At 40.6% G+C, this 1,148,080-nt stretch overlaps 2 protein-coding genes across 3 annotated transcripts in view; one reads left to right on the top strand and one right to left on the bottom strand.

Moving 5' to 3' along the window:
* Positions 1-388,980: 388,980 nt before the first annotated feature.
* On the top strand, positions 388,981-865,417 carry LOC136872267 (uncharacterized). 2 transcript variants are annotated; one of them, XM_068230005.1, is made up of 5 exons: positions 388,981-389,564; positions 675,798-675,927; positions 816,694-817,000; positions 832,189-833,403; positions 864,486-865,417. In XM_068230005.1, exons 2-5 carry the CDS (start codon positions 675,798-675,800, stop codon positions 864,814-864,816), a joined length of 1,983 nt encoding a protein of 660 aa, XP_068086106.1. In that variant the 5' UTR covers positions 388,981-389,564; the 3' UTR covers positions 864,817-865,417. The 2 variants fall into 2 exon arrangements, with proteins under 2 accessions (XP_068086106.1, XP_068086105.1); XM_068230004.1 differs by lacking the exon at positions 388,981-389,564 and adding an exon at positions 621,712-621,835.
* Positions 865,418-965,952: 100,535 nt separating this feature from the next.
* LOC136884740 (mucin-19) overlaps positions 965,953-1,148,080 on the bottom strand; it is a 415,881-nt gene continuing 233,753 nt past the window's right edge. The window contains exons 12-15 of the mRNA XM_067157030.2: positions 1,140,145-1,140,207; positions 1,119,841-1,120,121; positions 970,171-970,334; positions 965,953-967,667 (exon numbers count right to left, since the gene is read on the bottom strand). Coding sequence (XP_067013131.2) covers positions 967,386-967,667; positions 970,171-970,334; positions 1,119,841-1,120,121; positions 1,140,145-1,140,207 — 790 coding nt within the window. The 3' untranslated portion in view covers positions 965,953-967,385. The remainder of the gene's footprint in view (positions 967,668-970,170; positions 970,335-1,119,840; positions 1,120,122-1,140,144; positions 1,140,208-1,148,080) is intronic.

Here is a 1,148,080-nt window from a genome sequence, read left to right as displayed (position 1 = left end):
AATAACGTAAATTAAAACGGATATTGACGTCTACGTACGGAGATGACAGGGATTATGGAGAATAAGAGTAAATAGGTGTATCAAGAGACAAATAAGGTCAGAGAAGAGTTGACGGAAAGCAGAAATGTCATAGAAAATCTAAAGGTCGAAGAAATAAGAAGTCTGACGGATAATTTAGAGACCCTGATGATAAATTCTACGAAAAGATGGGGACAGAATCAAGAAAGGATAAACAAATTAAATGATGCTATCGAAACGACGAATAGGTCGACGGAAATAAATTTCATTCTGGCACGAGGTCAAGTAGCCGATAAAATGAGCATAATGCAAGTGGAAGCTAAGCGAAGCAAAAACGAAACCGATAACCGGATTGACAAAGCGGAAAGGGAACTACGAACCATTCGTAGAGAAATTCAAGAGTTAAGAGTAGACAACCAAACTACAAAAACAAACGTATTAAGAACTATAGAGATGCAGGTTAATGATAGAGAAACGACACCAGCATTGACCACTGATTCGAGCCAAGCTATTAATGGAGGTTCAATAGGTAATGGAAATAGTAGTAATGGGAGCCCGGCCGTCATAAATATAATTAAGATTATCGATGATAGGCCGAAGCATGTCAATAATACCGCATGTTTATTTCCAAAACAGTTTTTAAAAGAACTGGAGGATTATTTTAGGGAAAATAACGTTCGAAATGAAAAAAGGCTTAGAGTTATTGAAAAACATTTAGACTCCAACCCAAGTATATGATATCAGGCATTTAAATATAGTTTTCATGACTATGAGGAGTTTAAAACAGCATTTCTGAGGAGGTATTGGAATTCAGAGGTTCAGCAGCAGCTTCGGATGGAGCTGTATTCGCGTAGATATGCATCCACTGGGCAAACAAGATAGTGATTACTTTGCATTCCAGTTTCATCGTTTCCAAGATTTGGATGCTGCACCAAGTGAGATGGAAGGCTTAAAGACCATTCAGAGGCTGTTACCACTTGATGTACAAATGGCAAATGTACAAACGGCAATTGAGATTGAAGATAAGTTGAGACAGATTGATATGACAACTGTTCATCCTACGAGTAGATTAATGCGGAGTACAGGAAATGAAGAGTCGATAAATGTAATAGCACAAGAGAACTCGGAAACTGGTAGACGGAAAGAGCAGAGAGACATGGCTAAGAATCAAGGAATGGATAGAAGAGAAGAGATAAGAGGATGGCAATGTCAGAGAGGTCGAGAATGCCGGCGAACATATCAGGTGAATGACAGATATGTACCGTATGGCAGGCCAAATAACAGATATATGGGGAACGAAAATCGAAATATTTTCCGGAGAAAACGGTTTTTCGAAGGAAGAAGAGGACAGAATTGCAAAGAAAGAGAGTTCGCAAATAGAAAATACGTCCAGGAACTAAAAGGAAACTCAAGGAATAAGAGAAATGGGAACAGGCAATCAATGACAAGGAGGTTGTCGGAGATATGGAAGGAGCAGAAAGTTTGGAGCTCCAGCAATACAAGAGAATGGAGACATGAAAACGCCGTCTTAATCCAAATGCGCAGAATTATAATGCAGGATTAGATGTTCCTGAGAAAAAACGCCAATTATGAACTAGGTCTTGATGGAAATCGTAGTAGAGAAAAGCAGTTGGATGACAAAATTACGAATTGGTTGATCGCACAAATTGAATCATGGGAGCTTGAACCGGAGGATTTATTACAAGATATTACATCAAATATAAGGCCACAGGGATTGAATTTACCTATAATTGTTGTGAGAGTTAATGAAATGAGAACACATTTTCTCATAGATTCAGGAGCGAGCATAAGTGTAATCTTAAACATGTTATTTCTGGAAATAGAAAGAAAGATGAAATTACAAACCATACCCGTATCAGGAATGAAAATTAGAGGGATTATACCGGACAAAGCAGTAGAGTGTAAAATGCACACGTTCTTGTGTATTGGAACTGGGAATCAGATGTTTGAACATCCTTTTGTAATAATGAATAAAATCAAGTACATTATATTAGGTGTGGTCTTTATGGTAGCCACAAAGATGACAATTGACATGGAAAGGCAGGAAAATATATTTCCTATTATCGAAAGTTATGGAAAGGGAACAACTGAAAGGATTAGTCTGAGCGTTAATAATGAACACACGGAACATATGAGGATTGAAGGTCGGGAAATTAATGATAGTTATCAACAGAACATCCATATAAATGAGAGCCAAAGCAAATTGGTACAGCAGAAGCAGGAATAGTTTATTCAATTGAGAGAATACTAATTTTGGAGGAAGAGAAGAAAGAACCTGGGATATGGAAAAGCCTCGTGGAAACTAGAATTTCGTCAGAGGAGAAGGTCAAACTATGAAATCTTGAAGAAATATTCAGTTGTATTTAAGAATAGACCAGGAAGAATTCCGAATTTACAATACAAGTTAGAAGTTAATTACTGGACGCCATACAAAGGGAAACTATATGAAGTACCCAAGAAATATTTGCAAGAAGTTAAAGGAATTTAACAGGAAATATTGGATGACGAGATAATCATTAAAACATCCACTCCTTATCTAAACCCTTTAGTTATAGTAAGGAAAAGCAATGGTAGCTTGAGGGTTTGCTTTGACGCGCGAAAATTAAACGAGAAGCTGATCCCGGAATACGATCAAATGCCAAGAATAAAGGACATTATCAAGAGGTTCAAGAACATGAGATACTTTACTAGTTTAGACTTCACCTCCTCGTTCCATCACATCGTCCTGGAAGAAAAATCACGGTTGTTGACAGGATTCATGTTCGATAATCAGACTTACGCCTATTGGAGACTTCCATTTGGCTTAAAGAATAGTTGTGCCGTTCTCATAACAGCTCTTGACAGGAATCTAACTGCAGAGGTAAAGAGTTATGTAACCTCTTACGTGGACGACTTGGTTCTAGCGACGGAGACGTATGAAGAACATTGTGAAAGGCTTAAAAACTGTTGGAGAATTTGAAGAATACTGGTTTCATGGTCAGCTTCGCCAAATCAAAGTTTTGGCAAGCGCAAATACCTTTTGTAGGGCATATCATTGATGGAGAAGGGATACGATCTAATCCTGCAAAAATAAAAGCCATATGCGATTTTCCACGACCGACCAGGATAAAACAACTCAGACAGTTTCTTGGAATGACGCAATTTTTCGCGGACCATTGTAAAGGATGTACTGAAGTAGCAGCACCTTTGCAAGAGTTATTCAAGATGAACAACAGATGGAAATGGGGTGAAGAAATGCAGAAGGCTTTCATGGGAGTGAAGGAATTAATGGCGAACAACATCAAGCTTGGTTATCCCGAATATGAAAAGGAATTTATCATACAATCTGATGCGTCAAATATAGGAGTTCGATCTTGCTTATACCAAGAAGAAACAGATGGTAAAAAGAAGCGATCATACTTGGCTTTCGCAAGTCGCAAGTTAAAGAAACATGAACAGCATTATACGACGACGGAGCAGGAATTATTAGCAATAGTATTCGCGTTACAACAGCGGTCGAAGATAGTCAGTGGATATCCAGTAGTAGTGCGTACCGACCATAAAGCACTTACTTTCGGTCTATAGGCTGCCATGGCAAGTGAGCGCGTTACTCGATGGATTTTATTCACGCAACAGTTCCAATTAAAAATAGAATACTGTAGAAGCAAAGATAATATTTTAGCAGACGCGTTAAGTAGGAATCCAGAACAGAGCGAGGAAGTAATATATCAAATAGAACTGGATGACCAGGATAGGGACATGATAGAAAGGTTGCAAACGATCGATAGTTTACAAAGAGCGGACACAGAGTAAGCTAAAATCATAAATAAGTTGGAAAGCCAGACCGAGGAGTCGCAAATAACACAACCATACAGATTAATAGATGGGAGGCTGAATAAAAATCTTGATGAAGACCAAAGCAAAGCACGAATAATGGTGCCAGTACAATTGCAAAGAGGACTAATATGGTTGACCCATCGAATTACCGGACACGGTGGAATAGATAAAGTATTGCATACCATCTTAGGAAGGTTTACATGGAAAGGACTGAGAGCGATGATAAGAAAGCTAATTAGAACATGTGATATATGCCAAGGAGCAAATCATAATACAAGACTAGCTAGCCACCAACCGATAGCGATAATGCCAGCTAAAGCCAAAGAAATCTACGCAATCGACATCTTCGGACCTCTTCCTGTAGCCAAGAAAGGGAGGAAATGTATAGTAGTGACAATGGATATATTTCCAAAATATGTAGTTCTGCAACCTATTCAGAGAGCCAATTCAAAGCAAGGTATCGTTGCAATTATGAAAGTCGTAATACCAAAGATGGGAAGGCCAGAAAGATTATTGAGTGACCGTGGTACTCAGTTTACATCTGAAAATATCGTGAGGCCGTGGAAAGATTATAAATAAAGCACGCGTTTTGTTCAGTCAGACATCCGTCATTGAACCCAGTAGAGCATTGCAGGAAATAAATCTCAAAATTCTGCCGCATCTACTGTGGGAAGAGTAATTGGAAGTGGATTGATGTTATCCCTATTATTGAACATAGCATAAACAACACTGTGCATGAATCCACTGGGCAGATCCCAAATATTTTACATTGAAATGAGTTCCCAGACAGACCATGAGATACTGTGATAGGAAAAATGGAAGAAAATAGGCCCAGCGCGGAAGATTTGAATAGTATGGTACAGAGAAAATTGCAGGAACAAACCCAGAAAAGACTCAGAAGGTTGCGAAATAAAACGTTTCACCCTCAGTTAAAGATAAATGACCCAGTACTCATCAAGAAATCACCAAGCTCCAGTTTAACAGGAAAGATCTTTGCGAAATTTTTGCATTTGCATGATGGTCCATACATTATTAGAAAAGTATTTGGAAATAACACTTACAAGTCGAGAACATATCTGGAACGTATAAAGGAGTCCACAATGCAGTGAATATTAAGTATTATAGAGAAGATGAATAACAGCTCCCGAATAATGTGCTGGAGATGTATCCAAAGGAAGAATGCTCAGATATAGAATACCAGGCGAATAGTGAAAAATGAGACTGCTTAAAAGTTTAACAAAAAAGGAAAACTTAAAGTAATATAAAGTAGTTTAGAAAGTTCAACATACAAGAAACAGAGTACGAAGGAAGAAGTTATGTAACGTAACGGTCCATTAGACGTGAAAAGGAGAACATAGTGTAAATATTTTGTGACCAACATATTTAAAAAATAACTGGGAGGTGAAATGTACTATTACGTTGCAGTCGAGATGATCGTTGACATGCAGATGTAGCGGATAAAATGGCGCGGAGTAGATTTAAACAGCGCTAACATCTATGAGATGAATCCAAGATGCGAATTGACCGTAATTAGAAGGCGTAGACTTATGAAGACCGGCGAGAAAAGAGTTCTTTGATGAAACAACTATGGTCCAGAAAGTAGTTGAATTCATGCTATTCTTAACTACTTTGTAAGTGAAGATCGAGTTTGAAAAAGATAGCAAAATTGTACTGCAAATCAAGAAGAGTTGAGTCAACGTACGGAAAGAAAACCGAGAAATAATATTAATCTTAGCCCATTATCAGCCAATGTCCCATTTATGGGACGCAAGTATTTTACTTTTTTTAAACACTGTTTACAAAGTTAGGGGTACTTTTTTCTGTCATATTGATCAAACTGTTTGCTGTTGCACTAGAAAACAGAAGAGCATTATGTTTAGTTTCATACTCTTCCACCACGAGTGTTCTATCTACGTGTGTTCTTGTTCGGTTCTGCAACTGATCTTTGATGCTGAGCAGATTTTCTTAGAGTGAATTTCTAAAGCTCATTCTGGTATCAACGACATAGTTCTAAGTTTCCAGAGTGCAAATTGTGCATCAGCTGTCCGTTGTTATTATATAGGTAAGAATCACATGTGTTTCTTCACGCCGTCCCATTTTTGGGACATTAGTATAAAGCAGTAGCACTTACATTGATTCATTGTTGAATGCTTCATCACCTACAATGCTGCATTTCTCTTATTGTAGTACATTATATTAGCATAGTTAGTGAATATTTATTCAATAAATGTATTCTTTCTTTTATAGTACAACACTTCGCGTTACTTCTTATGTTCTAGGCAAATACAATGTCATATATTACACGCCTGACGGTTCCAGAAATAAGAAGCTATCTCGAAGAGCTGGAAAATGATTCTAAACAGAACATACTCAACGTGTAACCACACCCAGGTGGGAAATATGTCAACCAGAATACTCCATAGAAAGCTGCTCACCAATAGAAGTTGGTCATATCGTTGACAATTTGCAAGGAAAGCCTGTTGTTGATGTATTTGAAGAATTTTTCTCTGATGAAGTATTGGATGTAATCGTGAACCGAAGTATACTCTATGCTAAACATAAAAACTGTCCTCACTTTTCTCTGACCAAGGAAGAGCTAAAGGTATTTATAGGCGTTTTACTGATTTCAGGTTATCACAAGCTACCACAGGAGGATATGTACTGGGAACAAGCTGCTGATGTTGGTGTTCCATTGGTCTACAAAGCAATGCCCAAAAACCGCTTCAAGGAAATAAAGAAGTATCTTCACCAAAAATGACAATTCCAAAATTGATAAATCTGATAAAATGTATAAACTGAGACTCTACTTCGACACATTGGAGAAACAGTTTCTAAAGTTCGGGTTCTTTCACTCAGAATTATCCTTAGATGAAATGATGGTGCGTTATTATGGTAAGCACTCCGCAAAGATGTTTATGCGGGGAAAGCCGATCAAGTTTGGGTACAAAATATGGTGTCTATGTGGTTCAAACCGCTACTTGTATAAATTCTCGCCATACTGCGGGAAAACTGAAAAAGAGGGGTCTCTAGGATTTAGAGTGGTTTCTGAACTGACTAGTGCTATCCCAATTTTAGAGGCATGTAAATTCAAGGTGTTCTTTGATAACTTCTTTACAAGCATGGAAGTACTTACAATGCTGAAGAACAGAAACCTCAAAGCTACTGGCACTATGAGAGAAAATCGTACGAAATAGTGCCCACTCATGGATACAAAAGAAATCGAAAAAAGCAAGAAAGAGGATTTTGTGACCACCGCTTTCACAAATCAAATGAGATTCTTATCGCAAAATGGAAAGACAATAAAGTGGTAACTGTCGGCACCAATTTCAGCACTATTGAACCTATGTCAAACATTCGACGGTATTCGCAAAAGGATAAGAAGCACATTCAGATAAGGATTCCAAGACTTGTCCAGGAGTATAATTTACACATGGGTGGAGTTGACCTCCTTGATAAACAAGTTTCATTGTATGAAACAAGAAGCTCCAAGAAGTGGTGGTGGCCACTTTTTACCCAGATGTTGGATGTTACAGTAGTAAATACTTGGAGAGCATACCAATCTGCCAATGAAGAAGATAATGTATCTCTGCTAGATGTACGAAGGAAGATAGCGCTAGCGTATCTTTCTAAAACGTCAGGTTCAACTCCCAAACGCAGAGGCCCTCAAAGCAGCAAACTCCTAGGAGGCAGAGTAAGCACTGAAGTCAGGTTCGATTCAGGAAATCATTTCATTACACCGATTGCAACTCAGAGAAGATGCGGTCATTTCAAGAAGAAGACGACAAGGGTTTGCGATGTGCCACTGCACGATAAATGCTTTGTTCCATTCCACACCCGTTGAACGTCAGCTGCCGTAAATCTGACTGCCTAACTCACGTTGCACATTTCTTTGGAGCCGAAGGTTTATTTCTTGTGGCATAATTCCGCTTTGTGACTAATTTTTTTGCGATGCTGTGAAAATCCTATCTCAAATTTTTGTACTTCCTATGGTTATAAAATTCGTCAGTGAATGGATGTAGTCATAAAATTTGTAAATATATTGAAAAGCAATAAATGAGTGCATATGAATGCACAGTAACTGTTGTTTTGCATAAATAAAATAGTGTAACATTCTGCTATCAAAAGTTGCCAATGTCCCGGCACGCACCTTAATTTTAAAATCCTGCACCGAAAAATAATAAAATCCTATTTTGTTGTTTATTCTTGCCCCAAACATTTAAATAAAGTCAATTATAGGGTAAAATTCAGTTCGAATTAATTTTGGTAGGTAATGGCTTAGCGCTGGAATTAGCCATATGCGCGTGCAAGATAAACCGAGAATAAGGAAATACGCATATCGCATTTTAAAAATATCGGAGACAGAAGAAGATACGATCCAGTATAAAGCTGAGAAAATAAGCGGCATAATACCATCAAGAACAACAGAAATATTAGTCAACACTCAGCTGACGATATATTTTATGAGAAAAAGCCTTATTGTATATAAATTTAGAGAACATTTCTGAAGCATTAAGGAACAACAATAACCATTCATATATGTTAGAAGACTTATAATGGAAGATCTAACTGTTCATTTCGCCCAACTAATATTATCTTCTTATTGCATGGAAACCGGCGATATGATGATGTACCGTACGCTTAAACTGGTGGAGGAAGGCCGCCCGGGATGCCGCAGCTCAAGCTGAGATGCCCAGACCGTTGCCAAGCTGTGAAGTAGACGGAGACGGGAGCTGATTGCGCAGAGATGGCGTGAAACCAGCAGAAGCAAGCAGATGACACAATTGGGTCGAGATAAGTAATAAGATTCCCAGATTTTCATTTTAAATTTAGTCGTAGTTGATGAGATAAAATGGTAGGAGTGTGAAATTGCCTACAGATACAGTGTATGTGCCGGTATGTTATTCACAATGCTAGATTTTGAGAAGTTAACCGCGAAGCGTGTGCCAATTTGAATGATAGTTATATCCCTAATGTGAATTTAGGTTATTGTAAGCTTGAACGGAATGTGTGTATTGATGGTTATGTATCAATCTACCTGGAAAGGTCATTAGCGTTGAACTAGGTGAGATTAGCATCGGAATAATTGTATTGCAGAGTAAAACCTACATATTGAAGAGACCAGATCGGCAGACGAGGCAATTATGACTCTACTGTAAGAAGAAATGAATTGTATATAGGGAATTCGCAATTAAATAAGAAGAATATGACGTCGACGGATTTGAATACCGTAACAGAGATGTTATTTTAGAAGGAACGAGTTGAGAATTATGAATGCGAATGAACTTATAAGAAGAGAAATAAGAGAAATGTGGAATAATGATGGTATGGGAAGATATTATATTTTATTGTGTGAGTAATGGCAGGAAGTAGTTGTTACGGATTCATATGTCAATTATGGATGTTGTATGGTAAATAAGGCGCTAGCTGCAAGGTTAAGTTATGTTTATATGAGTATGTATGTACAGTCCAAATGAATTAATGTCGAATGGTAGTATGTTATGAAAGTTTACGAAAGCTTAAATGAGTATCACTATTTAACGGAGTAGATGTAGGGATAGTAAGAGACATCGCCGTGCTGAATGATTGTTTTCCAATGAGAAGGTATATTGGTAAATTGAATGACAATATAGTAATGGCACAGCGGTAAATAATATGAGTGTTATTCAAAGATAGTAGCACATGAATATGTGAATATACAACACGAATTGCATAATTTATACTGATTGATAATTCTATGAATGGCACTTAATGATAAGATATTAGATTTTTACTGGCGTAAATGTATAAATATGACTATATTTACTTGGTATTACTATGAATATAGTAATTTAATGTGGAAGGTCAGTTGATACCACATAAAAGGGAACTTATTAACTATCTCGTATTCCGAAATGCTAACGCAAAAATCCAACAAAAATAAACATGAAGAATACCCTATCCTCCTATAATAAATAATCAAACCTCATTTACCCCCTTGAACTACTTTTGTGTAATAATGATGGATTGTAATGAGTTAACAAGTTATTGTCGGAAGTTATGGATGAAAGATGAAAGAAATCCCAACTTCAATTATGTTAATTGAGAAAATACTGTATTTGAAACGAAATATGTAACATAATATGTTTTTCTTTTCTCTACGATTTCCAAGTCAAGATAATTTTGTTTCATACCGCATTAGCATGCTAATAAACTAGTTTTAGGGCAATTCCTGCGTTTTCTTTCTGAAAGTAGGTAATGATATGTAGTATTAAGGTAGGATATATGATTATAGTAATAATTTATGAGATGGTATAAGAGATATTGGATTATCTGCTATCATATGGGAGTTAGATTGGCTTACAAGCGATTATGTTCACTCTTCAGCGGAACCTACGGATATTTTAAACCGTATTCATGAAAGAAATTGTCATATTCACCCTGAGAACCTAAATTTAACCACCCAACCGACGTGTGTAGATCAAAGGCCAGCAATTTTTAAGTCAGCATTGAGCGTCTTTCCAGCGTTGTTTTTGCCCGCCATAAGAACATTGACCATCAACTTTGAGTTGGTTGAGGAGACCTGATTATAGTTTTCTGTCAAACGCGGCCTACTTGTCCAAACAATTGGAATCTTCTCAATAAGAGACACAATGCCCGTCTCCCATCCTATTGTTTCATTAGGTACACACTCCCAGTGTACAACAAACTATGCGTATCTCTACCAGACGAAGAAGGTGCTTGGCGAATTTGGTGGTTGGTCAACTTTTACTTCCAGTTCCATATGACACGACTAGGCAAAACATTGTCTGATAGATTTTGAATTTCAGTGGAATCTGATTTTTTAAAATCATAGCCAGGTCGCGTAAACTCTTGCAGTCACTTTGTAGGTGGGACCCCACGCTGTAGTTTATTCTGATAGAACTTACAGTGGAAATGAATTCCACGTTCTCTGTTTTTGCAATGTTTAGCCAGGAAACAAATTATTCAAGGGACCGGTTTCGACACATTTCTGAAGCGTCATATTCAGCCGAAATTACAAACTAGCGAAATGCATAATAGGTTATGATAACAATATATAAACTTAGTGACACATAAACATTTTTTACAACAGTTTCACATTTAAAAATTGAGGGTTTTATAAAACATTTGGTGTGTTTTTGCAACACGTATGCACACATTAAAAGTCTTGTGTGAATGTTTTACATTCAAGTGTGGCGAAAGGGTTCTTCACATCCTAACGCACATAAGTATTCTACTTATAACAGCATGGTAGTCCATTCAAGAGGACAAATTGAGGCAAATTTTCATTTATAGGAAGGGGAGTTAGGGATTGGAATTACTTTCCAAGGGAGATGTTCAGTAAATGTCCAATCTCATTGAAATAGTTTAAGAAAATGTTACGAAAACAACAGATAGGTAATCTGCCACCTGGGCGACTGCCCCAAATGTAGATCAGTATTGATTGACTGATACTGTTATCTAAAGAAAACCTATACAAAGAATTGAACACTATCCACTACATTGCCATTCAATGGATACGATAATTCGTTCATAGAACGAATCATCAATAACTTCAAACACCCACCAAAGTCAGGATTCGCAAAAGAAAGATATAACCCTGTTACTTATTCAACCTTCATCTTCAACAAAGACATATATAGTATTGTCACTATTTTTAGGATTAATAACACTAAAATCTCATAACGTACCAACAACAGAATCATGGACATTGTACATAAAGCCAGGTCAATAAATAACTAACATTTTTTAAAGTCAGATGTCTACCAATTCAAATGTAACAAAAGTGATTCCCCGTACATCAGACATAACGGAAGGAAATTTGATAAATGGAGCATGTCGATGTTATCAAATAAAAGTTTTCGGCAGTTGATCAACATTTCAACATTACAGATCAGGACCTCAAAATTCTCAGGAACATAGGCAAAGGCCTCACTCTTGACGTTCCGGAGAACTGCTTTATTCATTAGGATCAGTTTTTTAATCCCAACTTTAACCTCAATGAAATTTCAGAAGAAACTAACATCTTCTTCGACTTAATTAGTATAAATCAGTGATTCTGCAACCTCCACCGGCCCTCCGCAGAGGCCCCCTCACCACGCTGGCTAAGAGCACGACTCTAACCCCACATCCGCCATCTTGGAGGGGCATAACGTAACTTGTTATGCGTAAGAGAGCTAGCCTAACCTCATCGAGGGACTTAACCTCAGTTTTACGGCTGGATGGCCTTCCTGACGCTTAAGAGCGCGAGCGTAACCTCACATCCGCTCTTAGAGGGGCTTAACCTAAATTTTGGCGCGTAAGAGAGATAGCCTAACCTTATGGAAGGGCCTAACCTCAGTTTTACGGCTGGATACCTTTCCTGACGCGAGCCCAACATTACATCCGCTATCCTGGAGGGACTTAACCTAACTTTTAACGCACAAGACAGCAAGCCTAACCTCATGGAAGGCCTAACCTCAGTTTTACGGCCGGATGCCCTTCCCGACGCCAATTACCCAAGAAGGCGGCTATACAATGCTCCATATGAGACGCCTGAAGGTTAATTGAGCAAGATGGCGTCGCAAGATGGCTGCTATACATAGGCACTTATGAGACGCCCTAGGGATGCTTGCGCATGATGGCGGCTATACATGGCTCCTTATGAGACGCTTTAAGGGTACTTTGCAAGATGGCGGCTGCTCTTATGAGACGGCTTAAGGGAGCTTGCACATGATGGCTGCTGCACTTAAGAGACGTCCTAGGGATGCTTGGGCAATGTGGCGGCTACATGATGGCGGTTATACATAGCTTCTGATGAGACGGCCTAAGGGTGCTTGCACAAGATGGCTGCTGCTCTTATGAGACACCCTAGGGATGCTTGCGCAAGATGGCGGCTACAAGACGGCGGCTATACACAGCTCCTTATATGACGCCTGCAGGGCGCTTGTGCAAGATGGCTGCTATACATAGGCTCTTATGAAATGCCCTAGGGATGCTTGCACAAGATGGCGGTTATACGTAGCTTCTTATCAGACGGCTTAAGGGTGCTTGCACAAGATGGCTGCTATACATATTCTCTTATGAGACACCGTAGGGATGCTTGCGCAAGATGGCGGCTGTACACAGCTCCTTATGAGACAGCTTATGGTTGCACAAGATGGTTGCTGCTGTTATGAGACACCCTAATGATTCTTGCGCAAGATGGTGGTTATCTAATTCTAGAAGATTGGGCTATATATAGCTTCTTATGAGACTGCTTATGGGCGTTTACAGAAGATGACTGCTATACATAGGCTCTTATGAGACGCCCTAGGGATGCTTGTGCAAGATGTCAGCTATCTAATTGCACAAGATGGTGGCTATATACAGCTCCTTATGAGACGGCCTAAGGGTGCTCGCACAAGATGGCGGTTATACATAGGCTCTTATGAAGAATGCTAGCTTAGAGACTACTGCGCAAGATGATGGCTGCTGTCATGCATGCAATTTGGAATTCTACGTGCTCTTCTTTGTAAACAAAGCTTCATTCTTTCTGACAGCGGGCATCTTTAATCAACAAAGCATCGTGCTGCCATCCTTTGCTACTACGTTTGATATGTGGGGACGGAATCAACAGAGCACCGTGCTGCCATCTTTAGCTACTACCTTTGAAATGTGCTGGCAGGCAATTAGAAAAAAATATCTACGTGGTTTTGTCTGCTGTCAGCCACCTTCTTTAAACAACAACGCATCGTGCTGCTATCTTTACGACACTAAACCTTATCCTTATACGTGTAGTGGAGGGTAATTAGAGAAATTTCACGTGCTTTTTTGACAGCTGTCAGGCGCCATCTTTAAAAAATAGCGGCTATACGTAGACCTCCGTTTCCTCCTCCTATGTCAACATGCATCGCGAAGGCAAGAGTGTGCAGCGATAACGTCATTATGCATGTTTAGACTTGCAGATGACAAAAGAAGTGATTGAAACATAACAAGACTTGTATCAAACCCAGTACTCGATGTCGTTAACTTCAACATGCGTTCAGAACATTGTTTGATGTGTTCAGATCACTAAATAAGTGATCAAGAATAGAATCGAACACTGTACTCGATGCAACATGTGTTCAGAACATGTCAAGGGATACCTATGTTCTAAGAAGATAAGCTCACAAAAGAAGTGATTGAAACTTAACAAGACTAGAATCGAACACCGTACTCGATGTCGTTAACTTCAACATGTAATCAGAACATTAAATGATGTGTTCTGAACGCTAAATAAGCGATTAAAACATAACAAGACTAGAATAGAACACGATACACGATACAACATGTGTTCGGAAAATGTAAGGGGATACCTTTATTCTAAGAGGATTAGATTACAAAAGAAGTGATTGAAACATAACAAGACTAGAACCGAACACTGTACTCGATGTCGTTAACTTCAATATGTGATTAGAACATTGACTGATGTGTCAAAACACTAAATAAGAGATTAAAATATAACAAGACTAGAATAGAATATGATGCACGATGACGTTACTTACAACATGTGTTCAGAACATGTCAGGGAATACCTTTGTTCTAAGAAGATGGATTTGAACAGAGAAAAAAATAAGACTAGAATTCTGAACGGCTTGTGCAAGATATCGGCTGTTATAACGTCCTCCTCCTCTTCCCGCTCGGTTAAGGCATATCTCTATCGAACATACAACGCGATCTTATGCATAAGGCAGAATACATACTGCGTAGCCAACTCGCTCGTTAAACGATAATATGAATGCAACAAAAGTACAAAAGTCGAACAAGTTATCGCATAAACATGTAACATGAAATATCGGTTCGGAATCATATTGTTTCAATCTGTTGGCATGAGTTACAAGCTTGTAGCTCATGGGGAAAGTAAAATTAAACAGAACGCTGAGTGCTATAAGAAATACACTGCTTATATTTAAGTCCCTAGCAGTTGAATAAGTTATCGCATAAACATGTAACATAAAATATCGGCTCGGAAACATATTATTGCAATCTGTTGGCATGGGTTACAAACATGTAGCTTGTGCAGGAGGGGGCTACTATGTAAGATGATTGTAAAATGCTGAGCCGAAAAAATAATCGTGCTGCACACATGATAGGGAATGGAACCCAGTGGTTACGTCTTATCAGAAGGGCAAAATGATGAAAGGACACTTCCTCTACCACCTCCTCCTCCTGACAGCTCCCTCCTCCTCCTCCTTGGGCTAATGTGCTAAAGGGCTAAATGGCAAAAGGGCTCCTCCACCGCCTAACTACGCCCTCCTCCTAGAAGGAGTTAGCTGAAGTGGATACATTTTTAAGAGCAGCAACACCCTCATCGATTGTTATCAGCAATAACGCTTCTACTTTGTTAAGTGTAGCAAATTAATATCTATTAGTAAATGGTTTTGCGTTCAGCACCGAAGAAATTCATGCTAAACATAACAGGGAATGAAACCCAGTGGACACGTCTTATCAGAATTACCTAAGAAAATCCCCGAAGTATTAGTGGTGCAATGAGTTGCGGTTTTCTAACAGAAATCAGTATCTGCTTGATAGTTCTTAGTGTTTGGAACACTGAACTTTTCAAGAAGGCAGCAGTGAGGTTAGCGATGTTCTGTTGTTGGATTTTAAATTCAGCGCTACGACATGCATAAGGTGGCAGCCTCGAGGTTTAGCGCCGTGAAGATGGCAACAGTGACGTTATCGATGCTCTATTGTCCTTAAAAGTGAGGTTAGGGTCCGTCAAGATGACAGCTGTCAAAAACGCACGCGGCTTTGTTTACAAAGCTGACGTAGCATACCACGTGACCGCGACGTCACGAACACGTGCTCTTGTTTGAAAACAAAGCCAAGTCCTTTATTAACAGCTGTCATTTTGATGGACCCTAACCTCACTTTTAAGGACAATAGAGCATCGCTAACCTCACTGTTGCCATCTTCACAGCGCTAAACCTCAAGGCTGCCACTTTACGCATGCCGTAGCACGGAATTTAAAATCCAACAACAGAACATCGCTAACCTCACTGCTGCCTTCTTGAAAAGTTCAGTGTTCCAAGCACAAAAAACTGTCAAGCAGATACCGATTTCTGTTAGAAAAACGCAACTCATTGCACCACTAATTAGTCGGGAATTTTATTAGGTAATTCTGATAAGACGTGACCACTGGGTTCATTCCCTGTTATGTGTAGCATGAATTTCTTCGGTTCTGAACGCAAAACCATTTACTAGTAGAGATTAATTTGCTACACTTAACATAGTAGAAGCGTTCTTGCTTATAACAATCGATGAGGGTGTTGCTGCTGTTAAAAATGTACCCACTTCAGCTAACTCCTTCTAGGAGGAGGGCGTAGTGAGGCGGTAGAGGAGCCCTTTTGCCGTTTAGCCCTTTAGTCCATTAGCCCAAGGAGGTGGAGGAGGAGGAGTTGGTAGAGGAAGAGTCCTTTCATCATTTTGCCCTTCTGATAAGACGTAACCCCTGGGTTCCATTCCCTATCATGTGTGTAGCACCATTATTTTCTCGGTTCAGCATTTTACAATCATCTTGAATAGTAGCCCTAGCCTGCACAAGCTACATGCTATGTAACCCAAGCCAACAGACTGAAACAATACGTTTCCGAACCGATATTTTATGTTACATGTTTATGCGATAACTTGTTCAACTGCTAGGAACTTAAATGTAAGCAGTGTATTTCTTATAGCACACAGCGTTCTGTTTAATTTTACATTCCATATGAGCTACATGCTTGTAACCCATGCCAACAGATTGAAACAATTTCTTTCCGAACCGATATTTCAAGTTACATGTTTATGCGATAAAGTGTTCGACTGCGATTCGCACAAGACAAATGATAGAAGGAAAATCATTTGAAGAATTCTAGTCTTATTAGTTTCTCTCTGTTCGAATCCATCTTCTTAGAACAAAGGTATCCCCTGACATGTTCTGAACACATGTTGTAAGTAATGTCATCGTGTATCGTGTTCTATTCTAGTCTTGTTATGTTTTAATCACTTCTTTTGTTATCTAACCTTCTTAGAATAAAAGTTTCCCCTGACATGTTCTGAACATGTGTTGTATCGTGTATCGTGTTCTATTCTAGTCTTGTTATGTTTTATTCACTTATTTAGCGTTCAGAACACATCAATTAATATTCTGATTACATGTTGAAGTTAACGACATCGGGTACAGTGTTCGATTCTAGTCTTGTTATGTTTCAATCACTTCTTTTGTGAGCTGATCTTCTTAGAACAAAGATATCCCTTGACATGCTCTGAACACATGTTGTATCGAGTACAGTGTTCGATTCTATTCTTGATTACTTATTTAGCGATCTGAACACATCAAACAATGTTCTGAACGCATGTTGAAGTTAACGACATCGATTACAGCGTTTGATACTAGTCTTGTTATGTTTCAATCACTTCTTTTGTCATCTGCAAGTCTAAACATGCATAATGACGTTATCGCTGCACACTCTTGCCTTCGCGATGTATGTTGACATAGGAGGAGGAAACGGCGGTCTACGTATTGTACCATTACGTTTAATTGACGCCCATTTACATGGAGACGTACCGGCTAAAAAAATTGCGCAGAGCAGCTTCAGGCGGCGAAAGTGTATGGAACATATTTATATGGCAAGTCGATCGCAGTTAGAAAGCGTTGACCGGCGAGAAAGAAAAGAGTTTCTTTGATAAAACAACTATCGTCCGTAAAAATAATTGAAAACTTTCGATTCTTAACTACCTTGAGAAGAAAACTGCACTGAGAAAGAGTTAGCATTTTCCACTGCGAAATAAGAAGAATAGTTAATGTGTTTAAGAAAGCAGCGTTAAAATACACGCCCAAGAAAGGAATTCAGCTATATACAACCGCAAAGTAATTTAAAAACGAGAGGAATACGTATATACTTCTTTCCAAATACTCAGCTAAAGGGAGGTTTCGAACAAGTAAAACGTCGCTCAGAAAAGGGCCAGCAGTAATATAATAAGTGGCCACTATCAAAAACTACGTAAAGTCCGTTCAGAAGCTCTAAACAGTATTAATTAGGCGATATATTTCACGAGAAAAGAGCCTATTTGAAAAGATATATAGAATCCTAAAGCACTATCGTTCAAGTAATAAGGAATACAAATACAATTATAATACGTATTGGAAAGCGTTAAATGCAAGGGATTGATATGTATTCTGTAGAATTTATGCTGTCTTTTCATTGCATGGACACTGGAGTCATGATGGAGCTTGCGTAAACTGATGGCGGAAGACTACTCAAGACACTTTTAGCTCAAGCCAGACTGCCTAAATGATGCCCGGCTAAACCAACAGCTGACCAAATGGTTTGAGATAAGTAATGATTTCCAAAGATTTCATTTTAAAGTTATTTTCAAATGATGAGGTACATTAATAAGAGTGCAGAAGTGCCTAGAGATAATTTAAATGTGCCAATATGAGAATACTGAGTCATGAGTTTAAGAAGTTAACCGCAGATATGTGCTATTTGAGTGTAGTAGTAATACCGTGCTCATAAGTTGATTTTAGGTTATTCTAAACAGAAACAGAATGTGAATATCGATGTTTGAGAGCCAATCTACTTGAAAAGATCAATTTATATCAAACCAGCTGAGGTTGAGAAGAGAATCTGAGAAGCATGTTGAGAAACCTAGGTTATACAACGACCAGATTGGCTGACATGGCTAATATGAGTATGATATTAGAAGAGATGGATTAAATATTAGGAGCTTGCCGTTTATAGGTAGATATTGAAGTCAATGGACTGTTTTACCGTAACGTAGTAGTTGTTAAGAAGGAGTTAAATGAGAATATTTATTGTATGCGGAAGAATCGCAGAGAAGAGATATGAGAATTATGAAATGATAATGGTGTTAGGAAATGTTAATTGTCTATTGTATAAGCGATGTTTGAATGAAGTGGTTACGGAATTCTGTATTAGTTACGGTTATAGTATGATAGATAATGATGCAAGCAATGGAGTTAGGTCATGTCCAAATTATATTAAGTACAGTCCAGGTGTTAAATGGTCGATTGGTTAAATTTATATCAAAGATTACACTAGGTTATTTGAAAATTACATACGTTTGGGAGTAAATATAGGAATGAAGGAAAGTCGCCTAACAAGATAAACGCCTCACAATGTGAAGGTAGATTGGTAAAGCACATTATAGCCTAATATTGGCACAGCGATTAACGACATGAGAGTTCATTTTAATTGAAGTAGCACGTAAATGTTTTATTATTCTGCACGACTTTCGCAGTTCAAACTGATCGGTAAACGTGGTTATGGCACTTATAATCGTAAATAGTTGATTTCTTCTGGCACATATTTAAGAATTTGATAATAATATGCTTTCATTAGTATAGATAGAGTTATTTTAAATATGATGGTATTTTGAAACCATTCTTGGGAAAGGTATTACTTATCTCATGTCACAAACAAGTCATTACGAAATTCCAACGAAAATCCAAAGGAAATCCAAACAAACCAAAGATGAAGAAAGACCACTCCCTCCTTAAATAAAGAAGCAATGCTCTTTGTCCCCATGATGTACATAAAATGATGAACTGTGGACATGCAACGGAATGTTTATGATAAATATTGAATTGAAAGAATGTAACTCACCCAATGTCAATTATTTTTTTATTGTGATAAATTATGAAACAAAGAATAATGATGTAATAACTACAATTTCTTTCCTCTATTACCAAGGACATCAATATTATTTTATTTATATGTTATTGGCATGCTAATAAATTAGATTTTCGTCGCCATAAGACCTATCTGTGTCGGTGCGACGTAAAGCCCTTAGCAAAAAAAAATAAATTAGATTTAGGACTATTTATGCGTTTACTTTTTGAGAATGAGATAGGATACATAGTTATAAGGTAGTATATGAACTAGTATTATATATTTATGATTAGTTGAGAGCGTTATATCGAATTATCACCTGAATTTCGGGGGAATTGGATAATTAATCGCATACCCTTCAACGGAACCTACGATTACAAATAGTATGATTTGAACCATACTGATATTTTACCCTGAGTAGCTAGCTTGGACATATACATCCAACCATCGTACTTGATTTACACGATTAACCCCCGAATTTGAGAAGATGTTTGAAATTCTGAGAGGTGGTTGGGTGTAGTATAGCCGCTATTTTTTTAAATATGGCGGCTGACAGCTGTCAAAAAAGCACGTGAAATTTTTCAAATTGCCCTCCACTACACGTATAAGGATAAGGTTTAATGTCGTAAAGATAGCAGCACGATGCGTTGTTATTTAAAGATGGTAGTTGACAGCAGACAAAACCACGTAGATATTTTTTTCAAATTGCCTGCCAGCACATTTCAAAGGTAGTAGCTAAAGATGGCAGCACGATGCTTTGTTGTTTAAAGATGACCGCTGTCAAAAAAGCATGTGGAATTTTTCAAATTACCGGCTACCACGTACCTAAGGTAGTAGCAAAAGATGGCAGCACGGTGCTCTGTTGATTCCACCAACACATATCAAACGTAGTAGCAAAAGATGGCAGATGCTTTGTTGATTAAAGAAGCCCGCTGTCAAAAGGAACGTAGCTTTGTTTACAACAAGAGCACGTAGTATTCCAAACTGCATGCATAACATCAGCCGCCATATTGCGCAGTAGCCTCTAAGCTAGCCTTCGTCATAAGAGCCTATGTATAGCCGCCATCTTGTGCGAGCACTCTAAGGCCGTCTCATAAGGAGCTGCGTATAGCCACCATCTTGTGCAATTAGATAGCTGCCATCTTGCGCATTATCCCTGTGGAGTCACATACGAGCCTATGTATAGCAGTCATCCTGTGTAAGCGCCCTTAAACAGTCTCATAATAAGCTATGTATAGCCCCCATCTTGTAGAATTAGATAGCCGCCATCCTGCGCAAGCATCCCTAGAGCGTCTCATAAGAGCAGCAACCATCTTGTGCAACCATAAGCCGTCTTATAAGGAGCTGTGTCTAGCCGCCATCTTGCGCAAGCATCCCTAGGGGTCTCATAAGAGCCTATGTACAGCCGCCATATTGTGGCTACCATAATGCGCAAGCGTCCCTAGGGAGTCTCATAAGAGCCTATGTATAGCCGCCGTCTTGTGGCTACCATCTCGCGCAAGCATCCCTAGGGTGCCTCATAAGAGCCTATGTAAAGCTGCCATCTTGCGCAAGCGCCCTTAAGGCGTTCCATAATCAGGTGTGTACAGCCGCCATCTTGCGCAAGCATCCCTAGGGCCTCTCATAAGAGCCTATGTATAGCAGCCATCTTGTGCAAGCACCCTTAAACCGTCTCATAAAAAGCTATGTATAGCCGCCATCTTGTAGCCACCATCTTGCGCAAGCATCCCTATGGATTCTCATAAGAGCAGAACCATCTTGTGCAAGCACCATTAAGCCTTCTCATAAGAAGCTATGTATAGCCGCCATCTTGTAGCCGCCATCTTGCGCAAGCATCCCTTGGATGTCTCATAAGGGAAGCAGCCATCTTGTGCAAGCTCCCTTAAGCCGTCTCATAAGAGCAGCCGCCATCTTGCGCACTCACCCTTAAGGCGTCTCATTTGGAGCCATGTATAGCCGCCCCCTTGTAACCGCTATCTTGCGCAAGAATCCCTAAGGAGTCTCATTAGACCCTATGTATAGGAGCCATCTTGCGACCGCCATCTTGCCCAAGCACTGTTAAGGCGTCTCATAAGGTGCCGTGTATAGCCGCCTTCTTGTGTAATTGGCATCGGGAAGGACATCTGGCCGTATAACTGAGGTTACGCCCTTCCATGAGGTTAGGCTTGCTGTCTTATGCGTTGAAAGTTAGGTTAAGCCCCTCCATGATAGCGGATATAAGGTTAGGCTCGCGTCAGGAAGAGCATCCAGCAGTAAAACTGTGGTTAGGCCCTTCCATGAGGTTAGGCTAGCTCTCTTACTCGTCAAAAGTTAGGTAAAGCCCCTCTAACACAGCGGATGTTAGGTTAGACTCGCCCTCTTAAGCGTCAGGAAGGGCATCCGGCTGTAAAGCTGAGGTTAAGCCCCTCCATGAGGTAGGCTAGCTCTGTTACGCATAAAAGTTTAGGTGAAGCCCCTCCAAGATGGCGGATGTGAGGTTAGAGTTGCGCTCTTAGCCAGCGTGCGGAGGAGGCCTCTCCCGAGAGCGTGTGGAGGAGGAGGTGGAGGAGGCCTCTGCGGATGCAAGCTGAGCCTCTACATTTAACCACACAGGTCATCATTTTCCTCGGCCCATTATCCCCTTACATGTAAACTAGGTTTATTCTTCAGGCTTCACAATTCCATGGTGGAATGAGAAACCTTAGTCAACAGGTGGAGGCTGCAGAATCCCTGACTTATACTACTGACCTTTGAATTAAATTATCTAGAAACATCGACGATCCAAACAGACGTTCGATATTTCACGCTATGTGCAATAGCCTATCACGCTACTAGCTCCCACCATATTGCCCCCTGATCTGCCTTAAGCGCCTCCCTCTCCCGTTATCCCTCCCCTTGCCTCCCCAGTCCCAATTACTTGCTCTGGCCAGGCATACACGCTTTAGTTCGCACCTCCTCTCCACATGGTAAACTACACAGCAAACCGAGCAAGGTGAGCCTCTACATTTAAGCACACAGGTTATCATTTTCTTCGGCCCATTATGCCCTTACATGTAAGCTAGGTTTATTCTTCAGGCTGCACAATTCCATGGTGGACTGAGAAACCTTAGTCAACAGTTAAACAACATACCACCTAATTACGCACCTGTAACAAAAGTACTGGGAGACTGTAACGGTTCAAATCTCGTAACAAAATGATATCTGTATTTATTATTATCTCATCTGTATTATTATTATTATTATTATTATTATTATTATTATTATTATTTTATCTGTGAGATTACTATTATTGTATTATTGTTCAATTCAATTCTGCAATGATGTCGCTTGCGTGATTGTATAATTTTTTTATGTATATGTGTGTGTGAATATTATCGTGTAACACTAAAGACATGTACAGTAAGAGTTGCTGTATATAATAATAATAATAATAATATGTTTTATTTACCCTGACAAAGTTAGGAAATATACTCCCTTTCTTACACTTAATCTGTCTTAACCTAGAACACTTAATAATAACTACTGATGACAATAATATGATAATATTAACAATAACAACAGTAATAGTACAATAATAACAGAAATATCAGATATGGATATGCTGTGTAACAACTTGTTGCATTGTAACATTGCGAAATACTGCTGGAGATACTGCCGAGTCATCGCTCTGTCATCGTGCGTATTTAGCGGTGAGCTCACTTTGTTTGAGAAACCCAGGGTGCCGCAGGTGATTTCGCCATAGTGTGTAACATTTGTCGCGAGGTGGGAGTAGGTCATACATAGTTATTTCTGGAGATTTCGTAGGTGTGTCAACCAATGGTCATAAGTACTAGGACCAGCGTCTTATAACTTCAGTCAACGGGATGGAGAGGCGTCAGTCGGTCATTAGTCATTAGTCAAAGGGAAGGTGAACAGGGAAGAAGTCATAGAAGGAAAGGCTTGCCATGAAGTCATAGAAGGATAGGCTTGCCATGAAGTCATAGAAGGATAGGCTTGTCATGAAGTCATATAGGACAGACTTACCAAGAAGTCATTTGGATGGAGGGCAGTCACATGGATACATCACCAAATTAGGCTTGGCACATCTACAGTAAACACCAGATCAAAGGAATACGTCGTAATTACACTCAAAGTGTTGAATGTACAGTCAAGTGAACCAGTGAGGGATAAATTTCGTGTATAACTGTTAAATGTCCGGTCAAGAAGAATTCAAATTTAATGCCGAGTTTCTTTCAGTAGGATGTCATAATTGTGGCAGCAGTTCTTACTTTTTTATTGAAATCATTTCAATAATATATTTTGTTCTATCAAATTAATTTATCGTTTCATTTCAAGAGTAGGATCATATAAACTCAAATTTAATGGGGAAACCCAACGTCAATCTCCTTTTCCCAGAACTTACATGTTATGTTGTCAAAAGTAAGCTTATAACCCCACACCCTAGAGATATTCAAGGATCTCATTCTCTTATTGCTGCACTGACTTGTAGCTGGCGCCCATCAAATAACGAATGTGTAAGTAATCGGGTAAGAACCAAGTGTGAGTACAAGGTCCAACGATTGAGTAATTTAATGAATATTATTTTTCATATTTTTCAATATAAATGGAGTTTTATATGTTTATATAGTCAGTAAGGGAGTCAGGAACACTCTTACAAGACGTTGCTGAGTACAACAACAGCACTGCTATTCTGTCCTTATGTGACACCACACAAAGGAGTAGTTTTATGTATCCAACAAGATTTTAATGTGTACACCAAGTTTTTATCACATCCTTAACCTAGCACTTGAAGACTATTACACGACTAACGTGTTGTAAAAATACATCGCCACACTTGAATGTATGACATTCACACAAGACTTTTACGTGTGCACACGCGTTGCAAAAACACACCAAATATTTTATAAATCCCTCAAGTTTGTAAATGTGAAACTGTTGTCAAAAATGTTATTCGTCACTATGTTTACACATTGTTATCATAACCTATTATGTACTTTGCTACTTTTGTAATTTAGGCTGATGATGACGCTTCAGAAATAAGTCGAAACCGGTCCCTTGAATAAAAACATGTTGTAAACACTATCCTGTACAACATACACTTTGTATTGAAAAGCTGGAACCCTCGCTGAAATTTCAACTTGTAATCTCAGTTCAATACGGAACCATAATGAAGTTTATAACTTTAAAAATATCTAGGATGTCAAACTACTGTTGAAGGTTCCATATCACCACCTATCTATTATCACCTGTGTCAGGATGTGTTGTAACCAAAATAGGTTGCTTTTCCATGTTTTGTGGTGTTTAACACTTACCTGGCGACATGTGATACATTTATCACATTAAATGGCCAATTAAATATGAATGTCCACCTTGTCAACACTGATATGAAATTTACTACAATTTCAATACACAAAGCATGTTTCAAGAACCAAAGTTCTCTTCTTCAGCGGCTTAAACTACCATTACAAATCTCAGTGTTTATAGAATTATAATACTTTAAGCTACTATATCATGATGCTCAACAACACCCCTGCAAGTTTTGAATCGAAGGTCATGGTTGCAAACACTTCTTGTGGTTTTCATTTCTACATCCTAGGTACGTAAACTGTGACAGCCTTTCATTGACGTTCTGTCCAGGCTCATAAGTTGTGTTGATGATTCTCTGTCTGCTGATTACCATGAATTTAGTCTTCTGGATGTATATTTGAAGGCCAAACTCCTTCCTTATGTTGTTGATGCTGTTCATAATGAACTGAATGTCTTCCAGACTGTCAGCACATATGACGCCGTCATCTGCGTAGTGGATGGTGTTCAATTCATTCCCGTTGATCGTGATTCCTTTACCAGCTTTATCAAGAATAACTCAAAAAATATCTTCAGAATTCTGTTTTGAAGGATTGGAGAGAGACTCTCTATTCAGGAACGTGGTCCTCTTAATCAGGTTATTGAAAGAAAATCTGAAGGGTATAAAGGATTGTGATACCACCTCACAGCCAGTAGGGTTTTGACGATCAGACAGATAGGATTATCATGAGCTCACAAAGTCTCGTTCTACCCCTCGATCATTAGACGTGTTCTTCACATCCTTGTGTAGATTAGTTTCATTATTCAGTTTCATTTATTCCTCTTCTTCTTCTGCTGCTGTTTTCCCCACATCTGTGGGGTTATGCTTGCGGACTGTGTCCTACATGTGGATTTGCCCTGTTTTATGCCCAGATGCCCTTCCTGACACCAAACCTATGTGCAGGGATGTAATCACTATTGCATATTTCTGTGGCAGTTGGTAGTGTGTTTATGAAGAGGAAAGTGCAAGCGCTGGGTCTCCGAGCCAGAACAATTACTCATGTGCAATTAAAATCCCCGACCCATCTTGGAATTGAACCCAGGACCTTCTGAACCAAAGATTTCAACGCTGATCATTCAGCCAAGGAATCAGAGAGCTTCATTTATTGGCCCTGTTCTGACAATTTCTGGTTCTTTTTACAAACGAATACGGTGCTCAGAAGTGTGAACCAGTAGGTAAGAACACACAAAGGACCACGACAAGTTCCTCATCTTCACACAGAGGGACTCTCTCCTCAACAAACCCAGTTCTTTTCGGCCCCCAAGGTGCTTGATTCTGTTTCCCACCTTCGTCAGGTCTCCGTGAAGATCTTCAGTTCTTATGTGGGAAGTGTAGAATGAATAGAGGAAATGGGAACAGAAGAAGAAGAAGATCCCAATACAAGTAATGGAGTCGTACCCGGTAGCATTATGCGGAACATGTCCGACGACTTTAAGCAGTCTTCCTGGTGTGAAGCCTCCATATATCAATCCTTCGTAACCCAAAACCTGCAACAACAAGGGGAGGGCTACATCAGATAAATAAGATCAAATTTCTCTATTAATATGATAACATCAGTCAAGAGAAATTCTTTTTTATGGAAACTCTGATATGTTTTTGGCAAGGAAAGCAGTTGTGGATTTGCCTGGTGTGTGTAAATGGGAAATCAGGGCTACCACCATTCCAGGAACAAGCCAGACGGCTCTGATATTAAAGCGTGACATAGTTAGCTGGCTCTCACGTCTCAGAGCTAGTCCAGCAAGGCTGAAGAACTCCATGACAAGATGGACCTCTGGCGGTGAGGGAAGTGTAAGTAGGCCAACTTCCTCTATTAACCCCAATCAAGCAAAACCAAATCCCATCGCGCAACCAGCTCCGAAGGCTGTGGCCTACTAAGCTCAGCCCAAAGGCCTGCAGATTACGAGGTGTCGTGTGATCAGCACAACGAATCCTCACTGCCGATATTCTTGGTTCTCTAGACCGGAGTCGCCATCTCACCGTCAGATAGCTCTTAAATTGTGATCATGTAGAATGAGTGGACCTCGAACCAACCCTCAGATCCAGGTAAAAATCCCGGTTCTGACCAGGAATCGAACTCGGAACCTCCGGGCAAGAGGCAGACACGCTACACTTACACCACGAGGCCGGCATTAACGCTAACCAGAGGGAAAAAGTGGAGTGGATCCTACACTTTAAAAATTAAGATGAAGGCCAAGAAAAGACAAGGGCCACGAAGAACGTCAAAATGAAATACTCCCTAGGCCTCGAATGTTTAATACCGTCGTGGTTGCCAAACAACAAGAGTTGACCAAGGGAGGTCAGACAGACAGATGAAAGTGGGTAACCTGATACAAGTAAGAGCAAGCAATGTCAGGACTCAGCTAAGAGCCCCTAGGGCTCCTTTTAGTCGCCTCTTTCAATAGACAGGGGATACCGTGGCTGTATTCTACTGCCCCCATCCACCTATCAGTTGAGTTCCTCAAGAATGTTCATCTGGTTCTGTCAGCACCACGTCTAGAATATTCCATCACTTTCTGATCCACTATATAACACCTGCCGTTGCATCATAATAATGTGAAGTGAATGCCACAAGAATGATGAACATATCAGAATCCGTACTTTCATGAATACAAGCAAGAACAGCAGAACATGCATCAACCTATGAAGAGCTCTCAAATAACAGCGGGCATCTGTTAAATATCACAGTACCGGTAGGTGTAATGTCCTATGTACTAAGTACTTACATAATCATCAGCAGCCGTTAGACGCCTTGTACTGTTTTCATACGTTGCAAACATCCGCGTCCTGAAAGTGAAAAAAATACATAAAATATTAAAGCGGGCTGCGAATTTTCGAGTTCAGTATGGAAAGAATGGCTTAAGAGTATTATTCTTGGAATTACCAGACTTTTTGATTCGCAAGGGCTCTCCTATCTTGTGTGAAGCGGAAAACAAAACAGCTTGTCCCTTGACTCAAGGCAGTGTTGAAACCTAAATGTGTTTGATTAACCCTTTGCGGACATATGAATCCGAGAAATTTCTGCAGCCATGACGTAGCCTACACGTTTTCAGGGGAACTATAAAATAAATTCATAAAAATTTTATGGTTTAACGTATTTTAATTTATATTTATTTATTCGTATCAGAAGCAATACATCATATACATTGTTAGTTAAATGAGAAATAATTAAATAGACTAACTGGTAAAAAAACATACTAGAGGTACGTTCAAAATAACAATTATACCATATCGGACCAGAATTTGGCAAGATCTCGACCACTTGATGTGGCCTTCACTAAATCTTGTATGGTGCAAACGAGAGGGCAGGAGTTGCATCTAAGGAGATGCGCCATGGTTTGTTCTCCGCAGGCACAGAGGGTTGACTCTTCAGATAGACCCCACTTCTTCATATTGTTCTTAGATCGACCGACCCCAGACCGTAGCCTGTTCAGACTCTTCCATGTAGACCATAACTCTTCATAACCGACTGGAAGAGTTTCAGAAGGATCCATCCATCCATTGAGATGAAGGTTTCTGGATCTCCAGGAAGTTAGTCTTGATGATTGAGGTGATTCCGAAAGGCACTCAGTAGAATGAAGAAAACTTCTCCTCGATTTCAATCGTTGTCGAGCAGGTTGATAATCATGTAATGGATGTGTTTGCAAAACGTACTTTAGATTTTTCACGTTTGGCAGCTACTTCACGTCTAATATCTGGGGGAGCAATGCCAACCATGCAATATACCTTCTCACAAGGTGTAGATCTTAGGCAAACCAGTTATAAGCCGGCAAGTTTCATTTAAAGCAATATCCACCTGTTTGGCATGACATGATCTATACCAAACAGGGCATGCATATTCTGATGCAGAGTAGCTCAGTGCTAAAGCAGTAGTTCTCATTGTTTGAGCTTGCATTCCCCAGCTGGTACCGCATAACTGGCAAAGAATGGAATTTCGCGTAGATACTTTGCGTTTCGTGTTAAGACAATGTTGTTCATATGTGAGTGCACGATCCAGAGTCAACCCTACCTTGGGGTAGGCCATTCCTGAGGTTCTTCCAACGACTATGTCGCCCTTGGAAATCTACAAATAATCTTCGATTTTCAAGAAGACATCGAATAAATTCAGTCAGCTTCTGGTCTTTTGTCATCTTATAAAGTTTACTCAACAGAATTTGGTGACTAACTGTGCCATAGGCCGCAGTTAGGTCGATGAAGACTGCTCCAGTTATTTTCCGATTTTCAAAACCATCTTCAATATATTGGGTCAAGTGGAGGATTTGTGATCTGCAGTTCTTCCCTCTTCTAAAAAAACCAGCTTATTCTGGGATCAAAAGTGGTTCAACTATTTTCGTGAGCCTTACCAGAATCATTCGTTCTAAGATCTTGAATAAATGACAGAGCAAGGAAATTGGTCTGTAATTTATAGGATCATGTGGATCTTTTCCTGGTTTGAGGAATGCTAGAACTCTAGATTTCCTCCAAATTTTGGGTATTCTGCATGTTCGAATGCAATTGTTAAATATATTTAGTACCCGTTCTCTAGTAAAAGGTCCAAAATTCTTGATTTGTTGAATACAGATTTCATCTACACCAATAGCCTTTCCGTTTTAACTGATATTTATGGCCTCATTCACTTCTGCCATGGTAAAGGGGTTAGAAAGCATACTGGTCTCTGGTATGAATTTTGTCTTAGGAGCATCCACTTTTGTTTTAGAACTGGAACTTACATACTTGCCATTTTGGACGAGCTGGTGAGCAATTTGGTTTGCAGATACGTTACAAACAGATGATGCTTTATTAGGATCATTACTGAGACGCCTGAGTAGCCTCCAGGCCTTCCGACTACTTCTATCCATGTTAACCTCTTCCATCAATTTTAACCACTGTTCTCGTTTAGTCTCTGAAATAGCAGAGAGAAGTTGTTGTCCGCTTGCAATATTTTCAGCACTAAAAGGATCTGTTTCATACAAAATGAAGTAGTTTTTCAGTAGGGCAGATGTTTCCTGGCAAAAACCTTGTATGTAATTAGTTCTGCATCCTCTTGGAATGGCTTCTTTAGAACACAATCTAATGGGATCAATAAATTGGTTATATGTCTCTGTTACGGGACTGATCATACTCATCTTTTTATCTAAAGAGGAAGTGAAGCATTCCCAGTTTGCCTTTTTGAAATGATATCTTCTCTTAAAGTAAGCACTCTGTGGTCTGACTGCGGCTAATATCTGGCACATTATGGGACGATGTTGTGTGTTAGGAATAGGAAGGCAGACAGATTTAACACACTGATGGGCAATCCGCTCACTCACAAAAATAAGGTCTGGATTATATCCACGTTTCCACCTTCCACTGTTGAAGGATGAAGGAAGTTTGTTATCATGAATGAGGGACAGTTGGTGTGATTCTGCCCAATACATAACAGCTTCTCCATTCTCATCATCATGTGGATAACCCCATATAATGTTGTGGCTGTTAAAATTACCCACGAAGATGGACACTTTCTGCAAATTCAGATTATCAGGTTGTCAGAATGAAAAGCTTACCTTTGGGGTTTTATAAATGGAAAAATATGATAGAGTTACTCAATTCTATTGCAATAATTTCTGTGTCATTTTCATCTGTGATGGAGGTTGCAATAATTCTGATATCTGGTTTAGTGAAGATGGCACTTCCATATTGGCCATGAGGACGTTCAACTGCCAATCTCATTCCACGGATTATAGGACGTCGTAGATTAACATCCCTATGAGTTTCTTGTGTACATAAAACATCACAGTTATGTTTTACGCATATTTCATGTAAAAGTTCTTCTTTACAAGAAGACAGTCCTTCAATGTTAAGAGAAATAATTGTTAAATTGGGCTCTGATTAGAGCCTTTCCCTACTAGAATGCTAGTTGCTTTACGTCGGACCGACACAGATAGGTCTTATGGCGACGATGGGACAGGAAGGGGCTAGGAGTGGGAAGGAAGTGGCCGTGGCCTTAATTAAGGTACAAGCCCAGCATTTGCCTGATGTGAAAATGGGGAAAACCATCTTCAGGGCTGCCGACAGTGGGGTTCGAACCTACCATCTCCCGAATACCGGATACTGGCCGCACTTAAGCGACTGCAGCTATCGAGCTCGGTCCTACTAGAATGAATCATTTCAGATAGTACTTTAATGATGCTGATTCCTGCTCGTGGTGCCCCTGCATAGGTAGTCGGAATTGAATTTCCGTTACTGAATAAACGTCAGCATTCCAGAAGCATCATTAAAGTACTATAATTTCCATGAAACACAAAATTGATATGCATTAAAAATAGGTACCTATTTTTGTATGTGAAAGCTACATACCTTCCATACTGCACACCTTTCTAACTGTGTCAAGCTACTCATTGTCAACAAAGAGCAAAAGAATAGTCAATAGGCTCTGCATGAAGTGGCAAATTCGTGTTAGGCTTCCGATCATGGAACTCTACTTCTTTCTACAAGCTTCTACCCATCAACACATGGTAAACTTCCCATGCTGTCATCACTAATGACACTTTGATCACTCGATTGTTAATTTGTCCGCTGTATGCCATTTTTTTACACTTCATTTATCTAAAACTAGCTTCACCCGCATTTATTAATTCAACCGTGTTGGATGTCTCTAAGCCGTTGACTTAAATGCAAAAGAAAAATGATATTAATTAACATATATCGTTTTAGTATTGGTCGTTTTCTATTTAATATTTTACCCCCTTTCCACCCCCGCCCATAGGGGTGTCTTACCCTACAGTTTTCTTTCCCAAACAATAAGTCGTATGAGGATCATGTTTGGTTGAGAGTTATGCTGGAACATGCATATGTACTGGTACAACCATGATCTCGGTCATTTTGGATTTTCCTTTCACCCCTTCTAACCCCCATCCCGACTGGGAATGAACTTTGGCTCAAACGGCATCCAGAGTGTCACAATTCATTTCAGCTACCCCAAAGATTATGAACTCACCACTAACATCAGTCTTTTTTTGATTTTTACATTTCACCCCTTCCTTTAGGGGTGCTGGGGGTTTCTTGCCCCTACAGTAAGTTTTCCAGATTGTAAGTTATATGTGTATCTAGTTTGGTTGAGAGCTCTGCTGAAACATACACACACACATTCACCCGTCATCTCTGTCATTTTCGAAATTTCCTTTCTTCACTCCTCCTCATCCCCTGTGCCATGGGGACTGAACTTGGACTTCTCATTTTAGTATACAGTTTATAGAAGCAGAAGAAGAAGATAAGTTTTAAGGAACATATCACAACCTTCACATACTGTTGGTTAGGCAACCGACTGATCAGACTTGCCATGCGGTTTACTTACCTACCTCTATTTTCTTTCTCTCACCCTTCTCACCCCCTGTACCGAACTACCCATCGGATTTCGTTCAAAATACTTGATAAACTCTCCCAGGAGTAATATGAACAAATTGTGAGATTCTCAGCCACATCGCTCCAGTAGTTTTTGAATCCATTCCAGACATACATACAAACATTCATTTTTATATAGCTATTAAACCGCATCCAATTCAACCCAGAAGGGCCAGCTGCAACCTTGTCTGACACATTGTGGTCCGAAGCGGTCAGGCACTGAAAATACTTGCTATAATAGATTATTTCCTGTGCAGTTACCCTAATAGTTGCAAATATTCTAGGGAGAGGGCAGTAGAAGCTAATCCACGCCTCCTTGAATGCATCTGATTTATAATCCAGGGACCACAGAGAAGGGAAGAAGTGAGGTGTCGGCTATTAATTGACAGTAGACTGTGCAAGATCAACTACATAGCATGCTTGTCGATGACATATTATCACAAGACCGTAGAAGGTAAATTACAATGAAACGGAAGAACAACGAACATGAGGAAGGAATAGAACCAGCTCTTGGGTGGTTAGGCCACATGCGTTTGCAGAGTTTCACCCAGGAGGGCCATTTGGGCTCATGAGTTGGATTGGCATGCTCCTCCAAGACTCTGCTTAGCAGTAGCAGACCAACTGCGAGGTCCCGCCATGGTAGCAAATAGAGATTGCTAACCTATAAAAGGAGAAGTGAATTGTCCGTTCTCAAAAACATGCACTCCCCATCGAGATACAATTTCAAAAATGGCTTTCATGACCACAGATCTTACGATCACAGGAATAGAACCAGCTCTTGGGTGGTTAGGCCGCATACGTTTGCAGAGTTTCATCCAGACGTGCCATTCGGGCTCATCAGTTGGATTGGCACGCCCCTCCAAGATTCTGCTTGGCAGTAGCAGACCAACTGCGAGGTCCCGCCATGTTAGCAAATAGAGATAGCTACCCTGTAAAAGGAGAAGTGAATTCACCGTTCTCAAAGGTATGTACTCTCCACTAAAAAAAATTTAGTGTGGCTATTTCTAGCCGAGTGCAGCCCTTGTAAGGCAGACCCTCCGATGAGGGTGGGCGGCATCTGCCATATGTAGGTAACTGCGTGTTATTGTGGTGGAGGATAGTGTTATGTGTGGTGTGTGAGTTGCAGGGATGTTGGGGACAACACAAACACCCAGCCCCCGGGCCATTTGAAGTAACCAATGAAGGTTAAAATCCCCGACCCGGCCGGGAATCGAACCCGGGACCCTCTGAACCGAAGGCCAGTACGCTGACCGTTCAGCCAACGAGTCGGACTACTCTCCACTGCTAAGCAGAGTCTTGGAGGGACGTGCCAGTCCAACTGATGAGCCCTAATGACACGTCTGGGCGAGACTCTGCAAACGCACACGGCCTAACAACACAAAGATGGTTATATTCCTGCGATCGTAAGATATGCGGCCTTGAAATCCATTTCTGAAAATGAGGAAGGAATTCAAAAGTAAGACTATTAGGCAGTACCGTATGGCTGATAAAGCAGGCATGAGGCAGTTTCTAAGACGTAACTATAATCGTTGGAAAACGGTAAATGAAAATGTAAACAGACTCCGGGATGGGTTTAAAGCAATTGTTGAGGAATGTGAAAACAGGTTTGTACATTTAAATGTGGTAAGGAATGGTAAAGGTCCACCTTATTATAGTAGAGAAATAAATAAACTAAGAAGGAGGTGCAGACCGGAGAGAAGTAGGGTTAGAAATGGCTGTGGAAGTAAGTAGAAATTGAAGGAACTTACTAGAAAATTGAATCTAGCAAAAAAGGCAGCTAGTGATAACATGATGGCAAGCATAATAGGCAGCCATACAAATTTTAGGGAAATATGGAATGTTATGTATGGCTATTGTACGGCAGAAACGGGTTCCAAGCATTCCAGGAATAATTGATGAACAAGGGGAGTGTGTATGTGAGCATCGTCAAAAGGCAGAAGTATTCAGTCAGCAGTATGTACAGATTGTTGGTTACAGGGACAATGTCCAGATGGAGGAGGAGATTAATGCTAAAGAATTATTAAAATCTCCATATGATAACAATGATATTTACAATAAGATATAAAATTTGAAAACTAGAAAAGCGGCTAGAATTGATAAGATTTCTGGGGATATACTAAAGAAAATGGGTTGGGATATAGTACCATATCTGAAGTACTTATTTGATTATTGTTTGGTCGAAGGAGCTATGCCACATGAATGGCGAGTTGCTATAGTAGCCCCTGTGTATAAACGAAAGGGTGATAGACATATAGGTGAAAATTACAGGCCAGTAAGTTTGACATGCATTGCATGTAAGCTTTGGGAAGGCATTATTTCTGATTATATTAGACATGTTTGCGAAATTAATAACTGGTTCGATAGAAGTCAGTTCGGTTTTAGGAAAGGTTATTCCACTGAAGCTCAACTTGTAGGATTCCAGCAAGATATAGCTAATATCTTGGATTCAGGAGGTCAAATGGACTGTATCGCGATTGACCTGTATAAAACATTTGATAGGGTGGATCATGGGAGACCACTGGCAAAAATGGGTGCAATTGGACTAGACAAAATAGTGACTGAATGGGTTGCTATATTTCTAGAAAACAGATCTCAGAGAATTAGAGTAGGCGAAGCTTTATCTGACCCTGTAATAATTAAGAGGGTAATTCCACAAGGCAGTATTATTGGAACTTTATATTTTCTTATATAATAAAATGATATGAGTAAAGGAGTGGAATCAGAGGTAAGGCTTTTTTGCGGATGATGTTATTCTGTATAGAGTAATAAATAAGTTACAAGATTCACTGCAATGTGAACTCGATAATATTGTGAGATGGACAGCAGGCAATGGTATGTTGATAAACGTGGTTAAAAGTCAGGTTGTGAGTTTCACAAATAGGGAAAGTCCTCTCAGTTTTAATTATTGCGTTGATGGGGTGAAAGTTTCTTTTGGGGATCATTGTAAGTATCTAGGTGTTAATATAAGGAAAGATCTTCATTGGGGTAATCACATAAATGGGATTGTAAATAAAGGTACAGATCTCTGCATACGGTTATGAGGGTGTTTAGGGGTTGTAGTAAGGATGTAAAGGAGAGAGCATATAAATCTCTGGTAAGACCCCAACTAGAGTGTGGTTCCAGTGTACGGGACTCTCACCAGGATTACCTAATTAAAGAACTGGAAAAAATCCAAAGAAAAGCAGCTCGATTTGTTCTGAGTGATTTCCGACAAAAGAGTAGCGTTACAAGAATGTTGCAAAGTTTGGGCTGGGAAGACATGGGAGAAGGAGACGAGCTGCTCGACTAAGTGGTATGATCCGAACTGTCAGCGGAGTGATGGCGTGGAATGACATTAGTAGACGAATAAGTTTGAGTGGCGTTTATAAATGTAGGAAAGATAACAAGATGAAGATAAAGTTGGAATTCAAGAGGACAAACTGGGGCAAATATACATTTATAGGAAGGTGAACCATGCCTAGTGGTATGTTCATAAATGTGACGTTTATCAAATATGTAAATGGCTTCCTATGGCCTCAATTCGAATGAATTATGCGTTTCTGATAAAGTAGTATAAGAGGCAGCACTGTCTGATATAAACACGGAAGAACGTTCCTTTTGCGAGACGAGGAGTATTATCTCTTTGAAGGGAATCTTTGCTTTGTTTATTGGAGAGGAATTAACAATGGAGCCCGCACAGAGCAGAGCTGAATTCCTGTCTTATAAATGGATGTTTACTATATTCAAACCAAGATCATACTATCATGCATCTTAATATTTTGATTATACATGTTGGAAGTACGGTAATTCTTATTTAACTTTGGTTTTATGTCTCTTTAGTATTACTATTCGCCCTATTGAATATAGCTGATTGACAGGCGTCTTCCGCCCCAAACAGCATTAATGGGACGTGTGTCTGTTAGTGTGTTTGTGACTATGCCATGTTGGTATCTGGGTCTCAAAATTGATTCTATGTGTGTGCACTGCATCGTATGGTATTTCGCCATCAAAATATATGTATGCTCTCCGTGTCGACTGGAAGCTTCATTCTCGTCGTACGAGGTGCGTGACATGATGGATTTGAGTACGGGATTCCTCCGATCCCTTTGTTATATTGTTTGCGTCGTGCACACTGCTGTCTGGTGTATGCGAGGCCTGTGGTTCGTGACTAGGTGAGTCATGGGCGCCCGCAAGGAGGGGCAAGGGGGTGCTCTTGCCCCCCCCCCCCTGGAATTCTAAAATGTTGATGTTCAATTGTTTAATATCATACCAGATTATTTCATAAACTGCAATTACTGACAGTCACCTAGTATCTGTTATAACCGGAAATTTCTGTAAACAATGTAATGTTGCTGACGTTATATTGGTTTTTATATTCAAGAAAATTGTTAATGTGCCCCCCCCCCGGAAAAGATCCTGTGGGCGCCCATGAGGTGAGTCATCCTATGTGAATTGGTGTTCTGATTTATTAATTGGAGCGACCGCTCCTGTTGCCTGCCGTGCTGGCCTATGTGTGTGAACCTGGGTGCGTGTGTGTGAGTGAGGGAAGTGGAAAGACAATGTATCGGTCGGTTGTATTTTCGTTTGTGATTTAGTTTCTGTACCTTTGGTTTGTTCTTGTTACAGTATGGCTTTTTCTGCCTTGCTCTCTGTCTCGGGTGCTTGCTTGGCCGCGAGGCAGCCATGATTGTTTACTTTTATGAGCTCGGGCTACTCGCATGCCTGTGTTATCTCGTTTGGATTTAATTCGCATCTTTGGTCCGTAGATGTTTCTCTCTCTGACGTGTTATTACCAAACGTTTTTGTTTTACCTCCCCCCCCCCTCCATTATATATCGAGCTTTTTTGATGAACCATGGCTAGTGTTGTTGTGTTGATAATGAGTTCAAAGAGGAATATGCTGTGAATGAAGTAAATCTCGTAAAAAGAACGACCTAGTTGGGCCGTTTGAGCTGTATGATTACCTGCACATGATGTAACGAGGTTCTATTTGAGGCGGCAAGTTTGTGGTAAGATTTATTTCTATCTTGGAGTGTAAAAACGCTTCACTCGCGCTATAATGTTCAGACATCCATCGAACGAGGTATGCTTGTGTTACAATCTTTTACCCTTTTTTTAAGTTATTGACATCACTATTTTACCTTACTGTTATAATCTTATTTTATCAATAAACCTCCATTTAAATTTCATTCGGATTTTATTGCTGTAGTTTAGACTGATATACTTATTCATCAATAATGAGGATCGTTTCCAGCTCAAGGCTGTTTTCTTTTGGCCTTTCCTAGTCGCGTTCCACGCCTCGTTTTTCCCTACGTGCGCATGATTTTACGTCTTAGAATATCGCTAGGGAACGGGGGGGGGGGGATTGTACACGGGAGTTGGGGATTGGAATAACTTACCAAGTGAGATGTTCAATAAGTTTCCAATTCCTTTGAAATCATTTAAGAAAAGGTTAGGAAAACAACAGATAAGAAATCTGCAACCTGGGCGACTGCCCTAAATGCAGATCAGTATTGATTGATTGTCTGCGGCGCGTTGCGAAATTTACGATGATGAATGAAGGCCAACACGCGGTATGGATGGGGTGGTTATTATTGTTTCAAGAAGACGCCTCGGTGACGGGACTAATGTGATACGATCAGCTGATCTTTGTTTTATGTCGAAGAAGGTGAATGCAGGTACCGGTATCTGCCAAAGAGAAATGGAACTCTCCCCATCTCAATACTCGCAAACTTTCTACAATTAGCGCGAGGAAAGAGGAAGGACGGAGTTCGGCCGAGTAACATGAACGAGACGGACCTGCGAGGGCAGGATGCTTACAAATTTATACCGGGCAAAACATCCGCCCCAATCAGCCAGCATTTTGTAATGTGAAGAAATCGGACAGATAGCGGCCCCGGTCTAGAGGACCACAGGACACTTCGTAATCTGTAGGTCTTTGGGCTGAAGAGCGGTCGCTTGGCATGTCAATGTCTGTGGAGAATGTTAAAACAGTTATCTTAGAACTTACCCCTACCCTCAGGGTTTCAAATGTCAGAAACAACCAGGAGTAAAACCTGATTCCTTTTTAGATTTGCCATCTAAAATTATTTTGTACTGCTCAGGATTAGTTAGTCGTTAGAACTTATTTAAAGATAAATTAAAAGCTGACAGCAAGGGCTTCCATGGCCGGGGGCAAGGGGGGGACGCGGCCCCTCTCTAGCTCTGAGGGAAAGGCAAAAATCTACCTTAGTCAGGTGTTTTTCTTTCAAGAATATGATTTAAAGGTCGGTATTACGTACTAGTTTTGGTACTGCTCCCCACCAGGAGGCAGAACGTACCATGGGGGTTATTCTACTGCGGAATACAAGTCGCCATTCATCTTCCCCTACAAAATTGTCCTATGGGCGCCCATGGCTGACAGAGAGGATTAAACTCATTATTGTGTACTCATAAATTCTTATTTTTTAAAATCTGCTTACCCTCCAGGGTTAGTTTTTCCCCCCGGACTCAGCGAGGGATCCCACCTCTACCGCCTCAAGGACAGTGTCCTGGAGCGTTAGACATTGGATCGGGGGATACAACTGGGGAGGATGACCAGTACCTCGCCCAGGCGGCCTCACCTGCTATGCTGAACAGGGGCCTTGGTGGGGGATGGGACGATTGGAAGGGATAGACAAGGAAGAGGGAAGGAAGAGCCGTGGCCTTAAGTTAGGTACCATCCCAACATTTGCCTGGAGGAGAAGTGGGAAACCACGGAAAACCACTTCTAGGAAGCCTGAGGTGGGAATCGAACCACCTCTACTCAGTTGACCTCCCGTGGCTGAGTGGACCCCGTTCCAGCCCTTCGTACCACTTTTCAAATTTCGTGGCAGAGCCGGGAATCGAACCCGGGCTTCCGGGGGTGGCAGTTAATCACACTAACCACTACACCACAGAGGCGACTGTGTATCATAAATTACTGGTGTAAATAATCTCTGTTATATATTACCAACACCAGTTATTTACTGATTATAATTATATGTGCTGTTGTTATAACTGTGAAATAAAATAAAGTTTACTACTCTACTACTATCTCTCCTGAAAAAAAGGGAAAATGAAAACCTACAACCTGTTTTCCTGTCAATGAACTGGTCGGGGATGGACATCTTGCGGCGAGGATAGGAATAATTGTGCCGGCTGCCAAAGCCTGTCGCACACCTCGGGGGCAACGTTTAATGACTGACAGATGAAATGAAATGATAGTGGAGAGTTTTGCTGGAATGAAAGATGACAGGGTAAACCGGAGTACCCAGAGAAAAACCTGTGTCGCCTCCGCTTTGTCCAGCACAAATCTCACCTGGATTTGAACCACGGAACACAGCGGTGAGAGGCCGACGCGCTGCTATCTGAGTCACGGAGGGTTAGTTAGACTTACGAAACTATACTTAAGATTTTAGGTGTGCTACAAGAAGACTTATGTGATCTAAAACTTGAACATGAAAGCTTAAAGGACAGAATAAAGAAACTGGAAGATAAAGAAGACATTGGAGATCGCCGTGCACAGAAGTGACGCGTAGCCATTTTAGGCCTAATGTTAAACATATTGGAGAAATTACGTACCGGTACAACTTGAAAACGGGAAAATTCTCTTTGCAGTACCAAAATAGATTTCAGTCATTGCAACAAGTTCCAGAAGAAGACACATCAAGTTTTCCGAATAATTTTAAATCCAGTGGAGGTAACCTACAGAAGAAGAAAACCAACCGAAAGTAAAGATCGCCAAAAATTTATCTCTACGCAGACAGTCATCAAGGATGAGTTGCAGAATCCAGAAACTGAGGTTTTAGGACTATTAAAACGAGATGCCAAAACTGAAGACGTCCTTTCAAGTTGTGATCCTGTGTTAGAGAAGGACAATTGTGTCGTGATTGTGAGTGGTACAAATGACATTGCTGCAAATGAAGGTGAGGAACTGATTACGACCCTCAGAGGTAAGATTTCCAAACTACTTGACTCAAAATTAATTGTAGTTAATGTGCCACCCAGGTACAACCATTTATTGGACTTGTGTGTGAACAAAGCTTTACATGATGTAAACATAAAAATCAAGAGATTATGTAAGATTTTTAGAAATATCTATATACTGGTAGTAGATTCTTTAGGTCTTGGCAGGCAAATGCTCAATAGGCATGGGTTACATCTGAATGGTAATGGAAAAGCAACTCTCTGTAGAAAAATTGCTACAATTATCAACAGAGATTTGCAAACTAATCTGCACTTAAGAAAACCTATACCACTAAACTGGCACATACAAGGAAAATTGCCAGAAAATCCAGATCCTTAAATCAAGATCTATGTATTATCCGCACACTTTATCTTGGTGCATTTGTGTACCGGGTGAGGAGTAAGGAGGGAGCTGTCCCGGTATCGATAGTGCTGCATGGTGCTGCCAACTGAATGAAAATTAAATCTGAATTAAATCGAGAATATGATCGATCGATATGAAATTTCTAAACCGTTATCATCTTAAGCCAACAACTATGTCACATACACTTTATATAACATTATAAAACATTTCTCGATGCGAATCTTGTTCCTAGCACGAATTCTATACTTTGGCTTTGTTGTGTAAACAACAACAGTACTAGTACGTAAAGTGTACGCCAGATGTCGCACAACGATGCTTAAGCGATTCATAGTTTGTGTTTCAAAGGTTGCCACTACGAATCTCGAAGATCGCCGAGGTCGACCGATTCAGCACTAGGGTGTAAATGCACCAAGATAAAATGTGCGGATAATACAAGGATTTGGGTTCCAGGGAAGTTCTCAACTCATGAGTCAAGTGTTACCCAGTTGCAACAGTCAAGTTTTAGTGAGGAAGGGGGTCTGAGATTTCTCTTGGTAAACTGCCAGAGTGTAGTAAATAAACAATTAAAATTCGGCACATTGATGGAATCTTTTGAGACTGATGTGGTGATAGGAGTGGAATCGTGGTTGAGAGAAGGGGTGGGTAATAGAGAAGTATTTCCAGAAGTGTATACAGTCTATCGTAGTGACCGAGGAGATAAAATGGGAGGGGGCATGTTTATTCTGAAGGAAACTTATTGTTCACATGAATGGTTTGTACTTAATAATAACCTATTGTAATTAGGATACGTCTGAACGTAGTTTTAAAACTGTTGTAGTGTATTGTAGTGATTTATTAGGATTTAGAGTGCTTATTCTATTATTTTGAGTAGTCTTGCGAATTTCAAACTTTAATTGTGATTTCCATTTCAGTTTGTGCTTAGTAATAACCTGTTGTATTATAATTAACATACGTCTGAACGTAGTTTACAATCATTGTAGTGTATTATAGTAGGTATCTATATATATAAAATAAGAGTTTTGTCTGTACATTGCTCAGAATTTGAAAAGAATGGTATTTCTGTATCGGTCATGTCCATAGTAACAAGAAAATGTACTTTTTACTTTTCCGTAATTTCTGTCTGTCTGTCTGTCTGTCTGTCTGTCTGTCTGTCTGTCTGTCTGTCTGTCTGTCTGTCTGTCTGTCTGTCTGTCTGTCTGTACACGCATCACGAGAAAACGGCTGACGAGAATTTAATGAAAATCGGTATGTAAAGTCGGGGGATGAGCCGCTACAATCTAGGCTATAAAGTATTTTATTCACGCTGAGTGAAATGGTAGTTTAGGGGAAGGCCTTAAATTTAATTATCCAATATTTATATTATTAGCGGTCCTATCGATAAATACTATATAACTAAAGTTATATAGAATTCAATTTCAAGTCATTTATGTCTTATACATTTTTACCGTACCGGCTCTGATAACACAGATATTAATGAATTTGTATTTTTGTTGCTAAGTCCATATCAACGCCGAGCCACGAGAAAATGGGTTAAGAGAATTAAATGAAAACCGCTATATAGAGTCGGGAATAAGAAACTAGAGTCTAGGCTGTAAATAATTTTATTTTCCCCGAGGTGAAATGATAGTTTAAGGGAAGGCGCCTAAAATTTAATTTTAAATACCGGTACCTGTGTTATTGGAGCTATCAAAAAGTACGGTACTACATAACAAAAGTTATAGACAATACAATTTCCGATCATTTATGTTTCATTCAGTTTTACTGTACCGACCATGATAAGAGTGGTATTTCAGAAGGCCTACAATATCCAAAGCGCTTAACACTGATCAACAATTACTTCACATTGACCATTGTTTGTTGTGATTTTCTTCGTTTCTTATGGTGCCGCTCAACTCAGATAGATGGGATTACTACTGCGTACCGAGTATAACAGCCTGACTGAACATTGGCGGGAAATAGCTGGGGAGTTGGGAAACTTTCTTCTTTAGCATGCCATTCCTCTGGTTCATACATTTTCTGATACTGCAGGAACGTAACACACTGGTTCATCATAGCAATCACCTGTATCCAGTAATCGGGAGATAGTGGGTTCGAGCCCCACTGTCGGCAGCCCTGAAAATGGTTTTCCGTGGTTTCCCATTTTCACACCAGGCAAATGCCGGGACTGTACCTTAATTAAGGCCACGGCTGCTTCCTTCCACTTCCTAGGCCATTCCTAACCCATAAGACATATCTGTGTCGGTGCGACGTAAAGCAAATAGCAAAAAAAAAAAAAAAAAAAAAAAAAGCATCATAGCATTCGAGCTATTCAATCCCTACTCTGAGGCACTGATTGGAATGAGTAATGCGCATATTTAATTGAATAATGACAGAGGAGTGTTCATGGCAGTCTGCGACCTGGTTGTTCCAGCTCTGGAACTTTGGACTGTTAGATCGGCACCGTAGTACTGTTCGTTGAAAGTGAGAAAGTGTGCGGTTTTTCATTTGATCGAGTATTTTATATGATAACATTGCTTTCAATCGCTACATTCCTACTGACGTTTTTGTAATGACCTATGTTGAATTCAGTTAGGAAAACCACCAGGTCAGTCTCTCTGAGAATCCCGTAGCGAAGCACGGGTACATCAGCTAGTCTTATTATAAATTAGTGTGTTTATTCTATTACTGTGAAATATTTGTGTAGTATAGTACCTGTATTATATATAGTATCTGTGGTATCTGTATTAACTCTCTTACTAGTATTCTGTTGCAGTAATTAGGGCAGACTTAACTGCAGTTTAGAATTGTGTAGACCTAATTCTTGTGTATTACTTTCGGTTTTCAGTAATTAACAGCAATTTTCATTCTGTTAGGGTGTTGTAGAAGAAAAAATTCGTACAACTAAGTAGTATTGTAGTGTAGTAGTAGCTTATATTAATTACCTTGTTGTTGTGTGATTTTTGTGAACTATACAATATTTTTTTGTTTTATTTTTATAGGCAATATTCCCTTCCTTTCATTTTTATTTGCACAAAGAAAGTTATTTTATTTTTCCTTTTCTTCCCATTATTCTGTAAATAATGGCTATGCAGTGCAACTGTAGGAAATGTGGCTGTGGCCAGGCATTAAGGAGTGAGGGAGGAGTTGGAGAGTTTGAGGGAGATAATTAGGATTCTCTCAGAGGACAGGAAGGAAAGTAGGCCTCCCTCAAATAATGTACAGGATACAGTAGGTGTAAAGGAGGGATGGGCAGGAAATGGGGGAATTGTAGAAGACAGGGGGTCTAATGTTTTAAGGGGAAGGAGATTGCAGGCTAAGGGCCCTGTTCAGGATCAGATTTCAGGACAGGTGTCTGTTAGAAATCGGTACGAGTCACTGCAGTTAGAACAACCGAGGGAAGATGAGGAACAGGGAACTGTTGCTGAGATGTGTGGAAGTAGGGGAAGGGAAAAGGTAGGAAAGGGAAATGTAGTGTAGTGGAAAGGAAAAGACAGGTGGAACAGGGTCATGGGAGGGAGAAAAGGGAGGAGGAAGTAGCTTCTGCGGCAGTGAGAGAAGATAGGGCTAACCAGGAGGGGAGGGGATCAAATGAGGTGGGTAGGGTTGAGGTTCTGGTCATGGGGGATTCCATCGTTAGACATGTGGGGAAAGTGTGTGGAGGAAAGGGAACCAGGGTAGAATGTTATCCAGGAATAAGGTTGAGGCAGATGTAGAGGAAAATAGAACAGAGGGGGTGGGGGTGGAAGGAAAAGGTGGTAGTGTTTCACGTTGGTACCAACAACGTAAGGCAAGCAGGTATACGTACCAACATGGTTGGGGATGTGTGGGATCTGGTAAATGCAGCACGGATGAAGTTTAAGGAAGTGGAAATTATCAGTGGAATACTGTGTAGGAGGGATACTGACTGGAAGGTGATTGGGGATTTAAATGAGACTATGGAGTGGGTATGTGGGAAACTGGGAGTGAGATTTCTAGATCCTAATGGGTGGGTAGGAGACAGGGATCTGCGCCCAGATGGCCTTCACTTAAACCGCAGTGTACATATAAGTTAGGAAACTTGTTTAGAAGGGTTATAGGCAGGTACATTCAGGGAAACGGGGTGGCCTAGGGAGCAATGTTAAGCAAACAGGGAACTGGAAATCAAGTAGGGATGACATAAAAATGTTAGTGCTCAACTGTAGAAGCATTGTAAAGAAAGGAATCGAATTAAGTAATTTAATAGATATGTACTTACCAGATATTGTAATAGGAGTTGAATCATGGCTGAGAAATGATATAATGGATGCAGAAATTTTCTCACAGAACTGGAGGGTGTATCGTAGAGATAGGATAGGAATGGTAGGAGGGGGCGTATTCATTCTCATGAAAGAATAATTTGTAAGCTACGAAAAAGTTAAAGATGACAAGCATGAAATTCTAGGGGTAGGCTCATCTCTAAAGATTATAGGCAACTTGATGTCTTTGGAGCGTACAAGCTGGGAAAGGGTAGCGCTGACACTGATTCAGAATTATTTGATAAGGTGCAGGTTGGAATGAAATAGAGTTAGAAATGGTTATGGAAGTAAAGAGAAATTGAAGGAACTTACTAGGAAATTGAATCTAGCGAAGAAGTCAGCTAAGGATAACATGATGGCAAGCATAAATGGTGGTCATACAATTTTTTGTGAAAAGTGGAAGGGTATGTACTGGTACGTTAAAGCAGGAACAGGTTCCAAGAAAGACATTCCAGGAATCATTAAGTGAACAATGGGAGTGTGTATGTGAGGATCTTCAAAAGTCAGAACTATTCAGTTAGCAGGGTGTAATAATTGTTGGTTACAATGATAATGTCCAGATAGGGGATGTGAGTAATACTAACGAAGTATTGAAATTTACCTATGACAACAATGGGATTTACAGTAAGATACAAAGTTTGAAAACTACAAAAGCAGCTGAAATTGATAAGATTTCTGGGGATATGCTAAAGGCAATTGGGATATAGCGCCATATCTGAAATATTTGATTATTGTTTGAAAAGGAGCTATGCCAAATGAATGGAGAGTTGCTATAGTAGCCCCTGTGTATAAAGGAGAGGGTGATAGACATAAAGCTGAAAATTACAAGCCAGTCAGTTAGACATGCATTGTATGTAAGCTTTGGGAAAGCATTCTTTCTGTATATATTAGACATGTTTGCAAAATTAATAACTGGTTTGACAGAAGGCAGTTTGGGTTTAAGAAAGGTTATTCGACTGAAGCTCAGCTTGTAGGATTTCAGCAAGATATAGCAGATATCCTGGATTCAGGAGGCCAAATGGACTGCATTGCAATTGACTTATCTAAGGCATTTGATAGGGTAGATCATGGAAGACTACAGGCCAAAATGAGTGCAATTGGACTAGAAAAAAGGGTGACTGAATGGGTGGCTATATTTCTAGAAAATAGAACTCAGAGAATTAGAGTAGACGAAGCTTTATCTGACCCTGTAATAATTAAGAGGGGAATTCCTCAAGGCAGTATTAATTGGATCTTTATGTTTACTTATATATATAAGTGATACCGGTATGTGTAAAGAAGTGGAATCAGAGATAAGGCTGTTTGCAGATGATGTTATTCTGTACAGAGTAATAAATAAGTTCCAATGTTGTGAGTGGTTGCAGGGTGACCTCGATAGTGTTGTGAGATGGACGGTGGACAATGGTATGATGATAAACGGGGTTAAAAGTCAGGTTGTGAGTTTCACAGATAAGAAAAGTCCTGTCAGTTTTAATTACAGCATTGATGGGGTGAAAGTTCCTATTGGGCATCAGTGTAAGTACCTAGGTGTTCATATCAGGAAAGATCTTCATTGGGGTAATCACATATCTAGGATTGTAAATAAAGGTACAGATCTCTGCGTACGGTTATGAGGGTGTTTGGGGGTTGTAGTAAGGATGTAAAGGAAAGGGCATATAAGTCTCTGGTAAGACCCAACTAGAGTATGGTTCCAGTGAATGGGGCCCTCACCAGGATTACTTGATTCAAGAACTGGAAAAAATCCAAAGAAAAGCAGCTTGATTTGTTCTGGGTGATTTCTGACAAAAGAGTAGCATTACAAAAATGTTGCAAAATTTGGGCTGGGAAGATTTGGGAGAAAGTAGACGAGCTGCTCGATTAAGTGGTATGTTCTGAGCTGTCAGTGGAGAGATGGCATGGGAGGACATTAGTAGACGAATCAGTCTGAGTGGTGTATTTAAAAGTAGAAAAGAGCAGAATATGAAGATAAAGTTGGAATTCAAGCAGTGGCGGCCGGTCAGTACGTGCTACCGGGCTCCAGCACGTAGCTTGAAGCTGTGAGGAATATTATTTATGTACAGTAAAATTATCCTGGTGCCTTTTCGTTATTTTGAGTACGATATGAATTTGTGTTTTGTGAAAATCAGGACGAGATCCGTCGAACACCTAGCGCCGTTCTCCCGGGGAACAAGGCTCGTGCTCATGTGAAGTGAGCCCTTGCCTGTAGCCTGGAGGAAGCAATACGCAGGCGCAGCCAAGCTTGCAACACTCCCCCTAGCCGGCGGAGTATACCATAAACCGGGATCAACTTTCACTGATCCCGTTTATAGTTACTTCCTCTCCCGCAAGGGGGTAGAAGTACTCGATGTCTCCTGCTACCTTGATGTTCACGGCCGACTGGATCCCTCGCTGCGCTCCTTAGCTAGCTAGAGCGACGCATCAAGTCGGCTGTGTGATGTTGAACGTGGTAAGCGAGTCTGCCACTAGAGAGTAGCATCGTCTGGGCTCGAAAGTAAAGCGTAAGCGGAGGCAATCTATCTCACACATGCTTATTAAAATACACATCTTCCTTTTGTGTCAAAAATAAGGAATTCGTAGGTGAGTCAAAGAATCTTTGAGTGACCCTAAATGTGATCCCGCATTACAATGTAATTTACTCTGGTGAAATGAAATAGCGTATGGCTTTTAGTGCCGGAAGTATCCGAGGACATGTTCGACTCGCCAGATGCAGGTCTTTTGATTTGACTCCCGTAGGCGACCTGCGAGTCGTGATGAGGATGAAATGATGATGAAGACAACACATACACCCAATGATGGTTAAAATTCCAGACCCAGCCGGGAATTGAACCCGGGATCCCTGTGACCAAAGGCCAGCGCGCTAACCATTTAGCCATGGAGCCGGACATTTACTCTAGTAATAGGGGAGGTCTCAATGAATCAGTCGGCAGCTCTTTCAGTTGCTTTGTGCGGTTTTTAATCTCGCGGTTATATTACTGGTGCGTGTTTTTTCTGTCATTGTGTTAGTGCTCAAGTTTATACGGAGATTTATCAAATTATTTATCCACTGCAGTGTATATAAAGTGAAATTAAATTAGTGTTCTTAGTGGGGATTTATATTCCCACGATTCTATTTGCACTGATGTAAGTTGCGCCATTAGGTTAGTAAAAACAATATTTCTCGAATGAATTATTTATCTCGTAGACAGTTGTCGAAGAATTCATCTGCTTCCAAATTAATGTTGTTTTTGTTTGTTCTGAGTTATAAATTGTGAGAAAAGTTGTATTATTATTATTATTATTATTATTATTATTATTATTATTATTATTATTATTATTATTATTATTATTACCAAGTTTGAAGTATGCGTTGTTCATCATGGCAATATGCAGATTTAAAACAGCGTATTTAGCTTGTTTTTTGTAGCACGTAGGACGATTTTTTCACGGGCCGCCACTGAATTCAAGAGGACAAATTGGGACAAATATTCGTTTATAGGAAGAGGAATTAGGGATTGGACGAACTTACCAAGGGTGGTGTTCAATAATTTTCCAATTTCTTTGCGATCAATTAAGAAAGGGCTAGGAAAACAACAGATAGGGTATATGCCACCTGGACGACTGCCCTAAATGCAGATCAGAGTAGTGATTGATTATTATATTGATTGATTGATGAAGGGGATGAATTATTGGCGATAAAATTAGTTTGTGATAATATGAAGAAGTTGGGAATTATAGGAACATATAGGCCTGGAAGAGAGGAAAGCAACATGGAAATATTTGAGAAAAATTAGATTATATTCATAAAAACAATGATAATGATATGGTAATAATTGGGGGAGATCTAAACTTGTGTGAAGTTGAATGGAATGGAGCTGCAAGTGAAGCCCATAGACAAATAAGTTAATTTGGGAGGGAGGATTTACACAAGTAGTACAAGAACTGACTTGTCTCAATAACATACTAGATGCATTCTTGGTTAAACTATGGGAAATTGTTGATAAAAGTGAGGTAATTGAAGGTGACCATAAGGCTGTAATAATGGATATAGGACTGGTACCAAAAATGCTTAATAAGAGGGTCCTACAAGACAAGAAATTATACAGAAAAACTAAAGTTGATGAATTTGGGACTTACCTTAAATCACAATTCAGTTGTTGGATAAGTGAAAGGAGCAAAGTGGATACACTTTGGGCAAGAGAAATTATGCAAGGGAAATAAGAAATTTAAAAAGGAAATGTAGAATAGTAAGCAGGAAAATCAAATGGGGTGGGGAGAATAGAGAAAGTAGAAAACAGCTGATGAGGGAACTGAATAGAGTGAAAAAGGAAGCAAAAGAGAATTATATGAATAGCATACTTCAAGAGGGCATTGACCGCAAGGGGAAATGGAAAAAGCTGTATTCATATATTAGGAATCAAGAAAGAAAAAGGAATCCAAACTCCTACAATGGTGGGAGAAGTGGGTGAACACTATTTAACAGATACTGAGAAAGCAAATCTATTTAGTAGGGAATTCAGAGATTCAGTAGAAGATTGTCAGGAGTTGGAAATCATAACAGAAGATAGAGAGGGAGAGACACAGAGGGAAACAAGAAGCTTCTCATTCACAAATGAAGATTTTTTCACAGAAATCCAACTGCTTCAGCAAGGAAAAGCAGCAGGAAGTTATCAAATTACTGGGGAGGTATTAAAGACAATGGGGTGGTACATAGTGCCTTATTAAAAATTTCTCTTTGATTATGTCATAAATAATAGTGTAATACCAAAGGAATGGAAGAAATCTATAATAATTCCAATTTATAAAGGAAAGGGTGATAAAAGGAAACTAGAGAACTACAGACCAATCAGCCTGACCAATATAGTTTTTAAAATACTGGAGAGTTTAATATCAAAGTACATCAGAGGTATATGTGATGATAAAATTTGGTTCATGAGGAGCCAGTATGGATTTAGAAAGAAATTTTCTTGTGAGGCACAACTGGTGGGATTTCAGCAGGACATATCAGATCAGATGGATTCAGGAGACCAGTTAGATTGCATAGCCATAGATCTTTACAAAGCCTTTGATAGAGGGGAACACAGAATATTATTAAAGAAATTGAAGGGAATAGGATAGGACGTAAGGGTTATACATTGGATAAGAACATTTCTAAATTCAAGGGTTCAGAAAGTCAAAGTAGGTAATAATATATCACAGGAAGCAAAAGTTTGGAAGGGAATTGCATAGGGTAATACATTTGATCCATTACTTTTCTTCATATATGTAAATGATTTAGGGAACAATATAACATCAAAAATAAGATTGTATGCAGATGCCATAATTGTTTATAGGGAAATAAATAACATTGAGGATTGTTCACAATTACAAAGGGACCTTGAAAGTATCCAACAATGGGTTGAAGACAATAATATGAAGGTTAATGGAGGCAAATCAACTGTTACAACATATACAAACAGGAGCTTTAAAAATGAATTTGAATATACTTTGGATGAGGTAGTTATCCCAAAAGATGGCAAGTGCAAATATTTAGGTGTGAGATTTGAAAGTCATTTGCACTGGAAGGGTCATGTGGCTGACATTGTTGGGAAAGCATACAGATCGTTACATGTCATAATGAGGTTACTTAAAGGATGCAACAAAGAACTAAAAGAAAAAAGTTAGTTAAGTATGGTTTGTCCATTTTGGAATATGCAAACAGTGTTTGGGATCCTCACCAAGAATACCTAATAAAAGAAATAGATGGTGTGCAGAGGAAAGCAGCAAGGTTTGTAACAGGGGATTTCAGGAGAAAGAGTAGTGTATCAGAAATGTTAGATGAACTTGGTTGGGAAACTTTAAGTAAGAGAAGGGAGAAAACTAAACTTATAAGATTAAATAGAGCCTATACAGGAGAAGAAGCATGGGGAGAAATCCGTGAGAGGCTTCGGTTGGAGAACAATTATATCAGCAGAACTGACGACAAGTATAAAATTAGAAGGAATTTTAGCAGAAGCGATTGGGGTAAATTTTCATTCATTGGGAAGGGCGTGAAGGAGTTGAACAGTTTACCAGGGGTAGTGTTTGATCCTTTTCCAAAATCTGTACAGATATTTAAGAAGAGAATAAACAGCAACAGAAAATAAATCAAATGTTAGAGGGCAGTCGACCAGTGCAGGTTATTTTAAATAAAAAATGTATGTGAATAAATCAATTCCATCCCCTGGTCTAAGGGGTTTGGACAGCCGAAGTATGCGACTGCCTGTAGGGGTGAAGTACAGTGGGGAATTCAAGGGCCTTGGGACCGCTACAGTAGATGTGAAGGCCCTTCAGGAACTCTGAAAAGTGGTGGCAAAAGGGGCTCTGGTTAAGATGCAGCAGGTCGTTATGCTACTTAGGTTCCAAAATGGGTAAAAAAATGAATAATAAATAAATCCAGTGTAAATTTTTAATCTTATACCAGTTGTATAGTATTATTAGAAGTAATTCCACATACTGAATATGAGTTGACTATGTTTGTAAGTACAGGAGATGTTATAAGTAGAATTTTGTAAACAATTTAAATTTATTAAGGATGAGCTGTGGGTTTAATAGAAAAAATTGTTAGCGTAAATTGTATAATATTTCATTCTAGGAAATTTTCTTCTTCTTTCGTTAATTTAAAATTTAGTGCTTGGCAGTATTTTAGTGTACCATTTGCCACCGGGGTAGACACCTCATTTGCAAATAAAGAGATTTTGATTTGATTTGATCTCTTCTGTCGTCCGATAATAAGTTCTTGTGCAGTACATGCCTTGACATACATGTATTCACTGCTGACCACCGCCTTCTCGATCTCTATATACTGCCTGCTTTGTGTCATGAGAATTGCGTGTACAGCGACATTGCAGATAGCAGCACTTACCACACCCATGTTAGTTAAATGAGAGTTCATCCGTAACACCAAATGAAAATGAAAGTAATCCTTAACATGTTACTATTTGCACATGTAGAAACTAACATTTCAAATTTAAGCTTGCCTTGATATAAAAAAATGTAAAGTTTATGAAATATTACCAGTTGCAGCCGATATATTAGTATCATCCCACCGCTGAATGGTACAAAGAATGTCAGAATTTTCTCAAAACGAGTAATGGAACACCTTTGCAGTCCTGTTCTGACTCTTATTTACCAGCAGTCGACACTCAGAATTATCTATCACTATTTCGCTGACCCTTTGTTCATGACCAGATTTCAGGATGCATTTTATAGCACACTAGCTGTAGTACCTGGCGTTGCTCGGGTATTGTTTGGAATGTTTACCTTAGATTAGTTAGTTATGTGTGAAGTGGTTTTTAATGTAATTCCTTTGAAAATGTTGATTGACATTTTACGATCTATTACATAGTTTTAGAGTTTTATTTCAAGTTTTAGATTATTTAACTTTTGAGTAAAACTGTTTCCCCTTGGAAGCTCAAATTGACTGGAAGTATTTGATCCTTTCAAAAAGAAATTAGCGATAACTATATGCATTTACCCGTCGCGCTACAGATATCACGTATATTGCGACTGTCACCAATCAGCCTTGCGACCTCAAAGGCAATGGATTCAACACTAATCTCTGTCATTTTAGACTATTTACTTTCCAGCCCATCTCAATCCCCCGTCTCAATGGAGGCTGAACGTGGTCCTAAACGGTATCCAGAGCGTCAAAATACGTATCAGCGTCACATAAACAATGGATTGCCCTAAATATCGGTTATTTTCCATTATTTTTACACGACATCCCCTCCCATTTCCCACTCCCAGCGGGGTTTGTGATGTTTCATCCCCATAGTATTATTTTTTCAAATGGTAAGTCATTATGTGTTGGCCAACCCAGTATTCTGGAACATACACACATTCATCCATAATCAGGGTTAGTTTTACATTCATTTTCGCCCCTTCTCAACCTCCATACCGATTGATGCTTAAGTATGACTTAACCATGCAGAATGTGACAGTTCAACTCAGCGACCTCGTAATCAATGTATTCGCCATTAATATCAGTCATTTTCGTTTATTTTTATATTTCACCACCTCCCCACTTGTACTAGGGTTGTTTTACCCCAACAGTATTTTTTATAAATTATAAGGTTTATGTGTACCAAGTTTGTAAGATGGCTGTGCTAGAATAAACATGCATGCATCCGTAATTTAGGTCATTTTGAACATTTCCTTCTCCAACCCTTCTCATCTCCATTCCTATGGGGGATGAATAATGATATCCGGAGTGTCATTATTCACCTCAGCGACCCCAAAACTATGGATTAGACCGAAAAATCTGTCTTTTTTGGGGCTAGGGGTCTCTTACACCTAAAGTAATTTTTCTGGACATTAAGTCCAATTTTTGTTGAGACCTATGCTGGATCATACACACATAAGTCCGTTATCTCGGTCATTTTGTATATTTTTCTTTTCACTTTTTCTCACGCCTGTGCTAAAGGAGGCTGAACTTGGACTTCAAAAATTCCAGACCATCACTATTCATCTCAGGGACCCCCAAAAGAATGGATTCGCCACTTTCACTTATATCTACATCTCATCCCCTGTATGGGTACTACGGTCATCATACCTCCGCGGAATTTGTCGCCTGATAGCAAGTTATAAGTGTACCAAGTTTGGTTGAAATCACTCCTGTAGTCCTGAAAAGTATGGATTCAACACTAACATAGGTCGCTTTTAGTTATAATTATATTTCGCCCCCTTCTCTAGGGCTTTTAGAGGAGTCTTGCCCCGGCAGAATTTTAACCCTATAGTAGGCCTAGGTAATATTAGTACTGCGCCGTACCCCGGCGGATCATGTGAGATATAAAGTCATATATTTGGCACATCAAACAGTATAAAATCGTGAACTGCAGTCAGGCATTAGAAAAGTAGCAGATTACAGTACAGTTGAGACCGGAAATCCTGAAGACATAATGTGGCTGGATACTTCGCGAAGCTTGCCTGTGACCGTGGGAAACGTTCAGTTTTACCCAGCGTCAGTCCAGCACAACACGTGTAGAAATCGTTAGGCCACGAGGTGTGGTTAACCCAACTGGAAAGCGAGGGCGTGGCTACTATGAATTCTGGACCGCGCAGAGTTAAAATACCAGAATGACCAACATTGTTATATGTGTGATGTGTTCAGCGAGAAAGAGAGGTCAGTTCTGTTATTTGAGGGTTTTCCACATGTTTGAGAGCTAGAAATATTAAGAAATAAATTATAACAATTGTCTGAGCTCTAATCTGGTTATCATGAGTGTATGTGATATTAATTTTAGTAAATTACAAAGACATTGTGTGTAATAACAGCTCTGATTGGCTGAGCATTTGAATATCCAGGGAATCCCGTAGCCATAACGGCGTCGGCTCAGTTACTTAAGCGCACCACCTGTTGGGAAAGCTCTCCTTTCTTTGTGTGTTGGTAAGAGCATCGCTCCGTACTTCTCTTTTATCTGTGTGTTGTCAAGTTGTGAGCATTAGTGTCATAATTCAGTGAACGCGGGACGCGTAATTATTGCCACGTGGGCAGGAATGTAACTTTGTACGGTCAAACTGACCCAAGACAGTGAATTTCTTTTTTGTGAACACTGTTATTATGTAAACTCTGTGCAGTCATAATTAGCCAAGTGCGCTATGTCACAAGTTCGTGTATTCAAGGAACAGACGGTAATTTCAGCCGCAAAATGGTAATCGAGCGGGAGACGCTTATCCGTGTTGTACTTTTGGGCCAGTCGCGTTTCGCGAGAGACTATTCGAATCGATCCGCGAGCCGCTCTTAGTGACAGAGTTTATACCCTTAATATTTACTGTATATGGTGAATGTGTGATTGGTGTGATTTTATTCACGTTGGCTTGTAGTTACAGCTGGCAGAGGGTTTGTTCGGTGCAACGTGCACAGAGAGCCGTGAAGAAATAGTGACTAGAAACTTGTGTGTTGCTGTTATACAGGAACTGACTTCAGGAAGATGGCATCGCTTATAGAAGAAAGAAGATTGGATCCACGTTTTGAAACCCTGATGATCATGGAGTAGATCCTCATAGTAGCGGGGATGTGAGCCGCTACAGTTGTCCTGGGAGTTACCAAGATAAGACGCATGTATTATGTGTAAATGGCATGTTTTATGAATTACGATTAATACTAGTGAGGCTTAGATTAGGGTTTTTCTTTAGTATAATTTCAGCCTGACGGTATGTGTTAATTTTATACTTGTGATATTGTAAATATGGACAGGTCGGTTTTGCATGCTTCCCTTTTCTTTCTTTTACTTTATAATTAGCTAGTTGGGATATTGAGGGAAGTGTTAGGTTTTATTTTGATTTTACTTGTGTGATTTATGCATGTTATTTAGCTTCAGGTTATTCCTATGTTTTTGTTTGATAGAGATAGAAGGATTAGATAGCTGAAATCATTAACATCCCGAGTTACACACTCGCATCGTTGAGACTTAATTTTATTAACTTACACTCAGAGATTAGTGAAAGATAGGACGCTTGCTGCATGCATTACAGGTGCTGTGAGACGTGTGAAGCTGTATGTGCACCGTTGATTACCATAGGTTGTTTTAATATGGATTGGAAACTGTTTTAAACAATGATTAGACAGGGAATCGAACCCTGAGTTGTAATGATAAAGGCTGATGAAACTACAGGATATACATGAGAATTTAGTGCATGAAGAAATAAATATAAAGTTAATGATGCAGGCAGTGCGCATGCCTGAAAATTTTATGAGATATAATTATGTGAAGCAAGAATAGGCCTGTGAATGTATAATGGAATATTATTGAGAATCACAGTTGCCGTGAAGTAAATGTCAGGCCCAGTGAATATTACATGTGTGTTGAGAAATATAGTAGCATGCTGGCAATACGCACGTTTTGTATGTGAATCTCCGAGCAGTTGTTGAAATATTGGCTCGCTAGGTAGGTCCGTTTATCAGCCAAGGTTATACTGTAGTTGTGAAGTGAAGGGCAATTTCCGCGATATAATCTTATGAAAACGGTGACAAATTTCCAAGAGTAGTCTTGAGTTTTAACATTCTTTTCAGCCAACTGCCAAGCAGGAAGTTTGTAATTGACGAAGGGTGCTACCCTGCGCGCCGATGCAGCAATATGAACGGGATAGGTTGCGCGTTGTTTCCTGGTGTTCGCTGAATTATATTATTGGCTTTCTCTTACAGGATTGTGTATTTATGTGATTTTGTTGTGATTTTGGTTTGTTTTCTTGTTGATTAATGGGGAACCGCCCGAGTGCTGAGTTGATGGTTAAGGTTAATCTAGTTCTTACTAGATCTTTCGTTAAACCGCGTTTCACGTCGAGTTAGTGTAGTATGTAAGTTTTCCTCCCACCTGATCCAATGTAAATACGTTGGTTATTTTAGTTTGTTTTGATTATTGTAAATATAGCGTAGGGAAATGCCACTAGTATTTTTCGTATTTCATATCGCCATGTCCCACTTCGTCCAAATTTAAATCACGTGTAAATGCGATTATCGGAGCAACTTTCCCAAAAATAAATACGTATAATTGTGATTCTTACGATGGTGCTACTCCATGTGAACAGGAACATTGGACTATAATGTTGATTCATTGAAACTTATCAATAATTAACTTTTATATGGAATTTTAATTTCTCATTTGAATTGTTTTGCGTTATTAATGTTTGTTTTCCACATTTCCTTGGTTGAATTTCATTTGTTTCAACGCCAGTTTCAAGCCATTTTGTTAATTTGATTTTTATTTCTTTGAGTTGCCCCATATTAGTGTTTCTCATTCGTGATAGACCTCCATTATTTCTGTCACGATACTTAGAGATAAGTTTTAAATTTCGACTTTTAGACTTACCCGCGACAACTTAACCCACTTCTCTACCCCACCTGAGTTAGTCGGGTGATTAATCAGGAAATGGAGGCATCTTCCTAGAGGGTTCATACCCCTGGGTACGGTACAGTACCAAGTTCAGTTGACAGCTATAGTGGAACGTACACACAAACATCCATAAGCTTGGTCACTGGATATATTCTTTTCATCACTCCTTTTCACCCGCCTGCCAATCGGGGCTCTACTTGCACTTAAACGATATCCGGAGTGTCATTGTTCATTTCAGAGACCACGAAAACTATAGATGTGATTCTGTTTTTTATCATTTTCACATCTCACCCCCTCCAACACCTACCCCTAGAGGTGCTAAGGTTATCATATCCCCACGCGGTGTATCTCCTGATAGTAACTCATAAGTGTTCCAGGTTTGGTTGGAATCGCCCCAGTAGTTCCGAAAACTAATGACTCGACATTATTATTGTTCGTTTCTAGTTATTTATATATGTTTCACCCCCTCCCCTAGTCGTTCTAGGGGTGTACTCTCCTAAACAGTACTTCCTCCAGATAGTAAGTCATACTTGTATCAATTTTGGTTGATAGCTACGCTGGAACATACATAGGTTACGTCCATTATCTGGATCATTTTGGACAATTTCTTTTTCACACTTTCTCATCCCCTTGTGGCAAAGGGGACTAAATTGAACTTTAACAAATACGAATGTCACTGTTCATCTCAGCGACCCCAAAAAGTATGCATTCGACAACATTTTCGACTACTTGTATATCTCACTTCCATCTTCGCCCCCCTCCCCCCGAGAAAGAGTGCTGAACTTGGATTTATAAAATATCCGGAGTGTTACTATTCACCTCAGCAATCCCGAAAATTATGGATTTGACTTTATTTTCGAATATTTGATATATAAATCCCTCTCGCCCCGACACCTAAGTGGGCTGAATTGGGACGTATACAAAATCCGAAGTGAAACTAATTATCTCAGCATTTCCGAAAACTACCGTTTCGAAACTATTTTCGATTATTTTAATGTATCACTCTTCACGCTTCTCTCGCTCTTGTGGTTGCTGGACATCGATTTTGAAAAGTCCGCTGTGTTACTATTCATCTCAGCGACCCCGAAAACAATTATTCGCCACTATCTTCGATTACTCTTATATTACAACCATCTCATCCCCACCCCTACCCCTAAAGATGCTAGTTGTATCCTGCCACCATGCGGGTAGTCTCCTGCTAGTAAGTCATAAGTGTACCAAGTTTGGTTCAAATCACTCCGTTAGTCCTAAAACTATGGATTCGATGCCAATATTGATCATTTTTATCTATATTTCACCCAATTCTCATAGGATTTCTAGGGGTGTCTTGCCCCCACACATTTTTCCACAGATAGTAAGTAATATTTGCACCAAATTTAGTTGTTAATTTTGCTGGAAAATACACAGACACAGCCATGATCTCGGTCACTTTGGTCACTTTATTTTTTTCACCCTTTCTCACACCTATACAAAAGGGGGCTGCACGTGAAGTTGTAAAAAATCCGGAGTGAAATTAATTATTCACCGTTCCCGAGAACGACCGATTCGACACTATTTTCGACTATTTTTATATATCACTCTCCCCTCGCCTCCTCCCCAAAGGGGGCTGAACATTGACTTAAAAAAATCCTAGTGTTACTAATCATCACAGCGACCCCGAGAACTACAGATTCGACACTATTTTTGATTAAATTTTTATCACACTCTCTCCTCACTCTCACCTCAAAAGGGCTGAACTTGGACTTATAAAAACCCGGAGTGTCGCTATTCACCTCAGTGATCCCGAAAATTATGTATTTTCGGTTATATTGATATATCACTCCCCCCTTGCCTCCATCCCATAGGAGACTGAACACGGAATTTAAAAATACAGGAGTGTCACTATTAATCTGAGCGGCACCGAAAAGTATGGATTCGACACTATTTTCGATTACTTTTATATCACTACCCCCTCGCCCCCCCCCCAAAGGGGACTGAACTTGTACTTAATGAAAATCCGGAATGTCACTATTCATCTCAGCGACCCCATAAAGTATGGATTCGACACTATTTTAGACTATTTTTACAAATCACTCTCCCCTCGCCTGCCACTCCAAAGGGGACTGAACATGGACTTTAAAAAATCCGGAGTGTCACTTTTAATCTCAGCGACCTCGAAAAGTACGGATTCGACACTATTTTCGACTATTTTTATATATCACGATTCCCTCGCCTCCTCCCCAAAGGGGGCTGAACTTGGACTTTAAGAATCCAGAGTGTTACTACTAATCATCTCAGCGACCCCGAGAACTACAGATTCGAAACTATTTTTGATTAAATAGTTATCACATTCTCCCCTGGCCCCAACCTCAAACGGGGCTGAACGTGGGCTTATAAATAACCCGGAGTGTCGCTATTCACCTCAGCGATCCCGAAAATTATGTATTCGACACTATTTTCGATTATACTGCCATATCACTCCCCCCCTCACTCTACCCTTGACCCTGTCCCATAGGAGACAGAATATGGTATTTAAAAAGTTTGGAGTGTCACTATTCATCTCAGCGATCTCGAAAATTATGTATTCGAGACTATTTTCGATTATATTGCTATATCACTCACCCCCCCCCCCTTGCCCCTATCCCATAGGAGAGAGAACATGGAATTTAAAAAGTTCGGAGTGTCACTATTCATATCAGCGACACCAGAAAGTATGGATTCGACACTATTTTAGAATTTTTTACATGCCACACCCCTCGCCCCCCGTCCCTAAGGGTACTTCGGGTGATTACCCCCACGCGGTTTGTCTCCTGACACTAAGTTGTAGGTGCACCGAGTTTGGTTGAAATCGCTGCAGTCGGTTAGGAGGAGATGTAATACATACATACATACATACATACATACATACATACATACATACATACATACATACATACATACATACATACATACATACATACATACATACATACATATATACATACATACATACATATCCCACGCCGTTCCATCTTAAGCGATGGGTCGGCGAACGAGGCTTCTCCACCAGTTGTGATCTCTGAAATTCTCTACTTCTTCAGTGCTTTCTAAAGTATGTCCTCGCTTCCCAATGGCAGTCTTCACCACGTCCTTGTGCCTGAGTCTTGGTCTTTTGTATCCGAATTTTAGGTCATACATTTGTTTCGGTAATCTGTTATCTTCCATGCGTCGCATATATCCATATCATCTCAGTCGCTGCGATGTTATTCCGACCTGCAGTCTTACAACTCGAGCCTGTTTGCGGATTTCCTCATTACGGACTCTGCCCCTCCGTGTCTTACCGATCACGCTACAGAAAAATCTAATTTCTGCTGCCTGGATTCTACTGGCATCTTTACTTCTCTTGGTCCATGTTTCGCAACCATAGGTCACGAATGGTACGTAATAGGTTTCATATACGACTCTCTTACATTTTGCTGGTGTTTTCTTGTTCAAAATTATGTCTTTAAATATTTTGTAGAAGTTGCTACCTCCCTGCATTCTGTGGGTAATATCCTTGTCTATAGAACTAGTATAAGAGATAACAATTCCAAGATATTTCAATTGGTGGTTCATCTTTAGCTGTTTCTCCTCCATTTCAATGTGTCCCACTGGTTGTCCGTATCTTTTGATGGCCATAACGTAACTTTCCTCTTGGCTGAAGATGAGTCCATATTCTTTAGCAGGTTCTGTCCAGGAGTTTATTTGTTCTTGAAGGTCTTCTTTAGAGTCTCCCCACAAGCATATGTCGTCAGCGAACAAGATAACTTTCATATTCTTACCTCCAATGGTTTGGTGTACTTTTCATCGCAGTGATGGAAAGAAGGGGAAACAAAACACCACCCTGTCTTAACCCAGATTTTATATCAAAGGTTTCAGTCATTCCTACAGGTGTGTTGACTCTACTGCGGGTATCTTCATACACATTCTTGATCCTGTGTATCATGTCATCATGTATTCCAATTTTCTTCAGTGTTTCCCATACATTCTCTCTGTTTACAGTATCAAATGCTTTCTTGATATCCGAAAGGCTAACCGCAAATCTCGGTTGTGTTCGTAGCACTTTTCCATGCCCCCATCGGCATACGAGTCAGAAGGAATGAGTAAGAAAACGTGCAAGATGACGAGATCAGTGCTGAATCCACAGTTTTCGGAAGGCTAATATGTGAGAGTCGCAGCGGCAGTAGGACTCGTGTACATCGTATCCATAGCGCGATGCTTAAATACATACGGTACAATGACTTATTGTTGTTATTCGAAAATATTAAATACTTCCCACACACATATCCCACAAGGAAAATTTTAGATAGGAAACAAAATATGATTTTTCTATAAATTAAATACACAAAAAGAATGCATGGTAAATAGGGAACAATTACACATGGATATCTAAATGGTTTATCCACTGAACTAGGGATTCTGAGACATCAGCAAAGTCTTTCCGGTCTCCACCATAAGCACGCAGAGGGCATTCGTCCATTATATGATGCATGGTCTGGACTAAAGCACCACAATCACACGCTGGAGAGTCCCCGAAGCCCCACTGGTGAAGGGAGAATGCAGATCTTCCACAATTAGTGCGAAACCTGTTTATTGATGCTTACGTTCTTCTTGGCAAACTGAAACCAGCTGGGGCGTGGTTTGGCCACTCCGGAGCTGTACGAAACCATTGCTCTTTCCATTCCTCTTTTAAACTGAAACCAGCATCCATTAGATTCTTAGCTGTTTTCATTGGTGGCTTACGGGATTTCAGCCTTTGTCTCCAGAGATCTGCAACATCTCTGTGGATAGGTAGAGTTGGATTGGACATGATCTTATCATATTCTTGAACAAGGGCTCTTGAACGTCGCAGGCTTGGTGGAGCAATGTGGGACAGGACTGGCAGCCAGTGTGTTGCAGTAGGCTTCAGAGTACCGCAGATGATACGCATGGTGGTGTTAAGTTGTACATCGACTTTCTTCACGTGGCAACTGTTAAGCCATACTGAAGAGCAGTATTCAGCTGCAGGATACACGAGGCCAAGCCCAGTGCGTCTTAATGTGTCCGCTGAAGCACCCCATGAAGTTCCACACAATTTAAACAGAATATTATTACGTGATCTCAACTTGGATCCGAGGTTTTCGATATGCTTTCTATAAGATAGGGTTCGGTCAAGCGTTACCCCGAGGTACTTTGGATTAGGATTGTGCTTTAGCACTGAGCCATTGAAGCATACTTGGAGTTTTGTATTTGCCAACTTGTTGTGGAGATGGAAGCAAGCAGATTCTGTCTTATTCATGCTGGGTTGTAGTCTCCAGTTTCGGAAGTAAGAGCTAAGTGTATTCAGGTCAGACGTCAGGATGGCCTCGGCATGGCTGAGATCTGGATGTTGAATGGCAATGGCTAGGTCGTCTGCATAAGAAAATTTTAATGATTTTGTTTCAGGAATATCCGATATGTAGAGATTGAATAGAAGAGATGCCAATACTGATCCCTGGGGAAGGCCATTTTTTAGTTTCCTAAGACGACTAATGTCATCATACATGACGGCACGGAAGAGCCTTTCGGTTAGCATATTGTTGATCAGTGTGGTTACAGTTTTGCAAGGGATAACTCGTTGCATCTTCAACATCAACCCTTGCCTCCATACAGTATCACATGCAGCCTTTAGATCTACAAAGACTACAGATGTTTTAGTACCCCTTTGAAAACCAGCCTCAATGTGAGTTGTTAGTGCTAGCACCTGGTCAACACAGCTTCGGTTCTGCCTGAATCCAGCTTGCTCTACTGGGATCATTTCATTAATGGCCAAACTATCAAAAATAAATAAATCTATGAAATTCACTTTACACATAGATCACAGGTCATGCAAATCCTAAAAGTAAACGTTCAAAAATTTACCCAGGCAGCTCACGGAGCAATTTTATATCAAGATACGTTAACTGATCTATTTATAACGAATGCTGCGTGGCTGCACGGGTCTTCTAGTACATTTTAAGAATATCCTCTCGTCCATCGCCACTTTCTCTTCTCACAATTGTACCCAGACGAGGTAAAGCTAAAAATGGGCTTTGGAGAAATCTTTAAAAGACTAAAGTCCAGAAATTATCCTAGAGTGCAAATTCTAGTCAGTGTATCCGTTTGTTAATAGTAGTATAGGCAATGTATGTTCGAGAACAATGAGACTGAATCAGTATCTGTCCATGCTTTTGGTAAGAAATTTGATTTTTTGCTGAGTGTTTTTATTGTTGCAGGCAGGTTCAATTCATGCGGTTTTTATCCCTGGAGAGATTATGCCATCACAATAACGTCATAACCTCATCTGCGAGGACAAATCTAACCCCACAGACACCGCTTGAAGGAGCCCCATCTGTTAGGTGGCTCTTGGGTAAGGTTAGGACATCATCATAACGTGTTAACCTAACCTTGCCACCACGAATGCTAACCTAACCTCACACATGCTCCTTATGGAGAAGCCGTATCGGTTAGGTTAGTGACGGAGTGCACCATCTCCCGACCCGTGCAAAAAGTGGGGAACGGGAGAGGGTTCCCCCTCCCTTGGGTCATCTCCCAACCCATCTAGAAAATTGCTGGCTTTCTTGGTGCTGGAAGCAATCTAGTCGCCGCTCTTCCGCGCAGGGCAGAACTGCAGCAAAATCGGTTTGATTCCGTTCTTTGCAGAGCACGCGTAGGCGAAGGGAAGTGGAAGAGAGTTGGGAGGGACAGTTGGTATGTGTGCTCAGACCTACCACTAGCACTTGATGTTCTGCAAAAAACGTTGTTGTTCGATCATGTAAGAATATTTTTTAGAGTGTGTTTCAAGCAAACACAAGCTGCTGCTAGACTCGGCCAGTGCACGTTTGCTTATCAAAAGGAATTTCGCGCATCAGCAACTTTTACCTCAGGGAGAGGACGAAGTATATTCGCTCGCAACTGTATCATAAGAAATTACACAACGGTAGCTCACTCAGTTGTAATAAGTTCAGTCGCTAAAGCCCTAGAGACTTATATTAGCTCAGGGCCCCAAAGTCACTAGGCAGTAAATACCGTAAGTGTTGTTATAAATCGTCGCCCCAGCTCAAGGCCTCGAGAGGTCGCTCCCAAGTTAACAGGCAGGGGATACCTTCGACCGCGCCCAGCTCAGGGCCCGAGGATCGCTCCCCCAACTACAGCTCGGCACAAGCAATGCTTAGACTCAGCTCATTGTCCAGAGGGGTTGCTCTCAAGTTAACAGTCAGGGAATATCGTAGGTGTTGTTATAAATCGTCACCTCAGCTCAAGGCGCGAGGGGTCACTCCCAAGTTAACAGGCAGGGGATACCGTCAGCCGCGCCCAGCTCAGGGCCCGAGGATCGCTCCCCAACTACAGCTCGACACAATCAATGCTTAGACTCAGCTCGCGGCCCCGTCGGAAATCGCTCTCCAACTACAGCTCGACACAACCAATGCTTAGACTCAGCTTACGGCCCCGTTGTTGTTAACTAAGCACGTTTGTTTCGCTTAGACTCAGCTCAGGGTCCCGAGTTGCTCCCAAGTTAACAGTCAGGTGTAGGCGTTGTTAAAACCCCTTCTTGGGATATCGACATGGGAAGAGTTAGGAGAAGAGCCTTAGTCTACTGCTCACCCTGAAGGCCTGTGCTTTAATAGTTTTTAACTAGACATTGTACCGACCGCTTCACTTAGCTGAAGGAAGTCAGTGCGTAAACTTTTGTTACAACTGTACTGCACTTCCTGCTTTGTTCTCTAGCAGCAAGTCCGCAGTCCACCGGATGTAGTCTGTGTGTAAGACGCATAACAGATGCAGTGCCCGTGTGTGTGTGTGTGTGTGTGAAGTGCTGATGATATAAAATCGTATGTGCATATAAAACAAATAGTTTACTGTGTTCCCTCATTTTCAACGAAGCTGATCATCGTGACTGATATCTGCTAAAAAGGTAAGTTTAATTCATTGAATATTATTATTATTATTATTATTATTATTATTATTATTATTATTATTATTATTATTATTATTATTATTATTATTATTTTCGATTTTTACGACTTCTTTTTCTTTGTTTTTTAGAAAATCGTCGTCTGCTGTTAACATTATTCCAGTGAGCATTCTTCAGTTTGCACTCTTCATCTGCACATCTTAAGGTAAGCCTTGTGTAAAACTGTTGGTTAGTGCTTGCGTTTTTCAAAAGCAACTTTACTTCTACGCTAGCTGTTGATGATATGCGAGTTGCATGTATTTTAGCACAGCTACCTTATTTTTAGACTAGCTGTTGACAAACCGACTAACTTTCGTAGCCCTTTCCTATCATCACTATGTGCGATGCAAGTGCTTCTACAAAAAAAGCAACTTTACTTTAGGCTGCTTCACCTTTCTTTGTACACCTAGGCTACCTTTCAAGCTTTTCTTTCTAGGTACATCAAGAATTATCGTCATCGTCATTCATCCTAGTCGCGTATTCGAGAATTTCGACAATTTGCACAATTACATTGTGATTGCGCAAAATCATGAACGCTTTATTTCATTCAGTTATCGTATAGGCGATATTAGCATTCGCTTTCTAGATTCCTTTAACTTTATGAACTTTTCACTTGATACACTTGTAAATGGGCTTTCCAGCGATGACTTGAAATACATTCGAGAGTATTTTTCAGATGCTGAACAATTTAAACTTTGTATAAGGAAAGGTGTTCTGCCCTGTGATTATATTCAGAGCTTTCAAACATTGGAAGAAACAAAATTACCTCCTCAGTCTGCGTTTACAAGTGTGTTAAGTGAATGTAGCACGCCGTCACTCAGCACATCATCATACGATAAGCATACAGTATCCATTTCCGATGAAGACTATTTGCATGCCTGCCAGGTGTGGTCAACGTTTCATCTACAGACCTAAGGTGAATATGCCGACTTGTATTTGAAGGTAGATATACATTTACTCTGTGATATTTGAGAACTTTCGTAAAATGTGTTTATCTATTTACGGATTAGACCCTTGCTATTACTACACAACACCTGGTCTGTCATGGGATGCGATGCTCAAGTGTACCGGTGTTCAACTTGACCTTCTAAGGGATGTCGACATGCTTTTGTTTTTGAACGTGACATTCGCGGCGGACTAGCTTCGCTTGTCAACAGGCATGCCACCGCGAATAATCCCTACCTCGACAGCTATAATTCAGAGAAAGAAGATTATCTGAAGCATTTCGATGTGAATAATAATAATAATTACCTTGTAAAGATTTTGTATGGCTAACAGAAACTGAAATTCAATATTTTGATGTTTTTGAGGCCGCTAAAGATCCTCATCGCGGCTACGAGCTGGAAGCTTCTCTTGCATACCCTTCGAATCTGCACGATTCACATTCTGACCTTCCTTTTTTGTGTTGAAAAAATGATTCCACCTAACGATACATCGAAACATACTAAACTGATGGCCACACTTTTTCCGAAAAAGCGCTATGTCTTGTTCGATGTCTCGAATATGGCTAACATTTAGATTGTATTCATAGTATCGTTGCGTTTAGGCAGGAAGCATGTCTTGAATCCTACATGGATTTCAATACCGAACATCGTCAACGTGCTACAACAACATTTGAGAGTACGTTTTTCAAACTGATGAATAACTCGATCTATGGCAAAAGCATTGAAAATGTACGCAAACATCGTGACATTCTTTTAATTACTCAGTGAGATGGTCAGTTTGGCGCGTGAAAATACATCATAAAACCAAATTTCAAAAGCCTATCATGTTATTGACTGTGACCTTATTTCTGTTGAAATAAAAGAAAAAAAACGGAGATCGTCTATGCCAAGCCAATTTATTTAGGAATTGCTATACTTGATTTTTCAAAATTAAAAATGTATGATTTTCATTACGGATCTGCAAAGCAAAAGTTTTATGATCTTACACTTTTGTATATGGATAGTTTCGTTTTTCATATTCGGAAGACGGATGCCTACTATGTGATGCGAAACGATTCACATTACCTTGACACTTCTTCCTTTTCACGTAGTAATCCATTCAACATTCGGCCACAGAACAAGAAAGTCATAGGGCTTATGAATGATTAATGCGGCATGAATGTCATTGTAGCGGGCAATTGCTCCGCCACTGGACTTTTATTGAACGTCATTGTCTATGAGCTCGTTAGTTGGTAGCTCTGCTGCTTGATAGTCAACTGTTCTGCAAGGCGCCCTCTAGCGGCCGTTATTCCAAACGAGCACTCCTGCTACAGCGCTAGGCTTGTGCGGACGTCATGTCGCTTGGCTTGCTGGTATTCGCTATGGCGGGCAAAAACGATTGGAAACCACCATAATGTGATTGTGAAAGGAAGGCTTAGGCCTGTGTATATTCTTTTACATTTTTGTTCAGATTTTTGGTGGTGCAATTTAAACTTGTTAGTTAATTTGGAACGCAACCTCTGTGCATGTTTCCGAGTGCCTGCAGCTGACTATTATATCATCCTTGGGAATATTTTAAAAGAAATAAGTGAGTACCTCAGGATTATTATCAACAGTCTGGTAAGTGATCGTCTGGTTTAATATTAACTACGAAGGACCTTCCATGTGAACTACCGTACTGGGGATTATTCTGCAGTAAGAAAGACGACAACATGGCTCCCTTGTCCATGTTTTGAATTAATATTATTTCTGGGGAGACGTCTTGTGAACCACAACTTCAACATACTACTTGCCGGAAAGCAACGTTTATGTGCCAAATTATGTCCTGAAAGGATTTCCGTGTGTATCCCTTCGCAAAACTAGTATTTTAAAATACGCTAATAATAATAATAATAATAATAATAATAATAATAATAATAATAATAATAATAAAAACTTTTCTGTCAAGAACTCATAAAATTTAGTTGAGAATATTGTGCTGGTTCGGTAAATATTCTTATGGGTTTCTACTTCCAAAACTGCTACGGTTAATATTTATATCGTGCTACATCTTGGTGATGTGATAAAGATGGTTTTCAAGGCATTAATAAAATATAATATTTTTGAAGATACTTCATAAATATATTAGCCGTTGGACACTCCTATATTTATATTTGTTAAGGTGATATTTTAGGTAGATTCATTATATTTTCTTTCTTGTGAAGTATACGGAAGTTGCTAATGTTCTAACTATTATTGGTCTGGTATACATTGTTATATTAATCTTGTGACCATTAGGTTGTATTATTGATCTTATCTGTGTTTTCAGTCGCATCTTCCATTATTGAATTCCGCCAATCTAAATATGGCCTACCAGTTATGTTATACTTAAACAAGTGAATTATTTCTATTGATGCACATACTTATGCGTCACGGGAACAGTGTGGTTTAAAATGATCTGCTCTTTTAACTGGAGCTGTGACAAGAGAAGGTGTGTGTAGTCTATTGTGTCATTAGTCTCGTAGAGGCGACTAAAATTGTAAAATTATTTTAAAACCTAGTGAATACTGAAGTGTGTTTCGGATCGAACTGTATCTAATTCCATTTTCCCGTTTAAATTAATTTTCTTCCATTATTATTATTATTATTATTATTATTATTATTATTATTATTATTATTATTATTATTATTTTATTAAATTTTTCTTTCATAAAATTTGATTTAATGTTTCGGTTTGAACCTTCGCTCCATTTCTATTCCATTGTTGTCGGGGTATGTTCCGTCTTTTGTTTTCTGATAACGGCGTGATTCAGTTGCATTGTCGCGAAGTGAGTCTGTCAACAATACTCGTGGTGTGCAGACGTTCGTTGTTGCATGGCGTGTCTATGTTGTTGATGTGATGAACAGGGTCACAAGATGAGTGTTAATTGTTTCTGCATTATTGCGCTACATCATTATTATTATTATTAATCTCCTTCTATCATTTTGTTTTTCTTTTGAAGTGGGCTCTTATTATTTTTACCTTAATGTTTCTTGTGGACATTGCCCGTCCGTTGGATGTAATTCGAAACGCTTTCGGTGTTCACTGGGAAATATCAAACGTTTTTTTAAATTTTGGGTAATTTGTAAGGTCGCGCGCGACGTTTTCAGGTGCACCTAAAATATGAATAACTGAAAATAATTATTAATGGTTTTCCTTAAAGAAAAATGGTTTCGAGCTCGAAAAGACAAAATGTAATAAACAGTAAACTGTAATGAATTTTCAAAAAATCTACTGAAGTTAATGGTGTTTGGGAAATATTGTGAAATTTCTTCTAAAAGAAAAAAAAATGTTGTAACTATTGGTATGGTGACTACGATTGGTGATTTTGGTGTAAATGAGCCTTGTCATCAGTTTTCCCTTTTCTTAAAAGACGATGTTTTGTTTTCCTTTTCCTCTTTTATTGCACCACCCAACTTTATTATTCTTTTGAGTATATTATATTTTGGTCTTTTTAAGTGTGACGGAGTGTGTCATTATTGTAAATTGCTCTACCCAATTCTCCTTCCACCCTCTGTTATGGTTGTTAACCTATTGGCTTCGCCCAGATTTCCATCGCTTCCCATTCCCTGTGTTTGTGTTCTATTGAGGCCCTTCTCTATGTTGCTGGCGTGATTCACGCTGGGAAGAGCCTCCTATCTCTTTGTGGCTGCGCTGACATCCGTGGACTTGGGCTGTGGTGTTGTGCCACCTGTTGTTCGATTGCCCTCTTCTGCGGCTGTTGGTGTGCCACATCATGACCGACTTATTGGTTTAGCACCAAAAATGTATGCCTATGATACTCAAAATTCACAGTCCGTTAAAAAAAGCAAAAGGCGTACGTTCAAGCGCAGTTAGCCGTTTACACCTTCAACATTATCGCGATGTACTTACGTTTAGAAATGCCGCTTCCTGTATGCAAAGAAGGATTCAATCACGGAAACATTATGTGTATACGAACGAACAAAATAAATGTTCATTGCTTCCTTTCGATGACAAACGTGTATGGGATAGCGATTCCCTTACCAGTGTTCCATTAGGGTACAGCAACAACTTGAGTATTTAGGTACACCAAACAAGATGAATCTTGTACATACAAAAATTAGCACTATTAAATTGAGAAGGGGAAAGGTTCACGAACATGTACATATATCACTACAGCAAATTATTCAAGATAAAATTTGTGCATACAAGATGTAATAAATAATGTAGAATTGGCATATTGTTTTATTTTAGATTAGTTATTCCTTTGATGTGTATAACCTCCTCCTCCTCCCGCTCCTTCTTCTTCTTTGCAAGATAAAGTTTTGTTCAATACTACATCACTCGAGGAAGAAGAGTAAGTATGTCAAGAAAGAAGGTGTTTGAGTGTTCAGCTTCGTAAGTATGTCATCGTCTCAGCTTGCAAAGAGAAGAGAAGCTCAGTAAGTATGTTGAGAAGGGATTTTTTACAAAGGTATCTCTCTGAACAGTGTTCTGTTGTTCGATTCTAGTCTTGTTTTCCTACAAAAGTATCTCTTGCAATGGTGTAAAGAGTGTTCTGAACAGTTGTTGAAGGTAACGACATGCGATTTACTTATTTAGTGTTCTGAACACTCACGATATCAACTATAGTATGCGATTCTATTCATAATATGTTCTTAACAGCAGCTTCGTAAGTACGTGATCAAGTCTAAACATGCACAACTATGATGATATCATCGCTGCCGGTCAAAAACACGTGCACACCCTTGCCTTCGCGTCGTTACACTAATGCATGTTTAAAATTGTTCGATAGAGATATAAAGCTATGCCACGACAGAGGCGGAGGTGGAGGAGGAGAACGAGGAAGTCATAACAGCCTATGGACACTCACCATCTTATGTAGTAGCCTCTAAGCAAGCTTTATTCATAACAGCTTATGTATAGCCGCCATCTTGTGCAGTATCTTCTAAGCTAGCAGCTGCCGTCTTGTGTAATTAGCGTCGGGAAGGGCATCTTGTCGTAAAACTAAGGATAGCCTCTTCTAGATAACGGTTGTGAGGTTAGGCTTGATCTCTTAGCCGTCGGGAATGCACTGAAATTTTGATGTTTAAAGATGGCCGCTCTTAAGAAGCGCGTGAAATTTTTAAAATTGCCAGCCACCTCGTGCCTAAGGTGGCATCCATTAGGATTTAGCACCGTCATGATGGCAGCATCATGCTGTCTGGTTAAAAGATTTTCGCTGTCAAAAAAGGACGTGGCTTTGTTGACTACAGCTGACAGCTCTCAAAAAGAACCTGGAATTTCAATTTGGCTACCACTACATGCCTAAGGTGGTAGCTATGAAGTTTCGTGCCGTAAAGATATCAGCACTGAACTTAGCGATGCAAGATAGCAGCTTGACAGCTGTTAATAAGCATATGGAATTTCAAATTGCCCGCTGCTACGTAGCTAAGGTAGCAACTATGAGGTTTAATGCCGTCAAGATGCAGCACGATGCGTTCTTGCTTAAAGATGGCAGTTGTCAAAAAACACGTGGCTGTCAGCTTGACAACTGTCAAAAAAGCACGTGGAATTTCAAATTACGCGCCACTAATGCCTAAGGTAGCAACTATGAGGTTTAGTGCCGTAAAGGTGGCAGCACTGAGGTTAGCGAAACAATATGGGCGCTGGCAGCTGTCAAAAAGCACGTGGCTTTGTCTACAAACAAGAGCACGGGGCTTGGTGTAAAGATGACAGCTGTCCAAAAAGCACGTGGAATTTTTCAAATTGCCCGCTACCACGTAGCTAAGGTGGCAACAGTGAGACTTAGTGCCGTTAAGATGGCAGCACTGAGGTTAGCAAAACAAGATGACCGCTTGGCAGCTGTCAAAGAGCACGTGGATTTGTTTATAAACAAGAGCACGTGATGACGTCACGGATCAACGAACTTGGCCGGGGTCAATGACCTCGGGTGCTGACGCAGCAAAAAAGTGCTAACTCAGCGTATTCAGTACGCACCCCTACTACTGGCTTCGCATTTGCATATCATCAAAAAGGGCCAATGAATGCACTGCCACATCGAGCTCTAACACACGAACAAGTTTTCACGTTTGCTAAGCAAATAGGTATTCATTATTTTTGCATTGTGTTTATGAGCGATCAACTACGAACATGCCCACGTGAACGTGAGAGTGCTGTATTTAAGACAGACAACAGCCGCAGACATGGAAATCATTACGTTGCCTACGTAAAACGTAAACCTAAAGTATGATATTTCGATAGGTATGGTGATGAGCTCATACGTTATTTCGGAAGCAGTGCGGACATTGTTTACAATAAAAACCGTGTGCAAACATACAATACACGCATGTGCGGGCGATTATATCTTATGTTCTTATTTCAAATCCAGACAGTAGACAAAGAGGATCAGTGTGCATGTGATGACCAACTGTGTAAGAACGTTACCTGTACGCGGAAAAGGACCTGAAACAACTGCCTACTTTAATCCAACGATTGAACTCGGTTATCAGCCACATAGTCTTGATCTTGTGTCATTTGAAAGCTACAATAACATCTATAATGTGCGTGATGGTGTAAACAAGTTCTATTATGATGAGTATGTGCTAACGCTACCGTCAGGCAGGCATTTATTAAGTAGAAGATATTCATGACTACATTGAAAGTACGTTAATTGAACAGTTTAGTGATGAGAGTTTTAGTAATAATAATTACAAGTTCTCAATTACTGTGAGCAACATTACACATAAATGTGTTATTGAGCGTTCATTCAAGATTGACTTCAAATCACAACCTGATTCAATTGGACCATTGGTTGGATTTTCACCAAGAGAGCTCATACCGAACGTACGTTCTGAGTCTGTTCAACCTATAGCACTCTTCGATGATCATCATGTAAACATCACTTGTAATATTATTACACACTTGTATAGTAATCAACAAACTTCACACGTCCTGCACGACTTTATATTTACAGAGAAATTTGGTTATACTATTCTTGAGAAACCGTCAGTAGTTCTTTATCATCCTGTGTCTGTAAAACACATTAGTAACATCATTCTTAGGCTTGTGAACAAACAGAATCAACTCATTAATTTAGATCTCCATACGTACGTAGCTTACCAACTTTATCTTAAACCAGTATGAAAAATCTATAAAACACGGTGTACATTCCGTAGACCTACTACATGTGTGCAAAGACTCAACGAGTTAACATATGGCCATAAGTAGATTCTCCCAGATTTAGGTTATACGCTACAACAGATAAATGGAAGAAATGCTAGACGTTGTGATCACAGTAGAAACTCATGGAGGTGTAGTACGAAGTGAGCTTCATTCTTATCAACCTTTACGTTTGAAATCCATAACAATGATGACATTCGCTTTATCATTAATCAGCAAGATGTATACAACTTACCGCACGAACGCTTCCTCTATATTGAAGGACGTCCAGATAAGGCAGATGGAAGTGGACCAGGCACATCTCAACTAAACTAGGATGGCCCTACTTTACTCTTTTCTGAAGCACGTTATGAAGTAAATAATGTGGAAATTGATTGATCGAAGAATGTTGATATTACAAGTGCAATGAAACTCTACTCTTCTTACAGTGATGAAGAAAGTAGTATTTTACGGATGGCAGGATGGTGTACGAAAGCTAATAACAAGGGATGATTAATCAGGACGGTACTTTTTCTGGTATGTTACCATTAAAACATATTTTCGGCTTTGCTGATGATTTGAGACGTATTATAATCAACGCAAAACAAGAGCTAATTCTGATCAGCGATCGAAGTGATTATAATTCTCTTAAAACAGCAGAATCGCCAGTAGACTCGAAAATTACTCTTCATCGTATATTTTGGAGGATTCCACAGCAACAGTATCCGATCGAGAAAAACTTCGATTGGTCAAGATTGTAGAAGATGTTACAAAATTACCTATACGTTTTCGAAGTTGGGAGCTGCATGAATATCCTGTGTTACCACCTACAAACAAGCATAGCTGGGCTGTTACAACGACACGTTTTGTTGAAAAGCCATTGTATATTATTTGTGGATTTAAAACCTATCGTAAATTCAACAATGAAAAGGTACCTCACAGATTGATCACTGTAAAATAGGAAATATTAGATTATATCTCAACGGAATTACGTATCCCTACTAAAACATGGACTTTAATTTTGAGGAAAGTAAATTTGGGTTGCTCTATGATACGTTTTGTAAATTCCAATCATCGTATTATCAGAAAGAAAATCGCCCGCTATTTCCGCCTGAGGAATTTAGAAGTAAAGCACCGATTGTAGTTATAGACTTCTCTTATCATTAAGAATCTATTTAAAGAATCTCCTGTCGATATTCGTTTAGAATTTGAAACATCTGAAAATATTCCTGCCAAACCAACAGCCTATTGTCTTATTATTCATATGAGTGATGTCACTTACCTTCCACTAACGAATATTGTTACAAGATTATAAATAAGGATAGCCCGTCATCATGATCATTAGCGTGTGCTTCTACATCGTACACTATGAAACGGACAGAGGAAAAAGACTACACGGTTACAGACAATCGTCTTGATAACAAACAAAACTGTGGATGTACATTGTTCGCCTACCATTGAAACTAATACGCTAAATCGCATTTACCTCACTCAAGTAAGTGAGGCTATTAAGATGTTGTATAAAAATAGAACATTATATCAGATGCCTAAACAACCGATTTAGTGCTTACCACCAGCATTTTTATCGACGTACGCTGCTCCTTTCGTTAGCTGCGTTTTGGAACATCCTAACACTCCACAGAAAGTTGTCAATCGATGTAGCTTCATGCAGACGCTCTCGCCGACATTACAAGCATCGAAGTGTAAATCACATCTATTGGGATGGACCTAATCCGAAGATTGAAAACTGTAGACAGTGTATGGATGAACATTTCCCCTTCTTTACAGTACCTGATTATGATTCTGAAAGGAACTAAACATCAAGGTAAGAACTGCATCACTCCTTTGTGAAGCATAACACGCATAGCATAATATATTTTAAAATGATAATTTCATAAACAATAAATATTTTGTTCAATTTGAATGTTGCAGGGTGCATTGCAATTTTGGAAGCACACTACCTCTTCACAGTAAGATGTAAACGAGTACATTAACCTTGTGGGGGGCATAATAAGGACTGTAGTATAACCAGTAGTAGTTTCTTTAATTTTGTAAATAATTACACAATCAGTATTTCATTAACATTAAAATGTTCTTCGTATTGCATTCCCTTTGCCTCCTCATTCCTATCAAATATTTTGCTCAAATAATTAGAGATGCGTTCTAGTAGGAGGAAGAGGAGTAAGAGAAGTGTTGATAGTTATTTGTTCGTCGGATGGGGAGATAAAGCCTTGAGCAGACCTTTCGATGCTATTCGACAGGAGAAGTCTATGAGCCAATATCTGGTTTTACCCTCTCCCTTCCTACTATCATATTTCATGTACCGGTAATTCATTCATTTTAATATCTTCCCTGGTGAGGTTAACGACAGAAAGGGCATGCGGTTATAAAAAACATCTTAACAGATCCATCTCACCACAAATCCAACACCGTAGAAAACAGGACAAGGAATGGACACGTTAGATTATTACGTCATGCACCCTTAGCCAACAGTCCTCATTCCAAATCCCCCACGTTGTGACATCACAGCTGTCAGGAGAAGGCCTGAGCGTTCGGTTATGTAAAGAAAAGCTTGCATTTTTAATTCGCTCGCGCTTATTACGTCACAGCTACGTCAATATTCCAATGGGGGGCCAAAAAAGAACGTGCGTTGGTTTAAGTTACCGTTCGTGGCCAAGGTTAGGTTAACACACGTGTTAACTACACCTACAATTCACCTCACTAGTTCGGCTCCTCCAAGGGGGACTGGTATGAAGTTAGGCTGGCTTTCCCGTAGCGAGGTTAGTTTAACACGTCATAACCTCTACTATCGATTGGACTCCTCTAGATGAATCTGTGTGTGAGGTTAGGTTAGCGTTCATGTGCAAATTTAGGATAATACGTCATAATGAAATCTTAACCTCATCTGCAGGTCACCTAACCGATGTGTGGCTCCTCCATGGGCGCGCGATCGATTCGATTCTTCCAAAGGGGTCCGTGACCTTTCCCGACTTGGCTTCTCGCTATCCCATTCGACTCCTCCAAAGTGGCCCGTGAGATTAGCTTGCCATCGTGCGTAAATATATACCGTCATAACCTGACCTAGCGGTCAAAACCACTCCAGGTTGGCCATTCGGGTTAGCATTGTCCTCGTACAATAGCACCCCGGATCAATCCCTGAATAATTAGGCCCCTCCAATGGAGTCTGTGAGGTTAGGCTTGCTCTCGTACGCAAGAATATGTCGTTATTCCTCGTTCAATGGTAGAGAACCTACATTGCCTTACTCCTCAACTAGGGTTCAATGACCTCATGGAAAAATGTTGACTGAGGACCCATTGTTTTAGAACGTATCTTGGTCCCGTACTATCAACCAGAAGTAAGTCGTAATTCACTGTAAGAATATAAAGCAGTGAGAGGTCAAAATCCCCACCTCACCCTCCTCTACCAGGTCAAACCCCACCACCTATCACGCTACTCCAGCAACCCCCCAATCCCCGCCGAATATCCTGGCCTGAGAGAAGACGTCACCTTCTAAGTGGCCCTGCCCCTCCGAGGGAAATGAAAACCTCTCAATCAATCAATCAATCAATCAATCAATCAATCAATCAATCAATCAATCAATCAATCAATCAATCAATCAATCAATCAATCAATCAATCAATCAATCAATCAATCAATCAATCAATCAATCAATCAATCAATCAATCAATCAATCAATCAATCAATCAATCAATCAATCAATCAATCAGATTTTGCCCCAGATCTTCCCTGCGGGGAACAGCGGCCACTCCAAGGAAGCCAGCATGTTTATAGTCCGGTCGGGAATTGACCCTGGAGAAAGAGAACCCCTCTCCCTTCCCATTTTTCTGACGGGTTGGAAGATGACCCTAAAGGGGAAAGTCCACTCTCTCCGGAAAACCTCGGTCGCTAACTTGATCGGTAAGGCTCCTGCATAAGGAGCCTGTGTGAGGTTAGTTCATTATTCGTGGGAAAAAGTTTAGGTTAAGTCGTTAAGATTTCGTCTTAACCTTACCTACGAGCTACCAGCAGGTAGCGCTCCTCCAGTAGGAGCCTGTTAGGTTATGATTGTTCTCGTGGTAAGCATTTCAAAATATTATAACCTCCTAACCTGTGTTAGAGATCAAAAGCCCTGCATGCACCAAAAATCGCCGAATCACAAAAAATTCAAGTTTCCCATCAAAAGCATTGGAAAGTGCTGATTCAGTACCAAATGTTGTAGAACATACTCTGCCTACACCACTGCTAATAATCATTTCTAATATACTAGTGGAAATTGCACTAAAATAGAAATTTAGCTGTAAATATGCTCACCTCTTGCGTGCTCCATGCTCTTGCAATGCTGGAACAAAAGAGAAAAGATCATACATTATGGAATAATTGTGAATAATATAGTTGTATGACGTTATATACAGTACAGTATGTAGGTTATTTATTATTATTATTATTAATATGGGGAATAAGAAAGAACTCTCCCCGCGGGATGTGTTACGAATATTGACTAAAGTTATCCGGGCGCTCCCTGGGCAACGGACTGGGACATTTCCTAGACGCCTGATTCTCTCACACCATTCAGGTGACAACCTAGCCTTTCACGTGACAGCAAGAAATATCAAAGTAAGTCCTTTTCAGGACCCAATTTTACAATCATGTCTTTTAACACTGAAGGAATGTCATCTTGTAAAGATGAGTTGCTGAGACGAGTTTGGGGATGTTTTGCCGGAGATAGAGTTGGTAACATTGTGAAAATAGAAGGATGAATCGATCGGAAGCAGTACCACCGCATAATTCAGTATCATGCAATACCAAGTAGATTGCGCTTAATAGGGAAAGGCTTCGCCTTACAGCAGGATAATGACCCAAAACATCGGTCGGCATACTGTACGAACTACATTGCATCAAAGGAAAAGCAGAAAGTACTGAAAAGTATGGTATGACCGTCCCAAAGCCGCGATTGTAATTTCATTGAAATGTTCTGGGATGAAGTGGACAGACGTATCAGGGAAGTTAATATATCCAGCAGGGAACATCTCTGGAATATTGTTAAGGATGTGTGGAATCATAGATTCACGATACCTACAAAAACTGATTGACCGCATGACTCGAGTTTGTGAGGCGGTCATTAAATCCAAAGGAGGATACTTTGATGAAAGTAAAATATAATGATTGTGATTGTATTATATATGTGTAAGTTAATATAATTATCTTTTGTGAGAAATAACGTTTGATTTGTGTTGTAAATCTGAAATATCAGGGTGTATTGAAATTAATGAGCGGTAGTGTACAGTAGTAACATGTTCATCCCAATTCAAAATTTCCATTTACAGTGTCTCCAAGGCTTTTTACTGATTTACGGAATGGGATAGCAATGCCATTTAGTTGAATGACTGGATGTTGTAAACTGTGAAAATGGGCAAGCAGTTTTCTCTACCCTAGTATGATAGCTTGTGTTTTCGTTTGGTTGGTGTTCAGAAAATTCTCAGCTGCATAACAGCTGATCTGCTCTAAGTTTCGGTTCATATTTTCAATAGCTGTATTTATGTCATTCTCTTTTGGGTGGCAGTAAGTTTGAAGGTCGTCGGCATAGAGATGGTAGTTGCAGTTTTCCAACTTAGAAGAGATGTCATTAAGATATAAAATAAAAAACAGGGGGCACAGTATAGAACCTTGTGGCACACCATTAACTTTGTACTTCTACTCCATTCTCTTTTCATTAACGACAACGCGCTGTTGTTCGTTATCGAGGTACTAAGCCAAAAAAAATTGAGAGCAGCGTGGCTAAGATGGAAGGAATGCAATTTTGCTATTAATCTTGCACATCTCCAGGGCTCCAGTGCATAATGATTTATTATAATTCTCAAATGCGATGGCTGGATGGATTATTTCAGATGAGAAGTTCGGAAACATTCCCGGCTTCGAAGTCCCATCACACCTACTTGAGCAATATGCACGGCTGGGCTCGAGAGCATACTGGTCAATGGTCTGCCCGGACAGTGGGCATTAAACTAATTATCTCTAAAGTAGGGGTGTTTTAATTATAAGAGGATTACGACTATACTACAAAATGAGAAGAATGGTTCAATAATTTTCAAAAACACAAGCTTTATTAACTAAGAAAGCACATGTCAAAAATCTATACGAAGGTATGCCATGAAAATTTACACACACAAGGAAATTTATATTTGAATTATGAGGAGCGAATTAATGTCCTTCAGTTCTTACTGACCTGCACTTTTGACTTCCTAAACTTATACCGTCGAAACGGCGTCCCCTTTCGGACTAAATATCACTCGAAAAAATTCACTATATAACACACTGTAACATCTTGAAACAAATATAATTAAATAAAAGCATATCTCGCAACGGTTCATTATTCTCGCATCATGATTTATATCTTACAAATTACGAGTTATGATGCCCTAGGATCGTGTAGATTGAGGTGTATAATAAAGCTTTCTTGAGCGCACTTCGTAGACATGTGAAAGTTCTATCACAGCACTAATTTATCAAACTCTATCTGACTACATTATTAAGTATCAAATCATAAACAACGCTTGTTTCGCCGGGATATTACTAAGCACTATTTGACAAGATACATTTTAACAACGTTGCTTTCTGTAGAACAACACATATAGCGAAACATTATGAATCACAAAACACGACGTAAATATATACCGTACACTCTCTGAAAGAAAGGACAAGGACAATACATTCTATAATCACAAGAAGGCCGATAGGTGGCCTAATCCCTCCATGATCACATGCAGTGAGCATAGCCCTCACTGTCGCTGGGAGTGAACTCAAGCTCCTTTGAGAGACGGGGTGTATTACCTGCAAATACCTACGGCGATTTAATTAAATACAAGCAGTGAATTGGGAGGAATTGTCTCATCTAGTGAACTCTTGAGCCTACAGGACGGTGGTAATGTCTTAGTCTTTGCATGCAATTGTTATATCGTAGAGAGACAGAGCGAATACCTACAATTCTGTCCCGAGAAGCGGTAAAGCCCAAATTCATTCTGGCCGTTCCTTCCTCAGATGAGCCATAAATCTGTCATCGCGCTCACTGGAGACCACTCTTTCCACTTTCATTTCCCCAACACAACGGAGCGGTTTCCTTTCCTATTATTATTATTACTATTAATATTATTATTATTATCATCGCGGAAACATATTCCTCTTATTTAATACTGGCGCTTATCTGGCCTCAATACCATCATTTTGGTGCGGCATTCCAAATCGCACATGACACACAATCATTAGGGGAGATTCACATTTCCACCTACAATCTCGGCATTGAGGACAATGACCTAAAAGGCCCACCCCGCTCTCCTCGATATCTCAGACACATGCTTGTTTACTGAAAGGACTCTAACCTTCGGCACAAAATTCACTATAACACTCGCGATCTAAGTGACCCGTTGTCATCTCACCATCATCTTGGTAAACACACTTAAAATTAAGGGTCGGAGGAAATTCATACATTATGTGTGAAGTACAATGACGACCCATACAGACTTATAAATTGATGATGGCTGGAAACATTCTAATGATCCTTAGCCCCTTTATCTTACGGTACTTCACACGAAATTATAGGGTCTTATGAATTCGTCATGCATTACATTTCCCTACTTATAAATGAAATAAATGGTTATCCAAACCATTAGGGAAATTCCCCTATGAAATATAACAAAGATGAAACTACCATCCCTTCGAAACAGCGCAACAAGTATCTGTATGACAAGTTATTAATTTGTACCGGGAGGTACACCTCAACGCCGCGCACTCAAAATAAGCGCCTGAGTGAACTCCTCTATCGAACAAAAGTGGAAACTACCCCAACAAGAACTTAGAACTTTAATCAGAAGATGTCACCACCGAAATATTATGTAATTTTGTTATTGTGCGGTTTCCTAAACTGACTTAATTTCTCCTTGCTTTGTTTTGATATACATCACGAAGCTTGGACATTTTTCCACAGATGACACTACTAAAAATTATGATCATGCACTCTGGTGCAAAGTGAAATAATTTATAACTTAAAGAAGTTTGGTATTCCTAGATTTTCCACAACTGATCTATGTTCATTTATTTTTGGGTTGGCAACCCTACATTTTTATTTCCGCCAGTTTTGAATCTGGCCAATCAAAAATTTCTGTAATTAATTTCCAACCTATCGCAGGCTTCTTGTTCGATTCTGAGTGTAACTTAGAGATTAACCAATTAAATTGAGATAATGTGACTGGTTTAGACTTGAATGATCTCGAACCTTCCCTTAGGTTTTATAAACTGCGGCTTTTCACGTTTCTTGGCCAATTGATCGTCGTCTTTCTGAGAGTGTGTGTGTTCAGCAGGAGGTGGGCGGCCTCCTTCGTCGGCAGCTAGAAAATCTAGAAGGTAATGGCCACATAACTTAATTCTTTCTTGCTACCTTCGCAAATTATTCCGAAGGGGAAGGACCGAATTTTTACTATGTAACCTACGTTTCTAAAATGTAACTTCTCTTTTGCCTTCATGAAACCTTTAATTATAAATCGGGGATAGAGGGTGAATTACCCTCTCGAGCTCCCCTTCATCTTGGTTTGAGGTGACTACGTTTTTTAACTGTCTTTCCTTCTGGAAAGTGTTAAAGTAATTTCTATTCGAGTCACCTCAGTAGTTTGGGAATAGCCCCTGTTTCATCGGCCGAGAGCCCTATAGGTTTTAATATTTCATTATCTGGAGCGCAGTGTACGCCTCCTTTCAGTTGGTGTTTCGGGCCGTTTGCTTAACCGGTTACTCTTATTTAACAAAGGCCCCATAGGTTGAGTACTAGATACCCCTGTTTCAGTTGGTAAGTTGGGCCATGGAAGGCCAGAGAGTGTTAGAATTGTGTATAATGTTGCCTTAAGCGGGCGGTTAATATTGGATGAACGTTGGAGAGCCTGTTAACTCTTTTTCCAAGTTTTGATTATTGTAAAGAATGCCTCTGAAATGCCAGGTATTATATTTAGGGAGCAAGTGCTCTTGATTTGGGGGATTTCTGCCTCTGACTTAATGGTTCCTAATTTTTAACTTAATTGGTGTAAACTGGATCTGGTATATCTGACATTAAAAATAGGGGCTTGAAGCCAAAAATTGTTAAAGTTCTGAATCTTGGAGTTTCCTAATTTTATACCTGATATTCTGTTGTTTAGTGACTTGTTGTTTTTTGAAGAAATATAACCTTCAGTTCAAATTTAAATTAAGTTTTATATTGTAGTTAGACCCATTTAAACCTCTTTCTGCTCCACGGGTGACCCGGAACAAATTATTTAGAGTTATCTTCTGATATCGACTTTTTCATGCCTGTAGTTGGAAATGTACTCATCACTTCGGCATTGCGATCTGCTTGTCATCAGGAGGGTACAACCATGGGTTTAGGTCGTCACGGCGATGGCTTCGACGGTGCTGAGTCCTGGGATTTGCCTACTGATGAATTACGTTCATGTTGGCTGGATCTTCAATCCGCGTCGGAAAATCTAGAATTTCACTGCTTCGTTGAGATGGAACACAGGCAAACGGCTTGAAGATTCCTGTGGGTCCAACGACCTCGTTTGTTCAAATATGCAAATAATGAGGAAATTGATTAGTTATAAATACGTTAAATGTATGTCACACATTATAACTCGTTACGACGAAAACTTCTCGTAGACTGGAGTACTCTAGTCCAGTAACGGCAATTGTCCTGTTGCCCGTTACTGATTCCCTCTCATTTGCTTCTTATCTCGATTATTAACAGCTGTCTAGGCCCTGAAGCTACACACGTTCATCTGCTCATAGTCACTGGATTCAAAATGTTTACTTATATCAACATGCTACATGTTATTGATATTATATTTGCCTAACTCACAGCACTGGTTAATCGTAGCACAGGTTACTCACTACGATCGTAAAGTATCTAGTAGAATCTGCCCGTTCTATATTATCGTAAGTAAGCCGCTCATTCTTTCACCCAGTTCACTTCCAAAATATTCTATTACGAAGTTATAGATTCTCCTATAGCACTTTCCTCTTTTCATTTGACCTATGCGCCCATTTACATTCTGTGTGTTGTATAATCAAAACCACACGCACTTCACTCACACTTAGTGGGTTTCGCACATAGCATTAAACTTTACAGGGTAAATAAATTCACAGCTCCGTGACGTCTCGGCATGTAATCTACACTGATCACTATTACTATCGTGCTTACGAGTTCACTGGCGGCAAATTATATGCACACCGCACATTATAATGAAATCACTGAAAGTGTGATTGAGTTCACAACGAATCTCGAATTAGTCAAACTGCACACGGAATAAAGAACGAAGACTGGAAGACGGGATAACCGGCCTCAACGCTCTGTCTTCTTATAGATGAACATGCCTGGCGCTAGGAGAGGGGGCGAAACACGCCTACTGGCCAAACATCGGTCCGCTAATAAGAAGTCCTCGACATTGGTTGAGGCATAAAATTAAAGCTTGAATATTCCTCTTTTTTTTCTGATCGATTTTCATCCTGATCGCATCGTAGGTGTGTCTAGAATCTTCAAAGCATCATCAGATATTTTCCAGTGGGTGAAGCTAAGCCGTGGGGAATCCTAGATTTCCCTCGCGCTGTCAGAACTCAATATCTGTTTCCAATTTAGCTGCCCCCTAATACACTGCGTAGTTAGTGTTATACACATTATGTAGGATACTTTTTGGCATTATAATATAGCATAAAATTCCCTGATTCATATGAATCTCGACTCGTACATATCCATCACGTACTTGAGAACTTTGTTTATTATGATTATTATTATTATTATTATTATTAAATCTACTGAAGACTGTGTGTTGGTACCAGTGGATATGCTGGGAAACTTACGGAGACATACAGTTTCATGTGTTGAGACGACTTCTTAAGTCCCGCCTAGTGACCTAAATCTCGGATCACGTGCCGCGTGTCTAGCCTGTTCTCTCTCACACAGAAAGAGAGCATTTTTCAATTAACAGCGAGCGCAAGTCCTCCTTTCTCTAATTACGCGCACTGAGACCTCAGTCTCGCGAGCCGGCAGAGAGCCACTCGTGTCCCGGAACAGGTAAAATGTGCTGGTTTGGACACTATTTGTGCTAGAATCGCTCTGAAGACGGTATATTCTCTTTACAGTGTACCATGACATATGTCCGCACTGACAGTGTTAAAAGTCTAGGAGAATCAGCACGGTCACTTTACGTCATCCGTAACTTTTAGAAGAGCGGTACATGTCCTATGTCCAGATTGCAAGTGATCAACTAACGAATACTGGAGCAGTTGTTCATGCATGAGTTTTTCTAAGACTTTCAAAAGTGAAGAAAGTATACAGACAGGCCGATAGTCAGATGGTGAATTTGATAGAGATTTTTGGTACTGGGAAAATTAAAGCATCCTTCCAAATAGAGGGTAAGTAGCCTTCCGAAAGACACGAGTTACGTATGTGAGTTCGGATGGGCAATACTACATCTCTCAAGGTAACGACGAAAAATGTCGGTATGTCACCCACTCCGATTGCTTGTGATTTGATTGACGTTAGTTTTCTCCTTACATCACTTTCATTTACTTTACCAAATTTGAACAAACGCCGTTGTGGTAATGGAGTAAATTGAAAGGAATTTATTTTTGTTTGTATAATTTGAAGATGGGTATTAACGATTTCTCTAGAAAAGTGGGCATTTAATTCATCTGGATTTATGTTATTCACATTGGAGTTTGTAGTTTGCCTCCCAATACCTACGGATCTGACTTGTTGCCGGGTACTTTTTGCCTACAAGATACTGGCTAACTGTTCAAGTACGCTTATGTTTTATACCTGATTACTTGTTTAACTCTATTTGTAAGCACATGGTATTTTTCAAAATCGTCAGTTGATAAAGTCTGTTTGTAACATCTGTGTAGTGCATCTCGTTTAGCCATTGCGAACTTAATGTTATTTGATAACCATGGAGCAGCTTTGTAGTACGTTTAGATACGTGTTTGCTATACAATCCCAACAAGAATGTGTTAAACCACTTTACTGTCAGCCAAGTGTAGTACTTCGTCCCATGGGCGTATAATAGCTTCGTGTATTAATTGTTGAGGATTTAACTTTTTCATGTCTCTATAGATTAACCACTTCGGATTTGTTTTGGGAACTTTCAAAGAATGAGCTATATATATGAGATCGTGGTAGGATATACCAGGTACCGCAGTTTGTCCGTGTTTTAGTATTTTCTGAGGATTTGTTTATCATGTGTAAATCTAATAGGGTATGTGAGAATCCGTTAGCCGTATGCACGTGGTGAGTAGGGTTAAGTGGCAATACTGACGTGTTACAACAGGTGAACATGTTCTGTAAACGATTCGCTTCGATGGAGTCTGTTAACAGATTTATGCAAGTTTGTGAAAAATATAATATTCGCGAATACAATATGTCCATTATTATCCCTCAAAGTGAACAGGAAATATCGTGGATTATGCGAAGGAGTAACAAAAATTACAAAATTCATTCCGTTGCTATTCAATACTTCCACACTTGCGTTTGATGTTGGCGGTTCTGGGGAGGCGTAATCTCGGGTGAGACAGTGCCATGCCTACACGGAAACAGCCAAGTGATATGACGTGTTAACTGTACCCAGCATGCTTTTTAAATTGCAGCAACATGCATCATTTAGATTTTGCGTTCTGCGCCATGGGAGAAACTCAGGTCTGTGCGTGGTACAAGCGATTTGGAGAGGGTAAAACTGACCTCGAGGATACTCAACGTCCCAGACTGCTCTCAACTTCGAAAACCGACGTCAATGTCAGTTGATGTAATTGTGCGAGAAGACCGTCATGTATCAACTGCACAGTTGGCAGTACTTATGACCATTGAGGGGTATGAGGGAGGAGTTGGAAAGTTTGAGGGAGATAATTAGGATTCTCACAGAAGACAGCAAGGAAGATAGGACTCCCTCAAACAATGTACAGGTTACAGTAGGTGTAAAAGAGGGAGGGGAAGGAAAGGGAGGAGTTGTAGAAGACAGGTGGTCTAATGTTCTAAGGGGAAGGAGATTGCAGGCCAAGGGCTCTATTCAGGATCATAATTTAGGACAGGTGTCCGTGCGAAATCGGTACGAGTCACTCCAGGTAGAACAACAGAGGGAAGATGAGGGACAGGGAACTGTTGCTGAGATGCGTGGAATTAAGAGGAAGGGAAAAGGTAGGAAAGGGAAATGTAGAGTAGAGGATAGGAAAAGACAGGTGGAACAGGGTCATGGGAAGGAGAAAAGGGAGGAGGAAGTAGCTTCTGCAGCTATCAGGAAAGATAGGGCTGACCAGGAAGGGAGGGGATCAAATGAGGTGGGTAGGGTTGAGGCTCTGGTCATAGGGGATTCCATCGTTAGACACGTGGGAAAAGTGTGTGGAGGAAAGGGAACCAGGGTAGAATGTTATCCAGGAATTAGGTTGAGGCAGATGTTGAGGAAAGGAGAAGAGAGGGAGGAGGGGAAGGAGAAGGTGGTAGTGTTTCACGTTGGTACCAACAACGTAAGGCAAGCTGATATAAGTACCAACATAGTTGGAGATGTGTGGGATCTGGTAAATGCAGCACGGGTGAAGTTTAAGAAAGCGGAGATTGTTATTAGTGGAATACTGTGTAGGAGGGATACTGACTGGAGGGTGATTTGGGATTTAAATGAGACTATGGAGTGGGTATGTGGGAAACTGGGAGTGAAATTTCTAGATCCTAATGGGTGGGTAGGAGATAGGGATCTGCGCTCGGATGACCTTCATTTAAACCGCAGTGGTACGTATAAGTTAGGAAATTTGTTTGGAAGGGTAATAGGGAGGTACATTCAGGGAAACGGGATGGCCTAGGGACCAGTGATAAGGGAACAGGGAACTGGAAATCAAGTAGGGATGACATAAAATTGTTAGTGTTGAACTGTAGAAGTATTGTAAAGAAAGGAATAGAATTAAGTAATTTAATAGATATATATTTACCAGGTATTGTAATAGGAGTTGAATCATGGCTGAGAAATGATATAATGGATGCAGAAATTTTCTCACGGCAGTGGAGTGTGTATCGTAGAGATAGGATAGGAAAGGTGGGAGGGGGAGTTTTCATTCTGGTGAAAGAAGAATTTGTAAGCTACGAAAAAGTTAAAGATGAAAAACATGAAATTCTAGTGTAAGGCTCATTTCTAAAGATAATAGGCAACTTGATATATTTGGAGTGTACAGATCGGGAAAGGGTAGCACTGATGCGGATTCGGAATTATTTGATAGGATAGTCAGCTATGTGGGAAACGACATGGAAAGAAATGTGATTGTAGCGGGAGATCTGAATTTGCCAGATGTCAATTGGGAAGGAAATGCAAACGACAGGAAGCATGACCAACAAATGGCAAATAAGTAAATATGGGAAGGACAGCTGATTCAGAAAGTGATGGAACCAACCAGAGGGAAAAATATTTTGAATGTGGTGCTGATAAAACCAGATGAGCTCTATAGGGAAACTGAAGTAATAGATGGTATTAGTGATCATGAAGCTGTTTTTGTGGTAGTTAAAAATAAATGTGATAGAAAGGAAGGTCTTAAAAGTAGGACTGTTAGGCAGTACCATATGGCTGATAAAGCAGGTATGAGGCAGTTTCTAAAAAGTAACTATGATCGGTGGAAAACGGTAAATAAAAATGTAAACAGACTCTGGGATGGGTTTAAAGAAATTGTTGAGGAAAGCGAAAACAGGTTTGTACCTTTAAGGGTGGTAAGGAATGGTAAAGACCCACCTTATTATAATAGAGAAATAAAGAGACTAAGAAGGAGGTGCAGACTGGAAAGAAATAGAGCTAGAAATGGCTGTGGAAGTAAGGAGAAATTGAAGGAACTTACTAGAAAATTGAATCTAGCAAAGAAGGCAGCTAAGGATAACATGATGGCAAGCATAACTGGCAGTCATACAAATTTTAGTGAAAAATGGAAGGGTATGTATAGGTATTTTAAGGCAGAAACTGGTTCCAAGAAGGACATTCCAGGAATAATTAATGAACAAGGGGAGTGTGTATGTGAGGATCTTCAAAAGGCAGAAGTATTCAGTCAGCAGTATGTAAAGATTGTTGGTTACAAGGATAATGTTGAGATAGAGAAAGAGACTAAGGCCAAAGAAGTAATAAAATTTACATATGATAACAATGACGTTTACAATAAGATACAAAAGTTGAAAACTAGAAAAGCAGCTGGAATTGATCAGATTTCTGGGGATATACTAAAGACAATGGGTTGGGATATAGTACCATATCTGAAGTACTTATTTGATTATTGTTTGACCGAAGGAGCTATACCAGATGAATGGAGAGTTGCTATAGTAGCCCCTGTGTATAAAGGAAAGGGTGATAGACATAAAGCTGAAAATTACAGGCCAGTAAGTTTGACATGCATTGTGTGTAAGCTTTGGGAAGGCATTCTTTCTGATTATATTAGACATGTTTGTGAAATTAATAACTGGTTCGATAGAAGGCAATTCGGTTTTAGGAAAGGTTATTCCACTGAAGCTCAACTTGTAGGATTCCAGCAAGATATAGCAGATATCTTGGATTCTGGAGGTCAAATGGACTGTATCGCGATTGACATGTCTAAAGCATTTGATAGGGTGGATCATGGGAGACTACTGGCAAAAATGAGTGCAATTGGACTAGACAAAAGAGTGACTGAATGGGTTGCTATATTTCTAGAAAATAGATCTCAGAGAGTTAGAGTAGGTGAAGCTTTGTCTGACCCTGTAATAGTTGAGAGGGGAGTTCCTCAGGACAGTGTTATCGGACCTTTATGTTTTCTTATATATATAAATGATATGAGTAAAGGAGTGGAATCGGAGGTAAGGCTTTTTGCGGATGATGTTATTCTCTATAGAGTGATAAATAAGTTACAAGATTGTGAGCAACTGCAACGTGACCTCGAAAATATTGAGAGATGGACAGCAGGCAATTGTATGTTGATAAACGGGGCTAAAAGTCAGGTTGTGAGTTTCACAAATAGGAAAAGTCCTCTCAGTTTTAATTACTGCGTTGATGGGGTGAAAGTTCCTTTTGGGGATCATTGTAAGTATCTAGGTGTTAATATAAGGAAAGATCTTCACTGGGGTAATCACATAAATGGGATTGTAAATAAAGGGTACCGATCTCTGCACATGGTTATGAGGGTGTTTAGGGGTTGTAGTAAGGATGTAAAGGAGAGTGCATATAAGTTTCTGGTAAGACCCCAACTAGAGTATGGTTCCAGTGTATGGGACCCTCACCAGGATTACCTGATTCAAGAACTGGAAAAAAAATCCAAAGAAAAGCAGCTCGATTTGTTCTGGGTGATTTCCGACAAAAGAGTAGCGTTACAAAAATGTTGCAATGTTTGGGTTGGGAAGAATTGAGAGAAAGAAGAAGAGCTGCTCGACTAAGTGGTATGTTCCAAGCTATCAGTGGAGAGATTCCCTGGAATAACATTAGTAGACGAATAGGTTTGAATGGCGTCTATAAAAGTAGGAAAGATCACAATATGAAGATAAAGTTGGAATTCAAGAGGACAAACTGGGGCAAATATTCATTTATAGGAAGGGGAGTTAGGGATTGAAATAACTTACCAAGGGAGATGTTCAATAAATTTCCAATTTCTTTGAAATCATTTCGGAAAAGGCTAGGAAAGCAACAGATAGGGAATCTGCCACCTGGGCGACTGCCCTAAATGCAAATCAGTATTGATTGATTGATTGATTGATTGATTGATTGATTGATTGATTGATTGACCTATGGGTCAACTGAAAATATCACACGCAAAGTTCTCAACTATCGCAAAATTGCTGCGAAGTGGGTGCCTCGTGCGAAAGCTCGCCGTGTGATGCCATATCAACAATGTAAGAGCACGTTTTATTGAGAACCAGATTTTAGGCCAAAGTCACCACATGCGATAAAAAGTGCAGGTATCATCACGACCCAAAAACAAAAGTGTCCAGTGGGAACATGCTACTAGTCAAAGACCAAAGAAGGCCAAGACTGGAGCAAGTGCACGAAATGTCATGTCCCTCCTTTCTTTCCATCAGCATTTCATAGTACCGTATACTATTATGTGATTGCGAAGAATCAAGGCACTGCTATTGCTGTTCGGCTCCACGGCTAACTAGTTAGCGTGTTGGCCTTTGGTCACAGGGGTCCCGGGTTCGATTCCCGGTAGGGTCGGGAAATATAACGATAATTGGTTATTTTCGCTGGCACGGGGGTTTGGTTTATGTGTCGCCTTCATCATCATTTCATCCTCATCATGACGCGCAGATCGCCTACGGACGTCAAATCAAAAGACCTGCCCCTGGCGAGCCGAACTTTTCCTCGGACATACGTCATTTTTACTGCTATTGATGATTATTATTGTGAAATACTGAAGGGGTCACTCAATAGTAAAATTTCTGCTAAACGACGAACCTTTGCACAAACGGGATGGATCCTTCATCATGACCATGAGCGCGCTCATCTCATCATCAAGACTCAAGAATCAATCACCACCACACTCATGTTATTCGTTTACACAGTGGGTCGAGCATATGGGAGTAGTGTACAAAAAGCTAAAGGTATGGAATTCAACGCCTGGTGGCCGCGGTGCTGCTAGGATTCAAATTCAGCTGTATCTCTTTCCACCTCCTCGCTAGTGCCGTTGCTCGGCGGGTTTCAGGCGTTCAGTATTGGCGTTCAAAATTGAATCTGGCCCGTGCGGTTTTCACTGCGTCATTGTACAACATTGTAGGAATATTGTGTACTAAATTTCAACCAGTATAGAATTTTACACCGAAAGCCGTTCCCAATTTAGTACACGCACGATCGAGTAACTTTTCATTTTTAACTAGAATAACGGGCCGAACTGTGTGCGACATCCGCCATTTTTCCTCAAGGTTACGTGTTGTACTCATCTTCCGTGCGGTCTTCAAGTTTATATAAACTACAGCTATCCTTCGAAAAATCCGCCTTCTTCCGTGTAGCATCGGTGGTTGAAATCCGTTCTTAAAAATGTTTTTGTTCCTCATGGCACATTATCCAGAAAAGTAAAGGCAAGCTTGCGGACAAATGCGCACAAAGTCTTGATAATCCTAAAGGAAAATGATAAAGGAAGAAAATCCTGAAAGGACCTCGAGACATACCACAGAAAGTATTTTCTTCAAACTTTCGCCTTGAAAGAAAGTACTTACCTTTACTAAAACTGTCTACTAGTACTTGGTCTCAAACTCCTATTCAAACGTTTAATGATTTGACGCGCAAGTGTGGTGATAATGACTAGGGTCCTTCGTTTTAAGCGTTCACTCCGTTGACTGAGAGAGTTTAATTCGTTTGCGCTTAGGGGTTACTTTCTCGGCAATCATTTGTAATTCATTTCGCTCGGTGCGCAAGATTAAAAGTGTGTACTTCTTATTGGCAAAATTATGTCAAAAAGTAACTTACCAGAAGAAAAAGGCAGGCATTTATACAAGTGGAGGCACACGCTTCCCTCAGTGCACCGTCACTATATCGTCCTACGTAAGAGGCTTGCACTCGTGTCTCTACGGTCCACCAGCCACCATCGTCTTGAAAAGGGATAGAAATCCAACTGATAATTCCACTGCTACACTGGGACGAAACGCTAGTAATTTCACGATTTTTGTATAAATATGCCTTGTAGCTAGGGTAATTCGAAAATTTGCGTAACGAAACAGTGTTATGTAACATAATGTGTGACGCGATGTTACATATGTCCCAGTGGGGACGTGCTTTTAGCCTCTACCCCACCACATTTTAGGCCCGGGTAACTCGTCAGTGAAAACTGTATCGCTTAGGAATTTATTTTCTTCTTGCCTCTAATTTTATTTCCTGTGCGACTTACGTCGCTAAAGTTAATTGCATCTTCTTCGTCCGCGGAGTAATATTCGGTTGCTTATATACGGTATCTTTTCCCTACTATCTCCTGTTATCTTCTGGTCTGCTGTCGGACCAGCCGCAGAGCGAGTCTCATGATAGGCCCGCTTGCTTTTAAACTGTATTCTGCTGTACATCACCTTGCTGGCGTGCAGTTAGTCCATTGTCGCTCGCTATGAGTGTTGGAAGCTTGATGAGGTGGCTCTTCGCAAGAGCGTCTATCTCAACATGCCTGGATGGCATGTAACGGATCAGGGCTAACGCCCTGAACTTTTACCTTTTACCTGGAGTGGATGTCCGCAACTTATTTGCCAGATTTTATTTTTATGTGATTTGTAATTGAGGTCTCTCCTGACGCCAAGCATGTCTCCTTCCAACGACTCAAGTAAGTAACTCTCTACTAGATTATTTTCTCCCTTCAGAAGCTGAACTGCCTCGTGTTTGAGAACTCTAAGCCGTCGTGTGGATACCAACTTTCATAGTTCTTGAGTTCTAATGAAGTTTAAAATTTCGTAACAAGAATTGCATTCGGCCTACTGACTGCACCGGTTAATACTCCGTACAGGAGGAAGAAAACCTTTTCGGCGAGATGTTTTTGGCATAAAATATATTTCTGTTTCGGATCAAAATGGGGTTAAATATTGTGAAAATTATGTTAATGAACTGATATGTTATTAGGAGTGAAATCATTTGATTATGTGAAGTCATCCATTAAAAGGACTGAGATCGCGAGGTTTTCTCCGAGGATCGGAATCTATTCGTTCTTTAATGTTTTCTTTGCTGTCTTTCTTTTCTTTATGTAATTTTTCTCTTATGCTTCGGTGACGCTTACACTTGTTGTCGTCTCCATGGCAACCGTTGCCCATGGGAACTATTGTTTAGGGATTATTGAAAATAAATGATGGTTGTGGTTTTAATTAAATTGTGGTGGGCGTGCCATTAAGTTGGGAGATGGTTAGCTCATACTTCCTCACCTTAATTCATTTTTTGATTTCAAGTGGGAGTGTTCCTGTGCAAATTCACTGCCAATAATTCATTTGCAAGTTAATAATATCCACGTCCACTAGAACCACAAAAAATGTAATGAATAGTACAAGTCAGGGGTTCAGCAGCCTCCACCTCCACAGGCCCTCCGCAGAGGCCTCCTTCACACTGAATGCGCTGGCAAAGACTGCATGCCTAACCTCACATCCCCCATCTTGGAGGGGCGTAACCTAACCTTTTACGCGCAAGACAGCAAGCCTAACCTCATGGAAGGGCCTAACCTCAGTTGTACGGCCGGATGCCCTTCCCGACGCCAACTGCACAAGATGGCGGCTATACACAGCTCCTTATGAGACGGCTTAAGGGCGCTTGCGCAAGATGGTGGCTATCTAATTAAACACATATGGCTGCCATACATAGGCTTTTATGAGACACCCTAGGGACGCTTGCGCAACATGGCCGCTATCTAATTCTACAAGATGGCGGCTGTACACAGCTACTTATGAGATGGCCTAGGGGTGCTCGCACAAGATGGCTGTTATGCATAGGCTCTTATGAGATCCCTAAGGACGCTTGCGCAAGATGGCGGCTATCTAATTCTACAAGAGGGGCGGCTATACCTAGCTTTTTATATGACGGTTTAAGGGCGCTTGCACAAGATGGCTGCTATACATATGCTGTTATGAGACACCCTAGGGACGCTTGCGTAAGATGGCGGCTATCTAATTCTACAAGATGGCGTCTATACACAGCTCCTTATGAGACGGCCTAGGGGTGCTCGCACAAGATGGCTGCTATACATAGGCTCTCATGAGGCACCCTAGGGACGCTTGCGCAAGTTGGCGGCTATACACTGGCTCTTATGAAGAATGCTAGCTTAGAGGGTACAGCGCAAAATGGCGGCTGCTGTTATGAAGATCCTTATGCATGCGGTGGAGGGCAATTTGAAAATCTAAGTGCTTTCTTGACAGTGGCCATCTTTAATCAACAGAGCATCGTGCTGCCATCTTTAGCTACTACCTCTGAAATGTGGTGGCGGGCAATTTAAAAAATTCCACGTGTTTATTTTGACAGCTGGCATCCGCCAATTTGCATCGCAAATCTCCATGCTGCATCTTAACGGCACTAAACCTCATGGATGCTACCTTTGGCATGTAGTGGTGATCAATTTGAAAAATTATACGTGCTCTTCAAAGCCACGTGCTTTCTTGACAGCGGCCATCTTTAATCAACAGAACATCGTGCTGCCATCTTTAGCTACTACCTTTGAAATGTGGTGGCGGGCTCGTGCTCTTGTTTGTAAGCAAAGCCACGTGCTTTTCGACAGCTGTCAGTGACCATCTTTAAAAAACAGGGCATCGTGCTGCTATCTTTAGCTACTAACTTAGGTACGTGGTAGCGGGCAATTTGAAAATATTCCACATGCTTTTTGACAGTTGTCACTCGCCATCTTTAACTACATGCACGTGGCTTACTGCTATCTTGACGGAAGTAACACTTTATAGCGCGGGACTTACTCACGCTGTAAGCAAGCATTCTAACCTTCTCAACTTGCTACGATCATAGTTACAAAGCAAGCTGCCCTTCTCAACATACTATTAAATTAGTTTTTAAACTAAGGTGCTGTTAGAGATGCCGGCCATGGGGCTATTGCACAGGATTGCTGCTATACACAGGCTCTTATGGAGAAAGCTAGCTTAGAGGCTACTGCACAATATGGCGGCTGCTGTTTTGAAGAAAGCTAGCTTAAAGGCTACCGCACAAGATGGCGGCTATACATAGGCAGTTATGACTTCCTCCTCCTCTTCCTCCTTGGTCAAGACAATGCTTTATGTCTCTATCGAACAAGTTTAAACATGCAATCTACTGCGCAAGATAGCGAGCCACCCTCCTTCTCCTCCTCATCCGTATAGCAAAAGGGCAAAAGGCTACCTCTTCCTAGCAAAAGGGCAAATAGGCGAAAAGAACACCCCCTCCTCATCTGTAGGGCAAAATGGTAAAAGGCCACCTCTTCCTGGCAAAAGGGAAAAAAAGCACCTCCTTTTAGCAAAAGGGCAAATGGGCAAAACGGACACTTTCTCCTTATCTGTAGGGCGAAAGGGCAAAAAGGCTAATCTTCCTGGCAAAAGAGCGAAAGGGCAAAAGCGCTCTTCCTTATCTGTATGGCCAAAGAGCTCTTCCTCCTAGCAAAAGGGCTCCTCTTCCTCGCAAAAGGGCTCCTCCTCCTGGCAAAAGTACGCCTTCTTACAGTTACTGAGGTTAGCTCCATCCCTTCTCTTACAGAGAGATGCTTTCTTAAATTGAACGTTACATTACAAACAAATATACTTACGTTATGTAGCGTTATCCTCGTCGTATAATTTTTTCGATTGAAGAGAAAGAGGTAGGAGGAGGAGGCGGTAAGGAGAAGGTAATACTATTTTCTGCATGCAAAAAATATTGTAGGATAAGCAACTTCTGTATCCGACTGAAAAAACAGGTTCATACTAGGTACAGAATGCAATTGTAAAAATATAGAATTGACATGCCGTATGTCTTTATCCGAGAAGACAAGACATGTTGACTGTTAAACAGAAATCTTTTATCGCTACTGTGCTTCGTCCAGACAAGTTACAATTAGCGCACACTAGAACTGATTGTAGAACAGGACGAAACATGTTGGCTATCAGTGTTCAGAACATAAAAACTTATAACGCAAAACATTATAAGATTAATCTCTCTGTTGATACAGTCGCACTCTTATGCAATCAGTGCACACACATAGCATTGCAAAATGTTGTATATCTCCATGCGACATACTTCTTCTTAAGCAGATAAAATGATTTTACTACTTTGCAGGGGGATACATTTGTCTTAAAGTGATAAATTTTGCCAAAATCTGTATAGATTTCGAGCTCAGATTTTGTTACAATAGAAAAGATATAGATTCAAACCCTGTTCTCTTATCGCAAACAAGGAAAGTGAAGTTAAACATAACGTTAGTGCTATAAGAAATACACTGCCTACATTTAAGCCCCTACAGTAGTAAAGTACTGCCGATTACGCCCCAAATTCCAAAACCCTATGTTTTAATAGCCATAGATTATTGTATTTTATTTTTTCTAAATTTTCCCCCAGGTAGGCGGAATGCACACGACATATAATTATTTTTCTAGTAGAAAATTAAAACAAATATTTGAAAAATATATGTTTAATAAATGGCAAGTTTGCTCAGGTTGAAAACTAGTGAGTTGAGAGAAATAGCTAAAGAGCGGCAATTAAAAGGATATACCAAGCTGAATCGGAATGAATTAATAAATCTCATCTATTCTTCTTCTTCTTCTTCTTCTTCTTCTTCTTACGTTACGGCCTTCTAATGACCACGTTACAATTTCAATTGTTCCTCATTAGTTGTTCTTTCCTTTTCTTCCAGTATTCTTTCATTGTTTCACTGTGTTTCTTTTTCCTGTCTTCAGTCCACTTTGTACCTGTTTTCCTTTCCTTCCTCCCTTGGAATCCTTCCATTTGTAAGACTAGTTTTTTTTCATTTCGCTAACGAAATATTTGGTGAACCGGAAGAAGAATATGAATTTTGCAAGACATGTACCAGTTGGAGCAAACTTGGCTACCGTTGTTATTTTTGTTATACAGATGTGAAAAATCCACACGAAAACTTTGCATACCGAAATAAGAGAATGTACAATATTTTAGCTGACTTATTTCACGCAAAGAAACTTCCAAGCCTCGACAGTATAAATAAAATTGAAGAGGTGTTTGAGGTTTTTAACAGCTAGTACAAGGACAAGGCTCTACCCTATAATTTTTTGTAGCAAAAATAGCCGAGCTTTTGAACATGAAACACATAACAAAAATTAGTGACAAGTTGAAGAGGAATGACATACTGTGTGCAGATTTTTTAGCCATGAATCCCTTTGAACAACTACAAAAGAAAAAAACTTGAAGAGTACATGGAAAAGCAATAGATATTATTGCAAATGCAGCAACTGGTGGGACGAAGAAATTAAATTGACGAATATTTGTTAAAAACCTCTCAAAATTGTTTCCTTTCTTGCGTCTTCTAAAGAATTCAACGAAATATATAGTAATCAACTCAAGAATGCTTTGTAGCTTTTTATTCATTTATCTTGCTCAAAATTACTCTGTAACTAGCCTATGTTGAGCGTCATAAATTAGATTTTTCTTTCCATACATGATCGCATACATCAGTGTTTCAGCGGGTACAGGAGCATTAAATGTAGGGCACAACTTCATATTTGTCTTTGCAGCCGTTAGAACATTCCTACGCTTACTCAAGTTGATGACGTAAATAGGATACGACTGGATAAACTGTCGAGGACTGATGCTTACATCTAAGTTTAGTTGAGTCATTCTCTTGAAATCTCTAAACGCATCGTAAGCTTTTAAGAATTTTCTCGGATGGTCAAGATTCCAAGATTCCTCTGGAAATATTTCATCTCGACCGTTTTTTACATGTATGTTTTGAAGCTGAACACGATCAAACGGAGATTAATCGAACAGTTGATTTCCATTTCTGTTGATTTGGAAAGCTACAAACATAAATACAGGCTGATCAAATTCCATACTGATACTAATTGGTGACGTTTATTTCAAAGTTTCTTTTACCATCAATATCAGAAAATTCGAAAAATGAGATGAGAATTTTCGGATTTTTATATATTTGTTCTCTGCGTTCAACTTCATAATTCGGCTCGTACTTGACAACAGGGGCTCGAATTTCCATATGGGTAATGGTTACTTTTCCTTCTTCAGGGCGAGTTCCAGCGACATCACCTCTTGAATCATTTTCAGTGAACCATCTATATAGCGCATCTTTTGCGTATGTGCTCCAAGTGAAATTTACGGTGTAATTTCCTTCCCACTCAGTCTCTTAGAAATCTTTAAAGAATCCACCCAGGTTTTCCAAAGAATGCAACACTTCGTTTGATGTTGATTGCAGCTTTTTGTTGTTAACGTTTGATTCTAGTCGAACTTCGTTACTTAAAGATGAAGTGAGTTGATGCAGTACCGATGCGACGATACCTGGATGTTCTGGTTATCCTTTTTGATAGTTACTGCAGACCACAGAAAAGCAGGGAAATTATCTATGAGCTTTACGTTTGATTTCTTTCGTAATTTGTATAGTTGGTACCATTGACGTGAGTAACGTCAAAATACATCACTAGTTGGAATTTATTCTTTTCCCAATCATCGCCAACTTTGATTTCTATTTACGTGTCTTTGTTTGGCACTATAAGGTTATTTTTAGTTCTTTCATTCGGTGGGAATGAATGCCACTGATAGCTTTCAATTTTATCTGTACAGGGAGGTACACCTCAACGCAGCGCATTCAAATTAAGCGCCTTAATGAACACCTCTATCGAAAAAAGTGGAAACTACTATAACAGGGACTTAGACCTTTAATCAGAAGATGTCTCCACTGAAAAAATAAGTAATTGCTTTGTTGTGAAGCTTACTGAACTGACTGAATTTCTCCTTGTTTTGTTTGTCATTCATCAAGAACTTTGGACATTCTTCCACAGATGACACTACCCAAAAACTCCGATCATGCACCCTGGTGCAAGGTGTAAGAACTTATAACTTAAAGAAGTTTTGTATTCTTTGATTTTTCCACGTATGTTCATTTATTTTTTGGTTGGTAATACTTCCTTTTCTTTCCGACAGTTTCGAATCTAGCCAATCAGGAATTTTTGTAATTAATTTTCAACCAATCCCGTATTTCGTGTTCACTTTGTGTTAGCCAAAAAAATTGAAGAGGGTGTGTCCTGAGTAATCTTGAATGCTCTCGAACCGTCCCTGAGTGTTTATAAACTGCGGTTTTTCACGTTTCCTGGCCAATTGATCACCGTCTTACTGAGTGTGTGTGTTTAAGCAGGAGGCGGTGGCCTCTTTCTTCGGTCAGCAGAACATCTATAAGGTAATTGCCACATAACTTCATTCTTTCTTGCTACCTCCACAAATTATCCCCAGCAGAAGGTCCGAATCTTTACTATGTAACCTACATTTCTGAAATGTAACTTTTCTTTTGGCTAATGTAAAAACTTCATAAAATCTTTAATTGTAAATTGGGGATAGAGAGTGAGTTACCCTCTCGAGCTCCCCTTCATCTTGGTTTGAGGTGTCTGCGATTTTGCAACCTTTGTTATGGATTACAGTAATTTATATGCGAGTCACCTCAGTAGTTTGGGAATAGCCCCTGTTTCATCGGCCTAGAGCCCAGTAGGTGTTTAAGTTTTCATTACATTAGAGCGCAGTGTACGCCTCCATTCCTTTTTGTTTGGGCCAGTTATTTAATCTGTTCTTTTTCAATGAAGGCCCCGTAGGTTGGGTATTAAAACCCCTGTATAAAATTATTTTCAGTTTGTAAGTTGTGCCTTGAGAGGCCAGTGACTGTAAGTTGATGTTGCCTTGAATAGGCTTGGAAAACTGAGAGCCTGTTAGATTCTTTTCAAAGTTTTGTAACTGTAAAGTGTGCCTCTGGGAGGCTAGATATTGTGATTTACGGAGCGAGTGCTCTTGAATTAGGGGATTTCTGCTCCTAACTAAACTATACCACTTCCATTCGTATAATTGCAAAACTACGGGCTTGAAGCCCAGAACCTGTAAAAATCACTAATCTTGTACTTTCCTAGTCTTGTTTCAAGATTGCTTTTGTACCTGATATGTTGTTATGTTCACTAAGTGAAAATCGTTAAGTTGTTTTCTGAAAAAATATAACCTTCAGTTCAAGTTTTAAATTAATTTTGATATTTTAGATAGACTCATTCACCCCAGCACCTTCTTTCACCTCGTTCTACTCCACGGGTATCCCCGTAAAATTGTCAATTTTTTGAAAAGAAAATGTGACGTCATCTACATGACTCCTTCGTCAGGATCTACAGTTTTAGATTTTAAAGATCGGCGCACCAATCATACTCATGCACAATCTCAGCCCACCTAATTTTTTGCAATGAGACAAGACTACAGGTAAACTTCCTCCACAAACATGTGATAGAGGCAACTATGATGACTGGATGCGGTGAAGGACAGTCAGTTCTTATCCCGCGGATACCACTAATCCCAACCAACTACCCGTTTGAGTTCAAGCGTCTGCAGTTTCCAGTCAGCCTCTGCTTTGCGACGACTATTAATAAATCCCAAGGCCAGACGTTGAGTATTGCTGGACTTGACCTCAGATCACCCTGCTTTTCCCACGCGCAGCTGTACGTCGCATGTTCCCGAGTCAGCAGCAGCAAGTCCCTGTTTATATATGCACCAGAAAATAAAACACGAAATATTGTTTATCAAGAGGTTCTTCAATGACTCTGTTCTTCCTTCGCTTCAGTACGTGTACTGGTGACATATTAAATGAAATTTATCCCATAAACGAATAGACTCCGAATTATGGGAAGATCATCAGCGTTACTTAATTTTTCCAAGCACACTATTGATTATCTGGAAGAAGAAATGGGGGTATGCCATCATAATGAAAACTGGCCAAATCGACAATGATTGGGAATAGGGAAGAAGACCTAATATTAAAATGAGAATTCTCCAAATTGACTGCGATTGGCCCTAGGCAAGGCGGTCTGCCCTTAAAATGAAAACTCCCGAACTCGATTGACACTGGCGGTAGGCAAGGGGGACTGCTATTATAATTAAAACTCCTCAACTCGATTGTGAATTGAAGTAGGTAAGGGGCCTGCTATTATAAAAAAACCTTCCCAATTCGACTATGACTGGACCCCCTGTGGGCGCGGGCGCTAGAATAACACCCACGGTATCCCCTGCCTGTCGTAAGAGGCGACTAAATGGGGCCCCAGGGGCTCCGAACTTTGGAGCGTGGGTTGGCGACCACGGGGCCCTTAGCTGAGTCCTGGCATTGCTTCCACTTACTTGTACCAGGCTCCTCACATTCAACTATCCTATCCGACCTCTCTTGGTCAACTCTTGTTCTTTTCCGACCCCGACGCTATTAGGTTTGCGAGGGCTAGGGAATCTTTCATTTTCACGCCCTTCGTGGCCCTTGCCTTTCTTTGACCGATAACTTCACTTTCCGAAGTGTCGGATCCCTTCCATTTTTCCCTCTGATTAGTGTTATATAGAGGATGGTTGCCTAGTCGTACTTCCTCTTAAAACAATAATCACCACCACGACTATGACTGGAAATAGGAAAGGAGATCCACCGTTATAATAGCAACTTCAAACTCGACTGTGACTAGCACGGGTAAACTCTACCAGCATTGATGATGAAAACTCCCCATTTTGATTGTGACTGGTAGTAGGCAAGAGGAACTGCCACTATAATTAAAACTCCTCAACTCGATTGTGACTCGCAGTAGGCAAGCGGGACTACCATTATAACCAAACCTCGCCAATTACACTATGAATGAATATAGGAAAGAGGGCTGTGGCAACCGATAGGCAAGTGGGCTGGCCATTATAATGAAACCTGCGCAAGTGCATTGTGACAGGCAATAAGAGAAAGTATGCCTGTCATCATAACTAAAGGGTGTATTCTGCCCGAAGGCAGGTCCGAACCTCCGCAGAGGTGTGCCTGAGCCGGAGTTTACGTACGGTAGGGTGGCCAGTTCCTATCTGCTCCTCCATTCCCTTACCCCCACGAACAGCGCGTGGCAACCCATCCAAATCTTGACCACGCCCAATGTTGCTTAACTTCGGAGATCTCACGGGATCCGGTGTTTCAACACGGCTACGGCCGTTGGCTGTCATCATAACCAAAGCTGCTCAAATCTACTGTCTGTGGCGGTAGGAAAGATGACATGTCATAATAACGGGAACCTTCCACCTCGACTGTGCCTGGCAATAGGCAAGAGGATCTGCCACTGTAATGAAAATACCCCACGTCAGTTGTGACTGGCAGTAGGTAAGGGGGCCTGCCAATATAATTTTAACTCCTCAACTCCAATGTTTATGGCAGTAGACAAACTGGAATAATATTACAATGAAAATTGTCAAACTTCGTTGTGACTGCCAATACGCAAGGGGGCCTGGCAATATAAGCAAAACACCGGAAGTCGACGATAACCGGAAATAGGAAAGAAGATCTGCCGTTATCATGGGAACCCCCAAATTGACTGGGTTTGGCAGTAGCAAGGGGACCTACTTTTATAACCCACACACGCCAACACATTTTTGATTGGTACTTGATACTAACTGGTCATAGGCAAGCGGAAATGTCATTTCAATGAAAACTTCGCAAATCAACAGTGAATGGGGATAGCAAAGACGACCTATAATGATAATGGGAACCTTGAAATTCGATTGTGACCGCCTGTCCACGAGTGGGACTGCCATTATATTGAAGAACCCTAAATACATTTCGCTAACAATAGACAAAGGGGCCTTCTTTTCTAACCAAAACTTTCCAACTCAGTTCTGACTGGGAATAGCAAAACTGATCTACCGTAATAACGGAAACCCTCCACCTCGACTAAGTAAGCAACCGAGCTCGATAGCTGCAGTCGCTTAGGTGCGGCCAGTATCCAGTAATCGGGAGATAGTGGGTTCGAGCCACACTGTCGGCAGCCCTGAAGATGGTTTTCCGTGGTTTCCCATTTTCACACTCCCCCTGTGGGTGAGGTCGGTAGAATAACACCCACGGTATCCCCTGCCTGTCGTAAGAGGATGGTTGGCTAGTTGTACTTCCTCTTAAAACAATAATCACCACCACCACCACTCCCATTTTCACACCAGGCAACTGCCGGGGCTGCACCTTAATTAAGGCCACGGCCGCTTCCTTCCACTTCCTGGGCCTTTCCTATCCCATCGTCGCCATAAGACATATCTGTGTCGGTGCGACGTAAAGCAAATAGCAAAAAAACTAAGTAAACAGAACTGTCATTATAATTAAAACTCCCAACTCCACTCTGACTTGTACTCGAACTCCCCAGTTGGACTAATACTGTCGGTAGACAAGTGCGCCTCTCATTATAGTTAAAACTCCCCAACTGATTATCATTGAAAAAACAAGATATCCCATTGGAATGGGAACTCTACAGCGCCTGGAAGTACACACGGTGGCCTGGCATTAAAACGGAAAAACTCCATCACGTTTTTGATTGCTAACAGCCAAGGCCACCTGCGATTTCATGAAACTTCCCCAACTACACTATGACTGGAAATAGGGAAGGTATTTTCATTATAATGGCACGTTCCCTTTACTACTGTCAGTCCCAGTCGAGTTCGAGTGCAATCATGATGGCACCCATGGCATCTCCTCCATGTCATAGCCACCTCAGGAGCTGTTAAGTAGGGAGTGTGGGTTGGCGATCGCGGGGCCTTAGCTGAGTCCTGACATTGCTTCCGTTTCCTTGTGCTAGGCTTCTCACTTTCATCTATCCTTTTCGACCTCCCTGGGTCAACTTTCGTTCTATTTCAACGGTATTACGTGTGGAGGCCTGGGGTGTCTTTCATTTTCACGCCCTTTGTGGCGAGGGGGGGGGGGAGTGATATATACAAATAATCGAAAATAGTGTCGAATCCATAGATTTCGGGGTCACTGAGATGAATACTGACACTTCGGATTTTTTAAAGTTCAACTTCAGCCCCCTTTGGGGTGGGGGCGTACAAATATTACCTACTATGTGGAGCAAGACCACCCTAGAACCCCTCGGTAGGGGGGGGTGAAATATAATCTATATTAATAAATGGAAGTCGCTTTGGAGCGATCTATACACACTGTAATACATATATAAATTAAGGTATAAAAACGAAAATAGACGTGAATTATTGAGGCACTTCCACGTATCTTAGAAACTTAAAACTTGATGCCAGAGAAGCTGATGACTTCAGGATCCCAAGAAAAATAGAAAATTCTCAAATACCCTGAGGGGGCCACGCTGGGAGTCGGATATATTTATCCAAAACGATAACCTATAGCTTTCATGGCCTTATAAGTTTCCTGAAAGTCCTAATTTTTAACCCCTCTCCCAAATCAAGACACCGGTACAATGTGCCAGACTAGCTAGAAAATTGAAATTTTTCAAAAGTATAGTTTTAGCCTGTAAATGATGGAAAAATTAACCGATGTTTAAATATTTCATTTTTACCCCCGAAAAATATCGAAATATGGAGGCAATTTTAATGACGGTTCAGACCTTCATTTCGAGGTATTTGGTGGCTAAACGGTAAGTGGTATCATATAACGGATGGCACAACATCGGTTCAATTTGGAGTGATCTACAACTTTGGTCTTATGACATTTTGTCGTATCTCTATCCCTTATACCTTAGATTTGGCTCTATTTCTGGATGTACGTAAATTTTGCACATTTTACACGTATATTTGATGGTTTGAATCACTTATAGGAAACAAAAATTCCTCAGCTGTTATCTGTCTGGTAGTAGGAAATGGGGCTTGCCACTGCATCGAAAACTCCCCAAATTGATTGTGGCCGCGCAGTAGGCAATGGGGCCTGCCATTACAGTGAAAATTCCCATCTCAATTGTGAATGGCAGTAGGCAAGTGGACATGCCGTTATCATCACAACTCCACAACTCTCACTTTATGTTGGAAACAACGTATCAGGACCTCCCTATGCTGCTTCTCGAAAAACGCTAAGATACAAAGAATTTAAAAAAAGTTATTCGCTGCATGTACAGTAGTTTACTTCGATACCCGAATACAATATAGTTTACCGTAGCGAAGGACAGGTACATTTGCTAGTAATAAATAAGTTACAAGATTGTAAGCAACTGCAAAATGACCTCGATAATATTGTGAGATGGACAGTAGGCAATGGTATGATGATAAACGGGGGTAAAAGTCAGGTTGTGAGTTTCACAAATAAGAAAAGTCCTCTCAGTTTTAATTACTGCGTTGATGGGGTGAAAGTTCCCTTTGGAGATCATTGTAAATACCTAGGTATTATTATAAGGAAAGATCTTCTTGGGGGTAATCACATAAATGGAGTTATAAATAAACGGTACACATCTCTGCACATGGTTATGAGAGTATTTAGGGGTTGTAGTAAGTATGTAAAGGAGAGACCATATTATTTTGTCTCTGATGAGACACCAACTAGAGTATGGTTCCAGTGTATGGGACCCTTACCAGGATTACTTGATTCAGGAACTGAAAAAAAATCCAATGAAAAGCAACTCGATTTGTTTTGGGTGATGTCCGAAAAAAGAGTAGCGTTGATGTCCGACAAAAGAGTAGCGTTACAAAAATGTTGCAATGTTTGGGCTGGGAAGACTTGGGGGAAAGGAGTCGAGCTGCTCGACTAAGTGGTATGTTCCGAGCTGTCAGTGGAGAGATGGCGTGAGAGGACATCAGTAGACGAATAAGTTGGGATGGTGTCTTTGAAAGTAGGAAAGATCACAAAATGAAGATAAAGTTGGAATTCAAGAGGACATATTGGGGCAAATATTCGTTTATAGGAAGGCGAGTTAGGGATTGGAATAACTTTCCAAGGCAAATGTTCACTAAATTTCCAATTTCTTTGCAATCATTTAAGAAAAGGCCAGGAAAACAACAGATACGGAATCCGCCACCTGGGCGACTGCGCTAAATGCAGATCAATAGTGATTGATTGATAGAACAGGCAGTAAAGGAAATCAAAGAGGAATTTGGAAAGAGAATCACAATGCAAAGAGCGGAAATCAAAACCTTCAGATTTGCCGAAGATATTGTTATTTTATCTGAGACTGCAGAAGACCTCGAGAAGCTGCTGAATGGTATGGATGAAGTCTTGAGTAAGGAGTACAAGATGAAAATAAATAAGTTCAAAACAAAAGTAATGGAGTGCAGTCGAACGAAAGCGGCTGATGCAGGAAATATTAAATTAGGAAATGAAGTCTTAAAGGAAGTAGGTGAATATTGTTACTTGGGTAGTAAAATAACTAACGATGACAGAATTAAGGAGGACATAAAGTGCAGATTAGCACAAGTAAGGAAGAGATTTCTTAAGAAAAGAAATTTGCTCACTTCTATCATTGATATGTGAATTAGAAACATATTTTTGGAGACTCTCGTGTGGAGTGTGGCATTGTATGGTAACATGGACGATAACTAGCTCAGAAAGAAAGAGAATAGTAGCTTTTGAAATGTGATTGTACAGAAGAATGCTGAAGGTGAGATGGATAGATCGAATCACAAATGAAGAGATACTGAATCGAATTGGCGAGAGGGGATTAATTTGGCTAAATTTGAAGAGAATAAGAGATAGAATGATAGGACACATGTCAAGACACCCAGGATTTTTTCAGTTGGTTTTTGAAGGAAGTGTAGGTGGTAAGAACTGTAGGGGTAGACCAAGGTATGAATATGACAAGCAGATTAGATTAGAGCAGATGTAGGATGTGGTAGTTACGTAGAAATGAAAAGTTTAGCACAGGATAGGGTGGAATGCAGAGCTGCATCAAACCAGTCTATGGACTGATGACTCAAACAACAACAAGCCTGAGTACAAAAATGTCATGTTGCTTGTGCATTCGTTGCCCACAGTTAGCTCTATCTACTTTGTATGGGAATGTTATCCAAATTAGTTCTAAATATTACTGATTTTCTTTCAAAAAGGCGCTGTTCTACTTACGATCACTTGAGTTGGAGACGACCAGAGCAAGCAATACGGCAGCGACGACGAACTTCATTTTGGCTGTACTGAATAAACTGAACGTGGATGACAGCCTTATATTATATCAGTAACATCGCAATACGATACGCCTATTAACTGTTTTCCAATTATTAATGCAATCATGAATATTAATGAATGTAATTACAATTCATAGAGCTAATAATACGGCAGCACCTTTTATTACATCAGTAACATCGAAATACGCTACGCGTATTAACAGTTTTCCAATTATTAATGCAATAATAAATATTAATGAATGTAATTACTACTCGTATCAGAATGCTCAGTGTACGCGATTTATGGATTTGATATTGGGTGGTGTGATTAAAATTGAGCATGCACTCTTTACTCGGGAATTTAGAGCGGGCACTCGCAATGAGGTGAATAAAAATCGCCTGTCGGAAGCAGTCACTCACAGCAGACCTGTGACCTTTAGCACATACTCCAGTCGCTCGAGTAGCAGAGTGGGCGCTCCAGATTTCTGGTGAATAAAGATAAAGCGGGCACTCTTTCCGGTACGCGCCTACTCATGTTTTCTTGAGCTAACTCAGTAGGTGACTTCAAATGATGGTGTCAAGTTCAATAGCATGGCAGAGGAAATGGTGGTGGTTAATCGGAAAAGAAAATTATATAAACTTCGCAGAGAATCATCTCAACTTGATTACAGAGTGTTATAAAGATCCAGTAAGGAGCATGCTGAAGAGCCTCCGTGGCTCAGACGGCAGCGCGCCGGCCTTTCACCTTTGAGTTCCTTGGTTCAAATCTCGGCCACGCCATGTGGGATTTGTGCTGGTCAAAGCGAAGGCGGGACAGGTTTTCTCCGGGTACTCCAGTATTTCTTGTCATCTTTCATTCCAGCAGCACTCTTCAATATCATTATATTTCATCTGTCAGTCGTTAATCATTGCCCCAGAGAAGTGCGACAGGGTTTGGCAGCCGGCACGATTCCTATCATCACCGCTTCATTCATTCCATACCTGACCCGGTCAGATGACTGGACATAGGCTGTGGATTTTCAAAGAGCACGCTGAATGGTTATTGGAGCATTTCCTTGGGCACTCCAAAGAAACAAGATATGGTGCACTAACAAATGAAGAAAAAATGTAAATCTTCTTGCGTTATGTTGGTGACCCTGGGTTTCAGAGTGGAGTTGGTGAAGACATCTCGGAGAACTGTGTCAAAAAAAAAACATTTTCGCAGATTTTTACATGAACAGAAATGAAAGCAGATTATTAGATAAAAGTTCCAGCAAGTGTTGCTTAGATGCAGGAAGCACGGGCTAAGTGGCAAGAACGTTTGAGCTTCACTTATGCTGTCGGAACTGTAGACTGTACTCATGTGTAACTTCAGAAGTCACATGTTCATGGGAATGACTACATTTACAGAAAAGGCGTCCCTAGCATTAATGTACAGGCCACTTGCAATGGAAAGGAAGAATTCAACCAGTCTACATGTATCACGGCCTGACTGTCTATGACTTCCGAATTCGAAGAAACTCCGATGCTTGCAGAGTTATGACGCCTCTGTAGGAAGTCGAAGGGATGACAACTTCTGCAGATCAGTAGTATAACTGGACAGTTCTGCCTCCTCCTCCTCCTCCGGCTCTCGGGAGAGGCCTCCTCCTCCCGCGGGAAATTTGAATTTGGCGGGAGGTTTGAATTTTGGCGCGAGATTTGAATTTGTAAACAAAGCCACGTGATTTTGGCAGCTGTTATCGGCCACAACGCAACGCTAACCTCACTGCTGCCATCTTGACGGGCCTAAACCTCAGTGGTACCAACTTAACCTAACTAGCGCGAGATTTGAATTTGTAAAACTATCCACGTGCTTTTTGACAGCCATGTGCTTTTTGACAGACAACAACGCATCGCTAACCTCACTGCTGCCATCTTGACGGGCCTAAACCTCTGTAGTACCAACTTAACCTAACTAGCGCGAGATTTGAATCGGTAAACAAATCCACGTGCTTTTTTGACAGCTGTCATCCGCCATCTTTAAACCATAGATCACCGTGCTGCCCTCTTTATCGCAGAAGCTGCAAATTCGTCACCTGTCATCCGCAGTGCTGCCTTCTTAACGGGCTTAAACCTTAGTGCTACCAAGTTAACCTCACTAGCGCGAGATTTGAATCGGTAAACCAATCCACGTGCTTTTTTGACAGCTGTCATCCGCCATATTTAATCTATAGAGCACAGTGCTGCCCTCTTTAGCTACTTAGCTTTGAAATCTGGTGGCAGATAATTTGAAAAATGCTTTTTTTGACAGCAGTCATCTTTAATCCAGAGAGCACCGTGATGCCCTCTTCAGCTAGATACCTTTGAAATGTGGTGGCAGGCAATTCCACGTGACAACAGCCATTCTTAATCAAGAGAGCGCAGTGCTGCACACTATGTTTACCGGGCGAGTTGGCCGTGCGCGTAGAGGCGCGCGGCTGTGAGCTTGCATCCGGGAGATAGTAGGTTCGAATCCCACTATCGGCAGCTCTGAAGATGGTTTTCCGTGGTTTCCCATTTTCACACCAGGCAAATGCTGGGGCTGTACCTTAATTAAGGCCACGGCCGCTTCCTTCCAACTCCTAGGCCTTTCCTATCCCATCGTCGCCATAAGACCTATCTGTGTCGGTGCGACGTAAAGCCCCTAGCAAAAAAAAACACACTATGTGGTGGTGGCAAATTAAAAAATTCTACATGCTCTTGTTTGGAAACAAACTCACGGGCTTTTTTGACAGGCGTCATCCGCCATCTTTAATCAACAGAGCACAGTGCTGCCCTCTCTAGTTGAAATGTGGTGGTGGCAAATTCCACGTGCTCTTGTTTGGAAACAAACCCACATGCTTTTTTGACAGCTGTCATCCGCCATCTTTAATCAAGAGAGCACCATGCTGCACTCTTCAGCTACTTACCTTTGAAATGTGGTGGCGGCAAATTCCACTTGCTCTTGTTTGGAAACAAATCCACGCGCTTTTTTGACAGCTGTCATCCGCCATCTTTAATCAAGAGAGCACAGTGCTGCACTCTATGTGGTGGCGGAAAATTCGAAGTGCTTTACAAACTCACGTGCTTTTTTGACAGCTGCCATCCGCCATCTTTAATCCAGAGAGGACCGTGCTGCCATCTTTAGCTACAATGTGGTGGCGGCAAATTCGAAGTGCTTTACAAACTCACGTGCTTTTTTGACAGCTACCATCCGCCATCTTTAATCAACAGAGCACCGTGCTGCTATCATGCGAGCAATTTCGTCACGTGTCATCCGCCATCTTTAATCTACAGAGCACCGTGCTGCTCTCTTTCGTCAGCTGTCATCCACCATCTTTAAACTACAGAACACCGTGCTGCCCCCATGCAGGGAATTTCGTTAGCTGTCATCCGCCATCTTTACACTAGAGAACACCGTGCTGCCCTCATGCGGGCAATTTCGTTAGCTGTCATCCGCCATCTTTAATCAACAGAGCACCGTGCTGCTATCATGCGGGTAATTTCGTTAGGTATCATCCGCCATCTTTAATCTACAGAGCACCGTGCCGCACTCTTTAGCTAGATACCTAGCTGTCATCCGCCATGTTTAATCAAGAGGGCGCAGTCCCGCACTCTCTGTGGTGGCGGCAAATTCCACATCCGCCATCTTTAATCTATTGTCAATATATTATTTTCATCATAATTCATGTTTGTTATTTACCGAGCTCGATAGCTGCAGTCGCTTAAGTGCGGCCAGTATCCAGTATTCGGGAGATAGTAGGTTCGAACCCCACTGTCGGCAGCCCTGAAAATGGTTTTCCGTGGTTTCCCATTTTCACACCAGGCAAATGCTGGGGCTGTACCTTAATTAAGGCCACGGCCGCTTCCTTCCCACTCCTAGCCCTTTCCTTTCCCATCGTCGCCATAAGACCAATCTGTGTCGGTGCGACGTAAAGCAGCTAGCAAAAAATGTTTGTTATTTACGTTATAGGTCTACCATTTTCCTCAATGTATTAATGTCGTAATATTGAGGCTATGATTTCGTTCCTTTGGTACGTACCGGTGGTAGGGTCATTCTCCCCCTGCATCAGATTCATCGGCCGCTTCTCCCATTATTTTAACGATATGCATTTGTTTCCCGTACGCATTAATTCTACTTTATATATTAGTCTTGTTTTCATGTTTTGTAATTTTTACCAACAGTTGTTGGGCGGAAACTCTTCATCTCCTCAAACCGTTTTTACCACCTCTGTGGGGTCCTGGGTGCGAGTTTTGTCGCGCATGTGGATTTGGCTCTGTTTTACGGCCGGATACTCTTCCTGACGCCAACCCTAGACGGGAGATTTAATCACTATTGCGTGTTTGTGTGATGGTCGGTAGCGTAGTGTGTTGAAGAGGAAATTGTTGGGACAAACAAAAACACCCAGTCTCCGGGCCAGAAGAATTAATCAGAGGCGATTAAAATCCCCGACCCAGCCGGGACCATCTGAACCGAAGGCCTCAATGCCGACCATTCAGCCAATCGGACAGTTGTTGGACGGAAATGTTTAAGTTAAATTTAGCGAGTAGTTCACATTGAACTACATTTATTGCCTTGTGCTTCTTATCCGGTAACTGTGACTTTGAAAACATAATTACCGGGCGAGTTGACCGTGCGGTTAGGAGCGCGCAGCTATGAGCTCGCATCCGGGAGATAGTGAGTTCGAATCCCACTGTCGGCAGCCCTGAAGATGGTTTTCCGTGTTTTCCCATTTTCTCACCAGACAAATGCTGGGGCTGTACCCTAATTAAGGACACGGTAGCTTCCTTCTCATTCCTAGGCCTTTCCTGTCCCATCGTCGCCATAAGACCTATCTGTGTCGGTGCGACGTAAAGCGAATAGCAATAGAAAACATAATTGTACGTTCCTTTAAAATGGAGATAAAAGCGGACTGGAATTCCACACTGTCGTCTGCCATATTAAGCATTGAACTACCCGGAAGTCATCGAAGTGTTATCACAGTCTAAGGTGTTATATACATGGCACGTGCACGAGTGTCCTCTGTGCTTCCGCTCTATTCCCCCTGTGGTTGGGGGCGGTAGAATAACACCCACGGTATTCCCTGCCTGTCTTAAGAGGCGACTAAAATGGTCCCCGGGGCTCTGAATTTTGGAGGGTGGGTTGGCGACCACGGGGCCCTCAGCTGAGTCCTGGCATTGCTTCCACTTACTTGTGCCAGGCTCCTCACTTTCATATATCCTATCCGACCTCTCTTGGTCAACTCTTGTTCTTTTCCGACCCCGACGTTATTAGGTTTGCGACGGCTAGGGAGTCTTTTTCCCGCCTTTCGTGGCCCTTGTCTTCCTTTGGCCGATATCTTCATTTTCGAAGTTTCGGATCCCTTCTATTTTTTCTCTCTGATTAGTGTTATATAGAGGATGGTTGCCTAGTTGTACTTCCCCTTAAAACAATAATCACCACCACCACCACTTCCGCTCTGTATTTTTATTGACCGCAAATGCGGAGTGGAAGCTCATCGGCAGGAAGACACTCAGTCACTCAGCGAGTACACGCTCACACGCTTAGACTCATTTTTATTCACACCACCCAGTATTCTGGAATAATCTCGTATTGGTGAGCTACAATAAGAAAAAACACATTTGGGTCTTTCGTGTGAGGGAGTATGAAAACGGGATAGAGATGGTTCAGTCTTCCTTAAGAAAAACATTTGACCTCTCATAGTTGATGACACAGGTGATATTCAAGCATGTGTCCCGGAATTCTTCACTTTGTCACGTTATTAAAACTCATTGAAAAAATGGTCAGCGTCGAGCCCCTGGGTGAAAATGGTACGTTGTTCGACTCTCGGCCGGGTGGAGTATTTTAACTACGTTCGATTTATTCTCTGTATTCGTGTTTGTCTCAAAGTGTGGTCAGCACCGTGTTAAACTAGGTACATACATTTGGATGATTCTGTTACCACCAACCACCCCTGGACGAGGCCTGGTCCGTTGGGTGACGTCACAGCGGGCGGCTAGCTCTTACTTTCATAGGACCGTACGCTTGTTCTTTGTCCAGGCTTAACCTTACAGACCTCGTGTTCTGCCGCACGTGTAAGGGCGTTAACCGTAGAGATCCCAGTTTACAATTTTACACGCTAAATTGCGCGACTTACGCTAACCTTGCACTGCATGGCGAAGTCAACGTTTCAAAGCTTGATCCTTCATCACATCTCCGAGTCGTAGTCAGTGCGCTTTTCTTTTTCTTGTAGGGAGCGAGTTAGCTACATAAATTTAAAAATCCTCTTAAGTAGATATAATGGAGAGTTCGGCGGCCACCACCGCCACCGGCTCTCCGCAGAATCCTCCACCACCCGCAGGAGATTTGAATTTTGGCGGGAGATTTGAATTTTGGCGCCAGATTTGAATTTGTAAACAAAACCACGTGCTTTTTGACAGCTGTCATCGACAAGAACGCATCGCTAACCACACTGCTGCCATCTTGACCGGCCTAAACCTCATTGCTGCCAACCAAACCTCGCTGGCGCGAGATTTGAATTGGTAAACAAAGCCAAGTGCTCTTTTTGGCAACCACGTGCTTTTTGACAGCTGTCATCGACAACAACGCATCGCTAACCTCACTGCTGCCACCTTGACGGGCCTAAACCTCATTGCTGCCAACTAAAACTCACTAGCGCGATATTTGAATTTGTAAACAAAGCCACGTGCTTTTTTGACAGATGTCATCCGCCATCTTGCATTGCAAACCTCAGTGCCGCACTCTTTAGCTACTTACCTTTGAAATATAGTGGCGTCAATTTGATAAATTCCACGTGCTCTTGTTTGGAAACTAACCCACTTGATTCTTTGACAGCAGCCATCTTTAATCAACAGAGCATAGTGCCGCTATCTTTAGCTACTTACCTTTGAAATGTGGTGGCGGACAATTTGAAAAATTCTACATGCTTTTTTGACAAGCTGCCATCTTTAATCACCAGGGCACCTTGCCGCTATCTTTAGCTACATACCTTTGAAATGTGGCAGCGGTAATTGTTATCCGCTATCTTGCATTGCTTACCTTAATGCTGCTATCTTTACGGTACTGCTGGTAATTTAACATCCACGTGCTTCTTTGACAGCTGTCATCCTCCATCTTGCATCGCAAACCTCAGTGCTGCACACTTTAGCTACTTACGTCTGAAATGTGGTGGCGGCAATTTGAAAAATTCCGTCAGCTGTCATCCGCCATCTTGCATCGCTATCCTCAGTGCTGCTATTTTTATAGTACTAAACTATATCGTGGTGGTGGTGGTGGTGGTGGAATTTTTTTAAAATCGACATGCTTTTTTTGACAACTATCATCTTTAATCAAGAGAGCACTGTGCTGCTATCTTTACGGTACTGCGGGTAATTTAAAAAAATACCATCGGCTATCATCCGCCATCACCCTGTGTGTTATATAGAGGATGGTTGCCTAGTTGTACTTCCTCTTAAAACAATAATCACCAACACCTGTCATCCGACATCTTTAATCAACAAAGCATGGTGCTGCTATCTTTGCCTACATACATTTAACATGTGGTGGCGGCAATTTGAAATTTTATGCAGCTGCCATCTTTAATCAACTGAGTACCGTGCTGCTGTCCGCCTCCGTAGCGTAACGGTTAGTGTTATTGGCAGCCGTTCACGGGGGCCCGGGTTCGATTCCTCGTACTGCCATCGGGGGTGTGCTCCCCTGTGGGTGGGGTCGGTAGAATAACACACACGCTATCCCCTGCCTGTCGTAAGAGGCGACTAAAAGGGGCCTCAGGGGCTCTCAACTTTGGAGCGTGGGTTGGCGACCACGGGACCCTGAGCTGAGTCCCGGCGTTGCTTCCACTTACTTGTGCCAGGCTCCTCACATTGATCTATCCTATCCGACCTCTCTTGGTCAACTCTTGTTCTTTTCTGACCCCGACGCTATTATGTTTGCGACGCCTAGGGAGTCTTTCATTTTCACGCCCTCGTGGCCCTTGGTTTCCTTTGGCCGATATCTTCATTCTTCGAAGTATCGGATCCCTTCCATTATTTCCCTCTGATTAGTGTTAAATAGAGGATGGTTGCCTAGTTGTACTTCTTCTTAAAAATAATCACCACCACCACCACCAAGGGGGTGTGCCTGAAAAGAGCTGCACCACCTCGAAATGAGGACACGAGTTTGTCCGACTCGTTGGCTGAATGGTCAGCGTACTGACCTTCGGTTCAGGGGGTCTCGGGTTCGATTCCCGGCCGGGTCGGGGAGTTTAACCTTCATTGGCTAATTCCAATGGCCCGGGGACTGGGTGTTTGTGCTGTCCTCAACATCCCTGCAACTCACACACGACACATAACACTATCCTCCACCACATTAACACGAAGTTACCTACACATGGCAGATGCCGTCCACCCTCACCGGAGGGTCTGCCTTACAAGGGCTGACCCAGCTAGAAATGGCCACACGAAATTATTATTACCGTGCTGCTATCTTCAGCTACTACTTTTGAATTGTGGTGGCGAATAGTTTGAAAAAAATCCGTTAACTATCATCAACGTTAATGCATCCGCGCACCTAACCTCTCATCTACTAAATTGAAGGAGACTATCCTTAGTTTACAATCAGATGCTCTTTTCGACGCTAATTACTACTTAGAGGTTACTACACAAGATGGCGGTGGCTGTTATGAATGAATGAATGAATGAATTTATTGAACTGAACATAACAGGCTTTCGCCCAGTTACAATGTTCCAATAAAATAAACACTCACAGACTATAGCTAGACACTAACTACTTACTACTTAACTACTTCTAAATCTACTTTGTAGCATCTTGCACATGGGCGGATCGCCAGCTCCACATGCAACACACCACCTAACTAAACTAACTACTTTACTACATGAATATATACTAAATCTATCCTAAATCTGTCTGGCCGCGACATCACCCCTGGTGAGGAACTGCTACCACCCTTCCCTGGGATGTCACGACCAGACATGTCTCATGAGGCTCGGAAACCGATACCTCATAGACCCTTTAAGCTGTCAATGTTATTTCCTCACCACTCCTTCCTGTAACAACCCACATGTGTGCGGATTGCCTAGCTCTACATGTAGGCTGTCACACCTATATTTCACTGCCGAGACGGATTCCATAACTCGGCTCATCTTTCACTGTCTCATTGACAACTTACTTCCTCTAACCTAACACTATTCACTACTTTACTCTACTTTACATGTGCAGACGTACCGAATCAACACTTTAGCTTGAGATAGGTCAGACCTATCCCCGCCTCTTCCAACTGTACTGTACGTCAGCAGCCAAAAACAAACAAACTAACAAAACCAAACTAAAATAAAACCAAAATAAAATAAAATAAAACGGGCAGACAAAAAACCAACAATCTCATTAGAAGGTAGCCAAAACGAACTAACTAACAAAACCAAAGTAAAATAAAACAGGCAGACAAACAACAAACAACCTCATTAGAAGTAATACGGTACGGCTTACATATCAATGAACTGAATCTACTAATTAGAAATATACAATACCTAAGGAACAAGGGAACAAAACTGAACAGATATAAGAAACGAAAATAATACTAAACTTATAATTATTGTCGCCCTTAGTTATTAGTGAGTTAAACTCTATAATGTTCCATATCTTTGAATCAAAGTTGTTTTATGTACATACATGATTACAAAACTTCGTTATTATTAACCCATACAGAGATGATACTTCAGAGATAACTATTTTCCGTATGTTTTCTTCTACTGACTATAATGATTTTAAACTTCTTATTCAGTGTACGGGTAACTGGTCGATTTGGAGTCTCCCTCTTCCAACTTCGGTCGTCCGAAGTAGGAGAGCCGAGACTTGGTTCATCCTGAAATACTAGCATGCATTCCTGTATGTGTAGCTTAAGTGTCCCATAATATCCTTTCAACCATGTGTACTCGTGCTAATTTCGCTATTTCATTTTTTTTCAGCAGCATGTGCCCCTTCCCTCATGCACTAATTTCATTTTTTTCTCCCACAAGCTTTTTATAATTGTGAATAGTTTTGATAGTTTCCCTGGCCTTCTCCATTCCCTTCTCTTTCCATTTTACTTATCTCTTCCACTTCCAAGTATTTAACCCGTAATGCTCTTGTACTTTCACACTGTCTCAAGAAATGTGCATTTCCTAACTCCTTTTCACACAATAAACATGTATTTGCAACTTCTGTAAATGCCTTATTTTTATAAACTCCCATCAACCACCATATCATTCCCCTGTATTCTCTTTTGGTTAATTTATCATGTATTATTTTCATACCTGGGTATATATTCATGAATTCCTCCAGAGTTCTCCTGTTATTACCCTCAGCTCTTAGCCTTTGTATTTCTATATCTGCTACCCTCTGTGCCACTCTCCCACAGACTTTTCTTTCTTCTAAATCGTTGTCCCAATAGTTCCCCATCCCAATTCCTTCCAGTATTTTCTTTAAGTTGCCCGCCCAGTACCCATCCTGATACCTCATTTGGTGTCGGTAAGCTATATCTAGAATTTCTCCCCCTCCTCCCCTTTTTAACCTAAACCAATATTTTATTAATCTCTTAATTATATCCACTTTTATATTAATGTCAGTACACATTAATCTTGCTCCACTATTCGCTGTACATATTGGTAAGCCTGTAATTATTTTAATAAATCTACTAGTGACTGAATCGAGCATTACTATTTCCTTTTCTGTGCCCCATACTTCTGAACCGTATATCATTTTAGATTTAATCACAGCGTTGTATACATTTCTTTGTACCCTAAAATCAATATTAGGCATCCTGTTATCTAATATTCTTATACTAGCTAGGGCTGCTGTACCAATCAGTTTTGCTCTCTTGACGTGTTCAGACCAATTTCCATTTCCTGATATGATAATTCCTAAATATTCTAACTTATTAACTACTTCCAGATTTACTCCTTCAAGATACCATTTTTCCTTTTTTGATAATTTGTTCCCGTTTTTGCACACCATTACTCTAGTTTTCTGTGCGTTAATTTTCATATTCCACTCTTTACAGTACTTCTCGATACCATCAATACTTTTTTGCATTGCAACTGGCGTTAGTGTGAACAGGAGTATGTCGTCAGCAAAGACAAGACCAGGAATATCCTGATTTTCTAAACACGGCAGTGCTAATCTTTCCTCAACTTCAAATTCTAGTATATCGTTAATGAACAATAAAAATAAAATCGGTGACAATTTAATCCCTGTTTCAAACCCATTTTAGAAATAATATCTCCTACTACTACTCCTTCTTTGACTCTCACAGTACACTTTACTTCAGCATATATCTTTTCTATAGCCCTTATCATTTTACATGACACTCCTACTTGTCTCAATCTAGTAACGACTGCCCCCCTGTTCACAGTATCGAATGCTTTTTCTAAATCTATTGATGTAATATAGAGCTTTCCACGTTTTTTCTTTACATATTTGTCAATAAGAGTTCTCACAATAAAAACATTATCTGGTGTTGTTCTCCCTCTTCTGAAGCCACTTTGAAATTTCGAGAGGATTGAATGTCTCTCTGCCCAGTTCCTTAGTCTATTTGCTAGTATACCCGTATATACTTTCCCCAATGTATCTAATAAGGTTATTCCCCTATAGTTTCCTGGATTTAATCTATCCCATTTATTTTTGTATGTAGGGCATATAATCCCCTCTTTCCAAGCGTTTGGAAATATCCCTTTCTCGAATATCTTATTGAATATCTTTGTCAAAATTTCCAACATGCCGCTTCGTTCTCCCACCTCTTTCCAAAATTCATATGTGATACCTGAAATAGCTCCTGATTTTCCCTTTTTGGCTCCTTGTAACAGGTTCCTTATTTCATGAGTCGAAATAGCCTCATCTAATTCAGGCAGAGTGACACTCAAGCCCATCGAAACAGTAATCCCCTCATGCTGAGCTCTCCATTTGTCTTCTTTATTTAATAATTTCTCGAAATACTGGACCCATGTACTATAACTTATATTGGTCCCCCCAGAGCCCGACTTCTTCTTGGTTATTTGATTTGTTTTATCCCATACTTTCCTACTGTCATTGTCCTTACACTTTTTATTTATGTCTGCAGCCATCTTTTGTTGTCATTCCAACTTCGTCTTTCTTAACAATTCTCTGTATTCTTTCCTTTTTTACAAAATTCGTTTCTAGCTACTTGACCACCATCCACCCTGTATCTCCTAAGTGCCTTCATAACTTGTGACTTTTTCCTTACACATTCTGTATTATACCATCCACCTCTTATCTGCGTTTTACTTAGATTTTGCCTCATACCTTTTCCTGCCATTCCTATTAAATTTTCTATCCTGGTTAGGGCTTCCTCCACTCTATCCTCTTCTATCAATTTTACAATACCAATTTTCCAAATCTCAAAATTTTCTCCATTGAAGTACTCTCTGAATTCATTTCCTAATTCTTCTCTCCAACGATACCTAGCTATTTTCCTCTCCTGTACCCTATCGTAAACGATCTCTTGCGCTCCTATCTCTTGAATAATTAATTTTATAGATACTGGCATATGATTTGCCTCTGCCCAATCCTTAATGCTTATCTCTTTGATAATTTGCAAACTATCCCTACAGCATACAACTAGGTCAATTGTACTGCCCCCATTTTCTACTATATAGGTTAGTTTTCCACTCTAATCTCCAAACCACCACCCATTCAATATATAAAGCTCCTCTACCGCGCATAACTCTAGTAGTTTTTCTCCATTTCTGTTACATTCTTTATCCTGGCTATTTCTATTAACTAGTAATACCCCGTCCTCAAGTTGACTATAAACTGGTTTCTTGTCCCCTATCCTCGCGTTAAGATCGCCCATAATAATAATGCTTGCCTGATCATACGTACTTCTCATTCGTCTAATTTCTGTCGCTAAATTCTCAAAAAAATCATTCTGCGCAAATGGGGAGCTCAAAGGTGGATTATATATAAAAGCTATACATATTTCATTCCTCCAATTGACCCTATCTAATATTCTTATCCAGATTAATTCCTTAAACTCAGATTCTAACAGCTGTATTCTATCTTTTAAGTTGTTTTTGATAACCACTGAAATTCCGCCCGATATCCTTCCTCTATTGGATCTCCTTGATCCATATTGACTCCATACGATACACGCTTCTATCTTTAAGTTTTTCTTGTAATCAGCCCAAGTTTCTACAAGCCCAAGGATGTCCATTTCTTCCAGTAGCTCTTTAAAGTCTTCGCTACCTATTTTGCTCCATACTCCTTCAATGTTAACACATGATACCTTTAACTCTAGTTATGTTTTACTTCTATGTTCTAAACTTCCTGACTTACTTCTAGTTATTCTAGATCTTTCCACTTCCACTATACTTCCCTCCGGAGAGCAAATAACGTCCTTCTCAGATAGTTCTTCTGTGAGTTTTAATCTACTACCTGAACCCATCCCCTTCTTCTGGAAAAAGTCTTTTAGACTCACTGACCTACGCCTGGAAGTATCCTCAGCTCCTCCACGCGGCGCCGCTGTTGACATCCGGCTCGCCTCGTCGTTCCTCCCACTGTTATTTAACTCCGCTGGAAGATCTGACGTAGGCTGTTGAATCACCTGCCCGGGGTTATCAACCCGAGCATCGCACGTATACTCTGGAATCTCTTGTGTCATCACTCCTTCACCATGCACTTCCGCTGATGACCCAAACTGCTTACTTCGTTCCTTAAACATATCACCCAGATCACTGACCGACCACGTTCTCGCCCAGGTATCTCTCATCACATGCAAGTGGTTTCCTCTTATAAATGCCCGTAGATTCGATTTTCTTGCTTGTCGTAAATGGAATTGTAGAACTCTTTGCTCTTGGAGGCTGTTTCTGTCCATATCCCTTTTTATCCAAATTCTGCTGCCCTTCAAGTTCCTCGCACTATTCAAAATTCGGCTTGCCATTAATGAGAAAACAAACTTAATTCTAACGGGTCTTCTTCCTCTATTCTTTCCCATCCTATACACATCATCTATCTCCCTTTCGGTACACTCAATGCCTAATTTCTCTCTCATTAGTTTAAGGACTGAGCTCATCAATTCCATCTTAGATTCTCCTTCCGTTTCATCCAGTCCGTAAATAATAATATTTCTTCTCTTCTCCTCCTCCGTTCTTCTGCTATCTCGCCATTGAAGTACCTGTACTTGTTCTTCTAGCTCCTGTATCCTCTGATTTATTATAGCTCTTTCTTGCTTGTCTTCTCTTATCTTCGCCTTTATTTCTGTTAGATCTTTGGTTATGCTTTCCTTCATATCGTTGATTTGTTGGAACTGTGCTTCGAACAATTCTTTGGTCTGGTCAGCCTGAGAAGCATCGCGGACAACTTCCTTGATTTTCTCAATGTCCTCCCATGTCAATGGGCCTGGGTTCATCTCGACGCCTCCGATGACTAATAGAGTAGCCACTATAGCTGCCGCCATCAACAGTTCTGTCAGTCCTATTTCTTTATTAAATCCTGATTTACAGTCCGTCTTGATCCACTTGACCCGGTTGTGCCATCGCCCTATCACACTCCTATACTGCTGCACTGTTACGCCCATATTGCTTTTCCTGCACTTCCGCACCGTTACCACGCACGTCTGCTCACTAGCTCAGCTCAGCAAAGACTGGTGGCTGTTATGGCTACCTCCTCCACCTCCACCACCTCCTCCTCCTCTACCTCCTCCGCCTCCTCTACCCCCTCCTCATCCCCTATCTAAGAAACATTAGAACTGAACACTGCACTCCGAACACGATAAAACATGTGTTTAGAACATGTCATGGGAAACGTTTCTTCTAAGAAGATTAGATTGAAACATAACAAGACTAGAATCGAACACTGCACTCGTTGTTGGTAACTTCAACATGTGATTAGAACATTGATTAATGTGTTCAGATCATTAAATAAGTGATCAGGACTAGAATCGAACACGGTACTCGATACGACACGTGTTTAGAACATGTTAGGGGGTACCTTTGTTTTAAGAAAATCAGACTGAAATATAACAAGACTAGAATCGAACACTGTACTCGATGTTGTTTACTTCAACATGTGATTTGAACATTGATTGATGTGTTCAAAACACTAAATATGTGATCAAGACTAGAATCGAACACTGTACTCGATACAACATATGTTTAAAACATATTAGGGGGTACCTTTGTTTTAAGAAAGTCAGGTTGAAACATAACAAGACTAGAATCGAACACTGAACTCTATGTTGTTAACTTGAACATGTGATAAGAACACTGATGTGTTTACAACACTAAATAAGTGATCAAGACTAGAATAGAACACGGTACTCGATACAACATATGTTTAGAACATGTCAGGCTTTGTCCTAAGAAAATCAGATTAAAACATAAACAAGACTAGAATCGAACACTGTACTCGATGTTGTTAACTTCAACATGTGATTAGAACATTGTTTGATGTGTTCAGGACACTAACTAGAACATGTGTTCATAACATGTCAGGGGATACCTTTGTTCTAAGAAGATTAGATTGAAACATAACAAGACAAGAATCGGACACTGCACTCTATGTTGTTAACCTCAACATGTGATCAGAACATTGATTGATGCGTTCAGATCACTAAATAAGTGATCAAGACTAGAATCGAAAACTGTACACGATACAACATGTGTTTAGAACATGTTAGGGGATACCTTTGTTTTAAGAAGATCAGATTAAAACATAACAAAACTAGAATCGAACACTGCACTCGATGTCGTTAACCTTAACTTTTGAACATAACATTGATTGATGTGTTCAGAGCAAAAGTACAAATTCAATGATTTGCCTAGTACGAAAATCAAAAACACTCTATGCACATGTCGCGTAGCTAACTCGCTCAGTAAACGATATAGCAATACTCAATGATTTGCCTAGTGTAAAAATCAAAAAAACACACTATGCACATATCGCATAGTTATCTCGCTCAGTAAACGGTATAACTTGAATGATTTGCCTAGTACGAAAATGAAAAACACACTGTGCACATATCGCGTAGCTATCTCGCTCAGTAAAAGGTATAACTTCAATGATTTGCCTAGTACGAAAATCAAAAACACACCGTACACATATCGCGTAACTATCTCGCCCAGTAAACGGTATGACTTCAATGATTTGCCAAGTACGAAAATCAAAAACCATACTGCGTAGCTAACTCGCTCAGTACACGATATAGCAACACTACAATTATTTGCCTAGTGTGAAAATAAGAAACCATACTGCGTAACTAACTCGCTCAGTAAACGATTTACCAAACATACAACTTCTAATGATTTGCCTTGTATTGTGCGAAAATAAAAAAAGCCATACTGCGTAGCTAACTCGCTCACCGCACTGCTAAGGCGCTTATTGATTGCAAATACACGGGTTATCGACTAAAACACTGATATACGTCATGCGAAAATCGAAAAAGCACACTGCGTAGCCAACTCGCTCGGTCACTCGCTTAGTAATTGCAAATACATCACAACACGTCTAGAACACTGATATTCGCATACACGTTACTCTTTTTTTCGAAACACACACGGACAAGAATGTTGCGAGATACTACATACTTACATGTTAAAAAATGGAGGATGAAAAATCATAAATTATTTGTATACATGTTGTCTCCTCCAAGTTGTAAGAGCAAATAGAAGCAGTACTGTGTGTTTCTGCTACGGCTGGCTTAAACACGAACGGAAGTGGCATTTTATCTCAACAAAAGTACGCATGACCTTGTCCCTGCATACACGCAAGTCGGACACTTTCAGAAATAAAATGATGGATATCGAGATTCAAACCCTGGCAACTTATGCCGTCAGGAAGGGCATCCGGCCAGATCTTTATGTTTCATGTAATTACACGTTGTCAGGAAGACTGTACCTCACCCTTACAGGCTATCCCCTACTTCGTACGACGTGAGCGAGTATGTTTTCTGATTTTCGCACAAGACAAGGCAAATCATTTGAAGTTGTATGTTTGATATATCGTTTACTGAGCGAGTTAGTTACGCAGTATGATTTTTATTTTCACACTAGGCAAATCATTGAATTGTTTCTATATCGTGTACTGAGCGAGTTAGCTACGCAGTATTGTTTTTGATTTTCGTACTAAGCAAATCATTGAAGTTATATCGTTTACTGAGCGAGTTAGCTGTGCGACATGTGCATAGTGTGTTTTTGATTTTCGTACTAGGTAAATCATTGAATTTGTACGTTTGCTCTGAACACATTAATCAATGTTATGTTCACAAGTTAAGGTTAACGACATGGAGTGCAGTGTTCGATTCTAATCTTGTTATGTTTTAATCTGATCTTCTTAAAACAAAGGTATCACCTAACATGTTCTAAACACATGTTGTATCGAGTACAGTTTTCGATTCTAGTCTTGATCACTTATTTAGTGATCTGAACGCATCAATAAATGTTCTGATCACGTGTTGAGGTTAACGACATCGAGTGCAGTGTTCGATTCTAGTCTTGTTATGTTTCAATCTAATCTTCTTAGAACAAAGGTATCCCCTGACATGTTCTGAACACGTTGTATCGAGTACAGTGTTCGATTCTAGTTAGAGTCCTGAACATATCAAACAATGTTCTAATCACATGTTGAAGTTAACAACATCGAGTGCAGTGTTCGATTCTAGTCTTGTTTATGTTTTAATCTGATTTTCTTAGAAGAAACGTATCCCCTGGCTTGTTCTAAACACATGTTGTATCGAGTACTGTGTTATATTCTAGTCTTGATCACTTTGAACACATAAATCAATGTTCTAATCACATGTTCAAGTTAACAATATCGAGTGCAGTGTTCGATTCTAGTCTTGTTATGTTTTAATCTGATTTTCTTAAAACAAAGGTACCCCCTAACATGTCCTAAACACATGTTGTATCGAGCACAGAGTTCGATTCTTGTCTTGATCACTTATTTAGTGATCTGAACGCATCAATCAATGTTCTAATCACGTGTTGAAGTTACCAACATCGAGTGCAGTGTTCGATTCTAGTCTTGTTATGTTTCAATCTAATGTTCTTACAAGAAACGTATCCCGTGACATGTTCTAAACATATGTTGAATCGTGTTCGGGGTGTAGTGTTCAATTCTAATGTTTCATTGATAGAGGATGAGGAGGCGGTAGAGGAGGCAGAGGAGGTAGAGGAGGACGATGTGGGGGAGGTGGAGGAGGTAGCCATAACAGCCACCGCCACCTTGTGTGGTAACCTCTATGTAGTAATTAGTGTCGGAAAGGGCATCTTGTTGTAAACTAAGGATAGCCTCCTTCAAGATAGTGGATGAGAGTTTAGGTTCGCGAATGCATTAAAGGTGATGATAGATAACGGACTTTTTTCAAATTATCCGGCACCACAATTCAAAACTAATAGCTAAAGATAGCAGCACGGTATTCAGTTGATTAAAGATGGCAGCTAGATAAAATTTCAAATTGCCGCAAACACATGTTTAATGTATGCAGCTAAAGATAGCAGCACGCTGCTTTGTTGGTTAAACATGGCGGATGACAGCGGATGGAGATTTTTATATTACCCGCAGTACCGTAAAGATAGCAGCACAGTGCTCTCTTGATTTAAGATGACAGCTGTCAAAAAAGCATGTAGATTTAAAAAATTTCCTACCACCACCACCACCGCGATATGGTTTAGTACTATAAAGATAGCAGCACTGAGGTTAGCGATGCAAGATGGCGGATGGCAGCTGACGGAATTTTTCAAATTGCCGCCACCACATTTCATAGGTAAGTAGCTAAAGAGTGCAGCACTGAGGTTTGCAATGCCAGATGGAGGATGACAGCTGACAAAAATGTGGATTTTAAATTACTAGCAGTACCGTAACGATAGCAGCACTAAGGTAAGCGATGCAAGATGGCGGATGACAATTACCACTGCCACATTTCAAAGGTATGTAGCTAAAGATAGCAGCACTGTGCTCTTTTGATAAAAGATGGCAGCTTGTCAAAAAAGCACGCAGAATTTTTCAAATTGTCCGCCACCACATTTCAAAGGTAAGTAGCTAAATAGGGCAGCACGATGCTCTCTTGATTAAAGGTGGCTGCTGTCAAAAAGCACGTGGGTTTGTTTCCAAACAAGAGCACGTGGAATTTTTCAAATTGCCGCCACCACATTTCAAAGGTAAGTAGCTAAAGATTGCAGCACTGAGGTTTGCGATGCAAGATGGCGGATGACAGCTGTCAAGAAAGCACGTGGCTTTGTTTACCAATTCAAATCTCGCGCTAGTGAGGTTTAGTTGGCAGCAATGACGTTTAGGCCCGTCATGATAGCAGCTCTGAGGTTAGCGATGCGTTGTTGTTCAAAGATAGCTGTCAATAAGGACGTTTCTTTGTTTACCAATTCAAATCTCGCGCTAGTAAGGTTTAGTTGTAGCAATGAGGTTTAGGCACGTCAAGATGGCAGCACTGAGGTTAGCGATGCAAGATGGCAGATGGCAGCTGTCAAAAATGCACGTGGCATTATTTACCAATTCAAATCTCGAGCTAGTGAGGTTTAGTTGGCAGCAATGAGGTCAAGGCCAGTCAAGATATCAGCAGTGAGGTTAGCGATGCGTTGTTGTCGATGACAGCTGTCAAAAAGCACGGGACTTTGTTTACAGATTCAAATCTCGCGCCAAAATTCAAATCTCCCGCCAAAATTCAAATTTTCTGCGGGTGGTGGTGGCGGTAGTGGCCGCCGATCTCTCCATTATATCTACTGTCTTAGCCTTGAACTTTTACACAAGAGACAGGAAGTGCGAACCCCGACCCTGAGGATAGTTTTACGTGATTTTTCATTTTCACATCGAGTCGACATGTCTATGTCACTCTAGCGTGAAAACTGCATACTGTTCAAAATGCTGAATTCGATTTCCAGTCGGGATGCGGATCTTTTAATTCCTCGCAACTCAAACTTTAGGTGCTAAGTGTTGTAAATATTACAAGTCTCCAGGGTTCATATCTACAGCTCAGAGCTGAATACAGAAACAATGAACTTAGTATTCCCTGTCACAGCAAATAAGTTTCTTCGAAGTATTGTCAACTTGCTTGTATCACCAATTCCTTTTTGCTGAGATGTACGTACTAGGGTAAATGCAAAAACTATAAACTTGGTATTTCATGCCTCAGCAAATACTTCGAAGCCTAATCAACTTGCTCGTGCAGGCAATTTTTTTTCTGAGATGCACAGACTGTTACGACCTTACCTTTGCGTCTTTCTCACTCCGTATTAAGTTAACGCACAGTTTTCACTTAGTCTTCAGTGAAAGTAAAGCTCGCCATCGGTTTCAGGTCGGGTTGGGGATTTTTCTGCTTATACACTTAAGCTCTTTTGTTCTGAGTCCAATTGAGCTCTACGTTCGAAACCCCAAGCCGGCGATTTTTGCCTTGCTTAGAGTTAGATGTTTGAATTTTCGGAGTTAGGTATTTGAATAGCACTTCAGTTCTGAGTCCAAGTGACCTCCAGTTTCGAATCTTAGGCGGGGTGGAGATTTTTAAAATCCTTGTAGCTCGAACGTTCGGTGTTTTGAATTTAACGCACGCTGTCAAAGCGCAGTCAATTACTTAGCACGATACTCAGCAGTCCGAGGGTAAGATCCCAAGGTTCCATTCCTTTTCATGTGTAGCGTAAACTCTTATCGTTTGTGAACACTAGTTTTAGTCTCTAAATGATGTCAGCATTGCAGTAGGGAACTGAAAGTCTCTAGAAATCAAATCTATAAGCTCGGAATGTTAAATGAAAAATTAAGAACCTGAAGAGCTAGGAAATGCCTCTATGGTCCTAGTTACAATGGTGGAGAAATGCAGGCATTCACCTCATTTCCCAGTCCACCTTACAATTATTAGATTCCATGGGTACATTTGTATCCTCTGTATATAATGACAATGCTATTACATACAGGCGGCTAACAAATGATGGGACCGAGTGTTTCCCGGTATAAGGAGATCCCTCTGCCAAGTGTCAACACTCTCTTTCGAGGGTGGATGATTGGGTGGAGTTTCCGGTCAAACTATTGCTCATGGGTGAGAAATTGCCACTAAAGGCGGATGAACCGACTTGTTTTGGTCAAAGGCATTGAGATGGAGAAGGCAAAAGGAAACCACTGCATTATTACCCCTCGTAATGCAACTATGTAATCGTCTCTACTTGAGCAAATGCTTACTGATCATGAGCATCAGAACTCAAGATCTGGCAGGGAAAGACAGACTTTCAAGGCTTCCCAAGTCATCTGTCAGCGAAATCCTTGCAAAGGACAGGAAAAACCAATGAGAATAGCGACTTGGATTGTCAGAACACTATAGACACCCAGGAAGTTAGAAGAGGTAAAAAGAATGATGGAAGATAATAATATTGATGTTTTACGACTTTGTGAAACACGATGGCAAGGAAATGGTGATTTCATTACGGATGCATTTAGAATCATCCATAGCGAAGGAACAATACCTGGTCAATACGGTGAGGGACTAATTCTTGAGAAGAACTGTGCAAAGAATACTGAGAACACCTACCATGTAAATGACAGAATGCTGATGGTGAAGATCATAGCCAAACCTCTGGATATGACCATTATACAAGTGTACTTTCCAAAATCGAACAGTAATAAGATGAGGTTGAAAGAGCTGTATGAGTGTCTTTATGAGCAACTAAAACTAACTGATGACAAGGAGAATCTGGTGATTATGGGAGATTTCATTGCTGTGGTTGGCTCAAAACCAGAAAGATTGGGAATAGGGAAATTTGGACTGGGAAAGAGGAACAGCCGAGGTAAATGCTACTAGACTGTTGTGAACAGTATGATGTAGTAATAACTAACACCATGTTTGAAGTGCCTCTGATAAAACTATATCCTTGGAAATGTCCCGGAGACATGCAAAGATATCATATTGATGTCATATTAGTTAAGGCTAGCTATAGAAATCAAATCAATTCAAGCCACAGCTATCCTGGCGCTGAAGTGGACAGTGATCTCACACTTGTGATGGCAAAGTGCAATTTCAGATTTAAAAAGATAATCATAAGGAGGAAATTCAGATGGGATATAAGCAGATGGCAAAAAGAACAAATTAAACAGAAATATGCAGAGGATACAAATGTACCCATGGAATCTAATAATTTTGAGATGGACTGGGAAATGATGAAACAAGGAATCTCTGAGATAGCACAGAAAACTTTAGGGAATAGACGACTAGAGCCAAGAAACCATGGATTACTGAAGAGATATTAGCCCTCATTCAGAACCGAAGCCAGTATAAGAAGATAAACACGGCATTAAGCCAAGATCAGCACAGTAAAACAAAGATTCTCATTGCGACAAAATGTAGGGAGGCAAAAGAAGTATGGATGAAGGAAATTAAGCAGACAATAGATAATGATATAACAGGGGAAAGAACAGATAGCGCACATGGCATGATCAAATCACTCAAATATATACCCAAAACAAGTAGTTCAGTTATAAAGGATAAGAATGGGCAATTACTCATTGTTAGTGAAGATATCGCAGAACGCTGCATGGAATATCTTGAAAACCTGTATTGGGACAAAAAAGTAATGGCAATTCCAGACTATCCTGAACCTGAACAGGTGGTGGAAGAAGACAATATAGGTCAAATAATCGCATGAGAGGAATTTGACCAAGCACTTAAACAAATGAAGGACAAGAAAGCAACCGGACCTGGCGACATACCAGCAGAACTTCTCAAGGGAATAGAAGAAAGAATTAAACAACAACTGTATAATATAATTGCAAGATGTTATTAGAAAGGCGAAAATCCTGGGGACTTTACTAAAAGTAGGGCAGTTACTTTACCAAAGAAAGGTAATGCTGCTGACTGTTCCAACGATAGAACACTAACACTGCTGTCGCTAGCATCTGCTTAATGTAAATTATAACAGGACTAAAAATAAAATTGAACAATATATATCGCAGGATCAGTTTGGTTTGACAACAGGGAAGGGGACAAGATAGATCTTCTAGCATTAAGAACTATTCTAGAAATAAGACTGAGTGTTAACAGGAAAAGGTACATTGCATTTGTGGATATAGAGAGAGTCTTTGACAAAGTAAACTGGAAACAACTCTTTAGGAAGCTGAATAATACAAGACTGGACTGGAGGGACAGAAGACTCATTTTACTCTTGTACAAAATCCAAAGCACAACAATAGAAATCAGTGGTAATGTTACGACAGCATCCATTAAGAAGGGAGTGAGACAAGTTTGTGCGCTATCTCCATTTTTGTTCAACATGTTCATTGAGGAGGCCACATCAAAATTTAAGCAAACACCAAAGAAATTAAAATTAAAGCACAAGAAATCCACTGTATAAGGTTTGTGAATGACATCGCATTAATTGCAGATTCAGAAAGGGAAATAAGTGAAATGCTACGAGTTTTCACATCAACACTACAATAACCAAAATTGAAACTGAACGCCTGGAAAACAAAGTATTAGTTTTTAAGAAATCAACTAAGGAGATACTAATAAACATTGATAGGTGATGAAACTGCACAACAAGTAAGTCAATTTTGCTACTTGGGAAGCATTATTACTGAGGACAACAGGTGCACCACAGAAATCAGGAGGAGGATTGCTCTAGCTAAACAAGCTTTCAGTTAAAAGAAACAGCTTCTGACAAGCAGGAACTTTAAATTAGGAAAGAATTTGCTGAAATGTTTGTGTGGAGTGTTTTGTTGTATGGTTGCGAAACATGAGTCTTAGCAAAACAGGATATAAAACGCCTGGAAGCATTGGATATGTGGATATGGAGGAGGATGCTGGAAATTAGTTGGACAGAGAAAATCAAACGATGGTGTCCTTAAGGAAATAGATGGAACAAGGGAATTGATCAACACTGTAGGAAAGAGGCAAACAAAATTCCTTGGCCACACACTTCGACATAACACACTCCTCACGACTATGCTGGAAGGAAAAGGAGTAGGTAGGATGTGATGACTCTGGACCACCTCAGCCTCTGCTCCAGCTCCAGCGCTCGCTCCCCTGCGGGGGCCTCTCACTGGCCAGGGCGCGTGTGGAATGTTAACTACACACTCAGAGGTCTTTATGTAAGAGGCAATTATTTCTTGAAGGCTACTGTTTTGGGCGAGGTACAGTGACTATGTGGCAACTGGATTTGCTTTAAAAGGTCACTTGCTGGTGAAAGATGAACAGGATGTTAGTTTATGTAAAAGAAGCCCTACCTCCTCCTCCCCTACTGTGGGTGAGGGGGAAAATGAGGAGTGGTGCAGTGCAGCTGTTACTAGACAAGATCTGCTCTGCTTTGCAGCTTGTTGAAGGTTATCTCCATCACGAAATGTGAACAGGGTGTTTATGGCAGGTTGTAATTTTGAGTGAGGGTGAACCAGCGACGACTCCACCCAACTGGTGAGGAGTGAAGGTGTTGACAGGGAGTATTTATGGGGCAGGGCACGACACGCTAACTATCATCTAGTTGGAAGAAAACTTCTCTACTACTACTACTACTACTACTACTACTACGTTTCTTTCCTCTTCAGTAAGTGAGTTTAAGTTTATATAGTTTGTTAATTGTAAAAGAAGTAGCATATTATTTACACTGTAGTGTAGTTCACTTTGCAGAGTATAAGGTTAAAGAGACAGTGTCTTTTATTGTGTATGCTGACACGGAATGCATACTGAAACCTGTGTCTACTTGTTTTCTAAATGATAACACGTCGCATTCAACTCCAACGCACGAACATGTGCCAGACAGTGAAGCATACTAAAGAATACTAAAGAAGAATACTGTAGTTTTGACAGACATTTGTGCTCCTTCAAACTGTCGAGGTAGTGATTGAGTTAAATGGTTCGTGGATGAGGTGTATAACTTAGAAGACACGCTTGCGCCGTATTATTTTGAAACGAAACTGATGTTACCATTGACAGTTGAGCAAGAAAAAAATTCCTCTCGTCTACATTATGTCACATATGTGAGAAGGAAATCGCAGATAATGAAATTAAAGTTCTCGGTCATTGTCATTTAACGGGTGTCTAGAGGCGATCAGCACGTCAATCGTGTAACTTCCAGTATCGTAAAATTTCTACCTTGCCGGTAGCGTTCCATAATTTGACTGCCTACGATGGAGATTTTATAGTTAGATAACTGCATAGGAAGGGAGGGGATGTTGCTACAAATCATAGAGCGAACATTAAACTATTAGCTGTGAACGTGGAGCGATACAAGGTATTTTCAAACTTTATACGTTATAATCAAAGACAATGTGTTTAACTAAGATTTATAGACACAGAAAACTTCATTCCTTTATCGCTGGACAAAATGGCACTATTACTTAGTGAGGAGTCAAAGCTTGTAACGAGACGGTATTTCACCGATGATTTACTGTTTAAACTTGCTTCTCGGAAAGGGATATTTCCATACGAATATATCACTAGTATGGAGGTGTTAGACGACACTAGTTTACCGCCAAGGAGTTCATTCTTTAGCTCTTTGAAGGGTGAATTTGTGTCGGAAGAAAACTACGCGTTTGCTCACCTTATATGGAATAAGTTTAACTGTAAATCGTTGGGTGAATATTCCGATCTTTACTTGAAAATCGATACTTTACTCTTGGCTGATGTATTTGAAAAGTTTAGATTGAGTGGAAAAGAGACATATGGAATTGATACCGCTCATTTCTACACGGCACCGTCTATGGCCTGGAGTGCTATGAAAAAAGTAACAGCTGTTCAGCTGGCGTGGAATGACATTAGTAGACGAATAAGTTTGAATGGCGTTTATAAAAGTAGGAAAGATCACGATATGAAGATAAAGTTGGAATTCAAGAGGACAAACTGGGGCAAATATTCATTTATAGGAAGGGGAGTTAGGGATTGGAATAACTTACCAAGGGAGATGTTCAATAAATTTCCAATTTCTTTGAAATCATTTAGGAAAAAGCTAGGAAAGCAACAGATAGGGAATCTGCCACCTGGGCGACTGCCCTAAATGCAGATCAGTATTGATTGATTGATTGATTGATTGATTGATTGATTGATTGATTACTTCAAGATGTTGACATGCTGCAGTGAACCGAACGCTCTATACGCGGTGGCAATGTGCAATGCGTTACGCGGCATGCAGTAGCAAATAACAAGTACATGTTAACATACGATGAGTCCAAACCGGAACCATACACAATGTACTTTGACGTGAACAATTTGTATGGATTCGCTATGCAACAGTTTCTTCCAACGGGCGGCTTTCAATGGGTAAGGAACGTCGAGAATTTAGACATTATAAATGTAGGAGATGAAGCAGTTGTAGGGTTTATGGTAGAGGCTGATTTAATCTATCCCCCAGAACTTCATGATAAATATGCCGATAATCCTTTGTGCCCTGAAAAATCTACGAAACTAATGAGCACTCTTTACAACAAGGAACGGTATGTTCTTCAGTATAGGCTATTAAAACTGTGTGTAGAATTAGGTATGAAAGTAGCTCGCATTTACAGAGCGATTCGATTTAATCAGAGCGCAGGGTTAAAATGCTACATTGATATGAACACAGAGAAACGAAAGTAAAAAAACTGTTGTCCATTTCCTAACAATTGATCAGTATAGACGTTGTCTGTATGAAGGTGAGCGAGTGACCACACTACAAGTGTGCATCACTTCCACTTCTCATTCTGTGTTCACGGTTCGTCAAAATAAACTAGCTCCCACAGGAAATGATGACAAAAGGTACATCACAGACCACAAAATTAATACAATACCATTTGGACATTACAGTCGTGCAGAGAAAATCTTAAATTAACAAATTATAACCTATGTATAGCAACTATTTTTGGGGAGCTATCTTGCATAGTAGGCTCCCTTTTGTGAGCACCTCCTGCACTTCCTCATCGGTTTACCCTTCCGTATGTAAAAATAATGTAATTTGCTCTGTAGGTGATTATTAAGTAATAGCAGGAGAAGATCTTGTTTCTTCTTTATTTAATTTATCAATCATTTTATTTTAGAGATTTTTGTTTCTTCTGTATTTAATTTATCAATCATTTCTATTTTAGAGAGAATTGTATTCTTATAAAATTTCAAACTAGATAAACATTAAACTTGTTTTTGTTTCTTTTATTCAATGTATTGTACTGTATTTATACTTTCTCCTTTAAAGTTCACTGTAAACACTTATTTTTTGCTTATTTTAGACTATTGTACTGTATGTCTAGTTTCTTTATATATTAAAGTGCATTGTAAACCTTTTTATAACCTTTTTCTTTCTTTTTTCGAAAAATAAAAGCCAAACTAGATGATCAAAAGTTTTCTTTTATTCCTTGTACTCTGACAAAAGTAGGAGTAGGAGAAGGAAAAAACGTATATATTTCTTATTACATTACATTCTAATTTATTGAAAGTGAAACTACAGAGTTTTTAAATAAAATGTTGACTGAATCTTCATAACTGCCACCACGAGGAGAGACCTGCAGAGGAGGAAAAAAAGATAATTAGTTGATAGCAGACTAAAATAGAAAAAGCGAGCAAGAAAAAAGGAGACCACAATCTATTCTTCTTCACCTTAATAATTGTTGAATTAGTAGCTGATATCAAGCTCGGACGTTGTTGTCGTTGTTGGCTCCTGAATCCTGACAAACATGGTGTAAGTTCACCTTCAGATGATCTAGTAGATACTGCCAGAGCACACTTAACTGATATTGTTCATAAATAGTTAATATGTTTTCAGGGATGAAAGCCCACTCGAATTTATTGAATCTGCTCACACCTTCTTTCTTGAATTTGTTTATAACTGAACACACTATTCTCATCACATTATCTGATGATTTTAACCAACTACGAACTGCGTGAACGTTGAACATAGCACAGCTGCCTGAATGTCTTGTAACATGTGGTAAATGACGCGGACAGTCAACAGGGAAACAGCCGTTACGCATTGTCCTTAAGTCGGGCGATCCTTCTATAGTGTTCAAGTCAATTATGCATGAACGAGGATACTCTCGCAGTGCCATTAGACGTAATTCATTAACACAGTTGCACACAACCAGATACTGGTGTTGTTGATCACTGAGAAGATTGAAGAACTACATAAGCGTGAATTCTAAATTAGGTACACTCATACCTAATATAGCTGTAGATAACACATTTATAGACGAATCTATATTACAACAGGCTATCTCGTAACCTCCAGTAGGTAACTTCTGAATGTCAACTATTACTCCTCTGGGTTTTGCACTCAGGGTGTGTCCGCTATCGAAGAACTGAAGAAGAGAATCCTCTCTCTCTCTCGTTTATATATACACAGTTAGAATAAAAGAAAGAAAAACTCGCGCAAGATTATTGGAAGAAAAATACTTCATTCGTTAGAGGTTTATAATTTATTATGCGGTCATGAATAATGATGCAATGCAGAGTAGTGTTGGCTGGAATAGGTTCGTTTGTTTCAATTACAATGCGAACATCTACAGAGGAAGATTTTATCGATTCTAGCTGTTCCATGCAATTAACAATAACAATAGGACAATGCGATTGAAATTCACTGTAATAGGGGATTATAAATTATGAGAGGAACACTATTTCATTACTAATGAGAAGAGAAACAATATATCGTATAAGAACTTAACTATACTAGGGAAACACATATTATTCACATGGATATGCCATGCAAACACTTTACATATGGTATTGAATGTGATCTTGACGTTTAAATGTTCGGTAGTCTTTCTCTACACTTCATTATACGTTCAATTATTCAAACTTTAGAGGCGTTCCCTCTCAAACTCTTTACACTATCTCAGACATAGAAAGGGGTTTCCTCTCGAATTATTTCACTCTACACTTACACTTATCACTTAACGCACATATTTAATCAGTATGGGCATACCCTGATGTAATTTTGTTTACCTGCCGCGAATTAATATATTCAAATTATATCAAGTTATGATATAGGCCTACTAACATCGAATGAACTGAAATATAAGTATGTTACTTATGTGTACACTTCCAGGCGTTTAAAAGTCGTATCACATCATTTCCCTAAGTTAATCATTGCTGAAATAGGCAATGTAATAAACACGATCGTTTCATTAGGATTTCTATTTACACAACGTTGCTACCTGTGGACTAGCATAGAGCGACTCGAATACCAGACATCATAGACAGAGTATCATAGCACTTCCTGTAAGAGATGGGCAGGAACAAATGCACTTCAAACATACACAATGAGTCACAGATGGCCCAAGTCATCTGCTGCTGGTGACAGTAAATATAAGTTTTCATTGTCTCTTGGCATGAACCCAGGATCTTCTGAGACGGGGTATATTTAACTTGGATTTCCCTGCACACGGTAAATAATTAAGGAAAGAAATAGGAGGGACACTTCGTTTAATGCACACTGGAATCAATGCAACGTTGGTAATATTTAAATTGATGTACGTAATCGTTGTGCCGAGAGGAATAAACCAGCTATTTGAATTCTGTTCCCTTTCAATGTAGCAAACATTTTCCTTCGTCCTTTGATGGGCTCGTAAATCTCCCAGCTGTAAGCCACCCATGACCCACTTCCAATAGCGGTCACTAGGTCCTCTCATACAATTGCTTCACGGCAAATAATCTCACTTCTTTCTTTTCTAGCCACAATGGCAGCACATTAAATATTGGCACTAAATCCGGCCGTATTCGTCATCTTCGGAGAGCGGTATCCACTTCGCGCTTATTAATAACGGACTCCAGGGAAAACTTTATATTTCTACTTCACAATATACATTAGGGCCACAGCCTACCTAATTGCCTCGTCTCTCCTCTCGATACCTCGAATACAATGCTATTTTATGATGAGCACCTGCCACACGGGTCCAAATTACATCACGCACTATCGAGCTAAATAATTCGACGATATATACCACAATCTCATGTCTCCATCCGTTGTTTCAGCAGCCTTAATTACTAGTTAGGAGGACTCCCTAAAAGCTTGTGAAGTGCATAAAAAAGAAAATCAATTACTGAGAGATCTTTGATGACTCATATTTGCTATAGTGTAGCACTTAGAGCAATTAAAGCCATAATCACCCCAAGTGACAGCACAAATGCTCTGACCATGCAGCCAAGGCACAGATCAGAGCCATGGAAACGTGCAAGACCAACACTTGTGAAAGAAAAAGAGAAGAGACACTCACAATAAAATAAACCGGTGACACCAGAGGGGTGGATTAAATGTAGATCTGGTCATCCCAAAATTACACCCTTTAAAAAACTACTCTTACTTGGAAACAAAGAGAGATTTAATCACAAACTTTAATTAACTTACACATTAAGAAAGGTATATTCTCGCTGGAAAATTAAATTTTAAAAACTTACTGCTCAAAAATCAAAAAAATTTACGGTGGACCGCTCATAAAAGAAAAAATAATTAACTAATTAATTAAGGAATAAGAAAATTAACAAGACTACGTACAATTCTGAAACGCCTCTTCAACTTGGAGGTATCTTTTAAATACCAATAAATTACCTTGACAAGTACTTAGTTCTATCACACATCTTATTCAAGCTAGAAATCAATTTGACTTAAAAGTTATTTTGTTGATACTGAAACTTTCTTTACGGTATTATCAAAGGACCTCCTAGAAGGCTGGGTGGGAAATTACGAACAAATTTCCAAGAGAAGAAAACCAAAAATAATAGTAATAATAATAATAATAAGATCCGCGACACCGGGTAGAAAAATATGCAGGTGGGGAGAGAAAAATGCCAAACTCAACTAAAAGGAAATAGGTTAAACCGCACACAATGCTAAATTCGTAACAGGGACATCAATTCATATCCATCAACATTCATCAACAATATCAACATCATTTGCATTTCAATAGTAACAAAACACAATAGGTCCGTCAAGGGAAAGGGCCAATCACAGGCCGTCAAACAACAATAGGCGAATATATCTTAAGTAACAAGAGAAAAACGTGACTCTGAAAAACCACCCAAATACCAAGGAAATAGGAAATAAAATGAAATAAGGGAGTCGGAAATGAAGTTAGAACGGAAACAGAATACACACGTAAACCCCACACCCTTGTAGCAACTCGCTTGGTGGGTAACCTAGACAAAACATGGCGTTTATCACCTACTTTTTAGGCCTAGAAAGCCATAATCAAATATTAAGTTTTAAATTAACAAACTCGAAGAATTTAAAAAAGGTTTCTTTACAGTACTCGCAAGTTCCTAGTTAACAAAGGTTATTTACACTGACTGACAGAGCAAATGCAACACCAAGAAAGAGTGGTTCGAAAGGGATGAAAGTTGGGGAAAAAACAGAGACGGCACGGACGAATAATTGATGTTTATTTCAAACCGATATGCAGGTTACACAATGCGCACGGCATCGACTCAGTAGGATGTAGGAACACCGCGAGCGGCGATGCACGCAGAAACACGTCGAGGTACAGAGTCAATAAGAGTGCGGATGGTGTCCTGAGGGATGGTTCTCCATTCTCTGTCAACCATTTGCCACAGTTGGTCGTCCGTACGAGGCTGGGGCAGAGTTTGCAAACGGCGTCCAATGAGATCCCACACGTGTTCGATTGGTGAGAGATCCGGAGAGTACGCTGGCCACGGAAGCATCTGTACACCTCGTAGAGCCTGTTGGGAGATGCGAGCAGTGTGTGGACGGGCATTATCCTGCTGAAACAGAGCATTGGGCAGCCCCTGAAGGTACGGGAGTGCCACCGGCCGCAGCACATGCTGCACGTAGCGGTGGGCATTTAACGTGCCTTGAATACGCACTAGAGGTGACGTGGAATTATACGCAATAGCGCCCCAAACCATGATGCCGCGTTGTCTAGCGGTAGGGCGCTCCACAGTTACTGCCGGATTTGACCTTTCTCCACGCCGACGCCACACGCGTCTGCGGTGACTATCACTGACAGAACAGAAGCGTGACGACGTTCCGCCATTCCCTCATCCAAGTCGCTCTAGCCCGGCACCATGCCAGGCGTGCACGTCTATGCTGTGGAGTCAATGGTAGTCTTCTGAGCGGACGCCGGGAGTGCAGGCCTCCTTCAACCAATCGACGGGAAATTGTTCTGGTCGATATTGGAACAGCCAGGGTGTCTTGCACATGCTGAAGAATGGCGGTTGACGTGGCGTGTGGGGCTGCCACCGCTTGGCGGTTTATGCGCCGATCCTCGCGTGCTGACGTCACTCGGGCTGCGCCTGGACCCCTCGCACGTGCCACGTGTCCCTGCGCCAACCATCTTCGCCACAGGCGCTGCACCGTGGACACATCCCTATGGGTATCGGCTGCGATTTGACGAAGCGACCAACCTGCCCTTCTCAGCCCGATCACCATACCCCTCGTAACCCTCGTAAAGTCGTCTGTCTGCTGGAAATGCCTCCGTTGACGGCGGCCTGGCATTCTTAGCTATACACGTGTCCTGTGGCACACGACAACACGTTCTACAATGACTGTCGGCTGAGAAATCACGGTACGAAGTGGGTCATTCGCCAACGCCGTGTCCCATTTATCGTTCGCTACGTGCGCAGCACAGCGGCGCATTTCACATCATGAGCATACCTCAGTGACGTCAGTCTACCCTGCAATTGGCATAAAGTTCTGACCACTCCTTCTTGGTGTTGCATTTGCTCTGTCAGTCAGTGTACATATACAGTAGGTTTCTTTTAATAACCCGAAAAATGTTCAAATACCACAAGGCAAAAACGTAGGTTTTTGACGACGCAAAACTACATCGTGTCCCGGCACACACTTCACATTTTGGAATTTTCAGTTCGCCACATAAAATCGGTAAAGGATGAGTTGGAAAAACACTTACAGTTCATACTGCCGTAGTTGAGAGGTCGCTCCAGCATCAAATCCTTACTTACATATAGTAGAGGAAATCCCTAGAATGCACTACACTTTCTGAGCGGGGAATATGAAATTAAAGAACTTAGAGTTTCAGTAGGGCATAAACCCTACCAAAGTAACTTCAGCCTGGGTCCACCATAATTTCACCATTCATCTCGCTAGGGAGAGAGGCACGTAGCACTTCCATGTCGTTTCACTTCCAGAACCGTAATGGTGATTACCCAAGATCCATCAGTCCACGGCTACCACGATAACGTGCGCACACGCGCCCAGTGGGAGAAAGAGCGGGTGGTGAGGTAGTTCATACCTACGCCACTAGAATGCAGGATAATACCGTAAAGGCACAGTCTGGACTTACACAACAGAAGGGGATCTTAATAACCTTTCCAGCCGGAGAAGTTTCCAGTTTATAAGTTTTCAAAACAAGGGTATCCTTGACCAATAATTACTTAATAAATAACGACGCGGCGGACCACTTTAAGAACACGAATTTCCACAACCATGCAGTTAGTTCAAAAATATTTACGAAGAGGGTGTAAATTATTACTCTGGTAATAGTCTCCCTCCCCGAAGCTTCACATGTACAGCACATGATTACCTTCATAAGGGGGTGATCTTGAAGCAAGCTAAGTTTTTGGCGTAATAGTCCGAATGTGAAAACAACCACCAATCACCAATCTCAGTTTATGCACCACCAGCAGGATAAATCCAACAGTCATTAAGAACCAAAACATATATGATTTGAATAAAATAAACAATAGAGTTCACTTAGACGACACCGAATGTCTAGTCACTTTCAATCATAATGAAGTCCTATGCACCAAACTCTGCTACACACAAGTTACAGGTAAATTTATTAATGGTCCAGATCAAAGGTGATACTTATCCTCCAGATTGCTTGTTAAGCTTTAATTCGAATAATCAAATTCCGCAAGTTCATATGCATCATCTGATCTTGTGGTACACACACAACTAGGAGAAGTTCTTAAATGTTTGCCTTTAGAACATTAGACCTTCTTGGTCTTAATTGCATCCGATCACACACCTAAACTTAAACTACTACATGTTGGGCAAATTAGTATTATTTATAGGACTTGCGTTAGATAAGAAACGCCTTCATTTGGTTTCCACCCGTTGTGTGGATGGTAACGACAACCCAATAAAATAAAAAATCAACGCCCAGATAGGGAAGGAAGAAAAGGAGTAAATCAACATTGGTGAGCGTAAAAATGTTTACAAGGTCCAACCGGAGAATACTTAACCTAAACTTAAACTAGATTAACATGACTTAAGACCTCGGTATGGCACAGGATAAAACTACTAGAGAGGGAAAGGACGAACAGGATTAGAACACAATAATTACTTAAACAACCCTAAATCAGGTACAAGAAAGTACATTGCCATAAACATATCATGTCTAAATTACATATATGGGCAGGGATACAATGTACAACATATAAGGAAAACGATAAACTTGAAAACCAAAGATAGTTATCTCCTCGAAATATCTTTCTATACATATAACCATCCCAATCAGGAAGCCACACAATAAAGTCACCATCAACAAACTGAAACTAGGAGGCTACCGTCACACAGACATAAAAGTTCAGACAAACACCAACCCATGAACGCAGAATGGTCCCCAGAATAGAAAAGCTAAGGGAAACTCCCATCCACACATAATATTACCAAACAAAGACGCTGACCAAGGAAGAACATGTTACGAAGCGATAACACGTTACACAGAACTGCAAGTTAATTAAGCGTACAACCTCCTCCTTTTTATTTAGCGGAGTAGAACCACTAATCAGTGAGCCAGTTAATAAGTTTCTAAACCCTTAAACACATGACCCAGGTTTAGAAATAAATTTTGCAATAAATCAATTTTAACGCCACGTATACACTCCATGCAAAACCCAAATTAACAAGAAACAGGATAGGAAATATATTTTTTTCACAATTAAGGGAAACTCCTGGAAACTGGATACAAGGTAAAGATCAAAATTCATGGGTTACAGTAAATAATTACTCAAGACAAGATGAATATTGTAGCTGCAGTTGGAGATTTCAAGATCTTTCAGATGGAGGGTACGCGTATAGTTGGTCATCAGCAACGAGCCATTAGCAACACCAAGCCAAGAGTAATGTGAGGATGGCAGAGGTCATGGAGGACAATCTTTAACACCATGATGGAACAGGACAGAAATTGGCAGAAAGGAAACAGGAGTGTTACCCAATCTTAAATCTTATTCCTCTCAACTTCAACGAACTTTCAAACGTATACATCAACAGTGGGCTACTCAATCAAATAAAAGGTTCCGTAAATCACCCCAATAAAGCAGTTACTTTTGAAATGTGGGAGCAGAGACCTGACAAGGTTCCCTATCCGCTATCCACAAGAGATCTCGGACAAATCCGGACTAGAAATAAGTGATATCCGTAGACTCACACTGTAGCCACAAAGTCACAGGTACCTCACCGAATATAGAACAAGGTAAATAAGATATAAATGGTAGTTCACGAACCAGGTCGCTGGAAAACACTCCAAATAACAGAGAAATAGAAAACACCACTAATCAACCACATCACCAGATAGTGGGGAGGTTTCAATGCCGCCTATGAAGCACTAGTTGATCCCATACTCAACTGGCGCACCGTAGGACGACAAGATAACAAACCGATAGCCAAGGATCCAAACACTTCCAGAAGGAAAAGGGCCAATAGGCTGGCAGGTTGATTCGAAATGAACATTATAGTACCGGATAAATGCATGATGACGTCTGATTACTAGGGTATGCAGAGAATTAAAACCAAAGGAACAGACCAGGTCATACAGGAACCACACATAATATGCAATCAGATAAGACATATCAAAGAGAGTTGTAAATCCATGCCAGGGTTTATTGCCCAATCTACGGGGAAACTGGGTAAATTAAAGGCAACACCGCCCATACCGAAGCGCCATAACAAATAACTAATACCACACGACAACAATACAACCATAATGGACCACAACGGACATGCGTTAGCTAAAAAGGGAAGGAAGCACCAACTACCCTCAACAACATGTCGTGAAGCCATCATTCCACCTCACAATGTAAGCCTAAAACCAAACCACGGCACTGTTTACAACATTACTAACTCAGGACCGAAACCAATACCTACTAGGCACGAGAGGAGACCGCGCTCCTCAGGTTGAGGATCCATTAGTGCAATACATGCAAAACACCACAATAACAAATAGACCGAGCAGGACAACATGGAGCTACAACTCGATTAGATAACATACTACAAGAATAATACACCACATTAGAGACTAAAACCAGGCAAGTAAGGTCTTTAGAAGAGTGTAGAATTAATACCACCTGCAATCAGAAATACGATAAGAAACCACCTTGTTAACCACTACTACCAGGAAGGAAAACCCAATGCAAATTTACAAAAGAAGGTTAGCCGGGGCAGGATTTTGCTCACCAGAAAATCATCGGTACAAGAATGATTAGGAATGGATAACTCAGCAAACGAGGAATTCACAACAGATAACAGAAATGCCCCAGAGGTGGACATCATAGCAACCGCAAATTAGGGAATCGTGCCAACAGAAGTTGGAGACAGAAGGCAGTGCAGACTGTGAAGTCCATGCCGTAAAGACAAACAGCCAACCTCCACCAATTCCGATCGACAGAGTTCCGCCCTAGCCAATATCCTCAGGCAAAACCAAAACATGACCAACAGGACATAACACCGGGTATATCTAGTTCCTAGTCAACCTACACCAACAAGGTAACCTAAAAGATAATTCATTTCGATAAATGCACACCTAACAATACCACAATTGGAATAGATAGGCGATATATCACACCAAAGGAATCGGATAACAAAACTAGGATCAAAACTAGAACAGTTCAAGATAAATGGGGGTTAGGCGACCTTAAGAGTTTTCATACCAGTTAACGACAATGCACAAAGCAGAAATTGCCTACAATTTTCCAAAATGACTACAAAACCAAGGCAACTACAGCACAAGAGCCAATAAATAAATTTATGATCAAAATTTTGCGATCGTTAATGATCAGGATATAATCTATTTATGATGGACGGAGCTGGCCTGCACCCAGATCAAAGGAGCAGTGAGATATTAACAATTAAGAAATTAGGTACCAATAGTGCAGGTGAAAGTATACAAGCTTTCCGTGAACCACAGTTACCTTTTTTAATACAGTGGTAAAAACAAGTACACACTAGTAAGTACTACACGGTGATATCAAGATTCACCAGAGGCATGAACGCAGAAGATTTGATACGGAAAGCTTAAACACGTGGTAAAAATTCGCACCCTACTAAGCAAACTTTTTTGACAGGAAAAGCGTGGTAAGTACAATAAGCAATCCCCAAAACTCCGCAAAATAAATACAGTACCCCCAAAAAACTTACTAGATTAAATTCACACCTGACCAGAATAGTTGCATAATAACCCAAGGTGACCCATCAAATTTGCTCACTGAAATGTAGTTCTCTTCCGGAGATCCAAACACGTATTAACCTGATTTTAACTGGGATCAATGGACCCGTCTAAACTTCTTGGCGATGGGGTCACTCACCAGTACCGACACTGGAGATAAAAACTGTAAAATAGTACAAGGACCTTGATACCAGGGAGCAAGTTTAGCAGAAAATTTGTTAATAGCCTTGCTAATGGGATATGATCTGACAAAAAACTTGATCGCCAACCTTCAACCTAGGTGACTTTCTACCCTTGTTATACTTATCTCTGCCTTTCTCATAGGATACTGACAATTTCTTCTTGGCTTCATCCCAGATTTTCTGAACGTCATTGGGTTTAGACAAGTCTGGAAGAAGATCATCAATGCCCAGGACGTTGGACATAGGAGAATACGGGGTGTAGCAGAACATAAGTGACATGGGGGTTTTAGCATGAGATTCGTGTGTGGCAGAATTGAAGGCATGAGCCAACCAGTGCAGGCAGGAATCCCACTTGGATTGGTTATTGTGATGATATGCAGTTAGGGCAGATTTTAGGTTCCTGTTCATTCTTTCGGCGTAAGAAGCGTTAGGATAGTATGGGGTAGTGGTGACATGGGAAATGCTCAACTCGAAAAGGTACTTCTTAAAAAGTGACTGGTGAATGCACTGGCTATATCAGAAACCAGAAACTTGGGGGGCCGAAGGATGCAAAGATAGAATTTAGGCAACTTACAGAAGTACGAGAAGTCGTAGATCTAGTGGGGAAAATCCAAGAAAATCGAGAGAACGCATCAATAAAAACAAAGATATGAGTATTTCCCAAGGCAGAGCGAGGGAGCGGACCTATAAAATCGATGAATAACCGTTCCATTGGGCTTGTGAGGAAGATAATAAACCCACACGATTGTTCAGACTAGTTTTACTGATAGCACAAATTTTACAGGACTTAACCATGTTTCGGATATCACCATCCATCCTTTTCCAAATGAAGAATTGTCTAATTTTCTGCCTAGTTTTAAAGGTGCCTAAATGACCACAAATGGGACAAGAGTGATATTACTTGAAGATGATTGGCACTAAAACCTTGGGAACAACAATTTTGAAATTAGAATCGCTTCGACCTTGACAGCATAAGACACCCTTCACTAGAGAATAAGGCTTGACCACGATTCCACCACTAATTTTGTCGATGCTTTCTTTCAAATCAGAGCAATTAAAGCTACAATCACCCCAAGTGACAGCACAAATGCTCTGACCATGCAGCCAAGGCACAGATCAGAGTCATGGAAACGTGCAAGACCAACACTTATAAAATAAAAAGAGAACAGACACTCACCATAAGATAAACCGGTGACACCAGAGGGGAGGATTAAATGTAGATCTGGTCATCCCAAAATTACACCCTTTAAAAAACAACTCTTACTTGGAAACAAAGAGAGATTTAATCACAAACTTTAATTAACTTACAAATTAAAAAAGGTATATCCTCGCTGGAAAATTAAATTTTAAAAACTTACTGCTCAAAAATCAGAAAAATCTACGGTTGACCGCTCATAAAAGAAAAAAATAATTAACTAATTAATTAAGGAATAAGAAAATTAACAAGACTACGTACAATTCTGAAACACCTCTTCAACTTGGAGGTATCTTTTAAATACCAATAAATTACCTTGGCAAGTACTTAGTTCTATCACACATCTTATTCAAGCTAGAAATCAATTTGACTTAAACAGTTATTTTGTTGATACTGAAACTTTCTTTAGGGTATTTCCAAAAGAGCTCCTAGAAGGCTGGGTGGGAAATTACGAACACGTTTCCAAGAGAAGAAAACCAAAAATAATAGTAATAATAATAATAATAAGATCCGCGACACCGGGTAGAAAAATATGCAGGTGGGGAGAGAAAAATGCCAAAATCAACTAAAAGGAAACAGGTTAAACCGCACACAATGCTAAATTCGTAACAGGGACATCAATTCATATCCATCAACATTCATCAACAATATCAACATCATTTACATTTCCATAGCAACAACACACGATAGGTCCGTCAAGGGAAGGGCCAATCACAGGCCGTCAATCAACAATAGGCGAATACATCTTAAGAAACAAGAGAAAAACGGGACGCTGAAAAACCACCCAAATACCAAGGAAATAGGAAATAAAATGAAATAAGGGAGTCGGAAATGCAGTTAGAACGGAAACAGAATACACACGTAAACCGCACACCTGTGTAGCAACTCCCTTGGTAGGTAACCTAGGCAAAACATGGCGTTTACCACCTACTTTTTAGGTCTAGAAAGCCATAATCAAACATTAAGTTTTAAATTTACAAACTCGAAGAATGTAAAAAAGATTTTTTTACAGTACACGCAAGTTCCTAGTTAACAAAGGTTATTTGCATACACAGTAAGTTCCTATTAATAACCCGAAAAATGTTCAAATACCACAAGGCAAAAACGTAGGTTTTAGACGACGCAAAACTACATCGTGTCCCGGCACACACTTCACATTTTGGAATTTTCAGTTCGCCACATAAAATCGGTAAAGGATGAGTTGGAAAAACACTTAACAGTTCATGCTGCCGTAGTTGGGAGGTCGCTCCAGCTTCAAATCCTTACTTACATATAGTAGAGGAAATCCTTAGAATACACTACATTTTCCAGGCGAGGAATATAAAATTAAAGAAAATCTTCGAGGTTCAGTAGGGCATAAACCCTACCAAAGTAACTTCAGCCTGGGTCCACCATAATTTCACAATTCATCTCGCTAGGGAGAGAGGCACGTAGCACTTCCATGTCGTTTCACTTCCAGAACCGTAATGGCGATTACCCAAGATCCATCAGTCCACGGCTACCACGATAACGTGCGCACAAGCGCCCAGTGGGAGAAGGAGCGAGTGGTGAGATAGTTCATACCTACGCCACTAGAATGCAGGAGAATACCGTAAAGGCAGCGTCTGGACTTACACAACAGAAGGGGATCTTAATAACCTTTCCAGCCGGAGATGTTTCCAGTTTGTAAGTTTTGAAAAGAAGGGTATATTGACCAATAATTACTTAATAAATAACGACGCGGCGGACCACTTTAAGGACATGAATTTCCACAACCATGCAGTTAGTCCAAAAATATTTACGAAGAGGGTATAAATTATTACTCTGGTAATATATAGAGAAGATGATAACTGGAGCCATTTTTACAGAATATTTAAGCCCTCTTTATTCAACAGCTCTTCACACTTTATTAATCTAAGGTGCTTAGAATTACGTCATGCATTACCAAAACCCTTATAAAAACGGAAGTAAAATATGAATATTCCAAACCAAGATGAATGTATTCCATTTAAAAAATCCTAATTAAAAATGATATATTATTATCCCTCTGAAATGGCGTATTGGCGATCTACGTTACGTCTACATGGAAATTTATTCTATATTTACAATATGATATGACTTTCAAAGCTACTAATATTTGGAAATGTACTCAGCCTTTAGGATACCACGAACACAGCATTACAGGAGGGCACACCCATGAATTTATTCGGACTGCATGATGTCTTCAGCGATGTGAAGTTCTTTGGTGAACAACTGGCAAGTCACGAACATGATGGCTTGATCTCGTGCGACGTCCAAGATGGTCTCTGCTACACCAGGCAAAATTCCGGCAGACAGCTAGATGTCTCGTTCTCTCTGCTACACAGGCGAAATTCCAGCAGACAGCTAGATCTCTCGTTCACTCCGACGTTCTCGTAGACTCCTTATGTAAATGAGGGGAAGTTATCTCATGTGAATGCGTTAGTTTATGTTACACATCATAAATTAAATATATATGGTTGGATCTGCTCAACAGCATAAGCGTCCCAACCCAATGTCGGTAATGTCCCTGAAGCCCGACATTATTCCCTTCTCATCTACCTATCCTTTCTATAGACAGCAGACAGCTACTCTGGGCCCTGAAATTCCACCGGTTCACTTAGAAACGTCACTGGTTAGGCCACTACTGGGTTAGCACTCTCGTATTTCACGACAATAATTCAGGCGTACTCTATTGCATTTAGTCATACGTAAGTCGAGCTCTATACTGCGTTAGGGATTGATCTAACGTGGCACCACCCTTAATCATGCCGACAATGAGCCGTTCATTCACTTTCCTTATATTTCTCACTTATATCGAGTACGCCCGCTCGACGCACTTAGTTAAATACGTGCCTACTTATGTTAATTGAGCCGTCTTGGTTTAGGCATATATATGAGGCTCGATGCACGACCTCTTCGACACACGGACAGCGGTCATTACGGTTTCGTACCGTTCCCACTATATTAATTAGCGCCACACTTTACGCGCAGACAGCTTACTCGGATTGTGGTTATTTCCACATATATTCACAAATTACAATAAATCACTGCATTACACAGCTCAAATTACAGGATGATTTCTTCATAAACGACTCACACACAAATCACGACGAACTAGTAACGAACTGACGTTGAACTGGAAATGAACTGGTGGTGTCTGCTCTTCAGCTCCTTACTATATAGGCGAGATGCCCTGGTACTAGCAGTTGGGGTAAAAACACAACCCCTTCTCAAAATGTGCTCTGGTAATACGCAACGTAGAGTGACGAACAGGATATCAAACTGTAGCTCCTGTATTTCCATTTTCACTGAGTGGATATTATTAAAATAGCTTCGTAGATTCTCCAGCAATCTTAACAGCGTCATTTTGTCTCTGTTGGTGAATGATGACGAACACTAGGGGAATCCTTCAGTTCGCTGCCACGGTTGGGATTCAGCATCTGTTAACCATTAAGAAGCGCCCCTTTTAGAGCGTAGCTACCGTTCTTTCAATTAAGTAGATCACTTCTCGGTCTCATAATTATTTGTAAAATTCCCTGATTCGAATGAATGTTTGCACGTGACTGTCCGTTTAGTATCTTGCGATTTATAAAAATCATCAAAGGAAAAACAATTGAACTCGATGAGTTGGCAGTGGTGAATGAACGAGGGAAATAGTGTATAATGTTAGTTCTCACGTTGGATGTACTCCCTGAGCACTTCTAGTGACCTAGATTCTCTGTCACGTGATAACGCGTCTCTTTCTGTCTTGCTCGTGGTTGGAGTGAGAAAACTTCGAGTACCAGCGCTCTTGCACCGCCTCGCTGCTAATTACCAGCAACTACAGTTAGGTCGCGCGATTCAGCATACTAACAATCGTATCCCGCAGCGGGTGGATAAATTTTAACTTGGGCAGTTTTTATCGTAGAATGACCCGGAAAACGGCATATTTCATCCCCTGGGTATCATGACATACTATAGGTGACGTTGTGAACGGTCACAGTACCCATGTCAGGGGCTGAAACAATGAAAAGGCACGCACAATCCACAAAGGCAAACAAATAATACCTCCAACACCAAGTTGCGCTTTGTTAAATGGAACATGTATTGCTATTCTAGCAAAATGACAACTAGAGCTACAACTAGTGATTACACACTTGGTTCCGCTTTTCTAAACTTAATTACTAATGCCTACAGCCCTCAGAAACTTCATTGTTGTGCAGTACATCTGGATGGAAAATGCACCCACAAATCACCACTAGCGTCTTGTCCGATGAAACCGTGTCACATTTTCAAAGTGCCCTCCGTTTGCATCAATTCACTTTTGGAATCTGGTAACAAGTGTGTGTTGCACGGATTGCAGTGTTTCTACAGATATTGACGCATACGCCGCAGTAATACGATGTTGCATATCCTCTACTGTCATTGGCGGTTCTTGATACACTCTATATTTCACTGTGCCCCAGAGAAAGAAGTCTAATGGCATCAAGTCTGGGGACCGAGGTGGCTATCGCACGGGACCTCCCCGTCCTATCTACCTATTTGAAAACCTCACATCCACAACGTCTCTGGTAAAACGTGCAGAATGTGCGGGACATCCATCATGCTGGAACCACATTTATATACGCGTTTCCAATCCCACATCCTCCATGAGGAGGGGTAGAGTGTGTTGCAGAAATGATGAATATCGCTGTCCGTTTAATGTTCCCTGATAAAAATAGGGACCTAAAATACGGTTACCAATGATACCGCTGCAAACATTGACACTCCACTGTCGTTGATGCGCAACTTGGCGAATCCAGTGGGGATTTTCCTCGGACCAGTAATGCATGTTCCGAAGATTCACATGACCATGATTTGTAAATGAAGCATCGTCCGTAAACAACGTATTACGTAGGAATGCTGGATTACCTTGCAACTGCTGAAGTGCAAAACGACAGAATACAATGCGGGATTCAAAGTCCGTCCTGTACATTTATTGTTGCAGTGAGATATGGAACGGATGAAACCGATGCCTTTGCAAAATTCTGCTCACTCTACTGCGGCTTATTCCAGAACCTCGTGCAATCTGTCCGACACTCACCTGAGGATTCTGCGCTACTGCAGCCAGAACAACAATTTCGTTTCCAGTACCAGTCGCTATCTTTGTACGTTGTCGCTTTGGGGGAGCCCAGCTTCCTGTTTCCTTGAGTTTCGTGCAGATTTTGGCAATGGTACGAGGCGAAGGCCACCGTCGATCTGGGTAGCGTTCAGCGTACAATGCCACAGCTGCGGTTGCATTTCTGCGACGTTCGCCGTCAATTAAAATAATATCCAGGTATTCTTCGTTACTGAAGGCAGGCATATCGACTATATGACGGCAATTGTTACACGCCACACGAAAACAGGGTTTAATGTGTCAATATGGAAAGATATATCCGAAACGTACGTTAATTACGGTACAGCATGACAGCAGACCAGATCAGGAGACACTAGCACACTGAAGCTGGAACGTGCCGAGCTGATATCGGTTTGTTTACAGCAGCTTACCGGCCAGTGCAAGCTACCCCTGCTCTGAACACAGAAGTACATGCGTTGCGTTATGTCAGAGAAGTTGGCGCCTTTGCCATCCTCTAAGAACCACGTATTTCAGAACGTATGATGTTTAGAAACGTGAAACCAAGTGTGTTATCACCAATTGCATCTCTAGTTTTCATTTAACTAGAACACGCGTACATGTCCAATTTAAAAATGCAACTTGGCGTTGGAATTGCTACTTGTTCATCCTTATGGATTGTGCACACCTTCTCATTTTGTGAGCCCCTAACATAGATACGTTCCTGGCCAATTGGAATTTTCATATATTGTTTCATTTCGGAGATATTTGGGGTCGCAAAGTTGGGTGGGACATCCTGCATAACACGCTGACTGGTAAAACATCCTACGCACACAATATATACATCTCGATTTATGAGCAAACTCATGAGCACAACAAACAATGTGGATCGGAACCATACAAAAACCGAAATCAAATATATGCCAAAATATACATTCAAAGAAACAAAAAACATGATATCATATTTTTCAGGGCTCACCAAGGCTCACGCAACTCGCATCCACTCAAAGCCTCAGTGGAAATAAAGGAAACAAAATTACACGTTTAACAACACTTCCAATTCAACGCAGGTTCCTGAAAAATAATTACATGACACAAAATCAACAAACTGGTGGACTTAACAATATCACGCACAAATCAACGTAGTTCCCAGAAATAGAATTAGGTGACACAAATTCATAAAAAATATGACAGAGTAGCCTTTACCTTTCAATAACTAATTCAACGTTGTAGCCTGGAAAAGATCAAATGACAAAATATTCCTCAGCGCGGTTATATCATAAAAGAAAATCCGAAACAAACGTCGCGATATAAAACTCTCGTCAACTGCAACAACCGCAGAGACATGGACAGAAACAATAAAATCATGAAGTATAGGCCGCTCAAATAAAACTCTCCTCGGTAGACAACATATCACTCTCTCCAACACACGGCGGAATGACACAAAGTGGAGATCCACGTCTCTCAAAATAAAAGCACCAGATACCAAAACAACAGGGTCCAACCCTTCACACACGCTGCTCAACAGTCTACCCGAGGTAAGTCACATAATCAAGAAAATGCAGGCCTTTCAAATGAGGAACGCGTACTCTTACACAAAATCACTCAAACAATATCTCATGTCCTAAAGTTGCGTAAAACTGAAGAAATATGAAGGAAGTCGTCTAACACTCGCTCGCGTGAAAGAAACACGACCACGCTGGTCACAAATAAAAGCACTCGCGATCAAAGTAAACATAAATAATAAAGTGGCCAACTCTATGATAAATATGATAAACTGAAACTAAGAAATTGCCACATTGACAGTCCATCATGTCTGAACATCGGAAAGTTACTAAAATATCACAATCCTACATCGCGAGAAACTCGTATAGATAATAATAATATATTTAATAATAATAAATTTTACAGAAATTTTATACAAATATTCGGAACTCGAAATACGAAACAGCGTTCGAGGAACTCGTGGATCAACATCATGGCGGCTGGTGCAGTGTGAGTGTTAAATGCTCTCTGTTATATCCTGAGAAAACAGCAAGAACAACCGCATCTAGTTACGAACCCTGTCACTGAAAACATTTGTACAGTGTTCTAGTTGAAATATATCACTAAAACATGACACTTAAAGAAGTTAATCAAAGAATAACTGTCTTTGAAAGTCAACTGAGTGACTTCCAAGCTCGCCTAGCAGCAGCGACCACCAGTGCTGGCGACACTACTTCCAATCCACGACAAGAAGTACAGAGCCTGGCTGCCGACTTTGAAACCTTCAAGGATCAAGTGACCACTGAAATTGCCGAACTAAGGACTAAGATACCGACGATGGACGAGACTCTAATCCGTCATGAAGTAATGATTGACGATTTGGCTCATTATAGCCGTCGTAACTGCCTCCTACTGCACGGTGTTGCTGAGGAACCTGATGAAGACTTGTATAAAAAGTTTCGGACTTCATCAGAGATAAGCTACAACTGAACGTCTCACTAGGAGACATTGACCGCTGCCACAGGCTTGGTGAGCGCAAACTCACAACAGCTGAAGCCGTAGTGACGGGAAGACGACCGATTATCGTGAAATTCCTTAGGTTTCAAGATAGTAATCGGGTTTGGAGAGTTAAAAAACCTCTCAAAGGATCTAAATTTCTAAGAACTGAATCGCTTACGAGTATCCGGAAACAGATTCTAAACAGAGCTGGGGATATCGTAGGGCATAAGTGGGTATGGACAGTCGAAGGTCGCATAGTAGTGTTACTAAATAATGGAAGGAAAGAATATATTAGTACTATAGGTGACTTGAATAGAACACTAAACCCAGCAGGTGTAACAGTGAATTAAGGTTTAAGTCTTAAAATGTTCAGTAGTTTTCATGTGTATATATTTGTGTGTGTGTCTGAGTGTGTGTGAATTGAGTCAGCGAATGTACCTGGAAAATTCTCGATGAGTGTTTCTTTACTTATGCATGATAAAGGCTAAGACTAATGAGCCTGTGCTTGTAGCAGATGAGGAATTCCTGCATGCCATTGACCCGGACGTATTCCAAGACAATGACAACCCTCTTTCACAATCACCAGTAGCTCCCCTACCCCAACCCGAGCCCACAGGAATCCTATTGAAACGTGCCTTGTCGAAGTTTCCTAGAACACTGCAATGTTTCCACATTAACTGTTTATCACACTGAAGTCACTTTGACGAAGTCCGTTCTATAATTACTGATACAAATATCCATTTAATCGGTCTGAGTGAAAGTTGGTTGACTAACAGTACCAGTTCCGCGCTTGTAAAAATTGATGGGTATACTTTATTCAGGAATGACCGCGCAGGTAAACGAGGCGGTGGTGTTTCAGTGTACTGTAGAGACGACATTAAGAGCAAAATAATCTGTAAATCTTCCCCCAATGACACTCCGCATACTGAATATGTTCCTTGAGGCGATTGTCAACCACAAGAAAGTGTTAATAGGAGTAGTATATAAGCCACCCAAGGTAAGTAATATAGACGCACTTGAAGCGGATCTGCTGAAACTTATACCAGGTTACGAACACATCATAATCCTTGGTGATTTTAACATAAATCTCCTGACCCAGACTAGTGACTCGGACCGAATTCGCAGGCTGTTCATATGAATGGACATGACTATCTTACCATTAGACGCAACTAATCACGTACACACACGTAACGGCTCAACCCACACTCTAATTGACTACTTAGTGACAAATAATCCCCATAAGGTTGTCAAGCACGGACAAATCTCTGTCCTTGGTATCTCTACACACGATCTTATCTATCTGTGCTACTCACTGCGGGTGCCGAAGTGCAAAGCTAAGTATGTAAACTACAGAGACATGAAAAATATAGACTTAACTCTACTACAATATGACGCATATAATTTGCCTTGGGACGACATACGACAGTTGCACGACGTGAATTTGAAAGTACATCGATTTAATTCCTTATTGGTGGGACTCTATGAAAAGCATGCTCCCGTTCTGCAAGCAAGGGTTACTAGCACTCCTGCTTCGTGGTTAAACACTGAGATAAAAGCAACAATGGCCGCCGTGATGCTTTGTTTCGGCGGTACAGAGCAACAAAAGAGCAAACGGATTTCGAACAATACTGTCGTCTACGGAACAAAACGAAACAATTAATTAGAAAGAGTAAATTTAAATATATCAGAAATCAAACCAAAATCTCAATACAGTTACGTTCAATAGGAATAGGAAAAATTAAAGAAACTCATATTCCAACAATATCGTTGGACACACTTGACTCTCATTTCACTGGTAAACAAATCAAAGAAACTCGATCCTTCCGGAATCTCGTTACAAGAAGATGCCAATTACTTGAATAATTGAACCAACATTCTCATTGCGAACTGTCAATATAAACGAAGTAAAACGAGTCTTAAATTCCATTAAATCTCAAGCGAAAGGAGCAGATCATATTCCAATAGGCTTCATAAAAAGTGTCATCGGCGCAGTATTACCGATCATTACTCATTATCTTCAATTACTGTATAAATTCAGGAACTTTTCCAGACATTTGGAAGGATACTCTAGTGATTACAGTATTAAAGAACACCACATCAAATTATCCATCAGACTACCACCCTATATCAATACTCCCTCCGCTTGCGAAAGCCCTTGAACGACTAATTCACGAGCAACTAACTGAATATCTCACAAATCATTCACTACTAGACCCGTTGCAATCTGGCTTCAGGAAGGGCCACAGTACAACGACAGCACTCCTTCGGGTAACAGATGATATCAGGATTGCTATGGATAAGCGACAGGTGACGGTACTCACGCTCCTTGATTTTAGCAGTGCATTTGATACAGTCAACATACTCCTTTCAAAATTGCGCTCCCTTGGCGTCGACCGAAATGCGCTCAATTTCTTTATATCCTACCTCACAAATCGTCGTCAGTGTGTCTCAGTAAACCATGTTACGTCCAAATGGGCTATCTGATTATCTGGCGTGCCTCAAGGATCTGTGCTTGGATCTTTATTATTCAGCCTGCATATCAATGATATTTCATCCCCACTTGTCCACTGTAAATACCATCTGTATGCTGATGACCTACAGGTATATTACCATACCAATGTAGATAGTATATGCGAAGCGATCCAACATATGAATAGAGACCTACAACGACTCACGACGTATGCCAGGAACAATGCCTTACTCATCAACCCACGAAAGACCGAAAGCATAATAATTGGACACAAAAAAATACTATGTGCTCTAAATAGTTATCACAATCCTCCTCCAATTAGCATTGATGATACTGAAGTGCCATACTCCAAGATTGTTACAAACCTTGGGGTCACCTTAAATGAGACTCTGACCTGGAATGAGCATATAACTAATGTGTGCAGAAAAGTACATGCATCTATTTATCCTTTGAAGCGTCAAAAAATGTTCTCCCACTGGACCTTAAATTAAAACTCATACAAACACTTCTATTTCCAATCTTTGACTACTGTGACAGCTTATTGACTGACCTAACCTGTGAAAAAGCAACAAAGCTACAACGTGTACAGAACTCTTGCATTCGATATGCCTTCGAGCTCCGACATGATGCTCATATAACACCATACTACAAAAAGTTGGGATGGCTAGGTTTAAATGACCGTAGAAAAACGCACCAAATGACCCTCGTCTATCAGTTGCTTTCTTCAAACAGCCCCACCTATCTATCGTCCAATTTTAGGCTTCTTTCTTCGTTCCACGAAATTAATACTCGTTCTGGATCACTACTTGAATTAGCACCACATCGAACAAATACCTACAGCCATTCATTCCTGGTCTCTGCTCCGAGGTTATGGAATACGACCCCGGATGATATTAAAAAGTCTTGCTCGTCTAGGACATTTAAAACAGCCGCCCGAAAATTCCTCCAGAGTAAATACAGTTGATTCGAATGAATGTAAGAGTAAATGACGTGTGAATGAAACAAAAAATTAGTGCTATATTTAAGTTCTTACGCTATCCTATTTACGTTCTTACTACTCTCATTTCGTAGAAATTGACTACATAGTAACATCGATTTTAATACACTCAGATTGTAACATACTGATATTCAGTTAATTTATTTTAGCCTTATATTTGAATAAGTTTTCCACTAAGCTAGTTGTAAATATATTATTTAGGTTATAAGTTGATATTTTTTTTGTTATTATCCACTCTCTATTTATCCTATAATTTTTCATCAGTAGTAACCTTAATTAATTGTATTGTTGTAATTCCTAATCTGACTTACATATCTGAATAACAGTAATTGATTACAATGATATTATAGACAAAAATTCTGTAAAAATATAGAAATGTATGTGGTTAAGTGTAAGAGAGGGCCAAGAGCCCTAACTTCGACACTTAATAAAGACACAAATAAATAACTAAATAATTTACAACCTATATATACAAAATAGTCTTGAAGATGACGCTAACAACTTAGTGGATCCACATTCCATCGTCTTACACACTCTCATTCACACATCATGCAATAAATCCCAGAAAACGTGACGGCATGTTTCCGTACACTTTGAGCTCCCATTAATGATACATTAATCTTGTCCTTCCTGACTTTAATTTGAATCCTTATTTACATTTACAATTAAGTCCCGAGACTTACACTGCGTCTCAAACAACGAAACAAAACAAATAAAAAATATTAGGCTAAAATAGAAGATTGACTCGTAAAAGAAATGACGCTAAACACTCGGCTAAATAAATCAGAATAAAATGTAAGAAAGCAAGCTGCGACCTCATTCGAACGGTCCAATGTTATGTTACAATTATATTTACATTAACAAGCTTCCTCTCATTTACTGTAATAGGACGTCGTCCTTCCAAACAAACCTACATCTACAGAAATTAAATATCAAACTAACCTATCCCCTTTTGCAACATTAAACACGTTCACACTCACATAATTACATTAAAAATCACTGTACTCATCTGTTTCGTTGACTTATGGCCATCCGTCTTCAGGAGAGAGCCGACCCCATCTTGTTTTTAGCCAGCCATATCGATGATAATGCTGCCTTCAGAAAATACTTGGATCAGTCCTTTTGTCTCCATCGACGAGTAGAAAGGTGATGTCGTACTTTCCGTTGCTGCTTCTGCTTCCAGATGTCTAAAACATCCACTCGTTCACAATGTAGAAACTAGGTGAAGATCAACCTGCCGTTTACTAGAATACTACAGCCGGGGTAAATTCCACTGACCGTGAAACCAGATCCCATTCGGTAGCGGAACCGCTTCTCTTATCTACTTCCGTAAGTAGGTCAAATATTTCCCATTATATGAACGGCTGGACTGGAAACTGTAAAGTTTTTGCCCTCGGGAAACGATTTACACAGGCAGGCTACTATGCATTTTGAAATGATTAATTGGAACTGTTCTCTCCCTCTGGTAATCGTAAGTTAATTACCATTCTCCCAGTATTAGAAAACGTGAATAGATTAAATGCAGACTGAGCGTATTCCAACAAAAGTTTTTCATTCCCCACACGATCACTTGCGTAAACAAAAACTTCTTCTTACGATGTTACCAGCACAGAATCTCGCCGAATAACCGGGTAACAAACTGACGCGGTCATCGTTTTTATTAACTCGTCCTCGAAGACGCCGTCGTATGCTCGATTGGGGCCATCTCTTCCCTAGACCAATGCCTAGCCATATCGACGGTGGCTCTATCGTTTCATTGGCTCAAAGCATCGCGTACCTGACGCTTACTTCAAACATCTCTCATAGGCGACCCCTAGCCTCTCGCTGGACATCCGCAATGTTGTCCGTTGGAGTTCTATTGTTGCCTTGTTCGGCTTTGTGTGCGTCGTGTAGAAATTCCACCTTCCAAACGTAGCTAGTGAGCAAACAAACCCGAGCTCCAAGCTCCCTGCAGAAATTGCGACATGTGCTGCTGAATGTAGATGCTTCCTGCCAGTTACTAGTACTTTATAAAATGAAGCGTTCTCTGTACATTCGGATAAACGACTGATTAATTAAGAGCACTTCAATAAAGGCTCATATCCTCCTTACTTCGGCAAAAAAGTCGTGAAATTATTTTTTCCATTTCCGTGTTATCTCATTTTCAACTGGGCCTGATTCCTGTCGCCTCCTGTGCGGTCTTCTGCTTCCGCTTGAATTCCTCAGCTAATATTAGAACCTGGCGTTCTTCCTTGAGACGTGCATTTTCTTCCAGTGCCTGCTTGCACCATAGTCGTTGTTGCCGTCGTAACTTCTCGTCGTTTCTCACATGCCTCACACTCAGGATTTGTCTCATGTACTTCCTGGTCGAGAAGTGCGCGTTTACTTGGCTCTGGTCCACAAGCGCTGACCTCCTCTCTGATTTATTCGTCCGCTTCTTCTTCGTCTTCTTCGTCTCCTTCTTTCACTACGCTGTCAGGTTTATAATACCGTTTCCATTTAACAGCGTTGTGATCTGTTACATTGGCGCCGTCCTTTTCTCTGCTTTTCATGTTGAAGTGCCTCACTCTCGGCTCCCTCATATCCTTCTTGTGCCGCTGTCTCCTAAATTGACTCCTTCCATTGTTCCTTTTTGTCGTTCCTTCCGGGCCAATTTATCTAAGTATTTCTCGGATTCTCTTCGTCTCTCCTCGATTTTGTCTCTAAAATTGCGACGTAGTTGGTTCCATTCTCGACCTCCAGTCCCTGTCTGGTCTGTGAATATTCTGCCGTTTCTGTAGAGGTCGCTAGAATTTTCCTCCCTTCTCACCGGTCTCCTATCCTGCCAGCGCCGATTTCCTTTGTTCCATCGCTCGAATCCACCGGGTTGCCTACTGTAGCGGTTCCCTTCGTTGTAGAGGTACTCCGGCCTTGGCTGCCACGTCCCTTCCTGCCTAACGAACGTGTTGGTCCCCTGGTCTCTTCCGCGTGGTTTCTCCTCTTCCACGGTGGCGTTAATTAAGTTCACCTGATGGTCGTGGTGTCTAACGTTCCTTTGGTGGTATGCGTGAGTCGTCTGGTCTAATCGTCTCAGAACGGCCTCAGCGTCCGCTAGCGTCTTGATATTCGAAGCGATCCTGATCCTTTGAATTTCGACTGGCATCTGTTTCTCTATCGCGCTAATCAATTCCTCCTCCGTGTGTGCATTATCTAATTCTTTGAGTTGTTGCAGCTGTGCCGCAAAGAACTCAGAGTACTTAGATGGAGAATTTGCCGGGTACTTTGTAGAATATAGCTCCAATCTTATAGCCTGCTGCGTTTGTGGGTTCCAATACTTCCGCAGAAACGCTTGCTTAAATTCCTCGTGCCCCAATCACCGTAAACAAGTTATGCTGTGTCCGTCCAGTAGCTTCACCACAGTCCTGAGCTGTTTTTCCCATGGTACTCTGTGGTCGTGCATGTAGTCTTCCAGCTGACGCAAGAAACCCTTGGGCGTCACTGCTCCTAATCCGTCAAATTTCCTGGGCATGTCGTCCCCTGTCCGAATAATATTATCTATTGGCGTTGAAATCTGTGCATTTCTGCTCATGTGAGCTCCCTCTGTGTTACTGTGTATACTCTGACTATCGTGCGCTGTGTCATCTGGCGGTTGTCGTAACTTACTGGCATCATTTAATAGTTCCGGTCCCAGGTAATATTGCTGGTAGGATATAGAATTTATGTTATTCATGGACCTATAATCCTGCAATCTTAACTGTGTCATCTCCCTCTGGAGGTCTAGTATTATACTAGCGTGCGTCCCTAAACCACGCTTAAGGTCCGTTATCTGGCCGGCGTTGCTATTTATTTTGATCTCGGCCTTCTGCTCTCGTTCACCCCATGACGTGTTCCTTTCTCCTAGCTCTATGCCGTTCTGGCTACTCTCTTCCTCGCTCTGAGCGATCCTGCCGTTAACTTCCTTCCAGAGACTAGACATTTCGCCCCTGATTTCAGTCTTCACACGGCTGACTTCCTCCGCAAACTGTCCCACTCCCTGGCCTTCCTTCTTTTTCTCAGCTCTCATCTCCTTTGACCCTGTTTATCTGACCTTCTGGATTTTCTTGTATTGCCTCTACGACCGTCAACATCTCCGTCCTCGAACTTGATACTCCATATTTAAAATTGTTTGGGACTTCGGCGATCAAAACGTTGACCTCCTCCTTGGATTGCGTCATACCGCTTTGAGTGTGCCTACGTCGTTTCGTACCCCATTTAAGCTTTTTACGGTGACCATTAAGTCAGCCCTTGTATCCGTTATCTCTCCCTTCACTTGGGCCACCTGCGTTTGACCTTGCACAAGCTGTTGGGATAGGTCGTCCCTACTGGCGTTGCACATTAGTTTCAATGTTCTTATCTATTCTAACGGTTTCTCTTGTGCCTGCCTATTCTCCTCTTTAATTCTTTCCTATTCTTCCTATTGTTCTCCTCCAACAACTTCCTAATCTCCTCTAACGTAGCCATTATTAAACACTTGTTAAAGAGACATATGGGAATGGCTGTCCTTCAGACATAGCGACCAAGTCATTCAGTCGAAAGAGTCAACAAATAGCCAGTGCCCTCACGCAAAAAAGAAAAAGTATCCGCTCACTTAAATATTACTGCTAGTGCCAACGATTATCTCACGAGAGAATCGCATACAATTTGCAAAATGAAAATAACCTGTCCGCATAGGTTTTATCAGAGCTGAATAAAAGAAAACTCTATCTCACTGTTATAAACAAAATTTTCCGTAAACCTCGACGTCACATAATAATAATAATAATAATAATAATAATAATAATAATAATAATAATAATAATCTGGTCACTTTTATCTCGGGCGCCACCTCCATTCTGCGTCATGCCCTTAATTCTATAGCCTAACTTGAACAAAGTTGAAAGAAATACCTTTCAACAGGTTTCATTACATTGCAATTTACCTGGAGCAAACTAAAACATACCCCGGTGGGTAAAAATATAAAATCTCTCCTCTGCTATACGGTTAGCTCGCGTACTTTATATGCTTCAACATGCCTTGCGACTTATAACCTGTCTGACTTTACCGTGTCATGTTGCCCATCCTATCGCCAAATTTTTGACATCGTAGCCTCGCTGTAATAATACTTGAAAACACTCATACTAGGCATAGCCTTCCGTATGGTAAAAGGTGAAATAGTATATAACTGCGATTAATACGAATTTACATCTTGCTTTCACCCCTTGCTTGCCCATCTTATAGGTAACGTGGATACTACTTTCATATCTAACTTTGTTTTACTTAATTTTCACGATCCTCATGTCGTTCGCATCCGGCAAAAGTGAATACTTAGACTTCACCAAAATACAAAACAGAAAAAAATATAACATCACACATTAGGCAAGCATTTTGTATAACCAACGTGTACAAAATACCAAAATAAGGTGTGAGAAGCAGAAACGAAATCCCTACGTTGGCTGCGCCACTTATATGTCCCCGTTTTTACCATCACGGCAACTTGCCCCAGACTATTCAGCCGATCCCAGGCATGCTCAGTCCGAACAATGATAAAAATAATGCCCTAAAAGTACATAGATCCTGGATCTTGATGGGGAACATATAACTAAATACGGACACGCTGAGGTCAATTAAAACTACAAATAAAGTAAGGCGAAGCATGACGCCAGTTTTGGAGGAAAATCTGTTTATTAAAATAAAAAAGATAAATATTTTAAAAAATAACAAAGTATCAAATAATCCAGATTTACATGACTCAGATTGTTTTTTTCAGCTGGATAAAGTCCATCTTGAGAATCAGAAAATATATTACAAATTTATAATGTATGCCGACACACATACTTAACAAATCAAATCTTAAAGTTTCATTAATTTTAACACATGGGCTTGCGGGCTCGCACCACGCTCTTGGCCTTACTTTGGTTAACACTTTTAACTGTAGATGAGTACGTTCCCCATTTCCGCACACTTGACATTGCTGTGGGATCCCTAACCTTAAGAAAAGACGTGCTCCAATGCGCAAAAAGACGGGGACAAAACTAACCTAACTGTACAAATATATAAAACACGCTGAGTGGTAAAACATCCTAAGCACACAATATATACATCTCGAGCCATGAGCAAACACATGAGCACAACAAACAATGTGGATCGGAACCATACAAAAATCAAAATCATATAAATTGCAAAATATACATTCAAAGAAACAAAAACATAGTGTCATATTTTCCAGGGCTCACCAAGGAAGGCATGCGGCATTTACGCAACTCCCATCCACTCAAAGCCTCAATGGAAAGAAAAGGAAAATAATTACACGTTAAGCAACACTTCCTATTCAACGCAGGTTCCTGAAAAATAATTACACGACATAAAATCAATAAACTGGTGGATTTACAATATTACGCACAAATCAACGTGGATTCCAGAAATAGAATTAGGTGACACAAATTCATAAAAATATGACAGAGTAGCCTATACCTTTCAATGCCTAATTCAACGTTGTATCCTGGAAAAGATCAAATGACAAAATATTCCTCAGCGCGGTTATATCATAAAAGAAAGTCCGAAACAAACGTCGCGATATAAAACTCTCGTCAACTGCAACAACCGCAGAGACATGGACAGAAACAATAAAATCACGAAGTATAGGCAGCTCAAATAAAACTCTCCTCGGCAGACAAACATATCACCCTCGCCAACACACGGCGGAATGACACAAAGTGGAGATCCACGTCTCTCAAAATAAAAGCACCAGATACCAAAACAACAGGGTCCAACCCTTCACACACGCTGCTCAACAGTCTACCCGAGGCAAGTCACATAATCAAGAAAATGCAGGCCTTTCAAATGAGGAACGCGTCCTCTTATACAAAATCACTCAAATAATATCTCATGTCCTAAAGTTACGTAAAACTGAAGAAATACGAAGGACGTCGTCTAAGTATCGTTCGCATGAAAGAAACATGACCGCGCTGGTCACAAATCAAAGCACTCGCGCTCAAAGTAAACATGAATAATTAAATAGCCAACTCTGTAATAAATATGATAAACTGAAACTAAGAAATAGCCACATTGACAATCGATCATGTCTGAATATCGGGAAGTTACTGAAACATCTCAGTCCTACATCACGAGAAACTCGTATAGATAATAATAATAAATTTAATTCTAATAATAAATTTTACAGAAATTTTATTCTAATATTCGGAACTCGAAATACGAAACAGCGTTCGATGAACTCGTGAATCAATTACTAATTTACAACCTATATATACAAAATAGTCGTGAAGGTGACGCTAACAAATTCGTGGATCCACACTCCACCGTCTCACACACTCTCATTCACACATCATGCAATAAATCCCAGAAAATGTGACGGCATGTTTCCGTACACTTTGAGCTCGCATTAATAATATTTTAATCTTGTCCTTCCTGACTTTAATTTGAATCCTTATTTACATTTACAATTAAGCCCCGAGACGTACACTGCGTCTCAAACATCAAAACAAAACAAATAAAAATATGAGGCTTTAATAGAAAACTGACTCGTAAAAGAAATGACGCTAACCACTCGGCTAAATAAATCAGAATAAAATGTAAGAAAGCAAGCTGCGACCTCATTCAAACGGTCCACAGTTATATTACAATTATATTTACATTAACAAGCGTCCTATCATTTAGTGTAAATAGGACGTAGTCCTTCCAAACAAAGCTACATCTGCAGAAATTAAATATCAAACTAACCTATCCCCTTTTGCAACATTAAATACATTCACACTCACATAATTATATTTAAAAAAACTGCACTCATCTGTTTCGTTGACTTATGGCCACCCGTCATCAGGAGACAGCCGACCCCAACTTGTTTTTAGCCAGCTATATTGATGATAATGCGGCCTTCAGAAAAGACTTGGATCAGTCTTTTATGTCTCCATCGACGGGTAGAAAGGTGATGTCGTATTTTCCGTTGCTGCTTCTGCTTCCGGATATCGCCTAAATCACCCACTCGTTCACGATGTAGAGACTAGGTGAAGATCAAACTTCCGTTTACTAGAATACTACAGCCGGGGTAAATTCCGCTGACCTTGAAACCAGTTCCCATTCGGTAGCGAAACCGCTTCTCTTATCTACTCCCGTAACTAGGTCAAATATTTTCCATTACATAAACTGCTGGACTGGAAATTGTAAAGTTTTGCCCTCGGGAAATGATTTACTCAGGCGAGCTACTATGCATTTTGAAATGATTAAATGGAACTGTTCTCTCTCTCTGGTAATCGTAAGTTGATTACCATTCTCCCAGTATTAGAAAACTTGAATAGATTAAATGGAGACTGAACGTGTTCAATTCCCCACACGATCACTTGCGTAAACAAGAACTTCTTCTTACGATGTTACCAGCACAGAATCTCGCCGAATAACATGGTAACTAACTGACGCGGTCATCTTTTTTATTAATTCGTCCGCGAAGACGCCGTCGTATCCTCGATTGGGGCCATCTCTTCCCTAGACCAATGCCTAGGTATATCGACGGTGGCTTTATCGTTTCATCGGCTCAACACATCGCGTACCTGACGCTTACTTCAAACATCTCTCATGGGCGACCCCTAGCCTCTCGCTGGGCATCCGCAATGTTGTCCGTTGGAGTTCTATTGTTCCCTTGTTCGGCTTTGTGTGCGTCATGTCGAAGTTCCACCGTCCAAACGTAGCTGGTGAGCAAACAAACCCGAGCTCCAAGCTCCCTGCAGAAATTGCGGCATGTGCTGCTGAACGTAGATGCTTCCTGCCAGTTACTAGTACTTAATAAAATGAAATATTCTCTGTACATTCGAATAAACGACTGATTAATTAAATGAGCACTTCAATTAGGGCTCAGTAGATTATACAAATCAATCAAAGGCATTTATGTCGACAATTGTACTGCACTGAGGATTTGTAGTAGAACGAGTTCTTGGTTCAAGGTACTTACGAGGGTTAGACAAGGCTGTAATCTTTCATATTCTTCATTCATAGTTCACATGGATCATCCGCTGAAAGGTTAAGTGGCAGGGAGGGATTCAGTTAGGTGAAAATTTAGTAAACACTCTGACCTGTTCTGACGACTTGGTCTTAAAGGCAGGTTACCAGAACACACATCCCAAATACATGAAATGATCTACCGGTTCCAGCTTTGTATTCCCAAACCCAAATTCACTTCTCTTAGGTTTCTTCCCTTCTGACATCACTCTGGTCTTGTAAAGGCTCATTGTCATGTCATACCAACTGCAATTTCCTAGATATTAGATTGCAGGCTTGCCATTAAGACCAAGTCACCGACATAGTCCAAGCTTCTTAGGTGCTCCGTTTCAACCTAACTAAATCCCTCCCTGCCACTTAATAATGTTAACTATTATTACAACTATTATTGTAGTTTATGTATTTCCTTCTTAATCTGTTTACCCTCCAGGGTTGGCAATTCCCTCCGAGTCAGCGGGGGATCCCACCTCTACCACCGCAAAGGCCGTGTCCTGGAACATGAGACTTTTGATCAGGGGATATAACTGACGAGGAGGACCAGTATCTCACCCAGGTGGCCTCACCTGCTATGCCGAACAGGGCGATGGGAAGATTGGAAGGGATAAACAAAGAAGATGAAAGGAAGTGGCCGTGGCCTTAAGTTAGGTACAATCGCGGCATTTGCCTGGAGGGGAAGTGGGAAGCCACGGAAAACCATTTCGAGGATGGTTGAGGAGGAAATCGAAACCCCCTCTACTCATTTGACCTCTTGGTGCTGAGTGAACCCTATTTCACCCTTGTATCACTTTTCAAATTTCGTGGCAGTGCCGGGAATCGAATCCGGGCCTGCGGTTGTGGCAGCTAATCAGGCTAACCACTGCACCACAGAGGCGGACATTATTGTAATTTAATCAAATAAAATAAAGAGAGAAATCTTGGATCAAAATAAACAGAGTAGTACTGTATTTCTCCCGTATCTATATTTTGCGATAACTACCCCTCATAATATCACTCGGCTTCAGGCTGACTCTACAGCTATGGAAACGGAAGCTTTGTGTATTACCTATGTAGCAGTCATAGCCTTTGTCATTTTATGTGCTGGCACGTTGATCTGGTGGCATTTGGGCTATCAACGTGTCAATTTCGACGTTCCACCTCACTCCACTAGATGGCAGAAGAACGGAACACTGTTGGAAGATCAATGCCTCAGTTTCGGTTTTATCGGGTAAACACCAGAGCGTCACCAGAAATCTTACATGCCGACATCGTACGACTCGACTACCTCTCCTCTGGAGTTCGGCGTTGCCCCTCAGATGGACATGAAACAGTAGGCTGCTAATAGGAAGAGTGAGGATAACATGAGCGAAGTAGACAACGTGAAAAGCGAACACAAATGAGGAGTACGAGGGCTAAATTACACCAAAAGTGGAAGGTAGGTAAATTAGACACAGGATGGAAAGGAAAAGGGGAGGATCTTGGGACATGGCTTAGAGTCGATATTAACATTTTGAAATAAGATATATTTAGACAATCCTTCAGAGGAGCAAGTTGACTAAAATCTCAGAAGTACAATTACTTCTCTCATTACAGACGGATTGGAAAGATGACCTCATCAAACATCCTTCTCCTACTGTGAGGTTAGCGTTCGTCATTGAATTCGAAATGAGATGAACGGAGGAGAATGTAAAAGTGTACGGATACGAGGGTGGGGTGTTAAGATTGAGTACTTTGTGAGCTTTCAGCTGGTGGTAGTTATTGTTTTAGGAGGAAGTACAAATGCCCAACTGAGAGAGGTCTGACACTTCGAATAATGAAAGTATCGGACAAAAGGGAAGGGAAAATGGGTAGCTCGCCAGGGCTGTCTGGGTCGTAGGGGAAAGATTACCGGGCAGGGTAGTTGAAAGTAAGTGGAATCAATGGCAGACTTAACTATCGGAACCTTGATCGCTAACACACACTCCCAAGTTCAAAACCCTTGGCCCCGCATTTAGTCTCCTCATACGACCGGCAGGAGATACCATGTGTGTATTCTTCCACCTCCACCCATAGGGGCCCGTGAGCTCTCAGATGAATACAGAGTACATCTATTGGTCTTAGAGCCAGCTACAATGTTGTGATATTATTATTAATTATGAGTTGACTTGATGAATCGAACGTAAATATCTAAGGCGAACATAAACACCTGGACCCCAGCCAGAGAAATTAATCTGACGAAGTTAAAATCCCCAACCCGGCCGGAAATCGAAGCCGTAAACCTCGAACCGAAGGCCACAACGCTCACCATTCAACCAAGGAACGGACAGTGCAGCGTTGTCCTATCAACGTTCCATATTAACAATAATAATAACACAAAAGTTATCGGATTTACGTCAAACTAACTACTTTTTACGGTTTTCAGAGACACCGAGGTGCCGCAATTTAGCCCAACAGGAGTTGTTTCCGTGCCAGTAAATCGACCGCCACGGAGCTGACGTATTTGACCACCAAAATACTACCGAACTGAGCTAGGACTGAACGTGCCAATTTGCGGTCAGAAGACCTGCGTCTCAACCATCTGAGCCACTCACTCCGGTCCAATATGTTCTATTTTATTGAATTTACGACATATTTTAGTAGTATGGTCAACACCTGTTGCAGTGTACCGGGAGTAGTGATATTTGTTTGAATTTTATAACACGTAGTACTGTAGAATACATTTTCTAGGTTGAGTAGGCTAGCCAGGAGTACCCTGTTTCGAATTTAGATTTAGGTAATAGTATTAACTTTTAAAACAATATTTGTAAATATCGGTAGGTTCGTTGGTATAATACTTACAAAGGCAGATTATCATCAGGAGTTGTAACTCATTGTAACTTCTGCCGCAACTGTTCCGATATTTCGTACAGATATCCGTTCAAACTATCACGAAGTAACAATTTATTAAATTAAGTAACACGATACGCCTGTAAACATCGATTTAAAAAGAATTTAATGGAATACACGGTAATTTCACTGGATAATTACGGTACTTGACGCCTGTTGCTACATGCACACGGTAAAAATACAAAATCAGCTGATCACTTTAAACCGATAATTTGCAGTCTTAGTTCCCTGCATACTTTGTACTTTTCACCTTTGTTTATTTATCGAGTAAAAGTTAATAATCAAATTCCTATATCCCAATAATATTGCACTTCAAGCCCCCGGCGTAGTTTTGACAGAAATTATTGTAGAAAACCTATTATTTTTCAGTATTTAAAGACACTTTTTTCTACGTCCCGCGTAGAGGGGAAAATAATAGTAGTCCACCAGCGGTAAAAATTTATATAACCACATTTTAGCGGAGAATTGTAGTGTAGATACAGTATATTTAGATAGTATCGAATCGTGCCTGCTATATTCGTGTATATCATTCGTGTGTATCTATTAAAGCATAGTACTAATAATAATCTGTCTAAGCATTTAGCATTGTTGGTAATCTTTGAGTACAGTAGTTCCTGCAAATTTCAAACTTGCGATTATCATTTCTGTTTGTGCTTAGTAGTGACGTACGGTACCGGTATTGTAATGAGGATACGTCTGAACGTAGTTTAAAATTATTGTAGTGTACTGTAGTATACGAGTAACATCTTAGAATTTAGCGTGCTTACTCTATTATTGTAAAATTTTGTGTAGTACCGGTATAATAGAGGTATCTGTAGAAACTCTCTTACTAAAATTCTGTTGTTGTAATTAGGATAGGCTTAATTGCAGGTTAGAATTGTGTAATTCTTGTGTATTCCTTTCGGTATTCAGTACTTAACAGCAGTTTTTATCCTGGTAGAGTTTGTGGGATAAAAGTAGAGTTCGACGAAGTAGTATTGTAGTGTAGTCGTACATTAATTACCTTATTGTCGTGTGATCTTCGAGTACTATCCCAGACAATATATCCCTCCGTTCAAGTTTTTTGCACATAAGTTATTTTATTTTCCCTTTCCTTTTCATTTTTTCCGTAAAGAATGGATAAGGAGTGCAAGTGTAGGAACTGTGGGTGAGACGAGGCATTCAGGGGTATGAGGGAGGAGTTGGAGAGATTGAAGGAGATCACTAGGATTCTCACAGAAGACAGGAAGGAAGATAGGCCTCCCTCAAACAATTTACAGGTTACAGTAGGTGTACAAGGGGGAGAGGAAGGAAAGGGGGGAGTTGTAGACGACAGGTGGTCTAATGTTCTAAGGGAAAGAAGATTGCAGGCTAGGGGCTCCATTCAGGATCAGATTTCAGGACAGGTGTCTCTGAAATTGGTACGAATCACTCAAGGCAAAACAACAGAGGGAAGGTGAGGTACAGGGAAATGTTGCCGAGATGTGTGTAAGTAGGAAGAAGGGAAAAGGTAGGAAAGGGAAATGTAGAGTAGAGGATAGGAAAAGGCAGGTGGAACAGGGTCATGGGAAGGAAAAAAGGGAGGAGGAAGTAGCTTCTGCAGCTATCAGGAAAGGTAGGGCTGACCAGGAGGGGAGGGGATCAAATGAGGTGGGTAAAGTTGAGGCTCTGGTCATGGGGGATTCCATCGTTAGACATGTGGGAAACGTGTGCGGAAGAAATGGAACCAGGGTAGAATGCTATCCAGGAATTAGGTTGAGGCAGATGTTGAGGAAAGTAGAAGAGAGGGAGAAGGGGAAGGAGAAGGTGGTAGTGTTTCATGTTGGTACCAACAACGTAAGGCAAGCTGATATAAGTACCAACATTGTTGGGGATGTGTGAAATCTGGCAAATGCAGCACGGGTGAGTTTAAGGAAGCGGAGATTGTTATCAGTGGAACACTGTGTAGGAAGGATACTGACTGGATGGTGATAGGGGATTTAAATGAGACTATGGAGTGGGGTATGGGAAACTGGGAGTGACACTTCTAGATCCTAATGGGTGGGTAGGAGGTAGGGATCTGCGCTCAGATGGCCTTCACTTAAACCGCAGTGGTACCTATAAGTTAGGGAAGTTGTTTGGAAGGGTGGTAAGAAGGTACATTCAGGGAAACGGAATGGTATAGAGAGCGGTGATAAGGGAACAGGGAACTGGAAATCAAGTAGGGATGACATAAAATTGTTAGTGTTGAACTGTAGAAGTATTGTAAGGAAAGGAATAGAATTAAGTAATTTAATAGATATATATTTACCAGATATTGTAATAGGAGTTCAATCCTGGCTGAAAAATGATATAATGGATGCTACGAAAAAATAAAAAAACATGAAATTCTAGGTATAAGGCTCATTTCTAAAGATAATAGGCAACTTGATGTCTTTGAGGTGTACAGACCGGGAAAGGGAAGCGAGGACATGGATTCACAATTATTTGATAACATAATCATCTATGTGAGAAACGACATGGAAAAATGTGATTGTAGCGGGAGATCTGAATTTACCAAATGTCAGTTGGGAACGAAATGCGAACGACAGGAAGCATGACCAAAAAATGGCAATAAGCTAATATGGGAAGGACAGCTGATTCAGAAAGTGATGGAACCAACTAGAGGGAAAAATATCCTGGATGTGGTGCTGGTAAAACCAGATGAGCTCTATGAGAAACCGATGTAATAGGTGGCCTTAGTGATCATGAAGCGTTTTTGTCGTAGTTAAAAATAAATGTGGTAGAAAGAAAGGTCTTAAAAGTAGGACTATTAGGCAGTACCATGTGGCTGATAAAGCCGGCATGAGGCAGTTTCTAAAAAGTATATACGATCGTTGGAAAACGGTGAATATAAATGTAAACGGACTCTGGGATGGATTCAAGCAATTGGTGAGGAATGTGAAAACAGGTTTGTACCTTTAAAGGTGGTAAGGAATGGTAAAGATCCAACTTACTAAAAAGAGATATAAAGAGACTAAAAAGGAGGAGCAGATTGGAAAGAAATAGAGTTAGAAATGGCTGGGGAAGTAAGGAGAAATTGAAGGAACTTACTAGGAAATTGAATATAGCAAAGAGGACAGCTAAGGATAACATGATGGCAAGCATAACTGGCAGTCATACAAATTTTAGTGAAAAATGGAAGGGTATGTATAGGTACTTTAAGGCAGAAACAGGTTCCAAGAAGGACATTCCAGGAATAATTAACGAACAAGGGGAGTGTGCATGTGAGGATCTTCAAAAGGCAGAAGTATTCAGTCAGCAGTATGTAAAGATTGTTGGTTACAAGGATAATGTCCAGATGGAGGAGGAGATTAAAGCTAAAGAAGTATTAAAATTTACATACGATAACAATGATATTTACAAAAAGGTACAAAAGTTGAAAACTAGAACGGCTGGAATTGATAAGATTTCTGGGGATATACTAAATAAAATGGGTTGGAATATAGTACCTTATCTGAGGTACTTTTTGATTATTGTTTGGTCGAAGAAGCTGCGCCAGATGAATGACGAGTTGCTACAGTAGCCCCTCTATATAAAGGAAAGGGTGATAGACATAAAGCTTAAAATTACAGGCAAGTAAGTTTGACATTGTTTGCATGTAAGTTTAGGGAAGGCATTCTTTCTCATTACATTAGACATGTTTGCGATATTAATAACTGGTTCGATAGAAAATGTTATTTTCCACTGAAGCTCAACTTGTAGAATTCCAGCAAGATATAGCAGGATGTCAAATGGACTGTATCGCGATTGACCTGCCTAAAGCATTTGACAGGGTGGATCATCGGAGGCTACTGGCAAAATTGAGTGCAATTGGACTAGACGAAAGAGTGACTGAATGGTTTGCTATATTTCTAGAAAATAGATCTCAGAGTATTATTAGAGCAGTCGAAGCTTTATCAGACCCTGTAATCGTTAAGAGGGGAATTCCTCAAGGCAGTGTTATTGGACCTTTATATTTTCTTATATATATAAATGATAAGAGTAGAGGAGTGGAATCTGAGGTAAGGCTTTTGCGGATGATGTTATTCTGTATAGAGTAATAAATGAGTTACAAGATTGTGAGCTATTCAATCGTGACCTCGATAATGTTGTGAGATGGACAGCAGGCAATGGTATGTTGATAAACGGATTAAAATTCAGGTTGTGAGTTTCACAAATAGTAAAAGTCCTCTCAGTTTTAATTACTGCGTTGATGGGGTGAAAGTTCCCTTCGGGGATCATTGTACGTATCTAGGTATTAATATAAGGAAAGATCTTCATTGGGGTAATCACATAAATGGGATTGTAAACGAAGGGTACAGATCTCTGCACATGGTTATGAGGGTGATTAGGGGTTGTAGTAAGTATGTAAAGGAGAGGGCATATAAGTCTCTGGTAAGACCCCAACTAGAGTATGGTTCCAGTGTATGCGACCCTCACCAGGTTTACTTGGTTTAAGAACTGGAAAAATCCAAAGAAAGCAGCTCGATTTGTTATGGGTGATTTCCGACAAAAGAGTAGCGTTGCAAAAATGTTGCAAAGTTTGGGCTGGGAAGAATTTTGAGAAAGTAGACGAGCTGCTCGACTAAGTGGTATGTCCCGAGCTGTCAGCGGAGAGATGGCGTGGAATGACATCAGTAGACGAATAAGTTTGGATGGTGTCTTTAAAAGTAGGAAAGATCACAATATGAAGATACAGTTGGAATTCAAGAGGACAAATTGGGGCAAATATTAATTTATAGGAAGGGGAGTTAGGGATTGGATTATCTTACCAAGGGAGATGTTCAATAAATTTCCAATTTCTTTGAAATCATTTAAGAAAAGGCTAGGAAAACAACAGATAGGGAATCTGCCACCTGGGCGACTGTCCTAAATGCAGATCAGTATTGACTGATTTGATTTGATTGAAAACAATGTATGTCGAGTCTGCATTTTCCCCACGAGGTGATTGACCCCTACTAGTGTACTAGGGATTTTGCGTTCGAGAGCAGGCCTAACCTTACAGACGCCATTTTGGTGGGGCCTAACCTCACACGAACCAGTTTTACGGTCAGATGACCTTCCCATATCATGTGGCCGAGTTTTACAGCAATTTGTCCTTCCCACCTCATAATTTTTCGTACGAGAATAAGCCTAACCTCACAGTTGCCATGTTAGAGGGATAGGGCATACTTTTACGGTCAGATGCCCTTCCTTCATATAGTCGCCATCATGGAGGGGCCAAAACTCATAGGGCCCAATTTTACGGGCAGATACCCTTTCCTACTCACAGTCGCTATCTTGGAGGTGCCTAACCTTACAGGACCCAGTTTTAAGACCAGATGTCATTCCCTCCTCACAGTCACCATCTTGGAGGGGCATAACCTCACACTCGCCATCTTGGAACTATTTGTACGGTCAGATGCCTTTCCCTCCCCACAAACGAAATTTTTTGAGGGTCCTAACATTACAGGGACCAGTTTTACGGTCAGATGCTCTTCCTTCCTCCTCATCTGGCCTATTTTATGGGTAGATGCTCTTGCTCCCCACAGACACAATTTTGGAGGAGGCCTATACTCACAGGGTACAGTTTTAGGGTCAGATGCCCTTCCCTTCTCACGGTCGCCTTTTTGGAGGAGCGTAACATTACAGGGCCCAGTTTTACGGCCAGTTGTCCTTATCTGCTCCTCATCTGGCATAGTTTTACGTTTAGGTGCCTTTCCCTCATAGACACCATTTTGTTCACAAGGCCCAGTTTTACTGACAGATGCCCTTCCCTCCTCTTCATCAGGCCTTGTTTTACGTTAAGATGTCCCTCCCTCTCGCAGATGCCATTTTGTTTACATGGCCCGGTTTTACGGTCAGATGTCCTTCCCACCTCCTCATCTGGCGTAGTTTTACGGCTAGATGCCCTTCCAGGGGAACATTACACAGGCTCTTTGTCGTCTCCTTCCTTGAAGTAGTGATAGACCTGTGCCGTAATAAGCGATTACGACGACATTATTATGCATGTTTAAACTTGTTCATAATCAAGGTCACTGTCTAGTAAACTCAAGTCTTTATAGATTGTATAATTGTGAATATTTTCGATAGGTGTAAGGAGACAAAGGGAATACAATAAGTAGAATATTTTGAATTTAATGAAATATTTATTGTGTAATTATTCACAGAATTAAACAAACTACTATCGGTTATACAAGAGTCTAGGTTACGCTGTCGACAAGTTTGCTGTACTCCTATCTTGCTGTGAAGGGGTAGCATGCTTCCAAAATTGTAATGACCCTTGTAACATTCAAATTAAACAAAACCTTTATCATCATAAATCGTGTTCATAGTAGGAAAGCATTGGAAAAGCCTAAAGACCTTAAATGTGTTAAAACCATTCTTGTTTATGAAATTAAGTTTTCAAAATATATTTCAAAATGCATGTTTTGCATCACAAAGAAGATGATGCAGTTCTTACCGTAAGGTCATTCATCGGTTTAGTTCCTTGCTGAATCATTATCGGGTAGTGAAAACAAGGGAAATAGTTCGTCCATACACTGTGTACAGTTTACAGCTTCGCAATCGCATTCGATGCGGTTTTCACTTCGATGCTTGTAATGTCGCCGACAGCGTATGCATGAAGCTACATCGATTGACATTTTACTGTGGAGAGGTAGGATGTCCCCAAAAGCATCTACGAAAGGAGCAGCGGGCGTAGATTAAAATCCTGGCCGTAAACACTGAATCAGATGTTTTGGCATCTGATATAAGGTTCCATGTTTATAGCACATCACATACTTGTGTGAGGTAAATCAGATGTAGCGTATTAGTTTGCGAACAGCATGCACATTCACAGTTTTTTTTTTAAATTAAGACGATTGTCTGTAACCTGAAGAGACTCCTTCTTCTTTCTGTTCGTTAGTGTACGGTGTCGAAGCACACACTAAAGGGCTATCCTTATTTACAGTGTGGTAACAATATTCGTTAGCGGATGGTAAGTGACATCACTCATATGATATTAAGACAATAGGCCGTTTTAGCAGGAATATTTTCAGATGTTTCACATTCTAAACGAATATCGACAGGAGATTCTTTTATAGATTCTTCATGATAAGAGCAGTGTATAACTACTTTTGGTACTTTATTTTTAAATTCTTCAGGCGAAAATAGCGGACGATCTTCTTTCTGATAATACGATGATTGGAATTTACAAAACATGTAATAGAGCAGGCCAAATTTATTTTTCTCAAAATTAATGTCCATGTTTTCGTAGGTATACGTACCTCCGTTGAGATATAATCTAATATTTCTTAATTTACAATGATCAAACAATGAGCTATCTTCTTCATGGTTGAATTTACGATGGGTTTGACATCTACATACATTGGCTTTTCAGTTAAACGCGACGTCTTAACAGCCCAGCTATACTTGTTTGTGGGTGGTAAGACAGGATATTCATGCAGCTCCCAAATTCGAAATCGTATGGGTAATGGTGCATAATTTTCTACAATCTTGAGCAATCTAAGTTTTCTCGATCAGATAATGTTACATGTGGAATTCTCCAGAATATACGATGAAGTGCAATTTTCGAGTCTACTGGTGTTTCTGCTGCTTTAAGGGAATTGTAATCACTTCGATCACGGATCAGAATTAGGTCTTATAATAAGTTTAATAAGTTTAAAATATCTGCAAACCAGAGAATATGTTTTAATAGTAACATACCAGAAAAAGTACAGCCCTGATTAATCATCCTGTTGTTATTAACTTTCCCACACCATCCTGCCATCCGTAAAAAAAAATTCTTGAGCACTATAAGAAGGGTAGAGTTTCATTGCACTTGTAATACCAACATTCTTCGATCAACCTATTTTCACATTATTTACTTCATAACACGCTTCAGAAAAGAGAAACAAAACCATGGTTGTTTAGTTAAGATGTGCTTGGTCCCCTTCCACCTGCCTTATCTTGGCCTCCTTCACTATAGAGGTAGCTTTCGTACGGTAGGTTGTATACATCTTGATGATTAATGATAAAGCTAATTTCATCATTGTTATTGAGTCCAAACATAAAAGGTTGATAATAATGGAGCTCACTTCGTACTACACCTTCATGCGTTTCTACTGTGTTCATAATGTCTAGCATTTCTTCCATTTTGTTGTAGTAGCGTATAACCCAAAACTTGGAGAACGGAATCTGATTATGGGTATTTGTTAACTCGTTCAGTCTTCACAAACATGTAGTATGTCTCCGGAATGCACACCGGAGAAAGAAATTCTCCTCATTTTGGTACAGGAATAATTCCTGCACGTGTATATTTTGTCAAACTGGTTTAAGATGAAGTTTGTAAACTACGTACACGTCTCGATCTAAATAAATAAGCTGATATATTCTATTCACAAGCCTAAGAGTGATGTTACTGGTGTGTTTTACAGACAAAGGATGATAAAGAACTACTGACGGTTTCTCACGAATAGTATATCCACTTTCCTCGGTAATAATAAAGTCGTTCAGGACGTGTGATCGTTGTTGTTTACTACTCAAGTGTCCGACTCGTTGGCTGAATGGTCAGCGTACTGGCCTTCGGTTCAGAGGGTACCGGGTTCGATTCCCGGCCGGGTCGGGGATTTTAACCTTCATTGGTTAATTCCAGTGCCCCGGGGGCTGGGTGTTTGTGCTGTCCCCAACATCCCTGCAACTCACACACCACACATAACACTATCCTCCACCACAATAACACGCAGTTACCTACACATGGCAGATGCCGACCACCCTCATCGGAGGATCTGCCTCACAAGGGCTGCACTCGGCTAGAAATAGCCACACGAAATTATTATTACTACTCAAGTCCGTAATAATATTACAAGTGATTTTACATGATGATCATAGAAGAGCTATGTTCTGAAGTAGTATAATTGGATGGTTCGGCCGCCACCGCCACCTCCGGCTCCCAGTGGCCACCTCCACCTCCACCTCAGCCAGAGGCCTCCCAGTGGCCACCTCCACCTCAGCCAGAGGCCTCTTCCAGTGCTGCCAACTTAACCTAACTAGCGCGAAATTTGAATTTGTAAACAAAGCCACGTGCTTTTTGACAGCTGACATCCACAACAACGCATCGCTAACCTCAGTACTGCCATCTTGACGGGCCTAAACCTCAGTAGTGCCAACTTAACCTAACTAGCTCGAGATAAACAAAGCCACGTGTTTTTTGACAGCCACGTGCTTTTTGACAGATTTGTAAACAAAGCCACGTGCTTTTTTTGACAGACAACAACGCATCGCTAACTTCAGTACTGCCATCTTGACGGACCTAAACCTTAGTGGTACCAACTTAACCTCACTAGCGAGAGGTAAACAAAGCCACGTGCTTTTTGACAGCCACGTGCTTTTTGACAGCTGCCATCCGCCATCTTTAAACTACAGAGCACCGTGCTGCCCTCTTTCGTCACCTGTCATCCGCAGTGCTGCCATCTTGGCGGGCCTAAACCTTAGTGCTACCAACTTAACCTCACTAGCTCGAGATAAACAAATCCACGTGCTTTTTGACAGCCACGTGCTTTTTTGACAGCTGTCATCCGCCATCTTTGAGCACAGTGCTGCCCTCTTTAGCTACTTACCTTTGAAATGTGGTGGCGGATAATTTGAAAAATGCTTTTTGACAGCAGCCATCTTGCATCGCAAACCTCAGTGCTGCCCTCTTTAGCTAGATACCTGTGGTGGCAGACAATTCCACGTGACAGCAGTCATCTTTAATCAAGAGAGCACAGTGCTGCCCTCTATGTGGTGGCGGCAAATTCCACGTGCTCTTGTTTGGAAACAAACTCACATGCTTTTTTTTGACAGCTGTCATCTGCCATCTTTAATCAACAGAGCACAGTGCTGCACTCTTTAGCTAGATACCTTTGAAATGTGGTGGCGGCAATTTGAAAAATTCTATGTGCTCTTGTTGGGAAACAAAGCCACGTGCAGCTGTCATCGGCCATCTTTAATCAATAGAGCACCGTGCTGCCCTCATGCGGGGCAATTTCGTCAGCTGTCATCCGCCATCTTTAATCCAGAGAGAACAGTGCTGCACTCTATGTGGTGGCGGCAAATTCCACGTGCTTTACAAAACCATGTGCTTTTCTGATAGCTGTCATCCGCCATCTTTAATCCAGAGAGAACAGTGCTGCACTCTATGTGGCGGCGGCAAATTCTACGTGCTTTACAAACCTATGCGCTTTTCTGTCATCCACCATCTTTAATCTAGAGAGAACAGTGCTGCACTCTATGTGGTGGCGGTAAATTCCACGTGCTCTTATTTGGAAACAAATTCTACTCGCTCTTCAGCTGTCATCCACCATCTTTAATCAAGAGAGCACCGTGCTGCCCTCTTTGTGGTGGTGGATAATTTGAAAAAATCTTTTTGACAAGCAGCCATCTTTAATCAACAGAGCACCGTGCTGCCATCTTTAGCTACCGCTATCTTACCTCGCTTACCTCGCTGCTGCACTCTATGTGGTGGCGGTAAATTCGAACAAGTTTAATCATGCACTGGGGAAGCTAGAGTAAGGACGCGCTGCAGTGATGACGTCATCATGCATGTTTAAACCCGTTCGTTGACTAAAAGCTTTAGTCTTCGGGAAACAGTGATAGAGTGTGGAGTGCAAACATGACGAAAACATTAATAGTTGATGTGCAAGGCTTTAAAGTAAACGGAAACAAATTTGTGTTTAAAGAGGTGGCTGTGTTAGATTGCTGTGTGTTGTGGGCACCAAAACTTGTTAGTTTAGTATTTAGCCCACCGTTCCCTTACTGTTTGCAAACAGATGAAGATAAAAAGCAGACTCAGTGGATTGAAAACAATTTAGGTTTGAAGTGGGAAGAAAAAGGAATACCTTATCGTTTTCTACCTTTAATGATGAATGCACATTTGTCAAGAGCAGATCTTGTTCTTTTAAAGGGTTGTGAAAAGAAAGAATGGTTGCGTGATTTTCTACCATCATCGTGTGAAGTTATCGACATGCATGAATTGGGGTGCCCATCATTTAAAACTCTTCCGAAAGAGCATAGTAGAGAAACAAGTAAACAGTCTTTACAACATGTATGCATGCTCTTTGATTGGTTGTGTCGCAGTGCATGCCGGGAAGTGAACAACATATGTAAACTGCAGTGTCGAAACAACCTTAGCGTAAAAGAAACATTTGTAGAGTAAAGACATCATGTCATTTCTAACAGATACTAAGTGTAACGCAGTTGAAAAGGCGATCGTAAAGTTTTATGCATGCAAAAAGAAACTAAACACTTTTACTGAAGAAGAGTTAAATGCATTACCAAAGGCATTTTTGGTCAATGTAGCTGCGAATGCTGTAAAGAAGATTTGGGATAAGGTGCCTCGTGAATGGACTCAAGATCCTGTTTTGTCAGAGCTTCAAACGTGTAGTTTACATCATGAACACGTGAGTTTAGCTAGAAGACCTTCTGTGAGACAGTGCCGTACATGTCAACTAATTAAACTGTATCACGGACCTAAAACTAACGAGTTGTCTTCGCTTATAAACACTTATCATGGCTGTGGAGAGAGTAAACAAGGAAAAGGTGAAGAAACGTGCTGGGAGAAAGATGAGGAAGCATGTTGGGCGTGGACTCATCAATAGAGTGATTGATCTTCTTTTCTTCGCGCTTCATCTCCCCTGCGACCCTAGAACACGTTCGCCTGACATGTAGTTACATGCTGCCTGCATAGAGTATGTCGTGTAGCTGTTAAAATCTGCTTCGTAAAGTTATGCTGTGTGTGTGTGTGTGTATGTGTTATTACCTAGTGCTTTAGCTGCTCAGAAGAATATAGCAGCACTTGTCGTTGTTGGTGTAATAAGACGAAAACTGAGTGTCAAAGGCCGTAACATAAACAAAGGATAAAAATGTATGTATATAGTCTAAAATAAATATGAATTGTCAAAACATATTACAGGTGTTGTTTAATCCTACAGCATGTCCTAGTGAATTAGAAGAAAGGAAACGTAGAGGATTAAAAGAAAACACACATAAGATTTAAAGTACATCCTCTTTATTAATCCATGAATTAAAGCTGTTATTAAAACCAAGCCATTTAACATACAGTTTATTGCCACGACGTCGAATAACACGTTCGACTAAATAGTGATCAGGATATTTTGTTTTCTGCAGTTCTTCGATGTAGAATCGTCCTTCAATAGGCTGTCCTCTGAGATCGCGAAGTAAATACGTAACTGGATTAGTAAGCTTAACACTTCTGATTTGAAAAATTTCAGTGCTCCAGTTAGGTGTGTATCCTTTTGCAAAGATAGACTTGTGTTTGCTGATGCGAACGAAATCACCTTCTTTAAAGCGATGGCGACGTGGATCAGCTGTTTTAATTACAAGATGAATAGCATCTAGACGAGGTGTATTCTTTGTAACAAGACGTGGCTTTGTTCCGATAGTGCGATGAGGTGTATCGTTGTAGGTAGATAAAAGTCTAGGTAGCAGATCAATCCAACGATATGAACCTTGCGCTGTAAATTCTCGCCACATCATTGTTTTGAGTGTACGATTAAAGCGTTCTACAACACTCGCCTTGAGATTGCTGAACGTAGAGTAGTGTTGAATGCCAAGTAACTTGAGGTAAGAAGAAAAATCCTTGTTGTAAAACTCTTTACCTTGATCAGTTTGAAGAAGCCTTGGGCAGCGTTTCGATTCTTCAACAATATGTTTAAATGCTTCTTTAACTTGAGCTGCTGTTTTAGAACGCACGGGTTGTGCAAAAGCAAACTTTGAGTACACATCGATAACAGTAAGTAGATACTTATAGCCCTTATTACTAGAAGCATATGGAATCATTTCTACTAAGTCTGCTTGCCAGAGATCATCTTTTCCTCGTGTAATAACGCGTCTGCGACAGTAGGTGCGACGTGCTGGTTTATGTAACTCATGCGCGATGTTTACCTTTACAGGTGAGATCTTCTCTTGACGAGCCATTACAAAATAATACCGGCATAACGTAGTTCTCTTTCTATTTCTAGAATTTCTGATCCGTGACCAGTGTGACCAGCCTCTTGCGATGCTCTTAAAAGTTGTAATCGTTCAACGAGTAAGTTTGGGTCATTCCAGTATCTTACAACCACATACGGCAACAAAGGCTTGTAGATAACGTCTAGACTACGTGCAGTCGGAAACAGCTTAGAAATAAACTCACGATACTTGTAACTCTTATTCGCATTTACAGCTTCTGTTCTCCTGTAATTACGTCGTGTTGCATCAGTAGCAAAAAGTATTGCTTTATACTTTTTAAGATCATCTTGTAAAATTATATCCTTGTCAGGTATTTGTGAGAAAAGAAGTTCTAAGAGTCCTTTCGTAGGTTTATAGGTAACACCTTTTACAATGAGTTTGTTACTATTAATCTTAACATTTGAATTTCCTATCCGGAAACAGTCATCTTCGTAGCGAATACCGTAGGTAGTGTCAGTTTGTCCTGTAAAAAGTTTTTCTATATAAGGTGCAAAGAGAGATCCATAGGTATCTTGAATAAAAGTTCTAAACTGATTGCGATACTCTGGTGTAATCATAACCTCAGACAAAGATGGTAGATTTTGCGTCGATGTAGTAGGTGTTTCAGCAATAACATCTGTAGTTAAAAACTCAACACGCTTAGATGGTGATGTATCATTAAGTTCTTCTTCTTCTTCCTCCTTATCTTCCTCTTCTTGATCTACATCCTGCTTCTTCTCTTCAGTATCTTCTTCATGCTTCTCTTTATGATATGATGTTTGCATAGAAGCAAAACTTGAAGTAGACTGCGGTAATGAAGTAGAATTAAAAATTTCTTTGAGTGGTGTACTTAGTTGTGTTTTTAAAAATAAATCCGTGTCTGCTTGAATACGTTTAAGCTCCTTAAATTTCCGTCGAATATTGTTTCGAGCTTGGATGATATGTTTTGTGATCTCCTTGCTAGATGTTAACATGATGGTGGTTTTTAATCAAGTAGTTACTGCAATTCTGTGTTAATGCATATAAAATGATCGAAACCCATGCGATATCGTCCATGCTGTACATCACTTTCTTTATCAATAACTAAAAAGCTGTAACGGTGTAATGACCAACATTTAGCACACATACGTTTAAAGTCATCGAATGTCATATCAGTGTTTACATGATCGTTATACACATGTCGCATGTTGCGCTCATCTTGCCGAAAAAGCACAATAACATTTGCGTTGTCGCGTATCAACTGCTTAGGCACACGAGAATAGGTTTGGCACAAATAGATGCAATCAACATATTTATGCCGACCCATACTAAAGAATGCACGAATAACGTTTTGCTGTTCTGTTGCAACATCATCAAAGATCATAAGAGAATTAGGAAGCACATCGTCTGGTGATGGTACTTGCTCATGTGAATTAAATTTAAAATATCTTATTCCATCTTTAACTAGATCGTGCATTACAGTTTGTAGAATAGTACATAGCGGCTGATAGAGTGACTTTGCGAAAACATAAATATTCTCGAAGCGTACACCATTTACAGAAGTAATAAGTGTGAGTAAAAGATTTGTTTTACCGCATCCCGACGGACCTGATATAATACATCGAACAGTAAAAGGAAACAACGTTCCATGACGTTTTCTTGTAGTTGTACTAGAACTAGGTAAGAGATGTGGTACAATGTCGGTAACAGGTAGCGTGTCTTGCTGCTTTATAATCTTCATGATAACTGAATCATAAAGTATGTAATAGTAATATATATATATTAAACGAAACAAGAGGCAACGGTTAGTTTATGATTTGCTCTTGACTAGTAAAGTCGTGTCCAGCATGGTGAAACAACGATATCCAAACGACATGAATAAGAAGAAGAAAGTAAAAACTGTTGGATGGAAAGATGTTATAAAGGCTGCGCAAAAAGCTATTCGAGGGGAATACAATCCTCGTGTAGCTATTACTAAGGCGTTACGCGCAGCAAGAGCGAGAATTTCTCCAAAGTGCAGAGCAATATTTAGTAAACGTGCGCGAATTATTCCTGTACCAAAACGAGGTGGATTTCTTCCTGCGCTGTTTGCTGGCTTAGCAGCTTTAGGGTCATTGCTAGGTGGTGCTAGTGCTGTAGCGAGAACTGTCAAAGCTGTAGAAGAAGCGAAACAACAGTTGAAAGAGAGTGAACGTCATAACAAGACGATGGAGGCAATTGCGTTACGAGGCAAAGGTGTGAACATGAAGCTAGCGCCATACAAGAAAGGGCTTGGTATCTACATTTCTCCAAAAAACGTCTACTGAATGCACTGCCATATCGAGCTCTAACGCATGATGAAGTTTTTACGTTTGCTAAACAACTAGGAATTCATTATTTTCGAGGAGTGTATATGCGCGATCAACTACCAGTGCGCCCACGTGAACGTGAAAGTGCCGTAATTAACTTGGACGACAGTCGTGGACCTGGAACTCATTACGTTGCTTATGTAAAACGTAAATCTAAAGTATGGTATTTTGATAGCTATGGAGATTTACCTCCTCCTTTTGAGCTCATACGTTATTTCGGAAGCAGTGCAGACATTGTTTACAATAAAAACCGTGTGCAAAACTTTAATACACGCATGTGCGGACGATTATGTCTTATGTTCTTATATCAAACCCAGACAGTAGAGAAAGTGCATTAGTGTCTGCGTGATGACGAACAGTGAAAGAACGTTTGCTGTACGTGGAGAAGGACCTGAAACAACCGTCTATTTTAATCCACCAATCGAACTTGGTTATCAGCCGCTTAGTCTTGGACTAGTATCGTTTGAAAGCTACAATAAAATCTATAATGTGCGTGATGGTTTAAACAAGTTCTATTACGATGAGTATGTGCTAACACTACCCTCAGGTAGTTATACAGTAGATGATATTCACGACTATATTTAAAGTACGTTAATTGATCAGTTTGGGGAAGATAGTTTTAGTAATCATAATTACAAGTTCTCAATCACTATAAGCAACATTACACATAAATGTGTTATTGAATCATCATTTAAGATTGACTTCAAATCACAACCTGATTCGATTGGACCACTGCTTGGATTTTCATCGAGGGACCTCCTACCGAACGTACGTTACGAGTCTGATCAACCTATAAAACTCTTCGATGATTATAATGTGAACATTACTTGTAATATTATTACAGACTTGAATAGTAATCTACAAACTTCGCACGTCCTGCACGACTTTATTGTTACAGAGGAACGTGGATATACTATTTGTGAGAAACCAACAGTAGTTCTTTATCATCCTGTGTCTGTAAAACACATTAGCAACATTACTCTTAGACTTGAAAATAAACATAATCAGCTTATTCATTTAGATCAGCACGCGTACGTAGCTTACAAACTACATCTTAAACCAGTATGAAAACCATCTATAAAACACGGTGTACATTCCGAAGACATACTACATGTGTGCAGAGACTCATCGAGTTAACAGATACCCATAAGCAGATACTCCAAGATTTAGGATATACACTACTACAACAGAATGGAAGAAATGCTAGACATTACGAATACAGTAGAAAGTCGTGAAGGTGTAGTACGAAGTGAGCTTCATTCCTATCAACCTTTTACGTTTGGATTAAATAACAATGATGAAATTCATTTTATTATTAATCAACAAGATGTTTACACCTTACCACACGAAAGCTACCTCTATATTGAAGGACGATTAGAAAAGTCTGATGGAAGTGGACCAAGCACTTCACAACTAAACAACCATGCTCTAGCTTTTCTCTTTTCTGAAGCGCGATATGAAGTAAATAATGTTGAAATAGATCGAACGAAGAATGTTGGTATTACAAGTGCAATGAAACTCTACCCTTCTTTCTGTGATGAAGAAAGTAATCTTTTGCGGATGGCTGGATGGTGTCCAAAAGCTACTAACAACTGGATGATTAATGAGGATGGAACTTTTACGGGTATGTTATCACTGAAACATATTTTTGGATTCGCAGAAGACTTTACACGTATTATAATCAACGCAAAACAAGAGCTTATTCTAATCCGTGATCGAAGTGATTACAATTCTCTTAAAGCAGTAGAAACACCTGTAGAATCGAAAATAACACTGCATCGTATACTGTGGTGGATCCCACATGTAACCTTATCTGATCGTGAAAAACTTCGATTGCTCAAGATTGTAGAAAATGATACACCATTACCTATACGTTTTAGAAGTTGGGAGCTGCATGAATATCCTGTGTTACCACCTACAAACAAGCATAGCTGGGCTGTTAAAACATCACGTTTTACTGAGAAGCCCTTGTACATTATTTTTGGATTTCAAACTAATCGTAAATTCAATCACGAAAAAGATAGCTCACTGTTTGATCACTGCAAATTAAGACACGTTAGACTATATCTCAATGGAATTACGTATCCCTACGCAAACATCGACATTAACTTTGAGAAAAATAAGTTTGGGATGCTCTATGACATGTTTTGTAAATTTCAATCATCGTATTATCAGAAAGAAGATCGTCCGCTATTTACACCTCAAGAATTTAAAAATAAAGCACCGATTGTAGTTATAGACTGCTCTTATCACGAAGAATCTATAAAAGAATCTCCAGTTGATATTCGTTTAGAATTTGAAACATCTGAAAACATTCCTGCTAACACAGCAGCCTATTGTCTTATTATTCATATGAGTGATGTTACTTACCATCCGCTAACGAATATTGTTACGAGACTATAAATAAGAATAGATCTTTTTCATTTTCATTAGTGTGTGCTTCGACATCGTACGCTATGGAACAAAACTGTAAATGTGCATGCTCTTTGCATGCTCATATGCAACATCTTATTTATGTTTCACGAGTGAGTGAGGCTATTAAGATGTTCTATAAACGTAGATCGTCGATGCCGAAACATCTTATTCAATACTTACCACCAGGATTTTTATATACGTACGCTGCCTCTTACGTACATAATTTTTGGGACATCCTTCCTCTACACAGTAAGATGTCAATCGAAGTAGCTTTATGCAGAACTTGTGAACGACATTACAAGCATCGAGGAGAAAATGGTGATGATGATTGGGATGGACCAAATCCGAGGATTGAACACTGTACACAGTGTATGAATGAACTTTCTCTAGTACTTCATGATGATGATGATGATGATTCCGAAAAGGAATAACAGCAAGGTAAGAAGTATATGATCTTCTCTGTAAAGCATAACATACTTAGTATAATATATTTCTAAATGCTTTGTTTAATTTGAATGTTGCAGGAGGCATTTCAGAAGCATACGTTGTTAAGAAGCACACCAACCTTGTCAGCAGCAAAAAACGAACACTGTTGTAGTACATTTGTAAATAAATATTTGATCGCATTCAAAAATGTTGTACTTATTGCATTGCTTTACTCCGACTTACTCTTAAGAAAAACGATCAGCTCTAAACATGCACAATGACGTAATCACAACAGCACGTGCTTACTCTAGCTTTCCCAATGCATGTTTAAACTTGTTCGAATTTACCGCTACCACATCCCTTTACATCGACTTACTCTTAAGAAAACGAACGGGTTTAAACATGCATGATGACGTCATCACTGCAGCGCGTCCTTACTCTAGCTTCCCCAGTGCATGATTAAACTTGTTCGAATTTACCGCCACCACATAGAGTGCAGCAGCGAGGTAAGCGAGGTAAGATAGCGGTAGCTAAAGATGGCAGCACGGTGCTCTGTTGATTAAAGATGGCTGCTTGTCAAAAAGATTTTTTCAAATTATCCGCCACCACATAGAGTGCAGCACTGAGGTTTGCGATGCAAGATGGCGGGTGACAGCTCGTCAAAGGTAAGTAGCTAAAGAGGGCAGCACTAAGGTTAGCAATGCAAGATGGTAGATGACAGCTGTGACGTAAAATATTACTCGCAAGATAGCACCACGATGCTCTTTTCATTAAAGATGGCAGCTAGAATTTTTCAAATTAACCGCCTCAAAGGTAAGTAGCTAAAGAGGGCAGCACTGTTCTCTCTGGAATAAAGATGGCAGCTTGTCGAAAAGAATTTTTCAAATTAACCGCCTCAAAGGTAAGTAGCTAAAGAGGGCAGCACTGTTCTCTCTGGAATAAAGATGGCTGCTTGTCGAAAAGAATTTTTTCAAATTATCCGCCACCACAAAGAGGGCAGCACGGTGCTCTCTTGATTAAAGATGGTGGATGACAGCTGAAGAGCGAGTAGAATTTGTTTCCAAATAAGAGCACGTGGAATTTACCGCCACCACATAGAGTGCAGCACTGTTCTCTCTAGATTAAAGATGGTGGATGACAGAAAAGCGCATAGGTTTGTAAAGCACGTAGAATTTGCCGCCGCCACATAGAGTGCAGCACTGTTCTCTCTAGATTAAAGATGGCGGATGACAGCTGTCAGAAAAGCACATGGGTTTGTAAAGCACGTGGAATTTGCCGCCGCCACATAGAGTGCAGCACTGTTCTCTCTGGATTAAAGATGGCGGATGACAGCTATCAGAAAAGCACATGGGTTTGTAAAGCACGTGGAATTTGCCGCCACCACATAGAGTGCAGCACTGTTCTCTCTGGATTAAAGATGGCGGATGACAGCTGACGAAATTGCCCCGCATGAGGGCAGCACGGTGCTCTATTGATTAAAGATGGCCGACGACAGCTGCACGTGGCTTTGTTTCCCAACAAGAGCACATAGAATTTTTCAAATTGCCGCCACCACATTTCAAAGGTATCTAGCTAAAGAGTGCAGCACTGTGCTCTGTTGATTAAAGATGGCAGATGACAGCTGTCAAAAAAAAGCATGTGAGTTTGTTTCCAAACAAGAGCACGTGGAATTTGCCGCCACCACATAGAGGGCAGAACTGTGCTCTCTTGATTAAAGATGACTGCTGTCACGTGGAATTGTCTGCCACCACAGGTATCTAGCTAAAGAGGGCAGCACTGAGGTTTGCGATGCAAGATGGCTGCTGTCAAAAAGCATTTTTCAAATTATCCGCCACCACATTTCAAAGGTAAGTAGCTAAAGAGGGCAGCACTGTGCTCAAAGATGGCGGATGACAGCTGTCAAAAAAGCACGTGGCTGTCAAAAAGCACGTGGATTTGTTTATCTCGAGCTAGTGAGGTTAAGTTGGTAGCACTAAGGTTTAGGCCCGCCAAGATGGCAGCACTGCGGATGACAGGTGACGAAAGAGGGCAGCACGGTGCTCTGTAGTTTAAAGATGGCGGATGGCAGCTGTCAAAACAGCACGTGGCTGTCAAAAAGCACGTGGCTTTGTTTACCTCTCGCTAGTTAGGTTAAGTTGGTACCACTAAGGTTTAGGTCCGTCAAGATGGCAGTACTGAGGTTAGCGATGCGTTGTTGTCTGTCAAAAAAGCACGTGGCTTTGTTTACAAATCTGTCAAAAAGCACGTGGCTGTCAAAAAACACGTGGCTTTGTTTACCTCGCGCTAGTGAGGTTAAGTTGGCACTAGTGAGGTTTAGGCCCGTCAAGATGGCAGTACTGAGGTTTGCGATGCGTTGTTGTCGATGACAGCTGTCAAAAAGCACGTGGCTTTGTTTACAAATCTGTCAAAAAGCACGTGGCTGTCAAAAAACACGTGGCTTTGTTTATCTTGAGCTAGTTAGGTTAAGTTGGCACTACTGAGGTTTAGCCCGTCAAGATGGCAGTACTGAGGTTAGCGATGCGTTGTTGTCGATGTCAGCTGTCAAAAAGCACGTGGCTTTGTTTACAAATTCAAATTTCGCGCTAGTTAGGTTAAGTTGGCAGCACTGGAAGAGGCCTCTGGCTGAGGTGGAGGTGGCCACTGGGAGGCCTCTGGCTGAGGTGGAGGTGGAGGTGGCCACTGGGAGCCGGAGGTGGCGGTGGCGGCCGAACCATCCAATTATACTACTTTCTGAGATTTATTACCAATGTTCGCTCCACTAAGGATGCTCGTGTCATTGGTCCACTCACCCCTGAAGAATTGAGGATTAGTGAAATGAAAATAATAAGTCTGATGCAAGCTCACCCCTGAAGAATTGAGGATTAGTGAAATGAAAATAATAAGTCTGATGCAAGCTAGTGAGTATGGAAAGGAACTTCATGACTTGAGGTCTAATAATGTAGTTGCCTCTTCGAGCTCATTGAAAACTCTGAATCCATTCCTCGACGATTACGGGTTGTTGAGAGTCGGTGGTCGACTCATGAATTCTCAGTTGGAATACAATGAAAAACACCCCATCATTCTTCCTCCGAAACACTTTGTTACTAAATTGATTGTTAAACATGAACATGAGATGCTATTGCATTCCGGCCCTCAGGCTGTATTGTTTTCCTTGCGTAACAGATTTTGGATTCCACGTGGGAAGACAGTTGTTCGTGGTGGGGTCCATTCATGTTACAAGTGCTTCAGGAGCACACCTCCACTCACCACTCACATAATGGGTCAGTTACCCTCGTATAGAGTTGTTTGTCTTGTTACTACGGCAATACATCTTGAAACGGTGAAGAGTCTAACAACGCAAGACTTCCTCACCGCATTTAGGAGATTCACGGCGCGTAGAGGATTTCCAAATCTCATCTTGAGTGATAACGGCACAAATTTTGTTGGAGAAAACAATGAGTTATTAAGATTTATTAAGGACAGCTCTACTGAAATAGAAGAATATTCATCTAATTTGAATGTGAATTGGAAGTTTATTCCACCCTCCAGTCCTCATTTCGGTGGGCTTTGGGCGGCTGGAATAAAGTCCACAAAATCACTTTTAAAGCGGACCCTAGGACATTGCACTCTTAATTTTGAAGAGCTGAGTACACTTTTGTATCAAAATGAGTCTGTGTTGAACTCGAGACCTCACTGGTCAATGACTGACGACCCAATGATCAATGCTATCAATCAATCAATCAATCAATCAATCACTACTGATCTGCATTTAGGGCAGTCGCCCAGGTGGCAGATTCCCTATCTGTTGTTTTCCTAGACTTTTCTTAAATGATCGCAAAGAAATTGGAAAATTATTGAACATTTCCCTTGATAAGTTATTCCAATCCCTAACTCCCCTTCCTATAAACGAATATTTGCCCCAATTTGTCCTATTGAATCCCAACTTTATCTTCATATTGCGATATTTCCTACTTTTAAAGACACCATCCAAAATTATTCGTCCACTGATGTCCTCCCAAGCCATCTCTCCACCGACAGCTCAGAACGTACCACTTAATCGAGCAGCTCGTCCCCTTTCTCCCAAATCTTCCCAGCCCAACATTGCAACATTTTTGTAACGCTACTCTTTTGTCGGAAATCACCCAGAACAAATCGAGCTGCTATTCTTTGGATTTTTTCCAGTTCTTGAATCAAGTAATCCTGGTGAGGGTCCCATACACTGGAACCATACTCCAGTTGGGGTCTTACCAGAGGCTTATATGCCCTCTCCTTTGCATCCTTACTACAACCCCTAAATACCCTCATAACCATGTGCAGAGATCTGTACCCTTTATTAACAATCATATTTATGTGATTACCCCAATGAAGATCTTCCCTTATATTAATACCTAGGTACGTACAATGATCCCAAAAGGAACTTTCACCCCATCAACGCAGTAATTAAAATTGAGAGGACTTTTCCAATTTGTAAAAATCACAACCTGACTTTTAACCCCGTATATCATCATACCATTGCCCACCGTCCATCTCACAACACTATCCAGGTCACCCTGCAGCCGCTCACAATCTTGTATCTTATTTATTACTCTGTACAGAATAACATCATCTGCAAACAGCCTTATCTCTGATTCCACTTCTTTACACATATTATTGATATATATAAGAAAATATTAAGGTCCAATAATACTGCCTTGAGGAATTCCCCTCTTAATTATTACAGGGTCACATAACGCTTCGCTTACTCTAATTCTCTGAGTTCTATTTTCTAGAAATATAGCCACCCATTCAGTCACTCTTTTTTATAGTCCAATTGCACTCATTTTTGCCAGCAGACTTCCATGATCCACCCTATCAAATGCCTTAGATAGGTCAATCGAAATACAGTCCATTTGGCCTCCTGAATCCAGGATATCTGCTATATCTTGCTGGAATCCCACAAGCTGAGCTTCAGTCGAATAACCTTTCCTAAACCCAAACTGCCTTCTGTCAAACCAGTTACTAATTTTGCAAACATGTCTAATGTAATCGGAACGAATGCCTTCCCCAAGCTTACATACAATGCATGTCAAACTGACTGGCCTGTAATTTTCAGCTTCATGTCTCTCACCGTTTCCTTTATACACAGGTTTACTATAGCAACTCTCCATTCATTTGGTATAGCTCCTTCAATCAAACAATAATCAAATAAGTATTTCAGATATGGTACTATATCCCAACCCATTGCCTTTAGTATATCCCCAGAAATCTTATCAATTCCAGCTGATTTTCTAGTTTTCAACTTTTGTATCTTACTGAAAATGTCATTGTTATCATAGGTAAATTTTAATACTTCTTTAGTATTACTCACGTCCCCTATCTGGACATTATCCTTGTAACCAACAATCTTTACATACTGCTGACTGAATACTTCTGCCTTTTGAAGATCCTCGCATACACACTCCCCTTGTTCATTAATGATTCCTGGAATGTCCTTCTTTGAACCTGTTTCTGCCTTAAAGTACCTATACATACCCTTCCATTTTTCGCTAAAATTTGTATGACCACCAATTATGCTTGCCATCATGTTATCCTGAGCTGACTTCTTTTCTAGATTCAATTTCCAGTAAGTTCCTTCAATTTCTCCTTACTTCCATAACCATTTCTAACTATATTTCGTTCCAACCTGCACCTCCTTCTTAGTCTGTTTACTTCTCTGTTTTAATATAGTAGATCATTACCATTCCTTACCATCTTTAAAGGTACAAACCTATTTTTACTTTCCTCAACAATTGCTTTAAACCCATCCCAGGGTCTGTTTACATTTTTATTTACCATTTTCGAGCGATCATAGTTACGTTTTAAAAACTCCCCCATGCCTGTTTTATCAGCCATATGGTACTGCCTAATGGTCCTAATTTTAATATCTTCCATTACTTGGGTTTCTCTATAGAGCTCATCTTGTTTTATCAGCACCAGATCCAAAAATTCTTCCGTCTAGTTGGTTCCATCACTTTCTGAATCAGGTGCCCTTCCCATATTAACTTATTTGCCATTTGTTGTTCATGCTTCCTGTCGTTCGCATTACCTTCCCAACTGACATTTGGTAAATTGAGATCACCCGCTATAATCACATTACTTTCGTTATAGTTTCCCACATAGCTGATTATCTTATCAAATACTTCTGAATCAACATCTGCGCTACCCTTTCGCGGTCTGTACACTCCAAAAATTTCAAGCTGCCTATTATCTTTAGAAATGGGCCTTACACCCAGAATCTCATGTTTTTCATCCTTAATTTTTTCGTAGCTTACAGATTCCTCTTTCACCAGAATGAATACTCCCTCTCACACCATTCCTATCCTATCTCTACGATACACACTCCAGTTCCATGAGAATATTTCTGCATCCATTATATTATCATTTCTCAGCCATGATTCAACTCCGATTACAATATCTGGTAAGTATGTATCTACTAAATTACTTAATTCGATTCCTTTGTTTACAATGCTTCTACAGTTGAGCACTAACCTTTTGTATGTCATCCCTACTTGATTTCCAGTTCTCTGTTCCCTTTACACCGCTTCCTAGCCCACCCCGTTACCCTGAATGTACCTGCATATAACCCTTCTAAACTTTTATATCACTGCAAGTACCTAGATGAGGTTTACAGATCTCTTCATATCGTTATGGGAGTATTTAGGGGTCGCAGTAAGGATGTAAAACAGAGACGCATAGGTCACTGGTAAGACTCATTCAGCGTATGAGAGACTCGCCAGTATTACTTGACTCAACAATAACACGAAAGGATCCACAGGAGAGCGCGATTTGCTCTGGATCGAGTCCGACAATGAGTAATGTTGCGAAAATTTTGGAAACTGCGGGCTGGGAAGACTTGGGAGTGAAGAGACAAACAGCTGAGCGGTCAGTAGAGAGATGAACATCTTTATTAGCAATACGTCACCACACGGACACATAATAACTCTATACGTGGAAATTGTCAGGATATACTTATAAGTGCTATACCTGCATGACCTAAGCGCCATCACAGTCCTGGTTCTGTTGCCTCATAGCACACTTTATACCCATATTCTTTGAGGAAGTATGCTGCAGAAATAGACTGACGACATGCAACAGCTCTTGTGGAAACTGGTGGAGACTTGTGAAAACCTTCGTCTAAACGTGAACTTAAAGAAGACGAAATGCATTATTGTGGTCAACGGAGCTCCGATACAGAGGGTCGACGAGCGCTTGGGAGCAAGTGCAGGATAGCGGGGTGCTGTGTGTTGTCCGTTGTGGTGTTTGGAGCAGAGTTCTGGACTGTGAGGAAAGATTAGGAGCATTTGAAATGTGGGTCTCCCGTGGTTTGCTGGGTAGAGGAGTTAGAACTGTGCAGGGCTCCTAAGATCAACAAGCTCTCCTACTGTGGACACATCCTGGCGCACCCTCCTTCTATTAGTTATACAACGGCAGGTCGAGGGAGAAGGGGTCCTGGAAGACCCCACACGTCTTGGCTGGGGAACCTGCGACTGCGGTTCAGCCAACAACAAACCTAAGATGCCCAACGTCCCATGACGGGTACGGCACTAGGACGGTGTCCAGTGTGATGCTAATTATTGCGGTAGACTGAGCGTCCAAAGAGACGGGAGGAGAACCATTACTACATGCTCAGAATAATGTACTATTAATAACGTGTGGAGGGACGGCAATTACCAGGAATGTAACTGTGTAGGTTGGTGTCTGCTGCAAATGAGCTCCCGAAAGCCACTCGTTGCTCTCATCCGATGTATCTCCACCACTGACAGCACACTCTTGTGTTCCCTTGTTTGAATATTCATCAATTAAAAAATATTCGACTCTAATTCCGGGAAAATTCCATTACTCTATAGAGATACACTAGCGGAAATGGAAAGTATTACACCGATACCCCAGTATTTCCATGCCCGTGAGACATGTAGATTAAAATTTCATCCTCATACGACGTAATCGTTAGTACAGGAAACGCAATTTCTAAAGATGGCGTGTCTAACGTTACTGTTTCTTTTCAAGTAGAGATCGCAACCCAGCATGCCTAGAGGACGTGAACTGGCAGCTTATGGGCGTGAGGGATACCTCTGTAGGGTAGTAACTGTGGCACGGGTCCTTCCAGGAGGACTACACGACGAGAAGACGGTAGTATTCGTCCGCTGGCCCTGGCAGAGTGCCACTACGATCCGTCGGGAACAGATTACTTAATTTGTTAATCGGGGACTGCGTGTTTGTGATGTCTTTTGAAGTAGGGGCTGGATTCCCAGAGACATGCACCAGGCCTGCTCCGAGGACATTTGCCATTATTATTATTATTATTATTATTATTATTATTATTATTATTATTATTATTATTATTGTACCGGGAGGTACACCTCAATGTCGCGCATTTAAAACTAGCGCCTAAATTAACTCCTCTATTGGTGAAACAGTGAAACTGAAACTACTCCAAGTTAGAAATTTACTCAGAAAATATCGCCAAATAAATAAGATGTAATTTTGTTATTGTGAAGTTTCCTGAACTGACTGAATTTCTTTTTTTTTCTTTTTTTTTTTTTTTTGCTTTACGTCGCACCGACACAGATAGGTCTTACGGCGACGATGGGACAGGGAAGGGCTAGGAGTGGGAAGGAAGCGGTCGTGGCCTTAATGAAGGTACAGCCCCAGCATTTGTCTGGTGTGAAAATGGGAAACCGCGGAAAATCATTTTCAGGGCTGCCGACAGTGGGGTTCGAACCCACTATCTCCCGAATACTGGATACTGGCCGCACTTAAGCGACTGCAGCTATCGAGCTCGGTGACTGAATTTCTACTAGTTTTGTTTGCTATCCATAAAGAAGTTTGGACATTCTTCCAAAGATGACACTACTAAAAAAATATGATCATGCACTCTGGTGAGAGGTATAATAAATTATATTTCAAAGAATTTTTGTATTCATAAGTTTTTTTACTGATTGATGTTCATTTATTTTTGGGTTGGCAATATTTCCTTTTTATTTCGGCCAGTTTTGAATCTAGCCAATCCCTAATTTCTGTACGGTAATTTATTTTCAGCCAATCACCGGCTTCTTCTTCGATTTGGTGTGTAACTGTGTAACTGTACCGAAATTGTAAAGGAATTTAGTTATCTAAAAATGACTGTCATTAAGAAAAGGCCCCCGTCATTAAAATGATCACAGCACAACTCAGTTTTGACTGGCAGTAGGAAAGGTGCCTGCTATTATAGTAAAAAGTTCTCAACTTTAATCTGTCTGGAAGTAAGAAAGGGTGCTTGCCACTAGGAAGGTAATGGGGTCTCTCTTTATAATGAAAACTTACCTACTCGATTGTGAATGGCAGTAGGGAAGTGAGCCTGCCGTTTTCACCACAACTCCGCAATTCGCACTTTACACTGGAAACAACGTATGACAACCTCCTCCTGCCGTTTCTGGGTAACGCTAAGAAATATGCAATTTTAAAAAGTATTACTTACTGCATGTACAGTACTTTACTTCGATATCCGTATACAATGTAGAATACCGGACCGAAGCACGGGTATATTTGCTAGTAAGGTAAGTACATGGCTGAGAATTATCGCAACATTTCGTGATATTAAGGTTGCACTGAATTACGTTTGGGTGGAAAAAATCGATTTTCACATTTTTAAAAAATCTTTTGGTCAGAGCTACTTATTCAATTTATACTCATAGATAACTGAGTTCACTGTACTAGATTTAAGAGTTCAAGGCCTAAAATTGAACGTGTTTCATTCTTACCAACATTATATATATTTGGTGTCATAGATCGTAATAATTATAGAAAGGTACATTTTATGAGCTAACTATAGAACGAGAATGTTTAAATTTGGCACACACAGAGAGAGAGAAGGGTCTATAAGGTATATTCAACGAAGAATTTTTTTTCTAGTGTTTCAAAATTTTGTTGTAGAATTTTCTAAATGTCGAAATCCCCGAAATCAGATAAAAGCCATGTTATTTTTATGAAGTTCTATAAATAGTGTACAACAATTATTTTTGTCAAATGAATGGAAATAAACCTATAAACATATCCTGAAAATTTCAAGTGCATTGATGCAGTAGTTTCTGAAATAAATGTACCTTATCTATAAAAATGATATTTGTGGGAAATTTCAATTAAACTAATATCTACATAATTTAATACCAGTTCATTGTAAGCAATCGAAACAGTCCTGTTCGGTTTTTTTATTTTCTCGTTATCGATCTTCTTCTCATTTTGCTGTCTCACTTGTTATCTTTTCCTTTTGGCTGTCACAATATTTCAGATCAAGGCTCTCTGGAATGGCAAAGCACCACGAACCTGCTCCATCATTGAAGGCTGCAACTCTATCCAGGACAGCTGTAGTCAGAGTTTCATTTCCCACAAATTTTGTTTTGAGGCATCTTTCCCGGATCCCAGCATTCAGGGCCTCGATCCAAGTCTCTATATATGGGCTTGATCACCTCTGCTACAGGGTATTCATGTATGTGTTTTACGGTGGTATCTACAAGACTGTTGCTCTAATTACACCAACCGAACAGGAACTGATGAGATGGATGTCAAGCCCTACTTCTAACCTTAACTTAGATGGCCATATCTCGAGTTAACATTTTTCACCAAATTACATTCAGTGATATGAAAATCGATTTTTTTTTAACCCAAACCTAAGTTATTGTCACTTTAAGCTTCGTCAATTGTTTATTTCTTCTGAACATTATTTTCAAATTATATTTCATCTTGCATGTTATTGTTCTCAATAATGGTAGTGTAGTTAAATCTGCAAATTAAATTCTAGATTGCTAATAATAATAATAATTATATGTCCGAATCGTTTAAAAAATTTAGTGGATATCTTATGATGCGTGTAATTGATACATTTGTTGGAATATCATTTATTCATGGTTATGACTTGGAATAGAATCTCCGAGAATTTATGAATCCCGTTTTGCCATACGTTCATGCTATATTACATTGCACAACCAAAATATTTGAATATTTCTTTCACTTCGTGAGCCAATTCTTACTAATTTAGGGTTGATAAAAATGAATATGACAAAGAAAATTTTTATTAACATTAGTTTCTGTGATATTCAATACCTGGAATTATTTTCTTTAATCGGATCGAAAGAAAACGATTCATTCTAGTTACATATGCCAACAACAATGAAACTTTTAAAATGACAGTTTAAAGAAATTGTTGAGGAATGCGAAAACAGGTTTGTACCTTTAAGGGTGGTAAGGAATGGTAAAGACCCACCTTATTATAATAGAGAAATTACGAGACTAAGAAGTAGGTGCAGACTGGAAAGAAATAGAGTTAGAAATGGCTGTGGAAGTAAGGAGAAATTGAAGGAACTTACTAGAAAATTGAATCTAGCAAAGAAGGCAGCTAAGGATAACACGATGGCAAGCATAATTGGCAGTCATCCATATTTTAGTGAAAAATGGAAGGGTATGTATAGGTATTTTAAGGCAGAAACAGGTTTCAAGAAGGTCATTCCAGGAATAATTAATGAACAAGGGAAGTGTGTATGCGAGGATCTTCAAAAGGCAGAAGTATTCAGTCAGCAGTATGTAAAGATTGTTGGTTACAAGGATAATGTAGAGATAGAGGATGAGACTAAGGCCAAAGAATAATAAAATTTACATATGATAACAATGACATTTACAATAAGATACAAAAGTTGAAAAATTGGAAAGCGCCTGGAATTGATCAGATTTCTGGGGATATACTAAAGGCAATGGGTTGGGATAGAGTGCCATATCTGAAATACTTATTTGATTATTGTTTGGTCGGAGGAGCTATACCAGATGAATGGAGAGTTGCTATAGTAGCCCCTGTGTATAAAGGAAAGGGTGATAGACATAAAGCTGAAAATTACAGGCCAGTAAGTTTGACATAAATTGTATGTAATCTTTGGGAAGGCATTCTTTCTGATTTTTTTTTTTTTTTTTTTTTGCTAGTTGCTTTACGTCGCACCGACACATATAGGTCTTATGGCGACGATGTGACAGGAAAGGGTTAGGAGTGGGAAGGAAGCGGCCATGGCCTTAATTAAGGTTCAGCCCCAGCATTCGCCTGGTGTGAAAATGGGAAACCACGGAAAACCATCTTCAGGGCTGCCGATAGTGGGGTTCGAACCTGCTATCTCCCGAATACTGGATACTGGCCGCACTTAAGCGACTGCAGCTATCGAGCTTGGTCTGATTATATTAGACATGTTTGTGAAATTAATAACTGGTTCGATAGAAGGCAATTCGGTTTTAGGAAAGGTTATTCCACTGATGCTCAACTTGTAGGATTCCAGCAAGATATAGCAGATATCTTGGATTCTGGAGGTCAAATGGACTGTATCGCGATTGACCTGTCTAAAGCATTTGATAGGGTAGATCATGGGAGACTACTGGCAAAAATGGGTGCAATTGGACTAGACAAAAGAGTGACTGAATGGGTTGCTATATTCCTAAAAAATAGATCTCAGAGAATTAGAGTAGGTGAAGCTTTATCCGACCCTGTAATAATTAAGAGGGGAATTCCTCAAGCAGTATTATTGCACCTTTATATATTCTTATATATATATACATCAATGATATGTGTAAAGAAGTGGAATCAGAGATAAGGCTGTTTGCAGATGATGTTATTCTGTACAGAGTAATAAATAAGTTACAAGATTGTGAGCGGCTGCAGGGTGACCTCGATAGTGTTGTGAGATGGACGGTGAGGAATGGTATGATGATAAACGGGGTTAAAAGTCAGGTTGTGAGTTTCACAAATAGGAAAAGTCCTCTCAGTTTTAATTACTGCGTTGATGGGGTGAAAGTTCCTTTTGGGGATCATTGTAAGTATCTAGGTGTTAGTATAAGGAAAGATCTTCATTGGGGTAATCACATAACTGGGATTGTAAATAAAGGGTACAGATCTCTGCACATGGTTATGAGGATGTTTAGGGATTGTAGTAAGGATGTAAAGGAGAGGGCATATAAGTCTCTGGTAAGACCCCAACTAGAGTATGGTTCCAGTGTATGGGACCCTCACCAGGATTACCTGATTCAAGAACTGGAAAAAATCCAAAGAAAACCAGCTCGATTTGTTCTGGGTGATTTCCGACAAAAGAGTAGCGTTACAAAAATGTTGCAATGTTTGGGTTGGGAAGGATTGAGAGAAAGGAGAAGAGCTGCTCGATTAAGTGGTATGTTCCGAGCTGTCAGCGGAGAGATAGCGTGGAATGACATTAGTAGACGAATAAGTTTGAATGGCGTTTATAAAAGTAGGAAAGATCGCAATATGAAGATAAAGTTGGAATTCAAGAGGACAAACCGGGGAAAATATTAATTTATAGGAAGGGGAGTCAGGGATTGGAATAACTTACCAAGGGAGACGTTCAATAAATTTCCAATTTCTTTGAAATCATTTAGGAAAAGGCTAGGATATCAACAGATAAGGAATCTTCCACCTGGGCGACTGCCCTAAATGCAGATCAGTATTGCTTCATTCCAGCGGCCTTGATATTTTTGTTCCGTTACAGAAATATTCTGATGGAACCTTTCTCCGTGTTCATCACTGACAGATCCAAAACTAGGAGGGAAAATGTCTAGGTGCGAGTGGAGAAAATTGATTTTAGGGGACATGTTGCATCCGAGTTGATGGTATTTTTGCAGAAGCACTGTCACCAACTGAGTGTAGTTATCATCTCTTGTGCTGCCTAAAAATCTATGAAAGCTTCCCAAGCTTTCTTTCCTTTCCCCTCCAAAACTCGTTCAAACGCAGGATCCTTTATAACTTTTGCATCACTTAGTGTAGGTATTTTGTCTCTTAAGTACTTAAAGACCTGCCCTTCTTGGTTCATTCCTTTGACAACAACTTGCAGCAAACCGAGCTGTATATATAGGGGTGGACGAACATCTTTCAGGTCCACAAGAGGCTCAGCAACAACAATTTTCTCGCTTCAGTTAAGATTTCTTTAGGCCAGACTGCTCTAATATAATGTGATTTTCTATCCCTACTGGCCCACATACATAAAAAGCAGCAGTATTCTGTGTACCGTAGTTGCATTTCTAAGAGTACAGATATGAGTTTTAGATCGCCACAGATTTTCCACCTGTGTTCAGTGTATTTTATTGCACCGAGGAGGCCTGTCATGTTTGCATAAGTCTCCTTCATGTGTGTTACGAGGATATCTGTGGAGCAGAAAGAGGTTAAAGTAGGTGCCAGGGGTGAATGGGTCTATCTACAGTATCAAGGATTGAATTAAATTGTTAAAGGTTATATTTTTCTCTTAGAACTTCAGACTTAACAATCTTTCACTGAGTGAACACAATAATATATCAGATACAATGACAAACTAGAAGAAAGATCCAAATTTTAATATTTTTACAAATCCTGGGCTTCAAGCCCCTCGCTTCACAATTTCCGAGCTCCCAGCTCAAATTTACAAGGAGCACCAATTTATTCAAGGGCAAAAATCCCCTAATTCATGGAACACTTGCTCCCGAAATACAATTTCTAGCCTTCTAGAGGCACTCTTTGCAATTACGAAATTTGTAAAAGAGCTAACAGGCTCTCGGTTCCGAAGTGCCTACTCAAGGCAACATTACATTAATCTCGGGTCTCTCAAACCACCATTTACGAATGGAACTTGTTTTTACAGGAATATTAAATACCCAACCTACTGGGCCTTCGTGAAATAAGCATAACAGGTTAAATTAATGGCCGGAACACAAAATGAATGGAGGCGTATACTCGCACTCCTAGATATGAACACTAAAAAACCTAACGGGCTCTAGGCCGATGAAACAGGGGCTATTCCCAAACTACTGAGGTGACTCGTATAGAAACTACTATAACACATTACAGGCAGAAAACCGTTACAAAACAGTCACCTCAAACCAAGATGAAGGGGAGCTCGAGAGGGTACATCACTCTCTATCCCCGATTTACAGTTAAAGTTATGAAATTTTTACATTAGCCGGTAGATGATTTACATTTTTGAAAAGTAGGTTACATAGTTAAAGATTCGGACCGTTCCCTCGGATTAAACTGCTGAGGTAGCTACAAAAAGAAAGATGTAATTTCTGTGGCCATTACCTTGAAGATATTCCAGCTGCCGACGAAAGAGGCCACCCGCCTCCTGCTTAACACATACACACACACACACAGATTGACGTCGATCAATTGGCCAAGAAATGTGAAAATACAAAGTTTATAAACCCTCAGGGAAGGTTCGAGATCATTCAAGACTAAACTAGCAACGCCCTGTCAATTTTATTGGATGAATGCAAAGTAACACTCAGAATCGAACAACAGCCTGTAAGAGGTTGAAAATTAATTACAGAAATTTGTGATTGGCTAGATCAAAACTGGCGGAAATAAAAAGGAAATATTGCTAACCCAAGAATGAATGAACATCAGTCAGATACAAAAACCTAGAAATACAAAACTTCTTTAAATTATAAGTTCTTTCACTTTGCACCAGGGTGCATAATCATAGTTTTTTAGTGGTGTCACCTGTGGAAAAATGTCCAAACTTCTTAATGAAATGGCAAACAAAACAAAGAGAAATTCACTCAGGTTAGGAAACTGCACAATAACAAAATTACATAATATTTCCGTGGTGACAACGATTAAAGTTCTAAGTTGGTGTAGTTTCGGTTTCACTATTTTACCAATAGAGGATTTCATTAAGGCGCTTATTTGAATGCGCGGCGTTTAGGTGTACCTCCCGGTACAATGTGAATTGCATGACCAACAGGAATAGTGAAGTAATACAGCTTTCAAATTAAGCTTGCAGGCATGTATGAATAGCCTCTATTCGGTTGGAACATGGTTCAAATTCAAATTTTCATCAAACCTTTGAGGTCGCAGCAAGAACATGATAGTTTTTCTTCTGACAAAGGAAGCAGTTCCCTCTCACGTTGACTATACTGTGGTACCCTTTGCTGTAGTCTCAACCCTAGATGTCCTGATTTGTCCTATGTTAAGTGAAGGTCTCGAATGACATCACTCAATTCCGCTTGACTCAGTCTGTGCGGTTTATCAACTTTTTCCTCAAAATCAGGACCATGGGATGAGCAACACTTGTTGGGTTCTTCTACTTCTGCACTATCTTCATTTTCTACTTTCATTCCATCATTCTGAGGTGGAGTAGAAACTGGTGAACTATCTGAACGTGGAATATTCCGAATAGCAGATCGATGATTTGGATATTCAACGGAAGGAACAATCTGCCAGACGAGCTAGAAAATTGAAATTTCGCAAAAGTATACGTACTAGCCTGCAACCGACGCAAGACTTCCAAGATCTTTAATTTTTTCACTTTTTATCTATGAAGAATATAAAAATATGGAGGCAAGTTTAATGACGGTGTAGACCTTCGCTTCGAGGTATTTCGTGGCTAATCGGTAAGTCCTATCACAAAGCGGATGGCACAATCTCAGTTCAAATTGGAGTGATCTACAACTTCGGTCCTATGACTTTTGTCGTATCTCTATTCCTTATAAGTTAGATATGTCTCTATTTCTCAACATTGTAAGTAAATTTTGCACGTTACACGCATAATTGACACTTTGAATCACTTGTAGTGCGGCGATTGGATACGTTGGATATGATAAGTTTTTATGTCTGACAATAATACGAATGACCTAAGGGATAGATAATCACAACACGAGCGAAAATAAGTAAAGGTTGTCCGCGACACTCTGGTTATGAAACAGTACTGTCTGAGCAACCGAGTACAATGGCAAAACGCAGAAAGACACATGCCGGGTACTAAAATCCACAGTCTCATTAGATACCAACAGTTACGGGGATACCCGTGGAGCAGACAGAGGTTAAGGAAGGTGCCGGAGTGAATGGGTCTATCTACAATATCAAAATTAATTTAATTATATTTCTTTTAGAACTTCAAACTTAACAATTCTTCATAACAATTAAACATCAGGTACAATAACAATTTCATTAATTGGAAAATTTAGGATTCAGACTTTGACAATTCTGGGCTTCAAGCCCCTAGGTTACAAATTTACAAATGGAAGTGGCATTATTTAGTTAAGGGCAGAAATACTCTAATTCAAGTGCACTTGCTCCCACAATACAATATCTAGCCTTCCAGAGGCACACGTTACTTTTACAAACTTTGAAAAAGTGCTAACAGGCTCTCAGTTCCTCAGGCTCAAGGCAACATTACATCAAAATTTACAATCTTTGGCCTCTCAAGCCACAATTTACAAACTGAACTGCTTAATACAGGGGTATCTAGTACCCAACCTACAGGGTATTTGCGAAGAAGAACAGGTTAAATAAACGACCCGAACACAAACTGAATAGAGGCGAAACTGCGTTCCGACAAAATGACAAAAAATTAAAATTCTTCAGGGCTCTCGGCCGATGAAACAGGAGCTATTCTCAAACTACTGATGTGGCTAGCATGCAAATTACCTTAACACATTACAGGAGAACACAGTTACGAAAACGTAGTAACCTCAAACCAAGATGAAGCGGAGCTCGAGAGGATAACTCACTCTCTATCCCCAATTTACAGTTAAAGACTTAATTAAGTTTTTACATTAGCGAAAAGAAAAGTAACATTTTAGAAAAGTACTGTTACATAATTAAAAATTCGGAACTTCCCCTCGAATAAAGCTGCGGAGGTAGAAAGAAAGAATGAAGTTATGTGGCCTTTACCTTATAGATGTTCTGCTGACCGAAAAAAGAGGCGGCCCCGCCTCCTGCCTTAACACACACACTTATACAGACGATGATCAATTGACAAGGAAACATTAAAGGCCGCAGGTTATATACCCTCAGGGAAGGTTCGAGATCATTCAAGACTAATCAGGACACTCCCTCTTAATTTCATTGGCAGATTCAAAGTGAACAAGAAATACGGGATTGGTTGAAAAATAATTACCTAAATTTATGATTGGTCCGATTCAAAACTGGCGGAAAGAAAAGGAAGTGTTGACAATCCAATAATAAATGAACATAGATTCAGTTATGGACAACCTAGAGATACAAAATCTTCTTTAAATTATAAGTTATTTCACCTTGCACCAGAGTGCATGATCATAGTTTTCTTACTAGTGTCATCTGTGGAAAAATGTCCAAATTTCTTGATGTATAGCAAAACAAAACAAGGAGAAATTCAGTCAGTTTAGGAAATTTAACAACAACACTATTCCTTAATTTTTCAGTGGTGACATCTTCCGATTAAGTTTAGAAGTTCGGGTATTATCAGTTTTACCTTTTGACCGATAGAGGAGTTCATTAAGGCGCTTATTTTGAATGCGTGGGGTTGAGGTGTACCTCCCGGTACAGACCTCACCCACCCAAATATTCTTCCTTGGAGTGAGGAAATATTGAGGAAAAATTTCCAATTGAGAAACAAAGTTTCTAAGTTTTTTTGGAAGTTGATTTGTAGACAAATTTGTAGATTCAAATTTAGAGTGTCCTTGTGTTCGTTGAAGTTACATACATGTAGAAAGATTTGACGGTAAGACCTGCCGCCGCTGCCGACACCCCGGTGAGGTCGCCCGGACCCCCCACAGTACCCTCAGATACATTTCTCCCATTAGTATGAGAGGGGTAGTCGTGGTGATGGACGCCGCAGTTGAGATATACATGTGCAGTCCCCAGATATGTTGGCGGTAGGGTCACCGCACTTCAGCCTTTGCCGGGAAGATGGACTCCGGCGCGCCGTTCAGAAGGAAGCCTTACTAGAGCGAAGTGGACCCTATCTCCTCTCTCGTGTCCCTAACAAGATGTTACAGTACGGCGGCAGACAGCCAGAGGGCACTGAATCAGTAAGATCTAGGCGACAGAGAAGTGTTGTTCCTTGAGATAGGAGAGTACGATCTTTATTTGAGAGGCAGAGGAGTGGGCGGCGTTGGTGCAGATGTGTGTGTGTGAACAATGCGTGGATGCAGTAGACGGGGCTTTGTAATGGCCACCAAGAAATTGACAGCAGGAAAACCAGAGGGGAAGATCGTACATAACAGGTCATTTCCTTTATTAAATGAAACCATTGGGGCAGAAGGCCTCGAATTAGAGAAATAAAGAATTAATAAGATATAACCTTCTCCTTCTGACAAATTGGGCGGCTAACTAAAATAGCAGTGCAATTATACAGGTTTCACCTGGGAGAGGTAAACACTAAAGATGCTTTCTGTGGCTGGATTACTTACCACTAATACAACTGGCGTCAAAAAATCGAATATAATGCACGGCCTATGAAATCTGGGGGCAAGCTTCCCCGCAGGAACAAAATTCCCAACCATGACTTGATCTCCAACTTTTAAATTGGTGGGCCTCCGTCCACGATCATATCTTTCCCTAACCCTTTCATGATAAACCTTCAAATTGTGCTTAGCCTTCTTCTATAGATCTCTAATATTATCGGGATCTATTGTCTCTGGTGATACATCATTAAGTGACCAAAGGTTAGAGGGCGGCGTGTTAGGAACAAATTTAAACGTAAGAGAAGCTGGAGTAAACTTGTGGGACTCATGAACCACTGAATTTAAAGCAAAGGCTAACCAATGCAGGGACGTATCCCACCTGGAATGATCTTCATGATGAAATGCGATTAAAGCAGGTCTAAGATTACGATTGACCCGCTCAGCCAGAATGTCTTAGCATTGTCGGAAAAATGTATTGACAGGGGCCAAATATGGTATTTAAACAAGTAATGGTGGACTGAGCGGTTGCCAGCTTAGTCGAAAAAAAACCCACAAAATATAGTGAAACCATCTACACATATCAGAATGAATTTAATGGTATTCCCCTTTGATTGGGGGAAGGGTCCGACGTAGTCGATATATAGGCACTCCATGGGGCGTGACGGTCGATGAGAAGATAATAGAATTAGATTAGTGGACATGGTGGTCTTACTAAGCAAGCAAGATTTACAAGCTTTTACTAATTCCCGAATTTCGCCGTCCATACATTTCCAAATGAACATCTCTCCGATCTTTTGCCGAGTTTTGCAGAAGCCTAAATGACCCACTAATGGGGTCTCATGATAATACGTGAAGATCATAGGCACAGGAACAGCTAGAACCACTACTTTAATCTTTTGGTCATGCCTCGACGGGCAACAAAAAATCCCGTTTCGCAATACATAAGGGACTATATGTACCCCCAGAAGAATGGATTTTCCAAATAGGAGCCAGCACAGGATTTTCACGTTTATATTTTTCAATATCCCTAAACAAATGCGGGCTACATTTAGAATGGCATTATTGCCCGAAGGTATGGGCGTGAGAACAGAAGAACTATCTACCTGTTCGGTGGTTTCCACATCATGAGAAAACAGCTTAGTCCATCCGCAACAACATTTTCATATCCTCGGATATGCCTCACATCAAAATGGAAGGCAGAAATCCTGATGGCTCACCGGGCCATACGACCAGTACGACGCGGCCTAGCTAATACCCAACTTAAGGCTTGGTTATCAGTTTCTAAGTCGAACTTGACATGCTCCAGATAGAGTCAGAAATTCTCTAGTGCAAACAAAACTGCCAAACCCTCCAGTTCATAGATGGAATATTCGGTCTCTCGGGCCGACAATGTCCTAGAAGCATAGGCGAAGGGTCGCCTTCCGAGTTCCGTTTCCTGAAGAAGGACAGCAGCCACCGCCGTTGATGAGGCGTCGGTTTGGAAAATGAATTTCTTTGAGAAATCTGGCATTGCGAGAACAGGGGCGACGTAAAGAGCTAATTTCAGATCGTCGAAAGGGGCTTGTTGAGACGGTCCCCACTCAAATTTGATGCCTTTCCGGAACAAGTTCAAGGGCACCGCTCTGTTAGTGAAGTTAGGAATACATTTTCTGAAGAAATTCACCATGCAGATGAACCTGGCAATACCTTTGATATCCTTAGGGGGTTTGAAATCACGGATGGACTCTGTTCTGGAATGATCAATAGAAACACCATCAGGCGACACAATATGCCCTAGGAATGACATAGAAATATTAGCAAAAGCTATCTTAGATAACTTGACCCTCAACCCGGCCTTACGAAGGCGATTGAGTACCTCCTTTAGATGATCCAGGTGATCTTCAAATGTCTCAGAAAATACGACGACATCATCAAGATAGTAATACAAGTGTTCAAATTTGATGTCGGAGAAAACGCTATCTTGGGGAGCACGAAAGTCACACGGTTGTACTCATACAAGTTCCAATCCGTGGCAAAAGCAATGAGATATTTCGATTCTTCAGCTAAAGGGATCTGATTTTACGCCTGATTAAATTCTAAGATGGTAAAGAACTCAGCTTTCCAAAACCATGAAAAACAAGAGTGAAGATCAGGAAGGGGCACAGATTGCAACAGCACCTTACGATTTAAAGCCCTATAGTAATTCACAGGCCTGAAGCCGTCTTGGGGTTTCGGCACTATAAAATTGGGCGATGAATACGCCGACTTAGAAGGTCGAATAATACCATATTTTAGCATTTCATTGATGATTTCCTCAAGAGCATTCATTTTAGGTGGAGACAGCATATAAGGTGGAAATCTATCTGGAATCGAATCCGTGACCTCTATTTTGTATTCGATAAGGTCAGTAACACCAAGATTATCAGAAAATACATCTGGAAACGACTGACACACTGTACGAATACCTTCAGCCTGCTCCTCAGGTAGATGTCTAAGGTCTATTAACATCTCATCCAGGGTAGGCGAAACAGATGAACATGATACAGAATTACACTTGAGCCAAGGAATTTTACAATTATTAGCAAATTTGAAGGTGCACGACTTGCTCTGAATGTCGAGCACCAGACCGGTATAAGAAATGAAATCAGCTCGAAAAATCACACGGCAAGACAAGTGTTTAGCCACAAACAATTTTATTTTCCAGGTGAATTTAGAAATACGAATTTTGGCAAAGATGAAACCTAAAATTTCCAATGGAGAGTAATTAGCCGAAACGCATTGGACTGAAGATGAACAATATTTAGGAAATTTACAAACAGTCTTTAAACTGGAATACCATTCAGCCGAAATAATAGAACAAACACTCCCAGAGTCTAATAGAGCAGTGACTGGTTCACTATTCAATTCACTTTTAGGAAAAGGGGCTCCACCGCAATTCTGAGGCCTTCTTTAGGGCATTCAAATGATGGATCAGAATAAATTTCACCCTTACCCGAGTTTTCGGTGGGTTTAACAGGGACTAAGCCTTGGGAAGATGAACATGCCGACTCAGCCGATGACACTAGTCACTTTTTATTATTGGGGTTCGTGGAGGTTGCACTAGAAGTTGAGTGGGAGGGGGTGCTATTAGCATTAGGGAAATTCTTGGCTAGATGAGTAAAAGAGCCGCATTTGAAACATCCGTGTGATGACCCTGCTCTATTATTTGTCCCACTCGATTTAATCAATGGCCACTTGTTACGTAGATGTTCCGTCAACCCACAAGAGTAGCATTTACGGGTGGCGAAAGGTCGCCGAGGTGAAGGCCGAAAATTATTAGAAGATGGAGGTGTTCCTTCGCAACTCTTAAGGTGTCGGCATAACGCACTCCTTCGGCTGAGACGGCCATAGACTCTATTTCTGCCAAGGTTTGGGGACGAGACTCAAATCATATACAAGATGTATAAGGTTGTGTGAGATGCTTTAAAAAATAGTTTGCAGTATTTGGTCTTCCGAAAAATGCAGGGCGAACACTCGGGTATAAAATTTGATATCTTGGATGTAATACGCAAGATTTTTGCCCAGACGGTGTACCCTAAAATAGAACTTCTGAATTAAAGATGACATTGCCCTAGCCGGAATGAAATTTCCCAAAAGGTGAGCATGGAAGTCTTCTAGGGTTGATCTATCCGCTATAGCCTTAACTATCTTGTCCGATAGGACGCCTATAGAATATGGGTACATAATTTGAAGAATTTGAGAGTGAGAGAGGGAAAACACTAGAGCGTGATCTTGAAATTCCACAAGGAACCTGAGAAATGAAATAACATCTTTGGTGGAGTTAACTGAAAATTTAGAAATTCCCCTAAGCAACATAGCCAGTGGATGGGGCAGACTGCTAAAACAGGGTGACATAATTGGTGACGGCCTAGAGGGTTGAGAGGCTTCAGACACAGCATTATTCAAAAACAAGGGTGGGATTTGCTTCGGATGACCCGACTCAGTTTCCAACGGGGTTGATGTTTGTTGAGTTGCTACAGATTTTCTACTTTCTACCATTTTTGAAGAATCCTCCTCAGTCGCTACGTTTATCACAGAGGCTTGGTCGGTTTTGGGAGCAGCTGCCCCAGTCAACAATTGATTAAATCTGTTTTGACATTTCTGATAGATGGTCAACTAAATTACTACCCTCTTAGCATGATCTTCTTGTAATTTCAGAGACAATAGGTCCTTAACCCTATGATAAAAATGGAACAATCTCGCCTGTACTCTTTTAAGCTGATTAGGAGATATATCGCTTATTTCAAAAAAAACTAACTACCGACGCGAGCTCGGTGGTGTTGTCCGTGGTAGTGGAGAGAGCCTCATCAATTTCCTTCTCCCCCGAAATTGGGATACAGATTGGCAATTCTAAGGAATCTTTAAGTTTGTGAGTAACAGCCGCAACCGTGCCTCAAGACTGAACAATTCAAATGAGTAATTCATAAATCAATTCCTCCTTGCGCAAATACCCGGGACAGAGGACTTCACGAGGGCCAGACATGATAATAGAAAACTTACAAATTTAGAGAAAAAAATCCAGCGACCGAGAAAAATTCTTAGAGTTTCGGATCGGTTTCGATTCTAGCCGACGAAAGGGCTTATTCTAGACCCATTCAACCACACACTGTTATGGGAATACCCGTGGAGCAGAATGAGGTTAAAGGAGGTGACGGGGTGAATGGGTCTACCTACACACGTTACTTTTACAAACTTTGAAAAAGTGCTAACAGGCTCTCAGTTCCTCAGGCTCAAGGCAACATTACATCAAAATTTACAATCTTTGGCCTCTCAAGCCACAATTTACAAACTGAACTGCTTAATACAGGGGTATCTAGTACCCAACCTACAGGGTCTTTGCGAAGAAGAACAGCTTAAATAAACGGCCCGAACACAAACTGAATGGAGGCGAAACTGCGTTCCGACATAATGACAAAAAATTAAAATCCTACAGGGCTCTCGGCCGATGAAACAGGGGCTATTTTCAAACTACTCAGGTGGCTAGCATGTAAATTACCTTAACACATTACAGGAGAACACAGTTATGAAAACGTAGTAACCTCAAACCAAGAAAGAGTGAGAGCAGCAATCAGGGAAAGAAATCTCTTACGGAAAGGAAGGTATCGGGAGAAAAATAAACCGGATCTTACTAGAGACGAGGCAAAGATCTGAAACCTCAAACAATTATGCTGAAACAAGAAACCGGACGTTAAAAGAACAGTTACAGAAGAAAACACCAAAGCATGGAATATATCCACTCAGAAACTGGAGGAAGACAGCAAAGACAATATGAAACTACTGCATAGTGTTATCAGAGGTAAAAGTAAGCCAATGAATACCACAAATGCACTTGATGATGAAAATGGAAATCTGGTTTGGACAGATGTGGGAAGCCTGAAGAACCATTTCGACCACCTACTGAATAGACCAGTTCAAGAACAAAATACAGAACCGGCAATCCAAGCCTAGAGTGAGGAACCTCCCATCATCTGGACAGAAACTGAGGCACCCTTAAAATCTATGCCTAAAGAAATGTTCAGGTGCAGATGAAGTGAATGTGGACGTGATAAATGCAGCAGGCATCCAGGGTTTACAATGGCTGCACAGAGTACTAAATGCTGTATGGACAGACAACAAAATACCTGCAGATTGGAGCAAGGGCGTTATATTTCCCTGTTTAAGAAAGGCAGCAGATGGAAACCCACCAACTATAGAGGAATAACACTGCTGTCACATGGGCTAAACATTCTAGAGAAGGTCACAGTAAGGAGATTGAGAACCATCAATGAACCACAGGTAGAGAAGGAGCAATATGGATTCAAAATTAACAGATCAACAATAGATCTAATTTTTAGCACCCGTATGCTAATGGAAAAGTATTTGTAGAAAGGCAAGAACCTGGACATTGTATTCCTGAATATAGAAAATGCCTATGATGGTGTTATAAGAGATAAGATCTGGGAGTGCCTGAAGGACTGGTAAGGAAAATTCAGATGTTGTACAAAGACTGTACTAGCTGTGTACAAATTGGGGAAGTTCGATCACCATGGTTTGAGACCAAGAGTGGAGTTCAGCAAGGAAGTACACTGTCCCCACTACTGTTCATCACTATTCTAGACAATATCATGAAGAACGTCAAGGAAAAGTTAGGTGAACTGAGTGCAGTGGCCTTTGCTGATGATGTCATGATTTGGGGTGAAACAGAAGTGGAAGTAGAGACCAGACTCAACGTATGGAAATCCCAGTTCCAGGAATATAACCTCAAGCATCAGTGAGGCCAAGACAGTGGTGATGGCAGTCAACAAAGAAGGGCGTCCAGCAAGTGTAAAACTAGGAGACCACCAGCTAGAGTGTGTGGATAGTTTTCCTTACCTTGGAAGTGTAATCTCTAGTGATAATGTGGTCAGAAAGGGAATTACAAACAGAGTGCAAAAGGGATCAGAATTCTACCAAGAAGTAAGAACGCTTTTATGGGATGACATGATTCCAAAACCGGCCAAACTGATGATGTTTAACAGCTATTTCATACCAATATTGACCTATGGTATTGAAGTGTGTACCCTCACAAAAAGAGATTCAATAAGACTACAAGCATCAGAGATGAAATTTCTTAGATCCACCATCCAGGAGACCAAGATGGACAAGCTAAAAAATTAGGAAGTGAGGAAAGAAGCCGGAATAAAGAAATTCCTATTAGAATCGGCACAGCCAGAATAAATTTGGAAAGAGAGGTGGAGGGGAAAAGATCTGCAAGATGACCTAAAACTCGATGGATGGACATGATCAAGGTTGATCTAGTTGCCAGAGGATGGACAGTGGATGATGTTCTCCATGACAAGTTGTATATGGGCAGGAAGAATAAGAAGAAGAAGAAGAAGAAGAAGAAGAAGAAGAAGTGGAAGAGGCTCATAAACAATACCAGGGAAACTGGAACTGTACAATGATGATGAGTGGCTTGCAATGGAAGAAGACATTGTTGGTGTAGGTGGTGCCCAAGTATTGCTTGATGGGCTGCTCAAGATCTCTCTTATAAGCCCAGGCAGAGCGCACAGTGTTTCCGCCGCGTGAGTTATGACTGTTCACACGACCATTAAGATGAAGCTAGGTCTCACAAGCTGTGGGTCGAATAAGCGATCATTAAGTGGCTGGTTTAAAACAATGTGCCCATGTAAACCTGTACGGTTTGATGTAGCTCTGTGCACAGAAGAAACTGAAACCCCCTACTTGTGCTAATTTTGAGACTCATTTATTCGGTGTCCGTTCAGGATTTGCATCAATGTCATCTAGCTTTTCCTCTGTTAAAACTGTTCGTGTTTGCCCATTTTTTGTTATCGAGCACTGAGTCAGTTGTTTCAAATTCATTTACAATTACATGAATCCGTGCTCATGAAGATTGCACTTCACCAGGGAATTCCTGAACACATGCATTGCATGCCCGTCGAGCTGACTCGTACTTAAAATAATTTTTACATACGGTACGATAATGCGGTGTTGAAACAGCTGGGGCTCAAAAACAATGCGCGTGCTTCCCGTACAGGTCAGAGACCCTGTACTGTTCCGAATGTGCAAAAGAAGGATGGTATGGTTCCCCTTGTGCCGGCCATGCATCCGATAAAGTCAGTCCTTTTGCTTTTATGTCTTTCAAAGCAATGAGGGACAGTCGGATTTTGCACTCCTTTTTCCTCTTAGTGCAGTTCCATAGCTTGGTTGGCGTCAGATTCAAATATGATTGTTGGATTGATAATGAATGGAGATCCTTCAACATTTTGTATGCATGATGTCTGTACACTGTATACTTCTTTCATGAAATATACCATGGAGTTCCTCATGAACAATATACCCCACTTCATGAAGCCCTGTTGCAGTCGGTGAACAGATTTGGTAATGTCTACTATATTTACAAAAAATACAAGTTTTAATCCCACCTAATCAATACATTAATTAGCATTAACTCATTCAAAGGTTTTTTTACTAGTTTCAATCAATGTAATGATCATCTTCAGTAAATCGAAACAAGATCAAAAATACACAACCAAGAATGAAACACATAACGGTGGAATGTATATTTAAAGAAGTCAAATGGGACTCTGGAATTCCTGTAAGGAAGAATACAATGAGCAAGAGATATATGTTGGCTTAAAATCTTGTTGTCTAAATAAAACAAAGTGACAACCTGACTTTAACTTAAAATAGTCCGCTGAACATCTACACTGTTCTTGAACATATAAAATGTTACAAGAAACTATTCTCATTTTGGTTCCGTATTGAAGATGCCCATGGTCGCTGTCAAGCAAATGCTGAGATCCGACCAAGTTCATTATAGTGGACAATACACTCATCAAGCGGTAAGTGCCCTTTGGCACATAACTTACCTGTCCCTTAATATCCTCTTCTTCAGCTCGGCGTAATACAGTCGTCAACAGGGAAATGGATCAACGTAATGAAGAAATGAAGAGGAATATACGCACAGGATATAAAAGCCAAAATAAGAAAAAGATAGGAGAGCTGCGACTTCGCTTAATAACATGAGTCAAATTGATAATGCTTTCGTAGTCTTCATTTGACATAGTGGCATGGTGTAGGAGACCGCTAGCATGAGGCTGCAGCAACCGGATAGAGGTTACCTCAAAAGGATAAAAAATCAAATCATGACATTCTGAATAACTCAATCATATCTACAAACAATATAAGAAACCTTCCCTTATTAAATCTATGCCACAGGACTTTGCGTTAACACACGCTCTTGAAACTAAACATGCAAAATAAATCTACCGCATAGGAATCGAACTCCGCACTGTCTGGCCATGCTTGCCATGCTACGGTAACCGAGTAGACCGTACAGCCAGGGACTCGACGCCGAGTGTTGGGCGGCGGAAAATAACCTGACTCCCCACAAGAGCCAACGGCTTCGGGCGGATGAGCTCTTGTGGGAGGGTAATGGGCCCTCAGCAGAGGAAATGCTGCTGAAATACCATTGAGCTGCAGCGTCTGTACCCCAGAGGGGCGGCTGTAAAAGGCGTCTGTTCCCCAGGTTAGGGGCGGCCTAATTATATGCTGGCAGTAGCTATAAAATGCCCTCAACGACAGACGAAGCGACCCGTCGGTTGAGGAATCATTTGTCGCATCTATGGCTACGTCTCTTCTAAATTCGGAACATACTAGGGCGTCCCCTCAAAGCGACGCGCGCCACTTACACCCGAGTGACGTGATAAATGAGCAAGGGTTACCTACTCATGGACGGGGTAGGCTAAAGAAGCTAGTTCAACCCAAACAACTACTGAGATTTGCTACTCTCAATATTGGTACGTTGACAGGCCGACATCGTGAACTAGCAGAAATGCTTAAAAACAGACGTGTCAACATTGCCTGCATCCAGGAAACCAAGTGGAAAGGTTCAAAGGCAAAAGAAATTGGAGATGGCTACAAACTCATCTATCATGGTACCAGTACACGAAATGGTGTAGCAATAGTCGTCGACCAGAACTACTGCAACAATGTCACCAGTGTCAACAGGGTGTCAGATAGGCTTATGTCTATCAAGATTGACTCAACTTCCATCACTGCCCACATTGTATCTTGCTATGCACCTCAAACTGGATGCACTGAGGATGAGAAGGATGAATTTTGGAACAGTCTGGATGCCCTCCTTCGAGCAATTCCCCAGGATGAGTCCATTATTCTTGGAGGATATTTAAATGGACATGTCGGGTCTCACAAAGAAGGATATATGCGATGCCATGGAGGACATGGGTTTGGTGTGCGAAACGATGACGGATGTCGGATACTCGATTGCGCAGAGGCTCATGATCTGATTGTTACCAACACGTATTTTAAAAAGAGGCCAACACATCTGGCTACTTATACAAGCGGTGGTCATGCTACTCAGATTGATTATTGGCTAATCCGTCAACAAGATTTTAAGCTGGTAACGGACACTAAAGTAATTCCGTATGACAGCATTGCCCCTCAACACCGATTGCTTGTCCTCGATATTCGTAGCAATGTTACACAACCCAAACCTAAACCTAAGACTGGGCCTGACCGAATTAAGTGGTGGCGGATGAATGCCCAACGAAACGAGTTGATGACAGCCTTGGCAAACTTCTCCGTGAAGTCCGATCAATCGGTTCAAGACATGTGGAAAGATGCTGTGGAACAAATACATCAGGCGGCGACCAAAACGTTGGGAAAAACCATACCCGGACGAAAATATATTGATAAACAAACCCGGTGGTGGACAGACGAAGTCAAGCAAGCAATCAAGGAGAAAAAGATAGCCTACAAGACTTGGTGGAACTCACGTCTTGATACTGATCTTCAGCAATATCGCGACCTGAAATCTGCAGCAAAAAGAGCTCTAGCTGCAGCAAAAGACCATTATTACCAGTCACTATACGACCAGCTTGACACACCATCAGGAGAAAACAATATATATCGCCTTGCTAAGTCCCGTCACCGTTCAACTCAGGACATTGGACACGTAATGCACATCAAGGGAGCCGACGCCAAACTGCTACGAGATCAACAATCCATTCTCCAGCGTTGGGCAGATTACTTTAATAACATCAGCAACAAAGAATTTACGCATCCACCAATTTCTAGTCCTGATCCTATCGTATTCCCTGTTCCCTCAATTACATCCGAGGAAGTAATGCTTGCCATTAGCAAAATGAAAAATGGAAAAGCAACTGGTCCAGATGACTTACCAGCGGAAATCTGGAAAATGCTCGGAAAGCCTGCTTCGGAGTTCCTTGTCTCACTCTTCAACCAAATCATCGCCGAGAAACAGCTTCCACACACATGGACAACTAGCACAACAGTTCCAATCTGGAAGGGAAAAGGAGATGTGAGTGATTGCTCGACCTATCGCCCTATACGACTCCTCTGTCATACTTTCAAGATCTTTGAACGTGTACTTGACAGCAGACTCAGATGTATTGTCTCTGTAACACCAAACCAGTGTGGATTTGTTAAGGGATGCAGTACCATCGATGCAATCCATGCCACACGCCTCTTGATGGAAAAGCACAGAGAGAGACAGAAGAGTGTACACATGGCATTTCTAGACCTAGAAAAGGCTTTTGACCGTATCCCACACGAACTTATTTGGCGAGCTCTTCGCTGTCATGGCGTCCCTGAAGAGTATGTAAGCTGGGTGCAACTTCTGTATCGCAATTCCACTAGTGTTGTCCGGAGTCCTGCTGGAATCTCTCCGCCTTTCGATATCACTGTGGGTGTTCATCAAGGTTCTGCCCTTTCACCATTGCTATTCATCCTCTGCATGGATACGGCAACAGCTGACATACAGACTTCACATCCCTGGACCCTTCTTTATGCCGATGATGTGGTACTTGCACAAGAAACCCGTCCTGAACTCCAGCATTAGGTTCAAACGTGGAAGGACAGACTGGCTGAAAATGGACTGCACCTCAATATCCAGAAGACAGAATACCTGGAATGTGGCCCCCAAACCAAAGGTACCATAAGTATCAGTGAAGAAGACCTACAGAAGACCATGCAATTTAAGTACTTGGGATCCGTCGTCACCTCAAACTGTGACACCACTCCTGATACTCGGATGAGGGTAAATACAGCTTGGCTCAAGTGGAGACAGGTCACTGGAGTCCTCTGTGATAAAAAGATGCCTCAATATCTAAAGGCAAAAGTTTATAAGAGTGTGGTACGGCCAGCAGCGATCTATGGGACTGAATGTCGCCCCATGACGAAACAACAGGAGCAAATGTTGACAACCATGGAGATGAAGATGCTTCGATGGTCCATGGGGCTGACCCGATGTGACCACATAAGGAACACGGACGTCCGGCAAAGGTTTGGTGTCGCGCCCATCATAGACAAAGTGAGGGAAGCCCGTCTCCGCTGGTACGGCCACGTCATGAGAAAACAGGACGACTCAGTTGCCAAAACAGCGCTCCGCATCAACCCAGAGGGAACAAGACCACGAGGAAGACCGGCAAAGAGATGGACTGACAACATCAGGGCAGACATGCACAGTGTTGGCTTAACACCAGAAGATGTCAACGACAGACAGAAATGGAGGAGATGTAGCAAAGCAGCAGACCCTGCAAGTCGGGATTAATGCTAAGAAAGAGAGAGATAGGAATCGAACTCCGGACTGCAGATAGTCCTACAAAACCCTACTTATAATACTATATGAAATACATTATTTACACTGTGCAGATACATCATAATCAGGACATACACATACTAATGAAACACGCAGAATTAGGTCAAAGCTCCCTTCCTTCCTTTGACAAAGACAGTATTGTTTCCACAAACCTGTAGACTACCCTTGCGGTGACGTCAGAACGTTATATTTCTCCTTTTTTAACACAACTCGGGACCTTGTACGGACTGAGCGGCCATGATGAGACATCCATAAATTACAATCAGCTGACAGCTACTAAACAAACCCTTGACGAACACTCCTACCTCCAATTTCTAGCCCATTAATACTACAAATCGCCGTGTCCTCTTATTCATATACTTCACATGTAATTACCACATGCCTGTTCACATAATACAGTGCGAAACTCTGCACTCTAATCTGCTCAAAACTCAAATTCAACTGGAGCATTTACTCAAATCCTCACTTTAACGTTCTACGATGCGATTTTATTTGACGTAAATAAATATCACACGAGAACACGTTCACTTCCTTGTATAAATTACTTTATTTACACTGTACGTCAAAACACACAATTATACACAGTAGCAAATGACACTGTATACAACACTCAATAGCTGAGTACCCTGAAGTCGATTCTGACAAGTACAGATATCAACAAGACTGACGCGCGAACTATAACATACTCTCTCTTGAATTCACCGCCTCACTCACTTGAGTCCAACACTCAGACTCCACCTCGGAGTCCAACAGTCACTCCCAGTCCATCACTTGCCTCAGTCCCAAGAACCAAGATCTAAGAACTGGGAACTAAGAACTTAGAACTAACTCCACAGACTGACAGCTCGATATATATACCATCCGATCAGCCATCTAGAATGATCGACTTCTGGAAGAGTTCTTACAACACTCTAATGGAACACACTCGAAACATCAATCGACCAGCTAGTCGAATGGGTACTCGAACTTTCCTTTCCTATTTAAAAATATACATGGAAATATCTACAACATTCGTAATATCTCTACATGTATCTGGATAATAAAACCTTACAGTAAGTTTCCAGAACCTTTCATATATACCAAATATAGTACAATAAGTCTAACATACGAACATTACGGATTTTTCTACCGCTTTCGACTATATGGATTTTGAGGTTAAATTTATACACAATACGTATTAGAGGTTATACAAATCTATACTCCATATTTACAGGGAAATCATATATTAATCATATTCAACATTTAATAGAAGATAATTTAGCCTTATATAAACTATAATTAAAATATAAATCATATATTAATCATATTTAAAATTTAATAAAAGATAATTTAGCCTTATAGAAACTATAATTAAAATATATTAAACATAATTGTACCGGGCGGTACACCTCCACGCCGCAAATTCAAATTTTGCGCCAGTTGAAACCTCTCTACAGGAGAAACTCTGAACTTTAAAAGCTGTATTAAATCAAAGGTTTCTTGGAAGATGTCACTACTGTAAATTTTGAAGTGTTCTGAACTATGTCTATTTCGATTTGTGTTTGTTTGCTCTGTAGCAAAAAGTATGGACATTCTCTTCTAGATGTCACTACTTAAAAACTATAACCGTGCACCCTGGTGCGAAGTGGACGAACTGTTTTTGAAGAAATTTTCTATCTATAAGTTTGTTCTTTGTTAAATTTCTTTCTTTCATTTTTTGGATTGGCAATATTGATCTCTGTTTCCGCCAGTTTTAAATTTAGCCAATCCTAAATTTTCTAAATTAATTTTCCACCAATCCTAGATTTCTTCTTCAGTTTTGACTTGTAATCTTTAGCCGACCAATAAAAGTTTGTGGGCGGGCTGTTATCATTCATGCAAGGTCTCGAATGTTCCACGAGGGTATATAAAGTGCTGATTTTCTGGTCTCGGGGCCACTACAGTAACATCTTTCTCAGTGTGTGAATATATATAGCAGGGGGCGGGAAGCGCCTCTTTCTTCAAGCGGCAGTTCATCTACAAGGTAATGGCCTGTTAACATATTCATTTCGTGCTAGCTCAGCAGTTTAACTCTCGGGGAGGGTTCGAAACCTTTAGTGTGTAACCTATCCTTTTAAAATGTAAATTCTTTTCTGTCTATCTACAAATTACAAATCTGTAAAGCGGGGATAGAGAATGCTTCACCCTCTCGAACTCCCCTTCATCTTGAATTTGAGGTGACTATGTTTTTGTAACCGTTTTTCTCTTCCTTCTTAAAGTCTTAAAACTTATTTGCCAACTAGTCACCTCCATAGATTGGGATTAGCCCCTGTATCATCGGCCTAGCGCCACATAGATTTTAGACAAAAACTTTGTGTAGGAGTGCAAGTTATCGCTTCCATTCAATCTTGTATTATGGGCCAGTAATTTAACCTGATGTTTTGTTTTCCTCATGTAAAGGCCCTGTAGGTTGGGTATCAAATACCCCTGTTTCTTAGTGTGCCTTGAGGGCAGTCTGAAATGAAGGTTGTAGCCTTTGATAGGCTGGTAATATTGAGAGCGGTTCTGCTCTTTTCTTTAACATTGTAATTAGGAGCAAGTGCTCCTTGTACTTAGGGGTTTTCTGCCCTGTTTGTGAGCTGAGAGCTCAAGAGTTAATGAATTCGGGCCGTAGCCCAGTATATATAAAAATCACTTAACTGGTTTTTGGTACAGCGGCTGTATACCTGATTGCCTTTGTTATTTCCCCTAGTGGGAACCGGTTAAATAGTCTCTAAATTGTGTACCTGATTTAACTTGTTGTTATTTGTTGTATACTCAAAATTCTATGCTACCATTGTTAAGTTTTGAAAATATAACCTTGTTAAAATTTTAATTCATCTTTCGTGCTTCTGTAGTTGAGACCTATTCCAACCAGCACCTTCTTTCACCTCTAACTACCACGGATAACTCCGTAACAATAATAATTGAAGGTTTTACACCAGTTACAGCGTCGTACGTACGACAATTATCCCCCCTAAAACCTTCAATATCTATCCTGTACATCCTTACTCTAGGTCTTAAATTATGTCTAGGGGTCGTTATATCTATTTGTACGTCTTTCTTAGTCCTCACAATTCAGCTACACTTAGGCTACCTCAATCACACGGTCTTCTCTTTGGCGTTGTTGAAGTCCACGTATCGCAGCTAGATAGTTCACTCGATGGCCACCATCTTCCCATGGGGGATCCGCTGGGTCTGTCTGACGATGTCCCTGTTCTCCGTAGCAATGATCCGCAGGTCCTCGCGTGGCAGTCGACACTCCACTGACTTTCCCCTTGGTCGTGCCTTTGTGTTCTGCCAGGACGTACGCGTCTTCGTAGTCCACTGGTGTGATACAAGGGAGAGGTTCGCACGTCGTGGTCTTGGCCCTGTTGAGTCTCCTCTTTTTCCGGGGTGCTGGATTCAATGTTCCTACCGGCATATGGTTTCGTGCCGGGACTAGTGTCCTGGTCAGGCGGCATCCTCGTCTGTTGGTTGTCGTCGCCACAATGATCCCGTCGTCCCGTGGAGTTGCCATCTTCACGACGCCGGAGCCGCCATCACTGCTAGCAGTGTAGCCAGGGCTGTCGTGTTTTCACACAGCTAGTATTAAACATCTTATCCTGCTTATAAGAAAATTCTAAGACTGTGTAAGTCTTCGGTAGATAAAATTATACAACCCTATTTTCCAGAGATTGAAGAAATTATGTATAACAAGTTACGACCTCACCGAAAATAAAATTTGAAACCATAGCATGCAAACATTAACTATCTTACACGCGTGAGTCCTGGGGCATAAATTTATATACACGTGCCCTTGGACATCTGTCTTATTTACATGTTGGCAGAAGGCCTACTTTACATTATTAAGATCCTGCCATTAGCCTCTCTGCAGCATGCCGAGAAAACAATTCTCTGACCTGCATCTGTGATATTATCTGAGCAGTTCCCCTGCGGACCTGGTTATTTTAGCACATCATGCTAACGATGTGGACGGACGACAGCATCCAGGGGTTCGAGACTGGTGACATGTTGATCCTCTTCGACGTTCAGCTGGATCTCGTTCTGATGAGTAGGTCGCCGCCTCCTCGTAGTGGACGGTGCATTGACAGGATGGAAACCACGCTGCTGGTGGTCCTCGTTCGTCCCTCGCTGCCGTGAAGGATGTTCCGTTGTTCCACTCGAAAATACTGCTACAGCGTGATGACTTGGCGGTCCCAGGTACACACGTGATGTTAGAGAAAATGTCACTAGGACCATGCAGTCTGTAACTGCGCTGCGTGGAGACAAAGTTATCATTTCCTCTTAGAGTTGCCGTGAGACAGACGTTACCCCGTCAGCGATACACACAGTGAATGATCCTAGCGTTCTCCCGGGCTGTATATATGAATACGCAAGACCCACGCCCGCGTGATCCCCGTTGAGAGCTAGCGTGCGGAGATGAAAATTCTCTCACGGTACTTATGATAATTACTCATTTATTCGTGGAGATTACAACTACTGTCATGTGGCATATCAAACTTTGCAGAAAAATATGCCCATTCCATCTATTGTATTCAAATTTCTATATTCACCTTGTGGGCGGAGATACCGAATAAATTTGTTTCCTTCCATGTTAAGCGTCACCAAGCTTTCTCACGCATTTGCTCGCGTCCCACGCCATGAGCTATTAGGTTCGCTTGGGTAAAAATAATTTAATGTTCATGATGGGAACGTCATCTGGCATCTGACGCTAAACTCTCTTGAAAAGCGCGCAATGTTAGGTACTATTGCATGATAAAATACAATCTGATGTCCTTTCTTTGTGGTCTCATCCGCATGCCATAATTATCAGCATATCATCATTCTTTGACCATGAACAGAATGGTTCAGTATATCACAAATATTATTATAATTGTTATGGAGTTACCCAAGGACCAGCAGAGGTGAAAAGAAGGTGCCGGGGTGAATGGGTCTAACTACAAAATCAAAGTTAATTTAAAAATTTCAAACAGGTTATTTTTTACTTTAAAAAATCAACAAATAACAATGTAACAGGTACCAGTAGCAATAAACAAGTCTAGGAAAGACAAGATTGGTGGTATAAACAGAACTTGGGCTTCAAGCCCTCACTTAACAATTCCAGAGCTACACACTTAACTTTACAAAGATCACATCTTTACTTAAGGGCAGAAATTCCCTAATATCTGGAGCACTGGCTCCCCACTCACAACATTAAGCCTTCAAAAGGCATTCAGTAACTTTACATCGAAAAAGAGCTAACCGGCTCTCAGTTTTCAAACCCATTCAATGCAACACCAAAAATATCTTACACCTATTGGCCTTCCATGGCCCACTTTACAACATTGAAACAGAGGTATCTCGTACCCAACCTATAGGGGCTTCGTGTAAAAGAAATAACGTTAAATAAATGTCCCGAACACAAAATGAAAGGAGGCGAATACTTGCACTCCTCAATGTGACTTCTTAAATCCTAAAGGGCACTAGGTCGATGAAACAAAGGCTATTCCCAAACTATGGAGGTGAATCGTATAAGTATAGATTAAGACATTACTGAAAAGAAGAAAACCAGTTTTAAAAAACGTATAGTCACCTCATACCAATATGAAGGAAGCTCGAGAGGTTAAATCACTCTCTATCCCCGATTTACAATTAAAGATATTATGTTTTTACATAAGCTGGCAGCAAATTACATTTGAAGAAAAGTAGGTTACATGGTTCAGGTTTCGGACCTTTCCCTCCGGTTAAGCTACGGAGCTAGCAAGAAATAAAGATGTTAACTGGCCATTACCTTGTTGAAGACCTGCTGCCTGATGAAAGAGGCACCTCCCGCCTCCTGCTTGACACACACACTAAGTTAGATGTTGATCAAATGGCCAAGAGACGTGAAAATCCGCAGTTTATAAACCCTCGAGGAAAGTTCGAGACCTTTCACGAATAAACCAGCCACACCCTCTATCTTTACTGGTCCATACAAATGTTACACTCAAAATCGGAGAAGAAATACGGGATTGGCTGAATTTTAATTACAGAATTCTTGATTGGCTAAATTCAAAACTGGCGGAAAGGAAAGATAAATATTGTCAACCCAAAAAAATGAATAAATGAAATTTAGTAAAGAAAACGTATGAATACAAAACTTCTTCAAAAAAGATCTTTCAACTCGCACCAGAGTGCATGATCATAGTGTTTTTGCGAGTGACATCTATGAATGTCCACACTTCTTGATCAATGGAAAACAAAACAAGTAGAAATTCACACAGTACTGGAAACTTCACACTAACAAAATTCCATCAGATTTCAATAGAGACATCTTCTGAGTAAAAGTTTAAGTAGGTCCAGTTTCAACTTCACGGTTTCTCCAGTAGGGGAGTTCTTTTAGGCGCAAGATTTAAATGTGCGGCATAGTGGTCTACCTCCCGGTACAGGCCTCCCCCCCCCCCAGAAATGTTCTTCCAAGGGGTGACACAGAAGAATTTCGAAAATATTATTTCATTTTGACGAAAAAATTCAAAGTTTTTTGTTAATGAGTAGAAACTTGTTAAACTCCAGCTATAGAGTGTCTTTGTAGTCATAGAAGGTAAGGTACAAGTGAATATATTTTTGACGGCAAGATCTTCCGCCGCTGCCGATATCCAGTTGAGGTCGCCCGGACCCCTCAAGTACCCTCAGATACACCTCTCCCGCTACTATGAGAGGGGTAGTGGTGGTGATGTACTCCGCAGATAAGAAGTATATGTATAGTCCCCAGATGAGTTGGCGGTCGAGGCGCCGCACTCCAGCCTTTGCCGGGAGATGTACTCCGGCGCGCCGTACACAGGTAGACATCACGGGAGTGGAGTGGGCCCATACCTCACCTCAGTGGTGGTACGGAGACGAACGGCTGCGGGGGAACTGAAACAGAAAGATCTCGGCGACAAAAAAGTGTTGTTGGTGACTTGAGAATAGAGGGTGCGATCTTTATTGGTGATGCTGAGGGGCCGGCGGCGTGGAAGGCTTTAGCCACTGGTGTGGATACGCAGGAGGCGGGGGCTTGGTAATGGCCACAAGGAACTGACAGCAGGAAAACCAGGAGGAAAGATCGTACATGCAGTATACATATGGATAGCAAAATACAACCAAGGTGCAGAACGCCTCAGATTTAAAGAAAAATATAACCTTCTAACTGCTACTAAACGTTGCTGGCAAGGGTAACAATGACATTACACAGGTTTTATTTGCGAGATGTGGACTCTAAAGATCCTGTCGGTGGCTGGTTTGCTAACCAATCATGTAACAGGCGTCAGGAAATCTAAAATGATGCACGGCCCATGAAATATGGGGGCAAGCTTGCCCGCGGGAACAAAGATTTTTACCATGATTTGATCTCCTACTTTTAAATTGGTGGGCCTCCGTCCACGAACATATCTTTCCCTAACCTTTTCATGAGAAACTTTAAGATTGGCCTCAGCCTTCTTCCATAGATCTCTAATATTATCCGGATCTATTGTCTCTGGTAGGATATCATTAAGTGACAAAAGGTTAGAGAGCGGCGTGTTAGGCACAAATTTAAACATCAAATAAACTAGGGTGAACTTATGAGATTTATGAACCGCCGAATTCAAAGCAAAGAACAACCAATGCAGGGACGTATCCCACATGGAATGATCTTCATGATGAAAAACAATGAGTGCAGATCTAAGATTGCGATTGACCCGCTTAGCCGGAGATGGTTGGGGATAATACGCCGATGTAATTACATGTGATATAGACAGGTCAAAACAGAATTTACGAAAGAGATTGGATGTGAGTGCCTTAGCATTATAAGAAACTATATATTGACACGGACCGAACAAGCAAAGATGGTATTTAAACAAGCAATAGTGGACTGAGCGGTAGCTAGCTTAGTCGGAAATAACGAGGAAAATCTTGTGAAACCATCTACACACACACGAATGAATTTATTGGCATTCCCCTTTGATTGGGGGAATGGTCCTACATAGTCGATATAGAGGCGTTCCATGGGGCGCGACGCTTTATGAGAAAATAGTAGACCTAGCTTAGTGGACAAGGTGGGCTTACTAAGCCGACAAGATTTACAAGCTTTTACTAATTCTCGAATTTCACCATCCATACCTTTCCAGATAAACATCTCTCGGATCTTTTCTCGAGTTTTGAAGATGCCTAAATGCCCCCCTAATGGGGTCTCATGTTAGTACTTGAAGATAACAGGTACAAGAACAGCTGGAACCACCACTTTCAGTTTTTGATCATGCCTCCAAGGCCAACATAAAACCCCATTCCTCAACATATAAGGGACGACATGTTCCCCAGAAGAAAGGGTTTCCATAATAGGAGCCAGCATTGGATCTTCACGTTGATATTTTTCAATATCTCTAAACAACATGAGGGCATCAGTTAGAATGGCATTTACGCCAGGAGGTATGGTCTTCGGAAGAGAGGAACTATCTTCCAATTCAGAGGTCTCCACATAATCAGCAAACATACGGCTTAATCCGTCCGCCACAACATTTTCAGATCCTCTTATATGCCTAACATCAAACTGGAAGGCCGAAATCCTGTTGGCCCATCGGGCTATGCGACCAATGTGACGCGGCCTGGCTAAGACCCAACTTAAGGCTTGGTTATCCGTTTCCAAGTCGAACTTGGCATGTTCCAGATAGAGGCGGAACATCTGTAGTGCAAATAAGACTGCCAAACCCTCAAGTTCATAGATGGAGTACTTGGCTTCTTGAGCCAATAGTGTCCTTGATGCATAGGCGATGGGTCGCCTCCCGAGTTCAGTTTCTTCAAGAAGCACAGCAGCCACCGTCGACTTCGACGCGTCGGTTTGAACGATGAATTTCTTCGAGAAATCAGGCATAGCAGGAAAAGGGACATTACAAAGAGCTAACTTCAGGTATTTGAAAGCGGCTTGTTGAGAAGGCCCCCACTCAAATTTGACGCCTTTCCTACGGACTAAGTTCAAGGGCGCCGCTCTGTTAGCGACGTTAGGAATAAATTTCCTGAAGAAATTCACCATGCCTATGAATCTGGCAATTCCTTTGATGTCCTTAGGAGGTTCGAAATCACGAATGGCCTGTGTTCTAGAATGATCAATGGACACACCGTCGGGCGACACGATATGGCCTAGAAACGACGTTGACGGCTTAGCGAAGGCTACCTTAGATACCTTTACAGTTAATCCTGCCTTACGAAGGCGATTAAGGACCTATTTTAGATGATCAATATGTTCTTCACAGGTCTCAGAAAATACGAAGACATCATCAAGATAATTATACAAATATTCGAACTTGATGTCGAAGAAGACCCTATCTAGCAGTCTAGTTAACACAGCTGCTCCCGTGGGGAGCACGAAAGGCACGCGGTTGTACTCATACAAGTTCCAATCCGTGGCAAAAGCTGTGAGATGTTTTTATTCCTCGGCTAGAGGGATCTGATTATACGCCTGATTGAGGTCTAAGATGGTGAAGAACTTAGCTTTCCGAACCCATGAAAAACAGGAGTGAAGGTCGGGAAGAGGCACAGATTGTAACACCACCTTCCGACGTAAAGCCGTATAGTCACTCACAGGCCTGAAACCACCTTGGGGTTTCGGAACCAGGAAAATAGGCGATGAATACGCCGACTTCGAGGGTCTGATTATACCATCTTTCAGCATCTGATCGATGATCTCCTCGAGAGCTTTCATTTTAGGAGGGGATAACCTATAAGGTGGAAACCTGACGGAGATCGAATCCGTAACCTCAATCGTGTATTCGATAAAGTCAGTAACACCAAGAGTATCTGAAAATACATCCGGAAACGACTGACACAACTTACGAATACTATCAGCCTGCTCCTCAGGTAGATGTCTAAGGTCTAACAACATCTCATCCTGGGTGGGCGAAGCAGATGAACATGACACAGAATTACATTTTAGCAAGGGAATTTTACAATTATTAGCAAATTTGAAGGTGCGCGATTGTTCTGAATATCGAGCACTAGACCGGTGTGAGACATGAAATCCGCTCCCAATATAATGGGGCAAGACAAGTGCTTAGCCATTAACAGTTTTAATTTCCAAGCGAATTTAGAAATACGAATTTTGACAAAGATGAAACCTAAAATTTCTAATTGAGAAGAATTTGCTGAAACACATTGAACCGAAGACGAACAATAATCAGAAAATTTACAAACGGACTTTAATTTGGAATACCACTCAACCGAAATAATGGAATAAACACTCCCTGAGTCTAATAGAGCGGTAACAGGTTAGTTATTCAATTCCACTTTCAGAAAAGATACAAGTGCGGGGGTCTCCACCGCAATCCTGAAACATTCTTTGGGGCATTCAAGTGCGGAGTTAGAAGAACTTCTACCTTATTCCGAGCCTAAACTTTCGGACGGTTTAATAGGAGCTGAGCCTTGAAAGGATGAACACACTGACTCGGCCGGAGATACTAGTCATTTCCTATTATTTGAGTTGGTGGATGTTGCCCCAGAAGTTGAACAGGAGGGGGTGCTGTTGGCATTAGGACAGTTCTTGGCAAGGTGATTAAATGAGCCACACTTGAAACATCCTTGGATTTAATCAAAGGGCACTTGTTACGGAGATGTTCCGTAGACTCACACGCATAACATTTACGGGTGGTGAATGTTCGGCGAGGTGAAGGCCGAAAACAATTAGAAGACGGAGAGGGTTCCTAAGCGACCCGTAGTGTCGGCATACCGAACTCCTTAGGCTGAGACAGCCATAGCCTGTAACTCACCGAAAGTCTGAGGGCGCGACGCAAAACACAAGTACGACCGGTAGGGTGGTGAAATCCCTTCCACAATAGCCTGCACTTTGATCTTCTGGGAAATGAAGAGCAAATACCCTAGTGTAGAACTTAATGTCCTGGATGAAGTCGGCAAGATTTCCATCCAGTCGCTGTACTCGGTAATAATACTTTTGTATTATTGATGACCTAGCTCGAGCCGGAATGAAATTAGCTAGCAGATGGCCGTGGAAGTCTTTTATAGATGATTTTTCAACTATTGCTCTGACTATTTTGTCTGAGAGGACACCAGTGGAGTAAAGGTAAATAATCTGAAGAATTTGAGAAGGGGAAAGAGAAAACACTAGAGCGTGATCTTGAAACTCAACTAAAAATCTTAAAAATGAAGAAATGGTAGAATTGATCGAAAATTTAGAAATTCCCCTAAGCAACATAGCCAAAGGATGAGGCAAACTACCAAAGCCAGGTAACATAACAGGTAACGGCCTAGCACTAGAACCGCCGGAACATATTGTATACCTAGAACCGCCTATGCGGTCATTTTGACCGCTGTATTGGAATTATTATTTTGATTCTAAATACGTATAGTAACTCATTGTCATACTTTCAAATATGTGTTACTAAGTTTATAAAACATTAATTATGGGATCTAAAGCAGAAAAGAAACAAATTATTTCATTGTATTGCAAATGTAATATTTTCTTAATTTATTACAAACACAGATATGTTTCTCTAAAACACACTTATCTAATAAACAAACATTGCTTTTACTTCAAATTCTTTTAGTCTAAACTGTAAAATAGTTATTACATATTAACAGAAAAGAAAATTACTGTAACATTTTATTTAGTGTAATTTATGACCTGAAATATGTTCGCCAAATTCACGTACCACACCATATTTTTGAAACACTGTCTTTCTTTTCCTTTAGTGTATTTGCACACGCTGATGCAATTCTGCGTCTTTAGAAGCAGGAACTACATACCACGACAGTAGTATAATACACGGATTCGGCGGCCGCCACCGCCACCGGGCTCCCAGAGGCCACCTCCACCACCACCACAGCCAGAGGCCTCCCAGATGCCTCCTCCACCACCACCACAGCCAGAGGCCTCCCAGATGCCTCCTCCACCACCACCACCACAGCCAGAGGCCTCCCAGATGCCTCCTCCACCACCACCACCACAGCCAGAGGCCTCCCAGATGCCTCCTCCACCACCACCACAGCCAGAGGCCTCCCAGAGGCCTCCTCCACCACCACCACAGCCAAAGGCCTCCCAGAAGTCTCCTCCACCACCCGCGGGAAATTCGAATTTGTAAACAAAGCCACGTGCTTTTTGACAGCTGTCATCGACAACAACGCATCGCTAACCTCAGTACTGCCATCTTGACGGGCCTAAACCTCAGTAGTGCCAACTTAACCTAACTAGCGCGAGATAAACAAAGCCACGTGTTTTTTGACAGCCACTTGCTTTTTGACAGACAACAACGCATCGCTAACCTCAGTACTGCCATCTTGACGGGCCTAAACCTAAGTAGTACCAACTTAACCTAACTAGCGCGTGGTAAACAAAGCCACGTGCTTTTTGACAGCCACGTGCTTTTTTGACAGCTGTCATCCGCCATCTTTAAACCACAGAGCACAGTGCTGCCCTCATTATCGCAGTAGCTGCAAATTCGTCACCTGTCTTCCGCAGTGCTGCCATCTTAACGGGCCTAAACCTTAGTGCTACAAACTTAACCTCACTAGCGTGAGATAAACAAATCCACGTGCTTTTTTGACAGCTGTCATCCGCCATCTTTAATCTATAGAACACAGTGCTGCCCTCTTTAGCTACTTACCTTTGAAATGTGGTGGCGGATAATTTGAAAAATGCTTTTTGACAGCAGCCATCTTTGAGCACCGTGCTGCACTCTATGTGGTAGCGGCAATTTGAAAACTTCTAAGTGCCCCTGTTTGGAAACAAACTCACGTGCTTTTTTGACAGCTACATCCGCCATCTTTAATCAAGGGAGCACCGTGCCGCTCTCTTTAGTTGAACTGTAGTGGCGGCAATTTGAAAAATTCCACGTGCTCTTGTTTGGAAACAAAGCCATGTGCTTTTTGACAGCTGTCATCCGCCATCTTTAATCAATAGAGCACTGTGCTGCTATCATGCGGGTAATTTCGTCAGTTGTCATCCGCCATCTTTAATCCACAGAGCACCGTGCTGCCCTCTGTATGACATGTAGTAGCGGGCAATTTGAAAAGTTCTGTTAGCTGTCATCCGCCATCTTTAATCAAGAGAGTACCGTGCTGCCATATTTAGCTAGATACCTTTGAAATGTGGTGCTGGCAATTTGAAAAATTCTATGTGCTCTTGTTTGGAAACAAAGCCACGTGCTTTTTGACAGCTGTCATCCACCATCTTTAATCAATAGATCACTGTGATGCTATCATGCGGGCAATTTCATCAGTTGTCATCCGCCATCTTTAATCCACAGAGCACGGTGCTGCCCTCTGTAGTAGCGGGCAATTTGAAAAGTTCTTTTAGCTGTCATCCGCCATCTTTAATCAAGAGAGTACCGTGCTGCCATCTTTAGCTAGATACCTTTGAAATGTGGTGGCGGCAAATTGAAAAATTCCACGTGCTCTTGTTTAGTAAACAAACTCACGCGCTCTTTGTCAGCTGTCATCCGCCATCTTACATCGCAAACCTCAGTGCTACACTCTTTAGTTGAAATATGGTGGCGGATAATTTAAAAAGAAAAATTCTACAGCAGCCATCTCTCGACGCTAATTGCACAAGATGGTAGCTATACATGACTCCTTAAAGGTGCTTATGCAAGATGGCTACTATACATAGGTGCTTATGGGACTCCCTTGGGATGCTTGCGCAAGATAGCGGTTATACAAGGCTCCTTATGAGACGCCCTAGAGATGCTTGCGCAAGATGGCGGTTGCTCTTATGAGGCGGCTTAAGGGTCCTTGCACAAGATGGCTAGAGACGCCCTAAGGATGCTTGCGCAAGATGGCGGACTCAAGATGGCATCTATACACGACTCCTTATGAGACGCCTTAAGGGTGCTTGCGCAAGATGGCTGCTGCTCTTATGAAGAAAGCTACCTTAGAGGCTAACGTGTCGTGCTAGTTCGATTCATTAAATTTGGGTCTTAAATGCAAAATGTTAAATATCTCGAAAACGGTGCATCGTAGAGCAAAACGGACAAAATTTTTCTACCCAATACCTCGGTTCGCAGTATGGGGAACAAGTAAAACATAGTCTATTGATGAGATCAACGGTTCGGTTCCTACTTAGACCCTTTGGCATTCGCTCTGTTTTAGCTTGTATTGAAGCAAGTCTTCGCAACATGATCAAATCTAGCTATGGTAGAGAGTATAACGTGCCGTGCAGGTTCGATTCATTAAATTTGGGGCTTAAATGCAAAATGTTAAATATCTCGAAAACGGACAAAATTTTTCTACCTAATACCTAGGTTTGCAGTATCAGGAACAAAAAAACATTGTCTAATGATGAGATCGACGGTTCGATTCCTACTTAGGCCCTTTGGCATTGGCAGCTATCTATTTCTACAAGATGGCGGCTATACATAGCTTCTTATGAGACAGCTTAAGAGCGCTTGCACAAGATGGCTGCTGCTCTTATGAGACGCCCTAGGGGTGCTTGCGCAAGGTAGCAGCGACAAGGCGGTGACTATACACAGCTCCTTATGATACGGCCTAGAGGTGCTCACACAAGATGGTGGCTGCTCTGATGAAGAAAGCTAGCTTTGCATCGCGCAGGTATTTTTACAGCACTAAACCTCATACCTTTGAAATTTGGTGGCGGGCAATTTGAAAAATTCGACGTGCTTTTTCTTCACAGCAGCTATCTTTAGACAATAGTGGCTATACATAAGCTGTTAAGGCCTCCTCTTATGTCAAGGCATAGCTCTATCGAACAAGTTTAAACCTGCATCGGAATAGCTAGAGTAAGCACGTGCTGCAGTGATGACGTCATCATGCATGTTTAGACTTGCAAATCACTAAAGAAACATAACAAGACTAGAATCGAACACTGCACTCTATACCGTGATCATGTGATCGGAACATTGATTGAAGTGTTTAGAACATTCAATAAGTGATCAAGACTATAATAGAACACTGTACTCGATACAACATGTGTTTAGAACATGTCAGGGGATACCTTTGTTCTAAGAAGATTAGATTACCGCACATTCCTTGTAGGGATAATGGGCTAAAGGGCTAATGGGCTTAAGGGCTAATGGGCTAAAGGGCTAATGGGCTAAAGGGCTAAAGGGCTAAAGGTGCAACAACCTCATCAATCGCTATCAGCAAGAACGCTTGTACTTTCTTAAGTGTAGAAAATTAATCTTTATTTGTAAATGGTTTCATGTTCAGAACAAGGATTGGAACCTAGGGGTTACGTCTTACCTAATAAAATCCCCGAGGTGCGATGAGTTACGTTTTTCGAACTAGTGTTTGGAACACTGAACTTTTCAAGATGATAGCAGAGAGTTTAGCAATGTTCTGTTGTTTTATTATAAATTCCGCGCTACAACATGCATAAGGTAGCAGCCTTGAGGTTTACCGCCGTAAAGATGACAAGAGTGAGGTTAGCAATGTCCCGTTGTTGGATTTTAAATTCCGCGCTATAACATGCATAAGTTGGCAGCCTTGAGGTTTACCGCCGTAAAGATGGCAGCAGTGAGGTTAGCGACGCTCTATTGTCCTTATAAGTGAGGTTAGGGTTCGTCAAGAAGACAGCTGTCAAAAACGCACGTGGCTATGTTTACCAAACAAGAGCACGTGGCTGGACGTCACGGTCACGTAATCAATCCTTAGCTCGACGTCGTTAAGAGCAGCATTAGGATTAGCTATGCTTAAAAGTCTTGGGAACAGAGCAGCAGTATGAATTGCCATGTTTCAAAGCGTGTACACATCACCTATCGATTTTACATGCATCGACTATCGTACTAAACTTCTTCCGCTAGATCGTGCTGCTATCTTAGCATAACCTATACACATAAAATTAAAGTACAATGAATAGCCATGTTTCAAAGCGTGTACGCATCACCTATCGATTTTGCATGCATCGACTCTCGTACTAAACTTCTTCCGCTAGATTGTGCTGCTATTTTAGCATGACCTTAAAGTACAAAGAATAGCCATGTTTCAAAGCGTGTACACATTACCTATCGACTTTGCATGCAACAAATATCGTACTAAACTTCTTCCGCTAGGTTATGCTGCTATCTTAGCATAACTTATACACATGAACTTAAAGTACAAAGAATAGCCATGTTTCAACGCGTGTACACATTACTTATTGATTTTGCATTCATCGAATCTCGTACCGAACTTCTTCCGCTAGATTGTGCTGGTATCTTAGCATAACTTATACACATGCACTTAAAGTACAAAGAATAGCCATGTTTCAAAGCGTGTACACATTACCTATCGATTTTGCATGCATCGACTCTCGTACTAAACTCCTTCCACTAGATTGTGTTGCTATCTTAGCATAACCTATACGCATGACCTTAAAGTAAAAAGAATAGCCATGTTTCAAAGCCTGTACACATCACCTATCGATTTTGCATGCAACAAATATCGTACTAAACTTCTTCCGCTAGATTGTGCTGCTATCTTAGCATAACTTATACACATGAACTTAAAGTACGAAGAATAGCCATGTTTCAAAGCGTATATATACACATTACTTATTGATTTTGCATGCATCAAATATCGTACTAAATTTCTTCCGCTAGATTGTGCTGCTATCTTAGCATAACCTATACCCATGAACTTAAAGTACAATGAATAGTCATGTTTCAAAGCGTGTACACATCAACTATCGATTTTGCATGCATCGACTCTCGTACTAAAATTCTTCCGCTAGATCGTGCTGCTATCTTAGCATAAGCTATACGTATTAACTTACAGTACAAAGAATAGCCATGTTTCAAAGCGTGTACACATTACCTATCGATTTTGCAAGCATCGACTCTCGTACTAAACTTCTTCCACTAGATTGTGCTGCTACCTTATCATAACCTATACGCATGACCTTAAAGTACAAAGAATAGCCATGTTTTAAAGCGTGTGCATATTACTTATTGATATGACATGCATCGACCCCCGTACTAAACTTCTTCCGCTAGATTGTGCTGCTATCTTAGCATAACTTATACACATGAACTTAAAGTATAAAGAATAGCCATGTTTCAAAGCGTGTACATATTACTTATCGATTTTGCAAGCATCGACTCTCGTACTAAACTTCTTCCTCTAGATTGTGCTGCTACCTTAGCATAACCTATACGCATGACCTAAAGTACAAAGAATAGCCGTGTTTCAAAGCGTTTGCATATTCCTTATTGATTTTGCATGCATCGAATCTCTTACTAAACTTCTTCCGCTAGATTATGCTGCTATCTTAGCATAACCTATACCCATAAACTTAAAGTACAAAGAATAGCCATGTTTCAAAGCGTGTACACATTACCTATCGATTTTGCAAGCAAAAAATATCGTACTAAACTTCTTGCGCTAGATTGTGCTGCTACCTTAGCATAACCTGTACGCATGAACTTAAAGTACAAAGAATAGCCTTGTTTCAAAGCGTGTACTCATTACCTAATGATTTTGTATGAAACGACTATCATACTAAACTTTTCCTATTAGATTGTGCTAAAATCGTGTAAGTGTGCTGTTATCTTAGCATAACCTATCGATTTTACATGCATCGAGTATCGTACTAGGCTTCTTCCGCTAGAGCGTGTAGCAATCGCTTTTGTGTATCCCTAACCTATGTACATGAACTTAAAGCACAAAGAAGAGCTATGTTCTAAAGCGTGTACACATCACTTATCGATAATGTATGTATCGACTATCGTACTAAACTTCTTCTGCTAGAGCGTACGACTTTCGCTTGTGTGTGCACGAACTTAAATCATAAAGAATAACAATGTATAAAAATCTTGTAAACATGACAGCAGCATTAAGTATAGCCATGTTTAAATGCGCGTACACATCATGTATCTATGATGCACGCAGTACTAAACTTATTCCACTAGAATGTACAAAGTTCGCATGTGTTTGTGCTGCTATCTTAGCATAGCCTATGTGCATGAACTTCAGATATGGTACTATATCTTTAGTATATCCCGCGAAACCTTATCAATTCCAGCTGCTTTTCTAGTTTTCATATTTTGTATCTTACTGTAAATGTCATTGCTGTCAGAGGTAAATTTTAATACTTCTTTAGTATCAGCCATCTCCTCTATCTGGACATTATCCTTGTAACCAACAATCTTTACATACTGCTGACTGAATACTTCTGCCTTTTGAAGATCCTCGCATACACACTCCCCTTGTTCATTAATTATTCCTGGAATGTCCTTCTTGGAACCTGTTTCAGCCTTAAAGTACCTATACATACTCTTCCATATTTCACTAACATTAGAATGGCCACCAATTATGCTTGCATCATGTTATCCTTAGCCGACTTCTTTGCTAGATTCAATTTCCTAGTAAGTTCCTTCAATTTCTCCTTACTTCCACAGCCATTTATAACTCTATTTCTTTCCAACCTGCACCTCCTTCATAGTCTCTTTACTTCCCTGTTATAATATAGTGGATCTTTACCATTCCTTACCATCCTTAAATGTGCAAACCTATTTTCACATTTCCCAACAACTGCTTTAAACCAATCCCAGAGTCTGTTTACATTTTTATTTACCGTTTTCCACCGATCATAGTTACTTATTGAAAACTCCCTCATGCCTGTTTTATCAGCCATATGGTACTGCCTAACAGTCCTAATTTTAATCTCTTCCTTTCTTTCACATTTATTTTTAATTACCACAAAAACACCTTCGTGATCACTAATACCATGTATTACTTCGGTTTCTCTATAGAGCTCATCTGGTTTTACCAGCACCACATCCAGAATATTCTTCCCTCTAGTTGGTTCCATCACTTTCTGAATCAGGTGCCCTTCCCATATTAACTTATTTGCTATTTGTTTGTCATGCTTCCTGTCATTCGCATTACCTTCCCAATTGACACTTGGTAAATTGAGATCACCCACTACAATAACGTTCGTTTTCTTATCGATTCCCACATAGTTGATTATCTTATCAAATAATCCTGAATCAGCATCTGCGCTACCCTTTCCTGGTCTGTACACTCCAAAGACATCAAGTAGCCTATTATCTTTAGAGATGAGCCTTACCCCTAGAATTTCGTGTTTGTCATCTTTAACTTTTTCGTAGCTTACGAATTCTTCTTTTACGAGAATGAATACTCCCCATCCTACCATTCCTATCCTATGTCTATGATACACCTTCCAGTTCAGTGAGAAAATTTCTGCATCCATTATACCATTTCTCAGCCATGATTCAACTCCTATTACAATATCTGGTAAGTCAGTGTTCTCCCTAGGACCTTTTTAATGGGCTCACCGCCCTGCCGTTTTTACAGAACGCCCGGCTAACATAACCTAGATATGTGCTAGTTACATAAAATTACTAAATATTTGAGTCATGGATGCTCCAAATTAAAATGTAAATACTGTAAAACTGTTAATTCAAAGGATACATCTTAATTGTGCGCAGCATAATTGCATCAGTTACACAGGATTTTAAATACTTAGCTTGACTATCACGTAGTATTGTGCGTGGTGTCTGGAGTAGTGTGGAATCGCTCGCGACCACTCGATTCCGCGGGACTTCACAAACCCGTTGGCACTGCACAGAAATCGAGTGGTAAGCCCCGGTGTTACGTGATTATGAACGAGCAGTAGAACACTAGAAGTTCAGAATACACTTATGACTTGTTCATGATAATACCACTAAAATAGTTCACTTTTCAGTTAATGTTTACCTATTTGACATTACTGTTAATGCCCTGAGGGGAATAAATTCATAGTCATTTTTACATAGTATTCCCCGCCGGGCTACTCATTCCTGCCACCCGGCTGACGAAAATTTCTGGGGAGAACACTGTAAGTATATATCTATTCAATTACTTAATTCTATTCCTTTCTTTACAATACTTCTACAGTTGAGCACTAACAGTTTTATGTCATCCCTACTTCATTTTCAGTTCCCTGTTCCCTTAACACCGCTCCCTAGGCCAACCTGTTTCCCTGAATGTACCACCATATAACCCTTCTAAACAAATTTCCTAACTTATATGTACCGCTGCGGTTTAAGTGAAGGCCATCTGAGCGCAGATCCCTATCTCCCACCCACCCATTAGGATCTAGAAATTTCACTCCCAGTTTCCCACATACCCATTCCATAGTCTTATTTAAATCCCTAATCATCTTCCGGTCAGTATCCCTCCTACACAGTATTCCACTGGAACCGAGATCAAACAGAAGAAAGCAAAAGGAAGTATCTCGACAACAAACTGAAATTTAAGAAGGTGGAAGGAGAAAGGGAGTAGGGAAGAATTTACACAAAAATTGGAAGTGGATGTAAGTGGCAGTAAAAGGACGCTGTATGGACTTATAAGAGGACAGAAAGCGTTATCACATAGCTAGTGAAAAGGAAGAATAGATAAAGAGAAGATGGAAGGAGAATTTTAACCCATTCGCCTCACATTTAAATACCATAGTTCACTAAGAAATCACATTTAAATACCGCTCTATGGCCGTCATCATCACACTATTATTTAGAAAATCATACAAAACCAACCAATAAATATTCCTTTCTGAAAATTTGCATGCAAGATAATTAAGTAATAAACTTACCAATAATGCCGCTATTTTAGTACTGTACCATTCTGTACGTTCATTAATAAGTGATATTTAAAGCAGAAATAATATTGCGTAACATGACGCCAGCTGTAAGGGCGTGATGCCATATAGATCGCGGGAACTTAGGAGGTGATTCCCTAGGCTGGGTGTGGTTATGCACAAGTGAGACAGAATATGTGGAAGGGAGAATGAGAGGTAAGAATTTGTTTTGGGAAGCACCATACAACCCTAACAATAATTTTGAGCGGGAGCAGTCAGGTTCACCACATCACGGGAATTGAGTGATATCTCCTCTATCGGAAGGTTTTCTAGGATGAGAAAAACATGGAAATTATCTCCAGAATTTTATGAAGCCAATGATACGCTTAGTGCTGTTAACAAGTAACGAGATTAGTAACTACGTAATAATCCGACACCGTGGGAAACTGTTTAGTGGCTGCATACCAAACTCAAGTTGTTTCCAGGGAGCTCCCCTGGCGTCGTTTGGCTTTTTGCTCCTATAAGAGCTGAAAGATGTGGAAGTAGGGGATTCATTCGACGATAAGACCGCTGCTAGTGCGTGTCGCGCGCCTGCCTGTATTTGCGCCAGAAACCTTTGTTTAGGACAAAGACTGTGAATAATGAGTGCAGTTGCGCTAACTTTGATTCAGTGGATCGGTGATCTATAAACTTCCCCGTGGTAATTCAAGTGTATGATAATATTTAGACGCTTTGCACTGAGGTCGCGAGTGCCTAATTAATTGATGGTAAAGAATGCTGTATCTATAGACTTCATTATGAAGCGGTAAGGGTGAAGTTTGCGAAGTCAGAAGAAGTTCTAATAATAAACTAAAGCAATCGGTATTATTCCTGCTAGACTTAGGAGACTGGATCAGTTGAGCATGAAATAATAACAATTGCCTCGAATGGCTCAGTGTTGGTTTCAATTTTGAGGTCGCAGATAGCCAGTACTGATCTCCATTTCAAAGTGAATAAAATATATCGGGAGATGGTATGCTGTGAATAAATTAGGCATCTCATTCTAGTGAAGACCTGTGACGTGTTCAAGAGTCGTGTGATACGAGACCCTCCGGCCACAACCACAAAAAGACGACCAACGAGCCATCCTTCCAGAAGACAACATCAGGAGCGAACTACCCATGTAGACTGGACCTAGAGGTTCAACCCAGGACCACCTCGCTACCATGATGTGCTAAGCAGGCGTAGCTCAACCCGGAAGGAGGGATGAGGAGGTCTCCAAAATGATAGCTAAGTGAACCATACTTGTAAGCATGTGTTAGGTTCGAGGGGTTGTTACGCAGAAATATAGTAATTAGATTTGTAAATATTAGTAGGGGACGTTGTTGTATACAAGGAACTTGGTATACAGTGATACGACATAAATTTTATTGTTTCAATGATTTGATACAATATATATAAGAAATAAAACTGAATTCTTCTTGAAACTTGTTAGAATGCACGCAGTTAATGTTTAAATTAAATCTTAAATTGAATGTCTGTTGCATATGTACAATTATACAATACGAGAGTTCTATATACACTTGGTTCTATCTTAAGGAGATAGTCTGTTTCACTAATAAATTGTCCTGATAGTCGAAAACTATCTTCTGTGAAATTACAAGCGTAACTTGTAGAGAGAGGCAGAATGCTGGTACTAGGTTTATACCTGCAAGGAACTTGCATTCATTTATTCAAATAGCAGAATGCTAAGGTGGACGTCGGAGCACTGGTGAGGACTAAAGGGAGTAGCAGAATGCTATAATCGGGGCTCGATGTGGCTACGGGGATCAGGATAATGAGGCAATGTTCAGAGGTGAGACCTCACGGCCAGCGATTTGTCCACCTGTTCAAAACAACACGTTTTTTAAGAGGAATGCCTCCGTGTCTGACTTGCGGTGTTGTCTGGTCGTCGAACATTGGGGTAGTCCTGGAGAGGCTCGGAACGAAGCCCCTTATATATCGCTGGCTGACGTCATCGGTGAGCGGGCCAGGCGCAGTGAAGACACCTCGTAGCTGCTAGAAATTTCGATGCTCCGGCGGGTTGCGGAGCTTGTAGGCGGAGGACACACACAACAGACGTGATTACAGCCTATCAGGCTATTTATTAAGATGGTTTTATATATTCAAGTGTAAGTTATATATATATATATATATATATTGATGTAGCAAACAACGATTAAATTAGGTTATGTGATAGGAAGTAGAGTGCCTAGTATTACGGGAGCTTGTTTGTGTGCCTTAGATTAGTATTCCTTAGTGTCTGGCGTCGGATAACATTTACCTGTAACTAAGGGTTACTCAGAATACTGTTTCATTTCTCTTTATTGGGAAGGATAGTCAGATCTGCGTAACGTAGAGTTTGCATGCTGCCTGAATGGAATTTTTTACTGCTTGTATTTATTTAATCGACTGTGGGTGAAATGAAACCTCACTGTAGCTGTGTCATTAAAATTCGCGACTCCGTTTTACTCTACCAAGCAAAGGCTTGAACCCTAGACCTGAAGGTTACCAGGAAAACGTCATATGGATTGACGGTGATGTTTTATGGGAGTAATAGGGCAAAGTACTTTATATGGTATAAATGAGGCCCATGGCGGTCTGTTAGTTGAGTTGGATATGTAGAATGAGATGTGATTCCTCACTCGTTATGTGGCTATTGGTTTCTCACGAGTAGACGAGAATAAAAGCACTTTTGTGAAGTTAGTTCTGAGCACACGGAAATTAGACCACGGGGCCACTGGCTGCCGTGTTAACATTTTTTTTTGTAGCGAGGGGAGGGTTTACTGGCGAGACAAGAAGGTCATCGCCCAGCCCTGTACGACGGGGAGCCGCAGCCATTTTTAAAAGGCAAGGTTATAAGGGATTCTTTCTTTTTCAGGCAAAGACGTATTTGTGACAGCGATTCATTCTTTTGTTATTTTACTTGTCAACAGATGTGTATTCTACATATGATATCTTGGCACTAAGGAATTAGTAGTGTTAGTCTATCTTGTAAATACAATGTTTGCTTAATGGACATGATTTCGCATCCATACATATACTTCTAATAAGCCTCATGAGCCACACACTTAAAGTATTCCTTCGTGTAATACATAACAGAATCAAGACTAAGTGTGAACAAGACCTCGACGAAACACAGTTTGGGTTCAGAAATTCGTTTGGTACAAGGGAAGCATTGTTTGCGCTAAATATCCTAATTCAGAACAGTCTAGATCAACAACAAGAAGTGTTTGCTTGTTTCATTGATTTTGAAAAGGCATTTGACAGAGTTCAACATCCAAAACTTGTAGAACTCCTGAAAGATATAGGAGTTGACAGCAAAGATATCCGCATTATTGAAAACCTTTACTGGAGACAAAAGGCTGTTGTCCGAATCGGAAATCAAACTACAAACGAGATAGCCATCCAAAGAGGAGTTAGACAAGGTTGTGTTTTGTCTCCATTGTTATTCAACCTTTACTCAGATAAAATTTTCAAAACAGCTTTAGAAAATCAACAATATGGAATAAAAGTAAATGGCGGCATAATTAACAACATAAGATATGCGGATGATACAGTCATCCTGTGTGACACTTTTGAAGGTCTCCAACTCCTGCTCAATAATATCAGTGCAGTAAGTGAGGACATGGGACTAAAAATAAATGTAAACAAGACCAAGTTCATGATCTTCAGCAGACGTGCCAATGTTGAGGCAATCTTACAACTAAACAACCGACAGATTGAGAGAGTAACCACTTTTAAATATCTGGGTGCCATTGTCACTGAACAACTTGATCCCGAGAAAGAAGTGAAACAGAGGATAGCAATAGCACGAAAAATATTTACAAAAATGAAATCTTTCTTTTGCAATGACTACTTAAATTTAAAACTTAGATAGAGGATGGTCAAATGCTATATATGGTCAGCCTTGCTATATGGTGTGGAAACATGGACTCTCAAGAACATATCGGTGAAACGCTTGGAAGCCTTTGAAATGTGGATCCACCGTAGGATGCTCAGGATTTCGTGGGTTGCACGACTAACGAACCAAGAAGTACTCAGAAGGGCAAGAGCAAGTCGGGAACTCGTTCAAACAATAAAACTCCGGAAGATCTCTTACCTTGGCCACATCCTTAGAAATGACCGTTACCTCATCTTACAGCGGATTGTACAAGGCAAAATACCGGGTCGAAGAGGTGTCGGGAGGAGGAGAACATCATGGCTTGGAAACATCAAAGAATGGACTGGAATTCACAGTGTTGAAAGACTTTTCCACCTAGTAAGAGATCGTTCTGCATTCGCCACAGTGATCGCCAACGTCAGGGGGACCTGATACGGTACTATGAAGAAGACATATACTTCTAGGCGTGGTGGGGAGAGATCTGGCTGTAGTGGTAGGTTTATTTTAGTATTCGTTTGTAATAGATGAAGTTGCTACCTGTGCGTATATACTTCCCAGTATGTGAGGGAACCCACTGCAATAGCTTTTATTTCCGCGTGACAGTTCTGATACTAGCATCACGAATTTATTCTCCGGCACTGAGTCATCACTGGATGTGACTTTGTAAATTATTAATATGCGCCTTTATGGCAGTTGTCTTCGAACTACGAATGCGATCCATTTTAATGGAGAGATTGTAATAAGAAAAATTCTTGGTTATCTGATTAATCGAATATGCTTTGTCTAGTAAAATGATGAACTGAGTTCCCCATACTCTCGTGGCAAGAAATCTGAAATTGACCGGCTGCCCATTGCAGCTAGGCTGGTGCAGTTATTTAGTAATAGGTAAGCAGGTAAGTTCGTAGGGTCTGCTGGGTGTGGTACACCTCAAAACATTCTTCTAAGTGAAGAGCTACGCGACACGTTTTGCACTGCCAGCAACTTTCACTTCTATTACCCCGGCTGTAGCACACAACACACCTTCTTGTGACTTTTGATTTCTTCCCTGTAGGGGGAATACGTATGGGAAAGTGGGCCCATGATTTAGTTTGTAATCTGGTGGGAGTGGTGCTCCCTTACAGTGACTCTATATTTACAGTGTGGCCAAGGCCAGTCCAGCCGCCATGTTTTAGTCAAGTACTCAATTAGCTGAAAGATGAAGGAGACTGATATTATTATTATTTCAATAAAGAATAGACTAGGTCAATGTTTTAAGACGTTATTTATTTTGCTTAGGCTGTATGTATATAGGCCTATCAGCATTTGTTATATTCAGAGTCTGACTACCTGACGTAATACTTCAAAATTTAGAGTATTACGTGGTATAGGCCCACAAGTCACAATTAATGAAGTTGGAAATTCTGTGCTGGTAGCTAGGCCTTTATCTACTAGGCCTTCGGTGGTGAGGTCATGCGAGGCGAATCGAGGAGGGTAGGTTACCTAAGATGATAATAGAGTCAGTCATGGAGAGTAGGAAAAGTAGAGGAAGACTATGATGGTTAGACAGGACACAGAACTAGTTACAAATAGAGGAGTGTGGCGGTCTTCAGTAAATTCACAGAGGCTTGCAGATTGAACGCTGAAAGTCATACGGGTCTCTAACCCTAGAATGGTAACAATACGCCTCATAGACGTACCTTGACAGGGCATCCCTACCCTCCAGCTATGCTTCAAACAGCCCCCCCCCCCCCCACTGTTCCCGTCCACGTTCGGTGAGTAATAATCCCTCTTACTGAGAGGCGTGATTGGGGTGATTCTTTCTAGTTTATTTCATACGAGTTTTTATCAAATTTGTTGTAGGTCATTTTTCTTTTACTTGAGTTACTTCTCGAACAAGAATTTACTTTCAACAAGCTAGTAAGACTGTCTTGAGAGTCTAGTCTTTTTACCGGTGTTTATTTTTATGTACCACTTGTACATCTTGTGTTGGAAATAGTCGTAGAATAATTAATTCAAGTTTCAGAAAGAAAATATAAATGAATTCACCTGTATACTTAGTGATGTAGTTAACATGAATAACGTTGGAGAAAAAAAGATAGGAGACAGTACAGACGTTGTTTTGCGCCGTGTACGCCTTGGAAGCGTAGAGTTACCAATAAGCGTTAAATTTCCTTGTTACCATTCTAGGGATAATGGATATGTGTAGAATGGTATAGAAATAGATTGACAAACAGTAATTTAAATACTTTTGGGAAGAAAAGTCAACAGCAAACTGGATTCAAGAGGGCAAGAAAGATCTAGAGAGAAATAAGAGAAGAGAAAACTAGGCAAGTAGATATTTTTTAAATATTAAATTTTAAGAATGGAAAGGATTCCAAGGAAGAAAGAAAACTCCAGAGTTGCCTGAGGAAAGAAGAATAAACCAAAGTGCAATGATGAAGGAAGGATGAATTGAAATTGGCATGTGGTCCCTAGCAGGCCTGATTGTAAAGAAGAAGAAACGCGTGTAGATGTATTGCTTCAAACCAGAGCACACTTGAAGTGGCCAGGAGAGAAGCTCTGTGCAATCTGTATTGACACTTATTCCACACTGTTCAACTATCAAAAGTACATCCCACTCTATATACTGCCTGCTCTTGTGCCGCGAGAATTCCGTTTACAGCACCACTGCAGATGGCAGCACTTACCGCACCCATAGCAAATGTAGGTTAAATGAGAGTTCGCCCGAAACGCCAATATAAAATGAAAAATAATCCTTAACATGTTACTAATTGAGAAGATAATGCGCATACAAAAACTAACATTTCACATTTGAGCTTGACTTTAGATGTAGAAACGTAAAATATATAAAATCTTACCAGTTACAGTAGATATATTAGGATCATCCCACTGGTGCATGGTACGGTACATAAAAATTTCAGAAGTTTCTCGACACGAGTAATTGTACACCTTTTCAGTCCTTTCCTTGCTGTTATTTACCAGCAGTGGACACACACAAAAATATTCTATCACTATTTCGCTGACCTTTTGTTCATGACCAGATTTCAGGATACGTTTTATAGCACATAATGCAGTGCGTGCGTCCGTCCGTCACGTCATTACATCCACCACCCAATCTCACTGCACTGAATAGAGCTTCTATGGCGTCTCCAGAAAATCATTTAGTGAGAACATAAAGTAACCGATTTTGTAACAGATAAGACACACATTCCACTATAGATTTCACCGTTAGCGAGACAGCACCTGCCGTCTCATTAGTAGAGCTGGGATTTCTATGTAATTACATATTTTGTTCCTTGCTATTTAGGTGCTGGGAAAAGTCATATGTTCACAAAACACTATGTTAGGGTTATTATTAAAGAATTTTATTTTACATATTTTTTTTATATTTTTTTTTTACATATTTTTGCGTTTTCCTGTTTTCATATGAAATAAATTGCTGAATTGAAGTTTCACACATAATGTGGGGCTATTGTCTGTCTTCCCAACAGGGGGATTAAGGTAATTATGAGTGACAGGTATTTGAGAGGATGACAAGTGCAGGTAGAGACCCTTGCAAAATAGGTTTTTCTGAAGGTTCCATTTAGTCGCTTAAGTGCAGCCAGTATCCAGTAATCGGGAGATAGTGGGTTCGAGCCCCACTGTCGGCAGCCCTGAAGATGGTTTTCCGTGGTTTCCCATTTTCATACCAGGCAAATGCCGGGGCTGTACCTTAATTAACGCCACGGGCTCTTCCTTCCAATTCCTAGGCCTTTCCCGTCCCATCGTCGCCATAAGACATATCTGTCGGTGCGACGTAAAGCAAATAGCAAAAAAAAAAAAAAAGTTCCAATTAGTTGCAGGAAAACTTTTACTTTACATGTGCCAGTAAATCTTTCATCCCTTTTAGAGTTAATTGCTTTAAAACTGGCCACTTTCATGTTGGAGTTTCCAGGAATATTTTTCTAAACGAATTTCTGTGACCTCTTTGTTATGTACCTAGGAATTTCCAAATCTATTCTTAGAGGTGTCTTCCTTTTAAATGTCTCAAATCAGGATTTAGTTTCTTTTGAACAGCTGAAGAACATAGTTCATGAACATCAGTTTCCTCTAGAGTAAATATGGCACCAGTAGCGTCATCGCTGGCTTCAAAGTTAAAATCATGGATTGCAGTTGACGAGTCCTTTGTAACTGATGGCAAAGTAGTGATTTGCCAAGCATGCAACAAACATATCGCATGTTCCATGAAATCCCAGTTTGAGCAACATGCACGAAGTGCTCTGCATAGAAAAAACCAACAGTTAGTTCTACAAAAGAAACAAATCCTTTTAACACAGATGCAGCCTTCACCTTATGCAGTGTAATGATCATAAGTAGCATTCCAGGGTATAAACTTGAAGTGCCTCAATTCACATCTTTTCTGGAAAAATACTGCAAGCAACATGTTCCTAATCAATCAACACTACGCAAGAATTATCTTCAAGTCTGCTACGACGAGGTAATGCACAACATAAGACAGCATATAGGAAATTCTTTTATATGGGTTGCTGTTGATGAAACAACAGATGCTAAGGGTAGATTTATTGCAAATCTTGTGGTAGGGAAGCTACAACCTAAAAGCACCTCAAATCCATGTTTGGTCTACTGTAAAGAGCTAGACTATTCAAATCACTCAACTATTGCGAGATTTGTGAATGATGGATTAAGAGGTCTGTGGCTGACTGAGATGAAAGAGGAAAAGGTATTAGGTTGTTTAAGACCTACTCCCATAGATAAACTCCACTGTCTCGCTGGTATAGCACCACCTGAAATCCGACGTGAGATTGCTGCTAGGCATGAGAAAAGCAAGGCTATGACTATGGAAGCCCATCCTTTGTATGCCTGTCAACCAGCACATCCTAAGTTGAAATCAAGAAAGAGCTTCTTGACAACCACTGAAGCTCTTAAAGGAACTCCACAACAAGCAAGAATCTCAATGTGGCGGGAAAAATGTCAACATCTGAGAGAATGGATGATTCCAAAGGAAGAACTTCCTCCTGGACATTCTGAAATGTGGACAACATGGAAGGCTCTCAATCGATTACGCTCCAGTACCACAAGATGCAAGACCAACCTACAGAAATGGGGCCTTCCTGTGGAGACAGTTTACTGCAAGTGTGGTACTAAGCACACTAACGAGCATCTTCTACAGTGTCCATCTTCTCCAGCCACTTGTACCATTAAAGATCTAATGAGGGCAACTCCAAATGCGCTTGTCGTGGCCAATGTTTGGTCAACCAATGTTTAAAATTTCCTCGTTTAATTTTTGTCTCTCTTACTTTGTACTTCTGACACGATAAATAAATAAATAAATCCCAATATGCTCCATTGTATACAGTATGCTTGGCTCATGGACTGCAACGCGTTGCCGAAGATATTAGAGCTAAGTTTCCACAAGTGAATATACTAATTTCAGCAACAAAAGAGGTTTTTCTAAAAGCTCCACAACGAGTGCTATCTTACAAACAGCAATTGCCAGAGATATTACTGCCACCGGAACCAGTGTTAACGAGGTAGCAGACATGGGTAGAAGCAGTTAACTTCTATAGTGAGGATCTAGATGTTATAAATACTGTGGTAGATTCTTTGATCCTGAAAAACTGCCTTTAGTGACTCCAAAGTGGCCTCCTCAATCACCTACATCAGGGGCAACTTCTGCTGGCTTCCAGAAAGCATCAAACATCTAGAAACATCAGGACTGCCACTGCAAAATTATATTGCCATCATAGAGGATGCTATTGAAAAACTAAGTGCTGTGCATGGGAAAACTGGTGCAAGTGTATTGAGTAAATTGCAAAAAGTGTTGAAGAGAAATCCTGGTTATTCAACATTTCACAGTGTGTGCCGAATTCTAAACGGAGATGACGTCGATCCTCCCTAGGACATTTCTCCAGCGAAAATTCCTCTCCTAAAATTTGCCCCAGTTACATCATGTGATTTCGAAGAATCTTTCTCTTAATATAAGAACATCCTAAGTGACAAACTCCTTCTCATGACCCCAGAAAACATAAAAAAACTTAATAGTTCACTGTGCTACAAAATGTAAGGAATAATCATGCTTTGAGAGTTGAAAATAAGTTTCTATTGAATATGTGTGTGATATATTCATATAATATGACTCCAAAGAACATTTAAAATACTTAATTGTTCACTGTGCTACAAAGTGTAATATAAAGCGTGTTTAGTGTGTTGTAACTGACAAAATGGTAAGTTTATATTAATTATACGATATTACATATTTTGCCCATTCTACATATTTTGCTACATATTTTGATGCTTTTTGTTACCTATTTATGTACATATTATCCCACTTGATTCTACATAAAAATCCCAGCTCTACTCGTTAGTCAGACACTTTAGTTTTTCACGTTTTGATTCCAACTGAATTATTTTAACGTCTTGTAGAAATCATAATTCAAGCATTGTAAGTATTTTATCTCCTGGTGAATAGAAATGCACGCAGTCTGTATTGTTTTGCTGAATATGCCGAGTTCTGTCAATGACGTTGTGGAATGTGAAAAATTAGTACATTCATTCCATGAAGCACACCGTCGATTCGGCGTATTAAAAGCCTAAACATGTGTTTATAAACGGGAATGGTTTTCTTTCATGAAGTGAATAGCTGCAGTGACCGCTGGGGAAATATTTTTACAGCAGAATATTCATCTTTTCCAAATTCCTCTGTTTATTCGTAGTACCGAACAGGCTTGTGTGTGAAGTCTCTCTCGAGGTGATACATTATAATAGATTCCATAAAAAGGTTTTTATTTCTGCTCTGGCTCGTTTGGTGCTAATGAGGTAGACGATTTGGCAACTCTGACTACGGCAGACGTAGTAAATCCTATTAGCCTCTAATGGACACCGGGCTGCGCTGGAGGAGAGTGGTGTGAGGCGAGGTTGTCATGTTTTGTCCCCAGCTCTATTTCAGGTTAACAATACTACACACAAAAACTCACACGCACATATTCATTACTGAATAATCATACCAACGATAAAATCAATATATTATTTACTATAACACACGTGTGTAAATAGATTACAAATTTGCAGTATCGCCAAAAGGCAAGTAAATAATTCTTCTTCTTCTTGATTAGTTATGGATAATCTTCAATCTTCTTCTTCTACGTGGTGTTTTTGGGCTCTTAATATATAATTTTGCCCAGTCCAAAATCCCTTATATGATGAATAACACTTGTAAAACTTTAACAGACCAATCTATGAAAACACTTTATGCCCTAAACATGTTATAATTGCTGGGGATCTAAACTGCAGGCTAGAAAAGCCAGAATATAAAAGCGAGTTAATCTTCAATCTAATGTCAGAAGAGAATTTCAAACTGGTCAACAGCAAAGACGTACTTTGCGCACAACGGTGCAAGTGCCATAGATCTAGTGTTTATCAAGGGAAGATATCACAAGGTTCACTCTGGTCGTCGGCCAGAAAGCACATTCCCATTAAGACATACATTGAAATCGCAGATCAGTAGTGATTGATTGATTGATTGATTGATTGATTGATTGATTGATTGATTGATTGATTGATTGATTGATTGATTGATTGATTGATTGATTGATTGATTGATTGATTGATTGATTGATTGATTGATTGATTGATTGATTGATTGATTGATTGATTGAAATCAGTAGTAAAGGAAACACAAAATACCAACACGGCACACAAACTGGCGAGAAAATAACTGAAAGCAGAACGGAGAATTTACGGAAGGGTGCGGAGGAAGCGATGCACCACCTTAAAACCAACAACCTCGATCTGGCTGTGAAAACCATAGAAGACATCATTAGGTCAGTCACCGTCCCCTACAAGAAAAGACACGCGGAGCCATGGTTTGACAGGGAATGCTATGAACTAAGACGTATAACACTGCAAGCCCTCCATAAAGCGAGATATAGTGAAGAAACAGAGGACATTAAAGAATACTCAATGAAACGAAAAAAATACAAACTCACTCTAAAAGATAAAAAAACGACTTCATCAGAACAAGAAGCAAACCAACTGGTCGAAGAAGCGAACAGAGACGCGTACGTTGTCTTAAAACGGAACAAAGTCCAGCAAGCCACAATACAAATGGACTTGTGGGAAAACCATTTCAATAACATCCTCAATCTGAAGTGCACCACTCCAACCGCAAGTGTATCAACACGAACAGGAAATCAACCAAAGTTGCACCCAATCCCAATAACGACCCATGAGGTGAATCAAGCCATATCAAAAACCAAACGCAGGAAAGCTGCTGGTCCTGATGGGATTTACAATGAACTTGTCAAGGCAACCGAAGACATACTCCTAGAAGTGTGGACTGAGTTATTTAACTCGTGTCTAGACAGCGCACAAATACCTGAATCTTGGAGGAAGTCCACGATAAAAGTAATCTATAAAGGAAAAGAAGACAACATGGACCCAAACTCATTTAGAGGCATCGCCCTAGAAAACAATGCTTTCAAGATCTTTATGAGAATAATCACGGACCGATTAGTGAGGGAAACGGACCATCTCCTCCCTGAACGTCAGAAAACATCGCTCGACACTGCAGGCATTAACGAGCCGAATAAGTGAAATAGAACAGGCCTTAAGATTTCCAAACGGAAAATACTACGTAGTATTCGTCGACTAAGAAAAGCCTTCCACACCCTAAACAGAAAAGTACTGATTGAGAAACTAGCACAAATGATTGGAGAGGAAGCAATGAACAAGCTGGAAACATGGGCAGAAGAAAATGATCTAGAGATAAGCGATTCTAAGACAGTAATTATGATCTTCAGAAAGGGAGGAAGAGCTGCAACTAAGGACAAAATTAAATTTCAGAACAAAGACCTAAACATAACGAATTCCTTCAAATACCTTGGAATAATCTTACAAACGACAATCAACTCCTGCAGAATGCACATAAAGGAAAGCGCAACAACAGCCATCAAAGTGATATATAGAATTAAAGACCTCAGAAAATTTTCTCTAAAAACAGCACTAGAGTTATTTCATGCTGCAATAAGCCCAATTGCCACTTATGGCATTAAAATTATTTGGGTAAATTTATCTGTGGCTGACATTAGGGCTCTAGAGAAACTGAAAGCCAGATTTCTAAAGCGAGTATTAGGCGTGCCTACGAACACAAAGTCCAGGTTAGTGTACGAACTTTGTAAAGAATCATTCTGTATCGAAGATCTAAGAATAAATCTAGTTCTGCCATTCACAAGACAAAGCGCAAAGATAATTGAAGAGAGAAGAACGAAACGAGCCCAAATCGAGCTCGAATTCTATGCCACCGACGCCATGCTAGAGCGAAAATGGACAGAAGCGAACTACGAACAGCGACTTGTGGTTACAAGGATGGCAGTCAATGGCTTCCACCATAAGCGATTCCATGAGGTGAACGACGAGTGTGAGGAAGTGTGTGATCGCTACTACATACTTAAGTGCAAAAAAAGAACAAGATCAATCAACGAGTACAGTAAAGACAATTAACTATTAAACTCTTTGCGCATTTGTGCGTATTTTACTTATTATTATTATTATTATTATTATTATTATTATTATTATTATTATTATTATTATTATTATTATTATTATTATTATTATTATTATTATTATTATTATTATTATTGGCCATCATCCCAAAATCTCAGATCACTCAAAATATATTAGTAACAACACCAATGGAAACAGGAGTATATGAGCATAATCCAACAGTATAATCACACAATATTTGCCTCATCCAGAAACTTATTTATGACATTAATTGTATCGGCAGAAGGATTACGTAACAAACAAGAAACACTGGTTGGGAAGACATGTTTAAGACGCACAAGACTTCTAATAAGCTTTACACGTGGAGGCACATTTAGGGGACACTGAAAAAGTAGGCGATTCGCATCTCCCTCACTAGTACCACACGGGCAGCTGGGTGATGGTTTCGTTGGAATATCCGAATGTAATTCATAATAAAAAGTACCTTTCACTTGGGTAGTGTGTTGCCAATTGTCCTATTTTTAATCACGGATATATAGTCTGACGAAGGAACGACATTATTAGAAAGAGAAACAGGAAGGCGAGAAGCTTGCTTTGCTTGAAAATCCGCTTGTTCATTACCCAAAATACCCATATGTCCAGGCAACCGTACTAATGTTAAGTAAATGCCAGAACTGTCAAGAATATAAAGAAGGCTTTTAAGATTAGCAGATAGAGAATAGGAGGCCAAGGATTACAAAACACTCAGCGCGTCGTAACTCGTTCATAGCCGTGCAAGGAGTGCTTGTTGGATAGCAAATAAGACTGATCCATATTGCTCCTTGATATTTGTGGCTGGCGTACAATAAGCGGCTCCAGCTCCAGTGGCATGTTTAGCTCCATCTATGCCAGTAGAAGTGTTCCGTACTAATAAATTTGGAGCTTAATCTATAAGGAAATAATGTATTGCACATGAATATTTTCTAACACCTTTTTTAAAAAACAAATCTTCCAATAGACCAAAAAAAACATTCACCTTGCGCACTTTACGACTGTCATCTCTTTTGAAACAAAACTTAAGGGAGGGCTGTCATGATACCAACCAGTACAAACACATAACAGGATAGAAATCAAAATTCTCTTAACATCCTCCCCACCTTGCAATTTTCGTTTACACTAATCCACATATAAAATTGTAACACAATGAAAATAGACAGCAGCTTTCTACGATAAAACATTACAATCTTTCATTTGACACTGATTTTTCACACAATGCCTGTCTCTTCTGGAATATTTATAAGTCCAAACGTTTTGGTGTTTTCATTATTCTACCACTTCTTGTAGACTTCACTTGTGGATTTGCCACTGCATCAGATGACCCGTGGGAAGCCTTCTCTGGCTGTATCTCCAGGGTAGAATCTGGACGCTTGCTCTGTACTACTGCATATTCATCTGATGAGGCGACTTCTAAGGGACAAAGCCTTTGAATTGGCCGAACCCTCTCACCCGCAGCCGTTCTCAGTTTGACAACCCTGACGACGTCATCCTTACCAGGGTACACCTCCTGGACGACACCTAGTGGCCAATCGACTCGTTTGATGTCATCAGCTCCGATCAGCACAACGTCTCCAACGTTCACTTTGTTGTAGGCTACGTCCTACCTCCCTGTTGAATAACAAGAGCCAGGTATTCTTCCTTTCTTTCGGTAGATAACGCCATCTTAATTCTATTCATTTTCTGTCGATGGCATCCAAATCTGGCACATCAGTATGTCATCTGATAGGGATAGGAGTGCTCAGTGTGAACTACAGAGCTCCCACTTGCTAGGAAATCTCAGCTTGTATATTATCTGATACAGATGGGAGTGCTGAGTCTCCATTACTGAGCTCCCACTTACTAGGAACTCTCAGCTTGTATATTATGTGATATGGATAGGAGAGCTCAGTGTGCTCTAGTGAGCTCCCACTTACTAGGGACTCTCAGCTTGTATATTATGTGATACGGATAGGAGTGTTCAGTGTGCTCTACTGAGCTCCCACTTACTAGGGACTCTCAGCTTGTATATTATGTGATATGGATAGGGGTGCTCAGTGTGATCTACTGAGCTCCTTTTTACTAGGAACTCTCAGCTTGTATATTATGTGATACGGATGGGAGTGTTCAGTGTGCTCTACTGAGCTCCCACTTACTAGGGACTCTCAGCTTGTATATTATATGATATGGATAGGGGTGCTCAGTGTGATCTACTGAGCTCCTTTTTACTAGGAACTCTCAGCTTGTATATTACGTGATAGGATGAGAGTGTTCAGTGTGCTCTACTGAGCTCCCACTTACTTGGAACTCTCATCTTGTATATTATGTGATACGGATGGGAGTACTCAGTGTGCTCTACTGAGCTCCCACTTACTAGGAACTCTCAGCTTGTATATTACGTGATACGGATGAGAGTGTTCAGTGTGCTCTACTGAGCTCCCACTTACTAGGAACTCTCAGCTTGTATATTATCTAGTAAAGATAAGAGTGTTCAGTGTGCTCTACTGAGCTCCCACTTACTAGGAACTCTCAGCTTGTATATTATATAGTACAGATAAGAGTGTTCAGTGTGCTCTACTGAGCTCCCACTTACTAGGAACTCTCAGCTTGTATATTATCTAGTACAGATAAGAGTGTTCAGTGTGTTCTACTGAGCTCCCACTTACTAGGAACTCTCAGTTTGTATATTATGTGATATGGATAGGGGTGCTCAGTGCGATCTACTGAGCTCCCACTTACTAGGAACTCTCAGCTTGTATATTATGTGATATGGATAGGGGTGCTCAGTGTGATCTACTGAGCTCCTTTTTACTAGGAACTCTCAGCTTGTATATTATGTGATATAGATAGGAGTGCTCAGTGTGCTCTAGTGAGCTCCCACTTACTAGGAACTCTCAGCTTGTATATTATGTGATATAGATAAGAGTGTTCAGTGTGCTCTACTGAGCTCCCACTTACTAGGAACTCTCAGCTTGTATATTATGTGATATAGATAAGAGTGTTCAGTGTGCTCTACTGAGCTCCCACTTACTAGGAACTCTCAGCTTGTATATTATCTAGTACAGATAAGAGTGTTCAGTGTGCTCTAGTGAGCTCCCACTTACTAGGAACTCTCAGCTTGTATATTATGTGATATGGATAGGGGTGCTCAGTGTGATCTACTGAGCTCCTTTTTACTAGGAATTCTCAGCTTGTATATTATGTGATATGGATAGGGGTGCTCAGTGTGCTCTAGTGAGCTCCCACTTACTAGGAACTCTCAGCTTGTATATTATGTGATATGGATAGGGGTGCTCAGTGTGCTCTAGTGAGCTCCCACTTACTAGGAACTCTCAGCTTGTATATTATGTGACAAGGATAGAGGTGCTCAGTGTGATCTACTGAGCTCCCACTTACTAGGAACTCTCAGCTTGTATATTATGTGATATGGATAAGAGTGCTCAGTGTGCTCTACTGAGCTCCCACTTACTTGGAGCTACCAGCTTTTACAGTACCTGATACAGATAGGAGTGGTGAGTCTTCCCTACTGAGCTGCTACTTATTAGTAAGTCTCAGCTTGTATATTATCTGATATAGATAGATGTGCTCAGTGTGCACGACTGAGTTCCCACTTAGAGGGTTCTCTCAGCATGTGTATCATCTGATACAGTTTGGAGTGCTGAGTATGCACTTCTGTACTCCCACTTCCTAGGAACACTCAGCTTGTGTGTCGTCTGGTACAGAGAGGTGTATATTGCTCCCATCAAGCGTGTCTCTTATCAATGTATATTTCTACTTATGGAGGTTCTTTAAAACTTCGTCCCAGTTCAATCCCAGGTCTCAGCTTCGTCGTTAATCAGTGGGAGTTGTCTGTCTCTGTAAGTCACCATCACGGGTTCGAACCTGGCAGACGGTTGCTTGGCCTCAGACACTGGCGTAGCCAGGGGGGGTCCCAGGGGGGCCGGCCCCCCCCCCCCCAAATATTTCCTGAAACTAGAGCGAGGATTAGCCGTTGTTTTACGTACGGTACGAACAACTTAAAAACGTACGCCGAAATGTTAAATTAACGTAGCGACAAGAATCTATTAGTAGGGCTCAATAGGGACATACATAATTCTCCATATTTGTACTACTTGAATGAAAGGAAGACACTTAGGATTGTGATGCGCGAGGATATTTTCCTGTAGAGGCCTCAGTATTGGGAATGAAACCGTGTATTAACAAATGTCAAGACATGAAGAAAGGGTCAATTAGCAAGGGATTACTCAGTAGGGGGCCGGAACGTGACCACCGAGATAACGGGGGCCACGTCCAAAAACAGCTGCAAGCTTACAACATTGTGTCAGCTTTTGCAGATCGGTTCCAGGAAACAACAATGTCCTAGGGATCCTCGGGTTGTACCGTGGTTGAGAGATGTGCTGTGTTTGAGTTGCAGCGTTGGGAAGACTGTGACAGGATTGTGATCTGCACGTTAGTTCCTCATTTTGTGCCATATAAGTAACATTTTTTGAAGAAGGGACCGTTTTGTCACTGAAAAGCCAACACTATGTGCATCCTCGGTAAGTTATGAATTTTTGTTTTTAAATTCTTACAGTGCCAAGATAATCGCGGATGCGTGCCCAAGTTCGATAGGTAGGCCTATATACTTTGTCAAATGCCCGGGAACTGATTGGAACCTCAAATGGCACCATCAAAAGTGCGGGTAAATACTTTATAATTGGCGGGCATGATAACTCAGTTCCAATGCTTCTATCTTCTCATCAGGACGGCCCAGGCTTGAATCGCAGTCGATACATGAAACACGTTTAAAATGGGAAGTCACGTTCTATTGATACGGATTCTACTTAAAAACTAGATCCCGTCCCTTACCTTTCCTTATACTTTTGAGTCAGAACCGCATCATTTATGGTGGTGTATTTTGAGTATCCAACCATTCTTCGGACTTACCTTGTACCTTAAATGGTGAGTGGATGCAGTGGCGTACCCACAAAATAATTTCAGTGGGTGGGGTGTAAGTCCAGGCCAGTAGTGTGGATACAACTTTCCCTTGGAAGGGGTTGTGAAAAGATTTTTTATTTTTTATTTAGAATTTGCTTTACGTCGCACCGTAGGTCTTCAATGGCGACGATGGGAAAGGAAAGGGCTGAGAGTGGGAAGAAGCGGCCGTGGCCTTAATTAAGGCACAGCCCCAGCATTTGCCTGGTGTGAAAATGGGAAACCACAGAAAACCATATTTAGGGCTGCCGACAGAGGTGTTTGAACCCACTATCTCCCGGATGCAAGCACACAGCTGTGCGCCCCTAACTGCACGGCCAACTCGCCCGGTGAATATGAAAAGAAAGCCGGTCCTACCGAGTACGGTGGCGGATCTTCAGTAGATATTGTTGGTTTTGATTGTTACCATGTACAATCATAGATTTTGTACTTTTAACATAAACCGGCTGCATTATTGATAATATCGTTCTTCGTTTGTGAGGAAGTAGAATCTTCATTTAATTTGTCTTCTTAAAATAAAAAAAAGGAAGCACTTTGGTACTACACCCCGTGAAGGTGACTACCTTCCAGGCCGTATATATTTCGATTACGAGAGACTCAAGGAAAACTCTACTGCACCCAAAAACAAGGCTGTATCCTCCCCATCCCATGCCTTTCTTAACTCTGTCAGTGCCGGGAATCGAATGCAGGATGTCTTAAGTCAAATTCGAAAATAAGGAGACCTAAAAGTACCAGCCGGCCCCACAGTGTACGGGTAGCGTGCCTGCCTCTTACCGGAGGCCCCGGGTTCTATTCCCAGCCAGGTCAGGGACTTTTACCTGGATCTGAGGGCTGGTTCGAGGTACACTCAGCCCACGTGTTTATAATTGAGGAGCTATCTAACGGTGAGATGGCGGCCCCGGTCTAGAAAGCCAGGAATAACGGCGGAGAGGATTCGTCGTGCTGACCACACAACACCTCGTAATCTGCAGGCCTCCGGGCTGAACAGCCGTCGCTTGGTAGGCGATGGCGCTTCGGGGCTGTTACGTCATGGAGTTTAATTTGTAAAAGTGAACAGAGAAGGAAGCGACACCCCTGCAAGGTTCCTTAGCTTCCAGCTAGTTCTTCTGTCCGGCCTCGTGCGTTTAGGACAGTAAGAAAACGTACGCCTTAATAAATGCTCCTCATAAAACCTTTGTAAAAATACTAGCTGCATCTATTTATAACAATAATCACAAACGTCTCCTTTTTATGTGGCTCAGCTGGTTGAGTCGCTGTCCTTCTGTGTCTGAGTTCGCAGGTTCAAATCCCGGATTGGATCGGTAACCCTTAAAACGGTGTTGAAATGGCAACAGCTCAGTGTCGTTGATTTCTGGCACATTAATAAAAATTATACATACGAATATTAGCGTCACAAAACTCTAACTTTATACTACTATATTCTGTATCCCAGGCTTGCGTGGAAAAGTAATTAACAATTTACTTTACGTCACACAGACACAGATTGGTCTTATGGCGACGTCGGGATAGGAAATGCCGAGGAGTGGGAAGGAAGCGGCCGTGGCCTTAATTAAGGTACGGCCCCAGCATTTGCTTGGTGTGAAAATGGGGAAACCACGGGAAAACATTTTCAGGGCTGCCGACAGTGGGGTTCGAATCCACTATCTCCCGGATGCAAGCTCACAGCTGCGTGGCCCTAACCGCGTTGGAAACTAACAGGACAAGGTAAACCCCACATAGCATTTGTTGTAACGTGTAGTTTTCTTTACCAACTAACAAAATATCTATACCCATACGCTTTACATTATTTATTTATTTATTTATTTATTTATTTATTTATTTATTTATTTATTTATTTATTTATTTATTTATTTATTTATTTGTCTGTTTATTAGTGCCTTCAGTACAGTGGCGAAGTTAGGGCTCCAGGCCCTCTTGTACACTTAACCACACACTAATCAAAATCTTAAATAAAATACTGAGATTCTTAAAATAGTTAAAACTACATAAATTAATAGAATTTAAAATAAATTTAAATAAATTACTTATTAAATATTCGGTGGTGGGGTCATGTGAGCCGAATGGAGGAGGATAGGTTACCTAGGAGAATAATGGACTCTGCTATGGAGGGTAAAAGAAGAAGAGGTAGACCAAGACGACGATGGTTAGACTCGGTTTCTAACGATTTAAAGATAAGAGGTATAGAACTAAATGAGGCCACAACACTAGTTGCAAATCGAGGATTGTGGCGACGTTTAGTAAATTCACAGAGGCTTGCAGACTAAACGCCGAAAGGCATAACAGTCTATAATGATAATGTATGTATGTATGTAAATTAATATTAGAACTAATTAATATTAAAAACTCTTAAACATGGCTATTCCTCAGGAACGCACACATTCATATTTCAACCATTCAGTCAGCTGTCCTTAGCAGGTAGTCTCGGCAGGTGAACTTAAATCGTGATTTAAAAAAGCTAGTTTCTCTGACCTGAACTGGCAGGGAATTCCATAATCTGGCGACAGTCACCACAAATGATCTAATAATTTTATTTGTGCGGTGCAGTGGAATAGAAAGAATGGATCTAGAACGTGTATTAATGTTGTGAAATGATGAATTTAGAAGAAATATACATTGGCTGACTTTCAGCTACCACTCTGATCACCATCGTTAAAGTGTGCAGCTGCCGACGTTTATCAGACATCAGCCATGAGACAGCCTGATAGTATGGGGTGATATGAAAATCGTACGGTACTCGATATTGTAAATAAATCGCAGGCAGGAATTCAGTGCTCGTTGAAGTTTAAGTGTTTCTTCTCTCGTCATATCAACTAAAACAACGTCACAATAATCAAGAATAGGAAGAATGAGTGTCTGTATTAGTTTGGCCTGTAGCTTAAATGGAAATGCATTCCTCTGTCGTTTAAGAGGGTGAAGTACTCCAAAAATCTTTTTACGTATTTCTTTCGTTTGATCAGACCAATCAACTGTTACAATCATCATTACGCCGGGATTTTTAACCGTTTTACTGTAGGGAATAATGTTACCATTCAGTACGATAGGCGGGATTGCGACATTGTTTGAGAAGCTCAGTAATTTTCGTGATCCAATTATAATTGTCTGAGTTTTTTTGCAGTTTAGTATAAGAGAGCTTCGTTGTGCATATACACTGAGTCGTCGGAGGTCCATGTTAATATCTTGTCTTGCAGTGTCGATATAGCCTATTTAAAGGTCGTCAGCACAGAGGTCATGTGTGTTATTTCCTGTCACAGATGGTATGTCATTGATATAAATACAGAAACTTAGGGGCCGTAGAATACTGCCCTGTGGGGCAACACTAAGTTTCATTTTCCATTTAGAGGCCTTGTCGTTTACTGTTACACGCTGTTGACGGTTACTCATAATGTTATGTATAAAAGTAATAGGAATATCATATACACCTGTAGTCTTTGATTTAATCGAGTACAAAGCCTTTTAACCTGATTTTCTGTGACACTGTGAAATGTGAATGGCGGATTGGCTGGAGGGGAGGGCGGTGAGTCGGTGCAGTTAATTTGGGTAGGTTGAATATTTATTCTACTAAAGTAATCGTTCAGTTCGTCAAGTGGAATGTCAGGAGTTGTCTGTCTCTGTTGATGTTTTCCTATTCCCAGAGCTATAAGTTGGTCCCATGTGCGATTAGAATTTAAGTTGTTAGCTGAAATCCGAAAATATATGCATTTTTTAAATTTCTGATTAACTGCTTTGTGCGATTTCTTAAGATGCGGTTAGATTCGAAGTCTGTGTCATCTGGGGTTTGTTTATAATGTCGAAATAACGAGTCACGGTGGGCCATCATTCTCTTGCCTTCATCATCTAGCCATGGACAAGAAGGACAAGAAACTTGTATTCGACGCGCGCGTGTGTGTTTGTGTGTGTATCTTTGCCGCATTATTTGTATAAAATGTCACTTCTTTATTGCTTATCACATGACCATTATTATTATAACATTACCGTATTTGTTCTAAACCAGAATATTGCATCCTTACTCAAAGTGTTTATTCTTGCATTCATTTCACTTCTACGCGGAATATATGAAATGCTACAGTTATGTTGGGATGGGAGTAACAGAGGTAGCCGGGGGACGGGGTTGTCGTCCAAGGAGTCCAGACACCCCAGGAGTTTTAACGAAAGTTCTTTTATTGAGCATTTTATATATAATGTGCATTAATATTAGCTTCCGGAGTCCGACTCCTTGGCTGAATTATCAGTGTTGAGGCCTTCGGTTCAGACGGTTCCGGGTTCGATTCCCAGCTGGGTCGGGGATTTTAATCGTGTCTGAATAATTCTTCTGGTTTGGGACTGGGTGTTTGTCCCAACATATTCATATTCAGACAACATACTACATTACCAACCACCAAATAAACACACAACACTGATTACATCCCTCTATATAGGGTTGGCGTCGGGAAGGACATCCGGCCGTAAAACAGGGCCAAATCCACATGTGCGACACATTTCGCACCCGCGACCCCACAGATGTGGGAAAAGTGGGGAAGAAGAAGAAGGAAATTACTATTCGCTTCTGGAATCCGCACGAATCCACCACTCTTACTTGGATCCAAGGACACTCATTTCCTTTTTCGGTATTCTACACCACCTAAACTATGGAAGTTTGGACACCTATCAAAATAAAATTCTGGATGAATGCCCCCCCCCCCCCACCAAACTGAAATCCTGGCTACGCTACTGGCCTCAGGTGACACAACGGAGATCAGCCGCCAGGTGGAGTCCAGAGATTCGCGCTCGTAATTGGAATGGCGTGAAATGAAATACTTATGTGTTAATATTGTTATTACCGTCATAATTGTTTTATGTCGCAATGAAATGTTTACGACAATATTTAAGTCTCTTTCGTTCAGATGACTTTTCATGTTTTGGAATAGAACTAACGCCTGGTTTTAACAAGACAAATAATATAATTCACTTTGTTTTGTGATACGATTTTTTCCTTCCTTAGCATGTCTACGATGGCGTATACTGAACACTATTACTGCTTTTACGTAGAGCTCACGCCTTCTTTTACACCACAGATAGGCTACTGTCGTGTAACACAGTGATTCTTATTCATCCTACATGTGTCCGACTCGTTGGCTGAACGGTCAGCGTACTAGCCTTCGGTTCAGAGGGTCCCGGGTTCGATTCCCGGCCGGGTCGGGGATTTTAACCTTAATTGGTTAATTCCAATGGCACGGGGGCTGGGTGTATGTGTTGTCTTCATCATCATTTCATCCTCATCACGACGCGCAGGTCACCTACGGGTGTCAAATAGAAGGACCTGTACCTGGCGAGCCGAACCCGTCCTGGGATATCCCGGCACTAAAAGCCATACGACATTTCATTTCATCCTACATGTACCTGGTTCAGCGTCTCTCTCCTTTTACCTACCTCCAAATACACTGTAGTTGCTACCTCTTATGAGACCCACCTTGTTAAAGAAAGAACTGATTTGTTTAATTCGTTTAGGTATTTTACTGTCATTCATATGAAGTTTACAACGCAACCAAAAGTACCCTATGCTGTTATCTTAAAGAAATGGTAAGAATTTTTGTTGTGGTAAACACAGTAGCAGCGATTGTGGGTGGGCAACAGAAGGTCCAACGGATATCGGGGGAGTGGACGTCAACGCTGAAATAAATTGCTATGAAATGGTAAGATTTGATGCTCTCTGAGTGACAGTCTACCAGCAAAGTGCGCCAGTAATAAAACTTTAATAAAGGAACAATTATTTATCATGTATTACAAGTATGGCGCGATCGTACAGTTTAAAAGTACTGTAATTTAACACCAACAAAGTAGCAGACACTAGCAACCCCTGACACCCTTCATCGCAGAAGATGCTCCACTACTTGCTGTGGCGCCGCGACGAACCACATTTTGTGCGTACATATCCGCTAAGTATTTTTCTTAATAATTAAATAAATTAGAGGCAACAGGGCTTGTACAAGTGGCATTTTCTTAATAAATCCTAGTTTCAGGTGGTTAAAATGGAATAAACACATATTTTTCCTCCACAAATTGTGGTGGGGGCTGGTGTCCTCCTTCTCTCCCTCCCCCCCCTAATAACCGCTACTGTGGAAACATAACATTTTGAAATTTGTGAACAATATACAAAACATGTCACTGTATATTGTATTATAATTTGGATTAGATCAGTTTACGGGTTATTGAGGAAATATTTGAAAGGATTAAAAACGGGTGTTAGGCGATCCACCTGAGTTAAACACAAAACACTGAAATTCCCAAACTTACATGACACAATCTGATATGAAACGGAAAGAATGATGGAAGTTGTTGTTTGGTTCATAAATAACCTCCAGACTTGACACAACATAAGTTACTTATTTTGATCGACACTGCATTACTCTATCAGGTTTGGTTTCGAAGTGGCGGGTATGTTGCTACCTAATGTTGAAAAACAATTGTCCACTTAGATGCGTAATATCGTTTCAGACATATCTGGATGTCTTGTACGGGTTTATTCCGTTAGCATCGTTACTTCTCTAAGATTTTCTTCATTAAGAAATTGTGATTTCTGTCATTTTACACTGTTTCCACACCCTCCGAGATAGCCGGTTGTCGGTGAAGTTCAAGTCTCAATCATTTACTTCTGCCATTCTTCTAGTTCTCAATAGTGATATACTGTACGTGGTAAGAAATAAATAACAATATTTATCAGTCTGGCTAAACGTATTTTATACTAGCTCTATGTTTTCGGTTAAGCATTAAAAATTATACTCATATAACTAGCTTCCTTTTTGAAAATGCTTAGCTTTCGCTTTGCAAGTGGTGTGACAAAGTATCTGAGTTTCGTTGATTGGATATTGGACTTTGATGGTATAGAGAATTGTTCTGAAGGTGAATAACTGACGTTGACACACTTTACAAAGGAACGACAACATTAAATTATTAAAAAGACGAAGAGTGTTCACGTATTACGGCTGTCTGGGGCTTGCTCATCCCAGATCTGAAACTTTGGACTGCAATATCGGAAGCTTAGACCTGTCCTTTAAAAGTGAGAAAATGTGTGGTTTGTGATTTGATCGAGTATTTCACATGAAAGCATTGCTTTTAATTGCGCCATTCCTACTGACGTCACTAATATTTGTTCATTTCAGTAGGGAAAACCAGTAAGACACTATTTCTGAGGATGTAAAAAGGCAGGTGGAGAGGGAGTGTCTACCATTAAAATGAAAGCTTTCCAACCTTATTGTGACTGATGGTATGCAAGCGGGTCTACCATTACAGAGAAAATTCCCTAACTCAGTCTTCATAATATGAGAAAAGATGTTTGGTGACATCGCCGTTGCGTTTGTAGGGTAACGGTAAAGGCTTTGCAACTTAATACAATCTTGCTCACAACGTGTACACTACCTAACCTAGAATTCTGTAGCGAAGCACGGGTACATCAGACTCCTAGGGCAAAAATCATGCCCTTATGTTTCCTAGGAGTACACGATGAGTCGGTAAATATCAATTCACTACTGTCCGACTCGTTGGCTGAATGGTCAGCGAACTGGCCTTCGGTTCAGAGGGTCCCGGGTTCGATTCCCGGCCGGGTCGGGGATTTTAACCTTCATTGGTTAATTCCAATGGCCCGGGGGCTGGGTGTTTGTGCTGTCCCCAACATCCCTGCAACTCACACACCACACATAACACTATCCTCCACCACAATAACACGCAGTTACCTATACGTGGTAGATGCCGCCCACCCTCATCGGAGGGTCTGCCTTACAAGGGCTGCAGTCGGCTAGAAATAGCCACACGAAATTATTATAATTCACTACATTGGCGGCGGAAATATATGTATATATATATATTTGCTACTTGCTTTACGTCGCACCGAAACAGATAGGTTTTATGGCGACGATGGGATAGGAAAGGCCTAGGAATGGGAAGGAAGCGGCCGTGGCCTTAATTAAGGTACAGCCCAAACATGTGCCTGGTGTTAAAATGGGAAACCACGGAAAACCATCTTCAGAGCTGCCGACAATGGGGTTTGAACCCACTATCTCCCGATTACTGGATACTGGCCGCACTTAAGCGATTGCAGCTATCGAGCTCGGTGCGGGAAAATCTATCTGACTTGGAGGCAAATTTCTCCTCCAAGGCAGAGGAGAAACCCTCTCTTCACTGCTAATTTGGAATAAAATGAATCTAGAATTTAATAAAAGTGAGGAGGAAGAAGCTTAAGAAACGGCTCTTTTCAGGGTTGAATTTTGAGTCATTTAGTAAATTGTGGTGCTATAATTTGGAATAGGCCTAAATTGTTATTCTAGACCTGGCCATAGGCCTACTACTACTACTGCTACTACTATTACTACTAAGTGAGCCTCTGCCTTAAGAATGCATATGCTCATTCAAAACAGCGGGTCAGATTGGGGATCGAACAGCTGTGTTACGTACGTATCAGAAAATGTATGAACCAGAGGAATGGCATTTTAAAGAAGAAAGTTTTCTAACTTCCCGGCTATTTTCCGCCAGTAATCAGTCAGGCTATGATACTCGGTACGTAGCAGTAAACCCTTCTATTGAAGTTGAGAGGCAGCGTAAGATATAAAGAACAATGGTCAATGTAATGTTATTGCTCATCAATGTTATGCGCTTTCAATATTATAGGCCTTCACATTTAGTTTTCTTCCAACTCTGAAATACCACTCTTATAGTCGGTACGGTAAAACTGAATAAAATATAAATGATCTGAAATTGAATGGGTGCTCGCAAAAACGGGCTAACCAACATATTTGGGAAAAATGAGTTATGTGCTGCCATCAATTGCGGAAGGTTCAAAGTATCTTCTGTGAGTTGGACTAACATGAGGCAATCCTGTGTGATGTGATACAACGCTTTGAATTTTATGCCATTTAGGCCAATTTTGTTCTTACAAAATCGGGCTAACAGACGTTTACGGAGCAGGCCGTAAAGATGGCGTTGCTGTATATGTAGGTTAGCAAACCTTATCCCCATGTATACTAGAGGCTGTGGGTTTTTCTTGTGTTTTTGTGCCAGATGAATGGAAGGATTTAGTAAAAAGAGCTAGAGTAAGAAAGCCATTTCAAGTAGTAAAAATGACAAGTGATAAGTTTTTGAGCACTCAACCTTTGCTAGAAAAATTAACCAAGAGAATGGTATCTGCAAATAAGCAAAGAGTACTAATTAGTAAAGTTTCAGGCATACTATTTATGAAAGATGTACCATTTAAGTATTTTTAAAATATGTATATGGTATTGTTGAGGAATATAATTGTGTTGACCTTCACAAAAGGAACAGTAATGGCGGTCGGCCATCACTTGCTAGTGTTCAGCTGTCACCAAAGTACAGTGTTACAAGGCCGATAAAGCCAGCAAAGCTTAAGGACTTGCTTGAGCTACTTGAATATGTTCCTGCAATATATCACCAGTATTACAGAGAACTGATAGCTGGCAATGGCCAAGAGGTGACTGAGGAATAATTTTCCAATGCATTAGAATATGACCCATGTGACTGATGATTGTCCCATGAGGGAAAGTTATGTTATATTTCAAAATAAGTCTGAAGTATCTTTATGTCTAAAAAAACCCACAGCACTTATGCCCTTGGAAGGGCTCTGGCCTGCCCAGCGACCGTTACTCAGCCCGAAATCCTGCAGATTACGAGGGGTCGTGTGGTCAGCACGACGCATCCTCTCGGCCGTTATTCTGGGTTTTCGAGACCGGGGCCGCCATCTTACCGCCAGATAGCTCCTAGATTCTAATCACGTAGGCTGAGTGGACCTCGAATCAGCCCTCAGGTCGAGAGAAAAATTCCTGACCTGGCCGGAAATCGAACCCGGGGCCTCCGGGCGAGAGGCAGGCACGCTAACTCTATACCACGGAGACCGGCATCTTTGTGTCTAATTTACTGTATAAAACACCTTTTTTGTATTGTATGATCATAAAATGAAGTTTGGTTACGAATCTAAGGTAAACTATTAACTATAGCTAGGTCAACGCAGAAGTCAATTTTCGCCCATTTTCTATATTCCTATTTTGCCAAGCAATTTTCATTTTTAATACAGTTCCAATATATGGTATTGATAATTTAAAGGTACTACATCAAGATAAAATAATAAAACAAATATTATTTTTAAGGTATAATTTTTGTTTTTTGACATTTGCAAAAGTTGATTAATTAAGGTACAGCCCAAACATTTGCCTAGTGTGAAAATGGGAAACCACGGAAAACGATCTTCAGAGCTGCCGACAGTGGGTTTTGAACCCACTATCTCCCGATTACTGGATACTGGCCGCACTTAAGCGACTGCAGCTATCGAGCTCGGTGCGGGAAAATCTGTCTGACTTGGAGGCAAATTTCTCCTCCAAAATGTTGGTTAGCCCGTTTTTGCGAGCACCCATTCAATTGTATTCCCTATAACTTTTGTTATGTAGTACTTTTCGATAGGACCAATAACATAGGTATTTAAAAATTAAATTTTAGGTGCCTTCCCCTAAACTACAATTTATTCCAGTTTGAATAAAATTGTTTGTAGCGTAGACTGTAGTTTCTTATTCGCCGTCTCTATATACCGATTTTTATTATATTCTGTTAACCCATTTTCTCGTGGCTCGGCGTTAATATGGACTTGGCAACAAAAATACATATTCATGAATATCTGTGTTATCATAGCCGGTACGGTAAAATGTATAAGACATAAATGGTCGGAAATTCAATTCTATATGACTTTCATTATGTAGTATTTATCGATACGACCACTAATAATATAAACATTTGAGAATTAAATTTTAGGCCTTCCCTCAAAGTACCATTTCACTCAGTGTGATTTTAGTGGCTCGTTCTCCGACTTTGCATTCAAATTTTCAATGATATATTATTATTTGATCTCCAAAGTGCTGTGAACCCTATTTTACCATAAGGTATGTTAGGGTTGTAGTTTATACAAAATATACAATTTCTCTGATAAAATTCAAAATACATAAACAGCAAAATAGACATGAACAGAAATGGAAAAATAAAAGTATGATATATACAATCCTTAATACTAAGAGTACGGTACTAATATTTAAAAATACCAGACATACAATATATATACAATATATATACAATACATATGATAAGCAGCTAATAAGCAGACAGTGTCGGTATGTTTAAATACATAGTCAATAAATTATGAAAACTGAGAAGTGCAGCATTTCATATAAAATATGAAATTTAGTGGTTTTTCAAAATATCAACTGCAAGTTAACAAATGCATCTCAAGTTCAGAACGTGCTCTCTCAAAAGCAGGACAGTTGAACAGATTGTGTTCTACAGTTTGAATGTCTTCAGTGCAGAAGCACAGTGAGCCATTTTGTGTTGGAATTTTGAATCGCTCGAAGTAAGCATTGAATTTACCGGTTTTTACGTCTCAAAACTCACGAGTTTCAAAACTCACGGGCTAAAATTAGTTACAAATAGTATCAAAACTCACGACTACAAACTGGCTGCTAAAGTAAACATTCTAATGAGTCTCAAAATTAACGACTCCGGACTGCAGGTGCTTGCGATGACCGCAGGAGGGATGACTCACGCTTCCCTTACGACAGGCAGGGGATACTGTGGATGTTATTCTGCCACCCCAACCCACAGGGGAAGAATAATGGCTGGTGAATGAAAGAGACCGAGCTGTATTATTATTGTTATTAATAATAATAATAATAATAATAATAATAATAATAATAAAATATTTTGCTATTGTCTTAGAGCTAATATAATGCATTTTTTACCTTTCACATTAATTTATAATAATGACGCGCTGCCTCCGGGGAGATCTGGTGCAGGTCTTTAGAGTTGACGCCGTATAGGTGACCTGCACGTCTGTGAGGATGAGGCCCTACCGAAGATGAAATCTAATGCCGAAGACGGCACGACCACCTAGTCCCCGAGCCATAGGAATTAACTAATGAAAGTTAAAATCTCCGACCCGACCGGAAATCGAACCTGGGACCCCCCTGGACCCCCTGGACCCCCTGGATCCCCTGGACCCCCTGGACCCCCTGGACCCCCTGGAGCCCCTGGACTAAAGGCCAGGATGCTAACAGTTTATGCATGCATTCGGATGACATAAAATTAAAGTAGGTATATTGCCCGTTGCTAGTTAAAAGAAACTGTCAGGTGGTAGTACTGGGGATTAGTTCCATTATGCAGTCAGAAGGCGGCATTTGCTTGAATAAGGAATTTTATTTAGAGATATTAAATATCAAAACAATTAATTCACTCATTTAGTTTCAACACCTGCAGCTTCATTCGGAAAAAAGGCGTATAACTATTTTTAGTAAGAGTTCATCTATTCGCTTATTTCAATAGATTGTCTACCCGACACACTTAAACCAAAAAAAAATTACTCATGACGCATTCAATTTTTCTGTGCGATATAGCTGAATGATATTTGAAACTCATTCGATTATTTAAAAAAATCGGATGGAACTTATTCGATTATTAAAAGTACTCCATTATCCCATGACTAATAAGGTGGACATTTATCCATTCAAAGAAGAACTGGCCCTGCTCGTGAGTTTTGAGAATGCTCCTGGTAGAGAAACCTATTCTTACTAATCCTCTTCCTGGAATTCGTGAGTTTTGGGACTCGTGAGTTTTGAGACTCGTGAGTTTTGGGACGACACGGAATTTACCATGGCCTGATAGCACTTGAGCTAAATGAAAGTTGCACACTATATATTTACATCCCAGCCTACTATATACATTTGCAAAAAACAGGACTTTGGTTACTGAGCCATTTTTACTTGCTAACCACAGTTCATTCCAGCGAGAGAGCATTTCATCCTTTACGGTTCTTTTGACAAAAGAAATTGGGCATTTAGTATAACTCTCTGACAAGTTAGAATTACAAGCTTCTTTGGCCAATTTGTCAGCTTTTTCGTTCCCTTTTATGGCGGAATGACCTCGCACCCAACCGAAACATATATGTTTATTGTACTTTGATATATTCTTTCTTACATGTACTGCCAAATTGTGTAAGTTATATTTATCTTTTATGGAGTTCAGCGCCGCTTGTGAGTCACTGAGTATAGTCGCGCACGTATTTTTGTTTATGCACCACTCGACTGCTTTCAATATTGCAAGCAGCTCGGCTTGAAACACGGAACAGTATTCCTTTAGTTTTATTTTCTCAGAATGAACTTCGTCTTCACCCTCATGTACCACGAAGGCGCAGCCCACTAGTTTTCCGTTGTTGGAAATGCGAGAACCATCTGTGTATATTGAATGGCTGTGATCTTTGGTACATGGTTGGTCAAATACAGAGCTCATATAATCTGCTGGATGCCCGGCGGCAGTATGATGTGCAGGAAGTTCAAGTTCCACTCCTTCCAAATCCCGCGGATGTATTCTCTTCTTCTTACAGTTGACAGAAGTTGACACGATATAGTTGACATGATATAGGACCACTAATAACGAATATTTAAGAATAACATATTTGGCCTTCCCCTAAACTACCATTTCACTTTGCGTGAATAAAATTATTTATAGCCTAGATTGTAGCGACTTATTTCTCGACTTTGTATACCAATTTTCATTAAGATATCATGAATTTTAGGCCTTCCCCTAAACTACCATTTCAGTCAGAGTGAATAAAAATTATTTATAGCCCAGATTATAGCGACTTATTCCCCGACTATGCATACCGATTTTTATTAAATTCTCTTCAGCCGTTTTCTAGTGATGCGTGTACATACATACATACATACATACAGACAGACAGACAGACAGACAGACAGACAGACAGACAGACAGACAGACAGACAGACAGACAGAAATTACGGAAAATAAAAATTGCATTTCCTTGTTACTGTGAACATAACCGATACAGAAATAGCATTATTTTCAAATTCTGAGCAATGTACAGACAAAACTCATATTATGTATATAGATATGTTATTTATCTCTGAATGCGATTTTAAAGATGACGCACTGAATATTGATTGGTTTTTTACTTTGTAAGCTACAAAAATGTTACTAGTGTTCCAGGTTTTAGACCTTGAGAATTTTTTCGTTTAGGTTACCTGTAGGATTATCTGCATTTCTGTAGAATTTCCTGGTATATCGGCGATATTTTGGAGATACTTCTGTATCATCTCATTGCTCCATAGCAGCTATATCCAGCATTACTGCTGGTAGTTTAGTTTTCTTTACGTATGGTATAAAATTAGGCTAAAACCCCTTTTGTAATATGTTTCCTAAGAATTATCGGAGATTAAAAGGTCTTCAGGATTAAATCATGGCTCTGGATACCATAGAAGCTAACAGTAGCAGCGCTAAGAAGCTCGGGGCCCCGCAGCACTAATTGAAAATGCGCCCTCGCTTCCTGATCAGGAAAGTTACAAGTTGAAAAATGAAATGGCGTATGGCTTTTAGTGCCGGGAGTGTCCGAGGACAAGTTCGGCTCGCCAGATGCAAGTCATTTTGATTTGACTCCCGTAGGCGACCTGCGGGTCGTGATGAGGATGAAATGATGATGGAGACGACGCATACACCCAGCTCCCGTGCCAGCGAAATTAACCAATTATGGTTAAAATTCCCGACCCTGTTGGGAATCGAACCCGGGACCGTTTTGACCAAAGGCCAGCACGCTAACCATTTGGCCATGGAGCCGGACAGTTACAAGTTTATTTCGTAGTACAGGGTTGTATATTATTACAATGAACAACAACAACGCAACGATGATAATAAGAGTTACATAATTTATTTTTCAAATTCGAAGGAATTTAAATAATACACTAATATGGTACGAACTCACACACAAATGCATATTCCAGGTATAGTAACCAAAACACGCTGACCATCACAATATTAAGAAATAATCTCGTTCCTATTACCACATAATTTACTACTATTTATAACTCAACAGTCCTACTTAGCTACACTGTCTCCCGAGAGTTTTCAACAGGCTCGGAAATCTTCAGTATTTGTAGTTTAGATAAGGAGGATGTCTCTGTTATCGCATCTTCGCTGACTGCTGGGTTCTCAGAACTGGCTAATTACTTCGAAATCCTTGTTTATTGTTGTGAGTGACAGCAAGGGATGGTTATTATTGGAACAGGTTGGGAAATCCACATTCTTTCAGAAATAACTACCGTACTCCTACTGACGTAAGAAGCTCTGGCCTACGAAGGCCAAGTTTGGAATAACCGTCTGTAATACGAATAATACTGTGTTGTCTGCTGTAGCTTTATCAATATATAAAATTACTCTTCAGCTACTGAAGAAACAGTCACGCCCCGCACCACCACGCGGGGTCTGTGGGGTCCTTATCGCCTCCACAGGAAGATAATAGCTATGTTAAGTTCCATAAAAGAAGTCAAGAATGCGTGACATTTTCGAATGTAGCCAGCTGAACGAACGTTGATATTGTCTGAAATTAATTCAGTGAGGCATCACTCTCAGAATTTAACGCCGACAGATATCGTTACTACCTGGGGAGCAATACAAACTCTTAAACATTTCGATAAATGGTCTGTCTCGAAGCTGCTTACTGCTTAGCACCCGTAATTTTTGTTATTATTCAGAAAGACGTACATAGAGCAAAAATAAAATAGTGTCGAATCGATACTTTTCGGGGTCGCTGAAATTAATAGTGACACTCCGGATGTCGTTAAAGTCCAACTTGAGCCCCAATCGGCAGGGTCGTGAGAAAGGGGAAGAAAATAAAATGTGCAAATGACCGAGATTATGGATGTTTGTATGTATGATCCTGCGTAGATGTCAACTAAACTTGGTACAAATATTACCTACTATCTTGAAAATATACTGTGGGGGCAAGATACCCCCAGATGCCCTAGGGAAAGGGGCGAAATATATTTACAACTAAGAACGACCGATATGAGTGTTCAATCCATGCTTTTCTGGACTACGGGAGAGATTTCAACCAAACTTGGTACATGTATGACTTACTATTAGGAGACAAATTGCGAGGAGGTATGACCTAGAGGTGAGGCGGAAAAGACTGAGATGTACAAATAATAGATAAAAGTGTCGAATCGATACTTTTAGTGGTCGTTGAGGTGAATAGTAACACTCCGGACATCACTGAGAACCATGTTCAACCCTATTGGCATGGAGATGAGAAAGGGTGGAAAAGAAACTGTCCAAAATGATCAAAATTACGGATGTATGGCTGTTTCTTCTGATATAGCCCTCATACAAAATTGGTACACAAATGACTTATTATATGAAGAAATTACCACACCTTTAGCACTCCTAGCGGAGGTGGTAAATTAGACAAATAAACGAAAATCACTGATATTAATGTGAAATACCATCGTTTACGAGTGCGCTGAGTTGAACTGTGACTCTCTGGATGGTTAAGCCATACTTCAGCCGCAATCAGTATGGAGGTTGAAGAGGAGTTAAAATGAATATAAAAATAACCTGATATGTGGTATTTCAGAATAGCTCTCAACGAAATTTGGTGCACATATGATTTACCATATGAAAAATATACTATGGAGATGAAACATGCCAATGCCCGCTGCGGGAGGGGAATGTGAGGGGAAGACATTTCAACATAATGGAAAATAACCGATATTAATGTCGAGTCCGTTGTTTATGTGTCGCTAAAACGAATTGTGACGCTCTGAATACGGTTCAGCCCCCATTGAGACGGGACGCTGAAAAAGGTTTAGTAGTAAATGGTATAAATGACCGAGATTAGTCTTGAATCCACTGCTTTTGGGGTCGCAAGGCTGAGAGTTTCAGTGACAGTTGAAATCATATCTATAGTGCGATGAATAAATACATACAGTTATCACTTATTACTTTTTGAAAGGATCAAACAGTTTCTAATCAATTCCAGCTTCCAAAAGGCAAAGTTTTACTCGAAAATTAAATCATCTAAAACTTGAAATGAAACACATCTAAATATTTCAAAAACTAAATAACAGAAGGTAAAAATCAATATCCCAGAAAAACGATTCTATAAAAATTCACTTCAACATAACTACCTGGTAGTACTTCTCTTAAAGTAAACATTAAAAAACCAACCGGTCAACGCCTGGTAGCCGGGTAGTCCAGCTAATATAATATAATATAATATAATATAATATAATATAATATAATATAATATAATATAATATAATATAATATAATATAATATAATATAATATAATATAATATAATATAATATAATATAATATAATATAATATATGTTGGCCTTTGTCGTTGCTGGGTCACATCGAGCTGCTCTCAGCAACACTAAGACCATAATCAGAATTGAAGTCTACATGCAGAGATTATCTGCCGAATACCGCAGAACTTTCCTGTGACATACAATATGTTGATTAAAGTATGAAGGCTTTCACGGCCGGTGTCAATATAATAAAAATCTTCCGGGCTATTATGCCGTGGTCCACTCCTCTCGTTTCTTCCGGACGTTTCGACTACTGCTGCGGTAGTCATCTTCTGTGGCGTCGTGTATCCCGCTGGCGACGCAGTAGTCGAAACGTCCGGAAGACACGAGAGGAGTGGACCACGGCATAATAGCCCGGAAGACTTTTATTATAATATGTTCATTGATTGAGGTATGAAAATAAAGAAAATGTAAATAAAAATAAAAATAACACTGTGAGAAACGGAGAATACTATTAATCAGGCAGACAGCACAACCACACATACAGACCCAAGAGAAGAGTACGTAAATCAGAATAATCAGTATGTCCAGACACATAACGAATATACAGTAATCCGCATAGCAAGACATGTGCTTTCATGGACTCATGAGCTCAATACAAGATGCGTAAGAGTGATAAAGGATCGCCGCATCGAGGCAAGGCATATCCAAACATAAATCACCGCAATATCATCATAACCAGCACGCCCACAACGTATCCATATCGCATCGCCGTGGACGAACATGAATACTAGTCATAGCGTCAAAACACAGCATCACACATACAGAGCTCGGCCATGAAGGAAATCGACGAATGATAAAAGGTAGTAGGTCTCAAGCATCATATCACATGCGCGCAAAACAATCACACAACAGACCAATATCATCCTCCATCCTAACAGTTTTATATGACACGAAAAATAGAGCATACAAAAATCAATGGAAACCAACAGTAAAATGAAACGTGAAATTAGCAGAAACATAAATAATGAATATGCCCACGCAACTATAGCAAGCCAAGAAATGGAAATTGCCTGAATAATCGGGCGGAGTGCAGTGCCTTTAGGTAGTCACAAAATAGCGACTCAAAGGAAGAGTCGGGCAATTGAGTGGATAAATCCACGGCAGGAAAAGTAGACGATACAGGTAAAATATTTCACATCTCAAGATGATTATTGTTTTATAGACCGCCATGTTGGCTTCACCGTCTAACGATCTTATTCCAAAGAATGTGAGCAGAAGACTCTTGGGATACACTTCGGCTGATGGCCGGAAGCGCTCTCTGTCAAGAAGAAAACAAGTCATACGTCACGTCCAGGGAATAGATCGACAAAAATGTCGATAGCGATCAAAGAATGTGGTATGTCTTAAGAAGTGCGTCACCAAGGCAAACTTGGTGCGGCACATCTTCCCCACACCCCCTCGAAAATGAGTTCTTACTTGGTGATCAGACAAGAAGGGCTCATTTTACCCAAGGGTGAAACTAAACACTAAGTGTGCGCACACCTTACAACTAAACATATCAAATAAACAATAACCTAAATATAAAACATGGACAACAGAATATGAAAATATCTATACATACATTACAGTCACACCTTATTTTGGAGGTACACATGAAAATGAACGCCCTTTCGTTATCAATCACAGATTCATGGGGAAGTGTGTGTTCCGAGGTTGGGTGGATCAGCAGAGGTGAAAGAAGGTGCTGGGGTGAATGAGTCTAACTACTTTGTCAAGATATGAAATAAAATTTCATTAAAAGGTTATATTTTCGAAAATGACAAAACAATTTACACATAGAATTTCCAAATTTAACAAATAACAACAAGTCAACAACTAGCCAACAATCAGGTACAAGGCCAGGAAAAAACAAGATTTAGAACAATTCTGGGCCTTACGCCCCTCGCTTTACAATCCCCTTGAACTCCTAGCTCAAATATTTATTTATTTATTTATTTATCTTTTTACACCCAATTAAGTACCTTCTTGACATTCAGTAACATTCTGTACATTGAGTTAAAGTTTAACAAAAACAAAATTTAAAATGAACAAAAACAAAATGGAACAAAATTAACATTATATATGATACCATTTACAGTTGACAATAAATGAAAAATTCACTAAGAAATCACACGGTAATACAAAGGAAAAGACAATGCAAAAACAAGGAAACTTAAAACATGAATGAGTACACTGGGAAATATGAAGAATACCAGAAAGAAGGAATTATCGAAAATTTACAAATTGTAAAGGCAGGCTTCTAGTTTCTTACTGAATTCTTTATCCGATTTGGTGAATATATCGACTTCTTTTGTTACAGTGTTATAAAGCGTTGTCATTTTTACGAAAGGTGAATTTGACTAATGCAATGTTTTTGACGTTTGAACGTGAAATAATTGGTGCTGATGTGATCTTGTCTGCGGAACATGGAATGAAATGCGTCTTAACAGGTCCAAGGAATCAAATCGTCCTATTACAATTTTTCTTAGTATTTGTATAGAAATTAGGGACCGTCTAGTTTTCAATGAAGTAAATTTAAATATATTCCTTAATAAATGGGTTGATGTGTCGAAAGGGCAAAAAGTATTAAAAGTTTTAAATAAAGGTAACGTAGGAATTTGTTTTGTACAATGTCAATAGCCTTCACTTGTTGCTTTGTGTACGGGCTCCAGATTATTACAGAATATTCCAGTATGCTCCGTACCAAGGTAATATATAATTTATTCAGTACAGAGGGTTGAGTAAATGGTCTCGATGTTCTTATCAAAAATCCTAGCATTCGGTTAGCATTCTTTGTTATTGTATTGATATGATTATTGAACGTTAGCTTACTGTCAAAAATTATACCAAGATCCTTAAACGTTAAAACCCTATCCAATTTTTCCCCCGTATATGATAGGCTGAGACTTCAAATTCCTTCCTCCTGGTAAAGGTCATGTATTTACATTTACTAACATTCAAAGATAACTTATTAACATCACACCAAGAAATGACATTTTTAATGTCCTTTTGCAACTCGTCTTGGTTGTGGTGGTCGCTAATGTATTTGTAAAGTTTCAAATCATCTGCAAAAATAAACTGTTAGAGTGGCAAATATTGTCTGGTAAATCATTAATTAGAATTAAAAACAATAGAGGTCCAAGATTTGAACCTTGCGGAACACCAGAAGGACTGATAAAATTATCTGAAATTCCATTGTTAAAATAAACAAACTGCTGTCGGTTTTTTAAATATGAACACATTAACTGCAACAACTGTTTACAGAAACCAAATTTATACATTTTTGTAATTAAAATTCTATGGTCGATTTTATCGAATGCTTTTTCCAAATCCATATAAACAACATCAGTCCTTCCGTTGGTATTTATGGTATCATACAAACTTTGAGTATAGCCCAAAAGATTGGTGATAACTGATCTGTTGGGTACCAATCCATGTTGAAATTCTGACAGAGCAATCTTTACATGGTTATAAATCTTATGGTGCAATATATGTTCATATACCTTAGCTACGGCATTAATAATACACACTGGACGATAATTAGATATGGTTACAAATCTGCCTGTCTTAAAAATGGGCGTAACTTTAGCGACTTTCCATTTTTGAGGAAAGGATGAAGTGCGAATAGAAAGGTTAAAAATGAAAGTTAATTGATTAGCCAATAAATCGGCACAAGCCCTAATTATATATGGAGGTATCCCATCAGGACCACTCGATCTTTTAGGCTTTAGTTTACCATTAATAGCCTTTTACACTTCTTCAACAGATATCTCGCTGACATATAATATATCAACAGAGGGAAATAGAGGAATGTCATCTAAAGCCAAATCATCCAATATATAATTAAAATCTGATCTGACGTAAACTGACGAAAAATATCGAGCAAAGCCATGAACAACATTACCGCCCTCTTAGTTCTCGCCATTATACTCACACGTAGTTACTCCTGATCTCGTGAGTCGCTTATTTTTAATGTGCCTCCAGAAAGGTGTTATATCACATTTTAAAGTAACCTCTAATTCACTTATCTCGATATGCGGTATTTATTTTTACGTTCAATTCAAATCTGAGTTGTTTGAATCGTTTGTCATAGTACCTAGAGTTTCCTCTTTTTGGCACACTTCCTTTTCTTTTTGATTATCTGAATGATATCGTGATTAAACCAGACTGGAAATTTTGATTTTTTTAATGACCTGACACTTAGGTATGCAATTATCAAAGCATCTATATATTGGCGAGTAAAGAAAATCCACAGTCTCATCCACATTCTGATACTTATACAACGGGTTCCAATCAATATCTCTTAACTCGTAATACAGTTGTAGAAAATCCGCTTTCTTGAAATCATAGTATTCTCGATTTATATTTTTTGGTAATGAACACCTCTTTACTGGAGGTAACGATAAACATAGTGGGGGATGATGTAAATCTTCAGGCACAAGAGCAAATTCCTCACGTTTCACGTCAACTATGAAATTGGCCAGTACAAGATCCAGCGTCCTACAATTGTAATTAAGAATATTGTACGACGTTAAACCTAAATATGATATCAATTGACCCAATCTTTTACTAGTCACAGTTCCTTCTGTAAACGAATAACCAGTACCATTTATTTCAGGAAGATTGAAATCACCCACGATAACGCAATCCGAAATCATAAGATTGTCAGTGCTTTCTAAATAACCAAAGTAGTCCTGATAAACTGTTAAAGATGATGCTGGAGTAATGTATACAACATTTATGAATAACTTCCTGTTATTATTTGAGATGCAAATAGTAAGTGATTCACAATACTGTTTAGAGTACTTGGATAATACATGGTGTTTACAAATGAATATCGGAGTTTTAACGCCTTATAATATTGAATATGTTAAACTTACAGTTATACATTATATGTCAAATGAAAGAGCAACTCAAACAGTTTTGTTTGTTGGCACCAGTGCGCATGTACGTGCAATGGTTTCGCCGCAATCCGCTAGACAGCGGTAGTAGCAAAGATGGCGACTAGTGAACAGAAAGCTTTTTGTGTTTTGCAGTTTGCAAAGGCAGAATCTGTAGTTACTGTGCAACGTGCGTTCCGCATTAAGTTCGGTTGTGATCCTCCAAGTGATAACAACATTTTCAGATGGTATCATAAGTTTGAAGACACCGGTTGCCTTTGTAAAGGGAAGAGCAAGGGACGACCAAGATTAAGTGAAGAGACTGTTGAGCGAGTGAGAGAGTCATTCACTTGTAGCTCAAAGAAATCAGTCCGGAAGGCTAGTCGTGAATTACAACTTCCTGCGTCGACCGTTTGGAAAGTTGTAAGAAAACGCTTACAGCTACGTCCTTACCGTTAACAGTTATTACAGGCTCTAAAGCCGGCAGACCACAGATTACGTGCCAACTTCGCAAACGACATGTTGTTACATGATTATGAGTTTATGAATCGTGTTGTTTTCAGTGATGAATCGGTCTTTCACCTTAGTGGACATGTAAACACTCATAATGTGCGCATCTGGGGCTCAGAAAATCCTCACGAGTTGGTACAAATGCAACGAGATTCCCCTAAAGTGAATGTTTTTTGTGCCGTATCCCGGCGAAAGGTTTATGGGCCTTTCTTTTATGGTGAACGTACTGTAACTGGTACTTCATACCTCGATACACTACAGCAATGGCTCTTCCCTCAGTTGGAAGAAAATGAGCCAGAGAACTTCATTTTCCATCAAGATGGTGCGCCACCTCACTGGCATAACGACGTACTACTACCGCTGTCTAGCGGATTGCGGCGAAAGCATTGCACGTACATGCGCACTGGTGCCAACAAACAAAACTGTTTGAGTTGCTCTTTCATTTGACATATAATGTATAACTGTAAGTTTAACGTATTCAATACTATAAGGCGTTAAAACTCCGATATTCATTTGTAAACGCCCTGTAGTTTCGCCTTGAAACTCTTTTTGACGGCTATCAAAACTCCCCCGCCCCGCTCCTTACCAGATACTAAAGGATCTCTGTCATTTCTGAACACTAAATATCTACTGTCAAGTAATTCACTATCATATATACTATTTGATAGAGAAGTCTCAGTAAGTACAACAATATCGTATGAAGAGCACAGGAGATTTTGGATAAACATATCAACCTTAGTTCTAAGTCATCTTACATTTTGATAATAAACGAAAAACTCCATGTCATGGCTCATGAAAAATCAAAGTTGAAAGAGTAACAACATTACAATGAAACAATTACAATTTATCCAAATCTCCCTCACAACGTATAGCATGCACTTGACTTCCATCAGTCTTTCTCATCAGAATTTTGCCACTCCTGTTTACCCACAGATACTTATATTCCCTATCTCGTTGCAATTGTTTAGCTGTAGCAAATAAAATTCGCCTGTTAGGAGCTAAAGACTGATTAATATATATGGGACTAGGGAGGGAAAGACCAAGATGAGTTGTGGACAAATTCCTTTTGATATTACCTTTTTCTAAGATCTGTTCCTTGTAACATCTTCTAACAAATTTTACAATAATGCCACGAGTTGGACGATTATTAACTTTTTCCAGCCTATGACACGCATCAATCATATCCTCTTTTATTTGTACATCTAACGCCTTGGCGGCACTGATAACAGTTTGACAGACATTTTCATTCGGCACTTCCGGAACACCGTATATCTCAAGTGTGTTAATCCTAGAATACTGCTCGTTGTCATCGCACTTTATTTTAAGTTCACTGAATGCTTTTGCAAGCCTATTGTTTTCAGATAATAAGTTATCAATAATATTTTGCTGTCTATTAATTATTGCCTGCTGATTATCTAGAATTCGTTTGTGCTCGTCCAGCCTTTCATGACACACATCAATGGACTTACCTAACTGTTTCTCTATTTCACTAGTTGTTTTCTTCAATGTAGCCATATCTTCAGTTAAAATTTGCAGCAGTTTATAAACGTCCCCAACTGATGGTACCGACACAAGTGACTGCGCTTCTTCTTGCATGCTCCTGCGCCGCTGTGAGTTGCACTGGTCACACCTCTATGTCTGATCCTGGGACTTCAAATATTCCACATCTTGATCGTTAAGGTTCACACACTTACTGTGAAACCAACTGTTACAAGAATTACACTCAATTTTGGATGCTATGTCCTGCCTAGGTACTGCTTTCCCACACTTCGCACAGGTACTCATATCTGTTCCTTAATAAAATATTAACCGATGGGCAAGTGATGTGATGCGAGTAGTGTGTTGTGTCACCGGTACCACACGTTCAAGTTACCTTGACTCGATATATCGAATCGAAACCAAAGATGATATATAAAAGTGTCGTGACCCTTCAAAAGCACATTAAACTATCTTGATGCCTTTGTTTACATACACTTGGCCTTAAGCCTGACAATTATGATCACAAATGTAACTCTTAGAGAAGGATTAGTTCCAATATTTATAGTTTCATAGCATCCATAACACTTACAGAATCTGTGGGTCCAGGTTCTAATCACTGAACTTACATAATTATTACAAAATAACTCACATTTACCGGAGCACTATTCACACACAACCTTAGCCAACCATTGCCAACCTATGTTTATAGAATTCATGGTAATTGGGATTTAAGATTGTTGATAAATGTGAATTTATTTAATGTTATATTTTATTTAGTTTTAATCTTGGCCTTTCCTTCACAGTACTACTTCACTATAAATAAATAAATTTGTTCTATTTCTATACTAAAACATACACAATTAATGTTATTTCAATTAAGTAAATTCTTCCATTCATTTCCTCTTCACTATTGGTGGTTTAACAGGAGTCGTATTAGCTAACTCCTCAATTGATATTATCTTACATGCTGAGCACAATACATTCAAGGGCAGAAAAACCCCTTCATTCAAGGAGCATTTGCTCCAAATACCGTATCAGGCCTCCTAGAGGCACTTTACGACATATAAAAGAGCTGACCCGCTCTCAATTTTTCAAGCATATTACAAGGCCATACCAAATTGCCATCAAGGCACCACTCACTAAAAAAATGAAACTGGGGTATCTTGTACCCAACCTACTGGGCCTTAGCAGGAAAGAACAGGTTAAATAACTGGCCCGCAACACCAAGTAGAATGGAGGCATGTACTTGCACTACTACATGAAACTTCTTAAAACCAAAGAGGCACTAGGCCGATGAAACAGGGGCTATTCCCAATCTATGGAGGTGACTCGTATAAGAAAAGTTTAAGACGTTACAGAAGGGAAAAAACCAATTACAAAACGTAGTCACCTCAAACCAATGTGAAGGGGAGCTCGATAGGGTAAATCACTCTCTATCCAGGAATTACAGTTAAAGATATATGAAGTTTGACAAAAACGACGGAAAATTACATGTTTGAAAGATAGGTTACATAGTAAAGGTTTCTGACCTTCCCCGCGGGTTAAACTGCTGAGCTAGCAACAAATAAGGATGTTAAACGGCCATTACCTTGCTGAAAAGCTGCTGCCAGAAGGAAGAGGCGCTACCCGCCCCCTGCTACACGTCCATACACGAGGTTAGATGTTGATGAAGTGGCCGAGAGACAAGTAAATCTGCAGTTTTTATACCCTCGGCGAAAGTTTGAGACCTTTCATGAATAATTAAGATACCCACAGGTTTTCATTGGATAGCTTAAAGTTACACAACAAAATCGAAGAAGAAGAAAGACACGATTGGTCAAAAATTAATTACAGAAATTCTGGATTGGCTAAGTTCAAAACTGGCGGAAAGAAAGATTAATATTGCCAATCCATAAATGAAAGAACGAAATTTAGTAATGACAAAAACTTATGAGTACAAAATTTCTTCAACAAAAACTTCCTTAACTTCGCACCAGGGTGCATGATCATAGTTTTTTAGTAGAGACATCTATAAGAGAATGTCCACACTTCTTGATCAATGGAAAACAAAACAAGTTGAAATCCACACAGTACTAACAACTTTGTAATCACAAAATTTACAGTAGTGACATCTTCTGAGAAAACTTATGAGTCGATCCAGTTTTTAAAGTTCAGAGTTTCTCCTGTAGAGGAGGATTTAATGGCGCAAGAGTTAAAAATGCGGCGTAGGGGTGTACCGCCCGGTACAGTATGCAAGCGTCAGTGTCTTTTCACCGAGTAATATTGACTCAAACGAGAGCTATGGCAAGTCAGGTAAACATACGTAGTCGCCGATTAATAATCCCAGCGAATTAAACAAGTCCAGACCACTGTATTCCGATACACTCCGACCTCTTCTCTGTCTTTAAGGGTGGATTGCGAAGGAAATAGTTCGAGCTATCAGTATTTTCCTTTTCCTTACAATACGTATGTTTCTCGCAGGACAATCATTACCTGAAACAAAAATAATATAAGCGTACGTGCTTGCAACAAGCCAAGGTTAACTCAATTTAATCAGGTCCAATATATCATAAGGCTACTAAATAAATGAGTGTTACGAGCTCCTGGAATAATACTTTTTCAACATTGAAACGCGTGCTTTTGATTGCACACGGCCGGAGAGATCCTCTACTTTGACCGTGACAGGTCCCAGAAACTCAGTGATCCTCCTGGGCTCAGACCACTTTCGACACAACTTTCTACTAATGTGATCCGTGGCAGAATTCACAAGGAACCTCTTTACCAAGATCAGATCTCCGATGCGGAAAGGCACAGGTATTATTCCCTTGTTATATCTCTGCGCCACCCTGTCTCTGGCTTTGATCAGCTGCTCGGAGGCTATCTTCCACTTCTCCAGGACATCCAGACGCCGGGAGGGTTCGGAGAGATATTCAACATTCCATTTCAAAGAGAGTGGATCGTTGGGGACCCTGCCCAGGAACAGTTCGGCAGGAGTGAATCGGCTGGACTCGTGCACGGCAGTGTTGAATCCTGGGCTGAAAAAAGAGAGATAGCAATCCCAAAGGGATTGGGTATTATAATGGAAGGCAGGCAAACAGTTTTTTTAATTGCGATGAAATCTTTCAACAAGGTTCGGTTGGGGGTGGCGAGGGCTAAGACGGATGAGTTTGATACACCAGGAGAAGCATCAATTGCGGAACTCGACGCCGGTAAAGACCGAAGAATAGTCAGAGACTAAAGTCCTAGGCGGGCCAAAAACGCCGAAGATATGTTTAGTTAGTAAATTCACAGTGACGTTAGAATTGATTTTGCGAACAGGGAACAGCCAAATAAATTTGGAAAAATCATCGATGACAGATAAAATACCCACGTTGCCAGACCGAGATCGAGATAGGGGTCCAAAAAATCAATGAATAATTTCTCACCAGGAGACCTGGCAACGTCGGCGGAATGAAAACCGATCTAAGTATTCTGAGCAGGCTTACATTTTTGGCAAACATCACAGGTTTTGACATACTCAAAGACTTCCTTTCTCAAGTTCGGCCAGTATAATTTCGAGAAATTTTGTGGAAAGTTTTCAATTGTCCGAGATGAGCGCCTAAATGAGAATCGTGATAATAATTTAGGATCATGGGTCTCAGATTCTGGGGAACGAAAATCTTAGATGCACGGTTGTGAAGACTTTTATGACACAAAAGGCCCTTCTTCAATTCAAAGGATTCCCAACCCTGTTCCTTCTTCGAAAGTCTGTCAGCTAGACGGATACATTCATCGTCTTTCTTCTGGAATTCAGGCAATTCGGAAACACTAAAAGGGTAATTCTGAAGAATGTTTATGGGAAGATGATTATCGGGACTTCACCCGATCTCGTAATCAGCTGTTTCACCACTTTCAAACATGCGCGACAAACAATCGGCAACAATGTTGTCTTTGCCTCTTACATGAACAACAGTGAAATTATAAGATGACAATCGGAGAATCCAACGAGCAGTCCTCCCTAACCTTTTGACATTACCAGCCATCCAGGATAGTGCTTGATTATCAGTATGGACCCAGAAATGTTGATGTTCGAGATACGAATGAAATTTCTCGACACCAAGGACAACAGTCAGACATTCTTTCTCATACCTGGAGTACCTGGTTTCGGAGTCGAGCAATCTCTTACTAAAGTAAGCAATGGGGTCAAGATGATCGTTTTCAAGTTTCTGATTAAATACGGCAGAGGCGGCAATATCACTGGCGTCACACTGAAGGACAAATTCCCCGTTGAGGTCAGGACTGTGCAACACGGGAGCTCGAAAGAGGACATCATTAAGCTGGCAAAAGACTTGTTCTTGAGCATCGCTCCAGAAGAAACGAACGTTTTTCTTTTTCAATGAATTCAAAGGGGCCGAGATTTCGGAAATGTTGGGGATGAACCTAGAATAAAATCAAACCATGCCAAGAAATCTACGGACAGGTCGTAGGTTTTCTGGCCTGGGAAATTCACGAATGCATTTAACTCTCTCAGGATTAACAGAGATGCCGGAGCCGGAAACGATATGTCCCAAAAATTTTATCCTTCTAGAGCACAGATATACCTTCTCAGGATTGACGGTGAATCCATCCATCTTCAACCTAGGGAGAAAGTCACGGAGATGAGCGATATGTTCCCCAAATGTGTCAGAAAAAGCACACCGTCGTCTAAATATGCGAATAAATAAGAGAACTTTAAGTCACCGAAGACGGAGTCAAGAATGCGGCTCAGAGCTTGGCCGCCTACTGAAATGCCCATAGGGACCTTGTTGAATTGATATAAGCCAAAGGGGGTGGCAAAAGCTGTAAATTCTCGGCAACTAGATTCGAGGGGAATCTGGAAATAAGCAGAATTGAAATAGAAAACAGAGTAGAACTGGGCCTTCCCGAAATATTGCAGGGCAGACTCGATGGTCGGGAGAGGGAAACTGTCAAATACAAAGATAAATAATCAATAATCAGTCACAAGGCGCGGTTGGCCATCCTTCTTGGGGACTTTGATGGTCTAATAACACCTTTCTCCAGCAGTTCATTAATACACTTCCTCATAGCGGCGAGCTTAGGAGGGGAGCAACTGAAAGGAGGGTGTCTGACGGGAGTACGATCTTTCAGTTTAATGCGGTACGAGAACTCTTTCGCGCACCCTAGTTTGGCAGTAAGTACCCCAGGGAAATCTTTTAGAAGATCATTGAGTACGGAGACTTGATTGTTGGAAAGATCGGATGGATCGATAAGGGGACCCCCGTTTGATACAAGGCATAACGGATTATTACCAGTAGGATTCTCAAAAGGGAAAATTTCGTTTGATCTAAAACGAAAAGCAAATGAACAGCTGATGAAATCGATAGATAACCCGGTGGCTGACATGAAATCAGATCCAAGGATGAGGGGAACAGTCAGATCGGTAACAACGTTGAAATTCCAGTCCCAAGAAAAATTATGAATTTTGAAATGGATACGAACACGTCTTATGGGACACATGCGATGACCATCGGCAGACACGTAGGTTGTGGAACATTCACTATCTCGAAGCTATTTCAAAAACATGCCTTCTATCACAGACTGATTTATGAAAGAGCACGAGGATCCGGTATCCAGCAGGGCATATAGAGAGCGCGAGCCAGAAAGAATTTTGGCCCAAGGAGATGCAAAGGGAAGTCCACAAACTTTGCGGTTAGAAGAGGTTTGGGGCACCAACGACGGGCCTTCACGCTGGCGCGGGATCAGTTTCCCTGGTTTCCATTGCATCGCGGAGAGATATTACGAAACACGCCGACTAGGCCACACTGGCAGCATTTTACGGAGGGTCTTGAGTTGAGGACGTGCCCATCTTTCCCACAATTCCAGCATTTAATGGAGCTAGTCGTCTTTCTACGGGGTACTTTTTGATTTAGAAGAGCACCTGTCACATTATCTGAAGAGCGAGGAGGTTTTGGCCGATAATCAGAACGATCAGTGCACGACGCAGGAAAGAGTGGTTGGGCAAAGGAAACCGATTTTGACATGGAGCGACAGGCGGTATCAGGGAAAGAACAACTAGCGGGCGGAGGAGGAGGTTGTCATAGATGATTTAGTCGAAGAGTAGACTCGTATTCGCGACGCAAATTGATTATATCATCCACACAATTCACCTCAGATCTCTTTATGAAGAGTTTATAGTTAGGAGCCAAATACGGTAAAATGTATCGAATATTTCTATCTCATGAATGTCAGTATCAGGACGGTTGAAAAAAGTAAAGATACCAGTAGCATATTCATCAGTAGGTTCATTAGGACTTTGAGTTCTTCGTAGAATCTCTTGTTTAAGGACAAAATTCATGTCTGATAGACCAAACCTGATTTTAAGTTCTTTCGAGAAATCGGACCAGCATCTAACTTTAAATTTGTTTAATCGGAACCATTTACTCACACACCCCTCTAGCATACCGGGGATGACAGGGACAAACAGGTCTAGGGACATAAAGGGACATGCGGCGACGTCTTCGACCCTTTCTAAGAATTCAATGACAGAGAAACCCTTTTCTTCGCCTGAAAATTTCAAGTTCCATTTTCGAATAACATCGAAATTGAAACGGCCCACACACAATAGGCTGAGGAATGCGATTTACAATATGAACGTCCGTGTTAGAGATAAGTTCATCAGGGCGATTGTTTACAGCAAAACTCGCATTGTTGTGGTCAGAGTTTGAATGAACGGAATTACCTTCCATAGACGTGCCTGAATTATTTTGCATATCAACACAGGGAAGATTTTCACACGCATCGTCTTGTATGTTCTCCATTGTTTACAGATAAAATGAATAATGCAAGAGCAACAATCAACAATGACAAAATCACAACCAAGGTTATACACAAGATGTAATGGAAGTATGCCGTGAAATAACATCAATTAATATACATATCATTCATGGCACAGTATAAACACCAAGAAGAGGACTCAATTTTAAAAGAATCCAGCTCTGTTCCACCGAGAATCAGCCCCTCGGTGAAACATTCCAGCCACGAACCACGCTCTGCATAGCATCTCTCAAACGCACACACCCACACATACAGGGGATACACACACTCTCTGCTACCGAGGATATTCACGCACACATGCACACACACAACGCACACGTACACGCACACTCTGCTACCGAAGACACACGCGCACATACGCACACACACTCTCACGTAGATACACCGACAGGTCCGTGGATACTTTGGATACTTACCTACTTACCACTTTAATAGGCAGTTGACGGGCTGGAACAGACTAAAACAGCCTGGAACTGACTCGTGCCAAATTAGAGTAAGGGGAGGATCGGGAATGGAAAGAACCCAGAACCCTTCCCAGCAAATGAAAGAATGGGGTCAAAAATATGGGGGTTTATTGATAAGCATAAGGCAAAAGAAGATAGATGAAAAGAAAATGAATAGGTACAATGTTACTCACTGAGGTTTGCGTCAGGTGTCTATCTCATACATCCAATTGATACCAAGAGGCTCATCAAACACAAATCAAACATGGCCACATTCGCCTCTTATAATGTCAAACATCTCCCAACGTACGGTTAGATTGCCCCACCTTATTTCGTATGCGTGACATATGACGCGTCGCTCCCCACAGTGAAATAATAAAACGCACATACATTAAAGGAACTTCACACACATCAAAACATTAGATACATCCAGATCACAACTCAAATATCTCCGCGTATTAGAACGAGCATCACCAGGGACGCGATTCATCACAACAATCCCCCATCTCGAATACGCAACATCTCAAAGAACAAAGGAAAGATGAAAGATGGTTGCCATAGTTACGAGGCGAGTAAACAAACTAACAATGAAAGAAGACACATTCAAAGGAACACAACAAACGTTACTAAATAATTAGGCCAGCAAATAGCCCAAAGAATGAAAATAAAGAAAATGTAAATAAAAATAACACTGTGACAAACGGAGAATACTATTAATCAGGCAGACAGACAGAATAATCAGAATAATCAGTATGTCCAGTCACATAACGAATATACAGTAATCCGCATAGCAAGACATGTGCTTTCATGGACTCATGAGCTCAATACAAGATGCGTAAGAGTGATAAAGGATCGCCGCATCGGGGCAAGGCATATCCCAACTTAAATCACCGCAACATCATCATAACCAGCACGCCCACAACGTATCCATATCGCCTCGCCATGGACGAACATGAATACCAGTCATAGCGTCAAAACAGCGACAAAATAGCGACTCAAAAGAAGAGTCGGCAATTGAGTGGATAAATCCACGGCAGGAAAAGTAGACGACACAGGTAAAATATTTCACATCTCAAATTGATTATTGTTTTATAGACCGCCATGTTGGCTTCACCGTCTAACGATCTTATTCCAAAGAAAGTGAGCACAAGACTCTTGGGAGACACTTCGGCTGATGGCCGGAAGCGCTCTCTGTCAAGGAGAAAACAAGTCATACGTCACGTCCAGGGAATAGATCGACATAAATGTCGATAGCGGTCAAAGAATGTGGTATGTCCTAAGAAGTGCGTCACCAAGGCAAACTTGGTGCGGGACACGTGTCTGTTATTACCTCTCTACCTCCAACACTCCGTGAAGTGTCAATAAAACACCATTCCCTGCCAGTCATGCGTGTCTGTTATTACTAGGGCCCGGATTTTTTGGTGGCATAAACCTTCACTTTAGGTTTTTGAATTCTTAAAATAGGTTATTTTAGGTTTTTGCCTGCAAGCAGCAATATTTTTTGTTTTTTTTCGTAGTTCTGTAAAATTTATTTATGTACTTTTTTCACAAAAGTTTACATTGTCATATTCATAAAAATACACAGAGAATACACTGTACTGTTTCCTTTGTAAGTTATGTTTTAGCATTGCAGTAAATAACAACGTACATACCCAAATTTTCTGGCGTAAATGATTTTCTGTTGTCACGTAACACATTCTTATATGACGAAAAAGTTCTTTCAACGGAACATGACGTCATTGGAGCGTAGTACATAGATGCTAATGCATTAGGTTGTAGGGGTAATTTTCCTGAATACTTTTCGCCCTGTAATACTGAATTGATGACTTTCATATCTTCAAAACCAGGATTGCGTTGAAGAATCTTCTGCAGCTTCGAAGAACATGCCACTCCCAATGGCCCAGGTATTTCTCTTCTGGAAACATTGCCAATGATATCCAGGGAATTTTTGAGTGGCAAGGTTGCACCAGCCAAGTTCCCCAGCGGGTAAGTATCGGCTCAGGTGGAAGAGGTGTTGTTGGTAGTTTCTCTTTGAACAACTGTATACGTGTTGGGGCTTTGAGGAAAACTTTCTTGACTGAAGAAAACACGCTGTTGACGTCACTGAAGTTGCTTCTAATCTCCTCCGCAAGGCGGTGCAGGCCGTGGGCCAAGCACGTAACGTGTAGCATGCTCGGGTAGAAGGACTGTAGAACCTGCCCAGCCTTCAACATGTAGGCAGCACTGTCTGTCACTAACAAAAGGAACTTACTATCTTGATTCTCTGCTGGCCACAATATGCGTAAAGCATCCCTCACAGCGCAGGCTACCTGGTTCATTTTGATCCAGCTTACCTACTACGACATTGACAATGAAGTGACCGCAACTGTCAGATGTTTCATCGACAGAACACCAAATATAGTGATCGCCTATATCTTCTCTTATTTCATCTAATGTCTTCTGGTAAACAGGATGCAAATAATTCTTCCTTAAAGTGGATTCATAAGGTATACTGCGGCCGCTGATATCTCCTAAGAATGTTTTCATGGTCAGGTTACTTAGTGCGTTCCATGGGACGTTTGCAGACACCAACGCCTGACATAAGAGAAAGTTAAAGTTATCTTCAGGCTTGCCAACTGTGGAAGAAATAAACGTTTGCTTACTGTTGTTGCTGGACTTATTTCTCCTCGCTACGCTAGCCATGTGAGCAGCTGAAGATTTATGCTGCTCAAGATGGGATTTCTGGTCACATTTAACCTGAAATGAAGAATACAAATCCTAAGTACTCTTCAGTAAGCGAGCTAGGGTATTGCAATGCGCGTTTTAAATCAGTTACGGGAAACTTACTTTTTTGGAGCATGCTTGACAGAAGACTACTCGACCGTCTGTAGTGAAGTGTCCATCTGTAGCAATCCATTTTCTCAATAAGTGCGATTTAGGCATTGTTTCTCTCTACAACAATTACGGTTAGAAAATACTGCAGGAACTAGTCACCACCCACTCTGCCGGCTGTACTCTCTATGGACGACTGGGCCCTGTTTCATAAAACATATTTCACTAATATTATTAGTAAAAACCAATAATATTAACTAATAATATTAGTGTTGTGTTTCATAAAATTATTAGCTAATAATATTAGTTATTAGTTTATGAGTCAAAATTATTAGTAGATGTTCCTAATAATATTAGTAAAGTGTTTCATAGACAACATAACTAATAAAATTTACTCATATTATTAGGATGATTTCCATTAGTGTATTTTGACTCATATTTCATATTATTAGTGAAACCAAAGTGTGTGGTATTCTGATATATTGGCATAAAATTGTGAAGATCAGTGAAATGGGTGACTCTGATTCCAATAGTGATGAGGAGAGAGTTTATATTCGCCGTCCAAGAACTTTTAGGCCAAGAACAGCCTATACGGGTATGGAACAATCATATGAATACAATGAGAGATTTAGGTTAGATTACAGAACATTTGAATATGTGCTTGATAGGATTGGTAATATCTTACAATCTCCCACTGCAAGGAATGAAGCACTAACCTCAAAACAGCAGCTTCAGATTGCACTACACTGGTTAGGTAGTGGTGCACAGTATCATTGTATTTCTGATATGCATGGTGTTTCAAAAGCAACAGTCTGCAGAGTTGTGACTGCGATAAATGACACTCTTCTTCAGGATGCTGTACGTTGGCCAGCTGACTGTGGTGAAGTAGTTGCCAGATTCACTGAACTTGGTGGTATTCCTTTAATTTGTGGAGTACTTGATGGAACACTTATCAAAATTGATGCACCAAGTGCATATGAACCGGCATTTGTTGATCGACATGGGAAACATTCCTTGAATGTTCTGCTAGTATGTGGGCCAAATTTAGAATTCTACTATGTATGTGCAAACTGGCCTGGCAGTGTCAGCGATGCTAGGGTTCTAAGATTAAGTGGCTTGAACAATAGGATGGCTAATGGCTGGAGACCTTTCCCTGGTGCAGTTCTGCTTGGAGACTCCATCTATCCTTTAAAATCTTGGCTCATACCACCAGTCGTCCGAGATTTTGCTAGTCAGTCTCAACAAAGATTTTTAAGAGCACATAAAAAAAACAAGGAGGGTTATAGAGTGTGCAATAGGGACCGTGCGCGCACGAGATTTTTAGTAGCTAGCGCTTCTAACGGAAACAGCTGCAGTCGTTTGATGGGACACTCACGAGACCTTTGACAATGCAGTTCATTGCAACCAGGCAGCAAGCTTTGACTTGTGATAGTAAAATAAAGAGGTAAAGCCAGACAATAATGGCTTCGACAGTAGCAGCGACTACTACAATTTATATAGGGTTTCAGACAGTGCAACACTCCGATTACTTCCGGGAATCCACGCTAAAGAAAGGTGAAGATTTAAATAGCAGTAACCATGTCTTTGACGTGAAGGAACGTTTAGGGCAATAAATATACGGCAATTGTCTAAGGGAAAAGAGTATTGATCGGCCACCATACAACGTTGAAATTAAGTTATTTACTATATTTTATTCCTACTTCGGGAAATTGTTAATTAATTATTTATTCACAATAACTTTAGTCATACACTAATGAATCATTGCGCGGGGCCATTGCATACATTGAGTCTTATAAGAGTTGTAATCATGAATTTTAATTCGGATGCCTTTCCTGAAACACAATTCTTTCAAATGAAAATCGCACTTCAGTGACACTGGGGTTCAAACCACGGTCACTAAAGTCAGAGGCTAGCAGCTAAGCTAAAATAGGGAAAACAAGCCAGTTTTCCTCAGTTATTCTACTATTACAAAGGAGGTAGCGAGCGGCTTGCCTCAATTCCCGATGACTGTGGTTGAAATTCCAGCAGATTTTCAGTTTATAAATACATGAGTGAGGAAGGGCAACCGACCTGCAATTCATGGCGACAACTTCTTGAGTGTACTTCCTCTGCGCAGGCGGGATAAGCTGTGAATGATGATGAGATTGTTCAATGATTGTTGTTGTTTGAGTCATCAGTCCATAGACTGGTTTGATGCAGCTCTCCATATCACCCTATACTGTGCTAACCTTTTCATTTCTTCGGAACTACTTCATCCTACATCTGCTCTAATCTGCTTGTCATATTCATACCTTGGTCTACCCCTACCGTTCTTACCACCTACACTTCCTTCAACAACTGAACAAGTCCTGGGTGTCTTAAGATGTGTCCCATCATTCTATCTCTTCTTCTCGTCAAATTCAGCCAAATAGATCTCCTCTCGCCAATTCGATTCATTATCTCTTCATTTGTGATTCGATCTATCCATCTCATCTTCAGCAATCTTCTGTAACACCACATTTCAAAAGCTTATATTCTCTTTCTTTCTGAGCTAGTTATCGTCCATGTTTCACTTCCATACAATGCCACGCTCCACACGAAAGTCTTCAAAAACATCTTTCTAATTCTTATATCAATGTCTGAAGTGAGCAAATTTCTTTTCTTAAGAAAGCTCTTTCTTGCTTGTCACATTGAGGGGCACGTGTATGCACTTTTACCTCTTTATTTTGCACACTGACGTACTTACAGTGACAAAGATACATTGTATTCGGTCCCAAACGCTTTCAGGGGTTGAAGAGACATTGCTTTCTCTGTTTTGGCCAATGTTGAGAGGCTTGCCATGCTGTAAAATCCACCTTATGTCTCATAATAAAGCAGGGTGATTGCTGAAGATGAGATGGATAGATCGAATCACAAATGAAGAGAATGAATCGAATTGGCGAGAGGAGATCGATTTGGCTAGTTCATTTTAATCTGAAGTAGAAGTCCCCTTCAATAAATGTTAATGTCAATTCCTTACTGGGAGATGAGTGAAAGTTTGTTTGCTTTTACTCCTTCGACTCTCCATTCTTTCAGTTAACCCCGACATAAACTAACTGGAGCGCTGGCCAGCAGCTTACCCCATCAAACGTTTTCTGAGGTAGTCGCAAGAGCGCACCACTCGCCATTCGCACGGTCCCTATAGGACTCCTTAAAGAAAAATTTCCTGTCCTTAGCATTGGTATGCGATTAAATCCCACCTTTGCTTGTAAAGTTATCAATGCTTGTGTAGTACTTTGTAACCTGTCAAGACGTCTAGATAACTACATGGCTCCTGAAATGGAAGAGGATCATTTGGAGCAAGAGGATATTCAGGAGGGTGAGGAGGTTCCAGTCCAGGCTCAAGAAAAACTGCAATTCCTTTACGACCACTTCGTGTGAACAGACATTGTGATGAATAAAAGACAAATCATATGAACACCCAACACAGTAATTTTGTGCTTTTTATGATTTTTATTTACACTTTTTACATCTGAGGCTGGACTACAACAAAGTTACCATCATTGTTTTCTACAATTAAATATTCATTGTTTGGTACAGAAAGTTCCTTTTTTCCACGTTCCTGAACACCACTTGAGAGGGGTGAGTAGTATAATTGGACAGTTCGGCGGCCACCTCCACCTCAGGCTCCCAGTGGCCACCTCCACCTCCACCTCAGCCAGAGGCCTCCCAGATGCCTCCTCCACCTCAGCCAGAGGCCTCTTCCAGTGCTGCCAACTTAACCTAACTAGCGCGAAATTTGAATTTGTAAACAAAGCCACGTGCTTTTTGACAGACAACAACGCACCGCTAACCTCAGTACTGCCATCTTGACGGGCCTAAACCTCAGTAGTGCCAACTTAACCTCACAAGCGCGAGGTAAACAAAGCCACGTGCTTTTTGACAGCCACGTGCTTTTTGACAGATTTGTAAACAAAGCCACGTGCTTTTTGACAGACAACAACGCATCGCTAACCTCAGTACTGCCATCTTGACGGGCCTAAACCTTAGTAGTACCAACTTAACCTAACTAGCGCGAGGTAAACAAAGCCACGTGCTTTTTGACAGCCACGTGCTGTTTTGACAGCTGTCATCCGCCATTTTTGAGCACTGTGCTGCCCTCTATATCGCAGTAGCTGCAAAATTCGTCACCTGTCATCGGCAGTGCTGCCATCTTGACGGGTCTAAACCTTAGTGCTACCAACTTAACCTCACTAGCGCGAGATAAACAAAGCCACGTGTTTTTTGACAGCTGTCATCCACCATCTTTAATCTATAGAGCACAGTGCTGCCCTCTTTAGCTACTTACCTTTGAAATGTGGTGGCGGATAATTTGAAAAATGCTTTTTTGACAGCAGCCATCTTGCATCGCAAACCTCAGTGCTGCCCTCTTTAGCTAGATACCTGTGGTGGCAGACAATTCCACGTGACAGCAGCCATCTTTAATCAAGAGAGCACCGTGCTGCCCTCTATGTGGTGGTGGTAAATTCCACGTGGTCTTGTTTGGAAACAAACTCACGCGCTTTTTTGACAGCCGTCATCCGCCATCTTTAATCACAGTGCTGCACTCTATGTGGTGGTGGCAAATTCCACGTGCTCTTGTTGGGAAACAAAGCCACGTGCTTTTTTTGACAGCTGTCATCCGCCATCTTTGAGCACTGTGCTGCGGGCAATTTCGTCAGCTGTCATCCGCCATCTTTGAGAACAGTGCTGCACTCTATGTGGTGGCGGTAAATTCCACGTGCTTTACAAACCTATGCGCTTTTCTGACAGCTGTCATCCGCCATCTTTGAGAACAGTGCTGCCCTCTATGTAGCGGTGGCAAATTCCAAGTGCTTTACAAACCTATGCGCTTTTCTGACAGCCGTCATCCGCTATCTTTGAGAACAGTGCTGCCCTCTATGTGGTGACGGCAAATTCCACGTAGAAACAAAGCCATGTGCTTTTTTGACAGCTGTCATCCGCTATCTTTAATCACCGTGCTGCCCGGTGGCGGCAAATTCCACGTGCTCTTGTTTGGAAACAAAGCCATGTGCAGCTGTCATCCGCCATCTTTAATCACCGTGCTGTCCCCTCTTTAGCTACTTACCTTTGACAGCTATCATCCGCCATCTTTAATCACCGTGCTGCCCGGTGGCGGCAAATTCTACATGCTCTTGTTTGGAAACAAAGCCATGTGCTTTTTTGACAGCTGTCATCCGCCATCTTTAATCACCGTGCTGCCCGGTGGCGGCAAATTCCACGTGCTTTACAAACCTATGTGCTTTTTTGACAGCTGTCATCCGCCATCTTTAAGCTGTAAATCCCCGATTCTCATGTTAGAAGTTGTAAAACAGATTCTTAATCCGAGTTCTTTGACGTCAGGAAGGGCAACCGGTCGAAACAATAGTGTATGACGTGAGAGGCTAGATACTGCCAGTTTTGCATCAGGAAGGGCGACTAGTCTTAAAACAAATTCTTGTGATTTAAAAATCTTAGTTTTGCGTCAGGAAGGGCATCCGGCCGTAAAACAATAGTTCGTTATTTAAAATCTAAGAAGTGCATCCAGCTGTAAATCCCCGATTCCCCGTGTTAGACGTTGTAAAACAGATTCTTAATCCGAGTTGCCAGGAAGGGGCAACCGGTTGAAAACTATAGTGTATGAGGTTAGATACTGCTAGTTTTGCATCAGGAAGGATAACTCAACAAATTCATGCGATTTAAACACATTTTTATTCCCAAGAGAATCGAACCCGAGACTACCGGGTGAGAGGCATGCATACTGTAGGCTATAGATTTGTTCTACAGTCCTTGAAGCATCGGCACAGTCATTCTGAGCGAGTTGTGTGGAATGCGTGTGTTAGCTGAAATTGTACACGTATCTTCCGGCTCGACCTTGAACGAGGACACTGCGTGCTTGTAACTCGCGAACGTCTTCTTAGCTGAGTCCCATGTAAGCTCTTAAAACACAGTACTAATTAAGGTTGTAAAATATTCTGAAATAGTACTCCTCTGTGGTGTAGTAGTTAGCTGCTACCCTCGGAGGTCCGAGTTCGATTCCTGGCTCTGCCACGGAATGTGTAGCATTTAGCCTATGTAAGTTCCTAACGTAAAATATCATGATTGTACGGAGAGGTTAACCACACATCAACAGCCCTTACTTATTGCTAGCTTTCTTGCACACCCCGCCTCACACCATAGTTTTACGACCGGCTGCCCTTCCTGACTAGGATTTTAAATCGCAGTATACGTGATAAATTTGTTGTAGGGGGTTTTATAACTAGATATCCCGGTACCGACACATAGCCTACTCCCGCTGAAGAAGCCTGCACAAGGCTTATTGCCTCCATCCGACAAATGAATCACCGTCAAGTCTTGTACTCAAAAAATCATTTTCGAAGGAGTCTGCACAAGGTTTAACGTCCCCATCAACAGCCCTTACTTAATGCTGGCTTTCTTGCACACCCCGCCTCACACCATAGTTTTACGACCGGCTGCCCTTCCTGACTAGGATTTTAAATCGCAGTATACGTGATAAATTTGTTGTAGCGGGTTTTATAACTAGATATCCCGGTACCGACACATAGCCTACTCCCGCTGAAGAAGCCTGCACAAGGCTTATTGCCTCCATCCGACAAATGAATCACCGTCAAGTCTTGTACTCAAATAATCATTTTCGAAGGAGTCTGCACAAGGTTTAACGTCCCCATCAACAGCCCTTACTTAATGCTGGCTTTCTTGCACACCCCGCCTCACACCATAGTTTTATACGACCGGCTGCCCTTCCTGACTAGGATTTTAAATCGCAGTATACGTGATAAATTTGTTGTAGCGGGTTTTATAACTAGATATCCCGGTACCGACACATAGCCTACTCCCGCTGAAGAAGCCTGCACAAGGCTTATTGCCTCCATCCGACAAATGAATCACCGTCAAGTCTTGTACTCAAAAATCATTTTCGAAGGAGTCTGCACAAGGTTTAACGTCCCCATCAACAGCCCTTACTTATAGCTAGCTTTTTTGCACACCCCGCCTCACACCATAGCTTTATACGGCCGGTTGCCCTTCCTGACTAGGATTTTAAATCGATATCCCGACATAGCCTACTCCTACCGAAGAAGCCAGCTTAACACCTCCATCCAACAAATGAATCACCCTCAAACACTCTTCAATCATTCTCGCTACTTCGGAAGATAGCGGGTTCGAACTGGAAGCCGTAAATGTTAGGCGAGGGACCTGCGCGATCGTCATTGCATGATCTAGCTGGATGCCCTTCCCGACGGTATAAGTTGCCAGGATTTGAATCGCGTACCCCGACTAGAAGAAGCCTGCACATAGCTTAACGCCTCCATCCGACGAATGAATCACCCTCAAACACTCTTCAATCATTCTCGCTACTTCGGGGATAGCGGGTTCGAACTAGAAGCCGTAAATGCTAGGCGAGGGGCCTGCGCGATCGTCATTACATGATCTAGCTTTAGCTCAATACCTACAGGTAAGGAATACCGCGGATGTACCCTCGAGAAGTCGAGGATCACACGCTAACTTTCCAAGGCTCGAACTCTTAAATTCTGACACCTCGGCGTCAACAGGAGGTTCGATTCCGGCTTAAATACGTCAGCCTGCGGGACTACAGGAGTGCTCTTGTTGCATTCGTTCCGACTGTACTGCAGTTGTCAGCGATTTTCACATCCGCTTGGTAACAAGCAGCATATTTACTCACCGCAGTCTGCGTGAAGTGCTTACAGTTCTCTGTATGCGTTTATCACGTACACATCTCCCGTCTAAGTACTGTCTGCTGTGAATATTATTCTTCAGCCTTTATCTTAAGGTAAACTAGAACTGTTAGTTACTGTCTGCAAAGCAACTTCTACGCTAGGTAATAGACATCTACATTCATATATGTTTGTTCTTTTCTTTTTAGGTACCGTTCGAGTTACAGGCTTGAAAGTACGCATTTTATTCATCCGAGTAACAGTCTGCAGCACATTCATTTTTTTTAAGGTATGTTTTAGAACTTTGAGTTGTAAAGATAACTAGGCTAGCTGATACACCCTACACTGCATTCATATATGTTTATTCTTTTCTTTTTAGATTCGACCAGAATATTATCATTCAAGTTTCAGGCTTGAACGCACGCATTTTATTCATCCGAGTAACAGTTTCCAGCGCGAAGATTTTAAGGTATGTCTGACCTCTATTCGTTGAAACTTGGTTTCTTCTAAAACATCGTAACTTTAGTCTATTGATAAATAGTTGTTCTCTTTAATCCTCACGCGAGGTGCGTACATAGCTATGTCTGCCCTCAACAGGCTGAAACTTGGTTTCTTCCGTAACTTTAAGCTATTCACAAATAATTGTTCTCTTCAACCTACATACTATAGACGTGGTATAATTTCAAACACGCACACATAGCTATGTCCGTCCTCAACAGGCTTAAACTTGGTTTCTTCCGAACATCGTAACTTTAAGCTAATCATAAATAGTTGTTCTCTTTAATCAACATACTACAGACGTGGTATGATTTCAAACACGTACACATAGCTATGTCTGCCCTCAACGGGCTGAAAGTTGGTTTCATCTGTAACTTTAAGCTAATCATAAATAGTTGTTCTCTTTAATCTACATACTATAGACGTGGTATAATTTCAAACACGTACACATAGCTATGTCCGTCCTCAACAGGCTTAAACTTGTTTTCTTCCGAACATCGTAACTTTAAGCTAATCATAAATAGTTGTTCTCTTTAATCTACATACTATAGACGTAGTATAATTTCAAGCACGCACGCATAGCTATGTCTGACCTCAGCAGGCTGAAACTTGGTTTCTTCCGAACATCGTAACTTTAAGCTAATCATAAATAGTTGTTCTCCTTAATCAACATACTATACACGTGGTATAATTTCAAACACGTACACATAGCCATGTCTGCCCTCAACGGGCTGAAACTTGGTTTCTTCTAAAACATCGTAACTTTAGTCTATTGACAAATAGTTATTTTCTTTAATCTGCATGTCATAGAAGAGGTTAATCTTATAATTTCAAACACGCACGCATAGCTATGTCTGACCTCAGCAGGCTGAAACTTGGTTTCTTCTAAAACATCGTGACTTTAGTCTATTGATAAATAGTTGTTCTCTTTAATCCTCACGCTATAGACGAGGTGCGTACATAGCTATGTCTGCCCTCAACGGGCTGAAACTTGGTTTCTTCTGTAACTTTAAGCTAATCATAAATAGTTGTTCTCTTTAATCTACATACTATAGACGTGGTATAATTTCAAACACGCACACATAGCTATGTCCGTCCTCAACAGGCTTAAACTTGGTTTCTTCTGAACATCGTAACTTTAGTCTATTGATAAATAGTTGTTCTCTTTAATCTACATACTATAGACGTAGTATAATTTCAAACACGCACACATAGCTATGTCTGCCCTCAACAGGCTGAAACTTGGTTTCTTCCGAACATCGTAACTTTAAGCTAATCATAAATAGTTGTTCTCTTTAATCAACATACTATAGACGTGGTATAATTTCAAACACGTACACATAGCTATGTCTGTCCTCAACGGGCTGAAACTTGGTTTCTTCTAAAACATCGTAACTTTAGTCTATTGACAAATAGTTATTTTCTTTAATCTGCATGTCATAGAAGAGGTTAATCTTATAATTTCAAACACGCACGCATAGCTATGTCTGACCTCAGCAGGCTGAAACTTGGTTTCTTCTAAAACATCGTAACTTCAGTCTATTGACAAATAGTTATTTTCTTTAATCTACATACTATAGACGTAGTATAATTTCAAACACGCACACATAGCTATGTCTGCCCTCAACAGGTTGAAAGTTGGTTTCTTCCGAACATCGTAACTTTAAGCTAATCATAAATAGTTGTTCTCTTTAATCCTCATACTATAGACGTGGTATAATTTCAAACACGTACACGTAGCTATGTCTGTCCTCAACAGGTTGAAACTTGGTTTCTTCTAAAACATCGTAACTTTAGTCTATTGACAAATAGTTATTTTCTTTAATCTGCATGTCATAGAAGAGGTTAATCTTATAATTTCAAACACACACGCATAGCTATGTCTGACCTCAGCAGGCTGAAACTTGGTTTCTTCTAAAACATCGTAACTTTAGTCTATTGATAAATAGTTGTTCTCTTTAATCCTCACGCTATAGACGAGGTGCGTACATAGCTATGTCTGCCCTCAACAGGCTGAAACTTGGTTTCTTCTAAAACATCGTAACTTTAGTCTATTGATAAATAGTTATTTTCTTTAATCCGCATGCCATAGGAGAGGTTAATCGTATAATTTCAAACTCACAGTCATGTCCGACCTCTATAGGTTGAACATCGCAACTTTAGGCTAATCTCTATTGGTTGTTCTCTTTTCAGATGTTTCCCTGCTCGCAGTGTGATATAACGTTTACAAGAAGAGATGCCGTCACACGACATTTACAAATCAAACATAGAGAAGCGTCTACGTTCACCTGCGAGCAGTGTGAGACATCGTTTACAAGGCGAGATAACTTCATGCGCCATATGAAATCAAAACACCCTAGCATAACATCTGCTTTATGTGAATTTGCGGGCTGTACTTCGCTAATGTAGAGCAATACCAGGCTCACTTAGCAGAGGTACATCAAATATCTACTTGCCCTCAGGTAGTAGTAGGGAAAAAGCGTGCAGCTACTGATGTAGCTGTAGAAAGTACTAGTAGTAAAAAACCTAGAAAAAATCATGAACTTCAAACTATTCACTGCGAGCACTGTAACACTGATGTACCATCTTCGCATTTTCAGGGGCACTTACGGAGTAATGCGCATAAAAATAATGCGTGTAGAAGTGGTAGTAACGCAAACATCGAGGAAATTAATACAGCATTTAAAAGTAGGATTGCTAGTTACCGAATTCGCACCAGTCAAAAGTTTCAGAGCACTTCAAACTTTTTAAATTGCGTTCAACCGGATGTACAACAGCTTCTTGCTAAATCTTTGTCTAATCATAGTTTATTTAAAGTTAATTTTGAACTTTTCGCCTTGTACATTAAAAGCACGGATGAATCCGAAATAACGGACATTAAATCATTTAATACGAAGAATTTTGTCATAAGTCAGTCGACTAATTTTGGTGATGTACTTAGGGATGTCTCTAACATTATTTCAACTAAGAGCGAGGAATTTCAGGAAAAGGAATCAGGGTGGGCTTTAGTTGAGATAATGTATCTAGAAGTTAACATCAATAAGTACAATCCCATGCGAGGTTCATCGTACATCGAGCTGCCGACATGGATTCAGCGAAAAGAAGCTGTTGTAAACATCCAAAACAATGACGAAGCATGTTTTGCATGGGCGGTGATGTCAGCTTTAAATCCTGCGAAATCAGACGTAGCTAAGAGAACATCATCGTATCCACACTATTCAACGCAGCTAAATTTCGATAGTATAGAATTTCCTGTACAGATAAAGGATATTAAGCACTTTGAGGAACTAAATAACATTAGTATCAATGTGTATGGTGTAGAGAAAAAGTCTGTAGTAGGTCCTCTGTATTATACATGTCATAAGAAGAGTACTCACGTTAATTTACTCTATATTGAAAACAGTGAGAATAGCCACTTTTGCTGGATTAAAAATCTGAGTAGACTTGTTGGCAATCAGTTGTCAAAACATGATGGTAAAAAGTGGCTATGTGATGGATGCTTGCAGTATTTCAGAAATGAAGATCAGTTAACGAAGCATTCCAAGAATGACTGCAATCATGTACGTACAGAGATACCTACTACAGGCAATAATGTTTTAAAATTTACAAATTTTCACAAGCAGATGTGGGTACCGTTCGTGATTTATGCAGACTTTGAAGCCATCCTCACGCCATGCAACACATGCTCACCTAATCCTGACAACTCTTTCACTAATACTACGCACATGCATGTCCCGTATAGCTTCGCGTATTACATCAAGTGTAGTTACGATAGTACGCTTAACAAGTTAGAGCTGTATCGAGGACATGATGCTGCTAAAGTATTTTTAGAAAGACTTGAAAGTGATGCAGTTCGTCTCGGTCGTATTCTGAATAGTAATATTCCTATGAAGCCACTCACCGACATTCAGTTAAATGATCATGAACGTGCTACAAAGTGTAGCATTTGTGATGGGGAATTTTCCGAAAATGACCCTAAAGTTTTTGATCATGATCATTTAACTGGTTTCTACAGATGTGCCTTTCATTATAGCTGTAATCTTAAGTATAGAGTTCCTAAATTCATCCCTGTAATTTTTCATAACTTATCTGGTTACGACTCTCATTTCATCATTTCACAATTTGGAGCTTCGGATGAAAAAGTAGATATAATCCCTCAGAATAAAGAGCGGTACATTGCGTTTGCAAAGTCTGTAAAAGTAGATGCTGAGCATTCTATAAAACTGAGATTCCTTGACTCGTTTCGCTTTATGGCGAGTAGCCTCGATAAACTTTCTAGTCATTTACAGCCTGAACAATTTACGGAAATTCGACGCGTTTTCCCTGAAGAAGCGCAGTTTAATTTACTTCGGCGTAAGGGTGTTTTTTGTTACGAATATCTCGACTGCTTAGACCGCCTCGAAGAACGTGCCTTACCATCGAAACAATCCTTTTACAGCTCGCTGAATTCAGCAGATATTAGTGATGATGACTATTTACATGCACAACATATCTGGGAGCAGTTCCACATTCAAACGCTGGGTGAATACTCCGATTTATATTTAAAGACAGATGTACTTTTGTTAGCTGATGTTTTTGAAAATTTTCGCTGTGTTTGCATGAACACCTACAGCCTTGACCCATGTCAGTATTTTACTGCACCTGGGTTAAGTTGGGACGCGATGTTAAAATACACGCGTGTGAATTTGGAACTGCTGTCCGATATCGATATGGTGCACTTTATAAAAGCATCCATTCGAGGCGGTCTGAGTCAGTGCAGCGGCCGATATTCGAGGGCTAATAATAAGTACATGCCGAGTTTCGATTCTAGTCAGGAATCTCAGTATATCGTTTATCTGGATGCTAATAATCAGTATGGGTGGGCGATGAGTCAGCATCTACCGGTGAGTGGTTTCCGCTGGCTGACGCAGTGCGAAATTGATGCTTTACAGCTACACGCCCTAGGCGATGAAGCTAGTAAAGGTTATTTCCTCGAAGTTGACTTACAGTATCCTAAAGAGTTACACACTTCTCATAATGACCTACCGTTCTGCCCTGAAAATATGAAGCCCCCGTACATTGCATCAACGACGAAAATGCTCATTGCTAATTTATGCGATAAATCAAAGTATATCATTCATTACCGAAATTTAAAACAGTGTTTGCAGCATGATTTGAAGTTATCCAAAATTCATCGCGTACTAGAATTTAATCAGTCACCGTGGCTAAAGCCATATATCGATCTGAACAATAATTTAAGAACGAATGCGGTTAACGAGTTTGAAAAAGATTTCTACAAGCTCATGAATAACAGTGTGTTTGGTAAGACTATGGAGAATGTTGACAAACGCGTTGATGTAAAATTGATTACAAACTGGGATAATATTAAGAAAAGGTATGGTGCTAACTATTTAATAAGTAAACCAAATTTCCACAGCTGCACCATCATACACGAGAATTTAGTTATTATACAGATGAATCGTGTCAAGGTTAAGTATGACAAACCTACCTACGTCGGCTTCACAGTACTTGAATTGGCTAAAACACTCATGTATGAATTCCATTACGATTATATGATGAAGAAGTACGCGCATAATGCGCAATTGCTCTACACAGATACCGATTCGTTTATTTATCAAATCAAAACTGATGACTATTACAATGATATAAAGCCTGACTTGGGTAGGTTTGATACAAGTAACTATCCTGCAGATAATCAATATCATCTACCGCTAGTGAACAAAAAGGTTCTAGGTAAAATGAAAGATGATTGTGCTGGGAATATTATCGATTCATTTGTAGGTACTAAATCTAAGTCATATTGCATAAAACTCTTAAATGAATTACAAATAAAGAGATTGAAGGGGGTTAAAAAGAATGTCGTTCAGAATCAGCTAAGTTTTGAAAACTATAACAATTGCATTAAAAGTAATCCACCTGTTTTGCATAAGCAAATGTCTATCATTAGAAGCAAGAAGCACCAGTTGTACACTCATTTAATTAGTAAGGTAGCCCTTAATAGCGATGATTGTAAACGGTTTGTCATCCCAAATTCTACCAACACGCTAGCCTGGGGGCATAGTAGTATTGATAGGTACTACTTTACATAAACATTATGCTAGAGGTGTGTGTACTCACGTTACGCTGTCTTACATCACAAAGAGGTACGCTGAGAGTGTAGTACGGCAAGTTTAAACTTGTACATTCAAGAATTGCATCGAGAAGTACGCAAAACATCACTGGGGTAAAATGATTCAAGATAAAACGTGTACATACAAGATGTAAATAAATAATGTAGAATTAGCATATTCTTTTATTTTAGGTTAGGTATCACCTTCCTCCCGCTCCTTATTTGCAAGATAGAGTTTTTGTTTATTACTCATAGAAGAAGAAAGAATGTGATGAGCAGTTTCGTAAGTATAGTTCGGTAAGTATCTCGAGAGCAGAATTTTTTTTTTGGTCAAAAAAGCACATAGGTTTGTAAAGCACGTGGAATTTGCCGCCACCGGGCAGCACGGTGATTAAAGATGGCGGATGACAGCTGTCAAAAAAGCACATGGCTTTGTTTCCAAACAAGAGCACGTGGAATTTGCCGCCACCGGGCAGCACGGTGATTAAAGATGGCGGATGATAGCTGTCAAAGGTAAGTAGCTAAAGAGGGGACAGCACGGTGATTAAAGATGGCGGATGACAGCTGCACATGGCTTTGTTTCCAAACAAGAGCACGTGGAATTTGCCGCCACCGGGCAGCACGGTGATTAAAGATAGCGGATGACAGCTGTCAAAAAAGCACATGGCTTTGTTTCTACGTGGAATTTGCCGTCACCACATAGAGGGCAGCACTGTTCTCAAAGATGGCGGATGATGGCTGTCAGAAAAGCGCATAGGTTTGTAAAGCACTTGGAATTTGCCACCGCTACATAGAGGGCAGCACTGTTCTCAAAGATGGCGGATGACAGCTGTCAGAAAAGCGCATAGGTTTGTAAAGCACGTGGAATTTACCGCCACCACATAGAGTGCAGCACTGTTCTCAAAGATGGCGGATGACAGCTGACGAAATTGCCCGCAGCACAGTGCTCAAAGATGGCGGATGACAGCTGTCAAAAAAAGCACGTGGCTTTGTTTCCCAACAAGAGCACGTGGAATTTGCCACCACCACATAGAGTGCAGCACTGTGATTAAAGATGGCGGATGACGGCTGTCAAAAAAGCGCGTGAGTTTGTTTCCAAACAAGACCACGTGGAATTTACCACCACCACATAGAGGGCAGCACGGTGCTCTCTTGATTAAAGATGGCTGCTGTCACGTGGAATTGTCTGCCACCACAGGTATCTAGCTAAAGAGGGCAGCACTGAGGTTTGCGATGCAAGATGGCTGCTGTCAAAAAAGCATTTTTCAAATTATCCGCCACCACATTTCAAAGGTAAGTAGCTAAAGAGGGCAGCACTGTGCTCTATAGATTAAAGATGGTGGATGACAGCTGTCAAAAAACACGTGGCTTTGTTTATCTCGCGCTAGTGAGGTTAAGTTGGTAGCACTAAGGTTTAGACCCGTCAAGATGGCAGCACTGCCGATGACAGGTGACGAATTTTGCAGCTACTGCGATATAGAGGGCAGCACAGTGCTCAAAAATGGCGGATGACAGCTGTCAAAACAGCACGTGGCTGTCAAAAAGCACGTGGCTTTGTTTACCTCGCGCTAGTTAGGTTAAGTTGGTACTACTAAGGTTTAGGCCCGTCAAGATGGCAGTACTGAGGTTAGCGATGCGTTGTTGTCTGTCAAAAAGCACGTGGCTTTGTTTACAAATCTGTCAAAAAGCACGTGGCTGTCAAAAAGCACGTGGCTTTGTTTACCTCGCGCTTGTGAGGTTAAGTTGGCACTACTGAGGTTTAGGCCCGTCAAGATGGCAGTACTGAGGTTAGCGGTGCGTTGTTGTCTGTCAAAAAGCACGTGGCTTTGTTTACAAATTCAAATTTCGCGCTAGTTAGGTTAAGTTGGCAGCACTGGAAGAGGCCTCTGGCTGAGGTGGAGGAGGCATCTGGGAGGCCTCTGGCTGAGGTGGAGGTGGAGGTGGCCACTGGGAGCCTGAAGTGGAGGTGGCCGCCGAACTGTCCAATTATACTACTGGGGTGAATGCTCAATATTGAGTAAATTTTCCCTCTCCTCCAGCTCCAGCTTCCGGACTTCAAGTTGAAGCTTCCGTTTTTTGAGGGACTCTATTTCTTTGCTTTCCTGGGGATGCTGGACGAGTACCCTCTTCTTGACAGTACCTATAAAAAAAAGAGAAAATTAGGTGAAAGTTAAGACTACAGTTAAGCTAATTTATATCGGCTAATGTTTAATAATTTATTCCCGCTATTGATCTCAGGGTACCCATTTTATGGACAAATTTAATCTTTCAATCTAAGACTGTACCCCAGATGGAACGATCGAAAGAGACTGATATTAGATGCGACGTGAGTCATACGCAGCGAGTAGTAGTTTGAGAGAGAGAGATGGAGACAGATAGAGTGCGCACGTGTGGTAGCGAAAACATTTAATGAAAAAGACATACCGGTACTTGTGGTAACCGCTTAAAGGAGGCAGTGCAAGAGACGTGTGATGTATCTAGTATTACATGTGGTGTAGCTTAAAATTCACTCTTAATGAAACTTAATTCCAGACCTTGATAGTAAAATTAAATGTTCATAGATAATAACTTTTCCCCATTGATTTGTGATTGCCTCGGGGGAGCCCGCCAACCTCCAGAGGCTGCATCCCCAAATAAATACGGAGGGCCCCAGCCAGGGTTATGAGTGAAGTCCACAATGGTAGCTACGGTGGAGAAGCTGGTACAGTGTGTCACGCTCCCAGCGGAGCTGGTAGTCGACATGCACATTCCGGGCGGTGTATTCATAATCTCATGCTAACTCACTGCATTGCCATGAGGAGGTCAGTTACTATACGCAAACCTTTTCTTGAGCCCTGAGCTCCCTAGTGCTGAATCGGTAGACCTCGGTTATCTTCGATATCCATATTGGCAACCTTTGAAACACAAACTATGCATTGCTGTGCGACATCTGGCGTACACTTTACGAACTAGTACTGATGTTGTTTACACAGCAAAGCCAAACTATATAATAATTCATGCTAGGAACAAGATTTGCATCGAGAAATGTTATATAATGTTAAATAATGTATGTGTAACAGAGTTGTTGGCGTAAGATAATAAATGTTTAGAAAATTCATATCGATCGATCATATTATCGATTCAATTCAGATTTCATTTCCATCCAGTTAGCAGTATTACCGGAACCGTCAACGCTCCCTCCTTACCCCTCACCCCGTAAAAATTGGGCTCAAGAAAAAGTTCGCGTATAGTACTCGAGTTTGTGTGTCGTGGGAAGCCGTGAAGCGATACATTTGTTACAAGACTGTGTGGGGCTGAATTACAGTAGAATTAATTAGATTAATTACATTACTACAATGTTGAAATGCCAGTTAAATTCATACTAGAACAAAGAATTCTTATGTATGACACATATGTAAAAACCGACTCATAAAGAGGTGAGTAGGCAATTTCAGAAGAGATTTCCCGGGGTTCCTCTTCCAGGTAAAGAAACAGATATCTCGTGAATAAATTAACAGGATCACTTAATGTTGTGATTCCTAAACTGAAACGAGGGATTCTATTAGAAAAATATATCGACATTAACACATCATTCGTACGATCTCCCACTACATCTGTACAATGTGTTGCACAAGAAGTCGGTATCTCAAAATCCTCCGTGCATAGTGAAATTAAAGAGGTTAGTACTCATGATGAAGGCTGTTGGGTGCACGAGTAAGCAATAAATGTAGTAATAGTGGACACAGAATACGCAGAAGGTTATGAATATACCGCTCAGAACATGCATGTAGTCTCCCGGCCATGCTGGGAGTGGGACACACTGTATTTGGAACAATACGGCTGATGGAACATTTGAGCGGTTCGTGCAAGTATGTCTCTCTTTTTCATTCACTCTTCTTCATTACCGCATGTGTTCAGTATCTGTCTCTATCTCTCTCTCAAAATACTACTCACTGCGTTCGGCTCGTGTCGCGCCTAATATCAGTCTCACTCGATCATTACGTTTGGGTACAGTATTACACTGAAAGATTAATTTTGATGTGACAAGTCATTTCCCTGTGTTTTCCATGCTTTCCGTATTTTTCCAGAAAATGGGCACCCTAAGACTAATGACAGGAATAAATTGTTAAACACCAGCCTTTATAAATAATCTGTAATAGACACATATTCGGCTATTATGTTTTAGTCTCTATTAGAGACATCTTCAGCTATTTTTTGTCCTAATTATTATCAATACCATGTGTAATGTGTTAGTCCTAAACATATAAAGGCCTACAATAAAATAGGTATTGGAAGGTGGAACACACTCCATTACAGGTGAGCAAAAGTCAATGCGGGTATATATAATGAAGTTAATAAATTGTATAATATGGAAATGGCATCACACTTGTATCATGTCAAAAACGACACCATTCACTAGCAAATGAGCATTGTACCCATCACTGAGAAAGCACAGGAAAAGCATCTCAAATGGTATGGTCATGTCCTGTGTGCCGCATCTGGAACAGTTTGTTACTTTTTTTTTTTTGGCTAGCGGCTTTATGTCGCACCAACACAGATAGGTCTTAAGGCGACGATGGGATAGGAAAGGGTTAGGAGTTGGAAGAAAGCGGTCGTAGCCTTAATTAACGTACAGCCCCAGCATTTCCCTGATGTGAAAATGGGAAATCACAGAAAACCATCTTCAGGGCTTTCGCAGTGGGATTTGAAACTACTATCTCCTGGATGCAACCTCACAGCCGCGCGCCCCTAACCGCATGGCCAACTCGCCCGGAGCCAATTTAACTCACTCCTTTGAAATTAATGGGCAACGTCCACACGAACGTCCAGAGCAAAGCTGGCATGACACAGTAAATGATACGAAGACTCTCATGTTAAGACCACACGATGCCCAAGATCGTGCAAAATGGCGGACCTTGCACCAACGGGTAAATGCTAGGAATAATAATATAAATTTGTAGGCCTAATTTCCTTGTAATCGTTGAACCAAAATTTAAATTATAATATTACAGATTAAAAAGACAATAACTCTTTATCTTCTTAATGTTTTTTTTTTCAAACGCCCCATGTTTTAAAATCTGCCCATATAATTTACATACCGTAGAGGTGCTCAAGTATTGTCAATCAATCAATCACTACTGATCTGCACTTAGGGCAGTCGCCCAGGTGGCAGATTCCCTATCTGTTATTTTCCTAGCCTTTTCTTAAATGATTGCAAAGAAATTGGAAATTTATTGAACATCTCCCTTGGTAAGTTATTCCAATCCCTAACTCCCCTTCCTATAAACGAATATTTGTTCCAGATTTTCCCTTGCTATTAAGGAGAAAATATTATAGAAAAAGGAAATTATCACAGAAAAGAATTCTACAAATAAAGTACTGTGTCAGTGGTGTGTTTCTTTTGTACACACTAGTTGACCAGCTTACATATTTAACGACACTTCCATTTGCGACAAGAACTGGGAACGTACCCAAGTTTCTGAACAATAATCCACACGTTTCTGTTATGAGCATGTTTAAAACTGGCATGCTCACTCGTGCCAATTTCAAGAAAGGGTCCCTGATGAGCACAGGCATTAGAGGAATGACGGATGGCTTGCTGTGAGCAATGTAGTCAATTTTTGTTGGTTGTAGTGGCTGTGTACAATGGGATTGCCGATGATCCACTTCACAGATTTATATTTTATGATGAAGTGTAGCTTTTTTGACATATGATACATTTATTTCAACTTCTTTATGCCATTAGTGTTCATGCAAAATATGTTTCAAGATGACTATACCAGAGTATGATAAACATGCTCAAGCATCACATTATTATGTACAGTGTTCCACTAAATGTAATCCAGGGAAAACAGATCTTGGTTACTATCGGGCAGCCTGAGCCTGTAAGTTTAAAGTCACACAAAGAAGTCGCAGTCAAGAGGTGGAATTAGATACCAGAATACAGTCTTAAGTTAAATCATTTCCAGCTTACCTCTAGCCTTAGGTGTCTCCTGCTGATGCTGGAGCTCTCCATTTTGCCAGCTTCCATCAATTTCAGTGGCAGATATAGGCCTACTTTCTTCCAACGCCACTATATAGTCACTGGTTGAAGCGGAAGTTGGTCCCATTGTAGGAAGAACGATTTCTCCAAGAGAATCTTCTGTTCCGAATCACTGTACAACAGGAGATTCTCTTCCGATAATGTCAAGAACCAGGTGGTCTATGACATCTAATTTTTTGCTACTTCCTCCCCCACTTCCTGTCTGATAAGCATTATCAACTTTTGCCTGTAAATAAAAGAAACCATGTAAGTCTAGAAGGACATCCTGTTGTAACTGTCTATACTAAAGTACTACCTACATCTATTGTATACAATAATTTTTGTATGCTTTTTTGCATATTAAAACAAAGATTTATAAATATCACTGGAATTCATTTCAGGTTATGTTCTGCTCAGTCACAGTCATAAAAACACAAAGGATGGCTGTATGATGCATAATGTTAAATGACTATGGGTAGTATACAGCACAGTAAACTATACTGCGGAGCTAATAGTCTCCTTATTTCCCCCTCTCCCCCTTTAAAAAATATCGACACCCAGTTGAGAAAAGGGTGGCTTGAAGTTAGTAAATAAACACTAACATAACCTCCAACTAAGAGAAAAACAACAGCTAAAACTTACCACTGTTCTGCTCCTCATGTTAGGCCAAGTAGCATCCCGCACATAAGTGTGATCTTTGTCGGCTGTGACCAGCCCAATAGCCACAGCATGATCCCGCAGTTCCATCCATGCTTGCCTCTTCGTGTCCTTTGTCAAGGTTAGTGAAAAGGCTCCGAACAACTGCCCCTTCAACTCCAGCACTTTTCTAGGGAAACTTTCTTTCCTGTGACATTATTGTCGTTTCTTTTACCCATTGTAGCCTATATAAACTGACAAGAATCTGAAACTGCACTGAATAGCCGGTTCCGGTTGTAGTCAAACACAAAAAGCACAGAGTATGAGTGGGTCAAGCGCTCGCCTACTGCAAGGAACGAAAACAAACTACTGTAAGAACATGCAACAAATCGATTCTAACCTCAAACTGTATCAGCTGACTAATGAACTAATATTATTAGTGAAGCCATTTTATTAGTCAGGCATACATCTTTATGAAACAGAATTTTGACAACTAATAATTTGTTTTATGAGTTCTAATATTATTAGCTAATATTATTAGTTAGTTTTATGAAACAGGCCCCTGGAGGCGAAACTGTTTACGTTCCTCCTGACCTTCTATCAGATGCATCAAGGAGCCACCAGATGTCACATCAGTAGTGGGAAGCATGGGATGTGCTACATTTAACCGTAGTAACATGAACTATCTCCGTCCTATTGCTTGTAATTGCGGTGGAAATAATTTTACAATGGAGGGAAAATAACATTCTTTATCTGAAGAAGGTAAAACAGCTATTTAGGTTATTTTAGGTGTCAGCCCCTCATTTAGGTTTTTTAGGTGCAATGAAATTCGCATATTCTGCTCCAGGAAATGTGAAACGAACAAATATATCAAAATTTGTGAATTAAATAGCGAGGAAAAAAATAGGTTAAAACCTAAAAATCCGGGCCCTGGTTATTACCTCTCTACCTCCAACACTCCGCGAAGTGTCAATAAAACACCATGCCATGCCAATCATGCGTGTCTGTTATTACCTCTCTACCTCCAACACTCCGTGAAGTGTCAATGAAACACCATGCCATGCCAATCATGCGTGTCTGTTATTACCTCTCTACCTCCAACACTCCATAAAGTGTCAATAAAACACCATGCCCTGCCAATCATGCGTGTCTGTTATTACCTCTCTACCTCCAACACTCCGTGAAGTGTCAATAAAACACCATGCCCTGCCAATCATGCGTGTCTGTTATTATCTCTCTACCTCCAACACTCCGTGAAGTGTCAATGAAACACCATGCTCTGCCAATCATGCGTGTCTGTTATTACCTCTCTACCTCCAACGCTCCATGAAGTGTCAATGAAACACCATGCCATGCCAATCATGCGTGTCTGTTATTACCTATCTACCCCCAACACTCCGTGAAGTGTCAATAAAACACCATGCCCTGCCAATCATGCGTGTCTGTTATTACCTCTGTACCTCCAGCGCTCCATGAAGTTATTCAAAGATATGAGTTTCATTGTTGTTTCCGTATTGAAATGAGATCACAGAGGTGAGTTATTTATAAGGTTCAACCTATTCAATACTAATTACGTGTTGTATGGATGTTATTCACAACATTTATTTAACATGGGACCGGTGTCGACATTTGGATGTCATCATCAACCATAAAACAAATCACAAACAAATGAGCAAGGGCATATTCATTAAAACTGGTGTAGTTACACATTGAAATATTTATAATAGAAGTCTTTTTACGTCCATTCACACCACCTGTCAAACAAACCGCAAAAAAAAGAGCAACGGCATAATTAACCTGGCGCAGTGACACATTGAAGTATGTACATAGCCTCTCACTATTCCAAGATTAAAAGAAGGTTCCATCATATTTAGTCAAAGAACAAAAGTCTTTGTACGCCCATTCACATTCCGTGTTATTTAAACAGCAATAATCAGAACCGGCGTAGTGACACATTGAGACATTTACATGGTCTTCTCACCAATCCAAGTCAATAGAAGGCTCCGACACACTTCCAAAGTTAAAAGTCATTAAAACGCCCATACACGCTATGTGTCAAACAAAACGTCAAGAACCTATTGGAATCACTTGGTATACAACTTTTTTTTACACTGATATATATGAAATTATAAGAGACAGTAAGTGTTAATAGGTTGTCCGTCAGTATTTTTGCTTACAGTACAGATGATCAAAAAATTTTCTCAGTTCAATTTGGAAGGATTTTATAAGCTTTGGAACAGCATGTTGATACGTTAACCTTGTGAGAAGGAGGTACGGACTGCTATGTGCGGTAGGTCCGGAGCGGAGAAGGTGGAGGGGGAGTGGAAGGGGGGGGAGAAAGGAACGGATCATATTGGGGGAGTAGTGGGTTTAAGGTGAGTCTTGTAAACAGTATGGTGGGGGTCTGTAACGTGATAGGGTATTGTTTATCGTGCTAAATAGTGACCGCTCACTCGGAAGAACAACATACCTAAAAACTTTAATAAAAAATCAAAAAGAATGTTAGTTTTTTCTGAGATTTCGTTCAGGTTTGAATTGGAGTTAAAGAACTGGTCTAAGTGAATGAAGCAATTTTCTACGACTTCAAGAATAGGGCCTTTGTCCATATTCATGAGCACCTCTATATCTTGTAGTATGTTACTGAAGCTATGCTTTGAATCTTGAATGTGCTGGCCAACTGCCGAGTGTCTATTGTAATTTGTAGCATTTACATGCTCCGTGTATCTGATTTTGAAGTTCCTCCCTGTTTGACCAATGTACAAGGATTGACAGTTTTGACATTGGAATCTGTAGACTCTCGATTTTTGGTAAATGTTAGTCTTGTTAATTGAGCTGGTATTATATATGATATCCATATTTCTATTGTTATTTCGATATGCGATTTTGGTGTTGTGTTTCTTCAGAATACTTGTAACACTGTAAATATCTTCGTTGAACGTGAAGGTTAAATAATAATCAGGTTTTAGTTTTCTCACTAGCTAGAGTTGAATTTAGGCGATATTTTCGTTTGTTGATAATGCGCTCTATAAATGCACTTTCATAACCGATATATTTGGCTATGAAGCGGATTGTATGTGTCGGTTTACTGTAAATTTTGTATTCTATAGTTGAAGGAAGTCTATTTAACGTGAGATCCAGAAAATGTATGCTTCTGTTTGACTGAGTTTCCAGAGTGAACTTTATATGCGGATCAGTATTGTTTAAATTGTTAAGAGTGGTGGCTGAATCAGTAATTCCTTCGTGAAGGATAACGAGTGTGTCATCTACAAACCTGGCCTAAAATTTTGTTCGCGAAGTCACTATTGTTGTTAATTGCTGTATTGTCTAAATAGTCAATATATCTCAGCTAATATCCCTGAAGCCGGTGATCCCATAGCTAAGCCATCCTGCTGGTATATATAATTATTGAAACTGAAGAAATTATTCTTAACTACTAGTTTCAAAATTTCCATGAAATCTTGGATCTCAAGTTTACTGAGGTTGCTGTATTTATTTAGATTGTTTTGGATTATCGGAAAAAGTGTCTTAGTATTGATGGTCGGATACATAGTTGTTATGTCGAAAGAATGCATCGAGTGGAAAGGCTGCACTGCATTTCAAAGTCATCTACATTTTTACTAACTCAATGGTATTTTTCACAGACATATTTGACAGAAAATTATAGTTATGTTTTAGAAATTTCTGGATGAATTGTGATAGCTTATATAATGTACCTCCAACACTCCGTGAAGTGTCAATAAACATCATGCCATGCCAATCATGCGTGCCAGTTATTACCTCAGTACCTCCAAATCTCCATGAAGTGTCAATAAACACCATGTCATGCCAATCATGCGTGTCAGTTATTACCTCCGTACCTTCAACACTCTGTGAAGTGTTTTCTCGTCAAATATTAACGGACTTTTGGGTCACCCTGTATTTTTCAGTTACTTTATTGTGTGTTGTGTTCTGTTTACGTATAGGCTTATATTTTTCACTTTGTGTTTTACTCCTCATTCGTTTTGAATTTTACGTTTTTTTACTGTTTTGCTCCAGATTTCCGTTAATTTATTTGTTGAGCTTTGCTTTCTATCCTCATAATGCCGTATTACTTGGAATCCAAGACGAAGATTTTCTCAGAATCACAGGCGAAAAATCAACGATCGTCTTGTATTCGCGATTTAAAAGTAATGAACACCACTGGCAGCTACCACGCTAACCACGCTGCTGCCTTTGCGTGCGCACACAGCACTCGTAGGCCCCTTTATCATACATTGCTAGCCGCGGCAGCTACAAGTGTAACCACGCTGCTGCCTTTGCGTGCGCACACAGCACTCGTAGGCCCCTTTATTATACATTGCTAGCCGCGGCAGCTACAAGTGTAACCATGCTGCTGCCTTTGCGTGCGCACACAGCACTCGTAGGCCCCTTTATTATACATCGCTAGCCGCGGCAGCTACAAGTGTAACCATGCTGCTGCCTTTGCGTGCGCACACAGCACTCGTAGGCCCCTTTATTATACATCGCTAGCCGCGGAGCCGGGCGCAGTGCATCTGTGCAACTTCACTGTACTGTACTGTAAAGATACATGGAACAGGCATTGCCGCAGATTTTCAGCGGGTTCTGGTCGATATTATGATGCCAATTTGAAGTTAATGGTTATTAAACACGCGCAAATGAAGAGAAATTTTGCAGCCGCAGAAAGCCTACCTAAAGCCAATACTCCGCTTAGCGTGAAGATAAAAAACTAGATAATAAATTTCGTACTGTACAAGAAATGTGCTCGTAAGACGCAAGGGCGGAATGTCCGTACGACGGCACAATAATTTCGTTCGTTTTCATTCAACGTCCTTGTCTGTATTAGGCCTATAAATCGTTAGCCGTTGAAGGCGGGACGTGCATGTAGCGGCAAGCGATTGTACCTGACGCTGAGTAAAAGTAACAGTTTTAGAGACGGCAGGAATATTTTCCTGATGGATCGTGGTATTGTAGAGGCGCGTGGAACACGTATTGCCGGGAAACTGTTACCGATTTTCTTTGATATTATGATGCCAGTTTTAAGTTAAAGGTTATGAAAACCGCAGAAATAATGAATAATTGTGTATCCTCAAGAAAATAGTGCATAGGCGAAACTACAGCCAATGTTCGGCGTTGGTGTGGAGACAAAGATAGTCTAATAATGTGTACTGTACAAGAAAGACGTTCATATGATTTTACAAAGCACTTTTTAAGACTGAGTTCATTTTTGAAGGAAAAAGTGAAGGTCGTCTTGGATTCTGAGGTGTACGGTAAGTTCTCCAAATCTGTTATTTAGGTTAGTTATCTTTCGTTTTATAATACAATAGTATCTTTCTTCTACATATACATTATCCTGTACTTTGCGTGGTTAACTTCACCACTGCTAAATTCAAAATAAATAAAAATAAATATTGAGGTACACGCGTATCTATTAATTCACAGTCCACTCCATCTCCTGTTGAAAGGAACCAATTAAATGCCGTATACTCTGAAGAAATTTCCAAAGTTCTTATCAGAATATACTTCGATCAAATGCCGAGAATTACCATTTTCCCAACATACGAAAACTTCCATTCTCTCACGTTATGTCTGGCATTTTTTCGCTATGATAAATCATTTTATCCTGGCCAATATTTCCTGTCTCTGTCCTTTGTGAGATGCTTGCTAATATCTTACTAAATAGACTATAATATTGAAATAGCGTATGTAGATATACAGGGTGTATCAGAACAATATGTTAAGAACGATGGTGCGCACAAAATGTTTCCTTTGGAGAAAATGATGTGAAATTGCTAGTTTCGGGCGCGATTCTCGCCGTACTTGTTATGCCAGAGCACAGGAAGTGGAAGAGAAAGAGGAGATGTGCGCATATGCACAAAATGGTCCTTGCCTCTTGCAGGTCATATCTACAGTTGGTTTATTAACGAGCCTAACTGTACAGACAGTAAAAGAACACACTTGTCAGTCAAGGAATGCACTCGTTTGTTGGTCACAGCAACGTTCCTTATTATTTAACATGTTCAAAGATGCAACGCTGCTACGCATCATTGCGTATTCCTTGAATCACAACATTGTAAATGTTGGACGGGTTTGATTTCAGTACATGTTCTATATGTACCCACTTCGATGTCCAGTTCACAACGGTGAAGTAGTGACATTTGTACTCTGTGTGGTGTGACCTTGTTACAAGTTCATCTCCGCGTTCTACGGGGTTCACGTGCAGAACAAACTGCACCGTGCCTACATGGGCTGGGAAGTGGCTATGCGAAACAAACGAGCGTTACCACTGTCGGCCACTTCACACTTCCCCTCCCTCCCCTTCCCACCTCCGTCGTACAGCAACAGACAGGGTCTGACTTTCAGGCGTAGCAAATATGGCAGTTACGTCAATTTGAATCGCGCGTCCGGAAGTAACAGAACAATCTCAATTTCTCTAAAAGAAAACTTTTCTCCGCCAATCCGATCGCACCACAACACGAAGATCGTCCCTGATTCTTTTGTCGGTAAAATTCTGATACGTCCTGTCTACTCACATACGATACTTGACACTCGTTCTTATTCGATGTAATACAGTACAGTCTTTAGTGAAACACAACATGGTTTATCACTGCTTAGCTCTTAGTTTCACTCCAGTGGCACAACTCTCCGTTTACAGGCGTTATCTTGATTACAATTTCTTTACACAGCAAAGGAAAGGCTAATTAGATATCATAAATGTGCTTCTAATAAACAAGTTTTCCATTTATGCTCGCTGTACAACACTTGCATAAAAGTATGTGTCAAGAAGTCTCAGCACAAATATTGTCCTCACGTAGAAAGTTTGGAAAAATGCTTCTTGCCTTCATCATTCCTAGGCAATAAATACAGATTTCATGTTTCGTTCATGATGCGTGGGATTTATAGAAGATCCTCAAACGTGAAATAAAACTGCTCAAAGCAACTGGCTGGAATTAATACAGAAATTAGTTTTTATTTTCACACTAAACCTGTGTGGTATTCAACAAATAGTTAGCTAGTACTCGTTGCTTGATAGAGATCCTACGATGAAAATGGTCTAACAAGGGAACATACACAAAGGTGAAGTCGCCGATCGCGATGAAACTTAGCAAACACATTGAGGTACATGTAAAAACAAAGCCAGCATCAATTTTAGGCGCCAACATTCATTAGCGCGTTAACTAAGGGACCTAAAAGTTGCGACATTTCAAGTTCCGCGCGATCAGCGATGAATACCTGCTGGCCAATGCTAAGCCGGCACACACACTTCCCGTCCGGAGACACACCCTCTGCACCGCCTTTTACCCTCCAAGTGGTTCTCCCCGGCACGTTCCCCTCCCTTCTCCTCGCGCTGGCCGGCTGCTTGGCTGTTGAACGAGACCGGCGCTATATTTTGCTTCTTTACGTACTATAATTATTGAAATCCTTTAAATCACGTTCCGTTTCACACATAATGATAATAAATAACCTAAACGTATTTACTAATATTTTATGCAAATGTTATATTTTCATTCCTGCTAATTCCGGTGAGTTGTCAATTCGTGGGTACAACCCCGAGTTAAGCACCATCGGGCGTGGACAAACGTGGTATAAGGTACCGCGTCCGACCTAGGCTTAAATTATTATTTACGTCTGAAACACCTTGAAGCTGTCGGTAGTGTCATTTAGAGTGGACATACATATGAAATTTATTAAAATAAATCACCCACCTTGAAACAACATTACCCCTCAACTGGTGACGTGGTGTCTGACAGACTCCTTGTAGGAGATACATGTACACCCCTAAGCACACAACCGGAAGTGAGACTTTTGGTTTGCAGTACCATTTTATCTCTCTGTCAACAAACGTTTCATCATTAGAGATTCGCCCTCAGTATTATCGTTCTCTCCTCGGAGTGTAGACAAGTTTCCAAGTGGCTTCGTAGACACCACGTCACCAGTTGTGTAACATTTTAATGTGTGGATTCTTAGGTTGTACAAAGTGAACTCATAGCTTCTTAATTTTTGTTCGTAATTCAACAATGGCAGACCGTGCTGGTCCATCTCGACCTATAAGGCCTGAAGGTCCTGGGTTCGAAGATCAGGTAGCACAGTGGTTAGATACAGAATTTAGTGATGTTGATAATGGTGTGGTCAGTGACTTTGCTATTGAAAGTGATCATTGTACTGACTCGGAAGAAGGAGGCACAGGTAGTGAAGGTGAAGATCAAGAATGCACAGAACAGCATTATTAATATGTTAAAAAAACGTTATAAATGGTCCGCTAAAGAACCTACGTTACGTGCTCAAGCAAGAATTGGCAATCAAATAGAACCTAAAACTGCCTGGAATTTTATATTTTCCAGGGAGATGGTGCAACTTATAGTTCAATAGACTAATGTCAAAATGCGGAATATGAGACAGAAATACAAACGCATGGATCGTTCCGAAATTGACGACACTGATGACATGGAATTTGAGGCTCGTTTAGTATTACTTCTCTACACTGCTTCTTTCAAATCAAACAATGAAGATATTTCTGCAATGTAAACCAGTTATCAAAAGTAATATTTCTGTTCGTTTACGAAGTTTCACAAGATATGTATGGCATGTATATTGATCACTTCTTAATTTGAACACTTAGGCCACTTTTGCTCCAAAGGGTTCAGAAAAAGATAGACCCGATATGTATTTTCTTGAGATTAGTGAAAATGTGCAAACAGATATAATATGTGATTCGGGTGTGTATTGGACTAAAAAGAAATAAAATAAGACAAATTACAAATATTTGTAATATTTTTGAATATTTTGAATGTGCAAAAATTAGTGCATTGCAGGTTTTTGTAGTTTCAGTGAATGTGTGATAAACTTAAGTTTTCTGAAATAATTATGTTTCAGTCTGTGTAGGAAAGTAGATTTTGAGCCATTCGGATGCATATGAGCAACGATGATGCAATCTAAGTTGAAACCTAGATTTCTTCTTCATAAAGTGACATGCACTTGGATTAAGAATTTTTTAAAATTTTTGGTGCAGTGGAGTTGGTAATAAAATGTGTTATACCATTCGTCAAGATATGCCTTTTCAATATAAAATGAATAAACCTCGCCTTAATGAAATGTGATTCCATTTAAAATGCTCAAATTATAGACGTCTCTCAGACACCATGTCACCAGTTATGTTCCTTCCGGAATACGTCACCAGTTGAGGGTTAAATATCCTTTTATTTAAAGAAATTACGTGCCCGGGTAGAGGATCACAATGAATGTAATGAGATGTTGTACTTTGGGATATCAAAATATGGTTACAGGTCCAGACCTTCTTTTCATGTCCACTCCCCTACCCCCATTTTGTGTACGCTATCAGTTGTGTCATAACGAAACGAAATCGGGAACAACACCAATTATAAACTCCGAGTTAGAAACTGCTGGTATTTCCCGTATTACGTACTCTGGTATAAGGAATCTAGATATAATGTTTTTATTTGTGCTTGTATTGAACGATGTATTTATGTTTTGCAGTGAAAGGCGCAACACATTTCAATTGCAGCCATGGTTGTCGAACATAAATCAATTAAATGCATAGACAACTTTGATATGAGTATGACATGGAATGATTGACGTAATAAGCAACTGCCTATACAATGTGGAAATTCCAAGGGAGAGCTATGAGGAAGGCTGATAGCGTACGCAGTGTAGCACAGGTTCTGTTCGACAGCTAAGCAGACGGCAGCGCGGGGAGAGGGAAACGAGTGGTGCTGAACCAGGCGGGGCGGAGGGGAGGAGGAGGAGCAGAGGTGTGGCACAAAGCAGTGTTCCGGCTAAGCATTGGTCAGGAGGAATTCATCGCTGTTCGCGCGGAACTTGAAATGTCGCAACTTTTAGGCCCCATAGTTAACGCGCTAATGAATGTTGGCGCCTAAAATTGATGCTGGCATTGTTTTTACATATACCTCAATGTGTTTGCTAAGTTTCATCGCGATCGGCGACTTCACCTTTGTGTATGTTCCCTTGTAAGTGTTAGGTTGCACACGGAGCCAAACATCTCTAGTATTTAAGAATTCTGATTGCGACAGTGTACCATACAGTTCATTATGCCACTACCTAACTACGAGGTCGTATACAGTCAGAGATACAGCATACACCCGCACATGAATTCAGCTCATTCTACTTCTCCAAAGAAATAAGTGGCATACGCAGTACGTTGGCAACAAGTTGACCAACTCAGGACTGTACCTAACAGCTACGTTGTACTATCAAAATGCTACTTAAAGAACTACTGTGGGACACATTGACGTCTCCGAGGACCGAAAAAGTAGTTACAAGGGCGTAAGATTATTGCCAGCCGCACGCTGCGCAGACCCCGGCAACCCACGACATCACATGCCTGCCGTAAAAGGGGCCCAAGGGCTCTGAACATTGGAGCGTAGATTGGTGACCACGGGGCCCTGACTCTGTTTCCACTTACTTGTGCCAGGCTCCTCACTTTCATCTATCCTATCCGACCTCACTTGGTCAACTCTTGTTCTTTTCCGACCCCGACGGTATTAGAGCATTTTGGGCCTAGGGAGTCTTTCATATTCAAGCCGTCCGTGGCCCTTGTCTTTCTTTGGCCGATACCTTCATTTTCAAAGTGTCGGATCCTATCCGTTTTTTTCTCTGGTTAGTGTTAATACAGGGTGGTTGCTTACTTGTTCTTTCTCTTTAAACAATAATCACCACCACCTTAGGGTTGAGCAGTGGTCGGTTGATAGGCCAATTCCCAACATTGCTGCAGTTTAATTTGGTTTATTTTCTTAAATTTTATTTTAATTAATTAATGTATTTATTTACTAGCAAATATGCCCGTGCTTCACTACGGTGTTCCACACTGTACATGCAGTGAATAAGACTTTTTAAATTCCATGTCTCTTAGCGTTATCCGAGAAACAGTATAGGGAGGTCCATATACGTTGTTTCCAATGTAAAGTGCGAGTTGAGGAGTTGTGATGACAACGGCAGGTCCAGTTGCCTACCGCCAGTAACAATCGAGTAGAGAATGTTCATTATAATGGGAGGCCCCATTGTCTACTGCACGGTCACAATCGATTTGGGGAGTTTTCGTTGCAATGGCAGGCCCCATTTCCTACTCCCCGACAGATAACAGCTGAGGAATTTTTATTATAATGACAGGCACCTTCCCTACTGCCACTGAAAATTGAGTTCTGCTGTTATTATTATTGCACCGGAAGAACGCTACCTGCCATCTCAAAGTTGCAATTACTAATACAAGAAGTTTGGACTTTTCTCTACAGATGCCTCTACCAGAGAAACGTATGTTATGCCCTCGGGTGTGAAGAGGGACTATTAAGATTGAATTTTTTTTAAGGTTTACTAAACTGCATTGGTTATTCTTGGTTTTTGATGTGTTAAAGTTTGCAACATTTCTATATCTTCCCGCCAACCCAGAATGCTGGCCAATAGAAAATTTTGTATATTTATTTTTCAGCCAATTAGATGTGTCTTGTGTCTATTTAGTAAACACACACACTTGACTGGAGCGACGAGTAAGTCCACCTGGTCGAAAAATGTGCCAGCTTTTATACCCGAGAGGAAAGATCCTGAAAACTGTGGGCCAAGGCCCGTCACAACCCCAATTTTGATTGGGTGATTAAGGAGGCGGGGAGCCTTGTCCATCGCCAGTAGTATAATACAGGGATTCTACGTCAAAGAACTGGGATTAAGAATCTGTTTTACAACTAGTTGCCCTTTCTAACACGAGAATCGGGGTTTTACAGCTAGATGCTCTTCTTAGATTTTAAAAAGCAGTATCTAGCCTCTTACATCAAACACTATTGTTTCACGGTACGGCCGGTTGCCCTTCCTGACGCTGAAAGACCAGGATTTAGCCAGTTACCCTTCCTGATGTAACAAGACTAGGATTTATTTTTTTAGACTGCACTTGGCTAGAAATAGCCACACGAAATTATTATATAGAAAGAGAATTACCGGCTCCCACAGTTTAGTTAAGTGTGCTTGCCTCTCACCCGGCAATCTCGGGTTCGATTCTCTTAGGATTAAAAATATGTTTTACAGCCGAGTGCCCTCCCCTCCTGACGCAAGAGTTTAAATCGCAAGAATCTGTTTCACGGTCGGTTGCCCTTCCTGACGCTGAAAGACCAGGATTTAGCCAGTTACCCTTCCTGATGTAACAAGACTAGGAATTTTTTTTTAGACTGCACTTGGCTAGAAATAGCCACACGAAATTATTATATAGAAAGAGAATTACCGGCTCCTACAGTTTGGTTTAGTGTGCTTGCCTCTCACCCGGCAGTCTCGGGTTCGATTCTCTTGGGATTAAAAATATGTTTTACAGCCGAGTGCCCTCCCCTCCTGACGCAAGAGTTTAAATCGCAAGAATCTGTTTTACGGCCGATTGCCCTTCCTGACGCTGAAAGACCAGGATTTAGCCAGTTACCCTTCCTGATACAACAAGACTAGGATTTATTTTTAGACTGTACTTGACTAGAAATAGCCACACGAAATTATTATATAGAAAGAGAATTGCCGGCTCCTACGGTTTGGTTTAGTGTGCTTGCCTCTCACCCAGCGGTCTCGGGTTCGATTCTCTTAGAACGAAGGTGCACCCCAAACACATCATTCAATGTTCTGATCATATGTTGTATCGATTATATTCTTAATCACTTATTTTGTAATATAATCTACAACTATTCGATAAAGCTATGCCTTAACAGAGCAGGGAAAAGGAGGTTATAACAATCGCTATCTTACGCAAGCCGTTCAGAACCGTAGTCTTGTTTTCTTTTAGAACAAAGGTATTCCTTGACATGTTCTTTTTTAAATTGTCCGCCACAACGAAGAGTACGTCACGGTGCTCTCAGATTGTGGATGTAGAACTTGCCACCACCACATGTCAAAGAATAAAGATGCCAACACAAAGATGGCAGCACGGTGCTCTGTTCATTAAAAGATGGCGGGTGACAGCTAACGAAATTGTCCCGCATGAGGGCAGCACGGTGCTCTGTTCATTAAAAGATGGCGGATGACAGCTAACGAAATTGTCCCGCATGAGGGCAGCACGGTGCTCTGTTCATTAAAGATGGCGGATGACAGCTAGCGAAATTGCCCCGCATGAAGGCAGCACGGTGCTCTGTTCATTAAAGATGGCCGATGACAGCCAACGAAATTGCCCCGCATGAGGGCAGCACGGTGCTCTGTGGTTTAAATATGGCGGATGACAGCTAACGAAATTGTCCCGCATGAGGGCAGCACGGTGCTCTGTTCATTAAAAGATGGCGGATGACAGCTAACGAAATTGTCCCGCATGAGGGCAGCACGGTGCTCTGTTCATTAAAGATGGCGGATGACAGCTAGCGAAATTGCTCCGCATGAGGGCAGCACGGTGCTCTGTTCATTAAAGATGGCGGATGACAGCTGACGAAATTGCCCCGCATGAGGGCAGCACGGTGCTCTGTGGTTTAAAGATGGCGGATGACAGCTGACGAAATTGCCCGCATGATAGCAGCACGGTGCTCTGTCGATTAAAGATGGCGGATGACAGCTGTCAATAAAAAGCACGTGGCTTTGTTTCCAAACACAGCATAAAGAATTTTTTAAGTTACCGCCACTACATTTCAAAGGTATCTAGCTAAAGAGTGCAGCACTGAGGTTTGCGATGCAAGATGGCGGATGACAGCTGTGACGTACCACATTTCATAGGTAAATAGCTAAAGAGGGCAGCACGGTGCTCAAAGATGGCTGCTGTCACGTGGAATTGTCTGCCACCACATTTCAAAGGTATCTAGCTAAAGAGGGCAGCACTGAGGTTTGCGATGCAAGATGGCGGATGACGGCTGTGACGTACCACATTTCAAAGGTAAGTAGCTAAAGAGGGCAGCACTGTGCTCTATAGAATGAAGATGGCGGATGACAGCTGCACGTGGATTTGTTTATCTCACGCTAGTGAGGTTAAGTTGGTAGCCCTAAGGTTTAGGCCCGCCAAGATGGCAGCACTGCCGATGACAGGTGACGAATTTGTGGCTACTGCGATAAAGAGGGCAGCATGGTGCTCTGTAGTTTAAAGATGGCGGATGACAGCTGTCAAAAAGCACGTGGCTTTGTTTATCTCGCGCTTGTGAGGTTAAGTTGGTACTACTGAGGTTTAGGCCCGTCAAGATGGCAGTACTGAGGTTAGCGATGCGTTGTTGTCTGTCAGAAAGCACGTGGCTGTCAAAAACACGTGGATTTGTTTACCTCACGCTAGTTAGGTGAAGTTGGTACCACTGAGGTTTAGGCCCGTCAAGATGGCAGCAGTGAGGTTAGCGATGCGTTGTTGTCGATGACAGCTGTCAAAAAGCACGTGGCTTTGTTTACAAATTCAAATTTCCCGCGGGAGGCGGAGGAGGCCTCTGGGAAGGCCCCTCGGGAGGCGGAGGCGGAGGAGGCCTCTGGGAGGGCCCCCCGTGAGGCGGAGGCGGAGGGGCCCCTGGGAGCCCGGAGGCGGAGGCGGCCGCAGAATCCCTGTATTATACTACTATCGTCCAGTAGTCCATAAGCTCAAGTTCATGGCAGTCCTAACTAAGAGATAGTCTTTCAAAGGTTGCTCGAGCAGAAGGTTTACAATCTTTACTAATGTAACTTTAATTTTCTAAAATGTAACTTTCAAACTAGTCAATAGAACTTAGACGAAATCAGGGAATAGAGAGTATGATACCCTCTCGCGTTCCCTATCAATTTGATTTTGAGGTGGCTATGACTGTGTTAGCTTTTCCACTGTGAAATCCTTGTAATTTAAATATTCTCTCCATCTAGTCACCACGGTAGTATAGGCTTAGCCTCTGTAACTTCGGGCCAGAAGCCCAAATAGTGTTTTAATATTTTAATTGCATATGTCAAGGAGTGCAAGTGTCCACCTACATATCATTTTGATTTTAGGGCCTGCAACTTTAACCTCTTGTTTTCCACAAAGGCCCCGTAGAATGGGTATTGATTCCCCTGTAAAATTCAATTTCATTCCTTCAAGTTAAGAATGTCTAAGACATTTGTAAAATGTAGGTTGTGCGTTTGATAGGCCTGCACCTTTCTGGAATTAGGTTTCCAAGTGTAAAGTTTTAATTGAGCAAAGACGCTGCTTCTCTGTAATGGTTAAATGGTGCATTTGGAAGGCTGGTGTTTGGAGAGTAGCCTCCTAGATCATTTCGTGGAGCAATTGGTGCTTTTGAAACATTGTACGGTATATTTTGAATACTCTGTCTCCTTGTGAAATAGGTTCGTCTCGTTGACTGTTTTTTGAAAGGAGCCGCAGCGCTCATTGGAGAATTTAGCTTCAAGATCAAGGCTTGTTTAATTGTTATTGGATTGTTACCCTATCTTATGAACTTTTGTACCTGAATTATAAAGTTAGAAAAACCAAAAGATAACCGAGGAAAGAAATATAACTCTGTCTTAGACAGACGCATTCATGGCCCCACATTCTTGCACCTCTGTCCAACACGGTATCCCCGTAACAATTATAATCACAGGCTCTTTTTCCTAATGCCAGTCACACCGAGTTTGTGAGTTTCCATTATAATAGCAGGCCACTATACATAACGTCAGTCACATTTTAGATGGGTGAATTTGTTTATAGTGGCGGGCACCCTTGCCTACTGCCAAACACAATCGGGTAAAGGAGTTTTGAAAAACATTGCATGCTCCCTAGCCTTCTTGCAGTCAAATCTAGAAGGAAATTATTCATTGCAATAGTACACAGGAGTGGGAGAAGGATCCCATTCCTACCGCCAGCCAAAGTCCAAGTGGGGAGTACTGATTACAACAGCAGACGCCCTCCTGCTGGCAGTCATTATCGATTTGTAAAGTATGATTTACAATGGCACACACACTCTTTCTAGATCGCTCCAAATCGACCTCAGTCAATATATAGATCAACATAAGAAAGTATATGCATGTTTACCTCCATTTAAAATTTAACTGCCACTAAACGGTATAACATATCGACAACCGCTAGGAATGGGATCCTTAATAAACTAGCATTAGTAAGGAGGACTACCCCTGTAATTAATAATAATTTCCTTCTCGATTTGACTGGCAGAAGTCAAGGGTGCATTCAATTTTTTTCAAAACTCCCCTAAACGATTATGCTGGGGAGTAGGCAAGTGAGCCCGAAATTATAAATACAGTAAATTTGCCCATCTAAAATATGACTGGCACTAGGCATAGTGGCCTTGCTGTTATAATGGAAACTCACCAACTCGGTGTGACTGTCATCAAGACAAGGCGCCTGTCATTGTAATGATAACAGCGCAACTCAATTCTTACTAGCAGTAGGGAAGGTGCCTGCTATTTTAATAATAAAAACTCCTCAACTTTAATCTGCATGGAAGTAGGAAAGGGCGCCTGCCATTGTAACGAAAACTCTCCAAATCTATTGTGACCGCATTATAATGAACACTTACCTATTCGATTGTGAATGGCAGTAGACTAGTGAGCCTGCCGTTATCAGCAAAATTCCGCAACTCGCAATTTACATTGGAAACAACGTATGGCAACCTCCCCCTGCTGTTTCTGGACAAAGCTAAGAGACATGCAATTAAAAATAATTATTCACTGCATATACAGTAATCTACTTCGATATCCGTATACAGCCAACGGCCGTAGCCGTGTTGAAACACCGGATCCCGTGAGATCTCCGAAGTTAAGCGACAATTGGCGTGGTCAGGAGTTGGATGGGTTGCCACGCGCTGTTGGTGGGGGTAAGGGAATGGAGGAGCGGAAAGGAACTGGCCACCCTACCGCACGTAAACTCCGGCTCAGGAGCACCTCTGCAGATGTTCGGACCTGCCTTCGGGCAGAATAACCCTTACTTATCCGTATACAATGTAGAATACCGTAGCGAAGCACGGGTACATTTGCTAGTAACGGTATATATATCGTAAGTACATGGCTGCGAATAATCGCAACATTTTGTAATATTAAGCTTCGTCGAGTGCTTATTTCTTCTAAATATTATTTCAAATTCTTTTACATCTTGCATGTTATTGCTTGGTAATAACCTGTTGTAATTAGAATACGTCTGAACGTAGTTTAAAATTATTGTAGTGTATTATAGCATCTTATTAGAAAGTAGTGTGTTAATTCTATTACTGTGAAATATTTGTATAGTATAGTACCGTTTCTGTGGTATCTATAGTAACTCTCTTACTAAAATTCTGTTGTTGTAATTAGGGTAGACTTCACTGCAGTTAAGAATTGTGTAATTCCTGTGTATTATTCTGTTTCCAGTAATTAATAGCAATTTTCATCGTGTTAGCGTGTTGTAGGAATAAAAATAGTACAATTAAGTAGTATAGTAGTGTAGTAGTAGCCTATATTATATAACTTACTGTCGTGTGATCTGTGTGAAGTAATCTAGACAATATTTCTTTCCTTTCATTTCTATTTTGCACAGAATAAGTTATCTTATTTTTCCTTTTCTTTTCATTATTCAGTAAAAAAAAAAAATGGCTAAGCAGTGCGAGTGTTGGAACTGTGGGTGTGGCCAGGCATTAAGGAGTATAAGGGAGGAGTTGGAGAGCTTGAGGGAGATAATTAGGATTCTCTCAGAGGAGAGGAAGGAAAGTTGGCCTCGAAACAATGTACAGGATACAGTAGGTGTAATAGGGGGATGGGAAGGAAAGGGGGGAATTGTGGAAGACAGGTGGTCTAATGTTTTAAGGGGAAGGAGATTGCAGGCTAAGGGCTCAATTCAGGATCGAAATTCAGGACAGGTGTCGGTGAGAAATCGGTACGAATCACTGCAGGTAGAATAACCGAGGGAAGATGAGGAACAGGGAACTGTTGCCGAGAACTTGGGAAGTAGGAGAAAGGGAAGAGGTAGGAAAGGGAAATGCGGAGTAGTGGATAGGAAAAGACAGGTGGAACAGGGTCGTGCGATGGAGAAAAGGGAGGAGGAAATAGCTTCTGCAGCTGTCAGGAAAGATAGGACTGACCAGGAGGGGAGGGGATCAAATAAGGCGGGTAGGGTTGAGGCTCTGGTCATGGGGGATTCTATCGTTAGACATGTCGGGAAAGTGTGTGGAGGAAGGGGTACCATGGCAGAGTGTTATCTAGGGATTAGGTTTAGGCTGATGTTGAGGAAAGTAGAAGAGAAGTAGGAGGGAAAGGAGAAGGTGGTAGTGTTTCACGTTGGTACTAACAACGTAAGACAAGCAGGTATAAGTACCAACATATTTGGGGATGTGTGGGATCTGGAAAATGCAGCACGGGTAAAGTTTAAGGAAGCGGAGATTGCTATCAGTGGAATACTGTGTATGAGGCTAGGCTAGTTGCTTTACGTCGCACCGACAATGATAGGTCTTATGGCGACGATGGGACAGGAAAGGGCTAGGAGTGGGAAGGAAGCGTCCGTGGCCTTAATTAAGGTACAGCCCCAGCATTTGCCTGGTGTGAAAATGGGAAACCACGGAAAACCATTTTCAGGGCTGCCGACAGTGGGGTTCGAACCTACTATCTCCCGAATACTGGATACTGGCCGCACTTAGGCGACTGCAGCTATCGAGCTCGGTCTGTGTAGGAGGGATACTGACTGGAAGGTGATAGGGGATTTAAATGAGACTATGGAGTGAGTATGTGGGAAACTGGGAGTGAAATTTCTAGATCCTATTGGGTGGGTAGGAGATACGGATCTGCGCTCAGATGGCCTTCACTTAAACCACAGTGGTACATATAAGTTAGGAAATTTGTTTAGAAGGGTTGTAGGGAGGTACATTCAGGAAAACAGGGTGGCCTAGGGAGCGGTGTTAAAGGAACAGGGAACTGGAAATCAAGTAGGGATGATATAAAACTGTTAGTGCTCAACTGTAGAAGTATTGTAAAGAAAGGAATAGAATTAAGTAATTTAATAGATGTATACTTACCAGATATTGTAATAAGTTTAATCATGTCTGAGAAATGATATAATGGATGCAGAAATTTTCACACGGAACTGGAGGGTGTGCCGCAGAGATAGGATAGGAATGGTAGTAGGGGGAGTATTCATTCTCATGAAATTTGTAATTTACGAAAATGTTAAAGATGACAAGCACGAAATTCTAGGGGTAAGGCTCATTTCTAAAGATAATAGGCAACTAGATACCTTTGGAGTGTACAGACCAGGAAAGGGTAGCGCAGATGCTGATTCAGAATTATTTGATAAGATAATCAGCTATGTGGGAAACGATAAGGAAAGGAACGTGATCGTAGCGGGTGATCTCAATTTACCAAATGTCAATTGGGAAGGTAATGCGAACGACAAAAAGCATGACCAACAAATGGCAAATAAGTTAATATGGGAAGGGCACCTGATTCAGAAAGTGATGGAACCAACTAGAGGGAAGAATATTCTGGATGTGGTGGTGGCAGTGGCGGCTCGTTTGGGAGGCGCTAAGGCGCGCGCCCCCCACGGGGTTTCAATAAATTCGAGAATTTTAACCTTGAATGTTAACAAGGGAAATATTTTACTCTAAGATTATTATCAAGGGCGCGAGTTGTACTGTACTGCGGCCCGATGGGCTACTAGCCCTGCGCAGGAGGGCGCTCTCTCATAGCGGACCATACGCTTCGGGTCTCGCTTGACTGGCCTTGAGTGAGCCAATCAGAGGCACAGTAGAGATGTGCTGTTCTCGTTGCCTACGTTATATTATAGCTTAGGCAACGGCTGTTCTAATGGAGATCCCGGCGCGTTTCTGCCGCGGCCTATCCTTGTAGCCAATCGACCCGAAATATTGGTGATTTGATTTCTATTTAACCACGGCCGACTGGATCCCTCGCTGCGCTCCTTATACCGGCCTTGTCAATCGCTTGTGAAGCCCAGCATAAAGCTGTAATTGGAAAGTTTCACAGTAATGCCGCTGGAGCGCTGGCCTACTACCCACTGACAGGAAGATGTATAGCGCAATTTGCCGCATTTCCAGCTGTATGTATATGGTTTTGCTGTCGTAAATGTTGGCAATGTGTTCGCAATGAGGTGCTTGTTTTTTTGATATTGAGATCTGATAGTTATGCGCTGGTGACATTACTTTTTATTGTATAGTGTGGTGATTATATTCTTTAAATTGTGTTTACAAATCTTGGAAATTGTGACATTATTGTGCACCTTTTCGTACTTCGAGCAGAAATTTTATGGAAACAAGAACAAAGTGATTTTTCGCTGTAACTTCGTCCTGAACAAGGATTTTAATTTATGCGCTAATTCGTTTTTTAATGGTGTGGTGATTTGCTTTTCTTTAACTGTGTTAGGAAATATTCGAATATATATTTCTGTGTGCCTTTTTTGTATTCCGAACAGGAAGAAAAGAGCAAAGGGACACTATCATTTCACGAATTCTCTGTAGACCAAGACAAAACTACGGAGTGACTAAAAGCGGGCAGCACTCTCATCCTAGTTTTCCGTTCCTATTTCGGGTATTTACCTTCTTTCTTTATTTCTTTCTTTCTTTCTTACTTACTCTGTTTACCCCTCCAGGGTTGGCTTTTCTCTCGGACTCAGTGAGGGATCCCACCTCTACCACCTCACGGGTAGTGTCCTGGAGCGTAAGACTGCGGGTCGGGGGATACAACTGGGAAGGATGACCAGTACCTCGCCAAGGCGGCCGCAACTTCTATGCTGAACAGGGGCCTTGTGTTAGGGATGGGAAGATTGGAATGCATAGACAAGGAAGAGGGAAGGAAGCAGCCGTGGCCTTAAGTTAGTTGCCATCCCGGCATTTGCTTGGAGGAGAAGTGGGTAAACTATGGAAAACCACTTCGAGGATGTCTGAGGTGGGAATCGATACCCCACTCTACACTGTTGACCTCCCAAGGCTGAGTGGAGCCCATTCCAGCCTTCTTACCACATTTGAAATTTCGTGGCAGGGCCAGGAATCGAACCCGGGCCTCCGGGAGTGGCAGCTAATCACGTTAATCAGATATTTTTAGCCATGAATTTTCTTTCATACAGTAATCCTTTAGGCGTGTCGTATTTGCCATATGACAGCAACACAACACGTTTTTATCCAATATAATCTGAACTTTAACATTTAAACATTGACAAGTAAGAATCACTACTGCAATGACGGTAAGGCCAACGCATGAAGTGTTGTTACCTGACCAATGGGGCCGATGACCTAGATGTTAGGCCCCTTTAGATAACAAGCATCATCATCATCATCATCGAGCAGAGAACAGTTTACAATTTATTTACTCAAAATACTGTTTTCTCACTGAATTTTTATTTATATTGTTATTCTTTTTTAGCTATTTGTTTTACGTCGCAACGACACAGATAGGTCTTGTGACGCCGGTAGAATAGGAAAGGGCTAGCAGTGGGAAGGAACCGGCCGTGGCTTAATTAAGGTACAGCCTGATGTGAAAATGGGAAACCGCGGAAAACCATCTCCAGGGCTGCCGACAGTGGGGTTCGAACCCACTATCTCCCGGATGCAAGCTCACAGCTGCACGCCGCGCAGACAACTTGTTCCACCCTACTGAATTTCAAGTAAAAATTATTGTCTGAATTTAGCACAACCAACTTGCCCGGTATTTAATATCCTAGTGAAAGGTATGAATGAAATGTAATCTGAAACTGTATAAATATTGAAATTAAAATTTAAACATGTTTGAGTCAAAATATTTATGTCATGCATACAACGAATATGGAAAAAGTAAGGCTTTTATGTTTTAAAACTCTAATTGAACCATGACTCTTAATCTCAATATTAACATCAGAAAAAAGTTCTGCTATGTATCTAAATGCCATGATAATAAAAACGATTACTATTATTCCTCAGAATTAAGGAACGTCAGTTGGACTACTCCATCCTCCGCAGTTTCATTTCACAGCGTTATTTTGGCACATATCAATGAAAGTAGCCTTTAGGATTAATTATTTTAATAATATTAGTCAATGTAACATATTATTTTATTCCCTAAATTAAGTTGCATGGGCAATCAGAGTCAATATCAGAACGTCAGCTGAACTAAGTCATATCCCCGCAGTTTCATTTCCCGACATCATTTTGGCCAATATCAACGCCATTTGTCGAGCTGTGTAACTACTCCGATTACAGACATCAAGGTAACCAAGATGATAGCTACTCTCCTGGAAAATCGTCGCTTTTTTGTCGAATTCCAAGGACGCCGAAGCAGATGGAGGAATCAAAGGAATGGACTACCTCAAGGCAGTGTACTGGCTCCTATTCTTTTCAACATCTACACTAATGACCAGCCATTACCAGAAAATACTAAAAGCTTTATCTATGCCGATGACCTTGCACTTACTACTCAAACTGGTACCTTTGATGAAGCAGAGATCTCTTTAACTGCTGCATTAGAAGAGCTAGGTACCTATTATAAGAAAAACCAACTCAAACCAAATCCAGCTGACTCAAATTTGTGCGTTCCATCTGCGGCATGCACAGGCCTCTCAGAAACTCAAAGTACTATGGAAGGGGAACTTACTGGAACACTGCTTTACACCAAAGTACCTGGGAGTTATGCTGGATCGCACATTAACATATAAGAAACATTGCCAAAACCTGAAACAAAAGATAGCTGCCAGAAACAACATTCTACGAAAGTTATCAGGAACAAGTTGGGGAACACAACCACAAACAATTAGAACATCACCTCTGGCTCTCTGCTATTCTGCCGGAGAATATGCCTCCCCGGTTTAGTACAGGTCAGCTCATACGAAGCAGGTCGACATCGCTTTAAACGAAAGCTGCAGGATCATTACTGGATGCTTGAAACCTACAACCATTGAGAAGGTCCAACTTTTAGCTGGTATTGCTCCCGGTGAGATTCGTAGGGAGGTAGCAGCTAACAAAGAAAGGCTCCAGTCATCTTCTTCAGAAGCACATCCTCTCTATGGATACCACCCAGCCACACAGAGGCTAAAATCTAGAAAAAGTTTTCTCCGCACATTAGTTAACCTTGAGGGGAAAGCAGAGAATGCTAGAGTCACAATGTGGAAAGAAAAAATCCACTACCTTTCCAACTGGATAGAGCCGAAGGAAAGTCTTCCATGTGGACACCAGGAGAAGTGGACAGTATGGAAAGCCCTTAACAGACTCCGTACGGAGGTCAGCAGAACAAAAGTAAATTTGCGGAAGTGGGGCTTCTCAAGCGATTCATCACTTTGTGATTGCGGAGAGCAGCAAACGATCCAACACCTATGTCAGTGTGTTTTATGTCCTTCAATGTGCACTATGAAAGACTTAATTGCAGCCTCCCCCAACGCTATTGACGACGCGAAATACTGGGCAAGCATCATCTAGCTCTCGAATATTGTTGCTCTATCTGTGATTGTATAATAGACTTTTATATTTGTATAGTAAGAATGTAGATATCTTGTTGCTTTTTGTTAAATATCTGTAAGTAAAGTTGATACTTCTGACACGAATAAAGAAAGACAGTGCGTGGACCCGATTGTCAAGGCCGGTCAGGAGCTAGCTAGAGCGACGCATCAAGTCGGCCGTGATTTAACAGAGGTCAGTTTGTGCCATTTCTCTCCTAAAACTAGGAACTATTTTACTGAGGCACTTACCTGAGTTAAATGTGCCGGAATATTTAAAATAGTCTTGTAATTTTTAGGATTATTAACCCTAGACCGGGCGCGCGGTTGACTTAGTCAACCGGTTACGTTTTCAGTCGTTTACAGCCTTCCAATCGCTTAAACATGTCATTTAACGGGGTTTTATCGTTTGCTTCAATGTTATTCTCCAAATAAAATAAAAACTTGTATTAGTGATTAATATGAATGCACTTAACATAGATAATCATGAACACGAGAACTAATTCTGATAGGGATATGAATACTGTGCCTATTTAAAATGAGTTAAGCAGCAGATACACAATTAAATTAAAATAATGGTCATATTTTAATATTTGCACAATTATACAATGAAATGGTCAGATATAATAGCAAAAAAATGACTCGATGGAAAATAAACTTTGTTGCCATGTGCAAGCAATCTTTCACACCTTATCCCCCGAGCAATGCGGTTCGCAAATTTAGCATCGCGCTCACGGCTGTAATTCACTTCCTCCTGCTTCCTAGAAATGTACTAATTAGTGCAGTATAATAGTTCATCAACTGCCTGAAACAGTCAATTCCTGTTGATACCATTCTCACCTCCCCTTCCGGTCCTAGCAGTATTTTTACAATATTCCTTGCTTCCACCCTCGAAGTAAGTTTCGAAAAGTGCGTCGTGGACCACATTGTTCCTCCATCTTTCCCGAAGATAAATTCCCTTTCGTCATCGTCTTCCTCGGCCTCCTGCTCCGTATCACTTCTATGATCGTGATCCGATACGTTTATAATTCCCTCCTCTCCATCGGAAAAGTCCGAGGCAGAGTCCTCTATTTCATCGGAAAACTGACTCAAAATGTCAGGTATGTCTTCATCACTGACAAAACGAGACCTAAAATAGAAATATACTACATGTAATTACGCCTGACTTTGTCTAATTACCCGAAAAGTACGAAAGAAAGGAAATTTTAAAGAAACAAATTTTACTTACATGACCAGGCGCGTGGTTGACTTTGTCAACCAGCTTAGGGTCCCAAGAGTTCGCTAGAAATAATTGCACACGTATCGCTTCCACTGTTATGGGAACTCGACTGAACTGAAGGTCAAGAGTGAGAGCAAAGGTATTAGTTGCGAGGTGGTGAAAGACTGACAGTTCTAGGAATTACGGCATAAAATAGCGCGCTGCTTGACAAAAACAACCAGCGCGCCCGGTCTGGGGTTAACTAACGAAACGAGTAACGACTGTAACTACTGTCTCCTCGCACTTGACTCATGTTGGCCATACTCGCTGGAGAGCGCGATGTTTACCTTTGTGTTGATGAATGATCTCGTGAAGTGACCGTGTTAAGGTGAAATTAGAAGAATGGTCGTGATTTATATGTAGGCGTAGTGTTATGTTTGCACTTCGTACAGTATGATTACCGTCGAACATATTAAAGAACTAACGTTTTCTTCTCTTTCTATCGAGAAGAAAGACGAACTGAAGGAGTGTGGTAGGCCGACACCAGACTTCTCGTTGAAAATACCGGAGATCAAGGAAAATGAAAATAGGGCTTTCCAAAGACAAATTAATTCTCCTGACGTATAAAACAAGAACCCGTGAATATGTGGAAGTGATATCTCGGAAACCTTTGACTGCTTTCCTTGCCTGCTATTCTCCCGTTCTAGGAAAGGAGATACACTGACTGACAGTGACAATGCAACACCAAGGAGGAGTGGTTCGAAAGGGATGAAAGTTGGCGAAAAAGCAGAGACGGCACGGATGAATAATTGATGTTTATTTCAAACCGATGTGCGGGTTACACAATGCGCACGGCATCGACTCAGTAGGATGTAGGACCACCGCGAGCGGCGATGCACGCAGAAACACGTCGAGGTACAGAGTCAATAAGAGTGCGGATGGTGTCCTGAGGGATGGTTCTCCATTCTCTGTCAACCATTTGCCACAGTTGGTCGTCCGTACGAGGCTGGGGCAGAGTTTGCAAACGGCGTCCAATGAGATCCCACACGTGTTCGATTGGTGAGAGATCCGGAGAGTAAGCTGGCCACGGAAGCATCTGTACACCTCGTAGAGCCTGTTGGGAGATTCGAGCAGTGTGTGGGCGGGCATTATCCTGCTGAAACAGAGCATTGGGCAGCCCCTGAAGGTACGGGAGTGCCACCGGCCGCAGCACATGCTGCACGTAGCGGTGGGCATTTAACGTGCCTTGAATACGCACTAGAGGTGACGTGGAATCATACGCAATAGCGCCCCAAACCATGATGCCGCGTTGTCTAGCGGTAGGGCGCTCCACAGTTACTGCCGGATTTGACCTTTCTCCACGCCGACGCCACACTCGTCTGCGGTGACTATCACTGACAGAACAGAAGCGTGACTCATCGGAGAACACGACGTTCCGCCATTCCCTCATCCAAGTCGCTCTAGCCCGGCACCATGCCAGGCGTGCACGTCTATGCTGTGGAGTCAATGGTAGTCTTCTGAGCGGGCGCCGGGACTGCAGGCCTCCTTCAACCAATCGACGGGAAATTGTTCTGGTCGATATTGGAACAGCCAGGGTGTCTTGCACATGCTGAAGAATGGCGGTTGACGTGGCGTGCGGGGCTGCCACCGCTTGGCGGCGGATGCGCCGATCCTCGCGTGCTGACGTCACTCGGGCTGCGCCTGGACCCCTCGCACCTGCCACATGTCCCTGCGCCAACCATCTTCGCCACAGGCGCTGCACCGTGGACACATCCCTATGGGTATCGGCTGCGATTTGACGAAGCGACCAACCTGCCCTTCTCAGCCCGATCACCATACCCCTCGTAAAGTCGTCTGTCTGCTGGAAATGCCTCCGTTGACGGCGGCCTGGCATTCTTAGCTGTACACGTGTCCTGTGGCACACGACAACACGTTCTACAATGACTGTCGGCTGAGAAATCACGGTACGAAGTGGGCCATTCGCCAACGCCGTGTCCCATTTATCGTTCGCTACGTGCGCAGCACAGCGGCGCATTTCACATCATGAGCATACCTCAGTGACGTCAGTCTACCCTGCAATTTGCATAAAGTTCTGACCACTCCTTCTTGGTGTTGCATTTGCTCTGTCAGTCAGTGTAAATGGATCACCACATGGGTAAGTGATATCAAGCATATTAATGAGAAAATTAAAAATCATGAAAAATCCCAAGAACATATCACTAGTACCATGGACTTTGAAATGCTTGGTAAAGTCAATGTCGTGTCTTGTTTAAGTGATCACTATAGTGAAACTATTCGTAAACATAATTCGATTGTGGACAAGAACAGGCAAATATTAATCATCACTTGCGTACGTTTTTGTGCGTAATTTGAATTGCCGCTCCGAGGCCACAATGAAGAAGATAATTCTTTAAATCCAGGTGTATTTAAGGGATTAGTTAACTTCACGGCTGATCTGGATAGCGTAATGAAGCAACACTTAGAAACAGCTAGTGTACTTAAAGGAACGTCAAAGATGATTCAAAATGACATTTTTTAAGTTGCATGCTGGCAGTGTGTAGGGAAGAAATACAGTATCTCAACAGATTAAAGAGGCTGAATTTTTTGTTATACAGTGTGATGAAACAACCGACATCTCGAACCATTGTCAGTTGGTCATTGTTTTAAGATACTTTCACGACGGCTCGGTACATGAAAGATTCTGGGGATTCTTTTATCCATATGACAAATCGACGAGTGGAATAACAGAAACCTTATTGGAACAGATTAATCCCCTGGTAGGCCATTCTCGCGATAAGTTGATTGCACAGAGCTATGATGGAGCCCACGTTTTTAGCGGCTCTCTTGGTGGAGTTCAGGCAAAGGTTCGTGAGCACTATCCGTACGCATATTACGTACATTCCTATGCCCATAAGCTTAATCTTATCATGGAACAATCAACAAATCATATTCCTAAAGTGATGATTTTCTTTTCAAATTTATCAGCGATACCTGCATTCTTTTAGAATTCATCTCAGAGATCGGATTTCCTCGAAAACATCGTTAAGAAGAAAATGCCGAAAGTTGTACCCACGCGCTGGAATATGGATTCGGCACTACATTCGATGATTTGTGTATCTCAGCACCTCGCCCCCCGCCCCTAATGTTTCCTGGGGTGTATTACCCCCACGTGGTTTGTCTCCTGATACTAAAATTCCGGAGTGTCACTATTCATCTCAGCGACCCCGAAGACTACGTATTCGACAGTATTTTCTATTATTTCTCTATATCACTCCCCCATCCCCCCCAACGAAGAGGGCTGAACTTGGACATTAAAAAATTCCGGAGTATTGCTATTCATTTCAGCGAGCCCGAAAAGTATTGATTTGACACTAATTTCGATTATATATATGTCTCACCCCATCGCCCCCCCACTAAGCATTCCTGGGGTGTCCTACCCTCACGTGGTGTGTCTCCTGATACTAAAAATCCGAAGCGTACAATTAACACCGGCGACCCCGAAAGCTATATATTCGACACCATTTTCGATTAATTTTATATATCACTCCCTCCTCGCCCCCCACCCCAAAAGGGGATGAACTTATAAAATATCCGGAGTCTCACTATTCATCTCAGCGACCCCGACAACTATGGATTCGACACTCTTTTCGATTATTTTAATATATCACTCTCCCATCGCCCCCTACTACGAACGGGGCTGAACATGGACTTAAAAAAATTCCGAAGTGTGACTATTCATCTCAGCGACCACGAAAAGTATGAATTCAACAGTACTTTTGATGATTTTTTTAATCTGAGCCCCCTTGCCCCCCTGCCCCTAAGGTTTCTTGGGGGTGTATTACCCCCACGTGGTTTGTTTCCTGATACTAAAAATCCGGAGTGTCACTATTCATCCCAGCGACCCCGAAAAGTATGGATTCGACACTATTTTCGTTAATTTGTATATCTGACACCCCTCACCACCCGCTCCCTAAGGGTTCCTGTGTTTTCTTACCCCCGCGTGGTTAACTCCTGATAGTAAAAATCCGAAGTGTACAATTCACCTCGGCGACCCCGAAAACTATGTATTCGACACTATTTTCGTTTATTTTTATATATCACTCCCCCCTCAACCCCCAAAGGGGGCTGAACTTGGACTTTTAAAAACCCAGAGTGTCACTATTCATTTCAGCGAAACCGAAAATTATGGATTCGACACTATATTCCTTAATTTGTATATCTTACCCCCTTGCCCCCCCCCCCGCCCCTACGGTTTCCAGGGCTGTCTTATCCCCACGTGGGTTGTCTCCTGATACTAAACGTCCGGAGTGTACAATTCACCTCGACGACCCCGAAAACTATGTATTCGACACTATTTTCATTTAATTTTGTATATCAGTCCCTCCTCGCCTCCCACATAAATGGGAGCAGAAATTTGACTTTTAAAAAACCCGGTGTGTCACTATACACCTCAGCGACCCCAAAAACTACAGATTCGACACTATTTTCGATTATTTTTAAGTGACCCCCCTAAGGGGGCTAGAGGTGGCTTACCCCCACAGTGCTCGTCTCCAGATAGCAAAGAATAAGTGTTTAAAATTTGATTGAAATTGCTCCAGTGTTTTAGGAGGAGATGTGTCATTTACACACATACATACATACATCCGTTTTCGTTTATTTTTATGTATCACTCCCCACCCTCACCCCCCCCCCCCACAAAGGGAGCTGAATTCGAACTTTTAAAAAAACCGAGGTGTCACTATTCATCTCAGCGACCCCGAAAAGTATGGATTCGACACTATTTTCGTTAATTTGTATATCTGACCCCCTTGCCCCCCCCCCGCCCCTAAGGTTTCCTGGGCTGTTGTACCCCCACGTGGTTTGTCTCCTGATACTAAAAATCCGGAGTGTACAATTCACCTCGACGACCCCGAAAACTATGTATTCGACACTATTTTCCTTTAATTTTATACATCAGTCTCCCCTCGCCCCCCACCCAAATGGGAGCAGAAATTTGACTTTTAAAAAATCCGGAGTGTCACTATTCACCTCAGCGACCCCAAAAACTATGGATTCGACACTATTTTCGATTATTTTTTAAGTGACCCCATAACCCCCCACCCCTAAGGGGGCTATAGGTGGCTTACCCCCACAGTGCTCGTCTCCAGATAGCAAAGAATAAATTTCAAAATTTGATTGAAATTGCTCCAGTGGTTAGTACTAGGAGGTGTGTCATTTACACACATACATCCATCATCAGTCCCCCCCTCGTCCCCCACCCAAATGGGAGCAGAAATTTTACTTTTAAAAAATCGGGAGTGTCACTATTCACCTCAGCGACCCCCCAAAACTACGGATTCGACACTATTCTCGATTGTTTTTAACTGAACCCCCCTAACCACCCACTCCTAAGGGGGCTAGAGGTGGCTTACCCCCACAGTGCTCGTCTCCGGATAGCAAATAATACAGTAAGTGTTCAAAATTTGATTGAAATTGCTCCAGTGGTTTAGGAGGAGATGTGTCATTTACATACATACATACATACATATATACATACATACATACATACATACATACATACATACATACATACATACATACATACATTTTTATATATAGCAAGAAGTAAGATAATGAAATAGAAACAACTTCTTCGCGAGACGTTGGAAATTTCTCAGCAAGTATCTTCATACTGAGCGCCAGGAATCGGAACAAGAGACATGCAGAAGACAGGCATCCTGTGCAGGACTTTCCTTGCGGCAGGGTGATCAGTTCTTCTACGCTCTTCCACCCACTAGGGGATTTTCTACTTCTTATGTCGAGGATGGGGTAGCACGAACCAAATGCTATCAGTGCTTCATATTTTCTCTGGCTGAGTTGGGCATCAAACCCGGGACCTCCTCTAGAGCATCCAAAAACTATAACCGCTGGACCAAACGTGATCAGAGGATGAAGGTATGTACTATCTTGTACTAAATTGCGTTAATAATAATAATAATAATAACAATAATAATAATAATAATAATAATAATAATAATAATAATAATAATAATAATAATAATAATTTCGTGTGGCTATTACTAGCCGATTGCAGCCCTTGTAAGGCAGACCCTCCGATGAGGATGGGCGGCATCTGCCATGTGTAGGTAACTGCGTGTTATTGTGGTGGAGGATAGTGTTATGTCTGGTGTGTGAGTTGCAGGGATGTTGGGGACATCACAAACACCCAGCCCCCGGGCCATTGGAATTAACCAATTAAGGTTAAAATCCCCGACCCGGCCGGGAATCGAACCCGGGTCCCTCTGAACCGAAGGCCAGTACGCTGACCATTCAGCCAACGAGTCGGACATAATAATAATAATAATAATAATAATAATAATAATAATAATAATAATAATAATAATAATAATAATAATAATAATAATAATAATTGCATATGCATTGCACCGTATAGTGTACGAAGTGTGCATCTTGATAAAATGGTTTGAAGAACTTGAGATATTTGTGGAATTATGAAACTATGGCGCCCCCCCCCCCCCCCCACTGCTGATATCCACGAGCCGCCACTGGGTGCTGGTAAAACCAGATGAGCTCTATAGAGAAACCGAAGTAATAGATGGTATTAGTGATCACGAAGCTGTTTTTGTGGTAATTAAAAATAAATGTGAAAGAAAGGAAGAGATTAGAATTAGGAATGTTAGGCAGTACCACATGGCAGATAAAACAGGCATGAGGGAGTTTTTAATAAGTAACTATGATCCGTGGAAAACGGTAAATTTAAATGTAAACAGACCCTGAGATGGGTTTAAAGCAATTGTTGAGGAATGTGGAAATAGCTTTGTACCTTTAAAGGTGGTAAGGAATGGTAAAGATCCACTATATTATAACAGGGAAGTAAAGAGACTAAGAATGAGGTGCAGGTTGGAAAGAAATGGCTGTGGATGTAAAGACAAATTGAAAGAACTTACTAGGAAATTGAATCTAGCAAAGAAGTCAGCTAAGGATAACATGACGGCAAGCATAATTGGTGGCCATACTAATTTTAGTGAAAAATGGAAGAGTATGTATAGGTACTTTAAGGCAGAAACAGATTCCAAGAAGGAGATGCCAGGAATCATTAATGAACAAGGGGAGTGTGTATGCGAGGATCTTCAAAATGCAGAAGTATTCAGTCAGCAGTATGTAAAGATTGTTGGTTACAAGGATAATGTCCAGATAGGGGATTTAAGTAATACTAAAGAAGTATTAAAATTTACCAATGACAGCAATGACATTTACATTACATTACATTACATTATCATTCTAGACTGTTATGCCTTTCAGCGTTCAGTCTGCAACCCTCTGTGAATTTACTAAACATCGCCACAATCCTCGATTTGAAACTAGTGTTGTGGCCTCATTTAGTTCTATACTTCTTATCTTTAAATCGTTAGACACCAAGTCTAACCATCGTCGTCTTGGTCTCCCTCTACTTCTCTTAGCCTCCATACAAGGGTCCATTATTCTCCTAGGTAACCTATCCTCCTCCATTCGCCTCACATGACCCTACCACCGAAGCCGGTTTATGCGTACAGCTTCATCCACAGAGTTCATTCCTAAATTAACCTTTATCTCCTCATTGCGAGTACCCTCCTGCCATTGTTCCCACCTGTTTTTACCGGCAATCAATCTTGCTACTTTCATGTCTGTTACTTCTAACTTATGAATAAGATATCCTGAGTCCACCCAGCTTTCGCTCCCGTAAAGCAAAGTTGGTCTGAAAACAGACCTATGTAAAGCTAGTTTCGTCTGGGAGCTGACTTCCTTCTTACAGAATACTGCTGATCTCAACTGCGAGCTCACTGCATTAGCTTTACTACACCTTGATTCAATCTCACTTACTATATTACCATCCTGGGAAAACACACAACCTAAATACTTGAAATTATCGACCTGTTCTAGCTTTGTATCACCAATCTGACATTCAGTTCTGTTGAATTTCTTACCGACTGACATCAATTTAGTCTTCGAGAGGCTAATTTTCATACCATACTCATTGCACCTATTTTCAAGTTCCAAGATATTAGACTGCAGGCTTTCGGCACAGTCTGCCATTAAGACCAAGTCGTCAGCATAGGCCAAACTGCTTGCTACATTTACAGTAAGATACAAAAGTTGAAACTGATAAGGTTTCGGGGGATATACTAAAGACAATGGGTTGGGATATAGTACCATTTCTGAAGTACTTATTTGATTATTGTTTGCATGAAGGAACTTTGCCAAATGAATGGAGAGTTGCTATAGTAGTCCCTGTATATAAAGGAAAGGGTGATAGACAAAAAGCTGAAAATTACAGGTCAGTCAGTTTGACACGCATTGCATGTGAGCTTTGGGAAAACATCCTTTCTGATTATATAAGACATGTTTGCAAAATTAATAACTGGTTTGATAGAAGGCAGTTTGGGTTTAGGAAAGGTTATTCCACTGAAGCCCAACTTGTAGGATTCCAGCAAGATATAGCAGATATCCTGGATTCAGGAGGTCAAATGGACTGTATCGCGATTGACTTATCTAAGGCATTTGATAGGGTAGATCATGGGAGACTACTGGCAAAAATGAGTGCAATTAGACTTGACAAAAAGTGACTGAATGGGTGGCTCTGTTTCTAGAAAACAGAACTCAGAGAATTAGAGTAGGTGAAGCTTTAACTGTCCCTGTAAAAATGAAGAGGGGAATTCCTCAAGGCAGTATTATTGGACCTTTATATTTTCTTATATATATATCAACTAGCAGAAGTACCCGTTCTTCGTACGGGTTATCAGAAACTGGTTTTAGTTACTCATACTATCGGTGTGACTGACTTCAGTAGATTTTTATATCACTGGTGTTTTTACTTAAGTACGTAGAAATTATTTGTCATGTTTGGAATTATGGTGTATCTTCTTCTTCTTTTCTTCATAGGGGTCTCTAAATATTAGTTCCTAATTAGCGTCGACCTCTAAGATATTTTGCTACCATGTTTTTCCTTCATTCCCAGCTAGATATCCTGCTCCCTTCACATAGCTGCAGGTTTAGTGTAAGTATACTTTCGCCAGATAATACCACAAATATAAATATTATTGAATGTATTTGTTTGATCCGACATTTCATATTACAAATGATGAAGGAAATACGCGATGCATAAAAGAAACTACTATAATTATTGAGAACTATAATTCTCAGGGCTTGTCACTCATGTCGCACATCATATAATGAATCTCAGCATAAATGTTGAGAAATTTTTTCAAGTCATGGTTTCATGGTTACAATCATCGTAAAATTGGACCAAAATATCAGCACTAATAACATCAGTGATCCTACTACTCCATGATTTGATAGGAAATAGTTTAAACTATAGGTAACAGACTCCGCAAAATGCTGAAACCTAAGCCAGTACGCAAAAACGGAGGCCCGTCGGCAACCGCTGGTCGCTGTACCACGGAGATCTCCGGGGCTATTATGTTTATACTTCACTCCCTTTCCATCCCCGCCCAAAGGAGTGCTATGAGCGTCTTACACAGCAGTTTATTTTTTCCAGATAGTAAGTCATATGTGTATCAATTTTGGTTGGCAGATATGCCCAAACGTACATGCATAATCTCGCTGCTGTAGAACCCTGGAGCTGATGTTACCATGGTTACGGCCGTTCGTTTCTTTATCCGATTCCTAGAGCAGGGGTAGTGTGGTTCCAATATCTCCATAACGGTTGGTTTTAGGGCCTTCAAACATGGTATTCGAACCCAAAGGGTTTACCGAGTTTTGTTCTTTGCGTCAAGGGGCTTAAAATGAGCTTTGTCTCGTCCGTGTACGACAAATTCGATTTCGCCTATATTAGCCTATTATTTTAATATTTTTATATCTCCCCTCGTCGCCATCCCTCAAATTTTGAAAATAAAATACAGCCCATATTACTCACTGGCAATGTAGCTTTCTACAGGTGAAGTAATTTTTAAAAAAGGTTCAGTAGTGTTCGAGTCTATCCGTTACAAACAAATATACAAATGTTCCTCTTTATAATATTAGTATAGAAGTATAAATTACATCCCTACACGTACGGTTGCCGTCAGGAAGGGCATCCAGCCGTAAAACAGGGTTTAATAAACATGTGTGACACAGTTCGCACCCGCAACCTCACAGGTGTGGGTAAAGCGATAGAAGAAGATACTTATTTTTTAAAAATTCACCCGCTTTTTTATTCTTTTCACCCCCTTAAGTGGATTTTCCAAAAAGATTGTGTTCATTTTTAAAGGAGATTCCAAGTACAAATTTTAAAGTATGGAACATCTTCTTTTTTGAGTCATATGTATCCTCATATAAATAATTCAACTCCTTCCTCACTTTCTTTTACCCCCCCCCCCTCCAAGTGAATTTTCTGAAAACAAATATTTGTGTTCTTTTATTTTTAAAGATGATTCCAAATATCAATTTTCATGTCTGTAACATGTTAGGTTTTTGTGATTTATTGTAGATAATTTCGCTGATGTAGGAGTCCTGGAGCAGATGTTGCCATGGTTACGGCAGTTCATTACATTATCCGATTCCTATACGGTTGGTTTTAGGGCCTTAATACATGGTTTTCGGGACCGTAGGGCTTACCGAGTTTTGTTCTTTGCGTCAAGAGGATTAAATTGAGCTTTGTCTCGTCCTTATACGACAAATTCGATATTTTGCCTATATTTGCCTATTATTTTTATATCTCCCCAACCCGTGCCCCCCACCTCGAATTGTTTTGAAAATAAAATACAGCCCATGTTACTCACTCGCAATGTAGCTTTCTACAGGTGAAGAAATTTTTAAAATCGGTTCAGGAGTTTTTGAGTCTGTTCGTTACAGATAGGTCTTATGGCGACGATGGGATAGGAAAGGTTGGAAGGAAGCGGCCGTGGCCTTAATTAAGGTACAGCCACAGCATTTGCCTTGTGTGAAAATGGGAAACCACGGAAAACCATTTTCAGGGCTGCCGATAGTGGGATTCGAACCTACTATCTCCCGGATGCAAGCTCACAGCCGCGCGCCTCTACACGCACGGCCAACTCGCCCGGTGTATTCGTTACAAGCAAACAAATTTTTCCTCTTTATAATATTAGTATAGAAGTATAGATGATATGTGTAAAGAAGTTGGATCAGAGATAAGGCTTTTCGCAGAAAATGTTATTCTGTACAGAGTAATAAATAAGTTACACGATTGTGAGCAACTGCAAAATGACCTCGATAATGTTGTGAGATGGACGGTGGCAATGGTATGATGATAAACGGGGATAAAAGTCAGGTTGTGAGTTTCACAGATAGGAAAATTCCTCTCAGTTTTAATTACTGCGTTGATGGGGTGAAAGTTCCCTTTGGGGACCATTGTAAATACCTAGGTATTAATATAAGGAAAGATATTCATTGGGGTAATCACATAAATATGATTCTAAATAAAGGGTACAGATCTCTGCACATGGTTATGAGAGTATTTAGGGGTTGTAGTAAGGATGGAAAAGAGAGAGCTTACTTGTCTCTGGTGAGATCCCAACTAGAGTATGGTTCCAGTGTATGGGACCCTTACCAGGATTGCTTGATTCAGGAACTGGAAAAAATCCAAAGAAAAGCAGCTCGATTTGTTCTGGGCGATTTCCGACAAAAGAGTAGCGTTACAAAAATGTTGCAAAGTTTGGGCTGGGAAGACTTGAGAGAAAGGAGACGAGCTGCTCGACTAAGTGGTATGTTCCGAGCTGTCAGTGGAGAGATAGCGTGGGAGGACATCAGTAGACGAATAAGTTTGGATGGTGTCTTTAAAAGTAGGAAAGATCACAATATGAAGATAAGGTTGGAATTCAAGAGGACAAATTGGGGCAAGTATTCGTTCATAGGAAGGAGAGTTAGGGATTGGAATAACTTACCAAGGGAGATGTTCAATAAATTTCCAATTTCTTTGCAATCATTTAAGAAAAAAGCTAGGAAAACAACAGTAGGGAATCTGCCACCTGGGCGACTGCCCTAAAAGCAGATTAGTCGTGATTGATTGATTGATTGATTGATTGATTGATTGATTGATTGATTGATTGATTGATTGATTGATTGATTGATTGATTGATTGATTGATTGATTGATTGATTCTCAATAATTTTCTAAAGACGAAATGGGAAGTCACAAAGAACGTGTCGTTAAATCTGCTAATTAGATCCTAGATTGCTAATAAAACGAGGTTGGTTATTATTATTATTATTATTATTATTATTATTATTATTATTATTATTATACGTCCGAATCGTATAAAACATTGAGTGGATGTGTGATGATGCGTGTGATTGATTCATTTCTTGTAATATCATTTGTTCATGGTTATGACTTAGAATTGTATCTCCGAGAATTTATGAAACCCTGTGGTCTGATATGTCCCACGTTCATGCTCAATTATTACCAATTTATTTAATAAGGAGACATGATTTAATAATATATAAAAAATTAATTGAAATGCATCATTACGGTCAAATATAAAAAATAATTTGGTAAATGGTTATGAATTATGTGCCATATTTTTGAGATATGTGTTGAATCGAGTGTGACGTTAAACGTTGCTTTCATAATATTCCATACTGTGGTAGTAAAGGACCTTTGCGAGCGATACTACTGTATAATAATTATTATTATTATTATATGTCCAAATCATATAAAAATATTAGTGATTATATTATGATGCGTGTAATTGATTTGTTTCTTGGAATATCATTTATTCATGGTTATGACTTAGAATTGAATCTCCGAGGACTTACGAACGGCGGTTTTACAGGCTAACCAGGGGAATTTGCCCAAAAGGTGGAATCACATAATATGGATTTCGCCCTATCCCAATTATTTATTTATGTTACGGATTTTCCGTGGAGCAGAAATAGGTGAAAGAAGGTGCTGGGTGGAATGGGTCTATCTACTATATCGAAGACTAAATTAAAACTTTAAAAATGAACGTTATATTTCTTTTCAAATCACAAACTTAACACATTTTCTCTGAGTGAAATACGTAACAAGGAGAGAGGTACAAATAGCAATCTTGAAACAAGAATTAGAAAACCTAAGATTAGAGAACGTAACACATTTCGGCTTCAAGCCCCTAATTTCCAACTTTACAATATCGCCAATTAGTGTTTAATAGACAAGGAGAAGTCTTCAAAAACAAGAGCACCTTGCTCCAACCAATACAAATTTACAGCCTTCCAGAGGCACCCCTCAATATTACAGTTGAATTAGAAATCACAGAAAATAGCTTTCATGCTCTCTCACTTTAACCAAGGAGACTGTGCTCCTAATTTCTTACAGCCTACTCAAGGCAACATTACATAAAATATCTTATAAATGTCTGGCCTCTCTAGGCCCAACTCACAATTTTACAATTTGTACACAGGGGTCACTAGTACCCAAACTACTAGGGCTTCGCGGAAAAGAAAAACAGGTTAAATTACTGGCCCGCACACAAACTGTAAGGAGGCGTGCACTTGCGCTCCTAGGAAATTAAATATAAAAGCCTAAATGGGGCCCTCGGCGCGATAAAGCAGAGGCTAATCCCAATCTACTGAGGTGACTAGAGTCAAGGTAAATTACGCTTTACAGAAAAGAGAAACAGTTACAAAATCGTAGTCACCTCGAACTAAGTTGAAGGGGAAATTAAGAGAGTAACACATTCTCTATCCCCGATTTACAGTTTAAGATTTTTATGAAATTTTACATTAGGCGAAAGAAAGCTTACATTTTAGAAAACAGGATGTTACCTTCCCCTCGTGTAAGTCTGTGGAGGTAGCTACAGCGAGATATGACTAATGTCCATTACCTGGGTAGGTGAACTGCCTCGCGAAGAATGAGGCGCCCCGCCTCCTGACGTAATACACACACGCTCAGAAATTCGGTAATCCAAAGACAAGGTAGCCTGAAAGACCGCAGCTTATATACGCGAGGGGGCGTTTCGAGAGGGTTCAGTACTAAATCCGGACACTCCCTCTCATTTTTATTGGCAAATTCAAAAGGTACAAGGAATGTGTGATTGGTTGAAAAATAATTACAGAAAATTCCTAATTGGCCAGATTCAAAACTGGTGGGATGAGAAAGAAGTGTTGCAAACCTTGAAACAACAAAATAAATGAAAGGTAATTTCGTCGGGAAACATGAGAACACAAAACTTCTTTAAATCACGAATTATTCCGTCTTACATCAGAGTGCATGACCACAGTTTTTTTCTGAAGACATCTGTGGAGAAGAGTTCAAACTTATTGACGTAAACCAAAAGAAAATAAACAAATCCAGTCAGTTTAGGCAACATCAAAACAAAACATTACTCAATAATTCACTGGTAACATCTTTTGTTCAATGCCCCAACTTCGTTACGTAGATGTTTCACGTTTTGTTAGAGAGATAGCGTTCCTTAAGGCGCCTCTTTTAAATAAGTGGAGTTGAGGTTTCCTTCGGTACAGACCTCCCTCTCCCACAAAGGTCCTTCCTTGGGATGACACAGAAGAAATTTGAAAGAAGCAGATATGCACATAAAAAATTTATACGTGAGAAAAGTCTTGCGGAAAGTCCATTTATAGAAAATTAGTTTGAAAAAACAGATTTGAAGTCTTTTGGCCATCATGAAATTATTGGATATGCCGATTGAGTTTGACGACAAGACCTGCCGCCACTGCCGATACCCAGGTGAGGTCGCCCGGACTCCCCAAGTATCCTCAGATACAACTCTCCCGCTATTATGAGAGGGGTAGTCGTGGAGATGATCGCCGCAGATCAGATGTAAATGTGCAGTTCCCAGATGGGTTGGCGGTAGAGTTACCTCACCTCAGCCCTTGCCGAAATGATGGATCACCTGCGCGCTGTTCCAAAGGAGGCCTCACTAGAGTGGAGTGGGCCCATTCTCCACTCCGGTATCGCTCGCCAGATGTTGAGACACGGCCCCCGACGGCTGAGGGGGTGCTAAAACAATAACATCTGGCGAACAGAGGTTGTTTTGCTGGAGCATGCGCGTACAATTTTTTGTTTGTTTGTGGCAGAGGGGCGGGCGGCGTTGTGTTAGCAATGAGACGGGGATTGGTAATAGGCACCAGGTAATTTCTCGGAGGGGAAGGTTTTACAAGAGTACATAATAATAGGGGCAGAAGGCCTCGCCATTAACATTACATCATTTTTAAGCAGTACGACGCTTCTTAAAAAGAAAGATAACGTTCAACCCCTGCCAATGTTTAGTGGCGATCATAAAACAACCCTGAATTTACACAGGTTTCACCTGAGAGAGGTGAACCCTAAATATCCTCTCTGTGGCTGGGTTACTGACCAATAATATAACCGGTGTTAGAAAATCTAGAATGAAGCACAGCCCATGGAATCTGGGGGCAAGCTTGCCCGCAGGAGCAAAATTTTTAACCATGACCTAATCTCCGACCTTTAAATTGATGGGCCTCCGTCCACGATCATATCTAGATTTATTGCAAGGTTACAAAATGAGGAAAGAGCAACCAACTTTAGAGAAGATGGTAACATCGAAAACAAAAATAGAAAGCTACAGAAATTCCGTAACACTCTATGAGAGAAGGCTGTCATGATTCACTCCCGACGGAATTTTACGGAAGACTTTCAATGGATAATAGCATCTACTTCTCAGGAGGAATTTTTGAGAAGAAAGCAAAATTCGAGAACCTCATAGAAATCAACCTCCAGACAACAACCAAGATGGTTTACTACCGCATACATGACTGCCGAAAAAAAACAGTACAACTCCCATGAAGTGCGCAATTCACGCGTAGAACCTCATCAATAAATCCAAAGGCAAAAACACGCCTCATTTCGATATAAATGTCCTACCAGGGGTACGCGCCTCATATCGATATAAATGTCCTACCAGGGGTAATCACTCCGGGATGACTTCATTACACCCATATTAAAAGACAACGCACCAAACACTAATTACACAGGAAAAGAGGTTACGCCACAACCTCACGATACGGACGAAAATACCACGAGAAAGTGCATCAATACCCAACAAGGAGCAACATACTCTCAATGCGTCCTCCCATCCCCTTATATCATAAATACCCAAACTCACAAAAGAGAAAATGTATGTCCAAAAGGAGCCTAGAACTCCCATACAAAATCTCCTATTACACAAAAATATTACCCTACAAATCATCAAGATGCAAAGGACATCATGGGTGAAACGAGCAGAAGGACCGGATAATGGTTCGAAAGTTAGGGACAAAACGTATCTCGAATGAAGGGCAAGACTTCCCTAAATTAAGTTGCCCCTGTCAATAATAGAAAGGTGAGGCCAGGAATTGTGCCTGTCGTGAGGAACGAAGATGGGGAAAATCAATAAACATGACTGAGGACAATTTAAGTATGCTGGAGGCACTATACCATCTGACCCATCTCCAATGGGAGGGGCTTCAAAATGTGAAAAACTAACAGAATCTTGACCAAGAGTATCACATAGTTCGTTCTGTACACCTAACAATCAAGCAAAACGTACCAGCCAATACAGTACGTGACGCGAAATCGGAATGATCTAGCATGGGGAATAGACTAGATTCAGATCCTGCCTAGAGAAGAGTTCAGGTCCCAAGGAAATTAATCTCCACTAAAAATAGAACGCTTCCACTACCGAAAACTAGGACGTAAGGGACACCAAAATGCCTCAAACACCCATTTACTAAACGGCAAGGAATGAGCAGAGAAACGATCGAACCAGAAAGAAAAATTAAATCGTGCAATTAAACAAGCACATTTTACAATGACAGATAACCCCAAGAATTGACACCCAGAAAGGCTTAGCAAGAGAGTTAAGGAGCTGTCGGTCAGAAGGCCTCTGCAAAGAGAGTATGTCTACACCGAAGAATTTAGCCCGCGGACATAACCTACGACCTGGCCTAAAAAACTACAACTTAAAGGGGCGACCGATAGGAAAGGTACGAAGAAGTACATCAGTTAAGAAGCACTCGGGAACGAATGACAAGATCAAGGTCACACAATCAAAACAATGATCATCACTCGGAATGGGGCAATGCAACAGGAACTTAAAGTTTCAGAATATCTTTAACAACTATGCCACCAGATTGGTCCTTTGTAATGAGTAACTCATAAATTAATTCCTCCTTGCGCAAGTACCTGGGCGTGGACTTCGAGAGGACCTGACATATTGAATGAAAGTTAATAATTTGGAAAAATTCCCAGCAACCGAGAAAATTCTTAGAGTTCCGAACAGATCCTACTTTTATACGTCGAAAGGGCTTACGTATACCCAACCAACCGCGCTCTGCTAACACTTGTTACGGATTTTCCGTGGAGCAGAAAAAGGTGAAAGGAGGTGCTGGGTGGAATGGGTCTATCTACTATATCAAAGATTAATTTCAAACTTTAAAAATGAACGTCATATTTCTTTTCAAATCACAAACTTAACACATTTTTCTCTGAGTGAAATAACAAGGAGACAGGTACAAATAGCAATCTTGAAACAAGACTTGGAAAACCCAAGATTAGAGAAATTAACAGATTTCGGCTTCAAGCCCCTAATTTCCAACTTTACAATATCGCCAATTAGGGTTTAATAGACAAGGAGTAGTCTCCAAAAACAAGAGCACCTTGCTCCAACCGATACAAATTTACAACCTTCCAGAGGTACCCCTCAATATTACAGTTGAATTAGAAATCACAGAAAATAGCTTACATGCTCTCCCACTTTAACCAAGGAGACCGTGCTCCTAATTTCTTACAGCCTACTCAAGACAAAATTACATAAAATATCTTATAAATGTCTGGCCTCCCTAGGCCCAACTCACAATTTTACAATTTTGTACACAGGGGTAACTAGTACCCAAACTACTAGGGCTTCGTGGAAAAGAAAAACAGGTTAAATTACTGGCCCGCACACAAACTGTAAGGAGGCGTGCACTTGCGCTCCTAGAAAATTAAATATAAAATCCTAAATGGGGCTCTCGGCCCGATAAAGCAGAGGCTAATCCCAATCTACTGAGGTGACTAGAATGAAGGTAAATTACGCTTTACAGAAAAGAGAAACAGTTACAAAATCGTAGTCACCTCGAACTAAGTTGAAGGGGAAATTGAGAGGGTAACATACTCTCTATCCCCGATTTACAGTTTAAGATTTTAATGAAATTTTACATTAGGCGAAGGAAAGCTTACATTTTAGAAAACAGGATGTTACCTTCCCCTCGTGTAGGTCTGTGGAGGTAGCTACAGCGAGATATGACTGATGTCCATTACTTGGGCAGGTGAACTGCCTCGCGAAGAATGAGGCGCCCCGCCTCCTGACTTAATACACACACTCTCCGAAATTCGGTAATCCAAAGACAAGGTAGCCTGAAAGGCCGCAGCTTATATACGCGAGGAGACGTTTCGAGAGGGTTCAGTACTAAATCCGGACACTCCCTCTTATTTTCATTGGCAAATTCAAAAGGTATGTGTGATTGGTTGAAAAATAATTACAGAGAATTTGTAATTGGCCAGATTCAAAACTGGCGGAATGAGAAAGAAGTGTTGTAAATCTTGAAATAACAAAATAAATGAAAGGTAATTTAGTTGGGAAACATAAGAACACAAAACTTCTGTAAATCACTAATTCTTCCGTCTTACACCAGAGTGCATGACCACAGCTTTTGTAAAGAGATCAATGGTGAAATGTTCAAACTTCTTGACGTAAATCAAAACAAAATAAATAAATCCAGTCAGTTTAGGCAAATTCAAAACAAAATATTACTCAATAATTCACTGGTGACATCTTCTGGTCAATGTCCCAACTTCATGCCGTAGGTGTTTCATGTTTTGTTAGAGAGATAGCGTTCCTTAAGGCGTTTCTTTTAAATGAGCGGATTTGAAGTGTACCTACCGGTACAATTTAGACTTCTATATAAATAAAATCGTAAATACCCTTTGTCTGTACATTGACTATTTTGGCGAAATTTTCGTACAGCTATCCGTTTAAAGGGTAATAGTGACCTCCCGCATATTTTTAGCTTTAGTTTCCTGAAAGTCCTATCTTGTACCCCTCTCCCCGAAACTCAAGACTGCAGCACAAACTGCCAACTGAGCTAGAAAATTGCAATTTGACAAAAGTATACGTTCTAGGTTGCAACCGACGGAAAACTTCCAACCTGTTTAATTTTTCACTTTTATCCTCGAAGATGATAGAAATATGGAGGCAAATTTAATGACGGTGTTGACCTTCGACTCGAGGCATTTTGTGACTAAACGTTTAAGTCCTTGCACAAAACGAATGGCACAATCTCAGTGCTATTTGGAGTGATCTACAACTTTGGTCCTGTTACGTTTTGTCGTTTTCCTCTCCCTTATACGTTAGATTTGTTTGTATGTCTCGATTGTACGTAATTTTTTACTTTTTACACGTGTATTTCATAGTTTGACACACTTATAGGAAAGATAGAGTCGTCGCTTTTGGAACACACATTGACACGACCAACGGATATATGCGAGCCAAATTTCATGATTTAATCTTCCACATAAGTTTGCGAAATAAATGTAAATTGTTAAAAATGTACCTATATTTCACCCCATTCAAATATTCTAACTCTGTCGAAGCCATATATATATATATATGGAAGATAGGAGAAAATATTGCAGAACCAAACATGTAGAGCGATAAAAGGGACGTCTGATGGTGCAAACCGTTTATTGATATGATGTACCGTTTTGGAGCGGTAAATCTCGAAATAAAGGTCTTTACAAACGTGCCCATGCTTCTCTGTCATCTACATAAATAAAATCGTAGCAACCTTATGTCCGTACATTGATTATTTTGGAGAGAAATTTCGCTACAGTTATCCCTTTCAATGTAATAATGACCATCTGCATATCTTTTACCTTTGGTGTCTGTCGGATTGTCTGAGTTCTTATGGCTTGAAAACTGCGGGATGTATTTCTACTAATCGTGGTATTTATAATCCACCTGTCCTTAGGTAGGTTTTAGAGCTAATATTATTTCTGAATACCTAAATTTACGGGGAGTTTATTTTACACTGCCAACGGCCGTAGCCGTGTTGAAACACCGGATCCCGTGAGATCTCCGAAGTTAAGCAACATTGGGCGTGGTCAGGAGTTGGATGGGTTGCCACGCGCTGTTGGTGGGGGTAAGGAAGGGAGGAGCGGAAAGGAACTGGTCACCCTACCGCACGTAAACTCCGGCTCAGGAACACCTCTGCGGAGGTTCGGACCTGCCTTCGGGCAGAATAACCTTTACCTTACCTATTTTACACTCCCGCAAAATATGCACATCCAAAATTAATAGAAATCTACCATCCTTAACGAAAATCAGTTTCTAAAATATTTTCTCATGTGCACCATTTCGATAGGAGGGTTAATAAGGGATATATTATAAAGGTCGGTTTTGCAAGATAAGTCTAGCGGAAATTGCCCAAAAGATGTACGTTGAGCATATTTCTTATCTATCCATACAAATAAATTCGTAACGACCGTGTATCTGTACATTGACTATTTCGTCGAAATTTTCGTACAGATATCCGTTTGAGGGGTAATAGTGACCAACCGCATATTTTTAGTTTCCTGAAAGTCTTAATTTTTACCCCTCTCCCCGAAACTCAGGATTGCAGCACAGTCTGCCAGACGAGCTAGAAAATTGAAGTTGGCATTGGTGCTTTCACAGCCCGTACTTATAGACCTGGGCTTATGCCGTGTCAAGAAAATAAGGTGAAATTCTTTACTTTTCGCAGAGAACTGTGCTCTGCCTCTTCAGAAGAAAATCTCGACTGTCCACGAAACGTGTGCACACTCTCAGTTCAAATTGAGGACCGTTTTTTCAAAACTCGCTCCTTGCAAAATATTAATTTTTCAGGAGAGACAAAAAACTGGTTAGGCAATAGAGTAAAAAGGATAATTTGACAAAGTAGATCTTAAAAAGTTTATTTGTTAGTTACAATCTGATATAAGTATAGCCGAAAGCACAAATTTGAATAGTTTTTACAAAAAAGGTAGGGGAAAATGTTCGTTTTCTTCAAAACTCGCTCATTGCATAATCCTATTGAGTAAAAATTTCCTCCACAGCATACATAAAACAAATTTAAAAACGTAAAATCTCAGGATTCACACACAGACATTATCACAATACTATAAATGAAGAATGGTAGTGGTAATAGTATATACGATACCAGTGTTTCAAAATTTAACATACATAAAATTAATGAATCTCCGTCTGTATTGACTAGACCTCTTTATTTCTCAATCAGTTTCCCCAACTTCTGTATCCTCCATCATATCACTTACATTCATCTTGTTCTTGGTATGTTTTCCCTTAAGAACCGCTTCATAGAACTCCTTAGCTTCCCCAGGTATTTGTATGAATTTCATTAATTTTGCCATATCTTGGCTCTTTTCCTTATTAACGTGATTTACTATTTCCATTTTTGGAGCCAAGTACATTTCCTTGAAGGAAATCTTTCCTTTATTGAGTATTTCTACAACGGTTGATTCACCACTGTATGTGTATCGAACAGCGACTTGTACCTTGAAATTTTCATGTTTCCTGTATTGAATGATGCGGGTTTTCGTGATGTTGACAGGTAGTTTCCCTTTAAAAATCTTTCTTGATTTTGCTTTCAGATCATAGATGTGCCAATCCTTTTGCAGTATTCTCACTTGTCCGTGATCACTGAGTAGGCTATGATACTTCAAAGGCGATACAATCTCTTCTTTCTCTCTGTATTTTTTCTCTACGTTCCCGAACACTCGATCTGGCGGCAAAAGGCTATGACCTCGAATGGGAAAACAATGTTCAACTGATGTGAAAACTTAAGACTTTTCGAGCAAACGTGCCACAGATGCTAAGAAAATACTATTCTTATTTTCGGATACACAAGAGTTTGAAAATAGCCTGAGTTTTTTTATATGTAGCCCCTTCCTTGCGAAGATTATTTTCTAAGTGCTCAAGATAGTCTTTTTCATTCGCTCCACGACCCCCTTCTGTCTCCAACCACGCATAAAAGAAACCTTTACTTTTGTCCAGTCGTTTTTCATTTGTCATGACACAAAGATTCTGTAACCATGCTTGTCTCAGTAAAATGCTTCCCCTATAGATACTTTAGGAATGGGTTGATTTTGTTGTATGTTACATATAACATCAACATGACTATCATCCTTTTCTTTAAGTATGGCAAAACAATTATTAGCTCGTGCTTTGTGTAATTTATAATCAATACGAACCTTGTTCCTTACAACGTCATTTTTCGTATCTTTAATTATCAATAAAAGTTCTTTACACGTCGAAAATGTATCTGAGTGTGGATTCCCAAAACCTAAAATGAATTTCTGATAGAAAATTTGCTTGTACTTTGAGATTGAACATTTTGATTTCCTTTCTAAATCTCTTTCTTTGCAGAACTGAATGTACATTTCATTGATGTTAAGGTCCGGAAGCAAATACGCTCGTGTACAGTTATTGCAACTATAGTGGCTTTGCCTACACTTATATTTCAATATGTGATGAATAACTGCATCCGTAGTTTCCTTACATGTCAGCAAAATATCCAGCAGTCTAGCGACGTTTGCTGTAATGAGCGAGTTTTGGTATACCACATATCGTAGTAATGAGCGAGTTTTGGGAAAACGACCCATATTTAGCGGCTTGTTGTTATGACAATAAATAACTTTTGCTAAAACCAGTTTCAGGACATGAAAGCCAAGTGACCTAACATTCACGTCACGCGTATAACTCAATTCACCCCATTTTTGCAATGAGCGAGTTTTGAAAAAACGGTCCTCAATTGGAGTGATCTACTACTTCTTTCGTATCTCTATCCCCTATATGTTAGATTTGTCTCTATTTCTCAATTGCACCTCTTACACTCATAATTCACACTTTGAATCACTTATAGGAAAGAAAGAATCATCAAAATCTACACGATCATTGGCCCTCACAGTAGCCATATGCGAGACAAATGCTATTTTTGTAGCAAGGCACTGTGAGACAGTCTTGCCCAGATTACACCCTATTCAATGTTTCTAACTCAATATCCCATAAATAGACTAGATAAGAGAAAATATAATACGATCAGCCATTTTTACCGCTGAATACGGCGTCGTATGGTACAATTCGTTTGTCCATATGACGTACCGTTTAGCAGCAATTAATATACATGCATATACTTCTGTATGTAGATGTATATATATTCACTGATGTCGATTTTTAGCGGTCAAGAAATGTGTGAATGCTGTTGTAATCAGTACTCCCCACATCGACTTTGACTGGCAGTAGGAATGGAGTCCTGCTCCAACTCCTGTGTAAGTGGCATTAGTAAGCGTGGCCCACCAATTTAACGAAAAATTCCTTCTCGATTTCACTTGCAGAAGGCAAGGGAGCATGAAATTTTGTTGAAAACTTCCCCACCCGATTGTATTTGGCGGTAGGCAAGGGTGCCCGCCATTATGAACAAATGTACCCATTTAAAATGTGACTGTCATTAGGCATAGTGGCCTGCTATTTTGATGGAAAGTCACCAGCTTGGTGTGAATGGTAGTAAGCTGGCTGGCATTAGAAAAGGGAGGCTGTCATTGTAATTGTACGGGGTGGTACACCTAAACGCCGCGCATTCAAAATTAGCGCCTTAATAAACTCCTCTATCGAACAAAAGTGGAAACTACTACAACAGGAACTTAGAACTTTAATCAGAAGATGTCACCACTGAAATACTAAGTAATTGTTTTGTTGTGACGTTTCCTAAATTGACTAAATTTCTCCTTGTTTCGTTTGCCATTCATCAAAAAGTTTGGACATTCTTCTACAGATGACACTACCAAAAATTTATGATCATGCACCATGGTGCAAAGTGAAAGAATTATAATTTAAATAAGTTTTGTATTCCTAGGCTGACCATAACTGATCTATGTTCATTTACTTTTTGGGTTGGCAATACTTCCTTTCTTTCCGCCAGTTTTGAATCTAGCCAATCATGTAATTTTGGTAATTAATTTTCAAACAATCCCATATTTCCTGTTCACTTTGTATCTGCCAATAAAATTTAAGAGGGCGTGTCCTGATTAATCTTGAATGATCTCACCTTCCCTGAGGGTTTATAAACTGCGGCTTTTCACGTTTCTTGGCCAATTGATCGACGTCTATCTGAGCGTGTGTGTTAAGCAGGAGGCGGGCAACCTCCTTCGTCAGCAGCTAGAACATCTACAAGGTAATGGCCACATAACTTTATTCTTTCTTGCTACCTCCGCAGTTTAACCAGAGGGAAAGGCCGACTCTTTAGTTATGAAACAAACTTTTCTAAAATGTAACGTTCTTCCGGCTAAAATCTTTAACCGTAAACCGGGGATAGAGAGTGAAGTACCCTCTCGAGCTCCCCTTCATCTTGGTTTGGGGTGACTACGTTTTTCTCGAACTGTTTTTCTACTGTAATGTGTTAATGTAATTTCTATACGAGTTATATCAGTAGTATAGAAATAGCCCCTGTTTCATCGGCCTAGAGCCACTTAGGTTTTTAAGTCTTCATATCTAGGAGTGCAAGCATACGCCACCATTCATTTTGTATTTGGGCCATTAATTTAACTTGTTATTCCTATTCCACGAAGGCCCATTAGGTTGGGTAGTTAATACAAATCTAAAAATTAGTTCCATTTGTAAATGGTGGTTTGAGAGATCCGAGATTGATTTAATGTTGCCTTGAGTAGGCAGTATGGAACCGAGAGCCTGTTAGCTCTTTTTCAAATTTTGTAATTGTAAAGAGTGCCTCTAGAAGGCTGGAAATTGTATTTCGGGAGCAAGTGTTCCATGAATTAGGGGATTTTTGCCCTTGAATAAATTTGTGCTCCTTGTAAATTCGAGCTGGGAGCTCAGAAATCGTGAAGCGGGGGGCTTGAAGCCCAGGATTTGTAAAAATCACTAAAATTTAGATCTTTCTGGTCTTGTTTCTACTTTGTCATTGTACTTAATATTATTGTGTTCACTCGGTGAAAGATTGTTAAGTTTGAAGTTCTAAAAAGGAAAATATAACCTTTTACAATTTTAATTCACTTCGTGATACTGTAGATATACCCATTCTCCCGGCACATTCTACAACCTCTTCCTGCTCCACGGGTAACCCCGTTACAGTAAAGATAACAGCACAACTCAGTTTTGACTAGCAGTACGGAAGTTGCCTGCCATTATAATAAAATCTCCTCAACTGTAGACAGTCTGGATGTAGGAAGGGGGAAATTCGATTGTAACGAAAACTTTCCAAATCGATTGTGACCCCGCATTAGGCAATGGGGCCTGCCAATATAATGTAAACTTACCAATTCGATTGTCAATGGCAATAGGCTAGTGAGCCTGCCGTTATCATCACAACTCCGCAATTCACACTTTACATTGGAAACAAAGTATGGAGACTTCTCCATGCTGTTTCTCGGATAACACTAAGAGCCCTGCAATTTAAAAAACTTATTCTCTGCATGTACAGTAATTTACTTCGATATCCGTATTCAATGTACAATACCGTAGCGAAGCACGGGTACATTTGCTACTTTTCGATATTTCTAGGGATCTTGAAGTCATCAGCTTCTCTAGCACCAAGGTTTAAGTTTCTAAGATGCCTGGAAGTGCCTCATTAATTCACGTCTATTTTCGTTTTATACCTTAATTTATATATATATATATATATATATATATATATCGTACCAAAACGACTTCCATTCATTATTATGGATTATACTTCATCCTCTTCCCTAGAGGTCCTAGGGGCGCCTTGCCCCCATAGTAATTTTGCAGATAGTAGTTAATATTTTTACGCCCCAACCACAAAGAGGACCGAACTTGTACTTTAAAAATATCCGGATTGTTCGCTATTCATCTCAGCGACCCCGAGAAGTATGGATTCGACACTATTTTCGATTATTCTTACATAACAACCCCCTTCGCCCCCAACCCGAAGGGGCTTAACTTGGACTTCATAATATCGGGCATGTCACTATTCATCTCAGCGAAACTGAAAACTATGTATTAGACACTATTTTCGATTAATTGCTTCGTAATACCCCTGACCCCCAACCCCAAGAGGGCTAGGGATGGCTTACCCCCACAGTGCTCGTCTCCAGACAGTAAATTATAGGTGTACCAAGTTCCGTTGATTTTGCTCCAGTGGTTTAGGAGGACATGTGTCATTTACATACATACATACATACATACATACATACATACATACATACATACATACATACATACATACATACATACATACATACATACATACATACATTTTGTATATATATATATATATAGATAGATAGATAGATAGATAGATAGATAGATAGATAGATAGAAGATAGATGACAGATAGACATGGGCATGTTTATCAATGCAGATCCTCATTTCGAGATTTACTGCTCCTAAACAGTACATCACACCGACAAACGGATTGCGCCCCTTCTATTGTTCTACATCGTTGGCCTATAACACTTTCTCGTATCTACGATATTTTCATGGGCTACATTGAGTTTGAGACGATGAATAGGGCAAAATTTGGGTACATTTATAACACACTACTTCCTTTTTGCATATTTATGTCGAAGCTAGAATCATGAAATTTGGGTCGCATGTGGCCATCGGTCGTTTCAATATGTGTGCCAAATTAGATGATTCTATCTTTTCTGTAAGTGTATCAAACTAAGAAATGTACGTCTGAAAATCAAAAAACTTAAGGGCAAAGGAGAAATACCGCCAAATCCAATGCATAAGGGAGAGAGGTACTCAAAAATCATAGGATCAAAATTGTAGATCACTCCAAATTGAACTGAGATTGTGCCATCCGTTTTGTGATGAAAATTAGCGTTTAGCCACCAAATAAATCGAAGAGAATGTCTGAACCGTCATTAAAATAGCCCCCATATTTCGATGAAAAATTTAAATACCTCGTCATTTTTTCAGTCGGTTACAGGCTAAAAGCTATAATTTTGCCAAATGTCAATTTTGTAGCTCGTCTGGCAGATTGCACCGCCTTCTTGATTTTTGCGAAGGGTTAAAAATTAGGGCATTCGGGAAAATTTGCACCCATGAAACCTATACGACATGGTTTTGCATAAATATATCTGACTGCGTTCTTATGCTGAGGCCCAAATTTGAGAGTCCCAGCGAGGCTCCCTCACGGTATTTTGAAAATGTTCGATATTTCCAGGGATCCTGAAGTCATTAGCTTCTCTGGTACCAAGTTTTAATTTTCTAAGATGCCCGGAAGTGCCACATTAATTCACGTCTAGTCGCTAGTTGACAAGGGGAGTTGCTAGTTCACTGTTGAAGGGAGCAGACGTGTTTGTGCAGCGAACAGCAATCGGGATATGGGCAAGCAGACAGGGGGAGTGTAGGCACTCATTACCGCACTACTTGTTACAGCGGGCTGAGGAGTGCGTGCTGTAATGTGGACCTGCAGCAGGCAGTTACCCGGGGAGTGTTGACACTCATTACCGCACTACTTGTTACAGCGGGCTGAGGAGTGCGTGCTGTAATGTGGACCTGCAGCAGGCAGTTACCCGGGGAGTGTTGACACTCATTACCGCACTACTTGTTACAGCGGGCTGAGGAGTGCGTGCTGGAATGCGGACCTGCAGCAGGCAGTTACCCGGGGAGTGTAGGCACTCATTACCGCACTACTTGTTACAGCGGGCTGAGGAGTGCGTGCTGTAATGTGGACCTGCAGCAGGCAGTTACCCGGGGAGTGTAGGCACTCATTACCGCACTACTTGTTACAGCGGGCTGAGGAGTGCGTGCTGTAATGTGGACCTGCAGCAGGCAGTTACCCGGGGAGTGTAGGCACTCATTACCGCACTACTTGTTACAGCGGGCTGAGGAGTGCGTGCTGTAATGTGGACCTGCAGCAGGCAGTTACCCGGGGAGTGTTGACACTCATTACCGCACTACTTGTTACAGCGGGCTGAGGAGTGCGTGCTGTAATGTGGACCTGCAGCAGGCAGTTACCCGGGGAGTGTTGACACTCATTACCGCACTACTTGTTACAGCGGGCTGAGGAGTGCGTGCTGGAATGCGGACCTGCAGCAGGCAGTTACCCGGGGAGTGTAGGCACTCATTACCGCACTACTTGTTACAGCGGGCTGAGGAGTGCGTGCTGTAATGTGGACCTGCAGCAGGCAGTTACCCGGGGAGTGTAGGCACTCATTACCGCACTACTTGTTACAGCGGGCTGAGGAGTGTGTGCTGTAATGTGGACCTGCAGCAGGCAGTTACCCGGGGAGTGTAGGCACTCATTACCGCACTACTTGTTACAGCGGGATGAGGAGTGCGTGCTGGAATACGGACCTGCAGCAGGCAGTTACCCGGGGAGTGTTGACACTCATTACCGCACTACTTGTTACAGGGGGCTGAGGAGTGCGTGCTGTAATGTGGACCTGCAGCAGGCAGTTACCCGGGGAGTGTTGACACTCATTACCGCACTACTTGTTACAGGGGGCTGAGGAGTGCGTGCTGGAATGCGGACCTGCAGCAGGCAGTTACCCGGGGAGTGTTGACACTCATTACCGCACTACTTGTTACAGGAGGCTGAGGAGTGCGTGCTGTAATGTGGACCTGCAGCAGGCAGTTACCCGGGGAGTGTTGACACTCATTACCGCACTACTTGTTACAGGGGGCTAAGGAGTGCGTGCTGGAATACGGACCTGCAGCAGGCAGTTACCCGGGGAGTGTTGACACTCATTACCGCACTACTTGTTACAGGGGGCTGAGGAGTGCGTGCTGTAATGTGGACCTGCAGCAGGCAGTTACCCGGGGAGTGTTGACACTCATTACCGCACTACTTGTTACAGGAGGCTGAGGAGTGCGTGCTGGAATACGGACCTGCAGCAGGCAGTTACCCGGGGAGTGTTGACACTCATTACCGCACTACTTGTTACAGGGGGCTGAGGAGTGCGTGCTGTAATGTGGACCTGCAGCAGGCAGTTACCCGGGGAGTGTTGACACTCATTACCGCACTACTTGTTACAGGAGGCTGAGGAGTGCGTGCTGGAATACGGACCTGCAGCAGGCAGTTACCCGGGGAGTGTTGACACTCATTACCGCACTACTTGTTACAGGGGGCTGAGGAGTGCGTGCTGGAATGCGGACCTGCAGCAGGCAGTTACCCGAGGAGTGTTGACACTCATTACCGCACTACTTGTTACAGGGGGCTGAGGAGTGCGTGCTGTAATGTGGACCTGCAGCAGGCAGTTACCCGGGGAGTGTTGACACTCATTACCGCACTACTTGTTACAGGAGGCTGAGGAGTGCGTGCTGGAATACGGACCTGCAGCAGGCAGTTACCCGGGGAGTGTTGACACTCATTACCGCACTACTTGTTACAGGAGGCTGAGGAGTGCGTGCTGTAATGTGGACCTGCAGCAGGCGGTTACCCGGGGAGTGTTGACACTCATTACCGCACTACTTGTTACAGCGGGATGAGGAGTGCGTGCTGGAATGCGGACCTGCAGCAGGCAGTTACCCGGGGAGTGTTGTATCGTTGACACTCATTACCGCACTACTTGTTACAGGGGGATGAGGAGTGCGTGCTGGAATGCGGACCTGCAGCAGGCAGTTACCCGGAGAGTGTTGACACTCATTACCGCACTACCTGTTACAGCGGGCTGAGGAGTGCGTGCTGTAATGTGGACCTGCAGCAGGCAGTTACCCGGGGGGTGTTGACACTCATTACCGCACTACTTGTTACAGGGGGCTGAGGAGTGCGTGCTGTAATGTGGACCTGCAGCAGGCAGTTACCCGGGGAGTGTTGACACTCATTACCGCACTACTTGTTACAGGGGGCTGAGGAGTGCGTGCTGGAATACGGACTTGCAACAGGCAGTTACCTGGGGAGTGTTGACACTCATTACCGCACTACTAGTGTTGTATCGTTGGCACTCATTACCGCACTACTTGTTACAGGGGGCTGAGGAGTGCGTGCTGGAATGCGGACCTGCAGCAGGCGGTTGCCCGGGGAATGTTGTATCCAGGGGGGCTCATTACCGCACTACTTGTTACAGGAGGCTTGGAGTCAAACCGGACCCTGTTCAACCAGCTTTAGATGGGGTAGTAACGGAAACATGAAGTGTATGGAATGTAAGAGGAACTTAAGATCTGGTGCTGAGTGTTATACGTGTGGAATGTGGTTTTAGTTCGAGTGTAGTAAGCTACAGGCCCTAGACAGTGGAAAGGATGGCATGTTAGCAAGCGTTTCGTGACTGGGAATATGACGAGCGACAAATCAAAAATTGACGAACTACACCGGGAATTATGTGAAGCAAATCTCATGATTGCTGATCTACAACAGAAGTTACTGGAAGTGTATATAAGAAATGTAGGCACTCATTCATCTGTGGAGAATATGAAACCTGTAAATTGTGTGGTGATAAACGATTCTATCGCGCAGCATATAAGACAAGAAAATAGGTCAGTGAAAGTGATGTGCATTCGGGAATATGAGTGGAACAGGAAAATAGAGGACGAATGCGGCGGGAATGAGGAAGTAGTAATTTTCTACGTAGGAATTAATGATTGAAAAAGGCAACGGACTGAATATAAAATGGGTGACATTTATGATCTAGTAAACTCGACTAAGAAAAGATAAATGTAATTAGTGGAGGCCATATGTATCATGGAAGAACATTGGCCGATTGAACGAAGAGCTTCCTTTGTAAACGGCAACATTTGGATAGACGACAGGGCCTTCATTAGGGATGGACTTCATATGAACCAGCGAGTACTGGCGAGACTAGGTGAACTCTTTTCGAGGGTTACGGAGTCCTTTCCCAACCAAACATATGACTGCGCAGAACGGGAAGCCGAATGTCGATCCACGACGGGAGCCACCAACAGGATATTGTATATTCTACGTACCTCGTATACATTATATTTACAATGTTTTTCTTTTCAGTATTCAGCACGTCCAATCTATCTTATATTCTCAAAATTATCATTGATCCAGCGCTAAGAATACTTACAGCTTCGATATCTACCTTAATAACTCTATGAAAAACAAAATAATATTCATCTCTTGCCACGTTCAAATAAATATAATGAATTAAAATGCCCAACGTTGATTCACAGTCTGGTGACGAAATTCCATGTCCTATCTGTAATAAATGTTGTAAGTCTACGTTAGGAGTAAATATTCACATAGGAAAAGCTCACCCTGAGAAAAGGAGAAATAAACTCTCAACACAATATGCTAATACCGGTAACATGAATGTTGGGGAAAGCTTACAGTTGACAGAAGACACCCCAGTGGTCGCTGATCATGAAAATGAAAATATTAATCCTATGAAAAATTGGGAGGATAGGATTTCAAACATTATGCAAAACGGTGATGCTAATCAGCTGGAATCTTTTACTTCTGAGGTTATGCAGTTCTTTGCTGATCAGGTAAATGAATTACCTGGCCCTCAACATCCTGCTGTTAGATTTTACAAAAGTAGAAAATTACAAAATAATCGTAAATATGACCATAAAACCTCTAGTAACCCACAGCGGAGGTCTAAAAGGCAACGAGAGAAAAACAGAGAGCGTTATGCCTACGAGGTAGCCCAATATCATTTCTATAATCAGAGGCGGAAAATTGCTCGCAAAATTTTGAACAAAACGAATAAGGCCCATTCTTGTAAAATCGCAATAACTACGATTTCGGATCATTTTGAAAAGACCTTTGGTACCGAAAATAACAATTCTCCTCTTTTTATTATGGAAAAAAGCAATGACTTACCTGCTGATATTAATATTTCAGTAGATGATGTCCATAAAGCATTATACAACATTAAAGTTGACACCTCACCAGGCCCAGATCATATTACAGTTCGTGTATTAAGGCACCTCAAGGCTACAAAATTTCTGACGTTACTCATCAACACGATGCTTCATTTTTCCTACGTACCTACAAAACTCAAAATGGCCAGAACAGTTTTAATACATAAGGGTGGAGACATAAATGATATTAAAGAATGGAGACCTATAACCATATATTCGGTGATTAGGAGAATAACTGAACGAGTACTAGATATGAGACTGCGTTCATATGTCACACTAAGTCCTCACCAGCGTGGCTTCGTGCCATTACCTGGAACTCATGTCAACGCTTCCCTCGTGAATGGTTGCCTCCAAGATGCGAAACGCAACAAAAAGGATTGTTGCATCATTTTTTTAGATGTCACAAAAGCATTTGACTCTATCGGACATGAACATATCAAACGATCTCTTCGACAATCTGAAATTCCTCCTAACTTATGTAGATTAATTGAAACATTTCTTACAAAGAACACAACTCAAGTGGAAGCTGATAAAAAGAAATCAAAACCCATCGAAATTAAGTGTGGCGTAGCTCAAGGGTCCCCTATCTCACCACTGCTGTTCAATTTAGCAATCAATACTGTAATACAAAATCTCACCGACCATGACATATGCCAACGTTATGGCTATACTTTATCTGATGATCTACCGCCGTTATCCTCATTTGCTTTCGCAGATGACCTAGTCATACTCAGCAAAACTGAAAATGATGCTACTACCTTGTTAAATTTAGCTGAAAGCAGCTTTGCAGAAATTGGTTTACATATCCATCCTCATAAAAGCAAATCTATAATCCTGAAGAAAGGAAAATTAACTGAAGAAAACGTCACTACACTTGAGGGATCAACAATACCATCGATAAAAACACACAATGAACGAATCAAGTATTTAGGAATTGACTTCAACAGTGAAATTTCTCTTGACAGACATAAACTAATAAGCACAATAACTTCTGACTTAAATAATCTGGTAAAAACAAAGCTTCTAAAACCAGAGCAAAAGATCAAGATTATTAACGAGTTTGTTTGGCCGGGTTTGATCTATCCTCTACAATGTGCCCCTCTGACACAACTATCAAACACTTTTCTTAAAGATCTGGACAAAATTATAAGAAGTTCTGTAAAAGAAATAATGATGCTGCCAGATGATACTCCAAATTCGATGCTGTATAGTGCAAGGAAGGTCAGAGGGATGGGAATAATTTGCGCAGAATGGGAAGCAAATATACAGCATTACAATATTTGTAATCGCTTACTCCATGTTCAGGACGTTCATCTACCATACGTAAGGAAGTTACCTGAAGAACAAGATATGGCACTCCACAGACTTGACATAAAAAAAGAAAGTCTTCCTTCAAAGACTGACGGAAGAAAACTACGTGAAATTATGAGAAATCGATCCTTTCAGTCGTGGTGCCAGCTACCACATAAAGGAAAAGGAGTAGTGTTATATTCAGACTGCCCGAAAGCAAACTCCTGGATGACTCGTAAATCACCTCTGTCCTCTTCTGAATACATAAACGCAGTGAAGATGACATGCAACCTCACCGCAGTCAGGTCGGTTCCCGGTAGGTCATTCAACACAACCCGTTGCCGCCAAAATGGCTGCAACGAGACAGAAACCCTTGGACATGTGTTGGGATTCTGCCGGAGTACTGAGCTAATGCGCAACCATCGCCACCATCGTGTAAGAACGTCGATTGCTCAAGGCTTGAGACAGCGTGGATGGGAGGTGCACGAGGAGGTTCACTGCATCTCTACCGATGACTCTAATCGGAGGGCGGACATCGTAGCCATCAACAGAGAGGACATGAAAGCGATGGTCTTAGATCCCACCATTCGCTTTGAAAGAGACCTTAATCGGGCACGGGATGTGGACCTAGAAAAGCAAGCTATTTATGTTCCATGCTTGCCTTACCTTTCATCTAAGTATAAAATACCTATTGATCGGTGGATTGTCACAGGCCTGCTTTTCGGAGCAAGAGGCACCCTCCCTAGTCAGACATCGAACTTCCTACAAAATTTGAAAGTTCCATTCTGCGAGCTAGAAAAAATAGTAATGCAGATACTGAGGGACTCGCTGCAAATCATTCATTTCCACCTATACCTGAGAACGTGAGTTACATTCCTCCCCAACTAACCCTGGAAAAAAGAAGATAACAGCATTAACGAGTAAATGTTCATCTTTTGATATTTTTAAACCATTGAAATTGAAACTGTATTCCGGATCCAAATGGTCACCCTCATTGGAGGACGGATGATTTATTTCTTTAATAAATCTCTCTCTCTTAGATTGTCGCAGGTAAACCGCGGAATTATTGATAATAAAATCGTAAAATTCGAAAAATTGTTTGATACGAGTGACCCTAGTATAATTGTGGGAACGGAAAGTTGGTTATCGGATAACATATATCATTCAGAAATATTCAGGTCAAAATTTCTAACATTTAGATGGGATAGAGGGTTGAAAGTGGGGGGGGGGATTTTCATTTGTGTTAAGTCAGAGCGAAGCAGTACGTTAGAATGTATTCTCGATAACTGCGAAACAATCGGGGTGGAGGTAAATAATGCACACAATAAACAAAATATAATCATTATTCGAGCTCATCGCCAACCGAAATTAAGTTTAAACACGATCACTAGTCTTTCAGAAATGACAATGTCATGTCATGTGCTACGGGAAAACAACTATAATTGTACGGGATCTAAGTGGTGCTGGTGGTGATTATTGTTTTAAGAGGAAGTACAACTACAATATTTAAAAATTACAATATTTAAAAATTAAGAGTGTTCCTCCTATTCAATACAAAGATATTTATTAAGGTGAAAGAATCACATATCGTTCAAATGAGGTACGAGTTTCGGACAGAGCTGGACTGATGAATGAATGTCCGCCGATCACTCAGGCTGCTCAAGGTGAGTTCGTTTCTAGTATTCTCTGGGTTTTTCTAGACTTTTCTTTTTGATCTTTCCTTCCGATCTTTTGCCTAATTCGGCTTCTAATTTCTTCCCCAGGTTCCTCAACCCATATTGAATTGGGAATTAATTCTTTGGATCTTACCAAGTTCATGTTTACGTTTATTTTCCGGAACCAAACTACAGAACACACAGAGTGTCAACTTCATATGACAATAAACCTCGCAGCATAATTTAACAGTTTTAGAAAACTAAAGTTATATATAAGCTGGACAAACCGCCATGGGTGTACAACAACGGAGTCATTATTTTAACGGATTTTAAAATGGAATGCAACTTCATCTACCATATTTTATTTTATATTAATCTGTGCAAATGTTATAGTGTGTTTTTAAAGTTGTTTTAAGTTATATTTTATATTCACCCATGCAGATGTTATAATGTGTATAAAGTTGTTTTAGGGTTTTATTGTGTTTGCCCGATTTGACTTTGTGGCTGATGATGGCACATATCTGGTGCCGAAACTCGTACCTCATTTGAACGATATGTGATTCTTTCACATTAATAAATATCTTTGTATTGAATAGGAGGAACACTCTTAATTTTTAAATATTGTAATCGCACTTCAATACGGACCATGAAATTTCTAAATATTAATGAAGAACAACTAGGCAACAATCCTCTATATAACACAAATCAGAGGAAAAAGTGGAAGGGATCCGACACTTCGAAAAATGAAGATATCGGCCAAAGGAAGGCAAGGGCCACGAAGGGCGTGAAAATTAAAGACTCCCTAGCCCTCGCAAACCTAATAGCGTCGGGGTCGGAAAAGAACAAGAGTTGACCAAGGGAGGTCGGATAGGATAGATGAAAGTGAGGAGCCTGGCACAAGTAAGTGGAAGCAATGCCAGGACTCAGCTGAGGGTTCCGTGGTCGCCAACCCACTCTCTAAACCTACCGTCATAAACTGCTGGGGGCCTATCTCAAGAAGCAGTGAAGTTATTAGTGTGGAATAATGGCTTTTCCCAAGTCGTTACCAAGAACGCCCGTAAACGAGCACTTTTAGCTGTTTTTCTAGTCAGACCGAATGACGTAGTTATATCTTGTGACGTAATTCAGAGGATTAGTGACCACAGTGCAGTGGTATTCGATCTCCTTCGGGAAACTTGTAATACGAGGTATGTGGGAGTTTCTAAGTCTATTTGGTGCTGTGCGAGGGGAGACTCTGTAGTTTTTCAAAACAATTTGAGGTTGTGCTATACTAATTGGTTAAAGGAGGGCAAGGGGAACGACGACATTAGGGAGAACTTCAGAACCATTTTAAATACTGGGCTGAATAAATTCGTTCCCAAAAGGATAATTAGGGAAAATTCAGATCCGCCGTAGTACACCGCGACTATTAGGACACTTAAAAGTAAGACTAGGAGTGCGTTCAACAGGAGAAATAATAAAGATACGTGCAAACCAGAGAATAGAAGTTTGGTGAAGCTTTTGCTAGCAGAAAAGAAAGTGGGTGAAGAGAAATATCTTGAAAATATCCTAAGTGAATATCGAAATTCGTAGAACCCATTTTGTAAATGTATACGAAGATTGAAGGGAGAGATCAAATCAGTTCCTTCTCTTTGTATAGGAGCGGAGTTATTGGGACAACAGATAGGGATAAATTGCATGCATAAGCAGTACGGAAAAGTTTTTAATCCGGCGGCACAGTTATTCAAGGACAATCTTCCTTAAAACTAATAATGATTTCCTAATTAAAGCTTCATTATTACGTAAAGGTATTTCTAAACTCAAAAGAAGTAAATCTTGTGGGCCAGATTCTATTTCCGGAGAGGCACTTAAACTGGGGTGAGGGGGATGAATCGATTCTACCATATTTAATAAAAATCTTTAATATATCTCTGAACAATACGAAGATTCTAGAACATTGAAAGTCGGCCATTTTAGTTCCTATTCATAAAGGGGGTGACTAGAGCTACTTTGATAACAGCAGACCGGTAAGTTTGATGTCAATCGTATCCAAACAAATGGAGCAATTGATAATAGATTATTTGAGGTTAACGTGGGAAGCTTCTATAATGACATGTAAGGGAGTAGATAAAGTCAGGAATTCGGCAGCCTCCTCCTCCGGCTCCCAAGGCCCTCTTCCTCCTCCTCCTCCTGGGGGGCCATTCCAGGGGCCTCTTCCTCCTCCTCCTCCTGGGGGCCATCCCAGAGGCCTCTTCCTCCTCCTCCCAGAGGCCCTCCGTAAACAAAGCTACGTGCGTTTTGACAGCTGTCATCGACAACAACGCATCGCTAACCTCAGTGCTGCCATCTTGACGGGCCTAAACCTCAGTGGTGCCAACTAAATCTTACTAGCGCGAGATTTGAATTGGTAAACAAAGCCACGTTCTTTTTGACAGCTGTCATCGACAACAACGCATCGCTAAACTCAGTGCTGCTATCTTGACGGGCCTAAACCTCAGTGGTGCCAACTAAACCTCACTCGTGCGAGATTTGAATTGGTAAACAAAGCCACGTGCTTTTTTGACAGCTGTCATCCGACATCTTGCATCAAAAACCTCAGAGCTGCACTCTTTCGCTACTTACCTTTCAAATGTGGTGGCGGAAATTTCCACGTGCTATTGTTTGGAAACAAACCTACAAGCTTTTGGCAGCTGCCATCCGCCATCTTGCATCGCAAACCTCAGTGCTGCACTCGTTGGCTACTTAACTTTCAGATGTGGTGGCGGATAATGTAAAAAGTTCTACAGCAGCCATCTTTAATCAACAGAGCACCGTGCTGCCATCTTTAGGTGCATACCTTTGAAATGTGGTGGCGGTAATTTCCACGTGCTTAACAAAACCACGTGCTTTTTTGACAGCCGTCATCCGCCATCTTTAATCAACAGAGCATTATGCTGCCATCTTTAGCTACTTACCTTTGAAATGTGGTGGCGGCAAATTCCACATGCTCTTGTTTGGAAACAAACCCATGTGCTTTTTTGGCAGCAGCCATCTTTATTCAACAGAGCACCGTGCTGCCATCTTTAGCTACTTAACTTTGAAATGTGGTGGCGGCAATTTCCACGTGACAGCTCACATCTGCCATCTTGCATCGCAAACCTCAGTGCTGCCCTCTTTAGCTACTACCTTTGAAATGTGGTAGCGGTAATTTCCACGTGACAGCTCTCATCTGCCATCTTGCATCGCAAACCTCAGTGCTGCCCTCTTTAGCTACTACCTTTGAAATGTGGTAGCGGATAATTTGAAAAATTCCGTCAGCTGTCATCCGCCATCTTGCATCGCTTACCTCAGTGCTGCTATCTTTACGGTACTAAACCTTATCGTGGTAGTGGTGGAAAATTTAAAAATCCACATGCTTTTTGACATCTGTCATCCGCCACCTTGAATCCCTTACCTCAGTGCTGCTATCTTTACGGTACTAAACCTTATCGTAGTGGTGGTGGGAAATTTAAAATTCACGTGCTTTTTGACAGCTGAGAGCAGCCATATTTAATCAACAGAGCATCGTGCTGCCATCTTTATGTTACTAAACCTCATTCTTTGACATGTGGTGGTGGGTAATTTAAAGTCTACATGCATTTTTGACAGCTGTCATCCGCCATCTTTAATCAACAGAGCACCGTGCTGCTATCTTTACGGCACTGCGAGTAATTTAAAAAATCTGTTAGCTGTTGACCGCCATCCTTAATTAACAAAGCATCGTGTTGCTATCTTTAGCTACATACATTTAACATGTGGTGGCGGCAATTTGAAATTTTATCCAGCTGCCGTCTTTGATCAACTGAGTACCGTGCTGCTATCTTTACCTACTACTTTTGAAATGGGTGGCAGGTAGTTAAAAAAGTTCCATTCGCTATCCTCATTATACATTGGTGCATTCGCGAACCTAACCTCTCATCGACTATCTTGAAGGAGACTATCCTTAGTTTACGACAAGATGGCCTTCCCGACGCTAATTAGCGCTTACAGGCTACTACACAAGATGGCGGTGGCTGTTATGGCTACCTCCCCCACCTCCACCTCCTCTACCTCCTCCTCATCCTCTATCAAGGCATAGCATTATCGAACATGCATCGTTAAGGCGTGAGTGTGCAGCGATAACATCATTGTGCATGTTTAGACTTGCGGATTACCATAGAAACATAACAAGACTAAAATCGAACATTGTACTGGTTGTTGCTAACTTCGACATGTGATTAGGACATTGATTGGTGTGTTCAGATCACTAAATAAGTGATCAAGACTAGAAACGAACACGTACAACGTGTTTAGAACATGTCAGGGGATACCTTTGTTCTAAGAAGAACAGATTGAAACATAACAAACTAGAATCGAACACTGTACTCGATACAACACGTGTTTATAACATGTTAGGGGATACCTTTACTCTAAGAAGATCAGATTGAAACATAGCAAGACTAGAATCCAAAACTGTACCTGATGTTGTTAACGTCAACATGTGATTAGAACATTTTTTGATGTGTTCAGAGCAAAAGTACAACTTCAATGATTTGCCTAGTGTAAAAAGCAAAAACACACTGTACACATATCGCGTGGCTATATCGCTCAGCAAACGGTATAACTTCAATGATTTGCCTAGTACGAAAATCAAAAGCACACTGTGCACATATCGCGCAGCTAATTCGCTTAGTAAACGATATAGTAAAAGTACAACTTCAATAATTTGCCTAGTGTAAAAATCAAAAAGACACTGTGCACATATCACGTAGCTAACTCGGCCAGTAAACCATATAACTTGAATGATTTGCCTAGTAGGAAAATAGAAAACACACTGTGCACATATGGCGTAGCTAACTCGCTCAGTAAATGATATAACTTCAATGATTTGCCAAGTGCGAAAATCAAAAACACACTGTGCATATACTGCGTAGCTAACGCGCTCAGTAAACGATATAGCAAGACTTCAAATGATTTGCCTAGTGCGAAAATCAAAAACCATACTGCGCAGCTAACGCGCTCAGTAAACAATATAGCAACACTTCAAATAATTTGCCTAGTGCGAAAATAAAAACCAAACTGCGTAGCTAACGTGCTCAGTAAACGATATAACTTCAATGATTTGCCTAGTACGAGAATCAAAAAACACACTGTGCACATACTGCATAGCTAACGCGCTCAGTAAACGATATAGCAACACTTCAAATGATTTGCCTAGTGCGAAAATCAAAAAAGCCATACTGCGTAGCTAACTCGCTCACCGCACTACTAAGATGCTCAGTAATTGCAAATACACGAACAATCGACTAGAACACTGATATATGTCATGCAAAAATCAGAAAACACACTGCGTAGCCCACTCGCTCGGTCACTCGCTTAGTAATTGCAAATACATCACAACACGACTACAACACTGATATACGCATACACGTTACTCTTTTTTTCGAAACACACACGGACACTAATGTTGCGAGGTACTACATACTTACATGTTAAAAAAGGGAGAATGAAAAATCATACATTATTTGTATACATGTTGTCTCCTCCATGTTGTAAGAGCAAATAGAAGCAGTACTGTGAGTTTCTGCTACGGCTGACGAACGGAAGTGGCATGTTATCTCAGCAAAAGGTACGCATGACCTTGTCCCTGCATACACGCAAAGTCAGGCAATAATGGATAGCGCGATTCAAATCCTGGCAACTTATGCTGTCAGGAAGGGCATCCGGCCAGATCCTTATATCTCATGTGATTACACATTGTCAGGAAGACTGACGATCGCGCAGGAAATGGCTAGAAGCGGCTACCTACCCCGCCTAGCAATTGCTACCTTCAGGGCTGCCGACAGTAGGGGTTCGAATCCGCTATCTCTTAAAAAGTAACAGAAGTAGCGAGAATGATTGCGGGTACAAGATGTTGATGGTGATTGATCTGTCGGATGGGGACGTTAAGCCTTGTGCAGGCTTCTTCGACAGGAGCAGCCTATATACCGGCACGGGGTTTTACTAGGACATCTAGCTATAAAACCAGCTACAACAGATTTGTCTTACTTCATATAGCGTATACTGCAATTTAAAATCCTAGTGCATTAACGTTAGGAAGGGCAAACGGCCGTAAAACCATAGTTTACGATGTAAGACGCTAAATACTGCGATTTAAAATCCTAGTTCTTGCGTCAAGAAAAGCAACTAGCTGTAAAACAGATTTTTACGGCTTAAAATCATAGTTTATGCGTTAAGAAGGGCAGCAGAATATACTGCAATTTAAAATGTTATTTCTCGTATCAAAAGAGCACCCGGCCGTAAAACAAATTCTTGCGATTTCAAAATCTTAGTTCCCACGTTGAGAAGGGCATCTATCTGTAAAACAGATTCTCGTGAGTTAAAATCTTAGTCCTCACGTCAAGAAGGGCACCTTGCTGTAAAACAATGGTTCGTGATGTGAGACACAAGATACTGCCATTTAAAATCTTATTTCTTGCATCACGAAGGGCAACTAGCCTTAAAACAAATTCTTGCGATTTAAAATCATAGTTCTCGCGTTAAGAAGGGCATCCGGCTGTAAAACAGATTCTTGACCCCGGTCCTCGCGTCAAGAATGGCATCTACCCGTAGAACAATTGTTCGTGATGTGAGACACTAGATACTGCGATTTAAAATCTTAGTTCTTGCGTTAAAAAGAGCATTCAGCTGTAAAACCTCGATTCTCGCGCTAAAAAGGGCATCAGGTTGTAAAACAGACTTTTACGACTTAAAATCCCAGTTCTTTACGTCAGGAAGGGCAACTGGCCGTAAAACAATGGTGTATGATGTAAGAGGCTAGATACTGCTATTTAAAGTCCTAGTTTTGCGTCAGGAAGGGCACCAAGTTGTACAACAGATTCTTGCAATTTAAAATCCTAGTTTTGCGTCAGGAAGGGTAACTAGTTTTAAACAGATTCTTGCGATTAAAATGTTAGTTGTTGCGTTAAGAAGTGCACCCGGCTGTAAAGCATATTTTTAACCCCGGTCCTGTTACGTTAGGAACCGCATCTGGCTGTAAAACAGGGATAGGAGCTCCTAACTTTTACAGTGTAGTTCGTGTGTTAAGCTTTACGAGCAGGCTATGTGCTCGCACCGGGTTACATCTTTTGTTGTTAACATAGCAGGTTCGATCCTTGTTCCGTATAGCAGATAAAGCCGCTTAGGTAAGGTACTAGCTGCAACTAGAAGTGTAACTCTTCAGAACACTGTCTTTGAGGTTGTATCTGTGTATGTTACAGAGTGAGTCAGAGCGAGGTAAGGAATGCGTGCGTTAACTGAAATTGTACATTACTCTTCCGGCTGTAGTAACCTTCGGCAAACAGCTAGGACACTGTGTGTATGATAAGACATTTGTAACTTAAACAGTGCAATGGCATTTTCTTGACCGTGTAGGTAATTCCTTCTAGCACCTAGCTGGTGTAAGTTCCTAAGATAAAATGTTATGATTGTACGGAGAGGGTAAAACCCAGTGCCGGTTCATAGCCTACTCCTATCGAAAAGCATTAAGAAGCCTGCACGGTGCCGGCGCATAGGCTACTCCTGTTGAAGGGGCCTGCACAAGGCTTAACGCCCCCATCCGACAGATGAATCACCATCAACAGCGTTATATGCCCTTACTCTTATAGAATTTAATGCTGGCTTTTCGCACAGCCTCTAGTTATTCGAAATTGTATACTACAATCTGCCAGAGAATGAGATATACAACAGTAGAGAGAGGGTAAAACACGGAGCAGGCACATAGCCTACTTCTGTCGATGAAGCCTGAACAAGGCTTAACGCCCCATCCGACAGATGAATCACCATCAACATCTTGTACCCGCAATCATTCTCGCTACTTCTGTTACTTTTCAAGAGGTAGCGGGTTCGAACCCCTACTGTCGGCAGCCCTGAAGATAGCAATTGCTAGGCGGGGTAGCTAGCCGCTTCTAGTCATTTCCTGCGCGATCGTCAGTCTTCCTGACAACGTGTAATTACATGAGACATAAGGATCTGGCCGGATGCCCTTCCTGACAGCATAAGTTGCCAGGATTTGAATCGCGGTATCCATCATTGCCTGACTTTGCATGTATGTAAGGACAAGGTCATGCGTACTTTTTGCTGAGATAACATGCCACTTCCGTTCGCAAGCCGTAGCAGAAACTCACAGCACTGCTCTATTTGCTCTTACAACATGGAGGAGACAACATGTATACAAATAATTTATGATTTTTCATTCTCCCTTTTTTAACATGCATGTAGTACCTCGCAACATTCTTGTCCGTGTGTGTTTCGAAAAAAGGTAACGTGTATGCGTATATCAGTGTTCTAGTCGTGTTGTGAAGTATTTGCAATTACTAAGCGAGTGACCGAGCGAGTTGGCTACGCAGTGTGCTTTCTTGATTTTCGCATGACATATCATATATCAGTGTTCTAGGCTATTACCGGTGTATTTGCAATTACTGAGCGTCTTAACAGTGCGCTGAGCAAGTTAGCTACGCAGTATGGTTTTTGATTTTTCGCACTAGGCATATTAATTGAAGTGTTGCTATATCGTTTACTGAGCGCGTTAGCTACGCAGTATGGTTTTTTGGATTTTCGCACTAGGCAAATCATTTGAAGTTATATCATTTACAGAGCGAGCTAGCTACGCCATATGTGCACAGTGTGTTTTTTATTTTCGTACTAGGCAAATCATTGAAGTTATATCGTTTACTGAGCTAGTTAACTACGCGATAAGTGCATAGTGTGTTTTTGATTTTCGTACTAGGCAAATCATTTGAAGTGTTGCTTTATGGTTTACTGTGCGAGTTAGCTACGCAGTATATGCACAGTGTGTTTTTGATTTTCGTACTAGGCAAATCATTGAAGTTATATCATTTACTGAGCGAGTTAGCTACGCGATATGTACACCGTACCTTTTTGATTTTTACACTAGGCAAATTATTGAAGTTGTACTTTTGCTATATCGTTTACTAAGCGAATTAGCTGCGAGATATGTGCACAGTGTGTTTTTGATTTTTACACTAGGCAAATCATTGAAATTGTACTTTTGCTCTGAAAACATCAAACAATGTTCTAATCACATGTTGAAGTTAACAACATCGAGTACAGTGTTGGATTCTAGTCTTGCTATGTTTCAATTTGATCTTCTTAGAGCAAACGTATCCCCTAACATGTTCACAACACATGTTGTATCGAGTAGAGTGATCCATTCTAGTCTTAATCACTTATGTAGTGTTCTGATCACATGTTAAGGTAAACGACATCGAGTGCAGTGTTCGATTCTAGTCTTGTTATGTTTCAATCTGATCTTCTTAGAACAAAGGTATCCCATGACATGTTCTAAACACATGTTGTACAGTGTTCGTTTCTAGTCTTGATCACTTATTTAGTGATCTGAACACACCAATCAATGTTCTAATCACATGTTGAAGTTAACAACAACCAGTACAGTGCTCGATTCTTGTCTTGTCATGTTTCAAACTGATCTTCTTAGAATAAAGGTATCTCCTGACATGTTCTAAACACATGTTGTATCGAGTACGGTGTTCGATTCTAGTCTTGAATACTTATTTAGTGTTCTCAACATATCTATATATGTTCTAATCACATGTTGAATTTAACAACATTGAGTACAGTGTTCGATTTTAGTCTTGTTATGTTTCTTTTGTAATCCGCAAGTCTAAACATGCACAATGATGTTATCGCCGCACACTCACGCCTTGACGATGCATGTTCGATAATGCTATGCCCTGATAGAGGATGAGAAGTAGATGAGGTGGAGGTGGAGGAGGTAGCCATAACAGCCACCGCCATCTTGTGTAGTAGCCTCTAAGCGCTAATTAGCGTCGGGAAGGCCATCTTGTCGTAAACTAAGGATAGTCTCCTTCAAGATATTCGATGAGAGGTTAGGTTCGCGAATGCACCAATGTATAATGACGATAGCAAATTTAACTTTTTTTAATTACCTGCCACCCATTTCAAAAGTAGTAGGTAAAGATAGCAGCACGGTGCTCTGTTGATAAAAGATGGCGGATGACAGCTGTCAAAATGCATGTAGATTTTAAATTACCCACCACCACATGTCAAAGAATGAGGTTTAGTAATATAAAGATGGCAGCACGATGCTCTGTTGATTAAATATGGGTGCTCTCAGCTGTCAAAAAGCACGTGAATTTTAAATTTCCCACCACCACTACGATAAGGTTTAGTACCGTAAAGATAGCAGCACTAAGGTAAGGGATTCAAGTTGGCGGATGACAGATGTCAAAAAGCATGTGGATTTTTAAATTTTCCACCACTACCACGATAAGGTTTAGTACCGTAAAGATAGCAGCACTGAGGTAAGCAATGCAGGATGGCGGATGACAGCTGACGGAATTTATCAAATTATCCGCTACCACATTTCAAAGGTAGTAGCTAAGGAGGGCAGCACTGAGGTTTGCGATGCAAGATGGCAGATGAGAGTTGTTACGTGGAAATTGCCGCCACCACATTTCAAAGGTAAGTAGCTAAAAATGGCAGCACGGTGCTCTGTTGATTAAAGATGGCTGCTGTCGAAAAAGCACGTGGGTTTGTTTCCAAACAAGAGCACGTGAAATTTGCCGCCACCGCATTTCAAAGGTAAGTAGCTAAAGAGATCAGCATAATGCTCTGTTGATAAAAGATGGCGGATGGCAGCTGTCAAAAAAGCACGTGGGTTTGTTAAGCACGTGGAAATTACCGCCACCACAATTCAAAGGAATGTACCTAAAGATGGCAGCACGGTGCTCTGTTGATTAAAGATGGCTGCTGTGGAATTTTTTAAATTATCTGCTACCACATTTCAAGGGTAAGTAGCTAACGAGTGCAGCACTGAGGTTCACGATGCAGGATGGGAGATGTGAGCTGTCACGTTGAAATTGCCGCCACCACATTTCAAAAGTAAGTAGCTAAAGATGGCAGCACGGTGCTCTGTTGATTAAAGATGGCTGCTGACAAAAAAGCACGTGGGTTTGTTTCCAAACAAGAGCACGTGGAATTTGCCGCCACCACATTTCAATGGTAAGTAGCTAAAGAGGGCAGCATAATGCTCTGTTGATTAAAGATGGCGGATGACAGCTGTCAAAAAAGCACGTGGGTTTGTTAAGCACGTGGAAATTAACGCCACCACATGTCAAAGGTGTGTACCTGAAGATGGCAGCACGGTGCTCTGTTGATTAAGGATGGCTGCTGTAGAATTTTTTAAATTATCCGCCGACACATTTCAAAGGTAAGTAGCTAACGAGTGCAGCACTGAGGTTTGCGATGCAAGATGGCGGATGGCTGCTGTCAAAAAGCATGTAGATTTTTTCCAAACAAGAGCACGTGGAAATGTCCGCCACCACATTTCAAAGGTAAGTAGCTAAAGAGTGCAGCACTGAGGTTTTTGATGCAAGATGGCGGATGACAGCTGTCAAAAAAGCATGTGGCTTTGTTTACCAATTCAAATCTCGCACTAGTGAGGTTTAGTTGGTACCACTGAGGTTTAGGCCCGTCAAGATAGCTGCACTGAGGTTAACGATGCGTTGTTGTCGATGACAGCTGTCAAAAAGCACGTGGCTCTCAAAAATGCACGTGGCGTTGTTTACCAATTCAAATCTCGCGCTAGTGAGGTTTAGGTGGTAGCACTGAGGTTTAGGCTGGTCAAAATTGCAGCACTGAGGTTAGCGATGCGTTGTTGTCGATGACAGCTGTCAAAAAGTACGTGGCTGTCAAAAACGCACGTGGCTTTCTTTACCAATTCAAATCTCGCGCTAGTGATGTTTAGTTTGCAGCACTGAGGTTTAGGACCGTCAAGATGGCAGCAGTGAGGTTAGCGATGCGTTGTTGTCGACGACAGCTGTCAAAAAAGCTCGTGGCTTTGTTTACCAATTCAAATCTCGCGCTAGTAAGGTTTAGTTGGCACCACTGAGGTTTAGGCCCGTCAAGATGGCAGCATAGAGGTTAGCGATGCGTTGTTGTCGACGACAGCTGTCAATAAAAAGCTCGTGGCTTTCTTTACCAATTCAAATCTCGCGCTAGTAAGGTTTAGTTGGCGCCGCTGAGGTTTAGGCCCGTCAAGATGGCAGCAGTGAGGTTAGCGATGCATTGTTGTCGATGACAGCTGTCAAAAAGTACGTGGCTTTGTTTACGGAGGGCCTCTGGGAGTAGGAGTGAAGAGGCCCCTGGGAAGGTCCCCAGGAGGAGGAGGAGGAGGAGGAAGAAGGGGCCCCTGGGAAGGCCCCCAGGACGAGGAGGAGGAAGAGGCCCCTGGGAGCCGGAGGAGGAGGAGGCCGCCGAATCCCTGACTTTATCTACTGAAGGGGCAGCATGGTTTTAGGGAACGCTTCTCTTGCGAAAGTCAGCTCTGCCCCGTATGTCAAGATAAATCGGATAAGCTCGACAGTGGGTCAAGAATTGATGAAATAGTAATTGATTTTGCTAAGACATTCGATCTTGTGCCACATTAAGTCCTTCTTAACAAGTTAGCGCGTACGGACATTGACATCAGAGTTGTGAAATGGATACGAGAACTCCTCAAAGGGAGAACGCAGTGGGTGTTCGTGGGAGAAACGCTCTCTGCACCAATACGTGTTACGTCTGGTGTGGCTCAGCGTAGAGTTACTGGGCCAATTCCTTGCATTCTTGAATGACATGCCTGATTCGATAAAATCTCCTATGATTGCGTCATATACCGGGAAATAAAGACGAAGGAGGACGAACTATTGCTTCAGCAGGATTTAGATACGATTGAAAAATGGGCGCGTGAAAATCGAATGAAAATCCACAGCGGAAAAAGCAAGAAATTGCGTTTCAGTAAAATGAAAATGACACGAAAATGCGATTACGAAATTGGAGGGGAAAGTGTTGTTAAAGTTGATAGTTTTAAGTACTTATGTGTTGTACGGCCCCGCGGTGTAGGGGGCAACGCGACCGCCTGTCACTCGGCGGCCCCGGGTTCGATTCCGGGCCGGGTCAGGGGTTTAAAATTGTAAACGATTACGGTAATATCGCTGGCCTGAGGAATGGGTGTTTGTGTCGTCCTTAGAGTTCCTTTCCTCACATTCAACACTTTACAGCTCCGCCTTTTACAAAATACACGCAGGTTCCTCATATATGGTGCTAGCAGGGGAAAAAGATCTTTCTAGGTCGAACAAATAGCATTTTTTTAAGTACCTAGGTGTTACTATTAGAAAAGACTTAAACTAGTCAGAGCAAGTGGAAAATGTAGTTAAGAAATCCTGGAGACCGTTACATTTTATTATGCGCAATCTCAAGAAAGCTAGTTCCGGTGTCAAAAATAAACCTTATAAATGCTTGGTAAGACCGATTCTCGAATATGGATCTGCGTGCTGGGATCCACACAGGGTGGGTTTAATAAATTCCCTAGGAATAGTTCAAAGAACAACGATTCGTTTAGTAACCGGGAATAGGAGGAATACCATTAATTGGGAAAGTCTTGAATAAGGCCTGCCTGAAGTAGTATTATAAATAGGTTGGAACTTCCTTCATACTTTCGAGATATGATCATAAGCATAAAATTATGGCCAGAATCCAGCATACGGACGCGGGCGAAATTTCCTTCGTAAACAGGACCATAACGAATTGCAATAAATTACCTGCAACAGGCTTTGATAGATCCCTTCGGTATCAAGTCATTTAAGAAGGTCATTAGTGCCAGTGTAAAGTGAAAAGTAAAAGCTGTAAATTACTGACACTGAATTTGTGATTTTCTGTTTGGTTTAGATTCTGAAAATAGTAATTTACTCTTTGTCCATTTTTGAGCACATTCTTCGTTTTATCCTTTGATTTTTCACCAAACAAACACCAAGCAAGCATTTCGTCAGCTGGAAGATCAGACGCCACCACAACTATCAACAAATGTAGGCGTGTATAGTACCACGGAGACGAGAGTCCGCCACATGAGATATCTCAGTGTGTACAGCCCGCTGGTCTTCTTGAATCACGTTGTTGCTACTTTCCGCGTATTTCCTGTCAAAATGCCCCAAGATATAATTAAACACAGTAACGCTATGGAACAGTAGGCTGATTTGGCAACAATGCTTGTTTTTTCAGAAGCTCACTTGCATCACTTGGACGGCAAGGTCGTATTCCGCTCACTTTGGTGCCGGCTGGGGTTCCAATCACCGTAGCCACTATATATCGAGACTGCAGATTTTCCATCCGAGACAATGGCACTCGTGTTGGACGGAATGCAGCCACAGTGATGCAAGTACGGAATCCGCGAGACGAGGAGACGTGGAGGGACGAACTGACCAATATGAAGGAACGAGAGGGTACACACTGTGTCGGCGTAGCTGCAGCTACATCACAAACGCTATACCTACTATGGGTCCTACAGCTACGCCACAAACAAGCACTTAAAATTTAATTTAGGTGAGACCGCAACCACACTCCGACATAGTCTGCAGCATCGAGGTATTTGATTTCAAGGCCCTCAAGTTCCAGCTAAAATTTGCCTTTGGAGCTGATCGTAATTCTGAAGACAGGAAGAAAAAATAAACATGGAATTTGATGAAGATTGAGAAAAACAAATTTTTGGGTCATCAGAAGAACAGATGAAACGAAGATGGAATAGAAAATGTTAACAAGACTGTGGAATTATCAAAAGGATGTGAAAATAAGACTGGCAAACCGTCCAATATTTCCCGTACCAAGGTATGGATGACACCGAGTTGGCTTTCTCCAGTGTGGAGACCAGACATGGCACTTAAAGAAGAATAATGTGAAACTACAGCCCATGAAGGGCCTTGCCCTACCAAGCGACCGCTACTCAGCCCGAAGGCCTGCAGATTACGAGGTGTCGTGCGGTCAACACGACAAAACCCATCGGCCGTTATTCTTGGCTTTCTGGACCGGGTCCGCTATCTCACCGTCAGATAGCTCCTCAATTCTAATCACGTAGGCTGAGTGGACCTCGTACCAGCCCTCAGGTCAGGTAAAAATCCCCGACCTGGCCGGGAATCGAACCCGGGGCCTCCGGGTAAGGGGCAGGCACGCACCCCCTATACCACGGGGCCGGCTAAGAAGGATGTGAGTCGTGGACATTAAGATAGGAGATGGAAAGAGCGGTTCCAACAGAAATGTTTTGCTGAACACCATGTTGAGAATTCCATGGACCGAACAAAGCTCAAGTAACTCCGTCCTAAAATAACGTAACACTGAAAGGAGGACTTCAGACCAGGTTTGGCTTCGTCGTCTGAACCATGTAATGAGGACAGGGCCAGAAAATATGGATAAGTTGGGACAGAGTCTACGAGGAAGAGTCCACACAGTACGTGTGGAACAATGCATGTTTTAAAAGAGCAAGGAATCACGGAGAAAAATGATCTTGGATATCACAAAGAACACCGCACCTCCTCCAGGATGTCAGCATTGAACAGAGAAAAATATCGCAGAGGTTAAGGAGATGTTCAAGAAAGCATAAGACTGGTGAGACTACAAACAACTTTAGAACTGTCACAAACAGTGAAGGAATATGGCATATATCTAAAGAAAAAATTACAGGAACATCAGAAATACGTTTTCGGAAATAAGACAATGTATCCTTGTACAAGCCCTAGAACACATGACGTCCTTAATTCGAAGAAAGAAAGAAAGAAAGAAGGAATTATAAAAATAATATTGGAGGGTTAAGCGGGATGCAGGAAATACAGCAACACGATAAACACACGAACGAAGAAGGTAAGAGAGGATTCATAGTGAAGTAAATTTAGAGAGACAGATGAAGACATACTTAATGTTAACACGGAACCGAAATAAGAAGAAAACTCTAGTTAAGATCGGAGATGTTAGAGAGAATACAAGTCTTCGAGCATAAAAATAGATAGAGAGGGCGCTCCTTATGTTTCTAACGGCCAAGCGTGGCACCATCATCAAACTCTGAGCGATCAGCTGATGTAGGCAAAACAAGGTGGTCTTCCATAAGAAGAGCATATCAATACTTTCAATCACTACTGATCTGCATTTTGGGCAGTCGCCCAGGTGGCAGATTCCCTAGCCTTTTCTTAAATGATTGCAAAGAAATTGGAAATTAATTAAACATCTCCCTTGGTAAGTTATTCCTGTAAACGAATATTTGCCCCAATTTGTCCTCTTATATTCCAGCTTTATCTTCATATTGTGATCTTTCCTACTTTTAAAGGCACCACCCAAAATTATTCGTCTACTGATGTCCTCCCACGCCATCTCTCCACTGAGAGCTCGGAACATACCACTTAGCCAAGCAGCTCGTCTCCTTTCTCCCAAGTCTTCCCAGCCCAAACTTTGCAACATTTTTGTAACGCTACTCTTTTGTCGGAAATCGCCCAGAACAAATCGAGCTGCTTTTCTTTGGATTTTTTTCCAGTTCCTGAATCAATTCTGGTGAGGGTCCCATACACGGAACCATACTCTAGTTGGGGACTCACCAGAGACAAATATGCTCTCTCCTCTACATACTTACTACAACCCTTAAATACCCTCATAACCATATGCAAAGATCTGTACCCTTTATTTACAATCATATTTATGTGATTGACCCCATGGAGATTTTTCCTTATATTAATACTTAGGTATTTACAATGATCCCCAAAGGGAACTTTCACCCCATCAACGCATTAATTAAAACTGATAGGACTGTTCCTATTTGTGAAACTCACAACCTGACTTTTATCCCCGTTTATCATCATCCCATTGCCGACTGTCCATCTCGCAACATTATCGAGGTCATTTTGCAGTTGCTCACAATCTTGTAACTTATTTATTACTCTGTACAGAATAACATCATCTGCGAAAAGCCTTATCTCTGATTCCACTTCATTACACATATCATTGACGTATATAAGAAAACATAGAGGTCGAATACTACTGCCTTGAGGAATTCCCCACTTAATTATTACAGGGACAGATAAAGCTTCACCTACTCTAATTCTCCGAGTAGTTCTATTTTCTAGAAACAGAGCCACCCATTCAATCACTCTTTTGTCTAGTCCAATTGCACTCATTTTTGCCAGTAGTCTCCCATGATCTACCCTATCAAATGCCTTAGATAGGTTAATCGTGATACAGTCCAATTGACCTCCTGAATTCATTATATCTGCTGTATCTTTCTGGAATCCTACAAGTTGGTCTTCAGTGGAATAACCTTTCCTAAACCCAACTGCCTTCTATCAAACCCGTTATTAATTTCGCAAACATGTCTAATATAATCAGAAACAATGTTTTCCCAAAGCTTACACACAATGCATATCAAACTGACTGGCCTGTAATTTTCAGCTGTATGTCTCTCACCCTTTCCTTTATATACAGGGGTTACTATAGCAACTCTCCATTCATTTGGTAAAGTTCCTTCAGCATTGCGGAGTGGTTTTAAATCCCGATATCAGCGTGCTCTCTATGATTTATTGATTTAAACTATGCAATTCCCTATGAATATTTCCATTACTGTTTGTATGAAAACTCTTAAGTATCATTATATGTGTGTGATATTCTGATGTGTTATGTAACTTATTCACAGGCCTTCACATTTAGTTTATAGATGTACAGTTATGCATGATAATGATTATTGTTTTGCAGAGCCTAACATCTAGGTTATCATCCACTATCAGTCATGAATAAGCACACACACACACACACACCAAAAGTTGTTCAACTGTTCTAAATGCTCGGGCTATATAAAACTATAACTAAGTTAATCCTAATGAGATGTAAAATTCACAAAACTATCCTTAAAATGTACAGTAACATAATTACAATATGGTGAAAGACAGGGAGCCATGTAGGCTACAAGTCACCAAAACAGCTGCAGCCATTCAATACACAAACGTATGATAGAACGCAGGAAACAAATATTTACATGTACGTTATTCACCATTCTTCTCCAGGCTGAAGATCAGGGATGTTTTTAAAACTGAGAATTGCATGTATTCACAATACTGTCGTAAATAACTGATGATTGAACAGTGTGTACTTGTTCAATACACTTCTTACTTTCTTCTTACTTTCTTTCTGTCTCTTTTCTCCTCTTCTTTAGCGCATTCATGTCACATTCTGGAAATGACACAACACTTCACAGTTAACTGAAACAAGTCAGTTTCATGGCTCTGTGCAAATTCTTGATCAAGTAAATGGTCCTTTAAACCGTTAAACAAGGTTTCATTCACTGACCTCAACATCCTACAGAGGACCTTCTGATGAACTTCTTTGCTCCTTAGTACACTGATATTTCTGAGAGCACATTCAGTCAACTTACACAACACTATCACATATTTGGAGGGCATGATTAACTCCTCACCTCCAGAGTCCATCTCCTCCTTGATTAAAGCATAGTCTGTGTAGTTCCCTCTGGCACTTCTCAAAGCACTCAAGCATACCGCACATTTGATAAGGTATTCTAATTTCCTCGCCACAAATCCAGCAATATATGTCACAACATCACTCTCATATGGGGACAACTGTTCAAATGCTCGCCACAAATCCAGCAATATATGTCACAACATCACTGTCATATGGGGACAACTGTTCAAATGCTCGCCACAAATCCAGCAATACATGTCACAACATCACTCTCATATGGGGATGTCGTGTCCTCCCAGGGACTTGAACCCAGGATTGCTATTTCCCCCGAGGATCGAACCCAGGGAACGTAGGATGAATAGCTGTACCTGATATATTATGATCAGTCTGTAATAGAGGCTAGAAGTCTGGTATAGGCATACCTATAGCCATACTTGATAATAATTAAAGGTTGTAAATTAATTATATTCATGGAATTGAATAGTTAAAAGTAGAAGTCGTATTTCGTGCACGTTGAGAAATCTTGAGTAACAGAGAAGTTTGTCATACAGGACGTGAGTCATGTTGACCAGAGCATGGTTCAACTCTATAGACGCAGTAAGAAGGTACTAGAAACGTCTCTTGGATACAGGCCTCTGATTGGTTAGAATTACGGAAAGTTCGGCAGTCACGTACGCCAGATTCCACAAGCTTCCAGAACATGGGGTGTGGCTCCGGAGGCTATAAAAGGACAGAGAATTCATGATTCAGGGCTTCTATCATTCAACTCGCGGACGAGTTGCTAGTAGAATCTCTGCCGGTCAGCAGGACGATTACGCAACCAGTAATAACAATAATAAGTATCCTCATACTTAACTTCGAAAGGACGACTAATAGACAACTTCTCGCTCAAGACTTGTCAACATTAAGTCTTGTACATAATGTACATACTGTATTTAACTCTACGTATCAGAATACATTATCTTCGTGGGAATCCACTTCATCGACTTCCTCTTTCTCTGCACCTTAGTTGAAACTTCCCAGCCTATATGTTCCTACCGCTCGGGAACGATCCAACCAACCTTCCAACCAATCTGACATATCCTACGAGCTCACCTAAGCTCAAATCCTGTCTGTCACGGCAGAAGACAAAAAAATTTTGGTGTGCAGCTGTGGTGTGGAAAGCAGACAACTTCAGCAGAGAAGGAGACGATTTATTTTAAAGTCCCGCAGAAGAGGCTTAGCTCAAGACAGAAGTAACGGCCCAGCAGAGTTCCCGTTCCATTGAGAGGTTCCAGCAGCACGACAGCAGCCTACTGAGCCAGCCCAGCGCGCGGTAGCAGACAGCAACCGGAGACCGAGGATCCAGCCCATCTTCAGGACCAATCAACCTTAAGGGTGAGTGCTTGTAATTTTCTCTTTCTATAATGGCAGAGTCAAGTGTAATGGGTAATCTAGTAGATAATGTTAGCGACGCAGGATCTGATACGGGTAGTGTGCATGCAGAAGAACGATTATTTATATCGGCATCAGAAGGCCATAAATTAATCGGTCATGAATTTGATGGCAGTAAGCCGGAACGCCTCCGCGAATTCATTGCGAATGTAGAAGCCACACACTGCATGGTACGGCCCAATGAGAAGGCACTGTTCTTTAAATATATCCTAACAAAGATAACGGGTCCAGCTCGCGAGAAGTTATTATCACAGGGGATATTATAAACTGGAGGAATGCGAAGAATGCCTTATGGGAATATTATGGCAAACAAGGCACATTCGAACTGTATCTATGTAAGTTATTCAAGTCCAAGCAGGGGACTAGAGATACCGTGGCAGAATGGGCGCACGAGGTTGAAGAAATCGTGGTTATGTTCAGGAACGCGATCTTAGAGGAAGAACCAGTGGAAGGCCGTGAATATCAGCGCCGGCTGATAGTTAAAATAGCCATTGCCGGGTTTACTCAAGGGCTCCGAAATAGGAGAATTCAGCACAAGGTGCAAGACCGAGATCCGAAAACATTCGAAGAGGCTGTAAATACAGCCAGGCAGGAAGAGGCATTACTGCTCTCTCAGGAAGAGCGTGAAGCCCTATACAAGCCACAGCCAGCTAGAACCCCTCGTAAAGAAAATTGGCATGGCAGGTAGTGCCTACCAAGGGCAGCTCTAAAGGTAATTCATGGCGACGTCAGACAACGGGAAATAAGCAAGGTAAATCCCGAAATGTACTGGTGGCTTGCTTCAATTGTAAGCAAGAAGGCCATATCGGAAAAGAGTGCGACCAGCCAAGAGCCAAGTCTGACAAACCGGCGCCTAAGTGCACATATTGCAAAAACCAGGCCATAAGGAGCGAGAATGTAGAAAGATATTAAGAGACCAAGAGGAATCTACTACCGGGGAAGTAAAATTAGTCAGGTCTACGACAGTACCATCCAAGGTACAATCCCAGCATGCGCAGGGAGCAGGAAATCGTAAGAGGCGAACTGAGCCCATGATACGATGTTACGAGTGCAATGAAGTGGGTCATAAGAGGCCCGAGTGTCCACGACGAAATAAGAACCGTGGACGTACATATAAGCGGTGCTATGCCTGTGGGAGGCAAGGCCATATACGGTGGCAATGTAACACAAAGCAAAGCCGAGAGGGCCAGAGAGCAGTCCAGACTAGTGTGACACAAAACAGCCAAGACAAGCCGAGTACGGTGTAAGGTATGTAAGCGAGAACTGTTGGTTCAATACCCGGGACACGTTAAACTAACAAGGGGTCACGAGCAAGGGACAGCCGTGAAAACCCCGAAGGTATCAAGTCCCACCGCAACAGATTTATCCAAGACAAAAGGTTCAATCTTGATAGATTTAGCTGGTCGGAGAGACCCTGTTAGATTTTTAATAGACACGCGTAGTGACGTATCTCTCCTCAAGGAAAAGTATGCACCTAAGGACGTTTTCGTGAATCGAAAGGAAACCCTCCAACTGAGAGGCATTAGCGGAGAAGTGGTATTCACGAAAAGGGAAGTTCGAATCCCGATAGGAGGAAAAATCCTACAGTTCCACCTAGTAGGCAATGATTTCAATCTGAAACAAGATGGGATCATTGGAAAGGATGTCCTGCATAAGAGTATATTAAATTACCAAGATGAGTATGCACTAATAGCAGGAAAGAAATCGCCCTTTGGTGCACGAGAAGCCGTATGGGTCACTTTGGAACCCCGAACCGACAAGATAGTGGCTATCGAAGTAGATAAGAATAATACCGAAGGCCTTATTGAAAAGCAAGAAGTAAGACCGGGCGTTTACTTAGCAGTGTGCTTGACCAAGTCGGAAGATTACACGGCTATTGTCAGTAAGTTGAACGCTACTGATAAGACTTGGAGATTACTAAGTCCAGTGGTAGAACTTCATGCTGTAAGGACTGAGACAGCTGAATCACCCACTGTAGTAAATAAGGTTCAGCGAGCCGCCTTATCTAGAACAAGCAGCGGAACGCAAGAGCACTCAGAGAATGACAATAATAATAATGTCAGTGGTGAACAAGCGGAGACCACCTCTCCCGTCACTAAGTCCAGGGCTCAAAGACTGCGAGAGCAGTTGCGTTTGGATCATTTAGAGCCTAAAGATCGCGAAGAGATATGTGCGATCTGTACCGCCTACCAAGATGTATTTTACTTGTAAGGTGATAAGTTGACGCACACGGATGTGCTGCAACATGCCATTCCGACACCCGCGGATCAACCTCCCATACACCTACGGCAATATAGATTGCCCGAAGCACAAAAGGAGGAGATAGGTAGACAAATTAGCAAAATGTTAAATGACGAAATTCTAGCTCCTTCTACTTCTCCGTGGTCCTCGCGCATTCTTCTGATCCCCAAGAAAATGGATGCCTCTGGGAAGCAAAAGTTTAGATTAGTGGTCGATTTTCGTGAGCTAAACCGGGTTACAATCGGTACAGCGTACCCGCTTCCGTTAATTACGGAAATACTAGATGCCCTAGGTAAGGCCCGATACTTCTCCACCATGGATCTGGCGCATGGCTATCATCAGGTCATGTTGAAGCCAGAAGACAGAGAAAAGACCGCATTCTCTGCACTGGGGAGACATTATGAGTATTTAAGAATGTCCATGGGTTTGAAAGACAGCCCCGCAACGTTCACGCGGTTAATGAAAACCGTATTAACAGGACTAGAAGGCATAAAATGCCTTTGTTATTTAGATGACGTCTTTATTCATGGTAGCTCGATAGAGGACCATAACCAGAAGCTACGAGATGTATTGCAACGGCCAAGAGAAGCCAACTTGAAATTAGGACCAGACAAGTGCGAGTTCTTACGAACCGAAGTCGCCTTCTTAGGTCACGTCATTACGAAGGACGGAGTCCAACCCGATGAAAGGAAAACCCAAGCAGTGAGGGATTTTCCACACCCCACTACCACAAAACAATTGAAAGGATTTTAGGGTTGTCAGGTTATTACCGTAGGTTCATACATAATTACAGTAAGATAGCGAAGCCCCTGTACGAGCTCCTAAAGAAGGACGTACCATACGTTTTTATTGCTACTTGCTTTACGTCGCACCGACACAGATAGGTCTTATGGCGACGATGGGACAGGAAAGGCCTGGGAATGGGAAGGAAGCGGCCATGGCCTTAATTAAGGTACAGCCCCAGCATTTGCCTGGTGTGAAAATGGGAAACCACGGAAAACCATTTTCAGGGCTGCCGACAGTGGGGTTCGAACCTACTATCTCCCGAATGCTGGATACTGGCCGCACTTAAGCGACTGCAGCTATCGAGCTCGGTCGTACCATACGTGCGGACAGAACAGCAGGAACATGCGTTCCAAGTGCTGAAGCAGAAACTCATTGAAAAACCAGTCTTACAGTATCCTGACATTGAAAAGCCATTCATTCTAACCGCGGACGCAAGAGGGGAAGCGTTAGGTGCGATACTGTCTCAGGGTCTACTAGGCAAGGATTTGCCGGTGGCTTATGCCAGTAGGACATTAAATGAGGCAGAAAGGAACTATAGCATCACGGAAAGGGAAGCATTGGCCATTGTATTCGGTGTGAAATATTTCCGTCCTTACTTATTTGGACGTCATTTCACAGTGGTGACCGACCATAAACCGTTAAAGTGGGTCTTTAGTGTACGAGACCCATCTTCTAGGCTGCTGAAATTTAGGCGTAAGTTAGCTGAATACGATTTTGATATCGTATATAAAGAGGGCAAGCGTAATTGCAACGCAGATGCTCTGAGCAGAATTCCTCCTACCTCTGAACAGGAAGTGAGAATAGTTAGCTCTGAAGGCCAAGAGCCGAACACGGCACGCAATGGGGAACGATGTAACGAAAGGACGTCGACCCCTAACACAAGGTCGAACGGGGAAAGTGAGCAGACGGACAGACTCAGCTCTGAATCCGAGGACGCTTCGGTAGAGGTGACAGAGCCTGAGAATGAAGTAGGAACGGCTGCTACAAGCAATTCGAAGTCCGAGCTAAAAGAGCAGGAAAAACGGGACATAATCGAAGAAGCGCATGCTTCGCTGGTCGGAGGTCACCAAGGCATTGCCAGGACGTATGCTAGGGTGAAATACCACATCCAGTGGGATGGGATGCACAAGGACATAGAAAACTATATTCGTTCATGTCCTTCTTGCCAAAAGAATAAGATTACCGGGCCAGAAGTGAAGGCCCCAATGGTGATCACAGACACACCAGCCACGGCGTTTGATAAGGTCTCATTGGATATCGTAGGCCCTCTGGACTTGACAGAGGCCGGAAATAGATATATACTCACCTGTCAGGACCAGTTATCGAAACACATGGTCGTGAGTGCAATGCCAGACCGCACAGAAACAGTAGCCAGAACACTGATAAATAGCGTAATCAGTGTCTTTGGAATACCAGGAACGATCTTAACCGATAAAGGTGCGAATTTCATGGCGGACATTTTTAAGAAACTGTGTCGAACTTTACGAATTAAGAAGGTACACACAGCCGCTTTCCGCCCCCAATCAAACGGAAGCCTAGAAAGGTCACATAGAGTGCTAGGTGCATTTCTGAGACATTATGTGTGTAGCTCTCAGAATGACTGGGATAAGTATCTCCCAATGGCTATGTTTGTGTATAATACTACCAAACATACTAGCACTGGATATACACCATTTGAATTGATATTCGGAAGAAAGGCCAATATTCCAGGCGTACTACAGAAAAAACCTGAGCAGACTTACAACTGGGAAATATATGTCCCACAAGACATTACCCTCAAGGTAAAATTCTGTCCTACAAACTACATAGCCGTTACTTTAGGCCGGAAACGCTATGTCTCTTGTCAGAGGATGTTGAAGGCAGAAGGTGAGCCACCCTTTGCCGGGAGTCACCCCTTGGGAAAACCCCTTATGGCGGGTAGTTACCTGAGTGCTTATGGATAAGCCAGGTACGGAGAACCATATTCAGCATTCAAGATTGCATAGGAAAAGGCTCTTACGAACTCGGGACTCATGTTACCGAAGGTTACCGTGAGACTAATAAGGAAAAAATGAGTTTAATACCATATTCATAGGATAGAACCGAACCCGAGACCCACGGCACTGCAACCCACCGTGCGGTCAGTATAGGCAATAATCCCAGAATAGAAACTCGAAGGTCACTTAGGAATGAATAATGACAACTTGCTCTGTTAACACCTCAGTGTTATGATAATCTAACTCAAATGTAAGACAAGCTAAGCGTAAGACACTACGAAGTCAGCTTGCCGGTAGATAAAAGAGATGAAGTGTTGACTTGCGGGCCAGCACGGCCAAGCATGCATGATGTCCAGTAAGCGGTCAGAGACAGCGACCTTGATGTTGATAAGGCAGCACCATTAGACTTAGAGATAACTCATACAGCTAGCCAACAGGTGTGGACTTCGAAGATAAGAGAGAAGCAGAACTGTACGCGGCAATGACTAGTACAATTAAATCGGTTATCTGAATTGTATATCGTAGCCCAAGAGGACCTAAAAGGGACACAATTTTGTGCACTATATCAAAGAAGGAATTCACATGTAATAGATGGGTTCGTGTAGATATATTGAGTATTCAGCCCGAAGGCTGATTGGATCCTCAAAAAGTCCACCACTAACTACCGTAGATGGCCTAAATGCCATTGAAGAGGAGCGCTAGATAAAGAAGAATGAGATAGCTTCCGTTGCTTTCCTCATTTTGGGATAAAGGATACAAGGGAATTTTTCTAAGGGCTAAAATGCCGGACATGAAAGGCAGACGGAATAAAAGAGGATTAATGAACTTGAATTAATCCACGTAGTAGTACCGTAATCAAGACACTATTTGACGCGTTAATGTTATTAACACTCGATATGATATTGCCGTGAACGAGATAAAATTCAGTGGAAATTTTGAGGAGCTAAAGACATACGTGCAGAATGAAACCTTACAAATTTCAGAGGCTTTCCGACATTCGAAATTACAGATAATGTTAAATAAACTCCTGATGGAATTACAAGGTGTGTTGCTTCAGCTGCATGAGCACTATCAGATAATTTTAGATAGTATTATAAATGCTCGGTTAGGACTAGTACAGGTACGAATTCTCAGTCCTGATGATATCTTGAAAGCTTATAAAAAGGTACAAGGGGAATTTTCCAAGGGTTATGACCTGCCAATAGAGATAAGAGAGAGTTATGGGTACCTCACGTATCAAATTTCAGGAGTGAGCGTTTACCTAACAAAAGACTCCTTGGTATATATTTTAAAGTTTCCATTGACAAACGGAGTTAAGTATTCCCTGTATAAATGTGTTCCTTTCCCTACAAAAATAAAGAACAACCCGAACTACTTTGTATACCTACAGGAAGAAAAGGAATATGTAATCCTAGACAAAGAGAAGCAAACCTACGCACAATTAGGTAAAGAACAAGTGCAACAGTGCAAATTAATAGAAGACAATCAAAGGTTATGTAAATATAATTTTCCACTAAGGAATGTAATTACCAAGAGACCTTGTATAATTAGTTTGTTAACAGGTGTGAATTACCTTCCCGAAGACTGTGAAAAGAGGGTATTGCCAATTTTCGAGCTCACTTGGATCCCTGTAAATGATAATAAATACATTTATATATCCCCAAATGAAACCCAAGTGACCTGTGTTTTTGAAAAAAATCTACTAGTGGTGTAAAATTACATGGCCTAGGTATAATAAGTTTCATGGATTTGTGTACTGTATATTCTGTAGACAGTAAGATACAAAGTTCAGAGAGTATAAACTCCACCATGAAGAAGGACATTATACCTGAAATTGCACTGGAATATGATTGTTGTGAATCGAGTTACAGTAGTATAAAACTCAGTGAAGTTCCTGAATTAAACAAAGTTACTGTAGGTAATTTGTTGAATCATGTGGATGAGTTAAAATGGACCAGTCAAAAGGTCAGTGACGTCAAACGTTTTGTGCAACAGCAAGAGACTGAACTCAAACATAATATGGCATTAAGATACGTAAGTGGGTATCAAATTGTAACATGGAGTGTTTTAGTCCTAATGATAGTAATATTGTGTTGTTGTTGTTGTGGCTGTTGTAAAAGCTGTAAGTATAAATCCAAGTGCATTGAGGACTACAAGGAACGCTGCCCCAATCTCTGCGTATATCAAAATGTGATTACTGCCAACAGAAAGGCAAGGACGAAGACATTACCGTCCAATTTCGGCAACCCAGGGCCATTGGAATGCGCCCCCCCCCCCTCCGTGAGCCTGGCTTGCAGTCAGAGTTAGAATTAATAGAAACACCGGAGTCAAGGGTGTTACCGAATGAGACATTGGCACAGCGTAGTCCCACTAATCAGAGTGTAAGCTCCAAGAGGTTATAAATTGTGAATTATTGTAACTTGCAAGTAACGAAATGAATGCAAGGAATGTTTGCATTCATTTCTCGCCAGGGGAGGGAGGTGTCGTGTCCTCCCAGGGACTGGAACTCAGGAGTGCTATTCCCTCCGAGGATCGAACCCAGGGAACGTAGGAGGAATAGCTGTACCTGATATATAATGATCAGTCTGTAATAGAGGCTAGAAGTCTGATATAGGCATACCTATAGCCATACCTGAAAATAATTAAAGGTTGTAAATTAATTATATTCATGCAATTGAATAGTTAAAAGTAGAAGTCGTATTTCGTGCACGTTGAGAAATCTTGAGTAACAGAGAAGTTTGTCATACAGGACGTGAGTCAAGTTGACCAGGGCATGGTTCAACTCTATAGACGCAGTAAGAAGGTACTAGAAACGTCTCTTGGATACAGGCCTCTGATTGGTTAGAATTACGGAAAAATCGGCAGTCACGTACGCCAGTTTCCACAAGCTTCCGGAACATGGGGTGTGCCCCCGGAGGCTATAAAAGGACAGAGAATTCATGATTCAGGGCTTCTATCATTCATCTCGCGGACGAGTTGCTAGTAGAATCTCTGCCGGTCGGCAGGACGATTACGCAACCGGTAATAACAATAATAAGTATCCTCATACTTAACTTCGAAAGGACGACTAATAGACAACTTCTCGCTCAAGACTTGCCAACATTAAGTCTTGTTTTTATTGTACATAGTGTGCATACTGTATTTAACTCTACGTATCAGAATACATTATCTTCGTGGGAATACACTTCATCGACTTCCTCTTTCTCTGCACCTTAGTTGAAACTTCCCAACCTATACGTTCCTACCGCTCGGGAACGATCCAACCAACCTTCCAAAGAATCTGACATATCCTACAAGCTCACCTAAGCTCAAATCCTGTCTGTCACGACAGGGACAACTGTTCAAATGCTCGCCACAAATCCAGGAACATATGTCACAACATCACTCTCATATGGGGACAACTGTTCAAATGCTCGCCACAAATCCAGCAACATATGTCACATCGCTCTCATATGGGGACAACTGTTCAAATGCTCGCCACAAATCCAGCAACATATGTCACATCGCTCTCATATGGGGACAACTGTTCAAATGCTCGCCACAAATGCAGCAATACATGTCACAACATCACTCTCATATGGGGACGACTGTTCAAATGCTCGCCACAAATCCAGGAACATATGTCACAACATCACTGTCATATGGGGACAACTGTTCAAATGCTCGCCACAAATCCAGCAACATATGTCACAACATCACCCTCATATGGGGACAACTGGTCAAATGCTCGCCACAAATCCAGCAACATATGTCACAACATCACTCTCATGTGGAGACAACTGTTCAAATGCTCGCCACAAATCCAGCAACATATGTCACATCGCGCTCATATGGGGACAACTGTTCAAATGCTCGCCACAAATCCAGCAATACATGTCACAACATCACTCTCATATGGGGACAACTGTTCAAATGCTGGATGAGTACAGTAGTCATGATGAGTGCAATATCTGCAACCCTATGCTGTGATACGGCAAGACATGCATGATACTGATCTGGGCTTGGAGCTAGATACACTTAATATATTAATTTGATCCAAGGCAATGCAATTTCTTTAATTTGCTCCTTTTTCCTCATGGCGAACCAGCAATCGTTTGTATGCATCTTTAAACTGAGCAGTAGTAGAGTTATTTTTATCACCTCCTCTCCTTCTGATGGCAGAGAACAATACCTCTTAGTGATCCTGACTTAATTTGTACAGTAACAAGTATGGTATTTCATTTTGGGCAACCCACTGAGGACTAAATACTTACAGAGGCCAAAGTAACTTCTCATGCACACCAAAAATCCAAGAAATCCAGTCCTTTTTCTTGAGTGAAGAACAGAACAGTCTGATGAACTTGATGTTGTTAGCCCCATGATGTATGATTCTGCCTTGCTAATGAAATCCTTTATAATGACCTCTGTTTTTGGAGGGAAAGCACACTTAAATCCCGACTTTTAAAATGTCAAATATGTTATTAAAACTTTCTAAAAATTCAGCTGTAACTTCACAGTCTTCAAATAAGTCGTACGCTGTATTTTTCAAATACGTGAGTGCCTGAGCCACAATGTTACCCAGAGTTTAAGCTGCTAATTTGACTTTCATCTTTTCTGATTCCCAATTAATATTGCGCTTATGAATCTTAGTAGCAAGTGTTAATTCCTCTTCTAGTTGTATTTCCACTAGTTTTCTACGTACGTCAATTTTATGGCATTACCTTCACTCTTAAAAACTGTGCCGAAGGAAGCCAAAGGATTTCTCACCAATTTCAGCATTTGGCACACATCTAGAAAAATATACACTGGATTTTTTGTCACTGGGTGCTCAAATTAAGTTTTCTCATTGGCGTGGCGAATTCCAGGACCCGGGTTGAATTCCCGGCCAGGCAAGGGATTTTTACCTGCATCTAAGGGCTGATTCAAGGTCCACTTAGCCTACGTGATTAAAATTCAGGAGCTATCTGTCGGTGAGATGGCGTCCCCGGTCTAGAAAGCCAAGAATAACGGCCGAGAGGATTCGTCGTGCTGATCACACGATACCTCGTAATCTGTAGGTCTTCGAGCTGAGCAGAGGTCGCTTGGTAGGCCATGGCCCTTCGGGGCTGTTACGCCAATCAATTTATTTTTATTATTATTTTTGTTGTATTATTATTATGGAAAGTGAATCACAATCCAAGGAGAGGAATTCAAAACCCTGAGATATGCCGATGATATTGTTCTTTTATCTGAGACTGCAGAAGATCTGGAGAAATTGCTGAATGGTATGGACAGAGTCTTGGATAAGGAGTACAAGAAGAAAATAAATAAGATCAAAACAAAGTAATGGAGTGCAGTCGAACGAAGTAGGCAATAAAAGATTAGGAAATGAAAACTTAAAGGAAATAGATGAATATTTTTACTTAAGTAGTAAAATAACTAACGATGGCAGAAATAAGGAGATCATAAAATGCTGACTGACACAAGCAAGCAAGAGCTTTCTTAAGAAAAGAAACCTGTTCATCTCGAACATTGATTGAAGAATTAGAAAGATGTTTTTGAAGACTTTCGCCTGGAGTGTGGCACTGTATGCAAGTGAAACATGAACGACAGATATCTCAGAAAGAAAACCAATAGAAGCTTTCGGAAAGTTGCTGAGGGTGAAATCGATAGATCGAATCACGAAGAGGAGATACTGAATCGAAACGGTGAGAGGAGATCGATTTAATTAAATTTGACTAGAAGAACACATCTTAGGACAGCCAGGACTTGTTCAGTTTGTCTTTGAGGGAAGTGTAGGCGATAAGAACGGTAGGGGTAGACCAAGGTATGGGTATGACGAGCATATTAGAGCAGACGTAATTACGTAGAAATGAAAAGGTTAGTACAGGTTAGGGTGGCATGGAAAGCTGCATCAGACCAACCTGTGGACTGATGGCTCAAACAAAACAACAACGACACATTATTATTATTATTATTATTATTATTATTATTATTATTATTATTATTATTATTATTATTATTATTATTATTATTATTATTATTATTATTATTATTATTATTATTATTATTATTGTACCGGGCGGTACACCCCTACGCCGCACTTTTAAAACTTGCGCCAGTAAAACCTCCTCTACAGGAGAAACACCGAGCTTGGAACTTGACTTACTTAAACTTTTCCTCAGAAGATGTCACTACCGTAAGTTTTTTATGGTGAAGTTTCCTGAACTGTGTGCATTTCTACTTTGTTTTGTTTTCCGTTCTTCAAGGAGTGTGGACATTCTCTCCTAGATGTCTCTGCTAAAAAACTATGATCATGCACCCTGGTGCGAAGTTAAGAATCTTTGTTGAAGAACTTTTGTATGCCTAAGTTTGTTCTTTACTAAATTATGTTCGTTCATTTGTGGGTTGGCAATATTGACCTTTTCTTCCCGCCAGTTTTGAATTTAGCCAATCCAGAATTTCTGTAATTAATTTCCGACCAATCATGCATTTCTTCTTCGATGTTGAGTGTAACTTTTGAAGTTAAACAATAAACACCGTGGCTGTGTCTTGATCATTCATGAAAGGTCTCGAACTTTCCCCGAGGGTTTATAAACTGTTGATTTTCACGTCTCTTGGCCATTTGATCAACATCTAACTAAGTGTGTGGATGTGAAGCAGGAGTCGGGTGGTGCCTCTTTCATCAGGCAGCAGGTCTTCTTTATTTCTTGCTAGCTCAGCAGTTTAACCCGCGGGAAAGGTCCGAAACTTCAATATGTAACCAACTTCTCTAAAATGTACGTTCTGCCGGCTTATTTATAAAATCTGTAACTGTAATTCGGGGATAGAGAGTGATTTACCCTCTCGAGCTCCCCTTCATTTTGGTTTGAGGTGACTACGTTTTGGTAACTGATTTTCTTCTCTTCATTAACGTTTTAAATTTCTTTCTTATACGGGTCACCTCCATAGTTTGGGAATAGCCCTTATGCCTGTTAGGTTTTAAGAAGCTAAATAGAAGAGTGCAAGTATTCGCCTCCTTTCATTTTGTATTCGGGCCATTTATTTAACTGTCATTTCTTTTACACGAAGGCCCTGTAGGTTTTGTACTAGATACCCCTGTTTCATTTTTCGCAGGTTGTGCCTTGTGGGCAAGTAACTGTAAGTTCTGGTATTGCCTGGAATAGGCTCGAAAAACCTGAGAGCGTGTCAGATCTTTTCTTGTATTGGAAAAGTGCCTCTAGGAGGCTTGATATTGTAAATTAGGGAGCCCTTTTGTAAATTTATGCTCCTCTGTGAAGTTTGATCTGGAAGCTCAAAAATTGTAAAACTAGGGGCTTGTAGCTCAAGTGTGTTAAGGATTTGAATTCTTGGATTTTTCTAAGTCTGGTTTTTAAATTGCTATGTCATTGTTATCTCACTAAGTGAGAATGTGTTAACTTGTTGCTTTTCGAAAATATAACCTTTCATTTCAGTTTAAATTCTTTCTTGACAAAGTAGTTAGACCAATTCACCCCGGCACCTTCTTTCACCTCTGCTGATCCACAAATATTATTATTATTATTATTATTATTATTATTATTATTATTATTATTATTATTATTATTATTGTACTGGGCGGTACACCCCTACGCCGCATTTTTAAATCTTGCGTCATTAAAACCTCTACAGGAGAAACTCTGGACTTTAAAAACTGGATCAACTTATAAGTTTTCTCAGAAGATGTCACTACCGTAAATTTTGTGATTACAAAGTTGTCAGTACTGTGTGGATTTCAACTTGTTTTGTTTTCCATTGATCAAGAAGTGTGGACATTCTCTTATAGATGTCTCTACTAAAAAACTATGATCATGCACCCTGGTGCGAAGTTAAGGAACTTTTTTTGAAGAAATTTTGTACTCATAAGTTTTTATCCTTACTAAATTTCGTTCTTTCATTTGTGGGTTCGCAATATTAATCTTTCTTTCCGCCAGTTTTGAACTTAGCCAATCCAGAATTTCTGTAATTAATTTTTGACCAATCGTGTCTTTCTTCTTCGATTTTGATGTGTAACCTTAAGCTATCCAATAAAAACCTGTGGGTGTGTCTTGATTATTCATGAAAGGTCTCGAACTTTCCCCGAGGGGATAAAAACTGCTGATTTTCTCGTCTCTCGGCCAATTCATCAACATCTAACCTAGTGTATGGACGTGTAGCAGGGGGCGGGTAGCGCCTCTTCCTCCGGGCAGCAGCTCTTCAGAAAGGTAATGGCCGTTGAACATCTTTATTTCTTGCTAGCTCAGCAGTTTAACCCGCGGGGAAGGTCCGAAACCTTTACTATGTAACCTATCTTTCAACCATGTAAATTTTTACCTTTGATGTAAAAACTTCATAATATCTGTAACTGTAATTCGGGGATAGAGAGTGTTTTACCCTCTCGAGCTCCCCTTCATTTTGGTTTGAGGTGACTACGTTTTGTAACTGGTTTTTCTTCCTTTCTGTAATGTCTTAAATTTTTCTTATACGAGTCACCTCCATAGTTTGGGAATAGCCCCTGTTTTCATCGGCCTAGTGCCTCTTAGGTTTTAAGACGTTTCATTTAGGGGTGAAAATACACGCCTCCATTCCTTTTGGTTTTTCAGGCCATTTACTTAACCTGTTCTTTTTCCACTAAGGCCAGAGTAGGTTGGGTACGGGGTACCCCAGGTTCATTTTTGTAAGTTGTGCGTTGTTGGCAAGCTATTGTGAAATCTGCTATTGCCCTGAAGAGACTTGAAAAACTGAGAGCGTGTCAGCTCTTTATCATGCGTTGTAAAAGTGCCTCAGAGAGGCTTGATATTAAAAGTTGGGTGTAAGTGCTCCCTGTACGGAGGGGATTTCTGCCCTTTAGTAAATATGTGTTGTGTGAGCTTAGAGCTCAGGAAATGTAATGCCTAAGTTCTGTTTATACCACCAATCTTGTTTTTTCCTAGACTGAAATTTGTTACTGGTACCTTGTTGCTTGTTGTTTCTTTTAAAAGAGAGAAAAAATATAACCTTTGTTACAGTTTTAAATTAACTTTGATTTTTGTAGTTAGACCCGTTCACCCCGGCACCTTCTTTCACCTCTGATGTTCCACAGATACCACGGAAAAATTATTATTAGTATTATTGTTATTATTATTATTAATAATAATAATATTATTATTTCCGATGAGACATGCTAAAGACCACGTGCCAATTTCATTTCAATTCTTCATACTTTGTTGTTTTCTCTTCCGTTCCTTCCAATGTTCTTTCCTCTTTTTACTCTGCGTTTTTCTTTCTTCCCTCCGAATATTTCGCACCAGGTTCCTTGTTCCATCTTCTTTGGAATCCCTCCATATATACTACCATATTTCTAAAAATTCTCTGTCCAAAGTTTCTTCTTCGTTTATAGCCTATTATTTCTTTTTAATCTTCCTTTACTTCTTTAATCCAGCTAGTTGTTGCCTTTTTGTCCCATACGTACAGTACCGGTACTTGAAAATCCTTTTTGTTAATCTGAAAAGATTGCTATCTCATTTTTCTTATGGTTTCTGTTATGTTTTCTAAGTTCCTGTATATTTCGTCATTAGATCTTAATTTCCGTACTTCTGTTGTTTTCACAGGGGCTAAGATTTTTCTCATAATACTCCTTTCTAGTACGTAAAGTTTATCTAATCTATAGTTTAGTACCAGGCATTCACTTGCATGTAGGAATTCCGGTTTCACCACGGTAGTGTAGTGCCTTATTTTGAGATTTTTAGACAGACACATTTTGCTATAAAAATTCTTTGTGATACCATATGCTCTTTCCATCTTGTGTACCCTTTCTTCTACTGCAGATTTGTCTAAACCATTTTCATGAATTATCTCTCGCAGATATTTGAATTTCGTTACTCTTTCCACTGGACCAATATATGTTGCCAAAAATTTTGGAGTGTTCTAGATGTTTATAATAAATTTTGCTTTTTCTACAGAGATTCTCAAACCTTTGACTACTGTGACAGTTTATTGACTGACCTAACCTGTGAACAAACAACAAAGCTACAACGTGTACAGAACTCTTTCATTCGATATGCCTTCCAGCTCCGACATGATGCTCATATAACACCATACGACAAAAAGTTGGGATAGCTACGTTTAAATGACCGTAGAAAAACGCACCAAATGACCCTCGTCTTTTAGTTGCTTTCTTCAAACAGCCCTACCTATCTATAGTCCAATTTTAGGCTTCTTTCTTCGTTCCACGAAATTAAAACTCGTTCTGGTTCACTACTTGAAATAGCACCGTATCGAACAATACATACAGCCATACATTCCTGGTCTCTGCTTCTAGGTTATGGAATACGATCGCGGAAGATATTAAAAAGTCTTGCTCGTCTAGGACATTTAAAACAGCCTACCGTAAATTCCTCCAGAGTACATACAGTTAGCACGAATGAATGTAAGAGTGAATGAAACCAAACATTACGTACTAGATTTAAGTTCCTAGTCTATCCCATTTACGTTCTTGCTACTCTCATTTAAGGCTATAGACTGTTCGTAGAAATAGGCTACATATAACATCGATTTTAGTATACTCAGATTGTGTGTTTGTCCAACCCTTGTCCCGTTTCCCTACGGGGTCGGGTATGAGGTGAGATGAATCTGTCGTGGCGGGTTTTTATGACCAGATGCCCTTCCTGACGTCAACCTCATCAGAGGAGTTAATGAGATGAAATGAATGACGTGATATATGATAGTAGGGAGCGGGAGAAACCCGGTGCCGGCACATAGCCTACTCCTGTCGAATAGCACCAAGGGGTCTGCTCAAGACTTAACGTCCCCATCCGACGGACGAATCACCATCAACAGCGTCATATGCCCTCACTCCATATGAGCACTGCGGGGAGGTTTAGAATTTAATCCAGGCTTTTGGCACGCAATCTAATGATTACAAATTGTATACCACCACCTCCCCTACCCTGCCAGCCAACATTCTGATGGTGAAAATGTTTTCGACCAACGGGACTCGAACCGGCTAACCTCGGTGTCAGACCATTTAGTCTTCAGCGCCTTAACGATCTTGGACACCAGGCGGGCTCAGATTGTAACATACTAATATTCAGTTAATTTATTTTAGCCTTATCTATGTATGTGTGTTAATGACACATCTCCTCCTAAACCACTGGGTCAATTTCAATCAAATTTTGAACACTTATTATTTGCTATCTGGAGACGAGCACTGTGAGGGTAATCCTCCTCTAGCCCCCTTACAGATGGGGTGTTAGGGGGTTCAGGTAAAAAATAATTTGACTTTTAAAAATCGGGAGTGTCACTATTAACCGATATATATATATAAAATTAAAGAAAAACAGTGCCGAATACATAGTTTTCGGGGTCGCTGAGATGAATAGTGACACTCCGGATTTTTTAAGTCCAAGTTCAGCCCCATTTGGGGTGAGGGCGAGGGGGGAGTCGTATATAAAATTAAACGAAAATAGTGCCGAAAACTTAGTTTCCGGGGTAGCCGAGGTGAATTGTACACTTCGGATTTTTAGTATCACGAGATAAACCACGTTGGGGTAAGACTGCACAGGAACCCTTACGGACGGGGGGCGGTGAGGGAGTCAGATATACAAATAAACGGAAATAGTGTCGAATACATAGTTTTCGGGGTCGCCGAGGTTAATTGTACACTACGGATTTTTAGTATCAGGAGACAAACCGCGTGGGGGTAAGACAGCCCAGGAAACCTTAGGGGCGGTGGGAGGGTGTGAGATATTAAAATAATCGAAAGTAGTGTCGAATCTATACTATATACTATATACCCACTATATTATAACAGGGGAGTAAAGAGACTAAGAAGGAGGTGCAAGTTGTGAAAGAAATAGAGTTAGAAATGGCTGTGGAAGTAAGGAGAAATTGAAGGCACTTACTAGGAAATTGAATCTAGCAAAGAAGTCAGTTAAGGATAATATGATGGCAAGCATAATTGCTGGCCATACTAATTTTAGTGAAAAATGGGAGAGTATGTAGAGGTACTTTAAGGCAGAAACAGTTTCCAAGAAGGACATTCCAGGTATAATTAATGAACAAGGGGAGTGTGAATGCGAGGATCTTCAAAAGGAAAAAGTATTCAGTCAGCAGTATGTAAAGATTGTTGGTTACAAGGATAATGTCCAGATAGAGGAGGTTACTAATACCAAAGAAGTATTGACATTTACAGTAAGATACAAAAGTTGAAAACTAGAAAAGCAGCTGGAATTGATAAGGTTTCGGGGGGTATACTAAAGAAAATGGGTTGGGATATAGTACCATATCTGAAGTACTTGTTTGATTATACTTTGCATGAAGGAACTTTACCAAATGATTGGAGAGTTGCTATAGTAGCCCTGTATATAAAGGAAAGGGTGATAGACATAAAGCTGAAAATCACAGGCCAGTCAGTTTGACATGCATTGTATGTAAGCTTTGGGAAAGCATTCTTTCTGATTATATTAGACATATTTGCAAAATTAATAACTGGTTTGATAGAAGGCAGTTTGGGTTTAGGAAAGGTTTCCACTGAAGCCCAACTTATAGGATTCCAGCAAGATATAGCAGATATCCTGGATTCAGGCGGTCAATTGGACTGTATCGCGATTGATCTGTCTAAGGCATTTGATAGGGTAGATCATGGGAGACTACTGGCATAAATGAGTGCAATTGGACTAGACAAAAGAGTGAATGAATGGTTGGCTCCGTTTCTAGAAAACAGAACTCAGAGAATTAGAGTAGGTGAAGCTTTATCTGTCGCTGTAAAAATTAAGAGGGGAATTCCTCAAGGCAGTATTATTGGACCTGTATGTTTTCTTATATATATCAATGATAACTTATGTGAAAAGCAGTGGAATCATAGATAAGGCTTTTCGCAGGTGACGTTATTCTGTACAGAGTAATAAATAAGTTACAAGATAGTGAGCAACTGCAAAATGACCTCGATAATGTTGTGAGATGGACAGTAGGCAATGGTATGATGATAAATGGGGATAAATGTCAGGCTGTGAGTTTCACAAATAGGAAAAGTCCTCTCAGTTTTAATTACTGCGTTGATGGGGTGAAAGTTCCCTTTGGGGATCATTGTAAATACCTAGGTATTAATATAAGGAAAGATCTTCATTGGGGTAATCGCATAAATATGATTGTAAATAAAGGGTACAGATCTCTGTACATGGTTATGAGAGTATTTAGGGGTTGTAGTAAGGATGTAAAGGAGGGAGCTTATTTATCTCTGGTGAGACCCCAACTATAGTATGTGTTACCGTGTTTTTGACCGCTGCCGAAGAAAGAGGCGCTTCCCGCCCCCTGCTATGTACTTAACACACTGAAAGATGGAACAGAAGTGGCCCGGAGACCCAAAAATCAGCAGTTTATATCCTCTCGTGGAAGGTTCTAGGCGTTAGGGGAAAGAAAACACCCGCCCACAACGTTTTTATTGGATAGGACCCCGCAACAGATTCAAGTTGGGGGAAGATACCCCTGATTGGTCAGAAATTAATTAAAGAAATTCGGGATTGGTTACATTCATAACAAGGGGAAGAAAGGGGTAAATATTGCCAACTTAAACAAAGACAGAAAGAAATTTAACAAAGTACAAACTCTTGAAATTAAATTTTCTCCAACAAAATAGTTCTTTGACTCCGCACTAGGTTGCACTATTGTAGATCTTCAGTAGTGTCCTCTAGAAGAGAAAGTTCACACTTCTTACTTCAAGCGAAACAAAAACACATCAAAAATGACACAGTTCAAAAACTCAAATTTTTCCACATGGTGACATCTTTTGAGAAAGTAAAGAATTAACAGCGTAGATAAAGTTCAGCCCTCCTCCAGCAGAGGAGTTCCAACAGGCGCACATTTTAAATTAACGGAGTGGAGGTGTACCGCCCGGTACAGACCTCCCCCCCCCAAAAGTTCCTCCGGGGATTTCACATGAAGTCAGTTTGAAAACAAAGTCCAAGTTTTGATGTTGATATTAAAATAAATTGCAGAAGTATTTGAGAAATTCTTAATTCAGTTCCAAAATTTTTGTTGTAATTGGTAACGTAAGGTTTTTATGTTTGTAGAAGGCGAATTTCTGAAGATAATCTTTTAAAAGGTGATGAAAAATTTTGCAATGTCCACCAAATTTGTTGTTGAATTCCCAAGTGTAGTCATCTCTTATAGTGACTGTCCATGTAGTTGATGTAGGCTAAGTTGGATGGCCAGACCGGTCGTTGCAGCTTGCGTCCAAAGGAGGCCGCTCGGACCCCTCAAGTACCCTGAGATACCGCTCGCCCGCACTATGAGGGGAGCAGAGGTGTTGAAGTACGCCGCGCCCGCGGTGAACATATGCAGGCTGCGGGCAAGTAGCAGGTTGTGCGCCGCACATCAGCCTTGGCCGGGAGGAGAGCTCCGGCTCGCCGTGTACATGTCGTCCTCGCTGGAGAGGAGGGGGCCCATCCCCCTCCCCAGTTGATGCACGGCGCTGCGCGGCTGCGGGGGCACTGAAACATAAAAACTCGGCGGCAGAATGGTGTTGGACCATCATGTTTCTTTGAGGGCACAGGCTTGGTGAGGAGGTTGAGGGGTCAGCGGCGTGCAGATATCCATGGCATTTACTCAAATTAAGCCACAGTGTGTATTAAGCAGGAGACGGGAGCGTGGTAATGGCCGAGGCAAGGACAGAATGGCAGTTTAACGGATCGGGGAAGGTTTTACAAGAGGATTACATATAAGACCAAAATATTATAGAAGGGGCAGAAAGCCTTAAAAGTTGAACTCAAAAAAAAATATAACCTTCATATTCCTTTCAAATTATATGAAGCAAGTTGACACAAAATTTACACTGGTTTCACCTGTGACAGGTGAACCCTAAATATCCTCTCGGTGGCTGGATTGCTTACTAACAACGTAACTGGCGTAAGAAAATCAAGAATGATACAAGGCCCATGAAATCTGGGGGCAAGCTTGCCCGCGGGAACAAAATTCTTGACCATCACCTGGTCACCTACCTTCAAAGGGGTGGGTCTCCGTCCACGATCATACCTTTCCCTAACCTTTTCATGAGACACTTTAAGATTGGCTTTAGCCTTCTTCCAAAGATCTTTAATGTTATCCGGATCTATTGTCTCGGGTAGAATGTCACTCAGAGACCAGAGGTTAGAGAGCGGCGAGTTGGGAACAAACTTGAACATCAAAGAAGCTGGAGTAAACTTGTGAGATTCATGAACCGCCGAATTCAAAGCAAAAGCTAACCAATGCAGGGACGTGTCCCACCTGGAATGATCATCATGATGATAGGCAATCAGTGCAGACCTGAGATTACGATTAACCCGTTCAGCCAGAGATGGTTGAGGGTAATACGCTGAAGTAGTTACATGAGAGATGGATAAGTCAAAACAGAATTTACGAAATAAATTAGATGTAAAAGCCTTAGCATTATCAGATACAATATATTGGCACGGACCAAAAGAAGCAAAAATAGAATTTAGGCAAATAATGGTGGACTGAGCCTGAGCCAGCTTAGTCGGAAATAACCAGGAAAATCTGGTAAAACCATCTACACACACAAGGATGAACTTGTTGGCATTACCCTTTGACTGGGGGAATGGTCCTACATAATCAATATACAGGCGTTCCATGGGGCGCGATGCTTGATGCGAAGACAAAAGGCCTACCTTGGTGGACATGGTGGGTTTACTGAGCAAACAAGATTTACAAGCTTTTACAAGTTCACGGATTTCACCGTCCATACCTTTCCAGATGAACATTTCACGAATCTTTTCACGAGTTTTAAAGATACCCAGATGCCCTCCTAATGGGGTTTCATGATAATACTTGAAGATCATAGGCACAAGAACAGCTGGAACGACAACTTTCATCATCTTATCATGCCTCGAAGGGCAACATAAAACACCATTCCTCAGAACATAAGGGACAACATGTTCCCCAGAAGAAAGGGTTTCCATTATCGGAGCCAGCGTCGGATCTTCACGTTGGTATTTCTCAATGTCCCTAAAAAGCATGGGAGCATCTGTTAAGATGGCATTAACACCAGATAGCATGGACTCGGGGGGTGATGAACTGTCGACCTGTTCATGGTTCTCAACGTCGTCTGAAAACATACGGCTGAGTCCATCGGCAACAACATTTTCGGTACCTCTAATATGCCTGACATCAAATTGGAAGGCAGAAATACGGATGGCCCAACGGGCTATACGACCAGTACGACGCGGCCTACCTAAGACCCAGCTTAGGGCTTGATTATCTGTTTCCAGGTCGAATTTGACATGTTCCAGATAGAGACGGAACTTTTCTAAGGCAAATAAGACTGCCAACCCTTCGAGCTCATAGATGGAATACTTGGCTTCTTGAGCCGATAGAGTCCTAGATGCATAGGCGATGGGTCGCCTCCCTAGTTCAGTCTCTTGAAGAAGGACTGCAGCTACAGCTGACGATGACGCGTCCGTTTGGACGATGAATTTCTTTGAGAAATCAGGCATAGCAAGGACAGGGGCATTACAGAGAGCTAATTTCAGATCTTCAAAAGCGGCTTGTTGAGAAGGTCCCCACTCAAATTTGATGCCTTTCCTACGAAGAAGGTTTAAGGGCGCCGCTCTATTAGCAAAGTTAGGAATGAACTTTCTGAAGAAATTCACCATCCCAATGAACCTGGCAATACCTTTAATGTCCTTGGGAGGTTTAAAATCACGGATGGCCTGTGTTCTAGAATGATCGACTGCTACACCATCGGGTGACACAATATGCCCTAGGAATGACATAGAGGGCTTAGCAAAGGCAACCTTGGACAACTTAACAGTTAACCCAGCCTTACGAAGGCGATCGAGAACTTCTCGCAGATGATCTAGATGTTCTTCAAAAGTCTCTGAAAATACGACGACATCATCTAAGTAGTGATATAAGTACTCGAATTTGATGTCGGAGAAGACCCTATCTAGTAGCCTAGTGAGTACAGCTGCTCCGGTGGGGAGCCCGAAAGGCACGCGGTTGTATTCGTATAAATTCCAGTCCGTAGCAAACGCTGTAAGATGTTTAGACTCTTCGGCAAGGGGAATTTGGTTATAGGCCTGATTCAAGTCCAAGATGGTGAAGAACTTGGCCTTACGAAACCATGAAAAACAAGAATGAAGGTCAGGAAGGGGCACAGATTGCAACACCACCTTCCGATTGAGAGCCCTGTAATCAATGACAGGCCTGAAGCCTCCTTGGGGTTTCGGGACTAGAAAAATAGGCGATGAATACGCCGACTTAGAGGGCCTAATAATACCATCCTTCAACATCTGGTCGATAATTTCTTTCAGAGCCTTCATTTTAGGTGGAGATAGCCTATAAGGTGGAAAACGGACAGGAATCGAATCCGTGACCTCAATTTTGTATTCAATAAGGTCAGTAACACCAAGAGTATCAGAGAACACCTCGGGAAACGACTGACACAGTTTGCGAATACTATTAGCCTGCTCCTCAGGTAGATGTCTAAGGTCTAACAACATCTCATCCTGGGTAGGCGAAATAGAAGAACATGACACAGAATTACACTTTAATAGTGGTATTTTACAATTAGAAGCAAATTTGAATGTGCACGACCTAGACTGGAGATCGAGCACAAGACCAGTGTGAGAAATAAAGTCCGCTCCCAATATAATGGGGCTAGACAATTGCTTGGCCACAAACAATTTAACTTTCCATGTAAACTTAAAAACACGAATTTTGACCAGTAAGGAACCTAGAATTTCTAATGGAGATGAATTAGCCGAAACGTATTGAACAGGAGAAGAGACATAGTCAGGAAGTTTACAAACCGTTTTCAATTTAGAATACCATTCAGCCGAAATAATCGAACAAACACTGCCTGAATCTAAGAGAGCTGTTATAGGCTCGTTATTTAACTCAATCTTAAGAAAAGGAACAGGTGCGGGGGTATCCGCTGCAATCCTAAGACACTCTTTGGGACCTTCAAAAGATGAATTTGAAAATTGCACGTTCCCTGAATTTACAACCTGTTTACCCGGGGCTGAGTCTCGGGAAGATGGATTAGTCGACTCAGCCGAAGCCACTAGTCACTTTTTATTATTGGCATAGGTGGAATTTGCACCAGAAGTTGAGCAGGAGGGGGTGCTATTCGAGTTTGGGCAATTCTTGGCGATATGTGAGAAAGCCCCACATTTAAAACAGCCTTGTGCTGAACCAGCTCCATTATTTGCCCTACTAGACTTGATCAGTGGACACTTATTGCGCAGATGGTCAGGCGACCCACAAGCATAACATTTACGGGGTGTGACTGGTCGGCGAGGTGGAGGCCGAGTATTACTAAACGAAGGAGGGGGTTCTTTCGCGACACGCAAAGAATCGGCGTATCTAACTCCTTCCGCTGAGACGGCCAATGCTTCAAGTTCAGAAAAAGTTTGCGGGCACGCCGCGAAACACAAATATGACCTGTAGGGTGGTGAAATCCCTTCCACAATAGCTTGTACAATTTGATCCTCAGGGAAGTGAAGAGCAAACACCCTGGTATAAAACTTAATGTCTTGTATGAAATCAGCCAAGTTTTCATCCAAGCGCTGTACCCGATAATAGTACTTCTGAATAAGGGAGGACCTAGCCCTAGCAGGGATGAAGTTAGCTAGCAAATGGGCATGGAAATCCTCAATAGATGATTGCTCGGCAATGGCTCTTACGATTTTATCAGAAAGAATACCAATAGCATACGGATAGATAATCTGCAAGATTTGACATGGAGAAAGAGAAAACACAAGGGCATGATCCTGAAATTCAACTAGAAATCTTAAGAAAGAAATTACATCACTGGTGGTATTAACGGAAAACTTAGAGATCCCTCTGAGCAACATTGCCAATGGATGAGGCAAGCTGCTAAACCCGGGTGACATAGTCGGTAAAGGTTTCAATGGCAAGGAAGTTAATTCAGAACGGATGTTACTCAACGATGCACGGCGTTCAGGCTCGTTGTCCAATGGGGCAGAGATAGTTTGAGCAGCAACGGTTATCCTATTAACTTCTCCCTTGGGAGGCGCTTCCTCACTACCTGCATTCACTATGGTGGGTTGATCAGATTTGGGAGGAACTTCCCCAGTCAACAATAAAGTGACCTTACTAGATAATTCGGAAATATTTTCCAGGAGCGTACTAGCTTCCTTCCTCTGAACGTCATTCAGTTTTAGAGACAACAGATCGTTAACCCTATTCGAAAAATGATATAGCCTGCCTTGCACACGCTTAATTTGATTAGGAGACGGATCATTTTCATCAAAAAAACTAACTACAGAAGCTAGCCCAGTAATATTCTCGACGATCGTGGAAAGAGAGTCATCAATTTCTTTCTCTCCCAAATTGGGGATGGAAATGGGCAAATCTAGGGACTCTCTAAGCTTGTTAGTGTCTACTGCACCGTGCCTCCAGATTGTACATTTCTAATTGTCAATTCATATATCAACTCCTCCTTGCGCAAATAATTGAGTACCTCCGTGGAATAACGTTGTATGTGACATTTTGGTCTGAAGTGAGGTTACAATGAAATAATGTTGGTTGTTACTCCCTCCATAAGATAGTAAGTAGTCTAAGCGAAATTTCCTTTTAAAACACACTTTATTTTGATCTCAAAAGTTGGCTTCCCTGGAAGAACGTTGGATGTTATACAAGATGGCGGATGCATCCTGTTGTAAGCTGTCGCCATCAGCTCCTAAAAACATGAATAACTCAAGAAAACGTAAGCTGAATTTCAATAAATGGAAAGACAATACTAGGAAGATTGCAAGGAACAGTGGGAAAGAGTATTCCAATCGGAAAGGAAAGGTTGTCCAAGAGAAAAGGCCTTTATTTGAGGTATGTGGAAAAACGTTGGATGTTACTGTTGTTGAATGTTATATGAATATATTGCAGGTATATTGGCTATAAACAATTTTTGTATATTTAGCCACTTCATTTTTTATTTATACTGGTTTCTAAATGATTTAAAGAGAAATTTATTAGCAATAGACTAATTTTGAGGTTAAGGCAGTCTTGTAAATGGGTAAAATACAGCATTAATAAGTAACATGAAAATATTTTACTGACAAGTAATATTTTAAACTTTCAAGAATGGTAGGGTTTATTAGTTAATCACTTTCTCCTGTCCTTGTAGGATCAAATTTGCTCCAGCAAGTACTCCAGGCCTGGATGCAAATTTATGGATGTATATAAGAAGATGCAAGAGTTCGACAACTTCTACAATAAAGATGACAATGAGCAGACTGTATTCCTGAGTGACCATATGAGTATAAGTGAACCCACTAGGAGGAGACCTGGGAAGTCAGATGCAACATCAAGTCGTAAGGCGTCGTTTTCTTATTACGTGAAAGTGGGCGGTGAGTTAATGCAAGTGTGCCAAAAAACATTTTGTGACACGTATCAGATATATTTTAGAAGGTACAAATTTTACAAAGTAAATTGAAAATATAGACAGAACACTAGAGGACCAACGTGGCCGTCATCATAATAGACCACATGCAACACCAAACACAACAAAAGATAAAATTGGGGAATTCATTAACAGACTTCCACGCCAGCCTAGTCACTACAGCCTAAAGAAAACTGCAATTGAATATTTAGATCCCAAGCTGAATGTTTCAAAATTAGCAAAAATGTTTAAAGGAGACTTCTCTGCTATAGATGCTGGTAAGCACATATTCAAAGATATTTTTCGTTCTGAATTCAACCTCAAATTTGGACTACCGAGAAGCGACACATGCAGAGTATGTGACGAACTCTTTGTTAAGCTTCAAGCAGCAGAAAATGAAAAAGCGAGGCAGGAGATACAAGTTGAAAGTGACCTCCACCATGCAAGGGTAGATACTGCATATGCGTACCTCAAATCTGACATTGAAAAATCAAAGACAAACCCCCAGTTATGTTGTGTTATGTAAGGATATGCAGCAAGTGTTGTTTTGTCCAGATCTTAGGCACAGCAGTGTTTTCTATCTGCGGCAACTCTCTTGTTATAACCTTGCTATTCATGACATGGGAAGAAACCAAGCAACAATGCATCTTTGGCATGAGTGTATTGCCAGGAGAGGTTCTGTAGAAGTCGCCTCATGTATGTATCATTAGATTACAAATAATTTCTCAAAACTACCACTTTCTGAAGAAAGAAGTCTTATTGTATGGTCTGATCGGTGTGTTGGGCAAAATAATAATTGGAAATTAATAGGCCTGTATCAGTTTTTTGTTAATTCAGGATTCTTTTCTAGAGTTGAACGAAAGTTTTTATGTTCTAGCCATAGTTTTCTTCCCTGTGATAGGGATTTTGCCCTAATTGAGAGGGCAAAGAAAGCATCTAGTGTTATGGTTCCAGAAGAATAGAAATACGTCATTGCACATGCTGGTGTTAATAGATCTTTTGAAGTCGTAGAAATGGAACAGAATGATTTTAAAGATTTTTCGTCTATTGATAGAAACATAAAAAGGGATCCGAACCTTAAAATTACCCAGAATGTGTGGCTTCAGATCTCCAGTGATGACCCACACACCATCAGGGTTAGAAAAAGCGACAATGTTCTTCAACCATGGTCACAGCATGTGATAACCAAATTTGGAAAGGGAAAAAAGTTACCACCTCTCGCAGAAAACTTCCCGCCAGTCTATAAAGCTCCTCTTCCTATTACTTCAGACAAAAAGCGTGACCTTGTGAACATGTGTCCCCCTTTGGAACCGAAATACAGAGACTTCCATTACTCCTTGCCTGCATCAGACGCACCAAAACAGAGTCAACAAGGCATATGCGAATGAGAAGATAAACATTCTTGTAACGCATACTCATTTGTTGCTAAATTCTGTACATTGTAAATATTCCATTGTTATGTTTTAATAAATTTAGTAAGACAGTGTGAAAATGAGTGGTTGAGGAATGCTTAAGATGCATGTTATGTTACATCCAACGTTCTTCCACACTCAAATTTATATAGGCTATAATAGGACTGTTTATAACATCCAACTTTCTTCCACTGTAAAGCTGGAAAAATAGCATTTATTTAATACATTAAAATGGAGAAAATATAATATGTCATGAAAATGTATTGTCTGGCTTGCAATTAACATTGTATTAATATTTTCATCAACATATTTTATGTTTTCGTACCCTAAAATTGTTTTTTTCGTCTCCTGAAAAATTGTCCAAGTGTTACATCCAACGTTATTCCACGGAGGTACTCAATTAAGATGGAGAACATCGCGAGGGCCTGGCATGATGACAAAACAATTTTGAAAAAGTCAAAAAATTCCAGCAACTGAGAAAATGGTTAGAGTTCGGATCAAAACAATGTGTAGCCGTCAAAAGGGGCTAAATTGAGACCCATTCAACCACGCTCTGCTACCACTTGTTACCGTGTTTTTCACCGCTGCCGAAGAAAGAGGCGCTTCCCGCCCCCTGCTATGTACTTAACACACTGAAAGATGGAACAGAAGTGGCCCGGAGACCCAAAAATCAGCAGTTTATATCCTCTCGTGGAAGGTTCTAGGCGTTAGGGGAAAGAAAACACCCGCCCACAACGTTTTTATTGGATAGGACCCCGCAACAGATTCAAGTTGGGGGAAGATACCCCTGATTGGTCAGAAATTAATTAAAGAAATTCGGGATTGGTTACATTCATAACAAGGGGAAGAAAGGGGTAAATATTGCCAACTTAAACAAAGACAGAAAGAAATTTAACAAAGTACAAACTCTTGAAATTAAATTTTCTCCAACAAAATAGTTCTTTGACTCCGCACTAGGTTGCACTATTGTAGATCTTCAGTAGTGTCCTCTAGAAGAGAAAGTTCACACTTCTTACTTCAAGCGAAACAAAAACACATCAAAAATGACACAGTTCAAAAACTCAAATTTTTCCACATGGTGACATCTTTTGAGAAAGTAAAGAATTAACAGCGTAGATAAAGTTCAGCCCTCCTCCAGCAGAGGAGTTCCAACAGGCGCACATTTTAAATTAACGGAGTGGAGGTGTACCGCCCGGTACAGACCTCCCCCCCCCCAAAAGTTCCTCCGGGGATTTCACATGAAGTCAGTTTGAAAACAAAGTCCAAGTTTTGATGTTGATATTAAAATAAATTGCAGAAGTATTTGAGAAATTCTTAATTCAGTTCCAAAATTTTTGTTGTAATTGGTAACGTAAGGTTTTTATGTTTGTAGAAGGCGAATTTCTGAAGATAATCTTTTAAAAGGTGATGAAAAATTTTGCAATGTCCACCAAATTTGTTGTTGAATTCCCAAGTGTAGTCATCTCTTATAGTGACTGTCCATGTAGTTGATGTAGGCTAAGTTGGATGGCCAGACCGGTCGTTGCAGCTTGCGTCCAAAGGAGGCCGCTCGGACCCCTCAAGTACCCTGAGATACCGCTCGCCCGCACTATGAGGGGAGCAGAGGTGTTGAAGTACGCCGCGCCCGCGGTGAACATATGCAGGCTGCGGGCAAGTAGCAGGTTGTGCGCCGCACATCAGCCTTGGCCGGGAGGAGAGCTCCGGCTCGCCGTGTACATGTCGTCCTCGCTGGAGAGGAGGGGGCCCATCCCCCTCCCCAGTTGATGCACGGCGCTGCGCGGCTGCGGGGGCACTGAAACATAAAAACTCGGCGGCAGAATGGTGTTGGACCATCATGTTTCTTTGAGGGCACAGGCTTGGTGAGGAGGTTGAGGGGTCAGCGGCGTGCAGATATCCATGGCATTTACTCAAATTAAGCCACAGTGTGTATTAAGCAGGAGACGGGAGCGTGGTAATGGCCGAGGCAAGGACAGAATGGCAGTTTAACGGATCGGGGAAGGTTTTACAAGAGGATTACATATAAGACCAAAATATTATAGAAGGGGCAGAAAGCCTTAAAAGTTGAACTCAAAAAAAAATATAACCTTCATATTCCTTTCAAATTATATGAAGCAAGTTGACACAAAATTTACACTGGTTTCACCTGTGACAGGTGAACCCTAAATATCCTCTCGGTGGCTGGATTGCTTACTAACAACGTAACTGGCGTAAGAAAATCAAGAATGATACAAGGCCCATGAAATCTGGGGGCAAGCTTGCCCGCGGGAACAAAATTCTTGACCATCACCTGGTCACCTACCTTCAAAGGGGTGGGTCTCCGTCCACGATCATACCTTTCCCTAACCTTTTCATGAGACACTTTAAGATTGGCTTTAGCCTTCTTCCAAAGATCTTTAATGTTATCCGGATCTATTGTCTCGGGTAGAATGTCACTCAGAGACCAGAGGTTAGAGAGCGGCGAGTTGGGAACAAACTTGAACATCAAAGAAGCTGGAGTAAACTTGTGAGATTCATGAACCGCCGAATTCAAAGCAAAAGCTAACCAATGCAGGGACGTGTCCCACCTGGAATGATCATCATGATGATAGGCAATCAGTGCAGACCTGAGATTACGATTAACCCGTTCAGCCAGAGATGGTTGAGGGTAATACGCTGAAGTAGTTACATGAGAGATGGATAAGTCAAAACAGAATTTACGAAATAAATTAGATGTAAAAGCCTTAGCATTATCAGATACAATATATTGGCACGGACCAAAAGAAGCAAAAATAGAATTTAGGCAAATAATGGTGGACTGAGCCTGAGCCAGCTTAGTCGGAAATAACCAGGAAAATCTGGTAAAACCATCTACACACACAAGGATGAACTTGTTGGCATTACCCTTTGACTGGGGGAATGGTCCTACATAATCAATATACAGGCGTTCCATGGGGCGCGATGCTTGATGCGAAGACAAAAGGCCTACCTTGGTGGACATGGTGGGTTTACTGAGCAAACAAGATTTACAAGCTTTTACAAGTTCACGGATTTCACCGTCCATACCTTTCCAGATGAACATTTCACGAATCTTTTCACGAGTTTTAAAGATACCCAGATGCCCTCCTAATGGGGTTTCATGATAATACTTGAAGATCATAGGCACAAGAACAGCTGGAACGACAACTTTCATCATCTTATCATGCCTCGAAGGGCAACATAAAACACCATTCCTCAGAACATAAGGGACAACATGTTCCCCAGAAGAAAGGGTTTCCATTATCGGAGCCAGCGTCGGATCTTCACGTTGGTATTTCTCAATGTCCCTAAAAAGCATGGGAGCATCTGTTAAGATGGCATTAACACCAGATAGCATGGACTCGGGGGGTGATGAACTGTCGACCTGTTCATGGTTCTCAACGTCGTCTGAAAACATACGGCTGAGTCCATCGGCAACAACATTTTCGGTACCTCTAATATGCCTGACATCAAATTGGAAGGCAGAAATACGGATGGCCCAACGGGCTATACGACCAGTACGACGCGGCCTACCTAAGACCCAGCTTAGGGCTTGATTATCTGTTTCCAGGTCGAATTTGACATGTTCCAGATAGAGACGGAACTTTTCTAAGGCAAATAAGACTGCCAACCCTTCGAGCTCATAGATGGAATACTTGGCTTCTTGAGCCGATAGAGTCCTAGATGCATAGGCGATGGGTCGCCTCCCTAGTTCAGTCTCTTGAAGAAGGACTGCAGCTACAGCTGACGATGACGCGTCCGTTTGGACGATGAATTTCTTTGAGAAATCAGGCATAGCAAGGACAGGGGCATTACAGAGAGCTAATTTCAGATCTTCAAAAGCGGCTTGTTGAGAAGGTCCCCACTCAAATTTGATGCCTTTCCTACGAAGAAGGTTTAAGGGCGCCGCTCTATTAGCAAAGTTAGGAATGAACTTTCTGAAGAAATTCACCATCCCAATGAACCTGGCAATACCTTTAATGTCCTTGGGAGGTTTAAAATCACGGATGGCCTGTGTTCTAGAATGATCGACTGCTACACCATCGGGTGACACAATATGCCCTAGGAATGACATAGAGGGCTTAGCAAAGGCAACCTTGGACAACTTAACAGTTAACCCAGCCTTACGAAGGCGATCGAGAACTTCTCGCAGATGATCTAGATGTTCTTCAAAAGTCTCTGAAAATACGACGACATCATCTAAGTAGTGATATAAGTACTCGAATTTGATGTCGGAGAAGACCCTATCTAGTAGCCTAGTGAGTACAGCTGCTCCGGTGGGGAGCCCGAAAGGCACGCGGTTGTATTCGTATAAATTCCAGTCCGTAGCAAACGCTGTAAGATGTTTAGACTCTTCGGCAAGGGGAATTTGGTTATAGGCCTGATTCAAGTCCAAGATGGTGAAGAACTTGGCCTTACGAAACCATGAAAAACAAGAATGAAGGTCAGGAAGGGGCACAGATTGCAACACCACCTTCCGATTGAGAGCCCTGTAATCAATGACAGGCCTGAAGCCTCCTTGGGGTTTCGGGACTAGAAAAATAGGCGATGAATACGCCGACTTAGAGGGCCTAATAATACCATCCTTCAACATCTGGTCGATAATTTCTTTCAGAGCCTTCATTTTAGGTGGAGATAGCCTATAAGGTGGAAAACGGACAGGAATCGAATCCGTGACCTCAATTTTGTATTCAATAAGGTCAGTAACACCAAGAGTATCAGAGAACACCTCGGGAAACGACTGACACAGTTTGCGAATACTATTAGCCTGCTCCTCAGGTAGATGTCTAAGGTCTAACAACATCTCATCCTGGGTAGGCGAAATAGAAGAACATGACACAGAATTACACTTTAATAGTGGTATTTTACAATTAGAAGCAAATTTGAATGTGCACGACCTAGACTGGAGATCGAGCACAAGACCAGTGTGAGAAATAAAGTCCGCTCCCAATATAATGGGGCTAGACAATTGCTTGGCCACAAACAATTTAACTTTCCATGTAAACTTAAAAACACGAATTTTGACCAGTAAGGAACCTAGAATTTCTAATGGAGATGAATTAGCCGAAACGTATTGAACAGGAGAAGAGACATAGTCAGGAAGTTTACAAACCGTTTTCAATTTAGAATACCATTCAGCCGAAATAATCGAACAAACACTGCCTGAATCTAAGAGAGCTGTTATAGGCTCGTTATTTAACTCAATCTTAAGAAAAGGAACAGGTGCGGGGGTATCCGCTGCAATCCTAAGACACTCTTTGGGACCTTCAAAAGATGAATTTGAAAATTGCACGTTCCCTGAATTTACAACCTGTTTACCCGGGGCTGAGTCTCGGGAAGATGGATTAGTCGACTCAGCCGAAGCCACTAGTCACTTTTTATTATTGGCATAGGTGGAATTTGCACCAGAAGTTGAGCAGGAGGGGGTGCTATTCGAGTTTGGGCAATTCTTGGCGATATGTGAGAAAGCCCCACATTTAAAACAGCCTTGTGCTGAACCAGCTCCATTATTTGCCCTACTAGACTTGATCAGTGGACACTTATTGCGCAGATGGTCAGGCGACCCACAAGCATAACATTTACGGGGTGTGACTGGTCGGCGAGGTGGAGGCCGAGTATTACTAAACGAAGGAGGGGGTTCTTTCGCGACACGCAAAGAATCGGCGTATCTAACTCCTTCCGCTGAGACGGCCAATGCTTCAAGTTCAGAAAAAGTTTGCGGGCACGCCGCGAAACACAAATATGACCTGTAGGGTGGTGAAATCCCTTCCACAATAGCTTGTACAATTTGATCCTCAGGGAAGTGAAGAGCAAACACCCTGGTATAAAACTTAATGTCTTGTATGAAATCAGCCAAGTTTTCATCCAAGCGCTGTACCCGATAATAGTACTTCTGAATAAGGGAGGACCTAGCCCTAGCAGGGATGAAGTTAGCTAGCAAATGGGCATGGAAATCCTCAATAGATGATTGCTCGGCAATGGCTCTTACGATTTTATCAGAAAGAATACCAATAGCATACGGATAGATAATCTGCAAGATTTGACATGGAGAAAGAGAAAACACAAGGGCATGATCCTGAAATTCAACTAGAAATCTTAAGAAAGAAATTACATCACTGGTGGTATTAACGGAAAACTTAGAGATCCCTCTGAGCAACATTGCCAATGGATGAGGCAAGCTGCTAAACCCGGGTGACATAGTCGGTAAAGGTTTCAATGGCAAGGAAGTTAATTCAGAACGGATGTTACTCAACGATGCACGGCGTTCAGGCTCGTTGTCCAATGGGGCAGAGATAGTTTGAGCAGCAACGGTTATCCTATTAACTTCTCCCTTGGGAGGCGCTTCCTCACTACCTGCATTCACTATGGTGGGTTGATCAGATTTGGGAGGAACTTCCCCAGTCAACAATAAAGTGACCTTACTAGATAATTCGGAAATATTTTCCAGGAGCGTACTAGCTTCCTTCCTCTGAACGTCATTCAGTTTTAGAGACAACAGATCGTTAACCCTATTCGAAAAATGATATAGCCTGCCTTGCACACGCTTAATTTGATTAGGAGACGGATCATTTTCATCAAAAAAACTAACTACAGAAGCTAGCCCAGTAATATTCTCGACGATCGTGGAAAGAGAGTCATCAATTTCTTTCTCTCCCAAATTGGGGATGGAAATGGGCAAATCTAGGGACTCTCTAAGCTTGTTAGTGTCTACTGCACCGTGCCTCCAGATTGTACATTTCTAATTGTCAATTCATATATCAACTCCTCCTTGCGCAGATGGAGAACATCGCGAGGGCCTGGCATGATGACAAAACAATTTTGAAAAAGTCAAAAAATTCCAGCAACTGAGAAAATGGTTAGAGTTCGGATCAAAACAATGTGTAGCCGTCAAAAGGGGCTAAATTGAGACCCATTCAACCACGCTCTGCTACCACTTGTTACCGTGTTTTTCACCGCTGCCGAAGAAAGAGGCGCTTCCCGCCCCCTGCTATGTACTTAACACACTGAAAGATGGAACAGAAGTGGCCCGGAGACCCAAAAATCAGCAGTTTATATCCTCTCGTGGAAGGTTCTAGGCGTTAGGGGAAAGAAAACACCCGCCCACAACGTTTTTATTGGATAGGACCCCGCAACAGATTCAAGTTGGGGGAAGATACCCCTGATTGGTCAGAAATTAATTAAAGAAATTCGGGATTGGTTACATTCATAACAAGGGGAAGAAAGGGGTAAATATTGCCAACTTAAACAAAGACAGAAAGAAATTTAACAAAGTACAAACTCTTGAAATTAAATTTTCTCCAACAAAATAGTTCTTTGACTCCGCACTAGGTTGCACTATTGTAGATCTTCAGTAGTGTCCTCTAGAAGAGAAAGTTCACACTTCTTACTTCAAGCGAAACAAAAACACATCAAAAATGACACAGTTCAAAAACTCAAATTTTTCCACATGGTGACATCTTTTGAGAAAGTAAAGAATTAACAGCGTAGATAAAGTTCAGCCCTCCTCCAGCAGAGGAGTTCCAACAGGCGCACATTTTAAATTAACGGAGTGGAGGTGTACCGCCCGGTACAGTATGGTTCCGGTGTATGGGACCCTTACCAGGATTACTTGATTCAGGAACTGGAAAAAATCCAAAGAAAACCATCTCGATTTGTTCTGGGCGATTTCCAACTAAAGAGTAGCGTTACAAAAATGTTGCAAAGTTTGGGCTGGGAAGACTTGGGAGAAAGGAGACGAGCTGCTCGACTAAGTGGTATGTTCCGAGCTGTCAGTGGATAGATGGCGTGGGGGGACATCAGTAGACTAATAAGTTTGGATGGTGTCTTTAAAAGTAGGAAAGATCAAAATATGAAGATAAAGTTGGAATTCAAGAGGACAAAGGGGCAAATTTTCGTTTATAGGAAGGGGAGTTAATAATTGGAATAACTTACCAAGGGAGATGTTCAATAAATTTCCAATTTCTTTGAAATCATTTAAGAAAAGGCTAGGAAAACAACAGCAGGATATCTGCCACCTGGGCGACTGCCCTAAATGCAGATCGATAGTGATTGATGTACGCACCTTTTTGTTGTAAGACTAGTTTACCCATTATACTTATTTTCATCGGATAAAGCGAGCGCCAAAAGACACAGAAAATAATTTTTCTGGTAAACGTTTAAATTTGGGAAGAAAATACGTATGCAGTTTTTTCTAGGAATTTGAATTCTAAGTGCAGTTGATGAGGTCCATTTTTAATTGAACTAACCGTATATGCAGCGTATTCATTTTCAAGGATCCTAGGCACTGATTTTCATCTGACCATTACATTTTCTTTTGTTGTACGGTCCCTTGAGGAGACAGCATACGAGAAAGTGTCCCGCATATTAACTGAAGCTTGTGAGATTTGAGCTCGGTTTGTTAAGCAGTTTTTACGCGAAGGAAAGGCAGAACGACAAACAAACCAATATTCAGATTTATTTATAAGGATATGTCAATACGTTTTAACTTACTGTGAAGATTCCTTCAAAGAACATACGTATATTCCATTAACCATATTTTGTTATTCCATATGCTACATAATATGTATGTAAATTTTAAAATTTAGAAGCATTAACTCCATATCTTTGTCTGTTTAGATACTGATAATATAATCAGTACGACAGGACATGTAATGTTCAAGTAGGCCCCAACTACGTACCCGATAAAAGTACATTATTTTGTGAGATTTAACAGATACATAGGAAATAAGAATTGACGAACAGGTCATTTGAATTTATTACATTAAATGAACATTCAGAAATACGTTTTGAAGTTGAATCGTGTCTATCAAATATACTGTATACATTTTAACAACTGAGTATACATACCTAATTTAACTTGGTATTGTTGTTGAACTGCGTTTTCACAACAACATTTGAATTATGATTAATAAAAAGCACTTTATAGTTATTCTCAAACCAAAATAACTGTCTATTATTTGCTAGTAAATTCTAATAAATGGAAAAATCTCCCCTCTACATTCAGAAGACATTCCTCGCTTTCAGTATGAACCGGTTATTTGGGTTGAAGCAATTGACAGTCACCAAGAGTAAACACCTGTCAATTGACAACACACTGTTTTGTATCAAACAGCTTCTTAGTTTTCACTAGCTGATGTACCCGTGCTTCGCTACGGGATTCTCAGAAAGACTGACTTTGTGGTTTTCCTAACTGAAATTCCATAGGTCATTACAAAAACGTAAGTATGAATGTAGCGATTAAAAGCAATGCTATCATATAAAATACTCGATCAAATGGAAAGCCGCACGTTTTATCACTTTTAACGAACAGTGCTGCGGTTAGATTGTGGTGCCAATCTAATAGTACAAACTTCCAGAGCTGGGATGACAGGCCGCAGATTGCCATGAACACTCATCTGCCATTATTCCGCTAAATATGCACACTGTTCATTCCAATCAGTGCCTCAGAGTAGGGATTGAATAGCCCGAATGCTATGATGATCCAGTGTGTTACGTACCAGTAGTATCAGAAAATTTATAAACCAGGAGAATGGCATGCTAAAGAAGAAAGTTACCTAACTCCCCAGCTACTTCCCATCAATATTCAGGCAGACTGTTACACTCTGTACGACTGGGCGAGTTGACCGTGTGGTTATCGGTGCGCAGCTGTGAGCTTGCATCCGAGAGATAGTGGATTCAAACCAGATTGTCGGCAGCGCTGAAGATGGTATTCCGTGGTTTCCCAATTTCACACCAGTCAAATGCTGGGCCTGTACCTTAATTAAGGCCTAAGGCACTCCTAGCCCTTTCCTATCCCATCGTCGCCATAAAACCTATCTATGTCGGTGCGACGTAAATCAAATAAAAAATACTCTGTACGCAGCAGTAATCCTATCTACCTGAGAAGAGGGGCAACAGAAGACACAAAGCACATCACGACAAACAATGGTCAATGTAATGTTAGTGTTGATCAATGTTATGAGCTTTCTATATTGTAGGCCTTCACATTTAGTTTCCTTTCGACTCTGTGATTTGTAAAATATTTTACGCCGTAAACTGTAGTTTCTTATTCTCCGACTTTACACACTGATTTTTATTAAATACTGTTTACCCATTTTCTCGTAACTCGGCGCTGATATGGACTTAGTAACAAAAATCCAAATTCATGAATATCTTTGTGATCATAGCCAGTACGGTAACAATGTATAAGACATGAATAATAGGAAATTTAATACTATATAACCTTAGTTATGTAGCATTCATCGATTACACCTCTAATAAGAAATATTTGAGAATTACATTTTAGGCCTTCCCCTAAACTACCATTTCACTCAGCGTGAATACAATTATTGATAGCCTAGATTGCAGCAACTTATTCCCCAACTTTGCAAACCCATTTTCTTTAAAATACGACCACTAATAACATAAATAGTTGAGAATTCAATTTTAGGCCATCCCCTAAACTACCATTTCACTCAGCGTGAGTAAAATGATTTATAGCCTAGATTGTAGAGGCTCAACCCCCAACTTCACATACCGATTTTCATTAGACCACTAATAACATAAATAGTTGAGAATTCAATTTTAGGCCTTCCCCTAAACTACCATTTCACTCAGCGTGAGTAAAATGATTTATAGCCTAGATTGTAGAGGCTCATCCCCCGACTTCACATACCGATTTTCATGAAATTCTCTTCAACCGTTTTCTCGTGATGCGTGTACATACACACAGACAGACAGACAGACAGACAGACAGACAGACAGACAGACAGACAGACAGACAGACAGAAATTACGGAAAAGTAAAAAGTGCATTTTCTTGTTACTATGGACATGGCCGATACAGAAATACCATTATTTTCAGATTCTGAGCAATGTACAGACAAAACTCTTATTTTATATATATAGATTTTACTACGTACATGGTTGAGACAGTTATCTTCTCTATCCACAGATTGAAGCTGGGTCATCTGGATTTTTTCCGAGCAGTTATAGCATCGGGAAGGAACATAACATGTGCTTGCAATTCGTTTATAAGCCAACACAGTGTTTTGGAATGAATCAATTAATTTCTTTACGATTTTATACTCGAGTACCCAGTAGAAATTCATCACAAATTTTCACATCATTACATATTATGTTCATATCCATCTTTTAAAATCCTTTCTTTATGCTCGTTTAATTTATCATAGATTATGTGACACACTGCCATTCTTTCCACCTTCTTCTCACTTTCCTAATTTGCCTTTGAAATAACTAATTTAGGCGCTTGGAGCTAAATAACGGTAAACCCCATTCAGTTAATTTCACAGGAAAGAGATCTAAGGGCTCAAAAAGTAAAAAGTCAGGTGTTTTGTCTAGGTGCAATACGTACGCTGTTATATCTTAGTTCCTCCAAACACTCTTCCGCCATCCTCTCGCAGATACTAAAAACGTACACATCTCAGTATTGTTTATTTTATGGCTAACATCGCCTAGCCACAAGCGTTTCAATTAACAGGACAGAGAAATGGATAATTTTGCATATTTGGACGTAGAATACATGTGTAATATCGGAACCTTACGTGGGCATGTGACAGTTACAAAAGCATTTGAGTTTTTACGTACATCATCATTATAGACCGTTATGCCTTTCAGCGTTCAGTCTGCAAGCCTCTGTGAATTTACTAAATGTCGCCACACTCCTCTACTTGAAACTAGTGCTGTGGCCCTATTTAGTTCTATAACCATCGTCGTCCTGGTCTCCCTCTACTTCTCTTAACCTCCATAAGTGAGTCCATTATTCTCCTAGATAACATACCCTCCTCCATTGGCCTCACATGACCCCACAACCGAAGCCGGTTTTTGGGTAAAGCTTCATCCATCGAGTTCATTCCTAACGTAGCCTTTATCTCTTCATTCCGAGTACCCTCCTACCATTGTTCCCATCTGTTTGTACCAGCAATAATTCTCACTACGAGAATCTAGGTTATTAATCATTTGGTTCACGCTGATTGAAACGGTAGTTTAGGGGAGGGCCTACAATTTAGTTCTAAAATATTTACATTATTAGTGGTCCTATCGATAAATTCTTCAAGACTAAAGTTATATAGAATTAAATTTCCGATCATTTATGTCACACATTGTTACCATACTGCGCCTTTTTTGCGTCCAGAGCGCGTCGTAAAAGAAATCCAGGCTGGCATACTCTCAGGGTTCCACGATCATTATTATTATTATTATTATTATTATTATTATTATTATTATTATTATTATTATTATTATTATTTTTGATTCGTTGTGCCCAGCTGTGGAGCGCGTTTGAACTTATTTTGCACAATGTTTCTTCTTCTTTTCTTCCCAATATCTCCTCATTTTTTCACTGTGTTCCTTTCTGCGTGTTTCTGTCCAGCCTGTATTTTTTCTTGTTGGTTTCTCTGCAAATTTATGTTTGTTTACTAAGCTTCTAAATTTCATTCTATCTTGAATGGTTTCGTCCTCAATACCCATTTCTTGTAGATCTTCATGAATTTCTGCTAACCAATTGTTGCGGATTTTCAGGGTTAGAGCTAGATTTAGAATTTTCTTTGTCAGCCTGTTGTTATCCATTCTGTGTAGGTGTCCGTAGAATTTTAGTCGTCTCTTTCTGATGGTATCTGTGATTTTTTCTGTGAATTGAAAAATTTCGTGTGGTTTCTTTTTCATCCAAATTCCATTTTCGAACTTTGGTCCTAGGATTTTTCTGAGAATTTTCCTCTCTTGTTTCTCAATGCTTTTCATTTGTGACCTGCCGCCAATGATCAGTGTTTCAGATGCATAAAGTGCCTCTGGTTTGATGACTGTATTGTAGTGTCGTAATTTTGCATTTTTTGATATACATCTTTTGTTGTATCTGTTCCATGTGATTTTGTAAGCCCTTTGCAGTTTAGCAGTTCTTTCTTTGTTAGCTTCCTGATTTAACCCTGCTGGCTGAATAATTTCACCTAGATACTTGAATTTGTCTACTTGGGAAATTACTCCACTATTGGTGATTAATGGTTGATTGTCGAATCTTGATTTAGTTCCTTCCATAAACTGCGTCTTTTCAAATGAAATTTGAAGTCCGGTTTTTGCGGCTATTTCATTCAATTTTTCTATGGATTGGATTGCTTCTTGTCTGTTGTTCGAAAGGATCGCAAGGTCATCTGCGAAAGCTAAGCAGTCAAGGTGAATTTTGTCTTTAAGAAGTCTGCCAATGTTTATACCTTTAGTTTCTTTTCTCCATTCACGAATCACTTTTTCCAAAACTAAATTGAATAGTAGTGGGGATAGTCCATCTCCCTGTCGGACGCCAGTTCTGATTTCGAACGGTTCAGAAATTTCTCCCAAGAACTTAACTTTTGATGTTGTGTTGGTCAGAGTTTGTTTAATCAATTCCCTCGTTTTCCTGTCGACTTGAAATTCCTCTAGTATGTTGAACAGGGTCTGCCGATCTATGGAATCATTATTATTATTATTATTATTATTATTATTATTATTATTATTATTATTTCTTGACGTGAGTTCTGGAAAAGATGAGTACGATTTCTTATTGAACACGTTGCTTGCTCGTAGTAATGATGGACGTCTCCATCCTACAAATCATTGGTTTCCGCAGAATATGATTTGTGTTATGCCTTAGCTTTAGATTTATCTAACATGCCTAACCAAGTTCATAAATATCACTCCGTTATATCTTAATCATAATAATTTATACTGAATCTAAAAGTTGAGAAGAGAAAATGAAATCAAAGGAAAATTATTGTCTCATGTTAAATTCATTAAGCCCGCTTCGTTGAGGTAAATATTAATATTGACCAAAAATATGTTAATTGTGTACAATAAAAATTACTAAAATTCGAAATGAACTTATATGTCACTTTCATATCATGAATCAAATAAATAAAATATACATAAATCAAAGTTAAAGTCCCTTTAAATAAGTACATATTCTCTTGGAATGTCATGTTGAGTCTTCAATCAATCAATCAATCAATACTGATCTGCATTTAGGGCAGGTGGCAGATTGTTTTGCTAAATGATTTCAAAGAAATTATTCCAATCCCTAACTCCCCTTCCTATAAATGAATATTTGCCCCAGCATCGTATTTTCTTTCTCTTCTTCTGACAACTTAGGATGAGGATTATGCATTGTTTGTTGTAGGATTATTAAATTATTTACATGCGTCGGAAAAAAGGTAAGTGTATCTGGTTAGCGATACATGTGCTAATATTCACTTTAACTTTTAACATCATTCATCAATATATCATTTGTTGAATTAATCTTCGATTCAGTTTAACCATTGAAATATAACTAAATATGTTCTATCATCAGTGTCTGAATTCTAACATGTTACTTTGTGCCAAGTATCTAAATATGTAAGGGAAATATTTCATGAAGTTTCTAGAAATCATCTATCCTCCTGGAATGATTTATAAGAAAATAATAATACCTGTCCATGTAATCTGATGTATGTCATGCATATCTTTAAGAACAATATATCTTTATGGTAGAGATACTTGGTTGCAATTCATCAAATTACTACTCAACACCTCCTAAAAAGGATTTATTGTTATGATCTAATTATGCCATAGTACATTATAATTATCACAACGTGTTGCCACTGTCGTAGGGTAGGGATTACCTGTCAACGAACTATCACCTTGGTATCACGCATATAACTGATCCTGGATTGCGTCAAATTATCACCATTTCTCTTTTCAAAACTAACAATTCTTTTTCTTTATGATCGTAGCAAAATATATCCTATATTTCATTTCTTCATTATATTTTTTACGGGGATACCCGTGGAGCACAAATAGGTTAAAGAAGGTGCCGGGGGGAATGGGTCTATCTACAACATCAAAATTAATTTAAAACTTGAACTGAAGGTTATATGTATTTTAGAACTTCAAACTTAACAATTTTTCATCACAATGAAACATCAGGTACAATGACAATTTCAGAAATTGGAAAATTCAAGATTCAGACCTTGATAATTCTGGGGCTACAAACTCCTAGGTTACAAATCCAGAGATCCCGGATCCAGTTTTCAACGTACTCGTTACCATTACCATTACAAAAACTTGAACGGAGCTAACAGGCTCTCAGTTTCTTCTAGGCTACTCAAGGCAACATCAAAATTTGCAATCTCTGGTCTCTCAAGGCACAACTTACAAATTGAAATTGCTTATTACAGGGGTATCTAGTACCCTACCTACAGGGCCTTTGCGAAAGAGATCAGGTTAAATAAAAGGCCCGAACACAAACTGAATGGAGGCGAACACAGCACTCCAGATAATGAAATATGAAATCCCAAAGGGCCCTTGGCCGATGAAACTGGGGCTGGTCCCAAACTACTGAGGTGGCTCGAATGGAAATAACTTTAATTCATTACAGGAAAGAAAGGTTGCTAAAACGGTGTCACCTCAAACCAAGATGAAGGGGAGCTCGAGAGGGTAACTCACTTTCTGCCCCGATTTAAAGTTAAATTTTTAATGAAGTTTTTACAATAGAAGAAAGAAGAGTAACATTTTAGAAAATTATTGTTACATAATTAAAGATTCGGTACTTCCCATCAAATAAAGCTCCGGAGGTAGCAAGAAAGAATTAATTTATGTGCCCATTACCTTATAGATGTTCTGCTGACTGAACAAAGAGGTGGCCCCGCCTCCTGTCTTAACACACACACATACAGATTGCCGATGATCAATTGGCAAGGAAACGTGAAAAGCCGCACTTTTATATACCATCAGGGGAGGTTCGAGAGCATTCAAGAATAATCAGATCATACCCTCTTAATTTTTATTGGTTAAGACAAAGTGAACAAGAAATGCGGGATTGATTGAAAATGAATTACAAAAATTCGTGATTGGCTGGATTCAAAACTGGCCGAAAGAAAAGGAAGTACTGCCAACCCAAAAATAAATGAACATAGATCAGTTATGGACAACCTAGAAATACAAGACTTCTTTAAGTTATGCGTTATTTCACCTTGCACCAGAGAGCAAGATCAGAGTTTTTTGGTAGTGTCATCTGTGGAAAAATGTCCAAACTTCTTGATGTACAGCAAATAAAACACGGAGAAATTCAGTCAGTTTTGGAAACTTCACAATAACAAAATTATAAAATTTTTCAGTGGTGATATCTTCTGAATGGTTCATGTTTGTGGATTACTGTAGTCACGTCCTAGTTCGTGAACCATGGGCAACGGCTGAGTGGCCTAGTAAGTGGTCCTGAGAGTCGGGATACCAGTTGCTATGGAATGGGAGTGGGCATCTCGGACATATTCTGAGTCGAGGCCCTCCTTGTGCTCAGGCGGCTAGGACTATACAATTCACCGGTGGTCCATAACCCGTTAGAGGAGAGATCCTCACTTGGACTATGTGCAAGTAAGGTAGCATCCTGCTTCATGAATTTACCGAGCTCAGAACACTTTAAGCAAGCCTCGGACCTATGGGAGTATCGGACTCCCACTCCCATTTGACAGGCGAGGGACTCCTTGGAAACAACTTGGCGAACGAAATGGAATTCGATGGGGAGCTATCAATATTAATGGGGCTTATGGAAGAAAGAAAGTAGAACTGGCTGAGTCAGCAAAGAGGATGCATTTGGATGTGGTAGGAGTAAGTGATATTCGGGTAAGGGGAGATAACGAGGAAGAGATAGGAGATTATAAAGTGTACTTGACGGGTGTTAGAAAGGGAAGGGCAGAGTCTGAGGTAGGGCTCTTTATCAGGAATACCATTGCATGCAACATAGTTTCTGTTAGGCATGTAAATGAGCGAATGATGTGGGTAGATTTGTCAGTTGCAGGGATTAGGACTAGAATTGTTTCCGTGTATTCACCATGTGAGGGTGCAGACGAAGATGAAGTGGACAAGTTGTATGAAGCATTGAGTGACATCGTGGTCAGGGTCAACAGCAAGGATAGAATAGTGCTAATGGGCGATTTCAATGCGAGAGTTGGGAATAGAACTGAAGGATACGAAAGGGTGATTGGTAAATGTGGGGAAGATACGGAAGCTAATGGGAATGGGAAACGTTTGCTGGACTTCTGTGCTAGTATGGGTTTAGCTGGTACGAATACATTCTTCAAGCATAAGGCTATTCACCGCTACACATGGGAGGCTAGGGGTACCAGATCCATAATAAACTATATCGTAACAGACTTCGAATTCAGGAAATCTGTTAGGCATGTACGAGTTTTCCGCGGATTTTTCGATGATACATACCACTATCTGATCTGTAGTGAACTAAGTATCTCTAGGCCTAGGGTAGAGAAAGTGAAATCTGTCTGCAAACGAATAAGGGTAGAAAATCTCCAGGAAGAGGAAATTAGACAGAAGTACATGGATATGATTAGTGACAAGTTTCAAACAGTAGCCAGAAAGGAGGGTCAGGATATAGAAAGTGAATGGGTGGCATACAGGGATGCTGTAGTAGAAACAGCAAGGGAATGCCTAGGAACAACTGTGTGTAAAGATGGAAAAAGGCGAACATCTTGGTGGAATGATGAAGTGAGAGCAGCTTGTAAACGTAAAAAGAAGGCTTATCACAAATGGCTCCAAACAAGGGCCGAGGCAGACAGGGATTTTTACGTAGATGAAAGAAACAGAGTGAAACAAATAGTTGTTGAATCCAAAAAGAAGTCATGGGAAGATTTTGGTAACAATCTGGAAAGGCTAGGTCAAACATCAGGGAAACCTTTCTGGACAGTAATAAAGAATCTTAGGAAGGGAGGGGAAAAGGAAATAAACAGTGTTTTGAGTAATTCAGGGGAACTCATAATAGATCCCAGGGAATCACTGGAGAAGTGGAGGGAATATTTTGAACATCTTCTCAATGTAAAAGGAAATCATCCTTGTGGTGTTGCGAACAGCCAAGTTCATGAGGAGGAGGAAAATGATGTTGGTGAAATTATGCTAGAGGAAGTGGAAAGGATGGTCAATAAACTCCACTGTCATAAAGCAGCAGGAATAGATGAAATTAGACCTGAAATGGTGAAGTATAGTGGGAAGGCGGGGATGAAATGGCTTCATAGGGTAGTAAAATTAGCATGGAGTGTTGGTAAGGTACCTTCAGATTGGACAAAAGCAATAATTGCACCTATCTATAAGCAAGAGAACAGGAAGGATTGCAACAACTATCGAGGTATCTCATTGATTAGTATACCAGGCAAAGTATTCACTGGCATCTTGGAAGGGAGGGTGCGATCAGTGGTTGAGAGGAAGTTGGATGAAAACCAGTGTGGTTTCAGACCACAGAGAGGCTGTCAGGATCAGATTTTTAGCATGCGCCAGGTAACTGAAAAATGCTACGAGAGGAATAGGCAGTTGTGTTTATGTTTCGTAGATCTAGAGAAAGCATACGACAGGGTACCGAGGGAGATGATGTTCGCTATACTGGGGGACTATGGAATTAAAGGTAGACTATTAAAATCAATCAAAGGTATTTATGTTGACAATTGGGCTTCAGTGAGAATTGATGGTAGAATGAGTTCTTGGTTCAGGGTACTTACAGGGGTTAGACAAGGCTGCAATCTTTCACCTTTGCTGTTCGTAGTTTACATGGATCATCTGCTGAAAGGTATAAAATGGCAGGGAGGGATTCAGTTCGGTGGAAATGTAATAAGCAGTCTGGCCTATGCTGACGACTTGATCTTAATGGCAGATTGTGCCGAAAGCCTGCAGTGTAATATCTTGGAACTTGAAAATAGGTGCAATGAGTATGGTATGAAAATTAGCCTCTCGAAGACTAAATTGAAGTCCGTAGGTAAGAAATTCAACAGAATTGAATGTCATATTGGTGATACAAAGCTAGAACAGGTCGATAATTTCAAGTATTTAGGTTGTGTATTCTCCCAGGATGGTAATATAGTAAGTGAGATTGAATCGAGGTGCAGTAAAGCTAATGCAGTGAGCTTGCAGTTGCGATCAACAGTATTCTGTAAGAAGGAAGTCAGCTCCCAGACGAAACTATCGTTACATCGGTCTGTTTTCAGACCAACTTTGCTTTACGGGAGCGAAAGCTGGGTGGGCTCAGGATATCTTATTCATAAGTTAGAAGTAACAGACATGAAAGTAGCAAGAATGATTGCTGGTACAAACAGGTGGGAACAATGGCAGTATGGTACTCGGAATGAGGAGATAAAGGCTAATTTAGGAATGAACTCGATGGATGAAGCTGTACGCATAAACCGGCTTCGGTGGTGGGGTCATGTGAGGCGAATGGGGGAGGACAGGTTACCTAGGAGAATAATGGACTCTGCTATGGAGGGTAAGAGAAGTAGAGGTAGACCAAGACGACGATGGTTAGACTCGGTTTCTAACGATTTAAATATAAGAGGTATAGAACTAAATGAGGCCACAATACTAGTTGAAAATCGAGGATTGTTGCGACGTTTAGTAAATTCACAGAGGCTTGCAGACTGAACGCTGAAAGGCATAACAGTCTATAATGATAATGTATGTATGTATGGATATCTTCTGAGTAAAGTTCCAACTTGTTGCGTTATCAGTTACACCTTTTGACCGATAGATGAGATTATTAAGGCGCTTATTTTGAATGCGCGGCGTTGAGGTGTACTTCCCGGTACAATATCAATACAGAATCCTAACATCACTTTCATCTCGTATATCATATCTTATCCCTTCCACTTATTCCAGATAATTCTCCTATATAACTTGTCTTGAGGCTTAAAATAGTATCATTCCAATTATTTACTTCAATGATTCAATATCTTCATATCTATTGTCAAAATGTCTTTGGTTTTTTCTTATAACCATATATGTAATCCTACTCTGAATTCTTATTGTACCGGGAGGTACACCTCAACGCCGCGCATTCAAAATCAGCGCCTAAATGGACTCCTCTATTGGTCAAACAGTGAAACTGAAACTACACCAACTTGGAAATTTAATCTGAAGATGTAACCACTGGAAAAATTAAGTAATTGTTTTGTTGTGAAGTTTCCTAAACTTAATGAATTTATCCTCGTTTTGTTTTGCTATACATCAAGAAGTTTGGATATTTTTCTACAGATCACACTACTAAAAACTATGATCATGCACCCTGGTGCAAAGTGAAACAAATTATAATTTAAAGAAGTTTCATATTCCTAGGTTTTCCATAACTGATCTATGGTCATTTATTTCTCGGCTGGCAATACTTCCTTTTTCTTTCCGCCAGTTTTGAATATGGCCAATTAAATATTTCTGTAATTAATTTTCAACCTATCACAGGCTTCTTGTTCGATTTTGAGTGTTACCTTTGAACTTAACCAATAAAATTGAGAAGGTGTGGCTGGTTTAGTCTTGAATGATCTCGAACCTTCCCTGAGGGTTTATAAACTGCGGCTTTTCACATGTCCTTGCCAACTGATCGTCATCTTTCTGAGTGTGTGTGTTTAAGCAGGAGGCGGGCGGCGTCTTTCGACGGCAGCAGAACATCTATAAGGTAATGGCCACATAACTTAATCCGTTTCTTCTACCTCCGCAGCTTTAATTCGAGGGGAAAGTCCGACTCTTTAATTACGTAACCATTCTTTTATAAATGTAACTTTTCTTTCGGCTAATGTAAAAATTTTATAATATCTTTAATTGTAAATTTGAGATAGAGCGTGAGTTACCCTCTCGATCTCCCCTTCATCTTGAGGTGTCTGCCGTTTAGCAACCTTTATTCTGTAATGTATTACCGTTATTTCCGTGCGAGCCACCTCAAGTAGCTTGGGATTAGCCCCTGTTTCAATGGCCTAGAGCCCGGTAGGTTTTAATATTTCATTATCTGGAGTGCAGTGTACGCCTCCATTCAGTTTGTGTTTCGGGCCGTTTACTTAACCTGTTCTTTCTCACAAATGCCCTATAGGTTGGGTAATAGATACCCCTAGTAGTTGGGTCATTGAAGGCCAGAGAGTGTAAAGTTTTGATGTTGCCTTGAATAGGCTGGAATAAACTGAGAGCCTGTAAGCTCTTTTCAAAGTTTTGTAACAGTAATGTGTGCCCTTGGGAGGCTATATACCGGTATGTTGTAATTTAGGGAGCAAGTGCTCTTGAATTAGAGGATTTCTGCCCTTAACTAAGTAATAACACTTCCATTTGTAAAATTGTAAAACTGGGGTCTTGAAGCCCAGAATCTGTACAAATCACTAATCTTGTATTTTCCTAGTCTTGTTTCAAGATTGCGTTTGTACCTGATATATTGTTCTGTTCACTCAATAAAAAGATATTGTTAAGTTTGTTTTTGGAAAAGAAATATAACCTTTTAAAGTTTTAAATCAACTTTGATATTGTAGATAGACCCGTTCACCCCGGAACCTTATTTTACCATCACTGCGTTCCACATATACCCCGGAACACTTATAATACCACCTAACCTCCATTTTCCAAAATATCAACCTTCACATCAGATATTTCGCCTTTAGATATTCTCTAGTTTTATTGTTCACTTCACACCCACAAACTAGAACTGGGGTTATCATTAGGATCACTACTTATCTCCATGTATTCCGACACAAATATAGAAATTTTTCGCGAGAATCTAACGCAATTGAATAATTTCGAAGATATTAACGATCTAACATCTATTCAGAAGCAATTAATACGACTACATTGGAATTTAAAACACTCATTTACCTTACCTTAACGAGAAACTTATCTTTTTTCCTTCAGCTCCGGGATTGGATTATGCCTATCTCGTCTGGTTTAGCGCTCCCATTCTGCCGCTGGTCCTTCGTTACTGTCACCTCAGTTTGGCGTCCTCCAGACAATCTCTTCTTAGAGTTGCATGGCAGTCAGATACATAATGTATGAAGTTACTTGTGACATTACCTTACAATTTCACCGATAGTTCTTTTATCTCGAATTTTATCGTAATAAGATTGCATATCACCAAAATATCTGCTCTCATTTCAGATTTATTTACCGTTTTTTACTGTTTTAAATGTTCAATTAGCTATTGCTGCGTTATAATGGATTCCTTTTCTTTTAATTGAGTCAAGACCATAATCTTAGCCTTGGTGAACTTCGATATATGTATATTATCTTGATAACTCTCTTCTTATTTCGCAGATTCTATGAATGCTTTTACAATTATTAGTTCTTCAGCTACTTCTGACGTTATGGATCTCTACCTTTCTAACGATTTTCTTTAAATTCTTGAGTTTATAGCTCCGTTTTCAGCTTCCTCGAATTAGTATGTCTGCTCTCTAAGATAGCTTGTTTATTTATCATCTCGCAATGGCACTGTGTTCAACTATTTTCTAACTTCGCGCTAAATCGTATCTCCTTGATATTATATGCGTTCTGACTAAATTTGTTATCGGCAATTGCGACCATCTTAACTCCACTGAATTATATTCTTAGAACAGTGAAATGGCACAGTTCCGTCTATGATAAACAGATATTCATGAATTTGTATTTTTGTTGCTAAGTCCATATCAACGCCTTGCCACAAGAAAATGGGTTAACAGAATTTAATGAAAATCGGTACGTAGAAGGGGGGGGGAAAAGAAGCTACACCCTAAGGTTTAAACCCTTTTATTCAGCCTGGATTAAATTGTAGTTTACGGGAATGCGTCTAAAATTTCATTTTTAAATACCTATTTTATTGGTTTCATCGAAAAGTACTACATAACAAAAGTTATAGGGAATGCAATTTCCGACCATTTATAGTTTATTTAGTTTTACCGTACTGACATTGATAAGAGTGGTATTTCAAAGTCGGCAGAAAACTAAATGTGAAGGCCTACAATATCGAAAGCGCCTAACATTGCTTTGACTACTGTTCGTTATGATGTTCTTTTTCTCGTATGCTGCCACTCAACTCCGATAGCTGGGATTACTGTTGCGTATCAAGTATAACAGCCTGACAGAATATTGGCGGGAAATAGCTGGGGAGTTAGAAGCCTTTTTCCTTTAGCATACCGTTCTTCAGGTTCATACATTTTCTGATACACCTGGTACGTCACACACTAGTTCATCATAATATTCCAGCTATTCGATCCCTACTCTGACGCGCTGTTTTCAATGAGCAGTGTGCAAACTTAAGGCGGAGGCTCACTTGGTAGTAGTATGACCTGGTCTAGAATTACAATTTACGGCTATTCCAAATTATAGCACCACAATTCACTATATAACTCAAAATTCTAACCTGAAAAGAGCCGTTACTTAAGAAAAGCTTCTTCCTCTAATTAAATTCCATGATGCAAGTATAATGGTGTGTCAGCCTACCGCAGTGACGTCACGCTGGTAGCAAAGCAAGGAAGGCGCTAACCTTTCTCTCTCTATGAATAGAGCGCATCGATCAAGATGTATTCATTTACAATCGAGAGACCACTAATATGTTACTACAGTCAGTTTATTATTATGTCATTAATATTCTAAGTATTTTACTCTTACATTTATGTAATGAATGCCTTACACATAAGCGTTATACGGTAGCTCTAGCAGTTCATAATGTTTGACATTTTCTTGGACGTTTATCTAATTTTCTTCCTGTTTAACTGTTGCAAGCGAATACAATATCTTGTGCGCGCTAAGGTTAAACTCACTTCTCGAGGAATTTTCACCGTTGGCGGTAATGGCTTCATGGTTCTCTCTGTTAGTTTGTCAAAATTGTGTAGGGTTCCCCCAAACATAGTTACAGTGAAGGTCATTAAATTATTTCTCCAGTATATTTGTAACTTTCAGTAACTCGTAACTGGGTCTCATTAAATTTCCTCTTGAGACACACTGGAGCCAGTTTGTTTGTTTGTTTGTTTGTGGCTGTCGAACAGTTGTACCTTACTTTTTTTCTTAATGTGTTTACCCTCCAGGGTTGGTTTTTCTCTCGGACTCAGCGAGGGATCCCACCTCTACCGCCTCAAGGGCAGTGTCCTGGAGCGTGAGACAATGGGTCGGGAGATACAACTGGGGAGGATGACCAATACCTCGCCCAGGTGTCCTCACCTGCTATGCTGAACAGGGGCCTTGTGGGGGGGGGATGGGAAGATTGGAAGGGATAGACAAGGGAGAGGGAAGGATGCGGAGTGGCCTTAAGTTAGGTACCATTCCGGTATTTGCCTAGAGGAGAAGTGGGAAACCACGGAAAACCACTTCCAGGATGGCTGAGGTGGGAATCGAACCCACCTCTACTCATTTGACCTCGCGAGGCTGAGTGGACCCCGTTCCAGCCCTCGTACCACTTTTCAGATTTCGTGGCAGAGTCGGGAACCGAACCCTGACCTCCGGGGGAAGGGGGCGCAGCTAATCACACTAACCACCACACCACAGAGGCGGACTTGATTTTATTTTCACGGTTCATTAAAAATGTTATTTGCCTTCGAGAAAAAAAATATGTCCGAACATTGAAGTAATTATCTCAGAAATGCCATTTGCCTTTTTTAGTTACTGTAGTAATTCACATTCATTCTTCAATAGCTGTTCATATTTTTCCTTAAGTCACTATTTTCTCTTTCCAACAGTAGGATCTTTCTTCTCAAATCATCCAACTCGTTAGTTCCATTTTCTCCGTTATAGCCCACCTTTTCTTCAGTTTCATCTTCCCTAAAATTAACATAGATAAGTTATTTATTCTTTCAGTTGAAGAAAAATGGAATGTTATATAACATTTAAACATGTATTCATTGTGTTTCTTCACTCACCTGTTGAAATCAGCAGCCGGCGATCTTAGAAGTTCAGCTACATCCTTGTGTCGATTTCTCTGTTTTCCCTCTCAACCCTCCTGCCACTATTAGGAGTTAATAAATTTTCTCCTAGTGGTATAGTCTCATACATTCGGTTTTATTTCACGGCTGCTTTTATTCCGATAATTTAGAAGTTGTTGTCTTAAAGGAATTTCAAAGCACGTCATAGCGAAATAAAGCTAGCAAACTCGACCTAAAGCAATAACGTAATAACAAACTTTGTATTAACACAGCACGTATTGAATAAAGACAATAATAATTTATCGTGTATTATAAATACGTACCGTGTTTCACACTGAGTTTATCATTGCGCCGAGAAGAGTTTTCCCACAGACTGGTAAGATCTTCGTTTTACGGGAATGAAAAATACTTTGTGTATGATCACTGGGTTTTTCTGTAGTAGCTTAAACAGCCTGCTACTGCACAGCCCGGCATTTTCAAAAGTGGGATCCGTGCAGATTAATGAAAAGAATAAAAGAGCTTCAAATCATGTACGGCACATTTTTAATACATAACGCATGTTTAACACATTAAAAATACAACCGCGACAAGCCATGTAGCCGCAGAGCCAGTTTCTCGCAGTGCTCCCCGCGTGACGTCACCTGCCCAGAAGCAACGCGTTTTCGTCTCTCTTACTGACACACCATTATACTCACATCACGTTAAATTCCAATTTCCAGTAGCGTAGCCAGGATTTCAGTTTCGGGGGGGGGGCATTCATCCCGAATTTTATTTTGATAGGTGTCCAAACTTCCGTAGTTTAGGTGGTGTAGAATACCGAAAAATTAAATGGGTGTCCTTGGATCCAAGTAAGAGTGGTGGATTCGTGCGGATTCCGGAAGCTAATAGTAATTTTTCTTCTTCTTCTTCTTCTTCTTCTTCTTCTTCTTCTTTTCCAACATCTGTGGGGTCGCGGGTGCGACCTGTGTCGCACATGTGGATTTGGCCCTGTTTTAAGTCCGGATGTCTTTCCCGACGCCAACCCTATATAGAGGGATGTAATCAGTGTTGTGTGTTTCTTTGGTGGTTGGTAGTGTAGTATGTTGTCTGAATATGAATATGTCGGGACAAACACCTAGTCCCCAGCCTGAAGAATTAATCAGACGCGATTAAAATCCCCGACCCGGCCGGGAATCGAACCCGGAACCGTCTTAACCGAAGGCCTCAACACTGATCATTCAGCCAATGAGTCGGACTCCGTAAGCTAATATTAATGCACATTATATATAAAATGCTCAATAAAAGTACATTCGTTAAAACTCCTGGGGTGTCTGGACTTGCTTGTACGACACCTCCCCCCCCCCCCCCCCCCCGACCCGGCTACATCTGTTACTCCCATCCCAACATAACTGCAGCATTTCATATATTCCGAGTACAAGTGAAATGAATGCAAGAATAAACAGTTTGAGTAAGGATGCAATATTCTGGTTTAGAATAAATACGGTAATGTTATTATAATAATGGTCATGTGATAAGCAATAAAGAAGTGACATTTTATACAAACAATGCGACAAAGATATACACACACACGCGTCGAATACAGGTTTCTCGTCCTTCTTGTTCATGGCTAGATGATGAACACAAGAGAATGATGGCCCACCGTGACTCGTTATTTCGACATTATAAACAAACCCTTGATGACACAGACTTCGAATCTAACCGCATCTTCAGTATTCTACGGCCCCTAATTTTGTGAATTTTTATCAATGACATACCATCTGTGACAGGAAATAACACACATGACCTCTGTGCTGACGATCTTCAAATATATAGACACTGCAAAACAAGATATTAACAATGACCTCCGACGACTCAGTGTATATGCACAACGAAGCTCTCTTATACTAAACTGCAAAAAATATCAAACAATTATAATTGGATCACGAAAATTACTGAGCTGCTCAAACAATGTCGCAATCCCGCCTATCCTACTGAATTATTTCCTACAGTAAAACGGTTTAAAATCCCGGCGTAATGATGAATGAAGCAGTTGATTGGTGTGATCACACGAAACAAATACGTAAAAAGATTTTTGGAGTTCTTCACCCTCTTAAACGGCAGAGGGATGTATTTCCATTTGAGCTACAGGCCAGACGAATACAAACACTCATTCTCCCTATTCTCGATTGTTGTGACGTTGTTTTAGTTGACATGACGAAAGAAGAAACACTCAAACTTCAACGAGCACTGAATTCCTGCCTGCGATTTATTTACAATATCGGGTACGATGTTCATATCACCCCATACTAACAGGCTGTCTCATGGCTGATGACTGGTAAACGTCGGCAGCTACACACTTTAACGATGGTGATCAGAGTGGTAGCTGAAAGTCAGCCAATGTATATTTCTTCTAAATTCATCCTTTTATCATCATTTCACAATTTAAATACACGTTCTAGATTCATTCTTTCTATTTCACTGCACCGCACAAATAAAATTAATAGATAATTTGTGGTGACTGTCGCCAGATTATGTAATTCCCTGACAGTTCAGGTCAGAGAAACTAGCTTTTTTAAATCACGATTTAAGGTCACCTGCCGAGACTACCTGCTGAGGACAGCTGACTGAATGGTTGAAGTATGAATGTGTGCTTTCCTGAGGATTAGCCATTTTTTAAGAGTTTTTAATATTGATTTAGTAAGTAATTTATTTAAATTTATTTTCAATTCTATTAATTTATGCAGTTTTAACTATTTTAAGTATCTCAGTATTTTATTTAAGATTCTGATTAGTATGTGGTTAAGTGTACGTGAGGGCCTGGAGCCACTTTACTGAAGGCACTAATAAATAAATAAATAAACAAATAAAACAAACAAATAAATAAATATATGATGTAAAGCGTATGGGTATAGTTCTTTTGTTAGTTGGTAAAGAAAAATACACGTTACAACACATGCTATGTAGGGTTTACCTTGTCCTATTAGTTTCCAACGCGGTTAGGGCCACGCAGCTGTGAGCTTGCATCCGGGAGATAGTGGATTCGAACCCCACTGTCGGCAGCCCTGAAAATGTTTTCCCGTGGTTTCCAATTTTCACACCAAGCAAATGCTGGAGCTGTACCTTAATTAAGGCCACGGCCGCTTCCTTCCCACTTCTAAGCCTTTCCTATCCCAACGTCGCCATAAGACCTATCTGTGTCATTGCGACGTAAAGTAAATTGTTAATTACTTTTCCACGCAAGCCTGGGATACAGAATATAGTAGTATAAAGTTAGAGTTTTGTGACGCTAATATTCGTATGTATAGTTTTTTATTAACGTGTCAGAAACCAACGACACTGAGCTGTTGCCATTTCAACACCGTTTTAAGGGTTACCGATCCAAGCCGGGATTTGAACCTGCGAACTCGGACTCAGAAGGACAGAGACACAACCTACTGAGCCACATGAAAAGAAGGCGTTTGTGATTATTGTTATGAACAGATGCAGTTAGTATTTTTACAAAGGTTTTTCTGAGGAGCATTTATTAGGGCGTACGTTTCCTTACTGCCCTAAATGCACGAGGCCGGACAGAAGAGCTAGCTGGAAGCTAAGGAGCCATGCAGGGGTGTCGCTTCCTTCTCTGTTCACTTTTCTAAACCAAACTCCATGACGTAACAGCCCCGAAGCGTCATCGCCTACCAAGCGACGGCTGTTCAGCCCCGAGGCCTGCAGATTACGAGGTGTCTTGTGGTCAGCTCGACGAATCCTCTCCACCGTTATTCTTGGCTTTCTATACCGGGGCCGCCATCTCACCGTCAGATAGCTTCTCAATTATAAACACGTGAGCTGAGTGTACCTCGTACCAGCCCTCAGATCCAGGTAAAAGTCCTTGACCTGGCCGGGAATCGAACCCGGGGCCTCCTGTAAGAGGCAGGCACGCTACCCCTACACTGTAGGGCCGGCGAGTTATTTTTAGGTCTCCTTATATTCGAATTTGACTTGAGGCATCCTGCATTCGATTCCCGACACTGACAGAGTTAAGAAAGGCATGGGATGGGGAGGATATAACCTTGTTTTGGGGTACAGTAGAGTTTTCCTTGAGTCTCCCGTAATCGAAATATCTACGGCCTGGAAGGTAGTCACCTTCACGGAGTGTAGTACCAAAGTACCAAAGTGGTTCCTTTGTTAAGAAGACAAAGATAAAGATTCTACTTCCTCACAAACGAAGAACGATATTATCAATTTTACGAACAGTTTCAATTATGCAGCCGGTGTATGTTAAGAGTACAGAAGCTATAATTGTACATGGTAACAATCAAAACCAACAATATCAACTGAAGATCCGTCACCGCACTCGGTAGGACCAGCTTTGTTTTTATATCCACCGGGCGAGTTGGCCGTACGTTTAGGGGTGCACAGCTGTGTGCTTGCATCCGGGAGATAGTGGGTTCAAACACCACTATCGGCAGCCCTACAGATGGTTTTCTGTGGTTTCCCATTTTCACACCAGGTAAATTCTGGGGCTGTACCTTAATTAAGGCCACGGCCGCTTCTTCCCACTCTCAGCCCTTTCCTTTCCCATCGTCGCCATAAGACCTACGGTGCGACGTAAAGCAAATTCTAAAAAATAAAAAATAAATCTTTTCACAACCCCTTCCAAGGAAAAGTTGTATCCACACTACTGGCCTGAAATTATTTTGTGGGTATACCACTGCATTCACTCACCATTTAAGGTACAAGGTAAGTCCGAATAATGGTTGGATACTCAAAATACGCCACCATAAATGATGCGGTTCTGGCTCAAAAGTGTAAGGAAAGGTAAGGGACGGGATCTAGTGTTGTAAGTAGAATCCGTATCAATAGAACGTGACTTCCCATTTTTAAAATGTTTCATGTATCGACTGCGATTCAAGACTCGGCCGTCCTGATGAGAAGATAGAACCATTGGAACTGAGTTATCACGTCCGCCAATTACAAAATAGTTACCCGCACTTTTGATGGTGCCATTTGAGGTTCCAAACAGTCTCCGGGCATTTGACAAAATATATAGGCCTACCTATCGAACTTAGGCTCGACTTCGCGATTGTCTTGCTACTGTAAAAATAAATAAAAACTTTTTCATAACTTACCGAGGATGCACATAGTGTTGGCTTCTCAGTGACAAAACGACCCCTCTTCAGAAAAAGTTAATTATATGGCACAAAATGAGGAACTAACGTGCAGTTCACAATCCTGTCACAGTCTTCCCAACGCTGCAACTTACTAACACAGCACATCTCTCAACCACGGTACAACCCGAGGATCCCTAGGACATTGTTGTTTCCTGGAACCGATATGAAAAAGCTGACACGATGTTGTAAGCTTGCAACTGTTTCTGGACGTGGTCCCCCGTTATCTCGGTGGTCACGTTTCTGCCCCCTACCGAGTAATCCCTTGCTAATTGCCCCTTTCTTCATGTCTTGACATTTGTCAACACACGGTTACATTCTCAATACTGAGGCCTCTACAGGGAAATATCCCCGCGCATCACAATCCTAAGTGTCTTCCTTTCATTCAAGCAGTACAAATATGGAGATTTATGTATGGCCCTATTGAGCACTGCTAGTAGATTCTTGTCGCTCCGTTAACTTAACATTTCGGCGTACGTTTTTAAGTTGTTCGTACCGTACGTAAAACAACGGCTGATCCTCGCTCTAGTTTCAGGAAATATTTTGGGGGGGGGGCCCGGCCCCACTGGGCCCCCCCCCCTTGGCTACGCCAGTGCCAATTTCATTTCATTAAAATATAGCAGTGAAGTGGGGATTTCTCGTCTGGCTTGGAGGAAAAATTTGCTTCCAAGTCAAATAGATTTTCCGCCGCCAGTGTAGTGAATTGAGATTTTCCGACTCATCGGGTACTTCTAGGAAATACATTACTAAAAGGGCATAGTTTTTGCCCTTTGAGACCCTCCTCCACCGAAAAGAGACGAAGGGTGTTCACGGATCACGGCTGTTTGCGGCTTGGTCATTCCAGCTCTGGAACTTCAGACTGTTAGACCGGCAGCGTGGTATTGTTCGTTAAAAGCGAGAAAATGTGTGGTTTCTCATTTGATCGAGTTATTTCATACGAAAGCATTGCTTTTAATTGGGACCGTTCCTACTGACGTCATTGTAATGACCTATGTTCCTTTCAGTTGGGAAAACCACTAAGTCAGTCTTTCTGAGGATGCAAGAAGGCAGGTGGAGAGTGTCTGCCATTATAACTAAAACTCCCCAACCTGATTGTGACTCATGGTAGGGAAACGGGCCTACCATTACAATGAAAATTCCCTAACCCAGTCTTCACATGAGAAAAGACGTTTGGTGACTTTCCCATCGCGTTTCTAGCGTAACGTTAAGAGCTATGCAGTTTAATACAGTCTTGCTCACAACGTGTACACCACCTAACCTAGGATTCTGTAAACAGTGTAGAATTCCGTAGCGAAGCACGAGTACATCAGCCAGCCAGACATAAACCTGAACCCTATTCGTCTCAACGCTTAACAGACGAAACATTTGGAAAGCAGCCCTCAAGCTACTGGTATGACCAGGATTTGAAGAGAACCACAGTGGATCTCTAAGAATATTCCGCAGCATGACTGCATACATTTAAAAAACAGGTGCTGCAACCACAAGACTTCTTTGGGATAGAGTGCCGAGAAGACGGGGGGCAGGCTCTCCACACTATGGAGGTGAAAAAGATAATACACAATAATAATGTTATAGATACCACTAACAACTTTTGGAGACTTTCGGAAACGCTGAGGTGCCGAAATTTTGTCCCGCAGGAGTTCTTTTAGCTTCCAGTAAATCTAGCTACAGGAGACTGACGTATTTGAGCTGCTTTCAATACCAGCGAACTGCGTCAGGATCGAACCTGCCAGCTTGGGGTCAGGAGGCCAGTGCATCAATCGCCTGGGCCATTCAGCCTGGCTAGATGGAAAAGATGTAGGCGATGGTCCCTTGGACTGTCTCGCTACGACCAACAAAATACATAATCGAGTGTTTTAATTTGTGCGATTACTATCTGTCGGGAAGATGCCACAAGCTAAACTCGATCACAGGGAGTATGAGTCTGAGATTTCAAAGTGGTGGTGTTTATTATACAACTGTGAGATATGAATACCTATTACACGGCACTGTGACCCCGACACAGCCTCGTTTGATTTTGTTTGAAGGTTCACACTTTGCCCGCGACATTCCTCTACAATAAAAAGGAAATCATTTACAAGATATCTGAGGTTGGGATTTTATCTCTTCTGAGCCTCAGTGGTTGAGCCGTCAGCGCGCCGGCCTCTCACCACTGGATCTCAAATCCCGTCACTCCACGTGAGATTTGTGCTGGACAAAGCAAAGGCGGTTACTCCGGCTTTCCCTGCCATCTTTCATTCCAGCGACACTCTCCAATATCATTTAATCTGTCAATCATTGAGTCAGGGGAGTGCAAAATGCTTCGGCAGCCGGCACAGTTACAATTCTCGCCGCTAGGTGGGGATTCACTCATTCCATTTCTGGCCCGGTCGAATCGATTCTATATTGTGATTGTGAAATTGAATTGGCATAGACACCTCTGTACACAGACGTGATTTTACGGACAAGATCGAAATGGTGTTACAGGAATTAACTCTGTAAATAGGCGTGCAGTAACAAAATACATCAAATGAACAATAACATATTAATGCAGGTCATCAAAGAGCCAAAGTAAAATTGTCATATCAAATTCACATATCCATAAATAAGATGTTCCGTGACGTACGAGATGCGCGTGGCCAGTCTCGCTTTCTCCCGCTGTTGGTGGGGGCGGTATTCTCTGCCTGTCGAAAGTCAATCACTACTGATCTGCATTTAGGGCAGTCGCCCAGGTGGCAGATTCCCTATCTGTTGTTTTTCTAGCCTTTTCTTAAATGATTTCAAAGAAATTGGAAATTTATTGAACATCTCTCTTGGTAAGTTATTCCAATCCCTAACTCCCCTTCCTATAAACGAAAATTTGCCCCAATTTGTCCTCTTGAATTCCAACTTTATCTTCATATTGTGATCTTTCCTACTTTTAAAGACACCATCCAAACGTGTTCGTCTACTGATGTCCTCCCACGCCATCTCTCCACTGACAGCTCGGAACATACTACTTAGTCGAGCAGCTCGTCTGCTTTCTCCCAAGTCTTCCCAGCCCAAACTTTGCAACATTTTTGTAACGCTACTCTTTTGTCGGAAATCGCCCAGAATTAATCGAGCTGCTTTACTTTGGATTTTTTCCAGTTCCGGAATCAAGTAATCCTGGTAAGGGTCCCATACACTGGAACCACACTCTAGTTGGGGTCTCACCAGAGACAAATATGCTCTCGCCTTTACATCCTTACTACAACCCCTAAACACCCTCATAACCATGTGCAGAGATCTGTACCCTTTATTTACAATCATATTTATGTGATTACCCCAATGAAGATCTTTCCTTGTATTAATACCTAGGTATTTACAATGATCCCCAAAGGGAACTTTCACCCCATCAACGCAGTAATTAAAACTGAGAGGACTTTTCCTATTTGTGAAACTCACAACCTGACTTTTATCCCCGTTTATCATCATACCATTGCCTACTGTCCACCTCACAACATTATCGAGGTCATTTTGCAGTTGCTCACAATCTTGTAACTTATTTATTACTCTGTACAGAATAACAGAATAAAGAGGACCTCAGGGATCATGTTGAGTCTGAGGTGTCAAGCTCATCATGTCACTTTCATGTCCCAACATTATATTCTCTGCTGATCCCTAGGTGCACGGAGTCCTTGCTTTCTTCCACTCATTTAATCGTTCTACTCTTTTCTCCCTAGATTAGCACTAATGGAAGTTCGCTACAGTCTGGGGTGAAAATGGAAAACCACGGAAAGCAATCATTAGCGCTGCTGATGGTAGAGTTGGAACATACCATGTCGTGAATTAAAGGTTTGAGCTACGCGACGCGAGCTGCGTAGCCAACTCGCTCAGTAATGCAATAACAGCTTCCTCTATATGATGAGATCAAGACCTAAGTGAATTCCGGACCTTTAACACGAATCTGAATAATCTCAGTCTCCTCCCGCTAACTACTTGTGCGGTTTTCGGAGAGGCCGATGTATCGCAGGAGTTCTTTCACATCGCACAAAAAAAAAGTCGAGTAAATTAAATTGGCACAGGGATATGAGCTCTTAAAGGAGGTTGTTATTTAGGTAGCAGCTCACATGTTGAGTGGAATGTAGGATTGTATGGAAACGAAACATTGAAAACCTGTAGGAACAATAGGAGCTTTTGAGATGTGGTGTTACGGAATATTACTGAAGGTCAAGTGGGTGTATAATAACACAGAGAGAGGAGAATGGCCAGAGGAAGAGATAGAAGACATCTTGAGACATCCAGGACTTGGAAAGTGTAGGAGTTGTATTACGCAATAAACAATAATTACAACTTCATTGATTTATGCCTTTACGGTTTTCGGAGACGCCGACCTGCCGGAATTCTGATCCATGGGAGAGCTTCCATGTGCCGTTAAATCTACCGCATCGAGGCTGGCTTATTTGAACACTTTCAAATACCACCACCGGCTTGGGGTCATAAGAATCACACAGCTCGACATTACCTCTATTGGTTTGCCTTTATAACAACAACGACCACTTATATCAACAATTAAATCTTGTTTCGTTCGGTTTGTCTGTTTGTTTGACGTTCCAAGAACTGGAATGCATCTTATCCTTGGAAGGCTCTGCTATCAGAACGGAAAGACTAACAGCGATAACTTCAAATTTCCATGCCCCATGATAAAGTAATCGATTTTGATACTGAGAAAAGAAAGAAGTTGACGAATATGAGAACTGACCAAGAACGAAGTAAATATTCATCATTACATTTCAAAGAAGACGTCTGTTATACACGGCTCAAGTTGATGTCATTTATAATACAGTAGGGTTGGGAAGCTTCGCTGTTCGATTCGAGTTCTTAACGTCTACACTATGCAGAGCTCAAGTTGGTGGCCCCTGCCTGCCGTAAGACGTGACTGAAAGGGGTGTTGTGGGCTATCACGGGTCACTAGCTGAGACTGGCTTTGTTTCCGCTTACTTGTTTCAAACGCCTTCCATCCTTGTCCTCTTAAAACAATAAACACCACCACCAAGAAAAGACCTTCCTTGGACAACTCTTGTTGTTTTCTGACCCCGACGGCATTTCTTTCCTTTGTGCAAAGTGTCAGACCGCTACCTCTGCACACAGGGGAGCCGGTGTAATTCTAAAGCAGAAAGTGACAGTTCCACAATAAGAAACTTAGTTTTGTACAGCAATCACTTGGGATCGTGAGTCCTGAGCTGGTTGGATGGCCAACCACTCCACTATTAGCGTGTGAGGTAGTTTCCGCCCGCTTTCCTCACTGCCAGAAGGTGAGTCTGTCATGCGCGCACCATTCCATCCACAACAGGGGCTGACAACACAGCACATTCACTTGCATATTGTCACAGCCAAGGACGAAACTGAGAACTACGTTGTAGCCTGTACACTATGCAAAACAAAGTACGGTGTCGTCAAAGATTCAGTGCGTGACGTTGTCCCGCATTCAGGCTGTAGATCCCCATCACACATTTCGCGGGATGTGGACTACCTAACTAATTCAAATATTATTCAAATAGCCCTAATTAGTCAGGTTTAAAATCAGATTATAAAAACTGGGATGTTATTTTCTTACTAGTTTTCTCAAAGTGAGTTATTTACAAACACATCGAGTTTATCATCGTTCTGTGGTCAGTACCTCTTTACCGTGCTCTTCATCCAACACTCGTGTCCGCGGTCACCGAGAGGAGTGAAACTCGCACGCAACATTGCCCACTTCTCATACGCTTGGAGCAGGCCTTACAGGTTTACCGTTTCTACTTGTAACACGCGAATGCGAACTGATGTTTGCTCTAACAGTGATCAGTGTTATGCCAATCTGTGTATTATTTCATGAGTTTGAACCACTGTCCTGCAGATCCTTACGCGTTTCCTTGCGACTGAAAACAAACAACACGAACATTGGATCGTTGGTTGAAAATGGGTGGTTTGAGTAAAAAATCTCAAAACTAATATAGTGATTTCTTTCTTTCTTTCTTAATCCCTTTACCCTCCAGGGTAGCTTTTACCCTCACACTGAGCGAGGGACGCCGCCTCAAGTGCAGTGTCCTGGAGCGTGGCGAGATACAACTGGGAAGGCCCAGGCGGCCTCACTTGCTACGCTGAACAGGGGCCTTGTGGGGTGATGGGAAGACGAGAAGGGTTGGACCAGGAAGAGGGAGGGAAGTGGCCGTGGCCTTAAGTTACACACCTTTCCGGCATTTATCTGATGGAGAATTGCGAAACCACGGAAAACCAGTTCGAAGATGGCTGAAGAGGGAATCGAACCCGCTTATACTGAGTTGGCTTCCCGAGCCTGAGTGGACCCCATTCCAGCCCTCGCACAAATTTTCAAATTTCGTGGCAGAGCCGTGAATCGAACTCGAGCCTCCGGGGATGGCAGTTAATCACATTAACAACTACACCACGCAAAATAGTAATGCTGAGGAGTAAGCTGTCAGAAGAAGTGCAGTGTGTTCATTAGGTACGAGCAGTCGACTGTACATGCCTGTGTTTATCTTTACCTCATTACTGTTCCATCTTAAAGTGCCTTATGTTTCTCTGTAGCGCATTGATAAAGCACCAGGGACAGTGGTGATCTGGAATACGGATTATTCATGTTCTAAAGTTTTGGGAGTACAGCCCTGCCTTGGAGGGGCTTCCACTATCGTTAACCTCGACACGTGGTGGGGTAGAGTGGTCAGCTGTGCCCGCAGGAGTCAACCAATAGGAAAACACTGTGAAGACCGGAATTGGATGCGAGCCAACTGGAACTTGCAATAATGTCAAAATATCCAAGTTATCATACAGAGTAACATCTGTTAACATTTTTGTACCCCCTATCCCCAACATGGTAAAACTAAGTACGGTAGTGAACCCGCCGCCCCGCGACTGCACGTACCTAATAAAAACACTGCACTTCTTCTGACGGCTTGCCCCTCAGTATCACATTTTTAGTCCGCCTTAATGTGAATAACTGTCACCCCCGGAGGCCCGAGTTCTTTTCTCGGCTCTGCGAAGGAATTTGAAATGCGGTACGAGGGCTGGAACGGGGTCCACTCAGCTTCAGGAGTTAAACTCATCATAAGCCAGTTGGATTCCCTCTTCAGCCATCTTCAAAGTGTTTATCCGTGGTTTCGCACTTCTCGTTCAGACAAATACCAGCTTTGCAGTCTGGCCAATCAGAAATTCGTGTATTTATTTTTCAGCGAATCATAGGCTTCTTGTAACCTTTTGTCAGTCCAATAAGTAAGCCTGGGTTTGACCGCCAGCCAGATCAGGGACTTTACTTCGATCTGAGGGCTGATTCCTGCTTCATTCAGCCTACATGAGAAAAATTAAGGAGCTATCTCATGGTGTAATATAAGCTCCGATCTAGAAATCCAAGGATAACGTCACGGTGACCACCCGTTGCCTAGTAATCTGCAGGCCAAGCGAGCGCTTGGTAGGCCATGACCGTCCATTGGCTCTGGTTAATTTTCATTCGGTGTAGTTTTCGTTGAGGGGTCTGCCGCATTCAGCCAATTCCGGCCCCTTATTATTGAGCTTTTTTCGTGACATTTTTAAAACTTGCTTTGCGTCGCACCGACACAGAGAGGTCTTATCGCGACGATGGGACAGGATTGGGCTAGGAGGGGGAAGGAAGCGACCGTGGCCTTAACTAATGTACAGTGGTGGGAAACCACCTTCAGCGTTACCGAACCCACTATCTCCTAGTTGAAGAACGGCCTACTCGCATGTTAATGTTGAGCCCCTCCCAATCGTATGTTGTATATTCCTTTTTACGTCCGACTAAATATTTTTGACGGTTTCTGGAGACGCTGAGGTGCCGGAATTTTGTCCTGCTGAAAGTTCTTTTACGTATCAGGAAATCTACCAATACGAGGTTTCAAATACCACAGCACTGAGCCAGGATCGAACCTGCCAAGTTGGGTTCAGAACACCAGAGCCTCAACCGCCTGAGTCTCTCAAACCGGCCTATGGATTATTACACAAATATGCGGTTTATTGCTCCCTGAAATAACACATGTACCGCCTCTGTGGTGAAGTGGTTTTCCGTGGTTTCCCACTTCTCCTTCAGGCAAATGCCAGGATGGTACCTAACATAAGGCCACGGCTGCTTCCTTCACTCTTCCAAACTCCCCCCCCCCCCTACAAAGCCCCTGTTCGGCAAAAGAGGTGAGGCCGACTGGGCGAGGTATTCGTCCTCCTTCCCAGTTGTATATCGCAACCCAAAGCTTCGTGCTGCAGGACACTGCCCTTGAGGTGATAGAGGTGGGTTCCCGTGCTAAGTCCTGGAGGGTAAACGAATTAAGAAAGAAGGGGTACTCATGTATCCGTAATACAATCACATGCGACGTGATCTGTAATGGATACTGACTATCGAGGTTCTAGTTGTCGGTGTACCGGGAGGTACATCCCAACGCGGCGCATTTAAATCTGGCGCCTAAAAGAACTCCTCTATTGGTGAAACAGTGAAACTGAAACCACACCAGCTTTGAAATTTACTCAGAAGATGTCACCACTAAAATATGATGCAATTTTGTTATTGTGAAGTTTCCTGTACTATGTAAATTTCTACATGTTTTTGTTTGCCATTCATCAAGAAGTTAGGATATTCTCCCATAGATGACACTACCAAAAAGCTATAATCACGCACCGTGGTGCGAAGTGAAAGAACTTTGATTCAAAGAATTTTGTATTCATAAGTTTTTTTTTACTTATTGATGTTCATTTATTTTTGGGTTGGCAATATCTATCTTTTCTTTTTGCCAGTTTTGAATGCAATCAATAATTTCTGTAATTAATTTTCTACTAATCACAGGCTTCTTCTTCGATTTTAAGTGTAACCTTGTAATTTACCAATAAAATTGAGAGAATGTGGCTGGTTTTTTCGTGAAAGATCTCGAACATTCCCCGAAGGTTTATAAACTGCGGATTTTCACGTCTCTTGGCCAATTGACCGTCAGCTTACTAAGTGTATGTGTCAAAGCAGGAGGCGGGAGACCTCTTTCTTCAGGCAGCAGTACATCGACAAGGTAATGGCCATATAACATCTTTATTTCTTGCTAGCTCCGCAGTTTAACCTGAGGGAAAGGTCCGAAACATTAACTATGTAACCTAGTTTTCCTAAAAATATAACTTTCTGCCGGCTAATGTAAAAACTTCATAAAATCTTTAACTGTAAATCGGGGATAGAGAGTGATGTACCCTCTCGAGCTCTCCTTAATATTGGTCTGAGGTGACTACGTTTTGTAACTGGTTTTCTTCCTTTCCGTAATGTTCTAATTTATTCTTTTACGAGTCACCTTCATAGTTTGGGAATACCCCCTGTTTCATCGGCGTAGTGCCTCTTAGGTTTTAAGTGTTCATATCTAGGAGTGCAAGCATTCGCCTCCTTTCATTCTGTGTTCAGGCCATTTATTAGACTGTTATTCCTTTTACAGGAGGGCCCTATAGGTTGGGTACGAGATACCCCTGTTTCAATTTGTAAGTTGGGCCATGGAAGGCCAAAAGGTGTAAGATATTTTTGGTGTTGCCTTGAGTAGGCTTGAGAAACTGAGAGCACGTTAGCTCTTTTTCAAGTGTTGAAAAAAGTGCCTCTGGGAGGCTTGATATTGTATTTAGGGAGCAAGTGCTCCATGAATTAGGGGATTTCTGCCCTTGAGTAAATTCGTGCTCTTTTGTAAATTTGAGCTAGGAGCTCAGGAAAAGTAAAGTGAGGGCTTGAAGCGCAAGATCTGCGTATACCACCAATCTTGTCTTTCCTAGACTTGTTTACTGATTGCTACTTTTACCTGTAAAATTGTTAAGTTTGACATTTGGAAAATATAACCTTCAATTAAAGTTTTAAATTCTATTCTTGACATTGTAGTTAGACCCATTCACTCCGGCACCTTCTTTCACCTCTGCGATCCACTTGCTTCAATACAAGCTAAAACAGAGCAAATGCCAAAGGGCCTAAGTAGGAACCGAACCGTTGATCTCATCATTAGAATATGTTTTTCTTATGCTATCATATTCCTCATACTGCGAACCTGGGTGTTGGGCAGAAAAATTTTGTCCGTTTTGCTCTACGATGCACCGTTTTCGAGATATTTAACATTTTGCATTAAAGTCCCAAATTTAATGAATCGAACCAGCACGGCACGTTATACTCTCTACCATAGCTAGACCTGATCATGTTACAAAAACTTGCTTCAATACAAGCTAAACCAGTGCAAATGCCAAAGGGCCTAAGTAGGAACCGAACCGTTGATCTCATCAGTAGACTATGTTTTTCTTATGCTATCATGTTCCTCATACTGCGAACCCACGTATAAGGCGGAAAACTTTTGTCCGTTTTGCTCTACGATGCACCGTTTTCGAGATATTTAACATTTTGCATTTAATCCCCAAATTTAATGAATCGAACTAGCACGGCACGTTAGCCTCTAAGCTAGCTTTCTTGATAAGAGCAGCCGCCATCTTGCGCAAGCACGCTTAAGGCGTCTAATAAGGAGTCGTGTATAGCCGCCATCTTGTGTGCACCATCTTGCGCAAGCATCCTTAGGGCGTCTCAAGCCATCTTGTGCAAGCACCCTTAAGCCGTCTTATAAGAGCAGTCGCTATCTTGAGCAAGCACCGTAGGGCGTCTCATGAAGAGCCATGTATAGGCGCCATCTTGAGTGAGCATCCCAAGGGCGTCTCATAAGAACCTATGTATAGCAGCCATCTTGCGTAAGCACCCTTAAGGCGTCATGTATAGCCACCATCTTGTGCAATTAACGTCGAGAGATAGCTGCTGTAGATTTTTTAAATTTTCCATCACCATATTTCAAAGGTAGTAGCTAAAGAGTGCGGCACTGAGGTTTGCGATGCAAGATGGCGGATGACAGCTTTACGTACAAAATTGTCTACTACTACGATAAAGATAGCAGCACGGTGCTCTGTTGATTAAAGATGGCTGCTGTCAAAAAGAATTTTTCAAATTGTCCGCCACCACATGTTAAAGGTTTGTAGCTAAAGAGTGCGGCACGGTGCTCTGTTGATTAAAGATGGCGGATGACAGCTGTCAAAAAAGCACTTGAGTTTGCTTCCAAACAAGAGCGAGTAGAATTTTTCAAATTGCCGCCACCACATTTCAACTAAAGAGTGCAGCACTGTACTCTCTTGATTAAAGATGGCGGATGACAGCTGTCAAAAAAGTACGTGAGTTTGTAAAGCACTTCGAATTTGCCGCCACCACATTTCAACTGGAGAGTGCAGCACGGTGCTCTCTTGATTAAAGATGGCGGATGGTAGCTGTCAAAAAAGCACGAGGCTTTGTTTCCAAACAAGAGAATGTGAAATTTTTCAATTTGTCGCCACCACATTTCAACTAAAGATTGCAGCACTGTGCTCTCTTGATTAAGGATGGCTGCTGTCACGTGGAATTGCCTCCCACCAGAGTGCATCACGGTGCTCTGTCGATTAAGGATGGCTGCTATCAAAACGCATTTTTTAAATTATCCGCCACCACATTTCAAAGATATGTAGCTAAAGAGGGCAGCACGGTGCTCTGTTGATTAAAGATGGCGGATGACAGCTGTCAAAAAAAGCACGTGGATTTGTTTACCGATTCAAATCTCGCGCTAGTGAGGTTAAGTTGGCACCACTAAGGTTAAGGCCCGTCAAGATGGTAACGCTGAAGTTAGCAATGCGTTGTTGTCGATGATAGCTGTTAAAAAGCACGTGGTTGTCAAAAAAGCACGTGGATTTGTTTACCGAATCAAATCTCGCGCTAGTAAGTTTAAGTTGGGAGCACTAAGGTTTAGGCCCGTCAAGATGGCAGCACTGAGGTTTGCGATACGTTGTTGTCTGTCAAAAAGCACGTGGCTGTCAAAAAGCATGTGGATTTGTTTACCGATTCAAATCTCGCGCTAGTTAGGTTAAGTTGGTACCAATAAGGTTTAGGCCCGTCAAGATGGCAGTACTGAGGTTAGCGATGCGTTGTTGTCTGTCAAAAAGCACGTGGCTGTCAAAAAAGCACGTGGATTTGTTTACCAATTCAAATTTCGCGCTAGTAAGGTTAAGTTGGCAGCACTTTAAGAGGCCTCTGGCTGCGGTGGAGGAGGCCCCTGGGAAGGCCCCTCGGGAGGAGGAGGTGGAGCGGGCCCCTGGGAACGCCTCCCGGGTGGTGGTGGTGGAGGAGGAGGCCCCTGCGAGCCCGGTGTCGGTGGTGGCGCCCGAATCCCTGTATTATACTACCTGCGCAAGCATCCTTAGGGTGTCTCAAGCCATCTTGTGCAAGCACCCTTAAGCCGTCTTATAAGAGCAGTCGCCATCTTGAGCAAGCATCCCTAGGGCGTCTCATAAGGAGCCATGTATAGCCGTTATCTTGCGCAAGCATCCCAAGGGAGTCTCATAAGAACCTATGTATAGCAGCCATCTTGCGTAAGCACCCTTAAGGAGTCATGTATAGCCACCACCTTGTGCAATTAGCGTCGAGAGATAGCTGCTGTAGATTTTTTTAAATTTTCAATCACCATATTTCAAAGGTATGTAGCTAAAGAGTGAAGCACTGAGGTTTGCGATGCAAGATGGCGGATGACAGCTGTGATGTAGAAATTGCCCGCAAGATAGCAGCACGGTGCACTGTTGATTAAAGATGGCTGCTGTCAAAAAATAATTTTTCAAATTGTCCGCCACCACATGTTAAAGGTAGGTAGCTAAAGAGTGCAGCACGGTGCTCTGTTGATTAAAGTTGGCGGATGACAGCTGTCAAAAAAGCACGTGGGTTTGTTTCCAAACAAGAGCGAGGGGAATTTATCTCCACCACATTTCAAAGGTAAGTAGCTAAAGAGTGCAGCACTGTGCTCTCTTGATTAAAGATGGCGGATGGTAGCTGTCAAAAAAGCACGTGGCTTTGTTTCCAAACAAGAGCACGTGTAATTTTTCAAATTGCCGCCACCACATTTCAAAGATATGTAGCTAAAGAGTGCAGCCCTTTGCTCTCTTGATTAAAGATGGCGTATGGTAGCTGTCAAAAAAGCACGTGGCTTCGTTTCCAAACAAGAGCACGTAGAATTTTTAAAAATTGTCGCCACGACATTTCAAAGGTATGTAGCTAAAAAGTGCAGCACTATGCTCTCTTGATTAAAGATGGCGGATGACAGCTGTCAAAAAAGCACGTGAGTTTGTAAAGCACTTCGAATTTGCCGCCACCACATTTCAAAGGCAAGTAGGTAAAGAGTGCAGCACGGTGCTCTCTTGATTAAAAATGGCGGATGTTAGCTGTCAAAAAAGCACGTAGCTTTGTTTCCAAACAAGAGCACGTGGGATTTTTTAAATTGCCGCCACCACATTTCAAAGGTAAGTAGCTAAAGAGTGCAGCACGGTGTTCTCTTTATTAAAGATGGCGGATGGTAGCTGCCAAAAAGGCATGTGGCTTTGTTTCCAAACAAGAGCACGTGGAATTTTTCAAATGGTCGCCACCAAATTTTAACTAAAGAGGGCAGCACGGTGCTCTCTTGATTAAAGATGGCTGCTGTCACGTGGAATTGCCTGCCAACACATTTCAACTAAAGAGTGCAGCACGGTGCTCTGTCGAATAAAGATGGCTGCTGTCAAAAAAAGAGTTTTTCAAATTATCCGCCACCACGTTTAAAGATATGTACCTAAAGAGGGCAGCACGTTGCTCTGTTGATTAAAGATGGCGGATCACAGCTGTCAAAAAAGCATGTAGCTTTGTTTACCAATTCAAATCTCGCGCTAGTGAGGTTAAGATGGCAGCATTGAGGTTTAGGCCCGTCAAGATAGCAGTACTGAGGTTAGCGATGCGTTGTTGTCTGTCAAAAAGCACGTGGCTGTCAAAAAAGCACGTGGCTTTGTTTACCAATTCAAATTTCCCGCGGGAGGAGGAGCGGGCCCCTGGGAAGACCACCCGGGAGGAGGAGGTGGAGCGGGCGCCTGGGAAGACCCTCGGGAGGAGGAGGTGGAGCGTGCCCCTGGGAAGGCCCCTCGGGAGGAGGAGGTGGAGCGGGCCCCTGGGAGCCGGAGGTGGAGGTGGCTGCAGAATTCCTGTATTATACTACTCAAGTTACTTTGAGAACAAAACCCCGCACTTTCTTGCAGACGAGTGACGTGGGTTTCACCGTTCAGACCAACAGACAGAATGTGTAAAATAGGTGGAGGGGGTTTCTTTTATACCTTCTGGGAGGGACGCCGCCCTTTCCACGAAGCTCGGATATGCAATCTGCTAATTCCACATCCACTGGACCAATTTTCTTGAAATTTATTCCATAAATTCGGACAGACTTGTAATTCATTATGGTGTTAATTTTATATTTTTCCCGTACTTGCAACGGGCGTAATTAATTATTTCTATCATGTAGTTTCGCAGCTTTTCTTCAAGAAAATGACCTCGCCACGTGTCGCCGATCCGCGAGCAGGACGCCAACTTTCCTCCAGGCTTAACTACATTTATATTTACCCTGGGGATTCTATCTTCACATACGGTTTATAAATAATTTAGATACTTTACTCCTGGATTTACCATGTCGCCAAAATCTCTCGTTATGGAGGATTTTCCGAAACTGGTAACTTAATCAATACTCGAGGTCCACCGAAGTGTCCCGGCATTTCACGAGCTCGCGGCTCGCTTGTCACGGAGAGCTCGTTCCCGCGAGATAGCGAGGCTCTTGAAATAAAAACATGGCTACTCTCAGAAAGGTTGTTTGTAGCTGAAATAAATATTTGGAATTCTTTTCATCGTAGAATTATGGGTTCAGTATGTCGTATCACAAAACGGATGGCAAAATCTCGGTTTGATTTTATGTGATCTACAACTTTGGTCCTATGAATTTTGTCGTATCTCTCTCCCTTATGCGTTAGATTTGGCTGTATTTCTGGACTGTTCGTAAATTTGGAGAGTTTCACTCGTATGTTTCGTTGTTTGACACACTTTTAGGAAAGAGAGTCATCAAGTTTGGTGCGCATATTGGCACGATCGAATTCCATATATGAACCGATTTTCATGATCCTAGCTTATACATGAGCATGCATGAAATAAAGTGTTAAAAATGTACCCATATTTTACCCTATTCAATTTTCGTACTCAGTGTAAGTAATAAATATGAGAGATACGAGAAAATATATTAGAACCAAACATGTAGAAGGATGAAGGTTGAATTAAAAATTTTAGTATATTTTTGTTGTTGCTTAACATTTGAAAATTTGAAAATGATATAGAAACTAGAAGGTAATGGAATTTAATAAATAATGTATCAGTGCGTAGGTGCTTCCAAGCCTTCTTTTATGCCAAACAAGATTCGACGCTTTATGTAATTTATACATATAATCCTGTCACTTATTGAACCATTTCCATGATCTTACTCCAAATTTTCATTCTCTATGTTGTGAAGTACACTTTCTTATCCCAAGATGGCTCTAGTATCGCAGAATCTTCTGTTTTATTGTAGTAGTGTGGGTTCATGAAGAAGTACATTATCCGTGATTTTGAATATTTGTAAGTCCCGCATCTCCTAGAACAACAATGCCACGATCTCCCAGAGTGTATAAGAAGACAAAACTCCGCTTTAAAAAACGAAAATCGGTGTCTGAAATAGCTGACGAACATAACCTCTCAGCATCAACTTCCCATCTGAAAGTGTTGCTAGTGATGATTTGTCAACGTCAGGCTTCAGAATTATAGATCTACAAATATCAACACTTTTTGTGCGTGTTCTAACTGCAAACACGTGAAGTGTGTGACTATTTTGGAGGAAAATAGATTTGGTGTTGCTAGCGAATTCAGACAGTTTCGTGATCACTGTCAGCATGAATTTTCATTTCCTTCATCAAAGAAGTGACAGACAGATTTTATGAGAGTAATCTTATGATGTGCTTGGGTAAGGATCGTGAAGGAGCAAACATTTTATGTGGTATAATGAATATTCCCCAACCTGCTGTACGTTGTGATGCCGCAAATAATTATCTTTCACAGTTGGTATTTGATGTAGTAAAAGTTAGTACGAGAAGAGGAGTGGAGTGTTGTGAAAGAAAGGGAAAAGTTGGAAAAACCACCGACTTGGCTGTATCACTAGACCGCAAGTGGATGAAGAGATGCCGTAGGCTACTTCTCTGTATGGGATGGCATCAGTAACACATATGGACAGTGACAAAGTCTTGGATGTAGCCATAAAATCAAAATGCTGTCACCAGTGTTCATGACAGATCCGGAGCTAGAGAAGGAGTGAGCTTGACTATCATGGAATGAAATGAGATACAAGAAGCATTGTCAGATGAAGCGGCCCAATACAGCAGGCGCAATCGTCTCCTGTTGCATGGTGTCAATGAGACTGCTGATGAAGATGAGTACAGCAAGGCCTTGGATACCATCAGAGATAAACTGCAGATTGACCTGAATATTGAGTGCATTGATCGATGTCACAGATTAGGGCGACAACAGAGATCGACTGCTGATGTGGTGACATCAGGAAACAGACCAATTATCATAAAATTTCTTAGATATCAGCAACGAGATAGAGTGTGGTGCACTAAGCGGCTGCTAAAAGGCTCTAAAGTTCTTATTACTGAATCTCTGGCAGCTACAAGGAAGGAGATGTTCCGCAAGGCACGTGATATATTTTGAATGCGCCACTGGAGTAGCCAAGGAGGGGGGTGGGGCAGTGGGGCCGGGCCCTCCCCCAAAAAATGTTTCCTGAAACTAGAGCGAGGATCAGCCGCTGTTTTACGTACGGTACGAACAACTTAAAAACTTACGCCGAAATGTTAAATTAACGTAGCGACAAAGAATCTACTAGCAAGGCTCAATAGGACCATACAAAATTCTCCATATTTGTACTGCTTGAATGAAAGGAAATCACTTAGGATTGTGATGCGCGGGGATATTTTCCTGTAGAGGCCTCAGTATTGGGAATATAACCGTGTGTTGACAAATGTCAAGACATGAGGAAAGGGGCAATTAGCAAGGAATTACTAGGGGGTCGGAACGTTAACACCGAGATAATGGGGGCCACGGCCATAGACAGTTGCAAGCTTACAACATCGTGTCAGATTTTGCACATCGGTTACCGGAAACAACAATGTCCTAGGGATCCTCGGGTTGTACCGTGATTGAGAGATGTGTTGTGTTTAAGTGGCAGTGGAGGCAAGACTGTGACAGGATTGTGAGCTGCACTTAGTTCCTCATTTTGTGCCATGTAAGTAACTTTCTTTGAAGAGGGACCGTTATTTCAATGAGAAGGCATAACTATATGCATCCTCCGTAAGTTATGAAAAAGTATTTTTTTTCAATTCTAACAGTAGCAAGACAATCGCGGATGCGTGCCTTAATTTCGAATGCTCGGGAACTGATTGGAACCTCAAATCGCACCATCAAAACTATTTTGTAATTGGCGGACGTGATAACTCAGTTCCAATGGTTCCATCTTCTAATCAGGACGGCCCAGGCTTGAATAGCAGTCGATGCATGAAACATTTAGAAAATGGGAATTCACGTTCTATTGATACGGATTCTAGTTAAAACACTAGATCCCGCCCCTTACCTTTCTTTATATTTTTGAGCCATAACCGCATCATTTATAGTGGTGTATTTTGAGTATCGAACCATTCTTAGGGATTACCTTGTACCTTAAATGGTGAGTGGATGCAGTGGCGTACCCACAAAATAATATCAGGCCAGTAGCATGGATACAACTTTTCGTTGGAAGTGGTTGTGAAAAGATTTTTATAATTTTTATTTAGAAATTGCTTTACGTCGCACCGTAGGTCTTATGGCGACAATGGGAAAGGAAAAGGCTACGAACAGGAAGGAAGCGGCCGTGGCCTTAATTAAAGTACAGCCCCAGCATTTGCCCGGTGTGAAAATGGGAATCCACGGAAAACCACCCTTAGGGCTGCCGACAGTGGGGTTTGAACCTACTATCTCCCGGATGCAAGCACACAGCTGTGCGCCCCTAACCGCACGGCTAACTCGCCCGTTGGATATGAACAGGAAGTCGGTCCTACCGAGTGCTGTGACGGATCATCAGTGGATGTTGATGGTTTTGATTGTTACCATGTACAATCACAGCTTCTATACTCTTAACATAAACCGCCAGATTACTGGCAAAAATGAGTGCAATTGGACTAGACAAAAGAGTGACTGAATGGGTTGCTATATTTCTAGAAAATAGATCTCAGAGAATTACAGTAGGTGAAGCTTTATCTGACCCTGTAATAATTAAGAGGGGAATTCCTCAAGGCAGTATTATCGGACCCTTATGTTTTCTTATATATATAAATGATATGAGTAAAGGAGTGGAATCGGAGGTAAGGCTTTTTGCGGATGATGTTATTCTCTATAGAGTGATAAATAAGTTACAAGATTGTGAGCAACTGCAACGTGACCTCGAAAATGTTGTGAGATGGACAGCAGGCAATGGTATGTTGATAAACGGGGTTAAAAGTCAGGTTGTGAGTTTTACAAGTAGCAAAAGTCCTCTCAGTTTTAATTACTGCGTTTATGGGGTGAAAGTTCCTTTTGGGGATCATTGTAAGTATATAGGTGTTAATATAAGGAAAGATCTTCATTGGGGTAATCACATAAATGGGATTGTAAATAAAGGGTACAGATCTCTGCACATGGTTATGAGGGTGTTTAGGGGTTGTAGTAAGGATGTAAAGGAGAGGGCATATAAGTCTCTGGCAAGACCCCAACTAGAGTATGGTTCCAGTGTATGGGACCCTCAGCAGGATTACCTGATTCAAGAACTGGAAAAAATCCACAGAAAAGCAGCTCGATTTGTTCTGGGCGATTTCCGACAAAAGAGTAGCGTTACAAAAATGTTGCAATGTTTGGGTTGGGAAGAATTGAGAGAAAGAAGAAGAGCTGCTCGACTAAGTGGTATGTTCCGGGCTGTCAGCGGAGAGATGGCGTGGAATGACATTAGTAGACGAATAAGTTTGAATGGCGTTTATAAAAGTAGGAAAGATCACAATATGAAGATAAAGTTGGAATTCAAGAGGACAAACTGGGGCAAATATTCATTTATAGGCAGGGGAGTTAGGGATTGGAATAACTTACCAAGGGAGATGTTCAATAAATTTCCAATTCCTTTGAAATCATTTAGGAAAAGGCTAGGAAAGCAACTGATAGGGAATCTGCCACCTGGGCGACTGCCCTAAATGCAGATCAATATTGATTGATTGATTGATTGATTGATTGATTGATTGATTGATTGAAACAGTTCGTAAAATTGGTAATATCGTTCTTCGTTTGTGAGGAAGTAGAATCTTCATTTAATTTTTCTTCTTATTAAAAGGAACCACTTTGGTACAACACACTGTGAAGGTGACTACCTTCCAGGTCGTAGATATTTCGATTACGGGAGATTCAAGGCCAACTCTACTGCACCCAAAACAAGGCTGCATCTTCCCCATCCCATTCCTAACTCTGTCAGTGCCGGAAATCGAATGCAGGATGCCTTAAGTCAAATTCTAAAATAAAGAGACCTAAAAGTAACCAGCCGGCCCCGCGGTGTAGGGGTAGCGTGCCTGCCTCTTACCAGAGGCCCCGGGTTCGATTCCCGGCCAGGTCAGGGATTTTATCTGAATCTGAGGGCTGGTTCGAGATACGCTCAGTCCGCATGTTTATAATCGAGGAGCTATCTGACGGTGAGATGGCGGCCCCGGTCTAGAAAGCCAAGAATAACGGCGGAGAGGATTCGTCGTGCTGACCACACGACACCTCGTAATCTGCAGGCCTCGGGGCTGAACAGCCGTCGCTTGGTAGGCGATGGCCCTGCGGGGCTGTTACGCCATGGAGTTTGGTTTCGAACAGTGAACAGAGAAGGAAGCGACATCCCTGCAAGGCTCTTTAGCTTCCAGCTAGTTCTTCTGTCCAGCCTCGTGCATTTAGGACAGTAAGAAAACGTACGCCGTAATAAATGCTACTCATAAAACCTTTGTAAAAATACTAACTGCATCTATTTATAACAATGATCACAAACGCCTCCTTTTCATGTGGCTCGGTTAGTTGAGTCGCTGTCCTTCTGAGTCCGAGTTCGCAAGTTCAAATCCCGTCTTGAGTCGGTGGTCCTTAAAACGCTATTGAAATGTCAACATCTCCGTGTCCTTGGTTTCTGGCACGTTAATAAAAATATACATATGAATATTTGCCTCACATAACTCTAACTTTATACTACTATATTCTGTATCCCAGGTTTGCGAGGGAAAGTAATTAACAATTTGCTTTACGTCGCACCGACACAGATAGGTTTTATGTCGACGGTGGGATAGGAAAGGCCTAGGAGTGAGAAGGAAGTGGACATAGTCTTAATAATTAAGGTACACACCCAACATTTGCTTCGTGTGAAAATGGGAAAGCAAGGGAAACCATTTTCAGGGCTGCCGACAGTGTGGTTCGAATCCACTATCTCCCGTATGCAAGCTCACAGCTGCGTGGCCCTAACAGCGAGGGAAACTAATAGGACAAGGTAAACCCTACCTAGCATATGTTGTGACGTGTATCTTTCTTTACCAACTAACAAGATATCTATACCCATACGCTTTATATTCTATATTTATTTATTTATTTGTTTGTTTATTATTTATTTATTTATTTATTTATTTATTTATTTATTTATTTATTTATTTATTTATTTATTTATTTATTTATTTATTTATTTATTTATTTATTTATTTATTACTGCCTTCTGTACAGTGGCGAAGTTAAGGCTCCAGGCCCCTCGTACACTTAACCACATACTAATCAGAATCTTAAATAAAATACTGAGATACTTAAAATAGTTAAAACTACAGAAATTAATACAATTGAAAATAAATTTAAATAAATTACTAACTAAATTAATATTAAAACTAATTAATATTAAAAACTCTTAAAAAGGACTAATCCTCAGGCACGCGCACATTCATACCTCAACCATTCAGTCAGCTGTCCTCAGCAGGTAGTCTCGGCAGGTGACGTTAAGTCGTGATTTTTGAAAAGCTAGTTTCTCTGACCTGAGCTGGCAGGGTATTCCATAATCTGGCGACAGTCACCACAAATGATCTATTAATTTTATTTGTGCGGTGCAGAGGAATAGAAAGATTGAATCTAGAACGTGTATTAAGTTGTGAAATGATGATAAAAAGATAAATTTAGAAGAAATATACAGTGGCTGACTTTCAGCTATCACTATAAACACCATCGTTGAAGTGTGTAGCTGCCGTCGTTTATCAGACATCAACCATGAGACAGCCTGATAGTATGGGGTGATATGAACATCGTACCCGATATTGTAAATAAATCGCAGGCAGGAATTCAATGCTCGTTAAAGTTTAAGGGTTTCTTCTCTCGTCATGTCAACTAAAACAACGTCACAATAATCAAGAATAGGGAGAATGAGTGTCTGTATTAGTTAGGCCTGTAGCTCAAATGGAAATACATCCCTCTGCCGTTTAAGAGGGTGAAGAACTCTAAAAATCTTTTTACGTATTTCTTTACTGTGATCAGACCAATCAACTGTTTCATTCATCATTACGCCGATAATTTTAACCGTTTTACTGTAGGGAATAATGTTACCATTCAGTAGCATAGGAGGGATTTGACATTGTTTGAGCAGCTCAGTAATTTTCGTGATCCAATTATGATTGTCTGAGATTTTGTGCACTTTAGTATAAGAGAGTTTCGTTGTGCATATACACTGAGTCGTCGGAGGTCATTGTTAATATCTTGTCTTGCAGTGCCGATATGTTTGAAGATCGTCAGCATAGAGGAGGTGTGTGTTATTTCCTGTCACAGATGGTATGTTATTGATATAAATACAGAAATTTAGGGGCCCTGGAATACTACCCTGTGGAGCAACATTAAATTTCATTTTCCATTTAGAGGCCTTGTCGTTTATTGTTACACGCTGTTGAGTTACTCAAATAAGAACTAAAAACCTTAAGCACAGCCAGGTCGAAATTTAGCAGTTCCATTTTCTTTATCATAGTCGGAATTACTATAGTTTCCAAGGCGCTACTGAAGTCAAGAAAGATACGTATAGTGAGCAGTCGTTTGTCCATAGCGTTTCTAATGTTTTCAGTAACCTTCAAAAGTGCTGTTGTGGTACTGTGACCCTCCTTAAATCCAGATTGCAAAGGGTCCAAAAGAGCATTTTTATTTAGGTATTCCAGAACTTGCTCGTACTAAACGTTCAAAGTCTTTAGAAACCGCAGGGAATACGGACATAGGACGATAGTCAGAGGGCGATTGTGGGTCTAAACTCGTAGGTACGGATATAATATTGGCTGTTTTCCAGACAGTAGGGAAAGTTCCATATAGTAAACAGTAGTTCAGTATGTGCGTCAGTATAGGCAGGACAGCACCCATAATGTTATGTATAAACCAATCCAAACCAAAACCAACGGCACTTAACGCCCTAGAAAGGGCCTTGGCCTGCCCAGCGACCGCTGCTCAGCCCGAAGGCCTGAAGATTACGAGGGGTCGTGTGGTCAGCACGACGCATCCTCTCGGCCGTTATTCTGGGCTTTCGAGACCGAGGCCACCATCTCACCGTCAGATAGCTCCTCAATGCTAATCACACAGGCTGAGTGGACCTCGAACCAGCCCTCAGGTCGAGAGAAAAATCCCTGACCTTGCCGTAAATCGAATCTGGGGCCTCCGGGCGAGAGGCAGGCACGCTGCCCCTACACCACGGGGCCGGCTGTTAAGTATAAAAGTAACATAAATATCATCTGCACCTATAGTCTTTGATTTAATCGAGTACAAAGCATTTTAACCTGATTTTCTGTGACACTGTGAAATATGAATCGTGGATTGGCTGGAGGGGAGGGCGGTGAGTCGGTGCAGTTAATTGGGGTAGGTTGAATATTTAATCTACTAAAGTAATCATTCAGTTCGTCAAGTGGAATATCAGGAGTTGTCGGTCTCTATTGATGTTTTCCTATTCCCAGAGCTCTAAGTTGGTCTCATGCGGGATTAGAATTTAAGTTGTTGGCTACATTCCGGGAATATAACATACATTTTTTATTTCTGATTAACTGCTTTGTGCGATTTCTTAAGATGCGGTAAGATTCGAAGTCTGTGTATCTAGGGTTTGTTTATAATGTCAAAATAACGAGTCACGGTGGGCTATCATTCTCTTGGCTTCATTATCTAGTCATGGACAAGATGGATGTCTGTCTGTCTGTCTGTCTGTCTGTTTGTCTGTCTGTCTGTCTGTCTGTCTGTCTGTCTGTGTGTTTGTGTTCTTTGCCGCATTATTTGTATAAAATGTCACTTCATTATTGCTTATCACATGACCATTATTATAATAACATTACCGTATTTATTCAAAACCAGAATACTGCATTTTTACTCAAACTGTTTATTCTTGCATTCATTTCACTTGTACTGAGAATATATGAAATGCTGCAGTTATGTTGGGATGGGAGTAACAGAGGTAGCCGGGGGGAGGGGAGAGTTTCGTCCAAGGAGTCCATACACTTGGACTTTCATGTACTTTCATGTACTTTCATGTACTTTCATTGAGCATTTTATATGTAATGTATATTAATATTAGCATCCGGAGTCCTACTCATTGGCTGAATGATCAGTGTTGAGGCCTTCGGTTCAGAGGGTCCCGGGTTCGATTCCAGGCCGGGTCGGGGATTTTAATCGCGTCTGATTAATTCTTCTGACTCTGGGACTGGGTGTTTGTCCCAACACTTTCCTCTTCATATTCAGACAACATACTACACTACCAACCACCAAAGAAAGACACAACAGTGATTACATCCCTCCATATAGGGTTGGCGTCGGGAAGGACATCCGGCCGTAAAACAGGGCCAAATCCACATGTGCAACACAGTTCGCACTCTCGACCCCACATATGTGGGAAAAGCGGGGGAAGAAGAAGAAGATTACTATTAGCTTCCGGAATCCGCCACTGTTACTTGGATCCAAGGACACTCATTTCCTTTTTAGGTATTCTACACCACCAAAATTCTGAAAGTTAGGACACCTATCAAAATAAAATTCTGGATGAATCCCCCCCCCCAAACTGAAATCCTGGCTACGCTACTGGAATGCGTAACACCTATACGCAAAATGGCACGGTTATCGTCCTCACAGCCGATGGAAAGAAGATGCACTTAAACACTCCTGCAGAATTAAATTCTTTGATTAGACGGTTAGGCGAAATTAGCACTAGGAAATAATTATGATTGTGTTCTTGTTATTGCTATGGTATAGTTGGCCTATTCTAAGTTTTAGGTCAGTTATGCTTAGTAAGTATGTGTGTTTGTGTGAATCAGCTGGAAGTTATATTTTATGCTATGTCGAGGTAAGCCGCTATCTGTTTATTCTCAACTTCTGCCTGAGGATTTAAGTATAACAATGTCATTCACTTCTATTGCGAGCATAGACTTGGACACAGACACCACCCCTTCTTTCTCTTTGGCACCGATTTCTAGTTTTACTCCTCTTACCTCTCTCTCTTCCCAGATTCTCTCTTCAGATCTATCTGTTCGTAGTATTTTAGAAACGGAAGTGAAAGCATTTCCACGCGCTTTGTTGTGTGCTCATGTTAACAGCCAATCTATTGTAGCTCACCATGATGAACTGAAAGCGACATTTGAAAACAGTTTATTTCATATAATTGCTGTAAGTGAGAGTTGGCTGTGTAGTTCAATTCCTTCCAGTATATTGCCGGGCTGAGTGGCTCAGACGGTTACGGCGCTGGCCTTCTAACCCCAACTTGGCAGGTTCGATCCTGGCTCAGTCCGGTGGTATTTGAAGGTGCCCCGTGTCGGTAGATTTACTGGCACGTAAAAGAACTCCTGCGCGACTAAATTCCGGCATCTCGGCGTCTCCGAAGACCTTAAGAAGTAGTTTGTGGGACGTAAAGCAAATAACATTATTATTATTATTATTATTATTATTATTATTATTATTATTATTATTATTATTATTATTATTATTATTATTATTATTATTATTATTATTATTATTATTATTATTATTATTATTATTATTACCTTCCAGTATGGTTGAAATACAAGGGTATCGTATTCATCGATTTGATAGGATGAGCAGGCGTGGAGGTGGTGTTGCATTGTTTTGTAAGCTTAATCTCAGGAGTACAGTGGTAAAAACTTCTACCACTACTACAAATCCTGTTCCTGAATTTATGTTTGTTGAAATTATTATAGAAACTGTTAAAGTAAGTTACTCATTGGGGTTGTATATCGGCCTCCAAATGCAGGGGGCATTGGTGAGTTAGAGGACGATTTAATGAGACTTTTACCATCTTATGAACACGTGATTATACTAGGCGGCTTTAATACAAATTTGTTAACTCGGACTAGTGAAACAATACGTTTTCGAAATATTTTTCTCTCCTGTGACATGACAATATTTCCCTCGGAACCAACTAACCACGTTCATACTTCCACCGTCTCTTCTGATACACTAATTGATCTCATGATAACCAAAAATCCACACAAGGTTCTTAAACACGGTCAAATACCTGTTCCTGAAATATCAACTCATGACCTTATATACTTAACGTATTCGCTAAGAGTTCCTTAATATACGTCGAAATACGTGACTTTTAGAGACTTCAAAAATATCAATCAATCAATCAATCAATCACTCAATCAATCAATCAATCAGTCAATCAATCAATCAATACTGATCTTCATTTAGGGCAGTCGCCCAGGTGGCAGATTCCCTATTTGTTGTTTTCCTAGCCTTTTCCTAAATGATTTCAAAGAAATTGGAAATTTATTGAACATCTCTCTTGGTAAGTTATTCCAATCCCTAACTCCCCTTCCTATAAATGAATATTTGCCCCAGTTTGTCCTCTTGAATTCCAACTTTATCTTCATATTGTGATCTTTCCTACTTTTATAAACGCCATTCAAACTTATTCGTCTACTAATGTCATTCCACGCCATCTCTCCGCTGACAGCCTGGAACATACCACTTAGTCGAGCAGCTCTTCTTCTTTCTCTCAATTCTTCCCAACCCAAACATTGCAACATTTTTGTAACGCTACTCTTTTGTCGGAAATCGCCCAGAACAAATCGAGCTGCTTTTCTGTGGATTTTTTCCAGTTCTTGAATCAGGTAATCCTGCTGAGGGTCCCATACACTGGAACCATACTCTAGTTGGGGTCTTACCAGAGACTTATATGCGCTCTCCTTTACATCCTTACTACAACCCCTAAACACCCTCATAACCATGTGCAGAGATCTGTACCCTTTATTTACAATCCCATTTATTTGATTACCCCAATGAAGATCTTTCCTTATATTAACACCTATATACTTACAATGATCCCCAAAAGGAACTTTCACCCCATCAACGCAGTAATTAAAACTGAGAGGACTTTTCCTACTTGTAAAACTCACAACCTGACTTTTAACCCCGTTTATCAACATACCATTGCCTGCTGTCCATCTCACAACATTTTCCCTTTTCTAGATTTCAATCACCTAAAAGAAGATGCATGCAAATGTCCTTGGGGTGACATAATACTAATGAATGACATAGATGAAAAACTGGAAAATATTAACTCATATTCATGGACTTTACAATAAGCATGCTCCTAAGCGCTGTGTGAAAGTAACACGGCCGCCCTGTCCGTGGCTGACAACTGAAATTAAATCTTTGATGGCTCAGCGTGATTCGTTATATAGACGTTACAAACGAAATTTATCAGCTGACACATTTGAACAATACCGTGTACTGCGAAATCGAATTAAGCAAATTATCCGCAATAAGACATTCGATTACTTCCGGCGTCTATCCAATAATATAAACGCTGGTAGTACTTGGCGACAACTTCGTTCATTAGGTATTGGAAGGCCTCCTGTGAACCATGCTAAACCAGAAATACCGCTTGACGAGATTAATAGACACTTTTCAACAGATGCTTTTACTCCAGAACACGATATAGTGCAGGCCACCATCAAGTCTATAATATGACAACAATCATCTGATCGCCCATGTTTCGAATTTCGAACTGTTTCAGAGTCTGAAGTGAGACGAGTACTGATTTCAATTAAATCTCATGCAACGGGGGCTGATGAAATCCCTATTTTCTTTATTACTAGCATTATGGTTATAATATTGCCGTTATTACTGACTTATTTAATGCATGCCTCTCCCGTAGTTATTTTCCGACAAAGTGGAAAGATACACAAGTTGTCCCAGTTCCAAAAAGGTTGCCAGCTAATGTAGCATCCGACTTTCGTCCTGTATGCATTCTTTCAGCACTGTCTAAAGCTCTAGAAAAATTGATCTATAGCCAACTTGAACAATATCTGGAAAAATATTCTCTGCGTGACCCCTTCCAATCTGGTTTCAAGAAAGGACATTGCACAGGGACGGCACTACTAAGAATTACAGCTATCGATGAGCGGAAAGTGACTATACTTATTTTACTTGACTTCAGTAGTGCATTTGACACAGTAATTATTGACATATTATTAGCTAAATTACAAAGATTTAAGATTTAATCTGAGTCCCTCTGCTATTCAGCTCTTTGTTTCGTACCTTACCAATCGGCGACAACGTGTTGTCATAGACGACATCACCACAGACTGGAAGACGAAGCAAACAGGTGTCCCACAGGGATCCGTGCTTGGACCTCTTCTGTTTACTCTATATATCAATTATATATCTTCTCAGTTCAGTAACTGTAAGTATCATTTATATGCAGATGATCTACAAATGTATTATCACTGTAAAGCTATTGATATTGAGTTTGGAATTCATCAGATGAATTCCATTTTAAATCTGATTGGCTCCTATTCAAATAAGAACTGTTTATTAATTAATCCTAAAAAGACACAAGCTATTATAATAGGGCAACAAAGGCAGTTAAAAATCCTTAATAAGAAGTTATTGCCTTCACTTTTGCTTTGTGGTGTAGCTATACCATTTCAGAAGTCTGTAAAAAATCTTGGATTATCATAAGTGACACACTAGATTGGAGCGAGCACATAACAAGCATCTGTAAGAAAATTCACTTCACCCTCTCAAAACTCGCCAATCACTTCTTCCACTAAGTTTGAAAATTAAACTTATCCAGACCCTCATATTTCCCATACTTAATTATTGTGATATTGTAATGATAGATGCCACCATGGAACAGACACTAAAATTACAGAGGGCAATGAACTCATGCATTAGGTTTATATTTTCAATTAAATTTTCAACTCATATCTCCCCCTATTATGAACCTCTTTCCTGGTTAAAAATCGATAAACTACGACATCTTCACGTTGCTACTCTCGTATTTCGTCTGCTGAATGAATCTAAACCCCAGTACTTATCCTCAAAGTTTAATTTACTCTTCTCCTCTCATGAACACAACACACGATCGAGTACTACACTCTCACTTCCTGTGCATCGCTCATCTTCATTTAACCGCTCCTTTCAAGTGTCTGGTGCAAGGCTATGGAATTCCCTTCCAGTTAGTATTACGAATTGCACTTCCTTAGCTTCTTTCAAGCGGTCTTGCCGGGATTACTTATTAAATGTACACTGACTGACAGAGCAAATGCAGCACCAAGAAGGAGTGGTCAGAACTTTATGCCAATTGCAGGGTAGACTGACGTCACTGAGGTATGCTCATGATGTGAAATGCGCCGCTGTGCTGCGCACGTAGCGAACGATAAATGGGACACGGCGTTGGCGAATGGCCCACTTCGTACCGTGATTTCTCAGCCGACAGTCATTGTAGAACGTGTTGTCGTGTGCCACAGGACACGTGTATAGCTAAGAATGCCAGGCCGCCGTCAACGGAGGCATTTCCAGCAGACAGACGACTTTACGAGGGGTATGGTGATCGGGCTGAGAAGGGCAAGTTGGTCGCTTCGTCAAATCGCAGCCGATACCCATAGGGATGTGTCCACGGTGCAGCGCCTGTGGCGAAGATGGTTGGCGCAGGGACATGTGGCACGTGCGAGGGGTCCAGGCGCAGCCCGAGTGACGTCAGCACGCGAGGATCGGCGCATCCGCCGCCAAGCGGTGGCAGCCCCGCACGCCACGTCACCCTCCATTCTTCAGCATGTGCAAGACACCCTGGCTGTTCCAATATCGACCAGAACAATTTCCCGTCGATTGGTTGAAGGAGGCCTGCACTCCCGGCGCCCGCTCAGAAGACTACCATTGACTCCACAGCATAGACGTGCACGCCTGGCATGGTGCCGGGCTCGAGCGACTTGGATGAGGGAATGGCGGAACGTCGTGTTCTCCGATGAGTCACGCTTCTGTTCTGTCAGTGATAGTCACCGCAGACGAGTGTGGCGTCGGCGTGGAGAAAGGACAAATCCGGCAGTAACTGTGGAGCGCCCTACCGCTAGACAACGCGGCATCATGGTTTGGGGCGCTATTGCGTATGATTCCACGTCACCTCTAGTGCGTATTCAAGGCACGTTAAATGCCCACCGCTACGTGCAGCATGTGCTGCGGCCGGTGGCACTCCCGTATCTTCAGTACCTTCAGGGGCTGCCCAATGCTCTGTTTCAGCAGGATAATGTCCGCCCACACAGTGCTCGCATCTCCCAACAGGCTCTACGAGGTGTACAGATGCTTCCGTGGCCAGCGTACTCTCCGGATCTCTCACCAATCGAACACGTGTGGGATCTCATTGGACGCCGTTTGCAAACTCTGCCCCAGCCTCGTACGGACGACCAACTGTGGCAAATGGTAGACAGAGAATGGAGAACCATCCCTCAGGACACCATCCGCACTCTTATTGACTCTGTACCTCGACGTGTTTCTGCGTGCATCACCGCTCGCGGTGGTCCTACATCCTACTGAGTCGATGCCGTGCGCATTGTGTAACCTGCATATCGGTTTGAAATAAACATCAATTATTCATCCGTGCCGTCTCTGTTTTTTCCCCAACTTTCATCCCTTTCGAACCACTCCTCCTTGGTGTTGCATTGTCACTGTCAGTCAGTGTATAACCAGCTTGTATGAATGGCAGTATGAATGGAAGAATGAATGAGGTTATGATTTATATTTTGTTATATTATTTCAATATTCTGTTTTACGAAGTTTATTAGATATGTGGTTAAGTGTAAGAGAGGGCCGTTAGCCTTAAATTCGCCACAAATGAAGGCATGAAATAAGTAAATAAATGCTCCGGTAATTACAGTGGAGTCAGCAGCACTCAATGACATGTTTAATCGATCCCCACCTCAGTATGGAGTTACATACACCCAGTACCTTGGAGATGGTAATTCTTCATCTTTCAAGTGAGTTACTGAAAGTGAAAAAACTTGCACGTTCAGAAGCGGACGCGTGTACAGCATCTTCGAGACGAACCCGCATGTTCGTGATCACTCTACGACACAAGTCCTCACACAACTCTCGGTAGAAAGTGACAATGGCCGCTTGCAATTGCTGTACATTTTCTGCAGTAGATTGTCTCCTTCAAATAGCTTTTAGTCTCTAACCGACGGAAAAATTCCAAGATGTTCAAATGTTTCACTTTTCCCCCCGAAAAATGTAGAAATATGGAGGCAATTTTAATGTTTGTGCAGAAATTCCTTTTGAGGTATTTGTTGGATAAATGGTAAGTCTTATCACAAAAATGGATGGCAAAATCTCAGTTCAATTTGGAGTGATCTACAACTTTGGTCCTATGATATTTTGTCGTATCTCTCTCCCTCATACGTTAGATTTGGATGTATTTCTGGATTGTTCGTAAATTTGGTGATTTTTACACGTATATTTCATTGCTTGACACACTTACAGGAAGGATAGAGTCATCAGGTTTGGTGCGCATGTTGACACGATTGAAGACCGTATGTGAACAAAATGTCATGATACATACAAGCATGCAAGAAATAAAGTAGAGCGTTATAAATGCACCCAAATTTCACCCTATTCAATTTTCGAACTCAATCTAACCAATAAATATGAGAGATGCGAGAAAATGTATTAGAACTAAGCATCTAGAAAGATTAACTGGGCGTCTGATGGCCGGAACTGTTTGTATATATCATGTACTGTTGAGGAGTAGTAAATCTCGAAGTGGAGGTCTGCAATTTTAAACGTGCTCATGCCTACCTGCCATTCTATATAAATAAAATCGGGACGACCGTATGTCTGCACATTGATTCTTCTTCTTCAAGTGCCATATCCGGTTGCCCAGACGTAGGCGATTACTCTGGAAAACGTTTTTCTGTCTTCTGTCAGTCGTAAGAGTCTCTCAGCTGTCTCAGTACTGGTCCACTGCTTGATGTTGTGTAACCATGTTATCTCTGGTCTGCCAACTCGCCGTTTGCCCTTTATTTTACCCTAGAGAATGAGTTTTATGAGTCCATATTTGTTTCCTCTTAATATGTGACCTAAATTATTTTGTCGAAATTTCCCTACAGTTATCCGTTTCAGGTGTGTTAATGACCATCTGCGTAGTTTTAGATTTGGTGTCCGTTTGTCGGTTGGTCTGTTGTCTGTCTGTTTGTTTGCTTGTTTGCCTGTGTTCTTATAACTTGAAGTTTCCTGGATATATTTCTACCAAACTTGATATTTAGACTCCACCAGTCCTTGGGTAGGTTTTAGGGTCAATGTTTTTTCTCAGTACCTAAATTTACGGGGGATTTATTTGAAACCGAAACAATGATTTGCACTCCCGAAAAATATGCACATCCAGAATTAACGGAATTCTTAATGGAAATCAATTTCTGAAACGTCTTCTCATATGCATCATTTCATCAGTAGAATTAATAAGGGAGATATAATGAAGGGTCTTTTTTCAGATTATAACCAGCGGACATAGCTCCGATGTGCTGTACGTGGAGCAGATTCCTTATCTATTTATATAAATCAAATTGTAACGACCGTGTGTCTGTACATTGACTATTTTGGCGAAATTTCTGCAGAGCTATCCGTTCAAGGGGCAATAGTGACCACCTACATACTTTTTGGCTTTAGTTTCCTCACTTTTACCGCCCTCCCCCAAAGTCCAGAATGCGGTACAATCTGACAGACGTGCTAGGAAATAGAAATTTGTCAAAATAATACGTCCAGCCTGTAACTGGCGGAAAAATTCCAAGATCTTTAAATTTTTACCTGTTTATCCCTGAGGAATATCGAAAATCGAGGCAATTCTAATGACGGTGCAGACCTTCATTTAGAGGTATTTCGTGGCTAACCAGTAAGTCCTATCACAAAACGGATGGCACATTCACAGTTCAAATTGAAGTGTTCCCTAACTTTGCTCCTAATACATTTTGTCGTATCTCTCTCCCTTATACGTTAGATTTGTCTGTATTTCTCGACTGTACGTAAATTTTGTTATTTTCACAAGTATATATCATTGTTTGACACACTTGTAAGAAAGATAGTTATCAAATTTAGTATGCACATTGATACGACCAACGACTACTCGGTAACCAAATCTCATGATTCTAGCTTATAAGTACGCAAAAGTGATATAAAGTGTTACAAATGTAGCCACATTTCACACTATTCAAATTTTCGAACTCATTCTATCAAATACATATTAGAGATATGATAACATGTAGAATGATAAACGGGGACCGGGCGAGTTGGCCGTGCGGTTAGAGGCGCGTAGCTGTGAACTTGCATCCGGGAGTTAGTGGGTTCGAACCCCACTATCGGCAGCCAAGAAGATGGTTCTCCGTGATTTCTCATTTTCGCACCAGGCACCTTAACTAAGGCCACGGCCGCGTCTTTCATATTCCTAGCCTTTTCCTATCCCATCGTCACCATAAAACCTATCTGTGTCGCTGAGACGTAAAGCAAATAACAAAAAAAGATAAAAGGGGCGCCTGATGGCTTAAACCGTTTGTTGAGATGATGTACCGTTTAGGAGCAGTAAACGTCGAAATGAAGGTCTGCATTTATAAACGTGCCTTTGCTTATGTGTCTTCTATATAAATGAAATCGTAACGACCGTGTGTCTGCACATTGACTGTTTTGGCGAAATTTTCCTACATTTAACCGTTTCAGGTGTAATAATGACCATCTGCATATTTGTTAAGTTTGGTGTCTGTTTGTTTACGTGTCTGAGTTCTTAGAACTTGAAAACTACTAAATACGTATATTTCTACTAAACTTGATATTTTGAGTCCTGCTGTCCTTGGGTAGGTTTTAAGGACAACATTATTTCTGGATACCTAAATTTACTGGGGTTTAATCGTAGCAGAAACGATGATTTTGCAATCCCGCAAAATATACACATCCAAAATTAATGTAAATCTACCATCCTTAATGGAAATCAATTTCTAAAACTTTTTTCCCATGTGCACCATTTCGTTAGGAGGATTAATAAGGGAGATGTCACGAACGCTCTGTTTTGCAGGCTAAGTCCAGCGGACATTGCCCGAAAGGCGCTGCACGTAGAGCAGAGCGTGTGTCTGTACATTGACCTTTCTGTCAGTTATAAGTTTCAAGTGTAATAATGTCCATCTGTATATTTGTTTGCTTTAGTTTACTGAAAGTCCTCATTTGTAACCCCCCCCCCCCAAATCACACGATTGAGGCACAATATGCCAGACGAGCTAGAAAATTGAAATTTGGCAACATTAGGGGAATGTCGGGAGGTATCTGACAGTTTAACTTTCTTGTCATATTTCTTTTATGGAATAGAAAATAAAGTCATGTAATGCATTTTATAAGCATCTATTTTCTTATAATAACTTACTCACCAGATTATGTTATATCACAATTAAAACTACGGGCAATATTAACAAATTGTGAGTTCATTACCCTCTCGTATGTTTGAAAAATGGAGGGTGGTACCGGACAGTCTTTATCTTTTTAACAAAAAGGAGATTTTTAACATTGAAATACGAACAAATTAACGTTTAGCCATTCTTCGAATATCACACTCATCAGCGCTGAAGATTCTTGATGGACTAAACAAATATTTTGTCATAAGGTCAATTAATGTTTCAAAAGATTCATTCACTTGCTCCTTGGTACTGCTCGCTGCAAGCTAGTACACTGAGCCGTCCTGCTGGCTCTTCATAAAATGATAATAAAAATCCTTTCCTGCCATCATTTTAGTTACATTAAACCTATGTTCATCTCTCAATTGTCCGACTCGTTGGCTGAATGGTCAGCGTACTGGCCTTCGATTCAAAGGGTCCTGGGTTCGATTCACGGCCGAGTCGGGGATTTTAACCTTTATTGGTTAATTCCAATGGCCCGAGGGCTGGGTGTTTGTGCTGTCCTCAACATCCCTGCAACTCACACACCACACATAACACTACCCTCCACCACAATAACACGCAGTTACCTAGAAATGGCAGATGCCGCCCACCCTCATCGGAGGGTCTCCCTTACAAGGGCTGCACTCGGCTAGAAATAGCCACACGAAATTATTAGTATCTCTCAATTCTTCAGCAAAATGCTACACAAATTTTAAATATTCTGTTTTGTTGAGTGGCATGAGCTGGCTGTCTAGGATCTTGATATGCATGCACAGGTCATTGTGTTCTTCATCTTAAAATGTTCTCTTGATAAGTCCCACTGTTCACCGTATACACTTTTATTGTAATATCTTTTCCAGCTCCAAGAGTTTTAATTCACCTGACGTCATTTTTGGAACAGAGAAACGTCGGCTGGCCTTTCTAATATTCATTTTATTGTTCCTGACACTATTCACAGCGAATATCATATTGCTTTCTTCCCATTGTCCTCGTATATTCCCCATGTTTACCTAAAACAAAGGATAGTACTATCAGTAACCCGGACGGAACTGCAACCTATGATGTCCGATACCGCCGGAATGACAACAACAGGAACTGAACGAGAACGTTCGAAAAGAAACCCACGATATCACAAAGTAAGGAATACTGTTTCTTATCCTTGTTCCTCCTACATCTTGTTAAAAATAAATCCGTGCCGGTCTAAAATCACACAAAGGACAAAAATACACCACCACTCAAAAACGACCCTACCTCTCGACCGAATAGGTTGTACCCACCCTAAACAGGCTCTGCCACATGCTGTTAAGAAAGACATCTTTGATTGTCCGACACCACCCGCTGCTCGATACCTCCCGATCCTCCCCTATACGTCTTAGACGGTAATCGACGGAGAGCTTCCAAGAACTTTAAATATTTCATTTTTTTATCCACGAAAAATATCTTAATATTGAGGCAATTTTAATGTCGGGGCAGACCTCCATTTCGAGTTATTTCACGGCTAAACGGTAAATCCTATCACAAAACGGATGTCACAATCTCAGTTCAATTTGGGGTGATCTACAATTTGATCCTCTGAAGTTTCGTCGTATCTCTATTCTTTATATGTTAGATTTGTCTCCATTTCTCGATTATACTAACATTTTGCTCTATGTACACGTATAATTCGTAGTTCGAATCACTTATACGAAAGGTAGAAATGTCTATTTCTGCACGCATATAGCCAAGTGAGCTATGTTCTATCTTTGCAGCTGTCTTATTAGTACCCAAAAGTAATGTACTGTGAGGAAACCATAACCAAATTTCACCCAATTCAACGAACTTAACTCATTTTCAACCATGAAGAGATGAGACAGGAGAAAATATCTTAATACCGCTAAATGAGGCTTCTTAGGGTACAATCCGTTTGTCGAGAGGATGTATCGTTTAGCAGCAGTTAATCTGTAAATGAAGGTTTGCAATAAAGTAAACATGCATATAAGTCGTATGTCAATCTATATTGAACTCGATTAGTAAGAATGTAGATCGGGTGTGTTTGCCATTATAATTAATATTTTACCTCGACAGTGACTCTCTGCGTTAGGGCGCCTGCTACTGTAATCGCTGCACTCCACATCGAATTTGACTGTTAGTAGGAATGGGATCCTTCTCCAACTCCTTTGTAACTAGCATTAGTAAGGAGGGCTGCAATTTTTCAAAACTCCCATAACCGATTGCGTTTGGGAGTAGGCAAGTTAGCCTGCGGTTATCATCACAACTCCGCAACTAGCACTTTCCATTGGAAATAAACTATGGAAACCTACTTCTGGACAACGAGAAGAGACATGTATTTTTTACTGCATGAGACGTAATTTACTACGATATCCATGTAGAATACCGTAACGTTACATGCCTGAGAGTTCTCGCAACATTTTGTGATTTTAAATTTCTTCCAGTATTTAATTCTTCTAAATATTATTTTAAAATTATATTACACCTTGCATGTTACTGTTCTCAATAATTTTCTAAAAAGAAAACGTGAAGTCGTAAAGAACATATAGTTAAATCTGCAAATTAAATCCTAGATTGCTAATAAAACGAGATTGGTTATATAATAATTATTATTTTATATCCGAATGGTATAAAATTTGAGTGGATATGTAATGATGCGTGTGATTGATTCTTTTCTTGGAATGTCATATTTCACGGTTATTACTTAGAAATGAACCTCCGAGAATTTATGAATCCCCGTGTTCTGATATGCCATACATCATGGTCAACTTTTACCAGTTTATTTAATAAGGAGACATGATCTAATAATATTAAAAATTAATTGAAGTGCATCCATACGGAAAAATACAAAAATAGTTTGGTAAATTGTTCTGAATTATGTGACATATTTCTGAGGTATGTGTTGAATCGAGTGTGACGTTAAACGTTGCTGTCACATTTCCTATTGTGATATTAGAGGACCTCTGTGTGTGCAATGTTGGAATCACATAATTTGGATTTCGCGCTATCTCAATTATTTATTTAGACTTCTACATAAAAAATCATTACGGCCGCGTGTCTCTTCATTGAATATTTGGCAAACTTTTCCTACAGTTTTCCGTTTCTGCTCTGGTGTCTGTCGGCTTGTCTCAGTTCGTATAACATGGAAACTACTGGATATATTTCTACCAAACTTGATATTTAGAATCTACCTGTCCTTGGGTAGGTTTTATGGTCAATATTATTCCTGAATACCAAAATTTACCGAGGGTTCATCCGAAACCTAAACCATGATTTTGAACTCCGGCAAAATACGCACACCCAAAGTTAACTGAATTCTCCCATCGTTAATGGAAATCAATTTCTATATAGTTTTTCTCACGTGCATGATTTCGATAGGAGGATTAATAAGGGATATATCATGAACGGTCAGTTCTGCAGGCTAAGTCCAGCGGAAGTTGCCCAAAAGGTGTTGTACGTGGAGCAGAATCCTATATATATATATAAATATATATTTAAAAAATAAGAGTTTTGTCTGTACATTGCTCAGAATTTAAAAAGGGTGCTGTGTATATATCGGTCTTGTCCACAGTAAGAAGAAAATGCACTTTTTAATTTTCCGTAATGTCTGTCTGTCTGTCTGTCTGTCTGTCTGTCTGTCTGTCTGTCTGTCTGTCTGTCTGTCTGTCTGTCTGTCTGTCTGTCTGTCTGTCTGTCTGTCTGTCTGTCTGTCTGTCTGTCCACGCATCACGAGAAAACGGCTGAAGAGAATTTAATGAGAATCGGTATGAAAAGTAGGAGAATATGTGGCTACAATCTAGTCTATAAATAATTGTATTCACGCTGAGTGAATTGATAGGGGAAGGTCTGAAATTTATTTTTAAAATATTTATGTTATTAGTGGTTCTATATTAATGAAAATGAGTATGCAAAGTCGAGGAATAAATCGCCTCAACCTAGGCTATACACTATTTCATTCACGCTGAGTGAAATGTTAGTTTAAGGGAAGACCTGGAATTTAATTCTCATATACAGTATTTATGTTATTAGCGGTCCTATCGATAAATACTACACAACTAAAGTTATGTAGTATTACATTTACGATCACTATACATTTTTTACCGTACAGGATATGACAACAGAGAGATTCATGGATTTCGATTTTTGTTGCTTATGTCCATGTCAGCGCCGAGTCAGGAGTAAATCGTGAACAGAATTAAATAAAAATCGGTATGTAAAGTCGGAGAGTAAGGGACTACAGTCTACGCCATATATAATTTTATAAGACGCCGTATCACAGAGTCGAAAGAAAACAAATGTGAAGGCCAACAATATAGAAATGTCATAAAATATTTCAACCATAACAGTAAGTTGAATATTATTTGTTGAGACGTACTTTGTGTCTTCTGTTGCCACTCATCTCCGATAGGTGGGATTACTGGTGCGTACCAAGTATTTGCCTTACGTCGCACCGACACAGATAGGTCTCGTGGCGACGATGGGATAGGAAAGGGCAAAGAGTGGAAAGGAAGCGGCCGTGGCCTTAATTAAGGTACAGCCCCAGCATTTTCTTGGTGTGAAAATGGGAAACAATGGTAAACCATCTTTAGGGCTGCCGACAGTGGGGTTCGAACCCACTATCTCCCGGATGCAAGCTCACAGCTGCGCGCCCCTAACCGCACGGCCAACACTCCCGGTTGTACCAAGTGTAAGAGCCTGCCTGAATATTGGCGGGAAGTAGCTGGGGAGTTGGATAACTTTCTTCTCATGCACCCCATTCTTCTGGTTCGTAAATTACTATTGGTACATAACACACTGGGACTGGTACAGTTCGTTAAAATTGAGAAAATGTGTGGTTTTTCATTGCTTTCAGTCGCTACTGACATGATCTGTGTTGACTTCAGTTATGAAAACCACAAAGCCAGACTTTCCGAGAATCCCGTAGCGAAGCACGGGCGCATCAGCTAGTCTATCTATATAAATAAAATCGCAACAACCCTGTGTCACTACATTGACTATTTTGGCAAAATAATGACCACCTGCATATTTTTGCTTTAGTTTCCTGAAAGTCCTAATTTTTACCCTTCTTCCACAAACTGAAGATTGCAGCACAAGCTGCCAGTCGAGCTAGAAAATTGAAATTAGTCAAAAGTATACGTTCTAGCCTGCAACACACTGAAAACTTCCAAGATCTTTAAATTTTTCACTTTTTATTCCCTAAGAATATCGAAATATGGAGGCAATTTTAATGACGGTGCAGACCTTTGTTTCGAGGTATTCGCGGCTAATTGGTAAGTCCTACCACAATCTCAGTTCAAATTGGAGTGATCTACAACTTTGGTCCCATGATCTTTTGTCGTATCTTTATCCCTTTTATGCTGGATCTTTCTCTATATCTCAACTGTAAGTAAATTTTGCACGTTTTACACTTATAATTCACACTTTGAATCACTTACAGCAAAAGCAGTAGCGTAGCCAGGATTTCAGTTTGGGGGGGGGGGCATTCATCCAGAATTTTATTTGGTAGGTGTCCAAACTTCCATATTTAGGTGGTGTAGAATACCGAAAATGGAAATGAGTGGCCTTGGATCCAAGTAAGAGTGGTAGATTCGTGCGGATTCCGGAAGCTAATAATAATTTTCTTCTTCTTCTTTTTCCCCTGATTTTCCTACATCTGTGGGGTCGCGGGTGCGAACTGTGTCGCACATGTGGATTTAGCCCTGTTTTACGGTCGGAAGACCTTCCCGACGCCAACGTTATATAGAGGGATGTAATCAGTGTTGTGTGTTTCTTTGGTGGTTGGTAGTGTAGTATGTTGTCTGAATATGAATATGTTGGGACAAACATCCAGTCCCCATCCAGAAGAATTAATCAGATGCGATTAAAATCTCCGACACAGCCGGGAATCGAACCCGGGACCGTCTGAACCGATGGCCTCAACACTGATCATTCAGAAAATGAGTCGGACTCCGGAAACTAATATTAATGCACATTATGTATAAAATGCTCAATAAGAGGACATTCGTTAAAACTCCTAGGTTGTCTGGACTCCTTGAACGACAACTTCCCCGTTCCCCGGCTACCTCTGTCACTCCCATCCCAACATAACTGCAGCATTTCATATATTCCGAGTACAAGTGAAATGAATGCAAGAATAAACAGTTTGAGTAAGGATGCAATATTCTGGTTTAGAATAAATACGGTAATGTTACTATAATAATGGTCATGTGATAAGCAATAAAGAAGTGACATTTTATACAAATAATGCGGCAAAGATACAAACACAGTAAAACACACACGCGCGCGCGCACGCGCGCGCGCGTCGCATGCAGGTTTTTCGTATTTCTTGTCCATGGCTAGATGATAAAGGCAAGAGAATGATGGCCCACCGTGACTCGTTATTTCGACATTATAAACAAACCCTAGATGACACAGACTTTGAATCTAACCGCATCTTAAGAAATCGCACAAAGCAAACCAAACCAAACCCCTTGGCACTACAGCCCTTCAAGGGCCTTGGCCTACCAGGCGACCGCTGCTCAGCCCGAAGGCCTGCAGATTACGAGGTGTCGTGTGGTCAGCACGACGAGTCCTCTCGGTCGTTATTCTTGGCTTTCTAGACCGGGATCGCACAAAGCAGTTAATAAGAAATTTTAAAAAGTGTATATATTTTCGGAATTTAGCTAACAACTTAAATTCTAATCGCGCATGGGACCAACTTAGAGCTCTGGGAATAGGAAAACATCAACAGAGACAGACAACTCCTGACACTCCACTTGGCGAACTGAACGATTAGTAGAATATATAATCAACCTACCCAAATAAACTGCACCGACTCACCGCCCTCCCCTCCAGCTAATCCACAATTCACATTTCACAGTGTCACAGAAAATCAGGTTAAAAGGCTTTGTACTCGATTAAATCAAAGACTACAGGTGTAGATGATATTCCTATTACTTTTATACATAACATTATGGGTGCTATCCTGCCTATACTGACGCACATGTTGAATTACTGTTTACTAAACGGAACTTTCTCTACTGTCTGGAAAACAGCCAATATTATATCGGTACCTAAGAGTTTAGACCCACAATCGCCCTCTGACTATCGTCCTATGTCCGTACTCCCTGCGCTTTCTAAAGACTTTGAACGTTTAGTATACGAGGAAGTTCTGGAATACCTAAATAAAAATGCTCTTTTGGACCCTTTGCAATCCGGATTTGAGAAGGTTCACAGTACCGCGACAGCACTTTTGAAGGTTATCGAAGACATTAGAAACGCTATGGACAAAGGACTGCTCACTATACGTATCCTTCTGGACTTCAGTAGCGTCTTTGACACTATAGTAATTCCGACTATGGTAAAGAAAATGGAACTGCTAAATTTCGACCTGGCTGCGCTTAAGGTTTTTCGTTCTTATTTGAGTAACCGTCAACAGCGTGTATCAGTAAACGACAAGGCCTCTAAATGGAAAATGAAACCTAGTGTCGCCCCACAGGGCAGTATTCTACGGCCACTAATTTTATGTATTTATATCAATGGCATACCATCTGTGACAGGAAATAACATACATGACCTCTGTGCTGACGATCTTCAAATATATAGACACTGCAAAACAAGATATTAACAGGGACCTCCGACGACTCAGTGTATATGCACAACGAAGCTCTCTTATACTAAACTGCAAAAAATATCAGACAATTATAATTGGATCACGAAAATTACTGAGCTGCTCAAACAATATCGCAATCTCGCCTATCCTACTGAATGGTAACATTATTCCCTACAGTAAAACGGTTAAAAATCACGGCGTAATGATGAATGAAACAGTTGATTGGTCTGATCACACGAAAGAAATACGTAAAAAGATTTTTGGAGTTCTTCACCCTCTTAAACGGCAGAGGGATGTATTTCCATTTGAGCTACAGGCCAAACTAATACATACACCCATTCTCGCTATTCTTGACTATTGTGACGTTGTTTTAGTTGACATGACGAGAGAAGAAACACTTAAACTTCAACGAGCACTGAACACCTGCCTGCGATTTATTTACAATATCAGGTACAATGTTCATATCACCCCATACTATCAGGCTGTCTCATGACTGATGACTGGTAAACGTCGGCAGCTACACACTTTAACGATGGTGATCAGAGTGGTAGCTGAAAGTAAGCCAATGTATATTTCTTCTAAATTCATCTTTTTATCATCATTTCATAACTTAAATACACCGTTCTAGATTCATTCTTTCTATTCCACTGCACCGCACAAATAAAATTAATAGATCATTTGTGGTGACTGTCGCCAGATTATGGAATTCCCTGCCAGTTCAGGTCAGAGAAACTAACTTTTTTAAATCACGATTTAAAGTCACCTGCCGAGACCACCTGCTGAGGACAGCTGACTGAATGGTTGAAGTATGAATGTGTGCGTTCCTGAGGATTAGCCATTGTTAAGAGTTTTTAATATTAATTAGTTCTAATATTAATTTAGTGATTTATTTAAATTTATTTTCAATTCTCTTAATTTATGTAGTTTGAACTATTTTAAGTATCTCAGTATTTTATTTAAGATTCTGATTAGTATGTGGTTAAGTGTGCGAGAGGGCCTGGATCTCTAACTTCGCCACTGAACTGAAGGCACTAATAAATAAATAAATAAATAAATAAATAAATAAATAAATAAATAAATAAATAAATAAATAAATAAATAAATAAATAATGTAAAGCGTATGGGTAAGGATATTTTGTTAGTTGGTAAAGAAAAGTACACGTTACAACATATTCTCTGTAGGGTTTACCTTGTCCTATTAGTTTCCAACGCGGTTAGAGCCACGCAGCTGTGAGCTTGCATCCGGGAGATAGTGGATTCGAACCCCACTGTCGGCACCCCTGAAAATGTTTTCCCGTGGTTTCAAATTTTCACACCAAACAAATGCTGGGGCTGTACCTTAATTAAGGCCACGGTCGCTTCCTTCCCACTCATAAGCCTTTTCTATCCCACCGTCGCCATAAGACCTATCTGTGTCGGTGCGACGTAAAGTAAATTGTTAATTACTTTCCCTCGCAAGCCTGGGATACAGAATATAGGCCTAGTAGTATAAAGTTAGAGTTTTGTGACGCTAATATTCGTATGTATAATTCTTATTAACGTGCCAGAAACCAACGACACTGAGCTGTTGCCATTTCAACAAAGTTTTAAGGGTTACCGATTCAAACCGGGATTTGAACCTGCGAACTCAGACTCAGAAGGACAGCGACTCAACCAACTGAGCCACATGAAAAGGAGGCGTTTGTAATTATTGTAGATGCAGTTAGTATTTTTACAAAGGTTTTATGAGGAGCATTTATTAAGGCGTACGTTTCCTTACTGTCCTAAATGCACGAGGCCGGACAGAAGAGCTAGCTGGAAGCTAAGGAGTCTTGCTGGGGTGGCGCTTCCTTCTCTGTTCACTTTTCCAAACCAAACTCCATGGCGTAAGAGCCCCGAGGGGCCATCGCCTACCAAGCGACCGCTGTTCAATCCGAAGGCCTGCAGATTACGAGGTGTCGTGTGGTCAGCACGACGAATCCTCCCCGCCGTTATTCCTGGCTTTCTAGAGCAGGGCCGCCATCTCACCGTCAGATAGCTCCTCAATTATAAACACGTGGGCTGAGTGTACCACGAACCAGCCCTCAGATTCAGGTATAAGTCCCTGTCCTGGCCGGGAATCGAACCCGGGGCCTCCGGTAAGAGGCAGGCACGCTACCCCTACACCGTGGGGCCGGCTGGTTACTTTTAGGTATCCTTATTCTCAAATTTGGCTTAAGGCATCCTGCATTCGATTCCAGGCACTGACAGAGTTATGAAAAGCATGGGATGAGGAGGATACAGGATTGTTTTTTGGTGCAGTAGAGTTTTCCTTGAGTCTCGTGTAATCTAAATATCTACGGCCTGGAAGGTAGTCACCTTCACGGGGTGTAGTACCAAAGTGGTTCCTTTTTTTAAGAAGACAAATTAATTGAAGATTCTACTTCCTCACAAACGAAGAACGATATTATCAATTTTACGAACAGTTTCAATAATGCAGCAGGTTTATGTTAAGAGTACAGAAGCTATGATTGTACATGGTAACAATCAAAACCAACAAAATCTATTGAAGATCCGTCACCGCACTCTGTAGGACCGGCTTTCTTTTCATATCCACCGGCGAGTTGACCGTGTGGTTAGGGGCGCACAGCTGTGTGCTTGCATCCGGGAGATAGTGGGTTCAAACACCACTGTCGGCAGCCCTAAAGATGGTTTTCTGTGGTTTCGCATTTTCACACCAGGCAAATGCTGGGGCTGTACCTTAATTAAGACCACGGCCGCTTCTTCCCACTCTCAGCCCTTACCTTTCCCATCGTCGCCATAAGACCTACAGTGCGTCGTAAAGCAAATTCTAAATAAAAACTAAAAAAATCTTTTTTTCACAACCCTTTCCAAGGAAAAGTTGTATCCACACTATTGGGCACTGAAATTATTTTGTGGGTACGCCACTGCATTCACTCACCATTTAAGGTACAAGGTAGGTCCGAATAATAGTTGGATACTCAAAATACACCACTATAAATGATGCGGTTCTGGCTCAAAAGTATAAGGAAAAGAAAGGTAAGGGACGGGATCTAGTTTTTAAGTAGAATCCGTATCAATAGAACGTGACTTCCCATTTAAAAATGTTTCATGCATCGACTGCGATTCAAGCCTGGGCCGTTCTGATGAGAAGATAGAACCATTGGAACTGAGTTATCACGCCCGCCAATTACAAAATAGTTACCCGCACTTTTGATGCTGTCATTTGAGGTTCCAATCAATCCCCGAGCATTTGACAAAATATATAGGCCTACCTATCGAACTTAGGCACGCATCCGCGGTTGTTTTGCTACTGGAAGAATAAAAAAAACCTTTTCATAACTTACCGAGGATGCACATAGTGTTGGCTTCTCAGTGACAAAACGGTCCCTCTTCAAAAAAGTTACTTATATGGCACAAAATGAGGAACTAACGTGCAGTTCACAATCCTGTCACAGTCTTCCCAACGCTGCAACTTAAACACAGCACATCTCTCAACCACGGTACAACCCGAGGATCCCTAGGACATTGTTGTTTCCTGGAACCGATATGCAAAAGCTGACAAGATGTGGTAAGCTTGCAACTGTTTCTGGCCGTCGTCCCCGTTATCTTGGTGGTCACGTTCCGGCCCCCTACTGAGTAATCCCTTGCTAATTGCCCCTTTCTTCATGTCTTGACATTTTTCAACACATTCTCAATAGTGAGTCCTCTACAGGGAAATATCCCCGCGCATCACAAGTGTCTTCCTTTCATTCAAGCAGTACAAATATGGATAATTATGTATGGCCCTATAGAGCCCTGCTAGTAGATTCTTGTCGCTACGTTAAATTAACATTTCGACGTACGTTTTTAAGTTGTTCGTACCGTACGTAAAACAACGGCTGATCCTCGCCCTAGTTTCAGGAAATATTGGGGGGGGGGGCGGCCCCCCTGCCCCACCCCCTTGGCTACGCCAGTGGCAAAGAGAGAATCATCAAATTCTACACGAACATTTGCCCACACAGTAGCCATATATATGCCAAATGCTATATTTGTTGCTGGCATATAATTATGCGAAAAGTAATGCACTGTTGGACAATCTAACCCAAAGTTCACCCTATTCAATGTATCTTACTCAATCTGACCCATGAATAGACGAGATACAGCCATTTATACCGCTATGTACGACGTCTTGTGGTAGAATCCGTTTGTCGATAGCAGCAGTTAATATGTATATGAAGGTGTGCAATATTTCAAACATGCATATAATTACGTATGTCGACCTATGTATATATATTCACTGATGTCGATTTTTCGAGGTCAAGAAATTTGTGCCTACTATTGTAATCAGTACTCCCGACATCGACTTTCACTGGCAGTAGGAATGGAGTCCTGCTCCAACTCCTGTGTAAGTGGCATTAGTAAAGTGGGCCCACCATTTTAATGAATAATTCCTTTCTCGATTTCACTTGCAGAAGTCAATGGAGCATGCGGATGTTTTCAACACTCCCCTACCCGATTGTGTTTGGCTGTAGGTAATGGTGCCCGCCATTATGAACAAATAAACCCATCTAAAATGTGACTGGCATTAGGCACAGTGGCCTGCTATTTTAATGAAAACTCATCAACTTGGTGTGACTGGTATTAAGCTGGCTAGATTGCAAAAGTGCCCTATCATTGTAATGATAACAGCACAACTCAATTTACCTGGCCGTAGGAAAGCTGCCTGCCATTATTATAAAATCTCCTCAACTGTAATCAGTCTCGAAGTAGGAAAGGGGTGCCTGCGATTGTAACAAAAACTTCCCAAATCGATTGTGACCCCGCACAAACGAATATCCGTGATTTACGCATGCGCAGTATGCCACTCTCTCTCACCCGTCTTCGTAATCGCAAGTCGTGTTGTTAGGGTCAGAAAACTAGTACATGCCTGCCATCTATTGCCCTTACAGGAATTTAACTACGGCAGCAAAGAATAGTACATATGGTTAACACTAGTGTTGGCAAGCATCATTACTACCAAAAGTCACATTAAACTGCCAAATTCCGATTGATATTTTGTCCCAAATATATTACTAATACTTACTGAACATCTATTCATTTGCCTTCTTTGGAGTAATTACTTCTTGGAGAGAAACTTAACTTAAAAATCACTGAGGCAATTTTTTTTTTTTTGCTAGGGGCTTTACGTCGCACCGACACAGATAGGTCTTATGGCGACGACGGGATAGGAAAGGCCTAGGAGTTGGAAGGAAGCGACCGTGGCCTTAATTAAGGTACAGCCCCAGCATTTGCCTGGTGTGAAAATAGGAAACCACGGAAAACCATCTTCAGGGCTGCCGATAGTGGGATTCGAACCTACTATCTCCCGGATGCAAGCTCGCAGCCGCGCGCCTCTACGCGCACGGCCAACTCGCCCGGTCAGAGGCAAAAAAAAAAAAAAAAAAAAAAAATTGCGGGAAGATGATACCAATGCAAATGCTAACTGCCTAGCCCACACTAGTTCGTAAAATTATGTTACCAACGTTGTCAACAGGGCGAACACACATCCCTAAAATTTCCTTCTGTTTTTCACATGTAATAGTAGTGTTTATAAAACTTTGCAGTATTTATCATAATTCGTTATATTATTGTACGCTGAGCAAGCGTGTCAGTGTACTATTGTGTTGTACAGAAACTTAATTTTTAGAACAAAAAGAAGTTACAATCTTATGTCCGTGTGTGTTTTTTTGTGCATTGTGGTTGCGTCCACAATCTTTGTGCTCGGGAAAGGTAAGGAGCTACAAAATGAGTATGAACAGTGTCCAGATACCTAGAAAGACAAAATTTTCTTCTCTCTCTCTTGAGCGCAAACTTGAGATTAAGAATGCCGGCCGCCCACTGCCTGATCTTGATATAACGATGCAGATTAAAAGTAAAGAAATCGTGCGTAAATTCAGAATGGATATAGGCCCTATGCAAAAGAATCCAGTGGTTGCGTGGGTGCGAAATTACCAACAGGATGGTTTGTTTTCCCTGTTTATTTTTTGTGAGTGATGAAAGCGAAGGGACTTGGACCAAAGTCGGAGTCACAAGCGTAGCCAAGGGGGGGGGGGGGCAGTGGGACCGCCCACCCCCACCCCCAAAAAATATTTCCTGAAATTAGAGCGAGGATCAGCCGTTGTTTTACGTACGTCACGAACAAATTAAAAACTTACGCCGAAATGTAGCGACAAAAAAATCTACTAGCAAGGCTCAATAGGGCGAATCATAATTCTCCATATTTATACTACTTGAATGAAAGGAAAACTCTTAGGATTGTGATGCGGGGGAATATTTTCCTGTAGAAGCCTCAGTATTGGGAATGTAACCTGTGTTTACAAATGTCAAGACATGAGGAAAAGAGCAGAATAAAAAATGAAATGAAATAGCGTATAGCTTTTAGTGCCGGAGGGTCCGAGGACAAGTTCGGCTCGCCAGATGCAGGTCTTTAGATTTGACGCCCGTAGGCAACCTACGCGTCGTAATGAGGATGAAATGACGGTGAAGACGACACATACACCCAGACACCGTGCAAGCGAAATTAACCAATTAAGGTTAAGGGAATCGAATCCGGGACCCCTGTGGCCAAAGGCTAGCACGCTAACCTTTTAGCCATGGAACCGGACAGGAAAAGGGCAATTACCAAGGGATTACTCAGTTGGGGATCGGAACGAGACCATCCAGATTACTGGGGCCACAGTCAGAAACACTTGCAAGCTTACAACATAGTGTCAGATTTTGCATATCGGTTCTAGGAACCAACAATGTCCTAGGGATTCTCGGGTTGTACCATGCTTGAGAGATCAATCAATCAATACTGATCTGCATTTAGGGCAGTCGCCAAGGTGGCAGATTCCCTATCTGTTGCTTTCCTAGCCTTTTCCTAAATGATTTCAAAGAAATTGGAAATTTATTGAACATCTCCCTTGGTAAGTTATTCCAATCCGTAACTCCCCTTCCTATAAATGAATATTTGCCCCAGTTTGTCCTCTTGAATTCCAACTTTATCTTCATATTGTGATCTTTCCTACTTTTATAAACGCCATTCAAACTTATTCGTCTACTAATGTCATTCCACGCCATCTCTCCGCTGACAGCTCGGAACATACCACTTAGTCGAGCAGCTCTTCTTCTTTCTCTCAATGCTTCCCAACCCAAACATTGCAACATTTTTGTAACGCTACTCTTTTGTCGGAAATCACCCAGAACAAATCGAGCTGCTTTTCTTTGGATTTTTTCCAGTTCTTGAATCAGAATTGGAACCATACTCTAGTTGGGGTCTTACCAGAGGCTTATATGCACTCTCCTTTACATCCTTACTACAACCCCTAAACACCCTCATAACCATGAGCAGAGATCTGTACCCTTTATTTACAATCCCATTTTTGTGATTACCCCAATGAAGATCTTTCCTTATATTAACACCTAGATACTTACAATGATCCCCAAAAGGAACTTTCACCCCATCAACGCAGTAATTAAAAGTGAGAGGACTTTTCCTATTTGTGAAACTCACAACCTGACTTTTAACCCCGTTTATCAACATACCATTGCCTGCTGTCCATCTCACAACATTATTGAGGTCACGTTGCAGTTGCTCACAATCTTGAAACACATTTATCACTCTATAGAGAATAACATCATCCGCAAAAAGCCTTACCTCCGATTCCACTCCTTTACTCATATCATTTATATATATAAGAAAACATAAAGGTCCGATAATACTGCCTTGAGGAATTCCCCTCTTAATTATTACAGGGTCAGATAAAGCTTCACCTACTCTAATTCTCTGAGATCTATTTTCTAGAAATATAGCAACCCATTCAGTCACTCTTTTGTCTAGTCCAATTGCACTCATTTTTCCAGTAGTCTCCCATGATCCACCCTATGAAATGCTTTAGACAGGTCAATTGCCATACAGTCCATTTGACCTCCAGAATCCAAGATATCTGCTATATCTTGCTGGAATCCTACAAGTTGAGCTTCAGTGGAATAACCTTTCCTAAAACCGATTTGCCTTCGATCGAACCAGTTATTAATTTCCCAAACATGTCTAATATAATCAGAAAGAATGCCTTCCCAAAGCTTACATACAATGCATGTCAAACTTACTGGCCTGTAATTTTCAGCTTTATGTCTATCACCCTTTCCTTTATACACAGGGGCTACTATAGCAACTCTCCATTCATCTGGTATAGCTCCTCCGACCAAACAATAATCAAATAAGTACTTCAGATATGGTACTATATCCCAACCCATTGTCTTTAGTATATCCCCAGAAATCTGATCAATTCCAGCCGTTTTCTAGTTTTCAACTTCTGTATCTTATTGTAAATGTCATTGTTATCATATGTAAATTTTATTACTTCTTTGGCCTTAGTCTCCTCCTCTATCTCGACATTATCCTTGTAACCAAAAATCTTTATAAACTGCTGACTGAATACTTCTGCCTTTTGAAGATCCTCACATACACACTCGCCCTGTTCATTAATTATTACTGGAATGTACTTCTTGGAACCTGTTTCTGCCTTAAAATACCTATACATACCCTTCCATTTTTCACTAAAATTTGTATGACTGCCAATTATGCTTGCCATCATGTTATCCTTAGCTGCCTTCTTTGCTAGATTCAATTTTCTAGTAAGTTCCTTCAATTTCTCCTTATTTCCACAGCCATTTCTAAATCTATTTCTTTCCAGTCTGCACCTGCTTCTTAGTCTCTTTATTTATCTATTATAATAAGGTGGGTCTTTACCATTCCTTACCACCCTTAAAGGTACAAACCTGTTTTCGCATTCCTCAACAATTTCTTTAAACCCATCCCAGAGTCTGTTTACATTTTTATTTACCGTTTTCCACCGATCATAGTTACTTTTTAGAAACTGCCTCATGCCTGCTTTATCAGCCATATGGTACTGCCTAACAGTCCTACTTTTAAGACCTTCCTTTCTATCACATTTGTTTTTAACTACCACAAAAACAGCTTCATGATCACTAATACCATCTATTACTTCAGTTTCTCTATAGAGCTCACCTGGTTTTATCAGCACGACATCCCGGATATTTTTCCCTCTGGTTGGTTCCATCACTTTCTGAATCAGCTGTTCTTCCCATATTAACTTATTTGCCATTTGTTGGTCATGCTTCCTGTCGTTCGCATTTCCTTCCCAATTGACATCTGGCAAATTCAGATCTCCCGCTACAATCACATTTCTTTCCATGTCGTTTCCCATATAGCTGACTATCCTATCAAATAATTCCGAATCCGCGTCAGTGCTAGCCTTTCCCGATCTGTACACTCTAAATATATCAAGTTGCCTATTATCTTTAGAAATGAGCCTTACGCCTAGAATTTCATGTGTCTCATCTTTAACTTTTTCGTAGCTTACAAATTCTTCTTTCACCAGAATGAACACTCGCCCTCCCACCATTCCTATCCTATCTCTACGATACACACTCCAGTGCCGTGAGAAAATTTCTGCATCCATTATATCATTTCTCAGCCATGATTCAACTCCTATTACAATATCTGGTAAATATATATCTATTAAATTACTTAATTCTATTCCTTTCTTTACAATACTTCTACAGTTCAACACTAACAATTTTATGTCATCCCTACTTGATTTCCTGTTCCCTGTTCCCTTATCACCGCTCCCTAGGCCATGTGCTGTGTTTAAGGTTGCACTGTTGGGAAGACTGTGACAGGATTTTGAGCTGCACGTTTGTTCCCAGTTTTGTACCATAAAAGTGACTTTTTTTGAAGAGGGCCATTTCGTCACTGAGAAGCGAAAACTATGTACATCCTCGGTAAGTCATGAAGTTTTTTTTTTTATTCTAACAGTAGCAAGACAATCGCGAATGCGTGCCTAAGTTCGATATGTAGGCCTATATATTTTGTCAAATGCCCGGCGACTGATTGGAACCTCAAATTGCACCATCAAAATTGAGAGTAAATATTTTGTAATTGGCGGGCGTGATAACTCAGTTCCAATGGTTCTATATTCTCATCCCGACGGCCCAGGCTTGAATCGCAGTCTATGCATGAAACATTTTTAATATGGGAAGTCACGTTCTATTGATACGGATTCTACTTAAAACACAAGATCCCGTCCCTTATCTTTCTCTATACTTTTGAGCCATAACCGCGTCATTTATGGTGGTGTATTTTGAGTATCCAACCATTCTTCGGGCTTGCCTTGTACCTTAAATGGTGAGTGGATGCAGTGGCGCACCCACAAAATAATTTCAGTCGAGGCCAGTAGCGTGGATACAACTTTCCCTTGGGAGGGGTTGTGAAAATATTTTTTATTTTTTATTTAGAATTTGCTTTACGTTACACCGTACGTCTTATGGCGACGATGGGAAAGGAAAAGGCTAAGAGTGGGAAGGAAGAGGCCGTGGCCTCAATTAAGGTACAGCCCCAGCATTTGCTGGGTATGAAAATGGGAAGCCACGGAAAACCACCTTTAGGGTTGCCGACAGTGGAATTTGAACCCATTATCTCCCGGATGCAAGCACACAGCTGTGCGCCCCTAACCACAGGCCAACTCGCCCGGTGGATATGAAAAAAGCTGGTCCTACCGAGTGCGGTGACGGATCTTCAGTGGATATTGATGGCTTTGATTGTTACCATGTACAATCATAACTTCTGTACTCTTAACATAAACCGGCTGCATTATTGAAACTGTTCATAAAATTGATAATATCGTTCTTCGTTTGTGAGGAAGTAGAATTTTCATTGAATTTGTCTTCTTAAAAAAAGGAACCACTTTGGTACTACACCCCATTACGGAGGACTCAAGGCCAACTTTATTGCACCCACAAACAAGGCGGTGTCTTCCCCATCCCATGCCTTTCTTAACTCTGTTAGTGCCGGGAAACGAATGCAGGATGCCTTAAGTTAAATTCTAAAATAAGGAGACCTAAAAGTAACCAGTCGGCCCCGCGGTGTAGAGGTAGCGTGCCTGCCTCTTACCGGAGGCCCCGAGTTCGATTCCCGGCCAGGTCAGGGATTTTTACCCAGATCTGAGGGCTGGTTCGAGGTACACTCAGCCCACGTGTTTATAATTGAGGAGCTATCTGACGGTGAGATGGCGGCCCCGGTCTAGAAAGTCAAGAATAACGTCGGACAGGATTCGTCGTGCTGACCACACGACACCTCGTAATCTGCAGGCCTCCGGGATGAACAGCGGTCGCTTGGTAGGCGATGGCCCTTCGGGGCTGTTACGCCATGGAGTTTGGTTTGTAAAACTGAACGGAGAAGGAAGCGACACCCCTGCAAGGCCCTTTAGCTTCCAGCTAGTCCTTCTGTCCGGCCTCGTGCATTTAGAACTGTTGGAAAACGTACGCCGTATTAAATGCTCCTCATAAAACTTTTATAAAAATACTAACTGGATCAATATATAAAAATAATCACAAACGCCTCCTTTTCATGTGGATCAGTTGGTTGAGTCGCTGTCTTTCTGAGTCCGAGTACGCAGGTTCAAGTCCCGGCTTGGGTCGGTGGCCCTTAAAACGGTGTTTAAATGGCAACAGCTCCATGTCGTTGGTTTTCTGGCGCGTTATTCAAAATTATACATACGAATATTAGCGTCACAAAACTGTAACTTTATACTACTATATTCTGTCTCCCAGGCTTGCGAGCGAAACTAATTAACAATTTGCTTTACGTCGCACCGACACAGATAGGTCTCAAGGCGACGGTGGGATAGGAAAGGCCTAGGAGTGGGAAGGAAGCGGCCGTGGCCTTTAATTAAGGTACACCGAGCTCGATAGCTGCAGTCGCTTACGTGCGGCCAGTATCCAGTATTCGGGAGATAGTAGGTTCGAAAGCCAATATCGGCAGCCCTGAAAATGGTTTTCCGTGGTTTCCCATTTTCACACCAGGCAAATGCTGGGGCTGTACCTTAATGAAGGCCACGGCCGCTTCCTTCCCACTCCTAGCCCTTCCCTGTCCCATCGTCGCCATAAGACCTATCTGTGTCGGTGCGACGTAAAGCAAATAGCATAATAATAATATAATTAAGGTACAGCCCCAGCATTTTCTTGGTGTGAAATTAGGAAACCACGGGGAGCCATTTTCAGGGCTGCCGACAGTGGGGTTGGGATCCACTATCTCCCGTATGCAAGATCACAGCTGCGCGACCCTAACCGCGAGGGAAACTAATAGGACAAGGTAAACCCTACCTATCATATGTTGTGACGTGTATTTTTCTTTACCAACTAACAAAATATCCTTACCCATACGCTTTACATTATTTATTTATTTATTTATTTATTTATTTATTTATTAGTGCCTTCTGTACAGTGGCGAAGTTAGGGCTCCGTACACTTAATCACATACTAATCAGAATATTAAATAAAATACTGAGATACATAAAATAGTTAAAACTACATAAATTAATAGAACTAAAAATAAATTCAATTGAAAATAAATTTAAATATATCACTAACATAATTAATATTAAAACTCATTAATATTAAAAACTCTTAAAAATGACTAATCCTCAGGCACGTACACATTCATACTTCAACCATTAAGTCAGCTGTCCTCAGGAGGTAGTCTCGGCAGGTGACCTTAAATCGTGATTAAATAAAGCTAGTTTCTCTGACCTGAGCTGGCAGGGAATTCCATAATTTGCGACAGTCGCCACAAATGATCTATTATTTTGTTTGTGGGGTGCAGTGGAATAGGAAGAATGAATCTAGAACGTGTATTTAAGTTGAGAAAAGGTGATAAAAAGATGAATTGAGAAGAAATATACAGTGGGTGACTTTCAGCTACCATTCTAAACACCATCGTTAAAGTGTGTAGCTGCCGACGTTTATCAGACATCAGTCATGAGACAGACTGATAGTATGGGGTGATATGAACATCGTACCCGATACTGTAAATAAATCGCAGGCAGGAATTCAGTGCTCGTTGAAGTGTGTTTCTTCCCTCGTCATGTCAACTAAAACAACGTCACAATAATCAAGAATAGGGAGAATGAATGTCTGTGTTAGTTTGGCCTGTAGCTCAAATGGAAATACATCCCTCTGCCGTTTAAGAGGGTGAAGAACTCAAAAAATCTTTTTACGTATTTCTTTCGTGTGATCAGACCAAACAACTGTTTCATTCATCATTACGCCGAGATTTTTAACCGTTTTACTGTAGGGAATAATGTTACCATTCAGTAGGATAGGCGGGATTGCGACATTGTTTGAGCAGCTCAGTAATTTTCGTGATCCAATTATGATTGCCTGAGATTTTGTGCAGTTTTGTATAAGAGGGTTTTCGTTGTGCACGTATACTGAGTCGTCGGAGGTCAATGTTAATATCTTGTCTTGCAGTGTCGATATATTTGAAGATCGTCAGCATAGAGGTGGTGTGTGTTATTTCCTGTCAGTGATGGTATGTCATTGATGTAAATACAGAAAAATTTAAGCCCTGGAATACGGCCCTGTGGGCAACACTAAGTTTCATTTTCCATTTAGAGACCTTGTCGTGTACTGTTAGACGCTGTTGACGGTTACTCAAATAAGAACTAAAAACCTTAGCGTAGCTAGGTCGAAATTTAGCAGTTTCATTTTCTTTATCATAGTCAGAATTACTGTAGTGTCAAAGGCGGTACTGAAGTCAAGAAGGATAAGTATAGTGAGCACTCGTTTGTCCATAGCGTTTCTAATGTCTTCAGTAACCTTCAAAAGTGCTGTCGCGGTACTGTGAGCCTTCTTAAATCCAGTTTGCAAAGGATCCAAAAGAGCATTTCGATTTAGGTATTCCAGAACTTGCTCGTATACTAAACGTTCAAAGGCTTTAGAAAGCGCAGGGAGTATAGTCATAGGACGATAGTCAGGGGGTGATTGTGGGTCTAAACTCTTTTTTTACCGGGCGAGTTGGCCATGCGGTTAGGGGCGCGCGGCTGTGAGCTTGCATCCGGGAGATAGTGGGTTCGAATCCCACTGTCGGCAGCCCTGAATATGGTTTTCCGTGGTTTCCCATTTTCACACCAGGCAAATGCTTGGGCTGTACCTTAATTAAGGCCACGGCCACTTCCTTCCAACTCCTGGGCCTTTCCTATCCCATCGTCGCCATAAGACCTATCTGTGTTGGTGCGACGTAAAGCAAAATAGCAAAAAAAGCTCTTTGATTTAATGGAATTCAAAACCTTTTCAACCTGATTTCTGTGACACAGTGAAATGTGAATGGTGGATTGGCTGGAGAGGAGGGCGATGAGTCGGTGCAGTTAGTTGGGGTAGGTTGAATATTTATCTACTAAACTCTTTTTTTTTTTTTTTTTGCTATTTTGCTTTACGTTCACGACACAGATAGGTCTTACGGCGACGATGGGATAGGAAAGGCCTAGGAGTTGGAAGGAAGCGGCCGTGGCCTTAATGAAGGTACAGTCCCAGCACTTGCCTGGTGTGAAAATGGGAAACCACGGAAAACTATCTTCAGGGCTGCCGACAGTGGGGTTCGAACCCACTATCTCCCGGATGCGAGCTTACAGCTGCCCGCTCCTGACCGCACGGCCAACTCGCCCGTTGGTCTAAACCCTTAGGTACCGGTATAATACTGGCTGTTTTCCAGACAGTAGGGAAAGTTCCGTTTAGTAAACAGTAGTTCAGTATGTGCGTCAGTAGTATAGGCAGGACAGCACCCATAATGTTATGTATGAAAGTATCAGGAATATCATCTACACCTGTAGCCTTTGATTTAATAGAACGCAAAGCCTTTTCAACCTGATTTTCTGTGACACGATGAAATGTGAATGGTGGATTTCCCGGAGGGGAGGGCGGTGAGTCGGTGCAGTTAATTGGGGTAGGTTGAATATTTATTCTACTAAAGTAATCGTTCAGTTCGTCAAATGGAATGTCAGAAGTCGTCTGTCTCTGTTTTCCTACTCCCAGAGCTCTAAGTTGGTCCCATGCGCGATTAGAATTTAAGTTCTTAGCTAAATTGCGGAAATATATACATTTTTTTAAATTTCTGATTAACTGCCTTGTGCGATGTTTTAAGATGCGGTAAGATTCGAAGTCTGTGTCATCTAGGGTTTGTTTATAATGTCGAAATAACGAGTCACGGTGGGCCATCATTCTCTTGCCCTCATCATCTAGCCATGGACAAGAAGGACGAGAAACCTGTATTCGACATGTGTGTGTGTGTGTGTGTGTGTGTGTGTGTGTGTGTGTGTGTGTGTGTGTGTGTGTGTGTGTGTTTCTTTGTCGCATTGTTTGTATAAAATGTCACTTCTTTATTGCTTCTCACATGACCATTATTATAATAACATTACCGTATTTATTCTAAACCAGAATATTGCATCCTTACTCAAACTGCTTATTCTTGCATTCATTTCACTTGTACTCGGAATATATGAAATGCTCCAGTTATGTTGGGATGGAAGTAGCAGAGGTAGTTCGGGGCCGATGTGTCGTCCAAGGAGTCCAGACACCCCAGGAGTTTTAACAAGTATACTTTTATTAAGCATTTCATATGGTATAACGTATATTAATATTAGCTTCCGGAGTCCGACTCATTGGCTGAACAATCAGTGTTGGGGCCTTCGGTTCAGAGGGTCCCGGGTTCGATTCCAGGTCGGGTCGGGGATTTTAATCGCGTCTGATTAATTCTTCTGGCTCGTGGACTAGGCGTTTGTCCCAACACTTTCCTCTTGCTATTCAGACAACATACTACACTAACAGCCACCAAAGAAACACACAACATTGATTACAGCCATCCTTATAGGGTTATCGTCGGGAAGGACATCCGGTGGTAAAACAGGGCCAAATCCACATGTGCGACACAGTTCGCACCCGCGACCCCACAGATGTGGGAAAAGCGGGGGGGGGAGGAATAATAATAATAATAAGAAGAAAGATTACTATTAGCTTCCGGAATCCCCACGAATCCACCACTTTTACTTGGATCCAAGGACACTAATTTCCTTTTTAAGTATTCTACACCACCTAAACTCTGGAAGTTTGGACACCTATCAAAATAAAATTCTGGATGGATGCCCCCCCCCCAAACTGAAATCCTGGCTACGCTACTGGTCGGAGTGGTAGTATGTGGGGTCGAAGGGCGGGGGGGGGGGGGTCGGCGGCACAAGAATTCTTCCTTCTGGTGAACCCCCAGTGACGAAAGTCACGCGCCGCCACTGGATGGTTGAATATATTTATTTTACATTGGAAGCAACTGAGATATTCTGGTTGGTCAGATTTTATTCAGTAAAAATCCCAACGCTATTACTTCGACGAAACCAAAGAATGAAGATAAATTGAAAATTAGGAAATACAGTCTTAAGTTGGGAATTGATTATTATTATTACAGCTCTCAAAATCCATAATTGAAATTAATATTTGAGTTTCTCCCGTAAAACAGGGATTGATAGTTATTAATATAAGTCTATCAAAACGTAATGTAGTGGAAAATCAATGGCATTGCTTATCGAGCATCAACTGTTTCGTTATACGAACACTAGTATACATCAGTTTTTAATGTATTATTTTTCAATTATTATTAATGCATCGTATAATTTCCGTTGAAATTCATAAATTTGATTATAATTACCTCGTGATATGAGTGTGAGTTCTTTCAGGATTTGTAATTATCGATTATACATCTTATTTATCGAATCACGTAAATTATATTCATGCAGATTTGCTTCCTTGAAAAGATCCTACTTAAAAATGTCCTTCACGCAGTGAAAATTAAATGAAATCGAATCTAATCTAACCTATCCTAAATGAACATTAGCCCTGAGGACGTCAATATCCAGAAACGATCAGACGCACAATAATACGCGCACATATCTGTGAGGATCCAGCTCCCTAATGAAACATTTAAATTAAATTACCGGTCCAGTCGGGAATTCCAGCGCAACTTCATTTACGCTGGTAGGAGTCACCGAGTCACCTCGGAGGGGCTCAGTCCATTAGAGGAATAAAAGTGCATAACAACGTTGGATGCAATAAACTATTTTAAATTTATGTTCTATGTTGTTGGTTGTGCGTCCCACTAACTACTTTCATGGTTCTCGCAGGCGCCGAGGTGCCGGAATTTTGTCCGCCGGGATTTCTTTAACATACTCTGACAATTCAGCACTCAGATTATGCAACTGAAGCAGTCTAGTAAAGGAAGCTCCTCTTATTATGCTTTATGAACTCGATTCTCCACCAGAATCGGAGTCGATATATCTTGATTACTACTCCCAATTTCGCTACTCTTGCTTAACTGACATAAGCTCCGTGCAATGGAATTCTTTTGGCCTTTCTTATCCTGATTCATTGCGACAAATACTTTAATAACCTCCCCATTTCTTAATTAGATAACGCACGATTCGCTAAAATATTCCTTCATAAGTTATACAATCGCTGACTCACCAGTTGACAAGGTAAACAGAAATAGCGAGCGCGAAACGGAAGAAATGTTTGTCTGATGACAAAATAAAGGGCTCGCCTACATCAAAGATGAATCTTCTATAAATATAAAATAAGAGTTTTGTCTGTACATTGTTCAGAATTTGAAAAAAGTAGTATTTCTATATCAGTCATGTCCACAGTAACAAGGAAATGCACTTTTTACTTTTCCGTAATGTCTGTCTGTCTGTCTGTCTGTCTGTCTGTCTGTCTGTCTGTCTGTCTGTCTGTCTGTCTGTCTGTCTGTCTGTCTGTCTGTCTGTACACGCTCACGAGAAAACGGCTGAAGAGAATTTAATGAAAATCGGTATGTAAAGTTAGGGGATGAGCCACTACAATCTAGGCTATAAATAATTTTATTCGCGCTGGCTGAAATGGTAGTTTAGGGGAAGGTCTAAAATTCAATTCTCAAGTATTTATATTATTAGTGGCCCTATCGATAAATACTACATAACTAAAGTTACATAGAATTATATTTCCGATCATTTATGTCTTATACATTTTCTCCGTCCCGGCTATGATAACACAGATATTCACGAATTTTGATTTTTCTTGCTAAGTCCACATCAATGCCGAGCCACGAGAAAATGGGTGAACAGAATTTAATGAAAATCGTTATAGAGTCGGGGAAGAAGAAACTATAGTCTAAGCTTTAAATAATTTTACTGACCCTGGATGAAATGGTAGTTTAGGCGTAAGCACCTAGAATTTAATTTTATTGGTCCTATAGAAGAGTACTACATAACAGAAGTTATAGAGAATACAATTTCTGGTCATTTAGGTTTTATTCAGTTTTACCGTACCGACTATGATAAGAGTAGTATTTCAGAGTCGGAAGAAAACTAACTTTGAAGGCCTACAATATCGCAGAACATTGATTAACAATAACACTACATTGACCATTGTTTGTTGTGATGTCCTTTACCTCTTATGGTGCCCGATACATGGGATTACTGTTGCGTACCGATTATAACAGACTGACTGAATATTTGCGGGAAATAGCTAGGGAGTTAAAAAACTTTTTTTCCCTAGCATGCCATTTCTCTGATACTGCTGTTACGTAACACACTGGTACATCATAGTACTCCAGCTATTCGATCCCTACATTGACGCGCTGTTTTGAATGAACAGTGCGCACATTCGGCAGAGGTTCACTTAGTAATAGTAGTATGACCTGGTCTAGAATTACAATTTAGGCCTATTCCAAATTATAGCACTACAATTCACTAAATGCAAAATGCAAAATGTAAAATGCAACCCTGAAAAGAGCCGTTTTCAAGAAAAACGTCTTCCTCTTCACTTTTATTAAATTCAACATTCATTTCATTCCAAATTAGCAGCGAAGAGGGGTTTTCTCCTCTGGCTTGGAGGAAAAATTTGCCTCCTATCAGATAGATTTTTCCGCCGCCAGTGTAGTGAAATGAGATTTTCCGACTCATCGGGTACTCCTAGGAAACATGTTAGTAAAAGGCCATAGATTTTCCCTGGGACTCTCCACTATTCGACCCTCCGCGCCGGAAAAGGACAAAAAGGACAAGGAGTGTTCACTGACCACGGCTGTCTGCGGCTTGGTCATTCCAGCTCTGGAACTTTGGACCGTTAGATCAGCAGCGTAGTACTGTTCGTTAAAAGTGAAAGTGCGTGTTTTTTCATTTGATCGAGTGTTTCATATTGCTTTTAATCACGCCATTCCTACTGACGTCATTGTAATGACCTATGTTCATTTCAGATGGGAAAACCACTAAGACAGTTTTTTTGAGGATGTAAAAAAACAGGTGGAGAGTGAATGTCTGCCATTATAATGAAAACTCCCCAGCCTGATCGTGACTGATTGTAGGTAAGCGGGCCTACCATTACAATGAAAATTCCATAACCCAGTCTTCATATGAGAAAAGATGTTTGGTGACTTCCCTGTCACGTTTCTAGGGTAACGTTAAGGGCTATGCAATATAATACAATCTTGCTCACAAGGTGTATACTACCTAACCTAGAATTATGTATACAATGTAGAATTCCGTAGCGAAGCACGGGTACATCAGCTAGTCTATAAATAATATTGGTGATTCTGATAGTAGTGATAATGATTTTCGCATGATGATCTGGTATTTCTAATGAATGTGAGGAAGATATTTCGTCGGAAACAATGGTGATGGTAGATGTAGAACATACATTCGTGTGGAAAAATGTAAGCCTGTAAATACTGAACGATCTAATATAATTCCATTTACAGGATATTCTGTTGTAGGGGTTGTATTACAGAATTACCGGAGGTGAGTGCGATTGACAGTTTCAAACTTTTTCCACACTCAGTGCACTTAGCTGACTTTTTATACTCACTATGTCTAAACCACTTCCAAACGTCAGGTATCTTCCTTTTGGGAATATGTATATGGTATATAACTGGTATATTAAAGTTACTACCAAAGCTTGAAACAGCTGTACAATTTCTGTTAATGCGAAAAATAAGCCAATAAGGAAACAAAAAAACTATCGTTGACTATCGATAATAGGCAACTATCGATAGTTATCCGCCTCCAGGCCCTCTACAGTTTAATGCGAACCACGCTGTTGAACACTACGCATTGCTTCTCCTCAGTTGCGTTGTGTTTTGCTGTTTTTTGTTTGTTAAAATAGAGCTTGATAGCGAGTAATAATAATGGAAGTTGAGCAGTATCCGGTTCTTTACAATCATATGAATGAAAATTATAAGAACTGGAGTGTGATTTTTTTTTAAAGAGAACAGCCTTGTCATTTTTACCATATGACATAAACTAACAATAAAATATTCGTAATATGACGTTTTCATCGGCTTGCAATACTCTTCCATTGTATTGCACACTGCCTGTTACTGCAATGTAGCCGGGAACTCCGTCATAGCGGGCGTTGAAAATCGCCGGAAATGTAGCCACCCACAATGCAAATGTAACCGTAAAATTAACTTAAAATTTGAGGTATTCACAATGCAGGAACGTAATGAGTACACAGCAGCCAATCAAAACACTGCCATGTTATTTAGCACGGAAAGGGTTTTTAGGCTATCTCGCTGTTTTATATTTTAATATCTCGATGAAATCAAACAACATGGTAGTGGAATTAGTATTACTTCAAACATCTCTTGCTTTGCTCCTGGGAGCTGTGTACATGAAAAGGAGAACTAAACAACGGTGCGGAAAATGGGTTCATCCCTTGATATTTCAGGGCGATTTCGGTAATCTACTCTAAGAAATGACCCTCATCAGTTCGTTTTGTACATGCGGATTAAACCTGGACTGTTTAACACTATCTCACGATTTGATTCTCCTTTCCTAATAAAAAGAAGACCGGGCGAGTTGGCCGTGCGCGTAGAGGCGCGCGGCTGTGAGCTTGCATCCGGGAGATAGTAGGTTCGAATCCCACTATCGGCAGCCCTGAAGATGGTTTTCCGTGGTTTCCCATTTTCACACCAGGCAAATGCTGGGGCTGTACCTTAATTAAGGCCACGGCCGCTTCCTTCCAACTCCTAGGCCTTTCCTATCCCATCGTCGCCGTAAGACCTATCTGTGTCGGTGCGACGTAAAGCCCGTAGCAAAAAAAAAAAAAAGAAGTGTAAGGTCTCCTTTACCGACATCTATGCTCCTAGCTATCACACTCCGATGAGATGTTTGGATGATATCGTTTTCGTAAACCCGCAGTCTGGCATAATGTTGAGAAATTCACAGGGACACTGTTTTATCTATGACAGGGATTGTCTCTCGTCCGGTCGCCAGAGCTGCGAGCTTGTCTCACCATTCCCCGTCAGATTTCATTGCTAAAGTATATCTATTTCCACGTATTCTTTTTCGGTACAGCGTCTTTGTAATTCTTTTTCATTTTTTCATACATACACACAAAGATTATGTTGAACGAGAATTACAAGTGTGTCGTCGAAAGAAGTCATTATATCGTGCACAAAATACAATGTTTACGTCTGCTCTGATTGGCTGGTTCTTAAACCTAACGTAAAGTTAACCGCAAGAGCTTGGAGTTTGCAATCCTTCAATTTTAAGGAATCTCATTTAAGTTTACGTCGGCGCATTGTGAATGGTTCCATTAGATAACATGGCCGCTAACTTGTAGGTTAACGTTAATTTTAAGTTTACGTTACGTTACGTTTGCATTGTGAATGGGGCTTAAATGCAGAAAATGTGTACTACAGCTCTGCTCCTAGAACCAGTAAATAGCTGCCAGTGGAGCCCTGGCTTTAAGACTCGGCTAGCGAGTCCAGTGCTGATGTAACATGGTGCAACACGATTTACAAACCGAGTGGAAAGACGTAGAACAAACTTTGGAGCACCAAACAGGATGTGATTCATGGGGATGAGCTCGATGTGTTTGTTGTGTTGTATTCTACTAGATGGCAGACTGAACTGGATCTTTTCTGGACGGTTTCTTGGCTGAGTTTTAAATGAAGTTTGTCGGGTAAACACTAGTAAATGTGTCCACTTCTGTGGTGTAGTGGTTAGTGGGATTAGCTGCTATCCCCAGAGGTCCGGGTTTGATTGCCGGCTCAGCCTCTGGAACGGGGTCCACTCAGCCTCGGGAGGTCAAATGCCTTCCTTCCTTCCTTCCTTCCTTCCTTCCTTCCTTCCTTTCTTCCTTGCCTACCCTTTCAAATCTTCCCATCCGTCACAAGGCGCACGAGCCCCTATTCAGCATAGCAGTTGCGGCCGCCAGGGCGAGGTACTGGTCATTCTCTCCAGTTGTATTCCCAACCAAATGTCTCACGCACCACGCTGAGTCCGGGAGAAAAACCTATAACAATAAATAAACACTAAATACTCGCCAGAGATCTTTTACATGCCGTCATCGTACGACTCGGGGGTGTCGAATGGAGTCTTTTTCGTCCTTTAAAAATCCGACTACCTACGTCGGGTTTGAACCCGTGGTCTTGGGATCAGAGATCGACACTCTACCAATGATCCATAGAGAGAGCTAAAATTTAATTATTTGTGGCGAGAAAAGAGCTAAGAATGTGTTGTTTATATAAATAAAGTACAAAATTAGGGGCTGCCTCGTTCGATGAGACAAATGGCTGCATGGTTTACTCGGAAGGATGTGGCTTCGATTCCCCGTCAAGAAGTCGAACTATTTCGAAACGAGATTTTCACTAATGGAGAGGGCGACTCGTTGGCTGAATGCTCAGCGTACTGGCCTTCGGTTCAGAGGGTCCCCGGTCGGGTCGGAGATTTAAATCGTTTCTGATTAATTCTTCTGGCTCGGGGACTGGGTATATGTGTCTGTCCCAACACTCTCCTCATCATATTCAGACAACATACCACACTACCAACCACCATAGAAACATACAATAGTGCTTACATCCCTCCATATAGGGTTGGCGTCAGGAAGGGCATCCGGTCGTAAAACAGGGCTAAATCCACATGTGCTACGCCGTTCTCACCCGCGACCCCACAGGTGTGGGAAAAGCTGTAGGAAAAGAAGAAGAAGAAGACGACGACGATTTTTTCACTTCTGGAGAAGCACGGTGTCTGAGGTTCGCTCAGCCCGCCAAAAATTGATATTCTGGATGCAAGGGCAACCGGGCCTAGTGCTAACCAAATGCCCATCTTCCGCTCCTCCATAGGCCTAACAATCTTGAGAAAAATGTGTAGTCTACTGTACAGACAAAATTCATTTTGCAGAATTGATGTCAGTCCGCCTCTGTAGTGCAGTGTGGTTAGTTGCCACTCCCGGAGGCTCGGGTTCAATTTTCGAATGAAGAATTGAACGGGGTCCACTCAGCCTCGGGAGGTCAACTGAGCAGAGAGAGTTCGGTTCCCACCTCAGCCATTCTCGAAGTGGTTTTCTGTGGTTTCCCACCTAACGTAAACCGGTTGTGGGTGGGGGTGGTAGAATAACACCCAGAGGTTATCAACTTGGGAGCGTGAGTTGGCAACCACGAGCTCTTAGCAGAGTCCTGACATTGCTTCTTTCTACTTGTGCCAGGGTGCTAACCGACTTCCCTTGGTCAACTCTTGTTCTTTTCCGAACTCGACGCTGTTAAAGTATTCGAGGTCTAGGGAGTCTTTCATTTTCGCTCCCTTCGTGGCCCTTGATTTCTTCGATGTGTCGATCCCTTCCATTTTTACCCTCTGATTAGTGTTATTTAGAGGATGGTTACCTAGTTGTACTTCCTCTTAAAACAATAATCACCACCACCACCACCACTCCTTGCCTATCCCTTCCAATCTTCCCCATCCCCCACAAGACCCCTGCTCAGCATAGCAGGTGAGGCGGCCTATGCGAGGTTCTAGTTGGTTCCCCCTCCCCGGACTCAGCAAGGGATTCCACCTCTACCGCCTCAAGGGCATTTAGTCGGGGGATACAGCTGGGAAGGAGCACCTGCAAGATAAATAAAAAAAATTAAAATATAATTTATGTCAGAGGTACTTATATTAATCGGTTCATATTTGTAATTGTATTTAGTGCAAGGGTCTACCTTATTGACTGAGTATCAGTGCATTGGCCTTCGAGTCAGAACGCTCGGGTTCGATTCCCGGCCGGGCCTGGGATTTTAACCATGTTTGGTTAATTCCTTTAGTTCGGGAACTGGGTGCTTGCTTTCGTCTTAAAACATATATTCATTTACATAGAACCAGTGACGGGAGAAGTACAAAATAAAAGTAACTGCGCCCATTTACAGTTAATTGAGAAAAAATGTACTCAGTTACAATTAAGATACGACTTTTCCTTGGGGAAGGGGTATATGAATAATAGTCTCTAATAATAATAATAATAGTGTGCCTGGTGGCCATGATCATTAAGGCGTTAAAGTCTAAACGGTCTGACACCGTGATTAGCCGGTTCGAGTCCCGTTAGTCTTTAAAATTTTCACCATCAGAATGTTGGCTGGCAGAGGAGGAGGTGGTGGTGTACAATTTCTAATCACTAGATTGCGTGCCAAAAGCTTGGATTTAATTCCAAACTTCTCCGCACTGCTCATACGGAGTGAGGGCATATGACCCTGTTGATGGTGATTCGTCCGTCGGATTTGGACGTTAAGCCTTGAGCAGACCCCTTGGTGCTGTACGACAGGAGTAGGCTATGTGCCGACACCAGGTTTCACTCTCTCCCTTCCTACTATCATATATCACGTCTTTCATCTAATCTCATTCATTCCTGTGATGAGGTTGACGTCAGGAAGGGCATCCAGTCGTAAAAAACCGCCACGACAGATTCATCTCACCTCACCTTATACCCGACCCCTCAGAGAAACGGGACAAGGGTTGGTATAATAATAATAATAATAATAATAATAATAATAATAATAATAATAATAATAATAATAATAATAATAATAATAATAATAATAATAATAATAAAGTCGCCTCTGTGGTGTAGTGGTTAGCGTGATTAGCTGCCACCCCCGGAGGTCCGGGTTCGATTCCCGGCTCTGCCACGAAATTTGAAAAGTGGTACGAGGGCTGGAACGGGGTCCACTCAGCCTCGGGAGGTCAACTGAGTAGAGGTGGGTTCGATTCCCAGCTCAGCCATCCTGTAAGTGGTTTTCCGTGGTTTCCCACTTCTCCTCCAGGCAAATGCCGGGATGGTACCTAACTTAAGGCCACGGCCGCTTCCTTCCCTCTTCCTTGTCTATCCCGTCCAGTCTTCCCATCCTCCCACAAGGCCCCTGTTCAGCATAGCAGGTGAGGCCGCCTGGGCGAGGTACTGGTCATTCTCCCCGGTTGTATCCCCCGACCAAGGGTCTGAAGCTCCAGGACACTGCCCTTGAGGCGGTAGAGGCGGGATCCCTCGCTGAGTCCGAGGGAAAAACCGACCCTGGAGGGTAAACAGATGATGAATGAATGAATGAATGAATGAATGAATAATAATAATAATAATAATAATATCTCAGCTGAAGACGCCTTTAACAGAGATCTCTTCCGCAAGAAAATATTGACGAACGGGCTAAACCGAGACGAGCAACCGAAGAGAGGACACGGTGCCCCTTGGACAGAGGAGCGTAAGTAGGCCCACTCACAAAGAATGAGGGAAATTTGGGCTCTAAAGAAGGCCAAGTTCAGTGTCAAATGCAAGAAGACTTAACGTGGTCCTTGATGGCACCAGCGAATTATATAATAATAATAATAATAATAATAATAATAATAATAATAATAATAATAATAATAATAATAATAATAATAATTTCATATTGAGACCACACAACATACGAACCATCACAGAAACATGCAATAGTTAATACACATTGGATTGGCGTCAGGAAGGGCCATAAAACTAGGCTGAATCCATATTACAGCCGACCTCTGATAACTGGGAAAAGGCTAGGAAAGAAGAGGTTTAGTTCAAGAGGAGAAAGAACAAGGAACTAGTGTCTGCCAAACACAATGGCGGTGCCAGCACTCAGCTGATCATAGAAAGTTTCCTTTAACCTTGACCCCGCTGTAATCTCGGTTCATCAGAGGTCGAAGTGGCGACATAGTTGAAATAAAGTCAGTCAGTAAACTGATGGTCTCTTCCAGAGGTAGGTAGCCCTTTTCAGGTACGTCCTCAATTATTCAGGTGAGCTGCATGAACATTTTCAGCCACTTACCAGCCCTCTTGCCAATCTTAAACGTGTGGCAGTACAGGGAGTCGAACCCAGGCCTCGGAGGAGTGACAGCCATTACATTACAGAGGTGGACATAGTTGAAATCAAACCGAGCGAGTTGGTCGCGCGGTTAGGGTCCCGCAGCTGTCAGCTTGCATTCGGAAAATAGTGTTGGCAGCCCTGAATATGGTGTTCCGTAGTTTCCCATTTTCACACCAGGCTGTACCTAAATTAAGGCCACGGTCGCTTCTTTCGCACTCCTAGCCCTTTCCACGGTCTCTTCCTTCACACTCCTAGGCCTTTCCTATCCCATCGTCGCTATAAGACCTATCTGTGTCGGTGCAACCTAAAGCAGATTCTTAACACAAAGGAAGCGACCGTGGAAAGGGCTAGGAGTGCGAAGGAAGCGACCGTGGAAAGGCCTAGGAGTGCGAAAAGCGACCGTGGAAAGGCCTAGGAGTGCGAAGGAAGCGACCGTGAAAAGGGCTAAGAGCGCGAAAGAAGCGACCGTGGAAAGGGCTAGGAGTGCGAAGGAAGCGACCGTGGAAAGGGCTAGGAGTGCGAAGGAAGCGACCGTGGAAAGGCCTAGGAGTGCGAAAGAAGCGACCGTGGAAAGGCCTAGGAGTGCGAAAGAAGCGACCGTGGAAAGGGCTAAGAGTGCGAAGGAAGCGACCGACGAAAGGGCTAGGAGTGAGAAAGAAGCGACCGTGGAAAGGCCTAGGAGTGCGAAAGAAGCGACCGTGGAAAGGCCTAGGAGTGCGAAAGAAGCGACCGTGGAAAGGCCTAGGAGTGCGAAGGAAGCGACCGTGAAAAGGGCTAAGAGCGCGAAAGAAGCGACCGTGGAAAGGCCTAAGAGTGCGAAGGAAGTGACCGTGGAAAGGGCTAGGAGCGCGAAAGAAGCGACCGTGGAAAGGCCTAGGAGTGCGAAAGAAGCGACCGTGGAAAGGCCTAGGAGTGCGAAGGAAACGACCGTGGAAAGGCCTAGGAGTGCGAAGGAAGCGACCGTGGAAAGGGCAAAGAGCGCGAAAGAAGCGACCGTGGAAAGGCCTAGGAGTGCGAAAGAAGCGACCGTGGAAAGGCCTAGGAGTGCGAAGGAAGCGACCGTGGAAAGGGCTAGGAGTGCGAAGGAAGCGACCGTGGAAAGGGCTAAGAGCGCGAAGGAAGCGACCGTGAAAAGGGCTAAGAGTGCGAAGGAAGTGACCGTGAAAAGGCCTAAGAGTGCGAAGGAAGTGACCGTGGAAAGGCCTAGGAGTGCGAAGGAAGCGACCGTGGAAAGGGCTAAGAGCGCGAAAGAAGCGACCGTGGAAACGGCTAAGAGCGCGAAGGAAGCGACCGTGGAAAGGCCTAGGAGTGCGAAAGAAGCGACCGTGGAAAGGGCTAGGAGTGCGAAGGAAGCGACCGTGGAAAGGGCTAGGAGTGCGAAGGAAGCGACCGTGGAAGGGGCTAAGAGCGCGAAGGAAGCGACCGTGAAAAGGGCTAAGAGCGCGAAGGAAGCGACCGTGGAAAGGCCTAGGAGTGCGAAAGAAGCGACCGTGGAAAGGCCTAGGAGTGCGAAGGAAGCGACCGTGAAAAGGGCTAAGAGCGCGAAAGAAGCGACCGTGGAAAGGCCTAAGAGTGCGAAGGAAGTGACCGTGGAAAGGGCTAGGAGCGCGAAAGAAGCGACCGTGGAAAGGGCTAAGAGCGCGAAAGAAGCGACCGTGGAAAGGGCTAAGAGCGCGAAGGAAGTGACCGTGGAAAGGGCTAGGAGCGCGAAAGAAGCGACCGTGGAAAGGCCTAAGAGTGCGAAGGAAGTGACCGTGGAAAGGGCTAAGAGCGCGAAAGAAGCGACCGTGGAAAGGCCTAAGAGTGCGAAGGAAGTGACCGTGAAAAGGGCTAGGAGCGCGAAAGAAGCGACCGTGGAAAGGCCTAAGAGTGCGAAGGAAGCGACCGTGGAAAGGCCTAGGAGTGCGAAGGAAGCGACCGTGGAAAGGGCTAAGAGTGCGAAGGAAGCGACCGTGAAAAGGGCTAAGAGTGCGAAGGAAGCGACCGTGGAAAGGACTAGGAGTGCGAAGGAAGCGACCGTGAAAAGGGCTAGGAGTACGAAGGAAGCGACCGTGGAAAGGCCTAGGAGTACGAAGGAAGCGACCGTGGAAAGGCCTAGGAGTGCGAAGGAAAGCGACCGTGGAAAGGCCTAGGACTGCGAAGGAAGCGACCGTGAAAAGGGCTAAGAGTGCGAATGAAGCGACCGTGAAAAGGGCTAAGAGTGCGAAGGAAGCGACCGACGAAAGGGCTAGGAGTGAGAAGGAAGCGACCGACGAAAGGCCTAGGAGTGCGAAGGAAGCGACCGTGAAAAGGGCTAGGAGTGCGAATGAAGCGACCGTGAAAAGGGCTAAGAGTGCGAAGGAAGCGACCGACGAAAGGGCTAGGAGTGAGAAGGAAGCGACCGTGGAAAGGGCTAAGAGTGCGAAGGAAGCGACCGTGAAAAGGGCTAGGAGTGCGAAGGAAGCGACCGTGGAAAGGGCTGGGAGTGCGAAGGAAGCGACCGTGGAAAGGACTAGGAGTGCGAAGGAAGCGACCGACGAAAGGGCTAGGAGTGAGAAGGAAGCGACCGTGGAAAGGGCTAGGAGTGCGAAGGAAGCGACCGTGAAAAGGGCTAAGAGTGCGAAGGAAGCGACCGTGGCCTTAATTAAGATAAGCCTGGTGTGAAAATGGGAAACTACGGAAAACCATCTTCAGGGCTGCCGACAGTGGGGTTCGAACCCACTATTCCCCGACAGTTGATAGTTACTTGACCCATACCGCACAGCCAGTCACTCGGTGGAATTAATCTTCTACCGCTTTTTCAACACCTGTGGGGTTGCAGGTGAGAACATGCGGATTTGGCCCTGTTTTACGTCCGGATGCCCTTCCTGATGTCAACCCTATATGGAGGGATTTAATCACTATTGCGTGTTTCTGTGGTGGTTGGTAGTCTAGTGTATTATCTGAATATGAAGAGGAGAGTGTTGGGACCACCCAGCCCCCGAGTCAGAATGATTATTCAGAAGCGATTAAAATCCCCGACTCGGCCGGGAATCGAACCCGGGACCCTCTAAATTTAAGTCCTTAATAAATTTAAGCCTCCCCCGCAGGGGGGAGGGAGTTTAGAATTAATTACTGGTACCGGTGCAATTGAATGCTCCTTACCCAGTCCATTTGTATAAAAGTAAATTTAGATTAAGACTTATTAGTGAAAATATACGTATTTAGTGATTACAATGAATAATGTTAATCCATTAATGACGGAAAAGCTAAATTAGTGAATGATTTAAGTTACGGTAGAATTTTGAATACTGAAAATTAGTGAGTCCGCCTCTGTGGTGTAGTGGTTAGTGTGATTAGTTGCCACCTCCGGTGGCCCGGGTTCGATTCCTGGCTCTGCCACGAAATTTAAAAAGTGGTACGAAGGCTGGAACGAAGTCCACTCAGCCTCGGGAGGTCAACTGAGTAGAGGTGGGTTCGATTCCCACCTCAGCCATCCTGGAAGTGGTTTTCCGTGGTTTCTCACTTCTCCTCCAAGCAAATGCCGGGATGGTACCTAACTTAAGGCCACGGCCTCTTCCTTGTCTAACCCTTCCAATCTTCCCATCCCCCGCAAGGCCCCTGATCAGCATAGCAGGTGAGGGCACCTGGCGAGGTACTGGTTATCCTCTCCAGTTGTATCCCCCGACCCAATGTCTCACGCTCCAGGACACTGTCCTTGAGGCGATAGAGGTGGGGTCCCTCGCTGAGTCCGAGGGAAAAACAGACCCTGGAGGGTAAACAGATGAAGAAGAAGAAGAAGAAAATTAGTGAATTCTATGTAATTATTTAATACCGCATTATTTGATATGATTTTATGGTTCGACCAAGCTATTATTCGCTGACACATATTTAATGTAGCAGATATGTGGTAGTGTTGTTATGTTGACCCATCCAACTACTGGTCACGCCCAAGGTTTACCTCACGTTGGTAACGGGCATTTATCTGTATTTTTGCATCGATCAGACATTTAATAAACTACTGTGTTTATATTTAATGTGAGTATGCAGATGTTATTTAATAGGCAGCGCATGCAGTTATTCTTTGTGAGAAAGAAAAGTGCGGACGTAGTGACCCATCGCGGGTGACCACGCCCGATGTTGCTTAACTGCGGTATGATCTGCTTTGCATCGCACCGTAACCTCGTGGGCAGTACGCTGACCATTCAGGCAAGGAATCGGACCGCTCAGTGAAATAATTAATTTTCATGGTGGTGGTGATTGTTTTAAGAGGAAGTATAACTGGACAGCTGTCTGCTATTAAGAGCACTTCGAAAAATGAAGGTATCAGCAAAAGAAAGACAAGGGCCACGAAGGGCGTGAAAATAAAAGACTCCGTAAGCCTCGGAAAGCTAATACCATTGGGGTCGGATAGGAAAGAGGAGCCTGTTACAAGTAAGCAGGTTCAGCTACGGGAACAGTAGTCGCCAGTCCACGCTCCAAGCTTCAGAGTCCCTGGCCCAGTGTTGCCAGGTCTCCCGAAATTTCAGGAGATCTCCCGATTTTTTGCAACACACCAGAAAACTCCATAAAACAAAATAATCTCCCGAAATTTCTTCTAATCCAAATTTAAGGTATATTAATAATAATGGTTGATGGTGTATTATATGTTTGTGCCGAAAAACTCTCCTCGTCCCACTGCGTGACGTTTTATCGGTAACATATTCATTTTAGGCTCGAATTTCGTAATCTCCTTCTCCTCTTATTGAACTCAAAAGTCAAGCTTGACTGTATTATTCGAAGGGCAATCATGACCCGCATATAGAATACAAAATCTGCACCATGTTACGACTTCAACATTGGCGCACAATTTCTACGCCGGATGAATAACTACATCTATAGGAAGATTGGGGAGAAAAAGAATAATAAGAAGAAGCATAGAGTGGCCAGAGAGTACGGGTGAGCGAAATTGTATATTTTTTCTTATAATAACTTCGAATGATAATTGCATTCCTTAATTTAGTTATATTATAAGTGTACCGGGAGGTACACCTCAACCCCGTGCATTTAAATGAAGCGCCTTGAAGAACGCCGTATCTAATCACATAAAAATTGAGACAACTATTTCAAGAAGTTTGGATTTTTCTCCATAGATGTCTCTATTAAAGAACTGATGTCAAGCACTCTGGTGCAAAGTGGAACAACTAGAAATTTAAAGAAATGTTGTGTTTATAGGTTTTTTGAACTGAATTGACCTTCCTTATTTTTGATACACAAGGCTTGCAACATTTCTTACTCATCCCCGCCAGCTTTGGAGTCTGGCCAATCAAAAATTTTGTGCATTTATTTTTCAACCAATCAAACGCTTCTTGTACATATATAATTAGCCAGTAAAAATGAGAGGGATGTTTGGTCTTAGTCCAGAGCCTTCTCGAACCTTCCTCTCGGGTATAAAAGCTGATGCTTTTTCGAGTTAACTTGTCTATTTGATCCTCGTGCTATTGAGTGTGTGTGCCAAGAGAGGAGGCGGGGGCCTCATCCGTCGGCGGGCAGAACATCAGCTGAGGTAATGGCACAATTTTTCTATCTCTGTAGTTATCTCTGCAAGCTGATTCGACGGGAAGGTTCCAGTCTTTAACTATGTAACAGTCAATTTCCTAATATGTAAACTTTCTTCCATCTCATGTAAAAGTTCAAGTAAGTCAAAAGTACTTAATTGAAAACCGGGGGTAGAGAGTATGTTACCCTCTCGAATTCCCCTTCAATTAATCTTGAGGTGACTACGATTTTGTAACTGTTTTTCATTTGTAAATTGTAAATTAACTTGTCCATTTAGTCACCTCAGTAGTGTGGGATTAGCCTCTGCATCGTCGGGCCGCAAGCCCAAGTAGGGTTATCTTTGATTTCAAGGAGCGAAAATTCCGCCTCCATACATTTAGAGTTTTGGGCCAGTAATTGAATCTGTTCATTTCCATAAAGGCCCAGTAGAATGGGTACTAGATACCCCTGTGTAAACTTAAAAAGCAATTGATATGATTTTGCAAAATGTAGGTTGTGCCTAGAGAGGCCTGAAAGTTTAAGTTTTATTGAGCAAGACGCCCTTACCGCAAGTGTAAATGTTAAAGGCTGTAAGAGTTTGGGATCGCAGTCTCTTTGGTAGAATTTGTAGAGCATATAAGGCTCTTTCTTGTAATATAAACTGGGTGCCTTTGGAAGGCCGTATCATGTAATATTTTAGAGCAAAATGCTCTTGATTATTAATATCCTTTAAAAGAAAATCGGGAAGTCATTCTCCTCGAATGTGTTAGAAATGAGCCTCAGTGTTCGTGTTAAATTTTCTTTTTAAAGAGCGACAAGCTCCTAATGTCAATGTTTTCGATGTTATCTACTTTGTACCTAATCTAACTAAGTAGTTCTGTAACCCTGTTTTCGCAAAGCAATTGAGTAGTATAATGGGAGAGTTCGGGCGCCTCCTCCTCCTCCCGCCGCCTCCTCCGCCGCCGCCTCCGCCTCCGCCGCCCGCGGGAAATTTGAATTTTGGCGGGAAATTTGAATTTTGGCGCGAGATTTGAATTTGTAAACAAAGCCACGTGCTTTTTGACAGCTGTCATCGACAACAACGCAACGCTAACCTCACTGCTGCCATTTGACGGGCCTAAACCTCACTAGTGCCAACTTAACATAACTAGCATGAGGTAAACAAAGCCACGTGTTTTTTGACAGCCACGTGCTTTTTGACAGACAACAACGCATCGCTAACCTCAGTACTGCCATCTTGACGGGTCTAACCTTAGTGGTACCAACTTAACCTAACTAGCATGAGGTAAACAAAGCCACGTGCTTTTTGACAGCCACATGCTTTTCAACAGATTTGTAAACAAAGCCACGTGCTTTTTGACAGACAACAACGCATCGCTAACCTCAGTACTGCCATCTTGACGGACCTAAACCTTAGTGGTACCAACTTAACCTAACTAGCGCGAGGTAAACAAAGCCACGTACTTTTTGACAGCCACGTGTTTTTTGACAGCCACGTGCTTTTTTGACAGCTGTCATCCGCCATCTTTGAGCACGGTGCTGCCCTCTTTCGTCACCTATCATCGGCAGTGCTGCCATCTTGACGGGTCTAAACCTTAGTGCTACCAACTTAACCTCACTAGCGTGAGATAAACAAAGCCACGTGCAGCTGTCATCCGCCATCTTTGAGCATCGTGCTGCCCTCTTTAGCTACTTACCTTTGAAATGTGGTACGTTATCCGCCATCTTGCATCCGAAACCTCAGTGCTGCGCTCTATGTAGTGGCGGCAAATTCCATGTGCTCTTGTTTGGAAACAAAGCCACGTGCAGCTGTCATCCACCATCTTTAATCACCGTGCTGCCCTCTTTAGCTACTTACCTTTGACAGTTGTCATCCGCCATCTTGCATCGCCAACCTCAGTGCCGCACTCTATGTAGTGGCGGCAAATTCCACGTGCTCTTGTTTGGAAACAAATTCACGTGCTATTTTTCTGACAGCTGTCATCCGCCATCTTTGAGCACCGTGCTGCCAACTTTAGCTACTTACCTTTGAAATGTGGTACGTCACAGCTGTCATCCGCCATCTTTAATCCAGAGAGAACAGTGCTGCAATCTATGTGGTGGCGGCAAATTCCACGTGCTTTACAAATCAACATGCTTTTTTGACAGCTGTCAACCGCCATCTTTAATCACCGTGCTGCCATCTATGTGGTGGCGGTAAATTCCACATGCTTTACAAACCTATATGCTTTTCTGACAGCTGTCATCCGCCATCTTTAATCCAGAGAGAACAGTGCTGCCCTCTATGTGGTGGCGGCAAATTCCACGTGCTCTTGTTTGGAAACAAAGCCATGTGCAGCTGTCATCCGCCATCTTTGAGCACCGTGCTGCGAGCAATTTCGTCAGTTGTCATCCGCCATCTTTAATCTACAGAACACCGTGCTGCCCTCTTTATGGCTACTACCTTAAGCACGTAGTAGCGGGCAATTTGAAAAGTTCTGTTAGCTATCATCCGCCATCTTTAATCACCGTGCTGCCATCTTTAGCTAGATACCTTTGAAATGTGGCGGCGGATAATTTGAAAAATGCTTTTTGACAGCAGCTATCTTTGAGCACCGTGCTACCCTCTATGTGGTGGCGGCAAATTCTACATGCTTTACAAACCCACGCGCTTTTTTTTTGACAGCCATCTTTAAGCAACAGAGTACAGTGCTGCCCTCTTTGTTGTGGCGGCAAATTCCACGTGCTCTTGTTTGGAAACAAAGCCACATGCTCTTTTGACAGCTGTCACCCGCCATCTTTAACCAACAGAGCACTATGCTGCGGGCAATTTCGTTAGCTGTCATCCGACATCTTTAATCAACAGAGCACCGTGCTGCCCTCATGCGGGGTAATTTCGTTAGCTGCCATCCGCCATCTTTAAACACCGTGCTGCCCTCTTTATGACTACTACCTTAAGCACGTAGTAGCGGGCAATTTCGTTAGCTGTCATCCGCTATCTTTGAGCACCGTGCTGCTCTCTGTAGTAGCGGGTAATTTGAAAAGTTCTGTTAGCTGTCATCCGCCATCTTTGAGCACCGTGCTGCCATCTATGTGGTGGCGGCAAATTCCACATGCTTTACAAACTCACGCGCAGCTGTCATCCACCATCTTACATCGCAAACCTCAGTGCTACACTCTATGTGGTAGCGGATAATTTTAAAAAGAAAAATTCTACAGCAGCCATCTCTCGACGCTAATTGCACAAGATGGTAGCTATACATGACTCCTTAAAGGTGCTCATGCAAGATGATCGCTATACATAGACGCCCTTGGGATGCTTGCGCAAGATGGCGGTTATACAAGGCTCCTTATGAGGGATGCTTGCGCGAGATGGTGGTTGCTCTTATGAGGCGGCTCAAGGATCCATGGCTAGAGACGCCCTAAGGATGCTTGCGCAAGATGGCGGATGCAAGATGGCGGCTATACATAGCTCCTTATGAGACAGCCAGTACAACATGTGATCAGAACATTGATTGATGTGTTCAGAACACAAAATAAGTAGAATCGAACACTGTACTCGATACAACATGTGATTAAAACATTGTGTGGTGTGTTCAGAACACTAATCGAACGCTGTATTAGGGGATACCTTTGTTTAGATTGAAACATAACAAGACTAGAATTGAACACTGCACATTGATTGATGTGTTCAGAACACAAAATAAGTAGAATCGAACACTGTGCTCGATGTCGTTAACTTCAACATGTGATTAAAACATTGGCTGGTGTGTTCAGAACACTACATAAGTAGAATCGAACGCTGTATTAGGGGATACCTTTGTTTAGATTGAAACATAACAAGACTAGAATTGAACACTGCACTCGATGTCGGAAGATCAGATTGAAACATAACAAGACTAGAATTGAACACTGTACATTGATTGATGTGTTCAGAACACAAAATAAGTAGAATCGAACACTGTACTCGATGTCGTTAACTTCAACATGTGATTAAAACATTGTCTGGTGTGTTCAGAACACTACATAAGTAGAATCGAACGCTGTATTAGGGGGATACCTTTGTTCTAAGAAGATCAGATTGAAACATAACAAGACTAGAATTGAACACTGCACTCGATGTCGTTACATGTGATCAGAACAATGATTGATGTGTTCAGATCACTAAACAAGTAGAACCGAACACTGTACAACATGTTAGGGGGGGGATACCTTTGTTTAGATTGAAACATAACAAGACTAGAATTGAACACTGCACTCGATGTCGTTACATGTGATCAGAACAATGATTGATGTGTTCAGATCACGAAACAAGTAGAACCGAACACTGTACAACGTGTTAGGGGATACCTTTGTTTAGATTGAAACTAACAAGACTAGAATCGAACACTGCACTCGATGTCGTTACATGTGACCCGATAAAACATGTTAGGGGATACCTTTATCCTAAGAACCGAACACTGTACAACATGTTAGGGGATACCTTTGTTTAGATTGAAACTAACAAGACTAGAATCGAACACTGCACTCGATGTCGTTACATGTGATCCGATACAACATGTTAGGGGATACCTTTGTTTAGATTGAAACATAGCAAGCCTAGAATCGAACATTGTTTGATGTGTTCAGTACAACTTCAATGATTAACATACACACTGTGCACATATCGCATAGCTAAAAACACACTGTGCACATATCGCATACCTAACACTTCAAATGATTTGCTTAGTACGAAAATAAAAATAAAAAATCTATACCGCGTAGCTAACTCGTTCATCACACTGCTAAGACGCTTAGTAATTGTGAATACACTCATACGAAAATCAAGAAAGCACACTGCGTAGCCAACTCGCTCGGCACGAAAAAAATCTATACCGCGTAGCTAACTCGTTCATCACACTGCTAAGACGCTTAGTAATTGTGAATACACTCATACGAAAATCAAGAAAGCACACTGCGTAGCCAACTCGCTCGGCTCACTCGCTTAGTAATTGCAACACACACGGATAAGAATGTTCCGAGATACTTACATGTTTTTTAAGGGGGGTGAAAGATCATAAATTATATGTACACACATGTTGTCTCCTCCAAGTTGTAAGATGAAATAGACGCAGTACTGCGAGTTTCTACTCTAGCTGGCGAACGGAAGTAGCATGATATCTCAGCAAAAAATAAAAATACGCGTGAGCTTGCAAGTCAGACACAATGATGGATACCGCGATTCAAATCCTGGTAACTTATGCCGTCGGGAAGGGCATCCGGCTAGATCATGTAATGATGATCGCACAGGTCCCACGCCTAGCATTTACAGCTTCCAGTGCGAACCCGCTATCATCCGAAGTAGCGAGAATGATTGAAGAGTGTTTTAGTGTGATTCATTTGTTGGATGGAGGCGTTAAGCTGCCTTCTTCGGTAGGAGTAGGCTATGTCGGGATATCGATTTAAAATCCTAGTCAGGAAGGGCAGCCGGTCGTAAAACTATGGTGTGAGGCGGGGTGTGCAAAAAAGCTAGCAATAAGTAAGGGCTGTTGATGGGGGCGTTAAACCTTGTGCAGACTCCTTCGAAAATTATTTTTTGAGTACAAGTGTGTTGATGCTGATTCATTTGTCGGATGGAGGCAATAAGCCTTGTGCAGGCTTCTTCAGTGGAGTAGGCTATGTATCGGTACCGGGATATCTAGTTATAAAACCCGCTACAACAAATTTATCGCGTATACTGCGATTTAAAATCCTAGTCAGGAAGGGCAGCCGGTCGTATAAAACTATGGTGTGAGGCGGGGTGTGCAAAAAAGCCAGCATTAAGTAAGGGCTGTTGATAGGAGGCGTTAAACTATGTGCAAGCTCCTTCACCAGGAGAAGCCTACATGCCGGTACCGTGCAGGTTCTTTCGATAGGAGTAGGCACTGTGTGTGTTTTAACCTCTCCGTACAATCATGATAGTTTACGTTAGGAACTTACATAGGCTAAATGCTACACATTCCGTGGCAGAGCCGGGAATCGAACTCGGTCGAAAATTATTTTTTGAGTACAAGAGTGTTGATGCTGATTCATTTGTCCGATGGAGGCAATAAGCCTTGTGCAGGCTTCTTCAGTGGAGTAGGCTATGTATCGGTACCGGGATATCTAGTTATAAAACCCGCTACAACAAATTTATCGCGTATAGTGCGATTTAAAATCCTAGTCAGGAAGGGCAGCCGGTCGTATAAAACTATGGTGTGAGGCGGGGTGTGCAAAAAAGCCAGCATTAAGTAAGGGCTGTTGATAGGAGGCGTTAAACCATGTGCAAGCTCCTTCACCAGGAGAAGCCTACATGCCGGTACCGTGCAGGTTCTTTCGATAGGAGTAGGCACTGTGTGTGTTTTAACCTCTCCGTACAATCATGATAGTTTACGTTAGGAACTTACATAGGCTAAATGCTACACATTCCGTGGCAGAGCCGGGAATCGAACTCGGACCTCCGAGGGTAGCAGCTAATCACACTAACTACTACACCACAGAGGAGGACTATTTCAGAATATTTTACAACCTTAATTAGTACTGTGTTTTAAGAGCTTGAATGGTACTCAGCTAAGAAGACGTTCGCGAGTTACAAGCCGCTTATCAGTGTCCTCGTTCAAGGCCGAGCCGGAAGATACGTGTACAATTTCAGCTAACACACGCATTCCACTGCTCGCTCTGCGCTGATACGACTTCATGGACAGTAGAACAAACCCATAGCCTACAGTATGCATGCCTCTCACCCGGTAGTCTCGGGTTCGATTCTCTTGGGAATAAAAATGTGTTTAAATCGCAAGAATTTGTTGAGTTGTCCTTTGCACACTCTTACCTTCGCGATGCGTGTTCGATAATTGTTTTCAACTAGTTGCCCTTCCTGACGTCAAAGAACTCGGATTAAGAATCTGTCGAGAATCGGGGGTTTTACTGCTAGATTTTAAATCACGAACTATTGTTTTACTGCTGGATGCCCTTCCTGACTAAGATTTTAAATCGCAAGAATTTGTTTTAAGACTCAAGTCTTGTTATGTTTCTTTTCGTAATCTGCAAGTCTAAACAAGCATATCGCTGCACACTCTTGCCTTCGCGATGCGTGTTCGATAATTGTTTTCAACTAGTTGCCCTTCCTGACGTCAAAGAACTCGGATTAAGAATCTGTCGAGAATCGGGGGTTTTACTGCTAGATTTTAAATCACGAACTATTGTTTTACTGCTGGATGCCCTTCCTGACTAAGATTTTAAATCGCAAGAATTTGTTTTAAGACTCAAGTCTTGTTATGTTTCTTTTCGTAATCTGCAAGTCTAAACAAGCATATCGCTGCACACTCTTGCCTTCGCGATGCGTGTTCGATAATTGTTTACAACCGGTTGCCCTTCCTGACGTCAAAGAACTCGGATTAAGAATCTGTCGAGAATCGGGGGTTTTACTGCTAGATTTTAAATCACGAACTATTGTTTTACTGCTGGATGCCCTTCCTGACTAAGATTTTAAATCGCAAGAATTTGTTTTAAGACTCAAGTCTTGTTATGTTTCTTTTCGTAATCTGCAAGTCTAAACAAGCATATCGCTGCACACTCTTGCCTTCGCGATGCGTGTTCGATAATTGTTTACAACCGGTTGCCCTTCCTGACGTCAAAGAACTCGGATTAAGAATCTGTCGAGAATCGGGGGTTTTACTGCTAGATTTTAAATCACGAACTATTGTTTTACTGCTGGATGCCCTTCCTGACTAAGATTTTAAATCGCAAGAATTTGTTTTAAGACTCAAGTCTTGTTATGTTTCTTTTCGTAATCTGCAAGTCTAAACAAGCATATCGCTGCACACTCTTGCCTTCGCGATGCGTGTTCGATAATTGTTTTCAACTAGTTGCCCTTCCTGACGTCAAAGAACCCGGATTAAGAATCTGTCGAGAATCGGGGGTTTTACTGCTAGATTTTAAATCACGAACTATTGTTTTACTGCTGGATGCCCTTCCTGACTAAGATTTTAAATCGCAAGAATTTGTTTTAAGACTCAAGTCTTGTTATGTTTCTTTTCGTAATCTGCAAGTCTAAACAAGCATATCGCTGCACACTCTTGCCTTCGCGATGCGTGTTCGATAATTGTTTTCAACTAGTTGCCCTTCCTGACGTCAAAGAACTCGGATTAAGAATCTGTCGAGAATCGAGGATTTACAGCTAGATGCTCGCCGGATACCCTTCCCGACGGCATAAGTTACCAGGATTTGAATCGCGGTATCCATCATTGTGTCTGACTTGCAAGCTCACGCGTATTTTTATTTTTTGCTGAGATATCATGCTACTTCCGTTCGCCAGCTAGAGTGGAAACTCGCAGTACTGCGTCTATTTCATCTTACAACTTGGAGGAGACAACATGTGTGTACATATAATTTATGATCTTTCACCCCCCTTAAAAACATGTAAGTATCTCGGAACATTCTTATCCGTGTGTGTTGCAATTACTAAGCGAGTGAGCCGAGCGAGTTGGCTACGCAGTGTGCTTTCTTGATTTTCGTATGAGTGTATTCACAATTACTAAGCGTCTTAGCAGTGTGATGAACGAGTTCGCTACGCGGTATAGATTTTTTCGTGCCGAGCGAGTTGGCTACGCAGTGTGCTTTCTTGATTTTCGTAAGAGTGTATTCACAATTACTAAGCGTCTTAGCAGTGTGATGAACGAGTTAGCTACGCGGTATAGATTTTTTATTTTTATTTTCGTACTAAGCAAATCATTTGAAGTGTTAGGTATGCGATATGTGCACAGTGTGTTTTTAGCTATGCGATATGTGCACAGTGTGTATGTTAATCATTGAAGTTGTACTGAACACATCAAACAATGTTCGATTCTAGGCTTGCTATGTTTCAATCTAAACAAAGGTATCCCCTAACATGTTGTATCGGATCACATGTAACGACATCGAGTGCAGTGTTCGATTCTAGTCTTGTTAGTTTCAATCTAAACAAAGATATCCCCTAACATGTTGTACAGTGTTCGGTTCTTAGGATAAAGGTATCCCCTAACATGTTGTATCGGGTCACATGTAACGACATCGAGTGCAGTGTTCGATTCTAGTCTTGTTAGTTTCAATCTAAACAAAGGTATCCCCTAACACGTTGTACAGTGTTCGGTTCTACTTGTTTCGTGATCTGAACACATCAATCATTGTTCTGATCACATGTAACGACATCGAGTGCAGTGTTCAATTCTAGTCTTGTTATGTTTCAATCTAAACAAAGGTATCCCCCCCTAACATGTTGTACAGTGTTCGGTTCTACTTGTTTAGTGATCTGAACACATCAATCATTGTTCTGATCACATGTAACGACATCGAGTGCAGTGTTCAATTCTAGTCTTGTTATGTTTCAATCTGATCTTCTTAGAACAAAGGTATCCCCCTAATACAGCGTTCGATTCTACTTATGTAGTGTTCTGAACACACCAGACAATGTTTTAATCACATGTTGAAGTTAACGACATCGAGTACAGTGTTCGATTCTACTTATTTTGTGTTCTGAACACATCAATCAATGTACAGTGTTCAATTCTAGTCTTGTTATGTTTCAATCTGATCTTCCGACATCGAGTGCAGTGTTCAATTCTAGTCTTGTTATGTTTCAATCTAAACAAAGGTATCCCCTAATACAGCGTTCGATTCTACTTATGTAGTGTTCTGAACACACCAGCCAATGTTTTAATCACATGTTGAAGTTAACGACATCGAGCACAGTGTTCGATTCTACTTATTTTGTGTTCTGAACACATCAATCAATGTGCAGTGTTCAATTCTAGTCTTGTTATGTTTCAATCTAAACAAAGGTATCCCCTAATACAGCGTTCGATTAGTGTTCTGAACACACCACACAATGTTTTAATCACATGTTGTATCGAGTACAGTGTTCGATTCTACTTATTTTGTGTTCTGAACACATCAATCAATGTTCTGATCACATGTTGTACTGGCTGTCTCATAAGGAGCTATGTATAGCCGCCATCTTGCATCCGCCATCTTGCGCAAGCATCCTTAGGGCGTCTCTAGCCATGGATCCTTGAGCCGCCTCATAAGAGCAACCACCATCTCGCGCAAGCATCCCTCATAAGGAGCCTTGTAAAACCGCCATCTTGCGCAAGCATCCCAAGGGCGTCTATGTATAGCGATCATCTTGCATGAGCACCTTTAAGGAGTCATGTATAGCTACCATCTTGTGCAATTAGCGTCGAGAGATGGCTGCTGTAGAATTTTTCTTTTTAAAATTATCCGCTACCACATAGAGTGTAGCACTGAGGTTTGCGATGTAAGATGGTGGATGACAGCTGAGCGTGAGTTTGTAAAGCATGTGGAATTTGCCGCCACCACATAGATGGCAGCACGGTGCTCAAAGATGGCGGATGACAGCTAACAGAACTTTTCAAATTACCCGCTACTACAGAGAGCAGCACGGTGCTCAAAGATAGCGGATGACAGCTAACGAAATTGCCCGCTACTACGTGCTTAAGGTAGTAGTCATAAAGAGGGCAGCACGGTGTTTAAAGATGGCGGATGGCAGCTAACGAAATTACCCCGCATGAGGGCAGCACGGTGCTCTGTTGATTAAAGATGTCGGATGACAGCTAACGAAATTGCCCGCAGCATAGTGCTCTGTTGGTTAAAGATGGCGGGTGACAGCTGTCAAAAGAGCATGTGGCTTTGTTTCCAAACAAGAGCACGTGGAATTTGCCGCCACAACAAAGAGGGCAGCACTGTACTCTGTTGCTTAAAGATGGCTGTCAAAAAAAAAGCCCGTGGGTTTGTAAAGCATGTAGAATTTGCCGCCACCACATAGAGGGTAGCACGGTGCTCAAAGATAGCTGCTGTCAAAAAGCATTTTTCAAATTATCCGCCGCCACATTTCAAAGGTATCTAGCTAAAGATGGCAGCACGGTGATTAAAGATGGCGGATGATAGCTAACAGAACTTTTCAAATTGCCCGCTACTACGTGCTTAAGGTAGTAGCCATAAAGAGGGCAGCACGGTGTTCTGTAGATTAAAGATGGCGGATGACAACTGACGAAATTGCTCGCAGCACGGTGCTCAAAGATGGCGGATGACAGCTGCACATGGCTTTGTTTCCAAACAAGAGCACGTGGAATTTGCCGCCACCACATAGAGGGCAGCACTGTTCTCTCTGGATTAAAGATGGCGGATGACAGCTGTCAGAAAAGCATATAGGTTTGTAAAGCATGTGGAATTTACCGCCACCACATAGATGGCAGCACGGTGATTAAAGATGGCGGTTGACAGCTGTCAAAAAAGCATGTTGATTTGTAAAGCACGTGGAATTTGCCGCCACCACATAGATTGCAGCACTGTTCTCTCTGGATTAAAAATGGCGGATGACAGCTGTGACGTACCACATTTCAAAGGTAAGTAGCTAAAGAGGGCAGCACGGTGCTCAAAGATGGCGGATGACAGCTGTCAGAAAAATAGCACGTGAATTTGTTTCCAAACAAGAGCACGTAGAATTTGCCGCCACTACATAGAGTGCGGCACTGAGGTTGGCGATGCAAGATGGCGGATGACAACTGTCAAAGGTAAGTAGCTAAAGAGGGCAGCACGGTGATTAAAGATGGTGGATGACAGCTGCACGTGGCTTTGTTTCCAAACAAGAGCACATGGAATTTGCCGCCACTACATAGAGCGCAGCACTGAGGTTTCGGATGCAAGATGGCGGATAACGTACCACATTTCAAAGGTAAGTAGCTAAAGAGGGCAGCACGATGCTCAAAGATGGCGGATGACAGCTGCACGTGGCTTTGTTTATCTCACGCTAGTGAGGTTAAGTTGGTAGCACTAAGGTTTAGACCCGTCAAGATGGCAGCACTGCCGATGATAGGTGACGAAAGAGGGCAGCACCGTGCTCAAAGATGGCGGATGACAGCTGTCAAAAAAGCACGTGGCTGTCAAAAAACACGTGGCTGTCAAAAAGCACGTGGCTTTGTTTACCTCGCGCTAGTTAGGTTAAGTTGGTACCACTAAGGTTTAGGTCCGTCAAGATGGCAGTACTGAGGTTAGCGATGCGTTGTTGTCTGTCAAAAAGCACGTGGCTTTGTTTACAAATCTGTTGAAAAGCATGCGGCTGTCAAAAAGCACGTGGCTTTGTTTACCTCATGCTAGTTAGGTTAAGTTGGTACCACTAAGGTTAGACCCGTCAAGATGGCAGTACTGAGGTTAGCGATGCGTTGTTGTCTGTCAAAAAGCACGTGGCTGTCAAAAAACACGTGGGTTTGTTTACCTCACGCTAGTTAGGTTAAGTTGGCACTAGTGAGGTTTAGGCCCGTCAAGATGGCAGCAGTGAGGTTAGCGTTGCGTTGTTGTCGATGACAGCTGTCAAAAAGCACGTGGCTTTGTTTACAAATTCAAATCTCGCGCCAAAATTCAAATTTCCCGCCAAAATTCAAATTTCCCGCGGGCGGCGGAGGCGGAGGCGGCGGAGGAGGCGGAGGAGGAGGAGGAGGCGCCCGAACTCTCCCATTATACTACTCAATTGATTGTTAAAATTTTTACTTCTCAAGAGAAATCAAAAGAAACATAACCTTTATTTTCAAAGTTTTAAATGAGTCAATCAATCAATCAATCAATCAATCAATCAATCAATCAATCAATCAATCAATCAATCAATCAATCAATCAATCAATCAATCAATCAATCAATCACTACTGATCTGCATTTAGGGCAATCGCCCAGGTGGCAGATTTCCTATCTGTTGTTTCCCTAGGCTTTTCTTAAATGATTGCAAAGAAATTTGAAATTTATTGAACATCTCCCTTGGTAAGTTATTCCAATCCCTAACTCCCCTTCCTATAAACGAATATTTGCCCCAATTTTTCCTCTTGAATTCCAACTTTATCTTCATATTGTGATCTTTCCTACTTTTAAAAACACCATCCATACTTATTCGTCTACTGATGTCCTCCCACGCCATCTCTCCACTGACAGCTCGCAACATACCACTTAGTCGAGCAGCTCGTCTCCTTTCTCCCAAGTCTTCCCAGCCCAAACTTTGAAACATTTTTGTAACGCTACTCTTTTGTCGGAAATCACCCAGAACAAATCGAGCTGCTTTTCTTTGGATTTTTTCCAGTTCCTGAATCAAGTATTCCTGGTAAGGGTCCCATACACTGGAACCATACTCTAGTTGGGGTCTCACCAGAGACAAATATGCTCTCTCCATTACATCCTTACTACAACCCCTAAATACTCTCATAACCATGTGCAGAGATCTGTACCCTTTATTTACAATCATATTTATGTGATTACCCCAATGAAGATCTTTCCTTATATTAATACCTAGGTATTTACAATGGTCCCCAAAGGGAACTTTCACCCCATCAACGCAGTAATTAAAACTGAGAGGACTTTTCCTATTTGTGAAACTCACAACCTGACTTTTATCCCCGTTTATCATCATACCATTGCCTACTGTCCACCTCACAACATAATCGAGGTCATTTTGCAGTTGCTCACAATCTTGTAACTTATTTATTACTCTGTACAGAATAACAGAATAAAGAGGACCTCAGGGATCATGTTGAGTCTGAGGTGTCAAGCTCATCATGTCACTTTCATGTCCCAACATTATATTCTCTGCTGATCCCTAGGTGCACGGAGTCCTTGCTTTCTTCCACTCATTTAATCGTTCTACTCTTTCCTCCCTAGATCAGCACTAATGGAAGATCGCTACAGTCTGGGGTGAAAATGGAAAACCACGGAAAGCAATCATTAGCGCTGCTGATGGTAGAGTTGGAACATACCATGTCGTGAATTAAAGGTTTGAGCTACGCGACGCGAGCTGCGTAGCCAACTCGCTCAGTAATGCAATAACAGCTTCCTCTATATGATGAGATCAAGACCTAAGTGAATTCCGGACCTTTAACACGAATCTGAATAACCTCAGTCTCCTCCCGCTAACTACTTGTGCGGTTTTCGGAGAGGCCGATGTATCGCAGGAGTTCTTTCACATCGCGCAAAAAAAGTCGAGTAAATTACATTGGCACAGGGATATGAGCTCTTAAAGGAGGTTGTTATTTAGGTAGCAGCTCTCATGCTGAATGGAATGTAGGATTGTATGGAAACGAAACATTGAAAACTTGTAGGAACAATAGGAGCTTTTGAGATGTGGTGTTACGGAATATTACTGAAGGTCAAGTGGGTGTATAATAACACAGAGAGAGGAGAATGGCCAGAGGAAGAGATAGAAGACATCTTGAGACATCCAGGACTTGGAAAGTGTAGGAGTTGTATTACGCAAGAAACAATAATTACAACTTCATTGATTTATGCCTTTACGGTTTTCGGAGACGCCGACCTGCCGGAATTCTGATCCATGGGAGAGCTTTCATGTGCCGTTAAATCTACCGCATCGAGGCTGGCTTATTTGAACACTTTCAAATACCACCACCGGCTTGGGGTCATAAGAATCACACAGCTCGACATTACCTCTATTGGTGTGCCTTTATAACAACAACGACCACTTATATCAACAATTAAATCTTGTTTCGTTCGGTTTGTCTGTTTGTTTGACGTTCCAAGAACTGGAATGCATCTTATCCTTGGAAGGCTCTGCTATCAGAACGGAAAGACTAACAGCGATAACTTCAAATTTCCATGCCCCATGATAAAGTAATCGATTTTGATTCTGAGAAAAGAAAGAAGTTGACGAATATGAGAACTGGCCAAGAACGAAGTAAATATTCATCATTACATTTCAAAGAAAATGTCTGTTATACACGGCTCAAGTTGATGTCATTTATAATACAGTAGGGTTGGGAAGCTTTACTGTTCGTCGATTCGAGTTCTTAACGTCTATGATATGCAGAGCTCAATTTGGTGGCCCCTGCCTGCTGTAAGACGTGACTGAAAGGGGTGTTGTGGGCTATCACGGGTCACTAGCTGAGCCTGGGTTTGTTTCCGCTTACTTGTTTCAAACGCCTTCCATCCTTGTCCTCTTAAAACAATAAACACCACCACCAAGAAAAGACCTTCCTTGGACAACTCTTGTTGTTTTCTGACCCCGACGGCATTTCTTTCTTTGTGCAAAGTGTCAGACCGCTACCTCTGCACACAGGGGAGCCGGTGTAATTCTAAAGCAGAAAGTGACAGTTCCACAATAAGAAACTTAGTTTTGTATAGCAATCACTTGGGATCGTGAGTCCTCAGCTGGTTGGATGGCCAACCACTCCACTATCAGCGTGTGAGGTAGTTTCCGCCCGCTTTCCTCACTGCCAGAAGGTGAGTCTGTCATGCGCGCACCATTCCATCCACAACAGGGGCTGACAACACAGCACGTTCACTTTCATATTGTCACAGCCAAGGACGAAACTGAGAACTACGTTGTAGCCTGTACACTATGCAAAACAAAGTACGGTGTCGTCAAAGATTCAGTGCGTGACGTTGTCCCGCATTCAGGCTGCAGATCCCCATCACACATTTCGCGGGATGTGGACTACCTAACTAATTCAAATATTATTCAAATAGCCCTAATTAGTCAGGTTTAAAATCAGATTATAAAAACTGGGATGTTATTTTCTTACTAGTTTTCTCAAAGTGAGTTATTTACAAACACATCGAGTTTATCATCGTTCTGTGGTCAGTACCTCTTTACCGTGCTCTTCATCCAACACTCGTGTCCGCGGTCACCGAGAGGAGTGAAACTCGCACGCAACATTGTCCACTTCTCATACGCTTGGAGCAGGCCTTACAGGTTTAGCGTTTCTACTTGTAACACGCGAATGCGAACTGATGTTTGCTCTAACAGTGATCAGTGTTATGCCAATCTGTGTATTATTTCATGAGTTTGAACCACTGTCCTGCAGATCCTTACGCGTTTCCTTGCGACTGAAAACAAACAACACGAACATTGGATCGTTGGTTGAAAATGGGTGGTTTGAGTAAAAAATCTCGAAACTAATATAGTGATTTCTTTCTTTCTTAATCCCTTTACCCTCCAGGGTAGCTTTTACCCTCACACTGAGCGAGGGACGCCGCCTCAAGTGCAGTGTCCTGGAGCGTGGCGAGATACAACTGGGAAGGCCCAGGCGGCCTCACTTGCTACGCTGAACAGGGGCCTTGTGGGGTGATGGGAAGACGAGAAGGGTTGGACCAGGAAGAGGGAGGGAAGTGGCCGTGGCCTCAAGTTAGGCACCTTTCCGGCATTTATCTGATGGAGAATTGCGAAACCACGGAAAACCAGTTCGAAGATGGCTGAAGAGGGAATCGAGCCCGCTTATACTGAGTTGGCTTCCCCAGCCTGAGTGGACCCCGTTCCAGCCCTCGCACAAATTTTCAAATTTCATGGCAGAGCCGGGAATCGAACTCGAGCCTCCGGGGATGACAGTTAATCACATTAACAACTATACCACGCAAAATAGTAATGCTGAGGAGTAAGCTGTCAGAAGAAGTGCAGTGTGTTCATTAGGTACGAGCAGTCGACTGTACATGCCTGTGTTTATCTTTACCTCCGTCTTAAAGTGCCGTATGTTTCTCTGTAGCGCGTTGATAAAGCACCAGGGACAGTGGTGATCTGGAATACGGATTATTCATGTTCTAAAGTTTTGGGAGTACAGCCCTGCCTTGGAGGGGCTTCCACTATCGTTAACCTCGACACGTGGTGGGGTAGAGTGGTCAGCTGTGCCCTCAGGAGTCAACCAATAGGAAAACACTGTGAAGACCGGAATTGGATGCGAGCCAACTGGAACTTGCAATAATGTCAAAATATCCAAGTTATCATACAGAGTAACATCTGTTAACATTTTTGTACCCCCTATCTGTACGGTAGTGAACTCGCCGCCCCGCGACTGCACGTACCTAATAAAAACACTGCACTTCTTCTGACGGCTTGCCCCTCAGTATCGCATTTTTAGTCCGCCTTAATGTGAATAACTGTCACCCCCGGAGGTCCGAGTTCTTTTCTCGGCTCTGCGAAGGAATTTGAAATGCGGTACGAGGGCTGGAACGGGGTCCACTCAGCTTCAGGAGTTAAACTCATCATATGCCGGTTGGATTCCCTCTTCAGCCATCTTCGAAGTGTTTTTCCGTGGTTTCGCACTTCTCGTTCAGACAAATACCAGCTTTGCAGTCTGGCCAATCAGAAATTTGTGTATTTATTTTTCAGCGAATCATAGGCTTCTTGTAACCTTTTGTCAGTCCAATAAGTAAGCCTGGGTTTGACCGCCAGCCAGATCAGGGACTTTACTTCGATCTGAGGGCTGATTCCTGCTTCATTCAGCCTACATGAGAAAAATTAAGGAGCTATCTCATGGTGTAATATAAGCTCCGATCTAGAAATCCAAGGATAACGTCACGCTGACCACCCGTTGCCTAGTAATCTGCAGGCCAAGCGGGCGCTTGGTAGGCCATGACCGTCCATTGGCTCTGGTTAATTTTCATTCGGTGTAGTTTTCATTGAGGGGTCTGCCGCATTCAGCCAATTCCGGCCCCTTATTATTGAGCTTTTTTCGTGACATTTTTAAAACTTGCTTTGCGTCGCACCGACACAGATAGGTCTTATCGCGACGATGGGACAGGATTGGGCTAGGAGGGGGAAGGAAGCGACCGTGGCCTTAACTAATGTACAGTGGTGGGAAACCACCTTCAGGGTTACCGAACCCACTATCTCCTAGTTGAAGAACGGCCTACTCGCATGTTAATGTTGAGCCCCTCCCAATCGTATTTTGTATATTCCATTGTACGCCCGACTAAATATTTTTGACGGTTTCTAGAGACGCTGAGGTGCCGGAATTTTGTCCTGCTGAAAGTTCTTTTACGTATCAGGAAATCTACCAATACGAGGTTTCAAATACCACAGCACTGAGCCAGGATCGAACCTGCCAAGTTGGGTTCAGATGACCAGAGCCTCAACCGCCTGAGTCTGTCAAACCGGCCTATGGATTATTATACAAATATGCGGTTTATTGCTCCCTGAAATAACACATGTACCGCCTCTGTGGTGAAGTGGTTTTCCGTGGTTTCCCACTTCTCCTCCAGGCAAATGCCAGGATGGTACCTAACATAAGGCCACGGCTGCTTCCTTCACTCTTCCAAACTCCCCCCCCCCCCACAAAGCCCCTGTTCGGCAAAAGAGGTGAGGCCGACTGGGCGAGGTATTCGTCCTCCTTCCCAGTTGTATATCGCAACCCAAAGCTTCGTGCTGCAGGACACTGCCCTTGAGGTGATAGAGGTGGGTTCCCGTGCTAAGTCCTGGAGGGTAAACGAATTAAGAAAGAATGGGTACTCATGTATCCGTAATACAATCACATGCGACGTGATCTGTAATGGATACTGACTATCGAGGTTCTAGTTGTCGGTGTACCGGGAGGTACATCCCAACGCGGCGCATTTAAATCTGGCGCCTAAAAGAACTCCTCTATTGGTGAAACAGTGAAACAGAAACCACACCAGCTTTGAAATTTACTCAGAAGATGTCACCACTAAAATATGATGCAATTTTGTTATTGTGAAGTTTCCTGTACTGTGTAAATTTCTACATGTTTTTGTTTGCCATTCATCAAGAAGTTTGGATATTCTCCCATAGATGACACTACCAAAAAGCTATAATCACGCACCCTGGTGCGAAGTGAAAGAACATTGATTCAAAGAATTTTGTATTCATAAGTTTTTTTACTTATTGATGTTCATTTATTTTTGGGTTGGCAATATCTATCTTTTCTTTTTGACAGTTTTGAATGCAATCAATAATTTCTGTAATTAATTTTCTACTAATCACAGGCTTCTTCTTCGATTTTAAGTGTAACCTTGTAATTTACCAATAAAATTGAGAGAATGTGGCTGGTTTTTTCGTGAAGGACCTCGAACTTTCCCCGAAGGTTTATAAACTGCGGATTTTCACGCCTCTTGGCCAATTGACCGTCAGCTTACTAAGTGTATGTGTCAAAGCAGGAGGCGGGAGACCTCTTTCTTCAGGCAGCAGTACATCGACAAGGTAATGGCCACATAACATCTTTATTTCTTGCTAGCTCCGCAGTTTAACCTGAGGGAAAGGTCCGAAACATTAACTATGTAACCTAGTTTTCCTAAAAATATAACTTTCTGCCGGCTAATGTAAAAACTTCATAAAATCTTTAACTGTAAATCGGGGATAGAGAGTGATGTACCCTCTCGAGCTCTCCTTAATATTGGTCTGAGGTGACTACGTTTTGTAACTGGTTTTCTTCCTTTCCGTAATGTTCTAATTTATTCTTTTACGAGTCACCTTCATAGTTTGGGAATACCCCCTGTTTCATCGGCGTAGTGCCTCTTAGGTTTTAAGTGTTCATATCTAGGAGTGCAAGCATTCGCCTCCTTTCATTCTGTGTTCAGACCATTTATTAGACTGTTATTCCTTTTACAGGAGGGCCCTATAGGTTGGGTACGAAATACCCCTGTTTCAATTTGTAAGTTGGGCCATGGAAGGCCAAAAGGTGTAAGATATTTTTGGTGTTGCCTTGAGTAGGCTTGAGAAACTGAGAGCACGTTAGCTCTTTTTCAAGTGAAAAAAAAAGTGCCTCTGGGAGGCTTGATATTGTATTTAGGGAGCAAGTGCTCCATGAATTAGGGGATTTCTGCCCTTGAGTAAATTTGTGCTCTTATGTAAATTTGAGCTAGAAGCTCAGGAAAAGTAAAGTGAGGGCTTGAAGCGCAAGATCTGCGTATACCACCAATCTTGTCTTTCCTAGACTTGTTTACTGATTGATACTTTTACCTGTAAAATTGTTAAGTTTGACATTTGGAAAATATAACCTTCAATTAAAGTTTTAAATTCTATTCTTGACATTGTAGTTAGACCCATTCACTCCGGCACCTTCTTTCACGTCTGCGATCCACTTGCTTCAATACAAGCTAAAACAGAGCAAATGCCAAAGGGCCTAAGTAGGAACCGAACCGTTGATCTCATCATTAGAATATGTTTTTCTTATGCTATCATATTCCTCATACTGCGAACCTGGGTATTAGGCAGAAAAATTTTGTCCGTTTTGCTCTACGATGCACCGTTTTCGAGATATTTAACATTTTGCATTAAAGCCCCAAATTTAATGAATCGAACCAGCACGGCACGTTATACTCTCTACCATAGCTAGACCTAATCATGTTACAAAAACTTGCTTCAATACAAGCTAAAACAGTGCAAATGCCAAAGGGCCTAAGTAGGAACCGAACCGTTGATCTCATCACTAGACTATGTTTTTCTTATGCTATCATGTTACTCATACTGCGAATCTAGGTATGAGGCGGAAAAATTTTGTCCGTTTTGCTCTACGATGCACGGTTTTCGAGATATTTAACATATTGCATTTAATCCCCAAATTTAATGAATCGAACTAGCACGGCACGTTAGCCTCTAAGCTAGCTTTCTTGATAAGAGCAGCCGCCATCTTGCGCAAGCACCCTTAAGGCGTCTCATAAGGAGTCGTGTATAGCCGCCACCTTGTGTGCACCATCTTGCGCAAGCATCCTTAGGGCGTCTCAAGCCATCTTGTGCAAGCACCCTTAAGCCGTCTTATAAGAGCAGTCGCTATCTTGAGCAAGCACCGTAGGGCGTCTCATAAGGCGCCATGTACAGGCGCCATCTTGCGTAACCATCCCAAGGGCGTCTCATAAGAACCTATGTATAGAAGCCATCTTGCGTAAGCACCCTTAAGGCGTCATGTATAGCCACCATCTTATGCAATTAAGATTGAGAGATAGCTGCTGTAGATTTTTTAAATTTTCCATCACCAGATTTCAAAGGTAGTAGCTAAAGAGTGTGGCACTGAGGTTTGCGATGCAAGATGGCGGATGACAGCTTTACGTACAAAATTGTCTACTACTACGATAAAGATAGCAGCATGGTGCTCTGTTGATTAAAGATGGCTGCTGTCAAAAAGAATTTTTCATATTGTCCGCCACCACATGTTAAAGGTTTGTAGCTAAAGAGTGCAGCACGGTGCTCTGTTGATTAAAGATGGCGGATGACAGCTGTCAAAAAAGCACGTGAGTTTGTTTCCAAACAAGAGCGAGTAGAATTTTTTAAAAATTGCCGCCACCACATTTCAACTAAAGAGTGCAGCACTGTGCTCTCTTGATTAAAGATGGCGGATGACAGCTGTCAAAAAAGCACGTGAGTTTGTAAAGCACTTCCAATTTGCCGCGACCACATTTCAACTAGAGAGAGCAGCACGGTGCTCTCTTGATTAAAGATGGCGGATGGTAGCTGTCAAAAAAGCACGAGGCTTTGTTTCCAAACAAGAGAATGTGAAATTTTTCAATTTGCCGCCACCACATTTCAACTAAAGATTGCAGCACTGTGCTGTCTTGATTAAAGATGGCTGCTGTCACGTGGAATTGCCTGCCACCAGAGTGCATCACGGTGCTCTGTCGATTAAAGATGGCTGCTATCAAAACGCATTTTTTAAATTATCCGCCACCACATTTCAAAGATATGTAGCTAAAGAGGGCAGCACGGTGCTCTGTTGATTAAAGATGGCGGATGACAGCTGTCAAAAAAAGCACGTGGATTTGTTTACCGATTCAAATCTCGCGCTAGTGAGGTTATGTTGGCACCACTAAGGTTAAGGCCCGTCAAGATGGTAACGCTGAAGTTAGCAATGCGTTGTTGTCGATGATAGCTGTTAAAAAGCACGTGGTTGTCAAAAAAAGGACGTGGATTCGTTTACCGAATCAAATCTCGCGCTAGTAAGGTTAAGTTGGGAGCACTAAGGTTTAGGCCCGTCAAGATGGCAGCACTGAGGTTGCGATACGTTGTTGTCTGTCAAAAAGCACGCGGCTGTCAAAAAACACGTGGATTTGTTTACCAATTCAAATTTCGCGCTAGTAAGGTAAAGTTGGCAGCACTGGAAGAGGTCTCTGGCTGCAGTGGAGGAGGCCGCTGGGAAGGCCCCTCGGGAGGAGGAGGTGGAGCGGGCCCCTGGGAAGGCCTCCCGGGTGATGGTGGTGGCGCCCGAATCCCTGTATTATACTACCTTCGCAAGCATCCTTAGGGTGTCTCAAGCCATCTTGTGCAAGCACCCTTAAGCCGTCTTATAAGAGCAGTAGCCATCTTGAGCAAGCATCCCTAGGTTGTCTCATAAGGAGCCATGTATAGCCGTTATCTTGCGCAAGCATCCCAAGGGAGTCTCATAAGAACCTATGTATAGAAGCCATTTTGCGTAAGCACCCTTAAGGAGTCATGTATAGCCACCATCTTGTGCAATTAGCGTCGAGAGATAGCTGCTGTAGATTTTTTAAAATTTTCGATCACCATATTTCAAAGGTATGTAGCTAAAGAGTGTGGCACTGAGGTTTGCGATGCAAGATGGCGGATGACAGCTGTGATGTAGAAATTGCCCGCAAGATAGCAGCACGGTGCTCTGTTGATTAAATATGGCTGCTGTCAAAAAAAGAATTTTTCAAATTGTCCGCCACCACATGTTAAAGGTAGGTAGCTAAAGAGTGCAGCACGGTGCTCTGTTGATTAAAGTTGGCGGATGACAGCTGTCAAAAAAGCACGTGGGTTTGTTTCCAAACAAGAGCGAGGGGAATTTATCTCCACCACATTTCAAAGGTAAGTAGCTAAAGAGTGCAGCACTGTGCTCCCTTGATTAAAGATGGCGGATGGTAGCTGTCAAAAAAGCACATGGCTTTGTTTCCAAACAAGAACACGTGGAATTTTTCAAATTACCGCCACCACATTTCAAAGATATGTAGCTAAAGAGTGCAGCCCTTTGCTCTCTTGATTAAAGATGGCGTATGGTAGCTGTCAAAAAAGCACGTGGCTTCGTTTCCAAACATGAGCACGTGGAATTTTTAAAATTGCCGCCACCACATTTCAAAGGTATGTAGCTAAAAAGTGCAGCACTGTGCTCTCTTGATTAAAGATGGCGGATGACAGCTGTCAAAAAAGCACGTGAGTTTGTAAAGCACTTCGAATTTGCCGCCACCACATTTCAAAGGCAAGTAGGTAAAGAGTGCAGCACGGTGCTCTCTTGATTAAAAATGGCGGGTGTTAGCTGTCAAAAAAGCACGTAGCTTTGTTTCCAAACAAGAGCACGTGGGATTTTTCAAATTGCCGCCACCACATTTCAAAGGTAAGTAGCTAAAGAGTGCAGCACGGTGTTCTCTTTATTAAAGATGACGGATGGTAGCTGTCAAAAAAGCATGTGGCTTTGTTTCCAAACAAGAGCACGTGGAATTTTTCAAATGGTCGCCACCAAATTTTAACTAAAGAGGGCAGCACGGTGCTCTCTTGATTAAAGATGGCTGCTGTCACGTGGAATTGCCTGCCAACACATTTCAACTAAAGAGTCCAACACGGTGCTCTGTCGAATAAAGATGGCTGCTGTCAAAAAAAGAGTTTTTCAAATTATCCGCCACCACGTTTAAAGATATGTACCTAAAGAGGGAAGCACGTTGCTCTGTTGATTAAAGATGGCGGATCACAGCTGTCAAAAAAGCATGTAGCTTTGTTTACCAATTCAAATCTCGCGCTAGTGAGGTTAAGATGGCAGCATTGAGGTTTAGGCCCGTCAAGATAGCAGTACTGAGGTTAGCGATGCGTTGTTGTCTGTCAAAAAGCACGTGGCTGTCAAAAAAGCACGTGGCTTTGTTTACCAATTCAAATTTCCCGCGGGAGGAGGAGCGGGCCCCTGGGAAGACCACCCGGGAGGAGGAGGTGGAGCGGGCGCCTGGGAAGACCCTCGGGAGGAGGAGGTGGAGCGTGCCCCTGGGAAGGCCCCTCGGGAGGAGGAGGTGGAGCGGGCCCCTGGGAGCCGGAGGTGGAGGTGGCTGCAGAATTCCTGTATTATACTACTCAAGTTACTTTGAGAACAAAACCCCGCACTTTCTTGCAGACGAGTGACGTGGGTTTCACCGTTCAGACCAACAGACAGAATGTGTAAAATAGGTGGAGGGGGTTTCTTTTATACCTTCTGGGAGGGACGCCGCCCTTTCCACGAAGCTCGGATATGCAATCTGCTAATTCCACATCCACTGGACCAATTTTCTTGAAATTTATTCCATAAATTCGGACAGACTTGTAATTCATTATGGTGTTAATTTTATATTTTTCCCGTACTTGCAACGGGCGTAATTAATTATTTCTATCATGTAGTTTCGCAGCTTTTCTTCAGGAAAATGACCTCGCCACGTGTCGCCGATCCGCGAGCAGGACGCCAACTTTCCTCCAGGCTTAACTACATTTATATTTACCCTGGGGATTCTATCTTCACATACGGTTTATAAATAATTTAGATCCTTTACTCCTGGATTTACCATGTCGCCAAAATCTCTCGTTATGGAGGATTTTTCGAAACTGGTAACTTAATCAATACTCGAGGTCCACCGAAGTGTCCCGGCATTTCACGAGCTCGCGGCTCGCTTGTCACGGAGAGCTCGTTCCCGCGAGATAGCGAGGCTCTTGAAATAAAAACATGGCTACTCTCAGAAAGGTTGTTTGTAGCTGAAATAAATATTTGGAATTCTTTTCATCGTAGAATTATGGGTTCAGTATGTCGTATCACAAAACGGATGGCAAAATCTCGGTTTGATTTTATGTGATCTACAACTTTGGTCCTATGAATTTTGTCGTATCTCTCTCCCTTATGCGTTAGATTTGGCTGTATTTCTGGACTGTTCGTAAATTTGGAGATTTTCACTCGTATGTTTCGTTGTTTGACACACTTTTAGGAAAGAGAGTCATCAAGTTTGGTGCGCATATTGGCACGATCGAATTCCATATATGAACCGAATTTCATGATCCTAGCTTATACATGAGCATGCATGAAATAAAGTAAAGTGTTTAAAATGTACCCATATTTTACCCTATTCAATTTTCGTACTCAGTGTAAGTAATAAATATGAGAGATACGAGAAAATATATTAGAACCAAACATGTAGAAGGATGAAGGTCGAATAAAAAATTTTAGTATATTTTTGTTGTTGCTTAACATTTGAAAATTTGAAAATGATATAGAAACTAGAAGGTAATGGAATTTAATAAATAATGTATCAGTGAGTAGGTACTTCCACGCCTTCTTTTATGCCAAACAAGATTCGACGCTTTATGTAATTTATACATATAATCCTGTCACTTATTGAACCATTTCCATGATCTTACTCCAAATTTTCATTCTCTATGTTGTGAAGTACACTTTCTTATCCCAAGATGGCTCTAGTATCGCAGAATCTTCTGTTTTATTGTAGTAGTGTGGGTTCATGAAGAAGTACATTATCCGTGATTTTGAATATTTGTAAGTCCCGCATCTCCTAGAACAACAATGCCACGATCTCCCAGAGTGTATAAGAAGACAAAACTCCGCTTTAAAAAACGAAAATCGGTGTCTGAAATAGCTGGCGAACATAACCTCTCAGCATCAACTTCCCATCTGAAAGTGTTGCTAGTGATGATTTGTCAACGTCAGGCTTCAGAATTATAGATCTACAAATATCAACACTTTTTGTGCGTGTTCTAACTGCAAACACGTGAAGTGTGTGACTATTTTGTAGGAAAAAAGATTTGGTGTTGCTAGCGAATTCAGACAGTTTCGTGATCACTGTCAGCATGAATTTTCATTTCCTTCATCAAAGAAGTGACAGACATATTTTATGAGAGTAATCTTATGATGTGCTTGGGTAAGGATCGTGAAGGAGCAAACATTTTATGTGGTATAATGAATATTCCCCAACCTGCTGTACGGTGTGATGCCGCAAATAATTATCTTTCACAGTTGGTATTTGATGTAGCAAAAGTTAGTACGAGAAGAGCAGTGGAGTGTTGTGAAAGAAAGGGAAAAGTTGGAAAAACCACCGACTTGGCTGTATCACTAGACCGCAAGTGGATGAAGAGATGCCGTACTTCTCTGTATGGGATGGCATCAGTAACACATATGGACAGTGACAAAGTCTTGGATGTAGCCATAAAATCAAAATGCTGTCACCAGTGTTCATGACAGATCCGGAGCTAGAGAAGGAGTGAGCTTGACTATCATGGAATGAAATGAGATACAAGAAGCATTGTCAGATGAAGCGGCCCAATACAGCAGACGCAATCGTCTCCTGTTGCATGGTGTTAATGAGACTGCTGATGAAGATGTGTACAGCAAGGCCTTGGATACCATCAGAGATAAACTGCAGATTGACCTGAATATTGAGTGCATTGATCGATGTCACAGATTAGGGCGACAACAGAGATCGACTGCTGATGTGGTGACATCAGGAAACAGACCAATTATCATAAAATTTCTTAGATATCAGCAACGAGATAGAGTGTGGTGCACTAAGCGGCTGCTAAAAGGCTCTAAAGTTCTTATTACTGAATCTCTGGCAGCTACAAGGAAGGAGATGTTCCGCAAGGCACGTGATATATTTTGAATGCGCCACTGGAGTAGCCAAGGAGGGGGGTGGGGCAGTGGGGCCGGGCCCTCCCCCAAAAAATGTTTCCTGAAACTAGAGCGAGGATCAGCCGCTGTTTTACGTACGGTACGAACAACTTAAAAACTTACGCCGAAATGTTAAATTAACGTAGCGACAAAGAATCTACTAGCAAGGCTCAATAGGACCATACAAAATTCTCCATATCTGTACTGCTTGAATGAAAGGAAAACACTTAGGATTGTGATGCATGGGGATATTTTCCTGTAGAGGCCTCAGTATTGGGAATGTAACCGTGTGTTGACAAATGTCAAGACATGAGGAAAGGGCCAATTAGCAAGGAATTACTAGGGGGTCGGAACGTGAACACCGAGATAATGGGGGCCACGGCCATAGACAGTTGCAAGCTTACAACATCGTGTCAGATTTTGCACATCGGTTTCCGGAAACAACAATGTCCTAGGGATCCTCGGGTTGTACCGTGATTGAGAGATGTGTTGTGTTCAAGTGGCAGCGGTGGGAAGACTGTGACAGGGTTGTGAGCTGCACTTAGTTCCTCATTTTGTGCCATGTAAGTAACTTTCTTTGAAGAGGGACCGTTATTTCAATGAGAAGGCACAACTATATGCATCCTCGGTAAGTTATGAAAAAGTATTTTTTTTTCAATTCTAACAGTAGCAAGACAATCGCGGATGCGTGCCTTAATTTCGAATGCTCGGGAACTGATTGGAACCTCAAATGGCACCATCAAAACTATTTTGTAATTGGCGGACGTGATAACTCAGTTCCAATGGTTCCATCTTCTAATCAGGACGGCCCAGGCTTGAATAGCAGTCGATGCATGAAACATTTTGAAAATGGGAATTCACGTTCTATTGATACGTATTCTAGTTAAAACACTAGATCCCGCTCCTTACCTTTCTTTATATTTTTGAGCCATAACCGCATCATTTACAGTGGTGTATTTTGAGTATCCAACCATTCTTCGGCATTACCTTGTACCTTAAATGGTGAGTGGATGCAGTGGCGTACCCACAAAATAATTTCAGGCCAGTAGCATGGATACAACTTTTCGTTGGAAGTGGTTGTGAAAAGATTTTTATAATTTTTATTTAGAAATTGCTTTACGTCGCACCGTAGGTCTTATGGCGACAATGGGAAAGGAAAAGGCTAAGAATAGGAAGGAAGCGGCCGTGGCCTTAATTAAAGTACAGCCCCAGCATTTGCCCGGTGTGAAAATAGGAATCCACGGAAAACCACCCTTAAGGCTGCCGACAGTGGGGTTTGAACCCACTATCTCCCGGATGCAAGCACACAGCTGTGCGCCCCTAACCGCACGGCTAACTCGCCCGTTGGATATGAACAGGAAGTCGGTCCTACCGAGTGCTGTGACGGATCGTCAGTGGATGTTGATGGTTTTGATTGTTACCATGTACAATCACAGCTTCTATACTCTTAACATAAACCGCCAGACTACTGGCAAAAATGAGTGCAATTAGACTAGATAAAAGAGTGACTGCATGGGTTGCTATATTTCTAGAAAATAGATCTCGGAGAATTACAGTAGGTGAAGCTTTATCTGACCCTGTAATAATTAAGAGGGGAATTCCTCAAGGCAGTATTATCGGACCCTTATGTTTTCTTATATATATAAATGATATGAGTAAAGGAGTGGAATCGGAGGTAAGGCTTTTTGCGGATGATGTTATTCTCTATAGAGTGATAAATAAGTTACAAGATTGTGAGCAACTGCAACGTGACCTCGAAAATGTTGTAGAGATGGACAGCAGGCAATGGTATGTTGATAAACGGGGTTAAAAGTCAGGTTGTGAGTTTTACAAGTAGCAAAAGACCTCTCAGTTTTAATTACTGCGTTGATGGGGTGAAAGTTCCTTTTGGGGATCATTGTAAGTATCTAGGTGTTAATATAAGGAAAGATCTTCATTGGGGTAATCACATAAATGGGATTGTAAATAAAGGGTACAGATCTCTGCACATGGTTATGAGGGTGTTTAGGGGTTGTAGTAAGGATGTAAAGGAGAGGGCACATAAGTCTCTGGTAAGACCCCAACTAGAGTATGGTTCCAGTGTATGGGACCCTCACCAGGATTACCTAATTCAAGAACTGGAAAAAATCCAAAGAAAAGCAGCTCGATTTGTTCTGGGTGATTTCCGACAAAAGAGTAGCGTTACAAAAATGTTGCAATGTTTGGGTTGGGAAGAACTGAGAGAAAGAAGAAGAGCTGCTCGACTAAGTGGTATGTTCCAGGCTGTCAGCGGAGAGATGGCGTGGAATGACATTAGTAGACGAATAAGTTTGAATGGCGTTTATAAAAGTAGGAAAGATCACAATATGAAGATAAAGTTGGAATTCAAGAGGACAAACTGGGGCAAATATTCATTTATAGGAAGGGGAGTTAGGGATTGGAATAACTTACCAAGAGAGATGTTCAATAAATTTCCAATTTCTTTGAAATCATTTAGGAAAAGGCTATGAAAACAACAAATAGGGAATCTGCCACCTGGGCGACTGCCCTAAATGCAGATCAGTATTGATTGATTGATTGATTGAAACTTTTCGTAAAATTGGTAATATCGTTCTTCGTTTGTGAGGAAGTAGAATCTTCATTTAATTTTTCTTCTTATAAAAAGGAACCACTTTGGTACAACACACTGTGAAGGTGACTACCTTCCAGGTCGTAGATATTTCGATTACGGGAGATTCAAGGCCAACTCTACTGCACCCAAAACAAGGCTGCATCTTCCCCATCACATTCCTAACTCTGTCAGTGCCGGAAATCGAATGCAGGATGCCTTAACTCAAATTCTAAAATAAAGAGACCTGAAAGTAACCAGCCGGCCCCGCGGTGTAGGGGTAGCGTGCCTGCCTCTTACCAGAGGCCCCGGGTTCTATTCCCGGCCAGGTCAGGGATTTTATCTGAATCTGAGGGCTGGTTCGAGATACGCTCAGCCCGCATGTTTATAATCGAGGAGCTATCTGACGGTGAGATGGCGGCCCCGGTCTAGAAATCCAAGAATAACGGCGGAGAGGATTCGTCGTGCTGACCACACGACACCTCGTAATCTGCAGGCCTCGGGGCTGACCAGCCGTCGCTTGGTAGGCGATGGCCCTGCGGGGCTGTTACGCCATGGAGTTTGGTTTCGAACAGTGAACAGAGAAGGAAGCGACATCCCTGCAAGGCTCTTTAGCTTCCAGCTAGTTCTTCTGTCCGGCCTCGTGAATTTAGGACAGTAAGAAAACGTACGCCGTAATAAATGCTACTCATAAAACCTTTGTAAAAATACTAACTGCATCTATTTATAACAATGATCACAAACGCCTCCTTTTCATGTGGCTCGGTTAGTTGAGTCGCTGTCCTTCTGAGTCCGAGTTCGCAAGTTCAAATCCCGTCTTGGGTCGGTGGTCCTTAAAACGCTATTGAAATGTCAACATCTCCGTGTCCTTGGTTTCTGGCACGTTAATAAAAATATTCATATGAATATTAGCGTCACAAAACTCTAACTTTATACTACTATATTCTGTATCCCAGGCTTGCGAGGGAAAGTAATTAACAATTTGCTTTACGTCGCACCGACACAGATAGGTCTTATGTCGACGGTGGGATAGGAAATGCCTAGGAGTGAGAAGGAAGTGGACATAGTCTTAATAATTAAGGTACAGACCCAACATTTGCTTCGTGTGAAAATGGGAAACCAAGGGAAACCATTTTCAAGGCTGCCGACAGTGTGGTTCGAATCCACTATCTCTCGGATGCAAGCTCACAGCTGCGTGGCCCTAACAGCGAGGGAAACTAATAGGACAAGGTAAACCCTACCTAGCATATGTTGTGACGTGTATCTTTCTTTACCAACTAACAAAATATCTATACCCATACGCTTTATATTCTATATTTATTTATTTATTTATTTATTTATTTATTTATTTATTTATTTATTTATTTATTTATTTATTTATTTATTTATTACTGCCTTCTGTACAGTGGCGAAGTTAAGGCTCCAGGCCCCTCGTACACTTAACCACATACTAATCAGAATCTTAAATACAATACTGAGATACTTAAAATAGTTAAACTACAGAAATTAATACAATTGAAAATAAATTTAAATAAATTACTAACTAATATTAAAACTAATTAATATTAAAAACTCTTAAAAAGGACTAATCCTCAGGCACGCGCACATTCATACCTCAACCATTCAGTCAGCTGTCCTCAGCAGGTAGTCTCGGCAGGTGACGTTAAGTCGTGATTTTTGAAAAGCTAGTTTCTCTGACCTGAGCTGGCAGGGTATTCCATAATCTGGCGACAGTCACCACAAATGATCTATTAATTTTATTTGTGCGGTGCAGAGGAATAGAAAGAATGAATCTAGAACGTGTATTAAGTTGTGAAATGATGTTAAAAAGATAAATTTAGAAGAAATATACAGTGGCTGACTTTCAGCTCTCACTATAAACACCATCGTTGAAGTGTATAGCTGCCGTCGTTTATCAGACATCAACCATGAGACAGCCTGTTAGTATGGGGTGATATGAACATCGTACCCGATATTGTAAATAAATCGCAGGCAGGAATTCAGTGCTCGTTGAAGTGTATTTCTTCTCTCGTCATGTCAACTAAAACAACGTCACAATAATCAAGAATAGGGAGAATGAGTGTCTGTATTAGTTAGGCCTGTAGCTCAAATGGAAATACATCCGTCTGCCGTTTAAGAGGGTGAAGAACTCCAAAAATCTTTTTACGTATTTCTTTACTGTGATCAGACCAATCAACTGTTTCATTCATCATTACGCCGATAATTTTAACCGTTTTACTGTAGGGAATAATGTTACTATTCAGTAGGATAGGAGGGATTTGACATTGTTTGAGCAGCTCAGTAATTTTCGTGATCCAATTATGATTGCCTGAGATTTTGTGCACTTTGGTATAAGAGAGTTTCGTTGTGCATATACACTGAGTCGTCGGAGGTCTTTGTTAATATCTTGTCTTGCAGTGCCGATATGTTTGAAGATCGTCAGCATAGAGGAGGTGTGTGTTATTTCCTGTCACAGATGGTATGTCATTGATATAAATACAGAAAATTAGGGGCCCTGGAATACTACCCTGTGGAGCAACTTTAAATTTCATTTTCCATTTAGAGGCCTGGTCGTTTATTGTTACACGCTGTTGACGGTTACTCAAATAAGAGCTAAAAACCTTAAGCACAAGCCAGGTCGAAATTTAGCAGTTCCATTTTCTTTATCATAGTCGGAATTACTATAGTTTCCAAGGCGCTACTGAAGTCAAGAAGGATACGTATAGTGAGCAGTCGTTTGTCCATAGCGTTTCTAATGTCTTCAGTAACCTTCAAAAGTGCTGTTGTGGTACTGTGACCCTCCTTAAATCCAGATTGCAAAGGGTCCAAAAGAGCATTTTTATGTAGGTATTCCAGAACTTCCTCGTATACTAAACGTTCAAAGTCTTTAGAAACTGCAGGAAATACTGACATAGGACGATAGTCAGAGGGCGATTGTGGGTACCGATATAATATTGGCTGTTTTCCAGACAGTAGGGAAAGTTCCGTATAGTAAACAGTAGTTCAGTATGTGCGTCAGTATAGGCAGGACAGCACCCATAATGTTATGTATAAACCAATCCAAACCAAACCCCACGGCACTTAACGCCCTAGAAAGGGCCTTGGCCTGCCCAGCGACCGCTGCTCAGCCCGAAGGCCTGAAGATTACGAGGGGTCGTGTGGTCAGCACGACGCATCCTCTCGGCCGTTATTCTGGGCTTTCGAGACCGAGGCCACCATCTCACCGTCAGATGGCTCCTCAATTCTAATCACACAGGCTGAGTGGACCTCGAACCAGCCCTCAGGTCGAGAGAAAAATCCCTGACCTTGCCGGAAATCGAATCTGGGGCCTCCGGGCGAGAGGCAGGCACGCTGCCCCTACACCACGGGGCCGGCTGTTAAGTATAAAAGTAACATAAACATCATCTGCACCTCTAGTCTTTGATTTAATCGAGTACAAAGCATTTTAACCTGATTTTCTGTGACACTGTGAAATATGAATCGTGGATTGGCTGAAGGGGAGGGCGGTGAGTCGGTGCAGTTAATAGGGGGTAGGTTGAATATTTAATCTACTAAAGTAATCATTCAGTTCGTCAAGTGGAATATCAGGAGTTGTCTGTCTCTATTGATGCTTTCCTATTCCCAGAGCTCTAAGTTGGTCTCATGCGGGATTAGAATTTAAGTTGTTGGCTAAATTCCGGGAATATAACATACATTTTTTTATTTCTGATTAACTGCTTTGTGCGATTTTTTAAGATGCGGTAAGATTCGAAGTCTGTGTATCTAGGGTTTGTTTATAATGTCGAAATAACGAGTCACGATGGGCTATCATTCTCTTGGCTTCATCATCTAGTCATGGACAAGATGGATGTCTGTCTGTCTGTCTGTCTGTCTGTCTGTCTGTCTGTCTGTCTGTCTGTCTGTCTGTCTGTCTGTCTGTCTGTCTGTCTGTCTGTCTGTCTGTCTGTCTGTCTGTCTGTCTGTGTTTGTGTTCTTTGCCGCATTATTTGTATAAAATGTCACTTCATTATTGCTTATTACATGGCCATTATTATAATAACATTACCGTATTTATTCAAAACCAGAATACTGCATCTTTACTCAAACTGTTTATTCTTGCATTCATTTCACTTGTACTGAGAATATATGAAATGCTGCAGTTATGTTGGGATGGGAGTAACAGAGGTAGCCGGGGGGGAGGGGAGAGTTTCGTCCAAGGAGTCCAGAAACTTGGACTTTCATGTACTTTCATGTACTCTCATTAAGCATTTTATATATAATGCATATTAATATTAGCATCCGGAGTCCTACTCAATGGCTGACTGATCAGTGCTGAGGCCTTCGGTTCAGAGGGTCCCGGGTTCCATTCCAGGCCGGGTCGGGGATTTTAATCGCGTCTGATTAATTCTTCTGACTCTGGGACTGGGTGTTTGTCCCAACACTTTCCTCTTCATATTCAGACAACATACTACACTACCAACCACCAAAGAAAGACACAACAGTGATTACATCCCTCCATATAGGGTTGGCGTCGGGAAGGACATCCGGCCGTAAAACAGGGCCAAATCCACATGTGCAACACAGTTCGCACTCTCGACCCCACATATGTGGGAAAAGCGGGGGAAGAAGAAGAAGAAGAAGAAGATTACTATTAGCTTCCGGAATCCGCCACTGTTACTTGGATCCAAGGACACTCATTTCCTTTTTAGGTATTCTACACCACCTAAATTCTGAAAGTTTGGACACCTATCAAAATAAAATTCTGGTTGAATCCCCCCCCCCAAACTGAAATCCTGGCTACGCTACTGGAATGCGTAACACCTATACGCAAAATGGCACGGTTATCGTCCTCACAGCCGATGGAAAGAAGATGCACTTAAACACTCCTGCAGAATTAAATTCTTTGATTAGACGGTTAGGCGAAATTAGCACTAGGAACTAATTATGATTGTGTTCTTGTTATTGCTATGGTATAGTTGGCCTATTCTAAGTTTTAGGTCAGTTATGCTTAGTAAGTATGTGTGTTTGTGTGAATCAGCTGGAAGTTATATTTTATGCTATGTCGAGGTAAGCCGCTATCTGTTTATTCTCAACCTCTGCCTGAGGATTTAAGTATAACAATGTCATTCACTTCTATTGCGAGCATAGACTTGGACACAGACACCACCCCTCCTTTATCTTTGGCACCGATTTCTAGTTTTACTCCTCTTACCACTCTCTCTTCCCAGATTCTCTCTTCAGATCTATCTGTTCGTAGTATTTTAGAAACGGAAGTGGAAGCATTTCCACGCGCTTTGTTGTGTGCTCATGTTAACAGCCAATCTATTGTAGCTCACCATGATGAACTGAAAGCGACATTTGAAAACAGTTTATTTCATATAATTGCTGTAAGTGAGAGTTGGCTGTGTAGTTCAATTCCTTCCAGTATATTGCCGTTACGGATTATTACGTGTTTATTCAATAATGGTTTCTTTGGGATTGAAGTATAATTACGTTTGAGTTGCCATTAGTTTAGTTGGGGGTGTGTTAGTTAGTTTTGGTTTTATCATTATAGTAGCCATCCTACTACTTTTATGGTAATCATTGAAGTAAAAGTAAAATAAATTCACGACCATAGCCACTGGAACAAGAATAGATTCCAGAATATATTATACCATGTTGACTATAAGCATATAAATATACAGTATATACTGCTCTAAAAAAAGATAATATTAATATAACCATAGACACTCATGATCTTGCTAAGTCAACAGAAGTCTGAGTGGCTCAGACGGTTACGGCGCTGGCCTTCTAACCCCAACTTGGCAGGTTCGATCCTGGCTCAGTCCGGTGGTATTTGAAGGTGCTCAAATACGACAGCCCCGTGTCGGTAGATTTACTGGCACGTAAAAGAACCCCTGCGCGACTAAATTCCGGCCCCTCGGCGTCTCCGAAGACCTTAAGAAGTAGTTTGTGGGACGTAAAGCAAATAACATTATTATTATTATTATTATTATTATTATTATTATTATTATTATTATTATTATTATTACCTTCCAGTATGGTTGACATACAAGGGTATCGTATTCATCGATTTGATAGGATGAGCAGGCGTGGAGGTGGTGTTGCATTGTTTTGTAAGCTTAATCTCAGGAGTACAGTGGTAAAAACTTCTACCACTACTACAAATCCTGTTCCTGAATTTATGTTTGTTGAAATTATTATAGACACTGTTAAAGTAAGTTACTCATTGGGGTTGTATATAGGCCTCCAAATGCAGGGGGCATTGGTGAGTTAGAGGACGGTTTAATGAGACTTTTACCACCTTATGAACACGTGATTATACTAGGCGGCTTTAATACAAATTTGTTAACTCGGACTAGTGAAACAATACGTTTTCGAAAAATTTTTCTCTCCTGTGACATGACAGTATTGCCCTCGGAACCAACTAACCACGTTCATACTTCCACCGTCTCTTCTGATACACTAATTGATCTCATGATAACCAATAATCCACACAAGGTTCTTAAACACGGCCAAATACCTGTTCCTGAAATATCAACTCATGACCTTATATACTTAACGTATTCGCTAAGAGTTCCTAAATATAGGTCGAAATACGTGACTTTTAGAGACTTTAATAATATAGATTTCAATCACCTAAAAGAAGATGCATGCAAATGTCCTTGGGGTGACATAATACTAATGAATGACATAGATGAAAAACTGGAAAATATTAATTCTCATATTCATGGACTTTTCAATAAGCATGCTCCTAAGCGCTGTGTGAAAGTAACACGCCCGCCCTGTCCGTGGCTGACAACTGAAATTAAATCTTTGATGGCTCAGCGTGATTCGTTATATAGACGTTACAAACGAAATTTATCAGCTGACACATTTGAACAATACCGTGTACTGCGAAATCGAATTAAACAAATTATCCGCAATAAGACATTCGATTACTTCCGGCGTCTATCCAATAATATAAACGCTGGTAGTACTTGGCGACAACTTCGTTCATTAGGTATTGGAAGGCCTCCTGTGAACCATGCTAAACCAGAAATACCGCTTGACGAGATTAATAGACACTTTTCAACAGATGCTTTTACTCCTGAACACGATATAGTGCAGGCCACCATCAAGTCTATAATATGACAACAATCATCTGATCGCCCATGTTTCGAATTTCGAACTGTTTCAGAGTCTGAAGTGAGACGAGTACTGATTTCAATTAAATCTCATGCAACAGGGGCTGATGAAATCCCTTTCTTCTTTATTGCTAACATTATGGTTATAATATTGCCGTTATTACTGACTTATTTAATGCATGCCTCTCCCGTAGTTATTTTCCAACAAAGTGGAAAGATGCACAAGTTGTCCCAGTTCCAAAAAAGTCGCCAGCTAATGTAGCATCCGACTTTCGTCCTGTATGCATTCTTTCAGCACTGTCTAAAGCTCTAGAAAAATTGATCTATAGCCAACTTGAACAATATCTGGAAAAATATTATCTGCGTGACCCCTTCCAATCTGGTTTCAAGAAAGGACATAGCACAGGGACGGCATTACTAAGAATTACAGCTATAGATGAGCGGAAAGTGACTATACTTATTTTACTTGACTTCAGTAGTGCATTTGACACAGTAATTATTGACATATTATTAGCGAAATTACAAAGATTTAATGTGAGTCCCTCTGCTATTCAGCTCTTTGTTTCGTACCTTACCAATCGGCGACAACTTGTTGTCATACATGGCATCACCACAGACTGGAAGACGAAGCAAACAGGTGTCCCACAGGGATCCGTGCTTGGACCTCTTCTGTTTACTCTATATATAAATTATATATCTTCTCAGTTCAGTAACTGTAAGTATCATTTATATGCAGATGATCTACAAATGTATTATCACTGTAAAGCTATTGATATTGAGTTTGGAATTCATCAGATGAATTCCATTTTAAATCTGATTGGCCCCTATTCAAATAAGAACTGTTTATTAATTAATCCTAAAAAGACACAAGCTATTATAATAGGGCAACAAAGGCAGTTAAATATCCTTAATAAGAAGTTATTGCCTTCACTTTTGCTTTGTGGTGTAGCTATACCATTTCAGAAGTCTGTAAAAAATCTTGGATTATCATAAGTGACACACTAGATTGGAGTGAGCACATAACAAGCATCTGTAGGAAAATTCACTCGTCACTTCACCCTCTCAAAACTCGCCAATCACTTATTCCACTAAGTTTGAAAATTAAACTTATCCAGACCCTCATATTTCCCATACTTAATTATTGTGATATTGTAATGATAGATGCCACCATGGAACAGACACTAAAATTACAGAGGGCAATGAACTCATGCATTAGGTTTATATTTTCAATTAAATTTTCAACTCATATCTCCCCCTATTATGAACTTCTCTCCTGGATAACAATCAATAAACTACGACATCTTCACGTTGCTACTCTCGTATTTCGTCTGCTGAATGAATCTAAACCCCAGTACTTATCCTCAAAGTTCAATTTACTCTTCTCCTCTCATGAACACAACACACGATCGACTACTACACTCTCAATTCCTGTGCATCGCTCATCTTCATTTAACCGCTCCTTTCAAGTGTCTGGTGCAAGGCTATGGAATTCCCTTCCAGTTACTGTTACGAATTGCACTTCCTTAGCTTCTTTCAAGCGGTCTTGCCGGGATTACCTATAAAATGTATAACCAGCTTGTATGAGTGGCAGTATGAATGGAAGAATGAATGAGGTTATGATTTATATTTTGTTATATTATTTCATTATTCTGTTTTACGAAGTTTATTAGATATGTGGTTAAGTGTAAGAGAGGGCCGTTAGCCTTAAATTCGCCACAAATGAAGGCATGAAATAAATAAATAAATGCTCCGGTAATTACAGTGGAGTCAGCAGCACTCAATGACATGTTTAATCGATCCCCACCTCAGTATGGAGTTACATACACCCAATACCTTGTAGATGGTAATTCTTCATCTTTCAAGTGAGTTACTGAAAGTGAAAAAACTTGTACGTTCAGAAGCGGACGGATGTACAGCAGCTTCGAGACGAACCCGCATGTTCGTGATCACTCTACGACACAAGTCCTCACACAACTCTCGGTAGAAAGTGACAATGGCAGCTTGTAATTGCTGTACATTTTCTGCAGTAGATTGTCTCCTTCAAATAGCTTTTAGCCTCTAACTGACGGAAAAATTCCAAGATGTTCAAATGTTTCACTTTTCCCCCCGAAAAATATAGAAATATGGAGGCAATTTTAATGATTGTGCAGAAATTCCTTTTGAGGTATTTGTTGGATAAATGGTAAGTCTTATTACAAAAATGGTTGGCAAAATCTCAGTTCAATTTGGAGTGATCTACAACTTTAGTCCTATGATATTTTGTCGTATCTCTCTCCCTCATACGTTAGATTTGTATGTATTTCTGGATTGTTCGTAAATTTGGTGATTTTTACACGTATATGTCATTGCTTGACACACTTACAGGAAGGATAGAGTCATCAGGTTTGGTGCGCATGTTGACACGATTGAAGACCGTATGTGAACAAAATTTCATGATACATACAAGCATGCAAGAAATAAAGTAGAGCGTTAAAAATGTACCCAAATTTCACCCTATTCAATTTTCGAACTCAATCTAACCAATAAATATGAGAGATACGAGAAAATGTATTAGAACTAAGCATCTAGAAAGATTAACTGGGCGTCTGATGGCCGGAACTGTTTGTATATATCATGTACTGTTGAGGAGTAGTAAATCTCGAAGTGGAGGTCTGCAATTTTAAACGTGCTCATGCCTACCTGTCATTCTATATGAATAAAATCGGAACGACCGTATGTCTGCACATTGATTCTTCTTCTTCTTCAAGTGCCATATCCGGTTGCCCAGACGTAGGCGATTACTCTGGAAATCATTTTTCTGTCTTCTGCCAGTCGTAAGAGTCTCTCAGTTGTCTCAATACCGGTCCACTGATTGATGTTGTGTAACCATGTTATCTCTGGTCTGCCAACTCGCCGTTTTCCCTCTATTTTACCCTAGAGAATGAGTCCATATTTGTTTCCTCTTAATATGTGACCTAAATTATTTTCTCGAAATTTCCCTACAGTTATCCGTTTCAGGTGTGTTAATGACCATCTGCGTAGTTTTAGCTTTGGTGTCCGTTTGTCGGTTGGTCTGTTGTCTGTCTGTTTGTTTGCTTGTTTGCCTGTGTTCTTATAACTTGAAGTCTCCTGGATAAATTTCTACCAAACTTGATATTTAGACTCCACCAGTCCTTGGGTAGGTTTTAGGGTCAATATTTTTTCTGAGTACCTAAATTTACGGGGGATTTATTTGAAACCGAAACAATGATTTGCACTCCCAAAAAAATATGCACATCCAGAATTAACGGAATTCTTAATGGAAATCAATTTCTGAAACGTCTTCCGATATGCATCATTTCATCAGTAGAATTAATAAGGGAGATATAATGAAGGGTCTTTTTTTCAGGTTATAACCAGCGGACATAGCTCAGATGTGTTGTACGTGGAGCAGATTCCTTATCTATTTATATAAATCAAATTGTAACGACCGTGTGTCTGTACGTTGACTAATTTGGCGAAATTTATGCAGAGCTATCCGTTCAAGGGGCAATAGTGACCACCTGCATACTTTTTGGCTTTAGTTTCCTAACTTTTACCGCCCTCCCCCAAAATCCAGAATGCGGTACAATCTGACAGACGTGCTAGGAAATAGAAATTTGTCGAAATAATACGTTCAGCCTGTAACTGACGGAAAAATTCCAAGATCTTTAAATTTTTACCTGTTTATCCCTGAGGAATATCGAAAATCGAGGAAATTCTAATGACGGTGCAGACCTTCGTTTAGAGGTATTTCGTGGCTAACCGGTAAGTCCTATCACAAAACGGATGGCACAATCACAGTTCAAATTGAAGTGTTCCCTAACTTTGCTCCTAATACATTTTGTCGTATCTCTCTCCCTTATACGTTAGATCTGTCTGTATCTCTCGACTGTACGTAAATTTTGTTATTTTCACAAGTATATATCATTGTTTGACACACTTGTAAGAAAGTTATCAAATTTAGTATGCGCATTGATACGACCAATGACTACACGGTAACCAAATCTCATGATTCTAGCTCATAAGTACGCAAAAGTGATATAAAGTGTTACAAATGTAGCCACATTTCACACTATTCAAATTTTCGAACTCATTCTATCAAATACATATTAGAGATATGATAACATGTAGAACGATAAACGGGGACCGGGTGAGTTGGCCGTGCGGTTAGAGGCGCGTAGCTGTGAACTTGCATCCGGGAGTTAGTGGGTTCGAACCTTACTATCGGCAGCCAAGAAGATGGTTCTCCGTGATTTCTCATTTTCGCACCAGGCACCTTAACTAAGGCTACGGCCGCGTCTTTCATATTGCTGGCCTCTTCCTATCCCATCGTCACCATAAAACCTATCTGTGTCGCTGAGACGTAAAGCAAATAACAAAAAAAGATAAAAGGGGCGCCTGATGGCTTAAACCGTTTGTTGAGATGATGTACCGTTTAGGAGCAGTAAACGTCGAAATGAAGGTCTGCATTTATAAACGTGCCTTTGCTTATGTGTCTTCTATATAAATGAAATCGTAACGACCGTGTGTCTGCACATTGACTGTTTTGGCGAAATTTCCCTACATTTATCCGTTTCAGGTGTAATAATGACCATCTGCATATTTGTTAAGTTTGGTGTCTGTTTGTTTACGTGTCTGAGTTCTTAGAACTTGAAAACTACTAAATACGTATATTTCTACTAAACTTGATATTTTGAGTCCTGCTGTCCTTGGGTAGGTTTTAAGGACAACATTATTTCAGGATACCTAAATTTACTGGGGTTTAATCGTAGCAGAAACGATGATTTTGCAATCCCGCAAAATATACACATCCAAAATTAATGTAAATCTACCATCCTTAATGGAAATCAATTTCTAAAACTTTTTTCCCATGTGCACCATTTCGTTAGGAGGATTAATAAGGGAGATGTGACGAACGCTCTGTTTTGCAGGCTAAGTCCAGCGGACATTGCCCGAAAGGCGCTGCACGTAGAGCAGAGCGTGTGTCTGTACATTGACCTTTCTGTCAGTTATAAGTTTCAAGTGTAATAATGTCCATCTGCATATTTGTTTGCTTTAGTTTACTGAAAGTCCTCATTTGTAAACCCCCCCCCCCCCAAATCGCACGATTGAGGCACAATATGCCAGACGAGCTAGAAAATTGAAATTTGGCAACATTAGGGGAATGTCGGGAGGTATCGGACAGTTTAACTTTCTTGTCATATTTCTTTTATGGAATAGAAAATAAAGTCATGTAATGCATTTTATAAGCATCTACAGTATATTCTTATAATAACTTACTCACCAGATTATGTTATATCACAATTAAAACTACGGGCAATATTAACAAATTATGAGTTCATTACCCTCTCGTATGTTTGAAAAATGGAGGGTGGTACCGGACAGTCTTTATCTTTTTAACAAAAAGAGATTTTTCACATTGAAATACGAACAAATTAACGTTTAGCCATTCTTCGAATATCACGCTCATCAGCGCTGAAGATTCTTGATGGACTAAACAAATATTTTGTCATAAGGTCAATTAATGTTTCAAAGATTCATTCACTTGCTCCTTGGTACTGCTCGCTGCAAGCTAGTAGACTGAGCCGTCCTGCTGGCTCTTCATAAAATGATAATAAAAATCCTTTCCTGCCATCATTTTAGTTACATTAAACCTATGTTCATCTCTCAATTGTCCGACTCGTTGGCTGAATGGTCAGCGTACTGGCCTTCGGTTCAAAGGGTCCTGGGTTCGATTCCCGGCCGAGTCGGGGATTTTAACCTTTATTGGTTAATTCCAATGGCCCTAGGGCTGGGTGTTTGTGCTGTCCTCAACATCCCTGCAACTCACACACCACACATAACACTATCCTCCACCACAATAACACGCAGTTACCTAGAAATGGCAGATGCCGCCCACCCTCATCGGAGGGTCTCCCTTACAAGAGCTACACTCGGCTAGAAATAGCCACACGAAATTATTATTTTTTCTCAATTCTTCACCAAACTGCTACAAAAATTTTAAAAATTCTGTTTTGTTGAGTGGTATGAGCTGGCTGTCTAGGATCTTGATATGCATGCACAGTCATTGTGTTCTTCATCTTAAAATATTCTCTTGATAAGTCCCACTGTTCACCGTATACACTTATCTTTACTAGCTCCAAGAGTTTTAATTCTATCACCTGACGTCATTTTTGGAACAGAGAAACGTCGGCAGGAATTTCTAACATTCATTTTATTGTTCCTGACACTATTCACAGCTAATATCATATTGCTTTCTTCCCATTGTCCTCGTATATTCCCCCTGTTTACCTTAAACAGAGGATAGTACCCGGACGGAACTGCAACCTATGATGTCCGATACCGCCGGAATGACAACAACAGGAACTGAACGAGAACGTTCGAAAAGAAACCCACGATATCACAAAGTAAGGAATACTGTTTCTTATCCTTGTTCCTCCTACATCTTGTTAAAAATAAATCCGTGCCGGTCTAAAATCACACAAAGGACAAAAATACACCACCACTCAAAAACGACCCTACCTCTCGACCGAATAGGTTGTACCCACCCTAAACAGGCTCTGCCACATGCTGTTAAGAAAGACATCTTTGATTGTCCGACACCAGCCGCTGCTCGATACCTCCCGATCCTCCCCTATACGTCTTAGACGGTAATCGACGGAGAGCTTCCAAGATCTTTAAATATTTCATTTTTTATCCACGAAAAATATCTTAATATTGAGGCAATTTTAATGTCGGGGCAGACCTCCATTTCGAGTTATTTCACGGCTAAACGATAAATCCTATCACAAAACGGATGTCACAATCTCAGTTCAGTTTGGGGTGATCTACAATTTGATCCTCTGAAGTTTCGTCGTATCTCTATTCTTTATATGTTAGATTTGTCTCCATTTCTCGATTATACTAACATTTTGCTCTATGTACACGTATAATTCGTAGTTCGAATCACTTATACGAAAGGTAGAAATGTCTATTTCTGCACGCATATAGCCAAGTGAGCTAGGTTCTATCTTTGTAGCTGTCTTATTAGTACCCAAAAGTAATGTACTGTGAGGAAACCATAACCAAATTTCACCCAATTCAACGAACTTAACTCATTTTCAACCATGAAGAGATGAGACAGGAGAAAATATCTTAATACCGCTAAATGAGGCTTCTTAGGGTACAATCCGTTTGTCGAGAGGATGTATCGTTTAGCAGCAGTTAATCTGTAAATGAAGGTTTGCAATAAAGTAAACATGCATATAAGTCGTATGTCGATCTATATTGAACTCGATTAGTAAGAATGTAGATCGGGTGTGTTTGCCATTATAATTAATAGTTTACCTCGACAGTGACTCTCTGCGTTAGGGCGCCTGCTACTGTAATCGCTGCACTCCACATCGAATTTGACTGTTAGTAGGAATGGGATCCTTCTCCAACTCCTTTGTAACTAGCATTAGTAAGGAGGGACTACCACTGCAATTTTTCAAAACTCCCATAACCGATTGCGTTTGGGAGTAGGCAAGTTAGCCTGCGGTTATCATCACAACTCCGCAACTAGCACTTTCCATTGGAAATAAACTATGGAAACCTACTTCTGGACAACGAGAAGAGACATGTATTTTTTACTGCATGAGACGTAATTTACTACGATATCCATGTAGAATACCGTAACGTTACATGCCTGAGAGTTCTCGCAACATTTTGTGATTTTAAGCTTCGTCCAGTGTTTAATTCTTCTAAATATTATTTTAAAATTATATTACACCTTGCATGTTACTGTTCTCAATAATTTTCTAAAAAGAAAACGTGAAGTCGTAAAGAACATATAGTTAAATCTGCAAATTAAATCCTAGATTGCTAATAAAACGAGATTGGTTATAATAATAATTATTATTTTATATCCGAATGGTATAAAATTTGAGTGGATATGTAATGATGCGTGTGATTGATTCTTTTCTTGGAATGTCATATTTCACGGTTATTACTTAGAAATGAACCTCCGAGAATTTATGAATCCCCGTGTTCTGATATGCCATACATCATGGTCAACTTTTACCAGTTTATTTAATAAGGAGACATGATCTAATAATATTAAAAATTAATTGAAGTGCATCCATACGGAAAAATACAAAAATAGTTTGGTAAATTGTTCTGAATTATGTGACATATTTCTGAGGTATGTGTTGAATCGAGTGTGACGTTAAACGTTGCTGTCACATTTCCTATTGTGATATTAGAGGACCTCTGTGTGTGCAATGTTGGAATCACATAATTTGGATTTCGCGCTATCTCAATTATTTATTTAGACTTCTACATAAAAAATCATTACGGCCGCGTGTCTCTTCATTGAATATTTGGCAAACTTTTCCTACAGTTTTCCGTTTCTGCTCTGGTGTCTGTCGGCTTGTCTCAGTTCTTATAACATGGAAACTACTGGATATATTTCTACCAAACTTGATATTTAGAATCCACCTGTCCTTGGGTAGGTTTTAGGGTCAATATTATTCCTGAATACCAAAATTTACCGAGGGTTCATCCGAAACTTAAACCATGATTTTGAACTCCGGCAAAATACGCACATCCAAAGTTAACTGAATTCTCCCATCGTTAATGGAAATAAATTTCTATATAGTTTTTCTCACGTGCATGATTTCGATAGGAGGATTAATAAGGGATATATCATGAACGGTCAGTTCTGCAGGCTAAGTCCAGCGGAAGTTGCCCAAAAGGTGTTGTACGTGGAGCAGAATCCTATATATATATAAATATATATTTAAAAATAAGAGTTTTGTCTGTACATTGCTCAGAATTTAAAAAGGGTGCTGTGTATATATCGGTCTTGTCCACAGTAAGAAGAAAATCCACTTTTTAATTTTCCGCAATGTCTGTCTGTCTGTCTGTCTGTCTGTCTGTCTGTCTGTCTGTCTGTCTGTCTGTCTGTCTGTCTGTCTGTCTGTCTGTCCACGCATCACGAGAAAACGGCTGAAGAGAATTTAATGATAATCGGTATCAAAAGTCGGAGAATATGTGGCTAAAATCTAGTCTATAAATAATTGTATTCACGCTGAGTGAATTGATAGTTTAGGGGAAGGTCTGAAATTTATTTTTAAAATATTTATGTTATTAGTGGTTCTATCTTAATGAAAATGAGTATGCAAAGTCGAGGAATAAATCGCCTCAACCTAGGCTATACACTATTTCATTCACGCTGAGTGAAATGTTAGTTTAGGGGAAGACCTGGAATTTAATTCTCATATACAGTATTTATGTTATTAGCGGTCATATCGATAAATACTACACAACTAAAGTTATGTAGTATTACATTTACGATCACTATACATTTTTTACCGTACCGGCTATGACAACAGAGAGATTCATGGATTTCGATTTTTGTTGCTTAAGTCCATGTCAGCGCCGAGTCAGGAGTAAATAACAGAATTAAATAAAAATCGGTATGTAAAGTTGGGGAGTAAGGGACTACAGTCTAGGCCATATATAATTTTATAAGACGCCCTGTCACAGAGTCGAAAGAAAACGAAATGTGAAGGCCTACAATATAGACATTTCATAAAATATTTCAACCATAACAGTAAGTTGACCATTGTTTGCTGCGACGTACTTTGTGTCTTCTGTTGCCACTCATCTCCGATAGGTGGGATTACTGCTGCGTGCCAAGTATTTGCCTTACGTCGCACCGACACAGATAGGTCTCGTGGCGACGATGGGATAGGAAAGGGCAAAGAGTGGAAAGGAAGCGGCCGTGGCCTTAATTAAGGTACAGCCCCAGCATTTTCTTGGTGTGAAAATGGGGAAACAATGGTAAACCATCTTTAGGGTTGCCGACAGTGGGGTTCGAACCCACTATCTCCCGGATGCAAGCTCACAGCTGCGCGCCCCTAACCGCACGGCCAACACTCCCGGTTGTACCAAGTGTAAGATCCTGCCTGAATATTGGCGGGAAGTAGCTGGGGAGTTGGATAACTTTCTTCTCATGCACCCCATTCTTCTGGTTCGTAAATTACTATTGGTACATAACACACTGGGACTGGTACAGTTCGTTAAAATTGAGAAAATGTGTGGTTTTTCATTGCTTTCAGTCGCTACTGACATGATCTATGTTGACTTCAGTTATGAAAACCACAAAGCCAGACTTTCCGAGAATCCCGTAGCGAAGCACGGGTGCATCAGCTAGTCTATCTATATAAATAAAATCGCAACAACCCTGTGTCACTACATTGACTATTTTGGCAAAATAATGACCACCTGCATATTTTTGCTTTAGTTTCCTGAAAGTCCTAATTTTTATCCTTCTTCCACAAACTGAAGATTGCAGCACAAGCTGCCAGTCGAGCTAGAAAATTGAAATTGGTCAAAAGTATACGTTCTAGCCTGCAACACACTGAAAACTTACAAGATCTTTAAATTTTTCACTTTTTATTCCCTAAGAATATCGAAATATGGAGGCAATTTTAATGACGGTGCAGACCTTTGTTTCGAGGTATTCGCGGCTAATTGGTAAGTCCTACCACAATCTCAGTTCAAATTGGAGTGATCTACAACTTTGGTCCCATGATCTTTTGTCGTATCTCTATCCCTTTTATGCTGGATCTTTCTCTATATCTCAACTGTAAGTAAATTTTGCACGTTTTACACTTATAATTCACACTTTAAATCACTTACAGCAAAGAGCAGTAGCGTAACCAGGATTTCAGTTTGGGGGGGGGGCATTCATCCAGAATTTTATTTGGTAGGTGTCCAAACTTCCATATTTAGGTGGTGTAGAATACCGCAAATGGAAATGAGTGTCCTTGGATCCAAGTAAGAGTGGTAGATTCGTGCGGATTCCGGAAGCTAATAATAATTTTCTTCTTCTTCTTTTTCCCCTGATTTTCCCACATCTGTGAGGTCGCGGGTGCGAACTGTGTCGCACATGTGGATTTAGCCCTGTTTTACGGTCGGAAGACCTTCCCGACGCCAACGTTATATAGAGGAATGTAATCAGTATTGTGTGTTTCTTTGGTGGTTGGTAGTGTAGTATGTTGTCTGAATATGTTGGGACAAACATTCAGTCCCCATCCAGAAGAATTAATCAGATGCGATTAAAATCTCCGACACAGCCGGGAATCGAACCCGGGACCGTCTGAACCGATGGCCTCAACACTGATCATTCAGAAAATGAGTCGGACTCCGGAAACTAATATTAATGCACATTATGTATAAAATGCTCAATAAAAGGACATTCGTTAAAACTCCTAGGGTGTCTGGACTCCTTGGACGACAACTTCCCCGTTCCCCGGCTACCTCTGTCACTCCCATCCCAACATAACTGCAGCATTTCATATATTCCGAGTACAAGTGAAATGAATGCAAGAATAAACAGTTTGAGTAAGGATGCAATATTCTGGTTTAGAATAAATACGGTAATGTTACTATAATAATGGTCATGTGATAAGCAATAAAGAAGTGACATTTTATACAAATAATGCGGCAAAGATACAAACACAGTAACACACACACACGCGCGCGCGCGCGCGCGTCGCATGCAGGTTTTTCGTCTTTCTTGTCCATGGCTAGATGATAAAGGCAAGAGAATGATGGCCCACCGTGACTCGTTATTTCGACATTATAAACAAACCCTAGATGACACAGACTTTGAATCTAACCGCATCTTAAGAAATCGCACAAAGCAAACCAAACCAAACCCCTTGGCACTACAGCCCTTCAAGGGCCTTGGCCTACCAGGCGACCGCTGCTCAGCCCGAAGGCCTGCAGATTACGAGGTGTCGTGTGGTCAGCACGACGAGTCCTCTCGGTCGTTATTCTTGGCTTTCTAGACCGGGATCGCACAAAGCAGTTAAAAAGAAATTTTAAAAAGTGTATATATTTTCGGAATTTAGCTAACAACTTAAATTCTAATCGCGCATGGGACCAACTTAGAGCTCTGGGAATAGGAAAACATCAACAGAGACAGACAACTCCTGACACTCCACTTGGCGAACTGAACGATTAGTAGAATAAATAATCAACCTACCCAAATAAACTTGCACCGACTCACCGCACTCCCCTCCAGCTAATCCACAATTCACATTTCACAATGTCACAGAAAATCAGGTTAAAAGGCTTTGTACTCGATTAAATCAAAGACTACAGTTGTAGATGATATTCCTATTACTTTTATACATAACATTATGGGTGCTATCCTGCCTCTACTGACGCACATGTTGAATTACTGTTTACTAAACGGAACTTTCTCTACTGTCTGGAAAACAGCCAATATTATATCGGTACCTAAGAGTTTAGACCCACAATCGCCCTCTGACTATCGTCCTATGTCCGTACTCCCTGCGCTTTCTAAAGACTTTGAACGTTTAGTATACGAGGAAGTTCTGGAATACCTAAATAAAAATGCTCTTTTGGACCCTTTGCAATCCGGATTTGAGAAGGTTCACAGTACCGCGACAGCACTTTTGAAGGTTATCGAAGACATTAGAAACGCTATGGACAAAGGACTGCTCACTATACGTATCCTTCTGGACTTCAGTAGCGTCTTTGACACTATAGTAATTCCGACTATGGTAAAGAAAATGGAACTGCTAAATTTCGACCTGGCTGCGCTTAAGGTTTTTCGTTCTTATTTGAGTAACCGTCAACAGCGTGTAACAGTAAACGACAAAGCCTCTAAATGGAAAATGAAACCTAGTGTTGCCCCACAGGGCAGTATTCTACGACCCCTAATTTTATGTATTTATATCAATGACATACCATCTGTGACAGGAAATAACACACATGACCTCTGTGCTGACGATCATCAAATATATAGACACTGTAAAACAAGATATTAACAGGGACCTCCGACGACTCAGTGTATATGCACAACGAAGCTCTCTTATACTAAACTGCAAAAAATATCAGACAATTATAATTGGATCACGAAAATTACTGAGCTGCTCAAACAATATCGCAATCCCGCCTAACCTACTGAATGGTAACATTATTCCCTACAGTAAAACGGTTAAAAATCACGGCGTTATGATGAATGAAGCAGTTGATTGGTCTGATCACAGTAAAGAAATACGTAAAAAGATTTTTGGAGTTCTTCACCCTCTTAAACGGCAGAGGGATGTATTTCCATTTGAGCTACAGGCCAAACTAATACATACACCCATTCTCGCTATTCTTGACTATTGTGACGTTGTTTTAGTTGACATAACGAGAGAAGAAACACTTAAACTTCAACGAGCACTGAACACCTGCCTGCGATTTATTTACAATATCAGGTACAATGTTCATATCACCCCATACTATCAGGCTGTCTCATGGCTGATGACTGGTAAACGTCGGCAGCTACACGTTTAACGATGGTGATCAGAGTGGTAGCTGGAAGTAAGCCAATGTATATTTCTTCTGAATTCATCCTTTTATCATCATTTCACAACTTAAATACACCGTTCTAGATTCATTCTTTCTATTCCACTGCACCGCACAAATAAAATTAATAGATCATTTGTGGTGACTGTCGCCAGATTATGGAATTCCCTGCCAGTTCAGGTCAGAGAAACTAGCTTTTTTAAATCACGATTTAAAGTCACCTGCCGAGACTACCTGCTGAGGACAGCTGACTGAATGGTTGAAGTATGAATGTGTGCGTTCCTGAGAATTAGCCATTGTTAAGAGTTTTTAATATTAATTAGTTCTAATATTAATTTAGTGATTTATTTAAATTTATTTTCAATTCTCTTAATTTATGTAGTTTTAACTATTTTAAGTATCTCAGTATTTTATTTAAGATTCTGATTAGTATGTGGTTAAGTGTACGAGAGGGCCTGGATCTCTAACTTCGCCACTGAACTGAAGGCACTAATAAATAAATAAATAAATAAATAATGTAAAGCGTATGGGTAAGGATATTTTGTTAGTTGGTAAAGAAAAGTACACGTTACAACATATGCTATGTAGGGTTTACCTTGTCCTATTAGTTTCCAACGCGGTTAGAGCCACGCAGCTGTGAGCTTGCATCCGGGAGATAGTGGATTCGAACCCCACTGTCGGCACCCCTGAAAATGTTTTCCCGTGGTTTCCCATTTTCACACCAAACAAATGCTGGGGCTGTACCTTAATTAAGGCCACGGTCGCTTCCTTCCCACTCCTAAGCCTTTTCTATCCCACCGTCGCCATAAGACCTATCTGTGTCGGTGCGTCGTAAAGTAAATTGTTAATTACTTTCCCTCGCAAGCCTGGGATACAGAATATAGGCCTAGTAGTATAAAGTTAGAGTTTTGTGACGCTAATATTCGTATGTATAATTCTTATTAACGTGCCAGAAACCAACGACACTGAGCTGTTGCCATTTCAACACCGTTTTAAGGGTTACCGATTCAAACCGGGATTTGAACCTGCGAACTCAGACTCAGAAGGACAGCGAATCAACCAACTGAGCCATATGAAAAGGAGGCGTTTGTAATTATTGTAGATGCAGTTAGTATTTTTACAAAGGTTTTATGAGGAGCATTTATTAAGGCGTACATTTTCTTACTGTCCTAAATGCACGAGGCCGGAAAGAAGAACTAGCTGGAAGCTAAGGAGTCCTGCTGGGGTGGCGCTTCCTTCTCTGTTCACTTTTCCAAACAAACTCCATGGCGTAAGAGCCCCGAGGGGCCATCGCCTACCAAGCGACCGCTGTTCAATCCGAAGGCCTGCAGATTACGAGGTGTCGTGTGGTCAGCACGACGAATCCTCCCCGCCGTTATTCCTGGCTTTCTAGAGCAGGGCCGCCATCTCACCGTCAGATAGCTCCTCAATTATAAACACGTGGGCTGAGTGTACCACGAACCAGCCCTCAGATTCAGGTATAAGTCCCTGCCCTGGCCGGGAATCGAACCCGGGGCCTCCGGTAAGAGGCAGGCACGCTACCCCTACACCGTGGGGCCGGCTGGTTACTTTTAGGTATCCTTATTCTCAAATTTGGCTTAAAGCATCCTGCATTCGATTCCAGGCACTGACAGAGTTAAGAAAAGCAAGGGATGAGGAGGATACAGGATTGTTTTTTGGTGCAGTAGAGTTTTCCTTGAGTCTCCCGTAATCTAAATATCTACGGCCTGGAAGGTAGTCACCTTCACGGGGTGTAGTACCAAAGTGGTTCCTTTTTTTAAGAAGACAAATTAATTGAAGATTCTACTTCCTCACAAACGAAGAACGATATTATCAATTTTACGAACAGTTTCAATAATGCAGCAGGTTTATGTTAAGTGTACAGAAGCTATGATTGTACATGGTAACAATCAAAACCAACAAAATCTATTGAAGATCCGTCACCGCACTCGGTAGGACCGGCTTTCTTTTCATATCCACCGGCGAGTTGACCGTGTGGTTAGGGGCGCACAGCTGTGTGCTTGCATCCGGGAGATAGTGGGTTCAAACACCACTGTCGGCAGCCCTAAAGATGGTTTTCTGTGGTTTCGCATTTTCACACCAGGCAAATGCTGGGGCTGTACCTTAATTAAGGCCACGGCCGCTTCTTCCCACTCTCAGCCCTTTCCTTTCCCATCGTCGCCATAAGACCTACAGTGCGTCGTAAAGCAAATTCTAAATAAAAACTAAAAAATCTTTTTTTTTTTCACAACCCTTTCCAAGGAAAAGTTGTATCCACACTATTGGGCACTGAAATTATTTTGTGGGTACGCCACTGCATTCACTCACCATTTAAGGTACAAGGTAGGTCCGAATAATAGTTGGATACTCAAAATACACCACTATAAATGATGCGGTTCTGGCTCAAAAGTATAAGGAAAAGAAAGGTAAGGGACGGGATCTAGTTTTTAAGTAGAATCCGTATCAATAGAACGTGACTTCCCATTTAAAAATGTTTCATGCATCGACTGCGATTCAAGCCTGGGCCGTTCTGATGAGAAGATAGAACCATTGGAACTGAGTTATCACGCCCGCCAATTACAAAATAGTTACCCGCACTTTTGATGCTGCCATTTGAGGTTCCAATCAATCCCCGAGCATTTGACAAAATATATAGGCCTACCTATCGAACTTAGGCACGCATCCGCGATTGTTTTGCTACTGGAAGAATAAAAAAAACCCTTTTCATAACTTACCGAGGATGCACATAGTGTTGGCTTCTCAGTGACAAAACGGTCCCTCTTCAAAAAAGTTACTTATATGGCACAAAATGAGGAACTAACGTGCAGTTCACAATCCTGTCACAGTCTTCCCAACGCTGCAACTTAAACACAGCACATCTCTCAACCACGGTACAACCCGAGGATCCCTAGGACATTGTTGTTTCCTGGAACCGATATGCAAAAGCTGACAAGATGTGGTAAGCTTGCAACTGTTTCTGGCCGTCGTCCCCGTTATCTTGGTGGTCACGTTCCGGCCCCCTACTGAGTAATCCCTTGCTAATTGCCCCTTTCTTCATGTCTTGACATTTTTCAACACATTCTCAATAGTGAGTCCTCTACAGGGAAATATCCCCGCGCATCACAAGTGTCTTCCTTTCATTCAAGCAGTACAAATATGGATAATTATGTATGGCCCTATAGAGCCCTGCTAGTAGATTCTTGTCGCTACGTTAAATTAACATTTCGACGTACGTTTTTAAGTTGTTCGTACCGTACGTAAAACAACGGCTGATCCTCGCCCTAGTTTCAGGAAATATTTAGGGGGGTGGCCGGCCCCCCTGCCCCCCCCCCCCCCCCTTGGCTACGCCAGTGGCAAAGAGAGAATCATCAAATTCTACACGAACATTTGCCCACACAGTAGCCATATATATGCCAAATGCTATATTTGTAGCTGGCATATAATTATGCGAAAAGTAATGCACTGTTGGACAATCTAACCCAAAGTTCACCCTATTCAATGTATCTTACTCAATCTGACCCATGAATAGACGAGATACAGCCATTTATACCGCTATGTACGACGTCTTGTGGTAGAATCCGTTTGTCGATAGCAGCAGTTAATATGTATATGAAGGTGTGCAATATTTCAAACATGCATATAATTACGTATGTCGACCTATGTATATATATTCACTGATGTCGATTTTTCGAGGTCAAGAAATTTGTGCCTACTATTGTAATCAGTACTCCCGACATCGACTTTGACTGGCAGTAGGAATGGAGTCCTGTTCCAACTCCTGTGTAAGTGGCATTAGTAAAGTGGGCCCACCATTTTAATGAATAATTCCTTTCTCGATTTCACTTGCAGAAGTCAATGGAGCATGCGGATGTTTTCAACACTCCCCTACCCGATTGTGTTTGGCTGTAGGTAATGGTGCCCGCCATTATGAACAAATGTACCCATCTAAAATGTGACTGGCATTAGGCACAGTGGCCTGCTATTTTAATGAAAACCCATCAACTTGGTGTGACTGGTATTAAGGTGGCTAGATTGCAAAAGTGCCCTATCATTGTAATGATAACAGCACAACTCAATTTACCTGGCCGTAGGAAAGCTGCCTGCCATTATTATAAAATCTCCTCAACTGTAATCAGTCTCGAAGTAGGAAAGGGGTGCCTGCGATTGTAACAAAAACTTCCCAAATCGATTGTGACCCCGCACAAACGAATATCCGTGATTTACGCATGCGCAGTATGCCACTCTCTCTCACCCGTCTTCGTAATCGCAAGTCGTGTTGTTGGGGTCAGAAAACTAGTACATGCCTGCCATCTGTTGCCCTTACAGGAATTTAACTACGGCAGCAAAGAATAGTATATATGGTTAACACTAGTGTTGGAAAGCATCATTACTAACAAAAGTCACATTAAACTGCCAAATTCCGATTGATATTTTGTCCCAAATATATTACTAATACTTACTGAACATCTATTCATTTGCCTTCTTTGGAGTAATTACTTCTTGGAGAGAAACTTAACTTAAAAATCACTGAGGCATTCTTTTTTTTTGCTAGGGGCTTTACGTCGCACCGACACAGATAGGTCTTATGGCGACGACGGGATAGGAAAGGCCTAGGAGTTGGAAGGAAGCGACCGTGGCCTTAATTAAGGTACAGCCCCAGCATTTACCTGGTGTGAAAATGTGAAACCACGGAAAACCATCTTCAGGGCTGCCGATAGTGGGATTCGAACCTACTATCTCCCGGATGCAAGCTCACAGCCGCGCGCCTCTACGCGCACGGCCAACTCGCCCGGTCAGAGGCAAAAAAAAAAAAAAAAAATTGCGGGAAGATGATACCAATGCAAATGCTAACTGCCTAGCCCACACGAGTTCGTAAAATTAAGTTACCAACGTTGTCAACAGGGCGAACACACATCCCTAAAATTTCCTTCTGTTTTTCACATGTGATAGTAGTGTTTATAAAACTTTGCAGTATTTATCATAATTCGTTATATTATTGTACGCCGTGCAAGCGTGTCAGTGTACTATTGTGTTGTACAGAAACTTAATTTTTAGAACATAAAGAAGTTGCAATCTTATGTCCGTGTGTGGTTTTTTTTTGTGCATTGTGGTTGCGTCCACAATCTCTGTGCTCGGGAAAGGTAAGGAGCTACAAAATGAGTATGAACAGTGTCCAGATACCTAGAAAGACAAAATTTTCTTCTCTCTCTCTTGAGCGCAAACTTGAGATTAAGAATGCCGGCCGCCCACTGCCTGATCTTGATATAACGATGGAGATTAAAAGTAAAGAAATCGTGCGTAAATTCAGAATGGATATAGGCGCTATGCAAAAGAATCCAGTGGTTGCGTGGGTGCGAAATTACCAACAGGATGGTTTGTTTTCCCTGTTTATTTTTTGTGAGTTTTGAAAGCGAAGGGACTTGGACCAAAGTCGGAGTCACAAGCGTAGCCAAGGGGGGGGGGGGGCAGTGGGACCGCCCACCCCCACCCCCAAAAAATATTTCCTGAAATTAGAGCGAGGATCAGCCGTTGTTTTACGTACGTCACGAACAAATTAAAAACTTACGCCGAAATGTACCGACAAAAAAATCTACTAGCAAGGCTCAATAGGGCGAATCATAATTCTCCATATTTATACTACTTGAATGAAAGGAAAACTCTTAGGATTGTGATGCGGGGGAATATTTTCCTGTAGAAGCCTCAGTATTGGGAATGTAACCTGTGTTTACAAATGTCAAGACATGAGGAAAAGAGCAGAATAAAAAATGAAATGAAATAGCGTATAGCTTTTAGTGCCGGAGGGTCCGAGGACAAGTTCGGCTCGCCAGATGCAGGTCTTTTGATTTGACTCCCGTAGGCAACCTACGCGTCGTAATGAGGATGAAATGACGGTGAAGACGACACATACACCCAGACACCGTGCAAGCGAAATTAACCAATTAAGGTTAAGGGAATCGAACCCGGGACCCCTGTGGCCAAAGGCTAGCACGCTAACCTTTTAGCCATAGAACCGGACAGGAAAAGGGCAATTACCAAGGGATTACTCAGTTGGGGATCGGAACGAGACCATCCAGATTACTGGGGCCACAGTCAGAAACACTTGCAAGCTTACAACATAGTGTCAGATTTTGCATATCGGTTCTAGGAAACAACAATGTCCTAGGGATCCTCGGGTTGTACCATGGTTGAGAGATCCATCAATCAATACTGATCTGCATTTAGGGCAGTCGCCCAGGTGGCAGATTCCCTATCTGTTGCTTTCCTAGCCTTTTCCGAAATGATTTCAAAGAAATTGGAAATTTATTGAACATCTCCCTTGGTAAGTTATTCCAATCCGTAACTCCCCTTCCTATAAATGAATATTTGCCCCAGTTTGTCCTCTTGAATTCCAACTTTATCTTCATATTGTGATCTTTCCTACTTTTATAAACGCCATTCAAACTTATTCGTCTACTAATGTCATTCCACGCCATCTCTCCGCTGACAGCTCGGAACATACCACTTAGTCGAGCAGCTCTTCTTCTTTCTCTCAATTCTTCCCAACCCAAACATTGCAACATTTTTGTAACGCTACTCTTTTGTCGGAAATCACCCAGAACAAATCGAGCTGCTTTTCTTTGGATTTTTTCCAGTTCTTGAATCAGGTAATCCTGGTGAGGGTCCCATACACTGGAACCATACTCTAGTTGGGGTCTTACCAGAGGCTTATATGCACTCTCCTTTACATCCTTACTACAACCCCTAAACACCCTCATAACCATGAGCAGAGATCTGTACCCTTTATTTACAATCCCATTTTTGTGATTACCCCAATGAAGATCTTTCCTTATATTAACACCTAGATACTTACAATGATCCCCAAAAGTAACTTTCACCCCATCAACACAGTAATTAAAAGTGAGAGGACTTTTCCTATTTGTGAAACTCACAACCTGACTTTTAACCCCGTTTATCAACATACCATTGCCTGCTGTCCATCTCGCAACATTATCGAGGTCACGTTGCAGTTGCTCACAATCTTGAAACATATTTATCACTCTATAGAGAATAACATCATCCGCAAAAAGCCTTACCTCCGATTCCACTCCTTTACTCATATCATTTATATATATAAGAAAACATAAAGTTCCGATAATACTGCCTTGAGGAATTCCCCTCTTAATTATTACAGGGTCAGATAAAGCTTCACCTACTCTAATTCTCTGAGATCTATTTTCTAGAAATATAGCAACCCATTCAGTCACTCTTTTGTCTAGTCCAATTGCACTCATTTTTTCCAGTAGTCTCCCATGATCCACCCTATGAAATGCTTTAGACAGGTCAATTGCGATACAGTCCATTTGACCTCCAGAATCCAAGATATCTGCTATACCTTGCTGGAATCCTACAAGTTGAGTTTCAGTGGAATAACCTTTCCTAAAACCGAATTGCCTTCGATCGAACCAGTTATTAATTTCCCAAACATGTCTAATATAATCATAAAGAATGCCTTCCCAAAGCTTACATGCAATGCATGTCAAACTTACTGGCCTGTAATTTTCAGCTTTATGTCTATCACTCTTTCCTTTATACACAGGGGCTACTATAGCAACTCTCCATTCATCTGGTATAGCTCCTCCGACCAAACAATAATCAAATAAGTACTTCAGATATGGTACTATATCCCAACCCATTGTCTTTAGTATATGCCCAGAAATCTGATCAATTCCAGCCGTTTTCTAGTTTTCAACTTTTGTATCTTATTGTAAATGTCATTGTTATCATATGTAAATGTTATTACTTCTTTGGCCTTAGTCTCCTCCTCTATCTCGACATTATCCTTGTAACCAACAATCTTTATATACTGCTGACTGAATACTTCTGTCTTTTGAAGATCCTCACATACACACTCCCCTTGTTCATTAATTATTCCTGGAATGTCCTTCTTGGAACCTGTTTCTGCCTTAAAATACCTATACATACCCTTCCATTTTTCACTAAAATCCTTAGCTGCCTTCTTTGCTAAATTCAATTTTCTAGTAAGTTCCTTCAATTTCTTCTTACTTCCACAGCCATTTCTAAATCTATTTCTTTCCAGTCTGCACCTCCTTCTTAGTCTCTTTATTTATCTATTATATTAAGGTGGGTCTTTACCATTCCTTACCACCCTTAAAGGTACAAACCTGTTTTCGCATTCCTCAACAATTTCTTTAAACCCATCCCAGAGTCTGTTTACATTTTTATTTACCGTTTTCCACCGATCATAGTTACGTTTTAGAAACTGCCTCATGCCTGCTTTATCAGCCATATGGTACTGCCTAACAGTCCTACTTTTAAGACCTTCCTTTCTATCACATTTATTTTTAACTACCACAAAAACAGCTTCATGATCACTAATACCATCTATTACTTCAGTTTCTCTATAGAGCTCATCTGGTTTTATCAGCACGACATCCAGGATATTTTTCCCTCTGGTTGGTTCCATCACTTTCTGAATCAGCTTTTCTTCCCATATTAACTTATTTGCCATTTGTTGGTCATGCTTCTTGTCGTTCGCATTTCCTTCCCAATTGACATCTGGCAAATTCAGATCTCCCGCTACAATCACATTTCTTTCCATGTCGTTTCCCACATACCTGACTATCCTATCAAATAATTCCGAATCCGCGTCAGTGCTACCCTTTCCCGATGTGTACACTCCAAATATCTCAAGTTGCCTATTTTCTTTACACCTAGAATTTTTATGTGTCTCATCTTTAACTTTTTCGTAGCTTACAAATTCTTCTTTCACCAGAATGTACACTCCCCCTCCCACCATTCCTATCCTATCTCTACGATACACACTCCAGTGCCGTGAGAAAATTTCTGCATCCATTATATCATTTCTCAGCCATGATTCAACTCCTATTACAATATCTGGTAAGTATATAACTATTAAATTACTTAATTCTATTCCTTTCTTTACAATACTTCTACAGTTCAACACTAACAATTTTATGTCATCCCTACTTGATTTCCAGTTCCCTGTTCCCTTATCACCGCTCCCTAGGCCATGTGCTGTGTTTGAGGTTGCACTGTTGGGAAGACTGTGACAGGATTTTGAGCTGCACGTTAGTTCCCAGTTTTGTACCATAAAAGTAACTTTCTTTGAAGAGGGCCATTTCGTCACTAAGAAGCGAAAACTATGTACATCCTCGGTAAGTTATGAAGTTGTTTTTTTTATTCTAACTGTAGCAAGACAATCGCGGATGCGTGCCTAAGTTCGATATGTAGGCCTATATATTTTGTCAAATGCCCGGCAACTGATTGGAACCTCAAATTGCACCATCAAAATTGCGGGTAAATATTTTGTAATTGGCGGGCGTGATAACTCAGTTCCAATGGTTCTATATTCTCATCCCGACGGCCCAGGCTTGAATCGCTGTCTATGCATGAAACATTTTAATATGGGAAGTCACGTTCTATTGATACGGATTCTACTTAAAACACAAGATCCCGTCCCTTATCTTTCTCTATACTTTTGAGCCATAATCGCGTCATTTATAGTGGTGTATTTTGAGTATCCAACCATTCTTCGGGCTTGCCTTGTACCTTAAATGGTGAGTGGATGCAGTGGCGCACCCACAACATACTTTCAGTGGGTGGGGTGTAAGTCGAGGCCAGTAGCGTGGATACAACTTTCCCTTGGAAGGGGTTGTGATTTTTTTTTTTTTTTTTTGAATTTGCTTTACGTTACACCGTACGTCTTATGGCGACGATGGGAAAGGAAAAGGCTAAGAGTGGGAAGGAAGAGGCCGTGGCCTTAATTAAGGTACAGCCCCAGCATTTGCCGGGTATGAAAATGGGAAGCCACGGAAAACCACCTTTAGGGTTGCCGACAGTGGAATTTGAACCCATTATCTCCCGGATGCAAGCACACAGCTGTGCGCCCCTAACCACAGGCCAACTCGCCAGGTGGATATGAAAAAAGCTGGTCCTACCGAGTGCGGTGACGGATCTTCAGTGGATATTGATGGCTTTGATTGTTACCATGTACAATCATAACTTCTGTACTCTTAACATAAACCGGCTGCATTATTGAAAGTGTTCATAAAATTGATAATATCGTTCTTCGTTTGTGAGGAAGTAGAATTTTCATTTAATTTGTCTTCTTAAAAAAAGGAACCACTTTGGTACTACACCCCATTACGGAGGACTCAAGGCCAACTTTATTGCACCCACAAACAAGGCGGTGTCTTCCCCATCCCATGCCTTTCTTAACTCTGTTAGTGCCGGGAAACGAATGCAGGATGCCTTAAGTTAAATTCTAAAATAAGGAGACCTAAAAGTAACCAGTCGGCCCCGCGGTGTAGAGGTAGCGTGCCTGCCTCTTACCGGAGTCCCCGAGTTCGATTCCCGGCCAGGTCAGGGATTTTTACCTGGATCTGAGGGCTGGTTCGAGGTACACTCAGCCCACGTGTTTATAATTGAGGAGCTATCTGACTGTGAGATGGCGGCCCCGGTCTAGAAAGTCAAGAATAACGTCGGAGAGGATTCGTCGTGCTGACCACACGACACCTCGTAATCTGCATGCCTCCGGGATGAACAGCGGTCGCTTGGTAGGCGATGGCCCTTCGGGGCTGTTACGCCATGGAGTTTGGTTTGTAAAACTGAACGGAGAAGGAAGCGACACCCCTGCAAGGCCCTTTAGCTTCCAGCTAGTCCTTCTGTCCGGCCTGCTGCATTTAGAACAGTTGGAAAACGTACGCCGTAATAAATGCTCCTCATAAAACCTTTATAAAAATACTAACTGCATCTATATATATAAATCATCACAAACGCCTCCTTTTCATGTGGCTCCGTTGGTTGAGTCGCTGTCCTTCTGAGTCCGAGTACGCAGGTTCAAATCCCGGCTTGGGTCGGTGGCCCTTAAAACGGTGTTTAAATGGCAACAGCTCCATGTCGTTGGTTTTCTGGCGCGTTATTAAAAATTATACATACGAATATTAGCGTCACAAAACTGTAACTTTATACTACTATATTCTGTATCCCAGGCTTGCGAGCGAAACTAATTAACAATTTGCTTTACGTCGCACCGACACAGATAGGTCTCAAGACGACGGTGGGATAGGAAAGGCCTAGGAGTGGGAAGGAAGCGGCCGTGGCCTTTAATTAAGGTACAGCCCCAGCATTTTCTTGGTGTGAAATTAGGAAACCACGGGGAGTCATTTTCAGGGCTGCCGACAGTGGGGTTGGAATCCACTATCTCCCGTATGCAAGCTCACAGCTGCGCGACCCTAACCGCGAGGGAAAATAATAGGACAAGGAAAACACTACCTGGTCACAGGGGTCCTGGGTTCGATTCCCAGCAGGGTCGGGACTTTTAACCATCATTGGTTAATTTCGCTGGCACGGGGGCTGGGTGTATGTGTCGTCTTCATCATAATTTCTTTCTCATCCCGACGCGCAGGTCGCCTACATGAGTCAAATAAAAATACCTGCACCTGGCGAGCCTAACATATCCTCGGACACTCCCGGCACTACAAGCCATACGCCATTTCATTTCAATATTAAGAACTCCTAAAAATGACATCCTCAGGCACGCACACATTCACACTTCAACCATTCAGTCAGCTGTCCTCAGCAGGTAGTCTCGGCAGGTGACCTTAAATCTTAATAAAGAGCTAGTTTCACTGACCTGAGCTGATCAGGGAATTCCATAATGTGGCGCCGATCACCACAAATAATCTATTAATTTTATTTGTGCGGTGCAGTGGAATAGAAAGAAAGGATCTAGAACGTGTATTAAGTTGTGAAGTGATGATAAAAAGGTGAATTTAGAAGAAATATACAGTGGCTGACTTTCAGCTAACACTCCTAAACACCATCGTTGAAGTGTGTAGCTGCCAACGTTTATCAGGCTTCAGCCATGAGACAGCCTGATAGTATGGGGTGGTATGAACATCGTACCCGATGTAGTAAATAAATCGCAGGCAGGAATTCAGTGCTCGTTGAAGTTTAGTGTTTCTTCTCTCGTCATATCAACTAAAACAACGTAACAGTAATCAAGAATAGGGAGAATGAGTGTCTGTATTAGTTTTGCCTTTAGCTCAAATGGAAATATATCCCTCTGCGGTTTAAGAGGGTCAAGCACTCCAAAAGTCTTTTTACGTAGGTATTTCTTTCGTGTGACCAGAACAATCAAGTGTTAAGCCAAGATTTTTAACCGTTTTACTGTGGGGAATAATGTTCCCATTCAGTAGGATAGGCGGGATTGCGACATTGTTTGAGCAGCTTAGTAATTTTCGTGGTCCAATTATGATTGCCTGAGATTTTGTGAAGTTTAGTATAAGAGAATTTCGTTGTGCATATATACTGAGTCATCAGAGGTCATTGTTAATATCTTGTCTTGCAGTGTCGATATGTTATTTCCTGTCACGGATGGTATGTCATTGACATAAATACAGATAAGTAAGGGCCCTAGAATACTGCCCTGCGGGGCACCACTAAGTTTCATTTTCCATTTAGAGGCCTTGTCGTTTACTGTTACACGCTGTTGATGGTTACTCAAATAATAACTTTAAAAAGCGCAGCCAGGTCGAAATTTAGCAGTTCGATTTACTTTATCATAGTCGGAATTTCTATAGTGTCAAAGGTGCTACTGAAGTCAAGAATTATAAGTTTAGTGAGCAGTCGTTTGTCCATAGCGTTTCTTCCTACCTTCTAAAGTGCTGTCGCGGTACTGTGACCCTTCTTAAATCCAGATTGCAAAGGGTCCAAAGGAGCATTTTTATTTAGGTATTCCAGAACTTGCTCATATACTAAACGTTCAAAGGCTTTAGAAAGCGCAGGGAGTATGAACACAGGACGAATGTCAGAGAGGGATTGCGGGTCTAAACTCTTAGGTACCAATATAATATTCAATATTGTCTATTTTCCAGACAGTAGGGAAAATTACGTTTTTGTAAACAGTAGTTCAGTATGTGCGTCAGTATAGGCAGGACAGCACCAATAATGTTATGTATAAAAGTAATAGGAATATCATCTATATGAGTGGCCTTTGATTTAATCGAGTACAAAGCCTTTTTAACCTGATTTTCTGTGACACTGTGAAATGTGAATGGTGGATTGGCTGTAGGGGAGGGCGGTGATTCGGTGCAGTTAATTGGGGTAGGTTGAATATTTATTCTACTAGAGTAATCGTTCAGTTCGTCAAGTAGAATGTCAGGAGTTGTCCGGCTCTGTTGATGTTTTCCTATTCCCAGAGCTCTAAATTGGTCCCATACGCGATTGGAATTAAAGTTGTTAGCTAAATTCCGGAAATATGCACATTTTTTATATTTCTGATTAACTGCTTTGTGCAATTTCTTAAGATGCGGTAAGATTCGAAGTCTGTGTCATCTAAGGTTTGTTTATAATGTCGAAATAACGAGTCACGGTGGGCCATCATTCCCTTGGTTTCAACATCTAGCCATGGAGAAGGGCGAGAAACCTTTATTCGACGTGTATGTGTGTGTTTCTTTGCCGCATTAATCGTATAAAATGTCACTTCTTTATAGCTTATCACATGACCATTATTATAATAAAATTACCGTATTTATATTCTGGCTTGGGGACTTGGTATTTGTCCCAACATTTTCCTCTTCATATTCAGACAACATACTACACTACCAAGCACCAAAGAAACACACATCAGTGATTACATCCCTCCGTATAATGTTGGCGTCGGGAAGATCATCCGGACGTAAAACAGGGCCAAATTTACATGCGCGACACAGTTCGCACCCCTGACCCCACAGATGTAGGAAAAAGGGAAGAAGAATAAGAAGAAGAATATGATGATAATGATGATGATGATTACTATTAGCTTCCGGAATCCGCACGAATCCACCACTCTTACTTGGATCCAAGGACACTCATTTCCTTTTTAGGTAGTCTATACCACCTAAACTCTGGAAGTTTGGTCACCTATCAAAATAAATGGCCCCCCCCCAAACTGAAATCCTGGTTACGCTACTGCGCTAGTGAGTTTATTTTTTATTGTGTAGTGTGGTGATTATATTTTTTAAATTGTGTTTACAAAACGTTGGAATTTGTGACATTCTTGTGCACCTTTTCGTACTTCGAGCAGAAATTTTACGGAAACAAGAACAAAGTGATTTCTCGCTGTAACTTCGTCCTGAACAAGGATTTTAATTTTTGCGCTAATTCGTTTTTTAATGGTGTGGTGATTTGCTTTTCTTTATCTGTGTTAGGAAATATTCGAATATATATTGCTGTGTGCCTTTTTTGTATTCCGAACAGGAAAAAAAGAAGAGCAAAGGGACACTATCATTTCACGAATATTCTCTGCAGACCAGGACAAAACTACGGAGTGGCTAAAAGCAGGTAGCACTCTCATCTTAGTTTTCCGTTTCTATTTCGGGTATTTACCTTCGTTCTTTCTTTCTTTCTTACTCTGTTTACCCCTCCAGGGTTGGCTTTTCTATCGGACTCAGTGAGGGATCCCACCTCTACCACCTCAAGGGTAGTGTCCTGGAGCGTGAGACTGCGGAACTGGGGATACAACTGGGAAGAATGACCAGTACCTCGCCCAGGTGGCCGCAATTTCTATGCTGAACAGGGGCCTTGTGTTGGGGATGTTAAAATTGGAAGGCATAGACAAGGAAGAGGGAAGGAAGCAGCCGTGGCCTTAAGTTAGTTAACATCCCGGCATTTGCTTGGAGCAGAAATGGGAAACTATGGAAAACCACTTCGAGGATGTCTGAGGTGGGAATCGATACCCCCTTCTACACAGTTGACTTCCCAATGCTGAGTGGACCCCATTCCAGCCTTCGCACCACTTTTGAAATTTCGTGGCAGGGCCAGGAATCGAACCCGGGCCTCCGGGAGTGGCAGCTAATCACGCTAATCAGGTATTTTTACCCATGAATTTTCTTTCATACAGTAATCCTTTAGGCGATGTCGTATTTGCCATATGACAGCAACACAACACATTTTTATCCAAGATAATCTGAACTTTAACATTTAAACATTGACAAGTAAGAATCACTACTGCTATGACGGTAAGGCCAACGCATGAAGTGTTGTTACCTGAGCAATGGGGCCGATGACTTATATATATTAGGCCGCTTTAGACAACAAGCATCATCATCATCATCGAGCAGAGAACAGTTTACAATTTATTTACTCAAAATACTCTTCTCTTACTGAATTTTTATTTAAAATTTTTCTTCTTTATTCGCTATTTGTTTTACGTCGCACCGACACAGGTAGGTCTTATGACGCCGGTGGAATAGGAAAGGGCTAGCAGTGGTAAGGAACCGGCCGTGACCTTAATTAAGGTACAGCCTGATGTGAAAAATGGAAACCACGGAAAACAATCTTCAGGGCTGCCAACTGTCTGGTTCGAACCCAGTATCTTCCGGATGCAAGCACACAGCTCACAGCTGCACGCCGCGAGGCCAACTTTTTCCACCCTACTGCATTTCAAGTAAAAATTGTCTGAATTTAGCACGGCCAACTTGCCCGGTATTTAATATTCTAGTGAATGAATGAAATGTAATCTGAAACTATATTTATTGAAATTAAAATTTAAACATGTTTGAGTCAAAATATTTATGTTATGCATACACCGAATATGGAAAATGTAAGACTTTTCTGTTTTGTCCAGCCCCTACCTGAGAGCAGGGCTTGAAGAATTTTAATATAATTGAACAATGACTCCTAATCTCAATATTAACATCAGAACACAAAAATATTGTAGTAAGTTCTGCTATGTATCTAAATGCCATGATAATAAAAACGATTACTATTATTCCTCACAATTAAGGAACGTCAGTTGGACTACTCCATCCTCCGCAGATTCATTTCGCGACGTTATTTTGGCACATATCAATGAAAGTAGCCTTTAGGATTAATCATTTTAACAATATTAGTCAATGTAACATACAATTTTATTCCGTAAATTAAGATACATCGGCAATCAGAGTCAATATCAGAACGTCAGCTGGACTAAGTCATCTCGCCGCAGTTTCATTTCACATCATTTTGGCAAATATCAACGAATGTAACCTTTAGGATTAATCATTTTAACAGTATTAACTTATGTAACATTCTCCATAACTCTGAATTACGATAAATCGGCAATCAAAGTCAATATATTTTCCATAAAGAAATATGCATTTCTACCGCAAATAGGTCGGCCGCCAGCGCCAAGTGTCGAGCTGTGTAACTACTCCGATTAGAGTGCGTGGACCCGATTGTCAAGGCCGGTAAGGAGCTAGCTAGAGCGACGCATCAAGTCGGCCGTGGCACAATGCACAAGCTCTTGGTTAGATACCGCTAGGTAGAGCTCACATCGCATTTCCTCGATATCTTGCAAACTGTCAAAAAAAGTGCACATTTCTGCAATTTTGGGCGACATCAAATTTTGAAAAATTTAAGGCGAGGTTTTTTATAGAGGTATAAAATAGTTAATTAGAAGCTACACTAGTGATCTAAACAAAGAGTACCAATATCCCCATCAAACCATTCATTCCAGCCTTCAATTAAAAGACTGCCGGTAATGATTATGCTACGCCACGCTGAGATATACGTATCAAGAGACTGTCTCATAAATATGTACCGTATCCGATTTACCAGCTGTGTAGCGTTGACACAACTGGTCTCACTTATTTTATACTAGCTGATGTACCGTGCTTCGCTACGGAATACTACATTGTATACATAATTCTAGGTTAGGGGGTGTACACCTTGTGAGCAAGATTGTATTATATTGTATAGCTCTTAACGTTACCCTAGAAACGCGACTTGGAAGTCACCAAACGTCTTTTCTCATAAGAAGACTGGGTTAGGGAATTTTCATTGTAATGGTTAGCCCGCTTGCCTACCATCAGTAACAATCAGGTTAGGGATTTTTCATTATTATGGCAAACAGTCATTCTCCACCTGCTTTTTTACATCCTCAGAAAGACTGTTGTAGTGGTTTTCCCAAGTGAAATGAACATAGGTCATTACAATGACGTTAGTAGGAATGGCGCGATTAAAAGCAATATGAAGTACTCGATCAAATGAAAAACTACGCATTTTCTCAATTTTAACGAACAGTACTACGCTGCCGATCTAACAGTCCAAAGTTTCAGAGCTGGAATGACCAAGCCGCAGACAGCCGTGATCCGTGACCACTTTTAGTCTTTTTTCGGGGGGTTGAATAGTGGAGAATCCCAGGGCAAATCTATGCCCTTTTACTAATCTGTTTCCTAGGAACACCCGATGAGTCGGAAAATCTCATTTCACTACACTGGCGGCGAAAAAATCTATCTGACTTGGAGGCAAATTTTTCCTCCAAGCCAGGGGAGAAAACCCCTTTTCACTGCTAATTTGAAATAAAATGAATGTAGAATTTAATAAAAGTAAGAGGAAGACTCTTTTCTTAAGAAACGGTTCTTTTCAGGGTTAAATTTTGAATTATTTAGTGAATTGTAGTGCTATTATTTGGAATAGGCCTAAATTGTAATTCTAGACCAAGTCATACTACTATTATTAAGTAAGCCTCTGCCAAATGTGCACACTGTTCATTCAAAACAGCGCGTCAGAGTAGGGATCGAATAGATGGAATACTATGATGAACCAGTGTGTTACGTACCAGCAGCACGGTATCAGAAAATGTATGAACCAGAGGAATGGCACGCTAAAGAAGAAAGTTTTCTAACTCCCCAGCTGTTGTGTGAGATCAGTTAGTGTAACCTCTTTGATTCTTGTTACTCCTGAGATTTGTTTTTGAGAGCTTTAAAGTAAGCAAGCTTTAGTTTGGGATCTTTTTTGTTGTTCGCAAGATGGCTTCCATGTATATATGTGTATTAAAATAAATGTGTTCGATTATTGTGGAATTGTACCCGTGTTTTATCGTTTTCGAAGTGCATTCCAAACATTTGGCGACCGTGACAGGACATTAGACAGTTATATAATCATATAAACAGTTTCATACGTAGTATTTCAAGCATGGAAGTGAATATAGCTGTGACAAAGAAATCAAGAGCGGTTTTACGGCGATCAATAACCTAGATCTACAATGAGCTCGACGCGTTACTACAGATGCCGTAGAAAGATACGGAAAGTATTAGTGCACATATGGATCTATTAGAAACGAAATTTCATGCATTAACAGGTATGGATACTATTATCTTCACTAATATGATTGAGAACGTGGAGGTTAGGGATGACGAGTTAGACAAAGAAATCAGTATGGCTGACGAGTATAAGTTCAAATTTTATAAGGTTAAGACTGTTGTTACGAAATTATTAAATGAAGACCGGAACTCAGAAGCTACTGCAGTATCAGTTAATTCTAACTCGTCACTCCAAGTTAAATGTTCATACAAACTGCCTTTGTTGGAATTGAAAAAGTTCGGAGGTGAACTAAAAGATTGGCTTCCTTTCTGGTCACAATTTAAGAAAATTGATGAGGACCCTCTTTTAGACCCTAGTGATAAATTCCAATACCTCATACAGGCCACCACTTCTGGATTCAGAGCAAGAGATTTAGTTGAGAGCTTTCCTGCTACCGGAGAAAATTATTGTAAAGCAATATCAAGTCTCAAAGCACGCTATGGGAAGGATGATTTGCTGGTAGAAGTGTACATTAGGGAGTTGTTAAGTTTAATCTTACAGAATGCTGTGAGCCCTAATAAGGTGTGTTTATCATCCCTCTATGATAAGCTTCAGAGCCACATAGGAGCCCTAGGAACCTTAGGTGTCACAACGGACAAGTGTAATTCTATGCTTTTACCACTAGTAGAGTCATGTTTGCCTGAGGACATTCTAAGAACTTGGGAGAGAACTTCTTCAATCGCGCTCATTGGCCAGTCTTCTTCAAATTCAGCTGTTGAACCAGGGGGCGCTAGTGTCGGTGACCAGAGTGTGAATTCCAAGAATCGTTTAGACAGTTTGATGCAATTTCTTAGATGTGAAGTAGAACAGGAACAGAAGATTACTTTGGCTATGTCAGGGTTTGGTGTTTTGTCTTCGGTAGCTGTCAAGGGAGGTCCAAAGAAGAAGGAAAAGAGCTTGAATTACACCACTAATCCAAATGAGAACATTCCCACAGCAGCAGGTCTCCTTACTGCATCTGGCAGAGAAACAGCAGGGTGTGTATTTTGTTCGTCTAATCACAAGTCTCAAGACTGTATTAAGGCCCAGAAGATGACTTTGCAAGAACGTCGTCTTGCACTTGAGACTAAAAGTTGCTGTTTTTCTTGCATCAAGGTCGGACATCCAGGGAAGAAATGTAGAAATAGGCCTAGGTGCATCATTTGTAGTCGAGGACACTTTGTGGTTATGTGTGATAAGTTGCCACAAACCCAGGTAGACTCAGCCGTAGAGAGACCGAACTCAACAGGAGACAAGATGGCTTCTAGTGCGCAGGTCCAGAAAGATGAGGCTTTAGCTAGTTTGTCGAACCATTGTGGGGTGCTGATGCAAACACTAGTTGTCAAGGTTAGGGGCCAAGGAGTTGAGCGGACTGTAAGAGCATTAATTGATTCAGCATCACAACGTTCCTACATTTTGAAGAGTACAGCCACGGAAATGGGATATCAAACTGGCAGACAGGAAAATATCCAACACTCGCTATTTGGAGGTACAACCACTGGAGTATACCATCATTGTGTGTACACTATTTATCTCTCTAGTCTGGATGGTAGCTACAACTGTCACTTTGAAGCATTAGACCAAACAAGAATTTGTGGTGCCATACCTTCAGTACATCAAGGTCCTTGGATTGAAGAACTAAGTAGCCAGGACATTGTTTTGAGTGACATCGAATCTTATGGACCAATAGAAATATTAATTGGAGCTGATGTTGCAGGCAAATTGTTTACAGGAGGCCACAAGATACTAAGTACTGGACTAGTGGCCATGGAAACTCGTTTGGGATGCATTTTAATGGGCAAAGTACCTTCAGAACATAGGAATGAGGAATGTATGGCTATGGCGGTGACTGCTATGCTAACAAGAGAAGCCACCATCACAGATTTGTGGACTCTAGATACTTTAGGGATTAGTGATCCATCTGAGAAACACAGCAGATCTGAGATTGAGTCTACTACACAGCAACATTTCCTTGATACAGTATCAGTCAGTGAAGAAGAGCGTTTTGAAGTTCACCTCCCATGGGCTGAGAACCATCCTCCACTGCCTGATAATTACCAATTATCACTGAAGAGACTGATGTCTACTGTTAAGAGATTGAAGACTGAAGGTTACTATGATGTTTATCAGGAAGTACTAGATGATTGGCTGAGGGAAGGGGTGATAGAAGAGGTGCCTCCTCAGGAAATAGATGTTCATTGCCACTATTTGCCTCATCGTCACGTTGTGAAACCTGGATCAACAACACCAGCTCGCCCCGTGTTCGATGCCTCGTCTAAAGAAAATAAACAGCCCAGCCTCAATCAATGTCTTGAGAAAAGCCCTAATTTAATTGAGAAAATACCTTCCGTGTTGGCTCGTTTCCGACTGAAGAAGATGGGAGTTGTTGGAGACATAAGAAGAGCTTTTCTCCAGATCAGCATTCGCGAGAGAGACAGAAATTTTTTGAGATTCTTGTGGTTAGACAGAAATGGAAGTCTCAAGACATACAGACATTGTCGTGTTGTATTTGGAGTCTCTCCAAGTCCTTTTCTATTAGAATCATGCATCAAACTTCACCTTGAAAATACATTAGTACTGTGTGAGGAAGGGAAGTCACCATGGCCCAAGTCATTTGTGGAACTTCTTACCCATAGCTTCTATGTTGATAATTGCCTTGCCAGTTTGGACGATGAAGAACAAGCTAAACAGTTTATTGATGTAGCTTCAGGTGTCATGAGGGAACGGCAATTTTGTCTTCGAGGGTGGAAGTTGACCGGAAGTAATGACGTTTCCAGACCTACCAATGTGTTAGGACTCCTATGGAACAAGTCCGACGATTCCCTAGCAATCAACATAGATAACCTTCTTTCGATTAGCTTCGAGAAAATAACAAAGAAAGTTATTTTGAGTGCTGCCCATAGAATTTTTGATCCGGTGGGTGTCACATGTAGTGTAGCATTAATACCAAAATTGTTGCTTCAACAGACTTGGAGGGAAGGTTTGACATGGGATGAAGAAGTCAATGAAGGGATCAAAATGAAATTCTTGAGTTGGCTTGAAGAAGTTCCTCTTTTAGCTCAAGTCAAGATTCCTCGTTGGTTGTCTAACTGCAACAGCCCAGACGACTCCTGGACACTTCACATTTTTTCAGATGCCTGTCAGACATCATATGCAGCGGCTGTATTCCTGCTTGTTGAGCAAGGGGGTGAAGTGAGTGTTCACTTGGTGGCTGCCAAGTCAAGAGTTGCACCAACTGGAAAATCAGGCAAGGGATTGACCATTGCCAGGTTAGAACTTTTAGCAGCTTCAATAGCAACGAGATTATATGCTTCGATTGTAAAGGATTATTGTATTCCCGATATTAAAGCAATTTTTTGGACAGATGCTTCAACTGTTCTCGCTTGGATTCAGCGAAGTGAAGCATGGGATGCTTTTGTCATGAACCGGATTAAAGAGATACGAGAACTGTCAGTTGGTTGCGAATGGCGACATGTTCCTGGAAAAGGAAACCCATCAGATCTTCCATCACGTGGATGTTCTGTGAAGAAGTTGATACAATGCCGTTGGTGGGAAGGCCCTGGTTGGTTGAGAGAAAATCCAGACTGCTGGCCACAAACTGACTTTTCTTATAATGAGGAAGAGATAAATTCGAAGAGAAGGAAGATTGTCGTTTCATTGATATCAAGTAATTCAGAAGACATCAGTAAAGATTGGTATTACCGACACTTTTCTCAGTACAAGAAAATTGTAAGGATGGTAAGCTGGATGTTGCGCTTTCTGACCAACTGTCGCATCAGCAAAGCTCAACGCATACATCGTGACCTGACAAGTGAGGAATTTGTCACGGCAGAAAGGAAGATTTTACGGTGGGTGCAGGAGGAAGTGTTCATAGATGTTTTCAATTTCAAACTAAAGAGCTTACTTCCGTTTGTTGACGAACAGGGATTGATTCGTTTGATGACCAAGGTATCAAACCGGGATGATGTCAGAGACTTTTGTCATCCCATTGTGCTGCCAAAGGCTGATCACCCAGTCGTTCAGCGACTGATTATGGACGCCCATCTTAGCAACTGTCATGCTGGTCAATTCTGAGGCAACAGTATTGGATTCTAGGAGGTAGACAAACAATTAGAGCTGTTATTAACTCTTGCATGATTTGTAAACGTCATAGTTCAAAGAAGTTGGCAGCTCATCCTTCACCTATACCTGAGAGTAGAGTGCGTGACGCAAGAATTTTTGAAGTTACTGGAGTTGATTTTGCTGGTCCTCTCTACATCAAAGCCGATGATGGAACCTCGAAGAAGGCATGGGTTTGCTTATTCACTTGCGGAGTTTATCGTGCAGTTCGATTGGAACTGGTGTCTTCGTTATCAACAGATAGCTTTCTACAAGCTCTCAGACGTTTCTGCAGCAAATAAGGAAGACCTGTCATTGTCTACAGTGACCAGGGAACAAATTTTGTTGGGTTTAAGAACTCCTGTCACAAACTGGACTGGAATGCAATCTCACAATACAGTTCAGCGCGGAAGATAGATTGGCGTTTTAATCCTCCAGCTTCTCCATGGTGGGGAGGTTGGTGGGAACGACTAGTAGGAATGCTCAAAACTCTTCTCCGTCGAGTGCTTGGTCGATCATCTGTCAACTATGAAGAGATGCAGACAATCCTCTGTGACTGCGAAACAGTCATAAATTCTCGGCCATTAACCTATTTCTCTGACAACCCATCAGATCTGGCTGCTCTAACTCCAAACATGTTTCTACACGACATAGAAGAAGTAGGAGTACCTGAGTATAACATGTTCGAAGCAACTGATCTTCAGAAAAGACTGCAGTATCGCCTTCAGTTGAAAAAGAATCTTAGAGAAAGATTTCATAGTGAGTATTTAGGTCAGTTGAAGTTATTCGCCAGCAAGGATAAGCCACATGATCTCAAACTGGGAGAAATTGTTTTGGTTGGCAATGATGACACTAGAAGAATGGATTGGCCACCGGGACGAGTTGTCGAGCTTATTAAGGGAAAGGATGGCAATGTTAGAGTAGTTCGTGTCGTCACTGCTTCAGGCGAGCTTATAAGGCCAGTTCAAAGAATATACCCACTAGAACTCGAGTTTCAACCACCTGAGGATACCCAGGAAATCCGAAACTACCTAAGGAAAGACTTTGTTCCAAGTGAGGAAAATATAAAGGATAATCACGAGGCCGGAGTATGTGACTCTTCTACTCCTCCTGAAGATGGTCCTCCAGTTTCAAAGCAAACAGTGAAAATAACCCGTCTAGGACGATTGATTCACAAGCCAGAAAAGTTAAATTTGTGATATATGTCAATTAACATATTTATTTGTGCTTATATTATTGAATTTTATCATTTTGTAATTGTTTCAGGACTATTTTATGAAAGTGGCAATTTGTGCATAAAGAGTGTAAGTCAATTCATGTTAACATTCATTTGACTTAGGTGGGATGATGTTGTGTGAGATCAGTTAGTGTAACCTCTTTGATTCTTGTTACTCTTGAGATTTGTTTTTGAGAGCTTTAAAATAAGCAAAGAAACACACTTCAAGCTTTAGTTTGGGATCTTTTTTGTTGTTCGCAAGATGGCTTCCATGTATATATGTGTATTAAAATAAATGTGTTCGATTATTGTGGAATTGTACCCGTGTTTTATCGTTTTCGAAGTGCATTCCCAACACCAGCTATTTCCCGCCAATATTCAGTCAGGCTGTTATACTCGGTACGCAGCAGTAATCCCATCTATCGGAGTTGAGCGGCAGCATAAGAGACAAAGAATATCACCACAAACAATGGCCAATGTAACGTTATTGTTGATCAATGTTATGCGCTTTCAATATAGTAGGTTTTCACATTTCGTTTTCCTCCGACTCTGAAATACCACTCTTATCATAGTCGGTACGATAAAACTTAATAAAACATAAATGATCGGAAATTGTATTCTCTATTACTTTTGTTATGTAGTTCTTTTCAATAGGACCAGTAATAACATAGGTATTTAAAAATTAAAATTAGGCGCCTTCCCCTAAACTACAATTGTTTATAACTTAGATTGTAGTTTCTTATTCCCCGACTCTATACACCGACTTTTATTAAATTCTATTCACCCACTGTCTCGTGGCTCAGCGCTGATGTGGACTTAGCAAAAAAAAATCGAAATTCATAAATATCTGTGTTATAGCCGGTACGGTAAAAATGTATGAGACATAAATGATCGGAAATTTAATTCTATGTAACTTAGTTATGCAGTATTTATCGATAGGAGCACTAATGACATAAATATTTGAGAATTGAATTTTAGGCCTTCCCCTAAACTACCGTTTCACTCAGCGTGGATAAAATGATTTATAGCCTAGATTGTAGTGACTCATCCCCCGACTTTACATACCGATTTTGATGAAATTCTCTTCGGCCGTTTTCTCGTGATGCGTGTACATACATACATACATACATACATACATACATACATACATACATACATACATACATACAGACAGACAGACAGACAGACAGACAGACAGACAGTATTACGGAAAATTAAAAATTGCATTTCCTTGTTACTGTGGATATGACCGATACAGAAATACATTTTTTTTTCAAATTCTGAGCAATGTACAGACAAAACTCTTATTTATATAGGAGATAGATAATCCTTGCTTAGTATCATGAGGCAACGGAGCAAGTATCACATCTCTCGCTCTGGACACAGACCTTGAGACAGACAAGCAACACGATACAAGTCTCAACCGGTTTACACGTGTGTACGAAGGTATCGCGTGTATCACTGTGCTTTTACAGAATATTTCTTTGAAAGGTGACCATGAGTGGAGAAATACCTGAGCGTGCATTTTGGGAAGAATTTATAAATTCCTACCAAAAATGCACATGTTTATGGGATTCAAAAAATTGCAGTTATAGTGATAGACGTGTCAGAAACAAAGCGTACAAAATTTTGGTTATGTTTTGTAAGACGCGTTTCCCTGAGGCTGATAGAGAGTTTGTGGTCAAGTAAATTCACAATTTCCGATGTGCATTTCGGCGTGAACTGAATAAAATTCGCAAGTCTAAGAGAACGAGAACCTCTTCTGATTATGTATATGTACCTAGTCTCTGGTACTTCAATCACTTGTTTTTCCTCAGTGATGATAAAGCTCCTCGACCTGAAGTTTCTAGTTGGGAAATCGACAACAGCAACGTAAGTAGCCTAATGCAAAATTGATTTATTTGTAATTTTATTATGATCACATAGTGAAGATGCACCCATAAATATAAATATTCAGTGTTTATTGCCAAGGAGCTCTCAAGGAGATACAATGAGAAATGTCAAAATATTTCCCCTTACCCCGCCAGGTTTGACTATTGTAGGCCTAATTAAGTTTTTAATGATGCAGTATTGTTGATATTCAAAATCAGGATTTGTCATGAGGAGATAGTACTAGAGTACCGCCCTGTTATACACATTTAAAAAGACCAAATTTAAGAAAATAGCGTCACATATTCCGATAAATTTCATTACATTTGATAATGCACATGTGGGTAGCCTATGTAAATGTGAACTTTACTCTGTGATGCATAATACCATACGCTCTTTAAAAGAGACACTACCTTCTTTGAAAGTCTTTGAGCATATCTCTAAGCCGGGCTAAGTGGCTCAGACCCCAACTGGCAGTTCCGAACATGGTTCAGTCCGGTGGTATTTGAGGTGCTCAAATACATCAACCTCGTGTCAGTAGATTTACTAGCACATAAAAGAACTTCTGCGGGACAAAATTCCGGCTCTTCGGCGTCTCCGAAAATCATCAAAAGTTGGTTGGACGTAAAACCAATAAAATTACCGGTATTATTATTATTATTATTATTCATGTCTCTAATTTGTTCTGAGTCTCGGGGAACATCCCTGGTGGCCTTCTTTGTAATTGTGCGAGTGCATCGACTTCTTCACGCCATTCTCCTAGAATGATCATTCTGCTATCGACGTCCTCTTGATCAACGGATGATGGAGTGAAATAAGCCTTTCCGTTTCGAGTTAAGTAACTGTACAACACACAACTCTCCAGAACCACGGCGTCAACAGTGTAAACATGTATAGCGATATGCAGTGCTCAATTTCTAAAATCGTGTGTGCCGGAACGCATACCCACACAATTTTCCCCCTTTCCAACCATACGCCACACCCCCGTCCTCACATAAAAGTCACAAGTTTCGATATTTCAAAACATGTGATAAAAGTGTATGAAGCATGTTTCAGTAACTTTTTATGGAGCAATCCCCTTTAATACACTGTGCAAAAAGAAACCTGAGAGGTGCCAGAACGCCGTTCCGGCCCAAATTAAGCACTGGCGACATGTCTCCTAAATACACTGGCGGAAAAAATATCCGAACACCATGAAATAAGGAATGTAAAATACGGCAATTTTGGCAATATATTTGTCGAGGTAACGTATTTAATTGGTTAAAGGTACTAGACTACAGGTTAATATCCGCGCGAGAATAGCCATCGCAAATATGCTATGCTGGTCCATTAATAACCGGTGTAATGGCCGGACTGTTGAATGCAGGCATGCATTGTGTTGTACAGGTGCCGGATGTAAGCTTGTGAGATGGAGTTCCATTTCTGTTACACTTGTTCGGTCAATAAAGGGACGGTTAATGCCGTTTGTGAATGACTCTGGAGTTGACGTCCAATGATGTCCCATACGTGCTCGATTGGGGACAGATCGAGGAGGCCAAGGCAACATGTCGACATTCTGTAGAGCACGTTGGGTTACAACAGCGGCATGGGGGCGAGCATTATCCCGTTGTAAAACACCCCCGAGAATGCTGTTCATGAATGGCAGCACAACAGGTCGAATCACCGAACGGACGTACACATCTGCAGTCAGAGTGCGTCGGATAACCTCGAGAGTGCTCCTGCTGTCCCCAAAACCAGAACTCCCGGTGTAGGTGCAGTGTGTCGACGTCACGCCGCAGACAGGTGGAATGCAGGCGCTCACATGGTCTCCTTCTAACCAACACACGGCCATCACTGGCACCAAGGCAGAACCGGCTTTCATCGGGAAAAAATAACGGACCTCCACTCGATCCTTCAACCAGGTCTCTCTTGACATCACTGAAGTCACAGACGGCACGGGAACGTCCGGAGCCCAGTCTTCTTGCGAGCGTACATTCGCATGACCACTGCTGCCAGCACGCATGCACAGTGGAGACATTCCTTGCCAAGTCGTTTTGCAATAGCGCAGAAGGAAAATCCACTTTCACGTATCCCTATTATATGGCCTCGTTCAACCGCAGTGAGCTGTTGATACATACTGGCCTCTTCGTCGTCGTAAAGGCATTCTTGACCCACTCACAGTCACTCCCTCCAATCTCACAGGTAATTAACGCTCTCGCACAGTACAGTCCGTATTTAAAGCAAACCTGATGTGCAACGTCATGAGGCCGCTACTAGCGCCACACTAATGCGATTTGCGGAAAATTTGAAATCAACGTCATCTTTCAGATGTATGAACACGCTTACCAACTTTCGTCACTCTAGCACAATCCCTTCTTGGTGCTTGGATTTTTTTTCTTTCCGGCCAGTGTATTTGAAAACGACTTGCAAGAATTTCAAATAGGCCTACATTTTCAATTACGCGCCGTGCTCGCGACAATGGGTAATTTAATATTTTTCTTCTTTTGTCAAACCTTTGTCCGCATATGGTTTCATCAGATGTTTCGCCAACATAAAGGCTTCATCACCTATGAATGTGTATGGTAATGCGTAGTTCGTGCCAGTCGGTGTAGTTTCTGGGGGCAAATGAAAAGTGTTCTTTTCAAAACTGTCATAGAAACTGATAGCATGCAAAATTCCACTGTTCGAGACTTTTCCATTGGTACCTGTGTGCACCATTAAGAACTCATAATTAGCATTTGCTGTGGCGCAGAGGACTGAGCTGAATGTACCTCTGTAGTTGTAGTTGAATGATACATTGTTATGGGGATTGGTAATCATTACATGCTCAATCAATCAATCAATCAATCAATACTGATCTGCATTTAGGGCAGTCGCCCAGGTGGCAGATTCCCTATCTGTTGTTTTCCTAGTCTTTTCTTAAATGATTTCAAAGAAATTGGAAATTTATTGAACATCTCCATTGGTAAGTTATTCCAATCCCTAACTCCCCTTCCTATAAGTGAATATTTCCCACAATTTGTCCTCTCGAATTCCAACTTTATCTTCATAGTGTGATCTTTTCTACTTTGAAAGACGCCACTCAAACTTATTCGTGCTTTCCGTCTGTTGCATCACAGCAATTATAGAAATTCAATTTATCATTGAAAACCTTAGCAAGTGACTTCCATTCCTCTTCGGTACATGGAAACTGAAATAAACCGGAAATGAGTAATCAATCGTCATGATAATTTTAATTAAAGATTTACATAAGTACCAGTACTTTTAACATATATAATCTTATAACTAAGGTTCGGATGTTAGGGAATAGTCATTTTTCCTTTCTAAGGTCATTTACCCGAAATATGAAAATTAAGTCTCAATGATGGGTCCCTGACCCCATTTAAAACAATTTCATCTTGCATATAAATCCATATTTCGACCATTTTATTGCTTTGATCATATTTGTTTCATTTTAGTGATATAAGGTCATATTTGGTTATAGTTTCAGAGTATGTGTTCAAATTGAGCCGTCATTTCTAACAAGGTAGATGTTATCTGCTTTGATTTTCAAACACAGAATTTCAAACTACTGTAGTAGATGTATTTTTCTTTATTTTCCCCAAAAAGATACGTAGCGGGTTTAGAAAACATTGTTTCGAGAAAGAGATACGGTACGAACATACGTCAACATATATCAAAAAGCATTCTAGTTCTTCATTTATTGTTATTTTTTAGGAAAACAGAATGAGAATTGCGCCATAGTGCTGCGATAATGAATGTATAAGGTTTTAATTTACCTGTTGTAGCTCTGTCCGTTTGCATGCTTAAATGTGTCTGCTATATTATCGCGTATCTTTTCTTGATACCTTTATTATCAGTAGTACTCTGACACTTGCTAACTATCCCTAAAAAGCTTGTTATACTTAACATTTTTAGGTCATAATTTATTTAGTTTTTAGGACATATTTTGTACATCTTTAGGTCATGAACTTCCGAAACCTACTTATAACATATACATGTAATCTTATGTTTAATGTAGCCTAATTTAAACCAATGTATCAAATGAATCGAATAAAATAATGCTGAATCTCTCGATACATGATTTCCATTCACTATAGATATTTTTCCTTCTAATAGGGTGTGGACAGTGTGGAACTTCGCAATATCAGTATTGATGACGGCGCTGTTTCTACATCTACTTCTACTGAAACACAGGCGAGAGAATTCGCTTGTTCCAGTGATCTTAAATCAGAGTCACCACGAACAACTTACAACCAACTTAAAACACGTAAGAGAAAGACTTTACAAGCGAGGCAACGAGAACTCATTGGACTGGCTGCTCCAACATTAAAACGGTGGAATAACAGAAAAAATATTGGGGACAAGAAAAAAAGACGAATGTGATGTGACAGGAAAAAAAGTGGCTCTAGATTTAAGGCAAATCAACTATGTACAGAGACTGATAGCCGAAAAAATTATTAGTGAAGTGATGTTTTATGGAAAAGCAGGTTTACTGCAGATTAATAATTCATTTACGCCAAAGTAATCACAACCAATGGCCTATCATTCATCGCTAGGACGAACTGCCCATGAAGCTAAAGACATTAGCACTATTCACGACAAAATTATGACAGAATTAGGATCTGTCATTGCTTTCAAAAATACATTGTAAAGCACTTGAAAAGTGATTTTTATTGTTATTTTAATTTTGAATTGTTTCATTTACTTCTTCCTTTAATAATCCAACAATCTAATAAACTGTGATCGATAAAATGTGTATCACTATCACTATCAGCCATATTCAATCGTTTTTACGATGTGGCCTCTTTAAGTCCGAAGCAATGTAGGTTTTCGTGAGGTCTCTCCATCTGGTACGGTCTTGAGCGATGTTCTGCCAGTTGATCCCAGTAATCTTACGGATGTCTTTATCCCATCTGTCCGGCGGTCTTCCCCTAGGTCTCAGATGATCTTTCGGACTCCACTCAAGCACAAGCTTTGTCCACCTACCATCAGTTCTCCGAGCAACATAGCCTGCCCACTGCCATTTTAGGGTAAACAACCTTTCTAAAATGTCACTGACCTTTGTGACTGACCTGATGTAATCTGCTCTCTTCCTGTCTTTCTTTGAAGCCTAGCATAAATCGTTCCATAGCTCTTTGGGTTGTTCTGAGTTTTTGATTAACAAACTCGCTCAATGTCCAGGTTTCACAACCGTAAGTCAGTACAGGCAGAGCACTCTGGTCAAAGACTAACTTCTTCAGGTGGGTTGGCATGTTGGATTTGAAGATTGAAGAATTTCTTCCATAAGCTTGCCATCCTAGTTTGATACGTCGGAAGATTTCCGGTCTTAAGTCCCCTTTCATGTTTACAAGCTGCCCAAGATAGACAAACTAATTGACCTGTTGTAATGTGGAGTTTCCCACATGCAGCTTTCCTGCTGGGGCCCATTTGTTGAACATTACTTCTGTTTTAGAAAGGTTCATGGATAGTCCCACTTTTTGACAGGCTGAGACAAGATCTTGTATTAGACTTTGTAGTTCATCGATGTCGTTGGCCAAAAGTGTAATGTCGTCTGCAAACATTAAATTATTTAGCCTTTGCCCATTAATTTTGATTCCTGTACTTTGCCAGTTGATTTTTGACATGGCCATTTCTAATACTGCTGAGAACAGCTTGGGAGATATTGGGTCGCCTTGCTTTACACCTCTTTGAATGGGAAAATCCGTGGTTGGCACATTGACGTTCACGAAGGCTGAAGAGGTTTCATAGATATGCTGGAGTACTCTTATGTAGGCAGCATCGACGCCGTGTTCGGCTAAGGCTTGCATAACAGCAGCGTGGCTCACCGAGTCAAAAGCCTTTTCAAAGTCCACAAAGGCTAGACAGAGCGGAATTTGATATTCATTACTTCTGCTGATAACTTCACGAAGGGTGAGTATGTGGTCGATTGTTCCAAAACCTCGCCGGAAACCGGCTTGTTCAATTGGCTGGACAAAATCAAGCGTTGAACGGATTTTATTTGTCAGTACCTTGGCGAAAACCTTGTATAAGACAGAAACCAAGCTTATAGAACGATAGTTTCTGATGACATGTATGTTCCCTTTTTTGTGCAGGAGAATTATCATTGCTCTGTTCCAAGATGGAGGGATGAATGCATTGCGTAGACAAGACGTGAACATTTTTGCCAAGTGACTTAAAGTTTCATCACCAGCAAGTTTGAGAACGCTAACTGAAAGGTTATCGCTACCTGCGACTGATTGTTTTTTCATACTGTTTATAGCATGTCTGATCTCAGATGGGAGAACTTCCGTGACTTGGGAAATGTTGGATAAGTCAGGCAAAGACAGGTTATCATCAGCCTTCTCGTACAACTTGCTATAAAAGTTCCTGATGAACTCAAGAAGTTCTTCCCTATCAGTAATTCGTCCGTTGTCCCCATCTAATGCAATTAATTGCATCTTACCGATCTGCAGCTTCCTTTTAGCAGACTTCAAACTTGTTTTTTCAGATAAGCAAGTTCTTAGAGTATCTTCATTGAATTTCTTTAAGTCGGTTTTAATTCTCTTTCTTATGGTTTTACAAGCTCAGAGTACTGTATTTTGTCACAGTCAGACTAAATTTTCATTTCTCTCCTGTTCTTTAGCAGGTTCCTGGTATCGTCACTGAGTTTCTTATCCCGAGTGTTATTCTTTTTTCAACCCTCCAATTACTTCAGCCGTATCCATTAACATTTTTGCCAGATTTTCACCAGTTGTTTCAAGTAGGCTTTGTTGAAGGGCTTGATGGAATTTCTCTTTATTTTCTTCTAGATGTTTAAGATTTACTTGTTTCTTTTTCTCCTGCACTAGTTTAAGCCGATGTTCCCTAATGTTTAACTCGGCTCTAGCCCTTACTAGTCGGTGGTCACTGCCAGTATTGAATCTGTTGAGGACTGATACATCCTTAATGATGTGAGGGATGTTACAGAGAATAAAATCGATCTAATTGGTGAATTCAAACTTGGGACTTCTCCATGTCCATTTATGTCCTGTGTGTTTCTTAAAGAATGTGTTCATTATACGCATGTTGGTGTATTCGGCAAACTGGAGCAATCTCTCTCCTCTCTCATTTCTCTCGTCTATCCCATGGTTTCCAATAACAGTTTCACCAGTCTTACAGGTTCCAACCTTCGCATTGAAGTCACCCATTACTATTTGAAAGTGACAGTCACTCCCCTTCTCACAGGTTTCATGTAGACTCTCATCAAAGGATTCTAGCTCCTCGTCTGAATGGCTTGAGGTGGGCGCATATACTTGCACAATGTGCATTTCGTATCTCTTAGAGAGTTTTAGAACTAATCGCGCAATTCTACCTGAAGTACCTTCCAATACAGAGACCTTGTTTACGAGATGTCGATTGATTAGCAGTCCTACTCTATTAAGCCCTCCTTCTGGTTCACCACAGTAATACAATAAATTACCAGAATTCAAAAGGTAACACCTTTCTCCTTTACGGCGTACTTCAGATAGACCGATTACGCTCCAGTTGATCTTTCCAAGTTCATCTTCGAGCTCTTCTAATCTGTCATTGCCTAATAGAGAACGACAGTTGTATGTGCAAAGCTGGTAGGTTTGGATTTTTCCTATGGTTGTTTCTCTTACACGAGACATCAAAGTAGCGCCCACCCGGAGATCCGAATGTGGGGCTATTTTACCTCCGGAATGTAGGAATTTCACCTTAATGTCACTCATTGTCTTTTGACTTAAAGGATGTGAAGCATAATCACCACGCCTGCTTCATTGACGGATTGGTGATCCTCCCGCACTGATCGGCTCGCCGACCCAGCTTCCCGCTGGGAATGGTTACCCGAACCTTCCGCTGGGTTGCTCGGCTTTACGGAGGCATCTCTTGTAGGTTACGTGCTTGGAGTTGGAGTGTGAGAGGCTAGAGGACTCAAACTTGCCGAGTCCTTATGTTATTGTTTCTACCTTAAGATATTCCCCTTATGGTTTCCTGTAAATAGCCCAACATGTCTCAGGAATTATTTTACTCAGGACTTGAGGTGATATTATCGAAGAAAAGTTTAGGTCTTGCGAGGTATCTCAATGTTACCACTAGTCTTTCTTTTGCACTCATTGCTTCCCTCATAATTGTATCTTGTTTTTTTCATCCATCCTTAAATAATGAAATCTTCTGGAGCAGTATCCGCCAACTGCCAGACTGCATTGTTGGATGCGCTTGAGAACGGTTGGCTGTTGAGAGAGCTCTTGCATTATTGTAGTGATAAAGTAGTGAAAACCTATTGAAATAGCTAAATTTTGTGCATATCTGATTCATTTAGTGCTGTTTATATAGTGGTGTTTAGTGCTTGTTGGTAGAAATTGGGAGTAGTGATATTTATTTAAATTTTGTAACAAGTAATTCAGTTGGTCTTCAGTAAATTACGTTTTCTAGGTTAAGTAGGCTAGCTAGGTGTACCTTGTTTCGATTTTAGGTTTAGTAAATACTTTAGGTAGCCTAATAATATTAACTTTAAAAATATTTGTAAATATCTGTAGGTTCGTTGGTTATACGTACAAAGGCAGATTATCATAAGGAATAGTACCGTAACTTCTGCAGCAACTTCTCCGGTATTTTGTATAGATAACCGTTCAAACTATCGCGAAGGTAATAATTTACTACATAAAAAGAACACGATACGCCTGTAAACTTCCATTTAAAAAGAAGTTAAAGAGATAACACGGTAATAGTTAACAGTCGTTGTATTGTTATTGGTTATTGTCGCTCCTCATATTCAAATATTGCATTGTTGGCTACAGTCGTGAACAAAGAGTGTAGAGTAGTCAAGTAAATATAAATAAAAATCAGCTGACCTTGTATTCCATTCATTTGTACTTCTAAGTAGGTAGTTAAAGTATCCGTAATTTATATTTCGCTCCCTCGATCTTTCAGTATTTATGAGCGGTTAGCTAATAATAATAAAGTTCATATATCTCAGTAATTGCAGTTGGAGTCCCTGGAGTAGTAGTAGTGGTTTTGATAGAAATATTTGAGAAATTACTGTAGACAACCTCGTATTTTTCAGTAGACCTAATTAAGGGCACTTTTATTCTCCGTCCCGTGGAGTAGGGAAAATAATAGTAATCCACCAGCTGTAATCATCACATAACCACATTTCAGTAGAATTGTAGTGAAGATAAGGTATAATATATTAGATAGTATCTTGCCAGTTATATTCGTGTTTTTCTTCGTGTACGGCAATCCTTTCGATACTTAAGCATTTAACCAAACGCAGTGTAACGTAGATACATTGTAGTATAAATACAGTACATTTAGATAGTGCCGTATCTTGCGTGCTATATTCGTGTGTTATTTTTCGTGTGTATCTATTAGACCGTAATACTAATAATAATTTGTCTAAGCATTTAGCTTCGTTGGTAATCTTTGAGTACAGTAGTTCTTGCAAATTTCATTTCTGTTGTGCTTAGTTTAGTGACATACGGTACGGTACCGGTATCGTAATTAGGATACGTCTGAAAGTAGTTTAAAATTACTGTACAGTAGTATACGAGTAATATCCTATTAGAACATAGTGTGATTATTTTATTATTGTAAAATATTTGTGTAGTACTGGTGTAGTAGAGGTATCCGTAGAAACTCTTACTAAAATACTTTTGTTGTAATTAGAATAGGCTTAATTGCAGTTTGGAATTGTGTAGTTCTTGTGTAGGCTATTACTTTCGATATTCAGTAATTAACAGCATTTTTTATCCTGTCAGGGGTTGTAGGATAAAAAAATAGAGCACGACTAAGTAGTATTGTAGTGTAGTCGTATATTAATTACCTTATTGTTGTGTACTATCCCAGACAATATATCCCTCCGTTCATTTATTTTTTGCAAATAAGTTATTTTATTTTTAACTTCATTTTTTCCCCGTAAAGAATGGCTAAGGAGCGCGAGTGTAGTTACTGTGGGTGTGGCGAGGCATTGAGGGGTATGAGGGAGGAGTTGGAAAGTTTGAGGGAGATAATTAGGATTCTCACAGAAGACAGGAGGGAAGATAGGACTCCCTCAAACAACGTACGGGTTACAGTAGGTGTACAAGAGGGAAGTGAAGGAAAGGGAGGAGTTGTAGAAGACAGGTGGTCTAATGTTCTAAGGGGAAGGAGATTGCAGGCTAAGAGCTCTATTCAGGATCAGAATTCAGGACAGGTGTCTGTGCGAAATCGGTACGAGTCACTCCAGGTAGAACAACAGAGGGAAGATACGGGGCAGGGTACTGTTGCTGAGATGTGTGGAAGTAGGAGGAAGGGAAAAGGTAGGAAAGTAAAATGTAGAGTAGAGGATAGGAAAAGACAGGTGGAACAGGGTCATGGGAAGGAGAAAAGGGAGGAGGAAGTAGCTTCTGCAGTTATCAGGAAAGATAGGGCTGACCAGGAGGGGAGGGGATCAAACGAGGTGGGTAGGGTTGAGGCTCTGGTCATGGGGGATTCCATCGTTAGACACGTGGGGAAAGTGTGTGGAGGAAACGGAACCAGGGTAGAATGTTATCCAGGAATTAGGTTGAGGCAGATGTTGAGGAATGTAGAAGAGAGGGAGGAGGGGAAGGAGAAGGTGGTAGTGTTTCACGTTGGTACCAACAACGTAAGGCAAGCTGATATAAGTACCAACATAGTTGGATATGTGTGGGATCTGGTAAATGCAGCACGGGTGAAGTTTAAGAAAGCGGAGATTGTTATTAGTGGAATACTGTGTAGAAGGGATACTGACTGGAGGGTGATTGGGGATTTAAATGAGAATATGGAGTGGGTATGTGGGAAACAGGGAGTTAAATTTCTGGATCCCAATGGGTGGGTAGGAGATGGGGATCTGCGCTTAGATGGCCTTCATTTAAGCTGACTGGCTTTCTCTTCTTTCTTCGATTCATCTTTATCTTTCTGAAAAAGATCAGGACACATAACCATGGCATGCTTCTTACAACAAACCAAGCACCTAATATTCGATTTACAGTTCTTTGACAAATGATTAGGTCGCAAGCACGTGGAACAACGCTTTTTTTCTCTAACCTTCGATCTTCTTTCCTCAACTGTCATGTTTGTTGTTTTGAAACACTTCTCGCTGCCATGGACCTTTTCACAGAAGATACATAAGTATTCTGAAGTATTGCTAAGTACAGCCACTGTAGGTATACCCATATTATCTTTAATGTGCTTCCTATCTTGTTTTGAAAAAGATCCCTTTCTTTCAGTCTTTCCTTTAGCTTCTGTACTACCGAAACCTGACTGTGCTAACAGTATTTGCTGCTCATTTCGGACTTCACTCTTGACAAACTCCATTAAACAATCAAATCGAGACATCCTAGGTTCCATTTCATTTACACTCTGTTTAGAAAATGGACTTCTCTGCCATGCCCGTAACGTTTCTTCTGGTAAACTCGACTCAACCAAGGGAAATAACCATGTACCTGGATCTGTGCCGGTCAGGTTTAAGGTACTGAGTGACCGTAAATGCGATTCTAATTTAATTGATAAAGTTGAAAGGGGAATTTTATCATTTTGAGTAGCATTTGAAATTACTAGTTTCAACAGTTCTCTTACATAGACTTGCATCAGAAGGTCATGCCTACCGAATCGTTCTTTTAACGCTTCAATGACTTTTGGATAATTTTCTGCTGTTTGAGGGTAACTAAGAACAATTGCCTCTGGTTCTGTGCCAGGTTTCATTGCCTGTAATAAATACTGAAACTTGTCACTGTTGTGCAAAGTATCATCTTCGTGTATCTTTCGAAACTGAGACCAAAACCCTAACCATTCCTTAAGATCTCCATTAAATGTCTTCAGTTCAATTTTGGGTAACTTAAAGGACCTTCTTTTACTGTTATGATTGCCTACCTCATTTCCAAACATCTCGCTAGGTGGTGGACTAATCCTTCCTGCGAGTAAAAGTGTATTGTTTACTTGAACCTTAATAACCTCAAATTCGTCACTATATTTCTCAGTACTTTCTCTTTCAGCTAAAATAACATTATCCTCTGCATGACTGTCTAATAAAAGATCCATTATTCTCACGTCAATTTCATGAAGTTCCTCCATTAAATTGTCTAAACGGTTAAAATTTGATTGCAACAAGTCACGATTCTGTGAGGTAATTTCTGTTACATGATACTCTTTAATACATTGAAATTTCTTTGTTACACATTGCCTAATAGGCGTCCTACATTTCTTTAGCCGTTCCATGTTGCTTCCTTCTCTTCTTGGATAGGAATAATTATTCACGATTACTCACAACATATATTCCTCTCTCGCCTTGGACAGGAATATTCACAGTAATTTATATACGTCTTCGATCACGTCGGGGGTCACCAGTTGTTAGAAATTTCTTATCTGACTCCATATTTATATGAAAACATGCTTTATTTTCTCTCATGCAAACTATATTGAAATTCACCTTCTGCGATGTTTATAAAGAAAAACAAGAACAACAACCACATTATTAGCATTTTACCCGATGATGAATGCTTACTCCTAGGAACTCTCAATCAACAGTTCATAGAGATGACAAATCCAAAGAGTATAAACGAAGTATTTACAACACCTCCCATGTTCTTGTTTTACTTAGAAACAAAATGTGGCTGAGGTATCTTCACAGGTTTTTTCTGTGCGAATGAGTAGTGCCCAGCTACTTCAACATGTTCTACGCCATTCTCGTTTGACTGAATATTCACAACGTTGTTGTCTTTGCATGTCACAGCCACTATTTGGTCTTTTTTGTCAACTGCACTTTCAAAGTATCCCCTTTCTTTTTTATTCATCGTCTTCTTGTCTGGCAATGGGCAGCCTCCATCCGGTTAGCCCGAACCGTGCCAGTGCATCGCATTCCTCGCTTTTTTAACTACGACAACAACTTTGAGCAAGTAAAAAATTTATTGCAATAAAAAGAGAAGCATACACTTAGATAAAACATCGCAGAATTTCAAAACAACGCTTTCCCCTAAGCCAACATCTTTAGAGCGGTTTTCGTTAGCTCTTGCACCTTGATAAATAGTCTTGTGCTTCAGTCCCTAGTTGTGACCCACTCATTTTGTCTGGATTGCAGCAATCATCTTCGTCGCCCGAATAGGCTTATCATCCGGTGGAGTGATAAAAACATCCACTAATGTTCTAGGAATATCGCTGGCAGTCAATACCTCAAGCTCTGATAGAATTTTAGCAGTAGTTAAATGTTTTCGCCTGAAAAACACGAAATAAATACTAAGAAACTGTAATTTGCTAATTAGTTAATGAATGGACTTGAAAGTGCTCCGAATAGTTGATATTGTTTCAAAAACACTAATTTAGAACATTTTCCGCCAATCCCTTGTGTTGTAACCATCTAAATGCAAAAATACGCTAAAGTACTATTGTTCTGTGGTTTGTGCCCAGCGAGTCGTTTGCGACCCACACTATGTTATTCGTGGTGTATTGTAAGAACGAATTGACATATTGAAATAGTAAAGGCATCTAAAGATGCGCCAGATATCCCCGAACAACATCAACACACTGAACACTACATTTTAAACCTTTTAACCACTCTACTTACCATTAACGGGAAGAGTGCGATGCCGGTTCCACCATGACTCGCTGCCGCGCAGCATCTGCGTTGTGGCGGGAAAGCTGCTCCAACCAAGACACGGCAGTGCGGGCAATCTTACTACACACGCTGAATGCGCTACCAACGCGAAACAACAAAAAAATACGCTGGGCAGAATTTTTTCTTTCGGGTGGGTCGCAAACGACCCACTGGGCATAAATGGGTTAAATCGGAAGGTAGTGTTACAATCTGTGCCTCTTCCCGACCTTCACTCTTGTCTTTTATGGTTTCGGAAAGCTAAGTTATTTACTATCTTAGATCTTAATCAGGCGTACAATCAGATCCCTCTAGCTGAGGAATCCAAAAATCTCACAGCTTTTGTCACGAATTGGAACTTGTATGTGTACAACCGCGTGCCATTTGTGCTCCCTACCGGGGCAGCTGTGCTCACGAGACTGCTAGATAGGGTCTTCTCCGACATCAAATTCGAATACATATACCATTATCTTGATGATGTCGTCGTGTTTTCTGAGACCTTTGAAGAACACCTTCATCATCTGAAAGAGGTCCTTAATCTTCTTCGTAAGGCAGGGTTAACTGTGAAGTTATCTAAGGTAGTCTTTACTAAGCCTTCCATGTCATTTCTAGGGCATATTGTGTCGCCCGATGTTGTTTCCATTGATCATTCCAGAACACAGGCCATCCGTGATTTCAAACCTCCTAAGGACATCAAAGGTTCATCGGCATGGTGAATTTCTTCACGAAATTTATTCCTAACTTCGCTAACAGAGCGGCGCCCTTGAACCTACTTCGTATGAAAGGCGTCAAATTTGAGTGGGGGCCATCTCAACAAGCCGCTTTCGATCTGAAATTAGCTCTTTGTAATGCTCCTGTTCTTGCTATGCCTGATTTCTCGAAGAAATTCATCGCTCAAACCGACGCGTCTTCGTCGGCGGTGTCTGCTGTGCTTCTTCAAGAGACTGAACTCGGAAGGCGACCCTTCGCCTATGCATCTAGGACACTATCGGCTCAAGAAGCCAAGTATTCCATCTGTGAACTTGAGGGTTTAGCAGTCTTATTTGCACTAGAGAAGTCCCGCCTCTATCTGGAACATGTCAAGTTCGACTTGGAAACAGATAACCAACCCTGAAGTTGGGTCTTAGCTAGGCCGAGTCGTAAGGGTCGTATAGCTCGATGATCCATTAGGATTTCTGCTTTCAAGTTTGATGTTAGGCATGTAAGAGGATCAGAAAATGTTGTGGCGGACGGACTAAGCCGTATGTTTTCTGATGATGCGGAGACCTCTGAATTGGAAGATAGTTCTTCCCTTCCCATGCCCATACCTTCGAGCATTAATGCCATTCTAAACGATGCCCCCAAGTTGTTTAGGGATATTGAAAAATATCAACGTGAAGATCCGGTGCTGGCTCCTATTATGGAAATCCTTTCTTCTGGGGAACATATCGTCCTTTATGTATTGAGGAATGGAGATTTATGTTGCCCGTCGAGGCATGATCAAAAGATGAAAGTTGTGGTTCCAGCTGTTATTGTAACTATGATCTTTTACTACTATGAGACCCCATTAGGGGGGCATTTAGGCATCTTCAAAACCCGAGAAAAGATTCGAGAAATATTCATTTGGAAAGGTATGGACGGCGAAATTCGTGAATTGGTAAAAGCCTGTAAATCTTGCTGGATTAGTACGCCCACCTTGTCCACTAAGCTAGGGCTATCTTCTCATCAAGCGTCGCGCCCCATAGAACGCCTCTATATCAACTACGTAGGACCCTTCCCCCAATCAAAGGGGAATGCCAACAAATTCATTCTTGTGTGTGTACATGGTTTTACAAGATTTTCCTGGTCATTTCCGACTAAGCTGGCTACCGCTCAGTCCACCATCGCCTGTTTAAATACCATCTTTGCTTCTTTTGGTCCGAGTCAATATATAGTTTCTGATAATGCTAAAGCCTTTACCTCCAATCTCTTCCGTAAATTCTGTTTTGATCTGTCCATCTCTCATGTGACTACTTCGGCGTATTATCCTCAACCATCTCTGGCTGAACGGGTCAATCGTAATCTGAGGTCGGCTCTTATTGCCTACCATCATGATGATCACTCCAGGTGGGACACGTCCTTGCATTGGTTAGCTTTCGCTCTGAATTCGGCGGTTCATGAATCTCATAAGTTTACTCCTGCTTCCTTGATGTTTAAATTTGTGCCTAACACGCCACTCTCTAACCTTTGGTCTCTTAGTGATATTCTACCTGAGAAAATAGATCCCGATTATATTAGAGATCTCTGGAAGAAGGCTAAGGCCAATCTTAAAGTTTCTCATGAAAAGGTTAGGGAAAGATATGATCGTGGACGGAGGCCCACCAATCTAAAAGTAGGAGATCAAGTCATGGTAAAAAAAACTTTGTTCCCGCGGGCAACTTGCCCCCAGATTTCATGGGCCGTGCACCAATTTTAGATTTCCTGACTCCAGTAACATTGTTGGTGAGCAAACCAGCCACCGAGAGGATCTTTGGGGTCCATATCTCTTAGGTAATAGCTGTGTAACGTCATTGTTAACTCAGCCATCAACATTTAACAGCAATCTAAAAGTTACTTTTTTGGTGGCCTTCTGTCCCAAACTAGTTGATTTTGTTATATATATTTTGACATGTACGATCCTTCCCTCGGGTTTTCCTGCTGCCAATTCGTTTGTGGCCATTACCAAGCCCCCGTCTCCTGCAAATCCACACTAGTGGCAAATTGCCTTCCACGCCGCTGGCTCCTCAGCCTCACCAACGAAGATCGTACCCTCTATTCTCAAGTCACCAATAACACTTTTCTGTCGCAGAGATCTTACTGTTTCAGTACCCCGCAGTCGTTCGTCGCCGTACCGCCACTGAGGTGGGGTACGGGCCCACTCCACTCCCGTGATGTCTACCTGTGTTCGGCGCACCGGCGTCCACCTCCCGGCAAAGGATGAAGTGCTGCGCACCAACCGCCAACTCATCTGGGGACTGTAAATACACTTCTGATCTGCGGTGTCCTTCACGACGACTACCCCTCTCACAGTAGCGGGAGAGGTGTATCTGAGGGTACTTGAGGGGTTCGGGCGACCTCAACTGGATGTCGGCAGTGGCGAGAGGACTTGCCGTCAAAAATATTCATATGTATTTCACATTCTGCGTCAACAAAGACACTCTAAAAGCTGAAGATTAACCAGTTTCTACCTGACTACTTCAAAAAAATTATTTTTTCCTTCAAAGTTAAATAATATTTATTTCAAAATTCTTCTGTTTCACCCCTTGGAAGGACATTTGGGTGGGGGAGGGCTGTACCGGGCGGTACACTCCTACGCCACACATTTAAATCTTGCGCCAATAACAACTCCTCTACGGTAGAAACACTGAACTTGGAATTAGACCTACTTAAACTTTCCTCAGAAGATGCCACTACCGAAAATTTTGTTATTTTGAAGTTTCCCGTACTGTTTAAAATTCTACGTGTTTTGTATAGCATTTATCAGAAGTTTGAACTTTCTGCAACAGATGTCACTACTAACAAACTTTGATCATGCACCCTGGTGCGAAGTGGAAGAACCTCTTTGAAGAAATTTTGTATTCGTAAGTTTTTCTTACTAAATTTTGTCCATTCATTTTTAGGTTGAAAATATTTATCTTTTCTTTCCGCCAGTTTTGAATTTAGCCAATCAAGAATGTCTGCAATTAATTTCCTGCCTACCACAGGTTTCTTCTTCGATTTTGCGTGTAACTTTTGTATCCTCCGGTAAAATTCTGTGGGTGTGTCTTGATTATTCATGAAAGGTCTCGAACCTTCTCCGAGGGTTTATAAACTGCGGATTTTCTCGTCCCTGGGCCATTTGATCAACATCTAAACAAGTGTGTGTATGTGAAGCAGGAGGCGAGAGGTGCCTTTTTCATCAGGCAGCAGTTCTTCGGCAAGGTAATGGCCGTTTAACACCTTTATTTCTTGCTAGCTCCGCAGATTAACCCGAGGGATAGGTCTGAACTTTTAATATGTAATCTACTTCTCTAAAATGTAAGTTCTGTCGGCTAATGTGAAAATTTCATAAAATCTCTAACTGTAATTCGGGGATAGAGAGTTATTTACCCTCTCGAGCTCCCCTTCATATTGGTTTGAGGTGACTACGTTTTGTAACTGGTTTTCTTCCTTTTCGTGATGTCTTAAATTATTCTTATACGAGTCACATCCACAGTTTGGGAATAACCCCTGTTTCATTAGCCTAGTGCCTTTTAGGTTTTAGAATGCGTATTTAGGAGTGCAAGTACACGCTTCCGTTCAATTTGGTGTGTCGGGCCATTTACTTAACCTGTTCTTTTTTTTTTTTTTTTTTTTTTTTTTTTTTTTTTTTTTTTTTTTTTTTTTTTTTTTTTTTTGCTAAGGCCCAGTAGGTTGGGAACAAGATACCCCCGTTTCATTTTTGTAAGTTGTGCCTTGAGGGCAAGTAATTGTAAAGTTTGATATTGCCTGGAATAGGCTTGAAAAACTGAGAGCGTGTCAGCTCTTTTCAAGTGTGGTAACTGTGCCTCTGGAAGGCTTGATATTTGAAGTCGGGAGCTAGTGCTCCAGGGACTAGGAGTTTCTGCCCTTGTGTAAAATAGTAATCTTTTGTAAGGTCAAGCTGAGAGCTCAGGAAATGTAATGCGAGGGGCTGGAAGCCCGGATTACTAAACTGTCACTAAATTTTGAATGTACTTGCCTTGTATAAACTTTATCATGGTACCGGCTATGTTATTGTTTTCTCAAATAGTGAAAAATTGTTAAATTTTTGTTGTTGTTGATTGTTGAAGTTCAGAAAATATAACCCTTGTTAAAGTTTTAAATTAACCTTGATTAGGTAGTTAGACCCCGGTCTAGAAAGCCAAGAATAACGGCCGAGAGGATCCGTCGTGCTGACCACACGACACCTCGTAATCTGCAGGCCTTCGGGCTGAGCAGCGGTCGCTTGGTAGGCCAAGGCCCTTCAAGGGCTGTAGAGCCATGGGGTTTGGTTTTTTTTTTTTTTTTTTAGGTAGTTAGACCCGTTCACACCGGCACCTTCTTTCACCTCTGCTGATCCACCATCCCCGGTAACAAAAACAAAAGTTATTTTCAATATTGTTACATTAATAATGTTGGTCCGCGTTTCATACCTTAGGCTAAGTTCGTTAATGTTGAGAAAAGTGCTTATAATGTAATGTTAATACAATTGCTCCACATTATTGACATAAAACAAGTTACATTTCACTGTACTGACCAAGAGATACCTTTTACGTCATGATCTACACCACAATCAAAGAATACGCAAACAAGTTAAACAGTGTTGTGTCACTTGTATGACCATGGATATACCAAAAGATATGACACGGCAGTCCATGGAATAAATGTGGTTCCGTAACAGTTAACTTGTAACTTCTCTTCCATATGTTTTTGACATTTGAGGAAATGAATTCTGAGATAACACCATCTCTTCTGATTAGACAGATGCACAAAGGAACACTTCACTAGGGATGGCAACGATTTATCGGTTTTTATGAAATACCGATATTTTCCTTTCGATTTATCGATATATCGATATCGAAATTTTGATTCGATTTATCGAATAATATATCGGTTTTTCCATTAATATATCGTTTTTCTTTGAATTATTATTTTTATTAACAACATCCGCACTAGAGAACGCCGATAATTCTGCAAGAGATGGTGCTAGTGAAGGTGGAATTGCAACCTGGAAATATCCAATCTAATCAATACCTTGCTCTGTAGGCCGGACTATAATTCGAATACAAACGGTGGAATATGTAACACAGTTGCCTCCGCATGGCAGTTTACACAGCGCGAAATACGTTCTAGTTCCAGAGTCACCGCTAGACTTCGTGTTAGCCCTCCACCATTTAACAACACAGACTATATGGAAACTGTGAAGGAAAAAGGTAAGTTTAGGTGAGATAAGCCTTAAAATTCATTATAAAAGGCGTTGATTTGTGTATTCAGCTTGTGATGAGTATATGGTTTATATTTAAACGTAAAGTTATGAAAATAGAAGCCTCCGCGAGTCAGGTGGCAGCGCGCCAACTTCTCACCGCTGGGTTTCGTGGTTCAAAACCCGGTCACTCCATATGAGATTTGTGCTGGACCGGTTTTTCTCCGGGTACTCCGGTTTTCCAGCAACACTCTCAAATATCATTTCATTTGTCAGTCATTAATCATTGCCCCAGAGGAATGCGACAGGCTTCGGCAGCCGGGAAATTTCCTATTCTCGCCGCTAGATGGGGCTTAATTCGTTCCATTGCTGACCCGGTCAAATGACTCTAAACAGGCTGTGGATTTACATTAAGAAAATGTTTTGTGCATATTGATAAATATACAAGAGCCGAGAGAGTATTTATTGTAAACATTCTATTCACAAGATGTTTATTGCGCGTGATAAACAATGGTTTATTGCTGTGCACCATTCTGCAAAAGTAAACTTCAGAAAGGTAGTGGCATTTATTTCCACGAGCAAATGTGGAACTACGAGAAAAATGGGTCTTAATTATGTCATGTCGCGGTGACGAGAAAAATAGCATGTGGCAACCTTCCTCGAAGTCTGTAGTATGTAGTGAACATTTTGAAAGCACGTGTTTTAGCATTTCTACTAAAACTAGTCGCAATCAATGCCAACACTTTTTTTCAGGGTATTTGCATGGCAAGACTAGGTTACGTACTAATACTAAAATGTTTTAATTCCTCCCCTGAAGGAGGAGGCGGACCTCTTAGATGGTGACGCCGTCTGTGAGGCCGGGAGATTTGTTACGGCGAAGGAGATGCTCGGAGATGGTGAGGGGGTTGGCGGCCGTGGCCTATACTAGGAACCCTCCCAGCATTTGCCTTATTGCAGGAGAATGGAAAACCACGTAAAACCATTCTCAGGAAAACCGACAGTGGAGACCAGCCGTGAGGTCCATCCCTGTCCAGTCTCCCGAATACAGAGACGAAGAGCCACCCTTCCTCTGCTCGGTTGGCCGGTCGGAGTGCAGAGCTGTTGGACCACGGACCAGTCGTGGCCACTTGTGGGCCGAGACCGACTCTGCATTCATCGACGAAGGCTCTGTGAATACTGCAGTGTTTTAAAATATACTATGAAGTATTTTCATTTTTATTAGGATGTGTACTTTCCGGTTGCAATTATACTACCTGATTCGTATGAGCTCATCTTGAATTACTCGGTGATACATTTATTTTTCTTCATTAAACGTCATAGAAATATCACTTTCCTACTCAAAACGCAATGTTTTATATTTGTAATGTGCTTTTATGTGCAAGTTATTATCGTAATGCCAATTGGAATCGTGCTGAGGAATGGAGGGAAAACCTCACATCCAGCGGCGATATTTGAACTGCTGCTACTTTGTCAATTTAGTACTTGAAGAGACCGTGCATGCTGAGGCCTTTACTTATCTCGTAGGCATCGATAACACCTAGGGACGTTCCGATATAATAAATATCGATATTTCATTCGATATCGACATGCCGATATTATCCTACTATCAAAACAAAATAGCGATATATCTCGATATAAAATTATTTCTTTTCCAAAATACAAGGATTTGAAATTATATTGAAGTTCTATAAATCGGGGATCTATTAACAATATGCAACTTGTTTGAAGCCATCAAGAAATATTTAATTTGTTTGTATCTATCTGTACATAATACTGAATGATTAAAAATTTTAATTTGTTTGTATATAATTCCGAATTTGATTGATTCCTTACTTTATAAGGTAAGGCGGCAGCTAAGAATTAAAGTCCGTTAAAATGTGCAGCATGCTTGAAGCCATCAACAATGTTTTGATTTGTTCGAATCTGCTTCTATGTATTACTAAATGATTGGAAAATTTCATTTGATTTTATGTCATTCTGAATCTGGTTTGCACGTAAATTTGAATGTTTCAACAAAACAGTTAACCAAGAGACGCAAGCGTGGTAAGACCTCTGTAGTGTAGTGGTTAGTGTGGTTAGCTGCCACCCCCGGAGGCCCGGGTTCGATTCCCGGCTCTGCCACGAAATTTCAAAAGTGGTACGAGGGCTGGAACGGGGTCCACTCAGCCTCGGGAGGTCAAATGAGTAGATGTGGGTTCGATTCCCACCTCAGCCATCCTCGAAGTGGTTTTCCGTGGTTTCCCACTTCTCCTCCAGTCGAATGCCGGAATGGTACCTAACTTAAGGCCACGGCCGCTTCCTTTCCTCTTCCTTGTTTATCCTATCAATGCAATGATAAAACCATAAATACTTGCACGGTAGATGCTGCATCATATTCTTAACTATTTTCAGCCATTTCTACTAATTTACGAGGTTTATATGAACATCAAGCATTACTGGCACTACTTCTTTCACTCTAATAAAGCTATTTATTCAGGATCTATGCCTCGACTGCTGTCTTGTGGCTGCAGGTGAATGAAAATTTGTGTTATGGAAGTATAACCGTAGCAACCGTGCAGGCTAGTGGTCATCTGAAATTAGCAGCCGTTGATGGATAATTTCCATGGATAATTAAACCGCGAATTCCAGTAGCAAGATAAACTCAACCAACCAGTCGCGTGCACAGGCAGAATAAACCAATATTGATATATAGGCCTATGCATTGAGTTCTGGTGATGATATTGTAGTTACTCTTGGGTTACGATATATCGATATCGCTTGAATATACCGATATATTATGTGCAATAAATATCGATTATCGAAAATGAGTTTTCAATATATCGAAATATCGATATATCGGTATTTTTTTAAAAACTGCCATCCCTACACTTCACCATTTGTTTGTCTTCATGACGTATGCAATCGATTTATTTTCTTCAGCGCCTTCTTGATCCTTTAAGCTATACCGTCAAATCATGGCCTCCGCCGCGTTATTACTATACCTAAAGATCATACGGTAGACTTGCCTTTCATGCTGTTTAAAATGTAAACTACACTTGCTAGCCTTAGTTCATATATTAAATAATATCTCACGACTGTAAGCATCCGGTGACCGCGGGGTTCTGAGCTTATGAATCTCCGTTCATAATTTACATCCATCCCATTCTTTATTTAAATAAGCGAATTACTTCCGGCTATTTGACACAACTGGACGTATTACAACTTGATCTGAAGCTGCTCGACGTATTTTCCGAGAAAATCCGGTTGATCTTTCTTTGGCTCAGTAGCTGATTCACATGTCATTGAACGGTTATAGTATAGATATAATCAACTCTTATTATTAAACTATTCTTCAATTAAATTTTATTTATTTAACTCATACAAATGAATTTGATGGAAGGTTCAGATTGCAGGTAAAATTGAAGATTCCTGGATTTACGACTTATGATTAACAATCACGTAAAATCTCCATAAACCGGGCGAGTTGGCCGTGCGGGTGGGAGGGCGCAGCTGTGAGCTCGCATCCGGCAGATAGTGGGTTCGAACCCCACCGTTGGCAGCCCAGGAGATGGTTTTCTGTGGTTTCCCATTTTCACACCAGGCAAATGCTGGAGCTGTACCTTAATTAAGGCAACATCCGCTTCCTTCCCATTCCTAGGCCTTTCCTGCCCCATCGTCGCCGTAAGACCTATCTGTGTCGGTGCAGCGTAAAGCAAATAGCAAATCTCCTTTATATTGGTTGTTTCTTTTCCTTATCTATAGAAAATTCCAAGACCTCAGTAAAACATATATTTCCGTTATTTTCACTTGTTTCTGGACGATAACAAATGAGTCCAACCCACTGCCTGCTCGATCTGCATCCGAAGGCTGCTTATACTGCCTGCTCATTCCACATTCAAACGTGTAACACGACTTGGAAACAATCTGCCGCTAGATGGCAGCACCAGACGTACCCAGTTATTGCGTGAATACAACTAGATAAGCATACAAGCAAAATTTTAAAATCTGAAAGTAACAGAAAAATTAAAGAATTTTACGTATAAAGTGGTGCTCTAGAGGGTTATAGCTGCAGGACTTTTCTAGAAATAGATTTCGACGAACAAGAAAACCTGGAAATTTTGTCTGTGTGATACTTCCCTGCATTAATAAGTAGAGCAATCCGCCAACAAATACAATGCCGTACAGCTTTTTTCAGACCATACTAGGCGCAGTTTCTGAAAGTTATTCACTTGATCTTGAAGATAAATGGCCTTTTCAACACCCTCACCATCAACAATTTATTTATAATGTTCAGTGGTTTGAGTTAAGTATTACAATTCAAACTGTTTACTTGATCGGTGTATTTTTTTTTTCAGATCTACTATTTTCTTCTTCACTCTGAATAGCGCAACACGAAGTCTTTTATTTGTTCTCTTTAGACTTTCCATGCTGCTGTCATCCAACATATCAACTTGACAACCAACGTCACACGGTTCGTTGTTACTGGTATTTAAGCCTACCTCTATATCCGTAAACGGAGAGTCGAATGGAAAGAGAAATATAAAGAACCTGACATTAGTTTAGATATAACAATCAATCAATCACTCTATCAATCAATCACTACTGATCTGCATTTAGGGCAGTCGCCCAGGTGGCAGATTCCCTATCTGTTGTTCTCCTAGCCTTTTCTTAAATGAGCGCAAAGAAATTGGAAAATTATTGAACATTTCCCTTGGTAAGTTATTCCAATCCGTAACTCCCCTTCCTATAAACGAATATTTGCCCCAATTTGTCCTCCTGAATTCCAACTTTATCTTCATATTGTGATTTTTCCTACTTTTAAAGACACCACTCAAACTTATTCGTCTACTGATGTCCTCCCACACGATCTCTCCTCTGACAGCTCGGAACATACCATTTAATCGAGCAGGTCGTCTCCTTTCTCCCAAATCTTCCCAGCCCAAAATTTGCAACACCCAAAGCTTACTGCAAGGATCATAAGGCAGTTTTTTCAAGATCACCATATCGAAGTATTAGAGTGGCCACCTCATTCCCTGACGCATCACCCATTGAGAACTTATGGGAGATCGTAGACAAAAGAATTGACCGCTCAAAAGCTACATCTTTAGATAAACTTTGGGAAGAAATCCAGAGAGCCTGGTATGCGATCAGCAGCGACGAATGCAGGCGTTTAGTCGACTCTATGGGTAAGAGGTGCAGGGCAATCCTCAGAAATAAGGGTTACCCCACGAAGTACTGATGCACTCCTATGCAAAAAGGACTGTTCCTGTAAATTTCATAAGACTGAGATCAAGTACAAAATATTTGTGTCAATTGGCTCTATTTTTTTGACCCTGTGGTCTGGTATTCTTTTGAATATTTTTGATTAGTTTGAGTGTACATGAGGAGGTACACGGACTGGCCGTAAATGGTAGTTCGCAAAGAATTGACATCATAGCCTTTAAAGAAAACAGCTCTCAAGGATTCATATTAGATCCGACGGTCAGGTTCGAGCACCATAGCGGTCAGCCAGAAGAGGTTAATCTAGAAAAGATTAACAAATACAAACCAACTATCCCTTACTACAAATCCAAATACCACCTTCAGGAAATTGAAATAATAGGGATAATGGTCGGAGCACGCGGTACCGTACCTCGTCACTTCGTCGCCACATGGAAGCGCTTCCAACTCCCAATGAAGCTCATCCCGGAAATCGCGACCCTCGTCCTCCGAGCCTCCATCAAGATCATAAGGCACCACCTCTACAGCTAATTTTGAATGTTCTTTTATTAATACATATGTACATAAAATTGATATGTTTTACCTTGTTCTTAGCGGCAGCCTGTAAATACAGGAGGTCTTTCCAAAATAAATGGAAATTATATATATACTGACTGTGGTACAATGTGACTCTGTTGCAATGGTTCCTGTACAACGTAAAATTTTGTTTCCATTATAGTACAAACATGTCTAGTAATAAATTTTCATTTTATTCCAAACCTTTGCTAGGTGGCTTTATTATTGTGACCGCCCCTGTACATTAGACCCCACAGTAAGATTCGAAACACACTCCGACCAACCAGACGAAGTGGACCGAGAAAAGAAGTCTATCTACCTGCCTACAGCGCCGTATTATAAGAATAAATACGAACTGGACGACATAGAAATGAGGGGTCTCATGATCGGTGCGAGAGGGACAGTTCCTAAGAAGAAGATAGAACTGATGAAGATCTTTAACATCAGTACCAAGGAGTTCATCGACTGGGGGTTGAAAGCGCTCAGGGGTTCTCTTCTGATACTCAAACACCACTTATGCTCGCCAGACTGAGACATAATTTACTTATTTTTATTTTTGAATGAAATTCTTTGTGTATTATTTGTCTTTGGCAGCCTCCGAGTGGAGGAAAATTTTGAAAATTTAAAAAAGAGAAAAAACAGTTTCGTACGAGCCCTCTCTGCGTGGCGAAGTTAATAATAGACTAGGCTTATCTTGTGCAGTTTGACATTTTACAAACTTTATTTGAACAGTTTATGATTTTTTTACCAAATAAATTATTATAAACGAGACTTCAGTATCTATTACAGAGTATACAGTAGTTCTGTAGTTACCTAAATTTGAAAATAACTAAAGTTAAGTACAAACGTCTAAGTGGTTCGTAGTCGTCAGCTCAGCCGTTAGACGACAGAGGCAGTCAAATGAAACCTATTATAGTTAGCTCTTATGAATAATAATAATAATAATAATAATAATAATAATAATAATAATAATAATAATAATAATAATAATAATAATAATCGTTTGGCCTCAGCTACGGTGTGCACACATTTCAATTTGACTCATCTGGCTGTCTGCTCGTCAATTTCGACGTTCCGTTTAACTCTAGGCCTACTAGATGGCAGACCGAGTAAACCGAAACTCTCTTGGACGTCTATCGCTGAGATTTAATGAATTTTGTCGGGTAAACACCAAATGTGTCAGCAGAGATATTTTACATGCCGACATCGTACGAGATGGAGTGTCGAGTCCGACCCCACGGCTGAATGTTTAGCGTGCTGGCCTTTGGACACAGGGGTCCCGCGTTCGATTCCCGGCAGGGTCGGGAATTTTAACCTCCAATGGTTAATTTCGCTGGCACGGGGGCTGGGTGTGCGTGTCGTCGTCATCATCATTTCATCCTCGTTATGATGCGCAGGTCGACTACGGATGTCAAATCAAAGGACCTGCACCTGGCGACCCGAACATGTCCTCGGACACTCCCGGCACTAAAAGCCATACGCCATTTCATTTTTTCATGGAGTGTCGAATGGACTTCTTGCCGCCCTTCTAAACTCCGACTACTTCTGATGGGTTTGAACCCGCTACCTTGCGATCCGAAGGCCGACAGTCCACCGCTGATCCACAGATCCACTCTTATGAGTTTCGATTTGACATTTGAGCGCTGGCTTTTGGCGGAGGGTAACTGTAGTAATAAACCGCGCATCATAAGCAGCCGATCGCTCCGATAGAGCGCGTTTGACTCCAGTCCCGGTGACCAGTGTTGTCGATATGCTGTTTACTATAACAACATGCTACGTCCGGCTCCATGGCTAAATGGTTAGCTTGCTAGCCTTTGGTCACAGGGATCCCCGGTTCGATTCTCGGCAGGGTCGGGATTTTCAACCTTAATTGGTTAATTTCGCGGGCACGGGGGCTGGGTGTGTGTCGTCTTCATCATCATTTCATCCTCATCACGACGCGCAGGTTCATACGGGTGTCAAATCAAAAAGACCTGCATCTGGCGAGCCGAACTTGTCCTCGGACTATAATAAAAGGCACTAAAAGGCATACGCTATTATTATTATTATTATTATTATTATTATTATTATTATTGTGGAACAAAACAAGCCCTAGTGTCCAGTTTTCGAGGTGGATGAAATAGCCATGAGGCATAGGCATAGAGTTGTTCGCTTTCCACCATATAATTGCCATTTTAACACCATATAACAGATTTGGGCCTAAGTGGAGGGATATGAAGGTGCGAATAATCGACTCTCCACAGCTTCGGAAGTTGAAAATAATACTACTACTAATAATAATAGTATATTGACACGATTTTATACTACTAACAAACTTTTCGTAATGGAATCTATAACAGCATATTTTTCTGTGTTGTACCTTCAAAATAACAGTACAATTGTCCTCAAAAATTATATTACTTAGTATCTAATACTTCAAACCTTATTATAACGTTTACCATGTTCTTCAATGATGTTTGAAGAGCTCTTGTTAGACGTCTCTGTGCTTGAATCCCTTCTCTTCCTCTTCGCTGAAATTAGCGGTTGTTTATAAGCTGGATGATCAGGGAAAAGGCTGGGTACAGATCCTGTTTTTAATTTTCGCGTTTTGCTGGTCACTTTGAAATCGTCACTTACGAAATGTAGACTGCAAACCACGGAATAGTCAGAAGAAATACATTTACTTCCCCTGCTGTTTCCTTCCCTGGATATAATACTCAACCTCTTTCGACGTAATTCTGTACTTGAAGGTATTTTCACGGCATTCTGGTTTCCCTTTCTTTGATTTGCAGAAAGGCACGCAGCAGTACACCATTTTCACTGAAAATAAGTACAGTATTACTCTATTTCCCGCTTTTTCATTCCGACAGGTCTGGAGCCGGTTGGTGCTGCCACCTGCTGGGGGTATTTGTAAACGGAGTAGGCCTATTTCATTTAGTGCCATATTAAAATGTAATGAGCAGGCAGTATAAGCAGCCATTGGATGCAGATCGAGCAGGCAGTGATCCAACCACACCATTCTAGAAGAAGAAGAAGAAGAACTTTCGCTTGTTTTACTGTTCTGTTTGTCAACTAATTACGTAAAGCAGGTGTCATTTGACGGTTAATTACATTCCTATTTTCAACTGGATATCTGGTGACGTGAAGGAAACAACTCTAATTACCTTAAGAGGATCACCTACACAGGCATCAAATCAAAGCAGGTTTGTGGTCATTAATTTCAATCTCGGGCAGTGTACAGCAGTATAGTGACAATTTGGTGAGTTATGTTGTGTAATCTACCGTACTTTATAGGCATGAAAAGAGTATTTAGATCAGATAATGCTTACACAGCTTGGTACTTAGAAGACTCTGCTGTTTTAGTCATAACCAGAGTATACTAGATACGAAAGTTTTGAGAAATTGATTTAATTAAGGATCTGGGATAGGCGGAGACGGTGGTCAAATGGTCCGTCCTGAAGAAGGGAGTTGGTTTCTGAACTCGATGCATTAATTGCTCCTCTTCAAAAGCTGTTGGTTGTCTCGTAGACTTTCCTGTGGAGACTGCTCCACGATTTTTGTCCTGGGACACTCTCTGACCAGACAGTATTGACACAATGCAGCAAGGTGTTCAAGAGTTAAATCTTCTTCTTCTTCTACTACTACGCCTTTTCCCACATCTGTGGGGTCGCGGATGCGAACTGTGTCGCACATATGGATTTTTTTTTGCTAGTTGCTTTACGTCGCACCGGCACAGACAGTTCTTATGGCGGGACAGGGAAGGGCTAGGATTGGGAAGGAAGGGGCCGTGGCCTTATTTAAGGTACAGCCCCATCATTTACCTGGTTTGAAATTGGGAAACCACGGAAAACCATTTTCACGTCTGCCGAAAATGGAGCTCGAACCTACTATCTCCCGAATACTGGATACTGGCCGCACTTAAGCGACTGTAGCTATCGAGCTCGGTACATATGGATTTAGCCCTGTTTTATGGCCGGATGCCTTTCCTGACGCCAACCCTATATGGAGGGATGTAATCACTATTGCCTGTTTCTGTGGTGGTTGGTAGTGTAGTGTGTTGTCTGAGTATGGAGAGAGAAGCGTTGGAACAAACACAAACCCGCAGTCCCCGGGTCGGAAGAATTAATTAGACGCGTTTAAAATCACTGACCGGGCTGGGAATAGAACCCGGGACCCTCTGAACCGAAGGCCTCATCGCTGACCATTCAGCCATGAGTCGGACCTATTAAAAGTTAAAAAAGGGAAATTAAAATATTAGTTTGCGGACTTATATTATTATTGTCCGACTCCGTGGGTAAACGGTCGGTGTTGAAGCCTTCGGTTCAGAGGGTCCCGGGTTCCATTCCCGGCCGGGTCGGGTTTGATTAATTCTTCTGGCTTGGAATTGGGCGTTTGTTTGTTCCAGCACCCTCTTCATATTCAGACAACATGTTGCACTACTAACTAGCACAGGAGCAAGTAGTAGTAATTACATCTCTCCATATAGGGTTGGCGTCAGGAAGGGCATCCGTCCGTAAGAAAGGGCCAAATTCTCGTGCGACATAGTTCTAACCCACGACCCCACAGATGTAGGAAAAGCGGTAGAAGATTATTATTATTATTATTATTATTATTATTATTATTATTATTATTATTATTATTATTATTATTATTATTATTATTATTATTATTATTGGCCTTACGTCGAAATGATACAGATAGGTCTTATGGCAACGATGGGACAGGAAAGGGCAGGAGTGGGAAGGAAGGGGCCCTGTCCTTAATTAATGTACAGTCGTGCATCGTGCATCGTGAACATTGGAAACCACGGAAAATCATCTTCAGGGCTGCCGACATTGGGGTTCGAATCCACTATCTCCCGAATGCAAGCGCACAGTAGTGCGCCCCTAACCGCACGTTCTACTCGCTCGATTATTATTATTATTATTATTATTATTATTATTATTATTATTATTATTATTATTATTATTATTATTATTATTATTATGGGGCATGGAATACATCTTGTATTCGCTGTTGTTTTTTCGTTCATTCATTCTTAGGATTTGATATATCTTTGGTATTTAGTTTTATGCACAAGACCCTACGTCGGTTTTGACGTAAAACTGCAGTTTCCGTCCCTATGATCGCAGTATTAATAACATCTTGCTTTTTCGACAACGCGGAGCTACAGTAGTATCTCGTCAACAACGACTCCCTTGTATTTTACTGCACACCATCATTACTTCCTTTGTTAAGAAACACACTTCCATGCTAAGGTCCAAAATTTAAATATATAAAATAAGAGTTTTGTCTGTACATTACTCTAGTATTTCTGTATCGGTCATGTCCACAGTAACAAGGAAATGCACTTTTTACTTTTCCGTAATGTCTGTCTGTCTGTCTGTCAGTATGTATGTATGTATGTATGTATGTATGTATGTATGTATGTATGTATGTATGTATGTATGTATGTATGTATGTACGTATGTATGTATGTATGTATAGGCCTACGAATCACCAGAAAACGGCTGAAGAGATTTAATGAAAATCGGTATGTAAAGTCGGGGGATGAACCGCTACAATCTCGGCTATACAGTACATAATTTTATTCAGGCTGAGTGAAATGTGAGACGTTGGTACTTTTAGTGATTTCGATAACGTGTTGGAAGTCCGCGATAATATTCCTGGAGCAATTGATGGATTGTTACAAAAAGTGATTTCTTCAGAAGAATGGCTGTCTTGGGAAGTAGAGGAAGAAGAAGAATATTTCTGTCCCCAAGGAGCCACCTATTCATCAAAAATCTGTACAGTGTATTAATGAGTTGGAATGTAATGCGTTTGTGTTTAACCATCCAAAAATGGTTGAAACTCTATTTGGATTACGTAGGAAAATTGAATCAGAATGAGCTCGTGCAAAGGTCGGAAAATAAAACAGTCATGTGACTAATATTTTTGCTGGGCAATAAAAGAAACTGAACGGTACAATATGGAAAATAAAACCTAAGACAATACTGTAGTGCTTATTTAAAAACTTTTAGTGTGTATGAAATTTAGTGCATTGTAGTGTATATACACTCGAGCAACTACTGTTTTTAATATTTATATATATAGTACACACGAAATCGGAGTTTTTCCCTTCCTGCACTGTCAACGTATTTTTGAAATATTGTACTCCCTTCCTGTAGATTGGACACACATTTTCAAGCGACCGTAGGTGTCCAACTTAGAAGGTTTTCATTGTATAAGATGAAAGTGAGACGCCTGGCACAAAAGTGTAAGAAATGTTCTGTAGGTGAGAGGTTGTTAGTTAGTTAGTTACACCATAATAATAATAATAGTGGAAATTGCTTTTCAACATACAACAAATGTTTGTCTTGTAACAGTAAAATCAAACCTGAAGCTCATTAGGATAACAACTTAAAGGAACAATTAGAGAAACATCTTAGCGCTCTCTACTCGGGAATATATTTAAACATTTCTAAACTAATGAGAATGAAGCCATGACTTACTTATCGAATACTCACAATGGTATAAGCAAGTAGAGAAAAACCTCACAAAATCTGCAGGACAGAAATGTAATCAGCAAAATTATTCACACAAGAGGATTTGAGAAGGTTGAGAAACCAACACGACGTACTGGTCAGGGGAACAGAAATTACAACAATCGAGAAAATGAACAACTATTGGGCAAGGAGGAAAGCTCAACAAATGTTGATTCCGTGTAGCCCTAAGTGACCCTTTCGCGCAGAATAATAATAATCATAATTATAGTATTAATAATAATAATAATAATAATAATAATAATAATAATAATAATAATAATAATAATAATAATAATAATAATAATAATAATAATAATATCAGTTTGGTGGTGATTTTTGTTGGCTGTTACATCTTTATGCGGCCCTTGTACGGCATCCCCCTATGGGTGGGAGTAGTATAATAGGCGGGTTCTGCGGCCACCACCCCCACCGGCTCCCAGAGGCCTCCTCCACCACCACCACCACCACAGCCAGAGGCCTCCCAGAGGTCTCCTCCACCACCCGCGGGAATTTTGAATTTGTAAACAAAGCCAGGTGCTTTTTGACAGCTATCATCGACAACAACGCATCGCAAACCTCAGTACTGCTATCTTGACGGGCCTAAACCTCAGTAGTACCAACTTAACCTTACTAGCGCAAGATAAACAAAGCCACGTGTATTTTGACAGCCACGTGCTTTTTGACAGACAACAACGCATCGCTAACCTCAGTACTGCCATCTTGACGAGCCTAAACCTCAGTAGTACCAACTTAACCTCACTAGCGCGAGATTTGAATTTGTAAACAAATCCACGTGTTTTTTGACAGCCACGTGCTTTTTGGCAGACAACAACGCATCGCTAACCTCAGTACTGCAATCTTGACGGGCCTAAACCTCAGTAGTACCAACTTAACCTAACTAGCGCGAGATTTGAATCGGTAAACAAATCCACGTGTTTTTTGACAGCTGTCATCCGCCATCTTTAAACCACAGAGCACCGTGCTGCCCTCTTTATCGCAGTACCTGCAAATTCGTCACCTGTCATCCGCAGTGCAGCCATCTTAACGGGCCTAAACCTTAGTGCTACCAACTTAACCTCACTAGCGCGAGATTTTAATCGGTAAACAAATCCACGTGCTTTTCTGACAGCTGTCATCCGCCATCTTTAATCAACAGAACACCATGCTGCCCTCTATATCTTTGAAATGTGGTGGCGGATAATTTGAAAAATGCTTTTTGATAGCAGCCATCTTTAATCAAGGGAGCACCGTGCTGCACTCTATGTGGTAGCGGCAATTTGAAAACTTCTAAGTGCCTCTGTTTGGAAACAAACCATGTGCTTTTTTGACAGGCACATCCGCCATCTTTAATCAAGGGAGCACCGTGCCGCACTCTTTAGTTGAAATGTGGTGAGCTAGCTTTCTTCATAAGAGCAGCAGGCATCTTGCGCAAGCACCCTTAAGGCGTCTCATAAGGAGTCGTGTATAGCCGCCATCTTGCGTCCGCCATCTTGCGCAAGCATCCTTAGGGCATCTCTAGCCATCTTGTGCAAGGACCCTTAAGCCGCCTCATAAGAGCAACCGCCATCTTGCGCAAGCATCTCTAGGGCGTCTCATAAGGAGCCTTGTATAACCGCTCTCTTGTGCAAGCATCCCAAGGGCGTCTCATAAGAACCTATGTATAGTAGCCATCTTGCATAAGCACCTCTAAGGAGTCATGTATAGCTACCGTCTTGTGCAATTAGCGTCGAGAGATGGCTGCTGTAGAATTTTTCCTTTTAAATTATCCGCCACCATATTTCAAAGGTATGTACCTAAAGAGTGTAGCACTGAGGTTTGCGATGTAAGATGGCGGATGACAGCTGACAAAGAGCGCGCGAGTTTGTTTACTAAACAAGAGCACGTGGAATTTTTCATTTTGCCGCCACCACATTTCAAAGGTATCTAGCTAAGGATGGCAGCACGGTGCTCTCTTAATTAAAGATGGCGGATGACAGCTAACAGGACTTTTCAAATTGCCCGCTACTACAGAGGGCAGCACCGTGCTCTGTGGATTAAAGATGGCGGATGACAGCTGACGAAATTACCCGCATGATAGCAGCACAGTGCTCTATTGATTAAAGATGGCGGATGACAGCTGTCAAGCACGTGGCTTTGTTTCCAAACAAGAGCACATAGAATTTTTCAAATTGCCACCACCACATTTCAAAGGTATCTAGCTAAAGATGGCAGCACGGTACTCTCTTGATTAAAGATGGCGGATGACAGCTAACAGAACTTTTCAAATTGCCCGCTACTACATGTCATACAGAGGGCAGCACTGTGCTCTGTGGATTAAAGATGGCGGATGACAACTGACGAAATTGCCCGCATGATAGCAGCACAGTGCTCTATTGATTAAAGATGGTGGATGACAGCTGTCAAAAAGCACATGGCTTTGTTTCCAAACAAGAGCACGTGGAATTTGCCGCCACCATATTTCAAAGGTATCTAGCTAAGGAGGGCAGCACTGTGCTCTGTTGATTAAAGATGGCGGATGACGGCTGTCAAAATAGCGCATGAGTTTGTTTCCAAACAAGAGCATGTAGAATTTTTCAAATTGCCGCCACCACATAGTAGGCAGCACGGTGCTCTCTTGATTAAAGATGGCTGCTGTCATGTGGAATTGCCTGCCACTACATTTCAAAGGTATCTAGCTAAAGGGGGCAGCACGGTGCTCTCTAGATTAAAGATGGCTGCTGTCAAAAAGCATTTTTCAAATTTTCCGCCACATTTCAAAAGTAAGTAGCTAAAGAGGGCAGCGCTGTGCTCTATGGATTAAAGATGGCGGACGGTAGCTGTCAAATAAGCATGTAGCATTGTTTCCAAACAAGAGCACGTGGAATTTTTCAAATTGCCGCCACCACATTTCAACTAAAGAGTGCGGCACGGTGCTCCCTTGATTAAAGATGGCGGATGTAGCTGTCAAAAAAGCACGTGGTTTGTTTCCAAACAGGGGCATATAGAAGTTTTCAAATTGCCGCTACCACATAGTGCAGCACGGTGCTCTCTTGATTAAAGATGGCTGCTATCAAAAAGCATTTTTCAAATTATCCGCCACCACATTTCAAAGATATAGAGGGCAGCATGGTGTTCTGTTGATTAAAGATGGCGGATGACAGTTGTCAGAAAAGCACGTGGATTTGTTTACCGATTCAAATCTCGCGCTAGTGAGGTTAAGTTGGTAGCACTAAGGTTTAGGCCCGTTAAGATGGCTGCACTGCGGATGACAGGTGACGAATTTGCAGCTACTGCGATAAAGAGGGCAGCACGGTGCTCTGTGGTTTAAAGATGGCGGATGACAGCTGTCAAAAAAACACGTGGGTTTGTTTACCGATTCAAATCTCGCGCTAGTTAGGTTAAGTTGGTACTACTGAGGTTTAGGCCCATCAAGATGGCAGTACTGAGGTTAGCGATGCGTTGTTGTCTGTCAAAAAGCACGTGGCTGTCAAAAAACACGTGGATTTGTTTACAAATTCAAATCTCGCGCTAGTGAGGTTAAGTTGTTACTACTGAGGTTTAGGCCCGTCAAGATGGCAGTACTGAGGTTAGCGATGCGTTGTTGTCTGTCAAAAAGCACGTGGCTGTCAAAAAACACGTGGCGTTGTTTATCTCGCGCTAGTTAGGTTAAGTTGGTACTACTGAGGTTTAGGCCCGTCAATATGGCAGTACTGAGGTTAGCGATGCGTTGTTGTCGATGATAGCTGTCAAAAAGCACGTGGCTTTGTTTACAAATTCTAATTTCCCGCGGGTGGTGGAGGATACCTCTGGGAGGCCTCTGGCTGTGGTGGTGGTGGTGGTGGAAGAGGCCTCTGGGAGGCCTCTGGCTGTGGTGGTGGTGGTGGAGGAGGCCTCTGGGAGCCGGTGGGGGTGGTGGCCGCAGAACCCGCCTATTATACTACTGGTGGGGGTGGTAGAATAACACCCACGGTATTCCTTGCCCCAAAGGCTCTCAACTTGGGAGCGTGGGTTGGCGACCACGGGGCCCTCAGCTGAGTCCTGGCATTGCTTCCACTTACTTGTGCCAGGCTCCTCACTTTCATCTATCTTGTATGAACTCTCGTGGGCAACTCTTGTTCTTTTCGACCCCGACGGTATTAGATTTTGAATCCTAGGGAGCCTTTTATTTTCACGCCCTTTGTGGCCCTTACCTTTCTTTAGACTATACCTTCATTTTTCGAAGTGTCGGATGCCTTCCATTTGCCTAGTTGTAGTTCTCTTAAAACAATAATCACCAATCTTTTATGGCAGACCTTTCGATAAGGGTGGGTGGCTTCTATCGTGTGTTAGGATGGTGTTTAAACAGGTGCGTGAGTTGCGGGGATGTTGGTAAAAAGACGCACCCTGTCCCGGAGACAAGAAATTACCCGTTCACGATTAATATCCCAAGGCCCGAATGGGAAATAAATCATAGATTGTGAAGTCCGAAAGTCAAGACGCTGACCTTTAAACAACGGTGTGTTTACGTTTAGCACCGAATAGTATTTGTGCGTATTTATTATTTTCTTTTTCGTTCGTCAAATTATATTCAACATTCTTGAACTGGAAACTCGAATGAGTTAATATTTTCCTCTTCGTCTCTCTGGTAAAATTAAGATGGTTTTCCCAGAGGATTACACGCTCAAAAACTCCCGCCACGTTTTAAATGGTGATAGTAATGACTCATTTGTATACGAAACACGATTTTTTGTGGCATGGTACGGCAATTCAAATCGACTTGTAGTCAAGGTCAAGACTCGAGTTACTCACCCCATCTTCCTGCCTCCCCTTTTGAATATAACACAAAAATATTACATATTGACCACTGATGTCGTGCGGCCTCCAGAGAGGGCTGGTGCAGATCATTAAGGTTGACGCCCATGGAGAGCCCACACGTGTATAATAATAATAATAATAATAATAATAATAATAATAATAATAATAATAATAATAATAATAATAATGTTGATGTTGTTTGAGTCGTCAGTCCATAGACTTGTTTGATGCAGCTTTTCATGACACCCTACCCTGTGCTCAACGTTTCACTTCTATGTAACTATTGCATCCTACACCTGCTCTAATCTGCTTGTCACATTCATTTCTTGCTCTACCCCTACCGTTCTTACCGCCTACACTTCCTCCAAAAACCAACTGAACAAGTACTTGGTGTCGTAAGACGTTTCCTATCATTCCGTCTCTTCTTCTCAACAAATTTAGCCAAATCGATCTCCTCTCACCAGTTTGACTTCAACATTAGTCTGTAACACCACATTTCAAAAGCTCCTATTCTCTTTCTTTTTTGGACCAGTTTTCGTCCATGTTTCACTTCCATACAATGCCATGCTCCAGATGAAATTCTTCAGAAACATCTTTCTGTTTCCTATATCAATGTTTGAAGTGAGCAAATTTGTTTTCTTAAGATAGCTCTTCCTTGCTTGTGCTACTTTGAATTTTATGTCCTCCTTACTTCTGCCGTCGTTAGTTATTTTACTACCCAAGCAACAATATTCATCTACTACCTTCAAGACTCCATGTCCTAATCTAATATTACCTTCATCTCCTGCATTCCATTACTTATGTTTTGTAAGTATTTATTTTTATGTTGTATTCTTTACCCAAGGCTTCGTGCATACCATTCAGCAGCTTCTCGAGAACTTCTTCAGTCTCAGATAAAACAACAATATCATCGGCAAATCTCTAGGTTTTGATTTCCTCTCCTTGGATTGTGATTCCCTTTGCAAATTACTCTTTGACTTCCTTTACTGTCTGTTCTGTGTAAACATTGAAGAGGAGAGGAGACAAATTGCAGCCTGCCTCATTCCTTTCTGGATTGCTGCTTCCTTTTCAAAGCCCTCGATTCTTATAACTGCAAACTGAATTTTATACAGACTGTAGATAATTCTTCGTTCTCGATATCTGATCCAAGTCACCTTCAGAAACTCTAATAGCCTGGGACCAATCAAGATTATCGAATGTCTTTTGTAGATCTAAGAACGCCATGTACGTGGGTTTGTCCTTCTTAATTGGATCCTCTTAGATCAGACGTATAGTCAGGATTGCTTCACGTGTTCTTACATTTCTTCTGAAGCCAAATTAATCTTCTTTCAACTCAGCTTCAACATGCCTTTCCATTCTTCTGTAAATAATATGTGTTAAAATATTGCAGGCGTGAGTACTAAACTAATGGTGCGGTAGTTTTCACTATTTTCAGCACCGGCTTTCTTGGGAACAAGTATAACAAAATTCTACTGAAAATCGTATGGCACTTCTCCTGTCTCATATAGGCCTATCTTACACACTAGATGGAAAAACCTTGGCATGCTATTTTCTTCTAAGGCAGTCAGTAATTCAGAGGGTATGTCTTCAATTCCAGGTGCCTTGTTCCTATTTGGGACTCTCACAGCTCTGTCAAACTCTGACCTAAAAACTGGATCTCCCATCTCATCAGCATCAACAGCCTATTCTTGTTCCAGATCCAAATCATCTACGTCTTTACCTTGATACAACTGTTAGATATGTTCCTGCCATCTTTCTGCTTTGTCTTCCTTCCCTAGAAGTGGCTTTCAGCTGAGCTCTTAATATTCATACAACTATATTTCCTTTCTCCAAGGGTCCGATGACCTTCGATGTTAGGCCCCTTAAAACAACAAGCAAAGTTTTCCTTGATTTTTCTGTACGCACCATCAGCCTTTCCTAGGACCATATAACTTTCAATATCCTTGCACTTCTCCTTCAGCCATTCTTCGTTAGCTATCTTGCACTTTCTATCCATTTCATTCTTTAATCACCTGTATTCTGTTCTGCCCTCTTCATTTCTTGCGCTCTTGTATATTCGTCGTTCATCAATCAGGTCTAGTATCTCCTGAGTTATCCACTGATTCTTAGTTGATCTTTCCTTCCTTCCTACCTAACATTTCTTCAGAAGCCCTACTGACCTCTTTTTTTTTTATGACTGTCCAGTCTTCCTCTATTGTGTTTCCGTCAGCCTTTCATTTAGTCTTAATGCAACATGTTCCTTGAAACAATCCCCCACTCTTTTTTTTTTCAACTTGTCTAGATCTCATGTCCGTGCATTCCTTCCATTCATCAATTTCTTCAACTTCAGATGGTATTTCATGACCAACAAGTTGTGATCACTGGGCGAGTTGGCCGTGCGGTTAGGAACGTGCAGCTGTGAGCTTGCATCCGGGAGATAGTGGGTTCGAACCCCACTGTCGGCAGCACTGAAGATGGTTTTCCGTGGTTTCCCATTTTCACACCAGGCAAATTCTGGGGCTGAACCTTAAGTAAGGCCACGGGCGCTTCCTTCCCATTCCTAGGTATTTTCTATTCCACAATCGCCACAAGACCTATCTGTGTCGGTGCGGCGTAAAACAAATATTTTAAAAAGTTGTGTTTCAACCAGCCAACTTATTTTTTACATTCCTTTGTCCCAGTCCAAATTGTCCAACGGTATTACCTACTCTTCCTTGGCCTACCACAGCACCTCGGTCTCCCATCACAATTATTAGACTCTCGTCACCTTTTACATATTTTATCTCTTCATAATTACAGGGTCATCCGGTTGGGATGTCAGAAAATTATAACGTTATAGCTATTATGTTAATGCGTATATATATATGCAATTTTCTGTAATGTACGTGACAATGTTGGGAGTTAACAATGGCTCTCTCTGCAACAATGACTTCCGCGAGACAACGCAGCAGTTTAGTTCAGAGTGCAATGTAATATCGCCGTCAAAGCTGAGTATTGCAACTCGATTGTTTATAGGTATCAGGTTGGTGGTATTCTTGCTGGCTCCTAAACTTTTGGGCTGGCTCCTCGATTCAGAGAAAATTTCTGCACCCCTGAATTAACTGGGACGATTTCGGCACATAATAAATATTTCTCCGTAATTATAATTACGCAAGATAAAGTGAACCTTTATGGCTGATGGGACGAAGGATTGTGACATCTGTGTATGTAAGCAAGCATTTTTTAATATTTAGTAAGGTTGGAAGCACAAGGGGAAACAAATATTTGAAAGTCCTCCAGAGCGGGAGGGAGTTCATTATTCGCGCTAAAATTAACACGCAATAATAGCATGCACTTGTATTCTTGTGCAAATAAGAAAAATCATAATGTTACTAGTAATGTACCGTACACAGGGGTAGTAACCCACTAGGACTATGCCTCCATTCCTATATGAACATCCGACTAACTCAGGGCTGGGCAGAGAAGTGGGTTGGTTGTCGCTGGGCCAGGCTAAATATCGAAGTTTCTCACTTAATTATAAGTAAATGACAGGCGAATGGAGGTATAACTCGAATGAGAAACCATAATATGGGTAGGATGAGTTTATTCACAAAATAGCCCCGAATCATACTAATATAAGACAAGAAAATCAAATAATAGAGTTGACATTCACATAATTTCAAAATTTGAAGAAAGAGATGGATATTAAAAATGTTAATCAACGAATTAAATGTGAAATGAAATATCAAGCGCAACGTTGAATACTTGTGACCTTTTTAAAAATATTCTTCATCTGATTGTCCAGTGTTCATTTTATTTAATAGTATACGTACGTGTATACTAATACGTAGTCGATTCGCATGGAGTCACATAATTTAGAGTATCACATTGACACGGGTTTTTAATTTTATCGAGTCGTCGCAAGATTAAACGTTAAAAGGAAAAATTAAGATAAAAGAAAATTAAGACGCAATGGAACACGATATGAATTATGAACAATACTAGTGGCATTTCCCTACTCTCTATTTAGAATGAACACAAAATTAGCAAAGTATCTAACATATCTACATCGGACAAAGAAAAGGAAAACTTGAACATCAATATAACTCATCACTCGGGCTGTTCCCCATTAAACAACCAGACAACATTTACAAACAACATGAAATATCCCGAAACACCATCCTGTAAGAGAAAACATATCATTATCCTTTATTAAACATGTGGAAAGCAATGGGCAACATTGCCTTCTTCTGCTGCATTTGCGCACCCAAAACCGCGTTCATCCGTCACATATTTCCTGCTGTGCTGTGGGCTGAAAGGAAATGTTATAACTCAATACTGTACTGAGGTTTGGATTCTGTTCGCCAAGATTGTAGCACGGAAATACCATCTCATTCAAGCCTTCTATGTGAACACGGCTAATAAGTAAGCTTGTGAGGCGATATCATCTTTCTTCGACTACACGGAAACTCACGTACAATCGTACTTCTTACTAGCATGTTTCGATAATTTATTGCACACATTAGACTCCTTGGTCTGGCATCAATTTCCGTCAATTCTGATAATTAATATTTTCTCAGAAGACAATAGCATGGACGTATTCACTACACATCATTCTTTTCACTTCATCAGGCATGCAATCGGCCTGCACAATCAACTTCATAAATTAGTATGCATTAAAACCTCTTATATTTCATACAATTCTCATCAGCCTTTTCCATTATGAATCCAGGTTCGATTACCGTACAAGTCATTGTGCGAAAGAGTTTCCAACCTACATTGGAAGATCCTATTCATTTAACGTTGTTATGCAGTCCCACGCGTGTCAGCTTCTGAAATACCATGCGTCATGCAATCTAACTCTTACTAACTTTCTAAATGACCAAAATTAAATCGAATTTACTCTCAACGTAGCAAGTGTTTAACTTGGAAATTGGATGATCTTGTCAATCTAATCCTCCTATCACTAATATACAAGAAAAATCGGAATAATACTAAGCTAATTATCATGCATAATACAACAACAAATAATCCTAACAACTCCCTCGTTATCCCATCTAACTAATCGTAAATAAAAATTAAAACATAGAGATCATGCATTCCTCCCTTACCTGTATTTACAACATTACAAAGGAGAAATAAACACATGCCGTCAGGCTTAATTTACGTTAAAGAAAATCCCTACACCAAACTGCACTAGTATTTTATCATAACCCATATAACATGCCATAATTAAAACATACGTCTTATCTTGGACGACTCTCTGGACACTGGCAACGGCTCACATCCTTGCCGTGGCGTGTGGTTACTCCATGTTGATCACTCTTCTACCTCATAGAAACAATCTTCCTTCTTCTATAGGCGGTGCCATCTTCTTGCTGAAAGTTACTGAACACTGCAACACAGAGCGTGGTTTCGATCCACGGACCTCTGGGTTATGGGCCCAGCACGCTTCCACAAAATGTTACCTCTACTACAGTGGTAACACAAAACAAGGCATGAACACAGTTAAAAGGGGAAGTAAGAGCCAACTACACAATATAAGAAATCACTACACACTCGGAAAAACAGTAGCTGGCATTACGCGGGTCTTCAACAAAACATGTACGTATGTAAATATTAGTAGGGCCAACTAGTGAACAACAAATCGGGAAGATGAAAAAGGCTGGGAACCTACCAAAGGCGTGGACATGGCTTAGATTGCAGATTCTGATATAAATCGCCGTGATCCTTAGATTTGAAAAATATTATTTACAAAATAATTTTACAAATATTTTGCAAATACAGTTCCAAGTTACGAGCTATAAGTTCAGTGATATACATAGCTTATTTCGTAGCAGTGTAAATTCAAATTTTAAATCAACTATACATCTAGTTACCAATGCAGGAGTACAATGCAATTTACAGTGATGTGAAACAGGTTATCCAAAATCTAGCGTACCTCAAGTGATACAGAACTACAATCTACATATTTTAGTGAAACAAGAACTAGGAATGCCTCGGAAACGAACAGGTAAGCCAAGCTGAACAACTAAGGTGTCATAAGTAACTAATTTGGTGAATCTAGGCGAGGTTAGGGCAGACTCCTGTATGAAAAGCAAATCGGAACATTACGGATATTTTGGCAGGAACGGAATTCAAGAGTGCTTACCCGAGGAGAGTGCCATCCCGGGAACCGGGTGACGTCAACCAGATAGGCTGCTCACAGACCGACGGACTTCAGAATACCGAATCCCTTCGAACACTGCCTCGCTCACTATATATAGGAAATTCCGGCCTTTGGAGCAGCCAATCAGCGTGCACAAGTTCCCTATCGCCACCTAGACTCACCAATCACAACCTTACCTTCGGTCGGGAGTTTTGACTAACATTCTAGAATACGCCTGATCGCGAATGTTGTATTTCCAGAACAGTCAGAAATATTTTCTAGAATACATTACACCCAGTTCCATAATTCATGAAACTTTCTGGATCCTTCCAGGAAATATAGAACAGAATTCTACTATTTACAAATGCCTATGTTACAATATTATACAGTACAGGTTAGGTCATTAAAAATAAAACATCATGTCGTATTTTACAAATAAAGTCTTAAAAAAATGCATTCCACTCACACTACATAGTTCACTTGTAACAATCCCTTTGCTACTATTCCTAAAATGTCCAGGGTATATTTGAGGATCTATTTTCTCCAAAAATGTTAGTGTGTACTGTATTCTCGTTAAAGCTGCTGTTCCAATCTAAATTTTTTTGAAAGGTGGTGTTCTTTTTTTGATGTTTTGGTACCTACCACGGTAAACCTCTCCTACTATCCCCCCCCCCCCAGTACTGCTTCCGCTCACTCTGCTCCTTTCTTGGTTGATGTGATCGACTCCTCGGTGCAGTGTTGCCTATGCACAGACATCGTTTGGTAGTTTTTTCTTGCAACCGGGATGGAAAGATTAGTTTTGGAGAAAGCTCTCAAGATATCTTAACTAAATCGCACAAAATACGTCACACCCTAGAAACAGTTCGAAAATCATTTCTCATGTATAATATTTCAAGTTCGGTTCTCAGTTTCGGTTTGTCGAAAAATGGGTAGGCCTCACACGCTTTGTACAGAAGTGAGTGGGGAAACTGCTTCTCAAAGCTGCCGAAATTCTCAGCTTGAAACAAGTTTGCTGCAAGAAGGTGGTTTGTGAATTGAAACCGTTCCATTGCTTGAAGAATGACTGTGTCACAAACTTCTTTTGCCGCAACTCGTTTCGAGGTACGCAGCGGCCCTCGTGATACCTTCACTGGCGGGGGCAGTATATCATGTTCGTCAGCGATGTGGTCAATTTTATTTTCCCGAACCATTTTTATAGCAGCCTCGAAACCTGAAAGTGCGCCTTTGACTTCCAACGGATCTGAATTTCGCTTTTGTAGCTGACTGTATAAAATGTCCACATGAGGCATTATCTGATGGAAAACAGCCAACCAGAACTGAAATAACGGGTGCTCCAATTTTAAACGCAAACCTCTTGCTTGCGATATGGTGTTAGGCTGTCGAGAGGTAGTTTCCAGTTGATCCAGGCATTCGATGAGGGCATCTCTATTCTCGTAAATTACTTCAACGGTCCTTGATTTAAAATTCCACCTTGTGTTTGAAGCATGAGGTACTCTTCTACCAACTACTTCGGTCAATACACCTGATCGCTGCGGGGAGTTATGAAAGAAGCTGGGGATTTCACTTAAATCTGCAAAAAATATACGGACATCCGTATTCTGGCTTGTCGCTTGTGTCATGACTAAGTTCAATGAATGGGCATAACAGTGAACATAATGTGCATGCTTAAAATCTTCCCTGATGAGAGCTTGCACTCCTGAATGGCGACCACTCATTACATTTGCCCCATCGTAACTTTGTGAAATTAACTTATCTGGGCTATCAACAACATCGCTCAAAGAAGATTTTAAACACTCTGCTATTGTCTTAGCATCATGACTAGCGGGTGAGAGGAAACCTCAAAATTTTTCAACTGGCTTACCGTTGGGAAGAACGTAGCGCAGTACAATAACTAATTGTGCTGTGGTTGATATATCGGTGGTCTTGTCTGGGATTACCGAAATGAAGTGCGCAGTTGTGATTTCCTTCTTTATTTTCTCGCGACAGATTTCAAACATGCACGAAAGCAGTTCATTCTGAATGTCTTTCGAGGTGCCTCGAAATATGCCAGGATTCGACGATTCACTTGTTTCGTCATGCCCGCGCAATGCCAACTCAAACGCGCCACAGAACTTTACATGGTCGATAATTTTTGACAGCACATAACGATTTTTCCGTACTTGATCGTTGTGTCTTTCCACAGACTGCTTGTAAGCACAATCAAGTTGCTGCCGAATATCGTGTTTTCCCAGAAGATCAATTTCTAACTGGACAAGCATATGAGATTTAGAACTTTCATGTTTCTTTATTTTTTGGGACAAATGTCCTAAATCTACCACTCCGACTTTGGTCCAAGTCCCTTCGCTTTCATCACTCACGAAGCATAAACACGGAAAACAAAACAACCTGTTAGTAACTTCGCACCCACAGATCCACTCGGTTCTTTTGTACGGTATATTGAACCCATAATTCTACGGTGAGGAAAATTTTTATTTTTCGCAAATATTTATTTGGTATTCAGAAACTACTGTATGTTTGAGGGCAGCCATTTTGCGCTCCCAAGAGCCCGATGTCGCGTGGGGAGGTTCGTACCCAAGGCGAGCTCGTGGATTGCCGGGACACCTCGGTGGAGCTCGAGTGCCCGACAATTCTCTAAATTAATGGAATTCTGCACTACGAGGGATTTTGATAATATAGTAAATAATGAAATAAATAAGCAAAATTATTCATACACCCTCTGTGAAGACAGAGCCCCCAGGGAAAACTTTAAGTGCAGTTAAGCCCAAGTACATGGTAGCGTGAGACCAGCGAGCTAGTTACACGTGCCAAGGTCATGGAAGGAAGAAAACGCGCGAAACACACGGGCAGAAACAATTTATTTCTCCTGTTGTGAGTGTAGGAAAATTATAAAATTAACATCGAACATAAGTGCAAGTCTGTCCGGAGTTCTGGGACAAGTCTTATCAAAATTGGTCTATTAGAAGCAAATTTGGCAGATTTCACAACCAAGCCTCATAGAGGGGATAGCGTCCTTCCGGAAATTATAAAAGAAACCCCCCACCGTAGATTTTTCAGTGTCGATCTGGAACTTGAAGCCGCGGGAGCTTGTGCCCGTCGTCATTAGAAATTCGCGCCAGATTGACCGACAATAATTCAATACATGTTCGTGGCTAAGGTCCATATATTTAGTTAAGAAGAAAAGTGATTGGAGAAGCTGTGAACGTTTGCAGACGAACTGGGAAGGTGTAGGCTGGTTGAAAAATACACAGCAGATTTTATTTTTATCATTTCGTGTACTCTCGTAAGTGAAGAAGGTCTGGGGGAAGCGATTCAAAATAGTTCTACTCCCTTATCGGCCGAACACCTGTTCTTATTGAAACAACGGGGAGAGAAACCACTCTGGGAAACGCATCAGACAGTTAGAGTCGACTGCAGAACGAGGGAAGTTCGTGGTGCAAGTTACAGAGAAAGTGCATTATTTATATGGTAATTTTAATCTCGTGTGTGTGAAGGGTAGTGTTTGGATGAGTGAGTTTTTAAAAATGAAAATGTTATCTGTGAAAATGAGTGGCTAAGTACGAGGTTGCTGGAGATGATGTAATCAGAATGCTGAGAATGTCACCAATGTGCAGGTCTGTCTATTTTATATTATGTAGTTAGTTAGTTAGTTACTGTCTGTCCTAACCAAATTTTCCAGATGATTGTCGGGTGATATGCGTAATTATCAGGCGAAAGGCGTTGTAAATTTTGGTCAGCGTGTGAAAATTTCAGTGTGTAAAGTTCATGTCAAGAACGGTAAAATGCGACGCTTAAAATTTTGTGTTGAGATGAGATATCATTCAAAGTGCGGATTTGTGAACGTTATAAGTGTAAATTTGTCGTGGCGAATATCGTAATTTCAGGTGTCAGTTGCATTCAGAAATGTTGGTCAATAATAATAATAATAATAATAATAATAATAATAATAATAATAATAATAATAATAATAATAATAATAATAATAATAATGTTTACCGCGGGATAAGGAAATTCCTCTCTGTTAAATTACATTTAACCAGTTATTTTTACAAGGATTGTAGGCATATTTAGATAATGTCAATAAAATTTGTTAGAGTCACAGTCGTTAATGGGAAGGAAATTTTGAGACATCGTGTATACTTGAATTGCGAAAGGTCGATGTGTGCTCTTGGATTCTTGAGGTCCGAAAGTCTTAATAATAGTAAAGTAAGAGATGTGTTTAATAATGGTTGTCGTTTTCACCAGGGGATCGATGTATGAAAAAGGATCTTGAAGGAAAAGGAATTGAGTGCGATGAATTGATATGTATGTGGAGACGAGATAGACGGAAGTAATACCGCTGGAAAGCGAGGAGAAAGAGTGTTGAGACAAGCTGTATTTTTGTAGAGGAAGTATTTAGGAACAGGCTGTGTGAGGCAGGCTGTATTGTTTTCCGCAATCAATCCGAATTTGAGATGACTATGATGTGAAGCATTGTGAAATTTATAGAAAGACTAGCTGATGTACCCGTGCTTCGCTACGGGATTCTCAGAAAGACTGACTTTGTGGTTTTCCTAACCTGAAATCAACATAGGTCATTACAAAAACGTAAGTATGAATATAGCGATTGAAAGCAATGCTATCATATAAAATACTCGATCAAATGGAAAGCCGCACGTTTTATCACTTTTAACGAACAGAGCTGCGGTTAGATTGCGGTGCCAATCTAATAGTCCAAAGTTCCAGAGCCGGGACGACCAGGCCGCAGATTGCCATGAACACTCATCTGCCATAATTCCGCTAAATATGCACACTGTTCATTCCAATCAGTGCCTCAGAGTAGGGATTGAATAGCCCGAATGCTATGATGATCCAGTGTGTTACGTACCAGTTGTATCAGAAAATGTATAAACCAGGGGAATGGCATGCTAAAGAAGAAAGTTATCTAACTCCCCAGCTACTTCCCATCAATATTCAGACAGGCTGTTACACTCTGTACGACTGGGCGAGTTGACCGTGTGGTTAGCGGTGCGCAGCTGTGAGCTTGCATCCGAGAGATAGTGGATTCGAACCCCATTGTCGGCAGCGCTGAAGATGGTATTCCGTAGTTTCCCACTTTCACACCATTCAAATGCTGGGCCTGTACCTTAATTAAGGCCTAAGGCACTCCTAGCCCTTTCCTATCCCATCGTCGCCATAAAACCTATCTATGTCGGTGTAACGTAAATCAAATAAAAATACTCTGTACGCAGCAGTAATCCTATCTACCGGAGATGAGGGGCAACAGAAGACACAAAGCACATCACGACAAACAATGGTCAATGTAATGTTATTGTTGATCAATGTTATGAGCTTTCTATATTGTAGGCCTTCACATTTAGTTTTCTTTTGACTCTGTGATTTGTAAACCATAAATTGTAGTTTCTTATTCTCCGACTTTACATACCGATTTTCATTGAACGCTGTTTACCCTTTTTCTCGTTACTCGGCGCTGATATGGACTTAGTAACAAAAATCCAAATTCATGAATATCTTTGTGATCATAGCCAGTACGGTAACAATGTATAAGACATGAATAATAGGAAATTTGATACTATATAACCTTAGTTATGTAGCATTCATCGATTACACCTCTAATGAGAAATATTTCAGAATTACATTTTAGGCCTTCCCCTAAACTACCATTTCACTCAGCGTGAATAAAATAATTTACAGCCTTGACTATCGCGAGTTATTTCCTGACTTTGCATACCGATTTTCATCAAGGTAGGACTACTAATAACAACAATATTTGAGAATTTAATTTTAGGCCTTCCCCTAAACTACGATTTTTCTCAGCGTGAATACAATTATTGATAGCCTAGATTGTAGCAACTTATTCCCCAACTTTGCATACTCATTTTCTTTAAAATACGACCACTAATAACATAAATAGTTGAGAATTCAATTTTAGGCCTTCCCCTAAACTACCATTCACTCAGCGTGAGTAAAATAATTTATAGCCTAGATTGTAGAGGCTCATCCCCCGACTTCACATACCGATTTTCATTAGACAACTAATAATATAAATAGTTGAGAATTCAATTTTATGCCTTCCCCTAAACTACCATTTCACTCAGCGCGAGCAAAATGATTTATAGCCTAGATGGCAGAGGCTCATCCCCCGACTTCACATACCGATTTTCATTAAATTCTCTTCAACCGTTTTCTCGTGATGCGTGTACATACATACAGACAGACAGATAGACAGACAGACAGAAATTACGGAAAAGTAAAAAGTGCATTTCCTTGTTACTATGGACATGACCGATACAGAAATACCATTATTTTCAAATTCTGAGCAATGTACAGACAAAACTCTTATTTTATATATATAGATTCCAAGTAAAAACGACTCTTGTAAAATGTTAAAGGCTGGGTAGTACACATCCAGTGATCTATGTTGCGTAAAGCCCGCATGGATGATAAGAGAATGAACGATCTTCAGGATCAAAGAGCACTCTGGACACACGGTTGGGTTATATTTAATTTGTTCATTGGAGAGGTCATGGATAAGATGGTTGGAATTGATGATAGGCGATCTAAGAATTTCGAATGCGATGGTGATGATTATTATTTTGAAGGCATCCACTAAAAGGGGAGACGTGTGTTGGGAATTTTCATTTGCTTCCCTAACACGTCAGTGCACAGGCTGAGATTGTGTTCGAGGTGGAGAACCGTTCGTCACGTCTATTTATTTTTGAGTTCACATATTATAAGGAGGTAGACACTTACTGTACTTTTCGAGAGGTAGACACTTGCGGTATTTCTACTTGCATTCATTTGATAATAGAGACGTGGGTTCCGTCGTGCGTATTTGTTTGACGAAATCTAGTGTTAAATATCAGAGTTGTTTGAGAATTGCATTTCGCCTGATATGTTAAGGGAGGCGTAGTACGACCCACTTTGACGCCCGACGATAGATTTAGGACGTCACGTGTTTATTCTTGGAGTCACTGATGATGAGACGTCCTAGGTCACGCCCGACGATAGAATTTGGAAGGCATCATGTACATAATGATTAGGTTTAGGGTGTACAGATTTCAAGTGAGCCCGACGATAGGTCTGGGATGGTAGCTGTACACACTCAAGTCTCGGTTAAGATGTTTTTCTTTCGTTTGTTCTTTTGTGGAAGTGGCCTGGAGGAAGGTAGCAGTTACAGTACGATATGATTTATTGTAGAGGGTCTATGCGAAGCTCCCCATTGAGATAACGGGACTGCTATCAGACGAGTTGAGGGCTGTCCAAGTGTGGGACATCGACCCGATCTGGATTAAATATTTTTACTGTGTTTCTTCGTGCGTGTTAAGCTGTATGACTTCGAGATGTTAATTTATTTTTACGGACTTTATTGTTTCCTCGTCTTGACGTCCGTTTTTCGTTGATAGTGTGCATATTGACACTCAGTGTTTTAGAATGAGACTTGAGTTGCGAATGCGGTTTCGATTCGTCAGCCAGTAATTTATATTATTTTCATCTTGTCGTATTTTCATTCTTATTCTTAGTTAGAATAAGTAAGTAATCACTTTACCAGTAGTGTGTTGGGACAGACAGTAAATAGAGAGATCTGTACTGGTAGCATTGTTGTCAAAAGAAAGAATTCCTTAAAATTGTAGTAAATTTTAGCGTGGACTGGTAAATTTATTAAGCATAATAAACCCGTTTCTAACCTGAAAATCGGTTCAATAATAATATTTTCAAGTGACTTTTCACTTTTTGATTAACTTCAGTGTTTGGCATTTCTTCTAAATGCATGATTAGTAAGTGTTTCCTGCATTTCGCAGTTTTGTTCCTTTAGAACGACTTAACGTAAGATCCTCCTGGATCATGTTGTTGTTGGTTCCTTCCGAACAGCTGTTTGGGGTGATGCACGTTTAGCATCGGGATTATCTTATCACTTAAGGGTGTCATAAATGACAAATACATGGTGGAATTTTATTTCAATTGTGAATGATGCCATTAACTTGTAGTGAACACCATGCTTTCCCATAATATTTCGCAACCTATCCAAAGCAACTGATAGTCAGTTTGGTTCGATTAAGGGTCCATTCGGCGGATGTTCCGTATCCGTGAAGGGTATTTGACTGGTGGATAACCTTAATTAAGAGAAAATCAGGCGTTCTAATTGTTGAAAGTCAGATTTTCCACGGATCGTGTGGATTAACTCTCAGTTCTCGTTTGGAATAATAGGTGCCCGGTTTTCAGGTCTTCCCTTTTTCAGTTTTTCAGTTTCGCTGTCCACTAACATATTAGCTTCTCCGAAGCAACTCTTCGACATTGGAAGAAACGAAGTGACGTTATGTAATGTGACTGTGTTTGGAACTTTTCAAAAATCAATAATTAAATTTTTTTATATTTTTGTGGCAAGAATGCATATTAAATTAATTATGTTATCGTGCTATTTCAGTTTAATAAAAGTTAGTAAGCACATTTTTGCTCCTCATTTCAAGTAGTTAGGCTCTCTTCTGAACCCCATCGTTTGGTTAAGATCGTGACCGAATTTATTCCCGCAACGACCCAAGATTTAAGAGTTCTAAATTGTTCTATTGTAGCAGCCGTGGCCGACCAACGATGGAATGGTAAGTTCAAGGGTTCAGTAGAAGTGGCGCCCAACGTGGGGCCTTAATGTCACGATAACGATGAGGAGCCCAAAGTCACGATAACGATACGATGCCACGATAACGATAATGAAATTATATATTGAAATTAAATGTTAGAAAAATATAAAATAATGTTGAGGCTTAAGCCACATTATAAATAATACAAGCGGGTGAAAATTATGGCTGAGCCACAGTTAAACGAATTATGCCCAATGAGAGTGCTAGATATTAACACGTTTAATGAGGAGCGTAACTACTTGGTAGATAATAATAATAATAACAGTCACAATGCATTTTAGGAAACCAGTATTTAAAGCTGTATTGAAGCTTATGTCATGTTGCCAATATAAATTTTGGAAGTGGTAATGCTGAATTACATTCAAAGTTTATGCGTTAACATGTTCGTTATTTACTTCATTTACGGAAGCGAAACTATTTGGGATCTTTATTCAGAGTAACTTATTAACTTCAGAATTTACTTTTTCATTAAACAATTTTGTGATACCAGCCATGTAAACAAAATTTTATAAGACAACTGTTGGAATGTTGTCAGTTTCGGTATTAAAGTATAATAGCGTTTGTATGTGAAAACGCAGTAGATAGTGAATTCTTTCCTTAGTAGTTTGGAGTATTCTGGTTGCATCAACAGCCAGCGTACTCATTATTGTATTCCTTGTGGTATTGTGAGATGGAAGGTCAGGTGACCGTGGATCTGCTAAAGCAGATGATGGAGGACATGAAAGTTCATAATGAGATGTTAAATATTAAGACAAATGAGAAGTTGGATAGTAAGATAGATAGTTTGGATAGTAAGTTGAGAGAGGACATGAAAGTCCAGAATGAGAATTTGAGTAGTAAGATGGAGGATACGAAAGGGCAAATGTTAGAAAGTTTTGATAGCAAGATGGAGGACGCGAAAGTCCAGAGTGAGAATTTGAGAGAGGACATGAAGGCTCATAATGAAAGTTTGGATGGTAAGATCGAGGAGTTACAGAGTAGTATCGAGGATACCCAGGCTAGGTGTAGAGAGTCTAGTGATGAGTTGAAGGCTGGATTGAAGAATGTAGTTCATGAGACACGCACTATGTGCACCGAACTTAAAGAGGAAGTCAGGGGTGAGATAGGTAAACTCAACCAGCGTTTTGATGATAGCCAGGAGGAAATTAGGAATGAGATTGATAAACAATTTGCGGAAGTGCAGGTCAGTTTAAGAACGATTTCGACAAACAGTTTTCCAAAATCCATGACAGTTTAAAAACCGATATGGACAAGCGTTTTGACGAAAGCCACGACATGTACAGTAGGTTATGTGATAGTCAGGATGAGATGAGAAAGGAACTTGACAAGCATTTACTGGAAAGCCAGGCGGCGCATAAGCAGCTGATCGACAGCCAGGTTGAATTTAAGGACGACATTACACAACAGGTCGTAGAGATGCGGATCTCCAGTGATAAGGAAAAGGGGAAAACGTTAACCATAATAGAGGAACAACGTCAAATATTATCTGCGGACATTCAGTCACTGAACAACAAGGTAGATAAAATTAGTGTGGAATTGGAGAGTCAGGTATTGTCAAAAACCGAAACCATGGAGAAGAAATTGTTGCAAGTTAATGAGGAAGCAATTAGTAAACTCCAAGCGGCTAATGAGGACTCCGAAACTTTAATTAAAGAAATTCAAGAGGAGTTAGTTGAAATGAAAAATGAACATACCAGGGAATTCAATGACAGGCAAATTAGTATAGAACAGGATTTAAGGGAAATCACGTCAGCCCAGGAAGATACAGACAAGAAAGTTGGGTTCATTAAGAGCGAAGTGAGCAGTTGGATTAGCAGCGTGGTAGATATGCAGTCCAAGGTGGACAAAGTATTAAGTCAAACCTCGACAGCTGCTAACTCTGACCTCAGTGGTCAATTGCCAAATATCAGTCATGTGAATAATAACGGTCAGAGCTCAAATGTAGATACCAGTCGATCTCAAAGCTCAGGGGTCACCAACGTTATTAACATGATCAAGTTACATGAGGACCAGCCTAAGAAATTTAATGGAGGTCCACATACCACGCCGAAGGGGTTTCTTAAAGATCTCAGGGAGTACATCCGGGACGCCAAGATTCCTGAGGAACGTCAGTTGAGGGTAGCTGAAAGATATTTAGAGGGGGCACCACTTTTATGGTTTAAAGGCTTCCGATACCACTTTGATACCTTTGATGAATTCCAGAGGGCGTTTCTCAATAAATTTTGGAGTACGGAAATTCAGCAGAGTCTTAGATTAGAGCTATACTCACGTCGTTATACTGCAATAGGCCCTACAAAGTTCAGTGAATACTTTATTGCACAAATGGTAAAGTTCAGAGAACTTGAGGCGCCGCCCTCGGAGCAAGAGTTGGTACAGGCCATCCAGAAGCAGTTACCTCCCGAAGTACAAAGGATGCTCATTGCATCAAAGGTAGAGACCCCCATGCAGGCAGAAATGATCCTTAGGCAATTGGATCATACCCATAATCAAATAGCACCCAGAGGGGGACGATCGCACGAGCAACATGTAAACACTGTTAGCCAGGTCCCAGAGGGAAGTCCAGAGGCACCTGAGCAGGTGAAACCACAGCCGACTGAGCGGAGGCGTGAGTTTCGCAATAACTGGGAACCCTCGCATCCACGAAATGAGGATTGGAAAAGGCGTAGGGGTATTTGGAATTATCCACAAAGGAGGAACCCTTACTGGAGGCGATACGATGGGGACAGAGAAAACCAGAGGAATTTCAGGAATGGACTTAATAACCGCAGGGACTGGGGAAATAATCGAACCCAGAACTTCCGCCGTGATGAGGATGAACGGTACCGTGAACGTGTTCAGTACACCGACGGGTTAAGGAAGGACCACGAAAGAAAAAAATGGCAGGGGGCTATACAGCGCCAGGACGTCAACACCGATTGTTTCGGGGCTGAAAGTTTGGAATTCCAGAAGGCACATAGGCAAGACACACGAAACTCCGGTCTGAACCCGTTTGCGCCGAATTTCGAGCAAGAGTCAATGTCGACTCTTGATAGAAAAAAAACCTCAAATTCCCAGTAGGAGATTTTTCAGAGTCTCTCATCCCAGATTCTGAAGGAGAGACGTCAGATGAGTGGGTGGTCGCACAGATAGATTCGTGGATCATTACCTCTGATGACTTGGTGGAAGACCACTTAAAACAGGAGAGCAATCAAGTAAAGAAACTGCCTTTAATAAATGTCCGCATCTGTAATTTTCATGTCAAAAGTTTGGTAGATACCGGGGCCAGTATCAGCATCATCTCCCAAGCTCTTTTCGACGATTTGAGACAACGAAATAAATTGCCAATTATTCCGGTGTCAAATGTAAAAATTCGAGGGGTCATTCCTGACAAAATTGCTGTTTGTAAGGTACAAACTTATTTGGACGTACAAATTGGAAATTCAACTTTCGCTCATGCATTTGTAGTCATGTCTAAAATGCACTACAATGTGATTTTAGGGGCTGATTTTATCCGTGAGACCAACGCAGTCATTGATTTGAGCAGGAACCAGATAAAGTTCAGGAAAGAAGAAGGAGCAGAAGTCATTACACTAAACGAGGAATTGGGAGAAGATAGAACATTAGAATATGGCGAAGAGGAGGCCCAATGTGTAGACTTTGTAAATTCATTAGAGGGAGTCGCTGGTGAAATTGACAGTGTAGATGACGAAGGGATTCATCATGAAGAGTTACATGACGTCTTGGAAGCTGAGGTTGACACTGATTACGAGGCCTTAATTGGGTTAAAGGTCGCGGAATGCCCTGGTACTGTAGAAGAGAAGGAAAAACTTAGAGATCTCTTAATGGAATATATATCTGTGTTCGATCCAAACCGGGTCTAATCCCTAATTTCACATATGCACTAGCTGTTACGGATTGGACACCGTTTAAGAGGAGACCGTACCCTATACCGGACAAGTATTATGCTCAAGCTGCAAAAATTATTAAGGAAATGGAGGAGAACGGGCTAATTTCCAAGCAGCCCACTCCATATTTGAATCCGTTGGTCGGGGTTCAAAAACCGGACGGGTCTCTGCGCGTGTGTTTGGACGCTCGTGCCCTCAACGAACGCCTAGTCCCCGAGCATGATCATGCCCCTCCTATTAAAGAGGTTATCAAACGTTTCAGAGGAAAATTACGTTTTATTAGCGTAGATTTGACATCCTCGTATCATCACATCGGTTTGGAACTCAAGTCTAAATTGTTTACTGGCTTCCTTTTTGACCAACAGACGTATGTCTTCAATCGTCTCCCATTCGGGTTGAAAACCGCCGGTGCAGCTCTCATAAGCGCCCTAGATCGATGTCTAACTGATGAAGTTAAAGCCGCTACAACTCGGTATGTCGATGACATCTTGCTAGCTTCATCCAGTTTTGAGGAAAATATCAGGGATTTGAGGAAACTACTGGAGAATTTAAGGGCATCAGGTTTCAAAATCAACTTGAAGAAGTCACATTTTTGTCAAAAGGAGGTCCTGTTTCTCGGCCATGTCATTGATGGTGAAGGAGTTCGCCCGAACCCGGTGAAGCTCCAAGCCATAGACAAGTTCCCAAGACCGCTCAAAATTAAGAATGTCAGGCAATTCCTTGGAATGTGCAACTTTTTTTCGGACCATTGCATGAATTACACGGAGGTTGTAGCCCCACTTCAGAGCTTGCTTCACAAGAATAACAGGTGGAAATGGAGTCCCGAGCACGAAGAGGCCTTCAGGAAGACCAAAGAGCTCTTGCTAAACAGCGTTAAGCTAGGGTATCCAGATTTCGAGAAACCCTTTATCGTACAGACTGATGCATCGACCGTAGGAATCGGGGCACTCCTATATCAGGAATGTTTGGACCAGCCTCATAATAGGAATTACTTATCCTTCTATAGCCGAAAGTTGAGATCACACGAAGTCAAATACAGCGTGACCGAATTGGAAATGTTGGCTATTGTGCAGGCATTGCAACATTGGAGGAAAATGATTTATGGTTTTCACATAATCATTAAAACCGACCACAAGGCGCTGACCTTTATAATGAAAACAGCTGTCGCTAGCGAACGAGTGGCTAGGTGGGCCCTGTTCATACAACAATTTGACTTCGAAATTGAGCACTGTTCCGGAAAATCGAACATCTTGGCTGACCTGTTAAGCCGAAACCCTAATGAGGAAGAACACGCCGTGAATCATTTGGACTTAGTTCAGGAAGACCACGATTTCCTATCAGAGTTGAGACAACTGGGAGACTTGCAATTGAGAGATCCTTTCTGCGGAAAAATGATTTCTTTCCTCCGAGGGACACTTCCGGCTGACGATCCACGGTACTTTGCCATCCAGAAATTGTCAAATAACTACTTGTACGTGAATAACATGTTGGTAAAATTCGTGGACAGCGATCACGTGAAATCCCGAATTTTGGTACCACCGCAGCTGCGGAAGGGATTAATCTGGCACGTACACAGGGTTATTGGTCATGGAGGGATTGATAAGGTTGTGTCAACCATTCAAGAAACGTTTACCTGGGTGAATTTGAGGGAAAATGTCAGAGACATCATCATCACCTGCGATACATGTCAACGGGTTAAGGCAAACCCTTATCTGATCAGGCAGGCGCCTATTCCTCTCTTACCTTCACAACCTAAAGAGCTGTTCGCGATGGATATCTATGGGCCGCTCGTGAAGGGAAAGCGTGGGAACAAGTTCGTGCTGGTAACCATCGATGTTTTCTCCAAGTATACGACTCTATTTCCCATGCAAAAAGCTAACACCAAGCTAGTCTTGAGGTGTATTTCCCGAAATATCATTCCGGAAATGGGCACACCGAAATTCCTCCTGACAGATCATGGTCCCCAGTTCACCTCTGCACAGTTCAAAACTGCCCTTCAGAATATGGAAATTCACCACATCCTGAGCAGCGTGAGACATCCTGAGGGAAATCCTAGCGAAAGGGTAATGCAAGTAATTGCAAAATTCTGTAGAATTTATTGCGCCCAAGAACATTTCAAGTGGGTTGATGTGCTACCCCTGATAGTAACTTGTGTAAACAACACCATACACGAATCTATTGGGAGGATTCCCTCTATCGTGCACTTCAATAGGTATCCTGTGAGATCCTGGCATGGTGTCATCCAGTGTCCCATCGATCCCCGCCCGTCACAGGAATTATGCATTCAAAGTACGGCAGAACATCTACGTCGGCAGGCAGACCGCCGGTTGCGCAGGGTGAGGAACCGGAGATTCCACCGTCCCTTAGAGGAAGGCGAATTGGTGCTTGTTAGGAGACCCATGATGTCAAAACCGCAGGAAAACATCTATGCTAAATTTGCTCCCTTATATGTTGGGCCTTTCAAGGTGGTCAAAAGTTTCAGGAATAATTCCTACAGAATTCAGAGTCTGGATGGCAGCAGCGAAGCTATATTCAATGCCGCCAACTTAAAGGTTTATCATAGAGCCGAAGAAAGAATTCCACTACAGGATGACGCAGCCTTACCAGCTGGGGAAATGGTCACCGAAGAAGAAGAAGAAGAAGTACAACCCGTAAATATGATCGTCACGTCGAGAGAAAGACAGGTCGAGGCACCACTCCAAGGACAGGCAAGCAGTGGGAGTAAAGAAGAGGAAGACGCTGCATGTTTACAATGTTCATTCTTAAGAGAAGACTTTGTTGATGATATCAGTAACGCAATCCTATTGTTAGAAGAAGAAAACAGGGAAATACGTGAAAGTAACAGAGCCCTACGTCAAGAGTGAGATCGGCTGGGAAATTTTACGTAGAATCATGGTTCATTTGTATCAAAATTCCCATGTACAATTTAGAATTTTGAAGGAATATATTTGTTTAAATATTTCCCCTTTCTGGGTAAACATTTCGTCGTTGTAGGTGGATTATGAACCCATAATTCTACGGTGAGGAAAATTTTTATTTTTCGCAAATATTTATTTGGTATTCAGAAACTACTGTATGTTTGAGGGCAGCCATTTTGCGCTCCCAAGAGCCCGATGTCGCGTGGGGAGGTTCGTACCCAAGGCGAGCTCGTGGATTGCCGGGACACCTCGGTGGAGCTCGAGTGCCCGACAATTCTCTAAATTAATGGAATTCTGCACTACGAGGGATTTTGATAATATAGTAAATAATGAAATAAATAAGCAAAATTATTCATACACCCTCTGTGAAGACAGAGCCCCCAGGGAAAACTTTAAGTGCAGTTAAGCCCAAGTACATGGTAGCGTGAGACCAGCGAGCTAGTTACACGTGCCAAGGTCATGGAAGGAAGAAAACGCGCGAAACACACGGGCAGAAACAATTTATTTCTCCTGTTGTGAGTGTAGGAAAATTATAAAATTAACATCGAACATAAGTGCAAGTCTGTCCGGAGTTCTGGGACAAGTCTTATCAAAATTGGTCTATTAGAAGCAAATTTGGCAGATTTCACAACCAAGCCTCATAGAGGGGATAGCGTCCTTCCGGAAATTATAAAAGAAACCCCCCACCGTAGATTTTTCAGTGTCGATCTGGAACTTGAAGCCGCGGGAGCTTGTGCCCGTCGTCATTAGAAATTCGCGCCAGATTGACCGACAATAATTCAATACATGTTCGTGGCTAAGGTCCATATATTTAGTTAAGAAGAAAAGTGATTGGAGAAGCTGTGAACGTTTGCAGACGAACTGGGAAGGTGTAGGCTGGTTGAAAAATACACAGCAGATTTTATTTTTATCATTTCGTGTACTCTTGTAAGTGAAGAAGGTCTGGGGGAAGCGATTCAAAATAGTTCTACTCCCTTATCGGCCGAACACCTGTTCTTATTGAAACAACGGGGAGAGAAACCACTCTGGGAAACGCATCAGACAGTTAGAGTCGACTGCAGAACGAGGGAAGTTCGTGGTGCAAGTTACAGAGAAAGTGCATTATTTATATGGTAATTTTAATCTCGTGTGTGTGAAGGGTAGTGTTTGGATGAGTGAGTTTTTAAAAATGAAAATGTTATCTGTGAAAATGAGTGGCTAAGTACGAGGTTGCTGGAGATGATGTAATCAGAATGCTGAGAATGTCACCAATGTGCAGGTCTGTCTATTTTATATTATGTAGTTAGTTAGTTAGTTACTGTCTGTCCTAACCAAATTTTCCAGATGATTGTCGGGTGATATGCGTAATTATCAGGCGAAAGGCGTTGTAAATTTTGGTCAGCGTGTGAAAATTTCAGTGTGTAAAGTTCATGTCAAGAACGGTAAAATGCGACGCTTAAAATTTTGTGTTGAGATGAGATATCATTCAAAGTGCGGATTTGTGAACGTTATAAGAGTAAATTTGTCGTGGCGAATATCGTAATTTCAGGTGTCAGTTGCATTCAGAAATGTTGGTCAATAATAATAATAATAACAATAATAATAATAATAATAATAATAATAATAATAATAATAATAATAATGTTTACCGCGGGATAAGGAAATTCCTCTCTGTTAAATTACATTTAACCAGTTATTTTTACAAGGATTGTAGGCATATTTAGATAATGTCAATAAAATTTGTTAGAGTCACAGTCGTTAATGGGAAGGAAATTTTGAGACATCGTGTATACTTGAATTGCGAAAGGTCGATGTGTGCTCTTGGATTCTTGAGGTCCGAAAGTCTTAATAATAGTAAAGTAAGAGATGTGTTTAATAATGGTTGTCGTTTTCACCAGGGGATCGATGTATGAAAAAGGATCTTGAAGGAAAAGGAATTGAGTGCGATGAATTGATATGTATGTGGAGACGAGATAGACGGAAGTAATACCGCTGGAAAGCGAGGAGAAAGAGTGTTGAGACAAGCTGTATTTTTGTAGAGGAAGTATTTAGGAACAGGCTGTGTGAGGCAGGCTGTATTGTTTTCCGCAATCAATCCGAATTTGAGATGACTATGATGTGAAGCATTGTGAAATTTATAGAAAGATTCCAAGTAAAAACGACTCTTGTAAAATGTTAAAGGCTGGGTAGTACACATCCAGTGATCTATGTTGCGTAAAGCCCGCATGGATGATAAGAGAATGAACGATCTTCAGGATCAAAGAGCACTCTGGACACACGGTTGGGTTATATTTAATTTGTTCATTGGAGAGGTCATGGATAAGATGGTTGGAATTGATGATAGGCGATCTAAGAATTTCGAATGCGATGGTGATGATTATTATTTTGAAGGCATCCACTAAAAGGGGAGACGTGTGTTGGGAATTTTCATTTGCTTCCCTAACACGTCAGTGCACAGGCTGAGATTGTGTTCGAGGTGGAGAACCGTTCGTCACGTCTATTTATTTTTGAGTTCACATATTATAAGGAGGTAGACACTTACTGTACTTTTCGAGAGGTAGACACTTGCGGTATTTCTACTTGCATTCATTTGATAATAGAGACGTGGGTTCCGTCGTGCGTATTTGTTTGACGAAATCTAGTGTTAAATATCAGAGTTGTTTGAGAATTGCATTTCGCCTGATATGTTAAGGGAGGCGTAGTACGACCCACTTTGACGCCCGACGATAGATTTAGGACGTCACGTGTTTATTCTTGGAGTCACTGATGATGAGACGTCCTAGGTCACGCCCGACGATAGAATTTGGAAGGCATCATGTACATAATGATTAGGTTTAGGGTGTACAGATTTCAAGTGAGCCCGACGATAGGTCTGGGATGGTAGCTGTACACACTCAAGTCTCGGTTAAGATGTTTTTCTTTCGTTTGTTCTTTTGTGGAAGTGGCCTGGAGGAAGGTAGCAGTTACAGTACGATATGATTTATTGTAGAGGGTCTATGCGAAGCTCCCCATTGAGATAACGGGACTGCTATCAGACGAGTTGAGGGCTGTCCAAGTGTGGGACATCGACCCGATCTGGATTAAATATTTTTACTGTGTTTCTTCGTGCGTGTTAAGCTGTATGACTTCGAGATGTTAATTTATTTTTACGGACTTTATTGTTTCCTCGTCTTGACGTCCGTTTTTCGTTGATAGTGTGCATATTGACACTCAGTGTTTTAGAATGAGACTTGAGTTGCGAATGCGGTTTCGATTCGTCAGCCAGTAATTTATATTATTTTCATCTTGTCGTATTTTCATTCTTATTCTTAGTTAGAATAAGTAAGTAATCACTTTACCAGTAGTGTGTTGGGACAGACAGTAAATAGAGAGATCTGTACTGGTAGCATTGTTGTCAAAAGAAAGAATTCCTTAAAATTGTAGTAAATTTTAGCGTGGACTGGTAAATTTATTAAGCATAATAAACCCGTTTCTAACCTGAAAATCGGTTCAATAATAATATTTTCAAGTGACTTTTCACTTTTTGATTAACTTCAGTGTTTGGCATTTCTTCTAAATGCATGATTAGTAAGTGTTTCCTGCATTTCGCAGTTTTGTTCCTTTAGAACGACTTAACGTAAGATCCTCCTGGATCATGTTGTTGTTGGTTCCTTCCGAACAGCTGTTTGGGGTGATGCACGTTTAGCATCGGGATTATCTTATCACTTAAGGGTGTCATAAATGACAAATACATGGTGGAATTTTATTTCAATTGTGAATGATGCCATTAACTTGTAGTGAACACCATGCTTTCCCATAATATTTCGCAACCTATCCAAAGCAACTGATAGTCAGTTTGGTTCGATTAAGGGTCCATTCGGCGGATGTTCCGTATCCGTGAAGGGTATTTGACTGGTGGATAACCTTAATTAAGAGAAAATCAGGCGTTCTAATTGTTGAAAGTCAGATTTTCCACGGATCGTGTGGATTAACTCTCAGTTCTCGTTTGGAATAATAGGTGCCCGGTTTTCAGGTCTTCCCTTTTTCAGTTTTTCAGTTTCGCTGTCCACTAACATATTAGCTTCTCCGAAGCAACTCTTCGACATTGGAAGAAACGAAGTGACGTTATGTAATGTGACTGTGTTTGGAACTTTTCAAAAATCAATAATTAAATTTTTTTATATTTTTGTGGCAAGAATGCATATTAAATTAATTATGTTATCGTGCTATTTCAGTTTAATAAAAGTTAGTAAGCACATTTTTGCTCCTCATTTCAAGTAGTTAGGCTCTCTTCTGAACCCCATCGTTTGGTTAAAATCGTGACCGAATTTATTCCCGCAACGACCCAAGATTTAAGAGTTCTAAATTGTTCTGTTGTAGCAGCCGTGGCCGACCAACGATGGAATGGTAAGTTCAAGGGTTCAATATATCCATTCTGAATTTACGCACGATTTCTTTACTTTTACTTTTAGTCTGCCTCGTTATATCAAGATCAGGCATTGGACGCCCGGCATTCTTAATCTCATGTTTTCGCTCAACAGAGAGACAAGAAAAGCTTGTCTTCTTACGTATCTGGACACTGTTCAAACTCATTATGTAACTCCTTACCTTTCCGGGGCACAAAGATTGTGGACGCAACTATCAATCAATCAATCAATCAATCAATCAATCAATCAATCAATCAATCAATCAATCAATCAATCAATCAATCAATCAATCAATCAATCAATCAATCAATCAATCAATCAATCAATCAATCAATCAATCAATCAATCAATCAATCAATCAATCAATCAATCAATCAATACTGATCTGCATTTAGGGCAGTCGCCCAGGTGGCAGATTCCCTATCTGTTGCTTTCCTAGCCTTTTCCTAAATGATTTCAAAGAAATTGGAAATTTATTGAACATCTCCCTTGGTAAGTTATTCCAATCCCTAACTCTCCTTCCTATAAATGAATATTTGCCTCAGTTTGTCCTCTTGAATTCCAACTTTATCTTCATATTGTGATCTTTCCTACTTTTATAAACTCCATTCAAACTTATTCGTCTACTAATGTCATTCCACGCCATCTCTCCGCTGACAGCTCGGAACATACCACTTAGTCGAGCAGCTCTTCTTCTTTCTCTCAATTCTTCCCAACCCAAACATTGCAACATTTTTGTAACGCTACTCTTTTGTCGGAAATCACCCAGAACAAATCAAGCTGCTTTTCTTTGGATTTTTTCCAGTTCTTGAATCAGGTAATCCTGGTGAGGGTCCCATACACTGGAACCATACTCTAGTTGGGGTCTTACCAGAGACTTATATGCACTCTCCTTTACATCCTTACTACAACCCCTAAACACCCTCATAACCATGTGCAGAGATCTGTACCCTTAATTTACAATCATATTTATGTGATTACCCCAATGAAGATCTTTCCGTATATTAACACCCAGATACTTACAATGATCCCCAAAAGGAACTTTCAGCCCATCAACGCAGTAATTAAAACTGAGAGGACTTTTCCTATTTGTGAAACTCACAACCTGACTTTTAACCCCGTTTATCAACATACCACTGCCTGCTGTCCATCTCACAACATTTTCGAGGTCACGTTGCAGTTGCTCACAATCTTGTAACTTATTTATCACTCTATCACAAAAACACACACACGCACACGGACAAAAGATTGTAACTTCTTTATATCCTAAGAATTAAGTTTCAGAACGGTATAACGGTGCAGAAAAACACTCACACGTTTGCACAGCGTACAATAATATTACAAATTATGATAATTACTAAGTACAAACGTTCACAAACACTAGTTTCACACTTGAAAAACACGAGTAAACTATAGGAATGAATGTTCGCACTTTTCACAATGTTGGTAACTTAATTTTAAGAATTAGTGTGAGCTGGTCAATTAGCGTTTTCATTGGTATTACTTTCCCGCTACCCTTTGCCTCAATGATTTTTAAGCTATGTTTCTCTCCAAAAAAAAAAGTAATTATTCCAAAGAAGGCAAATGAATAGATGTTTAGTAAGTATTGATATATTTGCGACAAGGTATCAATTGGAATTTGGCAATTTAATATGACTTTTGGTAGTAATGGTGCTGATCAACACTAGCGCTAATTATGTGCACTATTCTCTGCTGCCTGGTTAAATTCCTGTAAGGGCAACAGATGGCAGGCACATACTATAACAGTTTTCTTACCCCAACAACACAACTTGCGACAGACTTGAGCGAGTGGCATACTGCGCATGCCTACATCACGGATATTCTTTTCTGCGATATCCAGGTCTTGCCTTAATGCTGACAGACTTCCCCCCGCAAATCACTGGTCCCTTCGCCTAGGTACGGACGGAGATGTCGCCTTGTATAAGGGTTCATTCCAGACGAGTCTCCAGCCACAGACTATGCGCAGCTCACATGAATTGAAAGCCAGTACGAGTACATTACGGACAGGTGGGCTTAGCACGAGCTTTGAGTATGACAAGGGAATCGTGAAAATTATGTAGCTGAGTACAATTTGATATAAACTGGAGGTGCATTGCTCCAATGCGCTATACCAGAAACCGCCACTGGTTAGCTTAGAACTCAGCCAACACACTGACAAACAAATACACTTGGAATTTAACAATTAGGGTTTCTATATACAGTTATTTAGAGCGCCTCGCGGTACGGATAGTAAGTTCTTCGCGAAATGCGACCGACACGAAAATGTGAAACAACTGAGCGTCTCTTGTTCACTTCCCAGTCTGCTGCTAATTATTACCGTGTATTTCTCTGTAATAAACTTTGCGCCATCATATAATCGGCAATTTAACACGACACCAGTTGATTAAATCAACTGCACGACTGAAAACACTGTTTATCGGTCTTAAAACCATACACTGTTATTTATATATTCACGTGGCAACTTTCACGTACAAGTATCGGAGCAATACCGAACAACGTTCACATCACGTCGGCTTCCACGATCAGAGTGACGCTCTCCAGAGCTTGAGACGCTAAGGAAGCGTGGCTAACGCCGTTGCAGCTATGGGATTTCCGCATGTTTAGACAAACCACCAATCAGCGTGCTTGCCATTCATCATGACTTAATATTAATTATAAGATACCATAAAACACACTCCAAATAACATCAAGTTTCTTCAGATTATTTCTATCGCATACTCCTTATTATACGTCACTTATCGACCTGTGGAAATACGTCAACTAACAGAACTGATTTCAAGCAATTGTCCATGTTGGTTAACCTGGGATTACGATTTTACGCGATCAAGACTCCATATTTGCCACCCCCACGCGTTCTCATTAGCTGAATATTTCTCTTAGCCAACATCTTCTACACGTGCCGAGATGTGCTAACTTCTGGTGACGCTAAGCCTTTCTCACGGTCCCGAGGAAGTATCGCGCAATATCCAGCAACTTGATGTCTCCATGGACAGCTATCCAGCGATTCATTACTTTTACCAATAATATGACTGAAATTTATATCAATAAAATTATATATTATGTCAAATAATCATCTGAGTATCTCTTATGGGCCTTCAGGATACGGCTCAGTAAGTCTTCTGCTCATACTCAAATACACGAAAAAGCATTTTGGTATTTGGTAGAAAAATATGTATGTGACTAATTCGTCCCATTATGCAGTCTGATCATGTGGTGGTATGATAACCTCAAACATGGAATGAAATATGCTGATTATCAACTTTATTGCATTTTATGTTTGTCAACGAATATATTAATTCCATTTTGAATACTATTTTAGGTGAGAAACGTGATAGAAAGTCGTTCTTCAGAGAGGAGGTATTACAGGCACTTGCATTGTCGGATGAAATTCCGGGGAGGTTTAGCCCTTTCACTTAGTCAAGTAGGGTTATCAATCATCCCAAAGCGAGGACAGCCAAGTTTTGAAGTAGAAGGAGACCACGTAAAGAAGAGGAAGAAGTCCTCAGTAGCAGTTTACCCTCCACAACCAGTCCGTCAAGATCGTTTGGAATACTGGTCAATTCACAAAGACACTCGACAACGGTGCAAATTTCCCTCATGCAAGGGTAAAACCCTTATATTTGGCGAAAAGTGTGATGTAGCATTGTGCATTACAAACAAAAAGAACTGTTTCAAGGACTTTAACCTCAAGTGAGCAAGCTGAAAATGGGAAGTAATAATAATAATAATAATAATAATAATAATCGTATGGCCTCAGCTACCGTGTGCAGACATTTCAATTTGACGCCATCTGGCTGTCTGCTCGTCAATTTCGACGTTCCGTTTTACTCTAGGTCCCCACTAGATGGCAGACCGAGTAAACCGAAACTCTCTTGGGCGTCTATGGCTGAGATTTAATGAATTTTGTCGGGTAAACACCAAATGTGTCACCAGAGATCTTTTACATGCCGACATCGTACGACATGGAGTGTCGAATGGACTTTTTTTCCGCCCTTCAAAAATCCGACTACCTCTGCCGGGTTTGAACCCGCTATCTTGGGATCCGGAGGCCGACACTCTACCGCTGATCCACAGAGGCAGACAAAAAAATGGGAAGTGAACCTTCAAAACAAATATGTCGACAATGCATGGTGGGACTAATTAGGCACATGCCAGTTTTCATCCAATAAATCACTCAAAACCATTTTTAGAATTTTTAAAAAACTATTTTTCCCTTACTACGGAATAGATTATACATGTCCAGAATTAAAATAAACAGAAAATTAAAAAATCATGCAGTGTAGGGTTAAAGTAGCAGGATGTGTGGTACATAGAATGTGAAGAACACCTGGGTCATAGCGAGTAGAAGTGTGAAATCTCCCCTAGTTCATCGGTTCCTCCGCTAAACCGCTCTTCCAACAGTAAGTAAACTTGAGCTTACAAGTCAGTCTACGAATAAAATACAACTATTGCATGCAAAATATTATGCTTTTGCTTACCATTCTAGATAGTTTAGATAGTTTCCGGGTACACTTTGTAGTCTTAGAAGATTTTAGTTCCTTTCTCATCTGTCTTGTTAAAAAATGAAATCGACACGTCAAATAATGTAACACTAGTTTAGGGATAATGCCCGCAACATGGTCATCGGAGCATCCTAATTCTTTCAAATTAACAGTGATACTGTGCAAACTGTCCGAACATTCGCAGAATATATCGCCCCATAGATTATGTTCACAGGAGAGTTTTTGTTCAACTACACTTTCAACTTGCACGAATACATTATAAACTGCTCTTGAAGGACGGGTGAGGAAAGTGCTCTTAATGCTGTCTTCATTGCTGTAGTCTCTAATAAATGTGAGGACTGCGGCAAGTATTTCTTCTGTAGACTTTCTGTGTAGCAGGCTGACATATTTATGACATTTTGTGACCTTGGTTACGTTACGTACTATATATCCTCCTAGATAGTAAATCAAACACTCCTTTGCAAGACTGCGGCTATCACCGTTAATTAGAAATTGTTCTCCCAGTCTGGCAAGAGGTCATCCATGTTCTCAGTGAAGTCTATTCCTTGTCTTATTTTATCTTGTGCATTTTCTACCAGAGCCTTATTTGTCTCTTCTTTCTTCTTAGCCAGTGTTCTCATTTGATTGACGAATGATGCCAATGCCAGTTCAAATTTGCCTGACGCTGAACGTATACCCATGCGGCATATTCTGATCTCAAAACTTGGCCCATCCTGGTAATAATGAGGGTTGTCATTCTGCCCGCCTTAGTCAGTTGTCAGTCGGTTTCTTTTCACTGGACACAAGGGGAGCGTGTCGTTTAAAATGCAAGTGAGCGCTGTCAAGAGCAAGGATGTCATATTTTGCGTCGACTATTTAAACATGTTAAAATGTAATTTATTCTAAAGTCAAAATATAAACATAAAACTGGTCATGAACCACAACACAAACCATTTTCGCAGAATAATTCGTTTCGTGCTTAACCCGCGCGGTGGTCGCAGATGTTGGAAGAAAGAAAGAAAGAAAGAAAGAAAGAAAGAAAGAAAGAAAGAAAGAAAGAAAGAAAGAAAGAAAGAAAGAAAGAAAGAAAAAAAATTGGCAAATAAACTCGACAAAGAACTCCCAAATAGCCGTAAATTATCGCCATGATCTATTTGTGCTTGCAAATAAGTCTCCTAAAATACTAAACTTAAATTGATACAAAAGTAGACCTATTAAAATTTAATTTTATGCTGCTAATATTAGTGTCTCGCTTTCAGTAAGGAAAGGGAAAGTACAACATTTTTTTTACATATTGTCCTACGTCGCACTGACACAGATAGTTGTTATGGCGACGATGGGCTAGTAAAAGCCTAGCAGTGGGAAGAAAGTACCCGTAGCCTTAATTAAGGTACTTCTCCAGCATTTGCCTGGTGTGAAAAAGGGAAACCATGGAAAACCATCTTCACAGCTGCCGACAGTGGGGCTTGAACTCACTATCACCCGGATGCAAGCTCACACCTGCGTGCCCCCACCGCACGGCCAACTCGCCCGGCAAAGGAAAAGTAAAATCCCAAACTAGGGACTGGGATAATAATAATAATAATAATAATAATAATAATAATAATAATAATAATAATAATAATAATAATAATAATAATAATAATAATTGTACTGCGCGTTACACCCCCACGCCGCAGTTTTAAATCTTGCGCCAATAATCCTCCTCTACAAGAGAAACTCTGAACTTTAAAAACTGGATTAACTCATAAGTTTCTCAGAAGTGTCACTACAGTAAAATTTGTGATTACAAAGTTGTCAATGCTGTGTGGATTTCAATGTGTTTTGTTTTCTATTTATCAAGAAGTGTGGAAATTCTCTCACAGATGTCTCTAGTAAAAAACTATGATCATGCACCTTGGTGCGAAGTGAATGAACTTTCTTGAAGAAATTTTGTATTCATAAGTTTTTGTCCTTACTAAATTTCGTTCTTTCATTGATGGGTTAGCAATATTAATCCTTTCCTTCCGCCAGTTTTCAACTTAGCCCATCCAGAATTTATTTAATTAATTTATGACCAATCATGTCTTTCTTCTTCGATTTTGATGTGTAACTTTAAGCGAGCCAATAAAATCTTGTGGGTGAGTAGTATAATTGGATGGTTCGGCCGCCACCACCCCCACCGGCTCCCAGAGGCCTCCTCCACCACCACCACAGCCAGAGGCCTCCCAGGGGCCTCCTCCACCACCACCACCCGGGAGCCTTCCCAGAGGCCTCCTCCAAAACCACCACAGCCAGAGGCCTCCCAGGGGCCTCCTCCACCACGACCACAGCCAGAGGCCTCCCAGGGGCCTCCTCCACCTCCCGCGGGAAATTTGAATTGGTAAACAAAGCCACGTGCATTTATTTATTTATTTTTTTTTTGCTAGGGGCTTTACGTCGCACCGACACAGATAGGTCTTATGGCAACGATGGGATAGGAAAGGCCTAGGAGTTGGAAGGAAGCGGCCGTGGCCTTAATTAAGGTACAGCCCCAGCATTTGCCTGGTGTGAAAATGGGAAACCACGGAAAACCATTTTCAGGGCTGCCGATAGTGGGATTCGAACCTACTATCTCCCGGATGCAAGCTCACAGCCGCGCGCCTCTACGCGCACGGCCAACTCGCCCGGTACGTGCATTTATTGACAGCCACGTGCTTTTTTGACAGACAACAACGCATCGCTAACCTCAGTACTGCCATCTTGACAGGCCTAAACCTCAGTGGTACCAACTTAACCTAACTAGCGCGAGATTTGAATAGGTAAACAAATCCACGTGTTTTTTGACAGCCACGTGCTTTTTGACAGACAACAACGTATCGCAAACCTCAGTGCAGCCATCTTGACGGACCTAAACCTCAGTGCTACCAACTTAACCTCACTAGCGCGAGATTTGAATTTGTAAACAAATCCACATGCTTTTTGACAGCTGTCATCCGCCATCTTTAAACTACAGAGCACCGTGCTGCCCTCTTTATCGCAGTAGCTGCAAATTCGTCACCTGTCATCGGCAGTGCTGCCATCTTGGCGGGTCTAAACCTTAGTGTTACCAACTTAACCTCACTAGCGCGAGATTTGAATCGGTAAACAAATCCATGTGCTTTTCTGACAGCTGTCATCCGCCATCTTCAATCTATAGAGCACAGTGCTGCCCTCTTTAGCTACTTATCTTTGAAATGTGGTGGCGGATAATTTGAAAAATGCTTTTTGACAGCAGCCATCTTTGAGCACCGTGCTGCCCTCTTCAGCTAGATACCTGTGGTGGCAGAAAATTCTACGTGACAGCAGCCATCTTTGAGCACAGTGCCGCCCTCTTTGTGGTGTCGGGAAATTCCACGTGCTCTTGTTTGGAAACAAACTCATAAATTATGTTCACAGGAGAGTTTTTGTTCAACTACACTTTCAACTTGCACGAACACATTATAAACTGCTCTTGAAGGACGGGTGAGGAATGAGAGGGCTGCGACAAGTATTTCTTCTGTAGAAGACTAAAACTTTTAGTCAACGAACGGGTTTAAACATGCACGCCTACAATAACGTCATCGCTGCAGCACGTGTACACTCTTGCTTTTATGATGCATACTTATTGCATTCCTTTACACCGACTTACTTTTAAGAAAACGAACAAGTCCTAACATGCACAATGACGTCATCACTGCAGCCCGTGCTTACTCTAGCTTCCCCGACGCATGTTTAAACTTGTTCGAATTTACCGCCACCACATTTCAACTAAAGAGTGTAGCACCGAGTTAAGCGATGTAATATAGCGGTAACTGTGTTGAATAAAGATGGCTGTTTGCCAAAAAGAATTTTTCAAATTATCCGCTACTACATAGAGTGCGGCACTGCGCTCTCTTGATTAAAGATGGCGGATGACAGCTGTCAAAAAAGCACGTGCGTTTGTAAAGCACGTGGAATTTACCACCACCACAAAGAGGGCAGCACGGTGCTCTCTAGATTAAATATGGTGGATGACAGCTGTTAGAAAAAAGCATCTATTTTTTAAATTGCTCGCTACTACGATAAAGATACCAGCACGGTGTTCAGTAGTTTAAAGATGGCTGCTTGTCAAAAAAGAATGTTTTCAAATTATCCGCTACCACATTTCAACTAAAGAGTGCAGCACTGAGGTTTGCGATGCAAGATGGCAGGTGACAACTTGTCAAATAGATTTTATTCAAATAGTTCGCCTCAAAAGTAAGTAGCTAAAGAGGGCAGCACAAAGGGTAGCAATGCAAGATGGTGGATGACAGCTGTGACGTAAAAATTACCCGCAAGATAGCAGCACGATGCTCTTTTCATTAAAGATGGCAGCTTGTCAAATATAATTTTTCAAATTAATCGCCTCAAAGGTAAGTAGCTAAAGAGGGCAGCACTGTTCTCTCTGGATTAAAGGTGGCTGCTTGTCAAAAAGAATTTTTCAAATTATCCGCCACCACAAAGAGGGCAGCACGGTGCTCTCTTGATTAAAGATGGTAGATGACAGCTGAAGAGCACGTGGAATTTGCCGCCACCACATTTCAACTAAAGAGTGCAGCACTGTTCTCTCTGGATTAAAGATGGCGGTTGACAGCTGTCAGAAAAGCACATGGGTTTGTTTCCAAACAAGAGCGCGTAGAATTTGCCGCCACCACATTTCAAAGGTAAGTAGCTAAAGAGGGCAGCACTGTGCTCTTTAGATTAAAGATGGCGGATGATAGCTGTCAGAAAAAAGCGCATAGGTTTGTTTCCAAACAAGAGAATGTAGAATTTTTCAAATTGCCGCCACCAAATTTCAAAGGCATCTAGCTAAAGAGTGCAGCACTGAGGTTTGTGATGCAAGATGGCAGATGACAGCTGTCAGAACAAAGCGCGTGAGTTTGTTTCCAAACAAGAGCACGTGGAATTTCCCGACACCACAAAGAGGGCAGCACTGTGCTCAAAGATGGCTGCTGTCACATAGAATTGTCTGCCACCACAGATATCTAGCTGAAGAGGGCAGCACGGTGCTCAAAGATGGCTTCTGTGAAAAAGCATTGTTCAAATTATCCGCCACCACATTTCAAAGGTAAGTAGCTAAAGAGGGCAGCACTGTGCTCTATAGATTGAAGATGGCGGATGACGGCTGTCAGAAAAGCACGTGGATTTGTTTACCGATTCAAATCTCGCGCTAGTGAGGTTAAGTTGGTAGCACTAAGGTTTAGACCCGCCAAGATGGCAGCACTGCCGATGACAGGTGACGAATTTGCAGCTACTGCGATAAAGAGGGCAGCACGGTGCTCTGTAGTTTAAAGATGGCGGATGACAGCTGTCAAAAAGCATGTGGATTTGTTTACAAATTCAAATCTCGCGCTAGTGAGGTTAAGTTGGTAGCACTGAGGTTTAGGTCCGTCAAGATGGCTGCACTGAGGTTTGCGATACGTTGTTGTCTGTCAAAAAGCACGTGGCTGTCAAGAAACAAGTGGATTTGTTTACCTATTCAAATCTCGCGCTAGTTAGGTTATGTTGGTACCACTGAGGTATAGGCCCGTCAAGATGGCAGTACTGAGGTTAGCGATGCGTTGTTGTCTGTCAAAAAGCACGTGGCTGTCAAAAATGCACGTGGCTTTGTTTACCAATTCAAATTTCCCGCGGGAGGTGGAGGAGGCCCCTGGGAGGCCTTTGGCTGTGGTGGTGGTGGAGGAGGCCTCTGGGAAGGCTCCCGGATGGTGGTGGTGGTGGAGGAGGCCCCTGGGAGGCCTCTGGCTGTGGTGGTGGTGGAGGAGGCCTCTGGGAGCCGGTGGGGGTGGTGGCGGCCGAACCATCCAATTATACAACTTGGGTGTGTCTTAATTATTTATGAAAGATCACGAGCTTTCCCCGAGGGGACTAAAACTGCTGATTTTCTCGGCTCTTCGCCACTTCATCAACATCTAGCTTAGTGTAGTGACATGTAGCAGGTTACGGGAAGCGCCTCTTTCATCAGGCAGCAGCTCTTCAAAAGGTAATGGCTATTTAACATCTGTATTTCTTGCTAGCTCAGCAGTTTAACCCGCGGGGAGGGTCCGAAACCTTTTACAAATGTATCCTATCTTTCAAATGTAAATTCAGCCGGGTTATGTAAAACTTAAATCTGTAACTGTAATTCGGGGATAGAGAGTGCTTTACCCTCTTGAGCTCCCCTTCCTTTTTGGTTTGAGGTGACTACGTTTTGTAACTGTTTTCTTCCCTTCTGTAATATTTTTCTCATACGAGTCACCTCCATAGTTTGGGATTAGCCCCTGGTTCTTCAGCCTAGTGCCTCTTAGGTTTTTAAAAAAAGGTTTCATTTTGGAGTGCAAGTACACGCCTCCATTCCTTTTGGTATTCCGGGCCATTTACTTAATCTGTTCTTTTCCTGTTAAGGCCCAGTAGATTGGGACTGGATACCCCTGTGTCATTATTGTAACTTGTGCCTTAATGACAATTAATTACAAAATCTGAAATTGCCTTAAATAGGGTTTGAAAACTGAGAGCGCGGCTGCTCTTTTCTGGTATTGTAAGCAAGCTTCTGGGAGGCTTGAGGTTAAAAGTGGGGAGCAAGAGCTCCAAGTATTACGGGTTTTCTGCCCTTTGAGAAATATGTGTTTGTGAGCTGAGAGCTCAGGAAATGTAAAGTGAAGGCCTGAAGCCTAAGTTTTGTCATACCACCAATCTTGTCTTTCCTAGACTTAAATTTGTTACTGGTACCTTGTTACTTGTTGTTATTGGTTAAAGTTGGAAATTCTATGCGAAAATTTTAAGTTTTGCTATTTTGAAAATATAACCTTTAATGAAATTTTAATTCATACCTCGGCTTTGTAGTTAGATCCATTCCAGCCCGCACCTTCTTTCACCTCTGAATTCCACGGGTAACTCCGTAAAATAATAATAATAATAATAATAATAATAATAATAATAATAATAATAATAATAATAAATATCGGAGTATATTGTTCGGGCATAAAATAGCCAGAAAACGTAGCTATATTTAAAAATAAAATGCAGTATTTATATACCTTTCCTCTATTCGTCTTCCTCGTCATTGTCTGCTAGGTGAAGTACAAATCTTTCTTGGTTGCTATCCGTGTCGTGTCTTCTGTTTTAATAGTGCTTCAAACACGAGCAGACTACCTTTCAGGACCGATGGTTCCAGCTTCTTCACGCAGTAGTTGGCACACACTAACACTCAAAGTTGGCGTAACATTATTTTTCCTAACATACGCCATCAGTTGAGACCAGATCATTTCTACGGGGTTTAAAATACTGTGATATGGAGGGAGTCGCAAAACTTCGTGTTCACGTGAGGCTGCGATCACCTCTACAGCGTACCTATTACTGGTATCGGCTGATTTTATTTCCCGCAATATAACTGCCTTGATGGGTATAGATTTTGGCACTGGAATATTATTGCACTCCATAAACTTAATAGGCCTAATGTCCTTAATATTAGTGTTCTTGGAATGAAACCTAATCAGCTGCCGCGAATGATAGCTTGCGTTGTCCATCACGATTACATACTTTTGGTCACGTGGTAGGTTCTCTAGAAGATGAGACTTAAAACATTTTTCGAAAATTTGAGCTGGTGCTGGTCACATTGTCAGCAATGACAATGGCAGCAAATGTAATTTACCGCCAAGTAGCGGACTTGCATTTAGCTCTGGGGTCCAGAACATCATTAACAATAATAATAATAATAATAATAATAATAATAATAATAATAATAATAATAATAATAATAATAATAATAATAATAATAATAATAATCTAAATTCAAGTAATATCACCCACCGTATTAATAACAATATTCCGGACCGTCTTCAAAATATGAGGACCGCGCTGGAAATGGATCTTGGCCGCGTAATGACTACGACTGCAGTCCGGCCGCGGGTTCAGTACCGCCAAGGCACCCGAGACGACACCACGCCGGATCTCCTCAAGGATTTGATCCATATTAAAGTGCTTATAGGAAAAGATGGCAAAGATTTAGGGACCCAACTGACTGGGTGGAATACCTGGACCTAGCCCGGGAAGTACGAAATCGATTGCTGGAAAGAAAGGTTGAAAAATGGGAGGAATTTTGCCGTAATCTCTTAGGAAATGAGTCAGATCGCGAATTTTGGCGGATTCTTTCAGGAAACGAGTTAGATCGTGAATTTCGGTGGATTAATTATAAAACCTTAAGCATTCAAATATAAATGTCAGCACAATACCGTAGCGAGGCGCTGGTATCTTGCTAGTTTATTTATGTAAAAGAACATGTTCTCACTGACTGACTGACTGACTGACTGACTGACTGACTGACTGACTGACTGACTGACTGACTGACTGACTGAATGATTCATTATCGCCGAGCCAAAACTACTGGACATAAGACATGAAATTTTAGGGATACATTTATATTAGGGGGTAGGTGCTCACTGAGAAAGGATTTTTGGATATTCCGGTGATATGGGGTGAAAAGGAGGGTGAATTTTAAAATGAGGTTATCTATATCTAAAAACATAAACGTTTACAGACAAAAAATGGTGTTTGGAATCTCCTTTAAAAATAAATAAATAAATAAATATTTTTTGTTTTCCGAAAATCCCATTAGGGGCTGAAAAGTGGTTGAACGCCTTTTATGAGGAGAATTATATCTCAGAAACTGAAGATGTTGCAGACATGAAAATTAGTATTTGGAATCTCCTTTGAAATCAAAGAATCGCGTGTTTTGTGTGTTTGGATATTCCGATGAATGGGGGGTGAACAGGATCGACAAACGGGGTAAATTTTAAAAAAGGTTATATCTGCAAATTATCTCAGACAGGTAACATACTACAGATTTGAAAACTGGTATTTTGAATTTCCTGTAAAAGTAAAGAATCATAAATATATTTTTCGGAAAATCCAATTAAGGGGAACTGAAAAATTGGCTGAAATTTTATAATAGCATATCTACACTGTATTTCAAAAACTTAACACGTTGCAGACGTGAAAATTGGTGCTTGGAATCATTGAGAAATAAGGAAACATTATTCCTTCTTTTTCGGAAAAACCCGTAACTAGTGGGGGGTAAAATTTGAAATATTATTTGAATTATTTGTATGAAAATATATACAAATCTAAAGACGTAACAAACCTGAAAACTGGCATTTGGAATCTTCTTTAAAAATAAAGAAACACGCATTTTGGTGGGTCAACTTGGTAGGGGGGATGAAAACGGACAAGAATTCCTTTTACGATGATACATATATCTCAAAAATTTCAGATGTTTCAGTTGTGATAATTCGTATTAGGAAGCTCTTTAAAAGAAACTGGTACTGTTCATTTTTGAAAAATACATTAAAGTGGGGAGTGTGAAAAGAAGTGAAAAAATTGAATTCCTTTTCTGGAGAGACTTATATCTCCAAACAGAAAGTTACTGACGTGGAAATTAGCATTTGGAATCTCCTTGAAAAATAAAGAAACACACATATTTTTGGTGGGGTGAAACCAATTTAACGGGCGGGGGTGGAGTGAAAAAGGAGTTGAATTATTTTACATGAGGTTACTTATATCTCGAAAACTGCAGATGTTACAGACTTGAAAATTTGTATTTGGAATTTTCTTTCTAAGTAAAGAAACGCGTAATCTCTTGTCTTTGGCAAATCCACATAAGGGGGTGAAATAATTGAAAAAATAGTTAAATTAATTGTGTGAGGATATTTATATCTCAAAAACTAAAGATATTACACGCGTGAAAATTAGTATTTGGAATCTCCTTTAAAAATAAAGAAACACGCATTTTTTGAGGGGTATCAACTTAACCGGCTGGTCCGAAAAAGGATTTGACTTTTTATTAAGGTACTGGGCCCTTTTCGAGGTTTGAGTACATGAGTCGGTTGTTGTAGTTCTTGACCATGGCACCAGAATATAAAAAATCGGACGAGATCTTCGGATAAGCCCCAGCATCGAAGTCCCATCTCCCCTACTAGAATAATACGCTGGCTGCATCGGTAGAGCATACGTGTCAAGTGGAACGTCCTAAAGGGCAGTAAGATATCTATACAATAGGGGAATCTTAATTATGAGAGGAATTCTATTTAACTATGAAATGAGAAGAATGAATTGTACTTTTTTCATACACACAATTTTTAATACCTGAAAAACCACATGGATATTATTTACACGGATATGCCACCATACTACACATAAATATATACACTACGATTTTCTTGGTGATCTAATGTCCATTCCAGTCCTTCATCTAGATTCGCATTTCACTCTTAAAGTAAGAAAAACATCTCTGACCAATTTTATCACTTGAAACATTTATCACTTTATAAACTTACATCGCTACACACAGAAACAATTAAATGAATGCATATCTTGTATTTAGCTCGCCTTGCTTGCACTATTAAGTTATATATTAAAATTACAAATTATATCGTCCTAGCCTTGATTATTAAATATTAGATGCCGAGTGAACCGGGTGATTAACATATTTATATACGAGCACATTTCAAAATATCTGAAAGTCGCATCGTACCACTTATTAGAAAACCCTATCTCACTATCTCATAACTGAGCAAAATATATTACCTATCGCGTATTCTATTGGGATGCATTGCAAACAAAAATACACTTTAAGTTCACATAATAAATCGTGGACGGTGCTGCTGAGACACGAACTCAACTTCTGTGACAGTGTGAGGTGGGAACTCCAATCACCCCTAGGCGGTTTAATTAACGTAAAGAAATGGAGGGATCTCTCTCATCTTTAGAACCATAGATCTACCCAACTGTGTTATTTTCTGAATGGTTGTATGTAATTTCGACACCGGGAAGGGAGATGAGCCCCCAACAATGCGTTCTTCTGAATACGGTAATAGTATTCTATCTCCTTCCTTGCCTGGCTCGGCCATAAATTCCACAATCCAGCCGTCTGCTCACTTTATCGATCAACTCAAGGGACCCAGGTGGTCCAGTCAGCGAATCCATTCAGTGAACTATCTCGTCACTCGACTTTCAGTATCATTACTTTCCTAGGATGCCATTTGCATCAATAACACACATCGGCTTTAATCTAGCCTTATTTATATCCTCAGCGCGGAATTTATGCATCGCAAAATTATTCACTCATTTCGGGAAGATTCATATTTCATTAACATCGCATTTAATTATATCCATTATCCGCTTGAAAAGCTCGACCCAATCTCACTGCATGCCAAATACATACATGTTATAGAAGGAAATGTCCTATCACTCGGGACAAATATGTTAACATTCGCGATCTAGGTAATACAAAAACATTGTCACACACTCCCCCCCCCCGTCACTCCTTTATTTCTTCTTCAACATCCTTAACTCATATAGGGGGATTACCTGACATTTTACGTGAAGCATCAAAACAAAGAGCTTTAGAATATCTGGATTGGTTAAAACTGATGATAAATTGAGTGATTTTACGCGAATACTAAAAATGCCTTTAATTTTCATAATGCTTCATAATTAATCATATCTAGGGCCATAACTATATCATGCACTAGTTATCATAGTAAAAGAAATAAATATGGTTATCCAACCGTAAAAATATCAATACAAACCCTATTAAGTAGCTATTACCATCCCTTTGAAAACAGCGAAATCCTACACCACATTTCTAAAGAATTAGCATGTATTAAGCTATTTACATTTTTACAAGAAATTTGACTTTCAAATATTTTAAGTGGTACTCACCAGGTCTGAATCACACCCACAGCTTACTCAGGAAGGCACCTACAGGGGTTTAGCTACACATTGCGTCTACATCAGCAGCATGGAGTCCTATGTTCGGCTGCAGTCGGGTCTATGGCATGATGACTTGATTTACGTAAAATGCGGGAAGATCTCGATGTTCTACGGCGTGTTGAATAGGTGTAGGCCTCTCGTACGTCGGTCTTCTGCCTCGGAGAGTGATATCACTGGCACATAACACAATGAGGGGATCTGACTTTATTATAATAGTGATCATTGATGACACATAATTAATATCGACAGACTTCCACGTCCACTATCAAACGATTTATTTCACTGACAGTATTTCAACTTAATAGCCACTATTGAATAATTATTGATTTGCCACTCAACTTGCAGCACTGTAACAAAGAATACTATTACTGAAGAGTCACTCACAGCATGTACCACCTCACAATGCAACTGGAAGAATCGAAGTACGACACTTGCTTCGGTTCGCATCCCTTTTTACAATGAAACCATGTTAGGCTTGAGGGAGAGGGTAAAACTACTCCTACTTACGAAATTCGCTCCGTTAATCGGAGGTTCACAGGATCGGTTAAGGTATCAAGTTAAAGCTTGATTACACGAGTTTCCACTGATCGATCCCCATCCAGATCGCTTCGTGCGTTTTGCTACAATATTGGAAGCGTCCATTGGTAGCCCAGTGAGGGAGGAGCCTATGCTTCGGGGAACTTTTAGCTTCGTTCTCGCGGCCAGCTTTCACCAGATGGTCTACACCTGTCAGGATGTTTGTTTGCTGCGTATATGATCTCATTACAATAATGTAAAACACTTCTTGGTGTCATAAATCACCATAAAATTCGCTGCTTCTAATGAACCTTGAGTCATGGAAATCTGTCTTGTATTACGCAAATTATGTTATTTCTGTCTTTGAAAACAGTTGAAAACGGTGTATTGGCAGTGGTGCTTTTGTGGGAAAAAGGACGAAGAAATAATATATTCCAGGGTTGTCTGCATGCTTCGTTACTTACTTCGCTCTCTCAACTCGGCGTGGGTATTCTCTTCTCCGTCGCACCAAAGTGAGAACGCTTTCACTTGCAGGCGAAAGTATGACTCGTTTGCGGTGAGTACGCGTAATTAGAGCCAAGTCCACTGGACAGGTGCCGCGCGTCTCGCATTCTGGGAAAGGTAAACGTGTAATAGCTTTAGCGCTAATTAACATAGAAGAGCGCGGAAAACGGCATACTCTATCTACAGGATACCGTAATATACTCTTGGCGAAGTGGTGAACGGTCACAATACTTATATCTCAATAACTGAAGATGTTAGAGGAATGAATATTTGTATTTGGAATCTTCTTTCAAAGTAAAGAAACACGTGTTTTTTGTCTTCCGGAAAACACTTAAGAGGGGTGAATGAATCGAAAAATTAGTTGAATTCTTTGTATGAGGATACCTATATCTAAAAAATTAAACATTCTAAAGACGTGAAAATTGGTATTTGGAATCTCTTTAAAAATAATGAAACGCATATTTTGGGGAGGAGGAATCAACTTAACGGGTAGGAAGAGAGGATGAAAATAGAGTTGAATTACGTTTATGAAGATTCATATGTCTCAGAAAATGAAGATATTACAGACGTGAAAATTATTATTTGGAATGTCCATTAGAAATAAAGAAACACGCATTTGGTGGGGAGGGGGGCGAAATTGAGGTAATTGGTGCGGGGTTGTAAATAATAAAAAAGGAATTAAAATATGTTTATGAGGATACTTTATCTTAAAAACTGAAGCTGTTACAGACATGAAAGTTGATTTTTTAATTTCCTTTCAATATAAAGAAACCCCTAATTTTTGTTTTTGAAAAGGCCACGTAAGCCTGGAGAGGGGTGGAAAGAAGTGAAAAGAAGAAGAAGTTTAATTTTTTATGTTTAATATTTATCTCAAAAACTGAACGTGTTACAGAGGTACAGACATGTACACTGGTATTTGGAATCTCTTTTAAAAATAATGAAACACGTACTTTTTTGTTTCCTGAAAATCCAGTTAAGGTTCTGAAAAGAATTGGAAAAGCGGGTGAATTTTTAAATGAGTACCGGTATATCTACATTATATGTCAAAATCTTAACATGTTAGAGATAAGAAACTTGGTATTTGCAAAGTCCTTTTTTGTTTTCGGAGAAGGCATTTAAGGGGGGTGAATAGAAGTGAAAAATAGTTGAATTATTTTTATGAGGATAATCATAAAAACTAAAGACGTTACGGACGTGAAAATTGGTATTTGGAATCTCCTTTAAAAATAAAGAAACATGTATTTTTGTTTTAGGAAAATACACTTAAATGGGGGTGGGTTAAGGACTGATCAAGGAGTCGAATACTTTTTATGGGTAATCTCAAAAACTGAAGATGTTACAGATGTGGGAATAGGTATTTGGAATATCCTTTAAAAATGTTATATATTTAATTTTTCGACTTGAGGGAAGACTGTTTCTCACAAGTACAGTTCTATGTCGCATGGTCGTTCGTCTTGTTTACAAAGAATTTCTGGGGTAAATGAAACGCAATGTTGGGTGAGTTTTTATACTTAAAGAATTTTTAGATAATGTCTTAGTACAATGCCGCGAAACGCTTACTTTGATTGAATTACGAAATCCACGCGAGTGAAGCCGCTAGTATGAAGATAAAGTTGGAATTCAAGAGGACAAATGGGGGCAAATATTCATTTATAGGAAGAGAAGTTAGGGATTGGAATAACTTACCAAGGGAGCTGTTCAATAAATTTCCAATTTCTTTGAAATCATTTAAGAAAAGGCTAGGAAAACAATAGATATTGAATCTGCTACCTGGGCGACTGCCCTAAATGCAGATCAGTATTGATTGAATATGTAAAACAGTCCAGATTCGTAGGAGACCGTGCATGTAGTTTTCATCAGCAACAGCTAAAGCCTCCGATTACAGGAGGAATGAGGAAGTTTAGCTAGAAACGACGAGGAAGACGGGAATCAGTTCGCACTCTGGAAATCGGTAATTCGTATAGGTGACTGTTGCCAGAACATATCTGACTCCATGTTCGTAGGCAACAATCTCAAGAGTGTTAAGTTCAGTCAGCTCTTCCTTTTAGCTCATTTTAAGGAGTAAAAATAAAATTTAACTTAAAAAATAATAATTTGAAGTTGGTGGTCATTATTGGATTAAAATGTCGAAACATCGTAACTAGATGTATGCAGTTAGTTTTTCACACATCTCCAACGAAAAACATCGTAACATCACATACGATGTTCTTCACTGGATAATTCTAGTTCAGTAATATCATAACTACATGTACAAGAGTTATTTAATACATAAAACACCCTTCGTGGGGCAAAAACCTAGGCACTAAATGCATTCCATAGATCCTATAAATGTTAATATTGAATAACTCTCTGATTTGTTGGTAATTTTCAAAACTTTAAACTGCGCTCCTCAACAACTTACTTTATGCAGATACGATGTTCTTTGTTGGAGGGGTCAAATTATTGATGATGTGCTCCTCGTTGATTCAGATCTTTCTATACGTGGTAACCCCAGTGCCACATTCAGTATAGCCTCTTCTTGTTAAACATACGAAGAGATGGGACATTGCCTTAACGGATTGCTCGATGGATATCAATTTCTTCAGATAGCGTGTGCCTTCAGCAAAAATCTACATATCCATATTTTAAATCGGAATAAAACATTATGATATAACACGCATGTTCTTTTTTTTCAGATGGGGCGGCTGCCCGTGGCGGTGTTGGCTCTGTGGCAGTCCTTGCTGATAGCAGCAGTGATCCTCTACACCCTCAATGTGAGCAACGAGATGAATTATCACAGCCCTGTACCGACTCGCATCGTACCAGGTAAGATTTATTTATTTATTTATTTATTTATTTATTTATTTATTTATTTATTTATTTATTTATTTATTTATTTATTTATTTATTTATTTATTTATTTATTCAAATTAGCGTATGTATTCTAGTGCCAAGAGTGTCCGAGTAAATACCTGACTACTATTTGACGTCCATAGCCAACCTCTGCGTCTGGATGTAAGGTGGTTGTGGTGGTGGTGATCATTGCTTTAAGAAGTACATCTAGACAACCATTCCCTATTAATACTAATCAGAAGGAAAATGAAAGAGTACTGACACTTCGAAAAATGAAGGCATCGGAGAAGGAAAGGAGTATCAGAAATAGATTCGGGCACAACTCTCAATAATATGATTGATTAGAAAAATTTATTAAAACATTCTGTCTCAACTCAACTCTACACTCAACAACACATTGCGCCACTACTCAGCACAAGAAAAACAAAATCATCACAGTTTCAGTCACAGAGTAAATATAAATTTAGCGCGGTTTCTTGTGAGAAGGTTGGCGACACAATCTCTGGATAAAACAATTGAGTAATGAAAAACACACCAGATATGAAAAATACTACACACACTACAAAGTATTTTTCTCATCATGTCAAATTTTTAATGACACTCAATACAGAAGAAAATTTTTAATTCCAATAACTCCCCTTGTCATAAAAATTTGACCACAAACACAAATTAAAAGTAAGAAACATACGTAGATAAACATGTGGACACTAATCAACAAGTCCTAACAAGTTCCTAAATTTAGAAGTTCCCTCCCCTGACAATGCCTTTATGAAAACGTCTGTCACGTTTTCATCTGATGGTACATACACAAACTTTACCAATCCCTTGGCCACAGTGTCCTTTCAAACAAATAGCGAATATCCATATGTTTAGTTTTTTCAGACACAACATAAGTTGAGCTCACATGTATAGCACCTTTATTACCACAAAGAATTTGAATTGGCACTTTAACGTAATTATAATCATCAAATTCATTGAAAAAATTACGCAACCACATTTCCTTTGTGCATACCACCATTGATACAATCTCAGCCTCCACAGTTGAAGTAGCAATAATCTGTTGTTTCTTACTAGACCATATAACTGGACAACCAGCAAATTAAATGTAACAAATGCTTTTCAGTCTGTCAAACACACAGCAAATACAATGTAAATTAAAACACTATAAACATATCTGTAAAACACACACTAACATACAAAGAATGACATGTTTCGTTCTAGAAGAACATCCTCAGATTCTATCAAATCACTTAAAAATAAGCTTATATATGTACAGTATTGTTTACGTAGCGTAAACTTGTCAATGATAGAGAGATTAGTGAACAGTAATGACAAAAATAAATTATATACAATCATTGATATAATGAACAACTTACGTACTTATCTAGACTGCCGATGTTAAGTCTGTCACGTTTTCATCTGATGGTACATACACAAACTTTACCAATCCCTTGGCCACAATGTCCTTTCAAACAAATAGCGAATATCCATATGTTTAGTTTTTTCAGACACAACATGAGTCCGTTGTCACCAAACACTATTTCAGTCCTGAAATCGTGTTTGGTGACAACGGACTTAACATCGGCAGTCTAGATAAGTACGTAAGTTGTTCATTATATTAATAATTGTATATTTTTTTGTCATTACTGTTCACTAATTTCTCTATCATTGACAAGTTTACGCTACGTAAACAATACTGTACATATATAAGCTTGTTTTTAAGTGATTTGATAGAATCTGAGGATGTTCTTGTAGAACGAAACATGTCATTCTTTGTATGTTGGTGTGTGTTTTACAGATATGTTTATAGTGTTTTAATTTACATTGTATTTGCTGTGTGTTTGACAGACTGAAAAGCATTTATTACATTTAACTAAGTCAACACTGGAAAACATGGCTTCATTTTTAACAAAATAACAACCAGCAAATTTGCACACATACCCAGAAATAGATTTCCTGTCCTCAAAGTTAGCATAATCAGCATCGCAATAAACACTCAATGAATCATCACTAGCTTTGTAGCATAATTTCACACCTCTTGTTTTCTTCAGATATCTAAACACTTTCTTTATTCTTTGCCAATCTTTTACGCTAGCGTTTTGAGGTTACGGGCTCAGCTTGCAGACCGCAAAGGATATGTCCGCTCTTGTATTGTTGGCTATATAAAGTAGATTGCCTACAGCCTTTTGATTCAAAGTCTGATTACAACTATCAGCCTTCCCTGAAATCCTCTTGTCCCCTACATCCAACGGAGCAACACATTCTTTGGCATTTTCTAAGTTATACTTATGTATCAGATTATCAATTTATTTGCACTGATCAACATACACCGCATCTTTGGTTACAGTCATAGACATCGATAAAAGTCTCCTAATTTGCCCAAGATCCTTGAAGTCTAGATAGCGGCACAACTCTGACTTAAACCACTCCAAAACTTCAACAATACCAATAGCTATCATATCATCAACATACACTCCAACTAGTATATTTTTACCGATGTACACTCATGGTTCACAAACATATCTTTTAAGACCGACTGACTTCAAAACACCATCAGAACAAATTTTCCAGTCCTTTGAACTTTATATGCTTTTCTTTAACTTGTAGACACAGTTGGGTTTTCTTTCAATACTACTTGGTTGCTCCACAAACACGTCCTCCTTAATGTTACTCTTTAGAAATGCCGCATCTACATCATAATGTTCAATACTCCAACGTTCGACAACAGCAAGAGCAATCAGGATTCTGACAGTCTGACGCCTCTAAACAGGACTATAAGTATCATTATAATCAAGACCTTCTACCTGCTTATAACCTAAATCTACAATGTATATGTTCTCATTACAATCAAGTCCTTCTTTGATTCTGAACACCCATTTTATCCCAATAATATTCTTTCCCTTTGGTCTCTCTACCAAATCCCAACACTCATTTTTCTCAAAATTGCTTAGGTCCTTCACCATTGCTGATTTCCATTTTCCACATTCAGGACCAGTCAAAGCTTCCTTGGCACTCTTCGGTAAACTATCAGTTATAGCAGATACAACATGCAAATTACATCCAATGCAATCCGCACACTCTCGTCTGTTTCTGATTCTCCGTGACATACGTAGTTCAGGAATTATGGGTTCTTCCTGCACTTCAGCGTTGGTGTTATTCACACTGATTTCAGGACCTATCTCTGGCTCATCTATTACTTGCTCATCAGTTCTGCGCACCAAGTCAGATTCATTATGAGAGTCAAGCAAACTTAAATCTACAACCAACTGTTTCTCACTTGACTTAACAGGTAACACAGTAGCAGGTTCTTCCTTAGTTTTCATGGGAAACATTCTCTCCTCAAATACTATATTTCTGGACAAAACAACACATTTGTTTTCCAAGTCCCACAGCCTATAACCTCTTCTATTGTCAGGATACCCCAAAAAGATACATTCCTTTGCTCTACTCTAATTTCTCAGTTTTGTTATGTTCCCAATATGCACAGGCACGACATCCAAATACTCTCATTCTACAAATTTCCTCATCAGACAATTTTTTATGAAACCACAATTCATATGGTACATTGTTTTCAATAGCAGATGCTTTACACCTATTCTTACTGTAACAGGCAGCATAGCGAGTGGAAGGAAGAAGTGTGATCACTCCGCTAGGTCATCGGTTTCTCCGCTAGGCCGCTCTCCCAGCAGAATTTGAGCTTGAGCTTACAAGTCAGCATACGAATAAAAGACAATTATTGCATGCAACATATTATGCTTTTCCTTACCATTCCAGAAGTCAATTGTCAGATAGTTTAGATAGCTTCCGGGTAGACTTTGTGGTCTTCCTTATATTTTATTTATTTATTTATTTATTATGCCTTTGTAGGTGGCGAAGTTAGGGCTCTTGGCCCTCTCTTACACTTAACCACTGTAGTGATACAGTCTGAGTACATCATATTATACAGTAAATAATAACCTACACAAAAATACATTACACTTTTCTAACTCACATTCATTCGATCTTCCAGTCATACAAGTTAGTCAGCTGCATTTAGCAGGTAGTCTCGGCAAGCAGATTTGAATTTAGGTAATGAGGTGGAATTTCTGACACTGACTGGCAGGGAATTCCAAAGTCTAGAACCCGCCACAACGAAGGAATTGTTGTACATAGAGGAGCGGTGAACAGGAATAGAAAGGGAGGAACCAGAGCGGGTATTACTGCTGTGAAAGGAGGACAAATACTTAAGCTGGGAAGAAATGTATAGCGGTCTGTCTTCAGAGAGCAGTCTGTATATCTGTATCAGTATGTGATACGTTCGTCGTTTGTCAGGTTTCAGCCATGAAATAGTGTGATAGTATGGGGTGACATGCGTATCATAACTCAGACTGTATATGAATCTAAGGCAACAATTAAGCGCTCGCTGAAGTTTCAAAGTCTGCTCTTTTGTTGCGTCTACCAGAATGACGTCACAGTAGTCGAGGACGGGAAGCACCAGCGTTTGCATGAGTTTGACTCTCACATTACAAGGCAGAATATCGCTGTTTCTTTTAACCGAATGGAGTATCGAAAATATTTTTTTACACACATTCTTAATATATTCAGTCCAATTTAATGTTTCGTTCATTGTCACTCCAAGATTTCTCACAGTTTGGCTGAATGGAATAACTCTACCATTCAGTATAACTGGAGGAATAGTTTCGTACCGTAGTGTGGCCAACAATTTTTGAGAGCCAATAATGATTGCTTGTGTCTTGGAGGGGTTAAGAAGGAGGGAATTTTTCAAGGAGTAAGCATTAAGTCGCTGAAGGTCAGCATTGATGCCTGTTATGGCATGAGTCAAGTCAGAGGTCTTACAGTGACAATAAATTTGTAAGTCGTCCGCATAAAGATGGTAGCTACAATTCTTTAAATTAGATGAAATGTCGTTTATGTACAAAATAAAGAGCAATGGGCCTAAAACACTACCCTGCGGCGTGCCTTCCTTCCTGGTTAGCCAGTGAGAGGTTTGATCAAGGGTTATGATACGTTGCGCGCGATTTTTGAGGTACGATGAAAAGAAATTAATAGTTCGTTGATCGAAGTAGTAAGATTGCATCTTATTTAGTAGAGTCTGGATGTTTATAGTATCAAATGCGCTACTGAAATCGAGGAGAGTAAGTACTGTCAGCAGTCTTTGGTCCATTGCGTGTCGTATGTCATCAGTCACTTTAAGCAGGGCAGTTGCTGTGCTGTGTCCCTTCTTGAAGCCAGATTGCAATTGGTCTAACAGAGAATGGTTGTTTAGGTATTCCAACACCTGCTCATGAACCAGACGCTCGAGTGCTTTGGAAATCGCAGGTAAGATAGAAATTAGTCTGTAGTCGGATGGTAGGGAGGGGTCAGGCTTCTTAGGCACAGGGATAACATTGGCTAGTTTCCATAGTGAAGGAAAGGTTCCATTTTTAAGGCAGTAGTTAAAAATGTGAGTAATAATTGGTAAAACAGCACCAATAATGTTGTGTAAGAAGGTTATAGGGATATCATCCACTCCTCTGGCTTTTGATTTGATAGAATATAATACCTTTTTAACTTTATTAGCAGTAACGGGGCGAAATGTAAAAAGTTCTTGGTCAGGTAAAGGGTTCATAACGGAGTCGGGTACTGAGTTTGGGGAATTTAGTACATTAGGTGGTGTTCTTTCTTCAGTAAAAAATTCATTTAACTTATCGAGTGGTATGTCAGGCACATGAGGTTGTTGCTGAGGTTTCCCTATGCCTAGGGAACGAAGCGTGTTCCAAGCACTGCCAGAATTCATGTTTGCAGTCATGTTTTGCAAGTAAGTAAATTTACGGTTTCTAACGAACTGTTTAACTCTATTTCTAAGGACCCGATAATTTTCGAAGTCACTTTGGTCACGAGTTCGTTTAAAGCGGCGGTAAAGTGCATCGCGATGGGCCATCATGTTTTTAATTTCATTATTTAGCCAGGGACAAGATGGGCGAGTAACTTTTATCTGTCGCTTAGGGGCGTGTTTATCGTACAGAGTGATTACAAGGGAGTTAAACTTGTCTACTTTCGCGTCTATATCGTCCAATAAGAGTATGTCATTCCAGGGTAGATTGTAAGCGTCATGTCTTAACTCGTCCATATCAATGTCTTTTGTGTTTCTGTAAATAACATACTTAGGTTTATATTTTGGCATTCGAAGGGAGTAGGATAGGTAGATAAGGTCATGAGTGGAGATGGCTGGGACTGGTAACTGGCCATGAGTTATAACTTTGTTTGGGTTATTTGTCACTATGTGGTCAATGAGCGTGTGTGTTTCGTAGTTTTCTTTGTAAATGTGATTAGTAGGCTCTAAATGGAGGATGGTCATATCACAGGAAGAAAACATGTCAATAAATTGTTTAGTTTCGTGCGTTTTAGTAAGTAGGTTAATGTTGAAGTCACCTATGGCAATAATATGCTCGTAACTAGGCAGTAGGTCAAGTAAACGAACTTCGAATTCAGTCATATTTGTTATTTTGGGCGGCTTGTATACAATAACTATAAGGAGTTTCTGTTGGTTAATAATGACTTCAACAAACATGAATTCTGGCCCTAGCTGTGCATTGTTAGATACACATATCACCCGGCTTCTTAAGTCGTTTCTGCAGTACAAGGCCACCCCACCTCCTCTTCTGCCATCGGATCTATCATGCCGTAAGAGGAAATACCGGTCAAGTTGTACCATACTAGAGGGTATGCTCGGTGTAAGCCAGCTTTCGCTAATAGCAAAAATATGGATATTATTTTCCCTCACTATGGCTTGAACTTCGTCGAAGTGCGCTACCAAGGAGAGTGCGTTGACATGGCAGCACTGTAAACAGTTGGTAGAGGGAGAAAATGCCTGTTTGAGAAGCAAGCCAGCGGTGAGTGGTGACGGGGTGAGAGGGGGGATGTTGGCAAGGTCAGTGTCAGGTGCAGAGCTCTGGATCAGCTGAATAACGGAATGTTGACGAAATAGTATAACAATAATATCATGCAACTTACCTCGACATCCTGATAAATGCTTACACTGACTACCACTGACACACACACAGACGCACACATAATACACTTACAAAAACACTTATTCATAACAAGCAGTTGCACTATCGAGCTGTGCTGTTTCATATCTCTATATATGTATTGCCAACTTATACTTGCACTCAAACACACACACATAAAAATTAACTGAACTGAGGCACACGCACTATAATATAAACCTATCCTAAGATAACTATGGTATAATACAGCCATTGTGGACTAATCAGTTCATCTCTGCACCAAGCCTTTGTAGAACAGAATCTAGTTCAGCAGGTGTATTTACAAAATACTTTTTGCCGCCACCGTCCATTAAAATGATACATCCATCCTGTGACCAAGCTCGCCTGTCCACACATTCCCTGGCTTTGCGAAGCATCTCCTTCCTTGCCTGAGTAAGGGACTATGTCTTTTTTTATTGTTTTTATTAGGGTTGTTTATAGTCGCTTTAACTCCAAGGTCTTTTCGCGAATCTTACATTTAATTACAGAATAATAGTAATAATAATAATATTGTAATTATAAAAATGTAAAGAAAGAAGTAAGTATAATGTAATTACATTTTGGAGTGCAAGCCAGTGTCTTTGAGGAAGTTGATGACTTGATGACTCAGTGCTGGAGAAGACAGTGTCAGTTCTATTTCCTTAGGTATGTTGAGGTGTTGGCGCCAGTGGTCATACTGTTGACATTCTGAGATGATATGCTTGAGAGCGAGAGAGCAGTTACATTTGCTGCAGGTGGGAGGTTGTTTCTTTTCTAGGAGATAGTTGTGGGTGATCTTCGTATGTCCTATCCTTAGTCGGGAGATTAAGACTTGTTCATGTCTGGTGAGGTTTTGGAGAGGATATGTTCTCGTAGATATCATTTTAAGTTTTTGGAGGTTGCTAGTGGAAGTTTTAAGCCAGTTCATTTTCCATTGTTCGTGTAGTTTGATTTTGATATAAGCGATGATATCAGAATGTGGCGTGGCAATTTGATGGTCGTTGATTGGAAGACTAGTAGCTTCTTTTGCTGCTTGATCAGCTGATTCGTTGCCTGGTATTCCTCTGTGAGATGGTATCCACATAAAAATAACATTTTTTCCTGCAATCTTGATCTTGTGGTACAGCATTTGAATTTATTTAACAAGGAGGTGTGTTGTTGATGAATTTTGTATTGAAGTTAATGCACTTTTGGAATCAGAGAATATTATGAATGAGTTATTGTAGCTTACTTTTGAAATATGAATCATGGCCTGTTTAAGAGCATACAGTTCACTTGTAAAAACTGTGAAAAGATCTGGTGATCTTTATAGCTTACTGTAGTCTTTATATTTCACTACACAACCATTTCTCTCCTTGAATTTTGATCCATCAGTATAAATTGCACTATATGATGAGTATCTATTACAAATTTCATTAAATAACTGTTGGAATTTTGCTGTGTCAGTTTGAGCTTTAAGATTGTTGTTCAATTCCCAGTTGACTGGAGGCAAATGAGTTTTCCATGGAGGGGTAACTAGTGAGTTGTGTGGAAATAAAATGGGTGGAAGGTTGAGGTTTATTTCTTTGAGAAGATTGGATATTCTGATGTTAAAGGTTTGGGGTTGAGATCCAGTTAGTTTTCCTTTATTTCTCTATGAAATTAGGTGTTTTTTCAAGTGTTGGTTACTTGTACCAGCTATCTTGAGTCGTATGTCAAACTCAGCTGTTTACGTCTGATTTCAAGTGGTGGTTCGTTGGCTTCAATCTCTATACTAGCTATGGGGCTGGTGCGGTGGGCTCCTAGGGCAATTCGAATAGCTGAAGATTGGATGGTATCAAGGATCTTAAGAGTAGATGGTCTGGCAGAACTATATGCTATACTGCCATAATCCACTTTGGCTCTGATTGTAGCTCTGTATGTGTTCATTAGGACATGGTAGTCTGCTCCCCAGTTTTTTGCTGAGAGAATTTTCATGATATTCATTCTTCTTTGACACTCGTCTTTAAGATTTTTAAGGTATGGGGTCCAGGTGAGCTTGTTATCAAATAGAAGTCCTAGAATTTTAATAGTTTTAACTGATTCAATTTTATGGTCTTCCATATATAAATCAGGGTTAGCGATGGTATGTTTATTTTTGGAAAAGAGAATACATTTGGTTTTAGTTTTAGAAAATTTGAATCCTGTTGTTTTAGTCCAGTTTTGAATATTTACAATTGATTCTTGTAATAGGAGTTGAGTCGTCGTAATGTTTTTCCCTGGGCAGAAGATTATCAAATCGTCAGCAAAAAGGCAACACTTAACTGGTGAGTGGATGTTAGAGACTATACCATTAATTGCCACAAGAAAGAGTGTTACACTGATAACTGATCCTTGTGGGACTCCATTGTTGATTACTACTTCCTTTGACAGCATTCCATTTACTCTAACTTGAATTCGGCGCATTTGGAGAAAATTATAAATGAAATATAGGATATTTCCAGATATATTATGTGTCATTAGTACTTTGATTACATAGTCTTTCCATACCATGTCATATGCCTTATAATATCTAAACTGACTGCTATTAGGTGTTGGTTATTGAGGAACGCTTCCTGTACTTCAGATTCCAGACTTATCAAAGTGTCTGTTGTGGAGTGTGGTTTACGGAACTCGTTTTGCTTATTACTGAAGAAATTTATGTGCTCGAGATACCAGCGTAATCTTTTGTTGACTATTTTCTCCATGAGTGTACACATCTCATTAGTTAAAGCAATAGGGCGATAATTTTCTGCAATTGAGTTGTCTTTCCCTGGTTTGGGTATTGGAACTACAATGGCATTTCGCCATTGGTCAAGAAATGTCTTAGAGCTCCATATGTGGTTGAAAATGGCCAGAAGATAATTTATTGCACTTAGTTGAAGCTGTTTTAGAAATTCATAAGGGACCGTATATGGGCCAGGACTAGATTTGCCACATTTGTCAAGTTCAGTAATTATTTCCTGTAGTTGAAAAGCATCGTTTAGATTATAGTTGGGGTCAGAGATGGCTTTCCTTAGATCAACGGATTCAGTGGATTTCTTTGTATGGAGAAATTCGGGATCATAATTTTTGTCACTAGAGATCTCGGCAAATGTGTCAGCTAATTTATCAGCGATGTTTTGAGGTTTGTTTATGAAGGTTCCATCAACAGAGTTTCTGAGGGAAGTAATGTAGAAGTGATTATATTTGCCATTTATTCTTTGAAGTTTATTCCACATTTCCTTTTGTGGGGTTTGGGAACTTAGCGAGGAGACAAATGATAGCCATGAATTCTTTTTGCTGAGTTTAATTTCTTTTCGAGCGATTGCTCTATATTTCTGAAATTGGGCTTTATTTTCAGGTGTGGGTTTTATTTTGTAGAGGTAGAAAGCATGATTCTTATTCTTAATAGCCTCCTTACAAGTGTCATTCCACCAAGGTACTGTTTTCTTAAAGGAATTTGAGATTACTTTTGGAACACTCATGTCCGCAGATTTAACAAGAACTTCTGTGAAATCTTGAACAATGGTATTTATATGCTTAGAAGGGAAATCATTTAGAGGGGTTAAGTCTTTTAAGTGATTATTGACTGTCTGCCTAAATTTCGTCCAATCTGCCTTATTTAAGTTCCATTTAGAGTTGTTAATAAATGAGGAGTTGACAGAAGAATTTTCATTATTGATTAGTATCGGGAAGTAGTCACTATTTCCTGCAAGCTGTCCAAACACTCGTAAAATATATCGCCCCATAGACTATGTTCACAGTAGAGTTTTTGTTCCACTGCACTTTCTTGCGCGAACACATTATAAACTGGTTGAGTAAAGTACTGTCAGTACTGTATTTATTGATATAGTCCCTAATAAATGTGAGGGCTGCGGCAAGTATTTATTTGTAGGCTTTCTGTGAAGCAGGATGACATATTTATGACATTTTGTGACGTTGGATACATTGCGTACTATATATTCTCCTAGATAATAAATCAAACACTCGTTGCAAGACTGCGGCTATCACTGTTAATTAGACCTAAACTGTTCTCCCAGTCCGGTAAGAGACCATCCATCTCCTCAGTGAAGTCTAGCGCTCGTCTTATTTTATTTTGTGCATTTTTCTACTCCAGCCTTATTTGTCCGTTCTGTCTTCTTAGCCAGTGTTCTCATTTGATGGACGAATGATGACGATGTCAGTTCAAATTTAGGCTCACAACAATTACTACCCGATGACAGGGCAAGTTTGGTTGGGATATAAAAAAAAAGATTGCAACATGTGTAAATATATATATATTTTTTGCAAGTTGCTTTACGTCACACCGACACAGATAGGTCTTATGGCGACGATGGGACGGGAAAGGGCTAGGAGTGGGAAGGAAGCGGCCGTGGGCTTAATTAAGGTACAGCCCCAGCATTTGCCTGGTGTGAAAATGGGAAACCACGGAAAACCATTTTCAGGGCTGCCGATAGTGGGGTTCGAACCTACTATCTCCCGCTTAATGACGTCATCACTGCAGCACGTGCTTACTCTAGCTATTCCGATGCAGGTTTAAACTTGTTCGATAGAGCTATGCCTTGACATAAGAGGAGGCCTTAACAGCTTATGAAAAAGCACGTCGAATTTTTCAAATTACCCGCCACCACATTTCAAAGGTATGAGCTTTAGTGCTGTAAAAATAACTGCACGATGCAAAGCTAGCTTTCTTCATCAGAGCAGCCACCATCTTGTGTAAGCACCTCTAGGCCGTATCATAAGCAGCTGTGTATAGTCATCGTCTTGTCGCTGCTACCTCCCGCAAGCACCCCTAGGGCGTCTCATAAGAGCAGCAGTCATCTTGTGCAAGCGCTCTTAAGCTGTCTCATAAGAAGCTATGTATAGCCGCCATCTTGTAGAAATAGATAGCTGCCAATGCCAAAGGGCCTAAGTAGGAATCGAACCGTCGATCTCATCATTAGACTATGTTTTTCTTATGCTATCATGTTCCTGATACTGCAAACCTAGGTATCAGGTAGAAAAATTTTGTCCGTTTTCGAGATATTTAACATTTTGCATTTAAGCCCAAAATGTAATGACTCGAACCTGCACGGTACGTTATACTCTCTACCATAGCTAGACCTGATCATTTTACGAAGACTTGCTTCATTACAAGCTGAAACCGAGCTAATGCTAAAGGGCCTAAGTTAGAACCGAACCGTTGATCTCATCATTAGACTATGTTTTTCTTATGATATCATGTTCCCCATACTGCGAACCGAGGTATTGGGTAGAAAAATTTTGTCCGTTTTGCTCTACGATGCACCGTTTTCGAGATATTTAACATTATGCATTTAAGCCCCAAATTTAATGAATCGAACTAGCACGACACTTTAGCCTCTAAGCTAGCTTTCTTCATAAGAGCAGCAGCCATCTTGCGCAAGCACCCTTAAGGCGTCTCATAAGGAGTCGTGTATAGCCGCCATCTTGCGTCCGCCATCTTGCGCAAGCATCCTTAGGGCATCTCTAGCCATCTTGTGCAAGGACCCTTAAGCCGCCTTATAAGAGCAACCGCCATCTTGCACAAGCATCTCTAGGGCGTCTCATAAGAAGCCTTGTATAAACGTCATCTTGCGCAAGCATCCCAAGGGCATCTCGTAAGAACCTATGTATAGCGGCCATCTTGGATAAGCACCTTTAAGGTGTCATGTATAGCCACCATCTTGTGCAATTAGCGTCGAGAGATGGCTGATGTAGAATTTTTCTTTTTAAATATCCGCCACCATATTTCAAAGGTAAGTACCTAAAGAGTGTAGCACTGAACTCTATAGATTAAAGATGGCGGATGACAGCTGACAAAAAGCGCGTGAGTTTGTTTACTAAACAAGAGCACGTGGAATTTTTCAATTTGCCGCCACCACATTTCAAAGGTATCTAGCTAAAGATGGCAGCACGGTGCTCTCTTGATTAAAGATGGCGGATGACAGCTAACAGAACTTTTCAAATTGCCCGCTACTACAGAGAGCAGCACGGAGCTCTGTAGATTAAAGATGGCGGATGACAGCTGACGAAATTGCCCGCATGATAGCAGCACAGTGCTCTATTGATTAAAGATGGTGGATGACAGCTGTCAAAAAGCACGTGGCTTTGTTTCCAAACAAGAGCACAAGGAATTTTTCAAATTGCCGTCACCACATTTCAAAGGTAACTAGCTAAAGAGCGCAGCACTGAGTTTTGTGATGCAAGATGGCGGATGACAGCTGTCAGAAAAAAGCACGTGAGTTTGTAAAGCACGTGGAATTTGCCACCGCCACAAAGAGGGCAGCACGGTGCCCTCTTGATTAAAGATGGCTGCTGTCACGTGGAATAGCCTGCCACCACAGGTATCTAGCTAAAGAGGGCAGCACGGTGCTCTCTGGATTAAAGATGGCTGCTATCAAAAAGCATTTTTCAAATTATCCGCCACCACATTTCAAAGGTAAGTAGCTGAAGAGGGCACCACTGTGCTCTATGGATTATAGATGGTGGATGACAGCTGTCAAAAAAGCACGTGGATTTGTTTACCGATTCAAATCTCGCGCTAGTAAGGTTAAGTTGGTAGCACTAAGGTTTAGGCCCGTTAAGATGGCAGCACTGCGGATGACAGCTGTGACGTACCACATTTCAAAGGTAAGTAGCTAAAGAGGGCAGCACTGTGCTATATAGATTAAAGATTGCGGATGTCAGCTGTCAAAAAAGCACATAGCTTTGTTTCCAAACAAGAGCACGTGGAATTTGCCGCCACCACATTTCAAAGGTATCTAGCTAAAGAGGGCAGCACTGTGCTCTGTTGATTAAAGATGGCGGATGACGGCTGTCAAAAAAGCGCGTGAGTTTGATTCCAAACAAGAGCATGTAGAATTTTTCAAATTGCCGCCACCACATAGAGGGCAGCACGGTGCTCTCTTGATTAAAGATGGTTGCTGTCCTGTGGAATTGCCTGCCACCACATTTCAAAGGTATCTACCTAAAGAGGGCAGCACGGTGCTCTCTAGATTAAAGATGGCTGCTGTCAAAAAGCATTTTTCAAATTATCCGCCACCACATTTCAAAGGTAAGTAGCTAAAGAGAGCACCACTGTGCTCTATAGATTAAAGATGGTGGATGACAGCTGTCAAAAAGCACGTGGATTTGTTTACCGATTCTAATCTCGCGCTAGTGAGGTTAAGTTGGTAGCACTAAGGTTTAGGCCCGTTAAGATGGCAGCACTGAGGATGACAGGTGACGAATTTGTAACTACTGCGATAAAGAGGGCAGCACAGTGCTCTGTGGTTTAAAGATGGCGGATGACAGCTGTCAAAAAAGCACGTGGATTTGTTTATCTCACGCTATTGAGGTTAAGTTGGTAGCACTAAGGTTTAGGCCCGCCAAGATGGCAGCACTGTCGATGACAGTTGACGAATTTGCAGCTACTGCGATAAAGAGGGCAGCACGGTGCTCTGTAGTTTAAAGATGGCGGATGACAGCTGTCAAAAAAGCACGTGGATTTGTTTATCTCGCGCTAGTTAGGTTAAGTTGGTACTACTGAGGTTTAGGCCCGTCAAGATGGCAGTACTGAGGTTAGCGATGCGTTGTTGTCGATGATAGCTGTCAAAAAGCACGTGGCTTTGTTTACAAATTCAAATTTCCCGCGGGTGGTGGAGGAGACCTCTGGGAGGCCTCTGGCTGTGGTGGTGGTGGAGGAGGCCTCTGGGAGGCCTCTGGCTGTGGTTGTGGTGTAGGAGGCATCTGGGAGGCCTCTGGCTGTGGTGGTGGTGGAGGTGGCCTCTGGGAGCCCGCGCTGGCGGTGGCGGCCGAATCCCTGTTTTATACTACTTTCGAGTCCCAATAGTCTAACTTTTTTACCTTGTAAATGGTAGTCGTTAGGGTACTAGAAGTGATAGTACACATTTCCTAATCATCAAAATGTGCGTCAAAAGCGTGGGTTCTATTCCAAATCTATCCGCGACGCACATATGGAGTAAAGGTATACGACGTTGTTCATGGCGATTCGTCCGTCGAATGAGAATGTTAATGAGGTTATATTTCTTTTACTTCATAACAACTTGCTACAAAAGTATTTACTTTAAAGTGAGATAAATGCTTGCCAGTTACTATTCTCACATTGTATTGAAAAGAAAGAAATTACTTATTCAATGAGCAAACAATAAATTGAATTAATAATAAAATTAATGATCCCACGCTGCATCAGTGGCATTAATTACGAATATAAACTTTACTTTCGTCGCAACGCGCAACCTCGTAAATACTACTAGACAAAAGAGATACATAACCTGAATCTTAAGCGTTCAGGTTACGTTTTCAGTCTTTTTATTTTCTATAAGAGTTTCAGTTTCGTTATACAGTTAATTAATTTTAACATTTCTTCGTGTGTGTATATTTCAGTCCTAATTCTCTTTTTGACCTGGACTTCCACATGATAGCTTAATAAGAGTCTGGATTCTAGTAATACAATTTCAAAAGGAATAGAGCTAACCAAACACGTATACTACCGCGCTAAACACCAGGGAACACGTATACCACCGCGCTAAACACCAGGGAACACGTATACCACCGTGCTAAATTGCACTATATTTTCAGTAACCTTATTACCAACCCAATAAAAATGTTACTACATCTTCCGCATTACAATACCGGCGTTAAAATCCGTTGGCAGTACGCAAGAAAATATTTAACTTCTAGTGTGCAAAACTGCAGCCTGCGTATCTGGCTGTTTATCTGACAGTCGTAGTACAGGCCCTTAAATTCGTGACATTTTTTAGCATGGTGTCAATAATCACCTTTTGCTTTCTGCTTAATGTCGGCTCACTTGAAAAATTTGGCTGTAATTTAAAATCTCCTAGTTGTTTTTCTAGCAACAAAATATTAGCATTAGCTATTTTCAATTTATTCCGGATAGTCATTATATTACGTCTCTGTCTATTTAGTCTGTTTCTAAGTGAACTTATTGTATTTTTAGCTGTGTATGAATCTATTTCATTCCTTTTAGGACTCTCAGAAAAAGCATCGATATTTAATTCGCGGGGACGCCTGTGTGATTTGTTTCTTGAACCTTCCTCCGTCTTCGGAGGCTGTCTTTTATGGGGTGATTTTCGTTTGTCTAATTGTTTCGTGAGATATTGTGGAAAATTCGCGAATATATGAGGGACAGAGCCAGTTTTCAGTTTCCATCTATCTCTAGGAATGTCTACCTGTTCTCCTTGTATTACAAATGAATCTGATTTAAAAATACATTCATCAGAAAAATGTGAATCGCACACATAACACTTATCAGAAAGCTTTTTGTCCTTTCTGGGAATCGCCTTTTCCCAGTTTGAAAATTCTGCTTCATTTTAAGGTGATTTTAAGAAGTGTTTACCTTTCGTAGTTTTGTAGCCAGACTTACAGTGCGTCGTGGAAAGAAGCAAGTGGGTATTTTTTCCTTGTGAGAATTTTTGTAAGTTTTATAAACTCAGCACTATATTTACACTAAATAAAAGAATATCATCACCAAATCCCACGCTATTCACTTTCACTTAACAATAATGCACGACAATTAAGTTCTTGCCTTCACAGAACAACACTTCCGAACACAACCATGTTACGGTACAACTACAGATACCAACCCTCAGATAGCAACGGTGCTGCCCCTAGCGGACGATTCATCACAGTCCCTATACTAGCCAACAGGGAACAACTTAAGAGCTCACACTTTCTCTTCTACTCGTTATGCAGGCAATATAGAGCGCCTCACCCCAAAAATTCGAAGACATACCTGCATTCAATAACATGCACCGAACTAAAGTCAGAAGCTGTTGATTCAGCCTCTCTGCCACTCCCATTTGCTGGTGTTCGCCTGGTAAAGACAGCCTGTGAACAACACCATTTTCAACAAAGAACTGTTTCAAGTCATTATTACAATTTTCTCCTCCCCCATCTGTTTGAACATTTTTCAGTTTTTTATCTTGAATACTCTCAGCTTTTTTCTTGAATGTAATAATTTTTTCACAAGCCTCAATTTTGTGCTTTAACACACTCACTTCACTGTATCTGGAATAGTCTTCTGTCAAGGTTAGGAAATATTTCCCCCCTCCCAAGGTTTCAGGCTTTACATAACAAACATCAGAGTAAACAAGTTCTAAGGAAGCTGGTGATTTGACTCGTCTATCTGGGAAATGAGCCCTTTTAGCTTTGCCTTTCATGCACACTTCACACTTCTCACTACCTTTTTGCTTGCTAATCAAATCACTGTCAGGCAAATTTTCAGCATGCCCAAAACGGCCATGCCATATTTCCCATGTTACCATCTTGCAAGCAACTGCACACACAGATTCCTGTTCACAATAATTATATTGAGAGTCCGATTTCTCTAGTTCATTCCAATCACATTTGTTTATATATATGTCATCTTCTCTTGCATTGGATAATTATATTGAGAGTCCGATTTCTCTTGTTCATTCCAATCATATTTGTTTATATATATGTCATCTTCTCTTGCATTGGCACTGAACAATTCTTCATCTCCATTCCCTTTGTCATAAGCAGTCAGCTTTCCATTGTCTATTTCAAAACGCACATTAGTTTTCTCAAGTTGCCTCACCGACAAAATATTATCGGATGCATCTGGAATCCACAGCACTTTGGTTAGCTTCAATGTCCACCCACCACATTGATCACTTATTTTCAGTACTATGGACCCACTGCCTTTCACATCACATACGACACTTTTCTTTCCCACCTGCACTGAACCTGACACATTTCTTGTAAAGTTGTTCTACAATTCACGGTGAGGTGTAATGTGGTGGTTACAACCATTGTCCACAATCCAAGTGTTTGCATCACTTGACTTTTCGTCCTGTTTACATTCTTTGTCCTCAGGTCCTCTCATCAAGTGCACAGCATATTTCACTTTCACAGTGCTATTTCCAATCTTCTTTTCTTCTGTCTCCGGTTCTTTCTTCTCTTCATTAGTGGCAACTTTATTCTTGATTTATCTCTGTGGCTTATTGTTGTCATGGGTATTCCCGTCTGAGCCCCTATTGTCACTTGTACTAGCTTCAGAGTTTCTACACTTAAACGAAGGATGTCCCTCCTTGCCACAAGAGTAACAAATCACATTTCCTCTTGACTTGGCTTCTCTAACTTTTGAACACTCTCTTGCAAAATGCCAAGTTGACCACAATAGTGACAGGATCTATCAGAAGAGCTGAATTTTTCACCAGAAAAATTGTGTTTCTCCTCAAAACCATGGAATTTTTCTTTGTTCTACATAACATACCTTCTCAATTCTTGATTTTTCTTCTCACGTTCATCCTTCTCTCTCTCTAGTCTGTCTTCTTCCAGCAGCAATTTACTCTTCACATTTTCTGACGATAGTTTTTCTTCATTTAACTCCATCACATGGGCAATGTGTTTGTAATTTTCTTGTTTCACACCTCTCAGCATGTAGGCCGCCAGGTCTTGATCATCGATGTTGGATCCAAGATTTCTCAGTTTTTCCACTAATTGCTCAACTCGATTCAGATATTCCAAAACAGGTTCATCATGTTTCTTGATGCAGCTTGCCAGTTCGTCGATGGTACTCACAAACTGAACAGAAGAAATCTTGAAATGGATTGCTTTAAGTCTGTTCCAGGCATGCTTTGCTCGTTCATGTCTGGTTACATCATTCAAGTAACAGCCCTCTGCCAACTCCGCCAAGTAACTAAGTGCAGTAGCGTTTAGGTCCTCTTCGTCTGTAGTTAAATCTTCATCATCATCGTAACCGGGATCGATGGCAGTCCAGCATTTCTTTCTTATTAGGAAAGCCTTCACTCGCTTACACCACACCACATAGTTTTTCAATCTTTGGCGTATCCGCAACTGATGCTATTTTTACTCACGACTTACTGACGCACTGGGCCCATAACCTATCAGAAATAGATTCGGGCACAACTCTCAATAATATGATTGATTATAAAAATGTATTAAAACATTCTGTCTCAACTCAACTCTACACTAAAAAAACACATTGCGCCACTACTTAGCACAAGAAAAAAGTCACAGTTTTAGTCACAGAGTAAATATAAATTTAGCGCGGTTTCGGTGTGAGAAGATTGGCGACATAATCTCTGGATAAAACAATTGAATAATCAAAAACACTACCAGATATGAAAAATACTACACACACTACGAACAATTTTTATCATCACGTCAAATTTTAAATGACACTCAATACAGAAGAAAATTATTAAATCCAATAAGGAGAGATCCACGAAGGATGCAAACATGACTCACGCTTTTGGCCTTGCTAACCTAATAGCGTCGGGGTCGGAAAATAAAAGGTGTTGACCAAGGGACGCCAGATATAAAAATAAAATTGAGGTACCCGACACATGTAAGTGTAAGCAATGTCTGACTCAGCTAGGGAACCTGTGGTCGCCAAACCACAATCCTCATTTGAGAGCCCTTGGCTCCTCTTTAAGTCGCCCCCTCCCCCAGTTTGTGGAGAAAAAAATGTTGTTCCATTACAGCCACCTCAAACCAGGAATGAGAGAAAACAATGTATAGAAGCGCTGTTGTCTTATGGTCTCATCCTTTCCTTTAATTTCTTTAATTATTTACAAAATTCACTCGACGGAAATATGCACAAAACTCATTCAACGCAGTTAACTAATTCGTACAGTGCCACAGCATCATCTTTGTGCACAAATGAGTTTCGTATGCGAACGCGTAGGGTGACAAGGCTTCATTTCCCTCCACATAGCTCAGCAGTAGTCAACACTTCGACTAACTTCCTCCCCCTACTTTCCCTTCCACGCTCGGGGCTTCGCGCAGGTTCATGGCGTCAGATGTTAATCGCACTTCTAGCAAGTGCTGTGAGGAATGGAAACAGAAGTATAGTTTTGCCAATGGACAATGGGGTATGATTCACCCGCTTGGCGCGCGCATTACGCATTCTTCAGTCTGGCAGCCGCACTCAGGCAGTTTGTTGTGTGGTTCTTTCTAGCATCTTACTTTCTTAGTGTGTAGTCAGACACTAAATGTTTTTATTTTATAATCACGCTATACTTCCATTTAATAGTATTGTATGTGCAATTGTTCCCTTTGGTGAAACTGTTACTGTAGTATTGAATCAAAATCTGGATAAAAACTATTATTACTGCGGTTAAGTTGTGTATGTAATATACCCTATGGGGCATACATCAATGGATCAAACACATAAAACAATAGGTTGTTGCCATCGCTACAATGTTGTGGGTTACATAACTTACCTGCTTACTTGTCCATAAAGTAAATTACACCGAACTAGCAGCAGCCGGAGAGTGGGCTTTACTGGTTGCTATTTACATAATTAATTGCTAACTTTCTGCGTAATTGCCACTAATCCTACCATATGATTACAAATTTGGTTCACGTATCTCGTATTCGGTGACATTCACCTCCCTCCTTCAGGACCCGGCTATGCCATTCAGCCAAGCATGGTGAAGACGTTGTTCGTAGCTGCTGGTTCCCTCGTACTGATGTCTTCGGGTTGATGCGTTACCGGCATCATCTTGAGGCTCCGCCTTAAGGTTCCTGTCCAGGCGGTCTTGAAACTCGGTTCCCGAATTACTAGAATAAAATATTAAATTATATATCTGCACAGCACAGTCGTTTTTTTTTGCTAGGGGCTTTACGGCGCACCGACACAGATAGGTCTTATGGCGACGATGGGATAGGAAAGGCCTAGGAGTTGGAAGGAAGCGGCCGTGGCCTTAATTAAGGTACAGCCCCAGCATTTGCCTGGTGTGAAAATGGGAAACCACGGAAAACCATCTTCAGGGCTGCCGATAGTGGGATTCGAACCTACTATCTCCCGGATGCAAGCTCACAGCCGAGCACCTCTACGCGCACGGCCAACTTGCCCGGTCAGCACAGTCGTCATACAGAAGTTTTTTTCCGGCGTATACTAAGCAGGTCCAATCGTACTGACTTTAAGACGTAGTTTTACGTGTCGTTAAAAACAACACGCAATAAGGTGTGTCAAGGCTCATTTATACATGAGTTCATAGCCTATTTTGTTGAGTTAAGCTAATTGTTCTACCCAACTATACACGTGCGTTCTTCTAAAACACAGAAACAATTTCAGTTCGCAGATTACAGTCTACCGACGATCTAAATCATACTACGAGCTGACCCGAACCACTTCTGTGAATAAGTCTATGCTATAGGCAAAGTTTCAAATCAATTAATTACACGCTCATGAACACACTATGACGAAACAAATCTAATCTCACTAGAAAAAAAACTATTATTCACATATCTACAGTTCGAATGAAACTATCGTGGACACTCCAAAATAATCTTAGTCTTTGTTTTAGACAATGGTTTATGGCGCAATAACACAGACAGACCCGCGACACGCACCAGCATCAATCTTACCGTCGAATGAGATGCCTCCCTGCCAATCTCTCATCTCTTATAGGGAGCAAAAAGCGAAGCCACGCCGGGTAAACTCCCGTCAAACACACTTGAGTTTGGTATGCAGCCACGAAACAGCTTCCCACGGTGGTTGGATCAATGCGGAGTTATCAATTTCGTCTCTTATTAATGGCGTTAGACATATCATTATGTTCATAAAATTCTGGGGATAATTTTAATCATTTTTTTATCCTGGAAAACCTTCAGGTAGAGGAGATATCACTCGATTCCCGTGACATGGTGAACCTGACTCTTCCCGTTTTAAATGTTGTTAAATTGGCATGGTACTTCCCAAAACAAAAGTCTTAACACTCTTTGTTTCTCCAACATTTCTGTTTCACTCATGCGTGGCCACACCCTTCCTAGGGAACCACCTCGAATTTCCCGAACTCTATACCGCATCGCGTCTTATACTTGGCGTCATGTTGCACAATATTACAATTGCGTTAAGTATCGCCTATTAAGTAATGAACAGAATGGTTCAGTAAACTGTCAACGTTTATTACTCTGTCGAAATTTGTTCAGAAAGCATCAAAACCTTACCTTTTAAAACTTTTTTGAATATTTTATCTACCCCCCGAAATATATCCCCAGACTCCCGGTACTTTTTTGTTGTTTGTATATTTCCCCCCCCCCCCCCCTCACTTCTAATTCCCAATCGCCACTACTGGCGAGGATCTGCCTTGCAGGCTGGTGTCACGTAAGTTATTCGAGGGTCATTCGGTTAGCCCTCACCCCCTCCCCTGATTAATAATGAGTTTTTAACATTCTACATTGTCTACAGCGGAAACTACCTACATGCCATGCTTTAAGCTTATAGGGTGTTGGGAAACACTGCCTGTGACAGATAGAACCACGTGCACCATAAGGTAGTGCTAAAATTTGGTTGGGATCATAAGGGTATGGGTACCACAATGGGATGCTTGGTTTTCTACCTACTTGTCAGATAAAGTTTTCTTCGGAATGCGGAATGCGAAAACAGGTTTGTATTTAACATATGCATTTGTTGAGGTTATTGTCAGTTTAGTGAATATGAAATATCATATTTATCGACGATAACGTGTTCTGTCTTAATTGCCGGAATTATTAGCACCAGTTAGGTACGGGTCAAAATGTATTGAATTGCATTAGGCCAACACTCAGCCTGTATGAAAGCGTGATACGCTGCAGATTGAGGTGACTATGACAACGCAGCGTACTTCGTAGTTACTGTTTCGCCGCTCAAAATGTTAGACTTCAACTTTCGTGGGCCCAACTATAGTTGGCCGCTCTATCAAATGGAATTTTCTTTAAGGTTCCTGTAGACATCCCTTGTCATTTCTTCCTCTCAGCATTTCGGTGTGTACACGATGATACTTCCTGCTCTTCAAAGTGGTGCTCACCAATATCCATCGTTAACGCTCGCACAAGAAAACCTGCGCACGTTTCCTTGAGTTCTTGCAGCGGGCCTGCGGGGAGCGGTGGGTTGCTCTTCTGCCTCTCTTCCTGCAGTGTGGCCAACCAACCGACAATGGAACCAACAGTAACAGCGTTCCTCATATCGACATAAAATTCAAAATATATTTTCATAAATCCCCATTTGCATTCTAAGTACTAATTATGGCATATTGTATGGAATATTTTCAATCGTAATTCATTTACTGCTGTTTGATAGTGAGTTTACGGAGGAATACATGCCATTCTTATTTTCTGAAGTATTGATGCCTTTGCTGGCGAGACGTAATGTTTACGGTGCACTATGTCTTCTAGTATGGGCTAGAATATATGTGTTACTTTCACTGACCTGTCTCAGTCTCATTCTTGGCTTTGAAAGAAGAAAGTGACCGAGTAATATGTGATGCTAGTAATAACATTCCTTATGCAGCCAGTCCCTGTTATGAATGGTGTGAAACTGTCTCTCAGAGGGTCGCTTGGTGCACGCATTGCAGTGGGCTTGGAAGACCAATATGTAATACGGCCTGGATTCATATGCGCTAAAAATTCCAAAAATATGCACTAAAAATGTTGAAAATATGCACGAAAATATGCTCTAAAAATAAATCAAAATACACGTACCAAACGCATTATTTAACCCTTTTGTTTCAAGCTCTCAGCTGATGAAGGTATTAAACTTGTCAGCCATATATACCCAATTATGCACACATTTTTAAAAATTAAATGGAAGGCACACGAATAAAAATATCAACATGAAAGTGTGTACACTTTCAGAGTATACATCACTTATTATCACTGCATATAAGTCATGTTCCTAAACCAGAAATGTTTAATTTAAAAAATAACAAATGCGTAAACAAAGTTGCAAGTTTCAGATTTTGATAGTTTTGAAGTAATTCTGAAAAATGGTGTTCAATGCACAAATTTGTAATTGGTGTTAGTAGAAAGGTCATATTATTGTTTAATAGCATTGTAAATACCAAGATTCTATCGGCGTTAGATATAAGGACAGATTAAATTTTGTAAAGGGATGTATCAATGAATAAGTGGGCCATTTTGTATAAAATACATATTTTTCGTGAAGGTGCTGAATTATTATCATCGTCATCTACACTTTCTGCTTCTGACAAATAAACATCATCACTTGAATAATTGTCAAGATATTTAATGATATCGTCAGCTAAATGAACTGTCCTTGCCATGTCAAACGCGATAAATAACTAGGTCTAACCAAAATGAACTAGGCCTATATCCGACTAGGCTATATCTAATATTTCGCATACAATATGCACCCAATTACCTAAGAAAACTGCTTAATTAGTGCAAATGGTACTGCTTAATTTCACTACATAATCAGTATCATCAACAAAACCAAGGAGAAATGTTCGCGTGTTTGCCGCCAACCATGACAATCAATCAATCAATCAATCAATCAATCAATCAATCAATCAATCAATCAATCAATCAATCAATCAATCAATCAATCAATCAATCAATCAATCAATCAATCAGTCAATCAATCAATCAATCAATCAATACTGATCTGCATTTAGGGCAGTCGCCCAGGTGGCAGATTCCCTATCTGTTGCATTCTTAGCCCTTTCCTAAATGATTTTAAAGAAATTGGAAATTTATTGAACGTCTCCCTTGGTAAGTTAATCCAATCCCTAACTCCACTTCCTATAAATGAATATTTGCCACAGGTTGTCCTCTTGAATTCCAACTTTACCTTTATATTGTGATCTTTCCTACTTTTATAAAAGCCACTCAAACTTATTCGCCTACTAATGTCATACAACGCCATCTCTCCGCTGACAGCTCGGAACATACCACTTAGTCGAGCAGCTCTTCTTCTTTCTCTCAATTCTTCCCAACCCAAACTTTGCAACATTTTGTAACGCTATTCTTTTGTCGGAAATCACCCAGAACAAATCGAGCGGCTTGTCTTTGGATTTTTTCCAATTCTTGAATCATTTAATCCTAGTGAGGGTCCCATACACTGGAACCTTACTCTAGTTGGGGTCTTACCAGAGACTTATATGCCCTCTCCTTTACATCCTTACTACAGCCCCTAAACATCCTCATAAACATGTGCAGAGATCTGTACCCTTAATTTACAATCCCATTTATGTGATTACCCCAATGAAGATCTTTCCTTATATTAACACCTAGATACTGACAATTATTATTATTATTATTATTATTATTAAATGAAAAGCGCACAATGTGCAAAAACAGTTTTTGTACAGATGGTCAACTATGCTAATGCCATTCTTATTATTGAGGTTGTCCTCATTTTGCAGTTTTGTGCATGGTATCTTTCACAATGATCGTTGCACAGGTTACATATACAGTCTTCGTTCGGCTGGTGGAAGTTTTTGGTTTGGCAGAATCTGTGGTGAAATCCATGAGTGGCGTAACGTGTAATTACGTGCCGTAGCTCGTAATTTGCTTGCTTCCATTCTTCCGTCATTATAGCGTCCGTGGAATAGAAGTCGGACCAAATAGCATTCCTTTTCTCGTTTAAATTTTGGCGCGCATTCTCGTAGGGCTTGGTGTTTGGTAGACAAAACTGTGTTTTGATATCGTCAATGAAATAGTCCTCCTTGGTTAGAACATACGTTAACCTTGAAGGGGCTGACTTCCCAATGCCTAGTATTCTCTTGAGATATCGGGCCTTGACTTTTTCTATTGTCATCAGGTCGCTGAGTGTGAGTTTTTCCCAGGTGATGCTAATCCCATAGGTTGCTATTGGTGATATGGCTGTCCTGAACAGTAGCATTGCTGTACCCAATGATATTTGTTGAGGTTGTTGAATGTTGTAGATGGCTTTTATTGCTGCGGCTGCTCTTTCTTTGACGTGGATATTGTAGGATGTTAGAGTAGTTTGGAGGGTGACTCCAAGGTACTTGAATTTCGGCACTACTTCCAGAGGTTTGTTGTGCATGGTTATTGTATTTTTAGGTGCATGTTTTCCTCCTTTCCTAAAGGTCATTTGTTTAGTTTTGTTGTGGTTTATTTGCAAACCGTTTCTTTCTGCCCATGATGTGAGCCTATTGAGGACCTCTTGGAGCTCTTCTATGTTTTCTGAGCCTATTGCCATATCATCTGCGTAAAGTATAAGCAATGCTGAGGTATCTGTGATTATTTCTGTGATGTCAGCTGTCATGATGTTGAATAAAATTGGGCTGATTGGGTCACCTTGTAGGACTCCGTTTGTTTGGGTTACGTTTTTGGATAGGGTTATCTTGTCGGATATTTGGACATAGTTATATTTGAGGATATTCGAGATTATGATTGCTATCGGATGTGTAGCTCCTATTAGGTAATTGAGTTTCCGGATGAGTGTTGCTCTATCAACAAGGTCAAAAGCCTTACGATAGTCTACGAAGACTACAAAATATTTCTTTCCTGGATGCCTCAATGTATCTTGGACCTGTTCTATTAGATATTTTACAGCATGTAGTGTGCTTCTTCCCTTTCGGAAGCCGAATTGATTTTCTGGTATCTGGGAGTCTATTTCTTCTGCAAGCCTGATTGTTAAGATTTTCATGAAGATTTTGAATGATGTGTTTTCGAGGGCTATACCTCGATATGAATCAGGATTGTCAATTTCTCCTTTCTTAAATATCATTTTGATTGTTGACAATCTCCATTGCTCTGGAATTTCCCCAGTGTGCATGCATGTGTTGAATAGTTCTACCCAGTAGTCTAGCATGACAGGTAGAGAGTCTTTCAGGTGTTCTGTGCAAATGCTGTCTGGGCCGGGGGCCTTTCCATTTTTTGCTGCTGTTATTGTATTATATATTTCCTGCCTCGTTATGGGGATGTGATTTCCCGTCATTGTTACTGGAGTTAATTCAAAAGCTGTTGATCGGTGTTGGAGGTTGAGAATGCTTTTGAAATGGTTTTCCCATGACTCCATTGAGATATTATTTGTTACTGAAGTTTTTGGTTTCCTAAGCACTAGGAACGGGTCATTTTGGGCGTTTGCAGCACGTCTCCTGGAGTCTTCCTCAATGTACTCCGTTCTTGTTTTCTTGATTAGTGATTTATATTTCCTTCTTTGTTCGGCATATTGGGCCAGGTGACTCGGGTTCGATGTGTTCTTCGCTCGATGTAGTGCCAGGAGGGTCTTTTTCCGTTCATTGTAACAGTCTTTATTGAACCATGGTTGTGATCTCCTTACTTTCGTGTGAGTTTGGCATGATTGAAGGGTTCTTGTACACATTTCCACTGCTTCAGTTAGTTCATGTCGTTGAACTAATAGCCTTGCTTTATCTATCTCATCACCGATATGTCTTAGTTTCTCTGGATCTAATTTCCTGAATATTTTCTTAGTTGGTTGTATTGGCAATTGATCTTTATGAGTAATTTCAAAGACTGTCGAGATTGGTATATGTTTCCTAATCGGAGCTATGGCTGAAGTCCATAATGCTTTTCGACTGAATATTTTAATGTCTGCACCTCTGTAAAAGACTAAATCTCTGGCGCTGCTTCCATTCGAGGCTATGTACGTTTTCATGTAGGGACTGTTAACAAGGACATAGCCGGCTTCTTCCAGAGCCTCTTTAATCTATTCTGTTCTGACGGTTGGTTTGTCTATTCTTGCATTTAGGTCGCCTGCGAAGATTACTCTATCATCTGTTTGCGTTTGTGACAAGGCCTCTGTTATTCTTTCGATTGTGTCCTCTGTTGACATATGTGGTTGAACATACATGCCAATGATTGATAGTAGGCTGGTCTTTACGGTAATTGTGTTTTCTTCTTTTATTATTTGTTTTATTTTCCCTAAGTTCGGTTTGAGAAAGATGGAGACCCCTCCTGATGGTCTTCCTGTGGTCTGACGAGCGAATGAATGAATTCCGTAATATCCTTGAATGTTGAAATCCTCTGTTAAGAATGTTTCTGTCAGTATAATGGCGTTGTAGTTGCTTAATGTCTCTATTGGAAAGAGAGGCAGAGCGTTTTTTATGCCTTCAATGTTCCATAGGAGCATATGTGTATGTTTATTGTAGTTCTCCTCCTTCAGCACGGTTTGCTCTCCGAAAACGAAATCTTCTTACGATTGTTCTATTTGGCCAGAATTCCGGTCGTACAGCATCTTCAAGGAATTTGAAAGGGAAACGTATTTTGAAGGCCTTGTTTTCACTTCGTGTGTGAAGTTCTTCGCAATGGATATTATCTTTAATTCCATTTTTCTCTAGGTACTTCTTAACCTTCTCTTCTGTTGCGTTTCCCTTCAGATTGCCTAGGTAAAGCCATGCCATTTTGTCAGCAGCTTGTAGATCATCTTCTTGAACCCTTGTCCCTCTGATGGTTTGTGTGTTTCTTTTATTTATTACAGTTGTCCATTCTGTTTCTCCTCTATAGTTATGATCGTTATCCCTTCCGTCTGTTTTGTTATTGAGTACCGGTACTTCATTATCCTTGTGAGTAAGCACTGCATTCCTATTCAGGGTCTGCGTAACTTTTTCTTCAATAATTATATTTATTTTATTCGTTATGAAGTCCATCATATATCTTACGGTTTCTTTTAAATCCGCTAGATCTGTAGATTCATTGTTCACCGCTTTCTTTTGCTGAATGAGCTGGGTTGTCCGTTCAAGTAAATGCGAGCTTTGCATTCCGCCGTCAGATGGTTGAAGTTGCTTGTTGTTGCTGTTTGTAGGTTCTTGGTTGTGGCCGGGAGATGAAGCTATTTGTTCCGAGGTCGAGCTACCTTCTCCTGCTTCGGTGTGGCCGCTAGATGGAAGTAGCTGCCAGTTGGAGTTACTTACAGGTTCTTGGTTGTGGCAATCAGATGGCGCTAGTTGTCTCGGAATCAAACTGTTTTCTCCCTCTGATACGTCTTCTCTTTGGTATTCCATAACCTCGCTTTCAGAAACGATCATTTCGTTGTTCTTGTCTTTCATTACATCTATATATTTAAAATAAGAGTTTTGTCTGTACATTGCTCAGAATTTGAAAATAATGGTATTTCTGTATCGGTCATGTCCATAGTAACAAGAAAATGCACTTTTTGCTTTTCCGTAATTTCTGTCTGTCTGTCTGTCTGTCTGTCTGTCTGTATGTATGTATGTATGTATGTACACGCATCACGAGAAAACGGTTGAAGATAATTTAATGAAAATCAGTATGTGAAGTCGGGGGATGGGCCTCTACAATCTAGGCTATAAATCATTTTACTCACGCTGAGTCAAATGGTAGTTTAGGGGAAGGCCTAAAATTGAATTATCAACTATTTATGTTATTAGTGGTCTAATGAAAATCGGTATGTGAAGTCGGGGGATGAGCCTCTACAATCTAGGCTATAAATCATTTTACTCACGCTGAGTGAAATGGTAGTTTAGGGGAAGGCCTAAAATTGAATTCTCAACTATTTATGTTATTAGTGGTCGTATTTTAAAGAAAAAGGGTATGCAAAGTTGGGGAATAAGTTGCTACAATCTAGGCTATCAATAATTGTATTCACGCTGAGAAAAATGGTAGTTTAGGGGAAGGCCTAAAATTTAATTCTCAAGTATTGTTGTTAGCAGTCCTATCTTGATGAAAAGCGCTATGTAAAGTCAGGAAATAAGTTGCTATAGTCTAGGCTGTAAATTATTTTATTCACGCTGCGTGAAATGGTAGTTTAGTGGAAGGCCTAAAATGTAATTCTCAAATATTTCTTATTAGAGGTGTAATCGATGAATGCTACATAACTGTTATATAGTATTAAATTTCCTATTATTCATGTCTTATACATTGTTACCGTACTGGCTATGATCACAAAGATATTCATGAATTTGGAATTTTGTTACTAAGTCCATATCAGCACCGAGTAACGAGAAAATGGGTAAACAGTATTTAATGAAAATCGGTGTGTAAATTTGGAGAATAAGAAACTACAGTTTACGGTATAAAATATTTTACAAATCACAGAGTTGAAAGAAAACTAAACGTGAAGGCCTACAATATAGAAAGCTCATAAGATTGATCAACAATACCATTACATTGACCATTGTTTGTCGTGATGTGCTTTGTGTCTTCTGTTTCCCCTCATCACCGGTAGATAGGATTACTGCTGCGTACAGAGTAATTTTATTTGATGTACGTCGCACCGACATAGATAGGTTTTATGGCGACAATGGGATAGGAAAGGGCTAGGAGTGCCTTAGGCCTTAAGGTACAGGCCCAGCATTTGACTGGTGTGAAAGTGGGGAAACCACAGAATACCATCTTCAGCACTGCCGGCAATGGGGTTCGAATCCACTATCTCTCGGATGCAAGCTCAAAGCTGCGCACCGCTAACCACACAGTCAACTCGCCCAGTCGTACAGAGTGTAACAGCCTGCCTGAATATTGATGGGAAGTAGCTGGGGAGTTAGCTAACTTTCGTCTTTAGCATGCCATTCCCCTGGTTTATAAATTTTCTGATACTACTGGTACGTAACGCACTGGATCATCATAGCATTCGGGCTATTCAATCCCTACTCTGAGGCACTGATTGGAATGAACAGTGTGCATATTTAACGGAATAATGGCAGATGAGTGTTCATGGCAATCTGCAACCTGGTCATCCCAGCTCTGGAACTCTGGACTATTAGACTGGCACCGCAATCTAACCGCTGCACTGTTCGTTAAAAGTGATAAAACGTGCGGCTTTCCATTTGATCGAGTATTTTATATCATAGCATTGCTTTTAATCGCTACATTCATACTTACGTTTTTGTAATGACCTTTGTTGATTTCAGTTAGGAAAACCACAAAGTCAGTCTTTCTGAGAATCCCGTAGCGAAGCACGGGTACATCAGCTAGTTAGTTAATATATCAAAGCAGTTTCTCAGATCACTTACCGCTTTTAGTATCTCTTCTTTCTTCTCATTTTTAAGGTAACCACCTGTTTCTGTAATATTAACTATCGTTTTGAGAGCGTTCTCAATCCGTGTTTTCATCTGGTCCGCCATTATTATTATTACAATGATCCCCAAAAGAACTTTCACCCCATCAACGCAGTAATTAAAACTGAGCGGACTTTTCCTATTTGTGAAACTCACAACCTGACTTTTAACCTCGTTTATGAACATACCATTGCCTGCTGTCCATCTCACAACATTTTCGAGGTCACGTTGCAGTTGCTCACAATCTTGTAACTTACAGTATTTATCACTCTATATAGAATAACATCATCCGCAAAAAGCCTTACCTCAGATTCCACTCCTTTACTCATATCATTTATATATATAAGAAAACGTAAAGATCCGATAATACTGCTTTGTGGAATTCCCCTCTTCATTATTACAGGGTCAGATAAAGCTTCACCTACTCTAATTCTGTGAGATCTATTTTCTAGAAATATAGCAACCCATTCAGTCACTCTTTTGTCTGGTCCAATTGCACTCATTTTTGCCAGTAGTCTCAAATGATCCACCCTATCAAATGCTTTTGACAGATCAATCGCGATACAGTCCATTTGACCTCCAGAATACAAGATATCTGCTATATCTTGCTGGAATCCTACAAGTTGAGCTTCAGTGGAATAACCTTTCCTAAAACCGAACTGCCTTCTATCGAACCAGTTACTAATTTCACAAACATGTCTAATATAATCAGAAAGAATGCCTTCCCAAAGCTTACATGCAATGCATGTCAAACTTACTGGCCTGTAATTTTCAGCTTTATGTCTATCACCCTTTCCTTTATACACCGGGGCTATAATAGCAACTCTCCATTCATCTGGTATAGCTCCTCCGACCAAAAAATAATCAAATAAGTACTTCAGATATGGTACTATATCCCAAACCTTTGTCTTTAGTATATCCCCAGAAATGCGATCAATTCCAGCCGCTTTTCTAGTTTTCAACTTTTGTACCTTATTGTAAATGTCATTGTTATCATATGTAAATTTTACTACATTTTTGGCCTTAGTCTCCTCCTCTATCTCGACATTATCCTTGTAACCAACAATCTTTACATTCTGCTGACTGAATACTTCTGCCTTTTGAAGATCCTCACATACATACACCCCTTGTTCATTAATTATTCCTGGAATGTCTTTCTTGGAAACTGTTTCTGCCTTAAAACACCTATACATACCCTCCCATTTTTCACTAAAATTTGTATGACTGCCAATTATGCTTGCCATCATGTTATCCTTAGCTGCCTTCTTTGCTAGATTCAATTTTCTACTAACTTCCTTTAGTTTCTCCTTACTTTCTCAGCCATTTCTAACTCTATTTCTCTCCAGCCTGCACCTCTTTCTTAGTCTCTTTATTTCTCTATTATAATAAGGTGGGTCTTTACCATTCCTTACCACACTTAAAGGTACAAACCTGTTTTCGCATTCCTCAACAATTTCTTTAAACCCACCCCAGAGTCTGTTTACATTTTTATTTACCGTTTTCCACCGATCATAGTTACTTTTTAGAAACTGCCTCATGCCTGCTTTATCAGCCATATGGTACTGCCTAATAGTCCTACTTTTAAGACCTTCCTTTCTATCACATTTATTTTGAACTACGACAAAAACAGCTTCATGATCACTAATACCATCTATTACTTCAGTTTCTCTATAGAGCTCATCTGGTTTTATCAGCACCACATCCAGGATATTTTTCTCTCTGGTTGGTTTCATCACTTTCTGAATCAGCTGTCCTTCCCATATTAACTTATTTGCCATTTGTTGGTCCTGCCTTCCTGTCATTCGCATTTCCTTCATAATTGACATCTGGCACATGCAGATCTCCCAAAACAATCACATTTCTTTCCATATCGTTTCCCACATAGCTGACTATCCTATCAAATAATTCCGAAGCCCCGTCAGAACTACCCTTTCCCGATCTGTACACTCCAAATATATCAAGTTGCCTATTATCTTTAGAAATGAGCCTTACACCTAGAATTTCATGTGTCTCATCTTTAACTTCTTCGTAGCTTACAAATTTTTCTTTCACCAGAATGAACACTCCCCGTCCCACCCTTCCTATCCTATCTCTACTATACACATTCCATTGCCGTGAGAACATTTCTGCATCCATTATATCATTTCCCAGCCATGATTCAACTCCTGTTACAATATCTGGTAAATATATATGTATTAAATTACTTAATTCTATTCCTTTTTTTACAATACTTCTACAGTTCAACAGTAACAATCATATGTCATCCCTACTTGATTTCCAATTCCCTGTTCCCTTATCACCGCTCCCTAGGCCATCCCGTTTCCCTGAACGTACCTCCCTATTACCCTTCAAAGCAAATTTCCTAACTTATACGTACCACTGCGGTTTAAATGAAGGCCATCTGAGCGCAGATTCCTATCTCCTACTCACCCATTAGGATCTAGAAATTTAACTCCCATTTTCCCACATACCCACTCCATAGTCTCATTTAAATCCCCAATTACCCTCCAGTCAGTATCCCTTCAACACAGTATTCCAGTAATAACAATCTCCGCTTTCTTAAACTTCACCCGTGCTGCATTTACCAAATCCCACACATCTCCAACTATGTTGGTACTTATATCAGCTTGCCTTACGTTGTTGGTACCAACGTGAATCACTACCACTTTCTCCTTCCCCTCCTCCCTCTCTTCTACTTTCCTGAACATCTGCCTCAATCTAATTCCTGGATAACATTCTACCCTGGTTCCCATTCCTCCACACACTTCCCTACGTGTATAACGAAGGAATCCCCACCCATCTACCAGTGGCGGCTCGTGATTTATAAAAATGGGTGGGGCACATTCAACATATCAGGAACACTAGGAATCAATTAAATCAATTAAATTAATCTTACCTTTTTATTTCTTGTATATCAGCTCGATTCTCCTGTCTTTGGCAGTAGCAAATTCTTCAGTTACTCGATTATTGAAGTCCGGTATGGAATGTACCATCTTCTTCTCGATCGATAACATCGCCAGTGCATTCAACCTCTCATTCCCCATGGAACTTCGCAAAAATGTCTTTATTCTTTTCAGAGTGGAGAATGACCGTTCAGATTCAACAGTCGTCATTGGTATGGTGACAATTATTTTTGAAACAATCATACACTCGGAAAATGTTCGTGTCATTCCATTTTCATAGAAAAATTTCAAAAAAGGCAAAGCACTGAATGCACAGCGAAGATCTTCACGACTGTACAACACTTCTAATTCGGTTCTCAATTTTGGACCGTTTATTGCAGGATACAGCTTCAGGGTCGTCTGGAAGTCATGTTCAGGGAATGAATTGCAGTACTGCGGAAAGTTATCTATGAAAAAAAGCTTAGATGCACACAGATGATCAGTGAACTGAAATCTATCATTGATGCTACTTATAATAACATCACAAACTTCCACTGCTGCCAGCCTATTGGTTGAACTGTTTGCATGATCAACGCATTGTCGTTTTCTCAGTGGCTCTGTTGAAAGGCTTTCTTCCGTTTCGTACAGTTGGCGAACATTGGCTATCGCATTAACAAAATTTGTGACAAACTCTCTCATCTTCACAGCATCAGTGTCTCTTTTCTGAATGCAATCAAAGAATATTGCAACATGTGACATAATCTTGTGATAGAAATTAAGCCAGTAGGTGAACTGAGGATCATTCAGAGTTCGAACAAATCCCGTAGCTTCAGTGGAAGATTTCCTGTCACTTGTTTCGTGGTCTCTGATATCTTCAAAACATTTTAGCAAATTATCACGATGTTCATAAACAGTGTTCACAGTGCGATGTTGAAAATACCATCGTGTAGGTGGAACACTGCCTAACTTCTTATGAACTGACTCGATCAGGTAATCCATTCTTTTCGGAGATCTTGAAAAAAAAGTCCCTATACCTTGCAAGTCCTGAAAAAATATTCTGCTGTGCGAGGATGAAGATGTCGCTTTCTGAAGAATAAGATTGCCTTGATGAGCGTAGCAGTGAATATAATTTGCGTTGGGATATTTTTCTTTGACAAAACACTGAACCCCGCCCTTCTGACCGCTCATAACTGATGCTCCATCATATGTTTGACAGACTAATTTTTCAGGGAATTTTTCTACTCCAATTTCACGCAACTGTTCAAGAATTGTCGCTGCTACACCACCGGCACTTCTATCACTGATCCCAAAATAACCCCAGAACCTTTCAAACAATTTCCCTTCGATCTGGTACCTCAAAATTATTGATAAAAGTGTTCTGCATGAATTGTCTGTAGTTTCATCAGCCTGGATGGATAAGAAGTCTACATCTCCTATTTCTGATACCATATGCTTCCTACAAACAGCCAACATTGCTTCCAAAAGTTCATTTTGAACGGCCTTGGATGTTCCCTTAAACACACTTGAATTTTCTAAGTGGTCCTTCAAAACATTGTCAAGAGCAGCGGTGTAATTAATCAGTCCTTTAAAAACACCAGGGTTATCTGAATCCTCTTTCTCGTCATGACCACGCAAAGCCAACTCAAATTCCCTACAAAATTTAATAGCATCAATGATACGCGACAAAATATATCTATTTTTGTCTACAAGCTCGTTGTGCTTTCGGATAGACACCCTATATCCATCATCGAGTTGCAACCTGATGTCAGCCTTGCCCAATACGGCAAAACTCATTTCGTTATCTAAATGAGTTTTCGACAAACAATGTTTCTTGCTCTTTTCTGGTAGATGTTTTAAGTCTTTCACTCCCGTTTTTGTCCATGTTTCTTCTCCGCCGAATAATATACACGGGAAGCAAAACAGCGAATCACTTATTGGACAACCACACAGCCATTCCCACTTTTCGTACACGTTCTTATTAAAACTGCGATTGTAGGTTCTATTTTTATCTTTGAAAACTTGATTTATGCTAAGCTCTGGCCTTGGTCGGCCCATTTCTTTAGCTAATAATCTGTTTTCGTAATTAAGAGATTTTGTTTGTAAGTAGCTCACTTGATTCATTTTAAAAACACGTATGCTCGCACAGGAATACACTCAGATACATCACACTAATATTCACACACTTTTCAGACTTACAATGAACATCGACACGGATGGACACTATTAATCTAACAGACGTACAAGGTAAGCATAGGTTTGCTTTTGCGCGCGTTTACTTAAACATATGCCGACAAGAAAGTGTAGCTGGGTGCTATCTAGTAGGCTGTGGGAGAAGTAAGTTCAAAATACCACGGCCGACTTGATGCGTCGCTCTAGCTAGCTCCTTACCGGCCTTGACAATCGGGTCCACGTACTGTAATCGGAGTAGTTACACAACTCGACACGTGGCGCTGGCGGCCGACCTATTTGCGGTAGAAATGCATACTTCTTTATGGAAAATATATTGATTTTGGTTGCCGATTTATCGTAATTTAGAGCTATGGAGAATATTACATGGGTTAATACTGTTAAAATGATTAATATTAAAGGTTACTTTCGTTGATATTTGACAAAATGATGTCGTGAAATGAAACTGCGGGGAGATGACTTAGTCCAGCTGACGTTCTGATATTGACTCTGATTGCCGATGTATCTTAATTTACGGAATAAATGTTAAATTGACCAATATTGTTAAAATGATTAATCCTAAAAGCTACTTTCATTGATATGTGCCAAAACAACGTCGTGAAATGAAACTGCGGAGGATGGAGTAGTCCAACTGACGTTCCTTAATTGTGAGGAATAATAGTAATCGTTTTTATTATCATGGCGTTTAGATACATAGCAGAACTTACCACAATGCTTTTGTCTTCTGATGTTAATATCGAGATTAAGAGTCATTGTTCAATTAGAGTTTTAAAATTCTTCAAGCGCTGCTCTCAGGAAGGGGGCTGGACAAAATATAAGAGTCTTACTTTTTCCATATTCGTTGTATGCAGAACATAAATATTTTGACTCAAACATGTTTAAATGTTAATTTCAATATATATAGTTTCAGATTATATTTCATTCATACCTTTCACTAGAATATTAAATACCGGGCAAGCTGGCCATGCTAAATTCAGAAAATAAATTTTACTTGAAATGCAGTAGGGTGGAACAAGTTGGCCGCGCGGCGTGGAGCTGTGAGCTTACATCCGGGAGATAGTGGGTTCGAACCCCACTGTCGGCAGCTCTGGAGACGGTTTTCCGTGGTTTCCCATTTTCACATCAGGCTGTACCTCAATTAAGGCCACGGCCGATTCCTTCCCACTGCTAGCCCTTTCCTATTCCACCGGCGTCATAAGACCTATCTGTGTCGGTGCGACGTAAAACAAATAGCGAAAGAAGAAGAATTTTAAATAAAAATTCAGTGAGAGAAAAGTATTTTGAGTAAATAAAATGTAAACTGTTCTCTGCTCGATGATGATGATGATGATGCTTGTTGTCTAAAGGGGCCTAACATCTAGGTCATCGGCCCCATTGCTCAGGTAACAACACTTCATACGCTGGCCTTACCGTCATAGCAGTAGTGATTCTTACTTGTCAATGTTTAAATGTTAAAGTTCAGATTATCTTGAACAAAAATGTGTTGTGTTGCTGTCATATGGCAAATACGACACCGCCTAAAGGATTATTCTATGAAACAAAATTCATTGGTAAAAATGATTAGCGGCCACTCACGGAGGCCCGGATTCGATTCCTGGCCCTGCCACGAAATTTCAAAAGTGGTACGAAGGCTGGAACGGGGTCCACTCAGCCTTGGGAGGTCAACTGTGTAGAGGGTGGTATCGATTCCCACCTCAGACATCCTCGAAGTGGTTTCCCATAGTTTCCCACTTCTCCTCCAAGCAAATGCCGGGATGGTAACTAACTTAAGGCCACGGCTGATGCCTTCCTTCTTCCTTGGATATGCCTTCCAATCTTCCCTTCCCCGACACAAGGCCCCTGTTCAGCATAAAAGTTGCGGCCGCCTGGGCGAGGTACTGGTCATCCTTCCCAGTTGTATCCCCCGACCCGCAGTCTCACGCTCCACGATACTACCCTTGAGGTGGTAGAGGTGGGATCCCTCACTGAGTCCGAGAGAAAAGCCAACGCTGGAGGGGTAAACGGAGTAAGAAAAGAGAAAGAAAGAACGAAGGTAAATACCCGACATAGAAACGGAAAACTAAGACGTAGTTTTGTCCTGGTCTACAGAGAATTCGTAAAAATGATAGTGTCCCTTTGCTTTTTTTCCTGTTCGGAATACAAAAAATGCACACAGCAATATATATTCGAATATTTCCTAACACAGTTAAAGAAAAGCCAATCAACACACCATTAAAAAACGAATTAGCACATAAATTAAAATCCTTGTTCAGGACGAAGTTACAGCGAGAAATCACTTTGTTCTTGTTTCCATAAAATTTCTGCTCGAAGTACGAAAAGGTGCACAAGAATGTCTCAAATTCCAAGATTTGTAAACACAATTTTAAAAAATATAATCACCACACTACACAATAAAAAATAAACTCACTAGCGCATAACTATCAGATTTCATTATCAAGCCAACAAGCACCTCATTGCGAACACATTGCTAACATTTACGACAGCAAAACCAAAAAATAAAACTGGAAATGCGGCAATTTGCGGTATACAGCATCCTGTCAATGGGTAGTAGGCCAGCGCTCCAGCGGCATTATGGTGAAACCTTCCAATTACAGCTTTATGCTGGGCTTCACAAGCGATTGTCAAGGCCGGTATAAGGAGCGCAGCGAGATATCCAGTCGGCCGTGAAAATACGATATAGCGCTGAAGTGTCACGTCGTAGAAATACTGTGACCTGGTCAATGGAATTTGCCATAACCCCCTTCACCCCTCACAGCTCGCAGAATGAGGGGATGATGTTCAGGTATAAGAACGAGTCGGTCCCATCCGGGATTAGACCTTTACAATGTTGCCTAGTTTAGTCCAGGGCTGCTAGAACAAGAACAACCATGGTAAATCATAGCCTCTTGAACTCACTGAAGGTGGTCGTGACAGTAATCGTGCATAATGTTGTTCTGATTTATAATAGTTTTAATCGGTGGAGGGGCACGTGACCATGTGACCTAAAGGCAGAACCGCGCCTGCCATCTACCCTCCTCATTTGATCCCCTCCCCTCCTGGTCAGCCCTATCTTTCCTGATAGCTGCAGAAGCTACTTCCTCCTCCCTTTTATCCTTCCCATGAGCCTGTTCCACTCGTCTTTTCCTATCCTCTACTCTATATTTCCCTTTCCTACCTTTTCCCTTCCTCCTACTTCCAAACATCTCAGCAACAGTTCCCTGTCCCTCATCTTCCCTCTGTTCTTTTACCTGGAGTGAATCGTACCGATTTCGCACACACACCTGTCCTGAATTTTGATCCTGAATAGAGCCCTTAGCCTGCAATCTCCTTCCCCTTAGAACATTATACCACCTGTCTTCTACAACTACCCCCTTTCCTTCCCCTTCCTCTTGTACACCTACTGTAACCTGTACATTGTTTGAGGGAGTCCTATCTTCCTTCCTGTCTTCTGTGAGAATCCTAATTATCTCTATCAAACTTTCCAACTCCTCCCTCATACCCCTCAATGCCTCGCCACACCCACAGTTCGTACACTCGCGCTCCTTAGCCATTCTTTACGGAAAAAATGAAATTAAAAATAAAATAACTTATTTGCAAAGTGTAGCTTCCACCGAAGTCCCAGTCTCATTCATGGCTGTGACAGTATGGAAGCTGCTGGGGTATGGGTGGTGCTGAGTAATGACATTTGGCGCACAACTAGTGTCTGAGTGTTATGAAAGGCGTTGCTCATAGGATCAGTCGTGCTGCAGTAGCACATTCTGGTCCAGTGAGGAAAGCAATGGCAAACTATCTCACTCCTCATCTTGCCTAGTACGCCTCATTTGGGCTCTGCCATTGTTTTTTGCAGTTTCCCTATAACTGCATAGCCTTTGGTGGTGCTAATTGAGGATCCAACCAGCCTCTGGGCTGATGACCTAACAGACAGACAAATGAACGGAGGGATATATTGTCTGGGATAGTACTCAAAGATCACACAACAAAAAGGTAATTAGTATACGACTACACTACAATACTACTTAGTCGTGCTCTATTTTTTATCTACAGACCCTAACAGGATAAAAACTGCTGTTAATTACTGAATATCGAAAGTAATATACAAGAACTACACAATTCCAAACTGCAATTAAGCCTATCCTAATTACAACAACAGTATTTTAGTACGAGTTTCTACGGATACCTCTAGTACACCAGTACTACACAAATATTTTACAATAATAAAATATGCACATAAATTCTAATAGGATATTACTCGTATACTACTGTACAGTACACTACAGTAATTTTAAACTACTTTCAGACGTATCCTAATTACGATACTGGTACCGTATGTCACTACTAATCACAAACAGAAATGAAATTTGCAAGAACTACTGTACTCAAAGATTACCACCGAAGTTTTTTTTTTAAAGATAAGATAACTCTTTATTGCCACCCTAGTTTGCACCATCGGTTACAGGCAATAAAGAACATAAAATACACATGAACCAAAAAAAACCAAACAAAACAATATAAACCAAACAAAACAATATAAACTAACATACTATTATATATAATGTAAAACTCTAACTATCTACACTAAAACTATTAACTATGAACCCAAAACACCACACAAAATAATATAAACCAAACAAAACAATTTACTAACTTTTCTACTTATTTAGTGGTGTCCGTGCCAGCGGAATCCAGCCTAGCACTGCACCAACTTGTCTAAAACTATTGAGATGCCTCTGGTATGCGAGGAACACCTACCGCATGTTAGGGCATCCCCTACCTTAATTCTAATGTACTAACCCATATCTACTCTCTACAGCTAACTAAACACAAAGAAAAAGAAACTTTGGCTGTACGCGGCATTCCCTGTGAGGAGAGACCCATCCCACCCGTACCGCTATCAGCCACTCCTCCCGGGTTAGATATTACCCCCACCTATAACTCGTACTTCTCTCCTCATTTTACGTGGCGAATCGTAGAGGCGGTTGCCGGTCCATCATACGATCTGTCACGCATTTATCTACTGCTCCGCCTATAATCGTGTCGTCTTACTTCATTCCTGCCACCATCTTGATTCACTTGTTATTCTGTGAGCGGACATGTTTCCTCTTTTACCTAGGGATGGGCCTGTACCATCCCACCCGTCTGTCTCTTATACCCCTCCCCCCTTCCTTCCCCAATCTTCCCCTCTTACTTCTTCCTTGCCTCTGGCCATCTCTCTTATAATACTTATTCACTGACTTTTACAGATAATCATCCACTATACCGTATAGTTAATATTATACACTATATACAAACGTACTTGTTGACAATTTCCAGTTCCTTGTTAATCGCTTTTCTTTCTTATTCTTGCGTCTCTTAGACTAAAGCTACTTCCTAATTGCGTTTTTTAAATATATATATTTGAACTTACATATTAAACACCGAATTGCCACAAATCAGATCTGTCTTTTCCTTGTTCTTCACATCACTTATCAATCCTTTCCATCTCTAAACAGTCCAACAGTTCCTCTTCCTCACGGCCACTCATTACTTATTAAAATTTTAAACCAGTTTTTAAAATTATCTACTATTATGTTATCCAAACACCTTTTCTTGTCCACTAACTCTATAGTTAATATTCAAACACTGTTTACAAATGTATTTGTTGACAATTCTCTAGCTCCTTATTCCTTACATTTCTTTCCTCTTCTTACGACTCTTAGACTAAAACTAAAAACTACTCTCAAATTTTTTTTTTGAACTTTCATCTTAAACCATCGAATTGCCAACAATCAAACCTGACTTTCCCATATTCTTTCTCTTCCTTCCGCTTATTTCCGTTTCTAAACAGTCCAACAGTTCCTCTTACTCACAGCCCTCGTTACTTTATTATCCCTTTTTTTTCTAACATTAACTACCACCTCCGTTCTCTCACATATGCAATCCTCTCCAAATATATACAAATCTTCTTTTCATCATACTATCTTATCAGATTGTACTCCGAACTCCTCTTATTGTCCTAAATTTTTTATATAACCTAGCAGTTTCGTATACCTCCTTCCTCTCCTTCCTCACCTCTTTTACCCCTTATTCTCTTAATTTCTTTATAAATCTCATTCTAACCATATTTATATATTTAGAAATATTTGTTCCTCTTCCCCATTCTCTGGCCAGCCATACCGTCATCTTTTCAATTTTTTCTACTTTCTATCTCTTTTTTACTCAACGCTTTCTTTTTAACTCTTCTAACTCTCTACATTCGATGAATATATGTAGGTCCGACCATCTTTCTCCACACAGAATACATCTACCCGTATTTTCTGTACCTATCCACCCTCTGTTTCTAGGAATTCCAAACATCCACCAGTATAGACCTCTTTTTCCCTTCCGGTCCTCAACTTCGATTTTCGGGTTCATGATTTCTAACAATTTGTTTAATACTGACAGTGAGGCTCTTTCTCTACATTCCATTATTAAACTCTGTATCTCTATATCGGCAACTCTCCTTATAACCCTTCTCCATACCCATTCTTTCTTCTCTCTCCACCTCTCATATCCTATATCTCCTAACCCCAGTTTTCGTAATTTATTTTTGCACTTATTTACCCAATACCTCTCGTTCTCCATATTTTTCTGGAACCTATATGTGTCTTGTACTAAATCCCCTCCCTTCCCTTCTTCCAATCTCATCCAATACTTCATCACCCTCTTGGCTATAGTAGTGTCTATCGATTCATTACATACTAATCTAGCCCCTACATTTGCAGTACAGTTTGGGACTCCCATAATAATCTTACTAAATTTCGCCACCACCTGGTTTAGTTCTTTTCTATTCTCCTCCAATCCCCATATTTTTACCCCATATAACATTTTTCCCTTGACCATTGATTGGAACACCAATCTCTGTATTTTGTACTTTATATCCGGAAATTTATTTTCTAATATCCCCACTACTGCCAGTGCTCCCCTCTCTTTATATCTGGCTCTTCTGATCTGATTTTCCCACGTGCCGTTACTACTAATTATAACTCCTAAGTACTCCATTTTTTTTCTGGTCTGATTTCTTGCTGCTCGACTGTCCAGAATTTCTTTTCTTTTTTGGCTTTCCTCTTCCTACATATCATTATCTGCGTCTTCCGTACATTTATCTTGAGTGCCCATCTCCTAGTATATTCCACTACCTCATTTAGCCCTTCTTGCAACCCCTTTGCTGTTAATGCCAAGATCAATAAATCGTCTGCAAATAGCAGCCCCCGGTATCTCCCTCTTCCCAATCCAAGGGCATTGCCATCTCTCGCCTCCATGTCTATCCAATATATTATTTATAAACAGTAGAAATAATATCGGTGATAGCTTACAACCCTGCCTCACACCCCTTTTCGATTCCATACACTTACTCAACCCACCCCCTTTTAGTTTAATCATCACCAATACTTTCTCATATATTCCTTCTATTGCCAGCCTCATTTTTTCCGATAACCCAACCTCTCTTAACCTAGTAAATAACGCCTCTCTATTCACTGCATCGAAGGCTTTCTCTAAATCTATTGCTGCTACATATAATCTCTTCCCTGCTATTTTCACATACTTCGTAATTAAAGTATCCAAAATCCATATATTATCCACAGTATTTTTTCTCTTTTCGAAATCCATTTTGATAGTCCGAAATCCTTCCATATTTCTCTGCCCAATTTATAATCCTATTAGCTAAAATTCCTGTATATACCTTCGACAGCGAGTCCAGGAGTGTTATTCCTCTATAGTTGTTTGGATCACTTCGACTTCCTTTGTTCTTATATATAGGACAAAGTACTCCTTTTCTCCACTCGCTAGGGAATTTATTCGTTTCCCATATCTTGTTAAAAAATTTCACCATCACTTTCAACATTACTTCATTTGCTCCTACTTCCTTCCATATCCTGTTAGAATTACCATTTTCCCCACCCGCCGTTTTGATTTTTACTTTACTTAACACCCTAACTATTTCCTGACTTGTTATCTCCTCATCTAGTAACTGTACTCCTGTTTGTACTTCCTTTACAATATACGTCTTTTCCATACCCCCCTGTCCTTCTCCCCTCCCACCCAAAAGCTCTGCAAAATATCCTATCCACTCATTTTCTGTTATCATTGTTCCTCCCCCTGTCGATCTAGTTCTCTTTATCTTATTTATAGTTTCCCAAACCCTATCAAATCTTTTCTCTTTACAATACCTGTTCACTCTCTCAACTTCCGCCTCTTTCCAGCACTTTTTTTCTCATTTAGTAATTTCTTGTAATCTCTTCTTAAATTACAATATTCCTCTCTTTTCCCTTGTTCCCCTCCTTTCTTGAAGTCCGCTAAAGCTGTCATTACAACCACTCGTTTCCTCTTACACTCTTCATCAAACCACCCCGTGCTTATGTTTCTGTCTATCTCTTCCCTACCGGGCGAGTTGGCCGTGCGCGTAGAGGCGCGCGGCTGTGAGCTTGCATCCGGGAGATAGTAGGTTCGAATCCCACTATCGGCAGCCCTGAAAATGGTTTTCCGTGGTTTCCCATTTTCACACCAGGCAAATGCTGGGGCTGTACCTTAATTAAGGCCACGGCCGCTTCCTTCCAACTCCTAAGCCTTTCCTATCCCATCGTCGCCATAAGACCTATCTGTGTCGGTGCGACGTAAAGCCCATAGCATCATCATATCTCTTCCCTTATTCTCACTTTCTTACCCACCTTCCATACTGGGCGTTCTATTAGTTTTAAAACTTCATCCACATCCCCTCCTTCCAACATCCTTTCACTTTCAACACTTATACTTTCTTCACTCTCTTTTAACTCTGTTCTCAATCTCTCGATCGTAGTATCATTCCAAATGTACTTCCATCCCTCCTTATACCTGTCTCTTTTTCCTACCCTTCTCTTCACTCCATCATACTCCCCTCTTAATTTTATCTTGATGGGCATATGTTCTGTTATCACACATTCTGTCACCTCAAAACTTATTATCTTCTTTAGAGCTATTTCCGTGCTAACTCCTATATCTACTACACTCCCGCCCTTTGATGTGATGAATGTCAGTTCACCATTACTATCTCCCTTCATCCATCCATTTAAAATATATAATTTTTCTATAGCACATAACTCTAATAATCTTACCCCATAGCTATTTATATCTTTGTCTTTACTATTTCTTCTGTACTCTCTCACTTCATTATCCTCTCTCCCATAATCGGGTACCCTATTACTCACTCTTGCATTCCAATCCCCTAACAATATCATTCCATCTTCCACATATAATCCTTTCATTTTGTTTATTTCTTCAATCAGTTCTTCAAAAAATGTTTTATTCGCATAAGTTGAGTCTTTAGGATGGTTGTATAATAGAGCCAGTCAAATTGCCTCCTTCGCATCATTTCCCATTTTAATTCTCAGCCATACCACCCCTTCTACCTCATTCTGTATTCTCTCTACTCTCTCTACTATCTCATTTTTTATTAAAACTGTTATCCCACCCGGATTTCTTCCCATTCTCCCCTTTTTTTCTTTTATCACGTTGACTACTCTATACCCATCCCATTCAATTTCTATCCCTTTCCCTAACCACGTCTCTACTAGGGCAATAATCTCATACTCCTTTACTGTTTTCTCCAATTCTTTATTCCCTATCTTCCCCATCAACCCCTCAATATTCCACAACCCTATCGCCATCTCTAGTTATTTATTCCCTCCCACTCTTTGCACCTGTGCTTCTCCATTTCCACATCTACTCCTTGTCATTTTTCCCTGTGAGTCCTCTCCAGATCTCTCCTCATCCTCTTTTCTCCCGTCATCCTTCCCTTTCTCCATACCTACGCCTTTTTTCTTTCCCCACAGATCTTTCAAACTTAATGATCTTTCCTTATTTAGCGCCTGTCTTTTTCCATTTTATTTTCTGTGTTTCTTTTACTCGGAGAGGATGCATTCTTACCCTGCCTACTGTTACCTTCATTCACAATTTTCACTGTACTCCTCACCAGTTGTGGCACATTACTTGCTTCCTCCATCTCTGTGTTGTGATGACTCTTCAAGGACTCTGCATTTCCGCCCACCTGGTTGCTGGCACTGCTGTTCAGCACATCCCTACTTCCCGCACCTGATGTGATGTGGACTTCGCTCACTTCCGTAATATCACTCCTTTCTACGTCACTGACCTTCCTTGCTACTTCCACTGTTGCCAAAGACACGTTCTGCTGCTGTTGGTGTTCATCAAGTTTTTCAGCCTTCCCGCCCCCCACACTCGATTCCACCTTCCGTTTCCAACCACCAGCTGCTGCCCTCCAATATATGCCTTAAGACCTTGTTTTCTTGCCTCTCTTAAATGTCTATTCAGAATCCTGTTCTTCTCTATGGCTTCCCTGTCCATCTCCCGTTTTATCCACACATTTTCTCCTTTTAGATTACTCGAATTTCTTATTACAATGTCCGCCATCAGTGTCGATAGTAATTTCACTCTAATTGGTCTCTTTCCTTTCACTCTCCCCACACGCTGTACATCGTCAATATCAACTTCACTGAAGTTGATCTTCATCCTGTTCTGGATCACTTCTACCACTTTGTACACTAGTTCAACTTTAGACACTCTTTCTTCTTCTTGGACACCGTATATGAAGATTTTTTTCTTACGTTATCTTGTAAACCCTTCTCGACTGCTCTCTTCGTTTCTCGAAGGTCCCACTCCAGACTTCTTACCTTCTGCTTCAATAGGTCTAATTCATCTTTATTACACCCTTCCTCTTCCAATATCTTCTTTACATCTTCTTTAACACTCAATTTTAGGTCCATAAATTCCCTGGATAACTCTCGGAACATTTCTTTTACACTGACCGACAGAGCAAATGCAACACCAAGAAGGAGTGGTTCGAAAGGGATGAAAGTTGGGGAAAAAACAGAGACGGCACGGACGAATAATTGATGTTTATTTCAAACCGATATGCAGGTTACACAATGCGCACGGCATCGACTCAGTAGGATGTAGGACCACCGCGAGCGGCGATGCACGCAGAAACACGTCGAGGTTCAGAGTCAATAAGAGTGCGGATGGTGTCCTGAGGGATGGTTCTCCATTCTTTGTCAACCATTTGCCACAGTTGGTCGTCCGTACGAGGCTGGGGCAGAGTTTGCAAACGGCGTCCAATGAGATCCCACACGTGTTCGATTGGTGAGAGATCCGGAGAGTACGCTGGCCACGGAAGCATCTGTACACCTCGTAGAGCCTGTTGGGAGATGCGAGCAGTGTGTGGGCGGGCATTATCCTGCTGAAACAGAGCATTGGGCAGCCCCTGAAGGTACGGGAATGGCACCGGCCGCAGCACATGCTGCACGTAGCGGTGGGCATTTAACGTGCCTTGAATACGCACTAGAGGTGACGTGGAATCATATGCAATAGCGCCTCAAACCATGATTCCGCGTTGTCTAGCGGTAGGGCGCTCCACAGTTACTGCCGGATTTGACCTTTCTCCACGCCGACGCCACACTCGTCTGCGGTGACTATCACTGACAGAACAGAAGCGTGACTCATCGGAGAACACGACGTTCCGCCATTCCCTCATCCAAGTCGCTCTAGCCCGGCACCATGCCAGGCGTGCACGTCTATGCTGTGGAGTCAATGGTAGTCTTCTGAGCGAACGCCGGGAGTGCAGGCCTCCTTCAACCAATCGACGGGAAATTGTTCTGGTCGATATTGGAACAGCCAGGGTGTCTTGCACATGCTGAAGAATGGCGGTTGACGTGGCGTGCGGGGCTGCCACCGCTTGGCGGCGGATGCGCCGATCCTCGCGTGCTGATGTCACTCGGGCTGCGCCTGGACCCCTCGCACGTGCCACATGTCCCTGCGCCAACCATCTTCGCCACAGGCGCTGCACCGTGGACACATCCCTATGGGTATCGGCTGCGATTTGACGAAGCGACCAACCTGCCCTTCTCAGCCCGATCACCATACCCCTCGTAAAGTCGTCTGTCTGCTGGAAATGCCTCCGTTGACGGCGGCCTGGCATTCTTAGCTATACACGTGTCCTGTGGCACACGACAACACGTTCTACAATGACTGTCGGCTGAGAAATCACGGTACGAAGTGGGCCATTCGCCAACGCCGTGTCCCATTTATCGTTCGCTACGTGCGCAGCACAGCGGCGCATTTCACATCATGAGCATACCTCAGTGACGTCAGTCTACCCTGCAATTGGCATAAAGTTCTGACCACTCCTTCTTGGTGTTGCATTTGCTCTGTCAGTCAGTGTATTTGCTCCGTTTGACAAGCCTCTCTTATCATCTCTCTAATCGCCTCGTGCTCTTCCCATCCAATGGAACCTACTGGACCTGGGCCGGGATTAATCTCTACTCCTCCTATTATCAGCAACACCATCACCACCGCCGCCACCAGTAACGTAGCCACCATCTTCCTTTTTCACCCTTTAACTCCATTCTTGTTTCCATTCTGCTTCCCTCTTTACAGTTCCATCTGCCGATCGCTATCCTATATTGTGTCAACGTGATACCCATTGCTCCGCGCTCCACTCAGCACATCCGCTCAGCTCACTGTCTCACAGACGACTGTGACCACCGAAGTTAAATGCTTAGACAAATTATTATTATTATTACGGTCTAATAGATACACACGAAAGATAACGCGAATATAGCAGGCAAGAAACGGCACTATCTAAATGTACTGTATCTATGCTACTATATATCTACACTACACTGCACTGCGTTTGGTTAAATGCTTAAGTATCGAAATGATTGCCGTACACGAAGAAAAACACGAATATAACTGGCAAGATACTATCTAGTGTAATATATTATACCTTATCTTCACTACAATTCTACTGAAATGTGGTTATGCGATTATTACAGCTGGTGGATTACTATTATTTTCCCTACTCCACGGGACGGAGAATAAAAGTGTCCTTAAGTAGGCCTACTGAGAAATACGAGGTTGTCCACAATAATTTCTCAGATATTTCTATCAGAACTACTCCAGGGACTTGAACTTCAATTACTGGGATATATGAACTTTATTATTATTAGCTAACCGCTCATAAATACTGAAAGATTGAGAGAGCGAAATAAAAATTACGGATACTGTAACTACATACTCAGAAGTACAAATGTTTGGAATACAAGGTCAGCTGATTTTTATTTATATTTACTTGACTACACTATTCCCTTTGTTCACGACTGTAGCCAACAATGCAATATTTGAATATGAGGAACGACAATTATCAATGACAATACAACGACTGTTAACTATTACCGTGTAATCTCTTTAACTACTTCTTAAATGGAAGTTTACAGGCGTATCGTGCTTTTTAATGTAGTAAAATATTACCTTCGTGATAGTTTGGACGGATATATATACGCAATACCGGAGAAATTTCGGCGGTAGTTACGGTACTATTCCTTATGATAATCTGCCTTTGTAAGTATTATACCAACGAACCTACAGATATTCACAAATATTTTTAAAGTTAATGTTATTACGTAAAATATTTCCTTAACCTAAATTCGAAACAAGGTACACCTAGCTAGCCTACTTAACTTAATCTAAAAAACGTAATTTACTGAAGACCAACTGAATTACTTGTTAGAAAATTTAAATAAATATCACTACTCCCAATTTCTACCAACAAGCACTAAACACCACTATATAAATAGCAATAAATTAATCACAAATACAAAAAATTAAGCTATTTCAATAGGTTTTAACTACCTTATTACTACAATGATGCAAGAGCTCTCTCAACAGCCAACCGTTCTCAAGCGCATCCAACAATCGTATCAACAAACAAGACGTAAACAAGACCCCGAACTCCAGTAAGCACATGCTTTAAACTATAAGAATGTCGATAAATACCGATAGTCGGCAGTTCCCGCCGAGTATAACGTGAGTTAAAACTGTGCCCTTCTTATTCCATCCAAAACTGCTGCTATCTGGCGCGTAAATAATGAAATGATAATAACAATAATAAAGACGTGTAACGACGGATCGTTACCGTGACAGTTTTCGCAGGACCTGTGGGTAACGATAGATCGTTACATTGAGTGCCAAAGGGTTAATTTTAACTCAGTATTAAATTGACAAACATGTTTTATTCCATGAGGAACGATGCTTGGCACTAGGTTATCAACAGTTTTTCAATGTTCTCAGGATCAATGACTTTCTGTTGTCGGACATAATTTATACGCTGAAAATGATCATTCTGCGTCGACGAACGTAACTGGGCAGTACTTGCGCACTGGCACTGACGGCTCGGAACATTCTTCTGGCAAAGACTGCCTGATTCCACTCATGTAGTTAATTATGGATTGAATCTTCTCCAGTCCTGGTTTTGAATCCAAAACCGCACTGAGTTTCCTCTTTTTAACTTTTTCTCCAGTGTCAGCATGGACACGATTTAAAGAACTGATGGTGTTTTGAATTAACTGAAGGGATTCGTGTAGGAGTGCACCACGAGTTTCTAGGCCCTTAATCGCCAACAAAATTGACGAATAATGCACATGGATGAAACTGATATCTTTATATAAACTTTCAGATTCAAATGCGCACTTTGCTTCACGAACGCACGCAGTATGACTATCATCAAGACTTTTAACTACATCTACCGGCCGAGTTGGCCGTGCGGTTAAGGGCGTGCGGCTGTGAGCTTGCATCCAGCTGGCTGTGGGTTCGACTCCAACTATCGGCAGCCCAGAAGATGGTTTTCCGTGATTTACCATTTTCACACCAGGCAAATGCTGGGCCTGTACCTTAATTAAAGCCAGGGCCGCTTTTTTCCAACTCCTATGCCTTTCCTAACCCATCGTCGCCATAAGACCTATCTGTGTCGGTGAGACATAAAGCTACTAGCCAAAGAAAACTACATCTATCATTTGACTAAAGTTCTGAGAACGGTACTGCGGATAACCAAGTTCCCCTTCTTGTGAGAACAGGTTCCGGCGGAAGAGAAACCTGAGACAGATGAGTGTTGTACAACTCTACAGGAGTCGGTACTCTTAAGAACGGTTGTTTCCCACTTGAAATTACTTTGTTGACCTATGTACAGAGGGTACGTATTTCTTCTGCAATACGATGCAGTCCATGCGACAAAGACGTGACATGGATGGGATTTGGAAAAAAAACTCGAAGAGACTGACCAGCTTTCAACATACCTTCCTTTATGTGGATGTGTTTGATTTTCGTGTGCACTAAGTGTAAAGTGATCCTAAATTTAATTTGCCATTCATTTATCTCAGTTTGGAAATTTTTTGAAAAGGGTTTCGCGTGTTTCGGTGGTATAATATACTATCCTTGCATACGCTCGCCGTGATGTAAAAGAGATTCCTTATTGGTGAATTTGATTACAACCTAGGGCTAATAATTTTCTAGATATTATGTTTAATAATTAATTTTAGGGTAGGCGACCGGTCGTGTAGGTAAGCTTTATCCTTCTTGTTTTATTAGTTTTCTTATCGAGGTCAGCATTTAAACTTTTTTCAAAAGCCCATTCTATTGACTTACGTTTTATTGTTGCTGTATATTTGTAACAATTTAAATTACATTTCATTTTATTTTAACTAAGTGAAGTGGTTTTCCACTTGTTTGTTTTGAATCATGAATAATGTTCATAGTTTCCTAGATTTATCCAGAAGGTTTCAATAGCATTCACGAATTTTTAATTTCAAGCAGAATTTTAATTTTCAACTTTTATTTATTGCAACATGTTTTCTTAAAACAATTGTAGTCAATTTGTGTTACAAATTGTGGATTTTCATTCCACTAAATCAATGAAACACTGCTATTGTCACCGTTTCTTATTCAATTTCTAACCGCGGCCTTTTCTGCTTCCTTCCACTTCTAAGGTAAGTGTGCCTTTTCCTCTTGTTCGGTGGATTCTGGTGTGTTGTTGTTTTTTTCTTGACTATTTTTGGTCTCCTGTGTGTTCGCTTTAACTTCCTCCTGGGGGCGAATACACAATCAACCTTCTCCCCCTTTTTTGGCGGATAAGGTTATAAAGTCATCGTCCGAAGGGCTGTTTCGGGGACCCTGAGGATGGTATCGGTTTGAGTGAACCACGCTCTGCTACTTGAAATCGAAAAAGACTTTGAGAGAAACCACACACGAAATTTCTACAAGAGCTTCAAAACTAAGCTTGTAAGATATCAGCAACAAAGTCTCTGCTTCAAGAAAGAAAATGGACAGTTGGCACTAAACAACCAAGAAACCTGTGAGGAACTCGCCAGATATTTTAAAGAATTACTGAACTTTCCAGAAACAACAAAATGATTGTCTCCACAAGAACATGAAAATACTAATCCAAATTCATTGCCACCAGATGTAGAAGAAATTACAAGATAGATTAAAAGACTTAACAGCAACAAAGGATTAGGTGAGGATGGAATCATAGCAGAAGTACACAAATCATCAGGCCCAAGCACCATAAAAGAAATCACAAAAATCATGCAAGACACTTGGAGAACAAGAAATCCCAGAAGACTGGAAAAATGCATTAATTCACCTATTACACAAGAAGGGAAACAGAACAGATGTAAACAACTACAGAGGAATCTCACTAGTATCGGTTGCATACAAAATTATATCCCAGTGTATTCATAATAGCACTGACTTCGTGATGTGCAGGCCGTACTGTACCTCCGATGACGTCACACAGAGAGGCGAACTGTATCCTCTGTCCGGCCCTTGTAATGCAAGGACATGATGCGTCTGTACCTTTTTGTAATAGTGAAATATTCACAAATGCTGCATTAATATTACAGGTAAGATCACTAAAATCTGTAATCGCATCATAACTCGTGAGTCAGGTCTATGTAATTTTATGAGAAGTAGGTTTGATGTGCGATCTACGTGGTCAAAACTTCAGTGTTTTACTCACCAATGTACCCAATAAATAATCATTATGCATGAATACAAATAAGGAGACAACAAACGTGCAATAATAAACCTTGCTTCCATACCTCTAGATGGCCATAAATACAATAGATTTCTTGGTTTCTTGTTGTTTTTGGCACTTATGGCACAATCCTTCGAAGACTTTCTTGAGCTCTTTCTTCTATACAAACTGTTTTATTATTTTATGCTTAGGAATACCCCTTGTTTTCCCAAATGTGAATGCACTGATCAGCCAGAGCTATTAGTTACTTCCCACATTCAGGGAAACTTCCGAGGAATGGTTTTTACTCGCATTAATTTTGGGGAGAAAAGGCAGCGCGTAATCAACATTACGAACCCAAGAAATAACCATATGTAAGTTCCATTGGTTACTGTTCACATTTGTACTAAATTGTTCTGTATCAACAATAAAACCTTCTGCTGTAAATCTGTGTAACAAGTAAGTCAAAAAGCAGAACTCATCATCAGCTCTGGAAAATGAGTGAAACATATACCTTTATTCTTCGTAACAGGTACTTTTCCTGTTGGGATTTTCGTTTTTCATGAAGGCAACCTGCCTCCATACGAAGAAAATGAATTAATGTCTATTTACTTGCATAGTTGTATTTTCGCCGTGGTACGCACAAGTTCTTAGCGTTGTGGCAAATGCAGACTTTCACATACTGTATATCAATTTGTAGCACATTATATTTCCACAAAACGTGTTATACGATAAAAATTCAATGAATAAATTACACGAGAAGTATGTACCTTGAATTTACATTACTCACCACGTGAAGATACCATGCCTAACCTAAACTATGAGGTCTCATTATCTTAATAACAGCTGTTTACGTAAATCCTGACGCAATAAATTAAGGAAAAAGCATGCAATATACTTAAATATAAATTTTCGTCTCTGAATGGTCACAATTATCCTAAAAATGCCCCCAATCCTTATGGATTACATTCACAAGTACCAATTTGTAACATTCCCTTAGCTCGCCTCAATTGATCAGCTGATTGGCTTGGGGCGCTTTCTACAGTACGGCCTGTATATTACGAAGGGAGTGATAATATAGTACAATAACAACTAGAACAACAAATCAGAGAATGAATAACAATGGCGGTGTGAAGACGTATGCGGGTAGTGCTCCGATTGAAATGTATAATTTAGACGTAACATGTGCTGTTCATTAGCTGTAAATGGTGTCTTCTGCTGCTGTGAGTACTACATAACAAATTAATGTCATTGGCTCATGTAGTTAACTTCGATATTAGAAGTTATGAGAACAAATATTCACTTTATGTAGTGACAAACTAACGTTTGGAGGTTATATGAAGTCGATGATGGAAGACTGTCAACCGCGGTCATTCTGCCAATTGACCGCATACTAGCACATTTGGGAACGCCTTTTCTCGCAAGGTAGAGTTTTAGTTGTTGCCGTTAGATGTCAATGTATATACTCCGTGCTACTGAATTTACTCTACATTTCATGTGAGGTATTTCTTGCTGTTACAGCTGACATAGACGATTCTCAACTTCAACACTTGTCTCAGGAAGTGGTACCAAGTTGTCTGCTTCTGTGTCATCTTCCAGGGTTACACTTGTGCCATTTAGGTGTTTGTCATGGCAGTTTTAGCGAAGGTGGTGCAATTCATTTCAACTTTTCTGCACCTGCACTTGTCTCCACTACAGCCAGTTTAGAACTGCCTCAGGTGCAGCAGGATCTTTAGTTGTCACTGACATGAGCTGATTCTGCTTTTGCTCCTATCCCCGGAGTTTTAGAGGTAATTAATTGCCTAAGCATAGCTGCACTAGGTGGTAAACACAGAGGAGATTGCTGTTTTGCTACTCCTTCCGTTGTTGGCAGTGCAGAAATAGCGGTTTGATGTTGGATACAGACTTCGTGAATGAACGTAGCGGTGCACCTTAACAGGGGTCTTTTTAGCAAGTGCTCCGTATGATTTCAAAAACCATTTGTTCCCTGCTTCTACTACTGCCTCCTGGGAAAAGCTGGAACTGTTGAACATGTCATCAATATTCTATAGACCAGTGTGCTTCTTAAACTGTTTTGCTTTTCAGAATACTGCTGATATATTCCACCTGCTATGCAAAATATGCTATTCATCAGTCTAATATCTTCTAAATCCTTGGATGAACAGATCCTTGTTTCAACCTTGCCATGGCTTGGCTTCACAAATAATATTTCTCTTTCATTTGGTGTTAAAGCTGTGAACAGAACCATCAATAGCTGACAATAACTGTTACATTGTCACTGATCATGGATTTGTGTACTATGACAAATTATGAATGAGTAATTTAGTTAGAAATATTGTAATATCTCTGGGAATAGGGTGTGCAAAGCAACAGATTCTTCTGTAACAGATGTATCTAAAGTCACACATATAGAGACTAATGTACCATAAGTATCTTCAGGTACTAGTACAGAGGCACAGAAACAGCTGTACATCAGTGCCCCAGGAGAACAACACTATGAACACAAGTACAGCTGCAGCAGTCGTGTAAATTTTTTCGCCTAGACATTGGCAACTCTGTTGGAAAGCAAAATATCCCTGACGGGATAAGCTCCAACACACTGTTGAGAACCTAGCAAGGGCAGCAAGAACTTCTGATATACAGTCAACTGTTTGCACATATAGTCGGGACCTGTCAAAATCAGAAAGTATTGTGGAAAATGAATTTGGGTGCGCTTGTGAACGGTTGGCTGTTGAGAGAGCTCTTGCATTATTGTAGTGAAAATGTAGTTAAAACCTATTGAAATTATTTAAATTTTGTGTGTGTGCGTTCCATCCAGTGCTATTTGTTTATTGGTGTTTAGTGCTTGTTGGTAGAAATTGGGAGTAGTGTTATTTATTTAAATTTTATAACAAGCAATTCATTTTGTGTTCAGTAAGTAGGCTAGCTAGGTGTATTTGTTTCGAATTTAGGTTTAGGAAATACTTTAGGTAATAATATTAATTTTAAAACCCTTTTTAAATATCTGCAGGTTCGTTGGTATTATACTTACAAAGGCAGATTTTCATAAGGAGCTGTAACTCATTGTAATTTGCGCCGCTAGTTTTCCGATATTTCGTACAGATATCCGTTCAAACAATCACGAAGGTAATAATTTATTACATTAAATAAAACGATAAGCCTGTAAACATCGATTTCAAGAGAAGTTAAAGAGAATTCACGGTAATTTCACTGGATAATTACGGTACTTAACAGTTTTTTTATTGTCGACGATTGTTGCTACTACACATGATAGTAGTGCAAATAAATACTGTTTTGTGCAGAGCCGTGTTTATTTTTACATAAAAAACATAAGAATAACAAGATGCAAATAGAATAAATAACAATCCAAAGAACATGTATCAGTCTCAGATCGCGTCACCAACATGCCGCCTACCTAATTTGAGGAACAAATTACGTAACCAGAATTAATAAAACTTCAAATAAATAACAAGGAAGGAACATACACGAGCAGGAAAATGGTTCAGGATACTTGAAAAGTTACAAGAACAATTTTAAATGTTATTGAACAAATTATTCTTGAGGAAACACACAAAGTTTTGTAATAAGGCGTTTGCACAGGCCTTTTGGAGTGCGCACTGATACAACACGGACTTGCCCATCAGCCCCAGGATGAACCGCCTCAATTACCCCAGTCTGCCACACAAGTGGGGGTAAATTGTCCTCCTTCACGATTACCAATGTATCAGGTTGTAGACTGGGTAGTCTTGTAGACCATTTACTGCGTTGCTGAAGTTGAGACAGATAGTCGCTAGACCATCTTTTCCACACCTGTTGTCTGCATCGCTGAATGAGTTCCCATCTTGACAAACGTGACACTAGACCTGGAAGTAAATCTCGCTCCGGCATGGAAACAAGAGGTTCACCTACTAAGAAGTGGCCAGGTGTTAAGAAGGAAAATTCATCAGTGCTGTTAGGTAAAGGAGTAATGGGCCTGGAATTGAGGCAAGCTTCAATCTGTGTGAGGAGTGTGTACATTTCTTCAAATGTCAGAACTGTGTTCCCTACTACTCTCCTTAAATGGTACTTCACAGATTTTATCCCGGCTTCCCACAATCCACCAAAGTGTGGTGCTTGAGGGGGGACAAAATGCCACTCAATTCCTTCATGAGAGGCAAAGGCCAGTACTTCACTTTGATGACTCCGTGACTTAAATAGTAGATGCAATTCCTTGAGTTCATTTTTTGCACCCACGAAGCAGGTGGCATTGTCACTGTAAATGTTACTTCATCTACCTCTCCGTGCTAAAAATCTTCGTAGTGCAGCCATGAAAACTTTAATAGCCAAGCATACAAATATGGCAATATAACATTGTATCTTCACCTTGCTGCGTACCGTGCTTTGCTTGATGTACAATGGTCCACCACAGTCTATACCACAATTAAAAAAATGGCTTACTTGGTTCAACTCTTGCAGGAGGCAACTGACACATGAGCTGTTCTGTTGTAGTAGCCTTACTCTGAAACAACGAAGACATTTTTGGATGGTCTTTCGGATGACAGATCGCCCGTTGGGTATCCAAAAGCGTTGTCTTAGAGATGCAAGGAGCAATTGAGGGCCGGCATGTAATAACCTTTGATGTTTGTACAATATCAACAGTTTTGTTACATGATGCTTTGGAGGCATTATCAGTGGATGTCTTTGACCATAGGGTGCTGATGAGTTCTCTAACCTACCGCCCACTCTGAGCACATTATTGGCATCCAGGAGAGGATGCAGAGATTTTAACTTGCTATCAACGGGAACTGACCGACCTTGTTTCAGCGTTTTGACTTCTTTATAATAGGTACTTAGCTGAACATTATGGACAATGACGTTCGTAGATTTATTAAGCTCTGTGGTTTTCAGACTTCCAGTCAGGCGTTGTCTCTAATCACTGTATTTGAAATTGTATATAAATCTTAGAACATATGCCAAGGTTCGCAATAACCTTGACCATAAGGAGAAACAGTTCAGAAGGTGTTCCCATGGCAAATGCACGGAAAGTAGACTGATACTAGCATGTTTTCTTTCCGGTACTTCCTTCGCTTCATTTTCTTGTAATTCTGGCCAAGTGGTTTGAGGTTCCTTAAGCCATGAAGGTCCCGCTCACCACAGCCGAGTTAGCTTCAAATTTTGAGGATCAACTCCTCTTGAAATGACGTCGGCAGGGTTATCTTGAGTTGGAACATGTCTCCAAATCTTTGTATCAGACAGCTCTTGTACTTCAGAAACACGATTTGCCACCTTTGTCTTTGTCTTCCATGAGTTAGGTGGTCCAGCTATCCAATCTAAGACTATATTAGAATCAGTCCAATAGAATTCACGTTCTGCTGTGTCTTTGATAGCAGTTCTCACTTTCTTCATTAGCCTAGCTAGGAGTAAGGCACCACACAGCTCAAGACATGGCAAGGATACTTTTCTCAGTGGTGCTATTCGAGATTTTGCAGTTAACAATGAAACAGTTGCGTTTCCTTTGGTGTGTACACATCGCAAGTAAATGCAAGCACCATAGGCTTGCTCTGAAGCGTCTGAAAATCCATGAAGCTCTGCACGGGTGCTATTACTACCTCTGAGAACATAACGAGGAATGTGTATATCATTAAGAGATGAAAGTGTGTTGTGTATTTGCTGCCACTGTTCTTGGAGCTCACCACATAATGTTTCATCCCAATTTACTCGTAATTCCCACAAATGCTGAAGAATTATCTTGCATCTTACCATGACAGGACCTAGTAAGCCAAGTGGGTCATATATTGCGGCTACACTGGCCAGCATTTTCCGTTTAGTCCAAGTTGTTGTTCTTTTTGTATGCTTAGAGGCGACAAATTGGATTTGATCACTCGATGGGTGCCATAACAAACCAAGGGTTTTTATGGGTTCTTCTTTACTGTCAAGACTCCATGGAAGTCTAGTTTCTTGAAATTCCTTAGGGATGGCTTCAATGATCTTGGGGTGGTTAGCACACCATTTTCTAAGTGTGAAACCCCTGCTGTGAAGCAATTTCACCAACTCCTTTTGCAGCTCAACTGCGTTTTGAATTGTGTCCACTCCTGTAAGTGGGTCGTCCACGTAAAATTCTCTCTTCAGGATTTCTGCAGCTCGAGGATATAATTCTTGTTCGTCATGAGCCAGCTGCACAAGACACCTGGTTGCCAGAAAAGGTGCTGCTGCAGTACCGTATGTCACGGTGTTCAATTTATAGATTTTGATAGGTTCTTGATATGAGATTCTCCAAATTATTCTTTGCAGATCTTGATCTTCTGTATGCACCTTTATCCCTCTGTACATTTTTTCAATGTCTGCGGTGAGAGCATATCTATGCATTCTAAATCTTAAAATAATGGAAAACAGGTCTTCCTGTACTGTTGGGCCCACCATCAGAATATCATTTAATGAGAGGGAATTCGTAGATTTAGCTGACGCATTGAATACTACACGAAGTTTTGTGGTGGTACTACCTTCCTTGATAACAGCGTGATGTGGCATGTAGTACGATGATTGACTCGGCCAGATTTCTTCAATGGGTTCCATGTGACCTAATGCAGCATATTGGCTGTCAGTAACCCTAATGATTGCAGTTGATAGCAACACTTCACAGGTGTGGTATTTTCCCTTTAAAGAACAATATGATTGTTGTTGGGAAATGTTACCGGTATCCTTGTGTAGTAATGTATGATGCTTTTTGTTGCACAGTTTGCAGTTTCGAGAGGAACAGTGGCTGGTTTTATGACCACTGTTCAAGCAATTGTAACAAAGATTATGCCGTTTTACATACTCTAATTTATCATTAATTCCCATATCCCTAAATTTTAAGCACTGGAATAAGACATGAGGAGCGTCACAGATGTTGCACGTTGATGATGTGGTCACAAAGGCTTGCCCTACACTTTCCTTCTTACTACTGCTGTATCTGGGTCCTTGGGATTGTTTTTGATTCATTAGTTTATTAGTGCTGACTAGTTCTAAAGTTTGACAACTACTTTCAAGGAATGATATTAGTTCTTTCAACCTAGGATATGGCTGGCCTGAGGTTTTTACCTCCCATTGTTTTCTAAGACTAACACTGATTCGTTCTAAAATGTAATGCGACATTATAATTTCATGTAAAGGCGTCTGAACCTTCATTACTTCAATGGCACTTAAATTACTGCACGTTTGGTTTATTAATGCCCTCAGGTCCTTTGGATGATCACTCTTGGCAGAGGGCAACGATAACAACTGTCTAACATGCATATCCAGAATCAACCTAGGATTGTTGTATCGGTTACAGATCAATTCCCATGCTAATTTGAAGTTTTTCTATGTAACTGGTAAATTCTCCATCAACTTCTGTGGCTCATCTGATAACCGAGACAGTAAATAGTGGTACCTCTGAATATCTGTCAGGGCATCGTTATCAATTACTAAACTTTTAAACGTATCATGAAAATGCATGAACTCTGACAGTGGCCCATTAAATTTAGGAAGTGAAATGGCAGGCACTTTCAGATCACTATTATTGTTATGGCTTATGTCACTACTTTCACTAATAGATAACAGCATTAAAAGCATTTCCATCTTTGACTTCAACTCGAAACAGAATTCTTCAAATCCCTCTCGATCTGAATCATGAGGTTCATTGGGGTCATTAACATCTGATTGTGTCTGAATCTCGTTGTATTCCTCTATACTAGTTTGTAAGTGTTTCTGTCTTACTTTTATATCGTTAAGATTAGAGCCCATAGAGAAATTATTAACAAATGTAGCTATTATATTTACGCGGGCCTTTTTATAAGAGCTCTCTACTGACCTTCTTCCATTGTAGAAAGGAAGGAGTACTGAAAAACCAGATTAACTCACACAGATGGCTCTGCGTAGGCTCGTTCAAACGTTTTCTCGTATAGTTCTATAGTACTCTTTGGCTAATGGGTCCAATCCGCACTAGAGATCGTTGATTGTATCCAGAGAACTCTATTGATATATATTGAGATAAATGATTGTATCACAGGCTGACGTCACACAATGATTCAGTCTCTCGAAGATGCATTGCACACACACATCACGAAAGAATTAGTGGTTTATCAATAAGCACTCGCAAATATTGATGCTTACAATCTATAGCAAATAACACTATCCACATACCGTAAAAAATTATATTCGAACTCCAAGTTCTAACCAAATTTCGGAACAATCCGGCCTTTCGAGGACCAAAAAATGTTTTGTGCAGAGCCGTGTTTATTTTCACATAAAAACATAAGAATAAGAAGATGCAAATAGAATAAATAATAATCCAAAGAACATGTATCAGTCTCAGATCGCGTCACCAACAAATACAAAGTCTGCTGATTCATTATTCCGATAATTTATAGTCTTAGTTCCCTGCATACTTTGTACTTTCCACCTTCGTTTATTCATCGAGGAAAACTTAATAATCAAATTCCTATATCCAAATAATATTGCACTTCAAGACCCCGGCGTGGTTTTGACACAAATTATAGTAGACAACCTCTTATTCTCAGCATTTAAGGACACCTTTATTCTCCGTCCCGCGTAGTAGGTAAAATAATACTAATTCACCAGCGGTAAAAGTTCATATCACCACACTTCAGCTGAATATTGTAGTGTAGATACATTGTACTGTAGTATAGATACAGTACCTTTAGATAGTGCCATATCTTGCCTGCTATATTCGTGTGTTGTCTTACGTGTGTGTCCATTAGAGCGTAGTACTAATAATAATTTGTCTAAGCATTTAGCTTTGTTGGTAATCTTTGATACAGTATTTATTGCAAATTAAATTTCTTTTTGTGCTTAGTAGTGACATACGGTACCGGTATCGTAATTAGGATACGTCTGAAAGTAGTTTAAAATTTACTGTAGTGTACTGTACAGTAGTATACGAGTAATATCCTATTAGAATTTAGTGTGCTTATTTAATTATTGTAAAACATTTGTGTGGTATTGGTGTAGTAGAGGTGTACCGGGTGGTACACCTCCACGTCGCTAATTCAAACTTTGCGCCAGTTGAAACTCCCCTACTGGCGGAAGTCTGAACTTTATCTAATGAGTTAATTTTCAAGTTTCTCAGAAGATGTCACTACTTGGAAAATTTGAAGTTTCTGAACTGGGTCGTTTTCGATGTATTTTTGTTTTGCCTGTAGTAAGAAGTGTGAACTTTCTCTTCTAGAGGACACTACTGAAGATCACCAATGGTGCACCCTAGTGCGAAGTGAAAGAACTGTTTTTGGAGAAATTTTGATTTCAAAAGTTTGTTTCTTGTTAAATTTCTTTCTGTTATTGTTTGAGTTGGCTGTATAACCCTTTCTTTCCCCTTGTTTTGAATTTAGCCAATCCCGAATTTCTTTAATTAATTTATGACCAATCAGGTGTATCTTCCCCAAAGGGGATATGTTGCTTAACCCTAGTCAATAAAATGCTTGTGGGCGGGTATTTTCATTCCTGAAACGCCTCGAACTTTCCACGAGAGTATATAAACTGCTGATTTTCGGGTCTCTGGGCCACTCCAGTAACATCTTTTGGTGTGTAAAGTACATAGCAGGGGGCGGGAAGCGCCTCTTTCTTCGGGCAACAGTTCAACAACAAGGTAATGGCCGTTTAATAACTTCTTTTCTTGCTAGCTCAGCAGTTTAACTCTCGGGGCGGGTCCGAAGCTTTTCCACCATGTAACTTTTCCCTAAATGTAAAGAATCTTAGTATCTATTCTCTTTTAAGCTACATATTGGGATAGAGAGTGCTTAACCCTCTCGAGCTCCCACTCATATTGTTTTGAGGTGAACTTATTTTTCTCAACCGATTCTTCCTTAACGTAATGTAAATTGTTTCTTTCTAAAGTCACCTCTTTAGTATGGGATTAGCCCTTGCATTAGCGGCCTAGAGCCAGATTAGGTTTTAAACAAAATGTATTAGGAGTGCAGATCGCCTCCTCTCAAATTGGTATTTTAGAGACCATGTAATTAACCTTTTCTCACTTAATAGGCCTCAGTAGGTTGGGTATTTTACCCCTGTGTCTATGTCCTTGGAGGACAGCTTGAAAGTAGAATTTGGTGTGGCCTTTGATAGGCTTGAACTTAAGAGCGGGTGGCTCTTTCTTGAAAATTGAGTGTTGTATGCCTCGAGGAGGCTTTCCTGTGTAATTTGGAGCGAGTGCTCCTGGCATGAATGGGGTTTTCTGCCCCTCTGTTAAAACTGGTTTTGGGGTAAAGTTGGGCTAATTGCCCAAGAATTGTGAGTTCGGGGCTCGAAGCCCAAATCCTGTAAATACTGTAATTGTACTTTTGTTGCCTTGCTACTCTGTACGTGCCATGCTTGTTTTTCCTTGATTTTGAAAAAAAATATAACCTTGTTAAATTTTAAATTAACTTTAATTTCGTAGCCTGAGACCTGTTCACCTCTGCTGTTCCACAGATACCTCGGAACAAGTGGTAGCAGAGCGTGGTTGAATGGGTCTCAATTTAGCCCCTTTTGACGGCTAAACATTGCTTTGATCCGAACTCTAACAATTTTCTCAGTTGCTGGAATTTTTTTATTTTTATTTTCAAAATTGTTCTGTCATCATGCCCGGCCCTCGCGATGTTCTCCATCTTAACTATTTGCGCAAGGAGGAGTTGATCTATGAATTAACTATTAGAAATGTGCAATCTGGAGGCACGGTTGCGGTAGATATGAATAAGCTTAGAGAGTCCCTTGATTTGCCCATTTCCATCCCCACTTTGGGAGAGAAAGAAATTGACGACTCTCTTTCCACGATCACTGACAATACTACTGAGCTAGCATCTGTAGTTAGTTTTTTTGAAGAAAATGATCCTTCTCCTAATCAAATTAAGCGTGTGCAAGCCAGGCTATTTCATTTTTCAAATAGAGTTAACGATCTGTTGTCTCTGAAGTTGAATGACGTTCAGAGGAAGGAAGCTAGTATGGTTCTTGAAAATCTTTCTGAATTGTCCAGTAAAGTTACCCAATTGTTAACTGGGGAAGTTCCTCCCAAAACTGATCAACCCGCCACGGTGAATGTAGGTAGCGAGGAAGAGCCTCCTAAGGGAGAAGTAAATAGGAAAACCGTCGCTGCTCAAACAACCTCTGCTCCATTGCACGAGTCTGAACGCCGTACCTCGTTGAATAATGTACGTTCGGAATTAACATCCTTGCCACTTAAACCTTTACCTACTATGTCACCTGGGTTCAGCAGCTTGCCTCATCCATTAGCAACGTTGCTCAGAGGTATCTCTAAGTTTTCTGTTAATACCACCAGTGAAGTTATTTCTTTTTTACGGTTTTTAGTTGAGTTCCAGGACGATGCTCTTGTTTTTTCCCTTTCTCCATGTCAGATTTTGCAAATCATCTATCACTATGCAATTGGTATTCTCTCAGACAAAATAGTAAGAGCCATTGCCGAGCAATCATCTATTGAGGACTTCCACGCCCACTTGCTAGCTAACTTCATCCCGGCTAGGGCAAGATCCTCACTTATTCAGAAGTACTATTATCGGGTACAGCGCTTGGATGAAAACTTGGCAGATTTCGTCCAAGATATTAAGTTCTATACTAGGGTGTTTGCTCTTCATTTTCCTGAGGATCAGATTGTACAAGCTATTGTGGAAGGTATCTCACCATCCTATAGGTCATATTTGTGTTTCGCGGCGTGCCCGCAAACCTTCTCTGAACTTGAAGCATTGGCCGTCTCAGCGGAAGGAGTTAGATACGCCGATTCCTTGCGTGTAGCGAAAGAACTCCCTCCTTCTTTTAGTAATCCTCGGCCTCCACCTCGCCGACCAGTCACACCCCGTAAATGTTATGCTTGCGGGTCGCCTGACCATCTTCGCAATAAATGTCCATTGGTCAAATCTAGTAGGGCAAATAATGGAGCTGGTTCATCACAAGGTTGTTTTAAATGTGGGGCTTTCTCACATATCGCCAAGAATTGCCCAAATTCGAATAGCACCCCCTCCTGCTCAACTTCTGGTGCAAATTCCACCAATGCAAATAATAAAAAATGAGTAGTGGCTTCGGCTGAGTAGACTAATTCCTCTTCCCGAGGCTCAGCCCCTGGTAAACAGGTCGCAAATTCAGGGAAAATTCAGTCCACAAATTCATCTTTTGAATGCCCCAAAGAATGTCTTAGGATTGCGGCGGATATCCCCGCACCTGTGCCTTTTCTCAAAATTGAGTTAAATAATGAGCCTATAACAGCTCTTTTAGATTCAGGCAGTGTCTGTTCTATTATTTCGGCTGAATGGTATTCAAAATTGAAATCTGTTTGTAAACTACCTGACTATGGCTCATCTCCTGTTCAATATGTTTCGGCTAATTCATCTCCATTAGAAATTCTAGGTTCTGTAAATGTCAAAATCCGCATTTTTAAATTTACATGGAAAATTAAATTGTTTGTGGCCAAGCACTTGTCTTGCCCCATTATATTGGGAGCTGACTTCATTTCTCACACTCGTCTTGTACTCGATCTTCAGAGTAGGTCGTGCACTTTCAAATTTGCGCCTAATTGTAAAATTCCATTATTGAAATGTAATTCTGCATCATGTTCATCTATTTCGCCTACCCAGGATGAGATGTTGTTAGACCTTAGACATCTACCTGAGGAGCAGGCTGATAGTATTCGTAAGCTGTGTCAGTCGTTTCCAGAGGTGTTCTCTGATACTCTCGGTGTTACAGACCTTATTGAATATAAAATTGAGGTCACGGATTCGATTCCGGTCCGTTTTCCACCTTATAGGCTATCTCCACCTAAAATGAAGGCTCTGAAAGAAATTATTGATCAAATGCTGAAGGATGGTATCATTAGGCCCTCTAAGTCGGCGTATTCTTCGCCTATTTTTCTAGTCCCGAAACACCAAGGTGGCTTCAGGCCTGTCATTGATTATAGGGCTCTCAATCGGAAGGTGGTGTTACAATCTGTGCCCCTTCCTGACCTTCATTCTTGTTTTTCATGGTCTCGTAAGGCCAAGTTCTTTACTATCTTGGACCTGAATTAGGCCTATAATCAAATTCCCCATGCCGAAGAGTCTAAACATCTTACAGCGTTTGCCACGGATTGGAATTTGTATGAATACAACCGCGTGCCTTTCGGGCTCCCCACGGGAGCAGCTGTACTCACTAGACTGCTAGATAAGGTCTTCTCCGACATCAAATTTGAGTACTTATATCACTACCTGGATGATGTCGTCGTATTTTCGGTGACCTTTGAAGAACATCTAGATCATCTGCGAGAAGTTCTCAATCGCATTCGTAAGGCTGGGTTAACTGTTAAGTTGTCCAAGGTTGCCTTCGCTAAGCCCTCCATGTCATTCCTAGGGCATATTGTGTCACCTGGTGGTGTTGCAGTCGATCATTCTAAAACACAGGCCATCCGTGAGTTTAAACCTCCTAAGGACATCAAAGGTATCGCCAGGTTCATTGGAATGGTGAATTTCTTCAGGAAGTTTATTCCTAACTTCGCTAATAGAGCGGCGCCCTTGAACCTTCTTCGTAGGAAAGGCATCAAATTCGAGTGGGGACCTTCTCAACAAGCCACTTTTGAAGATCTTAAATTAGCTCTCTGTAATGCCCCTGTACTTGCTATGCCTGATTTCTCAAAGAAATTCATCGTCCAAACCGACGCGTCGTCGTCGGCGGTAGCTGCAGTCCTTCTTCAAGAGACTGAACTAGGTAGGCGACCCATCGCCTATGCATCTAGGACTTTGTCGGCTCAAGAAGCCAAGTATTCCATCTATGAGCTCGAAGGTTTGGCAGTCTTATTTGCCTTAGAAAAGTTCCGTCTCTATCTGGAACATGTCAAATTCGACCTGGAGACAGATAATCAAGCCTTAAGCTGGGTCTTAGGTAGGCCGCGTCGTACTGGTCGTATAGCCCGTTGGGCCATCCGTATTTCTGCCTTCCAATTCGATGTCAGGCATATCAGAGGTACCGAAAATATTGTTGCTGATGGACTCAGCCGTATGTTTTCCAACGACGTCGAGACCCATGAACCGGACGACAGTTCATCACCTCCCGAGTCCATACTATCTGATGTTAATGCCATCTTAACAGATGCTCCCATGCTCTTTAGGGATATCGAGAAATACCAACGTGAAGATCCGACGCTGGCTCCGATAATGGAAACCCTTTCTTCTTGGGAACATGTCGTCCCTTATGTTCTGAGGAATGGTGTTTTATGTTGCCCATCGAGGCATGATAAGATGATGAAAGTTGTCGTTCCAGCTATTCTTGTACCTATGATCTTTAAGTACTATCATGAGACCCCATTAGGGGGGCATCTAGGCATCTTTAAAACTCGTGAAAAGATTCGTGAAAGGTTCATCTGGAAGGGTATGGACGGTGAAATCCGTGAACTAGTAAAGGCTTGTAAATCCTGCCTGCTTAGTAAACCCACCATGTCCACCAAGGTAGGTCTGTTGTCTTCTCACCAAGCGTCGTGCCCTATGGAACGCCTGTATATTGATTATGTAGGACCCTTCCCCCAGTCAAAGGGAAATGCCAACAAGTTCATCTTTGTATGCGTAGATAGTTTTACTAGATTTTCCTGGTTATTTCCGACTAAGCTGGCTACCGATCAGTCCACCATTACTTGTCTAAATTCAATCTTTGCGTCTTTTGGTCCGTGTCAATATATTGTATCTGATAATGCTAAGGCTTTTACATCTAACTTATTTCGTAAATTCTGCTTTGACCTGTCCATCTCTCATGTGACAACTTCTGCTTATTACCCTCAACCATCTCTGGCTGAACGGGTTAATCGTAATCTCAGGTCCGCGCTTATTGCCTATCATCATGAAGATCATTCCAGGTGGGACACGTCCCTGCATTGGTTAGCCTTTGCTTTGAACTCGGCGGTTCATGAATCACATAAATTTACTCCAGCTTCTTTGATGTTCAAGTTCGTTCCCAACACGCCGCTCTCTAACCTCTGGTCTCTGAGTGACATTCTGCCCGAGACAATAGATCCAGATAACATTAAAGATCTTTGGAAGAAGGCTAAAGAAAATCTTAAGGTGTCTCATGAAAAGGTTAGGGAAAGATATGATCGTGGAAGGAGACCCACCAATTTGAAGGTAGGCGACCAAGTGATGGTCAAGAATTTTGTTCCCGCGGGCAAGCTTGCCCCCAGATTTCATGGGCCGTGTACTATTCTAGATTTCCTTACGCCGGTTACGTTGTTATTAAGTAATCCAGCCACCGAGAGGATATTTAGGGTTCACCTGTCACAGGTGAAACCGGTGTAATTTCTGTGTTAACTTGCTTCATATAATTTTGAAAGAAATAGGAAGGTTATATTTTTTTGAGGGGTTTCACTTTTAAGGCCTTCTGCTCTTGGAACCTGTTTCCTTTGTGTGTAATTATTTATTGTAAACCTTCCCCGCACAGTTAAACTGCCATCCTATCCTTGCCACGGCCATTACCACGCTCCCGTCTCCTGCTATCATAACACTCAGTGGCTTATACTTGCCATGAATATCTTCACGCCGCTGGCCCCTCAACCTCTCCACACGCCTGTGCCCTCAAAAATGATGATGGTCCAACAAAATTCTGCCGCCGAGCTTTAATGTTTCAGTGCCCCCGCAGCAGCGCGGCGCCGTACCGCTCCTGAGGCAGGGTACGGGCCCGCCCTTCCCCAGGGAGGCCAACCTGTGTACGGCGAGCCGGAGTCCTCCTCCCGGCCAAGGCTGATGTGCGGCGCACAACCTGTAACTGGCCCGCGACCTGCATGTTCGCCGCGGGCGCGGCGTGCTTCAACTCCACTACTCCTCTCATAGTGCTGGCGAGCGGTATCTCAGGGTACTTGAGGGGTCCGAGCGGCCTCCTCTGAACTCAAGCAGCGGCGGCTGGTCTGGCCGTCGAACTTATCAACGTTAAAAGTACATATCCAGCTATATGGACATTCCAGCTCAAATTTACTACCCTTTTTTTATTTTTTTTTTATTTTTTTTTTTATTTTACTGCAATATCTGGTGGACTTCAAAAATTTTCTTATCTTTCAAGAATTTAAAGTTGTTCCTTCTGATAAAGACTTTACATCTAAAGTTACTATAAAGAATTCTGAACCTGAATCAAACTAAATCTAGAAGAGTTTTATAAATGCTTCGGCAATTAACTTCTATATCAACATCATAACTCGGACCTTATTTTGAAACAAAAGTTTATGTTCTTCTGTGTCACCCCTTGGAGGGACTTTTGGGGGAGGAGGTCTGTACCGGGTGGTACACCTCCACGTCGCTAATTGAAACTTTGCGCCAGTTGAAACTCCCCTACTGGCGGAAGTCTGAACTTTATCTAATGAGTTAATTTTCAAGTTTCTCAGAAGATGTCACTACTTGGAAAATTTGAAGTTTCTGAACTGGGTCGTTTTCGATGTATTTTTGTTTTGCCTGTAGTAAGACGTATGAACTTTCTCTTCTAGAGGACACTACTGAAGATCACCAATGGTGCACCCTAGTGCGAAGTGAAAGAACTGTTTTTGGACAAATTTTTATTTCAAAAGTTTGTTTCTTGTTAAATTTCTTTCTGTTATTGTTTGAGTTGGCTGTATAACCCTTTCTTTCCCCTTGTTTTGAATTTAGCCAATCCCGAATTTCTTTAATTAATTTATGACCAATCATGTGTATCTTCCCCAAAGGGGATATGTTGCTTAACCCTAGCCAATAAAATGCTTGTGGGCGGGTGTTTTCATTCCTGAAACGCCTCGAACTTTCCACGAGAGTATATAAACTGCTGATTTTCGGGTCTCTGGGCCACTCCAGTAACATCTTTTGGTGTGTAAAGTACATAGCAGGGGGCGGGAAGCGCCTCTTTCTTCGGGCAACAGTTCAACAACAAGGTAATGGCCGTTTAATAACTTCTTTTCTTGCTAGCTCAGCAGTTTAACTCTCAGGGCGGGTCCGAAGCTTTTCCACCATGAAATTTTTCCCTAATGTAAAGAATCTTAGTATCTATTCTCTTTTAAGCTACATATTGGGATAGAGAGTGCTTAACCCTCTCGAGCTCCCACTCATATTGTTTTGAGGTGAACTTATTTTTCTCAACCGATTCTTCCTTAACGTAATGTAAATTGTTTCTTTCTAAAGTCACCTCTTTAGTATGGGATTAGCCCTTGCATTAGCGGCCTAGAGCCAGATTAGGTTTTAAACAAAATGTATTAGGAGTGCAGATCGCCTCCTCTCAAATTGGTATTTTAGAGGCCATGTAATTAACCTTTTCTCACTTAATAGGCCTCAGTAGGTTGGGTATTTTACCCCTGTGTCTATGTCCTTGGAGGACAGCTTGAAAGTAGAATTTGGTGTGGCCTTTGATAGGCTTGAACTTAAGAGCGGGTGGCTCTTTCTTGAAAATTGAGTGTTGTATGCCTCGAGGAGGCTTTCCTGTGTAATTTGGAGCGAGTGCTCCTGGGCATGAATGGGGTTTTCTGCCCCTCTGTTAAAACTGGTTTTGGGGTAAAGTTGGGCTAATTGCCCAAGAATTGTGAGTTCGGGGCTCGAAGCCCAAATCCTGTAAATACTGTAATTGTACTTTTGTTGCCTTGCTACTCTGTACGTGCCATGCTTGTTTTTCCTTGATTTTGAAAAGAAAATATAACCTTGTTAAATTTTAAATTAACTTTAATTTCGTAGCCTGAGACCTGTTCACCTCTGCTGTTCCACAGATACCTCGGAACAAGTGGTAGCAGAGCGTGGTTGAATGGGTCTCAATTTAGCCCCTTTTGACGGCTAAACATTGCTTTGATCCGAACTCTAACAATTTTCTCAGTTGCTGGAATTTTTTTATTTTTATTTTCAAAATTGTTCTGTCATCATGCCCGGCCCTCGCGATGTTCTCCATCTTAACTATTTGCGCAAGGAGGAGTTGATCTATGAATTAACTATTAGAAATGTGCAATCTGGAGGCACGGTTGCGGTAGATATGAATAAGCTTAGAGAGTCCCTTGATTTGCCCATTTCCATCCCCACTTTGGGAGAGAAAGAAATTGACGACTCTCTTTCCACGATCACTGACAATACTACTGAGCTAGCATCTGTAGTTAGTTTTTTTGAAGAAAATGATCCTTCTCCTAATCAAATTAAGCGTGTGCAAGCCAGGCTATTTCATTTTTCAAATAGAGTTAACGATCTGTTGTCTCTGAAGTTGAATGACGTTCAGAGGAAGGAAGCTAGTATGGTTCTTGAAAATCTTGAGGGAAACGGGATGTCCTAGGTAGCGGTGATAAGGGAACAGGGATCTGGAAATCAAGTAGGAGTGACATAAAATTGTAAGTATTGAACTGTAGAAGTATTGTAAAGAAAGGAATAGAATTAAATAATTTAATACATATATATTTACCAGATATTTTAATAGGAGTTGAATCATGGCTGAGAAATGATATAATGGATGCAGAAATTTTCTCACGGCACTGGAGTGCGTATCGTACAGATAGGGTAGGGACGGTGGGACGGGGAGTATTCGTTCTAGTGAAAGAAGAATTTGTAAGCTACGAAAAAGTTAAAGATGAGAAACATGAAATTCTAAGTGTAAGGCTAATTTCTAAAGATAATAGGCAAATTGATATATTTGTAGTGTACAGATCGGGAAGGGTAGCACTGACGCGGATTCGGAACTATTTGATAGGATAGTCGGCTATGTGGGAAACGACATGGAAAGAAGTATGATTGTATTGGGAGATTTGAATTTGCCCCAGATGTCAATTGGGAAGGAAATACGAACGACAGGAAGCATTACCAACAAATGGCAAATAAGTTAATATGAGAAGGACAGCTGATTCAGAAAGTGATGAAACCAACCAGAGGGAAAAATATCCTGGATGTGGTGCTGATAAACCAGATGAGCTCTATAAGGAAACTGAAGTAATAGATGGTATTAGTGATCATGAAGCTGTTTTTGTGGTAGTTCAAAATAAATGTGATAGAAGTGAAGGTCTTAAAAGTAGGACTATTAGGCAGTACCATATGGCTGATAAAGCAGGCATGAGGCAGTTTCTAAAAAGTAACTATGATCGGTGGAAAACGGTAAATAAAAATGTAAACAGACTCTGGGGTGGGTTTAAAGAAATTGTTGAGGAATGCGAAAACAGGTTTCTACCTTTAAGTGTTATAAGGAATGGTAAAGACCCACCTTATTATAATAGAGAAATAAAGAGACTAAGAAGTAGGTGCAGACTGGAGAGAAATAGAGTTAGAAATGGCTGAGAAAGTAAGGAGAAACTAAAGGAAGTTAGTAGAAAATTGAATCTAGCAAAGAAGGCAGCTAAGGATAACATGATGGCAAGCATAATTGGCAGTCATACAAATTTTAGTGAAAAATGGGAGGGTATGTATAGGTGTTTTAAGGCAGAAACAGTTTCCAAGAAAGACATTCCAGGAATAATTAATGAACAAGGGGTGTGTGTATGTGAGGATCTTCAAAAGGCAGAAGTATTCAGTCAGCAGAATGTAAAGATTGTTGGTTACAAGGATAATATCCGTCTCCACGGCTAAATGGTTAGCGTGCTGGCCTTTGGTCACACGAGTCCCGGGTTCGATTCCCGGCAGGGTCGGGAATTTTAACCTTAATTGGTTAATTTCGCTGGCACGGGGGCTGGGTGTATGTGTCGTCTTCATCATAATTTCATCCTCATCACGACGCGCAGGTCGCCTACGGGGGTCAAATCAATAGACCTGCTTCTGGCGAGCCGAACTTGTCCTCGGACACCCCCGGCACTAAAATCCATACGCCATTTCATTTCATTTTTTACAAGGATAATGTCGAGATAGAGGAGGAGACTAAGGCCAAAGAAGTATTGAAATTTACATATGATGACAATGACATTTACAATAAGATACAAAAGTTGAAAACTAGAAAAGCGGCTGGAATTGATCAGATTTCTGGGGATATACTAAAGACAATGGGTTGGGATATAGTACCATATCTGAAGTACTTATTTGATTATTTTTTGGTCGGAGGAGCTATGCCAGATGCATGGAGAGTTGCTATAGTAAGCCCTGTGTATAAAGGAAAGGGTGATAGACATAAAGCTGAAAATTATAGGCCAGTAAGTTTGACGTACATTGTATGTAAGCTTTGAGAAGGCATTCTTTCTGATTATATTAGACATGTTTTTGAAATTAATAACTGGTTCGATAGAAGGCAGTTCGGTTTTAGGAATGGTTATTCCACTGAAGCTCAACTTGTAGGATTCCAGCAAGATATAGCAGATATCTTGGATTCTGGAGGTCAAATGGTTTGGATCGCGGTTGACCTGTCTAAAGCATTTGATAGGGTGGATCATGGGAGACTACTGGCAAAAATGAGTGCAATTGGACTTGACAAAAGAGTGACTGAATGCGTTGCTGGTTTGGAATAACTTACCAAGGTAAATGTTCAATAATTTTCCAAATTCTTTGCGCTCATTTAAGAAAAGGCTAGGAGAACAACAGGTAGGGAATCTGCCACCTGGGCGACTGCCCTAAATGCAGATCAGTAGTGACTGATTGATTGATTCTAGACCATAGATCTCAGATAATTAGAGTGGGTGAAGCTTTATCTGACCCTGTAATAATTAAGAGGGGAATTCCTCATGGCAGTATTATCGGACTTTTATGTTTTCTTATATATGTAAATGATATGAGTAAAGGAGTGGAATCGGAGGTAAGGCTTTTTGCGGATGATGTTATTCTCTATAGAGTGATAAATAAGTTACAAGACTGTGAGCAACTGCAGCGTGACCTCGAAGCGTTGCCTACGCTATAATACAAGGCCTTGAAATGCACTATTGAAAACGGGTGCCACCTTAGTTCACCGTTCAGCCACTAGGATCGCGCTGTTGTCCCCTTTTGTTCGCATGGCCGTGTATGTCTATAAGTAAATTATATCCTAAATAAAGAGAGCTGAATGTTGTAGGTGTCTACAGTTTTAAAACTTTCCTACTCAGGGGCCTCTTATCGAGTTTCAAAACTTTCTCACTTCTACTTGAGTGGCTCGAAGCAATGTTGTCTAATAGAGGTCTCAGAAATTTTTGGAGTAGAAAAAGAGGTAGTTTGCCGTCTTTACACTCTCTACACTTAATTTCACTGATGAACCTGGTTTTCAGAAAAAACGTACCGTACCCATTTTTAGTAACTGTCGTCGGGGTAAATACTGCACAGCAGAGGTGACGAATTCCGTCATGCGCTGCAGAAGAGCCACAAACTATGATTTCGGGTATGTGAGGGCTCCTCGATCTTGAAAGCGAATAAGGCACAATGTTGGACTTTCACTAGCTGGAGAAGTGATGTGTTCTAAACAGCCTTCACAGTCTGTTTGTTCTTCTGCTACACGCACTAAGTATCCTGCTACCATAGCTAGAGAAATACCAGGTATTGTAGCTGTTGAATCTGAAACAAATTAATCATATTTATGTACTAGCGAACACTTAAATAAAAAAGTATTTTTCACACAGATCTGATGTAATTTACCCTGCAAGGGTTTTGCAGTGATAGACATTACGTGTTCAGGAAGCTGCGGAATTTGCACATCATCGCGACTTTCATTCCTTCTATATCTTTCATCCATCTGGCACATTCTTGGTTGTAGTAAACTGGTTCGTACATTGCGGATCTTATTTTCATCCCTCAGTTCAACATTGCCATGTTTTGATGTCGCAATAATTCCTGTATGGAGCGTTGTTTCGATTGCGTTAAGGCATGACCTTGCGTCCATTGTGTCATTGTATCCCGCTTTGCGTCGTAGGTGGCTAAAGAAAGGCTCGATATCATCGCTTGTTAGATTCCTCGTCAAGACATAATGAAAATTTATACTTATGAGGTATTTTACGCAGGCCACAGTGGATTGGGTAGTCAAGACCAACGCCTGATACGTTTCCCTCGTTAATCTTTTCTCTTTCTTTGGATGCATCTGAATGTTCTTGATATATGACAGGAAATCATTTATTAACCAACTGAGGCGTTCATCTTCAATGCTGAAAAATGCCAGTTTGTTCTCATTCCTGGAATATGTCCCATGCGAGGTGTTGCAGACATCATGGGCATCGAACCACTTCATAAAATGCTCCATGAAAGAAATTGTTTCTTTTAAACTGTTCCTGTCTTTAATGCTCTTGGGACAAACCACCTCCATACTCTTCAAACCAGCGATTGTTTCAGGGGAAAATACAATTTTGGCTCTTGCTACATTCTTTTTCTCCAAATTTGTAGGGTAAACTACTTTTCTGGTTAGTTTCCTCACCGGCTTCATAATTGAAGATTTCTGGAGTTTGAAAAGACCTCTCAAATGATCACCGGTCACGATAGCATTGTTTACAAAAAAGTCTCGTGACAAATGTTGTGATCGCACGTTTTCTATGTCGTGACTGGGATAGAAACTTAGGAACAGAGGCCTAGTTTTATGAGCTGGATGGTGTATCTCATGCGTAATGCTTCCTCCACATAATGTTTCGAAAATCGAAACATTTACCTGAGAATTGCCGGTCACAATTCTGATCACTCTGAAACCACACTCTCCAACAGCATTTAACGCATCCAAGGTTAATTTTGCAAGTTGTGAGCCCGTAATGGATGAAGTGAAATAGAAAGACACCGGTATTCTGTAATATGTAGAGAGTCCCTTGAACAAAATGCAGAGTAGTTTATTGGCCAACCTATCTTCGATTCCAAGAGCGTCAATGTCAATGTCAATGTCAATGTCATTCAGTCCAATAAACATATCTAATTTCCTGTCATATATAAGTTTCGGCTTTATGGACATTTCATCTATTATAAGAGAACCAACCTTTTCGTTATCGTTCACTAACGACAGTTTTTCTACCAGTAATCGGGCTTTAGTTAGCGAAGTTATGCCGGTCTCCCCTTTTGAGTATCCAACATACGATTTGAAAGTTCTTGGATGAGGAAGATGCAAAATATCGAGTGTTCTGAGAAGCCGATAACCATTTGGCGACCTTGAAGATAATAGCACACAAATTTTAACTCTAGTCTCCTGGTATTTACATTTCTTTCTTCCAAAGCTCTGAAGTTATTCTAACAAAACGTTTGCTTTCATATTACCTCCGTCAGCTTCCTTCTGAATTTTAGAAACTCGACTTGCAAGGTTTCCGGGATCCTTCTTTACCTTACTAAGTTCTGCTTCCAAGTTACGAATTTTTACGCGCAACTTCTTAATAATTGTCACGTGCTTTCTAATTCTTCTGATCTCCTTCCTTAATTTCCTGGTAATGTATTTTGGTACTGTTTATTTTAGGACAGGTGAAAACTGTGTACCTACTGTTGTGGTGCCTACATTTATCAGGTCAGATTCTCCAGTATTATCAGGCACAGGAGAATCCGATTGTTCCACACATTTTCTCTTATTTCTTATATACTCATTTTCACTGTCCGTTTCTTCAAGCTGTCTTTTCTTAGGAGCTTTCCTACATTTTAAAGTGACTTGTTTGTGTTTGGGGAACTCTGTAAAAACTGAAGGGACTTTATTAGGCAGGAGCGTCTTTTTAGATGTACTTATACTAAAGTCTTCTTCTCTGAAGTGTTTACTGCACACCCTCGATTTTTCTGTAGGAACCCAGAGAGATCCCGGCTTGTCTCCTCTGCGAGATATAGCAACAAGCCACCGTTCTTTTAAAGCACTATTCACTGGAAACTTGTGAAATGAAATTCCACTACCTTTAATTTGTCGTGAATGACAATAAGGAACACAGCAATAAACCATGATTGAACCTGCGAGTGCTTATTATCACAAGAATACACACATTCACAACCAACTCAATACACACGTTTAAAGGTGCGAACCTTGTAAACAGGGGGCAAGGTAGCGATCCTAGCGGCCCGCCAATGAACTGCAGTGTGACCACTTCTATAGCGTTTTACGGGCTCTATTTCCAGGCCTTGTATTATATCGTAGGCAACGCCTCGAAGAAGCTGTGAGATGGACAGCAGGCAATGGTATGTTGATAAACCGGGTTAAAAGTCAGGTTGTGAGATTCACAAATAGGACAAGTCCTCTCAGTTTTAATTACTGCGTTGATGGGGTGAAAGTTCCTTTTGAGGATCATTGTAAGTATCTAGGTGTTAATATAAGAAAAGATCTCCATTGGGGTAATCACATAAATGGGATTGTAAATAAAGGGTACAATTCTCTGCACATGGTTATGAGGGTGTTTAAGGATTGTAGTAAGGATATAAAGGAGAGGGCATATAAGTCGCTGGTAAGACCCCAACTAGAGGATTACCTGATTCAAGAAGTGGAAAAAATCCAAAGAAAAGCAACTCGATTTGTTCTGGGTGATTTCCGACAAAGGAGTCGCGTTACAAAAATGTTGCAAAGTTTGGGTTGGGAAGAATTGAGAGAAAGAAGAAGAGCTGCTCGACTAAGTGTTATGTTCCGAGCTGTCAGCGGAGATATGGCGTGGTGTGACATTAGTAGACGAATAAGTTTGAGTGGCGTTTATAAAAGTAGGAAAGATCACAATATGAAGATAAAGTTGGAATTCAAGAGGACAAACTGGGGTAAATATTCATTTATAGGAAGGGGAGTTAGGGATTGGAATAACTTATCTAGGGAGACGTTATATAAATTTCCAATTTCTTTGAAATCATTTAGGAAAAGACTAGGAAAACAACATATAGGGTACCTGCCACCTCGGCGTCTGCCCAAAATGCAGATCAGTATTGAAAGATTGATTGAATAAGCATTTCAGTTAAATTATAATAACGTGCATTAGGAATACTTAGGAGTATCCCACAAACCTAAATTACAATGAGCGATTGCTTTATGTGTAATTTGAAACTCCCAAACAAATCAGAAAAATCTGATACATTACAGTGTTCCGAGTGCAAACGAACATCGCATGCTAAGTGTATAAGCTTGAGCATAGCGAATAGAAAGAGGAAGTGAGAGAACTTCGACCTTAGTCTACAAGGAATACAAGGCCGGCCCAATAGCCACTCATAGCTGTCCGCCCTGTGGATACTATATTTGCCCTAGAGGCGCTGCAATTCAACCTCACATGAACACCTCGTTTGGCGGTATTTCTACACGTTTTATGCTAACTGGTAACGTCGTATTGTTAAAATACGCCAATTATAATACAATGGTGTGCTGTTGTGTACCGTTTTGTAAACATGGCTCTACAAATAAAGTTCCTGGAACTAGTTTCCATTAATTCCCTTGCCTAGAGAATTATGGGTTAAAGCAATACGCAGACAAGCGATGGTACAGTAAATACGCAGAAAATGTGTCGGCAAAATTAGATTAATTATTATTGCTCCTGTTCTGATGACATAATAATTTCCTTATTCTGTAGTTTAGGTGGTACCAAGGATAAGTTATGGAACCCTAGTGACCGCTCCGTCGTGTGAAGTGATCACTTTATGGAATTTGACTAAAATCCTGAACTAAAGCTAAAGCGGTTAAAGCCTGATGTGGTGCCCAGCGTCTTTAGTGATTAACCGCCAAGTAAGACAATTAAACTCTCAGTGCCAAGAAGATGTATTGTAAAATCAAGTATACCCAGAACATTTCCCAATGCTGGTTCTTTCCCGAATAGATCTTGTGCTCCTGATGACGCACCCCCCTCCCCTAGTCGTATCTCAAGTGGTAGTGATTTAGCCAAGAAAGACGTGTCTAAACAAACAAAGTTACATGTGTGACATATAAACTTGCGGAATTGTACATTACAAACTCTGCGTAGTGTACCATTTCATTGCCCGATTTGCGTCATGATCGGGAGTTGCATCCCTAATACTTGCCATGCATCGCGATAAAAATGACGGAGGTTACATAATGGAAGAGAAAATGCAGATATAACTAATCAAGTAGGCCATGAGTTGATATTGCGACGATCGGACCTTAGCAATCCAAATGGCCGTGATAAGAGAATCAGATTGTTGTCCCGAGTAAAAAAAGACGACACTTTTAAAAAAAATCGTATTGATCATCAGAACGAGATTGTGAGCAAGAATTGATATTCAAGAAAAGAAGAGGTTGAATTTACAGAAGAAATCTGCGAATAGTATAATTACGGCGGTAAATAAGCCATAAAGTACGAAGTAAAAACATCGGGCGTGAAAGAAGTGAATCGCCCATAAGATTTGCCAACACGAACTCATAGCCGAAATTTTAAAGAAGAATTAGAGATCGGCAGCTTATTCTTTAAGCTAGCGACAAACTAGAAATACCGAAAGTATTTGGGCTAAATATTGCATCTTCACGAATAACTTACTAGATAGCTAAAATATATATATATTCAAAATTATTTATTCCCTAATGCTATCTTTCATTATGTTTTTACCGCACGTAATCGACGGAGATACGATGGCTAGCTAAACCACAAGAATGGGATCGCAATCCGGTGGAAGCCCTTGCCAGCCGACATCACCCACACCCGAGGCCAGTCACCAATAACCAATGATGACGTGAACCGCAAGTCGAGTCGGGAGGCAGAGATCCAGAATGAAGACCATCCCAGTCGAATAACGAAAGCAAGATAAGTCAAGTTCCTTATATTTAAATTCTCGTAGTTAAAGTTACGTATATTTGAATGAACGATAGTAAATATTTAATTTAATATATGATTGCAATATGGTTAATGTTTAATTCTTCAAGATAAAATTCTATGAGTAGGGTCATTAAAATGGAATCCTTATAGCTTATTTAAGATACGGAGTTAGGTAGTCTTTGACGTTTCAAATCTATGATCAACGAGTAGGAGTGCTTGTTTATTTTATGTGAAGCTTTGAAAACCGACGTTATCGATGTAATTCTGAAGATTTATGCCTTTCACTGGGTAATTCAACTCCAGTCCAATGCAGAATGGTATTAGACCGTCTTCTAAATTAATAGAATTTCATTTGACGATAATTTGACACTAAAAGTAAGTAAGTAGAACCTGAAATATTAATACTCGCATTGTTTTGCTGAGAATATGTGATTGCTTGTGTTACGGAATGCCGAAAACCCATGATAGATGATGAGAATATGTGAATGGATTATACGTATACTGCACTACAGTTAGAGCAACGAATGATTTTGTTAGGTGGAATCGTTGTTATGATCGATAATCTTTAGAGATTATAAGCTAAAGAATGGAGATAGGGAGGTGTATAAGTAATAAGGAATTGTTATTGGCAGAATGAGTATTTAGAGAAATACGAATAGATTGGAGCAGTTGGTAATATTTAAGCGACATAATGCTGATGTTACGTTACAGTTGATGTTTTCGTCGTGTGAATTACGTAGCAGTATACGAAGTTGGGTTATGTGGCACATGCATACGATTGTAAGAGGTAAATGAACTTACAGGCTACTTATGGTATACGGTCATCAAAAATTATATCCTAAAACAAGGCATTCGCGACTGAAAGTCAACATATATATTTTTTTTTCAATTGAATCTCACATAATAAACCAAGCCTAAGTTGAAGTTCTGTCGAACGCAGGTTTGGAGGGAGGAAACGTCTTCATGACTAAAATGACTACTGCTTATGGACAGGCAAATTTCCGATACCATTTTCTGTTTTAATTTCGCAGAAAGATGTTTATTTACGAATGGAAGTATTGCATTCTTAGATGTTTGATTAGCTTGTTTGCATACGTATGTTATGATAGGCTAATCCTATTTATTTATTTTTTAGATGGTTTTATGACCGAATTAGTTTACCTAGTTTAAAGAATATTTTATTTTCGGTTTTATTTTGAGTCGATATATATATATATAGCTGTATGGTGATTCTTGAACCATATTTATGGAACTTACTTATGTTGTTTTCGTTATTACACAATGAAGACATGAGAAAACAAAGAAAGCAAAGATCATAAATTTATGGATTTTTTTTTTTAGGATATACAATGAAACTCTAACGTTATTATAATGATGTCTAGTTGATATTTGAGTGATACTTAGTTAATATTCTTGATATTTCGACATTATTCCGCCGATATTTCATGGAATTTCAGTCACTTCGGTGACCTTTCAATAATTATTAAGCAATATTGAAACATTATTTCACCGATATTTCATGGAGTTTCAGTCACTTCAGTGACCTTTCAATAATTATTAAGCAATATTGAAACATTATTCCGCCGATATTTCATGGAATTTCAGTCACTTCAGTGACCTTTCAATAATTATTAAGCAGTATTGAAACATTATTTCGCCGATATTTCATGGAATTTCAGTCACTTCAGTGACCTTTTAATAATTATTAAGCAATATTGAAACATTATTTCGCCGATATTTCATGGAGTTTCAGTCACTTCAGTGACTTTTCAATAATTATTAAGCAATATTGAAACATTTTTCCGCCGATATTTCATGGAATTTCAGTCACTTCAGTGACCTTTCAATAATTATTAAGCAGTATTGAAACATTATTTCGCCGATATTTCATGGAATTTCAGTCACTTCAGTGACCTTTCAATAATTATTAAGCAATATTGAAACACTATTTCGCCGATATTTCATGGAATTTCAGTCACTTCAGTGACCTTTCAATAATTATTAAGCAATATTGAAACATTATTTCGCCGATATTTCATGGAATTTCAGTCACTTCAGTGACCTTTCAATAATTATTAAGCAGTATTGAAACATTATTTCGCCGATATTTCATGGAATTTCAGTCACTTCAGTGACCTTTCAATAATTATTAAGCAATATTGAAACATTATTTCGCCGATATTTCATGGAGTTTCAGTCACTTCAGTGACCTTTCAATAATTATTAAGCAATATTGAAACATTATTCCGCCGATATTTCATGGAATTTCAGTCACTTCAGTGACCTTTCAATAATTATTAAGCAGTATTGAAACATTATTTCGCCGATATTTCATGGAATTTCAGTCACTTCAGTGACCTTTCAATAATTATTAAGCAATATTGAAACATTATTTCGCCGATATTTCATGGAGTTTCAGTCACTTCAGTGACCTTTCAATAATTATTAAGCAATATTGAAACATTATTCCGCCGATATTTCATGGAATTTCAGTCACTTCAGTGACCTTTCAATAATTATTAAGCAGTATTGAAACATTATTTCGCCGATATTTCATGGAATTTCAGTCACTTCAGTGACCTTTCAATAATTATTAAGCAGTATTGAAACATTATTTCGCCGATATTTCATGGAGTTTCAGTCACTTCAGTGACCTTTCAATAATTATTAAGCAATATTGAAACATTATTCCGCCGATATTTCATGGAATTTCAGTCACTTCAGTGACCTTTCAATAATTATTAAGCAGTATTGAAACATTATTTCGCCGATATTTCATGGAATTTCAGTCACTTCAGTGACCTTTCAATAATTATTAAGCAATATTGAAACATTATTCCGCCGATATTTCATGGAGTTTCAGTCACTTCAATGACCTTTCAATAATTATTAAGCAATATTGAAACATTATTCCGCCGATATTTCATGGAATTTCAGTCACTTCAGTGACCTTTCAATAATTATTATGCAGTATTGAAACATTATTCCGCCGATATTTCATGGAGTTTCAGTCACTTCAGTGACCTTTCAATAATTATTAAGCAGTATTGAAACATTATTTCGCCGATATTTCATGGAATTTCAGTCACTTCAGTGACCTTTCAATAATTATTAAGCAATATTGAAACATTATTCCGCCGATATTTCATGGAGTTTCAGTCACTTCAGTGACCTTTCAATAATTTTTAAGGAATATCTAAACATGATTTTCACCGATATTCCAAGGTGTTTCGACCATTCCAACGACATCTCGACAATGTTTAGGGGATATTTTATAAGGTTTTAATAACATTTCGATGAATTATTAATATTTCAAAAATATTGAAACGAGATTGTAATGTTAATGTCAACGATTTTTTTTATATATGATAAGAAAATATTGAATTGTATCTCAATTTGGAATTGGAATTCCTAAGAGTGTAACAGAATATGTAATTGTAATTATACTTCACTCCAAGTACAACGAATTTTTCAATAAAATAGGAGATAAGGATTTCAACTGGAATTCTTGTTATTTATTCAATTCATCATTGGAAGAGATATTAGATGGAGTACTTATAAATAATCAATAGATAAAGTCAAAGATCTATTTTATTGTTGACTACACTTAATTGGAATTGGTTTTGCGGACGGATTTGGGGAAAAGGCTGTGCATTACTCAGTTGAGTCCACGATAAAAAAAAAGGTTAATTGAAATGTGTATCCCTGAAAGGTATTGTGCAGCGAACGAATATATGATTTGATGATAAAATATGGTTCTCATGTGTAATTCACCAAGATAAGCCAGTATCGATGTAGATAAATGAATGCACATGATGGATGGGATGGAAGATACAAATGATTTTTTTTTAGATACAGATGATGGTAATATGATTTGGTCGCAGACCTAAGCTGATGTAATTATTTTATTCTTACCTGCGTGTCGTCCTAAATTTTTAGGAGATGATTATATTTATTTGTCCATCCAACATTTTATATTAGATTATTAGCCGGAGTATTTGAGGCTGTGAGGGAAAAGGCACAATACGAATAATGTACCCCGTACGGTGCATAAATTGGCGCCCATTCGTGGAGCAGAAACTGAGGATACCCAGGGGCACAGCATTAACATGGAAGTAAAGTGAGGACACCCAGTCCGATGATGAGATGAATAATGAGCATTAATTTGCTCTCATTGTTAAAGCAAGGCTGTGGATGCTAAACCAAATTATTAGTTAACTGTTAGCACATTATTTGACAATGCCGAGCAGTCTCTGGAAAATAGCTGCGACATTAATTAACGCTCGTCGTTAGAGAAGAATAATTGCAATAATTGACACCCAGGAACGAAGTAAAACTGAGGAGATGTAACATGAAGAGTTAAATAGAAAATGGTGGATGTGAGAAAGATTTACCCAGATATGAAGCAGAACTGATAGGAAGCAAATGATTGACAGTCGATAATTATGAAGGAAACCTAGAGAAGAAGGAATGGAGAACTAAGCAAAGAGTCATATGATCGAGAATGGGAGTTGAAGAAGAAGTGGATGATAATGATAATGAATATGTAGCAGGAATATTTCAGATAAATAGTTAGTTAAGATAGTTAATAATGTTAAGTTAGATCGCTGTATGATTTTTGTTTTCTATTAAGGTAGAGATAGCAAATAAGTTAATAAGTCCCGAAATATCAAGAATGATTTCTTTGTTTTCTCAAGTCTCATAAATAACTGGGGCGATGGAATGGTTGGTTATGTGGGGAGGACCGGATTGTTGATCTCATACTGAATTGAAATACTGATATATTTTATTGGTTGTAAACTATAAACAATTAGCAAAATAGAGTCTTTAGCGAGGTTGAGCAATAATAGACATAAAATGGCGACTATTAATCAATTGAGGTCACAAGTTGAGGAATACCAAAAGGAAAAGGATGAGGAGATAAACAGAATAATCGAGGAGTTTGAAAAGGCTAAAGAAGAACAGAAGGAGAGATTGAAAGAAAAGGAGGAGAAGATAAATAGGATAACCGAGGATCTAGAGAAGACGAAAGAAGAACAAAAAGGAATGATAGAAATGTTACGAGAAATGATGATGAAACAAGAGGAGAGGCAAGAAGAAAGACAGAAGAAGCAGTTAGAAGAGATATTAGGAAGACATCAGCAGAAGCAAGAAGAATATCAGCAGAAGCAAGAAGAATATCAGCAGAAGCAAGAAGAATATCAGCAGAAGCAAGAAGAATATCAGCAGAAGCAAGAAGAAAGGCATCGAAACCAGATGGAAGAGATGAGAAAAATGGAGAAGAGACAAGAGGAAATGATAAAGACAGGAATTGGAGAAATTGAAGAAGAAGTTTCCAAGATGAAAGCCAGATTAGATGATCTGCAAACAGAAATGATGGAGAAAATGGAAGACAAGAACAGAGAGATCTACGGTGAAATAAATAAAATTAGAAGCGAGCTAACGGAAAGTAAGAATTGTATCCAAGGATTGAAAGAAGACGAGATCAAGAAATTGACCGAGAATATGGAATCGATAAGTATAGATTCACAGGAAAAATGGAGTCAATATAATGAGGAGTTAAAGAAGATAAATGAAAATGTAATGTCCACAAACAAAACTGTGGAGGATAAATTCACTCTAGCACATGACCAGATTGGAAGCAAAATGGAGATGATAAATGGTGAAATGAGAAAGAATAAAAACGAAGCAGAAGAGAGAATGCTTAGAACAGAGCAAGGAATAGACGAAATGAAGAAAGAGATTCAGAACATCAGAGGGGAAATACAGATAACGAAAGCAGAGGTATCAAAACAATTAAACGAGCAAAGGATGGTGGATATACAGATCAACGAAAGAGAAGGGACACCCACGATAAGTGGAGAAACAGAACGAAGTAGCAAGGACATGATGATTGGAAATAATGGGAATGGAAGCCCAGCGATAATCAATATCATCAAAACTTACGATGACAGACCTAAGCATTTCAATAACTCTGCAGCAATGTCTCCGAAGAGATTTTTAAGAGAAATGGAAGAGTACTTCCGGGAGAATAGAATTCCCGACGAGAAGAAGCTCAGAGTAATTGAGAAACATCTGGATGCCAATCCGAACGTATGGTATCAAGCATTTAAATATACATTTCACGATTATGAGGAATTTAAGATTGCTTTCTTAAAAAGATTTTGGAACCCAGAAATCCAACAAAACCTTAGGCTGGAACTGTATTCTAGAAAATATTCATCAATAGGGCAGACTAGGTACAGCGATTATTTTTCGTACCAATTCCATAGGTTCCAAGACCTAGATTCAGCGCCCAGTGAGTTGGAAGCGATAAGAACTATTCAGAAACAATTCCCTCCGGAAACTCAAAGATTGCTGGCGGCGGCAAATGTAAAATCAGCAGTGGAGATGGAGAACATATTGAGGCAACTCGATATGACATCTAGTCATACAGCGCCAAAAATAAATAGAAATACAAGTAACCAGGAGGAGATAAATGTGCTGAACTGGGAAAACAATCAGAAAAGATCGTTTCCTGAGCGAAGAGATACCGATAAGAATCCCAAGAAAAGGGAATATAGTGATGACGAAGGGGGATTAAGAGAACAAAGCCGATGTAAGTGCAAACAGAATGGTAATGGGAATGAAAGGCAAATACATGAAAAATTTGTGCCTCATCATCGACCATCCATTCACTACAGAGACGGCAGAAATCGAGGCAGTTTTAGACGAAATACAACATATCGAGGAACACAAATAAATAATCACTATAATAGAGAAAACAGAAACAGGCAATATAATCAAAATTCAAGGAGAGAAACCCAGGAAAAGAAGAAATGGGAGGATGCAATTAATAACCAGAACATTAATGGGGATTTAGAAGGAGCCGAAAGTTTGGAGCTCCAAGAATTTAAAAGGAAAAAGAGAGACGAACATAACTAAACCCAGATGCCCAAACATACGAATTGGACGTCGGGAGTAAAAAAAACGCCGATGTTGAATTAGCAAATGAAATAAGTTGTACTTGGAATGAAACAAATAACAAAATTGGAAGTTGGTACATATTACAAATCGAATCGTGGGACGTAGACCCAGACGAGTTATTGGATGAACCGGTGGAAAGAAGTAAAGAAAATAAAGCACGTTTGCCTATTATTGTGATACGAGTGAATGGATTGAAGACACACTGTTTAATCGACTCTGGGGCAAGTATTAGCGTCATATCGAAAGTATTATTCGACGAAATCAGTCGAAAGGAGAAGGTACCCATAATACCAATTGCCCAGACAAAGATACGGGGAATAATACCCGATAAATCAATTGAATGCAAAATACAAACATATTTGAAAATCAGGATCGGCGAACTAATATTCGAACAACCATTCATAGTGATGAATAAAATAAGATACAATGTGATCCTTGGGATTGACTTTATGACAACTACAAAAATGACTATAGACCTAAGAAAGCAAGAAATAAGGTTTCCTATCACTGAGGATGATGGAAAGATAACTAAAGAGAGAATTAAATTGAATAACGTGATTCAAGACATAGAACTTATGAAATTCGAAGGATTGGAAGTACAGGGGCTAATGGATGAATATGAATCAAGCGGGAGACTGACTGAAGCCGAGAGCGGAGAAGAAATAATACAAAGTTTGGAAAAGATTTTAGCGGTCGATGAAGAAAAAGAAGAACCAAGTTTATGGAAAAAAATTGCTGAAACCAACCTAGAGGCCAAAGAGAAGCTGAAGTTATACGCAATCATAGAGAAGCACTCAGAGATATTTAAAGACAAACCTGGTCAAATACCGAATTTTAAATATAAAATAATTGTCAACGATTGGACACCGTTCAAAGGAAAATTATACGATGTTCCCGAAAAGTATTTTCAAGAAGTAAAGAAAATTATTCAAGAAATGATGGATGACGGAATAATCGTTAAAACAACAACACCATATCTGAATCCGATCGTTATCGTTAAAAAAAGTAATGGAAAGCTAAGAATGTGCCTAGATGCTAGGAGATTAAATGAAAAAACTAATCCCAGAATATGATCAAGTCCCAAAGATCAAAGAAATAATAAGGAGATTTAGAAATATGAAATATTTCACAAGCCTAGATTTTACTTCGTCATTTCATCATATATTGCTAGAAGAGAAGTCCAGACTACTAACCGGTTTTATGTTCAACAATCAAACTTACGCGTACTGCAGATTGCCTTTTGGACTAAAAAACAGCTGCGACGTGTTGATAAGAGCCCTGGATAGAAATTTGTTACCTGAGGTAAAAGAATACGTGACGTGTTACGTAGATGACCTGGTATTGGCAAGTGAAACATTTGATTATCATTGTAATAAACTCGATCGGTTATTAGAGAATTTAGAAAACACAGGGTTTAAAATCAATTTGGAAAAATCAAAATTTTGTCAGGAACAAATTTTATTCGTTGGACATGTCATTGATGGAGATGGGGTAAAACCGAACCCAATAAAAATTCAAGCGATATGCGAATTCCCACGCCCAATGCGGATCAAACAAGTCAGGCAATTCTTGGGAATGACACAATTTTTTGCCAACCATTGCAAAGGGTATACGGAAACGGCAGCACCTTTGCAAGAGTTGTTAAAGGCAAACAACAAATGGAAGTGGAACGAAAAGACCGAAGAAGCGTTCCTCGCAATGAAGAAATTATTAGCTAATAGCATAAAGCTGGGATATCCTGATTACACTAAGGAATTTATAATACAGACTGATGCTTCCAGTATAGGAATTGGTGCTTACTTATATCAGGAAATGACAGAGGATCCAAAGAGTCGAACCTATTTAGCATTTGCCAGTAGAAAATTACGTAACCATGAAATCAATTACACGACGACTGAACAGGAATTACTAGCTATTATATATGCCCTACAGCAGTGGAAGAAGATAGTATACGGTTTCCCAGTAAAGATCCGAACAGATCACAAAGCCTTGCAGTTTGGGTTAAAAGCAGCCATGTCGAGTGAAAGAATTACACGATGGATGTTATTTACGCAACAGTTTAACATTAAAATCGAACATTGTAGTGGGAAAGACAACATTCTTGCGGATGCACTTAGTAGAAACCCGGTAGAGAAAGAACAACTTGTTCAACATATTGAATTGGTACAACAGGATGAAGAATTTCTGGGAAAACTAGGGGATATCGCACTATTGCAAAGAGCAGACGAGAACCTAATATTGGAGATCAGGAGAATTGAGCACGATAACTCAGAAAACGGGAATTTACAAGATGAAAGCAATCCATTTGTATTAAAAAACGGAATGCTAATGAAACGTATTAACAAGGATTTCAATAAATTGAGAATAGTAGTACCAGCATCATTACAAAAAGGACTAATCTGGCATACTCACAGAATAATCGGACATGGGGGAATAGAAAAGGTAACGAAAACAATACTGGAGAGGTTCACATGGAAAGGAATCACGAAAACCATCAAGGACGTGATTAAAACATGTGATATCTATCAAAGAACAAAATACAATTCATTCCTAACCAAGCATCAACCGATAGCTATAATACCAACAGCACCGAGAGAAATTTTTGCAATGGACATATTTGGAAAGTTGCCAACAGCTGTTAGAGGACATAAATATATAATCGTTACCATGGACGTATTTTCAAAATTCACAGTATTACAACCAATCCAAAGAGCAACATCTAAGCAGGTGCTTAAAGCAATAAGGAGAGACATAATACCTCGAATGGGGAAGCCGAAAAAAATATTAACTGACAGGGGAACCCAATTTACGTCAGTAGAGTTTGAAGAGATGATGCAGAACTTGGAAATTAAACATATACTCTGTTCGGTCAGACACCCATCAGCGAACCCCGTAGAGCGATGTATGCGGGAAATAGCAAAATATTGTAGAATATATTGTTCAGAAAGCCATTGGAAATGGATCAACGTTATAAATATAATCGAGGAATGCATGAATAATACTATCCATGAATCAACTAATCAGATACCCCGTATGATACACTTGAATGAACAACCACAAAGACCTTGGGATAAAGTTATAGGGGAAAATGATGAACCCAACCCCAGTAGCGTCGAGATCAATCAGATGGTGACAGCCAAACTCGTGGAGCAAGCAAATAAACGGTTAAAAAGGGTCCAGAATAAAAAGTTCCATCTACCCTTTAAGACTAATGACAAAGTATTGATTCGAAAAGCACCTAATTCCAATGTATCAGAACGAATATTCGCGAAATTTGTTCATTTGTATGATGGTCCATACGTAATAAGGAAAGCGTTAGGCAACAACGCATATGTAGTCGAGAACTTAACTGGAACCTACAGGAATGTATATAACGCATCTAGTCTAAAATTGTATTATGAAGAAGACCAGGAATAGGATCTAAATATTAAAGAAAACACGTTATTAAGTTTATGTGGGACGATCTGAAACAAAAGGGTCAATGAAAGCTCCATTTTTATACAGAAGTAGAAACGAAATAAATATACTGCAAGCAGTACATTTATTTACCTTTTGACGGGGAAGTAAAATGTACCATTTCATTGCCCGATTTGCGTCATGATCGGGAGTTGCATCCCTAATACTTGCCATGCATCGCGATAAAAATGACGGAGGTTACATAATGGAAGAGAAAATGCAGATATAACTAATCAAGTAGGCCATGAGTTGATATTGCGACGATCGGACCTTAGCAATCCAAATGGCCGTGATAAGAGAATCAGATTGTTGTCCCGAGTAAAAAAAGACGACACTTTTAAAAAAAATCGTATTGATCATCAGAACGAGATTGTGAGCAAGAATTGATATTCAAGAAAAGAAGAGGTTGAATTTACAGAAGAAATCTGCGAATAGTATAATTACGGCGGTAAATAAGCCATAAAGTACGAAGTAAAAGCATCGGGCGTGAAAGAAGTGAATCGCCCATAAGATTTGCCAACACGAACTCATAGCCGAAATTTTAAAGAAGAATTAGAGATCGGCAGCTTATTCTTTAAGCTAGCGACAAACTAGAAATACCGAAAGTATTTGGGCTAAATATTGCATCTTCACGAATAACTTACTAGATAGCTAAAATATATATATATTCAAAATTATTTATTCCCTAATGCTATCTTTCATTATGTTTTTACCGCACGTAATCGACGGAGATACGATGGCTAGCTAAACCACAAGAATGGGATCGCAATCCGGTGGAAGCCCTTGCCAGCCGACATCACCCACACCCGAGGCCAGTCACCAATAACCAATGATGACGTGAACCGCAAGTCGAGTCGGGAGGCAGAGATCCAGAATGAAGACCATCCCAGTCGAATAACGAAAGCAAGATAAGTCAAGTTCCTTATATTTAAATTCTCGTAGTTAAAGTTACGTATATTTGAATGAACGATAGTAAATATTTAATTTAATATATGATTGCAATATGGTTAATGTTTAATTCTTCAAGATAAAATTCTATGAGTAGGGTCATTAAAATGGAATCCTTATAGCTTATTTAAGGTACGGAGTTAGGTAGTCTTTGACGTTTCAAATCTATAATCAACGAGTAGGAGTGCTTGTTTATTTTATGTGAAGCTTTGAAAACCGACGTTATCGATGTAATTCTGAAGACTTATGCCTTTCACTGGGTAATTCAACTCCAGTCCAATGCAGAATGGCATTAGACCGTCTTCTAAATTAATAGAATTTCATTTGACGATAATTTGACACTAAAAGTAAGTAAGTAGAACCTGAAATATTAATACTCGCATTGTTTTGCTGAGAATATGTGATTGCTTGTGTTACGGAATGCCGAAAACCCATGATAGATGATGAGAATATGTGAATGGATTATACGTATACTGCACTACAGTTAGAGCAACGAATGATTTTGTTAGGTGGAATCGTTGTTATGATCGATAATCTTTAGAGATTATAAGCTAAAGAATGGAGATAGGGAGGTGTATAAGTAATAAGGAATTGTTATTGGCAGAATGAGTATTTAGAGAAATACGAATAGATTGGAGCAGTTGGTAATATTTAAGCGACATAATGCTGATGTTACGTTACAGTTGATGTTTTCGTCGTGTGAATTACGTAGCAGTATACGAAGTTGGGTTATGTGGCACATGCATACGATTGTAAGAGGTAAATGAACTTACAGGCTACTTATGGTATACGGTCATCAAAAATTATATCCTAAAACAAGGCATTCGCGACTGAAAGTCAACATATATTTTTTTTCAATTGAATCTCACATAATAAACTAAGCCTAAGTTGAAGTTCTGTTGAACGCAGGTTTGGAGGGAGGAAACGTCTTCATGACTAAAATGACTACTGCTTATGGACAGGCAAATTTCCGATACCATTTTCTGTTTTAATTTCGCAGAAAGATGTTTATTTACGAATGGAAGTATAGCATTCTTAGATGTTTGATTAGCTTGTTTGCATACGTATGTTATGATAGGCTAATCCTATTTATTTATTTTTCAGATGGTTTTATGACCGAATTAGTTTACCTAGTTTAAAGAATATTTTATTTTCGGTTTTATTTTGAGTCGATATATATATATATATATATATATATATATAGCTGTATGGTGATTCTTGAACCATATTTATGGAACTTACTTATGTTTTTTTCGTTATTACACAATGAAGACATGAGAAAACAAAGAAAGCAAAGATCATAAATTTATGGATTTTTTTTTTAGGATATACAATGAAACTCTAACGTTATTATAATGATGTCTAGTTGATATTTGAGTGATACTTAGTTAATATTCTTGATATTTCGACATTATTCCGCCGATATTTCATGGAATTTCAGTCACTTCGGTGACCTTTCAATAATTATTAAGCAATATTGAAACATTATTTCGCCGATATTTCATGGAGTTTCAGTCACTTCAGTGACCTTTCAATAATTATTAAGCAATATTGAAACATTTTTCCGCCGATATTTCATGGAATTTCAGTCACTTCAGTGACCTTTCAATAATTATTAAGCAGTATTGAAACATTATTTCGCCGATATTTCATGGAATTTCAGTCACTTCAGTGACCTTTTAATAATTATTAAGCAATATTGAAACATTATTTCGCCGATATTTCATGGAGTTTCAGTCACTTCAGTGACTTTTCAATAATTATTAAGCAATATTGAAACATTTTTCCGCCGATATTTCATGGAATTTCAGTCACTTCAGTGACCTTTCAATAATTATTAAGCAGTATTGAAACATTATTTCGCCGATATTTCATGGAATTTCAGTCACTTCAGTGACCTTTCAATAATTATTAAGCAATATTGAAACACTATTTCGCCGATATTTCATGGAATTTCAGTCACTTCAGTGACCTTTCAATAATTATTAAGCAATATTGAAACATTATTTCGCCGATATTTCATGGAATTTCAGTCACTTCAGTGACCTTTCAATAATTATTAAGCAGTATTGAAACATTATTTCGCCGATATTTCATGGAATTTCAGTCACTTCAGTGACCTTTCAATAATTATTAAGCAATATTGAAACATTATTTCGCCGATATTTCATGGAGTTTCAGTCACTTCAGTGACCTTTCAATAATTATTAAGCAATATTGAAACATTATTCCGCCGATATTTCATGGAATTTCAGTCACTTCAGTGACCTTTCAATAATTATTAAGCAGTATTGAAACATTATTTCGCCGATATTTCATGGAATTTCAGTCACTTCAGTGACCTTTCAATAATTATTAAGCAATATTGAAACATTATTTCGCCGATATTTCATGGAGTTTCAGTCACTTCAGTGACCTTTCAATAATTATTAAGCAATATTGAAACATTATTCCGCCGATATTTCATGGAATTTCAGTCACTTCAGTGACCTTTCAATAATTATTAAGCAGTATTGAAACATTATTTCGCCGATATTTCATGGAATTTCAGTCACTTCAGTGACCTTTCAATAATTATTAAGCAGTATTGAAACATTATTTCGCCGATATTTCATGGAGTTTCAGTCACTTCAGTGACCTTTCAATAATTATTAAGCAATATTGAAACATTATTCCGCCGATATTTCATGGAATTTCAGTCACTTCAGTGACCTTTCAATAATTATTAAGCAGTATTGAAACATTATTTCGCCGATATTTCATGGAATTTCAGTCACTTCAGTGACCTTTCAATAATTATTAAGCAATATTGAAACATTATTCCGCCGATATTTCATGGAGTTTCAGTCACTTCAATGACCTTTCAATAATTATTAAGCAATATTGAAACATTATTCCGCCGATATTTCATGGAATTTCAGTCACTTCAGTGACCTTTCAATAATTATTAAGCAGTATTGAAACATTATTCCGCCGATATTTCATGGAGTTTCAGTCACTTCAGTGACCTTTCAATAATTATTAAGCAGTATTGAAACATTATTTCGCCGATATTTCATGGAATTTCAGTCACTTCAGTGACCTTTCAATAATTATTAAGCAATATTGAAACATTATTCCGCCGATATTTCATGGAGTTTCAGTCACTTCAGTGACCTTTCAATAATTTTTAAGGAATATCTAAACATGATTTTCACCGATATTCCAAGGTGTTTCGACCATTCCAACGACATCTCGACAATGTTTAGGGGATATTTTATAAGGTTTTAATAACATTTCGATGAATTATTAATATTTCAAAAATATTGAAACGAGATTGTAATGTTAATGTCAACGATTTTTTTTAATATATGATAAGAAAATATTGAATTGTATCTCAATTTGGAATTGGAATTCCTAAGAGTGTAACAGAATATGTAATTGTAATTATACTTCACTCCAAGTACAACGAATTTTTCAATAAAATAGGAGATAAGGATTTCAACTGGAATTCTTGTTATTTATTCAATTCATCATTGGAAGAGATATTAGATTGAGTACTTATAAATAATCAATAGATAAAGTCAAAGATCTATTTTATTGTTGACTACACTTAATTGGAATTGGTTTTGCGGACGGATTTGGGGAAAAGGCTGTGCATTACTCAGTTGAGTCCACGATAAAAAAAAAGGTTAATTGAAATGTGTATCCCTGAAAGGTATTGTGCAGCGAACGAATATATGATTTGATGATAAAATATGGTTCTCATGTGTAATTCACCGAGATAAGCCAGTATCGATGTAGATAAATGAATGCACATGATGGATGGGATGGAAGATACAAATGATTTTTTTTTTTTTTTTTTTAGATACAGATGATGGTAATATGATTTGGTCGCAGACCTAAGCTGATGTAATTATTTTATTCTTACCTGCGTGTCGTCCTAAATTTTTAGGAGATGATTATATTTATTTGTCCATCCAACATTTTATATTAGATTATTAGCCGGAGTATTTGAGGCAGTGAGGGAAAAGGCACAATACGAATAATGTACCCCGTACGGTGCAGTAGGTTACTTCGACGTGCAAAGCAGAAGATATGTGCACGGAGGCGTTACCAACATCAACTCAAAAAACAAGTCAATAGGCAATATGGTCGATTATAATCTAGACGCAGTTGAGGCTTCGAGTGCTGAAGGAAATTTAAAAGCAAAGTTTCTACAAGAACAGCTTGAATAACTTGTACAAATTTGTCAGGTATTGCAATATCTGGCACAGTAGTCCCCGGCAGGTTACAGATTTAGGCCTATACGAAGTAACGAACTGTTAAGCTTGCCTTCTAAGTCTACTACCAAACGTTATGTTGGAAGCACGGCTGGTGTAATTGTTTCAAGCATAATAGTAAAGAGACTGCAAGAAGAAGCAAAATGCACCGAGGGAATAAATACATTTGGCTCGATTATTGTAGATGAGATGGCTATTCAACCCCGCGCGCTTTACTGTAAAGCAGCTGTTGAAGTTCAGGGACGTCTGTCACTGGGTGGACTGGAAAACGATTTAGGCATACAAAAAGTAATTGCAACAAAACGCCTGTGTTTTGTGTTCGTTGGACTTGCTTCTCATTTTAAAATCCCCGTGTCTTACTTTTACTCTGAACCTAAAGGATGAAGTACTTCATCAACATGCTATTGAAGTTATTGATAAAGTGGAAATGGCTTCTTTTAGAGTTGTACGTATGGTGGCAGATAATCACTCCCCAAATATGACATTTTCCCGTTTGTTTTCTGGACGTAGTAGTACTCTACCCGTTGTGCCACATCCCTCGGACAGCTCACGGAATGTATTTCTCTCTTATGACCAATGTCATGTATTGGAAAAATTAAGAAATGCATTACTAGTCATGAAGAAACATTTGGTCAAGGATGGGAAACCCATACCTGGTAAGTTCATCCGAAAGTTGTACGACTTACAGAAGGGTTTGAAAGTAAAATTAGTAAGAAGACTGACACACAAACATGTCTACCCGACAACATTTGAAAAGATGCACGTCGGCAGAGCCGTGGATATTTTCCCTTCAGATGTCATTTCGGTGCTCGATTTCTTGAGGCAATGCGGGTCTCAGGTTGGAATAACAGAATTTCAGGATGCTGAAGTGCTATTGAGTTCTTGAAGATAGTTAATAAATGGTTCACCATCCTCAACGTGAATAACACTTCGCAGCATATTCGCTCTCGGAATGAAGACGCAATGCATTTCTTCTCAGTTGATGATGAAAGACTACATTGGCTGTAGAACGACTTCATTTCCTATCTGGAACTCTGGGACAAAGCGTCAGCAAGTCCGGTGGCATTCATAAGTAAAGAAACTTATCAAGCAGCTTGTCTGACAACAAAATCTGCCATCTTATATGTCATGTACCGGTACCTGCTTGAGAATGGCTTCCATTTTGTGCTAACCAGGAAATTTTCTTCTGATAAAATCAAAAGGTTATTTAGTTGCATCAGACAACTTGAAGGTAGCACCGACCAAACAAACGCTGCAAGTGTTACACAGGCCCTACATAAAATTTTAACAACTGGACTCGTTAGTGCATCTCTCACGGGAAATGTAGCACATGAATCCGCCTGCAGTGACTGGATGGCAACATCTAACTCAACAGGGAAACGTACTAGCTCCACAATTCACGCGGATGAACCGGCAGCAACGAATCCTGAGTTAGCAAGAAATTTTCAAACACAACTGAAAAGCATCGAAAAGGAAGCCGAAGGAGCACCATGCGTTTCTATGTCGAGTGCTGCAATGGCATATATTGGATGGTATCTCGTAAGAGTTGTCGAAGACCACATGCCATGTCGAGAGTGTGTTGATAAAATTAGTAGTATCCAAAGCCCATCTCCACTAACGTCATTAATAAAAATCGAAGGCAGAGGTGGTCTCAGGTATGCAAAACCAAGTTTTGTTTCACTGCTGATAAAACTGGGACAATTACGGACGAAATGATATCGGTAAAGCTGGGCAGTCCAAAAATATTCCGAAATACTGTTGCCACATTTTGCTAAAAAAGCCTATTCTACAGTGTGGGAAAAGCGATCATCCTGAGGAACTAAGCAGAATAATACTGCAGAAGTTTCTGCGCCACCCTGTCACTAAAGGCATGACAGATGACAGGCTAAAGGCATGACAGATGAGTATCGCCGAGAATACTTCTTGAGAACAAAAACAATTTATGAGAAGAAAATATCAAGGAAAACGGTTAAAGTCATTCCTTTTAACTGAAAATACACGGTGCGGTAGTAAAAATATCTAGTCCAGACCGTATATCCTTTTAAATGCCAGACATGACTTTCAACAATTATACGTGTTATCTCAAATGAAAATCCAGAGCTGAATAGAACTCCTAGGGGTAATAGATGAACAATTATTGTTTTCTACTTCTTTCTGCTCAGTAACGTATATAATATACAGGAAGGTAAAATTGTGCTGGTTTTAACTCCCGTTAGCAATGCTAGTGGGTGCTGATGTGAGGTGGTATACTAGCGCTGCAGTGGTCAAGACACGCACTGCCAGGTGGAAACTGTTTCTGAAGGGAGCACTGCGAGGGAGCAGGCTTTATATTCCTTGTAGGCTCAGCTTCGACTCGCTTCCCATTACAGCAATGAAGAAACTAATTACTACAGTGCGGAGATTTGCCACTGCAGTGCAACGATCACTTTGGGTGAACACATGATATAGTTTATACTGGGTGCGCCCGTTTTTACTTGTAGCGGGAGTGATTTTTTGAGTGTAATAACTATATTTTGGAATATAGTGAGTGTGGAAATACCGTCGTGATTTGTGCTTTGTGCTTACAGGTCAGGTGAAAGTAAACATTTCTTCTCCCCACCTGAAAATGAGCATTTCTCTCAGTAGGCTAGAGCGATCCCAAGAAAACATATGCAGCTTACGCGTAAGTCTAGGATTTGTGAGTGTCATTTTTCGGAAGATCTTATTATAAAGGTTTATTACTAATGAGGGAAAAGTTGAAATACCGAGAATAAGGTGGAGCTTAAGGCCAGGAGCTGTCCCTCACATTTTTCCAAACTTACCGTCCTATTTATGCAAGTCCGTGAGAATCCGAAAACCCCTATTAAAACGAGAGTTAGGCCTACTCAAAGAACATGTTGGCAATGAAAATATTAACAGCAGTAGCTTAGAATGTAATGAACTAAATTTTCCCTCGACATCCAAAATACTTAAAAGGGGTGATAATGTAAAAATAAAAGACCCTGGCTTCAGTTTGCTCTGTAAAGTAGCTGACAGCGAAGTTGATGCTTCTAGAACTATTCTAAATTTGAGGAGACAAGCTAAAAACCTTGGTAGGAATTTAATTAGAACCAAAAGGAAATTAGTTGCATGCTGAGCTCAATTAAAGCAGATTGCAAATAAAGTCGATGTGTCAAGTGAAGTTGAAGACAGTCTTAAGTTCCTTATCAAGAAATAATAAATAATTGTGGACACTATGCTCAAAAAATGTAGCGTCAGCCCGAAAGGTATACGCAATTCTAATGAATTTATATTATTTATTTATTTATTTATTGATTTATTTATTTATTTATTTATTTATTTATTTATTTATTTATTTATTTATTTATTTATTTATTTATTTATTTATTTATTTATTCACGAAGCACAAGATACAGCTACACTGAGCAAATTTCACTTGCACTGTCAACAGATTATTTAACAAACGTAAACTTTCATAATAAAATATAACAAACATAACAAAATATAACAAGATCAGGTACACATCCTGCTAATAACTGTCCAAATCGAAAACCATGAGAATGTCCATGTTCATAGCCAAGTCGTCGTGGGTCAAGATGGCGGTATAATCCCTTCACATCAACTTATCTTTAAGATACTATTTACACACCTCTCGAATACACTTTTATTTGATGCTATATCAAGCTCTTGTCTCCTATTAATATTGTTAAAGAGTGTTGGGAGGCGGATTAGGAAAGATCGTTGAAGTATTGAGTGCTGAGTGTGGGGAATGTGGAGAAGGTCTTTGGTTCTGGTGGAGCGGGAAGGAACGCGGAGAGAGAAGAGGGAGACAAGATGTTCCGAGCGGTAATGTCCATTTAAGATCTCGTGGAGGAAACTCAGGTCAGCTACATGTCGCCTGATGTGCAGCGGTGACACATTAATTGCCATTAATACCTGATGCGTAGACAGATTTCTGAGCTTGGGGTTTCTGTTCCTTACAGTTGCAGCAAAGAAGGACACTGCTCTGTCTAACTGCTTAGTATTGGAGGGGGCGGCTGTTGTCCAAATCGGACAGCAGTAGTTTAAGAGAGGTTGAACGATCGTGAGGAAGAAGTGACGAAGAGCAATGGGGTCAGAAATTTCTGTGAAGCGATAGAGAATGCCTAGTAATTTCATAGCCTTGGTTGTATATGTTTCTATATGGGTCTTAAATTGTACTTTTGTATCGAATATTACACCTAGGTCACGCTGTTGCGTAACCACGGTGATGGGCTTGTCGAGTAGGTAATATGATGTCGGTAGAGGAGATTTACGTAGTGTTATGGTCATGTGGCTGCATTTTTGTGGATTGGGGATAAGTTTCCAAGTACGGCACCAGTTCGAGAGGGCATTAAGTGAGGACTGTAGCAGAGCTGCATCTGCTGGATTCCTGATCTCCCTAAGTATCTTGCAGTCATCAGCAAAGAGTAGGGTATTCGCTGTTTCGTTGAGTTCGGACGGCAGATCGTCCATGTATATTAAATCGTTCGGAGAGTTTATGGAGCAACAGAGTATGGTCTACAGAATCGAAAGCTTTCGAGATGTCTACGTAACAGATATCCAGCTGTGATTTAGCTGCAATGGCGTGTGATGCAAAGCTATGCAGAGTGGCCAGGTTTGTTAGATAAGGGCCACCTGGTAGAAAACCATGCTGCTTGGTTGAGATATACGGCAAAGTGAATGCGAGGAGACGCTGGTGTCTAATTTTTTCAAAGATAAAGGATAGTGTAGGGAGAATAGAGATTGGTCGGTAAGATGAAACATTAAATTTGTTGCCTGATTTGAGAAGTGGAACAATATTTGCCTGTTTCCAGGTAATAGGAAAATAGCCCGCACCTGTTAAATAATTTAGAGAGAGGGACGCAAAGAGTGCTGGCAGTATTTTTTAGGAAAAGAGGACCTATAGTGTCGGCACCGGTAGCTTCGTTGGTACGAAGAGTTTGAAGAAGGTTATGAACTTCACTTGGTGTGGTAGTTATGCTTGATAGGGTTCTGTTTGAAGCTGTACCAACGGGAGGGAGCGGTTGGTTTTGTAAGGGAGGGGAGAAGTTGGAGAAGAAATACCTGTTGAACAGTTCATTGCGATCGGCGCCATCTGCTGTTGCACCGTTGTGGTTCACGCTGACAGGAATCCGCTCCGTCCTTCTCCGTATGTTGATGAGACTCCAGTAGCGCTTGGGATTGCTGCGGACGTTTTCAGTGACAGTGTCTACGTGTGTTTTGTAGTCTCTTCTGACCGTAAACCTCGCGTGGCGGCGGATTTTAACGAAGGTGTTGTGAGTGTGTGGGTTAGGGAAGTCTTTCCACAGGCGCCAAGCTCTCTTCTTATTAAATAGTATCAGTCTGGTCTCTTGTGATATCCAGTGTTGATGTTTGCTAGTAGTATCCCGTTGTGCAGGTACGTTGTGCAGATAGTTTGCTTTTGAAAATCAAATCCCCTAAGCGTTACAGACATTGTTTGACGCATGAGTTACTTCCTCTCCCTACCAAAACTCATCTGAGACGACTATGCAAAGGGTTCAAATATAGTTATGGTATTGATGGAAATGCCGTGAATGCAATTAATGATTTTTATTTAAACGAGCAAGACGAAAACAAGCGACTAGGTATAGTGATTTTTGATAAAGTGAAATTGAGAGAAGATATTAGATTTAACACAACTACAGTGAAAGTTGACGGATTTGTTGATTTAGGAGATGAAACTCCCTACGACAAAAAGAACGTCCTTGCCAATCATGCGCTTGTATTTATGTTGTCCCTTTGTTGCACAGCTGGATTCAGCCTGTAGCAGTGTATGCTAGCAAGAATGCAACTCCTAGAGAACTATTGTAAAAAATAATAATTCAGGCCATAATTCAATTAGAACAAGCTGGGGTGAAATTATTTTTTTTTACGTGTGATGAAAGTCAGTGTAATAAAAGGGCGTGGATGAATTTGGGAATTTCAGGGAAGAATGATAAAATAAAAAGCTCCATTGAGAAACCGGCAGATTATTATCAAAGGCGAGTATGGAGATTTTCTGATTCCGTGCTTATTTTGAAGTGCATACGTAATTATTTCAACGATAACGTTCTTTTGCTGTATAAAGGCAGAAGGTGAATTACAGTTATATAAATTGACACTTCTCCTGTGTTCGCTGGTCTTCGAAATTGTCCTAAGATAACATCCTCTCACATAGACCCAACCTCATTTCAGAGGATGAACGCCAGGTTAGCTTTTCAGTAATTCAGTAATAGTGTAGCCGACGCAATTGAGCTGTTTAGAGAAATCAAGCCTAATGAATTTAGTGATAATGAACACACAGAAATTTTCACGCGGGAAATCAATAATCTTGCAGGTGCCCCTAACTCCACATTGCCCGAAAAAGGTCTTTATAAAGGCTCTCCGTCACACAAAATATTGCTTGAAGTTTTAGAAAACATTAAAAAAACATATTTGCGTCTTCAAGAACTTTGGACTAATTAAGACTAACCTTGAAAAGTACTCTGGAAATGACGGACTACTTATGGAGCAGAGGATTTAGGTATGTCCTGACGGCAAAATTTAATCAAGATCCTTTCGAGCGCCATTTCGGTATTTTGCGTTCCCTTAGTAGTGACGATCACCCTTCCACTGTGGATATTTAACATTTACACACGCTGCAGTCTGTGTATATAACTACCAAACTCGCCTTAAATTCGACCGCAAATTGCGAGTCAGTGGCCGACATCCGGTGTAGAAAAGTTCCTTTTTATTCCCCTTCGACGGAGAAGTTCTTCTTTGAAATACCTACGGTAAAATCGAACAATTATAGTGGGAGAGTTCGAACTGTTGCTGTTAGGGAGCCTATGGCAAACGTCAATGTCAGTTTCTTCAATACGTAATTATTTCAACGATAACGTTCTTTTGCTGTATAAAGGCAGACATTGAGCGCTCTGCCAACAGCCACCACTTTTTCACTCATATTTTCGTACTTTTGATGAAAAACTCCATGGATTTCTTAGGTGTTCACCCTGGAATATTATTCACAGCCTGCAATCCTCTCGCTTAAGTTGTCAATCCTTTTTTTCAACTCATTATTTTAATTTTTCATGGACTCGATGATGAGTAGGAACGAGTCAAATTTTCTCCCATGCTCAGCAATCACAGCAGAGTTACTGTCTGGCTTTTCATGACATAGCGCTGGACACTCCACTGGCCACCGACTGCTCTAAGGTGCTCAATATCCCCTTTCCTCACGCCATACCGTATTGATAGAAATAAAAAGGTCGTCCTATATCGGACTCGAACCCCCGACAAACGAGCACCGCCTTCCTCCTCTAACTACAAGCATTCTCAGCTACCACGAGTTGTCGTTTGCTAGCGTTATATCAATAATACTTATAGTCATTCAGCCATCACATTCTCTGTACATGAAGTTTCTGTGATACATAATTATCTCAATTCTTTACAATCATTCGGTATTTTATCGTTAATGATGATTTCGTTGACACGAACAAACGATTTATAGAAAGCGTAGTAAGACCAGATTTCGCTGCGAGTAGCCAAGGGCAATGTTTTTAAGTTTGATATAATATGCGGGTTGCATAACACTTAGTGAACAGGGGCAGCTGTACCACTCGGTATAATAATGTACTGTGTAATTCTTACGATCTTACAGTATTAAATGAAATTTCTTTTTCTTCTTTATCTGTTTACCCTCCAGGGCCGGTTTTACCCTCGGACTCAGCGAGGGATTCCACCTCCAAGACAAGGGAGAGGGAGGGAAGCGGCCGTGGCCGTAAGTTACGTACCATCGCGGCATTTGCCTGGAGGAGAAGTTGGAAACCGCGGAAAACCATTTCGAGAATGGCTGAGGGGGGAATCGAACCCCCCCTCTACTCAGCTGACCTCCCGAGGCTGAGTGGACCCCGTTCCAGCCCTCGTACCACTTTTCTAATTTCGTGGCAGAGTCGGGAATCGAACCCGGGCCACCGGGGGTGGCAGCTAATCACACTAATCACTCCACCACAGAGGCGGACGTATAAACTGAATTATGGCTCTATAATTCTAGTTATGTTACTGAAGTAGGGGCGATAGCTTTCTTGTATATCGCCAGGACAGAAATATACAACTCACTAGTAAGAGCAGAAGCGGAGAGGTGTTTAATGCTGTAAAGAATAATATCATCAATGAAAAAAAATAGTTGAAGGAAATGCTGATTCACTCTGCATTTCATTCTTTAGTAACAATCTAGGGCATGTACATTATTTGTGTAGATTATTTTCCACCGAATTCAGACCTGCAGACTATAGTTTCTTATTCGAAAGCCTAATTCAAATTGTTACGGAGTTATCCGTGGAAGTCAGAGGTGAAAGAAGGTGCGGGCTGGAATGGGTCTAAGTATAAGTCCGAAAGATGGATTTAAAATTTAAATAAAGGTTATGTTTTCAAAACTCAACAACCAGTTAAATCAGGTGCACGATCAAGAAGTTTAAAATTCAGAGAAAATTTTAACCTGTATCCACAAGAGTAGTTTTACAATGAAAGCCCGAGTTTCGGATTCTTACAAGTTCTGGGGGCCGAGCCCCAATCTGATAATCTTTGAGTTATCAGCTCACAACCACAAAATACCAAAGGGCCGGACGCCCGTAATTACATGGATCACTGCAATCAAAATGTCACGCCTCCCCGAGGCACCTTTCAAAATACCAGAAAGAGCTAACCCGCTCTCAATCTTTCAAGCCTATTAAGAGGCCACAACAAACTTTACATTTAACTGCCCTCAAGGCACACTTACAAGGAAACAGGGGTATCTTGTACCCAACCTACAGGGCCTTCATATGAAGAAAAACAACAGGTTAAGTTACTGGCCCAAAATACAGTGAGGACTGGAGGCGTTTACAAGCACTCCTAAAGACGCTTTTAAAACCTAAGTGGCGCTAGGCCGATTACACAGGGGCTAATCCCAAGCTAGGGAGGTGACTCGTATGAAAAATTTAAACTTTAGGGAAGAGTCGAAACGGTTATGAAAACGTAGTCACCTCAATTTCAAAATGAAGGGGAGCTCGAGAGGGTAAGGCACTCTCTATCCCCGAATTACCGTTCAAGAAATTATAGTTTTTGCATAGACTGAAAAGGGATTTACATTTAAAGAGATGGGTTACATATTAAAGGTTTCGAACTTTCCCCGAGAGTTACACTGCTGAGCTAGCAAGAAATAAAGATGTTAAAAGGCTAATACCTTGTTGAAGAACTGCTGCCTGAAGAACGAGGTGCTTCCCGCCCCCTGCTACATATTCACACACAGATCAATATGTTATACGAGTGGCCCCGAGACCAGAAAATCAGCAGTTTTTATACCATCGTGGAAAATTCAAGACCTTTCAGGAATGAGTAGACACACCCACTCAATTTTTATTGGTTGACCCCCCAAATTACACACAAATCGAAGAAGAAACACCTTATTGGTGGAAAATAAATGACAGAAATTCTTGATTGGCTACATTCAAAACAGGCGGAAAGAAAGGATTAATATTGCCAACCCACAAATGACAGAACAAAAATTTAGTTAGGACAAAACTTATGAATGCAAAATTTCTTCAAGAAGGTTCATTCCTTCACACCAGAGTGCATTATCATAGTTTTTGGGTAGAGACCTCTGTTAGAGAATGTCCACACTTCTTGATCAATGAAAAACAAAAGCAAATCAAAAGCACACAATGACATCTTCTGATAAACAGTAGAGTTAGTTCAGTTGTTAAAGTTCCGGTTTTCTCCAGTAGGGAGGTATTTTAAGGCGGAAATTCAAACGTGCGGCGTAGAGGTGTACCAACCGGTACACAAAACAAAGGTATATTTATATCGAACATTATTATAACGGGTGACTTTATTTTACCTGAAATATCAGGCAGCAATTGTGATATGAGTCAAGGTAGCAACCAGGTTAAAGTCCTGAAGTATTTTCACTTGTTTAATTTAAAATCAATAATGTACGTTAAAAATGGAAGATCACATGACCCTGCGCTTTCACAATTGATATGAGCGAAGAATCAGGGATACTTGTTCTCATTTATCGACACCATCCTCCTTTATTAGCCTCTATCAAACATGCAAAAAGAAAGTAATAATCACAGATGTGAAAATAGATTTAATTTTAAACCAGCACATTTTTTTCACCTTTACGTTCTGCTTAGGGAAGAAAACAGGAATGATATCCTGAATTGTGATGATGTAAATGTAGCTGTAGATGTATTTTACGATGAGTTGTATTCAATTTCTAGTAAATGCGTTCCAAAACTAAGCTGTATAAACGGAGGTATCCAGTCTGGTTCACTAAGTATTTGATACGTAAACTGAAGCTTAAAGAAAAGAATAGGAAAATAAAAGGAAAAGGAATAATTTGTTTGTGTATAAAGAATTAAGAGCAAATATTAAGAAGGAGATGAATATTGCGATAAAGCAATACATTGAAAGTACAGGTAGAATTACCAAGGAACATACATTTATTCTGGAATTTTATAAAAACAAAAGAAAACTGGAATAAAAGTACAGTGATAAAATTAGATGGCAAAGTATGCAATAGTAATGAAAGTATTGGGAATTTTTATGCAGAATATTTTATAAAGTGTACTCAGAAAATACTGCATCATACAGTTCGTTCTGTTCAAATGGTAACTCAAACGCACAGTTGGATTCGCTTCTCTTGAGTAGAATAACTATATTTGACATCGAGAAAGCAATAACAAAATTCAAGCCGACGAAATCGTCAGGACCAGATGGTATTCCTCCGTTTATTTTAAGGTATAAAAATTTTTCCTGATGCTTGGAAATATTCGAAAATTACTCCTATTCCCAAAATTAGTTACCTTAGCTTAATCAGTATAGATAGTAACTACTGTATATTGTCAACTTCTGCAAAGCAATTTGAAAGCATTCTTTTAGAATGTATAATGAATAATGTAAAACCTATTATTTCTATTCGTCAACATGGTTTCATACCAATGCGTACTACCACCACATATTTCATTCAGTTTACAGAGTATATTTCAGAGCATTTTGTTGAGAGAGGCCAAGTTGATGTTGTATTTACTGACTTTCAAAAAGCTTTTGACAAAGTAGATTATGATATACTTTTGAAGAAAGTCGATTCCTTGAATTTCTCTCAGGGCTTTTTCTCCTTGATAAGATCTTACCTAGTTAACAGAAAACAATGTGTGTGTTATGAGGAATGTTCATCTCACAATTTTATAGCCAAATCAGGTGTACCTCAGGGCTCAAGTCTAGGACCTTTACTGTTCCTAAATTATGTTATTAATGTTGTAGATGTCGTGTCTAAGTCTGTAGTATTACTCTTCGCCAAAGACCTGAAAGATGTCCTTCAATTAAAATCACTGATGACTGTCTAAATTGTCAAACTGATCTAAATGCTATATCATTGTGGAGTAAAGGAAATAAATTACCGTTTAATGTAAATAAATGTGTTAAAATGTCCTTTACAAGATGTCGCCAGCACATAGGGTATACTTGTTACATCAACAAGAAGTCAAACAAGGGATGAAATTAGGTATTCAGTTTAATATTTACTTGAAATGTGGAAGTGATATTGAATATATGGTTAATAAAGCCTATAGGAATTTGGGTTTCATATTTCGAAATTTGTTAAATGTTAAATGTACAACGTTTTTTATTTTATACAACTCATTAGTAAGACCGAAACTAGAATACGGTTCTATTATCTGGAGTACTTCATACTCTAAGTACATAAAATTAATTGATAGAGTATAAAAGCAAATCTTGAAGTATGTGTACTGGAAACAGTCACACTAGTACTCGACATTTCTGTCCTACTCCACAATGTTATCACACTTTGGTGTTAAGACCTTGGAACAAAGGCGTAAAAAGTGCATGATGTTATTTTTGTATAAAATATTGAATAGTAAAATTAGTGATGAAGAGTTACTTGGAAGTATACCATTTTTCGTTCCTCGGAAGTCTGGCAGGTTCAAGAATTTATTTTACATTACGAATCACCAAACAGAAGCCCATTAGAATTTTCTTAATAAAATTCTGAAACATTATGTTGTATTTTGTCTAACAATTTTCCCGTTTCCCTACCGGATCGGGTATGAGGTGATATGAATCTGTCGTGGCGGGCATTTATGACCGGATGCCCTTCCTGACGTCAACATCATCAGAGGAGTTAATGAGATGAAATGAATGACGTGATATAAGATAGGGAGAGGTTGAAGCCCGGTGCCGGCACATGGCCTACTCCTGTCGAATAGCACCAAGGGGTCTGCTCAAGGCTTAACGTCCCCATCCGACGGACGAATCTTCATCAACAGCGTCATACGTCCTCACTCCAGGCTTTTGGCACGCAATCTAATGATTGTGAAAATTTTGTCAACCAACGGGACTCGAACCGGCTAACCTTGGTATCAGACCGTTTAGACTTCAGCGCCTTGAACATCATGCCACCAGGCGAGCTAAAATTCTGAAATTTATAATAAATTAAATACATAAAATTTGTATATCTTTTTCATGAATGAAATTAACTTTGAATTGGCGTGTGATACTTTCCTATAACACACACACTGTTGAATACAATCTCCGTTTTCTGTACATGTCTCATTTCATTCTTATAGTTGTTTTTATTTCTCTTCTTCTATTTGAATCCACAGTTTTTGCATGACCTATAAATTTAACAATTCATTTCTCTTTTTAGAATATTATTTTGCATAATGTGTTTATTTCTTACTCGTTTTAAGACTGTATAGCTGAAAATGTGAATTTGTGTTAGGCACCACTGTAAAATAATTATTATTGTTGTAACTGGATATTTTTACTGTATTAACAACTTTGTATTGTTTGGGTACTTCATTGTAATCTTTGTATTGCCTTGCTTTTTTGAGTTAATGTTTCGTAGTGTAACTATTAATCGTACTGTACTGTATATTGTGAACATTGTACCTGGGCGAAAGCCTGTTATGTTCATCATTTAATAAATAAATAAATAAATAAATAAATAAATAAATAAATAAATAAATAAATAAATAAATAAATAAATAAATAAATAAATAAATAAATAAATAAATAAATAAATAAATAAAATAAAAAATAAATAAATAAATAAATAAATAAATAAATAAATAAATAAATAAATAAATAAATAAATAAATATCCGGTAGGATTCAGACCAGGCCGGTCGTGTCCAGAGCAACTCTTGAATCTAAAGCTAATCCGAAGACATCAGAGAATTTGTAGCAAAAATTTAGTCTGCACATTCGTTTATTTCAAAAAAGCCTATGTTTCAGTGGATCGCAAGTCACTCTTTCAAATATTGAAAGAACGAGGTTTAGACATAAAAACACTTTCAGTCATAAAACAGACACTGCCAAACACGAAGTCCAAGGTTCAATTCAAGGGGAAACCTCAGATCCATTTGAAATCAAGACGGGAGTAAGACAAGAGATGTACTCTCGCCCTTACTCTTGAACTGCGTCGTGGAAAAAAATGATATAAGAATGGCGCAAACAGAAATTGGTCCTCAAAATTTACCAACCAATTACTTTAGGCAGAGGAAATCTAGCGATAGATTGCTTAGCATTTGCATTTGCGGATGACCTAGCAATACTAACTCGAGTCATTTCAACAGCCCTAAACCAGACTGAACTCCTGAAAGAAATTCGGCCTTCACATATCTTTTTAAAAGACAGAATACATGACCTGCAACGAACATGCACCAGAATTCATAGAAACAGAATATGAAAACATTGAACGAGTATCACAATTTTAAGTACCTTGGTGAAACAGTTCATAAAAATGGACTCGAAGCAAAAACCAGTGAAACTAGATGTCAAAAGACGGAAACTGCACATCAACTAACCCAAAATATCTATAACAAAAAATATATCTCCAAGCATACAAAACTGAGACACTACAATGCAGTCATTAAACCAGAATGTATTTATTGACCGGAGACGCTAATTTTGAACAGGAAAGCAGACACTGAAAACATTGAGAAAAAGGATCTCAAAATCATAAGAAAAATTCTAGGCCCGAAACTCACCAATGGACAATACCAACTTAGAGACAGACAGGAAATCGAGCAATACACAAATATTCACAGTGATATTAAAAGCGTAGGTTTATATTAAACGAATGCATCCAGACAGACTTACCAAACATAGAGCCGAATTCTATGAAAATAGGAGTAAGGTTACAACAGACACAAAACCGATTTGAAACAGGCGGGAATTACACCAAAACAGGGTAATCTTCAGATCCAAAATTCATAAATGGCAAGTTGACAAAGACGAAAGACCAAAGAAGAAGACCGGAGCAACCTGGTCTGAAGACAGAAAGAAAGCACACAGTAAAAGAAAGAAAGAAATATAGGCACAGTGGAAGGCAAACGCACGCCTCTAGGTACTTTGCGTAGTCTTATTCACATATAGGCCTATATATAATAATTTTGACTCACAACCAAAAACATCAATTCCTTGGCACGTTAACGTCAAGAAAGACCTCGAAGAAATGGTCCTACGACCAGAAAACGCACACTAACGAGACCTTTAGAGAACAAGCATCGTGACTTTTGAGACTTTACGGGATGCGAAGTGGACAACTGGTGCAAAGTGGTCGGATGAAGGCCGTGCTCGACAGAGCAAGCTACAGTAATGAAAACCTACAGGATCAGTCTGAGTAAACGCCAGAATGTATCATGAAACTTATTGTGGTCCCTCGTTGGCTTATTAAACAAATAATAAATAAATAAATAAACTAATTCTTCTTCTTAATCTGGTTACCCACCAGGGTCGGTTTTTCCCTCGGACTCAGCGAGGGACCCCACCTCTACCGCCTCAAGGACAGTGTCCTGGAGCTTCAGACTTTGGGTCGGGGGATACAAATAGGGAGAATGACCACTACCTCGCCCAGGCGTCCTCACCTGTTATGCTGTACAGGGGCCTTGTGGAGGGATGGGAAGATTGGAAGGGACAGGCAAGGGACAGGGAAGGAAGCGGCCGTGGCTTTAAGTTAGGTACCATCCCGGCATTTACGTGAAGGAGAATTGGGAAACCACTTCGATGATGGCTCAGGGGGAAATCGAACCTACCTCTACTCAGTTGGCCTCCCGAGGCTGAGCGGACTCCGTTCCAGCCCCGTACCACTTTTCAAATTTCGTGGCAGAGCCGGGAATCGAACCCGGACCTCCGGGGTTGGCAGCTAATCAGGCTAACCACTACACCACAGAGGCGGACAAGTATATGAATTAATTAATTAATATCCCTCGACTGTTTGCAGAACGTTGGATAATACTAATTTCATCGTAGAAATAGGCGAAACATTTCTTTCTTTTTTTTCTTACTTTCCGTTACCGAGTGAGTTTGCCTTGCGATTAGGGGCGCGCAGCTGTAAACTTGCATTCGGGAGATAGTGGGTTCGAATCCCACCATCAGCAGCCCTGAAGACCATTTTCCGTGTTTTCCTACTTTCACATCAGGCAACTGCTGGGCCGATTCCTTCCCCCTCCTAACCCTTTCCTATCTCATCGTCTCCGTAAGACCTATCTCTGTCGGTTCGACGTAAAGCAACTTGTAAGAAAATAAAATTAAAAATTAAAAAATGTGTGTGTGTTGATGAGTAGATCAGAAAAAAGTTTAATTTCCGTACCGTTTCAGTGCCAACGGTCTTAGCCGTGTTTAAACATCGGATCCCGTGAGATCTCCAAAGTTAAGCAACATTGGGCGTGGTCAAGTTTTGGATGGACTGCCACGCGCTATTGGGGTGGTAGTAAGGGAATGGAGGACGGAAAGGAACTGGCCACCCTACCGCACGTAAACTCCGGCTCAGGCACACCTCTGCGGAGGTTCGGACTTGCCTTCGGGCAGAATACACACTTACCTTACCTATTTTGGTAACAAATTGTACTAACACAAAATTATTCTTCACTAGCTGATGTACCAGTGCTTCGCTACGGAAATCTACACTGTATACGGAATACTACTGTACACGGTGTGATCAAGATTGTATTAAATTACACAGCTCTTAACGTTATCGTCCTGTGGGTGGGGGCGGTAGAATAACACCCACGGTATCCCCTGCCTGTCGTAAGAGGCTACTAAAAGGGTCCCAAGGGCTCTGAACTTTGGAGCGTGGGATGGCGACCACGGGGGCCTCAGCTGTGTCCTGGCATTGCTTCCACTTACTTGTGCCAGGCTCCTCACTTTCAACTGTCCTATCCGACCTCCCTTGGTCAACTCTTGTTCTTTTCCGACCCCGACGCTATTAGGTTAGCGAGGGCTAGGGAGTCTTTCATTTTCATGCCCTTCGTGGCCCTTGTCTTACTTTGGCCGATACCTTCATTTTTCGAAGTGTTGGGCCCCTTCCATTTTTTCCCCCTGATTAGTGTTATACAGAGGATGGTTGCCTAGTTGTACTTCCTCTTAAAACTATAATCACCACCACCACCACCACCTCACCCTTATATTTTTCTCTCTGATTACTGTTATATAGAGGATGGTTGCCTAGTTGTACATCCTCTTAAAACAATAATCACCACCACCACTAGAAACGCGACGGGGAAGTCACCAAACATATTTCTTCATATGAATACAGAGTTAGGGAATTTTCACTTTAATGGTAGACACGCTCGCATACCATCAGTCACAATCAGGTAGTGGAGTTATCATTATAATGGTAGACAATCACAATCCACCTGCCTTTTTACATCCTTAGAAAGACTGTCTTAGTGGTTTTCCCCACTGAAATGAACATATATTATAATGACGTCAGTAGGAACGGCGCGAATAAAAGCAATGCTTTCATATTAAATACTCAATCAAATGAAACACCCCACATTTTCTCACTTTTAACGAACAGGACTACACTGCTGATCTAACAGTCCAAAGTTCCAGAGCTAGAATGACCAAGCCGCGAACAGTCGTGATCCGTGAACACTCTTCGTCCTTTTTCGGCGGGGAGAGGGTCGAATAGTGGAGACTCCCAGGGCCCTTTTACTAATCTATTTCCTAGGAATACCCGATGAGTCGGAAAATATCAATTCACTACACTCGCGGCGGTAAAGTCTATCTGACTTGGAGGCAAATTTTACCTCCAAGCCAGAGGAGAAACTATTTGAAAGTATTCTTTTTGAACGTATAATGAATGCGTTCTACCACCACAAATTTAATCCAGTTTTCAGGGCATTTGGATGAGACAGCCCTAGTTGATTTTGTATTTACTGACTTCCAAAAACCTCTTGGCAAACTAGATCATGATATACACTGACTGACAGTGACAATGCAACACCAAGGAGGAGTGGTTCGAAAGGGATGAAAGTTGGGGAAAAAACAGAGACGGCACGGACGAATAATTGATGTTTATTTCAAACCGATATGCAGGTTACACAATGCGCACGGCATCGACTCGGTAGGATGTAGGACCACCGCGAGCGGCGATGCACGCAGAAACACGTCGAGGTACAGAGTCAATAACAGTGCGGATGGTGTCCTGAGGGATGGTTCTCCATTCTCTGTCAACCATTTGCCACAGTTGGTCGTCCGTACGAGGCTGGGGCAGAGTTTGCAAACGGCGTCCAATGAGATCCCACACGTGTTCGATTGGTGAGAGATCCGGAGAGTACGCTGGCCACGGAAGCATCTGTACACCTCGTAGAGCCTGTTGGGAGATGCGAGCAGTGTGTGGGCGGGCATTATCCTGCTGAAACAGAGCATTGGGCAGCCCCTGAAGGTACGGGAGTGCCACCGGCCGCAGCACATGCTGCACGTAGCGGTGGGCATTTAACGTGCCTTGAATACGCACTAGAGGTGACGTGGAATCATACGCAATAGCGCCCCAAACCATGATGCCGCGTTGTCTAGCGGTAGGGCGCTCCACAGTTACTGCCGGATTTGACCTTTCTCCACGCCGACGCCACACTCGTCTGCGGTGACTATCACTGACAGAACAGAAGCGTGACTCATCGGAGAACACGACGTTCCGCCATTCCCTCCTCCAAGTCGCTCTAGCCCGGCACCATGCCAGGCGTGCACGTCTATGCTGTGGAGTCAATGGTAGTCTTCTGAGCGGACGCCGGGAGTGCAGGCCTCCTTCAACCAATCGACGGGAAATTGTTCTGGTCGATATTTGAACAGCCAGGGTGTCTTGCACATGCTGAAGAATGGCGGTTGACGTGGCGTGCGGGGCTGCCAACGCTTGGCGGCTGATGCGCCGATCCTCGCGTGCTGACGTCACTCGGGCTGCGCCTGGACCCCTCGCACGTGCCACATGTCCCTGCGACAACCATCTTCGCCACAGGCGCTGCACCGTGGACACATCCCTATGGATATCGGCTGCGATTTGACGAAGCGACCAACCTGCCCTTCTCAGCCCGATCACCATACCCCTCGTAAAGTCGTCTGTCTGCTGGAAATGCCTCCGTTGACGGCGGCCTGGCATTCTTAGCTATACACGTGTCCTGTGGCACACGACAACACGTTCTACAATGACTGTCGGCTGAGAAATCACGGTTCGAAGTGGGCCATTTGCCAACGCCGTGTCCCATTTATCGTTCGCTACGTGCGCAGCACAGCGGCGCATTTCACATCATGAGCATACCTCAGTGACGTCAGTCTACCCTGCAATTGGCATAAAGTTCTGACCACTCCTTCTTGGTGTTGCATTTGCTCTGTCAGTCAGTGTACATTTGAAGAAAATCGATTCCTTGAATTTCTCTCACGGCTTTTACCCCTTGATGAGATCGCATCTATTTAACAGAAAACAATATGTGTGCTATAAAGGATATTCATCTCACAATTGTATAGCCAATTCAGGTGTACCCCAGCGCTCAAATATAGGACCTTTACTGTTTCTAATTTATGTTAATGATATTGTAGGCCTTCAATTTTAGTTTTCTTCCGACTCTGAAATACCACTTATTATAGTCGGTACGCTAAAACTGAATAAAACATAAATGATCGGAAATTGTATTCTCTGTAACTTTTTTGTGTAGTACTTTTCGATAGGACCATAGATATTGAAAAATTAACTTTTAGGCGCCTTCCCCTAAACTACAATTTCATCCAGGGTGGATAAAATTGTTTATAACTTAGACTGTAGTTTGTTATTCCCCGACTCTATATACCGATTTTCATTAAATTATGTTAATTTATTTTTCTCGTGGCTCGACGTCGATATATGGACTTAGCAAAAAAAAAAAATACAAATTCATGACTATCTGTGTTATCATAGCCGGTACGGTAAAAATGTATAAGACATAAATGGTCGGAAATGTAATTATACATAACTTTGGTTATGTAGTATTTATCGATAGAACCAACAATAACATAAATATTTGAGAATTAAATTTTAGGCCTTCCCCTAAACTACATTTTCATTCAGCGTGAATAAAATTATTTATTGCCTAGATTGTAGCGGCTCATTCTCCGGCTATGTATGCCAGTTTTTCAATGAGATAGGATCACTAATGACGTAGATATTTATAATTAAATTTTAGGCCTTCCCTAAACTACCATTTCACTCAGAATGAATAAAATTATTTATAGCCTAGATTACAGAGACTTATTCTCCGACTTCGAATACCAATTTTTATTAAGATAGGATCACTAATAATATGAATATTTGAAAATTAAATTTTGGACCTTCCCCTAAACTACCATTTCTATTAGCGTGACTAAAATTATTTATGGCTTAGATTTTAGCGACATATTCCCCGACTTTGCACACCGATTTTCATTAAATTCGCTTTAGCCGTTTTCTAGAGATGCGTGTGCAGGCCGACAGACAGAAAGACAGACAGACAGACAGACAGACAGACATTACAGAAAAGTAAATAGTGCATTTCCTTGTTACTGTGGACACGACCGATACAGAAATACCAGTCTTTTTAAATTGTGAGCAATGTACAGACAAAAATCTTATTTTATATATGGATATTCTGAAGTCACACTTTCACCGTCGTGTTCGCAGATTCTTGGCATTTTACGTCCCCCTTATTATTTGTCAAATAAGGTGCCATATACTCTAAACGCAGGGGTCTGTTACCCACGATGTTGCTCCAAACAGTTCTTGTATCTTAAATAACTCATAAACACTATAGCACAGATAAAATACTAATAAATAATGATAGAGCGAAACAAGGCCGTCTCTACATAGCTCATGAAAGTCTTTGAAGGGGTCGAAGGTAAAGGTTTTCACTGTTCGTAACGTCTGTATTGTTGGGAGATCAGAAGAATGCACAAGCCCGGTGGGGCACGGGGCGAAGGGGTTTCCACCAGCAGAGCCAGTGACGCAATGGTTACCATAGCAACTCCGCTACTACCCAGGCGACTTTATATTATCTTCTACTTGCAGCTCTTCGCTCCAGCCAGTTGCAATCCAGCAAACTGCAAAGTGTGAGTCAATGTTTTCGTGTAGCAGATGTGTTTGCAGGCCACATTCCTCATTCTTGCATTCTTCTCATCTCTACACAACCGAGCTCGATAGCTGCAGTCGCTTAAGTGCGGCCAGTATCCAGTATTCGGGAGATAGTAGGTTCGAACCCCACTGTCGGCAGCCCTGAAAATGGTTTTCCGTGGTTTCCCATTTTCACACCAGGCAAATGCTGGGGCTGTACCTTAATTAAGGCCACGGCCGCTTTCTTCCCACTCCTAGCCCTTCCCTGTCCCATCGTCGACATAAGACCTATCTGTGTCGGTGCGACGTAAAACAACTAGCAAAAAAAAAAATCTCTACACAGTACTAAGTCACATCTGTGACGCGTTCATTTACTTCCGTGAAATTCTGTCAGTGATGATTGATATAGTTTCTTTGAATTTCATAGTCACAATAAAACAGTCTTGAGTTCTGGACGTCTCTGTCATCGATGCTAGGCGATAATTCGGCCGTAAATCTTAAAAGTGTTGGTGATTTATGGGCATAACCTGTATTACTGACAAGTACATATTACACACTTCACATCGTGCCTCTTACGGTTCAGATAAACCTCGTTTAAAAGTAGACATTATCTTTGAGGAGGAGGACTAGAGGCGTGTTTGAGCCAAAAGAGAGATCTTGAGTTGTGGTTGTCTACCTACGGTCGCGGCTGAAATGCGATCTTTCTAGCTCAAACAAGCTCTTGAGCGGTGCGTGGGCTCTAACAGGGACGGAATTGAGAATAAGCTCAGAACCCATTGAGCTTATCCAAACTCAGTTTACCGAGATAAGCGCATAGACCCGAATGTGTTAGACTGACTGAGCCAATTGAGCTTGCAATTTTCAAGAAATACAAAAACATTTCTGAATGTCTGAATTTTTAAAAAACCTGATTTTGTTGTCTTATATTTCCGTTGTATTTATGGTTTATGAACTAAACCTATCTCGGCGGCAAGTGGACAACGTACAGTAAATTAAAACTAATAAAAACATGTGTGCGCTCTTCTTCACAAGAATCTTATCTGAGAACGAAATAGTTAAAAACGTGGCTCTCTGTGAAATATATTTTTCCCGCAAAGCAAAGCCAGGCACGAAAAGTGTGTGCGAGGAAATAGGGTAGTCTAAATGTTTGTATTGTGGTAAAAAACACTAGTGTTTCTCGCATTCCCCTATGTTAGGCAGCTCTTTTCAAGCTGCATGTACCATTTTAACCTCATACCAGCCCTCTTGCCAGTCTTCAATTCCTGGCAGTGCCGAGAATCGAACGTGAGCCTCCGAGGATAACAGCCAATAGCGCTAACCATTACTCTATCAAGATAAAGTTGTGTGGTGGTGAAAGTATCTCTACAAATGTCCGGCTCCATGGCTAAATGGTTAGCGTGCAGCCCTTTGGTCACAGGGGTCCCGGGTTCGATTCCCGGCAGGGTCTGGAATTTTAACCATCATTGGCTGATTTCGCTGGCCAGGGGGCTGGGTGTATGTGTCGCTTTCATTATTATGATGCACAGGTCGCCTATGAGCGTCAATCAAAAGAGCTGCACCTGGCGAGCCGACCATGACCTGGGACGCTACCGGCGCTAAAAGCCATACGCCGTTTCATTTCATTTTATCTCTACAAATGAAATCATTTGGGTGTTAGTGTGGTTACGCATCGACGACGCAAAGACGGACTGCGAAGACAGCTGCCGTGGCCTTAATTAAGGTAGAGCATTTGCTGGTGTGAAAATGGGAAACTAGGGAAAACCATCGTAAGGGTTGCCGATGGTGGGATTCAAACCCACTATCTCCCGAATGCAAGCTCACCGCTGCGTGACTCTAACCGCTCGACCAAATCGCTCGGTGCGTGGTTTTTTGTGTGGTGGTTTGTAGTGTGATGTATTGTACAATTTTGCTTTGAGTCGCATTGACACCAATAGGTCTTATGGGATGGGAAAGACCTAGACGTGGGAAGGGAACGGCAGTGGTGTTAATTAAGGTACAACCCCAGCATTTTCCTGGTGTGAAAATGGGAAACCATGGAACACCATCTTCAGGGCTGCCGACAGTGGTACTCGAACCCACTATCTCCCGAATGCAAGCTCACAGCTGCGTTTGGGCTGGGCCTGACGGTAATCATACCCATAACGGAGCTCTAAAGATTGCAAACAATTTCGTTACCTGATAAAACGAAAGAAAATGCTGTTGCTGGTGAATCTACAAGAAGTTTATCTACTAACTTCCCTTTTGATAATGACCTGAATCGCGCCTTAGTAACTTCTGTTTGTCAGCACTCCAAGATAAACAATATGGAGTTCTTGTATTTTATTCTAATTAGAGCTTTGTTTTCTGAGCAAAATAGTCCACGGGTTAGTGGAAATAGCTGTGTAATTAAATTAAGCCAATGTGATACAACAAATACATTTTAACTTGCCTTCGAGCAAATGTGGAATATTGCTGGACATCGGATAACCCGCACTTTGCACGTGGTCTTCAGAGAGACAATGCCCTTCTCTATTAGCAGAAACTTCACTCGAATGAATTTTGGAAATTGTTTTAAAAGAAATAACATCCGCATTTCAAAGACGTTTCAAGAAAAATGGTCTTTTTATGGTACCGTAGCTGCTAATTTGTGGTTGGTCATTCTTTACAAAGATAAATCCAGAACTACAGGTTATCGCAGTATTTACTGATCACACTAATAATAATAATAATAATAATAATACAGTTTGCTTTATTCGCACCGACACAGATAAGTCATACGGGGACGATGGGATATGAAAAGGCTAGGAGGGGGGAAGGAAGTCGTCGTGGTCTTAACTAAGGTACAGCCCCAGCATTTGCCTGGTATGAAAATGGGGAAACCGCAGAAAAACATCTTCAATGGGATTGGAACCCACTATCCCCGAATGCAAAATCACAGCTGCGCGACCCTAACCAAAGACAAAGACAAAGTCACCTCCGTACAGGCCATGAAGGCCCTTGGAGGAGTAGAAGGTAAAGGCTTCCACCATTGCTAACCGCGGCAGGTGATGAGGTAGAGTGCTTAGCTCTACGCCCGGCCGCCTTTGCCCCCAGGAATTTGCCTGGTACCCGTTTTTGGTGTAGACTGAGTAAACCTAAGCGCCATATGCACCTCCGGAAGTGGAAATCTCGTTTCTTAAATTTTACGACTTCCTGACGGGGATTCGAACGCACGTCCTTCCGGGCGAACCAAGCACGCCTTTACCGCCTCAGCCAGGCAGCACCTACGACCCTAACCGCACGGCCAAATCATTAGGTATAATAATAATAATAATAATAATAATAATAATAATAATAATAATAATAATAATAATAATTGTTTACGGAGTTATCCGTGGTAGGTGGAGGTGAAAGTCGGCGCGGGCTGGAATAGGTCTCAACTACAAAATTAAAGTTAATTTAAAACTTGAACAAAGGTTATATTTTCTTTTCAAAATCAACAAATAACAGAGTATAACAGGTACCAAGTAGCAGATCAACAAATTAAGAAGTTACAAATTACAGTTCGTTACAAGATTTGGGCTTCGAGCCCCACAATCACAATCCTTGAGCTATTAGCCCAACTTTACCAAGGTACAAAATTGAACAAAGGGGCAGAAAACCCCATCATCCCAAGGAGCACTTGCTCCTAATTACAATGTTAAGCCTCCTAGAGGCACACAGAAATCAAATTTAGGAAAGAGCAGACTCGCTCTCAAAGTTCAAGCCTATCAAAGGCCACAAAGAATTTCACTTCTATCTGCCCTCAAGGCACGCAAAGAAACAGGGGTATTTAATACCCAACCTACAGGGCCTTCGCAATGAAAACAAAACATCAGGTTAAGTTACTGGTCCAAAGTACAGAAAGGACTGGAGGCGTGAACTTGCACTCCTAAATAGGCTACACTTTTTAAAACCTAAATGGCTCTAGGCCGATACACAGGGGTTAATCCCCAAGCTATGGAGGTGATCCGTATGAGAAAACTTTAATACATTAAGGAAGCGTAGAAACGGTTATGAAAACGTAGTCACCTCAATTTCAAAATGAAGGGGAGCTCCTAGCCCTTTTCTATCCCATCGTTTGATAAGAAAGGCATGGGTGAATTTAGAAAAGAGAAGCAATTATCATCAATGGAAAAGGGTCAGTAAAAATATAAACAGTGTACGGGATGGGTTTAAAGCAGTTATTGGGGAGTGTGAAAGCAGTTCTGTACTAATAATAATTTCGTGTGGCTATTTCTAGCCAAGTGCAGCCCTTGTAAGGCAGACCATCCGATGAGGGTGGGCGGCATCTGCCATATGTAGGTAATTGCGTGTTATTGTTGTGGAGGATAGTGTTATGTGTGGTGTGTGAGTTGCAGGGATGTTGGGGACAGCACAAACACCCAGCCCCCGGGCCATTGGAATTAACCAATGAAGGTTAAAATCGCCGACCCGGCCGGGAATCGAACCCGGGACCCTTTGAACCGAAGGCTAGTACGCTGACAATTCAGCCAACGAGTTGGACAGTTCTGTACTTAAAAGGTGGTAAGGAATGTTTATGGACCCATTATATTAGCCTGTAACAGGGAAATAAAGAGATTAACCTTTTCACAAGACTTTTTTTGGCGCAGTGCAACAGATTTTTTCTGTTTCTGATCTGGGAATTGGAAAATAAGTAATGAGTAACTATTTTAAACATGCTTATCTAATTTTTTGTACCCCGATAATATCGTGGGGAGTATTCTGAATTTTGAATAACTCTCAAGTAATAGCTTATTTTATTCAAAGGTTGCTGAAATAAATTGAAAATTATATAAAACTCAAATATTTCACAGTTAGATTGTGTAAGGGTCTTATACATTCTGTTACAAAATCAAAAGAAGGAAAATTACAATTCTCTTACGACACTGAAAACTTCGTAAGACATGGATCCACACAGAATGAAGGTAGTTCAAACATATCTTGTTCTCTTGTCATACACTTTAGTGGAGCATAAACAACAGCGTCTCTAAGTTGCAGTCGCATGTCCTCTTATTGCCTAGGAAACTTACAGGGCGTCATTTCCGTTCACGTGACGGAAACCCAGCAGTGAGTTGTCTTGCAAGACTCAGGCGGAAAGTTATTTGGTCTTGAAAAGTGTATTCCCGTGGAGCCTCCGTGGCTCAGGTGGCAGCCCGCCGGCCTCTCACCGTTGGATTCCGTGAATTAAATCCCGGTCACTCCGCAGGCGAGACGGGTTTTCATCCGAGTACTCAGGTTTTCCCTGTCATCTTTCATTCCGACAACACTTTCCAATATCATTTCACTTCATCCGTCAGTCATTTATCATCGACCCAGAGGAGTGCGACAGGCTTAGGCAGCCGGCACAATTCCTATCCTCGCCGCTAGATGGAGCTTCATTCATTCCATTCCTGACCCGGTCGAATGACTGGTAACAGGCTGTGGATTATCATTTTCAAGTGTTCTCCCGTCTGTTTGTCTTACACAGTTTGTAAGCACTGCCTATTACGAAGTCAATAAGAAAGAACAAAATTCTATGCCACCACTTTAGTGATCGTCCATCAACCTGGTGCCTTTCTCTAAGTTGATTGAAATGGTCAACTCCATCCATTATTTCACCGTAAGTTCTACTTCAAAAACAAACAGTATTTATTTTGTTTCAAGAGCTTCTACCACAACAATGATATCACTACCGTCACAACAAGTTCAATTTCAAAGTAAATCACTTCCTATCCAGTTCAAATATTGTACCAGTAGATGCCGGTCACTTACCCTTCATTGCCGCTTCTAGTTCCAATAACGCCAGTAGATGTCAGGCAGCTTCATAGGTGGGAAGGATACTTCCCATGCACACAATAAAATAAACTAGAGGAGGTAAGAAAACATTCCATGGACACAAGGAAGTAAATGCTTAGGCGATAAGTATACTACCCACAGCCTGTGAAAGGGTTAAGAAGGAGGTGCAGGATAGAAAGAAATAGTTATGAAAGGCTGCGGGAGTAAGAAGAGATTGAAGGCATTTCTAGGAAATTGTATTTAGCAAAAATGTCAGCTAAGAATAACATGATTGCATACATACTGAAATTGGCAGCCATATCCATTTTAGGGAACAAAGATAGGATATGTATGGGTATTTTAAGACAGAAACAGGTTACGGATAAGACATTCCAGGGATCATTAATGAACAAGGTGAGTATATATGTGAGAACTTACAGAAGGCTGAAGTAAAGATACTTAGGTATAAGTATAATGTTCAGGTAGAAGAGGCAACTAATACTGGCGAATTACTGAAATTTACCTGTGATAATAATAATGACACTTACAAAAAAAGACAAACGTTGAAAGCTATAAAATCAGCTGGGATTGATAATATTTCTGGGGATGTACTAAAGACAATGAGTTGGAATATAGTGTCATATCGGAAATACTCATTTGATTAACGTTTGCATGAAGATAGGGTAAGGGTGTATTCTGCACGAAGGCAGGTCCGAACCTCCACAGAGGTGTGCCTGAGCCGGAAGTTACGAGCGGTAGGGTGGCCAGTTCCTTTCCGCTCCTCCATTCCCTTACTACCCCACAATAGCGCGTGGCAACCCATCCAAAACTTGACCACGCCCAATGTTGCTTAACTTCGGCGACCGCACGGGGTCCGGTGTTTCAACACGGCTACGGCCGTTGGCTGAATGAAGGAACGATACTAAATGAATGGACAGGCGCAATACTAGGCCCAGTGTACTAGGGAATGGGCGATAAACATAAAACGGATAATTACAGGTCAATCAGCTTGACATGTGTTATTTGTAAGCTCTGGGAAAACATTCTTTCTTATTATGTTAAACTCCTTTGCACAATTACTAACTGGTTTGAGAGAAAGCAGCTCGGGTTTAGGAAATGCTTTTACAGTGATGCTCCACTGGTAAGATTCCAGCAAGATATAGCACATATTTTAGATTCAGAAGGTCGAATGGTCTGTGTCGCTATCGACAAGGCTTTTGAATGGGAGACTACTGACGAAAATGAGGGCTATTGGAGTAGAAAAAAGAGTGGTTCAATGGGTGGCTGGATTTATAGAAAATAGAACTCAGAGAATGAGAGTAGGTGAAGCATTATCTGATCCTGTAATGATTAAGAGGGGGGGGGGGAGGCGGTGCCAAAGCTCAATATTACTGGACTTTTATAATATTTTTATATATAAATATTATATGAATATTCATATAATATTGCCATTGACCCCTGGGAAAAATGCTAACTTAGCAAAAATTCAAATCGCTCTCGCTGTTCATGAAACCCTATTGACCTTACTACTCACCCCATTACTTAATTGTTTTCAGCACAATCTTGAGGGGCAGGAAACAGTAATTAACTCATCAGCAATTTCTCTCTCAAGTAACATTGTTAATTCCGAAACTCCACAGGGTTCAAACCTCGGACCATTGCTATTTTCAGCTTTTATAAATTACCTGCCTGAAAGGATTAGGTACTCCCATAACATACTGTATGTTCATTATTTCAAAATATTTAAGCCCATTCACTCGATTACAGACTGTTCTCAACTCAGAAATGATATAGACAATGTAATGCAGTGGACCTTAAACATACCCAAGTGCGTGTCGATGTGTCTTACTCGCAACAAAAATCCTGTCAGATATTCGTACAAATTAGGAGTGGAATCACTACAGATAATAACGGAATAAAGATAACTTGGAGTAATGTTTTACTATCAACTAAACTTCATTTCCCACATGAACAAAGTTATTAGCGAAAGTTACCGAAACCTTGGATTTCTAATGAGAATTTTAAGTATTTCACGAAAATTATACATGTATTCATTTATACAATGTTATTGTACGAAAAAAACTCGAATATGCGAGCCAAATTTTGAATCCGGGCTGCAAAATTCTTATTAAATGCATAGAAAAAGTTCAGAAACGCTTTTTTATATTTATTTATTGAATGATGAACATAAAAGGCTTTTGCCCAATTACAATGTTCACAATATACAGTACAATTCAATTAATAGTTACACTACTAAACATTAATTGAAGAAATAACAATACAAAGTTGGTAATACAATAAAAATACGCAGTTAGTATATTAATAATTATTTTACAGTGGTAACTAACACAAAGTAACACATTCAGTTATATAGTTAAATTACTCCGTCCTAGTCTTAAAGCGAATAAGAAATAAACATGGCATATTATGCAAAATAAAAAGGGAAATAAAATGTGTAAAGTATACCTCACTTAAAATCTGTGGATTCAAATAGAGGAAGAGATATAAAAGAACAACTATAAGATTGAAATAAGACATATACAGAAAACGGAGATAATATTCAACAGTATGTGTATTATGGGAAAGTATCACACGCCAATTCAAAGCTGATTTGATTCATGAAAAAGTTATCCAAATTATTTGTAGTTAATTTATTATTAAGTTTCAGAGTTTTACTAAGAGGAGATTTCTTATGGGCTTCTTTCTAGCATTTACTAATGTAAAAATAAATTCTTGAACATGCCAGACTTCCTAGGAACATAAAATGGTATACTTCCAAGTAACTGTTCATCATTCATTTTACTATTCAGTATTTTATACAAAAATAACATCATGTGCTTCTTACGTCTTTGTTCGAAAGTTTTAACACCGAGGTGTGATAACATTGTGGAGTAGGACAGAAATATCGTGTATTCGTGTGACTTTTTCCAGTACACGTACTTCAAGAACTGCTTTTGTACTCTATCAATTAATTTGATGTACTTAGTGTCTGATGTACTCCAGATAATATATTTATTGATCTATAATTACTGATTAAGCTAAGGTCATCCGTTTTGGGAATAGGAGTTATTTTCGAATATTTCCAAGCATCAGGAAAAGTCGAAGACCTAACAATCATATTGAACAGTATTGCCAATGGATGAAGTAACTGATCTTTTCATCCCTTGCAAATAAACGGAGGAACACCATCTGGTCCTGACGATTTCGTCGGCTTGAGTTTCGTTATTGCTTTTTCGATCTCATAGATTGTTATTCTACTCAAGAGAAGCAAATCAAATTGTGCGTTTGAGTTATCACTTGAACAGAACGGATTGTATGATGCAGTACTTTCTGAGTACACTTTAGAAAAAAATCTGCATAAAAATTCCCAATACTTTCATTACCATCTAGTTTCATCATTGTACTTTTATTCCAGTTTTTCTTTTGTTTTTATAAAATTCCAGAATAAATATATGTTCGTTGATATTTCTACCTCAGTACTTTCAATGTATTGTTTGAACGCAATATTATTCTCCTTTTTAATATTAGCTCTTATATTCTTTATACATAAACACATTCGATTTTTTAAATTTTATTTTTCTAATTGTCTCTTTAAGCTTCGGTTTACGTATCAAATCCTTAGTGAACCAGACTGGATACCTCTGTTTATAGTGCTTAGTTTATGGAACGCATTTACTAAAAACTGAATACAACTTTTCGTACAATTTATCTATAACTAGATTTACATCATTGCAATTCAGAATATCATTCCAAGTTTCTACCCTAAGCAGAACACAAAGGTGTAAAATATCTGCTTGTTTAAAATTAAATCTATTTTCACATCCGTGAATTTTACTTGTTTTATTTTCTCTATATTTGATAGGGGCTAATAAATGAGGATGGTGTTGATCAATGGGAATAAATATCTCTGATTCTTTGCTCAGATTAATTGTATCTGTATATGAAAGCACAAGGTCAAGGATACTTCCATTTTTATTACGTACTTAATTGATTTTAAATTAAACAGGTGTAAATACTTTAGGACATCTTGACTCATATCATAATTGCTGCCTGTTATTTCAGGTAAATTAAAATCCACCATTACAATAAAATTCGATGTAAATATACATTTGATCTGAATTAGGCTTTCAAAGAAGAAACTATAGTCCGTCAGGTTTGAATAATAAGCTACGCAAATAATGTACCTTATTATGCATAGTGAATCCGCATTTCCTTCAATTAGATTTATTATTTCAGTGATGGTACTATTCTTTCCACCCCTCCACCTCTGCTTGTACTAGTGAGTTGTATATTTCTGTCCTGCTGATATACATGGTATCTGTCGTCAAACACTTCGGAATCATAAATAGAATGGAGCCACGTTTCAGTTAATACAATAAGATCGTAATCCACAGCACATTGTTGTATAATAAGTTAGTCTTTGACCTGAGACCTCTGACATTCTGATAATTAATATCGTAGAGCGAAGTTAACAATTAAGCTTACTTAAATCACCTTCGCCTTGAATTCTAATTAGTTGCGAGCCATCTTCTTTCCTCATAAAAATTTCCGTTTCTGATCCATTGTTATTTCACATTTTTGGAAATCTTGACCTCCCTAGCTTTTGAAAGTAGTTTACTAAGAGTAGGACGAAGACTTTCCTTTATATATATAGGATTACTGAATGTGTGGCCAACATGCAGTGTAATAAAGTTCCTTTCTATTCTCCTTTGACGGAGAAGTTCTTCCTTGACATACCTACGGCAAAATCGAACAATTGTGGTGGGGGAGTTCGTACTGTGGATGTTAGGGAGCCTATGGCAAGCATCAATGTCAGTTTCTTCAATACTGACATTGTTTGCTTTACACCACTTCTTCACTCACATTCTCGTTCTGTTGATGAGGAACTCCATGGATTTCTAAGGTGTTCACCCTAGAATATTGTTCACAGCCAGGATTCCTCTCGCTTACGTTTTCAATCCTTTGTTTCAACTCATTATTTTCATTTTTCAGGGACTCGATCATGAGTAGAAACGAGTCAAAATTTCTCCCATGGTCAGCAATCATAGCAGAATTACAGTCTAGCTTTTCATGACATAGTTTTAAGATCTTCCCCCTTCCCTTTCCTGAATTTTCTCCGTGTCCATAATTTGTTGAGTTTCTTTCCTTAAATCAACCTTTCCTTTTCTTACATCCTTCAGAATTGTTAACACTTCCTTCAAGGTCTCGATATCTTCATTTTTTACTTTCTCATTTCTACTAGAAAAACATTCTGGACACATCCACTGGCCACCAACTGCCATGCCCCAAGTCTCAGACGGAATCCAGGTGGGTTTGGATCCGTTGAGGATTTTAGCCCTCCGACCGTGTAGGTCTTGGGTGCTATCTCTTAACTAGTGATCATAAGCTGCATTGATGTAAAGAAGGTGGGGGACCTGGTAACAACGAAATCAGTGCTGGTCAGAATATGACCTGCGCCCTTTTTAGGGGGCGACTAATCTAAGACAACCTTGGGTCGCTTATAGCGGAGGCCAATGGTATCATAATTGCCCAACGTCGAGATGAGGGGATTGGGCTTGGTAGATAGACCAGAAAAGAATTTCCGGGATGTATTCTGGTTCTGATCTCTTCAATCCTTAGGGATTGGTGGATATCCCGATTTCGTTGAAACCATTGAACACCAGAGATGAGACGCAGCGCGCGGTTTTGGACTGGCATACTCTAGTAAAGGTCGAATGGATGTCTTGTATAGCGTGAGCCTGTTTTCTAGATTTAGGCCTTGATCGGCTTTCATGAGTGGGATAATTGCCGATAAGCGTCTGCTCGCTTGGGCCGAAATCGAAGTGATATGGTCCTTGAAGGTGAGTCCTCTGTCTAGGATAACACCTAGGTATTTAGTAGCATTTCTCCACCGGATCACTTCGCCGATAAAGACCAGTTAGTCCTAGTGCGTTTCGTGAAGAATGTTGCATTACTTTTGTTGACATTGATCTTAATTCTCCACTTCCGAAACCAAGGTTCGAGGGTGGAGAGAGCGTCTTGAATGTAATTTTGTGCTCTAGGTGGTTGCCAAGAGACAGAGGATATTGCCGTGTCATCAGCATACATATAGACCTTCGCGTGCGTCGGCTTAGGTATGTCAGCCATATACAAGTTAAATAGAATTGGGGAGAGAACTCCACCCTGGGGAACACCCGCCAGTATGGGACGAGGGCTGGACAGGGTTTTGTTCACTTGGACCTGAAATTTCCTGTCTGAGAGATAGCTCTTAATTAATTGTATCATAAAGGGGGAATACCGAAAGAGTTAAGTTTAAATATGAGGCCTTCATGCCATACCTTGTCAAACGCACGCGATATGTCTAGAAAACAGACTCCCGTGTGTCTTCCATCATTGAAGTTTTTGGTGATTTCTTCTGTAAGTCTCATGAGTTGATGAACCGTAGAGTGCTTACTTCGGAAACCGAATTGTTCGTGGTTAATTAGTTGATTGTCCTCAATGATAGTGTTTAGCCTAGAGAGAAGGAGTGATTCAAATAATTTTGATAGAATAGAAAGTAGAGAGATTGGCCTGTAGTTCTGAGGGAAGGTGGTGTCTGCGAGGGGTTTTGGTAGCAAAATAATCTTGGCTGTTTTCCATGAAGTGGGGAAATGGCCATATCTAAATATGGCGTTAAAGAGTTTGGTAATGAATGTGAGGGCATTTTTGGGAAGGTTTTTCAGAAAAGTAGCTGAGATGTTATCCAGACCTGGAGTTTTTCTGTTTTTGAGTCTACGGATAGTTGTGTAGAGTTCTCGAGGGGTGATAAATTTGAAATTGGGGGAAGAATGGTGTCACCTAGCTCTTCGACTTCATCTTCAACTTGGTCAATGAAGTCGTCGTCTGAAGGATCGTTGTTAGGGATGCAGGTGGATTCTAGTGTGTCAGCAAGTGCATTTGCTTTGTCCGGGTCTGTGTAGACCAATCCTCGTAATCCATGCCAGTCCGTTTTCTAGTGAATTTTCTAGCCATCCTGTGAAGGGAGTTATCAGCCACGTTCAACTCAGCTAGTCTGGATTTCCATGAGTTGATCTTGTGACGTTAAATAAGGATGAGTAGGTTTCTTCTTTGACTATTCCACTTGAATTTGAAGTAAGGGTTACGAGTGGTTTGCCAGAGTTTTCGGGTTTTAGTTTTAATTTTTATTTGGTCCAGTATTACTGTGGGCAGTGTGTCCTTTCTGGACTGTACCACTGCAGGTCCCACGGCGGATGTTTCAGCAGCTGATATAATGCAGTTAGTTATCTCAGTTACTCGAGCATCTATTTCGTCAGGACCTTTCACGCTGGGATTGCCATTTATATGGGAATTGATGTCATCTCTGAAAGTGGCCCAGTTGATTTTACGGTTATAAATTGGAATGTATAGGGGGGAGATGGAGAGGAAGAAGGAAAGTGTCATGAGCACTGGGAGATGATCATATTTGAGGGCGTCTTTGGCGTTAAGTTCAATGTGATGGTTAATCCTATGGGAAATGGGAATATCCAGCGTGTCGGGTCTCACATTGAAATTATGAGAATAGTATGTGGGTTTATCTGGACCATGAGTTAGGAGGAGTTTTCTGTCGCAATATCTAGGGATTACCTCTAGGATTAGTGGTACGACTATTCCATCTGGGTTTTTTGGCATTGAAATCGCTTGCTAAGATAGTTTGGGTACCAACCTGTATGACTTTATCCAAGTCAGCTGAGTCGAACCTGGCTGAAGGGGAGATATAGCACGCAGAGAGATTGAGAGGTCCTTTCTGGGTGTCGACTTGTATTGTAGTAGCTTCGAGGGAGGTAAGGTCTGGAGGGCTAGGAATTCTATGGTGAGAGATGGTATTCCGGATAAGAACAGCAGTGCCACCTTTCTCGGCAGTAGGTCGATCGTTACGGTAGGATACGTAGTTGGGGATGTGGAAGGAAATGTGTGGTTTTAGCCAGGTTTCTCCAAGGAGTGCTATATCGACGTGGAGTTGCTTTAGAATTACACTTAGTTCTGTAAGACCAACTGCTCTAAGGTGCATAATTTCCCCTTTATTCAAGCTTACACACTTAGCATGCGATGTTCTTTTGCATTCAGAAGACTCTAATTTATCACATTTATCTGATTTGTTTGGGAGTTCCAAATTACACACACAGCAATCGCTCATTCTAATTTAGGTTTATGAGACATTCCCAAGTAATTTTAATGTGCGTTCTTATTATTTAATGGAACTGTTTATTAAAAAACAAAGCTGTAATGGCAAGAAACACGTCATATTCAATGTAGAGTAAATTTAGTAACACTGAGTATACACTGACATCTAGCAGTAACAGTTAATACTCTACCTTGCGAGAAAAATGACATTTCAAAGGTGATAGCATGAGCTAAGTTGGCAGAATGATCGCTGCTGATAGTCTTCCATTATCCAGATCATATAACCTCCAAAAATTACATTATTACTACACAAAGCGAACTTTGATCTCATGACTTTTTATATCGAAGTTAACCACATGAGCCAATTATATTAATTTGTTATACACTACTTACAGCAGCAGAAGACACTATTTACAGCTAATGAACAGCACATGTTACATCTAAAGTATACATTTTAATCGGAGCACTACCCACATACGTCTTCACACCGTCATTGTTGCCTGCATCTCAAAACAACAGGCATTTTCCCCTTCGTGGTTTATTACGAGGAATTACTGCTAAACAGGCAGTGGCGAAAGAAAACACACCAAGAAATACGGAACAGTCAAAATGCCTATCCGATAAGCAAGTTATCTGTATATTTCGATCTCTCCCTAAAGCAATACAGCACTTCGAGTTTGGTCGTCAACACCATTCATGCCGACTGTTTCCCTAGCCTATATAGTGTATGGAAAGCAAAGAAAGAACTTCTGTCCCAATGTATTTCAGTCACCAAAACATCTGACCTATAAGAACTTTTGTATAAAACTGCTGAAAGCATTTCCAAATCGTTGAATGTAGAACAGGATGTAACAGCCAGATTGATCTGTACATAGGGATTTGACGGCAGTTGATATCACAGTATTTACAAACAGAAATGCAATGATTTGGGAGTGAATATACAGATGAATACATGGTTTTGATTGCCTTCATCCCTATTCACTTGATTGATATGCAATATCGGGAACGGTTCTGTGGAGCAACGATCCTCCAGGATCAACACCGTACTGTAGACAGGCCCCGATTTGCAAATGGGCGGACTAGGCATTTGCCCAGGGCGCCAGTTTTTGAGGGGAGGCGGCCGGCGGATCGAGTAATTATGGCCCATGTGAATTACGTCTTAAATTCATTACACTCAAATTACTTTTACCTTCCACAAATTATTTCAGTTATTTTATTAGCCTATATAAATCAATTTAAACTATTATAACTTTAAAACCTGAATTTAATCTATATCTTTACATTTTATGAAATAATTCAATGACTGCAAACGATAAGAAGGCATTATTTAACTCGTGCGGGTGCTGGGTGGGCAATTGTAGTTGGTGGCTAGGCAACCCTGTTAGTCTAGACAGCCACTGCCCTGTCTGTCATTGGCTTGTGACACTTCGTTTACGTATTGTAGTTTACATTCGCTCACCATCAACCTGATAACCTCACCTATCCAACACATTGTCTCGTGTAATTATTACATGTTTTTCAGTATTTAACCACGAGTAAAAAGTTAAGTGGTGCTGAATAAAAAAACATGCTGCTAAAACGCAGAGTGATGAACTTGAACTACTTAAGAAAGTGCCTAAAATGGGAAAGTTCTTTACTTTGACTCATTCAACTCCAACCTCGGAATCAGAATGCCAAGTTTACTTAACAAAACCTTCGACTTCGTCATCGGTTCCATTTAACTTTACACAAGAAGACTGAGCAGCCCTGTGTTAATATTAAATTGAACGATGAGCCTGAAGTTGTCCAGCAGCCGTTTGAAACTATTTCACAATCACAACCTGAGGTAACCTTACCTAATTCATTTTCTGTACATGATCCTGCTACTTGGAATGTCAAGTTAAATTCAGTACTTGAGAATGTTATTAAACATTGCCCAAAACAAGACGTAACCGAGCGAGTTGCCCGTGCGGTTAGAGGCGCGTGGCTGTGAGCTTGTATCCAGGAGATAGTGGATTCGAATCCCACTGTCACCAGCCCTGAAGATGGTTTTCTTCGTTTCCCATTTTCACACCAGGCTGATGTGAGCCTGGCTGTACCTTAATTACGTTCATGGCCGCTTCCTTCCAACTCATAGGCCTTTCCTATCCCATCGTCGCCGCAAGACCTATCTCTGTCGGTGCGACGTAAAGCCACTAGCAAAAAAAAGACGTATTGGTGGATTTTTCTAAATCTCTGCGAACTTACAATGATGGTAAAAGAACATTGTCTCAAAATATATTTAAGAGTACTGTTCCTAATGGAGACGTTATTTTAAGGGATTGGTTATTGTATACACAGTCAACGGGGAAGTATTCTGTATTCAGTGCTGTTTATTTCAAACAGACAATGAAAAATACATTTTTCTACCGGTTTTAATGACAGGAGGCACAGCTAAAGAACTACTGAAGCATCATGAACATTATCATGACCACAGTCGTAATGTTCTTACGTACATCACCAGACAAAAGCAGTTAATGTAGGTTGATAAAATTCTGTTTACACTGTATGGAGAACAGGTAAACTACTGGTGAAGTGTAATCTCAAGAATAGTTTCTGTTGTACGATTTTTGGCAGTTAGGTGTTTACCTTTCAAAGGAGACAATGAGGATTTAGGATCAACTTCAATTGGTTTGTATCTTGGATGCCTCGAGTTGATCAATTAATATGACCCTTTCCTTGTCCAGCACATCGGAAAATATGGTAACAAAGGTCAAGGGCACACCTCATACCTGTCTTCTCAAATATGTAATAAGTTATTTAAGTTATGGGGTATTGTGTGCTTAAAACTTTAGTTGATGAAGTAAAAGAAACTAGGTACTACTCTCCCATCGTTGATTCGAGGCCTAATTGCTGTCACCTGACCAGCTGGCTATTGTTTTACGATATGTTCCTCAGAGCCAAAGCCTGTAGAACGACTCATTAAACTTTTGCCTGAAATATCACATACATGTGCTGGACTAGAAAAAAGCTGCAGTTGGCTGTTTTGAGAGTTTTGAAATCAACATCAAGAATTATAGGAACCAGTGTTATGATAATACTTCCAATATGTCAGGAGCTTACTCAGGTCTTCAGGCCCGAATAAAGCAGCAAAATCCCCTTGCTGAATACATACCGTGTGAAGCACATTCATTACATCTTTTTGGTTCGGCTGCCGCAGAATGCTGTACTGCCACAGTGGTTTTCTTTGCCTTCGTCCAGGAGTTGTATAATTACTTTTCTGTGTCAACGTACAGTTGGAATATTTTGAAGCAATTCTTGGCAAAACACGGTACGCCAGTGGTAAAATCTTTATCAGAAAGTAGATGGTCTGCAAGAGCAGACGCTGTCAGAGCTTTGGTAAAAGGTTATGAAGAAATACGACAATCGTTGAGGCAGCTATCTGAAGACTGCAGTGTAAAACCTGCTTGTAGACTTGACGCACAAAACATTGACACAATATTTCAGAATTTTTAGACCACTGTTCTGTTAGTTGAGTGGAATGACATTTTGGAATGTGTTGACAAGTGTTCTAAAACCTTGCAGTATGAAAATCTTAATCTTGAGGGAGGAGTAAAAGAATGAAAACCCTGGAAGGATTCACCAACGCGATAAGGAATGAGTTTGACATATATGAGCAATCTGCTTTGAAAATAGGTGGATGTGATTATCCAAGCTACTGAAGAGTAAGAAAACGGAACATTCGTATTTGCAGATGAAACACGTGGGATTGGAGGAGACCTAGATGCAAGAACAAATTTCAAAAATAATGTGTTCCTTAAAATAATGGACACACTTATAGGAAACTTAGCAAGAAGGAAAGAAGCATATGAAGTCGTAGCTTCCAGATATCAAGTGTTATACCTCTACTACTGACTTGCTCATCCGAATCATCTACTGCTTTGAAACTTAGTTCGCTGTATCCCGAATACATCAGTCAAGATTTTGTCAATGAGTGTGTACACTTTTCACAACCTTGAAATTGCAGTTAGGATGTTTTTGACCTTACCAATAACCAAAAGGGATTTTTCAGTTTTGAGCAGTGTAAAAAAATGCCAAGAGAGCAACTCTTTTTAATGAAAAGTTAAGCTCATTAGTCTTTATGTGCACTGAAAAAGGTTTAAATTTGAAAACCAACTTTGATGAAACTGTTCAAGAGTTTGCCAGGAAAAAAATCAAGTAAACAATCTTTGATTTAAAGGTATTATATACAACGGGCTGCCTGGCCGAGGTGGTAAAGGCATGCTCGGTTCGCCCGAAAGGACGTGGGTTCGATTCCCCGTCAGGAAGTCGTAAAATTTAAGAAACGAGATTTCCACTTCTGGAGGTGCACATGGCCCTGAGGTTCACTCGCCTACGCCAAAAATGAGTACCAGGTTAATTCCTGGGGGCAAAGGAGGCCGTGCGTAGTGCTAACCACTCTACCTCATCAAGTGCCGAGGTTACGGATAGTGGAAGCCTTTACCTTCCACCCCTCCAAGGGCCTTCCTGGCGTGTTCGGAGATGAATTTGCTTTGCTTTCATTTCCAGTATTATATACAAGTAGCCTATAAAAACTTGTATTTTTAAATGTGATCGAAATAAATTACAATAAATCAATGATAATTTATATGTCTCTTATTTCTGAAGTTATTTACTTACACACAAACTATCAAACTGAACCTTCCACTTTTTAAATAGAAATAAAAACAGCCTGATTCTTATTTGGCTGTTGACTTTATTTGGCGTGATAAATTTAATTATGAGAATTAACTTTATTTGCATAATGTGCTGTTTTAAAACTCATAATCTTGAAAACTGTAATCTATAATTTGTAATTTTTTTTCGGAAAAACGAACCGGGGGGGGGGGAGTGTCGTGGGGTGTGGCGGCTAAATATTGTTTGCCCAGGGCGCTAACTACTTGAAATCGGGGCCTGACTGTAGAACTATTAGAAAGAAAGAAAGAATCGCTGGAGTTGGTTTTACGAGAAGACTCGCACAGAGAAACTTGTGATTTGTACCCTGGTGTCTTAATTAATTTTCACCATATTTTCAGTGTTCATACTTATGTTTACATGTGCCTTTTAAAGTATGATACAGGACTATCGGACGAGATAATACTTCTTATTATTATTATTCTACCACTTTTCCCTCACCTGCGGGGTCGCGTGGTGCGAACTGTGTCCCACATATGTGGATTTGGTCCTGTTTTACGGCCGAATGCTATTCCTGACGCCAACCTTATATGGAAGGATGTAATCACCATTGCGTGTTTGTGTGGTGTTTGGTAGTGATGTGTGTTGTCTGAATATGAAGAGGAAAGTGTTGGAACAAACACAAATACCCAGTCCCCGAACCAGAAGAATTAATCAAACACGACTAAAATCCCCGGCCCGGCCGGGAATCGAGCCCGGGACCTCTGAACCGAAGGCCTCAACACTGGCCATTCAGCCAATGAGTCGGATCTCTCGGACGAGATAATATGTTCTATATATTTACAGTAGAAAGTTCAACGACAGCAAACAGGTCTAATTAGCCAGTAGGCGCCTTCACAGATACCAAACACATAGAGGAAACTTAATTTTGATTTTTGTCCACTACTCCAATATGATCGCCGCGCTGTGCGTCGGTCTGTTTTGCTGTACGGGAGAGAAAGCTGGTTTGACTCATGATATGGTATTCTTAAGTTAGGAGTAAGAGACATTTATTTATTTATCGTGTCAGAAGTACAAAGTAAGAGAGACAAAAATTAAACCAAAAAATTTTAAACATTGGTTGACCAAAAATTGGCCACGACAAGCGCATTTGGAGTTGCTCTCATTAGATCTTTAATGGTACAAGTGGCTGGAGAAGATGGACACAGTAGAAGATGTTCGTTAGTCTGCTTAGTACCACACTTGCAGTAAACTGTCTCCACAGGAAGGCCCCATTTCTGTAGGTTGGTCTTGCATCTCGTGGTACTGGAGCGTAATCGATTGAGAGCCTTCCATGTTGTCCACTTTTCAGAATGTCCAGGAGGAAGTTCTTCCTTTGGAACCATACATTCTCTCAAATGTTGACATTTTTCCCGCCACATTGAGATTCTTGCTTGTTGTGGAGTTCCTTTAAGAGCTTCAGTGGTTGTCAAGAAGCTCTTTCTTGATTTCAACCTAGGAAGTGCTGGTTGACAGGCATACAAAGGATGGGCTTCCATAGTCATAGCCTTGCTTTTCTCATGCCTAGCAGCAATCTCACGTCGGATTTCAGGTGGTGCTATACCAGCGAGACAGTGGAGTTTATCTATGGGAGTAGGTCTTAAACAACCTGTGATAATACGGCAGGTGTCATTTAGTGCTACATCTATGTTTTTGGCATGGCTGGACTTATGCCACACGGAGCAAGCATACTCAGCAGTGGAGTAGCACAGTGCTAGCGCGCTTGTTCTCACAGTGCAAGGGTGAGCTCCCCAGGTGGTGCCTCGAAGTTTCCGCACTATGTTGTTTCTGGCAGACACTTTTTGTTTCACGTTTAGGCAATGTTTCTTATACGTAAGCGTACGGTCCAGAATCACTCCCAGATATTTTGGAGTCGAACAGTGTTGAAGAGGTTTTAGCTGCTTTTTTGTTATTGAGATGAAATACACAGCTATGAGTTTTGGCAGGATTTGGCTTCAAATCATTTTCATTGTAGTAGTTGGTAAATTCTTTCAGAGCTTTGGATAAAGTCTGTTCTACCTTTTCAAAACAGTTGGCCTGAGCAGTGACTGCACAATCATCAGCATAGATAAAACTCTGGGTACCTTCAGGTAGAGGCTGATCATTAGTATAGATGTTGAATAACAGTGGTGCGAGCACACTGCCTTGCGGTAACCCATTCTTCTGTGTTCTCCATCTGCTTCTTTTTCCCTGAAATTCCACAAAGAATCTTCGGTTTTGGAGAATATTTTTAATGTTGCACATTAGATGGAAGTCTTTGGTGATGTCATACAATTTTGTTAGAAGAAGCCGATGGTTGACTGTGTCATAAGCTGCAGAAAGATCAATGAAGACAGCGCCTGTAATGAGCCGATTCTCAAAGCCATCCTCAATATGCTGCGTCAAGTTTAATACCTGTGATGTGCAACTTTTTCCTTCTCGGAATCCAGCTTGCTGTGGTATAAGAGACGACTCCACCTTTCCTATCAGTCGCTCAAGAATGAGCCTCTCCAGGACCTTGTACAGGTGACAGAGCAAGGAAATAGGCCTATAGCTTTTAGGATCCAGCCGATCTTTGCCTGGTTTAGGGATAGCAATGACTCTAGCATTCCGCCAGATTTTGGGAATCTTGCATTCTTGGACACGGATATTCATTAATTCCAGTAGCCAACGCCTCGTAACAGGACCAAAATTTTTTATTTGCTCTACTCGAATGTCGTCTAGTCCAGCTGCTTTTCCCAATTTGCACTTCCTCAGTGCTGATTCCAGTTCATCTTCAGTAAATGGTGGAGATAGTATGTTGCTCTCTTGGTTTGGCTTCCGTGTTATTGGTTTCTTATCTAGCTTTCTAGATCGGGTTGATTTTCCATTTACTAGCAACTGATGGGCAATTTGATCTGCCTTTATATTAGAATATGTGCTGGCTTGGGTATTGTCATTATTGAGACGACGTAAAAGTCTCCAAGCCTTCTGACTGCTCTTGCTCATGTCACAATCTGTCATTAATTTTATCCACTCATCTCTTTTAGCCAGTGATACTGAGGAAAGAACGCTTTGTGCTAGGATTGATGTTTCTTCGCTAAAAGGATCAAGTTCATATTTCTTGTAATATTCTTCTAGCAAAGTGGCCGTTTCAGGTTTAATGCCTTTGATAAAACTGGTTCTGCAACCTCTTGGAATTGATGCCCTTGAAGAAAATTGGACGATGTCAACAAACTTGTCGTACTCTTCAGGAACAGGAGCGATGCTCAGAATCTTCTCATCCAGTATGCTGGAAAATCTTGCCCAGTCAGCCTTCTTAAAGTTGTATCTTCGCCTAAAATGGACTTCTTGAGGTCTTATTGGTGGCAAAATTTGGCACATGATGGGCCTATGGTGTGTGTGAAAACAGGTAGGAACTATGGGAGGACTGTTTTCAAACTGAGGGGAACACTGAAAGGCATAGCAGCCTATGATGTAGATGCATGAAGTGTACCCATCCCGGGCATATCTGGGAAACAATTACATAATTCGCCTTTACAAACAAATATATAAATGGAATTCCTGGATGAGAACCTTCGGAAATCACTTCCCGGGTTTCGAAGTCCCATCCTCCCTACTTTCATTGCGCAACGGCTAAAGCTCAGAAGCATACGGGTAATGGAATGTTCGCAAAAGAAAAATAAGCACTACATTAAATATAACGAAAGTAGGGTTCTATATAATGCAAGAGGAATACATTAATATTATTAAATGAGAAGAATCGTTGTTAAGAATATTTACTAAACATTTTATTAATCTGGTAGAACCACACGATAAATACATGAGATAATGTCATATAAAAATAATCAATAGTAAAGCAATATACAGTATGCCTTCACTATCATTTCAAACTCTATTGTGATTATAGCGCGCACTAATACACATAGAGTTATTTATCTCTGAGCAATGATACTCGATGGTATCTATTATTTGAATGGACTCACCAGAACTCATGGTGGCATTCTCTCATTAAATCCTATTATTAGTTATCCTCCTCACATCATCCATGTCCCGAATTGTGATCTTCCGTTGTTGGAATCTCTAGACATTCCCTGGAGAGATGAATGCTGGCACTTTAGGCGCGATTCTCGTTGATTCCAATTCACTCACGAACATACAGGCAAAAATGGGAAAATTGGTTAATGAAGACTGTTTATGTGTTTTCAAAGAACCTACTGGTGATTAGATCCACTTATAAATTGAAATGGACTAACCCAAATAGTGGTAAGTTTGCATAAATGACTATTATTTTTCCCTTTAATTACACAGTCTGACTAATTGTTACCACAAGTGTCCATGGAGTATGCGAACGTTCTTCCTATCACGAACACCGTTCTTTTAATTTTGCTGAGTGTCACTCACTGTTTAAATGCTTTTAACTCGGCCACCATTAATTACTGAATGTAATCTGCTGTCTCACTACTTCTAAACAACCTGATGCGTTTGCCCTTTCTCTGATGATTGCATCATAAGCCGACACTGAAAACGTTAATATTTAAAGGATTAAATAACACATCTATTAATCATTACTGTAGGCTACTTTATCTCGTACCACACGGCTCATTTCACTCCGCCATGATATGTTTTAGCTCGAGACAGCACTTCATACACTGATATCCATAGTTGATATCCATAGTTCATTACCGACACGTAAGGCCCCAGGGGCTCTGAACTTTGGAGCGTGGGTTGGCGACCACGGGGCCCTCAGCTGAGTCCTGGCATTGCTTCCACTTACTTGTGCCAGGCTCCTCACTTTCATCTATCCTATCCGACTTCTCTTGGTCAACTCTTGTTCTTTTCCGACCCTGACGCTATTAGGTTGCGAGGGCTAGGGAGTCTTTCATTTTCACGCCCTTCGTGGCCCTTGTCTTCTTTTGGCCGATATCTTCATTTTTCGAAGTGTCGGACCCCTTCCATTTTTTTCCCTCTGATTAGTGTTATATAGAGGATGGTTGCCCAGTTGTACTTCCTCTAAAAACAATAATCACCACCACGACACGTAAGTACAGTAGCTGCACAAATTACAAGTGAGATCCTGCATCTAGGTCCGGGTCTTATTTATAGTGTTTGGGCTGAGTGGTTGGGGAGGTGGTAGACCACGCCCCTAATCGAGATTGCGCTCCGGTAAACGGAATCTTTCAGAGACGTGAAAGTAATCAAATTATAGCTCGTGACGCCTGTTTTATACTAATTCAAATCGATGTCCATCCGATCAGCGGGTCATTCACAATCTCAAAAGCGTCATTTTATAAATTCACGCGTCATGGTTTATCTCGTAAGTACTCCCACCTTTCTCCTCATGTTGCCAGATCTTAGCACTCAGTTTCAGTCTGCACACCACCATATAGCATGCGTCATTACCGATCCACGATTTAAGTATTGCATTTATATGCATCAACAATTTGCATTAAATACATTGGTTCGAATGAAACCTGACTTATAAATTTCCATAGATTATCTCAGACAAAGGTGTTCTTCTTCTCCTTATTCTTAGTTAAATATGGTGAATTGGCACCTATGAATGCGGTGTTGAATCAGTAAGGATTTTTATTTCTTGGGGGTTAACACACCTTAATTCACCCCACTCTCTGACAACATATATTTCCATACGTAGCGTCATCTCTCCTTCTCTCTCGCACCAAGTGAGGGCGCGATTTCAAGGTTCCGTGCTAATACGCTATCCCTTTCTCGATACAGCGCAGAAAACTGCTCCCTTCGGGCCTCCGTATCGCAACTCGTATCCCGGTTTGGAATGTAAACTGCTAATTACGACATTATATGTCGCAGAATGTTGCGGAAAACGGCATATATAATTGACTGAACCTCCTAACGTGCCTATGACATAGTGATGAATGGTTTCAGTGTGTATGTATGTATGTATGTATGTATGTATGTATGTATGTATGCATGTATGTATGCATGTATGTATGTATGTATGTAGGTATGTATTATTATTATTATTATTATTATTATTATTATTATTATTATTATTATTCTCATCTTTATAGTTGGTAATGTAGCTCGTATTTCGATAATTTGCATATAAGAAATATTACTTAATCATACATTTACAAAATGTGCCTTTATTGTTCTCTTATTTTATGGTCCGTATTGAGCTCTCAGGAATGTCCTGACGATGTTTCAGCCTTTTGTGCCACTCTGTGAGTGTAGATTGGGAGCTGTAGAAACTTCAAGTTTTCTGGAAATGGTTTTGGTGTGAGACCAGTGAGAGAAAGGAGAAAAGGAGAAATTGAACTCTGTCTTGTTTCCAGATCCTTTCTACTTCCATAGCCAAAGGAGTATATTTATCGACCTTCTCCCTGTATTCCTGTTTCATATTATGGTATTCGGGATAGCGATGTCAATAGGGTATGTGTGTTAATGTTATGGCTGGTCTATTGTGCGGAGCAGTTTTATCTGTTTGTATCGTTCGATCCCAGTAGAGTTTACATTTTCATTTTGTGGACAGTATTTCTAGTAAGGATTAAAGATCGGGTCAGGGCTCCTTCTTTATGTATAATAATTTTAGCAACATATTTATGTATGTCGGTGTATGATGTTGGCGCTAGTAATCTGCAGTTGCTGATGACGTGCTCAATGGTTTCTGGGCTGCTGTTGCATTTCCTGCACTCGTCATTCTTAGAAGTGGGATCTTTAAGGATGTGTTTCCTATAACTCTTCGTTGAGATCACTTTATCTCGGATCGCTTGGCTGAATTCCTCATTTTCCGGAAGTAACTCTTCTCTAGATAGCCATAATTTTTTAAGTTGTTTGTCAATGCTCTCGTCATTGATCTGGTTGTAGTACATTCCATAAAGTTTTCACTAGCCCATCTCCCTATCTCTTCCCTGTGCAGGATGTTCGTGTCTTTTATATTTACGTGGCGTACGTGTCAATTAAAAGGGGTGTACATTACATCTGCTTTAACCACAGCTGTCATCTGTCCGGCAGTGAAAGTATTTCCTCGGGTTTACTACTTGTTGTGTGTATTATTATTATTATGTAGATACTGTAATATAACACCGAGCGTTGTCACGCAAGTTCATTGTGTTATTTCTCCACAGTTCCTGAAAACATTATTCCAAATGCAACTCTTGGCTTCCTGGTGGATACTCGGGGATGCAGAATTCCCGCTCTTGATCCTTTCGACCCAGCAATCCGCAAATACGTAGAACATCCAAAGCCTATAAGGTGTCAAACCAGGAGACGTCAACTGATAGCATCCAACCTGAGTTCCATTTACGTGGTGGAGGATGTTCTTCCAGACTACAATGTAAAATCAGTGGATGCGTTGAAATGCTGTTACAAACCATTCTGGCGGGTGGTGGGTAGCATGCAGCACTACTCTAGGAACGTCGATGACCACATAAGGTAGGTATAAATTTACACTTCCTGCAATACCATGGTTTAGAGCTACCGTTCATGCCTCTTACCAAGAGGCCTCGGATTCCATTTCCGGTTAGGTCATGGATTTTTATTGGATCTGATGGCTGGTTCGAGGTCCAGTCAGCCTACGTGATTACAATTGGGAATTTATCTGACGGTGAAATAGCGGCCCCGATCTAAAAATCCAAGAATAACAGCCGAGAGGATTCGTGTAATCTGCAGGTGTTAGGGCGAGTAACAGTCGCTTGGTAAGCCAAGGCCTATCAAGGCTGTAGCTCCATGGAATTGGCTGGTTTATTTATTTGCAGTGCAATAAGACGTTGATTATCTATACAAATAAAGTTTTAGGTCGTTCACTGTCTATAATTTCTTTTGTTTTGCCAATTTTTCAGATATTTATCTGTTTTAGGTCAACTCAAGACCGAATCGGTGGTTTATACTTTTGGTGTCTGTTTGTCTGTTCCACCATCACGCCGAAACGGCTGGATAGATCTCAACCAAACTTCATATTTGGAGTATACTCATCCCGGAGAAGGTTTCGATATGCATATCGTTTTAAAATCCTTGAAAATACGGGAGGTTTATAGGAAACCGAGAACGGTTTTCCTCCATTTTCTCTTATACTGTTGATTTTCTGAAAACTCCGTGGATCGTTTGTGATGCGTCTCTTCATTATAAACAACTTTCTTTATGAACATAATTTACCTTACTCTTCACATGACGGAGAAATTTACTATTTTTTGCGGGTATCATGCTATGCGTTGAGTGACCGACAGACCGACAACGAACCTACAGGTTACCATGGCAACGTCTCTGACTGCTTGCCAGCAGGAAAGTAACGTATTGCCTCACCATGCTTTTAAATTCATGGTTGTTCCTTGGGTAGAAGGCAAGAGAGGCGTCAATCGGCCTATCTGCGGGATATTAGCGGAATATCGTTGGAGGTTATAACCGCCCTCGAATAGATTAAGTAATAACACCGTTAGTCATCTTCTTATGTGTTTACCTAAGAATCACTGCGGCTAAATTTCTCCTCTGTTACCGCTTTATTACATCCATAGCTCATACCAGCATAATTTATTGTGAGGCATTTGATTTTCCAATACATTCGCTTGGCATTTTCATATTTGTCGTTATCCAGCTGTCCTCAGTTATAATCCATTTTCTATTAATGTCATCTTTCTTAAGTGTATTATTTTCTTCCTTAATTACTCCGTATGTACGCGAGTGCTAGAATCTACTGGATATACTTCCACCAAACTTCATGTTTAGAATCCACCTGTCCTTGGGTAGGTTTTAGGGCAAATATTGTTTCTAAATCCCAGAATTTACTGGGGGTTTATACGTAACCGCAACCGTGATTTTTTACTCCCAAAAAATATAGGCCTACACAAACAAACTTAATGGAAATCTACCTGCCTTAATAGAAATTAATTTCTAAACCTTTTTTTTTCTCTCGTGCATCATTTCGATACGAGGATTAATAAGGGAGATATCATTAACGGAACGTTTTTCGGTACAAGTCCCATCTGACTTAAGAGCGAGTGCGTGTAAAGCGTATTTCTTACAACTTAAAAACTACTGAAGATATTCGAACCAAACTTTGTATTTAGCATCCACCTGTCCAAAAGTAGGTTTTAAAGGTCAATAAAATTTCATGTTCTCGGAATGGACTGGTGGTTTATAGGGAACAGAAATTGTGATTTAACTCTTCCACAATATATACAGTACAAGACCAACCTGACTGGAAATCGATCAAACGTGATGGAATTCCATCTCTAAAACTTTTTTCGTGTGCATTTTTTCGTCAGGAAGATTAATAAGGGAGATATTATGAATGGTCAGTTTTGCAAGTTAAGTCCAGCGGACATAGCCCAAAAGGTGATTGCACGTGGAGCTGATTCTGTATCCATATATATAAATAAAATCGTAACGACTGTGTGCCTCTACATTGACTATTTTGATGAAATTTTCCACAACTACCCTTTTAAGGGGTAATAATGACCATTTGCATATTTTTTGGTTTAGTTTCCTGAAGGTCCTAATCTTTACCCTCCTCGCCCAAAATCCAGATTGCGGCATAATCTGCCAGACGAAAAAGTACATGGAAATTTGACAAAATTATACGTTTTAGCCTGTAACGGACAGAAAACTTCCAAGATATTTAAATTTTTCACTTTTTATCCCCGAAGAATATCGAAATATGGAGGCAATTTTAATGATGGTGCAGACCTTCGGGAGGTCCTATCACATAATGGATTTCACAATCTCCGTTCAATTTGGAATCCTCCTCAACCTTGTTCTTATGACTTTTTGTCGTATCTGTATCATTTTTACGTTTGATTTTTCTCTATTAATCGATGTTAAGTAAATTTGGAATTTTCACATGCATAATTCATACCTTCAGTCACTTATAGGAAATACAGAATCATCAAACTCTTCACGAAAATTGGTCCACCCAGTAGCCATATGTGAGCCAAATGCTATGTATGAAGCTGTCACATAATTATCCGAAAAGTAAATCAATGTGAGGTAATCTTACAAGAACTTTACCCGGTTCAACGTTTCTAACTCAATCTGACCCAAGAATAGATGAGATATCATAGGACCAGCCATTTAGGCCACTAAATCCGGCGTCTTATGGTACAATCCATTGTCAATATGACGTACGTTTAGCAGCAGTTAATCTGTAAATGAAGGTCTGCAATATTGTAAACACGCATATACTTTTCTATGTCGGTCTATATGTATTCACTGATGTCGATTTGTAGCGATCGAGAAAGGGTGTGTCTGCTATTGTAATCAGTACTCCCCACACCGACTTTGACTGTCAGTAGGAATGGGGTCCTTCTCCAATTCCTGTGTAACTGGCCATAGTAAGGAAGGCCTACCATTGTAATGAATAGTTTACTTCTCGATTTGACTTGCAGAAGGCAAGGGAGCATGCAGTTTTGTTTAAAACTCCCCTACCCGATTGTGTTTGGCAGTAGGCAATGGTGCCCGCAATTACAACAAATGACCTCATCTAAAATGTGACTGGCATTAGGCATAGTGGCCCACCAACTTGATGTGACTGGCGGTAAGCTAGCTGGCAGTAGGAAAAGGGGCCTGACATTATCATATTATAATAGGGTACTTGCCTGCCATTATAATAAAAACTCCTCAACTGTTATCTGTCTGTAAGTAGGAAAGGGGGCTGCCATTGTGACGAAATCTCCCCAGATCGATTGTGACCGCGCAGTAGACAGTGAGACCTACAATTATAATGTAAACTTCCCAACTCGATTGTGAATGGCAGTAGGCAATTGAGCCTGCCGTTATATCACAAATCCGCAACAAACACTTCACATTGGAAACAGCGTATAGGAACCTCCCCATGCTGTTTCTCGGATAACGCTAAGAGACATGCAATTTTATTGCAATCGTATTTTCTGCATGTACAGTATTTTTTTCGATATTCGAATACAATGTAGAATACCGTAGCGAAGCACGTGTACATTTGCTAGTTAATAATAATAGTAATGATTATTTATTTATGTATTTATTTATTTATTTATTTATTTATTTATTTATTTATTTATTTATTTATTTATGGCCTACATTGGACCACCCTAGTCAATTATACAAATGATTTCTTGATTTCCTATCAGCCCAGTATTTTTTTTTTCTGAGAGATGCTGCCTTCCTTTGTTCTATTGAAAATACCCTCCCATTAGACCTTGTATTGACCTTGGTGTGTAGCCTGGTGTGTGTGCCTTGAAGTAACTTATTTTTCTGTTTTGTTTTTAAGATCGTCTATTGTTATTAGTAGTTCTTTAATATCCTTCTTAATTTCCTGATCCATTTTATCTTGGTCTTGCTATTCCATAATTTTTCAATTATTCTTCTGCTAATTCTGGTGTCAAGTGTTCTGAAAAGATGTCCAGAGAATGATATACTTTTCTTTTTCCTAATAGTGCTCAATACTCAAGGGCGCCCATGCCCAGGGGCAAGGGGTGGCTGCGCAACCGCCCCCCCCCCCTAGCTCTCAGAGAAAGGCAAAAATGTAGTGTAGTGTAGTCAGGAGTTTTCCTATCAGGAAAATGTTTTAAAGGTCGGTATTACTTAGAAGTGGTAGTACAGCCCCCCCACCTACAGGCAAGGAATACCGTGGGTGTTATTCTACTGCCATTCATCTTCCAAAATACTACATATCCCCAGGTCTAGGTCCTCCCCTATGGGCGCCCATGTCAATACTGGTTCAGTTTCCTTATAAAGTGATTTATTTGATGCTCTTCTTCATTGTCCATTAACTTGATACTGTTGCATGTTCTAATCATTCTTCTTTCTGTCTTAAGGATTTTGTTTGTTTCAGCTGTATTAGTAGTTTTAAAAATGGTTTCACCAGCATAAGTTATTTCTGGCTGTCAGAGTGTTTTATAATGTCTTAATTTTGCTGCTATCGATAAGCTTTTTAAATTGCATGTAGTCTTGGTGATATAATTTGTTTTGTTTAATTCATTTATTCTGTTATGCCAAGCTGGATTCTCATTAGATTATAGGTTATGATCCTTTGCCCATGAATTGTTATTTTATTTACCAGTGGGGGATGTGAGAACATGATCTCAGTTATTTCAAAGGATATTGTAAGACCTATTTTTGTGTTATTTCCTGTAGAGATTTAATCTGGTGTCGAGTTTCCTGAATATTGTTTGGGCAATAGAGCAAGGTCATCAGCAAAATCCTAAACAATTTAAAGTTAAATTTTGTTTGAAGCTTCCAACTTTTATGTTCTTTGTGTTGACTTTGTACCATTCCCTTATTATAAATTCTAATGCACAATGAAATAGTAATGGAGAGAAACAGTCCCCTTGTCTTAAACCTGTTTTAATCAAAAATGGATCAGAAAACTCTACTCTAAACTTTACTTTTGATATGGCATTAGTTAAAGTTCTAACAGTTTAATTAAATTAAGATGGAATCCAAATATCTAAATTCCATAAAATTTTTAATGTATGCTTTCTTAAAGTCAACAAATGTTATTACTGTTGTGTTTTCTGTAGTATGCCATTATTAATTTTAGAGTGATGATCTGTCCAGTGCTACTTCTCCAGGGTATAAAGCCTCCTTGGTATTCTACTAACTCTTTTTCTAGTTAATCTTTCCATATGAGATCTTGGAAAAAATCTTGTATATGCTGTCCATGATAGACAAACCCCTAAAATTATCTGGATTACTCTTATCTCCTTTCATGAGAAGAGGGTGTATTAAGGCTGTTGCCCAATGTTCTGGGAATGTGCAGTGATCCAAATTTTTGTTAAAGCCATGTGTAAGGAAATTCGAACAATATTACTTGAATATTTCCACATCTCTACAAAAACCTGGTCTTCTCCACATGCCATATTCTTTTAGTGCTTTTTCTAATTCTTGAAATATCGGAGGGTCTGTGTTTTTAAATTTGGTTTCAATTGGAGTATTTTTATTAATTTGTAATAGTTCCGTAGGTTCTTCACAGTTCAAAAGTTTACTGAATGCTTTTGCCTTAATCTCAGCATTTTCACTACTGTTATGTGCCATTTTTCCATTTTCATCTTTCAACATTAATGTAGGGGGAGCAAATTTCTGTAGTTGTCTTCCGAAAAGGTTACAATAGTCTCTAGAATTTGTGTTATGTAACTTCAATGGAGTTTATTCTATACTTATGAAATTCTCTCAAAAAATTTCTAGTATCTTGCAAAAATTTCTTCCTGATATTTTTAGGTTGATAGCATTTTCTTGTGATTTTTGGGCTTGAACTTTAACCATGCCTTATGTTTCCCTTTATGAATTTCATCACTTTCTGTCGTCCACCAGACATGTTTTTACGAGGGTTCAATGGAGCTAAATTTGCAGCTTTTTGAGAACTTCAAGGTCGTCTGTCAGTTTTATTGTCTGCGTGACTTCCTTATATTTGACATTTTTTATTAACTGGCGTGGGTCATAATTTCTCTTTACTTTATTAGTTTTGATATTCTTCTTCTTTAGTGGTGTGAATGTAAGTTAAATTTTGACAATGTAGTGATCAGAACAAGTAGCCAATCTATTCCTCTTAACACTTTTACATTATATAATTCCTAATGGAAACATACATACATACATACTGAACCCTTTTGGTCCATATTTAGGGATACCTACCTTTCTTACCTATCAGCAAAGTTCATGAGAACTGTCTCTTGGGTCGTATCGGGTTCTTCGTCACTTGCTGAGGTAAAGGTAGGGTTCAGTAATTCTAATCTATCTACTTTGAATGAAAGGTCTGTTTAAAAGATTCCAATTTTATTCAGGAAATTCTGAAGCATTCTGATATGTCAACGGTATTACTGACATTACACGTGTCCACTGGACACCACAATCATTATATTATATTTAAGGTTAGAACACTGGTGAGCCTTTGACGTGTCTGCCTGATGGACATTCTTAATAGAAACCATTGTCTCATTTTTTATTAAAGAAAGAAAGTCTGGAAATCCTTAAATTCGGCCTCCATGTGAGACCACATGTACTATCATAGTGATTCGTTATGGTCCAGCCCTCGTAACACGAACTCTGGACTCTGGGTATAATTAAGGCAGTCCAATCGGTGTGTGCCACACAGTGGTTCTACGGCATGGACCCTTAATTGAATCGATGTGACCCGCGTCTATGTCATGGACCGACATCTAAACTTCTAAGTTACTTTAAAGTCATTGTGGATGATGACCGCAAGGAAAATGATGCTACAGTGGCATATGGCCCTAATCTGAGTCACTGAGGTTGATGACCTACTGACCATCCAAGTTTCTAGGCTGAAGGCTAAACACAATTAAGTTACATCAGTTGATGACCTAAGTTTCCACTTTACTATCCCAAGCACATTCACTGCTCAATCAATCAAAGTTAAATAATTACAACAATAGCAATGCTCACAAGCTTTGTGGCAGTAAAATCCATTTCCTTCGGATATGTCTCCTTAATCGTTACGTTATCATTTACATATTCCCCAGAAAACAAACTAAGATTTCCAGAATGCATCTCCAAGTTATTCGCTTGATTAAAGTTATTTCAAAATGCGGTTTTACTGAATTCAATAATTAAATAATTTAAATGATTTAATGAAATCTTAAAAGACAACAAATTCTATCTCCGCGGACTCTGGTTTCTTCACAAATTCCTACACAGCTGTGATGTAAATTCAATCCTGTGATGTTTATCTGGCTGGGAAAGAATTGTTACATAATTCATGTCCAGCTATATATCTTGTCTCATGATTTCACACATTAAATCTAATATAATCCTAGCCATTATTAACACTTGGATATCCTAATAATCTACGTACAAACCAAAAGCAACTCGGCATATAATTACGATGCCATATCTCGTCATAACATTATAAAGTTTGCGCACCCCTCACAGACAAACCAATCATCACTACCATCGCTCATATTTTTTGGACAACCCTGAATTTGGTTACTCTTGTTCATTATACTCGAAGTTCGTAGTTTCAAATGTTCATTACGTCCCCAATTAAACAAATTTACAGTATTCCACAACACTCAGGTTATTACCGGATGAAAATTTCAACTAAATCCAACATTTCGTTCTCCCCGGCCGAGAAATACAATCTCAATTCCACGCGTGTCCCGTTATATCCCCACTGTGTGTTTCTCTATCAGCTGCCGGCGTTTCACCCTAGTCCGCTTGGCAGTGACATGAAGCACCTGTTCTGTTCTACTTGAATGGCTTCTCAAAATGTTCCCTTTTAAATTCTGCCGACATAATTGAACAAATACGATATTCTAACCAACAAAATGCACATATTATGCTTCAAGATGCCCACAATAATTATACGCGTCGCAAATTAATACCGCTATGGACTTTTATGTATATCTTTCCATTCCCAACATTATAAAATATTCCTCGGGCTTCCATGTCCCGGCTTCAATGACAGGTCTAACCTGATTCACAAATCTCATCTCAACTCACACAACAACTAACCTCTATTTCCCCACTCGCAACTATCATCAACAAAGAACTGGAATAAAATCCTTACTAGAATTCATGATGCCTAATACGCAAATGCATTAATAATGAACAACTTCGCATAGCATGATATCGTATTTTTAATAACTTGATTTTTACGAAAAATGACTGAAAATTTCTACCAGATCTTTTTATTGTCAGTCAGACACAGTTTAAAATGGGCCTAGAAAAACGTTTCTCTCCGTGACGAAATTCATCACACTATACTCTCACCCGACAGCGCGCTTCCACTCGATTGAAAATGAGTAACCATGGATTTCTATATTATTTACGTCAAAATTACAGACAGAAAAATTTTACGTGGAATGAACATCTTAATTTGACATCACAAAATATAGGCAGTACACACACACGAAAATGACGACCTACATTGGACGTGATATCACTTCAAAACCCTATTCAATAACTTTTTCAACATTATACGGCACTCGCAAGACTTCAAAAATGTATCCAAGTGGAAAATAAAACAAATGACTCTTTTAGTCGTATTCTAACATTTACAAAAACTTAATAGGGGTGACCACTGCGTCGTATATCCCCATGCAAATACACTTTTAGAGATCATGAAACAAGATATAATAGGTAGTAAGAAGGAAAGTCACCTACCTTATGTAGTCACGCCAGTGTTCGTCATAGGGCTCACCTGCGACCCTGGCATTTTTATTTAGCCATTTTTACATTCGTGGCTTTACAGATCATTATTATATTTCTTCAGGTTTCCTGGAATAAAGCATAAAAAAGAAATGCCCTTCACTTTTTTTGATCGCACACGATGGACTGTAGTTACTTCCGCACACGAATTACTTTATCACATGAGAATTTATTCAGTACCTTGACCGTCCTATCGGGTACAATTATTTCACTCAAGAAAACTATCTCCTCATGGAGTCAAGACCCCAGCCACAATGGCTAAAATCTGCAGTTGAACTCAGTCTACTTTTGTTATTTGATTTCACCGAGCAGCTCGACACTTTATCGTCCGCTTCGTACCATAAAATGCAGGAGAAGGAGACTTCGTCATGGCGTCCCTTCATATTTATAGCAGTTACCCCCTCTCTTTGGGCATGTCCCTTCGGCGCCAAGAAAATTTCTATAAATTTTCTGACTTAATTAAACTGTAATTACAAGAGTTTTGAAGGTGACTACATACTCGCTACATTTCTGGCGGTAGTGTTCATGGACAATAAAAATGTAAACGCGTTCGATTTGTGGGATAAATGACCTCCTTTGATAGGCACTATATTTTCTACTTGGCTTGGGGCACGCCCTGTACACGCGCTTTGAAATAGTTCACAAAAATGACTTAAGATTCTTCCGCGTTGACACGTGCGGCTGACGTCACGTATCCCAGAGCGTGGGACCGAAGGTAATCACCCCCTCGTCACGTGTCAAATCCGTACCATCAAGAATCGAACTTCTAATTAAATTGTCAATTTTTGCATAATACTAATAGGGCACAAAGGTCATGGGTTCAATACATACAAACCTCCATAAAAATGGTCTAGATTCCACGTTTTAAGCTTGATGGTTTCCTTTTGAAATATGCCGGTCCTGACAGTGGCCATCTTGAGAGTTGTTTCCCCTAGTTTTCCCGCACTCCTTTCAGGAAAATCCCAGGATGGTACCTTGTTTGAAGTCCTGGGGCACCTATTCAAATCCTAGACCCTGGAAGCTAGTTATACACCGTAGGTTATCAGACAAATTCAACAAACACCTAAGTATACATGGATGATGGCCAATATCACGCAAGCCCCTCAAATATATATAAAACAACAAAATTTAGATATATAAGATGGCCGAGCAAAGTAGCTCAGACTGTTGAAGTGCTGGCCTTCTGGCCCCAACTTGGAAGGTTCGATTCTGGCTCAGTCCGGTGGTATTTGAAGGCGGTCGAATACGTCAGCCCCTGTCGGTAGATTTACTGGCACCTCAAAGAATTCCTGCGGGGCAATATTGTCAAGATATGCAGTTCTCATATTTTCACAACATTTCTGGAGAAGAATGGTGTATGACCTACAAGTAAATAGGCCTATTTGTTTCCTGCATTACATCATACATTTATTGCCTAGCTCTTTTGGTGAGTTATAGCCTACATGGGTTCCTGTTTTTCATCATATTGTAAATTATGTTACTTTTTAAGAATAGTTTTGTGAATGGTGCATCGCATTAGGTTTCATTAACTCAGATATAGTTTGATATAGCCTGAGCACTTAGAAGTATTGAACAATTTGTTGTGTGTATGCTTATCCATATACACTGACTGACAGAGCAAATGCAACACCAAGAAGGAGTGGTCAGAACTTTATGCCAATTGCAGGGTACACTGACGTCACTGAGGTATGCTCATGATGTGAAATGCGCCGCTGTGCTGCGCACGTAGCGAACGATAAATGGGACACGGCGTTGGCGAATGGCCCACTTCGTACCGTGATTTCTCAGCCGACAGTCATTGTAGAACGTGTTGTCGTGTGCCACAGGACACGTGTATAGCTAAGAATGCCAGGCCGCCGTCAACGGAGGCATTTCCAGCAGACAGACGACTTTACGAGGGGTATGGTGATCGGGCTGAGAAGGGCAGGTTGGTCGCTTCGTCAAATCGCAGCCGATACCCATAGGGATGTGTCCACGGTGCAGCGCCTGTGGCGAAGATGGTTGGCGCAGGGACATGTGGCACGTGCGAGGGGTCCAGGCGCAGCCCGAGTGACGTCAGCACGCGAGGATCGGCGCATCAGCCGCCAAGCGGTGGCAGCCCCGCACGCCACGTCAACCGCCATTCTTCAGCATGTGCAAGACACCCTGGCTGTTCCAATATCGACCAGAACAATTTCCCGTCGATTGGTTGAAGGAGGCCTGCACTCCCGGCGTCCGCTCAGAAGACTACCATTGACTCCACAGCACAGACGTGCACGCCTGGCATGGTGCCAGGCTAGAGCGACTTGGATGAGGGAATGGCGGAACGTCGTGTTCTCCGATGAGTCACGCTTCTGTTCTGTCAGTGATAGTCACCGCAGACGAGTGTGGCGTCGGCGTGGAGAAAGGTCAAATCCGGCAGTAACTGTGGAGCGCCCTACCGCTAGACAACGCGGCATCATGGTTTGGGGCGCTATTGCGTATGATTCCACGTCACCTCTAGTGCGTATTCAAGGCACGTTAAATGCCCACCGCTACGTGCAGCATGTGCTGCGGCCGGTGGCACTCCCGTACCTTCAGGGGCTGCCCAATGCTCTGTTTCAGCAGGATAATGCCCGCCCACACACTGCTCGCATCTCCCAACAGGCTCTACGAGGTGTACAGATGCTTCCGTGGCCAGCGTACTCTCCGCATCTCTCACCAATCGAACACGTGTGGGATCTCATTGGACGCCGTTTGCAAACTCTGCCCCAGCCTCGTACGGACGACCAACTGTGGCAAATGGTTGACAGAAAATGGATAATCATCCCTCAGGACACCATCCACACTCTTATTGACTCTGTACCTCGACGTGTTTCTGCGTGCATCGCCGCTCGCGGTGGTCCTACATCCTACTGAGTCGATGCCGTGCGCATTGTGTAACCTGCATATCGGTTTGAAATAAACATCAATTATTCGTCCGTGCCGTCTCTGTTTTTTCCCCAACTTTCATCCCTTTCGAACCACTCCTTCTTGGTGTTGCATTTGCTCTGTCAGTCAGTGTATATTAGTGGCTGATAACCTAGATATTAGGTTGTTGTGTGTGAGTTCATGCATGATAACCTAGATGCTAGGTCCTGTAAAACACGCATGACTATATGGTACATCCATAAACTAAATGTGAAGATCTATGAATAAGTGTGATGGTGGTGGGGCAGAACCTTGAAGTTATCAGCTGCAAGTATTAATACTTTCAAATTTTCTTTGACGATAATTACTCTAGGTATAATGTGGCCGACTGGCTAATTATCGGCCACGTTTCTCTATTTATAAGACTTAACCAGCAAAATATCAGAATTATTAGAAATTCAGGTTATTGGTATATTTTGTCCAATTTACTATTTCCAGAACTGTAAAAGTATTTTAAAGAGAACTATTTTAGACAAATATTACGCAGTAAATTCAGCTTATGACATTAAAGTAACTAAACTAGGTTAACCACGTAAGGCCTAATCACCCCACCGTATGTATACACACCCAAATATCACACATATGACTTAACACTTTTCATACAAAAAGGAAAGGAAATATTCCAAAGGAATTGCATTTGTCACCATCTTCAATAGTGTAAATGAATTAATCATATGGAGCACACTTAAATCGGGATTTAAGGAAGACCACCTTGTTTTGCCATATATCAGCTGATCGCTCAGAGCTTGATGTTGGTGCCACGCTTGCTCGGTTTGTATGCTCGAAGGTAAGTCCACAGCGAAGTTAAAATAAACAATGTTAACAAAACGAAGTTAATAAACAACGTAAACATGTTAATAAACTGTTGTTAACAAACTTCCTCAACGTTGTGCCCATACCAAAATAGCTGTTTGTGAGGTTGCAATGGACAGGGCGAGGAAGAAGAAAATACTTACAGCTGCAGTTTCCATTATTTTAGCGAGTACTATTAGAGGAAGCGCAGACAGAAAGTGTGGCAAAAAAACTATTGGAAAGGCTTATGTCAGAACTTTTAATTCGTGAACAGCAGGCTTTCAGAATATTCTTGAGAATTCCCCTACGTGATTTTCAGTTTTTGTTGACAGTAAATAGGCCTGAAATTGCAAGAAAGCATACAGATTATCGGAAAGCCGGCTCCACGAATGACAGAATATATTTTATAGGCACAACTTAAAGATTCCTAGCAACTGGTGGTTCGGACATTTCACTTATATATGTCTAGAGTATCAAAACATGCAATTTCAGTTATTGTGCCTGAGGTGTTTGAAGATTTATACAACAATCTCAAGGAATTGGTAAAGGTACGACATAAAGAAAACCTTCATTTAACCTAGTTACCGGGCGAGTTGGCCATGCGGTTAGGGGCGCGCACCTATGAGCTCGTATGCGGGAGGGAGTGGGGTCGAATCCCACTGTCGTGACACAGGTTTTGCCACGACGAATAGTGATGAATAATCAGATTGTTTCCCGAGCGGTAGGGATGTTATACTTCAATGGGCCTGGGTGATTTGCTACGTGTGAAGAGACGAAGTCATCTGCTTCCCAAAACCTCCTTTAATTGTAGACTGATGAGTATGTATAATTATATACAGTATTTACAATCTTCTTCTCAACCTCGAATATCAGTAACATAGAAGACTTGGCGTGGTCGAAGTACTGAAGTGAATATTCTAAGTCCAAACTCGGACCTTATTATTATTATTATTATCGGAGACCTGACTGACAGGGTTTCCGCCCGCACTCCTGGTAGAGACGTTCCAAGAAGCCTCGACTAGGGTGTGTATCCCTGTTTTATACCTTCTCTAACTTTCGCCTCCCTTCGAGAAGGCCATCGAATTTCTCATCCTATGGTAACTGTCCACAGACACACCAAAACGGAATTGCCTCTTTCCGTTCACTTACCACCCACCTTTTCTAAAGATATACTACACACTTTTAACAGGGTGCAGTTTCCTGCTTCATGATTCGCCCTACCTCGACCAAGCCTTTCTCCTAATTTCACAACTTGTTGTTTACAGCATTTGTATGCTTTCGGTCTCTTAAATCCTATATGATTCTTAATTTACTTAGGCTATATTCTTCTCCCAGCATTATAATTATGATACCTTGGCCTTACTGCCATTACATAGTCAATAATATTAGCTCTTAATTGTCCTCATAATATCAATGTATGTCTCAGCGACACCATTCCTCTTACGTCACGGGTTCGATCCTCGGAAGAATGAGTCCTGAGCTCGAACTGGGGCGGACACGACACCACTGTCGGCAGCCCTGAAGATGGTTTTCCGTGGTTTCCCATTTTCACAACAGGCAAGTGCTGGGGCTGTACCTTCATTAAGGCCACGGCCGCTTCCTTCCTATTCCTAGTCCTTTCCTGTGCCATCGTCGCCATAAGACCTATCTGTGTCGGTGCGACGTAAAGCAAATAGAATTTAACCTCTAGTTAAGATAATATTTCGAAGATTTCGGTGAAGCTGGAAGCTGGAAATGAAACTACATTATAACAAAGCTAAAATAATATCATAAAGAATTAAAAATACTGTATATTAGAACTTCACTTGCGATTTGATAATCAATTTTTAGAAGAAAAAAGAAAGCATCGTATTCCACGGTACGAATTTGCGTGCTCTAATTGCGTCCTTGCGCATGTGCGAACCTGAATGTTAACGAAAACACGAAACGTTTCATTCACAAAAGTTAAAGGTATTTTGTTTATCAACATGTTCGAAAAGTTAATGAACATGCTATTTTGGTTATTAACATCGAAAGATGTTCATGAACATTGTTTATTAACAAAGTTACCGAAAGCTTATTCATTTGCTGCATAGTGTTCCTCATCTGTTGTTGCGTGGTAGCGCATTCATCTCCCAATGTCTGATGAGATCATTGCTTTAAATAGGAAAGAAATCTACGCGTGGTAACAGGAAGCCATAGATGGTTCCTTCCACTGTGGTTCCTTCCATGGTTCCCTCTTTGGTAAATAGGTCGATTTTCTCGTTGTGTATTATTCCTAAGTGACTCTGTAGTAGGAAGCATGATATCTCTATCTCCCTGTACCACAGTAGTATTTTATCTATGAATATGGCAACTACAGTAGAATTAAACTAACTTTGTCGTTTTGACAGATGCGCGAAGGCATGTGTGTAGCAGAGCCGACTGCAATTTATGGACAAAAGGGCAAGTTGGAACAAAAAGCTCATTGGTTGCTTTCAATGACAGCTCTGGTTACCTAGGCAACGCTTCACTTTACCGTGCATTCGGGCTGTCGCCGCTTAATATCAAGATCACAAAGTTAGTTTAAGAAAGCTGTAGAAATGTTTGACTTGACGCAGATCTTGACTGCCATTTACGAGCTCACATGCTTTCTAATAGATGTGAGGTATTCTAAAATAAAACATGAACAAATTTACATTAATTATAGTTTTTCCCTTCCTTTTTCAGAAACTTTGCTATCTATTTCCTCCGCGTACTTAGACTGACTCTTACTAACAACAATTCTGTGAATCTTTCTGTTTCAGACTGGCGGATTACTGTATCCCTTTTCATCGTGACATGCAGATAAAGGAGGAATTCATAAAAGTAGAATGCAGAGTGAATAAGAAAGAGATATATAAGGATTATCATGCCTTTATCTTTCCGAAGCCGGAGGTGGAAAAGCGTTGTAAAGAAGCTGTGTCGAAAAGTGGGGTAGATACAGGAGATCGACCAAGCGTGCTCATCTTAGGTATCGACAGTGTATCACGTCTCAACTTCCACCGACAGATGCCACATACTCTCCTTCAATTACGACAGCTGGGAGCTATCGAGATGCTAGGCTACAATAAAGTTGCTGACAATACTTTCCCGAATCTAGTCCCTGTTCTAGCGGGTCTCAGTGAAAAGGAACTACGGAACTCGTGTTGGCCCAAGGACAAATCTTCGTTTGACAATTGCCCTTTTATATGGAAACGTTTTAGTGAGGCTGGATACAGAACTGGATTCGGTGAAGACGCTCCTTGGTTGGGAATGTTTAATTATCTAAAGGGCGGTTTTGTAAAGCAACCAACAGACTACTACATGAGACCATATAGTAAACATGCCGAAGATAACCTTGGTAATACGAAACCTTTAAATACAAAACTGTGCATTGGTTCGAGATTGACAGTTGAAGTTCTTCTTGAATATACTCGTAAGTTCGCTCGTTCGTTAGTGTCAGTGCCGTCTTTTGGTCTGTTCTGGGAATCGAGCCTAACTCATGATTATTTGAACGATGCTGGTTTAGGAGATGATCTATATGTCAAGTTCCTGACGGACATGAAAAAGTGGGAAGTTTTAGAAAATAATGTGCTGATAGTGATGAGTGATCACGGTATCCGATGGGGTGGTATTCATGAGACATATCAAGGGCGCATGGAGGAGCGACAACCTTTTCTGTCTTTTGTTTTTCCTGCCTGGTTCCGCGAACGGTACACTGCAGCTGTGGCTAACGTTGAACGCAATAACGAGCGTCTTACCACACCGTTTGACCTGCACGAAACCCTAGCAGATCTCCTTCATCCAGAGGAACTCCTTAATCAAGCAGCGATACGCCGTCGTTCAAACGAATTGTTATCTGCTGGAAATCCTCCACGGGGCATCAGTCTCTTTCTGCAGCTACCCGTCGACCGCACTTGTCTATTAGCTGGTATAGATGCTCACTGGTGTACCTGTCAGCAGAATGAACCTGTGAAAAAAGACAGTCCACTGGTGCTAAGGTGATGTATTAATGGATTTGTTTATGTACTTATTTATTTAATTTATTTATTTATTTATTTATCGTGCGTTGTGCCCTCTTTTGAGGTATTATTGGAGACCTACTAGATGACATCCATCCACACGGTACAGTAAATTCCCGATTAGTCCAGCCAATGAAGGGCAGAACATGCATGAAAAACCGAAAAGTATAGATAATCCAGTGCAATAAAAAGGTATAGAATAAGTTCATCTGTATTCATTGATTCGGTGATAACTTCTTTCGCCTTCTTTATTTTTAGTTGAAATACTGTAGGAAACTCTTAATATCTAGAATTTTTAAACGTTTACGTTCTGATGGTTCACCGCTAAGACTGTTCCATACAAAATCCCCCAGGTTTCTTTTTCTTAAAATTGTAGACATTTTATATTTTTGTTCCATCATCTGTGTGGGGGGGGCGGTAGAATACATCCACGGTATCCCCTGTCTTTGTTAGAGGTGACTGAATGAGGGACCAGGGGTTTTTAACCGATAAATGCGCAATTTAATACTTCTTTAATTGTTTTTGCCATTCGAAAAGTAATGTAGAATATTTTAAAATGTTATTTTTAAAATATTTGTCAGTTCAATGTAAAAAAATGAGTTTCGAATGATTTGTATATACAAGGAGCTACGGAGGCTACTACCACACTTCAGTCTTGGGGAATGTCCAACGGTCACGGATGCACTGAGGTTAACAACATTTCAGTGCTGGCATTTGCCTTTACACTTCACTGTGTTTGATTACCGTGAAACGTCTTGAAACAAAATGTTCATCTTCAAAGGAGGAATAACGCACACGTTTACAAAGAGAATTAAAATAACAATGCTCAACTATCTATAGTAGGACCCATGAGAGTTGTAGTCTGACAGGTGAGCGACGAAAGCAGTAACTACGAAGTACGCTGCGTTGTCATAGTTACCTCCATTTGCGGCCTACCACCCTTTCAGACAGGCTGAGTGTAGGCCTAGACGTAATACAATTCATTTACCCTTGACCGGTTCCTAAGCTCGGGTTAATAATTCCAGCATTTAAGACAGAACACGACATCATCGATATATAAAAACGATTTCACAATCACTAACAAAAACATCAGTTTCTGACGATAACCTCGACAAATGCACATGTTAATTACAGTATAGAACAACACTACCCACTTTGATAGCTTTTATTATTTAACGCCGATTGTTAACGGTACCTTTACAATTCAGGAACAAACTACGGTATAATAAACACAATAGGAAGACGATACTTCATCGAGAAAAGAAATCAGTCAGAATATGAATGACAGTAATGGAATTAAGGAGACATTTAGACTTTCCCCCGTAATTGCTCAGAAAATAGCAATAAATTGCACAGACATGTAATGTACACAAAGCACTGAACCGAAATATTTGTAAAAAAAAACTACTCACTGCTCTGCCGACAGCAATCATTCATCTAGAAGGGGCTCTATCCCATCCATATCCTCTCCAGTACTATCCTGCTCGTTGTCACTGTCACTGTTACTTTCACATTCTGTTTTATTTTCACTGGAGCTTGAAGAACTGCCTAAGTGAATAATTAAATCGTCCACTCCACTGTCAATACATCCTTCCCGTTTCTGCGCCTTTTCTATTTCCCCCTTTACATGTCCTGAGGCACCCTTGCAGTTTTCCCGGGTTACCTGACCAATGCCCTCAACGACAAGTCTTGCGACCTCTGCCATGGTGAATGTCTTGTTGTTGCTGGCAACATAATCTTTTACTTGAGCCCATATGAGTTCTGTGGGATTGAAGTGGCAATGGTAAGGTGGTAGCCTAATGACTTCGTGGCCATGTTTCCTAGCAAGTTCACCGACATAATACCGAGGAATCCTGGTCTTAACGTTATCAATAACACTCAAAAGAAGTCCCTTCGTCATAGTGTAGTCTACTTCCATGCCAATGCCTAACGAGCCACTCGATCATTTCATCCTTTCTGCACGACATTGTAGGTGCCTTGTCTATCTGAACAGAGTGATATGGGGTTGTCCATTATAATGACACTGTTGGACTTTATGTTTGGCAGTAACAGTTGTTCGAACCACTTTAAAAACCTATCATGGTCCATATCTTCATCGTAATCTCCAGTTCTTTTCGATTTAAATAGTAAGAGAGCGTTGGTTACAAAACCGTCACACGTCCCGGCATGCACGGTTATAAATCTTCCTTCCCGGTAGCACCAGCCATAGTCCCTTGCACCGTGCCGTCAGTCCATCCCCTTGACTTCGTGTGCCCAGCATTCACCCAAGTTTCGTCAAGCCATACGATATCCCTAACATTTTTGCCCCGAATTTTCTTTAAAAATTCACATCTTTTGGAAACAATGTTACCTCTTTCGAGTAAAAGAATCCTTCCATTAATTCGCCTGTACTCGAAACCTATTTTGTGTAATAATCTCTGCAGAGACGTTCTTTCTCCACGAAATAACTTACTCCGTTTCAGAGACAACAGTAATTTCTTAACAGTGGGATGCTCCCGCCTAATATAATAATCATACACACGGCGACGAATAGCATCCTCCTGGAATGAATCAATGCTCGTAATATTCGCGCACCAAGGCCTATTTTTACCTGGAGTTGTTAATTTCTCTTCTGGGGCAGTGAATTTCTCCTTTGAGACCCTCCAAACAGTACTTTTGCTAATTCCCATGGCTCTGACAGTGCCTTCCTGAACTTTGTTGAAAGGTATTAGAGGAGATCCTGTTTCCTTAATACTGTGTGCTTCCCTTTCAATGAAATCCCGCACTGACACAATCATTTCTCTTCCCTGGCTTTGAACAGTCACACCTCGGCCACTTGTATTTTGTGGCGTTTCTTTTGACTTGGAAGTCATTGTTAAACACTCAAAAGAACCGATCAAATAAAACTACACGGATTCTTAACAAATAATGGAGTACTTCACACTAACACTATAGTCACACCATCACGAATATAAGAACAAGTGTGAGGACTCCTCGAGTTCAAGCGCGCCCCGCCAGGCAGCGCTCGAGTGAGCAAGCTCCACAGTACCGATCAGCTGGTCTTAGGAATCATACCATAGGAAATGTATTACTCCGTAACTGATAAGTATATACAGTGTCTTTTAAAAAAACAATGAGAGATTACAATTATAATATCACGGCGGTGTACCATGGAAATAAGAGCTACGGCCTTCATCACATGTTGCGGAAAGCACAGGTTACTGGAGTGTACGTATACAGATAAATAGCACGTAAGTCCCAGCATATTAAGACAAACGCCCATGAACTGTTCAAAGGCAATACTCTACTTACCAACTCAATCTGTCGCTTACTGGAATTTCGAGAGCTTGCGTAAAGATTTGGCGGCAAATTAGGGAAAACGTGACGCAATGCCCCTGGACGTAATTTCCATCCCATACGAGAGATAATCCCCTTTTTTCACCATTCACTATAAAATTATCTGATTTTACTATCAAATCATCAGAGAAATGAACATGACAAATTCTGCTATTACGCGTTAACTCAGTATTCTTCCGTGGAATAGCTCTGGCCAGTTTTTCAAATTGATTTATATCCTTCAGTGGTGAAAAATATCGCATATCATAAACTATTCTACCATAGCCTGACTTACAGCCAGGCGCAAAACAGTACGACATGCTGGATTATTAAATGTATCAAGTCACATAAGACACATGCTTGAAGTACACAACACGCAGAAACTGAGTTTGGGAACTGAAAGCAAAGCAAATTCAAATTATTCACCGAAATATCTTGCACAGTAACGTCTCCCGCACTTTTCTATACCCGGCTTGCCGGAGCTACTGGAGCACGTGTTGGATATAGTCGCTTGCAATGGTGGGACCACAAACTACCATACTATAATGGCTGAGTCCTCACACTTGATCTTATATTCGTCATGGTCACACTACAAGACCGCTAACATCTGCAGACGAAACAAAACTAGGAAAACTGAGCAACTAACCACTGATAAACTTAAAGAAATAAACTAGCACCTAACATAATATTCTGAAAACGAACACATTAAGCAGCAACAACTAGCACAGCTAACACAGTACCATCCCCCTGTGGGTGGGGGCGGTAGAATAACACCCACGGTATCCCCTGCCTGTCGTAAGAGGCGACTGAAAGGGGACTCAGGGGCTCTTACTTTGGAGCGTGGGTTGGCGACCACGGGGCCCTCAGCTGAGTCGTGGCATTGCTTCCGCTTACTTGTGCCCGGCTCCTCACTTTTATCTATCCTATCCGACCTCCCTTGGTCAACTCTCGTTCTTTTCCGACCCCGACGCTATTAGGTTTGCGAGGGCTAGGGAGTCTTTCATTTTCACGCCCTTCGTGGCCCTTGTCTTCCTTTGGCCGATATCTTCATTTTGTGTCGGATCCCTTCCATTTTTTCCCTCTGATTAGTGTTATATAGAGGATGGTTGCCTAGTTGTACTTCCTCTTAAAACAATAATCACCACCACCTAACACAGTACCATTCGGAATAACATCACAAAAGCGACTGAGAGCAAGCCAACTCACGTGGTGATAGCGTCCTAAAATGTTGCAAACTCTGTTTTCGTTGCCATAGCAACAGACCTTTTTCGAACAGCGTTAGTCAACTTTTTCTCGCCGGTGGCGCTAAACGTCAGACTTCAACTCTCGTGGGCGCTACTATAAGAGGTCCGCCCGCGTAGCGTAACGGTTAACACTATTAGCTGCCGTCCTCGGAGACCCGGGTTCGATTTCCAGTACTGTCAGAAACGTAAGAATGGCAGGAGAGCTGGTATGTGGTTGAAATGGTACATGCAGCTCACCTCCATTGGGGGTGTGCCTGAAAAGAGCTGCACCACACGGGGAAGAGGACACGAGTTCACTCTACTTAACTATCTAAGAGGATGTACAGCATGAAAGTAAATTTCCTTTGCACATAATCAATGGTGCACATTTAAGGGTTAATTGAGTGTGGGCTAGTGACCTAGCCGAGGGGGCAGTGGGCAGCAACAAGGGAGGGGAATGGTGGAGGCGTGAGCTCGAAGTGGCAGGTGCTCTTGCACTCAAAGCCACGTTTTGTGCATCTCTGTTTTACAGAATGACACTCGTAGAGTACCATATTTGTAAAATCGACAGTTACAAGCCACCATCTAAAAGACCTCAAGTTCAATCTAGAGGAGGGAAGTATCACGCCTTTTATGCTGAAACCTAGGAAGAAATTCCGGTGGCAGAAGCGATGCACTATAATAAAACCATATCAGAATAAAAGCTGCTAGTTTACACTCCAAGGCCCGAAATCTCTTGCGAAATCGCCAATTTAAATTACAGAAAAATAACACTTCAACTTATTGGCTGGACTGCTTACCTGAAGGTCGGGCGGGGGACAGGGAGAGTGTAAGAGATCAACCAGGTCGGGTAGGAATCTAAGTGTGTTGACATAAATATCGGCTATTTTATTGACTTTCAGTTAACCGCGAACGAATTTGTAATGCAAATTGTGAGGGTAGTTTAGAAATCGACAGGAGAGTCACTGTTCGTGAGCGAAAGGTTCTAAATCCTGTTAATATAGTTGGGTTTGTGTTGAGGCATTTCCATGAAAAAGTGTTACTTCTACCGAAATATAACCTCGAAAGAGAAGGGAATAGGCTAAATATGTGATAGAACCCGCTTGAAAGTAATTACTCAGGAGTTGACCTAATTGTACATGAGTAAGCCAATGAAAATAGCGATCATAAAGCAGGTGATATTGCGGGTTCGTGTGTGAGTTCCAGGCCAGAACCTGGTGATACAAGCCAGTCACGCTGCAAATCATCTAGTTCTCATTACGTTGCGAGTCCATTAAAAATATTAATGCATAGTAATGATTACCGGAGGAACGCTGTGGATTTCCGGCTGAATGAACACGCAAGAAGCGACGTTCATTATCTCATGTCCGCAGAAACGTGACAACGTTATTTGTGTTTTTTAATTCTGTCGAGTAGTGGCGTACGCTGAGTCTAAACGTGGGCTACCACTAGACTTAGGTTACCCTTTTTTTGATGATTGGTTTAGTGAATGTCAAGCCTTTTAAGAGTTTTGAGCTGCAGCCAATAGCCAACGGAGTAGCCTGCTGCGTTCTCAAGGCTGTCCTAGCCTCTGCTACTGTCAGTAGTCAACAGCTGATTAGTGGAGATAGTAGCCTATGGTTTAGCAAATTAGAGTCAGGCTTTGTGGCTAAATGGATAGAATGCTTGCCTTTGGTCCTATGGCCCAGGTTCAGTTCTCAGAATCAATCCCCTCGTACTGTTAATTCCCCTAGCTTGGGGACTGGATATTTATGACGTCTTCGCCGTTCATTTCATCCTCATTAGGTCACCATCAAACCTATACAGATGCCATGCACCATTATTATTATTAAACACAAATTTTGAATTTTACCCCATTACCAGAGGTCGTACGTATTGTTCACTGATTTATTAACTTTCTCGGGAGATCAGTGGTGGTGTCCGACCCATGGTCACGGGTTCGATTCCAACCAACAAAGGAGAACACTGCACCTGAAAAATTGCACTTCATTTTATCAGATCTACTTATAAAAAGAAAACTATGTTACTCTTATAACAGCAACCCTGTCGTGTTTTCCTACAAGGATATAGAAGTAACGGGAGTGAAATGTCAGCATTGTGCTATATATGAGTATAGTTGAGGAAGTATACACTACCGCTCATTAATTTCAATACACCCAGTAACTGACATCTAGTTCTCTGTAGATAAGGTCTAATGCCGCGGGTACGGTTGAGGAAGCAAAGGAATAGTACAACAGTTGTACACATGTCATGATTTTTGTTTGTGGTCATCGAGATACAGTAGGTATCCGACAAACAATGTTGTGTGCATAAACGTTATGTACCTATCGGATATGTTTGTTTACCTATTTGCCGACGGACGCCGCATTTGGTGCACCTGTGCTGTCCCTGTAGAGATGTGATATCTGCAGCGAACGGCAAGCATTGCTACGATACATGACATGTGGTTCCTGCGTGGCAGTTCCTTCGTGACAGCTGAAGTGTGCACATCGCTAGTTTGGCTCCACGAGTGAAGATATCCATAGGAAAGCGTGCAGCAATTGTAGCACTTAGCCAAGCAGGTTTATCTATTCGCCAAATTGTGAAACAGTGTAGTGTGTCTACAAGGGGAGTGCAATACACCCTTCACCGCCAGAAGACAACAGGTAGCAATAAGGATATACCACGATCAGGACGACCTCGTAAAACAACTAAAAGTGATGATAAATATATCCGAATTACCAGTAAGAGAAATACATTCAAAACAGAGCCCCAAATTCGTGCAGAATTGGTAGAAATGAGTAGTATAATACAAGGATTCGGGCGCCACCGCCACCGCAGGCTCCCAGAGGCCACCTCCACCGCCACCACAGCCACAGGTCTCCCAGATGCCTCCTCCACCACCACCACAGCCAGAGGCCTCCCACAAGCCTCCTCCACCACCACCACAGCCAGAGGCCTCCCAGAGGTCTCCTCCACCACCCGCGGGAAATATGAATTTGTAAACAAAGCCACGTGCTTTTTGACAGCTATCATCGACAACAACGCATCGCTAACCTCAGTATTGCCATCTTGACGGGCCTAAAACTCAGTGGTACCAACTTAACCTAACTAGCGCGAGATTTGAATTGGTAAACAAATCCACGTGTTTTTTGACAGCCACGTGCTTTTTGACAGACAACAACGCATCGCCAACCTCAGTACCGCCATCTTGACGGGGCTAAACCTCAGTAGTACCAACTTAACCTAACTAGCGCGAGATTTGAATAGGTAAACAAATCCACGTGCTTTTTTGACAGCTGTCACCCGCCATCTTTAAACCACAGAGCACCGTGCTGCCCTCTTTATGGCTACTACCTTAAGCACGTAGTAGCGGGCAATTTGAAAAGTTCTGTTAACTATCATCCGCCATCTTTAATCAAGAGAGCACCGTGCGGCCATCTTTAGCTTGATACCTTTGAAATGTGGTGGCGGCAAATTGAAACATTCCACGCGCTCTTGTTTGGAAACAAACTCACGTGCTTTTTTGACAGCTACCATCCGCCATCTTTAATCAACAGAGCATAGTGCTGCCCTCTTTAGTTAGATACCTTTGAAATGTGGTGGCGGCAAATTCCACGTGCTCTTGTTTGGAAACAACGCCATGTGCTTTTTTGACAGGTGTCATCTGCCATCTTTAATCAACAGAGCACCGTGCTGCTATCATGCGGGTAATTTCGTCAGCTGTCATACGCCATCTTTAATCTACAGAGCACCGTGCAGCCCTCTGTAGTAGCGGGCAATTTGAAAAGTTCTGTTAGCTGTCATCCGCCATCTTTAATCAAGAGAGCACCGTGCTGCCATCTTTAGCTAGATACCTTTGAAATGTGGTGGTGGATAATTTAAAAAGAAAAATTCTACAGCAGCCCTCTCTCGACACTAATTGTATAAGATGGCGACTATACATGACTCCTTAAAGGTGCTTACGCAAGATGGCTGCTATACACAGGTTCTTATGAGATGCCCTTGGGATGCTTGCGCAAGATAGCGGCTGCTCTTAAGGGACGGCTTAAGGTTCCTTGCACAAGATGGCTTGAGACGCCCTAAGGATGCTTGCGCAAGATGGCGGACACAAGATGGCGGCTATACACAACTCCTTATGAGACGCTTTAAGGGTGCTTGCGCAAGATGGTTGCTACTCTTATGAAGAAAGCTAGCTTAGAGCCTAACGTGTCGTGCTAGTTCGATTCATTAAATTTAGGGCTTAAATGCAAAATGTTAAATATCTCGAAAACGGTGCACCGTAGAGCAAAACGGAAAAAATTTTTCTGCCTGTTACCTAGGTTCGCATTATGAGGAACAAGAAAACCACAGTCTAATAATGGGATCAACGGTTCGGTTCCTGCTTAGGCCCTTTGGCATTTGCTCTGTTTTAGCTTGTATTGAAGCGAGTCTTCGTAACATGATCAGGTCTAGCTATGGTAGAGAGTATAACGTACCGTGCTGGTTCGATTCATTAAATTTGGAGGCTTAAATGCAAAATGTTAAATATCTCGAAAACGGTTAATCGTAGAGCAAAACGGACAAAATTTTTCCGCCTAATACGTAGGTTCGTAGTATCAGGAACAAGAAAAAACATAGTCTAATGATGAGATCAACGGTTCGATTCCTACTTAAGCCCTTTGGCATTGGCAGCTATCTATTTCTACAAGATGGTGGCTGCTCTTATGAGACACAAGATGGCTTGAGACGTCCTAGGGATGCTTACGCAAGATGGCGGACACAAAATGGTGACTATACATAGCTCCTTATGAGACAGCCTAGGGGTGCTCGCACAAGATGGCGGCTACTCTTATGAAGAAAGCTAGCTTAGAGGCTACTGTGCAAGATAACAGCTGCTGTTATGCATGCGGTGGAGGGCAATTTGAAATTCTATGTGCTTAATCAACAGAGCATCCTGCTGCCCTCTTTAGCTGAAATGTGGTGGCGGATAATTTGAAAAATTCTTTTGACAGCTATCATCTTTAAACAATGGCGACTATACATAGGCTGTTAAGGCCTTATCATTCTCCTCCTCCTCCTCCTACTCCTTCTCTACCTCCTCCTCCGCCTCTTATGTCAAGGCATAGCTTTATATCGAACAAGTTTAAACCTGCATCGCGAAGGCAAGCGTGTGCAGCGATAACATTATTGTGCATGTTTAGACTTTCGAAACAGAAGAAGAGTAGAATTAAACGCTGTACTCGATACGACATGTGATCAGAACATTGATTGATGCGTTCAGAAAACAAAACAAGTGATCAAGACTAGAATCGAACACTGTACTCAATACATCATGTGTTTAGAATATGTCAGGGGATACCCGTGTTCTAAGAAGATCAGTTTGAAACATAACAAGACTAGAATAGAACACTGTAATCGATGTTGTTAACTTCAACATGTGATCACAACATTGATTGATGTGTTCAGAACACAAAATAAGTGATCATGACTAGAATCGAACACTGTACTCGATACAACATGTGATCAGAACATGTTAGGGGGTACCCTTGTTCTAAGAAGATCAGAATGAAACATAACAAGACTAGAATCGAACACTGTGATCGATGTTGTTAACCTCAACATATGATCAGAACATTGTTTGATGTGTTCAGAGCAAAAGTACAATTTTGATGATTTGCTTAGTGTAAAATCAAGAACTATGGAAACACACTGTGCACATATCGCGTAGCTAACTCGCTCAGTAAGCAATATTGCAAAACTAAAACTTCAATGATTTGCCTAGTGTAAAAATCAAAAAACACACTGTACCCATACTGCGCTGCTAACTCGCTCGGTAAACGATATAGCCAAAGTATAACTTCAAATTATTTACCTTCCATCATTCGTCTTGTGTGAAAATCAGTCGAACAAGTTATCGCATAAACATGTAACATGAAATATCAGTCAATCTGTTGGCATGGGTTACAAGCATGTAGCTTATGCGGGAAGTAAAATTAAACAGAACGCTAGTGCTATAAGAAATACTCTGCTTACATTTAAGTCCCTAGCTGTTGAACAAGTTATTACATAAATATGTAACATGAAATATCGGTTCGGAAACATATTGTTTCAATCTGTTGACATAGATTACAAACATGTAGCTTGTGCAGGCGAGGGCTACTATGCAAAATGCTAAGCCGAAAAAAAAATCGTGATAGGGTATGGAACCCAGGGGTTACATCTTATCAGAAGGGCAAAAAGGATGAAAGGACTCTTCCTCCTCCTTACCGCACATTCCTTGTAGGGCTAATTGGCTAAAGGGCTAATGGGCAAAAGGGCTAATGGGCTAAAGGGCTAATGGGCTAAGATAGCAGCACAATCTAGCGGAAGAAGTTTAGTACGATAGTCGATGCATGTAAAATCGATAGGTGACGTGTACACGCTTTAAAACATGGCTATTCATACTGCTGCTCTGTTCCCAAGTTCTATAAACATAGCTAATCCTAATGCTGCTCTTAACGACGTAGAGCTAAGGATTGATTACGTGACCGTGACGTCACAGCCACGTACTCTTGTTTGGTAAACATAGCCACATGCTTTTTTGACAGCTGTCTCCTTGACGAACCCTAACCTCACTTTGGAGGACAATAGAGCGTCGCTAACCTCACTGCTGCCATCTTTACGGCGGTAAACCTCAAGGCTGCCACCGTATGCATGTTATAGCGGGGAAGTTAAAATCCAACAACAGAACATTGCTAACCTCACTCTTGCCGTCTTTACGGCGTTAAACCTCAAGGCTGCCACCTTATGCATGTTATAGCGTAGAATTTAAAATCCAACAACAGAACATTGCTAACCTCACTCTTGCCATCTTGGAAAGTTCAGTGTTCCAAACACTAGTTCGAAAAACGTAACTCATCGCACCTCAGGGATTTTATTAGGTAAGACGTAACCCCTAGGTTCCATTCCTTGTTCTGAACATAAAACCATTTACCAATAAAGATTAATTTTCTACTCTTAACAAAGTACGAGCGTTCTTGCTGATAGCGATCGATGAGGTTGTTGCTCCTTTAGCCCTTTAGCCCTTTAGCCCATTAGCCCTTTAGCCCATTAGCCCTTTTGCCCATTAGCCCTTTAGCCAATTAGCCCTACAAGGAATGTGCGGTAAGGAGGAGGAAGAGTCCTTTCATCCTTTTGCCCTTCTGATAAGATGTAACCCCTGGGTTCCATACCCTATCACGATTTTTTTCGGCTTAGCATTTTGCATAGTAGCCCTCGCCTGCACAAGCTACATGCTTGTAATCTATGTTAACAGATTGAAACAATATGTTTCCGAACCGATATTTCATGTTACATATTTATGTAATAACTTGTTCAACAGCTAGGGACTTAAATGTAAGCAGAGTATTTCTTATAGCACTAGCGTTCTGTGTAATTTTACTTCCCGCATAAGCTACATGCTTGTAACCCATGCCAACAGATTGACTGATATTTCATGTTACATGTTTATGCGATAACTTGTTCGACTGATTTTCACACAAGACGAATGATGGAAGGTAAATAATTTGAAGTTATACTTTGGCTATATCGTTTACCGAGCGAGTTAGCAGCGCAGTATGGGTACAGTGTGTTTTTGATTTTTACACTAGGCAAATCATTGAAGTTGTAGTTTTGCAATATTGCTTACTGAGCGAGTTAGCTACGCGATATGTGCACAGTGTGTTTCCATAGTTCTTGATTTTACACTAAGCAAATCATCAAAATTGTACTTTTGCTCTGAACACATCAAACAATGTTCTGATCATATGTTGAGGTTAACAACATCGATTACAGTGTTCGATTCTAGTCTTGTTATGTTTCATTCTGATCTTCTTAGAACAAGGTACCCCCTAACATGTTCTGATCACATGTTGTATCGAGTACAGTGTTCGATTCTAGTCATGATCACTTATTTTGTGTTCTGAACACATCAATCAATCAATGTTCTGATCACATGTTGAAGTTAACAACATCGATTACAGTGTTCTATTCTAGTCTTGTTATGTTTCAATCTGATCTTCTTAGAACAAGGGTATCCCCTGACATATTCTAAACACATGATGTATTGAGTACAGTGTTCGATTCTAGTCTTGATCACTTATTTTGTTTTCTGAACGCATCAATCAATGTTCTGATCATATGTCGTATCGAGTACAGCGTTTGATGCTACTCTTCTTCTGTTTCGAAAGTCTAAACATGCACAATAATGTTATCGCTGCACACGCTTGCCTTCGCGATGCAGGTTTAAACTTGTTCGATATAAAGCTACGCCTTGACATAAGAGGCGGAAGAGGAGGTAGAGAAGGAGTAGGAGGAGGAGGAGGAGAATGATAAGGCCTTAACAGCCTATGTATAGTCGCCATTGTTTAAAGATCACAGCTGTCAAAAGAATTTTTCAAATTATCCGCCACCACATTTCAGCTAAAGAGGGCAGCAGGATGCTCTGTTGATTAAGCACATAGAATTTCAAATTGCCCTCCACCGCATGCATAACAGCAGCTGTTATCTTGCGCAGTAGCCTCTAAGCTAGCTTTCTTCATAAGAGTAGCCGCCATCTTGTGCGAGCACCCCTAGGCTGTCTCATAAGGAGCTATGTATAGTCACCATTTTGTGTCCGCCATCTTGCGTAAGCATCCCTAGGACGTCTCAATCCATCTTGTGTCTCATAAGAGCAGGCACCATCTCGTAGAAATAGATAGCTGCCAATGCCAAAGGGCTTAAGTAGGAATCGAACCGTTGATCTCATCATTAGACTATGTTTTTTATTGTTCCTGATACTACGAACCTACGTATTAGGCGGAAAAATTTTGTCCGTTTTGCTCTACGATTAACCGTTTTCGAGATATTTAACATTTTGCATTTAAGCCTCCGAATTTAATGAATCGAACCAGCACGGTACGTTATACTCTCTACCACAGCTAGACCTGATCATGTTACGAAGACTCGCTTCAATACAAGCTAAAACAGAGCAAATGCCAAAGGGCCTAAGTAGGAACCGAACCGTTGATTCCATCATTAGACTATGGTTTTCTTGTTCCTCATACTGCGAACCTAGGTATTAGGCAGAAAAATTTTGTCCGTTTTGCTCTACGGTGCACCATTTGCGATATATTTAACATTTTGCATTTAAGCCCTAAATTTAATGAATCGAACTAGCACGACACGTTAGCCTCTAAGCTAGCTTTCTTCATAAGAGTAGCAACCATCTTGCGCAAGCACCCTTAAAGCGTCTCATAAGGAGTTGTGTATAGCCGCCATCTTGTGTCCGCCATCTTGCGCAAGCATCCTTAGGGCGTCTCAAGCCATCTTGTGCAAGGACCCTTAAGCCGTCCCATAAGAGCAGCCGCTATCTTGCGCAAGCATCCCTAGGGCATCTCATAAGGAGCCATGTATAACTGCCATCTTGCGCAAGCATCCCAAGGGCGTCTCATAAGAACCTGTGTATAGCAGCCATCTTGCGTAAGCACCCTTAAGGAGTCATGTATAGCCGCCATCTTATGCAATTAGCGTCGAGAGAGGGCTGCTGTAGAATTTTTCTTTTTAAATTATCCACCACCACATTTCAAAGGTATCTAGCTAAAGATGGCAGCACGGTGCTCTCTTGATTAAAGATGGCGGATGACAGCTAACAGAACTTTTCAAATTGCCCGCTACTACAGAGGGCTGCACGGTGCTCTGTAGATTAAAGATGGCGTATGACAGCTGACGAAATTACCCGCATGATAGCAGCACGGTGCTCTGTTGATTAAAGATGGCAGATGACACCTGTCAAAAAAGCACATGGCTTTGTTTCCAAACAAGAGCACGTGGAATTTGCCGCCACCACATTTCAAAGGTATCTAACTAAAGAGGGCAGCACTATGCTCTGTTGATTAAAGATGGCGGATGGTAGCTGTCAAAAAAGCACGTGAGTTTGTTTCCAAACAAGAGCACGTGGAATTTTTCAATTTGCCGCCACCACATTTCAAAGGTATCTAGCTAAAGATGGCAGCACGGTGCTCTCTTGATTAAAGATTGCGGATGATAGCTAACAGAACTTTTCAAATTGCCCGCTACTACGTGCTTAAGGTAGTAGCCATAAAGAGGGCAGCACGGTGTTCTGTGGATTAAAGATGGCGTATGACAGGTGATGAAATTGCCCGCATGGTAGCAGCACGGTGCTCTGTTGATTAAAGATGGCGGATGACAGCTGTCAAGAAAGCACATGGCTTTGTTTCCAAACAAGAGCACGTGGAATTTGCCGCCACCACATTTCAAAGGTATCTAGCTAAAGAGGGCAGCACTGTGCTCTGTTGATTAAAGATGGCGGATGACGGCTGTCAAAAAAGCGCGTGAGTTTGTTTCCAAACAAGAGCATGTAGAATTTTTCAAATTGCTGCCACCACATAGAGGGCAGCACGGTGCTCTCTTGATCAAAGATGGCTGCTGTCATTTGGAATTGCCTGCCACCACATTTCAGAGGTATCTAGCTAAAGAGGGCAGCACGGTGCTCTCTAGATTAAAGATGGCTGCTGTCAAAAAGCAATTTTCAAATTATCCGCCACCACATTTCAAAGGTAAGTAGCTAAAGAGTGCAGCACTGTGCTCTATAGATTAAAGATGGCGGATGACTGCTGTCAAAAAAGCACGTGGATTTGTTTATCTCGAGCTAGTGAGGTTAAGTTGGTAGCACTAAGGTTTAGGCCCGCCAAGATGGCAGCACTGCGGATGACAGGTGACGAATTTGCAGCTACTGCGATAAAGAGGGCAGCACGGTGCTCTGTGGTTTAAAGATGGCGGATGACAGCTGTCAAAAAAGCACGCGGATTTGTTTACCTATTCAAATCTCGCGCTAGTTAGGTTAAGTTGGTACCACTGAGGTTTAGGCCCGTCAAGATGGCAGTACTGAGGTTAGCGATGCGTTGTTGTCGATGATAGCTGTCAAAAAGCACGTGGCTTTGTTTACAAATTCAAATTTCCCGCGGGTGGTGGAGGAGACCTCTGGGAGTCCTCTGGCTGTGGTGGTGGTGGAGGAGGCCTCTGGCTGTGGTGGTGGTGGAGGAGGCATCTGGGAGGCCTCTGGCTGTGGTGGCGGTGGAGGTGGCCTCTGGGAGCCTGCGGTGGCGGTGGCGCCCGAATCCTTGTATTATACTACTGAAATGAACACGACAACAATATCTGTTGCAACAGTAAAAAAGGAGACTGATTGAAGCTGGGTTGAATGGATGTGTCACAGCAAGAAAACCCCTTCTAAGGCCCATATATAAACAGAGGAGAATTTAATGGGCTAGAAAACGTCGTAATTTAACATCGGAAGAGTGGACGAAGGTGTTATTCACCGATGAATCGAAGTTCGACATTTTTTGAACCAGAAGGAGAACACTTGTTCGCCAATTTGTAAGGGAAAGGGTAGCCCGGCAGTGTGTTCTACCTACAGTTAAACACGGTAGAGTTTCTATTATAGTTTGGAGATGTTTTGCCGCAGATAGAGTTGGCGACATTATGAAAGTAGAAGGATGTATGGATGAGAAGCAGTACCACCGAATACTTCAGTATCATGCAATACCAAGTGGATTGAGCTTAATAGGGAAAGTGTTCACCTTAAAACAGGATAAAGACCCTAAACATCGGTTGGCAGCATACTGTACAAACTACATTGCATCAAAGGAACAACAGAAAGTACTGAAAGATGTGATATGGCCGTCCCAAAGCGCCGATTATACTGTAATCCCATTGAAATGGTCAGGGATGGAGTGGACAAACGTATCAGGGAAAGAACATCTCTGGAATATTGTTAAGCATGTGTGGAATCCTATAGATTCACGCAACCTACAAAAACTGATTGACCGCATTCCTCGATTTTGTGAGGCTGCCATTAAATCCAAAGGAGGATACTTTGATGAAAGTAAAATATAATGATTGTGATTGTATTATATATGTGTAATTTCATATAATTATCTTTCGTGAGAAATAACGTTTGATTTGTGTTGTAAATCTGAAATACCAGGGTGTATTGAAATTAATGAGCGGTAGTGTATACGATGAGGAACGCACCAATCGAGCATACATCAGCAAGCCGTAAAAGGTGGGTCGAGGCGAGGGACGCAGAGTCTGGGCTGCAATATCTTTCTCCGATGCCTTAATCTCAGAAATACGTCCGACGTTTTATTGCATTGCTTTGAAGTTTTGTAAATGGAACAGTGTGTCAGATGGTTACATTATAATATGCTTTAGATTTCCATCGTTCTCAATTGAGGTTTGGGCTTCACCGATAGCCTCGGTAGCCTCCAGTAGACTCCACTGCTGCTGAGTTAACTACGATGTAAAACATTATTTTCATTTATAAAAACATTCTTTCCTCGCTTTGAGGATTCTAAAAGAATACAAGTATTGGTTATGAAGACATGAGAGTAGGTCTTCGCATTTTCATGAGAACAAAGCAGCGAAAATACATTTCTTGTGCGTCATAATCATGCTCGGATAAGTCGATCCAAGTCAACCATTTGCGCTAACAGGTCGGTTGTGTAATATGTATGATATTTTGTTTTACACTGACTGACAGAGCAAATGCAACACCAAGAAGGAGTGGTTCGAAAGGGATGAAAGTTGGGGAAAAAACAGAGACGGCACGGACGAATAATTGATGTTTATTTCAAACCGATATGCAGATTACACAATGCGCACGGCATCGACTCAGTAGGATGTAGGACCACCGCGAGCGGCGATGCACGCAGAAACACGTCGAGGTACAAAGTCAATAAGAGTGTGGATGGTGTCCTGAGGGATGGTTCTCCATTTTCTGTCAACCATTTGCCACAGTTGGTCGTCCGTACGAGGCTGGGGCAGAGTTTGCAAACGGCGTCCAATGAGATCCCACACGTGTTCGATTGGTGAGAGATCCGGAGAGTACGCTGGCCACGGAAGCATCTGTACACCTCGTAGAGCCTGTTGGGAGATGCGAGCAGTGTGTGGGCGGGCATTATCCTGCTGAAACAGAGCATTGGGCAGCCCCTGAAGGTACGGGAGTGCCACCGGCCGCAGCACATGCTGCACGTAGCGGTGGGCATTTAACGTGCCTTGAATACGCACTAGAGGTAACGTGGAATCATACGCAATAGCGCCCCAAACCATGATGCCGCGTTGTCTAGCGGTAGGGCGCTCCACAGTTACTGCCGGATTTGACCTTTCTCCACGCCGACGCCACACTCGTCTGCGGTGACTATCACTGACAGAACAGAAGCGTGACTCATCGGAGAACACGACGTTCCGCCATTCCCTCATCCAAGTCGCTCTAGCCCGGCATCATGCCAGGCGTGCACGTCTGTGCTGTGGAGTCAATGGTAGTCTTCTGAGCGGACGCCGGGAGTGCTGGCCTCCTTCAACCAATCGACGGGAAATTGTTCTGGTCGATATTGGAACAGCCAGGGTGTCTTGCACATGCTGAAGAATGGCGTGCGGGGCTGCCACCGCTTGGCGGTGGATGCGCCGATCCTCGCGTGCTGACGTCACTCGGGCTGCGCCTGGATCCCTCGCACGTGCCACATGTCCCTGCGCCAACTATCTTCGCCACAGGCGCTGCACCGTGGACACATCCCTATGGGTATCGGCTGCGATTTGACGAAGCGACCAACCTGCCCTTCTCAGCCCGATCACCATACCCCTCGTAAAGTCGTCTGTCTGCTGGAAATGCCTCCGTTGACGGCGGCCTGGCAAATCTTAGCTATACACGTGTCCTGTGGCACACGACAACACGTTCTACAATGACTGTCGGCTGAGAAATCACGGTACGAAGTGGGCCATTCGCCAACGCCGTGTCCCATTTATCGTTCGCTACGTGCGCATCACAGCGGCGCATTTCACATCATGAGCATACCTCAGTGACGTCAGTCTACCCTGCAATTGGCATAAAGTTCTGACCACTCCTTCTTGGTGTTGCATTTGCTCTGTCAGTCAGTGTATACTTTTTCCAGTGAAAGGCGTATTGCGTTTTTTAAACAACTCATACTATTACAATGTATTGTACGAAACTAATTAAAACATTTAGTGCATAAAATTTCTGAAATTATATCTACATAAAATAGCAAAACATAAACATATTTACTCACACTCGTTGTTGAATTACGGTTTGAAGAAAGGACAGTTGTTTGTGAAATATGTAGGGTTTCTTAGAATTTCCTGCATCTCCACTTTTTTCCACTTCGTGTAACTGTCCTTCATACTCTTCCATCCTTTTTGAACTTCTTTTCCTGGAACGAAACGAAATTAATAAACAATACCAACTTTTAATACACAACATAATTTTTACAATCGTGATGTTTACTAAGTACTGTTGCAGATATCTGGGGACTCGAAATTCGATTCGTTCTCTACATTTCGAATTTCGCCTCGGTCGCTCGACAATTGCTGTCATTATTCGTGACACATGCGCAGCCATGTGGGAGACTATGAAAGGAGAATACATGAAACCACCGACCACAGAAGACTGGCTGAATATCAGCTAACTTCCCTCATTGCTTGGGAGCCATCGATGGAAAGCATGTAAGAATTATGAAACCATGGAATTCTGGCAGCGAATATTTTAATTACAAAAAGTACTTTTCTGCTGTACTAATGGCTGTAGCAGACAGTAACTACTGTTTCCGATACATAGATGTAGGGGCATTTGGTCATGAGGGGGACTCTAATATCTTGAAAGCAACTGAATTAGGGAAACAAATCTACAGCCAAACTTTGAGTATGTCACAACAGTCAACTTTGGCACATGACTCTCCTGAATTACCTATGCCCTACGTGTTTGTGGCCGATGAGGCCTTTGCCGTCAGTGAAAATGTACTGAGACCTTACCCCGCAAAAAATCTTACTCCTGATAAAAGAATTTTTACTACCGCCTATCAAGAGCATGGCGATATGTAGAATCTTCTTTTGGCATTTTAGCGAATAAATGGTGAATTTTCCATCGTCCAATGGATGTAAGTGTGGACTTGGCAGATGTCATCATTCAAGCTTGTTGCGTACTGCACATAACTTTTTAAGAAAGCAAGATGGTTACAGTTTCGATGATCCACTGACTTGCACGCTGGAAAGTATTATTGCACATGGAACGAGAGGAAGCAATAGTGGAAAAACAGTCAGAGATCCTTTTACTGATTACTTCTGTTCTGCTGAAGGATCTGTGGTGTGGCAATATTCATATAACCTCCTTGAAAAGTGAATTGTACTGCGTTTCATTAGGCCTAGTCAGGAGGTAGAGATACTGTTGTATGTATAAATGTATGAATTGTGATTCCCTCCTGTTGATAGGGAGACACACATAAACAAAATATGATTGTAGACGGTAAATTATATGTGTATTTCTTTTCCTACAAAATACATTAATGAACTTGTTATAGGCTCCAATGGAATTCGTATTTCTTTTTTTTTCTTCAGCAAAGTAGCTACTTACGTTATAGAAATTGATACTGTATTTCTCTATATCGAAATATTTGCAAAAGAACTTAAAAAGGAAAAGAAAAGGGAGGGTTACCATTACAGTATTATAAACACATGAATTGTTAACTTCCGTTGTTTTTGTGACGACTCTAGTTCTCTCTCGCAGCATCAGTTTTGTTGCAGTGGTAAGTGCTTCCTGGTTGCTGTGCGTAGATCTGTCTGGGAAATCATTTCGACGTCCTTCATATATGGAAAACAACAAATCTATGGTGCTACTTCCATTATGACATATATATGTCTTTTCACTTGGTTCGTTAATAAGGCTCAACCCTTCTGTCTTGAGGTATTCCAGAAGTACCTCTGTTTTAGAGTTGCGAATATCTATCCTGCAATTCAGGTCTCCCGTGAGTATTACTAGATCCTGTGGTTGTATTCTATGAATACCAGCACTAATAATATCCACAATGTCCTCTGCCTTGTATTGTGGTGGGAAGCATACGCCTATCACTGTGCATAGTTTTGTTTTGACTATTATCTTCTCTGGTACTTCGTACAGCAATTTAAAGGGGGCGATTTTGGGTTTGAGAAGGCCGCTTCCTTCCCATTCCTAGCCCTTTTCTGTCTCATAGTCGCCATAAGACCTATCTGCGTCGGTGCGATGTAAAGCAAATAGTAAATAAAAAATAAAAGTGTTCATGGTTATGGGTTACTGTAGTCACGTCCTAGTTCGTGAACCATGTGGTCCTGAGAGTCGCTATGGAATGGGAGTGGGCCCTCCTTGTGCTCAGGCGGTGGTCCATAACCCGTTCTCACTTGGACTATGTGCAAGTAGGGCAGCATCCTGCTTCATGAATGTACCGAGCTCAGAATATTTTAAGCAAGCCTCGGCCTATGGGAGTAACGGAGTTCCACTCCCATTCGACAGACGAGGGGCTCTTTGGAAACAACTTGGCGAACGAAATGGAATTCGATGGGGAGCTATCAACATTAATGTGGCTTATGGAAGAAAGAAAGTAAAACTGGCTGAGTCAGCAAATAGGATGCATCTGGATGTGCTAGGAGTAAGTGATGTACGGGTAAGGGGAGATAACGAGGAAGAAATAGGAGATTATAAAGTGTACTTGACGGGTGTTAGAAAGGGAAGGGCAGAGTCTGAGGAATGCCATTGCACGCAACATAGTTTCTGTTAGGCATGTAAATGAGCGAATGATGTGGGTAGATTAGTGAGTTGGAGGAATTAGGACAAGAATTGTCTCCGTGTATTCACCATGTGAGGGTGCAGATGAGGATGAGGTTGAAAAGTTTTATGAAGCATTGAGTGCCATCGTGGTCAGGGTCAACAGCAAGGATAGAATAGTGCTAATGGGCGATTTCAATGCGAGAATTGAGAATAGAACTGAAGGATACAAAAGGGTGATTGGTAAATGTGGGGAAGATATGGAAGCTAATGAGAATGGGAAGCGTTTGCTGGAATTCTGTGCTAGTATGGGTTTAGCAGTTACGAATACATTCTTCAAGCATAAAGCTATTCACCGCTACACATGGGAGGCTAGGGGTACCAGATCCATGATAGACTATATCTTAACCGACTTCGAATTCAGGAAATCTGTTAGGAATGTACGAGTTTTCCGGGGATTTTTCGATGATACAGACCACTATCTGATCTGTAGTGAACTAAGTATCTCTATGCCCAGTGTAGAGAAAGTGAAATCTGTCTGCAAACGAATAAAGGTAGAACATTTCCAGGACGAGAAAATTAGACAGAAGTACATGGATATGATTAGTGAGAAGTTTCGAACAGTAGCCAGTAAGCAGGTTCAGTATATAGAAAGTGAATGGGAGGCATACAGGGATGCTGTAGTAGAAACAGCAAGGGAATGCGTAGGAACAACTGTGTGTAAAGATGGGAAAAGGCGAACATCTTGGTGGCATGATGAAGTGAAAGCAGCTTCTAAACGCAAAAAGAAGGCTTATCAGAAATGGCTCCAAGCAAGGACCGAGGCAGACAGGGATTTGTACGTAGATGAAAGAAACAGAGCGAAACAAATAGTTGTTGAATCCAAAAATAAGCAGTGGGAAGATTTGGTAATAACCTGCAAAGGCTAGCTCAAGCAGCAGAGAAACCTTTCTGGACAGTAAAGAATCTTAGGAAGTGAGGGAAAAAAGGAAATGAACAGTGTTTTGAGTAATTCAGGTGAACTCATAATAGATCCCAGGGAATCACTGGAGAGGTGGAGGGAATATTTTGAACATCTTCTCAACGTAAAAGGAAATCATCCTGGTGGTGTTGCGAACAGCCAAGCTCATGGGGAGGAGGAAAATGATGTTGGTGAAATTACGCTTGGGGAAGTGGAAAAGATGGCAAATAAACTCCATTGTCATAAAGCAGTAGAAATAGATGGAGACCTGAAATGGTGAAGTATATTGGAAGACAGGGAAGAAATGGCTTCATAGAGTAGTAAAATTAGCATGGAGTTTTGGTAAGGTACCTTCAGATTGGACAAAAGCAGTAATTGCACCTATCTTTAAGCAAGGGAACAGGAAGGATTGCAACAACTATCGAGGTATCTCATTGATTAGTATACCAGGCAAAGTATTCACTGGCATCTTGGAAGGGAGGGTGCGATCAGTTGTTGAGAGGAAGCTGGATGAAAACCAGTGTGGTTTCAGACCACAGAGAGGCTGGCAGGATCAGATTTTCAGTATGCGCCAGGTAATTGAAAAATGCTACGAGACGAATAGGTAGTTGTGTTTATGTTTCGTAGATCTAGAGAAAGCATATGACAGGGTACCGAGGGAAAAGATGTTCGCTATGCTGGGGGACTATGGAATTAATGTACTGTAGATGATTAAAATCAATCAAAGGCATTTATGTTGACAATTGGGCTTCAGTGAGAATTGATGGTAGAATGAGTTCTTGGTTCAGGGTACTTACAGGGGTTAGACAAGATGTAATCTTTCACCTTTGCTGTTCGTAGTTTACATGGATGTTCTGCTGAAGGGTACAAAATGGCAGGGAGTGATTTAGTTAGGTGGAAATGTAGTAAGCAGTCTGGCCTATGCTGTCGATTTGGTCTTTATGGCAGATTGTGCCGAAAGCCTGCAGTCTAATATCTTGGAACTTGAAAATAGGTGCAATGAGTATGGTATGAAAATTAGCCTCTCGAAGACTAAATTGATGTCAGTAGGTAAGAAATTCAACAGAATTGAATGTCAGATTGGTGATACAAAGCTAGAAAAGGTTGATAATTTCAAGTATTTAGGTTTTGTGTTCTCGTAGGATGGTAATATAGTAAGTGAGATTGAATCAAGATGTCGTAAAGCTAATGCAGTGAGCTCGCAGTTGCGATCAACAGTATTCTGTAAGAAGGAAGTCAGCTCCCAGACGAAACTATCTTTACATCGGTTTGTTTTCAGACCAACTTTGCTTTAGGGGAGCGAAAGCTGGGTGGACTTAGGATATCTTATTCATAAGTTAGAAGTAACTGACATGAAAGTAGCAGAATGATTGCTGGTATAAACAGGTGGGAACAATTGCAGGAGGGTATTCGGAATGAGGAGATAAAGGCTAATTTAGGAATGAACTCGATGGATAAAGCTGTACGCATATCCGGCTTCGGTGGTGGGGTCATGTGAGGCGAATGGTGGAGGATAGGTTACCTAGGAGAATAGTGGACTCTGTTATGGAGGGTAAGAGAATTAGAGGTAGAGCAAGACGACGATGGTTAGACTCTGTTTCTAACGATTTAAAGATAAGAGGTATAGAACTAAATGAGGCCACAACACTAGTTGCAAATCTAGGATTGTGGCGACATTTAGTAAATTCACAGAGACTTGCAGACTGAACGCTGAAACACCCTCTAGGGATACCATGACCTTGAAGTTGGTGTGGGGGCTTGTGTGCTTGTTGATCCCGAGGGCTGTGCCAGCTCAGAGTTACCCATGCTGGATAGGCCTCGGTGTAGTGCCAGATTAACAAGGTGTCCCCCGAGTTGCTTGAGAGGTGTCTGTGCTCTTTATTCTTCATCACTATTTCTACCCTTCTATTCTCACCATCTTTAATTTCATTCCTCTTCCTGTCTGGCCTCCCTCTCTGCCTCGGGTAGATTAGGTTAGTACGGAGGTTTTATCCTCCCCCAATCACAAGTTTCGGGTCGTGGCGAGGTGATGCATGGCTACTGGGAGAGTAGTTCCAAGCGACCCCCTCCAGATACCGGGCGCCCTCTGGAGTATATAGCCTTGCCTCCGGTAAATCTCCTTGGCTCTGCCGGAGGTCGACCTCATATTTCCGTGAGTACTCGTGGGACCAAAAAACGGAACCTCTTTCTTTTCATTCAACACATTCAAAGGGTGGCACCCTTCAAAAAACGGCGTCCAAGGTTGGTAAGAAACGCAAGCGGTATACTCCAGTTCCAGTGGATTATGTAAGTGACGAACGTCTTCCTCGATTCCTGGTTGCTTCCAGGGTCGATGGTAAGAGTTTTCTTGATGAATGTCTTTTCATGTTCAGCAATTCCATCGAAGAAATTGTTGCTGGTGAAGACGACGAGATGCGCAAGCTCCGCGATGGATCCGTACTTATCAAGACATCTACGGCTGAACAGTCCAGACGGCTACTTAAAGCTAAGTTATTCGGAAAGGTAGAGGTGAAAATCGAGAAGCACCAAACCCTTAACTCCTGCAAGGGAGTTATATTCCACAGGGATTTGGTTAAGTCTTCCGATGATACGATGATCCGGTACCTAGCACGTCGGGGTGTAACCGACGTGAAGAGGTTGAAGAGGCGTGTGGGTGATAAGCTACTCGATACGGGTGCTTTCATCCTTACCTTCGACGCCGAGACCGTACCTGAAGGGATAAAAGTGGCAATGTATCGCCTGACTGTTCGTCCATATATTCCGGCACCAATGAGGTGCTATAACTGTCAAAAGTTTGGCCACACCTCATTGCGATGTACAGGTTCGACGACCTGCAAAATGTGTGGGAAGTGCGAGCATGCTGGGGTTGAATGCACACCACCACCTATGTATGTAAACTGCCCGGGTACGCATGCTCCAATCTCCAAGGAGTGTCCCACATTCAAGCGGGAGAAGAAGATCCAGGAGATAAAAACGCTGGATAAGCTATCTTATCCAGACGCCCGGAGGAAGTTCAAGTCCATGGCTGCTCCGGAGTTCTCCATCTCCTTCGCTGAAAAGGTCGCAAACGTGCGGATCACTTCGCAGAGTTTCGTACAGAACACCAGTACCGAAAATGCATCGAAATGTCAAAGCCAGTAACAAAATTCAATAAGTAAAGAAACTAGAGTTTCAAATAGCGAAGTACCGAAAAGAGCGTTACTGTCGACGTAGCCTGGGAAGGGCTCTTCCCAGGAACGTTCGGCTGGGAAGTCCTCCCCCAACAGGGCGGGGGGGAAAGACTTACCCAAATAGGGCTGGAATGTCCAGCCCTCCTTCCAATGCCCAGATCATTAAGGAGGAGAAGGTGAAGCCACAGAGCTCCCTTAAAACACTGGAGAAAAAGCCTTCTCCAACTCAGTCTGGGTCCATAGGATCCCCGGAAAAATCCGGCAAGCCATCTGCCGGCTCTCCTCCAAAAAAGAAAGAAACGGTGGGCAAAAGCGAGAGGCCCCGACGTCCTCTTGTTCGATTACTTTCTGGAGAACCTACTTCTCCCTGGAAGAAGGCCCACTGTGCTCGAACAATGAGATCACCGTCCGCGGAGGGTCCAGTCACCGCGCCTCCTTCTTCTCAGGAGACAATGGAGACTGAACCACTCATTGTCGTGGATGGTGATTGCGACAAAAATGAAACCGATTTAGACGGCAGAACCTGGCAGGTAATGGACAAAAAGAAGAGCAAGAAAATGCTCTGATTTCGAAGTCTTACCGATCCACACAATGGCACTATTGCAGTGGAACTGCAGTAGTTACCACTGTCGCCTAGCTGAGTTACGTCAATTGATATCCGTCTATGCGGCCTCCATAGTCTGTCTACAGGAATCTCGTTTGAGACCTGGACACGACACGACTATGAGAGGATACTGTCTTTTTTCCAAAGAGAGAGTAGCTATGGATGGCGCGGCAACTGGGGGCGTTTGTACCCTAGTTTGCTCCGACATCTTTAGCGAAGAAGTACCGCTCCGTACTCAGCTAGATGCAGTTGCAGTTCGCACTCCGTTGCCAGTAATGACAACGGTTTGCAACGTGTACTTTCCACCGGATTATAACCTTGATATTCGTGCACTGCAAGATTTGATCAGTCAGCTACCTCCCCGTTTCCTCATGTTGGGAGACGTGAACGCCCGTAACATACTATGGGGTTCTCCGTCTTCCTGTTCTAGGGGGAGGATGCTCGAGCGAATGATCAACTTATTTGATCTCTGTGTGCTTAATACAGGGGAACCGACACATTTCAGTAGCACTTATGGCACATTCTCACACCTGGATGTCACTTTGTGCAGCCGTGCGCTAGTTCCCCTGCTACGGTGGCTAGTACACGACGACCTCTGTGATAGTGACCACTTCCCGATAATTCTGTCTCTCTTGAATCAAAGACAGTCCGAAGTACCTAAGCGCTGGTTACTTCGGCAGGCAAATTGGCCAGAATTTACAAAACGCGCAGTGATGGCATATGTTATGCTGGAGTCTGTTGACGACCACGTTTCTTCCATTACTACTGGAATTTTGGCTGCTGCAGAGGAAACAATTCCTTCCTCGTCCGGTATTCGTCGCCGGAAACAGGTCCCATGGTGGACGGACGAAATTGCAGCAGCCATACGTGATCGCCGACGGGCTTTTAAGCATTAGGAATCCTACGATGGCCAATCATATCACATTTAAGCGTCTGCGTGCGAAGGCCCGTTTTTTGATTCGAGAAAGTAAGAAAGCTACGTGAGAAAAGTATGTGTCATCCTTCACGGCACATACTCCGTCATCACAAGTGTGGACAAAATTCCGCCGTATTATCGGAGTACAGAATGTGCCCTCAGTACCCGTAATCTCCATTAATGGAGATATAGTTACGATTCCTTCAGTCATTGCAGACCACATCGCGTCACATTTCGCAGATACGTCCAGCTCTAGGAGATACGACCCTGCATTTCTTACTATTAAGCGCGAAGCAGAGGCACACCATCTCTCTTTCGCCTCTAGTGCTTCGCATCCCTACAACGTGCCCTTCACGGAGTGGGAGTTGCGGAGTGCACTTGCGCTATGCAGAGATACGGCTCCTGGACCGGACAAAATCCATAATCAAAAAGCATTTGAGTGACAGATGTCTCAAGGATATCCTCACCGTATTCAACAGAATATGGAGTGAGGGAGTGTTTCCATCTCAATGGCGTGAGGGAATTGTGATACCAATTCCCAAGCCAGTTAAAGATCAAAAATTTCTGGATAGTTATAGGCCAATATGCCTTACAAATGGCCTCTGTAAGCTATTTGAAAGGATGGTTAACCGGCGTCTTGTGTGGGCCATGGAAAAGGAGGGTCTCTTGTCTAACTACCAGTGTGGTTTTCGCTCTTATCGGTCTGCCACTGATCATCTGGTCAGACTGGAGAGCGCCATTCAGGAGGCCTTTCTCCGGAAGGAACACCTAGTCGCCGTGTTTTTTGACCTGGAGAAAGCTTACGACACTACCTGGCGATATGGGATTCTCTCCACACTACACCAGTGGGGATTTCGGGGAAATTTGCCAACGTTTATTGAGAACTTCATGTCTCTCCGTCGCTTTCGAGTCCGAGTAGGGAATGCATTTTCTCAATATTACGTTCAGGAAAATGGAGTACCTCAGGGATCGGTACTGAGTGTCACGCTGTTCGCAATCGCCATCAACGGCATAGTTGCCGCTGCTGGGCCCGCAGTCGTTCCTTCGCTGTATGTAGACGACTTAGCTCTACATTACAGCTCCGGAAGGGTGGCGTTTGCTGAGAGACAGCTACAGCAAGCTATTAACCGAGTCGACAGATGGGCTCTGTTGTACACTTCTGTCCACGTCGGCCTGTGCATCCCGAACCAGAGCTCCGCTTGTGAAACAGTGTCTTACCAGTAGTTGACACCTGCAGATTCCTGGGTCTCCATTTTGATAAGAGACTTACGTGGCAGCCCCACATCCGTCAGTTGAAGGTTGCCTGCATGAAGAGGCTTAACATGCTTAAGTTTCTCAGCGGCACTTCGTGGGAGGCTGACCGTGCGGTACTGCTGTGAGTTTACACAGCTACGGTCCTCTCACGGATTGACTATGGAAGTGCGGCTTATTGCTCAGCATCAAAATCTACGCTGAGCCTTTTAGACAGTATTCACCATAGTGGAGTAAGGCTGGCAACGGGTGCTTTCCGTACTAGCCCCATTCCCAGCCTACTCGCTGAAGCGGGAGTTCCACCTTTACGAATAAGGAGGCAGCAGTTACTCCTCACGTACGCTGCCAAAATTCGTGAAATGCCGCTGCATCCAAGCTATCAATGCATATATCGTACCCAATACCACCAGCGGTGCCAAGACCGGCCGAATGCCATACGACCGGTTGGGTTTCGGATTGATAGCTTGTGTCATGATTTGAATATTGATATGGGTGGTTGTCTTGAACGAACTCTTAGCGAGGTACCTCCGTGGTTGGTTCCGCGACCGGATATTCGTCTAGACCTGCTCCGTGGACCCAAGGTGAACACGGATTCCTCCGTTTATCGGAGGTATTTCCAGGACTTGGTTCACCAATATCCGGCTGCGAGGCTTATCTTCACGGATGGCTCTAAAATCGGAGATAATGTTGGTTGCTCTTTCGTCATTGATGATACGAGTATGAAGAGCTCGCTCCCTAAAGTATGTAGCGTGTATACTGCAGAGCTTTACGCCATCTTAGAGGCTCTGCAGTTTGCACTAAGTGACGAAAGAAGCCACTTTCTTATGTGTACCGATTCGTTAAGCTCTCTGCAGTCTATTGAAACCTGTTTCTCACAACACCCACTGGTACAGCAGATACATGATCTTCTAGCCAGGTTATAGAATGCTGGCAACAGAATCACTTTCGCGTGGCTTCCAAGCCACGTTGGGATTGCGGGAAACGAACTTGCGGATGAAGCTGCAAAGGAAGCTGTACTTTTACCTCCAAGACCAGTCAATGTACCTGCTAAGGATATTTGTTCTCAGCTACGTCGAACCATCTTGGCGTCCTGGGAATCGGAGTGGCTAGATATCCGAACTCCCAACAAGCTGAGAGCAATTAAGAAGACAACTACCGTGTGGCGGTCCACTTTCCGACCTTCACGGAGAGAGGCCATAGTACTATGCAGGCTGAGGATAGGTCATTTACGATCCACGCACTCTTACCTCCTAAAGAGGGAAGACCCCCCAGTGTGTTCTTGTGGTGCCGACTTCACCGTGGCCCACATCCTCACTGAGTGCGCCGATCTTTCTGGCCTAAGGCAACACTCTAGAAGGAAACACTCGAACGCATACCAGCCGATGACGCGACTACTGCTGATCTCGTCATCCGCTATATGTGCGACAGTGGACTTGTCAAGGGTATGTAAATTACAAGTGTACTCTTACTCAGGGAACGTACGTTCCCTTTTGATACGTTAGCAGTCCTTTCGGCGATGGGAGCGGAAAGGGCTAGGAGTGACAAAGAAGCCACCATGGCTTTAATTGGGGAATAGCTCCAGCATTTGCCTGTTGTGAAAATAGAAAACCACGGAAAAACATCTTCAGGGCTACCGACAGTAGGGCTCGAACCCACTATCTCCCAAATACAATCTGACACCTACGTCACTCAAATCATGTAGCCACATGCTCGGTAAAGTATTTTCTTGACCTCAGAAATTTGCAGTAAATATTTTTAATTATCTTTCTTTCTTTCTTTCTTTCTTTCTTTCTTTCTTTCTTAATCTGCTTACCCTCCAGGGTTGGCTTTTCCCTCGGACTCAGCGAAGGATCCCACCTCTACCGCCTCAAGGGCAGTGTACTGAAGCTTCAGATTTTTGGGTCGGAGGATACAACTGGGGAGGATGACCAGTACCTCGCCCAGGCGGCCTCACCTGCTATGCTGAACAGGAGCCTTGCGAAGGGATGGAAAGATTGGAAGGGATAGACAAGGAAGAGGGAAGGAAGCGGCCGTGGCCATAAGTTAGGTACCATCCCGGCATTTGCCTGGAGAAGAAGTGGGAAACCACGGAGAACCACTTGCAGGATGGCTGAGGCGGGAATCGAACCCACCTCTACTCAGTTGACCTCCCGAGGCTGAGTGGGCCCCTTTCCAGCCCTCATACCACTTTTCAAATTTCGTGGCAGAGCCCGGAATCGAACCCGGACCTCCGGGGGTGGCAGCTAATCACACTAACCACTACACCACAGAGGCGGACATTATTAAATATGATGTACTATATAAATCATATGTAGGAAATTGTTAGCATGAAAAGGAGCATATAACGGGATAAATACAATGGAAGGGTAGTATGGGAAGTGGGAGCGACAGAAAGAGGAGATGAGGACAAACAAGTAAATACAAAAGGACATTCTCACATCTTCATACAATGCCATCTTCACATAGATCAGCTTTCTCATCATCAGTCTCAGTAGGACGAGCATCAACACACATTGAGTTGTGTCGTCCTCGTCGGGGATTTATAAGAGGAGATCTTATTTATTAGAAGATCTTGCTTTGTGTTCTGATCTTTCTATATAGGACCTCATGTGTTTTTTTTTTTTGTTATTTCTAAAACAAGAAAAGGCAAACCATAAGTGACCGCTGGTGAGCCCAAAGACATGCATGTTACGGAGTAATGCGTGGTCAGCATGAGGAATCCTCTCTGCTGTTATTATCAGCTTTCTAGATTGGGGTTACTATCTCACAGCCAGATTGGTCCTCGATAGTTGTCCTGTCGGCGTGACTGGACCTCGAACCAGCCTTCATATTCAGATGAAAATCCAAGACCTGGCTAAAAACGGACCCAGGGCCTCCGGGTCAGTGGTAATTTCGCTACTTCTAGACCATGGGGTCGGCTTTCGGTTACCTCTACAAATGCTTAATTTCTCTCAACTCTCTGCAGAAAAAAAATTAATAATAATAATTACACTGGTTGACATCTGTGAATCTCTTGCAGTGGGGACAACTGATCATTTTCTTGTTCTCTTATTACAGATCAGCCGACTTTGTGGTTAAGCACTTGAATAAAATGGTTCAGAACTTCCGTCAGTGTGAGCCACTAACCTTAGCAGCCATACAAGATGCACAACTACAAGTACCATTGCAACATCTACGCACTGCTACCGAGGATAAAGGTATCCATGATTACCTTCTGGTAATACGGACTATACCAGGAGGCGGTATATTCGAAGCCACTATCCGTTACCAGGCCAAGGACTATAGTCTAAATGTGGTAGGCACAGTCAGCCGTTTGAACATGTACGGCAACCAAAGTGCATGTGTTGCGGAATATCACCTTAAATTATATTGTTTTTGTAGATCGTGACAGCAACAATGTAAGTTTTTAGAATGCACAATTCTGTACTTCTACCACGATAGCTTGTGCGCACTCAAATAAGGTTCACAAATGTTCAAATATGCTTTACACATTGTATAAGTGGTTAGAATTTTACTATGAAGTGTTGGTGACTATTATCATATGGTGACAATTTTCATGAACATTCCCAGACTGGAATATATGTTAACTGTTTTGTTGAAGTTTTGTTTAGATGCAAGTGTTTATTATTGGTAATTAGGGACACTGTTATATAGAAGCGACACATAAAGTTGTTGGTCCTTTGAGACACAGAGAACAGCAACGTAAATGTTTTCAGACCAACTTGCATCATTGATTTTCTTGTGATAAGATAAATCTATATGTAATATTTAATGGGCATATTTGGATTGTCCATGGATTAAGTTCTGTTAAGATGTATTTATATTTTAGACTAGGCAGGATATCATTCCGCACAATAAGCCAAATACTGAAGACACTTTGTATGAATAAATTTATATGTGCGAACACAATAGTACTCCCAACAGTGATAACAAAATATCTGAAATAACCATTAATTTATCAAGAAATGTTTGTGGGTATATTGTTTGAGTTTGTGAAATAAATATCTTCCTACACAGTAAAAGTTGATTGAGTTTTCATTGATACTGTTAGAGATTGACTAGACCGACTGCAATGAAACTTGGTAGTATAAGGAATTAAGACATCAGAAAATACTGGCAATAGTCATTCTGTCATAAAAAAAATATTCATCTACTCTAAAAGTTATTTCTTCTTTCAGTTTTTAATGGAACATAGTGTAGCAAATGCAGCGATTACAATTAAATTCGGCAGAATGATCAATTAAGCGATTAGAATATCGCTGCACATTTGTCTTTGTTACATAGGCTGTTAAATAAACAATATCTAATCTATGTCTCTTAAAACTACTAACTACATACCCTAACTAATTTGGTGGCGTCCCCCAAGCGAATCACCAGACCGTGCGCTGCGCCACTCTACACTAAACAAACAATATCTACTATTTATCAATTAAAACTACTTAACTCTATAAAACTACTTACTCCAAACTCTAACTTATATGGTGGCGCTGCAGAGGCGGATTTCCAGACCATAAGCTGCACCATCCTTCACTAAAACTAATATTTTACTACTACAACGAACTAACAAAAGAAAAAGAGACAACTGGCTGTTCGTGGTATCCCCTGGTAATGAGGGAACCCCTTCCACCCATGACACCACTATCAGCCACACCCGTGGGTCAGATGTCATCCCCACCTAAACCTCGATGGCAATGTGTTTCCCTCCCATTCTTTGCGTGACGAATCGCAGAGGTGGATACCAGACCGTCATGCGATTCGTCACGCTCTAATCTATTGTCCCGCCTACTAATCTGAGTCGTCTTGAAACACAATGCCTGCTCCCATCTTGATTCTAAATTATCTCTAAGTTCGGACATGTTTGTTTTTCTCACCTTGGGATGGGCCTTTCGTACCCCATCCTTCCACCTTATATTCCCCCCTCGCTCCCTTTTCCCTATATTTCAATCTCACTTCTTCGCTTACACCTATTCATCTACCTTATAGTAACTTATCCACTATATTTTCCACATTATTTCTTAGAGTTAATATTTTATACACCATTTAACAACACTGAACTGTCAACAGTTCTACAGTTTCCTTATTTATCACCGATCCTTCATCTTATTTACATCTATTAGTCTTAAAAAACCACTAATGAATTGCACATTTCTTTTATAATTTGTCCACTGTCGTTTACACCCAGCTTGTTTATTCCATCCACAATGTCCTATTGTTAACCTGTTCCACATTTTTTTTAACACCGAACTTGCCAACAGTTCAACAGTTCTCTTACTCATCACAGTTCTTTCCTCTTATTTACATCTCTTAGTCTAAAAAACCACTCATTATTACACATTTCTTTACATTGCCAATTCCCTTATCTTCACCTAGAGATGGGTCTCTCTCAACCCCTCCTTCTATCTCTTATATCCCCTCCCCTCTCTCTTCCAAATCTACTCATCTCTCCTTTCACTTACACTTGTTAATCTACCTTATAGTAACTTATCTATTATAGTTAATACACTTCTTACATATTTTCAACCCTATGTCCTAGAATTATTAGTCTCAATTCTTCCCTTCTTATCTGCGTCTCTTAGTCTGAATATCACTCACTAATTGAACATTCCTTACATTTCCAACTCTATACTACAATCCTTTCATTCTGTCACCCATTATCTGGGATATAACACCTTCCTATTGTTCACTTAATTTCTTTAAAAACCTAGTTCTAACCAATTTTAAATATTTTGATATATTTGTTCCTCTTTCCCATTCTCTGCATAGCCATGCCGTCATCTTATGACTCTTTTCTACTTTTTCTATCTCTTTCTTATTCAACACTTTCTTTTTCAACTCTTCTAATTCACTACATTTAGAAAATATATGTATATCCGACCATCCCTCTTCACATAGAATACATCTATCCTTATTTTCTCGACCTATCCATCCTATATATTTTGGAATTCCCATGATCCACCAGTATAATCCTCTTTTACCCCTCCTACCCTCAAATTCGGTTCTCGGGTTCGTAGTTTCTACTAATTTGTTTAATACTGATAATGAGTCTCTTTCCCTACATTCCATTATTAAATTCTGTCTTTCTATATCAGCCACTCTCTTTTCCACCTTTCTCAATACCCATCCTTTCCTCTCTCCCCCTCTTTCACACCATTCTCCTAACCCTATCCTTCGTAGTTTATTTTTGCACTTATTCACCCAGTTCTCATCGTTCTCCATACTTTTGTGGAACCTATACACCTCTTATAATAAATGCCCTCCCTTTCCTTCTTCCAATCTCATCCAATACTTCATTACCTCTTTGCTATAGTAATATCTATCGATTCTTTACATACTAATCTAGTCCCCGCATTAGCAGTACAGTTAGGAACCCCCAACATAATCTTACTAAATTTTGCCACCACCCGATTTAATTCATTTCTATTCTCCTCCAATCCCCACACTTCTATCCTATATAACATTTTTCCTTCAACCATTGATTGGAACACCATTCTCTGAATTTTGTATTTAGTACCCGGGAATTTATTCTCTAATACCCCCACTACTGCAAGAGCTCCTCTCCCTTTTAGTTTAGCTCTTTTGGTCTGTTTCTTCCATGTTCCCTTGCTACTCATTATTACTCCTAAATACTCCATTTTTTCTGGTCTGATTCCTTCCTGTTCTACAATCCAAAATTTATTTTCTTTCTTGCCTTTCCTTTTCCTGCATACCATTATCTGTGTCCTTTGTACATTTATTCTAATTGCCCATCTTCTATTATATTCCACCACCTCTTCTAGCCCTTTTTCAAACCTCCTTGCTGTTAGAGCCAAAAACAATAAATTTTCTGCAAATAGCAGTCCCGGTATCTCCCGTTTCCTTATCCAAGGGCATTGCCAGCCCTCGCCTCCATGTCTGTCTAGTATATTGTTTATAAACAATAAACATAACATCGGCGACAGCTTACAGCCTTGTCTTACACCTCTCTTGGATTCAATACATTTACTCAATTCACCCCCTTGTAATTTAATCATCACTGTTACGGAGTTATCCGTGGTAGCGGAGGTGAAAGAAGGTGCGGGCTGGAATAGGTCTCAACTACAAAATTGAAGTTAATTTAAAACTCTAACAAAGGTTATATTTTCATTTGAAAACCAGCCAATAACAGAGTATAACAGGTACCAAGTAGCAGATCAACAAATTAAGAAATTACTAATTACAGTTCGTTACAAGATTTGGGCTTCGAGCCCCACAATCACAATCCTTGAGCTATTAGCCCAACTTTACCAAGGTACAAAATTGAACAAAGGGGCAGAAAACCCCATCATGCCAAGGAGCACTTGCTCCAAATTACAATGTTAAGCCTCCTAGAGGCACACAGAAATCAAATTTAGGAAAGAGCAGACCCGCTCTCAAAGTTCAAGCCTATCAAAGGCCGCAATGATTTCACTTCTATTTGCCCTCAAGGCACACAAAGAAACAGGGGTATTTAATACCCAACCTACAGGGCCTTCGCAATGAAAATAAAACATCAGGTTAAGTTACAGGCCCAAAGTACAGAAAGGACTGGAGGCGTGAACTTGCATTCCAAATACGTTTTTTAAAACCTAAATGGCTCTAGGCAGATACACAGGGGCTAATCCCAAGCTAGGGAGGTGACCCGTATGAGAAAACTTTAATACATTAAGGAAGCGAAGAAGCGGTTATGAAAACGTAGTCACCTCAATTTCAAAATGAAGGAGAGCTCGAGAGGGTAAAGCACTCTCTATCCCCGAATCGAAGTTCAAGAAAACTGAAATTTACCAAAAAAGTGTTTACATGTTTAATCGTTTACATATGAAAGGTTTCGAGCCTTCCCCGAGAGTTAAACTGCTGAGTTAGCAAGAAATAAAGACGTTAACAGGCCATTACCTTGAAGATGAACTGCTGCCTGAAGAACGGGGCGCTTCTCGCCCCCTGCTACATATCCATACACTAATTTAGATGTTACTGAAGAAAACCAGCAGTTTATATACCCTCGTGGAAAATTCGAGACCTTTCAGGAATGAGTAAACACACCCTCTCCATTTTATTGGATAGCTGAGAGCAACAAATCCATATCGAAGAAGACATACATAATTGGCTGAGAATTAATTAAAGAAATTCGGGATTGGCTAAGTTCAAACCTGGCGGAAGGAAGGATTAATATTGCCAACCCAAAAATAACAGAACAAAATGTAGTAAAGACAAAACTTATGAAAAAAATTTCTTCCAGAGAGTTCATTCCATTGCACCAGAGTGCATTACCATAGTTTTTTGTAGAGACATCTGTTAGAGAATGTCCACACTTCTTGATTAATGAAACAAAAGCAAATTGAAAACACACGGTGACATCTTCTGATTTTCTCCTGTAGAGTAGATTAAATTGGCGCACGATTTGAACTTGCGTCGTAGAGGTGTAACGCCCGGTACAGACCTCCCCCCCCCCGAAATAGTCCTTCCAAGGGGTGACACAGAAGAGAAAGAATTTTTTTTTCAAAACAAAGTTCAAGTTTGTTGCTGATTAATTGAAGAAGAATTTCAAAGAGAAGAATATAACTTTTCAGTAGTTGGAGGTCTCTGAAGTTGATTAATATGGGTGGATAGGACTAGTTTAAATCCAGCTTTAGAGTTTCTTGGTAAATAGTAAAATTGCAAAACAAAAACATTAATTCATGGAAGTAATTTTTTTCTATGTCCACCAAAGGTTGATTTGAAGTCAAAAAATTATTAATAGAGTGTCCATGTAGAAGAAGAAGTACATTAGCAGTCAATTTATTTTGACGGCAAGACCAGTCGCCGCTGCCAAAGTTCAGTCGAGGTCACCCGGACCCCTCAAGTACCCTGAGATACACGTCTCCCGCTACTATGAGAGGGGTAGTCGTGGTGAAACACGCCGCAGGCGCGACGATAGTTTACAGTCCTCGAGCAGTTTGCAGGTGGTGCGCCGCACATCAGCCTTGGCGGAACGAGGGCTCCGGCTCGCCGTACACTGGTTGACCTAACTGGAGTGGAGTGGGCCCGTACCCCACCTCAGTGGCGGTACGGCGCCGCACGGCTGCGGGGGCACTGAAACAGTAAGATCTCGGCGGCAGAATTGTGTTGGATATTAATGTTTAATGTACTGTCTTTGTGGAGAGGCTGAGGGGCCAGCGGCGTGGAAAGGTTATTTTATTTGCAACTGGTGTGGTTTAGCAGGAGACGGGAGCGTGGTAATGGCCGAACGGAGAGGACAGCAGAGTACCCTCGGAGGAGGTTTTACAATATTTATACTAAGCAGATTAAAAATACAACCAAATGTAGAAATATAATGGGCAGAAGGCCTAGGATTTAGAGAAAAATATGACCTTTGGGGTTCTTACAAGATGTTAAAGATCCAATGAGCAAGTAATTTACACAGGTTTCACATGAGACAGGTGAACTTTAAAGATTCTCTCGGTGGCTGGATTGCTCACTAACAATGTCACCGGCGTTAAAAAATCGAAGACGGTGCACGGCCCATGAAATCTGGGGGCAAGCTTGCCCGCGGGAACAACGTTTTTGACCATAACGTGGTCTCCTACCTTTAAATGGTCGGCTTCCGTCCATGATAATATATTTCCCCAACCTTTTCATGAGAAATTTTAAAGTTGGCCTTAGCCTTCTTCCAAAGATCTTTAATGTTATCTGGATCTATTGTCTCAGGTAGAATATCACTAAGAGACCAAAGGATAGAGAGCGGCGTGTTGGGTACAAACTTAAACATCAAAGAAGCTGGAGTAAATTTATGGGATTCATGAACCGCCGAATTCAAAGCGAAGGCTAACCAATGCAGGGATGTATCCCATCTGGAGTGGTCGTCGTGATGATAGGCAATAAGAGCCGACCTCAGATTAAGATTGACCCGTTCAGCTAGAAATGGTTGAGGATAGTAAGCAGAAGTAGTCACGTGAGAGATGGACAGATCAAAACAGAATTTACGAAAGATGTTGGATGTGAAAGCTTTAGCGTTATTAGACACAATATATTGACACGGACCAAGAGAAGCAAAAATAGAATTTAAACAAGAAATAGTGGACTGACCGGTAGCAAGCTTAGTCGGAAATAACCAAGAAAATCTTGTGAAACCATCTACACACACCAAAATGAATTTGTTGGCGTTCCCCTTTGACTGGGGGAAGGATCCTACGTAGTCGATATAGAGTCGTTATATGGGGCGCGACGCTTGATGAGAAGACAAGAGCCCTTGCTTAGTGAACATGGTGGGTTTACTAAGCCAACAAGATTGACAAGCTTTTACCAATTCACGGATTTCTACGTCCATAGCCTTCCAAATTAACATTTCTCTGATCTGTTCTCTAGTTTTAAAGATGCCTAAATGCCCCCCTAATAGGGTCTCATGATAGTACTTGAAGATCATGGGCACGAGAACGGCTGGAACCACAACCTTCATCTTGTTATCATGCCCCGACGGGCAACATAAAACACCATTCCTCAACACATAAGGGACGACATGTTCCCCAGAAGAAAGGGTTTCCATAAAGGGAGCCAGCACTGGATCTTCGCGTTGATATTTCTCAATATCCCTAAATAACTTGGGAGCATCAGTCAGAATGGCATTAACCTCAGGTAGTATGGACTCTGGAGGTGAAGAACTATCAACCTCTTCAGGGGTCTCTACGCCATTGGCAAACATACGGCTTAGTCCTTCTGCCACAACATTTTCAGTAACTCTTATATGCCTAATATCAAATTGGAAGGCAGAAATTCTGATGGCCCACCTGGCTATACGCCCCGTACGACGCGGCCTACCTAAGACCCAGCTTAAGGCTTGGTTATCTGTTTCCAAGTCGAACTTGACATGTTCCAGATAGAGACGGAACATTTCTAGAGCAAATAAGACTGCTAAACCTTCAAGTTCATAGATGGAATACTTGGATTCTTGGGCCGATAATGTCCTAGAGGCATAGGCGATGGGTCGCCTCCCTAGTTCAGTCTCTTGAAGAAGGACTGCAGCTATAGCCGACGACGACGCGTCGGTTTGGACGATGAATTTCTTAGAGAAATTGGGCATAGCGAGGACAGGGGCGTTACAAAGTGCTAATTTGAGGTCTTCGAAAGCGGCTTGTTGAGAAGGCCCCCACTCAAATTTGACGCCTTTCCTGCGGAGTAAGTTCAAGGGCGCCGCTCTATTGGCGAAATTTGGAATAAATTTCCTAAAGAAGTTCACCATGCCTATGAACCTGGCAATACCTTTGATGTCCTTGGGAGGTTTGAAATCACGAATGGCCTGTGTTCTAGAATGATCGACTGCGACACCATCGGGCGACACAATATGCCCCAGGAAAGATATGGAAGGTTTAGCGAAGGCAACCTTAGACAACTTCACCGTTAAACCTGCCTTACGAAGGCGACTCCGCACCTCTTTCAGATGATCTAGGTGTTCTTCAAAGGTCTCAGAATATACGACATCATCCAGAGAATGATACAAGTACTCAAATTTGATGTCAGAGAAGACCCTATCTAGCAATCGCGTAAGAACAGCTGCTCCCGTGGGAAGCCCGAAAGGCACGCGGTTGTATTCGTACAAGTTCCAATCCGTGGCAAAAGCTGTCAGGTCTTTAGATTCCTCTGCTAGCGGTATCTGTTATAAGCCTGATTAAGGTCTATGATTGTAAAGTATTTAGCCTTTCTAAACCATGAAAAACAAGAGTGAAGCTCTGGAAGGGGCACAGATTGTAACACCACCTTCCTATTGAGAGCCCTATAATCAATCACAGGCCTGAAGCCACGTTGGGGTTTCGGGACTAGAAAAATAGGCGAAGAATATGCCGACTTTGAGGGTCGAATAATACCATCTTTCAGCATCTGATCAACGATCTCCTTCAGGGACTTCATTTTAGGCGGAGATAGCCTATAAGGCGGAAATCTAACAGGGATCGAATCCATCACCTCAATCTTGTATTCGATAAGGCCACTAACACCAAGAGTATCAGAGAAAACGTCTGGAAATGACTGACACAACTTACGAATACTATCAGCCTGCTCCTCAGGTAGATGTCTAAGGTCTAACAACATCTCATCCTGGGTGGGCGAAACCGATGAAAATGACACAGAGCTACATTTCAGTAAGGGAATTTTACAATTAGGAGCAAATTTGAACTGCACGACTTGCTCTGAAGGTCGAGCACTAGACCAGTGTGAGACATGAAGTCCGCTCCCAATATAATTGGGCAGGACAAGTGCTTAGCCACCAATAGTTTTATTTTCCAAGTGAATATCGAAATGCGGATTTTGGCATACAGAAAACCTAAAATTTCTAATGGAGACGAGTTTTCTGAAACGTATTGAACCAAAGACGAACAATAATCCGGAAGTTTACACACAGATTTTAATTTGGAATACCATTCAGCTGAAATAATAGAACAAACACTGCCTGAGTCTAAAAGGGCAGTTACGGGCTCATTATTCAATTCAATTTTGAGAAATGGTACAGGTGCAGGGGAATCCGCCGCAATCCTAAGACATTCCTTGGGACCTTCAAAAGGTATATTCGAAAAATGAGTTTTCCCTGAGATTTCGGCTGGTTTACTTTGGGCTGAGCCTCGGGAAAGTGGATTAGTCGACTCAGCCGAAGCAACTAGTCACTTATGATTGTTGGTGGAAGTTGCACCCGAAGTTGAGCAGGAGGGAGTGCTATTAGAATTCGGGCAATTCTTGGCGATATGGGAAAAAGCGCCGCATTTAAAACAGCCTTGGGATGACCCTGCTCCCTTGTTTGTCCCTTTGGATTTCATCAAGGGGCACTTCTTCCGAGGATGATCTGCTGAGCCAGAAGCATAACATTTGCGAGTGGTGACGGTTCAGCGAGGCGGAGGCGAAAAGTTACTTGAAGACGGAGGGGGCTCCCTCGCAACAAGTAATGTGTCTGCATACCTAACCCCTTCGGCTGACACAGCCATAGCCTCTAGCTGGGCAAATGTTCGCGGACGCGACGCAAAACAGAAGTAGGACCTGTAAGACGGTGAAATTACATCCACAATGGCTTCAACGATTTGATCTTCGGGAAAATGAGGGCAAATACCCTAGTATAGAATTTGATGTCTTGTATGAAGTCGGCAGGATTTTCATCTAAGCGCTGTACTCTGTAATAGTACTTTTGAATTAGCGATGACCTTGCCCGAGCCGGAATAAAATTTGCTAACAGGTGTGCACGAAACTCTTCAATAGTTGATTGTTCGGCAATTGCCCTAACTATCTTGTCTGAGAGGACACCAGTAGTATAATTGGACGGTTCGGCCGCCACCACCCCCACCGGCTCCCAGAGGCCTCCTCCACCACCACCACAGCCAGAGGCCTCCTAGAGGCCTCCTCCACCACCACCACAGCCAGAGGCCTCCCAGAAGTCTCCTCCACCACCCGCGGGAAATTTGAATTTGTAAACAAAGCCACGTGCTTTTTGACAGCTGTCATCGACAACAACGCATCGCTAACCTCACTGCTGCCATCTTGACGGGCCTAAACTTCAGTAGTGCCAACTTAACCTAACTAGGGCGAGGTAAACAAAGCCACGTGTTTTTGACAGCCACGTGCTTTTTGACAGACAACAACGCATCGCTAACCTCAGTACTGCCATCTTGACGGGCCTAAACCTCAGTAGTACCAACTTAACCTAACTAGCGCGAGATAAACAAATCCACGTGCTTTTTGACAGCCACGTGCTTTTTTGACAGCTGTCATCCGCCATCTTTAAACCACAGAGCACTGTGCTGGCCTCTTTATCGTAGTAGGCGTAAATTCGTCACCCGTCATCGGCAGTGCTGCCATCTTGGCGGGCCTAAACCTTAGTGCTACCAACTTAACCTCACTAGCGCGAGATTTGAATCGGTAAACAAATCCACGTGCTTTTCTGACAGCTGTCATCCGCCATCTTTAATCAACAGAACACCATGCTGCCCTCTATATCTTTGAAATGTGGTGGCGGATAATTTGAAAAAAGCTTTTTGATAGCAGCCATCTTTAATCAAGAGAGCACCGTGCTGCACTCTATGTGGTAGCGGCAATTTGAAAACTTCTAAGTGCCCCTGTTTTGAAACAAACCACGTGCTTTTTTGACAGCTACATCCGCCATCTTTAATCAAGGGAGCACCGTGCCGCACTCTTTAGTTGAAATGTGGTGGCGGCAATTTGAAAAATTCCACGTGCTCTTGTTTTGAAACAATGCTACATGCTTATTTGACAGCTACCGTCCGCCATCTTTAATCCATAGAGCACAGCGCTGCCCTATTTAGCTACTTACCTTTGAAATGTGGTGGCGGATAATTTGAAAAATGTTTTTTGACAGGAGCCATCTTTGAGCACCGCGCTGCCCTCTTTAGCTAGATACCTTTGAAATGTGGTGGCAGGCAATTCCACATGACAGCAGCCATCTTAAATCAAGAGAGCACCGTGCTGCCCTCTATGTGGTGGCGGCAATTTGAAAAATTCTACATGCTCTTGTTTGGAAACAAATTCACGCGCTTTTTTGACAGCCGTCATCCGCCATCTTTAATCAACAGAGCACAGTGCTGCCCTCTTTAGCTAGATACCTTTGAAATGTGGTGGCGGCAAATTCCACGTGCTCTTGTTTGGAAACAAAGCCATGTGCTTTTTGACAGCTGTCATCCACCATCTTTAATCAATAGAGCACTGTGCTGCTATCATGCGGGCAATTTCGTCAGTTGTCATCCGCCATCTTTAATCCACAGAGCACCGTGCTGCCCTCTATGTGGTGGCGGCAATTTGAAAAGTTCTGTTAGCTGTCATCCGCCATCTTTATTCAAGAGAGTACCGTGCTGCCATCTTTACCTAGATACCTTTGAAATGTGGTGGTGGCAATTTGAAAAATTCTATGTGCTCTTGTTTGGAAACAAAGCCACGTCCTTATTTGACAGCTGTCATCCGCCATCTTTAATCAATAGAGCACTGTGCTGCTATCATGCGGGCAATTTCGTCAGCTGTCATCCGCCATCTTTAATCTACAGAGCACGGTGCTGCCCTCTGCAGTAGCGGGCAATTTGAAAAGTTCTGTTAGCTGTCATCTGCCATCTTTAATCAAGAGAGCACCGTGCTGCCATCTTTACCTAGATACCTTTGAAATGTGGTGGCGGCAAATTGAAAAATTCCACGTGCTCTTGTTTAGTAAACAAACTCACGCGCTCTTTGTCAGCTGTCATCCGCCATCTTACATCGCAAACCTCAGTGCTACACTCTTTAGTTGAAATATGGCGGCGGATAATTTAAAAAGAAAAATTCTACAGCAGCCATCTATCGATGCTAATTGCACAAGATGGTGGCTATACATGACTCCTTAAAGGTGCTTTTGCAAGATGGCTACTATATATAGGTTCTTATGAGACTCCTTTGGGATGCTTGCGCAAGATAGCGGTTATACAAGGCTCCTTATGAGACGCCCTAGAGATGCTTGCGCAAGATGGCCGTTGCTCTTATGAGGCGGCTTAAGGGTCCTTGCACAAGATGGCTAGAGACGCCCTAAGGATGCTTGCGCAAGATGGCGGACGCAAGATGGCGGCTATACACGACTCGTTATGAGACGCCTTAAGGGTGCTTGCGCAAGATGGCTGCTGCTCTTATGAAGAAAGCTAGCTTAGAGGCTAACGTGTCGTGCCAGTTCGATTCATTAAATTTGGGGCTTAAATGCAAAATGTTAAATATCTCGAAAACGGTGCATCGTAGAGCAAAACGGACAACATTTTTCTACCCAATACCTCGGTTCGCAGTATGGGGAACAAGTAAAACATAGTCTATTGATGAGATCAACCGTTCGGTTCCTACTTAGGCCCTTTGGCATTCGCTCTGTTTTAGCTTGTATTGAAGCAAGTCTTCGCAACATGATCAAGTCTAGCTATGGTAGAGAGTATAACGTGCCGTGCAGGTTCGATTCATTAAATTTGGGGCTTAAATGCAAAATGTTAAATATCTCGAAAACGGACAAAATTTTTCTACCTAATACCTAGGTTTGCAGTATCAGGAACATGATAACATAAGAAAAACATAGTCTAATGATGAGATCGACGGTTCGATTGCTACGTAGGCCCTTCGGCATTGGCAGCTATCTATTTCTACAAGATGGCGGCTATACATAGCTTCTTATGAGACAGCTTAAGAGCGCTTGCACAAGATGGCTGCTGCTCTTATGAGACTCCCTAGGGGTGCTTGCGGGAGGTAGCAGCGATAAGACGATGACTATACACAGCTGCTTATGATACGGCTTAGAGGTGCTCACACTAGATGGTGGCTGCTCTGATGAAGAAAACTAGCTTTGCATCGCGCAGGTATTTTTACAGCACTAAACCTCATACCTTTGAAATTTGGTGGCGGGCAATTTTAAAAATTCGACGTGCTTTTTCTTCACAGCAGCTATCTTTAGACAATAGCGGCTATACATAAGCTGTTAAGGCCTCCTCTTATGTCAAGGCATAGCTCTATCGAACAAGTTTAAACCTGCATCGGAATAGCTAGAGTAAGCACGTGCTGCAGTGATGACGTCATTATGCATGTTTAGACTCGCAAATCACTAAAGAAACATAACAAGACTAGAATCGAACACTGCACTCTATACAGTAATCATGTGATCGGAACATTGATTGAAGTGTTTAGAACACTAAATAAGTGATCAAGACTATAATAGAACACTGTACTCGATACAACATGTGTTTAGAACATGTCAGGGGATACCTTTGTTCTAAGAAGATTAGATTACCGCACATTCCTTGTGGGGCTAATAGGCTAAAGGGCTAATGGGCTAAAGGGCTAAAGGGCTAAAGGGCTAAAGGGCTAAAGGAGCAACAACCTCATCGATCGCTATCAGCAAGAACGCTTGTACTTTTTTAAGTGTAGAAAATTAATCCTTATTTGTAAATGGTTTCATGTTCAGAACAAGGAATGGAACCTAGGGGTTACGTCTTAGCTAATAAAATCCCCGAGGTGCGATGAGTTACGTTTTTCGAAGTAGTGTTTGGAACACTGAACTTTTCAAGACGATAGCAGAGAGTTTAGCAATGTTCTGTTGTTGGATTATAAATTCCGCGCTACAACATGCATAAGGTGGCAGCCGTGAGGTTTACCGCCGTAAAGATGACAAGAGTGAGGTTAGCAATGTTCTGTTGTTGGATTTTAAATTCCGCGCTATAACATGCATAAGGTTGTAGCCTTGAGGTTTACCGCCGTAAAGATGGCAGCAGTGAGGTTAGCGACGCTCTATTGTCCTTCAAAGTGAGGTTAGGGTTCGTCAAGAAGACAGCTGTCAAAAAAGCACGTGGCTATGTTTACCAAACAAGAGCATGTGGCTGTGACGTCACGGTCACGTAATCAATCCTTAGCTCGACGTCGTTAAGAGCAGCATTATGATTAGCTATGTTTAAAAGTATTGGGAACAGAGCAGCAGTATGAATTGCCATGTTTCAAATCGTGTACACATCACCTATCGATTTTACATGCATCGACCATCGTACTAAACTTCATCCGCTAGATCGTGCTGCTATCTTTCGCATAACCTAAACACATAAAATTAAAGTACAATGAATAGCCATGTTTCAAAGCGTGTACACATCACCTATCGATTTTGCATGCATCGACTCTCGTACTAACCTTCTTCCGCTAGATTGTGCTGCTATATTAGCATGACCTTAAAGTACAAAGAATAGCCATGTTTCAAAGTGTGTACACATTACTTATTGATTTTGCATTCATCGAATCTCGTACTGAATTTCTTGCGCTAGATTGTGCTGGTATCTTAGCATAACTTACACACATGAACTTAAAGTACATAGAATAGCCATGTTTCGAAGCGTCTACACATTACCTATCGATTTTGCATGCATCGACTCTCGTACTAAACTTCTTCCGCTAGAGTGTACGACGATCGCAATTGTGTGCTGCTACCTATGTGCGTGAATTTAAAGCATAAAGAATATCGTGTACACATCACGTATCGATGATGCATGCGTCGACTATCGTACTTCCGCTAGAGCATGTAGCAATCGCTTTTGTGTATCCCTAACCCATGTGCATGAACTTAAAGCACAAGGAAGAGCTATGTTCCAAAGCGTGTACACATCACCTATCGATGATGTATGCATCGACTATCGTACTAAACTTCTTCCACAACAGCGTGCGATCATCGCTTGTGTGTGCTGCAATCTTAACATAACCTATGTGCACGAAGTTAAAGCACAAAGAACACCCAAGTTCAAAGCGTGTGCATATTACTTATTGATATTCCATGCATCGACTCCCGTACTAAACTTCTTCCACTAGATTGTGCTGCTATCTTAGTATAACTTATACACATGAACTTAAAGTACAAATAATAGCCATGTTTCAAAGCGTGTACATATTACTTATCGATTTTGCAAGCATCGACTCTCGTACTAAACTTCTTCCTCTAGATTGTGCTGCTATCTTAGCATAACCTATACGCATGACCTTAATGTACAAAGAATAGGCCATGTTTCAAAGCGTGTGCATATTACTTATTGATTTTGCATGCATAGAATCTCTTACTAAACTTCTTCCGCTAGATTGTGCTGCTATCTTAGTATAACTTATACACATCAACTTAAAGTACAAAGAATAGCCATGTTTCAAAGCGTGTACATATTACTTATTGATTTTGCATGCATCGAATCTCTTACTAAACTTCTCCCGCTAGATTGTGCTGCTATCTTAGCATATCTTATACACATTAACTTAAAGTACAAAGAATAGCCATGTTTCAAAGCGTGTACATATTCCTTATTGATTTTGCATGCATAGAATCTCTTACTAAACTTCTTCCGCTAGATTGTGCTACTATCTTTGCATAATCTATACCCATAAACTTAAAGTACAAAGAATAGCCATGTTTCAAAGCGTGTACACATTACCTATCGATTTTGCAAGCAACAAATATCGTACTAAACTTCTTGCGCTAGATTGTGCTGCTATCTTAGCATAACCTGTACGCTTGAACTTAAAGTACAAAGAATAGCCTTGTTTCAAAGCGTGTACACATTACCTAATGATTTTGCATGAAACGACTATCATACTAAACTATTCCCATTAGATTGTATTAAAATCGTGTAAGTGTGCTGCTATCTTAGCATAACCTATCGATTTTACATGCATCGAGTATCGTACTAGGCTTCTTCCGCTAGAGCATGTAGCAATCGCTTTTGTGTATCATTAACCTATGTGCACTAACTTAAAGCACAAAGAAGAGCTATGTTCTAAAGCGTGTACCCATCACCTATCGATAATGTATGTATCGACTGTCGTACTAAACTTCTTCTGCTAGAGCGTACGACTATCGCTTGTGTGTGCACGAACTTAAAGCATAAAGAATAGCAATGTATAAACATCTTGTATACATAGCAGCAGCATTAACTATAGCAATGTTTAAATGCGCGTACACATCATGTATCCATGATGCACGCAGTACTAAACATATTCCACTAGAATGTACAAAGTTCGCATGTGTTTGTGCTGCTATCTTAGCATAGCCTATGTGCATGAACTTAAAGTACAAAGAATAGCGATGTTTAAAAATCTTGTGAACATGGCAGCGGTAAGAATAGCAATGTTTAAGAGCGTGTACACATCACCTTTTGATAATGCATGCATCTTCTACTAGAGCGTGTGAACATCGCTTGTATCTGCTGCTATCTTATCATAACTTATGTACACGAACGTAAAGCATAAAGAATACTTATGTGTAAAAAACTTGTGAACATAGCAGAGTGTTAACTACGTAGGTGTAGACATTAATCTTTTCATGCTGACGCAGCATACTACGTGACCGTGACGTCACAGCCACATGCTCTTGTTTGGTAAACATAGCCACGTGCTTTTTTGATAGCTGTCTTCTTGACGAACCCTAACCTCACTTTGAAGGACAATAGAGCGTCGCTAACCTCACTGCTGCCATCTTTACGGCGGTAAACCTCAAGGCTACAACCTTATGCATGTTATAGCGCGGAATTTAAAATCCAACAACGGAACATTGCTAACCTCACTCTTGTCATCTTTACGGCGGTAAACCTCACGGCTGCCACCTTATGCATGTTGTAGCGCGGAATTTATAATCCAACAACAGAACATTGCTAAACTCTCTGCTATCATCTTGAAAAGTTCAGTGTTCCAAACACTACTTCGAAAAACGTAACTCATCGCACCTCGGGGATTTTATTAGCTAAGACGTAACCCCTAGGTTCCATTCCTTGTTCTGAACATGAAACCATTTACAAATAAGGATTATTTTTCTACACTTAACAAAGTACAAGCGTTCTTGCTGATAGCGATCGATGAGGTTGTTGCTCCTTTAGCCCTTTAGCCCTTTAGCCCATTAGCCCTTTAGCCTATTAGCCCTACAAGGAATGTGCGGTAATCTAATCTTCTTAGAACAAAGGTATCCCCTGACATGTTCTAAACACATGTTGTATCGAGTACAGTGTTCTATTATAGTCTTGATCACTTATTTAGTGTTCTAATCACTTCAATCAATGTTCCGATCACATGATCACGGTATAGAGTGCAGTGTTCGATTCTAGTCTTGTTATGTTTCTTTAGTGATTTGCAAGTCTAAACATGCATAATGACGTCATCACTGCAGCACGTGCTTACTCTAGCTATTCCGATGCAGGTTTAAACTTGTTCGATAGAGCTATGCCTTGACATAAGAGGAGGCCTTAACAGCTTATGTATAGCCGCTATTGTCTAAAGATAGCTGCTGTGAAGAAAAAGCACGTCGAATTTTTAAAATTGCCCGCCACCAAATTTCAAAGGTATGAGGTTTAGTGCTGTAAAAATACCTGCGCGATGCAAAGCTAGTTTTCTTCATCAGAGCAGCCACCATCTAGTGTGAGCACCTCTAAGCCGTATCATAAGCAGCTGTGTATAGTCATCGTCTTGTCGCTGCTACCTCCCGCAAGCACCCCTAGGGAGTCTCATAAGAGCAGCAGCCATCTTGTGCAAGCGCTCTTAAGCTGTCTCATAAGAAGCTATGTATAGCCGCCATCTTGTAGAAATAGATAGCTGCCAATGCCGAAGGGCCTACGTAGCAATCGAACCGTCGATCTCATCATTAGACTATGTTTTTCTTATGTTATCATGTTCCTGATACTGCAAACCTAGGTATTAGGTAGAAAAATTTTGTCCGTTTTCGAGATATTTAACATTTTGCATTTAAGCCCCAAATTTAATGAATCGAACCTGCACGGCACGTTATACTCTCTACCATAGCTAGACTTGATCATGTTGCGAAGACTTGCTTCAATACAAGCTAAAACAGAGCGAATACAAAGGGCCTAAGTAGGAACCGAACGGTTGATCTCATCAATAGACTATGTTTTACTTGTTCCCCATACTGCGAACCGAGGTATTGGGTAGAAAAATGTTGTCCGTTTTGCTCTACGATGCACCGTTTTCGAGATATTTAACATTTTGCATTTAAGCCCCAAATTTAATGAATCGAACTGGCACGACACGTTAGCCTCTAAGCTAGCTTTCTTCATAAGAGCAGCAGCCATCTTGCGCAAGCACCCTTAAGGCGTCTCATAACGAGTCGTGTATAGCCGCCATCTTGCGTCCGCCATCTTGCGCAAGCATCCTTAGGGAGTCTCTAGCCATCTTGTGCAAGGACCCGTAAGCCGCCTCATAAGAGCAACCGCCATCTTGCGCAAGCATCTCTAGGGCGTCTCATAAGGAGCCTTGTATAACCGCTATCTTGCGCAAGCATCCCAAGGGCGTCTCATAAGAACCTATGTATAGTAGCCATCTTGCATAAGCACCTTTAAGGAGTCATGTTTAGCCACCATCTTGTGCAATTAGCATCGATAGATGGCTGCTGTAGAATTTTTCTTTTTAAATTATCCGCCACCATATTTCGACTAAAGAGTGTAGCACTGAGGTTTGCGATGTAAGATGGCGGATGACAGCTGACAAAGAGCGCGTGAGTTTGTTTACTAAACAAGAGCACGTGGAATTTTTCAATTTGCCGCCACCACATTTCAAAGGTATCTAGGTAAAGATGGCAGCACGGTGCTCTCTTGATTAAAGATGGCGGATGACAGCTAACAGAACTTTTCAAATTGCCCGCTACTGCAGAGGGCAGCACCGTGCTCTGTAGATTAAAGATGGCGGATGACAGCTGACGAAATTGCCCGCATGATAGCAGCACAGTGCTCTATTGATTAAAGATGGCGGATGACAGCTGTCAAAAAAGCACGTGGCTTTGTTTCCAAACAAGAGCACATAGAATTTTTCAAATTGCCACCACCACATTTCAAAGGTATCTAGGTAAAGATGGCAGCACGGTACTCTCTTTATTAAAGATGGCGGATGACAGCTAACAGAACTTTTCAAATTGCCGCCACCACATAGAGGGCAGCACGGTGCTCTGTGGATTAAAGATGGCGGATGACAACTGACGAAATTGCCCGTATGATAGCAGCACAGTGCTCTATTGATTAAAGATGGTGGATGACAGCTGTCAAAAAGCACATGGCTTTGTTTCCAAACAAGAGCACGTGGAATTTGCCGCCACCACATTTCAAAGGTATCTAGCTAAAGAGGGCAGTACTGTGCTCTGTTGATTAAAGATGGCGGATGACGGCTGTCAAAAAAGCGCGTGAATTTGTTTACAAACAAGAGCATGTAGAATTTTTCAAATTGCCGCCACCACATAGAGGGCAGGACGGTGCTCTCTTGATTTAAGATGGCTGCTGTCATGTGAAATTGCCTGCCACCACATTTCAAAGGTATCTAGCCAAAGAGGGCAGCACGGTGCTCAGAGATGGCTCCTGTCAAAAAGCATTTTTCAAATTATCCGCCACCACATTTCAAAGGTAAGTAGCTAAAGAGGGCAGCGCTGTGCTCTATGGATTAAAGATGGCGGACGGTAGCTGTCAAATAAGCATGTAGCATTGTTTCCAAACAAGAGCACGTGGAATTTTTCAAATTGCCGCCACCACATTTCAACTAAAGAGTGCGGCACGGTGCTCCCTTGATTAAAGATGGCGGATGTAGCTGTCAAAAAGCACGTGGTTTGTTTCCAAACAGGGGCACTTAGAAGTTTTCAAATTGCCGCTACCACATAGAGTGCAGCACGGTGCTCTCTTGATTAAAGATGGCTGCTATCAAAAAGCATTTTTCAAATTATCCGCCACCACATTTCAAAGATATAGAGGGCAGCATGGTGTTCTGTTGATTAAAGATGGCGGATGACAGCTGTCAGAAAAGCACGTGGATTTGTTTACCGATGCAAATCTCGCGCTAGTGAGGTTAAGTTGGTAGCACTAAGGTTTAGGCCCGCCAAGATGGCAGCACTGCCGATGACGGGTGACGAATTTACGCCTACTACGATAAAGAGGCCAGCACAGTGCTCTGTGGTTTAAAGATGGCGGATGACAGCTGTCAAAAAAGCACGTGGCTGTCAAAAAGCACGTGGATTTGTTTGTCTCGCGCTAGTTAGGTTAAGTTGGTACTACTGATGTTTAGGCCCGTCAAGATGGCAGCAGTGAGGTTAGCGATGCGTTGTTGTCTGTCAAAAAGCACGTGGCTGTCAAAAAACACGTGGCTTTGTTTACCTCGCGCTAGTTAGGTTATGTTGGTACTACTGAGGTTTAGGCCCGTCAAGATGGCAGTACTGAGGTTAGCGATGCGTTGTTGTCGATGACAGCTGTCAAAAAGGACGTGGCTTTGTTTACAAATTCAAATTTCCCGCGGGTGGTGGAGGAGACCTCTGGGAGGCCTCTGGCTGTGGTGGTGGTGGAGGAGGCCTCTAGAAGGCCTCTGGCTGTGGTGGTGGTGGAGGAGGCCTCTGGGAGCCGGTGGGGTTAGTGGCGGCCGAACCATCCAATTATACTACTGACACCAATGGAATAAGGGTAAATAATTTGAAAGATTTGATTCGGAGAAAGAGAAAAAAATGGTGCATGATCCTGAAACTCAACGAAAAATCTTAGAAATGAAATAACGTCACTGGTAGAGTTAACAGAAAATTTAGAAATCCCTCTGAGCAACATTGCTAAAGGATGGGGCAAACTGCTGAAGCCAGGTGACGTAGTAGGAAGGGGCCTAATTGGCGGAGAAGCAGATTCAGAAGGTGCATTATTCAACACAAAGGGTGGAATGGATGTGCGACGAACGGACTAAGTTTCTAATGGAATAGAAGTTTGTCGGACTTCTACAGATTTTGTACTTTCTTCCCCTGTGGGAGAATGCTCCTCGCTGACAACGTTTACCAGAGTGGGTTGGTCGGTTTTGGGGGAGACTGCCCCAGTTAACAAAAGGCTAACCTTACTGGACAATTCAGAAAGCTTTTCGAGAACTACACGAGCTTCCTTCCTTTGACTGTCATTTAACTTAAGAGACAATAGATCAGTGACCCTATTGTAAAAATGTAACAATCTAGATTTCACACGTTTTAGTTGATTTGGAGAAGGATCCTTTTCTTCAAAAAAACTAACTACAGATGCTAGTTCAGTAGTATTATCAGTGATCGTGGAGAGAGCGTCATCAATCTCTTTCTCTCCCAAAGTGGGGAAGGAAATCGGCAAATCAAGAGACTCTTTAAGCTTCGAGGTATCGGCCGCAACCGTGCCTCCAGATTGAACATTTCTAATTGTTAATTCATAAATCAATTCCTCCTTGCGCAAATAGCCGGGATGGAGGACATCGCGAGGGCCGGACATGATAGAAAAGATTTTACAAATTTAGAAAAAAGCGAAAAATTCCAGCGACTGAGAAAATTGTTAGAGTTCAAATCAAAGCTAATTTTAGCCGTCAAAAAGGGCTTAAATGAGACCCATTCAACCACGCTCTGCTACCACTTGTTACGGAGTTATCCGTGGTAGGCGGAGGTGAAAGAAGGTGCGGGCTGGAATAAGTCTCAACTACAAAATTAAAGTTAATTTAAAACTCTAACAAAGGTTATATTTCCTTTTGAAAACCAACCAATAACAGAGTATAACAGGTACCAAGTAGCTGATCAACAAATTAAGAAATTACGGAATACAGTTCATTGCAAGATTTGGGCTTCGAGCCCCACAATCACAATCCTTGAGCTATTAGCCCAACTTTACCAAGGTACAAAATTGAACAAAGGGGCAGAAAAACCCATCATGCCAAGGAGCACTTGCTCCAAATTACAATGTAAAGCCTCCTAGAGGCACACAGAAATCAAATTTAGGAAAGAGCAGACCCGCTCTCAAAGTTCAAGCCTATCAAAGGCCACAACGAATTTCACTTCTATTTGCCCTCAAGGCGCACAAAGAAACAGGGGTATTTACTACCCAACCTACAGGGCCTTCGCAATGAAAATAAAACATCAGGTTAAGTTACTGGCCCAAAGTACAGAAAGGACTGGAGCGTGAACTTGCACTCCAAATACACTTTTTAAAACCTAAATGGCTCTAGGCCAATACACAGGGGCTAATCCCAAGCTAGGGAGGTGACCCGTATGAGAAAACTTTAATACATTAAGGAAGCGAAGAAACGGTTATGAAAACGTAGTCACCTCAATTTCAAAATGAAGGGGAGCTCGAGAGGGTAAAGCACTCTCTATGCCCGAATCAAAGTTCAAGAAAACTGAAATTTACCAAACAAAAAGGGTTTACATGTTTAATCGTTTACATATTAAAGGTTTCGAGCCTTCTCTGAGAGTTAAACTGCAGAGCTAGCAAGAAATAAAGACGTTAACAGGCCATTACCTTGAAGAAGAACTGCTGCCTGAAGAACGGGGCGCTTCCCGCCCCCTGCTACATATTCACACACTAATTTAGATGTTACTGAAGTGGCGCGGAGACAAGAAAACCATCAGTTTTTATACCCTCGTGGAAAATTCGAGACCTTTCAGGAATGAGTAGACACACCCTCTCCATTTTATTGGATAGCTTAGAGCAACAAATCCATGTCGAAGAAGACATACATGATTGGCTGAGAATTAATTAAAGAAATTCGGGATTGTCTAAGTTCAAACCTGGCGGAAGGAAGGATTAATATTGTCAACCCAAAAATAACAGAACAAAATATAGTAAAGACAAAACTTATGAATAAAAAATTTCTTCCAGAGTGTTCATTCCATTGCACCAGAGTGCATTACCATATTTTTTTTGTAGAGACATCTGTTAGAGAATGTCCACACTTCTTGATTAATGAAACAAAAGCAAATTGAAAACACACGGTGACATCTTCTGATAAACAGTAGAGTTAGTTCGGTTTTTAAAGTTCAGGGTTTCTCCTGTAGATTACATTAAATTGGCGCACGATTTGAACTTGCGTCGTAGAGGTGTACCACCCGGTACAATCACCATTACTTCCTCATATGTTCCCTCTATTGCCATCCTCATTTTCTTCGATATCCCAATATCCCTTAATCTAGTAAACAACGCCTCCCTATTCACTGCATCGAAGGCTTTCTCCAAATCTATTGCTGCTACATATAATCTGATCCCTGCTATCTTGACATATTTCGTAATTAAGGTATCCAAAATCCATATATTATCCACAGTATTTCTCTCTTTTCTAAACTCATTTTGAAACTTCGAAATCCTTCCATACTTCTCTGCCCAATTTGTTATTCTATTGGCTAAAATTCCTGTATACACCTTCGACAGCGAGTCAAAGAGTGTTATTCCTCTGTAGTTATTAGGATCACTTCGACTCCCTTTATTCTTGTATATAGGACATAATACTCCTTTTCTCCATTCGCTAGGAAAATTCGCCTATTCCCATATTTTGTTAAAAAATTTAACCATCACCTTCAACATCGATTCATTTGTCCCTACTTCCTTTCATACTCTGTTAGTAATACCATTCGCACCACCTGCTGCTTTCGTTTTTATTTTACTTAACACACTAATTATTTCCTGTATTGTTAGTTCCCCATCTAGTAACTGTACTCCTACTTGTAAATCTCTTAGGATATGTGTCCTACTTATTTCCCCATGCCAGTCTCCTCTCCACTCAAAAGACCTGTAAAATATCCTACCGACTCGTTTTCTTCTATGCTTGTTCCCTTCCCCGTAGGCCTAGTTCTCTTTAATTTGTTTATGGTTTCCCATATCCTCTCAAATCTTTTCTCTTTACAATATCTGTTCACTCTTTCCGCTTCCGTCTCTTTCCAGCATTTCTTTTTCTCGTTCTGTAACTTCTTGTATTCTCTTCTTAATTTACAACATTCCTCTCTTTTTTCTTGTTTCCCTCCTTTCTTAAACTCAGCTAGTGCTGACATAACTACCTCACGTTCCCTCTTACTGTCTTCATCAAACCACCCCGTGGTTCTGTTTTTGTCTCCCTCTTCTCTTATCTTCACTTTCTTTCCCACCTCCCATACAGGGCGTTCTATTCTTTTTAAAGCTTTATCTATGTCCTCTTCTTCCAGCACCCTTTCAGCTTCTACCCTTATACTATCTCCCCTCTCACTTAGCTCCAATCTCAATTTCTCAATCGTAGTTTCATTCCAAATATACTTCCATCCCTCTTTATGCTTCATCCTTTTTCCTAACCCTATCTTTACTTCACCATTAACCTCTCTTAATCCTATCCTAATGGGCATGTGATCTGTTGTCCCACATTCTAACATCTCAAAACTTATTATTTTCCTTAAAGCTGTTTCCGAGCTTACTCCTACATCTACTACACCCCCTCCCTTCGATGTGATGAATGTCAATTCTCCCGTACTCTATCCCTTCATCCATCCATTTAAAATATATAATTTTTCTATAGCACATAGCTCTAGCAACTTTACACCATTACTATTTATACCTTTGTATTTACTGCTTCTTCTGTACCCTCCCACTTCGAAATCCTCCCTCCCATAATTTGGTACCCTATTGCTCACTCTCGCATTCCAATCTCCTATTAATATCATTCCATCTTCCACATATGTACATTTAATTTTATTCATTTCTTCAATCAGTTCTTCAAAAAAAAATTATTCGCATAAACTGAATCCTTAGGATGATTGTACAAAAGGACTAGACAAATTGCCTTCTTCTCTTCACTTCCCATTTTAACTCTATACCACACCACCCCTTCTACCTCATTCTGTATTCTCTCTACTCTCCCTACTATCTCAGTTTTTATTAAGACTGTTATCCCTCCAGGGTTCCTTCCCATCCTCCCTATTTTGTCTTTGTGACGTTGACTACCCATACCCATCCCATTCAATTTCTATCCCTTTCCCTAACCAAGTCTCAAACTCTTTGACTAATTTCTCTATTTCTTTACTAACTAGAAATAATAACAGACTTACCGTGTGGTTTCTTGAATACCAGAATCATATTGATTGTCATTTTCGTATGTTGTGGATCTGATTTGGTTTTTAGGTTTATAGGGTAACAAAGGAGTGACTTACAACAAAACTGGCTCACATTTTCTGTGAGAAAGAAAGGCAAGATCACATCCATTCACAAATCAAGGTCGGCTGTATGTATTTAAGTTTTGGTATGTAAACAAGCAGCCACAAAATGTAATGGAAAGCTTAATCACAATGCCTATTTGGAGGCATTTTCAACAGACGAAGTGTACAGAAGGAGCTGCAATATAAATTTTAAGTGTTACTTTTTTGACACACACATTGTTTTTAGAGATTTTATCGGAATATTACCATTTACGGCCCGTACTTTTGGGCTTATGCCGTGTCAAGAAAATACTGTACATTTCACAGAGAACTTTTCTCTGCATCTTCAGAAGAAAAACTGCGCTGTTCACAAGGAAGACTTCTTCAAGAATGAAAGTTCACTAATAGAAGTTCGTTCGTCACCGGATGGCTCACCGTACACGGTACAGCGGAAGCTGGCGGCACTATCAGAATCAGTCTGAGAGACGGTCACGTAACAGGTGTACGCATATTATCAAAGTATGACACTGAGACAAGCATGGAATGAAACATCTGATGATGAGGGACGTACAAATTTGGAAAACTCCGAAGCGAGATAACAATAGTCGGTTGGTATGGCGGACAGTGCATTGATGCAGAATACGTGGCTCGTGGCGAACGTGAATGTAGCAGATGAATTTTTGTAGTGTGGCAGCTCGGAGTGTATTTCATCATCTCTGCTAGTGCAGTAGTTCCAAGTGAGTGTTAGTGAAGTGATTAGCAAAAGGCAAAATTTTAATAAAGTTAAAATGCCACGCAAGGTGAAGCAAGTGCTAAAGGAAGCCATACTTAAGCAAGGAGAAACTTGGCACGCTTGCCAACCTCATCCGGGACCAGGTAACAAAGTCAGTTGTTGAACGAATATTAATTTTAATACGAGTGTAATTGAAAAACTCAGCAGGGCTATGGGGGAGCAGAACAAAACAATCAGTGATTTAAGAACCGAACTGAAGGATGAAACTGACTGTTTGGAACAGAGGGAATTCCTATGTGTGTTCGATATACCTGAAAATGTGGACGAGAATACTCACAACATAGTTATTGACATTGCAAAAGAAATCTGGGTCAGTCTTTCTGTGGATGATATTTATGGTTGTAACAGGGTTGGGAAAACCCAGGATAGGCATCCGCAACCTATAATTGTCAAATTTGTATCATACCGCAAGAGAAACGTTATATTCACAAACAATAAAGAAACTTAAGGGCTCCAGTAAAACCATCCATGAGGACGTGACTCCAGCTTCTTCAGGAGGCAGTCACAAAATTTGCCATCCAGAACATTTGGTCTAGAGATGGGATCATATATGCAGAACAAGGGAACCGTAAAATAGCCGTAAGTAATCTCTCACATATGAACAATATTCACCAGTCATGAGTAGATTGTCTGCAATACAAGGACCGCCATAGTCATTTTAGTTTACTTAAGTTAGTTTTATAATTTTCAACACAGTTGTAGTTTTGATTTAGATACTAATCTTATATTTGTAGTAGTTACTTCTTATTATCACTTGGCATAATTTAACTTTCAAGTTGGCAGAAACTGGCAACCAGGAAACAAATGTTTCTAATTTCAGCCTCCTTTCACTACTGTCCCAGGCAGGTCATTATCCCGTCATGCCAGTCCCCTCGCAGAATACTGCTAGCTATCTCAAAGACATTCTTGTGCTCTACCCTATTTCCCCACTACAGAGCATTGTCCCATTTTCCTCAGAATTCCCCGAAATATTTTCAAAATGTAATCTGCATGCTATAATGATTTCAGAGTCATGACTGCATCAGCCTACCCATTCACCACTACTTACAATTAGTGGAAACACTTTGATGCAAGTGTGATAAACAGATATAACTTGAAAACAATATTCTCTCACCAATGGGTAAATAATGCAAGTATCGAGCTTGTGTTATTATTATTATTATTATTATTATTATTATTATTATTATTATTATTATTATTATTATTATTATTATTATTATTATTATTATTATTATTATTGTTACGGATATTATCCGTGGTAGTTCGAGGTGAAAGAAGGTGCGGGCTGGAATAGGTCTCAACTACAAAATTAAAGTTAATTTAAAACTTTAACAAAGGTTATATTTTCTTTTCAAAATCAACCAATAACAGAGTATAACAGATACCAAGTAGCAGATCAACAAAGTAAGAAATTACAAATTACAGTTCGTTGCAAGATTTCGGCTTCGAGCCCCACAATCACAATCCTTGAGCTATTAGCCCAACTTTACCAAGGTACAAAATTGAACAAAGGGGCAGAAACCCCATCATGCCAAGGAGCACTTGCTCCAAATTACAATGTTAAGCCTCCTAGAGGCACACAGAAATCAAATTTAGGAAAGAGCAGACCCGCTCTCAACGTTCAAGCTTATCAAAGGCCACAACGAATTTCACTTCTATTTGCCCTCAAGGCGCACAAAGAAACAGGGGTATTTACTACCCAACCTACAGGGCCTTCGCAATGAAAATAAAACATCAGGTTAAGTTACTGGCCCAAAGTACAGAAATGACTGGAGGCGTGAACTTGCACTCCAAATACACTTTTTAAAACCTGAATGGCTCTAGGATACCCAAGCTAGGGAGGTGACCCGTATGAGAAAACTTTAATACATTAAGGAAGCGTAGAAACGGTTATGAAAACGTAGTCACCTCAAATTCAAAATGAAGGGGAGCTCGAAAGGGTAAAGCACTCTCTATCCCCGCTTTACAGTTAAAGAGAGATTTGTAGTTTTTACATAGACAGAAGAGGAATTTACATTTTAAAGTGGTAGGTTACATATTAATGGTTTCGAACCTCCCCCGAGAGTTAAACTGCTGAGCTAGCACGAAATAAAGATGTCAAAAGGCCATTACCTTGTTGAAGAACTGCTGTCTGAAGAACTAGGCGCTTCCCGCCCCCTGCTACATATTCACACACTGAGTTAGATGTTATACTAGTGGCCCCGAGACAAGCAAAACAGCAGTTTTTATACCCTCGTGGAAAATTCGAGACCATTCAGGAATGAGTAGACACGCCCTTTCACTTTTATTGGATAGCTTAGAGCTACATATCCATATCGAAGAAGACATGCATGATTGGCTGAAAATTAATTAAAGAAATTCGGGATTTGCTAAGTTCAAACCTGGCGGAAGGAAGGATTAATATTGCCAACCCAAAGATAACAGAACAAAATATAGCAAAGACAAAACTTATGAATAAAAAATTTCTTCCAGAGAGTTCATTCCCTTGCACCAGAGTGCATTACCATAGCTTTTTTTTGTAGAGACATCTGTTAGAGCATGTTCACACTTCTTGATTAACGAAACAAAAGCAAATTGAAAACACACAGTGACATCTTCTGATAAACAGTAGAGTTAGTTCGGTTTTTAAAGTTCAGGGTTTCTCCTGTAGAGTTTCTTTTTTTTTGCTAGGGGCTTTACGTCGCACCGACACAGATAGGTCTTATGGCGACGATGGGATAGGAAAGGCCTAGGAGTTGGAAGGAAGCGGCCGTGGCCTTAATTGAGGTACAGCCCCAGCATTTGCCTGGTGTGAAAATGGGAAACCACGGAAAACCATCTTCAGGGCTGCCGATAATGGGATTTGAACCTACTATCTCCCGGATGCAAGCTCACAGCCGCGCGCCTCTACGCGCACGGCCAACTCGCCCGGTCTCCTGTAGAGTAGATTAAATTGGCGCAAGATTTGAACTCGCGTCGTAGAGGTGTACCGCCCGGTACAAACCTCCCCCCCCCCCAAAAGTCCTTCCAAGGGGATGACACAGAAGAGAAAGAAATTTTTTTCCAAAACAAAGTCCGAGTTTGTTGTTGATTGGTTGAAGAAAAATTTAGCAGAGAAAATACAATTTTTCAGTAGTCAGAGGTCTCTTAATTTGTTTGATATTGATGGGTGGGACTAGTTTAAATCCAGTTTTAGAATTTCTTGGTTGTTGTAGAATTGCGAAACCAAACCTTAATTCATGGAAGTAAAATTTTTCTAAGTCCACCAAAGGTTGATTTGAAGTCAAAAAATTATTAATAGAGTGTCCATGTAGCAGGAGAAGTAGATTAGCAGTCAATTTATTTTGACGGCAAGACCAGTCGCCGCTGCCAAAGTTCAGTCGAGGTGGCCCGGACCTCTCAAGTACCCTGAGATACAACTCTCCCGCTACTATTAGAGGGGTAGTCGTGGTGAAGCACGCCGCAGACGCGACGATTGTTTACAGTCCCCGAGCAGTTTGCAGGTGGTGCGCCGCACATCAGCCTTGGCCGGAAGGAGGGCTCCGGCTCGCCGTACACTGGTTGACCTCACTGGAGTGGAGTGGGCCCGTACCCCACCTCAGTGGCGGTACGGCGCCACACGGCCGCGGGGGCACTGAAACAGTAAGATCCCGACGGGAGAATAGTGTTGGACATTAATGTCTTAGGTTACTGCCTCTGTGGTGAGGTTGAGGGGCCAGCGGCGTGGAAATTTTTATTTTATTTTAATGCCACTGTAGTATACAGTATATGAGTGAAAAGCATGGATTGTGGGTTTTCCTTCGACAATGGCACGAACACAAAGCCCGGTATAGTATCTGACCCCCGCGCCCCCCACCCCCCGCACACACACACACACACACACACACACACTTTGTGGAGAAACATTACATTTTTATTCCATTTTAGCCGGTTAAAACTAGGAATTACAGGAATTATGTAAAACATGTACAAGCCCTGTTGTCTTATCAGCTAATTCTTTCCCTCATTTTCTTCAATTATTAACGAAGTTATTAGCGGAAATACGCACAAAATGTCGTTCGTTGCAGCTAACCGATCTGTTTAGCGGCACAGCAAGTAGTGGAGACTTTGCATGTGCTGTGAGGAAGGATAGCAGTGATATTAATCTTCTGCCAAGGCCATGGACAGTGAGGTATGGTTCATCCGCTTGCCGCGCGCATTCGTCGTCTGACAGTCTCTTTGGTGTCTGTTAGTTTCTTAGTGTGTGTAGTCAAATATTAAACGATTTTAATTGTATAATCTCGCCGTACTTCTATTTAATTTTAACACACGTGTAATTAGTATTCATTAGGTAAAAGTTTTGTTGTATTGTATTGAATTAAAATCTCAGAAAACTATTATTGCCGCACTTAAGCTGGCAAACTGTCAACCTTAAGCTCTCTGTCGAAATACTCTCAGAGGGCTTCAAAAACTTACCATTTTATAGCATATTTCTTCAGTTTTAATGCATATACTCCCCTCGCCCCCTCCGATCGTTCGTCCGCTATATCCCACAAACCCGGGTACTTTTTGTTGGCTATACATTTTTGCCCCTCCCTCCCACCCTGCACTAGGGGAGAATTGCATCTCCACTTGCTGCTTTTATAGCCTCTCTCCTGCTCATTAACGGCGATTGGAAATTAGAAGTGCGGAGGGAGGGGCAAAAATGTATAGTCAATAAAAAGTACCCGGGTTTGTGGGATATAGCGGACGAATGGTTGGAGGTGGGGGGGGGGGAGTATATGAATCAAAACTGAAGAAATATGCTACAAAATGGTACCGGTAAGTTTTTGAAGCCCTCTGAGCGAATTTTGACAGAGAGGTAAAGGTTGACAGTTTGCTCACTTAAGTGCGTCAATAATAGTTTTCTGAGATTTTGATTCAGTACAATACAACAAAACGTTCACCTAAGGAATACTCATTACACGTGTGAAGAAACCAAAGTAGCAGAAGAAGAACACCCCTTTGAAATCCCCTTCCACTAAATACCCCATTCCCTGTCGCCGCTAAATGCAATTTCCTAATTATCCCCCTTACAAACCCAGGCCCTATCCGACTTACCCGCCAAACAGTTATTCAAGCAATAGATCCAATCATAAATCACCACATAGCCGCCATCGAGGAGACCCAAAACAACCATCTCATCGTCACTCCTACCAGCAATAAATCAATACCCATCATCCTAAGCAAGCTACAACACACCGGCATCCCCAACCCCATTCTAATCAACCCCGTAAACAATTATTCAAATCAACGTGACCTCTCTCCGTTACCCACCCCCACACACAACCACCGAAACCAGTACCCAAACTACTATCAACCTCAATACCCGTCCCAAAACCAAACAAACCCAAACTAAAATAATCAAAACCCGCTACCAGGAGTCCAAACCAAACCTCCACCCCCTACGCTCTCATCACCACCTACCCAGTCCACTCAAGCCCAGACGAATCTCCCTCTAACACAAACAGACACAGGATCCGGGACTGATGGCCCAATAGCTACCTCACAAAACAACACCACACAGACTAGGAGCAGGCGTAAAAAACCTGCCCTTAAGCCTACTACACCCACCAATACAGTAACCCAGACGCGATCACACACACACCCACACTCCTCCTTAGTCACACAATACTTTAATTGCCTGAAGCTAAATCACACCGTTGCATCCTGCACGGAACCCACCCGCTGCAATCGGTGTGTTGGTTCTCATCGCCACACAGATTGTAAGGTTTCGGGACCAGGCGAAGTGCGCCAACTGCCATGGCAAACATGCTGCTTCGTTTCCTGGCTGCCCTTTCATCAAACGGGCAATTAAGGCACACTACAAGCATGCCCAACACCTAAACTCACACAATAAACCTCCCCCACTCTTAAACCTCAGAATCCCACCCCCGAACACCTGCCCTATCACCATCCCCCCCTCCAATCAGCCCAGTCAAGACACCACCACTCTTCTCCTCACACTACTAAACATACTTTCACCCCTTCTCCCACTGCTACCACCCACTATGCCAAGCAGACAGCTCATCATGCATTAACCCGCCCCACCAAGACGTAATAACCCCGCCAAGAAAATAATCTCTCCCTTCAACATCCCACGGTAACTGTTGTACAAGCGTCACGACAGTTAAGCAACAACGGAGGTGGTCACTAACTGGATGAGTGACTCAAGGTCTGCACTTGCTTCGCTCATCACAATTATGACATCCTTGGACTCTGTCACAAGAGACCCAAGGTCATCTTCGGTTAGTCGCCCCTTAACAAGGGCGCAGATCATATTCTGACCAGCCAAGATTCTACAACTACAACCGGCCACAAAACAAAACAATCCAGCCTAGGAAAAGAGGAACTCTCGAGAAATAGCTAGCCGGCCAGTGTCTTGGGAAGGTGCGGTATCCAACTGATGAGCCCATGCCGTATTGGGGCGAAACACTGGGAATTTTTGACGATTGAGTTTCCTGAATTTTATTTAGCTACAGTATCTCAATGGGAAGCCATATTTTCCCTAATAGTTTTGTTCATCCTCTCGTCACTTAACCGTTATCGGTTATGCTTATGTAATTCCCCGCCTGTAGTGAGCGTCGATTGCAGTATTGCAGTGTCACCACTTTCCCCACAACTCCACTCCGCTTATCAGGTGTCGTGCAGGTTGTTGTCCCTAGTGTTGGCTACTGAATGCATGATTCGAAGCAGTGTATCGCTTCATTCAAGTGTCCGAGTGAATCGATTCACAGGAACGGCGAGCTCACGGCACACGATTCAGCTTACTCCCAGCGGACAGTGCTGAGTGGCGCACTTACTGGACGTTGACGGGGAGCCGAGCTTCCACTGCAGCGAGACAGTGAATCATGGCACATCGAAAGAATCGTGAACGAGCGCGGATCAGTGAGACACATGATACACACGGCTCCTTATCGGCTCACTGGACACGCGGAGAGCCGAGCTTCCGCTGCAGCGAGACAGTGAATCATGGCACATCGAAAGAATCGTGAACGAGCGCGGCTCAGTGAGACACATGATACACACGGCTCCTTATCGGCTCACTGGACACGCGCAGAGCCGAGCTTCCGCTGCAGAGAGACATACAGTGAGCCATGGCACACGGACAGAATCGTGAACGAGCCGGCTCAGTGAGACACAAGATACGCACGGCTCCTTATCGGCTCACTGCAGCGAGACATACAGTGAGCCATGCTAGACTGAAAGAATCGTATGCTATAATGGATTCTCGAGCTCAGCTCATTTGAAAATAATACCCATTTGCATTCACTGTCCTCTTCTTACAGGGAGGTTTAAATAATAGATGGATTTATTTGCAGTGTTAAAAAGGTAGTCACAACATAATTCTGAAGTAGCTAGTAAGTAGGTAGGCTATTAGGTTATACTATTTATTAGTTTAATGAATCTTAGTATTATAACTTAGTTGACATTTGACAATTAAACTCGACTCTAGCCTGCCCTATGACTATGAGTCATGCTCATGACCACTCAAAAGTACTTGTTTTATATTGGGAAGAACGGCTCAGTATTTTCTCAGTTCATATGTCACATCGTTGCACAAGACTTCAATCATATGTGGACAGACGCAATAACAGTATGTTAAATCAGAAAACCAGCGGGCTACTGTACATCTCGGGTAGCCTATACAAAATATGACGATTTAAAAAAATCCTTAGCTGATAGAAAAATACATATTTTCAAAAATGACTGAGCGAGTTGTCGTGCGGTTAATATCGCGTGGCTATGCGCTTGCATTCGGGGGATGGTGGGTTCGAATCCCACCGTCGGCAGACGTTAAGATGGTTTTCCGTAGTTTCCCCATTTTCACACCAGGAAATGCTGGGACTGTACCTTAATTCAGGCCATGGCTGCTACCTTCCTAATCCTAACCTTTCCCACCCTGCGTCGCCGGAAACCTTCGATGTATTAGAGTAACTAGCATTTTTTTCTAAGAAAGAAGTTCATAGTATGAAGACCAGATGGCAGCTGCGAGCACTGAATGCTGTTGCTGCTGTCTTACCAGCACATACTGGAGGGTAAACAGATAAAGAAGAAGAAGAAGAAGAAGATGATGATGATGATGTCACCTGGCACCACAACCCCCTACAGTCACAGATTTATGAGGGATTTTCTCTTGTAACAACTACCGACGTATTGACCTTTGTCCCTTTCTTCCACTAATTGCGGGCAGAAGCCAGTTAGGCTCAGATCACATTTATGGCTTTTTGATCTCAAGGCTCTAATATCACCATTCCCCCAAACCAATGTCAAGGATCGCCTAACTACAAGCAAAAGTAAGAGTATATCTGAGTGAAAATCAATAAACATCATTATTTAGCAAAATTGTCCGCGGATTCCGCGGATATCCGCATCCGTGCAGGGTTCTAACCATCAGCACAAGGACGCAGGGGCGGCCGTACCTTATGTGCTGAAGTGCTGCAGCACATTGCCTATTTGAAAAATAAATTGCTTTAAAAATATGATCTGCAATCATATACAGTGCATTGAAAAAGACGTCAGCCAAAGAATGGAAAATTATTCAACTCCCCTCACATCCAGGTAGCTAGTCGTGTGCTCCACGCCGGATGGCTCTGCTGGGCTGTGTGATCACAGCTCAGCGAGAATTTCTAAGCTTTTTGCCAGAAAGCAAGAACTCTGCCTTTTGCGCATGCGTGCCCAACTTTTCCGATAGGCTGTGGAAACAACAGCTAAGACCGCCAAGACATCACATGACTGCGATCTGCGATTCTTCGTTCGACCACAGAGAGGCTGCACTAGTCACACTTGCATTACGATCAAAGTGAGAACATGGTAGGTGGCACCCTCTTGACTCAGCGGTAGCATTTAAGAGGGGATCGCTCAAAGCAGACGGGAAAACAAAATACTGTAAAGCCGTTCCCGCCAGGTCTTGTAATACCAACGAGGATAGAATACTCCCAACTTGCCTATCCCATAGCCACATTTGTAAATCGAACTATAAAAACTGTGCTTTTTATGTTGTCAAAATGAGACATGATACTGTGATTTTCTTTAAATAAAAATGTCTAGTTTATAAATCTCACTATAAAAATACAACATGTAATTTTGCATTTCGACGTTGCTGGTTTTATATCAATGATTTTGGTATCATTGGGAAGATCTGTTTTTGCGAGCTCGCACCAAATGTTTGAGTTCGCGAATATTTTTGTCATTGCAGGTGTTATTGTGTGTTTAATTATATAGTTTGATAGTTTTTTATGATGAATGTGTAAATGTGTTGGGGTTGTTTGCGTGTTTGTTCAGTGTGGAAATCTCTGTGGCGAGCGTATTGAAAACCGCATACCGGTATGTTTCTAAATATTTTTATTTTTTGGAGTGGGGATGGGTTACAGCACACCAGTGATTTTCTGCACCAGCCTCCACTGCAAGGACGGGTCGTGGCAACCATTTTGCTTGTAGAGTTTTCAGTGGAGATTTATGTAATACAGTATGAAAATATATTTTCTTTCTTTCTTCTTTCTTAATCTGTTTACCCTCCAGGGACTCCTCGGACTCAGCGAGGGCTCCCACCTCTACCGCCTCAAGGGCAGTGTCCTGGAGCGTGAGACTTTCGGTCACGGAGCACAATTGGGAAGAAGAAGGACCAGTACCTCGCCAGGGCGGCTTTACCTGCTTTGCTGAACAGGGGCTTTGTGGAGGGATGGGAAGATTGGAATGAACAGAGAAGGAAGAGGCCGTGGCCTTAAGTTAGGTATCATCCCGGCGTTTACCTGGAGGAGAATTGGGAAACCACGAAAAACCACTTCGAGGATGGTTGAGATGGGAATCGAACCCTCCTCTACTCAGCTGACCTCCCGAGGCTGAGTGGACCCCTCGCACCATTTTTCAAATTTCGTGGCAGAGCTGGAAATCGAATCCGGGTCTCTGGGGGTGGCAGCTAATCACGCTAACCACTACACCACAGAGACGATATGAAAATATCATACACACATACATACATTATCATTATAGACCGTTATGCCTTTCAGCGTTCAGTCTGCAAGCCTCTGTGAATTTACTAAACGTCGCCACAATCCTCAATTTGCAACTAGTGTTGTGGCCTCATTTAGTTCTATACCTCTTATCTTTAAAGCGTTAGAAATTGTGTCTAACCATCGTCGTCATCGTCTCCCTCTACTTCTCTTACCCTCCATAACTGAGTCCATTATTCTCCTAGGTAACTTATCCTCCTCTATTTGCCTCACATGACCCCACCACCGAAGCCGGTTTATGCGTACAGCTTCATCCATCGAGTTCATTCCTAACTTAGCCTTTATCTCCTCATTCCGAGTACTCTTCTGCCATTGTTCCCATCTGTACCAGCAATCATTCTCGCTACTTTCATGTCTGTTACTTCTAACTTATGAATAAGATATCCTGAGTCCACCCAGCTTTCGCTCCCGTAAAGCAAAGTTGGTCTGAAAACAGACCGATGTAAAGATAGTTTTGTCTGGGAGCTGACTTCCTTCTCGCAACTGCGAGCTCACTGCATTAGCTTTACGACACCTTGATTCAATCTCACTTACTATATTACCATCCTGGGAGAACACACAACCTAAATACTTGAAATTATCTACCTGTTCTAGCTTTGTATCACAAATTTGACATTCAATTCTGTTGAATTTCTTACCTACTGGCATCAATTTAGTCTTCGAAAGGCTAATTTTCATACCATACTCTTGCACCTATTTTCAAGTTCCAGGCTTTCGGCACAATCTGCTATTAAGACCAAGTCGTCAGCATTGGCCAGACTGCTTACTACATTTCCATCTCGTTTGTGTAAAATGTTCTTTTTTATCTCTTAAGGTAAAATGTTTTTCTTTTTTATTAATACCCTGCATTGGAATTATATATTTTTTCCTTCCATTGATTAATTTTGATACATAAATAACAGCAGAAAATATCCACACCAACTTAAAAAAAAAAAAAAGCAAGAAGTATGAAACAGTCTACGGAAGTTAAAAATCTTCTTCTTTTATATGCCTTGCCCATTCTTCCGGACGTTGGCGATCAGTATGGACAGTCTGTTCTTCCATCTTCAGCAGCACGGTAGAAGTTAAAAAAAAAACACCACCACACACAAAAGGGGGCAAAATAATAACTGGTCCCACCGTTCCCAAACGTACGGAAACATGTTTGTCTCTACGTGACACTTCGATACACCTTGATAAAAAATACATTTTGCTAATTTCAGGGCTCTACTTATAACAATTACTGCTTTAGTAAGTTTTACTCGCAATCGTCAATGCATTCAAAATGTAATTTACTCCTAAAATAACATTGTAATTGTTATACTTAAGTAATGCCTTTGCTGGCAGCAGTGGCGTATCCTGGAATCTCCACTGAGGCATGCAACTAGTAACCATGCAGTTAACACAACGTATTAAGTAAATTTCAATTCTACTCGCCCTAATTACATGTAAGTGAACTAGAGCCAAACAGTTTTACTGTCAGTTTCTGGATTGAACGTGCGTACACAATTCTTGTTTTCTGTTTTTAAATTTACGAGGGTCCGCCTCTGTGGTGTAGTGGTTAGTGTAATTAGCTGCCACCCCCGGAGGCCCGGGTTCGATTCCCGGCTCTGCCACGAAATTTGAAAAGTGGTACGAGGGCTGGAACGGAGACCACTCAGCCATCCTGGAAGTGGTTTTCCGTGGTTTCCCACTTCTCCTCCAGGCAAATGCCGGGATGGTACCCAACTTCAGGCCATGGCCGCTTCCTTCCCTCTTCCTTGTCTATCCCTTCTTATCGTCCCATCCCCCGCAAGGCCCCTGTTCAACATAGCAGGTGAGGCGAGGTACTGGTCATCCTCCCCAGTTGTATCCCCCGACCCAGAGTCGGAAGCTCCAGTACACTGCCCTTGAGGAGGTAGAGGAGGGATCCCTCGCTGAGTCCGAGGGAAAAGCCAACCCTGGAGGGTAAGCAGATTAAGAAGAAGAAGAGGAAGAAATTTACGAGGGAAGGTTGAGGTCTCCCGGCTTTAACTATTTGAATCTTTTCATCAAACGAACGGCCAGTAAATGGCTTTTCAAACTGATTTACAATTATATCCGTTTTAGACCCATCCATCGTTAATACCACATCTGCGCAAGATATAATAAAATACCGAAAATACAATGAATTAACTCAGTAGTTAGCCACAACTCAAGCACTGGAGGTAAGTCACCCCAGTTGCATTGGTCAGTTTCGTCACGTTGGGTTCTCGCTGGGGGGTAATCTGTGGGTCCCATTCGCTGTAAAGATGCCGACTTTCTCCAAGTTGCTAACAGATGGCAGAGGGTAGCACGGATATAGGGTGACAAATTCTGACCAAGTTTCAATTGCAGCGACATCGTTCGGAGGGTTTCAGAACTACGTCTGCCACCGAATGCAATTTTAAGATTGAATGCCTTTCTTCCTGAACTCGTCCATTCGCTGTCTCTTTCTTCCTAGAGTGGTGTAGACGGCGAGACTACACCAGCACCACACGTAGTCAAGCAACGGAACCAGTACAGTTGCGCGGACCTTTTGAACTTCTGAGAGATGAAGTCGTTAATATTCGACTTGAAACAACCTAAAATCGTACATCAGACAGTTCTTTGTGTTATCATAACGCATGCAATGAATGCCTTGCATTCAAGGAGAATACGCCCCTGGCTGGCAGGACCTAGTGTTTACAGTGCACTATGTCTTCTGGTATGGGCTACAGCAATTTTGTTACTTTCATTGATCTGTCTCTGTCTTATCCTTGGCTCTGACAATATGAAAGTGACTAAGGTATGAGCGATGCTAGTAATGCCATTCCTTCTGCAGCCAGTTCCTGCTATGAATGGTGTGAAAATGTCACTCATAGGGTCGGTTGGTGCATGCATTTCAGTGGGTTTGGCAGATTGATATGTAATAGCAACTTCTGGCTCGGTGAGGAAAGCAACGGGAAACTACATCACTCCTCATTTCCCTAGTACGACTCTTCAATAATGCCTAGGCCATATATAACAGCTGATGGCAGAGCTGTTGAGGATCCAACCAGCCTTAGGGCTGAAGACTGAACATACATACATACATACATACATTACATACATACATACATACATACATACATACATAGGCTACATACATACTTAAGTATTCGTTACATTCTAGTAATCGGTATACATCACATCGAGAACTTGGCAACTCTGTTGCCCCAGCATTCACACGGCGTCACGCCAAGGGCATAATTCCAGGATACGACGTGCACTCGATTATTCATTTCCTCGCAGGTTATTGTGGTTACTGGATGAGATTTTTGGGAACTTTGTACTACGTGGTTGAGATGGTGGTGGTGATTATTGTTTTAAGAGAAAATAGAAGCGTGAAGAATTAGCTAGAAGGCTAGATGACCGTTGAATTGACTACCAGGAATCAAAATAAAATAGAAGTGTGAAGAATTAGCTAGAAGGCTAGATGACCGTTGAATTGACTACCAGGAATCAAAATAAAATAAAATGATAAATACAGTAGTCCGCCTCTGTAGTGTAGTTGTTGGTGTGATTACCTGCCAGCCCCGGAGACCCGGGTTCAATAAATTTCCAATTTATTTGCAGTTCTTTAAGAAAAGGCTAGAAAAACAACAGTTAGGGAATCTGCCACCTGGGCGACTGTCCTAAATGCAGATAAATGGTGATTGATTGATTGATTGATTGATTGATTGATTGATTGATTGATTGATTGATTGATTGATTGATTGATTGATTGATTGATTGATTGATTGATTGATTGATTGATTGATTGATTGATTGATTGATTGATTGATTGATTGATTGATTGATTGATTGATTGATTGATTGATTGATTTCGCGGCTCGGGCACGACATTTGAAAAAATGGTACAAGGGCAGTAACGGGCTCCACTCAGCCTCGAGAGGTCAACTGAGTGGAGGGGGGTTCGATTACCCACCTCAGCCATCCTCCAAGTGATTTTCCGTGTTTCCCACTTCTCCTCCAGGCAAATGCCGGGATGGTTCTAAATTTCTTCCCTCTTCCTTGTCTCTCCTTTCCAATCTTCCCATCCCCCCCCCCCCAATAAGGCCTCTGTTCAGCATAGCAGGTGAGGCAGCCTGGGCGAGGTACTGGTCCTCCTCCCCATTTTATATCCCCGACTCAAAGTCTCACGCTCTAGGACACTGCACTTAGGCGGTAGAGGTGGGATACCTCCCAGGGTCCGATGGAAAAACCAACCCTGGAGAATAAACGGATTAAGAAAGAAAGAGACATATATTAAATAATTCTATTGTAGACGAAAAGACCGGGATCTAGCAAAACTGAACAGGGGTTGGGGAGGGGTCTCAAAAAGGGTTGGTCCCCGGTAAAAAAAAAAGGGGGAGGAGATCATCTGTTTCTTTCTTGTACTGTCTGTACTTCAATCCAGGATGTCACGTTGTCTGTTAGGTCATCAGCCCAGAGGCTGGTTGGATCCTCAAATAGCACCACCAAAGGTTATGCGGTTATAAGGAAACCCCAAACACCAATGGCAACACCAAAATGAGGCATACTAGGCAAGATGAGGAGTGAGGTAGTCTGCCATTGCTTTCCTCGCTGGGTCAGAAAGTGCTATTGCAGCATGACTGACCCTATGAGCAGCACCTTTCATAACACTCAGATGCACTAGTCATGCTCTGAATGTCATTACTCAGCACTACCCATACCCCAGCAACTTCCATATTGTCACAGCCATGGATGTTGACTGGGACTTCGGTGGAAGCTACACTTTACTCTGGCCTGTGCCAAGAGATGGATGCAAAAATACTGTATCCATCAGGAAATGGCAGCAGGCAGGGATGTCACGTGTATCTCACAAATTCCAGGCACTTCCCTCTCCAGGTACTAGCTAATGTGCCCGTGCTTCGCTACGAAATTCTGCATTGCATACAGAATTCTAGATTAGGTACTGAACACGTTGTGAGTAACACTGTAATAAATTTCATAGCTCTTAACTTTACCCTAGAAACGCGACGGCGAAGTCACCGAACGTCCTTTTTTATGTGAAGACTGGGTTAGGGAATTTTTATTGTAATGGTACGCCTTCTTGCTTACCATCAGTCACAATCAAGTTGGGGAATTTTCATCATAATGGCAGACTCTCACTCTTCACCTGCCTTTTTACATCCTTAGAGGTTTTCCCAATTGAAATCAACATAGATCATTACAATGACGCCAGTAGGAATGTCGCGATTAAAAGCAATGTTATCTCATGAAATACGCGATCAAATGAAAAACCACACATTTTCTCACTTTTAACGAACAGCAGTACACTGCCGATCTAACAGTCCAAAGTTCCAGAGCTCGAATGACCAGGCGGGAGACAGCCGTGAGCCGTGAACACCCTTTTATTTTAGGAGGGTCGGGGACGGGGCGAAGAGTGGAGAGTCCCAGGGCAAAAACTATGCCCTTTTACTCTCTGTTTCCTAGGAGTAACCGATGAGTTGGAAAATCTCAATTCACTACACTGGCGGGGGAAAATCTATAGTCCGCGCACCTTTTAGCGATATTTCTTTGTACGTGGTTGAGGAGTAAGGAGGGAGCTCTCCCGGTTCCGGTTATACTACCAACTGAATGGAAATGAAATCTGAATTGAATCGATAATATGATCGATCGATATGAATTTTCTAAACCTTTATTATCTTAAGCCAACAACTGTGTCATACACACATAACATAACATTATGTAACATTTCTTGATGCGAATCTTGTTCCCAGCATGAATTCTATAGTTTGGCTTCGCTGTGTAAACAACTACAGTACTAGTACGGAAAGTGTACACCAGATGTCGCACAGCGATGCATAAGTGATTCATAGTTTGTGTTTCAAAGGTTGCCAATACGAATCTTGAAGATACCCTAGGGCGACCGATTCAACACTGGGGTGTCCATGTATCGCTAAAAGGTGCGCGTAACCACTCTTGGCTGCTAATTTGAAATAAAATAAATGCAGAATGTAATAAAAGTGAACAGGAATAAGCTTTTCTTAAGAAACAGCTCATTTCAAGGTTGAATTTTGAGTTATTTAGTGAATTGTAGTGCTATAATTTGGAATAGGCCGAAATTGTAATTCTAGACCAGGTCATAAGTGAGCCTCTACCATTATTCCGTTGCCCGGCTCCGCGGCTAAATGATTAGCATGCTGGCCTTTGATCACAGGGTCCCGGGTTCGATTCCCGGTAGGCTCGGGAATTTTAATCATCTTTGGTTAATTTCGCTGGCACGCGGGCTGGATGTATGTGTTGTCATCATTTCATCCTCATCACGATGCACAGGTCGCCTACGGGCGTCAAATCAAAAGACCTGCACTTGGCGAGCCGAACATGGCCTCGGACACTCCCGGCACTAAAAGCCATAACGCCATTTAATTTCATTATTCCGTTAACTGTGCACACTGACCAATCCAATCAGCGCGTCAGAGTAGTGATCGAATAGCTGAAATACTATGATGAACCAGCGTGTTACGTATGAGCAGTATTAGAAAATGTATGAATCAGAGGAATGGTATGCTAGAGAAGAAAGTTATCTAACTCCCCTGCTATTTCCCGCCACTATTCAGGCGGGCTGTTATTATACTCGGTACGCAACATTAATCCCATCTATTGGAGATTATGTGGGTGTATGTGTCCTCTTCATCATCATTTCATCCTCATCACGACGCACAGGTCGCCTACTGGCGTCAAATCAAAAGACCTGCAGTTCTCGAGTTGAACATGGCCGCGAACACTCTCGACACTAAAAGCCATACAAAGAACATCACAATAAACAATAGTCAACGTAATGTTATTGTTGATCAATTTTATGAGCTTTCGATATCGATATTGTAGGCCTTCACATTCAGTTTTCTTCCGATTCTCAAATACCATTCTTATCATAGTCGGTACGGTAAAACTGTATAAGACATACATGTTCGGAAATTGTATTCTCTATAAATTCTGTTATGTAGTACTTTTCGATAGGACCGATAACATGGGTATTTAAGAATTAAATTTTAGGTCTTCCTGTAAATTGTCATTTCTTCCAGGGTGAATAAAATTGTTTACGGCTTAGACTGTAGTTTCTTATTCCCCGACTCTATATACCGATTTTCATTAAATTCTGTTGACCCATTTTCTCATGGCTCGGCATTGATATGGTCTTAGCAACACAAATACAAATTCATGAATACCTCTATTATCATAGCCGGGACGTTAAAAAAGTATAAGACGTATATGATCGGAAATTTAATTCTATACAACTTCAGTTATGCAGTATTTATCGATAGGACTACTAATAATATAAATATTTGAGATTTAAATTTCAGGCCTTCCCCTAAACTACCATATCACTAAGCGTGAATAAAATGATTTATAGCCTAGATTGTAGTGGCTCGTTCCCCGACTTCACATACCGATTTTCATTAAATTATCTTCAGGCGTTTTCTCGTAATGCGTGTACATACATACATACATACATACATACTGAACCATTCAGTTCATGTTCAAATAGTATGGATTTTGGCCTTAGATATTGGAATGGCATGAGACCACCATGAAAGCCATTGTATAGCAGTTTATTATATAAGAGAGTACAAGATTGAGCATTTCTCGTGGGAACATAGCTGCAGTATCATTATGAAAATTCCAGAGACTCATAAAAGGAATTTATCACCCAAGCGAAGCTTCTTTATTAAGAGTGTTGGACGCGCACCACTTCATGAATCTCGCGGGCTGATTGTGCTTTGGAGGGAAGAAGAAATTAATCTAATATCTCCGGCAACAGAAGAGATGCACTGGATTTGACAGGAGAATTGCAACCTGCATAATTTCCTGTAAATTTTGATATGCGGCACGGCTATAATTATAAGTGCATACGTTAAGTGAGATACTTGTCACTCTTTGTGCGGGAGAAGCTTCCAGTCGCGGGCGCGGGTAATACAGACCTCCCACACTGAAGCTTGGTAACGCCATCTCGAGCCTGATTATAAGTACATGACCACCGAGCGCGTCACATTCATTCATTGACTGTACGGCTGCTAGAACGAGGTCATTACGCTGCGAGTCGGCATACAGAAGAGCGTCTTTATCTTCGAGCTGCATACGCCTAGTACAACTGAATCTTGGGAAAATTTTCCCTACATCAACCCAGTACGAGATACTGCCCATTTATGGTGTTGGAGCGGTAATTGGAGCTGAAGCAGACAAGGAGTCTTCACGGCATCAGGAGTCGACCCAGGAACATTAGGCGCATCTACTTAACACGACACCGAAGGGGAAATCATCCAACCACCAGAGAAGCTGCAGGAAATATTGTCGCCAGCCAGAATGTCTCCAGTCATCAGCCCGTATATGCCACCAGCATCGAAGCCTGTCATGATGCAGTAACTCCATCTGTCCAATGAGGGGCCGTTCCGGTATGTTCACCGATCAAAATTCAGGTCAGAGCTTTCCAATTTGTAAGAAGCATGCAATGTTAAACTCCACAGGATAGGAAGAAGGTTGGCCGTCAGTCAACATGTAAATTGTGTTAGGGTAGATCGTTGTGTAAATTGTAGCTATGCCCAGGACTCGAACTCAGTTAATTTAATTGTTGGTTGCATGTCGTTTATTCTTTGTTAGTGTGATAACTTTTCCATACGGTATTATTATGATTGAGTACTCGCTGTCTACGTTTCTCATGTCGGACAATCTTGGTCATAATGGCTAGGTAAGGCAGACAGATATTGTTGATAGAGCTGTGTCATGTACGTAATTTTGAGGTCTTATGTAATTCATTTGAGATCGTGACTTATCCCTTGAAACTCACTCAGGTTAACGTGTCGAGGGGTGCGTGTCATCATGTTTGGGATATATGAGCATTATGTAATTAGCTGACTGTGCAAATTGATGTAGAGAAGGCCTTAGCGCATGTTAATAATGAGTTATATGAGTAAGAAACGCCTTGTTATGGCCCAGTAATGACAGCGCAGTGGATTGCGCCTTAGTACAGTAATAGATAAGCCCATTGGAGGCAGCAGCGAGATTAGGTTGTATTGATAATGAGATAAATACGATGGTATGTAGCCTATGCATAATAATGAGAGCGCTATGTGGGCCAGTTTCCGAGAGGGACAGTGAAAGTAAAATACTCCCTGCAGTCGGTCTCCCAGCAGTCACCTGGAAGCTATTTTTAGAGACTGAAGTATGGCCGACTCCTGTCACGTGCCTAGTGTGAGTGAGGGAAGGAAGGTGTGTGACGTCACGACACAGGAATGCGGCAGTAAAAGCAGAATGCTGTCTGTTAAGTGTTTTTAGGGAGACAACGACCTTATTGTTACGGTACTAGTAGAGATTGCATTTACATTTGTATTTGTCATTTTATGCGACTAGCCCTTTATTTTGTTGGACATAGGACGATATAGTTGAGTTCCTGGTATTTTAACGTTTATGTTAGGTGCCTTGCTCTTAGTTGGCCCAGGGATCGATGCTCCGTCAGAACACTGTATAGTGTATGTTTATATTAGTCAGGTAGAAGATTCTGAGTACTGTGGCATAGAATAGAGAGGAGTAGGAGGATGCTGTTAGACTAGTATTTGTACAGATATCCGTTTAAATACTCCATTACTTACCCTATTGTTACATGCTTGTTACAGCAAGGAAGTCACGTGAAGTTATTTTCTTGACCGCTATGTTGACTGGTTATCGACGGCTCCATATTTTATTATTCCATGTATCTTTGGACAGCTTTTATATTTGTATTTCATTAATATTGATTTCATTGTAATAAACCATTATTGTAAAAAATTGAGTGCAGCTAAATTTTCAGTTATTTTGTTAGGAACTACTCTTACCTTGCACTTTTGGTATCCTCTTTAGCTATATATTTTATGCCCTTGTTTATACCCATATCCCCTGATTCATGTTCTCCTGAGTTGCTGAAAGTGGATACGCATCGCAAGGTAAGCTATGTGCCAGGTATTGTCACTCAGTGATGTATTGTACACTATGATGCACTTGGTTCGATCTCGGCATTTGCCTGACAGGAACCAGGTCATTATAGGGCAAAATACATACGTACGTACATACATACATACATACATGCATGCATACAGACAGACAGACAGACAGACAGACAGACAGACAGACAGACAGACATACAGACAGACAGACAGACATTACGGTGAAGTAAGAAGTGCATTTCCTTGTTACTGTGGACACGACCGATACAAAAACACCATTACTTTTAAATTCTGAGCAATGTACAGACAAAACTCTTATTTTATATATATAGATTTGGAAGCAGAAAAAAAATGAAATGAAATGGCGTATAGCTTTTAGTGCCGGGAGTGCCCGACGACATGTTCGTCTCGCCAGGTGCACGTCTTTTGAGTTGACTCCCGTAGGCGACCTGCGCGTCGTGATGAAGGTGAAATGATGATTAAGACAACATATACACCCAGCCCCCGTGCCAGCGAAATTAACCAATGGTCGTTAAAATTCCCGACCCTACTGGGAATCGAACCTGGGATCCCTGTGACCAAAGGCCAGCACGCTAACCATTTAGCCACGGAGCCGGACTGAAAGCAGAAGCAGTGTACCTAAGCATACGTGGGAAATCTTTAAAAAGCTTGCGATCCAGCAGACGGCTTTGGAAAAATTATATTGGGCATTTTAAAAGATTCGGTGACAATCTTAAATAGACACTTATACTACTCCTAAATGATAAGTCATCTAGCGTTTCCTTGTTATACAATAATTTTAATATACAATAATTTTAATATTCTCGGTTATCATCGCCTAATTCTAAAAGTTCTGGATCCTTATAGTCATTCACGCTTTGTGAACTGTCTTTTGAAATATATATTTATTTATTTCTTATTCTTTCTTTTCCCTCGGACTCAGTGAGGGATCCCACCTCTAGCGCCTCAAGGGCAGTGTCCTGGAGCTTCAGACTCTGAGTCGGGGATACAACTGGGGAGGAAGACCAGTGCCTCGCCCAGGCGGCCTCACCTGCTATGCTGAACATGGGCCTTGGTGGGGGATGAGAAGATTGGAAGGGATAGACAAGGAAGAGGGAAGGAAGCGGCCGTGGCCTTAAGTTAGGTACCATCCCGGCATTTGCCTGGAGGAGAAGAACCACGGAAAACCACTTCCAGGATGGCTGAGGTGGGAATCGAACCCGCCTCTATTCATTTGACCTCCCGAGGCTGTGTGGACCCCGTTCCAGCCCTCGTATCACTTTTCAAATTTCGTGGCAGAGCCGGGAATCGAACCCGGGCCTCCGAGAGGGGGGTGGCAGCTAATCACACTAACCACTACACCACAGAGGCGGACTTGAAATATACACTGACTGAGCAAATGTCATGGGATAGCGGAGCACTGATGCGCAGGTGTATTGTCTGCGCACCACACGCCCCCTGTGCCAGCGGCAGTTGTATAAGAGACCTTGTGAGCAGTGGCTGTGCATGTGACAGGTGTAACATGGAACATCGTCGTGAGCTGACACCGTTCGAACGGGGTATGGTGGTCGGTCCCCGAAGGATGGGAAGTGTGATTTTGGAAGTGGAGCGAGAATTCGGCTTCACACGATCAACCGTGTCCAGGATGTATCGTGAACGGTTGAATGCGGGTGTCACCGTCCACAACAGTCGAACGACCGGCCGTCCAGCCACCCTCGATGACCGTGACGGATTGTCAATAAAGACAGACGGGCAACCGTGCAACAAATCACGGCTCAATTCAACACAGGCCGTGCTAGACACGTCTTCCAGTGGACAATCCGTAGGAACATGGGTTCTATGGGGTATGGGAGCCGGTGCCACACACGGGTGCCACTGTTAACCCAACGTCATCGGGCGCAACGACGCGCATTTATCGCCAGTCACCAGGGATGGACATTGGAACAATGGCGTAATGTGATATGGTCGGACGAATCACGATTTCAACTGCACCATGCCGATGGGAGGCACCGTGTATGGCGTAGGCCACATGAAGCCATGGATCCCGCCTGCCTCGAAGGTGTGGTCCAGGGCGCTGGTGTGTCTGTTATGGTCTGGGGTGCATTTTCCCGGTATGGAATGGGCCCCCTAGTTGTTCTGGAAGAGGCTTTGAATGTTACGCGGTATTTTGAGCTGCTCGGAGACCATGTCCACCCATTTTTGGCCTTCCACCGCCCAGACGGTTCTGCGGTGTTTCAAGATGATAACGCGCCGCCACATCGCTCTCACACCGCCCGGGAATGGTTCCAGGAACATGCAGCGGAGGTCCAACAACTGCAATGGCCACCCAAGAGCCCCGATATGAACCCTATCGAGCATATCTGGGATGTCCTGGAACGCAGGCTCCGTGCCATGGGTCCTGCATCCACGAACAGACCAGCATTGGCGGCCGCTCTGCAAACGATTTGGTGTCAGCTGCGTCCAGAGGACTACCATGGACTTGTCGACTCACTTCCACGGCGTCTCACTGCAGTTCGCAGGGCCAGAGGAGGCCCCACACGGTATTAGGTGACTATCCCATGACATTTGCTAAGTCATTGTATATACCTGTACTATATACGCATGACGCAAGACGTACATGCTCTGTGCTGAGATATGCAAGCTTTCCTGGCATGATCAAGAATACACTAGTGGGGTGATCACAAAATGACAGGGTTATCCTGGACTGTTGACATCTGAAGCAATAAACTGGACCAAACTAAATATTTATTAATAGAATATTCATTACTGGAGTGTGTCATCACTTTTTAATAAGTGTGAGGGAACTTCCGGTACTCGTTTAACTATTTTCTCGAATTATCAGTACTGAATACTGGAGAATACATGCCCAAACTTCGCCTATAAGATATACGTCTAAAGCGGCCACACATGCCACTCCTTGCTAGACGATTTGCTTGCGCAAACGTGGTGTCGGTGCAAACAGAGCGTGTAGGCATGCGCAGTCTTGGGCATGGCATGCGAGAAGTCTGCTTGAAATAATTTGTAACGTGTGTGGTGATTTTTCGCGTTCAGTTTCAACTTGAGTTACAACTGCACAATGAGCGATTTGAATGTGCTACCTCGTTCTTTATTTTACAATCCGAATTCATTGATATCTACTTGCCTGGTAAATTAATTTAAGTCGAAGAAATATTATTTACATCCGAATAAGAAAAATTGTGCCTACGATTTACTGATGAAGCAACTGAAGAAGGTTGTTCCGAAGCGAATAAAATATACGGCGATAAGACAATTAACTAACTTCGAACTTACTTTTGAAACGATCTTAAGAAAGTATAAACTCAAAGAGATAATACTCTTGATGATCATAATGATCTTAATTATCTTCACTGGGATAATCATATTAACGAGGTTGTTGGGAAAAGTTACAGATCTGTTCACATAGTTATGAGAGTATTTAGGGGTTGTAGTACGGATGTAAAAGAGAGGGCATATAAATATCTCGTAAGACCGCAGGCTCCAGTGTATGGGACCCTCAGCAGGATTACTTCATATAAGAACTGGAAAAATTTCAAAGGAAAGCAACACGATTTCTTATGGGTGACTTCCGACATAGGAGTAGTGTTGTGCTTGCTCACTAATTTGAATTGAAACAGAATTAATATATTCATGAAATAAAATGCTCGATCGTCGGACTATGTAGTCTCACTTAGTACTTACCTGCTTACTTACACATACAATTGTTGATGGGCGCCAGCTACAAATACATATAACGATAATAGAATGAGAAGCTTGTATATCTCTAGGGCGCAGGGCAATAACCTTACTTTGACAGCATAACATATAGGTTCTGGGAAAAGGACATTGTAGTTTGGTTTCCCAACTAAAATTTGAGGTTATCTGATCTACCATTGAAATAAAACAATTAATTGTATTTGATACTAAACAAAATATATTCATTAAATTTAGAATTTGAATGGTAAGATTTGCTGCGATAATTTAAAAGATAATATAAAACCCTGAAATTACAACTGAAAGAAACTCTAGACATTAAATTTGAAATCCTCTTGACCGTACATTTAAAAGTTGTATAAGAAATGTATCCCTCACTGTTTCACTTAACAGTACCTTGAACACTGAGTGTTATTACGACGTATTCCTTTGAATTGGTATCAGCTGTGGGTAACCCAAACCTAATTTGGTAATAATAATAATAATCGTATGGCCTCAGCTACCGTGTGCAGACATTTCAATTTGACGCCATCTGGCTGTCTGCTCGTCAATTTCGACGTTCCGTTTTACTCTAGGCCCGCACTAGATGGCAGACCGAGTAAACCGAAACTCTCTTGGGCGTCTATGGCTGAGATTTAATGAATTTTGTCGGGTAAACACCAAATGTGTCACCAGAGATCTTTTACATGCCGACATCGTACGACATGGAGTGTCGAATGGACTTTTTTCCGCCCTTCAAAAATCCGACTACCTCTGCCGGGTTTGAACCCGCTATCTTGGGATCCTGAGGCCGACACTCTACCGCTGATCCACAGAGGCAGCTACCTAATTTGGTGAAGTATCCTTTTAGTTTCACACACGAGATATAGCATGGCTTGAAAATGCAATCACACTTCACTATCAACTTTACAAGTAATTCGCTGATAACTGTTAGTCTGCATTACGACGACTCAATATTCGGCTGTCACCGAACTGACACAGAACTCGACCGAACAGATACACGAAACACACTCTGAACATTTAATCCATTTGGTTACTGACGATTACGTATCCATGTCACTATTATCTCAGTAGTACTCCTGATGGCAAGGCATTGTATCCAACTGTGGCCTCACGTTCCATATGACTGTCCATCGTCCAAGACTCCATCCAACTAACTACAACACTCCATGGCAAGCCTTTCCATCCAACTGACTGACCGCTATAGGATCCTGCTCTTTATGTAGACATTAGTTGTCACATGGTATAACACCCACGTCATGGTTAAAAACAGCCCATGAGATCACACAAACACTGCTCCCAAGTATTACAGATTATGCTGAAATAGCCTGAGGCAAACTAGGATCTCCCTAAATTATCTCATACTTCTAAATGCATACGATGACTCGACAGTTACTGTAACAGTATTGCACCATATGTGGCAATGTCTTAAAAGTTGTTTCACAAATAAATACAAAGTAGAACGTGCTTTCCTTCTTCTCTTCTTTTTCGCCAATAATTTCAAGAGCTGCGTGCAAACTGTCATCTGACATGTTTCGACTTAAGCTTGCGAACAGACTGAATCTCGACGTTATTCCTAGGTTACCCCATGACGGCGTACTGCGGCTTCAACAACCGAACGTGTACGGAGTAAGCCGAAGATTTCCGAACGGCATACTCCACCTTCATATTGAGAAAATGAATGAATAAACGAACGAATTGAGCTAATGTCGAGAGTCTTCTTTTTACCGGGCTATACACATTGAGATATGTATCAGATTGTCTCATAAGGCGGATTCTATAGATACTAGTCTCTCGTCTCCATGGCTCTACACACGCCGAAATGCGTTGCTAGTTTGGTGGAAATAACATGGCGTCAGATCCTTCAGCAGACGAAATGCTTGCTATTGGGATAGTTCTTGGTATTTGTTTGATGAAAAATCGAAGGAAAAAGACTGTGATCTAAAACAGGGCCTCTCAAACGCCCAAAATCTCACGCGTGCAAATCGAGGCGCAAGAGCTTCGTGCACTGTGCATCGGTCCCGCTCGGCTCGGACCAATGCTTCGTCTCTGGGCTACTCGGCTCGGATTTGGAACGCTACGGAGCAAGTGAGGAAGAGGGAGACAGGGGGAGCGAGCGTGACAGGCGTGGGGAAAGAGAGAGGCGGCGCTATTGCCCCAAATCGAGGAGTGGGGGTCTGCACTCTGGTCAGCCAAGCGAAGTCGTATTTTGCACCGTGCACAGTGCATGCACCAGGCGCATGCACCCTGAGAGGCCCTGATCTAAAACTTGGTTAACAAAGAGAGTTAACTACTCCCACGTTTCACTTTTAACGGAGTTGGCGGATACTGTTCCAGAAGATTTCATTATCTGAGGATGGATGTTCAAACATTTATATTTTGCTAGAATTGACAGGCCCTGAATTTTTTTTAAAAAACAATATACAATTATGAGGGAAGCAATGAGTGCAAAAGAAAGACTAGTGGTAACATTGATATACCTCGGAAGACCTAAAAGTTTCTTCAATAATATCACCTCAAGTCCTGAGTAAAATAATTCCTGAGACATGTTGGGCTATTTACAGGAAACCAAAAGGGGAATATCTTAAGGTAAGAACTTATTTTTTATAAATCATATACACATTTTATCGATCACAATTTATTAGATTGCTAGATTATTAAAGGAAGAAGTAAATAAAACAATTGAAAATTAAAATCACAATAAAAATCACTTTTCAAGTGCTTTACAATGTATTTTTAAAAGCAATGACAGGTCCTAATTCTGTCATAACTTTGTCGTGAATAGTGCTAACGTCTTTAGCTTCGTGGGCAGTTGGTCCTAGCGATGAATGATAGGCAATTGGTTGTGATTACTTTGGCGTGAATGAATTATTCATCTGCAGTAAACCTGCTTTTCCGTAAAACATCACTTCACTAATAATTTTTTCGGCTATCAGTCTCTGTACCTTGTCCATTTGCCTTATATCTACAGCCACTTTCTTTCCTGTCACATCTCATTCATCTTCTTTCTTGTCCCCAATATTTTGTTCTGTTATTCCACCGTTTTAATGTTTCGGCAGCCAATCCAATGAGTTCTCGTTGACTCGCTTGTAAAGTCTTTCTCTTACGAGTTTTAAGTTGGTTGTAATGTATTTCGTGGTGACTCTGATTTAAGATCACTGGAAGAAGCGAATTCTCTCGCCTGTGTTTCAGAAGAAGTAGATGTAGAAGCAGCGCCGTCATCAATACTGATATTGCGATGTTCCACACTGTCCACACCCTATCAGAAGGAAAAATATCTATAGTGAATGGAAAGCATGAATCGAGAGATTCAGCATTATATTATTCGATTCATTTGATACATTGGTTTAAATTAGGCTACATTACACATACGATTACATGTGTATGTTATAAATAGGTTTCGGAAGTTTATGACCTAAAGATGTACAAAATATGCCCTAAAAACTAAATAAATTATGACCTAAAAATGTTAAATATAACAAGCTTTGAAGGGATAGGTAGCAAGTGTCAGAGGACTACTAATATTAAACGTGTCAAGAAAAGATACGCGATTATACAGCAGACACATTTAATCATGCAAACAGACAGAGCTACTGTAGGTAAATTCAAATTTTTACATTAATTCACTATCGCAGCACTATGGCGCAATTCTCATTCTGTTTTCCTAAAAAATAACAAAACATGAACAATTAGAACGCTTTTTGATATCTGTTGGCGTTTGTTCGTACAGTATCTTTTTCTCGAAACAATGTTTTCTAAAAACGCTACGTATCTCTTTGGAGAAAATAAAGAAAAATACATCTACTACAGTATTTTGAAATCCTGTGTTTGAAAATCAGCGCAGATAACATCTAACTTGTTAGAAATTACGGCTCATTTTGAACATATATTCTGAAAATATAACCAACTATGACCTTATATCATTAAAATGAGAAAAATTTGACCAAAGCAATAAAGATGGCCGAAATATGGATTTATATGTAAGATAAAGTTGCTTTAAACGGGGTCAGGGGCCCATCATTGACAGTTAATTTTCATATTTCGGGTAAAATGACCTTAGGAAGGAAAAATGACTAATCCTTAACATCCGAACCTCAGTTATAAGATTATATAGGTTAAAAATACTGTGACCTATATACATTTTAATTAAAATTATCATGACGATTGATTACTCATTTCTGGTTTATTTCAGTTTACATGTACCGAAGAGGAATGGAAGTCAGCTGCTAACGTTTTCAATGATAAATTGAATTTCTATAATAATTGCTGTGATGCAACAGACGGAAAGCACGAATAAGTTTGAGTGGCGTCTTTAAAAGTAGGAAAGATCACACTATGAAGATAAAGTTGGAATTCGAGAGGACAAATTGTGGGAAATATTCATTTATAGGAAGGGGAGTTAGGGATTGGAATAACTTACCAAGGGAGATGTTCAATAAATTTCCAATTTCTTTGCAATCATTTAAGAAAAGGCTAGGAAAACTACAGATAGGGAATCTGCCACCTGAGCGACTGCCCTACATGCAGATCAGTATTGATTGATTGATTGATTGAGCATGTAATGATTACCAATCCCCATAACAATGTATCATTCAACTACAACTACAAAGGTACATTCAGCTCAGTCCTCTGCGCCACAGCAAATGCTAATTATGAGTTCTTAATGGTGCACACAGGTACCAATGGAAAAGTCTCGAACAGTGGAATTTTGCATGCTATCAGTTTCTATGACAGTTTTGAAAAGAACACTTTCATTTGCCCCCAGAAACTACACCGACTGGCACGAACTACGCATTACCATACACATTCATAGGTGATGAAGCCTTTATGTTGGCGAAACATCTGATGAAACCATATGCGGACAAAGGTTTGACAAAAGAAGAAAAATATTCAATTACCCATTGTCGCGAGCACGGCGCGTAATTGAAAATGTAGGCCTATTTGAAATTCTTGCAAGTCGTTTTCAAATACACTGGCGGGAAAAAAAAATCCAAGCACCAAGAAGGGATTGTGCTAGACTAACGAAAGTTGGTAAGCGTATTCATACATCTGAAAGATGACGTTGATTTCAAATTTTCCGCAAATCGCATTAGCGTGGCGCTAGTAGCGGCCTCATGACGTTGCACATCAGGTTTGCTTTAAATACGGACTGTACTGTGCGAGAGCGTTAATTACCTGTGAGATTGGAGGGAGTGACTGTGAGTGGGTCAAGAATGCCTTTACGACGACGAAGAGGCCAGTATGTATCAACAGCTCACTGCGGTTGAACGAGGCCATATAATAGGGCTACGTGAAAGTGGATTTTCCTTCTGCGCTATTGCAAAACGACTTGGCAAGGAATGTCTCCACTGTGCATGCGTGCTGGCAGCAGTGGTCATGCGAATGTACGCTCGCAAGAAGACTGGGCTCCGGACGTTCCCGTGCCGTCTGCGACTTCAGTGATGTCAAGAGAGACCTGGTTGAAGGATCGAGTGGAGGTGGAGGTCCGTTGTGTTTTCCGATGAAAGCCGGTTCTGCCTTGGTGCCAGTGATGCCCGTGTGTTGTTGCATTCCACCTGTCTGCGGCGTGACGTCGACACACTGCACCTACACCGGGAGTTCGGGTTTTGGGGACAGCAGGAGCACTCTCGTGGTTATCCGACGCACTCTGACTGCAGATGTGTACGTCCGTTCGGTGATTCGACCTGTTGTGCTGCCATTCATGAACAGCATTCCCGGGGGTGTTTTACAACGGGATAATGCTCGCCCCCATGCCGCTGTTGTAACCCAACGTGCTCTACAGAATGTCGACATGTTGCCTTGGCCTGCTCGATCTGTCCCCAATCGAGCACGTATGGGACATCATTGGACGTCAACTCCAGAGTCATTCACAAACGGCATTAACCGTCCCTTTATTGACCGAACAAGTGTAACAGAAATGGAACTCCATTTCACAAGCTTACATCCGGCACCTGTACAACACAATGCATGCCTGCATTCAACAGTCCGGCCATTACACCAGTTATTTATGGACCAGCATAGCATATTTGTGATGGCTATTCTCGCGCGGATATTAACCTGTAGTCTTGTACCTTTAACCAATTAAATACGTTACCTCGACAAATATATTGCCAAAATTGCCGTATTTTACATTCCTTATTTCATGGTGTTCGGATATTTTTTCCGCCAGTGTATTTAGGAGACATGTCGCCAGTGCTTAATTTCGACCGGAACGGCGTTCTGGCACCTCTCAGGTTTCTTTTTGCACATTGTTTTAAAGGGGATTGCTCCATAAAAAGTTACTGAAACATGCTTCATACACTTTTATCACATGTTTTCAAATATCGAAACTTGTGACTTTTATGTGAGGACGGGGGTGTGGCGTATGGTTGGAAAGGGGGCAAATTGTGTGGGTATGCGTTCCGGCACGGACGATTTTAGAAATTGAGCACTGCATATCGCTATACATGTTTACACTGTTGACGCCGTGGTTCTGGAGAGTTTTGTATTGTACAGTTCCTTAACTCGAAACGGAAAGGCTTATTTCACTCCATCATCCGTTGATCAAGAGGACGTCGATAGCAGAATGATCATTCCAGGAGAATGGCGTGAAGAAGTCGATGCACTCGCACAATTACAAAGAAGGCCACCAGGAATGTTCCCCGAGACTCAGAACAAATTAGAGACATGAATAATAATAATACCGGTAATTTTATTGGTTATTACGTCCCACCAACTACAGTACTTTTGATGATTTTCGGAGACGCCGAAGAGCCGGAATTTTGTCCCGCAGAAGTTCTTTTACGTGCTAGAAAATCTACTGACACAAGGCTGATGTATTTGAGCACCTCAAATACCACCGGACTGAACCATGTTCGGAACTGCCAGTTGGGGTCTGAGCCACTTAGCCCGGCTTAGAGATATGCTCAAAGACTTTCATAATAAAGAAGGTAGTGTCTCTTTTAAAGAGCGTATGGTATTATGCATCACAGAGTAAAGTTCACATTTACATAGGCTACCCACTGTACATTATCAAATGTAATGAAAATTGTCGGAATATGCGACGCTATTTTCTTAAATTTGGTCTTTTTAAATGTGTATAATAGGGCGCTACTCCAGTACTATCTCCTCGTGACAAATCCTGATTTTGAATATCAACAATACTGCATCTAATGAAAAACTTAATTAGGCCTACAATAGTCAAACCTGGCGGGGTAAGGGGAAATATTTTGACATTTCTCATTGTATCTCCTTGAGAGCTCCTTGGTAATAAACACTGAATATTTATATTTATGGGTGCATCTTCACTATGTGATCATAATAAAATTACAAATAAATCAATTTTGCATTAGGCTACTTACGTTGCTGTTGTCGATTTCCCAACTAGAAACTTCAGGTCGAGGAGCTTTATCATCACTGAGGAAAAACAAGTGATTGAAGTACCAGAGACTAGGTACATATACATAATCAGAAGAGGTTCTCGTTCTCTTAGACTTGCGAATTTTATTCAGTTCACGCCGAAATGCACATCGGAAATTGTGAATTTTCTTGACCACAAACTCTCTATCAGCCTCAGGGAAACGCGTCTTACAAAACATAACCAAAATTTTGTACGCTTTGTTTCTGACACGTCTATCACTATAACTGCCATTTTTTGAATCCCATAAACATGTGCATTTTTGGTAGGAATTTATAAATTCTACCCAAAATGCACGCTCAGGTATTTCTCCACTCATGGTCACCTTTCAAAGAAATATTCTGTAAAAGCACAGTGATACACGCGATACCTTCGTACACACGTGTAAACCGGTTGAGACTTGTATCGTGTTGCTTGTCTGTCTCAAGGTCTGTTTGTCCAGAGCGAGAGATGTGATACTTGCTCCCTTGCCTCATGATACTAAGCAAGGATCATCTATCTTCTATATATATAAAATAAGAGTTTTGTCTGTACATTGCTCAGAATTTGAAAAAAAAATGTATTTCTGTATCGGTCATATCCACAGTAACAAGGAAATGCAATTTTTACTTTTCCGTAATTCTGTCTGTCTGTCTGTCTGTCTGTCTGTCTGTCTGTCTGTCTGTCTGTCTGTCTGTCTGTCTGTCTGTATGTATGTACACGCATCACGAGAAAACGGCCGAAGAGAATTTCATCAAAATCGGTATGTAAAGTCGGGGGATGAGCCACTACAATCTAGGCTATAAATCATTTTATCCACGCTGAGTGAAATGGTAGTTCAGGGGAAGGCCTAAAATTCAATTCTCAAACATTTGTATCATTAGTGTTCCTATCGATGAATACTGCATAACTAAGTTACATAGAATTAAATTTCCGATCATTTATGTCTCATACATTTTTACCGTACCGGCTATGATAACACAGATATATATGAATTTCGATTTTTTTTTTTTTTTTTTTTTTTTTTTTTTTTTTTTTTTTTTTTTTTTTTGCTAAGTCCACATCAGCGCCGAGCCACGAGACAGTGGGTGAATAGAATTTAATGAAAGTCGGTATATAGAGTCGGGGAATAAGAAACTACAATCTAAGTTATAAACAATTTTATTCGCCCTGTATGAAATTGTAGTTTAGGGGAAGGTGCCTAATTTTAATTTTTAAATACCTATGTTATTACTGGTCCTATTGAAAAGTACTACATAACAAAAGTAATAGAGAATACAATTTCCGATCATTTATGTTTTATTAAGTTTTATCGTACCGACTATGATAAGAGTGGTATTTCAGAGTCGGAAGAAAACTAAATGTGAAAACCTACAATATTGAAAGCGCATAACTTTGATCAACAATAACGTTACATTGGCCATTGTTTGTGGTGATATTCTTTGTCTCTTATGCTGCCGCTCAACTCCGATAGATGGGATTACTGCTGCGTACCGAGTATAACAGCCTGACTGAATATTGGCGGGAAATAGCTGGGGAGTTAGAAAACTTTCTTCTTTAGCGTGTCATTCCTCTGGTTCATACATTTTCTGATTCCGTGCTGCTGGTACGTAACACAATGGTTCATCATAGTATTCCATCTATTCGATCCATACTCAGGCGCGCTGTTTTGAATGAACAGTGTGCACATTTGGCAGAGGCTTACTTAATAATAGTAGTATGACTTGGTCTAGAATTACAATTTAGGCCTATTCCAAATAATAGCACTACAATTCACTAAATAATTCAAAATTTAACCCTGAAAAGAACCGTTTCTTAAGAAAAGAGTCTTCCTCTTCACTTTTATTAAATTCTACATTCATTTTATTTCAAATTAGCAGTGAAGAGGGGTTTTCTCCCCTGGCTTGGAGGAAAAATTTGCCTCCAAGTCAGATAGATTTTTTCGCCGCCATTGTAGTGAAATGAGATTTTCCAACTCATCGGGTGTTCCTAGGAAACATTAGTAAAAGGGCATAGATTTGCCCTGGGATTCTCCAGTATTCAACCCCCCGAAAAAAGACTAAAAGTGGTCACGGATCACGACTGTCTGCGGCTTGGTCATTCCAGCTCTGGAACTTTGGACTGTTAGACTGTTAAAATTGAGAAAATGCGTGTTTTTTTATTTGATCGAGTACTTCATATTGCTTTTAATCGCGCCATTCCTACTAACGTCATTGTAATGACCTATGTTCATTTCACTTGGGAAAACCATTACGACAGTCTTCCTGAGGATGTAAAAAAGCGGGTGGAGAATGACTGTTTGCCATAATAATGAAAAATCCCTAACCTGATTGTGACTGATGGTAGGCAAGCGGGCTAACCATTACAATGAAAATTCCCTAACCCAGTCTTCTTATGAGAAAAGACATTTGATGATTTCCCCGTCGCATTTCTAGGGTAACGTTAAGAGCTATACAATATAACACAATCTTACTCACAAGGTGTACACCACCTAACCTAGAATTCTGTATACAATGCAGTATTCCGTAGCGAAGCACGGTACATAAGCTAGTATAAAATAATTGAGACCAGTTGTGTCAACGCTACACAGCTGGTAAATCGGATACGGTACATATTTATGAGCCAGTCTCTTGATACGTATATCTCAGCGTGGCGTAGCATAATCATTACCGGCAGTCTTTTAATTGAAGGCTGGAATGAATGGTTGGATGGGTATATTGGTACTCTTTGTTTAGATCACTACTGTAGCTTCTAATTAACTATTTTATACTTCTACAAAAAAACCTCGCCTTAAATTTTTCAAAATTTGATGTCGCCCAAAATTGCAGAAATGTGCACTTTTTTTGACAGTTTGCAAGATATCGAGGAAATGCGATGTGAGCTCTACCTAGCGGTATCTAACCAAGAGCTTGTGCATTGTGCTACGGCCGACTTGATGCGTCGGTGGTGGTGGTGGTGGTGATTATTGTTTTAAGAGGAAGTACAACTAGGCAACCATCCTCTATATAACACTAATCAGAGGAAAAAGTGGAAGGGATCCGACACTTCGAAAAATGAAGATATCGGTCAAAGAAAGACAAAGGCCACGAAGGGCGTGAAAATGAAAGACTCCCTAGCCCTCGCAAACCTAATAGCGTCGGGGTCGGAAAAGAACAAGAGTTGACCAAGAGAGGTCGGATAGGATAGATGAAAGTGAGGAGCCCGGCACAAGTAAGTGGAAGCAATGCCAGGACCCAGCTTAGGGCCTCGTGGTCGCCAACCCACGCTCCAATGTTCAGAACCCCTGAGGCCCCTTTTAGTCGCCTCTTACGACAGGCACGGGATACCGTGGGTGTTATTCTATCGCCCCCACCCACAGGGGGATTGATGCGTCGCTCTAGCTAGCTCCTTACCGACCTTGACAATCGGGTCCACGCACTGTAATCGGAGTAGTTACACAGCTCGACACGTGGCGCTGGAGGCCGACCTATTTGCGGTAGAAATGCATATTTCTTTATGGAAAATATATTGACTTTGATTGCCGATTTATCGTAATTCAGAGTTATGGAGAGTGTTACGTAAGTTAATACTGTTAAAATGATTAATCCTAAAGGTTACTTTCGTTGATATTTGCCAAAATGACGTCGTGAAATGAAACTGCGGCGAGATGACTTAGTCCAGCTGACATTCTGATATTGACTCTGATTGCCGATGTATCTTAATTTACGGAATAAATGTTACATTGACTAATATTGTTAAAATGATTAATCCTAAAGGCTACTTTCATTGGTATGTGCCAAAATAACGTCGTGAAATGAATCTGCGGAGGATGGAGTAGTCCAACTGACGTTCCTTAATTGTGAGGAATAATAGTAATCGTTTTTATTATCATGGCATTTAGATACATAGCAGAACTTACTACAATACTTTTGTGTTCTGATGTTAATATTGAGATTAAGAGTCACTGTTCAATTATATTAAAATTCTTTAAGCGCTGCTCTCAGGTAGGGGCTGGACAGAACAGAAAAGTCTTACATTTTCCATATTCGTTGTATGCATAACATAAATATTTTGACTCAAACATGTTTAAATTTTAATTTCAATATACACTGACTGACAGTGACAATGCAACACCAAGGAGGAGTGGTTCGAAAGGGATGAAAGTTGGGGAAAAAACAGAGACGGCACGGATGAATAATTGATGTTTATTTCAAACCGATATGCAGGTTACACAATGCGCACGTCATCGACTCAGTAGGATGTAGGACCACCGCGAGCGGCGATGCACGCAGAAACACGTCGAGGTACAGAGTCAATAACAGTGCGGATGGTGTCCTGAGGGATGGTTCTCCATTCTCTGTCAACCATTTGCCACAGTTGGTCGTCCGTACGAGGCTGGGGCAGAGTTTGCAAACGGCGTCCAATGAGATCCCACACGTGTTCGATTGGTGAGAGATCCGGAGAGTACGCTGGCCACGGAAGTATCTGTACATCTCGTAGAGCCTGTTGGGAGATGCGAGCAGTGTGTGGGCGGGCATTATTCTGCTGAAACAGAGCATTGGGCAGCCCCTGAAGGTACGGGAGTGCCCCGGCCGCAGCACATGCTGCACGTAGCGGTGGGCATTTAACGTGCCTTGAATACGCACTAGAGGTGACGTGGAATCATACGCAATAGCGCCCCAAACCATGATGCCGCGTTGTCTAGCGGTAGGGCGCTCCACAGTTACTGCCGGATTTGACCTTTCTCCACGCCGACGCCACACTCCTCTGCGGTGACTATCACTGACAGAACAGAAGCGTGACTCATCGGAGAACACGACGTTCCGCCATTCGCTCATCCAAGTCGCTCTAGCCCGGCACCATGCCAGGCGTGCACGTCTATGCTGTGGAGTCAATGGTAGTCTTCTGAGCGGCCGCCGGGAGTGCAGGCCTCCTTCAACCAATCGATGGGAAATTGTTCTGGTCGATATGCTGAAGAATGGCGGTTGACGTGGCGTGCGGGGCTGCCACCACTTGGCGGCGGATGCGCCGATCCTCGCGTGCTGACGTCACTCGGGCTGCGCCTGGACCCCTCGCACGTGCCACATGTCCCTGCGCCAACCATCTTCGTCACAGGCGCTGCACCGTGGACACATCCCTATGGGTATCGGCTGCGATTTGACGAAGCGACCAACCTGCCCTTCTCAGCCCGATCACCATACCCCTCGTAAAGTCGTCTGTCTGCTGGAAATACCTCCGTTGACGGCGGCCTGGCATTCTTAGCTATACACGTGTCCTGTGGCACACGACAACACGTTCTACAATGACTGTCGGCTGAGAAATCACGGTACGAAGTGGGCCATTCGCCAACGCCGTGTCCCATTTATCGTTCGCTACGTGCGCAGCACAGCGGCGCATTTCACAGCATGAGCATACCTCAGTGACGTCAGTCTACCCTGCAACTGGCATAAAGTTCTGACCACTCCTTCTTGGTGTTGCATTTGCTCTGTCAGTCAGTGTATATAGTTTCAGATTACATTTCATTCATTCACTAGAATATTAAATACCGGGCAAGTTGGCCGTGCTAAATTCAGACAATTTTTACTTGAAATGCAGTAGGGTGGAAAAAGTTGGCCGCGCGGTGTGCAGCTGTGAGCTGTGTGCTTGCATCCGGAAGATACTGGGTTCGAACCCCACAGTCGGCAGCCCTGAAGATTGTTTTCCGTGGTTTCCATTTTTCATATCAGGCTGTACCTTAATTAAGGCCACGGCCGGTTCCTTCCCACTGCTAGCCCTTTCCTATTTACCGGCGTCATAAGACCTACCTATGTCGGTGCGACGTAAAACAAATAGCGAAAAAAGAAGAAAAATTTTAAATAAAAATTCAGTAAGAGAAAAGTATTTTGAGTAAATAAATTGTAAACTGTTCTCTGCTCGATGATGATGATGATGATGATGCTTGTTGTCTAAAGCGGCCTAATATATACGTCATCGGCCCCATTGCTCAGGTAACAACACTTCATGCATTGGCCTTACCGTCATAGCAGTAGTGATTCTTACTAGTCAATGTTTAAATGTTAAAGTTCAGATTATCTTGGATAAAAATGTGTTGTGTTGCTGTCATATGGCAAATACGACATCGCCTAAAGGATTACTGTATGAAAGAAAATTCATGGGTAAAAATACCTGATTAGCGTGATTAGCTGCCACTCCCGGAGGCCCGGGTTCGATTCCTGGCCCTGCCACGAAATTTCAAAAGTGATGCGAAGGCTGGAATGGGGTCCACTCAGCATTGGGAGGTCAACTTTGTAGAAGGGGGTATCGATTCCCACCTCAGACATCCTCGAAGTGGTTTTCCATAGTTTCCCATTTCTGCTCCACGCAAATGCCGGGATGTTAACTAACTTAAGGCCACAGCTGCTTCCTTCCCTCTTCCTTATCTATGCCTTCCAATTTTCCCATCCCCAACACAAGGCCCCTGTTCAGCATAGAAATTGCGGCCGCCTGGGCGAGGTACTGGTCATTCTTGCCAGTTGTATCCCCAGTCACGCAGTCTCACGCTCCAGGACACTACCCTTGAGGTGGTAGAGGTGGGATCCCTCACTGAGTCCGAGAGAAAACCAACCCTGGAGGGGTAAACAGAGTAAGAAAGAAAGAAAGAACGAAGGTAAATACCCGAAATAGAAACGGAAAACTGAGATGAGAGTGCTACCTGCTTTTAGCCACTCCGTAGTTTTGTCTTGGTCTACAGAGAATTCGTGAAATGATAGTGTCCCTTTGCTCTTTCTTTCCTGTTCGGAATACAAAAAAGGCACACAGCAATATATATTCGAATATTTCCTAACACAGATAAAGAAAAGCAAATCACCACACCATTAAAAAACGAATTAGCGCAAAAATTAAAATCCTTGTTCAGGACGAAGTTACAGCGAGAAATCACTTTGTTCTTGTTTCCGTAAAATTTCTGCTCGAAGTACGAAAAGGTGCACAAGAATGTCACAAATTCCAACGTTTTGTAAACACAATTTTAAAAATATAATCACCACACTACACAATAAAAAATAAACTCACTAGCGCATAACTATCAGATCTCAATATCAAGCCAACAAGCACCTCATTGCGAACACATTGCCAACATTTACGACAGCAAAACCATATAAATAAAACTGGAAATGCGGCAATTTGCGGTATACAGCTTTCTGTCAGTGGGTAGAAGGCCAGCGCTGCAGCGCCATTACGGTGAAACTTTCCGATTACAGCTTTATGCTGGGCTTCACAAGCGATTGTCAAGGCCGGTATAAGGAGCGCAGCGAGGGATCCAGTCAGCCGTGATTGTGCTGTGCCGCGAGAATTCCGTTTACAGCGACATTGCTACCCAAAGCGCATGTTGGTTAAAAGGGAGTTCGTCTGTAACAGCAATGTAAATTATAAAGTAATCTTTAACATGTTGCTAATTGAGAAGATATTGCACATAGAGAAACTAACATTTCACATTTAAGCTTGGCTTACGATATAAAAACGTAAAATACGGTATAATAAATGTTACCATTTACAGTAGATATATTAGGATCATCCCACTGGTGCATGGTGCATACAAATTTCAGAATTTTCTCGACACGAGTAACGGAGCACCTTTACTGTCCTTTTCTTACTGCTATTTACCAGCAGTGGACGCTCAAAATTTTTTATCACTATTTTCATGGTCTTTTGTTCATAACCAGATTTCAGGATACCGGTATGTTCTATAGCACATATTGCAGTGCGAGCGTCTTTCATGTCATTATATCATCCACCCACCACCCAAACTCATTGCACTAAATAGAGCTTCTATTGCATCTCCAGAAAATCATCTAGTAAGAACATAAAAGAACCCATTTTGTAACAAACAAGACACACATTCCACTATAGATTTCACAGTTAGCAAGCCTGCATCTGTCGTCTCATTAGTCAGACACTTCAGTTTTGCACGTTTTGATTCCAGCTGAATTATTTTAACGTACCCGATGAAATCATCATTCAACCATTGTAGTATTTTACCTGCTGGTGAATAGAAATGCACACAGTCTGGATTGTTTTGCCGAATGTACTGAGTCCTGTCAATGACGTCGTGGAATGTGAAAAATTAGTAAACTGATTCCATGAAGCGCACCGTTGATTCCCCGCTTGAAAAGTCTAAACTTGCTTATAAATGGGCATCGATTTCTTTTATCAAGCGAATAGCAGCAGTAACCGCTGGGGAAATATTTGCACAGCAGAATGTTCATCTTTTCAAAATTCCTCTGTTCGATGCGTTTTTTCGTCATTCCGAACAGGCGTGAATGTCAAATCCCTCTGGAGGTGACAACCTTCTTTCACATATTTGGAGGTGATGAAGCCATTGTGGTCATTTCTCTGTCTAGTAACTGGGATCTCACCTTTTTTTTTCCTAGGGGCTTTACGTCGCACCGACACAGATAGGTCTTATGGCGACGATGGGATAGGAAAGGCCTAGGAGTTGGAAGGAAGCGGCCGTGGCCTTAATTAAGGTACAGCCCCAGCATTTGCCTGGTGTGAAAATAGGAAACCACGGAAAACCATCTTCAGGGCTGCCGATATTGGGATTCGAACCTACTATCTCCCGGATGCAAGCTCACAGCCGCGCGCCTCTACGCGCACGGCCAACTCGCCCGGTGATCTCACCTTTTTTATCAAATGGTAATAATGAAAATAAGTTTACGACTGTGATTACGTGGACGTGTCACACAGGTTCTCACTTTTCCCTCTCCAAAATGTTTAAACATTTAGATACTATTCTCCACGCCACACAATAACGTGTGATTTGTTCTGACAGCACCGTTTGTCTTGCGAGAATTATGGATTTTATCTAAAAGATGAACGGCCTTTTGTTCATTATATTTAGCTGCTTTGAGTTACATTATTCAGATGATCATTTTCTGGGTTGTCTTCGAATTTTCTCCGTAGTCTTTTAAGTTCATTATGGTTAGTCACCAGCTTTCATCGCAGTCTCAGAATTCTCGATCGGAGCCTCTAATGTATGATTTTCTGATGACTGCTGTTATTCTTACTCGTTGGAATATTGGCTTGAATTGAGACATCATTGTTCACATGAATTTCGTACTCGCCACCCAATATATTTGCTGCGGTTGAAGAGCTTGTTTCTTCATAGATTTGTTCCGAGGAAATATCTTATCGCTGTCTGGTCTTTCGTGGAGCTATTTTTATGGTTTGAAGGTAATGGAATAATTCGAAAACAGACTAGGCACACTCTCTTACTTCAATATATTTTCCTTTTAGTTTTATCTCCATTTCTAACATTCAGAATGCAAACACGAGAATAATCGGATGGGATCCATTGACGACCCTTGGATGATACAGCGTTAAGTCAATTTCCCCTAAGTTCTTTAGTAGGAGGGGATTTCTTGAAACCTCACTCCTGAAGAATTTGGATTCCTTGCTATGGTATAAAGAGAGGAACACAACAATTCATCATTTTACAACCAGAGACATACACATAAATACCCGACGCAACCGCACGGGAACACTACAACATGGGTACGGAGCTAAACTGGTTGCGTTAGCTGGCGCCCTTAGCGGAAGCTTGTGACACTGAGAGCTCACGCTGGACAGCATGTTAACCGCGTAGCATAGAGCAGGCAGTATATAGGATTGAGGCGGCGGTGGTTTGGAGCAAGTTAAAATCAGTAGGTAATTGTGTGATTCATTTATTCTTACCCTCAACGTGAGTGTCAGGGAGTAGAGAATACAGGGAGCTGTCCGCTACACTACTCTCTGTGGCTATCCCTTGAAGCCAACGGCCACGCCCCCCATGGTTACCAAAACATGGCAGTTCTTACGTTGAGGATATATACAAACTAAGACATTTTCTCCGGAGTAGGGAAACTTCGAATCGCTCAATTAAATAGAATCGTTTTAAAATAACAAGGCGATTAACTGTAACAAAATTTTCTGGCAAACAGACTTATTAATGCTCCTTTATTAAGCTCTAAGAAAGCGTTTCTCATGACCCGCAGCCTTAAATCTACCCTCTCGCTAGTTGATTATCGGTACTATAAACCCAGTATAGGGAGCGAGCACCTCTAGCGCCTCTAGCGGAAGAAATCGGTAACAATTTGGTGATCTTGTCTTGAGCGGACAGTTCAGGCTATGTAACTGTGGGTGTGAAATTGTGGTAGTAGTAGTGTATCAAAATGCCTAAATCAAATAGAAACTGTTGTGCAGTGAACTGCCACAAAACACAAAGAAACACGCATGGAAACGGAATTACATTTCACACATTTCCTGGTCGTCCATAGGAATCGGGCAGCTGCAGGAAGTGGATTTCGGCTGTGGGAAGGATAAAATAAGTTCAGTAGGCTACCTTATTTCATTTGTGACGTAAATCACACATTTCAAACATACCAGGTATGCCAAGTCAAGAACACGTTCATTTAAGTACACTGTGAAATAGTACATTTCTTTTCAAGTATGCATTGCAGCGGGTTCGTATGTTTACATTCATGTCCTTCCATGTGCACGTGTCTTGACTAAGCCGAATAATAATAATACTAATAATAATAATAATAATAATAATAATAATAATAATAATAATAATAATAATAATAATAATAATAAATGTTTTCCTGCACTTCAGTGCAGATGGAACTCCAACGGAACCCACCAAATGCTCCGTCATTTGCAGTGAACATTTTGTTGGAGGAAAGCCAAGTAATATTGAAAATCATCCATCACCATCTGTGTTTCGTGAGAGCTATAAGAAGAAACCGAAAAGAGAATGTGATGTATCCCGGTTTTAAGAGCGAGTAAACGAATGAAATGCTCAAATATACATACGTCTTCTAATCTGGAAACTCATGAATTTATTGTGAAAAATGAGTGTGTGAAAAACTACATAAGTCGGTGCAAGCAGTATTTGAGATTGAAGCAACGACTTTCGAATTCACTTGTGTTTATAGTGGGAATGATATAGGCACACAATGCAACTCAAGCACAGTACCTTCAAGTATTTCGGAAAAGGTGGATAAAAGTTGTGGTCCCAACACTCCCCCCCCCCCCCGGACATAATTATGCAGAGGATTTTATGGATAACAGAGCATAAAAAGTGAGGCACAGTTGAAGGATTTAACAAGTGTTTCATTTGTAACTTTCAGTTTTTTATTTTCTTTCTTTGTTTCTAGAGTGTCTATAAATATAAGTAATAACGAGGTTTTTTTGTTTTTTGTTTTTTGCTATTTGCTTTACGTCGCACCGACACAGATATGTCTTACGGCGACGATGGGACAGGAAAGGCCTAGGAATTGGAAGGAAGCGGCCGTGGCCTTAATTACGCTACAGCCCCGGCATTTGCCTGGTGTGAAAATGGGAAATCACGGAAAACCATCTTCAATAACGATGTTTGTTTACTCTTTTGAATGAAAATGAAATTGGACCCTTGCTTCCTTGGCAGTCATATTTGGTGTACATCGGACTACTGCTGCGCGAATATTTTTTTACTGCTCTCGGAGTAGTCAAGAAACTCACTTCTAATTTTATTTTCTGGCGTAGCAAACTATCCGTGCAAAGTACTTTGCCTAGCGCTTTTGAAACATATTATCCTGACGCACGAGTAATAATAGATTGCACATAAATGAAATCAGAAACGCCAGCAAGAATACATGAGAGATGTTACATGTATTCTCCGTACAAGTCATGTTATACATTTAAATTTTTATTAGCTGCGGCTATTGTTTTTGTTTTCCCTTGTTATGGTGGAAGAACTAATGATACTTTTATTGTTAACAATTCAGGCTTCCTAAATCTTTTGAGTGAAGGGGACGTTATATTAGCCGACAAAGAATTCCCAGGTATTAAAACACAGTCCTCATTCTTTACTTGTTATGCCGCCTTTTCTTCACAATGGGAGATTTACAGAAAATGAAGTGTTACAAACTCAGAGTGTAGCAAGTGTGCGAATTCATGTTGACAGATGCATACAGAGGGTGAAAATGTTCAAAACCTTGAAAAAATATTCCTAAAGATCTGTTTCCGTATATCAGGGACATTGTTTACGTAGCTTGTGTGCTAGCAAATTTCTTGCCACCAATAATAAAGAACGTAGAACTGTAACCCCTGCACATAATCCACTCGTATAAATCTATCTTATCAGAACTTCGCTTAGCAACATGACGTGTTATCTATATACTTATTCCAACTGAATTCCTGTTTATTTGCTTACCAGATGCTGCTCATCAATAGCTTGTCAAAAGCACAGTCAATTTCACCGGAAATCTCACTCGCGAAATTTGAGTTTTCCCAGATTCATAGATATGAGATAGTTACAATTTGTTATTCATTTCGCCCTGTATCAGGTTTAAACGTATTTTATATGTACAACATTACAACTTCCATAGCATTACTTCATATTTTTCTTGACGACAAAATGCAACCGTACTTTTTGCCGTAACTATGAAGCAAGTCTTCCAGCGGAACGCACTCTCACCGTATTAATTCTCGGAACTCCGTCAGAGCGCTCTGTTACTTGTACCGTGCACGCTCCCTATATTAAAAACAGTAGGTGCAAATCTTCACCAGATATCAGTAAAGATAAGGAGTAGGCTATTAATAATGGCGTACCGCAATCTGAATGCTTTAGGGGAATGCGCAATAAATCACCAAACTGAGCTTAGAAACATTGTTTACTACATATTTTGGAGTGGTGGTGGAGGTGATTATTGTTTTAATAGGAAGTAAAACCATCAAGTAAACCATCTTCTGACACAAGTGGAAACAATGCAGCACTCAGCCAAGGGCCCCTTGGACGCCAGCACACACTCCGAAGTGAAGAGACCCTTAGGTCCTTAATCGCCTTTTTGACAAGTGGTGGTGATTATAGTTTTAAGAGGGAATACAACTAGGCAACCATCCTCTATTAACACTAATCAGAGAAAAATGAAGATATCGGTCAAAGAAAGACAAGGGCCATGAAGTCCGAGAAAATGAAAGACTCCCTAGCCGTCGAGTCCTCTTATAGCCTCGGGGTCGGAAAAGAACAAGAGTTGACCATCGGAGGCCGGACATGATAGATTAAAATTATCCTGGTAAAAGTAAGTGGAAGTAATGCCAGAGCTCAGCTAAGGGCCCCGTGGTTGCCAACCCAAGCTCCCAAACTGAGAGCTCCTAGGGCCCCTTTCAGTCACCTCTTACGAGAAGCATGGGATATCGTGGGTGTTGTCCTTCTACCCTCACCTCCCCAGGGACTTTTACGACAGGCAGGGGATACCGTGGGCTTTATTCTACAGTACAGGAAGTACAACTGGGCAACCATCCCCTATTAACACTAATTAGGAGGAAAAATGGAAGGGATCCGACACTTCGAAAAGTGAAGGTATCAGCCAAAGGAAGACAAGGGCCACGAAAGGCGTGAAAATGAAAAAACTCCCTAGACCTCGAGTGCTCTAATTCTTAAAAAATAGTAGGTAGGCCTACTGCATTCACCTTCCAAACAACTTTCTTCATGGGCCGATCAAATAATTCCGGTTTGAAATGTGCTGAACATATTCTGGTGTAAGGAGAAGGTACCTATCCAATTTTCCCTTCAAATGGCCTTAATCCATTCCGCTCTCCTTCCTTCACGAACAGGAAACCTCAGGAAAAATTGACGATAAACAACAAGTCTAACCTAAAAATTCTTACAAAAAGTGGACGCTGCTTCTGAGACTCCGAAATACAATGGAGGTAGTATAATGTACTGTACTACATATTAACAAAAGCCATACTTAGAATCTTACCTGTGAAATGTTATTCCAGGAATATTTTTGGATTTCCGATTCTTGCAACCGTATGCACAACACGACATTGTAAGAGCTACAACTAAATATTAGTATCTCTTTTACATTTTAGCGTATCGTACAGGGTTTGCATCTGAAAATTCCCGCAATTACAATTTACGTACACCGTATTCACTTCAATGAGCTGTGATAGATCTGACTATCAAAAAGGAACATGCATTCTCGCGCCTATTTACGACCACGCCGTCTATGTAGACCACTGTCATTGGGCTTCACTCTCAGAGCTCCGCAAGGCATCTCCCTGTATTCTTTGCTCCCTGGTGAGTGATATGCGCTGTGTTTGGCTCTAATTACGAAGTGCAGAAGAATGGGTAAGTAGATATTGTGTTTATATATACAGCGTGTATCAGAAATATACCGACAAAAAAAAGTCTTCTTCGTGTTATATCAAGAACGCCGGTGCAATCGGATTTGCGGAGAAAATGAGGTTACTTTGTTACTTCCGGGCGCGCAATTCAAATTGACGAACTCGCCGTATTTGCTATGACAGAGCACAAACCGCTGCCGTGGCTTCAGAGAAGAGACGGGAAGGAAGCAAATACGGTGTGGTGTATGATGGAGACAGAGATAATGTTCGGAAAAGCTGTAACTACACACACAGTACAAGAACACATTGTAATAAGACACACTTGTCAGTCAAGAAATGCACCAGATCGTTTCTCCTCTCGTCTATTGATCGCAGTAACGTTCTATATTATTTAACATTCTCGAAGATGCAACGCTGCCGCCACACGATTATGTATTCTTTCACTCAGAACATTATAAATGGAACTAAATATTGAACTAAGGAAACAATATGCCCAATGCTTTGATTACAGTAGATGTTCAGTATGCCCTCCTCCTACTTCGAAACACAGTTCACAACAGTGCAGTAGTGATCTTTGTTGGTCAGGATGTGTGATGTGTTGAGAACGGCCTGGAAAGCTGCCTGTAATCTTGGTACAAGTTCATCTTCTCCTTCTACGGGGTTTGCATAGTAGTCAGTTTATGCATAACAAACTGTACACTGTCCACTAGGGCTGGGAAATGACAATGAGAAATGAATGAGACACTTGTGCATTCGCAGTGAGCATTACCTCTGTCTCCCTCTTCCCCACCCTTCCGTCCTCTGATGCACAGCAACAAGTAGTGGTTTAGCAAATACAACAAGTTTGTCAATTTGTATCGCGTGCCCGGAAGCAACAAAGTAACCTCATTTTCTTGAAAAGAAAAATTTTCTCTGCCATTCTGATTGCACCATTGTTCTTAATATACCAGTAACACAAAGAGCATCCCTGATTCTTTTGTCGGTATAGTTCTGATGTATGTTTGTAGTATTTCCTAAAGATCTAAGCTACATGGCTGATATTTTAACTGGCTTCAAATATAATTTGTTGTTTTATTTTATAATACAACAGCAGATTTCAGTTCCAATGTGTTGTTGTTACAGGTGTGATCTGTGGGTTTTGAAATGTCAGAGAAGTGACGTGGATAAAGTGTTCAAGAAAAAAGGGACAGCCACGCTCATATAAAAGTTGTAAGATGTGTTCACATCATGTCCAAGTTGAAATCCCCGATTGTCAGCCAACGGTATATTAAATTCTAGCTCAGATTTGACGTAAATATTCCTCAAAGCATAACCATTGATTGAATGAAGGCATGGGTAGAAAACATAGCAGCTATTTGTGAAGAGAATTAAGGAATGATTATGAGTTTTGTTCATCTGTTTCTGTATACGAGCTGCCATTGATATTTGAATTTGGCGCTAGTTGCCAGGTCAAGCCACTACAAGCGCCACTTGTGAATTATCTCCCATTTCAACAAGGTTAAATCAGGATGTGCCCTGTGTTGCATATACGGTACAGTATTTGGTTATACTAAGGGGGTCAAAACTGGAAACATATTTCTCCATTAATATTGGCCTAACAAAAAGCCGTATCTACATAATGAAAGTTGTTTAGAATACAATTTCCAATATTTTACATTCCGTGCATTTTTAACTGTGTGAGGAAAAATAACGGGGATCTCTCGCTTCCCCCCCCCCCTAGCGTGTAGGCCTATCCTACTTGCAGGGTCCGCTTGTCTGATTGCTGTTTGTTACTTCTTACTGTCAAGGGCACCTGCAGGTCTGAGCAGTGTTGCCAGATCCAAAAATTTAATTTCTGAAGTTCGACCTCAAAATTTCTAAAGTTTTAATAAAATTTTCAGAAGATGTACTAAAAAACGCCATGTGTCAATTCCACTTCCTTTTTTATTTAAAGGTATGTAAAAGTTCATTTATTTGTATGTCCAACCATTGTCCCGCTTATGTATGGAGTCAGGTATGAAAGGAGAAGAATCTTTGTAGTGAGTTTTTATGACCAGATGCCTTTCCTGATGTCAACCTCATTACAGGAGTTAATGAGATGAAATAAATTATGTGAAATATGATAGTAGGAAGGGAGAGGGTGAAACCCAGTGCCAGCACATAGCCTAGCCCTGTCGAATAGCACCAAGGTGTCTACTCAAGGCTTTACGTCCCCATCCGACAGACGAATCACCATCATCAGCATCATATGCCCTCACACCATGTGAGCATTGTGGAGAGGTTTGGAATTTCATCCAGGACTTTGGCTTGCAATCTAGTGATTAGAAACTGTATATCTTCACCTCCCCTACCTTGCCAGCCAACATTCTGATGGTGAAAATTTTTTTGACCAATGGAACTCGAACCAGCTAACCACAGCATCAGACCATTTATAGAACTTCACGCCTTAATGACAGTGGCCACCAGGCGGGCGTAAAAGTTCATTTATTAAAGTAACTTAATAATTAAATCATTATTTCAGTTGAAAATTCACACAATAATTATGCAAGAAAAAGAAAATTAAAAGAAAACCCATGGTGCAACAACCCCAAAGGGCCAAGTGACCGCTGCTCAGCCTGCAGGTTATGAGGTGTCATGTGGTCAGCACGACAAATCCTCTTGGCCGTTATTCTTAAGGCTTGGTTTCTCAGAACTGACGCATGCGAGGTGCGAGGCCGACATTGCGTACTTTCGTCCCAATGACTCTGCGAGGCTCGTGGTTTCCCAGGCTGCGAAGCGGATCAGCTGCCGAGTACATGTCTTGTTCAATGGATCTCGCAGCCTATGCGCTTCTGCTGGAAGAGGAAGCGGATTATGTGTCAGTACTGGAGGGGTTTCTTCACCCCTATAGCAGTATCAATGGAAACTGTTGATGATCTTGTGATGTCAGCCTGTATCGTCCACAACCTTCTCCGGAATGAGCGAATTCCTTGCCCGAATGAACACTTTATTGGCAATTTGGAATTAATAGAAGAAAACATGATTCTTCTCGCAGCTGACAACGGGGGAAATTCTACACGTGATGCTTTCATGATAAGAGACAGCTTCAAGAAATATTTTTGTGGCAGGGAGGGAGAATTGGCATGGCAAAGAGAATATGCTAACAGGATGGAGTGAACGTTCTTTTTCTAACGGACAGACGTGTTTGTTTACCTATAGTTTACTTTTCTGTGACCCAATTCGCATAATAACGGAATGAACACCGTTATTAAAATAAAACACGTGATTTTATTAAATGAACAATACTGAACTCAAATTTTGTAAAATTATATATATTGGCATATTTGATATTAAAGTAATGGATTTATTGGTTGATATTTCATTTCTAACTCTGTTAATTATTTAATCCTTTGAAACTGAACTCATTATATTTGTTATAAGTAACATCAATAATAATAATAATAATAATAATAATAATAATAATAATAATAATAATGGGCACTCTACCACCGATCCACAGAGGCAGCTACTACATCAATGAAAAAACGAAGAATCCCAAGGACGGAGGTTCCAAATGACAGTAAATTAACAATAATCGTCTGGTACCTCCGTTTTTGGAGTTTCTAGTTTTACGAACTCTTTCCTTCTCAAGACCATCGTATAATACATAAAACTAGCAAGATTTATTAGCTGTTATATCCAGCTTCAGCGATATCATTTTCCATAAGTTGTCTTTCACAACGTTGTTTTTGTAGCTCTGGTGTTGTAAGCTATACAACACTGGGTGCATTCGAACTTCTTCAATCAGTTCCTCGACCATTTTCGCCCGTAAAGCTCATCGTGTTTCTTAAAACAGTGAAAACAAGAACAGAAACATGTCGCCTCGCACTGCTGTCGCCTCGCACAAATCTGGCCGGACGAATCAGTGCGCGGTGACGCTGCGAGGTCTCATTGCGAAGTTGCGCACACTGCGCACCGCGCTGCTTGAGAAACCACTTGCATAAGCTCGTGTAGTCTGAATTTGGGCGAGGCGGGCCTCGCACATCGCACCTCGCATGCGTCGGTTCTGAGAAACCAAGCCTTTAGCTTACTAGACCGGGGCTGCTATCTCACCATCAGACAACTCCTCACTCCAGAAAATCCAAAAGGCAAGACTGAAGTGGTTTGGTCATGTGAAAAGAATGAGTGCCAGCAGGTCTGCAAGAAAGGAGTATGAAAGAGAAATCAGGGGAAAGAGACCAGTGGGCAGACCTAGAGAAAAATGGACAGACTTAGTGAAGAAGGATGTAGAGGAGAGAGGTCACAATTATATAATGGGGATAATTTCCAGCAGGGCAACAAGCATCTGGCCTCACCAACCAAATTCCACAACTACCCAAGAGCTCAAAATCAAGACTGTTATTCCATAGGATGATTCCACCTATTTCAACTGCGTAATAAACATGAAGAAAACTTACGTTAATAGAATATGACAACCAGTCTCCACAAGCCAATGTGTATCAATTAAAAGGGTAAACAACAGCAATGTAATCCATTTTGACTTCAGCACAGTCCTGCTACCACTAAATGTAACATATCTCATCACCATATTTGACAAGTTTGCACTTTGTCGGCATAAGCATTACACAAGAGATGAAGTGTTCCATTAGTAACATACCAGGACCTCTCAAATGTAGTTTAATCATGAAGAAGATAGAACTTCAACACAAAAGTGTAACGAACCTTATAAAGGATCTATGCACATGACAATAAAATTTTACTGATTTTAACCTGTTATCAATGTTGTTTACTATTCTTTTACTAGATTAAGTTATGTTCAATGATTTGTATATGCTATTTCATCTTATGTTCTCAAGCAGCTGAGGTTGATCAAATATAGATCGAAACCAGTCCTACAGATGATGTATTTTTAATGTAAATACCTTGTATTTGTAACAAGTAGTATTGATTAGGTGGAATTATCCCCATTATATAATATGTGACATATGTTGTTGCATTAAAAAGTTTGGGAGATACAGTTCTTAAGGATTTGGATTGAATATTTCAAGGTAGTTATTGCAACTTCTCTTATTTATTGATTTGCAGAACTTGATAACAAGAGAAGAAAAGGGGGATATTGAAGTAAAGGGAATAAAATTAGAAGTTGTGAAAAACTTCAAATATTTGGGGAGAAGATGGGAAAATAAAAGAAGAAATTGGAAAGAGACTCCAACAAGCAAATGGGTTTTACCAATGTGTGAGATGTATAGTGTAGAACTGAGACGTCCCACAGAAATGCAAGAAAATTTTGTACCCAGTGTATTACACACTAATTTTGACATATGGGGTGGGCACATGGCCAAAAACAAAACGGGATGAAAGTAGAATCCAATCAAGATTAAATACTTTAGAGGAATAATTGGGAATATGTGAGCTTTGTGGAGGCAGGACATGTTTTTCTCTGGGTACTCTGGTTTTCCCTGTCATCTTTCACTGTAGCAACACTCTCCAATATAATTTCATCTGTCAGTCGTTAATTATTGCCCCAGAGGAGTGCGACAGGCTTCGGCTGCCGGCACAATTCCTATCCTCACCATTAGAAGGGGTTTCATTCATTCCATTCCTGACCTAATCGAATGACTGGAAACAGGCTGAGGATTTTCATGAAGGGATACAGTCAGAAACATAGAAATCTACTATTTGCTTTACGTTGCACCGACACAGATAGGTCTTATGGCAATGATGGGATAGGGAAGGTACAGGAGTGAGAAGAAAGTGACCGTGGCCTTAATTAAGGTACGTCCCAGCATTTGCCTGGTATGAAAATGGGAAACCAAGGAAAACCATCCTCAGGGCTGCCAACAGTGGGATTCGAACCCACTATCTCCCGGATGCAAGCTCGCAGCTGCGCGACTCTAACTGCATGGCCAACTCGTCCGGTAACATAGAAATCAAAGAGAGAGAATTGGATTCCCTAAACTGCAAGACAAGATACAGACCAGTGAGCTGAAATGGTATGGACACATGATGAGAGTGGAAGAGGACAGAGTTCCAAACCAAGTAATTATGGAGAAAATAATAGGAGGAAGACAACGGGAAAGGCCTAGAAACAGGTGGATAGATAAAGTGAAGGAGAGTATACAGAAGAGGGGAGTAAAAGTAGAAGAAATATTGGTGTAAGGAAGAATGAAGTGGAGAGATAGGAAACTGTGGAGGTCCTTGGTTCTCAACCTAACCTTAAAGATTGGAAACAGGAAATGAAGAAGAAGAAGACAACATTAAAGCAGATTAAAAGCTTGTGAATGCCCGAAATCACCCTGGAGACTTATGGTTATCAACGTTCTAGGCAATACTAACAGGACATTAGTCTCTAGGGTGATTTCTGGCATGCACAGGAACTTTTAATTTGCTTTACTGTAAAATCTAAAAATTGCTAGTTACGATGGTATTGTTCTGAACTGTTGATTTGTCCTTGTTTTCTGTTTCTGTTGCTCCTTCTTCCCACACTGATCTGTCATTGTGTTCATCCTTTAATATGTGTTTCTTTTCTTGTTCCTATCTTTATACAACTTAATTCAACATGTGTTTGTTCCTTTCCAGCACTTACATGAGAAACTCTGGTATTCAAGTTAAATTGGTCATATCATAAAAGGCAGAGTTCTTTCATAGCATTAACCTTCATTACTAAGTACAGGCCTACTATCCACAGCAGTGTTCCTCCCAGAAATTTTCGTCAGCTGGATGGCAGGAATAAGTAGCTGGGTGGATAATACTACGTAAAAAATTAATAGGATTTTTTAAAAATTCATTATCCTCAGGGAATTGACAATAATATCAGACAGGTAAACATTAACTGGAAAATCAAACTATTTTAGTGTTATTGTCACAAACAAGACATAACAGAGTATTTTGAACTTCTAGTGTTCTACTGCTCCTTCATAATCATGTAACACCAGGCTTAGGCCTACCGCTTGGTTGCTGTGGAGTGCCATACGGGTTTGTGACGTCATACGGAACAGAGTGCTCACAGGCGGTTCCACGCTAATCCAGACACCACTCGTGCACGACACTACGTAGTAGTCAAGCTAAACATTTGAACTCCAATGTAATTGATGCAGTTATGCTGAAAATAATGATTTATCATTTAAATGACCAGTTTTACAGTATTTACACATCAATTTGGAGCATATATGTAACTAGCACATATCTAGGTAATGTTAGCTGGGCGGTCTGACAAGACAGCAGGGCCGTGCGGCCATTGAAAAGGTCCTAGGAGAACACTGCATGGACGTTAGGGAAAAATAAATAACACCTTCATTTATGATTACATTTTCCAAATGTTTAATCATAGCGTGGCACACAAAGATGTTTTCAACATAAATGTTTCTTTACATGAGGTAACATCATAACACATCTATATTTTATAATATACATTATTATATCACTATATGATATCTGTTTATGGAGGCTATTTTACATGTGGAAACAATCTAATTCGTTAGTTTAGAGCCACTGCAGCATTTGAAGATATTCCCAAATCTTCTTCAAGAAATAGTTTAACAATGTCAATTTTATTCCTTATTATTTTACTTTAAGGTAGGTAGATTCAGACGCAAGTATTTGTATTTCACAACTTACAGAGGCTACATATTACATGTCACCATGTAATTCATTATTTTAATAGAAGACCAGACAACATGCCTTTTTTCTGTAACTTAATTGAAAATATTAGTAAGCCTATTTGGAAACTGTAGGAAAATTATGGTACATGAATGAAAATTAGACTAAGACAATTTCTACTTAATTGTTGCTAGTACTAACAAAATCGCTGTACGGAGGTCATGCTTCTGAGTTCTACATAAATTTTGTCTAATACAGGCTCCTATACAAGCCTAATAGGGACTACCTGGCCGAGGCGGTAAAGACGTGCTCAGTTCGCCCGGAAGGACGTGCGTTCGAATCCCTGCCAGGAAGTCGTAACATTTAAGAAACAAGATTTCCACTTCCAGAGGTGCACATGGCCGTGAGGTTCACTCAGCCTACACCAAAAATGAGTACCAGGTTAATTCCTGGGGGCAAAGGCGGATGGCGTAGTGCTAACCACTCAAACTCATCAAGTGCAGAGGTTACGGATAGTGGAAGCCTTTATCTTCCACCCCTCCAAGGGCCTTCATGGCCTGTACGGAGATGACTTTGCTTTTTGCTTTGCAGATAAGCCTAGTAATGCAAAAATCCAGTGTTCAAAAATATTCATATAACAAGAAATAATTTTTTTTCTTGTTTTTCTGAAAATAATTTGGAAAAAAATGCATTTTGAAACTAGACCTCTCAGGTGCTTTAAGTGATAATTGGCAGAAAAATTTCACTCTACCCCAGCTTGTTATTCTCAGAAAAAAAAATTAGCATGTTCTGCCTCTAGGCATGTTATCACACAGCAACTTTCCATGCAGTCCTATCTTCAGCCACCCTCTTCGTAACCCTGCTATCCTGACACTCTGTCCATCAGCTGGAACCTTCCTCCTGGTCTATAGCTTTGCCTTATTCTCTCTTGCATGTCTCACCATACTCTTACTTCTCAGAAGCTAACTTCCATTCTCTCTTCAGCCTTCACTGCCAACAACAGACTGCAGGTGTGCATACACACATAGTCTTTATATCTACTTGTAGCCAACCCAAGCTGGCTGCTTGATAGCTGTATAAACTAAACTTTGAACCAATGAAAACCATTAGCAAGCCTCACACTTACAATGAATTTAAGTTACTATTTAACAATTAGAAAAAACCCTTTGTTCTATTACGTTATTTACTGGACCAGTTTACATTCATTGAATGATCTGACCTTGATCATCGTCTGTTTGTTGTATAATGCCAAACATATGTACAGAGTCAGAAGAACCGACTCTAATTAATCTCAAGACAGTTTCCTCTTAGCAGATCGTGATATAGCCAGTTTGTAAGCTTGTTAAATGAAGTTTGTTAGATAAGCTGTACAGAAAACAAGGAAGGAAAGAATTAGGAATGATCAGAAACAAAGAGACTTTCAGGCTAAACTGTGAGCCTGTTATTGTTCAATAATGAAACGTCTTGATGGAGCTGGAGTTGAGGATCTCTACTGATCTTTTTGAATACATGGGTGAGGGCACTTGATTGATGCAGATCGAGCAGTGCAATGTGCAATTCCAGCCAGTATGTGGGAGTGGATCTTATAGTGCCAGAAATTGTGTGTATAGTGGTGTTATAAGTTTTGTATCGATGAATTTTATTCCATACATAATGAAACTGGTCCCAAAGTTCAACAGCATTGGGCGTTTGCAAAAGTGCCCCATGTAGTTCGATATAAATCTAAGGTTAGTGTTTCTGATTCAAGAAGAGAAGCTAAAAATGGGGCAGTGACAACAGCCTAAGTTCATGTAAGTTGTACTTTGGATTTATATTCATTGGACCTGAAAATCTTCCTGTTGTGTATCGAGTAAAAAAAGAAGCAACATAATGTCCAATCCCTAGTGAATACTAGACATCTCTTATCCAGAAAAAGTAACAGAGAAAGTATTTTAGTAATTTGTTGCCATCAGAACAAAGTAAGCTGAAGATGTGCTATGGAGAGCAACTACTTCTGAGAGGCGAGTTATAAAGCTGCCAAAAAAATACACGCTATACTATCTGTTAGGGAATAGTGGATTTGATGTTTGTTAATGGCAGATTGATGACATGTGTTCAGATACAAAGTGCCAAGTACATTGCTACCAGCAATATCACAAAGGCTCAGAAGTTTCGTGGCATGCCTAGTGGGGAATATATGAGGGAATGAAATCTGGACTGGTAGATGATAACAGAGGAATAAGGGATTGGAAATGTTTGATAAATTTCCAATTTTTCTGAAAACATTTAAATGAAGGCTACGTAAACAATTGATTGGGAATCTGCCACCTGGACGATGGCCCTCAATGCAGATCATTGATTGATTGATTGATTGACAGGATTGAGGAATAGAGAAGAATGAAATGGAGAGGAAACATATTTATCCCAAAATGGCAGCAGAGGATGATGATGATGATGATGATTACGAATATACAGTAGGCCTACTATGTAACATATCTTACTGTAAAGTGAAAGTGTAATAATAATAATCCCAATCTCAAAGATGGTTGTTTACAGACTTTGGAGCAGCTTAGAAATATACACCCACACCGAAAAGAAATCAAGCGTAATCCGGAAAAGAAGGCTAAATTTTTACGCTCACCTCTTCAGATTGCCAGCTGAAAGAATCTGTAAATGTTTGTTATCCTACTTCAGAAGTCTTAAAACGATTCCTCCTTGGTTGGTGGAGATCGATAAGGATCTTTTAAAGTATGAAATGAGCAGTGGCGAAACTGCTTGGAGTCATTTGAGGCAATGCCTACCCTAGGAAATACGATTAAACATAAATATCGTAACAAATTTGTCTGCTGTTGTTATTGCGTTAAATCAACAATAATCTCTATTTGATATGTGCTACATGATGACAGCAGATGATGTGCTTCGCTGATCGCCCCGTATGCTGAAGGCTCGGTGAACTAGGCTGTTGTATGTGGCTCGTTTGTGGGACTGGGGGTGCACTGAATCTTGGCGAATGGTGGAGGTCTAGTTCACTGAGCCTTCTGCATACCTATGTCCAAGAAAGATCTAAAGAACGAACTCAACACAATCCGCGGAATCGCAAAATTCAACGGCTTCAGCAACCATTTTATAGAAAGGATAATCAATAAACACAAATATCGCCCAAAAACTACCCTCAAAAAAGATACAACTAAACCTCTAACATTTTCCACCTTCACGTTCAACAATGATATCTACAAGTTAACCAATATCTTTAAGAAACAAGGCGTTAAAATAGCCTTCAAAACCAACTATAAGAACATGAACATTTTACACAATACTTCACACATCAACAGCACCAGCAGTTTTTTAAAATCAGGAGTTTATAGGATCAAATGTAACACCTGTGGAAAAACCTACATCGGGCAAACCGGTAGAAACTTCAATATCAGATACCACGAGCACACTAACGCAATCAAATACAACAGGTTTTCAGCCATCGGCCAACACATGCAAGATTATAACCATAATTTCACCAATATCGAACAAGACATGGACATCCTCGTATTAGCAAATAAGAGCCCTTTACTCGACATAATGGAAAATTACTACATACGCCTAGACCAATACTTTAACGCCAGTCACAATCTCAATGAAATCTCAGAGAAACCCAACATACTCTTCGATCTATTTATCACTTTCCTCAGAAACAATAATGCAGCCAACCGAAACTCATTCCTAAATTTAATCAAAGGTACTTTTCTGAGACAATTACCCTTTCTCCCGCACCCTTCAGCCCCACCTTAAGCCCTCTTCCCCCCCCCCCCCAAACCACCTCCACTCTTCCTAAGCCATATATAATTTTATATGTGTCATTTCACATTGCATTCTTCATTATAAGGACTTACTATTTTCCATGATTATCTAATTTTTACAACACTAAGCCCCCTTTTATACTTTGTTCCAAACCTCTTATGTATATTCCTTGTATATTTATTAGCTATTACTCACCTATCCCATCCTAACATCTCAGTTCATTTACCACATTCACTTGTTATTCCATAATAATCTTACTGTTAAAATTAACATGTTCTTAGGATTTCGTCAAGAGTGATCTTTGCTTTGATATGGCTGATGATGACCCCTGGATGGGTCGAAACTAGTACCATGTAATTTTAAAATATTGTGAATATATTTTGTATTGAATAGGTGGAAACCTTTACTGTGTTGTTACTCATATGTTATTCTCAGTTCAATACGGACCAACAACATGAAATTTATAACCCTTAATCAGAATTAATTGTCAACATTCTGCGAAAGTGGGGAGTGATTGATAAAGTCGTATGTCAATAGCAAGAAAGCATGGGGGTGTTGAGCATTACGTTAAACAAGTTTCCCCAAGGGCTATATTTCTACACTGTTATGCCCACAAGTTAAACCTCGTTCTTCTCCATTGCTCCAAAACAATAAAATCAGTCAGGCTCTTCATTCATAATCTGACAGCGTTTTGTTCATTTTTAAATAATAGTAATAGTAATAATAATAATAATAATAATAATAATAATAATAATAATAATAATAATAATAATAATAATAATAATGTTATTTGATTTACGTTCCACTAACTATATTTACGGTTTTCGGAGACGCCGAGGTGCCGGAATTTAGTCCCGCAGGAGTTCTTTTACGTGCCCGTAAATCTACCGACACAAGGCTGACGTATTTGAGCACCTTCAAATACCACCGGACTGAGCCAGGATCGAACCTGCCACATTGGGGTCAGAAGGTCAGCGCCTCAACCGTCTGAACTACTCAGCCTAGCATTCATTTTTTTAGCAGATCCTCATAAAAGAGCTCATCTTCTGGAAAGGAGTATGAGCACTCTACAGAGGATAAAGACATACTTGCGTAATACAAGAACAATGAAAGACTAAGCAGTCTTAGTACCATTTCTGTCGAGAAAAAGCTTGCGAAGGAATTGATGAGTGATCAAGTATTGAAGGACCGTGTGATTGACCATTTTGCAACCAAGAAAACTCGACATTTGGAACTAAAAACCAAACTCCATGGCGCAAGAGCCCCGAAGGGCCTTGGACTACCAAGCGACCGCTGCTCAGCCCGAAGGCCTGCAGATTATGAGGTGTCATGTGGTCAGCACGACGAATCCATTCGGCAGTTATTCTTGGTTTTCTAGACCGGGGCCTCCATCTCATCGTCAAATGGCTCCTCAATTCTAATCATGTAGGCTGAGTGGACCTCGAACCAGCCCTCAGATCCGGGTAAACATCCCTGACCTGGCCGGGAATCAAACCCGGGGCCTCCGAGTAAGAGGCAGGCATGTACCCCTACACCGCGGGGCCGGCCGAAGTTTGGAATCACCCTACAAAAAACTTTAAGGTAAGATTTCCTGCCTACCCATTCATTAACTAATAGCTTCGCCACTGGAAATGAGATAAACACACATTCACCTCCCAGCACCACTCAAACACAAAAACTTAGAAAGGTTCATCAAGAAGAAGTCCCAACTCGACTAAAGCATGTCCATTCTGATGCATGGAAGAAAGCACACTCCAAAAGAATGAAAACCTGGTGGGTCCACAAGAAGACAAACAGTTGAGATCTTGTGGTCCATAGTGGCCCTAACAATGAAGAAGAAATGATTAATAATAATAATAATAATAATAATAATAATAATAATAATAATAATAATAATAATAATGATAATAATAATAATAATCCAAGCACTGCCCTCTCAACGTCACCAACTTACTCTTCCTTTCATGTGACATAAAAGGAAGAGTAAAAGATAAAAATAATAATATATAAATATATAAATAAATAAAAACAATCACCTCACATATGATATGAAATACAAGGTCGGTCACATCACAACATACTGACATATAATCTACCACCTGAAAAAAGAGTATCTTCAAATGCCTTTGAGTGGTTTATTATGGTGATTAGTGTCTTTACCTAAGAGATCAACTCCACTATCCGTAGTTCTCTGTCCTTGCTCTTCTCTTCTTTAGCATGGCTTTTTTTTTTTGTTTGTTTTGAGGCTACAAAGCAAATATTCAACAGTTTTTTTGTTTCGTCACAGCACTTGTTACAAAAATACAAAATAAAATGACCATAAAATATACACCAACATGGCATCAAAGGTGTGTGTTACAGAGTAATAACCTACCACATTATTTATTAATTATTATAATATTATTTATTTATATATTTTTCCTTACTTTTTCAATGTATTTATCACTAATAACTGCAATTGTCACATGTAAACATATGATTTTTTTGTTTTATTTGACAAATATTCACACACACAGCTGTATTTTTTCTTTTAAATTTTAGGTTCTCAGCTTATTTGCAATTATGTACACACTTTCATCCGTTTCCTTTCCTCTCAAGGTGTGACTACTAGTAAAATGCTATGTAGTGAACAATCGTGTACAAGAACACAAGGTCATACTCCAGCTGTCTTTACCTTTTCCATGATAATGTCATAATACATCTTAGTCATCACATGATGGCTTCATTAACTGCTCTGAATGATTGCTTTGTCACATTTAACACTCAAGCTCTTTCTTACCCAGTATATTTTTACAGGATGGTGCTGTATTGTGTTTGTAATATCTCTACACATGTATAAAACTCAACATCTATCTGTATCTGTGTTTGGTTAAACTGCTGGAGAGACTTTTATGTGGCTTTCTCTGTTGCCTAGAGGAACTCCCAAAGAAGGTTTCCGTGTATTAAATATTGAACGGTGATAAACAACTAGAAGAAAATGATGTGGCGTGAACACTGTCTTTGCATTTGATATTGATACTGTCTTGATATTGTCGTACTAAATGCATACGAACTAAAGAGCACAAATATTTTTTAAAACCCACCTAGGGACCACATGCCTATCTTCACAAGGTTGCCTGAAATAACAATTTTTTTATTAAAAAAATTTTTTTTTTTACAGTTGTTAAGAGTAAAAACCCAATGCTAGGCATGGGAAGATCATTCCTAAGGCTCAGCTTAATGCTGACTAAACTGTAAAAAATAGACTTCCCTTTTCAGTTTAAGCAGCTTCAGTTTCATTACGATTTTGCTCCGCTATGCTACGACTATAAATAAAACACAGGGGCAGACTTCGATTGCTGTTTTTCACAAGGACAAATTAGAATGTGACTCTCTTTTATTTTTTTTAAACAATGATGGGGGTAGAATCATTATTTCCATTGAAGTGGAGACACAGACAAAAGCTAATGTTATTAAACTGAAAATAATACCACTCCAGTTTCTGTAGTTCAGAAATATAAGAATTCAACACAGAGTAACAAACAAACTTAAGCAAGAACAGCTGCGTATGATAAGAACTTAGTGATGGTTTTTGTGAACATCGAGAAGGCCTATGATAGTGTGCATAGGGAGATAATCTGGGAATATCTAGAAGGTGTAGGTGTGCCAAACTTCCTGATTGATAAAGTAAAGATGCTCCATAAAAAAGTGCTTTAGCTGTGTCCACGTAGGGGATGGAAGATCAGACTGGTTTGAAACCAAAAGAGGAGTCCAGCAGGGAAGTGCCATGTCACTACTCCTGTTCATCATTGTCATGGAGTCTATTAAAGAACATTGCACAGAGCCTAACACTCTGATATTTGCAGATGATGTTCTGATCTGGGGAGAAAATTAAGCAGATGTACAGGAGAAACTAAATCTTTCGAATCAGTACAATCAGTACAACAAAAACTGTTGAAATGACTAAGAACAAGAAAGGCACAGTTTCAAACATTTTCAAACTCTGTTACAATCTGTTTGTAACTTCAAGTACCTTGGATGCATCGTTTCAAAAGATAGTACAATAAGCCAAGAAATACTTAATAGGACTTTGAAAGCTTCCTAATTTTATTTTCAAGTGAGAAATCTACTCTGCGATGATGAAATACCCCAGAAAGCAAAATTGACCATGTTTCATACCTACTTTATTCCAGTTCTTACCTATGGACTTGAAACATGTACCCTACATAACAAGGCTAATTGTAAAATCCAGTCTATAGAAATGAAATTCATTAGAACAATGAACTAAAAGACCAGGAAAGATAAGATTAGAAATGATGCAAACAGGAAGGAGGCTGTCATCAAAAATAATTTACTGAGCTTTTAGGGAGATGCAGGCTACAATGGTTTGGACATGTTATGATGATGGACAGGACAAGAACAGCAAAGAATTACTTTGACCTAGAAGTGAAAGGGGAGAGGCCAGTGGTCAGGCCAAGAAATTGATGGATAGACGTTGTGAAATCGGAGGTCAGCAAGATAAATGTCATAGAGGAACAGAAACTATACTTTGACAAGAAGAAGTGGCGAGCGCTTGTACACAACCAGGAAACTGGACCTGGAAAATGATGATGAACAGCTGCTTTTATTTGATATTATTTAGCACTGAAAGTATCCAGAATTTGTTGTATAATCTCTGACAGTCAGTGTTTTGCAAACGTGGAGCTGTGGGTAGATACTAGTAGCCTATTGGATGCTACTTGTTGCCTTCAGATTCTACTGCAAGGAAAAAAATTAAACTCTTCTTTCCTATCTAAGTATTGTAGGTATTCTTATGATGAGGGGGGGTATACAAGCTGCTTTACGTCGCATCGACACAGATAGGTCTCATGGCAACAATGGGATAGGAAAGACCTAGGAGTGGGAAGGAAGCAGCCATGGCATTAATTAAGGCGTGTGTCTGGTGTGAGGTATACTCAAAGGGAGAAAGAGAACATTTTTACTGGAGTGCATGGCGCTTGAATGATACAACCTCTTGCTCCGCATCAAGGTGGTTGCAGTTTGAATCCTGCTCACTGCATGTGGGATTTTTGAAACGAAAGTCATGCATGTGTGGTTCATGATTTACTTTATTGTAGGTCCTATAGCTACAATCACAATATTGACAGTCTTGTAGAACCTTGAGAAAGCTCATCTTACCCAAAGTTCATCTTAAAATTAGTTGCTAGAAAGTAAACCGGCACTTCTAAATTTTTGGTATTTCATATCACCATATATGGCTCTGAGTTCTGGACAATGTTGTAGGAGTACAGAGGCTTTCGAGATGGTGTGCTATTGAAGAATGCTGCAAATATCATGGGTAGTGAGAAGAACAAGCGACTCCATTCTGAAGGAGCTAAGGATTATCCTTAACGCATGACTACTGCCAAACATCCAAAGACAAATATCAACATTTTTCAGTCATGTCATCTGGTGAGATGGCATTGAGAAGCATCTCGTCCAGAACAAAGTTAACGGAAAGCAGGAAAGAAGAAATGCCCAAACTGGTACCTTGACCAAATAGTTTGACAAATCTGCTACTTGAAAGAATAATTCACATAGCAGACGATCATGATGCATGGTAGAATATTGTTCACAGAATTGTTCAGAACTGAACTGCGACCATGAAGTTCAGGACAGAAAATATTATAGTCATATATACGATAAATGAACAGAAGCATTTTAAAATCTTGAACAACTTTCATAGATGGAATGGTGCAACTAATAACATAGGCCTATAATGTTAGTTTTGCTATGGAAAAGTGGAAATAAAGATAGAGCCACCATGGTTGCCCATTTGCTCTCAGGGTTGAGAGGAGCGTTACTGAAGGCAGGGAGAGAGAGCGAGAGATTCTTAAGTAGGAGGTACATGTGGCAGGGGAAATTGAAGTATATGAATGGCAATTTTCAATATTAAGCATAGTAAGATAGACCAAGTTTGTTGGGTTCGAGATGATTGTAAATAATATTTAATCCTCACACAAGGGCTAAATATGAGCTGAGTAATTTGAAACAGAAGTACATAAATTAATCTTAACACCTTAAATAAACTGAAACACATGACGTAAAACAAAAGGTCCACTATTTTGAAGTTACAAAGATTGTAGGAATTGAATGATGCAGAGTTATCCCAATCATTTTCCCTGAAACCTGAATAATTAACATTGTGACCAACAGCACCCATAACTTACTGCAGTATGAAACTTCCCTCATTCCCATCGTAATATGTTACTTTCCAAACAAACTCAAAGCTTTTGTTGAAGTTTTATGGACATGGTTAATATTTTACTACCCCCATAAGTTTGCCACCCTGGTCCTGTGCAAAATCCCTCAAGTCTGTCACAAAGTTTCTATATGTTATTTTTTCATCTTGTATGTAAAAGACTAGACAGATCAGCTCATTTCTCAGGACTAGAAGGCATGTAATAATCAGTGATCAGCAATCAGAGTAGTGAAAAGCCATCAGAGAGGAAATTAACTAGGAGCAGCATGTGAAGTGTTTCCATGACCAACAGACTGTGTTACGTGATCTTACAGAAGGTATAACAACTATGTTACGAATCCTGCATGAGATACATCAGTAGTCACCAAGGCTATCGCCACAGAAGTGTTCAAAATATTTAAACACTAGAATCTACTTATGTTGAGCTTGTTACAGGTGGTGAGAGCTGTGTGATTGTTCGTCACCTAGAAGATAGATAGAGCAGCATTATTTCCTTTCGGCAAATAATATAACAACTATTAGTTCAATTATACTCTGGCTTCTGCAACCTTATTCAGACCATTTCTCTTAGAATGTAGAACATTTCTTTTCTCTTAAGGGAACACTACTGAATTTTCTGTCTTTGTTAATTTGAGCCTGATTCACACCAAATTTGGTACAAAATTTAATGGTCTAAATGAAGAAATATTCAAATTTGTATTTTAATTGAGCTGTTAGTTTTGAAATTAAGATTTTTTCTGTGTGGAAAAAGGGGTTTTTATTTCAAAATGCTCCAGCTGCATCATTTTTTTGTTTCCTGTTTTGAAATGTGGTTATTTAGCTTAGAAAAGTCAAAGGAATAATTTTTATTATTAACCGCACGTGTTAATGCACTACGGCTATGGAACCAAGCTGCGTTCGAGAGGTGAATAGGTTTGAACCTCATCATAGTTTTCTGTGGTTTCTCATTTTCACCTCCAGGCAAATGCTGGGATAGTTCCTATTCATAGGCCATAGCTGATTCCTTCCCCTTCCTTACCCAGTTTCATTCACCATCGTTAATTTCGTCTTCGTCAGATACTCAACTGAGGTTGGTGACAGGAAGGGCTTCTGGCCATAAAAAGCATGCCATATAATTTATTTTCATCTCATCTTCAACCCTGTGTAAGAAAACGGGACTAAGAGGTAGAGATACATGTTCATTATTAATCGAAAGCTTATATTTTAAAATTTTTTAATTAAGAAGTGCTATTGCATCCTACAACAGTTCAATTTCCATTCATTGACTCCAGGTGTTTCTGAAAGTTTTCAACCATTTTAACCCTCTTGTGCATACGTTTTCATTTTAAAGCCAAAAAAAGTCTGTTTTTTAATTCATTAAAAGCTTACAAAATACAATCACACTTTTTCAGGTCCATTTTCTTTGATCATTGTAAGGACCTCATATGAGGTATTCCTGCATGAATGGAGGCCAAATACAGCAGGTACATGTCCTTCCATCTCTTGGATTTAGGTGGAACCAGTAACACTCCTCAACTGAGGTCTAAAGTAATGTGTGGAGTTATTATTCTGCATTCATTTTGAAAAGGGAAGTACCAAATTGTACATTGAATAAGAGAGATATTAGGGATCTTGTGAGGTTTATGTTCACAAGAGGATTAAATACTGATACTAAAAATTATGAACAACGTATAGATGCATATTTGTACAAAGTTTGAAGCTAATTAGGTTAAAACTGGTTCATCTGGAGCATTTTGAACTATAGAAAAATTTATGAGAAAAAGCAAAGCTGGGGTGGGCATGTCCAGATAAATGGGCACATAAGTGTGATGATCTTTAAGAATTTTCTGGGGAAAGAAGTACCACTAAGTGCCCTGTAGTTTGGAGTGTCTAGCAGAATCAAAATCTTAACGTTTTTAGGTCAAATTTTAGTCCAAAATCTCAGTAGGTCCTCCCACAACTTTGACAATCACAGAGCACAGCTTGTTGTTGGTAACAAACCAGCAAGGTCTATGTTTATGAATATTACCTTCAAATTATATTTTTAGAAATATCTTATTTATAAAAAAATGTATGTACACTTGTGCTGTTTCAAAAGTTCTTGGTGCATTTTAAGGATGAGAGGACTGTAAAGATCAAAACATATTTTGTTATTACACAAGAAATTAAAGAAACAACTCTTAATTTTTCAGTATGCTCTTTTAATTTTCGAGTATCCTCAGTTCTTTCTATATTGCACCTTGAATCTCACTTGACTTGGCTCGACCTACAAAGTAGTTAACAGTAACCATAAATAAATTCCACGAGAGGTTGAGCTAACAGAACAACAATTGCACCATTTATACACTTAACATAAAGAAAGTATGTACAGAAAATGACAGTGAGAACATCTAACACATCACAGGGAAATTTTGTATGTACTCACAGCATTCACAACCATGTTATGTAAAACTTAAACCAACATTTCTTAGCCTTCCCATTAAGCTGTTCAGATATCCATTCTGTTTTAAAAGCAGTGTTAGTAGTTCAAAAGCAGTGTTAGTAGTGGTGAATAATAGAAGTTTCTACAGTTTGTAGGCCATGATCCAGTGGGGTTTGAATTATCCAATGTGTCTCTGAAATTTGTATTCAATATTTTCAAAGATTATCTCTCTCCTAAGTCTGGGGTGGACTGAAATGTAGTTGTCCATACAATAGAAGATTTTCAACAAACAGGAAATCAATGCTTATTAGCCCACTGTGGTGGCAACAGTTATTAGTTGGTTGGAGAGTATAATCATATGTTCCAACTCCTGTGTGTTCCAGTCCAGGACTCTTGTCTTTTAAAATTTAGGCTCTGTTAATCTGATTTTTTATTTATTTTGTGTGTAGAAGTTGTTAATCGAAAAGTAAGTTAACCTGGTTTGTTGCACAGAAACGAAGGAATGGATCTCACTCCAGCTGACGTATCTGATAGTTTGTAGTCACGCGATACATTGCGCTCAGATGCAAATTAGGGGTTGTTGTAAGGATGTAAAGGAGGGGCATACAAGTCTCTGGTAGGACCCCAAGCAGAGTATGGTTCCAGTGTATGGGACCCTCACCAGGATTACTTGATTCAAAAACTGGAAAAAATCCAAAGAAAAGCAGCTTGATTTGTTCTGGGTGATTTCCGATAAAAGAATAGCGTTACAAAAATGTTGCAAAGTTTGGGCTGGGAAGACTTGAGAGAAAGGAGACAAGCTGCTCGACCAAGTGGTATGTGAAGACAAAGAATGTTACAAGTGTTTTAATTTCCACCTACTCAATACAAAGAGAGGTCTAGTAATTAAGAATTAAATCTTATCATATTAATTACAGAGACATGTTTTGCCCATTATAAGGGCATCTTCAGCCTTAATCTCAAACCTGTAAGGTGAATAATCAGGATCCTGATTGCTCTTACAAATCATAAAATGTGGACACTGATACAGGTGCAATAAATTTTGAACAATATTAAGAATGCCACACATTACAGGTATTAACTGAACTTTTCATGAAAATATAGATTTTTTGGTATATATTTTCCTTAAGAAATGAATTAGCCAGTAGGTTTTCACTAGAAATATTTGTTAGTACTAGTATTATTGATGAAATGTTGCAGGAGAATAGACATGAAGTGTTCAACAAACAGGACGTAAGTACTGGTATCAATCATCAAGGAAAACAGACACTCATTTTAAACATTGATAAATGCTTGAATAACTGTGATGATTATGTCAAAAAATAAAGGAATGTTCCGTATATTGTCCTACCTTTACTTGATCACCAACAAGACATTAGTGAAATGTACTTCTTGATTTATCCTCATAAATTTGAACATATTGATGGTTTCCCTTTGCAAGCAAATATGATCATGTCATTGAAATGTTCAAACATTAAACCAGGAAAGAAACTCAATGGGGTAAGGAAGACTGGATACCAACCCTGAAGACATTGAGCTGGGACAGATGAGATGTATCTCCAGTCACTTGTTTCACCATTTGCCACCATGACAGACAAGTTTGTGACAAACTTATAGACTCTGCAGGGAACAATTATACTTCTATAGCTTCAGCTTCTCAGACACTCAACATAACAAATATTTGAACATATAAAAACATCTTTCTGTGAAACATTGGGAGTTTCAAACCCTGTTGTACCATGACTTACAAGGCCAGGAAACTTCTATTATCAACGTGATGCCAGCTGTTATTATTAGTGTATATGGATGATATATTGGGCTCCTAGAATAGATTAATAAAAATGTTTGACATTTCATGCGGCATTAACTTACATTGGATAATTAACAGTCTTCCTTCCTTTACTTTTGAAAGCATCTATTTATCCATTAAAGGATTTCTGAACCTGCCATAGCTTTACCAGACTTAACTGCCACTACCTAGAGATCTTATAAAACCTCCAAAGGTGCCATAGCAGTCCTGGGGCACAGAAATTCCTACTGTTCTTCATTTCTACTGTGTGCAATTGACCATCTCTCGTTATGTGTAAAGAGATTTGGCTTATTTTCCAATGCATTGAATAGATGACCATATGTAGATATAACCTACATAGTTCCATTTTAGATGATTTTATATTTTGTACTTCCTGATATATCCTGAACCATGTAGTTAATTACAGTACATTTTTCTAAGCTTCTAACAATGGAGTCCTATATAATTTTAATCAATCATCTTCAAGTACTTATTTAAATTTCATTCACTTTAATGATACCTTCAAAAGTAACAGAGCAGTTATGTAATTATAAGTACAGTACATCCATAGTTCAACAGTCATCCACTGGGTTGTTTGCAGTTTAGAACTGTAACACTAAAAATAAACAGCCTGTTACTGGTTCGATGTTAAGACTCTTTTGAATTATAGATGGACAGATTTAAAGGATTTTGTTATTACGTAGGTCACAAACCTCATTAATAAAAATCTTCTGACCTCTGAAAATGTAGGTCATGTTAACTGTCCTTTCTGAGCTACTGGTTGGTCCACACTGAACATCAAAGAATATGATCAGTCTATTATCATGTTGCCCTTTACATCATGGTGTTGTTTAAATCACAGTAATATAATAGGCTTGTTCATTAAGTCAACATCTCAGATTCCCTAAGAATGGATAGCTACAGTTTAATGATGAAAAGTTAGAGCAAAAAATGTTCACTTAATAAATAAGACTAGGTATAAACATTTGTCTTTGAGACTAATACTTGCTTATTATTGTACATGCTGGAGGTACCAGCACCATTGGTTCTTATTGCTATAACTAATACTGAAACATTATTGTGTTATCAAATGTGCATATGGTCCATGCAAGAGATGAGGAAAAAGAGTAAAACTGCTGATTACAAAACCTCTAAAATGCTTGTTTTAAAAAAAAAAACCAAACAGTAATTTGGATTGCAATAAAGAACAATGTGCAAACCAAAAGAAGTTGCTGCTGAAGGAGTACAGGCAGTCAGTCGCACTTACCATTCTGCACTGTTGTAGACCGCTAAGTGTAATGATCAAAAGAAAAAGAAAATTAATTTTGTCACACAGTATGGCATATTTTTCTGAATATCATGGAGGGAAGAATTGCCAGGAATTGAGGAAGTATATGGCCAAGAAGGAAATATATGGTAAGAATGTGATGGGATTCAGAAGATACAGTGACTCAAAAGAGCAACAAGAAATGGAATAAGAACATTTAACATTTGCAGTCGATGAAATTAAATTGTGGTTTCCTTCTAGGAACTTTTGATAATTTTTGATAAGAAATGGATTAGTTTGGCTGTAATAACAAGGCAAAACCTTTCCTGATGATGATGTTGATGATGATCATAGTATAATGGTGCCAGCAGGAAACTGCTTAGACACACCAACTATTTTTCACTTATATTTCATTCAGTTTTTGCATGTTTCCAGATGGATAGTGACGAAAACTTGATTTAGAGTATAATGGATCCAAGAGTGATGTTAAAATGGAAGTGTTACTACATCCTTGGAGTACAAAAGTGATTCTGACGTTGGTTTATCAAGCATTAGGTTGTGGCAGGAAATGGAGATGAATGCAAAGACTTTTTCAGCACATTTATTGAAAATATAAACTGCTGGAAGCATTTAACAGAATTTGAATTTATTTTTAACAACAACAAATAAATTTGGGCTTTTACTTTTTTTTAAAAATTTCATCATCATCATCCAAACAGGTAATTAGTCTAGTGGCCTATTACAGTCTCAGTCCACATCTTGGCTGGGGATCCAGTAGAGCAACTTATTAATTCTCCATAATCTCTGTTTATAGTACATAGGGTACTTAATTTCAGTTATAAAAATTTGTAAATTTTTGGGGTATTTTAAAAAACTTTAGTTAAGGAATTAAAGAGTTAGCAAATTTAAAAGCATGGTACTTTTCTCCTCATCTCTTGATATGGGAAAATTAAACATTCTCAATATGTTTTTTTTTTTTAGTATTCATATATCAATGTGCCAGGACCCTTTACAACAACTGAGTTATTTGTAATACAAAAGTCATGGTAATCCTATTGCTTACTCTGTATTAAATTAATTACAACTGTTATAGTTTCCATGTGTGTATATCTTGAATTATTAACAGTATATTATGTTAAATTACCTGCAAAATATATAAACAGCATTCTGAGAACTAATCACAGAATCATAACAGATAGACTAATTCCTGAGTCAATCAACCTGTGGGAACATAACAACAACATTACTAATAATACAAACAACGTAATTCTAAAAACCATGTGATGAAACTGTGAGCATGTGGGCACAAAGAGCACCAGTAGAAGGGGTGGGGGTAGCACCAAAGTTTAGGGTAGAATATGATCTTGTAAAAGTGACACTGTTTGATAAAGATGGCAAAATATTAACCAAATTTAACATACAGTAAAAAGAAATAAACAAGTATAATATTTACATAGAGATGGTTTGGAAATATTAAATGGATAACTGAAGAGAAAGTAAATAAGAAGGTATATAATTTCAAATGAAATTAGGACTCGAATAGGAACACCTATTTGAATAAACACAATGACAGGTTATTTGTGGAAAGAGGGAACAAGAGAAAGATGAGACATGGAAAAGCATGGAAATTCAAAAAAAGATAAGGACAATCTGTACATCTTCAAGAAAATTGTTCTTTCTCAATCTCAGGCCCTTAACACGTATTGTATTTCTTCTTCGCCCCTGACAAGCTCATTTCTGCTCCACAAATTCAACATTCACAGAGAGGCCATTTTGACAGATCTTAAAGCCGAGTTTACACGGGGAAAATATGCAGGACAAGACGATACTGTACTGTCCTCATCAGTTCCACAAGACAAGACAATGTTCGTACTTTGGCAAAACAGATTCAAGGAAACTGAAGAAAAATTATTACATATCTTGTATGGAGAAGTATTAGATATACATAGTAGGAGATGTATTAACAAAAATAACAAGACTGTGGATATGAAAATGGATGGCACGCAATTGTTCATTAGGATAATCTATTCTATTATTCAAGGAATTAAGAACAAGGGCAGAGAGGATTCGTCGTGCTGACCACACGACACCTCGTAATCTGCAGGCCTTCAGGCTGAGCAGTGGTCGCTTGGTAGGCCAAGGTCCTCAAGGGCTGGAGTGCCATGGGGTTTTTTTTTTTTTTTGACCTATGCAGCTGAGACCTGGAAGTAAGGAGGAGAGTAAAATTCAAGCCAGTGAAATAAAATACCTAGGAAGTAGGATAGGAAAGACAAGGAAAGACAGATTGAGAAACGAAGATGTGAGAAAGGAGGTTGGAATGGAAAGCCTAAATGAGAGAATTGATAGGAGTAAATTAAGATGGTTTGGACATGTAAGGAGGATGGAGGAGGAAAGAATACCAAAACAGATGATGAAGATGAAGTCTGAGGGAAAGAGAGCGAGAGGAAGACCTGGAACAAGGTGGATCTAATTGATAAAGAAGAGTGCAAGAAGAAGAAACCTGGACTGGGACAACATGATGGAAGAGGAATGGTGGAAGGAGAGAGTAAGGTGAAGTGCCATAAATGCCCCAATCTGGCAGGAGCTGGATGAGGGGAAAGGAGGAGGACGATATCTCTTTGTCTTCCTTTATTTCCTCAGCGAGTGTTAAAGCCATCTTCTTTCCTGGCCATATGTGTGCCCACGATGGACACTCCCAAGTATCACTCAGGGGCGGCTCTTGTGATCCTTAGAGAGTCCTCCCTGCGGTTGGATGTCTCCGTGACTGAATTGCCGTTTCTGTTCAACGCCTTTTTGGCTGTACGCCACCATGTTATTTTCGAACGTCCGTGTCTTCTCCTTGGTTCCTTGATTGAGAGAGCTCTCTCTTTTTTTTTTTTTGCCATTTGTTTTCAGAGCTCTCTTAATGGGATGATCTTCATCTCAACATTGTACCTATCCGCACCAGCGCAACTGCCGCTCCTTCAATTTCTCATCGATAGGGACCGTATTAAATGATCTTCGTGTTAAAGCTTGTCCTGATGAAATGCTGATAAGCAGAAAAGAGCTCTTGAGGGGCTGAGAAGAAATTAACTATTTTCCATTTATAAGACATCAGTATATGAAGATGTGGAGATTGACTTTGTCCTTTTGTTTTTTCATGCTTTCCTTGCCTCCTCTTTATCAGTCATTTGCTTCTTTCCATTCCTTAAAAGTCTGCTATCACGATTTAGAGGTTAGCATTATAGCATCTTGCCGTCCTGGTTCAGATGTGATTCTTCACTAGCTTGAGAGACAATGACAGTACACAAACATTACTGCATTGAGAAGTAGGTTAAAAATCCCACTCTCAGCCATCCTGGAAGTAGTATGTTTTAAGATAACAACAAAGATAAAAACATGAAGATTACTCAACATATGTCACTTTTACTGGATAGATATTCTGCTCTGCACTAGGTAGTTGTGAAATAAGCCTTGCCACAGCTGAGAGGACTGAAGTCACTGTCAAGTTTAGAAGCACTAAGAAATGACAAAGCAAGTCAAACCTGACAGTATGCTCAAGTTCCTGCTGTGCATACATTCCCACAATATTCTACAGTCCAGTCACTATTTCTCTTTGTATTAGCTATTAAAACACTAAAGACTCTACCTAAATTTGGTATTAAAACCAAATAATTTGTAAAATTTATTTTCAGATATTAAGAATGAATGTTTTGCTTTTAAATGATGGCCAGATTGGATAGAAGCCAGGCTTTTTTGTATCAACTTGCTAACAGTAAAAATGAGAAAATCTTTAACACAGTTTGGGCTGTATAAGAAAATTACCCTGAGCAGTCAAATAAGTTTGGCTGGTGACATAACTCTACTTGTATTTATTTCTCTGGTAAGGTGCAAATGTATTGCTTTCTATTCTTACAGTTAAAGGGTTTTTATCCTAATCTCAAAAAAAAATACTTTATACGCTACATGATTTGCAAAATTGCTGAAAATCTGCACCATAAAGGACAGCCAGTGGAAGTAAATCTTGAGAGAAAGAACACCTATGAGCCAACAGTGTCTTTCTTCAAGCAGAAGTACTAGCTTGGCTATATTAAAGTTATTCATGATGTAATATTTTTGGGATTATGCCATGTAATTAAAGTATATAAACACACGTTTCAAAAGATACCTTACCTTTCTTCATCAGGAGAAAACAGAAACATGACGCATCAATGGTTGCTAAGAGAAGGCAATAAAGAACTTAAAATGGAGCCCTAAGATGTAGTAGGGAAGCCATTTTAGCCCAATGTTAGGGACAATGAATAGCAGCAGTAAAGCATCATTTTCTGATGGTTCTGATATTAGGTAGCCATGATTCAAGTTATTGGATTGATGATTGCAACACATGGTAGTCTCAGATTTCTTTATAAAATTCTGAAAAGAGTTTCAGCTGCTTGTGAAAACAGTTGATAAAATTGTCATTGTTGCAATTCGAGGATCTGTGAACATATAAATATACCATTTCTCTTTCCTTAAAAGATATGTAATCTATTACTTTGTCAGTATGATAACCTGTTCATGTGGAAAGTTGTTGACAACGTCAATAAATTATTATTACGACTTTTTAACTTGGAGAATAAGTGGTGAGTATGCTTTGAAAAGAACATGTAACTGTTGTGGGATAAGATTACAGTAGTGCCAGCAATATCACCAACAATAATGTAGGTTTATTCATAGACCCCTCATATCCAGGAAATAATATGCGATAAATCTGAAGTGCATAATACTGTATACGGTCTTGCTTATTAGTGATAACCTGTACAGAGACAAGTCATGCTTAGACAAGGGATAGAGAGTCCGGCTCCATGGCTAAATGGTTAGCGTGCTGGCCTTTGGCCACATGGGTCCTGGGTTCAATTCCTGGCAGGGTCGGGAATTTAAACCATAATTTGTTAATTTCGCTGGCACGGGGGCTGGGTGTATGTGTCGTCTTCATCATCATTTCATCCTCATCATGACGGGCAGGTCGCCTACGGGAGTCAAATCAAAAGACCTGCATCTGGCGAGCCGAACTTGTCCTCAGACACTCCCGGCACTAAAAGCCATATGTCATTTCATTTCATTTCAAGGGATAGAAAGAAAAACAACCAAGAACACCCAGGAGCACAATCTTGAAATGACTAATTATAATGTTCTTCACCTAAAACACCAAACAGGACCTTCAAAGACCATGCATATCTGTATTTTGTAGTAAAATATGTTGCTAAATGTTTCTGGAAATTTGGATCCATTTATTTTGTTCATTAAAAATCCATTCAAGTTGGAATAAATATTACTACAGCCCAAGAAAACCAAAGATTATTGGAAAGGCATGATAGTAGAGTGTCGTATTCTCTTACTTCTTATCAAGACAGCCGTGGTATGAATCGCAACTGATGCATATGGGATTTTTTAAAGGAAATGAGACCACGCCTTTGTGGTTTTGATTTCTTGTAAAACTGGAGTTGCTATGGCTATGATCACTATATCACTAGTCACTTAAAACAAGCCTGCATGATGGCTTGTGTTTAAATTACTGAAAAATTATGTGAGTTTTCCTTCATTTTACCGAGGATCACATTTGGAGATAAGGAGTTGATGACTTAGGTCTAAGGGTCTGGACTCTTTTAATACTATACTTTTCTTTAAATTAACATGTATAAAGTTTTGATATCAAAAAATGAATGGGACTTCATCATACTCTCCAGCAGATTGAATCCATCCACGTTTGTCAATCCATCTATAACAGATAGTGAGAGTGAAGTTTCGTTGGACTGTTAATTGAGGGGTAGTGGAAAATAGGCAATTCTTATGTTTGCTATAGTTCTGAAATTTTCATGTTACCAGGGAACTACTTTTATACAGAGTCCATTCCACCATCTTTTAGAATAGCAGTACATTTCTCAACAGGACTTTTGAATCTTTATTTAAATTTCATAGCCAGTCTCAAGAAAGGCCCTAACATTTAAAAAATAAAATGCATGTGTGTGTTTAAATGTTTAGGCACTTGGATAAGAGTCCGTTGGCTGTGACGATTGGCTGTTAGTGATCTTCACCTATTGGTGCCCACCATTTTCAATCAACAAATTAGTTGCCTCTTGCCACAGAGATGGGATCGTTATGCAAGTGTAGAAAAATACAATGCTTGATGCTGAATATCCTCTGACAACTACTTACAACCTCTTTGCATTACCTGGTGACACAGCAGAAAAGTCTTGTTGACTTTACCATTTCTGTTATGTTTCTCTTTGCCAGTCGTTTAGTTTGCTTTCCTAAATATTCTGTATGGACACACAACGCACCTACTGTGGTGCTCTGCTCATTTACAACAGCGTGTCATAATGTCATACCATCAACTTCAGCTGGAGCAATAGTGAACATCATGATATCAGCCAGTGATGCAGCCACAGGAGTGGCTAAAGAGACTTAAGCTCTCACCACTACAGTACATGTTTTCATTTTTTTCAACTAGTGGTTAGTTTGCACAGATGACAAATAAAAAAAGTTCTTTGCACTTTTAAATAAACTCTTTACAGTTTTCAAACCAGCACTACTAATACAGGAACATAGCTGCCATTTAGGAATCATTTCCTTACCTTTCACACAAATATCTCTGTTGGGTACTGCAAACTAGTTCTCTTTGCATGGTGGCACTAATGTATCAATTGATGTGTGACATAATTTTAAGAAGTTGGCAATATCCCTTGAGGGTAATGTGTGATACTGTTGCCATTCAGAAAATAATACAGCTTAGTATAACTGCTAACATTATGGAGTGCATGTTATTTATCTGTCGAAGACTTTAAAAAAAATGAAAGGTCTTAAAAACAGAACTCTTCAAGATAACTTTCACAGGGAAATAAGAGTTACTGTTCAAGAAGTGATCCAAGAAGGTCATCTCAGGAGGACCTGGAGCAAATGGCTGAAGAGTTGTTCAGCATATTATGTCCAGTACAAAGGCTTTATACATGTATGATTTATAGAAGGAGAAACTTGAATAGAGGCAGAAGTATGAGGGCAGTCCCCTCTAAAACCTAACACCATTTACCACAGTTTAAAATATTTAACTTCCTTTAGGTACTTTTAGTGATTTATTTTATCAGCAGACTGAAGAACCTAACAGTTATACAAAAATGATCTTCAATAAGGTGTAACCTCTTCATCTTGAGCAGCATAGACTAGCACGTCAAAATAAATCTGCTGGAAACCTTTATGTGGAGTGCATAGTTACATGGAAATGAGACCTGGACAGTCAGGGAAGTTGAGAGAGAAAGGAATGTGGCCTTTAATAAGTGGTGTTATTGGAGGGTGTTCAGAATTTTGTCAGTGGAAGAAGGGAAGAACGAAGAGGTTCTACAGAGGATTGAACTGGTGAAGCCTTGCTGTGGAACCTAATTTGCAAGAGAAGGGATGTGTGGATTGGTCATGTTCTAAGGGATGAAGGAATGCTGATGATAATTCTGTGGAGGGTAGGAATGCTAGAGGCAGACAGAGGTTGCAGTAAATTGATCAGGTCATAAGGGATACCACACTCCTACAAAAGTCTATAAAGAGATTAGCCCAAGACAGAGAACAGAGGAGAGCGACTTGCACCACTGCAAACCATTCTTAGGATTGATAATGCAAACAGAAGTCGTTTCATCATTATAAAAACATATTCCACACATGATGTTTTAGTGAGAAATGTTTAATTTCTTTTGATGGTGATTCGTCCATCTGCCTTGAACAGACTGCTTCCCTTGGTGCTTTTCGACAGGAGCAGGCTAAGTGCCGGCACCAAGTTTCACCCTCTCCCTTCCTACTATCATATATCACGTCATCCATTTCATCTCATTAACTCCTCTGATGAGGTTGACGTCAGAAGGGGCATCCGGTTATAAAAACCCACCACGACAGGTTCATCTCACCTCATACCCAACCTTGTAGAGAAATGGGACAAGGGTTTGACAAACAAACAAGTGATGAAAACTCTAAGATAACTGTTTTCTTTTAAATCCATAACTGAAATCACCACCTTTTGTCATCAATTAATGTTTATTCACCTAAACCTACCTTGGTGATTCTCAAGATTAGCCCACACAAACAGATATCTACTGAGGATTTTATTTTATATCTAGATGATTTAAAAATGTGAATCTCTCATTGGCTTTACTGCTTTCTCAGCCAAACATCCGGTCCTTTTTACACTAGGTAGTGTGCAAACAATCGTTTCAGTACCTTAACTAATTTCCTACTGTGTACGAATTTAACCCTGAAAAGAGGTTTTTTCATGTGCCACAGAATAGATTGCATTTTACAGTATTACACAAAACTTTCCAGTCCCTGATTTTAAGACTTGCAGAATTATTGTAAAATGATAATGTTCCATGAGTATTTACAGCCAACAAATTTGTATACATTTGTTACTTATTTTTTATTGTTATTAATTCTCTTATTTATAGAAACTTAAGTATGATCTGTAAATAATAAGAAAAAAAATACTGCCTAGACTGTAGAATAAAAGAGAACTCAACCACTATGTAACAATTAAACAATCAATATGACGGGGAGCACTGTGACAGACAGTCTGCCTTGTAGAGCGTCCAGCTGGTAACTTGCGCTTAGCTTGAGGTGTGGGGAGGAACACCGAGTACTCGACGGCAGAGACTGTCATTCACCAGTTCGTGTTGCCATCGAGTCACCTTTATATGGGCGTAGGGAGCACTGTAAAATCTTGCAAGGCAGACTTGACAGTCTCGTAGAGCGGGCGGTTGTTTTCGTCGCTGCAGTAACTGTCTGGCACGCACAGGGTTTGGAGTTTGCTGAGGTAGCTGTCAAAGTTATCGTGGCTCAGTTTCTCCTGGCCACTCCCGCTGCCCCCGCCGTTGGGCAGCCGGACGTGCTCTAGCAGCGTGATCACGTTGTTCCGCAGGCTCTCGTAGTACTCGTTCAGGTTGTTGTTACGTTGACTGATCACCTGCGTCTCCTGTAACACACACCAGCGTGCGGCTGCATTTAATAATTACAATCCAGAGTTGTCGGTGGGGATGAAATGTGCAGCAACAACTACAGTCATGCACATGGGGTAAGCAAGGTGTTGGAAAAATGCTGTCCAATAATAACAGTCTGAGATTAGGGGATGAGGGCAACATCAAAATGATGAGAGAGGAACCAACCTTTTAACAGGGTTAACAAATTTCCCTATTTTGGCAGGATTTCTCAATATTTAACTGGTTTGTTGCATAGTTTCCTGCTTTCTGACTAAAGACAAATATTTCCTGAATCTTCCACATTTATAAAAATTAATGTTTGGCAGTTTAAATTTGGTACAATAAAATTGTGCAACAGGGTAGCACTTTGTCACCTCTCCTGTTCATTATAGTGATGGATGAAGTAATGAAGAGAGTGAAGAATGAATCTAATGAGGACTTCAATGCATTAATCTTCACAGATGAGGTGATGGCTTAGGGAGGAACAGGAGAAGAAGTTCAACAGAAATTAAACACTTGGGACCAGCAGTTTCAGCAGTTTGGCCTAAAAATCAACCACACAAAAGCAGTAGTGATGCCAGTCAGCAGGCAAGCCCTACAGGTTAACATCCGACTGGATGGCGAGAAACTAGAAAACGTTAACCATTTTCAATATTTTGGTAGTATTGTAACTAGTGACGCAAAGTCATGTGCTGAAATCACTAACAGAGTCCAAAAAAGGAGCACAATTTTATAACCAAGTTAGGTATCTTCTGTGGGATAACCAAATACCTTTAAATACAAAGAGAACCCTTTAATTTATGTCCTTGAAACCTGTACAATTAACAGTGGATATACTAGCAGACTTTAAGCTGCAGAAATGAAGTTCCTGAGGTCAATGCTACAGAAAACAAGACGAGATAAAATCCAGAATGAAGACATCCATCATAATACACAAGCAAAGCAGTCGTTAAGCAAAAATGTAAGAACATCAAGACTCAAATCGTACGGCCATGTAAAAAAGATGGATCAAATGAGAACAGCATGAAAATGGCTAGAAAGTGATCTGGAAGGCAAAAGACCTAGAGGCAGACCAAGAAAACAGTGGATCAGTCAAGTAAAGCAGGACCTGGAAGGGAAAGGAGTGGAATGGCACCAAGTTGAGAAGGAAGAAATGTACCTGGATAGACAATGGTGGAGAGTGCTCATGCACTGCACTCGAGTGCCTGCAGATTGTTAAAGGATGATGATGATAATATAATTGTGATTGATTCTTTGCAACAATCTATTCTACTCTACATCATAACTAGAGGGCAGATTTTGGCATATTTGCATGTTTTATTTGGTTCAAGCTATAATATGCCCACAAGACCAAAGTCGATTGATTCATACCATTTGAAATCGAAAGGCAAAATTTTATGGTGCATATAAATGCATATACCGTACACAGAATACGAGCATATTCCTGACATATGTGCATGTAAATAAAACAATATAGACCTATATGTATTACCGTATTTACGCTAATAATCCCCGCACCCTAACTTTAGGAAGGCTGATTTTGAAAAAAAATGCCAACATTGACTCAAATAAAACCCGCACCAAAATTTCGTGCCTCAAATTTTTAAAAAAAAATTGCGGGTATTATTCGCGTAAATACGGTATATATTATACAATAATGCAAATGAATAAATATTTAAAGATTCCATTCGCATTTGCCTGGTGTGAAAATGGGAAACTCAAGCCATACAGCCACTAGCTCGGTGACACATTTTTTAATGTATGAGTTATAATAATGGAGATATTCACGAATTTAGATCTTTCAACAGCAAACATCACTATCATTAAAATATTGTTCAATCCTCATGGTAACATTCTGGCGATGGTGACTATTGATTTTAGGAGACTGAGCGAGTGGCTGCACGGTTTGGGCCACGTGGCTGTCAGCTTGCATTCAAGAGATAGTTGGTTCGAACCCCACTGTCTGCCACCTTGCAGATGGGTTTATGTGGTTTCCCATTTTCACATCAGGCAAATGCTGGGTCTGTACCTTAATTACGGCCATTGTCGCTTCCTTCCCACTCCTAGTCCTTCCCTATCCCATTGTCGCCATAAGATCTATCTGTACCAGTGCGACATAAAGCAAATTAAAAAAATAAAAGTGTTTTAGAAGCTGCCATGCTATGTGGTCATTATTCCCCTCTTGATCAAGAAGATAATGAAATGACAACCAAAATAAGAACAAAAGAGTGAAAACAGAGGGAAAAAGGAATCATAGAAGTAGGGAGATGTAATCCTAGGCCTTGGATGCCTTAATATCGTCGAGCTGGAAGAAAGCAAGGTGTGATTGTCTTCAATGTCCTAAACTCCTAAAACTTATCAACATTAAACATAACAAAAATGACTGACTATCGCTTTTAGTTGTCTATCTTTTCTTCTGCCACTCATCTCCGTTAAATGACACCATTGCAATCACAAAAACCTAACCTGTAGCAACCTGAAAATAAATAGTAGACTGACCTTGTCGCCATGCCGCAGATGCGCCTCCATAGCCGTGATGTCAGTGCGCAGGCGCAGCATTTGTGACTCGACGCGAGCGTTTTCGCGCTGCAATTCCGTGATCTCAGCTTCCAGCGTGATGAGGTCTTCGTTACCGCCCGGGACCGGTGCTGTCCCCACGGCCCCTCCGCCGGAGCCTTCCACACCTGCACCGTGCGCCGTCAGCCAGTCTTTAAACACAAAACAAACACTTTTATTTGCAAAACAGATCCAGGCTTGGAATTTCCTCCAGGAAGAAGGTATTTCTGATCTTATGTTAAAAAGAGCATAGGGCAGTTTTGGCTTCCAGATTCTGTCTTAGAAGATAACAAAACTGATTTAGAACACAGAACACAATATGTACGGTACATAATTATATATTTTAAAATAATGTTATTGGTTGTATTATCTTATGTATTATAAAGCAACACTATACCATGCCCGAAGGAATAACAAAGTCCTTAATTCCTGAAATAATACAATATTTTACATTACCTCTTCTCTAATACCTTTCACAGTGAAACCTGTTCGCAATGGAATCGCATGGTACCACGGTTTTTCCGCTGCGTGCAGGTTTCCGCTGAGAATAGGTAAACATGATATAAGGTACATTGTACTCACGTATTGTGTTGTGCGGTTCTGCATAGCAGTCTGAGATGTTTTCTATATAGTCACTTTACTGCATAGTGGACCTCTGTATGTTATAACACTGTCTATTTTACTAATCGTTACACAAGAGAGATACTGCAATAAATTTCCTTTTCACTGCTTTTCATGTTCTCAAGGAAGTTAAATTACCCGCAACAATTACAGTTACCAGGTGTATGCATAACTCTTTTTCGATTTCACTAAGAGATGGTGCCAGCAAACAATACGCAGCGTATGAATTTGACATGTATGTCAGTTTGTTCGTCTGACATTAACCTTCCAACACACACAAGTTGAGTCCGCTAAACACTAGCGTCTGTGTTGTACCGTTCAGTGATCATGTCGACGTTTGTGCCTGAAAAAGAACATTTGCGGCACGCATTGCTTTTCTTATCTAATCAAAAGGAAAAGGCTGTGGAAAGTCACAGTTTGCTGGTAGAAACATATGGTGAACACGCTCCATCGATTAGAACATGTGATGCATGGTTTCGACAAATCGCTTCGGCAAGAAGACCATGATTTCAGTCTGGTGCACAATGCTATAGCCAACAAATGATTACGGTAATTTAAATCATGCATTGATCAAAAGACGACCGAAATGGGCCAGAAGACATGGTAAAGTGATTTTGTTACACGACAATACGCTGTCTCACACAGCAAAACCAGTGAAAGACACCTTGAAATCGTTTGGATGGGTCATCCTTCTGCACCCGCTATAATGCCCTGACCTGGCGCCATCTGACTATCACCTCTTCGCATCAATGGGGCACGGGCTCGCAGAGCAGCACTTCAGCAATTTTGGGGAAATTGGAAAATGACTCGACGAATGGTTTGCCGCAAAAGACAAGCTGTTTTTCTGGCATGGAATTCATAACTTAGGTACCTGAAAGATGGGCGAAGTGTGTAGAAGCCGATGGCCAATATTTTGAATAAACAAAAAAAATGAATTTCCTTTGAAAATCACGTGTTTTCTTTACCACAAAAACTGGCGAAAACTTATGCATACACCTGGTAGCTAAACTAGCTATAATTGATTTCTGGACTGATTGTAATTTGTAGGTTTGCCAATATCCTTGCTTTTCCTTGAAGATTCAAAGAAATTCAAAAACTTGTAAAACTTGTGGTTTCACTCTCATCATGAATGAAAAATTACACAAAATTGTGTGATATATTCCACTGTATACTGATAAACTCTTTCCGTTTTCGTCCTGGGCAGGTTTCGCTAAGTAGGCCTACAGGTACTTTTGTATATGTTTTAGTGTTGTACTTAAGGACAAAACATGATGACCTCGCCTCACACCACTACTCTCCAGAGGCAGCCCGGTGTCTTCTTCTTCTACTTTCTTGATGCTTATGGACTCTTTTACTGTCGTCCAGCCACTATGCGAATAATAAAACAAATCACACGCAAGATAGAGTCTCGAAAGCATAGGATAAGTGAAGTTTGCACATATTAATGGAGGGATTTAAAACTGATGTCCCTGAAATCAGTCTAGGTATTCACAGTTCACACACGAAAAAATCTTGCACTGAGTTCATAATGGAAAACGGAAACATAGCGACCGAAGGTAGATAAGAGAAGTAAGAAGAGGACAAAAAAATCAATCACCTGTAAATATGATCGAGCTGTGGAGATGTCACACAAATTCCCGTATGGGACGAAAAGTTTTTGAAGGTAGGGTGACAGGTGTAGAGGGGATCGCTCATGAGACTGCTGAATGAGTGCAACTATGTGGTAAGGAGGGGGCCTTGTGGAGTAAGCAAATAAGTAAAAAGGGGAGGGAGACAGAGTAAAAAGCCCAGGGACACAAAGGTGCTAATCTTCACGCTGAAGTGATCCATCTTGGTGTCTTTTTACTACTCAAACACGACCAGGTCTACAATTGGGATAGACAAACATGTAGGAAAGATTTATGAGGGGATAAAAACAACTAATAGGAGGGTAAACATTGAAGGATTGAGGAAGAAAATGCGATAAATACTGGAGAGCATAGTGTATAGATAAAAATACTAACCTAAAACAATAACACGCGATGTTTGATCTAGCTGACAAAAGAATAATGCACAGGAAATACGTATGATAGTGTTTGAAGCACGAGTATTGGGAGTGACAAAATACAGAAGCTATGTTCAGTAGCGAGCAGGACAGTAGCAGCAGGAGTAAAGTCTAACGGAAAGCAGAAGAAAAATAAGACCAAAACAAAATGAGTGAATAAACTTACACGCCAGTGAAATAGGTCAGTAAAATAGTCTTGAACGAGGAATGAGCCCGGTGTCTGTTAGCGGCTTATAGGATTTACTACATCTACTGTAGCCAGAGTTGCCAAATCGTCTCCTGCACTCGACATGAAGAAAGGGTAAAGACTGACGAGAGTGTGGAAGAAAGTGGTTTGGCAACCTCCCCACATCAAGCAAGGACCACTTAGAACTCGTTAACTCAGCAGGGTGCAAGGTGTGATTGACAGTTGGCTTCCAGCTCCCTTCCAGCAGGAACTGAGGCCGTCATGTTTTGTCCCCAAGTATAATCTCATGGAGCCATGGAATATTTCCGTTAACACCAGGTTTCCGCAATGTGCAGGTTCCGCTGTAAACAGGTTTCACTGTACATTCATTGCGCTTTTCCGCTTTTGGAATGCATTTAAATCATGTTCATAGAAATGTTTTGTCTTTTCTGGCAATCATTTGCTTCTGCTTGATCCAGTATGTCCGTTGGACCTCCCACTTCCATTTTTCACGAAATGGATTACGATGTCCATATAGATTATCAATAGCATTTTACAAACAATCAAATGTTTTAGTAACTGTTGCTATAAAACTAAAACTCGTGCTAACACAGGATACCTACTTTAGGTTTAGTTCAGGATTGGCGGTTCCGTCCGTACGGAATCCGCAGAAACGAAACCGCGTGTAATCGAATTGTATTGAGTCAGTACATTCGTTCATACGAGGTGGGGAGGTTCATATGTGCGCACGGTAGCCGTCGTAAGATGACTGCAAAAAAACAAAAACAAAAAATTCGACCCCGCGCGTTTACAGTTTACTCCTTTAGTTCCACGAATTGCTTACTGTGTGTAGAGTTGACATGAGGATTCTGTGCACAACGGACGTGTATATGAAGCACAACGGCACCGAACTACCTCAGTTATACTGAGTTTTGTTTTCTGGTGATACAACATTCTCCATGAGATTTTCGCTACTTGAAACATTTTATCTTATCAAAACTAGAGTGTAATTCTAAAATATGCCCTACCTGCCCCTTAATATCGAAAGCACCACACATTATTTCTTTATTTGAATTTTTAATCGCATTTAGAGAAGTACAAAGCACCCTCTCTCTTCGACCACTATATCTGAACTAAAAACGTAGTCGAATGCTATGGAATTCGCGACCTCTGGACAGCTGCCAATTTACGTGCGGATGAAGCCGTGCGGACGGAATCGTACTAGGCCTTAAATTTGGCTTGGTGAAAAAGGACGACACAAAATTTACAGTGTATTTTAAAAAGCTGTAGTAACGTTTTCTATATTCCCAGTAGGTACCCAGTTGTTCCTGCGAAAGAGTGTTGTCAAAACTAAATAGGCCGCAAACTGCGGGTTACTCGACCGCAAGGAATAGTGGAGCTGGTAATGTTACACGAAAAAATAAACGGAAAAGTACCGCAATTATTATCTGAGCCTTTTAAAGGGTGACGTATCTTTCTTACATGTACCACAAAAATGCGGAAGACGAAAAAGTCTACTTACGGCAGGGAAAAGAAAGAACAATAATGAATTCCGTCGCGAACGTGTTAAGGGAAAATGATCATAACTCCAACCATAGGAAAAAGCGGGCGAGTCCAGACACTTCGAAGAATGAAGGTATCGGCTAAAGAAAAGGAAGGGTCACGAAGGTGTGTGAAAAGGAAAGACTCTCAAGGCTTCTCAAACACAATACTATCAGGATCGAAAGAGAACAAGAGTTGGCCAACGGAGATTGGATAGGAGAAAAGAAAATGAGGGAGTTTAGCACACGTAAATGGGAGTAGTACAGAGGCAGTCATTTACAGTTCCATTATATACCGGTGCCGGCACCGTGGTGTAGGGGTAGTGTGCCTGTCTCTTACCCGGAGGCCCCGGGTTCGATTCACGGCCAAGTCAGGGATTTTTACCTGGACCTGAGGGCTGGTACGAGGTGGTGGTGGTGGTGATTATTGTTTTAAGAGGAAGTACAACTAGGCAACCATCCTCTGTATAACACTAATCAGAGGGAAAAATGGAAGGGATCCGACACTTCGAAAAATGAAGATATCGGCCAAAGAGAGACAAGGGCCACGAAGGGCGTGAAAATGAAAGACTCCCTAGCCCTCGCAAACCTAATAGCGTCGGGGTCGGAAAAGAACAAGAGTTGACCAAGAAAGGTCGGATAGGATAGATTAAAGTGAGGAGCTTAGCACAAGTAAGTGGAAACAATGCCAGGACTCAGCTAAGGCCCCGTGGTCGCCAACCCATGCTCAAAAGTTCAGAGCCCCTGGGGCTGGTACGAGGTCCACTCAGCCTACGTGATTAGAATTGAGGAGCTATCTGACGGCGAGATAGCGGCCCCGGTCTAGAAAGCCGAGAATAACGGCCGAGAGGATTCGTCGTGCTGACCACACGACACCTCGTAATCTGCAGGCCTTCGGGCTGAGCAGCGGTCGCTTGGTAGGCGGAGGCCCTCTGTAGTGCCATGGGGTTTGGTTTGGTTTATATCGTTCGTTCGTAATCTGTTTACCCTCCAGGGTCGGTTTTTCCCTCGGACTCAGCGAGGGATCGCACCTCTACCGCCTCAAGGGCAGTGTCCTGGAGCTTCAGACTCTGGGTCGGGGGATGAAACTGGGGAGGATGACCAGTACCTAGCCCAGGCGGCCTCACCTGCTATGCTGAATAGGGGCCTGGTGGGGGGATGGGAAGTTTGGAAGGGACAGACAAGGAAGAGGGAAGGAAGCGGCCGTGGCCTTAAGTTAGGTACCATCCCGGCATTTGCCTGGAGGAGAAGTGGGAAACCACGGAAAACCACTTCCAGGATTGCTGAGGAGGGAACGGAACCCCGCTCTACTTAGTTGACCTCCCGAGGCTGCGTGGACCCCGTTCCAGCCCTCGTACCACTTTTCGAACTTCGTGGCAGAGCCTGGAATCGAACCCCGGGCCTCTGGGGGTGGCAGCTAATCACACTAACCACTACACCACAGAGGCGACTTGGTTTATATACCGGTAATAAAATTCTAGTTTTACGACCCGCTAACTGCTTTTACGATTTTCGGAAACGCCTAGGTGCTGGAAAATCTACAGGCACGAGGCCGACGTATTTAAGCATCTTCAGATACCACTGCACGGAGCCGGGATCGAACCCGCCGACTGGAATTTGCAGTTTCGTTGATGTAACGTAGTCTCCGTGACACTCTGTACAGGTAATGAAACAAGGTTTTAGTTTTACTTGAATGTTGATTTCGTGCTCTTAGCTATGAGATCTCCAGTTATACGTGAAATCAGAACCACAGTGAGGTGATTATTCATTTCAAAACTCCCAGATGTGCTCCTTCCATTCAGTCGTCCTTGTATTCGGGGTCTTTAGAATGAAAATTCTCAGCCTGTTTCCAGTCATTCGACAGGATCAGGAATGGAATGAATGAAGCCCCAATCTAGCGGCGAGGATAGGAATTGTGCCGGCTACCGAAGCCTGTCGCACTCCTCCCGGGCAATGATTAATGACTGACAGACACTATTCGGGGTCTTTAGAATGTTTTTAGAAATTATACATGTACTGTAACCAGTTAACATGAAGTACTTACTATATTGTCCGCAAAAAATGATTCCTCTGGATCACCAGTATCTTCTGAGCTGCATTACTACTTTAGTTCGCTCTGGAGGACCTTAAACTATGGATGATGACCATCCTCGTACAGTATTATAATATGATTGTAGGTTTTGAAGACACCTCCGAACTAGTTATTAACCAACAGCTATATACTGTATCTTAAAATACCGTTTCTGTGCGCCCGGTCGGGCCGCTTCCTTCTCTCTCTTTCTCTCGACTCTCTCTCTCTCTCTCTCTCTCTCTCGTACACACACACACACATACCTGAACAAAGGATTTACCTGGGAAAATACATGAGACTATTCTTCATCGCATGCGTTGGTCGACTGGCCCATGGACTCCCGATGCTTTGATGGTCTCAGTGAACTACAATGTGTATGTTGGGTATTCAGCCCGAAGGCTGGTTGGATCCTCAACAGGTCCACCATTAGCTGTCATAGATGGCCTAGGTGTCACTGAAGAGGCGTACTAGGAAAATGAGGAGTGAAGTAGTTTCCCGTTGCTTTCCTCACTGAGCCAGAAGTTGCAATTGCATATCAGTCTGCCAAGCCCACTGAAATGCGTGCACCAACCGATCCTATGAGCGACATTTTCACACCATTCATAGAGGGACTGGCTGCATAAGGAATGGCATTACTATCATCACTCATACCTCAGCCACTTTCATATTGTCAAAGCCAACAATAAGACTGAGACAGGTCAATGAAAGTAACAAATTTATTCTAGCCTATACCAGAAGACATAGTGCACTGTAAACACTACATCTTGCCAGCAAAGGCAATGAACTACAATATTCGTACCTAGTTGTAGTATCTTTACTGACGATGAGGGTTTATTATAGAGCCTATGCATTGCTTCAGCTGGGAACGATCAGAGGTGCCTTTACTTACGAAATATTCAAAACTGTTATCGTCAATCTGTGTCAGAGAAATTCTGTTCTCCAAAAATAATCTAGATCTTATTCAAGGCATTTCAATAAAATTAGGCCAATGCCTGGCTTCATGAGTGAATGGTCATTGTCAGCATTCGTTGCTCGGGGTGCCACGTTCGATTCCCGGCCGGGTCGAGGGTTGTTAACCTTAATTCTCTTGGCTCGGGAACTGGAAGTTTGTGCTGTGCCCAGCATTTCTGAAACTCATACACAAAACACAACACTATCCTCTACCACAATAACGTGCAGTTTCCAATACACGACAGATGCCATCCAGCAATGGCCACACCAAATAATAATAATAATAATAATAATAATAATAATAATAATAATAATAATATATTATTCTTCTTCTTCCTTCGTTATGCCCATTCATAGAGCGCGTTTGAACTTGATAGTTGGTTTGATGGTTTGTGCCTTCTTATCCTCCCAAAATCTCTTCATGAATGCACTGTGTTGCATCTTGCGTTCTGTCGACCACTTCCTACCAGTTGTCTTTTTTGGTTTCTCCCTAAATTTATGATTAGCTACTTTGGTTCTAAAAGCTCCACGATTTTCCATGATGTCGTCTGTAATATTTATTTCTTGGAGGTCCGCCTTAGTTTCTTCTAGCCATTTTATTTTGACCTTCTTTGAGTTGATTACTTTGAATAATCTTTTAGTTAGTCTGTCGCTGTTCATTCTGTAGATATGGCCATAGAAATTAAGGCGCCTTTTCCGTACAGCATCAGTAAACCTGTCGGTGAAGGAGTAGAGGTCCGCTGTTTTCCTCTTAATCCACATTCCATTTTCTCTCGTAGGACCATAAATTTTCCTGAGAATTTTCCGCTCCTGCTTTTCAATTTCTGTAATTTTAGAGTGACCACCTAAGCATATGGTTTCTGAGGCATATAAAGCTTCGGGCAATACAACTGTCTTGTAGTGTCGTAATTTTGCATTACGCGATATGACTCTTTTGTTGTAGTAATTCCACGTCAGTCTGTATGCCTTATGTAGTTTGGTGTTTCTTTCTACATTGGCACTACTGTCTAATCCTGATGGTAGTATAATTTCTCCGAGGTATTTGAAGGAGGGCACCTGTGAAATTGTGCCGTTTTCCATCTCTAGCGGAGTTCTTTTGCTATTTTGACGTAGATTTTCCATGTACTTGGTTTTCTCGTAGGATATCTGGAGGCCTGCCTTTGATGCTATATTGTGTAGTCTCTGTATGGCATACCTTGTTTCATCCTTGGTCTTAGTAATGATTGCGAGATCATCAGCAAATGCTAAACATTTCACATTGACCTTGCTTCCCAAATTTCCGATGTTCACACCCTTGATATCCTTTTCCCACTCTCTAATAACTTTGTCTAGAACTAAGTTAAACAGAATAGGGGAGATGCTGTCACCTTGACGAATATATTATTATTATTATTATTATTATTATTATTATTATTATTATTATTATTATTATTATTATTATTATTATTCATCTCGTTTTGGCCAACTATGGACCACGTCATTTCAACTGTCTCCTTCTTTGGGCTTTGACAATTGCCCATTTCTTCCGAAATAGTTCTCTGTGTTGTTTCTTTCTCTTCTGTGTCCATGCCTTTCCTGTTTTTTTTTTGTTTTTTTTGTTTTTTTTTTGTTTTTTTAAACCATGGCAAGCTTCAAGTTTCCACCTGAGTGGGACACGCTTCAGGATGTCATTATTTGTAACCTCCAGTTCTTCGATATCTCTTTCTACCTCAGTGAACCAGGCCCCTTTGAGTCTTGTCCTGAAAGAAGTTAATGATCCGATTGGCCAATCCTGGTGGGCTCGTTCTCGTCACGTGTCCATAAAAGGTGATCCTTCTTTTACGGATATTGTCGGCTCTCTTCTCCACGTGAGTGTATTGACAAAAACTCCACCCTGTTTCCAGTCATTTGACCGGCTCGGGAATGGAATGGATGAGCGGCGAGGATAAGAATTGTGTTGGCTGCCGAAGCCTGTCGCACTCCTCTGGGGCAATGATTAATGACTGACAGATGAAATGAAAAGATATTCGAGAGTGTTGCTGGAATTAAAGATGACAGGGAAAACAGGAGTACCCCGAGAAAAATTTGTGTCGCCTCTGCTTTGTTCAGCACAAATCTCACATGGAGTGACCGGGATTTGAACCACGGAACTCAGCGGTGAGAGGCCTGCGCGCTGCCGCCTGAGCCACGGAGGCTCCACATAAGTATCTCTCCGGACCAGAAAAAAAAAACCTTAGTAAATGATAATGAAATAAAATAAAGTTGAAAACACTTTAGCTAAGAGGCCAAAACCTCTACCATCTCCTCCTTCTCCGCATCCTTTACCCAACTCCTTCATCACATCTCCCCAACCGACCCGCATCTCTTGGCCAGAGAGAGGGCGTAACCCTATAGGTGGCCCGCTCCAACCCTTCAGGGTGGGAAATGAAAACTTCTATGATGATGATTGCTACTAGTTGCCGTCCTCGAAGACTCGGGATCGACTTCCGGTCCCGCTAGACATCCTCTTTGATGCTAAAGATTTTAAGAATGTTTGGAATGCTGGTATGTGCAGTTTAATCTACTTTGTACTTTTAGCACGTGCTCCGCGTGGTTTGGAGCACGTAGCTGTCAGCTTGCATTCTGGAAATAGTGGGTTCAAACCCCACTGTCGGCAGCCCGTGGTTTCCCGACCGTTTCCTCCCCGCTCCTAGCGGGATCATTGTCGCCATAAGACCTATGTGTGTCTGTGCGACGTTAAGCAAATTGTAAAAATGTACTTTTAGCAAACTGCTATCAATCTCTGTGAATCAATCAATCAATCAATCAATCAATCAATCAATCAATCAATCTAATCAATCAATCTAATCAATCAATCAATACTGATCTTTGTTTAAGGCACATTTCCTATCAATTGTTACCTAGTCTTTTCTTAAGCGATTTCAAAGAAGTTGGGAATTTTACCGAACACCTCTCTCGGTAAATTATTCCAGTCCCTAATTACTGAATTCCAACTTTATGATATTCGAAGTACCGTAATTCTTCCAGCTATACACAACTCTATATACAGTTTTTCCAAAAGCGGAAATGTAGTTTAACTTGATTTAATCCTATATAATATATGCTTGTACGACATATTTGTTCCTCAAATAGAAGTTACAAGTCGTGAGGTATTTTTTTTTTTTTTTTTTACAGTAACGATTAATTTCAGTAAGTTTCAGGAACGTCCCTTATTTCATTCCTCATCTCCCTGTGGGTGGTGGTGGTGGTGGTGGTGGTAGAATATAACCCACGTTAGCCGCTGCTTGTCGTAAGAGGCGACTGAAAGGGGCTCCATGGGCTCTTACCTTGGGACCGTGGGTTGGTGATTACAGGGCCCTTAAGTTAGTCCTGGCACTGTTCCCACCTACTCGTGCCAGGCTCCTCACTTTCATCTGTCCTATCCAATCTCCTTTGGTCAACTCTTGTTAGTGTATACGCGGAATACGCGGGTATACGCCGTATGACCTCTGCTTAACTCCACTCATTACAGTATGCCTTCTGATTTCTTGCGTATACCTTCTACTTTGGCTCCTTTTCTTTCTAATTTCGCCATTCTGTCGGTGAGTTTTAACTCTCCTGCTATGCTCGTAATCGTGACCATCGAAGGTTCAGCTTGATAGATGACATTATCAGCCATCACTTATTTAAGATCATCACTTTTCCTTGCTTACGTCTCCAGCCAGTGGTGGCGATAAGGACCCCGCAACCTCGCTGGGCGGGGAGGCCCACGGCTTGTGAGGGGCCCATGTCTGTTTCTTACTTCAGTAGCTGAAGAGTGATTTTACATATTGATAAAGTACAGCCCACAACGCAGTATCATTTGTATTACAGAGAGTTATTCCAATCTTAAGCTGTCGTAGTGCAGAGCTTCTTTCGTCAATAGGAGTGAAAGTATGTGGGTTTCCCATCTGTTCCAATAATAACCATACCTTGCTCTCCCTCACAACAATCAACAAGGTTTTTGAAGTAATTAGCTAGTTATGAGAATCTGCGATAACAAGAACATCCTCCTTATCTAAACTCTGAATACTGAAGTTTCGAGCCTGTTTATAACTCTCGGCAGTCAGCACAGCTAAGTAGGCATACGATGGACCGTTAAGTTGTAAATAGTAGTGAATTATTTGGTCCTCGGAACGAGATTATTTCTTAATATTGTGACGGTCAGCGTGTTTTGGTTACTATAATTGGAATATGCATTTCTTGTGTTTGGTGTTCGTAATATATACGTGCATTAAAAAAACCAAACCAAACCCCATGGCACTACAGCCCTTGAAGGGGCCGACATGGCCGGGAATCGATCTCGGAACCCTCTGAACCGAAGGCCTCAACGCTGACCATTCAGCCAAGGAGTCGTACTAAGTTTTGCAAACTAGGGCTACTGCATTAAAATATGGACTTCTTCTTTTACATCATAAAATGTCTTCTATGTGCGCCAAATGTGTTGTAACTAGCTGTAACCCACCAATTTTAAACGCCAGAGTGGTCTGGCATCCGGGATTTGTCATGCCCTGAGTTGAGAGTTACCCTGTGAGAATTTTGGGACAACAGCGCTGACTCTTATTCTTTTCCGACCCCGATGCTATTAGGTTTCTGAGGCCTAGGGAGTCTTTCATTTTCACGCTCTTCGTGGCCCTTGTTTTTCTTTGGCCGATACCTTCATCTTTCGAAGTGTCTCTCTGATGAGTGTTATATAGAGAATGGCTGCCTAGTTGTACCTCCTCTTAACAAAATAATCACCCCCACCACTATTTCATTCCTTATAAGGTGGCAATGCTACTAGTACTGGTACCGTAACAATAATTCAAGATGTCAGCTATTTGTTAAATTTGTTTACATTCAGAACTTGATGTAGCCTATGATGTCCTGCTAACTAAATCATGAATACACCTCCATTTTAGCCAATCTAATTCCTAAATACAATATTATATTCAGTTGGCCTATTTCACCTTTGAAGCCTCCCAAGAAGCCTACCCTGGAGTATGAAAGGATTTTAATATTTACCTGCATAACTTGGGTAAGTCCACAGCTGCGTTAACTTTTGTCTTTCGCCAGGACTATTAGAAGATGACCTGAACCAAGACCGATATTTAGGCTCTTCCATTTCTTTTAACTTCAAGTTTCTACGTTCAGAGACGGAAACATACGTTACAACAATAGGAAAGTTAGATCGATACTAGTCAAATTTTGTAAACATCGATATAGTCCACAGCTATCGAAGGCTTGATCAAAATTTTGCCGGGTGCCGACGCAATTATTGTCATATTTGTTTCTGTGATTATTGTATCACACCTAAATGCTTTTCTTTTAGTGGTTAGTTCCTCTTTTATCAAGTTTCTCGGAGTGCATCGATAATATACTGAAAAGTTATCTCATTTCATGTCGAAATTACTGCAAATTGTTTAGCAGTATTTTGCAAGGGACCGGGAGTGATCTCCATGGGAGTGTTTATTGGATAAGAGAACTAAGCAGTAGCCTACAGGGTGGTGCCAGGTGATCATACGAGTTTGGTACCGGTACCATTTGTATACGTATTTCTTGTAAAATGATTAGAAATTTGAAAGTTTCTACGTCAATATGTTTGTTATTGTTTTAGGAGCTCCGATCGGCATGTTTACAACCATAACCTCCCAACTGTCAATGTATTGCATTCTTTCAGGGGGCATAGATTATTATTATTATTATTATTATTATTATTATTATTATTATTATTATTATTATTATTATTATTATTATTATTATTATTATTACAGAAGAGTACGGTATGGTCCTTGGTTGTTCATTTTCTAAATTTACTGTACCCTACGTCTAGCTATTTCACTTGGCATTGTAGGCCTACGTATTTCAAATGTCACCGTAGCACGGTACGTTCTTTTCTTCTTTGGCTATCAGTTGCTATTATACTGCGGTTTTATGAAATGCAAGTCACTTTCCTCGTATTGGATTTCCAGCCGGCATCAAATCGAACGGAAACAAGGCCATACCTCACCCTTGCCAAATATCTTTACTCCTCCACCATGACCTTCGTGTATCTTAGTACGTAGAGCAATAGGCACCACGCGAATTTTAGTATTTTTACGTTTTTACATCATCATCATCATCTGTTTACCCTCCAGGTTCGGTTTTTCCCTCGGACTTAGCCAGGGATCCCACCTCTACCGCCTCAAGGGCAGTGTCCTGGAGCTTCAGACTCTTGGTCGGGGGTTACAACTGGGGAGTATGACCAGTACCTCGCCCAGGCGGCCTCGCCTGCTATGCTGAACAGGGGCCTTGTGGAGGGATGGGAAGATTGGAAGGGATAGGCAAGGAAGAGGGAAGGAGGCGGCCGTGGCCTTAAGTTAGGTACCATCCCGGCATTCGCCTGGAGGAGAAGTGGGAAACCACGGAAAACCACTTCCAGGATGGCTGAGGTGGGAATCGAACCCAACTCTACTCAGTTGACCTCCCGAGGCTGAGTGGACCCCGTTCCAGCCCTCGTACCACTTTTCAAATTTCGTGGCAGAGCCGGGAATCGAACCCGGACCTCCGGGGGTGGCAGCTAATCACGCTAACCACTACACCACAGAGGCGGACACGTTTTTACATAACTATGTTTTTTTTACAATTTACTACGTCGCACCCACACAGATAGGTCTTATGGCGACGATGGGACAGGAAAGGCCTAGAAGTGGGAAGGAAGCGGCTGTGGCCTTAATAGAGCTACAGTCCCAGCATTTTGCTTGGTCTGAAAATGGGAAACCATATAAAACCTTCTTTAGGACTGCCGACAGTGGGGTTCGAATGCACTATCTCCCGAATACTGGATAGTGGCCGCACTTGAGCGACTGCAGCTGTCGAGCTCGGTACTTATGTTTATCATGGAGTATTTTGGAAGTACGCGGAAAGTGAACAGTCAAGGCCCAGCTTAGTAACAACCTGCTATTAGAAGCCCAGGCATGCACCTTTAATGGCTTTTAAGGATGTTAAGGAACAAAAGCAAGTGTTGCGCTACAATTCAAAAGCTGCCGGCTGAGGATGCAATTATTGTGGTGACTTATACCGAATACTGATATCCAGTGGCGGACGGTGGACTCTTACGTCGGGTTGGCGGCCACAGTACTTTTTCCCACAAATGTTTCTTTGCTACTGACCAGTACCACCGCACTCATACAAGTCTTCGGCGCGAAAACAAACTAATTCACTACTGACAAGCCTCACAAAACTCAGGATGCAAGCCAGAGGCCCAATTTGAATCAAAATTCCTAGTCTCAAATGTTACATTTCAATGTAATAATTTGTTATTTTTCTTCTTAAAATATAAATAATAGGGCAAACAAGGTCATAAATTATTATTTAATTTTATTGTATGCAACCATGGAGATTTGGCTAGCGCATGCTCGTATAAGGGTTTGTGAGGACTGCTACACTGCTACGGGCTCTGCCCACGTGAAAGCCTCTTTCCACACCCTTCCACCCCCTGAAACCGTCCACCTGCGCGCTTCCCTCTTAAATGTCAGTCCCCTCACCCACACTATATCCTCGCACGGAAGCTCGGGAGTTCGTGCCTTTTCTTCAAACTGCGCGCTCAAAGTCTGTCACCGAACAGTCTTCCTTATTAATGAGAATTTACAGTTTTACAATGAAATGCAGTTTTCTTAGCATTATTCGAGTCCAATTTTTGACTTCAAATGTCGAGAGAAAATAAAAGACGTTTTCGTTCTCTAGGGAGGACACCGACTGGGAGTCCTTAAGGGCCAGTCGCTACTGCTAATGTCACTTCTTGAGATTCACTGGCTATTTTAAGATACTGGAGGTAAGGCTGTTGTAGTGATTGTTTTTATAAGGCACTGTACAAAGCCGTGTGATCATTAGCCCATATTGGTCAGTAAGATAATTAAGATACCCATGGAAATGAGAAGGAAAACGGGAAGTAAAGTAATACAAGAAAAGGGAATATGGAGGAAGGTGAAAATGACTTCCTTGACCTCGGATACCATAATATCGCCGAGTCGGAAGAAATGCGGATGCCTACAATGTCCCAGGCTCATAAAACTGATCGACAATAACATTACACTAAGGTGAGTGGTCTCTCTCTTCGCCGCCACACATTTCCGCTAGATTACTTTACTGTACAAAAACTAACCCGTTGACGACAGGTTAAACAAGTTATAGTCCACATTAGTAAGCGAGACATAAGGGGATTTGAATTCTTATCAGCAGTATTTCTACGATCTACTTTATTTCAGCCACTTAATTTACTTTGCTTTTGCAGCGAAAAGTCACGTGTGTGTATGCGTGTATTTTTCAGCCCGAAGGCTGGTTGGATCCTCAACAGCTCCGCCATTAGCTGTCGTGGATGGCTAAGCATCACTGAAGAGGTGTACTGGGGAAATGAGGAGTGAGGTAGTTCCTCGATGCTTTCCTCACTGTTGCTATTACATATCAGTCTGCCAAGCCCACTGAAATGTATGCACCAACCGACCCTATGAGTAACATTTTCACACTATTCATAGCACGCACTGGCTGCATACAGAATGGCATTACTAGCATCACTCATGCCTCAGTCACTTTCATATTGTCAATGCCAAGGATAAGGCTGAGGCATATCTATGAAAGTAACAAAATTGCTGTAGCCCATACCAGAAGACATAGTGCACTGTAAACACTAGGTTTCGCTAGCAAAGGCATCATAAAGTACTCTCTGTAGTCTGTATGTATGTATTCTGAAACATGTGAGATTAAATCTGGAAGGAGTTTCTTTCTAAAAAAAACTCCCGTTCTCAACGAGAGTTCAGGAAGAAAAACCCAAAAAAAAAACCCAAAACTAACAAAGCTTTGGAACACCCAATCTACTTCCGGAAGAACAACTTCCTCCAGGTGATGAGAATGATTGCAAAACCTAGAAAACCCTAAAGAGACTTCTAACAGGAGTGGGAAAATGCAGAGGATATTTTCAGAAATGGGGAAATCTGGGTGATAACTAGAGCCCTGATTATATGTACTCGTAATATAAACATGAGAAATATAGACATAAACGTGTAACTAAAATTGACAAAATATGAAGTTAAATACACTTAAGAAAATGGAAATTGCAACACCATGAAGGCATTGGTCGTTTGTGTTGCTTTTCGAGATATGGAACGATGCCATATGGGTATGTAAACGATCAAAGTTTCAAACCCGTTGGATTGTTACTATAGGTCTCCCCACGTGATTGGTCGCGGAGGAATCAACTCCAGTATACGGACTCTAGTGTAGCGTAGTTGACTTGTAGTCTGTGCAGTGAAGTGTTCCCCGTCAAACATGCCTTGACGACAGAGAAGAGCACGCTATCAACAACTGTCGTCATTTGATAGGGCTCGGATAATTGGGCTGTGTGAGGCTGGATTATCGCTAAGGACTGTCGCTGCAGTGTTGGCCGACAGGCATCTACGGTACAACGTGTATGGCAGCAGTGATTAAATGAAGGTACCCTCACTCGTAGACCTGGCACAGGCTCAGCGCGATAGACAACTGTGAGGGAGGATCGCCGCATCATTCGGATGGCCCGGATGGAACCTCATGCAACAGCAGCGCAAATTCGAGCAACTGTGGCACCCCACGTTACACAACAAACAGTTGGTAATCGCCTGCGTGCAGCTGGCTTACGAGCCCGTGTCCCTGCAGAAGGTGTTCCATTGACCCCACAACAGCGACTTGTAAGGCTGGCCTGGTGTCGAGAAAGATCGACGTGGGTCGACGAATGGCATAGAGTCGTCTTTAGTGATGAATCGCGCTTCTGTCTTGCCCGCAGTGATCGCGGGAATCGTGTGCGCCGACGTACCGGGGAGATGGGCCGCCCAGATCTTATTGTCGAGAGGCACACAGGGCCAACACCAAGCATTATAGTCTGGGGAGCTATTGGATTTAATGTGAAATCACAATTAGTGCTTGTTGAGGGCACTATGACTGCTCGACAGTGCGTTGATAGGGTACTCAATCCAGTGGTTGTCCCTATGATGGCGAACATTGCTAATGGGATGTTTCAGCAGGACAATGCCCGGGTTCACACTGCACGCATCTCCAGAGAAGCTCTCCACGACATCACAAACTTAGAATGGTCCGCCAGATCCCTGGACCTCAGTCCTATTGAGGATGTGTGGGACATGATGGATCGACAACTGGCCAACCGTCCTCAGCCACCCACAATTCTGGAACAACTGACCCGTGCAGTGCAGCAAGCATGGGCCACAATTCCTCAGGAAACGTTCCAGGGCCTTATTGACTCCATGCCTCGACGAATTCATCAATGTATTGCAGCTCGTGGTAGGCACATCCTGTATTGATTGTTGTCCAAACTTGCTGTCAGAGGGACCTGAAAGTGTAATAATCGAAGCACAACCGAACACTCGTCCTGCATGTTCAATTTCAGCAATGTAGCACCACTCCTTCTGGGTGTTGCAATTTCCATTTTCTTCAGTGTATGTAATAAAATATGTAACCTAAAATATAAGCTTTATTTAATGTATTCTTGTACACAGAAAAGGAAACAAAACTAATAAAAGTTAAAAGTGCAGATGTTATTCAATCTCTAATTTTCATTTGGAGACCCAATTAATAACAATATTTTTCCAAATTGTTGCGGTCATCGAATGCCTTCTGTCTGTTAGGATGTTCATGTAAGTTATATAGGAAAAGATCTTTCAACTTCACATGAAGTCACTGGCGCGTATTTCAAATTGTCTGGTAAAGATATATTTGATTGTCCACTTGCTCAAGCAAGGAGGGTCCTTATTAAGAGAGAAGAAATTTGATCTCATGAAACACAGATATGCTTATTAGAAAAATGTTTGGGAAGATTTTTGTATGGAGTATAGCCCTTTATGAAAGTGAATCATGTGCAATACCGAAGAAAGAAAGAAAGAAAGAAAGAAAGAAAGAAAGAAAGAAAGAAAGTAAGAAAGAAAGAAAGAAAGAAAAAAACGCGCTTTTAATATGAAACATTAAACCGAGGATTGACGAAGGGATCACGAAAGAAGAGTCACTAAATCTGTGAGGAGAACAAAGTGACAAAGTTTTTTTTTTTTTTTTTTTTTTTTTGCTACTTGCTTTACGTCGCACCGACACAGATAGGTCTTACGGCGACGATGGGACGGGAAAGGCCTAGGAACGGGAAGGAAGCGGCCGTGGCCTTAAATAAGGTACAGCCCCAGCATTTGCCTGGTGTGAAAATGGGAAACCACGGAAAACCATCTTCAGGGCTGCCGACAGTGGGGTTCGAACCCACTATCTTCCGGATGCGAGCTCACAGCTGCACGGTGACAAAGTTTGTGCAAGGGAAGATTGATAGACGCAGCTCGAGACACCCAATACTTCTACCGTCAACATAGCTAAGGGATGCGATTCTTTGACAGAATACCTCATATTAAATTTTATATAATCAAAATCTTCCGGGCTATTATGCCGTGGTCCACTCCTTTCATTCCTTCCAGACGTTTCGACTACATATTTTTATTATATTGACACCGGCCGTAAAAGCCTTCATACTTTGATGATCATATTAAATTTTTTTAGATGTTAGAGACGTACAGGGTTTAAAAACTATATTAAAGTGTTTAATTAAAAATCTTAAGTCGATGTAAAATCAGTGAAAAACGAATTGTGTTTTCTTTCAAACGCGCTATATCCTTCAAAATATTTAAAATATGTAATATTTACCAAAATATTTATTATGCATCGACATATGTAAAAATATGTAACTTTAAACTCCTGGAATAATGGTCTTTTCAGTGTGATTCGCCGACATTTTAGCCTTTGCCTGTAGCTACATATATGGGAACAGGATAGGTAAGTTAATTACTGTACATTAATCCGGGCTCTAGTGATAACGATACTGCACTATGTGCATATGGCCAAACGTACGAGCCATCTTTGGTCCTTCAACCAGGACGATTTAACGTATGGTACTGCAGTAGGCCTGCGGGGCGGACGTAGTGTAATTCAGAGTTTTACAGTTAGATTTATATTGTTTATTGCTGTATATATTATGTTCCTTTTCAATGCTTCCATGGTGCAATATTCGAATGCGAATAAAGAAAATAAGTTCTGTAATTATAGCCTTTGTATAACTGTGGGTACTCGGGAGTAGTGCGTTTCTTCTTCATTTGGATAACAACATGGTTTGAAGTACCTAATAATTGCTGCAAGGAGTATAGAGTTTCCAGCAAGCTTCACGGAATCCATTACCGTGAATGCAGCGAAGCACCCCTAAAGATAGTTTTCTGTGGGTTCTCATATAAATCAGAACCGTGATGGAGTGGCGCGTTTGCCCCTTACCCGGAGGACCCAGATTCGACTCCCGTGTTGTCCAAGGATTTTAATTGTTGACTGGGGCTGGAACGGGGGTTCTTTTAGCCTCTTGGGACCAGATGACAAGGAGATGTGATGAGTATGATTGCAAAGTTGTATGCAAATAAAGATGAACACAAACACTTAGACCATTCAGCCAATGAAGCTAATAATATTTCTTTGTGGCAAAATAAATTTATATTGGCATAACAACAAATTCATGGAATGAATCCAAAGACCTACTATACAACAACAAATAGTATCATTACCCTAACGACGCCTTTCCTCTTGTGAACAGAGGATAAGGAACGTGAATTGAAATAACCAAATACACTGACTGACAGTGACAGTGCAACACCAAGGAGGAGTGGTTCGAAAGGGATGAAAGTTGGGGAAAAAACAGAGACGGCACGGACGAATAATTGATGTTTATTTCAAACCGATATGCAGGTTACACAATGCGCACGGCATCGACTCAGTAGGATGTAGGACCACCGCGAGCGGCGATGCACGCAGAAACACGTCGAGGTACAGAGTCAATAAGAGTGTGGATGGTGTCCTGAGGGATGGTTCTCCATTCTCTGTCAACCATTTGCCACAGTTGGTCGTCCGTACGAGGCTGGGGCAGAGTTTGCAAACGGCGTCCAATGAGATCCCACACGTGTTCGATTGGCGAGAGATCCGGAGAGTACGCTGGCCACGGAAGCATCTGTACACCTCGTAGAGCCTGTTGGGAGATGCGAGCAGTGTGTGGGCGGGCATTATCCTGCTGAAACAGAGCATTGGGCAGCCCCTGAAGGTACGGGAGTGCCACCGGCCGCAGCACATGCTGCACGTAGCGGTGGGCATTTAACGTGCCTTGAATACGCACTAGAGGTGACGTGGAATCATACGCAATAGCGCCCCAAACCATGATGCCGCGTTGTCTAGCGGTAGGGCGCTCCACAGTTACTGCCGGATTTGACCTTTCTCCACGCCGACGCCACACTCGTCTGCGGTGACTATCACTGACAGAACAGAAGCGTGACTCATCGGAGAACACGACGTTCCGCCATTCCCTCATCCAAGTCGCTCTAGCCCGGCACCATGCCAGGCGTGCACGTCTATGCTGTGGAGTCAATGGTAGTCTTCTGAGCGGACGCCGGGAGTGCAGGCCTCCTTCAACCAATCGACGGGAAATTGTTCTGGTCGATATTGGAACAGCCAGGGTGTCTTGCACATGCTGAAGAATGGCGGTTGACTTGGCGTGCGGGGCTGCCACCGCTTGGCGGCGGATGTGCCGATCCTCGCGTGCTGACGTCACTCGGGCTGCGCCTGGACCCCTCGCACGTGCCACATGTCCCTGCGCCAACCATCTTCGCCACAGGCGCTGCACCGTGGACACATCCCTATGGGTATCGGCTGCGATTTGACGAAGCGACCAACCTGCCCTTCTCAGCCCGATCACCATACCCCTCGTAAAGTCGTCTGTCTGCTGGAAATGCCTCCGTTGACGGCGGCCTGGCATTCTTAGCTATACACGTGTCCTGTGGCACACGACAACACGTTCTACAATGACTGTCGGCTGAGAAATCACGGTACGAAGTGGGCCATTCGCCAACGCCGTGTCCCATTTATCGTTCGCTACGTGCGCAGCACAGCGGCGCATTTCACATCATGAGCATACCTCAGTGACGTCAGTCTACCCTGCAATTGGCATAAAGTTCTGACCACTCCTTCTTGGTGTTGCATTTGCTCTGTCAGTCAGTGTATAACCTTCTTTTCTTTTTCTTATTCCTAGCTTTTTCCCACCTACATGAGGTCGGCACTAATGCAGATTAAGCTCAGTTTTACGGTCGGATGTCTTTCCTGACGACAATCCTATGGTTGTATGAAAATAAAGATGAACACAAACACTTAGACCCTTCAGTCAAGGAAGCTAATATATTTATTTGTGGCAAACTATAAACACACTTCCATCCTTGGCTACTAGGAAGCGACCTTGCGGTAGCGGCGCTAAGAAGCTCGCCGCCGCCCCCTCCCCCTCCCCCTCCCCGCAATAATTGAAAATAGGCCCCTTGTTTCCTGATAAGGAAAGTTACATGTTTATTTCGTAGTACAAGGTTGTAGATTATTACAATGAACAGCAACAATAAGGTAAGGTAAGGGTGTACTCTGCCCGAAGGCAGGTCTGAACCTCCGTAGAGGTGTGCCCGAGCCGGAGTTTACGTACGGTAGGGTGGCCAGTTTCTTTCCGCTCCTCCATTCCCTTACTCCCCATCCAAATCTTGACCACGGCCAGTGTTGCTTAACTTCGGAGATCTCACGGGATTCGGTGTTTCAACATGGCTACGGCCGTTTTCGCAATAATAATAATAATAATAATAATAATAATAATAATAATAATAATAATAATAATAATAATAATAATAATAATAATAATAATAATAATAAATGTTTTACGTCCCTCTAACTATCTTTTGACAGTTTTCATAGATGCCGAGGTGCCAGAATTCAGTCTTTTATATGCCAATAAATCTACTGACATGAGGCTGATGTATTTGAGCATCTTCAAGTACCACTGGACTGAGCCAGGATTGAACCTGCCAAGTTGAGGTCAGAAGGCCAGTGCCTCAACCATCTGAGCCACTCAGCTCAGCTCAGATTCTTCACTTTAATCCTTTCTGTCTAACTCTCTTGGTCAGCTCTTGTTCTCTTCCAATCCCAATGCTATTATTAGGTTTGCAACGCCTAGGGAGTCTTTCATTTTCACTCCCTTCCTGGCTCTCCCCCTTCTTTTTGTCGACACCTATATCTTATATACCATTTTGATTTGTGAGACCTAGAAAATTTTTCATTTATATGCACTTTTGACCTTTCCCTTTCTTTTGTTAATGCCTTCATTATTTGATGGGGATGGTATTTAGTTGTACTTCCTCTTGAAACAATCAGCATCACCACCATAACCAGTTATTATATTTTTTTAACTATTTGTTTTATGTCACACCATCACAGATAGGTCTTATAGCGACGATGGGATGGGGAAGGCCTAAGAGTGGGAAGGAAGCGACCGTGGCCTTAATTAAGGTACAGCCCCAGCATATGTCTGGTGTGAAAATGGGAAATCACGGAAAACCATCTTCAGGGCTGCCGACAGTGGGGTTTGAATCCACTATCTCCCGGATGCAAGCTCACAGCTGTGCGCCCCTGACCACACGGCCAACTCACCTGGTAAGCAATGATTTTCACACCTGTCAAATGATGGTTCTGTACCTTAATAAATTCCACAATTACTACCTTCCTAGTTCTAGATATTTCTTTTCTCAGCCATCACTGGAAACCTATCTGATTTAGTATGATATTAAGCAGATAGGAAAATAGGATAAATGTTTCCCTCCATGCTGGTTATAACTTTAAAGATGGCAATTCCTACAAAATAAATTTTTTTACTACTTTATGATGCACTGACACAGTTAGATCTTATGGCGACGATGGGATGGGAATAGGCTTGGAGTGGGTAGGAAGTGGCTGTAGCCTTAATTAAGGTACAGCCCCAGCATTTGCCTGGTGTGAAAATGGGAAACCACGGAAAACCATCTTCAGGGCTGCCGACAGTGGGGTTCGAACTTACTATCTCCTGAATACAAGCTGATAGGTGCGTGACTCAAACCACACAACAACTTGCTTGGTCTACAATATTCCCACGTTGCACCCCTGTCTCTAAATTTTCTGTGATAAAGAATATTAATAGTACTGACATGAGAGAGTGGTTTCAAAGCTTGAATGCTCCTTGCTAAGGGGAATAATTGTGTTCAGAGGATGTCGGTACAACACCTGATCACTGTCTCATCTACTAGCATCACAAATTACATATGTAATTCTCCTGTTAATTGTATTCACAGATTATAGTCCATCTCAAATGGGAAGATGTTTTGGTAGCAGTCGTTTTTATGAAGTAAAACTATTTTGGCCTGGCTTAAGTGTTGTTTAACACAGTGAAGTTTTCCATGAAATTCAGTGCATTGACTGGGTGGAATAATATGCTAACATAGCAGCTACTTGGCTGCAAAATTCTGAGTATTTATTTATTTATTCATCACATGGCTTTTTGTGCTGGGAGTGTCCGAGTACCTGTATGGCTCAACCTGATGCAGGTCTTTCTATTTGATGCCCATATGGTGACTTGCATGTCTGGATGTGGGATGTTGATGATAAGTTCAATATGGACAAAAAAAAATGAAATATTCTTACGTTAACAGATAGGGAGAGGGTGAAACTAAGAGTTGGCACATAGCCTACTCCTGTCGAATAATATCAAGGGAATTCCTCAAGGCTTAATGTCTCCGTCCCATAGATGAATCACTATCTACAGCGTCATAAGCTGTCAACTGATGTGAACACTGTGGAGAGTCCAGACTTTAGACACACAATCTAGTGATTAGAAATTGTATACCACCACCTCTGTTACCCTGCCAGCCAATGTTCGATGGTGAATTTTTTTTTTCCAACAATAGGAGTCAAACCAGCTAACTACTGTGTTAGACCATACAGAACTGATGCCTTTATGATCATGCCACCAGACAGGGAATTTTAAATAGATTATTGAGGCAAGAATGCTTCCCATTTGACACAGACTGTAGGCAACAAATATTTTGAAATACTTAATTCATTTCATTGCTAGATCATGAATATAAAATCACTGATTTTCCACATCAAACATTAACTTATTAGAACTTATGCTATTATAATATATTTTATTTTTTTAACATTATTTCTTCCCAAATTTATAATGTGTAATTCCATAATTGCATTAGGAATTACCTCTGTGGTTTGGATGTACTACCTTTCTATTCAATAGATTAAATATGTATTAAAATAAATCAAAATCTTGAAAAATAATAATCTCTCAATTAAAGATACTGCAGACATCTGCAATGTGTTACTATTTCTGTTCAAATACAGATCGATAAGGTGAAGAAGATAACTTTTTTCTCATTATGAATGTTTGCGCTTTGATGCTGAGGGTAATTATTATAATAAACTTACTGCCCTGAAAAAAAAAACATGAGATAAAGAATTTGCCTTGTCAATACTAATCAAAATGCTATGTAATATATGTTAATTAATTGTACATGTTTTGAGAACATATTATTCTTTTCTTCAGTAAAAGTATTTTACAATTTCAATGACCATTTTTTATTTTTAAAATTTTAAACAATTCTAATAAAATTCAATGACTTGATTAAAAAATAAAATAAAAGAAAGGTAAATTAAATTGTGAAATACTTTTGCTGAAGAAAAGAATGATATGTTCTGGAAGCATGTATGATTAATTAACATATATTAAATAGTTTTGATTAGTATTGACCAGGCAGATTCTTTATGTCATGTTTTTTTTTTCAGTGCAGAAACTTTATCACTGTAAGATGTAAATATAGACCAATATAGACCATTAATATGGTAAAGTTTATAGAAGGTGATTATTGTGTCAAATGATTCCTCCTTATAAAAAAATCTTTAGGAGAGAAACACAATACAGTAATTCATTTTGGATGAGGAAGAGCAACTTATCTAGGCAAGAAATGAAAAAATTACATGAACATGGGCAAGGTGGTCAGAGTGATTAAACATTTGACACAAAGCCTTTAGTAGCAACTCTCTCAGAAGCCATCTTTATCTTTAGGTGTGCTGAAAAAAAAAAAAAAAAATATATATATTTAAATTGCATTGAGCATGTCCTTTGTGTCCTTGGCTGGGTAAGACACTATCCTTATATATAATTCTGTAAAGAACACAAAATTGCAAGAGTTTGGAACATTGCACAACTTTGGCAGATAGCTCATTTTTCAGATCATAATTCCTCTAAGTAACAAGTTTCATTAAATAAATTGTGTGATAACCATGGAATGCATTAGTGAATACCTTAAATGACTGTCAGTTTAAGCATATATATGTTATGAATTAAAAATCCTGAGCTAAAGATTCTTCTAATTTTCAATTCAGTGGCTGGGCAGAGGTTGACACACACAGTCAAGTGGGAGGAGAATCACCTGATTGCCTAAAGGTTGACAAGTTCGAATCTGCTTGGCTGTACGTGATTAGGAATTTTTATGCACACACATGTTGAAAGTTATCGCGAGGTAGGGAACTCATCCTGAAATTTGGTGCTTATTATAATACTCAACAGAAATATGAACTTTGGTTCAGGTTCAGTTAATGATGCCACACGAAAAATGGAAGTTCTTCAGGGCTTGGAAGAGGCAATATTGTTTTTGAGCTAGGAATAAAGCTGACATCAACCGACTCAAATTGCCATTCTGTACGCTACGACTGCAGTTTGCTATGACTATAAATAAATTCCATGTCCAGCCTTTTAGGAAAATTTAAATCTGTATGTTCAAGACTGTTTTGATTCATGATTAGCTGTATTTGGCATTCAGCAGGGTAAAGACTTCAACAGATGTACAGGTAGTGAACAACAAGATCAAGACTAAAATGCGATATGGCATACACAAACAGGGTGTATCAAAACTATACCGACAAAGAAGTCACGGATGGTCTTCGTGTTTTGTTAAGGGCGATAATGCAATCGGATTGCCAAAGACAATTTTTCTTTTCGAGAAAATTAGGTTTCATTGTTGCTTCTGGGGGCACGATTTAAATTGACAAACTCGCCGTATTTGCTATGCCAGAGCACAAGCTGCTGCCATGTTTCAGGGAAGAGAAGGCGAGGGAGGGAAAGTGGTGTGTATTATGGAGACAGAGATAATGCTCTGTGAGTATGCACAAGATTCCTCGTTTGACTTGCATATCAACCAACCGACCGACCGACCGATCGACCAACCAACCAAAATCAATTCAATCACATTTAGGACAGTCGCCCAGGTGGCAGATTCCCTATCTGTTGTTTTCCTAGCCTTTTCTTAAATGATCGCAAAGAAATTGGAAATTTATTCAACATCTCCCTTGGTAAGTTATTCCAGTCCTTAACTCCCCTACCTATAAACAAATATTTGCTCCAATTTGTTCTCTTGAATTCCAGCTTTATCTTCATATTGTGATCTTTCCTACTTTTATAAACGCCACTCAAACTTATTCGTCTACTAATGTCATTCCACGCCATCTCTCCACTGACAGCTCAGAACATACCACTTAGTCGAGCAACTCGTCTTCTTTCTCCCAAGTCTTCCCAGCCCAAACTTTGCAACATTTTTGTAACGCTACTTTTTTGTAGAAAATCACCCAGAACAAATCAAGCTGCTTTTCTTTGGATTTTTTCCAGTTCTTGAATCAAGTCATCCTGGTGAGGGTCCCATAAACTGGAACCATACTCTAGTTGGGGTCTTACCAGAGACTTATATGTCCCCTCCTTTACATCCTTACTACAACCCCTAAATACCCTCATAACCATGTGCAGATATCTGTACCCTTTCTTTACAATCCCATTTATGTGATTACCTCAACGAAGATCTTTCCTTATATTAACACCTAAGTACTTACAATTATCCCCAAAAGGAACTTTCACCCCATCAATGCAGTAATGAAAACTGAGAGGACTTTTCCTATTTGTGAAACACACAACCTGACTTTTAACCCCGTTTATCACCATTGTTCTTGTCCTTGTCTCATACAGGCAATATCCACAGTTTGTTTATTAAGCAGTCGTAACTGCAAACACAGTACAAGAACAACACACTGTAATTAAGACACACTTGTCATTCAAGGAAGCACCAGATCATTTCTCCTCTCATCTGTTGGTTGCAGTAATGTTTTGTATTATTTAACATGCTCGAAGATGCAACGCTGCTGCTCCATGATTGTGTATTCCTTCGCTCACAACATTGTAAATGGAATGAAATACTGAACGAAGGGAACAATAAGCCCAATGGTTTGATTACAGTAGATGTTCAATAAGGCCCCCCTCCTACTTCTATTCACACTATTCACAACAGTGTAGTAGTGACATCTGGACTCTGTTCAGGATGTGTGGTGTGTCGTGAATGACCTGGAAAGCTGCCTGTATTCTTGGTACAAGATCATCTTCTTTTTCTACAGGGTTTGCATAGTAGTGAATTTGTGCAGAAAAAATTGTACACTACCTACTGGGGCTGGGAAGCGACTACGCAAAGCAAAGGAGAAACTTGTACATTCACACCGAGCATTACCTCTGTCTGCCACTTCTACTTCCCCACCACTTCCGTTCCCTTTCTCCGCTGACACAAAGCAACAGGCAGCGTCTGTCTGTCTGGCATAGCAAATATAGCAAGTTCGTCAATTTGAATCGTGTGTCTGAATGTAACAAACTAACCTCTTTTTCTCAAAAAGAAACATTTTCTCTGTCAATCTGATCGCACAAAGAGCACCCCTGTTTTATTTTCTTTGTCAGTATAGTTCTGATACATCCTGTATACAGAAGTACTGTTACAGGCTACCAACATTTCAGGAATATTTGGTAGATATTTTCAGTTTTGATGGAACACATCAAACAGATTTCTCTTTTGTTCGCTACAAATACTCTTCATTTCTATAATGTGTAAATATAAACCAGATTTTCATCTTGGTAATATTGGTAATTCAGTGAGACTTGAAATGAAATATCACTCTCAAATTTTCACTAAGAATCTTAAGAAAAGAAAAAGAATGCTGAAAAAAGGAGCGTATATAGTCTACACAATGCACTAACCAGTCTAATTAAATTTTTATTAAAACGGGAATAAAAACATACACATAAAAATCCTATACATACCATATTACATGCACAAGTACATAACAAGAAAAATCAGTCATAAGATATCAAGATGCAATAAGCCATTCTCTAGACCACAGAATAGAAGTGAGGCATTCACCAATAATTTGGACTCACCTTCAAAAGAATATTGTCTCTCCATAGTTGAGGGCCAGGAAAGGAGCTGAGCAAGACCCAGAAATGGAAATAAAAAGAAATAATAATTTAGAAGAAGGGAAAAAAAAAAAAAAAAAATTATCCAGGAATGAAAGAAGGCAGGACTTGTTTTATACCAGATGTTCACTCTTTTAGTAGCCACTTTGCATACTGCATACAGTATGCCTATGTTGATGTATTCAGAATATATTTCTTGAGAACTCAAAATCCGCAGTTTACAGTTACATACATATGAGAGGATGTGTCTGATCATTTCTTAGTACATTTTGTTCTTTATTACCTATCTAGTTTTCCAAAGCAATTTAAGGAGAAATAAATGGAGAATGATGATTAGGCAATAGACAACGCAAAGAAGAGTTGAAATGAAATGAAACTGAGTATGGCTTTTAGTGCCGGGAGTGTCCGAGGACAAGTTTGGCTCGGCAAATGTAGGCCTTTTGATTTGACTCCCGTAGGCGACCTGCGTGTCGGATGAGGATGAAATGATGATGAAGATGACACATACACCCAGCCCCCGTGCCAGCAAAATAAACCAATGATGGTTAAAATTCACGACCCTGCCGGGAATCGAACCCGGGACTCTTGTGACCAAAGGCCAGCAAGCTAACCATTTAGCCTTAATCTTCTACCTCTCCTTTACTGGGAAAGAATTAACACCAAAAAGTATGGACAATGTGATTATACTTTCTGATGTGTTCTCCTTACGTGAAAAAAAAATGGTTTTTTTCATTTGTTTTATTTATTTCATTAAGTTCCTTCTTAACATTTCTAACTGTAAAAATTTTGTTAGCTATTTGAAAATTTTAAGCATTGTGTAAAAGTTGGTCAGAAACTATTTAGTAGGTATATAACTTGTCACATTTTTAAATGATTTCTGATCTTTTAGTGAATTTCATATTAAAAAAACTTGAATGATATTGGCTGTTCCCAGTACATTATAGAAGTTTAAATCTCTACCTTAAGACTTGTACTATGTGTATTTCCTAAACTCTTAACTTAAAAATCCAAAATATTTTGGGTTTTTAATTTTTACAAAAAGTTAAAATGCCGAGAATATTTGGGCAACTTAACAGAATGTAATAAAGAAACTTCAAATAGTGAATATAACTGTTTCATATATATAGTTACTTTAGTAGCTACAAGATAGCATATAATTTTGCTTTTACTTTGCAAATTCTTAGGCAAATTCTTGTCACTGTTCAAAGGAGATGGCAACAAGAAGGGAATCAAGATATTTGGTGAAGACTGTGAAATATTCTGCATGCTGTTTGTTTCAGCAAGGGATGTCATATAGCAATAAACATTCGAAAGTGATGCACAGAATTATGTCAGAAAATATGTCTTCTTGTCATACGTCATGTATTTCATAGTAATATGCCTTTTTTTCTTCCATTGTAACCTCTGTCACCATTTATGGGTTCTTAGCGAGTGCAAGAGGTACTGTACTGGGGATGATGGATGAGTTGTGGAAGAGATTTGCCCTCAAGGAAAGCCATGGTTGTCAAGACGGCTGTGCGTGTGTCTGTGCTTTTCGTAAAGAACCATTTATACAGTACTTGTTAAATAGATAACAACATTACATTATGGTAAACCCATTGAGAGTCTCATTTCACAGATTTTAAAAATTTGTTTTCAAAAAAAAAATCTAGGCTTTAAATATTGGTTCTTTAAAAAATGTGTAATTAACTTTATTTAGTGAATAATTCTTAAAATTATAATTCTCCATAACCTACTTTTATAATAAATACAGTATTAAATGTCAGCGGTAAAGAAATGGACCAACATTTATCTAAATAATGTTAAGTTAAAGGGTTAACAGTAGCAATTCCTTACTGGATCTGTATCACACTTATTGCTGTTAGCCATTGGTTCTGTGACTCACTGGATCACAACACAGTTGCCAATACTCCAGGGTCAAATAAGAAACTTCACAAGCTTTGGTGAGACACTTTATCCGGTGTTCTGCTATTATGAAAGGCAATGCTCCTGCATTTCTCAGCGCGTAAAACAACTGATCTTGCAAGATATGTACCTGGTACTGTTATGATTTCAGCAAGTGCCACTTATCTAGTACTATGGACAATTCTTGTTGGATATCACTGGTTATGAACATAAAGCTCCCACAGGATTGTCCATTGTGATGCTTTATGGAGATATTCCTGGTACATATCTGATGCTGCAGTTCAAAGAATCTCCTATATGTGTGTGTGTGGGCATAGAATACATACAAAATGTCCCCTGCCTTTCCTAATGGGCAGCTAAAAAAGTAACCCGTAGGGGCTCTCAACTTCGGAGCGTGCATTGGCGACCATGCTCCCTCCTCCTCCTCCGCCCAGTTAGCCTTCTATTTACTTGTGTTAGGCTCCTCAGTTTCATCTTTACAATCTGATTTCTCTTGGTCAGCTCTTGTTTTCTTCCAAACTGGGGTGGTATTAGGTTTGAAAGGAGTATAGAGTCTCTTTGTTGCCTTTCCTTTGTTTTTTGCCGATATCCTCATACTTAAAAGAATTGGGATCTTTTCCTCTGATCAGTGTTAAGAGAGGATGGTTGCCCAGATGTACTTCCTCTTAAAACAACAATCACCACCACTATCAAACTGTGATGGAATTAGGTTGAGAGTCTTAGGGAGTCTTAAAAATGTTCACACCCTTTATGGCCATTCACCTCCTGCCACTTATTTTTTGCTGCTATACTCATTCTTCACAGGGTGAGCATTTTTCCTCTTTTTTCATTGAATTAGTATTGAGAGAGGATGATTACTCGTTGCACTTCCTGTTAGAAAAGTAGTTTCCACCACCACAGCTTCTTGACATCGTTTGAATTAAAAAATGGCTATCAACTGATCTCTGTGATTTACCAAAATGAAAAATTACTCTAGGAAAGAGTTCATTTGAGCTCAAAGAAATATCTCAACTTACAGCCATGATGGACGTTGGCATATCAGATGACTGCTGCTCAGAACAAAGGCCTGCATATTACAAGGTGACACATGGTGAGAACGATGAATCCTCTTGGCTTCATGGCCTTCTACATCAGGGTCATTATCATGCCATCAAATTGCTCCTCAGTTCATTATACCGGTACAGGTTGAGCTGACCTTGAACTAGCCCTCAGATCGAGGTAAAAATCTCTGACCTGGCCAGCAATCGAACTCGAAGCCTCTGGGTAGGAAACAGGATTGCTACCCTACAATAGAACCTCAATAACTCAAAATTTAAGGGAAGGTCATCTAAATTCTCTAACTTATAATGTTTATGACTTAACAAAGTTTTGAAGTTATTGACATTATGAGAAAAATTGTCTTCACTAAATTTTGTGGGTTTTTGGCAAACTGAATGAACTTTATTTGTTTTCTACTACAATACACCATATTTTTCCATGAAAATAAGATGTCCTGAAATGTTCGGAAATATTTTAAATAAATGGTTGAATGGGTTATAATATAGCATAGTACTGTATACAATAATTCTTACCAGAAATAAATAAAAATAAATAAATCAGTTCTTTAATATGTGCCTAATTGAGATACAATTACTTTTCTTGAAAAGATGCCAGCAAATGTGATTGTTTATGTACAGTTAAGGGGCTGCCTGGCCGAGGCGGTAAAGGTGTGCTCGGATCACCCGAAAGGATGTGGGTTCGAATTCTCAAGGAATGAGATTTCCACTTCTGGAGGTGCAAATGGTCCTGAGGTTCACTCAGCCTACACCAAAAATGGGTACCAGGTTAAGTCCTGGGGGCAAAGGCGACCGGACGTAGAGCTAACCACTCTACCCCAACAAGTGCCGAGGTTACGGATGGTGGAAGCCTTTCCCTTTCACCTGTCCAGGGACCTTCATGGCCTGTATGCAGAGGACTTTGCTTTGCTTTTTATGTACAGTTAATTTTTCAACCAACGACATTCGAGTTACAATTCATATCCCCACCTTTTCACTGAAGACGTTTAGTGTTATTAATGACTTTTGTCTGCTGACAATCCTAGGGAAGGATTTTCTTTTGTTTACGGTTTAAAGTCACACTAACACAAAGAAGTTTTTTGGTGATGCAAGGATGGGTAAGAGCTAGGACTGGAAAATTAGCAGCCATGGGCTTAATTGAGGTACAGGCCCATCATTTACTTTGTGTGAAAATGAGAAACCATGGAAAATCATCTTCAGGGATGCCACCATCTCTTGAATGACAAGCTTATAGCTATGCGACCCAAACTGCATAGCCAACTCACAACGTAGAAGGTAGAAAATTCATGTTAGAATCCAAAGAATGACTTTTTTATGTAGACACAACTACTTGACGTGTTACCAAGTGTTTCTGAGCTGCCACCTTCTCTTCTATCAATAAGAAATTGGAAAATCATTTCTCTTTTTCCTCGCAATGATCAGATGTCTTGCTCACTAGCATATAATACTTTTTTTTTTTTTTGGCTAGTTGCTTTACTTCGCATCGACTCAGATAGGTCTTATGGCGACAATGGGACAGGGAAGGGCTAGGAAGTGGAAGGAAGCGGCCGTGGCCTTAATTAAGGTACAGCCCCAGCATTTGCCTGGCGTGAAAATGGGAAACCACGGAAAACCATCTTCAGGGCTGCCGACAGTGGGGTTCGAACCTACTATCTCCCGAATACTGGATACTGGCCGCACTCAAGCGACTGCAGCTATCGAGCTCGGTATATAATATTATTACAGTAAAGTCTGCTTAAATTGGAGCTCCTATATACAAGAAGGCTGCAAACATGGAAAATATATTTCAGAATGGAGGAATGTTAAATACTACTTTAAAGTGGAAATGGAACTATGTGCATAATTAATAATTAACCCGATGTAAACTGAACAAATTAAATGTAACTACTACTAAACTCTGTTGAATCATTTTCAGTTTTGTAATAGTGATAGCAAGAAAGGCATACGTTTGGAGAAGCAGTATCTGCTGCGAATGACCTTCAGGAGTTTGCGGCTTCTAAAAATGTTGTGGAACTAATGCAGGACATGAGGGAGGTCATACAATGTTCAATTGTGAAGAAGTCGTGACAATGCATTTTGAAGGACATGTGGAGAGAGAGAAACTGCGAGAGACTACAATCATATTCGTTGATTCAGATAATAAAACAAACTTATTTTTTCAGAAATACATTACAGTTTTAAAACACAAACCTTTGCAAACTGGAAACCTACATTAATGGAAAAAACATCAAAAGCAAAGCAGAATGCTTGCATTCCAATTTAGGTAGGTTATTTTTTATTTATTATTTTTTTTTTGATTCGTTGTGCCCAGCTGTGGAGCGCGTTTGAACTTATTTTGCACAATGTTTCTTCTTCTTTTCTTCCCAATATCTCTTCATTTTTTCACTGTGTTCCTTTCTGCGTGTTTCTGTCCAGCCTGTATTTTTTCTTGTTGGTTTCTCTGCAAATTTATGTTTGTTTACTAAGCTTCTAAATTTCATTCTATCTTGAATGGTTTCGTCCTCAATACCCATTTCTTGTAGATCTTCATGAATTTCTGCTAACCAATTGTTGCGGATTTTCAGGGTTAGAGCTAGATTTAGAATTTTCTTAGTCAGCCTGTTGTTATCCATTCTGTGTAGGTGTCCGTAGAATTTTAGTCGTCTCTTTCTGATGGTATCTGTGATTTTTTCTGTGAATTGAAAAATTTCGTGTGGTTTCTTTTTCATCCAAATTCCATTTTCGAACTTTGGTCCTAGGATTTTTCTGAGAATTTTCCTCTCTTGTTTCTCAATGCTTTTCATTTGTGACCTGCCGCCAATGATCAGTGTTTCAGATGCATAAAGTGCCTCTGGTTTGATGACTGTATTGTAGTGTCGTAATTTTGCATTTTTTGATATACATCTTTTGTTGTATCTGTTCCATGTGATTTTGTAAGCCCTTTGCAGTTTAGCAGTTCTTTCTTTGTTAGCTTCCTGATTTAACCCTGCTGGCTGAATAATTTCACCTAGATATTTGAATTTGTCTACTTGGGAAATTATTCCACAGTTGGTGATTAATGGTTGATTGTCGAATCTTGACTTAGTTCCTTCCATAAACTGCGTCTTTTCAAATGAAATTTGAAGTCCGGTTTTTGCGGCTATTTCATTCAATTTTTCTATGGATTGGATTGCTTCTTGTCTGTTGTTCGAAAGGATCGCAAGGTCATCTGCGAAAGCTAAGCAGTCAAGGTGAATTTTGTCTTTAAGAAGTCTGCCAATGTTTATACCTTTAGTTTCTTTTCTCCATTCACGAATCACTTTTTCCAAAACTAAATTGAATAGTAGTGGGGATAGTCCATCTCCCTGTCGGACGCCAGTTCTGATTTCGAACGGTTCAGAAATTTCTCCCAAGAACTTAACTTTTGATGTTGTGTTGGTCAGAGTTTGTTTAATCAATTCCCTCGTTTTCCTGTCGACTTGAAATTCCTCTAGTATGTTGAACAGGGTCTGCCGATCTATGGAATCATACGCTTTTTTGAAGTCAACAAAGGTGATTACTGTTTGTTTGGTTTTGCGAATCTGTAGTATGGTTTTTAGGTTTAAGATTTGTTCTGCGCAGGATCTCCCTTTTCGGAATCCAGCCTGATAATCTCCGATCAGGTGGTCTGTTTGTTTCTCTAATCTATTAAGTAGAGCTTTAGAGAAGATTTTATATACGAGTGAGAGGAGAGAAATTCCTCTGTAGTTGTTAATATCTGATTTGTCTCCTTTCTTGTGAAGTGGGTGAATCAATGCACATTTCCAATCCTCCGGAATTTCTTCAGAAAACCAAATGTCCTGTAAGATTTTTTGAATACTCTGGGCCAGTTTGTCACCACCAATTTTCAACATTTCAGCGATTATTCCATCTTCTCCTGGTGCTTTGTTGTCTTTTAAATCTCTGATTATTTGTTTGACTTCTTGTAATGTGGGGGGTTCTGAATCTGGATTAGGTGTTGGTTTTTCATAGGTGAATTGTTCCTTTGGAGATTCACAGTTTAAAAGGTCCATGAAATGGTTTGCTAGGAGTTCACAATTTCCCTTATTACTTGTTTCCAAAGTCCCATCTGTACGTTTGAAACAGAGACTAGGTGCCTGGTAATTGGATAATTCTTCTCTGAATGTTCTGTAGAAGTTCCGTGTATTGTTTTTCTTGAAATCTTCTTCTATTTCTACCAGTCTGTTTTGATCATATTTTCGTTTTTCAGATCTGATGATTTTTGAGGTTTGTTTCTGTGTTTTGAAGAATTCATCACGATTTTGATCAGTTTTATGGGAACTCCAGTTTAGCCAGGACCTAATTCTGACTTCTATGGCCTTGTCACAGGTGTCATTCCACCACCTGTGTTTGCGTTTCCTTGGGGGATTGCTGATGTTTTGTGAAGCTTTCAAGAGTGTGTCCTTGAGTTCTAGCCAGTTTGAAGGAGCATCGTTGGAGATATTCGCAAGGAAATTGTCTGAGTTCTGTCTCAGAAATTCAGGGTCGATTCTTGGGTTTCTGATTGTTTTGGTTTTCTTCCTGTTGGGTTGAAACTTTACTTTAACAAGAGATAGGTGGTGGTCGGAGTCAATAATTCCCTTTTTGACTTTAACGTTCATAATTTCTTTTTGGTTTTTCTTGGAAATAGCCACATGGTCTAGTTGAAATTCTCCTAAATGCATGTTCGGGGATCTCCATGTCATTTTCTTTTGTGGAAGTGCCAGGAAATGGGTTGACATCAATTTTAGATCGAAATTCTCGCAGAAGCCAATTAAACGTTCTCCATTTTTATTGGTTCTTTTGTGAGCAGGGTAAAGTCCTACAGTGGTCCTAAATTTCTTCTCTTTGCCAATTTGTGCATTGAAGTCCCCCAGCAGAATTTTGACATGATGTTTTGGAACTTTGGCTGTAGTTTCTTCTAGTAATTCCCAGAAGTCATCTACCTTCTGTGGGTCTTTTTGATTGTAATTGTTTGTAGGTGCATGTGCATTGATTAGTGTATAAGCTTTGTTTCCTGATTTGATTGTCATTAGCGAAATTCTTTCAGAAGGAGATGTAAAGTATAATACCGAATTTGTGATATTTTTTCTCACTGCAAAACCAGTGCCAAATTGTAATATTTTGTTAGGGAGGAGGGTAGCTGGTTTACCTTTATAAATTCTATAGTTTCCTGATTCAAAATGATTTTCGTCACTGTACCTAGTTTCTTGGAGTGCCAGAATTTGGATGTTGAGTTGGTCTAATGTGTCTGTTAAGTGCTTCAACTTTCCAATTTTGCGAAGCGTGTTGATGTTTAAAGTGCCAATAAAATGTTTTTCCTTTGGGCGAAGAGATTTGGGAAGCTCCGATACATTCCCGCATGATGTTCTCGGTCCCCCAGAATCCGATGACCGAGAAAACCTAGTATGAATACTAGGGCCTGGGGTAGTAGTATCATTAACTGACGTTGCCATCATGCTAGTAAGTTGAAGATAATGGGGAGATTGATCTTTGTCAATCTCATAGTTACAACTAAGGTATTGAGCCTCAGAGGTTGCCTCAAGATGTTTTATTATTTATTATTATTATTTATTATTATTATTATTTATTATTATTATTATTATTATTATTATTATTATTATTATTATTATTATTATTATTATTATTATTATTATTATTATTATTATTATTATTATTATTATTATTATTATTATTATTATTATTATTATTTCTCAAAATCATGGTACAGCTTAAATATAAAAAATTCAAATAGATTTTCTGTAAAAAAAAAAACTGGCTTATTTTACAAGAGCAATCTAGGCCTTATAGCTACATTGAAAAAATTACTTTTGGATAGTAACAAGGTTAATAAATACAGTAGTGCTGCTTGTAAGTGACAAATTAATTTTAAGAAGTCACAACCAAATTAAATAAATAGTTGGAATAATGTATTGCCTATTTGAATACATGACAGTGGTCATAACTGTCATTATTAGGGAAATGGGTTAAATGCAAGATATCCATGTCGGTAGATTTACTAACATATTAAACAAATCCTTTTGGAGGTCAAAACTGCAGCACTTCAGAATCTTTTAAAACCAATGGCAGTTGTTCTGGCTCTCACAGTCTTGTGTTCATAGAACACTGAACACTGGAATTACATGTACTGGTTGAAAATATATACAAAACACAATAAGGACACTTATAATGGTGTTAGAGCCAGAACTGGGAAATTTCTAAGCTCCAAGTTCTGCTTGCCAAGTGTACGTTGCATTTCAAGGTAATGTCTATCAACTCAATGATGTGTTTCCATGCAATCACCTATAGGTACATTGTTTTTCATTATGATGATTGTTATCAGATTCCCCTTAATTTAATTTTCACCAAGAACTGATGATGACTCCAAGGGAGTTGAAACCGGTCATCTTATAATTTAATACATTTTTGCAATGTGTTGAATGGTGGAACATCCCTCAAACTCTACATTATTAGTTAAACGTCAACACGGAAATGAAGATCATAACTTATGGTGCTCCATTATGGATTCAAACGGAACAAGAGGAGCTATAAAAATACATAGTAAACAAATAAAATCTGTTAAGTAGAGCAGTAACTCTTTGTGTCTTTAACCTGTCAAGCTTTTCAATAGTCTCTCTTCCCACAAACGAGAACCGTATTCATCCCTAGTTTTTAAAACTATGCTTGTTTATTTTTTAAATATGAAAATACTTCTAGAACAGGGTCTCTCAGGGTGTATGCACCAGTGCATTGCACTGTGTACTGTGCACGGTGCAAAAGATGACTTCATTTGGTTGACCAGAGTGCAGACCCCCACTCCTCAATTTGGAGCAATAGCGCTGTCTCTCTCTTTCCCCACGCCTGTCTTGCTCGCTCCTCCTGTCTCCCTCTTCCTCACTTGCTCCGTAGCGCTCCAAATCTGAGCCGAGTTGAGCCAAGCTTAGCCGAGTAGCCCAGAGACGAAGTGTTGGTCCGAGCCGAGCCGAGTAGGACCGATGCACTGTGCACAGGAACTCTGTGCCTCAGTTTGCACGCGTGAGATTTTGGGCATTTGAGAAGCCTTGTTCTAGAGTATAGCTTGACAAGCAGCGAACGGAAGGATGCTATCAAGAAGACTACCAGCTTTTGACCTGTGTGTGCTCTTCCAGGTACGTTACGATATGAAACTCCCTGCCAGCATTGCTAGAGTGAGAAAGAAGCTTCTGCACATTTTCTGGGACCCTATTCGTATGGAATATTGCTAAGAGTATTGATCGTGACTACCAGTAGAAGAGGAGGTTTATGGCTTACCAGAGAACAGGCCATCTAGATGTATTAACATGATTGCTATCCTGGAGGATTCAGCTGTACAAATTTGCAGCTCCACTATTGAACATATTGAACATATAAACTAACAACTGTTGAAATGATAGGGTTAATGATAGGTGCTAGAAGGTGAAAACCCTTCAAGTTCTGTAAAAATTTCAGCTTGACACACACTGTGATTAATGAAGTGTCTAAATGCAGTGAGAGGTTCTCTAAATATACTAAGTTTTAGCTAATGTGAAATTCATTAGGACCATGGTTTACAAATGAAATTTAAAAAGTCTTTATTGCAGTTTTACTATAATTTCAATATCTTGTAGGTTTTAAATTTGCCTTTGTTTTCTTTTTTTTTAATAGCTGTAAATGCTCCATTATATTTTGTGTTTAAAAGGCATATTATTTCATAATGTAACTTCATGTTTTGTGAACTTTGTCGATCTAGGAAACCTCCAATTATATGGAAGGCAGAATAAAACTTATTCTATATAAAATAGGTGGAAACACCCCATGTATTTTATCATAATATTTACAAATATGATTTATGTTGTAACTAATTACACTGGGCCACTTCATCAGAATAATAAATGTACACAATTAATAACTGAAATATTTTCAAGAGGCATTTTATTCCTTGCATTGTGTGTGGCTTCTACAATAGTGAACATCTGGTATGTGTTACAGTTAGTCTCGGTTTGAAATAATAAGGGGACTTAAATCATTCCACAACTGCCCTTTATCTTACAGTTTTTCTTTGATGGTAATGATGTCATTCTAGATGATCCATTTCTGTCTTCAGATTCTTCTACCCAGGTGAATTTCAGTGGCAGTTTAACTGTTTTGGCACTTTTTTTTTTTTTTTTAGAACATATTAATTATTTTACCCAAAATGATTAGATTAGGTATCTTTTGTAACAGATATCACATAAAAATGTTTTAAGTGAAATTCCAGAAATTTTAGTTTTCATGGCCTATGCAGGAAGGAATAGTTTTATTTAAATGGGAGTTCATTGTTGAAGACTATACCTTGAGAATACACTACATTAAGAGAAGAATATGTATCATCTCTCACAAGAAAGATTTTGTCAATGAACTCTTTTTTCCAGTTTGTATATTTTGTGGGTTGCTAGTCCAAAAGAACTTTCTCAGCATCCCCATCGTTTATCACATTTCTTATTCCCAGGAATTTCTAGATGTGAGTTAGACCCTGCAATCTGTTTTGAACAGGGTATTAAGCAAGTGTCAGCTGTTAATGATAAAATAAAGGCAGTATGTGACCTATTGGTCTCATATTCAAGGATTAGTACACCTGAGAAGTATTCAGCCTCTATAAAGGTGCATGAGGTACAGTTCCAAAATCATTATAAAAATTTCAGCATGAATACAGGCTATCTATGAGCCTTCTCCCCTGTGGGTGGGGCAGTAGAGTACATCCATGGTAACCCTGCGTTTTTGAAGAAGTGACTAAAAGAGAGCTCTCCACTTGCAATTGTGGGTTGTTTACCATGCATTCCTAACTGAGCCTGGCATTATTTTCAGTTTTGTCAGGCTTCTCACTTTCAGCTATCCTATCCAACCTTCTTGGTCAGCTCTTGTTCTCTGCTGACCGTGAAGGTAATTAGTTTTATGAGGCTTAATGAGTCTTTCATTATCACACCCCTTTTCATGACAGATTAAAAGTTAATTCACTGAAAACGTGCTAGAAAATGTTTTGATTAAAAAAATATCATTTTTCAATTTGTATATTTTGTAGGCTGGCACTCCAAAATCGTTTAATTTCAGTCTGAACAGGTGGTGGTGGTGATTATTGTTTTAAGAGGAAGTACAAATAGGCAACCATCCTCTATATAACACTAATAAGAGAGAAAAAATGGAAGGGATCTGACAATTCAAAAAAATGAAGATATCGGCCAAGGAAAGACGAGGGTCAGGAAGGGCATGAAACTGAAAGATTCCCTAACCCTCAAATGCTCTAATAACATTGGGGTCAGAAAAGAACAAGAGCTGACCAAGGGAAGTCGGATAGGATAGATGAAAGTGAGAAGCCTGGAACAAGTAAGTGGAAGCAATGTCAGGATTCAGCTAAGGGCCCTGTGGTTGTCAACCCACGCTCCCATGTCGAGAGTCCCTGGGGTCCCATTTTAGTCGCCTCTTACAATAGGCAGAGGATACCATGGGTGTTATTCTACAACCGTCACCCACAGGGGGGGTGGGTTTCAGTCTGAACATCCTGGAATGGGTGGGTACAGGATGGTCAGAAATGACGTGAATCAGGTATATGTGCGTTAAAGGGTTGGTCGTGCTGATAAATACTTTGAAAGAAATAATTAGATATCTTGCACCATTGTCATTTTATCAGCTTCTGAAGTTAGCCAATCACTTCGCTTCGCAGGCGAATTCAAATGGGCTTTTGGCGGTAGTGTTGCTAAATCTGTAAGTTGCAGGTTATAAATTTCATTTTTTGTCCGTATTGAAGATCTGTGATACAAATTCTTATAATTTTGTTAATTACCACCTATTCAATACAATAAAACGTAATAAAAACTTACATATTTATTAAGTTGTTGATATAGTACATTTTTCGCTCCTTTTTCGTGAGCATCATCAGCCAATTATTATTTACTTAAGGTTGTATAAGATCATGAATCTGTTCTATTGGATTAAGGTTATGCTTGTAAACCTGATTGACAAATCTTATAATATTTTACAAGTCATATAACAATAAAATTATGTCTTTAAGTTAAAACATATTTGTCTAAAATCTATCTAAGTCTACCATTTTATTGACAAATATATATATATCAAGAACAAGTAAAATGTTCACAACATAGGCAATTATCAACTGTAGAAAATTGTTAATATAGTTAACGAAATTTCAACGACAATCATACAAGTCAAGCAACATTGAATCAATACAATTAGCCAGATCTCAAAAGGTTTTTTAAAATAATTTTAAAGGATGTTCACCAGATGAGTTTCATCAATAAAATAGTAGACTTAGATAGATTTTAGACAAATATGTTTTAATTTAAAGACATAATTTTATTGTTATATGACTTGTAAAATATTATAGGATTTGTCAATCAGGTTTACAAGCATAACCTTAATCCAATAGAATAGATTCATGATCTTATACAACCTTAAGTAAATAATAATTGACTGATGATGATCACGAAAAAGGAGTGAAAAATGTAACATATAAACAACTTAATAAATATGTAAGTTTTTATTATGTTTTTATTGTATTGAATAGGTGGTAATTAACAAAATTATAAGAATTTGTATCACAAATCTGTAGGTGCCGAGAAATCAGCATCAAACACAAACACACCGTTGGTTTCATCCAGTGTCACCGTAGTGTACTTGCTATGGCACGATTCTGTCAGCTTGGAGGTCTGTATTCAAACCTCTCTCCTGGTGAAGTTTCATTCTTCGACTGGTGATCTCATGCCAATCTGAAGCCACGTACTAATTTAGCAACACTGCCTCGAAAGCCCACTTCATTTTGCCCGCAAAGTGATCTGATTGGTTAACTTCAGCAGCTGATAAAACGACAATGCTGTGAGATTTCTATGAAACACTTTTCCACCTCGTCAATTTGATTATAATTTTATTATAATTATCTACCGTACATATTTTGAGAGATCAACTGCTCTCTTCCTCGGTGGTGCAAAAATATCAAACAAAATCCTTGGACTTGATATATTTGTACAATACAGTCATCAACTAAACAAATTATACTTAAATCTTGAAATTGTTAAAATATTTCTTTTGTGTCTAAACTGCTCATTTTAATAAAAATGTTAAAAATAGAGTGACTAAATGACATAGTAAGTGTAAGGGAACAGTTTAGACACAAAAGAGTTATTTTAATGATTTCAAGATTTATGTATAATTTGTTTTGTTGATGACTGTATTGTACAAATGTGTCAAGTCCAAGGATTTTGTTTGATGTTTGATATTTTTGCACCGCTAAGGAAGATAGTTGAGCTCTCAAAACATGTACGGTAGATAATTATAATAAAATGTAAAGTATTGACAAGACAGGAAAGTGTTTCATAGAAACTGAATATAAGTCAATACGGACAAGATTGAACCATCATGGTTAAAATAATCAATAATGGTGTGAGATATCGAATTATTTCTTTCAAATTATTTATCAGAATGACCAACCATCTAATGCAAATATAACTGGTTCACGTTGTTTCCGATCACCCTGTGTATATATTTTCTAATTTGGTATTGGTTTTAGGTCTAGAGGAAAAAGACTTTTGCTTCTTTGAATTATCTTTTCATGGCATAACATTAGCTGAGAAAAGTTTGCCATGGAGTCCTTCCATTCATATAAGGCCTGATCTTCGTTCATCAGTTTTTCAAAGCAAAATGTTCTCAATTACCAAACAGTTTCTGTGCCAATGAAATCCACCAGGTTGCTGGAGTAGGTAGCAGGCTAAAGCACAGACTGTGAGTCAAATGAAAACAGGAAGATCATAATTATTACCTCATTGCTCTATACAGTTCCCTTGCATGTCAAAGCAAGTCTGCCATCTCCCCATTAAAGCTTTGATCTCTGCTGAGTAGAATGGTTTTGGGTGCTCTTGAAACCAAGACTGGACAGTCTCTTGAACTTCATCATCAGACCGCCATTTCCAGAAGTGATAGTCACTTTCGTATTGAGGATGGTGAAGTATTCTTTCGTATCCAAAATTTTCTGTCGATTCGAGCATCTTCTGATCTGTGTGAGGGACGGAAGCAGAAATACTTCACCCATTTGCTATTTAGAAACTTTTAGTTATCTCTAATTCCTTTGGAAAGATGAGAAAAACTCAGTAAGAAAAGAAAAATAAACTTGATAACACCGTTCTCAGACATAGGTCCACGAGGTGTTTTCATTCAGATTAGATCGCATCAAACTATTATTTATATCTGAGTCCTTAATTAAAGTAAGAATAATTACTTCATGATGATTGCCAACCTTCTGTGAAGACACAACATTAGCAGTAGTACTTAATTAATGATTTGAGAGGATCAAGGGAAAGAAATTTCATTTGGAGGCAAATTTTTATAGAAATAATTTTGCATCGAGCATAAAAGATGAGCTTCAAAAGACTGTAAGAAGTAGTATTGGTCTGATTAGTCATGAATTTATTCTATTTTGTGAATTATTGTATGCTTCTTTTTTTAATGCCAATGAAACGAGGCTTGGGTTCATCATGTTTGATTTCAATAAAAAGATGGTGCAGGCTGTTGTATCATATGAGGATGTATCTTTGATAGTACCATACAGTAACCTGCCTTTAGCAGAGCCTTTATGAACTGGAAAACTGCCCATATCAGAAAATTTTCCTGGTCCCATGAATTATGGTTTAATATTCATATAAGTTTATTTGTATTTAGTGAAACTGTCTGACGTGGAAACAGAGGGAAATTTTGCGACTGTAACGGAAAAAGTAGGTAAATTTCCTTCCTAACCCTTTTTCAGTACATATGCATTCCAAGTGGATCTAAGATGGTCGAGATATTGATTGCTACAACAAACTCTTGAACAGTGTAATGTCGGTGCAGAAGATTACATGGCTATTGATCTAGAAGTTGGGACAGGGGTGGCATTGGAAAACATAAAGAGTTCTTCATCCGTAACCTCCAAGAAAAAGAACAGAGATTGATGGCGATGAAGATGAGAATGAAGATGATGAAGAAGATAGTTTATATAATGTGAAGTCCTACCGACATGCCTCATCAGATGTAAAGAACATTAATTCTATTTTGCTAACGAAAATTGATGCGGAATTGTTCAACATTATTTGCTGTGCCTGTATTTTATTTGAGAACCGTGCTACCAGGGATAAATTATGTCCATCGTGCAATTCTGGATTAGGCTACTGGAAGCTGTAAATGACAGTAGTACTGTTGGTGTTATTTCTATAAAACGTGTAATATGTATTAAATCACTTTATATACTGTGCTCTGTGAGGAGGGAACAGATTTGTGTTAGATCTCATGAACCAATGTATATAATTGTGTGATTATAGTTCCACACAAAATCATATAAATATACTGCTGGATTATCTAATGGATATTATTTTTATGTTATTTTTTAACCACCTTAATGAATGGGAATCCTGTATATAGTGTTAAAACATGTCACTCCTTTGGGTTTCCATTGAGGACAGGTTTTATTGTACATGGACGTATGACTGGTAGTTGCTAGTTCTGTGAAGCCTTCTATGTTGCATTTTTCCTGACAGGTGGTTGTCAACAAGACAGTTAATTGAGCCATAGAGCATGTCTTGTAAAAGCATTGTTTGAGGATTATAGTTCTGACATTCAGCTTTTTGTCTGGCCTCCAAATCCTCCCAGTGTTAGCCTTTAGATGGAGGACTTCTTGTAAGAGTTCATAAGATATCCAAATAAATCGATTCAGGTCATGCCTGCTTTGAAATCCACATTATATGCTCAACCTAGTTGGCCACACCTCTTGACTACTACCAAAATATCATTTAATGTATAAATGCAAAAAGAGGACATATTAAGTTGTTAGGTACTCATCACTCTGAGTGAATCAGAGCTGTATAGACCAATAGCAAGGCCTTCTTCAGTATAGCATGTGCATTGAATATGAAGATCATTAAAAAGTACCATTGCCTTGCATTCCTAACAATTAACATACGAGGGTGAGTCAATAAATAAGTCACAGACATGTGTGTGTGCCTTATACCATTTGAAATTACGCGCGCAAGTTTTGCCGTAGATGGCAGCATATGTATGCTTGTCATACGACATCTCGCAGGCACTCAGTCAGTCAGAGGCTGTTAGTGCATCACGAAATGCATCCCGTCTATGGTGAAAACTGTTTCTCGTGGAAAGCTGTGCTCAATTCAATCCAGAAGTTTAACCATGGAAGGAAAAGCATCACAGATGGGGAGCGCTTGGAACATCCACCGTGCAGTCCTGACTTAGCCCCCAGTAATTTTCATCTGTTTGGGCCCCTAAGAAATCATTTGGGTGGTCGTCATTTTGATACAGATGATGCCGTAATCTATGAGGTTACACGTTGGCTTTGACAGCAACCAAAAGACTTCTTTACTGCTGGCTTTCAAGGACTTGTAAAGAGATGGGATACATGCCTGAATGTACATGGTGAATATGTGGAAAAGTGAAATAAATGTCAGAAAGTTACTTTGATTATTTTTGCCTCAATTCAGTTTTGCAACTTATTTATTGACTCACCCTTGTATTCTGGTCTAATGTAAGCATAGGTTCAGTCAAGACAATAAAAATCCAGAATCAAGTATGAATGCCATTAGAACGCTGTATTTTCTTGAAGCTTTAATTAGGGTTGTATGTCGCTAGATGGCAGTACAACTGCCCAAGTCAATGATCTGTGATATTTTCCAAGCGTTTCAATCTTAGAAGATTGTCTCTGACTTTTAGACATGATATAGGCTTTTGGGCTTATGATGTGTCAAGAAAACAAGGTGAAAATTATTTACGTTTCGCAGAGAACATCTTCAGAAGAAAATCTTGACTGTTCACGAGGAAGTCTTCTTCAGTAATGTCGGTTGAATGTAAGAATGCTTTACCATTGGTCTTAGCAAGTGGTATACTCATTTGTCACCAGATGGCTCGCTGTATGCTGGCATAGCACTACACTTCAAGCGGGAGCTGACGACACCACCTAAGCTCCAATTAAGATGTTCCTCTTATACCATGTGTGTGTGTGTGTGTGTGTGTGTGTGTGAAGTAACAGAATTTATTCTGTTTTGTGAATTATTGTATGCTTTTTTTAATGCCAATAAAATGAGGCTTGGGCTCATCATGTTTGATTTCAATAAAAAGATGGTGCAGGCTGTTGTATCATACGAGGACGTATCTTTGATAGTACAGTAACCTGCGTTAGCAGAACCTTTATGAACTGGAAAACTACTCATATAGGAAAATTTTCCCGGTCCCATGAATTATAGTTTAATATTTATATAAGTTTACTTGTATTTTGTGAAACTGCCTGACGTGGAAACGGAGGGAAATTTTGCAACTGTAATGGAAAAAGTAGGCAAATTTCCTTTCTAACCATTTTTGAGTACATATGCATTCCAAATGGATGTAAGATGGTCATCAGATGAATCAGGGATGAATGTGGTAGAGAAAATGAATAGAAAACAATAAAATAAAATATAGTGCAATGAAAGACAGCCAGGATAGAATTGAATCGAGCTGAAGAATGGAAAGCAAGTGTGTGAGAAAGACAGAGGATGATAATAATGTGAGACGGTCTGGGATGGGGATGGGGATGGGGGTGTGGCAAAACCGGTGTATACATGTCATGAAAGTATGCGTTTAATGCATAGCCTGGAATGAACCATCTGGTGATGAGGAATGTACAAAATTTGGAAAACACCGCAATGAAATAACAATATAGAAAGGACCTATGTAAATCCTTAATGGCTGGCAACCCGTATTACTTAATTGATAGCCAGTGTCCCTGTTGAAAATGTTAGAAATTTTACGATTTTCCACAGCTTCCCCTATAATCCTAGACCTGTAGTGTTTGGTGTGGGTAAGATCTTGAACATCTTGGAACATGACATCATGACCCGACAATAGGGCGTGCTCAGCTATTGCTGACTTGCCTGACTGGTTGAGACAGGTATTTTGTTCGTGTTCCTTGATGCGAGTGCCAATGGACCGGCATGTTTGGGCAATGCATACCTTGCTGCAAGTACAGGAAATTTTGTACATCCCAGGGTGTAATAGCAGGGACAATTTGTCTTTGCTTTTACCTGACTCTGATTTTGCTCTGACATGGCTACGCAATGTGGAGATGTGCTAGATGCAAGTGTAAGTTTGGACATTTTATGCGATGATAGTGGTTTGTCATTAAAAATAACATGTTCTACCCCAATTCATCTGAAATTTGTTTGTTTTTTTGCAAAAAAGGGTAATGTATAATACCCATCAGTTGAGTTTTTGTTTTAATGAAAACATGGTCATTATTTTTTTAAATTACAAAGATAACCTGTGAAAGCTGTGTTTAACATTTTTATACTGGTAATTCAACTTAATCTAATGCAAGAACAAGCTCACAAGTAACTAATGATTGTAGAAATACATATGTTTGAAGACCAGGGTAATTGGTAGAGATTTTAAAATCCACAAAGTCCAGACTGGAATGTGTTAAGAAGAAATAATATTATTCTTGTACATGACAGTTCATATTTTGATCTGTCACAATTCTGATGATGATGTTATTGGCTCTACGTCCCACTAACTACTTTTACGGTTTTCAGAGACTCCAAGGTGCCAGAATTTAGTCCTACAGGAGTTCTTTTACATGTCAGAAAATCTTTCGACACGAGGCTGACGTATTTGAGCACCTTCAAATACCACCGGACTGAGCCAGGATCAAACCTGCCAAGTTGGGGCCAGAAGGCCAGCGTCTCAACCATCTGAGCCACTCAGTCTGGCGTCATGGTTCTGGGTTCACCATTAATCCTGGTATGTTTCCTCCATCATAGCTTTGCTAATACATTTGACTGTTGTTATATCTGGGGAAGATAAACAATAGGTGACCTCACTGTGGCAGAAAAGACCTTCTCTAAAAAGGTAAACAGGAATTTTCACTAGGTTGAAAATGGAGTCAATGGAATTTTGAGAACAAACGTTAGGATTTAAATCAACCTGTCAACTGGATTCTCTGATTGTGGACCAATGAGTGGTATTTTAACACACCAAGCAAAGTTTGTCCGCTGTGACCTGTTGGAAAATTTGTGCTGCTGTGACCATGGTTGTCATACAAACAGACTCTTGTCACGCATGTGGAATACTGCCAGATTCCCATATTGTGAGGAAGTGACAGAAGAGGGGTATGGAGTAAGACACCTGAGATAAAGATGTGATAAGTGACAATTCTAGATTACATGTTAATACAAATTGCCATTACAAGACTGTTGTCAGACCCCAGTTCTTACATGCTGTGGAGACCATACTAATGAACAGGAAAGGCACCATGGATGACCTGGAAAAAGTCAAAAGACGTATCATCCGGAAAATTCATGGGCCAAGAGTGCTCCCACATGGAACCTACCGACTGAAAGCGAACTCTGAACTGTACCAACGGTTGCAAATGGCTAACACTAGCATGCTTACGAAGATGATGTTCTCACTCATCAGAAGTTACAAGACTGTAAGTATGTGGCTCAATGAAGTAAAAAAAAAAGAACGACGACTTAGCTTCTGCTGGGATTTCGGATACTGACATCTCAGACCGCTCCAAATTTTGTAAAATGGTAAACTCATGGTCTCCTCTACCAAAGGTTGTTAAATCTTACAAACCTCTTTCACAGGAAAGGAAGGAAAAACTAATAGCAGGACTCAAGAGGTATTGAGAATGAAAGTGAGCATCCAGAAAGAACTAGTTATAAGCGCTCCCTAGTGAGCTTATATCATTAGTGAATATAATTTTGGCCCCTATTGTATGAGTTAAAACTGAAAGGTACTTGACGGTTACTCGACATCGTCAAATTCTGTATATGAGCGGACAAGTGTGTACATAATCTGTTTTGAGCCAGCAGTCTCCTGTGTCTGCCGTGGCACTCAATGTGTTAATACTGTGAGCTAAACCTCGTCAGTACACATATACAGATTTCCTTTAGCTGATTTTGAGATGTTCTTTTTCGATGTACCATCAGCATGAAGATTAATGAAAAGAAGATCAAGGTTCTAGTGTGTTGTCAAAATCAAGAGAGTCTAATCAGAATAATGCTTTGAAATAATGTCCTTGAGAAAGTTTGGGTAGAAAAATTGTTAGTGATGGACAGTTGTAAGGAAATTATAAGAAAAATTAATCAGGCCAAAATTGCTTTGAACAAAAAATAAAAACCTCTTCATTTCAAACAGCATCAAGTTAAAGATAAGAAAGAATTTATGAAGACACACATGTGGAGCACTGTTCAGCATGATGGAAAATAGCGAGAAAAGGTTTCAGCATTTGAGACCTGTTGCTACAGGAGAATGTTTAAAACAAGTTGGAGAGACAAGATAACTAATGAGGATGTCCTAACATATAGAAGAGCTTTATTAAAAGGGCATATACTCTGTCATAATGACTTAGTGAAGAGAATAATAAAGGAAATTAACTGGATTTGTAAAGGAAAACAGCACTGGACCCAGTATCTCCTCTCCCTGTGGGTAGGGGGCGGTAGAATACATCCACGGTACCCCCTATATATCGTAAGAGGCGACTAAAAGGGGCCTCAGGGTCTCTTAACTTGAGAGTAAGGGTTGGTGACCTGTCCTTAGCTGAGTCCTGGCATTGCTTCCAATTACTTGTGTCAGGCTCCTCACTTTCATCTATGCTATCCGACCTCCCTTGGTCAACACTCGTTCTCTTCTGATCCTGGAGGCCTAGGGAGTCTTTCATGTTCATGCCCTTCATGGCCGTGGTCTTTCTTTGGCCAATACCATCACTTTTCAAAGTACTGGATCCCTTCCATTTTTCACTCTGATTAGTGCGACAGTAATAGGGGATGGTGGCCCAGTTGTACTTCCTCTTAAAACAATAATCAGCACCACCACTATTCAGTATCTGGAGTGAGGTCAGAGGAGAGACTGCTCAGAGAAGATATGATAGAGACCAGCGGAGGAAAGAGCTGTAGAAATAGGTGAGACTTGAATAGAAGTTTGAGTGTTCGTAAAACAAAGACTATAATGGAGACATTTTGGGAATATCTTATGTTCCAGTAGAGAATAAGTGTAATTATAAGGGACAATCAATTAAAAACCTTTCAAAAAGTATACTAGAACGTTCTGTCCCTCAAAAGTAATCACCAGAACTTAAGACCAGTAGGTGTTGACGTGGTCAATTGCATTCTTGAAAAAGCTGGTGTTTTGTTGATGGAACCAAATCTGTACCCAGTCACACACGTTGTCTGATGCAAAGTGATGTCCACAAATGTCTTTCTCAGCTCCCTGAAGATGTGAAAATCACATGGCGACAGATCTGGGCTGTTGAAGAGTTTCCCACCCAAATCTCTGAAGTGTATTACAAACAGAGCTGGCAGTGTGGGGGCCGACATTGTCATGAAGAAGGATAATGTCATTTGATAGCATGCCTGGGTGTTTTGACTTTATTGTGTAGCAGATTCATGACCTTCTAACCAGGTTGTGTGATGTTGACTCAGAATAACTTTTGCGTGGCTTCAAGCCATGTTGGGAATGCAGAAAATGAACTTGCGGATGAAGCTGCAAAAGAAGTGGTACTGTTTCCACCCAGACCTGTGAATGAACCAGCTAGGGATATTTGTTTTCAGCTATGTTGAACCATCTTGGCGTCCTGAGAATCGGAGTGACTAGCTATCCGAACTCCCAACAAGCTGAGAGCAATTAAGAAGACAACTGCCATGTGACAGTCCTATTTCCAGCCCTCACGGAGAGATGTAGTACTTCAATGTAGGCTGAGGATAGATTGTGGGAGATCTACGCACTCTTACCTCGTAAAGGGTGGGGAAGACCCTCCTCCAGTGTGTTCTTGTGGTGCCAACTTCATCATGGTACACATCCTCATAGAGTATACTGATCTCTCTGGCCTAAGATGGAACCTTGGCCAGCAGGAGACACTAAAACTCATACTAGCTGATGATGCGACTACTGCTGATCTTGTCATTCGCTTTATGTGTGAGAGTGGATTAACCAAGGGCATGTAAATTTTCAGAGTTCTGTTACTCAGGGAACTTACATTCCCTTTTGATCCATTTGTGAGGTTTTTGGCTTAAAAGAATAATTTCTGTTTTTCTGTTGAATGAATAATTTTGTTTTATTTAAATATTTTCCTACTTAATTTGTTCAGAGAGGAGTTGTACTTCCTCTTAAAACAAAAACCACCACCACAGCCAGTTTCTGCGATGTGTCTTCATAACGCTGTGCATTGATTGTGACCCTTTGCTCAAGCTGAAGAAAGAGTGGACATCAGTTTGCATTGGACAATAACATGTGTGACTGGCTACAGATACAGTTTTGTTGCCAGCCCAGCAGCTATTTCAAGAAGGGGATTGACTGCCTCATCACCCCATAGGATAAATGTCTTAACAGTCCTGGTGATTACTTTTGGCAGGTTTTCAATTGACTATCCCTTATAAATCACATCCTTGGGTCTTAACATTTTCTTCTAATGTAAATTACTTTCTTTCCTTGAAATTAAATATCAGCTCCTCTGTATATACTGCATGCAGCTAAACAAACGACACTGAAATGTTATTTGCATTGCTACAGTCTTCTTCTTAATTTCCTGTTTCCAGTCTTCTGGGCCAGGTTGTGAATCAGGAACTTCTGCAGTTTTCTATCTCTGCATAGCTCCCTTCCTTCTTCCAATATTTCTTCTGCTTTCTAGTGGCTTTACGTCGCACCGAGACAGATAAGTCTTATGGCAATGATGGGATAGGAAAGGCCTGGGAGTGGCAAGGATGCAGCCCTGGCCTTAATTAAGGTACAGCCCCAGCATTTGCCTGGTGTGAAAATGGGAAACCACAGCAAAACCATCTTCAGGGCTGCCAACAGTGGGATTCAAACCCACTAGCCCTTTCTTATCCCATAGTCGCCATAAGAGCTATGGTGCAATGTAAAGCAGATTGTTGTCTATCTTGTCTTGCAGTTTAGGGAATCCAATTCTTTCTCTGATTTCTATGTTTCTGACTTCATCCCTTTGTGCCTTCTCAATTATTCCTCTAAGGAATTTCATCTCGGCTGCCTGGATTCTGCTTTCATCACATTTTGTTGTTGTCCATGTGCCTGGCGTGTATGTCAAAATTGGTGTGTAATAATGTAAATACAGAATTTCCTTGCATTTCTGTGGGATGTCTCGGTTCCACACTACAGTTGCTACAGTATGTGTTCAAAATGTCTACCGTCACGTGTCACACATTGTTTGTAACATTTCTGTCCAGCTCCATTGCTGAATGTTTAGCACACTGGCCTTTGATTCAAGGGGTCCTGAGTTTGATTCCTGGGTGGATCAGGGATTTTAACCTTAATTTCTTTTTGATAGCTTCCAGCGCTCAGAAAATTTGACAAAACTAATAGTCGGTGAAGTCCCTTTTCTCTTCCACCTCCTGAGCTACAGCTCAACAACAAACACACAATCAGTACACAGAAAACAAACTACAATCATCCACTAACTGTTTTTAACAAAGTTTTTACAAAGAATGATTGTATTCAAGTTGTTCTTTTAATGTATATTTTAAAATATTCTTAAGAAAATTTTGTAGAATGTAACCAAAACAAGCTGTCATGCAGACATTTTCTGAAGATTTCTCAGAAGAGAAGTTGATGTACTCAATAGCCTGGTATTCAATGTATTCAAGAGGGATATTCAATAGGGATTTTACTTTTGTGTTATTACTTTTTAGTAAGATGCTATGGCTGAAGAAGTCTTCCAGTAAGACGAAACATGTACTGTATTATGCTTAGACATTAAAACTACATGTACAGTCGAACCTTGATATCTCAAACCTCCATTACTTGAATTTTCAGTATCTTGAAGTAACTTAAATTTCTTGGCTGTTTGTCCTATTCGTCAGGTGTATTTATTTCTCTATTACTCAAAATTCGATTATACCGGGTGAGTTGGCCGTGCGCGTAGAGGCACGTGGCTGTGAGCTTGCATCCGGGAGATAGTAGGTTCGAATCCCACTATCGGCAGCCCTGAAGATGGTTTTCCGTGGTTTCCCATTTTCACACCAGGCAAATGCTGGGGCTGTACCTTAATTAAGGCCACAGCCGCTTCCTTCCAACTCCTAGGCCTTTCCTATCCCATCGTCGCCATAAGACCTATCTGTGTCGGTGCGACGTAAAGCCCCTAGCAAAAAAAAAAATTGATTACACAAATTGCTTGATTTCTCGAAGCAAACATTTCCTCCCTTGAAACAAAAAATACTCTGTAACTCAAAGTTTGTGCAACATTAACTGTGCAATACGGCATTTGGGGTTTGTGAGGAACAGTTAACAAGTACAGGAACTGAAAAACTAAAACTTCTGATGATCGGAAAATTGGCGAAGCTTTGTTGTTTTTCGGGTGTGAATTAATTACCGGTCATGTACAAAATCAACCCCCAAAGTTGTGGATGACAAGCTCTGTTTACGAATCTTGGCTGCATGGTATTGACGATAAGTTTCAACGTGAAGGGTGGAAAGGTTAACCGTAACAAAGAGAAGAGACTAATGGATTTTTCCAAAGGTGTTTAACGTGGTATGTTTCTTGTTTCACTACTGTATGTACTGTATCATGTCTTTAAAAAAGTTGCTATAATAAGGGTTATAATTAAAGTGATACCATTAAATAGAGTTTGTTTGTATATTTTAAAATACTGTTAAAAATAATGTATTCAGTATAAGCCCGTAGATACATATGATTCAATTATGTGCTATACATCCTGAAAAACGGTATTCTCTTTATCTCAAAATTTCAATAACTTGAAATAAAATTTAGCTCCCGAGGTGATTCGAGATATCGAGGTTCCACTGTATTTTCACTTGTGAAGTGATGTGTATTGATTAGGTGGACATTTTAAATAAAATAAAGTTCTTAATCAAATTACATCAATATGGAGCATTACAATGAAATTTGTCAATTGTATACACCCAGTTGTTGAGCCAGAATAATTAACCAGACATGGGAATTGAACCCAGTATCCTCTGGTCTGAAAGCCAGTCAGTTAGTCAGATAAGGATTGAACAATGATATTAACTATTATTTAGTCCGGGAGACTTTCCTTCCAGTCAGAGATGAAGACTCACTCGTAATACTATGATTTATATCTTTACCTTCACTTGACAGTTGTTGAAATTACCAATCTAAATCATTGTTGACACTCCTATCAAAGTACATTCGCACCCTCGTATTGTCTTTATTCATACTGAATCATTTATTTCAATACTTTGTACTGTGAGCAAAGAAATAATGTCTACAGATCTGTTTGTGGTATCTGAACCAAGATGTAAACAAAGCCGAGTGTGGCCGACTAATTGTGGCGACAATGAACACAATTAACGGTTTGTCATATTATTTCCATGGAAATAACGAAAAGCATTCCTTCATACTCAGAAAGGTTATTCTGGGGAACTCATGAAGTCCATTTAATCATAAACAGATGGCAGTATCTCAAGGAATATCATAGGAAATAAATGTCGAGTGATGCTGATTTTGGACCTGTAACAACAGATGTTTCGGTCGAGTGTACCTTGGTGTTGGATGAATAAGGGTTAATTATGCATTTGTTATTGAGTCTACCCGTGACATTCACTTTCATGTATTTTATTATCGCAACTAGTTACTTAGTCATTTTATCTAAAATAAATTGAAGAAAAACAGATGATGTATTTGAAAGCTTGATACCATATAAATAATAGTTTGATTCAGTCTAATTTGTAAATAATTTAGTAATACTGGTAACATCAGTTACATGTCCTGTTTTCATTTGACATTTAAAAAATCTTAAATCATAACTCAGTACAGGAAAAGACATACAATAATATAACATAACATATCATGTACCACATAAGAGGAAATTTCATTGCCAATTCTCAGTTCTCTTACAGTTTCCAGTGTTGATCTTGCTGACAGCTACCACAGCTTTAGTTTAGCTGCTGATGTGAGGGCACTCTAAAAATATCTCTACATAAAGACAGGTTAAATATGCAACCTACTTTCCTAAGCAGACAGTGGTTCTCAGTGGTTCTTCCCATGGCAGGAAGTTCTCTAACCAACATAACTAGGATACGGTAATCAGTGTAATTTTGCTACCATCGCTAAACAAAAGTCGTCAACATTTAATTGTTTAAGTGTTCTATTTCTCAAATTAAAACATCTTGCGTGGAACTTCGAGTTCCAATTTGAAACAGAGAGGAGTTATTTCAGGGATGAGTTATTTATAAGGTTCAACCTATTCAATACTAATTACATGTTATTCACAACATTTATTTAACATGGGACCGGTTTTGACATTTAAATGTCATCATCAGCCATACAACAAATCACAGACAAATGAGCAAGGACATATTAATTAAAACAGGTGTAGTTACACATTGAAATATGTACATTAAGAGTCTTTATATGTCTATTCACACCATATGTCAAACAAATCACCAAAACAAAAGAGCAACGGCATACAGAAACAACAATGAAACTCATATCTTTGAATTCCAATTTGAAACTCGTGGGCATGTTATGAGGTGTTACTTGTTATTGGTGCTGCATTACAGTACTGAAGGTGACCTTTTTCAATGATTCAACTGCAGGTTAGGCATGTATGAAGATCCTGTGGACAGACGACATCACTAACGAGGTGTCTTAACCCTTACATAGACAACGTTATTGTTTTTACATTCCACTAATTACTTTTGACGGTTTTTGGAGATGCCGAGGTGCCACAATTTTGTCTCGCAGGAGTTCTTTTACGTGCCACTAAATCTGCCGACACGAGGCTGACGTATTTGAACACCTTCAAATACCACCGGACTGAGCCAGGATTGAACCTGCCAAATTGGGGTCAGAAAGACAGCGCCTCAACCATCTGAGCCATTCAGCCTGGCCCCTTACATAGAAGCTCCCTTGCTGCTTGTATTCAAATTTAGTTCAATCAGTTCCCGCTTGTTGTGCAGTCATATCATATGTTCAAAATTGCTGCTGTGCTTGATGGTTGTCAAAAGCAGCGTACTGTCATTGATTTCCCATGTTGTGAGAATGAGAAGTGGATAAGAAGTGGATACACCTGTACAGAGAGGATGCTGTCAATTGCAGTACGGTAAGCCACTTGGCATAGAGGTTTCTGAGCATGTCCAACGCATGTCAAGACTCATAATTCTGTTCGGAGAGGCAGAATGCACACCGCACAAAGGAGAGTGCATACAAGTCTCTGGTAAGACCCCAACTAGAGTATTGTTCCAGAGTATGGGACCCTCACTAGTATTACTTGATCCAAGAACTGGAAAAATTTCAAAGAAATGCAACTCAATTTGTTCTGGGTGATTTTCGACAAAAGAGTAGCGTCAGATCAAAAATTGGATGTATGGCTTTTCAGGCGTTTGCTCTATTAACCAGCATTTCGTCTTAGGTCTGACACTAGACTCGTCAGAGTGGGATGTGTCAGACCCTACCCACTGATGCTGGGGTGTATGCAGGTGAACTTATCAGAAGCCTCTTATGTGGCACAGTCTGATAACTGCATACGGGAGATAAAACTCCACAATGGAATTAATGCCCGCCTAGCAATTCCAAATGGTAATACTGGTAATACATCCCACTCTGACGAGTCTAGTGTCAGACCTAAGACGAAATGCTAGTATTACCAAAAGAGTAGCATTACAAAAATGTTGCAAAGTTTGGGCTGGGAAGAACTGGGAGAAAGGAGATGAGCTGCTCAACTAAGTGGTATGTTCAGAGCTGTCAGTCGAGAGATGGCGTGGAATGACATAAGTAGATGAATAAGTTTGAGTGGTGTCTTGAGCTGGAATTCAAGAGGACAAATTGGGGCAAATATTTGTTTATAGGAAGAGGAGTTAGGGATTGGAATAACTTACCAAAGGAGATGTTCAATAAATTTCCAATTTCTTTGCAATCATTTAAGAAAAAGCTAGGAAAATAACAGATAGGGAATCAGTCACCCTAAACTGACTGCCCTAAATGCAGATCATTGATTGATTGATTGATTGATTGATTGATTGATTGATTGATTGATTGATTGATTGATCTGACAATGTGCATAGTAATGAACAACAGATGTGAAACTATGAGCACCAACTAGGTACAAGTGTATAGAATACTGAAACACCTGAGGTTTGCTCCAGGTAGGTTCTGAGGATGCTAACATTTACCGACATAGAAACCAGAAAGAATGTCTGAAGCAAATTCTTGGTGCTTTATGAGAATAGTGGGGAGACATCTTTTCAAGAATTGTCACAGGAGATAAATAACTGCTGATAATTTTGAAATGGAAATGAACAGGCAATCAATGGAGTGTTGTCATGAAAATTGCCCCCCCCCCCCCAATAAAATATAAATAAAATGAAGTGGCATCTTTGGCAGAAAGAGTGATGGCTACAGTTTCCTGGAGACTCCTGCTTATGGATAACAAGGCTCAAGGGAATGCCATTAATTCTGACACATACATGCAATAACCTTAAAGAAACTACATCTCAATTGAATCTTGTTCAATCACATTGATGTCAGCAGGATGTTATGCTGTGTATGACAACACTCGAATACACGTCAGTCAGTAAACCAAGGTCCACCTCTGTAGCATAATGGTTAGCACTATTAGCTGCCATCCTTGGACGCCTGGGTTCGATTCCCGATACTGCCAGAAATTAAAGAATGGCAGGAGGGTTGGTATGTGGTGAAAATGGAACATGCAGCTCACCTCCATTGGAGGTGTGCCTGAAAAAAATACTGCACCACCTCAGGACGGAAATCCCCCTGTGGGTAGGGGTGGTAGGTATCCCTGTTGTAAGAGGTGACTAAAAGGGGCCCCAGGGGCTCTGAACTTCGGAGCATGGATTGGCGACCATGGGGTCCTTAGCTGAGTCCCGGCATTGCTTCCACTTACTTGTGCCAGGCTCCTCTCTTTCATCTATCCTCCGTTGGTCAGCTCTTGTTCTTTTCCGACCCTGACGCTATTAGGTATTGAGGGCTAGGGAGTCTTTCAATTTTTATGCCCTTTGTAGCCCTTGTCTTTCTTTGGCCGATATCTTCATTTTTTGAAGTGTCGGATCCCTTCCATTTTTCTCACTGATTAGTGTTAATAGAGGATGGTTGCGCAGTAGTACTTCCTCTTCAAACAATAACCACCACCACCACCACCATTAGGATGAGGACACAAATTTACTTTACGTTAGTAAACCAAGGAAGTTATCCAAAAACTGGGCCAGACAACACTGCCATACCCTTCTTAGAGCCCTGATTTTGTACCCTCTAATTACCAGCTCTTTGGCTCACTTTGAGAAAAGGTGTTTGAAGATAATGAGTGTTGTGACAGCTGCTACACAGTGGCTCAGATGTGTTGAACCAGACTTTTACTGTGCAGGCACACACATGCTCGTTCTGAGGGGGCATAAGGCAGTTGAAAGAGATGGAGATTATGTAGAGAACTCACACCGTGTACCTGAAGATGTAGCAATATACTGTAAAAATAAATGTATAGAATAAAAATTGGCTTGGTAAAAAAATGTTTTGGTATGATACTCATATATTCTGTTCTTTTGAATACAACAGACTCTTCCTAATCTGGCCCTTTAATAGAGATAGCCTTTAGACATGGTGTAAAATAAGTACAGATGAGCTTCTACGCTGTAACAGATTGCTGTACTTCAGCTACAGAGGCTACTTTTTAATTAACGACCGGTTGTCCATATTTTTCGAAATCCCATGCATTTATTCTTTTGTATGCGCACTGTCTCTATTTTTCACAAACACATGCTTTTTGCCATGTTGGTACCATGTTGTTACACTGTAGTGTGCAATGGAGCTCGTTAAGACGATTGAGCGGCCTGCCGTGTGTGAGATATGGTCAGTTATCTGGTTCTTGATAGTAAGGAATGGGCCACCAGCAGAGATTGATTGCCAGGTCTGTGAAGTGTGTGATCCCAATGCTGTGAGTGATGGAAATGTCTGTAAGAGGGTAAGGTTATTCAAGGGTGAATGGGAGAATGTTCATCATGACTCGTGCTTTGGTTGGCCATCTGTGATCAGTGATGATCTTGTGCATGAAGACCACCCTTTGTGTAAATAGATGGTGTAAAACAAAGCTAAAAGTTTCCACCTATTCAGTACTATTTGTTGTAACCTTAAAAAAGTTACATATATTTGTTGAAACTAGTTTTGGTCTTACCAGAGACCATCATCAGTCAAAATCAAAGTTAAGGCAAGACATGAATATAGATAACATTTATGAAGCAAACATGAAAATTCAATGCAAGACAAGCAAAGATTTGAAAAACACTCATCACAATCACATGTCCTGTGCAAGCTCTCAGCTGTCCTCCAATCTGAAGAATGCACCTCACAGAAGAGCAGGTGAAACACAAAATACCAGCACTTGAGGAATCTTCTAGAACTCAGTTCAGCTGAAACAAGTATGAACTGATCTGTTCTTGTTTATAGGTGCATTCTTCAAATTGGAGGAAGGCTGAGAGCTTGCACAGGACATGTGATTGTGATAAGTCTTTTTCAAATCTTTACTTGTCTTGCATTGAATTTCATGCTTGCTTCATAAATTTTATCTATATTCATGTCTTACTTTAACTTTGATTTTGACTGATGATGGTCTCTGGTAAGGTGGAAACTAGTTTCAACAAATATATGTAACTTTTTTTAAGGTTACAACAAATAGTATTGAATAGGTGGAAACCTTTAGCTTTAATTTTACACTATATTACTCTTCAATATGGATCAATATGAAATTTATTACCTATGATAAATAGATGGTTTACAATATCTTCTCTGTCACTTCATTTTTCATACATTTCAAGGTCAATTCTCTACAAAATTGTATCAGAAAAGTTGGACTACAGAAAGCTGCACAATTGGTGGGTTCTGAAGATCTGACTGAGGAACACAAAATGAAGAGACGTGCCAGTGCTTTGAAATTTTTGATCTGGTACATAAGAAAGGTGATATGTTTGGATCACAGCATCACGGGGGATGAGACATGGGTGTCCCGCATGACCAATGAATCCAAGCAGCAATCAATAGAGTGGCGACACACATAATCTCCGACGAAAGTGAAATTTTAACTTATATGAATTTATGGGAAGGTTACAAATTCATCAGTTCTCGGATGCTAGTAATACTTGAACTACCAGTATGGCTAAGAAAACACACAATTCTTCTCCCCAGGTTATAGAATTCTAACGGAAATAGCCTGTCTGACTGCTGGGCGAGAGATACGTTCCAGATGTTGTGAAGATGTCCTTGGTGCTTGCGGGAGTGTCAGGGTGGAAGCGATGTAATATGAGGCACAGAGACCACCTTCATAGTTGATTTTAGCAGAATGGGGAGACTGATTACTTCTGTTTCAGTAGGGGTACATCAGTACATCTAATCTACATGACATATTTCACTGAAATAAATGATGATTGACAGATGAATAATCAATGTATCCAATTATTATTATTTATCGTATGTTGAATGTATGTACATAATATATATATATATAGTTTCAGAATAAATGTGTGTAGTCACAAGTCCATACAATACTACAACTCTAGGTCTAGCTTTTTAACCCAATCAACTGCCTTCATTCGATGTGCGGTGAATGTCCATTAGCTTTCCTTTGAAAGCTTGAATTTGAGCAGTCAGCAACAATGTGGTGGATTGACTGAGAAGGGGCAACACAATCACAATTCGCAGAGCTAGTCCAACCCCATTTGTACAATAGATAACCACATCTGCCTTGTCCAGTTCTTATCCGATTGATGATGCTCCACTGTCTTGAGTAGGAAGTGGTGATGTCATCTAGTGATACGTGAGAGAGAGAAAATTTGAGACATAAATTTGTGGGTCATGCGGTAGCCCAAGCGGTGTAACTTGAGAATGCAAAGAGATAGAATGTTTGCAGTGGTGTCAAGTGAATCACAATGGACCAGGCTACAATGTCAGTTGAGCAATAATCAGCAGTTGACAAGTTAAATTGGAAAAAAATTGTGAGTATATAGTTAAGAGAGAATATTCACAATGTCCAGGCATATGCAGTGGATATGGGATGATGGTGGTGGTTATTATTGTTTTAAGAGGAAGTTCAACTGGGCAATCATCCTATATTAACACTAATCAAAGAGAAAAAAATGGAAGTGATCCGACACTTCAAAAAATGAAGGTATCGGCCAAAGGAAGACAAGGGCCACAAATGGTGTGAAAATGAAAAACTCCCTAGGCCTCTGTATGTAATACTGTTGAGGTCGGAAAAGAATAAGAGTTGACGAAGGGAGATCTGAAATGGAATTGCGCGGGGGGAAGATAAAGCAATGGATAGCAAACAACAGAACAATCCCAATCCTACCAACGCTGAGAGTGTAGAGAACGAAAGAAACTTGAGGCAGTGCAGTGAATCAACTATAACAAGCATTTCTAGCATGCCTATGTCAAAGCCAATTGATATGGCTGTATATATTGATGTATTTGATGCCAGTGAACACTTTCCGAAGTGCATTTTTAGTGATTGTCTGATTTCAAGAGACACTAGAAGTTTGTGAGTGAACACTTCCAGGGGATGTTTGAGACGAATCTGTTAACACTCCATCTCGAGAGCTGTGTTCACGCATAAAACTTGTAACTATCTCTCTGATACAGCCTTGACTCGACTGGACTAGGTGTCATCAAGTCAATATTACCTCCTAGCAACTGCACGGGTGGAGTGTCTCGACATGCTTCTGTTGTCTACAAGCCCTTTCAGATCTTGCAAGGACATATTCATTGCAAGTTTGATGATATCTATCCAGCTCAGTGCTGGTAGTCCTCATCTTTAAGTCCCTTCCACCATTCTAAGCATGATTGCATTTTCCAAAGATTCAGCCTACCCTGTTCTTTTAGCCTGGCCTGTGCCAAGTCAGATGCAGAAATACTGTATCCTTCATTGAATAGCAACAGGTTAGAATTCTGAAGGAAACATTATTTTAGGACCTAAATGTTGTACAAACTGAATGTAATAGAGATGTTTCATTTTTAATCAATGAGAACATTTTATGTTAACACTGAGAACCACTGTACAAGTCTTACGGGTGAGAAACTGAACCATGCTTGTATAATATCTACTACCTGAATGAGATACTACACATGAACTAAAGAATATTACCATCACTACAAAAACTGAATAGAAAGAGCAGGGTAACGTGCTAGGGCACAATGCAGAGTTATAACATTATACACAATCCAAATATTACATACTATCCTTAACTAAAACTTATACATAGCAAGACTGGAAACTGATATCAACAGTGGTATACAGTATGACTTTGTTACTAGTTTACTATTTATCCACCAAAACTCAATTTCTGTTTGTTTGCTTTACGTTGCACCGACACAGATAGGTCTTATGGCGACGATGGGACAGGAAAGGGCTAGGAGTGGGAAGGAAGCAGCCGTGGCCTTAATTAAGGTACAGCCCCAGCATTTGCCTGGTGTGAAAATGGGAAACCATGGAAAACCATCTTCAGGGCTGCCGACGGTGGGGTTCGAACCCACTATCTCCTGAATACTGGATACTGGCCGCATTTAAGCGACTGCAGCTATCGAGCTCGGTCTCAATTTCTGTTGGATGTCACATTTATGAAATTTTAGAGAAATATTTCTTTATTATTTTGTGGACCTTATACACTGTGTTGGGAAACAAAGCAGACTGGGTATATGATCATTGGACGGTTGGTCATTCTGATAAGTAATTTGAAAAAATTAGTGCGATATCTCACGCCATTGTCATTTATCAACTGCTGAAGTTAGCCAATCAGATTGCTTTGCAGATAGGTTAAAATGGGCTTTGCGAGACAGTGTTGCTAAATCTGCAGATTGATTGATTGATTGATTGATTGATTGACTGATTGATTGATTGATTGATTGATTGATTGATTGATTGATTGATTGATTGATTGATTGATTGATTGATTGATTTATTTATTTATTTATTTATTTATTTATTTATTTATTTATTTATTTATTTATTTATTTATTTATTTATTTATTTATTTATTTATTTATTTATTTATTTATTTGGGAAACCAAAACAGCGAGAAGCTGAATTACAGAGTTCCGCTTAAGATTGGCTTAAGAAGAAAAATCTTCACCAGGTGAGGGATTTGAACGCGGAGCTTACAGGATCTGCCATAGCAAGTAAGCTAGGGTGACACTGGCTGAAATCCACATTGTGTTTGATGCTGATTTCTCGGCATTGATAGCTGCTAGGCATTCAGTCATGTATGTAAATGTTCTTTAAGTAGCTATGTGCCATATGTACAGCGGATTGAACTCACATCGCAATGCAACGCTACTTCGATTGGTGCTCTCAACATAAGCAGATTTAGCAACGCCACCTCGCAAAGTCCATTTGAATTTGCCCGTGAAACAATCTAATTGGCTAACTTCAGCTGTTGATAAAATGATAGCAGCGTGAGCTATCAAGTTATTTTTTTTCAAATTATTCATCAGTATGACCAACCCTCTAACGCTCGTGAACTCAGTTCACAATGTAATAGGGTAATTCCAAGGTTGATCCGAATGAAATAATGAACTTACAAACTTGCAAATATATCCTATACTTTCAGGTATATCAGGTAATAAGGCTAACAACAAGGTAAGGAACAAATAATAGTTTATTCTGTAAGATGACTGAGACGTAGAATTACAAAACATGTTTGTCCTTATTACAAGTGATCTGCTTTAACAGCTTCATTTCAAGTAATACTAATCCCTTATTGACTATAATCAATCAAGGAATATTCAAGATAAACTTAAATATTATAATTAAGCGGTCCGCCAATTCAACACAATATATAATTTATTAATATCTAGGACATGTTTAGTCCCCTAAGGGACATCATCAGCTAATAAGCAAAACTGGTATTTTCCAAGAACATCAACAAGAGAAATATGGACAATTTGACTGTTTTACCTGTCTTATGACTTACAATTTTAACAAAATTTGAAGATCTTATTTTAAATTGTCAAAAATTTTAATGTGTCTTTCCTATTTAAATATTTATTTCTGATATATTAATATCAATTTATTATTAGCTGATGATGTCCCTTAGGGGATGAAACATGTCCTAGATATTAATAAATTATATATTGTATTGAATAGGCAGACTGCTTAATTTATAATATTTAAGTTTATCTTGAATATTCATTGATTGATGTTTGTCCTTGGTCTTTCTGGTGCCCACCTCTTCCCACACTGACACGTTATAGTAAACTCCTGATCATTCACAAGTTTGCTTGTTATTTATTCATTCTAAAAATAATTTAAAAATGAAAAAAAAATACATAAGTGCACAGCAGTGTAGATGATTTTTCCTTTATTTTTTCTACTAGACTTTCTTCAAGCTGAGTTGTTAAGATGTGTAGTAATTTCTATTTATGACAGCAATAATTCCCATGCTGTGTGACAAGGGACTACTGAACCCTTTGTTGTTGGTGTGGCACTTTTAAGACAGAAGTGGGAATTGATTGAAATGCCTTAGTTTATTGTTTTAAAAATTGTTTTTTTGTTGTACAAGATTTTATTTAGTTTGGGTTCTTCGACTTGTAAGAATTCTGTTTTAGAAACCCTTTTTATGTGTTGTATCAAAATTATCATTGGTCTGTGAATTTTAATATTTTTGTTTTTTGTCAAAATATGTGAAACGTGCAGTTCTAGAAGCACATTTCCTGTTGAGTAAACAAAGACTTTTCTTGAATATTTGTCAGGAAGATAGAAGAGACTTTTGATTGGAGAAAATAAGAGTTCATGTAATTGGTGAATGTGAAAGTCGAGGGCAAATTCCATATTCTGATTGGTTGCACCATTTGCTGTTTCTGGAACTTACGCCGCTCATTCGTTCAGAGCGAGGTAGGCTCTGGATCTTTGAACATTTAACCATCTTAGAGAGCGGATGTTCTCTTCTTTTGGTACCATCATGAGATTTCTGGTCTCAGGGCAAGCACTGTTTCTACGTTTATTTCAGTTCTTAACTTAATTTAAATGTAATAATTTCTTTTTCTTGTGCAGGAGTTTATCCTCGAGATTCACATTTACCGCTAAATTTGTCAGAATGACTTAGCTTTTCAGCTAGGATCTTGTACCTTTGGTTTCAGAGGCAATCTTATTTTCTAACCTTGTAACTCGGGTTTGCCGCCCGGTATTTCTGTGTCACCTTTCATAAGTACTTAAAATCTATGCTCACCACCTAAAGTGTTTTAGGTAGTGATGCAAGTTTTCTGTACCTCTTTGTTTGGTCTTATTTCTTCTTTGTGTAGATTGGGATTACATTTTCTTTCTTCGCAAAAGGTTATGTTCCATTACCTCTCAGGGTTCCATGCCGCTTTCCACATTCATTCTGTGATTGTCATGTTTCCTAGCCTGTTGTTTACGTCTTGTAGTGCATTGCTTTTGTTGAAATGAAATGAAATGTCGTATGGCTTTTAGTGCCGGGAAATCCCAGGACGGGTTCGGCTCGCCAGATGCAGGTCTTTCTATTTGGCACCCGTAGGCGACCTGCGCGTCGTGATGAGGACGAAATGATGATGAAGACAACACATACACCCAGCCTCCGTGCCATTGGAATTAACCAATTAAGGTTAAAATCTCCAACCCGGTTGGGAATCAAACCCGGGACCCTCTGAACCAAAGGCCAGTATGCTGACTGTTCAGCCAACGAGTCGGACATTGCTTTTGTTGAACCTTAAGTTGTGTTTTACTGTGTTTAAAATTTCATAAATTTATTATTATTGTTATTTATTTATGTAATCAAGCAGTTTAATGGTTACAATTGGTCTAGTGTGTCTGTGAAAACTTCAGCTATCAGTCTGTATGGTCTTCCGCATTATCTCATGGTGGTAATAAACTTAAAAAATAAATTATTTTTAAAAGTTAAAAAGAAATTTGTTTTAACATTATCATCATAAGGTGTTCTATCTATTGGTAAGTTCTTGATACCATAGCTGTCCATCTGCTCATGTCTCAGGCCAAATATTTGGTAGTCTAGTCCTTTTCCTGTCAGTATATGTCCCATCCAGATTGCTTTCCTCCTTTTAATGAGGTTTAGGAGAATTCTTTGTTCCTTAATTTTTTCCAGTACTGTACTGTTCTTCAATTTATCCACCCATTTTATTTTCTCCATGTCCGACTCATTGGCTGAACGGTCAGCGTACTGGCCTTCGGTTCAGAGGGTCCCGGGTTCGATTCCCGGTCGTGTCGAGGATTTTAACCTTAATTGGTTAATTCCTACAGCATGGGGGCTGGGTGTGTGTGTTGTCTTCATCATCATTTCATCCTCATCACGATGCGCAGGTCACCTACGGGTGTCAAATAGAAAGACCTGCACCTTGGCAAGCCAAACCCGTCTTGGGATATCCCGGCACTAAAAGCCATATGACATTTCATTTCATTTTCTCCATTCCATGTGTATAACAATAAAGCAAAAAAGTAAAAGTTGTAGATTAAAAGAAAAACTCAAGATGGCTGCTAAGTTGACAGTAGACTACATAATGTGAGAACAAACTGACAGCATTTTTAAGAAAAGAAAGACTGGAGGATTTTGTGTGGAACAGTGATAGTGGTGGACCTTAAAATTGTAAAAGTTTAAAGAAGTATACATATGGAGACTCAGATGTTGCATGTCTACAGTGGTTCTACAAAAAAGAAAAAAGAGAAAAGAAGAGCAGAAGAAGTTACCTTTTCACTGGTCCTATGTGTACAGAGAAAGTGAAGTTATTTCAAGAATTTTCATTTAATTATCTGAGTTTTCTGATTTTCCGTGCATGTTTTCCCCTTTATTAGCCCAAATAATGGGGAATTTACTGTATTGTGTTGTCCTACTGTGCGTTCCATTTCATGTTCCTACCTAGGTACACTGACTGACCAAATGTCATGGGATAGCAGAGCACTGATGCGCAGGTGTGTTGTCTGCGCACCACACGCATCCTATGCCAGTGGCAGTTGTATAGGAGGCCTGTGCATGTGACAGGTGTAACATGGAACATCGTCGTGAGCTGACACCGTTCGAACGGGGTATGGTGGTCGGTGCCCGACGGATGGGAAGTGCGATTTCGGAAGTGGCGCGGGAATTCGGCTTCACACGATCAACCGTGTCCAGGGTGTATCGTGAATGAATGAATGCGGGTGTCACCGTCCACAACAGACGAACGACCAGCCGTCCAGCCACCCTCAATAACCGTGACCGGCGACATCTGAGACGGATTGTCAATAGTGACAGGCAGGCAACTGTGCAACAAATCACGGCTCAGTTCAACACAGGCTATGCTAGACATGTCTCCCAGTGGACAATCCGTAGGAACGTGGGTTCTATGGGGTATGGGAGCTGGCGCCGCACACGGGTGCCACTGTTAACCCAACGTCATCAGGCACAACGACGCGTATTTGTTGCCAGTCACCAGAGATGGACACTGGAACAATGGCGTAACGTGATATGGTTGGACAAATCATGATTTCAACTGCACCTTGCCGATGGGAGGCACCGTGCATGACGCAGACCACATGAAGCGATAGATCCCGCCTGCCTCGAAAGTGTGGTCCAGGGCACTGGTGTCTCTGTTATGGTCTGGGGTGCATTTTCCTGGTATGGAATGGGCCCCCTAGTTGTTCTGGAAAAGACTTTGATGGTACGTGGTGTGTTGAGCTGCTTGGAGACCATCTCCACCCATTTTTGGACTTCCAGCGCCCAGACGGTTCTGCGGTGTTTCAAGATGATAACACGCCGCCACATCGCTCCCACATCGCCCGTGAATAGTTCCAGAAACATGCAACGGAGGTCCAATGACTGCCATGGCCACCCAGGAGCCCTGATATGAACCCTATCGAGCATATCTGGGATGGCATCCACGAACAGACCAGCATTGGCAGCCGCTCTGCAAACGATTTGGTGTCAGCTGCATCGAGAGGACTACCAGGGACTTGTCGACTCACTTCCACGGTGTCCCACTGCAGTTTACAGGGGCAGAGGAGGCCCTACATGCTATTAGGTGACTACCCCATGATATTTGCTAAGTCAGTATATATACAACTTGATTTGTCACTTTTTGTTCCTTTACGTATATTGACCCATTGGGATCCTTTTCTCCTTCCGTAGTTGTACTGGGTTCCTAGTCTTCTCCACTTCTGTTCATCTTTGTCCTTTTATCTCTTTCCTTTTTGTGACTTTATCTGGCTTTTTCTTGTCCTACACTTTCCTCAAGACTGAAGATCTATTAAGATGACGCTTCAAATGACTGTTGATGCCCACCTTCCTGATGAAACTGGGAAGCAGAGATGAACTCGTTGTGGACTGAGAATATATTTATTTAACATTACATCATGAACTTAAAAACTACTGTAAATTAAAATAATTAATATCCCACTGATGTCTGATTGGCCTTTTTTTTTTTTGCTTTTTGTACTGTACTTAACACCTCTTTGATATGTACTGCATGTACTGAACACAACCTAATATATTGAAAGTTTGAGTATAATGCAGTTGTGAAAATGAAGAATTCACTAAAATAATTAAATGTCTACTTAACAGTGCTTCGGAAGATCACTATCAGACATTTAAGCTGCGAATATATTTGATCAATTCATCTTTCATCAGTAAAAATTCCTTCAGGTCGGCAGGGAATGCTCATAGTAAGCACGTCTAAATGGAATGCTCAACAACATCACAATCATACATCGGTGAAGATGTCGTACTGGATATCTTCCATAGTTTGTCAATATTATGTTACGGATGGACAAGATATTGCGCTGTTCTTGAAAACCTGTCATTCTGGTTAAGATACAATGTAACTTGAGTTGCTTGAGGGTATCACTGGTCTTCCATGTTTTTGACCATCAATCCATTGAACTGACTGTGTGTGGGGGCGGTAGAATACATCCATGGTATCCCCTCCTGTTATAAGAGGAAGCTAAAAGGAAGATCATGGACTCTAAACTTAGGAGCCTGGGTTGACACCCACTGTGTCAGGTTCTGCATTTACAGCTTTCCTGTCCAAACTCACTTGGTCAACCCTTGTTCTCTTCTGACTCAAGGGTATTAGATTTACGAGGCCTAGGGAGTCTTCAACTTTCACACCCTTCATGGCCCTTTCCTTTGTTTCAAACCTTTTTCCATTTTCCCTCTGATAAGTATTAAGTGAGGATGGTGGCCCATTTGTAATTCCTCTTAAAATATTAATCGGCACCATCATATTCTTCTTCTTGGAGTTCCTCTGCGTTTGGAGTTACTCTCAGACATTGACATCATTCTGGTCACTCTATATGCCCAACTCAGCAAGTTGAAGCCTCACTCCATCCTTCCTTTGTCCAGCATTCGGAATAATTTTAGAAATTTTACCTTTCAAATGAAGTGGCTTCTGATCACATGGAACTCCAGATGGTGCTTGCGACTCTTAGTCTAAATCTGTTGGTGACATCTGTATCTACGCCTGCGTCACTACTCCAAGATATCTGAAGATATTTGATACCTCTATGTTCCTAATTCATAGCTCTCACAAGCCCTGTTCACTCGGCATATCCAGAATCCTGATCATTTCTAAGTTTCTCGAGGAAGACAATTGGTCTTTCTTTAGATCTGCTGCAAATCTTAATGTGAATTTTGTATCCATTACATTTTATGTTGAAAACCTTTTCATTTTTTCTTTTTTTGTTTTTTTTGTACATCGACAGTTCACGCCTCTCCGATCACATCATTTCACTAGGATGTTATGGATTTTTCTAGTTTTATGCTATTCCTAGTACTGAATCCATGTACACAACTCAGTCTGTTTCAGTATCATTGACCATTTTTCTGAAAAATTATTTGCAATTTTTCTTTTTTCTCTTTGTTTTACAGATCTTGTTGGTGTATTTCTAACTTTCTTATCTTGCAGTGTTTTGATCTGTGGACATTTCTAGCTTTTCACATCTCATCTGCAAATCATATGTGGGTGTATATCACAGGAAAATTCCCTAATACCTACCCATTAAAGATTCCTGAATTCAGGGTCAATTATGATTAGAATCTATCATGGATCTAGTACACCCTCCCAAATGCATCAGGGAATAAATAACCTTATTTAGTAAGCAACAAAACAAACAGTAGTACTGAAATTATTGCTGATCTATTTTCCATGTTTCCCTATCAAGGAAGTATTTATTTTATATAATAATTTGACATATTGTGAATTCATTGTTGTGTTAATTTCTGCAATTGTTTGTTGTGGAGCATTACTTCCAGTCATATGGAGTGGAGGCATTGGAATGGGCTGAGTTTGCCTCAGGTTAAAGAACAATATGAGGAGCGATTTAATAAGAAGGCATTAAACAGCAGAACATATTAGCTGTTCAAGTTCTATTATACGGGATCAGTCTTACGTCAATGAATGGGGACAGCAGGGTGCCCAAGAACTGTGACCACAAACCAGAATTCTTATCTGTCCCACTTACTACTTTTACAATTTCAGAGACACCGAGGTGCCGGAATTTTGTCGCACAGGAGTTCTTTTCACGTGCCAGTAAATCTACCGACACGAGACTGACGTATTTGAGCACCTTCAAATACCACCGGACTGAGCCAGGATCAAACCTGCCAAGTTGCGCGTCGGACGCCCAATGCCTCAGCCGTCTGAGCCACTCAGCCCAGCCTGTTTAACCTTAATTGGACTAGATGTTGATATATCAATCATCATCAGCGCCCGTGGGGGGGGGGGGGCAGACCTGGGGGTACGTAGTATTTTTAATATTTTGGAAGATAAATGACGACTTGTATTCTGTGGTAGAATAACCCATGGTGTTTCCTGCTTGTTGGTGGGGAACGGTACTACAGCTTCTACGTAACTGACTTTTACATCATTTTCTTGAAAGGAAAACACCTGACTAGACTAGGTTTTTGCCTTTCCCTGAGAGCTAGGGAGGGGCCGCGGCCCCACCTTGCCCCCGGGTATGGGCGCCCTTGTCAATCACGTAGTTCACTGTGAATTCTGGCCAATGGAAATGATAACCTTTTATAGGACTTGATGTTGACATATCAACTGCATCATTCGCAGTGAATGTCATCATTATACATAAATCACTATGTGTAGTTACGATTTGGTGCACTATGTTTGGTCATGAAATCTTGGGCCCTTATTTTGTCGTGGATGCTGCACAGAATCTAAAAAAAGTGGACCAGGGTAGTTTACAGAGACCTCATTATTACCCCATTCATGCAGGATTTAGCCTCTGTGGCTCAGAGAGCAGTGTGCTGGTCTCTTACTGCTGGGTTCCATCATTCAAATCTGGTTACTCCATGTGAGATTTGTGCTGGACAAAGCGGATGTGGGACAAGTTTTTCTCCGGGTACTTCAGTATTCCCTACCTCCTTTCACTCTAGCAACCCTCTCCAATTTCATTTCATTTCATCTGTCAGCCATTAATCATTGCCTCAGAGGAGTGCGACAGGCTTCGGCAGCTGGTACAATTCCTATCTTCACCACGAGATGGGAGCTTCATTCATTCCATTCCTAACCTGGTCAAATGACTGGATATAGATTGACCGGACGAGTTACCCATGTGGTTAGGAGCGTGCAGCTGTGAGCTTGCAACCGGGAGATAGTGGGTTCGAACCCCACTGTCGGCAGCCCTGAAGATGGTTTTCCATGGTTTCCCATTTTCACACCAGGCAAATGTTGGTGTTGTATCTTAATTAAGGCCATGGCCGCTTCCTCCTCATTCCTAGGCCTTTCCTGTCCCATCATCGCTATAAGACCTGTCTATGTCGGTGCGACGTAAAGCAACTAGCAAAAAAAAGAAAAGAAAGAAAAAAAAGAGAGATATAGATTGAGGATTTTCATTTTCATGAGGGATTTGTGCCATTTTTCTCATGTCAGAAACTTGCCCCTCCAACGACACTTTGGAGACTGCCTAATTTCTCACGCAACTCCAGCCCCGTACCGTTCCTGTTCCTCGGACCTCATGGCCACAGATGCCTACATATGGAAGCATGTTGATAGTAACAGTTTTTAAGACAGATGACCCACCTACAAATATTCCTGAATTCGGCGAGAAGTTAACTCCATTTTTTGTGTCATTATGGTAATTTTGTTCATCAACATGTTCAACAATCTTTAGAAATATTATGAGCAATGTATGACACCACTGATCTGTACTTAGGGCAGATTCCCTGTCTCTTGTTTACCTAGTCATTTCTTAAGTAATTTCAAAGAATAAGGAACACGTCTTTTCATAAATTAATCCAATTCCTTATTCCTTGCCCCATAAATGAATATTTATTGGCCCTGCAGTCTAGGCGAAGCATGTCTGCCTCTCACCCGGAGGCCCTGGGTTTGATTCCCAGTAGCCAGATCAGGGGTTTTTATCTGGACGTGAGGGTTGGTTTGAGGCCCACTCAGCCTACATGATCACAATTGAGGAGCTATTTGAAGGTGAGATGGTGATCCCGGTCTAGAAAACCAAGAATAACAGCCGAGAGGATTCCTCCCACTGACTATGCATCACCTCATAATCTGCAGGCCTTCGGATGGTAGGCCAAAGCCCATCAGAGTTGTAGCGCCGTGGGGTTTGTTTGTTTAAATTAATATTTGCCCCAATTTGTCTTCTTGAATTCTAACTTTATATTATGATCTTTCCTGCTTTTAAAAACACCACGCAAATGTATTTGTCTACTAATGTCATTCCATGTCATCTCTCCACTGACGGCTCGGGACATACCACTAGTGATGGGTAGCTCTTGAATGAGTCGTTCATAATGAATTCTTTACTCCTATGAAGTATGAACTCACCACTCAATTTCAATGAACTGGTAGTTCAAACACTTCATAACATTCACAACGCATTTGAATCGTCTCTCGCTCGCTTACTTCTCTCTCCTACTATGTACGTCATTCATTACCCCTTCACTCCCAGGCCCATCATGCCTGTCAGTTGTGTTCTTACACATATTTCCTTCTTTATATGAGACAGGCTTCTCTGTTTATCTTTTCTTTGTCCCTATCAACCATCATCTAAATGCTGTGCGTGGGTCAGCCATAGGGTGTCCATAATTACATAGCTCTGCCATCTGTTGTCAGCAGCTTCGTGAGGCTTCATTACTTCATTTGAATGATTCACAGTAAAGAGTGAGAATGCGCGAAGTAGTTCATATGAATGAACTGGTTCGACCCATCGTTACATACCGCTTAGTCTAGTGGCTTATCTTCTTTCTTCACATTTTAAACACATACTGGAGATATGCAATTAAATAACATTCTAGTGTTGTTTGTTTTGCAGCTTTCAGTACTATGGAATCCTGCTCATTCACATGTAAATGTGCATGCTTATTAATATAATTTTTTCTTAGTAGAAACAAAGAAACTGCCAGATACCTATTCAGAATCACTAATTTTATCATGCTATATAAAAATGGCAGATTGTTGTGATGTTCTGATGTTGTAATTGATCATTCTACAAAAGTTCTTTGCTATTAGCCTGATCCAGCCTAAAGATTTCTCCTGTCTGTGCCTCATAAAGCTCATCTGCTCCTTCACATAGACAAACCTAGTCATAATTCCTATAATCACAAATCTATTCACATGAATTGTTGCAAGCTTTGACAGTTCTACTACAGATTCTGCCCTACCTCTTTTCATACCTGTTAAGAACACCTCACACTCTTCTTTCTTATCTTCCCTGACTTAAACAGCTCATTGTATAACATATAACCCAATTAATAGTTCTATGTAGGATGTAATTTGAAAGAGAAAACAGAAGTTTAAAATATTGTCTTTATTGAATTTAAAATTTCTACATAAAATATTAATGGAACAAAAATAAATTGCTTGATGTGGTGAAACAGATAGTAAAGCCTCAGTTTTTTAACAGAAAGAAAAATTGTCAGGTATCATTTTATTTGTCAGAATTATTCTTTTCAGAGGCCGCTCAGTATTTTTGTCTCTTGATTCTCACAACATGTGATGCTTTACTGATATTGATTAAGCTTCAGCTTAAAAAAGGAGTTCACAAATGTTCAGGCTAATCTTCACAATCACTGCCTTGGAAAACACTGGGTTACGTCATCTGTAGAACTTCTTCATCTCGTAGGTTACCATAGATCGCTGCATCATCGTTATAAACATAGCTTTCAAAAGAACATTCATCTTGCCAGGTGTCAGGCCATCCAAGGATGAAAGATGAATTGGGTGGAGCCAAATCAAAAATGAATCCTGTATTGAGGAAACAAATTTTTAGTGTGGTTGATTTATTTTCCATTAATTTATGGGCAAATAATAATAAGAAGTTGTAATTACAATGATTCCTCAGTGACACTAAGGCTATCGATTGAAGCTGAAGGTGGATCTGTTGAGGATCCAACCAGCTTTTAGGTTGAGGACTTAACATATGCAATACACAATGACAACTTAGCACAAACATGGCCTATATCAGGTCTGAATATATTGTAGGTTTATCTCCTAAGTGAGAACTCAAGACAAATATAGCAAAATAATCTTAAAATGATGTATAACTTAATACACACTTCATTTTTTGACTTTGCAAAACTTAAAAAGACAAACATGTTACTACCGAGAAAAATGGCACAAAGCTCTCCAATGTGCGGGGATTTGTTCGCCTTCATAAGTGTTGTGAACAGACCTAATGGACACCAACATTCAAGAGTATAATTTAATTCAACCTATCATTCATAAAATCCTTTAATGGCTTTAGACCTGCAGTAGGGCTGTTATATTAAAATGTCAAAATCCAGGACATATAAAAAATATTTTCAAGAATTACAGTGAAAAGGGTGTGTGGAAATAAAATGGATTATATCCCATATCCTACAGATAATTTAAATCTTCAAACATTAAAATAACCCAATCGCACCACTTCCTCAGCCTTAAAGATTTTCAAATTTAATAATAATAAAGGATTTGGTAGGAACCCTTGCATTTGTCGGCTAATTTGGTTGCTTTCAAATTGAAATAAGACCCTCTTCGCAAATTAACATATCGGTTTTAAGATCCTATATTACAATAGCTTGGCATTGGGCTCATTTATGAAAAGATTCTGAATCTTTCATTGATTCAGTACAGTAATTTGTACAATAACATATGCATAAGTGTATGGTAATTTCTTTTTAATGCTCTATTGCAGGAAGCCAATGTTGATCAAATCTGGAATATTGATACTGGAATAGATGACTCAAATCCAGTACTGTCCCAGAAAATTAAGGATGTATAACAACCCTAGCCTGCAAAGACAATTGCTGTCCACCCATGTGTAATGTGATCTGTGTATCGACTCGCTTAGGCATATTGTTCAACGCTCATGACTGGGCTTACTGTCAGTCAGATCTGACAACTCCAAGGTGTGTTCTTGTAAATAATTTTATTGAAACATTAGTTTACTAAAAGAATAAGAGTTCATTCCCAAGCGAATTACTCTGTACAGATTCAGTTGCCTACTAGAATAAGTTGAACATATCCTCTACATAAATGATAAATTAAATCGTATTGTGAATTAATTCACAGTTGAAGAAACTTACAGAAATAAATTGTGTTGTGAACAAATCTTATACCAAGAGATCTGAGACATTTTTTTGTAACTAATATTTATGAGAATAGGAAGGACAGCAATTATGGGAATTCAAGTACATATTATGTTCTCCAGAGATCTGGTGCCTAACAGCAAGGAAGAAATTTGTTTATACACAAGTTTAAATTTTGTAATATTTTCTCCTTGAGTAGTATACCACTGTTGATTGTGTTTCCACTTCTTGCTATAATCTGTTCATATCATTTTCTTAATCAGAAACTAAGCTGGATCATTTTCTTTATTTAAAACTATACAGAATTAATATAGTTATTCAGTAGAGCATAAATGTCAAGCAGGGACCAGCAACTCATCAATATAGACTAATGAAGGTAGGAAAATATGACACTGATTAAACATTTCATAATGTAATCAAGGAGAGAGAGCTGAAGAGAAATTGATGTTCAGTGTGCATTAACAGGGTGTTCTTATATATATATAACAAATTTTCTAAGGCAATGCATGCCATTTTATCAACTCCATATTGGAATACAAAGTGTGAGACAATTTACACATTTTGTAAATTTGTTTCTGTAAATCACAGTTTAGATCAAAGTTTCCTGAGAAAACACTGGAAAAGAAAAGCACTCGTACATTTTTTCTGCTATATGGAAAAGCATAGAATCGCGGATATGTTTTTGGACTTAAGAAGATGTGAGAGCGAGTTATAACATACAACTAAGAGCTTTTATTCTTATAGCAACATATAGATTATGCTACTGACCTAGTGTACATAGATGATGAACACTGGTTGCCATGGTTACAATGGTGTCAGAAAATTGATGACACTCAGGACTTTTTTTCAGGGGATATGCGTACCCCTTAAATGTTTGAAGACTGTTTAAGAACAAATGTTGGTAAATTTCTATCTAGTCCGACTTGAAAGTTCATCGATCAGCTTGCGACAACGTGCTGTTCGCAACAGCTGGAGAAGATTTTGAGTAATCTTTGATTTAAATCGACCTATCAAATTCTCATGGTTGGCAACTCAGCATTAAGCAAAATGAGTAATTACGTAAATAAGTAAAATGCTTAGAAATACTGAGTGCAGTTACCACAAATAAAATAGCGTAATCAATGTTTCTATAAATATGTCAGCCCAAAAAGTAATAACCAGACTGTGCAGGTTATAAATTTCATTTCTTGTCCGTATTGAAGATCTACTTGTGATACAAATTATAATTTTATTATAGACTACCTATTCAATACATCATAAGCTAATGTGGAATTACATCCTTATTAAATAATTAACATGGTACATGTTTCGCTCCTTTAATGGAGCATCTTCAGTCAATTAACATTTATTCAAGGTTTAATAAGACCATGAATATATTTTATTGAAACTAAAATATACTTTACAAGCATGAGTGACAAATCTTAAAATATTTTACTGATCATGTGACAATAAGAAGTTATGTCTTGAGCATAAACACAATTGTCTAAAATATTGGCATTAACATTGTCTTTTAAAAACTTTTAGATGAAACTCATCTATTAACCATCTATTTGAAATCTTTGTATGAGATCTGGCTAATTGTATTGATTCAATATTCTTGAATTGTATAATTGTCCTCGAACATTCGTTGTATATTTAACAATTTTATGAAGCTCATAATAGCCTGTATTATAAACCATTGTCGCATTCCGAATATTACTGAAGTAACACTAGTACGTATGTTTTGGCTAAAAATCCAAATGATTGTCATTACATCAGTTTTTCTTAAATGAACTTGTTTGTAAAATAAAACTGCTCAGTGTGAAGTAGAATTTGAATGAACACTGCAGATTTCAAATTGAGCTTGTTGATATATCTGTAAATAAAAAATATTTATAAGACTTCAACTATAAGTCTGTGTAAACTTCTTAGTGGGAGAATATTATCACTTAGCCTTCCTGCTGCTGCATAATTGTCTAGTATTACCCACAATTTCGTGATAACTGCTTGTTGCTCCGTTAGTGCTCCTTGTATTATACGAATGAGTGTGAGTGAGCTTGTGTTTTGGCAGGGAGTGGGAAGGGGAAACCCCTTGGCAGTCCTCTCCAACACCTACATTAGCTATCAATGCACTGCCTACCTTCCCCTTCCCACAAAGTTATGAGTAACACTAGACAATTACGCAGCAGCAGGAAGGGTAGGTGATAACTCTCTCACTGATAATAATAATTTTGTGTGACTATTTTTAGCCGATTGCAGCCCTTGTAAGGCAGACCCTTCGATGAGGGTGGGCGGCATCTGCCATGTGTAGGTAACTGCGTATTGTTGTGGTGGAGGGTAGTGTTATGTGTGGTGTGTGAGTTGCAAGGATGTTGGGGACAGCACAAACACCCAGCCCCCGAGCGACCGGAATTAACCAATGAAGGTTAAAATCTCCGACCTGGCCAGGAATCAAACCTGGAGCCTTCTGAATTGAAGGACAGTATGCTGACTATTCAGCTAACAAGTCAGACAATTCTCTCACTAAGAAGTTTATACAGACTTATAGTTGAAGTCTTGAGAATATTTTTTTAATTTACAGATATATCAACAAGTTCAATTCGAAATCTGCAGAGTTCCTTCAAATTCTACTTCACATTGAATATTTTCAATTTACAAATAAGTCCATTTAAGAATAACAAGCTTGATGTAATGACAATCATTTGGATTTTTAGCCAATATATACGTACTGGTGTTACTCCTGTAATATTGGGAATGCAACAATGGTTTATATTACAGGCTATTATTAGCTTCATAAAATTGTTAAATATACAATGAATGTTCAAGGACAATTATACAATTCAAGAATATTGATTCAATACAATTAGCCAGATCTCATACAACATTTTATGGTTACATGATCAGTAAAATATTTTAAGATTTGTCACTCATGCTTGTAAAGCATATTTTAGTTTCAATAGAACATGTTCACGATCTTATTAAACCTTGCATAAATGTTAATTGGCTGAAGAAGCTCACTAAAAGGAGCAAAACATATACCATGTTAACTGTTTAATAAGGATGTAATTCCACATTAGATTATGATGTATTGAATAGGTGGTCTATAATAAAATTATAATAATTTTGTATCACTGTGCAATTGCCGAAAATTGTAAGATCGTGATGTTTTGTCTAGTATAACTGGGAGTACCCCTTAAAAATTATTTATAAAAAAAGCACTGATGTTGCTTAATTCCAGATAGACCCCCAGCCCAAAAACATATTATCCATGTTCAAACTTTTAATCTTAATAATATGTTCAGTAAGTTAAGTGCTTTGAGCAAAATTTAGTTCAGAGTTTCTGAAAAAAATAGTTTAGTCAGCTAAGGTGTTGAAAAACTATACAGTGCCCAATTAAAGCTAACTTTCAGGCTAACATGGCAGGATTGTGCAAAGTCTGCCACTACTAAGCAACATCTTGGAAAGGTGTGTTAGTCTAACTGATGAGCCCAAATGGCACATTGTGGGCAAAATATTCCCCCCCCCCCTCCACACACATGCAGATTATCTTCGAGACTAATGTCCAGCTCTTCCAACCAAGAGAATGCCTCAGGGGTCACACAATGTATATCCTTACTGCTCACAGAAGGCGGTCCTTCAGAATGTGCACGATGGTTTGCACTTCAGCACCACAGCCACAAGCTGGAGAGTCTTACCAGCCAAACTGATGCAGAGCAGAATCACTTCTTCCTACTCCGCAGCGTATCCTGTTGAGTGTGGTCCAGGTGGAGTGAGGTAGGCTGAACCCAGGCAACTTTGTAGTTGGATCCCTGATATTGACAATGCCGTGAGGGTGTGATTGAGACCATTCATGTTTCCATGTTTCATCAGGTTTAAAATGTGAATTAACTAATTTCTTTGCCTTTTTCCAGGCAGGTTTCCATGGTTTCAGTCTTGTTATAGCATTTTCATCTGTATCTTGATGTGTTGGGAGGCAACTGTTCTCCAGTATCCTGGTCCACAGTCTAACAAGTGTGCTTTGGTGTCTGATGTGAGGAGGCTGAATGTTGCTCAGTAATGGTAACCATTGATTAGGAGTGTAGCACAATGTACCAGATATAAGTCTCATTGTGTGGTGCAGTTAGACATCAACCAGACTAGTGTGAGAGCTATTGAGCCATACAGAGCATCAATATTCAGCTTGTGAATATACTATTGCTAGAGCAGTTGTTTCTAGTGTACACGCATCTGTGTCCCATGAAGTACCAGCTAGTCTACCCAGCAAATTGTTACGGCTTTTAAGCTTAGCAGCCAGCTTCTCAAGATGGCGTCGATAGGTTAAGGACCTGTCTAAAGTTACACCCAGATATTTTGCGTTGGTATTACACTGTTTCTGAACCTGATTGTACGTTGATAGTTTGATATTTAGGTGGAACGTAGTCATTTGTACGAAGGTCGATCAAATACAAACAGGATTTTTATTCCTGTACATCGACAGTTGGTAGGACTGGCCCCGCACTTCTGCTATGCTTAGGTAGGACCGTTAGGAGTGAGGAGAGCATGCTGTTAGATATTTCCCGCTGTTTCATCAATAACACTCACGATGTCGGAGCAACAGGTGCACCCCTCCACTGCACAACGCATAATTATAAAATTTCTTGCTCGTGAAGGAGTTATAGCGGCGGAAATTTGCCAGAGATTGACTGCACAGTTCGGTGATCAAACATTGTCAAGGACGCGTGTGTGTAAGGATTGGAGGAGGAAAGGGGAGGCAGCACCAGTGAAAGCCAAGACTCCACTGTCAGCTGGCAAGGTTCTTGCAACTGTTTTTTTTTTTTTATCTTTGAGGCATTTTGCTAATTGATTTTCTGCATAAGCGACACACAATCAATGCTGCTTACTACTGCGAGCTGTTGAACAAGGCGAGGGTTGCATATCGCCGCAAAGGACGAGACCAACCGATTCGACAATGCGTGGCCCCATGCTGCACCTCTAACTGTCTCCAAGCTACAGGAAATGCACTGGACAACACTTGATCACTCTCCTTACAGCCCGGACTTATCGCCCTACGATTTTCATTTGTTAGGACTGCATAAAGAAGCTCTAGGAGGGCAACGATTTGAAGATAACGAGAGTGAGGAAGACTTCGTGCGCAACTGGCTGGTGACACAACCCTGTTCTTTTTACGATGAGGGCATCAAAAAGCTGCCCATACACTGGGACAAATGCATTTCCAAAGCAGGAAAATATGTGGAAAAATTAATTGTAATGCCTTGTGTTTTTCAATAAATGAATTTAAATAAAAAATAAAATCCCATTTATATGTAGTCCCCCCTCATACTTCCTCTTAGAACAGTAATCACCACCACCGACATTTGGGGATCCAACCTGCTTTCAGACTGAGAACTCAGTATACAAATACATCTGACTTCTCCTGGCCAACTCTTATTCTACTCTACAGGTGCAGATTTAGTTGGTGGTATGTCTGCACAAACCAGTTTTTTTAGACAAGTCTCTGAGTGTATGGCCATGAAGTCCATCACGCTCTTTGAATTCTGTCAGAGACTTTGCGATGAAAGCTCTCTCTGAAAATGGTGTCATGCGTAATCCCGCTCGGTAAGCAGAGATGGTTGCCTTGCTGATGAAGTGGGGAAGCAGAAACAGTGCTGTTTTGGAGAGTCTGTCTTTTAGCCATGTATAAAACATGCCCCCACAAGTTTTAATCTTCTTTCAGCAATAATTTTGTGCAGGCTATGTAGACCACTTCTTTTCAGCACTCCGTCATTCATAATGTGGTCACAATAACTTGCGTTTGGAATACATCTTAAGCACTGTTGATGAAAAACGTTGTTTTATTGACATTTTCCAAGTCTCCAGCTCCATGGCTAAATGGTTAGCATGCTGGCCTTTGATCACCGGGGTCCCGGGTTTGATTCCCGGCAGGGTCGGGAATTTGAACCATAATTGGTATATTACCCTGGCACGGGGACTGCCGTCTTCATCATAATTTCATCCTCATCATGATACGCAGGTCGCCTATGGGATCAAAACACCTGCACCAGGCCTCTCCGAAGGTCACACGATGTTTAGTAGGATATTAGAGGAGTAGAGGTGGAGCTTTATGAATGTATTATCCCTTTCAGACCGTGTACGCACAATTGTGCGGGCTCGTATCTTATTTATGTCTGAGCTTATTTGACATTTACTTGGCGCTAGACCGGACTGCAGTGCTTGTGCGGGACATGTAGCATGTACTTCAGCTGTTTTTATTTAGTACTTGACCACCAGGGGGAAGGAAGAAGAGTTTAAAAATACAGTTCATTAGCAATATGACGGGAAGCAGTAATGCCTAAAGTAAGTATTTATTTATTGCATTCATATTAATCTAGAAGCTTTACTGAATATCAGAATATAATCAATGAAGTGTGTAGATTGTGTAGCAAACGTAAATTGTGAACTTACAACATCGTACGTAACACCATGAGGTTTTGAATGTTGATACGCACATATGTGCGGGCTAGGTTTCCTTACAGGCAATGCATGCAGGAATGCTGGGTGCTGTCGCAAAAAGGACCGAGAAAGAAAAACTCGTATTCTACATGAGAAATGTAATGTATAAGATTTTAACTGTTTAAAATCGTTCCACACTGTAAAATAGAACATTTGATCATGTACATGTGCATATTCACATGTACTGAGATGATTTTTTTAAAATTTTTTATTTTTTGCAAGTAGTGAATGAAGTCCTGACACGCACAATTGTGTGGGTTCTGTTTTGCAGCCGATAGATCTTATTTTGTAAAATAAACTGTAAAAACATGTATTTGAGAGCATTTTAGTAAGTTTTTGACGTTTTGACACCTCCAGATTTCATTCAGGTCCGACGACAAGCTGCTGCTGCCAAAAGGGCAGTAATGTCAAAACTCCTCCTCAATGTAGAAAATGTAACGTTTACTTGTGTTTGAACGAAGATTTAATTGTTTTAAGTTATTCCCCACTGGAAAATAGAACATTTGATAATGTACATATGTATATTCACATGCATTGAGGTAATTTTTCTTTTTTGTAAGTAGTGAAGTAAGTCCTGGCACGCACAATTGTGCGGGTGCTCTTTTTCAGATGTTAATTTTTATTTTGTAGAATAAACTAAAATATATGTATTTAAGAGCATTTTAGTCAGTTTTTTTTACACTGACTGACAGTGACGATGCAACACCAAGGAGGAGTGGTTCGAAAGGGATAAAAGTTGGGGAAAAAACAGAGACGGCACGGATGAATAATTGATGTTTATTTCAAACCGATATGCAGGTTACACAATGCGCACGGCATCGACTCAGTAGGATGTAGGACCACCGCGAGCGGCGATGCACGCAGAAACACGTCGAGGTACAGAGTCAATAAGAGTGCGGATGGTTCTCCATTCTCTGTCAACCATTTGCCACAGTTGGTCGTCCGTACGAGGCTGGGGCAGAGTTTGCAAACGGCGTCCAATGAGATCCCACACGTGTTCGATTGGTGAGAGATCCGGAGAGTACGCTGGCCACGGAAGCATCTGTACACCTCGTAGAGCCTGTTGGGAGATGCGAGCAGTGTGTGGGCGGGCATTATCCTGCTGAAACAGAGCATTGGGCAGCCCCTGAAGGTACGGGAGTTCCACCAGCCGCAGCACATGCTGCACGTAGCGGTGGGCATTTAACGTGCCTTGAATACGCACTAGAGGTGACGTGGAATCATACGCAATAGCGCCCCAAACCATGATGCCGCGTTGTCTAGCGGTAGGGCGCTCCACAGTTACTGCCGGATTTGACCTTTCTCCACGCCGACGCCACACTCGTCTGCGGTGACTATCACTGACAGAACAGAAGCGTGACTCATCAGAGAACACGACGTTCCGCCATTCCCTCATCCAAGTCGCTCTAGCCCGGCACCATGCCAGGCGTGCACGTCTATGCTGTGGAGTCAATGGTAGTCTTCTGAGTGGACGCCGGGAGTGCAGGCCTCCTTCAACCAATCGACGAGAAATTGTTCTGGTCGATATTGGAACAGCCAGGGTGTCTTGCACATGCTGAAGAATGGCGGTTGACGTGGCGTGCGGGGCTGCCACCGCTTGGCGGCGGATGTGCCGATCCTCGCGTGCTGACGTCACTCGGGCTGCGCCTGGACCCCTCGCACGTGCCACATGTCCCTGCGCCAACCATCTTCGCCACAGGCGCTGCACCGTGGACACATCCCTATGGGTATCGGCTGCGATTTGACGAAGCGACCAACCTGCCCTTCTCAGCCCGATCACCATACCCCTCGTAAAGTCGTCTGTCTGCTGGAAATGCCTCCGTTGACGGCGGCCTGGCATTCTTAGCTATACACATGTCCTGTGGCACATGACAACACGTTCTACAATGACTGTCGGCTGAGAAATCACGGTACGAAGTGGGCCATTCGCCAACGCCGTGTCCCATTTATCGTTCGCTACGTGCGCAGCACAGCGGCGCATTTCACATCATGAGCATACCTCAGTGACGTCAGTCTACCCTGCAATTGGCATAAAGTTCTGACCACTCCTTCTAGGTGTTGCATTTGCTCTGTCAGTCAGTGTATGTACAAACAAAAATTCACACCGCCAGTTTTCTTTCAGGTCTGAAAGGGTTAATGGACTCTTGACAACCATACGTATCACATTCACTGGAAGATTGCAGAAGATCTCTCACTTCCTCTTTCCAGCCTTCATGGAGAGAAGCTATAGTCTTGTTCAGCCTGAGACAAAACACTCCAACTCAGCTGATAGAGAGAGCAGTGCTGATCTCTTCAACCACTTTGTGTGGGAGAGTATACTCTTAAAAAAGTACTTCTCGATTTTAAGTGAGCTGTTTATGTGTCCAATTCATTTGAACAAAAATCATTTATGTATTTCACCCACCTTCATTTTCAAAATTCATTCATTAAGTGTCCAATTCATTTGAACAAAAATCATTTATGTATTTTCCCCCCACCTTCATTTTCAAAATTCATTCATTTAATATATGTTTCATATTCATTCTTTTTTACAAGTAATTTTCTAAGAGGGGCTGATAATCAAGTTTTGCATTTGAGAGATAGTGGGTTTGAACTCCACTCTCGGCAGCCCTGAAGATGGTTTTCTGTGGTTTCCCATTTTTGCACCAGGCTGTACCTTTATTAAGGCTACAGCCGCTTCCTTCCCAGTTCTAGCCCTTTCCTATCCCATCCTCGCAATAAGACCTATCTGTGTCGGTACGACGTAAAGCAAAATGTATATACTGTTTTAGTGGTAATGAAGTTGTTTTATCCCTTAAAATAATGACCACGACCACGACCACCACCACCACTACTGATTTACTCCTGAAGGTTTTTTTTTTCACCAGTATTTAAAGGTTTATCCATCCTTATGCACCCTCATTCTGAGGTAAACATAAGCTAATGCTCAAGTCCAATGAAGCATACAACCATAAAATCTAATAATCATTTATATTTTCCTTTCTCTTTTCCTTATACTTTATAGCAACATTGCTTCTTCTCTCTTCAACTCACAAAGGATATATAAAAATAGTATTTAATCATTATACTCTTCTCCTTTCATTTTACATGGGCAACTGACTGCTTTTCACCTGTTTCCTTATCTGCTTTGGTCAGTTTTCCTACCTGTGCATCTATTTTATAATAATGTGAAATTGCCATATTTAGAAGGGTATATTGAGTTAATCAATATTTAGTACTTCTTCCATAGCCAACTTTGTCAATATATTAACAGAATTTACAGTGTCAGATGTTTCATCTATTCTGAGATGTGACATCAGTGATTGGGATAAGACTGAAGTAGAAGTGGGACCAATATTTACAAGGAAGAACAAATTTGGAGACTGACTATTTTAATATAAGGAATTCTGGTTGCTGGTGACTCATTATTCAACTAACTGTGTGTTTGTTTACATGGAATTTGTTTCGCTTTGCAAACTAAACTACCTTTGCATACGTTTACTTGTGCAGTGTCATTTGACTATGTGCCACGGTACTCACTGTTAAGCTAATGTTTACATTTCAGTTCGTGGTCTCGCCATAGGCAACTCTACTGTGTCAACATGAACGCAGTGCTCATCAGAGAGTACCGTGCAATTAGTGAAATGATACTACACTGAGTAACTGTATGCAGAGGGAGTTTAGTTTGAAAAACAAAAGACATTTTGAATAAACAAACACAAATGTAGATGAGTTTCAAAAAAGAAATAAATGCAGTTACTAAATAATGAATCACCAGTATCTTTGGGTTCCTTGTGTCAAAATACTTGGCCAACTGAATTGAACAATAACTGGAAGTTTATTTGAAGGGTTCACTTTCACCCTTTGTAATATATTGCTATGTATGTGGCCAAACATTTATAGATAGAATTCAATTATGTGATATTATGCCATTTTCTGATGTTTGACTTTGGTTAATGGTAGCAAACATCTGCGTTGGGAAAATTTATTGCTGAAATTCTCATTGAGTTTGTTAATTTCATTAGCATCTTTGACTATTCATAAGAAATACAGTGCAATATTAGCCAGTATTTTTGCCCAGTCAAACAATGTAGCGTACTTGGTAAAAAGGAAGGACCGTAATGGAAGACAGCCACATCACCGAGTACAGTATGCTAGTTTTATTTAGTTAAACGATATAGCAATCTTGGTAAAAGAATTGCCACTGCACCAAGCATGCCATACTGTTTGAACAAACAAAAATACTGGGTAATATCACTCAACGTATCCCCACAGTAGTCATATAAGTGATTAAAATAACCCAACGTGGTAGAATTTCAACAGAGATTTCAACCAAAAACTTTCTCATTCTTGGCTCTTACTGTTCACCAGAATCAGACAGCAGAACATGATCTAACCTTGTGTATTTTCCTCTCTGGTATCCTGGCACTTCAGTCTTATCCTTGTCATTGATAATACCATGTCATAATTGGAGGGAAATGCATGATACTTATATTTTGTTGATAGATTGATGTAGTCCACACTGGAAGATGTGTTAAACATTAATGACACCTGCTAATTACATCTGAAGATGAGTTACAGGCTAAACTGATACAGTTAACAGAGTTGCTGGTATTTTCTGATCATTTGTTCCTCTTCTGATTCTTATAAATTAGGGAATTCTAATACCTACGTACAATTAAGGTAATGATCCAGCCGTAGTTTCCAGGTTTTTTTTTTACAAGGCATTCTTAACATCCAATAAAATGACTACGTATTAAAATATGTGGAATTTGAGAGTGAGTTTTCTCATAGTAGCTCATTTCAAATCACACACTGTATTTCTTTCACTAAGTAAACTAAGAAGTTGGCATTTGGCAAACTGTTGTTCAATAATTTATTTCTCAAATTTTTCACTCTTTCAGCAAATTCCTGTAAAATTAACATACAAATAACTTAAAGTGATTTAATCTGTCTTATCTGAATGAAAACCCTTGTGATCTTATAAATGTAACCCCTCCACCTCTACAGAATAGTTTCAAGTCAAAGGGTACAATTTACATCAGACAAGAGGAATATTCCTCACCACAGACTTAAATCTCTGGTTGTATCATCAAAATAAGAAAGTAAGTTTACAAAAATAACTGCTGACCCTGACCTTTCTGTTCATGAAGACATCGCTGCCATCAATAAGAACAGGCTGTGGTCCTACTGTCCTCCACTAAAAATTGCAGAGACTATGATTGTGTAACAGTAGAGTCAGTGAAACAGACCAATGGTCAAAAATGAAAATGAAAATGTTTCCAAGGAACCTTTAATTAAAATATTAAACATTATTAAAGGGATGGGTATGATATAACACGTGAATTTATAGCTGCAATAAATAAACACTTTAAACTGTGTGCAACCCACTGACATATACAAAAGTGTCCTTTCCCTTAACATCTCCATGTGCAGTTGCACAGATTTCTCCTTGCCTCGCTGGGCTGAGCGGCTTAGACGGTTGAGGCGCTGGAGTTCTGACCCCAACTTGGCGGGTTCGATCTTGGCTCAGTCCGGTGGTATTTAAAATGCTCATATACGTCAGTTTTGTGTTGGTAGATTTACTGTCACATAAGATAACTCCTGCAGGACTAAATTCCAGCACCTTGGCATCTCCGAAAACTGTAAAAGTAGTCAGTGGGACGTAAAGCCAATAACATTATTATTATTATTCTCCTAGTCTCGATACAGTAATCTCATTCATCGTTAGAATATGCAGGATGGGCAAGATCGGGATGTAGGACAGAATGCGATGGGAAGCATGTAGCACATGAAGCAGACATGATGTGATGGAAAAATGGGACACTTCATCAACTTGTCTGTGTTAGTGCAACATGAAACAAATAAATATGAAAAATAAAAAAGAGAACAGATTTTCAGAGCTCTACCCAGTTGTGATTGTGGTCCTGAACATCAGGCTGTTCAAGATATCATCCAGACATGTCCACTATGAGCATTTTCTGGTGCCTAGAGGAGTTTCTCTCGGTGACAGATGAATTGGTCAACTATATTTTCATTTTAGATATCTGTGACCTTTCTGACTAGTATTATAAGGACATAATCTTAATTAGTTTAGTTACAACATGGTGCAATGCTAGCCATATACCAAATAATAAATAAATAAGAAAGCCCAGTGCTAAATAATGGTTCTACATGCTCCTTAGAGGGCAAAACGCATTTTATATTATATATAAGAAAGGAATCACCATTCTTTTTCCGTCGCTTTACCCACACCCCAGTCGAGTTGTCGGTGTGAACTGTGCCGCACACTTAGACTTGGTTCTGCATTACGATTGGATGCCCTTCCTGAAATCAACCCTATTAGACACTATGTATTCACTCTGTGGTAGTTGGTGGTATGGATGTATATGAAGAGGCACATACTGAGACCCAGTCTCTGAGTCAGAGAAATTAATAGACCTGGCTAGGAATCAAAACGAGACCATCTGAATCTAAAGCCATGACTTTGACCATTGAGTTAAAGAGCTGGACAAGACAGAAAGAAATTACCATTTATTTCACCAAATATTTTGTAAGCTTTGTTACCCAATGAGAGATTTTATTTTAATTTTGGTAATATATTTCAATTATTCTAGACTATAAATATATCAGCTAATTATATAAACTCTGTCAGTCTGATCGCCAGGGTAGTTACTGAGAGTTGGTAAATAAAACTTGGAAGTATGTCTGTGACTTTGGTGTTGAAGTGTAGAATCTCCTTCAGGACCACAAGGACAGATAGGTGATATATTAAGGGAAGAAAACTATGTCAACAAACAATCTTCTACTAGCAGTGCATATCTGAATGAATAACAATGCTTCACTCTCAAACAGTGTAGCTGATACACAGCCAGCTGCTTGAGTGCTACTAATCTCATGTTTTTTCTGCCTCATTGACTAGCCACCAGCACCTTCTGATCAATGGTAGTGTGTCAGCCTCCAGATCCCAAGACTGGGTTCTGACCTAGCAGAGGTAGTGGAATTTTTGAAGGACAGAAAGTGACCATTTGGTATTCCATGTGTCATGAAATGTTGGCATGTAAATGTTATCTGCTAAAAATGTAGTGTCAGTTTGATAATATTAATTAAAACTCAGCAGTAGGTTGCCTGAAAACGTTCTGGTTTCCTTGCTACAGTAGAACCCCGGCTTAACCAAAATGCTCTTGCAAAATTGTATTTTACTATTTTGTTTTTACCCTCTTGTTCTTAGCTGTCAATATTAGTAATTCTCTTGTATATGTGCTGAGAGCTACTAGACAAACCCTATTTTTATATTATGACTTATGCCAGAATGCATGTGTAGCATGAAACAAAATAGTTTCTTACCCTCTAGTTTGTTCCATGATAAATTTTTCATGAACAAGCAGGAATTATTATTATTATTATTATTATTATTATTATTATTATTATTATTATTATTATTATTTCCGCCTTCGCAGCGTAACGGTTAATGTTATTAGCTGCCATCCTCGGGGGCCCGGGTTCGATTCCCGGTACTGCCAGAAATTTAAGAATGGCAGGAGGGCTGGTATGTGGTTTAAATGGTACATGCAGCTCACCTCCAATGGGGGTGTGCCTGAAAAGAGCTGCACCACCTCGGGATGAGGACACGAGTTTGCATTATTATTATTATTATTATTATTATTATTATTATTATTATTATTATTATTATTATTAGTCATGAAGATTATGCAGATGACTCTGACCTCGACAACAGCAGTTCTGAGAATTGAATTACAGCAGATGATGGATTTAATGCATTGGAGGTAAGATTGATTTCGAATTTTTATTAAAATACAGTACCACATGCTTTAATTACAGTAGTGTAAAGCAGACCCTACACGGTCAGTAATACTGATCAGTAATACTGAGTCAATAATACTGACAGTATGCATCAATATTGTAGCGACCTTACACGATCATTATTACTGTCAATATTTTGGTCAGTACCAGTGCACTAGCTTACCATTGCGGCATTCTCACTTTACAAAAAAAGTCAATAACCGTCACTACGGAATGAGATTTATAACATGCAATTGCGGTATTCTATCAAAATAGATCGTAAAAGACGGGCATTTTGTAGCTATTATATTAGTACTGCACGAAACGCAGTTTTAAACGTAAACGATGGGTTAAAGATTGGCTTAGGAAAAGAGAAGAGTATTCTCATATGAAGTGTTGAGAGAAACACAATATACCGAAGCAGAAGATTATCAGAACTATCTCCGAATGCGTGAGGGTACTTTTGCGAAATTACTACGAATGGTAGAGCCTTTTGTAATAAGGCAAAATACAAACATGCGGTGCTGTTTATCGGTGGCAGAGATATTAGCGGTGACAGTGAGGTATCTTACAACTGGTATACATTTTGAAGATTTAAAGTTTTCCGCTATGTCACCAGTTTCCATCAGTACAGCAGTTGTAGAAACATGTGAAGTATTGTGTTAAGTACGTTTATTCTGGCAGCTTTTCATATAGCACGATAAACTTTTGCAATAGGCCTACTTCACGGTTCCACAAGCACCTCTACTTGGCCTTGGTGAGAAACGCATTTGTCGTCCACCGCTGCTCCGTTGATACTGACAGAAATAATGACAAGCGCACTCACACGGTCAGTATAACTGTCAGTATCCCCACCACTCTACAGTACTGACGCTCGCAGATCAGGAAATCCGGATCTGCTTCAGTCCTGGCCTTCATTCCATCATTCCAGTCCACACGCGATCAGTATTACTGTCAATATTTTTCGGTACTGACAGTTTTATTGATCGTGTAGGGTCTGCTTAATAAAAAACAGTATTCAGTTCAGTAGTAACAAAAAAGGTTTCATTATTTCAGATTGCTTTGCGCTTTGTTGAACAAAGCAATGAATCTACACCAGCTGATGTATGGTTGAATAAACGGTGGCGCGACATAGCTGCACGACAGTGCTGTGCCAAGAAAATTCAGAAGAAAATGACTGATTTTATACAATAAGTGATATTATGTAAATATTTTAATGTTAATATACAGTATCCACCTTTGCATAACAGAGTTTATGCATTTTTATTTCGGCATTTAACTTCCGAAAATATTTACCATGTGTCATCCGAAAAAACACGTCAACCGAAGTGGCTCCGTCCCCTTTATTTAGGATAAATGGGGTTCTACTGTATGTGGTAGAGTAAAACTGTTAATCTAAATTGACATGCAGGCAGCCTAAACATTTTCAGATCAAAATACCTCCGCACACTGGCCAAGATTCAATAATTATTATTATCATTGTTATTATTTTTTTTTTAGAATGTTGTGCCCAACTAATGAGTGCAATTCAGCTTATTTAGCAGATAATTTGCTTTCATGAATTTGCTTTCTTCTCTTCACAGAATCTCTTCATTCTCTCGCTGTGTTTTTCTTCCGTTTTTCCGTCCATGCAGTGTTGGTTCTCATCTTAGGTTCTTCAGCAAAATGATGTTTGTTCAACAACATTCCAAAGCTAGGCCTGTCCCACATAATTTCACCTGTTAGGCTGATTTCTTGAAGGTCATTTTAAATTTTGATTAGTTATTCTTAACTTTTATCGAAGAGGCATAATTATCTTTTTAGTAAGTCTTTTATTGTCCATTCTTTGAATATGGCCATAAAATTTCAGTCATCTTTTTCTAATAGTATCTGATATTTTCTCATTGTTGTTGTTGTTATTATTATTATTATTATTATTATTATTATTATTATTATTATTATTATTATTATTATTATTATTCTTTATTCGAATGGGCCAACTAAGGACCACAATGTTAAACTTTTCTGCTTGGAGAGGGACTTGATATACAAGAACCTTGTTTATCCGGCCCTCAGTAATCCGGATCACCGGTTTATCCGGATCGAAAATAATGAAAAATTAATTTTTACTTGTACAGTATTTCTTTTACAGCGTTAACTCTTCTCGAGTGTCTTTTCCGCCAAGGATAGTTAACGACAGGAATTTGAAGTAATTCGGCCACGGTCTATCAATGTTACCGTCCCGGTGTTCGCCTGGAATTGAGAATGGGAGACCGTCAAAAACCATTCCCAGGATGGCCGAGGTGGGATTCGAATTCACGCTCTTCTGAACGCAACGCACTATTAATTCACTGATGGTGAATTCGAAAAAGAAACCAGCGCACCATAAGAAGAAACAATGACTCATGGAGAGGCAATAATGCAGCTGGACAAACTGATGACCTATTTAGAATCCTTGACTGAAACCACACCGTAATCATGCTGCACACAAACGCTCTTCAAATGTAAAACAGAAAAACTCACACATTATTTTAGTGCATAAAACAGAATCATAAATGTATGAAAAGTGTTCTGATATTTTGTTGTATAATTGAAAATGTATTACTGTACAACTTATGATAATAGATTAAATAACATATACTGTATTTGTTTTAGTGTTTTCCAGATTATCTCTCTTTCCTGTGTCAACCTGAATCAGCAGCTCAATGTCTCCTTCAAAATGAACAGTGGGATCCAACACTAAAACAGTGTGCTTTTTTGTATGAATGGCAATGATGTCAGCTATTCTATTTGACCCCATAGAAGACACACATTGAACTTCCTCATAGACTTCTTGCCACTTAAATCTCTTAATGCTGAAGCTAGAACTGATCTAACTCTCTGTTCACAGAGCTCCCTTGGGATAGATACCAAGCACACATCCTTTTCAGAATACAATTTATTCTCCAAAAATGTGTTTTTGCTTATTGTTTTTAACATTTTGGTATTGGCCATTCTTGATAAAATGAAACAGGAGAGGTGGTACTTAAAAAAGAAAAGTTAGGAATTACTGCAATAGATAATAACTAAACAGATCTAATGCATGAACAACCTGGCAAGAAAATAAAGCTGGAGTTCTGATGTGAAGTATCATCTGAGAGAAGTGAAAATGCAGAGAGAAGGAAAAAGAAAAAAAAAAAGACTGGGTGTAAAAGAGGCCAAAGCTCTCAGAGGATCATAGAGCCAAGCAGCAAAGGAAAAGCAACACAGAGATGTTGCACTTAAATATCCTCAAATGACAACGAACTTGGCCATGACTGAGTTTGGTATCTTGGAAACAGAAGGACGATTAACAGACTTCTGCGAGACAAAATGGCTTAGGTGGCAGAACCTGGATTTTTACCGTGCTTGATAGCTGCAGTTGCTTAAGTGCGGCCAGTATCCAGTATTCGGAAGATAGTGTGTTCAAACCCCATTGTCAGAAGCCCTGAAGATGGTTTTCCATGGTTTCCCATTTTCACACCAGGCTGTACCTTAATTAAGGCCACGGCCGCTTCCTTCCCACTCCTAGCCCTTTCCTGTCCCATCATCGCCATAAGACATATCTGTGTCAGTGCGACGTAAAGCCAATAGCAAAAAAAAATAATAATAGATCCTGGCTCAAAACTGTGGTATTTGAAGATGCTCAAATGCACCAGCTTTGTGTTGGTAGATTTACTGGCACGTAAATGAACTGCTGCAAGATAAAATTCTGATCCCTCAACATTTTTAAAATCCCAAGAAGATAGTTGGTAAAACCAAAACATTATTATTGTTATTATTATTATTATTATTATTATTATTATTATTATTATTATTATTATTATTATTATTATTATTATTATTATTATTAAGCTATCGGCTTTGCGTCCCACTAACAACTTTTACAGTTTTCGGAGACACTGAGGTGCTGGAATTTAGTCCCGCAGGCATTCTTTTATGTGCCAATAAATCTACCGACACGAGGATGACGTATTTGAGCACCTTCAAATACCACTGGACTGAGCCAGGACCAAACCTGCCGACACAGACAGGTCTAATGGTGACAATGGGATAGGAAAGGCCTAGGAGTTTGAAGGAAGTGGCCATGGCCTTAATTAAGGTACATCGGAAAACCATCTTCAGGGTTGCCAACAGTGGGTTTCGAACCCACTATTTCCCGTATGCAACCTCACAGTTGCGCGGCCCGAACTGCATGGCCAACTCGCCCGTAGAAGTAATTTTCACAGGAACTTATACAGTAGAGATTATTATTATTATTATTATTATTATTATTATTATTATTATTATTATTATTATTATTATTATTATTAATATTATTATTATTATTATTATTATTATTATTATTATTATTATTATTATTATTATTATTATTATTAGTATTATAGGTTGTGGCATCATACACAACCTTTTAACCCGGCTCAAGGGAGATAGGATCACTTTGTCTGGTGCATCCACTTTGCGGGGGTGGGTATCCTCCACATCAGTAGGCCAGTGTGAAGGAGAGCTAAGTTCAGGCAGGGACCCAGTTTCACGGGGTATAACGTGGAACCCATGCCCAGGGTTACGGGTAAAGACCTTAACAGCATCTTAGGCAGAGAAGGAGACCTTCGGAATGGCGAAGATGGTGGATGAGGCAACCCATCCTCTCTGGGGAAAATTAGAAGAGGAAACCACTGCCTTGTGGAGAAGAGGGATCTTCAAAGGCTAAGGGAGTAAACCCCGAAAAAAAATCCTCAGATGCATTAGGCTTAGCAAGTCAGCAGATGAGTAAATTTGTACTTGCTTTCAACTATAATACAAGCCTCGGATGGAAGTTAAAAAGTAGAAATGGAATTGACAAGTCTCTGGCTACAGTTGCGCAGTATGATGGTAATGCTGATGTTCGAGCAAGTGTTAGATCAGAGAACAAAACCCGATTTGGAACAACAAATATTTTAACAATGAATGGGAAGGAAAATGAATTGATTGACCTAATGGAGAGATGAAAACTCACCATCCTGGGATTAAGTGAAGTAAAATAGAGAGGGAAAGGAATGAAGAAAGGGCAAACCTTGTACTGGATGGGTAACAGTAAAGGGAAAAGAAATGGAGAGGGATTTATTGCGAATCAGAATGTTGAATCAATAGCTGAAGTTGAGTATGTAAATGAAAGAATTATAATAATGCACATACATGTAAATAAGGAACTACTGAAGATAATACAGGTGTATGCTCCACAACAGGATGTAGTGTGGAAGAAAAGGATGATTTCCTCAATGAACTGGAAACACATATTGTTGGAGATGGGATCATGATAATGAGAGATCTGAATGCCCATGTGGGAACTGATAGAATGGGATATGAGAATGTTCTGGGCCCACATGGGTATGGCGATAGAAATGAAGATGGAGAGAAACTGTTGGACTTTTGTATCAGAAATAACCTGATAATAAAGAACACATGGTTTATGAAGAGGAATAGCCATAAGATCAGCCGATATAGTTGGGATGGACGGTATGGAACACTCATCGATTTTATAATAACAGACCGAGAATGGGGAAGATATGTAATGAATACGAAGATAATCCCCAGTGAAAGTATGGAAGGTGATCATAGATTATTAGTTGTGGAATTAAAACAAGTAAAAATCCCTAAAATTGTACTGAAGAAGAAACCAAAGATCAGGGTTTGGGAATTGGAGGAGGAGGATAAAAGAGTGGCACTCCAAGATTGGATAAAAAGGAAGTTGCCTAACATGGAAATACAAAGTGGAGAAGAAGAATTTAAGACAGACATTTGTGGAAGCAGCAATTGAGGTATGCGGGAAAACAAACGCAAAGGTTAAGGGAAAGGAGACACAGTGGTGGACAGACAAAATAAAAAAATAAAAATAAAAGAAAGGAACAAGGTGAAGAAAGAAATGTATAAGAAAAAGCAAAAAACATATCAGAGGGATGAGAATAAGATAGAAAGTTTACATGTGGAATAGAAAAGATTGAAACTGCAAGTAAAGAGGAGTATCAAGGAAGAAAAGGAGAAATGTTGGGGAGAGTTTACCATCAAAATTGAGCAAGATAGTCAAGGAAATCAGAAACTATTATACAGAGTAATAAAATCAAAAAGAATAAATCAAGAAAAAATCAAGGCATTAGAGAGAGAAGACGGATCCATAGTACATGAGAAAAGGGTCTTCAGAAGCTGATGGCAAAATATTTTGAAAAACTTTATAATGAGGATGACTGCTCAGAGGAAGAAAGAGATAAGAAAATTGAAATAATAGATGGAGAAAAAGAAGAGAACCTGATAACATGGCTTGAACTTGAAAGGGCAGTGAAAGCAATGACCAAAGGTAAAGCAAGTGGAAAAGACAAATTCAATGCTGATATGATTAAGGCAGCAGGAAGCATTGGACTACAGTGGCTATACAGAGCCCTCAATGCCATATGGAAGGATGAAAGGATAACTGAAGATTGGCAACAAGGAAGCATTGTACTATTGTTCAAAAAAGGAAATAGGAAGAAATGTGAAAATTATTGAGGTATACCCTATTATCACATGGGCTAAAAATAATGGAGAAAGACGTAGATAAAAGACTGAGGGATATAATAGAAACACAGTTAGAGGAGGAACAATATGACTTTAGACCGAATAGATCAACAATAGACTTGATATTTACAGTCCGAACGATAATGGAAACACATCTGGAAAGGAACAAGGAAATTGTCTCCATATATTTTTGAATTTGGAAAAAGCTTATGATACATTTTTAGAGAAAACATGTATGGGAATGCCTACAGAAAAGGAATGTACAAAATCATTAATCAACAAGATAAAAATGTTGTATCATGAGAGTAAAAGCAGTGCACAAGTGGGGAGTGGTGACTGTGAAATAATTATATACAAAAGAAGGTCTCAAGCAAGGAAGTGCACTGTCGTCATTATTGTTTATTATATTGATGGATGAAATCATAAAACATGTAAAACAGATCAGTAGTGATGAAGTGAATGCTTTGGTATTTGTGGCTGATGTGGTGATTTGGGGAAAGGGAGAATAGAAAGTACAAAGGAGACTGGACATTTGGAATGAAAATCTGAAGGAGTTTGGAATGGTAATTAGTAAAAAGAAAACTGTAGTCATGTACCATGGAGAAGAGAAAAAGAGAAGCCAAGTGAACATAGACGGAGAATGGTTAGAGAATGTAGAACAGTTTACATATCTGCGTAGCATTATTAATGGAATTAATGAAATCAACCCTGAAATTAATAACAGACTAAGTAAAGGTACAACATTTTATCATCAAGTAAGAGAGCTTTTATGGGAAGACTAAGTACCCAAGAGAACGAAATTAACATTATATAAACAGTATTTCATACAAATTGTAACATACGGACTAGAAACGCTGGTAACTAATAAGAGACGAGATAGTAAGATCCAAGCAGTAGAAATGAAATTTTTAAGAACATCACTTAAAAAGACAAGAAGAAATAGATTTCAAAATATTAAAATCAGAGAAGAGCTAAATATAGAACCATTAGTACAGAACATACAGAAAGCAAGACTGGCATAGTTCGGACATGTAAAACGAATGGGAAAGGAACGGGTAGCAAGAAGGGAATTGGAAAGAGAAGTTAAGGGAAAGAGACCAGTTGAAAGAACGAGAAGAAGGTGGATGGATCAGATCTGGAAGGACATTAGAGAAGCTGGATTGGATGTGGCGGAAGTAATGGAGCAGAAAAAGTGGAAGGACAGAAAGGAGTGGAGGCTTGTTAGCCACACCTGGGCGACTGGAGTGGGACATTGATGATGATGATTATTATTATTACCTGACTTTGCCACTGAGATTGACAATTTGTTTGTTAACAGTTCGGATGAAGAAAGAGTTATCTTCAATACAGACCACTATGAAAATGATAACTTATGACTTTGTTTGTTAATGTGTTAAGGAATCAAATCATGGTGTGTTAAACATCCTTTCAGATGCTCTAGTCTTAAGAGTACCGGGCGAGTTGGCCGTGCGCGTAGAGGCGTGCGGCTGTGAGCTTGCATCCGGGAGATAGTAGGTTCGAATCCCACTATCGGCAGCCCTGAAGATGGTTTTCCGTGGTTTCCCATTTTCACACCAGGCAAATGCTGGGGCTGTACCTTAATTAAGGCCACGGCCGATTCCTTCCAACTCCTCGGCCTTTCCTATCCCATCGTCGCCGTAAGACCTATCTGTGTCGGTGCGACGTAAAGCCCCTAGCAAAAAAAAAAAAAAAAAAAGTCTTAAGAGTGGACAGGGTGCTGAAATTATGCACTGAAAGAAGAGTTCTTTTGTACTCAATGCTACCATTCTTTCAAGCATCAGAAACTCTCCCATGTTCTCTCTCAATTAACAGTACGGCAGGCCCATGTTCTTGTTAATGTCTTAGAAAATAAAACATTAACTACAATTAGACTTGCTCAAGCAAGTATGCAATTAAAATACTCTGCAGGATGTAGCACATAAGCATGATTTTTAAACTGCTCATCCTGGGAACAAGAATTTACCAAATGCCAACTCCTTATTGTACATCTATTCTATGTTAAAACTTTCCTTACCTGCAAATGGTCACACCAACATTTTCTTGGAGTACACAACAACAAACGGCGAGTTTTCCTTCTAAAGATCATAATTTGAAACCTGTATGTGCCAACATGGGCAAACATTCTTTTTACCCATGAAGAAGAAGATGGTGACAAACAAATGTTAGGAACGATACATAAACCTTTTTTAGGTTGTGCCCCAGAGGAAGAAATCCACTGGTGTGAAGTCAGGAGAACGTGGGCTACATGACCATTCCAAGGATCCCGGAATGTGGATTCCGAGGAGTGAGTCCGCTCTCGATGGTGAGGCAGCAGTGCAGCTCATCCATCTCGCTGAAAGCAAACTCGACCGGTCAGGGGGTGGATCCACCGAACATCATTAGTACAAACAGTAGTTGTATTAATGAGGTTTATTTCCACTGGACTGCAAGACACCATTCTATGATATACTAGATATGGGTGTTCTAAATGAAAATTATTTGAAAATTTTATTAAAATTTTATTTTGAACCAAAAATTGAAGAAGTTCAAGATTTCTAATGCAATAAATTTCCTAATTAAAGGAAGTTCAGTGCTGTTTTCTTTAGTTTCTGAGTAACAAATTAAGGTATGATTATATTCAACAACCTTCCTGCAGTATCCACAAAAAATTTCAGATTTTTTCTTCCTAATATGTACTTCATAATGGTTTCTTGCTATCTTCAGGTTCTCATCTGTTACTATAGTAGTTATTTTTCTTTATTCATTAGACTTTTTCCTTATGAATCATATTTTCTATGCTAACATTATGCTCACATTTTTGTGTTCTCCTAAGTAGAGCACACAATTTTTAGGTTGCATCCTTTTCATTAACATGTGAATGCTATTCTCAGGGAAGAATTTGACAGAGCACTGCAAAAGATCCATGGCAGGAAATCTCCAAGGACTGATTACATTCTGGTAGAGTTATGGAAAGCAGGAGGAGAAGTCTTACAAACAGAACTATATTAACTGGTAAAGGAGATATCAGTGGCGAAACTACTTGGAGTCATTTGAGGCAATGCCTACCCTAAGAAATACGATTAAACATAAATATCGTAACAAATGTATCTGCTGTTGTTACAGTATTGTGTTAAATAAACAATAATCTCTCTTTGATATGTGCTACACGATGACAGCAGATGATGTGCTTCGCTGATGGCTAGATGGCGACAGCAGACTACTTGTTCTGACAGGGAGGCAGTCTGCAAGTTGTCTCACCCAGGACTTTTTGTTTTGTTTTCCTTCAGTCAGCTTGTTGACTGGCGTGGGGAGGTGGAGGGAAGATAGGTTTACCGCCCGCACTCCTCTCTATGCAAGGTCTAGACCCCAGAGGGGCAAGCCTCCTGTTATTTGAGGGCGTAGTAACTCCCAGCGCCAAGGTGACAATGAAGTAGCGGTACCCGATTGTTAAATGAGTGTTTTTCTTTGGAATTAGTGGGAAACACGTGCATTAGGTTATTGGCTTTATTTGTAACAATTCAGACATGGATTGTTAGTTGCGTAAAACAAGACTGACATCATCCGGTTGAAAATTGTGTTGAAATGATATGTGATGTACGCCCCTTCGGGAACTTAACGAGTCATTTGAACTCTTTAAAACGTAAACCGTTCTCATCTTGGACTTACAAAGAGTAGAGTGAAACCAAATACAAAAGATGTATGCCTAATTTGGTTATTAAGTATTTTGACGGTAAAGTAGCGAGAAAATTTCAATTTTCTTGGTATACACGATATTCGTGGTTAACAGCCTGTTCCAAAAGGCGGACTTTTTTTGTTATACATGTGTTTTGTTTGGTGGTGACACCTTAATTATGCAAATGCAAATACGGTTTGGCGATTTTGAAAGCATCCGGTTTGTTGAGTTGTTTGATCCAAATCAGTTCATAGTTTACAAGGAGACCTTCCCTGCTATTAAAATGAACAGTCTTATGAACATTTATCCCTTTTTAATAGGGAATGATTGGAAAATGAATTGATTAACATTTATTCTGATATAGAAAAACATTTGTCCCCTTAAAAAATTTACATTATATTGTCCTCAATGACCTCGAACCAGTGTATGAGGAAGTGTCAAAATTGATTCATTTAATATTAACATTTCCTGTACCGAGCGAGTTGGCCATGCGATTAGGCGCGCATGGCTGTGAGCTTGCATCCGGGAGATAGTGAGTTCGAATCCCAATGTCGGCAGCCCTGAAAATGGCTTTCCGTGGTTTCCCATTTTCACACCAGGCAAATGCTGGGACTGTACGTTAATTAAGGCCAGGGCTGCTTCCTTCCAACTCCTAGGCCTTTCCTATACCATCGTCGCCATAAGACTTATCTGTGTCGGTGCGACGTAAAGCCGCTAGCAAAAAACTTTTCTTGTGACCACGGCTTCCTCTGTAAGGAGTATGATCACTCTGAAGAGGATAAAAACATTTTTGTGTAAGTCAATGAACATTGAAAGACTCAGCAGTCTTAGTACCATTTCTATCGAGAAAATGCTTGTGAAGGAATTGATGAGTGATCAAGTACTGAAGGGCCGTGTGATTGACCATTTTACAACCAAGAAAACTCGACTTAAGGAACTCCACAACAAGAAACTTTAAGGTAAGATTTCCTGCCTACCCATTAATTAACTAGTAGCTTTGCCACTGGGAGATATACAATACTGTAAGATGGCCAGAGGAATGCTGCAATACCCTAGAGTGAAAGAACTATTGTACAATAAGTCTTATCATACATGCATCTAAAATGCTGTTAGAGATCCTGAAGATTCAGTCACACAGATCATTAGGCCACAGTTTGGATGTTTAATTTGGGACAAATTGTTTCCTTTATTGGAGTAGATTGGTCACGCAAGGAAATAAATCATGTTGGCAGCAGAACAACATTATAGACAATAAGCAGTAGTCAGAACTGTTGGCATATTTACAGATCTGGCAAGAATCTTAAAGGGCATTCACCAAGGATGCTCACTGTCACCAGATTTCTCCAATGTTTTTGCTGATGTAATCCTAAATGAGGCTTTGGGAAGAACAAGTGTGGGTCTAAAAGTAGCAGGTTAAGTTGCGTGCACACTGAAATTCATAGACAATCAAGCAGATCTAGCAGGTAGCTCTAGTACACTCAAAAGGATGATTGTATGGATATGCAAAGTGCCTGATAAATATGAAATGAAAATCAATTCAAAAAAGACAAAAGTGATGTCAGTAAGTAAATCAAAGAAAGACATCAACATATCCATTCATGGTGAGACACTCAAACAGGGAATACCTGGGAAGAACAATATCCAAGGATGGTACTGTCAACAAGAGGTCAAGGTGTGGTTTGGAATGGCAAGAGCACTGAGCCTAGAGCTCAAGAAGAGATTCCTTAAGGTATTTGTTTGGTCAGTGGGATTATACTATGGAAATAAGTGGACAACAAACTCCAACCTAACAAATCATATTCAAGAGTTTGAAATGTGAAGTTCCTGCTTAAGATTCCCTGGACAGGTCGATTTACATTTGTTGATGTACTCACTTGAATTTGTGAATAAAGAGTACTTCTTGGATACCTCCACAAGAGACAACTTGCCTTGATTGGGCACATGCTGCAACACAGAGGCTTGCTACAAGACATAGTGGAAGGAAGACTGGAGGGCAAGAAGCAGTGGCACACTTTCACAGACCAACTGATCAAGAAGTGGGAGTTCACACTTTTGGCAATAAAGAAGAGCCCTTTCGTGAGAACTGGAGGACTATCATCAGAGGAGCAAACCAGCCATAAGACAATAAGCTATGGATGAATGGACTGATTGTTTCCGTTTTTTTAATTAATTATTTCTATTCATTCGATGTTCACCATAATTTAATTTTCTTTTATTGGTATTAACATTAACCTTTTATAGATTACATTGTCTCTACAAAAGTATCACTGTTACTAAATGTAGATTACAATGGAAAGCACACACCAGCAATAAATCCATGACAAATTACTAGAAAAAGCCCAAAACATTTCACTCTCTCAGTTAACTTAAAATTGTTTCTGATCAAGAAATTATTTATTTGAGATGTAACATTTTATATTTGATTAACAGATTGAGATTGAAGGCCTTATGAGCTGTATCATTTATTGCGGAGAACGAAGCCCGCACGGTGTATGTTCTCTAGTTTTCATCGCTGTTACTAGGACACAAACGTACTTGATCGGCAGTGCAGTATAAGATTTGCTTCATATAGTTCTTGAAAAAAATATAGATGGCAGCAAACTACAGCTCTACACATTATATTCTTCCTTTCAAATCATGTCAGAGCTGTGTTGACCCGACAGCGGTGTGCACGTAATGGTGGCTGTGCGTGAACATAGACTGAACAACACTGATTTATACCAACTGAACGGACCTAACAGGTCACACATAATATTTATGTACTAATTATTACATAGATTTATCTCTTGTATAAACAATTACAAACGGGCTAAAAAAGGTTAAGGTTCTACGTTGAACTTTTTAACAAAATGAAAAAGCACCGGGCAAGTTGGCTGTGTGATTAGGGGTGTGAAGCTGTGAGTTTGGATCCGGGAGATAGTGGGTTCGACCCCACTGTCGGCAGCCCTGAAGATGGTTTCCTGTGGTTTCCCATTTTCACACCAGGCAAATGTTGGGGCTGTACCTTAATTAAGACCACGGCTGCTTCCTTTCGACTCCCAGGCCTTTCCTTTCCCATCATCACCATAAGACTTGTCTGTGTTGGTGCGACGTAAGAAAAAGAACCCTGCTAATTTCTATCCACTATTTCCATGGCAAGGGATCTATCAGTTGTATTACAGCTTTTACAGATATGATGTAGAAAGTATGAACTCAAATATAATGAAATAAAAAAATTACCAAAGTTCAAAACTAGTATTTAATTTAAAAATCCAAAGTTAGTGAAAAATGGCCAGTCTGGAGGATTAAAATGTGTGAAAGTGAGAAAGACTTCAATGTGTTAACTCACAGAAGAAATGAATGTAGAATAACTGAGACTAACAATCTATTTTAAGACAACATTGTACGAAGATGTGACGATAGGCCTTGTCCTTCTCCGATTTCATATTTCCCACACTGACCTGTCATCATATTCTTTTCTGCGTCTCTTTACACATTCCTGTATTTCTATATGTGACCAAACTATTTATAAAAATGTTCATCTTATCAGATATTGTATAACATTACAAAGATTAAAATACTTTCAGAGAAAATACTGCTGACTTAATCTGTTCAGATCAAGATCAAACACTGTAAAACAAACATTATTTTACTTTCTTTACTAACATATACTGGTACAAATAGCTCTGACTTAGTATTAGAAAGGGTATTCAGTTTACTGGGCCAGTTTACTGCAAAATACACTGCAAGTTCATCCTGAACCATTTCTCAACTAGTTCATAATTTTCTTAAGATTGTGTGTGACTCAGAATGGTTCAAGAATTGATGTTTGGTAATGTTTTGCTATGGGGTTATTCAGAAGATGAAATCCTTTATTATGAAGTTCAGAGTTACTTTGAGCACATGGTGAGGAAGTTGATTATATCCAGAAAATGATAATGCTTGGGTTACGCTTTGATAGTGGTTTAATGTCGCACTATTACATTATGGTTTTCAATTATGCAAGGATTGGAAAGTGATAGGACTGGGATGGTTGCGGCTGTGGCCTTAACCCCTTGATGCTGACTTCCATACGTAGTATAGACCCCTGTAGGCCTAAATTCATTTTGTTCTATCTTGTAAAGTTTTAAAGTTGTCGAGATGGAAATGGCATATCTTTGAAGAAAAAGATCTCTGCCTTTCATGTATATATGAATCATCCCAAATCAGAGTTTCTTTTTATCTTTCCAAAGTGTTAGAAATAGTCTGACCTCTTTCAGCTTGAGAGCATATAGTCTTAAATTTCTGCTGCATTATAGTGGATGTGTGGATGTTTCATTACAGAATGTTTCCTGATGTAAATTGATAGCATAAATTTCCATCTCTTCACTGATATGAATGTTGACGTCATCTGGTGAGAATTCCTGTAATTCTTTCAATGCCTTGAAACCTGTTACAACTCGTAATTACTTGACTTGCTGTCACTTTGAAATATGATATTGCGTGGTGCAGAAGGATGGCACGGTGCAGTTTGAATGAAAGAGAAGTAATTAAATTTTGTTAAATCAGATGATAGCACTGCACCAGATTGCATTGAGCAAAATGACAGTACACGTATAATTTAAGGAATGGGAGGGAAAGCTGTGCGCGGCCAAGTAATGGACGACAAAACACGCAAAAGTATACAGTACGCGAACCTTTCAGTGATACCTGAGCTCCCTAGTACTGAATTGGTAGACCTCGGTTATCTTCGATATTCGTATTGGCAACCTTTGAAACGTAAACTATGAATCGATTATACATGAGACATCTGGCATACACTTTACGGATTAGTACTGTTGATCGAGCTTGATAGCTGCAGTCGCTTAAGTGCGGTCGGTATCCAGTGTTCGGGAGATAGTAGGTTCGAACCCCACTGTCGGCAGCCCTGAAGATGGTTTTTCGTGGTTTCCCATTTTCACACCAGGCAAATGCTGGGGCTGTACCTTAATTAAGGCCACGGCCGCTTCCCTCCCACTCCGAGCCCTTCGCTGTGCCATCGTCGCCATAATAAGACCTATCTGTGTTGGTGCGACGTAAAGCAAATAGCAAAAAAAAAAGTACTGTTTACACAGCAAAGCCAAAATATAGAATTCATGCTAGGACAAGATTTGCATCGAGAAATGTTATATAATGTATGTGTGACACAGTTGTTGGCTTAAGATAATAGAGGTTTAAATATTCATATCGATCGATCATATAATCGATTCAATTCAGATTTCATTTCCATTCAGTTGGCAGTATAACTGGAACTAGGAGAGCTCCTTCCTTAATCCTCACCCTTGTAAAACCTGGTATCACTGAAAGGTTCGCGTACTGTACACCTTCTTTCTCATGAACTAATCATACCGTTAACCTGGGATTTGTACTAAATGCATCTTTAAAGTATTGTTCCCAGTTCTTTTGCTCAAAGTTCCTGAGGTAACAATTACTCTAGTTTTCATTGCATTGTGAAACAATCCAGGCACTTTCATTCTGTACGACATGTTGAAAGTCTCTTCTCCATTACTACGTTATAAGGTAAATATAATGTTAATGAATGTAAACTACATTCTTTTGAGTCTTTACTGTAAACGTTCAAAAATAATCTGAGCTAAACTATTGTAACAGTGAATTTTTAAAGAGATCTCTTAGTGCTCACGTCTGAATTACCTCCGTCCGCTGGGTAAAGCGGCACTCAAATGCTCCCCGTTTCTGAGATGTTAATTAAGGTACAGCCCCAGTATTTGAAAAACCGAAGTCGTCTCTGCACAGGGCATGAAAGCCCTGGGAAGGGTGGAAGGTAAAGACTTCCAGTATCCATAAAGTCAACACTGGGTGGGGTAGAGAGGTTAGCTCTATGCTCGGCTGATTTATCTTAAAGAATTAACCTGGTACTCATTTTTGGTGTAGGTTGAATGAACCTCGGGGCCATGTGCACCTGCAGATGTGGAAATCTCATTTCTTTAATTTTTCAACTTCCTGGTAGGGAGAACAAATATTTCTTTAGAGGAAACAATTGAGGTTTACACTCAGATTCATAAATTTTATTCCTGATGGCAAATTGAACCCACATCCTTCTGGGTGAATTGAGCATGCCTTTACCACCTCGGCCAGGCAATCCCTAGCCCCAGTATTTGCCTGCTGTGAAAATATGACACCACCAAAAACCATCTTCAGGGCCGCTGACAGTGGGATTCAAACCCACTAACTTCTGAATGTGAACTCACAGCTATGTGACCCAAACCACATGGCCATCTTGCTCAGTATGCTAGGAAAGGTGGAGGGAACACAGAGATGAGGATGGCCGGCATTGATATGGATAGACTCCATCAAAGAATCAATGAAGGATCTGAAATGTTCCATATGGAGGATGCAGTTGACTGGAACAGACATCTGTTCGATGGCACATAGAGAGAGAGAATGTTTTATTGACCCCTTCAACGATATCCTTACTTTGTCACAGTGTTGGGGCTTTCATGGTCAAAAGGTCCTGAGACCTACACTATACCAGCAGTAGCTACTTGTCATCCTGGGAAAAATACTTGTTGTGAAACTTAATGACAGAGGCTAGATGAAGTTACCGGACAGACCCAGGCAATGGAGAAAGATGTCGTTCTCTATATGCGATTTTCTATTTTACGCAATAAAAATATCACACGAGAACACTTTTACGTATTCTAAAAACAACTTTATTATCGCTACGAACTTATCCTGTCCGCTCAAGAAAAACAATCACTCGTCTCTCTCAGAATACAAAAACGAACAATCGCTCTCTAAAACAATCTACATAGAATTTATACATGTTTTACGTCAGAGATCTAATGGTACTGTTCCTTGACGCCATATTGGAAGTCCGTGCGTCCGTACGTCCGCACGTTATACGTCCATGGACACGAAACATAAATATAATAACATAATTACTATCGGCTCATCATAAAACTTCAAAATACGAGTATTGAAGGTTTTATCCAAATTAGGATACCTGTCCTACGACAATTATCCCCCCCTAAAACCTTCAATACTGATTCCGGACCTTTTCTTCTCCAGGTCCCAAATTACAAGTAGTCGTCTTGTTATCTATGTCTTCAGCTATTCCATCCTCCAGAACAGGTATCAGTGTATGTTGATCCTCTCCGAAGTCCGTACTCCTCCGGGATCCCCTAGAGAGTGCCCACTCTCCGGTCCCTCCGCTATCCTGTAGGGGTCGAGATAACATCTTCTCCTTGAGAAACCTCGCTGCCATTTCAGTCGTCTTTTTCCTTTTTCTTGGAAGATTCACCTGTTGTATCTTCTGAGCTTTTCTCACCATCCTTCTCACTTTTTTTCTTATTTTCCGCTGTTTTACTATCTGATTGATCCTTCTCTCTAGATGCCTTTCCGGACCTTGCTTCTTTTTCAGAATCTTTCTTGCCAACTTTTTCTGATGAAGTCTCTCAGCCTCTTTTCTAAGAAATCTATCTTCACGATAACGTACATATCGCCGTAAGCGTGCCCTTGAGTGATAATGGATGGTTAGAACTCTCTCTTGTTCTTCATACCATGACAAGTAGGTACGACACCAATCATAGTAATACACCCCCACAATCCGGGCATATTCAGCACCTATGGTTTCAGTTTTGTCTTTAGATTTGGGTACGATTTCCTTCTCTTCTTCTCCCCCGGCTTTCTTTTCAGCTTTTCCATCTCCTCCGCTTTCTCCTTCCTTACTACCAACAGAACCTACTGAATCAAGAATCATGAAGTTGACAAGGTTGAGCTCCTTTTCATCATCTTTTCCACCACTCTCTTCATCGTCACTCTTGGATTTGTCGGCCAAGAGAGCTTTGAATTTGATGTGATCTAAGGAACACAGATGATGTTCATAAGACATTAGTGTATTGAATCTTTGTTTACACACCCGGCGATATGGATTCAAGAATTTCACCATATTCTCATGATCCTCAGAAGTCATGTGTGTTGATTTGGGCTGCTTGTAATTGAGCTTACAAATGGCACAGAACTTCGTTCTATCAGACAGTGTATGCCGGAACTCTTCAGTTTCCTCTAGCTTGCGGTGCTTTTGACGTTGATTCATACGCATTCGCTGCAAGGTCTGCTTATGTAATAATGATTGTTTCCTCACGGCATTTATGTGTTTAGGTGAATAGAGGTGCATTTTGTACTCCTGTACTGTGTCACATTGTATTAAGCAATGAGGACAGGACAGATCATACGCAGGTTTCTTTCGTTGATCTTCTTCAGTTGCAGAGTGAGCATCAAAATCTTGATCTTTTGCATTGTTAGCCTCTGAAATGGTTTTCTCTTCGTCTTTCTTCTCCTTGACTCCGTTTTCCAAGGTTTTCATATCACTTACTACTTTATCTACCGGTACATCTAATTCTACGCTGTTGTTTTGGTCATTAATTTTGGAAATATGTTCTTTCAGATCTCTTACCAAGGAATCGATTCGGCCTTTTATCTCTTCAGATTGTGTCCCGATCAAGGTAGTTAGTTGCGTAAGCATCCGGTCGTTGGCTTCCTTCTCCGAGACGACTTCAAAATCGAAGCTACCTGGGTCTTCTTCATTTTCGATCAGATCCTGGCGTAGTCTCTCTTGTAGTTCCGACTTGCTCCCGGCCGTCGGTAACCCTCGGGATATCAGCGCCTTTCGTAAAATCACGACGGTCATTTGATCAATCTTCATCATTAAACTTCCAATGTCCTGTCACGGTCGCCAATTTGTCTTTCTCTATATGCGATTTTCTATTTTACGCAATAAAAATATCACACGAGAACACTTTTACGTATTCTAAAAACAACTTTATTATCGCTACGAACTTGTCCGCTCAAGAAAAACAATCACTCGTCTCTCTCAGAATACAAAAACGAACAATCGCTCTCTAAAACAATCTACATAGAATTTATACATGTTTTACGTCAGAGATCTAATGGTACTGTTCCTTGACGCCATATTGGAAGTCCGTGCGTCCGTACGTCCGCACGTTATACGTCCATGGACACGAAACATAAATATAATAACATAATTACTTTCGGCTCATCATAAAACTTCAAAATACGAGTATTGAAGGTTTTATCCAAATTAGGATACCTGTCCTACGACAAAGACAAATGATTTAAGGATTGCGACTTGGCATGTGCAGAGCATTATTATATGTCTTTTCACGAGAGTTTAATCCTGACTTAAACATGGTATGTCCACGCCTTCGTCAAATAAGGAGTTGTGATTCGCTGAGCGTGTAGTACCGGCCTTCACCCCGTCAACGTCTCGTGTTCGGACATACAGGGCTGCGCATCAGATATGACAACAGTGCAAAGATCTGAACTCTTGAATAAACGACTAAACCTGGATTCTGTTCACTTAGTTTATTGAACACATTCACAATGCACTGCCTTTGGTCACTTCTGAGCGGTTTTCCTTTTTGTGCTTCACTACACGCGATGGTCCTACCTCTTGCTCCATTTCTCTCATTATGAATATTGACACTGATGCTGCTGCAAGATGCAACCCGTTATCTCCACGCTGTACAGCTTGGGACTTTCCCTTACTACGAGAAGACTTCCTGTATTACACCATGCCTTATGCCTTCATATCTCGTTATTTAATCACTATTTTATAAAAAGAATCTTATATATACACCATCTTATATATATGACAACCATATTTTAATTCGATTACGTACTCTTCCAAACTCTCTAAATGTAATAAATTAAAATAAAATAAAATAAAATTAATGCGACATACTATTTTTCTTCGAGCTCGGATACAGTGGAGTGAGTGCGATGGTTGCTTCTCCAATCAACTACGTCTATGTCCACGTGCAAAGGCAAGTTGCTCCACCTATTTGTTTAATCAGGATTAAACTCTCGCAAAAAGCGGTATAGCGCCAGAGCTATGAGGAATCTTCAGCACATTTTGGGAAAATATAAAGTGAATGTACCTGCTCTGCAAGAAGTAAGATGGGCAGGGGCTGGAATGATGGATGTTAAAGAATATGATCTGTTCAGTAGTGGTAACATCAATAGTACCTTTAGGTCAGCATTCGTGGTCAAGAAGAAATTGAAACATGCAGTGATTAGTACTGAATATATTAATGAGGGAATTTGTACACTGAGGATCCAAGGAAGTCTTTTTAATGTTTCTCTAATTTGTGTCCATGCGCTTGCTGAAGGAAGTAAGGAGGAACAAAATTAACAGTTTTATGACAAATTGGAGGAGGCATTTAATAAACCCCCGAGAAGTGACATAAAGATCATTCTAGGGGGACATGAATGCCAAGATAGGGAGAGAAGAGATATGCGGCATTCTCGGTCCTTTTACTGCTACTTACTTGCCACCAAATTGAAATCAGAATTGTGGGAACGTTAGAAATATTAGCAGAGTCTATGCAGATCAGTAGAAGCAAATAACAACTCCCCAGTGTGCTAGGCAAGGAGAGATGGCCATGGAGAGTACAAGAACAAGTAATCAGAAAAGAGGTAGTCGAAACCATATAATGATGTGGTTAAAGAGCCCGCACACATAAAAATTCAAAGGGATTTTAAGCCAATTCCATTTTTCATAAATGGGTGAAACTAGTATTTTCAAATGGGGGAGGGAACGTACTGTATATATAGGTCCACTATCGGCAAGTACATTGTACAAGAAGAATTGAACAATAATGAATTCACGCTGATAGGTTTTGCAACAAGTTGGAATGTGACTCTCAATAGTACTCACTTTCCCCACAAGTGAATTAATCTGAAAATGTTTATATCACGGGATGGAAAACATAGTTAATCAGACAGACAAAGACATCATGGATGTTAGAAGTTACAGGGGTGCAGTGTGTGACAGTGACCATCAAATGGTAGTGTTTAAGTTTAGGCAGATAATAGCCAGTGGTAAAAAATGAAGCTGGAGAAAGCAGAAGAAGAGATCTGCAAACAGTAAACTGAAAGATGAGAAATCATCTGAATGGAAAATTCAAAATTCCCATGGAGGAATTGGATATTTTTCACCAATAGAGCATGTCAAATGTGTCAAAAAATCAGCTGAAGCATAAAAAGGTAGACTGGAGAAGCAAATTTAGGTGACAGAGCTGAGAGAAAGCAGGCAGATGACTGTAGACCATCAGTGGCAGCAAACTGAAAATGCTATTACAACCACAGCTGAGGAATGTCAGAAAGCTCTTGTTGTACAAAATTGGGCGCAAATGAAAATGCTCCAGCAAATGATTGGAGCATTGAGAAATGGCTATGAAGTTAAAGGAAGAGAAGCAAAATTGTGATTAACTACTCAATGAAGTAACTGATGTTAAATCTAACGTGTACCCTGCTACATGTGGATGATATTGTTCTGGATGGTGAAATGCATAAAGAGGTCTAGGTGACCTTAGAGAGATGGAGAGCATTGCTGCAAGCTTGGGATCAGCAGTAAGAAGACAGAATATATTATGTTCTGTATTTCATAGAGCCAGAGTTGTTTGGTTGGCACAACATTGTCTTCCTGGCTGGTGAACCAGTGATGATGACTCACAGGTTCCAGCGTTCTTCCTCGGACCTTTTTAATTGGTGCACCGGTCTGCTGCTTTTACAGATATATGTATATCTAGATATATGCTTTAGTTACAGAATATTAATACATATTTGAGGCATTGGGTGGTCCAAATTAAAAAGTAAATACTGTAAAAGTGTTTATTTATATGATAAATCTTCTTTATTGTCAGCATAATTGCATCAATTACATCAGAGTGTCGATTTAGCTTGACTGACACATAGTGTAGTGCGTGAGCAATGTCTGGAATCGCATCTGCACACTCGATTCCGCATGACGTCACAAACCAGTAAGGCAATCCACAGCAACTGAGTTGTAAGCCCCAGTGTTTCATGATTATGAACGAGCAATAGGACACTAGAAGTTCAAAATACTCTGTTATGTCTTGTTCGTGATGATAACACTACTGTAAAATAGGTCAATTTTGCAGTAAATATTTAGCTATCTGATGACACTGTTAATGCCCTGTGTGGATCAGTGGTGGAGTGTCGGCCTTCGAATTCCAAGATAGCGGGTTCAAACGCAGCAGAGTGGTCAGATTTTTGAAGGGCGGAACAAATTCCATTCGACATTCCATGTTGTACGACGTCGGCATGTAAAAGATCTCTGGTAACACATTTGGTGTTTATCGACAAAATTCACTAAAACTCAGTCGTAGATGCACGAGAGACATTCGGTTTAGTCTGCTGTCTAGTAGGCCTAGAGTAAAATTGACAATCAAGCAACCAATGGCATCAAATTAAGCTGAGGCCATTTTATCATCATCATCATCATCATCATCATCATCATCATCATCATCATCATCATCAATTTTATTGTATTCATATTTTACATAGTATTCCTGGCTCAGCTCCTCATTCTTGCCACCCGGCTGATGAACATTTCTGGGGAGAACACTGAGTTCAAGAATCTCTGTCATTACAACCGATGTCACAATCGACGATGGTGGGAAGCTGCATCAATGCCGGCTGCATGAAATGGCAATTGCTGATGAGTGTCTTGTGCAACAGAGCTTAAAGGGAAAGTTTACAAGATGGTTGTCAGATATGCCCTCATGTATGTTTCAGAATGTTGGGCAAGGTAGTAGAAGTACGATCAGCTAATGCGTGCAACATAGATGAAAATGCTAGAGTGGTCGGCGGGCATTACTCTGACCGACCGGTACGCAATGAGCACATGTGAGAATCCTTCGATATCACACTACTGGTGAGAGACTAGAGGGGAGAGAACTCTGTTGGTACAGGTACGTCAAACAATGTGATGATCATTCTGCACAGAAAGCACTTGCCACTGCAGAACTAAGGAGAGGCCGAGGTTGTTCATTAGCAACGTGGTGGCGAACAGCTGAAACTCTTTTGAGGAAAAAGGATATTTCAGCAGCTCAGATACAGAAACAGAGGGAATACTCTCTTCAGAGCAGAAGAGGTGACCCCAAGTGGTACTTGAGAATGCCTACAATGCAAGCAATTATACAGCCAGAAAAAAGACATTCTGAACCAAAAAAATCATATATATTTTACATAATATATCAGAAATGTTAATGAATTACAATTTCTAGAAGTAAGTCTTGTGTTCTATGAGCATACAGAGCGATATACTGTCATCAAAAAGGTATAGCTCATGAACACTTAACACAAAAATTGGACCTGATTCATGTAATATGTAATGAATCTGTACAAATTCCTGCTCAAAAAATAAGTCTGTCCTATCATATCATATCATATCATATCATATCATATCATATCATATCATATCAATCCTGACAAGCAAGTGATTTGTGTTCGATTCTAACTTGGTATACTGTTCAAAAGATCATCAAGTCATTCTTGTCCACTTGGTCCCATTCATTTTCGAGAATTCTGCGGAAGTATTACTGTTAATGTGGTTGGTCAGGATACTCATGAACAACTCATTTTAATTTATCCCAGATGTGCTCAATGGGGCTCATATTTGGGGAACATGAAGCCCATTCTATTTGCATAATACCAGCTTGGTGAAGAAAGGTGTAAATGATAACTACAAGATCAGTTAAGATGAAGTCTTCTCCAAAATGCTGTCATCCAAGATCACACACTGATAAAAGATATTTAAGACTTGATGCTAACGAGTTATTTATCATGCCTATGAGTGCTCACTAAAAGCAGAGGAGCTATATGTTGCTCCAGATGTAGTTCCTTATTTAATGGCTTATAGTTCAGTTATGTAGGAGAGATGGCAGCACTTATCACTTGCTTTATGGAAATGATAGTACACAGGTTTTAAATATTTCTATGCTGGTTTGTTTTCATGCTATCTTTGTTGTAAGTTCTGTGAAGTTTATCTTCCTTGTAGCTTCTCACATGTTCATAAGAACAACAGTGGGTAACTGTAATGCAGTGTTCGTAAATGAAAGAGAAGCAGGCTGAGAGAGGAAACTGAAATGGTTCAGCACTTCAGATACCTGGAAAGTGTTCTGTCAGTCAAAACCAGAATAATGTATGCAATTAGCAGCAGGGTTAAATACTAACACGCTCGGGGTTTACAACCTCTCTATAATGCCCAAGGGGAGTCCTTTTGATTCCATAGTTGATTTTAACCCAGTTTACGTGTATGAATGTAATTTTCCTTGTGTTTTCTGTTTTCTATGGTTTTTCATAACTTGAAAATTCTGTGGGTACAGTCTTGAAGACAATTGTGGGCACAATAACTGAAATTATAAGCCATGTACTTATACTTTTTGTAGTTTTGCTGGAGTTCGTCAAGACATTACATGGTATTCAAACTATGGTTTGGAAAAAAGATAAGTGCAAGAAATCAAATAATGAGCAACCATTTATTAAAAACATAAAAACATTTAAGTGTTAAAATATGAGTTAAATCAACACGTACCAGTTGTAAACATTGTTACATACACTGTAATTTTCAGTGTACTCTAAAAAGGAATAAAATATGTATGAATATTTCCAACAGACAACTAGAAGCCATTGAATTTCTTGCACTTTCTAGTACAGATGGCAGTGCAAAGCCCACAGACTGATTTATTGCATGTGGTATATTTTCCTGCTGTCCTATTCTTCTTTGCAACTTTCCTTGACTTGACAGTACTTTGTCAATAACCCACCACCAGATGGACATCTGTTCTGTTGTTCATGTAAGCACTTGCCAACTCTTCAGCTAGCTTTTGTAAAAGTAGTGATCTTGTTTTTTCTCTTATGTTATTTACATATATAGGATTCAGGCATTTATTTCAGCCAGATCTAACACATTCTGAAAAGAATCAACTTGCCACCGCCTTATTCCTGTTCTGGATTATTTGCTGGCAATCTGGTCCACTACATTGACACCATAGTTTGTCTTGTTATAACATGTCACTGTCCTCATTGTCAGAGATGCTTACGTCTGGGTGGAGTGTGCTCAGAAGCACCACAATCTTCCTCCGCTTATCCTGACACATAGTAAGGGCAATATCATCATTCTTGTAGACTTTTGTTGAGTAGAGTTTATCTTTCATGGTTAAAACGCTTTTGTTGAGTTAAGAAAGATTTACTAACGTTGTGATAGTTCATATATCACACCCTTGCACTGTATTTAGAAGTGAGATATATTATTGTCAGTATTGGATTTATTATTATTATTATTATTAGTAGTAGTAGTAGAATTTCAGTTGTATATTTTGTCATTAATATTTGTAAGCTGGGAGGTCTCCATATGTGTTATGAGTAATTTGTTTAGTACAAACTGATGGGAAAATCATTGCTATCATAACTCAGGTAATTCGTATGACTCATGTGTATATTCCAAAGTCTGATGAGGTGGACTTGTTATTGTTTTTTTTTTTTTTTTTTTTGCTAGTTGTTTTACGTCGCACCGACACAGATAGGTCTTACAGCGACGATGGGACAGGAAAGGGCTAGGAGTTGGAAGGAAGCGGCCATGGCCTTAATTAAGGTACAGCCCCAGCATTTGCCTGGTGTGAAAATGGGAAACCACGGAAAACCATTTTTAGGGCTGCCGACAGTGGGGTTCGAACCTACTATCTCCCGAATACTGGATACTGGCTGCACTTAAGCGACTGCAGCTATCGAGCTCGATACTTGTTATTGTAGTCGAAAAGTTCTGATGACTCATGTGAAAATACCCCAGTGTCCGTTGATGGTGTTATTGTCTTGGGGACAGGAAGAGATTCAGGGCGTGGTCTTGACTAGAGGATATACTCATGATAGCCTGACCAGGATGAATCCAGATGGATCATGTGAGAGGAAGGAGAAGCGGAGGTCTATATAAGCTTGTGTGATCACAGTGGAAGGGAACTGGATATACGGTACTGGAGTGACACTGCTTCACTATACTGGACTGGACTTCAAACGTTTGTGGAACATAGTCTTTTTGTGTTTGTGGAACGTTGCTGAACTACAAACTGTGGAGTGCTTAGGCACTGGGTATTGTATCACTTTGTGGCAGCCTGGTATTATATGTTGGTGAAAGCTATCTCAATCTTTCCATAATTTATGTTCAGGAACGACAAGTGTATGTTACTCAAGTGAATATATCTTTAAAACAAGTGTTAGAGTCAGTGAACAGTATTATGAGGTTCAGTATCTGTGTGATATAATAAGTGTCAATTATGAGAATCTAAAAGTCATGTTGATACACAGAGACAGTGAAGGGTACTTATCTACATACATGTACATTGTTCAACGGGCTAACTACAAATGGTGGCTTAGTTCTTGCTTTCCTTTTCCCATTGTTTTCATTGTTGTTGTTGTAAATATGGAGTCTCCCAGTAATATTTTGTGTGTGTATTATATGTATATTTTGGTGTGTTGATGAGGTGCTCATGCACAGATTTTATTGAGAATATAGTTAGTTATTTTAGAATCAGTGGAGTTACTGATGAACCTAGGTGCAGTTCCTACCTATTTAGTTGTTTTCAGAAGGTTAGGTAAGGCCTGAAGCAGATGTACCAATACACAGCTTTTATGTACATGCCCTGGGAGAGAAAGAATTATTATCATGCTCTATTAAAATTCGAGGGATTCATTCTGGGGAACTCTGGCACCCATACTACTGACATTTCAATCAATTATTTTTATTAATTAAATTTATTTCAATTATTTTAATAAGTTTTTTATAAGTAATTTTATATAAGATTACTTTATTATTATTCACAAACAGTTACAACGTGTCACAGGGCATTGGCGTGGTATGACGGTGGCTGCGGCACTATGACGGAAGAATAAATTGTAGTGGCAAGCACATATACAGCAGACAGTGAGAAAGAAGATGACATGGACAAGGAGGGAGCGATCACACTGCAATAGCGGATGACACATGCAGATGCTGTGCACAAGCTGACAGACATCATGGTGTGTCAACCCAACACCTCTCCAGCTGAACTATTAATGATAAAGTGTTTGCATGAACATGCTTCATTCATATGCCACATGTGTTTGAAACAGAAGCCAGTGGACCAGTTATTTGTTAAGAAATGATGTGATTTTATGTGATTAAGATTTTTATATTTTTTAATGTCTTACAAACAATACTTTGTACATGATTTTGTTACAAAACATAGTTTTTATTGTCATAAATGATAAGTGCTGCTTATTTAAGGATTTTGTTCTGTATATTACTCATATATACTGGATTATCCATATTTTCATTTGTTTGGATTTCCTTTGGTCCCAGTTAGTCCAGATAAACAAGGGTTTCTAGTTAGTAGGCCATAAAACCAATAACATTATTATAAAGTTTACTGGAGAGGAGATTGAGAACAAAATGGGAGCATGCACTTGGCACTGCTGAAGATATTAGTACAACAATACAGCACGGCAAATAGGCCTAGAAATAAATTATATAATGGGGATAATTCCAGCTAATCAGTACTACTAGTTACAAGTACAATGTATTTACATTAAAAATACACCGTCTGCAGGGCTGGTTTTGACCTACAATCGATCATTCTCAGCTGCTTAAGAACATAAGATAAAATAATATATACTGTGATGTATGCTGTGAGAGTTTATATATTTGGTCTTCTTCAAGTAAATTTTGGATCATTAAAAATTGTATTAAATTTTATTGTCGAAAATTGTGGGACACCCGGTACCACATGTGTCAATTTTTCTGGGACTTGCACAAGATACAAGCTTTGAGAAGTTTTCAAGGACAAGACAACAAGTGTCAAATTAAACATTTAAATCCGATTGGTTTAAATAAATCGAAAAGTAACTCCTGTGTGGTCGATGGTCATTTATTTTGCTGTGCCGATTCTGGTTGCACCACACAGCACGGGCTACCTTCGGAAAGCACGTTGCAGGGTGTCTGAATTCTGTCTTCAGCATCATGTAGAGCGGACGTGTTGTCCGCGAGCTCTGTGCTCCATGGGAGATGTGCTTTCTCTTGGGGTAAGCAAATCTTAAATTTCCTAATGTAACTAGTTTTATTTTATTTCACATTTTAATTTGTCACAAGAATTCACCCATCAGTCTTTCTATCAGAAATCAATTGTAATTTATTGATGGTGTAAAGACGTCTTACATCCATCTTCATGTTGACATGAGGCAAGCTTTTGTAACTTAAATTGAATTAATTTTTCATTAAGATTAACCTCAGTAATTATGATTCATTTTAAAATATTTTCCTGTAACCTGTATTTTTATTTCTTTGGTGAAGGTGGTCGCTTCAAATGTTCTCTTTGATGCAACTTCATTTCATCTGGTTTTTTATTTCTTTTTTGAGTTTATGCTACCAGTAGTGTTCCTTATTTCCTTTCCTTTAATGTTTTTATAATGAATAAGTATTAACTATAAGTAGGTACTAACTAAATCATTCTTTGGTCGAAGTTTTGGCCACAAAAGTTCTTTGATCCACAACTTCATAGGGTACCTTCCGCTGTCCACATCCTGTCGTTATTTTCTGTGTATTTTACCTTGTTTATTTTTTATTTTATGATATGGTTTTAACCTGCCTGCTGTCATTTCTTGATGGATACAGTACTTTTGCATCCATCTCTTGGCACAGGCCAGAGTAAAGTGTAGCTTCCACCGAAGTCCCAGTCAACATCCATGGCTGTGACAATATGGAAGTTGCTGGGGTATGGGTAGTGCTGAGTAATGACATTCAGAGCATGACTAGTGCATCTGTGTGTTATGAAAGGTGCTGTTCATAGGGTCAATCGTGCTGCAATAGTACTTTCTGACCCAGTGAGGAAAGCAATGGCAAACTACCTCACTCCTCATCTTGCATAGTACCCCTCATTTTGGTGCTGCCATTGGTTTTTGGGGTTTCCTTATAACCGCATAACTTTTAGTGGTGCTATTTGAGGATCCAACCAGTCTCTGGGCTGATGACCTAAGAGACAGACATGGTTTTAACATTTCTAAATTTTATTTAATGTTCCAAATGTTTTTTCTTTGTTTTAATAAGACTCTCCAATTGCCGCTAGATATACAAATCATTGAACATCACTTAATCTAAGAATGTAGTTTAAAACATAGTAAACAACAGTGATGATGGGTTAAAATCGATAAAATTTGATAGCCATGTCCACAGATCCCTTATAAGGTTTGTTACACTTTTGTGTTGAAGATCTATATCCTCTTCATGATTAAACTGCATTTGAAAGGTCCTGGTATGTTACTAATGGAACACTTCATATCATGTGTAATACTTATGCTGGCGAAGTGCAAACTTGTTGAATATGGTAATGAGGTACGTTACGTTTAGTGGTAGCAGGGCTGTGCTGAAGCCAAAATGGATTAAATTGGCATTGTTTACCCTTCTAAATTGGTACACATTGGCTTGTGGAGACTGGTTGTCATATTCGATTAATGTAAGTTTTCTTGATGGTCTTCTTCCAATTCAACCTATTTTGTGCTGTTTTCTTAAGTTGTTGCAGTGTTGACCGCAGACTCTTGGCCATTGAAGCAAAATTATTTCACTATTCGGCAAGTATATTTTTTCTGCAGATACCTGCCTGAGAAATATGTGAATTGAAAGGGGCAGCAGATTGAAGATTTACCATTCAACAGCATGTAGGTTATGACAAGTGATATTCAGAATGTCAGTGGATTGTACAGAATCCTAATCACACACTGATGCTCATTATTTTTCCTGCAGGAACTGCATTTAAAAAATGACAGAAATAACAGCAACAACACTTATAACAAAAATGCCTATCACGCAATCTGAAACTGAAGCACTACACGTCAGTCATTCAACCAGAAGCTCTGTATGCCGCGGAGTGTCTTTCACTGAACAGAAGAGGTCTGATGGAAAAACTGGAAGTCAGAGAGAGGAGAATTCTCAGGGAGATCTTAGGTCCGATAAAGGAAGATGAAGAATTCCGTAGGCGGCACAATTCCAAGTTCTACGAACACATAGAGAGGGGCTCTAAGACTGCCTTCCAAAAGACCGACCAATCACCTGTTCCTCTTCTGGCAGAACAAGAAGATCCGTACCACTTGGCTGACAGAAATTGAGAATGATGTTAAAGAACTGGGCATATCAGATCTTCAAGATAAATGATCTGTACGACGTACCTTGAAGGAAGTCCATGGATTTCAGGAAAACCCCTGGAAAAAAGGTATCCCCTGGACTGATAAAAGGAAGGAGTTACACCGGCATAAAATGGACCAATACTGGGCAAAGATCAAAGCCCAACAGTTGAACAAGTGAGGTCAAAGTAGGCCCATTCGAGCCAAAAAAAAAAAAAAAAATTTTTTTGGTTACAGCCGTTAGAGACCACATAGGTAACAGTTACATGTTTCTGGAAGCCTTCTTCACATCCCAAATCTTTACAGTAGCATCCTTTCTCTGGCAGCCTATCTTCTTTCTTCTGTCCACCCACAGTTAAGTTTTGGTTCGTCATGGAATCCCTGGAATTTGTCGATTGCTGACCTAAACTTTGTTCAGTTTGAGATGTCTTCTGAATTTAGTCCCACCTGTTTGAGATCCTTTCTCATGTCCCTGAACCACTTGTCCGACATTTGCGGAGCAAGTGGATCACCAACTAGGTGAGTGTCAAGCGGGATATAGGAAGGGAAGATCATGCGTTGATCAAATCTGGAGTCTGAAACGTGTACTAGAGAATCATCTCTCAAAGGATCTGGTAGTGGTTTTTGTAGACTTCAAGAAGGCATATGATTCAGTCGACAGGGAAGTGCTATTCAATATATTGGTGAAATTTGGAATCCACCTCAAAATAATGGCAATTATTAAGCAGACTTTAACTGGGACACATTTAAAAGTTAAGTTCATGGGGAGATCTCCAAGCAGTTGGAAATTAGAACAGGAGTCAGACAGGGTGATGGACTGTCACCAATTCTTTTCAACTGTGTGTTGGAGAAGATTATCCGGGAATGGGAAAAAAGAACTGGACAGAAAAGGACTACTTAACCAAATATACATTGGAGGATCAAACAATGGTGTCATGATTAACTGCCTTGCCTTTGCTGATGACCTCGCGCTGCTATCTATGAATATTAACACAGCAATAGAACAGTTAAATGCACTAAAACTATGAGCAGAAAGGGCAGGACTACAGATTTCTTTCGAAAAACTAAATATTTAACAAACATCAAAATAGTCCCTCGGTACCTGAAGACAGAACATGGTAAAATAGAAAGAGTTGATAGCTTTAAGTACTTGGGTGAAATATTGCAATTGAAAACTAATGAAAGAGAAGCAAACAACACCAGATGGGAGAAGATGGCTGCGGCTTTTCATAGGACATATCCTGTATACAAGAAGAAAACCATCTCCAGGCGAGCTAAACTAAGGCACTACAATACAGTGATTAAAATGGAATGTTTGTACACTAGTGAATACCTCCAAATGACAGGGTAGGGTGGCTGAGATTATAGGCGGTAAACTGTAAATTTATTTAGGACTGAGAGAAGCTGAGAAATTGAAAAGAAAGATCCTTTGCAAAATAACGGGTCAAAACATTGTGGAAGGACAGTATTGGTTGTGAGGAAGGGAAGAACTTTACTGTCACAATGAAAGGCTGAGTCCATGAGAAAACTGAGACTTAAATTCTATGGGCATTTATTTAGAATGGATGAGAAGAGACTAATGAAAAGGATTTTCACAATAAATAATAATAATAATAACAACACATTTTTAACAATTTTTGACTTGGAACCAAAAATTACAATTCCCTAGTACGTTAATGTCAAGTAAGATCTCGAAGAAAGTAGTCTACAACCAGATGACACTCACATGAGACCCTTTCAGAACAAGCATTGTGACTTTCGGGACTTCCCGGGATGTGAAGTGGACAACGGGTGAAAAGTGGTCAGATGAACACTGTGCTTGACATAATGAGCTAATGAAAACCTACCGGGTTAATTGAAAACTGAGTAAATGCCAGAATGTATAATGAAGCTTATCATGGATCCTAGTTGGCCTATTAAATAAATAATAAAGGTAGTGTGAACAATGCACATTTTTAATATTTTCCTTTATTTTTTGGATTATTTTCTTGCTTATTATAAGTCTTAAAATAACCTAACAACCCTCAAATAATAAGTCATTTTTCAGCATTTATTAGGTCATCAAAATCCTGGCCCTACTGGTGAGGTTCTTTCCAGAACAAAACATACCATTCTATTGTTAATTAAACTGTTTCTTAATCATGTGTGATCTGTTGTTAAATATTTTCTTTTCAGGTGTTTTTAAAATGTTATTTTATCCTGAATTAGTTTTGACAGACTGAAGAAGCTAACAGTTATAGATTACCTTGCATTTTGTCTCTCAACGGCTATTTTCAGTCCAAACTCCATGCTTACTTCCCTGGTCCTGCTAGAAATAAATTGGATGTCTTCTAAATTGTCATCTGCTTAGAGATGGTGTTTATTTACTTCCTGTTGATCTTGATTTCTTTACCAACTTCATCAAGGTCAATTGAAGAGAGGATACAACCTTGGCTCACACCTTTCTGTATCTTGATCCCTGCAGTGACGTGATCTCCGATTCTGATGTGGGCTGTTTATTTCTAGTACAGTTTCTTGGTGAAGTTCACATCCTTACTATCAATCCCAATGTGTTTCAGCTAATGTATAAGGATGGCATGTTTAATGTTATTAAAGCTTTTTCATAATCAATGAAGCAAGCAACGGTCATGCTATTTTTGAAGTAAAACTTTGTACCATAAACTAGGATTAGATTTGGGTTTTTGAAAATATATACAAAATTTTTGACATTGGTTCGACCTCCATAATACAACACTGTTACAGGAAACAAAACAGCTGGAAAATATACTCATTGATAGTCATCAACCTTCTCCTAGGAGACAGCAAATTAGTAGTAGTAGTAGTAGTAGTAGTAGTAGTAGTAGTAGTAGTAGTAGTAGTAGTAGTAGTAGTAGTAGTAGTAAGCTCATGTCTCATCCTGAGGTTGTGCAGCTTTATTTATTATTTTTTTTTTTTACAAATTGCTTTACATCGCACCGACACAGATAGGTCTTATGGCAATGAAGGGACAAGAAAGGGCTAGGAGTGGGAAGGAAGCAGCTGTGGCCTTAATTAAGGTACAGCTCCAGCATTTACATGGTGTGAAAATGGGAAATCACGAGAAACCATCTTCAGGGCTTCCGACAGTGGGGTTCGAACTCACTATCTTCCAAATACTGGATAGTGGCCATCGAGCTTGGTACAGCTCTTTTTCAGGTACGCCCTTAATGGAGATGAGCTGCCTGTACTATTTTAACTGCATACCACTCCTCCTGCCATTTTAAATCTCTGGCAGTATTGGGGATTGAACCCAAGCCTCTGAGGATGACAGCTATTAGTGCTAACCATTGCACATTGAAGAAGAAGAAGAAGAAGAAGAAGAAGAAGAAGAAGAAGAAGAAGAAGAAGAAGAAGAAGAAGAAGAGTGGTAGAGCCAACAGACTTGTATGTGGGATTAAACACTTTTCAGTTTGTCTTGACATTTGATAACTTTTTATATTTTTTGCCTATTCAGTATTTTTATTTTAGAAACCTCTTTCTTAATTTCTGAAGTAACAAGTTGTGGAGCATCTATGTTCAGTACAATGAAGATTTTAACCACAATTTTAAAGATTTTGACCACAGTTTTCGTGATGAGATCTGTTACTACCAACACAAATACCCATACATCTATAGATGGGTATCCTTCACAAGAAATCTTACCATTAATTCTAATTAACAACATCGCATGTCACCAACATACCTTAATTCTACTGAGAAAAATTAGCATACAATTTGAAAATTATGCAACAATTCCATTCTTATCTCTTGAATTGTTAAGTAACTTCACACTCAATGGGACTTCTTCCTCTGGGTTTCCTAACTCACTCACCAATATAATAAAACCATCATCTTCTTCTAACAAACAGGAATACAGAAAAAAGCATTCAAATTACACCAACACTCATCCTGAAATATAATACATGAACTCTTTGGGAATCGTAACATATTTTTTCAGAGGTACCTTTCTGATAAAATGAGATATTTTGTAACTCTGAAATAATATGTTACAAGCAAATATTATATTATATACAGCAAACTCTCAAATATCCACATATGAATTAACTGCAGTGCATTTAATATGTATGAAATATATATTTTATAATAAACTTGGTTTAATATTTCAAGAGTATTCAACAACCACCTAGCTCTTGATAATTAAATGAACCTGTATGGTGTAAATGTTTTGTAGCTTCAGTTGTTAATTTAGTGCAGGTTAAAAAGTGAGTGTTAAACAACATCTGAAATGAGTATCTGTGGAGTGTTGATGATACTAGAGAAATGAGAAATGGTCTGAAAAACTTAAAAGTGGAAGTTCAACACAGCATCTGTCTTTGAGTTACAGTGAGACAGCAATCAGGGACAAAAGAACAAAGAAAAAATACACATAACATATTGCAAGGAAATCGTGTGTGAAATGATGAATCGAGTTGTGAAATACTTGATCCGAATTGTGCCAACCAACTCGCTGAGTGATAATTTACTAACTCTTCTTCTTTTAGTCTGTTCCAGCTTCATAACTGTACTGCAAACCAAAGACAACTTGAGTTCTTCTCAGTTATCAAGTAACTTGGAGTTCAACTTCATTGTTCATTCACATTTAAAGGATACTGCATTCCATTGGCATGAAGATTAGAGCAAGGAACATCTTACTTAGGATGTTAGCAGGGTCTTTTTGGGGAGTATATCCAGCAATTTTGCAAAATACAGCTTCAAACTACACAGATAGGTCTTATGGTGATGACGGGATAGGAAGGGGCTAGAAGTAGGAAGGAAGTGTGCATTGCTTTGATTAAGGTACAGCCCCAGCATTTGCATGGCATGAAAATGGGAAACCATGAAAAACCATCTTCAGGGCTACCAACAGTGGGGTTCAAACCCACTATCTCCCGAATGCAAGCTGACAGTTATGTGACCCAAACTGGACAGCCACTCGCTCAGCTTCGTCACTTTCTTTCTCTGCAGCTGAGTATGTATAGATACTTAGGTCAACTCTGTGCATTCCAAGGAAGTGGATACTGCATTGAATGAAATGTATGTCATATCAGCTCTGGATGCCTCAGACTAACTAATGTTGAAAAGTTTTACCACACCTGTGGCATAGTGTTGATATCTCTTCATTTTTAGCTCATAACACCAGTTCAGGCAAACAAATTTTATGACAAAAAACACACACACCTTTTATTGCGAACTATAGCCCACAACTACTGATCACACACAGCTAGCAGTTCAAAGAACGAAAAAACATGGTAGACAAATCGACTCAATTTCTTAGTTTGATTCTTAAGCTTGCTGCTTTATAAATTCTTTGTGAACAAATCTGCAGCATTTCTCTCTGATGATACATATACAAACTCAATGAACTCTTTTTCTACTAGTTCTCTACATACATGACCTTTCACTCACATTATTGTTTTTGCTTAATTTAATTGCTGCTGCATTGTCAGCAAAAACTTCACAAGGTGTATCCATAAACCTTTCTAGCCCTAGCTCTGATAGCAAATCTTTCATCCAAGTTACTTCTCAAGATACCTCTGCCATTGCCATGTATTCAGCATCCATGGTAGATCTAGCAATGCAACTCTGTTTCTTACTATACCAAGACACTGCTCCCCCTGCCACTGTGGTTACATATCCACTCACTGATCTTCTTGACTCACTATCTCCTCCCCAATCTGCATCACAGAATACTTGTATGGACTCTTCACAATTTTAAAAACATAACTTTAAATTCTAGTACCACATAGATATCTCATGATATGCTTCACCTCTTTCCAATCTCTAATCTTAGGTTTCTGACAATTTTGGCTAACTTATTGCAAACGCAATGTCAGGTCTAGTAGAAACAAATATAGCAAACTTCCTACTGCACTGCGATAGATGGTACAATCAAATTCCTGCTCATTATTTTCAGCTGCTATATACCCGTTTGGTAAAATAGTCTTACTCGGTTTACAGTCACTCATGGAAATATCGGCAAGTAATTTGTCTATGTATAGACTTTGACTCAACATAACCCCTTTTTGTCTGTTCTATTTTTATTGACAGTAAGTTTGTCGCTCTCCCTAGATCTTTAATCTCCAACTCATTTCTTCATCATCATCATCATCATCATCATCATCAATCATCATCATCATCATCATCATTTCCCTTTATCCAGCTGTAGCCGGGTAGGGGCAAATATGGTTCCTGTCCACTTTCTTTGGTCTTTCCACCACTCCTCCTCCAACACTGTGTCCCAGTCCAGGTTTCTTTCTATAATGCTGCATTGGATGGTATCCTTCCATCTCAATCGTGGTCGTCCACGGCCTCTCCTTCCTTGGATTTGCATTTCCATCACCTTTTTTGGCATTCTTTCGTAGCTCATTCACTTTATGTGCCCAAACCATCTTAGTCGGCTCTTCTCTATTCTATCATTCATTTTTTCCACTCCAATTTCTTCCCGGATTTTCTCATTCCTTATTTTGTCTCTTCTACTCTTCTGTATCATACTCCTCAAGAATTTCATTTCGGCTGCCTGTATTCGACTCTCATCCTTCTTTGTCATTGTCCAAGTTTCTGCTCCGTAAGTTGTTATGGGTACGTAATACATCTTGTACATAGTATCCTTTGTTTCCAATGGCACATCTTTGTCCCATAACATGTTTCTTACACTATGATAGAAACAACTTCCAGCTTGAATCCTTTTACTAATCTCAGCATCCAGTCGAGCATTCTCCATTAATTCACTCCCCAGGTATTTAAACGTTTCCACTACTTCCAGGGGCTTGTCTGCAAGTCTAATCTGACCTTTCCCTTCTTTCTCCCCTCTAGTCATAACAAGAGTTTTACTCTTTTCTACACTTATTTTCAATCCACATTCTTCAATCTTCCCATTCACCACATTCAACTGTTCTTGAACCTTCCTGTTGTCTTCTCCCCAAATCACAATATCATCTGCAAATAACATCATGTTCATTTCTCTTCCTCCATATGCTGCTTTTGCTGTTCTCATGATGTCATCCATTACTATTGTAAACAGGATTGGTGATAGAACACTTCCCTGTCTCAGCCCACTAGTTATTTTGAACCAACTTGTCCTGCCAACTTGTGTTTGCACGCAACTACAACATTCCTTATACAATGCCATGATCATTTTTATTAATCCCTGTCCAATTCCTTTTTGCACCAGACTGTCCCAAACTTTCGTCCTAGGAGACTGTCATATGCCTTTTCAATATCAATGAACATCATCACCATATCATTCCTGTACTTCCTATGCTTTTCCATTAGTTGTCTCATAATGAAAATGGGCTCTATTGTTGACCTTCCACTTCTAAAACCAACTCATCTGCCAACCTTATTTTTACAATCTTAACAACATCCTTGTTACCTTTTACAATTAAATCATCAACATAAAAACCAATGATACAATCTCCTTTACATACACACATGGTTCTTTGACACGTCTCTTAAAATCTTGCCTTCTTATTATAGCATCAATACAAGCATTCTAGTCCTTACTCGAATTTGGTACTCCACAGATACTTTGCTTCAATTTACATACAAAGTTTTGGACTTTCTTTTCTACGAACAATTCTGGTTGTTCCATGTATACAGTACAACTGATTTCACTATTTAAGTAAGCACTAGTTACATCTAGATGTTCTACAGTCCAATCTTTACCTACTGCAATGCCTATCAACAGTCTCATATTTTTCCTCTTTATAACAGGACTAAATGTTTCATCATAACTAAGGTTCATCTGTCTCTTAAAATCTTTGGGCAACCAATCTGGCCTTATATTTCTGAATGTTACCCCTCACTGTCATATTTCAATGAAAACACCCACTTAGAACTAACTAAGGTAAAAGGACCAGTAGATGACAGTGGACCAGTAGATGGCACTTGCAGATGTTAAACCAATTCTTAAGCTTGTAAGGGAAGTTATAATCGTTTTCAATCAATAGTTCCCTTCTATGATTCCAGAGTGCAGCATATGAAATAAAGTGAAATATATTAGTACCTTCTCCATATTTCCAAGGAGGTTTTATAAAGAGCCGTATGAGCATTAGATGTAAAAATGGCGTCTGCTTAAAGTTAGTGTTAACGAGGAAGTAACAATACAGATATGTTGCTGGGCAGGGTTTTGTTGTACCTTGGTCATTTGATTCATTTTTACCAAATACATTCTTTGGGGAGTGTAATATTAGCATGTTCGTAAGTTATAACTACGATTGAAGAAATATATTGTTAGTGTCATCTATTGGTCCCTAATATAGCTAGTGGACTAGTAGTTGGCAGGGTATGCCATCTTCTCAACCCGTCCACAAGACCTCGTGGGTCTAGTAGTTGACATGACAGCCTGAATGTGTATACTTCAATGCGATAGCAAATTCTGCTGAATACAGTACTTCATATCAATCTCTAATTGGTAAATTATATTGTAGGAAGGAAAGGAAAACTTAAAGGTGATGGAATATTACATTAATGATAAGTAGCAGTCTATGTACGCCTATAAATCATGACACGGTTATACGCACACTTAGGACAGAGGGTATGGCCTGTTTTGATCTATTTAACTTCAGTCGGAATTAACAGAATTTGTTATACGTTATCAAATTTAGGTACATGTGTGTTTAAGTGCATTCCATATATACATTTCTGATAAAGTAATGTTATAGCTCAGTAGCTACAGTTTGTTGAAGGTATGTTCAATTTGCAGGTCATGCTCTGAGCTAAACACTGCTTTTGTTATTAATTTCAGAGTCCTGTATCTATCTTATCATGCCTGCCAGGGGGAAAGGATCACTTTTTAAATACTCCTTGGAGTCAATGCAAAATGCCATCGAAGCAGTTAAAAAGGACACACCATATACCACTGCAGCTACTTGATTTTGTGTTCCACGTATAACATTGATGAACATTTGCAAAAAAAAATGCAAGAATGAACAAACGCCTTTCAGAAGAAAAATGGACCCACCAAGTGTTCTAAATGAAGAATGACTGGATAGTGAAAATGGGAAAAGCTGGTTTCCCAATAACAAAAAACCGAACGCTTAGTGAGCGTGCAACGATTAGTGCACGAATTAAAGCATGACAATCTGTTTACTGATGGTAAACCTAGCAAATCCTGGTACACATCATTCATGAAGAGGCACCAGGAATTAAGCATACGCATCCAAAGCATCCAAACGCCATTGATTTTTCTAAGATTCCTTCCACTGAAGGGAAGGAAGAAGTCTGAGTGTTTCAGCAACCCAGCAGCATCTGGCATGAATACCAAGTAGCCATAGAAGTAATGGAAAAACAAATTGGTGGAAGTAAAATTGAATACTTCAAGCAGAAAAAAAACTGTGGCAGCTGGATAGAAGTCATTAAAGAAGAGGACAGAAACTTATTTTTATTGTGGAGGAAGTTGGTAGAAATTGTTGAAGTCCACTCACCTCCCATGATGAACAGCCCATTAGTAATCTATAAGGACATACCAGTGCTTGATCCCACACCTACTGTCATGAATCAAGTTACTATTCTGGCAGTTGCAAAGGAAAACACAGCACATATACCTCAAAATGAACTGTCATTGTCAGAGGTTTCTCCTTCCACAACTCAGTCACCAACTCAAGGATCATCATCAGATCTTCAGCCCATCCCCTCACATCAACACAGAATCTATATCCAACTGAAAATATTTCAATCACTCCAACACTGCAACCTTCACTTGAGGACAATAGGTATCATCATACCAATGCTACTGGTGCAGAATGTTCCACAAGCAATGTCCCTTCTCCCTTCAAACGAGCGTTATTTTACCCTAAAGAACTACCTTCAACAACATCAAAAAGAAAGAAAGAAAAAATTCCAAGTGTTGTGGTATCAAAAGTTTGGCAGTTATTCCAGGAAAGGAAGCAAAAAGCAAAAGATGAAGCAGAGAGATTGAAAGGAGAAAGAGCAACTATAAAGAAAAAATGTGCTGAATTAGAAATGAAAAAAGCCAAGAAGGGGCTTAAGTTGACTGAAATTCCAAAAAATGACAGTGAATCAGAAGAACGTGTTTTGACAAGTGCCCCAACGAATTTACGTAAGGGAGCTTATGTGATATGTGATTATGAGGGTGAATATTATTCTGGAATTATTTAGAAGTTAGATACAAATTGGGCATATATCAAAATAATGGCCGTGGCAGGAATTAATGCATGGAAGTGGCCAAAATCTGACGATGTGTGTTGGTATGATAAGGAAGATATAAAGGAAGTGATTTCAAGCCCCAAATTGTACACTAACAGAGGACACTATCGAATATCAGAAATTAATAAATATCGCACATTTTAAGGTATCTGGTTCAATGATATAACCTTGTTTCAGTATTGCTTTGTATTCCCTTTATTTAAAGTTTTCTATATATGAATAATGAAAAGTTTGTGGGTTAGTAACTTTTTATAAACAAACTGTCAACAACTGGTGTCATGATGTGTCAACTACTGGCGCAATGGCTAAAGACAGATGCCATCTACTGGTGACTTGTCATACCTGTTTTTCTTGTTCGATTTTATAGTTGGGAAAGAATCCATTTATTACTTTCATTATATTTTTATGTAAAGGGATTACTGAAGTAAACAAATCAATAATAAATTTAATAGTTCACCCTACATGAAATTCAATATGAATATTTGTGTCTGAAATTTCCCTTAAAGTGTCATCTACTGGTCCCATTACCTTACTTTGATATTATCCAGCCTTTTTACAATTTTCCAAACATCCTTCTTTCTCATCCCATTGATCTTCACTTTCATGGCTTAACATAGCCTCCTCAACTGTTCTAGGTTCCACTACACTCCCATGTCTAACTTCCATCACTGCCTTACAGTCTGCACAAGTCTTTCCTTTCCTCTGTCTTATTGACCTTCTCAGATTATTCCCTGGCTCTTGTATTGCTATAGACTCAACCTCTCGTCGTTCCTCCCCGGTCGTTGACTCAACAGCCAATGTTTCCTTTCCGTCCTCCTCTGTGTCTAATTCAGTCCCTAATTTTATCTCTGGATCTTCAATGCACAATATGTCAAAGTATTGTTTCACCACCCTCTGCCTTTGGTACATTTAGTTTAGTAATGTTTTATTTTACCTGGCAAGATTAAGGCCTTCAGGCCTTCTCTTCCATCTAACCAGGAACTTAAATATACATATATTACATTGTATTACTTACAATAACTAGATCTCATACAAAGTAAATTAATAATAATACAAGGATGGTGAGATTACATTAAGATGAAATAAATCAGATATAATAAAAGGATAAATTCTTAAAACTAATATCCTATATGTAAAAAACAAAAAACAAAAGAAGCAGTACATTAAATTTGATTTTAAAAACAAATCGGATAAGAATTTTAGACTCTCTACCAGGACATCCATAACAATAGAATGGTTGTAAGTAGCAGCATCAAGTTTACAGATGATCCTTACTGGTGCATAAAATGTCTCCAAAGTGCTTCCTTTAAAGTGCGAATAGAGCTTAACCCCCTGATACTTTCGGGAAGGAGGTTCCACTCACGGCAGGCAATTACTGTGAATGATTTATCATAGATGGCAGTTCTATGGGTAGGTAAAGCAAGGATGGAATTATTAGCAGATCTTGTGTTAAGACTGTGATAAGAGGATAGGTATTTGAAATATGAAGTAAACACTTCTCATCACTATAACTTTTTTTCTTTCAAGACTCCATAATCTATATCCATCTTTAGTAACTGCCTTGTACCCTATCGTAACACATGACTCTGCTCTGGGATCTAACTTCCTGCTGTCTACTCTCACAGCCCACGCCTGATATCCAAATACTTTCAATCCACCTATTTCTTCCTCATCCAATTTCCTATTGAACCACAGTTCATACGGTATCTGAAAATTTATTGCTGAGGATGGGCACCTCTTTCTTAAACAGACTGCAGTCATTATCGCTTCTCCCCAAAATTCCTTTGGTAACCCAGACTGGATCAATAGACATCTAACAGTATCAAACATCATTCTATTCTGCCTCTCTGCTAATCCATTTTGTTGTGGAGTGTATGGTACAGACCTCCTATGAGTAATACCCCATTTTTGCAATTGTGCTTGAAACCTGCTACATGTGTACTCTGTACTATTGTCAGATTGTACTATATAAATTTCTACACCATGTAACTTTTCTGCTTTTGCCTGATACCTATGAAACACCTCCAGCATTTCATCCTTATTTTTTATACACACAGTCACATTATATCTGGAGTATTCGTCAATCATAGTTACAACATATTGAGCTTTCCCAAGTGATGGTGGACTAATTTTTCCAACTACATCAGTGTGTACAACATCAAGTGGTTTTTCTCCCTTACGCTCACAAGACTTGGTACTCCCTTGTTACTTAGTTTCCCCTGAATGCGTACAGAACAAGTATTAATATCATTACCTCTTTTCAATTCTAACATAGGCAATTTAAACAAAGCTTCAGAATGTACATGTCCATATCTCTCATGCCACAACCTAACCTGCCCAACACTTTTGAATGCTACATTGTTATTACATTCTTGATCTATCATTTGGTCATGATCAGTCACAGCTACAATATTATTTCTTCCCTCTATCTGTACTACACATACATCATTCCTCCTGTTTGCAATAAACAATGTTTCACCTCCATTCTTATCTACAACTGCTGCTTTCTCACCTGCAAATCCTACTTTGAAACCTTTGCTGGTTAACTTACCAACGGATATTAAATTCGCACCCAAGTTTGGCACATACAACACGTCTGTAAATGTAATTGTCCATCCTGTTGACATTTTTACTTTCATCTTACCTATACCTCTAATATTCAGCTTACTGTTATCTCCTATTTCTACATTCCCAGTCACATTTGTTGACATGTCCTATAAACATCTCCTCTGTTGGACACATATGATGAGACACACATGAATCGAACAGCCAATCTTTAATTTTCTCAGTTCCTACAGAAACTTTCATGCTCATTGCTTTATCTGTTACATGTATAATTTCCGAGCTTACCACTTTTCCACTCTCATTCACTGATTTACTCTCCAATGATGATCCGTCACTTTTTATTGTTTGACTTACTTTAGAATAATGTCCCAACTTACCACAATTGAAGCACTTTTGGGTACTGCGACAATATTTAGATACATGTCTCTGTTTATCACAATTGTAGCAACTACACTGTTTTCCTCGTCCCAAGTTATCTTTCTTGATATATCGTTCTGTTGCATAGCCATGGCTTGAGTTCATCCCCCTCATGTTTTTCAGTGTCATAGGCCTTTCCTCCAGTTTTCTGAAGTTTATTTCTGCTTTCCTTGGTGAGTAATCTCGCGTTCACCTTCAAGATTGGTTTCACCAAATCAGCTTCCAAGAAAGGTATACAACCTACATATTCCTCTGTAAGATTTCTGATAATCATTCCTGCAACTTGTTGATCTGTGAACTCATATCCGGCTTTACTCGTTCTCCTCCACAGTTGATTTATTTTTGCGAACTATTCTTGTACATTTATGTCCTTGGGCTTCACAAAACGAGTTACCTGTTTCAAGGTCATAGCACCATTCACTAGCCCTCCATCATTGCATAACTTGTCCAGTTTTGCCCATGCCTTTTTCAATATCTGCAATGTCACTTTCAAAATTTTCTCCCACATATTTTAAAATAACCGCTAATGCTAGTATTTTTCGCGCGACTAGGCAAGGGTTGATAAAAATTGGTTTGGCAAGAAATGGGGCCACGTTCCTTTTCAAGATATGGAGCATTTCTACCACTGCCCAAACTGCCCTGTGAAAACTGAGCGTGAAGATGTTGGTGCAGATAGTGACAAGGCTATAGTAGCTGCTTCATACTGCAGCAACTCCAATATTTGAGATACAATCATCTTCTTAGCATTTTCCCACTCGTGTTGGGGTCTGCATTCTTACATTATTTTTTTCCCACTTCATATGATCCATAACTTCCTGAAGGATGATTTTTGTGAGGTGTATGTCGACTCTCACCCTGTCCTGCCAAAGTGGTTGTGGTCGTCCTCAAGGCTGGTGACCCTTTTCTAAGCATATTGTTGTTTCTTGTGTGATCTAGTTGAAACAAACCAATGGACCATCTCAGCATCTGCCTTTCCACTGCATGAAGCACCTTTTCATGTTTTAATGTTGTAAGCATTCATTTCCATAAAAAAGCACATGTCTGATCGCTGTATACAAAAACAACATACCTTACCAATTTCCAAAACACAGTTAAATAGTATTAAGTGGAACCAAAAGCATTGTTTGCAATGTCTTTTCCTTGATAAAATAATTACATCTGCTTTTCTCATTCTAGTATTACTAGGAGCAAGGAAGCTGTGGCACACTTCACTCAGAATTAAAGTCCCTCGTCAGCAGTACTGCTCATGCACGATGCTACTCGACAAGCTGTAGCTTGCTTATTTGAGCTGTAGCTATGATGAGCTACGGACATTACCATAGGCGTTCTGTGCCTGTTTACAGAAATCCTTCTTCAGATGCTATCATAAAATTGGTAATCTTTTAAGGGTCTTCTACAGGTGAAGGTACAAGGATACTTTTAAAATCTTCATAAGCAGCTATCAACAAATAGATAGGCAATGAAGATATGGGATTGTTCTTATCCTTTTCTGTTTTCACGTTTCTCCTTGTCTCCTCTTTCTGTCAATGGACCTGCCATTATGTTAGTCTTAATTTGTGTTCCTTTTCATTTTCCTCCTTGATTGTTCGTTCCTTTCCAATACAAATACTTTTAAAAGTCAACAGACAAACTCAGAATTGAATTCTATAGGAGTATGGAATTGTCTTGAATGAAGCACACGATATGGAGAAAGCATGTTTAATATTGCAACGTTCATCCAACTTTCATGTCTCATGGCGATGACGACAATGCAATATACAAAATTAAATTGTATATGGCTTTTAGTGCCGGGAGTGTCCGAGGACAAGTTCGGCTCGCCAGACAGATCTTTTGATTTGACCTGCATGTCGTGATGAGGATGAAATGATGATGAAGACGACACATACACTAAGGCCCCATGCCAGTGAAATTAACTAATTATGGTTAAAATTCTCAACCCTGTCAGGAATCGAACCTGGGACCCCTGTGACCAAAGGCAAGCATGCTAACAATTCAGCCATGGAGCCGGATGATACAATATAATATCTTCAGCTTATCGATTTGTCAACAAATGTGAAGAATGTTAGTTTAGATATAAACAATGAAAAATACCAAACTAATGACAACTGTTAACATTAATGCTTTCATGGCCCGTATTTGTATATATGATATGGGCTTTCTATCCCTTATTAGTCTGATGTCCTCTCTGATACTTCTCACGCACACATGGTGTGATAGAACATCTTAAACCGGGCGAGTTGGCCATGCGTTTAGGAGCGTGCAGCTGTGAGCTTGCATCTGGGAGATAGTGGGTTCGAACCCCACTGTCAGCAGCCCTGAAGATGGTTTTCTGTGGTTTCCCATTTTCACACCAGGCAAATGCTGGGGCTGTACCTTAATTAATGCCATGGCTCCTTCCTTCCCATTCCTAGACCTTTCCTGTTCCATCGTCGCCATAAGACCTATCTGTGTCGGTGCGACATAAAGCAACTAGCAAAAAAATAAATAAACAGAAGAACATCTTAATTGGAGCTTGACCGAGCTCGATAGCTGCAGTCGCTTAAGTGCGGCCAGTATCCAGTATTCGGGAGATAGTAGGTTCGAATCCCACTGTCGGCAGCCCTGAAGATGGTTTTCCGTGGTTTCCCATTTTCACACCAGGCAAATGCTGGGGCTGTACCTTAATTAAGGCCACGGCCGCTTCCTTCCCACTCCTAGCCCTTTCCTGTCCCATCGTCGCCGTAAGACCTATCTGTGTCGGTGCGACGTAAAAAAACAAAACTAGCAAAATTGGAGCTTGATGTTGTTGCCAGCTCCCGCTTGAAGCGCTGTGCCAGCATACAGCGAGCCACCTGGTGACGAACGAGCATACCATTACAGGTCCAATGGTAAAGCATTCTTAAATTCAAACCCTCACTGTTGTAGAAGACTTCCTTGTGAACAGTCAAGATTTTCTTCTGAAGATGCGGGGCACCGTTCTCTGTGAAACGTAAAGAGTTTCACCTTGTTTTCTTGACATGGCATAAACCCAAAAGCCCGTATCATGTCTACAGTGATAACTAATCAATGAGCTCAAACCAACTTGCAGGATGCTGAATGGAGTTGGAGGTAAACTATGAATTTTTTTTAACATCTCGGTGCAGTCTTCAATGATATGGGAAACTACAAAAAGAGGATCAAAAGACTTATTGTCCTAGGTTGAGCAGCCATTGTTAAACTTATTAAGAACTGTCAAAGTCAGACAATGTCATCTTGGCTAACGAGACATGTGAGGGCCTCAAATAGCAAGTTCAAGAGTGGACGATGCGTCTCGAAGAATTTGGGATGAAATTAAATCTGAAGAAGACGGAGTGTCTGGAAAGCGGTGACCAAACTGATGGCATGATCACTGTGAGTGGGGTTCAACTTAATAAAGTGACCCGGTTCAAATACCTTGGGTCATGCATCATCTCAGACTACAGTACGATTCTTGATGTCAAGACAAAAGTCATGGCCGCATGGATGAAATGACGCCAAGTTACTGGAGTCCTGTGTGAAAAGAAAATCCCATTGCATCTAAAGTCTACTGCACAGTGATTAGACCGGTGGCTCTTTACGGATCTGAATGCTGGCCTACAACATCGAAGCACGAACAGACACTTCATGCAGTGGAAATTAAGATGCTGCGATGGTCCAGTGGCTTGACTCAGGAACAATGGTGTGCAGGAGAAATTCAAGATTGCCCCAATCACAGAGAAAATGCGTGAATCACGTCTGCGATGTACTCTGTAGCAGTGAAACCTCAGCTGCAAAGACTGCCCTTCAACTGAACGTGGAGGGTCGCCGACCTCGAGGGCGACCTCAAACACGCTGGCTGGATAGGGTGAGACGGCATGTGGCTCACCAAACTCAGCCCTTGGGATGCTATGGATCGACTGAAGTGGAGGAAACATTGCGAGGAGTCAGATCCCACAAAAATATGAAAATGCAAAGAAGATGATGATGATGATGATGATGAAAGCCAGATAATAACAAGAACACAATGAAGATGCATCTGGTCAAATATTTAATGCACTCTTTATCTCTGTGTAGAGCTCTCAGACTTGAACCATTAAGGCTAAATACAAGAGTCAAGCTGATGCCTTTGAAATGTGTTGGTAGAAGATGGTATGAGCAGCATGGACATGGAACAAATTCATGCATGAAAGTGATCTCTGATTCCTTTGAAGCGAGAAGGACAAAATTTGGAAAATATAGTTTTTCAAGGCAAGTGGAAGGCAGCAGATTTTGAGGAAGAACAGCAAGTGGATGCTTCGATAGACCATACCTACATCTTATACTAGGAAGAGTTGGAACAACTCGTCAGGGCTGTGATATTAAGAGGGCAAACAAATGAAGTCGCAGCAATGAGTAGATCAACTGATGATGAAGATAATAATATCTTCAGATGCTGAAATGCTGCTTTTTTAAAACCTCCAGCAACAACAGTGGCAAATTTCCAATACGTGCAATTGATGTGTTACATCCCTTACTTTTTCAATGAAAAAAAACAACCCATTTTCATGTTTTATTGGAAGTTATTTATATAAAATTCAAATGCACAGTTATTGATACTCAGGGATGGATGAAATGAGTGCCGCCGGCTAGTGACTGCTACTAATTTCCAAACTACTCCACAGATGGCATCACCAGCATTGGTCCCTTGTTGTTTGTTGATCTCTTTCGTGGGGTTGGAATGCGGAACGAACAGCCACATACATTAAGAGGGCGGTGCAAGGTGGAAGCCTGTACTGTAATATCGTGTGTGGCCGGGATTTATTTGCTATTTTGTGAAATACTGGAGTTCTTGCTTGTGAGTGGTTGTTTTCTTGTGCTATAAATGATGATACATGACAAATGTATCTCGTAATAGAAATGATTCACTTCCATGTGCTTGTAGAGTAAATATCAAACAAAGAAAATGCGGGAATTTTGAAATGATGTCACATTGATGAGAGAGTAGTTCAGTAGGCATGGATGTAGGAGTGCCAGGGTCACGTGTTTCTACTGCGCAATCCAAATTGAATTCTAACCATTATGTAATTGAACGATTATTAAGAGAACAATTTAGTATTCTTTCTTTTACGGAGAAAAGCAGAATTATAAATAAAGGACAACCGCATCCAACTCTGAATGTAACTACACAACTTAAGTCGAAGGTTGTGTGTTCGTCACTTCAACATAAATATTTATGAAACAGACCATTGGATTAGTGGATGTGAGATCTTAAATAAATTTTTCTGTTGGCTTTGTTTGTTGTTTTCTCTTGAAAAATGTGTTTGGAATGACTTGATGTTTGCAACTTTTTTCAGTTACATCCCCTAAACCAGAAGTCAGGTGTCGCCACTGAGCAACAATGGCTTCATTTGGTAGCTACTAGGTATACTATTGCATCCTATATCAGTATCTTGATTCTTCATTTTGGAGAGTTGCCTCCTTAGACTTTCACATTCAGCCTCACAGATAAGAGGAGTTTTCAGTCTTGCAGTCCATGAACAATAGGCCTTAAACCTCCTGACATTTCTTTGAAAATCATGTTGGCATTCTCAAAAGGCTTGCTGTTTCTGATATCTAGAAAGGACAGATTCAAATGCCAAGGGTGTGAAAACCTTCTGAACCAAGGCCTACATGCCTGTAAAAATTGTCTTATCAGAGAGAAATTTACTACCTCTGTAGTTTAAGATACAGTTCTGTCATGTCTGTTAATCTTGAAAGGAAGCTATTTCTGCAGAATTGATCAAGACTTTTGGGAATAATTTCAACAGCAGTTTTCATTTCTTATTCTTCTTATACTGCTTTCCCCACGATCGTGAGGTCGTGGGTGCAAACTGCGTCACACATGCGGATCTAGCCCGGTTTTACAGCCGAATATCTTTCTCGATGTCAACCGTGTGTGGAGGGATGTAATCATTATTCTGTGTTTCTATTGTGGTTGATAGTGTGGTGTGTAGTCTGAATATGAAGAGGAATATGTCTAGACAAACACAAACACCCAGTTCTCGATCCATAGTAATTAACCACATGCAGTTAAAATTTCTGGGTTAGCTGGGGATCAAATCCAGGGTCCTCTGAGCTAAGGAGACTACGTTGACCTTTCACCCAAGGAACCGAACCTATATGAATCTATATGCTGATTTCAAATTAACAAGCATTTTTGTAAGATTTTTTTCCAGATGGATATTCTTCAGTCTTTCACCATTAATACACCTGAAATGTCTAATGAAAACATTGCAATCCAAAATAAAGCAATCAGGTAAATAGAGAAAGGTGTTTTTTCCTTAATTAGATAATTTAAATACGTAGCTCGAGTCATAAATCATGGCAACTATTTTTTCTTCTCGTGAACAGGAGACAACACAGAAAATCTAAGATATGCATTTGGAAACGTACGGTATGTACTTGCGTATGATGCCACTAGATGGTGTATGTAAACAACAGTGTGGGTCTAAGCATGCCCCAAGTTCAGTGTATGAGTGAGAGCATCACAAAATGGAAGTCAACAAGCAGGAGCAATGGTGGGGATGGGAGGTTCTTCCACACCTGCCTTATTCGCCTGATCTGAGCCCAAATGAGTATGATATAATCCCCAAAGTCAAGAAGCCATTACATGGACAACGGTTTGCTAGCAAAGAGGACATCCTAACAGCATTTCGGAGAGAGGTGTCACACATTAGCGATACACATGCAACGAATGGCATTCAGCACCTGCCCCACCGCTGGCAATGCACAGTGGAAACCTTGGGTGATTATTTTGAAGGTCTGTGACCAGTGGAGACCTGCCCTTTGTACATAGTCTTGTATATTTGCTATCTATACCATAATAAAACAATGTTTGCCAATGGCCTGTGTTCTGTCACTTTCCTACAAGAACCTCCAGAAATCTGAATTTGTCTTCAGGCACTAGGCATAAGTACATGCCCTATATTTCCAAATGCATATCTTAGATTTTCCGTGTTATCTCCTGTTCGTGAGAAAAAAATAGTTGCCATGACTTATGACTCGACCCTCGAAGCTTATCATATTTGTTTGATTTCAGTATTATTGTCAAAAGCTTGACAAGCCAAGATGGTAGAGTACGGATTGAATCACTCCAAAAGGATGCAAGTTTAATCCCTGCTAAATAGTAAAGAAATACAGAAACAAGATCATCAGTATCAGAGATGTGCATGGTCCAAGTTAGCATTATGCTTGCATAATGTGTTAAACATTAAAACAGATTAAAATTCCTGCCTACTCGTGTACCATTGTATTTTAATTTAGCATGTCCATATCACCTCAGTTCTGGATTATAATGGTATCTCTATAACCATTTGTTGTGGATAATTGAAAGTTTGCTGTATAATTGTACAAATTAAAAGTACTACAGATTGTAGCTGGGTACACACACAATTAGCCATAAATACTTTGCAAATCATACATTACTTAATATATATCTATTTCAGTTAAACAATAATTTCAACTGTTGGAGTAAAATGATTTGTTTAAATATTATTTATTGAAATAATATGTTGTGCTTTAAGAATGACTGTGTGATAATGTAGATCTACTCTTTAGAAAGATTGTTCTCAATAAAGATCGAAACATCATTATTCATATCTGATGCTTGTAGCAGCCTGGTTTAACATTACTCATCCAGGATTGTTGACACCTAGCCAGACCATGTGCATTATCCCAGGAATTAAAATTCATCTTTGGGTTCTGTATTGACACAAATATTAAAAAAAAAAAAAAAAATCTTAATATAATTCTTCTTGAAAGCTTGCCTTTTAATTGGCACTTTATAGTATGTGTTGAATACATATTAAAATATTACAAAAATTAAAAATAAGTATGAATTAATGTAGAATAAGTCTTTAGAATATTATCTCATTATTAGATGAACGTTTGAGAATGACACAACTTGTTCATGGATCGATCCATAATTTCAACAAGACATGACGCAAATCATCCATGTTTGACTAGTACAGTTTTGTTGTTGTTGTTGTTGTTGTTGTTGTTGCATGTTGCTAAGAAAGATGCAAGAGATTACATGTAATGAAATGTCGTATGGCTTTTAGTGCCGGGCTATCCCAGGACGGGTTCAGCTTGCCAGGTGCAGGTCTTTCCATTTGACGCCTGTAGGCGACCTGCGTATCGTGATGAGGATGAAATGATGATGAAGACAACACAAACACCCAGACCCCATGCCATTGGAATTAACCAATTAGGGTTAAAATTGAATCCGGGACCCTCTGAACCGAAGGCCAGTACGCTGACCGTTCAGCCAACGAGTCGGACTGTGTACATGGAGTTATGTGGTAATAACATATCAAAATTAATGTAATTTGAAGCAGTAAACAGTCCACTAAGCTACCAGAGTCATAAAAATGGTCATCTAATCCTGGATTCATGAAGTTCATACAAAATCCCTCCTCTTCCCACTAGGTAGTGTGTTCCTTCTGTACTATCCCTAGATGGACAGGTTGCCTACTCCACCAGTTCAGCTCTACTGATGTTGCCATTTGGGGAGAAAATGAGAGAGATGTTCAGAGGAGACTGGATCTTTGAAACACCAATTTTAAAGAATATAAGTTAACTGTGAGCAAGAGCAAAACAGTGGTAATGAAAGTTAATAATAATAATAATAATCGTATGGCCTCAGCTACCATGTGCAGACATTTCAGTTTGACGCCATCTGGCTGTCTGCTTGTCAATTTCGACGTTCCGTTTTACTCTAGGCCCCCCACTAGATAGCAGACCGAGTAAACCGAAACTCCCTTTGGGTGTCTATGGCTGAGATTTAATGAATTTTGTCGGGTAAACACCAAATGTGTCACCAGAGATCTTTTACATGCCAACATCGTACGACATGGAGTGTCGAATGGACTTTTTTCTGCCCTTCAAAAATCCGACTACCTCTGCCGGGTTTGAACCCGCTATCTTGGGATCCGGAGGCCGACACTCTACCACTGATCCACAGAGGCAGCAGGCAAATACACCTTGTAACCTCACCCTCGAGAGAGAGAGAGAGGACTGAATGTGTGAATACCTTTAAATATCTGGGGAGTAGAATATCAAATGATGAAAATGCCAACAATGAAGTGTTGAACAGGGTGCAAAAAGGATCCAACTTCTTCCATCAAGTATGGAACATAGTATGGGACAAGGGAGTTCCTCAAAGGGCTAAACATACGCTGTTCAAGACTTATCTCCTGCCCATCATGATGTATAGTCTGGAGAGTTGCATCTTACATAAAAGAGAAGTAAGTCAACTGCAAGCTGCTGAAATGAAATTCCTTAGATCAGCTGTATAGAAAACAAGGAAGGTCAGAATTAGGAATGATGAGGTACGAAGAGACCTGCAGGTCAACCTGACCATGGAAGAAATGCTGAGTGTTGCAAGGCTGAAGTGGCTAGGACACGTTAAGCAGATGCAGGTGACTCGAACACCAAGGAAGTATTTTGAGAAGATTGTTCCAGGATGAAGACCAATTGGATGCCCTAGAAAAAAGTTGTTAGATCAGATAAGAGAAGACCCAGAGAAGAGAGGAGGAACATGGGATGCGCTAGAGAGAAAAGAAGCATACCAGGACCGTAATAAATGGAGGCACATCGTTCTTAAACATCCTACCCGGCTTGCTGAAGGAATTCATGATGATAACCTATATATTAGTCAACATGTTGATGGCAGCAGATTACTTGAGCTGGGAATGAAGAGACGCCATTTTTGCAGTACCGCACGACTGCAAACAGGTGGAGAAACAATTAATAAAGGTTAAGTTTGGTGTTCGTTGATTCATAATCTCTCTGACTATCCCTGTTCACATTACTGTGAAGCAGGGATCAACCAATCTGAGACAATTTCTAATAAAACAGCATGGTAAGTAATTACAGTATGGTAAAGTGCCATTTTCCGTACTCTTCTGGGTGCAGAAATAAGGCAGTTATGTCGTAGTATGAAATAAAAGTAATCTTTATCATCCTTGTTTTTCCTCCCCATTTTTCCTTTCATGTGATAAATATTGATTGCTAAAATGTGAACATGAACATCCACAGCCTGTTCCAGTCATCCGACCGGGTCAGGAATGGAATGAATGAAGCCTCCATCTAGCAGGGAAGATAGGAAATGTGCCGGCTGCCGAAGCCTGTCGCACTCCTCTGGGGCAATGATTAATGACTGACAGATGAAATGAAATGATAGTGGAGAGTGTTGCTGGAATGAAAGATAACAGGGAAAACCGGAGTAACTGAAGAAAAACCTGTCCCTCCTCCGCTTTGTCCAGCACAAATCTCACATGGAGTGCTGGGATTTGAACCACGGAATCCAGCAGTGAGAGGCCGGTGTGCTGCCACCTGAGCCATGGAGGCTCCTATTTCAAGAAGTAAATTACTAGGAAAATATACATATTGTGAAATGTAACGATTATAGGTAAAAATTACAAAAAAAAAAAGTATTTGTTACAAGTAATTTGATTACTTTTTACTCACTTTCTATCTGCCGTGTGGCCATGATCATTAAAACATCAGCTCTATGGGGTCTGACACTGTGGTTAGCGGTTTGGAGTCAAGTTGGTCGACAATATTTTCACCATCAGAATGTTGGCCGGCAGGGTAGGAGAGGTGGTGGCATACAATTTTTAATCACTAGATTGTGTGCAAAAAGCCTGGTTTTTGTTCCAAACTTCTTCACAGTATTCATATGGAGCGGCTAAGAAACAAGTCCCCTGTCTATGACTAGTCATCATTAATATTCTTGTTATACCCCCAAAGATGATCATGACTGTTGAAATCACTGAGGAATATAGTTTGATATTGCTGGGGTGCTAAAGGTGGGTTAGGCCAACTAGTCTCAGGAGGCTTGTATATATTAACTGTTGTCAAGTATTCAATTTTAATCGTAGTAGTAAAAATGTCATTTTCAGAGTTTATTGACAGCAGTTGGTGATTTGATTATTGACGTAGGTTGCAAGGCCATAATTTTGATGGTAATTAGAGGCTATCACTTTAAAGGCCGGTATTTTCCCTCTACTTTATAATTGTAGTTCATCTTCTGTGTGTGTTTCTTGAGTACGATGACATCAACTGCATATTTCTGTGAGAGCCTGGAAACATATTCACATGTTGCTCGACTTATCCTTTTGATATTCAGCTGACAAATGTGCAGAGATGATCAAATTCTACAAACTTGAAGGTCCTGAAAAGGACTGCACATCTCCTTCTTACTCATTCTTTGACTGAGAGGTTTTTTTGACAGATTTGATCTCTTCTTATCTCTGTTGCTTTCTTAGCACCACCCAGGGGACATGTGTAGGAGCAATTGAAGATTATACCTACGGATGTGAAGCCTCCTTGCAGACTTTCCACCACATTGTCATCGATTGGTCTTCTTCGTGCTTTCAGAGGATTGATAACGGACATCCATCATACATCCGTTGAAGCAATAGAATGGGTCAGAGAACTAGACCTATATTTGTAAGATTGTAAGAGCTTGTGACTGTGCACACTAGGACACTCACCAGAAGAAGCTGCATGCTGGCAGAGACCCTGAGAAACTTTCACAATGATAACGCCTGTGTTCAGAAAACAAAGTGGAAAAGGTGAAAATCGAAAGATATAGAACTTCTATCATGGCACAAGTTCTATCCGAAACAAAGTTGTGATGGTCGTTAATTGGAAACTTCACAATGCCGTGATTGAAGTGAGTCAGTTATCAGACCGCACGATAGATGTCAGAATTGACCTAAGCACGATAGCTTTGCTATCATCTCTTATTACATGCGTCAATGCGGATGTCCTGATGATGAGAAGGAAGAATTCTTGGAGCAGTTAGATACTCATATTCAAGAAATACAACCAGGAGAACATCCTTTTTACTGGTGGAGACCTGAATGGACATGTGTGAGGAGCAAGAAATAGGTATGCCTAGTGCCATGGATATGGAACATGGAATGATGAATCTTATGATTCAGTCATTGTCAGCACATTCTATAAGAAAAGTCCTACACACCTCATTACTGTATTCACATCAGTGGTAAGCATTCATCTCAGATTGGTTACTGGCCGGTACACAGGCACGACTTCAAGTTGGCGTTAAGTACAAAAGTAATTCTGTCAGAAGCTATTTTACTTCCACTGTAACTGCTTGTTTTGGACTTGCGGATTGGTCAGATAAAGCCATGCTGAGCATAGAAGACTGGCTTGAAAAGAATAAATTTGTGGAAATACCAGAAAAAGAAGGACACGCTCCTGACAAATCTCAGCACTCTTGGTGTGAGGACTGGTCAGCCAGTGGGTTCAGATCACTGACCAGATACGTCTTTTTGAGTGCATTATTGATGAAGAATGCCTTCTCAAACACTTGTTGAGCACTATCATTCCTTTATGAAAGGGGTAAAGGCGACGTATGCAAATGTTCAAACTACCGCCGAATCCTACTGTGCCACTCCAACTGTAAGCAAGTTCTAGACAGCCATCTATGCAACAATGTCAGATTTCTCCAAACCAATGCAGCTTTGTCAAAGGGCTTGGCACACAGATCTGATGCATGCAGCTCTCCTCCTCATAGAGAAACACAGAGAGAAGATCAAACATCTACATCTGGCCTTCCTGGATCTGGAGAAAACTTTTGATAGGGTATCACATGAACTTATCTGGAGAGCACTATGGGCACATAGGGTCCCAGAAGTCTATGTTGCCAGGCTGAGTGGCTCAGACAGTTGAGGTACTGGCCTTCTGACCCCAACGTGGCAGGTTCGATCCTGGCTCAGTGCGGTGGTATCTTAAGGTGCTCAAATACGTCAGCCTCATGTTGGTAGATTAAAGAACTCCTGCAGGACTAAATTATGGCACCTCGACATCTCTGAAAACCGTAAAAGTAGTTAGCGGGACGCAAAGCGAATAACATTATTATTGTTATTATTATTACTGTTATTAGAATTTTGTGTGTGATGAGTCCAAATTCTGTATCAGACTGTTACAAGTACGGTTTGCTGAACAGCTAGCACTTCGCTCCATTTCCAGTCAGCACTGGAGTCCACCAAGGATCTGCACTTTTGCCTCCATTTTCATCCTATGTATGGATATGGTAACATCGAAACACATCATTAATGAACAATCTTACATGCTGATGTGTCCCTTGTAAGTCCTGTCAGAGCTTACAAAGGGTAGAGTGCTGGAATTATTGATTAAGTCAAAAATTGTCTGCGGCTCAACATTTAGCTGACTATCTCAAATGTGACCTGCAAATGGAAGGCACTATGAAGGTGAATGGCTAAGATTTTGTTAAAACTACCCAATTTAAACAACTTGGTTTCTACATCAGCTTGGATGGAAAATTTTTTCTTAATGCTCAAGTGCGGCTAAACTCAGAGTGGTTTAAATGGCAACAAGCCACCAGAGTTCTCTGCAATAAGAAACAATCCATTCTTTTTTGTTTTTACAAGTTGCTGTAAGTCGCATCCACACGGTTAGGTCTTATGGTGACAGTGGGATAGGAAAGGGGTAGGAGTGAGAAGGAAGCGGCTGTGGTCATAATTAAGGTACAGCTGCAGCATTTACCTGGTGTGAAAATGGGAAACGATGGAAAACCATATCCAGAGCTGCCGACAGTAGGGTTCGAACTCACTATCTCCCAAATGCAAACTTACAGCTGCAGCCCCGAATCGCATGGCCAACTCACTCGGTGACAGTCTGTTCATGCACTGTTGCACTATATGGCCAGCCTCAATAAGACATGAGCAAGCCCTCCATAGAATAGAAATTAAAATGTTGTGTTGGTTGTTAGGGCATACAAAACTTAGCCAAGTTAGAAATGATGTGAGTTGTGCCACTTTTGGACAAGATGTGAGGCGCTTGTCTCAGATGGTATGGAAATTTCATGAGATGGAATATGTGATCAATTACTAAGACAGTTGTCCGGTACAACCAGGAGGAAATCGACCACGTGGCCATCCCAAGAAACAGTGGCTTGATTGTCTCAAGGAAGACATAAAAATAGCAGATATCAGACCTGATGATGCCCGTAACAGGACCAAATGGAGAACAGCGTTCAAAATAGCAAACCCTGCACCATCGTGGAAAAACCACAGGAATATTATTATTATCATATTATTTTTATTACATTGACACAGCTGCTATGGGCTAAGGCTGTACAAGCTGCCTGCTACTTTTCTTTCTGAGGTTTACACCTTCCACTTTACATTGTTGCCAAATGTCCTTCAATCTCTGACTTCTGTTGCTCTTGCACCGAGATGTTGCGTGGTTTAGTAGGACATCTCTCAGGATTTTCCCTCAAATCTGAAAATTTCTTCCTGAAGTTGGATCTGTCTTGAATTTCTTTGGGTTTATGCCTTCTTGCTCTAGATCTTTATGCACTTCTTTAAGCCAACAGGGATATGTCTTCTATATTGCCTGAAGAGCGAGTATTCTAAAAATCCATTTATCCGGGTTCATTCTCTTCAGGTGTCCATAAAAGGACAGATTATTATTATTATTATTATTATTATTATTATTATTATTATTATTATTATTATTATTATTATTATTATTATTATTATTATTATTATTGCTGCTGTTGTTGTTATGCATTTGGTCTTCTATGGAGCACATAGAACTATTAGTTAGCATTGTCTTCTTGTTCTTCTTATGTTCCCAAACCTTCCCCATCCTCTCACTATGAGTCTGTTGTTTTTCTTGTGTCTTTGTGTTTTTGAGCTTAAAATTTCTTCCTGTCGGTCCCTTGGGTGTAAACTCATGCCAATTGATATTTTGTCTATATGTAGTACGTATAGTTGCCAGTGGGTCAATATTGTCTTCTACTAGCCAGCGGGCTTTGGTTTGTCGGGTTCCATCGATGGTGAGAAAGATTTTCTTGGTCAATTGTGAATCATCCATTTGTGCTAAATGTCCATAGAATTTCATACGTCTTTTCTTGTGCAGCTGAAGTGAATTGTTCAGTCAGTGAATAAAGTTCTTCAGAACTTTGCACATCCAGATATCATCTTGGACGTTCGGTCCAAGTATTTTCCTCAGTATCTGCCGTTCCATTTTCTTGATGTCTTTGATGTTGGGGGGTTAATGACAATGTCTCAGTTGCATAGAGTGCTTCTGGGAGAATGACTGTGTGGTAGTGATGGAGTTTGGCTTTGGTAGAAAGTGATTTCTTATTGTAGATATTCTAAATGGTTGTGTAGGCCTTATGGAACGTTTTTGTTTGGGTTTTGTGGGCTACTCTTTCATTGCCAGTCCTTCCAATAATTTTGTCCAAGTACTTGAAGTGATTAGATCACTACAAAGATTCATCTCACTTCATACAATGTTCTTGCAGATGAGCTCCTTCAGTTGGTCCTAATCAAACTGGAAAATTGTTTCAATGAGAGGTAAAATGAATATATTAGTTATGAAATAATTAATGCACACAATTTTTATTAACTTTTATTCCACCATACGTTTCAGAGCTTATGCTCTATCATCACCACCTGATGACAATGAATTAATGCAACAGTCATGGACAAGTCCTACATTAAAACATGGTTGTCTTTAAAAAAGAGTGAATATACATTGTTAAATGAATGTAATATTGTATCTTTGCAGTAAATTTTTAATGATAGGTATATGTGTAGCGTAGATTGTTTAAACGTGTGTAATATACCACTCACAAACTATTGCCTTGTGTGGTGTTTTCTATTAATTTTTATGTCATATTTTATGATTAAATACAATAGTTAATCAATGTACTTTAATTAAATAAATTTTATGTAGTTACTGAAAATGTTTTGAATTTGTCTGGCTTTTGGAAACAATTCTTTAATTATGCTATTCTGCATTGGCTTCCTTCATATAACTATTTCTTTTGATTTGTGTGAAGATATAACATGTTCTTATAAATTTCAGGTTAAATAGGTGGCTTGATAATGATGATTATAAATGCTAGGATAAAGAAAATTGCATTATTTAGTAAAAGCTCTCAGCCTCTTAGCCATTGTGTGTGTACCCTGCACTTTCGTCTGTCTACTGGCTCACCTGTGGGCCCCTTAGGGTACATGGCTCCCATGTCCTCGGGGTACTTGCTGCCCTTCTTGTTGAGCTGCGTCTGCCCTGCCAGCGGACAGCCCGACAGCGAGCGATGCGTCAGGAACGAGCCGTTGATGTGCCCCGTCCCGTCGCAGCCCGGCGTCGGGCAGTTCACTCCCTCGAACTTCATGGCGGTAGCAGCAGCGACGGCCGCTTTATGCTGCTCCACGGTGCCGCCGTTCTCTAAGACCCGCAGCTTGTTACGGTTTGCTATTGGACAGCCCGATGCACTGTAATGGCAGACTGAATGTTAAATACAGACTACTCCTCATGAGGAAATGTATGACTCATTCATTAAAATACTTCATATAAAAACAGCATTACACTCTCAGTTTGTTTTCTAATTAAATGTGCTGCATTATTTCTTTTGTTTTTTACTGAATTTTATTTAATATTTTCACTAGCAGGTTTCAAAAAGTGGTCAGTTCTACTACTAAATTAGGAATCTTCTGTGGAACAAACCAAATTTCTATGAGAGCCAAAAGAACTCTAGCAATAAGAACCAACTCGCTCTCCAGCCAGGCACATACTTCTAGCAGATGTTGCAACAAGCCTGAAGCCCCAGTACATTATAATAAGAAGAACATCTACTCATTACAAGGGCATGGCAGGACTGTTTCGTCTGCTCAGTTTGTATAAGACCAAGCACCGTAATAGGATGAGTCTATACAACTAAGTTATGTTCAAGGGGCAAATTATTCTAAGTGGATCTTATGACACAGAAAGAAGTTCAATGGATGAAAAAAAAAATTTAAAAAAAATGAAATGGCGTATGGCTTTTAGTCCCGGGAGATCCCAGGATGGGTTTGGCTAGCCAGGTGCAGGTCTTTTTATTTGACTCCCGTACGCGACCTGCACATCGTGATGAGGATGAAATGATGATGAAGACAACACATACACCCAGCCCTCATGCCAGGGAAATTAACCAAGGATAGTTAAAATTTCCGATCCTGCCAGGAATCGAACCCGGGCCCCTGTGACCAAAGGCCAGCATGCTAACCATTTATCCATGGAGCTGGACTTCAATGGATGATAAGAGCATCTTAAATGGATTTTTGACAGCCAACAAGACAGATATTATTTGTTTTATTTTGAATTAATCTAAGAGATTAGTGATGTTTTTTTATACAAACTTTTTAAAATAATTTCTCAATAAGAAGACAAATACAACAACTATTAGCTCAAGAAGTGCCAAGGATCACTAAAAGTGGCTCACTGCACCTTCCTGTGGTATCACGATTGCTTTTTAAGATCCTCTGTGAATGTGTGTTTTCTTGACTCTTATGACAGTTCAAGTACCTTGGCAGCATAATAACAGAGAGTATGGATCCAGATAAGGAAATCAGATGCAGAATTGAGAACGCTAGAGTTGCATTTCACAGGATGAGCTCTTTGTTCTGTAATAATCATCTAAATCTGAAGCTCAGACAGAGATTAATGAAGTGCTACATCTGGTCAGTACTGTTATATGGAGCAGAAACATGGATCTTAAAAACCTCAAGTATCAAATGACTTGCCGCCTTTGAAATGTGGTTGCACAGAAGAATGCTTAGAATACCCTGGACAGACATGATAACAAACGATGAAGTCCTAAAGAGAGCTAGGACAAAGCAAGAACTAATAACAACTATAAAAGTTCGCAAAACAGCTTATCTAGGCCACATATTAAGAGGAAACAAATATGGCCTCATAAAACTCATTCTCCAAGGTAAAATAGAGGGCAAACAGCGAGTTGGCAGACCAGAGATAACATGGTTACACATCAAGCAGTGGACCGGTATTGAGACAACTGAGAGACTCTTCCGACTAGCAGAAGACAGAAAAACTTTCTCCAGAGTAATCGCCGACGTCTGGGCAACCGGATATGGCACTTGAAGAAGAAGAAGAAGATGATATCTCGAGGTAAAAGATACATACTACATCAACTTGAATGTCTTTGAGTTCACACTTATCACCACTATTGTCACTTTCGGTAGTATTTGTTGGAGTTTCATGTCTATACAAATCTTGTATCTAGTAGTTGTCATATGACTGTAGGAAACAAACACGGCAGCGTCGAAATAAAAAATATCGCTAACTGAATTGGTGAAATTAATGAAAATTATTCTGAGGACACTGAAAATCCAGGTGGGGCTGGAGGAAGTTTGGATAATTTTTCAGATTACGATACACCATAGCAGACAACTGAGAAAGTGCGCTATATGTGCAACGACAGCAGAAAAGCGAGGGTGTTCCATACGTTGGTGTCCAGGATGTAATGTGAGAGCCCATGAAACATGCTGGGATCAATTAGAGCACTTTTTCAGAGAAAGCCTAGGAAGAGGAAGTAGAATCAGAATAAGCTGCAAGAAAAAAATGTTAATGTTAATGTTTTCTTTTTCCCCCTATTGTGACATAAAGTGTTCTAGAAGTGGTAATTATGTGCAGATTTTCTTTAAACTTTCAGGGTTATTTCAGCATTGTATAAGGAACATTTGTTTTCATTTCTTTTTTTTTTTTTGACTTTTTTTGTGCAGTTTCACTTTGTGTTTTCATGATGACAAAAAACCAACAAAAAATTGCTTTCTATAAAGGATCTTTTGTTCTAATATTTTCATTTTTTATAAGTCTTTTTATCATGAAACAGCTCTTTCTGATCAAAATGATGCAGATATTGTTGGTTTCTGATAATATTTACCAATTTTATAAAATATTTTCTAAACTACTACAGTTTCAGCATTAATGCCTGGCACTACAGAATATAGCATTGGCACTTGTAGGGTTAATGCTATTTAGATAAGCATTATTAAGGAAAGTTTTTAGTGTGTGTGTGTGTGTGTGTTTTATTTTATGTTTTTAGTTTAACTTAGTATTAATAGATCTCAGAAAATGTGGAATTTTGTTTTGAGATGTCAGGTTCGCTGTTGAAGAGAGTGGGCCATCTCTTGAAACACGTATGAGTAATAATTATGTAACCTTATGAATTTTATAATAAATATTGACAGGGTGGAACCAACAACTAACTGTGGTTTCTTTCATGAGCTTAGTCAATACGGGCTGGCCCCGTCGTGTAGGAGTAGCGTGCCTGTCTCTTACCCGGAGGCCCCGGGTTCGATTCCCAGCCAGGTCAGGGATTTTTACCTGGATCCGAGGGCTGGTTCGAGGTTCACTCAGGCTACGTGATTAGAATTGAGGAGCTACCTGACGGTGAGATAGCGGCCCCGGTCTAGAAAGCCAAGAATAACGACTGAGAGGATTCATCGTGCTGACCACATGACACCTCGTAATCTGCAGGCCTATGGGCTGAGCAGCAGTTGCTTGGTAGGCCAAGGCCCTTCAAGGACTGTAGGCCTAGTGCCATGAGGGGGGGTAGTCATTACGGATCAAACCAAGACGAAAAATGGTCAAAATTTATTGGCACCAAACTGTGTGTGCATAGTTTACTGCCACAGAACAGTCTGCAAAAAGCAACATTTTCTTATAATAAACAATTAAAGTAATTAAAATCTCGGGAATAGAACCAGCTTTTGAGTGGTTAGGCCATGTGTGCCTGCAGAGTTTCACTCAAACTTGTCTTGGAGGGGTGTGCCAATCCAAGTGATGAGCCCAAATGGCACATCCGGGTGAAACTCTGTGATTGCAACAGCCTAACCACCCAAAAGCTGGTTCTATTCCCAAGATTTTAAGATCTGCAGCTGTGATAGCCATTTTTGGAATTAAAGTAATCATAGTAGTATTGGAAAGGAATGAACAAATGCCAAATCATATAAAGATAGTAACTTGAAGAGGAACACATAATAGGATGACAAGGACAACCTCCACATTTTCATACGTCACTGATTTGAATAGATAGGCTCTCTCTTCACCAGTCCCTTTTCTTCCACACCCATCTCTTCTCAGCCCCCAATGAGCTTGTTTCTGCTTCCCGGCTTCATCTGAACTGCGGTCATAAATGCTCACTGAGGGACCATCTTGTCTTTTCTTCCAATCTCCTTTTCTTATCCAGCTTTCTTCTTATCATACACTTCCCATATCAAGACTGAAGATTAATATTTAATATTCTCAGTTAGAAGAAGAATTAAATTGAAGTTACTTTCATCATCATCATCATCATCATCATCATCATCATCATCATCATCATCATCATCATCATCACCATCATTCTCCCTTATCCAGCTCCAGCTGGGTTGGGTCTTTTATGGAACAAACTGTGATTACAATTAATTTAAAAATTAAAAGTAAAATATTTCCACCTTTTCAATACAAAATCAAGTAATTTAGGTTACATTACGGAAGAAACATTTATTGGAACTAGTTTCAACCTATTTTTAAGATCATCATCAGCCAAATCGCAAGTTGCACAATGTATCAGATAGTTCATAGAAATTGTAAAAAAGACATGAAAACACAGTGTTTTGACACCAAAAATGTGAAAATGTCAAAATTGTTGTAGAAGTTTAGGATAATGCATAAAATGCATAATTTAATGCACTTAGCTGTTGAAGGAAGAATTCAAGAAGAATAATTTGGGTGTTGAAGATTCTTAAGGTTTGTATTTATATCACTCCTTATGAAGTTCTGATAGTTGTGCTGCGATGTGTTGGACGTATTGCAGGTAAGGTCTCATTAGTGATCAAAGTTTCAGATTATGTTTAAAAATGCATACATCACTGCATATATGGAGGTCAAGTCGTAAGTCACGGCAACTATTCTTTTTTTCTTGCGAACAGGAAACAACACGGAAAATCTAAGATATACATTTGGAAACGTACGGTATGTACTTGCGTATGATGCCACTAGATGGTGTATGTAAACAACAGTGTGGGTCTAAGCATGCCCCCAAGTTCAGTGTGTGAGTGAGAGCATCACAAAATGGAAGTAAAAAAGCAGGAGCAACGGTCGTATATTAAAATAGCAGTTCTCCGCAGCAGAAATGCACACCACATCCACCTTATTCGCCTGATCTGAGCCCATGTGACTGTGATCTAATCCCCAAATTTAAGAAGCCATTACGTGGACAACGGTTTGCTAACAAAGAGGACATCGTAACAGCATTTTGGAGAGAGGTGTCACACGTTAGTGATACACATGCAGCGAATGGTATTCAGTGCCTGCCCCACCACTGGCAACGCACAGTGGAAACCTTGGGTGATTATTTCGAAGGTCTGTGGAGACCTGTCCTTTGTACATAGTCTTGTGTATTTGCTGTCTATACCATAATAAGACAATGGTTACCAATGGCCTGTGTTCTGTCACTTTCCTACGAGAATCTCCTGAAGTCAGAATTTGTCTTCAGGCATTAGGCTTAAGTACCTGCCCTATATTTCCAAATGCATATCTTAGATTTTCCGTATTGTTTCCTGTTCACGAGTAAAATAAATAGTTGCCATGACTTATGGCTTGACCCTCGTAGTTGTTGCTGAAGGATAACAAAGGTGTCTTGAGAATTACGTATCAATACCAATATAATGGTTCGTTATTGGACATTATAAATTTTCCGGCTAACTCATTCTTGGTTGCCTGCATTTTGCCCTCGTGTGCTAAGTTGGGCTCGTCAGTTGGGACTTAGCACACCTCCCAAGACGCAAGGCTAGTGCATACCGTGGAGGCCACTGCATAGGCTACTTGCAGCCACCAGCAGTGCCAATGCACTATGAGAGCTATGTCTCATTTCCAAAATATTGATGCCTACCTGGCCATCCATTATATTGGTATTATAAATTTACTCATTCAGGACAAATATTTCAAGTTCCCTATGGGAATCAACATCTATATCATATTACGTATCACACAATACAGAGTTCTAAAAGCTGCAAATCATCAATGGTAGTAGTAGTGCTGAGAAAACAATCAATGCACACGCAGTGAACAATGAAAAAAGATGGTAAATAGAAGTCATTCAAAGAGATTAAAATCCTTAAAAAACTGAAAGTGAAAGTAGCGCTTGAAAGTTAAAAAAGTTTTTATTTTTTTTTAAAAATGGTGGAGAAGATTTGCAGTTCAGTGCAGAAATAAGTGAAATGAATGCAGTTGTAAATAGTAATAAAGGTCAAATTAGTAAAATGGTAATGGAAAAAGAGGAAAATAGAAATTTTTATAAAGAAAAAATGTAATATGTGACTCACCTTGTGTTGCTAACAGTGTTGCCAACTTATATTTTCAAAATCCGCTAAATACTACTTAAAATCCGCTAAAATTCCGCCAAGAAATCCGATATCAAATAATAATAATAATAATAATAATAATAATAATAATAATAATAATAATAATAATAATAAAAGTAAATGTCTGTACTCACCTGATCTGTGAGTTTCACTGGGATTAACCCCTGCCTGCGAGCCAGCGAGCTAAAACTTGTGGGCGTTTTAGTGCTGGGTGCAAACTAGGTGAATCCCCTACCTCAAGAGCCACACACAGAACAGGCCAGTTCATTAAATGGTCCTCCTTCATAGCATAAATATAAATGCTACTCTCTCACAGTTTCATTATCTGTCGTCATTCGTCAACTAAGAGATAAGTACCCTTTCCCCTCGCATTAGCAATTTATGATACCATGATCTCATAACATCAGATCCAACTAACATGTTTTCTTCATGTGACTGCTAGCTCCTGACAAGAAATACGGAATAGCTCGGAGACAGACTGGAGTACAAATTAAAAAAGAACGTAAAATGAATAAAACACGAAATTACGCTATAATAAATCTAGAATTCCGCCAAATATTCCGCTGTCCGCTAAATAATATATTTCTCCACCGACAGTCTTCTAATTCTGCCAAATTTAGTGGAAAATCCGCTAAGTTGGCAACACTGGTTGCTAAGTGTTGGACGTATTGGATAACTTATGTGTTGTGAAGCAAGATAAGGAAGAAAAAGAAAGGGAGGGGAAATTTTGGAGAGAAATGGGGAATGGAAGGGATTAATTTAAAGGGAATGGAAAATGGGGGAAGAAAACGAATAGAAAAGGTATTAAAATATGTAATATGTGAATCAATTCATGGTACGAAGTGTTGCGCACTTAAAAATCTTTCATCACCAATGAGACCTTACCTGCAATACGTCCAATACATTGCAGCGCAACCATCAGAACTTCATAAGGAGTGATATATCCAAACCTCAAGAATCTTCAATGCCCAAATTATTCTTCTTGAATTCTTCCTTCAACAGCTAATTTATGCATTTTACCCTGCATTATCCTAAACTTTTACAACAATTTTGACTTTTTCACATTTATAGTGTCAAACTACTGGGTTTTCATGTCTTTTTTACAATTTCTATGAACTATCAGATACATTGTGCAACTCATGATTTGGCTGATGATGACCTTAAATGTAGGTCGGAACTAGCTCCAATAAATGTTTCTTCCGTAATGTAACCCACATTACTTGATTTTCTATTGAAAAGGTGGAAATACTTTACTTTTTTAATGTAATTGTTTCTTAATCTTTTTTATATGATTTCCAAGAGGCTGGAAATCTATCAAAGATCTCCCATGGTAAATTATTACAATCCCTAATTCCCCTTCCTATATACTAATATTTTCCCCAACTTGTCTTTTTGAATTACAACTTTATCTTCATATTATGATATTTTCTACTTTTAAAAACTCCACTCAAGCTTATTCATCTACAGTACTAATGTCATTCCACACCATCTCTCCATGAACAGTTTGGAACATGCACAGCAACCTCAAACGGAATTGATTCTGTTGCACCTTGTTCAGTAACATTTCCTTTTGAGGTTATTGTTTGATCATAGTGTCAGTATGGAACAGCGAATGTGAGATTTATAAACTACATATTGCTTAGTCGAACAGTTCGTCTCCTTACTCCCAAGTCTTCCCAACACAATATCTGTATTTTTTTTGGAATCTGAACTTGAAAAGAGCTGCTCAGTGTTTGTGACTTTGTGATTTTTTTCAATTATGAGGGATATTTGGTCTGCAGAAAGATATATATTTCTGATATCCATGTATATGTAACTACATATCTGTTAAAATCATTGAAGTTGTGAATTTTATGATGCTATTAAGACAGGCAAACATTTAACAAAAAAAAAAAAAAAAAAAAATCATGACTGATGAAAAATAGACATGATAGATATCTGACAGAACAGAATGGGAAGAAATTCATTGCTAAGGGCATTAATTCATTTCAAGGTTTAAACTCTTATTTTTAATTTCTTTTTACAATTTTGCTTCACGTCGCACTGACATAGATAGGTCTTATGGCAACAATCAGAGAGGAAAGGGCTAGGAGTGGGAAGGAAGTGGCCATGACCTTAAAAGGTACAACCCCAGCATTTACCTGGTGTGAAAATGGGAAACCACGGAAAACCATCTTCAGGGCTGCCGACAGTGGGTTTCGATTGAACCCACTATCTCCCAGGTGCAAGCTCACAGCTTCACGCCCCTAACCACATGGTCATCTCGCGCGGTGGTTTAAAAAATCTTAGGCTGTAGAAGTCAATGTGCAAAGTCTTCATTTTTCAATGTTTCACCTTCAGCAAATGTTAAATTTTACATTTCTTGTATTCTTATCTATAAAATAGCTATATTTTCTGGACAGCTAATATTGAATAAACATTTAAACTAAAAATTTAAGTTATTTATAAAGTTTTTGTAATATTGGGAAAATCAGTATGAGCCTTTTAAAAAATTCAGCAGTAACATTTCAGTGACAAATGTGTCCTGGATTAGTCTCATAAATGATATGTTGAACCTATAAATGGTACAACTATCAGTCACACCTACTGGGATTTTCAATGATGAGAAATTATTCCTGAAATCATCAAGAATGATGTGAACTCCTCAGTTATGAACCATCATTTCAGAAGTTTGACTACAATTATAAGGAACCACATGCAGACTTGAAACCTCTGACTGCAGATTAAGTCAGGAAAATCATAAATATACCGGTATTGAAGAACAACAAATCACCAGGAAAGGATGGGATCATTGTGGAACTTTGGAAATATGCCAACAATAAAGTGATTGCTGAGCTGACATGAATCCTGAAGAATACTTGGGAAGAAGAAAAGCTCTCCTCAGATGGATGGACATCAGAAAGGGGAATATTGCTACTAGAGGTGTACAAGATGCTTTCAAAGGCACTGCTAAGCAAAAAAAAAAAAAAATTGGAATTGCAAATTAATGAATATCAAGGTGATTTTAGAAAAGGCAAGCCATGTGCTGAACAGATCATGAACTTGAAGATGATCACACATATAAAAGGCAGGGAAATAAAAATTCATTGACTCAAAGAAGGCCTATGATTAGGTAGATCAAGAAGCATTGCTCCAAATCTTAGAGGAGATGAATCTAGAGAGGAAGACCAGAATGTTGATCAGACTCTGAAACAACATCCAAGATCAAGTTCAAAGAGATAATATTGAAATGAGGAGAGATCGGACAAGGAGATGGACCTCCCCACTTCTTTTGAATTGTGTATGACAAAATGGTTAGAGAGTGACACCAAAAACTGCAAGGAATAGGAAATATACACAATTGCGTAGCCTTCATTGGTGATAACGTGGTTCTATCAAAATCATTAGCGGAGGCATGGAACCAGATTTACCATTTCCAGGAACAAGTGAGTAGGGGCAGAATTTTGAATATCCTTCGAAAAGACACAGTACATGAACAATATAGAAACAACACCCAGGTCGATGAATAGAAGAAGAAAGGATCCAGAATGTGGAGAGATTTAAATACTTGGGAGAATGGATAGAAAACAGTTTATCAGCAAAAGATACACTGATAATGAAGATCAACAAGATGAATGTGGAATATAAACTATCCACAAACTGAGATACTACAAATGCTGGGGCTGTACCTTAATTAAGGCCACGGCCGCTTCCTTCCAACTCCTAGGCCTTTCCTATCCCATCGTCGCCATAAGACCTATCTGTGTCGGTGCAACGTAAAGCCCCTAGCAAAAAAAAAAAAAAAAAAAAAAAAAAAAAAAAAGAGATACTACCAGACAGTGATCCATCTGGAAGCCTTATACACAGATGAATGCTTGAACCTGACAAAAGACAATTGATCAAAAAGCTGGAACTAGAAGAGAGAAAGATTCTGAAAAAGATGGATTGCACAGAAATAAATTAACCAAGAACCGCATCTTAAGATGGAAAAGATCTTGCACTCTATCTGGAAAAGAGAGCCATGTTCTTTGGACACATCTACATAATGGACCTGGGAAGGTTAACCAATCAGATAGTGAGATTCTGCAAGACCAGATGAACTGTGGTATACTGATATAAAGAAGTGAGAAGAAATTGGAACACAAGGAATGGAAATCAACAACAGGGGAGTCTCTATAAGTCGAATCACAAACATCAACCATCACGGACGGAACAAAGTAGAAGAATACCAAATGAAAGGATGAGGGGGTACTCAGCGCACATCAAAGCTCACAGTCGGCCTAAAGAATAAGAATAAGAATAAGAATAAGAATAAGAATAAGAATAAGAATACGAAGAAGAAGAAGGAGAAGAAGAAGAAGAAGAAGAAGAAGAAGAAGAAGAAGAAGAAGAAGAAGAAGGGAAAGTATACAAATCTCTGTGGTCTCACAAACTGTGTTGATGATTACTAGATGAATTAATACTTCTAAACAGAACTGGACTATGATTCAAAGTAGCCTCGATGAGAAAAGTAGGCAAATTGTGGCATGTTGCAATGGTGGTATATGCCCAATGTTCCTGTTGATCAGTGGAACATGAAACAAAGGTAGAAAAGGGCTGCCAGAGCTATTTAAAGGATGTATATAACATACATCTATCACAGAAATACAGAAGACAGAAAAATTTCACTTACGGCAATGAGAAGATCAGTAATATTGAACATCATTACAAATGTGTTAATGAATGCCACAGCTTCCACTTTCTCAGTCCTCACCCTTCTCTTTCCTTAACTCATTAAAACCTAGTGTCATATTTCGAGGACAGCGGTTTGTATATAACAAATTAAACTCTATATTCATAACCAATTTGCTGTCAACTCACCAGCTTTCTGTAACTGTCTTGTTACATTTACTATATTTTATAATTTTTCCCTTTTAAGATACCATATGCATTATTTCATGAACACAATGGCTTGTGTTATCTCCTCCTCCTCATCATCATCATCATCATTGATTCTCCACTCCAGCAGTGAAGACAGGGGAAGCTTTTGTCCCATAGAAGCTATGGTATTGAATTGTAGATTGTGAACGTTTCGCACTTGAAGCCTGCTATTAATATCTGGGTTAATCTGTTGTCTGCTGACAAAATGGTGCTGAGATATATTTACACTGATGGACACTTTTTTTAATGCCATGCTGTCCTAGTTTCAGTTTTACGGTTTTGCTCTCTCTCTCCCTTCTCATCACCAAGTATAGTTCTTTTGGTGGGGTACATTTTATATCCAAGCCTGTCAAATCCTTTCTTCCATTAAATAAGTCATCACTGAAGATCTTCTACACTGTTGCCCCATATCATGAAGTCATCTACAAATGCTATTGCATTTGAGTTCATGTTTTCCTTCTTGAATAAATGCTTATGAGGATCAAAGAAGACAGGCAACCTCCTTGTTGCTTATATAATATTAAATAGAAGGAAGGATCCTTTTCAATACTCTGTTATTAAGTTAAGCAACATTGGGCGTGATCAAGATTTCGATGGGTTGCCACACGTTGTTGGTGGGGGTAAGGGAATTGGGGAGCGGAAAGGAACTGGCCGCCCTACCGTACGTGAACTCCGGCTCAGCCACACCTCTGCGGAGGTTTGGACCTGCCTTTGGGCAGAATACACCCTTACCTTACCTTACCTCACCTCTCTATCCAATATGGAACAATCATGAAATTTTTAACTTTAAAATTCCCTGTTGCACTTGATAACCCCCAGCCTGATCTTCTAGCTTGTACTCGGACTTAACTCCTGGTTTCTAGGTAGAGCTGTTTCACTCATGCCACTAAGTCTTCTGGAACACCCTTCTTGAATGATATTTCCCAAATGTGGTCATATACCTTTTCTGTATCCCAGTATTTCTAAGAAAACATCCTGGTAGCAAAGATGAGAACCACAGTTGAATGATCAGTTCTGAATTCATGTTGTTAGTGTTGTGTACAAGAAACACAATATACAAAACACAACTTAAAAGTTTATTGGTTTGCAGTCTTTCATACAATATGCACAAAATGAAGGGAATTTAGACTTGCTTCTTCTAATGTTGAACACACTAGATAATAACATAAGTAAGTTGACTGTTTGTCGAAGAAATATATACGTATGTACAATGAGATTCTACATGTACAATGAGATCTATCTTGACGAGATAGAGTGCCACAAAGGAGCAAAAGTTTACGATAGCAGATGGCTATCTGGAGTTTGGGAAGTTTGAATTGAAATTGGTGCAAAGTTCTTGCTAGCAAAATGCTAGGCAGGTGTATGCAAGTTACAAGGGAGGTGGAAATCTTGAGGCGTAGTTGTCCTGAGGTGAAACCTCCCGATCAGAATTCAGTCCACCTGTTCAGTACACATTTTCAAGAGGGATGCCTCCGTGTCTGACATACGGTGTAGCCTGATCGCTGGACACAGCTGACTGCCTAGAGTGGAGGAAACGTCGCTCCAATATATACTCATTGGCTGACATCACATGACATACGTCAGCGCGCTGCTGTCCACACACTCGTAGTGTCGAGTAGGTTCGATGTGGGAGTGGTCTGCGGAGCTCCCAGATGGAGGACACTACAACAGTTAGCTTTCTTCAAGATCTGGTTCTGTTATTCTCCTCATCTGCTTAAAAGAATAATACCAGCTCTGAGGTATAGGGATAGTGTACTTGCCTCTTGCCTGGATACCCCATGTTTGATTCCCAGCTAGTCTTAGAGATTTTATTTGTGAACCGAGTGCTGGAATGGAGTTAAGGCAATGGACCAGGTAAACAAAGCCAAGCAATGCAGCAGGGGATTCACCATGACACTCTAGTACCTACAGACCATCTGTCTAGACAGCTGTCATCTTAGTAGGCCAAGACCATGAAAACAAAATTGGAACAGGTAGATAATTTCAAGTATCTAGGATGGGTATTCTTGCAGGATGGTAGTATAATAAGTGAAACTGAATCAAAGTGCAGCAAAGCTAAAGCAGTGATCTTGCAGTTGCGATCAACAGTTTAGTGTAAGAAGGAAGACAGCTCCTGGTCAAAACTACCTTTACAGTGGTCTGTTTACAGACCAACTTTGCTTTACAGGAGTGAAAGCTGGGTGTACTCAGGATATCTTATGCATAGAGAGATGGCGTATGGCTTTTAGTGCCGGGAGTGTCTGAAGACATGTTCGGCTCGCCAGGTGCAGGTCTTTCAATTTGACTCTCGTAGGCGACCTGCATGTCGTTATTAGGATGAAATGATGATGAAGACAACACATACACCCAGCCCCCATGCCAGCAAAATTAATCAATGATGGGTAAAATTCCCGACCCTGCCGGGAATTGAACCCGGGACCCCTGTGACCAAAGGCCAGCACGCTAACCATTTAGCCATGGAGCCAGACATCTTATGCATAAATTAGACATAACAGATATGAAAGGAGAGAGAATGATAGCTGGTACAAACAAGTGGGAACAATGGCAGGAGGGTGCTTGGAATGAGGATATAAAGGCTAAGTTAAGAATGAACTTGACTGGTGAAGATGTAGCATAAACCAGCTTCAGTGGAGATGTCATGTGAGATGAATGGAGGAGGATAGGTTACCTACGAGTATAATGGACTCTGTCATGGAGGGTAAGAGAAGTAGAGGGAGACCAAACGACTGTAGTTAGACTCACTTTTTAACACTAGAACCTCCGGAGCGGTCAAAATGACTGCTATACATTTTCCAAACTCAATTTTGACTACAGTTTTTACTGAAGGATATTGAGCTGCAGTGACTTTTCCTGATTTGTGGTCAGAAAAGTTCATATTAAATATAATTAATTTTGCATCAATGGATGGGATGTTAGTGATGGGTATACCTACTACTGCCAGAGCGGTCATTTTTGACCGTTGCATTAATTATCATAATAAAATGTATAATAACACATATCTCTCATTGAGATATCCCTGTAATCATCTACTTATGAAATTTTCCTATCAACAACGGTAATGTTCGAACACGCAACAATGGAACTTGGATATATAACAAATTGTACCAGTATTATTTCCACTGCATCTCCGATAGTGTTGTCATTCGTCAGTTATTCCCTGCACAGTAAACATGTCTCATAAACCAACAGTTGCTGAGTCTATTGCATGACATTCCTGAAGATGTGTCTGATGTAGAATATGGTCTGGATATAAAGGACCTAAGAAGAGAAAATCCATACAAAGATTACTACCAGTCAAGTGATAACTCGCATAGCAATGATTCAAATCACGCTGAAAACTGGATTGTTCAGACTGAAGGTAAGTTGACATTAGTATTATTACAACTATCAGCATAACAACTTCGATGAAATTCCTTGATTTATTCCATATTCATATTATAATGATGCCTCGCATAGGCTGAGTACTGAAGAGTTTTCAATTATTCTATTACAGCTGTAGAAACAGTAACCCATAAAACACGGTATCAAAGGGGACGTGACAACCAAGATAAAAGCTTCCCATGGCCAGATAATGTGTCATTAGGTACTGATGACATCATGGAATGGACTGTAGCAGACTTTGCGAAGATTACACCTGGTAGGTTTGCTCGCCATAAACCCCTTGAAAGAAAATCCAGGACTTACTCCGTATTCAAAATGGCATGTTTCTGATGACAATGTAACGAGTGCGTGGCATCTTTATATTGATAAATCAGTGTTGAAAGTCATAAAGAAATGTACAGGAACAGAGGCAAAATGATAACAATGAGGAACTGTGCGTATCGAGAATGAATATATAATAATTTCATTAGCGGTCAAAATGACCGCATCGGTGGTTTAAGTTGTATATTATATTCCGGTGATTCTAGTGTTAATGATTTAAAGATAAGAGGTATGGAACTAAATGAGGCCACAGAGCTTATTACAAATAGAGGATTGTGGAGACGTTTAGTAAATTCACAGAGGCTTGCAGACCGAACACTGAAAGGCATAACAGTCTACAATGAAGTATGTATGTATGTATGTATATATGTATGCATGTATGTATGTATGTATGTATGTATGTATGTATGTATGTATGTATGTATGTATGTATGTATGTATGTATGTATGTACCGTATGTATGTATGAATAGTAAGTGTCCTTAAAGTTTTATTTCCTTCTTGGTCATCATCTTCCCCTTCTTCCACTGCCTATCTGTTACTAAATGTTGATGATTACACATCAGAATTTCCTGCACAGAGTTCACCAATCTTGTCCAATCTTCTATGTTTCTCAGCTGATAAATTTCTCTTCTTCCTGTACTTCTTTCGTCAACTTGTCTTGAAGAATCAATTGAAGAATTTCATATTTGGGATTCCCCATTATGTGGCCTAAATAATATGTTTCTCTGTCTTTAATGACCTGGGTTAATAATTTCAGTTTCTCCATAGATATTCTGTCATTAATACAAATAGAAATTGATATCACAAGAGGGGAAATAAAAAGAGATGAGAGGCCCAGGACATGAAAGCGATGGTCTTAGATCCCACCATTCGCTTTGAAAGAGACCTTAATCAGGCTCGGGATGTAGACCTAGAAAAGCAAGCTATTTATGTTCCGTGCTTGCCTTACCTTTCATCTAAGTATAAAATACCTATTGATCGGTGGATTGTCACAGGCCTGCTTTTCGGAGCAAGAGGCACCCTCCCTAGTCAGACATCGAACTTCCTACAAAATTTGAAAGTTCCATTCTGCGAGTTAGAAAAAATAGTAATACAGGTACGGAGGGACTCGCTGCAAATCATTCATTTCCACCTATACCTGAGAACGTGAGTTACATTCCTCCCCCACTAACCCTGGAAAAAAAAGAAGATAACAGCATTAACGATTAAATGTTCATCTTTTGATATTTTTAAACCATTGAAATTTAAACTGTATTCCGGATCCAAATGGTCACCCTCATTGGAGGACGGATGATTTATTTCTTTAATAAATCTCTCTCTCTGGAGAAGGAAACAATATACAAAGAAGAGTGGTGGAAGGAGAGGACAAAATGGAGGTCAGTGATCCACTACTTGACCCAGGAGCTCCCTGGACATGGATGACGAAAGAAGAGGACAGATTTCTTTATTTAGTAAAATTCATATTGCTGTTCATAAGATCTATCATCTTATGTTGAGAATGGCATAAAATAAGTCAATTATTTTATGATATCATTCTACTTTTAGCTGTATAGACATACTTCCTTTAAAACTCAAAAATTTTATAAATTTGGACTGTAATGGGTTAATATGTTAAACTCGAAAGAGGCCCCCCCCAATGAGTGTTGATGTCCGCCCTTGTGATGAAGCTGGGAAACAGAAATGAGCTTATCGGAGGCTGAGAAGAGAGGGATGCAGAAGAACTGGGATTGACAAGGAGAAAGTTCACCTATGTGAAGATGTGGGGATTGTCCTTATCCTTTTCTGCTTTATGATTGTCCTTGACTCTTTTTATTGCTTCCTCTTCCCATCCTGACTGGGAATTGTGTATTCCCTTCTATGCCCCTGTCTTAATGTATATGACTCTTTTCTCTACGTTCTTTTCCATTAATTTTGAGGGACTTTATATTGCTTTATTGACGTATGACGTAGCTAGATGCGATGCTGATGTGAAATTCCTTGTTGTCTATTGGAGAAACACTCAGAAAATGAGCCTATTTTGTTTCTTTTATGTTTTTTGAAATTTCTCATGTTTGTAATAAGAATTCTACAACTGTTCAAGGCATATCATGTTATATTTTGTATTCATCATTATGAACAACAATCCTCTTCCTAGCATTGTTCTGCTGCTGCAGGGTCCACTTTTTGGATCAAATAATGCCATTTTCTGCGGTTTTGTGTATTGTTGGGCTTTAGAATGACTATCTTTAAGTCTGAATGTAGTTTATGTTGCCAGTGCTGCTTTGGTTGTGATTTTTGTTTGATTTGCTTTACATCGTGCTGATACAGATAGGTCTTATGGTGAGGATGGCATAGGAAAGGCCTTAATTAAGGTACAGCTCCAGAATTTGCCTGGTGTAAAAATGGGAAATCACGGAAAATCATCTTCAGGGCTGCCAACAGTGGGATTCAAACCCACTATCTCCCAGATGCAAGCTCACAGCTGCACGCCCCTAACTGCACGACAAAAGAGTAGCGTTACAAAAATGTTGCAAAGTTTGGGCTGTGAAGACTTGGGGAGAAAGGTGACGAGCTGCTCGACTAAGTGGTATGTAATACCAATATAATGGTCCGTTATTGGACATTATAAATTTTCCAGCTAACTCATTCTTGGTTGCCTGCGTTTCGCCCTCGTGTGCTAAGTTAGGCTCGTCAGTTGGGACTTAGCACACCACCCAAGACGCAAGGCTAGTGCATACCGTGGAGGCCACTGCATAGGCTATTTGAAGCCACCAGCAGTGCCAATGCACTATGAGAGCTATGTCTCATTTCCAAAAATAGATGCCTGCCTGGCCATCAAATGATGTAGATGTTGATTCCCATAGGGAACCTAAAATATTTGTCCTGAATGAGTAAATTTATAATACCAATATAATGGTCCATTATTGGACATTATAAATTTTCCAGCTAACTCATTCTTGGTTGCCTGCGTATCGCCCTCATGTGCTAAGTTAGGCTCATCAGTTGGGACTTAGAACACCACCCAAGACGCAAGGCTAGTGCATACCGTGGAGGCCACTGCATAATGTCCAATAACGGACCATTATATTGGTATTATAAATTTACTCATTCAGGACAAATATTTTAGGTTCCCTATGGGAATCAACATCTACATCATACGTGGTATGTTCCGAGCTGTCAGTGGAGAGATGGCATGGGAGGACATCAGTAGACGAATAAGTTTGGATGGCGCCTTTAAAAGTAGGAAAGATCACAATATGAAGATAAAGTTGGAATTCAAGAGGACAAATTGGGGCAAATATTGTTTATAGGAAGGGGAGTTAGGGATTGGAATAACTTACCAAGGGAGATGTTCAATAAATTTCCAATTTCTTTGCAATAATTTAAGAAAAGGCTAGGAATAGAACACATAGGGAATCTGCCACCTGGGCGACTGCCCTAAATGCAGATCAGTAATGATTGATTGAACTCGCCCAGTGGTTGTCATCTGAAGCTTGGCCATTGATGTCAAAATGGGAAATGGAAAGAGATGGGTAGATCAGATTAAGGAAGACATTGGAAAACAAGTGGAGAAGGGAAAATATACAAAGAAGAGTGGTGGAAGGTGAGGACAAAAATGGCGGTCAGCGATCCACTACTCGATGCAGGATGATGAAAGAAGAGGATAGATTTCTTTATTTTGTAAAATTCATATTGCTGTTCATAAGATCTATCATTCTATTTGATAATGGCATAAACTAAGTAAATTATTTTATGAAATCATTCATATTTTTAGCCATACAGGTACAATATCCTTCCTATATCTCAACATTTTGTATGTCTGGAGGGGCTTCTTTCTAATTTTTTCCAGCATTGGTACAATACCCTTTTGCCGCTGAATTATGTCATTCCTGATCTGATTTATAATGGAAATATTCACTGTTCAGCAGAGCATTCTCATTTACATGGTATGCAGATGGTGTTCAGTTATTTTGTCCACTGGTTGACATTCAGTGCTATATGCAACAACTGGACATAACACTGTCCTATATATCTTCGACTTGAGATATATGGATAACAATCTACCATAATAATAATTAATAATAATAATTTCGTGTGGCTATTTCTAGTTAGGCATACCCTCCAATGAGGGTGGGCAGCACCTCCCATGTGAAGGTAACTGCATGTTATTGTGGTGGAGGCTAGTGTTATGTATGGCGTGTGAGTTGCAGGGATGTTGAGGAGAGCACAAACACCCAGCCCTGAGCCATTGGAATTAACCAATGAAGGTTAAAATCCCGACCCAGCCGGGAATCGAACCCAGGACCCTCCGAACCAAAGGCCAGTATGCTGACCATTCAATCAACGAGTCAGACAACAATCAACCATAATAAATTTTGGTTATTTAACTATATTGGTCAAACACAGTGCTGTTTCAAGTCTGTGTTTAAACAGAAAAAAGACCACAGTTGTAAGCAAACATGTCATTGAACTGGTTAACTTGACAGTTGCTGGCACATCACTACAGCAGGTCCATTTTAAGAATCTTGGCTGAGTACTTGGTTACAGCTGGAACAATGCTGTTGAAATTAGGTCCCACATTGAAAAGGCATGAATTGAATTCAAGACAATGAGTAAAATCTTCTGTAACAGGAACTTCAATAGAAACCTCCATCTCCATTTACTGTACTTCAGTGTTATGTATTCTCTGTCTTACTTCATGATACTGAGGCCTGGATCCCAACAGAGAACACCAGCAAAAGACTTCAATCCTTCAAGATGTGGTGCTACCGACACTTGCTCAGAATATAATGGGTTGACAGAATATGTAACTCTGAAGTACTCCAATACCTGAACAAAGAGCTAGAGATTGTGCTCAACATCAAACAGAAGAAACTAGAGTACTTTAGCTATATCATTCGAAATGATAAGTACAGACTACTCCAGATTATCTTACAAGTTAAGAATGAAGGGAGGAGAATCAGGGAAAGAAAAAGGCTACCTTGACTATGGAATCTACGAGAATTCTGTGGACCCAGTAAACCCAAATTTTTCTGACTTGCTGAGAACAAGAACCAGATTCCCCTGATGACGGCTAACATCTGATGAAGAAATGGTATATCAAGAAGAAGAAGAAGAAGAACTTTTTTTTTTTTTGCTAGGGGCTTTACGTCGCACCGACACAGATAGGTCTTATGGCGACGATGGGATAGGAAAGGCCTAGGAGTTGGAAGGAAGCGGCCGTGGCCTTAATTAAGGTACAGCCCCAGCATTTGCCTGGTGTGAAAATGGGAAACCATGGAAAACCATTTTTAGGGCTGCCGATAGTGGGATTCGAACCTACTATCACCCGGATGCAAAAGAAGAACCATGGTGACAGTTTTCTGACCTCTCAAATGTTAAGTAATCTCTGATTTATTTATTTCAAATTTCATCTCCTTATAATTATAGTGACTATTTATGCAGCATTTTAACACAGAAAACAAACTTTCCAGTGAATAACTTACTTTGTAATTGTGACCAAGTGAAAGGAAAGTAAAGACACTTACCTTCTATGCGACAAGAACTTCCCTGTCGCATGTCCAGAGCCATCACAGCCGGGGATGGGACATCTGTGTTAGCAGAGCGGAATGTTAGTTTTATTAGTTAGTAATGAGGAATAGGATTATCTGTAAACCATCAAAAGATTGACAAAATTCATCAAACATTTGAAGTTTATTCTAAAGGTCACTTGGAGTAATTATTTACGGAAAGGAAAGGGATGATCTTTAAGAGGAAAGACAATGAGAGGTAAAGGCCACTACACACAGAAAGCTATACAATGCTAAGCCAAGTTTACCCAATGTTCCCAATTCATACTTTTGTTCCTGTTTAAAATCTGATGCTGGATCATCTCTGATTTTTAATCATTTCTGAAATGTGGAAAATCTTATCACTTCCCTACAAGATATATCTGACAAATTTAACAGTGTATGAGTCCAAAATTTGTGGCTGCAACCTTCATCAGTGGATTGTTGGTAGTTAAGCTGTGCAGATGCTAGAGGTGATTGTTTTAAGAGGAAGTAAAAATGGGCAATCATCCTCTATTAACACTAACCAGAGGGGAGAAGTGAGAGGTATCATCAGAAGAAAGGGAGGGGCCATGGAGTATCTGGAAATAAAATACTCCCTAGGCCTCGAAAAGCTAATACTGTCAGGATTAGGAAAGAACACGAGTTGACGATGGAAGGATAAAAGCAAGGAGCTTGGCACAAGGAAGTGGAAACAATACCAGAACTCAGCCAAGGGCACCGTGGTCGCCAAACCACACTAACAAGTTAAAAGCTTCTGCAGCCCATTTTAGTTGCCCCTTATGACAAGCTGTGCAGTATACATAGAAGATGATGTTGGATGAAGCGAGTCATGACAACCTTGTACGGGGTAAGATTTGCCGACAATGGTAGTGTTGCTGGTGAACGTGTTACACCAGCAATTTGCTTTACGTCACACAAATACGGATAGGTCTTATGGTGTTGATGGGGCAGGAAAGGGATAGGAGTGGGAAGGAAGCAGCCATGGCCCTAAATAAGATACCTAAAGCCTCAGCATTTGCCTGGCGCGAAAATGGGAAACCACAGAACACCATCTTCAGGGCTGCCAAAAGTGGGCTTTAAACCCTCTATCTCTCGAATGCAAGTTGAAAACTGCGCCCGCCTCAAACACGTTGCCAAACTTCCTTTTGATGTTATAGAGTCTCTCTAAATGAAATGAAATGGCGTATGGCTTTTAGTGCCGGGAGTGCCCAAGGACATGTTCGGGTCACCAGGTGCAGGTCTTTCGATTTGACGCCTATAGGCGACCGCCGCGTCATGATGAAGATGAAACGATGATCAAGACAACACACACACCCAGCCCCTGTGCCGGAGAAATTAACCAATGATGGTTAAAATTCCCGACCCTGCCGGGAATCGAACCCGGGACCCCTGTGGCCAAAGGGCAGCACGCTAACCATTTAGCCATGGAGCCGGACTCTCTCTAAATATCATAAATAGATAAAAGTTCATAAAATTGGCTCAGATGAAGAAGTTATTACATTTTTCATCATTTCTATGTCTTTAGGGCTGTTGTCCAGGTGATAGAAAGTTATCGAACATTTCCTTTAGTTAATTATTCCACTCCTAATACCTCTTTCTATAAACAAATATTTGCCCCAGTTAGTCCTCTTGAATTCCAACATCTTCATATTATGATATTTCCTACTTTAAAAGCTCCACTTAAGCTTATTGGTCTAATAATGTCATTCCATGCCATTTCTCTGCTGACAGCTTAGAACATATTGCTTAGTTAAGCAGTTCATCTCCTTGTTCCCAGGTTATCCCAGCCCAAAGTTTACAATATTCACATAACACTAATTTTTGTTAGAAATCACCCAGGAACAAATTGTGCTCTGCTTTCTTTGAGATCTTTTCTAGTTCTTGAATCAAGTAATTCTAGTGAGGGTCTGATACACTGGAACCATACTCTAATTCTGCTTATATTCCTCTTCTTGTTATGAGGTCACATATCCAGGATAATTCATATCGTTGGGAATCAAGCAATCTTGAAATACTGCATAGCATGGCAACCTATTCGTGTCATAGCATTGGTCTGGTTAGCTTAGCTTAGCTTGCTGTGTGTGTGGTGCCCTTAATAAGCAAAATACTAGATTCCCAAGGACATAAAATAACAAGTTTTGTAAAAGTGAAAAAACAATCCTTAAATTATATTTAACAATAATTCCTGCACTTATTTTTCATTACAAGGAAAGAGTCACAGAAATGGTAATCATAAGAAGAGTTAGGGGAAGTGATATTTTTGAATTAGAGTTCCTATTTCGTAGAGTAAGTTTCATAGTATTACAGGATGAATCGACCATTGCAAAATTCGATGTGTCCATTGATTCCATCATAAGGTGTGTGTTGTACTCAGATTTCATGAACCGAACCACAAATGTGTGTGCTGATGGTGTGGAAAGTTTTGTGGTTATTACCACACCCTGGAGTGGCCAAAGAGACATATTCTCAGATAAAACTCCATAGGTAGCGAATAAGTTTATACTCTTGCACATTTTGTGATATTCTATTTAATAATAAAATTTGATGTTTAATTTTCCAAGCAGATGTTTTCGTTTAGGTCTTATTTTTTGTTATGAGGTTCCAGGAAGCTCCAACTCTTCCTGACATGACGTTCCAGGGTCTCCAGAGTCCAAAGGCCCAGTTGCACCACTTATCGTGGAGAGGGATTTCTGTTTACCCCCTGGAGTAGTTGTCTCCAAAGACGTTTCCATCATGTTAATTGTTGAAGTAATTGAGAAAACAGGAGATCCTGTTTTCAAATATAGAACTGAGGTTGTAAGCGCCAGAGCCCTTTTCTCTTGGGGTAGGTCCCCAAGCCTTTGAGAATCCCTTCTCTAACCACAAGGCATTGGTCTAATTAATCAGCCTTAATTGGAAAGGAAGTTGGCATTAATCGAAAAGAAATCTTTAACAGAGATATGTTTTGAGCTAAAATTGTTAAATTCAAGGGGTTCTAGGAAAAGCAAAATGAAAAGTCCAAGAACGTGTGGTCAAAGGAAAGGAAGAGGAGCCAAAGCGAAATGATGAAGAAGTTCTGGGAGAAGAAAAAAGGAGTAACCAGCAAGTCAATTGTTTACCATGGTCCAGAGTTAGCCAAAGTCGAAGAAGGAAGAAGAAGACAATATGATATAGATCCTCACAGACATTCATCCTTAAAAAAATGAAAAGAAAAAATCCACTAATCTGGGATAAAACAATGATAATTCACTTGTTTCAGGGAATGGTGGCGATGGTTCAATAAGCGCTAGCCCAAGGGGCAGGCCAAGTAGGCTATGCTGTGAGGCATCAAACTGAGGGGGCACAAAAATAACGAGAAATAAATTAATGTTATTTATTTAATGAAAAACACCTTGGCTGAATGGTGAACATAGAGGCCTTATCATCAGAGGGTCCCAGGATGCAACCAGTTAGGAATTACTTTTATAGTAGGGATAAATGCAAAAGGTCCAAAGCTGGATAAACACAGGAAAAGGAAAGAAACAAAAATATAAAGATGAACTATACTCCCCACTTCAAGACAACTCCTAAATGAGTGTTGAAGCCTGCCCATGATGCTAGGAACCAGGAACGAGTTCGATGGAAGCTGTGAAGAATTGAATAATATTGTTGAGGAGAGAGTCAGTCTATTTGCAGTATATGAAGAAGTGGAAATTGTATTTCTCCTTTTCATTTCTTTTTATCTCTCCCTCTTCCCATACTGATTTGTCAGTTTTCCTATTATGTGTTCCTATCGATGTTCCAATGTCAGATATAATTAAATACATACTCCCACAATCATGTGAAGTGCTGTCAACAAATTATATACCGATACAATTCCTGTTGGCTTATCTAAAGGAAATCTAAACTCTTTAGTTAAGTTGGTGTTGCCAGACAGCAAATAATCCCTCATTCCTCTGTTAAGCTAAGTGTTTAAGTTACTCATTTCATTAGCTTTTCATGTAGCATAGAATCTTTCATTTTACGATGTACAAATTTAATACAAGTTTATATACTTAACCATTTATTTAATATATTTATGTATACAATCTATATTTAGCTACATAGCGCCTACTAGAATGCATACAGTTCCTCTGAATAAGCTAGAATGCTTGTAGGAATTAATTACTTAACTAGATAAAATAATAATAAAAACAACAATTACCGGTCTACATGCAGAGGCAGTTTGCTAGTGGTTTCATGTCGCACTAATGGTCTACCTTGCAAAGGTTACACCAGGATTGCAACATCTGCTCAAATTTTATTATTATTCTGTTGATGCAGCACTAATTTTCTGTATTCTGTAGGATAGCTATTACAAATTTACTTTAAAAAGAAATCTATTTGTTTTATGTCACACCAACTCAGACTAGCATAGGAGAGGGCTAGGACTTGCAAGGAAGCAACCATGGCACAGGCTCAACATTTGCCATGTGTGGAAATGGAAAACCACAAAAAAAAAAAAACCATCTTTAGGTGTGCCGACAGTAGGGTTCGAAACCATCTCACAAATGTGAACCAACAGTGACACGCCTTTAAATGCAACCAACTCACTCACTGCTAATACTACCATCACTACTACTCTGTCAGTAAAGAGCCAAAATATATATGTTACATAGAAATTACTGAGGTTAATGAAATAAACAAACAAAGAGTCAAAGCAAATCATTTACAGAGAGACAAGAACATGAAGAAGAACAAACACAATGACTAGTCAGTGTGGAAAAGAGGAGAAGTAGAAAGGAAGAGGATGGAGGCTTTTGAAATGTGGTGTTACAGAAAGCTAGAGGTGAATTTAGTAGAACAAAAGACAAAGGAAGTGATTCTGAATTGCGTTTGTGAGAGAAGAATGATTTTGCAAAATTTGACCAGAAAAAGCAGAGATTGATAAGGACACATCTTGAGACATCTAGGACTTGTTTGGTTATTTTTGAGGGAAGTATAGGTGGTAAGAATTGTAGGGGTTGACCGGCTCCGTGGTGTAGGGGTAGCGTGCCTGCCTCTTACCCGGAGGCCCCGGGTTCGATTCCCGGCCAGGTCAGGGATTTTTACCTGTATCTGAGGGCTGGTTCGAGGTCCACTCAGCCTACGTGATTAGAATTGAGGAGCTATCTGACGGTGAGATGGCGGCCCCGGTCTAGAAAGCCAAGAATAACGGCCGAGAGGATTCGTCGTGCTGACCACACGACCCCTCGTAATCTGCAGGCCTTCGGGCTGAGCAGCGGTCGCTTGGTAGGCCAAGGCCCTTCAAGGGCTGTAGTGCCATGGGGTTTGGTTTTTCCTTCAGGCTAGCAACCCGTCGGAAGGACATTTGATTGCTTTCAAGTCTTGCAAAAAGTAAAATGCAAGACCGTAACGGGTCACATGGCCCAATACTTGGAAGGAAGATGATGATGATGACCAGGCATTAATATAACCAACAGATTAGATGTAGGATGCAATAGGTCTCTAGAAATGAAAAGGCTACCACAGAATAGGGTGGCATTGACACCTGCTTCAAACCAGCCTAGGGACGGATGTTCCAAACAGCAAAAACAACGTAATGGATATCAATGTTCAAGTGTACATTAAGTTTTTCCTCAAAGTAAGTTGATTAAAATCTTCCATTTCCCTTGCAATGGCGACAATGTCATGGTGATTTTTTTTAGAGATATAGGTGGAACATCCCTTTTCTTTCGAGACTTAGGGATTTTCAAGTTTCGGGAGTGGGTTGACGACCACAGGGCCTCTAGCCAAGGTAGCTTGTACTATGCTCCTCACTTTCATCTTTCCAATCTGACCTTACTTATTCAACTGTTATTCTACTCCAATCCAAAACGTGTTAGTTTGCGAGTGGTTGTGATTGTTTCAAGAGGAAATTCAACACTGCAACCCTTCTCTTTCAGGTTTATTGAGTGAGATTTGGGAGACTTTCAGTTTCACGGGTGTTTCACGAAGAAGCAAGTAAATAAGTCTCTTGGTGATGGCATCTACGTACGTACACATATTGATAAATTTCTCTCCACGTACGTACCTATTGTGATAAATTTCTATTGTATTCAGTTCCCCTACTTGGTGATCCTGACGTGTTGACATAACAACTGTGTTCAAGGAAGAATATTCAGGTACCAGTACGTTTCAACCTCAAAATGGTGACTCATAAAAAAAGGACGTAGTTGTCCACTTAAGTGAAAAATACCCCATCTAAATATGGTTTATGCAAATAGAAGCCCAGTTCTCCACAGTCAGAATAAATATGGAACTTGCTAATGCAACCACGTTTCGGCGCGTTTAGAAGCGGATTTAGTCAACGAGGTGGCGTTGGTATAGCCGAATTTATTTTCGATTTTCTTAGTGAAGTCGGTTCATCTTCTCCCTTCACAGACTTGAAAATGGGTTTTATCCAAGAGTTCAAGAATTCAGAAGGAGGGAGGGTCAATAAATTGCTCACCGAATTAGAACTTGGGGACAACAATGTTCCTAACTTTTACGGGCAATATGGAACTTATTCGGTTGTCTGTTTCAAGAAAACCTTTTACGGCCAGTTTTCGTATGTCTGCTGATTGCAACGCCATTAATACTAGCCCCTGGTAGTGGCAGAATAGAACACGACAAGAATAGGTGATAAAATAATAGAATTTCAAATCCAAGCCAGGACTCTATATGTATATAGTAGCTCTCAAACTAGTAGGACTGCCTGTAGGGATTACTCTTAACAATCACCCCTCTGGGTGGAAGGGTGGGGGTTTGCGGTAAAATACACCCAGCCGGTCTAAGTGGTTCAACGACTGAGACGTTGGCCTTCTGACCCCAACTTGGCAGATTCGATCCTGGCCCAATCCGGTGATATTTGAAGGTGCTCAAATACGTCAGCTTCGTGTCGGTAGATTTACTAGCACGTAAAACAATTCCTGTGGGACTAAATTCAGGCACCTTCTCGTTTCCAAATCCATAAAAGTAGTTAGTAAGGCACAAAGAAAATAACATTATTATTATTTATTAGAATACACCCACAGTACATCTGTCTGTCATGTAAAGCGATTTAAAGGGGCTCTCATCTTGGAAGGGTGGGGGGGGGAGGGAGGTTTGGCGACCATGGAGCCCTAAGCTGAGTCTGATATTGCTTCCACTTGTGCTAGGCAGTGGCGGTTTGTGCATGAAGGGCTTTTGGGCGCCGCCCCATGCCTTTTCAAAAACATTTAACGTTATTTCACTCTGTAATTGATTACATAAAGAGATGGGCAAATGTAGCGAAGTCAAAGTTATAGTGGTGTGCTGTTCAGTTATACAATGTTATCTTTATTATTTCGGCTGTAAACATTTTACTTTTATATTTTCAAGAAAATGGCAATGGCTTTCAGACCGTGTTCAGCACACTCGATGTTTTCTCTTTAGTCATGAGGCGTTCGGAGTGTGGCAGCCGAGCCCTGAGCAGGTTCCGCACTTTGCAAGCGTGCGGGGTGCGGGAGGAGCCTGGAAGAACGATGTGGGCTTGTCAGGGGAAGGAAGAGCGCAGGCGGTTGTAAGTGCTGAACAGCGGAGCCCTCAGCACATCGCCAATACTTTGCAATGTACCTCGGCTTTTCCCCCGGATGTCTTATATTAACTGTTGTTAGAGATTAATTCCAAAACATTTTAAAAAACAATGAATTCCATTATAATCACTATTTAAACAATTCAGTTCTATAAAGAAGCTAAAATTAAGATTCAAAACATAACCATAACGTGACGGCACTATTTGTAGTGTGATCACATTGTTAAATACGTTGTCATGCTTTGAAATTTGAGCAAGGAGAGAGAAATTCGGGAGTGCACAGTTTATTTGTTTTCATGAATGTTGTTATTATCACTTGTGATTGTGATCAGTGAAACAGTGCAGTTCCATAATAGTCGGGATTGCGTTGGATAGCTGTTAGCCTATTAATGTGAGTGCATA

Source organism: Anabrus simplex, chromosome 13 (assembly GCF_040414725.1).
Source record: "Anabrus simplex isolate iqAnaSimp1 chromosome 13, ASM4041472v1, whole genome shotgun sequence".
Classification (NCBI taxonomy): domain Eukaryota; kingdom Metazoa; phylum Arthropoda; class Insecta; order Orthoptera; family Tettigoniidae; genus Anabrus; species Anabrus simplex.
Note: the sequence above shows the minus strand (reverse complement) of the source record. Positions and strands in the feature narration are given on the sequence as shown.

Coding starts and splice junctions, on each gene's coding strand:
- LOC136872267 (XM_068230005.1), top strand. CDS start 675,798: ATGGGGCGGCTGCCCGTGGCGGTGTTGGCTCTGTGGCAGTCCTTGCTG. Junction 675,928..816,693: donor ACCGACTCGCATCGTACCAG/GTAAGATTTATT, acceptor ATTTCTCCACAG/TTCCTGAAAACATTATTCCA. Junction 817,001..832,188: donor AACGTCGATGACCACATAAG/GTAGGTATAAAT, acceptor TTTCTGTTTCAG/ACTGGCGGATTACTGTATCC.